We start from the raw sequence: 1,062,847 nt of genomic DNA, 5'->3' as shown, positions 1-1,062,847 counted from the left end.
GAGAGATCGGGGCGTGTCTTGTCCTTCTTCTTTCTTCTTCTTGTCCTCCATCTCCTGTGATGATGTTGGCACTTGGGGATTGGTTTCTAGTGAAAGTGCACTTGCCAACATGGGTGAAAAGCATTGGGAAATAAAGGTAAATATTGTATACGTAGGTTTTAGTATAAAAAGACATGACCGCCCCGTGGGTGGTCAGAGAGTGCCTGTGACTGCCTGCAGATCAGACCTCTGTTGGGCAGACAGAAAAATTTTTGTAGATAAGAAATAATAAACAACCTGAAGACCGAAAGCTGAAGAGTCCAGACTCGTCCTTTGCATCGCGCCCACCAAAGAACCACCCTACCCGTGTCGGGGCAGAGACAGACAGCCGGACCCGACATTTGGCGTCCCTGGGTGGGCACCCCGTGGGCACCCCGTGGGCACCCCGTGGGCACCGGTGGGCACCCGGCGGCGACCCGGGGAGCAGCTCGGCAGCGACCGGCGATCCAGCAGCATCCGGCAGCCTTCGCTGAACCACAGTGAGCTCTGCTGTGCACCTCTTGCACAGGGGCAGCCTTGAAGCACCGAGTGGGCAGCTCCCGAGTTGGACTCATTCCCAGGAGAGCCTGATAACTCCTTGGGAAAACAGCCAGAAAGCAGCCAGGAGAATCTGAAAACGCAGCAGCCGCAGAAAACATCGCACTCCACCTCAGCCGAAGAAAGTTCGTAGCAGAACAGCCCGGATCGGAATCGGAAAGGCGCCTCCGGATCCATCTCCTGTGACCTGCAGGCCAGAGACCAGGAGCCTCCGGACTGCTCTGACGACAGGAATTCGGTGAGAAGGTCAAGAATTAAGAACATGGGGGGTACACTTTCCCAGGAACAAATAGAAATTCTGTCCGACCTACAAGGTGTGGCAGACACACACACTAAGGGGATCCCAAAGAAAAAGCTTAGAGAATTATTGCTGTGGGTGCGGTGTAATTACCCGTACTCCGAAACAAGGCTGTTATTTGAAGTAGGCTTTTGGCAAGAAGTTAACAGACACCTATATTTTCTAGCCATCAATGAGGATAAAACAGCCTTAAAGTTGCTGTCCTCAGCAAGAATTATGTTAGAGGCGACCTCGACTCAATTTAGGGGGTCAGCCAGGCAACAAGTTGTTGCAGGTCCCAGAGGGGCGGAGGGAGCAGAGCAAGGTTCCAAGCAGAAATTGGCTCTGATCTCAATTAGCCCGGGGGAAAAGGTGCCCGAGAAAAGGGTACAAGGGAAAATGTCATTGCCCTCAGTCCCACCATCCCGAAAACCCAAGGGAACCCTAAAGCACCCTGAAACTACAGAGAATACAGGGATTTCAGACTCCGACTCAGACACTGATGATACCATTCCTCTTCCTGATGAAATAAAGTTTTCTCCCAGCGACATCGAAGAGACAGGCCACCCTTCCGGAGTGTACTGTCCCGATTCGCAGGAATCAGGGGGGGAGGAGGTGGAAAACGTGGCGGAGTCGGGGAGGGGGGTTCAAAGGGAACAAGCGGGGAGGGGGGATGCGCTCTCTCGCGGCAGGCGCGGCGGCGCGGAAGCGGCGGCGGCCGGCGGGGGGGGCGGGGAGGCAATGGGAGACACGGGTTTCCATGCGACTCTTGCGAGCGCAACGCCGAAAGCGACAGTCGCCTTTGGAGCGGTGCCAAAGACGCGCGGGTCGAGCAAGGCTCAGGAGACAGCCGGGGAGAGCTCTCAAACCAGCGCGGGAGCGTCAGACACGGGCAGCAAGGACGGAGCAGCTGCAGAGCTCCGGAGAGCTGCTGTGAAGGGACGCAGGAGACGCGCGGTGGTGACGTCAGACCCGGAAGTCTGGACCCGGAGATCGGCTCGAATCGCAGCGAGAAAGGGGGCACCCGCGGGGAGGGGGCTGCGCATTTCAGCGGGGGGTGTGGATACAGCGTCAGAGGAGGAGGAGAGAGGGGCAGGAACAGACGATAGGGAGGAGACTTCGGAGGTGGAGCGGGACGGAGACAGTGACGTCAGTACAGGGGAGGCAGAGGGCGTCCCCGAAGGCATGCATGCGCGGGAAGTGCCGGCGGAGCGAGGTCGGGGGCGGGTCCGATCCTCTGTGACATCTGGGGCGAAAAGGAGGAGCCACGCTCGGGGTTCGACATCCCGGGGCTCCATCCCCTCTCCGAGACCGATGCCTCTAGCCTCAAACCCTATGGTTCAAACCTCTTCCACTCAAAAGAAACGCTCAAGTACTCAACCCTCAATGCCAGCTCAGTCAGTCAGCCAAAACAAAATGTTTGGGAAACGTTAGCCCAGGCAGCAAATTTAGAAAGTATCTGCCTGACACATTCGAAACCAGGGAAACCATTCACGGCATGCATGGTTGGGTTGCCAGTGGGTGAATGGCCAATTCCAGGGCATCCTCCAATGGAGATTTCACAGGTCATCAAAGATCCTGTGAATGAATGGTGTGCGTGGACACATCTTTTACCTGTAGTTTCTACTGAACCACAGGAATTGGAGATTTTTGGGTCCACAACAATGGAGCTATGCATGAAATTTGAAAATTCGAATGTGTCAAGGACAAACAATAGCATTGATGTCACACCAAATCATGAATATTATAGAAATGCATCAGCTTGGTGCAATCACACTGTGACGACTGCCAAAGGATCAATCCAGGTCCCAGTGCAATTGCCACGTGGGTTGTTTTTAATTTGTGGGGACAGAATTTGGCACGGCATTCCTGCAAATGCCAAGGGAGGTCCATGCAGCATTGGGAGGATTTCAATGTTGTCACCAGACTTAAAAGTGTTGAGAGAGCAAAAACACAAAGAGAAAAGGTCCTTGCAACATTACAGTGCAGACTGTGATGATGAGGTGTACACCTGGGACAAGGCAAGGAGAATTGCAGCAGCAATTTTCTCACCTCAGACAGCGTCGGGGGTGGCCTTGACTCAACTGGACCACATGGGTTGTTGGTTGAGCAAGCATGCTCAATCAGTTTCTCTCGCTTTGAGTGACATGTTAAAAGATGTAAGCAGTGTGAGAGAGGCAACTCTTCAAAATAGGGCAGCAATCGATTATCTATTGCTCGCTCATGGACATGGATGTGAAGAGTTTGAGGGGATGTGCTGCATGAATCTCTCAGATCATTCGAGATCAATTCATGAAAGCATTCAAAATATAAAAGACAGTATAAAGAAACTAGGCATCACTGGGTCATGGATTGATGATGTGGCGGGATTTTTTGATCTTTCTCCCTTATGGAGAGGGTTTTTAAAAATGGGATTTTACATTTTAATAATACTCTTAGTCCTCATGCTCATCGTCCCATGCATCTTTATGTGTGTGAGACGTGTCATGAGTCAAGTTGCCAAAGAAGTCTTCTTGGTGCAAACAGAAGGGGGAGATGTGGGATCTCAGCACATCGTTCCCGATGTCCAGAGATGCCAGGAGAACCCTTGGGGGTCTCGAAAACCCTGGAATGTTGCCAAGAGTGCTTGGTGGCTTGATTTTGATCCATCCACAGAAGTAACAAGAGTCTGAGGACAAGAGAATCACTTTAGAGTACAAGGTGTAAAAGAGACACATTTAGAGGGTGAGATATAGACTTTAAGGTTTTTGGTACAGGGGGGTTATGGAGACAAGATGGAGAGATCGGGGCGTGTCTTGTCCTTCTTCTTTCTTCTTCTTGTCCTCCATCTCCTGTGATGATGTTGGCACTTGGGGATTGGTTTCTAGTGAAAGTGCACTTGCCAACATGGGTGAAAAGCATTGGGAAATAAAGGTAAATATTGTATACGTAGGTTTTAGTATAAAAAGACATGACCGCCCCGTGGGTGGTCAGAGAGTGCCTGTGACTGCCTGCAGATCAGACCTCTGTTGGGCAGACAGAAAAATTTTTGTAGATAAGAAATAATAAACAACCTGAAGACCGAAAGCTGAAGAGTCCAGACTCGTCCTTTGCATCGCGCCCACCAAAGAACCACCCTACCCGTGTCGGGGCAGAGACAGACAGCCGGACCCGACAACTCTCATACATCTGAGAACTGAATGTGAGGTCTCAATTCCAGCACATCCATCTGAGCCATTTCCTTCTGCTGGTGCCACAATCTGGGTTCCACCAACAGGCCTTCCTTGCCCTGACCAGCCTCACTGGAGTCTCTTCCCAGGTGTCTTCTGCCAGGTCCAGGAGCTCTGTTTTGGCTTAGGCTTGTCAGGCTGGGACACCCCATCACACCTTGTGCTGAGTTGTGGTTGTCCCTGTGTTCAGTCTTAAATTCTGCTCTTTCTGAGCAAACCGTCTGGGTGGACCCCAGGCCTGACTCATCCCCTCACCTTGCCTGGGATTGCCATCCAGTGGATTGCCAGCCGCAGTCCAGCCCTGCTTGGGTCCTGCTGGGCTACACCCTGTTAGGGACAGCCTGGCTTGTGCTGTCAGCATCTGCTGCTCCTGCTCCAGCAGCCCTGGTGGAGCAACCTCAGTGCTGATGTTTGGTACATGGTTTGTTTAGTCATTTCACAGGGCAAACATACCTGCCTGTCCAAACCAGGTGTCTATTATAGAACACACCACAGGGTTTTGGTTCTCTAAGCCTTCCATAGCTACAACCAAATTCTCCTCCAGCCTCTGATGGAGGTCAGTGAAGGGGAGGGATAGGCACATGGAGAATTCTAGCCTTTATATGGTAGAATAGGATAAAAATAAATAAGAATAAAAGGAAACTTCAGCCTTGTCATAATAAAAATTACTTTCTTTTGGATAAAAGAAACATCTCTTACATAATAGTATTCTCATTTTCAGTTTATTTAAGTCATATTAGTGTTTCTACTGATGCATTTATTGCTAGCACTACAAAAAAAATCTCAGACTGATAGATTATTAAAAATTCAGAAATTTAACTTCATAATTTTTCATTTTCTGCCCTGAGGTGTGTTTCATGCTCTTTCTTCTTTTGAGCAAAGCTGTAGGAAGAAAATAGAAAAACACAAATCTAATTTTGCCCAACTTTTTCTGTAGTGTCAACTCACTATCTTCTGAAAAAATGCATAAATGGAAGTATAGAAAATTATTCTTGTAAATGGGATCATTGCATTCACTTTTTCCAAGAGTTTTGATAGTTCTGCCACTTATAAAATGTTTATTTTCCACTTCATTCAGCCCATGCTATATAAACAATGCCAGAAGAACCTGGGAGATGACTTCCTAGTTTCAAGAAAGTAGTGAAAAGTGCATGAGGGTGACAAGCACTAAATCTTCTTCTTGATGCTTGCAGCTCAGTTTAGTAAACAAAGCACTTCCAAGATTTTGCACTGTGATTATACCAATTTTCTTTCATCTATAGGACAGAAATTATTTTATTGAATGGTTTTGTCTCCTGAAGCAAAGTAATTTTCTGCATGACCAGCAGTAATGTAATGTGGGAGATTTTAATAAGGGACAATTATTTTTAAAATTAAACTTTAAACAGAATGCAGATTGTAATAATATAGCAGGGAAGTGCTCAAGATTATCACACTGCTTTTAAAATTGTTAACATTGTAATGCACCCTTTGATGATTCAGAGCAGCACAGAGCTTCCAGAATTAAAAAGATTTTTCCACTTTTTTATCCTTATTTCTTGCATCATCAAAACCTTCCTAAACCTTAAATATAAAAAGAACAAATTACAACATTCAAAGAGAGAAATCTAAACATAGTTGGATTTTTTTGTTTGTTTCTTTTTGTTGTTGTTGTCTTTGCTTTGAGAGGTTTTGGTAAAAAAAAAAAAAAAACAGTATTAACCATAAACATCAGAGAACAAAATGTTCAAGTTAGGAGTTGTCATGTTCCACTCAGCTTTTTATTTAAGCACATTGATGACTATCTCCAAATATATGATCAAAGCCTCATTTTACACCCAGTAATGAGACAATGTTGACAACATATTCAGGCATTCTGCTGAGATCTTGGTCTTGCCATACACAGCTTCCCAAATGTTGGAAAATTTGTGAGGTTTTTAAAATGTGAGAAGGGCACAAATACATTACACCTAACATTAGGATTGTAATGATGATCTCTATACATAGGTCTTCAACCAGTGCTATTAAAGTCTCTGTTATTTTGTATAGTCAGTAATGCCAAAAATGTGCCCCGTGACTTTTTATCAGAAATGAGAAAACCAGAAAAATGTCATGTTTTCTGACTTAGTGAGCTTGTTCCAAAGAATGAGTCTGCTGCAGTGCAACCTTCTCTCTTTCAGTTATTTTAGACTGGGTAACTTTTGACTTATAAAGGAAATTCTGTAAAGAGGACACATACAGCTAAAGAGAACAAGCAATTACACATTGGCTACTCATAGAGCAGATCATCAGAACTAATGAGTTCTTCAGCTTTCTGGTTAATATGCCCATTAATATGCTCATGATGAGCCTTTGCTGGCCTGTCAATCTTAGATCAGGAAGAATTGGCCTGTGTTGCTCCCTGGAATGGACCAGTGTTCAATGTCAATCAATGCTCAGCACCGTAGTTTCACTGTTTCAGTTTTTGTTTTACTTACCATTGTCTGCTCTTTCATACCTGTAGTTTTTCTCCTGAATCCCTAAACTGTTACTAATCTCTGTTTTACTTTTCTTACATTCCATGACTCCAGGTTATGCAGTTTCTTGTATGTTATTTTTCAAAGCCTAAGAGTTTAAGTGGTAAACCTGACCCAAGGTCGTGCAACTTGATATGTCAAACATAGACACCGGATTGCAAATAGCTGAACTGCTGAGCTAATGGATAGAGATGCAGGGAGGAAAAACCCCCAAAAAATAACATGTGCAACAATTTTTTTTTGTTGTTCTTTTCTCAAAAAGTGGCTAAAATGAAATGGTTACAAAAATTCAGCATATGGCAAAAAACTTGATGCAGAATGTCAAGCATTAATTTCTAGAAACATAGCGTGTAATTAACACCCCTGTCAGGCAGTCCTAATCGATGGTGCTAGAAATAATTAAGGTCTACTTTGGGATTCACCTCATGATGCATGTTTTCATTTGATTCAGATCTGTGTGACAGCTGCCAGATTGGTCAGTACATTAACAATTTGGCTGGGAGCACTGCCATGTGCAAGGTCCTACTGCGTTAGCGGAAGGTCCTGAGTTCTGGGGCCAGTAACAAGTTTTTTTTTGGTACAGATTTCATACTGGGAAGAAAGCTACAAAATCCACTTCTCTAAGCACTGATTAACTTAAGGACGGTATTTTTTACTGATTCAATGCTACCTTGAGCTTGTAAATGTGGAACTTGGCCACCTTTTATAAGGGTGCTGATTATCCATTCTAATATTCAGAGTAACTGAAAATAAAATAATAAAACTTAACTTTGGATCTGTGAACAGTTATATTGGACAGAAAAATCTTTTACAGAAGAGAGAGAGTCAGATCCTGAAAAATTCTCTTAGAGCTCAAGGACACTGCCATGAGGAAGCTCAATTAAAATTTTGGAGATGTGCTTTTAAGATACAAGTTGATTGGCCAGATTTTAAAATGGGAAAATAATATTTTGTTAAGGCTCTATTAGTTTCTTAGAGATAACTAGTTCTGTCTTAATAATTTTACATTATTTTCTTTTGCTTTCAGTGGGTGAAAAAGGAATTTTAGGGAAAAATAAAATATCTGAGCCAAATTTCACATTTCAAAGCATACTTGACAAATAAGAACGTACTCAACAGGAATTTGTTGTACAAAATGTAGAAAAAAACTTCCACATGATTTTGGCAAGACTGATGTTAATTTGAGGTCAAGAAATTAGTCAGTGAATATGTTTTTACAGAAGACTCTGCAAAAGCGAATAGAGTGAGTTACCCAGCCAGGATATGAGAATATCCAGGTCTTCAGACAGATGCAGATTGATTTTAAAAAAAAATCTTGTATGTGTTAGGTTGGCAGTGTTTTGCAGAAAACTAATTTGTATGAAATGAACACATTTCTAAAACCCAAGTAAGCTTTTTTTTGTGTGTGTGTGTGTGTGTTTTAAATGATTAGGTCATTAAATATCATGCAAGCTCTTTCAAAAAAAAAAATTTTTTAGAGATTTCTCATTAAATCAGCTATTGACAAGGACAGATATATCACCTTGCATAATTGTTTCTAAATCAGGCCTTACACCATGGAGAATACTGTCAATTAATTATCTCATGTTGTGTTGCAAACAGTTAAGAAAAAAAACCAAATACTTCCCCTGCCCCCAATGAACGCATTTTTTAATGAAGTTGTCAGCTTCAATTAGCTTTGAGAGAGAGTCAAAGATAGAAATGCTGAAAAATTTGTAGAGTATATGTACTTATCTCTCAATTATTAAAAAAAAAATAAAAAATTGAGAGATAAAATCTCTCAGTTTCTTTTACATCTGACAATAGATCATATGAAGCATGAAACCTGAACTGGATTTTATGCTTAGAATGAAAGTGCATTTGAAATATTAATCAGGATTTTAAACTAAACTTTTATTTCCTGTTCTAGATTGAATGACGGCAATATGGATTAAAACTAGCATCTTTTTCTGACAAAAATCTATGCTAGCATGTAAAAGGAAGATTTAAAAAAATATTTCTCCTATGGTTGCCAGATCATGTTAAGTAAAGTGAAAGAATTTCAGTTTAGCAATCTTTTCTGCCATAGAACATCTGGAATTTTCTGATGAGGACTTCCAAAACACTTCAGAAACGACCAAGAAAAATTGGAAGGGTGGAGAAGGGTTTGTTAGGAAAGAATTTAAATTAAATTCAAAAGTGGAGGTTAGATTTGCTAAGATTAGAGTTTTATGTTATTCAAAGAGTGCAGAGAAAAAGGATCCAAAGAATAACAGCTGTGGTACTGTGAGGTGGGTAAGAAATTAAAGTAAGTATATCAGGTAAGAAATTAGAGAGATTAAAATTTAGACTAATTAAGTTCAGGGAAAAAAAGGTAGCTAATTTGCCAATAAAAAAATATGTGAGTGTCAAATATTTCTGGAAAAAAGTAGTGAAATGAGCCGTAAGGAGACTTTAAACTGTAGTAAGTTAGATACACATAAATGTCTTCTAGGAAAGCAGAGAGTGGCACTAGCAGAGGCAATAGCACATGATTTTGTTTTCTCTTTTTGGTGAGTCTAAAATACAAGAATGATAGAGTTTGTTATATTGCTGAGGAAATCCATCAATATTCAAAGTATTACAGCTTCACACCATTACTATTTTACAAAAAATTGTTAGCTATATTGGTAAAGAGAAAGTTGTTGAAAATCTTACACTTTATTGGAAAGAGCAGGTCATTCTTCCGTGGGGTGCAGTCCTTCAAGCACCAGCAGCTGTGGCATGGGCTCCTTTCTCCATGGGCCTCCCAGAGGGTCACAGTCTTCTCTCAGGCATCCATCTGCTCTGGAATAGGTATCCTCCAAGGGCTGCAGGTGGATCTCTGCATCCCTCAGGAACCTCCATGGGCTGCAGGGGCTCAGCTGTTTCACCGTGGTCTGCACCATGGGCTGCAGGGGAATCTCAGCTCTGGCACCTGGAGCACCTCCTGCCCCTCCTTCTGCACTGACCTTGGTGTCTGCAGAGCTGTCCTTCTCACATATTCTCACTGATTTCTCTGGCTGTAATTGCAACTGTGAAACAATTCCTTGGGGTTTTTTTCTTTCTTCTTAAATATATTATCACAGAGGTGTTACCAGATTTTCTAATCGGCCCAGCCTTGGCCAGTGGCATGTCCGTCTTTGGAGCTGCCAGTGTTTGGCTTTGCCATACATGGAGGAAGTTTCCAGCAGCTTCTCACAGAAGCCACCCCTGTAGTTCCCCCTCTGCTTCCAAACCTTGCCCATGCAAACCCGATAGACAGACACATGACATGCTATTTTTACACTTACTTGTTAGAGATTAAATGATAAATACATGCTGTACAAAGTCTAATAACCTTTTGAGTGGCTTTGTCACTGAGCTTTCTTATAAATTTTGTTATTATTCAGATAATTTTTTGTAAGTACATATAATTTTTACTCTTTTTAGCAATCTCATGATCACAGTTTTAGGGAAGAAGTATGTTGGATAAAATTCCTCTTCAAGAATTTAAAACACCAGCATAAAACAGGGGACAGCACTTTCATGCATCCACTCTGAACAAAGAAACAGATAATTTATTTCATGCCCACAAGTTCTATACAGAGCAAAAGCCCATTTGAAATTGTAATGGAAGTCTTAGTAACTAAATGATAACTTGCAGAAGAAATACATAGAAAGAAAATGGGGAAGTCACTTAGTAAGTGTCAAAACTATAATTTGCTCCTTCCTCTTGATACACTGCCCATAGTTTATCTACTCCACTGCTCTTATGCAGTAAAAAGAACAGAAGTTCAGGGCGTAACAGATTAATGAGGTGTTTGTAGCAATATGAACGAGAAGGTTAGGAAATTTACATTACTGTGAGCTACAAGATGGATTAATGTACTTTCTGTTTACAGCCTCACATTTAATTCATCAGTTTTTCCAGGAGAAAATTCATTACTGGTATCATGCTTCGAGAGAGTTTTGGAGTATGGTTATATTAGTAGTGTATAACTGGAGATATTTGTTATAAATAAAGAGCTTAATTCCATAAAATGTTGAACAGTTTCCTAATGGAATATAACTTTTCTTTGATAACAGGGTGAAACAGTGTCAGTTTTTTGTCTAGGTCCTGGAATATAAATGAAACAAAAGTACGGAAGTAAAGGTGATAAAAATTGTAGAGCTCCAAAACTGCCTTTTATTTACTTCATCATCTTATTATCTCTATCTTTATTGATTTTCTGAAACTTTATTTGAATTTTCTCTTTTTTAATCTTCTCAAAATATAAAATTAAATCAAAAATAGAAATTGAAAATATTTTTTCTTGCAGGGTAAAAACAGGATAGTCATGATGCACTGCTGATAGTTAGCTATATTATAAAACCCAATTTAGAAGAGGATTTAAGAAGAAATTTAAATACTATGTTGAATAGGAATGGATTTCACGTATGTGTGTCACTGTTATTTTTCTCTTTTCATCTTTTAGTGTATTAGACCTGATACCATTTCTTCAAGGATTTTTACAATCAGTATGATTATTCTCTTTTTTTGGTGAAAAATACCTGGAATAAGGGAAAAGCTGCAGTTCTGTACTGTAAAAACTATTTTTTCTTAATATTCAAATCCAGTTTAAAATGTAGAAGTGCCCTCCTTTGGGAGAATTTGCATTTCTGTAAAAATAGGAAACAAAGTAACCTACCTATGATGAGAACTAGTTCTATTCTTGGCCACTCACTTTCCATTTGTCTCTGTCTCCCAAATCACAGCCCTGTGGCAGGCCCTGCTGTAGTAGCTGGCTCTTTAAACCAGCTCTGCCAGTTTAAGACATTTTTATATAAATATGTCATCTGCAGTCAGGAGGATTTGATAATTTTTATGCTAGGAAATTGAATGGTTAAACAATATAAAATATAAAATACAAGACAGACAAGGCAAAAAGTTCAAAGATGGTATTTCACCAGAAATGAATAAATTGGTTACTGGAGCTTTTCTCCTTTGTTCCCAGGGGAATTTAAGACAACAGCACAAGCAGGAATTTGTGATGGGTTAGGGAAAATGAAGACTCTAGGCAAAATTTAATTCATTTTGTTCATTTTGTTATTTCTCCAGGCAGTGAGCAGGGAAAAAAAAAAAAACAAAAAACTTACACTGTATTGCCAAGATCTTGAGGTATTACAGCAATTTGTATTTCTTGTTTGTTAGTAAATTAATAGTAACTCATCGTTTACTTACAGTTTGCTTATATATGGGTATAGGAAACCTGAGGTCTGAATGTCACTGAGTGTAGCTCTCGTGTACCCTTTCAAAGATGTGTATTTTGTGTCCCTTCCTCTCATTAAAATGATGGGTTCACATAGTTACTTTTGGTATGCAGAAGCATCTGGAAAAAGGAACATGAATATTGTTATTAACAAAAAGCCTAAATGGACTCTAATGTTGTAGTGTATTTTTTACTAGTAAAAATACTAAAGAATTTTCTTGTAAGATTGTCTTAAATAAAAACTGTACAAAAATATTTTGGATGATTATGTCTCATATGTTCACAACGCTTTTTCTTTTGTTTCTTTCCATGTGTTGCTAAAATGAGCAAACTAACAAAACCACAAAACCACTGTAAGTATCCAGGTCTTTTAAAAATCTGATCTTTTATATAAACTGAGAGGTTTAATTCTCTAAAATATTGGTTTTGTTCACTTTTTATTGCATATTTCCAACAAAAATGGGAGTTGTACACTCTAATATATAAGACTGTTAAGTCTTGGCAGAGAGACTGCTTATAAGAATTTTTTTTTAAATGACTGCCTTGTATCATTGTAGAGGTTTTAGCTGTTTTCTTCTTGCCTATTTGCTTTCAAAAGGAAGAGAGTAGGGTTCAGCAATTCCCTGGCAAAGGGTGTGGTACTTCTGCAACACCTCTTCCTCTGAGAGTGTTACTAACAGTCAGAGAGGCAGCTAGGCACAAGAGGTCAGAGAGGTGGGGGCTGGGGGATTAGGTGAAGGGACAGATGTTTTGCACCATTTTTAAGTTATACGTGGATGACTATGCATTCTGGGATTGTGATTTCAGTACGGCAAAAGTAACACTGCATTCCTCCAAAGGGAGCTGATATCGGTCACTGCCCATGTTGGACAACATTGTGGTGCTGTCTTTGAGGTGAAGTAAGAAGGTAAGGAGAGATGATGTATCCCTATCCTTTGCTTTTTTAATCAGCTCATTTTGAAGAGACAGGAAGCACTGGGAAAGATCAGGGGATGCCTCTGGCCAGCTGTTGTACTCATTCTAAATTTCCTTCTGTGGCTATATTTCACTGTAGAGAACCTAAGGCTAATCATTAAACAAATGTCAACCTACCAGAATAAGTTTAGTATAGACAACTTTGAAATCTTTCATGTGATTGTAGTCATCTACATCCTGAGGATAGAAATTCTAAGACAACTTCCAGTTACTTCTCCTCATTCCTAATGTCAGCATGATCCTTCCACTCTCATTTGGGACATTCTAATAATAAAAATATCTAGGACTTGTAATACTTCCAGACAAGGATATACATTTTCCCTAGTTTCCTTTACAGAGGTAATTTCCATCCTTTTTGCATACCCTCTCGATATTTTTTATTATTTTATCTCAGTGTTTTAATTTTAAGCTTCAAAGATAAGGGACTGGCAGCCACACAATAAAACAATTGTACTCCAGTTTAAAACTGTGCATAGCCATTTAAGTCCCGCAATTTCTGCTATTGATCTGCTGTTGGATTTCAGATGTTTATTCACCCTGCCAGTCCCAATTTTCAAGTTAATTTGTGGCCACCTGGTATTAGTAAGATCTGTTTAGAACACCAACATCACATGGCAGCATGCAAAACAAATATTTTCCCAACAGTTTTTGACCTTTAAATAACAGCTTATGTCAATGTGGCTATTTGCAGTTATCCAACAAACTATTATCTGATTTATAGAACAGAATAAGAGAGTGCTTAGTTGGGATTTCAGATTCTTGTATGAACCCTAATTAAACGTCTGGGTTTAGTCATTCCATAAAATTATGCTGATGTAAGAAAGATTGTACTGGGTTAATTCAATATGTTTTCTCATGTTGTCACATAAGGGGGTCATAGTGGAGAGCCAGCAACTGCAAGAATTTAGCCTTCCATTGTTTGTTGGGGTTTTTTTTCTAACTTCCCAATCAGTGGTAGTTTTTATATCGCTGTACTTATTGCTAGAGGTCTAGAAATTTTTGTAAAATCATCTGGCATTTGGCCACATCAAGATAGAATTTTGAGCAAATTACTTCAGTGAGTGTGGTGTTTTTCTTGACTTAGAGTAGGCCATGAAACACACAACAAGAAACTGATCAACACAAAGTTGTATGACCAGGCTATGGACGATTTTTGGGTAGGTGGTCAGATACCCCATCAGTCATGTCTTTTCTTTATTCACAAGTATCCTATAATCAAAAAAAAAAATTTTTTTCTTATCTTCTTTTGAGGCTGAGAATCATAACTGCAATATTCAAAACACAGGATACCACAGATATGAATTTATGCACATTACAGTTTTGAATTTATACCTTTTCTAGTAACTTATATGATTCTAATTACCTTTTTTGACTGCAGCTGAGCTTCATTTGATAATCTTAATTCCTAACATATGGTAATATGGAAATGTTCTCTCTTCAGTAGTTTCCTTCCTTGGATGTGGGAAAGGTAAGGAATGTGAGTCCATTCAGTCTCCTTCCCCTTCTCCTCAGCCTTTTCTATCATCCTCTTGAGTGCTGATGACTAGCACTCTGATAATATTTTGAAGCTATTTGCAGTGATTTATATCTCTACCCCTTTAACAATGACAATTAACAAAACTTAAAATACAGATAACCTTTTCCCTTGGTAGGTAGGTAGGTAGGTAGGTAGGTAGGAAGGAAGGAAGGAAGGAAGGAAGGAAGGAAGGAAGGAAGGAAGGAAGGAAGGAAGGAAGGAAGGAAGGAAGGAAGGAAGGAAGGAAGGAAGGAAGGAAGGTGAGCTTCATTTTAATTATAAGCTGCATAACAATCTGTAGATGGGGCATGACTTCTATGGCTTGTTTAAAAACCCATAGTGGTGCTAGACTTCAAACATCAGCTGCAGAAATTTTGTAAAAAGAGATGCCCTTTGGATGGATTGCTGTGTTGCTTATCTCTGTGTGTGCTGACTTTTCCAAAGAATTGGTATATAGCTCAGACAGCTTTTCCCTTTATAAAGGCTCCTCTCATTATTCTCCCTCATATTTCCATTATACTTTATCTTTTATAACTTCTTAGAAATGAAAGTCATACTGCAGAGAAACTCAATCCTCTTTTTCATTTGCTAACCATTTGCATAACTGAATCCACTTATTTTTCTTCATAGAGAGCTAATGTTATAGGCTTGTCTACATTAGGAAAATAGGTCATATTTTGAAAAAGCTAAATTATTAATGCTTCAAATAGCATGAAAATCAGAAGGAAAAATGGTAATGAAATCTTGATATGTTTCAATACCAGGAGAAACTAAAGCAAACTCAGCTTAAAGGCATAATATCACTGGACTGAAAATCATTATAAAACATGAGTAGAAATTAAAAAAAAATAAGATTTGAGAAGTCAGGAGATAAAGATAAAAATATTTCAATTGAAAGAAAATTCTGAAAAATAATAATATAGGAAAATGTTAGTAATTTGAGAATTTGTATTTGCATGATTTGTGCATATTTCTCTCTTTAAGTACATACTAGCAGAGCAGCAAAAGTCCCCAGATTTGTGACTTCTCCTGGAGAAGGTGTTATGGGAAGTGATTATAGCATTATAGGCAAAGCACAGCAAAATCAGTGTGTTTATCAGTCTCTAAGCAAGCTCTATTGCTGCCTAGATTAATGCATGCCATGCTGCTGGATCCAGCTGCTCAGGCATGAACAGTCATGTTCATGGGGAAATAGCAATAGGAGAAACAGTCTTTCATGGAGCTTTCTTCTTATGAGGGTCACTTTGTGAGAGCAGCATAATCTGTTTAAAATGAAACATTTTTGCATAAGTAAAAAACCAAAAGTTACAAGGCAGTTTTGAAAAGGGGAAATTAAAAAAAAAAAAAAGAAAAAGAAAAAAGTAGGCAATTTAAAGAATTGAATCTTTGCAACTGGACTGGAGTCTGGAATACTGTATGCAGTAGAGAAAGACAAAAACCCAAAGCAGGCACTTGGCACTGCTAATAGCTGGTGTTGGGGCCGTGACTGCACAAGGATGCTGTAATAGGTAGCAGTGGTAGATAGTTCTTATGTATGGAATGGACTGTAGATGATGATAAAATAAAAATGCAGTTTAGAGGGATATGGCTGTGGGCTGATAGAAAGAACATGTGGGCACATGGTGAAACCATAGGTAAAGAGCTATGAGCAAATAAAAGATCAGTTGTCAATTGCTGGCCACTAAACACATGCAGTGCTGTTTCTGGTTTCAGAACTAACAAAGGAAACACAGAATAGCTATTTAGCATATGTAAAACATGTCATATACATTAAGTTCAGGTATAACACAGAACTGCAGACCAGTAAAACAAAAACAAGGTATAGTGCATGTTCTGAACTACATAAAATTAGTCCATAAGATGAGGAAGGAATAATATTTGCTATCAATATAACAAATTTGCCAATTATTACAGGGGGAAAACAGCTTGGTTCACCTAGATTAATCTTAAACTAGAATCAAAGCAATTAATAAATTTATTATGGACTTGTGTTAACCATCTATCCTTGATTTATCCATTTGGGATTAATATCATATACAACAGACAAAGCAGAATCCTAAGCATTTTTAAATTGTTAATAATCATCTCTCTGCAACTGAATGCCCAAAATTCTAACCATGCTTGGGCACAGTCTGAATACTAGCTGCTCATGGCTTCCCATGGGGAGGTCATCCTCTTTAGCAACGGCAGAGGTTATAGTGCCAGCAAGGATGGGTGCTGCTGTTCCTACTCTAAGGTATCTTCCTCTCTTCTGTTGCAAAATCTTGTTTCTTCTGTATTTCTCAGGTGAACTTTTCATTTATTTCCAAAATATGGCAGAATTTTCCTTACCATTTACTCTGGCTGATGTTTTTCTTGCCCTTTAACACCCCTAGAGGCAATTGGTTCCCAGCCATGATATTTAATGTGATCAGTTTTGGGCAGATATGCTGCTGAACTTTATGCATTTGATCGGTATGCGCGTACTGTGCACACTTGTTCTAATCCTACCCAGGTTGCTATTCAGTCTATTTGCCAACAGTGGGCTGTATGAGCATGCCCACACCAGTGAAGAATTCAGAATATTGACAACTCACCACAGTAATACCCACATCTGTTCTTGAGGAGTGTAAGGTTGGGGATCATAACAACAGGGAAGGTTGGATACAGTGAAATCTGTATATAGGAGATTTCTAGTCTTGTTGTTGAGAAAAATAGTCTGAAAATTTGATGAATTTCTTGTAAAGTTAACAAGTAACTTTTTTAATCTATTAATCATTTATTTGTTTAATATTTTAATTAAAGTATCAAAACATTTAAAGTGTGTTTACTTATCCCACAAATATTGCATGGAGGGTCTGATATGGTACTGCCACCTGTAGATTTAATTTGCATGAATCACAAGGCTGACAGTTCTTTAAGACACATTGACCAATATATTTACAAAAAATACACACCAAAAAATAAATTAGAAACAAAATTATTGAACTGCTGCCTATAATATATATAACATCTCCTTTGAAACAAATTCACTTCCAGAAGACTGGACAATAGAAAAAATGATGGTGATTTTCATAGAGGATTTCAGGGGTCTTAAGTTGTGCAGATAAATTAATTGAGGAAATTAATTGAAAAATATATTGATACTGACATCATGAGAGTTGGAAACAGTTAACAATTTTCCCAGGGAGTTACAGAGAATGACAAAGTGGTTGTGAAAGAGTGTTGTGCCTATCTAATGTGAGGGATAGGTGCCATTTCATGGCCTCTGGAGTCTGGCAGTGAGAGATTGCAACCACTGACTCATGGACCACTGACTCAGGAAACCCACCAACTCAAAAAGGAGAGAAAGATTGATCATCTGGCCTAATTAGTATGAGAAGCAAGAAAATTATTTAACAAATAAAGGGTGACATACTAATTTTAAGAGAACTAAGTAACTTGTAGCCAACAAACTGTTTTTTCTTTGGTTTTTTTTTGTGTTCTAAAATGTATCAATAGTGTAAACTTTTGAGAATCTGTGTGTTTAATTTCTGGAAAAGCTTCCACCTTGCACCCTGTTCAGAATCAACAATTAGCCTATCTAAATTAGGCCCCCTGCCCATGTTTAGAGTCCCTAAATTGGCAACAGTGCCACACTAAACTCAAAGGTATTAAGCAGACATAAGACATCTGTGAGTTTTGGGTGATGATGTGTAATTTCACTAAAAATGTTGGTTTGACAACAGTCTGGTTATATAAATAATGGATTAGAATTTGTTTTTCATATTTTGGGGTTTTTTTCTCAGTACAGGTACATGTTAACCTCTTAAGTGCTATTCTCTGATGAGTGTGTGTGTAAGGGGGAGGAGAAATCACTAAACATTTCATCCTATACTGTGGCTAAAATATATTACTGACAATCATATCTAACTCAAATTTCAAAAACAATAACTTGAGTTGTGTACTTTAGCAAGTTAGTTCTATTCTAAGCATATTTCTTAACCCTAAATCCATTGTCAGGGCAGAGGATCAAATGATCTTGAAAAGCTATTCAGAGGAGGAAAGAAAAACATCCTAATGATAATTTTATTTGGGCTCTCTAATCGCTATTTTGCAGCCTTTAATTGATTCTGCTTGTTCTCTATGGACAACAGACAGGGACTTGGAGAGATTTCAGGGTGTCATAAAGCAGCCTGTGCCTTATCCAAACAATACCTATTGTGTGAGGATTTTAGAGATACTCAACACCTCTCGTTCTTTACATTTATCATCTCTGTCCTTCTTTGAGAGTTGTTGCATTGGCACATTTACATCTATTTATTGGTACAGTATCCCTTTTCTAGTAGACACAATGAATCAAAGACCTTGCATTTGCAACAACACTTTAGTAGGTCTTCCTTAGCGGAAGAATGAACTCCAGAGGCTTGGATTTTCCTTTCTCCCAGAAGGTTTTGTTTATTTGCAGTGCAGCCCTGTCCGGCTTAGGAATTATATTGTTGCCATTGCTGGTAAGAGGCTTGGTGCCAGTTACACTGATTGTGTGAGCCTTCAGACCTGCCAGGCATTACCTGGGATTGGCCTGTTCATGGACCTGTTTCAGCTTGTTTAGCTGTAACATCAGCTGCCTGATGGCCTGGTAACTACTGCCTCTCTTGGTCTGATATTTTGTTTAGCCTTGTACTGCTGTGTGGAATAACAGTAATTGCTGTTACATGTTTGTAACTGGTGGCCACAAAAGCAAGTAATTTTTCTGCATAAAATAATGAAAAATACATAGCCTAAGAACAAAATGCAGAGCATAGGGATACAGCTATGGGACGACAGCAGAAGCCTACAATGTACAGGTGAGAGTGATAGCCACAGGGCTACAAAAAACTGGTAAACGCCCAGCAGTTGTTCAGCAGCAGAATGTTGCCTTGGAAGCTGGGCAAAACCAGTTTTAGGGATAAAAAAGTGAAGAAAGGGCAAGTAACCAACCTAAGAAACACAGACTTTAGTAAATCTGAGTGCAATGGGGAGTTGCAAACCAATGGGAGAAAAACCAGCAAGGTGGATCACATTAACAAGTGTATTTAAAATGATACAAAACATAACGAAGAAGAAACCCTCAGCGTTTTGTTTGTGTTGCAGAAGGACTTGCTCTTGAAAATGCTTTGAGTGTAACAAACTGATGTGAATTCAGGCAAATCAGAAAGTAATTCAGATGCAACAAGTTAGTAACCATATTTGAGCTTTGCACATAAAGTAGGATGCTGTTTGGTACTGCAGACACTGATTTAAAAAGCCCCAGTTTTATGCTACAGCATTAGTTGTCTCTTTTTTTATTATTTTTCTCTTTTTACAGGTTCTGGCAGCAGAAAGTATTCTATCGAAAGTTGGTAACAGATTTAAAGGAGACTGGATAGTAAAAAATCACATGATAAATGGAAAAAATACTGTTGCTTTTTCAAGTTTTGTGTCTATCCTAACTTTTGCTTCCTTGAAATACTAGGAATAAATACCAGTTGAAGTCGACTATGCAGATTTTCACAGTGCTATTCTGATTTCCATCATGTTCCATGGCTAAGTGGGGAAAAATCCAGACATTTCACCCACTGATAGTACAAAAAGTAGTTCAATAAAACAAAATTCGTTTGAATAGCAATAGAATACTTTATTTTTACATATGTAAATGTTTGGATTTGTAATGTTTGGAGTCTAAAGTACTTACTTCAGCAAAATTTTCTGTGCAGATTTTATTAATTTCACAGAATTAACCCTGAACTTTACAAAATTCATGGAGGCAGTTATTTCAAATTCCCCAGATGATTCAAATGATTTCCTAACAATTTCATTAAAGCTGTATGCGCTTACTCCTCTATGTGCTGTGAACAGCATGCATGTGTTAATTCAAGTTTACACATGGCTCACAGGAGTATTAGAAAAAACATTTTACAGGGATGTGTTTGGTAATTTCTATTTTCTGTGAACAGAGAATGCTATTCCTTAGGGCAGAGTACATGGCATATGAATTTTCTGTATGAGAAATAGAAATACTTCACATGTCTAAGGCTTCTGGTAGAGTTCAGATGGCCTCATAGGCCAGTGCTTATGGGACCATGGGGTTTGAATTAATGTATTGAGATGAGCAAGATTGTTTACTATCACAAAGTCTTTACCATTATCTATTCAAAGTCTTTTTGTATGATTTTAGTGAAAGTTTTGAGAATTGCTTGTCTATGCTACAAAATTGTTTTCCTTAGTTTTGTGTTTCAAAGCTGCAATTTGTTCTTTAGTAAACAGCTGAACTAGCACTCTGTCCTTATGTAGTTCCAGTTTGAATGCTCAGCCTTCACTAAATTTTGCTTATATACTAAAGGATACAGCTTTTAGGTACAGCACTGTTAATTGAGAATTTGAATGAAGATACTTAATGCTAAATTATGTATTAAAACGGCTAAAATTGGAATGATTTCATAAGTTTTTGTCCAATGCTTCTTTAGATACAGACTCTTACTTCAGTGCACCAGATTCTCCTCTGCACCTAAGTGGAGCTGGAGTTTTTTTAAGAAGAATAAAATTAAAAAACCAAGAATAAAATTAGTGATTCAGGTCAGCAGAACAAATCCCAAATGACCACTGTCATGTCCTAATAGACATATATGCTTATTGTGTTTCTGTAAAACCAGACAGGGAATATGGTCAGGGGAATATATGAATAGCCAACTGCATCCTGTTTGCTATGTGTGGGTGAGATTGGCAGTCACCAACCTTGGTGCTTCACACCAGCAGGGGATTTTTTTCCTTTTTTTTTTTTTTCATTTTGCCTCGGCTCCTAAATTGTAATCCTTATGAAAATGAAAACAAAAAAATGGGGTTTTTTTCTTTTTTTTTTTCACGTTTCCTTTTTTTTATGCTGTGGTCTTTTTTATAACTTTATTCTATTAAAAAGAAGAACTGAATGTCCCTTAAGGGAATCAAAGCCATGATTTTGGCATTATCAGTACCATGCTCTGACCAATTGAGCTAATTTCAGGGTCACACTATGAACTATGTTTAAAAATTCAAACCAAATTCTTTGCATTTTAGCAGGTGTATTCATGAATAAATTCTAGTCTTTTAAGATGAAATATTACAAAACTATTTTACACAATGCTATGGCATATTGTTAATATATCATTAAGGTGTTATGTTTTGTAAACTTAAAGAATAAATAATCTTAAGATTAAATATTTGTACAGGGATCTAGATCTCAGCATTTTCACAGGAGAAAATCACAATTTTTCATATAATGGAATGAAATCTAGACCAATTTTATGAGTAACTCTTCACACACATTTTTTCCTTATATGTTTTGGGGGATTGGAGTGGTTGGGACCACAATGTTTCTTGTGAAGTATTTTTAGCATATTTATGTGTTTTGAAGTTCTGTGATAGCATTTATAAGTATTAACTGTGGAATAATCTTATATTTATTAAGAGATATTTGTTCCTGTAACATGTTCATGGCATTTCAGAATGGTGACCTACATATTCAAATATATTCCTATGATAATATTGATAATATATTCAAATAATTTCTATTTCATTTTTCATATATCCCTTGAAACTTTTACTAACTACAGTGGTATATTCTTACACTGCTGGTTATGGCAAGTTATGATTTTAAAAGGCTTCAGCACAATGGTCCTCTTAGATGAATCTGGATGTAACCTTCTTGAAATAAAAATGCTTTTAAAATTAAATATTCACTGGCCTCAGTGTCTGGGGAACATTTTTCAGGTACTGGATGGGATCTGAGCAAGTGCTTTAATTGCAATTTAGGAGAGTTCCATGGAGCCTGAAGATGAGTTAAAAATTCAAGAGGAAACACTTAAAATAAATCTGAATGTAGATTATATGGTTAATAGAGTCTTTCTGTGTTTGTGACTTTGTTTTTTATCTCAATTTTATGTGACAACTGATTGGCCAATTGTAGTTGACCAGCAGAATGTGACATTACACTGAAGTCGTCACCTCTTAGAGCCCTTCTCAACGACAGTGGAGTAAGAGGTTGCTCTGCCTGGGACTCAGTAGCCAGTTTCTACCACTATTAGAAATGAGTGCCTGAAATGAGACTGATTTCACTCCATTCCTTTGATGCACACATATTTTTGGTTATTAGACTGCTAGTCCCTAAACAGAAATATTTGCTCATATATATGGGCTAAGGCATTTAGAGGAAAAAGAAGCTGATACCTGTTGAATCTGCGCATGGAAAACTCAACCATTTTTAAAGGAAAATAGGGGGTACTAATGCTATAGTATGCATGGTCCACATTAAATAGGGTTGGATTTATTGTTTTTTATTCCTGGCTGAGTAGGAAATATCTCTGCCTTTCCTGTGTTCCAGCACAGTGTGCTATGATCTTCTGCAGACTGCAAAGCTTACTACTTCAATGAAAAGTTATTGTAAATTTTATTCTGTAAATTACCCTGAAAAAGTATAAAATTAACACAAGTGACACCTACAAGAGACAAAACTAAGAAGTTTTAAAGCTTTAGCAGGCAAGGATAAAATATAACTTTTTTTAAACAACTGAGAAAAGTTTTTGAGAGGTTTTTTGTATGAGCAAAAATGTGAACTATCTGGGAGAACCACATAGATTGTGCCTGGAGAAAATGGGTAAAGAAGGATATGTAATATTAATACTTATCCAAGAGCACTTTGTGATGACTACTTTTGGATAATTCATCGCAAGAACTGTGTCAGTAGTGCTGTGTGCTCATCCATGAAGTACTAAAAGCTTTGTAGTTGTGGCAAGGATAAATTCCCATATGTAAAAATGATCAGTGAAGGAAGAATTATTTTGCATTACTGAAAGAATGTTAAGATTCTGAACATAACAGTTCAAAAGCATCTGTCTCAGCTTCAATTTACAAGTTCTATCTCTGGTAGTCAAGGGTATGACAAGCACCAACTTGCTTTATTAACTTACTCTTAGATACCTGTCCTGTATTTCTTTCTTCAGTCTGTAGTATCTGATAAGAAAAAAAAAAATCACTTTTTCTCAAAGAAGTATTTTTAATTTGGGGAATAATGGAATTGCTGGCCTAGCAATCTCTCAAAATTTTGGGTGAGTTTTCAACTTTCCCTAATTTGGAATACTGAGGAACTAGGGATCCAAGCACCTCAAGGCCAAGTCTTACAAGGCATTACCTATTAAGTTATAGAACTAAATGATGCAGTTTAGTCTCCAGTGAAAACTATTCTTAGAGCAGCTTTGATCTGTCAGCCTGTGGAAGCTCTTACCTAGTGGAAAATCCTGACACTTGAATATGTCACTGACTGTAGGCTGAATGCTTTGCAAGTGTGTGGCATTTAAAAGGAAAATCAAGAAGGTAGACTTCCAGTAGAAGATGTGTTAACATAGTTATTATTGCTACAGAAAACACTCTGGTTTTGAGACTGCATTTCCTGCTGAAACCCTAAATATGATAATCCTGAATTGGTTCATCAGGAAAAATTCATGTAACCATATGAAACCTCAATATGTAAAATATTTGATTTTGGCTGAAAAAGCACTGAAACAACCAAACTCTCTATCATGACTGTATTACTGTACGTTTTAAAAATAATTCTTATTATCAGAGAATCTGGTTTTCACTGCGTAGCCTGAGGTCCTGATGCCCCACTCACCCTTACAGCATAAAGCACCTTAAATTACTCTTTTCCTTCATCCTCTAAATTTTATGTTGAACAGTGTTAATAGTTCTCTGAAGGAAGCATGTCAGACTTATAAACCTCATTCCCAGAGATGACTGAGATCACTGAAAATATGTTTCCTTAGGTAGGCTAAGTTGGCCTAACAGTTACTTTGTAGAGCCTTTGAAGTGTATGTGGGATCTTTGTGGAGTAATAATTTTGTGCTGAAGTGTTCCCTAAATATTCTAATTTTTTCCTATTGACTACTATGATATCTGTAAAATGTGAAATTGCAATCATCAGGGAATTACATCCTCTGTAACAACTGGAAGCAGCAAAATTTTTTCACTTCAGAAACCTTTCAGATCAGCAGAAAATCTAGATTACACAAAAGGTGTTAGAAGGTAATGGTGACGTTTTTGTATTGCACAAAAAGCAAATAGAATATTTCAATGAACACTCAAATAAATGTCTTTCAGTGTTTCAGCTACAGTAAGCCAATAATGCAATACAGCAGAAAATGAACTTACATATGTTGCTGTGAATATATGCTTTTATTATTCCCCTCATGTTATGCCCTTGGGGTTATCTAAGTTCAGGAGTTTTCAATGCAGACATTACTTAAAATTCATCTCCTAATTTATAATGTCACTTACCCTCTGTCCAATAAATCTGACTTAATCATGGGATAAACCCTGCATCTCTTGCCTGGGATTACTAATAACAGCTCTTCCTTAAAGTAATGCTGGAGTGGTTAAAGAATCTATTTTAACTATTCTGCACACATGCTGTAAGAATAAAAGCTGCTGTTTTTCAATCATTTGTGTTCCATAACAGATAATGAGATGGCTTCTTGAAGCTAGGGATTATAAGGCATAGAAGTGCCAGCAGTCATTAACTGGAAGAGAGTTCATTATCTCCAACTGAAGAAAATCAAAATGGGTAATATACATCTTATGCATTATTAAATTGGCCTTTGGGGGTGTGTGGTGGATGGAGTGACACACTTCATTCTTAAGAGATAAGTAGCAATATGTTCATTGATAGAAACCAGCAATTTAACAAATTTTGGTAGTGAATAGTACAGTGGTTGAACAAGATTTGATAACAAGGTACTCTTGACTATTTACTGCATAGAGAACCGGGTCAGACAAAACTGTCAGGGAAACCCTCCTACAGAGTTCTGAGTTTCAGAAAGGACATCCTTATGTTCTTAACTCTTCCTAAGAGTGGAGTTTGGGTGCAGCTGGATCCAGATTTAGTCCCAAAATTGGTCAGTGCTTTATGTGTAAAGTATTATATACGCACAATAAATCATATATGTCAGCAAAGATTTCAGTATGAATTATGCACCAAGGATCTGCTGTGTTAAGGAATATTTCAGTCTAAAGAAGTAACCTTGAGAAGCATCTCTACCCAAGGGGAGATCCTGGCACATAGCCCACTGCCATGCAGGAGAGCTCAGCAGGCCCTGGGCTGTCCAGTATTTATAGGGTAAAACAATTCACTTACAGTCATATTTACAAACAGATATAGATGTTAATTTCTTCCAAACTTGGCTTGAGTCAAACCATTGACCAGTGCTACTGTTAGGTACTGAGAGCTACAGCCAAAAGGACCAGACACATCCATGGTAGCCACTGGAAGTGCTGGTTAACACTTTGGTAGACTTATGGGAAATAAAGTTCAGGTTGAGATCATGACGTGGAGTGGAGAGCAAAGCACCACAGGATGTATTGCACCAGTGGATGTTTCTGAAGTGCTTTTGTTATAAGAGAAACTTGTTCTAGCATGAGTATTACAGATCTCTTTCTTTGCCTCTTATGACTTCCATTTTCTATGCATTTTACGATTTATTAGAGAGGAGACAACAAAAGCAAGTTTGGTGAAGAAGAGCTCCTAACAAAATTAAGTAATAATCTTTACAAGTGATTCACTAACAAGAAAACAAAGAATTGTACAAATGTTTTAATGTGTCAGCATTTTAATCTTGTGCTGCTTTAGTAGCTAGAACTCATCCTGGTCTGCCTGGTTTAAGGAAAAGTTGAAGACAATTTCACTTTTATAGTCTAGCTCACTTAGGTTTCCTCCAAAAACATCATGAGTAAGAATGCTGAAAGAGGACCCAAAACTGAAAATAAAGAGGATAATGTTTCCTTTAATAGCTCATATTCTTGAGAGAAAGTATTTATTACTTCACTGTGAAATATGTGTGAAGAGGAACAATATGCTGGTGTTCTCACCTAAGCTGGCCTTGTTAGGATTTTCATGAGCAAGTTCTGCTAGTGTTCAGTCCATAAGATTAATTTAAAAAATTAATCATAATGCTTTTAATTAAAAAAAAATCATAATGCTAAAGAAACTTCAATTTATTAAGTGGTTCATAATTTGTATTTTTGATGCTTACTAATAAATGGATGCATTATGCCAATTTTCTCTCTAACACTGAGATTTACTGAGCTATTGTAACATCTGGTTTCTGGTAAATGAAGGAAATTTTCATTTGTTCTGATTATCTCATTATGCCAGAGAGTTCCCACATAAAATTGTTATGGGTTGTTTTTTAGGATTTTTTATTGCATTCCTTTGTTAATATCCATATATAACTTTTTCCCATAGTCCTGCAATATACCCTTAAATGTCTTATCCTTGCCAAACATATGTCCCTGTCACTATCTGTGTGCTCATTAACGGAAGCAAAGTTTCATGCAAACCGATGTTGTGTTCTGTGCTGCCAATGGAACTTCAGTCTAGATAGAATCACAGAGTCATGGAGGTTGGAAAAGACCCTAAAAATTGCCTAGTCCAACCATTAACCCAATACTGTCAAGTTCACCACTAAATCATGTCCTCCCTGAAATCTACATTTACCCATCTCATAAATACCTTCAGAGATGGTGACTCCTCCAGTTCCCTGGGCAAGACATTCTAATGTTTGGCAGCCCTTCCAGTAAAGCAGTTTTTCCCAATATCCAGTCTAAACCTTCCCTGGTAAAATGGGAGGCCTTTTCCTCTTGTCCTATCCCTTTTCACTTGGGAGATAAGACTGACCCACACCCTGGTGATCAATACTTTTCCTGCTGCAGCAAGGGATACAGTGGGGAACGTTTTCTTTCTTTGAGAGAGCACTGCTGACTTATGTTCAGCTTAGAATCCACCAGGACCCCCAAGTCCTATTCTGCGCTTCAGCTTTCCAGACAGTCAGCCTGAAGCTTATTCTGGAACAAGGGGTTACTCCTTACCAGGTACAGGTCTTAGGTCTTTCCCTAGCTGAACTTCATGAGGTTCCTGTCACCCATTTTCTCCAGGTTCAAGATACCTCCTGGATAGCAGTGCAACACTCTGGCGTGTCAGCCACTCATCTGCAAACTTGCTGAGTGTTTGCTCTGTCCCATCAGGATCATGAATAAAGGTGTTCAACAGAATTGGACCCCCTACTCTGGGGTACATCTCTAGTTTCTTGTGATTTATAAAACTGTGGTTCTAACTGTCTGCTGTATGACAGCACTGTTATTCCAGGGTTTTACCCTTTTTAAGTCGTAAGTCTTTAAAGTACTAAAGAGACATTTTTACTAATTTACTGAAGTAGACTGATTTGCTGTCTGTAGGAGCAAGTTGCTTAGTATGAAATAGGTCCTCCTCTTCCTGGTCTCTGAAATTTTTGAAAAATTGTGGCACATGAAAAAAGGGTGGGCTTTTAAGATTACTTTTGATAGCAGTTGTTACCAACAGCTAATTGATCATTATGCATGTTTTTCAGTTGATTTTTTGGCATCCCTTTAGAGAAATTATCAGAGAAGACAATTGTCTGCATTTAGTATACTCCACCTGAAATGCAGGTCTTTAATATTCAAAACTGATGTAGGGATTTCTATTTCTGTGAATGATGAAATATGATAAATGTAAAAAATTTCTGTGTGTAGGTAGAATATGTATGCTTCACACATAACTAGAGAAAAAATACTATCACTTAGAAGACTGTCTTTGATATGTTACCACTTAGATACTTTGCACACCGTGCAAATTTGTGAAAACCTCTTCTGTCAGAGAGGTACTCTGACAAAAAGTCATGTTTCTTCTGAAATGAATACACTTTGAAAACATGTCAAGTTTTATTATATATGGTTATCAACCCATGTACTTAAAATCTAAAACACAAATTAAAAATGGAATGTTGATTTGAATTTTGATATGAGAATAAAAACCTTCAAAAGTTGAGAAAGATTTTATTTAATCATAGTGAACATTCAAAATATGAGAAATTATATTTTTAAACTGTTAAAATAGGGATGAGCTCATAGAAATTCTTAAACTGTAAGATTTTGCTCTTATCTACCACTACTAAACAAGTTTCTTTTTTTACTGTTGGATCTCTATATACATGAAAACATGTCTTATGATTAGGCTTATTGCCTTAGGGAAAAAAATAATGAGTATTGGGTTCAGCAGCTGTAATCAAATGCTTTCTTCAAATACTTTCAAATTTATTGTGTGTGTACGCATGTGTGTATGGGCGTGTGTGTGTGTGTGTGTGTGCGTGTGAGAGAGAGATAATGTTGCTTAGTATTTGGGCCTAGAGAATATTATTTGAGGTTTTGTGAATTGTAACATTTCTTTCCTTTCAATTCCAACTCACTTGAAATGTGTTGAAAAATGCGGCCGCAAGACTTTCAAGTGAAAAAAAAAATCTGATTTTTTTTCCAAAAAGTAGAAGTATGCTTATCCAGTTTTGGGTTACCAATTATGCAAATGATAAGGTACTAGATATTAAGTTAAGTGAGTATGTTTTTCTCCAGAGCTTTGTAATAAACATCTATTGCTCTTACAAATAAGTCTGAAACCAACGCCTTTCACAAAATACTGTGCCTTGTTTTAATCTCTGAATACAATAAATAATGACATTCATAATGCAGAAGTACCTGGTACTCTGAAGAAAGATTTAATCAAATTATATATGCCCTTGAGTAATATCACAATAATCACTTCAATAAAGACAACCTCTGTTTTTGTATCAGAGTATAAGCTTCCATGGGGCCGTGTAATTCATTCACTAAACTGCATTTTGTATTGAGAGCAACCTGAGGGATCAAATGGATTAGGCAGTTGTCTGAGATTTTCTTTTTATTCTAGATGAATGCTAAGCCAAACTGCTTCCAAAATGTGAAGTACCTCCACACTGAGGGTATTTGGAGAGGTGCCTTTTGCTGTTGGGCTGTTTGAGCCTACATTAATGATCCTGGGCTGGTGGAAGTGTATGAGGTGTGTAAGATAGTACAGAAATAATATACAATTTTCTTATGTAAGCAGCCCATTTGCCTGCTCTTATTTCTGCATTAGCTGATTTGGTATTGCAATTTCTTTAATAAGTCTAAGTGATAAATCTTCTTTTTGCCTGTAGGAAGACAATAGGTAGCCTTAACCATGGAAGTTCTGGTTGAAAGATTAAGAAACTTCTGTTTCTGTTTTTCTGGCTCTTACTACAGTAGAATCTCCGAACTATTCACAAAAAACAAACAAAAAAACCCACCCCAGTACTTATGAATACTTTTTCTTCCCATGGGAAGAAGGGGCAACTTAATTTATATGCCTAACACCTTGCCAATGCAAGGAAAGGTGAACCAAAGTGCAGTTTTAATACACATCTGTTCTCTCAGTATTTTCATGTTGAGTACACCATTGTCACACTCTGAGTTTTGTTTTCTATTTATCCCTTTAGAGGATGGGAGATTAGTTAATTCAGGAAGCTTAAGTTCAGCCACACACTGTTCACATTTTTATGATGTTGTTGTTGTTAAGTACTTGACTTCTCTGTAAAAGCAGTAATGTGTTCTGCTTAAATTCTATTACAAGTCCTAGACCAAGCCCTTTTCTGTAAGTTCAGAAGCTTTTTCTTCTTTTTGTAAATGGAGGTCTCTTCAGGGTATGCATTTTATAGGCATGAAAGGAGACCTGTAGAGCACTGACTGTCAGCTTTATGAATATTTTTTTCAGAACAGTGGTTTCATTAAACTATTACCAAAGTAGGGAAGAATTTTTTTTTTTTGTTTCCCCCTGCAGCTCTGAAATTAATTTTATAAATCCTAGATGAAATACATAGAACGCTCCTAATCTTCGTTGTGACGTTCTTCAGAGGTACAGTAACAGCTTACCCTCTGGAGCATTTGCATAAGGCATGAAAGCCCAAAATCATGCCCTTGGTTTGCTTTGTCTGCATCAAAGTTTAGCTTAGTCTTTTTACATGCCTGCTGGTTAGACAAACCTTCTGTGCATTGGTTCTTCTATACTGTATTGTGCTGGGAGGCCTTGAAAGGTACTTTTGGAGCTTATACTAGTGCATTTGTAGGTGTCTGGCTACATCATAGTCCCTCCTCCCTGTTTATGTTCGTTACACTCATTGGATGGTGAATGAATTTTTAATATTTTTTTCCATTGTCTTTGGAGAAACTTATTGGATGTGTCTCAATCTGTTAGTATCTAATTTAGATATGTGGCCTTCTAAACGGTCAATATTATCTTCTCAGCATAGTGAAAAACTTCCATGCTATATGATATAAACTGATAGATCTTCAGCCCCACATGTTCTCCTCTAGTATGAATAATTTCTTTTCTGAACATTTGAATGTGTTAGACATCATATAGAACATTTGGAAAAAAATAAAAAAGTGAAGTGTCATTAATCTTTTTTCCAAATGGCTCACTGTGCTTTCTGTCTTCTTGGAACAGTATGTTAAGAAACTGATTTATGATTGTAGTTTATTGAAAATTTTAATTTCAATGAGTCACTTCAAATGTCCTTGCAAAAGTCAGGAAGCCCAAGATATCAATCATTATAGCTTTATAAATCATTAAATTTCATTTTATTCAGGGAAATCACAGATTTTCCAGTACTTCAGATCTTTGCCCCATATTATGTTTAATAATATTTCTCTGCATATTTTCCTTCTCCTACAGATTTTGTCATTTCAACAACTGCAAATCCTTAAGAGAAAAGATTTTATTTATTGGATATGAGTCACTGGAAGAAAAAATTTAAAGATTTATTTTTAGCGCTTCTTCTTCGCTAACTGTCATTTTCCAATCACTGTGAGTACTTTCAGTAGAAATCAAAGGGCTTGGATTCTATAACACATGAGAACATGGATTTTTAACATTAGTATTAATCGTGTGTCTAAAAGTTAAAGACAGAACAGATGATGTAAAAAAATAAGGCAAGGGATTCTGGGATTTACAAAGTGCTGACATGACTTAAAAGAATGTCAGAGCAAACCAGGTTTCCTTTCTGTCAACGGTGTTAAAGTTAATCCTAACTGTTCATTTCAAGATGCCTGTTCATCCTATGACAGCCATTTTAACAGAAGATCAGCCGTAGTGGTGATCTGGGAGTCTGAAATTATTCATGTGTTAGTGACCGTGGAAGTTAATACCAAGGTGTGAATAAAAAATACTTAATCGTTAGATCACAGTTCTTTTTCAGGATTACTTTGCCCAGCTTTGTAGTAATATATGATCTATTAATAAACATGAATATATTCTAGGGTAATGATAATAACAAAGATGTATGTGCTGATTAAATCAGTTTCTCTTCCTTAGGTAATAGTGATATACTCTTTGTTTCCAACTGTAAATTTTAATTAAGGTGGAAGGAAGGCTGGGTGAAGGAGATAAAGTATTGAAGTTGAGAGCCAGAATTGAAGGAGAACTGGAATATGGTGATAAACAAAATGATGTGCACATGAGGCAGGAATATTTTAATAGATATTATGAAGTACACAGCACACAGATTGAGGTGATACAGTCAAATGATTTAGCATACCTGACACATATATCTGGAAGAAAACGGCTCTAACAGGGAAGAGGTATGAAAAAAGAAGTAAAAATTGAGACATTTAGAAACATAGATTCTGTCTTTGCTCTTTTGATTGAAGAGAGAGTCATTTGAGTTTCACTCTGCAGAGACCTGATTTAGCTGTTTTGTAGGCATGAAGTTATGAGTAGTTGCACCAACCAAGGATGTAAAAAAAGTACATTGGACTTCCTGAATTGACTAATTTTAAGTATTATTCTTGAAACTATTGAAAGTGAACTCAGATTTCATTGTTTAAAGTTTTAAAAATTAATAAAATAAGGAATCTGAAATTATAGGATGTTGCAGAAGTGCTGACTACAGCAGGATAAAAATATTACTGTTCAAAGACCAAAATAAATAAAAGTGAATAGAAAGCTGATAAAGATAGGATTTTTTCTAGATGTCTCCCTGAAATAATTTCTTACCCGGAAGAAATAATTAAAACACTCAATTGAACACAAGAGGAACATAAGAGGATATCTGCCAAAAGTTTCTAAGGTCAGGCACCTTAGTTTCTAAGGTCAGGAATGTGGCTGCATATGTCCAATTTCACTTGCTAGTCAAGATGCAAATAAATGACCATAGTTAAGTGCAACTTCTGTGGGTTTGACTAACTTGTGTGATGGTGCATGGCAACTTTAAGTGAAAATTACAAATTATCAATGAATGTTGTGTTTTCAGATTTTTCATCTCTATTCTTTAGTATTTCAATATCATATTCTAATGCTAATTAGATAAGGAAAAAAATGCATGGTACCAGTGTTGTGGTGTGTTTTATGCTTGTTCAGTTTTCCCCCCATTGTTCTCTCAGATGGTCCTGCCCTGTTACCAGTTTGTGTCAATCCCCAAACCCCTCCCCAGTTGTCTTGGTTACCAAATGTATCTTTCTTGTTCCCCACCCCTGGCAGCCTGCCTGTCACTCGACACCCCTGCCTCTTTTTCTAGAGAGTTCGGGCCAGGGTGTCGGGTGATTGGGTTAGGGGCCAGGGTCCCTCCCGCAACTGTGTTTGATGGGTTCTCCGATCATGCCAATCCTTAATGTATCCCTCTCTGATTTGCTATCTTTCACCCCTCCCACCCTCTGTAAAACCGAGGCTTTCCTTGCCTCGGGGCCCTCAGCTCCTTCTACCTGAACCTGCACGTTTCCCTACCAATAAAACCGCCCCCTGAAGAAACTGAGGGTCGCCTCTTCATTTCATCCTGCGACTTCGGAGCTCTTTACTGCGGCCACACGTCCGCAAGGCTTGACATCGCCTTAGGCACAAGGCCCTGACTCCGGGTTGGGGAAGTGCCTCACTGGCTGGAGGTTGGCTGGACACTTATCTAGCCTGGGCGTTTCACTTTCCACTGGCCACCGCTCCAGTACCAGAACGTACGTTATTATTCACCAATGATGGAAGAGATCAATTGAAAATAATTAATAAATACATAAATACCTTGTTTGCAAAGAACATAAATGTATGTTTAGAGGATTTCCGTAGAAACTGCCTGGAAAGGCAGTTACTATACTAAGAATCAGAAAGAACTTTTTTAGAAACAAGCAATCTGTTGCAGTTTTTCAGACTTGTGGTCATGTTCCTTTGTATATCAGCTGAAGTATAACCAGATTTACATGTTTCAGTCTGTTGTTAAATGCTTTATGACCATTGAAACACCTTTGCGATGCGCCAAATGCATCCAACTGTAAGATAAGTGTCATAATAAAGGGACTTGAACTCTTGCCTCTTTCCCAAAAGACCAAACTGCCTGTGAAAAAAGTAAGCAGGGTTGGCTTTATGTGTGTGTGGTGTGTGGATCTGTTTTGTTGGGTTTTTTTCTTGTTTATTTATTGACTGGGTATGGTCTTGACCCTGGGAATACAATCAAAAATCGTTTAATCTTTCTAAAAATTTATTCTACAATGCATTTCAGCTCAGTTACACTTTCCTGAATGATAAATTAAAAACACTGTGGAGTTCTAAACAAGCTGAAAGCTCCCCCTGCTGTTTCAGAGCACTAGGAGATGACTCATCCCTTTGGATTTTTTATTTAAAAGAAAAGACAAGATCAAATGCTTAAAATGAGCTAATGGTCAAAAAATGTTTATTTCAGTGATGACATTTTCAGCTGATGAAAGGCAGAAGATAATGTGTATGCATTAATATTAAATTATTAAGAAGAATCATTACAGATAGAAAAAAACTATTTTAGTTAAACTAAATGAGGAAAAATGTTAACTCAAAAATCCTTTTTTTTTAATTGCACCACTACTTAATATAGGAAGAAATATTCAAGTATTTGAAAAATTTATTGTTAAGGTTATGCATATATTTTGGTTAAGGTCAATTAGCAATCTCTGAAGATTACACTTTTGGGAATATTGGGTAGTTCATTGTAACAATACTGTATTCTATAAATGGTGCTTGAACACAATCTCAATTATACCTGTCTTCACTAGTGTGTTGAAGAAAAACATCTACATATCTGGAATAGATGCCTTTCTACAATTCTGCATATGAACAGTGTGCTCCTATTATCCATAAAATCCAAAAATCAGTGGGTGGAGGGCTAGGTAAAACTGAAGGGCATGTTTTTGAGCATATTTTGATTTAAGGAGAGTACCAACAATATTTTGCAATACATTATGCAAAAAGCATGCTGTGCTTGGATGAGGTTGCAAATTACACTTCTGCAGTACAACATAAACCAGAGAAATTGCATTGATGAGAATAAGAGGAAACCATCTGAATTGCATGCAGACAGAAGAAACAAAGTGGATCTTTAATGCTTTTTCTAGTTGCTGTATCGAGCTTCTGATGTCTTTCACAGGGGGAGCAGCATCACAATTCTCACTTTTCCTGCTTTTTATTCTCCTTGAAATGCTGATCACACACCACTGCCTTGATACATGTTAGCCAAACATGTAACAGGATATTCAGGTCTATTTTGTTCTCAAATTGTGTCATCTACAGCAATCTATGCTTGTCTTTCTGGTTGACTATGCCTGGTTACCAGACACCCACACAGCCATGCTCTCATTCCCCATCCTCACTAGGACAGGGGGAGTAAATAGGATGGAAAAGCTTCTGGGTCAAGACAAAGACAGGCCGATCCATTACTGTCACAAACAGCGACAGCAAAATAGACTCCACTTGCACAAGATCAATTTAATTTATTGCCCATTGAAAATAAGAATAGGATGGTGAGAAACAGAGACAAACCTCCCCACATAAATACTTTCCCTTTATCTGTCAACTTTACTCCCAAAGATCACCTTCACCTTGAACCCTCACTCCCAATTTCTCTACTTCCTTTCCTCCAAGGCATTCCTGGGAATGGGGGTCTGTGGTCACAGCTTTTTGTTGCTCCTTTCTCCTCCCACTTTACCCAGTTCCAGTGGGAGACCTTTCCAGAGGCTGCAGTAGTTCAGGATAAACTTGCTCCAGTGTGAGTTTTCCAGAGTCTGCAGTCTTTCAGGAAATGCTCCCCATCTCTGGTGTTGAGCCTTCCCATGAACCGCAGGGCCAGCCCATTCCGGCCGGGCTCTCTCCCAGGCCGCAGGGCCGTCCCTGCCGGGTCTCTCCTGCCCCCGGCCCTGCTCCCGCTGTCCCCTCGGGGCTCGCAGGGCTGTTTCTCGCTCGCTTCCCCTGGCTCAGCCCTGGCTGCCGGGCAGCGTTTTGCCCTCCCTTGCCCAGGCTTTCCCCGGGGCTGAGGGGCTCAGCCATGCCCTGCGCTGGGGCTGGCCCGGGCAGAAGATAAGTTGCAGTGTGCAGACCATGCCTCTGGTCAGCTGTCAGCCACCCCAGTGATGTCCCCTTCCAACTTCCCGTGTATCCCCAGCTACTCACTGCGAGCAGGTGAGGAAGAGCAAGCACAGCTCAGCAATAGCTGGAACACTGATATGTTACCAGCAGCGTATTGACCACAAATGCAGAGTGGAGAGATTGCTGCAATGAAAGTCAACCCCAGAACTCCATCCCTTCAGCCCAGTCATAGAATCATAGAATGATTTGCTTTGGAAGGCACCTTAAGGATCGTCCAGTTCCACCCCGTCCTGCAATCAGCAGGGACATCTTCAATTAGATCAGGTTGCTCAGAGCTCCGTCCAACCCAGCCTTGTACATATCCAGGGATTGGGCATCGACCGTCCCTCTGGAAAATCTGTTCCAGCGTTTCAGCATCCTCATCATAAAAAACTTTCATTCTTATACCTAATCTACATCTATCTTCCCTCAGTTTCAAGCCATTACCTTCTGTCCTATTGCAACAAACCCTGCTCAAAAGTTTGTCCCCACCTTTTTTGTAGGGGCCCTTCAAGAACTGAAAGGCCACAATGAGGTCTCCCTGAAGCCTTTTCTTTCTCCAGGCTAAACAACCCCATGTCTCCCAGCCTGCCCTTAAAGAAGAGGCGCTTCAGCCCTCTGATCATTTTTGTGGCCCTCATGTGAACCCCCTCCAAAAGGTCCATGTCTTCCTTGTGTTAAGGGCCTCATAACTGTACACACTGCTCCGGGTGGGATGTCACCAGAGTGGAGTAGAGGGGGAGAATCACTTCCTTCCACCTTCTGGCCGCTCTTCTGAGATGTGTATGGTTGGCTTCCTGGGAGCAAGAACACCTCAGGCTCATGGTCTGCCTTTCATCCACCAGCACCCCTAAGCCCTTCTCATCTAGTCCCTATTTTATTCATGGTGAAACTTTAAGTTCCAAGTATTCTGTTGCTTATAATTCCCTCTTGATTTAGGATTATGAAATCTTACCTATTGTGATACTATCAGATTTCTCAAGGAAAGTGTGAAAATTTACAGTTTCTAATATCAGTCCCTGGTTATACACATTTCACATCTTTAGAATTTTTTAAAGAGTCCTGATCTGCTGTTTCTTCAAGTTTCTATTTAAATCACAGCAGAAATCTAGTTTAATTCTGTCAGGATTATTTTTAATAGCTCTTTGATTTTCAGTTCCCTCTTTTTAACTTTCTTCTCTTACAAGGTTAAGGGGTTGTGAAGTTCTTACCTCCCTTTGTTTGAATTCTGAGTGTTCACCTTGTCAGAGATACTGCACAGAATCTTTCATAACATTGAATAAAAATAAAGTCTTTAAAAATCTTACTGCTTTTACTCAAAATATTCTCTATTGTTTTAAGAAAGAATCTCAAATCTCTTCATAATCTTGCATACAAGAAAATTTCATTTGGCTTAATTGACTTAACTAATAAAACTGCTTCATATTTAAGCTTGTCTAATATTTGATGCAGGATTCACTGATGAATAATGTAGTCCAACCCTCTCTGAGGCACAGTTCTTTCTCAAGAATATTTTGGCACTGTGCTTTTCTAGTGTTTCTCTCATCTAAAGGGGTCAGTTAAAATATAAACTGATACAGAATTCCAAATTACTCTTTTTCCTCTGCTATTTGAGATTTCTACTTGAGTTTCTTAACTGCAGTCTGTGAGTTTTTTAATACATCAGGTCTATAATGAGGGGTTTTATTTCTGCTGGTATGTATAACAGTGGTGGATGAAAGGTCTGTTTTACATAAGAGTTTATAAAAATATGAATGGCTTATGTTGGCAAGTGTTCATTATCCAAAATAGAGGCTGTACAATACATCCCCTTTATTTATGTTTTAACATTACCCTGATCATCACTGCATCTGACTACTTCATGCTTATTACATTATTTTATTTACCAAAACATACAAAGAGGAAAGCTATTACCATAAAATTAGAATCAGAAGATTCTTTAGTTTGGAAAATATCTTTAAGATCACCCTTAAGTCCAACCATTGACTCAGCACTGTCAGTCCAAAACTAAACTACGTCTTTAAGTGCTACATCTACATGTATTTTAAGTACCTGCAGGAATGGTGACTCAACCACTTCCCTTGACAACGCTTTCAATGAAGGGGTGAAACTATTATAGAGAGGAATGAAGTCAAGTATCAGGGAGAAGTTTAGAGGGAATAATTGAAAATATAGTCAGATGTAGACTGAGTAGAGCTAAGCAGCTCATTATTGTTTCAAAAGGTCAGGGTTGGATTTCCCTGTTTCCATACGAAGACTGACTCATAGGCTGCTCTTGCTCCCGTCTGCCTAAGAGCTCCTTCTATTTTCTTCAACGAAAAATCATACAAAAATGCTTAAAAAAAGAAATCTAAGCTAAAACTCAAGGTTGTAAGTTTAGATAGGTAGTGTTCTTAAAAGCTGACAGAGTAGAGTGCTAGCTAGTTAAGAGAGAGCCCTCAGACTGTGGCTCGTGTGATTTAATAGGAAAACTGACTGAACCAAGGCTGAGATCTATCAGCCAGCTCAGGACAAGGAAAACTAAGACCATGTTAGTATAGCTAAAAATCAAACTATTCAGATAGCACACTGTTAGTAAATTTTGCCTGCAAGTGATTGATGTCATAAGCCTTGTAAATTCTCATTAAAGAAATATAACATTTTATTTCCAGTAGGAAAATCTCCTGCAAGAGCCTAGCAGAACATGTAATTATTTTCTGTATAAACTAGAAGATGGATGGAAGGAGAAATTATTTCTAGATCTTATTTATTTTTCACAACATTTGAGGTTAATTTCATTTTGGCAGCTTTACCATTTACTTGGTATGGTCATTGGTTTCTGCCTCTTTTATTCTTGCAGGTTTTGCATTTATATATAAATATATATATTTATACATATTTATATATGTGTTTATATATGAACAGAGATGAACAAAGGACAAATTAGAGTTAATATTTTGATGGATCTGCAAGGGAAGAAGCATGAAACACTCTACCTTTCATCATAAAAAAATAAAGCTCCAGAAACATAGTGACATGACAAATACTTTTTTAAAGCTAATAAAATATACCAGTTGAAGTTCTTGCCTCTGGCATGTTGATCAAAAGGGTGAGAGAGAAAAAACTGATCAATCATATCACCATTAGTTCTTTTACAAAAATAATCAGTGCAAGGTAAACACAGCAAATACTGCCTGATGGGCTGCTAATAAAAATAATTTAATGTCCATGAAGTTCCCAAAATCCATGAGGGACTGACAAGAAAATGATGCAAATATCTAAGATTTCAGTGGATGAAAACCAGCATTTAACCTAACTGACTATATGTAGATATTTCAAGTTTCAGTGTTTTGGGATGAATACCTTAAATAATTATTCATTGTTTGCTAAGGACTACTGAGTGTAATTTCAGACACAATAAATCAAATATTTTTCTTTTTTTTTTCCCAAATATCTTATTCAGGGTTTGTATAGTTTGTTTTGATTTATGCATTACATTAAGGCATTAAGTTTTGGAGGAAGGCCTGGCTCTTTTTGTAGTTGTGAATAAAAATGTGCAACTACATTGTTAGAGATGCAGCTTGGTCTGCATCTCTAAGGGAGATAAAATATTACATTATTTGAGATTCTGCCACTGAACTGCTTTGAATGATTTTTTTTTGCTATGAGTGTGGACAATGTCACTGTGTCATTATCATAATTGATATTACACCAGAAAAATACTTGTTTCTTTTCATTTTCAGAATACTAAACTGCTGTGCACCATTTCAACACATAATGAGGATCAGTATGTTCCTATTGATAACGTATTATGTTGGAATTCAGGAGGCCTAGGTCCTATTGCTGACTGATGGTGCTTTTATAAAATATAATTCATTTTTTTGTTTGTTTTTTGAGGAGTAGTAAACTTTATAAATAATAAAGTACGACTATAATTCTGTTTCCATGGATTATAACTGAATTTCTTTGTCAGTCATTGCTTTTCTTATTCCATTTTTTGCATGCTTAAAATGTGTCTGAACAAACTTTTATACTAATTCTCAAAAGTATAGTGATCCTAAAAATTCCCCATACTGTAATATGGCCATAGAAATAAAAAAGGTTTTTCTTTTTAGGGCTCCTGAACTCCCAGCAATAGCAAACTTTGCAATGGCTCCAGTGACTCTCATATTGCAACATGTTTTCACCAACCTTATTTGTGTATACTGGAGGATGGAGAAAAACAAGACAAGCACCCCTATCTAGCACATTTATTTTCAGTTTATATATTTGGACAGATGGTTGTGGCTATGACAGAGTGATTATTAAGACAGTGCTTTTGTTCATAAAAGCAATATTTTCTCAGAGGAAGAGTATGTTTAATGACTTTATTTTCAAAATTCTTATTACTAAAGAAGGGTTACTGATCTGATACTGCTAGAGGAATTTTTGCTGTCATCCACTGACATGAAACTGAGATATTTTCCAAGGTGGGGTCTCCACCAACTCAATGCATGTAAAAATGCTTCTTTATAGTGGCAGTTGAAAGGTATCTTTCTCCTCTTCTGATGCCTGTGATATCAACTCATAATCTAGCTCACATTTATCATCTAAGGCCTGTATCTTCCACCCAATCAATTGCCCTTTAGATGTGTTGAAATAGTGTGGGGCGGAGTATCTATGCTTCTTGAAGTTTTCAATACCCATTACTTAGATGTTGACCTTTGCTGGACAAGTGGTGCTAACCAAGCTCTGCTATTACTTCCCCTCATCAACTGGACAGGAAAAGAACCATACTAAAAAAAACCTGCTTTGCTGGAAGACCTCTTTGATTATATGAAAAATCTATATGAAACAAAACTTTTCAGGAGATTAGAGTTGGTCAATTTTTCTTGCCAAGATTTAAATCAAAATATTATTTTGAGTAAAATAAAGTTTTTTAGAAATTTTAATTCTTTTTGAAAACATGGGGTTTTTTTCCTTCTACTTTCTATTTCTATTTTTCAGTACTTCAAACATTTTTATTCCAGTGCAAAATTTTGGCATTGATCAAATTGCTGTTTACACAGTCAGCATTTGGGAAACTTTCTCTTAATATTGAAGCATTTTCAAATGAGATTTCCATCTGTTAAAACTCGGTGGAAAAATACATAAGTGGGTAGACCTAGAGTTTAATATGTTTGGTGTGGAACTTGATCCTTTTCCATGCAAGTTTGAGTCTATGCCATCCTAGGACTGGCAGCAGACTCTGATAGTTATTTAGCTGAATGTTTTCATTAGATCTGACAGTCTCTTCAGATGTAACATGGTATGTTCAGTTAACTGCATATTTTGATAGGGATGAATGGTACTGCTAACCTGAATAGCTCTGCTGATTTTTCATGGTTTTGTTTTAGAGAGAAGTAATGAATAACAGTCTTCTAACCAAGGAAAGCAATTGCTTTTGGACATTTATAAAAAATCACTTGGAGAGATGAGAGTTAGATTCCAGGGATGAGAGTACCAAAAATTACTTCACTTATAGCTTATCAACATCTCACTATTGACTTGCTGCTTTTTCAAAAAAACGGTGAAGTAAATCAATCATTCAAAGCTCCTCATAGTTTCTAGATATTTGTGTGAGGATGGAAAATTGTTTGAAGCATGTGCATATGCATTGGAGGACTTGACTGTTCTCAAGTGGATTCAATAAATTTTAAAGGTTTGGTAGGAAGTGAGCAGAAAAAAAAAGGGTTATTGAGGCCCTAGAATTAAATACAGAAGGTTATATTTTAGCAGGAGTCAAAGATAGCTATGTTAATCACAAAAAATATTTAGAACATGAAACATCTTTTTCCATCTTTCTTTCACCTTCCTAGCAAGTGATAATTGTTCATGATCTCCAGGTTATCCAAGCAGTTAAGCTTATGTCAACCAAAAGCATACTTAGCTCTTAGCAAGCACTTGTGAGGAGTTATGTAAAAAATCTGTCGTAGCTTTGAAAAAATCCCTCATTGCAACTGCAGCTGTGAAGCTGATAATGTACTTCCATAATACAGTACTTAATCTGTTTTACACATGGACCTTTCAGGACAGTATTTATAAAACTTTGAATTAGTCACCTGAAACTTCATCAGCTCTTTATGTCCTAAAGACAAATACTATGCTGGTGGGCTCTTTTCTAAATGTTCTATTCTTGCACCACTCACTGTAGATGCAAAGCTGGGATATGTACCTTCATTTATATTTAAATAACCTGTTATTGATTTCTTGTTCTTACCTTCTTTCTGGCTTCACAAGACAAGCAAAAAATGAGATGACTTTGCTCTTTCAATGATCACATAGCTACTCTGATGCAACATTTCTATTATGCTGAACTGGTGTCCGCGTTCTCACTTCTTGTGTTCTAGCAGGGACATCACACTGTGTAGTGCAATGAAAACACCACACTTACACAATTTTAGTATTAAGATTTGTGGTTTTTAAAATGCAACAGAGGGTTTTTTATTAGTCTAAATTTTGGATTTATTTTTTTGTTCTAAGGATAAATGAATATTGCCTAATGAAGGCAAGAACTGTTTTTTGCATGACATGAATATGATTCTGCATGATATAACCAAGCTTATTTCTGCAACACAGTTTGTTAAAGGGAAACGTGTAACTAAAAATTCTGTAAACTAGGGCACAGTAATGAAAAATCTTCACAGTTCCAAAATACTAGATTTGAATAAGCACAAAAAATTCAAATATGTACAGCTTTACTCAGTGTCATGTTTTCTTAAAATCTATCCTTTGATTGTAAGGTTACACGTTTACATCTGATGTAATGTCTAGTGTACTGATTTTTGGTCAATCTTCAATCCTAATGCACAGTGTTATAAAACCCTGAACACTCAGTGATAAATGAAAATAATTTGGCATTGATAGCATTATCATAATTCAGAAATTGTTCAACAGAGTGATATTAATGTTCTGTATGTATAGGGGAAACAGTTACCTTGGTTTTGTTCCACAGAGTGAATGTATATACAGTGGCATTAAAACTGTTGCTTTTGAATAGGTTTTAATCATTGCAAATGAGTGTCCTAGGGTGACGTTATGATGCTTTTATTCCCATTTGTGTGTTCTGTTTATGCTGGATATTATGTTCTGTGCCTTCAAGACTGGCTCTGAAGAGTGAATGTTTTGTTTTGGTTTTGCTGTCAGCTGCTCCCCCACAGGTGGCGGGACACAGAGATGGGGCACTACATAGTGCTGCTTTTGATTTTTGCTTGACTTTTCGCTTTGCTCTTGCTCTTGCTTTTGCTTTGCTCCTGCTTTGCTCTTGCTTTTTGCTTCTGCTCATTAGTTAGTTTAGCTAAGCAGTCCAAATTTTTCCTGGACTGTTTCTCCTTTCCCTTTTTTGGACCTACTCGAGCCTGCTCCGGACTGGGACCTGGGAACGCCGAGAGTTTGCACCCTGCGGCTGCAGTGGCTGCCCCAGCGCCGAAGGGACTGATAACAGAGTGACCACCCCAAAGAGAGAGACTTTCTGAATTTGTCATCTTTTTCAGAGTGGTGAAAGAGTGGTGTCATCCGGTATTGTTCATTTTGTGTGCTGGGGGGTGCTGTGCCTGTTAAATAAACAGGTTTTTCCACTTCTCTCCGAGGAATTCTTCCCGAATTGGTTGGGGGGAGGGGCCGTGTGGGTTTACTTTCTGGAGGGGCCCCCTTTTGGAGGTTTTCTCCAAAATTTACCCTAAACCAGGACAATGAGTTATACAGCAATTGCTAATTCAAAATTGCTAGCTGCTAGTTGACAAGAACAAAAAACCCAACAAAAACATTAACAGCAGAACCTCCCCTCAAAAAAAAAAAAAAGCTAACTAAAAGTTGTGTAATATAAATAAAATTTAACATCAGTTTTTAATTTCCTACACCATCTTTTATTTAAATTTATTTTCTATCTCTGTGGCTTGTTTTGTATTCTGTAAAGTTTTAGTTTGTATCCCCTGGTCACCATTTTATCTTTTGTTTGTTGTCTGATTTTCCAGCGGATCTCATGCCAGGGTCATGCTTTGTAGTGTGCATCTCATCTCTGTTACACCGACACTTGTGTTATGCAGTTCATTTTAAAGTCCAGGTGTTGCAGTCATCCAGGTTGACTCTTTAGTTAAATCGCACATAAAATCTCTTTTAACATTTTCAAAAAGAGATTTGTGTTTTTGCAGACCAACAAAAAGGTTTAATTTTTCTGGTTGTCACTAAATCACACTATCCTGTTCTGTCTTTTGGGATACAGTCTTCTAGAGAATCAAAACAGAAAGCAGGAATATTTGTAACTGTACTGTGAGCTCATAACATTACTCTTTATTAGTTAGCTGATTCTGTATTGTGCATAAATAAGTTCTGTGGAAGACAAAATCACCTTTTAACATTTTAGATTAAGGTTCAAGGACCATAAAAATGGATCAAGGCAAGTCTACACAGGAAATGATATTGTCATTTTGATGAGCTGTTGATGGACTATCTGAAAACAAATACAATAAATCGTTAGTTATATTATTATAATAATCAAGATAACAAAAAAAATTAAAATTCCCTTTAAAGTTGGGACACACAGACTGAGTAATTTTGCATATTTAAACATTTATTCATTCTTTTTGAATTATCCTACATATTAGACTTTATTGTTGAACAGATTTATTTCCTTTGGGATACAGAATACCCATGTATTTTCTATTAACAGAATGAATTTCATAATAAATTATATATCAAGCATAAATTTATGTAAGGTCTGAGTTATTTTTTTAATATTTTTATCTCAGTTTAAAAGTATCTAATGATTAAAATAGCACCTTTATTAATTACTGCTCATATTCTATTGACTTAAAAGGAATTATAAGTCCACAAGCATTCTGTTTACACTAGTAGTATTGTCTAGCATTTTTGAGTAATTTTCCTCAAAATGAAAACTAAAAATTCTTTTATAATTTTTCTAGTTATGAAGACCATCTACTTGACATAGTATTCATGTCAACACTTACTATTTTTTCCTAATATTTTCTTAAATACTATATTTACTTCTCTTAGCCTTCTTCTGTAGTCATCCTTATGACCCTGTGTGATTTTCAAACATACAATAAAACAGATTCTGTTCTTAACCTCAGTAATCTTGTGTTCTAGAAAAGGAGGATGTAATACATGATTTGAACCACGTTCATTTTATAGAAGCAACAGAAACTTGAAGGCTGCATTAATTTATACTGAAAAGAAAATGAAAGCTGTAGGCAAATAATTAACATTTATTTAGTTAGTAAAAATGTAGACAGTTATGCATTAAGGTCTATAACACTGACATATATTGAAAATAATTTTGCAAAGAAATCCTATATCACATTCCCAGAATGGCAACTAGTACCTATGGAGGACATTCTACATACTTCTGAAAGTGTGAAATTTAACTATTTTGAGTTTGATCCACCAAAAAAAGCATCTTTTTAACTTTAAGTATGCAAGTACTATTCTGAGACATCCCTAGATCTGAAGCAAAGCCATTATTTTAAATGTTATTTTTGGTTCAAGATTAGAGAGATCACCTTGCAGATGCTTTATTAAAAAAATAATAAAAACAGACAAAAAATCCAAAACACGCACACACTTGCCTCCCAAACATTTCAAGACCTAGAATCTTTTTTTCAATAGTTCAAACTCCATTCTCAAGTAAGCTAGATAGCAGTTTCAATTAGTTGGGCTCAGAAAGGCTTTTCAGAAGGTTAATCTGCTTTGAACAGAATTTAACCTGAGAGACATTCCTGAGATTTGATGCAGAATCATAGAAAAAGATAAAATCAAAATCACAGATAACTGAAAAACCCTTTTGCAGGACAGTCAAGTGATAGTTAAGTACTGAAGTCTATGCTTCAGGTGTTTAGTATTTAAGTCCTTGCTCTGGTGTCATGTCATTACCTTACTGTCAGGCCCTTCAGCCATCCCTGTCATCTCTTCTGGATTCTGTGAGTAATTTTAGCACAAAGTAGACATATATGAGGGAGAGACTACAGCAGTAATCTAGAAATCCCATTAGGTCATGGGAGTAGCATGAGAACTTGCCTTTTAAAGCTTGGCTTTCTGTGTGACAGCATTTATGCAAGCTGATGAGTCTTTCATAACTTAGATCAGTATTCTAACTACAGGACTACACATTTTGGAGTAAAAGAAAATGGTCTGGGCATTTTTCTCCACAAAGTTGACAAAGTTTTGTCCAAGTGTATGTTGATATCTCAGTTAGTTTGAGGAGGGTAAGCTCTTTCTAATCTAGCCTTAAAATAAAAATAGGGAAGTGGGGAGTGGAAGTAAAACACTGAAACAGCAAAAGGCCTAAAACACTGTTGAAAGACTAGTTTTCTGAAAAGCTTCAGTTCTGCATCATTCTGATGGATGCTGCTCCACTATTTGTGTTGCTACCTTCTTTCAGGGTTTTAAATTCTTCATCATTTCTGTTGATATTTGCTGCTTGCTTTCACAACTTGACCAGTTCTTCTTCCTTTGGGATTATCCAGTTCAGAAGAGGATCTCCTGATTTTGGTTTATAGGTCACATATGTCAAAACATATGTTCAGAACATATTGTGAGGACACTCTGTATATCTCCTGGATATATGTGCTCAACACTAATGCGCTTCCAGCAAATATTAGGATGATAGAATTCCTGGTTGAACATCTGGGCTTGGTGTGACTCATGAATAACATGATTTGTTCCAAAAAACTTTCATAGGAATAATTGAAGGTTTTCCACAATTATTACTTTCCAGGTATTACATATCTATTAGGCTATCAAAGCATATTTTTCAATTCTTTCTGTTTAATACATACATAGTCTAGTAGCTGTGCCCTAAGTGACTTTTGACCACAATTAATATCCTGCATAAAGGAAGTAATGAGAGCTGCTTAAATATTCATTCTATTCAGTTCATTATGAATCATTCTAAAATCTTAGCAAGACCTGCAAGATTTCAGCTGAAAGGATATTAACTGACTGTACTTGTTAGACTAGTGAGCTTAAACAATGAACATTATAAGAGATAAAGATAAATAGTAATTATTTCATACTTTAGCTATTCTGAGTGATCTGCACTATTTTCAGTCTAGATTTCCTTCTGCAAAGTTTTTTAAAAATAATTGTGGATCATATGACAAAGAAAAATTATCTTATTTTTGGTTTATGTCAGATATTTGATTGTTTGGGTGGAATTTACTATGGCATTCTGTTGTAAAATTTCAAGATCAGAAGAAGCTATACTTATGTCCATTTTAATAACCCGTAGGAAATGGTCTCAAATAAAAAATAATTTTGCATCTGCTCCAAAAAGCATCATTTCAGTTTCGTAAAAATTTAAAGTGATGCATACACTACCAAAATATTTTGGTGATGAGCCCTTGCTTCAATTTGGCTAATTATCTAATTATAAATAAGCTAATTTAAAGTTTTCCCTCCAACTCAGAATATCCCATGGTTCTGTGATATTTCTTCCTTTGCTCATACAAAGGATTTGATTTCAAGTTAATTCTTTTTCAGATATATATCTCTTTGCCTGCATTCTGCTGCTTTCTACTTTGAGTGATGTGTAAGCATGAGCAAATTAAGTGACTCCATAAGTCACACATGTAAGTAGGAAAAAGTAAACTTCCTGTTTATACATGTGCATGCACTTATTCATGAATATGTGTGTTTGATACATGAATAACTTCATGTGTTTTTTAGCCACTAAATTTGATAATTTTTTGACTGAAATGATAATTAATAAAGTGTTGCTTAGCTTATCAAAAGTGAGATGTATCTGGGAATTTTCTCCTTATGTACTTTTGAAATTTATCTCTTAGCCATACCAATTCTTAAATAAACATACTCGAGTTGACTCCAAATTGCTCCATTTTCACCTGCAGTGCAACAAAGTTGCTGGGTTATACCATATTATTGATTTATGCTAAAGAGTCTCTCAAAAATTACAAGTTCTGTTTCAGATTGGTGCCATTGCAGGAAAAATAAAAAAGAGATTTTGATTTCTATTGTACTTATTATGTTATGAAAAGATTACATAAGTTACATGAGAATTCTGTGAAATAATAATTTCTATATGACTTACAGTATTGAATTATTTTAGATTACATATATGAGTCAAAATATTCCTAGTATTTTTCAGGGTCATAATGATTTTAATTTACTCATAGTGTTAACTAAATGGAGGTCTCTACTTTCTATTCTTCCAGTCAATCTCTATATCACTTTCACATTCATAATTACAGCCACTGTACAAGAGTAGTGTAAGGATTGATGAACCATCCGATAATCTGAAGGATGGAGGAAAAAAATTCAATTATCTGCTTCACCATTTCTGACCAGAGAAAAATTAATTACAAGTTATATTTTTGTCCATTCTTCACTAGATGAAAGGAAGTAGCAGTCACACACAGGAATATGAAAGTGTGAGATATTGTAAATCATATTGCCATTTACAAATAACCTTTTTTTGTGAAAAAATGCAATAACTGTAAATTTAGATACTTCAGTATTGAAATATTTCTCTTTTATCACAGAAAAAACTGCAGAATCATAGAAAAAGATAAAATATTTTCCTTTTGATCTTTCTAAATCTGCCATTAAAAATATTTTCTAATAGATATATATTTTGAATGATCATACTTAAACCTATTATCTGTTTCAAAATTCTTGAAATCCATAAATTATTTAACATCAATAACATTCTGTTCTTTTCATGCAGTAGAAAGAGAAGTACATGAGCAACAGCTCATGATCTTCCATGTAATGCACCCTATCAAGGAGGCAGAGAAATCACACAAATTACCAAGAATAGTATGAGCAAACCCACAACAGAGCTGGAAACATATCTTACATCTCTGCAGGCTCAACTTGCATGATTCTACAAACATATGGAGGACGTGCTGTTCATTTGTATAACTCCTCAGTCAGGAACATCACCTCTAACATCCCAGCCAAGTGTTGTAATAAAATGTGTTACCCTTTCCTGCAGTAAGTATGGTGAGGATCCTGTTCTATACTCAGTACTTCTTTCATGTGGTGCATATATTTTATTTATACAACAAATATCTTTAAGAACTGTGGAGTAAGCAATATGCGGGAATTTTTATACACTGACCTAGAGTATAATTATTCTTAACAAGATATGAAGGTTCTACACACGCATCAGTGTAGAGATGCATGGCTGTATCATGCTGTCCTTCACTAATATATGTTCTGATTTTTTCCTAGCTTGTCAGCTGAAAGGATACTCCAGGGTGTTCCACAATCCTTATTCTATAGTATCACTACCAGGGGATTGAATCTGGCCTTATACCTTAGATGAGAAGGATGCTAATTTAGTACTTTGTTCACATAAAGCAGCCTTCCTATAAACATATTATTCTCAATAAAATGTAGAATCTGACTGATTCAGTCTCTCATAAACAACTGAAAATATCTAAAGCAATTAGACACCTCCAAATGCAGTAAAAAATTATTTTTTGCACAAATTCCTTTATTTCTCCAGCATATAAATCTTAGCCTCTGGCACTCTGTCGTGATGCAATGGAACCAAGTCTGAGTGGATTATCTGCTATGGTAAAATACACACTTGCTATTGCTTTTATAGCAGAGCTACAACTCTTACAGATCAGTATTACAGTATTAACAATTTATTGAAATGCATTAGTAACTTAGGGCAATTTGGACAGTAGATTTACTCTGCAATTGCAGTCATGTAAATACAAAACTAACTCCCAAACTAATCACATGCTGAATGACACAAGGACTATCAATCCTTAGACAAAGTATATCCAAAGCGCTGGTGTAACAAGGTTTTGTCTTAGTGACTACTTTATCACTCCTGGAATATTTTTTTTTCCTAAATAAAAAAAAGATTGATGCATCTACTTTAGTAGTATTTGGGACTAAAACTGTTGACAGTGCTGTACTACAGTGCAAGGACATTACCACTATTTATGCTATATTTGGAGGGGAAGAAGTCTCTCTGGGTTCATACTTTTGCTTTTAGGATAGTAGGAGGAAGATTAACTGAGGCCAGACAGGTCTAGAGTCTTCTGGAGTGTAATATATGGCTCACATAGGGCATAAATTAGAATAAAATATCTTTATCTTCTCCATTTTAAGCAGATATGACTGAGATGTGAGGCTCTTTATCTAAAATTCAACAGAAAGAAGACAATACTGTGAATTCAATAAAGGAGATTAACTACTGATAGTGATCGTAATGTAAAGCTCTATTTCTATTTTTGGGAGAAATAAAACTATTTCCTCTACATTTTTTTAATTACTTTACAGAGATTTTTGTCTGGATGCTGGTTATTATCTATAAAAATGTGGATAGACTGGGGTTTTGTCATCTTCTAAATTGAAAGACTTCCATGGAAATTTAGATGTGATACCTTTTCCAGAAAACAGAAGCATGTGAGTTGAGTGATCTGTTCAAGGTATACAAGTGTATCCATGTGTTTGATCCTGGAAAAGATGTTTCAGCAGTGTGCTGTATAGCAGAGTCTCTCCATCTGTGTGCCATGAAATTCAGTCTGCTGCTTTTGCAGAAAGAAGTTATATACCATTTCACAAATTTATCAGTCTGCATTTTACAAATTCACTCCTAATCCTCATCCTATATTCCCAGAAGAGAATCTTTTGGAATCTCTCACTTTGGGTTGTTCAGCTAGGTGTACATAGTCAGATTCTGTCCGCTTTGTGCCTGTGCCACTGCTATTTTGCTTGGTCCTGCCATTTATGTACTCACAAAAGATGGACAAGGCTTCCAGAGAGAAGGAATGGCTTTTACTAGAGGCAACTAAATGAGATGTTGGAATAAAAATTAGGAAAATTCTGTGTATGCATTCATTCTTCAGCTTTTCAGAGGGTTATATCTACTCTGTAAACAGGTACCTGGAAATTCTTTACACTTAGTCATCCATTTTCAGGACACAGCTGAAATATGTTGTGGCATCTTTCTGGACTTATTTTTTCTCCTCCTAAACATCTCATTTCTGAGACATACCACTCTGCCAATGTTTTTCAGTGTTCCAGTCCTTTTTTCGTTATTGATGCTTCACAATTTTTGGGGTCCTATTCAAGTGTCAGGATATTTGGGCTATTTTATTAAGGCATTCTCTCATGTCAAATCATATGTGACCTGTGATTAGCAGGTCATACTGGTGCTCATGTAAGAACAGTTGGTTCACTTTGGTCTTTCATGTTTCACAGTTACTTTCTCTCTGATAAAAAGAGAAAATCTATTGTTCACACAGCATTCCAAAGAATCTGCAAGTACATGGTGCTGAGCCTGAGCTAATTTATCTTGAGACAGACTTACTAACTGTCCCTGCCCTGGCTAATGGAAATGTTCTGTATTCTGGGTTCAAAGCAGTGCTGTGAACTTTGTGCTCATCCCTGAGACATAGCTCAAAGTATCTGTGATATTCTTTGGTGGCCCATATAGACATGGGTCCATAGTCAATCTTCAGGAGACCTGATTTGGAAATAAATACAGAAATTATTCTAATTATCAAACAGTCTTAAAACATGTATCAGTATCATAAGACAAATTAAGCCACTTCCTGGCACCAGCATTCTTTGTATTTCTAGAAACAGTACATCTGCAAACAGCCTGAGATTAAACTTAAGAGGGGCAAAGGCAACAGAGTGGTAAAAACAATACCTTTGACAGGCTGTCAGGTCATTTTCCTCTGTAAGAGTATGAAGTTTACATCAGTTTATGCCAGAAGGTGCTACCTTTTTGTCAGTGTTCTGCAGCATGAGTTTCATTTCATTGATACCAAGTTAATTCTTTTAGAAACAACTACATAGATGTCAGTAGGATAATGGCTGTCAGAGATTTTTTGGTTTTGTTTTTTTTTTGTTGTTGTTTTTCCCCAGATTAATGTTGTATGTTTTTAACCCTACTCTCCTTGCTATTCAAGCCTGTGTTTATGCCCAGTAGAAAATTAGGCCCTCTTAGTCATTCAGAATAATATGCTGAATATTATAATATACATAAGCTTAATATGCAGCACAAAGAAAGGACGCTATCTTGGAATAACTTTGAAATGTCAGAGAATAAAATGTAATTAAAATTAAAACTTAGAAATGAAATGGAATATTGATCCATTTCATATTAGATCAATACAGTCAATGTTCATCAAAAAATGCTTTTTCTTCACTTAAACACGGTGTTCTAAAAGTCCTGCAGATGTTCCTGGCCTGAATAATTGCTAAAATATTCACTATATATTGTCTTTCGATTATTTTATAAAACTGAATTATCAGAAAAACATTTGGAAACCCTTTTAATGTTTTCCCCAAAGCAGAGAGGAAATGAGTTTTAAAATTAGAGTTTTTTACTTTTTCTGAATGAGGGTAGTACTGTTGCACCTTTTATCAGGATTCGTCTTCCATCTTTTCTTCCTTTTAGCATTGGACAAGTTTGGAAACAGAGTACAAAAAAAAAATCAGCACAGAAAAAGAATAGATTTTTTACTCTTTCTGGAAAACATGGGGAGGTTAATAAGAAAAGAACAGCAAAAAGACAAAAAAAAAAAAAAAATCAAAACACCAAGAGTTGATTTTGAGGCATTCAGAAATGGAGAGGAAAAAAGATGACAAAGATGACACATGAATTCCATAACAAGCCTCTTTCTTTTAATTTTCCACCAGATTTCTGTCTAACCAATTTCTCATCATAAGCACTATTTATGTGTCAATGTCATAAGTATAGCAGAAGCAAAATCTGAGGGAAAAACTAACAAAACCTTATCTGGCTTGGATTTGTTTATGTCTGTTATTATCTCTTTTGTTATGAGCAGAAAGGATAAGATTAAAACCTTTTCAAATTTTTTAGCAAGAAATTAGGGACAGAAATATTAGAATGTAATATCTTTTCTTATCTCTATTATGGCAGAGAGTTTGAATGATTATTGCTCAGCTTTTGCAGTACTTTATCCTTCCCACATTACAATAAGGACCAATTACTACCTGAGATGTGGTATAAAGGGGTAAGATACAATGAAACACAAAAGTGAAAAGTGAAATCCCAGAGATCTGAAAAGCAGGAAAGCGACATGTCTGAAACTGAGATCTTGGTCTAAAAACTGAGCATAACTCATTCACTATAGAAATCAGATGACCTCCTCATGATCAATCAATTTTAAGGTCATGCAGGGAATTTTTTCCAGTACCAGGCACTGAGACCTGATCTGTCCCTATCCAATATATGCAAGAAAAGGTTTGTCCTATTTTGCTCTTTTCCTTCTCTCATTTTTCTACCAGCTCCAGCTGTCCAGTTCTCTTTTGCTTTGCAAAGCAGTAGTGAGCATTTCTCTCTTGTTCTTCTTTCCATTATCTCCACATTTTCCTAAAGTTTTAACTGTAAATTAAGCTTATGTAGTTGTATCAGAAACTTCTTATAAGAGCTCTGATATACTGCATAAGATTGAAATGGACATAATTATATTCAAAACATTAGTTATTTGCTGCTGGCAAATAACTCTTTCCTGCACAAAATAGGGGTGCCTCTTTTATAAGATTTGCATCTCCAGCTGCATCAGGTTATACCCAGGAACACTTGTACATAGTGCTACACTTTTACTTTTCAGGTCTGCTGAATTTATTGCTGGCAAACTGAAAAAAATTATAATCCTTTTCTCCAGTAAATTGCACTATTTGTGAATTTGTAATTGTGAATGAAACCAGACTTATAGTGTAACCCACTATATGCACCTGGGGTCCTATTGAACACAACCAAAGTTGTAATTCTGAATTGGTTCCAATTGGAAATTAAGCCCAACCACACTCAGCACATCTAATCTCTGAGGACCAGATGGAATGCAAAAGGGGTTTATTTTCTGCCAAATTTCTAGAATCTTAATGCAACAATTTTCCACTTAACTGAATAATTTTTTTGAAAACCCACTAAAACAGCAACAACAACAAAAAAAAATGTTAAGAGAATTTTTTAAAATTTAAATTTAAATATTTCTTCATTGATGAAAGGAAACCAGAAGGCAAGGATAGATGGAAAATTGTATTTATCTTAAAAAGAAGCATTGAGTTTAATATCCTATTAAGACTCCATTGTGTTTTGCTCTTTGTAAAACTTAGAAGGGAAAGAAAAAGTGGGAAAGGTCTAATGCCCCTTTTGATGAGGGTAGTTAACCACTGAAGTGGTTTTAAAAGGTCATATTTTGCTCCTAAAATGTCACTAAAACATAGTATTTACGTTAAAGGCTCTTATTATGGAGATCCTCAGAGAGATAATTTTGGACACAAAAATAAAGATATTTAAGTTTCTCTAACACCTCGAATCCTTTAATTTTATTCACAACAATTAAACTTGCAGTCTCTTTAAGTCTCACAGTTGAAGGATCATATTATTGATTTCTCTTTACTTTCTGTTCAGTGGGAAAGTCTTTGTAACTTGATTTATTGGTAGGATTTTCATGATTCCCAGGCTTGAAAGTAAGTAGCAATTAATTGTCTCCCCTTAGTGTCTCTCTAGAGGTGACACTAGAGTGGCAGTTTAGTCATTGACTTTCTCAAGATTTGGAGGTTAGGATTTTAAAATTTAGATTAACCTTGCTCAAAAGACAGGAATTTTCAAAGGTATAATCAGTGTGGTCCTGAGATGTACTGCAGTTTTTCTTCAAGTATATTTTAATTCTGATTTCAGTTGCAAAGATAGCTACTGATTGCTCTAGTATGATACTTAAATTATTGTTAACTCTCCAGTAATGCAGGCACAGGAACACTACAAACTACAGGCAAAATAAAGCCTTAAATTCATCCTGACATTATAAGAAAAACTTTGTGGAGTAGTGAAGAGAATAACTGAAAGCACTATGATAAAAAAAAAAAAAAATCCTCTGTCTTCATTGTCTGAACAACTTCGTTAGCTAGTAGCTTTTGTTTTGCATTTTGTTATGTATATCTTTAATTGGTGGTTACAGATTAGCATGGCAATGGTATCTTCCAGACTTATAGATTTTTTGTATAAATTGCATCATTCTTTTCGATATTGCTGCATACAGAGCAACAGTTCCCTGTAAAAAAGTAGCAGTAGTGTCTGATAGACTAGCATAGTCAGGAGAATGATATTTAAATGCTACCCAGTATCCTTGGCTAATATCCATTGGTTGTTGAAACAAACCTCTACCAAAATACCAAGCTATCGTATCATAGTATATCAAGGAACTGGCAACCAGTTTGACTAGCTGATATTCACAAGCAGGGTCTCTTGGAAACTGAGGAATTGTCTTGCTCTGAGTGTGAAGAATTTGATGAGGTTAGTTTGGGGTTTAATACATTCTGGTATTGTACCCTGCATAAGTTTAATTACTATTTCTTTGAATTTTACAATGAAAGACAAATTTTTATAATGATAAATTATATTAAGGAAGGAAATGACTTGGAAAATTAAGGTATTTTCTCATAAAACTTTTTGTCCTTACATTTTTGAGAGAACGCTACCCTCATCATTTGGAGAAAGTTCATTAATGCTGACATTTTCCTGTCAAGACTTTTTAAATCAGTTTGTAAATATTAATATCCTTTTAAATTAAATTGGAGGAAGAAATTTTAAATGTATAAAAGACTTATGAGAAGCTCCAAAAATAGGGCAGAAAGGTGTGTTCCTATGGGAGCAATGGAGAGCCTCAGCTGCCACTTGAGATGCCCACACAAATCATGACTTGACCTCTACAAATCAGATGCATGCCTTCCTTTTTATAACCATAATTGTCATTTTGTAGTTAACTTCACGCTTAACCTCTGGTATATCCTGTCACTTATTTTGCTGGGAAGGTGGAATGTAAATTTTGAAATGTGAATCAGCATAATGGAAAGTTGCTCAAAGTATTGCATTTATACTGTGCAATTGCATTCTAAGACTTTTACTGACCTTGGGGAATGCAAGTAAAAATCATTTCCACAAAAATTGAACATGTATTTTCTAGGAACATGTAGATAAACCTTATGAGCCTTTGAGAACTTATTAGATGGGCACAGCTTTCTCATTTTTGAGCTTTATCATCTAGCTAAAGCACTTTGAAGTAGTTTTACAGATTTGTGTAGCGGAGAAAAGTCAATTACAGCCTTGAATTTATTACCATTTAGAAACTGATACATTGCCAGACAAATTAGAAGACCACCAAATTAGTAACTTTTTTGCAAAGCCAGAAATGCTCAGCAAATACATGTGTCTAAATTTATTACATTGGTTTCCAGTGCTTTTTTACATGTTTTTTACAAGTTATGAAGATTAAAAAATAGATATTAACTAAATGCTGCTGAAATGTATATTGTTGTGGGGAAACTACTCAGTTTTTTCCATAAGTAGCAGAATATACTTTTAATACTTTGGTAAGTATATGTTGCAGAAGTGATAAACTGATAAACAGAGTAGTCTTATGAGGTATTTTCCTGGTACACTGATGCTAAAGTTATCTTCAGACAAAGTCATCTTTGTTATATCTGCACAAAACAGAGCATTGCAGTTCTGCACAGGTCTAATACTTTGGGGTCCAGAGCCAAGGCCTAGTATTGCCCTGTTACTTCAATGGCCCTATGTACTGGGTTTGTGTGGTCAGGTTTGAGTAGCAGAGGGGCTACAGGGGTGGCTCTGTGAGAAGGTGCTGGAAACTTCCCCTTGTCTGACAGGGCCAATGCCAGCCTGCTCCAGGATGGACCTACCACTGGCCAAGGCCAAGCCCATTGGAAATAGTGGTGGCAATGCTGGGATAGTATATTTTTAGAATACGACAAAAACTGTGCAACTGATGCCAGAGGAGTAAAAATATGTGGGATAAACAACTCTGCAGACATCAGTGGCAGTGGAAGAGGATGGGTAAGAGGTGCTTCAGGCAGCAGAGCTGAGATTCTCCTGCAGCCTTTGGAGGAAACCATGGTGAGGCAGCTGTGCCCCTGCTAATGGAAGTCCACGGGAGCAGAGATCCACCTGCAGCCTGCGGAAGATGCCAAGCCAGAAGAGGTGGAAGCTCGAAGAAAACTGTGACCATGTATGAATACCCATTAAGCCAGGCTCCCGGCAGGATCTATGGACTCATGGAGAGAGGAGCCCATGATGAAGCAGGTTTTAAAGCAGGACTTGTGACCCCGTGGGGGGTCCATACAAGACTATACTGTGCCTGAAGGATTGTGTCCTTGGAAGGGACAAACACTGCTGTAGTTTGTGGCAAACTTTAGTTCACAGGAAGGACTCACATGGGAGAAGTTCATGGAACACTCTCCCACGGTGGGTACCCCAAGCTGGCACAGGGGAAGAGTTCTCTCCCTCTAAGCAGGAAAGACTGGCAGAGACAATGTATGATGACCTGACCAAAACCCCAATCCCACAACCTGCTGTGCCTCTGTGGGAGAGAAGGTAGAAAATCAGAGAATATAGTTAAATTTGGGAAGAAAGGAGGTATGAAGAGAAGGCATTTTAAAATTTTGATTTTATTTTGCATTATCCTACTCTGATTTGATTGGTTATAAATTTCATTTATTTCCCCTAATCAAGTCTGTTTTACCTATGATGGTAATTGGTGAGTGATCTTTCCCTGTGCTTATCCCAGCCCATAGGTCTTTTGTTATACTTTTTCTCCTCTGTCTAGCTGATGAAGAGAGTGATAAAACACTTTTGGTGGACATCTGGTGTCCAGCCAGGATCAACAACCTTCACAAAACTGAAAATTGTATGGCATTACTGCTTTTATTCCCAAAAGAGTATCAATTAAACTTTGAATTGTACATATATGGAAATAATCCTCCCAAAAACCTCCATCTGTATCAACAAAACTGGACTTCTCTCATCAAGAGAATCCTCAGTTTAAGGGTAGAAACAAGTTTGGTTTGATAATCGGCTTGTTCTCACTTGCTTTTGAAGTCTCAGGTTCCTAATTAGCAGCTCACAGCATGCTTCCCATGTGTAATGACTGAGAAAAACCACGGCCTCCTCATCTACTAATGAGAATCTGTATTTTTTATTTCTTCTCTGTTACAGGTATTTACACTTTATTTCATGTTATTGAGCATGAAAGATTAATTTCTTTAAAGATTTTTCTAAATGGTATTTTCCATTCTGATTCATTATCTTGCCTAGGAAATCAAAACCAAAAACAATTTCTACTCAGTAATTTCTCAGAGTGAGAAAATGGTGGCTTCTTTGAAGTCAGGGAAATATTCTATTTAAGTTTGATAACTCAAGGGTGGTTCTAGTTCAAATGCAGGATGAATAATATGAAGTGGTTGTTTATAAGTGGAAAAGTACCATGAAGTTTAAAACAAACAGAACCCGGACTTACGGTATATTACAGAGCCAGATGCTGCTGTGGAATGAGAAGGCATAACAGCAGAGTTACCTCCAGCTATTTAAACAGATAAATTCCAGATTTACTGGCAGCACTGTCAGCTGGATGTGACTCTGGGTTCCTTCTTTAATATGTGTCCTTGACAACAAGACCTTCTAAAGTACTCTCATAAGGGATCTTTGACTCAACATGTATTTGCATGCTTGGGGAGCCTATAATAACATTGCAAAACCCATCATCTTCACTTTTAAATTCTATGGTGTTTATATCTTTGGTGACATTCACTTCGCAGTTTTCTGGCAAAAATGAAAAGTAAGATATCACAGTTGAGGTATAACTGAAAAGAGCTTGATTGTGTATTGAAATAACATTTATAATATTAATAAATGTAGTTTATTTTTTGAATAATAAAAATTTTTAATCCTTGTGCTTAAATAGTGGAATGAGCATTAACTACTTGAAATCTTTTCCACTCGTGTCTCCTGACATGTCCTAGGAAGCCCTTAGAGAGTCATAAGTCTTGCTTGTGATCCGCAGTTCATCCATCATAATTTAAAAAAATGGTGCTCTTTATAAAAGTATGTATTTTATGAAATTATCAGTGTTAAAACCGTAAAATTTATAAAACTCATCTTCCTTTCACACTTTAATCTGCAGAACAACATTTGTACAAACATACCAGCTAGAATCAGAGATCTCAGAGCAAAATAACCAAAAAGTATTCAGATACGCTTCTTACCAGTAGTCTATCTAGACCAAAGGAGGGGCGAGAGAGATCATAAGCCCTGAAACAAATGAAGGTACATGGATGAGAGAAATGCGAGTTTAGGGCTGTAATGAAAAGCATTCAAAGATTCTTGCTGTATTAGCCATGAGAAAACAGTGTGAAAAGTGGCTTAGTGGAACACCTGGAAATCTCAGTTGTTAATAAAAGGGTCTGCAATATTAGCACTCTCTTTCAAAATATCAAATCCTGTAGACCTTACATCAGCTGGTACCAAGCCTTGGTACCCTTTTAATGCACAAGATAAGCCCATTCTCTTACCTTGAAAAGATTACCTAATTGCATCGAAGTACTTATCTTTTACAATAAATGATTGAAAAAATTGCTTGCATGATTTCTTCTTTCTGTGCCTTACAAAAAATGGCTGAGTTTTTAATGACTTTTCTGAATGCCAGAAGAATTTCTTCTTGATCTTGTTTTTGTGTTCATCAGAGAACAAAAGAGATTGATGAGACTTAGGTTGCCTGTCAGCATATTATCCTCTTCCTGCCTCTTTTCTATTTTATTTCTTTTTTATGGAAGGTTGCCAAAGATGTTCAGTATTGTTTCCACTTATTCTTGTGTTTTCAGCAGATTTAAACAAAAGAAAACATAGAGTAAGTGGGAAATTACATATAATACCTAGATAAGAAAACTACAAGTGCCTTTATGCCATTTCATAAAAATTACCAGAGAGAACAAACATCAGCTCTAGTGTTCAGAAAGACTAGCTCAGACACTTAAAATTGTCACACTTGTTTGAAGATAATAATTATACAGCTGTTTACAGAATATAACTTGTGTACCAGCCTCTTATGATTTTATTTTTCTATTCTTTCATAGAATCTCCACCAATGGTAAACGATAGTACAATAAAATAGAGTTCTGTTTAATGTAAGAAACAAAGGGTTGGAAGAGCAAAAAAAATATTTTTCGTAGAGCCTTAGAAAGTAGGAGATAAATTTATTTTTAGGTTTCCCAAGGTGGATTTGTATGCACAGAATTTCAGTGATGGCTACATCTTATTCTAATATACAGGAAAATACAACATTTCCATGAGTGAAATTAGAGTTCCAAGGTTTCCCACGCAATTTTCTGTGCATTTTTACATATAGTGCAAAGAAATACTGTAAAATATCTTTATACAGTTCCATCACAATTTGCTCATAGTGAAGCTAGGTTCTTTCAAACTGAGAATTTTTTTGCAGCATACATATATAACAACGTAGATTAAAACACTGTAAGTGATACTCATTGATATAAACATTATATAGAGAGTAGAATAAAGTTATGTGAAGTTAATTAGTTATATTGGGTCTGGGAAGGCAACAAGAAAACAAGACATACAAAGCTGTCAAGCTGTCAAGGGAATGGAGTCAGGCTCTTCTTGGTGGTGCCGAGCAATAGGACACAAGGCAACGGGCAGAAACTGATGCACAGGAATTTCCTCTTGGCTATGAAGAAGAACTTCTTTACTGTGTGTGTGAACAAGCACTGGATCAGATTGTCCAGAGAGTTTGTGGAGTCTCCTTCACTGGAGTTAATTAAGAACCATCTGGACAAAATCCCTTGCCATGTGCTCTAGGATCACCCTGGTGGAGCAGGTAGATTGGACCAGATGACCCACTGTGGTCTCATTCAAACTGGCCCATTCTTTGATTCTGATTTTGTGACAGCTGGGAATCAGAAATAGATCAAAGTCTCAGGTAGCACTAGATCACGTTTCCCAGAATTTTTATTGCATCTCTGTCTCTGGAGATACTGAAAACCTGCTTGGACAAAAAATTTGGACAACCTGCTGTAGCTGGCCCTGCTTGAGCAGCAGGATTTGACTAGGTTACCTCAAGAAGTCCCTTTCACCCTAAATTGTACTGCAATTTTGTGTAAATAAATACCAACATATATTAATTATTTTTATAAATTTGTTATATTGAGTACAACATTGATTTGTACTGTCAGAACTGTGAACAATCCTTAAAAAAAAAAAAAAAAGTCCTGCCAGGTACAATTCAGACAAAGTTGTGAAATCATATGACACAACTATGTGTCATACATTCTAAAAAATGTTTTTCCCTTTCTAATAATGTGCTACTAGATTTTTGTTATTAGGAATTTGTAACCATTCATTTTGTTTCATTACAACATTTGTAGTCTTTCATTATAATTTGTGTTGTCTACTTCAGTGTGTTCTGTGGAACAAAAGCTTTCTGTGGTGTAATCAAGCAATTTGTGTCCACAGTTACAAATGATGGATCAGACCGATGTTTCCAAATATCATTTCTGATTACATATTTTTCCTGCAGAATCTTACTGGTCTTTTCTCTCTTGACATTTGCATACTCTGTCTTTGGAAAGGCACACTTTTTTTTTTCCTCTTCTCCATACAGATGTTCCTACTAGGACAAATAAAGGGCTATGGATACTAGGAGAGATTAGGTTATTTATATTGCTCACTGCCTTCTGAGTCGTCTACCACAGAAAACAAGCTGAATCACTAATACAGTGTGTACTGCAGAATGAGATTACACTTTTGGCTTTTTGTACTGTACTTTGAGTATGGTAAGGGTTTATTCATTTTTATTAAGATAAATCTCACAAAGGTGGTCTCTATTTGCATAAACTGAATAGTCCTAAGAGAAACTTCTTCTACACAATTTGCACTTGCTTCCGAGAAAATACAAACAGTGCATTTTTGGCAAAAAGTGAATTCCAGGTGCAATTCCATAAAGAAAAAATGATTCTGAGCAGAGAATTTGTTCAGGTGATGAAGTCAATATCAAAGTATGTTCTAAGATCCTAAGTAGCCATGCATTTCACCCCCATGTTTGGAAGGGTTAAGATAAGAATGACTATCCATTTAAATCAGAGGTTCAAATCCTGACACAATGGGAGAGGCAGAAACTAGATTTCTCAACTATCAATATAAAAGAGAATACACAATATCTCAATATTAAGAGAAAAATACAAATACATTTTAAACTTTTTCATAGGGAATTAGTAAATTCTTTGGTGAAAGGGAAAAATGTGGGGTTTTTTGTGGTTTGTTTTCAAAGGTGCATTGTATTAAAAACAAAAGCATTCACCTAAAAAACTCATTGCAACTATTCTGAAGATCAGATTGTATTATTATTTTTCAAAACAGAATGTCTAGAAATGTATGGATGCTTGCCAAGTGGGCACTCACTTGGATTGCTTTCATACACTGGAAGAATAAAAGTAAATGTGTAAATCCCCTAGTTCTTCTGAAAAAAATGCTGTCTTCTCTTTTCACCAGATGTAGCAACCCATGCACTGTGTTACAGGACAATGCTAAAATCTCTTTACTCAGGAATGGAAACATAAATAGCACTTGATGATAGTGTGCAGTATTGGATAACTTGGTAACAATTTTAAACATAGAAAAAGTGGTGAAGTATATTTGACAAAATTTGCTCGGATGGACTTTTTTGCTTTTTTCACTCACAGTATTCTTTCACTACTCTCTGGCTGAGTTTCTAATGATTTAATAAGTAGACTGATTTTAATCTTTTGCCTCCTGAAGTAGGCTGGTCCTCATCAGGTGTGCTTCTTGAAAAGTCAATGGAATTAGAAAATCTCATAGCAAAGCAAAACAAGCTCTTTTGTTTCTTCTTTCATTTAGAAATGAAATTTGCAAGGAACTTATAAATGTTCTAATGTGGGAGAAGGGGACAGGGAAGATGTCCCTCCCAGGGCGCCCTGGGAGAATTCTACAATATAAACATCAATCACCTGTAGGCCACTCCTTCCCTTTTGGAATATTCCCTGTTCCTCATTCCCCCATTGGACCTTGCCACAAGATCACGCTCTCCCCACATTCCTATAGGTGTACCCCCGATCACCCCACCTTGTCCCCTCCTCTGAGCCCTCTCCCCACTGGTTGATTTGTACCCTGACCCCACCTACCCTCTCCCCTTTATAAACCCCGGTCCCAGCCCGGTTGAGGGCTTGAGCTCACCCCGACACCAGCTCCCTTCAACTGTGGCTGCCCCCCTGCTTTCCTCCCCTCCTTGAGCCCTCAAACCATCCTCTAATAAACCCAGTTGGATCTGCACCGGTGCCTCGAGTCCTCCTTCTCCCTGGTCATGCATTCGATATACATCCGGGACTGTGCTTAGGGTGGACGAAGTGGAGCCGCTCCTGCTGGACCCACGAAGGAGTGACCTGCCCACACCCACACAGACGTTCCCTCACAAGGGGAACAACCTGGCATTCTAACAAGAAACTCTTGTGGTATTTTCTGAGACCCCTGTCTGAGGGAGGAATGACTGAATCTGATTCCATGTTCTTAGAACGCTAATTTATTATTTTATGATCTATATTATATAAAAGAGTGCTATACTAAACTATACTAAAGAATAGAGAAAGGATACAGACAGAAGGCTAAAAAATAATAAAAACTCGTGACTCTCCAGAGCCCCAACACAGCTGGATGGTGATTGGTCATTAAGTAAAAACAATTCACATGAAACCAATGAAACATGCACCTGTTGGTAAATAATGTCCAAACCACATTCCAAAGCATCAAAACACAGGAGAAGCAGATGAGATAATATTGTTTTCCTTTTTCTCTGAGGCTTCTCAGCTTCTCAGGAGAATAATCCTAGGCAAGGGTATTTTTCAGAAAATATGACAGTGACAAACTCTCTTCTTAGGTGAGAAATATTTATGAAAAATATTCATCAGGCGATGAGCTCTCACTGCAATATGCACCAATGAGGATGAGGAAACATAACTGAAGATCTATTTGGTTAAGCTCAATAGACAAAAAAATAGACAAATCATTGTATGCCCAGAAGGCTTGAGATGGAGAGTACTCAGAGGGAAAAAAAACAAACAAAAACCCACAACTTAGAGTGATTCAAAGCAGCGCTAGTTCTAAAGCTACAGCTGAATGCATTGTTTGGCATGACCTAGATTTACCTATTTATTGCTTCTTGTGCAGGCAGATGTGTCAGTTATCTTCACATTTGTATGCTTTTAGTTTGAAAGGACCACTGGTTTGTGGGGAACCACTGGTGCTGCTTTTCCTTGCTTTTCCTTGCTTCCTGGAAGGGCCAAGTGGAAGGGAAGAACTAAGCACAAGAAGGGGGTCTACTCTCTCTAACTTGTTGGATAAGACTTATGTAACACTTCAGAAGACAACCCTGCAAATAGAACCCCTGCAAATACTGATGAATGTTGTACAAGACAAAATGCTAGAACATTTCTTGCTGGGATGTGATTTCTACACTAACTTTTATCCTATGCTTTAAACACAGACACCACAAAATTACCTCACTGTTACAGCCGATTATGTGAACAGGGTTCAGGATTCACCACAGGCCAGAGTACAAATCTGTAGCTAGAGTACAAATGCATTAGAGACTTTATAAAATACAATTTTTGATTACTTTATAGAAAAGATTGTATATAATGATCCTTCAGTCCTTCAGTTCTCAGAAAGCAGTATAATTCAGTTATGAGAATTTAAATGTTTCAAAGCCATTTTTTTCTTTTGATTTATACACTTTTTAGCAAACCTTTAATGGTGCAACATTTGCTAATGTTGCACATCTAGTGTGCAACAAATATTAATGTCTATAAAAATTCTTGTACTTAGAGCACTTAAAATGCTACACACTCAAATGTGGCTTGGGGGAAAGAAGGGTTGAAAGCTGATAGGAAAAAACAGAAATTCATAAACTTGCTGAATTTGAGACAAAATATATATATCTTCACAAATTAATGCTCATTGATTTTTTTTTTCAACTTTTTTTATGGGTAGTTTATCCCTTTTCTATTTATCTTTTTCTTCCACAATCTTTTGTCTTTTGGACTTTGCATTCTTATATAGATACTATATACAGACCTGCTTCTTCATTCTATTTCAGGCTGCAGATTTGGTGCACTGATACAACAGCTGTTCAGAAAGCGGCCCTTAACAGGATGGTGGAGGAAGGGTGAGATGCTCTGACTGCATACCTGCACATGCAGTTATGTATTTGTGGCAAATTTAATGGGAATAATTATGGAGTACCATACTAGTACTCAACCTACAAAACAAAAATAAAAGAAAAAACCTGAAGGTTATGGAATTGAATTTTTTTACTTGCCTTTACATCCCAAGGTTTGGATCTGGGATAAAGTTCACTCCTTGAGTTATGGCCTGGCTCACTGAGCAATCTGTGATGAGGACAGGGAGAAGAATGACGGGAAGAAGTAAAAGATCAGAATGAGTTTCTGTATGTGTGTGAAACCCCAAAATGCTTCAATTTGATGTTTAAACTTCCTGTTTCAAGTCTCAAAATCTAGTTACATTAAAAATAAAAAAACAAAACCCAATAACTGAAATAAACAATCCCCCCTCCCCAAAAGGGCCAACAAGAAGAAAACAAAACAAAACTTTGTATTTTTAGCTCCAATGGATAGTGTTTACTTTGACTGAGAATTATGATTTGAGGGGATAAGATGAATATAAGTAAGAAATCCTTTCTTTGTTATGGACCTTAAATACTAACATTTTTTCATTGTTTTGGTGCACCAGACATATCAACACAATCAGTTATTTGCGCAGCTTTACCTTCCAAAATAATTTTATAATCTTAATGCTAGAAGCTCTTTCTTCCTTAATAGCAGTGTAGTTAAGTAAATTGTATAATTTACTGTAGATATAAATCAATGTAGCTACATTGCTTAGTTTTGAAGGAATTAAAAGTATAATCTGATGAAACTGTCTTGAGTACTGTGGCCTTTAGATGAGATTCAGGGCATGTGAGGGGCAAAGGTTCTGGGTTTTGGTCAGAAGCAGTGTTTTATTACATTATTCTTAATAAGATCATAAAACATAAAACTGGTTTGGGTAGCAATGATAGAATAAAAAGGTGACATCTGGAATTTAACTTGCAAGTTCTTTATGTAATAAAGACACAGACTGGCTTGTTTATGAAGTACTGCACAAAGCTAGCCAGATAGTTGTATATATCATTGTCTGGCAACAAAGTGATATTTCAGAATGAGAGTGTGCCATAAACTCTTTTCTGCTAAATAATCTATAAAAAATATTAAAGGTGATTTTGTTTGTAATGTCAGAACAGTAATTTTCATAGAAAGTTGTGTCATATAAATGAAATATTCAGCTTGAAGTCAGGCATGAGGGAAAGCCTAGTTTGGCTTCAGGCTGTCATTGCTGTAATTGTTGAAACGATAAATTGTTATGAAACTGTATAAATTTGTATGTTCACAAAATCTCGGAATTTCAGTTGGCAGTTTTATCCACCTGAGAAATGGTATTGCAAATTGTTGCCTTAAGACAATTTCTACATAGAGTCATCTCAACGTGCTAACTCTCACTACTTTAATATTTTTGGATGGGAATAAAAAAAAATAATCATTTTTCACAGAGGCAATCTAGAAAACAGCTTATAGAGAACCAATGTGTCTCCATTGTCCACTTACTGCATCATTGCCTGGAGTGCAGTCTGGTGCTGAATTACCAGCAGTAAAGAGTAAGTGGCTCTGTTTTCCCCAATTCATTTGTCTCCAGATGTATCCACGTATCCAGAGGTGGCCTGCCTACTGTCTCATCCCCATACATAATCTCTCAAGCGATTAGAATAATGCTCCAAAGTGACTGAGGCACTGATCTGGCCTTTCCCTTTCTCCTGTACTTGCTGTTGTGTCCCAGGAGAATAGGAAAAATCAGGTTTCTTGCTTGCTTGTACTTTTCTAGTTTTAAATACACCTTTCCAGACATCATCTGTCTTCAGAACAAAATGATGACAGAAGCCTTAAGTTGACAAATGCCTCACTGAAGTATTGTCAAAATTGAGGGGTTTTTTTGGTGGTTTTTAAAGGCAATAAAAGAGAAACTGATTCATTGTCATAAGGTGATTCATGAGTGCTGTATTTAAGGAGAACTTTTCCCTTAAATGGATGCAGAGGTTTGCCAAGATAGAGTTTATTTTCTTCATAACATCTTGTATGGGATTGTTTTGGATTTGTGCTGGAAACAGTGTGTTTCATGCTTGGAACAGGCATGTTTTCATTATTGCTGAGCAGGGATTACACAGCACCAAGGCCTTTTCTGCCCATCACACCACCCCACCAGCGAGGAGGCTGGGGGTCCACCAGGAGCTGAGAGGGCACACAGTGGAGACAGATGATCTCATCTGACAAAAGGAGATTTCAGGTCATATGGCATCCTTCTCAGCATATAAACCTAGGGGAACAAAGAAGGAAAGGGAGGCCTTTGAAGTGATGGTGTTTGACTTCCCAAGTCACTGTTACACATGATGGGGCCCTGCCCTCCTGAGGATGGCTGAACACCTGCCTTCCCATGGGAAGCAGTGGATTAATTTCTTTTTTTTCTCTGTTTGTGTTTGCAGTTTTTGCTTTTCCTGTTAAAAGGCATTTATCTCAGCCCATTCTCTTTTACTTTTTCAATTCTGTCTCCCATCCCACCAGGTTAGAGTGAGTAAACAGCAATGTGAGGATTAGTTTCCAGCTGGGAGTGCACAAGGAGAGTAGGAAATAGAATGACCTTTTCCATCCATTAATCAAACGTGTTTCTTTCATTTCCCTGCTTTGTGAAAGGAAATGCATGCAGGGTTTCATTTTCCACTGTAGCTGGTGCAAACCCCACTGCTCACCATGGGATGTCTGCAGGGACACTTGTTCTTCGCCACAATTCCCACAGTGTCTTGAAGAATTCATTTGCTACTCAGCTAAGTTTCTATTCCACAGTACTTTACACAACTTCAGCACGTGTATTGTTTACTAACTCCTAGTTAGATCTGTTTGAGATATTGTGGGGAAGGTGTCTTTGCCCTCCCATGCCAGATTTCTTTGTTGAAAAATTTGGTTTCAGCATATATATTCTAGGATAACCAAAACCACTTGTTTTGGTTATACTAGAATATATATGCTGAAACCAAATTTTTGACAATTCTCAATTCAGTTTTCAGTTGGAAACTATTGTTTTCAAATGGTTGAAAAAGTTGACTTTGTCATTAATTTCATGTTTTACCTTTTCCTTAAATAAGAATTTTTTGTTTAGAAAATGTAATTTATCTGTAATATATTGTTGAAATTTCAGTAACCTAAATGAAGCACAAAAACGTTTTCAGGTTTCTTTCCTGAATTAATTATTATTGATGTCAAGCAACTCTTATAAAATTTTAAACTATTCCCACCAATTTAAGATGAGAATAATTTTCAGTGCTGTCAGAGAACAGGGCAATTTTCTTTCCTCTTTTTTTACACACGGTTAAAAATCTGTGCCAAGTTCTATCTTAAGAATTGTGAAAACTAAATCAGGCAGTAAGTCCCAAGATAACTATGTTTGAGCAGAATCATTACCTTTTTCAATTAATTGTTTGTTAGATGAACATTCTGTAAATGTGAAAGTCGTGTTGTGTTTACATTTTTCTCCCTTGAGGTTTGCTGAATATCTTGGTGTGATGTTCTTCATTATTCATCACCTTTCCACGTGAAATTTACCATATTATTGCTGGGATAAGGCTGATAAATCCATAAAGGAATTACACAGTGCATCCCCCCTGTCAAATCAATAACTGCAGACAGAAGGTTAGCTGGTAAATGAGGTTAGGTCTTCTGTTATGGGGCTGTGTATCTACACACCTCTAAGATGTTATTTTTCTCAGCATCTTTCCCTCAGAAAGTCTATTCATTCTGGCAGAGGTGAATGACTCCTGCTTCTTCTATCAAAAATGATTGAGAATAACTGAGTGCTGCATTCTTCAGCTTAAGTACATTGTCTTGGGTTATTAGTTGAACAAATATCCAATTACGTTTCTTCGATGTTTTAATAGTAAAATTACATTGGTTTAAATGTTGACTAGAACCAAATGAAAACTTTCTTTGTGGATAGAACTTTACATCTACACAAGACAAATATCAGCATTTTTATCTTTTATTTTGTCAGAGATCTTCAGTTCTTGCTTAAAGGTCAGTTCTCTGAAGTAATGGGATGGTTTACTTGGGACTACCTCCTAAAGCACTACCACAGTGCTTTATTAGAAGCAGTATAAGATATTCACTAAGGACTTTACATCCTTGTAAAATGTTCTCAGTGATATGTTTGAAAATTGCTAATAGGAATCTGGGGACGAGGGAGAAAAAAGTGCCTGTCATTCTTCAGGCTTGCCATCAAGTGGCACAGTCCCTGTCATAAGGTCAAATATTCCCAAAAGCTGGCTTTATCAGCTGTCAGGTATCTCCATAGGCTCTTCAAGCAGATTGAAAAAACGTGGGAAAGGCTTACGTTCTTACTCTTTATTTATAGTCCCCAAACACTTACCATGGGGAAAGGTAGGACATTGCTTTGTAAAACTCTCCAAAAATGTAATTAAGAATGGGAGATCTTGAAAAGATTGTCCTGAATCTAAGCTGGGAGCTGACTCATGAGGAAAGTTGGCATGAAGAGTAGAGAGTAGAAAGTACCACAGCTAAAGATGCTTTGGTTTAATTTTTTGCTTGTAGTTCTCAGATAAATGAATAATAAATACAAATTAGTCATGGTAGGAACACTCCAAAATCATATTTTTTCCTTCAATAACCTAAAAAAAAATTATCAATAGAGACACTTTAAGATCATTTTCAAGGTGCTGTGGGACAAAGTAAGCAAATGCCTGGATGCCTCTTCTTAAATCAAAGGTTCCAGCTTGCTGATTTTTTTTCTTTTTTTTTTTTCCTTTTTCCTTTTTTTAATTATAATGGTTACTTAGTTACATCATCAAAGACCTAATATTGCTAGTACTGCCTACATGCCTCTCAGGCACCTCTACAAGCACCTAAATGAAACTATACCACAGAATGTACATTGTTCAGTCTCCATCACTTCACTACAAACCAAGAAATGGGTTTATATCTAAAATATACAGGTAATTTCCATCTGCAGATTAAACCAACAAATGAGCCTTAAACTCAGCTAAAGGAACTTCTTATCTTCTACATACATCTTACATTTCTTCTCAAATGCATTGTGACTGTGATGAACTGCTGCTAAATTGTTTCTGAAAGCTGAAATACTTTCACCTTTTCCTGTACTGATATTCACATTTTAAATTCCTAACACTTATTAAAAGCATGTTAAAGGAATTGAAAATAATGCAGACACAAGATTTTTTTATCTATTTCTCACTGCTAACATTTTTCTGGTAAAGATGTACATATTTAAGTGAGTCATTGTATAGACACGTGATTGAATTTTAACTTAATGAAGAGAAAAAAGGTTTCTCTAATTAATGAGCTTAGAGAAATGAAATACAAACTACAGGCAAAACTATATCCTTTTTCTCATTCTCGTATAAATATTGAAAGCTGAAGCTCTCTTTCTCAGAGAAACTGCAATGTAACTACATTTTTTAATTGTAGCCTTGTGTCTTTCTTCAGAAGGATATTTAAAATCAGTAGCTTTGTAATCTACTTTTAAAAATGTTTAAGTTTTTTGGCAGTAGATAGAAATCTGAGATTATGAAAGCTTTTCTAGACTAGTATATTTTGTTATAACTATGCAGTAAATTATGCCAGCCTAGATATAGCCCATCAGACATATGTGATATTCTTTCCTGGATTCATCAAAACAAGCATTTTATGTTTTTTCAATGTGTAAGTACTTTTTGCTTTCATGTATAGCTAAATAGCCTGTTTATGTTGTAGGAACCCTGCTTTTAAAAATATAAGTATTTCAGTTGCTTGAAAATGTAATTTTTTGCTTGCTTGCTTAAAAAGTTCATCTGAAAATTCCAGGTTAAAAAAAGACTTTATATGATTCTTGACAGCCTGCAGGAAGGGCAGAGAGTAAGTAATTTTTGATTAAGCCATTTCAAACAAATAATTTGAATAAAGATGATATTTTTCTTAAATTTCAGTTCATATTTTTTCTTTGTTTAAGGAATTGATTTTATAATTTTTTATTAAAAAATAGGGATTGATGATCAGGAAAAGCTGAGGAGAAATAGATTTGAAACATATACTTCCACTGATGAGTAGCAGTTTCTCTTTGTTTCATTTCAAAGGGTAAGTGCTTTCTAAAAATTAATGCATTTTTCCTCCATCCTCTGAAGCAGGATGGTGTTATTTTTCTCAGTTTGAAAGGAGAAAAACTCTCTGAGAGATTTTCATTATAGAATAGATTGTCTGAATTTTATGGTTACTGCTGTAGAACTGGGGCAGTCTGATGGGCTCTCATGGTGGTGGGCACTGTGCATATTCATACCAGTAAATTAAAAAATGAAAGTACTCTGAGTGCTAGTGGGAATATTTCTATCACACATATGAGGAAATTGCAGCAGACAGAGAAATTTAAGAGAGATTAAGGCAATTGACATTTCTTTTAGGTGTTGCTATTTCAGTACTAATGAATCTTTGAAAATATTCCCAGAAATTTAGAATTATTCCACTTAATTTAAAATACTGAACTGTGACACCTAAGGTACCCACCTATTCACTCCAGATTCCCACCATAATCGATGAAAATAGCTGGACTAAAATGAGGCTGCATCCGTAACTGGAGGATCCTGACACTTCAGAGTAGGAAAGAGACCAAATCATCCTGAGAAACCAGAACATAGAGGAAAACATTGTGTGTAACCAAATACCCCCCTTTTCTCATCCTGTCCATCTTCTTTTCTATGCTCTTAAATCTGCAGGTCATTATTCTTTATTCCTGACTAGGACATATTGATGATCTCGTTTTCTACTGAGAAACACTTTTATTGCAGATTGACTAATTTCTGAGATAGGGAATGAAACTGTTCTTTAACAAGAAGGAGAAAAAGATAGAACTACTTAAATGAATGCAGTTTTATAACATATCTACAATAGTTCTTTTACAATTTTTAAGTACTTACTATGGTGCAGCAAATAGAATATTCTCTTTTTTTTTTCACACATAGTAGTTTCTGATGCAGAAGACATGGACTCATTGATAATTGCTTGCAGAATGGTGAAAATTCCAGCTGGTTTGTACAACTGGATTCTTTCTGCCTAGGGTGTTTAAAAAAAAATCTCTGTATTTCAATTCAGGCTAGTAATCCTTATAGTTCCCTGTCCTTCATGTTAAAACAGGCAGCAGGAGAGATTTTCTAACATAGTAAAATCTGTCAAAAGCTCGTCTTCCCACAGGGAGCTGCTGATTGCTGGTCTATTGTGCATAGTCTCACAGTAGTCAGTGGGACTTCTAAAATGGAGCCAAAAACAATTAAAATTTGTGAGAGTTGAGAAAGGTCATTTTGATCTGTGTTTGCCATCCATTCATGGCCTCAGTCCAGTACAAATTCCTACCTTTAACAACAGGACATTGTCTTGGAGGGTTGAAGGGATTACTGATATGCCTAAGAAGTTTGTGTAAAAGCCCTTTACAAAATCAACCCAAAATGAAAGTTCTCAACAGCTTTTCTTCTTTGCCCTTTCAAATCATTATTGTTTCAGTGGGAGCAGCCAAAAGCAGCCATCTCTATCTTTTCAGTGCCAACTATTGACACATATTATTAGAAGGTACATAAAATGGCCCAGTTGGAAGTCAGAGGTGGAGAAGATTAAATCTGCCTAGCAACTTGAGTTCTTGTTAGAAAGTGCAAAAAAAACTGTGCACTGATACATGCATTGACTTTTGATTGCTTCCCAGATAATTTCTTACACTGTGTTCTTAAGCCCAAATCCATAACGAGTCAAAACAAATAACGTTCTCATGGATTTTGGCCAGAGCAGAGGGCACTCAAACGAAGTTCATGAACATCTACAAAACCCCATATGGACAGCAGACACCATGTTGCTGCAAAGTTTTACATTTACAAAAATCGTTTGATTATGATTTTAGGGATTTTTTTTAAATGCATCAAAACTGCATAGACTAAATGCTTTTTTTATTCACAATAGAAAAATTACAGAGCAAGTACCATTGGATGGCTTTTCCTTGCTGCTTCTCAAGAAACAGTGAAAAAATATTTGGCAGTGTCTCACTGCTAGTTTACGTTCTTTTGTATATACAAAGTTTTAAGGTGCAAGGTACATAACATAAGGTTGCTCATTAGAAATTATCATAATTGCTAATGTAAATATTCTCATTCTTTCTCTTGTAATTTCTTCATATTCATATTTCTTTAGTAGGAGTTTTGATGCAATTCAATTTTCCTGTGCTAACACATTACAGAATGAACAGAATTTTAACTGTTTCTATGTCCATTTTATGAAACTCAATAAATGCTATTGTTTCAGCATTACATATTAATGATATAAGGACATTTTGAATGTGTTCACATATTGATTCATTAAGCTTATGCAAAATTTTTTAAAACATCCCAAACCATCCATTTAAATAACAAAAGAGTGAAAAAAGGGGCTAGCTGAGAGAGACAGACTGTGTTTGAAATCACTTTATAGAGGGTATTTCTGTAAAATAATTTCTTCTTATATTTTTTACCTTCTTATGAAATCAAACATTTTGATGTTTTCCAAATTAACAAAACTTTCCCTTAGGATTTAAAAAACATAATACTGGAAAGTTCCTTCTATTCAGAACAAAGAATTAAGAGAGCTGTCCATCAATTGCATTGTCATTTATAAGTAAAAATCTGTAGTCTCTATGTCTGAATAGAAAACCAGTTCTAACTCAAAGAACTGTGGTGTTTGCAACTCTAAACTGAATTATGTGCCTTAAGTAATTGTGGTGATTTTATCCTGGATGGACACCAAGAACCCATCAAAGCCATTCTATCACTCCCTTCCCCAGCTGGAAAGGGGAGAGATAAGAACTGGGAGAGATTATTTGCCAATTGTAGTAAGGGGCAAAAGAGACTTGATTTGAAGAGAGACTTGATTGGAAAATTATTGAGTTTATTATCAATCAAACCAGTGCAGGAATGAGAAATAAACCTAAAACTTAAAAAAAAAAAAAAAAAATTCCTCTTTCCCTTCTTCCCAGGGTTAACTTCATTCCTGAATTCTGAACTTTGCCTCCCACAGAGGGGCAGGGGGACAGGGAATGATGACTGTGGTCAGTTCCATCACACGTTCTCTCTGCTGCTCCTTCCTTCTCAGGGGTAGGACTCCTCACTCTTCACCTGCTCCAGCCTGGGGTCCTTCCCAAGGGCTTCAGATCTTCATAAACTGCCCTAGCAGGGGTCCCTTTCCATGGGGTGCAGTTCCTCATGAACAGCCTGCTCCAGTGCAGGTCCCCCACGGGGTCACAACTCCTGTCAGCAAATCTGCTGCACTACAGGCTCTCCTCTCCCCTGGGTCACAGATCCTGCTGTGGAGCCTGCTCCAGCACAGGCTTCCTGCCACATCACAGCCTCCCTCAGAAATCCATCTGCTCTGGCATGGGGTCCTCCATGGGCTGCAGATGGGTCTCTGTTCCCCCATGGACCTCCATGGGCTGCAGATGGGTCTCTGTTCCCCCATGGACCTCCATGGGCTGCAGAGGAATCTCTGCTTTAGTGCCTGGAGCATGTTCTCCACCTCTCTCTTCACTGACCTTGGTGTGGGCAAGGCTGTTCCTCTCAGGTGCTCCCACTCCTCCCTGGCTGCTGTTGCAGCTGTGCAATAACAAGTCATTTTCTTGGATACACTTTCCCAGAGGTGCTCTCACCACTGCTCACAGGCTCAGCCTTGGCCAGCAGTGAGTCTCTCTCAGACCCAGTGGCCATTGCCTCAGCCAGGAATGGGGAAGCTTCTAGTGGCTTCTCATGGAAACTACACCTGGACTCCCCCTGCTACCAAAACCTGTCCCTGAAAACCCAGTAAGTGTTCAGTTAAATCTGGCTCATATGTACGCTGTCACAAGTCTTGCTGACTTGGAACATTCAGCACTTTTTCTTAGCTCAACCCAGTTTATTGCTCTTAATAAATTTGCGAGCACTTAGCAAGAGAAGCATTAGGCTAAATACAGGAACTGTGGAGACCCATTGTTGGGTACTTGCTACTAATTTATGCTTTTAAAGTGCACAAAGCCCTCTACCGTGTCAATATTCATCAGACTGTGTTGTTCTGGTGGATTCAAGCTTTTCCTCACAATCAGTGGTACTCCTGAAAAGAGATCAGAGCCTGTTGATTTTGGTTAGCTACTATTTGATTGTCAAATCTTTTTATTCTTGTTTCTGTGAAGTTTTTGGCAAGCTGAAGTGACTTTATTATAGAAGGACCTGTTATCTCTGATGTTAGTAATAATCTCTATATATTTATATATAGATATAGATATAAATATATAGATCTATATAGATTATATATATAGTGACTGCCATTTTTATATCTCATTTCTTAATGTACATAAGAAAATTTTGTTACTGGTAGTAGCAATCATCTTTGCTACTTCAGAATTAATTGACAACATCTGTTGTTATTTTTATGATGAAAACACTTTAAAAAATTAAACATTCATGCTATACCATGTAAATAGGTCTTAAGAAATATAAATAAGGAGTCAAATAGGAATACTACCACCAATACTACCTGGTATAATTTGTTTCTTTATGCACACGTACTGTTTCTAAGTGCAGTCCCGTCCCATCGGATGCTGTAAAGTTTGGAGGTACTGTAACAAAGGTGCACTTACCCGATGTGAACGTGGCGAGGCCTCTTTCCTGCCGTGGGAGGGCTCCTAAAGCTCTGAGCCACATGAGGGCAGCAAAGACCCAGACTCCAAGGGAGGGTTGAGTGAGCCATCGACAGAAGTGAAAATGCCACAGTGGCTTCTTGACTCTCCTACTTCCCTTTTGCTTTTCCCAGATAAATTTTAAGAAGATCATAACAGAGATGGTAGAAAGTCCATTGCTGCAGTCTTTTAAAAATCACTGGACAGAGTTGATGGCACTCTCTTGCCATGAGGAAAGTTCAGCAACTTTCAGTGGGAACTCCCAGCATTACTTTGGAATCCCAAAGCAGATTTATATAGCCTGTTTTATTCACACTATGGATGAGAGGAACCATATCATAGTTTTGAAACTGAACTGTTCTCCATTTTTCCTAGGGTATGGAACATGAAAAGTTTTCCTACCATGCACTGCTTTAGTAATATTTTTTGAGTACTCTTTCTTCTTTTGACCCACTTTGCTCTCCATTTTCACAGTTGCTTTTTCTGTCACATTGATTACAAAACATCTGAATATACCTTAGTTTTTATAATTGTTTCAATGCTTTCTAAATTTACACATTCATGGAAACTTTAGGTAATCTGATCCAAGAGAACCCCTCACTATCTATTGCCTTGTCAATACAATCTTAGCCTAAATTGCAGGAGTATACATTTCATATTTCTGTATTTTTACTTTCTATTTTTCTACTTAGAACAATTAACAAAGAATGAACTTAATCAGCAATAGAAATTCATAACAATCAGATTAATAAGCATGCATGGCCTATAGTCCTCTTAGTTTGTACTAAACAGAGTATTTCATAACTACACACAATTAAATGAGTCACAATTTCTGTCAAAATTGAGACAAGTTTCTCTGAAATTTAAAGCATTTGTTACAAATTAAGATAGTAAAACCTACCAGCTCTATGGTTTGATATGGCACTCAGCAGCTGTCAACCAAGATAGTTCCATTTTCTGAAATCTTAGTGCTGATCCTATTTCACATAGGCAAAGAAACAGATGGTTACCCTCTTATTTCATTGTTATCCTGATAGATTAGTATTCCATTTTTATGCTGATAGAGAAGTTGATCATTACTTTTTTATTTTTCTAAATGTTAGTATAAACTTTTTACCAAATGACTGTGACACTGATGCTCAAACAGTGCAAGTAGAGCTGAATGGCAGACATCTTTTCTGCAGTATCCTTCCCCAAACCATTAAGTCCCAGCTCCCACTGATCAGAACCAGAATCCAGTCTTTCAGATGGATAGCAGTTTGTGGTTTTGCTTACACTACTGTTGCCTTGCATGTGCTGAGGTACTTTAGAAAGTTCTTCTCGGATGTTCTGTTGAGTGAAGGAATCAAGTCCTTGCAGCAAAGTACTCCTTTTGTGCTTACTGTAAGTATGTGTCATAAAACATCTCTAACTGCATCCCACCATTTTTCTGGGGAAAGGACTGCATATCTGCCACACTGCATTTCAGGCACAGGCATATATCTGACCTGTTCCAAGACAGAAAGTCTGCTGGATTATCAGCAGCTAGTGTTTTTCAGATGTGTATTTCTGTTCTGCTCTAGGGAAGTCCTCTTCAGCAGTTTTTCAGTACCACTGAAACACCTGTAAACATTCTTCCTCTAAGACAGAGCATATCAAGCAAGGGGAGGGGGGCAAAGACTAGAGTGTAGCTGGAGCAATTACAGCAGAAGGGGATCTCAATGCATGTGAGTAGCTGTAGCATGGGTAGAGTACACCACAAAATGATGGCAAGAAGAATATTGATTGTACATCAAGATTCATAAGGGTTGCAGGACTATTGTGAGTGCTTCAGCAAATTGTTGCCAAAAATGTGAGTTAGTGGACAGGCAAGAAATAAATGATATGTTTTGGGCTGTGGAAGATATATCTGAGAGAGCATGATTTTGTAATCCCCTCTAAGTGATCAAGAGTACCAGCTGAGAGGTAATCCTACTAACACTTCAGAACAGATCAATATGATAGTAATTCAGGAGAGATGTGGCCACCTCTTATAAAACTGATGACATATCACTGCCCATAGATCACAAGAACTTTGGTATCCAAATGATCCATTGTCCAATTTTCTGTAAAAGTAGAAATAATTCTGGAGAGGAGACTTAGTAAAACAAGTTAGTGAAATAAGCTAAACTTGAGGTCTGGAACATGAAACTAACTCTAGCTGTATATTAATGCTGTACCTGTGTTTATTTTCCAACCTGTTTGCATGCCACTACCATAATTTCTTAGTAGTATAACATTTTTCAGTCAGTCATGCTGACTCAGCCAGTCAGGCATTGTAGGCTGGAAAATGTTGTGCCTGACTCCTGTGAAAATATTCAGTGATAGATTTCTCTGTGGTGCTAACAGAGGCTTTAAACCAACAAAGGCTTTGAAGTCTTTGCAAATTCCTTCTCATTCTTTTTAACCTCATTTTCTGAGGCTGTTTCCAATACAGAACTGTTGATTGTGCAGCTAACTAAGTAATCTCAATCTGTGCCTCTATACTGGAATCATTCATCCTATTAGAATTGCCAGATTGATGATGATCTCATTTTCTTAAGTTCCTTCATATGCTTAGAAATCAATGTATTGAATGTATTAATAATTTTAAAATTTGCTTTCACTATTTTCAATGCTTATTGAAAATGGTGAACATTTGGTTTTAGACTTAGTAGTTTAGAATTAATTTGATAAAATATTATTTAAAACAACTTCTTGATGACCATGTGGAAGTAAAAACATCAACAAAAAATTTAAATACAACTTAATAAATAAAATTAGACACAGCCACATCCAAATATATAAATTATTTCTTGTATAGTAAAAGTATCAGCCTAGTGAACTGTAAAGTGAAAAAAAAAGTTTCAATGTAAGAAATCTGGGGTTAGAAAATGGATATTATTGTTTGGATACACAATACTCTTTAAAATTTTCATCACATTTTTCTCTTTTTAATGGGATTTATTTTGAAAGAAGTAGACTGTTAAAAAAAGTTACTGTCAGTTTTTTTCCTAATATGCTGTACCTCTTTTATTTCACTGTCTTCTCTACTATTTTTTCTGTGAATCAGAACTTTCTGAAATGCTTTAAAGCCATAGTTGAGGAAGCTTCATGTATTAGTTTTAAACACATTTCCTGTTAAAAATATATTTCCTGTTCCAGTGCCTAGAGTTGCCAAACTAATCTACTACAATTTTATAAAATTTTTAAATGACATTTAATGAATAAAAAAATAATAACTAATACATTAAAATATACATATTTTCAGTGAAAACTTGTTCCATACACCAGAACACACTTTTCAACTCATAATAGCCATTATTTTATTTTACAAGTCTTGTGTCACTGCATTTCAGGATTATTTCCATTAGAGTTCAAGGTGTTACAGTACTGTAAAAAATACAAAACATCCAATCTCAAACATTCAAAACACATTACCTGGCAAAAATATATATTAAAAAAATATTAAGTTTTATTGTTTAAAAACGTTTGATTCTTTAAGTAGTTATGTAGAATATCCATATGTCCCATCACATAGAGTGAAAATAGTGTTCTAATATCTCATTAAAAATTGCTTACTATTTTTATGTGGATTTTTCATTGATATACCTTTTGTTCTAAATTTTACTTCTCAACCTCTTGGTATCTGAGCATTGCAGGAGAAAGGCAGGAAAGTTTTCTCTGCATGTTTTTAATAATTATTATGTGCAATAGTCTCTTTTACAAGTTTTTTCTCGTTTCACAAGTAGAACAAAGTTCTTCAGTTACATTAAATATTGCAGATTCAGCAAGTGCAGAACAGACAAAAAGAATAGCTGTTGCGCACTCAGAAAAACTTTACTTTCTTTTAATGGATAGTTCCAGAAAGCAACTCTAAGCCAGAGAAAATTCAACTTGATACTTCAAGATTAGCTGTGTCTAGGTGAGTCAGATCAGCCAATGCATGAGACTAACACTGAGGGTGAATCAGCATGTCTCTGGCTAGATCTTTCTGTGATACAAAATCAGCCAGAAACAACTTTCTAACACAATTTTGTATATCAGAAATTGAGCATTCCTTACTGCAGTTCATTTGCCAATCTGGGGATCCTTCTGAACTGAACGCCCCAGCATCAGCTGAATGGAGTTTTTATCATGCACACTGATTACATATTCATTACTCATCCCCTCTTACTTGCTGTATATGAATTTATTTATTTTACATAGTCACACCCCTTGTCAGAAGTCCTTGTGTGGTCTTTTGGGGTCTTCTTTGGTGATCTTTAGTGTCTGGCATTGTGATATTTGAGGTGGTCATTCATTGACCCCAGTCCTTGAGTAAGATCAATGCTGTTGTTTTGTATGACTCCTGCTTTGTCAGCCTTGCAGAGCTGAGCTGGCATCCTGTTTGCTTACGTTTCATCCTTTATCTATTTTTCCAAGCCTCTGCTGTTCTGTTTTACTGTCCTTATCAACTGGAGCATTTTCAGGCCCAGTCCTAAGAAACATCCAAAGGCCACCCTATACTTATTTGTGGTTAATTGAGTCCAATCTTCTTATAGAAAAGACATTTCAGTCTTCATGATAAAGGAACAAAAACTCCTGGAAGAAATAAAATGAATGAAATGTCATTATTTCTCCACACAGGGAAGAAGAGTTTGCCAGGGATTTGAGATTGTAAAGGGCAAGTATTAGCTGTGGGAGAAGAATCCAGAGGGCACAGTGCCTTGCTTGTGAGCCTAACTTTTCCTATGGAGCATGTGGGTTATGGTTTATGGGCTTGACCTGCTAAATTATCTACTCCTTTGCACACAAATTTTATATAGTTTCAGCAGATAGTGATCTGAATACACTATGAGAGAAGCAAGATACTTTACTTGCTGCAGTCTTTGGAGTGCTTTAAAATTGGGCTCTTCAATTTTGTGTGCATGCTTTAACTGTTGAGCTACTGCATGGGAGAGAGGGGAATTTTTTGTCATTGGCAAGTTTAGTTTTTTCTTCTGTTTTGATTGATTTCTGCAAGTCACTTTTGCAGCCTGTGTGATACACTAAGGCTGTGGCAAATAGGATTGCAACTGATGATTTAGAAAACGGAGGATTTCATCCTTCATTTCAGCAGAATGTAGATATGTTAGCACTGTCAGTGGTTTTCTACCTTACCTGAAAATTCTTCACAGAAAACTTACCCTGGTTAGTAAAGAAAGCCTATGGACAACTTCTCGTGTGAGAACCTGGCGCAATCTTAGGAGTAAAAAATACTCTGCAGGGCATGTTTTCAATTGTGTGTAAATGAAGTCATGTATGGAACGTAGATGTCTGTAAGAAGTTTCAGGTTAGTTGTTCTTCACCACCCCTTTGGAGGCTGTGCTGGGTCTAGCTGGGATGGAGTTAGCTTTCCTCATAGCAACCCTTTGCACCTGAGAGGAAAGCAGCACTGATAAACACAAATCTTCTGGCTACTGCTGAGCAGTCAAGGTTTTACTTTCCCCACTCTGCCACTCCAGTGAGGAGGGCTGGGGATGCACAAGATTTTGGGAGGAGACACAGACAGACCAGATTACCTGAGCTGGCCAAAGGGATATTACATACCATATGGTGTCATGCTTAGCAATAAAGCTGGAGGGAAGATTTTTCTTGGAGGCAGTCTTTGTTTTTTGACTGGCTGAGCATTGGTCCCCATGTAGGGGGTGGAGATGAGTTCATCACTTGGTCTTGGTATGTGTTTTTTTTCATGCTTTTCTATTTTCTTCACTTTTTAAACTGTCTTTAACTTGTTCCATGAGTTATCTGACTTTCCTCTGCCTATTCTGTCCCCCAGCCCATTGGGGAGGAGAGTGAGTGAGTGGCTATATGGTGCTTAGGTACTGACTGGGGCTAATCCTTCACAGGGCCTCTCTCACATGCAGAAAAAAGGGCAGATTTTTGTATAGAGAGAAAATAAAATGCATGATGCAGCCTGGTCAGCTCAGAGACTTCGAACAAAAGGGAGAGAACAATTTTGGTTTGCAACATTATTTCTGATGCATGTTACCCTGTTTTATTTAATCTTACAATGCTTTGTGTAAATGCATGCCTGGTCTCTGAATTACAGAAGAGCAGTGGAGACCATTTATAAGGAAAATATGGTACCTTACAGTCCCTTGCAGTTCATTTCAATGTGAAGAATGGTCCCACTTAGATCTTCCCATGTACTTAAATCTCCTCTGCTGCTGAGTATTTGAAGTGGGGATCTCACTCTGCTCATGGCAACAGTTTTCTAGAGCAATTACCCAAAGGAGTTGTCAAGTCAAGATACTGTTTCATTAAATCTGAGCCATGAGAGAGCATTCTCCTCTCCATAACCATCAAGAGAGAACTCAAGCACTGCTTTCAGCTTGGGTAATAAAGCACTATCTCCAGATAGGCAACAATTCAGACATCAGTATCTGTCTTTGAACATCTCTGGTCAGCAAATTGCTTCTATTAAGTCGTTTTTCTGATGTTACTTACCGTGGTCTCTTGATAACACATGATATTAAGCTATTTCAATCATATCATTTGGATCAAGCAAAAAAACCCCTAATGTATGTGATATAAAATTTTAAGTTAAATAAACAGAATTGCAATCATAAAAATTAGTCCTAGAAAGAAAAATGTAGCACTTACCAACTGTAGGACAGCATTACTAGAAGCAATAATCATTCATTGGTGAGTTAAATTCATAAAACCTGAAAAAGATGAACTGAATTTTTGTTCTCAAATTTCACCTTTTATGAAATGAAAATTAATATCTTGCTTTACTGTATTTGAAGCATTTCTATTTAAATGCTTCAAATACAGTAAAGTATAAAAATAAAAAATACAAATTCCCCTTTCATTTCATAAAAAATATTTTTCTTAATTTAAGACTAAAAACACAATTGAGCTAAGAAATGTTAGCTTGTTATTTATAGATACAAAAGGATGATAAATACAAATAGCCATAAAAAAAGAGGACAAAACAACTCCAGAGTCCTTCATCTCCTACTCTTTGTGTCTCCTTCCCTTCACAGAGAGGATCTGTTTTTACATACTGTGGTAGAACAGGAGAAAATACTCTACAGGTTTTGTTATTGCAGTTAGTGTTTTTTCTTTTTCACACTCATTGTCTGATTGTTGCCTATGTAAGTTGGCAGAACATTAATTTGATGTTTGTTCATTCTGAAACATCTTATGCAAACCCAAACTACAATTCTGCACCTGTCCTCCTGTGTCCTATACTTTTTAGTCTGATGTTTCTGGTGTGAAACTTTGGCTCTAGTCATTTATACAGCAAGACCCACAACTGGGAACATAATGAATACACAGGGGGATAAAGATCCAATTTCAAAGCAACCCAAACAACCTAAAGCAGCAGGGGCTGAAGGCAATGGAAGCATTTGAATAATATTAAATGTATCCTCTGACCTCACTTACTGCTCTGACAAAATGAACTCCAACGACAAAATTAAATATATAAAATTAAAAATAGAACTATTTACTGCAGTAATATGACCAAATAATATAAGACAAGCTTTCAAGGCATATTTATTTGTGACCCCTCTTAATATGATTTCATTTCCTCACCATACACCTTTTTGTGTATGCTTCTTGAATTGTCCTTTTTTATGGAGGCATACAGTAGAAAAACATGCATTTGAGTGTAAATGCAGAGTGTTCAATATTTGAAATCAATAAATCACTTCTACCATTACAACAAATAGCTGTAGAGCAGTAGTCTGCATTCTAGAACAGTGGACTAATACTGGCCCCATTTCTAGTCAGTCACTTCATTTTCCTCTCTCTTTTTCAGGTGTTCTTGGAACACAGGGATGTACTCAAGACAGGTAACAAAGTGAAACACATGCAAAAGAGGACATGTATTGTAGAGGTTATCTTCTTTATGCAGCAATGATTTTTTTTTAAATACAGACTAAGCCTCAGCCTTAGCAGCAATCAGTGTTATTGTCCCTGTTAAAGACAGAAAAGTGTAAGGTCTATATAAGGTGTGCAGTATTGAAGGAAATACAGAAATTCCAATGGTTAAAATATGAGGGAAATACCAAAATATGCATGCATATAAGCATATGATATGTAATAAATAAGAAAAAAGCCTTTTATCTATGTGATCTGGAAAATTAGAACTGAAGGAATGCTGATATGAAGATCAAGTAAATTTACAATAAAATCATAATAGGAAAATAAGTTAGTAAAACTTGGGTAGTAAACTTTTACTCAGCACTGGCAGAAGCTGAGATCCCAGAAAAACACCAAGAAACCAACCATGTTATGAGACTTCTCAGATGCTAATCAAGCACTATTCAAAAACACATTCAGCCAGATATGATCCCTATGTATTAAGCAACCCAAAAACTATCAGTTGTTCAGGACTTTCTCAAACGTCTTTTTCAACCTGTATAAACTCTGAGCCTCCATGACTCCCTCAGCTAGTCATCATGTGAAGAACCACATCTGGTTTTTTTTTTTAATTTCACCCTTACATCTACTTGTTTCATGTGATGCCCCTTACTTCTTGTACTGGAAATTGCAGTAAGTAATTTATCCCTCTCCATCCTGTCCTCATTGCTAGTCACTGTATAGATTACTACTCTATTCCTTCACTCCTACCTCAGCTGTCTCACTGAAACAAATCATAGTTACTATGGATGGAGCTTTGAGAAACCTGATCTAGTGGGAGGTGTTCCTGACCATGCCAGGGAGTTGGAAATAAGGTGTTTAAGGTCCCTTTCCAACGCAAATCATTGTGTCATTCTATGATTCTACTCTGCTTATGCAGTTAGGCCCCTACTGCTATTGAGCTTCCTCAAGCTAAGGAGTCCAAGTGTGATTTTATCACAAGTCACAGAATGGATGGGGCTGGAAAATACCTCTGGAGATTATCTAGTCCAGCCTCCCTGTTTATAGCAGGGTCAATTACAGCAGGTTTCTCAGGAAAAAATCCAGTTGGCTTTTGAAGATCTCCAAGGCTGGATACATGACAACTTATCTGAGCAATATGATCAACTGTTTAACAGCCTGGCAATAAAGCACCTTTTTTCTTGCATTTTAATGGAATTTCATGCATTTCAATTTAAGTTCATTAACACTTGTCCTGTCACTGGGCACCACTGAGAAACACCTTGCTCCACCTTGTTTACTTCCATCCATCAGGTATTAATACACATTGACAAGATTTCCCTGAGTCCTGGGAAGCAATTCCATTGGAAAAACAGGCATGAAAGTAAGATTAAGAAAAAAAAAAAAAACAAACCTGGAAATTTTAGTTGAAAACTAAAGTTGAATAAAAGAAGCCGATGAATTAAATAAATAGGTTAAAAAAAAATCCAACACTCCAAAGTCCCACCAAAAATCTCCAGGTACTTTTCTTAGTTTTGCTCAAAATAGCAGCAGCTGGTGGTGCTCTGACTACTTATCTGATTCTTGATTTAAATAAGAACAAAAAAGGATTCCGTTTATTATAGATTTTCCATTACAAAAAGGTTGTGAATGAGTGTAATATAAAATTTGAGTTTCATTCACACTTAAGTGTCACCTCAGTAGGGTTATTATTGGGGGTCATTTCATTAGTTGCTTTCATTAAGTTTTTCAAAGCTCAAATATGTTTTTATACACACAGGATTTGAATGTTTATGCTAATAACATTTATAATAATAAAAGTAATAATATAACTGCAAAACCAGTACAACCTCGAATCTCAACAAGTAAAATACAGTCATTAATGCAATATTAAATGCCTTTAACCCAGCGAATTATTACCTTTTATTCCTGTATTCATTCAGTAGAGATCTGGTATTCCATAGCAACACAGCCTTAACTCTCACATCAATAATGGAGGTAAACCTAGTATGAATATAGCATCTGCAGAACCAAATATTTAGCAGTGTAAAATGAGGATATGGAAATCTTATTGTCAAGGCAAGAATTATTTGAAGGCAATCTCTAGAACAATATTATTAGTAAACTATTGAGTCATTTATTGGTCTTTGCTTTACAATGAACTCTGCTTCCAAAACCTAGAGTAAATCTGCAGTAACTGTGATTGTATTTCAAACAGTGAAATTTAGCCAATATATAAAATAAGTAAAAATCATGAAATTATAAAATATTCAACACCATCTTTGTGTAGGAGACATAATTTACTGTCTTTGCTTTCCAAATCCTTGCTCTTTGACTCACTATCATTTTTGCAGATTTGTGTTACAAGAATAGCAGTAATTTCAGATTTGTGTGGTAGAAGTCTTAAACCCAAATATTAATAATCTTTTATATTCTGACTTCACAGAGAAATTGTATGAAATTCCCTAAGTATTGACATTTTCAGTTTTCTTGAGAGGGCAAGGATGATTTTTTTTCCTTCTTCTCTGAAGGAAATCATTTGGCAATTCTGTACATTTGTGATGTAAGTTTAATAGTTGACTTTCCTTAGATACTTCCACTCTTAGCTGAATGCTTTATTTCAGCACCAATAGTGTATATCATAAATATTTAACTTAAAAAGTGGAAATTTTTGTGCCAGTGAAGTATTTCAACCACTTCATATGCAGAAAGTATTTTACAGAATGTTGTGATTTGCATTGTTGGGACATTTGAGATTATGTTAAATGAGTATGCACTAGTGTCCTATTTTTGGAAATTAAAACAAAAACATTCTCTCAAATCTGTGCCCTTTTATACATTTTCTTAGCTTCTTGACACTCTGATAGCATTTGAGGTTTTGGCAGAAAGGGAGACATCCACTTCAACATCTTGACTCGGCAAGGGTGTTTTTTAAGCCATAGTGTGTAAAACCAGAAGACATTAACTGATACATGTCTGATACTGATCATACATAATTTACATGTGCACTGGGCTCCCTAATTCTACTGACTTCATGTCATCTCAGATGCCTTGACATATTTTAATTCTTGTAAATTTCATACTTCTTTAATTATCATTTAAAAAATAAGATGTTAAAAACCTGACAAATATCTTTTAGAAAGGGAATGAAAGAACATGGAATCAAACCCAAATTTCCTGAATCCCAGGTTATGAATAAATGAAAAGCAATTCCTTTTCTTAGTTCTACAGAACTGTTTACAAAAAATACCCCTATAATGTTAAAAGTGTTTGATCACTCTTCAAAAATGGTCTTCAAATATTTTATTTTAATTATTTATTTTAAGGGCACTCTTGTAACCAATTACATTTTTTTTTCTAAAATCTTCCTGGATGTGTATCAATTATGTGATAGCAGCATCTCAGCTACAAATATCTTAAATGTCAAAAATATACACTTGCTATTCAATTTTGGTATTGATTTAACATACAGCCACTCACTGCAACATACAGATTTTGTGTAGCAGCATGTTAAAGATCATGTTTTCTGTCTACCCATTTTGGAAGTCAGGCTCACATATAGACTGTCCAGGCTAGAAACCAATGCCTACCTATTCAAGACAACTTATGTTCAGCCAGTATGAGCTACAAATACAGAGAATTTCCTCAGGAGTGAGCATGCCTCATGGTGTCAAAAAAGTCAAACACTGCCCTCACTTATGGTGATTTTACTAGTGAAAGTCATGTAAAGGACTAACACAGTTGCTAAGAGCAGGGTTTGGCTACAGGACTGCACATCTGAAAATGATCAGAGTCAGAGGTTTGTTTTAGTTGTGGCAATAGTGTAGGAAGCATTGCCATGAACATGCTACATAAGGAACCTTTACTAATTGGTTGTGACTCTTGTATGAATCAAGTCTCAGTTGTGACTGGTAGAAAATATAAATATTTCTTCTTTTACCCAGTGCTCTGTTTAGGCCCACTGTGCAGTATCAAGTTGCTTTTGATGTACTGTCAAGATGTGTGAAAATTTAAAACAATCTTCCACATGAAAACTTCTGTGCTGTCAAATGAGCTCCATCACTTCCTCTGCTTTCCTGTCCTGTGAGGAGAGAGCTTTTATTGATTTAGTCTGTCTTTAGGGAACACAGGAGACCTTTCCTGAAAACAATAAAAACCACAACATTTCCTTGTTGCCATTTGCTGTGTCTCTTCCTCAGCATGCTGCTGGTGGAAGCTATGCCAATTGTGCTTTTGATGCAGCCCTGTCCAATTTTACTGAATGATCCAAAACTCATTTATAATGCGTTTCAAAGTCTTATTGAGAGATTAAGTTATACAATGTTGAAATATCTTTACATTTCCCCCAGAGAGTAAAGGAAAACTTATGCACATTAATATCAGACTTGTGAGCTAAGTATATCTGATAGTTGTTAATTCTTTAGCTATACAAAAGGTAAGCTATAGACCTGAGGTGAACACAATACTTGTGGTTCAAGAGAGACTCAGGCTGACCTTGGCAGTGCCATTAATCATGAGTAGAGCTCAAACAGATTGTATAGCACTGCAGATACTTTGGAAGGAGAATAAAAGGATATATGCATTTTGGGAGCCATAAACCATTGTCTTACAAAATGCCTATGCCTTAGATCATCAGAAAAAAGTCACATAAAATAGTTTTGCAAGACATTTTCCAAGACATAATGCCTTGTGCGTATCTGAACTTCTGCCATCTGCACAGCTATATTCAGGCATGCGTATGTACATAAAGAGTGGACAAAAGTGCTGGTTTATATATTTATTCTGCTTCTGTTTAAATTTTGTCAAGAACAAAATTAAGAAAATGTCCAACCTCAAAAGGTTTTCTCAAGTTTCCTGTGGGTGTGGCAGTGAAATATGGTGAACTGTAGCAGATCATCAATGGAAAAATAACTATATTTATATGTTTATGGTGACTACAGAGTAACAATCTAACTGCAAAAAAAAGTGGTGTGGAGTTATTTACATGTACTTCTTTAGTGATAATTATAATGGAAGAGGTGTCTTGGTACTGAAAATACAATAATAGTCTTTAAAGACCCTCTCCATTTTTACGTTCTAATAATAGTCTAATTTCAAAAGAAGAGGGAGAGACAAGGGAAATTTCCTTCACATCAAGGAATAGCTGCTTTCATCTTTTTATTATTTTGGAAAAATGTAGTATTTGTATGAACATTTTAAATATTCACCAATATATGCTAAGATCTTTTCCTTTTTAATTTGGGCTTTACATCTTCAAAGTGAGCAACAGCATTTTAAATTTAATTTTTCAGTGAAACTTTGGAAGAGGAAATATGATGTCTCGACATACTGTTTTCTTTAAAAAAAAGACAACAAACATAACCCCAAACACAATGTACACACCCCACTCCTTCCCCACAGTTCTAGTCATTAGATACTCCAGGAAGTGATCTCCAATTTTTTTCTAAAAGAAGTCAGCATGTTGCTATTGCTTCTTGTCTTAAAGTTCATGTTTGATTTACCATTCAGTTTTGTAACACCATCACAGCAGACAGCTTACCACTTAAATGATAAAAGTTTCAATAGGCACTTTAGTGGAATTACGAAAAAGCTACCACTCTTCCACCATGATGCCAGAAAGCTACCTTCTTTCTAAGTCAGGTCAGTAAACTGCACCTTGTAGGCCTGAGCTTGTCTCACTGTAATTCCAGAGTAACAAAATAACAACAACAAAAACCTGTGTATGTTACAGGATCTATCATTCTTTCTCAAATCAAACCAAAGCTGACAGTATGATAAATGTAGTAACTTGCTGGAAACAATTGCTGTCTTTTATAATCAAAGTAATTGTGTCTTGTATAAAGCTTAGGTTTATCTTTTAAATTTGTTGTTGGTTTGCTTTTCTTTTTATTTCACTGTTGTAGTTGTACTTAAGTGACTTTGTCAGGGTTATAACTTTCTTCTCCGAACATATCTGCCAAGATCTTAAAGCGAGGTCCCCAGTCACTCAGATAGTCATAATCCTGATCTGCCTCTGTAGTGAGTGAGTCTATAGAGCTGAGAGACTCTGCAACAGATCCGTTTCCTTCATAAGCATAGGTTGCCAAGGAGTCATAAGGGGGTGCAGATGGATCTACATCATTTTCTTGCAGCCTTTGATTAATGAAATCTCTTATGTCTGTGTTATCTTCTGCTGGTGGTCTGTGGCGCGTAAAACGCAAGGTGTCTGGTTTTATGTCCCTGCGTATTTTATTATCTTCAATCACTTTGGGATTCCTCAGGGCACCGATGTCAAAAGCCTGGGTGTCCTCTTCTCCACCTCCTTCGTCATCATAATGGATGACATTATCTCTGATGTCTTCTTTAGAGGTCATCAGGGTGTCTTTCTTCTTCTGCCTCCGTAGTGCTACATACAGTACTACAATAACTGTAATGAGAGACAACTGAAGTTAAGACATGCAGAGAAATAATTTGGTACTCTGACGACACATCATTATATCTTTCTTTGAAAGCCACAAGCAATCAAAGGGACTTTTGTCCTTAGAAAAGAGCAGTGCTTAGCAGTGCTGCAGCCAATGAAAAATTATATGCTCTTTGACATATGAATCCAACTTTCCTAAGTGATTGCTGTACTGCTGGAGGAAGTATCAAATAATTTTCCTGCTGGCCTGCTCTGCAAACTAATAGAATTGAAAAGGACTTCAGGTTTTTAGTTCAGAGAGACATTTAAAAATATTTTTAAAAAATATTTTGCATAGAAAAATAGAGAAAAGAACCCTAAATTTACACTTGGAAGACAAGAATAAAAAACTAAACCAAAACCCCAACACAAAGAGTATTACAGAAAAAAAAAAAAATTGGAATTTTGAATAATAAATAATTTGAATAATTTCAAATTTTGAATTTTTGGAATACAGAAAAAAAATCCTACTCTATCTTTTTTAAAAAATCCTACTGTACACTTCAACCTCTTCAGGGATCTGCTTCAAGAAATTACTTGTTATAAGGTTCTGGAGAGAAGAGGGGTCTAGGAGAGCTGGTTGATTTTCAAGTATCATGTCCTCCAAACTCAACAGTGGTCCAACCTGAGGAGCAGGAAATCAAGAAAAGGCAGCAGGAAGCCTGCATTGATGAATAAGAAGCTCTTATCTAAACTCAGTGATAAAAAAGAGGCATCTAAGAGTTGAAAATAGCGACAGGTGAGCCAGGAGGAATATGCAGTGACAGTCTGAACACGCAGGAATGCGGTAAGGAAAGACAAAGCCCACATGGTGCTGTCTCAGGAGGGACACAAAGGGCAGCAAGAAGGGCTAGTACAAGTAAGATAGAAAGAAAGGGTAGAAAGGTAAAGGTGGGCCCACTGCTGAATGGGGCAGGGGAGCTGTTGCCAAATGACATGGAAAAGACCAACCTAGTCAGCAACTTCTTTGACTGTCTTCTTTTGTAAAGTTGTCCTTCAGTAATTCCATGTTTCTGAGACCAGAAGGAAGAAAGAAGACGTAATCTTTGGTAGAAGAGGATCAGGTTAGAGAATACTTGAACAAACTGGACATACAAGAGCATGGGATATGGTGAGATACAGATATGAATGATGAGGAAGGTGGCTGCTATTGTTGTGAGGCTATTTGTGATAATTTCTGAAAGGTCATGGTGACTGGGAAAGGTTTCTGAGAACTGGAGCAAGTGTCACTCCTATCTTCAAGTGGGGCAAGAAGAATGAGCTAGGGAACTAGAGCGGTCAGTCAGTCTCACCTTGATTTTTAGGAAAGTGATGGAGAAAATAATTCTGGAAACTAAGAAGGGGTGTAGGAGTAACAGGCATGTATTTATAAAGATGAAATTGTGCTTAACTCACTTGATACCCTTCTACAATAAGGTGACTGATTGATGAAGGGAGAAAAGTGCAATAATTTTATCCTAACTCTAGCAAAGGTTTTGTTATTGTTATGAAAGCATAACAATCTTCTCAGACAACCTGAGAAAGTGTGGACTATACAAGCAGATGGTGAGGTGGATTGCAAAGCTGCCAAACTGCCAGACCATAAAGGTTGTGAGAGATATTTCAAAGACCAGATCTCCATCTCTAATGGCCAATCTCTAATAAAGTACCACAGGATTTGGTACTGGGACTACTTTTGTTTAATATTTCCATAAATAGCCTGGATGGTGGGATTGAGTGTACCCTCAGCAAATTTTCAGGCAATAAAAAAGAGTGGTTGTGCCACTGTTCAAAGGGATCTCATGAGGCTAAGGGAGTGGACCAAAAGGAACACCATGATGTTCAACAAATAGAAATTCCAAGTCGCACACACAGAGGGGAGTAATTGCCTACTGAAGATGCTGTTGGCCAACTGACCAGAAAGCAGCTTGATGGATGAGGCCTTGAGATCCTGGTGGACAACAAGCTCACCATGAGCCATCAACGTGCCCTTGTATCAAAGAAGATCAACAGCATTTGGGACTGCATTAGGAGAAACACTGCTAGCAGGCCTAGTGAGATGGTCATTGCTCTCTGCTCAGCTCTTCTTATGCACACTCGGAGTTCTGGGCCCAGTTCTGGGCTCCTCACTGAAAGATGGACATGGACTCCCTGAAGTGAGTCCAATGTAGGCCCACAAAGATGATTAAGGGATGGGACCATCTGCCACACTAGCAGAGGCTAAGAGAGACAGGTCTGCTCATTTTGGAGAAGGCACAGGGGGATCTAACCAGTGTGCATAAATACCTGATGGATGGAAGTAAACAGAGCCAGGCTTTTCTGAGGGGTGTCCTGTCACAGGACAAGAGGCAATGGGCATAAATGAAATGTGGAAAAGTCCATTAAAAAGTTAGAAATAAAAGGGTTCTTTATCACCAGGTTGTCAAGCAGTAGAATATGTTCTGCAGAGAAGTTGTGGTGTATCCATCCTGCTCTAACTGGAATTGTGTCAAAGGAGACAGCATTCTTCTGCTTCAAAATACTGACATAAGTTATTTGGTTTACTTGGTTTTTGGTTTTGTTTTAAATTCTTCAGAATGAGTATATTTGTGAATTTAATTGCTATTCCATGGGAAGAGTGACCATTTGCCATTCTTGTTCTGATTTGAAATAATATTTTTTCTCAAAACATAACTTTTTGACACAGAGCAGAAATCCTGACTTTTACCCAATCTTACTCAGAAGCTATTTATGCAACCCTGAGTCTTTAGTAATTTACTTAAGTGGCACCTACATTATCCAAATGTAATGAGGTATTCACATGTTATATATTCTGTGTCAGGATCTATTTTTGGGTACACAGTAGACTATCATGGGACCTTGGAAGCCATTAGTATCAAAACAAGGCATAGGCCAACATCTGTAAGACTCAGTCTGATTTCTGAAGCCCACATGGTACCTGTGTAAGCATTAAAGTTGATTTTATTTCATTAGCAGTTGCTTCAGGCTATATCCCAAGTAAGATGCACTTTGGATAGGCTGTTAATAAGACAGTACATAAATATAAGGTAGAACAAATAATAATGCCACCTTATGAAATCAATGCCTGCCTAAAATAAAAAAGCTTCCTGTGAAGCTTTAAATAGATGTGGCCAGTAACAGTCTGTTACAATTACTTTCTCCTCTTCCATTTCTTCATTCTCCTTTTGCTTAAGTGGGCATGAAGAATTAAATAAAAGCTCTTACTATGTTCTTACTGCTGTTACTGTCAGTAGGACTTGTCTACCTCAGTAATAATCTAAAAAATGAATCTTTCAACAAAGTAATTTAAAATAATTTCAGAGAAAAAATTATGATTTGGGTTCCACTGAAAACTAATGTAATAAGTGATATTGCATGGATTAGCAGATTCATGGTCATGAGCAGTGCTTTGGGATATTCTTCTAGAAATGAAATGCCACACATTTTCCATGACTTTTGTTAAAAACTAGGGGAAGCTAGTGAATAATCAGAGGAAAGCACTTTGCAGGGTTTCATGAGAACTAACCTAGAAGTATAACAATACACAACAAGATTGCAATCAAAGCCCCTGTGCTGAGGCCAACTGGTAGGAAGATTGCTTCCACATTGCAGGACTGGATGGTGCCATCAGAATCACATCTGCAAACACGGATGGTCAAAGTGTTTGTGCTGCTCTGGATAGGGTAACTGCTGTCTTCAATTACTATTGGAAGAAAGTACAGCTCTTGCTGCCTTCTGCTGTAGCCATTTCTCCTGGTTTCAATCCCAGCTGTGTTGTCTGTAAAACATGACAGTCATTAGCAGATTTTTATTGTGTACTTCACTCCATATTTTAGCTTGTATCACCTTCAGTAATAGGTTGGTATTTCATATTTGACACTTGGTGAATGACATATTACATAATTGCCTTGTTTTCCCATTACAGAAGGCATTGTATTCTGACTGGTACAGTTATTTTTTCAGAGCCTTAAACAATACTTCTTTTCTTGTAAACCTCTTAACGGCTGAAATTTCAAAGACAAAAATAACTAAAAAATCTCCAAACAAAACATTACAAGTGTGATTCTGAAGACTTTTCAGGTTTTTTTCACCTGATCTCCTTACATTCTAAGCCTATGGTCCAAAGGATTTTGAATGCATATGAATTTAGAATAATGTCTGCATCAAATAATTAATTTCCTTAAAAATACAAAGTAATACACATGGACAATATGCAATAATTTTAGTTTTCCTGCCCCATTAAAAATAACTAGGGAAATTAAATGAGTACTAAAAAATTAGTAAATTAGTAGAATTTCCATCAATTAATCCACTTCTAGACTGTCATTTCTTCCCAGTCAGTTATTGATGTTTTCTGAATCAAAGTAGCAAGGAATTGATGCAAAGATTAAAATAATTACATTTAAAACAAAACTAAAATTAATTTGGCAGGGAATTAATGAGATGGCAGAACTAAATGAAAATAACCTGCTGCAATTACCATTTCTCCATGTCATGTATATTCTTTATTATATATTTTACAAGATATCACATGATGGTTTTCATGCCCCAGAGGTTGGTTACAAGGTAGAAGGATTAAGGGTGCTGAATTTCACACTCAAATACTGGTATGGAGTTCTGATTAAGGACAATAAGAAGGAACCCTAAATATCCAAAATTATGTATGTTATGATTAAACATCACTGAGAAGGTACAGAGCTAAAAAAATGCTTCAGACACCTTTTCATCAAACTCAAACATGGACAGGTCAAGTTCAGTTACACTTAGTTTTGAAAAGGAAAAAATATCTCAGAATAGTTGGAATCAAACCAGCTTCCATCTTCAGCTTTTTATTTTTCTCTATGATTAATCATCTGCACTGTATAAAAAATTTAAGAACTAATTTGAAGACATTCAGTTTAATCTTTTTTCTATTATTTTTTCCATATTTCTACTATTAGAATTATTTATATTCTTCTTTTTCCTCTAATTGAAACATTGAAGATCACTTTAATAGCTTACAATACAACTAAATGACTTTCCATCCTCCTTTGAGAAGAATCAATCATATAAGTCTCTTAACTCCTTGGTTTTGAACACTTTTTGTTGCTCTCTTATGACCCCTTTCAATTTTTCAAAGTTCTTTTGAAAATATGTACAGAGGTAGGTGTTTGAACTCTACACAGAAGAGTCTAGAGAAACTGAGATAGCTTCTGGTTCTTCAATCTGTTGGCAATAAATTAATTTATAGGCTATGTGTGAGAAAAGGAAATTCTGTCTCTTACATGAGCAATGGAGTGTACTCCACATGGAAGCTGCCCTCCAGAGAGCAGAGTGAGGCCAGCAAAGCAGGAAGAGGGAGACCTGCGCTCCCTTTGGAAGAACTCCAGCTCTGGCAGGGCATCACTTCTATTAACACTGTGGATTGATCTCAGTACTGCTGAAAGGCAACCTTGAGCTTCTGTCTCACTCCAGAACTCACTAAGTTATATTCTGAAGTTTGGGGCCTGGCTTCTCTTGGGTGCAGCACAAGAATACCTGCTGAAGTTACATCTGCTGAAGTATCAGACCACCCATGATTTTCAGTTGCATAGAATAGCATGGGATTAAGGCTTCTTGATATATTTAAAATTTTTAAATGCCATCTTTACTTGAAAAATCATTAATTGTACTACAGAGAACAACACTGTGTCCTCAAAAAATAGAAAAAAAATTGCTTTCACGAATTACCTGCTTCTTACGAACATAATTGCTAACTTAAAAGAAAAATGGTACTTGCTTTTAAAAGGTTTCTCCAGTGAAATTAATGTTGTGTTACTACACCTCTAAACTGTGCACAGAACAGAACTTCCTCCACTTTTTTTGGCAAGTAAAAGGCAGATGATATTGCAAGAGAGGGTTTTTGTTTGGACAGATTTTCTCCTAATATCTTTGCAAATCATCAATAATGAAAAAAGGTTTTATGGGGGTTTTTTTGGTCCTTGCATTGTGACAAATTGCATACTTCTTCTTTATTTTTTTTTGTTTCTAAATATTAGGAAATACTTTCAAAATTTTATGTCTTGGTGGTTTCCACTTTTTATCAGAATGTTGCACTTGTTTTTATACAGTAATGAAGGTTCATTAACAGACTACTGAGATCCAAAGTCATCTCAGTGTCAACATTACTGGTTAAAACAGGGAAATTTAATTATCTAATAATACTTGAACAATTTCCTCACCAAACTTGCATGCTAATCACACTTTACAAAAGCTGTAATTACTGTATAGACTTACTAAGTTTAAAAATTATTTTGATGAATTGAATCTGCTAAAATTACCTAAGAAGACTTCTTTTTAAAGCAGAACTTTGTAATTATTATTAAAAAAAAGCAAAAAATAAACCAACTTTGGTGAAGTTAAAGAAATTAAAGATTTAATGATTTAAAGAAATCTTAAAAAAAATATTAAAGGTATTTAGAAATACATAGTATTGATGTTCTAAGACTATATAATCATGAAGATTCTACCCATAGGGGCCTTAAAATATGTTCCAGAGCAAAGTAATGCCCTAATCTTCCAAGAACAGAAGTAAGGGAACCTGGATCTGTTGTAAAGTTATCCTTCGTATTCATTGAGCTCTCTGTCTCAAGAGAATTGTTTGAATGCCATTTGATAAAGTGTGTTAGATCTACATAATTTTGGTTTTATAAGATACTATTATTCATGTCTACAATATTATGAATGGTTTCACTATATTCTCTATTTATGAATCCTTAAGTGAAGTTCTTGGCTCATCAGTTCAATCTTTTTAACAATCTATGACACACAAAGATAAAAGCCACTATTTAGTTTCAGAATAAACCATTTTCATTGTATCAGCCTCACAGGAGAGTTATACATAAAGAGAAAAGAAGCACAGTTTGTTTTTTCAAATTTATTTCTCCCTGGCCTTTCTTCAGGATTAATAGTGGTCATTGGCTTTAGTTTTCTATTATGTTGTTGGCTTTAGTTTTCTATTACGTAACAATGTCAATAGTGCATGGCTTCAAAAGTTATGTTGGCCATATACATAATTTAAATACATTTTTTTAAAAGGCTATAAAAAGGCTTTTGCAATTTTATTTCAATTGGTGTATTAATTTCTAGCACTTTTAAGGGCTTGGGTCACAAGAAAACCCAAGAAAGGGCTTAATTCACAAGAAAGGAACCTTTACCTCACAAATGATATAAACTCAAATTTAAATTGAAAACAGCAATGAAAAAATTAAGAATTATAGACTTTTTTACATAATGATACTTATAACCTGCACAGTCGATGTTTTTGAACTTTGTTGGATGGCTTTAGATGTTCTTTCTTTGAAGTGTAATTTAAATTTAAAGATCATCTAATAGCTCAAATACTTCTTTTTCTCTTATTTGACTAAAGTAGCTAGTGATGAAAATTTACTACAGTTTTGGTTTAGCTGTGTCTGTTCACAAGACTACATCCTTGAAGATGCTTACAGTAGAAAAAAATAGATAAATTTTTTTGTTTTGGTTTTTTTCTTTGCCATCTAACAAAAGAGTTCAAGTTACAAAGGAGAAAAAAGTATATTCAGTTATGACAAAAATTGGAAGAAAAATCAGGGATGCCAGTTGTATAAATTTCCAAGTTATTAAGGGTGTTGTACTTCAGCAGCTCTGTCGATATTTAGAACTCACTCTTCTGCAGGACTACGTATCCTCAAGAAAGCACAATATCTGGGTACTTTGAAAATGGTTAGCAAAGTCATAGTATTTAAACAAGACAGCAATAGTGCCTTGTTTAAAGGTATACCTGCATTGGCATATGGATTCTTCCTGAGATACTGAATGATAAAAAGGAAGAAAATAAAACAGGTAGCAGTGTTTTTGAAGGCCTGTAGGGAAATCTCAGCCTTTGGTGTTCTGACAATTCCTGCCCCTAAAAATAAGAAAAGGTGCAAGACCTGAATTTATATTAATATAAGTCCCAGAGAGTTTAGCAATTAGAAATGTCAAAGAAAAATATTAGGTTTGCTAAAACAACTGTAATTGAAAGTAAACATATTTGTCATTGTAACTACAGTCTGCTGCCCTGAAAGAGAGTTATGGGTAACCAACTTACTTCTGTAGTCATGGACTGTGAAGTTTGGTTTGTTGGAAGCCTCAGATGACAGTTTGAAGGAAAACCTTTGCCCAGCTGGTGACAAATCTTTATCTGCTGCAGTGATGGTCTGTATCACCTGAAACCAGATTAATTCTGAATCAGTTCACTCTTCCAAAAGAAGCAGTTTTGTAGAAGTGCAAAGTGAACATCAAACAAAACCGTTGAAAGTGAGATCTTGCCGGGTTACTGTCATTCCTTCAAAACACTGCACAGTGGAGGCAAGAAGTCTCAATTCTATAATCACCAGAGAACTCAAAAGGTCTTGCTTTGATAAAAATCAGAAAGATTCACTGTATATTCATGGTATTTAAAATTTATTTTTTATATTAAAATGCTAGTGATGGCTTTTGGTTGAATGGTATTAAATGCACAATAAAGGGTGGCTCAGGCCCATATAATTGGAGAAATTAAAAAAAAATAGACTGCAAATTGACCATAAAAGTCAACAAACAGAATTCCAATCTGTATTTCCAACACAGACATCTTGTTTGTAGAAGAATTGATGTAATTTTTAAACCCAGAAATTTCTACTGCTATAAATAATAAGGAAAGAAAAATCAAAAGAGCAAACATAACAAATTTGAAATACCTGTCCTGGCTTGGCATTTTCACATACAGATGTCTCATATGGAACTGAAATTTCAGGAGGAAACTCGTTGACATCCAAAACATTTATTATAACATTGACTTTGCTGGTTAATAGTGGGTTACCTATAAATAATTTTAGAAGAAAAAGATTACATTTGTTGTCATCACCAGTCTCATAAACTGTCATAAACTTGTGATCTCAGTACTGTGGCTCCCAAAAACCCTTGACTTCCATTTATTTTTTATTTGAACTAAGAAGAAAACGGAAACAAACTTATCATTTTTTACCAGACTTTGATCCATTAGTCTTCATGGGTTTAGGAATCATTCAGGGGAATTATGTTTATCAAAGCATAAATGGAAAAGAAGTGAAGTTGCACCTGTTATTAAAGATGCAAACTTTTTTCAGATCACTTTTCATTAAGCCTGTGGAAAACACTTCCAATGATTAAAACTGAATTCTGTTTTCCACAACTAAATGCAGAAAATCAATATTTATTGCCTGGCCATTGTTTAAATCTTCAAGATATTAAGGAGGCAAGTAGAGCATACCGATTTAGAACACAGAGAAAGAGAGAAAGATATGGAAAAACAAAATCTTGCTGCCAGCCAGACGGAGTCAGTGTTAAATTTAGCAGTGGAACACTCACAGCTAGCATTCAAATATTTGGCCATGTCATGAAAGGTATTTCTTTAGCTGCAAAAGTGTTTGCAGGCAGCAAATACTTTTGTGCAAAAGAAATGTTAAACAACAGTATACACCATGTTTCTTTCCACTGTCCTTCCTCTATAGATAATCTTCATCAGTCACTAGATGCATTTTATAAACAAGTTTACTTGCAAGTACAATGTCTGACAAAACAGACCCCAGTACAATACAAAGCAGATAATGTACTCTTTTACTTCATGCTGAGACCTCCTGCAAAATAGAAAATATGTGAACAATAGTACAGCTGGTGAGTCAAAAGTATAATTATTTTATCCTTTTTCACTTAAGATGAGTGGCAGAAACAGTTAACTACAGAAAAAAATCTATAGCATAAATCAGGGTGTTGTAGGAATGACAACATGAGATCATGTTTTAGTACAAGAGGAGCTGTCTTGAATCTTCAGGAATAAATCATAGAATCATAGAATCATAGAATCATAGAATCATAGAATGGCTTTGGTGGGAAGGAACTTTAAAGATATCTAGTTCCAAGCCCCCTGCCACATGCAGAGACACCTTCCACTAGACCAGATTGCTCAAAGTCCCTTCCAACTTGGTCTTGAACATTTCCAGGGATGGGGCACCCACAACTCCTCTGGGCAACCTGTACCAGAGGCTCAGCACCCTCACTGTAACAAGTTTCTATCTTGTATCCAATCCAAAGCTACTCTCTTTCAGTTTGAAGTCATTCCCCTGTCCTGTCATTACATGCTGCTGTCAAAACTTCTTGTAAGCTCCCTTCAGGTACTGGAAGGCCACAATTAAGTCATTCCAGAGTGTCCTCTTCTCCAGGCTGTAAAAGCTCAGTTGTCTCAGCCTGTCTTCATAGAAGACATGCTCCAACCCTCTGATCATCTTCATGGCCCTCAATGGACCTTTCAAATTATTTGCATTGGGCACTTGCTTTGCAGCTTGTATAATCCTTGGCATTTCTTTTTTTTTTATCACTAACATAGCAAAGGGCAAAGTCTCTTCACGTTGTCACTGTAAAACATTTGCATACTTTCTTCCTTATTCTTAGGAGCTACTAAATGCAGTAGTAGTTTCCGGAGACCTCTGTCAAAACCAAAGGTATTCCCCAATTATTTCCTAGTTACACAGGACTAGCTGAAGATGAACTTTGTTTTACCTATTTACGAGTAGTAGATAAACTGACCAAGCTATAAACACATCTGGGAACCTAGAAGACAACAAAAATGCACTACCCAGATCACACATTTTTAGTCCCTGCCTATTAATTTAATAGAGAAATATTTAATATTTAATATAGAAATATATATAATGACATCTCTTTGAATTATCATTTATTTCCAATTCAGCATTATTCCTACTTGCAGAATGTCTCTGTGGAGGAGGGCATTGTGCAGTACAATCAAAGGGACAGTTTAGTCTAGCAACTAGGAATTGGGCACTCATTCCTTAGGTGCTTGAAGAGCTGGAAGAAATCTAGATCAGTTGTTCACAGTTGAATTGGTTCCTTTATATAATAGGAAATTAAAAAAAAAAAAATTAAGAAGTTATTTTATTCAGTAGAGGGCAAGACCTCTATAGAGAGATCAGAAAATCCCTGAACAGGTCAAATTCATACAGCTACTGGGAGAAACAATCTGACCTGAAACTTCCCTCCTAGCAGTACTCACTGAAAAGGACACAGCAACTCACATGGAGTAACTCAGGTTTTGCTTTAGATGTTTTTGTGTGTCTGTGTTCATTTTAAGGTACAATACTGAGGAACAGGGGTTCAGGACATATTCTTCAAACAGATTAGAGATTAATGCATTGCCACCAAAATACAGGCGGAGATGTCCATTTCCTTTTAAAAATATGTTCACAGTGCCTTTCCAATAAAACTTTTGAATGTATTTAAAATTTATCCGTCATGTACATGAAAATATCAGATGATTTTGGTAATTTCTGTTAGATATGTCAGTTTCTTCAGGAAGTTTTTTATGTCATATTTTTGTAAAGTAGCTAGTATAAATTACTTTTTTCTGCTTTTTGCAACCTTTTAGGTAATATGTGACCTATATTTTTAAAATTAACAAAAGGATTTGACATTTTTCACCCTCAAAATCAAAACAGGATAGCATGCTCTGGAAGTATACGTGAATATGAGTACACTTTTTTACATTTATTTCTCACTGATGGTATCTGATTTATTCTCTGGGGTTCTTTGAAAGATATATTAGAGGCCAAAATCTTCTATTCATAAGTATTTCAGCAAACTAGAATTTTACCTTGCACAAATGGTCTGGAAAAGACAGATATGAGAGTAAACAGAATTACTAGAGCCTAAGATGAATTTATTTCAGGTTTTCATTCTGTTTATATGATTTTCTCTCTGGTTTGCACAGACATCATTTTAACTACTTGTATATATAAATGAAGACTGCAAGAAGATTGTGTACAGCTTTGAATTCATATGAAATACCAAAGACCTGTAATACTTGATGTGAGCAAGCATGAAGGATTGCATTTAAAATACTACTTTGCAAACTTGACCTCCATTTTCTCTGGTTTTTGGTTGATGTTTCACTCAAATTCAAGTCTTCATGAACCCTGTGAACACAATTGTGACGTCCATACTGGTATCATTGAGTGAGTCACTAAAAACATCTGCTTATGCCTTTTAAACCCAGATTACACAGACGAGAAGACAAACTGGTAAATCATGAACCTAGAAATTAAAAAACTGATTTCATGTTTTAATTCTGCCTGTAAGATATAGGAAAATTATTTAGCTTCATTAATTTCTTTTATCAACTTAATTAGTTGACTTAATTTTCCCTTTTTTTTCCTGTCTGTACAACAGTGACCATCCTGCTTCCTTTTTTTGCTTGATTACCATCATTTGTCAGCATCTTAATGGTTCAAAGCCATTACAGCAGTAGAAAACATGTAACATTCTTTGAATAATGAACTTGTGAAAATCCAAGGTATCTGAGAAAATAGATACTGACTATTGAGGAGAACTGCTGATTCCTTAATCCCAGTTATGGTATGCAGTAGAAGATCAATTCCATCTTGTGATTTAAGGTGAGGTTTCTTTTAACATTCTAAAAATTTGGACCTAGACATAGCTGAGTTAGGAAGATGGTTTGGACAGGAAGGATTATTACTTCCTGTTTTTTATTATTTATTTTTTTTATTAAACTTTATTATAAGTTTATTATTACTTACCTTAAATTATGCCTTGAGGACAGGAAAGCAGAAGTAAGTTCTTATGCATTTTATTTATGGCCTCTTTTGTAAAATGGAAAAAACCCACTTCCATACTAGGTAATTAGGCAGCATATGGAGGAATTTTGACCACTGGACTGGTTTTTTTTTTATGCCACTCTTGTGGCAGCTCTTGGTACAGTTTTGGCCCGTGGCAACCAGTGGTCTTGTGGACAATTCACATGCATGTACTGGGAATTAGTAAGGGCAGGGACTACTCTTAAAGGATCAATTTACATGTGGGGACTCTGGAAGGTAAGAAGGCATAGAAATGAGATAAATGAGCTGCTTCATGCCATCTGGCCTTTGTGATTGAAATGAATGACAGCCACGTTTAATTTATTAGTTTGGATAGGTTCTGTGGCATCAAAAAATATTCAGAAACAGCAACCATGCAGACTACTAGGGTATTGATTTATTTGAATTATTAAGAAACAAAACAACAAGCTAAAATGAAATATAGTCATGTAATAAAAAAAAGTACAGAGGAATTGGGAAGTGAAATGGGGGAAAAAAAATGTGAGTCTGAAACATCTTCCACCTGTTCAAGCACTTTGTCCTATACAAAACCCGAACTTTATATCTCTGAATGGGTTAGGGATGTTCTGCATTCAGCTGCCTTCTCAGTATGTCTGCAGAACAGTCATCCATTTCCTGCCTAAAAATATCTCCATTCAAGGACAATTCAAGAAAAGTTAGTTTACAGAATGACCATTAGGATGTGCCTAAAAAGTGTGGGAGGTGTTGTTGTTGCTATTCTCTCACAATGACAAAACAAAATTTTAGCAATGACATTTTTAAATAACATGATATCTTACTAGTTATAAGTCTACTTATTTATTCTTATTTTATAAAGACATATATATATATGTCCTTATAGACAGATAAAGTCACCAGGAAAATACTTCAATAACAATACTGTCTGTTCTTTTCTGAAGAAAGTTTATGCAGCTAATTTCAATACTGGTCCACATTTTTAAATAGTCATGTATATGTGAAGGCACTTTTCAGTGTGTTTTCCCTGTGATAAGGGACGACAGTTTCAGTTTCTATGTCAGCACTGGACGACAATTTTTTTATATCAATATTTCTTCAAATATAGCAATTTTCCCTCAATCTTTTTCATTTTTTTTCTCTCTAACCCTTATATTTTACTTTTGTGCAGTGTGTCATCCCTCAATCCTCCACCCTTATTTCTAAGCTCTTAGTCAGACAATTGCACATACTGTTTTGACAGTTACTATAGCCCAAATCCTTCCAAATTTTGCCAGTTACTAGTATAGTAGAGATCTGGCAATTGTTACCATTATAGATAATGGTCAATAGATAAATATTTTGGGATATGCTGCAATAAAGCACAGATATGTTTTACCTGCAGATTCTTAGTATAGCAATTGATAAAATTCGGGATATCAAAATATATAGTATTTGCCACAGCTCTGCTTAAATATCATACTATTATATATATGTGTCCATGGACAAATAAATTTCAGGGTTTTAGACATCTTTAATTACTATTGGGAGTAATAAACAGATTTAAATCAAGTTTACTAAAACTGTTTCCCTTGCCACAGGAAAAAAAATTTACAAATCTCAAATGTCCTTTGCCCACTACTAAGCCTAAATAGTTAAGCTTTACTGAAACATAGACCATGATGAGACCTTCTTTCTGCATCTGCCTGCCTTTCAGTTTCTCTGGAAACAAATTACAGTTCTGCTGGTTTTTCTGTGAGTATACACCTGCACAGATATCTCCGTGGACTCAACCACTTCTGACAGCTTAGGCTTCTCTGTTTGTGTATGTCTTTTCCAATCTAGGGATAAAATTCAATCATTCATTTGACTGGTGTTCTCTTTATATTTTCAGATTCCCAGGAGTGAGCCCATCGTTCTTTTTGAGATAACTACAACTGAGAATTAGGGGTTTTTTTTATCTGAAATAATATATACCATCTCTGCTTCCCAAATCTCCCTCTTCCTGTTAGTATCATGTATTCACTTTTGAAGACTCAGTCAAACAATACATTGAGGAAAACATGCTATTTGCTACAGAAACTTGCCTTTTCTGACACATAAACAACATAGAATGAATAAGAAATACAGCATGATCCTCTTCTACAGCATAATGATGTCAACAGAAAGAATTCTGTGGCCTTTGCACAACTGCTAAGTGACCAAAAGATTTGTATTCAAAGCATGAGATATACCCATGAGAATTACAGTTTGACAAGAAAATGAATGAGAAATGCTACACATATGGATAGCAATGAAGAAAGTTGCAGGCACATAATATAGTGGAAGAAAGGACGTATAAAAAATAAGGCTATGCAGAAGACACAAAGATAAGAAAGGAAATTATCCCACCACAAATCACATAGGAAAAGAACGGTTTAGGCATAAAATTTTGGGCAGAGAGAAGAGATAAGAGCAGAGATGCAGCACACAGATTGTTTTAGGGCATTAAATCTTGACTTAATTTTAGTGTACTTTTTATCTGAGTATAAAATGACTCTTTAAATTTTTCTGCCTTCAAAAAACACATCGATACACCTGTTTTTTGACTAACCTAATTTCATATGAAGTGACTTAGAAAATCAAAAATCATAACTGGAAGGCACCCATACAGCTCCATTATGAAAAAAACATTTTTCAGCTTCTAAGGGAACTGTGGTTACATGAGATCTGCTAGCAAAACCTTACTAAACAGGGCTGATTGAACTTCACAATTATCCTCATGAGTCTGGGAAAATGATATTCATTGAACCTTCTTAAATAAACACTTGGCAATTCAAGTAGTCTTCACATTATATTTATACCTGAGCATTATATTCTGAGAAAAATACCATATTAGCATATTAATTCAGTTTGTGTCATACTTACTGACTTTACTTGCAATTATAGAGAAATTGTATTGTGCTGTGCTTTCTCTGTCCAGTAATTCATTAGTAGCAATGGTTCCTTCAGTGGCATCTATTGTAAAGTAGCTGTCCACATCATTCTTCCAATCCATGAAGTATCTGTAAGTGAAAAATATTAAAGAAAGTAGATGCAAATGTGCAAAAATTACTCATTTATCATAGCAGCAGTGCACCTGCCTCAAGTTTTGTTATTTTTCTCTTTGCAGCTATTACCATCCTTGCAGAAAGAAGACAATAAAGAATGATTTGTTTATTTCTTTTTTTGCCGAGTTGCAATGCTCAAGGGGAAATGGGATATAATAAAAGGCTTAGTACTCCTGGTGTTCAGATTATTTGAAAACCTTGGAGTCCCAAGAAGTTGATGCACATCTTCTGTGGCCCTGATTATTTATATCAGCCACTTTGGAAGTACTATACAGGCTTATAGGGAAAAAGAAAACAATATGTGAAATAGGGCTTGAGGTGATGAATGGTGATGGAGAGTGTGCCAGATCTGGTCTCTTTACATCCATTTGTGGCTGCAGTGGGCTGGACATAGCCCCACAAAGAGGTGTCCCAAAGGATTTTGGCAGAGTAACAACAAGGGAGAGAAGAGTATGCTTATTCCCATGCATATATGGGATCAATAAATAGCACTTTGTAAAGAATAGGCACCTTTCAATGTACCTGTGTGGAACAGGGAAATACCATTGTTTTGCATTGTTTTGCTTTATTTTGCTTTGTTTTCCTGAGCCCTTATTTGTCAAGAAGTAGGAACATAGAACAGATTTAAAACTAGAAATGTTTACTTATTTCTTATTTTCTTATTTTCTTATTTTCTTTTTTTCTTTTTTCTTATTTCTTATTTTCTCTAGCGAGGAATAGAAAGCAGAGATGTACCTGGTAACACAGCTGCTTAAAAGCAATGTGATAACTATCCCAAACCCATTTCCCTTAAATGCTAATTAATTTGAAAGTCTATTTTCACATTTGATGCTACTGTTTGTAGTCATAACAGAATAATATTTTTTTTTTTCTGATGCAATTGCCTCCAGCTACTAATTTCCTTTTCATTGTAAGTCTCTTCATACCTTTTTAGTGTTTCTCAAAAACTAGGCAGGATTAAATTGAGAAAGCCATTTGTGAGTGGTAGGCAATAAGATCAAAATGGCACTCAACAAGTACATTCAGAAGATTATAAAGCCTAGAGAACCACTCCTATGGCACCTAATTTAATGTAAACCAGTGAGAATAGGAATAAATCTGCTTTTTCCATCTCTAACTAGAGTTATTTATGTATTTAATATAGAGGGAATGGAATAAGCACTATGTTTATTTCTGTAGAAGGATGTAATGGTAGAAAGGCATATATGTCATATTCACCAAGAAAATATTTCTACTTGGTACTGAGAATGCCAATAGCTCTGGAAGACTTGAAGAGTAAAAAAGCCACAAAGAAGGTGATATGCTCATTTGGAGACATTTTGTTCAAACTCACAAAAAGATTCCTCTCTGTAGATGAAATAGGTTATTTCATCAATTGACAGGCATCATTACCAGTTTACAGCTTTAATTAAAAAGCCTCAGAAATGGTTTGCTAAAGGCAGCATGTATCCTTTTACATAGTTGAGCAGTCACGTTTTCTTGAATATGATATTATTATCTACACATATTGGTAATTTCAATCTCTTTGTTCAAAATTTGCTTGACATTAAAATTATGAAAAATATATAAACCATTTATTAGAAATATCGTTACCCTAAGATACTCTCTCAGGAACAGCAAAATTACTCTGTCAGGCTTTGAATGTTTAATAAACTATAATTTCTTCAAAAATTAAATACACAGCAACACACAAATAAATGAGTTCAAAGCATGAGAAAGTAACTTGGCTTTTATTTCCCCTTAGGAAGATTAACTTTGTCTGAGTACCCTGCACATTGCAGTATGAGCCAGGGAAGAAATACAGGCCTTACTTCAAAGCACCATGTGGGGGATGGCCTCCTTCACTGGGGGCTTTGAGAGTACAGAAAACATATTAAGTATGAACATTGTTGTGTTTGAAGGGAAGTTCAGGCATGGATATTTGCAGTATCAGAATCTGATAGTTTGTCTGGAAGCATTCACACAGGTGATAACTTCATGCACAGGCCCAGTATGTCTATTCCTAAATGTAAGCATCAACAGGATCAAAGTCCACAGTAAGCACTGCAGGACTAGCATTACTCCTGCTGGTACTTCCTGCAGAATTCTTCATGGCTTCCATGGAAATGGGAATTGAATTACATCAGGCTGTTGTTTCAGCTCCTCTCATTTTAATAATCTACGTATCCAATTTTATTACCAAAGGGAGAGGTATAGGTAGAATTATTGGAGATATATTGTCTAAAAAAGAGAAATTTAGAAGGAAAACCTGCAAACAAGCATCCATTATTTCTCCTTTCATTGATTCTCCATGTATAGTACCAAGAAAACATACCTAGCAGAAAATCCTCTCACAGGCAGAGCTTCTGGACATAGGTACATCAGTAAGTCTACAAAGCTTAAGAAAAGAGGGAATGGGACCCCACCTATCTGGTCTGAAATGTAAATTTTTTGGGACACCCCAAAGGGGGGGTCTCTTTTGGCAAAGACCCTAAGAAAATGTAGTTTCCTTTTATAGGCAGAAATTGCTCTTTCACACACTGATGCTCATTGGGTGATTTTTTGCAAATAGGACAGCAACAGCTAATCTCTTTCTAAGGCCAACTGCATAGCCTCAGCTCTGTCCTTAGCATGGAAGAGATGCTTTGAAGAAGAGAAGAAATGGGAAAAATGCCTCCAACCAGAAAAGCCAGTAACTTTCCAGAGATGAACCCAGATATCTAGGACATAAAGCCTGACATTTCTTGGGAGACTGGGATATGCAGAGGAACACTGTTGAAATACTGGTATTAGGACAGCTGTCTAGATCTTCCAGTCATGGTCTAGCAGTTTGAAGCAACTGTGGTTGGTTCATTTGACTTCTCAGAGTGCCTGGAAGACAGACCATGGATAAATGCACTAATCCTAAGAGGCATTTCCTTCCTTGAAAAGTTAGGGAGAACTTGTTGATATAGGACAAAGCAGAATTATTTTTCAGAAGTCCCTGTAGAGGCCTGTCTGGCAGCTCTCAGTACCAGACACGTATTCACTGTCAGTGAAGAAATTTTGACATATATGTCTTCCTGAATACTCTTTCCAGCAGAGAAGTATATTCCAGATTATATTGTGGAAGGCAGTGAGTATGTGGATGGATATATCTTTGCTAACACTGCCTGAGTTTTCTCAAGAATAGCTGCATTTGGACATCATGTAGGATAGAAGAGATAGAATGGAAATATTCAGTTTATAAACTTATAAGATTCAAGCCTATAAGACTCACCCAGAGTCCACAATGACCTCTTAGGAGCTCCAAGAACTATAGAGGCAGTGAGGCTGCATGTCCCTCAGAAGCTCTCACAGAACACTCCCAAAGAAGAGGGCTCACCTCCATTCAAAGAGAGAAGGACAACAAGGAAGGCTGAGTTGATTCTTGCTGCAGCACAGAAGGTGATAGGTCTTGGTGGAGTGTTATTGAATACATGAGTGACAGCAGGTCATCCTTGTGAGGATAACAGTGACTCTCAGCCATCGAGTAGACAACTGTAGTGCCTTCAGACTGCTAAGCCATGAATAAAAGAACTGGACAGCTGTCCTGTGCTGCTGGAGAAACCCGTGTGACAACTTGCTCTGAAGGGATGGGAGGTGGCAGGATGCTAAGGAGGCTGTGAAGCATAGGACTCCGGATGTATTTTTTGGTCTTAAAAACATGGAGGGGAAGATTTCTCCTGCCTATCATGGAAAATGTTCATGATATTATGGTCATGTAATTTAAGCAGGAAATGAGCAAGGTAAGACATCTAAAAGTGTGTGTGCTTTAGAGGAAGAGAAAACTGCTTTAAAGATACGCCGGGAGGATTAAAGCCAAATGCCAGAGTTAAAACTCAAGGATTGACCTTAAAGAGTGCTTGAAGCACAGGCAATAGATAAAGTGAAAGATAAAAATATAAGATCAGCTCAACCAAAATTAGGCATTTGAGGGTTAATGGCTTCTGATCATTGTGCCTTTGTGCTCAATAAACATTTCCTTAAAAATGCCTATTGATTTGTTTTTAGTTTGAGAGAAAGAAATAACCAGGCAATAGAGGAGCTTTACAAAAATAACTTTAATTTGTATCAACTCACACTTTGCTGATGTAGAGCACATTGTTTACTCTAGTACCTAGTGACTTAGAACACAGGCTATTTTTAAGAAAAATATTGCAAAGAAAGGTAAGGGGTGAAATAAAAATTTTCTGTAATGTGATAGATTACTATTTGTGTATATGACCTTAAATTGTTTAAACTGCATTCACTTTAAGTTTTATTTAAATATTAAACTGCAACTAAAAGAAAATCAGGGTCTATGACAACTTGGTGTATATAAATGCCACCCATCATATCAGAAATAATAAGCAGTAGCCTAAAAACATTAGGAACATAAATGAAAGCTAAGAGAATTCAGTTGGGTATTGTGATTAATTAAGATTTTTTTGTATTTCCAATACATATATAATTAAATAGATGAAAGAAGCAAGAAAGCAGGAATGGCAAAAGGGATGAGGGACTGGAAGAATATAAATGAGATTCTAGGTGTGATGAGACTACCTGAAAGCCCAAAGGAATTTTCATTAGTAGAATGATCATGTGCTGTGGCTTGAAATTATTAGATCTCTGCATATAACTGGGTGTTGAGAATATGACACTTCCACAGTACAATTTTGTCCTGGTCATTAAGTCAATAGATAAATATAAAAAAAATAAAGGAAGCTTACAGAAAAGCAAGAAAAACTGTCTTGGGTCTAGGAATTTCCAAGTTATAAGGAAAGATTAAAAGAACTAATATATGCTTAGTGTGGATAAGAGATGAAAAAAAGGAGACAGAATAACAGCCTAAAGATAACTGAAGAGCTTCAACAGCAAAAAAGAAAGGGTAGGATTTCTTTCAACACGGAGAAGTGAAGGGCCAAAACTCAGCGGGGAAAAATTATGTGTTGTAGCAAAATCTTTCTGTCAGTGATGTACATTATGCTGCACACCAAAGGAATGACAGAAATTCTGTCACTTGGTATTAAAAAGGCAAGCTGGGCAATGTAATAGAGACTTTGGAGTAAAAGGAATTTCTAGAAAGGTGGAATGATACTCCTTATAGTCTCTGTAATTGTAAGCTCTGCTAAATAGGAAACAGTATCATCACACCAGTCGTACTCATCATAAGGTGCAGTGACAAATATTTTAAAGTATAACAATGGTTTTCAGGTCTTTTTAAGATTGTTTCTAATAAAATGCAGGAAAACAGGTAAATCAACAATGAGAAACAAGAAATTTAGACTTCATGTCAAGCCTGAAAGAATTAAAAAAGCTAGAGAATGAAATGTGTTGAAGGATACAAGCTACCTCTAAAATCCCATCTTGCACTAAAATTTCCTTCCTGCAACTCTAAATTCATTCACTGAGTTATCATTGTGTAAAACTCAAACCAATCTTATTACCATATTTACATGCATAAATATGAGAAACTCTAAGTCAGAACTTTATTGCTCTTCTCAAATATAAGTGCTGAACACTTCTGCAGATTACTGGAAGTATCTTCCAGTCCAGTTAACACAGAGGAATGATTTCAAGGATTTTGCTAAAGGTGCAATCAAGAATTTTCAAAATGAGTCCCCAGTGTAAAAATGTTGAATCAAATACTCCAGCATAAGCTTTTCCAATTGCTGAGCAGCTTTTTTTTTATTGCAAAAAGATGGTACAAAAGTCCATCAGTCCCTGCTCTCAGAGCCCCAGCCACCCATTGAACAAAGGTTGCTGGAGGAGTCAGATGTTCTGTGTGAGCTGCTGCATCACAAGGGCACAGGTGCTCATCAGCTGCAAGAATTCATCAGCACAGTCTGCCAGGCATTTGTCCTCTCTGGAAAATTTCTCAACAATGACAGATTTCTGCTTGTCACTGTAACCCACGCATGCCTAAAGAAGTCATTGCGTTCAAACGGGTCTAAATAAGTTTAAAAAAACATTTTATTTTCTTGTGCTAAATGATACAGTCATCTGAGTATTTACAACTAAATAGGATTGTTTAATTACCAGTCTTTCTCAGAGCTACAGCACTTGAATCAGAATTATATTAATTTAGTTTCTTTTCCATATCTCCTTTTGACTTAAAAATTACCCTAGACTCAGTTTCTTGTGGTTTTCTATTAACTTGAAAATGTTGTTTCACACAGTTTTACAGGAGCAGAAATGCTAAAGAATCTTTTTTTCTCCTCTGTAATATGGTAATATGAAGTAAAATGTAATGTACTACTTGCTCAACAGTAGCAAGCAGGTTTGCATATCATTCATGTGGTCCTGCACTAATACAATTGCAATACAATTGCAATAATTTACACTGCCCTTTACACTGTACAACCCAGCAGCTGTTGTTGTATGCATGCATACTATTATATTTGTAAAATATTAGATATTTTAAAAAATTAAAGTGCTTGTTATAAAAAAGTACTTGTTATTTAAAGTACTTACAAAGACTCTGTTAATATAAAATATTTTAGGAAATAAATTTCTTAGTATTATGAAAATAGATAGGACTTCTCTTGTGCAGAAGTCCCAGTTTTAATACCCTGGGTTTAATATTGTGATATTCTGCTTGAAGGAAGTCAATGCAATCAAATTTATCTATTTTCACATAACACCATCATCTGATATATTCATACCTGACTTGAGTTGGTTCTTACATAGTAGATGCTGTTCCACTAGGTTGTGGGGTATTATTTTTGTTTATATGTTTTAAATAATTTATTAAGTCATCTCCCTTAATGGCAGCAGAAATTTTCTGTCCCTTTGCAGAATATCTTCAGAACACTCCTGAGGCATTAGAGATCAAAGGAAAGAAAACTTGGACTGGTCTGCTGTCAGATCATTTCCCTTCATCATATCCCTTCAGTAATCTCATGGATACCAAGTAGATCACAGAAGAATCCTACCCATGCCAATACATAATAGTCTTAAATATGTTGGTTTTGTTTTTCTTTTTTTTAGAAGGAATACTAGAAATTGAGGATAAATAACAACAAACAAGCAAACAAACAAACAACATCAGTGGAGAAAACCCAGTTCTATCTGAAGTGTGGAAAGGAATCAGCACAGTCACAGAAGGCTTCTGCTGCTGCTCCAGGTTAAGTAGCTATGTCTTATCGTGACCTCCCTTCCTGCTTTGAATCAGCATTATCCTGTAATTCTCTCAAATGCAATTTCCTTTTCAAACGAAAAGGGAGAGTTTGTAAAAATGTATTTTGGTTTCAGCTGCTTTGTGACCTAACTAGTGTCACAAATGGGTCATTGCTCAGTTGTGCTTGCAAAACTGATGTCAAAAACCACCTGAAGTGTGATGCTAAGTTTGCATAAAAAAATGCAACCAAAAATGAGTAGCCAGTGTAGTTGGTTGACTTTACTGTTATATAATAACATAAAAACAACAAGGGGAGCATACACTGAACATTTTCAGAGGCATTGCTTTGTTCCAGGTTATCAAAAACTAGAGATGCTCCTGTGGTTGATGCTGTAGAAGTGGCAGAATTGTCTTTATAGCACATCACATTTGATACACCTAAAAAAATACACCCTCAAGTTTACTGACATACTGAAATATTTCTGTCAATTTTACTATGATTTTTCATTCATCATTTCACATGAAAAGCCATAATCCTACATGATTTTGCAGAGATTTTCAAATGCACAATGTACTTTTGTGATAGTCTAGGCTGAGTGCTTTTGAAGATCCCAGTGACGTAATGCATCTAGTCTTTTAGGAAGGACAGTTTTGCATTAGTTAAAATATTTTGACTTAAAAACCAGAGAATTCTGGAATTAGTTTGACAGAAGCCCAAATAAGTTGCTGTCTCTGTATCCTCTTCCAAAGGAGTTCAGCAGTGTAATTTCTCAGAGTGCTATCCTGTGATCTGTATTTCAGCCTTCCCACAATGAGTGTTGTCTACAGCCCATCAGGTGGTGATGCTTAAGAGAAGGACAAAGGGATTGTTACACCTTGGGAGAAGGTATGAATGCTTCCTGTCATTGTTCCATGCTTATCATTTCCATGTCTTTCATGTTAAACTTGATCTCCGACAAGAAAAAAAGCAACAGTTTGAGTCTCTGGCATACTTCTTGTCTGGGTTCACAGTCCTTGTACATGGCTCCCTACTTCTGTGATTTTAATCAGGAGGTAGAAGGTTTAGTGATGTTAGCAGTCAGTATCCTACTTGGTCTGGAATGAGTAGTATCACTGCAAATAAATTACATTTTTCTCCTTTGAAGAAGATCAACCATTATGCCAAATTAATTGACAGGAAAGCAGTGGCTGCAGACAGCCAAACTAATGATGGGTCAGAGTCAAGCAAAGGAAGCTGTTAAACTTTTCATAAGCCTTATAAATCTTACATAGGAATTTTAGTAAAACATGGTAGGTAATATAGGAATTAAAAAGTGCGGCAGTTCAGTTATCAGCCCTTTCAAACTGGCAATTCTGCCTGTCTACAACTTCCTGTGATTTCTCTTCTCTCTGCCTTTAAAAGGTTTTGTTCATTTGCTTATCTGACCCTCCAGTAAGCTCCACTGTCTGCTCTGCCTTTCTCATTACTAGCTGAGTATCTTATCAAAAGCTGTTGTCATTTGGAAAATGCATTGTTTTCATTCAGTCTCAACATCATTTTTCCTGCTTCATTGAGCAGGCAGAACTGCAAGACAGCCAGGCAGAGGGAAAGCTTTGTCCTGCAATTTAATTAAGTCTCAGTTTTTGGACTGTGAGCAGCAGTAGAAGGCATGTTGGCTTAACACCCTCACTCCTGGTTTAGCAGTCAATCCTGCTACTGTGGGAAAGCAGTAGAGCACTTTTTATACCAGCACCACACATTATAGACCCTGAACACCATTTCACCCTGATTTTGAAAGGTGTGCATTTGCCCTTTTCCCTGCTGCCCACAGTCTGTTCTTTCCCCTTTCATCCAGCCCATAGCAGGAGAACCCACTCCCTGCATCCACCAAGGTACCAAGGTACCAGAGGGCACATCTCATGCTTGGTGAAGAAGAAAAAGGCTCTTGCTTGGCTGGTTTTAGGTGGGGAAAGAGCATGCTGGGATGAGTGTCTGGATGTGTATGAGTATCTCTACTAATGGGCAGAGTGAGTATAGAAAGATGGGGCAAGTAAACCTGAATGAATATCTCCAACCCTTAAGAAAGCTGAAAAGGTAAAAGCAGATGCTGTGACTCCATCAGATAGTCAGCCTCAGTAGACACCTACACTTTATTTTGCACTTGGGTGCATCTGACATAAACCCCAAAGGATAAGAGAGAGGTGATTCCTGGGCTGCTGTTCCCATGCCTGGCCTGGAATGCTCTGTCTTCTGATAAAGTGCTAAGGCATTAAATATCATAAATACAATAAAGGAGAGCTGGCTCACTGGCATATATCCAATATAAATAATCTTTGATTGTTTTCTGTTGCATCGTGTAAATACATAAATATTAGCTCTGTTCTATATCTTTGGGAACCAAAAACTGAACAAATATCTTATATTTTTATCCATTTAAAAAGCTGAAGTAAAATGCTGATGCTGAGATAATAAAAGGAAAAGCAAATAAAATAACCATGCTGACTCTAGAGAAAACTGCAGCACACAGTAAAAGATTTATTGCTTGCTTAGATCATCACTTGGGACTCAGATTTTCAGCTGGATCTGCAAGGGGAAACAGTGAAATCAAGAACTGGAGGCTTCTTTGTGCTGCTTTGAAGCTGATTTGGTGAAGTGCTTATAAAATAAGAGATTATTCAGAACAGCTCTGATGCTGCAGAGCTGCTGCATTTTCCTCCTTCATTTCTCCTCCCTAAGCCTCTGATGTATCAAGGAATACAGAAACTACAGAGGTCAGTATAAGTATGAAGTCACCTTTTCAAAGGTTTTATAAATTTCATGAGGACACCAGGCAAAAGTTGCTGGATAAGCATCTCCTTGCTCCTGTTTGCATGCTGAAGGTCTGACCTGAGCAACATCAGGTCTCATCATTTATTTCTAAAATTGGTTCCTCTCTCCTCCTATCGGGGCTGAATTTCTGTGCTGTGTTTCCTTCACACTATTTTCATATTTATTTTCTAAAATAATCTGTTATTATAGCTCTGTATTCTTATTATTTCAATGAATGCTGACAGCAGTTTTTTAGCCATCACAGATGATTCTCTGCCTTTATTTTCCACAGATTCTATTCCAGCTTATTAAAGATGGATGTCACAGAATCAGAGAAGGGTGGAGGTTGGACATCTAGAGGTCATCTGGTCCAAGCCCTCTGTTCAAGCAGGGACACCAAGAGCCATTCACCCAGGACCAACTCCAGCTGTTTTTGGGGTTTTTTTTTAATATCTCCACAGACACTCCACCCCCTTCTTGGGCAATCTGTGTCAGTGCTTGGTCAACCTCACAGCAAGAAGTGTTTCCTGTTCCTGATATTCAGAGAAAACATGTACTTCACCTTGTGCCCACTGCCTCTTTTCCTGCCTCTGGACACCACTGAGAAGAAGTTGTCTCCATCCTCTTTGCACCCTCCTTTCAGGCGCTCCTATGTGCCCTAAGTGCTTTTATAACTGTTAAGACCCTCTTGAGCCTTCTCTTCCCTGGACTGAACATTCCCAGATCTCTCAGCCCTTCCTCACAGAAAGAATGCTCCAGTTCCTTCATCACCTTCTTTTGCTGAATTCCCTGCAGTATGTCCCTGTCTTTCTTGCACTGAGAAGCCCAGAATTAGGAGACAGTAAAAGCAGAAATATCTGAAATCTGTTTGTATCTACAGTCAGAATATGACTGAAACTTCAAAAGACAGAGATCTCAAAAAGTGTAAAACTCTCAAAAACCCCTGTTGTTTAAACTTTATTACTTAAACTGCAAACAATAAACAAACAAAGTGCAAAATATATAAGAAACTCTGTATGCAGTAACTATTTAAACATAATAATAAACCTTGAGTATTTTAGGAGAGGAAAGCATAGTCAATGCTTACAAACAGACCTAAAGGAAAAATTCAGAAGGAAAGGCTTGGAATCTGACCAGGCTGCAGTTATCCTTGTGGATGAAAGACCTTAAATGAAAAATATTGGGAAGCTTATTTCTTATTCTATACTAATGAGATAGCTTCATGGTCGACTTGGTGTACCAAAGTGCAGATTACCAACTAAAACCCTTCCCTGTAGCACATAGGTTTTTCTTAGACATAGTTTTAATTCCTTAGCCCTCATAATTCTCTGTCAAGCCCAGAGAGGTTTACCAATTGAGGTGATTTGATAATGGCTGTAGCCATTAAAGCTCTGTTTTAATCTCACAATTGCTTTCTAGAATGCTTGAGAAATCTATTCCTGAACAAATTTGAAATAACAGTTCTTGATGAAAAATCAGGAAGACTATTATTGGAGGTAAAATTACAGTTCGTGACTCTGGGATAAGAACTGGCTTTGCAAAATTACATCACCAGGTGGTACAAGTGCTTTGAAATAAACCAGAAACTGTTATGAACTATTATGATCATATTGTTCCTTTCCCCTCACTTTGGCTACTTAGCTGTTCTCAATTAATTGAAAAGCTTTCCTTGCCAAGTTGTTCTTTGCCTTGGATCCGAATGCATACTTCTTTATTTTCAGCATCCAATTCTTTCACGAAGAGGCCACTGAGAGCTGTAGTCCATAAACTTCTTGGGTCTACACATCTATTTCAGTTCAATCTCCTGAGTGACATTTTAAAGCGTAATATGACTGCATATGCCAACAGAAGATCACTTGTTGTTTTTCACAAGCTTCAGTAAGTTGATGAATGACTGCCTGTAAATAAAGGTTACTGGCCTCTCTCAGTTTTAGACTTTGTTTTCAGTTGCTTTTGACTTGCTGGACTTAGGAAATAATATTTCACACATCAAGTGCATCCAGGAGTTGATCTAGGAAAATTTATACAACTCAAATGAATCCCACCAGTCTTTTATTTGGGAAGGTCTGATTTTTCACTAGCACAGTCTTTCTGACTTGTGCCAGAAAGTACTTACCTTTGCTCCATATTTCTGCCAGTCTTGAGAAAACCCACACAGATCAAAATGTCAGTCTGCATGTGTCCCAAAATTGCAAAGAAGGATTTTTAACACACAACTCCATCTGCTTCCAGTGAATCTGCTGCAGCATCACAGAGGGCTAATGATGATTACATTTACCTGCCCCACTGATCCTGTGTGATCAGCCTTGAGTATATAGATTTAAGATTAAGGTTAAGACAAATTCACACCTGTTTGGTAGTTTCTCCTCGTAGTAGCTCCAAGCCAATCACTGAATCAAGGTACCACAGACCCTTAATTGACACAACTGAGCCACATAAACTGACACCAGCTGAGCTGTGATAATTGTCTGCATGCACCTAATCCATTGTAAATGTAAAATAAAATGTAGTAATTTAAACTATCATGAAGGAGACTGACACAATAATTTGTTATTCATGCTTTGTTTCAGGTGTAGAGACTGTGTGCTAGAAAACAGCTCCTTTTGAAGGACAATTTATACACAGAAGAGAAGGATTTTTTTCTGCCTTTTGTTTGAAGAGAAGTCACTTTTCTGTCCAGTTCCTTAAAACAATCCAATTGCTGCGGAGGAAGACAGGTCATTCAAACCTAGAGAATGACAGAGCAGTACATGGGACCATAGGGGAAAATCTTACAGGAAAAGGGCAGTGGAGTAAAGGATGTGATTGCTTGAGTTCATGAAGACAAAGTTTAGGAACTAGAAAACAGAGAACAGAGGAAGAGTCAGAAAGTGGGGAGCAGTGGAAGCCAGAAGTAGGAGTTAATTGTCCTATATCAGACCCAGCATTGCTGGAAGGCAGGTAGATGGAGATCTTGTTGATTATATGGTAGCTTGGTGTCCACTGAGCCAAATGAGAATGGAAAGGAGATGATAGTGAGGAAAGAGCAGATGTGTCTGCTAAATGTGGCACTGGAGTCCCTGGGTGAGCAAGGATAGGTTGGATTCTGTCAATCTGCACATGGACTGTCAGCCAATGTCATCCAGTTCTAAACGCAGATGTATCACTGGCCAGAGAGCTGGATGGGGCTAAGGCTTCAACCAATCACGTGTGTAAGTGGAGCTCCTATAAAAGGAGTTGGAGGAATAAACTCCAGGCTGTTTGTCACATGGAGCTTTGGGGTGTGTGTGAGTATTGTTTCTGTCTCCAACAACTGACCCCATGGAACACATGGAAAATAAACACAGTATGTGGTGGTGTGCAACCCGGGTGTGGGGGGAGGGGAGGAAGGGCTGGGCTCCCACCCTTTTGCCATGAAAACTGGGGTAAAACCCCTACAAGAGAATGGTGGGCAGAGGTGGGCGGGAGTGTGGTACTGTGGGGGTGGTAACAGTCGAGCCTTCCCAAAAGATGGTGCTGGCCACATGGCACAGCCAACTCACAGCAGCAAAAGGCAGGCCATTCTCTCAGTGGGTTCAGTGGGGCACCAGCAGCCCCAGCACCAGCATCCCAGTGACCCAAAAGCTCCAGAGCCCAACACAGCATTCTGAAGAAACCCCAACTGTGCTGAAAATTGCCACTCCAGAGGGGAAAGGCAGTACTCCCAGCAAACCTTCTCCTACACCAGTCAGGGTATGGGAAAAGCCCCTGCAGGAGGCCCAACAGGCCTGTGGCAAGCTGGAGCAGCTCACCCCTCTCATCACCATTGAAACGCCAGGACTGCCCCCTCCTGAGACCTAGTGAGCTGGCTCCAAAGAAACACCTCTGCTGAGCATAGCCATGTCTCCAGGAGGTGTGGCTCCATCCCAATTCAGCCTCTGATGGCCAAGCCTGCTTGCTGTTGCCCTACAGGGGAGAGCCCCAATGAAACACCACTAGCACAAAGGTGTTGGGTCCTGGCCCCTGCTACAGCCTCTCCCAACCTTTCTCTGCAGAGGGGTGGCAGCAAAAACAGTGAGGAAGAGACACAAAAATCTGTAAAAGATGCCTACTATTACTTCAACTCTACCAAAGTCTTTCATACTACATACATTCTACATATTCTAATAAGCTGATACTAAATAAAAAAGACAGGCTAGTTTAATAGCTCCTTCCTCAAAAGGGAAGAGTGCAACATCTACATATGTTAAGGTTAAACTGACTCATATAACATATGTCAAAGTGATTTCACTTTTGCTGTCTCTGTTTTGTAGTACTAAAGATTATCTGTGTTTGTAGTTTTAAATTGGTTTGTTTGTAACGAGAGGGCAAATGGTGACATTTGTGTGTGTACTTAGTTATAATTGTTTATAAGTTTTTAAGAGATTTGTTTATATGAGCACTTAATTATAGTTTTTTACAGGTTTTTTATAATATCATAATTTAGCTAGAGTTAGCAACAAAGCCAACTATTCTATGGGTTTTTACTGAGGGATTACTTTCAAAGATATGATGGGGAAGCCCATCCAGTCTAGGTCTCAGCTCTGGCCAGGCTATGGCCTTAACTGGTGTGAAAGGTGTTCCCTCAGACCCTTCCAGACTAAGTCATAGACCTGGCTAGGCTATGGCTTTGTCTGGCAGGGAAAGTTATCAAAACCAGGCGTGTTTCTGCTATTTCTGTGCTAGCTAAATTGGCTTTGCAAAAGCTTTCCTTTGAGATAAAAATGGAGGCTTCATCCGGAAGAAGCCCTCCAAGTCCTCACTGGGAGAAAGAGGCCCCTCAGCAATGGCAAACCCTGGGTGATGGTAAAGCATACAGGCAATTGTAAGTTTCACCTTACTGATTTTGCTCAAAGGTACACATTGTGTTCCTATTGTGGTTATTAAAACAAAGAAAAGGGGAAAAGGGGGTGGATGTACACTGCTCTCAAAGGTCTTGAGTGTTCTCATATTTTCATGTTTCTCTCATGTTTTTCAATAAAAATCACAGCATGACCTGGCAAGCCAGTGGCTCGTCAGAGGCAAGAGGTTGTCAACAGGGGGGCAATCAGTCCATCAACTTGCTCAAGCTCCAAGATGCAAATATTTAGAGAACATCGGTGGTAGAAAAATACGGTTTTAATTGAAATGGTTTTGAGTTGAATTGTTACTGCTTGTAGTGTTAAGTTGTAATGTTGTAACATCTAAGCATTAAGCCTTTGACATGCTAACCTAAAAAGATTGTCATGTTGGTAGTTTTAACTGACAGCTTCTGGATGTGAGCATCACAGCTCCAATGATACACAAGGTACATTGCTACCTGTTGAGTGAAAAAGCCTTTTTCAACTAGGCTCGTCAATTACATTTTATAATATACCTGAAAGAGGGAATTATGGCATTGGAGTCCCTGGGTGAGCAAGGATAGGTTGGATTCAGTCTACACAGGGACTCTCAGCCACTGTCATGCAGTTCTAAATGCAGATCTGTCACTGGCCAGAGAGCTGGATGGGCTGAGGCCTCAACCAATCACATGTGTAATTGGAGCTCCTATAAAAGGAGCTGGAGGAATAAACTGGAGGCTGTTTGTCACATGGAGCTTTGGTGTGTTGTCCATGTCTCCAACCACAGACCCCATGAAGCATGTTGATAATAAACATAATTGCTAAAGACATTCCTTCGGATTCAGAGAAAATGTTGGAGGGAAACGGTTTCCGTAGTTTTCAAAAGAAGATAAAGTAGCTCGAACAAAGTGAAATAGATACATCAAGACACTGAAATCAAAAAAGGTACCTGTCCTCAGCAGAAGAAAAGAAGAGGATAGAGCAGGACACCCATGAAGCTGATGGGAGATGGTTAGGCAGTAAAAATACAGAAACCAGCCATGGGAGAAAGAAAGACTGTGGAGTAGGAGACTACTCCTATGCTATTAGACAGAGCATAAGAGATATAAGAAAACACTGGGCTAGTAGGAAGAGAGAAAACCATACCATGGCATCTGCAGCAGAAACTGAGTAGTTCTGCAGGATTTGAATTAATGAGTTTGGATAAATTAGAACTTGGACTAGAGGTTTTAAAAGTGGGGTGTGTGACAGGGATTTGATAAAATGCAAAGGATGGAATATAGCTAAAATTGCAACAGAAACTGACAGGAGGCAACAGAGCAAGAAGTATGCAGAACCACCAGAGCAGCTGAAAAGGAACCAAAATTCACGAGTCTCAACATCTCATATCTGTACAAAACTGACTTGTTTCTCTCCAGCATGATACCATACACAGAAAAATGACTGTCACTTAATCTGTTATTAAATGAAGACACTTGAAGTGCTGGAACTAGATGTCCCAGATTTTCTATATATGCATGAAACTGTAAGATACATTTTAATATCACAGGGTGGGACTTTTCTTTTTGAAGAATAAGTAAATTAAAAAAATGCAAGCACAAAAAGGTTGGAAGAATTATGGAACTGAAAACTCAAAGTCTTACATACTTTAATTCATCTTGTTGGTGCTTGTACATTAAGGTATGGTGTTCTAGGATTCTGGAAGAAATCTTTATTTTCTTGATCTTAACATGACAAAGTATTTTTTCTGAGAAAACAGAAACTATTCATAAAAGTGTATGGACTATTGTGAACCAGTTCAGAAAAAAAAAAAAGGGTTTTCCTTTGAAAGCAGATGCAGGGAATACAGTCTTATCCCTGAGATACTGAGGACAGGACTGACCTATGGATAGTACACATGACTTTTTACTTTAAAATCATAGTTTCATGACTCTGGACTTGGTCAAGAAAATGCATAGTCCCCACAGCTTTCCTGCTTTGAGTGGTTCTTTTGATTCATAGGGCAAAACTCATGAGTCAAGCAGAGAAGACCTGAAGGACAGTGTTTTGGCACAGAATATGAAACCCATTATTAATTAGAGTTGTCTGGGATTCACATCAGGGACAACAATAATCCTCTTATACTTTATGCTGGAAGATCATCTTCGTGGAAATCTGACAACTTCAGATGTGTCAATGCAAAGTTGTTGAACTTCTCACACACTGTTAGACAGAGCTCACTAGGGGGTACTGCAGGTAATTCAGTCTTGCCCTCCATTTCTGCTTTCTTGTTATTTAGACAGCTTTGTCTATAACATTCATGCTGTATAGAGACATAAAACAGCGATTTTTAGGAAGTCCTAAAACCCCTTGTCCCAGAAGTATAAGGATCTTTACAAAAAACTTGCATAGTTACAAATTACAGACTTGCAACATACTACAGGAGAGCAGCTATTTTTTCCTCCCAGTCACCTTCAAACTGTCATAAACTAGAGGAGTCGGAGAAGAAAATGAGATCAGAGCTGTTTTTGCAAGTGTTTTGGGATTTTTAATGGCCAAAGTGTACATAGGACTTCACCTTAACATGTTTCTTGAAGCACTATGGATGAAATGGGAATAGACAAAACAGATCACTTGAGACACATAAGCTCCAGATTTAACACAGTTTGAAAATTAGGTGCACTGGGGTAATGTTCCAAAACAGCTGCAAAGCCAGTCACCCTTGCAGGTGTTGAATACCTGCAGCTCTTTTTCTCCTTGTGCTTAATTTCCTGTTCATTACTAAGTGTATGCTCTGTGCCCTTGCACTCCAACATCTCTAGCAAATACCTTCCTACAAAACAAAACTTTAAGGCTTCTGACTTGTCTAAAATTTTGATACCAGTAACAGAAGAAAAGAGAAAAATAATATAACCCTCACCATTTTCCATGTCCTCCAGCAAAATATTTTCTTTAACAGCTGAATCCGGTTTTCATCCTTAGTCGTTATCTCCCCCTTCCTGATGTGTCTAACATAGCAGATATAAAATTTTTGTCTGATAACATGGATTTAGTTGCTGGAACAAATATTGTTTCTTTTCATGTGAGCTGCTCTAACTTGCATTGCTCTCTGGAGTTTTGCCTTCTGTTGCATGCAGTGCAGATTTTATCCCAGTCTTTATGTTTGGCAGAATGTTGACTATTTCTTTTTTCTGTTACAGACTTCTTAATGGGCAAACCATTCCAGGAAAACATTTCACAGAAAATAAATGAATCTATAGAGAAACTACAACCAGTAGTTGTAGTACTACCAGTACTATCTGGTACTTTGTATGGCTGTGTCTTCAAAGAGCATGACTTGCTTTTCCCCATTTTTTAGAGTGCATATTTACTCAGAAGTTTCTTGGACTCTTTTGCAATATGATGAAATTTATGAAGTCATTCTTTAGCTCTATGATTTCATCTAGATTTTAAGCAGCTAACAGAGGTTAAGATACAATAAGATACAATAAGGTTATTGGTTAAAATACAATAAGAACTTGCCAACACATTTAGCACCTTCAAACTCACACTTTTTTAACTTAGCAGTCTTGTTTTGTTGGTTTTGTTTGTTTGTTTGTTTGTTTTTCATTTAGAGCATATAAAACTTATGGAATATTGAATACTTCTATATTGGTGTATTGAGTCTGGTTGAGATGGAATTCATTTTCCAATAGCAGACTTCACAGTGCTGTGCTTTGCATTGGTACCTAGAAAGATGTTGATAACACACCAGTGTTTTGTCTACTGTTGAACAGCTCTGGTACAGCATCGACTCAGTGTCTCCAACGTTTCCCAAAATCCTGGAAGGGGACACAACTAAGCCAATTAAATTAACAAAAGGGATAGACCATACCATATGACATCAGCCCACATATAAAAGCTAAGGAAAGGAGGAACAAGGGAGGGTATTTGTCATTTACAGTGTTTGCCTTCCAGAGAAACCATGTGTGTTGAAGTCCTGCATCCTGGGAAGTGGCTGAACACCCCTTGCTGATGGGAAGTGGAGAATAAACCTTTTATTTTCTCTTCACTTATGCATGCCCAAAGCTCCATTCTTTGCTTTAGTAAACTGCCTTATCAAGTTGTTTTCCGTCTTATTTTCTCTCCCTGTCCAGCTGGAAAGGGAGTGATAAAGTGGCTTGGTGGGCACGTGGCATGTCTCCAAGATCAACCCACCATGGTCCTTTATAGTGCCCATGGAGCAAGACAAAGGCAGTTCTATCTCTCTCTTTCTCTTTGACTGTCTATCTATCATCTATCTATCTATCTATCTATCTATCTATCTATCTATCTATCCATATTGCATGCTATAGTAATAGCAGTTATCTAGCAGCAAGCTCCTTTGTGGGACATGGGGGTTGTCAGCTGTGCTCCTTATCTCTCTGTTTTGCTGAGTTTGCTGGGAATGTGTTAACACAAGCAATAGCTCTGTGCTTTGCCCTGACATGGCAGCCTTGTTATGCAAGGGGAGCTACCTTCTGTGGATGATGAGGAAATATATCTTTCTCCCCTGCCCAAAATTGATGTGAATGGATTCATAATACAGGCTCCCATGGACATTGCTCATCCTTATTTAAGCTGCTTAATACTGTTAATAGTATTAAGGAATACTATTGCCACGCTATGGGATTTGTGGAAGCTGGTGTCGTCCTGGTGCTAGAGAAAACAAACTTTAAGTATGGAGATATTGAAATGTGCCCTGAGGCATCCAGTTCCTGGGTGGTAGGGTGTGTGGAAGAATTTGGGCAGGTTCCTAGGGTGGTTTTTACCTCCAGTTACCTGTGACTTTACACCTGAACATGTGACCAACCCTGGCAAACTGACCCATCAGTGATGGAAGGGTGCCTTGCCCACCCCAGTGAAAGCCAGCAGCTTCTTGCCCTGTGCTGGGGCTGGACTTGTGTGTGCCGAGCCACTGTTCAGTCCTCACAGAGGACTGTAGTTGAGGCAGGAACCCAAACTGCATTTGAGGACACTATGGCTGACACAGGGACTCAAACCACAGCAACTACAGTACTAGCAGCAGTAGTGAAAACAAAATAACAGATAAGGGAAGCTACAGGTCCATATAATTGATAAGAAAGGGAGGAAGAGGAAAAGAAGGAGGAGGAGAAGGAGGACAATCAGGAGAGGAGAGGTCACATGAAAAAGCTGGTCATTCAACAAATAAATTTGAAGGAGTGAGACAAATCAAATAGGAACCTGAAGTTCCCTGTTCCTTGACCTCATCAGAACTTTGAGACTTGTGGAAAGACTACAGTCGCCAGCCAGGTGATGTTGAGATAACAGGACTGACAGTCAACAATAGAAGGTCATGAGGCCACAACGGCTAAAATCCCTTGCTAGAGATGGGGAAATTGAAGGAGGAATTGGAAAAGAAGGAGCAATTTGCAGTCTTTAGAGATGGCCTCTCTAAAGCATGAGGGCATGAAATCCATTTGAGGAAGACCTTGTGAAATCCCCAAGAATGTGGAGCACTGCACATGAAGGTGTCTAGTACTTGAGAGAATTAGAAGTCCTGGAAGTGCTTTATAGTACAGTAAAAAGTGATAATGTCCCTGTCTAGATTTAGGGACAAATTTTAGGAGAAAATGCCCTGTAATGAGAATTTCCTCTAAAGAAAAGGGTTTTGATAATCCTACTTGCCAATGAGAGAAATAAATCCTAGTGGGTCAAAGTGAAAAAAAATCTGAAACAGTTTATTAACAAAGAAAAATACCAAAAAAGTGCCTGCAAGGCACAGAAAAGGACTGAATAAATGCTAGATACTGAAATTTCAAAAACTTGACCCCAACCCCCCACCAGACAGCATAGCCATGAAGCAAAGATGGTATCAGGGAAGGGGAGGAACAGGAGATAGCATAGCTACTCGGGCAGAATAGATTGGAATCTTTCTGATGTTATTCTCTTCCTTGCAGAAGGAGAAGCTGGTGGGTTTAAGTGTCCTTTCTTGTGTTGGTTTAGCTGCTTTGAGGTCTCAAGTTTGGGGCAGACTCCCCAGCAGCTCCCCACGTGGGCCAGAAAAAAAGGAAAAAAAAAAGAAATAAAAGAGCAGAAACAGTTCAAGGAGAAAGAAAAAAAAAGAAAATAACAGTTCAAGGAAAAAAAAAAAAAAAGCAGCTGTTTCTGGGCATAAGCAGACAATTATGAAATAAAGAATCATTATAAAATCACCGCAAGACAGTCCCTAAAGATCCAGAGGATGCCCTTTGCCCAATGACTATATGGAGGAAGGTGGCTCAAAGTGCCCAAGAAGCACCATCATATAACAAGTTGTCCCAAAACAAAAGAGACCATGGTCTATTTACTGCTGGATCTTTCTGCATGGTAGGAAACCATTGGAGGTGGAAAGCTGCTGTGTGGAGTCCTACGCAATGACTGCTGAGGGAGAAGAAGAGCCTATTTGCAGAAGTGAAGCCATCCAACTAGCCCTAGAGATTTCTGAATAAGAAACATGGCCTGTATTCTATCTCTACACTGACTCCTGGGTGGCGCCCAATGTCCTGAGGTGGTGGCTGCAGCAATGGAAGAAGACTAAGTGGCAACACAGGGGCAAACCCATCTGGGCTGCTGTATTGGGGCAGGACATCACTGCACAGGTAGAAGATATGACTCTGAACATAACTCATGTAGATGCACATGTGCCCAAAAGTCACACCACTGAACAACACCAGAACATTCTGGGACATGGTTCATGTTTTTCTGTGGATATGAACCAGCTGAATCAACTCATAAACATGACCCTGGGAAGACTTACGGAGCTTGTTGGTGTAAGGGGTCACCAGGAAGAGCATAAAATGTAGGGGTATTAACTTAATGTATTAATGTAGATGCACATTTGGACACTTAAGTAGTGAGTTCAGGGCTAAAAAACGTAGACATGGACATTATAAAATGGCCTAGGATTCAATATTCCAGTGAACACAGTACGTGGACAAACCATTGAGAGACAATTATTTTTCTTGTGTAGTTGCAAATACAGAATCAGTAAAAAGCACCTGAGTCTCCTAGGAGCATTTGTGAAACAAAAAACTCTCACTGAAGACTGGTTATACATCCAAATGATTCCACTGTCATATGAAAAACTGCTCAACAATGTGATTAAAGGCTTTCTATCTGGTTGCAAGAGAGTATGGTTTTAAACAGAATATTGACATCACTGGGGCTATTTTCATAGGCTACCACCAGGGAAAAAGGTTCAGACTTGAGTCTTTGTTAGTGAAAGTTTTGATCCTTTGTCAGAGATGGAATGCGTCACAGACTCATAGACAAATGTATTTCTATATTTAAAAAAATGAAGATTATATTAAAAAAAAAGTGAAACAAACAGCAATAGTAATAGTTTTAGGCAAAAATTAACAGTGACTTGACAAAGCAGGAGCTAAACAGTCACTGTTATATGTTAAATTTTTGCATATGATTACAACTAACATGCTTATTGTATGTTTTGAGAGTATAAGTACTGAGCCAAAATACACATAATTATTAAACATGGATTTAAAAAGTCTAAACTCAATTTGTAATCAAATATGCATGAAAATGCATGCACTCGGTAGACACTAGTGGCATTTTCCTGTTCTGTCAAAGTCCCATTTGATAAACATTAATATTTAAAGACTGATGACATGCACTAGGTCTTTAAAATTTCTTATGAAAATCTGGGGATAAAAATGTTTCCTGAAGTCAGGTAGGCCCAGCACAAATTGGTACTGGAAGTATGTGTTAACAACTTCCTACATCTTAGACTGTGTCTAAGCTTTAAGGAGCTTCCTTATGACTTGGTTCACTTTAATCTTTTTAATGTGGCTGTAAATAGGTTCTCAAAATCAATATATTACATTTGTATACCAGATCCCCTCTCCTTTTTATTTCATTAAAATAAGCTACAGCAATAAATGAGAGGCTTGCCTGGCAGGAGTTTCCTAGTGCTGAACACAGCCATGTTGGTCAGCAATCATGTCCCCAGAGCGTCAGCCAAGACACATGTGATGATTGTTTATGAGCGCATTTGTTCTTTGCAAGACGTAGAGAATAAGTGGTGAAAGGGGCAGTTCCATCACTCATAGGAGTCTGACTCATATAGACATAGCAAGTAAAACCTTCTTTCTCACTACTGTACTTTGGAGATATTTTTGTGGAAGACCCAGTGTAGAGGACCAGACCTAAGCACATTTTGTCTCAAACTTTCTGATCATTGCTACAGGAAAGGTGTGATCAGAGAGGATCCTGCAGAGGTGGGGCTGAGCTGTTCTCATCCAACTTCCTGCTCCACCTTGAGACTCATTCTCAGCTTCCACCTGCCAACTCATTTCCTGGAGAAATGCTGTCTGTGCATGTGCTAACAAAACTGTGTGAAAAATCTACTTTACATAAGAGGTGTGGACCAGGTTAACTATAAAAGTCAGGGAATGGGCCCCCTCAGTCTCTCTGGAGGTGTGTTGTGGCATGTGAGCCAGCACAGTTTGAGGAGCTTGTTGTGGGAGTTGAGAACCTATTGAAGTGTATCGTACAAAAATAAGGGTTACCACTCTTGTGGAAGAACATTTAAGAATTTAAGGGCTTGTTAGCCAACACCTTGTGAGTCACAGTAATATTGATGGTACAATAATATCATGAGAGTTCCCTGACATGTGTCTTTGTTCAGACTGAAGGACAATTTATAGCAAACTTCACATCCTCTACCAGTGGGTTGTGACACCCAGACACCATGCTATTCCTGAGTCTTAGCACGCCATCTCTGAAGTCATGTCAGTGTGTGCTACTTTACATGATCAGTATGATAAGGAGCTGTGAGCACTTTATGATAATTCACCCAAACGAGCATCTCCTTCCAATATTTTTTCAGAACATCAGTTACCTGTTACAGTGACAGACTAGGTATATTTTATATCTTCATACTAAGTTCTTTGCCAGTGCATCCAACTGTCAGTAGCACTCTGGGTTGTCAGAGAGTTACTAAAGGAGGAAAAGCTCTCTTACCTAACTGAGCTGCTGCCAGCATCAAGGTCTTGTGCTGTCACTGCACCTATAATGGTCCCCACAGGTGTATCCTCATAGACTTCCATCGTGTACATGGGCTTGCTGAACACTGGAGGTTCGTCCATATCCAACACATTTATCTTCACAGTGGCAGTATCTTTGAATGGACCCACTGAGTGAAATCGATGGTCGAGATGGAGATTGGAGGCCTCCACCTTAAAGGTGTATGCCTTCTTTGTTTCAAAGTCTAATGGCTGTAGAAAGAACAAAACCAAAACATTAGATTTGACTAAAAATTCGGCATTGCAAAATCATTTTGGTTGGATTAATCTGACAAAACTTAAGGTGCCTTTTGTGTAAAATTCATCTCCTGAGCTAATCAATCATTTAGGTTTGTTTTGCAGTTCATCTTATGCTAAGGTGAATTTTGAAATAGGCCAGATGAATCACAGGCAGGAAATTACTGCTTCTCTACATCAAAAAAATCAGGATGACTGGCATGGATGTAAACAGTTACAGTGTAGATGTCTGAAGTTAAATGAGTGAGATTCATCTCTTGCAAATGAGCTGAGTGAAGGTTAGTCAGAGATTTGCATTTGCAGCTCCCATGCACCAGCAATCAGCTGTCTCTAGCGGATCCAGCTCCTTAAATAGAAGATTTCCTGGGTTTTTTTAGCAGGAAAGGCTTTCAGAAGACCATGACAGTGATAAAGATGAGCTTAAATGTAAACTCTGATATATACTAATGAGTCAAACCAAACTTCAGGTACAACTTGGAATGTGAGTTCTAACTTGATCTGAAACAAGCCTTCCCTGTAAAACGTCGATCTTAGCGGTGAACTGCTATTCATGCCATATGTTTGATCTGCATGTACTTTGCAAAATGCAGACTTTGGCCCTGTCTTATGATTCTAGGTGTAATTCATAAGGTCTTGAAGATGACACAGCAGCTTTTGTGTAGTTATGTGCAGTTTTGACAGAATGTATCCTGCAAAATAAGGTTGTTTTGACACATCAAAACGCTGGTTTCTGTCAGCGCATATCAATTTAGTGCCTTTGCTTCTAGAAAAGTAATCATCTCAAAACACTCAATGCAGTCTTATTTAGTTGAAAAGATGCAGAAGCTTTATTTTCATTTAAATGGTTTATCTGCATTGGCTTTCATGTTGTTTTTAACGTTTCTAACAGAGCCTTTTCCTGATGTCTGGGTAACACTGGCACCTAGTGGTTTCTGCCTATAATTGTTAAGCTGGAAATTTGCTATCAGGAATGAACAAAAAAAGAACACGTACACATGTCTATGAACTGGAATATTTTAATGTCTCTTATTTTTCCCCAGTGTTTTCAGACAGTTGTCACAGCCAGGATAGATTTAAATTCTTCAGTTTTCTGTCCTTGTCACAACAGGACATAATTGGCCAGATGACTGGTGTAAATTGAAATAGCTCTATTAAAATCAATTGAGTTACCTTGACTTGCATTAGCTGAACCATAATGATTATAAATCCTAATAAAAGACTTTTTCATTTAAGTAGACTAGATGCTAAGTCTTTTTTTTTTTTTTTTTCTTTGAGCTGGGGACTTAAAATTAGCCATATAAATTTTAATGCCATAGAAATAATCACACTTGAAAGTAATTCACTACCAAACACAACCATCCTCCTACAGACAAAATTACCAGAAAAGCCAGTATGTGCTGTACCTTTGTGTCTGGACTGACAGAAAGAAGAAGAAACTGAGCCTGAGAAGAAACAGATGAAATTAAGTCTGGTGGATCTCATGTCCCAGTGGTGAAACCCTAAGATGTTGCCTTCACTAAAAATCGACACGTTCGTCCATTATCTAAAATGCTGCCACACTATATTTTCATTTTCTATACTACTCATGCACACTTGTTATGCATTGCCAAAATAATTTTACCCAAAAAAACCCCAAAAAAACAAAAAACCCAAGACAACTCTTCTCCAGATATTTATATCAATTGGTAACACATTTTCAAAAAACATAATAAGGGGAGAAATATGAAGTTTAAGGACTTAGTCTGGAGAAGAAAAAGTAGGGGTAAAACTAGAGATAAATGATTAAGACAAAGAAAGTAAGAAATCTAAACTCCCACATAGGTAGTAATTCTGGGTAATACCTTGTAGGTATCTTTCATTCCACCAAAATTGCATCAAAACTTTTCATATTGGCTCCTGTAATACATTAGTATATTTGCAAAGAGAATTATTAATGGAAAGAACCATAATTCATGCAGTCTTTGCAGGCTGTCTTTCACCAAATTACTCTTAAAACACTTATACCAGATCATGGTGCATGGCAGTCCCCAGTCACAACATTTCATGGTGCAAGGGGAGCAGAAAGCAGGAAGATTTCAAACAGTTCTTCTGTCCATTGGTATGTTCAGACTGGCATATTTCACTGCACAGGTACCCAGGGAGCAGGAAAATGGCTGCATTATTTTTCTACCCCTAGCATTATGGGGAAATACTAATGTGTATTTTTAAAAAGACAGCGTGATCCCAAGAAAGGATAATGTTTTTCCACGGTAACCTCAGAGGAACTCATCCTCTCTTTCTGTCCTTCTATGGGTCTGATGATAAATATAGTTAGAGGTTATGCAGCCAGTGCAAAGCACAGATGGCAGTCAAAATAGGAAGAGACAGGCTGAAAGTGATGAGCCATCATGAGAGAAGGAAATCAGTGACAGACTCCCACAAAACAGCAGAAATTAACCTTTAGCCTAAGTGAGGCTAAACCTCAGCTGAAATGTATGGAGAGTTGGGAAATGTTGCACGTGGTAAACCTAGGACTTAAATAGAAAAATACTTTATACAACATGTATCATGTAACAAGAGTATGGTTTTATTGTCTTGTGTGTATGGGGATTGTATGCTACGATCTCCTGATCAGTTCTGGTTTTCCCATACTTGAAGAGTTAAGTCATTTAGATAGCATTGACAGTTTAAGATTTAGGCATTGCTCTGAATTGTCCAAAGTCTGCCTGAAAAGAGGAGAATTGAATGTCTGCATAAGTCTCAGGCAAAACCCTTTGGATTTTTTGATTTTTGGTTTAAACATGTTTAAAAACCATTTTATTATATTTTTAATTTTTAGTAGATATCACTAACATCTGTCCAGTTAATGAGTGGTCCACACAATATTTTACCTGTTTTTGTTACTAAACCAAAAAAAAACCCCCAACAAACAAACAAACAAACAAACAAACAAAAGAACTCCATCACTGTGTTTTGCTGTTATATAATAGCTGTCTGAGGGTGCTCAGTCCCACTTTTATTTTGAATCTGGAATGCTGCTAAGGAGACAAACACAGTAGAATGCTTGAATCATACAAAAAACTCCAAACCAGTCCTATAAGGTTCTTGAAATGTTTTTTTCAATTCATCAGATTTTAATGAAATTAATTTATATCTATTTTTTAATAGGCAAGAGAAATATTTATTCCTTCTATAAAAGTAATTACATGCAGAAGGTAAATTTGAATAAGGCTTTTATTTTGCAATTTTTTTTTTTGCTGCAGTAAACAGTATTTTTGCCAATAGTAAGGTGATGCCTTATTAACTGTGAACTATTAAATAACTGGAGTATTTCTAATTTTGATATTATATGTACCACTGACAGAACAGATGTATTTGGCCCCCTCAACTTGTCCTCATCTGCTTTCTCCTATGTTGAGGTTACAAGCTGCTTTATACAGCTGCCTAGTAAAGTGCTATCAGCATATACACACCTGTGCACAGCAAAGCCATTCTACAAATCCTCAAATCAAATGCATACTGACAAATCACTTTACCTTGCAACTCTGTAAGCACCATGAATGGACTTATTTAGTATGACTAGGACAGCACAAAAACAGCTCTGTATAAGAAATAAACATATTTTGAAATATTGCTGTTTTCCACATTCAAGGCAGAAGTTAAGAAATGATGCTATAGTGGGAAAGAAAGAGAAATATTTAAAGAACTGAACAAAAAAAATGGTCTGAAAGATATAATGAATTCTAATGATAAGCACAACAAGGGTGAAAAAAGAATTACCCTGTCAGTTTGTTCTGCTTCACAAAGAGGCAGGACTGGAAATTCCAGAAATTTCTGCTTTTTATCCACAGATATCCACACATAAGAAATACTCTCTCACATAAGAGAGTATTGTTTCTGATAGAGGCTTTCACCTACAATGATGGAAAAGCTGTATTTTGGGATGAGATTTTAAGCCTCAGGACATATGGATAGTTATGGAAAGTAAGACTGGGTTGATAGGAAGTTGATAGGAAGTGCATAATAACTTAGGCTTGACTTCATACTAGCATTGTGCAACTACAGAATAGCTCTGGGTCATATGTGGTGGCCTCAAAAGCTGGAAACACTTTCCCCTTCAAGTGGGTTGAGCACCAATGCATTTTGTTAAATATTGGCATAAGACAATTTGTTGTGCATTTACACAATTTCTGTATGAGCAGTTAAATTTCAGTAACTGGACTTCTGCACTGGATTCTAAATAGCATAAGGAAATAAGTGGTGCTAATTACAAAGTGCTAATTACAAAGCAGGTTTAGTAAAGGCTCTAGATCAAGCTGGAGCATTCATTAGTTAGAGTTGAGAATGCACAGTAAAAAACAAGATCTGTAGTGAGTATTTCAAGATTTGATGGCAAGTGGGCAAAATATATGTCTGATCTGTATCTGCAGAAGGCAAGAAGATGACCAGTGTCAGGGGTTCAGTTGTTTGCTGCTCTCAAGTGTCTCACCCATTTCTGAAGATGTCTTTCCCTGTTCCAGGGAAAACCAAACCAAACAGCTCTATCCACAAAGCCTGAAGGTCTCCTCTTCCTTACTTTTCCTGTTGTTTGTGATTGTATCTACACACAGATCACTAATTTCAGCCTGTACTGAAGGACTTAATACCACCTGCTCTTCCTTCTCAAAATGCACAACCACTATTTGCACTCCCACAATCCCATGAGTTATGATTACAGGCAGACAGTGTCTGTGCTCACACTTGAGGAGGAAATTCCCTGCCTTTGGAGAAAGAATGGGTGGGGTGGTGTGGGATGAGAAGTCTGTACAGTTTTGGTAGTAAAGCAAGGAGTAGCTTTAACACAGTTTTCACTGAAGAACATTGGGAGTCTGCCTTATGCTCACTCTTGTGTGGTACAGGTGTTCTCAGACTGTTGTTAGATTACAGCAACATCCCAGAGCTATGTACATGGGCTGTCCCATGGGCAACACAACTGAACTTAGCCCACAGTCAAACCACTATTTACTGACTGCATTTAGGGCTTCTAAAAAGCCTCCTGAGGTTAAAAGGAAGCACACACTCCTAATACCTCCCTGCAGCTTCTGGTTCTGTTCATTGTCCCACAATTTCTTTTCTTTTATCATCACTACAGTTACTGTTTCTCACTGTGTAATGCTATGCCATGCTGGGATTTCATGGCCACAGCTTTGCTATCTGATCAGTAAGTTTTGGTCATGGTGCACAACTTAGAGAAAACTAAGATATGTTTTTCCTCTGAACTTCCACTGAACCACGTAGAGAAGTTCACCGAGTGCAGTGGAGCAGTGTAAGATCACAACAGGTGGAGCTTAGAAACAGTTGTTTTCCAAGGTGTTAATGAAACACTGCACAAATTAGTAAAGCAATGTCTTCAAGCATAACAAGTTCAGTACCTGAACCCTTCTCAGTTTCTGGATTAGCACATCCTGAGCTAATTAAAAGTCTTCTGCACAAAAATGGAGTTGTTGTATAACCTCATCCTTGGTTTAATAAATTTAGTGACAACTTTTCAGAGAAGGTTGGAACCTTCTATTTTCCTTTACTGTTGTGCCTGTTCATTAAAGATTTCAAAATCAGTCCCTTGCCTGGGACTGATGCATCTGAGGTCACTATACTCTGGCATAAAGGAGATGTCCCCTTCTGTCACCACCTTTCTTATAGCTTACACCCACCATAGTTTGCTGAAGATTCAGGTACAATAGAAGATGCTATCTAAATACCAAATGCCATAAACATTTTATTAAACAACACTAGACAAGGGAGGGAATTATAACTCTATTCCTAACATAGCAATATTTCTATCTCTCTACAGAGAACTTTCTACAGCACTACCCTAAAGCCAAATTTCCCTCCCCTTTCTTTAGAGATATGATTTTCCTTTATTTTTAATTTTGAGAGAAAAAAATAATTACAGTACTAACCACACAGTGGTGCTAGATGGCATTTGGATAGTTTATTTAGGAGAACATAAGAAAATTTTTAATACATGTAATTAGCACAAGAGTAGTAGTAATCAGACTTATATAGGATCACGGCACAGAGAAAAAACCCAAAAAAACCAAAAAACCCAAAAAAAACCCCACCAAAAAACCAAAAAAAAGAAAAAAAAAAAAAAAAAGTGAGCAACCAAAACAGAAAAAAAGATTATTTAAGATATTTAAGATCTGCAACTTGTCCAGCTGTAGCTGTTCTTACCAATTTCCAAAGCAGAGAATGGCACCCCTGAAGCAGAGAATGGCCTTCTGCATCTGTCAACACACTTAGTGTGCTAAAAGGAACAGTTTACTCTGTGCAATTTTTTTCTCATCAAATGTATTTTCCACCAAAAATAAAGGTAGTCCAGGAAGGCTTCATTTTTTATCAATTTTGATATAGAAATCTCTCAATGTTTTTCTGCATAATAACAGACCAAAAAAGCATCTGTGCAGTGATGGAGAGCTTCTGGCTGCAATAAATTTTTCAGGAAAAATAAAAGCAAATTTTATAAAAGGATTTGAAGTGGCTCAGCACTGAATTACTGCAGCACTTAAAGCACATGCTTACAGAATATGCTATAATAGAGAAATTGTGAGCCTGTTTTTAAAGCATATAGCACTTTCTATTAGTGGCTTTCACTGTTTATTATTTTTAATTCTTAATTGAATGTGTTGATCTTATTCATTTACCCAGTTTCATTTTTAAAAAGACTTCACTATATACTTAAATATTTGCATAACTTCACAAGGTCAAACCAGGTTGTGTCAATTTTATTTTTTAGTTCACCTCTCTAATTTTCTTTCTGCATGCCCTAATGACATCTTGAACATTTTCTGAGTTGCCTGCCCACTTTTCTAAAGATTATAGAGCCTCTTTTTTCTCCTTAGTTTCTTCAAAAGCTCCCTGTCCAGACAGGTCAGTTTGTTGTTTTTTTTTTTTTTTTTTCCTGCAGCTGTAGCTTGTCCTGTAGCTCATCTTTTGACTCATAGGGATAGAAATCTTGAAGGTGCAAAAGCAGGCTTTCCTGAGGTATGGTTTTCCTTCCTGGACCTCTTTTTTTCTAAGGGCTGTTTCCCAAGGTACTCTCTGATCAGCATCCTGAAGAGGAAAAAGTTTGCTTTCCAGAAGTTCAGTGTAAAGCTTTGTTGATACCCCCCCTTGTTTCATCAAACATTGAAAACTCTGTGATCACTGTACCCCAGACAGCCTCTGACCACCACATCTCCCACCAACCCTTCTCTATCTGTAAACAGAAGGGCTAGCAGAGCCCCACCCTAGCTGGTGATCTTCAAACATCCTCCAGCTGCTTACAGAATAATATATCCACCGCTTCATCCTGCTTGGGCAGTCTGTAACAGACTCGCACCAGGATGTGTGCCTCGGTGGTTTTCCCCCTGATTCTTACCCACAGGCACTCAAACCTCATCACCATTGGCCTCAAATTCTTGTCAAGAGACTCCTCAATGTACAGAGCCACCCCACCACCGGTCCTTCCTCTCCCATCCCTTTGAAAAGCCTGTGACCATCCATTGCAGCACCCCAGTCATGTGAGTCATCCCACCATGTTTCTGTGATGGTGACTATGGCATAGCTTTCCTTCTGTGCCATGGCTTCCAGCTCCTTGCCTGTGCAATATTAGTGTACATGCACTTCAGCTGGGCTGATTTTGCCCTCAATTCAGACTTACCACCCTTAGGCTTATATCTGAAGAGCCTGGTTTCATCTCCTTCCCCCTTCAAACCTAGTTTAAAGACCTCTCAATCAGCCAACTCATGGCTAAAATCCTTTTGCCCTTGTTAGATAGATGAAGCCCGTCTGACTCTAGCAGGCCTGGTGGTGTAAAAGTTACGCCATGATCAAAAAACTTAAAATTGTGCTGATGGCACAAGCCCTTAAACCACTTATTGGTAGCATGGGTTTTCCTGTTCCTTTCATCATTCATCTCTGCTACTGAAGGAACTGAGCAGAGCATTGCCTGCTCTCCTGCAGTGTTCATCAGGACTTCAGGCAGTGCTCTGCTCAGTTCCTTCAGTACGAAGGAACTGAGCAGATTTTCATCAACCAAATGACCCAGAGCCTTGAATTTCCTTTTTAATTACCCTGGCACCCTTCTTATCAACATCATCACTGCCAACCTGGATAACTAGCAGTGGGTAATGAATATATTTAACTACAAGTATGGAATATTCAATTGTTGTGTATGAAAAAAAAGAAGCACAGAGGAGGCTTAGGACAAAGAGAACTGAATCCTATCAAAAACCTGCTCTTGATGATGAAATATTAATTTTTTAATAGTTCCTACTTACTGCATTTCCCACTGGCAGTGCATATGGAGGGGAATGCAGCTGCTCAGCCTGACAGCTCCAGATGGACCCATTTTTGAGTCATCTGCATGGAGGGAAAAAGGTGACCAGAAGGGTTTTTAAAAATGAAACTAAGTCTACAAATTCCCATTAGGAGGAAACAGAATACTTAAAGCTTTAGTCAGGAAAGAAGGGGGGTGTTAAGAGGTCAAAGACTTTGTGTCTCATTGACAAATTACTTCCTGTGAGTATAGTGGCTTCCATTTTATGTCATTAAAACTAATAGAAGAGTCAGTGACTTGATATCATCTTGTTCTTTAATGCATCCATGGATAATTTACTATTTCCCAGGTCAGGAGGTTGAAGCCAGGACTTCCATTATTAGAATGGATATAATGTAAGTATAGATCAATGGTCAGAGCCAAGGGAAGTTAAACACCAGCATTCTAAATTTTCTTAGAATTAAAGCTTCACTTTTCCTAAAGCTTACCCTAATATACATGTCCAGAACTCTTTCCTTCCCAGACCCTTGTAAAGTGTTCAGCTAATAATTTGTTTTTTCTACAAAATTTACACCCACAAGCCTAAGCTGTCTATAAAACATAACTGTGCCTTCCAAAATGAGCTGTGGTTCAGATTTCTTTCTACTGAACAAGTTGATTGTTGGTGTATATGTAAATGCCTGGGCTCAGAAAATGATAACCGGTTAAAATGTGAAACTCCCTGTGTCGATTTCTCCTACTGAGTGCTTTAATCACTAAGTTCTAAATGAAAGGTGCCCTTCCCATCTTTGAAATTAATGAATTCAGTAATCGTGAACTTATTCTAGTGTACTAAAGCAACATCAGTGATTGAGATACAGTGTGTTTTCCTGCACGAGTATCTTACAACCAGCTACTTGGAACACTATCACAAGTTTGGAAGTAGGACATGGCTATTTGCCATTTGGGAATCTTCTACCTTGAATAAAAACTGTGTTCATCTTAGTACTTTACAATATTCATTATCAAAATAGCAAACACAAAGTCGAAATTTTTAAAAGAAAAATGCTTTTAAGTAAAAATTTATTACATTTTATCTAACATAAAATATAACTCTTTCATTCCATGATCTGAATTGGTTTTTTGCATGGTTTTAGGTAGAAAACTTCCCAAGCAAGAGAAATTGTACTTTCTGGACAGAGATTAGAATAACTTCTTCACCATGACATTATTTATGAAACATCACACCTAATTGTATGTGAAATGAAAGTCTAAACTTCAATGCCTTTGAAAATGAAGATGACAACCGTGGATTCAAATAGAGATATAAACTACTTACGTAGCACTACTACTGTGACCTATTTATGGCATAAAAGTGCAAAATGTTTCATTCCCTTACCTGGTTCAGCACTTGAGTCATAGGCACATCCACCCATTGGTGCCACATACCTTTTTCAGTTTAATGACTCCTTCCTGGGTGTACTCATCTGTCGTGATGTCAAACAAGTTTCCTCCATCTCCTGGAACTATGTTGTACTCAATTTCTGCATTTTTCCCAAAATCAGGGTCCACAGCTCTGATCCGTCCAATAGCAGAACCAACGTGAGAGGTCTCAGGTACTTTCAAATGGAAGATACCTGTGACAAAGTGGTAGACAGTCACTCTTGGGATTTCTTGGTAATTAAAATAGATATTTTTGATTAAAATCATAGAGCCTGGAAAAAAAATTGACCTAAGTAATCTAATTAAAATCAGGAGATGAAAACAACAAAGGTTTTGAAAAATATATTCCTGTTTTATCTATTGACTTCCCCTAGATTCCAGATTTTGTCCATTGTAACTGTAAAGACATTAGCATCTATATCTCTTGAGATATCTATCTATATTTCTATCTCTAACTTTTCACATGTGATTGACTCTCTTAAATTAAATTGTACTTGTAGACAGTAGTACAATTAGATAGTGCATGTTTTTAAACACTTTCCTCCTTCTGTTTGTTTTTTCTTGTTTTGAATTTAATTTGATTTTGCTTGTTTTTATTTTGTTTTACTTTTTCTTTTTAGAAAATATATTTATGACTTTCACATTGATTGAAAGGAAGAATTCAGTGGAAAAAGTTTTCACCCATTTCTTTAAAATTCAGTACTATAAATAAATGTACAACTCCTTTTGGAAGATATAGAGTATTGTTCATGCATAAACCACCAGAGGGTGCTCTTATGAAAATTTCAGAGCTAAACAATTTTTAGCTTAGAACACTTTTGTTTTCAGATTATTTACTACAAGCTATAATAAAAAAAATAAAAACAAACCACAACAAAAAAAAATACACACTTTTAAAATAAGTCTTGCTGCTGACATGTAAGGAGAAAATGGTTTCATTCAGGTGAACAACCATGTTGGAAAATGCAAGACATAATAGAGCTAAATGTAAAAGTCCAAAGTGCTTTGAGGCAACCTTGATTTTAGCAACAGCAGTAGAAGCAGGCCTGGGCTTGTAACATGGTGCCCTGACCTATTTCACTGCTCCTAAAGTGTCTGTATTCCCTGTTTAGCTCCACCTCTCGCTGGAGATTGTGAGAAACAAATGCTCACTTTGAAAATTTAAAAAGGTTTATTAAACCTTAACAAAAATTCAACAAAGAACTATATAAGGAAAAAGCTGCAGCGCTGGGAACTGCCCCTCGTGCATACCACATGGCCAGTTCATCTTCAAGATGGATGCTCAGTCTTTTATACCCCTGGGGGTTGCATCCAGGGTTGCAGCCCTGGCCCTTCCCGAAGTCTGTCAGTCAGCTCTTCTTTGCCATTTATCAGTGGAGACTGCTTTCTTGTGACTTGGTTGGAGGTCAGGTGTTGCCATGCTGCACTCCCTAAGCACCAAGCTTTGCCATTCCCAAATGCCCCATTCAAGGGACACGTGTGCAGCCTTCTTTTTACCTGTCCTAGACAACCCTGGCTGTCTGATGGTCACAATACAGGGGGGGAATAGAACTATGGGGAGAACAGAGGACATCTAAACTACAACAACATAACTATACATCCATAAAGCTTTTATTAATATTCACACAATAGTTATCTTTCAATTGTGGGAGCCAATCATCTCATCTATAACAAGTTGTTACTTTGCTCAGCTGCCAGTGAGCACCTCCATGATCAGTGTTTACAGTGGGCAGGCAGAGCTCACCTTTCTTCACATAGCAGTCTCTGCTGTCAAAACTCCTGGCTACATTTGGAGCTGGTTTTGAGCCCAGGATGTTTGTTTCACTTCATCCTGTCTCTCAACAAAACTAGCCCCATCATTTCATTTCCCTTGGTCCATCTTGTTTTCTTGGGTCAATGTTTCACAGCTCTCACAGAGCAGCCCCTTCAGAAAACATTGGCAGTGGCCCACTCGGTTCTGCTACATGTGGCACGTAGGAGGGAATTTGCACCTCTTTTTCAACAGCATAGCAGGACAGGCTCTTGTGACTCTTGGGAGGCACATTAGGGGGATGTCTCAGAGATTTCCACCCGGCAGTGGTTCAGCCACACATCACAAAATGAGGCTTTGAAAAGCTGTATGTTATGTACCAGCAGGATAAATGACTTTCACATTCAGCTGCTGAATTAAACAGCAGACAATGTTCCCTGTCGTTATCTCCTTACAATGCATGCTGTGTCAGCTTTTCAGCTTCACAATATTTTCAGGTGAGGAACAAAATGACATCAGCACTGCTGAGTTAGGAGCAGGCTTACTGTTTTGTGAGCTAGTAATTTGAGCTATGGTACCTCTATAATTGTCTGTTTGATTGCCTCTGAAAAAATCCCTTCTGTTTGTTTCCCCCCTCTGGCCAACAGTATGCAAAGTATAGCAGAAGGGAAAATTTGTCTTTTTTCTTAGAGAAAATCCCCATGAGTAAAGTCAGCTTGTGCCAGCATTTACTTCCGGACATCACAGTGTATAGGTTTGTACTACCCATTGACTGAGCTACTAAAGACTGAGCAATTATCATTTCACTATTTTTCTTTCCAAAGGAACATAGTAAAGGAAGCTGTACTTCTTAGTGTTCTTCTAACAGCAGGAAAGGATTATTATGACACAAAATGGTTTCATGACAAGATATTCTCAGCTATGTCTCAGATGTACTTCAGTGGTTCTGACTAAAGAATAAAATTTTGACATGCTATTCATGATACAGTCAGAAATCATTCTATTATTTAAAACCATTTACAAACACGTCTATTACTGGGTCTCTGCAATGCAAATTATGAAGAAAAGAGACCCAAAAGGCCTTTATCTCCACCTGAATCTAATATTAAGTTTCCACAACACAGTCCTAGCCCTGATGTCCCAGTCCTATACAGGCTCTTATATCGGATTACAGAAATCATTGCTGCAGCCATTGCTGTTTACAGCCACAATTTTCGTGAAAATGAAATGGAAGAGTATATGATCATAGATTTTTCCATCTTTGACAGCTTGATCTCTTTTTAGTGATCTGAAGATCACTCAGATTCATTAAAACAAACATTTCCCTATAAAATATTGCACCTGGCTGAAAAGCATATGGGACTTGGATGGAGTCAAAGAAAGACTAAATTACTAATTTCTCATTGTTTATGTTTTTATCAGTTATTTTCAATGACTTGGCATTTCATCATTTCCAGAAATTCAACAACAATAAAGATGGGGTCATCCAGACTAATTTGAAACTCTGAAGCAGTCTTCAACCTTGCAAGAGTCATATTTCTGAAGACATAGTATGTAATTACAGTGCCCTTGTCCTCCTGTGATATTATCTTCACAGCACATGGAAGCTGTTAACTGTTCTACTGTGACAACTTACTTTCAGAATAAAATAAATGAAAACAAATCATGTATATTGTTGCCAGCTTGCAGAAAAACTTTGAGAGAATATAATATATAGCATGAAAAACTCATTCCCTTCCTCCCCACCCTCAAATAATAGAATCCTAGAATTGCTAAATATGTTGAGCTGGAAGATACCCAACAGGAACACTGACTGCAATGCCTGACCCTGCACAGGACTCCCTGAGAGCCACACCATGTGCCTGAGAGTGTTGTCCAAACGCTTCTTGAACTCAGAAAAGCTCAGTCTTTGTAGGGAGGACATTTGAAATGATCAATATATGCTATACATCAAAGGAGATAGAAAGACAGCTTCGTAGATTTTTATTTTTCTGTTTCCAGCAGACATTACTTCTTCCTGTGGACTTGCTGTGACAGTTTAGCATTATTCATTTTTTATTGTCCATTTTGCCTGTATACACTACTGCCTCCATTTGCTATAGAGATATATTGAAAGAGGCCTGAGTAATAGCCTTTTACTCCCAAAGGTCCTGAAAACCTTGTTCTCTTCAGCTTCCAGGAATGATGGAACAAGCACTTCAGACGAACTTATGCAGCAGCTGGTTATGCTGCTCAAACAGTTCTGTCAAATTTTGTTGATGTGACTTCTCTGCCAACAAAAATCTTTCTTCTACTTGCATAAATCTCTTTTAAATGTGTTTTCTGAGTTTTTTCCTGTCTTTTGGGATGTACTAAAGGAGAAAGCCCTGATTTTCCTCATACTGCAGTACAAACTGGACTCTGAAACTAGCTCCCCACTTTGCTGATTTTAGTCACATATATTGCATGCAAGTCAGGATATTTTCATGTATAGGAAAGCTGGTAGCAATAAATATTGTTTTATTGCTTGGTTAGGAATTTTTCTTTCATGTTGAGTGGCATCAGTGAGGATGATAAAAATAAATGAGTGATGATGCTGTTGAAGCTTTTAAGCTGAAATAACTGACAGGGCTAATTGCTTAGTCCCAAAATCATTCAGGAAAATGAGGCAGAGGTTAGCTAACAATTCATACACACTGCCTCTGATTTTCTAAAACAAAGATGGTTCCAAAGCACACAGTGGGAAGAAATAAGAGCTGAGTAACTGACAGGTAATCAGTCATATTGACTGAAATGCAGCACACATTTACAGTTCCTCTGACGTGATTAGATTAGTTTTAGTTTTTAAGGCTCAAAAGCTGTTCTGGGGTTTGATTTTTACTTATGAAGATGTTAGGTGCTTTTTTGTTTGTTTTTTACTTAAAAAGAGGTTTTTTTGTTGTTGTTTCTCCCCACTTGAAGTTTACACCATCATTTACTAGAAAGCTTTTCAGGTCTGATAGGAATAGCACATAAAAACCATTATTACTTCTTATCAGCAAAACAACCATTAAGAAATAACCCATGCTGGCATCCAAGGACTTAAGCTAAATGCATAATGGCCTTCAATCAAACAGCTGTAAATGATATTAGAATGTTTTTTTCCTGATCTGTCACCATACTTGTACTGTACAAGATTATCCTCTCCTGATTTTTCTTTGTCTGTACTCCTTGCAGCTTTCTGGTAGTTGCCAAAGTATTGCATTGCAGTGGACCACAATAGCGTGATTCTTAAAGGCAAAAACACCGAAGTAAAATAATTTATCTCTCTTTCTTCTAAATATTTAATGCTTCTTCAGGAGAAAAACAAAACAAAACACCAAAACAAACAAAATAGAAATAAACAAAACAACAAAACAAAATAAAACCAAACAAACCAAAACAAACAAACATACAGACAGACAAACAAAAACCAAAAAAACCCCACAACAACACAAAAACCAAACAACAAAACCGAAACCCACCAGATAATGTATTGTAATATTCTTTTTAAATTAAATTACCAAGGCATTTTAAGTTTTATCCTGATCCAGGTTGCAAAGACACTGATTTATGTCTGTTTAGGAAGAATCATAAGGCAACAGTTCATATTTTCTCACTGGTGCTTTAACTACTGTATAATAGGCAAAGGAAAGTATAATGTAAATATATAAGCATACACTCAATATAATAAGCCTGCTACATCAGCTAATCAGCCTAATAAATAGCAGCATCTGCTCCTTAAACTAGGGAGATGTGATTTAGCACAGCAGTGAGATGCATTCATTCCTTTCCTGGATGTGGCTCTGTGCCCTGCAGCGGGGCTGAGACATTGTGTGGGGGGAAAAAAGCCAGGCTGTGTCACTGTGTGCCTGATGCAGGTCACACATGATCTGGGGTGGGCTTGTAAAACTTCAGTTATGGAAAGGATCTTTCCAGTCTTTAACCCACTTCTCTGGGTAAGGGTTTATGGCCTCATTAGATATAACATAACCATGCTTAAAAATTTCTGGTTCTCTTCTGTGGATTCCAAAGTCCACACCTAGAAAAATACATCTCCCCGTGCTACAGAGATTGTGGATGTTCAAGGGTCACCAGAACTTCAAGGCAAAATGAGCAGAAACAAAAACCATTTTGAGTTTGATCCTACCCTAGTTTAGGATTATCCACATCATGGAGCTTCCCCAGAGCTGGCAGCTCCTGAGCCAGCTCTATCTGGCTCCTGAGCCAACCCTTTATCATCCCCTGAGGTGAGTTATCAGACTGTGTTTTTGAAGCCATCCTCCTTCCACCTTCCTAAAGGAAAAATTTTGTTCATTATACTGGTATATTTCTTGTATACTGAAATATTCAGTATAATAATTTGCTTTTTTTTTGCCTACTGATAAAGTGTCATTGTCATATAGCTTTCTAAAAATAGTCCTACCCACTGCAGAGAACAATTCCACAGACATGAACTTCCCTCTTGTTGGAGCAAGGGTTCAGGAAATGGGAAATGACAGTTTATTTTTATTATCTCAAGATAGTCAAGCCCACAGCTTTTGCCTTCAAAGCGTGCTGGTTGTTGAATAAAGAATACTTGTTGCAACAGAGAGTGCTCTGTTTAACAAGCTAATGTAGAAATAATTATAGAAGCAGTTGTTTGGAGCCACGCAGACTCAGATGTGTGGCCTAACACTGAGGCAAGGATAACTTAATCTTCTTTGAAAATATTAAATAATCTTTGTATGGTAGCATAGTTTTACCAAGAGGGGAAGAAAATATTAGGTTCTATAAATTCCTCAAGTTTATAAAGAAGAGTTTCTTCTAGACAATATGGAGTTTCCATGTTCCAACAGGCTGAGGAGAAATAATCAACTTCCTGAGTAGCTGCTTTAATCCTGATGTTATTGTTGTATACGAAAGATGCCACCTTTATCACTTCCTGTTTTTGTGAAAAATTTGATTTGCCAATGCATTCACATGTTAGTGTAGCTTTCTGTAACTCTGAAGGCTTATGTGGAAAACCAGTTCCACATGATCAGTTTCATTATGTATCATAACCAAGGAAGAATTGTTCTGCTAATATCCAGTCTACTAATTAGAAATTACTACCAAACAAAGTAATCCAATGAGAGAAATAATTTTTGGAGTGTATAGTCCAGAAGCTTGAATCAATTATTTTGTATGTAAATTATATAGTGGTTATAAAGAATTATCAAGGTGTAGAATGTCTTATAGATAGAAAAAAGTTTTCAGGAGGAGATGTCTTTCTTTTTTCAGAATCCCAGGCAGCATGTAATTGGAATTTATCAGATAGGTTGGTTGGTAATATTCCAGTGATCACACCGTCACCATGAAGTAAATCAATACGCTTGTTCCCTCTATAAAACTTAAATTGAAGGATACATGTGAAACATTAACATGATAAAAAGTACATTTTCAAGGATGGGACATAGAGTTTGTAATGCTCTGCTTAACATCCCTGCTTCTTAAATATCTTGCCGGAGCCTTTTCATATTGTCTTTATCACTCTTGCACAAGATATAATAACACAACTTTTACTACAATTCATTCACTCTTAAGAACATGGTCAAACCATTTACTTTAGGATCTAAGCCAGGTGCTCTAAATCATCTGTATTGGAAGAATAATTTTTCTCTCCGTTGACTAAGGAAATTAGGTTCTATTCTTAAGTCCTCCAAGTCAAACCTCAGTTGTATACCTAAAATCACCTAAACAAAGCACGCTCAACATCTGTATTACTCATAAAACTCCTTGTGAAGACTTGATTTTTACACACTCATTAAGTACATTTCATGCAATTTTTTTCCCTGAACTCCATATTACTTTTCTTCCCCATGAGGGCACAGGATGAGGCCAAAAATTATTACCTCTAAAGATGAAATTGTGAAATCATCAAGTACATGTTTATAATAGTTTCCTATACTTTGTTTCAAGTTTTGGTTTACTCTCTGCAGTTTCCCTAATTGCTTGTGATTTAGTGTGTGATATAGATAGGAAAATAGTAATATAATGGGATAGAAATTGCGTATTTTGCATTTGTCTTCTCTTATACTTTTATAGCAAGTACACTCAGCTTATCACAAGTGATGCTTATGTTTTACAATTTAAGTCTTTTAAGTAAGGTCTCCTTATAAATATTGCTCATTTTGCAATAAAATGCAAAAGTCATGAATGCTTAATTACAAATCTTTCTCTTGTGAGCACTAGACAATCACATTTATAAAATCAACAAATTTTCCATAGAAGACACCAAGAATAAAATAATTGTCATGAATTCAAGACAAAACTTAAAAAATATACTCTAGAATATTTCTGTTGTTTTCTTTTTATTTTACAGCTTTCTCTCTACAAATATACTGAAGACATATTTTGGATTCACGGAAGACAGTTACAAACTGCTTGGTATCGTCAGCTCAGCTCCTACTGCTGTCATTAGGAACATGTGGATTGTTGCAAGCACTTGGGCATCCCATTGAATGCTTTTACAAGGAGTGGAGCACTGCTGAAATTCTGCCTACAACTGCAGTTCTTTGATATTTTTGAAAATCATGTGCCTAAACTTTTGTGATTATAATTAGATAATTATATATGGTCTGTTTCATTTTATGTTGCCCTTTAGTCTCTAAATTTTCAGAAAGTAAGCTCACCACAGTCAGAAGTAGAAAGGATATGTTGATTTCTTACTTAGATGGAAGACCTCAGGGAAAAAGGCAGATGCTGCCAGAAGTGATAGTGACACAGCAAGTGGCACTGTTGTCAGTGAGTCACTTTGGAACCAATTCTCAAAGCATTGCAAGGCAACCCCATGCTGTTAAATCTGTAGCCTTAGCTACTTTTCAATATCAGAGTAGGCGGAGATGCATGGGGCTTTCAAGACATACCAATGTTACTGAGAGTAATTTCATGCATCCAATCTAAATACTCTCTGTGTTTTGAATGATAATTTCTTCATCGCTCCCCGCAGAAAACACATTGTAGTGGAATGAATGACATGATTCCTGCCAAAGGTTGTTGAATTTCTATGAACTGTATTTATTTGTACCTTCTCTACATAAGGTAGCAGATGTAAAATACCATTATTAATGATAATAATCTACTATGATGATAATTATAGTGTTTAAAACAATTTACCTAATCTTTCCATTAATGATCAATTACTGCTTAGAGATGATGATAGGAGGGAAATGAATTAACAACAGAATGTTATAACAGATAATATTAAACTTCTAATCACTATTGTGCTCATTTGTATTTCTTGAACTATTGTTTACAGTGCAATCAGAGCATTGCACTTCAGCCAGTAAGAAATTACCTATATTTTTCATTGGCTATGCAGTAGTTTAAAGAAACAGCTATATTTGGGCTTATGCTCTGCTTTGGAGCTAAGGGTTCAGTCTCTCTCAGTTTATACCTTCAAACAGGTTTTTGTTTCATTCAATATGTACTCCAAACAGTCCTCAGATAACCTTTGCTACTTATGCATTCTTGAGAAAGTTAAAAAACAATATAAGTGCAGCAGACAAAGAATTTGCTAAACACATAGTGTTTTGAGAATCTGTGGTAATTGAATATCTCCCCCTCCAGTTTATTTCTCAGTTTTCTTCCAATTAGCATGCTTTGGTTGGGAATAGTTATTCAGTCTGAACAAAATTATTCACTCTTCAAGATGCTTTATGATTAAGAACATGCAACAGTGACAGCTACAAAAAAGAGAAGAAGTTTCCAGGGAGTTTTTACTAAGGTTACATGCACCTTGGGGGGAAAACTAGCTCTTACTAAAAGTGCATGAAGAATTCTGATATGGAAAGGAATAAGAAAAAAAAAAAAAGTTGGCATAAGTGTAAATAGAAATTTTTATAGAGGCTAAATTTTGACTCTTTTATGTTTGACACACACAAATAATCATAGAAGGCTACTTAACTGTGGGGTACTGTGACCCAAAGAGAGCTGCATGGCCTGGATTACAAAGCATAGACTCAAACCAGTTGCAAATATACAAAGAAATTTCATGTACCAGCTTCTGTGGCCCAGAAGCCAGCCAATATAAATGGCCTAATTCCATGTTATTAAATTCTTTTACACACGCCAAAATAGGTCAATTTCATGGAAAGTGACTGCAGAAAATAGTTCCTGACCTGTACTAATTTCTCCAAATGCCCTGAATTTCTCTGAGAAAGCTTGACTTGGTGTTGGTCAAAATTGTGCCCTGACTGTTCCAAGACTAACAGTACAGACAACGTAAAATTTCAGGAACTTTCCCAGATATTCTCATGTCCTTCTTTTGCTTTGAAAAGCAAAATGTAATAAGCCATTGTATATCTTCTTTTAATCAATGTAAAAATGCCCACAATTTCACTGATTAAATGGTGGTGAAGGGAAAAGAAAAATACAGGGGCTTTTTTATGACTACCTGTCAAATATGTAAGTCAAGTGAGTGAAACAGAAGTAGCAGGCAAGGGTCACTGAGCTGTGTGACAGAGTAGTGGCCAAAACAAATAAGATGAAGATGTAAAGAGTTTATCTGGGGTGGTGAAGACTCATGATTTCAGTATAGTAAAATATGGAGAGAGACAGAACTGAGAGTGACTCAGCAAAATATAAATTCTTTTTGCAGTGGTACCATTGGGAAATTAAAAAAAAAAAACACACCTACTTGTGGAGTTGAAGGAGGAGATGGTCACAATCTAGTTATACAATGAAAATGAGATCAAGGATAAGTATGTGTCTCTCACACAGGAGAGTGGAGAAAAGAGTGCATGTTGAAAATAAGGATATGCAGGATGAGGAGGAAAGAGGGGCCAAAAGGAGTATGAAAGAGGTGAGAGACAAATGCAAATAGTACAGAGGTGTGAGACTTGGAAGGAACCTGGAATAAAGAGGAGCTACCTTTGGTTCTCCTCTGATTCCTGTAAGAGCCCTGCAGATACTGGTCAGCTGGTATTTTTTATTGTACTGATTCGACTATAGCTTTACTGATGCTAAAGCAGTTGTGAGTCAAAGGTATTGCAATCCAAAATGGGCACTGTTTTCCTGATTAGCTTGCAATTGTATGAGCCCATTTCTGGAGCATTTGCATTCCTATCTTCCATCACTGTTTGAAATGGTTGGTTAAAGTACGTGCTTAACTCAAAAAATTATGCTTCAATTTACTCAAAACTCTCAGGTAAGTGAAAATCAGAGTTGCATAAGATTTTCTGACATTAAACAATGTAAGCCTGGTTAACAGGATCAAGCTGTTGATTTTTTCCTTTTAGGTCTTATGACATAGACATTAGAAAACTAAAGATAGAGAAAATCAGGATTTGACCTTCCCTCCTCTTCTGATTCAAAGCAGGTTCTGGCTCAGTCTCACAACTAATCTTTGCCTGCAGGCTAGTCTGCAATGAATCTGTCCACCTGTCCTGTGCAGGTATCTCCCAATTGGTATAACAGACGTAATTAGTTGCTGGAACTGAATTAGGGCATCTTGTCTGCCAGGCAAATTCTTTAATCAATGAAAGATGGACTCATTTTTATTCTGATGCAAGTGCTGTATATAAAGCACAACTTTTAACAGAAATACTGAGAGAAGCCATGTTTCCATATCTAAATTAAAGGGAGTAGAACAACTTCCCAGAAATTCATGCAGACTTGTTAGAATATTTAATTAGGCAGATCTGAACATTAATCCTAAGTAAATTTTCTCGTTAAAGGAAAGTAACTAAGTTTTCTAGTTCTAAATTATCCAAGAAGGATGGAATAAATCTCCCTCACTTATTTTTAAATCAAATCTATGCTTTCATTATTTATTTTTTTTTAGATTAGTGAACAGAATAATTTATTAATCACATGATCTTTTTCTATAGATTTCTAAAGCATTACTGTGTTGGATTTGTGTTGCATTCTTCTGAAATTTTTAACAGTAGATACATATGCCACTCATCCAAAGCAATGGAATAAAATATTTTCCTTTCTATCTCTTGTGGACCAGAAGACCTCTTTCTTACACTCTGCTTCTGAATCAGTTTTTCAATGTAATCTGAGCTAGACTTGTTCAAAGTCACTTGAATGGAATCAGCTATATTTATTTTACTGAGTTAAAAACTGACCAGCTTTAATGTAGTCAAACTTAGGACAATTAATGCATGTGCAATTTCTGTGACGTACTAAGCTTCCAATAACATATAAAAAAGTAACTATGATAAGAATTTTCAATCTAAAAAGTGTGTATGCATATGTACATATAGACAGGCTATTTCTGGTTCAGCACTTGGTTGTTCTTTTTAAATATTTCTACAGATTGTAGTATTTGACAGTAAGCCTATTAAAATAAACTACAAACCAATAAATAATAACAGAAAAAAAGATGCAATCTAAAGGACAATAATATGCAAAGCCTATTCCTAATATATAATACATACTATGTCTATATAATAGGTCATCCAGTTAATAGATCATTTAAATGCCATGCCAAGCTTAAATAACTAAGAGAATAAAAGGCTAGTTTATGTTTGAAAAGGTCCTTTTACTTACACTGAAATTCCTGGAATTGCATAAATGAAAGGTGTTTTTCTCTTTGTTTCTGAATTGTCTATTTTATGAACTTCGTTCTCTAAGATTATTGTTTCCTCTGCTGTCTCCAGCGGAGGATTTAATATATTCTATGGAATACTCTGTACTGGCCACTGGTGAAATACAAATCCAATTACCTGAAAACTCCTACAGTATGGACTGATGTGCAAGGTTGTAGGAATGATCCTTCAACCTTGCTTTATTTTAGGTGTCACCACCAGAAAGATGAATGGTTGTGTTTCTGTTTCCAAACATGTTAGCATTTCTGGATATTTGCCATGTTCTTTTATGCAAACTATCTTGATGGATTCACTGAGTTGCTTTTGGAAAGACAAATGACAGCAAAAAAAAATGGCCCTTGTGATGTCTAGGCCTTGCTCTACAGCTGTCTGAATATTTTAAATGTGGTTGCAAACCCACCCTGAGATAATGGTTTCTGGCCATCAGATATGCTTTTTTTTTTTTTTTTTAAACAAAGACATGCACAAGTACACAAAATTCAAATACTGGGTTCAAGCCTTAATTAATTTCTCTTCTATTAGAAAAAGCTTTTAAACACTCTCTCAAAAAATGTACTTCTGTTAGCTGCAAATGATGTGATAAAATATAACTTTATCTAAATAGTTCTTTTGAGTTCAGAAAAGCAAATGAGGGAGGTGAGAGATTAAAAAATACACACCCTAAAAAGAAACCAAACTTATTACTGACTTCATAAGATACTTGAAATATTTTATTTGCTAATATCAGAATAAATAGTGTATAAATTTTAAAATTCAACTGTACTTTTTTATGTCAGGGCCATATTCTCTAAAAGCATATTTATGTCATATTAAAATAAAAAGACATACTATTCCTTTGACTAAAATGATTCTCATGTACTTTTATTGCTCAGCATATAAGAGTTTATATCTCTAAATTGTTTTCACACTCACTCTGTCAGCAGTGAACAAAAGAAAGAGACTGGGAAACTGAAGCATTATAACTTACAAAGTATGAACCCACCACTTCATTTAATTAGTTTGATTCCATAAAGCATAATTTATAGCAACTTATTATGCAACCTTTTGTCATTTAAATGTTGAAATAAATATAACCCATCCATTTTTTTCTTGAAGCTTATTTTAAGAATTGGAAACAAGCCACTGCTGTCCTGGCAGCTTGCTCAGACTGGTCCTCTGCTTAATGAGTCAAGGGTTAGCCCATTAACTTTCAGGAATTATGTGCTTAAATATGTTTTTACTTAGCCAGCTATCATGTACATAAGTAGCTGAGGGAGAAAAGCCATCAGTTCCCTTGTGGATCAGGATGCCTGCCTACCCATACACAGCTTTTGTCCACTCCTCTATGCTCAAAGGCACTGTGGTGTTATACCAAATATTTTTCAATTACTCAAACATTCTGTTATGATAGGAAAAGCACTTGCCTTTTCAGCCATTGCCTTATTTTTTCCTCTTGTTTTGGTAAAAATAAAACTTTGATATCAAATATTAATTTTAATATTTACAAAAAGGTCTATTTTTAACAATGAAAAATGCACAGCAATGCAGAGAGCTGCTGTACTAATGAAGAGCCAGGGAAGAAAGAAAATACTTCTGGAAATAAATTTTTACTAATAAAATCATTTAGATTAATTTTTTTCTACTAGTTTTAAAGAAAATATCAGTTTATTGAAGTGTCAGTTTTCTGAAATGTGGGCCAACAGATACCTGCAGGTCAAACAACTCTGACAGAAATCTATGTTTAGAGGTTTCCTCTCTGTTACACTCCTCATTACTAGGAGACATGCAAGGTGGGAGTTCCCCACTGAATACGTTCAAAAGCACAGGTTCTAAATAAAAAATTCTGTGTTCAGCAGGATAGTCAGTGGTTTTTCATCACTGGATGCTGATAACCCATCCAAACCTGCCTGTCTCCTTAAAAGACCCTCAATGAGATGAAGGTGTTTCATGATACATTTTTTTTTGCAAGCTTGTAATGTATTATTTATCAAGGTAGCTCCTTCCAAATATTAATAATATATGTTCTCCTACTTCTGCTCTTCTGCTGTGAAATCTTTTTTTTTTTTCCTCCAGCTTTACTAAGTTCAGAAAATAAATTTAAACTTTATCCTGTGAAATGTTAGGTGATCTATAGCATGACTTATTTGGCATAAGTCTTTTGCAAAACTGTGGTCCTGATTATGTGACACAAAAACATTAACCCTGCAGCATTTTGTGTCCTTTTTTCCAGTCTGCACTTCCTGGCTTTGTTTACCAATGACGAGCAATGGGATACTGGAGGTCTCAATCCCATCAGCACGCAGGGGTCCTGACCTCTTGCCAGGCCTGAACTTGGCACCTACACTGGATTTTAAAGACTTATTTTTCACATAAACTAAAATTCTTCACAAGTATCTTTTTAGCTATGGTAGTCAAGCAAATGGCAAACTCCACGTCCTGGCAAGTAATTACTCCAAATCATTGTAATGCTTTCAAGGGAAAAAAAAAGAAAAATACAGTTGTTATGTTTGAAATATAATTAATACTCCACATTTTCTCACTTATTTATTTTGTTTAGCTGTAATTAGCCTGGTGTCTCTGTGAATTTCAGGCACACTACACATCATCTCATGCTGGATAAGCAAACAGGGCTGACTAAGTAAATCCCCATTGATCAAGACTGTTGTCTGTAACACATGCCAAAAAAAAAAAAAAGGCTTGACCAATACACTGTAGTTCCCACACTGACATTTTAGCTTGTAAGCCATTTTAAGTGTTTGCTATTTTCGATAGCAACACAAACTTCCAATCTTATTCTCATCTGTTTTGTTGAGCATCACTGCTGTAATTTGTCTTTTTTGACATTTGATATAATAGAAAGAAAAGATTTTCAACCTTACTAGCATGCAAAGTACAGGACAATCTTGGTCTCTTTTGAGTGATTTATTTTGCTTCTTCATAGCAACAATTGGGCAAAGATGTCATAACTGCAATTCATGCATTAAATGAGACCTGGAGGCTATCTTCTTCAAAGAGGATGATAAATTCCATGGTTTCCCTGTGTCATGAAAACCATCTGACATTATGCGAAAATTGTGCATTTTTGCACACCACAGTAGATGAAATCATACAACAAAATATAAAATACTAAGGTCCCTTACAACAAAGGAAGTAAAATATGCAACTAAAAATTAGAATGGGAGTGAGCACTGGGCACATGAAGCTTGCCAATGAACTGAGTTTTCAGTCCCTAGACAGTTTCATTATTTCCTGTTGTACTCATGGCACTCTTCAAACAACAGAGGTTCCAGCTGAAAGGAAGGATCAAACTGCAATTGTGGGCAGTTTAACAAGCACTAAGGATGAAGGCAGAAAGAATGATGCTACAAAGAGGCCCTCTGGGATGATTTTTTTTTTGATCAGGTTTGGAGCATCCCACAAGCGCTTTGACAGCATGTCATGAAACTAAAGGAGATATCATGTGAGGTCTGATAAAATAAAAAAAGTCTTAGGATTGAAGTTTAGGCTAGCAAACGAAACCTGAAGATAAGGACGTTCATAGTAACATAGTTTGAACTACTCTCACCGTGTACAATCAGGAGAACAAGATTGAAAGGTAGAGCTTTAAATAAATGCCTGGCTGAGAAAAAGGGGTGAGGAGAAGTGAGTCACAATATTAGAATGTTGGAGCACTTGTTAAAGAATAGGAGAAATTGTGAAATTCATTTTGGCCATGAGAAAAATAGCCTTATGAAAGTTTAAAAACTTTTCTATGACCATTGTGATACCTAGTGAAAGGTTCAGGAGAATTTTAAGGTGTTGGAAAGCACAACATTGGGAAAAAAAATGGACAAGTATGCAGTTCAGACAAAGGGTAAAGTAATGAGAATTCTGCATTTTTCACTGGAGAATGCTACAAAAGGAGATGACAGCCCAGTAAGAAATGCAGAAGTTGTAGTTCATGCAGAATCAAACTAGGGACCATTAAGGGAAGAAAGAAAACCATAATATAAAGCCAAGAGTTAAAATGGGACCTAGTTACCTAGTATAGGCAACTTTAATGCTTAATGCTAAAGAAGAATATCAACATTATACCTGTGTTCAATATCTGTGGGAAAGAAGAAAATCAGTCAGGCAGCATAGTATCAAGGAGCAAAGTACACAGGAAAGTCACAGCAGACTTTGTCCATGGATGAATAATGATGGTTGTGAAAGGAATCTTTGTCAACTAAGACTTAAAAAAGAGGACAGTATTAACATTAGCTATTCAGGAAAAGTTCCCTAGTTATTCTATGCTTTACAACTACTATAATTAGTTTAAATGCAAAACTTGTGCAGGAGCAATAAAAACTAGAATTACAAGATGGTTGTATTCAGTTAAATGAATAATAATAGGAAAGTGGAAATAAATAAAACTGAGGCATATTACTATAGAAATTCTGAATGAGATAGCTGAGATTGTTAAATCACTATGGGTGGTGTGGATGCTATCTAGGGATATCATTTAGAAGACCCACAGCAAATGCACATATCCATTAAAAGGAAAATCTGTAAGGGCAAACAACATAGCTAATAAAAGAAAGAACACATCTTTCAAATAGATGAAGTTGTGTCTCAGAGAGGACAATAGAAAGAACCATAAACCTGCTTTATCTATAAAACCACAATAAAGAAGACAAAAAATGAGTTTGAATAAATCTCTGCAAACAAGCTAATAATAATTGTCTTTTAAGATATCTGGAGGCAAAAACCTGAGAGGAACTGTGCAAAGCCAGCCCAAAACTGAGATACAGAAGTGCTCAGAGAATCTAAGATCACAAATGTAAAACTTACTACGTTTTTTTCTTTATTGTTAGTGTAGAAAAACTGGGGATTTTTTTTTTCTACCTTAGAACTTTATAGGGGACTCAGGAGAAGGTTAAATTAGCTATAGAAGTAGTTGTGGAACAAACAGACACAACAGGAACAAATCATTTGGATTAGCTGTTACATGCCCAAGAGCCTGAAGAATGAAATAAGGGAACTATTATGATGTGCAATATTTTGCTTCAAACCACTGTGGCAAAAGAAGACTTGGAGGTATAATATAACACTGATTTTTTTCACCCAAAAGTTCTCCAGGGAGTCCAGGGGAGACAAGGATGGATATGACTGACATGTACAGGCAAAACAGTAGGCAAATCAGTAGGAACAGATTTACTCAATTCAGAGAAAATTTCCCATTCTGAAAAAAGAGAAATCAACACAGCTTCTCTAAATAAAGCTGATATTTTGCAGTGCTTTCTGAATTCTTTGAAGAGGTTAACATTAGGCAGGCAATTATGTAAAGATAGATTAAAAGAAAATGAGGGGGAGCTCTTAGTTGTATGATACATATTGATCTGTGTACCTCTGACAGAACATGTGGACTCAAATTTAACATAAATTTCAAAGCAATGGGGCAAATTGCTGCAAGAAAAATACATTAGGCGTTGTTAAATACAAAGACACCATTAGAACTAAATACAATTAGATAATAAGGAAGTCTTATGAAGTATTGCTTGGCCTGTTTTATGGATACCATCTAGACATGAGTGTAAGAGACAGAAGGAGTGACCAAATGGATCCTTCTCATAACATGATTTTTCTTACATACCTGCAAAAGCACAATTTATTTTCAGACTGAGTAAAAGAAGTAGAATTTTTATGAGAGAAAACTTCACAGTTGCAGATGTGATTTTGTACCTATGGAGTATTCATGATACATATAGTGCGATTTCAATTCATAGGCAAGAAAGAGATGCAAAGTAAAAGCTGCCATGATCTTACTGCAGATTCATGCAATACATTCTAATATGAGTTAGCCTTACTAACGAATTTTAACAGCTAATTATTTTGGCATAGTTATCAAGATATATGCTTGTTTAGTTTCTGCATTTTGAAGGTACAGAATATACCAAACTTCAGTAAATTTATGGAGACAAGTATATGACAATCCTCCTAATCATACACAGACTATAAAACTCCTTAAATTAGCATACATCTGAAAAGCTTCATTTAAACTAACTGATGTGAAACATAATAAATTATCAGTAAATGATCACCGTTTGGAGGCTGTAAGTGTTTTCAGGGACAGATATAACCTTCTGTGCCAAGACATATAAAAATCTGTTCCTGAATATAACAGTAATGCTTAGCATGAGCTAGCTCTGCCTTTGGTACCTGGAAGTCTCAGGTTATAACCTTTTGTAATTTGAAGGAGTTCATTCAGTTTCCCTTGACAAAATAGTATTTCCCAAATAATTTTTATAGTGTAAATGAAATTAACTCAGGCTCAGGCTGGTTTTGGATGGAATGATGGTATATATCCTCTTAAGCATTCAACTCATACTTTCAAATTGAGCTTTATATTATTTTTTAAAAACAGGATGTCTGATTTTTCTTCATCATATACTATTCTTTTTCTGGGATCTCAGTTTCTTATCTACAGGGCTTTTCCAAATTAATACTTTTAGTCATGCTTATTTGAAAATCAGTGCTTTGGAATATTACATACTCTTAGGAAATCTGGGTGGGTTGTCGTTGACATCCGTGAGAGTAATGTTTACAGTGGTAGTACCAGCTAGTCCTCCCAGCTGTCCTCCCATGTCCTTGGCTTGGATTAGAACTTGATATTGTTCTTTCACTTCTCTGTCCATATTTGGCAAAGCTGTTCTTATTACACCTATGAGAAGAAATGAAAAAGAAAAGGAGCAAATAAACAATGGGCTGTGATTGTCTACTCTTACAAATTAATACTGGATCTCTTGAACCAGGTATAGAATTCTTCTGAATGGTTTGATGAGAGGAGGTCACATGAAAACACAAAAATCACTCAGGCTTTTTGAAAATGTGTTTGTCAGCTACTCGACCACTCAAAATGACTGTTTTGTCTTTTCAATCAGGATATGAATGGATGAAAGAGAATGATGCGTTTTCACCAGGGATGTGAATGCTGTGATCACAGGTTTGCAATATCAGGGATGAGGAATACTGCCTTGTACAGAGTAAGGCAATGTGGAAAGACGTGACATTGCATTGCACAGCCTGCATCTTCAATTGTTTCCAACCATTCACTTGACAATAAATGCAAGTTACTGTAGGCCGAGACAATGTTCCTCTGTACAAAAGGAGGTCTTTATTAGAAGACCCTAGAGAAAGTTTTCTTGATATAGCAAATATGCAGTGAAAATTTGAGGAATTTTCTATTAAAAAAGGAATTAAATATCACTGTAAGACATGAGTTTTAGTCTTTTGTTACTTTGGATAGTTGCTATCTAAGCAGATAAGCCACAATCTCCCTTCCGATATGCTAAGAATATATAGAATTAAAGGAAGACTTAGAGAGAGAAAGAGAGGAGAGAAAGGGAGAGATACTACTGAACACACAGATTAACCAATGAGGTTGTATAATGCTAAAAGGTTTGGGGTACTAAAGGCTTTTTCTTGAAATAAAATATGTAGGAGGAAATACATGTCTTCGTCAGAATTTTACAAATATAAATAGTATTGTAAAATGCTATTTATTCAACAACAGTTATCAGAAAATGTCTAGGTGCACATTGGTGACGATAACATGAAAAATTAAAAAATTACTGGAAGTATGGCCTTCCTGGTTATTATTGATTTAGAAAGTATTATTGTCTAGTATTAAACAATTTGATGATGTCAAAAGCAGGTTTTTACCTGGTGTTAAAATGGGTCTGGAATGGCATGAAGCAAACTTTAAGGACCATTCTTATCTTTATAGCAGCTCAGCACTGCTGTCTTAACAAGCCAGAATAGGAACCATTAGCTTATAATACTTTTTCAGAGTCTAGAAATAATACTGACCTAAATCTGCTATTTCTGGAACCTATTAAAAATTCCCATTGAATTGAACTCTATAATGATTTCCTTTCTTGCCACCTGCAACATGATGATAATGACAATATTAGAAATCACCATTTTCCTGCCTCAGGATGGCATGTACTATACTGCACACAGTTTGCTCCAAACTGAAATCTTTAATGATAAATCTGCAAAAAGTTTTTTAAAAAGTTTTTTCATATTCATGAGATTCAGAAAAAGATTATTTTTTGCAAATAGGATGAACTTTACAGGTTTCCTCTTGAATCTCTTAATCTTAATTATTGCTTAATTTGGCATTGTGGAGGCTATATGTTCCGCAGTATTTTACAACATCCTTGGTATGTTCATTTCAAGGAGAAAAGACCTATGGGAATGAAAGGTCTCCTGTGTCATACTAACAAAATGAAATATAAGAATTACAGAATCAGAATATGCTAAGTTGGAAGCCACCCATCAGGATCATTGAGTGCAACTCCTGTCTCTGTGCAGGACACACCAAGAGTCATAACATGTTCCTCAGAGTGTTTGTACAAATGTTTAATGAACTCTGTCATGCTGAAGCTGTGACCACTTCCCTGGTAAGCTGTTCCAGGGCCCAACCACCCTCTGGGTGAAAAACCTTTCTCTGATATCCAACTTAAACCTCCCCTGACTCAGCTTTATGACATTTCCTCGAGTCCTGTCACTGGTCATGAGAGAGAGATCTGTACCTGCCCCTCCTCTTCCACTCATGAGAGTGCTGGAGACCACAATGAGACTTCCAATCAGTCTCCTCCAGACTGAACAGACCAAGTGACCTCAGCTGCTCTTCATATGGCTTCCCCTCAAGGCCCTTATCTCTGAGAGCTCACATGGGTCTTTTTTATATTATGGCACCCAAAACTGCCCCCAGCACTTGAGGTGAGGCTGCCCCAGTGCAGAGCAGAGAGGGACAATCCCCTCCCTTGCCCAGATGGCGATGCTGTGCCTGATGCCTCCAGGAGATGGTTGGCCCTCCTGGCTGACAGGACACAATGATTCAGATTCAATTGGCCATTGTCCAGGACATCCAGGTTCCTTACCACAGTGCTGCTTTCCAGCCCCTCATTCCCCAATCTATACACAACCAGGGTATAGACTGCAGAATCTGGTACTTTGTTAAGCTTCATATGTTTGGTGACTGCCCAGCTCTCTATTTTGTCAAAAATCTGCAGGACCTCCCTGCCTCCAGGAAAGTTGACAGCTCCTCCCAATTTAGTGTCATCAACAAACTTACGTAGTGTTCCTTGCAGTCCTGTGTCCAAATCATTTATGAGGATGATGAAGAACACTGTGTTGAGGATGGATCCCTACAGAGCCCCACTAGTGCTAGGTCATCACTCTGATCACCCCATCACTCAGGTCACCCCATTCACTACAACCCTTTGTGCCTGACCTGTGAGCCAGCTGCTCACCCATGACATGATGTGGTGTTTACCCAGCTGTGTGCTGGACATTTTGTCCAGAAGGATCCTGTGAGAGATGGTATCAAAAGCTTTGCTGAAGTTCGAAAAGATGACAGAAAAACATGACAGAAACAACTGAGCATGGGCACACAGCAGGTTGTGAAGAGAGAAAAGCAGTTTATCTGGTTGATATAGGTGTTCTGGGTACAACTAAGTGACTGTCTCAGAAATGTTGCAGGGTTTTTTCAGAAAATGAAGAATGGGCAATCACTCCAGTAGTAAAGTTCCAAATCACCCACTATTTATTCCTATCTGGAAATGTAAGGTCATTCTATATATTTTTCTGGAAAAAAACCCTTATCTTTAGAAAAGAAAAAATCTATGAAAGTAATTTTTATGTCTTGAAATTCATGGGCAATTTCTTCTTTCTGTCTACGCTATTTCAAAGACTTAGACAAAATACTGAGAAATATTATTTCTTCCAAAATCAGTTCATATGGACAGGAAGAATGTGAATTAGACTTATCTTACCTGCAAAATAGAAGAATAAAGTAGAGCTAAGGATCCATGGAAAGGAAAGGGCTACAAATGCTGGAATTTCAACTTCAGCATTACGAAGAATATCTAAATTTAAATCAAGGGGTTATTAAAATGTAGAGGCCTTATGTGCATGTGATTGTGTTCTGAGTTTTTGTAAATTCTTTTACCTTCAGATTTTACAATATTGTTCAACTGCAGAACTGAATAGCTTTGATTTTCTTTTTTGTCTTTTCAGATGTCATCAATATCAAATGCGTAGAAAAATATGGTCTCCATGAGATTGCTGAAAACTCAAAATAGTATGTATGGGACTTGGGCCAGAAGATTTGCTTTCCAAAGTTATTGACCTCTAATTCAGCAGGAGATCATCCACTTTTGTGTAAGAGAAAACACAGGTTCCAAGAAAAACCTCCTGCATAAATATTAACATCAATTCTCCTGCTGATACCACTTTGGATTTCAATAATATTAATGAAGTCATAAGATGGACTAGAATGCAATGTCTAACAAAACTTGGTTACATCTAGCCATAAAGAAGAATATTGACATAAAAAACATATCAGAAAATTGGGTGGAAAGGGCATTTTCATGGTGAAAATGGACACTTTCATAAGAAAGAGAATATACAGAGGAAAGAGAAGAGAGGTTATCTGTTTTAAGAGAAGTTTTAAGAGGTTATCTGTTTTTAGAGAAGTTCTCACATTAAAATCAGAAGAGAAATTTTATAGTATTTAAAAGTACCCTTGACATACAAGATTTGAGGCCTTAGAGTGTGGCATTCAAACAGTTGCTCTCCACAAAGTACTGTACTGCATGTCACCTCCCTGAAAAAGCAATGAAAGCTAACTCTCCCTCTTCCACGTGGTTTGATTATCTCCAACAAAAAAAAAAAAAAAAAAAAAAGGAAAAAAGATTAGGAGCTCAATAAAGACAAAGAGTAAAAGGGGCAGCTGTGACATTCAGACTCATAGAGGTTAAATACTATTTAAGTGTACTAGTTTCATATCAGATTAAATGTGTAACACCTATTTAGGAGTGACTTGAGAAAAGAATATGTGCTAAATCATGTGCTTGACAAGCACAATCCTTATTTCACACATAAAGTTATGGTCAGTGGTTTCTCTGTTACTACTTTGCAATGGGATCTTGCAATGGGATCATTGCAATGGGATCTTACTTGAGCTACTAACAGAAATTTCCACAAAGATATCAACATCTGTGCAGTAGAAGCTAAAGACATAAACAGTGTTTGAACCTTTTTGGGAAGGAACAGGGAACGGAAGTACTATTAAACAGCTCTATACATCCATATCAGCTGCCTTCCTGAATACTGTGTGCACTTTCTCACCCTGAGGAGGAGAAGGATGATTAATGGTATGGAATGGCTTCTGTATAAAGAAGTCTTCAATCTAGAAAAGAGTAGTTTCAGAGAGAATATAAATAGAATTAACTATTCACTGTCTTATGCAATATATGAGGTATGAAACAATTTAAGAGATCCCCCTCTTTCAAAAAAAAAAGAGCAAGAGGAGGTGGTTCTTAGTCAGATAAACTTTTGCTGTGGAATTTCTAGACAAGTGGGTATGCAGCTATTGTACTCCTGGACAAGTCAAATCTACTGGGAAGTGGAAAAGTTGTGAAGGAGAAATACTTTCAGACTTTTAGTTACTTTGACTCTGCTAGTCACCCAGGAACTTTTCAAGGACAAGTTCTTTCAAAGCTAGAAGAGTATTCCAGGGGTACATCACTAAACACTTACTCTTCATCCCTCACTAGAACTAAGCAGGCCATCACTTCGGGAAACATGACACAGGGCAGAAACTTAGTATAGATGTTCTTGGGTTCTTTAAATAACTACAAGATTATGTCTCAAAATTGTTTCTGGAATGCAAGAGATAGCAAAACAAGCCAACAAACAATACAAAAAATGCATCTGCTGGCAGTTCTGAGTTTGTCATTGTATCGAAATGGCTTTCTTCCCCTTTCCTGCCAAAAGCACTCAGGACAGATTTCTGGCAGTAAAACTCTCCAATGAAAAACTACCGTATATACTCCTCAGTTATAAAATAAAGACTATGAAAGATCAGATCTGTAGTACTGCCCTTGACTTCTGGATTTTAGAACAAATCGTTAAGCATCATCCTGTGCAGTGTTAATCACATACTGCTTACCTCTAAAGTCACTGCTAGACCCATGAGTAATTCTCATAATGTGACCTTCCTAATGTAAGGCACGTTACAGCATATTATTGATGCTTGTAGAACCATGAATCTATATGGTTTTCTTCTGGTATAGGATTTTAAACTACGCTAGGCTACTGTTTCACCAATCTTCCTCTACTGCTGTGTCCGTTCTTTTTGCACATGAGTAATTCATTTAAGGTAATAGGCAGGTTTTTATGATGTTCCAGGGCTTGTAGGGTGCAGACCATCACCTATGGTTGTCTCACTACTGAGTAACAGATGAGAACATATGACACAGTCATTCAAAGTGCCATGGGAAAAATGGTTCTTCTTCCATGTACCACTAACTACTCTTTTTCTTGTGAAACTTGTACTAAAACTCCAATTTTGGCTCCAGTGAACCTTTTTCTTGCCACTGAATTTATACCCATTCTTTACAAAACTGAAATGAAAAATTAAGTATAAAGGCAACTACTTTTTTTTCCCCAGACACCCGAAGAAGTCCTATTTCGGTTTGAAAAGAAAAATTGCTTACTGCAAATTGCAGTATGATCTCCTGCTAAATGGAGCATGGAACAAAGGAATGTGTACAATGGAGATGGTACGCTCACAGTCTTACAAAACTCCACCATCAGGGCTAAAGGCCCTGAATCTGACATTCTACATTGGAAGGTGGAACTATTTGCTGAAAGGAGCATATGGATAGCTTTCCCTATAAGACACTCAGGATGCCACAATGTGTGTCATTCACCATGTACGTTATGGCTTCCTCAAGCGAATTACTAAATATAGAATCAAGAATGACATTTAGAAATATAGGACAAGATACCCAATTAACATGTATACCAACCCCCAAAAAACTTCAGTCTCTTTAAACACATTATCTTTTTCTGCTCACACATCCAGTAACCCCAAAGATTATATGTCCCAGGAAAAGAGGAGGGAAAGAGATGATTACCTGTTCCACAGTCTCAAATTAGTTCAATATAACAAAACAATAATTGCTGGAGAATTTCTGTCTGTATGTTCAGCAAGTAAAAATGCTAAGACCCAAGTTAAAATACTCAATCATCAGGAAAAAAAAAAAAGGATACATGTAGAAGACAAAGCTTAATCTTAGGGAAATGGTAAAGCATTGAAAAAATAATCATTCAATGTAGATATATTTTAGATATCCCAGTACTGGTTGGACTAGCATGTTTCTTTTCTTTCTACAACACATTGTAATTCATAAAAAGCTAGTCAATACTCAAAACTGAATCATGTGGGAAATTGCTTTTCTGGATTTTGGCCATATCAACCAGATCCATATTTATTCATTGATACTGCCTACATGAATCAAAGAATCCAAAGCTTAAATCTTCCACTGTTGCTGATAAACTATTTACCTGTCTTGGGATCAATGGAGAAATATGGTTGCCCCTGAAGAATGCTGTAAACCACTCTAGCACTGTTTCCATAAGTGGGATCATCAGCATCTGTCGCCTTTACTTGAAGCACATATGCTCCTGCAAAGAAACACAGGTAATCACATTTTTGTCATACAGCAATGATCAGGGATATTTCAGACACATTAGTCCAGTTGCTAGTGGATTCTGTTGCAATTCTTGTTCCACTGGAAAAAAGGTGAGAATAAAACTGTTAATTCTTCAGCTCCACGCTAGCAGCCATCTAGGTAATAGCTGAGGCATAAAGGGGAAGAAAGAAAAAGAAGATACTTATAAAGATACTTACGTCAGAAGATACTTATAAATAGTTTATGATTTTTTGCAAAAACCTTTTATATAACACATACAGAATGGAGGTTTGGGAAAACTCAATATTAAATTTTGAAAAAGGATTATACCCCACAACTTTGTGAAAAAGTAGACAACCATAAAAGTAAAACATGGGAGTTGCCTTTAAAACAAGTATTTGGTCAATCAACTCCTGAATCTTCAGTAAGATTAAGTGAACCAAGTTCTAAGTACATTAAAGAACTGCACTGCATTCTCCTAAAGTTGGAATTCATATTCTTAGAGTATGAAATTAGGTGTTTAGTTCAGGTAGTTGTCTTTAAAATCCAGACATGACTATCCTTGCCCTTTCAGTGCAGCTCAGTAAGAATTAGAAATAACGTGGAGGAAGCATTTTTGTCACTTTGTCTTCAGCCATAACTGTAGACGAGACCTAGTGCAGTTTTCTTTACATTACAAATTAAAATGGATCAATGGAACAAAAATGAAATGTACATGAAATCAGAAAATTCACTGTACATGGCAAAAGTTCACAGAAATTTCTTGTTTCTCCTGCTGTTTGCTAATCTATTTACTTCCGTTTCCTCACTGCTCCATAATTAAAATAGTTTTCAAACTATAAACTGCAGCAAAACAAAGAGCCACATTATTAGGCTTTTCCATCAGCTTTGAATAATTGTTTCCTATGATCTTCTGTGCAATTCAGTGTTGGAATTTGCAGTGCTGATTTGGAGTGAAGATTGCCTACACAAGGAACAGCACAGTGATGTGCATTATCTCCATCATTCCTGTTTTAAGCAGCATTGTGCATTTGGAGCTCATTTGACATTTTTTCAAAAATATCCATGGAATACTGCAAGAGCTTTAAGACTGCTACTTTTCTGCAGTGAAAATTGACAAGTTTTAAAAAATGTTCAGAGTTGGAAATGGACCTCATTGGATTTGTCAAAGCTTTGTTCACCTCACTGAGAGATGTTCCTTGTGAAAAGTCCTATGACTTTGGCAGGAAAGTAAAAGCGAAGGTTAATTGTTTGAAGGACAATTTTTCAGTGTCCAGCCCATGTAATCTCTTCATATGACAGTGATGACTGACAGTGGTGTTGAGAGGTTTAGTACTAGCATTGTAAAAACACTTGCTGCATGATGGCAGCATCAGACTTCTCCTGTTATGTTTTTTTGAGCAATAGAGAATGAAAAGCTATTCCAAGAGATATTCTATCTCCTGAGGAAAACACAAAAAATATAAGTGCTATTTGATTAAAAACCACTTTTTACAGTTAATTCGTGCATCATGTTCTTAAGCTGACAGAAAGTTTCATTAAAATCAACTTCTCAAACAAAGAAAATGGTAGCAAATAATAAGTGAATGAATGAAAATAAACACCTAAGCTGAATCCATATCTATATCTCCTCACTCAAAAATGTGATGACGGAATCTGAAGAAAGCAGACACTGGACATCAAAGTGCCTGAAAATTCTGTCACTGATTGAGGTGCTTGATGATTCCTGCACATACTGATTATTCGTGTAGATATCATTGGGTACATGATCCAGGTAGTCCAACTTTCTTACACAAAAGAAGGAAGAAAAGTTGATTTACAAACTAAGTATTATTAAGGGAAACATACAGAGTCTGATAAATACCTGGCGCTGAATATGAAAAACATTCCATTGCTCATTGGCAGCACTTTCACCTGTATTAACCCACCTGTCAGATCTTTTAAACTAACAGATAATATGTAAAGTTTATATTTTTATGAGAGATCTGGCATGTTGGTTTGTGTTTTTCTAATATCCCTCCAGTCATTTACTTATTTAAATGCATACTTAATGTTCTAAATGGATTTTCTGAAATTGGTTTCTCATCCTTTCAGTATTATCAAGCATTTCTCTTTGTATCTAACAAGTTTTCTATTTTATTGCAAAGCATGAAACCAACTTATTTTTAAAAGTAGACTCTAAAATCAAATTATATTTTTCCATACAATAATGCAGCGCACTACAGCTGTAAATCTTTAATGCACAAATGTAGTGAGGAAGGATCACATTAACTGTACTTCATGACATTTCAATTAAAATATATACTTACATTACTACTATTACATGGAGTAATGTAATGAGCAAAAAAGATACAATGCTGCTTTTCAGGAAAATATCTTCTATTTAAATATTATTAAATATTATATTTAAATATATTTTTAATTTTTCATGTGCAAGCAAACATATTTGATGTAAGGCATTATAAAATGCAGAAAAAATGAATTATGCTTTAGTTATTTATGTTTTAGAAAGAGGAAAAAAATAATGTTAAACCATTCACACAGCTCAAGAAATGGTATGGAATTTTAAAGATTGTGTTTTCTTTGAAAAAATACAAGAGGTATTGAAAACTAACATACTGTAAATCACAGCAAGCATGCTCACCTGAATTTTACTCTAGCTAAAACTAAAGGAGACTCATCAATAAGTGCTAATAGAATGGACCCTAAGATCTATAACTTGTCGGCAAAACTGACAGAAATAGCACTAATAAAAGCCTTGTTGTTTATATCAGAATAACTGTAGGACATCTGAGTTTATACCATAACAGAAATTTTTATGAAATATTGATTTGACTTCTAGAACAATTACCTTCTTTTTTTTTCCTGACAGTCTCTCATTGGTAAAAATGTTATTTTGCCAAAACAAAAATAATCTTTGAAAGAATTTCAATATTTATGGAATCTCTTTTCATCCAAGCAGTACTAGAAAGAAATTTCAAAGTATTCTAATACAAATTGCTTATGAATGTCAAAATTTGTTTAAAGAATTATTTTAAAGTTTAGACCCTCCCAAATTTTGAAACAGAGTATTTGATTCATTTATTATCTTTTCTGTTTTGTTTTTTTTTTTTCCCTTATAAAAGACTAAAATATTGATCCTTTTTATTATTTCAACATGGAAACAAATTCTACCTTTACCAAAGTGTAGTTGGGGTGGGATATCTTGCTCTCTGTGGAGCTATTTCTGTCATTCAAAGTAATCAAGCATGAAATCTGAGGGTTTTTTATGTTTAGTTTGTTGACCTGAAGAGCATGACAAAGAATACACAACACTCGACTGGGACTAGTTAAAATGGTTATTTCATTGTAAAGAAAAATGAGATGATTCAATGCTATGAGAATAACAGGGCAGACTTGTTTAGACATGATTCCGGAAAAAAAAAACGCTCCGTCAATAGAATTGCAAAGAAAAACTGGAAAGGAGATGGTGATATGTTATGCAGTTTCTTGTTAAGAACAGCTTACACTATGCCTGCAAATCCCATTAAGTTTGGTTACAAATGCCAAAATTCAGTTAGGTGGTAGCAGTGTGTTGTTTTACACAGGAAATGAGGGTGACCTGCTTCGAGGCTTTGAAGAGATAAGAGAAAGCTGGATGGGAGCAGTAAATTTTAAAGATTAATTGAGAAAGGAAGGGATGCTGAAAATATTATATCACAGGACTTCAAGTGTCCCATAGACTTTGTCTGGAGTCTCTCTCCACTCCACACTGATCAGAGGTTCAGTCAAAGCATGTGACTCAGGCCCTCATCCTGCCAGGTTTTGAATTTCATCAGTACAAAGATATCATTGCTTTGGAGATACTGTCAAGCAGATTCCTACCTCAACTCCTTCTCCTTTGAAATTTAGGGCTTTGATTTTGCCATTTTCCTTGTTCACCTTTTTCCTGTCTTTTGTTAGTAGGAAATGAGTATGTGACACTGTATGTGCATTTTCATGGAATTACTTTTTGTAATGGAGTACCAAAGGTAGTTTCATCTACTTCATGGTGAGTAAAGACATGATTTCCTTGTACAGTCAAAAGAACTGTCATCATCTTGCTGCACAACCTCTCCCACATGCATTATGTAGTACTTTTGAAAGAAATTAGATGATTGTGAAAATATTTTTTTTTATGGGAAGGGTGAAGGAAGAGCACAGCTGCTGGCATAGAAACTAACTACTTTGTGCAATATTATTTCTAAACAATTCCAAAAATAGCACCATGGCAACCCAAACAACATCCATCTTCTTATCAGAATTCAAATAAAACCCTAATCAACACATTTCATAGTTGTGAGACTTTTTTTTTTTTTAAGTTTAAGAAAATAAAGAAGTGAATTTATGGCTCACTGCAGCACTACATTGCAATTCAGATCAGGAGATTTCGTGTCTCAATAAATATTCCCCTGACCTGCCACCAGTAGTTTCAGCAAAACTCCAGTGCTCAGAAGACACGGGCATTTGTAAAGAGAGATGCTGACGTTGCCCTTTTGGGACTTATCTTCTATAGAAAAATTACCAGCAATAAGTTCTGAATATATACTCCGGACGCTGACTCCCACAAAAGTAATGTGAAGAAGACATATTTTACTTGGAAAAGTCAGTTTCCAGCTTATGTATTCATGGCTGTGCAGCCCTGATAATAACACAAGCTTGCTGGGTCCATCAATATCTTGAACACTAGACACAATCAGAGAAGCACACTTTATTCCTGTTTTGCATTCCAGACATCACCCTGAACATATACATTTCTCTCAGCTGTCAGAAGCAGCCATGGCCACAAAAGCAATACTGACATTCCCTTTTGTAGTTGATGAAGAATGGCAAGCCTTTTGCTAATAGTTTTGCTGTGCTGGTCGCTAAAAACAGCTGCTGCAAATCTCAGCATTTAGTGCATAATCAAGCATATTTCTAGTATGTCTGGAATAACATTTAACTTATATTGGCAACAATCCAGGGAGTATGGAAGCTGGCTTTTTTATTTTTTCCTGCTGGTCATCCCTGTCTCCCTCATGGATGATGAGGGAAAACAGGGGAAACCTGCTGTGGTAGTTGTAGCTAATTGTTTAGCTTAGAAGTCAGTGAAGCAATTATTTTCTTTCACCTTTTTTTTTTTTTTTTTTTTTTTTTTGGTACCATCATCTGTTGGGGTCAGCCAGAGTTAAGCAAAGCAGTGTGGCTGAGCTAACAATCCCTGTTATTCACTGAATATTTTTAAAATTTATTTATTTTTATTAATTTAGACTATTCATGTATTATAAAGACATTCGGTGGCTTAAACAGTCTCAAGGCTGTGATAATGTTTACAGAGGTTACACTTCTGAAGAAAATTCAGAGCTTGCAATAGCAACTAATAGTCTAGACCCAATATGCACATAAAGGAGTGGCCTGATAAAGTAACTGCTGGAAATTATGCATCAGGAGAATGGCAGAGGAACCAATTAGCAAATACTAAGCTTACTATCTATCTGTTTGAGAAATACACCTCTGGAGAGTGATTTTTTCCTTTCTGTTTTCAAGATTGTTTTCCTCTTACCAATATGACAGAAGTTCTTCTCATATATATATGAAATTTAGCAAATAGAAAAAATTAGCTTTGACTTCTGCTTTTATCATCTTGACAACTTGATTAGTTTTCAGGCTATGACTCAACAGGGACTTAAGTGTGCCAGTATACCTTTATGGCTAGGGTAGGTGAGATAAAAATAACCAGTACACTCTCTATCATGATAGCTGTGCTGGCAAATCTCCCACTGTAGATGTTTCTGTGCTGATAAAAGCATGGTTTTGCTGCCTTAGTTTATGTTTTTCAGAGAGGTAGTTTAAGTTGTATTAGAACCTTTATGATAACAAATGCTATGTCTCAACCAGACAACTTTTCCAAAAGCACCATTGGAAATCGGACGTGTTGTGGGAAATACCTTCTTCAATGGAATTGCAAAATAATGAATTTTAGCCTTTCTCAATGCACTGATATCTCAAAGGCTTTAAGAAAAAAGAGTTAACCCTAGAATAACAGCACAAAGAATTCCTATTAATTTATTAATCTGTAAAGTTGTTTCTATGTGGCCAAAATATTTTTTCAGACATACATGTTCAAATAAATACTAACTATTAAGTTCAATTTGAGCAAGGAAAGTAATACACTGATGGAAGTGATCCCAGATGATGCACCCTGCTGGTTGTTATGATACTTACCTGGACAGGAATTGTTAATACCAGCTGCATGCCCTTTCAACAACATAGATTCTTCTCATGCCAGATAAAAAAGTATTAGATAAAGAATTTTTAAGCATTCACTTGTCTCATGGAAGAGCTCCTGGAGATTCTTAATGTGTGGCAAAGAATTTAAAATCGTGACACTCCTCCTGACAGCCTTCAAGCCCTCTTGGCCCCAAAATAAAGTATGCAAAAAATGGTGGCCATCACATAAAGAACTCAGGAGAAAGCAAGTCACAGTGTTACTTCCACTATTTTATGATTTGAAGTTTTCATGAGCTGGATTTTCACACATCAGTTCTTCAAATGTCAAATGATTTATTCAGAATGTAGTAATAAGAAAACTTGAGCTTTACAGGGGATACAAGAAAAAAATTACTGTGAAATAAATGTCATTCACAGTGAATGTCAGCTAAAGAGACCTGGTTTTGAATCTCAGTAAATGTTCTAATGCTATATGGAGGCTGGGCTGTTTCAATATTTTTTACCAGATATTGGACCTGTTTAGAAATAATTTAATTCTATGTTCACCCAGGTATCTTTAGCTAGGCAAAGTTAATTTCTACACCAGTATTTGGTGAAAAAAATCTTTTAAATTTTGAATGAAATAAAGAAGTTTATCAAGGCCATTTCCCCAGTTATATTTAGAGTCATGTACTTAGACTCAATAATTGGTAACAGAATTACAAACTTACATGGTAACATTTCAAGAAAAAGACATTTGGAGATGTTCATGACTGAGCACTTCTAAAGTTTGCATTGCCTGTATCACATTTCTTCCTACCTACTTAAAATATTGTTGTTAAATCTCTCAGGAAGGATGCAGAGCCGTCCTCATGAACTTTTTTTTTTTTTTTTGTATTTACCACTTTTTCCTACTCAAAATCTACAAATATGCCGAGGGCAATCTTGGATTAGGCAGAGTCATGATAACAAGCAAAGAGAACTTCAGAATACATCAGTGACTTCTACACAACTGAGTATGCAATGAGATTCTCTGTGAAAGTTGCTGACTTTGATTATTTAATCAGAATATTGCTTTGAAGACTCTCCTGCTACTTGAAGATCAAAGTACTGAAGAATTCACAGAATTTTACCCTATACATTTGCATTAAAATTTAAAGTGTAATCTGATCCATTCGGTGACTTAATTCATAATGTCAATACTATTCTACACAGCTCTCTACATCAATATCCAACTACACTAACCTTCTGTGGTGAGAAGAGACAGTAACCCCACATACCCACCATGGGGGTGTGACTATAGGGGCTTCAGAACATCGAACAACATGGATATCCTCAGGCTTGACAAGAGGTTCCCCTCATGCAAACTCCTTTGCAAGAATAAGAGAAATGGCAAAAGAGGGATTGTTACTTTAGGTGGCATCAGGTACATCCTCCATCAAAAATGGTATTTAAGAAAAAAAAAAAAAAAGGAGGGAAGAAATTCAGCATCTGAAAACACTGAGGATAATAAGCCACTGTGTAAGCCCTAGTCTGATTCCTACCCATGACCAATTTACACCATGAAACATACAATTTCCAAGTACCTCTTACCTTTCATCACAAGAACTGGACAAATTATTCCTTAAACAAACTAATGATCTAATTTCCTTTCCTACAAGAACAGTACAAGGAATTGAAGGGAGTCAGAGGTTGGTGAAGGATGAATAGAGAGAGCTGACTGTAGTGACTCCTCATCTGAACTTTGTGTTCCCTCTCAGAAATCCCATCCCTGCTGTAGGAATGACCCAGTGACTTATAAAGGTACAAACTCAGGTCAGCTTCATATTTCCTTTATAACCCACAGCAGCTGGTGGACTTTAAACATGCAGCTGAATCATCCTTGCAGCAGAGACGCCTGAGAGAGAGTGGGAACAAACAACTGGCAACAGAAAACCATGCAAGCATTAAGGTTACAAGTGGACAGACTTTAAATAGAGCCCTCATGTTAATGGTAAGCACATAATTAATTCCCCTTTGTTCTTTCACTAGAGGGATTGTAGCATCACTGTCTTTGGAAGTTCTCGGGAGCAGATCAGACTTGCATTAGGAACGACATATGTGGTGATCCTCATGGAAATGCATTAAGTGAACCTGAGATTCCTTCTGCTCTAGCTTTTTGATGACTTGTACTGCATAAACAGACTTCCCTCCCCTCAGAGAACTGTTGTATCCTTGTTCTTATGGCTATGATAGAAGAGCTCTAATTCGGTTCAGGACTGCACTATTGAAGCAGATCTTTCCCTTGCCCTCAGTATGCTCTTTCAGCATGTGAACTGGATTATTTTGGGTTAAAACTAAGATTGAAGGTAGGGTGTACTTGATGCAATGCTACTGTTAATAGGTAGTTGATAAGAGCTTATTTGAAACCATGAGGTTTTCAAATACTCTGGATGCCAAATTCTCATCACAAACTGTTCCATCACACAGCTCTGTTTCTATTGCATCATGCTGCTGCCTAGTATTGCCTCACATTCTTTTCAGAGCCTTTAGATACTATAGCATTACATAAGTATGATTATTATTTCACATCAGGAACAGTTGCAACTTAATTAGCAAAAATCTAAAAAGTTTTACCTGAAGATATAAAAGGCTATCATAGTACAACTACACATATTTGGCCAATTTCATGGCACTGAAAAGAGAACATTTTCGTGATTAGGAGAGAGAAGGAATTCAAACCCCAAGGTCATATTACACATATGGAAGTTTTAAATATGCACACTTAAAGCTGAGCATGACTCTCCTGTCTCAAATATCTTATATTAGTGTGACAACTCCCTCCTTTTTATGTGCTTGCATTAGGTTTTGATATTTTTTCCATAAAATAATTTTAAAACCTTCTAGTGTACCAGTCTGAATTTTTGTTGACCTGAACATTAAATAGAATGTTGCATTTACTTCATAATTTGGATCAATATAATGCTTTGATAATACTGTCCTAGTAAACAAAACCTCAAGCATCCTTCTCAGCAGGCAATTTTCTGGACTATGTGCTGCCACAGTGGGGATTTACATCCAGTTTTGTTAGGAAAAGTCCACTGAGCCAAAGCATATGTCAGCGTTTCACGGGAGGAATGCACTTCCCAGGCAAAACTGGGAAGATGTTCCTTGCCAAAAGGTCACAGAAACATGCTTTTCCTTTTTTTCTGCTTTACTAAGCACAACTCAATTTCAGGATACTGCATGCAGAGTTTTTCTCAGCATGAGGAAAGACTGAAGCAGAAGATGGTAACAGAGATCTGGTCCTGTTCTTAACTCAATACCAGACTGTTACTCAACAAAATATCTTACTGTTTCTTAGTTTCTCCATGGTAAAATGAAAACAGGAACCTTCATACCCTCAGTGGTAGATACTGTTCTAAGACTGTTTAATGTGCAGTGAGTTCTGGTGCTCTGTAGTGGGATGGTAATAGAGATGTCTTCTGTTGCATCATTGATCATGACATAACAATATACATAATTTGGAAATGTAGCATTATGCAGAATACCACACCATCCCAAAGTAAGACATGAAGCAGCACATCCTATTTTTCAAATCCCTCAAATTCACATCTTTGAAAGAATTATGTACTACAGTTAAGAAGCAGTCAAATAACAATCTCAAGAACTCACAGAATTACAATATTGCTTATTTTGAATAATATCTTATGAGAAAAGCTATTTTATGATAGAAGAAAGCATCTTGCAACCTGTGGCTATGCAAATACCCAATACTCTTTTTGGTCAGTTTGTTAAAAACTGAAAGAACTTTTGGAACAAACAAAAAACCTGAAGCAAAAATGTGAGTTTAATTTAGCATAATGCTTGTCAGTACACAAAAAGCATTTCAGTTTTGAGCATGGTAAACAGGCAGGAGCAAGAAAGCTTTTGCTTCCAGGGTTGCATTAGGAGTGGAAGACACTCGGGTATGCTGTGGAAGTTCTCAGTTCCGATGATTTTTTTGCCTGAGGAAGTTCAAATTTGTACTGCCCATCTTTCTGGAAAATTTTGTACATGCAACTGCTTATATATTTTAATGTTTCATTTAATCATCCACAAGGGTATACACCCGTTTTCTAAAGCAGCTTCCTGACTCAGGCAATGTTACTCTTTCTTTCATTTTGTTCTATCTCAGTTTCTCCTGTGTGAGCACTCCTGATCAATGGAAATCTGTGTTTTCAGAAACATGAAACAGTATTATCAAGTGAGCTTGAAAGACATACCTTTATCTATGATAGGTAGAAAAAGACCACTGCTGGTAGAGAAACAAAAAGAAATTGAGTCTTCTACATAAATTGGACTACTGCATTAAAATTTTTCCCTGACATATTTTTATGTATGCATAATTGGCTAACTGGCAAATTGGCAATCTTGAATTTAGTTTTCAGTGAGTGAAGTCTTCACTGACACAAAATTGACTTCAGTAGCATTCCTGCCTTTTGTGACTCAGTTTTAAGCTCCTAAGAGAGATTCAAGGAAATGTTGCAGCAAGAAATATGAGGAGAATATGGAGAAGAAGAAGGCTTGAAGTATGGAGCAAAATCTCCACCTCCTCTGTTGAGAGAAGACAATAACTCTAAGATTTCTCTATTTTACAATTAATATTGTTTTCATCAGTGTGTCCTAGTTGTGGGCACTGAAGTTCAACTGCTGAACTTCAGGCACCTGAAACTCAATATCAACACTCTAAAAGTTAATGTACCTGCCCATCCCAAAATATGAGCAGTGTTCATTTACCAATTAAATTTTAATTCATCTGTTATCTAAAAATAAGCCTGAACCCTCATGGGATAGTCTATGTTATACTGACTGTGGGTTGTGGCTGCAAAGCTTCCAACTGGAATGATGCCAGATCAGATGAAGAGCCAGCCAGTGGTTCTGGGGTTATTCCAGTTGACATTAAAGGCTCTATTCATGGATGTGCCACTCTTCCCTGTGTGCCAGAGGTAAGTCCAGACCTCCCCCCACAACAGTTCTTGTTTAGCCATGGATGACAAAATAAACTGTTCTCAAAGCTAGTCAAAAATCTTCTGGCGTATCTTCTGGCAAAGTGTAATTATTACTCTTATCTTTTAGCCAATTAAGACTATTTCAGCTCATTTTATGCAGCACTTCTAATTTTAAAATTCTGTTTCAGAAGTCTGAGATCCTGTTCATCCTAAAATTAACAACAAACTTGTCATTACCTTAGATAGCAAAGGACCACGTGTTTAGATGCTCCTGGTGTTTTGAAATTCAAAATCTCTCTAGCTCTATCAGTCTATATCAAACCAGATGTTTCCCATCAGGTTGATAATTATCCAGAGAAAATGGATAGAAATTAAATTTTCATAATTGACTTTGTGAGCTATCAGTTGGTTTTGAGCAGCTTTTCTGTTGGAAATACTGACTCAAAGCATTGCCTGAATGATTCTTCAAGCATTTCTTTCTTCAAATCACTAACTGAAAATACATTCTCTATCCACAATATGTGATTGAACTCTGTAGGAACTCTTAAAATACAAAACCCAGTGTCACCTATCTCAGATAAATGCAAGAAATCCAAAATATTTTTCTCCCCCTTGCAAAGAGACATTAAGATCTTCCAAAAAAAGGGTGTTTAGATTCCAAATAATTTATAATCTTGTGTTTCTTATTACATTTCTCTAACTTACTAGATCAATTTGAAGATTTTAGCATTTACAAAAACAGCCAAGGCTCTTTTACCTAATTCATTTGAAACTTTTACCTAATTCACTTGAGATCTAATTCACAGAAAAATTTTAAAAGTTTTTAGAAATGTACTTCAACCTATGTGTTGCAGATGCTAGAGGAGACAAAACCCCCCAGCTTTTAATAAATTATCATTTATTTCCCAATTATAAACATTTTTGACATAATTTTCTTCCCCAAGAGCCACAATCACATTTGTCAACTGATCCCTGAAATGAGATCCAAATTATTCCACAGGGATAAAATTAGTAGCAAGCCTCAGGCATAAGACAGCAGTTGTCTTTAGCATTAATTTTTGGTTTATTAACTGCTAAAGATCTACAGCAAATAAAATAATGATACTGCAGTCCAGTAGAATAATCTCTTATTTGCACAGCAGAATAACTTTTTGTTTGTTGGTGGGTTTTTTTGTGATTTTCTTGTTTTTTTGTGGTTTTGTTTTGTTTTGTTTTGTTTAATTGTTTGGTTTAGTTTGGTTTTGTTGGCATTTTTTGTTTTGTTTAGTTTGGTTGGTTGGTCAGTTTTATTCTTTAATGTTTCTACAACTCTGGAACCCTTTAGATGAAGTAGAGCAGAGGTATCTGCAAAAGCACATTGAGGTGCTCCAACTTCCAGCATCTGAAAGCAGTAAGTTCTTAACTTTCCTCTCAAATTTATTAAGATTTCTAGTCATAGTTACCATCTAAAAGCAAGATCAATAAAAATGCCAAGTCATCCACTGAGCTGCTAGAACTAATATTTCTTTAGAGAACAGTGATGCTCTTCCTGGGCTGACTGCAGCTCTTCTCCTTGCTGCTGAGAAGACTCATACCTGTTGCAATTTCCAGCCATATTCCTATTCCCATTCCCATAGCCTCCATCTAGTGAGCTGCACAGAGGAAATTCATCCAGTCTAAATTGCAGTTTCCCATAATTACTTACTACATTTTCTTACCCTCCCCATTTTTCCTGACAGGTACCCCATTGTGCCTGTTATGCAACCATCTCCCTTGTGCCCCTGTTTCTTTCTCCTCTAGGTCTTTGACTCTTGAACCTTGCCCAGGTCTAGCTTGATAAAATGTTCCTGAGGCAGCTTCTGTTTTCCTTAGATTTGTCTATACAGAAAAAAAACAAAAAAAAGAAACAAAAAAAAAACCCCAAAAACCTATGCTTCTGGATGCAGCACATTCAGTCATTTTTCATTCCTCAACACTAACCAGCCAACTTCTCTTGTTTTCATATTCTTTTCCATTTTATTTTATAAAATAAAATTATATTCAAAATAACTATTTTTGACATATTTCAATCTTTTTAATCAACTATGGAATAAATAAATGTGACATTGTATTTTCTAGAAATGTATTGCAAAGGAAATATTTCACACTGCATCACAACAAGGTTTTTCCTGGCCCCATTGTATCTAGTGTCAAAAACAGGTTTCATGTCAAGATACTGAAAAAAAATATACTAACTAAACAATATGGACACCTTAATGAGAAATCTAAGCAGTATCAGACCATTTATGATTTTCTGGGTTTAAATTTATTCATTTTTCTTACTCTGAAGACTGTTGTGATTTTTCTTTTTTAATTATCGAAAGTTAAAAACAGAAAGAAAATTAATAGTAATTAATGTTAATGGAGACTAATTGAGGAGAAATGTATAGGAAGACAGTGGAGAAAACATTCATTCATTTGTTTTTTATTGCAGCTAAATGCAGAATACAGTCTTAATTTCTTAAAATTCAGTAGGCATGTGAAGACCATTTTGTAAAAATGTCTAATTAATTTTGCTTTGTCACTTTCAATATGTTTCTATTACATGCTTGGGACTACAAGGGTTCCCAATAGTAACTGAATTTTGCAGCTGAAAATTACTGTCCTTAAGTAATTCTAAGAATTTCCCACTGAAAACTCTTAACACACATCAGATGGTGGTTGTGGCCACACAAAGAAAGATTCTGCTTGGTTATACTTATTATTTTACATTGAATTGAGTATTATTTGTTTATTTAGGATAATTGCAATTTTTTTGAAAAGTCACCTGCAAAATTCTCCTCTTTACTATAAATAAAGATTATATGTTTCTGAAATATACTTCTCATGGACAGCCATGCATGAGCAGGGGATCCAACAGACTGCATAATCTTCGGTAGAAATGAAATCTGGGAGTGTATCCAGTTCATCCAGTTACCTGAAAAGTTACAAGTAGTGCAATGTAGCAGGGCAAGTAGGATGGGCCGAAGGTGCCAGCACATGCTATAGTCAAAGATTCCCATGGATAAAGGTCACCTGTGTTGCCTGTGTGGGAACAACTGACTGGATAACTGAGATTTCCAATGCTCTGGTAACCAACACAATGCATTTACCAGTGACTGTCATTGTATTTGAAAAGCAAGAACTACTACTACAGAAATCCTCAAATCAACTGAGTTGCAATGTAATGAAAGAGTAAATGAAGGCATTTGTGTCCCCCAAAAAACTCCCCAAATCTATATATTATTTGAATTTCCTGTACTCCATTACCATGTTCAGAAAACTATTTCACAGAATTATAAGTTTTTTACTAGATGCTCATAGCTATGAACAGAGAGTTCAAATAAACATTTAATAAATTGGTTTTGACTAATTTTCTTTGTTCTCTTTATTAATCACATGGCATTTATTGTGCAAAATATAATGGTAATTTTCCAAAATGAACAATGGTGAAAGTTCTGTTTTTAGTAATTGTTACATTTCTTCACATCTTATTTAACTTTTAGCACTTCTTCCAAAATATTCTGTTTTATGGTAGAGGAAAAGCCTCTAAGTTATGACTTCACTTTCCAGGAAATATTTTCCAAAGGATAGATCCACCAGATGGTGCCATTCAACTAGCCAGATGAGGAATTTGATCCATGAAAGCTTTAACTTTCTTATTCATAGATAATATTTAATAATCAATATATCATTGTTCACCATTTTATTGATGTCCTATGCATTTATGAATGTTATGCTGATTTTTGTTTTAAGACCTAAACTTGTCACAGCATCTGTTTCTCAAGGAAGGGTAGGTGGTCTGAGATGACCCATCATGTTATTCAGTAGCAGAGTGTTCAGTTTTGGTTTTGGGTTTGTTTTTCTTGAGAAGAATAAAACACAAAGCTGGGAGGAGTGGCCAATACTGCAGAGTGCTCTGCGACCCTTCCAAAGGACTGTGACAGGCTGGAGAGATGGGCAGATAAGAACCTTCGAAAAATCAACAAAGGCAGCTGGGAAGGATTAAGCCCGTGGACTAGAGCAGCTGAAGGCTGGAAAGCAGCACCGCAGAGAGGGACCTGGGGGTCCTGTTTGACAGCAGGCTGTCCATGAGCCAGCAGGCTGTTCTTGTGGCCAAAAGACCAAGGGGATCCTGGGGTACTCTAGGAAGAGCATTGCCTGGAGGTTGAGGGAGGTGATCCTGCCCCTCCTCTCAGCCCTGGTGAGGCACATCTGGAGTGCTATGTCCCCTTCTGGGCCCCTCAGTACAACGAAGACATGGAGCTCCTGAGCAGGTCCAGCAGAGGGTGACAAAAATGATTCAGGGATTGGGGAACCTCAGGAAAGGCTGAGAGAACTGAACTTGTTTAGTCTGGAGAAAGACAACTGAGAGGGGACCTGATTAATACGCATGAGTATCTGGAGGAAGGGTGTCTACAGGACGGAGCCAGGACAAGAGGAAACAGGCAGAAACAGATACACAGAAAGTTCCACCTGAACATGAGGTGACCAAGCACTGGAGCAGATTGACCAGAGGGGTTGTGGACTCTCCCTCACTGGAGATATTTCAGAACTGTCTGAATGCAATCCTGTGCAATGTGATCTAGGATGACCCTGCTTGAGCTGGGAGGCTGGACCAGGTGACCCACTGTGGTCTCCTCCAACCTTATCCACTCTTGTGATCCTGCAGCTGATGGAAAACTTGCATGTGGCCACAGAAAATGAAAAAGGTAAAAATGAAAGCAAAACCTTTGACCTCACTCCCCTACTTTTTCCCTCAGTAGGAAACAATCCATGTCTGTCTTCCAAAACTGCTCAGTATGTTTTACCATTGGCTAATATATTTAATTTATCTTCTATTAATTTTGATCTCTAGATTTGAAACAAGCTGGAGCTGAGTCTATCCATTAAATAAATGCACAGGTTTTTCTGATTTACTTTAAATGGCCATTTCAAATAAATAGTATTTCTTCTCAGAGAATAAATATCTTTACATCTATTGTTCTATTATCGATCCTAGGCCTTAAATAGCAAATGCAAGTCCAAATTTTCATTTTGGCAAGAATCTTACCTTCTTTCTATCTTCATACAATGTCTTAGGTAGTATTCAGTTTTGCCTAATCCTTCATTTGAGTACAACAGAAGACCATTGCACAGGTTTCTACATCCTTACCTGGTATACCCTTAATGAAAATATATTATTTTTTTCATCAAGCTTAATGGGACCTCAGAGAGGAAGTCTTCACCTGTCTCCATTCCCCAGAAGTGACTCCCTCTACCCATTCCACAGGCTGCCTGTCATTACTGTTCCCAGCACAGAAATGACAGTAGACCAAACATATCTGGAACAATCAGCAAGAAAGTTTGAGGTGCCTGAGAAATAAGGCACTTATCTAGATGTAAACACTGTACTTACTGATAAAGCACAGGCTAAAAAAAAGAGCAGACACAGACTAAATGGTTGGTGCTAATTCTGGACACTTTCCCACATGGCTGTGTGCCAACACAGGGCTAAGAGCCACACAGGCATAACAATGTTCATCCATTCACCTGAGATACAGGACATGTCAGTGTCTGCACAGACATGTGCTAATGAGCACAGGCAGCCCTGGGAGCAAAGCTGCTTCTCACAGTGCATGCCCAGGGATTTTGCACCAATGCATACAAACTCTAAGTGAATCCAACACAAATATTTCTCTATTTAACGCAATAAATTCATATATTGAGCCAAAAAGAAAAAGCATCTATGATGTCCAGTTTCATTTTCATCACAACTCTGGAAAGGCCTGAAAACAGACTCCTCTGAGGAATCAAAGTGTCTCCTTGCTCAAAATTACTTTCCCATTTAAACTTGGAGTCTCTCAAACTTTTCTCAGGACAATGCTAATAGATTTTGGCAGAACTCTTACCTTTATGAGGACATTCTCTGACTGATTTATTCACAGAACACCTTAGCTTCACTTTCTTTTGATTGGTTCTCTGTTTATTTATTTTTCTATGTATTTTTCATTGAACTAAATATAGTTAAAGTTATCTCCAGACTTTGACATCTTAATTTTGCATATATAAATGCTTACAAATTGGATCTGTGGCCTGAATATAGCAAATACATTTATTTGCTTGTTTGTGTGTGTGTGTGTCTGTGTGTGTATATGTATTTGTTACTGAGCTGAGAAAGTTAAAACTTTTCACATATATAATTAGCAGGATTTCACATTCTCTCAAGTCCTCCTTTCTTGGGTTTTGGTTTTGCTTTGTTTTCATAAACTGATGGTGGTAATAACAGGCTTGCATATAAAAACTACACAGTGCCAAGACTGTTAATGTTGAATCATACAATTGCTAGAAAAAGCATTCTGTAACAGTTTCTTAGCTTTTTAAAGATAATGATTCCCTAGTCAGAAAAAGGAAGATTGATTATCTCTTCAAATTTAATTTCTTAAAAAAAATATGCTTAATGAGAAAGGTAAGTCATGCTAGTTTCTAGGTATCTGGGGATCCAGCCAAATCTGCTGAACTTGACTAATTTTTTTAAGCTCAGTGCTAGTTTCCACAATGGATTGCATAAGTACTCTCATAGAACAACTCATCTCGTGAAATCAAACTAAAAAGACAGGAGCCACAATGGTGTTAAAAACTTGATACAGTTGTTATGGCACTAATCCAAAATTTGACACAATCTGACTTCTACCTCTAGCATGCTTGTTCTTATTTACTATCATTCTTTTACATGTCTCACAGTGTAAGAATGTATTCAAACAATATATATATATATATTTATATATATACTTTTTTTTTTTTTTAATTTACCTTCACTGAAATTAGTTGCTACCCCTAGACTCTGTTGCAAAGGCTGACTTAAAGTTTTCATTATTCCTTATTTTCACTGGGGGAATGCATCTAACTAAAGAACACTGGCAGTGCAAGAGAGGTTAAGCAGAAGCACCCTTGCAGTAAGTCCTTTGTCAACAAGGAAGAAATGAAAGATGTCAGATAGCTTGACTCAAGACATTAACTTCAGTGTGATATTCTGAGCCAGACTCTGTAACTGTGGGACACACTTTGTTTCAGGTACAGCAGTGCCCTTGTGTCAAGATAAGTTGGTCTTCATTCAGAGTTCTTTAAATACACAAAAATTCAGTGGTTTAAGCCAAAATATAGCAAAGTTCACTATTTCTGCCCTTTATTAGACTTTATGACTGTTACTGGCAGTGACTAATGAATTATGTTTGTAGAGACTGTTGCAGAAATCACCAAGGAATTTTTCTGACAGCAAACCCCATAGACTAAGGACTCCATACACCCTCTACTAATGGTGTGGGGCAGGACTCACTTTAACAGATAAGTCTTTCAAGATCATTGCAAGTATATATCTGAAATTATATGTTTATTTAAACTCTTCTCTGTCCAGGTTTTGTACACTTTATGTTCTTAACTGGATTTAACAATATGTGACCATTAGAAAGACACAATCCTAATGGCATCTCATTTTTCATCTCTTTCATTTCCTGATTATAATGCACTAAAAGATGCATTTGTATTCCAATCATTACAAGGAAATATTGAAACAAACATTATAATTTAGCCTTTTTTTCTGCCCTCATCCCCTGGTAATAAGAAATTTGTGCAATTCTCTATAAGAAACTATGTAATAGCCTTTTACTTTAAGCTATGTTACAGCAAGATAGATTTCCTTATAGAATGATAGAATGGTTTGAGTTGGAAGGGACCTTAAAGACCATCTAGTTCCAACAGCCCTGCTGTGGGCAGGGACACCTTTCACTAGCCCAGATTGCTCAAAGTCCCATCAAAGCCTGAAACTTCCAGGGATGAGGCATCCACAACTCCTCCAGGCAACCTGTTCCAGTGTCTCACCACCCTCACAGTAAAGAATTTCTTCTGTATTTTTTAATATCCAATCTAATTCTACCCTCTTTCAGTCTGAAGCTGTTACCCCTTGTCCTATGACTTCATGCCCTTGTGAAGAGTCCCTCTCCAGCTTTCTTGCAGGCTCCTTTTAGGTACTGGAAGGTTCTCTATGGTCTCCCCAGAATCTTATCTTCTCTGGACTGAATAACTCCAACTCTCTCCACCTCTCTTTATAGGAGAGGTGATCCAGCCCTCTGATCATCTTCACGACCCTCCCCTGAACATGCTCCAGTAGGTCCATGTCCTTCCTGTGCTGGGGACCCCAGAGCTGGATGCAACACAGCAGGTAGGGTCTCACCAGAGCAGAGCAGAGGGGCAGAATCCCCTCCCTTGCCCAGCTTTGGATGCAGCCCAGGACATGGTTGGCCTTCTGGGCTGGAAGTGTACATTTCTAGGTCATGTGGAAGTTCACAAAAGGAAATAACCGAAAAAGGCAGGTGTGTTACCGTAATTAGTATGTGACCCATACAGTGTGTGGAAAAATGCTTCTGACCAGAACTGAGCCTTAGCTAAAAAACATAAGCATGCAAATGTTGAGATTTCAAATCCTTTGTCCCTTACATGTGAAACACAAGAATTGAACATACTTTATTAATCCACATAGGACCTTTAACCTTGAGTTTTTCCTAACAAATACCACTGTTTAGAGGCAGCAGCACTAGAGATCAACTCTCGCTCCCACAAATTTTGTAAAGTATGCTCCCACATTTGTGAATGCAGTGTGCTTTGTCCATATATGCACCAAACTTATTTAAGTGAATGATAATACATTATCATTCACCTAAATTAGTTTTGTGCATATATGGACAAAGCACAACTATATGGACAACTTAAAGATTTTTTTCCTTTTGATAACATTTTGGTTTTTTCTACAGAAGCAATACCTCTTCTCCAAACATGAAGTCAGAAGTTCTACACGACATAATTTATTTTAGTTTCTCTGGACTCATGGTTTGATAAAGCCAAAGCTCATGCAGTTATCTCCACAACTGACTGCTGGCATGTTTGCTGTATTTTGCTTGGTGTAAAGCAGAGAAAGCTAGTGATTTCTCTTAGGCAAGGTATAGGTATGTCACCACATAGTGTACAAGAAAGACTTACCAAATCACACCTTCATGTAATTATATTTAACAACAAACTTCCATCCTTTTTTACCCTAAGAAAAAGAAAAGCCTCTGTAAGAGATATACAGACCACAGAAAGGCTGGGAAGACCTTTGTCCTACTTTTCAGTATGTATCTACCTAGATGCAATTCCCCATTACTCCCATTCACTTACCAGGGATAAAGCTCTGGGACTGCTGACAGATGGTTATCAGCACCTTATTACAGAGCCACTCTGGGACAGAAAAACAGACAGTTCATCAGGGCCACAAAGAATGAGGAGTGCTACAGCCATGGCTGCAACCTCGTGCACCCACTGCCCACTCCAGTTTCTGTCCTCTGCTCTTTCTCTGTGGGTGCCACCTGCAATGGCCTGCCAAGCAACACAGGAATTCAAATTGCAGGCAGCTGGCTACCTCTCAAACAGCTAACTAAATAAAGATGTCTTTTCAGAACCCAGGCAGGTCATTTCTCTTTTCCCAGGCCTCTGCAGTCACTTAAAATGATAAGAATCATGCTACTTAAATATTGCAATAAAAAGAAATATATAATGAATATGCCGTAAGGTTTAATTGAAAAAGAGAAAAGCAATTAGAGGACTCTGAGTTTAATTTTACATTAAATTTAAAGGTGTACTTCTGCACTTGAATTTATTTTTACTTTCTCTTTAATATACACATATCTGATTTTTATCAAATTAAAATTAAATATGGAAGGACAACTTACTGAACATGATTTGTGCTGTGTCCTTTCCTCCCCTTACTTCACATGCTTAAAAAAGATTTTTTTCTTTTTATTTTTTTTCTTCAGAAAACTTGCTGTCAATTACTTGGATTTTTAGGTCATCATAAAAACCATTCACCACTTCAGTTTCCTTTAATTATCACATATTTGATTTTAAAAGTTCTTTAGGCAAAATTCTATTCTCAGTAACACACATGTGGCCCCACTGAAGTCACTAATTACCGTTTAATCAGATATGTAACTTACTATCAGGGAAAGCAGATAAGAATGAAAGGAAAGGCAGGAAGATAAAGGACTCAGAGCACAAAATAATAGGCTGACTAGCAAAGATAATTTAATAACATAGACATAACTAAGGGTTACGGTGAATATTCTCTTCCTCTGATTTTGTGAGCTAACAGTCATTTAAGATCAATGACTATGTACATTTCATCAGTTTCATTTAAAAGACAAAGGGAAAATTATGTTTAGTTATAATTACATTTATAAGGACCATGCTTTTAAGTTTTCACTATTGCTATTTTTGGAAGGTACTAAATACTCAAAGAGCAGAGAGACGGGTCAGCTAAAACACAAAAAGGAGTATCACACCAACAATAGAAATAACAGTAGAAGCAGTGATGCAGAGAGATTACATGCACTGCACCACAACCTTCTCTACCCCTGAACTAAGCTTTTAAAATTATCTAGTTAGGTCTTCTTATTAAATGTCTTACTGCACTGAGACGAACAAGAAATTGATTAGTTTTAAAAAGTAAAAAAGTTACAATGACAAGATAAACTATCCCAGGAAGAGAACATACTGGGTTTTTTTGTTACTTTTGATGTCCATACTAGTTTCTTGAGATTGTCTTATACCATAGCCAAGCAATCACTGCACCATGTTGCTGCCACTTGCTGGCAAGATTAACAGCATGTACATGAATAGTATGGGCTGCAGAGCTTTCTGTCTTCTCTTGTGCCCTGTAATCAAGAGATGTAGCATCCTTAGGTGCTCACTGACATGTACTGCCATCTTCTCTAGGTCAGATTTTGTGCAGCCAAGATGCCAGGACATTGGCTGTGAGCTCTCTGCACCTGAACCCGGTGCAATGTTCTCCAGCCTGACTTGAGCAACCTGCGGTAAATGTCCAAGCCAAGACAGATGTTTTGCCCCTAAACCAGATAAGGACTTAATATGCCATTATTTCTGCTTGCTCAAATATGCGGATGATACTTTTGAGACACAGCAACATTTTCAATTAATGTAATTATTTTGGCAGCAATTACTCAATAATGGCCTTTAACACACATTTCAAAAAATGCTATCAGAAGCCCATTTGCATTGGCTGTCCAGAATATATTGAACCATTGCCAGTTATCCATGTTTATTTGTTGTATTGCACTAAATAGTTTATTTAGTAGTGGTTTTGCACGGGGTGATGGGAAATTTTTACTGAGTATGTTAGGTCACGTGGGTGTTTTATTCCCCTCCCCCATCACATGGTCTCTCCCTCACACACCCCCCGTTATACACACCTGGTGGTCTGTCCCATGGGTACCCCTCCCCTCGCCCCTCCCCAGTGTTATCCCATTGGCTGCGCTCCTCTTTCCCCGCCCCCATCCCCATGGCTATAAAACCCCACTGCAGGTGTGATACAGCCTCTTTTCTGTTTGGGTGCTTGCTGGTGCCCCTGGTGTCCTGTCCCAAGCCAATAAACAGGATACTCGTCCCCACGTGGAGAAGAGCCCTACTTGTATCTTACTTTCTGTCTATGCAAGTCCATGTGGGCTTGGGTTCGAGCTAGCCGGAAAGAACCCATACAAAGCCCAGAGACCCACGGATTACTGCATTTATTAATTTCATTAAACTGTATTTTCAGTGGTTAGCATCACTGACCGGGCTTCAGTGGATGTCAAGATCAAAAGCTTTGTGCTGTATATATTGTAACTGTGTATAATAATACATTTTCACTAGTCATGGGTGCATTTGAAGAATTTTGGATTTCTGATTTCAGTTGGGTAAAGGCTTGGGAGTCTGAAAGTTATTCCTATTGTTTTTTCTAGATGTGTTGAGTCTGTAAAATTGAATTTGAAAGCCTGAAAACTCTTTCAAGAAGGCTTCTAAAAGTCTGCATTGGGCCAGGAAAACCTGGAAAACACTTCTTATGATTTCTCAGAAATTCTGACAACCCCTTCAGTTAGAAAACGAGTTAAAGTGTTATTAAAAATTATTATATAGTGGAAAATAAAGATGTTCTGCAAATATGTAGAACATCTTTGATGGATTGCTTTTAGAAATGTTTTAGAAGAATGTTTACTTTTCACCGAATTGGTTTGTCTTTACCTAAATTTAAAATATAACTAAATGAAACATAGTTAGTGATAGTACTGTTTTTAAAATGGCTGTATGTATATTTTCAGATGGTCTCAACAACTCCATAATGGTCAGAAGGAAAAATGGAGTCACTTTTCCTTGTTTCTCTTGCAAAATCAAATTCTCAGAGATTATGTTATTGGTTTTGATTCCTTCCTTCCTTCCTTCCTTCCCTCTTTCTCTCTTTTTTGCTCTCTTTTTTCTTCAAAGGATGAGATATAAATAATATTTTCCTTCCATAGACCTCTCTTATTTCCTTACCTTTCAGGTTACAGTAGAATGACTAAGAAGTTGTTAATGGAGAACTTACATATTCATCAGTTAAAAAACAATGTAATTCCTTCTCATACAAGACATTCAAAAATAACAAGATATTTAAAAATAAGAGTTATAAATACTTCGTTCCAAGAAATACCAAATAAGAAAGTAGCGTGCAAGAACATGGATTGTGAAAATATAATATTAGGCAAATATCCCCAAAATAATGATGTAAACATATTTTAGTTGTGCCTCTTGACAGGGAAGTTTGTAAAGCTGTTTCCAAAGCCCCCTCAAGAAAAGCATTCTGATTCACAAAGGCAGCCTTCCATGCTTCAAATTTATCTTCAGCTCTGTGCTGATTTTGGCTGGGGTAGATTTAATTTTTGTCACAGTCGCTTGTATGAGGCTATGTTTCGGATTTGTCCTGTACACAGGGTTGATAATACAGAAAAGGTTTTTGGTATTGTCCAAAATGGACTGTTGTGGTTTAACCCCAGCCAGCCACCAAATCCTACACGGCCACTAGCTCACTCCCCTACCAGTAGACCTGGTGAGAGAATCAGAAGAACAAAAGGTAGAAAAGTCATGGGTTGAGATAAAGACAGTTTAATAGGGAAAGCAAAAGCCATGCACACAAGCAAATATAAACAAGAAATTAATTCACTGTTTCCCAAGGACAGGCAGGTGTTCAGCCATCTCCAGAAGAGCAGGGAGATGACATAAATGACTCCATGACACAGAATGGTGATTTTAGAAGGCAAACACTATCACTGCAAATGTTCGCCCACTTCTTCCTTCTTCCCTTAAATTTATATACTGAGCATGATTTCATGTGGTTTGGAATATCCCTTTGGTCAGTTTGGCTCACCTGTCATGGCTGTGTCTTCTCCCAGCCTCCCAAGCACCCCCAGCTCCATCAGCAGTGTGGCAGTGTGAAAAGCAGAAAAAGACTTAGCTCCGTGTAAGCCCTGCTCAGCGATAATAAAAACATCTTTTGCTATTGCTCATCAATAACAAAACCAAAAATACTCAGAAAGTATATCAACCCTATGTTCAGCACAAATCCAAAGCACAACCCCATACCAATCTCTGTGAATGAAATTAATTCTACCCCAGCCAAAACCAGCCCAAGTTCCTAACTTACATATTTTACAGATTTTTCTATCATATTGTCTGATGCACAGCCATTTTTTGATAATTGCTTCTTAATCCATTAAATAATTGTATTTAAAAAAAAGACGATACGATAGAGAGATGATATCTGAGGATTGATTTGTTAAATCTCTTGAAACATAAGTGATTACAGGACACTATTGAAAATCCACTTGAGTTTTTGTGGGTTTTTTTTTTTTCGTTGTTCTGTACGTGATCACATTTAGAAAGGTGAAGGAATAATTTGGGAACTTTTTAATTAAAATTGTCATTGCCCCAAATACTGTGAAAAACACATCAACATTTATGGCAAATGGAGCATGAAATACAGCACTGTGAACATGATGGTGAAATTGCTGGGTAAATATTCTGCCTCAAAACCTTTTCAATGTCAGATATGGCTAAACATTTAAAGTACAGTTCTACTGTGAAAAGAAGCTGTCAGAAAATAACTGTTTTGTACTTTGGAGATCTGCTTCTTATGTGACTCATGTGACTGAAAATATCAGACTCTATTCCAGCTAGCTGCATTCATTTCATCTGCAAGGCTGGCTACGCAGACATGATTGAGTGTGCTTATTTATGTCTCTGGCAGTATTAACATAATTGTTAATTAGTTTCCAAGAATAAAATCTTAATTGCTGATAAACATTGTGTATCAAAGCACAAGTGAGCAGTTTTGTTCGTGACAGCGTGTGGGTAACATGAGTTCAGTATGTCTAGGCTTCAGACTACACCAAACACTCTGAATGTTTAGTACCTTAGATTGCTGTGCCCACGTTTTCCTCATATGTTAGAAACGGTGAGCAAACATTTCAAATGCTCACTGTGAGGAAAAATTGAGGGGAAAAATACATTAGAAAGACAAACTACGGGGAGCCAAGAGAAAACTTTCTTCCATATCCACCCCAAGCTGGCAGGACATCTGCTCGGTGCCCACCATCTGGGTGTGTCTAATTAGAGACTACCTGGAATAGGCTCTCAGAGAGCTATTACAGAAACAGCTCCACAGCAGATGCAGCTTCAGTCCCTGAGGGCTGAAAGATAAGGCTGCAAGAAAAAGGGGACCACTGAGCAATGGGAATATTGTATCACTTTGAGCAGTAGTTTTGTAGAGTGAAATGCTTCCAAAAGAAATAAGTATTGCATGCACTTGGAATTTACATGGAATCCCACAGGGAGTGATGATTACACAGAGCAGCAAGTACAAAGACATTGGAACAGCACACTGAGATGTAGTAAATACATGCCATCCCATACTGATGCTTCTGATGCATCACAGTTTAGACTTATGTGATATGAATTTTTTGCTTCTCTCTTTTTTCTTTTTTTCCTTTTCCTTGAAGCAGCATTTTTCCACCGTAATTTTTAAACTATTCTTTTCAGGTTTTAATATCACCTCAATTTTAAATCATATTCAGCTGAAATTTAACACAGATCTTCTCTGTTTAGTTTCCCACACTCTAGCCAAAAAATCATCTTAAAGATAACTTTCAGGGGTTCAACAAATTGCAGTATCACATCAGGAGAAGCAAAGTTATTTTCCCCTTTATCTAGCTTTATTTTGCCCTGTAAAAGTATCACCCTTGCCTAGCATAGTGCTCTGTAGACTGAAACACAAACTCAGAATCTTTAGATACCTTAAGATAACTCTAGAGAGCTGAAGCAACTTCCCTTGTACCAGAGATGCATTTACATAAAACTGCTGTTTGTCAGAGAGCTTGATTATTTTTTACCTTTTGATATCGCTACTGATCCTAATGCTGCCTAGAGCCTCCAACGGGGAAGAAAGACCTGAGTTCTGGTGGAGCCTCACTTGATACAGCTGTGTACATGTCATGACTTGGCTCAGAGCACAGGGCCAGCTATGGAGTTCTCTGGACCCCTTCTGCGCTGCCCTCAGAAGAGCCACCATCAGCTCTGCTGTCTTGTTAAAATAAAGCCATGCTTTTAAAAACACAAACAATAACAAGTATATTATCATAAAGGTTATACCTTCTCCATGAGCCATTTCAGTTATGTTGCTTATGAAATACCTGTTCTTTCCTGGGTTTTTCAGGCTAACTTGTGTGTCTCAGAGTCTTCACTCCAGATCACCTCCTCTTTGCACAGCAGCAGGAGCAGCTTCAGGGAGCTACCTGACTGTGAGACCCTCCAAAGCCTAGCAGCTCTCAAACACTCCTGATCTTTGGCCTCCACTTGTCTTGTGCCTGAAGCCAGATGTGAATAGACACCTCTAGATACTCGCCTTTGGGGCTGACACCACATGTGGACAGATGAATAAGGTCTTCTGTAAATGGGCAGTTCCCATTTCCTTGGCCAGACAATCACTCACGTGATCTTACTTAAATCTTCTGCATTTTATGATTATATTTTTCCCAGAGCTGATCTGAATAGTGTATAAAAATCCATATGGGACTGCAAGCATTAATGATGTTTTCACCTACAGCAATGGCAATATAAATTATATTCTTAGGCACAAAAATATATTCCTCCTTCTATTCTAGTTTCTGTTAGAATTTAATGCAATTTCTCAGCGTTATCACCTGGCTTTTAAAGGCTCAGTGGGGTTTTCAAGCATAGAAAGATGATTTATCAAGTTCTTCCTGGTAGCTTAATAAAACTGCGCATTAGTGAAAGCCACTGTAGTAAATTTGAGGATGATTAGAGAGCAGTAGCCCCAGCTTTAACTGTGCAGGGCACCCATCCAATGTCATCAGGGTGCTCAGAGCTCAACAGTCTAATGACAAGCACAAGAATGGATTAAGCCAGCTGGGATCGGAGGTGGAAAGATGAAATAACAAGTGACCTGAACATGACCTAGTTCTGCTTATTCTTTTGAAATACTCAAGGTGTGTGTTGTAAGGGATGTAGTGTTAAACCTCTTCTAGAAGAAAATAAACCCTATGCTGATGTTTGTCACATGAGAGAAGATAAATATACTGGGAGATATCTACTCAAAACCCTCAAAAATCTGGAAACATTTAATATTATGAAAATTGTAACTATGTTGAAAGATCTGCAATTACATTCCTTTTGCATGCTGACATGGTGGGAACTCCACTGTTAAAATCATCTTGATATGCACAAGAGAATCATGCAGTCCCCAAGCTGAGCTCAGATCCATTTGTTAGTGCCCAAGTGAATCCACACAGAAGTTTGCAATAGCCGTGTTGCAAAAGATAATTGATCTTCAGTGAAAACTTTAGTTATAAACACTTCATATTTTAAGAAATCTTTTCAATGTTTTTCAGTGGTGTGTGTCCTGTCCCCCTCCCCCCCCCCCCGGAACATAATACTGAACACTGTTTTAATTTTGGATGTAGAAAAATAACTAAATAACTGAGGCTCATCTTAATCAAAGATATGTCTATATTTGTGCTGTACAACTTTACCACAATTATCTCTGAAATAATATCATGAAAGGTCAAATGATTTGGGTTTCGAAATTTTAATCTTAGATTGTAATTTTTAGGTGGTCCTAATTTTTCAGGTCCATGAACTAAGAAGAAGCACCTACCTACCTGTACAGACTACTTGTAGGTCAAAACTCCTTATTTACATGTCACTAAAAAAATATTAAAATAAATATTGAAATAAAGGTAAATAGTTTTTCCATACATCTCTGATTCCCCAATAAAATTAGATCCTGATGATTCTCCAGGGCAACAGCAACTGTACTTCAAAACATAAGGATGGATTTGTGAAGGAAGAAAATTCTATGTCAGTGTGGTTCCCCAGATGAAAAATGGAACAAGAAAGGAAAATGAAATTTCTGCTTACAAGTTAAAGATCTGCTTCATGAAAGGGACCAGTGGAAAAAGCAAATAGATTCCACATTACCAAGGTGTGACATGACGTTTCCTCTTTTACAAATGCAAAAGAAAGGCACAGTGAGCATCTTCTTAAAAAAAGAACCCAACAAGTGTATGAAAAAAAAAAAAAGCATCTTTAAAGGTCATTAGTTTTTCCTATGGCCTCTGGCAAAAAAAAAAAAAAAAAAAAAAAAAAAAAAAAAAAAAAAAGCAGCAGCACTGAATGTTGTATATCACCACTGTACTAAAGTACAGGTGAGAAAATGGAGAAAATGTGCCTTAAGATAAAACTCTCAAACTCTCATCCAATGCCTGACATTCTTATATTTTTTTCCTGGTATCTTAAATTCTTCTAGCAGAATTTTCCTCTGTATTCTTCATTTAGTGAGCATGTAATCAGTGTGGATCATCTGCTAGTCTACATACAGAATGGACACACTACACAAAAGTAGTTTAAAATTAAAAGCTGCATGCTTTATATCTAAAGTATTTCAATATGCTTGAAATTAGGTTTAAGATTAAATGATACACTGTTTTGCAGATTTGGGGCATACCATCTGTAGGAATACTTGGGAATTTACTCAAAAGTAGAACTAATTTACAAATACAGTGGAAAAATAGAACTGATGTGAACATCTGTAGGAATAAAAGATCATGGGAATTCATCAGCCTAGTGAAAAGTACAATTTCCATAACTTTTCCCGCTGTATTTTCAGAATATATTGCTTTATGGAGAACTCCTCTTGATTTTAAAAGTGCTAGTCTTAAAAAATTCTCTGTATTGGAAGATTCTTATTCCTTCTAAAGCAAAGGTGAGATTTTTCAGAAAAGGGGAATTTTTTTCCACTCATAGGTAAATAACAAAAACAGTGTATTTGCTATTATGTCTCATGTTGAACTGGAAAAACATGAAATAGCAAACAAAATAAATAAACAAGATTAATATGGGCCTGGGAGTTCTGGCTTGCCTCCATTTCTCATATTGCAGTACTACTTCATTGTCAGAAGGGAGTCCCTAAATAGAGATGGGAGATTAGGGAGGAAAAAACACTGAGGAGAAAAATGAGGTTCTGAGATGCTCAGATACTTAAATCTACCTAAGAACTTGAGTTATCTATTTTTGCATGTGGGAATGAAGTTGCAGATCTTCAACTCTGAGATTGTTTTACTTTAAAACCGAAATTCTGTCCATTTTTCTTTCAAATGAAAATACCTGAAAATTTTCATGGACAATATTAACTAATCCCACTACACTTTTAGTGTACAATATTTGGTGTTCTGCAAATTGGAATGCAGTGTTGACTGTGTGTAGTTCAGGTATCTATGGGAAAAAAAAAATCAAACAACCAGGGACCCCATTTTTTCTCCCACATTAGAGAAATAATTCAATATGGCACTTTATTTAGTTTTATGTTTATGTAGTATATGGCAGTTTATATTAGTTTGGATCAGAGAGAGTAGACTATGGGTGAACATTCAGTACAGATCAGATTTTTAAGGCGTTTATCTTCCTGACAATAAAAATGAAGTTATTTCTAACAGTGAAGACTGTATTTTTTTATTTTTTATCAGATAAACTCTATGGCAGGGATTAAGTATTTGTTATCACAATGTGTGAAGAGAAAAACAAGTGTGCATGAGCTGTGAAGCTGACCCCAGTCAGCAAGGATGGCTGCCATGGTCCTGTACGTACATCTGACTGTCACCACCTGAGGGAGCAGAAATGTGCTGGAGACAGATGTGTGCACAATATCAGAAATATAGGAACTCATTAACTCTGGGCTATGTCAAAGAAAACACCCAAACCTGTTAATTTCTGCCTCATTATTTGAGTATGTAAAAGGCGGCACTGAAAATCACCACTCAGAAAGGCTTCGAGAGAGTCTCACTCCACATCTGCACAATCCTCACCAGCGCCGTATCCCCACCCTAGCGCAGAAATAGGGCAAGCTCAAGACATCTCACTTTCCCAGATGTTTAATCAGAGGGCTTCTGGCAGCAGGAACTCAGCCCTGAAACTCACCTGCAGGAAGGCTTCAAGATGTCTTTTTCTGGGATTTCTCCTGGCTTCATCCTCACTGTGCTGAGTTCTCCCTGCCCCCAGGGTGGCTTATCCTTCTCCCCTTCCCTGTCATTTGAGTGATGTAAAAAGCTTACACTGATCAAACAGTAGCAGTAGAAGTTATTCTTTCTTCATTGAGGGTTATCCCTGGGTAAAATGACAAATACCAGGCCAAGTCAGGACTTCCACTCATGAATCCTATTGCATTGCTCCATGGCCCAAATATCTTTGGTAAGCACAGCCTTGGATTAATCTGAAATGTGAATGAAAGCCTGATTGCAAGCTTTAAAAATGCAACTACTCAGCACACCACTTTCATTTAAAGAAAACTTTAAAAGGTACTGAAGCCAGTGAGATTCAATAGTTATATTTTATAGTAAGTAATTGGGATTCATTATTGAAAGAATTGAAGGATATATGGTAATAAAATACACAGTTTCATTTCCTTTCTCCATGCTCATTCCTTCATCATGTTCTGTTCCTTATTGATAACTCAAAATTCAGGTGCATAACTGGTAACCAGAGAGCTCTGAGGAAAAAATCTAATCCCAAACATTCTTTATCTGCCTAATTTCCTAATTGCTGTAAAATGTTAGCAGAAAACATTTGTTTGCCTTCCTCTGCTGTCGCTGCATTATGGACTGACAAATCTTTTTACAAGTCTTACAACAATTCTTCTTTGCTAAGACTTTCTCTTATTTGGGAGTTCTGAGCCATCACCTCTACAACATATCCTTCTCCTGATGTGATTCAAATATATATATACTTTGCAAATATTTCACTGGTAGTCTGTTAGTTTTATAAATAAATGTGTTGAGAAATGATGATTTCTTAATTAAAATACCTGGACTTTGGAAAAAGGAGTAAAATCAAACAATTATGCTTAACTGTCTCTCTAGCAAGGGTGCAGCATTCTTTTATAATTTTAAGTTTTTAACTCTTATTTCCTATTTGACGGCTTCTTTAATGCCTCGATTTTATTTCAATGCATTATGTTCTTTAAATAAGACAGAAGACAAAAAAGACTAGAACAACACTCAAATATATTGTGACCATACCTAAATGCATAAATGCAAATATTCCAGTATTTGTATAACAGAGCTAGGATACACAAAATTCTAGTTAAGGGTGATACAAACAGGCCTGACTCTGTATTTCACACAGTTAAAATGATTAAGGTAGAAACTCTACAATTCTTACCAGATAGGAGTTTAAATCATTTACTCATCAGAGTTATTCTGAGCCTACTCTAGGATTTTTCCCCTTGATTTGCATTTCTCTCTCTATTTTGATGCTCAAAATCACTTGTCTCTGGAGATCAGATAAAAAGCAATGCTTAAGTTGGCACCACTGGCCAAAAAAAAAAAAAAAGGAAGAAAAAAAATCAAACAATTAAAGATAATTAAAATGGTAAGATAGTAAAGGCAGAGCACATCTGACTGTTGTGCTGTCTGGGCTGATGTGTAGTCTGATGCTTCTTAGGTGAGGATTCTATTCTAGAAATTTGCCTTTTTATTCAACTCCCCAATATTTTTATGTTTATTCATGAATTTTAAAACCTGTGAGGTAAGCAAGCCTTGATATTCATAAAATTATGAACTTATGAAATACCAGAGCTAAAATTAAATGCACCTAAATTTGGCCTAGATATCCATAAAAACAGAGTTCTACATTTCAGAGGAAAATATTTACTCAATGTTTGTTGTGTTAAAATTTTAGAGATGAATCTACATCTCTTAAAAATCAAACCTAGGTCAACATATTGACTATATAAAATTTTATTGTATTCAGTGTTCAAGGAACCTTGTGTTCTCCTTAAAATTTCTAAATAAAATACAATCCAAGTTACTGATTTTTTCCAAAGATCAAGAGTAGTAAAAATTTCAAAAGAAAATTCTATCCTAATCCCAAATAAATCAAAATGAATTAAGAACAAAAACAAGACCAAAACAAAAAAATTAGACAAAACCAAAACCCAGCAAAAACAAGCAACCAATAAAAAACAAACAAAAAAACCCAGATCCTAATTTTAAATAGTTCACGCATAGTCCTTGCTCCGTACATAAAAACAGACATCATGGTTATCAACTCATTAACTAATCCTGCTCACATTTTTTTAATAGGCATTAATATTTTGTCCTATTATTCACCTGATTTACTAACTTTTTCCTGCTTTTTTCTTTTGTATTCATCAACATTTTTTTTCCCTACACCTTTCCAAACTTATTTTAAAAGACATACGGTTTTTAATGTAATTTCCCCCAGTTCCCTTGCACAAACGTCCTGTTTTTTGTTAGTTCTGGTACAGAATAAGCCTTAAGAGTCAAGCTCTGGAATGAATATTTCTTCTCAGTTTTCACCAACTTCAAGACTACATCTATAAAGCAGAGATATGACATTACATGGTGCTTTTATGCACAACAATACTGAGGGCATGAATCATAAAAACGAGCCATTGCAAAATCTAATAAGCCCAGATGCAGTTTTTTCTCTTTGGTGTTATTTAGATGCCTAACAAAGAGATCCATACAAGCAAGCTTATTAGTGAAAAGGTGCTGTAAGAAATACCAATGAGAAAAGCTGTATCCTAGATATCTTCTTTCTCAGAAATTATTTACTGTAGATAAAAATTTTGAACCCTTTTCTGTGTTAACAGATTAAAGCAAGCTTATTGTGAAAAAATGAAGAAGCAGATGATGTTGCCCCCCTGACTGCTCAGTAGATACATAAGCTACAGATTTTTTTAAGTCATTCTCCTGTTATATGTTGGTTGAATGCTTATTTCCTACCTCCTAAGTGAATGCTCTCTCACTCAAAAAAAAAAAGGAAGAAGCTGATCTGTTTTATGTAGGATCATTAAGTATTTATCAGGCCCAAAAAAAGGGAGAAGGAAGAAAAACTAGAAAGACTCTGGTGGTTAAAACATAGGGAGGAGGTATTCAAAAAAAGGAAAGTATTAAATCTGCATCTGCAGCATCTTGTGTGAGTTTTCTACCTACCTCACTGAGAAATGAAAAACATGTAACCTCTCCTCCAGCCACGTTTTGCATGGGATATAACTCTGAACTCTGAAAATGTCACCGACTGGCTTCCGAGAGAGAATTAGGTATATCTACTTTATGATTTCTGACAGTGCTTAGGCATTAATTGGCTTCTAGCTGCTCAGCAGTGTAAAGTTCAGATGCTTCTATGAGCAAGCAGATTGGGGACAGTCTTAGATGACATTTTAGGTACCCACAGAAAAAAAATCATGGAATCTTACTTTTTTTTACAGATTCAGGCAGTTGCTGAGATATTTCATGTGGAATCAGACAAATAAATGCATGTGGGTGTCTAAGCCTCAATGGCATGCCCTCAGTAGTAGTGCTGAATTTGATTTGTGTCTGATCTGATTGGGCTCCAGAGACATTGCTCCAAGTACCTGTCCAAATTTTGAGGACTTGTTGACTCATATTTATAATGTAGGTCAGCAAAAGTTAGAAGTCTATAGATAAGGGATTCTCAGTATAGCTTGAGGAACTTAGCAGTACAGCTCAAGCTATTAAAAGATATTTGGGAGTCTAAAGACTGATTAGGGTTTTCAAAACCATTTATATGCCCTACACTTAGTCATATCAAGAAAAAAAATGCCCACAAGATGCATGTAAAACTCTCAGTGTCAAGTTACCTTTAAAAATCTGTCCTGAGAATGTGCTGATGAAAAGCTTCCATGAACAAGACCTTACAAAAGAGTCTAAAATCTCTCCTGTCGATAAGAACAGTACCAATGTGATACACACTGTGCCCACAAGAAGGTCAATACTCAAATCACAGAACATATTTGCAGTGTGAGAGGTTCAGCCTCACGTAGTCTTTAATATAGGCAGTCTGAGCAACAGCAGCACTGGAAATGAACCATCAGGACATTCCTGTAAGGTAGCTGGTGAGTTAGTGTCCCAAAGCCTCTTGTACTATGCTGCCATAAAACCTGTCCTGTCATCACTGTTACTGTCCCCTTGTGCTCACCAAAGTAAATTGATCAAGGTGGCTAAAGTATAAAGCATCCAGATTGCAGTAGAGGTATTACTGAGCTGCCACAACTCCATCTCTACAGTAAATCAGTAGGATGTGCTGGTGCAGTTCTTATCCTTTATCTTTCCTTTAAATCGGCCTTTCAAAGATCTCTTATTGCTGTGCAGTGGCCCAAAGAGAGGATTCCTTCTTTACAGCTTGCCAGTTCAATTACTAGCTTCATATGGATTTTGGAATTTAAGGAGCTGATGCCTTGCTACGATCTTTTGATTCAGGCAGACAGTCTGACATCTTGGCACCTCTCAGGTCATTTATGTAAGATTTTCTTCAGAAGGAAAAGCTAGAATTTGCTTTTTCTTATTTCTTACAAAGAAAAGCTGATGTTGGAACTGATTATCCAACACTTTATGTAGCAACAATTTCTAGTACAGCAGAGTCAGTATCTGGGTTGTGTGAAATAAAAACATCTGTTTAAATTTGTTCACTCACTGCCTCTTCCTCCACAAATGCTGAGCCCCTCCTCCATTATTCCCTCACCAGTACTGCAAACAAGACAATCAAAAACAGTGCTTTAATATATCATAGTAAATCTATTTTTACTGCTCAACCAAGTAAGATTTCTTTCCCCAACCCCGCTATATTAACAACTGGATGAATTTTGGAAGGCACACAGGATCATCCACTGTTTGAACAAGGTGCTATGCCTCACTGAATTATGCCCAGTGATTAATATTGATTTAGGACTTAAAACCTGTGAACGAAGGATTCATTCAGAATCACATGGAAAAATCATGAAAGAATCCCAGGACTATCAAGCATCTGTTGAAAACTGTCTGAAAGGGTTTGTTTTGTGTTCAGGCATAAGGTGATATGGAGTGAAAGCAGCAAGAAAAAGTGGATGAATTTGGAGCTACTGAAGCAGAGAAGTAGCAAGTAGGGCTGATAATTTGAGCATCTGTGTCTGTATCATCTCCTGCAAGACCATAAATTGTAGGCTTGAGCACTTGAACCTGCCCTTCAGGCATCTTTCTCATCTGAATTCTCTCAAGGCTGTTGAAAATATTGATTACTGCTGCCTTATCGCTAAAAGGACAGCAAAGTAACGGGGCTCAGAGGAAAGCAGTAAGTGATTGAGACATGAAAAGTTTTTCACATAGAACTTTAAAGATTTTATCTGTTTAATTTAGAAAGGAGACAAAAAGATGTGGCTTGATGGAGATGTATTCAGTAGGTAGGACTATATCTCCATCATCTGCTATTATACACCTTTTATCTTCCAGACTAAAAGTCAAAACTATTAAAAATAGGGAAAAAAATGTTCTGTAGAATGACATGAGCATTTAGGCAATGCACAGCCACTACACCTAACAAAATGGGGATTAGAAAAATATTTGACATGTATGTGAACCCAAACAACAATCCTTTTTAAGAGCTAGAGAAGTAGTAAATTGTGCTTGGGTAAAAGTAAAAGCCTATTAGTTCCAAATAGGCTGTGACATTATAATCTGCCTAAATGTGTATTTAACCTTCTCCCAGGCTCTAGTTCTGGAAATTTACAGATATGAGAGGATAGATAGGTTTCTAAGGTGATGTTTCTACAAAATGGGAATCTTAGCTGCATAATTATTTTATGTTTCAGATAAGCTGGGATACTCTTTTAGATCACAAAAAATGATAAAATTGATGCTTGCTGTACTAACAGCAATAAACACAGATGGAAAATGAAAGATATTATTAAAGAAATGATCTCCAGCTGTAGTTTCTTGACCAGATTTTTATTGGATTGTCTGTTAGGATTCCTATTATCCCTTACCATTTAGAATATCTATTCCCAAAGCATCATGCCCACCTCAGTGGGATGACAAGCAGTCAACAAACTGTTCCGAGAGAAAATCATCTGTTGTTAACAATATGTACCAAGATGTGAATGGTTCACTGCAATTACACCTCTGAGAGTTCCAGCAGCAACATTCTCCATCAATCCTGGTGCAGAATGGTGCATCAGGTAATCCCTTGGTTGGAGGTCCTCTTGCCTACTTGCTGTTTCCTTGTTCCCTCAAGAACTCCACAGGTGTTACTGTACAAGCTGCCTTGTACTGATAAATAAGAAGAACACAGATACCTTGAGTGCTTATGCATTAACACCCTTTAAGCTTTTTATGAAAATAAAAGAACTGTTCTGAGGTTTTGTTAACAGAAATAATAGCTGTCTTTTTAGCAGTGTCAACCTAAACCAAGTCAAAGGCAGTATTAAAGGTGTCTATTTCTCTCCAGAAGCTCTTGAAGTGAAAGCAGAACAGTCTATAAAGATTTTCCTCTTTCTCTGCTGTCATTTGTTACTTTCCCACCTGCCTGAAGTCAACTCCCCTTCTATTTCCAGTCTTTGCCTCTCTAATCCTCAATGATCTCACATTTACTGCTGGCTTCTGCACAAAAGGTGCTCAGACATAACTGGCAAGCAAGGATGTCTAGACAGTGAAATTTTACTTTACTGTGATATTTCAGATAGTTTTGGATTTTCACTTCATCCTGCATCATTCCAGAAAAAAAAAATTAAAATCACACTCCAGAAAACAATACTGTCACTGCCGAGTTTTTAGCAAAGAGAACAGTTTCTTTCATTTCCACTGGTCTTCCTCCTACTTAGTTATGACCTGTTTAACTTGCAAGCTGAATGTCTTGTCTGGAAAGCATGACAACCTGTCTTGTCATCTACTATACGGAAGAGAAATCAGGGAACAGGCAAATGTACCATGTTCCAAGCTTCAGAGAACGCTGCCTTGTCTAGGGGTTCCAAGCCAGCCATTGCTTGGCTTGTCAGGGTGATACAAGGAATGCCCCTTGACTAATACAGGAACCACCTGTTTAATTTTCTAGTCACCAGCTAACCTGTGAGATGGCTTACAAGGCAGCCATCTTTTTTTTCATAAAAAGTTTTAAAAGAATTACATATTTGAACCTTTCAGTTGTACAGAAACTTAGCAAAATATCTCTTGTGAAAAGGTTTCAATTAGCTCTATCAGGATCCTTGTTGAGAAAAGGCTGGAGGGATGGCAGATTCCTGTTCCCACGAGATCTGTAAAGGTTCCTTAGTTAGGAAAAACCTACAGTGTGCAGAACAGATATTGGACTGGATTGCCAATCTATGCTGTTCCTTACTACAAACAAGGAGAGCTGTTAAGTGCCTAGCACTCGTTAAATCCAAGGTAGGCAGACAGATACACCTACTAATTGGCTGGCATTCCATTTAAAGATACTCTTGTATATGCTGTTCCTCAATCTGCAGATATTTTTAAACTTCTGGTTTATGTAGATTTTCTTTTCCTAAGGTATTATTTTTATCTGCAGTGTCTTTGCTGTAGACTTTAGGCCTTATGGGATTCTCTAAACAGAGAATAATTTGTCCTTAACAATATGTTTTTGATCAGTGATTTTTCTCTTCGTTCTTGTTAAGCCAAATCCTCATGAACACTTTTCTTATCACTCAAGGCCTTCCTAGGATTACATCTAATTTGCCACACAGAATTTCTACACACAGAATTAAAGCCTTTAATCATATTTGGTTTAGTGACTCCCATTTGCTTAGTGATCTTGAGAATATTTTGCATTCTCTTTTGCCCTCCTCTAGGGCTGATGATGACTTGATTGATTCACACAATCCATCAGTGACTGATTTCTTAGACTTCTAAGATTTCTTAGTACAGAATATCAGTCATGGCTGCTTTTATTTTTTTGTTTTACTGCAGAGTAAAACACAAATATGGGTGACTGGAACACTAGATTGCACTCACTTTCCCTGCAAAATACCCATTAAAATCCTTTTAAAATCTGGCTTGTTATTATTACCAGCAGTGTTTTTATGAGAAGATGGGTAGGACATGATTACTTGTCATAAATGGAGAGCTGCCTTGTGCCAGTGAAACCTTGCAGTTGTTTTTCCTCTGAAAAGTTATAAATAGAACTGAGTGCATAACAAAAAAAAAATAGTTCAGTGGCTGAAAAGCAACTTTAAACAAAATTTATATTCATAGCCATGCAGGCAGTAGCTTGAAAAGCAGCTTTTATAAAACATATTTAATGTTTACAGTCGCTCAGAGGCTGAGAAGAGTAATACTTTTAAAATATGTTTAATGTTTAAAACCACTTGGTGGCCAAAAGAACATCTCTTACTGAAAAGCTATTTAATGTCCAGAGTAATTTTGTGGTAAGAGAAAAGCAACTTCTTGTTAATTTTTATCATTTACAGCTGATCTGTGGCTACTGAAACAACTATCAATACAACAGATTTTATGTTTACAGATATTAGGTGCCCACATAAAGACAATTTCTACATTTTTCAATACTACACTTAAATATGTCTTGCTCATCAACTGTGTAATTAACAACAAAAAACCATTAACACATAATCCCAACAATTCTGATTCAATATATCTTGAACCTAAAGGTGTTTATGCCAACAGCAAGACTGCACTAATAATTATAAAGCTTCTCCTAATATACAAAAAGAACTAATACTCAATAACTGAAAGTACCAACAAAATTTAGAATATAGATTTAGAAATAACCCAATAGCTTAATTTTAATAATTAAATCATTGCATGGACACCTAAAAAAGGTTAGGTTGTATCAAAAGGTTAGGTTGTGTATGATAAAATATATTATTTGATTTACACTTCTGAACTGCAGTAAAGTCAGTGTATGGAAACAGAGTGGTTTTAACTGCTGTGACCTGGGTTCTTAGCTTTGCCCACATACATTTAAACACAATCACAAAGAGAATCAAAGAATGGGTAAAGTTGGAGGAGTGAGCCATTTGGTTCACCCTCCCTGCTTGAGCAGGGTCATCCTAGAGCGCATTGCACAGGATTGTGTCCAGGTGGTTCTTGTGTAAGGGAGACTCCACAAACTCTCTGAGCAATCTGTTCCAGTGCTTGGTCACCTCATGTTCAGGTGGAACTTTCTGTGCATCCATTTCTGCCTGTTGCCTCTTGCCCTACTACCTGGCCCCAACAGGAAGAGGCTGGCTCCATCCTCATGACACACTGCTTACCAACATTGATCAGGTCCCTTCTCTGTTCTTTCTTCTCAAGGCTGAACAGGCTGAGCTCCCTCAGCCTTCCCTCATAAGAGAGGTGCTCCAGTCCCATAATCCTCTATTTTACCCTCCACTGGACCTGCTCCATGTCTCTGTTGAACTGAGGAGCCCAGGTCTGGAGACTGCTCTCCAGCTGTGCCTCCTCAGGAACAGAAACACCTCCCTCAGTCTGCAGGCTACGCTCTTCCTAATGCACCCCAGGATACCTCTGGCCTTCTTGGCCACAAGGACACACTTCTGCTCACACACCAGGGCTCCCAGGTCCTTTTCCACAGAGCTGCTTCCCAGCAGTTCATCCCCCAGCCTGTGCTGGTGCATGGGGTTATTTTTCCCCGGTTGCAGGACCCTGCACTTACCTTTGTTGAATCTCAGGAAGTTCTCTGCCCATCTCTCCACCCTGCCAGGGTCCCTCTGAGGGGCTGCACAGCCCTCTGGGGCATTGGTCACTCCTCACAGCTTTGTACCATCAGTGAACTTTCTGAGGAGGCCCCTGCCCCTTCATCCAATAATTGGTGAAGAAGTTAAACAATATTGGACCCAATATTGAGCCTTGGGGGACCCCACTAGTGACAGGCCTCCAGCTAGGACCTGTGGCACTAAATAAGCCCTCTGGGATCTGCCTTCCAGCCAGTTCTCAATCCACTTCACTGTCTTCTTATCTAATTCCTATCTCCTAAGTTTGCCTTTGAGGATATCATGAGAGACAGTGTTGAAAGCCTTGCTGAAGTCGTGGTAGAAAATATCCAGTGTAGGCTTTGATACATGTGGGGTAAGAATCAAATGCTTTTAAATGGTTTCAGCACTAATACTGACATTTTGGGACTTTAAAAACAGACAGCAGAAAACAGCTATCCAGTGTCTTTTTTTAATATCCAAAACTTCTCAGCTTTGCTGAGAATTTTGCTGTTCACATGTTTACATAGTCCTGTGTGTCACAGCTTTCATTTTACATAGAGTGTACCACCTCGCAGCATTTGCCAAATGTCTTAGTTTCACTAACAATATCGAACAGCCAGGGTGTATAAAAGGAAACTCACAGTATGGCAAAAACCATTATCCTTTAACTAATCCACTCTTGATTTTCTGCACTATTTTCTCCCTCTCTTTTGATGTAAATTTTTTTTGGCTCCTCCCTGCCCCATAACTGAAGCTGCCTGGTTGCCCAGTAGTCTATCATAAAGAAACACTTTTGTTTCAAAAGCTTTCACTGACTACTTGTAATATTCTCTCAATATCTGTTTTTTTCTTTTAATATGTTTTTTGTTTTGCCATTTATGCAATGTCCTGTATAAAGGGAAAAACACTCTTTGAGAAAAAGCTAAGCAGCCCTAACCTGCCTTGCCTTCTGCTCCTTCCTTAAAACTCACTTTCCTACACAGTGGCAAAAAAAGTTATTCTGATGATAAGCACAGTAGATGTATCTTTTCAAAATTAAAACAAAAAGAGAATCAGAAAGACAAGAGCTGTAATTAAAACCACTGAACCATCAATTGCGATGAGTCATCTGCCACCTGACATAGCCCCAGGAAAGAGTATGGACAAATAATGCTGGAACATGATTTTTTCTGAAACATAGTCCGAATGACCCAGGACACCAGGTCTGACCCAAGTGATGGACAAAATTTGTGCACTTTAATAAAGTATCAAATTAGAGGACGTGTATATGATCCTGTAAGCTCAAATTCAGTACAGTTTTGTGAAGGGAAGTTGCTCTTCACTAAAACTATTAAAACTGTTGGGTGCATCAGTGAGTATATAGCTCAAGATTACTGGCATATATTAAGAATATCTATATTTCAAAAAAGTTTTTAGCAAGGTTCCTAAGCAAAAACTCTTAAAAAAAAAGAAAAAAAAAGAAGTTTAAGATACAACAGCTTTTCCTTAAATAATCCAAATAAAAAGAGATCTAAAACAGTAGGAATAAATTGCCAGTCTTTATGTGAGAGAGGGGTTGCCACTGGCATCTCTCTTGGATCTGAACTCATAGGTTGCCAGTAAAAGAGAATATATGAACAGGTGACAGCTTGACAAAATTAAAGCTTTGCTGCAAAGTGCTACAGGGGAATCTTAACATAGCATGAAACTGAGAAAACGGAACTTCACATGGAGAAACACAAAGAAGCTTCAGAAAAAGTAACTTATCAGTACTTCTGCAGAGGTGGGTTGTAGCTCCATCACCTATTAACTCTTGATCTTGGAATCACTATGGAAAATCCTCCAAAGTTTTCTTCTCAAAGATAAACAGCAGACAAGAAAAAGAAAAATAATCAATAGGAATAATTCAGCAAGGAAAACTGGATAAAAATAAAACATATTCAAGATGTTTTAAAACTATCTTGAATATGACATCCAACTCCCATCATTTTCTCTAAGGACTTGATAACACAAGAAAAAAAACCTGGAGACCGGGCTGAAGCTGGAGGGGCTGCAGACAATGGCTGCAGACAGATTATGCTGTCAGTTATCTGTTCATGAGCATGCATAATGCCATTCAAAAGTACCTCTGGTCTCAATGGATTCCCAAAGTAATATCTTCTGGACAGCCTGGGTGAGCTTTTGGAAACCTTTAAAAATATATCGCCACCAGCTAGGAATCTGTATCAAAGGCAGGCTCATTCAGCCTTTGCTCCAATGCCTTATAGTCCTTCCTTCCCCAGCCCCTGCTCACTGTAAGCTTCAGGCTAAACTCAGGCACACAGTGCTAAGCTGGGCCCAACCAGAGTGCAGGTCACGACCCACTGCTTCACCAGGTTAGTTTTCTACATATTGTAATTCTTGCACATGTAACTACATAGATGGATATATTAAACATATGTTCCATTATGTAAGCCAATGTTTAAATAAAAGCCAATTAAGTATTCACTCCAGAAGTAAAACTGCTAGAAAATTTATAGAGACTATTTTCACACTGACAGTACCATGGGAAGCAAATCCATAAGACTCTTCAGGAAGCTGCTTTGCACCACTGAGGAACACAATAAAAATGACCTGATATCAACTTTCTAGTATCATTGACCATTTTAGTCTGCCATGGTCATCTGGAGTTTGCAGAGTCTAATCAATAAAGAGTTAATGTAGTGGAAAAGTATGAAATGAAATTGGATAGGAAAGAACATATGGTATCTGTATATTATGGAATTGGTGGTTTTAGTACAGCCTTAGCTGGTCTATGTATAAGCATAGAAGAATAATGCAAAGACCTTAGAAAACAATTAGAAGACTGTGACAATAGAGGTAATAAATTTGCTGTTAAAATCAGCATATTCAGTGAAAGAAATGCATGGGGAAGCAAATGCATTTCTGTACATGTTTTTATGTATAAATATATAACAAATATATATAATAATATCTTTCCTTGAATGTGTGCTTAATGCTGCTTTGCCCCCATTCTCAGTCATCTGGACTGATAGCTTTAATAAGGGGATAACCTTGGTTTAAACTCAGCTATATTTGCATGCTTACGTCAACTATATTGCAACAGAAGCTGGCACAGCTGCCAGAAGCAACAACACAGTTGATTAAACTATACTTAAGGAGAACATGTTTTGCTATTACAAACTTACAAATGGAGATATTAGGGCACCCTTTCCAGTTCTCATAGATAAATCCACATTTCTGTTTCATTCTACATTTTTGAACCTACATTAAACCAAGAAAATATTTTCAAATAGGGATATTGATAAAACCAATTCAATATCAGAAAATTAAAAAAAAAAACAAAATAAAACCCCACAACCAACATTAGGAGTTCAGCTCTTAAGCTTTTATAAGTCTCTTACTAAGCATAAGATAACAGCATAGCAATCTATGTTCTTAAAATATTAGTTCTGCATTGTAATTTGACTCCATCTGCTGAGTTTTTCTGCAGGGAATTTAAAATAGTTTGTAAAATATTTTTCAAAAATAATAAATAATAAAAAAAATAATTCTCAAATAATCCTTTAAAAAATAAAATCTTCACCATAAAGTATTATTTATCATGTGAGAAATGCAATGTCAACTTTGGAGGCACTGATATCCTTCCACTACATTGTGGAAGCTGTGCCCACTTTGAAACTATCAGAAGCACTGGAAATCACAGATGGGTACAGCAGCCTGCATGTTATAACAGTTGGTAACCCAAGGGGCTTTTCAAGAGAAGATCTTTCTTGTTTATGGCTGTGATTGACTTTCCTCTCCATCATACAAGAACAGATTACAGTGCATGTATGGAAAGAGCAAGGCTGGCTGTCCAGTCAAACTTTGGCATGAAAGAGGTTTGCATCCCAGCTTGTATTGGGTAAATATTCTTCTAACTTTTTTCCTTAAGAGCATATGAAGGAATTTGGCTCCTGGTAAGGAAGGCACCACTAAAATAGCAGTCCTAAAACTATGTCTTCAGAAAAAAATAAAAAGATATCCAGTACCACTATCTTTTTTAATGAGTGATATTGATTAAAAGGAAAAACAAACCAACACTAGAGTATAGAAACTGTAGAAGAAGATTCAATTCTGCCCTCAATGTAAATTTGAAGTGCAAAAGTAAACTTCCACCTTCAATATGCATGAAAAGTAACAAAAGTTCTAAAATCTACTGTGAAAAACAAGGCTATGAAAGATATATCTGAATAATACCTCTGTGTAGAAAACCAGAACTTGAGAATGCCACGAATTTTCTTTTTTTTTTGCACTTTTTCCAGTAAGATATTACTAAGGTACAGTTGATGTACGATTTTATTATAACACTGTAACTGCAACCCTGATTCCAGAAGTGAATCCTATGGCATTATTTCAGCCATCCCAGATTCAGCAATAGCAATTATAAGGAAGTCTAGAGTTGTTATAAAACCGGGAACCATGTAGCCATGACAATTTCTAGAAAGTACCATTACTTATAATATTACCAACAACCTTGGGATAAAGTACTAAACTGGGTAAACCTTTGCATGCAAATGTCATGAAACAATAAAAGACTGCAAGTCACTAGTCACAAAAGCTTGTCAAGCTCACATAAGAGACTAGTAAGGGTAAAAAATGTACTATTTCAGTGAATTTCCCACAATTTCCCATGAAATATGTGCATGAGTGCAGTTTATAATCAATACTGTTGTAAAACTATAGTAAGTGAAATTTGGAGCATTTGGTATTTAAAAAGTAGCAACTAGAAAATGAAAATGTTAAAAAAAAAAAAAAAAGAGAGGAAGAGTTTATCTGGGATCTGGGTTTTTTCCTAAGCCAAGACAACCATATGCTGCACCAGCTGAAAAATCAAAGTGATTTTCAGTGTCAGCCTCAGGCACTGGTAGGTCTAAGCATCTCTAAAGGTGCAACTAAGTGGTACTGATGATAGAAAGGAGTAGTTTTAGACCCACTGAGAAATCAGTGCTTGCATAAGGAAAGAAAAACAGATAAAGAGAACAAGAGAATAGCAAGACCTACATCAGAGAAGGCATAATCTCCTGACACACTAGAGAGGACAAGGCATTTCTGGATATTTTTGCTGCAAGACAACCTAACAGCAAAAATTCTTATCTGCTTTAGTAGCCACTAATTGAAGTTTAGACTTCCATTTAGGGAAGTCTTTCCTTGTCTTGCCTTTTCTGATCAATTTTCATCCATCTTTTATTTTTTTATAGAGGAATTGACATAGTGAATGTGACCAAATAAAGAGAAATCCAAGAAGATCTATTTTTCCCATGGCATCTACATCTGTTTTTCTAAAGGAGGATAAATTGAAAGGCATTTCTTTTAAAATGCTGCATGCATGCCACAGCATGCTCAGTTGTATCTCATTTAGTCATGCAACTCCTCATCCATGTAAAGCTGCCAATATATGGCACACCTTGAAGAGTATTTCATATGAAGTAAAAGCTCTGTTAGCATTTCATCTTCTGCTTCACATACATATTTACAAAAATAACAAAGAAAGATGGGGTAGAACAACAGAGTAAGGGAATGAATGTAGGCACTATGTTCTGCTGTACTAACACCATCACTGATTTTCATTTTTTCTTTCTGATAAGGTTTTAAACACAATTTCACTACCAACCATATGCTCACTGGTGAGAAATGTTATTCTGAATTTGCCACAGACACAGGTGTCAAAATGTAACAAATGGTTTTCATCTATACATGTTACAACTGTAAGTAATATTATTATGCATCTCATTAGGGGAAACAATAGTGCACTATATTGTGAATCTACAGAGTCCTGTAGGTGACTATAGTGAATGCTTCTCAACACTTGAATAAGATTAACATGATCATCTCTACATGTCTACTCACATCACATTTTATCACATTCTATAGCATTCTACTGCTCCTTACCACAAAATTTAAAATAATACCTCATTAATTCTACGTAGCACACAATGCTTGTGTAGACAGCTAGTCACCTCCCTGATTGACTTTAAAAGTATCAACATCTGAGGTGCATAGCTGAAGGGGAACAGTATCCCTCTGCCACTTCAAAGTCAGAAAACTTCCAAAAGTGTTAACAACTACCAGGAGTATTAAATGGCTGGTACAGGCTTGTGAAGTACTGGGAAAATGCAGTTTAGGAGAGGGAAGGGCAATAAGCTGGAACTAGCACTGGGAAGGTAAATGACTCCCCGCCCAGAACAAATTAATTTCTGGTGCCTGCAGGGAAACCCAAAATGCCATCTGGCAGCAGGACACAAGCACTGTGCTTATGTTACAAGCACACTGCTCAGGACCACTGCAGAATCAGCCATCAGGAAGAGACCAAAAGGGCCCATTTAGCCTATTCTCCTGCCCCAAAGCAGGATCGATGCTCTTTATGCCATTCCTGGCAAATATCTATCGTGTTGTGAAAATTCTTCAAGCAAAAACCTATTCCAGTACTTCAGTATCATTACTTCAGTCCACCTTTCTCTGAAAAGAAAATTACTCTGTCCTCTGTACACTAGGTTTTTGAAAACTTACCATGTTCCCAGGCAATCTTCTTTTTTTTTTTTTTAACTTAGGAGTCTGATGCACTAAAGATTTTTTTGGACGTTAGGCTTTTTACAACTTGAGCCACTCTTGCAGACTCTCATTCTTGCATTGTGACCAAGGCAAGGGCAATAGTTACTCTGAACATGCAGAGTATAACAGGACTTGAATAAAGAATTGCCCCCTAATGCATAATTAGGAGATCATGCTAGTGCTGTAGGAGTTTAAGAGCCACAAAGACAAAGCCATTTAAATGACAAGATGCTTTACAGCAAACAGGCAATCTAATTTTTTCCAGCAAACAGAAAATGAGAACTAGGAAGGGAGGGGAATGTATCACATCATTTGACATAACATGTTTGGGGTTAGAGACCCCCTGGACCTTAGCATACCTTCCTTGAATATCTTTTGTTTTTTAACTCATCCTACCCTCAGAAACTTACTATCACAGGTACTCATATTGCAGAAGATTAAGTTTCTAAATAAGCAAACAAAGCTAAAACAAAACTGTAATCTGTGTACATCTAGGCACAGAATATTAGAAACATTTCTAATAATAAGTTTTAGAAGTTGGGTTTTTTTTTTTCGTGTCATCCCTCTCTCAGCAAGAAAAGTACACTGAGGCAATTAAGTAATACACAATTAGCTATCAAGAATTTACAGCTTCTTACTCACCCACTGGAGACATTTCTGGGACACTGGCAACATAAGGCCCATCCAGAAACTTTGGCTCATTATCATTAATGTCCTGAACTTTGATGATGAACTCTGATTCAGGCTCTAGTGGTTTCTTGGTGTCAACATCCACAGCCTGAGCCCGGAGTGTGTAGAAAGGTTTTTCTTCTCGATCTAGGCTCCTTATGGCATGAATGTCTCCTGTGGTCTCATCAATGGTAAAAACTGTGCCAGCACCATCTCCTGAAAGGGTATATTTAACACTGCCGACTCCCTTGTCCAAGTCAGAATGAAGCTGGAAAAGAAAAAGAGCAAAAGAGAGGACAAAAACATTAATGGCTTTTCCTAGGCTACTCAGCAATTTTTATTTTTTTTTATTGTAATAAAAGACTTTGGAGGAACCAATTTCTTAAGTCCTTAACTGCCTCTAATTGCATGGAAAACCTGTGGGTAGTATGTTATGCAAGACTTTTACTCCTATCTAGTACAGAACAGACTTGCTGCAGTTCAGTAACTAAAGCTGCAATGAAGCAGGGCTTCACATTTGTTATAAACTGAAATTTAAGACCAAGTATGTAAAATCACCCGTAGCCACATCAAACAAATGTGAGATGACATGAGAGAGTGTCAAAAGCTTTCATAGGCATTTGGTTTTCAGAGACGAAAAGGGAAATATCTAATTATTTCAAGAGAAAGAGCTTGATGGCATCTGAAACGCAAAGTCAAACTCGGTTAAAAAAAAAGAAAATATACACCTCATGATTACAGTAAATGCTAAACAGAACTAAAAATACTGCCTTTTACACAAATACTTGATCCCTTACTTTTGTCTTTTCTGAGATAATCAGACTGCAGACTGTGAATATAGGAGTTTCTGGCTCATTTTGAAAGAGTACAGAACTCAATATTTTCTGCTTTACATACCAATATACACATTTTTTTCTGGCTATTACTCTGATGAATCTCAAGGTATAATTTAAAAATAAAATAAAAAACTTGAATTTAACTTCTTGGATGTTTTTGTCCCTTTAATCAGTGCCTATCCTACAATAAAGTGGCCTTAAAACATTATTTTAAATACAGGGTTCTTTTAAATCCAACTACAGTATGATGAACTTCTTTCTCAGATCCTTTACCTGCTCCATACCCATCCTTTAAATACATCTAAAAACTTTGAAAAGATACACAAGGTTATATCACTGATGCTGAAATAGCTTTTAAAATATTCGTCGACTTTTCCCATCTAATGAGGACTAAAAACATCTTCTATAATGGCCACTGGTTAGAATGGAGTTTTCAACAGTGAATTCTCTTAAGCTGAATTGTAAAGGGATTATGGATATAGACTTTATTTACATGATGTACTGCCCAAGGTGAAACACAATAGAGGAAACATGGGATATGAAAGGAGATTATGTAGAAAATGAATTACTGAGAAACTAAATGGTTTCTGGTAATGGGGCAAGAAGCTAAGCTACAGAAAGGAGTTAAAGGCAATTACTAACATTTATAGCTATTGACTTGAAATGGAAAATAGGTCCTTGTGACTGTGGAAGAGGTCATGGTTTGTGGCACAGAGCGAACACAAGCTTAGTCTCCTCTTTGTCTACTTTTTCATCTCATCATTCTTGCTCAGTGAATATATTAATTCTGATCTTTCATCTAGCTGCCCCCCACGTGTGATTTTAAATTATCTCTCCAGTCCAAACTAAAGTATTTTGCTTCCAAGGTGTTAAATATTTCCTTGCTTGCAAAATGAAAAGATAATGTAGTCTGAGATAATTAATGTCAATTTTCTTCCTCCCTCTTTTAATTTAAATGGCTCAAAACTTCCTGCTGTTTCATTACACTCTGCTTAGTAAAAACTTGGTATTTTCCTTACATTATCATTTAGAGGCTTACAGACACACATCAAGAGAAAAAAAGAATCAAAATGATGATGAGAAAGGTTGAAGAAAAAAATGTTAGAACTTTTTAGAGGGAACCAGAAAACTGTTTTAGTAGTATCCCTATATTAAATAAAATTTTTTGGGCTTCATTGTGAAGACTACCTTGATGCATACTCCTGGAAGTCATAATATCACAGAGCAAAATGATGCAATTATGAAACAGGAATTTGTAAACAGGGAAGCATGACAAGATTACTCCCATCTCCTGTCATTGGATTTGGCACTAAAGCTGAGATGGTTGAGTGTGTTTCTGATTGCCAGCTGTAGGTTTTGTGTTCAACTAGTAACAAATCAGGCTGTATTGCATGTCTTATCTGAGCCCTTGGATTATACTAGAGAGAATCAATTATAATTGCTTCTCCTAGCTGGAGAAAAAGCAGGAAAAGCAAGGGGTCCCAAAACAAAGGAAGACTGAAATACAAAGACTAGACTAAATACAGGCTTTTTGTTCCAAAATGTATTGGAGAAAAAAAGGTTTACAACTGGTAGGAATAGCAATTCTACGGTTGCAGTGTATTTACTGGGCTTCACAAGTATCACTCAGCTACTTATAACCTAGGAACCATTCCACCTATTTCAGCAGAGCTGCAATGCTCTGCAATAGCTGGGATGTGTCACGTTGTATTTATTCACCAAATTTGCTGATTTTGACATAAGTTTCCTAGATGACATTGCAGGGCAATGTGCAAATGCATGCTTATTTGTAACCCACACCAAGCTATGCAATTTGTGGGTCAATTCAACATTACACAGCGTCAAATTACTGCAGGGGAACAGCTGATTGATTAATTTAAAATTAACTACATTCTCCAACAATAATGGGAATGCAAAACTTATATTCAGATGCAAGGATGAAGAGCAAGAAGCTAGCATTAGCTGTACTTACACAACACTAGGAAATAATCCTGACTTTCAATGCCTTAAATTTTCCAGAAAGCAGTTTAGGCTAAAGAATAAGTGCTTGCTACTGTGTCTTGATTTATGTGCTACAAGCTGTATTACACTGGAAGAAAAGACATTTATTTTTTGTGATGAAAAACAGAAGATTTGTGAGAGACTAGTTTTTCTGACACTGTGTCCACAGCAATTTTGGGTTCCTATTCCATTTCACCTTCTTGCTCGCACTTATTTTCTAATACTTGGTCTTCCATTATTTCAGTAAAATTAAAGGGCAAGAGAACAAGTGCTCAGATATTACCTACTTCCCTCCCCACAAGGTGTTTACATTCCAGAATTATCTGAATTTAATGCAACAAGGTTGTACAAATGATTGTATTCACACGGGTTGTCTTAATTTTATGTTTTCTCTATAAATCTTGAATATTAAACATGCAGCAGAGGCCTGGAAATATGAGGGATTCATTTCTATCTTTGTTGAAATCTACACTTGTATTCTGCACACAGTTTAGTGTCAGATCTTTGGGCAAATCTACACCAAGTGTAAAACTAATAATTTCTTGCAGCAAAATTCTGTTAGTGCAGAAATTCATGAATATTTTTCCATGATGTCAGGAAAAAGACATATCATTCCATAATTCTTGCTAATGTGTGCAAACAATAACACATATGGCAAAGGAAATGACTGATTGAAAAAAAAATGTATGAATAATAAGATGGAGACTATTGTAAGATACATTGCATAAATCTATGAAGAAATTATGGCAGCGTTTTTGATACATATCCAGTACCAGATGCCAGACTGAGTCAGTCTACAAATCCATGTGATCTAGCAATCTGCTTCAGCCTGTAATAAGCTGAATGCTAGTTTGCTTCAAGAGGATGAAAAGTTGATAACAACTCTCTACTAGCACATCTGGGAGAAATTATTTATTCAATTCTTCTGACAGTTTCTAGCAAGAAGTATGATTGTTTGTATTTTAGCAATAAATTAAGATCTTACTGCTTCAATAACTCAGTGTTATCGGCTCTTCAAGAATTCATGCACCAGCACAAATAATTTCAAACCACATAAAAGATCAGTAAATGCTTTAGGTAATGTATATCAAGAATGGGTCTACACTCCTAAGTAAATTGAGCATTGCAGGAGTATGGATCAGATGTATTTCTTCCTCAGTGTCCTGTGGTGCTGATTTTCCCTTCAGTATCCTATTTCATCTGATGCTCAACTGTTCACCTTCTCTTTCCTTAAATACTTCTATGACTTCTATTAATACAATAATTTTGAAAGTCAATTATCACTAAATTCACATACATACATATGTAAAGAAATCGGAAGCAAAAGAAGCTTAAAAAATTGCAAAATAGTCTACTTTAGAATGAAGCAATCAAAAAAATCACTATATCCCCACAAATCATGCCAGAACAAGGGCTATGACATCTGCCAGTATTGCTGTGATCTTAATTTCACAGCAATGCAGACACTGAAAAGCGGTTTGTATGAGTTGACAACTTCCTTTTCCGCTTTTCCCAAATGTCCAGGAATGTTTAAAACCCCTGAACTGATATATTTACCCTATGATACACTCTGAGATTCTACATCTTATTCCAATTTCTGCAGACTGAAAAAAAAAAATCACTGTCCCATTTATTTGTTACTAGTTAACCACTTTAAATGCTATATTACGTGCTTATCTGGTCTAAAAAAATGGTAAATGTTCCAGGCTATTAACCATTCCTTGCCTGCACAGCAGTGTTAATTATACATCCCACATCTGCATCTTTACATCATTTTTCTTTATGCAATATATTTTAGGACTTTACTCCATTATATTCTCTTCCTGCATCTACTCCCTGGTATAACCATTCATTCTGTAGCCACCAGATCCTGTAGTGTCTTGGGTAAGATGTGCAAAGAAAACTATTTGAGAAACCAGAACATCCATTCAGCTCCAATAATACCTAAAACTGAAAATACAGAACGATGGCCTGAACCGAGGAAAGGAAAAATGACCATTTTTGTGCAGTTAACATAGACCCAAGCAGACCTATTTTGGCAGATCTCTACTGAAAAAGTGTCTGGCGGAACAAGGATACCCACTACAAGAGAGGAGGGTGTAAATGAGTCTAGAGACTTTCTATTTGGAAGGCTGCCCTTTTAAAATATAATTATTCTACACATATTTTCTCTTGGCAAGAGCTCTATGGTCTACACAGATTGCAAAGCTTCTTTTAAAAACTGATAATTAGAATCTAATGTACTGCTTTCACACAAATGTACTTATTCCTTCCATCTAAAAATACATAAACCTTGAAAATTTTCCTAAGATTCAAAGGGGTATGGGGGTGTCAGAGACTTTAATTCAGGACATGGAGAAATTAAAAAAGAAAAAAAACAAAACAAAACAAAAAAAAAAACCAAAACAAAACAGTGTAATTGTAGCTAATCAAATCCAATAAAATAGCTTTTATTTCTTTCCCTCTCCTCTCCATCACACACACATACACACACACACACCACTGCAGAGGACATTTAGGGATGAGGTCAAATCTGCTCACAACACAATCAGTGCAAATGTTTCCTGATCCTAAAAGTTTGGATTACCTAGGGCATCTTCTAAATAATAAGTTAACATGAATTAGTCATGCAGACTAAAGCTTGTGCTGATGGGAGTTAGGACACTCCTGCAAATGGGTCAGATGAATGACAATAGGTATATGGAAACAAGTAGCAACTAAAATACAGAATCAGAGAATCCTTGAGGATAAAAAAGACCTTTAAGATAGCTGAGTCTAACTTCAAAATTTTGAGGTAAAAGAAAAGTGAAAAAAGGAGAAAAGAATGGTTTTTTTAAAGGTCATTTGGAAAAGAACAATTTTCAAAGCTGAAAATTATTTGTACTAGGAAGAGGTGTGTTTTTTACTAGCTTTGTAGAAGCCTTTTATAAGAGACTTCTATCTGTGAGCTGGCTTTCTGAGCACTATGAGAATTTCAAACAATAACTAATAATAATATAATTGAATAATTAAAAATGTCAATTAAAGGACGTGTATGTGTGCGTGTACACATATATGCAAAAAAATTAAAAATACTATTTGAATTAGTAAGCTGTGCATCTTATCATCATGATTAATTTTCTTCGTGTTGTATTTCTTTGTCTTCTTTTCTTATGTTTAGCAAAATATCTGCTTTTAAGAATTGACGCTTCTATAGTCACAGTGAAAAAACTCACAATATTCCTTTGATGGAATGCCATATATGTGAAAATATTGGTCAATGAAAAATCTTATGCACTAGTAAAACACAAAAAGAATAAAAATTTCTCAACAATGTCTTAATATAATTTAATTATACAAGTAATTATACACGTAAGTTACAAGTTGCATAGATTTCTGATGATTATTTCTGCATCACCATTTCAGCTGTAGCTGATGCATATAGAAACACAGTGTTTTGCTCTGCCCTCTTCAACTTTGTTGCAAGAATCAACATAAAAAGTAAGCTTTAAAATTAAATTATTCTTACTGATCTCATATAACTCCATGTTACAATGTGCTCTGTGCACACATGTTGATAGGTTTCAGTTCAGTTAGGCTGAATGTCATTTTAGAGAAATGTTCTGCAGAATGGTGACAGCTGATATGAACTTCAGTCTGTTGAGGTCTCTGGGTATAGTCATTGTCAAGTAACAGCATAACCACAGGTTCCAACAACAAATTCCAGTATTGGCTGTTAGACAGCAACAGGAGACAAAATTTGAGGAAATATATCAACTTCCAATTTCTTCTTTACCCATCTCAATTTTATATATCCTTCTAAAGGATTATGAGCTACAATCTAGTGTGCAGCTGCTGATGTCAGCTAAGTGTAAAGATTCTATCACATTATTAAATTTTTATAATTTCAGAATTTTTCAAAGTATTTTACAGGAACTGAGGAGGGGATTGAAAGTGCAACCCTCACAATCCAAAACCCTTAATGCATCACATGGAAAAAGTGAGGTTATGCCATGTATCCTCATACATAGATGCAGAATTTCTTTCCACTACCGAGCACCCCAAATTGGTGGTAAATAATCTTCTGGGTTGAAGGAGCCTGTGGAAGACATCTCCTGTTACTAATGGATGCACTTGAGTTGGCACCAGTAGGCCTGGTTTGATGTACACCTGTGAAAGCACTGCTACTCCCTCTGTACCCATGCCTGGCTGGAGTACCTGTGGCTAAGTCAGAGGATAATGTTTCCATCCAAAACTCAGAAATGAGGGAAGGGAATTTTCCACAAACAGGGCTCTGGGGAAAAAATCATCCCAGCTTTAGGCAGGAGATATTTGTATTCCTCTTGAAGCCAACACTTATTCACTGATTTCAAAAACTAAATTAAGAAAAAGCAGCATGACAATCAAATTCTAGCTCTTGCTATTTAATTGTGAAAGATCAGCAAAATGTTCAATGGCATTGCTGTAATCAATTAAAATTGTAAGTATGAAGGGGTGGTGATCTTTTGAGGTAGTGATTGCAGTATTTGTTTTTTGAAAGAGGAATCACTATCAGAATACCAAAAAAGAGCTTCATCTCTCTACATAATACATACTGACAGTAATACATGATTTTGCACTGTGTTGCCTGCTGTGTCTCTTTTACAACACATATAAAAGATCAGTGCATGAAAATATTAATTATGTTGTATGAATAAATACAATAAAAATAAACACTAGAGACTTAAGAAGTTTTTATGTGAATTTTTTTAAAATCTAAACTAAAATTTCTAAGACACCTGTTAAAGGAGAGTTTATAATTTCTAATGACTGTCTACTGTGTTTATGAAGATAGTCTCTCTGCAGATCGCCAGATAACCACTGCTCAGAAAGTTGAGAGCAAGCAGAAACTTTATACTGCAGTGTTACTGAAATGAAGCTGTTGGCAAGGTTACAAATTTTCAGTTTAGAATGAGGTGTTTATGCTCCTGAAATGACAAAGTCTGTTTTCTTTGTAGGGTGTGTGAATGTGATCCACTTTCTGTAGAATTATAGATCTCAAGAGATCAATAGATCTCTTAAGCTGCAAGTATAAAAACCTGGGTAGTTACTTGGACTTTTCTACACATAAGAAATACCATTATCATCAGAGGACACATGCTTTATTCCTCATCTCACCTAATAGTTATGACATTATGGACTTGTTTTTTATTTGAGATTTAATTTATGATGGAAGCTCTAGCTACAGCCAGTCAGTTGCATGAGATTTTTTCTCTCACAGGAGTTGCCCTACCAATGCTAGTAGGAATATCTTGTGTGATAGGGAAGAAAGTGTGGGCTGTGCCATTGAGTTTCTGAAGTGACAGCCAAAAAGACAGCTGCCTGTTGACAACTGCCATGCTGCTGGAAGAGATCTTGACTCTGAGCAGCTTCCCACTACTTTTCTTGGTGGTATTCACTTCTCCATCCTAAACATCTGGAGCTAATTGAATTCCCCTAAAATTCTTTATATCAGACTGTCCCATCTAGTTAGAGGAATTGAATAGCTGACTTTTGTAAGCCTGGTTCTTTCAAATTAATTATGGAAAACTCAAATTTCCTGCTGGAGTTGCTCTCCTGAGGAGGGAGCAACCTGTATGAGGGATGGTAGCTGTGAGGCAGCATACATTTCCATACCACAGCTGCAGCTAGGAGAAGAAATACATCTCCAGCTATGCAGTCATAAATATCATAGGCAAAGTAGTCACAAAGTAGTTATCTCCTACTGTTCATCAATCCCTAACACAGGAAACCCTAGTTAGCAGTTAGCTGACCTCCACAGTCACATAAATGGTGTGTGTGACACACACAGAGTGAATCCCAAGCCTGACTGCCTTCCTGAATCAGCTGTGCAAAATATCCAGAGATAGTTTCTCTGTAAAGCCAAGAGCTCAGTATCATTCCTAAAACTGTACCCTAATTAGGCTTCCTAAACAAGGCTTACTCTACTTCAGGAAGTCACAATTTTATCACATGCAGAGGCATGAAAGGACACTCTCATTGCCTTACACACTAGTCTAAATAAGCTGAATTTTTTCTGTGCCCAAGATAATATTAGAAATAATAATAACAACAATATTGATAAATACACAACTTTTAAGTACTTCAAAAAGGCACTCTGTCATAAACAAAAAGTGATAGGTTCTTGAAGTTAGAACATAAAAAGAAAGACTAAAACGGTTGCAAACACATGCCTAGAAATGTTTGTTGAATGAGAATCAGTTTAATCCATTGCATTTGTAAAGTTAAAAGATTATAAACTGATTATAAAAGCTTATGCTTAATTTTATACTGATTGGAACTTTATTTAGCTTATACACCTTCTGCTATTTTCTGATTTATATCAGTGTGCCCTTTAGCTGGAACTTGGAAGGGTTTAGAGTAAATGTCTACTAAATTCTGCTGGTGCTGATGAAGCTTTCTTCATTTTTATCCTTATTTCATTTTTCTTTGGTTTTTTTTTCAAATATTTTTCTTTATTGACCACCTAGCAAATGAATGTTAAAAACTCCCTTCCTCATGTATTTAAATTTCATGTTAAGTTAAATACAAAAAACTTGTTCCATAAATCACACATGCTGTAAAGCTCTGTCAGTTAAGGTGTCTCTTTTTGTTTGATAATGATATACTAGAAGAGGTAGGGAATGACAGAGTAGAAAGATTTTACCTCAGCCTGTCTATCACTGTGACAAGGCATACTATCATAAACTGTTTGACCAGTTCTCTTTCATAAACAGGAAAAAAAGAGTTCCATTATAGAGGTGAAAAAAAAAAATTAACACATACATTAGAGAGATAATTTTAAGGCATTTACAGGGACAGAATTTTATGAGTGAAATATGACATATTTTGAATTTTTAATCCCTTTGTCTTAAGCTGGCCCAAAAAAAATCAGGTAAACATTCACCTTACAAGACACACAAAAAAATTGCACAAAAAAATAATCCAGCAAGCATGAACAAATAATGCATGGAATAGGAAGTACAGCAAAGAAACTGAAAGGGCTCTTCTGTGCCCTATGCATAAATTCTAAGAAAGCACACCCCCTGAATAATGTTCTGTCAGCAAGATTTCCTCAGAACAATACTTTTAAAGGCTGTATTATCACACAGGAGTGTTGATTTTCCTCAGGTTCCAGAAGTAGCATAGAGAAGGGTTGTGCTGTATGTATTTCTTTCATTTTGCTGAAGCAGTACAGATAAGTGACATGCTGCATAGTTTGCCTTTTTTGCTATCTTGTGACATAAGTTTTTTGGGCTTTTTTTTTAAGGTTTGAGGTTTTGCAAAAATAGGTAAACATTCTATTTTAGTGGGGTCTTTTGACTAATCAACATTTGCATGGGAGAAAAGTAGGTTCTTAAAACACAAGTAAAGCATAAGATAGAGTTTGTTCTTCTGCCTTGAATTACTAAAAACAAGCAGCATTTATGTGGAACTATACAGAACTGAATCAAATCCCAGAAATCCTGTATATATTCTAAGTTATGGATACATTAATATTTCACATATCGTTATGCTACACTGTGTAAGAATATTGGTATGCCTTCTTTTTAATAAAAATGTCACACCTATGTACTAAGAAGCAAAAGAAAAATATCTGTCACAGCTTAAGGTTACATCATTTCTGCTCAAATGGAGCAGCTTAATTATAAATATGAATATGATTGTCTCTACTGGATTTTCCCAAATCAATTTTAAGAAAAACATGTTGAGTTTACATACAGTTATACGCTAGCTATAGTAGCTATAGCAATCACTTTCAAGATTTACACATGTATTTAATGAATAAAGACAAATATTCCTAAGAATCCATTGAGAGTACAATACAATAGATTTAAAAAAAATTGAAAGCTTTATAATTTGGAACAAAACTTATGTATGGCTGCTGTAAGAGATCTGTTTTCTATATCTGTGGCTGTACTTATGTTTTATACTGATGATATGGAAGAACAGACATTTCTGCTACTGCTGTTGGGAATGGAGAAGGAAGGAGAGAGCATAGAGTCATTTTACTCCAGAGACAAGAGGGTGGGAAGGTTATTCCTACAGAAAACTTGGAAGAAGCAGGAAGTGAAGTAGAAAAACTGTTTCTGGATGAGTTTATATTCCATTTTTCTGACAGAACTGCTCATTGAAAGAACAGGGATGTTAATTTGTTCCTATCTTGTATATAATTCTTCTAGAAGTCCTGGGAAAATCAGTTAACAAGGACAAAATCTCTCCCGGGTCCAGGGAAGTGTAACTGTGTCCATAAAGCCTAAATCTTGGACTTTAGAAAGCCAATGGCAAAACTCCCATTGTCTCCAATTTTATCCACTAATAATTTGGGCCTTGCAAGCACTAGCAGAGTACTCCCATGCAGAGTATTGGCAGGGTTCTCTCCTGCAGACTGAGAGTAAACATTTTCTATTGTTTAAGTTCATGCACTTAGGGAAATTTTCTTTTCGCCTTTAAGTTTCACCATACTAAAGATCTCAAAATGGAAACAACAGAAGTTTTTTTCTTATGTGGAAATCATATATCATCTCTCCCCCCTTATCCCTCTCACTCCTCCTTTTTCATTTTCCAGAATTTCAAACTCCTCAAATAATAATATTTGATTGTTTCAAGATTCAGGGGTAGGATATACTTTATTAAAAAAAAATGCTTTTGCAATTTAACATCAACCTTTGTTAGACAGAAATTACTGTGAAATCCTTTCAGTGGTGTGGGAGTTAGTTGTGATGTGGCAGGGCTTTTATCCATTCATAAATGTTTGCAGAAGTCAGACTTCTTTCACTGACAAATATTGCAGCTATTGGTAGCTAAATTCACCTGCATTTGAAGCAGCTGTTAATTTTGATCAAGGAAGTGATATTCACAAAGGGAACCAATTTTAGCAATTTTCCTAAAAATATTGCTGTGATAAATGACACACGCCCTTTTTGAACATAAAAAGAGATTTATCTATTAAATAATAATATATTCACTGGCTGTAGACCTTCTGAGCATCAAACATCATCTTTCCTTTGTTGTCTGCCTTTAAGTTTTTACAGATTTCATCATCATATGACACTTCCCAAATGTAGAAACCAGGACTGTGGAAAGTGTTTGTGCCTCTTCAAAGAGACTGTAAATATTTTACTTACTGAATAATAGAAAATCTCTATGGTGAATAAGGCACTTTAAGAAAATATACAACCTAGTGATGCTAATTTTGATTATGCCTAAAAGACATATATATAGAATGAACAGGTAATTGCAGTTATTTACAAATGAATTTGTCAAAATTGAGTAAACCAGGAATCAGTAGTTATTACTGTTGCTTCCACTTTTTCAGGGAAAAATAGTCTAGATATAAAAGTTACCAAATCTGTTGAAAGCTAGCATTTTTAATTCTATAAAAAATTGAGTAATAAAATATTTATTTTCAGTGCAAAGTTGTTTTTCAGAAAATCTCATTTCTTTCAAGGATATCTGATGATGATTTGTCTTCTACAGTATTGATTTAATGAGTCAGAATAGATTCAATGTGAAAACTACCTTATAAGCATATTCTCTTGTAAGTAGTGCTTACAGTAATTGAACTGTAATTCACTCTAGTATTGAGGCAAGTTGTATTTCCCAATCTCATTCAGGAGCAAGCTCTAACCACCAAACTATGATCATAGTGTGTGACTTACTGTAGGAACATAGCAGGTACAACCCCTAAAAAGAGAGTCTGCAAGCCATCTTTGGAAAGCCATGCTAGAACTGCACTTTATTTATCTAGTGGGAATAACATGTAACTGCCCAAGCTCATACCCACAGCAGGGCACAGGTCTATTTACAACAGCCACGTGCCCCACAGAGCTGATTGTATTAAAGGAATAAGGTTTTTAATTAATTGAGTCTTATTTGACTCAATAAGAAGAAAAAAGGGCTTTATGCACAGAGCTTCCAACCTTCCCACCCTGACCTTCCACATCTGCACAGGGAAATAGCCATCCTTGAGCTGCTATGAGATCCAACTTAGAGCCACATCCTTTAAGTTTTTTGAGAGGCTGGCTTAGCAGAATGAGAAGAATACAGCATTCACCTGTAGTGAGCCTTTTTAAGCTTTCAGAATAGATTCATCTCTTGTTGGCATCCAGCTGGCCTTGTTTTGAGTGCTGCAAAATTTTCTTTGAAAAAGTCATATAGCACAGACAGAAAAAAAAATTAAAAAAGACCAAGCTTTTGATTTACTATATGTGTGCCTTAAATGTACATATTTTTCATCTTAATGATACATTTTCTGGAAACATGAATTGGTGTTGTGGGATACCAAACATCTGTCACAAAGAAATTTCATGCTATAAAATCATGAATAAACTATGTCCCAGCACACTTACAGACATATCAGGATAATGTTGTTCTCTAAGAATTCAACTGAATACCAAATTTACTATAAATATTCTTTTAAAATTCATAAACTTAGTAAGAAACACCAATGAATACTTTATAATTCATAAATACCTCAAGATTTCTTTGCTTATCATTAACTTAATAACCTAGCTAGACTGGGCTTAGCTTGATTAACAAGCCATTTTAATACCAATATCACATAAAATAAAAGTAATCTTAAAATTAGTTTAATTTAAATAATACTACTAAGTAGTGGTGTTTCCATTAATGGAACAGCTGGTACCTGGAGCAATAGTTAGATACTTTCTTCATATTTTGATATACCATCTGCACTGTACCACTAGTAGTAGTGTAGCATTTCTGACTTCCTGAAGCATCTATTTTGTGGTCTGGGTTAGTACTGTGGACCCTTAGAAACAATTTTGGATATGTATGACTCCTTTGTTATCAGCACCACATGGCTGACTGTGGAATATGGGATTCTTTGGAATTTTTTGGTTTTTTTAAGAACTCAAATTTTGTCCCTGTGAGATAAACATATACAAGTTCTTTCTTAAGTATGAGATGAATGTGAAATTGAAGCTGTATTTTAGAAGATAAAAGAAAGGGACAGGCTGAAGATGTCTCTTCAGTACATAAATAAAAACTGATTTGATGCTGATTAGCTTGCTCGCAAAAAAATTCCTCAGTATTTAAGCAACTTGGCCCTCAATGGGCACTGTTTTCAATTTTAAGAAGGGGCAACAAGAAATATTTTTGGAAGACAGAAAAAAAATAATATATACAGAGTAGTTCTCCAACTTGCCTGTGATCTGTGGATGTCATGACTTTGACAGGCAGATGACTAAGTGCTTCGGCCAGGCTGGGCTCTACAAAGCACAGCTAAGAACAGGTACATGCTTGTCCATAAAGAGGTTATAAAAGAGAGGTTACAGGCCTCAGGTGAAGGATATGTCTCCCCATGAGTGCAGTGCAACTTTCTAACATCCCTCCTCAGCACAGCAACATAAATGCACCAGAATCATTAATGGAAGGTTGTAAGGTGCTTCCAAATGACTTCCCAAAAGGGCAAGACTTCCCAAAGGAAAAGTAAACCACGGTTTTCCCAGCATTACTGACTACATTTTGCAGGCTGATCCTGCTGTTACACCTACCTCTGTCCCACAGGAAAGGTATGTGTGCCAATGTCATTCCAGGGCAGCAGATATCAGCTCTTTCTCTACTTAGCCCACAAGAACTCCTACATTGCCTGGCTGATCAGTACTGCCAGCTGTGAAAAGAATGCAAAAGCACTTTTCCCTGTGAACTGGCAAAATAATAAACTAGTCATGGCAACAGCAAATTAGCAGCACATATCAGCACTGCAGGGTGTATATAGGATTTGTGTAGCGACACACTGAGTCCCAGCGGTATTACAGACTTTGACAAAGGAAAGTTAATGATGGTCAGGTTCTACAGAGCCATGTTCATGTAAGAGCTACAGATGATAACTTTACATCAATTTTCAGAGAGCATTATCAACCCTACTTAGAGGAAGGGAAACAGACAAAGAAATAGAATGGTACAAAGAAGCCCAATGGTACAATTTGTAAACAGAATTCAGGGAAAGTGTATTGGCTTTAATGGCAGTACTCAATCGTTCAGCTGCCTTCCAGCACAATAGTTGTAGATGAGTGTGAAGTTTGCTTTTCATTCAAGCCATAAAACCTCAGAAGTCAGAGAAATGAAGAAGAATAGTCTAATTTTATAGAACTTCAGCTAGGAGCACCTAAGAAATTTTTGATCTTAGTAACTCCAGCTGAGTTAGTGAGAGAGAGAGAGAGAAAGAGAATAGAGAAACATCAGCTCTACAGGGAACACCAACTAAAGAAACTTGTTCTCCTTCCATATAAACCTGGGTCAGTTTGATGAAGGTTTAAGATTAAAACCACTAAAGGTCAAGACTGCAAAACCAGAGGACGCATGAGAAGAAAATTTAGATCATTTACCAGCTCAAAAGTAAATAATTAAATGAAGTTTCCCCAAGTGCAGGTTTTACACACACAAACAGACACCCACAGATTGTCCATATGCTTGTTTCAGAGCAGTTCTTTCCCTGGTTAACATGGAAGAGAAAAATAAAAAAAAAAAAAAGAGAAAAGAGGGAAAAAAAAGAAAACTGTGATCAAAGGTGTAAACTGCATGCATTACTAATGGATGTTGCAAAACAGTTAACAAATGTTTCCAAAAGAAAGGGCAAATGAATTTTACATAGCCAAGTATTTTAAAAATACACATTTTATGAGAACCTTAAAGGAAAAAAACAGATGGCATTTTAGACTGCGTTCTACATACAAGATTTCTCTATCACAGATTGTGAATTATGTATATATCCTTCTCATGTCTTTTATATATAAAAAATGTTTTTAAATATTAATTTTCCTACTTTAGAAAATATTACCATGAATATTTTCAGGAGCACATATTCATAAGTACTAGCCTTCAGAAAAATAAAAATAATTATAAGAGTATAAACAAGTATTTAGAAAATTACTTTTCTTCATAACACTTTGTATCATTTTTACACGAAAATCTTCATCTTGAAAAATACAGTTTTCAGTTGGACTATTCTACTTATCTTTCCATTTAATAAAAATAATTGAACTAGACTTCAATTTATCTTTCATTATTGCAGTGAAAAATCTGTTTAAATAGACCATCTATTATAAACTATATACAACAATAATTTTTCATTTTTCTGGCACAATTCTTATAACTTTGCATTGCCTGCTTCGTGCTTTGTTTTAACAATCATTTAGGTCAAGTAAAAATTTATTCAAATTGAAATGTCTTGGTGACTTCAACATAAATTTGATCTATCTCATCATTTTTATTGTTCTTGATATGTTTTTTTGCAACATGAAAAGTAATGGGTGAACGTGTTCTAACACAGATAAGAACTAATCATAAAAAGATGACTTGGATAAATGTACCTTTTACTTACAGATGACACACAGACACATGGACACACAGACATGCAGCAGCAAACTTGGAAGTTAATTTCTTCTAAATCAATGGCATTTTACACAAACAATGTAAAATGTTATTTTTAGTGCCCAGATTTTTCAAGGATTGTAAGTCATGAAAGATATACACTACAAACTTGAATTTTTTACATATTCTGGCATGTAAGGACCATAAATATAAATATCACTAAAAGTTACTCCAAAATTGAGATGATACGCTCATGCGTTATACTACTATTTTGCTTACTTTCTTCCCCACCTTAGTACATTAGCAGTATAAATCCCTTCTGCTCAGTAGGTTATCTTAATAACACTGGAAAATTTAACCAAAATGTAGGGAAAGATGGCTGACTAAATATGCCAGGACTCACCTAGCCTTGGGTAGTGTCTCTGTATCTATTTTTTATTAGACACAAGCTGTACCTGTGTTAGCAGGTAATGTGAACCAGTGAGAATGTTCTGTAGAATGAAGCAGCTGATGGAGAGGAATGATGCAGGCAATAAATGCACCTCAGGGTTTTCTACTGTGAACAAAATCTCATCTGGTTCAGTGGACTAAGTGCCAATTCATGTAGTGCATCCTCTCAGCTTTTTTTTATCAAGAAGTGATCTTGTTTGTACTCTCCAAGACCTCTCTTGATGTGAGCAAAACTACAGTAAGTCTGAATGATCAAAAGATTTGCCTCAAAAGTGCCCTTTAATTCAGAATGAAAACATTCATGGAGATCTGCCAGCAATCTGGAAATGATTCTGAAACACAGCTATGACCTCATAATTTAGGAAGTATAGTACTTTAATTTTGAATTAATCAAAAAGAAATTTTAGAGAAAAGCCCCATTTATTTTTTGGACATTGCCCAGAATGGAAGTGAACTTTACGTCTGCATTGTATCTTTAAGTAAAGATATAGAGCTCTTGTTAGCTGATTATAAAATTTGTGGTGGTATAAAGTGGACTGGAATTTAACAGGATAAAATGAAAATTTACTTAAAAATCCCTGAATCTGAAACACAATTTCTGAAAATGTTTTTTCTTAATAAATTCAGTCAAAATGTGTGGGGTATTGACAACATTTAGAAAAATGTCTTCATTTACTTTGTAGGCATTGTTTTAGGCTCATCTTGTCCTTTAGTGTATAACATTAATGAACATTAAGACTAAGAATGACTTTCAGGGTGGTTTTAGACATTGTCATGAAAGAATATCAATGGCTTTGAAAAGTCCTTGAATAAATTTACTCATATTTATCTTTATATTTTATTTTTTTCCTACAGTTTGAGTTACATTACTGGAAAGTAACACTGGAGATAAATTACTGGAGCAAATAATTTCTGTCTACTTGTTTAACTCAGCATATGGACTTGTACACCACTAATAGACATGAGAGTAGACTCCCCACAAACACACAGAATAAAAGAACCTTTGGTTCCTGTCCTAGATATAAGGATGAAGGATTTCCCATGCCTTTTTTTCTCCCAAAAAGTAGGTTTTTTTTTTCCCCAGTTTTACATTTTTATCAATAATACACAATTATCTGTACAATGTATAAAATGTGATCAAATTCAGGACATATTATCTTGTATAGCCTATAGGAAAAGTAATGTCAATAGGCTAATTACTTATGCCATTACTTTTTACAAGTTTTTAACCACTAATACTTGGAGATAATTAAAGAAAATGAGCAGCCTGTCAGAATTATTTAATACACTGAGGAAGCCATTACTTCAGAATCAGTCTCTGGGGCTGGCTGGGCTCCCCAAAGAAACTTGTTAACAATCTGTTGCAAGGAACACAAGTGAATACCCATAAAGCACAAGGCAGACAGACTGTTACGAACACAAGACTCTCGGCTGCCTGTTTTGCCAGTTATTTTCATAATTTTGTCATCTATTTTGATGATCCATGAATACTGTGGGCTCGGGAGGACTTGGCAGCACTGACCTTTAATCCCCTTCCCTCTTCCCCTTGAGCTTACTTTACCTTACTTTCTACCTTGCAGTTACAAATTTGACATTATTAATGTCAAGACTAGGAATGGACTTGGAAGCTAACTATTTAATCTAAAGAGCACTGCAGTGCTGGATGTAGGAAAATTTAATCAGTAATCCTTTATTTAATTTCCAGGTAGGCAGATCTGCCCAGCTCCTGTTACTGTGTCCTTCAACAGAGACACCACTGCCTACTTATAAATCCAGACAATATCAAACTATAAACCATTATTTATATAAAAAGCCCCACATTTAACAAAAATTAGAAAAACCAGAAGGATCAACTTTCTAGTTTTTAAGGTATCAATTTCATTTGTACATTATTCAAGCAAATAATACAGTCTTCCTGTGCTTCGACTCCCTACTTAGGGAAGAGAGCTGCTACCTTCTTGCCTCACAGAGCCACTGCAAGGATAGTGACTGAAATGTTCAGGTGCCTGTGTGATGAGGCCCATAAAAGCATGTCTTTCAATCACTCAACTTTATAGACAGGTTAATCAGCAAAGAGGACAGAGCAATTTTTATTTTTTTTTTTGTACGATCAATTAAAATTTCTTTTTAAAAAGTGTTGCGCCAAAACAAAATAATAGGTTAGACATTAATTTATTTTTTAGTTTTTAGTATACCTGATTTTACTACCCTGGGTAATAAAGTTATGCTATATTTGCTACCAGACTCACCTGGCAGGAGACTCAGCTTGCTGAAGAAGGAATGATCAAGTGCACTTCAGAACCAGGCCTTACAATAGCTTTCAGATATGACAGTGCAATAAACATGTCAAAATGGTGAATAGAGTAAATAAAATAGTACATAAAAAAGAACCAAACCCAATCTTGTTTGCATCAAAATGAAAGATTGACTTATTTTTGGCTCTGTATTTTGCTATACAAAAAAAAAACCCAACGGCTCAAGTTCTTGTTTCTAATATGAATCATACACTTGTTACTGCCTTTTAACTTCTTGATAATATCAAATTAGTCTATTAGCATATAAATTACTCAAAATAAGTAAATATTTTACTTTTAAAAATACCACAACAACTGAACAGAAATTTTCAGTTGTACTGGTCAGATTCTGAAGTTTAATATAATGATTCTTAATCTGCACAAATGCTGTCTGCCAGAATTCATTTGGCTTGCACAGGAATCTCCTGATTCTGCAAACACTCATTGATTATTTTCTTGGACTCTAATACTGGCATCAATTAAACTAGAAGCAGTTACCTGCTGTTGGCTGATACAGCTGGATTTGACAAGCAAGAGCTATTAACTGGCTTATATGACACTGCTGAAAAGTACTATTGGTTTCTAGAAAATATATACTGCACTAATAATGTCAAGAAGGCTTTTTTCCTTAGCTTTTTCCTCCACAGTTTATGCTTCAATTCTCATAGTAAGAAAAAAACAACATTGTCACACCAATTAAATTGTCCTATCTCACTCTTTCATTATAATCCTTAATTCACATCAGCAATAATACACACATATTTATAGGGTGATGGGTTTTGACACAATACCTCTTGTTGACTATCCAAATCTACAACCTGACACACTCAAGAAAATATCTTTGGATCCTGCATTATGAAACACTAAAAACCTGTACTCTCTTCAAAGTAGTAATTTTACACTGACACCAAGGTACAAGAAAACATAAAAAATTCAGAATAAGCTGTGATCAACATCTTACTCAGACATCACTCCAGAAAAACAGTGCTATGAGAAAAAAATTAAATAGAACAACCTCTGCTGAATGATATAGAATAATCATCAGGGAATATGGTTTACCTACTGCCACAGTGACATAGAAAAGGATTTACTAATTAAAACTCATTTATTGACATTATCCTCTAGGATATTGGAACAGAAAATTCTCTCATCTTGTCTCACCTTAAGCTTCTGTAAAGGAAAACTTGAACTGAACACCAAAAAAGGGTTTTGAAGACCCAAAAATTAAATAAAAACCAAAAGGCTGGTGTACACATTCCTGACAGACTTAAATTCTTATTCAATCAGCACATAAAACACTTACTCTCCCTCAGTGTATATGGGATTTTGTATATGAAAACTTTATGCAAACACATACAGAACTCTGAAGGTTTTTAAGCTTGCAAGATGAACAAGGAATTCTTCCACAGAAGTAAAGCAGAAAGTGTAATAAAAAAAATCCTTTTATTTACTTCTTGATTTTCAGCTTATCAGGCAGTCAGAATAACAAGACATGATCACGACTCTCATCCCTTTAAAGAGGTCATTTTATTTTCATGAAGCAGATTGTAAAGTATAATTTAAATCACCTACTGCCTTTTATAAGAATGCCATAAGATTTGCATAAGAGGGTAAAAATATCCCAGCAAGGAGACATACAGGAATATTTGTGCTTTGTATCTGCCTGTCTTTTGCAAGCATGTTTGAGTTTGAGTGTGGGTAGCACTGTGGTTCAAGGGTTGTCACATTCATGCTGCATGTGGATGATGAGCTTGCCTGGGACGTTTCACTGCACCTGATCGAGTCCCCTCACATTCCCAAGCTGGCCTGAGCATAGGCTGAGCTAGTTCCCTCTCACTTAGAGAGGAAACCAAATCACCAACTGAGTGTGTGGGCTGCATCCTCAGCATAGCAAAAGTGTTTTGTGCTTAGCTCAACTTCAGATAGAAGAGATCCTCAGGGAGACTTGTAGGGGGCCTGAAGAGGCTCAGCTCTTTTTAAGGATGTTTTAAGGACAATCCTCTGTCAGTGACATGGACTAGAAAACTAAAGAAGCAGTTTGTGTGGAATGGCTGGCAGTACAAGGTACTGAAAGACATGAAGATTTGCAGCAACATCCTAAGCCTCTTGTTAACAAGATATTTTTCTTGGCATTACGTTTGTAATAGTGACCTGGACTACTGTCTTATGTTTTTTGAATCTAATATTATTATTAATGCATCCAAATCAACAAAAAAATCAGTAAATTGCTACATGAAGTACCACAGATGTTTGCATTTTACATATAAAGACAAATGTTTATATTTTTCACTAGGAGAAATGCTATTTAATAAAATATATTTTTTCTGTTTAGAACTGATTTCTTACTTGATGAAATTCCTTGCCCATTAAACTATCCAAACCACATGCAACAAAGTTAAATGAGTCACTTCTGGAAACATGACTAATATAAACACTTATTGTTATTTTATTCTAGGTGGAGGAGCATGTCTGTTACTATCCTTGGACCCCAAAGCATGCCTGACCCCCGTATGCTGCACTGGGTGCTCATGGCCTCCAACCCAGAACTCTGCCTCTGGCAAAGGTGAGGGTCACAGATCACCACATAATTGCCAAGTATCCAGTAGTTTGTGGGTATTGGTGGTGACTACAATTATTAGCCTTTGGCAAATTGATTTTTTTATTAATTTCTTCATTCTCTTATCATCGACATGAAAAATTCTGTTATCTCCACAGCAGCCTACAGCATGGAACTACCTATTTTGGATTGATCCATTTTGTGAGGAATCACTTTCTTTTCTTTGCTTTGAATGAGCAACCTGTTGGCTTCATTTGTGCCTCACACATATTGCATTGGTGAAGGCAGGAATCTCCCCCTTTAGTCTCACCCCTATGTTCTAGACATTTTTGAGACCTACCATATCTCCTTCGATTTGTTTCTTTTTCAGGCTAAGGAAACTTATCTTTCTCAGTTATTCCTCACTGATGAGACAGTCCAAAGATCCTGATTAACATTTTTTCCTTGTCTGTATTTTCCCAAGTTCTTTGGGACACATGCTCTCTGAGACTAGAGAGAAATCATTCCCAGTGTGGAAGATACAGGCTCACCAGAAATTTAGATACAAATCTATATTACCGACATCTATTTCCTTCAGCTGCTGCTAAGAATTTCTAACATCCCATTTGCTTTTTTTGGCAGTCAGCACACACTACACAAATGTGCATACAGCTATTATGAAACAAGATCCCATTTGAGAGAGATTATCATTTCCACAGAGAACAACAATTAATGAAATTGGAATTACTCCCCTCCTCCCACAGTATGTACTGCTTTACATCAGATTTCATGTCTGATTTTAGTCCTGTTTCATAATGTTTTTCCCATTTTTTTCCATTTAGCCTTTGAGTTTAGTAACTCTAGTAGCTTAATTTGAAAAGCAAACACTTCCCTGGATACTCTCACACTTTCCAAGATAATTTATGATGACATTAAACAACATAGGCCCCAGTCTAAGTCCTTTACTGATGCTGAATCATAGTGTCCAGAGTGAAACACAGTAATGTTTTTTCAGTGGTCAATTAAGCATTTTAACAACAATAGGAGTGAATAATCCATCTGTTACTGGAAATCTAATTTTTTAGCAAGGAGTAGCAAGGTTTTAATGGCATAACAGTATCAATCATTGATAACAGAATCAATAACAACTCTAACTTACATGTTCAGGGCCTGGCAGCTAAAATAAATACAATGCACACAAGGCAATAATTTTTATAATTACAACTGATGCTAGAAGACAGGAATTTTTTTGCAAGTTTGCTTTGTTCTTAACACAACTTTTTCCCTTATTGCAAATACAAGAATAACTACTGCACACAGCTATTTAGACAAAACCCATTGTATTTATGTATTTATGTATTTATAAAAGAAAATCTTCTCCAGGGGAAAATTAAATTTATCTAGTTATTGAAAATTAAAACTAATGTAGTTTTAATTTTAGTATGTGTCAATGTTAGTGGACATTGTGTTCTCTCATTAGTATATCTTTCAGCTTTTCTCCTCCCTTTTTCACCTGTTATGAGATTAGCCCCTGGGCTGGGAGGGTGAGGGACATGTCACTCAGCAGTGTGGATATGATCACCTTTCTCCTTAGTCAGCCTCTCCTGTGTATAGGGCACATGCATCACTGCCATGCAGCAGTCACAGAACACATGCATCTGGTACTGCACAGTGAACTACATCAAGGAAATTATCTTAGAGTTATTTTGGAGTTTTTAAAAAAATACTGGAAGGAAAAGGCTAATTTTACACCAGAATGTTTTTATGCTTTATATCATCTTCCTCCCTTAGAAACAGCATCATCTGTTTCTAAGAGTCTACAAATGCCTCTACAGGGCATTTGTATTATTTGGAATTTTATAATCTCCATTTAGATTGACTAAATGATAAGCAGGTGATAACAGGGAGAAAAATATACCATAGTGTTCCTGTTAAAAAATTATTTTCCACTACTGGGGCATCTAAATAATATTTGGTTATTTTTATGAATTATTATTAAGTCCTCAGTTTTAATCTTGTCCCATTCCACTTTCCTTTGTTAAGACCTTTTTTGACTTTTCATGTTGAGTTTTCTGCATTTTTTCCTGGCTAGAAAAATATGTAATCTACTATGGTTTATGAAATAATTTTTATGTAATAAAGTTAGGCTCATTTATGAAAGAAAATTCATTTTGCCAACTCATGTAGAAAACAAGATTTGTGTACCCAAACAAGATTTTGGGTACATAAAGTCTATTTGAAACTGGAAGAGAAGCTGTGGAGTTCAAAGCTGCTGTTAACTGGGTTAATTCCTCAGAATTTAATAGGATACATAACAGATCCTATGCAAAAAGTAAGGTAATTGTAACTTCTGCATCACAGTGGATATCAAATACAGGGAGACAGAAAGAATGATTAAGGAGTGTTTGTCTCTAGAGGGAGAAGAGAGACAGGTCATGTAGAGCCTGTGGGACATGAAGCATTGCTGAGAGAGAGGGAAATGGTCATTGCCATAAAAACAATATTTGCTCCAAGTCCACTGCTTTCTATGCTCTATAACAGAAATTGTGGTTTGATATCTCACCTTCAGAAGAGCAGGGTTTTTTTCACTCTAGGACAACTGATGTTAAAATATTTTCAGGCCCCTAAATCCCAAACTTTTATGTAATGGCAGCACTTGACAAGACTGCCAATCCCAATCATTTCTGTTTATGACTTGCATACAAGGATGTTAACTGCAGTGACTGAAGATGAGATAACCTTCTAACTTGTTAGCTTCTCCTGTATGTTGGTGCTGGACAGCTGATAGGAAATGATTCTTTCTTTTTCCTATGAAGCATGTTTTATTAATGATTGATTGATTCTAGCGGTGGGGATTTGAGTTTGTTTTATGGAGGGTTTTTTTGGTTTTTTGTTTGCTTTCTTGTTTATGGGTTTCTTTGAGTTTTGTTTGTTACTTTTTGGGGGGTTTTGCTGTTTCAGGATATTTATAATTTTGTTTGAAAAAATGAATTTAAGTTTTAATTTTGTTGCATTCTGTTTCACGCTCATACTTCGGTTTTGAATTTCGATTTTTCATGGTGGTTTTTCATGTTATGTTTTCAAACATGCATTTTAATGAAAAAAATTAATCACAGAATCACAGCATATTCTGAGTTGGAATGGACCCACAAGGAACTTGGAGTCCTTGTCTGCAGAGAACAGCTTCAAGGGTCATACCATGTACCTGAGAGCACTGTCCAAATGCTCCTTGAACTCTGTCAGGCTGATGCTCTGACCACTTCCATGTTTTCCTGTTTCAGTGCCCAAACACCCTCTGGATGAAGAACTGTTTCCTAATATACAGCCTAAAGCTCTCCTGACACAACCTCAGGCCATTCCCTTGGGTCCTGTCACTGGCCACCAGCGAGAAGAGATCAGTGCCTGCCCATCCTCTTCCCCTCACGAGGGAGTTGTAACTGCAACAGGATCTCCCCTCAGTCTCCTCTTATCCAGGCTGAACAGACCCAGTGTCCTCAGCTGCTCCTCATACTTCTACTCAAGGTCTTCACCATCCTCGTGGCCTTTCTTTGGATAGTCCCTAATAGTTTAATGTCTTTCTTATATTGTGGCACCCAAAACTGCCCCCAGCACTCGAGGTGAGGCTTTCCCAGCTCAGAGCAGAGCAAGACAATCCCCTCCCTTGCCCGGCTGGTGATGCTGTGCCTGATGCCCCTCAGGACAGGGTTGGCCCTCCTGGCTGCCAGGGCACTGCTGACTTGTGTTCAACTTGCCACTGACCAGGACCCTCAGGTCCGTCTCCACAGTTCTGCTTTTCGTTGAAAACTGTATAAATATACAAGTTATATAAATATGCATATTTTTACAATCTTTTAAGTAAAATTATAAATTATTTATATTTCTAAAATTTGCAGTTTTTTTCCAATTACTGTTTGAATGCCAAATCTGCATCCTACTACAATGAGCAAAGGAAATAAAAAAGTCCCTATTGTGAAAAAAGTTATCCATCTTATAGATATGAAATCCTGAGCTTTAATCTAGTCTCCTGTCACTTAGCAGTTCCTTAATATTTCTATGATTTCTTGTTTTCCTGATGAAAATTTATACTTTTGTAGCACATTTGAGGTATTATAGTATCTCATTTTTTTAAACATGTCGTATGTCACAGTAATAATAAATTTTATTCAATTTCTAAACCTTCTTGTTATTTTGGTTTACACATAATTATCCAGATACAGGAATCGCTCCAGGTATTTAATACTTTCCCACATTTTGCTGTCTGGCAAATGCTATTTAATTTATTACTTGGCATTCTGATGATTTTCTAAAAAGAAGGTCTCATGATCCCAGCTGAGTTTTAATTGATGGTCTAATGTTTCACTAATTATAAATTCAGCTTGCATTGCTGACATACACAGTACATGCCCATGTCTGATCTGACTATCAACAACAATATGTCTACCAGGTGAATCAGAAATTCTCAACCAAACTCCATATTTAGATTTAAAAAAAAAAAATCTTCAAATTTTCTTGGATTAAAGGAGGAGACAATGTTTGATTTGTCTGTTCTCCTCAAGTCCTTTGAAGAATTTCTAAATATTTTTAAAGTATCTTTTCCCATATTTCCCTGTTTAAATAAACTTCCTGCCCAGATGAAGCCATTTATACAGAAGCATTCCAAATAAAACTACAATATGTGTAAGATTCTTCTTTAGCAGTTTATTTTCTCCAAGCTCATTTGTATTTCTCCATCTGTGTTGGCAACACAAATTTCAGACATGCAAGCACCATTAGCACCCTACACTCAGCTGTGTTTGGATGTCTTGTGAGACCCTGTCATTCATTCTAACAGGAACATTTCCACAGGGAATCTCTGGATCTTCTACAGTGATCACTGAATCCTTGCATAATACAGCCTGCTAAATTTTAGAGTTTGAAGTATTTCAGTCTGTGACCTCCTTAGCTGTTAGAACAATAACCTCAACCTCTTACATCCTCTAAAATGTGGGTGACAGCTCAAGAAGTTGGTCCTTCCTTTTTATTTTGGTCTCGCCTTGTCCTGATCTCACTCTTTTTCCTCTCTCATGCAATCAGTAAAAACATGGTCCTTCTTTTTTTTTTGCCCTACCTCCAAATACCTCAAAAAATTTCATTAATGTAAGGACTTCAGGCAAGAGACTACTACTATGCTCCTAATTTACCTGCTATGAGCTACCTAAGCAAATCAATAAACAAAGTGAAGCCACTAGATCAATAATAAACATTCTGTTGCAAGTTGTTCATCTCTGCTGCATGTCTTTGTACACCTTGTAAAAAGGTTAGCTTCCAGGAGTAAACATTAAATGCAAGTCTGACTTGCTCATGGGGGTTTCGTGTTTCCATGGTTCCATTTCCTTCTCACACTTTCATGTGCAACTGTCAAAATTACTTTGTGTCTCACATACTCTATGCAATATACAGGATGTAAAGCTTTTAAACTCATCACTTTTTTCACCAGACAGACATAAGTGGGAGAGACAAAGGTCTCAGCTCAACAGAGCAAGAAAAGAAATACAGAATTCTGATACCAGTTCTGATTCCTCTTACACCTTTTTTACCATTTAAGTTCTCCTTATGAGTTTCCTTGTCTGTAATAGATTGTGACAGTGCTTTTTCTTGAGTATGTGCACGGCATAAACTCCATAAGCCAATTTAGTAAGCCAGGTTAATGTGATCATGCCTGATTGCTCTTTAAATTACTATCTAAGGACCATTAGGGCCCAACAAGATTTCACTTTGATGTCAGCAGACAGAGGTGAGTATATGTTCGATGTACTGAACAAGCTCATTCTTATACACAGCATATCTTTCATATTAAAACCATACAGAATGAGTAACTCTGATGTCCTGCGTCATGGGAGTCAATTAATACATTACTAGCAGCACTCCCTGAAACAATTTTCATCTCCTTGATGATGGCACTGTGCAAATGTCTAATGGAAATAATACACAGCTATCTCTAATATTGTTACTTCAGTTATGGGAATGGAATCTGATAAATTACAAAAAACCATTTTGAAAACTTTAAATGAAATATTATTGTGATCATAATACTAGAAATCTTGTGGAAATACAATTTTAAAAAGATGAGTTTAATCAGGGTACATTTATGAATAGATTTAAGTGGGTTTTTTTCCTTCAAAGGGCAGTAGCTTTCAAATTCACTGAATGTATTTCTTTTCCTTAAATTTTAGTTTTTCATTCAAGTTAACTCAGTGCTTATGAATAATGCCAGAATGATAGCCACTGCTCTGTAAAATTGTCTGAACAGATTCAAAAAAAGCAGTGCATAATTTCCTTTCCAGACTGCCTTGTCATACATACACTCACCCAAGAGGGAAAATAACTGTAAAAAAAGAGCATGTATTCAGAAGTACATGTTGATTTAAGCCTAATGGAAGGTGGTCAACATTAATTCCATCCTATTAAAAATTATCCACTATAAAGTGCATAAATTCTATGCTCATATTTCAGATGCAGAAGATAAATTATAAGGTTTTGAAAAAGCATGCTGTTCTAGTCATAGATATAGAGCTCTGCTTCCTCCAAATCAGCACTCTTTCTGCCTTCATATATGGGCAAACCTTTGAAGATGATGAGGATTTCTCAGGACAGAGTCAGATGAAAAATACCATATTGTTACATTACCCTGTACTGCCATAGAACAGTCGTGAGTATTAAATTTTTCAGCATCCTTTTCTTCACAAAAAATATCTGTAGTAGTTTGTGTGTGAGCATGCATTAATTTGACAGAGGTTTAAACAACAAACTTGTAAAACATAGGTTATTAATTGGCAGAAAAATATCTGGTAAGCTGAGGTTCTGGGATTTTTGTTGGGGTTTTTTTTGTTGTTTGGTTTGTTGGGGGCTTTTGGGGTTTTTTGGTTTTATTTTTGTTTCTTTGGTTTTTGCTTGTTTTTTTTTTTTTTTTTTTAATTTTTGCTACACTGGAAAATAGAAGAGAAATGTCCACTACACTGAAGAGGACTTTGCAATCTTTTCCTATGCACCCAGTCTGCATCCAGTACAAGCTACCATATGCCTGTCTCTGCAAACTTGAAGACAGACAGTAAAGAAATTCTCACTGAAAGCAATTGTGCAGGTGTGCAACACAAGAAAGATATTATACATTTACACACTAGGAATGCAAAGACATATAAAGGGAAAATGCCTCATGCAACACAACCAAAACCTTTGCTAGTATTATCTTGACCATGTTGTTCTCTTGAACTTTCAGTTTATTTTGATGCCTCTGCTTGTCACTGTTGAAACACAGCAGTAAAGAGAGATTATGAACATATTTGTAGTGTTCTGGTGGGGCTGCACCACCTTCAGCTATCCTTGCATAAGGTCAATTAAAACTGCTGTCTTGTTTGTGGGTGTAAACTGTGCTGGAACTTGTTTATGCTCAAGGACTTGATCCTCTGGTGATTTCTGTCACCTGTGCTTTTGCACAAAAAAATAAGCACGAACTTTTTGTCTTCATCCGCATGTGCTGTTTTTGCCTGGCTTTCTGGAGTTTCACAGTACCAGGAAAAGAAGTAAAGCACTGCAGAGTAAATGAGCGAGCCCTATTTTATTCCCAGCACCCTGTCCGTTTTCATGGGTCATATGGTAATATCATACATTAATTTTACTTTTTAGACTGGATCTGCTTAATGAACATTGAGCAAAGAGGGTTATCTTCTGTTATCAATCTGATGGATTTTTATTCTTCTTCCAGATTACACAAGCAGATCCCCAAACTTTAATAAACAGGTTAAATGCTTTTAATGTGTAAGCTTCAAGCACTATTTTGAAATCACCCCCTGTAAGCTAGACTAATCCCCATCAGTTTGTAAACTATATTTTGATTTGCAACCTGATTCCTTGAGATTGTCGTTTAAAAACAGACATGAAAGGAATTACATGCCCTGGCTGACAACAGAAGACAAAATTTCTGTAAATCTGCATTCTCTTACAAAGGCTTGCAATATTAGCTAGTCACCCTCAACTGTTTAGTGAAACTGTCAGCTGATTTAATAGATACTTTACAATCCTATTTATAAATTACTGTGACATTATTAGTGCAGTAGTTCTATAATAAGTAATAGAAATGTTTATGCACAGGTGTCCTGACAACATGGCTAGAAGAAGATAAAACCCTTGTGATTTCAGGTCACATGAAATATCCTACACTTTATAATATACTTATTACTACTTTAAAATATATACCAATAAAATTATAAAAACAATTAAGTTGAAAATAAATGCTATTGGAATAAACATGTAATTTTGCCGAATCATTTGATTCTGCAGATTTAGTTCTGCAATCAATCCAGAACTCAACTGCATTTAACATCTTAAAAATTTTATGTGATTTTAAAAATTGCATACGGTCTAAAGATACTGATTAGTGACTGTTGGATATATTTTAGTATGCTGACAGTGGTTTGAATTCATATGAAGCTTGGCTTTTGCTATCTGGATCTAAAAGCACAATTTCTCTAAGGAACTTCTCTCTTTCAGTGTTATACCTGCATTGAGAGCTTTGTGGAAAATAAGGGGAAAACACTAACATCTCCATCTTGGTGTTGTTTATTTGTTTGTGTTCTGGTTTTTTGTAAGAGATGTGGCAAAGATGACATAAAAAGATTGGTAGGCTTTGTTGGGTTTTTTCAGATATAGTAAAGCAAATAGTTAATATAGATAATACAAGCTGACAAGTTGTGATAAACATCAAAAGAAGCAGTGTTGAAGAAAGTTATTACCTAGAATTAATTGCTCTATTCTAGAAGGAGGTGTTTTGATGTAAAAAAAGGGGGTTGACTTTTTGACTTTCCTCATACTTGAAAAGTGTTGCACAATTTGTAACAGTTCAAAAAAGTCTTAAGAGGTAAAAATATTCCAGGTGAATCTTTAGTAAGTGTTAGTCTTAAAGAAAATATTCCATTAGTTCTAAAGTTGTTCATAAACTTAATGCCATTAGAGCAAAAAAGGACAAAGGAAGAAGCTGATTCATCAGTATATTGATAATAGTCAATTTTGTGCAAAATTTACATTTTTTTCACAGTTTAGAACTGACCCTAAATGACTACCAAGAAAAATTACACAAAGGAATAAAGACTAATGAAAATATAGTGATGCATCAGTAAAATCTGTCTTTTGACTTTAAAGGCACAGCAATCGCATTGATTGTGCTACAGTACTAAATGTGATGAGAGTCCTTGTTGGCATCTTCAGCGAGGTGCCAGAACAAAGGTATGTCTTAGAGAAAGTGTAACTTGTGCTAATTGGATATCACAAATATGATTTTTTCCATTATATGGTCCCCCTTTCTTCAGACTTACTCACTGTATTAACTTTGTGATACAAACACACTGCTTTGCAAATTGCTTTGACCAATACATATTAGGGCTTAACACAAATGTCTTCACGTGCAATATCCAAGTACATTTTTGGCTGCTGTGCTAAATGATAATTGTGTTTTATTTATACATCCTCAGAATAGTTTTCTGGAAGAGTAGGAGGAAAAATTAATTTTCTGTTGATTTATTTATATTTAGGGGAAAAAAAAGATTTTCCACTTGTACACTAAAAAAAAAAAAGTTCATAATGGTATTAAAGTAAAAACTGAAACATGATGACTAATTTTTACAGTAGGTGAATTTGAAACCTTGCTGTCTAGGGAAGTGGTATTTAGGGAACCAGGAAAGAAATTCCTGACTTTTTATTTTCACTGAGTAAAGTACTTTATTTAAACTGAAAATTATACACAGCATCCAATTATACACTCTGCTAAGATTTTCTTCAGGTGTCCTTTTCAGCTTTCCTATCTGAAAATTCTATTGTTTAAATTCACCACCCCCATACCCCTCAAACTGTTTTCTGTCAATTACTTATGCCCTCTTACAGAAACAGTGGACATATAATGAGAGAGGGTATTGCAAAAATTCTCTGCAGGTATGATTGTGCATGTCTACACACAGTATAAAAGCTGTAGTGCAGGACTTTGAATTATGAAGCAATAAAACATATTAGAAATACTTGAAAACAATCTGAACACTCTGAAATAAAAGTAAACGGTTCTGAGATATAAGAAAACAAACCAAAAAGGATGCATCTTCATTAGCTGAAAATGGACTTGGAATAGCCATATCAATCACAGGAATAATTGCTCATTATGGCCTTGAGATTTAAAGTTTATATCTTATATCTTGATATCATAACAATGTTTTAAAAATCAAATGTGCTATCACAGTAGTTTCAATTAAAATTAGTTGTGAAACACAGACTTATATCAGAACTCTCTTATTTTTTTTTGCTTTTATTATTGTTGTTTCTGTTGTATTTGTTTAATATAAAAAACAAGAATAGGGAAATAAACGTACAAAGACAGAAAGTATATAGTGACTGCAGGAAAGGCTGGATGGTAAAAGCAATGAGCAGAGGGACCTACTGCCACTAGATTTGTCCCACCAGAAACAGGTACACATTTATAATACATCATATTACCTCTCTGTATAATTTGAACTTTCAAAGAAATAGTAAAAAATTACCTTTCCCACATACTGAGGTTCAGAGCCCATGTACTCCTCCAGCACAAAAAATTGATTCCACACCCAGCCTCGTTTGACTCGCTGGGCAGATGATCTCCTCCCTGGCACTGGGACAACATTTTCTCTTGGCTGTGCTTCTAAAATCTCTTGTGCTTGTGGGTGCAGTGGTGTTAGGAGACCTCCATCGAACAGGACCCAGAGAAGCAGGGATAAGCAGTTCCTTGTGAGCATTGGCAATGGCTTCCCTACCGCAAGTAATAAAAACTCCAGCACTTAATGCCGAGCACAGGAATCCAGGTTTGAGGTGTCTGTGGCCTTCACCACTTAGCTTCTGATTTTATTGCAGAAATGCTAATGCAGGCATTAATCCTTCTGATGACAAGGTATTTGCCGCAATAAATTCCATCTATAGGGACCTATAAAAGAGATTTACATGCAACATCAAATTACATAGGATTACACTGAAGCATTCATCAAAATTCTCACACCTTGTTAGTTTCTAGAGACAGAGAAAAATATTAAGAATCACAGTTTAAAAGAGATTGCTATTTTTATTGTAGCACTGAGCTGCTCTAGAACATTGTTTAGTTATTACCTCATTCTTCCTCTGCTTAGCATTTACCTTTGTGTCTGTCTGAGACAGGGCTGTAGCATTTGTTTTAGGATCTGTTATGAAACAGTTTCCCATCAGTGATATCAAAAATGTTTACTCATTTCTTTTTAGCTTTACTCAAATTTTACTCAAAAATCTTTTATTCAAAAAAGATTTACAAACAAAATACTGAAGAACAGGGGATCCACTCTTTCACCCTGCTGTCCAGAGCAAGAACTTTTGCTCACTTTCTCTGCCACAAAAGCCTCTTCAAGTCTTCTCTACAGTGTGCTGGTTGCCAGGTATAAAAAAAAATAACTGCCTGTAGGACTTAAGATAGATGCATTGTACATTTTAAAAACAAAATACAATTTATAGCACTATGGAATTCAACACTTTGTTAGGGTCATATTGTGTCATTGATTTTTAAGCATAGGTTTCTAGGAAATCAATACAGTTCTGCTTAAAAAGCAATGACATGATATAGACCTCATAAAGAAGAATAATAAATTACTTAACCATATGTATTTTTCCTTTTCACATACAGCCAAAGGTGATATTTCCCTTAATAATGATAATATTATTACTATCCATAACAATAAATAGCATAGAAATTCTTATTTGTTGGGTACATGCTGAAGTATTTAAATAGAAAGGATTTATAATCAGGAACCTGGAAATCTTAAAAAATTTAAAAAACACCCTAGAAGAATAACTGCACTTCCTATGCTAAATTTAGGGTGAGATTTTCTGTTCTGATTTGAAAGGCTATGTTTTAGGTCTTAGTAAAAAAGAAAGTAAAAAAACTTGGTGAAAGGTATCTACTGAGTGTTTTAATTCTACCTTCAGAAAGGATAAAAGATGAAGAAAGAACTCCCATCTGCTCAGAATCCTTTAAATAAAAGTTTTTCTAAGTTATGTTCAAAACATTTCAATGTTTTTCATCTACAGCAAAATAATCTTTTGTGCAATGAGTAAAAACTTCTTACTTGCACAATCATTTGCAGTCTATGGATTTTATTCCAGCAAAGGAACCTTAAGACATGACTCAACCACAACATAGATCTGCATTCAATATATTTGGTATGAATTTATTTTTTACTGAACAGTTCAGATGTGGTTTTCTGCTTCTGTTTTTAATGTATTCAGTGGTATATAACATCACATTCAGACTGTGTTCATCCATAATTCTGTTCCAAGATTTCCAAACTTTTTGCCTCTCCTGATCCATGGTTGCAGAGTCCATGCCTCGTTTTTATGGCAAAATCATAATAATCATGAAACATAGCAAAAAATAAAACCAATCAACTCAGCATATCCTTTTGAATTGCCCAGACATAGATGGGAGGTGGAAAAAATATTAAAAAAAATGGGGTGGGATAGTCTGCACTGCTTCAGAAATGCCAAAACCATGTTGTAGTCAATTTAATTGCCATACCACTTCTCTTTGCTCAGAAGACTCTGTACATTGCAGTTCTCCCAGCAGAGCTCTGCCTCCGGCCATGTCTGTCAGTCAGGGAGCTTTTAAAATGTTATACAGCACCAAAAGTAATGCAAAGAGATTGAAAGACTTCAATGAAAGGAGAGCAATTCCCCTTCGGCTGGAAGGTTAGTAACCAAGTGCAAGACTCAGAGCACTTTAACCTCTTCTCCATTGGTATCCCAGGCAGACTCCCAGAATGCCTACTGCAGAGTCAGGAAAGAGCAATGCCAGTGCTTGCTTCATTTCCTACAGCTTCAAAAAGATGATGAATGGGAGGGTCAGGGAAAAAATGGGAGGCTAATGGATGTTGCAGTACAGGACTGTAGCACAGATGCCCTCATCAGTTGTGAAAGAGTTCAACATGAAGAATTTCTTTCAATTTTTCTTTTTTTTTCTTTTTTTTCCTTTTATTTTTAATTTAAACCTCAGCAAGGCAAATAATTGAAATTCTCATACTTTGGCACTTGAAAGAATCACTCCAGCTTGCTGTTCTGTGACATTTGTGCCATAGGAAACTGAGGCCGAAGGTTCTCCCCCAGTAGCTTCTTCTTCCCCATAACTTCATTGCTGGCTTTGCAGGAGGCTTTGTCTGATAGAATATATTTTATAGCACCATTGGAACTTGTACAGGGATTCAAAGGCTAATATATATATCTTTTTATTTTAGTCTGTGCTTATTGTTTTGCATTTTCTTTTTAAGCTATGTCAAAACCTGTCTTAGTGCTTTTTTATTGTCAAATACTTACGTACCTTATGTACCTCTGATCAGAAAACTACTAAAACAACTAGGAGACAAGGATTTAGAAATCTGCTCAGAACAATTAACCATAAGGAAGGCACTATATTTCCTAAATTTTTAGGGTATTATTTCCAGTGATGCTCATAAAGAAATACTTATTCAGTGAGATAGTTGTGAACAGACATGTACCCTCGTTGCATCTCTTTCCTATATATTACAGAAGTACAGATGGTCAGATTTTTCTTAGATCTTGGGTTTTTTTCAATATTAGCTGTTGCTACTCATTTCTTCAAACTATCTTGTAAGGATTTAAGTACCATTATGCATGATCTAATTAACCCATAGAGATACAAAGGGATACCCTGTATTAATTTAGCCCCACATATGCTTTTATAACCCGTGGTTACGTTTATTCATTTCCCCAGTTTGATAAAGGGAAGTAAATGACCCAAAAGCAAGCATGGACAGTCTGTTAATACACAATTATTAAGAAATCTTGATCATATTTACTGTGTCCCCCAAACTGCAGGCTTAGAAACTCATGAAATGCAAATGATAAATAAAATATCACTACTAAAATTATTTATTGGGAGTAACAAAATACAGTATAAATGGTGCTCCTCCAAGAATTTTGATTCTGACCTGGACTATACTGCCATTAATCTAAAGAGCCTGAGCAAAGAAATGCTTTTGGAATACAAAACTGATGCATGCCATTGCTGCTGCAACAACCCTTTATCACTGGTACTGCAGACACAAATCACCTCACCCTGCTTGGCAAAGGTTATCCCTTGTAGAGAGAATAGTCATAGATCCTTTGCAATCACTCATATGCACATAAGGCCTCATGTAGAGAAGTATCTGAAAAGAAACTTTAAATGATCTTTGATCTTGTCATGGTTTAATCCCATCCAGCAACTCAGCCCCACCCAGCTGCTCACTCACTCATGCCCAGTGAAGAAGAGAATCAAAAAGATAAAAGTGAGGATACTCATGGGTTGAACTAAAGACAGTTTGATAGATAAAGCAAAAGCTGCAAATGCAAGGAAAGGAAATAAGTTCATTAGCTCCCTTCCCATTGGCAGGCAGATTTTCTGTCATCCTCAGGAAAGCAGAGCTCCGTAATACATAGTGGTGTCTTGGGAAGGCAAATGCCATCACTTCAAACATTCCAACTTTTCTTCTTCTTCTCCCCTGCCACCCAGCTCTATATTCTGTCCGTGATGCCATATGGTCTGTAATATTCCTTTAGTCAGCTTGGATCAGCTGTCCTGGCTGTCTCCCCTCCCAACTTCTTGTGCACACATAGCCTCTTCACTGGTGAACTGGGATGAGCTGCAGAAAAGGCTGTGACCACGTAAGCAGTGTTCAACAATAGCTAAAACATCCCCACACTATCTACACTGTTTTCAGGGAAATTCAGAACACAGCCTCATGCTTGGCTATTATGAAGAAAATTAATTCTATCCCAGCCAAAACCAGTGCAGACCTGTATATGATGTATCTACTTGGATCAGACCACTGCTGTCACACGCAGAGAAGCAGGAAACACTAAAGCTTCATGGTGCACTCAAAACTGTCATCAGTCCAGCAAGGCTGGTAATTGAACCCCATGAATGGAGGCAAATTGCTTACTGACAAAGTATCCATTATGCACTGATGGTGGGAACATTTCTGCAGCCACCTTTACCATAAATCTATCAGCATAGAGAATGCTTTAGCTCATGTGAAATAAGAGCTAATGTAGAGCAACCATCTTCCTATGCATAAAGAGGTTTGAAAAAGCTTGGCAATGCTGTAAAATGGTTGATCATGCCAGCAGGAAAGCCAGATAACATCTAGAACTATGGATATGCTGTAATAGCTGACCATGTAATCTTGTTTCTCTGCAGTATCTTGCAATAAGAAAATAAAACAGCGGGGAAAACAAGCCCATGGTTTAGGTATCTATTACAATTAACTGCTAAAGTATTTGAGATTATATATCTTCTGGTTAAAGAATAGGTAAAAGGATATGGTAAATCTTTCTCTGAGTTTGGACAAATCAGTTAGGTGGATATCCTCAAAGTTATTTAATTAAACAAATCCCATTAGATTAGACTCTAAATTACAATATTTCTTTGTGAGTTTGACTTTCCTGAGCTTCACAACCTATCTAGATACTTTGTAAGTGAAAGTAATTCTTCCTTTTTCCACCTGGTCTTTTTAGTTAGTGTGGGAACTACTTGGTAATATCAAAAAAAGGGGTAAGGAGGGAGATTACAAGTAAACAGATTACAAACCTCAAACTAGAAAAGACTTTAATTCTCAATCTGCACATCCTAAAAGTCAGAAAATTTTTAACAGATTAAGCAGGTCCCACCTCTGCAGCTACTATAACAACTTGGCAAGAATAACATCTGGAATCCATGCCAGGTAACTGTCATGGGGAAAAAATAATATCAGTGTTTCTACCTGCTGGAGTCTTAACATCATCCAAACCATTTATTCCTTTACCTCCCTTTGTGTGAAATTCAATAAACTGTATAAACTGTCCTAGTTTAACATCTGTCAGTAACCAAGCACCACACAGCTGCTCACTCACTCCCTCAGCCAGGAGGATGGGGGCAAGAGACTGGAAGAATAAAAGTGGGAAAACTTTTGGGTTCAGATAAGAACAGCTTAATAACTGAAATATAATAAAATATTAATACTATTAACAATAATATTAATCATATTGCTATGAAAAGTAAAATAACTGAGTGAGAGAAATAAACCCAAATAAATATAAATTAAAATAATTGGGCACCACCAGTGAATCGATGCCCAACCAGTTCCCAAGCAGCAGCTCCCAAATGTCCCCCTAATTTATTGCTGTGCATGACTCCATATGTTATGGAACATTTCTTTGGTCCTTTGGGATCAGCTGTCCTGTCCTTTGGGATCAGCTGTGTCCCCTCCCAGATTCTTGTGCATCCCCACATGTGTGCTGGTGGGTTGGTGTGAGAAACAGAAAAGGCCTTTACTCTGTGTGAGCACAGATCAGTGATCAATAAAATATCCCTCTGTTATCAATGCTGTTTCCAGAACAAATCCAAAACCACTGCCCCATACCAGCAACTGGGAAGAGAATTAACTCTGTCCCAGCTAAAAACAGGACAGAAGCCTAGGCTGGCTCTCTGGCTGTTTAGACTGAATCCTCACAAGGCTGAAAATCTGAATCTCAGTCCCATTACTTCAGAGGTTATTTATTTGAAGTTGCTGATTGAGAGAGGGAACAGAAACCAAAATCACCTAAGCTATTCCCAAATATTCTGTAGATAAGTGATAAGAGCATTCTGATTTAATGTGAGAAATATATGCAGAAAATACACATATGGAATCTAAATCTTGGTATTTCTGGAAGATGTATGTCATCATATGGACAAGAACTATACTCTGTAGACTACTACACAACAAACAGATGGAAGCATTTCCCCTCCAATAAAGTGATTTTAGCTTGCTTTTGTTAAATTCTATTACAAAAGCCCCAACATCCTACTATTTAATGTCTAATATTTTGCTTATTATAAACTTACAAATAATTCAACTTGGCAAGAATAATATCAGTTTGGTTAAGGCTATGATTTTTGGATTTGACTGCCAAAGCCACTTCCTCTCCCTATTCGATTGTCCTGTGCAGAGATGTATTTTGTATACTAGTTAAGAGATCAATTCTGATGATAGTTGTGCCTACAGAGTAACATCATCTATGAATCTGGACTACTCTATTGAGTTTTAACTGGCAGAAAACCAAAGTGAGATGAGAATGATGTCCTCCACCTTTGAGTGTGATTGTCCTTGTAAGCACATTCACGGGAAGGTTGCCACAAAGTTATATTACAACAAAAAAAATGTGTGATATATTCTATCAATACCCAGTAAACACATTTATAAAATGTCTAACATTGGAGAGGAGTCTAATTATGTCTGGCATTTCTAAGCCTTACAATAATAAAATTATTATAGCTTCACAGATATGCTTTAATAATTGGCTTTCTAGTATATTAAAAAGTGATGACTTTAGGGAGTTTGGTAACATAACAAAATCAAATGCTACATACTTCCAAAACCAGTGTAGCTTTACAATGCTGGGTCTTATAGAAAACCTAATGAAGAAACACAATGTAAAAACATTCTGAGCGCAAGATTATTAACAGGTTCCGCATGACACTATTTATACATATTGTGTCAGTTTTGTCATCATTAGTAATACTTACAGGACATCATTTATGACTGAGCCATCATCCTCTACCAGGGAAATTATCACTTCTAATTCACAAACATGCATAAGAATATGAGGGAAATAATTGTTAAAATAAAAAAAAAAAAAGCACTGGAACTTTCATTATAAAATCTAAATACATCAGTAAATGCACAAGTCTCCATAGCTCATTGAACTCTTGAAAGTTAACTCAGGTAAAATGAAATTTCACTTTCACTCCAGGTTAATAATGTATATTTTGCTGAGATTCAAATTCAGGCCAGTACTACTCTGTAAACGTATAATGCAACTCTACAATTTAGTCGTCAGCTAAAAGAAAGAAACAAACTGTTTCCAAAAAGAACAAAGTTTCCTTTACAAATATCGTCAGATGATGAAACAATGTCATCAATTTTATTTTTATTCTGTCTTGTGACATGTTTGACTCAGAAAAGTCCTGTAGTCAATCTATACCTACTTTGTCAATGATCTAGAATCTTTATTTTTGATAAACTACAAACATTTTCATTTCTGCTAGGAATCTGTCAATGTCAATGCTAAAGCATGGACAATCAGGAAACAATCCTTCATTCTGCTGTCATTCTACACTTTTTGAATAAATACATGAGATGGGGGAAAGGAGGGAAAGGGAAATAAAACATTTCAACACATTAACAATATATATAAAGCAATAATTGACAAATCTGAGGCTGCAGCTCAAATATATTTATAATTTTGTATGTAACATGAGCTATTGAAATGCATGAGAGCATATTTTAATGTAGTCTTTAACATTATTTTCTTAATCTTTTGGATATTTCTGTTTTTCTGAATCTGTCAAAAATTCTATCAGATTGCAAACATACTTTAGTTAAGATCTCATTTTAAAAGATTTTCTGCTATTGGTCAGAACCTGATTATAAGAAGTTTGAAACTATTTATTATAGTTTCTGGTGTCAGAAAGACTAATAAAATATACTAAATTACAAAACTAACTCAAAGATAGAAACTTTCAAGTGAGATCATGCAGGCATTGCTCATGTATTGTGTATATGGTGGTGCAATTCTTGCTTAATATCAACTTGGTGTATAACCTTAGACATTTAAAATTGAAAATATGGGTCTCCTCTTCCCCATTATTGCAACTTCTATAGAGTATATTTAAATGTTCTTGTCTCCATCAACATAAAATTAAAAGGTGTTTAATTCCCAATATGCCTTCCTGTTGTAGATTATGGAAATCCATAGTCCAACTTTCAGACTTTCAGTCTTCTGAAAGGTTAATAGAATTGTTCTAACAGCACTGAATTATAAAATTTCAGAGGACAATACCATCCTCAGGAAAACATGACAGACAGCAGTTGTGCCCAACAGGTTTCTAGCCATTAATCTTGTGAATTTTAACAGGTAGTCCCAGAGACAACAGGAGTGAGAGATAACCCATCAATTTTCTGAACTGTGAGAATATCACAGGAGTCACCCACCTTATTCTGGGCTTTCTCCAATGCTCAATAAAAAATAAATCCTATGCTTGGTAATTTTATCTCTTTTCACAACTCATTTTGGCTCGTTTTCACCCTAGCTATATTTACTGGTAAGACTATGTCTCTTTTCTAATCATCACTTTACTAAAAAAAAAAAAAAAACCAAAACCAAAACCTTCATGGATTTTAAAATATCAGAAATAGTAATTCTAGGGCTTCTATTTTGATTCTTTAAAAGTTTTCTTTGTTTTGCCCAGCATTACTGCATAGGAATATAAAGTCATTAGAGCAACTAAGGCAGGCTCTAGTTAGATGGGCAACAGCTACTCTAACTAGAGAGTACAGCCATCTACAAATAACTTCAGCCAAAGTAATCCTCATTTGTATCTTATTTTTCAAAACTGGATCTGCTTCATGAAGACTCACCAAGTATCAAAGCTGTGTGTGAATAGCTGTGTCTCTCATCAAGAAACCTTTCACTCAAGTAAAACCCTCTACTTGCCCATCAATGTGGAAGTGCTCCCAAACTAAGTCAGTGATTAAACTCAGAGATGCTAACTAAAAGCAGCCAGGAGACATTTTGTGTACAATTTCTAAAAGAAGATTAGATAATATTTGTACTTCACTTTCATCTGTATAAATCCTCGTGTCTCTTGTGTACAATTGCTCACTTCCCAAATTCAAGAGTAATGAAATGAGTAATTTTGTAACAGGTGCCTGCTGTGAATTTCAGCAATTATGGCCAAGCACAGAAAATAGTTGAGGTGGTGCACAAGGAAATAAAGTGAAGCTCACTACTGCACCTCTCTCTGTCTTGTCTAGAGAAATAAATGTAAATCCTATTAATGAAAATAATTTTCCTTTTAGATTCTTTCCCACCTTTCTAAATTTCAAATTAAAAGGACAAGAAAATAATGTATTAGAAAAGAAACATGTCTTGTCAGCTGTGTAGCACTCTCACTCAACAACATAAATTATTGGTACTTTTTTTTCCCATTTGCTACGCATGTGGATCTTTATTAACTGGTGTGAATATATTTTCATAGTGTCATTCACAAATGTATCTGCTATAATTTAATAAATTAAAGGCAAATATTATTTTCTGTCTGTTTCATTGTTCATACATACATACATGCCCAATCCCACAGATTCACAGAAAATACAGGAAATAGACAAATTTAAATACGAAATGCAAAATCTCATCAATTCTTGTAAGCTTACAATTTCAAAAGCACTTTTTTTTAAAAAATAAAATGTCCATGAAGAGTCATAAGCAATTTTCAGTTAGCACTGATTTAACTTAGAATAGAAACCATTTCATCTTACAATGTTTCATCCTTAACATCCTGCTTTGAATTACTTCAGTAATTAAATGAGTATTAATTAAAACAAAGCACATATTTTCATAAACTATTACAGCCAACATCCTCATTCTTTAGAAAAGGCAGTGGTTACTTTTTCTTTTTTTTTGCAACTTAAGCAAGGTCTTTTCCTTTCTTTTGGTCTGAGCTCTTTCCATGCTACAGTAAAAATGCAACTGTATAGTGGCTAGGTGGTTTATGATTTATGTAACTTACTTCAAGACATGTAATGAGCAGCTTATTTATTGCATATATTGCATATTTTATTTTTTTATAATAAACATAAATTTGTCTAGTTATTTCAGTCTGCAAAACTGTGGTTTAGATAGGAAATCGATAATGTCTTTTTAAGGTTAAGCTCAGTGAAATGAAGTGCTGAAATAGTCCTGATGAAATTGCACCTCAGCTGAACCCAGAAAGAACAGCTTTATGGCAAGAGGATAATGTCATACTTGCAGTATTATAGATTGCAGCCAATCAATCAGACATATTGTAATCGCTAAGGTCACTGTCCTGTTGTACTAAAAAAATGCCTTCAGGTCTCAAGGTAGAAAGATTGACACATTTAGTCTGGAGTAACCTAAATCAAATATTTCCCTAAGACTAGTGAATTAACCTTACTAGAGGACACAGCCCAGAGATGCATGTTTTGTCCTGGTATAAATGGAGTACTGGGCCAAAGACTAAGCTGCAAAGAAGGCTTAGGAAGGCTTTTCCACCAAGGAATTTGGTGGGGAAAAAAAGGTGTTTCCCTCCATGCAACCTCTGATCTGTGGTCAAGTGTGACCCACTGTGTAGCTTCTCTAACTGCAGAATCACAGAAACACAGAAAGGTTGAGATTGAATGAGACTTCTGGAGTTCATCTGGTCCAAATCCCCAGCTCAGTCAGGGTCAACTACAAGAAGCAGCTGTAGCTACATAGGCAAAACAAGTTTTTCTACAGATGGAGACTACACAACCCCACTGGGTGACCTGTTTCAGTGGCCTGGCCATTCTTTAAGTTTTTGATCTACCTCACTGTCCACTTAACTCCACCAGTTTCTCTGTGAGATTGTTTTGCAGCCAATGTGAAAAGCTGTTTTAAAGACTACATTCACTACACTCCCCTCACCCCCCAAGCCAATTGCCTCATTTTAGAAAGCTAGCAGGTTGGTTAAGCGTGATTTCTCCTTTGTAAATCCATACTGGCTTCTCTCTGCTGCCTTCTTGTCCTTCATGTATTTGGAAATGGTTTCTAGGCATTAAAGGGCTTTATTATTTTCCTGAGGACCTAGGTGAAGTTAATGCCTTAGGATTTGTGTGTGTCCTGATTGCTTAAGTGCTCCAAACCTGGTCCTCCATCACTGAGAGTAAATCTTCTTTGGTCTATACCTTAACAGCAGGTACTTCCTGTTTTCTTGGAATTTCAAAGCCTCAACCACAAGCACGATGAACAGGTCTCTTCATGAAGATAGCTTTTGTTGTTTACACTAAGACAGTAAGTGAGCCAAAATAAGCCCTATTATTTTTCAAAACTTCTTCACTTCCCTCTAGGAAAGGAGCCTTTGAAAGTCCCAAGGACTTTTAGAGAAGATTGTTGCTAATTTTTCAATTAAATTCCCAATTTCTTCCTTATAAATGAATGAGTCTCTTATTATTTTTATTAGTTAGTACATTTGTTAACATGGAAACCCAAAATACAGGTCTATATTATGTGTTCCTAAAGAAAGTATTCTGATTTTTCAGAAACAGCGTGGAATTCAAATGCCTGTTGAAACCCTTAAAATGCTTTCAAGAAACAAGTTACACTCTGTACTCTAAAGAATTGCAAGCAAATAGCAATACACATGCAAATACTCAACTCATATTAAATACACTAAATAAAAGTTATTTGAAGGACAACATTTTAATGTAATGGACAAAAAGAGGAGCTCACCTATGACATCTAAAATATTTATACTGATTTTTTTTCGCGTGAAGATCTAAATTTTATTGGTAAGGGGTCACACTTTAACAGAAACATAATTAACAAAAATTTTGGCTTTTTAATAAAAAAAATATTGTTCAGTGACAGAACTTTTACCTGGAAAATTTTCATATTAAGTAGAGACAACTCAGTTTGCACAGAGAGCTTTAAAAAATACATCTGTAAATTAATTTCTTTCTATCTCTAACACTTTACAAATTTACTCTGCTTCCTATATTTCTTTAACAGAAATAGTAAAAAAAATTCTCATCATATTATGACAGATCATTCAGATATATGAAGAGAATAATTAATTCACCATAAGATCAAGTATTTGCTTTGCAGAGTTTTATAAGATATTAAAAGCAATTGATGATATAAAAGACAGTAAAATCTTATTGGCTATGCAAATTACAACTGAAATGCTTTTATAAATTTACCTCACTTTAGGTAAAACTCTCTCTGATGTTAGAGCTTTTGAAATTCCTGGGAGAGTTTTATTCCCAGGAAGAGTCTTATTTTCCATTTCAAAAAGAACAAAACCAATTCTTTGGTTTTACCCCTTTCGATACACATACATATTTTTATATGGTTTGTGGCAATAAAGAGCATTTAAATCCAAACACTGCAACTTGGAAATGGAATAAAGTTATACTTTGTAGATTACATCAACCACTATTGGCTTTATTACTTGTTTTTTTTCAGACAAAGCATAATGCAACAAACTCCTGTGACTGAGAATTTTCCATTGATTCACCACTTGCAACTCTTCTGTTTCTCATGGTCTGCTAAACCACCAGATGTATTTCCACCTATTTACCTGCCAGTTCAGACCCAGAGACAGAATTTCAGGTGAGGAACACAGGAAGAGAGAAACCAGACAGGAGCCCATCAGACACACCTCTCGTCTGATGTGTGTGAAATAGGATCTCTTTTGAGCAGTTCAAAACCTGGACTGGCACTAAGATCACAAACTTGAGATCCCTAACTATGTTTTGATATTGCTGAAGAAGGGGGCTATCCTTCTACTTCTGTTTGAGTAAATATCATGAGGTTTCTACAGAATTTATTTGCATGATAATGGAAGGTGCAGAAACAAATCTAATGTCCCCAAAGGAAACAAGAAGGAATAACAAGGTTCCAAGATTCAGGTTTGTCATTAGCACAGAATGAGCTACTAATTCTCTAGGATACATAACCCCCAAAACCATAAAGTACTATGCCTTCTGAGGGCTCTTCCTAGCTCACAAAAAAAGGCTGTAATTCTCTGTTACCTGTGTTAGCCATCATTATGGTATTCAAGCATCACTAATTATAATTAAATATTTAACTAGTTAGCATCTGCAGCAATAGTCGGCATCCTGGCTGGGCAGCAGCACACAATCAGAGCAGAAAGAATTGTGATTATTTCTTAATAAGGTAGCTGAAATGGCTCTCAGCTAATCAATGAAAAAGACTGACTTACTCAGCCCTTTTTCAGAAACAAGCTGAATAGTAGTTATGCAAATTACAGTTTTCAGACAGGTTACAGGGACTTTAATATTTTACTATTAGTGAGAAATATTTACACTACAGTTATGTAAGAAAACCTGCAGATGAGGTGCAGGGAATTTCTAATTGCTCCCTACATTGACAGATGAGTGTCAGCAACTGTGCAACATCCCAGTTGTCATACTGGCTCAAGTTACAAAAATTAAGAACAAAATATTGCAGCAGCATTCCAGCATGTCAACACATCAATCAAGTCCCCTCTTTATTGCTCACTAATTAATCACCCACCCTATCTCACTCTCTTTGCTGTTGTTTTTTCTCTTCACCAATTTTTGAAACAGTATTTAGAAGAGAGCAAAGGGAAGAGAGAGGAGATGAGACTTTGTCATTAAAATGCAACAGCATGTTAAAACAAGACATTGAGTTTGTAGTTAGAAACATGAGTTAAAGAGGTCTGCTTCAGAGGTCATGTTTGCTGAGTACTTTGAAAATTAGGGCAAGCTTTGGATACATATTGGCATAGGGCACCATATATCCTTTCATGATCAGCTTGTATAGGAAGTTGGATTACATGCCATGTTAAAACACAGAATTTGTTTCCTTGTGTGAGTAATGGAAAAAATTACAGCATCCTCGATGCTTTAGTTCACGTTTCCTGTTTGATGTGATCTCTGAAAGAGAGAGACCAAACTGTTACCAATCTGATTTTGAAGAGCACTAGTTTTTTCAAGAATTTGCAGAAAATCTAAGACTTTAATTGTCTTTCAGAGTTGATGTGCCTTTCCGCTTGTGAAAGGCAACAAAGTTTCATCTCCCACACATCCATTTTGTTTTACAAAGATTGAGCATTTAACCACTTAAAAAAAAATAAATAAAAGAAGAAGTAAATTTTCATCAGAGCAAAGAAAAACCAACTATTGGAATGTCTCTTATTGATTTTTTTTTCCTCTTCTCCTAGGAAATAAAGGTAAAACTCTCAGGTCTCTAACTTTCTTCAACTAATTTAAAAAATAATATAATTTTCAGCCATTCTAATGATACCAAAACAAAGCTTTCATGACAACTACACTTGCTTTGGTCTGCAGGCCAAAAAATCAGGACAGCAAATAACCCTTTTTTTTTAATTCTATGCATTTATTCTATGTGTATACATGCATAAATAGTAAGACACACAGAGACATGCTTATACATACCTAGGAAAAATGAAAGTTTATTCATTACAGGCATGCCTAAGAGTGGTAAATTCTCAGAAAAACACCAAATATATTTTCTACTGTATAACATGAATTAATCTTTCAATACAACACAAAAAAAATCCTTTCCATGCCTAGTTTTTCTAAATAAAAAGCATTCCTGAAGGACACTGCCACTAATATGACTTCCTCAAATGTTTTTAAGGGGCAGTTTCCCTTCCCATACTGTATGGGCTCCAAGAAAGTTGCTGTTTGCCAGTAAAAAAAGAAACAAAGTAGACACTTGAAATATCTTGCATTTTCTACAAAGGGCAGTGGTCCAGTGCTTAGAAGTGAAAAAAAGAAAATTAAATATATTCTTCTGAAAAAAAAATCCCAAATATAATGCATTATCCCAAAGAGTATAATCTCCCTGCAGAAAATTCAAATGCATTTTCTAATTTTGACTGTGTACCAGTGACAGTTATTTTTCAAATTGAAAGCACTTACTGCAGCACTTTTACATTCCATACTTTATTTTTAAATTTTTTCTTGTCAAAACTGGAACTATAGATTTAAATTTGACAAAAGAAATAAAATGAATCCTATTTGTGTCCTAAAACCTTCTTGAGGTTACAGAGGGCAATGGAGGAGAAATAACATGATGAAAATGTAAGACTAAATGGATAAATTGCAAACCCAAGAGATGCTAGAGTACATTTTGCTTTCTTTCAAAGTAAGGAGTTAATAAGAGAAATAGTCCTTGTTTACCAAATTCTTACTGCAGCACCCAAAAAGTACAGCACAACTAAGAAGGCCAGAAAACTTTCAAGCTGTGAAAAATAGAATTGGACACTTACTGAGACTTTAAGAAGATGAGAAATTGCAAAAGAAAACATGACAGAAGCTGAAAAGACAAGTAACCATTTTAAATGTCTAATCTTTTCATACACCCTTCTGTGACATTTTTTCTGCTTTAGTTTTCCTTTTTAGATTATAGGAAACAGACAAAAAAAAGAGGTATGCACAGACTCAAAATATAATGGAATTAGATTTAGATTATGATTATATGAAGTAGGAAACTTTGCAAGATGGGAAGCTCTTTCTTTTTTAAACTTTTAAGATCTGAATTATCTTTCCATTGTTTAATAAATGGTGAATATGACTGATAACTTATGTGAAAAACTTGTATCAGAAATGCTATAGTTGGCTAGACTAAGTCAAATCAGGTGAAACTAAAGAAAAATTATTTTAGAAATGAGGAAGTATATTTGAAAACTCCTTTTTATTTCAGACTTTTTCAAAGTATTTTCAGACATAAAATATCACTTAGAATTGGAAAAAAATGAAATTAAAATATTCAATAATGAACAAAGTCTATTGACCTCAAAATTAAAAAATATTAAAAATAAAATTTCATTTAATTTCATATGGTATTTTGAAATGTCATCTATTTGTAAATTGCACTTTATTTGTAATTAAAGAAAAAAAATTGAAACACAGATTCCTTCCCTTTGGAATGATTAGGTTTTTAGATCAATCCTAATTTAAAATCAAGAACAATTGTAAAACAAAGTTTGTTCAAAAAAGGTTTCCTAAACAGAAAAGGAAAAAAAAAAGAAAGCCTGCTTTCCATTCAATAAAGCATTCTAAGGTAAGGCTTCTCATAAAAACAGCATGTTGTAGTGTTGTATAGCAATTGTTTTCCATTGCCCTTTAATAAAAGAAGCTCTGCAAATCTTTTTGAACAAAAAACAGCAACTAAAAAAAAAAAAAAGGAAATAAACCTAAGTACAGCAATAGCCCTGCATCCTGAAACCACTGCTGTCATAAATTAAATGGAATACATTCCAATTGGAGATATCAGTTATTAGAGGTACAAACAGAAGAGAAAAAGAGAAGATTAAAAGATGCCATCCTGTAAAGCAGACACAGGAAACTATAAAAGTAATTTTCACCATAAAGCACAAGCCAGAAGTCTGCCCAGATGGTTTAACATTTCATATTAGCAGAGAGGTAAAATCTATGTCCCACAATGGACAATGACCTTCTAAATTGGAGACTACAGAAATCCAGCAGTTATAAGCAGAGGAAATTGAGCCACAGAAAGAGTTATGCAAAGGAGGCCACAGTTTTCCTGGAAGCCAGCAGGAAGAGCAAGGACTCAGAGGTAAAGATTTTAAAGTCGCTTTACTTATGTGCACATATTCAAATTTTATAATCCAGCAGTTCTAAAAAATTCTCTCCATAAAATGAAAGTTTAATTCTATAAAATCAGCATAATAAACAAGAAAGACTTATTTGCATGAATTTCCATCCTTCTGTCAACACAAAGTTTCCTGGCAGGCCCGTGCTCCTGCACCTGCACAAGCTGTCAAGGCTTGCAAACCAAGCTCCATGGGATCTGTAAGATTGGCTTCCCTTTCTTCAGCCACTTTTGCCACTTGCGTTCTCCTCCCACCTTTCCCATTGTATACAGGAACAGAAAGTCCTTCCTTTGAGTCAAAGGCCACAAAATCAATGGAGATTTCTCTCTTACCAAACCACTGCCCCCCCATATTCTGGTGCTTTTGACTCAGGAAAGGGAAGTAACAAAGATAATTAGGTTAAACAAATTACATTTCATTCTTTAAAAAAACAAACAAAAACAAAACAAAACAAAACAAAAAACAAAAAAAAAAAGGAAAAAAAACCCAAAAAAACAACAAAAAAAAACCCACTCTGTCTTAAGACCAATATTCTTTTATATCTTCATCAATGACATAGAGAGTGAGATCAGATACACCCTCAGCAAGCTGGCAGACTAAACCAAGCTGAGTGATGCAGTTGACACAGCTGAAGGATGGGATGCCATCCAGAGGGACTTGACCAAATTAGACAACTGCGATGATGAGAAACTCACAAGTTTCAACAAGGCCAAGTGCAAGGTGCCACACCTGGGTCAGGGCACTCCCAGAAATGACTGAAAAATAACTAATTGAAGGCAGGCTTTCAGAGAAGGCCTTAGAGGTTCTTGTGGACAAAAAGGTGGACATGAGCCAACAGTGTGGGCTTGCAGCCCAGAAAGACAATCTTATCCTGCATTGTGGCCAGCAAGGAAAGGGAGGTCATTCTGCCTCTCTGCTCTGCTCTGCTCTGCTGAGACCACACCTGGAGCGCTGCATCCAGATCTAGGGTCCCCAGCACAAGGAGGGCATAGATAGACCTGTTGGAGTGAGTCCAGAGGAAGCCATGAAGATGATCAGAAGACTGGAGCATCTCTCCTATGAAGACAGGCTGAGAGAGCTGGAGTTGTTCAGACTGGAGAAGAGAAGGCTCCAGAGACACCTTATTAGTAGCCCTCCATTATTTAAAGGGACCTTATAGGAAAGATCTAGAGCAACCTTTTACATTGGCAGAGAGGATAAAGGTAAAAGATTTTAAAGTAAAAGAGGTAAGAATTACATTGGATGTTAGGAAGTATTTCGTTATTCAGAGGGTGGTGAGGCACCTCTGGTGAGCAGAGGTTTCCCAGAGACATTGTGGATGCTCCATTCCTGGAATTGTTCAAGGCCAGGTTGGACAGGTCAGTCTGGTGGCACATGGCAAGCAGTGTGAATTAGATGATTTTTAGTCTCCCTTCCAACCCAAAATTTTCTGACTCTATGATGCTATGAGTCTATGGATAGTTTTGAAATAAGAAGGGGAAGAAAGAGATTTTGTATTTATTTATATAAGAAAAGAGATTTTATGTTTAAATGTTCAAATCAAATGTCTGAAAATATTTTAAAATTCATTACAACTATTCATATATATATATATATATATATTTTAATGTTTTTTTAGAATAAGGTGATGCGGTCAAATTTTAACAGAGTTAGCAGATTGCTTTCCATTTCCATCAAGAGACAATCCACAATTTCACAGATCCCTTGACATCCCTGTATTTTCCTGTTTATTCATTTAAGCATTATCTTCTTGCAGATATGATGTCTGTTAAGATAAGGATTTGGTTTCCTATTTCAACCGGAAAGATTTTACATTGGGATAAATATAGGAGACTCTTACAGAGCAGAGTACATCCTAGGATATTTTTCATTCCTGACAGACTTATATGACCAAATAATTTTGGTGGAAGGTTGGGGTGTTTGGTTGGTTTTGGTTGGTTTTGTGGTTTTTTTTTTGTTTTGTTGTGTTTTAATCACAGAAGTAGTAACACCCCTCTAAGAATTTCAAGTTTAGCATTTCAGGGCTGCATAAATTACAGGTTCCTTGTCAAGGTCTGCTCTTGGCCTCATTTAGTTTTCACAAACTGAAGCTTGGCAGGATACTTGCACATCATCTTTATTCAATAGACAAAGGCTTCTTGAGCACGGTCTAGGATGAAAAGCATGATCACTTAGCCTGACGTGCTTACACTTGCTCATTCTGATTGCAACAATAGAGCAGATTTTCCCTCTTGAATAGAAACAGTTTAAACAAGTTCTTCACCCTTTTTCAGCTTCACTCATCCTATAGAGTCTAAGGTTAAAGCTGTGATTTGACATTATTATATTGACACCAAGGGGTTTTTTCCTGCCTACAAAAACATGCATGAAAATTATAGTAACTTCACACCTTCAAGTACTCATACCTAAACCTTTTGACAAATTAATGCAAAACAATTATTGCTCTATAACACTGTTGGCACACTGAATCGTTTAAGTCAGTCAAAAAAGAATTAAAAAGTAATTTCTTCACAGTATGTCATCCGTGGTTTATTTAATTCTGAGGGCATCCTTTGGCATCTGTATGCCTGCTGAGATTCTGAAATCTTCTGTAAGATCATTGCACTACAAAAAAGTACTCACTTGGATACAAACAGCCTGCCACCAAGTTGACAGCAGACTTAGTCACAATTCTCTCTACATCTACCTCCAACTTTTTCAGAAGGGAAAAATCAACTCTTTAATGAGTTGTGAGAACAATGACTATTTTGAGACCCTGTATGAGGTAGTCAGCTCTTTTCCTTAGGAGGATGGGTACTTGTGATTACCATATGTCACCCCAGAGAGCTGGTCTGAAAGGGCTGACCTTGTGTGGCTTTACCATTCCAGGAGCAGAAGCCTGACAGGATGCTCACCCATCACCATTAATAATCTGAGAAAGCTGGGCTCCTGGATGGAGAACAAGATTAAAGATGGTTACAGAGTTCCACATGAGTTATTAGCTGTTAGCCTGATGTAAACATGACTAACGGATAATGGGATTAGCTTGGCTGAGCAGAAATCACCCGGAGGATCTAAACACTTTCTCTTCCACCCTAAAATATTTCAGAGAGGATGAAAAAGGGTGAGGAAAGTCTTGTGTGTCACTTCAACAGCCTGAGTGGGTTATGACATTGCTTGAAACAGAATCCTCTCAAGGAAGCAGATGTGATTTTTGCACAGACAATCTGGAACTTGAAAGAAAATAAAATTAATGTGGGGAATGAGACAAACAGATAGAAAATGTTTATTTTGCTGTTTTTTCCTGGTGTATGTTGCTTTTCTTTGGTAACACCATTTAACTTTATAAACAGCAACAGACTCGACACCTTGTTGTTAGGCAAGCACAAAACAAAAAATTTGGGATGCAGCAAACCTTCTTGCAGGGGTTAACAAGCCATTTTCTCCCAATCAGTGATCAGATCTTAACATTAAAAGAAAAGAATGAAAGATTCTGTATTTCAAATACACAGATAGACACCTAGACAAGCACCAAAGACAATCAAGGCATTTTTGCAGATTTTTATCGATGTAACTGACACAAGAATCTGCTTATTAAAGCAGATCCAGACTTATTAAAGAGCCTAGAAACACACAGCTGAAAAGTGCAGCATTCACACAGCCTGCAGAAGCACCCCTGCCCCCACCAAAAAAAAACCAACCAAACAAAAAAAACTAGAAAAACAACAACAACAACAACAAAAACAAACCAAAACCAAACCAAGAGAAAAAAAAGAAAAAGGAAAGTAAAACATAAAAAAAAAAAAAAAATAGAGAGGTCTGGGTGCTAGTGAAAAGTCTATATTTTTTTGCATCTGCATAAGGCATGAAATCAACAACATGTCAATGTCTAAGCAATTCCTCTGAGTCTTCTGGCTCCCTTTTATTTTGCTAAAGCTGATCAGGTAAAAAAAATAGAAGAGAGGCTAAAGATTTGTGAAAATAATGTTTGAAAAAGTTCAAAAAATAATTTCCCACTTTTATTTCCACTTTTCTGGAATTGTTTTAGAGCAATGATATGGATGGCAAAACAAACCTTTGTGCTCATAGGACCTGCAGGCATTTTAAAATGGCATTTCAGAAGAAGAAAATGTGGCTTGAAGGGAAGCTTAAAAAAAAAAAGAATCAGTATACATCAGTTCCACCTGAAATGAACTCAAATCCCTAATGTTCTGAAAAACTGATACTTGACTTTCCTCATTCTTATACTACAAAGATTCAAAAAGCATTCTACACACTCAATGGGGCAAATTTCAATAATTGAATCAAGAAATTGGGGAAAATTTACTCCTAAGATATACTGTAGTTGCAATTCTGGGAGGACTTCTTACAAAGCCTAAATTTCCTGTGACTCCTTTGCTGCATATGGTCACTGTAGATAACATATTTTAGGACAGTCAGTGTTTCTTCTATTCAGAGCAGCTGCAAAGCACAGTGGGATGTGAGCACACATTGCCCTGGGTAAACAGCATGACATTCAATGGTCATTATGGACCATTTTTCCTGGTGGTGCTTTTGGTTCTGTTCATTTGTCTGTTCAAAAGCATGTGCTCACTCACTCCACAAAATTATTTTTCAGTTCAGAAGCTGAAACACTGGCAACCATCTTTTCTGAGCTTTAGAGTCAACCAGGGAAAAGACAAGAAAAAAATAAAGAAGGGAAGAAGAAAGCCAGAAAAGGTAAAAATGTTCTTCTTCTAAAAACCCTTGTAAGTAACAAGGCAACTACAACTTCATTCTTTGACCTTAGTACTATGGCCTTCTGCATCCACTACAAGTATAATAAAGGAGAATTTTTCTGCTCTCTGTTTACAGTTGAGGAAACAAAACTTGATAACACTCCAGTTTTGCACTGGAAGCAGATGTATGTAACACTTTTAAATGTTTCACATGTTGAGTTTGCTAACATTTCTTTTCTGTGTGGTCCTTAATGTCCTTTCATGTATCTCCTCAAAATGCCATTCTTTAAAAACAGGTCAACAACATTTGTCTTTTTTTTTTTTTTTGGCAGAGCTTCCATTGTAAAGGAAACACTTTCCTTTACAATCTTAATTTCCTTTATAGGTCCCTGTCATCTTACACGCAGCATACACCTTCAGCAAATACTGGCACAAGTGAAATTCTACTTTAAGACTTACAGCTACAATGTTTATATATATTTTCCTACCATTTCCCTTAACTTTAATCCTGAATGTTAAAAAAAAACCCAAAAAATAAACCCAAAAACTGACAGAGTTCTTGCAACCTTTGTTGCAAGAAAACCAAGAGAAATATACATTACAATGCAATAAAAATTGTTTTTCAATTTTTTTCCATCCTGTTTGGGAAAAAAAAAAACCACAAAAAAACTCCTACTTTTGTGGAACTAAGAAAGAATAAAGAGTTTATAATGTAGCAGTATGTTTATTTATAGCACAATTTGATGGTGGTGAACAAAAAGCACATAAAACCTTTTCAACATTAAAGTGTATTTACTAGATAAAACATTGATTTCATAATCTTCTAAAGAGAAAAAAAAAACTAAATAGCGATCCAACTAATAATGAGTAATGTATATACTAGGACAGATCATTTATACATCCATATTTATCATATAAATAAACTCTTCAGAGTGTAACATATGACTTTCTAGGCACGAGTGAATAAAACATCTTGATAGATCCTCACAGAATATGAATACCAGCAACTGTATTTCACAAAGAGGGATTGAATATAGAGCAAAGGGATCTGAAAAAATCCACTGAAGCAAACAGAGCTAGGGTTTGAACTAAATCCAACCATTGCCTCAGTCTTTCTTGGCTATAAGCGATAGACTGAAATGGCAAATGGTTCTTACCCAAAAGGTTATACCACTTTTAAAAACTGCATTCTGAGAATACAAAATTCATTTAATAGATTTCTGTGTTACTGGCACAGCAAGTGCTCTCCTCAGCTTCCAAGATTACTCTTTTAAGACTGACTTGTCAATGTCTTCATGTTGCAGCAAGTCACATGCACAGAGCATGCAACGTGCATTTGCCTTCATGATCTATCACACATGTAAACTTGAAATGCCCACAGTTAATCAAAAAGAGAGCATCCAAAACACAGTCAATTTCACTGTGCTCCATGAGAGCACAAACCAATGAGGTTTTAATGAAGGAAAGCCATCCAGGGGAAAGAAAAAAAAAAGAAAAAAAGAAAAAAAGAAAAGGAAATTAAAAGCAATAAAAAAAGAAAACTTTACTCCATTACAATTTTTCAGGTTGATTTCAATCTTTGGAAAACACACACCAATTTATTTGCTGACTTATAATTTGTGGCTGATCTAAATTGTGTAGTGCTCAAAGGAAAGTTATTCTGTGTAAAAAGAATAAGAAATTTGATTACTCAAGTGCACTGTCTCATGAATACTATTGATCTCTTTCCTACAGAGTGGTGAATATTCTCTGTAAAACCTTTGTTTATAACAATTACATCTTAATAGCACTGCATGCAATTTTCTGCTTTTGCTTAATATATACTGCTCTTTTGCTCTCCAGTACCTTGCTAAAATGTACAATTATTTTCAAGATGAATTGATCATATTTTTAGTGTTACTTTGGCTTCTACACATTGATCAAAATTTGATTTTCTTATTCAATTTACAAACTGTCTACACTTAAGCTGACCTTTTACTCTGCATATTCTAACTACCAATAACATGATAATCATTAGGATGTATACACAGCTGAAAGAAAAATCAAAATGATTTGTAGGCACCATAGGAGGCTTCTTGGTTTTCACACCTGTTTTTCTGCTCTTTATGGTGCCTAATCTATGGAGATGAAATGAAAACTCACTTTTTTGGTTGCTCCAAACCCTGCTGGAGATATAATGTTTAGGTTCCTCTTATTCTTATGTTCATATTATCTAAGTGGTAATCAAGTTATCAACAGATTTAAAAATAACCTTAATTGAATCCAAGTTAAAGTAAAATGCATATTTCCCCCTCTATCAATTTTTTTTTCTCTCTTAAACTCCTATACTTTTAATGTGCTCACAAGAGGAACTTGAGCTATTTAGCTAAGGCTAAAGAAGAATGTTATTTTTCCTCCGCTCAAAACCAGATATAGCTGGTACGCTCTTGCAGGTAAGATGGCAGAAGCATTTATAATCTTTTCCTTACTTTGTACCCCAGACAGTACTGTCATGGAGAACCTCTGCTTTACTGCCTCCACCAAAAATCTTTACATTTTTGCAAAATGGTACATTCCTGTAGCCATATTCTCCCATCAAATCTCCCAATGCACCCAGGCAGCATCATCATTTCTCTTAGAAAAATTAATATATCGAGTACATACAGAGAAAATCTGCTGACTCTGCTTTTTGTGTAAAATAAGTACTTTTCTACTTCCTTAGATATGTATGTTTGTTATATCCTGTGCTTGACTAGCCAATTAACATTATTTTACTCACAGAGAACAGCCATCTCCTGTCTTCCCTTGGTGAACCACTGATACATTTTATTGTGATATACAATCAATGAACACTACTAATTTTGTACTTTTTCCTCTATGTTAAAAACACATAATTAAAAAACATTTTGATGTTGTACAAATATGTAGGTCATTGCTATTGCTACTATTAAGATAAAACACAGTGGTAATTAGTCATTCTCTGGTGACTGATCTTCAGTGTCTTTTTCTGAGCCATTGTCAACATCTTCTCACGACTAAAACTTTACAAAACCTGTACAATGATAAGCAGACCAGGATCTTTTGCCTCTATTTGTGCATGCTGCAGATCACCATCACTTTATTTTTTGCATGAACTCATTCCCACAGAAGCCTGCTGACAATTTTTAATCTTTTATACAAGACCTTCAATACTTCACTGCATCAAATCTTAAACTGAAGTGTCCAAATAGTCTTTTCATCCCTAAATTACTAAAAGGAAAATATCATAGTAAGTTTTGATTGGGCTGAAGTAATTTTTCTCCATAATAGCTAGTATGGGACTATGGCTTGGATTTGTGCTGGAAAGAGTGTTGATAACTCAGAGATGTCTCGGTGGCTGCTGATCAGTGCTCAGACCAAGGCCTTTTCTGCTTCTCACGCCACCCCAACAGCAAATAGGTAGGGGTGCACAAGAATTTGAGAGTGGAAACAGCCAGGACAGCTGATTCCAACTGACCAAAAGAATATTCCAGACAACATGGCATCATGATCAGAAATATATAAAGGGGAAGGTGTGCCATAAGGCTGCTGCTCAGGGACTGGGTGAGCATCAGTCCGTTGGTGGTGAGCAACTGTTTTCATTTTCATCACTTGTCTTTCTTGGGTTTTATTTGCCTCTTCTTATTACTTTTTAAATTGAAACTAATTTTTTTTTTGTTATCATTATTGTTGCAATTATTAAGTTGTTCTAATCCAAACCCAGGAGTTTCTTGCATTTACCCTTCCAATTCCACTCCTGCCCTCCTGCTGTGGGGAGTGCGAGTCAGCAGCTGTGTGGTGCTTGGTTGCTGCCTGGAGTTCAACCAACACAGAGAGTGAGAGAAATCAGATGAAGAAGGTGGTGATTAATTTTGAGCATTCATTTCCTGTCTTCTTTTCATCAGCCTTTCAAAGCACTCAGATTTTTATAACACATTGTTATCTAAGTGGGCATGCCCAGAACAGATGTTAAATTAAGGTCATATTATATTAAATATTATGATAAAATATAACCAGTTAATGTTGGGTTTTTTTCTTTTTTAAATTAGGAGTCAGCCAGCAACACACTTTCCATTACCAGCAGAAGACAGAGTCCAACAAATGCAGTACATCCTTCCTCATATTGCTCATGCTGTCCTAGAATGTGATTATTTCAGTTTTATTGGCAATCTGTTATTTTGCTAATTCAGTATATGACAGGACAGCGGCTGAAAACTCTGCAAGGCTCTCCTTTGCAGGTTGCCAGATTTCTTTTTACACTTCTTTGATTCTCTGCTTGTAAGATAAAGTCTGTACCTGGTCTTTTATGAGTTACATTACAGAGTGATTCTTCTGTACCATGAATGGAAGTGAAAAGGTTTCCAGCAAGCTGGCAAGGAATATTTTTTTACAAATTTAAGACAGTCACTATTCTTTTGGAAGGAAGGATTGTTACTTACTGAGTGAGAAGCATTATTTGATTTACCACTACTACCACTACTACTCATTTGACTACCACTTTAGGCTCTGTAATCTATAGCTTGCACTGTTGGCCTATGCAATGGGCTTTCACAGCTTGTTATATTTCCTTGTGCTGCTGAGGTTCATATAAATAGGTCAAACTTTTTTTTCCCAAAGTCAAGTAACCTTCATGCAACCTTAGAAAGTATGTTTTTATGACAGAGTCACAAGTCTGCTGCCTTTGTTTAAAATCTCAGTTTGCTGTAACAGTGACATGTAGGGTAACTTGAAAGGAAATGTATATAAATTACCAGGCTCTAATGACCTAACTGCACCCTGCAGTGTCTCATGCCCAGTGGATGCTGGATTGCACTATACTGAATAACAGCTCTATAATGAATCTCCTGTCTTTCCTCCATGAACATCTAAAGTGTTGGAAAGAGTGGTCTCTATGATTTGTGCAAAATCTCACACTCTGAAAGATCTTTTCACCAAGCTACTAGTGGAAAGATCAACAACAGTCAATTTCAGCAATGCTTAATATCCTTTTATAAAATAATATTTCTATACATTCTCATGATCATTGCTGAAACACCTTTCTTTTTTACCTTTCTTGCTTTGAAAATGTTTCTTTTCAGTTTTTGCTCACATTTTAATTACCAAAGCAGAGGTTTTCTTCAATGCTGTAACTCCAAAGTAGCAGGCAAAATATGTATACCAATATCCTAGTTGGAAGAATCAGGAGACAAATCTAGAGGTTTGCTGCCTATAAAGTATTTCAGGGCCTCACTGCCCTAATAGAAACTCCTTCATCTTGTCTAAATACTGGGAGTTACATTTTTCTATCTTCCATACTTAAAAAAAAAAAAAAAAAAAAAAAAAAAAAAAAAAAAAAAAAAAAAAAAAAAAGGAGGGAGGGCGGTAAGGGAGGAATTTTCCTTCTATATGCCAAACTGGGGACACGTTGTACCCCTACACTACTAAAAAACATATTCCCAAGATGGACAAGATGGACTTATATATCTTTACATACATTTTTACATTTGTTTTATTTACTATTTTCATGATTATTTTCTTCTCCATTCTCCCTAGTCATTATTTTCCTCTTTATTATTTTCCCTTTTTGTGTTTCTCATGGTCTAAATTTTTAGCTCTTCCCAGTGCTGCTCAGAATTTCTACTCATTCTCCTTCATTAGTCTCTTTCCCTCAGAGTAAATGTCCAATATGTTCTTTATTATATCACACATCCATGGAAGTGTTCAAGGTCAGGTTGATGAGGCTCTGTACAACCTGGTCTAGTAGAACACGTCCCTGTGCATGACAAGGGGTTTGGAGCACGATGATCTTTCAGATCCCTTCCAATCCAAGCCATTCTATGATTCTATGATGTCAAAATAGTCTTTCCCAGAAAATATACCAGATGCCAAAGACAACCCAAGGCATAATCAGAGATTATTTTTTGCTTTAATAAAAGCATTGTAAAAGTGTTTCTCCTAGAATTTCATTCTTAGCAAAAAAAGAAACCTCCTTATTCTCATGAATTGCTTTTCTCTCTATATATGGAAAGAATTTGATCATAATTTTGTTTTGGAGGTACAGTTAATTTAGTGGTTGATTTTATTTGTTGCAGTTTATACTTAACTCATGTCATCTGGTCATATTAAAATAAATAAAGTATGGAATATCAATTTTCCTGAGGAAAAGAGGAACCTTTTAGTTACATAAGTTTCAGGTAAGGTTGGAGTCTTTCTCTGACTCTGAACTTTGGAGTACCTGATATCTCCTAAAATGTAATAAGGACAGTCTTTCGACAGCCCCAGGTCTTTTACCAAGACAATATTACAAGCCATCACTCTTTCTCCACTTTATTAACCTGAACATGTAGTTCAAATACTTAAATAATATGGGTAAAATTGCCACTACATATGATTAATTGTACCTTATTGTTCCCTTGTCACCTGCTTGGTAACTATTTCATTGTTTCTGATGTAGAAGTACCCAGTCTAAAATTAATAAGTGCTTTCCCTATGTAGATAATCTGTTCCTTTTAAGCTGCAATATTCATCATGAGTTGCAGCTCAACACAACTTGAGTCTTGTCAAAGTATTTCCCTTTTTCCAGACCCTAAATACCATTAACCTTTAAAAAGCAGCAAAGTATTACAGTGCTTACTTTGTTTTCCAGACAGGATGCATTTACTCATATCTGTAGACCAAATGCTAGAGATTTATTATTTCCAGTTTTGAACTGTGTTCATACTTATGCCTCATGCATCTTGTCTTGGTTTGTTGGCAGTGCCCTGAATTCTGTTTGCTGGTTTCTGTCCCAGAATTTTCACCTTTTTTAAAAAAATAACAAATCTTACGGCGAGAGGCATATAGCCAGACCATATGCAAAACAGCTGTAGGAACGATCAAGGAACAAGTGGTAGGAATATTTTCAAATCCAAGCAGAGCATTCTGGCACATGTATTTAGTAAGTTTAGATAGCATCTCAAAGACCTTGGCTTATTTTTTTTGTGCCCATTCCATCTAGTTACGGATTCATTTAAATTGTCATTAATCCATCCCAGCCCCTTTGGGCCTTGAAGTCATATATTTTGGAACAGAACCAAATACCTAATTTTTCAAGTTCTGCAGTAGATCTGCTCATATCAGACTGACTCAAGGACATTCAAAAGCAACTTCATATAAGAGTCATCTTCTACCTCAGAAAAGGTCAGGCTATTAGTGTTTTTACAATAATACCTTTAGCGTATTGAGATGCAACAGTAACAGACATTCAAATAATTTATCATAAATAGTTTCTACTTTTCATTATTTTTCACATTTCTAGTTTAAGTTACCTGTCCAAAGTCAGATGCAAATGGAGCGAAACACAGATTTCCACATTGTCATGTTTTATCTGATTTTTCTGTGGTTGGAATCTCTGGGTTTTAAGTAGTCAATATCACAGCATGACATCTCTCTCAAACATTATTCCTTCATAATATTATACATCTTGAAAAGTGACCTAGTTTTGTATCAGTCCATACATTACAGATCATAAATCAGATGATTTATGACTAGCTAGACTATGCCTGAAAATGTTTGTGAGTACATGTTGATAGGAAGGTGTTTTTTAGTTTTTTTTTTAACAAAAAAGCTGCAACTCTGGATTTAATTACCCATGAATTTAATAAGAAGTTTCAAATTTCAAACTGAGATATGTGATTTCTTTGGTATATACTACAAATTATACAATCATGGGTTGAATTATTCTTTCAGCTTTTTTTTTTTCTTGTATTTTAAACATTTTCTAATGTGCTCTTCTTCATCCATATTAGATTCAGCTCCAAAATTTCTCATATACAAACCCTTATATGGTCCGGGAAGCCACATAGCCTCTTGTGTTGATATTCACAGAAATAATTCCCAATATTTTACTTGATGATAAAAAAAACTTTATAAGACAAAAAATCAAGTTGCCATGTCATTCACATGATGGATATACAGATGATGTACCTGCTTATGTGACTGAATGCCCAAAAATTGAACAAAATGACACAGTGTAATTAAATCTATGCAATGCCACTTAGCAACCAAAACTGAACCTGCCACATGACAGATGTGATGCTGCCATAGGAGAGGCAAGAAACAAAGGAAGATATAGAAGAAAAGGCCATAAGCAATAAAAGACCATGATAAAGCAGTCAACGCCCCTAATGGCTAAGGGGCTACTGAGTGAAGAGGGCCATAGACAACAACTTTTGGACATGTCTGTCCATACAGGGGATATTATTGCTTTGCTTTATAGCCTTAACAAATATAGGGGATTTTCCATTATATACAATAATGTAGAGAAATACTATTGAGGAGATGAAGTGAGCATAAAGCACAAACACCTCAGAATCCATTGGCTGAAAAAAATAAATGTTATGTTATGACTTACATTTTGTAGAGCATGTTAATGGTAAGGACATTAAAATATACATGTGTATGTGAATGCTAATGTAAGAAGTTATTAGGAAGGTGACTTTATGTTTTTATATTTATGAGATATTTAATTAAATTTTGAAGGTAAAATAATGTTTAAGCAAAACAATCGGGGCTGTAGGCTATAAATTCTAAGTTGTGCCCATACCAAGAGAAAGCTTTGCAAACAACCAGGATACAACATCAGTTTTCACTATTACCTCTCGTGCTCTCAGAACAAACCTCTTAAGTTTTGTTCTAACAGCTGATCTCTTTTGACAGCAATGTTAAACCAAAGTATGTATGCATATGCAGCACAGTTGTCCTATTAAGACACTAAAGGTAAAACTCTATCTGATATCAACTCAGTAGGTAGCTAATTTCTAGTTAATTAGATATGCAGCAACTAGCTAATGCAGTGTGTAAAACTCTTACCCTCTTTGAACTCCCTAAGACCCAAATTTTCTTCCAAAGTGAATGCAACAAAAAATAGACATTGAAAAGGGATGAGAAGGACAGCTCATTAAATTTAATCTAAAAATGAGCAGCACTTCATTTAGTCCCCATTACATTTCCAGTGCTCTTAATCAGCCTTCAAAGTGCTATGCATCTCCAGACTTCTATACTTTGGACTCTGGCTGTGTGATGGAAACTGAGCTCAGATTTAAAAATAAAAAAAATAAATTAAAAAAAAAAGTTTGTGAATCTACCTTTATATTGCAAGATTTCATAAAAACAGCAGTTTAATGAAAATCATAACATTCCAGAATGCTTTGCTTACTCAGCTGTAATTGCCAGAATCATGTTTTATTTCACTTTTGTCAGAAAGGAATATGAGTGGCTTTTGATGTTCTCTCACACTCTTAGCTGATAAATGAAATAGACTATAGGATAAAAAAACAAATTATGAGATGGAAACTTTCAGTTATTAAATGGGACTCAAAATTTACACACAAGTTGTTTCACCTCTTCTACAAGAAGAAAAAATTTACAAAAATTTACTTTCAGCTCTTGAAATACAGTATGTTTCCATCAACCTCACTGCATTTTGGAGGGACAGAAGATAAGGGGCACATTAAGAGGACTTCAAAAATCCTGGTTCTCCTGCACTCTAGGTGTTCTGCTTCACATATATACGAAGCCTTATTTTGTAACACTTTCTAATTCACCAAAACCACAATCTAAAAATAATTTTGAAGACTGTGCATATATTTAATAGTGTATTCATACATGACACATGTATGTCTATATTATAGGAATAGTTTGAGAATAATGAGAATCAAATGCACCTAATATATAGCCTAATGGTTAGCTTCACTCAGGTGAGACCTCTAACTTGAAAAGAAATAGAGAAAATGTCCTGGTAGAGTTGAGTTGTTGACAGCAGTGGCTTTAATTAGGCTTCACTTTGTCATCACTACTGCTCTTTCTGGCTGTACACAGCTCTCTCAGAAGAGCTATAGAGAACTGTCTAGCCAGTCCTAACACTGAAAGTCAACTGTCATTCATTCTTCCCAGAGCTGTGGATCTCTGCCTTGCATCTGACACATATTCCTGTATTGAGGTTGTCATTATTGGTGTGAATAGTGCTGATAACTATTTCTTTCATAAGAAAATGCTGCTCTGGTGGAACACCCACTCTTCAACATATAAATGAAACTTCTGAGAAAGAGCAAAAAACCTTTATCAGTGACAGAAAACACACAGACTAGTTCATGCAGCACTAACCAATGGAGCAAAATGGAAATTAGTATTAAGAATTCAAATTAATCCTCTTAACATCACTAAAAATTATTTAAACTCATCAGACTGACTATTCCCCTTCAAATCATACATATTACAACCGTCTCTTCCTGAAAAAGTGAAGCACAAAAGCATTTCAAAAATTTCTGGGTTTTTTTCTGCCTCATGGTGTTGATTTTTAACAGCTGATTTTCTTTGTACATTTTTGTATCAAACAAATTTCAGACCCTCTTGTAATAATGTTTCATAACTATTGCTAACTTGGTATTTTCATTGTATTTTAACTTTTGAGTTAATTTTTATTGTGTACATTGAAGTGGCTCAACACCATTATCTAAGACTTATTAGTTACCAAGGCTCAGGAAACTGGGATTTTTCATTTTTCTTTTCTGTTAGATAATGTACCATTTAGATTCCCTACCTTCCCTTGTTACTAAGCTATGTTGATGAAACAGACTTTGCCTTCAACCAAAAGATTGTGTTGCTTTTTTCAGTTGCTTCATTACAAAGCAAACTAAAAGCCTTCTGTCTTAAAATTCTGACATCTAAATGAATTAAAAAATAAAATTACATAACAACAAAAATCTTTTCTAGAGATTAAATTTGTGCTCTTGTATTTTGCAATCATTTGACTGCATAAATGCTGGAACAGATTAATTTGAAGTCCTGCTTGAGTATTTGGAGTTGAAAACAGAGCAATAAGTCATTGAAAATTTAATTTCCCTTAGATTTACAGTGAAAGCTCAGCTTTGATCTATGGCATCTATGTCCCAAGAAACTGGCCATTCTTAATGTTATCACTCTTCAGACACATACTTCCATCACTGAAATATAGGGTATAACAGATATTTGGAAGAGGACTATAGTAATGAATTAACAAACTGAAAGTGACAGAGGAAGTTTTGTAGAATGTAGTTATGATGAACAGACATCCATCAGCATGCTAAGCCTCTGATTCAGCAATGTGCTTCTATGTCAGCCCCTACTTCAAGCCAGGAGCTTGACTTGAGCCAGCCCCAGCCCTAGCCAGCCCCAGACCTAGCACAGAGAGGTGCACTCAAGGAGCAGAATCATGCTCCAAAAGCACAAACCTGCCATAGCTCTGCTCCCATCAGGAACAAGTCAGACTTCCTGTGATGGCAGGAACAGCAGCTGATGACAAAGGCACAGCAGGCCTGGAGAGTGGGGGCTTTCAGACACTTTCAAACCAACAGAGAAACATACTGTGGAGCTGTATGGCCACCCTCCTACCCAAATCTCTCTGGGTTTGGTTTATTGGTTTGATAGATATTGTTGCTGTTGCTGCTTGTGGCCCTGCTTGTGGTCCCTGTTTTTTTCCTAAACAGCAGTCCTAAGTGAGACCCTCTGAGCTCTCCTGGACCACAGCAGGCTGTGACCAGCAGTCCCCCTCTTAGTGGGACACCTCTCAGCAGCAGCAAAGTCTCAAGGTTGCCATACCTGGAGGATCACTCAATGATGATGACAGAGCCTGGGCCACTCCTCAAGACTCAACCCTTTGACCACTGAGAATATGTAAAGGCATCCAACCCAAGTACTTTAGGGAATTCAACGGGAGTTTTTCACAGGTATATGCCTTGTACATACTCCTTTAGCTCTGTGTGTCTATGAGTGTGAATATGACGTAGCAAATGTACTGTGAATGTTTCTCTCTTTCATTCTTAAATATATTAGATTCATAAGTAAGGCCTAGAAGTGAGTTATTATGCTATAGTAAAGTTGATAGAATCATTGGTGAAATCGTTTAAATTAGGCTATCAACTAAGTGCTGTAAAGTTTACGTGTTCTTAAAACCTCCAGGCCTGAACCATTTGTCAATCTGGGGTTAAATTTGACAAGAGGATCCATTCTCACCATAGTGACTTAACAGGAGAATTTCCCTTATTTGTTTTTATCCTTATAATTTTGTATTCCTACCCTTTTTCCATCCCAAGACTCCACACAGATTATTTTTGCCTGATTTTAGATTTTACTCAGATTTTTCTCTGTGTGCTTTAACAATCCAGGAAGTAGTAGAGTGAACCTTGCCAACAAACTTTGCCATACTTTCCCTATAGTGCTAAACCCGCTTTTGCTACTATCCTTGAGTGAATCCTTGAGTGATCTGAAATACTCACTTGTGGAACATCACTTCAAATAAGCCATTAAATCTATAAAAACAATAACAAGAAATTTGTAAAAATTGTAAGTTTTTTGATTTTCTAAGGAACCAACACAATTCAAGACAATAGCTGATGAAAACTGAAAAATGTATCTCCTTTTCTCTCTTTCTGAAACCAGGGAAAAGAAAATTCCCATGTAAGTAGAAACTTTCAGGCACTGGTTGCTAATTTTTTCTGATCATCCATCCATGTAAGTTAAAGCTAGAATTTAGCTATTTGAACCAATGAGTCAATTATGAATCTATGAAATCTTCCATAATGTTATTGTGAAGATTTTGCATTATTTCTTTCAAAAATTTATGTTCATTATAACTTAATATAGCTTTGAAATTCCAGTGAAGATTTCACATTTCCTTTAAAACTTCATAAAACATTCCAGTACATAAAAGTTGTCTTGTCCACCATTTTCAAATGGAACATTAAAGAACAAAATTATTGACTACCTCATTTATAAATACTTAAGCAACAAAATGTACGCAGTCCAAATTGTATTACTTAAAAAGAACTGGGTATGACAAGTGACATCCTTACAACAAAGGACCTTGTAGACTAAGGAGAAGAAATATATATTGGCTTCTAGACTGTGTGCCAATCACAAGCTGAATTATTCTGCTCAATAGTATTTTTGTGGGATTTTTTGTTTTAATATAAGGAACTACAGGAATAATACTAATTGAAAAATAACCTTACAATTTAAAAAGCTCATCCTATTACCATCAGTGAAGCAGCAGGAAATTCAGCTGCTAATGAAAACCTCTAACCTTAACCACATCTATGAAAAAACTTGCTTTGCCTAAGCATAACTGAGGGGAAAAAGCAGGCTTACAGTGTACAAAAAATGACATCTTCAGAAGTATTATAACAAAATGATGTAATTCCACAAAGGATGTTTGTATGAATGTATTTTCTGTACTTCCTGTAAGGAGACAGATGCTTATCTTCTTCTATGTGACCAGAAGGAATTTATGGATTGCATTACAAAATGGTAATTATAGCATTAGTGTAAGATTAGGACATGATAAAATTTCCATTTAACCCAAACCATTACATGCAATATAATCCAGAGAAAAAAAAGTTAAAAAAACCCTAAACTTAAAACCCTCTCTCCTGACTTTCTAAGGTCTTTCTGTCATTTAAAAGTATAAGCAAATTATTAAGTCTGTCACAAGTTTTCATATTGATCTATATATCCATCTTCATTTTAACAAACCAACTACATATGTTGTATTCTTGAATTCTTCATATTCTTCAATGGCATCTCACATTACTATGGATGCACAAGAATGACTACAAAGCACTCTGTAACTCATCTTGTTAGCAGCAGGTTCTTGAACCAGCACAAATACTCAAATAAACAACCACTGAACAGAAATAGAATCCTTATGTTCTATCTCAAAAGAAAATCAATGTACAATCTCCCACATGAGCTACTCTCATTCTGTTTTTGTTTGTCCTTGTTTTCTCCTTATTAAAGAAAAATTGCAAAACCTACATTTCTGCCATTAATTCATTTTGGTCCATTAATGAGGCATGCATATTTGTTGTAAGAGATAAGATTAAGTGAAGTAGTTTTACCAAATTATATGAATGGTTGGATTGGAATTCATTTCTCTAGAATCTACAGCACATTCACAGTTTTGCCTGATATAAATTCCTGGAAGACAGGTTTCCACAATATACAGACAAATGTTTGAGAAGAGACTTAGAATATGAGGAAAAGACTGTAGAATAAGAAGGAAAAATAAAGCATTACATTCATTTTGGTTATATTTGTTTAGGGTTATTGCTTGGTTTGGGTTTTTTTTTGGCATTAGAAAGGGACTTAATGTGTATTTACACCCTAACTCAGCTTTAATTCTCTTCTGTCCTGGATTTCCCAGACCAAACCAGCTCTACCATACTCTTTCTGTAATCACAAGTGGAAATCTGCAGAGGCTGGCTAGAAGCAACCTTCAGGAATATGACAGCAAAGAGTTGGATTGACCTAAAACCAGCCCAGATATAGGAAGTGAGGGAATATATTGACCGCCCATCAGGCAAGTTAAATCAGAGGAAACGCTCCTGAAATGTCCCTGAGACAGAAGATGGTGTGTCCCACATATGGGAGTTCAGCACCAGAGAACACATCCACAAAGCAAATGGAAGTACTTAGTGTCTCTGCTTCATCTTAAGTAATTAATCTTGGTTTTAATTTTTATGCCTTAATTACTTTGGTAACCTCCTTCCTCTGCCTCAAAAGCCAGGGACTGGCTGACCTTGTAAAGCAAGCTCTGTCACTTTCTCTGTGTCATTCTAGTTCTTAATAAACCTGAATTGCTTCAGAGATCTCTGGTGTAAACTGCAACTAGCTCTGACACATTTGCAGGATACATTCATTACAAAACCTGCAATTTTAATCTTTTTTTTTTTCCTAACTAAAATATTCTCCAACATAGTATTCATAATCCATCAAAGTAATGGATTTTTCTTTGTCTTTCCTCTGGCAGAACACATTCTAAACCTCCATAGAAAAGTAACTGCTTTATTTCTGGATCATGTACTATGGAAGGAATTATTTACTATATTTCAAATCTGTGTTTTTCGCCTCTTACTGCACAAGGATTTTAATTTCAGTTTTTAAAATTATTAAGATCAAGAGTGACCTCCACCAGTGACCATGAAGCACTCTACAGAACAAAACTCTGCTTCAAAGCCTCCACTTCTTCTCAAACACATTATTACTTCTGTTAATTCATGGGAGTTGATGCCTTTGTAGATTAATGTAAGACAAAAAACCCAAACTCTGTTCTTCACGTTAATTAAGAACTGAAAATCCCAAGTCTTTCAAAATTGTCTGTATGATTCTGGTGTGTAACAAATTATATCGTTTCAAGTTACAAGCTGGACTAAGTTAAAAGAAGCAGGCAAGTGAAGAATTCTTCATTGTGCATCTTTATGATCAGAAACAGATGAAAAGCCTCCCTCCCTCATCAGCAAGTCCAGACCAAGTTCACAAAGAATGGTAATTTTCAAGGGGTAAAACCTTTTGCTAAAGAGTAAAACCTATCTGAAAGCACCTGCCCTGGTTGAAGAGAGGGGGGAAGAAAAGGTGAGCACATCCTGGAAATTCTGCCATTTTGCTTCCCTCTCTCCAGTGGGAAGGTTGTCAGCATCAGCCCTGCAGACCCCATCCCCTGCTGCCTCCATCTATCCCCTCCTGTTCCTCCAAGACACAGCTGTGGGATGTGGTGCTGGAAAGCCCCCAGCGCGGCTGAGCCCAGCAGAGCCAGCATGGTGTGGAGGCACAGCCCCAGAGGAGCCCGAGCCCCAGTGCAGCAGAGCAGTGGCAAGTCAGGACACAGATGGTACAGCTTGCAGGGGTTTGGCCACCGTTGTTTTCCATTGCCTTGGGCTTTGGGACAGGGCCAGCAGGTAGCACGAGAACAGCCACCATCTTGTATTTGTCCCGGCAGGCAGACAGAACTGATTTTATGTGGTTTTTTTGTGGAAGAAGCACCTTCTCTTTTTGTACACTTTTGTTAATGCTACTGCTGCTGTTACTGTGTGTTTCTTATTCCACTGCTTTTTGTTTTCAGTAAATTGTTATCTCAACTCCCAGTCTCTGCCTTTGTCCCTCTCGTACTGGGAAGGCAAGTGACTTATTTGTAATTTAATTTCCACCTGATGTAAAGCCACCACAACACCATTGGAATGACTAAGACCTTGACTGAATTTGCCTAGTGCCCAGCTTGAACTGTTACATGACTCTGGTATGTGCTATAAAATCAAACCAAAGACAAACAGCTTCTATGGAGAGGCATCTCTCAAAGCTATGGGCTACATCTGGCCTGCTCTGATGATTAGGTATGCAGAGAAAAGAAATAAAGATGAACTCATAAAAAATTTGTGCCCAGGTAAGACATTTCGGAGCAGGAAGCCAGGAGGTGATAGTAACCTCGGTATCAATGTCCAGATGGCTACAGCTATGGAGAAAGTAAAAGGAAATGGTGATGTCACCAATGAAAACATTGGTTACCTACACCAGTCAGCTGTGCTAGAAAGCAACAAGCAGCAACAAAAATAGCCTTTCATGGAGGACATCCTTGCACAGTGGTCCCATTCTACTTACAAATACCTTTTATATTATATGTCATTAAGCAGTGTGGTTCTGTTCCTGTGTCTACCTCACCCATGACAATTATCTAAAATAGTTCTGCAATCCTCCATCATATCTAGTGACTTATTTTTCCACTAGAATCCTAGGCTTAGATAGTCAGTAGTACACACAAAGTCCCTTCGAATTGTGAAGAAAAGAGATGCATTTGGCAATTTTTTGCAATATTGCATCAAGGAACTTATAGCCCAGAATAGATCCTGAGCTTTATGAAAGCAGCTAAATGTATAAGCATTGCCGAAATTCTGACTGGTGTATTTTAGTAATCATGAATCAATTAATTTTTACTTGGCAATCCTTAAAATTAAAGCTCCAAACCAGCCCCCTCACAGTGGGGCTGTTTTAAAGCCCTTTTATGCAGAGAACAAACTCCCTTGAGGCACCAGACCTTGTAATGTGCACTTCTTCTATCCCAGTGTAGCTCAGACTGTAAAGAATGCTAATTAATCTCCTACTGTCTGATAGCATATGCACAACACCATTTTTACAGTATTATTCAAATATTTAAAATGCCTTGGCAAAATATATTCTGAGAACACTTAATGGAATATGAAAGGACTAAATCATGGGAATTCTTCATTACAGCTGATATGCTGCATGTAGCACAAGAACATGACCAAACACAGTAAATGGTATTTACAGTAAATAAATTGTAATTGTAAAATTTTGAAGATAATATTAATAGATTTAATACTGTGAGAGACTTTAATTACTGTTAATGGCTTAAACACTGTTATGAAGGACCTGTTTGCCCATTATGGTAAAACTGTGTAAAGAAAGCGTGACCACCAAAGCCCAACCCTCCCTGAATATGACTCTTGCCTGGAACTTTAGACTGTGAGTTAAACTGCCCAATGGAACTTGAGATAAGATAAAAGTGACACTATTGTCCATTTAGCTCAGATTTAGGGAGGAATACATAAGGCTGAGGGAGAAGAATGTATCAAGAAAGATATCAGCTCTGGCTGGCTTCAGGGGCAAGGAGTATGGGGAGAGAGTTTTTGGATATGTAGAATAACCTCAGGTGAGAGGCAGTGAACACCCACCCTCCCTTACACAAATTGTCTCAGCTGTAAACCCCATCCCCCCCACCCCAATCCATGGAAGATTCACATGAGAGGCAGCTGAGGAGGTGTCACAGTCCAACAAAGACCCCCTGAACTTCTCCCCATTGCTGAGGCCTTGAACCGGAGCGTTGCACGTGATGCAAAGCAATGCTGCAGATCCACAATCTGTTGCCAGAGACAGTGTCAAACTTGGCCCCCACCCCCCTGCCAGGGAAGGTACCTGGACATTCTCACCTGGCCTGAACCTATTTTATTCCACTGAGCTGTATGTTTTGCAGGACCCTCGCCACCCAGAAGCCTGGGAGAAGAGAATCAATGGGAGTGGTGATATTTTCTATTTAATCTGTCTCTGTCACTCTCCTTCTCACCCCCACCCCACCACCTTTTTTTTCTATTTTTTTGTATCTCACCCTCTCTCTCCCTCATATATACTGTTAAATAACATCCATACTATTGACTTATGCATATGGTCTCGTTTGCACCTTAATTAGGGCAGAAGCATCTCTAAAAAGTTTAATAACCACATTGTAACAAATATCCATCAATGTTTCAGTGTTTCAGAAGGATGAAACTTTTTTGCACAACTTATTTTGTTTTTTTCTTTATTTCTGCCTAAAAACACAAGCATGTAAATCTGAATTTGCTAGTAGGCACTATAAAAAGCCAATAGCAGGTAAAAATAACTACTTGTCCCCCAGCTTACAGAGATAAGGTGTATTGTTTTATTTATTTACCACAGTAATGTACAAGAAAAGGTACAGTATTGAGCTTTCTCCCCTTTGATCTTTCTCTAAATTATTGAAATACTTAACACTGAAAGTTTTATGGCTGTTGCAGAAATAAACCAAACTGAAACTGTACAGTTAGCCTCAGAGGTGTGTTCTCCCATCCATGTACACTCATAGTCTCTATTAGCATTAATGAGAACTAGCCATGCATATGGATGAGAGAGCAGACCCCTTAATTTGTTGAGATGAGACCAATTTTAATCAGTGTAAGCTAATGCATAATTTTGCAGCATGCTTGTGTGGTTGGTGAGTCAACATGCTTTGAGGGTTTCACTTCATATTCCAGGAGTGCCTGTGTATGTTGAGAATATTTGAAACATAAGAATGTCAGAAGATTAGTCAGGAATATTATTCTCAGGGTACTTTGTCCCAGTGAGAAGGGGAGCCACAGTGATATTGAGTGACCTCACAAGCGCAAACCAGGAGACAGAGTGACTGTTGAATGCCAGAAGCACAATTTTGCATTGAATCCCTTCCATTAAAAAACCCTTAACAGCCATCATTAAGGTCTGTTATAATAAATCATTGCTCTTGATCATTAAACACAGGTCAGTAAACTTATGTTCCTAGTAAATATTCAAAATCTGTGTTACCTCCTAACCTCACAGCAAACTCATAATAAGCTCAGTAAACATGTTTATTCAAACACAACAAGCATCAAGAAAAAACATTAAAATGCATGACAAAAAACCCCCTAAAACACAAAATACAAGGTGACACCAAAGACCTCCTCAGAGAAAAACTTATGATACTCTGCCCCTCATTTGAGAATGACTTTCAGTCTCAAAACCAAAAAACATCTTTTATGTTAAATACACTATCTTTCTACTGCTTCATCTTTTACCAATAATCATTTTCTTAGCTCTCATCAATCCCACTTTGTGAAGATTAGATTGGTTTTTGAGACATAGAATTGTGAAGGCATTGTTTGTTTCATGAAAAAATGGAAAGACAGATAAATATGGTAGCTTTTTTTTTCTCCCAAAAGAAAATACAAGATATGTCCCCAAACTGAAGACATAGACATGTGGGTAAAGGACAAGAAACTTCACCTGTATAAATGTACCTATAAAAGAGACCACTAGTGCAAAACTATTTGGAAGATGATGATCCATAATTGTCTTTAGGTCATTTTGTTAATCTTTCCTTTAAGGTTTCAAATTATTGGTGCTCAAACCTCCTATTTGACAAATATATCTTTCAGTTTCTAAGAGGTTTCAGCTATTGTACTTTATGAGGTTCTGTGTGAAGCCATGAGTAACCTGTACAGATCATTCTAAATAAAGGTCTAGTGTAACCTTGTACTACACCCTGTAAATAATAAGCCTTAAACATAGAGAATCAACTGAAAATATATAAAAAGTTCTAGAAATATCCCCATGTTCTGTTTTTCCTGCCTTATTTCCATAAAGAAGACACAGCTTTTCCTACTAAATTCAGCACGAGGCCAGAAGAACCAGTAGCTGATACAAATACACAATGCTTCCATTTCAAGAGATGCTATTTTTAGTACAACTGATGAAAAAGTAAGGTGACCACCCAGAAAACTGGACTATTTAATTCTAATATTTTGCATCACTCAATATGTCAGTGGGGAAGAGGAGAGAGATAAATGTGGTAAACGCACATGTAAGCATTCACTCTATGCTGTGTATAGGTAAACTGCCAAACCCTTGGAGATCTACAATTTAAGATACAGACTTAGGAGAATTTAAGAAAGGAATCATGAGCATGTGACAAAAAATGCTTTATAAAGACAATAAGCTCAAAAGAGAGTGCATGTTCCTCTTGTATATAAACTTTACTTATTTATTTATTCCAAATATGCATTTCACCATAATAAGTGAGATGAGAAAGAGAAATACACTACTGGAGTACCTTTTTCATCTTGGTAAAGAAAAAATGTTTTTAAGGCAGGCAACACATTGGACTACTGATTTCTTCAAGTGAAAAGAGTTTTTGGAAGTCAGTATTGATAATGACATTGAAACTTAAATGCAAGTAATAAGAGAAATGCCTCTGAGATATCTGTTTGGATTAACTAATTTCAAAAGATATTGCAGAGTATGGATAGAGAAGAGAAAACTGGGGAGTGAAGTATTTTTATCAGAGATGATGCTTGGTAAATTATTACCACATTATTTTTATTACAGATGTACAAAAGTATGAAAATAAAAGATTGTTGTAGGCATTTTCTAAGTGAATAATATTTTGTTGCTACCTAAATTCATGCAATATTTATAAGATAATGACTTATTTCCATGAATCTTAGTGTCTGAGGGAAAGCAAGCTGCAGTGTGTAGTTACTAAAAAGTAACTACATAGTTAGTTACTTAACAATTTATAACAATAAATTATCATAGTAATGGTTTATCTTAACTGGGAATAAACTCAGACTTCAAATCTTAAACTGATCCCAGCTGGATATCATGTTACATATTTGAAAGGTTTATAAACTCTATCTCTGATAATACCCAAATAAAATATATGCACAAATAAATTAACCTCATGGTCTCAAAGTAATTTCTAACATTATTTTGTTCTCTTCCCCAGGCCAATTTGTGTTCCACATCAAATTCAGCACATCTGCATGACATTCAAGCAACCTTCCCAACTCAGAAGTGTAGTATCCAAGATACACACTATGGTATTTGAGCTGAATCTTCAAATTTTATTTTTTTACATGGTATCTCTATAGTCAGTGAAAGGAATCTCATCATGTTTAGTTCTCTGGACAGTTAAAACAGACCTCCAATAAAACTCATTAAAATGAAGCTTCATTGGAGTGAAAACTTCACTGCCAACAACAGCTCCTAGATTAAATAACCTAACCTCTCTACTACCTCAGTAATTCACAGGGTGAATTACCTTACCATCATAATTTAGTTGAGTTATTGGAGAATTTAGCATTACTGAAAGGTAAAAATGAAGTTCCTATTCTGTTCAGCAGATGTAAATGTAGACAGAAAAATCCAAGGGAACTTTCAATGCTGCTGAGCAGGTGTGTAATCCCAGGCCTATTTAGCAGAAAATTCTACACAGAGAAATGAGTATTTTCTTTCTAGCTTGCTCCTTCATTATGTAGAACTGCTAAGAGAGACAGATATCAGAAAAATTCTCTCCCCCAGTATTGTATATTTCCTACAGAATAAATCTAAAAGATGCTACTCTACTGTAGAGGGGACAGTTTGAATAAAATCCAATAGCCACTGCTTTAAAAAAATTGTCCCTTTCCAAAGAACTTGATTTGGATTGTGCTCTCTCACTTCATATAAAAACTTCAAATATACTTTTTCTTTTTATACTTTTTGAAAGCTCTTGTCAAGAAGGTCTTCATCTCGTCAGTAAATTATTTATTCTAAACCTTTATTAGCAACCCTCAAAAGGTTGTTCCCTGCCATTGTAACAAAGACTTAAAAAAAGGTTTTACAAAATACAAGTGTGAAATAATCCATGAAATTTTACCTGTAGTTTCCTTTTCATCTGTTTTATTTACACTACTCTAAATAACTTATGGTTGTGACCATCCCTCTGTAAATAAATTTAGCCATAATTGCATCAAAATATTTAGACAACAAAGATAGTGCAGATGCTTGATGAGAACAAAAATAAATATAAAAACAAATTTAAAAAGGAAAAAATAATTTGTTCAAATTCAACTGGATATCTTAAAATTAGCAAGCAATTCAATTGCAAAAACTTAGTGAGAAAAAAATACTCATTGAGTGAAAAACATGGCACCGAAAAAGTTCAGAGACATATGAAGCCTGTCCAAAGATAATTCACATCAGGATAAAACTAACTGTTATCTTTTCATAAATTCTATGAAGAAACTATTTTTCCTTTTCCATCAATTTATATAGATGCCTTAATCACCATAGCTTAGGTAGATCAATTAGACATACATGAAAGAATCGACTGAGCACTTTTTGTACCTGATGCAAAAGACCTTTCTGTTCCTTTCCTTCTTTATGTGTGCTTATAAACTAAGTTGAAATTTAGGACTTTGTCTTTAGGTAGCTGGAAGAACCTCTGCAAAAATCCATGTCTACTGAAATTTAAAGTAGGGCATGAGGGCCTGGGACAGACTTGAGGGTCACAGATATATTTTCACAGGGCACCAAGCCAAAAGAACATTTCCTAATGCTAATGTGAAAAAAAAAAGAGTTTAAACCCTTCTGTGTCCTGGATCCTTTTCAACCATTTCCAGAAACTTATTACTGAGTAACTAATATGCCCCTCAAAAATCACAGACGTAGGAATTTGTCTCCAACGTACAAAAAAACCCACAACTTCTCACTCAATCTAGCAATGCTTTTGGGTACAGAGATTTAATATGGTCTTGAGTAAATTAAGTTAAATTGAGTCAGACTGGTAAAAAAAAAAAAGTCTGAATTCTTACTCAAAATTTTGCATGAAACTCTGCAAATTCATTGTCCTTTTTCCAACTGTGGCTTTCTATAGAAAATAATTTAAAATATCGGAAATCATGCCAGTCCTTGATTTACAACTTTGGCCAATTTTGTCTTGAATTTTGCAGCTATTTTATGCAGGCTAACTTTACAATGACTTTTGAGATGAAGAAGACAAAACCAGTAAATAAAAAGTATTGATACAAAGAGGTATGTAGTGCTTAGAGTTATGAAACAGACTTTAGAGAAAGGCACAGTTACTCACCACCTGTTGGAGTCATGCTGTGATGGCCCAAGGCAGAAAAGGAAATATTTTTATGCCTTTTCTTTCTCTGTTAACAGGGAACACACTTTTTTCAGAGCAGTTTCATATTGAAATTGTGAACTGGAAGACTATACAGCTCCATATGCTCACATACTTTTTACTAGCAAATCACTTATGTGTGGCTTTAAATTAAGCATGTCAGTAGACTTACTGCGCTCATCAGTACTAGCCACATGCTAAAATAGGCTTGGAAGTCTTTTTGGTTAAAGAACCTTAATATCTTACAAAAACAAGCAGAAGTAGTAGTTTAGGAACAACTCTGAAAATAACCCCAGGAATTTCAGATATAAAAAAAACCTGCATTCATTTCATTTAAAGGTAATATGGACGAAATAAAGAAATAATAACTCCTGATGAAAAAGAAAATCAAAATTTACATTAGAACAGTTTCAAATCTGTGATCTATGATTTCTCAATTCTAACGCATTACTACCTTCCAATCTGTACACCAGTAGGTGTTCTTAATTGCATTTGCTATTCAAGCAGTTACACATGTACAGTCATACCAACACAAAGATTTGTTGATACTAAATGAAAAATCAGACTCTTCCATCGCAACATAATAAAGCTTGACAGTGAATTGTAGCTTAATTGCTACCAACACCTATCATACCTCTGCTAGAAACTGCTGATCCAAGCAACTGCTGATCCAGGCAACTGCTTACCATCTCTCTTGATTAACCACACGTGAATGTGTAAAATTCTAGGTTTATGACCTCTGGAAAAAGGGGCAGGCAATTCTGGAGGACTAAAAGAATATTTTCTCCCTGGTTTTTCAGGGAGAAAACTAGAAAAGTCAAAACCCACCTAGAACTTAAATCTGGCCACTGTTAATAAAGACAGTTAAAAATGTTTCTATCAATACAGCAACAAAAGGAGGGCTAAGGAGAATCTCCATTGTTTATTGGGCAGAAGAGGAAATATAATGACAAAAGATGAGTAAATGTCTGAGGTACTTAATGGTACTTCTTTGCCTCAGCTGTTATGGTAAGACCTGTTGTTCTCTGGGTACCAAGTCCCCTGAGTTGGAAAACAGGCATGGGGAGCAGAATGAAGCCCCCGTAACACATGGGAAATGGTCAGTGACCTGCTATAGCACTTAGTCACACATAAGCTAAGGGGCTGGGTGGAATCCACCCAAGAGTACTTAAGAAGCTGGAAGAAGTGCTCACTAAACCACTTTCCATCATCGTCTTGGTTAATTGGGGAGGTCCTAGTGGACCAGTGTGATGGTCATCTATAAAAAGGGTTGGAAAGAGGATCTGGGGAACTACAAACCTGTCAGTGTGACTTCAGTGTCACTAAAAGGAATGGAACAGAACATTATCACATGACATGTACAGAACATCCAGATGTTCAGGCCTAGTCAGCATGGGTGTAGAAAATGCAGGCCCTACTTGACCAAGTAGATTTCCGTTCCATGGCAATTCAACACCCTTAAGTGGGTGAGGGAAAGGATGTTTTCTACCTGGACTTTAGTAAATCCTTTGACACTGTCTCTCACAGCATTCCTCTGGAGAAACCAGCTACTCATGACATGGACAGGTCCACAGTTTGCTGGATAGAAAATTGGTTGGATAGTTGAGCCTGAAAAATGTTTACATCCAGCTAGCGGTCAGATCACTAGTAGGGTTCCTGAGGGCTCAGTTTTGGGGTTAGTCCTGTTTAATGTCTGCATCAAGAACATAGACAAGGGGATTGAGTGTATCCTCAGTCATTTGCAGGTGACACAAATTTGGGAAGCAGTGTTGATCAGCTGGAAGGCTCTGCAGAGGGATTTGGACAGGTTGGATCAATGGGACAAGGCCACTTGTATGAGCTTCAACAAGGCCAACTGCAGAGTCCTGCATTTGGGTCACAGCAACTTCCTGCAGCGCTACAGGCTGGGTGCAGAGTGGCTGGAAAGCAGCCCAGCAGGAAAGTACCTGGAAATGCTCGTTGACCACCAGGTGAACATGAGCCAGCAGTGCCCAGGTGGCCAAGAAGGCCAATGGCATCCTGGCCTGCATCAGCAATTATGTGGCCAGCAGGACCAGGGCAGTGATTGTCCCCCTGCACTCACAAGGTGAGGCCACTCCTCAAATCCTGTGTTCTGTTCTGGGACCCTCACAGCATGTCCCGAGAAGGGCAATGGAGCTGGGGAAGGGCCTGTAACATAAACCTATGAGGAGTGGCTGAGGCAGCTGGGGTTGTTTACCCTGAGGAAAAGGAGGCTCTGAGGAGAACTTACCACTCCTTTCAACTATCTGAAGGTGGTTGTTGTGAGATGAGGGTTGATCTCTTCTTCCAAGTAACAAGTGGTAGAGAAAGAGGAAATGGCTTCAAGTTGCGTCAGAAGAAAGTTTGTTTAGATATCAGGAAAAAATTTCTTGATGGAAAGTGCTGTTGAGCACTGGAACATGCTATCCAGGAAAATGATGGAGTCACCATCACTGGAGGTGATTAAAAGACATGTAGGTATAGCACTTTGGTCCATGATTTAGTGGCAGTATAAGGTTTGTGGTTGGGCTTGATGATCTTAATAGTCTTTTCCAACCTAAATGATTCCATCATTGTTACTTGCATCATCTACTTGATGCCTACCAGATGATGGATATTATACTGCTTATTTTCACATTTTTGGAAAAAAGTCTTTTTAGTAGTCTCAAATATACAGCTCTCACCATGACAGTTTAATGTTTTTTAAAGCCCAAAATGCAAATTAAATACAAAAAGAAACTCAGACAATATATTTCAGGCCAACTGAAATTAATTGTTAGTCTTTTAAAGAACACTTTCATTTAATATTTTGTCTACTTGAATATGTTTTATCCCTTGACATACGTCTGTGTTTGGATATAATACCTTTGACAATCATAATTTTAAAATTGTGTTACAGATTTGATGAATTACCAGCAACCCATAGATATTCAAATGTTCACGAAACCAAATGTAACATGCTCTTTTTGTTGGTTAAATGTGTCAACTTATCTCAAAAAGCCCTGTATCTTGTGAATTTCCTTACACACATCAAATAAAAAAAAATGAACTCTCATTTGAGGTACATATGCAAATGTTCCTTTTCTTACAAGCTCATGTATTTTGTCTTGCTTTGGAAAGGCAGGGATATGTTCTTGGCTAGCTCTTCTATGCAGCTACACGTCTATCCCAAAAAAAATCTTCCAAATTCAGGAATTGGAAAAGTCAAACAGAAGATTGTGGAACACTTGGCCAACCTAAAATTTGGGTTGTAATTGAAGTTTGTCTCAGAGACCCGCCTTAGACTCCAAATGCTCAACTCTATCTTTAGGCCAGGTGAGGAGTGTCGTCCATACTTTTCAGAGCTGCACATCATCTCTGCAAATCTCTGTTCTCCTGCCACTCCCATTTTGAGATACCTTTGACAGAAACTCCCCATTAAGCTCTGGAAAGCTTTAAGTTCCTGAATATCCAATTACAAAAGGCAGTTGGAAGAAATTATATAGCATTTTTCACAGAGGAATAAACTTTTTCTTTCTAGTCTCTTCCAGAGAGAAGTATTCCAAAACTATACAGGCAACTGGTACTACATGTTTCAGAAAGACTGAGACCTAATTTTGTCTCTTAACATTTTGCTTATGAGAACCTAGAACTCCCCAGTCAAAATTTGGGATATAGATCTGATCTTCTGTCTGCTCCCTTGAGATTTTGCAGAAAAACAATTAATGTATTTGCCTTAGCATAGCACATAACTGGTGAATAAAAAAACTAAAATTATTTTTTATTTCCTTTGTATGTTTCTTGAAGAAGACATGGGACTGCAACAGATGCCATGAGTAAAGTTAGAGGTACTAGGGGACCAGCTTATATAACTCTGTTGTTTGCCTTTCCAAATGTGAAGTAGATCATCACCCCTCTCAAAGGATAGGCTTCAGATTTCTGTGTTCTCACTTTTGGCAATGACCTTGTAAGTTAAAGTGTGACATAAGGAGTGAATTCTGTTATCAGACTACACTTCAAATATACCTCCTTAAAGTACACAAAGATCATTGAAACTTCACTGCTATTGACTGACAGGCAGATAGTGCCTGTCACTTCAAAGAGTTCATTATTTTATATTCCTTAAGGAATGGGGAACCATGGTGTCAACTTTAAATTTGAATTTTTCAAGTTAAATGCACTAAGGAAATTCACATTTGCTTACTACTAAAACTAACACCTAAAAGATTACCAAACTCTTCTCATTTTCTCTCTTTTTTTTTTTTTCCTTTTCAACTCTGCTCTTGTGGTTAAGTGGGAATCATTTCCTGGCTACCTGCAAGACGAAGTTTAAGCTGTGAGCATGGAAGTGTCATACAGAGCAATTTCATGAAAAATCTTGCTCATCTATTTCCCTCTCATTCTCATCAAGAAGAAAGAACTTCATTACTGACAAGAATTATCAGAATGACAGCAAGTTGCTGTCACATAAAATAAGGGAAGATTATGGGAATTCAAGTTTAGAGGGTCTAAAATTAAGAAAATTACTTAAAGTAGTATGAAGGGATATGGGTTTGTACTTTGATTACTTCATTGTCTCTATTATGGTGACCACTAATTTTCTTTCTAGAATTTAATATAAAAATAGGGGATGAATAATGCTAGTTTATTTGCCAATTTTAATAATTTAAGAATTTGTTTCTTTTTCATTATGAAAGGGGGAACCATGAGCTGCAATTACTATCACTTCTCTCTTGAGTGATACATTTGCAATTACTCCAACTCTGGTGTTGAGTTGAGAATGGTTAATACTCACTGAGTTGGTTGAATATGGTTAATAACTGAGATATGCTTTAGTTCTTCCTAGTTACTTCACTAGGCATTAAAGAACCAGAGTTAGAAGCACTGCCTCCACCTTATTGGGAAGTCAATAAGAAAACTCAGGTTCACATCACTGGGACTTGAAGTAGTCCTAAATACACAGGAAAAAAAATCCAGCTGATGAAACAGTTCTTATGTTCAGTTTACAATTCAAACAGAATCCTTGCGAGCATGGGGAAGTTAGAACTAGCAGTAGGAATTCTCTGGAATTTATTCTGAAGTTACTCTAAGCAAGTAGGTGGAGAAACTAGAAAGTGAAGAGATACTATAAATGATAAGGACTTGGATTAACAACAACACAGAAAAGATTATGGCCAATGATCACCACAAGCATTATATAAATAATTTGATTTGCAGTATCAATAAACTATTTTTTCACATTAAATTGCAAACAATTAATGTTTATAGGAATTGTGGAATAAACAGATTGATGTCCAGTATGTTATTGTTATACAAGTCCTTAAAAGGTTCAGAAAGGTCTTGTGCTGTAACAGCTTCACATATAATGACTTAAAATCAAGTTATTAAACTTAGAGCAGCTGTAGTTGTACAGAGAGGATGGAGAGTCTTGACTTAATGTATTAAAAGTTATCAGTGTCCTTCATACCATATTCAGATCTTGATTTTTGTACAGGAAAGAATAGTGCCTGCGTCCACATGTCTTCTGGAATATAATGAGTCTCAAAGAGAATAAGCACTGTAATTTTCTTCCTCTGTAAAACTGGATTAATGCTATCTCATGTCTGACTTATTCCTGTCCTGAAGGAGTCTGAAGAAAAAAAAACCTCAGCTCAGTAAAGCAATAGTACAAAGAGAATCTTTGCAGGGGCATGGCATACAGGACAACATATGTTGTTTTCATCCTTGTCTAATAGGTAAATCATCACCTCACTTTGACTCTGTTTTCTGACCATTTTCTCTATTTTAATATAGATTACATGAGAATTAAACAGATACTGAACTATTGTGCAGGACATTATAAAATCAGTTTCTTCTTAGTGATTGCACACTGTAGAAGTTGAAGTTAATTGACATAAAATAGTCAACACCATTTAAAATAGAAGCACATGTCTCTGCTATGGTCAGAATATTCTTTTTCACCCCAGGAAACTTTTCTTTTACACTAAAAGCTTCTATCTGTCTTTATCACCATACACTTTCTGTACTAGTATGCTCACATCTCAAGATTTTCAGTGGAAAAACAGCTGCAAAACAATACAAGACAATTGTCATAAACAAAGAAAGTACACAGCCTCCTAATGCCTTTAAGATCTTCATCCAGTATCACTGAAATCAATATTACAAAAGTTTCACCGGATCAAAATCCGATATTTTTTTCTGGTATAATTTAAAATTAAACAGCTACTCTAAAGTTAGTACAATTGATGAAACTTATTTAAGGAATCATCCCAGCACATGTCATTGACCTCAGTGAACAGCTTTCAATGATGTTTTTAAACAGCATGTCTAGACACCCAAGCATATGACATTTTATAATTTCTTTCACTTACCTTACCATAGCAATTCAATTTGAAGCAGCAGAAAATGCTGATGTGATTCTACCAGACAGATATTGACATTAGCTGTTCTTATGGAAACTTATAACATTATGGAATAACCTCACTGAAGTTACTTGATTTAGTTGGTATGTTTGACACATGATATATTGATAGGAGTTTGTATGCTGCATGAAGTTTCAAGGTGCATTTTCAAACTTCAACTGCTAATGTAACCCAAATGGTCTTCAGAAAGAAAGCCTTACAAAAAATGACAATTTGAATATAATAGAATAAAATAATGAGAGAGGGATCCTTTGGCTTTGACAGAAATTATTTAAAGAAATACCATCTTACTGAAATGATCCTGTCAGACTAAATTCTCTGTCTACTCTATTGTACCACATTAGTTTTAGGTAAAATTCAGTATTTTATCACAAAGGAAAATCTAAGAGTTGACATCCATTGAATATAGGAGTTTGATTTTGAGACAAGCTCTAACTTGTCACAATTTTTACCCACAAATGTGGTATTTATGTAAATGTATATGTCACAAACAGTTCTACTGTGTCGAGGGTTAGATAAAGTTATTCTAGTCTCATTTACATGATACTGATGCTTTACCATTGTTTCATTATGTAGAATGGAAGAGGCAAAGGAAGCGTTATCTCCCTCTGTGATTAAAGGAGCATAGATTTGCTTCTTTCAGGACCAAAAAGAGCTTCAAAAAAGATGAACCAGTCTTACACACACTCTACAGTCAGTCATCTGCAAGATCATAGATTAGACATTTTAATATTATGTTCTTATCATAGGCAAAAGTAATTTTCAAAAGAATCATTGCTGCTCACTTTTACAATGTTTCCTGCAATGGTAAATGATACGATAGGAAATGAACAAAAAGAAAATGGTATTATTTCTAATTTTTATTTCCTAAATTTGCTATTTTAAAGATGCCGGTGGACTCAATAAACAAGAATTGGTTTTCAGAAAAAAGAGAATGTTCTATGATCACAGCACCTCCACTCTCTTTAAATTCCTTGCAGTTGAGTTAAACAAAAGAGAGAGCACTTCCTTTACTTATAGACTAAAATATTTACTTTCAAAATCCTTCATAATATGCCCCTAGTAAAAATACTTAGTCTGACCATCTGATGTACAGTCACTGTTTGTCTTCATGGGGTGTCTGTGAACACTACTTCTCAGGTGCTGTTTCCTTGCATTCAGGAATCCACTTTGACCCTGAAAGCAGTAACCCAGCCAGGCTGCATTTCTCTTGGTACTGTCATGTAAGATGTGCTCCACAAAAAATAAGGAACATTGACCTTGAAAGGAAAGGGGCTGGCAGGGGCGGGGGGGGGGGGGGGAAATAATAAATCCCACAACCAAATCCATTCAACAGCTCAGACCAAGATCTAAGCTCTGTCAAAATGATTTCTTATTCCATTTCACTGGAGCAGTGCCATGCTTTATCACTTCTGAGTCCATGCCTTACAGCTGAGGCAGCCCACTTGAATTGGTAAGTTGTTTAGTTAAAGTATACACATGCTATTCACATTGTCAATATGATGTAAAAGGAAAGAACATTTTGCAGGTGAAATATAGCCACAAATGCAACAGGAAGCTGAAATCCAAAGCACCTGAGCACATGCAATTAATGGTTGTGTCTCACTATGCTCCTTCTTCCCATTGACAGCAATACTATAATTAGACACGTGGCACTTGTGACTCCTTGGTGGAGGTGGCAGCATTAGAGCTTCCAGGAGTTTCTGATGAAGTCCCATAATCAAAAGCAAAATTTGTCAGCTAACCTGAGCTAAATGTAATGTAGTACTACTTTCTGTTTCATTACATCACTGCGAACAAAATTATACACAAATTTCAGTATAATGCGAAGAACTGCTGAATTTATTTTGTGACTATGCAGATGTCAAAACACCTAAATAAATTGTGACTTTAAAAAATGCTTTCCAACTCATCTAAGTGCTCAGTTTACAACCAATAAAGTTTACACTTCATTACATCTCTTCAGAAGTAGTTGTGTTCATTTATAGATATTTTTATACAAGCAGGTTGAGTTGCTTGGCTTTTGTGGTCCAGCCAGATTGCTGCTTTAATAGAATAGATCAAGCATTGCCATATTGGCATAGGCTTTTTTTTTTTCTTTTTTAAAAGCAAAAGTCTCTGTATTAAAGCACAAAACATCCCTTAAAAGATATTGGCTCAAACACTAAGGAAATAAAAACCTTTCTCTCCTCTCAATTTGCAAATGAAGAAACCTGGACCCAGAATCGTTGAAATGCTCTATAACTCAGTTTAATTTTATTTTAATGTAATTGAAAATTCTTGTGAAGGCAATCTTGAATGTTGAGATTATTTTCTATTGCACTACAGTAGAATAACAACCTCTATGCATTTCATGTAAATTAACAACATTATCAGACTACAATGAATCTAAACACTCCTCCATCTGTATTTTGTGATATGTGAATAAATAAAAACTTGAAAGTAATGCAAATGAAGTCACTGACAAAGGATCTATAACATTCAGAACTAGGTCATAAGTGAATGCATTAGTGTTCAATATAATTCCATCTTAGGTTTTAATGCTCACTTTCTTCTCTTGTTCTTGCTGCCAATTGATTATCTTTCAGTAAAGTTTACACGTTACCATTAAATGTTAATAATGCATAAACATTAAACATACCATTGTAAAGTTAGCATCACTATTAATATCCCTAGTCTCTGTAGGCAATACTAGAAATTACTAAGATCAGTATCAATAGTCAGAATCATAAAAATCCTGTCTTTCTGGAATTGATAGCAATAAACAAAGTACAAGGTACGATGGATATTTAACATCTTCCTACAAAGCTGGTACCAGGAAAGAAAAGACAACACTTTTTGAACAAGATATTCCTCTTCATGTTTCACTTTTTTCTATTCTTTTATCTGTATCTAATACTTGTAAAATGCTGGAAAATCTTTAGGCAATGCATATTCTGAACAGCTTAACAATATTTTGTTCTTTAGATTGTTCAAGGAAAAAAAAGAAAAAACAAAACAATAAAACACCACTGCAGCACTGTCAGGCAAAAATGTCACTGTCAGATTGCAGATCCCTGTCAGGCAGGGCATTGTTTAAAAAGCAGATAAAGACTTAAATATGCATAGTTGCTCTAGATTTCAGTCCCACTAGGTGACAACAACTAGCTAAAGTATACATGTGTGATAAGATTTAGATGCTCCCAAGGGTGCTAAATCATTGTGTTGGCTCAAATTTACTTTTTAAGAGCTTTGTTGACTTCACAGCTGGTGAGTTGATGCTTTCTATCGCTCCACCACTTGGCAACAGATGCCTCTTACTTATGCACAGATGCTGAGTATCCACCCAACCCTAACATTAGCCTTGTGTTTTGAACTAATTGGGCCAACACAGTTGTAATTAAGATTTGAATAATTAGAAAACTAACATGATTACTTTCACAATTAATCCTTCTATTGTACCACTACATTCTCTTTTGGACTATTCTACAAACCTTTTATTTCTTTGGGTCCTGTAAATCCATCAGCCTTCTTAACAGTGGAATAAAATCCCACTTTGCCAATAATACTAAAGACATTTTAAAGGGCTAGTTTCACCCTGAGTTAAAAGAATTATAGTATGCAATTAGACTGTTCTTTTTTCTTTCCTTGCATTTACCCATTATATGGGTAAATATACATATTATAAAGATATATATGTACATATATATATTATTACCCTCTATAACAGCTACACAGGAAGAGAAACCATACACAAGAATGAACAAATTTTTTTAAGAACACTATGTGAACCCACTTGGATAGAGTGTAATATAGAAGATCTTTAAGATGAGCTGATCTGACATATCCTCTTTTATTCCTTTGACTTGGTGTCTGTTCTAAAGTGGGTGCTGAGGGGTAACTGTCAAGCACAGGAATAGGAAAGAGGAGTCTTTTAAGCAGGAAGCCTGCCTGTCCTGAGAAAATGGCAACAGTAGTACTTGGAAAGAATAGTGGATCATCTGATTTTAGAGAGAAGAAATAATAGGAAATGAACATTTAAAAATTGAAAATGATTATGTAATGTCTAATCAGAACCTGAGGGGCACACAAAGTGTGTAAAGACTGGATGAATATGCCAACATCCCATTGCATTAACTTTAAACAATGGTCTGACAGTAATATACAAAACCAAGATGCTCAGGCATGTGCATGCTCACAGAAATACCACTTCCTTTTCTCAGGCATTATATTTATTGACATATACAGAATAGGAACTCTCTTGTTCTAGATAGTAAAAACCAACACTGGTTAAATTTTCATTCTTTGGTATTAGGAAGACTGAGAACAATAGAGATGAAACTTTATAGCTGCATGGGAATATTAATAAAAATCATAATTTATAATTACATATTAACTGCTGTTTAATCAAGTGCATCCAGTTAGGGGAGGAGGGAAAATTTGTTGGAGACAGTCTCTCTTGAACTAATCATTTATGTTTGCTGGTCTCCTTCAGGTGTTTAGAAGATATTATTTGCACAGATATCTGAACTTGCTTTAAAGGGCGTTTCAGGAACATATTCATCAGGAAAATCAAAGAAACAAGAAAAAGGAAGGAGAAGTAGTTCACAAATTGTTTCAAAGGACCCTAAGTGTTAAATGGTAGCAGCCAGTAGCAGCTCAGCCTCCCCTAAGCCATCAGCAGTTCAGTTCCCCTGAGGCAGGAGAATGAGCAAAGGCTGTAATTACTGTCTACCACTGTTATTGAAAATAAATATAGTGCATCCATATTCAAGAAGATACATAGCCTCAATCCCTCTTCTCCCACCAACTCCTTAATCCAAACTAAGAATGCTCCTATTTATGCCTATGATAATCCCTAGAATTAGTATCTGACATTATGGCAATTTGTGATCACAAGCCAATCTCTTGTAAAAATATGAGTTAGGTCCTGAGACAGTGACTCATTAGTTCCTTAGGAACAGGAAAGGGAAAATGATGTTAAGGACCTGTGGAGGGAAACATGACTCCCAGAAAACAGTGGTTAGTATATTAACCCACTAACTATGGTTTGCTGGGTTGGGATAAATGAAAAAAGGAAAGAGTCTCTTGACTTTTATGTTGGGCAGATGGACAACTCTCCAAAAGCCGGAAACAGATCTCTTTGTGGGCAACATGTGTGGGGAAAATGGGACAAACCAAGTTTGTCTTTTTTATTTTATTCTTTTTTTAATTTTTTTTTTTGTTTTATTTAAAGGCAAAGGAGTTTTGGCAGAGAACAACAACAATTTCAGTACTGTATTGAGTCGAGGTGAGCCAGAGTTCATTTTCCCACAGCAGCCATCACAGTGTTGTGCTCTGCATTGGTAGCTGGAAAGGTGTTGATAATACACCAGATCTTTGGGTACTGCTGTCTCTCGTCATTCCCCACATCAAGGGGTTGGGGCAGGGGACAAGATCCTGGGATGGCACACAACCAGGCCAGCTGACACAAAATAACCAAAGGGATATTCCATATCATATGACATCTACTCAGATATAAAAGCTAAAGAAAGGAGGAGGAAGGGAGGGGGCATTTATAATTTACAATATTTGCTTTCCAGAGCAACCACTACATTGAAAGTGGCCTGAACATCACTTGCTGACGATAAGTAGAGAATAAAATTTTTCTTTTGTTGTGCACATGCAAACTTTCACTTTTGCTTTAGCAAACTGCCTTATCTCAACCCACAAGTTGTTTTTTATCTTATTTTCTCTTCACTGTCCAGCTGGGGAGTAATAGTGCGATTTGGAGGGCACTTGGAATCCAGCCAAGGTCAACCCGCCAAAAGTACTTAAAAACTTCAATTTGTCCAAGACAAAAAGCTCAGCAGCTCTTGATAGCATCACATAAATAATCACACTCTCACCTAATCTCAGTCAGAGATGCAGCACTGTCACACACTTGGCACTTTGGTTTAATGACTGAAGCAGGATCTTGTCTATTACTCAACATCCTAGCCACTGAATGACACTTCAATCCCAGACATCAGGGTACAGTAGAAATCATGACTTAATTGTTCTAAGACTCTGTTTAGACATTCCATGAAACTTCAAAGCTCTCATGAGTGCTTATCAAGCCTACCCGCTCAGTTAGATTTTCTAATTCTATCAATCATATCCAGTGTGCTTCACAGCCATAGCCTGAGCCACCTCCTGATGAAATAATAAAAGGTTAAATTCATTTTCAATCCATGTTGACTCTTCTGAATTTTGCCTGCTCTGTAAAACACAGCTTACCAGATGCTGCTGTAGGTTTTTATCTATGTGGCAATGTACTGAGCAGACTCTAAAATTTCTTTCACTTGTGGGGCTGGTAAACATGATAGATAACCCTTTTAATGAAATTAAAACTAGGTTATAGTACCTGAGCAGTGCTCCTTTCACAATACCTTCCATAAAACATAGTTTAATGCCTCAAAGAGGGATGAATAAGATTATCCAATTACAAAACCCTTGCAAATGATTATCAAATAACAGCTGGTTTCACAGAGAGCTTCAGGATTTTTACAATTTTAGAATATCAAATTCCAACATACATAGGATTATACTCTCATAAAGAATTATAAAGTGGTATTTCAAATGATTACTTAGAATTAGTTTTCATTTCTGGGGCTGTGTTTTGCTTCAGTAATAGAGCAATAGAATTTTGCATAGTAAAGAAAATACACATTATGTATTTCATTTGTATTCCTAATTATTTTCAGAATAAAAAAAAAAGATTTAAAAATATTTTGAAAGTCATTAAAGAGAAAAAAACTATTTAATACTAAAAAAACCCTCAATGTCTTATTGGGGATTTGCAAATAAACTAAAAATAGAACAATAATTTTGATTACTAATACTTTCCTTTTTTGACAGGAAGTGTCTCTCTATTCACTTGTATTACATTTTGCCTTCCATCCTACTCACAACATTCATCTTGATGTTATGGTGCTCTTTGCCTTTTCAAATGTTTGCCTTCAGGGGTATCGATGCTACTGAGGAGCATCTATTTCATAGATCTGCATTAAAAATCACTTCTTTTCCTGACAAGCTATTTAAAACATCACATTTATGCCTTATGAAGTGGGCTTTAAAAAAAATATATCCACGTATCCCATGAAAACTAAACCCATTTGACCCAAGTGTTGTTTCTTTGCGAGAAAGACAATTTTCTAGGAGATTAGCACTAAAGGGGTATGAAGTCAACATTTCCCAAAACAAATACTGTTGTTTATTTTTACTGGGAAGGGAGAGATATCCTATCACAGACTTCAGAAGAAAGACTCCTAAAATGGCTAGTTTAACTATGGTAATCAGTAATATCAGATCATTTTTCTTCAAAATTAAAATCTGAAAACAAGATGAGCAGGTAAGCTGCACAACATAGATATAACCTCCAGCACCTGCATCTTTAAAAATTTTAAATGGCACAAGACCTCTACTTCCTTAATCATTTTTGCACACGACATACAGACACAAAGAGGCAGAGAGTCAAAAATTATCCCAAACATCCCAAAGTATACTTTGAAATGATAAGAAATTATTTCTCTGCCATGGTATTTGTCCAAAGAGAACCTAAAGAACAGCTGGTAGAAAAAGAAATGTCTGATACACCTAAACACTGCAGTCAAATCATTTTAGATAGATCCACTTGTGTTTTGGCTGGTAGAACCTGCATTATTAGAAACAACTGAGGTAGGGTGCATGGTAACCAGCTCCAGCTGCTCTCTATCAAATAACTGAGATAATATCAAGTTAGATTTATTAAATCTCAGCTGTTAGTTAAAATCACCATCTGTCACTAGGTACGTGAACATGAACTGCATTCATGCCTTGACTGGACAGAAGACACATTTAGAAATAGTTTTGAGACCTTCCACTCAAGACAAAATTTAAACATAGCACCTTGCTATTTTTACCTGAATTAGCATCCCTAGGCGTGTACTATAATAAGGATTGTATAGCCACTAGGTAATGAGAAGGGAATGATAATTCTGGTAGTTCAGCAACCCCCTTCAAATACTTCTATTTGAAGTATTCATACTCTTTGATCACAAATAGGGCAAAAAATGTCATACAATTATTACAGAAAAAGTGAGTTGATTAAAAAAGAGTGACCTTTAGAAAACATTTGCAAAAAATGACCACTATTTGTTGAAAGACAGTGCTCCAGGCAGTTCCAGGAAAAATTAAAAAAAAAAGTCAAACCAAATAAACAAACAAACCCACCCACTTTACATAACAGGATTGGAGAAAAATACTTCTACCAGACCAAAAATACCCCAAACCAAATTAAATAAACAAAAAAATTTGGCTACTTTGTAATATTTCCTGTGGGATTTTTTGGGATGGTATTTCTGTTGTGGGTTTTTCATTTATTTGTTTTGTTGCATTGGGGTTTTTTCTGTTAGTTCTTTTGGGGGGTATTTTTGGTGTTTTTTTTCTTTGAGTTCTTGTTTGTTTGTTGTTGTTGTTCTCTTGTTTTGGTTTTTTTTTTTTTGCTCTTTAACTGCTAAAATCATTCAATTTCTTGCCCTGTTGACTCTGCTCCATCCTGCCATACATAGTATCTTGTCTACCTAGCCTAGGACTCACATCCTTGGCTGCTGGAACATAAATATGTCCTTGACAGATAAATTTTGGCTCTCAGGGTGAGAAAGAATGACAGGCAGTTGCTATGTGCTGCATCTGATGGGTAATGCAGAGTGGGATTGAAGTCCATTGATGCACCTGAAATAGTTGCTTAGCATTCTGTGCATTAACAAAGGACATTTGCAAATAATAATAAAAAGAGGATGATAGGGATGAGATAAGGAGACACGAGGACAAACATGAAGAAAGTGATAGTGTCTGAAAATTTTTTTAGATTTATACGCAGTGAGGACCAAAAAAATGGGACAGCAATTTTTACACTGAATCACAAAAACATCAGAGTCAAGTGATGCTCTTTAATAAGCATTTTAATTAGCAAACTAGCACTCAAATTAATTTGAGTGTTTTCCTTATCAGCTCTTACCTTTTCAACACCACCTCTCACACTCTGTATTTATTCTGACATGTACTCATTCAAATAGAAGCCATGTATATCACGTTTTCTCACTTTATTTTTTTGACACATTCTCTTTCAAGTAGCAGTTCAGAGAAGGAAGGGCCAAATTACAAAAAGCTCTGGTTTATAGAGTATCTGAGTGTCAGAAGATCTAGGAGGTCAGATTTTAAAAACAACAAACCAAAAACCAGCAGGCTATTTCATTATGAAAATATGAAACACAGCTTTACTGAGAGGTCTGCTCGTCAGTCAGAGCCTTTATTGAAAGGCATAGAGCTACTTTTTTCCTTCTTTTAACAGTGGAAATCAGGATTTCTGTAACATCTGTTTGGAGTATAGTAATAATTTTGGCCATAGGTTGACATATCCAGTGTAGATCTATCTCACTGGATATGTCAACTTATGGCCAAAATTATTACTATTTATAGAAATAGTAAAGGAATAAAGGAATAAAAAGTGCTCCTTGTGGCAGTAAATGAAACTTTTTAAGAGATATAGTTAAATATTTAAAATTATGGCAAACAAGTACCATGAATACTATTAATATTTTAGAGAGTATTGAAAAGACACTTAACAAGCAGACATACAAGGCTCCTAAATGGAAAGACAATGGCTTTTCATTTTGTTATGTAATTATTACTCCAGTTTAATGAATGAAATATTACTTGAACTAGAAGAGATTTTATAGAAAGCTTGTTGCAATAAATTTGAATGAACTCAGATTTGGTAGAATGGCTTCATCTTCGAATACTTTCTAGCAGAAGTATTGTGCAAAATTCTGCTCAGACTGTTCAAGACAATGAAAATCTAGTAAAGAAATACTAGTTTCTAACTTTTCTTCATGCTACAATTAGTCTTAGAAATCTGTAATTAAATTTTCCATTTAACAATATTGTTTTTATTTTCAGCATTTTCTTAAATAGGAAAAATGAACAATGGAATGTAGTCTTTTTTTTTTTTTTTTTTAGATTATGCATTAAACTTAGTATAAAGCAGATACATGAAAGTGTGCAACACACACACAGAGCCAGTATGCCTGAGGATAAAATGCCAAGGAGGTTCTTAATAAATGTACTTTGTGATTTTCATACTTGGCTTTTAAGAGAGCTGCTTAAACTATCACCTCAGCTCCACATACAGAAATGCTGCAAAATTATTAACTAACTAACTAGATAAGTGGTCCAAGGGGACTACAGAACAAACAAGGAAGAGGGAAAGGAAGTCAGAATCTAGATCTCCAGTTCAAGCCAAGTCCTGTGGGTAGTATTTGAACTCCATAAACAAACCAAAATTTTTGTGAAATTAATAAATGGCCACAGACAAGTGTTTGGCAAATGTGTGGCTGCATTTACAATTACACTTAGCACCTGCTGGCAGCCTTCAGAGTACAGCAGCCAGGAGCCTACCTAATTCTTATAGACTCTAGGTCAAATGACTCAGTTGAAAAAACTGGATGATGGGATCAATGCAAGAGTACATTGCTGATCAAGAAATGCCAAAAGTCATGTATGTTTTCTGAAAAAGGAATGGGTTTGCTTACCTATTTACCTTTAGTGGAAAAAAAATTGCTTCAAGCATTTTACTAATCAAGTCAGTCACTATGGTATTTTGTAAGTGTATTTGGTGTGCTGGACAAATTATTAATGCAGTCAGTGAGTAAATGCATCCATGAAAAGAATAATAAATCTGGCCTAAATGTGGAAACAAAAACTATTTATCCAAGTCATTTAACTGAGTATTTACCATCAGTTTTGGAGACTGTTCCAAATATACTGTACTCTGAAAGTTGACAGAGCACATAATTCTGGTACCTAAATACACAACTTTTAAACTTACATGGTAGACAGAATTTTGCTTCAACAATTTCTAATTTTTAATCTCAGGCATCTACTTTCTTGTGCATATCTCGATAAAGGTTTGCATCTGAGCTGTGGTTCCAGGTCTGGGCCATTCAGTACAAGAGTACAGAGATGGACTTCAGCACCCACAGACCCCAAATCCCACTCTGCTGCAACACAGGACAGTAAACAAAGCTTACATCATACATATCCTAACCAATGCAGTCATTCCCTTAAAAAATATTGACAGCTGAGACATCTGCAGCAGAAAGATGGTACTCCAGCCCAGGACTGTCTGGTGTACGTCTGCAAATCTGATCTTTACAGGAAGACTCTTCACCCTCAAATCTGAAGTGATACAGTTGACAGAAACTGAACCACAGCTGCTCCTAAAATAATCTGACCAAGTCTCATGATGTGAACTCTCTTAGTTTCCATCTGGTGGTTAGAAGAGAATCTTTAAACAATCCATTGCAATATTAGCATTGTAAAACCTGACCTCTGCTAAGTACAAATTCCAGTAATCAATATGGTGAAGTAGGTTTGTATTTCATTTCAATGTAGAATTTTTCTACCTGGAAATATTTTTCCCCACTCAAATCACCAGGCTTGAAGGTTCAACAAGAAAGGAGACTGAAGTTTTGTTCCTCCCAAAAGAGGGACAATCCTCAAAACCCTTCTACAAAGTAATTACCTGAACAAATATTCCGTGACACATGCCAGTAAGTTACACCTCAACAAAACAACTGGGCCTTTGTGAAAGGTTCTGTTAATACAAAAGAAGATAGTGCTTGAAAGTCATTCTTTAACATGCTACATTATCTTAACTATTACAAACCACAATAAAAAGAGAAGCCAAGAAAAAGTAGTAGCAAAGACTAGATTAGCCTCTATATCCACTTAGGAGATGCAGCTTTCGCAGTGGCTTGAAAATAGCAACCACTAAAAATATGCTCAAAGTTACTCATTTAAAAACATAATATATACATTTTAATCTCTGCTTATTTTTAACTGCAATGTATGCTTTTGCAAAAACAACGTCATACTGAGGCAGATGACTTAAACTTTGAATCATTTTTATGACCAGTGAAGAGCAGGAGATTTCTGCAGTCTAGACACACACATAGCTCCAAAGCTGGAAGCAGAACCACATCTTACTGTTCTAGCTACTTACTGTACAGTGAGATACAGCCCCTGACCCAAAGATTGTACCATCAAAAACAATTAAAAACTAGAGAAAAGGGGGATGAAGAGCTGGTAGAGTTGTTGGAACACACACATCCCATTCTTGTGAGCACTGAAGCATCTTCAGTGGGGTTTTCATTTCAATTAAAAATGCAAAATTTACATGAATGGCCCCAGTGTAAAAAGTGATGTCCCTGCAGCATCAAAGAAAGGAGAAGAATCATGGTAAGTGAAGAGGAGGAAAGAATGAGGGAATGCTAAGAGGAAAAGAATAAAGGTAAACATATATCATTAGGAAGAAAGTGAGACTTTACAAAGAGGAAGATGTTACCCTGAGGTGCAAGAACAAGTGTCCAGGAAATAGATTATGAAAACAATAATGAAAGAGAGATAAGAGTCTGGTGGGACACAATGGTCTTGCTAGGAAAGCTGATGTTAGTTTCATAACCCATGTAAATATCACAGAGTTAAAAAGTCTCCTTTTCAGGTAAAGCACTTTCCCCATTTATCTTCAAGAAGTGAAACTCTGGAAACTCATTAACCCCTGAAGTTTGTTCTAACTCACTGTCACCCCATACTCTTGAAATTATATATAATTTAGGATAATATATCTCTTTTACATTATCTGGATTATGAACTATAGTCATTAAACCTGTTTCTTCTTTCACATGTCACTATCCCTGTTTTAGCAGGACAGTTCCTCACTGGTTTGTGGTTGGTTTCATGTCAGTTTTCATAGAACTCCCTTTCCTTTACCCATTTCCAAGCCTCATTTTAATGAATCTCCCTAAAAAGCTCATAAAACATTAAAGCATTAGTATCAAACACTAATTTTCAATGGAGTTGGGCTAGATAGTAATCGTACTCTGCTGTCAGTAATAAGGAGATGCAGCTTGAGGCAAAAAAATTAACACCGACCTCATTCAAAGAACTTGAAATGTTTGAAATAAAGTTGAACTCTGCATATAGATATATATTTAACAGTATTTGATACAGCCTTAGAGTAAAAAAACCAACTTCAAGAGAGGGAACTAGGCTATACTGCAATCTGTCTGCCTGTGTTTAACAAGTCTGAAAAGCTTCAGTAAGTCAGATGCCCCAATTTATTTGCTTAATGAGAGTAATATTATTTCCCCATATTGCTGAGGTCACTTTTAGGATCATTACTATGTATGAAGAGGCTCACAAGCCACCAATAGAAAAGATCAGGAAGTAATTATAGAATTACTGTTGGTTTTTATGAAAACATGAGAAAAGCAAGATTTCCCTGTGTTAGGTAAACTGTCATGTCATAAAACCTCTGAGGCTGGCACACTGGAAAGTAAGCACTTCACTTACAAGCAGATAGCACATGTGATCTTGTAAAATAATAATAGAGATGTATTTGTAAGACTTGTTTAGAAAGGCACAGACATATTGCCATGAAAGCGTGATTTATTTCTTTGTTACTTACAGCAACAGCTTTGTGAAACAAAAGGAGAACAAAGCCATCACATCAAACCATGTTTGTAGTCAGACCTTGTGAAAGACCGGAAGGGAACTTCCTGCTATTTGTATGTAACTTAGATGTTTCCAACTGCAACTGGTTTATGCTTGATTTCTTTTTCCTCACAGTGTATTAAGTTATTGTATTTTTATTTTTTTAATAATGAATACTCTGATGTATATGAATGAATACTATGCTGAAAAAACACTGATTAGTTGTGAAAGAAAAAAAGTGAAGACATATACAGTGCATTCTTATATTTGCATTGAAATACTTCTACCCTGGTCAAGACTTGAATCTCTGGGTGGAAGAAGCACTTAGGCATTTAGTAAATGTCATATAAACATAACATGAAATATGAAGTGAGCCATATGCTACACCAAAATGAGGATCAGTGCCTGTACTTCCAAAATCAGCTTCCTTTCCATGACAACTGTATTATAAAAAATACTACTTTGCAGAATAATTTTCAAGGAGAATATAGAGATAGCCAGTTAAAACTGTCAGTATTCTTCGAACATCCCCACAAAGCCTCAGGTCATTTCCCCCTATGCTAATGTTTTTTGCAAGAAAGACAACTTGGTATTTTTCACTGAAAAGGTTAATGGAGTAAGTAACCTGCAGGTAACCAACATTTGCTGGAATTGTTCCTTTTTTCCTTTTCTTTTTTTTTCTTTCTTTTTTGTTTTTTTTTTGGTTTTTTTTGTTTTCCTTTTGTTTTGGGAGCAAGGGGGGGCAGAGGGGCAGGTGGTGATGTGGAGAGGAGGAGTGGGGCAGGGCAGAGGCTTGAGAAGTATATGTCCATATTGATTAGCTGAGTTTTTAATGCAGGATATAGTGCTATGAATTGTATTTCCAACAATAAACAATAATCAACAATAGAGATCTTTAACAACAATAAACAGCATTGGCTGAAAACAACCAGTGCAATAAATTCACACTTTTGTAAACTGCCTAGAAGTTATACATCTGTCAAAGCTATGAAGATTTGAAATCACTTAACTTTCCCTTAATGCTTTCTTTCTATTATGATTGAGTTTTAAACAAAACATGTTAACTTTTAAGGGCAACAGAGAGAACTGACATTTTCAATACAACAGATCTTAATTTCATCCCTTACAGTATTAAAAAGTTTGGCCTCTTTACACACTCCTTAATTACATCCCCTGATAGCACAGCTATCAAGCATGGACATGACTGAGACTATCCAAGTCAGTTCACTTTAGAAATTTCAGAATAGATAGACCATAGGTACAAAGCTAGCTAACTAACTCCAGGTTGTGTAAAAATCTCTGACATTTTCCTATTACTCATTTAATCTTTCAAGACAGCCTCACTCATCTACTGTCTTATTTCCTTACAGATAAAGATCTTCAAGCATCAGTCTGTTTCTTTTGATATGTCTCACTTTCTATCAGCCCATGAAAAAATGCATCCTCTTTCTCCTCAGTCAAACACTGCTCTCACCCCAGAGCAACCAATTTCATTTTCTGGCCACTTGCATTGACACAACATCCCTACTCACTCTTTCCCCCCCAAACAGAGGAGAAATGCTAACCCTACAAAAGCAACTATCCAAATCCTACCAGCCTCCAAGCACAACATTCCTTCCACACGCCAGTCACAGTCTTCAGTCTGACGGCAGCCTGGAAAGCTGCATGCATATTCTTGACTCACATTTCATGAATCCCTTACTGCCTCATTTAAATGCCATGGGACTTTAAAGCCCCGCATCTACGAGTTCCTGCTGGTGAGGGAATGATGCTCCTTATTCAGGATTATGTGTTACCATAATGCACTTTTGCTTTCCAGCTGCTGTGCTTCCTCAAATACATACACAGGGAGGGAAAGTGCACTTGCCTTTTCTCCTCCTCCTGCCTTTTCTCACTCCTGCATGCTTCTAACAATTTTTTTTCTTCTTTGTTTGTTGTTTTTTTTTTTTTTGGGTTTTTTTTTTTTTTTTTTGCAAGCTTCAGAGAATCAGAGGATGGGAGAAAAGTGCAGCCATTGATTAGATGCTGCTCAAAACTCGCCTCCGTGCCGAGGGGTGCTGCGGGCTGGGACACTGGGTCCTGCCCCCAGCCCGCTCCCGCGGCGCGGGCTCCCTTGCTGCAGTGCAGGCTGGCACTTCACTCAGCTCCAACTTTCCATGCAGAAATTCGGCACGATGCAGGCAGCCAGATAAAGCAGCACTTACCTTAATTGAAATCTTTTCTCTGCTAATGCTGGAGCATCAGTCCAATCAACAGCGATCGGGGAGAATCTAAGTTTCAATCAACACCCTCCGGGTAGCCGCATGCTGCTCTGCCTTTTTTTCAGTGAACTCCTCACTGTCTGGAGGAGAGAGAGAGAGAGATGAGCTGAAATCCTCAGAGGCTCGTAGGGAGTGAGAGAAGAGGCACCAAAGCAATGTTTCTTAACAGGAGATTCTCAGCCGGCGTGCTCAGGTCTGGAAGATCCTGTAAGTGCTGTGATAGGCTCCTGTCATGTCCCCTGAGCCGTGAGATGATCATTGACCTGATTAGCTCTGAACACTCCCTACATGCAGAGAAAGCGCTGAGAGGATTGGTGGGTCGCAGGGGAATTGGGAAAGGCACCAGGGCCGCTTGGGAATCTTCATTCTTCCAGACTAATGGATGTGCTGCAGCTGAGGCTGTAATTTGTGAGGAGGTTATGCACAATGTTAACCATCTGAGGACTTAAACAATTGTGCTTTTGCATGCTGTTTCTCAAGGTACACCAGCATTCAACGCGGGGTAGAGCTGAGTGATTGGAGGCTGATGTAGCCATTTCGTAATACAAGGCTCACTGTATGAGATGGTCTTTAAGCTCAGAGATAAAGTGGATCCATACATTTGTCTCCGACCCCAGAGACAATAGCAGTTAATGGGTAGAATAAGTGAAATTAGCATGGTGGGCTCATGTTAGCCCCCAGATGGCAATCAGTCAGCATGGAAAGAAAAAGAAAAGAGCAACAAAACCCAAGCAAACTAGAATTATTTAACAAGTGCATGCGGCAATTTAAATAAAATGTGGAGAAAGAATTTCAAATTAGTACAGAAAGGACTTTTCAACGTGGAGATAAATCAGTAGAAAAGCACAACAATAGAGCAATGCAAGTTCTTCCCTCTCACAGCAGAGGGGAAAACCCAACAAGGAATGCATTTAAAGGATCTAATTTGCCTTTCACTTGCACTGATACAAATAAATCTATTAAAGATGACAGTTTAAATTTAGATCAGGATAAAAAAAAAAGCGTAGTGAAAGAAGAATGAGGTGTATTCATTACTTGTTTTTGGTTCAAGGATATTATGGAAACTAGACTTCAGTGTACCAAGTATTCAGGCTTGCATGGTCAAACGAGTCAAGTCAAAATATGTCAACTTTTATGGCTGCTCTCATCTGCTCATCTGTTTTCCTGTTCTTGGACGATAATTATGGCACTAAGCAGTTGACTCCATTTTACATTCAGATTTATCTATGGAAATACCAGCTTGTGACTAAGAATAATTTTGTTCACAGAATAATATATTTAGTATTGATGATCTGGAGCACCAATATAAAAAGGAAAATGGATATTTTTATAGCAACTAATGAAGAAGATTTAGAACCTATTATAGCAATGCTAGTTCATATGTAGTTACCATAAGTTACTCTATGAATGCTGAAATAAAGTTAGTCATAAACATATATTGAAATTCTTAATGAAATTTATTTACTTTGGGTCTACTCATACATTTTTCTGGTAAATTTGTGTAATTGTGTTTTAGTAGGAAAAGCAGTAATGAAAGCAATTTTAAAGTTGTTAAGTGGCAAAGAAAATGGATTAAATGTTTACTTTCTGAAGGCATTCACATCAGAAAGCTCATTATTACAGAGAAAAGAGTGTCATGTGATTTAGATCACACAGAAGTAACCCTGGAAGTTTGAATCACCAATTTATTTAGCAAGATGGAAAACAAAGATTTTTCACCCTGGCTTTAATGCCTGAGAAACAGGAAATAAATCTAAGTGCCCCATATTTCCACTAGACAATCAGTAGGAACATATCAATTTTTCTACCCTAGCAGTGTTAGCAATATAATTTTCAGGTTCCTCCTCTGGAAGTGCCACTCTCCGCTGAAAAGTGCCTCAATGTGCAAAATCTGGATTATAAGATTGGCAATATTTTATATTCAGACAGCAAAGTTTTTAGAATGTAGGTTACTTTTTTTTTAAAATTTCTTGAATGCCTATCACCCAGGGATTCATGCCTGCCCTGGGACTAATGGTAAAAAAAGTAATAATTAATCTACTAATTAATCAAATAAGAAGGCTTTTATACATGCTAATATGAAACATAAACACATTATTGAGTAAAGGGTTTTATGTGTCAGGACTAAGATGATTTCCTGTTACAACCCCCACTGAAAAAGAGGCTCTTCTCTTTACCTATACATTTGTACCAGTGAAAGGGTGGAAGTCATCCCAAAGCTTACAATCTTATCTGTTCTGACATGGCATCCCTCATGAAACATGTAATCCACAGACACATGCTGTATTATTAATGATTTTAAATACAATTAAAGAAATTAAATATGAAAAATACCTTATTAAGAGAATTTATTTGCCACTCCTGTAAGCTTCCAATTTCAGGTTTCATGCTGCTTTGTTTAATTGAATCTTAGCTCTCACCAGCCCTAGAAATTTCAACACTTCCCTTAAACTGCTGTTCCAGCCTATGAGATCTCCATAACAGGAATTCTTTTCCATTTATTACTTTTCAAACATCTTTCAACAGTTTTATACAAAAAAAAAAAGTTCTAATAAATAAATGGTAATCATTTAAATGGTAATCATTCACATTCAATGGTCTGACTGTCTTTTTAAGGTTTAAAGGTCAACATTCATCAGAAGTTCATTGTACAAAACTGAATTATTTTAATTGTTTCTCACCAAAAGTGAAGGTCTGGGGAAAAAATAACAGCAGATCCAGAGAAGGGACTGAAGCATGAAGGAAAAAACCTGAAGTGACAACATGATTTCAGTTTGTGCAGAAACAACTGGGACTTACTGTAGTCTTGGACTATTAGGTAAGACACTAGCATTTTAAATTTCGTGTTAACAAAAGAAAACAATAATTTGACTCACTCATGAATCTTGCTATAGTCTAAGTAACAGAAGCAAAGTCTGGCGCCTTGGGTCCTATTCCCAATCCTAAATATAACTTAAAATTTCGAATTCAGTTCCTATGAGTCATCTCAATAAAGGGACAGAGGTTTTTCTGCACAAGAAAAGTAATATGTCTTCAATAGGAAATTATACAGTAACATATAGAGATTAAAAAATTTAGGCACCCTTCTCAGCACATCATTCTTACAGAAAGGGGGCAGTATACTAAAGCAGTAAAAAAATAAAATAAAATTCTATGTAATCTCTAATCTTTTGAATTCCCTGCCCCAAGCCATGATTATAGGAAAGAATTAATATGAATGTGTGAGAGTATTTTGAAATCATAACAGAATCTAAAATGATTACACAATAATACTTTCTCTGTTCAGTATTGTTCCTCAATGAAAAGCAAAAACATTTTTTCATGGGCAAGACAGATTACTAGTCATGGGGAAAAGAATCACTGTCCAACTAACGATTTAGCAGCAAAATTTAAAAGACTTTTATAATATCATTGAATAAACCATAGTATTTTTACTGTCAAAGGCCATTAGATATTTGTGCTTCACTAAAAGATTTTTTTTTAAAGATGAGTAGCATATTTAAAAAAGCTGTATTTCCAAACTTGATCATTTGATTAGATTGAATGCCAAAATAAATACAGAAAGCTGTACTAGTGTAAGTTTCTTAATACTCTTGTAAAGACCTTTGGTTCACAGACACAAACTACTTCAGCTCAATACCTTATCATGCATCAATGTAAAGTCAATATCAAATAAAAGGCCATAGAGGAACACTAAGAAAAGTGCTATTACAGTCACAACTTTACTGCTGGCCCAAATCCCACACAGAGTCCATTGTGTCAGCTCTGTTGATTCTCGGGAACAGAAAGGAGTAGAAGCAAATAGTGTTTATGTCCATGTCAACACACAGAATTATTCTTCTCCTACATTTAAAAAGATCCTTTGGTATGAATAAAGAAAAATGCTATACAGGATGCACTTAGAGTGTTGATTTTCTGAGTATAATCATCTTTTCTAATAAGTAAATGGTGAAAAAGAAATATTGTCTGCTTCATTTTGGCTGGAAACACAGAAACTGGAAATAAGGTGTGTGAGTACTCTAGGAAAGCAACAAACCCAGCATTATATTAAGTATATTTCTACACTTAATATAGAAAATATTAAGTAAAAATATATTTATCCTTCATTTCTTCAGAGAAAAATATAAATAATAAACCACTTTAAGACATTAAAAATGCTCCACAGAAAAGTATTTGAGCCATTCAAACTTTCACAACCATATTTTCCATATTTTGGCAACCAGTTTTCCCCATGGCCTCCACTGACAGTGAGACTAGTTAACTCACAGTAATACTTTACTGCCATGCTCTGTAGCTCTGAAATTTTACTCTCATCCTCATTAATTTCAAAACTACTAGCAGAGCAAAGGAAACTCCAAACTCTCATCTGGCCTATATCAGCACAGCTACATTGATTTAAGTGGAATTCTACAGCAGATTTATAAATCAGTGAGGTCTCATATAACAGCAATACAATTGGTCATCAATGAATACTACAGCAGGTTTCAAAGATCAGTCTTCCTGTAGCATCATCCAATATTTTATTTTTTGATATGGATCATTTCTTTCCAAACTTCTCAGCCATAGTGAGTACAGACAACACGGGGAATTTCTTTGCACCAAAGAGTTTAATCTTGAGCATGCAGTGCTTTAATTCAGCATCTTATTCAACAGGTTTTTGATGTTTTTGATGTTAAGGTAAAGATGTGATCTGGATGGAATGAGACAGCTGAATCCTTGTCATACTCAGTGGAAAACTGCTGATTTCATCAGGCTTCCCCTTGTGGTACCTCAGAGGGCTCAGACAAATCCAGTATATAATGCTGCTTTATGTCATCTGATGAATAAACAGCTTTATGTCATCTGATCACTGTTCTCACTCCCAGTTTAGCAATAATTATCAGTATCACTCTTTTTACTTAGGCCACACTTCCAAATATAAGGAAAGTAGCACAGCATGTTGCTTTAAGACACTTCTGATACAGTATCAGAATTTCAGTTTGAATTTCATTGTTTGCTTTTATTAAGCCAGCCTTGTAGGCTGAGACAATTCAATGTTGGTGATCTCTGTTTCCTTTAAGACATTCTCACAATGTTTGAGACATTTAGGAGGCATGGGTAACCCTAGATTTAAATAAAGGCCCACAAAATGACTAAACAAATGAAAGTTTTGGTGTATCCTAATACCATTGTGGAATGGTCCCAGAATCATGACAGCGGAAAAGCAGGTGGTGGTTAATACTCTACAATTCAGTTCTGGGAAAAATTTATTAACATTATGCTTTGTAAGAGTAGGGAACTTATGGGTAGAGAGGATATACAGCCCTGTGAGTAGAAGAAGGAAATATAGAGGGATAATATTTTTAGTGATATATTCAGGTCTAGTAGAGAAAATTAAGGTAGAAAGAAGATGTAAAATGGAAACAGGCCACCACTCTTTTGGAGTTTAACTACCATCTGAGAGAAATTAACTTTATATTACAGAGGAACACCATCCATGTTCAAGCACCAAATAAATTATTGTTGTCCATTATTATAAAGAAGGAAACAGAATGAGCAGTTATTCAAAAGTCATATGTGCTTGCAATACTATTTCATTTAGAGATGCATACTATAAAGGCACTTTTGTGAAATAATGGAATCAAAATTCTATTCAGTCTGTTTGGTGTGTCTTTCTGTATGAATTGAGAACCTTGGGACTACTAGAATGTACCCTACAGGACCAAGGAAGATTTGAATATAGAGTTAGTTTATCTCTGCTGAAAATTTCTGTCAGCAATACACCTACACAGCTCAGCTGGAAAAGAAATTAAACAGCTGTAACTAAGAGCATGGTTTTGCAGCAAAGTTTGCAGTTTCTGGTCTGGGTCTTTTTGCTGGGGGCTATAAAGCTACTTTAGACAAAACAGCAAAAATAGAAGCACCCTGCAATTTGCACCACAGGAGCAGTGTGGGAAACAGAATGACTCAGGGACATCCTTTCTAAAGTACAATTCCTCCCCCACATCCTTCTTGTTCAGGTGAAGGGAACAGTGTGATTTGTGGTATGATCTGTCTCAGCAGCAATTTACAACTTCCCAGTAAAATCTCTCTGCTCACTCCCTTCTGCCATCAACTTGCTTTAGCATGCAGGGACAGGGGGGATAGGATAGTGCAGAAAGTCATGTGCAGGGATGCAATGTACTGCTTGTAACCACATAAATATCTTACACTCATCCATTAGCCTCCCTGTTCCTGTCTCTCTGAATAAGGAGGGTTTGCTTGTCCCTTTGAAGGGGACAAAACTGAACTGCAATTTAGTCTTGGGATTCTCCCTGGCATTTTTATGGCTGAAGCCTGTCTGCTACTTACTCAGACTAATACTATAAATCTAGTACATTTTAAGGGCCACATTTTCAGTGTCATAAAGCATCATATCTGTCCATTTTTCAGGGTAACCACAGGGCTTTTATAATAATAGAGAAAATCTGATCTTAGGATGTGACAACATCACTGCCTGAGATTTTTCAGATGCTACCGGTTTCTGGAAAAGCTCAGAAAAATATAGTAACAAGGATAAACACTAATTAACTTTCCAGCAATCTTCACTTGCATCTGTCTGACTAGATTTTAGTCTTCTACTACTGGGAACTTGGATTTGTTTCTTTTTTTTGATTGTTCTGGTTTATTTTTATTTCACCCTTGACTGTTTTCTTATATGATATTGCTCTTCTCTTTTGCAGTTTTTCCATTCCAGAGTCAACTTTAATCTGTTTGTTTTTTTATTCTTAAATTTCCAATCTCTTTTAATATTCCTCCCTTCTTGTTTTCTTGCTCTCTATTTTGCCAGTCTTCTAAGGAGAAGTATACTGCCTTTTCTTGGCAGTGTTAGAATGGATAGGTATAGAGGGAAATAACAGGGAGAATAATAGCTGCATTTTTCCATATACAAATAAAAAAATAACTTATGTAGGAAAAGGAAATCAAATACTACCAAAATTGCTTTTATTTTTCATTCCCTCAACTACTATTCAGGAGGAGCTGGAAATTCTGTAAAGGAGCATGACTGGAAACATTTTAATTCCTCATACAGTCTCATTCTTCATAGTCTGAAACAAGTTTTCCCTCAGATGACAAACACCAGCCCATTAACTGTGAAGGACAACTTCCTTGTAACAGGGAAGAAGGTTGAAAATAAAATAAATAAAATAAAGAGTACCTGCAGCAGTATTGTGCAAGCCCTGAAGGAGTAGGCTGATGGGAATAGCAGCCAGTAAGACAAGCCCTTATTTGGGGTCAGTGCTCTCCCTTCATATGGGACCATGCTGGCTTGCACTTGCTTAGATTTGCTGTGGGAATACTTAAGATAGCACATAAAGGTGACAGTGAACAGGAGGGTAAGGCAGTCCCTCATCCCAGCTTCTTCAGAGGTTATCAGGAATAGAAGTTATTTAGTGCCTTCCATGTGCCTAATGGCAAGATTATTACTCCCAGAAGCATTGCACTGCATCCAATTGTGTAATAAGTTAAGTGCCTTCCATGACATAAAGAAGCTAAAGTTTGTACTGTATATAAATCTTATTTTTAGATACCAAGGAACATGAAGATTTCAATGTAGCACAAAGACACTGACACTGATTAGCAGGGTCTGATCCTGTCGAGTTTCCTTCTTGTTTTTACTACTCACATCACTACTCCTCTAACACCTTCTATTACAGGCATATGATACATATTATGTGCTACATATTACTCTGCCATGAGTTTGCTTGCCTATAGCAAAAATTCAGAAAAAAATATTGCTTCCTTTTTCAGACCAGCATGTTATTTCTCATTTGCCTGTTTTTGACTATATCCTGCATTTCAAAAGTCTCATAGGCCTTTGTGATTATCAGGTTTCTGAAGGTTTACCTTAAATCATCAGCTGAAAAGAGAATGAAAAGGCAAGAATATATGAAGATGTGTTCTTAATTTTTCCATTCTGTAGTCATTATTTCCAGTTGGATCTATTAATGCCTTCATTTTAAAAGCTCAGAAGGCAGAGATTCAGATCACAATATGAAATGTGACACTCAGTTCTAGCCAGCAGGAAACTGAAGGTGGCAGGAGGAGATCGGCGCTAAAAACCCGGACTCCTTAGCTCAGGCAGCCCAATCAAAAGCCATGTCTCTGCTGCTGCCTCTTCACTCAGGGAAGCAGAAATCATGGTCTATCATAAACTTGGGCATTGTATCCCACAGAGAGAGAATTCAGCAGTGGCATCTTAAACTGTACATCACTGCAGTTTGCTGCCAAAAACCAGCACAGAGCATGCTGGAACAGTTTCTTTAACACAATCTTTCTCCAGAAACCTTTTGGAAGAGAACATGCTTCCACAAAAAACAGACACCTGTTACCTCTTTTGAAGATGTCATGGTTTGAGACAGTGGCTAAGCAATAAAATTTGGCCTCCACCAATTAAACAAAATAGAATAGAATTCTCTAGCCACACATGACAGATTAATCATACAACACATTTGAAAAAAAAAATTTTAGGTTAATAATCACATCTTTTCTGGATAGAAGGTATCATTATGTGATCATACTCATTTGAGTCATTAGCCTCTCTTTTCCCTTTTTTTGAATATGGAGGAATGAAAGATGGCTTAATTATAGCACTAGGAAATTGCTTGCCTTTTGGTGGGGGGTAGAGAAGATGGTCTCATAGTCACAATACAAAGTTGAGACTGTACAATATTACCTTAAAATATTTATTTTCAGTTACTCTCAGTTCCATTTGCATCTGTAATAAGTAGCATGTTTAAAAGACACTTGCATATATGGAATGGAAGTAGAAGAATGTGGAAGCTGAAAGATGCAGGGCCTCACTGCCTAAATACACAGTCACATTTTCTCTCATGCTTTCAAGCTGTAATTTGTGATTAATGTGAAAATGTGTAATATTAACAGTCTGTTAAAAACAATGGGTAAAAACCACAAACACTACATATTCATTCATGTTAATTTGTCTCTTTACTAGCAAAGCCAACCAGCTTGTGTTCATCTATCTCCAGAACCACCTATACTGATATTAATCAGTTTGCAGAAACACTGCATCTTTTTTTCCCCCTCTTCATGAAGGCACTTCTGAGAATAATAATTACACTACTTAGCCTTTGTCTAGTGCTTCTCATCTTTCAAGAGCTTTAAAAATATTAATTCACTAATTAATCTTCCCAACAACTCACATTACTCCCATTTTACAGATGGAGAAGCATTAGCAGAGAGGGTGAGTGACCTGCCTGAGGCCATGGAGAGCAGAAAAAAGGGAGAGGACTAAGAGAAAAAATGCTCATAACTAGAATGAAATGGAGGCAGATGGGACAATTATGGTGATTGTTCAGCAAATAATCATGAGATTCCAGTGAAGAATTCAACATACAGGGGTATGGCAGTGCTAGTTCTACTGGATATTATACAGCTACTCAGTTTGCCAAAGGATCCACAATTTTTTTTTTTAAATTAAGAAAAAAGAACTGAAAATAAAACTTATTGCTCTTTTAATTTTTTTTTAAAAACAAGAACAGTTTGTTCTTAGATACTGGCAAAAATCTTAAAAGTGTTCATGAGCAAAAAAACTAGGGTCAAGAAACTATAAAATTCTAATTTACTTGGTATTTCATTCGATGTGAGGTTATCTGTACTCAAAATTGGATCAACTAAATGCAAAGACTGCCCAATGCTAGTGACATTAGGATTTCTATTCCTGGTTCATTTTGCACCTAGGGAGTCTAATAGAAAATATGCTCTCTATAAGACCAGATGTAGCTCACGTATTGAATTCTAACTGTAAGTGAAAAAACTAAACAAATAAACTTCCCTCTTGAATCTTGGCTTTCTGCTTTCCAAATAACCTCTGTTTACCTACATTTTTTTCATTTTGTTTTAGTTTGGCTTTGCTTTGTTTACAATTCCAAATGAGTCCAGGAAAACAGACATTTCTACATTAGGACTACAGGAGAACATGGGATAATACTATTGTATGATACTGCTGTCAGGGAGACATTTTCCTTAAGGCTGCAAGAGATACACCATTCTCTGAAATTTAGGACAATGACTGCCAATGTGAGGTATCCAAGCCAAATCCAGGAAGTGAATTATCTAAGAGCAAAAACTTTTTTCTGTGCCACAACTCATAAAAAACCTGGGGACTGTTTTTTAATTGCGTTAGAATCTAGCAAGTACAATACACATAACTATCGAAATCAAAATGATTACACAAATATTCAATGAACCTTATGCTCCATACAGACTGGGAACAAAGTAAAAAAAATGTACAATCAGGTCAAACAGAGATGACTTTTGCCTGTCTCTGAGAAGTTTTGCTTTCTGTTCCATTGATATGTTAAATGTTTGTTTCAGTTGCAATTTATGTTGATATTAACATTTTGTATAATACTGTAGCTCACTGAATAGTGGATAAACAACCCAAGAGTACCAAAAGCCCCAATGAGAATGAAGAGGAGCAAGAGGGGATGTAAAAAGGCCCCTGACAATTTCAAACACAGCATATGTGCTGTAATATTCTGCACTAAGAAGGGAACTCTTACTCCTGTAACCTGTGCATTTCTCTCACTAGCTATCCTCTTGTTTGGAGATACCATTAAAATGAAATTTAATTACCTACAGAATAGCTACAGCTACACTTTTTCAGGTTCTTAGAGCTTGGGAAGCAAATAATTTCCAAGACACAGAACAGATACACCTGTTCTGTGTGTTGGAAAATTATCTGCTTCCCAAGCTCTAAGAACTTGAGCCAAAACTGTTATTTCAAAAAAGAATAATAAAAACTATATTTTGCTTCTCTGAGAATTTGAAAGTAAAGTTAATTGCTTTCTCTCTCTCTGAGTTCTATATCCTCTTAAAATTAATTCTCCTTTTAAACTTTATTTAAGATGCATATTCAGGAAAACATTTCCTGGAAATGACAAGGTGGAAAAAAGCCTCTGTTTTCACTATTTTGATATTAATAACACAATTTTATGGTTTCATCATTTACAAGCTTTGCAGACAATACACATGATTACCAATAAAATCACTGACAACAGCAAGCAACTTACCACTAGTGACCTCAAAATTCTGTAGCAGTAAGAAGCAAATTGACTGGGAAGAACTCCTACAGTACATTGTAATCAGGATGAAGCTATTAAATTTGTGATTTTATCCAGTGATTAAATTTTTGGTTAGCTCCCATAATGGAATGGGGTTTATGCTATCGCAAAAGAATAATGATCACAAAACTTTCATAAAAGATTTTTTACATAGGTACAGGACCCTTGAGAAGGATGCTGAGTGATTACATGAGCATATCATGACAAACAAATGCAGCATTTTGTCTGTGAGGTTTAGTTTGGTTTGCTTTGCTTAGGTCAGCCTGTTGGACTAAGGCCACAGATCACTCTCACCAAAATTCAGAGTGCTGTGCAGATAGGACTTTTATCAAATAGGAAAAGGGGAAAAGAAAACAAAGTGCCTGGGTCAGCTGTGATGTCACCCAACAGAGAGAAGACAAGTTTTGTTTATGTAATGGACATAAAAATGTCACAGATTCAGACCAGATGTCCTGAGTTTCTTCCCAGATGCTTCTGGGTTACACTGAGGCTACTGTAGCTTCATTTTGTACCCTTTCTTTGGTATATTTCAGCATTAAAAAGAAGAGGTGGATTCTATTTACATGTCTCCATAATTATATTTGGATGCTGTTGAGCAAAGATGGAGCTCAAAAGTGCTGTTGATAGAAACCTAATTACTGTTTTAGGAACCAAGTTCCTTTAAAAAATGTTTTTATTTATTTACTTAGCCTAAATTTTTGTCAGAAACTAGGCAGTGCTGTGTAGTTCAAAGCTGTAAGTTAAATGGGTGGTTATCAATGTAAGGTAAATGGTTCTTAGATGTTGGGAACTACAAGTGGACTAGCTTTACATATCAGCTCATCTATAATTAAAATTTGTTAATACATTCTGAATGTTGCTGATTCTAATATTTTAAAGTACCTGAGGTTATTCTAGGCTAAGCAAGAGAGTGTCAGTTTTCTTTCTTTAGCAGTCTTTTTGTTTGCATAGGCTTTAGTTTTATATTCTTCAAGCAGGAAACTGTATGTAATTATTTTGGCTGTCTTCTTTTATTGCTTAATTAAAACTATAGAAAATGGCATAAAATAAACTCTCTCTATCTCATTGACATTTGCACAGCAGCACATTTACAATCAACCAAAAGCATATTTGTCCTATGTCATTAATGATAAAAAGGCACAAATTACTTATTTATGATGATATTAAGAATAAAATATTAATTTGTTGAAGAAAACACTGTATTAATAATAAATAATCCTGATCTCCATGAAAATGATACCAGAATGAAAATTCTTTAATTTGGTTTAGAAAATAATTAAATACAGGCATACACTCATAAAAAAGAACTCTACTGTCTTGTAAACTGTGGTAAAATACATGTCTTGGAACAACCTCTAAGTAAGAACTTGCACAAGAAGTGCGTTATAATGATGGAGGAATTTACTGTACTGTATCGTTGACCATTAATTCTGAAAACACTACTTTTTCTGAAAGAAAGTTCTGCATAAATAAAATATATGAAAAGTCTAGAATTCACAACCAATCCCTGAAAATAAAGTGTCTGTACTTTGGATCATTTAGTATCTAATTGAGGAAAATATACATGAGAGATTAATGATAAATCCACTCATACCACTTGTAAAAAACCCTGAATCATTTTTCCAAATCATGGAACAAAAGAATAATAAAATAATGAATAGGATGGGCCAGGAAAACATCCTGTGTATAACTATCGATTTACCACAAGAGAAATTCATAGGCAATGCTGACTGCAACTGAGAATTTCTAAAAGTAAGTTTACATAGTTATTCCAACTTTTTTTTTCCAATATTTTGATCACTTTCTCAATAATTAAAATACTTGTGAAAGTGGCCCAAGTAGCTGTCTGTTTTTTAAGTGATTGGGGCTTTCCCATTATTTATGTCTACCTTCACCTCAATTCTTCGGCCTTTACACTTGCTCACACAGAAAATCATCTCCTTTTTTGTATGCACCTTTTTTCCAAACCGTTTTTTGAAGCACACAGGAAAGCTATAGCAAGGGTGATGACGTCTGCACCCTTTAATTTGTAGCACAATGCTGTCTCTTTCTATGCCTCATTCTCAATACTAATAGGCATATTTCCAGTCACTTCACTTCCACTTGGTATTATATACATTAACAATCTTTTTATGCAGGTCTCAAAGCACAAAGCTCAGGAGTATCACATTTTGTAAAACATCAGACACAAATATTCATGTTCCAGAAAATATGAATGATTTTATTCTCAACAGCAAGCAGACTGGGAATGGTTGAAACTTACACAGGCATATCTGAGTTAGTCCTAATTAGCTGAAATACCAGTAGCAGCATAGCAGGACCCAGTGAAAAACTGCAGGCGAGCTGCCCAGATATGTTCTTTGCAATACCATGCCCAGCCAACAGTAAGTTTGAAAACCTAAAGGAATAACAGAGGGTGTATCCCTTACATTTCATTAAAGAAATCTGCCCCATTCTTCAACTTTTTTTCACTGCCTTCTCACAGAAAGTGGTTCCAGTGAACTAAGTGAGATGATTTACATAAAATTTGTGACCCAGTTGATTGCGGGCCAGACCTTGCATACATTTCAGCAAAAGACTGTTCTTATTTGTGCAAGTAAGAGACAAGCTAAAAAGGCATTGCTAATATATACACATACATCAATAATTTGAGAAACATCTTAATAATGCATTGCTAAAATATGTGATATACACATTGTTCTGGTTTCAGCTTGATTGGACGTCATTTTTTTCACTGTGTCTGGTGTGGGGCTGTGTTTTAGATTTGTGCTGAACACAAGGTTGATAATACAGAGATGTTTTTTTTATTGCTGGGCAGGGCTCACACAGAGCCAAAGCCTTTTCTGCTTTTCATACTGCCATGCTGGTGAGAAAGCTGGGGGTGCTTGGGAGGCTAGGAGGAGACAAAGCCAAAGGACAGGGGACCCAAACTGACTGAAAGGATATTCCAGACCATATGACAACATGCTCTCTGTGTAAAGTGAGAGGAAGAAGGAGGAAGGAGTGGACATTTGGAGTGATGGCATTTGTCTTCCCAAGTAACTCTTTTGCTTGATGGTACCCTGCTCTCCTGGAGATGGCTGAACAACTTCCTGCCCATGGGAAACAGTGAATTAATTCCTTGTTTTGCTTTGCTTGTGTGCATGGCTTTTGCTTTCCCTGTTAAACTGTTTTTATCTCAACCCATGAGTTCTCTACCTTTTATCCTTCTGATTTCCTCCCCAGTCCATGTGGTACGGAAGTGAGCTGGCTGGGGTTAAACCATGACACACATGTGTACACCTAGATGGAATTATTCAGAAGAAGAAAGGGTGGTATACAACACCCCAACCAAAACTAAAGTTTTCAGAATTTCAACATTTTCACAAGCAGAAGTCACATTTTAAAGAATAATGCAACATACCTGTATGCCTTGCAATATCATTGCAACTCTAGGCTCTTGTGTATGGTTTATTTGAGTTTGCACTCTAATTTAGGTTACCTGATAGTCATTATTAGAATAGAATGTCAGTAAGTTTTCTTCAATCTGAACACAGACATCTTTTTCAAAATGAGATTTATCATTCTTGTTTGGCATCTAAGTCTTACTCTTTCAACAATGAAAACATCATAGACAATTTGTTAAAATTAGATGCCAAAATTTTAGCCAATTAATATTATCTGAGTAGAATCCCACCATTCCTTGCCACTAGCTTACTTTAGAAGACATGGAAAGAGAAATAAACCTTATTTTTCTGAAAAGATATGTTTCGGTAAGTGCTTTGTCTTTCCCTGTCAAGCTTTTACAACTTTTCTTTGTCTTTTATCAAAGTAGTCTTATCCAGATGTTTATAATTTTGTAAATATTTTGTAAACATTTTTCATCTGTGATTCAGGCTGGGACAAAGAATAGAAGATGAGGAATACAACTGCATAAATTTCCTCCCACTGAAATACGTAACCTTACTGTCATGGTTTAGGAATTGCACTCCCTGTTTAGTGCTGCCCTCCCCACGCTGCCCACTCGCTTCCCCTACTCCCATCATCCACCCTAGGGTGGCCTCATAGGAGGATGGCAAACTCAAAAGGGAAACATCACAGGCTGCAAATGAACACTGTAAACACCTTTTCCTCAACTCAGTATACCGTGCAACTTCTATAAATTATCATTTTATACATTTAACCTTTAGACTGTCAGATAGCCATTGAATAGCCACCTAAATGAAAATTATTTGTTACACAGAGTTTTTGAGTGTCTACAAGCTGGTTTAAAACATAGAATGGTAATTTGAACTGCAGACACTTTTAGGTATATTATGGACCTTAATTTCATGTAGTTAGAAGAAAGAAATCTGGTCTATAATTTCATTTTTTACTGTTGCCAAGAGATGATATATAAATTGGGAAAGAAATATCACAGTTTGGATAGGCTTTTTTAGTTTTTATTTGAAAGCAAGTAACTCTTGCTGAATATTTTAAAAAAACATTCAGCAAAGAAATAATTCAGAGCCTCTGTATAGAAAATCTGAGGAACATGGCATATTTTTTCGTTACTCAAGAGTGGAGAAAGATGGACAAGGCCAGCTAGCAAAGACAGGGAAAGAGCTGTTTTAAAAATATCTTGTCAATATCTTATTTTCTGAGCAAATTATCCATGCCAGCTATGTGAAAAAGCAGCCTCAGAATATAAATGCCTGGTTTGTCATTATGTCAGCTTTTACCTTTTCTAAAACCAACTTAATGGGTTTTTTATGTTATTTTATAAATTAAATGTTTCATCCTAGAGATTTTTAGTTTATAAATAAAAAGTGTACTTGAGTCTTAAATAGTCCAAACTTAATATTATTCATTAGTTATATATATGGGTGCTTTGCTCCTTTCTGTATTTTATTTTTAATTATAAACAATATAAGAAACTGAATTAAAATAAACTAAAGGGTTCTTTTAGAATTTATTTTAAAAATAATTGCAAAGTTTGTCTGATTTATTAATTCCTAAGTAAGGATAATGTCAAAATGGTTTTCAACTTGATTTCATTTAGGATTTTCCCCTTTATATCAGCACTGCCCTGAAATAACAGAAACAATTTCAACTACAAAGACAGCCATGGCTAAATTCCCTTTCACTTAAATAAGGTCAGACTTTCACCTCATACCTATGCTATTTTTTCTTTCTATGCCCTTCACGGTAAGCATGAGGCACCGGACAAATGAAGCCAGTGGAATTAAAGAGAGATGGAATTGGCATTAATACACATTATTATCGTTCACCACAACAATTCAGTATGGTTATGTGGGAATAAAAAGGTTATAATGAGAGCAGAGTACGGAACAACATGAATTCATTCTCACAACAGTGATTGTATTGTTAATGGCACATTGTGCTAACACAACCCACCCCAATTCAATTTAAGGAATTCAATCATATGTCCATTTGCAGTTGCAATTTACTTTTCTTCTTACTGTAATAAATAAATTAATTCACATACTAGGTGTAAATTAAAAATAGAGAAAACACCTCCCACTAAAAACTACCTCTAATCTCTCCATCTGTCACTATGCAATGTGTGAAGCAACAGGTATGTAATATCACCTCTGCATTTAAACCCTTGAATACTGATAACTTGGTTTCCCATTTCCCGTGTTCCATTCCCAAGCATATGAAGGACAAGCAGGTCATCAGGTGCATCCAGCAAGGATTTAAAAAGGGGAATTAATGCTTGATCAACTTGATAGACATCTATGGTGAAATGATTGGCTTGAGAGATAGGAGGAGAACAATGGATATTGTCTACCTTGACTTCAGAAAAGACCCCACAAGATCATCATAGAGAAGCTGTTGAACTGAGGGCTAGATGAGCAGATGGTGAGGAGGATCAGAAACTTGATACAAATAGCCAGCCCAAAGGGTGTGAACAGTGGCACAAAGCCCAGCTGGAGGCCAGTAACTAGCTGTGTACCCAGGGATCAGTTTGGGATCCAATCCTCATCAATGCCATCGTTCATGTTCTGTACTGAACCCTTACTGTCAGCAAGTTTACAAATGACACAAAATTGGAAGGGGTGGTTGATACATCAGAGGGTCATGCTGCCATCGAGAGGGACCTGGTAGAGCTGGAGAAATGGGCAGGCAGGAATACTGCAAAGTTCACTCAAGGGAAGTGCAAGTTCTGTGCCTGGGGAGGAACAACCCCAAGTGTGCTTGTAGCAACCAGCTTTGCCAGAAAGAGCCTGGGGATCCTGGTGGACCCCAAAGGAAACATGAACTAGCAATATGCTCTTTGCAGCCAGGATGAATAATAAGATCCTGGGATGTTTCACATTAAGTATTGCTAGCAGGTAGAAGAACTTGATCCTTCCCCTTTGCTTGGCACTTGGAAGGCCATATTTATTTTTGATTTTGACAGAATGAAGGATCTCAGATTTTAGTTCTATAAAGAATGCTCTTTGACAAGAGCATTTTATACCAACAGAGCAAGTTTCAACAAAGGGATACAGCAATTACTGAAAATATTACTGCAAGGTCGATTGCAAAAAGGCACACAGAAATCTACATTTAAAAATACTGTTATCCTTAATACTATATAAGCAAAGAGTTTGTCGCTTGGATATCCACAGAGCAGAGACATCTTAAAGCAGGCATTTCTTGGCGGGCTAAAATACAGCAGGGTTAGAACACAAGGAGCTAGATGAAGAAGAGTAAATATGAAGATTCTCCCAATTGTGGCCCAGTGACAATACCTGAATTACATCATGCAGATTTGTGACTTTCTGCAGCAGCAAGAGATAACAGCATAACATTTTTTTAATAGCACTGTGGCAAGCATAAAGCATTCAAACACAGGAATAGTTTAGGTCATGAAGCAGCAGTATAACTAAAAACAAGGACAAGATGCTTGGACACATATTTAGTTATTCAGCATATTCCAAAAGCATTATTTCTTACAGAAAATAGGATGTTTGTGCAATTTTACTGTGCTGTTTTGTTATTTTATCTCTCAAAGAATTCTGCAGCTATCAAAACCCCAAAAATGTGTGTATGCTATAAAGTCTATACATATATAATACAAAAATATTTGACTCTATATAGTCTGTATTTGCTACAACACAACAATCTATCAAATCGCATCAAGGTTTTCTTTGGCTTTTACATTGTTAAGAGGAATCCACAGGGCAGCCAAAGAGGAAAGCTCACTAAACTGAGCTCTGTAGTTCTGCAGTTACATCACTTACAGCATCTCACACAATGGGTTCAGAGCTAGCTTTCATTCAATTGTCCAGAGATGCATTTGCATCTCTGAGCTGGAAAGTTACCATGGCTCAGCTTTCCGTATGAAGACATGCATAGTTTTTTATACCCCATCTAAGTGGCCTCAGGAGCAAGAATTTACTTTATTAGGCATAGATTTAATTGTGTTAGGCATTATCTTTGGTGGAACCAACTGCCTTGATACTCCTCCTAGTATTAACATTGATCTCAGTTTCAATCTGGCATCTTTATTTCTAGATGAGGAGACAGAGGAGCTCTCTGTCATGTTACACCTGTAGCTGGAGTCCACTGAAGATCCAGACAGGGAAGTGTCCTGACACTGTTTTCCAGCCTGCACGTTAAATGGAATCCTATAATTTAAAAAAATATAGTAAACACCTGAAATTAACTTTTCACTACCACAAAAGAAATGCCTATGCTATTAAATTACCCAGAGCATGTGACTTTTCCTGGGCACTGGGCTCAGTCACTCATACCACAAATTAGAACAGTGTCCCATAGACTTGCAGCCTCAGTGTTTTCTTACAAGTTATTCCCATGGGAATGTGTTATGAGGTAGAAAAGAACAGGGAATTTATGTAAAACCATCTTATTTTGGAAGTTAAGTGAGTTTACTTACTTTGCTAATCTCTGCTTTTTGGCCTCGGTGCCAGAGAATCACAGAATGATGGAATGGTTTGAGTGGTTTGAGTTGAAAGGGACCTTTAAAGGTCATCTAGTCCAACTCCCCTGCAATGGTCAGGGGCATCTTCCACTCAGTCAGGATGTTCACAGCCCTCTGCTACTGACCTCGAGTGTTTCCAGGGATGGAGCATCTAGCACTTCCCTGGAAATCCTGTGCCAGTGTTTCACCACCAATGTCATAATGACCTGGTGGGTTTCACTTCTTGATGCAGACACAGCCAAAGTGACCAAGATCTGGAAGGAAGACTTCTCCTATTGATATCCTATCAAGATTTCAAGTTAAGAAAAATGAAGATTTTATGGAGAATGTATGTTACATAAACTTAGAACAAAATGTAAAAAACCCTCTGCCTTTCAGGGCTGTCAGCCAGGCACATATCTAAAGCCTTAGTGTTACTCATGAAGACAGAGAGAAAAATTCAAAAGATTTTAATTCTGAACATATAAGCAATCTTGAAGATATAAGCCACCAGCACTAGACAAAGATGCAAGTCTTCATAATTGAAAATCTAATCCTTGTAGTAAGTAGCAATTTGTAGAGTGTTTAATATAAGAAATCACCCAGACAATAGAAGATGGACATTTAAATTACAAAGGAAAAACAAGTGGTTTGTATCATTCACATCATATGTCATGCATGTATTCTTGAGCTGCTGAAGAGCTCTTTACACTTTTCAGGCACTTCTTACATTAATTATCTCCAATTATGACTGGTCTTTCTGGAAGTAGACATCCTCAAAATACAATGGCTCAGGGCTGCCAAGTCCTGCATTTGTCTTCCATACAGACAAGTGTAGAGATATCATTGAGACTTCAGTTCCCAGAATAGTTCATTTCCACAGTGGAATGAGAAGGGGGTTCTTGGTTTTTGTTTGTTCTTTTTTCCCCTCCTGATGCACCAAAAATCTATTTTATAGATAGCAAGTCATGTATCTGTTAGTAATTTAAGGGGGAATTATTAAAAAGATCAATTTCCTTTGTGGTTTTTTTTTGTTGTTGTTTCTTTTGACATCTTCAAAGAATGTTACTTATAAACTGGTATTTATTATTAGTGTTTTCCATCCCATTAGTCAAGAGAGATGCCAAATCTCACAATGAAACAGAGAAAGCAGCAAATACTGAAAGCGTTTAGTGTTTCAGTGTGACAGACAGTGTTATGGATAATAATAAAACTATTTTACATCATTAAGAGCCAGATCCAACTCTCCTTAACATAGGTCAGAAAACCGTCATTGATAGCAATTGATTTTGGATGTGATCCAAAGCAAGTTAAGAATACAATGAAGTGTCAGCAGCCAAGATGTATTCACTATTTGCTAACTACTCCAAGATAGGAAATAACCAGATGCATCATTGAAATAATAGCTGTCACAGAACTTTTGATCAACTTCTAGGTTTGCACCAACAAATGTTCCAACCCTATTTGCTCATCTTACTTATTTGGGAACATTAGTTCCTGTAAGAAAGCATTGCTTAGAGTTTGTTTATTGCAGCCCTGCCCTTGACATCAGTAAGTACTTAAGTACTACATTAAAGCTGGAAAATTGCTGATAAAACTAATATTTTGCATAATCTATGTTGAAAACATTTCAGTGCAAAACAATTCAAGGGAATCATATTTCATGAAGAACACATTTTTTAGTACATACTTTCACCTCGCTCTAGAAACTCCTTGGAACTTCCTGGGGGTATATTGATTCCTTTCACAAAAGTCTTTTACTTTCTAAAATAACAGACATACCAGAATTAGAGTTATGCAAACCTCATCATTTCTGTGGCAGAGTAAATACTACATTTCAACATTTATCTTTTCTACCAACAAAGAGAAAGAAAGTTCTATTTTCTGGAACATGAAACAAAATTTTACTATGTAACAAACTACAGTTTCCTGAAGTTTCTTAATATGAAAAACTTCACTTTTATTTAAGTGTACCCTGGTACTATTTTTTTTTTCTACCTTAAATTTAACAAAATTTTAAATGTCCTTCCTTTTTCTAAATATAACTAAGATCAAGAAATCAGAAGCATACATACATCACACATAAAGAGAGTGAATTAAATGAGCTCTTTTAAATTAACAGCTCAGAATACAACATTTAGTTTAGATTTTTCTAAATGTAAAGCAATATGCATGTTCAAGGTCTTCAGTGACAAATTCATTCCAATAGAATTGTTTTTTTTCTGAAGAAAGTTATTCTTTTAAAAAATTCCTCACTGTGACATTGAATTATTTATTTTTTAGGACTAGATTTCTAGAATGAGATGCTAAAAAGTCAGATCTTGTTCCTGGACCTCCTGTTGGCTTCCTTGATAACTTGGGTGAGCTATTTTTCTCTATCTGGCTCGCATTTTTTTTTACCTTAATGAATATTTCACAAAAGAATTACATGTCATTTTAAAAGTAAAATAAAATTTAAAAATTTATATGGTTGAGTGTATGTGATATATAGAAATAGTTTTGTATTATGGTCTCCATTGATTCTGTTATCTTATTAACAGAGAATATTAAAAAATACAGCTTCTCTGTAGAATATTAAACTGCTTTTCATAAGAATATTAAAAAATTCAGATATTTCAAGAAGCTTTATTTAACTTTTGACAGGAATCTTCCAACCTACAGAAAAGATTCCTGAAAAAGAAAAAAAATAATAAAGAAATACTAGTAGGATTCCATATTCAAAGCATTTTCCTCCCTGGTACTCTAAAAGTAACACCTCAAACTGCAGCTTTGGAGTCAGTCTGCACTTGGAACAGCTGATACCCTCTCCAGGTTCACTGACTACCAAAATTGCCAATCTTCTATGGGAAACACCATCAACAGCCTGTTGATTGTTTTCAGGCAATTCATGAAAGCATCACTCTAAGAGTTTATAGAAAAAACCCTCCTCTCTGTATGCCTCTAGGGATATATGTATAGAGTAGTAGTTTCACAGCAACAGCTCTATTTCCAAACCACAACATCCACAGAATGTCAGGCAAATTAGTTCACTAAGCTTTCTGAGATCTTTTTCTTTGATGATATTCCCCTCCCTACTGATAACTTAGTTTAAAATATTTATCAAGACCCAGAGGGAAAAAAAAAAAAAAAAAAGAAAAAAGAAAAAACAAAAATCAACCATACAGAAACATTTTTAGTGTAAAAGAAATAATATTTTACCAGATGTGAACTTTAAGAATATGCCAATGTCACAAATTTTCCTGAAAGACCATTTGTAACTGCATAACTCCACAGAATCAACTGTTATGCACAACACAAAATAATACAACAAATATATATATACATATGCAACAGATATATATATATATACACACATACATATATATAAACACATATGCAACTGAGATATATTTATTTATTTATTTAATTACAGTATCTTAAATGGAGCAGATATGGAAAAAGGTTGAATGAAAGATTAATCTTTCCAATCTGCAGAGATACATGCCCTATTCAGAGAAAGATTCCTAACCAAAGTCTGTCCCTGATACATTTAAAATTAATTCATACTGTGCCTGCCTAAAAGCCAGACATGGAGAGTCTAGGGCTGATGTAAAGTCTGGTAAAGCTGATGCTTCCTGCTACAGGAATTTGCTCAGACCCTTTCTGCTCTGAAAGGAAAGGTAAAAATCAAATTTAGAAACTGAGCAAGGAACATACAACATAGATTTCTTGTCATGGATATATCTTATCCTTCTGCTCTTGGCAAAACTCTCTATTGAAACAAATGTGAGGACTGAATTTTACTCATAATTTACATATGCAGTACTATAGATAGAAGAAAGACTATTCTATCTCAGAGACTTAGAAGGCAACTGAATTACACGCTTACATCTTTTTTTGTTCTAGATGCAATGAGCCAAAAGCATTTGCAAATGATATATTTTTCAATCAAAATAAAATATTTGTCTCCAAAAATCTTAATAAATCTCCAGATATTTTAATGCTTTGAAAGTAATCTCTCAAATAAAAGTAGACCTAAAAGCATCATAAACCAGTAGTAAGTAATGATTTTTAGGCCACTAACCAGAGTGCTTATGGTGATCAAAACTTCCCTCAAAGGGCAGAATTGTATTCTGGAATTTAGTGCTCCTAAAATCATCCAAAATGAGAAAATGTAAAACAAACCCCTAAACCATAAACAGCAAAGCCTTAAATTTTTTCAGGCATATAAAACTTCCCCTTTGGGATGCAACTAAAAGTCTGAATGTCACACTGAAAACAAAACTTATCCAATAAAAAGAAGTGTATTATTTCATTTCACCTGCAATGTTAGTCAGCCTTATTATTTATATTATGAGAATTATGGGATCATGTTAACCTCCTCAATGAAATACAGTCTTATTTCTACTCTGATTGCAAACTGATAAAAGTTTCAAAGTAACTATTTAAAATCTTACCCATCATGCCTCTGAAACAAAACTACAACAGTATAAGGAAAGCATTACAAGGATGTTCATACGGAGAGATGAAAGTATTAGCACTATGATCAATTGGATTTGACAAAATACAAGATGTAGGATTACCTTTGATATTTCAGAGCTTCTTAAAAGGATTCAATAAGAAGACATATTAGGGGAACAGAGCTATGGAAAAGCAAAGGATAAAAGCCAACCCCTAAATAAATGCAGTAGTTCCTTTTGCTCTTATAGGCTTTTATTCTAAAAGCATTTGCAAAGTCTAGAGGATGAAGTACACGGTCACTCTATTCAAGTACTGATCAGAATTTGAAGAAAATGTGCAAGTCTGAAGAATGAGCAGTGAGGATTACTCAACAAGCCCTTGAGTAATCTCACCTTTAAATACTAAGTTAAAGGTATGGAGCCCTGGATATTTGCTGTGAACAAAAATCAAATGAAGGCTTCTTCAAAACCACCTCCCCCAAAAAATGTTATCTTTACAAACAGACCAAGTTTGAATAACAGAATGCAGAATGGGACAAATCATGACATGCAAATAGTGTAATCTGGATTTTTTTTTTTTTTTTTTTTTTTTTTTTTTTTTTTTTGAGATTCACCTCTGATAACAGAAGTCTATATAACCTGTGCAAGTATCTGTTTCACTTCCTGGTCTTTCAACATGGTCACAGGCATAATTACCTCTTTTTATCTTTTTTACAAAAAACTTCCACCTGCCCATGGGAGAGCTTACTTATGGAAGGGGATCAAAAGTATAGATATGGAACATGAACTTTGGCTATCTAAAAAAAGTGAATAAAATTTACAGAAGTGTGCACAAAGTTTATAGAACACAGTATGTTATATTGTGAATCTGTATAGAAGGAGAATACAACTTCACTCAGTTCAGGAGATTGAAGAGATAGATCCATCCATAAGAATACAGCAAAGTCCATAGATCTTTAGGCATTCAAATAGATTTAAATTTCACATAAGTTGCACTCTTTGCCTTCCCCCAACTCATGGAATATATCAGAGCAACATTTAATAGAGCCTCAGGTAAGAGAAGATTCTGAAGCCAAAGCTCACACTGATCATACAAACAAGATATATGCAAACCCTGGCAGTAAAAACAGAGCATATAAAACTACTTTAGCTCTCCAGAAAATCCATTCATGAGAACCAGGCAGCTCACAAAGTAACCCACCATGTTTCTGCATATAGCTAACTTCGACATAGATCTGATTTTCAGCTGAATCCAGGCAGAGCTTTCCTTTCAGACTGATTTGGGATGTCCAGCATTAGCACTCTTATTATAATCTAGATAAAATTGTCTCACAGGAAGAGCAGATAGAACTCTACACTCTTATCTCAGGGTTGATACATTCAAACTAGTCATATTGCAAAAAAAAATTCCTACAGATAAGGATCCTAACAAACACGTATTTGACTAATTATATTAACACTTCTAATACAAATTTATACAGGAAAAAAAAACCCAAACCACTTTAAACTATGCCTACATTCTCTTTTTATCCAGGTGCCTATTTTCTTATGTTTTTAACTTCAGCCATGGCAACTGACTACAAAAGAAAACTAACCTAACTTTTGTTTTTTCCCATATAGGGATATGGTAATAAAAACGCAGATCAAATCAAAATTCAAAGAGATAATAGCTGTGCATTACACAGCTAACAATACCCATAGGACTGAAATTGGTTATTCATCTTTCTTTTTCTACCTATAGGGATAAGAAACCATATAAACAAACAAACCCCACAAAAATCTTACAACCAAGACTGCTACAAATAGCTATCTTTGTCAATCCCAATCAAAGCATTGCCTTCCAGAGGACTTTCTGGTGATATTCCAGCTAATTAGCACCACTGCTGCTTTGACAATATATTTTGCAGTATCTTTTATGAATGATTTTATTACTAGGTAAGAGCAGTTTACTTTGTGTGCTTAAGGAACTGTTCAGTGATCAAACAGCCTTACTTCTTACCCCTGGGCTTCATCTATTTTTTAGAGCAAACACATAAAACTAGATTTTTTAACTTAAAAAAACCAAGCACTTGTATTTAAACTTTTACTTTTCTCTTTTCCTTCTTCCTTTTCAAAATAAATGTCTTTTTGAATGCATCAATTGCAATCATCCCTTACAGGTTTATATTCTGGTTTATGCAGTTAGCTCTGCCTCACTTCACTGACAGCTACTTAAGTATAGAGAGCACTTAGACACTGATTCTGTGGTTTAAAGTACATTTTTCCCCTCTCTTTTTTACTATGGTATTATTTTTTAACTGTGGTCTTTTACTTCTCTCTCCTCTTTGGATGCCAGTTTTCCCAACGAAGCTCTGGAGAGTTTCTCTGCAGGAATCCCCATGCTGGAAGCCCAGCCCCAGGGCTTTGGTACCTTTTTACTCAGCTGAGCTCAGCCTTGAGAACTCATGCAGCAGCAGAGCAGGGATTGAGTGTAGGGTCAAGAGAGGAGGGAAATTGGCTCTTTTCCTCCTCCTTGCCGTCCCTATAGGTGTGTCTGGCCTTCTACCCATTCCATCAGTTCATAGAAAAAAAGCTGCCAAGAAGACCAAACACCTGGATTCAACCAGTTCACAAAAAATAACAGAAAACAGACACCTCTGATCTTCCTCAGACTCTGCCCAGAGACAGAAGCCACATTGCAGCAATCCTGAGATTTTGACCTGGATCCCACATCTTCAGGGGCTGCCTCTTTTCTTTCTCCTTCTCAGGTTTTGGGCTAACAACATGAGACACCAGTTCCTCTGCTACTTCCTCTCCAAACCAATGATTTTCCAGCTGAAGTTTGTAGCCTGACAACAAAACCAAGACAAAAAAAACTTGTCTTCCCTTCTCCTTGTGTTTTTGGGGAGCCTTCACCTCCTGAACCATTTATGAAATTAAATTTAATTAAATTAATTAAATTATATACAAAACAAAATAAAGAAAAATTTCACAAGAGCTAACACTCTTAGATAACTCAGGTTTGATTAATGAACTATGACTATTTTAACATGCTATAAAAGAAGTCCAAATTCTCTCAGTTAATGCAATGAGAACTCCTTCAGACTTATCACAGAACTATCATTTCACACAAAACCCCTTTTAGAGATTAATGAAAGAAACTGAGCTGAAAATCTACCTTTGAATAGAAAGCTTGTTTTTCAAAAGGAATTTAATGGTCATCAAAGCAGTTTGAAAAAGTGCTCCTTTTTTTTTTTTGAGCAAATAAGCCAGTTTAAATGACAAAGGCTATCATTTGTATAGCAAATTATTTTATGGTTTTGCATGTTTTCTATTTCAAAATAATTTTTTAACTGAGCTTTTTTGTTTCTAGACTCAGACAAGAGGGTATGTTCAAATGCTGCAAGTTAGCATACAGACTTCTTAAAATATATCAATCTCATTTCAAAATATAAATAACAATATCTGTTATAGGAGTAAATAAACACTAGGACATGCAATGCCATTACTTCAGCTCATTTTTAATAGAAAATATTACTGTGAAGTACTGCAGGTAGAATAAAGCATAGTGTGATCACAAACAAACCTATAAGAAAATAATCCCTAAAAAAATTAGTTTAAAAGTTAAATGAAATAAAAAAAACTTTGATTACTGGATTCTGCTATAGTGCTTTATGTGATCTGAGTCCTTGGCACACAGCCTGACCAGGATGACTACCTCAGACACTGCTGATCCTGGGTGAGTGGTTGCTATCCCATGGCCTGGTACTACTATTTCAGTTCTGATGGCTTCATTATTTGCCTGATCTCTCTGAAGCTTCATTAAATGATCTAAGATAACAATAAAAAACAAAGGAAGATGCATAACATCCTTTGTGCTGAGTACTATATGAATACGTGCAAACAATATGAGTCTGCTTCAGCTAACAAGGTAATTAGACTCTATTCCAAGCTATCATAAAAACAACTCTTTTACAGTCAATCAATTTTCTGACCATAACTGCTCCTTAGGGTTCAAAGAGAGTTTTAAGGGGTTTTTTCTTTTCCTTTTTTGCTTTTCATTAATCAATAACAATATAATGCTAAGAAGAAAATGCATCTTTGGGAGATTTTCACATGGCTTCTGGCTTTAATGGAAAAATACTATTTTAATGCTATCAATTCAAAGTTCAATTAATGTTTATAAATGAATATACTTAATATACTTCTTACAGAGTGCTTAATCTGTTTGTTGAGATAAATCAAATTCACTATTTTTAATTTTCATGCATGCTGCCGACTATCATATTTTCTTCTCTGTACCTTTTAAAATAAGAGTATAGCCTAAGGAACTAATCGTCCTCTAAGTCTTTCCAATAAGGCTGTTTGTGTGGATGACTTGCTTTGAAGGCAAATTTTTTTCTGCACATTGATGTGTGCTGGTTAGTCTTAGATGGTGAAAGCGTGGAAAAGAGCTGAGTTGCAGAGCACAGCAGTGTGATATGTATGTGGAATTTATTTCAACAGGGAAATGGGGAGTTGCAATTATTCACATGCCAGTCTTGCAAGACAAAGTACACTATTTGTACACTTCAAACAAGATTTATCTCTTTACTACTACATATAAAAAGCCTAGTTTAATTGTTCACATTTTAATTCTTCATGTTGCATTCCAGCTTTATATACCAACCAGATGAATATAAAATATAACTCATTCAGTTATATTTTATATAACTGAATGAGTCAGTCAGACTTCTTCAACTAGAAATATAAAATTTGAAGTACTTATGAACCATGAATTCTTTTATAATAATATGTAAGCATCCTATCATCTACTCTGGCAACTGAAAGAAAATGCTTCACTTAAATTGAAACATAAAAATTATGCTAAAATGAGCTTTCTTAGAAATTGGGTAACAAAGAGGCTTTGCATGATATTCATAAATCAGCTTAATTTTATTTTTGATACTTTAACTTTTTTTCAAAACACAATATTATATTTGATTCACAGATTTGTTTCAACCAGACGCAATTTTAATTCTTTTCTATTCCATTAACAACTGAAAATCTATATTGATGCTAATTTCATACTTCTTGCATGTAGGTGTGACTTTTTCTCCATTATCTGAGAATTGTATCCTAGCAAGTTCTGTATTTCAAGCAGAGCCAAACAGTAAGGAATATTCCATGCATTCGCACACATAAATATCTTCTTAGCAGAACCTCAAATCCTCCTGGTTTCCACAGAAGCCTGATATCTCTTCCACATAATTTTCACTGGTGATTATTCCCAAGATATTTAACACAGGCATCCACACCACAGCAATTCAAACAAAACCCATTTACCAGTTAAATAGTTAATAGGTCTGCATATACAAATCACCAGACTGTCAGAGTCTTTCTTAAGCTGCTCCTAAAAATTTCAAGAATCAGCAAAAAGGCTGAACTGCATCCTATCTTTTTCTACAGATCAAACCACCATGATAAAACTTGACTATGACAAGTCCTTCACATCTCCACCTCTCTTGGCAACTGAGTAGCTCCCCACTTCTAGGAAACCTGACCAGATACTGTAAGCAGATGCTGTAGAAAACATCATTTTTATGTCTCTTTTTCATTGCTTGCGCACAGACCCATCTCCTTGTTTTTCTTAAGCTTAAACAAAATCATTAAATCATGGCGTGCAGCTCAATACAATGGAACTTGGCAAGGAAAAGCATCAACAATGAGATCTGAAAGCACTCAGAATAAATCTCACCATCTACAGTCTTCTCTAAGATCACAAAGGCTGAGATTAGGAAGTAGATTTGTACCCTTCACATGCTTTTAGTTTTTTCCAGCATATCTCTGAACATAATTTATCTGTGAGCAAACCAAGCTGGTGATTAGTTGGTCATTAGATGATGACCTAGCCAACCCATGTCACATAGCATAGAAACAAAAGGGAGATGATCCTTGTCTCTTATATAAGTATGACCTGGATTGCCATGGATTGCCACCCACTAACTGAATAACTAAAACACGGCTTGGACAATTGTTCAATTTCCTTTCTCATGACAAAATAAATTTTAACCTTATTCCTTATTTGACTTAGAGGCAGCTTCTCCTGCAAGATGAAGTTTTACCAGAATTCAGTCAGTGTATTTACATATACCTTTGGAGATTGAACAGATGAGAAATGAAAGATTAATCTAATTTCCAACCACATTCTGTAAAATGCATTTAATATCGTCTAACATTAATGTTTTAAATTACATTTAAAAAAGGTATTTCATTTCAAAGTGCCTGAAATCTTTTTTTGTAACACAACTCTTCCTGAAGTATCGAGGATATGAAATATTTGCTGAAATGAAAAAAAAAAAAAACTTTCTGAAAAAAGAAAAAGATATAAAAGAATGAAACAGTGAATCAGAGGGGTTTTCATTTTAGGCAAGATGAGGATACTTCTATGTGGCAAACATCAGCTTCAGATCCCTCAATCTGTTGTTCTTTCACATGCTGAATGAGAGCCCCCTTATAGCTACTTTGGAATATTTTGGTGCCAGAATCTCCCACTTGCCCCTACTGACTCTGTTTAAATCATTCTATTCATATAGCAAACCATTTCTGAGTCACTTAAAATTTGATGAATCATTATAAAAATGTCTCTTTTTAAAAGCATATCATTATATTTAATAACAATTGATAAGAGAATTTGATATTGAATCGTTATGTCTAATTACAATTGAAAAGAGAACCTGATTTAGCACTTCCCACAGAGTAGGAGGGTGAAGCTTTTCTCTTTCTGATCAAAACACTACCACCTGTATTTACAAAAAAATCTAAGAATAGATATGCTGGCATGAAAAGAATTTTGCTTTGATAAAAAACATGTTTTCCAAGAAGAAAAAGTTTGCAAAAATCACAAATGTGTATTTATTAACAGCACAACACAAAACAAAACAAAACAAAAAAAATTGAAAGAGAGACAGGGAGAGACCAGATGCTTAACTCATCCAATAACTCATTCATGTTAGATGTTTTGGTACAGAAAAAGCAGGAACTCATGCTTCAGAAAGAGAGTGACACTGTTTGGTACTCTCTTAAAAATTGACGACACATCAAGATTATACAATTGAATGTGATGTGTAAACATAGGGGTAGTACTTCAATGTAACTTATCTAAAAAGTATTCATTCTGAACTAATGTGTGTCTATTTATTTCCTTCCTCATAATTTCCAGACTAGGCACCTCTAAAATAATTTACCACAGAAAAAAAGAAAAACAAATACTACAAATGTCATAAAATAAAGTTCACTCAAGCAAGCACTAAAGTAGATAAAAAGCACAGATTTGCCATCTACAGAGAAAAAGCTTTCCCTTTCTACAAGCTGCTGATACAATTTAACATATGATAATGGTGAACTTTTTGGGATGATTTCTGAAATATCAGAGTGGTAAAGAACTTTAGTTAAAGTCTTCAGAGAAATAGCACCCTATTTATAATTAGGAGTATAATTTTGCAATGAAAGAACTTATTGCAATCAATTTCACTTTACCAGTGGGCAGTTTGTAGGAGATAAGAATTGACTTTCAGAGGAAATTGGTTCTGTTTCACCTAAACAGTTGAACCTCCCTGCATTCAGGTATAAGACTTGGATACACAAGGGGGTGTTTTTCTTACTCTTACATGACAGATCATGTGTGACTTGAATTACTTTGGGGACATGCTTCTGCACTAACACATCTAGTGCAGAACATCTACAAAAGCCCTGACAAATGAACTTGCAAGTTAAAAGTGAATTCCAGCTTTGTAAATTAAAGTTGTATAATCCACACTGGAAGAGAGGGAAAGAGGAAAAGCACATTGTGTTTTGGGATGCAGTGTTTGCTGTCCACTTTGGACATGGACCTAAAAATTAAGAGTCTGGCATTACATTCCTAGTAAGAGTTCCTACCGAAGTTAAAGAAAATATCTTGTTGCATTCTGTATTGGAAGAATAGGCTTCCCAGTTCACTAAAAGGGAAGGAAAAACTAATTTAATAATTTTTCACAATTAAGCATTCCCTCAAATCAATTTTCATTAAGATCTGTTTCTTGATGTTATACTTCTGTGAAAATAATAAGAAATAAAACACCCAAGATTTCTAACTGATTATCCACACAGAACTTATGGACCTGCAGAGAAGAATGACAGTCTTCTAAAGATAATTTATTATTGCACTTTTGGATTACAGGGTCAAAATTTTGACAGAATTTCACTAGGCACTAGAAAGACATACAAAGTGCCTTCACACTTAGCAAGGCCTGTTTTTGTCCTGTAATATTGGTTCCCTGAAACAGGTACTTCTTATTGAATCAGCTAAAACACTACAACTAACCTAAACTGGAGCACTTTCCTCAGCATTCCAGGGAGCTGCTTGGTGTCAAACTAGGCTGAACAGGGCCCTGAGTACCCTCAAGTTTGCTGCCATTAATCCCTGTTAGATTTGCACCAAAAACCAAGTCACACAATTTGCTGCTGAGCTACAGAACACATCAAACCGCCTCAAGCAGAGAATTCAGTGGAGCTGATGATGCTGTAGGATTGTACCTAAATGTTGCAGGATGCCTCACTTCCCAGACCAATGGAACCTTAGCTCTGTGATTTAAAAGATCTGTTAGTTTTCTATGTTATCAACACAGGATGTAAGAGTTCTCTTTTCAACATTTAATGGTCACTAAGGGCAGGAAAAGCTCAAGAATTCTCTTTGTATTCTGCTGTACAAGGTCAATAGCAAGGCCAGATGACCATGGAAACGGAAAATAAAGGAAATTATTCAAGAGAAAGAAGTCAATTGGATGAGAACGTGTCAGGAAGGCTAAAAAATCTAGTTTTGCTGAGTTTCTATGAGACACCACAAAAAGAAGGGTGAGATGTTAGACTAGAATTTTATATGGTCCAAAGGCTAAATAGGTCAGAATTTGCTGAAATATGTACAGAAATATAAATCCAGAGAGATTCCCACTATGGCAGACCATCCAATTTCCCTCCAGACTGGAATCAAGAAAGTGCAGATCTGGGGAAATAGCAGAAAAAAATGCAATTGAGAGGGTGTTTTGCAAATGTTAGCCAGTTGTGGCTATTCACAGAACAGTTAATCCAGTATGCTTCCTGATTTCGTACTCCCTCAGAAGTCCATATACTTCAAATAAACCAAGATGTCAGATTTTTATATTTAGATTTTAAAATTAACCTACTTTGGATAAAGAGATTTTAGAAAAAACAAAAGAAAACAAAAGTGGGCCCAGCTTGAAACACAAACCAGTTTTTATCAAATTTTCATCTTAACTACTCTATTTCTTGAAAATATATGGAGCTTACACTCAGGACAAGCCTGTGATTTCATACTAACTAAGGGTGTGGCTAACAGAGAAAGCTGTCACCACAGTCACATCAGTGGCTTGTTCCTTATTCTTCATAATCTCCTAGCACTTCTGAAGACATGAAAAAACACAAAATCTTTTAATTTATTTGGTCTTAGATTTCCAGTGAAAGAAAGCTTGCCTCTAATTTGTCCTCTTTCCCTTTTCAGAGAGCAAATATGACTCAATGAAATCATGGCCTTGGAATGCTTACAGATTTGACATTACCAAAGGGAACAGCCTCAATGCAGATGCTAATCTCATGTTTTCATATTTCATTTAAAATGTAGGGCCATTGAAATAAGGTATAATTTAACTGCATTTTTTATGGCAACACCAGCTCTTAATGACATCAGCTGGTACAAAAATTTGTGGAGAATTTATCTGATCATCACAAAGGTACTTCATTAAGTAATTATGTGCCCTTGCTAGTAAATTTAGCCTAAGTTTAAATGAACAACAGTTATTGAATGAAGATGTGAATGAAAAACAAATCCCAACTAGTCCAAGTGTGTTTAAATCTGAGCTAAATGACATCCAATAAAATCACTGAATCTTAAAAGAGCACACCACAGATGAAAACAAGTATTTGGCCTAAGCAAATAATTCAGGATCAGACACCTTTGTATCTGTACGCTACAAAAGATAAATAGCAATGCCCATGTTTCCTACAAAAAAGTTTAACAGGCTTTTTTTCAAGCACAAATACAATGCAGTATGTAATAATATTACACTCAGATGTTATTTTAAGTCATGTGGCAGTTAGCCACAATAATCGCTTTTATTGCCTTTGACAATTTTATATATCTTGTGCTTGTATTCTCTTAACAAAACTGAGTCTTGAAATACACAGTAAATAACACCCCATGAGGACCCATGTCTGATTATCTCCACATATACTTTTAGCATTTTCATCTGCTAAATGTCAATTTTCATCCTTGGTCATTCCTATAGTAGTTTTTTTTCCTTTTATTAATTCTTCACATCAATGATTTATTGGTTTTTGTCACTGCATTTTTAATTTGTCTTCCCTGTTCAACATCTACTACTATTTGAAAAATATTAGTTAACTACTGGTAAAAAACATACCTACTCTTTAAGGAAATATAGCCACACCATTATAGTTAAAGCTCTGTCAATATTTCTGCAATAAAAAAATTTCATTTCCAAGATTTATAATTCAGACATAAAGAGAAGAATCCTTCTGGGATGGTGTTCAACATACAAGGTCATAGCCCACAACAGATTTGTTTTACCAATTTTCAAGCAAATTGATTCTGCCATTTTGAGTGCTGCAAGTATAAATCAAAACAGAGATTTACCTGTTTAAAGCTAAACTCTTTTGGCCATGTACTCATCTGTGCCAGAAACAGGATTTTTATGGCTTTTCATTTGGAACAAACTTAACCTTCAATCTAAACTGGACATTGCCAACTTTACATAGAAATATATACATATATACATGCAATACATATGTATACATACATATACATAAATACATCTATCTACATGCATAATAGAGGACCTTGTGATCCCTACAGCTGACATTTTCATTTAAAGGCTAATTCCATTATAGAACACTGGCTCGTATGAATTAAAGACTTGCCCCATATTTTATGTCTGTCCTGCTGTGAAGGTGCAATTTCCTAAGGAGGCTTTAGCACAAAATGCTCCAATGCTTTTGTTCCAATCACACAGCTGTGGCCAGGCTGCCCTTGACTGCCAGCATGCTACCTGGCTGGAAAGCTCTGGGCTTGCTGGGTTTAGTCCACTCAGAAAAGTATAAATGGGTTCATCCTTCAGGTTGTACTTGTAGGCTTTGTGTGGACAATAGGCCCATTAGGATCTCCATGAGAACTCCTGCTTATCTTGAACACATTTAGAAAACTATAAGAAGATATTTTTAATCAATCTTTGTTAGCACACAGCACGGTTGTGCTAATGTAGATGTCAAATAAATCCTTGCTCCACATGTAATTTTCTCATTTTCTAAACTGATGCATACCAATATTCCAGAAGTGCTAGGAAGATGAGCCCTTGTACTACTGCAATGGTTTTAATAATATCCTTGACCTAATTTAGCAATTGTCACTGACAGATAGCAAGGCTTTTTATCTTTTTTTCAGGAAAGAGATAATATCTCTTTTCAAAACAGAGTTGGCTTTATTATTAATTTTTAGTATTGACAGAAAATTGGTGAAGAGTCCTTCAAAGGGTCAACTTTCCTTCTAGGAAAAATTTGCATAAGATGGTTTGCCTGTAACTGCATGCCTTTGGACAAATTTCATGCATCATAATGAGAATTAAATGACATCTTAAGCCTTTTAAAAAAGTGCAACCTTCTTGTACAATACCATTTAAGAAGTAAAAATCACCACTGTGTTACCTCACAGATGTAATTATGGTATAAAGTCATCAGACATAAAATTCACCAGTCTAGCTGAAAATGTAACATGTACAAAGTAGTGTGGTCTGGAAACACATTTTTTAAGTCATGCTCTGTCTTGAAATCAAAATGAGTATTATAGAGGCTAATTCTGCAGTGACTGAACTGCTTTGTTATACTATAGTATTTCTCTCAGACCTGTTTCCATTTAATACTTGCATATAGTTTTTTTTATTTCCAAGCTACCTTCAGTTTATCCATACAGAATTAAGTTCCTCCTTCATCTTAACTTCTGCTGTATTTTGAAAACTTTATTTCATTTCCTCTTTTAAAACTGGATTGAAAACTAATCTCACTGAGTTTAAGAAAGATCAGTGGACCTAATCTAGCAGAAATAAATAATTTTGCCTCATTGCAACTCAAAAAACTAAATGATACTGGCTGATTAGGTGGCTGAATTATCACCTATCTTGGCCTCTGTCAATTTAGAAAGTTGTATGTATGATGGTCTTGAATGATGAGATGTGTGAATGTATTTGTAGGCATGAATATTCACTGATTTTCAGCTTTTGAATCTTTATATTAATCTCAGTCATCTACTCATCTTCTCTGTTTACATTTGTCCAAGTGTGTTTAGATCACCATTCTTCACTTGAAGAAATGGATTTGCTTCACTTTCTGCATATTTTTACATGGCATTTATTAGGATTGCGCCTAGTAATAATAAAAATATTTAACTTAGATATTGCTCAGACAGACAAAGGAAGATTTAAATAAAGTTGAGAACACTTTCTAACATCTTGGTCCTTCTCTAATGTAGAGATACTAATTTTATTCCTACAGTATGTAACTGGCTAATCAAATAACCTGCCTGAGTAGCTTCTTTTTTGCCTCAATTTATTTACGTGAAAAATGTGTTGACTATGTTAATTTAGTACACTGGATGTAGTAATGCTGAGAGCAGCATTATTACTTTCATGGTTAAACAAGTAGACAGACTATATATATCTAATTACCATTGGGAAACTACAGTTTAGATACCTTTTTAAGAACATCAAACCTGGTAAGTCAACAGGAATTCAATTTTGCCTAGCCTTCCAAGGTGATACTTCCTTTAAAATAAATATAAGAATCCCAAATGCTGCAGAAATTGTTCAACAGGCTGTTTTATCCCAAAACATTAAGCTATAATACAGTTCTCGATCAAAGGCAAGTCAAAGGGAAAAAAAATCTCCAATAATGGGGATATACCCCTGGGAGTTTGTTATTGTGTATTCCCAAATGACAACTCCCTTAGGACCTCTGTTTCTATTGTGTTCTAGGTGGAAGGTGCAGACTGAGTGTAGAATATTTACTTACTATTGAGAAGTCTGAGAAATTAATGAATTTTAAAATGAATTGTTAATTAAATCTAGAAGGGCATAATCATTAGAAATTTTAAAGATAATTAGGAAGCTGAAGTCTTGCAGAATGTCCCTCCATTGAAAGTGGAGGGAAAAAAATTAGAGTGCATTGTTATCAAAACTGTTTAAACAGTCATTAGACAGTAAAATAACTTCTACTGAAAAAATAAGTTTTAAAACTAGCGAAAAACTAACAAAGTTTGCTTAACAAAATGACATACAGGGGCTACATAAATAAAATATTTGAGAGAACAGAAGAGTACATCAATAGAAAAAAATAAAATAAAAAGTTAAGGACTACCACAGCAGCAAAATAATTTGAGTTATGCTCTTCACCTATAATAAGATCTGACAGACTCAATCTTATCTTCAGTGCACTTAAAACCAAATGGAATGACTTCAAATTCAGAGGTATGGCACTTGGTTTCAGTTGGCTCTCAGAAATATATGAGTGTTGAATGAAACTCAATTTTGTTCTAATAACTGTGCTTAGAGGAAAATTTTCCAGATTAATGTAAATATTTCAGGATTCCATAAATATTACACATTTCAGGAAATTATTATGTAATCTGATATGGATAAAAGAGTTGCCATTTATTAAACCTCTGAGTTGATGGTTGTTTGACATACTACTGATGATTTTATGAAGTTTTTAGAAAGGATATAAAGGAGCAGGTCTATTTGCGTCTAACACAGATGATGTTCAGCATCCCTCTGGTTTTTATTCTTTTTATATGTATTTTTTCCCCCCACAAAATGAAATTAATTATGTAAAGAGCAGGGAACACCCAGAAAAGTCACAAAGCCACACATCCATTTAATTAATAAACAGAGAGAGCACAAAATTATCTACTTGTGAAGCAAGAGTAGTCTAAGCAATAAACACTGGTTCTATTTCTACAAACTGGAATAACCTCAGTAAAATCAACAATACAAGCAGACTTTAGGGAAAACAAAAGACATTAACAAACAAAAGTGCAGGGAAAGTCTTGTAGCACCACTACACTTTAGAATTCTGACTCTTTCCTTAGTGATCCTAGTGTAATGCCTTAAAACATGAAATTTGCTACCACCAGGTCATAGCAAGCAAGAGAAAAATTCAGCACATTAGAGCAGGGAGGAGTGTTAAAATATAAATATATGATTAAATGCTTATTCATATTTCTACAAAGCGTCTGCACTGGATATAGCCTCAGTCAGGAAGCAAAACAACTGTCAGATTCTAATAATTGCATTCAGGAGCTAATGCAAAAAGGGAACAGATTGAAAACCTTTGCCCCCTCCCCAGGGACAGAAAAGACTGTTGTCTCCAGGAAGTGGGGAAGAGAGAGTGCAGGTGGCTGACATCATCCCACCCAGCATTAAGCAGAAGTGATTACCTAATTGAGTAACCTTCTGCTGGCAGAGACATTGCTCAGAAATGGGTGATCCTGCCCTCCTGCCCCTGCAGCAGGTGGCATTCAGCCAGATGGAAAAGTACAAACGTCAATGTAAAGAGCAGGACAGACACCAGCTGTAACTTCCATCCATCCAGACACTCGGGGAGAGAATTTTGACAATGATATTTGAGATTGATGAAGATGAGATGGTTTTCATTAGGCTAAAGACTGAGGTTGGATTTTAACATTTAGCAGCCATAATCAGTCATTCCAGACTTTACAGTTGCAGGAAATCTAACAAAGTTAGTCAAAGACAAATTCTACTGTTTGCAAAAGGGACTTGTGTCTATCAATTAATTAAGGAAAAAGGAATATACTGTTTTTAGCAATGTTATAGCAGTGAGGGAAAATGAACAACAATCTTCATGGCTGAAGATTGTGAAAGTAAGGCATCATTTCTATTGCTCTATATGATTCCTTGGTCATTTGTACAGATTTCTAATATTCTTTAATTGGCATTCCACAAAAATATATAACAGATTATACTATTTTTCCTCCTGCTTTTTATTTTTCCTGTCTATTAGAGATGCCAGAGTGGGGGAAAATCTCTTTTCTTTTTTCTAGGAGTAATTAGCCCAATCAAACCATGATTGATTAATTTTCTCAAAGTATTCTATGATTATTACTATCACTATAAATAACCAAAGATCCCTACCAGAAGCCAAGCCTGTGTTTAAAAATTAAAATATTAATTTGGAAAAGCAGTGAAAAAAAAAATCCTCAACCTTAATGCATTCTTAAATGAATGAAATTCAAGCATGTGCTTAAAGGTTTGGCTGAATGATCGGGCAGCTCAACTGCTTCTCCAAATTGCAGCAAAAAGTCTGACAGAATGCTCAAACACCTGAACACATAATGACACATTTCACTAAAAACATTTAAAAAACTCATAGGTCTTAAAACAGAGAAAGAAAAAATTAAAAAGTTAAAAAAACCCCAAACTTAAATCAGAAATGCCAAACATAGATGTGTAATTGGTATTATAATACAGTGCAGGCAGAGGCTCATTTCAGATGAATGATAGGAACAATAAGCAAAAGTCCTCAAAGTGTTAAGTACCATGCTTTCTTCCTCCACTCCAAGGCCAAAACACTCAATCACCAGGTCCCAAATGTTCCTTCATGAACTGACAGTTTTGCAAAAGTTTGCGACTATAGCAAGTGGGTCTGACATGGAATGATTTGGGGTGAACTACAAGCACTCTGCTGAAAGTAAAGTCCATAGTGAAGGTACAGACTGAATTTTAAAAGTCACGAAGAGGGTATTCCCAGAGATATGGTTCAGATGCCAAAGGACATAATTCATAGAAACAATCCATAGTAATCTACTCCTGCAGGCCAAATGCCAGCTTTACTGCTGGGAATTATGCCTAAGGAGTAGATTTGTTTACTGGCAGTATATTCCCTAGGACTAGTCAGTCTGCACAGGCTAGGATTAATGACATGAAGAGGCCACTACTTTTTAAATTACTACCTTTATGCAAACATTAAAAGTACCATGTGGCCCTGAATCAAAGATTTTGCAGCTTCCAGGGTAGTAACTAATGTTTCATCACATCCCTCTGGAATTACAGAAAGTTAATTGATACAAAAATAAAAAGGTAAATTGATGATCTAACTATCCCATTTCCTAGCTTCTTCTCTTTTCTAAGGCTTTTTAAGTCCCTTAGCAAGGAAAATAGCAGGAAAAGAACAACATAAAAACAACATCTACCCTAAGGGAACTCAAGGCAAATTTCTAGATTTAGAGATCCTGACCCAATAAAAAGACTCTAAAAGTACACAAAGAACAGAAAAGAACATCAGAGGAAAGGTTTCTGGAGAGGAACTTCCTCTTCCCATGAACTGGCAGAGCCCAAGGATTGTACAAAGAAACCAATCAATCCTATAAAAGTAGTCATAAATGCAGGAGTTCATAACACAATTCCTCTTTGGGAAGAAACGTCTTGATTGTTTTAACACAGTTCAAATCATGTCAATGCCCCTGATGATTTGCTCTTATCTTGAAGCCAAATTTAGTTACCATGAAAAACAAAATACTTGTAAAAGTCAGCAGGCTGATGTGATGGGGACACTTCTCTTCCCAACACATAATTAAAAATGCTTCAACCTATTAAAACCAAAATATGCTGAAGAAATCCATATTTCCTCACAGTTGTCTCTTATGTGGGTAAGGTAGAGGCTCAAGTGCTCTTTGCACTGGATTTATAAATAAATGTTTTAACAAAAACAAACAAACAAACAAAACAAACCATGTATTTTTTACAATTTATCATTAATCTTTGAATAAACTCCAACTCAGAAATTCTTTCAGTATGTTTTAATGCAACTAATTGAATATCAACCCTTCTCTCTACCCCCACCCAATATATAAATTCCTACAGCAACACTTATCTTCCAAATAATATGATAATTTTTAGTACGGATTCTCAAATCAGACTTACAAGATGTTCCAGAACAGTTCTCTTCAATCTGTTTCTATTGGTCAAAAAAAAAGGAATAATTTTATAACTTAAGTTGCACTGCCACTAAAGCATAAGAGATTTTAATTACTAGTGTATAGGAACAGCCTATACACTATTAGGCCTATAGCCTGCCTGTCCTAACTGGTGATAAGTTATATTTGGGGAAAACATGGTGTTTGTTACAGAGTTGACTACTAAATTTTATGGCATTAACAGGACAGACAATCTGGTCATTCTGTTTTCTTTTAAAAAGCAATGCTGTGAAGTACCCAGAATAGTCTGTGGCTAGCAGAGCAAGGCAATTTTCTGCTGGTGATGCCTTTTCTTTCTTTAAGTGCCAAAAAAATCTTTAATGACTACAAGTGTGCAAAGCCTAATTCTGCATCTTAGATGAGATCTAAAAATCTCAGTAAGGCTGTGGGATATAGCTATGCAGATCACAGTATTATTGCTAAGGAGAAATCAAGTCTGGAGAATACAAGATAATCACTCTGCAGAATAAGCAGTATGTCAAAATAAAAAAATCTGATGTACTGGGGTATCTATACTGACACTTTTCCTTCTTTAGTAGTTCACCTTTAGGTTTCTAAACCTGAAAGAATTATCCATATTTATAATATCACATAAGCAAGAATACCTGGGTCACACACTGTAGGTGCTCTGTTTGTGACTGGGGAAACCTCAATAAAATAAATTCAGACCCCAAGAGATAAAACTATTTCAGCATTTTTCTTGGGCTTCTCTGTAGGAGAAATTGTGCATAGACTCACAGGAACTCTGTTTACTTGATCTCTGACATCGTGAGTCTTTCCTTATATTCTGTAATTCTGCTCTAGATTCCTGCAACACACTGCAATATGACAGTAAGTGTCACTAAAGAAACTTATCTTTTCACACTCCATAGACTGTTGCTCAGTAGTACTACCCATTAAATTAGTATTATTTGAATATGTGTGGAATGTAATAAAAATATTACATTCCATTTTATATTATATATATATTACATAAAAACTACATATCGTATTCTGCTTGATCTTATAATATTTTTAGAATAGGTGGTAATGACTTTAGAAGACTCAAGTTCCTTTGAAATGTCAGATTTCACACTACAGGATGTAAAGGTAAGAATAAAAGAAAGGCAATCTAAAATATCATGCTTTGAAACTTGGAGCCTATTAATCAAAGGAAAAAAAAAACCATTGACAAGGTGAAAGCATCCTGCATGACAACAGCGAGCTTGATGTGGTGTTCAACTTTATTAAAAATCAGAATTTATGATGCAGCAATTGAACCTGTTCAGTTGTGGTGACATGAATTGTCCTGAGTGAATAACATACTACATTAATATTTTAGTTGAAATTCCTGGACTGTATGGTTGAATAATAAGCTGCACTTCAGGTTGAGAATATATGGCTGTTCAATATAACTGGGTTATGAATAATCCTTATTACAGAAAGACCAGCCTCCTCTGAGGTTCAGACAGACATGTCAGTGGAGCAGAGGGAGTTGTATTATTAATCCTCCCATGTTCAAATGTATGTCAGCAACCAACAGAGGTCAATACATATCCCACAGCATTATGCAAATGCATGCATTATTAAAGTTTTTTTTATACTCAGGAGGACTACAAGAATGTCATGAGGTTTTGCAGGGGAGAAATCAGAAGGGCCAAAGTCCAATTAGAACTTAATCTGATTATTGCTGTAAAGAATAGTAAAAAATGTTTTCACAAATATATCAGCAACAAAAGGAGGGTTAAGGAGAATTTCCATCATTTACTGAATACAGGGGGAAACAGTAACAAAGATTAAGCAAAAGGCTGAGGTACTAATGCCTTCTTTGCCTCAGCCTTTAACAACAAGAACAGTTGTTCTCAGCCCCCTGAGCTGGAAGACAGAGATGAGAAGGAAAAGGAAATCCCCATAACCTAAGGGAGGATTGTCAGCAACCTGCTTAAACACACATAAGTCTATGGGGACAGATGGGATCCATTTAAAAGTCCTGATGGAGCTAGCAGAAGAGGTTGCCAAACCACTTTCCATCATTTACTAGCAATCCAGGCTAACTGGGAGGTCCCAGTTGACTTGAAGTTACTGTATGTGAAACCCATCCACAAGAGCCAGAATGTGCAGGAAAACCAGCCATGCTCAGTCCAGTCAGCATGGGTTTAGAAAAGACTGGTCCTGCTGCTTGACCTGATCTACTTTCATGAAAAGGTGACACACTCTGTGGATGAGAAAAAGGCTTAGATGTTTTTTACCTGGACTTTAGAAAATCCTTTGACACTGTCTCCCACAGCATTCTCCTGGAGAAACTGGCTTCTCAGGACCAGTCCACAATTTGCTGAGTAGAAAATTGGCTTGATGGCTGAGCCTGAGGAGTGCTGGTGAATGGGGTTACATCCAGCTGGTGGCCATCCACAAGTGGCCTTGTTGAGGGCTCAGTATTGGGGTCATTCCTGTTAAATATTGTAATTGATGACCTAGATGAGGGTACCAAGTACTTACTTACTTACATCCTCAGTAAGTTTGCAGGTGACACTAAGTTGGGCAGCAGAGTTTATCTGCTGGAGGGTAGAAATGCTCTTCAGAGATCTGGACAGGCTGGATCAAAGGCCAAAGCCAACTCTAAGAGGTTCAATGAGGCCAAGTGCTGGGTCCTGCTCTTGGGTCACAGCAACTCCCTGCAGTGTTGCAGGCTGGGGTCTGAGTGACTGCAAAGCAGCCCACAGAGAAGGACCTGGGGGTGCTCATCAACAGCCCTGTGGATCTGATCCATGTGCTCAGATGGCCACGAAGGCCAACGGCATCTTGGCCTGTATCAGCAATGGTGTGGCCAGCAGGACCAGGGCAGAGATTGTCCCCCTGTATTCAGCACTCATGGGGGGTAGATCTCGAGTTCTGTGTTCTGAGTACTTGACTTCTCACTACAAGACAGACATGGAAGAACTGGAACATGTCCAGAGAAGGACAACAGAGCTGCTGAAGGGTCTGAGAAATATCATGATGTAGCTGAGGGAGATGGGAGTGCTTAGCCTGGAAAAAAAGGAGGCTCAGGGGAGACTTTACCACTTTCTACAGCTGCCTGAAAGAGGGTGTAACAAGGTGTGGATCAACCTTTTCTCCCTGGCAATGAGTGACAAGACCAGAGGAAATGGCTTCAAGTTACACCAGAGGAGATCTAGACTGGATATTAGAAAAAAATTCTTCATCAAAAGGGTTGTCAGATATTGGGACAGACTGTCCAGAGAAGTGTGCAGTAAAAAGAAGTTGCAAAGATAAAAATCTCTTGTCACTTTATATCTAGACTAAAGATTGACATCAGGAAGGAACAGAAGTGGCTCTTGGAAATAAAAACTGATGCATTAATGAGATTATAACATGGGAAGCAATGTTTGATTAGACAAAGAGAAATGGTTACTTTTGGAGTTATACATGAAATTTGAGATAAAAAAAATGTTAAGTCTCTGATCAGATTTCATTCCTTGCTTGTTTGAGTGACTACCCAAGGTTTTAAACTGCTGTTATGCACTGTTACAGTGAATCATATGATTGCTTCATGTCCAGGTTTGACTTAGTCATGCTACACTTAGAAGTGCTCTTGAACACTGGAACTTCCTGGGAATAACTGGTATTTAAAGTCTTTGAAAATGAGAACCACTTCCCTTTGATGATTTGTAAAAGATTACAGTTTTTGAAAAACTCTGTCTATCACTGACAAGCAACTGATTCAAAACAAAACAAACAAACAAAAAACCCCAGTGAAACTGAAAATTATGGTTTTGATCCCCATTCTTGTCATACGTTTCATGGTGGGAGGTCTGTAAGCTTTAGTTAAATCAGTGAAGACCTAGAAAATCCAGCATAGTAGAATGGTTCATAAACCCTCATTCAAATTCCTGTAAAATGAAGTTAGTAATTTGGGGAAATGGAAGCCTTTTCATGTCTTTGTCCTTAATCCTGAGTGAAAACTCTCCTCAGCTGTGGCTACATGGCTAACACTTTTCATAGATATTTTTAATGCAAGAAAATTGCACACTCATCTAGTAATGTGGCCAGAAATATTTCTTGAGGCAGAACTGCAGGGGGCTAAAATTTTGCAAGGAAAAAATACTATTATATTTTTCAGACAGCTTTGTGGTTATGAACAGAGGATACAAATCCAAGAAGCAGATCTAACACTGCCCAGAAGGAGAAACAAAAAATATTGTCTCTCTAAACTTATTTTGGTTGCAACAAAATTTAATAAAACCTAGTTGAAACAATAGCACGCTAATCACCTAAAAAAGATAGTGAAGTGACACCTACTATGCCTACACTAAGCGTACACACACTCTCTCCTTCATGCCTGAAGCATTTGATAGCAAATAAGTTCTGGACTTATAAATCCTGCACTAATACAATATTCCATATTACCTAATAGGGATTACTATTTCCAGGCCAGTTCTGCCCTGTGACCCAGCATCTCAGAAATTTTCTCAGGATTGTCAAAACCTATCTCAAGAGAGGTAGCAGAGGTATACTGATATAGAAGCATTTTGTTGAGCTGTTGGAAAAATATTGCATTTAAATAGCATGTTTAGTGCATTCTCCTATATAATCACCCTGACTGCAAAGTCTCAAACAGTGAGACTTTGTACAAAGTCCAGTGAAGCAGCCACTGATCTCCATGCAGCTCCTTGACAAGTCCAAATACTGACAGTATTCAGGACATGTTCTGTAGCCATCTGGACATCATAAAACAGGGAAAGGAAATTCAATTGGAGATAACTTGCCAGCTAATTTGATCAGTTCAAAGTTAAGAGTAGCACTGCAGTATTTCCAAGAGGTGACGCAGATCTGCATTACAAATTGTTTGGGATATTTTTTTATAATTTAAAAAAACCCTAAAACATCTGTTTTAAAAATAACAGATCAAAGATCTAAAAATATTTGGCTGTGACTTAAAAAAAAAAAAAAGAAACCACACAAACATTTTGTTTGACATATAGGACATTGACATTTCAGGTAATGAAAAATTTTGACTACTTCATACTACTCAGATTTCTTCAAATTTTTCCAGTGTTGCGAAAACAATAGGAACCAAAAGATCAGTTATTTGTCCAGCTTTCACTGGTCATATCTAAGTAAGTTTCCCAGACAGAGTATTTTGGCTCATGTCTTTTATCAATGTGTACCTCTGACATACCAACTCCATTCAACCAAAATACCAACCTTGGCAGGCTTTGCTAGATTTTGCATCTTTAATTTGCTTATATGTTCAAATAATAAAATGAACAAAAATGAACCACCAAAATAAATCATAATTCAGAAAGTACCTAATTATATTAGCTCTGTGTTGTCTCATCTACATACCTCCTAACTTGAGATATGCAAAGTTGAAATTTGGATTCTGGATGCAAGGTTCATTCATGCTTAGAAATAGATTTACCTGCATAATCATAGCTATTGCTTATGATTAGTGATCTGTAAATTAATGTGTAGCCCTTTCATCTTTCATTTCTTTTAAGAACTGTAAAATGTATAAAGACTTGTGGGGTCTTCTTTCTTGCTAGGCTGGGGATAACCTATAGTAATGTAAATATTAAATTAAAAAAAAAAAAACACCCAATCTTTCTCCCATCCTACCATGATTATGAACTTCTTTACAGAATAAAGAGGAAAATTCTAAAAATCATACATTTGAAGTGATGATGTTTCTCATCCTAAGTCACCATTACATGTCATGGGGCCCTACTTTTCTGGAGATGTCTGAACACATGCCTACCTTTGGGAAGCACTGAATTAAATCCTTGTATGGCCTTGCTTGCATGCACAGGTTTTGCTTTTCCTATTAAAATGTCAACTGACAATTTTTCACCTCTTACTTTTCCAATGCTTTCCCAATCCCACTGGTGGAGGAGAGGGTGAGCGATTGCACGGGGCTTTTTTCTGGCTGGGATCAATCCAGGACAGGTGTGAAGGTAAATTTTCCACAATCCTGATGCTGTAAAGATCTCTCACATTTGTGAGATATTTTTTTTCTGTAAATATTTACCTGCAGTGTTTGGGGTTCAGTAACAGCTGAAGGTGCATAAAGAGAGAACTAGCAGAGCCAGCACATCAGAACAAAACCTCATTAATCAATCCAGTGTCCCTGAGATGCTAACCCTGTTGATATGTCATGGTAAATGCACTTTGTGTTGGGAAAATTTAAAATAAGAAGGATAATTGGCAACAGGACAATTACTCTTTCTAGACTATCATTTTCTCAGGGCCCCAAATCTCACTCTCAAACTACTCCATATACAAAAATTTCAGAGCACACTGAGTACTAGACTTCTCTTTCCATCTCAGTCACCTAATATTTTTATTAGGAATGCAGAGGGAAAGATAACTACTCTCATGTTTCATGAATTTTGCTGCTGGTACAGAATTGAGAAAAGATGGCAAAGACCATGTCAGCAACCCTTATCATCACACAAACTTGTATTTTCTCTGCCAATACAATTCAGTTGCCATGGTGCTGTTTGTGGTTCTAACATTTTGATTACATGCAGTCATTTTCAAAGGAAAGGATTGTTACAGTAACCACAGTAGCACTTAGTATTTTTCATCTTCAAAGAATATGACAGGCATCAGCTAATATTTCTCATAGCCCTTTAATTCTCTTTAGAAGGTTATGGAGTGACAAATTCAATCCTGACTGTAAATAAGCCCAACCATCTCAGCTTTACCATTAGAGCTGAAGAAGGCTACTTAACACATTATTAGCCAATGCCAGAAAGATTATTTTTGTTGGCATCAACCGCAAGTTGATTTTATATGGCCCATCTGAAAAATAAGGAATAATTAAGTCCTTGCATTATAAGGTTTATAAGGTTCATTTACAAGGTTATCCCATTGCAAAGTAATGAACCCTGGTTTTTCAATCCAGTAAATCTCATAAGGAGTCTAAACTTTCAAGCCTGTGAGTGATCCTGCTGACTTCAGTTTAGAAGCTTAAGCACAACTACAGATATTTTGCAGGTTTGGGAATGCAAAAACAAGCATGTTCAGGATGAGGATGACTGTCAGCTGAGGATGGAGGCAGAAATTGTTCTGGCACCTAATTCTAAACCTATGATTTTAGACAGTGCCCTCTCTGTTAGCCACCCAAAAGAAAGCTTGCCAGGTCATTACCTTCCTTTTCTCCTCTCTCTTTTACTGTGCATGAAGATAGCAGGCATATATTTGAGACGTGCACAGGACCATAACCATATACTTCATCTTATACACTACATGCACCAGCAGCTATTAAAACCTGATTGTGCTGAAAGACTGTGAACATTACACATCTAGTAATGCACTCATTACTGCACTGCTGTCTGAGTGTCTGGCTGCTGTAAACTCACTGGTTTAAAAAGAAACATGCTTCAAATCTGCTGGGCTTATAGTGAACTGAAACAAAGCACCATCCCAATGAATCAACACACAATTGAATATTTTCTTTGAATGTTTCTTAGAAATCTTCATTGAAAAGGATGGGAATTTTTTTAAATTAGTATACATTGACCCTCAGATATGGATAAGCAAACATTTTATCTGCAAGTAGCTGCAAGTTTCCCATAAATGTCACAGATCTTAGGAAAGAAGAGACTGCATAGCAATCCTTGTATGCAAAAAACTCTCCCTTCATTGACAAGCCTCATATCATCCTCTTCCTCTTTCATTTCTTTTCTCTCATTTCTCTCCCTTCAATAACAACAGCTTCCTTTGGATCTTTAGAATCCTCTGGTTTGAGCTATGCACCAGGTGGTATGAGAAGGCTGGGTGAAGGAAAAAGGAGAGAGCTTTTCTTCTGCTATCAGCACTTTCCTTTATGCACATATAAAATAGAACATTCCACAGAGGACTTACCTTCACTATAAGACTGAAACTTGCTTTATCTTAACTGCCATACAAGTGCACTATGTATCTTGTCTCACATTGCAGCTCTTATTCCCCATAGCCTGCTTTTCATTGCTCCCTGCATTTCTTTCTTGATTTCAGCCCTTTTATTCCAAAATTCTTCCTTGAAATTAATGTCTTTTCTGACTTAAAAATTAATGGCTTTTTTTCCAAAACAAGGTATGATAGCTAAGAGTTTTGGCTTGACTCAAGCTTATCATTCTGCCCGATTCCCATGCCTGTCTCTTCCTGCTTCATCTCAGCTGTAGGAGTACACATAAGCCAGACTGACATCTGTGTGTAAGGAATGACAGATCTGCTTACCTCTATTAAACCCAAGCTGGGTATACTTGCCTTGGCATTTCTGGGAGGACAGTGTAGTGATGAAGGACTATTTAATAAAAATATTATTATCTTTGGGGTTTGTTTCCCTAGAAGTTTACCACAGCCTTTAGTGAGAACCCCCAGCTGAACCCCACCTTACTTGATAGGCTGCAGAGTTCAGCAGCCCTTCTGCCCACAGATTGGAGCTAAGACCTACAGGACACAAGTGCTGACCCTTCCAGGCAGCCCATTAGGCCAAGTACACCTCGGATCTCCACCCAGAGGATAATTTAATTCACTGTTTACCCTGTTAATAAATGTGTAAAATGTGAATCATGTGAAAGCTGAAACCAGTAAATCAAAAGTTCTGCAGATTCATACTTTATGTACACTCTTCATAGTTTTAGAAATTAGAATGATTCATAAAGGATTACAGCGCAAGGAAGCTTTATGGAAAAGTGAGAGTACTCATTAAATGAAAATAAAGAATATGATTACTTGAACTCTAATTTAGACATCCCCACATGAAGAAACACTGGAGGTGGCAAATCTGCTAGGGAGAATTCCTTGGATAATTTTTTTTTTTTTATTCTTTGGGTCTGGTACATCTCTGAAACAGACTCAATTTTTTTAAGTTTCAATGCAGTTTTCAGTCTCTAACACATTGCAGATCTACTAAAGAAATCTTCTATGCCTAAAATAACACCATTTATTTTAAAATAATCAATACATCAGACAGATAGAGCAACCACAGCACATTGAGCCTTGAAGAAATAGGTTAGCCTAATGTTCTACAGCCCAAGGGAAGGACAGATGATATTTATATTACCCCTGAATATGAATTAGAACACTAAAGTTTATAAGGTCCATTAACTGGATCCATCACTGGACAGCATGAAAATTGTATTATGTTTCCGGACAAGGTCTTGGGAGAATTGTAACAGGTCCATTGATGTTATTTTTGATTTTGCCTAAATTAAATGAAAGCTTTACATTTAAAAGATTTTCATTTGGCTATAGATCAATATTCCATAGCAAGTTTCAATTTATCCTGTCCTGTGTACTGTAAAATTTTTCTTGCTGTTATTTATAGGAATATTTAATTAGCAAATACTATGTAAGTGATTCTTTGTCCTAAAAATGTTTGTCTTATATAAAACAGTTGCAAGTTATGTACAACTACTTAATAAAACTATCAATTGAGAATTTTAATTTCAAGTTGCATTACTTGGGAAGTAATTCTCTGAAAACTACAGAGATGTTGATAGTCTGTGTCCTCTGGCCTCCATTCAAAACTAACACAAGGTATGAATCTGACAGTATATGACACTTAGACAAGAATTAGGACGACAGTAGTGATATAGATGTGTTATGATCTGGTTTAAGTGTTATTCTATTGGTCCTGGAGATTCATCACTCCAGGCACAGAAAGCTTGATTGCTCAACTGTACACTTTAATTAGCAAGAATAAGAAGATACAGTCTGCCCATGAAAATGGTCCAGTCATGTTTTCTGGAGACCAAAGTGAAGGTACAAGTCTCCTTCCTCTCCAACTGTTTGCTCACGTGTTGAGCATGTACTGGATGTGTTCTGAAGCTAACACTCCTCCCACACAATCTCCTGTGCAAGTCTACAATTGCACACAGGCAAGGGAGGTCTGAAACCACACTTCTCAGAAGGAGAGGAACACAAGTCCGCGGAGGACAATTTGGGCAGGAGGCAGTGTTCTACTTCTAGATGATGAGAGAGGTAAACTCTCATTGCAGCTCATTAGTAACAGTCAAAAGCTTCACTCCTGTTTCTCACCTTTCTGTTCCAAATCCATCCTCTGGAAGGACCGACACTCCAAACTGCACACATCAGTGGAAAAGCACATTTCTTTAGGGGACTGATGGCCAGGGTCAACAACATGGCCACCTCTTCTAAGGCAGTTCTATTTACCCAGTCAACTCACCTGGAAAATTGTGTAGGGGAAAAAAAAGTAAAGAAGAAAAGGCATATTCTAGTCCATAAAACTGGGATTGAATAAAAAAACCAAAACCCCTAACACCTGATAATCAGGCATAATGTATTTTACCATATGGATTGAACAGTTACAGGAAATCTGTTATTTTTTAAAAGAATTTAAAAGATTTTCAAATCTAAAAATAACCAGACACTTAGAAGGCAACTGCCATACAGACTCACACCTATTATCCATGGAGAAACAGAATTTTAGTCAGAGTATGGCATGTAACAACTCTGTGCTCTGTGGGTCAGGCAAGGTCATTCTGAAATTACCACAAAGAGCCAGCATAGAGGAGGAAAGATATGAAACACTCATTCTTAGTAGCCTTGTCTTCCCTGTGAGGAGAAAAGATGAGTTTCTTGCTTTGCAACTAAACTAGTTAAAATCCTAATGAAGAAAAAGCAGCTTTTTAGTTGTTGTGTGAATTAATTTTATTTTGTTTAATGAATTAAACTGGGCCTTAATATGTAGTGGTTTAACTCCAGTTGGCAAGGAAGCCCCACACAGCTCCCTGGTCTCTGGTGAGATGGGTAGGAGAATTAGAAAGTCAGAGAACTCATTGGTTGGGATAAAGATACATTCATAGGAAAGAACCACACACACAAGCAAAGAAAAACAAGGAATTAATTCACCACTTGCCCTGGCCAGGCCATTTCCAGGAAAATGTATAGCAGATACTTGTGAAGACATATGCCATCACCCTCAACACCCCACACTTCCCTTCTTCCCCTAGCTCTACATACAGAGCATGAGGCCATAAAGTCTAGAATCTCCATTTGGTCAGCTGGGATCAGTTCCCTGGCTGTGTCCCCTTCAGAAATTCTTACTCACTGGCAGGGCAGTAAGAAAAGCAGAAAAGGCCTTGACTTTAACAAGGACTACTCAGCAAAAAAAAAAAAAAAAAAAAAAAAAAAATGATGCTCTACCATCAATCTTGCTTTCAGCACAAATCCAAAATACAGACCCTTGCCAGCAATAGTGAAGAAAATGAACTCTACCCTAGCCAAAATCAGCACATAATGGTATATAATCTGAACATCACGGCCACTGCAGTCTGTTTCATATGGGGCTCTAGCAGCCCTAACCAGCAGAAAAGGTTCAGGAAGAAATATGTAGCATATGTAAGAAATTTATGGATGACTTAAGATACCTACTGAGAATTTCCTCACTCAGGAAAGTGACCTTAACATCGAGCAATCATCTCTGGCTCCTCTGACCCCTTCTGTACCTGCAGCCAAAAGCACTTGGCAGAATAGCAAAAATGAAAGGCTATTGTTGTCTTGGATAATACTAAATTCAGTCAATTACCATTTGGCTTCTGAATCAAATCAATTCAGAAGATGAAAAAAAGTCCAAATTAGGATTTCTTTGCTTTCTACTAGGCAGAACAAACACTGTTTCATCATACCTGGCCATGCAGTGTCATATTTTAAACTGTTAAACAGTTCATCAGCCTCACTGTCCATAATAAATACTGACTCTCTTTCAAGTTTTTCATTGGAAACTACTCCCCATTCTCCCTGTACACCTTCACCACCTTTCAAAAGATCAGAGTTCCAGTCTTATCAAATTTAAAAAAATATATAAAATCTGTAAATATCATGATCTTTTGCCACTGAATATCAAATTCACAGTGTGTTAGCATACAAGCTATACTCAATAAAAAGGCTATTTTTTAAACTTTTCCTATGTCCAACAAATCAGTTCAATGAATCAGAAGTAAACATATTTTTCAAGATAAAACACACTTAAAAACAATAAAAGAGAAAAAAACGTAAACAGGGAAATCCTACAAAGATAAAAAAGTTGACGGGTAGATGTCAAAATAAGCAAGGGTTTTAGATGCAGTCAGCAAAGTCCTGTCCATTTCAGCATAAATTTTATCATATTAAATGTGGTTGCTGGGGAAATTAATAAGTTCTAAAGTTGCAATATAAGGATGAACATAGAGTGTAGAGCATAGAGCTGAAAGCTGTATTTGGTCATCCTTCTTCACCTTCAGCAACACCTGAAACCAATACAGCTTTTAATATTGTCAACTGTTTCTCTGAACTAAGGCAAGACATACAAGTCTGGAAAATAACATCAAGTTACAGACAAGATAAACACTGTACATCACTCAAGAGGGTGTTTCTCTCTGTAGGATTTTTTTATACTGGATGGCAGGAAAATTTCAGAGTTTTCTTATGTGTAGTTATATTTTAACAGATAGACATAGGAATTTAGAAGGCCTAAATATGATTTATTTCACATGTAACAATAACAAAAACTGTACCATGGTGTCATATTTCCATTATTTTATTTTATGGACAGGTCACTTGACAGTAGTATTATATCTGAGATTGTCATCTCACAATAGACATAACACTATCTTAAAATATGTTTGATAGTAGATGAGTAGTAACCTAATCTTCTGTTTCCAAAACAGAATGCAAAAGATGACTGAAACATGTAGGGTTCTACTCTCCTAGAATGCATTTGTGCAACAGTAAGAACGAAGAATAAAGAACAATAAAATAGCTTACTAAAATTATATATGGAAACACATGGTAGGGCATGTGATGTGTTATAAACATTTAAGACACTTCATGGGTTTTTTAACATAACAGCAATTAAGAACTTGGGCACATTTGCTTCCTTGTGAATCAGGAGTACACTATTTTTGCGCAATTGTTACATCTTAAGTAGAGGCTTGAAGCATTCTGAGAAACCAGAAAGTGTGGAAAACAATTTTGTCACAGCCAGGCTTTGTAACACAGCAACCCAAATAGGAGGCTAAGGGACTATTAATTTAACTGCATTTCAAACATCTGAATTAGCTGGCTAATTTACCAAGCTAATCTCCTAATGAAGTTAGAGAGGTGTAAAACCTTCAGTATTTATTGCAGAGATTAATTCAGAGTACTTCCCTTTTTTTAGCCATCAGTTTCAGGAATCTACTAAACTAGACCCAACTGGATTCTTACCCAGATGTTTAAAATTAGATACTTTACATAAATATTAAACCTTTGATCTGTATTAGATTCTCAACTCCTTTAACAGCTAAAATATTGAAGTAGTGTTAGAGATTAATTATAATGGATCATCTGGAATGCTAAGCTAAAAGAACAATGAAATCATCTTCATTTCAAGACATTCCAAGCCAGTGAGCTAACTATTATACTAAGGGTTAATAAATCAATCCCTTCTTTCAGATTATTGCCTCCCTAGATAGGCTCTTTTTGCAAACATTTCACCTTCTCTTAGGAAATGAGAAGAAGTAATGGTAAAACTATTTTGAGTAATAATACAAATACTGAAAATAGAATAATAGAAAAAGAGTTATTACTGGTTTATTTCTCATTGGCTTTCTAATTTGTTTTCCAGTATAAAACCTATCATTTTAGACTGAAGGTTTAAAGTCATTCCAGCATTTCCATAACCTGCACAGTACTTCACATTTTAATCTCAGTTGGCTTCATAAATTCCATGTCCCTACCTTAAATAATAAATGTAGTCAAAGAGCAGTTATTATAACAAATGGGACATTTGACACTGGTTTCTATACAGGTTTTTTTGTGATGCCTCAAGCAGTTCTGCATGTTGTACATCACAATACGTATGTGATCATTTAAATGTTCAGTGTGATTGATGGTTAATTAAAGCTTCTCATAGCAACCAGTCACAGTAACTTTGCAGTGCTGATAAATCCCCAACAGTCTGGTTGTCCTTTCTTTTCTAATTATATTGTCCCTGTTCTTTTATGAAAGTTATAAGGTGCCACTAAATGAGTACCTGTATTTTTATGACATGCAAATAGAGCTAATATTGTGCTGATAGACCAAGCGAGCTTTACTTTGTTGTGGATGTTTACAAATGGTTTCATAAAACCTTTTTAAGAAGGGATTTTTTAGTGCCTGTGTAAACTCATTGTGCGCTGCTTAATTAAGAAGTGTAACAATACAAATAACATCATGGTGTTATTAATCTCTGGCTAGAAAGTGAATTGCTTTTAAAGATTTTAGGGATTTCAACAGACTATATTTTTAAAGATGTACTTAATTGAAGCATGTTGAATATGCTGTTTATGAATTTGCTGAATATGCATCATACATTGAATGTACTGTTTTAGTAATCTCTGCTACTAACTTAGCAGAGTTCATAAATTAGCAGCCTAGCATTTAACTTGTGAAGACAGGCCCTTTGTTTATTACTATTATAAAAATTCTTGCTTTATATTCTTTTTATTTTATTCTTTTTTGCAAGCAACTAAGAAAAACCTTTAAGCCTGTGCTGAGTCCTTGAGATAAGCTGAAGTATACTACTGAATTTAGAATCCAAACTTAAAATCAAGCAATTTTTTCATTGTTAATAAGTAAACAGAGCATTTCCATGAACTTCATTATACTTCTCAGTTATGGACTTTGTCTTTTAAAAAAATACAGTCATGAAAGTCATGTTAAAAATTACATGGAAATCACTTTGGCTTCTTCCGATTAACTGTTCTTTTTACTGCTCCTCACCTAGATACTTTTACTCATTTGAAAGATAACTTGTTGACCTGAGTTGTCTTTTGTGTATAAGATATTCTCTGAACAACAATATTCATGCAAAGTATGGTATAATTTAAAAACTAAAACAAGATATGACATCAGAAAGAACAGGAACACGACCAATGCTACAGTGGACCTGTGAACATATTCATGCACGTTTGTCAGTTAACATCAAAGGTAATAAACAGAAATAAAGAAGGTGCCTTAAATATACTAAGTAGCTTCCACTGACTTTTAAGAAGTGTTTTGTTTTGAAAGTGAAATAAAAAAGCAAAGAAAACACAAAAATACATATAGCACTGGATGTACAAGAGTGGAATGGAAAATGTCTATTCAAAAGCTTGAAGAATGATTGCCACTCTAACAGACCTTTTCTCAGATCTTCTGAAACCAGAGGATTTTGTTCAGCTTTTGTTTTACCTCCCTGTCAACTTAGGAGCAAGATTGTCTTCTGGTGTTTAGAGCACTGAGCCCTTTACTTGCTGCATTGGAAAGGCCTCCTTAAAAAGAACGATTTATTATAGTCTTCTTCAGCCATAACATTGTCAACTGTTCAAGTAGCTCACTTTCAGACAAAGCAATTCCTAGTTAATTGAATTTATTCCAACAATTTTTAATTGCTCTACTTTTGGTTGTAATTACACATGCAACTAATAAATACACTGTAGGCTCAAACTCTTTGTGTTCTTTGCAGTCAGAAGATGTATTTGCAGAAGCATTAATAAATACTATTTTAATGCTAATTTTACTGCTACAAATTCAACTTAGCTTGTCTTTATTGACTCAGGTCTTCAAACAAACCAAAACACCGTAGATCCCAGTAAAATTATTCAAGTTATGGTAATAGCCAAACAAAATGAAAAATTTGCTTTGTGTATTACCTGTAATATTTTTGCTATCAAATAATTTCTCTATCATGGGCCAGATGGCCTTTTTATTTTTGGAAAATGAAATCTTCAAAATGAGGGAACAATAATTGGACTCACAGATGTTTTATACATAACTGATGTTATATTATTTCATTTATATGTAGATGTATTTTAAGTCTAAAGAAGGCATAAAGACAAACACATTTAAAATCACTTGTTTGCTTTTGGTCTTATTCTTTGGGAACCAGGGTTAGATTCTTTGGACCTCCCCAGAAAACAGGATATTTAGCATAACCTTCTAGTTTTCAATTCACATGGATGAAGCAGGATCCTGCTCTGAATGTATCTCTAGAGGAGATATTGGGCCTGCATCAATTCACAAACCTATAGTGACATCTCTGAAATATATACGTAGCCCTGATAATATGCCTGGCTTTGATATAAACCATGCCAATGTACAAATCCATGGTAGATCTGCTTCTTCAATATCATGTGCAGTTCTAGCCCTTCCTTCCTTCTACATCTCAGGAACTTAGAGATTAACAAAGGGATGGAATGTCTTACCTACACTGAATGCCTGAGTGAATTTGACCTCTGCATCCTGGGGAAAAAAAAAAAAATAAAAAGCTGGGAGATGTGGTAAAATTTTATAAAATTAAGTAAAAAGTAAAAAGAGGTGGACAGGGTTAAACTGTGTATTTCAAAACAAGAGAGAGGATAGTAAGATAAGCCAGGAGGAGTCAGGCTCAAAACCAATGGCTAAATTGTGAAACTTCTTGCCAAACCATATTTGATTGCTTATTTCAAAAGAGACTCAGAGGAAACTTGAAAAAGTCATAGAAGACTGATCCACAGCAGGTTGCTAAATACCCAGATAAGATGTTCATTCGTATCAAGAGTCCATGACATGAAAAGGAAGGCTGGAAGGACATATTGTAAAAATACAATAGAATCATAGAGGTGAAAAAAAACCTTTAAGAACATCAAGCCTAACTGTAAAGCTAACAATGCCAAGTCCACCACTGAGCCATGTCTCTAAATGTCATATTTACATGCCTTTTGAACACCACTAAGGTGACTCAAGCATTTCCCTGGCAAATGTGGTCCAATGCTTGAGAACCCTTATGGTGAGGATATTTTTCCTAATATCCAATCTAAACCTCCCTGGTAATTTAAGGCAATTTCCTCTTGTCCTATTGCTTGTTACTGGGAAGAAGATACTGACCCTCACCTGCCTACAGCCTCCTTTCAGGCAGTTGTAGTATAATGAGGCTCCCCCTGAGCCTCCTTTTCTCCAGGCTAAACACTCCCAGCTCCCTCAGCTGGTACTCATAGAAGTTGTGCTCCAAACCCTTCACCAGTTCTGTTACCCTTCTCTGGATGTGATCCAGCTCCTCAATGTCCTTCTTGTAGTGAGGGGCTCAGAAATGGACAAAGTATTTGTGCTGTGCCAAAGTAGGGGGACACAATCACTCTCTACACTCTTTTCTAGGCCTTCATATTTGATCACTATCTGAGACAGAACATTAGATTATGGGGATATGTGACTCAGTATAGCCATTCTTATACTTTATTGCAAGTGGTCATGAACCTAAACTAGCAATTCACTAATTTTCATCTATTTCAAACATTGCATGGGAAAATGAAACATGAAAAAGGGCTAAATTTAACTCGATCATTAGCTCTTCTTATTTTTACATTATGGAATAATTTCAATCTACCCTGAAAGCATTGTATTAGCTGCCTCCTTTTCAACTTCAAATTGAAAAAAATATATTAAATCTATAGTGTACCTTGTCCTCATGCAAATTTTACTTGGCACAGCTCTGATTTTTGTTTTGAATTCATATATAATCAACTAAGGAGAAGACTCAGAGAGGCTTTTCTTTCTTCCCCTCCCCCCACACCATGTCTTTCCAAATAATTCTACATCCACACAGTTGTGATAAATGTCAATAGAGCACATCTGCAATTGTTCCATCCTTTATTGGTTAGTTGTAGGATGCAATGATGGTCAGATGTAGATCAATGCTACATCTGTTTCCATTTGTTCTGTCCTATTCTGGAGTGAGTTAAAAAGAATTCCCACCAGTCTTCTTTTTCATTTATTCATTTAATCTTCTTAACACTCTTCAAGCCTGTTGCTAAGAGATAATCAAGAGAAGAAAAAAGCTACATATAGAAACTACATAGAATTCTTTACTTTAGGAAAAAAAAATCTTCCAGAGTGCCTAGCAATCTTTCCAGCTGGCATGAGATGTAAAGTATAGTGTACAGCAAGCCAGCTCTGTCCTTTACACCAGAGAGAGATTAGCTGCTCCACGCAGACTATAAACTACAACTGGCAACCTCATACAATAAGAACAGGCAGCCACAATCCACTGAAACTGATTCTGTGCCAAATGTCTCCAACCAGCCTTCCAGCCAAGGGACCAAACCATAATTCTTCAGGTAAATACATTCAACTAAATGAATCCTTTCATTTCAGGCAAAGACAGGGAGCAAATAAGAGCACGAGAGACAGAAACTGGAACATACTACCAGCACAGCAGTGGCAGCCCACATCCAATATAATTAGCACTCATTCTGGAACATGTCAGGAATGTCTGACCAAGCATTTTGTATTTGGAATTAATGCCCAAGGCTACATCATGACAGGGGCCCAGAAGATCAGAACAAGGAGTCAGAAGAATGGAAAAGCACAGGCTATGTGAATGCTGCTTTCTATGCATGCAATTGGTTAGACTCTAGAAAGTCTTCCCTAGAAAACTTAGGTCAGACTTGCCTCCCAGAGGCCAGTGAAAACAATTTGAACAGCAGCAGAAATGTTACCTAACTTCTACAAGCCCTACTCTTGATGGTACTGCTCTCTACTTAAGACGTTCGTGTAGTCACAGCATACATCTGCAGCATACAAAGCATCAGCCAAGTGTAATTTTCTGGCCAAACATCCTGAAATGTCATTTAGAAAGCATAAAGGCAGACAGCTTTTCCATTCAGAAAGACAGAGGTAGCAACGTAAATTATGTCCCTTCACTAAATGACCAAATTATAATTGAATACCAGCTTTCCCTCCTATCCATTCATGCTATAATACAAACCTACTGAGGTAACCCATTTCTCACAAACCTGTTTCTGAGCACCCCTAACTTTTGATTTCAAAAGCTGCCAAGAATGGACTCTGCTTTACTTAGTCACTGTGAACCAGCATGCCCCACTTCTTTAAAAGCCCAGATTCAGGCAGGAGGCAGATGGATGTTGTTTGTCGTCTTGGATCCGAAGGACTGTTTGGAGGAAGGGGAGACTATTCCTTCATGCAAGCAGAAAGAGTGTCTAGGTGCCAGAAATATTTTCTGGTATGCAGGCAAGCAAGGGGCTCATGGGACAGTAAAAGTGTTGCCTTGGGAGACCATACAGTGGGGAAGAAAGGAGCATTCTCAAAAACATACACACCTCCAAAATGGGAGCTAGCCACTTTCAAGAGATCAACAATATTCATTTGTACTAATCCATCCTCAAAACCTGGCCTAATACCAAACCTGAAGACAAGAGAACTCTGAAAAGACAAAAAAAAAAAAAAGCAGGAGAAATTTCTTTCTACATTCTTAGTTTTATGCCATTATCTGAACTCTGTACTTTTAAAAGTTCATGCTTCTAGTCTCTGCTCTAATAAAACCAGCATTAGAGATTCCAAATGTATTTAGTGTTTAGGGAATCATAAATTCAATAATTACTCCAGTCCCATGAAACAGTCACTGAATGATACTTCAAAGAATGGCCCAGAGTCTCTTGCTTTCAAACTGGCACTAAAAATGGCACTCTGGAATCCTGTGCACAGCCCTGCCCCGTGAGACTCAGTCAGGGCTGAGATAGGCACTGCAATGAGAACCTCATAAAGAGGAGGATTTTTCAAAATATATGTCTGAGACACAGTGGGAGTTGCTTTGTTGAAAGAACAATCCAATTACTACTGGCTTGTGGCCTTTTCTTTTTCCTTTTTTTTTTTCTTTAGAAATCTATAGGTAATTCCTAATAGAAAAAAAAAATTAAAACTAGGTGGTTTTGTTTTTAAGAAGGAACAATTTGTTACAGAGGCCCCAAAACCAAATGCATGCACACACAAGCCTCCTACCAGGTGGAATTTTTCCACCTGCTAGAAAACATTCTCTCTCCTGCTTTCTCTATTGTACCGTAAAATAACAAAAATACCCAAACAATATTGAAAATATACACTAGAAGGAATCTTCTGGAAAGAAAAAGATTTATCGCTGTCTGGAAGCAGCTTTAAAAAATTAGTTTGCCAAAATATTTCATGCTACACATTTTCTATTGCACGCTCTCCCAAAATGTCTGTCAGAGTTCAGCATTGAGCATGACTAAGAAAATAAAAAAATAGGATATAAAAAACAAGGAGAGATAGGAACAGTTAATAACCAGAAATGGGCTTGTATGTTTGTTTACTTTTAAAAGCAGAGCTGTATATTTTCTCCTTAAAGTTCTATTTGAAAATTATTAGGATAGGAATTTTAGTTTTCCAACATTTTCCCTAAAACTTTGCATCTACTAGGAGTCCCAAAATAAAAATACTAAAGGTATTTAACATTTTAGAAATTGAAACTTGATTCTCTGAACATTTACTCCAACAGGATTTTTATCAACTTCACAGGGTCATGAAGATAACATCTATTTTTACAAATACCAGAATAAACATAAGGGAGGAAAATAGTAGAAGATGAGAGTATGAGAAAAGATAGCTGAAGAATTTTTTACAGTTTCTGCTACATCTTTATCATCACTGGTACATTAAATTTTATGGGTTGTACATTTTGTCCAATAATAGTGTCAAAGGAAGTATTTAGGATTATTAGGATTCTATGGCGCTAATTTAATTTGATATAAAATTAATTTTATTGTCACTGTTGCAAGACCCACTATTAATCTCCTGTTCTTGGAGAACCAGCATCCCTATAAGCAAATTAAGAATCATAATTTTCCTCCAGCCCAAATGCATGTATATATCTTATCTGACTATACAGCTTCCTATGAATAATATGTATGTGGAAATTTTTCTAGTATTACTGGAAGTGGTGACTGAAAGTCTGAGCCTGTAATCATTACCTTGAATGATTGCAAACAAATGGAAGCAGAAAACAAAAATAGAGCTGTTATCTCTTCAGTAGTCAAACAAGAAATAACTAAGAGTTCATCAATGAAATTAGGAGATATTCATTAATATTCACATAAAATGCATAAATTAGTTTTTAAAAGTCACAGGTATATAGAACCAAAGTAATTATTCTCAAAGTTACTTAATACACTGTGGAAAACATGCACTGAAGTAATCTCTTTAAAAATCCAAATATCAAATCTCCACTGGCATCCCTATACTGTTAGGCTTCAATAAGAGAAACCTGCAAAAAAAGGTAAATTATCCCTAGTAGATAAAAGATCAGAAGAAAGTTTTTATTCAAACAAAACATATCTGATTCTGCAGAGTTCTCTTTTGATTTAAAATTGAAGTATAAATTTTCTTCTGCTGCCTGTCCTGCTACAGAGGTAGCACCATTTAACTACCAAGATGATAAACTGTTATTCTATCTTGAACTCTGAATTTATTAGTTGTGCTAAAGTACAGAATGCCAAATGTTTATTTACGGTCAACAAAGTTTTGCCCTACATTTTTACAGTTAGATGTCTTTTAAAACATGAGATCCTTAATTCACAGTCAAAGAATAAACACAAAGGAAAGTCATGGTGCTATTTTTCTACTCAGTTTCCTTTAATCATAATTTCTAATTAAGCACTGAAACCTCCAGACAGCATATTCAACTTATGAAAATCATATGTATTTTGCAATATTTTGTAACACATAGGAGTTGTTTCAAGAGAACTTCATTTTTCATTTATCATATACTATTCAACACATTGTATTTATTGAAATGGCTTGCCTACAGCTACTTTGACCAACAGGGTACAAATGTCATTAAAAATTTAAATATACCACAGGCTAAACTACTGAAGACATGAACTCTTGCAGACTCATGAGCTTTCTGGGAATTTTTGAAATTTAAGAAAATAATAGAAAGTTTAATATAAGCACAATATATGGCAGAGTCTTGAAAATTTCTATTCTTCCACAGAAAGCCAGAGATAAATGCTGTCTACCAGCCATGAAAACACATGCACGTTGTTATACCCAGGGAGGACTGGCTACAGAAATCAAACTGCATGCATGCAAAGTGTTTTGAACCTGAAAAGTGTATCAGGGAAAACATGATCTATTATCTATATTTAGTAGGGAAATTAAAATAATATTGAGGTGTCCTTGATTTGTTGTTCTTAATTGTCTTTGCTCACACCCTTCCATATGTATGGTTAAGTATGAGTCACAGTGCCCTAGAGAAGAGACAGAATCACAATACTTCTAGAAAAATGTTATCTTTCTGTGCTATCAAGGTTGGGGCACAGATGGAAAAAAATTGACTATCAAGACCTCAAACAGTAATTTCTTCATGTCACCACTCCAGCACAAGAAATACCATAAAAAAGGTAGTTTCCTGCATTCCTTTTTATGGGACTAAGTTCCCAATCATAAAACTAGTAATTATGAAAATATCTACTCCGCATTCTCAGGCAACCAAATCTACCAGCACTGGAAACTCAATTATATAATATATTAATATTACATACATTAAATTTCATAAGATGTACTTGGCTGAACAGAGTAACTAAATTAAAATTTGATTTATAATTAAAAACTTATCAATCATTTCAAGAACATTAACATGATCAATGTTATATATATGCTACTCTAGTGCCTCCAGAAATTGTAGAGCAAGTTGTCAGACAGTGTTAGTCATCAGTTCTGTGCAGCAGGCAAGGTTTGTGGCAATGCAGAGAGCATTTAGAATGGATCAGCCATAGCACAATGAATTATTGGATTAATGGTATGTGTACTACACTACAGATATATGTAGAAAAGTGTAAATATATGGAGAAGAACTAAATTTCAAAATTACAGAAATCTCAAGTTTCTGACAGGTCTCTATCCTTTGTAAGCTGCACATGATCATCAAGGAGATATGCAGGGAAGAAATGTCAAGAGAAACAAAGATGCTAGGAGAAAGAGATCAGACACATTTTATAACAGCATGTGCATGATTACTTATCCCCTAGGTCAGAATAGGGCTACATGTACTTTCCACAGAGTTAAAAAGTATGGTGATTCTGAAATATGAATCATTATTTCTCTTATGATGACTAAAAAATGCTGCTATAATAGGTTGATGTATTTAGAAATTACTCATTTGGTATGGTTAGGGTGGTAAAGTTCAGATAATCATGCAGAGTTTATGAACAGATTATCTGCACTACAAAGAATTTATTTCTTTCACTGTCAATTCTAATTTAATAATTTATAAGCAGAGGTATGTGTGCCTGATTGAGCAAAACATTTTGTAAATTTGGAGATAATCTGAAAAGTTACTCACTTATCAAAGAAGTGACTTATTGGATAAAAGCCAGGGTTCACAACACCTTGTCCATATAATTTCATGCAAATAAATATATTCAACTTTATCAAGACCTGTTAGATTGGAATTAAACCATGTGATCAAGTACTTCTTTACCACAAGATTCCCAAATAGAAACCATTTCTGTAAGATCAAGTTCCTTACACTCTGCTTCTCATGGAAGGACCAGTGATATTAAATATTAACAACTACCTTTATTAAAACTCTGCCATTTTCATGACATAAAACTTGAGGAATTTTGATTTGCACTTAAATTCAGATATTTTTCAAAATATGTTTATACACTTACAAAACTAACCAACTGATTATAGACTAGAAATACTCTAAAGACTAAAATCCTAGGGGTTGTTTTTCTGGTTTCTGTTTTGAAAGAAATAAAATGTATTCTCCATTGAAAAATATTTACTTCAGCAACCCCTTCACCTGGAATTTGGCTTAGGCTTCTGAAAATTTGAGATACACCTGTTGAACAGTTTCACTCAGCAGTTCCTTTCCAGCTCCACACACAGGATGTCTCAGCACTAGGCTGTTTCTCACACATAATTGCATGTTCTTTGTGACATAATTGGAGAGCTGTGGGGTGAGGCAGCAGGAGGGGACTCCAAGCCTTCCAGTGTATGACATCAAGGTACAAGTCCCATATGCTCATTTATATTAAGGCACTGAAGTCTCCTGAAGAAGATAATTTTCTGGTATTTCTAGGGGCAGAAATAAAGCAATCAGTGCAGAAACTTGAGTTGCTATCCATGGGATTTAAGTGCAGCTGGACAGTAGAAACATGAGAGCATTTTCTGGTAGATCTGTCTGCTTCCTTTCCATTCCTTCCACAATGTTGTTGCAATATTCTCCTCTTCACATCAACGTTTACTGCATTTCATGTGCCTTTCTTTTTAATTAGGATGATTATATTATTTCCCCATTATATTACTATAAAGCATGAGGCCAAAGTTCAAGACATCCTTCTTGGATAAAAATGTGTATGTTTTTATTTGACATACCCCAGTGAGTATGGGGCATTTCACTACCTAAGAGCTTTTGAGAATGAGAGACATTATCTAGGTCTATCAATAGATATTTATCTGTCCATTCCTCATTTTCTGATAGCATTTACATGCCCTGTAATCTGGAGGGAATTAATGTTTTATCAGTATCTCAGTATTCTTATGAAGTGAAAAATAAAATTCCCCTTTCCAACACAGAATATAAAATAAACTTATTTTTTCTCATGGATTGGAGAGTTGAACTCATTTTTTTTTAATCCCAGACTAAGTCTTGTCTCCGGTTAAGCAATTATAAAAACAGCTGGGAAATATAAAAGTGTTTTCTTCTGAACTAAAAAGAGTAACCCACTATTTTTTTTTATGAACACATATAAGGTGGGTCATTTTCTTGAAAAAAAATCTAGAATAAAACCCAGGCTTCTAATTGTAACACCAATAAAGAGGAAACTGGTGTACCCTGGGTTTAGTGCTGGGATTATTTGATACAAGATTGGTATAGGATGACAAAGGAAAAAATGAAAGTAAATAAAGGAAGAGAAACCCAAAATTCATCTGTTTGGAAGCAGGAGTAAGAAACAAGAGGATGGTTCAGTCTAAAAAAATTTTAATGTGAACATTGATAGTAAAAATGGCTATGTGTAATGCTTTCATTTGTATTTGTCTTGGCCTAATGAGGGGAAAATTCAGACTCTTAAGTGTAAAGACTGTTAAAGGACGTTAACCAGAAAAAAACCACAAATTAAGAAATCCTTAAATAAAATTATACTACTCAGCAAATAGACATTTATTTGTATGGTTTTATAGGAAGTGAAAACTTTGGAAAATATTTCGAAAAGGACATGGGAAACAAAGTGTATATTTAAAATAATACTATTCTGTAAGCCAATCAAAATGAAAGTCAATTTAGTGAATAGAAACACACATTTCTAAAATCCAAATGCGTGAAAATATTGCATTCAAAAACGTAAATAGGCAGCAAGTTTATTTTAAATAATAAGATTATTTAAATAATAAAATTAAATAAAATATTTAATTTAAAAATATATTTTAGACTTTTTGTTCCAGTGGAACTATAAAAAACTTGGTTTGGATATTGTCTTTACATTTCAAACACTTTTTCTTTTTATACTGCAAAATAGTGATTTTTCCAAATATGGAAGATTAGTCTAAACTCCAAAATCCAGCTGAATTTCTTCCATCCATGTATTCATTAGTATAAGATTCTACAAGTCATGTCAGTCCGTCAAGTCTAAAGCACTGTTAACAGCTATCCCATCCATAGAAACAGTTTAAAATAAAAGTAGTGTTATTTTTTTCCCCAATCAAAAGTACAATTGATTAATATTATCTAAATATTCCAAAGGAATGCATTGAATTATATCCCCTATGTTGAACTTCTTCAAAACCACCAGTTGAGAAAATTTTTCAGCTTCTCTTAACACTATATTCTAGGTAGTTATAATATGTTACAGAATATTACATTTAAAGATTTAACTTGAATGTTTCTTGTTTTAGACTTTCCTTTCATTAATAGCTGATAATCAAAAAGTGACATTGGAGAAATTTCTTGAGGGGGAATTTTCCCTGCTAATTCCCAAACTTCTCTAAGCAGAAATAAATTAAAATGGAATTAGAAAATCATTCTACTGATATTGCAACATTTGAGTACTTTTTTTTTTTTTTATTGTGGCATTTATCGTGGATACCCAGACCAAAAAAAAAGTAGCAAAAAGCAGCTTCAGAAACAAATTATCACCAATGAAACACTTTGGATACAAACAAAGAAACAGACTTTGGACAATGCTGGATTTCATTATAATCTATCCTTTCAGAATGTGTCTGGAGAAGCAATACTACAAGATACTGCTAGGGGGGTCTTTATTGTTTTTTAGCTCTATTACCTGTTTTTTTTACATACTAATCTATGGTTGCAGCAAGAAAAAGTAAAAATACATTGTTCAGTAAAATTAAAATAATGCTTAGAAATGCTTAGGGATATTTCTTAAACCAAAAGATTGAAAAAAGGTATTTTAAATAAGCTGATACATCAAAATTGCTGTATTTTACAGCGCTTACATTCTAAATAATAATGAATTAACTTTGAGGAAATCTTGGCAAAAGAATTACTTGACAAAGAAGTTATTAATTACAAAAATGGCTTGTAAATGGTTTGTGTTTTATGAATTCATGTTTTGTGACTAGACATGCACTGGAAATTATAGTGGTAAGATTGGTTCCATATCAACATGATACGGAAACAAAACATTGAAACAAAACTCGTGTTAATTTGTATATGACAGGGAGGATTTTTTGTGGTTTTTTAATTAAAAGACAATCTTTTTTGTCCAAATCACAGCTAGCAGTGTATTGAATGGAATGAGATCTATATATTCCTCATCTTGCCTATGCAGTGCAGAAGAAGAATTAATACTCACATTCAGCTATATTTGAGCAGAGAGAACTAACAAGAATACATTTTCCTTTCCTGGGCATACAGTTGTCATCATGTAAGAGTCAAAGTCCTTATGAAGGGAAGGGGAAGTATACTAACTCCCTCCAAAAGTTTTGCCCATGATGCTTCTCAGGATATTTGCTGCTAAAAACTTCAAGCCAAGACATACAGCAGGTGAGATGTTTCCTTTGAGTGACTAATAAATTTGCCTTATCCTCATGTTTTCTCCATAGCACATGATAAAAGGTTTCCCATGTTGGACTGTTGTAAGTAAGTTGGACCTTGTAAGAAGGTAAGTTACTTTGATGATTTCAGCTGAGGTAGAATCAATTATCTTCATAGTAGCCAGTATGGGATTATGTCTCGGATTTGTGCTGAAAATGGCACTGATAACATGGGGATGTTTATTTCTTGCTGAGCTGTGCTTGCTCAGCATAAAGGTCTGTTCTGCTTCTGACTGCCTCAACAGTGAGGAGGCTGGGGGTGAACAAGGAACTGGCAGGAGAGAGAGTCAGGAGAGATGACCCCAGCTGACCAATGGGACATTCCGCCCATGGCATCACACTCAGGATTTTATGTCTGGGGAAGAAGAAGGAAGCAGAGGATTTTCAGAGTGATGCCATTTGTCTTTCAAGTCCCTGTTACATGTGATGGAGGTCTGCTCTCCTGGAGATGGATGAACACCTGCCTGCACATGGTAAGTGGAGAACGAATTGGGAAGTGGTAAATGAGTTCCTAGCTTTGGTACGCTTGTGTGCACAACTTTTGCTTTTCCTTTTAAACTGTCTTTACCCCAGTCCAAGAGTTTTCTCACTTCTACCCATCTCATTCCCATCCTCAGCCTGACTGGGGAGAGTGAGCCAGTGCATGTGCAGGGCTTGGCTGCTGGCTGGATTTAAACCACAGCCCTTACACATGAGGGTGCAGATAATCTCTGGTTACTAGCAAGCACATCTCAGTGCTCACTAGATTCCAGTGGTTGCCTGAGAAACCCTGAGTTTCTTTTACACCTGGGGCACTTAAAAAGAGATCTCATTATATCCCATTATTGTATTGGGCAACAAAATGCCAAGAACACTTCAAATACAGTACCAGTAATGAATAAAACACAATGTAGAGAGTAGTTTGAATTCCAACTGTTTTACATAATTCTTGTAGGACTAACCATAAATAATCTGACTGCTTTTAAAAAATTGCTTTACTTATTGTCTTTTCTATTTCAATCCTAATTATTTCCTGAGTTATTTAGAAAGTTTGTTTGTTTTAAATATAGTATTTGAGAAAAAAAAAATTCAGTCTACATCCTGAAGAAAATAAAATGGCCAGCACTGTTATACATCCTCAGATGAAACAAAGTGGAAAGAAACTACATTCAGTACTGAATCCTGGTCACTCTTGAATGACTTCAAACCATTTCAAACATTAACATTAAAAAGAAAAAACTTATAAAAAGAACACACTCCTTCCTAAACAATAACTTGGTTTAAATCCATGCAAGAAGTTTGAAACAGGTTAATCATGTTTAAATGTTTGGTTTGCCTTCACTGCAGGAGCCAAGGAAAAGAAGTGAAGTAGCACAGTCAGAGGATGCATTCCCTGATGATATTGGACAGAGATTTCCATTACAGAGACACACAGGAGAAATAAGAATCTTTTTGAATCATGGAAATTTTGAAGGGGAAAAATAGAAGGAAAAATTAAATTCAATGTTCAAATATATTCAGTGGTTTGACTATTCCTATTAAATAAATAGCACTATAGATAACATCCAATGAATAAATTGTGGTAAAAATATGTAGTGATTTCCTATGCACTACTAATCAAGACTAAGAACACCTTAAGCATGCAAATACGCCCTCTTCTCTTAAAATTTCCAAGCAGTCTTTTAAAACCCACAGAGTTGTGAATAGTAGAACAGAGTTGTTAGAACTGCCAGAAAGTGTCTCCTATCTGAGAAATCAGAGGACTAGCTGCTTTCTGAAGAGAAATCTGAATGTGTTTCAATGTTTTTCTTCCTAATCTCATATAGTAAGTAATGTTTTAAAAAACATTACTTACTATATGAGATTAGGAAGAAAAACATTTTCAAATGAGAAGTAAACATTGCCAAAAATTTAAAAAGGGGTCAATGGTCACGTCAATCGTCAGAGTGGTACGTCCTTTTATGTTGCAAACATTGGCTTGACTGCAGTGAAAGCATTATAGCTGTTATACTCAATATACAGACCTGAACCCTATCAGTCAGAATGAGGTCTTTAATGTAGGTATAATTTTGTTTATTTTGCAAATCTGTCTTGGACTGCACACTATTGATTGCAGCCAGCTGATCTGCAAGCTTGGATAATGAGGTCTGTGCAACTAAACCAATCCTCCTTAAGAAATACAGGAGTGGAAAACCCAACCCCTATATATCTGCATTACAGGAATCTGATTTATAACCTGGCAAATCAAGTCTATTTTTGTTGAATGCAAGCAACTAGGAGTAGGGAAGTTCTGTCATATAACATTCCTGATATTTACTAGTTGGTGAATGCAAACGCAAATTTTTGCTTGGTGAGATGAATTAGTCACTTGAAAGTACTCACTTTCCAAATTGCCTTTCTGTCCTCAGTCTTATTATTTTAAAATGACTGCCTTTCATATACCAGTTTAAGACAATTTTTCATAGCTTAATGTGGCTTCTATCTAGACAGCAGTACATTATATAATGCAAACTTTACTATATATTCGAGAAAGAAAAGTGAGATACCCATTTATTTTTTTAAGACATCACTTCAAATTTTAAGTACTTGTCAGATTCAGTTTGCTAAGCTCAATATTTGCAAGTTTACTTTAGCAGAGAAACATAAAAGAATATTTGACATCCCAGTGCAAAGTAATCTTTGGTTTACACCTCATTTTCATCTGGTATTGATCAAGATAACTGAAACAATCTCATTTGATGCCAGAAGATAAACTGGCTAGGAGCTGGCTTCATCCTAGTATAACAGTAAAGAGGGAAGTACTGGATTCTGGACAGTTGTTCTTCCTCCTTTCATCCTCCACTCAATCTTTATTTTATTTGCAGATATGTGGTAGATAGAAACACTCTTGATAATTTTTTTGCAAGTTACACTCCAAGAGAAGATCTCTATTTCTCATACCTTTATTTTCTGAAATACTCCTATTTTCTTAATGCAATTTACTTTATTATCCTGATCTTACCCTCTATTTTGTTTTCCTTTAGTAGGATCATAATTTTCATACTGCCAGCACTGTTACTATTGCAGTTCAATGTAGTTCATGAAGAGCCACTGACATTTATCTCTTAATTGTTCTTCAGTTATAGCCTCTTTCATAGGTGTACTGTTAGGTGTTTTTCACACCTCCTCTTTCAAAAGTTTGAAATTTCTAGTAGGTTTGGTTTTTTTCTTATTTTGGGGTATGAATCATGTCAGTACAGATGTTGCTGTATATCACAATGCTGCATTTATATATAGTAAATTTTAGAAATACAAATGTGCCTGTCTTTTCTAATATGCTTTCATTCCTGGTTCTTATTCTCCACAATTTATTTTACTCCTCACAAGTCACATTAATCTAGAATTTATCCATTCTCATTGTCATTTACCCATTCTAATTGTCTTCTAAATATCCAAACCCCATTTTCTCAGCTTTTTGTCTTTTTCAGTTGCTACATTATTATGCATACAAGGTGTTAGTGCAGTTACCTGATTTGGGGATCTTAACTTCCCCTACCCCCTACAGCTAGGGTGTTCAGTTGGTTCAAAACTGATGAATTTCCATCATTCCATGGAGAATGATGAACATAGAGAAAAGAGCCTCCTAATGGATACCGAGAACAGTTACATTTACTGAAGAAAACACAAATTCTGGCACAGAAGTAAGGGATATTACAGTCCCCTATTCTATTTTTAATGCAAAAATTCCTTTTCTGAATTATAAGAATTTTCTCCCCAAATGCTGCTAGATTCTTGCCATGAGTGACTCCGTATGATGTGCTATTGTATTTTGAGCCACAAACTCCAGCATTTTGTCTTCAGCTTTGGCATGATAGCAAATGCTTCAAAAAGAATGAGACATGGAGCAAATATACAGCGTATTATTCCTTCTCACCTTACAAGAGCCAGAGGCACATGGCTAACAGATTTGAAGTTGCATCCAAAGCATTGTATTTAATCGACATCATGGGAACCATCTGCTATAAAATTTCCTTTCCCCTGCTTAATGATTGGATTTTTTTATTTTTATCATTTGCCTGATAACTTCACTAGGGGCCTCCTGCCTTTTTTTTTTTCTTTTTTCAAAGAGAATTACCAAATAATCAATTTACTTTTTTTCTTTTGTCTTGAATAACACATAAAGCATAAAAACAAGCTTGTAACTTCAGCCAGACAGAAACACGTCAAAAAAAGGTTAGGAGACAAACAAACGGTGCTCACATAAAGCACAGTCATATTATTATTCAATATACATATTTATATTCTTCACTATTTGACCAACATCACTTGCACTTGCTGTACAATAAGTTATTATCAGGGGCCATATTATTGCATACATGAATAAAAGAGTAAACTAAGATCCTGATACATTTACTACTACTTGTGAGAAAAAAACTCTTGCAAACAGAGTTTTACAAGTTACTTATGTTAGGTTCTGCAGTTTCTCTTTTTTTTTTCTCCTATTATTTACTTGAAAGAAGTTACCTGCATGATATCACATCACTATTTTAAATATAGATTCACAAAATGCAAAGAAAAGAATTAACAACTATTTCTGTTTATTATGAGAACTATCAATAAATAAAAAAAAAAGATAATTGCATAAAGGCAAAAAAATCCCAAAAACCTCATCAAGAAAACAAACCTGCTAAGTATAAATGACCAAAGTAGTGGTGAGGAGAATGGAGAAGAGATATCAGAATAATTTCAAAGTAAATTCTACCTTACTAGATTAACAGCATAGCACAGAGGAGGAAACAGACCCCATTTAAAAGAATTTTATTGCTTACATGCAAAATAATTTCTCTTCCGTCCATACAAAATTATCACAATCCCAAAACAAAAGCACCTTGAAGTTTGGCTCAGAAAGTCAAAAAAGAAGCTGTCCTCTCATCACTCTTTATTGAACTCTCGAGCCCAAATCTTGCATGCTATCAGGTTTCTAGTCACTCAGCAACCAATCTGTCATCTTTACTCCAGTTATAAAAAGTTTTATCACCTTCCCACCTTAAACTAAGGCTTTCTATCCTTTCACTATGCTTCTGTGCTGGGAAATAAACCAGGAGCTGCAGAAAACCCCTACATAACCCTCCAGTTTAAAACACTTACAACTTGTATAGCAAGTACTTTATGCCCAGTACAGCTGCTGGCAGAGAATTTGGCTCCGATCTTACCTCCCACGTCTCCTGTAGCTCAACGGCTTCCGCTGGGTAGTTGTTTATTTCTCTTTGCCTTTCATATCCCTGACCTTTTTTTCTAATGTGTTGAGCTGAGTTTGGAGTCACGGTGATGAATGAGATGTGATCATGAGAATCACAGTGAGGGTGCGATGTGCGGGGCTGCTTCGCGGGCAGCATAGTAGCAGGCGGAGGAGGGGGGAAGTGGAAATCTGACAGGTTTAGCTTGCTGACAGCCCATGTTTATAGACTCTGTAAAGAATACAGATGAGACAGAGGAAAGGCAGGGACGACAATGACATAATAAATCTTAGCCCCAGTGTTTTCAGTCCAAAAAAAGTAAAGAAATAAAATCAAGTTTGGGATGCTGTTAATGGTTAGGCTGCCACAGAACTGAAGCTCTTCACTTCATCTGCTTCTTTAGATGAGATTAATAGATACACTCCACTCCATTCCACTGTACAGTACTTCTGCCATCTGCACAGAAAATTGCAGCCCTCTTCCCCATTTGACCAAAAAATACTTTAGGTAATAAATGAGCGAGGCATTCTAGTTCCAATAAACAGTGTAACAGAGCTGCATAGATTTAAATAAATAAATAATTATATAAAGTGGCAGAATAAAAACCAGCCTCCATTCTGAAAGCAGCAGTCAGTTCCTCAGCTGCTTCAAACACTGTGTTGCTTGGCTTCAGTGAAGCCATGCCAGCTTCTATCAGGTGAGGTTCTTCTGGTTTTCACTTGTGAAAAATTCCAAGTAAATTCCAAACTGCTAAATAAAGTTTGCAAGATTTTATCAAATATGAAATTCTAAAATGTTTAGGACCTTTCCCCTCTCCAATGTCCCAGATATAGTAGAAGTTTCTTTCACTGTTTTGAATGCATTCATCAAGAATGACTTTTGTGATGCAACTGGATCTTTAATAGGTTACATCTTGCAGATAGACTTTTTCAGAGCTGTTCTTATTTCTCAAGTTGCACTTATTCTTATCCTACAAGAGCTACAAATTTTCACAATTTCCAGTTGTGAAGAAAAAAAAAAGCAAGAATGTAGGCTATCACTACAAAATATTTTCTTTCTTTTTTAACGGGTTATCACCAAGCAAAAAAAGACAGTCAAAGTAAGACTAGCCTTCTGTCCATAGTCTGGAAAAGACAATACTAATTTCCTTCTCAGAAGCTGTAAAGTCTGTATCCATCTTCATTCATCTGAGTACAGTGTTTGGAATGGAATATTTAATATTCATCTTGCAGCCTTTGGTAGATTACCATGTTGTTGAATGTACTAAAGAGAAGGCCTTTACACCTGAGTGAATTAACAGAAGAGATCAAAGAGCACATGAAGCACTTGAATTTAGGCAGAAGAACCACACTGGAAAACACTTGTGTTTTCCCCTCTGTCTTCCAATTGCAACATCTCCTTTCAGGCCAAGTATCATACTTTTAATAGCTTATTTGTTAACTGAAAGCTGTTTGTTACCTTTTTCAGCCTCCGAAATTATGTCTAATCCATATCCAGTCAGTTCAGCTACCCATCAGCATGTGCAAGTGCAATCAGCACAACCTTAGTCATGTACTGTGTGAAATATACACTATGAGTAGCACTGTTCCCAATAACCAGCCTTTAGAGCCAAGGCACTTTTGGTGGAACACAAGCTAAATTTATAAAAAATAAGATTAAGAAAAGGATCAGGTTTTCATGAAAATCACATTTCTTTGAGGCATGCAAAAAGCCAAGAATAATCACTAAAATATCACTAGTTTTTGAGAGAGAATGATTCTCTTCCTAAACTTGTGGGGAGACAAGGGTAAAGGGAAGAGGGAAGACTCCCATCTTAAGATCTCAAATTATTACATGCATCTCTCAATAGTCAGCAAAGAAGCAAAGTATTATTTTAATACATAACAGTTTTTTAACTTACAGAATTAAGCAAGTTTAAGCATTTTATCCAGTATCTCCAATAAAGACAAATGTAGAAATGCTGACTTCCAATTTCCCGATCTAATTCTGAAATGACGCTACATTATTCAAGCATTCTTTGTAACTGCTTGTCCCAAACCCCCAGCTGATGTATTAAGTGCTATATACTTATCAGCTCCATTTTATTTAGGCAGAATAATTTTATTTCTTCTAGTATCTCTAGATAAACTATGACAAAACAACAAAAAAGAAATCAACTACAAGAAATTATATTTTTTGTTATTGCTTCATTTGGCACACTTTTAAAATGCTCTCAGCTCTTCTCCTATGGAAATAAGGAGGATGTGAAAGACAAAATAGTTTATAAAAATTATAGAAATAATAATGTAAATATAATAAGTAAAAAAAACCCAAGCCAACAAACACCCACAATTAATCAATTTACCTCTCTGGTACTCACCAGAAAACCAACCTAGCATATAGTCTCTCTTCATACTACTGTCAATTATTACAGATATTTCATGGGAGTTGTAGTTCAATTTTTCATGTACATCTACAGTTGAAAATTGTCAAATTGATAAGCTAAAGCTCCCTGCTTTACTGGCTTCAGCTTTTTCACTGTTTCTCATAAGCAGATTAAAAAAAAATAAGACAGATTCTGTGATTAGTTTGGGGAAATGGGTAAGAAGGAAACCAAGGTTTTACAATTATCCCTGTGTAGTCATAATTCTTATCATCTGCTAACCTTTGACAATAATGGCCTTTAATACCCATGCCAGACCTTGCCCTGCTCTCCATTAGTCTCATCATTCTACACCTCAAAACAAAAAAGGTAGCTCACACAAAGAGATGAAAAGATGATTTTTTCTCCTGACAGGTAATAATTTTTAAAAGCATATGCATCTTCCTAACATTTTGAGAGTATAAAAAACCCCCTAACCTCTACAGTCAAGAATCCTTATGTTTTCTTCTTTGCTTTTCAAAAATTTCTCTCTGAGGGTGTAGCTGAACATCAAGAAAAAAAATCTGATAGAAAAATACATTGTCTTACCCACCCAAAGTCAAGCTGTCATCTCAGCTCAGGCTGTTGACATTCAGTGTGACATTCAGATGAAGACAAAATGAGTGAGACTGCTGCCTAATAGGGCTACCATCTATGGAACTGTTTCAACCCAAACCTGGAGACTAGTTCTATTTTTATGGCAAAAACCATAAAATTTTGATTCTTTCCAGACCACTGCCTAAACAAATCTCTCCTAGTCTATGTATGATGTTAAATTCTGACACTGTAAGTATTATTTATAAAGTCAGGGACTAGGAAGGATTTGAGGTTTATATGATGTGGTCATTCCACTTAAAAGTGGAGAAGAACAAAGAAGCCTACTTGAGTGATGATAGCCAACTAATATGTTCTTTTCTTAACAAAGAATTCTGTTCCTGTGTTATAAAACATCTGGAGTTTCCAAACAGCATATCTGTTACCAGATCATGCATGGATCTGTAGAATTATCTAATCTCTAAACAGGAGCTAAAAAGAGTATCCCAGCAAGCTGAACAGCACCTAAACAATTCAGTGAGATCTCAAATCGCACCCTTTTTTTCACAATGTCCTAATCTTTGGCAACACTGCAGAGCTAACACCAACAGTTTTTCTGTGAAAAATCTTCTAGCAGTGAAGAGCCCTTCCAGCAGAAAGGAACAGCCTGACCCCCAGAAGATACTCTGAGGGAGGAATAGAAGAGAAAAAGGGATCAGGTTGTGCATACCAGATTGCAAATGAATAAAGACATCCTCAAAAGGGGCTCAGAATTAAGTGGTTAACCAAAATGTGCACTAAGTCCCCTCATTCTAGTGTGAAGGCACATCAGGGGAAGAGCAAGAAGTGCATATCAGAATGTGCATCAACTTCCTAAGGCACTGTCACACACCAGTGAGAGAAGAGACCTCATTGCTCTTCTTTTTCAATCCCACATGAGGCAATGAGATTTGGTTATGGAGGAAGAGTTATCACACATAAAGCTTCAGAAAATGTTACTTGCATGAAACTGTGCTTACTCTCAATTTTAGTGGGTTTTTTTTTTTTCTTTTTCCTTAAGAGTATGGGAAAAATATTTTTGGACTAGTTGTAGTTTGGAAAAAAAGAAATCCTAGCCTTCCAACCTCATTTTCAGAGAGCAGACTAAATTCTCCCTTTTTTTTTACCTACTTAATTATACTTATAGAATATAGGTATATAAAAAAGGTATAGGAAATCTACCAGCTTCTGAAAGGTCAGACAAAAAGGAGCTTGTTGGGATGTTTACATACAGGCTGCTAAGATATGGCATTCCTCTTGGCGCAGTATTTGATATTGTTATGACCAAAAAGAAAAGCTGGGGTATGTAATTTATTTACAACTTTATTCGTTATGTTACCACAAATTACCAACTTTCATAGATGAAACAGAATCTGAACTCAGTGTGAAAAATAGTGCTGGAGCTGATTAAATCAGTTCAAAAAATATAGCAGGATAGCATCCCTGTCAGAAAAGTTGAATTCAGCGTTATCATCTTTCTCAGAATAAAGTGTTAATGATGCCTTTTATGAACTTCTAGCATATGAAACAAACTTAGGCAATCTGTTTTCTCAAAAACAGAATAAAATTATTTCACACATATTAAAAAGTATAAAACTAAGACAGCAACATTGACATTTTTTCCATTCTATCATTTGGTTAGTGACTTTTAGACCTTTGGCCAGTGACTTAAAGGCCTTCTCAAGAGTCTTTAAAAAGTGCAATAATATTTGTCTAAATACATAGGGAAATCTTCAGCGTAAAGTAACTTCACTGCCAAAATTTCCTGATTAAGGAACTGATGATTTGTCCCAGTACATCTCCAGGCTCAAAATGAGAACTGTTTTATATCAATAAGAATATATAGTGTATAAATTAAAATTATAAACAGTACTGTCAGTATATTACAAGCACATGTACACATATATAGTACATATATATGCACATATATATATATACAAGTTGAAAGCAGAATAGAATACCTACAAGTTAAGATATTATCAAAATAAGCAATATAAAATCACAGCTAAGTTACAAAAACACATGTTCAAGCCCATTAACAACAGAGTGGTGTTATTTTGGCAACTGTCTCACAAAAGCTTAAAACAATATGCAATAGCACAAACCATGCATGTAAAATTACTTTGTAGTACAGCTAGCCTGCATTTCATTTTACAGTCTAGAACAAGAAGTGAGTATAAAGGTAAAGAAGAATTTATCAGAAACTTTTCCCCATTGGAGTTTAGATTCCATATAGTGTATGGAAATTAAATTGGTTACTATAGGGTAAGAAAATATTTTAAAAAAGAGTGATTAAAAATACTCCTGTTTACATCCCTGGATCTCACTCTATTTTTGAATATATTTTATTTACCTAGATAAAAGAAATGGTCTTTAGGATTGGGCCAGATCAGGTAGCTTTAAAAGAGAGAATTGGAAACAGATCTTTAAACATGTATTTAGTTATATACTCAGTTTTTTGCATTATTTGTCCAGCCTACTAACAGTTTGGAAAATCAGCAAAATCCTTTAGCTGCAATAAAATATGCATTTTTTCCCCATTACCTATTTTTCTCTTTTGTATCTTTTGTGTATAAAAACCAAAAACCACTGTGTGCAGTACCTTAATGAGAATGAACATCATTCTTATTTACTTTCCAGTTGAACCATTACAGAGGTTCAACTCATCTCACCTCACACAGAGATTCAACTCATTCCTGAGCCCCTTGCTAAATGACAAGAAATGAAACTGCCTGCCTTGGACTCTTCACCAGTGGTAGGTAAATATCAAATAGACTTTAATTATGACTTATTGTATCATGAAGTCCACTATTTAACTACTCCAGTCCTGTGTGAATTTTAGTACACAATCTTTAAGTCAGCACACAGAGCACTCAGTTGCTGTCAAGAGAAAAAAGCCAAAATCCACTAAAATTCAAGCCAAAGTATATTAATACACAGGAAAAGAAGAATATGAAACTATTTTTCTCATATCTGGAATGCATATAACAGCTCGCCTATTCCTTTATATGTATGCATCTATATTTATGTACATTCTGGAGTGATTGGCTTTGTTAATGATAAATATCATGAGTATACACATTAACTCATTAAACAGCATGAGTATCTGACAAAGCAGACAAATAACTACAGCAGTTTTGTTGAGTAAAGTTTTTATGCAGCTAGGAAAAGTTTCATACACTGCAGGAATAATTAAATGTCTAAATTATGGCTTTGTTTTATTTTAGGTACTCACTATTATAACAATTTCTTACTTGTCAGTGTAAGCATTTTCTGTGTAACTGGCTGGTCTTTATGAATATTGTCACCCTTTAAATATTTCATCCTTTGAAGACCTGGAGAAGAAGACAAGACTGCACTGTTCTCCAGAAAGTAGCTATGAAAAGCCATATATAATGAGTATTTCTTATCTATTCCTGTTTGAATCTGTTTCTTCTAACAATTTCTAAAACTATTATATCATATCTTCAATAAGAATACAAAGCAAAATTTATGTTATTTGCCATATTTCTTTTACCTGACTTCTTAAATGAGGGGCCTAAATATTGTCATTTCATTCATCTATTGCCTTTGAACTGTCTCACTTCAAAGAGAAGTGATGGAGAACAAGGTCAAGAACCCTCCAGCAAAAACCTTATAGATCACTGTAATTTAAACAGAAAATGTTATATAAAATGCCTTTTCCAAACACAAATGATGGCATACAAGGAAATAACTTACAACAAGAAAATATAAATACATTAATTTCTTTTTATGATTTTTTCATCCTTCACTGATGTCTTTGAAGAAAGCACACAATTGAGTGATAACTCTGAAACAGAAAACAAAATGTCTTTTTTTGCTCCTATTTTTTGATCAAGAGGAAGTATTTGTCACTACAATGCTTCCTATATGGTCACAGAGCACAGAAGAGCTTTTATTCTCATTTCTCCTTGAAGTTAAGAGGAGGACTGTCTACATGTCTTGAAGTCAAAATGAGAAAAAAAAAAAAGCTGAAAACTCCCAGAATACCTGGAGAATTTGTGTGCATGTAAAGCAGCAAGCTTAAAAAAAAAAAAAGAACCACAAATGAAACTTCTTAGCTCAGGACCTAAAGGACATAGCTGCAAGTTTCCATGATCCTTTCAGAAACTCTTGAATTATGACTCTGAAGCATGAGAGGAAAATGAAAACATTGATCAGGCTGCCAGTCACACTTCAGCAATAATTATGCAGAATTAGCTCAAACCCCTGCCAGATTCTATAATCTCATCCTTACTCTGAAATTGCCAAACTGTAAAACCTATACTTCTAAGTCATGCAAACAAGACTTAAGAAACATTATGTCTCACTGTTGAAGCCCTTCCCTTCCCAAGCAATGTTTACATTTCCTGTACTTCACACATGGCTAAAACCAGCATTTTTGGATGTATGGATTGCGAGTCCCTTGTGCAGAGAAGGCTTTACATATTTGAGCAGGAAATACATTTCTGGGATACCTATAGGACATTAGAGTATCAAACGCTTTACTGTAGATTCATCTGCATAGACAACTAAAAGAAGATAAAACCCCAGTATGTTCTGGCACTTACTTAGAGGTCAGTGAATCAGTGAACCTCAAATCAATTAAAATTTGGTGAGCAGTAATGTTCAAACCATCAGCACTTAAACATTCAGGAAAGTGTCTACATTACAGGAAAGTTATTATTCAGCCACCACTTGTCAAGTCTGATAAATTGCCATCCCTTTTGGCTTACTAAAATGCATTATCACAGGCTAGAGCTAATATTACCAGACTCATACTGGTAAAGGCTCTGCCCTACAAGGGAGAAAAAAAGGAACGTGCATTTCTTTGCATAAAGTAACAAAGTGAGAAGTAATAATCATTCACATACTTTACACATTCCATATGGAGACAAATACACCATTTTTTCCTTAATTACCATTAAGCAAATTAATAACTTTTTAGAACTCTATATGTTATATACTGTTACAACACTTCATTATGACTTCACTGTCTCACATATTTAGTTTTATGAGATGTGAAAAATGATGTAGCTGCATCTTATTAAGTTAAATCAGACACCACATGCAGTTTAAGCAATTGCTGTAATTACTCTGTAATTTCTAAAATACGTATAATAGGAATACACAAATGTTATAAAGCTCATTTTTATATAAACAGAGTAATTAATACAGAAATCTCAAACTCTCCTGACAGTCAAAAACAATATGCTTGCAAACTTCAGGAAGGGCTGGCACAGCGCCTTCAAAGACTTTAGAAGAAATTGGGTAATCAGCTTTCAGCATAATAAACATATGCATACAGCATACCAATGAAATTCAATATGCATTATATAACACTCTAGGATATGAAGCTATGATTCACCATTTGTTTTTTCTCTGGATAATAAAGAATAATTGCAACTGTGCTCATTTGAATTGGAAAAAAGCCAAAATCTCACTACTAGAATGCACAATGCTGGAGATGGCTTCTACCACATCTGTGTTTTATTTTGATGGTCAAACTTCTACCATGCACAGTTCAAGCTGGACAAAATTTCAGAGAAAAAAGGTAAGATTCGGTGTATGAGTTACTACTGAGCTTTTCCATTCTCAGAGACAACATCACCATTACTTTCACCAGTGTTACACAACTTAAAATTGTCCAGTGCAATAGAAAGTCAAAGCATCAGAGTATATTAGAAGGCAAATGACAGCCATTTAAAAGGTAATCTGTGTACAAAAGACCAAAGAAACTGTGAAGGCAATGGATACAAAAGGAACAAATTAAAAATCTCTTCTGTATTTTATATTATGGGGTGCACTTCACATATTGTACAGGTTCATTTGAATAAACAGCGTTAGGTATTGCAAGTGAAGCCCCACTTGTCATTACTTAGTCAACCATACTGAGTGTTAGTGTGGAAACATAGAGATTATCTTGCATCTATATTTTTTCTTTATTGTTAGCTTTAAACATGTCTCTCCCAGGAATCCAGACTATCAGAGTTGTGGATTTTTTCTAGCCATTGGAGCATTTTGAGGCAAAGGACAGCAGTTTGGACTCCTTTTGCAATGATTTTCTTCATCCTGGCCTAGAGAATATTCATAGAGCTCATTTATGCTGATCTCCTATGACAACATTAGGATAAGCAGTCCTAGATACTGCCAGGCAATTGCTTTTTAACTTCTTTAGTAGAGTCTAAGGGACATTCACAACAGGAAATGTTTTATGTTTGCTCTAAAAGATATGCTTGATTTTCTACTTAAATATTTCAAGAATTCATGGTTATAGAGAAGTTCTTCTTAATCAAAATGCAGAGAAACCTTGAACCAGCTACAGAACAACTTGACTAATATTCTAAATTTCTATACCTCAATTAGTGACAGATAAACTGTATAGAAAAAATATGTGAAACTTTCCACAAACATCTTTCTAAAAAGGAAAAGCTTTATGAAATCTGGAAAATATATTCTGTAGGTTTTTTTCTGGTATGCTTTTCAGGGAGAAGTACTTTATAATCCCTCCTGCCTGATGATCTGGTAGAAACCAAGTTCCTGAAATCTCATTATTATATTCACTTGCCCTATTTCAATTCAGAAGAGCATCCTTCACAAGCAAACATCTTATTTACCAGCATTTTCTGTTGCAGTACAAGGGTTGAACACAAACAGAAAACTAATAATCTATATCATGATTTTATGAATGTAAACCATGTAACATATGCAAAGTTTAACCAAACAACTTGTCAAAACTCATACTAGATGTGTGTAGCAGGGCCAAACCTAAGACAATCAAGTTACAAATCAGTGCCTTAAACAGAATTTGAAAGAGAATTTTCAGAACTCTCATTGTTAGAGATCCAGCTGTAATGTACAGGATCTCCGCTGATGTTGATCCTGGTTTCCTTTTTATCTGGTTTACCAATTCAACTGATAGTTAAATCAAATCATCTTCTACTTATTTCTGCAATCATATATACCAACTGTATTAAATTCTAGGCAAAATTCTGTGATAGTTTCCATAAAATTATCCATGCATTGTAATGAGTTACATACACCATTAAATAGTTTTAAAGGAGTTTTAAGGCTAAAATCTAAAACTAAAACTAAACAACTAGATAGCACTTTCTCTTTACCAATCTCTAAAAAGGAAGTTAAGTGGAATTATATTTGTAATTCATGATAAGGAAGTGGCTTGCCCAAAACTCAGGAAAAAGTCAATGGAACAGTGTCCCACTCCAATGTCCTACTCAAGAAACATAAAAATAGGGCAAGTTTTGTTCTGATGGACAAGTGATAATTATCTGAATGGAAGCAATCTAGTTTTACCTGAAACCTCTTGTACTTTTGTTCTTTATTGATATAGATTTACTGTCAATTGGAATTGCTTCTGCTTTGCTTCTGGCAGAGGACAAAAGCACAGAAAGTCATCAGGGGAAAGCAAATTAAAAAAAGGAAGCTAATACATTTTGATCTTAGAGCATCAGCTTTGAAAAGACTTTTGCTTCTGGATGGTCCTTGTTAATTCAGTACTATGTGATTACTAAACAATGGTTTAAGCTTTAGGAAGAAACTTGTCAACATTTGCAGGGTACTTGAGGGTTATACTAGAGTACTTATCTGAGCACTCAAGACAAATCCCTCAGTTTGCTTTCTAAACGTTTTTTTTTCCTGTTTTCCAAAAGAGAAGGTGATAGACTGTTTGAGACTCCTTGTATTCAGTGGAAAAGCAAAACAGAACACCTTAATTCACTAATGTTCAGGCAAAGGTTTTGCATAGTTACCTATTAATCTCCCTCTAAATAACCCACAGGGTAACTGTTTAATGTACGTTGGTCTGTATTGAGCAGCATAGAAGCATGGTTGACTTGCTATGAAAATCTATAGCCAGTGGGCTTAAATTCAGATTACATCCCATAGCGAGACAAAGTATGCACACAGAACACAGTCCCATAGCCAGATTTTAAACAAGTAGCAATCCATTAGAGTGTTGTTTTTTTTTTTTTTTCCCCTCAAAACACTACAAACTTCTTATAGATTTCAGATAGCCTCAGGACAAGCAAAGTTTCTTGTTAATTTATAGCCAGGTTTATACCTGTAAGGTCCCATGGGGCTCTAAGACTGAAATGAATGTCTATCTCCTTTATGCTGCACTTGGACTTTTGAGACCCATGTCCTCCAGGTGCATTAATGCTGTCTGAGGCTCATTAATATGGCAAGACAGGAATTTTAAGTGATGGGCTGTGAAATGTTGTACTTATTTTAGGATTCTAACAGGTAGTTTCACTAAAGGTCTCTATACCATTAATTCTGCAGTACTCTTAGTAGAAATATATAACAAAAATATAGTAGAGACAAATTAATGTCAAGCAGTAAAGGCAATTCCAAGTACAGTAGTAAAAAGAATAAGAATCCAACTAAGGCAAGAACAAGTTCAGTATTAACACTTAGAGGCAACTTCCTAGCAATGCACTTTCATCCAGTACTATTTTTCTCTCTTGCCTGTTTCTACTGATACACTTCAAATGCTTCTTTATTTTTAAAACAGAATATGGTTCACATTCTCTTCCTCCTCCAAACCTTTGTCAGTATATTTCTTACTCTGTTTCATTAGGCATCTCACTGCTGTAAAATCATCTGGAGACAACAGGATTCATTTGTGAAAGAGAGACAATTAGTCAACTGAACATTTACTGTTACAAGAAACTGAACCCCTTCTGCAGGATTCCAGGTTTTATTTTCCTTTCACTAACCATTTCAGGGGAGCAGAAGCAGCAGGAACCATGAGACTCAGTAAAGAATTGACAAAAAAGATAGACAAGGTATTAAAATCCCAGCAAAATATTTACTGACTTCAGAGTCCAAATTAGCTGAATAATCTACCAACTCCAATGGATTTCAAATGCTGCCCTTAAATATACTCTTACTTTATGCAAATTTAGGAATCTTATCAAGACTTTACATATTTACTCAACTTGTGTCTTCAGAAGTCTTGTAGATTTTGGTTTTGGAAGAGAAACTTTACTTGAGAATCTTAGAAGAAGGATAAAACATATATGTTGAAAGACATAGGTAGATGTAGCAAAAGGAAGTTTACTTCTTGACATAAACCACCATAAATGCATAAATATGATCTCGATACATATCAAGTCTTATCCACATAAAAATATAAGATGGGCAAAAAACCACCGTCAAAACTCTTACTACAGTACACCTAATTTCAAAGAGAAACAAAATTGTTCAGTATGTTCTACCAATTTTCTTGATAAACAGTCCTGTAGTATAACAGGCATTATAGTATGTCCTTTTCCTCTCACACAAAATTCTTTAATACTGCATTGCCTGGTCTTGGTACTTTCTTTGTAGGAGCTGCCAAAAGCTTTTTTTGTAAAAACAAATCTGAAGACCACAGTAACAATAAATTTAATGATTATGTAGATGAGGAAGAATCACAGATAAAAGAAAATGATGTTTAAACTATGAAAACTTAAAAAGGAGAAAATAAGCAAAACCCCAAAAAAAACCCCCAAAACTAAACCAAAGCAAAAAAACACCAAAATCCCCTAAAACACAAAACAAACCAAAAAAACCCCAAACAACAACCCCTCCCCCAAACCAAACAAAATTTCCCATCCCCCAAAAATCCCCTTCTTCCTTCCTGTCTAATGGCTATTTTGCAATAAATAAATAAATATATGTGGATATTTCTGTAATGCTTTTATCTTACTAAAAGGACATCTTTCACTGCCTCAGAGAAGCCAGAACACAAATAATACGCATCACATGTTGAGTTTCATTCCCTGTTTTATCTTCTCACAACCACTTTTTCCTACAACTCCACAGGCAGTATGAGAGCTATTGGTGCACTGAGTCATTATCTACCTATAATTTTCCCCTTGGCAACAACTCAGCTACTGAGATTGTGACCAAGGTCTCTGTATAATACAGAGGATTCAGAAGGGGTGTTACGGATCAGAAATCTCTTTCCACATAATTGAATCATTTTCAAAATGGAGAGTTTATTTTCATAGTAAAAGAGGGTAAAATTTGTAAATTTCAAATTTGGCAGTAGAGTTTACAGGCCAAAGACTCAGGGTCTCATGGTGTTTGTTCTCCATCCTTCACCTGGAAATTGTACTTCCTTCAGCCCAGATCTCTGCTTGTGCACAAGGCACATGCAGGAAAAGTGCTATGCATTATCTGCTGAAAAAAAATCTTATAGAATTATAGAACATTTTGGGTTGGAAGAGACTTTTAAAGGTCATCTAGTCCAAATTTCCTTGCAATGAACAGGAACATGTTCAATTGGATCACATTGCTTAGAGCAGCATTAACCATGGTCTTGAACACTTCCAGAGATGGGGCATCCACAATTTCTCTGGGCAGCTTATTCCAGTGTTTCACCACCTTCATCGTAAAAACATTCTTCCTTATATCTAGTCTAGACCTCCTTCAGATAAAACCTTTACCCCTTGTCCTATCATAACAGCCCCTGCTAAAAAATTTGTTCCCATCTTTTTTATAAGCCCCCTTCAGATACTGAAAGGCCTCAGTGGAGCTCTCTTCTCCAAGCTAAACAGCTCCAACTCTTTCAGCCTTTCCTCCCAGGAGGATCATTTTCATGGCCCTACTCTGAACCCATTGCAACAGGTTCATGTCTTTCCTGTCCTGGGTGTTCATGAACAGATACTTCTCCCCTTGCTGAGGAAAACTAATCTCATTTCTGCTCAACTGACTATCATGCACCACATGTTTAAAGAGACTGCTCAAGAACACAGAAATATGGCCACAGGATAACACCACTGTATTAAAAAAAATTAACTTTTTATGTTCTTGTTTAAAATATGCTTGTGATTCACAGCTGTAGCAACCATAACATTCACAACCAGCAAAATGAATCTCATGTATCAAGGTAATGACCAAACCCTTAGTTTGATATATAATACCCTCCAGTGTCTTGAGAAATGAGTAACACATCATTGTGCAAAATATATACATGTAGCAGGCCGAAGCTTGCATGCATAAAATACAAGTAACTTAGCTTTAAAGCTGTATATGAGGGAAATTTTCTCCAGAAAAGAAAACACTGACAAAGTTAGGTTAATACACTAACAAATGTCTGTTAATAACTAGTTACTACTTCCTTTAAAATTTAAAAATAAAATACCAAACCATAGACTTTTCTTCTATTTCTTCTATGAATTGATATTCTAATTTGATGAGATTTGTTAATGAAGCATTCCTATACCAAAGTCATCATACTGGTAAAGAAATTATTTTTTTTTCTAAATAAAGATGTGACACTAATATCATCTACATAAAAATGTTCTTTGTCCAGAGTTTCTAGGTATCATCATAAACATTTTCTCTTCAGTTTGTGCTGCTCTGTTCTCCCATACATTCAGCTGCAGGACCAACCAGCCATTTGCTGGGATAACTGTTTTCTCCATTCTGAGTGCACTCACATGAAAGCAGGACAGGCAGAGTGATCCAGAACTGCACTGAATATGAGGGATGACCAGGGATAACTGGCAACGACAGAAAGAGAAAGGAGTGTGAAATATAAGCCATGTGGGAAAGTAGGAAACCCTGGAAGCCAGTCCCCATGACTAGAGATGTCATGTAGAAGGGAGTAGCCAAGTTCAGGGCTTCAAGGTTAGTGTCCAATATTTTCAAATGTAATTTTCTTTCTTTTTTTTCCTCCTTCAAAACCTGTACTACATTATAGATGCATATAAATAAAAAAGAAGCATTCTATAAATTCTATATAGTTTTGCATCTATCTTAGAAAATGTACTTGGATATCATACACATTCCTTGGAGAGTTTGCTGGTCTTTATAATGCTGCTCCCTCATGAGGAACATTGAAAAGCTTGTTTTACAGGCGATGTGAAAGCAAAGGAACCTCTGAGGCTGTTAGTATAAATTCATGTCTGACACCAAATATTTAAGGAAGCAAGTACAGAAAAGAAGAGATGATGTTGAATTCAGACACTTTTAGGGAAAAATTGTGCTACTTTGTCCATTGGAAAGCCTTTATATGGCTCAGTAAGCAATCAGGGAGAAACTTCATTGTGCCTGGAGAAACTTTATTGTGCTTGAATCAATAGACAGTAATGCAGTGCATTTCTGCCTCCTACACAATCATCTTGGCTGGAGTAGCTTCCATTCAGAACTCCTTTGTCCTTTCCTTTTCATTTCTGGCTTCAACTAATTTCTTCTCTCTTTCCTTGTTTGAATGTTTACATTCAATTAAGGATTTTCTACTTTATTTATCAGCAGCGTTTGATCTAAATTACAAGAATAACCAACATATAGTCAAGGGTTATTCAGAAAGTCTCATTAGCTTGTTGATTATTACAGAGAAAGCTTCATTACCTCGTAAATAGAAATAGGTTCTTTACTTAGACAGTCTAGTGTTCTGTGCATTATGTCATCTGACAATTAAACTCCTCAAAAGATACACAGCACATGACATTTATATTATACAGACCAATTATTGCCACAACAGATAAGAGTATAATTTTTTTTTTAATTTTTAAACTGTCACTGACTTTAGTATAATAAATCTTAAAAGCTCAAATTTAGACCACACAACAAAAAGATGGTAACAAAATACTCATTTAGAATCACTTCTTTGCATGGGTTTCTTTACACAAGACATTCACTACTGATGTTTCTAGAAGATTGCACCACAATTCATTTTGGCCCTTGAAGAATAAAGGTCAAGCCTAAGCTAGAAAAACAGAGAAATGAATTGTCAATCCACTGAGAATATACCAGAGCAGAGGAAATATCAGCTGACAAGTTGACACTGTCAAGTCCTAGACTGGTATGATATTTACACATCCTACTTTATGCAGACTTTAATTGGGCTTTTCATTTATGTGCTCTGAAATGCCATGTTAACTCCTGTGTAATCCTTCAGCATTTAGGGACTAAGCCATTTAATTTTTGTGATTAGATTTTAGCTCTTCATCATCCCTTTCTACTTTGAAAGCATAGAAAATTCTGACTGACTAGTAAGACAGAAGAGAAAAGGGGAACCTTTCCCACTCTGCCATAAGCAGTGAAAGCTCTGCCCTAGCCTCACCCCCAGTCTAATTTCAGCGACTCAATCATTTTCTGACTGGAGCAGCTATCTGTGCACAATCTGTGGTCTTAAGAAAATGTTTTGACTTTGTCATTCTGGGACCTTAGCTCTATTTCCATTGCCTGTTTTTATCAGCCTTCCTATCCCTCCTGCACTGTGTGCTCACTGCTTGGCTTGGCATTTACCCAGAGGCTCTGCATAGCTGCTGCCTGCAGCCCAACATCACCTGAACCTCCCTATCTCTGAGCATGCCCCCTAGGCTAGCTCCATCTATCCAACCTTTCCATTCTCTTTCATATGAATACCATACAGAAATGCACAGTACCATATAATAGAATATAAAAAAAGGAAAATAGAATATGTAAAATGGGAGGAAGAAAAAGCTGCAACCTTTTTTAGAGTGGAATAAGCAATAGATATTAACAGCTTGGATGTGAACAAAGTAAAAAAAAGTATCAAGTTTTTTACTGGTAGGTATGCGTGACTACATGACTATTTCCAGTTGACATAGAGCTGTAGATTTTTAGCCACTGGATTACTTTAAACAATCAATGTTGATATCCCATATTGAATAAGATGAACAGCAAGCCAAGCAGTTTAGTCAGTCATTCAGTTCTGCACTTATTTGATTAAAAGAAGGCTGCAGAGTGATCTCCCAGACACACAACATTAACCTTCAATCAATAACCACTTTAATGGTAGATGGACTCCTTTCTTTAGGCCTCTTCCAGTTACATTACTGTGGAATTGCTATTTGGATTATGATTAATATGCTCAATACATCAAAGGTTTATTCCTGTTTACACTAGAAGATGCAGCATTACATATTTCCATACTACAGTCTCTGTCCTCTAGTCATAGACCTTGAGAATGACAGGGTTTTGATTGCTTTCAGACTAATCTCCATGATAAACAAGAATTTTATGCTTGCAGTAATCAGTAAAGTAGAAAATGTTTAGAATGATGCAATTTGAAGGACCCTACTTGTTTTCTGAGTTCACAGAAACAGCATTAGGGGCTGAGTACATGGATAAAAGAAATGCAGATGTTAAGCCTTCCCCCCCAAATTATTTTAGTCTGCTCCAAATGAAGCAAGAAGGCAATTTATAAAAGGCTAGGTTTGGGTAGAAGAAGAACTTTGTTCTTAGCTCATCCTTGTTGAAATACAGTGGACACCCACAGTCAGATAGTAAACAGATATCCAGTTCTTAGAAATACACCAGATTTAGGAAAAAGTCATTAAGAAACACACACATTTGAATGACATTATAATATAAATAACATATGATTAGCTTATATTACCAAATTTAAGATTTCACCAAGACAAGTGGAACTCCTTCCCACTAAGGCTTTCTAGAGTTATGATCTCCTTGACATTCTCTCTAAAACCTCATTCCCTCAAACTATTAGGGACAAAAAAACAAAACAAAAACAAAACCATACCAATGTTCAAAACAGATTTTATGTTTAACTAAAATGTTTGTATGATAGTTAGAAGACCATAACATTTTCTATCAATGTACCAACACTGGAAAACTTTTGATATGTCAACATATGAAAAAACTCCTAAACTAATGTGAAAATTGCTTCCTCTTTTTTTAAGAAAATCCTTGCTAAAACGCATATCTCAAATACTTTATTTAGGCTCATGCACTAATTTTTGGTCTAGCTAAGGTATCAGTGGCTGTATTTTTAACTACCAAATTGAGCCAATGGGATGCCAAGTCCTTGTGTGACTGACCTTACTCCTTTCAGCACATCCTTGCCTCACAGACAAAAACAGATGGTTTGGTTCTGAATAGCAACACGCTGACATCATTTTGAACTGAAGAAAAAGAAATAAGTTCCACAGCCAAGAACCACTTTTGTCATCTTATTGTAAAAGCTCCATACCTTCTTGGCGATTTCCTCATGGGCAGCTCCTCATAGCACTGACTCCCACTCCTTCTTCTTCACAACACAGCCAACAAACCCCACCTCTCTCCTTACTCAGCTAACCCACTCTTTTATAGCACTCATCCTTGTTAGACACAGCTGTGGCCTGTTAAGGGCAGGCCTGTTCCTAATCTTTGGGAATTAGTACAGCTGCAACTCCTCAGGGGTGAGATTACCTTCTGCACTATCTTTATATTCTTTATACACTCTATCCCCCCACAAAACACCCCCTTCAAAGAGTCCTGCTTTCCTCCCTCACTAAAACCAGAGCTTACAGCTCGTGTGAGAGCATCTTGATCCAGGTTCTTCTCCACTCATCAAGACAGAATGGAGAGGCCAGCTGCATGTAGGGAATATGGGAATGTGCCTACACTGAGTGCATGCAGAGCATGCAAGGCCACATTCACAGTCATATATATGTGATTTCTACTCTGTGCTTGAGCTCACCCAGACAGGGTATCTTTAAGATACATGTGGCATAGTCATGGCCATTCCAGGGACGGGACTCTCGGACACAAGCAGGCAGCAATCTCTTCCTAACCAGAGAGGATGAAGGCAACTGTGGCACAAGTCATTAAAACTCTTTAGTGGCCATTCTGACTGACTTCCACTAAGAGTTTAGCTAGAAACCAGGCTTGATGCTGACACACCGTGTTTATGTCAGTGCTTTTCTCAGCCACTAGGAATTTCACTCATGATGCAAAATTTCCAGGGGATGGAAAATATTGACAGCAGTACTACCTCCCAAAGCTCAGAATCCACATATTCAGCTCCAGCAAAGTTTTACATAGCATGCCATAAATATTACTGTTTATTATAGCTTAAAAGGAGTTCATCATTGCAGAAGTTAAAACTAATTGGCTCTTGACATCATTGGTGCCAAGATTTATCCTTGAACAATTTACATATTGCACAGCCTTTTGAAGTCCATTGTTAAATAAGTTGTTTCTGCCTTCTAGTCTAAAATAGAAACACAAACTGAAATTAAAACTAACTTTTCTTTTCCACTAGCTGGATGTCAAATACACACTACCAAATTAGGATCTTGGATTAATTTTCCTATCATGAACCTTTTCATGTGAGCTTTGTATTTAAAAAAGAAATTGCAAGAGAAACACGGAGGTGGAGAAAATAAAGAATTTCTCTTCTCACTAGCTTTTAAACACTGTTGGACAACTACAGAAAACCATGGTTGTCGGTATTATGTAAGGAAATTCAGGAAATAGGCTGATGTGGGCAGAAAACTGCTGACAATGACAAGATCACTCTTAGAAATTCAGTATTTAGGATCAGAGAACAGCATTTATTCATGGCTTTTAAAAAATAGTTTCTTTTGACAAAGAAAATGGGCTATATTCTAGGTCTGATTTTTAAAGGGATGTCACACAAAGAAAACAGATCAAATTGTTGTTACTCTCACATGAAAGAAGATATGAACATAACTGAATAATTAACTGATCTGGCTCAAGTTTAATGACAAAATATTATACTTTCCCAAAGTAATCCCCACCAAGCCTATCTAGTTCTTCCTTCTCTTTGACCCAGATGTGATAATGGCTTCACATGTCATTGTTACTGTGCTTCCCGTAACAGTTTTTAAGTATCAGTGTTTCAGTGCTGAAGGTAATATTCACTTATGACTTTGAAACAATTAAGTGGTTACATCAAAAACCAGAATATTCATTAAGAATATTATTTATATTCATGCTCATTATTAACTCTGAACTTGATTTAAATTTGCACTCTTTCATGTTAGTTGACTCAGAAAGAGTTTTGCTTGCTTAAAGCTCAACTGAAATTTCATAGAAAGGCAATAAAATGATTGCTTTTTGCTAACATTTGTCAGAAAATAAATAACCAGGCTCAGTTTTTTCACCTTTCTATATCACAGACAGGACTCCAGGAGATCAAATCCTGTCAGCCTCAACAAACACTAGAATGGTTTATATGACCATTTTTATGGTTTTATTCCTCATTATCTTTGTCATGCATTAAGTGAAAGAGAATTAAAGGAGACAAGTGAGCTAGAGCAGAATCAAAGGTAAGCAACAGTTTGGTTAAGAGGTGATAACAGGAGAGGGGAAAATGGGTGCATTGGCAGCAAATCAGTTGCGTATTTAATTATGATGAATAAGGATATATGAAGATTGGGCTTTACAGCATTATACAATTCAGGAATAGGAAAAAGCTATGTATATTTCTGCCTCTTTAAATTTGCATTGGCAATCTTTCCTATCTTTGAAGATGTAATGTTTCAACATATTTATTAACATGCAACATACTTACCAGAAGTTCTATATATATGCCTAACCTCTAATATATCTATTATATATGTAATATCTATATATGCCTAACCTTTAATGAAATAAAGTCTTATTTGCATAATTACAGTAAGAGTGAATTCTTTAAGTAAAGAAGCATAGCAAAATGGTTATTCTACTCTGAATAAAAAACATGCAGTCTGAAAGTATTTGATGAACTGTAATATATAAGTATCCCCAGTCTTTAATTTGCTAAACTATACATTAAAGATATTTTGTTAGAAAGCAACTATTATATTTTCCATTCAACCTTTTGCCTTAATGGCACAGTTGTGTGCCTCACAAGGCTTGTACAGGAATGTAAAGCAACATTCATTAATAGATATGTGGCAAAAGGCCAAAATTTGTCAAACTATGTCTGACAATTGAGCATTAATAGAAAATTTACCAGGTGTTATCACTTGTGAAGAAATATCTGACTTACTGACAACCATCTGTTTCTAAATATCTGTCTATTTCAAGTACATGAGACCCCTGAGTTTACATAGATTTTCAAGCAATAGCTGTTGCAAATAGAAGATGGCAAATTGCAATTTCTTCCTTTACTTGCATTCATCACTGGAACTTGTAATACTCACAGTGCATTTGGTGCTTTCTGTGATCCATACCTCCAAGATGGAAGGTTCAATGCCAAAATCGGGGCATGACAGGCCAGTGAGAGCTCACTACCAAAGAGATAGTGGTGTTGGTTCTAAAGGAATTAAGGAATCAAACTGCAGTGCAGTGTTCTTACCCTGTCCTTAGCTTGCAGGCAGTACCTTAATGAAATGAAGAAAAGTGACAAAGACAGATGAGAACTCAATGTGACAACTGCTTTTAAAGGCAGGCTGAGCCAAAACAATTTGATGCAAGCAATATTGTGATCAATAACACCTCCTAGGCTTGCTCATTCCATTATATACAAGATTGTGTGGCTCTACCTTTTTTTTTGCTTCCTTCTTATTATATTTTGCAATTAAAAATATTTCAGACTAGTTACAGTGAAAAATTTCCACTGCATTCATTTTTGGAACAAACTGTCACTGCCACCGTGGTGCAGCTTTGTTCACGCTCTGTAAAGTTTAATGATAAAGCAAGACATTTAAAGTGTCCTCATTTGCAACAAGCATTGGCTAGTCCAGCTCACTAAAGGCTATTAGTAAAGTGAAAAAGGTAGTGGAATTTCCTGAATGCTTCAGAGAAAGAATAGGTACAGCAAAAGTACTTATTTAAAAAAAAAAAAATTGTGTAGTGCTCTCAAACTAAGCAAAGTCACTGGATCAAACCTAGCTTTGAAAACTGAACAAATTATATCAGTATCTAACAAAGTAACAGAAACTATCATGCAATGTCACATTGTAAAATGCAAACTGGAACCTATTTGGCTACCATCCCTAAAGAATACATCTTTTCAACATCCCCCTTTTAGCACAGCTCCTTTTTTTCAAATGTCAGCTTATTATATTTTCGGTACATCAGTAGTTTTAGTTTAGTCAACGCAATTCAGGAAAACAATATCATTCTGGCAAATCTAGGGGGACACATCCTATTTTTTATGAAGTCAACTGTTTACTATAATTCAGAATGTAATTTTAAATTTTGTATTCAATGAAATATAGAAAAAAGTACATTGAAAATGAGAATTGTCTTAATTAGGGAAAGCTTCTTCTATGCCCATTGAAAAAACCTCTTGTTGAGGGTGAGTTGCACTTAACAAACATTTCAATTGTTGTACCATCTACACAGTTGACTAAAACCACCTGATGTTATAGAAAGAGTTTTACATAAAGACTTTGCATTTAATTTCTCCTTTATCTTTCTTTAAATGAGTTGGGAATTCTTACTTTATGTTATCAAACATGGTTGATTAGACACACTGGTAAATAATACAGTTTTCTTATCTGCTGTAAATGCATTCAGTTTCACACTTGTTTTCCTCCATGTGAGACAATAATAGAATTGCTATATTGTTTCTCACTATGTGGCACAGCTATTGGATCTTGTAGTCAAAAAACCCTACTGAGATTACTCAATTTGATAAGCTATTTTAGGCTTAGATAGGTAATGGAATGTTGTCATGGAGATCAATAATTAACATGTTTACGTTTGACCTGTGCTTACCAAATGATATGAGGTACAGCAAAGTAAAGCAACCTTACAGTTCTAGTTCTGGAGGGGAAGCAGCAAAAATGCATACAGCTAAAAATGGCATAAACTGATTAGAGCTTTTTTTTTTTCTTTTTTTACAAAGGCTTTATAAGTCTTTGTAAGGAGAAAAGAAATCATTACTTTTTTATCTTAGAACTGCATTTTAAATGACAATGAGGAATCAATGAATTTGCTGAGTCCATGCCCAGCTAGAAGCCTGCATTCTAATGCAGTGTATAAGATCTTTAAACCAGAGACATTGTCCTAGCTCTAGTCTGAAAATAACATCCACATCAGCTGACCTATGGATCTGGATCAATAATAATCTATCCAAGTATCTCTGCTGATCTTCATCAACAAATATTTTATCTTAAAATAAAGAAACCTGATGGATCTTCTCAAATCCCTATGGAAAGAAGCAGGAGTACTTTTTTTATTTTAATTATTAAAGAATAATTCAAATCAAAAACAGTGCAATTCTGATAAAAGTAACAGCACCCTGTTTATGACATCTTTGTCTCTTAGATTTCCTGCTTGGAGGATATGTAGATTGCTGATGTCTTCATTCTTTAATGGACAGAAAAATGTAAACCAATTTTTCCTCTTTTTAGCTTCCCCGAAGTATCTAGAGCCATTTGGGCTAAATACCAAAATAAAAATAATATCACTGGCAGTGCTTACTGTCTCTGTTTCAGCCTATGACAAGACTGATATGTTCTCATTGATAGACCCCAAAATGTATTTGCAGAGGAAGAATAATTCACTTGAAATATTTTAATATGATACTTCAGGGGAAACGAAAATCAATATTCTGCACATATTTATGCATATTTACGTGAGCTATCTGGAAAAAAATAATTTTTTATAACTCAGATGACACAAAGTCATTGACATAATAATTCTAAGTGGAGGCCATTTTACAAAGAAATTAAAACTCTTAGGAAAACTAGGTGCACTTGAGACACATATATGCTTATATCATTTGCTATATCCTATATGGATAAATCAAGAACACATGTAAAATTAGTGAAGAAAAAGAGTGAGTGTTCAAAACTTTATGGGAAGGATTTAAGAGAGGATAAGTAGATGATTCCTGCATATAGTATAATGAACTAATTAAAACCCTACTTGCCTCAGGTGAGCCTGAATAAAGGGAAGATCTGCTAAAATTCCAGAGGAAATATGACCTGTATAAAGCTATTAGAAAGATAATTTATACAAGTTTGTTAAGTTCTGCAGCTGCACCTGCCCATGGGGATGATCCAAGGAACAGGAAATTTGTTACATAGTGAAATGCAAAGAAAAATCCTAATTCCTCTAATGAGAAAATCAGAGAAATTTTGATGTATAGGTACATGGTTTGGCACCAATATTACTAAGGAAAAAAGGTCCATTAGACAAGCTAATAAAATCATAAGGACAAATAAGTACAAGCTTAAAATGGGAAAACTAGAGCTAAAAATGATGCCATCCTTATTTTGACATGGATAATTTCATCCTGTTTTGACACCAGCATCAGTGGGCTTTGATCTCTCTTTGATTTATTTCTTCCAAAACTTTTGAAAAGTGTTAACAGGTTTATCCTTGTTTCTTTCCTTTTAAATACATGTTAGTTAGTTGCAAAAATTATGTTTTCTTACACAGTTTTACATCCGATACTAAACTAGATTGTTTCTGTCACAGAATGTAATTCTTATTTTAATAGTTAATATTTTTCTCATCCAGAATACTTTGGGTTGCATGATTACATTGTAATTTCTGTGATTACACATCTCTGTTATTTTTTCTTTAATTGACTGATGTCACATTTATCAGCTAGGCTCTAAAGAGCAGCTTGTCCTACAGGAAATGCCAGGCCCTTCAAGAAATAGCCACAAATGTCACACTTCAAATTTGGCTCTCAGTATGAACTTTTCTGCAGCTCAGAATTGTTTGGAAGATGATGTGCTTTAATTCATCATTAGTAAAAATATCACTCTGAAGCTACCAAATTATCAATAAAGGTGACAGAAGATGTCTCTGGTATGGGACATAAAGTAGTCTGGAAGAGGCAAGATGCTATTTACATACAAAACGACAAATTTTAGAAAGGGTTTGATGCCAAAACAATGATAAACATGGTTTAGTACAATTCCCCCCTTTCTCCCCAAAACCAGTCAGCCCACTGTCAAAGCTGAGAGATTCAGAAAGAGTGGATGGGGTCCTCCTGCAGTGGACAGGTTGGAATTGCAGCTGCCAACATCCTGTCAGAGTCATCTCAGGTTCTCATTGACTACAAACAACTATCTGGAGAATTTACAGCTCTTAATTCCCAACAGGATAGAAAGCTGAGTGAGTAAATGGCAAAGATATAAACACATACTTCTCCCAGGAGTCACCATGGAGTCTGACCCTAATGGATCATTTATGAAATGGTTGATATTAAACACTCTCCACTGGTGTCTGTGAAACATGTAACATATGTCTAAAGGAAACACTGATTTCTAATCAGAAGAATCTCAAATTTTAAATGTCTTATCATTTTGTGACATTCCTCATGTTGACATCAATCACAGGTTGCTCCCATCGAAACACACAACTATAGAGAACATGACACAGTGCCCTCAAATGGAACTACTTTTTGTTCAAAAAAGTCATGGACTTCTTTCATGATCAGGATTGGCTTCTGATGCAGTCTTGAAGGAGTTGATATCTTTGCCACACAGTAGAATGGGCTTTACTATTAGGTTCACAGTATGAACAACAGTAATATGAACACCAGTTTGCTGTTCACTAGTTCAACAGTAACTTTTGAAAGACCACTCTATTTTCCTAGAAAGATTTGTAAGACTTGGAATGACTCTTTTCTATGGCTAATATAAACCATGAAGAAAGAATAGAATATTTTGAGTTAACAATTAATACTCCGTATTGTTATGTCCTCCTAAGTAATTTCCCTTGAAATACTAAGAAAAACCCACCTCATACAAATTTTTAAAACAGAAAAACAGAAAACAAGAAGAACCAAAAAAAACCAAAAATCAAACAAAAAACTCCCACAACTTGCTGGGGAAATGGAAAAAGTAAATGTGTCCTTTGTTTTCAAGGAGGAACAGTTGTGTACAGGACATAGAACATGCAGTGCTAATTTGTAGCTCAGTTGCATAAATAGAAATTTTCTTCCTATTATCTTCAAATAAGATTGTCTATCTACTTAATATAACTGTTTCAAAAATTTGGATATAAAAATAATGGAACAATGGGCAAAAAAATTTTTTACCTATCTCCACCTGGATCACTGTGACATTTACCTATGCTACTCCATCATTTTCTGTCTTTAGAATTGACAGTCAATTACAGAAATGGGTATAGTGCTTGAAGGCAAAGAGAAATGGGAGAACAATGCTGGGTTTACTTATCTTGACACTCTTCTTGCTGTTGCCTCTGGGAAAAACTAAATAACCTTTTGGTTTGCCTTACAGTATAGCCAAGATCTATTTCTCAGGCCATTTCCAATGTTAGTACTGTCACCTCCACACTTCTAGAACTTGGGAATACAAATTTTGCAGATGATGAGCTGTGTCCTGAAATCATGATGGTAAAATTATTTTTTTCTGTGTTCTTTTTTTTTTCACTGAATATAATGCTAAAGAATAACTGTTATGACTGAATCATTGCTATTTCCTAGTTTAGCTAATAAGAGATTATGCATTTCTGAGGGTTTTTTCCTATTCTTTTGTTCACATGTGTGAAAAAACAACAAAAAATGGTTCTTCTAAATAGTCTTGCTGATGTTATTTTATTTGTTATTTAATTTTTATTTCAAATGTCCGTCTTCTGTCCTGGTCAGAAGAAAAAATGGGTATGTCCTTTTTGAAAATCTGTATCAGGTTTCTTAATGTAGAATATTTTAAAGCTTGAAAATTGTGCAGAAGTGTACCCTAACTAGATATTTCACACTAATTATCTCTTTTCATTAGTCTTTTTTCTTTTTGTGTTGCTATAACCTCTTCCCATTTTACAGTGCATGATGCCAGTGCATAGCTCACAACTGCTTTCCTGATCAAGTCAAATTCTGAAAGTCTTTTTTCTCATGGTGAACAGGTCTAATTAATAACATAATAGCACTTAGATCCTACCTCTGGGACAATTTAGCTCTGATTCACATACTAGTGAAGATTTTTTTAGGAACTATTTAAAAACTTGTTTGCATGTGATAATATATTGGTACTTTAGGTTTGTAGATTCTGGGTTTAATTTTAGTTAGTAACTGGTAACATCTATGAAAAAATTACTGATTTTTTTCTTTTTATGCTAAGTTTTTCTTTCATTCATGTCAGAGAATTAAAAGTGTCTATTGTGGAGATTTCTGGGGATACATGAAGACAGGCAGAGCTGTGTGCAAAGCCACTACAACTGGAGGTACAACTGGAAATGAGACAAGTTTACCTTTAAGTAAGTTGGAAATAAAACTGGTATGGCACAAAAAAAGATCAGTGTGAACTTTGACATTAGATAAGTCTCACACTGTGATTTGATGTGGCAAATGATGAAAGGGATTAAGGATTTCCTAATTTCAGCCATATCTCACAAAAAACCCCGAAACAAACAAACAAAAAAAACCCCAAACAACAAAAAAACACCCCACACCACAAACAAACAAACAAACCAACCACGAACCCCAAATAAACCTGCTACACCTGTGTAAATAAATATTCTTTTTCCATGACAGAGACTGTAGAAGCTGCCACAGAACCACTATGGAACTGCTAAGGGAAAAACAGTCCTATGGAAAAAAAACTCATGTTATACTGCATGCAAAATAGCTGAAAACCTGGTAGATGAGTTATAAAGAATATGGTGCCTGAAGAATTTATCTTGAAAAAAAAGACAGCCTGAATACATAAACCTGTGATTGAGTACCAAAATTTTCGTTAGGCCTCAGTCTTCTCTGAATTTTAAACAGAAAATAAACCAACAACTCACTAACTGAGAACACAGCTCGAAATGAATTATGTGCTGATATCACAGATCAGGAAAAATAACCACTTGCTGTACTCTGGAAAACTAAAGAAAAAAACATTGATAGCAGAAATTAATAAAATAGATAAAGGAAACGTGATATATTGGTGAGAACAATAAAAAGTTAAATCACATTAATTATTATAAAGAAACAAACATTAATTTTTCTTTTGAGTTTAAGTGGCTATAGCAGTTTTTGCCAATTTTTGCCACTCTTATAACAGCTAAACAAGATTGTCAACTGTTTGAAGATGAATCATCTTTTTCTAGGAACAAAGTGATTGGGTTGTTTGAAACTTCTGACATACTCGTTACACACTGATTTGGCAGAGACTCCAGTTAATCAGTAATTGCATTGTGAAAGCACTAAATCCAAACAGTAGCTAAACAGAACTTCCAAATAACTCTCTGGTCAGAGGTTTTAATTTCTGTTCTAGGGTAGTCTTTCAGAGCTAAATCTCTTGATGTGGATAAAGTGTTGCTTTGATCACTGTTTTCCCAAGTTTGTCTTTTAATTAATTCACTGTTGCCATCTGCACCTCCTCCCTTCACCCCTGCCAGGTTTGGTCCCACATGGCGTCTCCCCTCTTGCCCCTGGGTTTGAGGAGTGAAACTACCTTTTCCTGGTGGTTTGAGAATAGCCCTTGTTGTCAATTCACATCTTTATATGCGATATATCATCATCATTGGTGTGCCATGTTGGAAAGAATTACCCAACTGGACCCCAAGCCAGCGGTCTGTGTTAACCAATAGTCTCACCATGAGCCACGTGTCCTGTTCATAAACAAACCAACTCACCTAGAAAGCACTGAATTGCATTTTCATTTTGTTCTTATGTGTTTGCTGGGCACACAATAGTTCTTTATAATTGAGCTGGCCAACTAGATACACTACATAATCAGGCAGTGTTTGTTGTGTTATTTTCTTCAAAGACTTCAAATTTGCTGATTTGTTTACACAGCTTGGGCTACACAAGTAGTCAGATTCTGCACACAGCATTATTTCTGATCCTTCATTTTCCTTTAATCCTAAAATCCAATTTGTCTTCTGAGTGTCCTGGTAGATGGCAGAGGAGAAAAGAAAACATTTCAAAAGGAAAAAGAGGTACCTGGACAATTTAAAAAGACATTTTACTTTCTGTCCTCTTATATGTGTAAAAAAAATATAGCTTTAAAGGCAATCTAGTATTTAGGAACATAAAAGTTATTTCAGAAACGAGCCATGACAAAGAGAGAGACAGTTAATCAGCTGTTTAACATAATTTGTATTGATCTTTGAGCTTATTTCTATATACAAGAAGATGTTTCAGATAAAAGTATGGGTAGTCAGCAATTTTTTTCTCTCTTTAAATGCTGTAAAGTTCAAGACAATTTTCTCCTTCATCTTTTCTCTATGTATAAAACTCTAGGCTAGATTTTTAGTAGTTATAGGTAGGCACAAATGCCCTAAGTTTTGATATAGAGCACAGGATTTCTGAATCTGAACCAGTATTTTTTGTGTCAGTCCTGCCCATGAACTGTTCCTAAAAACTTGATTTTTCATAGGATTTTAGTAAGTCCAAAGCACTATACTGATTCTTGATTATTTACTCAATTTCTTTAAAAAATACTTATGCATATTTAAGACTTTTACTTGAGAAAGTTCTGATTTTTTGTCACTGAACATGAACAAACACAAAAAGATAAACTATTATGGTAGAAATGTTCTCCTTTTAATAGTAACAAATAGATTTGAGAGAGAAGTAATTTTATTGTGTAAATCTTTCCAACAGGATGAACAAGTATATTTTAAGTACAGTTTACAAACAACTACATGCACGCAAGAAGCACATACATTTCTCAGTTGATCAAGAAGGATAGCTATTGCACTAATGTTATTTCTAGATAATGATATTCCATCAAATTTCATTTTGCTTGGCACTGTACAAAACTGGCAAAAAGGACATCTCCCAACACAAAACATTAATAGTTAAAAATTCAGTATTATAGGTTAAATTTTATAAAATATTCAATATAATTCCTGGCTTTTAAAAGATGTCATCAAGCTTCAGATTGCCATAGAAATTAATTTTTAACTTTATGTATTTTCTTACTAGAAACATTAGTTAGTCTTGTAAGTAATCATATGTTCATGCAATAGAGGTTAATAGACTCACTCTGCTGCTTCTCTTTGGACACGATAATCAGTACAACTTTAGAAACATACATGTGGTCAATACAGTAGGAGAACAATTATGTACTGTCAAAATAGTTTTTTGCACCTTCCAAACTTTTTCCTCCACTTTGGGATTTCTGCAAGTATTCAATTTTAAATAAATAAATAAATATATATATAACTATGTATATATATGATGTGTACGTGTATATGTATATGTATGTATAAATATGCATGTGCATATATGCATATGAATATACAGGGTAAAAGTCACAGTGTTTCATGCTGAAAAAAATCTCACATGAAAAAAAGTAAGTATTCCTTCAAGGGTTTTACAGCTCTAATTTTTACTTTATATTAGTTACAGCCATTATGCTGCTCCTTTCAGAGCTGCCCCCTGCAGCAGGTTTATATCAATTGTTTTATAATTAATGTGTCAAACTTGGCCTTCAGGATTACTGAGAGATTTACCTATTCACTCTCTACTTGCCTTGCAAAATTGAGTACTATGAACCTGAAATGAGCTACCAGATTTAAGCATTCTGTGCTTAATGAGTGAAAAATCTACTTATGAAATGAATTCTAAAAAACTGATTCCTAAAGTCATGGAATAAATGAAATAAAAAAATGCAATTCAGAACAATTATATGTGGTGATAAATCATCCAACACCCTATGAAATTTTGTTATTTCTAGACAGGTCATCTTCTCTCATATGAGAAAACTCACTAGTGACAGTAAGTCAGAAGTTTATTGTTGGCTAGTCAGTGTTGTAAACTTTATTTCTCCTCCCATCCCCACAATGATTTCAATTAATAAAACCAATATTTTTTGTATTCTTGTATTTTGGAAATTGATGTTTTAGTAAACTATTAAATAAATTCGAAATTTTTTCTCCTTTTTTTTTGTTATTGTGACTCAGAAATCACCTGCAGTTCTTTTTCATGCTTTTTTGCACAGAGTACAAGTAAAATATTGAATTCATCTTTATGAGACTTTGAAGACAATCTACTTACAACAGATAGAGCAATTTCATTTCTCTTTTACATTTAAATGCAGAATGGGTTGGATCCAATACCACCATTTCACTTAATTCTCTGCTTCTCATCTCTTTAACTACAAAAAAATCTATATAGTGTGGGTGTGTGTCTACAGAAACATGTTCACTGCCTAAATTACACCTGAAGGCAGAAAATTACACCAGAATACAATAAATGATTCCATCGAGAAAAGGTACAGTGCATAGAAAGCAAACTTATCCCACACATCAACAGGAGCTCTCTTAGCTATAGCTAGACTCTCAAACTGGTTTTCTATTATGTCAATTTTTATGCAATTAAAAATAACTGACAGTAGCTAGTACACATATTAGAGAGCTACAATTATAATATGAGTGAGCAGAACTTAGCATTTTTTTTTCCCCTCTCTGGGTTTGGGGGACTGTGCGTGTATGGGGAGAGGCTACTTTATCCTAACATCATTCTCTGCTTCTTTGACTGGATGTAACTGAGCCCTGAAATCCTATAAAATGCTGTGTAAGCTAGAAAGGATCACTGTCCTTGGTCTGTAGGTAAATGGATGCAAAGTATATATGCTGGCCTTCAGAGAGAATGTAATACAAATAACACATACTAGTCACACAACAGCCATCACAGGAATCTGATGACACTCACTTAAAAGCTTAACAGGAACTCAAGGAAAGAAAAAACATGAATTCTAATGATCATATAAAACCTCCCAGGGAAAATTAGTAGATAGCTCTGGACTGAAGGGAAGCAAATGTGAATGCTAGTTCTTACGAAAGGTTTTAAAAGGATTTAAGCAACTTCAGACTTATTAATACGTATTTATAAAGAAAAAATAATAAGGAAAAAAATTGTGAACATCTGGGTGAATACTGTAGTTTGGAAGGGACAGCAGTCCCTTCTTTTACAGAAACTAATGTCGCAAAATTTGTAGAGTCACCTGACTTTTCAGCACATTTGGATGAGAGTGACGAAGTTCTTGTGTCTTCCTAAGATTTCCAAAAGACTTTAAGATAAATTTCTTTACCTCAGGATTTTAATAAAAATAAGTAGCCACTGCATTTGGAGATATGAATTCAGACCACAGATGTAAAGAGCTATTTTGCATAACGGAGGGGTAGTGGTAGGGCTTGTCATCAATGGAATCCCTCCAGAGCCTCTGTTCTAACTGGTTCTGGCCCTGTGTTGTCTGATATCCTCATCAATAACCTGGGTAAGAGGCAAGCAGCAAGGCGAGCTGGTTTGCTGATGAAGATATTTAAGAGAACTAGGAAAATTGCAAAGAATTGTTTCAGGCTCTTAGGGGCCCAAACAACAGAATGACAAAATGAGATGTGAAAAATGTTATAGATTAATAAAGGTGTATGACAAAAAAAAAAATTATTTCCACAAATAAAACAATGAACTCTAGCTTAACATAAGGAGGATCAGGTTGGTGTTTGGAGAGTTTCATCAGAAGATGTACAAAACATGCAAATGCTGATAGGAGTGGGGAGCAAAAGGGCAGAGGAAAAATCCAGGAGATCATCTTGCAATGCAATAAATCTATTTTCTTCCACATCCTATTGAAAAAAAAAAAACTATATAAAATGCTATTGTTTACCCCCAGTAAAGGTAGTAGCAGCCAGACTCAAACTAAATAAGTCATTGTTCAGTAGCACACCTTGCTAAAGGCAACTGTGAATAGAAAATTGTATATTATACATATTCAGAGGTTACTAGGCAGACAAATCACTCAACAATGTCTCCTAGCATCCAAAAAATTTAGAGAATGGAAAAGTACCCCCTTTTCTTCTTCTTCTTGATACCTTTTTATCTGAAAGTTGTAGTATTGTTAGACTCTTAACTGAGGCACTGCAGCTCACATAAATGGCACCATCTGGGCATTGCTTCTATATTTACCTTCTATCTTGTTCCCAAGTGTTGGGACTTGTGGTGTCTGGGACACCATGCAGGAGAGTAAAAGTCACAGTAACCTTCAAAATGTTCAAAAGAAGTTCTTTGCTACTAGGATAGATTTGATTTGTAATTTTAAAAAAAATGCAAACTTTTTGATTGACAACAATCAAAAAGTCCCGTAGCACAAAATGTTTGTTGTATACCAGCCCAGTTTGTTTGTTTATTTATTTATTTTACTAAAGTATGGTGTATACAAAACCAGCATGACACCTAATTTATCATATATCTTCTTTCAATCTTGAAATAAATTGCAAGGAAGATATAAAAAAAATTAATAGCCTTATTTTGAAATGGTTTGTGACTCCAAAAATAAACTGTTAGAATAATATATGGCCCTATGATTTGTCTCATAAGAGTATCTTTCATACATTTCTATGTTTCCTTAGATTTTAACAGTCAGCAAACTCTGCATAAAACCTATGAAGGCAATAACTATGAATGCTTTTGCAGTGGAACTAGTTCTGAGTTCACATTTTGCATTCCAGACAAAAAAATACACCTAAAATTCAAAGAAATACGTTTTCGATTCTGAATGTGAAGCACAAGTAAGTTGTATTACAAGTCTCTGGATGAAGAACACTTTAAAAATAGACTCCAGAATGAGAGAATAAAAGAAATCAAGTCTTTCAAATTATTGAGTCATTACTGATTGGGTTCTGCACTTCTCTGAATTAATTTTCAATGGATTTTCCTGAAAAATATGTGCAGGATAATTTGATTTGTTTCTTGCTTTAGAATCTGCCACAGAGCTGGTCTGCAAATATATTCTGGTAACTTCTGATTTATATACAGGTCTATTTCTAACCCATTCTATCTCTCTTTACATTTGTCTTACTAGTTCACCATCTTCATGCAGACTAAGCTGGAGAAATATTTTTGAAGATTTCATCCTATTGTTTTTCCAATTTTTATTTAGAATTTTTCTGTGCTTAGGGAAGAAGATACATTTGTTTTTGTGAAATTATTTTTAAAAATGCTTTGCTTGTTCCAAAAATCAAACCAAGCCAAAATAAAAACCCAAACCACACCTTGTCTGGAGTTGTGGAAGGAAAACTGGGTACAAATACTCTAAGGTAGAATAAAGACAATGGGGCTGGAGGACAAGAAGAGGGAGAAAAATGAGGTTTACTGTGAGGAATAAATAGCATGATGTTGCCAGCAGAGAAGGACATTTCCAATATAATGTTAGAGAAGAGAAAACAACAGTTCTCTGTGTGCATTTCACTAAGGACAGTATTGCACATGGCCTCTTGTTGATTACTTAGCACATGTAAAAGATAGGTGATGGCTCTAGGTGATCTTGTTGCATGGTAAAACTGTTATTCATGTCCTCTTACTTGCTAACCAGATAATAAAGAAAGAAAATAGGGCACATCTTATATATAACCAGATACTGAACTAAAAACTGAGAGAATAATCAGCAAGAATAATAACCTTTGGGTGAAAAACACAATTCCACACAATGGTTCACAGATAAGAAACTAGTGGAATAAGTCTTGTTGAGATTATTAGTTCAATCAATCTTGGACATGTGCAAGTGTGGAAAGAAGATTGAGGGGGAGGAGGAAAGGTCAGTGAATGATTATATCATCTGTAAATAACAGGAGCTACAGAAAAAAAGAAAATATTTGTGAAAGCACTAGACTTAAACCCTGCGTAAATTCAGAGCTCATCTTATCTATCCTCTCTATCAAGTAATGCCAGACACACAGACACATTCTCTGCTGTTCTTGTGGCTGTTTAGAGCTGGACTACCTCTGACCTGGGGAACCAGCTGTTCAGGTGTAACTCACGTGGCACAGAACCATCTCTCAAAGCCACCAGGTGGTGCATAAGCTTTAACATAATGCTCAGACAATAATTTCTCCTGTCCAGAGTCCTTATTGTAATGTCAGGGCTTCTCAAACTAAAGAAAGGTACATTTGACATTCACTGAAACAGGATTAATTAGTTCTAGGGATTTTTAACAATGGGAAGGAAAGAAAACCCACCCAACACTTGGCATATTCATAGTATGATTGAAGAAAAAGAAACCCTTTTCTTCCTGTATTCTATTTTTCTATTCTATTCTTTTTTCTATATTTTCAAATTTGGCTTCAAAGTATATTTCAAAGCATGAATGTCTTTGCATCACTATTTTACAAATCCTGTAACTGTATCACCTGCTATAAAAATAAACTGGCAGAACTGCCAGAATTATGGAAATTCTATGAAAAAAGAACAACAATCTTTTACCTTTAAAATATTTTAATCATGAATGTCAAAATTAATAACTACATATTAATAAGGTGTTAAATTTTTTGAAGAATTTGATTTAGCAACCTTGCAAAATAACCATCTAGCTTGCATCTAACAATGAGATGAAGTTCCTGCTAAATGATTGCTAAATATTTTTGTACCCAAAGATCTTTGACTATTAGTATTTCTGAGGTATTACTTGATTTCTGTTGTTTTTCTGAAAACAAAACATTCTCTGATATACCTCCACAAACACCAGTGGCTTTCATGGAGTCAACAGGCTAATTAAACAGTACCTTGTGAGCTAAAATGAAAATATTTCAACCCAATGAACCTACAGGCTCAATTCCCTGGATTGAATTCCTTATATATATATATGAAATATATATATGAATATATATATATATATATATATATACACATATACACTTCATGCATATGATACACATACTGTGCTAGAGTCTGCAAGTGAAAAATGTGTGGTGCCTACAAAGATTCATGTTTTTTTTTTAAAGAAAATGTAGAATTTACCTTCCCTGCAGACAGGTTTTCTGCTAAGTTTTGCACTCATTAAATTACTGTTTCTGAGGTTCCTGCATTTTCTATGCTAGCCATTGTCACCACTATTACTATACTTCTTCAGTGTCCTATAAGTTAGGATCAGCACCAATGTGTAGCTTATAGAGCCATGGAATGGTTTGGATTGCAAGGGACTCTAGGGATCATCCAAATCCACACTCTGACATGGGTAGGGATGTCATTTACTACATTCAGGCTGCTCAGGGCTCCATCCAACCTGGCCTTGAATGTTTTTGTGGGTCGGCCACCACTCTCTGGAACCTGTTCCAGCACTTCACCACTCAAAAAAGAATTTTTCCTAAAGGAGAGTAAAGAATTTCTTCCTAACTTTTAATCTAAATCTGCCCTCTCTAAATTTAAAACCATTGTCCTTTGTTCTGTCATGATCTGCCCATATAAAAAGTTATCCGCCCTCCTTTTTACAAGCCCCCTGAAGTTCTGAAAAGTTGCTATGATCTCTTCCAAAAAGCCAGCTCTTCTGCATGCTGGACAACCTCAACTGCCTCAGTCTGTCCTCACAGAAGAGGTGCTCCCACCCTTCATCTTCATAGCTCCTTCTAGACTTGCTCCAACAGGTCCATGTACTTCTTATGTTGGGGGCCCCAGAGCAGGATGAAGCAGCTGTGGGATTTCACCAGAGCAGAGTAAAGGCAGAATCATCTCCCCTGACCTTCTGACCATGCTGCTTTTGATTCAGCCTAGGGCAAGTGTGGCTTCCTGGGCTGCAAGCGCACATTGCCGGGTTGTGTCCAGCCTCTCATCCAGCTCAACCTTAAGTCCTTCTCCACAAGGCTGCTCTCAATGGCTTCCTCTCCCAGTCTGTACTCATGTCTGGGACTGCCCCAAATCAAGGGCAGCACCTGGCACTTGGCCTTGTTGAACCTCATGAAGTTCCCATAGGCCCACTTCTCAAGTTTGTCCAGGTCTCTCTGGATGGTGTCCCCATCTGCCAGGTGTGTCAACTTGCACCACTCACCACCCGTATAACCAATGAAAATATGGAAAACACTGGACCCAAGGCAGGTGCCCTGAAGGACACATCAATCAGTGGCCTCCACCTGGACACAGACCCACTGAACACAGCTCTCTGGCTGCGTCCATACAGCCAATTCCTTATGCACCAAGTGGCCCACTGCTCAAATCCATGTCTCTCCCATTTGGAGATAATGATGTCATGTGGGACGATCTCAAAGGCCCTACAGAAGTCTACATAGACGACTTTGGTCAATCTTCCCTCGTCAAATATTTATGTCACTCTGACAGCAGTGCTGGCTATCTCAGATCATCTCCTTGTCCTTACCACATCTTCTAGGTGTATCTGCCCCAGACAGAGAGGTGAGGCTCACCAGTCTTCCTCGGATCTTTCTTTCTCCCCTTTTTAAAAATGGGAGTATGTTTCCTTTTTTCTATTCTTTTTCTAGCAGTAAGATTTTATCCAATAACAATAGCGGACAGGAGTGGGCCTTGGATATCTATTGCCAAGTTTACTCATGAATTAAAAATAAAAAAAGGAAACATTTGTCTTGCTTGTAACATGCAGGTTCATAGATTAGTCTCTTAAATCATAAAAAGGAAAACAATTTCTTAGCGTAGCTCTGATTTTACTGCCAGGGACTTTTTTTTGGTTAAAATGTATGTGCAAAAGTAGTGCTGTCACACTATACAGCACTACTTTTGATTAAAATATCATATAATTAATGAATGCATTATATTCTTAATCATTATAAAACCACCAAATATTTTATTGAATGACTTAACAGCTTATCCTTCAAGTATTTGGGAAGGTTTATTTCTTTCCAAATAGTCACAGACTGTAATAAATATGCAATATTTAAATATTTAAGAGCTCATCAGTAACAACTTTGAAGATTGTTTGCAGAGGTTTCAGTTATATACTATAAGAAAAAAATTACCCAGTACGAACAAGTGCTTTTATTGTTTCCCTGTTCTCTCCATAATTTTAGTGATGAAAAAGCAGTAGTTTCTACTCCCTATCACCCACAGCCTTGTTGGGACTGTATATACAACTTACTGCTTATTCCTCAATGTATACAGCAGCAGAGTTGATGGAAGACAACACAAGTATTTAATTTGAAGGTACTTCAACAACAACAACAATAACAACAATCACAATAACAACAACGCAGCTTTTCTGAACGGGACTGCCTGCAACTGTCAAATAATTCCAGTATCACTGGAAAAGCACTATCCAAAGACATGAGTCATTATGACACAATCATTCCAGGTGGGTCCTCATTCTGCTGTGACAGCTCTAGTTTTCCACAACATGACAAGTTCTGCTGCAGCTCATTGTACACAGGGATAACCAGAAGACAGGAAGATACTTGCCAGCAAATAGATTGCCTAGGATCTTCACCTAAAACATGTATCTACAATGTGCTGTTGAAATTAGTCTTTTAAAACAAGCCTTTAAAACATTTCTCAGGTTGATATTTTATTCTCATTTCTAGTTTTCATCACAAAGATGTGATGGGTTGATTTTGGCAAGTTACCAGACACCCATCCAGCCAATCTCTCTCTCCCTTCAATTGGACAGTGGGGCAAAATGAGACAGAAGAGCTCACAGGTTGAGATAAAGACAGGCAGATTGCTGGTCAGTTGCCACCATATACAAAACCGTCCTGAACTGGAGAAAATTAATTTAATGTATTGTCCATACTACACAATTCGACTGTGAGGAACAAAAGCAAAATCAAAAATATCTTCCTCTCCTCCAGCTTCTCCCCAGGCTGACCTTCATTCCTTCACTTCCAATTCCTCTACCTCCTCCTTGTCCTCCCTGAGCAGCTTAGAGGGATGGGGAATTGGGGGCTGCAGTCAATTGTAAGAGCTTCTCTCTGTTGCTGCCCCCGCCTCATGCTCTTCTCTGCTTTAGCCTGGGCCTTGTCTTGGAGCTGGCTGCGTACAGCACGGGGCAGCACCAGATTCTCATCAAAGCCCCACAGACCCTCACTGCTCCTGCTGGCACCTGCACCTGGCACAACAGGAATATTGTATCCTACATATACATAAATAATGTGTATCTATCCTGTAGGCACAATTATATGTATGTGTACATAAAAATACGTACAAGCAAATAACAGGGTTTATTAAATCTTTGTCAGAAAAAACCTGTTGAATGCTTTTTCATCTACCCCTCAAAGACATTTCCAATAAACACATCTCCTGAAATTAATATGCCTAAGCCATAATAATCCTTCAGAAAATTTAAATAAATAAATAAATCTAACTCAAAAAATCTCATCTTTAGGATTTTATAGAAAAAGCAACAAATTCCCTGGAATCCCACACACCTAACAGCACCTCAGGTTAATGCATGTTGACTCAGTTATCCCAGACAATCATAGACAATCATCATTAGGAACAAAAGCATTAGACTTTAATATATGAACTGACACCACCTGGAATTGAACTGAGACCACCTAAAATGTTTGCTATGTATCTGACATTTCTGGTAATTGGCTAAATTCTTGTCTTACTACAATGAAGAATGTAATTAAAAAATTCTTAAGGAAAAAAGAAAGTATAAACTTTTAATAAAAATCTAGGCCTAGCTCTGCTAGAAATATTTTTTCTTCAATTCTCTTCAATTCTTAAGACTGAATGTCTTCCTTTCTGCCTTTTTTTTTTTATTCTGTTATTTTAAGGTGAAGGCACTGATTTCTCGACCTCTGACTTTGGAGGGAATAGGTACATGGCTCAAACAACAGTTTGAGAATAAAACTTTAATATTATAGGGGATTTTGTTCCACTTCTGCCCACTTGTTTACCCTTGACCAGCTCACTTCAACTTTCTGTTGCTTCTCCTCATGCCTGGTGCCTCTGTTCAGGCACTTGAAGGAATGGTTTAACAGACAGAATGTCTGTTTATTTATTTATTACTGAAATAATTTATTTCAGTAGGATTTAATAATTTATTAATTTAATATTTTAAAATTTAATAATTTATTTCAGTAGGATTTAAACCTGTATAAAGTTGCTTTACTGAACTGAAAGCCTATAGCATATTAACATATAGCCATTTGGACAGAATTTTTTTACCATACATAATGTGTGAAGATAAAATTGACAATTTTTTATTTTTATTTTCTCTCTCGTAAAATGCAGAATATATTTCCCTACTTGCTACAATGCATAAGTATAAGCTTAAGAAAGCTTATTAAGGCATCTGATTACTTTTATCAATCAAATTTTTTTACTTTTTTTGTAAGAGTTTCTGAAGAATCAATTGGGAAAAAAAAAAATTTTAGAAATTTAAATTTCCTTCCCAAAACTGTACCAAACTCTAAAACGTATTTTAGAGAATATGTACCATTTTGTAATGTGTACCTATACATATAAACTATATACATTATATACATCATATAAAGTATGTGTATGTACATAATTACATCTAATATATAATGTGTACCATATGTACATACACACACATATATATATGTATTACGATGTCTATTTAATTCTTCTACTTTCTGTCTTCTGGGTTTTAATTTAATCTTGTGCTTTTCTAAGCTAGATTCACCGTTCTGAAAGCTTGAGTTTGGTAGTAACATACTGAAATAGGTAGGATTCTGGTGTTGTTTAGCCATATGGAAATTGCATTATTTCAAATTACCTTTTTTCCCTCAAAGAATCACATCCAAAAGTTTTGGTGCATGTCAGGACAGGCATTTCTCATGATTTCAACATATTTTTTTAATATTAGGACAACTAAATAATGTAGTATTACATAAATTTATCTATATCAGCATTGATCCTTGAACATTGCTTGGGAACTTCTGAGAGTTCCTGATGATAAGATTCAGATAAAACAATAAAAACAAACAAACAAACAAACAAACCAAAAAGAGAGTCATTAATATTGCCAAAATTACCCTTTGGGACAAAACACAGCCTTTAAGAGATGGTATGCTCTAAAACGAAAACCAAATTAAGACACTATTTTTGAAAAAACTGGCATGACTAATCTCAATTCTATTTTTTTTTTTAATAGGACTGAGACAGGTATTTGTGAAGATACTTAGCCTGAAATTACAGATACAAATGGAAAACCATTATTGTCCATGAGACTTCACTTTTATAATCCTAATACAATTCTTGCACTAAAACTCTGAGGTTATACTGTGTTTCTCCTTCTGTCTACCCAAGGCAAGCTTAAGGAAATTCTATTACTAAGTATCTGATGTATCCAGGTTATAGCAGCATTTTACAGTATCTAGGACTGCACAAAATGAGATCATTAACTTCACTACTGTAATTATTACCTGTATTATTAACTGCAACCTTAGGAGTAGAATTAAATACTTATCTGTTCCAGGTACTAACTCTGAGAAAGAGGAAGGTCCCCAATGGAAAATAGTTCTGTCACTAAAGGCTGAAATGTTCCCTGTAATTTAGTTCCTTTTGCTGACTTTTCTCAGTAGTGTAAAATCACTTTTAACAAGGAGACTATACCACTTAGAAAAGGCACTGAGAAAATCCATACAGGTTATCTTTCCCAATCTGTGCCAGGTAGGCTTTTACCGGGCCACTCCAGGAGAATGCCACTCAAAGGGCAGAAGTGATTTAGTAAAATTTAAAATGGGAGCCTGAAACAATGAATACCATGGGGCCTTTGGTATATGTGTCTTGCTGTATTGAGATTTACTTCAGGATTTGCTTTACATTAGGGTTGTTCATTATTTGTTGTCCATATAATTATGAGAACAGAACAGACTTTGTTTTTCCAAACCCCCTCTAGATATTCTGATGATTTTCATGCAACTGGGTTTTTTTAAAAAAAAAAGAAGAAGAAACCCAAGGTTCTGCTCAGAGGTATGCTGGTCACACATGCCACTCTCAAATAACTTCAGCTTAATCTGCACTACTTGATTTTTTCCAAGAAATACTATGTGGACACACAACTCAAACCACAGACAATATATGAGTGAAATCTTTAAAGATGTCCTAATTAACAATAGCTAATGGACCACTGTTCCAAAAAGATCTCCTCTTGCTTTTCAAATTTTTAGAAGACATGAAGATAAAGGTTATATATAGCTTGAATAGGTGAACCTATGTAAACAATGAGGTGCAGAAATTATGTACACAATTCAGTAAAAAAGCTAGCAAGGATAGATATACATAGATATAGATAATATAGGTATGCAGGACATACTTTAGATCACTGTGGGAAAATTAAACTCTGCCCCAGAAATAAATGTACACCACAGAATTGTATTTCTGTGACTTTAGCTTTTGTTTACTAAGCACAGGGAAAGTAATAAAGTATAATAGTCATTATTAATTGTAATTTTTCATTACATGCATGCACCACTTTGACTGGCACAAGAAGGTGCATTGTAGTTCCAAGATGTTTTGCAGGGAAACCCAGTTTGCATTACCTGCTTTGATCTTTTTCAGTGATAAGATGACAGATTCATTTGTACTGTCAAACCTATTAACTAAAAAAAGTGCAATCCCATAGCCCCCCCCCCCCCCAAACAAACAAGTTGATGCCATTTCTGAAGTTATCGTGTCTGGAATAAAAAACAACTCCAATCTGTATTTTTTATATTATTTTGATATGAGGTATGGAATCTTCTAGAATGTTTCAGTCTTAAAAAAAGCCTACACTCTAACAGGATGCTTCAAAGACATAGTTATTTTCCTCCCCAAAATAATTTGTATCATTTAAGCCACCTACCTTGTGTCTTTTGATGTGCTGTCAAAATATTACATTTCTTCATCTTTCCTAAAAACACTTTGACTTTGGTGATAATTTGTTTGCAGAGATACTAAATTGATTGCAGTACGAGAGGCTTTTTTAGACTACTTCTGAGACAAACATGACATGAGCATTCTGGACATTATTATTCATCATAAATATTTACATAGGTTAAATTGTCCATAATTAAAACCAGAAACCCAAGCTTCTTTCTCTTCATGTGACCTCAAATCAATCTACTTAAAGAAGACAAGAATAATTTAATGAAGTTATTTAATAATTTCAAGAATAATTTAATGATACTTGACCTGCCGGAGATCTGTACAACTCAGCATCAGAGAAGTTGTGCCATTTTGTATTCATTCAGTTCCAACCTCCAGCCTCCTCTCCAGAAAAAAGCCCCAAAGAACCAAACACAAAGAAAACCACTAAAACCCACAACAAAGGAAACATCAAACTTGCGCGTGTGTAAATTCACTGCCATTACATGGCTTCAGTTGCAGAGCAATTTTGATACAGAGTACCACTTAGCCTTCTCTCTAGCATTCAAAATATCCACCTAAGTATTCAGGGAAATATCAACCTATTGAAACAACTGCACTACAAACTTAAAGGTAAATATTTTGAATTTAAGCCCAAGCTGTGACATTAAAACACTCTACAACATTCTAGAGAGAAGCTTGAAATAGAATCAAGTGCCACGCAACAGAATCTTTTCTCACATGTGGTACTCCATGCAAAGGTAACATCCAGTGTTGACGACAATATAATTTGAAGTGGCATAGATTGCTTTCACAACTACAACTTGCCAGCTTTATATTGATATAAGAAGAGAAAACTGAGAAAGACCATAATCTCTGCTATGACTCCCTTTATGCAGGTTGCATATAAATAGGAAGGAACTCAGCAACTCCTTGCTCAGCTCCAAGTTGTATTATGCATTCCTCTTATTTATGATTCCTTTGATTATAGCCCAGGAAAGAAACTGATGTGTTTGCTTGCATTAGCATAATTTTTTTCAGAATTGCAAAGCGCCTAATCCACACAGAATAATCCACACCATTACAAAATGGCTGACTCATTGCAAACCCATGGTTGCTATCACTATAAAGTTATATTATTACACAGCAATTTATTGCATATAGGTCATATTAATGATTGAAAAGACCAAACTACTTCCTATAAAAGAAGAAAAAAACTTATTTCTAGTATCATCTCTCAAACAACAAAGCTAGAAAAAGTTTGTTCATGGAATTTAATTATTTTTCTTTTGGCTCAACCACAAATCTGTGTTGATTTCATCTGAAAGACACAGGAACAGTTAGCAAGGGTAAAGAGCTATGAAACCCTATTAGCCAAGAGTAACAAATGTCAGTGAAATGAAACCTGCAGATTTTGGATATTTCAAGCTATTGAGCTACAAAAGAATGAACTCTTTTAATTGGGGCTCAGTGCTTTTCTTCCTCACCATTCTTATGTCAATTTATTCCTCCTCTGGTATAATCAGATGCATCCAAAGTTTAACTTTTGAGTAAGGTCAACGAATTGTCCTACCTAGGTGTCATAAAGATCTTATTGTGAATTTTCAGATATAGATTTGTCACTCACCCCTGCAACAGAGCCCATGCATTTTGAATCTGAATTCTGAATCATTCCTCAAAAGTGACTCATAGCCTAGCTCAGCTTGCTAATGTCAGATAAGAAGAGCTAGAGACCAGAGCAGAAAAACTGTCAAGGATCACATTTCAATCACTAGAATTATACACCACTTTTACTAATAATGCCTACCTTAGTGCCTCTAGTAAAAGTTGCTTGGTAGCAGGACTTTTTCAAGGGCATTACAGATCTCAGCAGCTTCCATTTGCCAATTACATAAGACTTGGAACAAAACTTTTAGCTCTTACAATTGTAATTCTATTAGTCTTCAAACACAGGACAAGTCATATAGCTACATCTGATCTGTGCCCACATTCATTATTAATTAAAATCCAAACTATGCTTCCCAAAACACTACAATCCTTGCTTACTGCAATACTAAAATTTCTGAGTGATTTTATTTTTTGATCATTTTTATTTGATCTCTCATGAACTTTCCTCTAGAGCCTTGACATGAAAAAAAGAGAACTTTTGTATAGGGATGGAAGAGTTCCATCATCTTGTCTGTTCTGCCAAACTTCATCTCCTGAAAGCACCAAAAAATAATTTGCCACCCTCTCCTTCGATCCTTCATTACAGCATCAGACAGTCTTTATAACATCAGCAGACCTTCCTCCTGCAGGTCTTCCATGTGCCTGCCCTTCTCATGCTTTATTTTTTTTCTTTTCTGTTATCTAAAAGAACAGCTAGGATCTGATATCCAAAGCAAAAGAAATGTTATGTTGGAAGAGAGAAACAATTCAGAATATTCTGAAGGGATGTCCCCCTTTCTGTAAAAACCTGAACTCTGTCTTTTAGAACATTAATCCTTCCACGTTGAATCTGCTGTTTCCCAGCCTCTGTGATACAGCCTCATAAGATATAATAACCTAAAATAACCAGGGAACTATGTGCTAGTGGAAAACTCGGCTACTGCTCAACAACTTTAAAATTTCTTGTTCATATCTGTTTACAGTATACTCCCTTAGAAACACAAAACAACATTTTCTTTCCAAAAGGCTTTATCTACACATTATTCATTATTTATTTTTCTTCTCCTTTTTCTTATAACAACAATCAACAAAACTTTGCTTCACTTACATTCTTCTCACCACTTCAAAATCATTAGACTTCCATTTTGCTTTATTTTCAATTTATTTGTTATACTTACAGATCAAAATGATCTTGTGGTCTTTAAATCATGCCTTCTTTATTTTTATACAATGAAGATACATAGGTGCAGGTACAGACAGAAATAAATACTACACATTTATGCATATTAAAATACATTAAAAAGAACAAAAAATTAGCCATAGAAAGAAACAGGCATCTTAGTGACACAACTTATGATGCATTTCTTCTTTAATTACTTTTTCAATTCAGCTATAAACACGTTTTTAAAACATGTTTAAAATGTTAAAAACTAAATCTAACAGAGTAGAAAAATATTTTATATTTCAGAATATTTGCCAGCTAATTGGCATTTTTTTTATTGCTTTAAAGCAGTATGCAATATGAAATGTGCATGCTTACCAGGGCCATGAAAAGTAGAAGTTAAGGCATCCTGGGCATTTATGCTGATGACTTTTAACAGTAAGTTTCACCAAATTAATCTGAACTTAGCCAAGAATCCTGCTAATGATCCATCCTACTTTTTTGAAATTGTGTGTTGATACTTCAGTACTAAGAGACAAGCCACAAAAATTACTGGACGTTCAGTCAGCAAAATAATCAAACTGGTTCTCCATTTACATAAATCCATTGAGTAAAGCAAAGCCATTTTACATTGGTGCTTTTCAGAATACTATTGCACAACAAACACAGCCTCCAGGGAGCTGCTTCTATTTCAGTGAGCAATTTAATTTTCAGCATAATTTGCCATATAATTGTGTCTTTAAATTTAGTCAATTCATTCAGTTGTTCACATAATTAATTCTGATTTATTCTTAAGCTCTCATCTTGAAATTCTTTCATTTTTTCATTCTTTGCTTATAATTCGCTGAAGATTACATTAGGTTCTCAGATCCTTTGGAAGTTTTCTAAATCCTATGCACAGAATAGTAGAAGTGAAAATACTTTTTGGTCTTATTTTTACTTCAATGAAGCCTCAAGTTAAAATTGTCTTTGAAAGCTGTGGCAAAAGCAATGTAAAGGAATTCTGGATTGTTATCTGCTATAAAAAAAGAGCCTAATTTCTTCATGATTATGGCCTGTATGAACACTCTATGAAAAAAGTCAAGGAAAAGTATATATCCCATATTATGTAACCACCACTGAGGTTTTTAGATTTGTATGGAGTAAAAATGAACAAGGCAGAACAGCCTCACAACTAATTTAATGATATCCATGTCCGACACCAACATGCTACTTATCATTCAGCTTGATGCACACAAACTACCCTTGCTATCCGTCATTTTAGACTGCTCCTGACAACAGGATCTCTACTCTAACAAGACTAGAAAGTGATAAACCTTTGGTTTGATTTGCTATGTAAAGGACTGATAGAAGCATTTACCAGGTTTCTGTGGCAAGAAAACTATGAAGCATAAATAGAGTTATTCATATCTCAGCTTTTCCTCTTTTGTCTATGTGTAGATGGCTTCATCTTTTATATTGTCATAAACCGTCCATAATAATGAGTGATGAAACAGAGATTGTGGTTCTTCATGCCAATGACTTTTAGTCTTACACTGTATCAGAGCTCAGTAAATTCTAATTCACTGTGAATAGAAGACTGCTGTTTTGAATTAAATTAAATCAATAATGGTATGATTGTACTAACATAGGAAGGATTTTCTATTTCTTTCCTTTGTCTGTAAGGCCATTTTTACAGAATCATGGAATTTGTGTTCCGATGTGTACTCGTATTTTCATCCATTGCTTCTTGTCCTGTCACTGGGTACCACTGACGTGAGCTCTCCTTCACTCCCTCTCAATCAGGTACTTTTCCAAATTGATAAGATCCCCTTGAGCCTTCTTTGCTTCATGCTGAACAGTCCCAGCTGTCTCAGCCTCTCCTTCTAGTGCAGATGCTCTGGCTGCTTTTACATCTTTGTGGCCCTTCAATGGATTTATTCTAGTAAAGTCCATATCTTTTTGGACTGGGGGAACAAGAATTGGACCCAGCACTCCCAGAGTTTGTCTGGTCAGTGCCAAGAAGAAGAAAAAGAACCACCTTCCTTTACTGGCAACATTTTTCTACATGCAGCCTGAGAAGCTGTCAGTGACCTTTGCCATAGAGGCACTCTAGGTGGCTCATGGTGAGCTTGGTGTCCCTCATGATTCCAAGGTTCTTTTCTACAGAGCTGCTTTAAAGCTGGCCAACCCCACTCAGTACCAGTGCCTAGAGTTACTCCTCCCCAAATGCAGAACTTGGAATTTCCCACTGTTGAATTTCATGAGATTCTTCCCTGCCCATCACTGAACTTGGGTTGAGCATGGTGAATCACACACAAACCATGGATCAGCTACTTCTCACAGGTTTTTTATCGTCTGGAAACTATCTGAGCACACATTGTGCCTAATCATCTATTTCATTAATGAAGATATTAAACAGTACTGTCTCCATCCTTGACCCCTCAGTTGCTTCACTAGTGACCTGCCTATAACTGGACTTTTTGTCATTGATCATCATCCTCTAGGATAAGCCACTCAGTCGATTTTCAATCAACCTCATTGTCTAGTTATCTAATCCATGTTTAGTTTTATCTAAGGATGCTATGGGAAACATTGTCAAAGAGTTTACTAAAGTCCAGGTAAAAAAAAATCTACTGCTCTCTCTTTGTCTAGTAAGCCAGCCACCTCATTGTAGAAGACGATCAGGGTGGCTAAGCATGGTTTCTCATTCATAAATCAACACTGACTACTCCTGAGCACCTGCTTCTCATTCACATTTAGAAATGTTTTCCAGCATTAGTTGCTCCGTTGGCCTCCCAGGCACTAAGGTGAGACTAACCAGTAGCAGTTCCCAGATCTTTAGTCTTTGCTTTCTTGAATGTGAGTGATATTTGTCCTCTTGTAGTGTTCAGGGATCTCTCCTGAATGCCATGACCTTTCAAAGATAACCATGGCTCCACAGTGACATCAACCAGCTCCCTCAGCACTTGTGAGTGCCACCTATCAAGCTTCATGGACTTACATGTGCCTAGTTTCTTACAGTTCCTGAATGCTGACTTACCAGTAAAGACTGAGCAGGAAAAGGCATTAAACGTCTTTGCCTTTAACACATTCTTTGTCTACAGTTTATCAGATGCATTCAGCAGCAGGCCCGCTTTTGATGTTCTTAGTTTGGAAGATTTTTTGTTTAGGTTTTTGGTTTGTAGTACTACCCAAAAACATTCTTTATGGAACTGCACCTAATTCTGTTTCTTGCCAATATAAATATTCAAGAACAAGGTGGACAAATACCTTTTCCTTACTGTTCCTTTTGCTGTTTATGTACTTGTAAAATTGGCTATTTCCTCCTACATCCCCTGAAACACTCAATTCAACTCCAGGTGGGCTTTGGCTTTCCCATATTATTAACTACATATGGCCTCTAGTAAAGGCAGTGATATGAAATCCAATTTGAAATAATTTTGATTCCTTGTTCCTTTTTATCCAAAGGTTACAAACAGTGCTCACTTTATACTTAGTATTTCTTGGATCGACAGAGAAAATAAAAATGCCCTAGGGGAGAAAATCCTGCTTTTTCATTACAAGCCTGTAACAAGAAGTTACCCAAATACGGGTGCACCTATGTGTTGGTTTCTAGAGGAGGTACAGGTGACATTATTTGCCTTCAAAATGTTTTCTCAAGGGATAAACACAATTTGAAAAACCTTCTCTGGATGTATCAGAATTTTGCAGTAAGGAATGGAAATTAACTTGCACAATTCAAGTTACTTCAGACTGAAGAACTGCCAGTTTCTAGAAAAGACCTTCAACCGTGTGATAAGCCTCTGAACTCTATTAATCCAACTCTTGTTTATGGTACAAGTTACAAAACATGCAACCTTTTGTATTCCATGTTTAATCATTATCAAACTTTATTTGGGCATAATATTTATTTTAGGTTTTTTAGGACGAGAATGTGACTTAGAGTGTTTTTTGCCTCTTACCCCCAGGAGACTGTAGGTTTGAAACTCTCTGCAACAGTACAATGCTCCCTTGAACAAAGCTCAAAGAACTCAATGCTAAATATATTTTGTGGTGTGCTATGGAAATTCAAATAAAGTAAATATATGAAAAGTCACAAGAAAGAAGAATTCAGGTCTGAACAGATTATTTTGAATATGAAAAATATTTGATTACAGACATCACAATAATAATTTCTCTGATAAAGACAGCAAATGGATTTTTCCTGCTATTACAATAGCTTTGAAATTCTGCACTCCTGCTTAGTATCTGTTCTTATACTAACATAATGCCTGAGGAATGGAAATCATGCTTTTGCACCAAGGTTGGGTTTTTTTTTTTTGGTTGATGTTTTTTGTTTAAGAGTTTTTTAGTTTAGGTGTTTATTTTGTAGTGCTACCCAAGAAGACTCTTTATAAAACCTCACTGAATTCTGTTTCCCATGAATAAGAATATTCAATAACAAGGTGGAAAGCTCATGATTTCTATGAAATTCCAGAAACAAAGAAGAACAAAAGCATGCACTTATTTGGCTAAAATGCATCCTTTCAAAAAACATAAAAAAAACCTTCTCTTCCTTTCTAAACAATTATTTGGTGATAGATGTAAACCAGAGATAGTAATAATAAAATAAGGAGTAAATGTTTGTAACAAAACGAACCCAAGAGATTACTTACCATGGCAAGAGATAAGGAAACTGTAACATATACTAGAAATACAGGATGACTGTGTGTTTCCACATGGTGAAATTGTTAGAAATATAAGCAAAAAATTGTTTCTTTAATGCTCATTTATGGACCAGAAGAAAGTGGAATCAAATCTTATTCATAGTCTATTCTATTGTACATGTTCATGAATTTTTATTTTAATACATTTGTTTCCTGATCTGATGTCTCAATATAGGTCCTGTGTCTTCACAACCGGTTTTGCAGAAACTCATAATAATACTATAAGCTTTATGTTTTCTAAAAGAAGGCAGTGGCTTGAGAAGAAAACAGCTTCAAAAGAAGCAGAATAATATCTAAACAGATACATTGAAATTATCTGCTTTTCAGTGTGTTTTCTCTAATGTTACAATTAAAAATTGAAAATGTCAACGTCATCATGTAAGGACCAGCTAATCTACCATTTTAACTCTCACTCTCTGGTCTTCTTGGAAAAACCTAAACAAGCAAAAAGAAAACCACCCCACAAAAACAAACCAACAAAAACGAGGAAACAAAACCTCACATATTTGCTACACCAAAAGAGAGCTCTAATGTAGCAAACTTAAAGAAACTTCCTTGCTGAAGTCAAATAATGAACACTCATACCTATTCCTATTCCTATCCACAGAATCAAGGCCATGTTATTCAAGCACCTACAAATAAACAAGAAATGGAAAATGTCTTTTTACTTCATCTGTACTAGTTTGGGGCTTCTACCTGGGATAACAACTTTAAGATATCAATTCACAGGAAAAAAATTCTTAGCTAATAATTAAGAGTCCATCTTTGCGTCACATTTTGCAACAGTGTGATTATTACACCCATTTTCAGCATTTACTAAGGTGCGATTTCATGCTGGAGGTTGTTTGAGTAGAATGTTTCCAAACATAAAAGTCAAAATGCTTTGGCAAGCATTGAATGTGTCTTCCTTTCTCTGAACTCAACTTGTGTGCATGTGTCCCAAAAATATCTCATGCTTTCACTGCTTATTCCATCTTTTTCTTCAGTTCCTCTTTTGCTCCTGAAACTCCTTTACCTCTGTTCTCCTTTGTTTTGTTTCCTTCTTGATCAATACATCTTATGTGTACTTCTTCCTTTGAGGCAATAATAAAAACCAGCTACAACAAAGGAAACAAAAAGTTGTCATGCAAATATGTGTCCCTATAGCAAGATAGAAAGTGGGCTTCAGGAGCAGCTTAAAATTTTGTTTGACTGAGCACAGTGTACTAGCCAACAAATAAGCAACTGAGAATCATTGCAATAAGCCAAATGATCTTGGAATCGAATAGGAAAAAAACAAAATACAGGATGTGTCAGTGGCAGATGCTAAACTAAACTCCATGTGAAGTGACTGCCAAAGTCAATAAAGGTGCTTCGGAGAGCCACATAGGAAAGTTTTGATTTCCCGTTAAAAACACCAGTACAATGCACAGACACATTGCAGCAATGTGAATAATGCTACCATCTCCCTTTTGGAAACACAGAACTAGCACAAAGTAGGAAAAAAAAAAGGTAAGAAACAAAAACAGCATTTGGAAAGATCTCTCGAGTTAAGCAGTCTCATCCTCAAATTCAAGCATAAGCCCATAAATAGCCCCAATCACAAAGTATGTTTCCTGAATGCCTCTGTACTCATATGGAATAGCCTCAAAGTCTCCAGATGACTTAGTGCCAATCTCCACCTGAAGACTCCTTAAGATGATGAATTGTACCCGCATTTAGAAAATGAAATTCACACAAGCATAGCAATGATACCAGCTTTCATTTGGACTCACAAAAAAGAACAATAATGCTGTCGCCTCTACATATAATGTTAAGGAAAAAGAGTTTGCAAAAAAACCACATGTGAAAATGGATTTAACTTTTTTTTTTTTTGGTCCAGACAGTTTCAACCCAGCAGAATGTGTTATACCCAGGCTACAGAAAATACTATTGTTATATAAATATAAATTCTACATTTATATATATATACAATATATATATATAAGAGCAGCTTCCGAGTGTTGTTGAATTTTATAATCTACAAATTAAATTAATTTTCTTTAAACATGTCATGGCTTAGGAATGGTAGTCCTCAATTTATTGCTTCCCCACCTCCAAGACTCCAAAACCACATGCTACTCACACTCTTCCTCTCTCCTGCCCTCTTTCTCCATGGGTGGAAAGAGGAGAGTTGAAGGCACAATAGGTAACAATCATGGGTTGAGATAAGCATAGTTCACTTGAAATAGCAATGAGATAAGAAAGTAAACACTAACAGCATCAAAATTAATAACAAAATTATACAAAAAGATAATGCAGAAGCCCAGTCTGGCTACAGCCATTCCACCCAAGCTGCTCTCTCTGGTCAGGACCAGCATTACCCCACTGCTGAAGCAGTCACACTTGTTCCACTGGAAAAGCATGCCCCTCTTTCCTGGAAGCTGCTCCCTGTCCCTGTCAATGACCTAACCTGTAATTGAATAACACAATGTCTTGGTCTTGCCCTCCTCTGCTGATCTGAGCTGGAGCCAGAACAAGCCATTAATAGAGCAATGTAGAAATACCTAGCAAAGCCCTTACAGCAATGGAGATCTGTCTTCTAAACCTTAGTCTAAGAAATATGTGGTAAGCAATATAAAATTTTTGGTAAAATAACTGAACTTGAGCATAGAGTGAATTTTTTCTAAGATTTCAAAAGAACTACCAAAAAAATCTAAGAAAGTAAAAAAAACTTCAGTTTGTCTGTGTAACTGTAGATACGCAGTAATTCTGGCTGCCTACTTTTAAAATATCTTTTCTGAAAATACTAATACACAAAATTGGAACGAAATTAGAATTCAATTTTTTTTCTGTTATTATCATTACCAATTATTTGCATATAATTTTACTCCTAGAGTTTCACAACTCTGTGAAATCTCCTTATGCCTAAGCTGGACCAGTGAACTGCAGAAGTATTTTACTTGAGACCAAATTTTGACCACCAAAGATCTCTTATCCTAAGAGGTGTCAATAAACACACAGCAGTCCTCCCCATTTTAACAGCCACTCCACATCTTCCACATTTTGCTAAATGTCACTAAGATTTTGTCAATTTATAATTATTATTGTTCAATACAGCATACAGATTTTGGAAGAGACAAACTGTTATATTTCCCCTTTTATTCCGCTAGCTTTTCTCCTTCCCAGCATATGTTCACTTATAATTTGATGTTTTTAATCATTTAACATTTAATCATTTAAGTGGCACTTCTTTCATCTCAATCCAGAACACATAACCAGGTCATGATCCACACTGAACTGCAGAATAAAATTAAGTGATAGTGAAAAACATTTCTTCCTGTATCAACATAGAGGATGGGGCTTACATAGTCTCTTTCCATCCTCAAAACCTCTCTCCGCACTTCCCCAATTTATGACCAAATTAAAATGAATTCCCTCCTCCCTAAAAGGCTTTCACTGCATTGATTTCAGAATGCACTGATTATCAAATAATGGCTTGAGAATTACAGTTTTTCCATTTATTTACCTCTTTCTTCTGCTTATACAATAGAGCTCCACACACTGCTGTGGGGAGATCCCCAAACTCTTAAAGAAAGTCTCATAAATTTTTGTCACATAAAAACAGAAAAAAATAAATTACTACTCAGCAATATGTATAATTGCTATTTAAACTTTTATATAGTGTAGAATATCTGAATAAATGTAGTGATTGAAAAAAAAAACCACAAAAAACCACACACACAAAACAACATAAGCAAAGAGATTAATCCAAGCCTGTACTACAATAAACACTAAATATGAGATTATATTTAAAATTTCTGTAGGTGTAATCCATACATGCACAGTGTTGTTAGAAAACCCAATTACACTGACAGAAAATGCTGTTTCTACAAAGGCACTAGTATATTTTACTGAAAACTCTCACTATTATGTGCAGATCATGGTTTTGTAACACAAACTCAATTCCTTTTGGTAGAGTCTAGAAGCTCATGCATGGAAGTATTACCAAACCATTCCTGAAATTTCCATTCAGGCTCGGTGAGCACTAGGTAAGGCAAGATTTTAACTCTTGCTTTTTCTGTGCTGTGCTGTTTGGTGCTTTTCAACTAAGGGAAATGTGGAATGTAATTTCAGAGTGATGCAATGGAAGAGAAAAAAAAGAAAGTTTTCCCATTAAACTTATTAGAAGATGAGGTTTCTAGAGAAAAAAAAAAAGACTATCCAGAAAATTAAAGGGATGGTCCATTTGAATAAAACAGTAAATAGTACTTGTAATCTAAAAAATGTGGTCACAACAGGAATAATAAAACCAAAAAACTAGAAATCACTGACAGAATATAAATCAGTTTTCACATGTCAAACAAAAGTAAATTTTTTTCAGCTGTAAATTAAAACCACATGATGCCACATTTATTTACATACTCCAATTTTTACTAAAATACAAAGGGAATCCTGACTTCCAACATTCCTTATAGGAGATCTAATCTAAACCTACTCTTTCTCAGTAAGAGCATTTTCTATAGTCAGACTCATGGCATTTAAATCTACTTACAAGTCAATGAATTTACAGTATAATTTTAGCAGGCACTAAATACTGACTTCATATTCTGAACCGATTGCCATCCCATACTGAGAAAGATTGTAATGATCATGACCTAGGAATTATTTACGCAATTTCTGTACATTAGCTTTTCTCCTTACATAGGTCAGAAAAATAGCTATGATGGTAAAAAGCCATCTAAAAGAAAAAATAATTCTACGCTTTATAGGTTGACTAGAGATTATTTTACATTATTTAGCAGTAATTGTAACAAAGCTATCATACTTGGTGTAGTAGTGGCTTTTCAACTCATCAGGGACAAGTATAAAAAGTGATGTAAATGTAACAGTGCCAACAAAAACTTCTACTACACATATAAGAAAAACTTCAAAACTCTTATTAATAAAATGTGCAACTATAGAAAACTGGATTGCTGTCAACAAAAATCTGTGAAAGCGCAACATAAAAATATAATAATATCTAGGATTATTGACACAGATCATGACTTAACTTTCTGTCACCAGATAACACTTCTAGGATAACAAAAAATTTCCATGCATGGCCCATATATGAGATCTTGAAACTTACACAAGAAGACTTTTCAACTATTTTTATAACCAACTGCTAAAAGGTATCTTCAAATTAGAGGAAATGTTTCAATTTTTCAGTCTTGAATACAGATTTGTATATTTTTAAAATATTGTCCCTACCCTGACACCCACCCAACCACTTTTCTAAAATACATCATAGCAAAAATAGATGAGATGGGAAAGAGATTTCACACAGTAATTCTATAAGCTTTTGTTCAGGGAACAAAATTATCTTAATTTACTTACTAATTTCCTTAAAATAAGTGTTAAAAAAAACCAGAGACTCTCTTTAAAGCTGGGAAATTCAGAAAAAGGTTTTATGCAGATCATTTGTTAAGGGATTATGAGAGATTCAGAGAAATGCTTCAGATGTCTAGTATTATGAAAGAATCTGATACTTATTCTCAAATCTCAATTTCTTAAGATTTTTGCATATTTCTTATCTCCATTGCCACATGTCTCCATGAGGAAAAAAATATTTTTTAAATAGAATTGAATAAATAGAATTGATTGTCATACAAAACTTTTATTAAATGCAGTGAACTTATGGAAAAATGCATTTAAATACAACAACATTTATGAAAAACTCATCTGTAAGTGATACACTGAAGCAGCATATAGCTGGTCTGTACATGGCAGCTTTGGGGGGTAATGACAGCAGAAATGCACATTAGTAAGAAAAACACATAATATTGTAAAAGGAGTCCTCCCTTGCTAAAGTTTAGAATAAAGCATTCTTTTTACAGGTATCTTCTTGCCTCACTTTCATATATTTCAGTGTTATATTCCTTTTTCATCCACAGAGGTCTGCTACATTTATTAATACCAACAGCTGATCATGTAAGTATGTGCAATTTTTTTTCAAGCTTCCACATTTATTCACAAAAAAAATTTAATTTTCTTACCAATCCAGCTGGTGGGCTCCAGAAGGAGGAAAAGCTGGCATTTACTCTATTTCTTAACTAATATTTTGCATAGAACTGCCTCAAAGTATTAGTACTTTCATATAGTTAAATATTTGTCTTTTCTAGCCCATTTCTTTCTTCAGTCACAGAACAAATCTTTTGTTCCTAATAAAATACGACTGGGGCAAAAAGATACTTTATATCTTGTTACTTATTCTGTGTGCCTCCCTAATCCATTCCTTGTTTCCAGGTAAGGAAGTGTTGGGATCAGCTGAACATCACTGTAGGCTCTTCTATATTCTACTTAGGGATTTCATTATCTTTCCTTTATTTCATAATCAGTCATTGCGTTACTTGGTGAGTGCCCCTGACTCCAGAAAGATGAATCTTCTACTGTGACAATTTTTATTCACTCAAGATTTCCCAGTCTGATCTGTTACTCTGAAATTTTATATAACTTCTGAATTTTAATGTTTCACTCTTCTCCCAGACTCAAGACATGAACTCTAACTTGACGTTTTGTTCAAGATATTTCTACCTAGGGTATTACACAGTTCCAATATTCCTTTTCGTTCTTTTAATTTTTTAAAGTAACAAAAGAACTCCCCACTTTTCTATGCACATCTTTGACCCTTCCATTTGAAATGAGAGGTAGAACCAGGGAGAAGTATCTGAGAATACTTCTAATTAGCAACACCCCAAAACCATACTGAGGGATTATTCTCCATTTCTATCATAAACATGTAGCAACGGAGAGGACACACTTTGTTCAGCATGAGGCAAGTATGCCAATTTTCAGGAAGAAACCATACACCCACACTACTGGAAAAGTAAAGATAGGAGGAAACATTTACTACAAAATTAAATGCCTATAGGTTCAGCATAGAAGACCTTAAACAAATCACCAGGTGTCAGGGGATGCTAGGTGAGCCTCAGATGATATTTCATTGTACTCCACTTGTCTAGCTCGTAAAGTCAACACACCCATCTGATCTTGATACCATCAGTTATAGGACACAAAATGAACTGCAGATGTCAAAGGTCTTGGTAGGTGAGAGAACAACCACAATGAATCCAAACTAACATTCTCACTGGGTTGTTAATCTTTTCAGTTTTCTGTAACATACTTACTACCACACCAGCCTTGGTTGCAAAGTTCATAAATTGTATAATTGTATCCTATACTATTATAGTGTTTCATATAATAATATATAAAGCAGTAAAATTTCAGGAGCCACTATTATCTTTATCAATATAAATAAATCAGTGTAAAATTCAACTTAAATCAAATGAGCAATAAAAATACACAAACTGTGATTATAGCATAAACTCAACATCCAGCATGTCAGATGAGAATACCATGATTTCAGTAAAAAAATGGAAAATCTTTTGTTTTGTCTAATAAGGATGCCCTTCCTGGCAATTAGATCAGGCAATTAGTGGAGCTGTCCCTACTGATTATATTCATGTAATACTGCCCATGGTGAGGGAAAAACCTCAGATTCATGAGATCTCATGAGAGTCAGCACTTTAAACACAACTACTGACACTCTGAAGAATAAACAATTCAATCAGAACACATTTCTCTTCTAGTGTCATCAGACATTAAGTGTGTGGAGTAACTCCACAGGCATGGGGTTATTCCACTCCACAGGCATGATTTACGTAGGTAAGAAACACATTAACATGGAAATATTTGCCAGTTTACTCAGTAAGAACCTGCATTTTCACCGAGAAACCATCCGAGATATCTCAGATGTGTTTCAGGCTCACATATATTATACTCCACAAGGTCATCCAAAGGAATATTAAAACAAAGAGAACTAAAAGTGTATGTTACTTTTTTTTCCCCTGTTCTCTCTCTGTCACCTGACCAGGTTGGTGTGAAATGCCACTGTAACTCACATAGTCTACAACTAAAGAGAGGGTTTTTTTGCTTCTAATTAGCTCCTAATGGAGTCTGTGAGGTATGGCTGAAAGAAAAAAATTGCAACATGACTGTGGAGCAAAACAGCACTTTAAAAACACAGCATAGAGGGCATATTTTAATAAAATTTATTTTTATTCCTTTGTTTATCCAGTTCTAAAATTACTTGGTCCATGAGTCAGTCCTTGCATAAGATGATATGTCTGCTTCAGAGACCCCTTAGACTAAAACTGAGGTTTGACCTTTAGAGTAGTTATCAACCTTGACAATATAGGAAAGAGATTATTCCCTTTGCAATTCATTTCACTTAAAGCCTTTAATCTTCCAAGAATTAGAGTCTTCACCCTCATCTCCATACAGGCAGACTAGCAGTCTACCCTAATTCTCATCTCTAGCTTGACTGCATTCCAGCAAAAAACAGTCTTAAAGGGACCTGAAAAAGAAGCATCAGAAAACCATACTTCAGACAAGGCTATCTTGCCCTGCCTGAGTGGTGGAAAATGAACAGTTGTGATTCCAAAACACCTGAAATAAATAGGATCACTAGTTCCTGGGTCAGCTGTTATTTCTATTTCAGATAACTAAACTTTGCAAGATGATAACAGCTTAATGGCCTGCTTTTCACTCTTTTAATGAGGTGCAGAAAAAAGAAAAGCGTCATATAAGTATTTTATTAGAAGCTTTTAAGGATACATGCTGTGAATGCTTGACTTGCAGCAGTCCAAACTCTAAGAAGATTGCGTGTTTTTTACATAGACGTGTGTAAAAATGTACTGTTATATTTTAACATGATTTGACATAAATCTTACAGAGAAAAGTAGTGAAACCGACAGCTAAGTCAGTCTTTCAAGAAATCCTGACACACTCAGTGTCTGAAGGTTTTTTAAAATATTACCTCCGAGTTATACTGCAAACAATAGAGGCTTGAGGTCAGGAAAGCTTAAAATCATTTCAGTGTAGCCTTCAATGCACAATACAAAATATATTCAAACATTCCATTTTCTGCTCTCGAAATCACTGTTTCTGACAGATGCTTATGTTCCTAAATACCTTTAATAATGAAGAATTCATGATTCTCCTACATAGTCTATTTCAATGGTATTTTCCATAATAAGATTTCTAATTCTATGTAATCCAAGTCTCTCTTGCTATAAAGTTAAAAGCGCTTAATTCTTGCCCGATTTGTCCTGGGAAAAAACAAGTTATTCTTCCCTCTTTCAGGAACTTATCATGGCAGATTAAGATATCTAATTTTTTCCATCTTCCCTTTACTTTGAAGGTATACTTGTTCAAAGGTTGTCTCATGCAATGAATATGTTTTTTTTAACCAATCAGATATCTCAAAGTATAATGTCAAAAACCCTATAAAAGTATTCCAAGAGCTGAATAGAGATGAAAAATCATCTACTAAACTATATATAGAATCACAGAATTATTTAGGCTGAAGAGACATCAGGACATCTTTTGTCCAGTTTTCAACTCAGAGCAGTAGTAAGCTGTGAGGTCAGAGCACTATGCTCAGGGCTTTATTCAGTCTGGTCTTGAATATGTCCAAGAACAGAGAGATTAAATGGTGTCTCTGAAAAACCTGTTCCACACTTCGACTGTCCTATGACTTTTAAGATCTTTCCATACATCCAGTCTGAACTCCACTTGTTTCACTTTATACCTGTAGCCTTTCATTCTCTCTGATGCATGGCCATGAAAAGCCCAGATCCATCTTTTTGCTAACTGTCTTGCTGGCATGGGCAAGCTGCTGACAAGTTCTTCCAAAGCTGTCTCTTCTCAGGCTGAACAAGCCCTGATCCTCCATCCTCTCGTCAAAGAAAAAATTCTCCAGCTCCTGACTAGCTTGGGGATCATCTGCTAACCCCAATTCAGCTAACTGACATCTTTCTTGTACTGAGGAGCCCAAAACTGTAAGGAGTAGCTAGATGAGGTCTCACAAGCTCTGAACAGCAGAGGGATAATCTTACTCCCTCAATCTCCTTTCTGTTTCCCTATGACTACAGGCTAGACGCCAGCTCTGCTGGCCCACGTTAGATCCCTCACATATTAAATTTATCACAGGCCTTCAAGCAGCACATGATTTATGCTTTTTTCTCAGCCATCCAACCTGCTTTTTATCCATCTAGTTTTCTACCATCCAGAATATAATGTTTAACAATGTAAAACTTATACAAGTCAAGGCAAATATTACCCATTTCTTTCCCCATGCTCACAAAACAGAAAGTGATCATGTTGGCCAGACATTAATGGGAGTCTGACTGTTCCCAACCCCTGCGTTCTTCAGGAGCCCAGATGTCAGCTTTAGAACTCCATGATTTCCTCAGAAACTAACATGAGATGTCTATACAGTAATTTCCTGTACTGTCTTTTGGGTCTTGTTTGGAAGATGTGTGCAAAATTTGCTTTTCCCCAGTCACCAGATCAGTCCCAAATCTTTCGTGCTTCATTCCGAAATAATTTTAGAGCATTATCTTCAGTTTGCAATCCCTCCTCTCTTCCTTCCTTCCCCTGAATCGTTATTACTGAATCAATTTTTCCTCAGTCTGTATTTTGTCTCTGGTGATTTTTATGCAAGGATATACAATTTGTCTAAGTTTCACCACACCTTTTAGTGGTTACTTCTCTGCTCCTCAGGATTATTTTGAATTCAGAGTCTAGCCTCTACACACTCTTAATTCTCATCAGCTTTGTAGATGGTAAATTTATCTTTGCAAAATTTACAAATTTATCTTTACAAAATTTATAAGAAATACAGGTTTCTATTTAATCACCTATCAGGTTAATGACAATATTGAATAAAGCCCATAACAAGACCCTTACGACCACGCACTTTCACACTGAATGCAAGATATCTTTTCATTATAAAGAAAGTTCTGCCACCAACTTTTTTGCTTTCTCTTTGTTGATACATCTAGATTAAACACAGATTAAAACACTGAGCAAAACAGTACCAAAATTCTTAGTCAGGTTTTAAGGCACCTGTTTTCTCCTCTCTCCATAAGGCTGCAAGATTAGAGAGCTTTGACATAATTTATTCAAATATGTGAATTTCTACCATTTAATTTATTTTTTAGCTCTCATTTCTGAAGAAAAATGTTATAAGTGAGGTCACTTATCAGCAAACTAGAAGCATTATGTATTAATATTAGAACTATGTAACAGTGACATTGATTCCGTCTATAACTTCTACAGCAGAGGTCAACAAATTAAGATTTTTGGCTTGGTCAGGTGAATGGTCAATAGAAGAAAATAACGAAGGATTTTTTTTTTGTTTGTTTGTTTTGTTTTACATCACTGGGGAATATAGATTTCCTATGTTTTGACCTCATCATTGTCATAGAAATTCAACAGGCCTATGTTGTAAAAGTAGCTAACCAAACAATCTTTTTGAGATATGGGTGACAGCATGATGTCACAAGAAAATGGATAGGCAAAAATAGAGACACAATAATTACTTACAAGAAATTTTTTTATTATGTAATTTTATTTTTTTATACCTAAGGAAACTTATAATCCCCCAAATATTCCACTTTCCCTGTAAAATTTTAAAATTTTACAAGGCATTGAAAAATTTTTGTGGCATTGCAACAACAGCTTGCCATTATAATTATTTGTTTCAGGTGAATAAGAATATTGCATATTTCCAGTTTAATTTAGCTCTTTCATTTCAACCATGAGAAAAAAAAATTCATAATTTCTAAAGAACTTGATTACCTTGGATTAGATTAATACTTCTGTTTTTGAATTCACCATGTCATCAGGTTTATTCTTGGAAACCTGTTTTCAATGAACTTGTTTCTGATCCATGCTCAGAAAATTAACGGTTTTTAAAATTATCTCAAATTGGCACTAAAATCTAAGGAATTCAAAATTAATAACTGGTACTGAAAGGTGCATATGTTTGAACATGAGATTATAAAAACATGTCTCACCTATGCATTTGTAACATAGTCATCCTACTTTCCTAAAACAGCATGTTCTGTCATGCATTGTACAAATTACAGAAGGCTTTATTAAAAAGAAAAAAAGACATGCACATTGGGCCAAATTAAACTTCCTAAACAAAGAGAAGTTTCTGCCAGTTCACTAAATAGACAGCTGTTTCCTTCATGGTTTTACTCTAATGGTTCTTGTGAATCATGGACTCTCAATCTGTGACCCATTCCAATGCAGAATGACGTGTTTTATCAGGATACGAAACTGTACATGTAGCACATATTTATAGTATGAAAAAGAAGTTTTATCATAAAGAATTAATTTTCAAGTTTACATGAAATCAGAGAAAGAAAACAGTTTATCTACAAATAGTATTCAAGGCCAGTGTTTAGTTTCATAGCAACAGCATCATTCCTGACTAGCATGGGAGATGGATAAGCAAACTCTCTCTTCCTGCATCATCTGTTTTATTGGCTGGATTTCTAGAGTAATCAAACATCCCAATGGAATACTAGAAAATAAATGAACTTTGACTTCATCAAGGTAGTAAAAAAGCTAAAAAAGGAAAATAATTGCATTAAAAGAAAAGTCACCACAGAAAATCTGCCCAGGAAGACATTTGTAGTACTATCTCTATAAGCTAATTAGAGGAAACAGCTATCCTGAAGAGATGAAAAAAGTCTTGCTGGGGGCCTGTAAAACTTTACAGCACTGTTTAGGCAGCTACCAAGTAGTCTGGCCTGAAGCAGTTGACAAACCAATATTCTCCTGATTGTGATCTTCTGACAGTACTCAGGAAGTGCTCTCTAGAAAACACTCTCTGTACATAATGACTGAATAGACACATCCATGCCATGTTTGCCTGTCTGTTGGCAATCCAAAGGTTTGAATTATCAAGAAAACTCAAAATACCAAAATACACACAAGTATCTCAACTATCTTCCTTCTTTTTTTTTTTTTTGTTTGTTTGTTGTGGGTTTTTTGGTTTTGTTTTTTTTTTAGTATTCAAGACATAACATTGTGGTCCAACTTTATCTTTCACCTTTAGATTACAAAATCATAGAATGGCCTGAGTTGGAGGGGACCTTAGAGACCATCTCTTTCTAATCCCTCTGCCATGAGTATGGACACCTTTCACTAGACCAGGTTACTCAGGGCCCATCCAACCTTACTTTTAACTCTTCCAGGGATAAGGCATCCACCACTTCTATTAGCAACTTGTTCCAGTGCCCCATCACCCTTACAGTAAAGATATTTTTTTATAATACCTAACCTAAACCTCTTTCAGTTTGATGCCATTCCCACTTGTCCTGTACATGTCCATGTAAAAGGTCTCTCTCAATCTTTCTTGATTTCTCAGTTTACTGTGCTAATTATGCAATGGCTTAGAGCTTTAGAAGTTGCAAACTTTTTTTCTTCATAATCCATGAAACTGATCACCAGCACTGTCAGTCATGCAGTACAGAACTCTGCTGAACATTACGTTCCTGTATTTCTTTCCCTGACAGAAATGCACAGAATTTTGAGTCACATATCAGAATAAAAACAAACAAACAAACAACAAAACTAAAAGCAAACAAAAACCCAAAAGCTCTTGCTTCCCTGATTTTCTTAGTTTGCAGGGCTATGAAAGAGGCTCCTTATGACATTACATACATTCAGTTCTCTTACAAATGCTTTCATCCCTCTACACTGGCATTCTGAGTATGGAAGTAAAATATTTTCAATACATTGGTGGATAAAATTTATTTCCAGGTATACTGGCAACATTTACAAACTTAACAGATAAATTCAGGCTTTACATTGCTTATTTAGCAGATTACACTCATGCTATGTGTTTTCATTGTGAGGTTGTTCTTCAATCACCATGAATATTTGAATTGAATACTCATACTTGAAAAAGTAGCTGAATTCAAGCAAAGGTAAAGGGAAATTCAATTCAAAGGCAAAGGGTTGCTCAGGAGTCCACCAATTTAAAATGGGAAAGGTTACATTTTTTTTTGTCTTGTATCTATTAAGCAAGGTTTTCAAACATATTTATAAATTTTAACTTTTTAAAGCAGATCAGGGCTTAGAAACAATGGGCTCAGCAAGAATCAATTTTTTTTTCCTTCTTTTGAAGGAAATATTAAGTATTCCTTTAATAGCAGAAATTCTTTTAAGATCCACTTTACAATTTTTTTCCCTTTCAAAATATGTTACTGTTAATTGAGAGAAGCATTTAAAAAATTTCCCACCCTCTATCCCTGAACAAAGATTACATGCACAGTAAGTTATAATCCTTGGCTTTACAATACCACCCTATGAGGTTAAGAAGATGAATGTTCATTGCTTTTAATCCTTACCATGATTTACGAGGCTCTGGGTATCCTTTCCCCAGAGCATCCACAACTGTGCGGTTGTTCTGCCTGCTGCTTAAATTACAGAGACATCTGCAAAGTAAATTATGGACTGTTGTCCCACAATCAAGCTGCCTCCTGATCTCTCCTGTAGTATTTCTTTGATAACAGCAAAAGGGTTTTTTCCCCCTTGTTTATCACTCTTGTTTTTCCAGACTGGGTGATGCCATGATGACCTTGATTACTGCCTGCTCTGCTCACTTTCAACCAAGATGTTCAACTGTAAAAACCCACAGTAAAAAAGAAGGGAAGAAGGGGAGGGAATGAGCTGTGAAGGACAGAGCAGGCAGCTACGTAATGTGTGTTTTTCCCATGAAGCTCTTCAAAGTTCACAATTCACAAATCTGGAGATTATTTTCCTCCTCCAGAATCACATGTGGCTAAACCTAACATATGAACACTTAGATCCATTCTGAATGAGGTAAATACACAGCTTTTTGTTATTCTACTACTTCTCTATTACATATTTATTATTGTGCTGATTTCCACATCTCTACTTATGTGCATGTACCAATATAAACTTATCAAACACTTAGAGGGTTATCTAAGCCATAGGAAAAGCTGAGCCAGACTTTTAATTATGTGCCTAACTTTATAATCAAGCAGTTTAAAATTTTATTTCATAATAAATGCAGTGAGAATATAAACTCATTATCAACAATAAATCTTATGCCAAGGATTCCATGATTTGGCTTTGTCCACACAGAGGCATTCTTAGAAGATAGTCTATTCAGTGCTGATGTCATTAAATTTCAAATAAAATTTAATAAAATAATTCCACATTACTTGCTCACTATGATCCTTCTCATTACATTCCCACACTGTCTACCTGAGTATCCTGAAACAAAATGCAATTTAAATTACAATCCAGGTGTCAAAGAAATAATGTTTTAAAGGCAAAGTGCATGGAAATATGCCATCAAACCATTTTACTAAGCAGAAATGATAGTCACATCCTAAGCTCTTCTGGCAGATTTCCAGCAAGCCTAGTCAAGATAGCAAGTGCTGATCACATTGACATCAGAGAAGTTATTTTCATTTATTTGTCAGAGTTACTGAGATATAATCTCAATTTCCTAATTTCTTTTGACTAGTCAGAAGCCCAGAGTTTTGTAAGCGAAGATGCATAACTGAACATTGCCTTGTGCTCTTTGTCCCAAAGACAACAAAGGCAGACTTGAGCAAACAAAAAAACCCCAAAACCTAGGATCCAGACACTTTTAACCAAAATTCATAGACCAAATTACTAAAAAAATATATAACCCCAAAAAAGTCACCAATCTTTGCCATCTTTTGGAGATTGTACTTTAAAGTCATTTAGGCTTTTACTTCAAAATACTTTATAGCTAAAGCTATAAAATTCATACTTTCATATCTAATTGATTTTTTTTTTTTGGGAAGGTCATTCCCAGCATTAAATTGCTGTCCAGAATATAGTAAAATAAGTTTACAGTACACTCCATATGCAACAACTGAAGCAAACAATAGTGTATTAATGAACATGAAGAAGTCTATGACACCGGTTTTTACTTGTGTGAAAGGGTTTTGCCAAGGCATGCCTTTGAAAGCAGACAAATACCATCTGACAAAAATAATACCATTCAAATACAAGGAAAAAAGCATCATAAAAATAAAGCTCAAAGAGAAAACTAGTTTCTTTCTTTTAAGAGGGATAGAATAGACTGCAAAGATGCTTTTATTTTCTCATATCTACATCTAAATTGAAATAGTCTGAAGAATGTAGCATACAGTACAGCTCTCTGTAAATAGTGAATTGGTCTGTAGCAGTGAAATATCTCTAGACTGCCTCAAGTATTTTTGTTGAGATATGCCATTAAGGATAATTATAATCCTCAATTTCTTGAGCTCAGTTAAGTGGGCGTAAAACTAAGTTCTGTTTAATATATAAATAACAGCAAACAAAAAAATAATTAAAAAATCCACCAACTAAAAATTGAGAAGTGAATATGCGAGGTTTAACACAGTAAGTTCATCACAATTATTACAGATTTCTTTGAGATGACAGAGACATCTTTTTAAAATGATGCCTGTGAATATGATGCCACATCTTCCAAGACCTTATACAAATGAACTTCAGCCCTTAGCTGGCCTTATTCACCACAGTCCTCAACAGATTGGGTCACTAAAATCTGTAACAAACATAGAAAAATTAAATTGCCATTGTCAATGATGGTTCCTCATGAAAATGGAAAGAATAACAGCCAAAGCACAATGATGTGTTATCAGAAAATCAATCTAGCATAAAAAAATATTAACAGATCACCATACAGCACATTTCTGTGCCTCTTGACTGAATATGGCAGGGTGAGCAGCAGGACACAGATGCCCCTTGAAGCTGATGGACCCCACTGAGCAAACCCTCAGATTTAAACTACTCACATTCTTTATAGCTGTCTAAAACTTGGGGGATTTTACTGCCAGTAGGCATTACTGCAGAACATCATATTACAGCTCTGATTTGTATGCATTGCAGTGTCTGGGGTTCCTTTGTGTCAGCTATCATTCATCACAGCATGAAAATAAACATACAAAGACCTTTTTGAAAAGGATGGAGCAGCAACAATACGAGCTAGGGACATCTCATATAATGATTTGTTCTTTTCACAATGGATTTACAGCAAATTTTGTTGCTACTATAATTGTATAAATCAGTATCATATATGGCAAGATTGCAATTTTTCTCTAAATGCAATTCTGCAACTCAGAGAAGCAACTTCTATAACTAGCCCATTGTGATCTGGTTCCTATTACAGCTCTGAGACCCATTGTTATTTGAACCTCAAGCTGATATTTAGATGATGGGGGTGGGGGGAAGCAAACAAAAAATACTGGAAAATATTTTCAATTACTTCAATGGGATGAAAAGTTGGAAGGTTCTTTGCTGTTTTTATTTATGGTCTAGTTGCTTGCATAATGGATTTTTTTAATGAAGATGGACAGAAAGCTAAATAAATAGATAGGAAGAGAAAAAAAGAAATTAAAATATGTATGATTCTAAACCTAAGACTAGAGGGATATTAAGAGAGAGATGGAATCCAGATACAAAACTATAAACAAGTGAAAACTCAAGGGAAGACAAACAGCTGAGTTGGTGACTCTCTCTGTCTTCTTTCATACCCCAGGCAGGGTCCTTATCCAGGATAAGGGGTTACTAAAGAGAGGCATAACACCCACTCTGAGCCAAACCTTTAGATTGTATTAAATTGAAGCTTTTAAGAATGTACTCCCAAGTTGCAGGTGAATTATGTCTGCAGAGGAGAATAAGGCATTCATAAGATACCAACAACCCAAGTCTCCATACTTCAAGAAAACATTAAAAGAAAACCTAATAATAACTACAACATAAACTGCATATATAAAAGTTATAAATATATAAATAAGTTATAAATATATAACTTCATTCAACTACAATTTTTTTATGCCCAAGACATTCTATTCACTGACAATGAACTTACTGTAGGAGTGATTGACTCCAATGCAATAATCGTAGTATTCAAACACTCAGTCCACGTGGCTGTGGTGATTCTATTTCACCCTTTAAATTGACCATATTTGTGAGGAAAGCAGCACCAGAAGCAAACCTACCCACTTAACAGGAGAATTCTTTTTTAGTTTCTTGCTAATGCAAACAGGATTTAAATCACACGATTTATTTCAAACCTACCAAACCAACCACATTCCCTTTTCCTTTGAAGAATTTGCTTGTGATCCTTACACTAAAAATTTAATATACCTTCCCAAAACCAAACTTACAAACAAAAAGAAGCAGTCCAAAAGGAGAAGAATCCCAACACTGTACAAGCTCCTTGTATTGCAGAAACCCCTAACAGAAAACAGAAGTCATAAACAAAACAACTTGCTCTTTCTCAGTGTTAGTTCTTCATGTTATTGGATTAACTTAAAGGATCAATAACACTTGATATCAGTTCAAAAGAGCAGCTGAAACATGCATCCAGAACTACATACTACATACATTGCAGGGCTCTAGAGTCTGCTAATGTAAAAATTAATAAAGAACCTCATTAAAGCCAAGAAAAAAAAAATCCAGCTTTTTGGTGTTAGCATAGCAAGTTCCTGATTCCTTAAAAATATTCTTTAAATGCAGCATACAGCCCTAGTTATTTATTGCTTGGCACCTCTTACCAAGAACATTGGCAATGAAAAAGAGATCCCAATGACTCTTACTGCAAATTAAGACTGGAGTGGTTCTGTAAACCTTATTGATTTTTTTCTCAGTTGCATTGATTAAATTTGAAAAATCTTTTCTGCAAATAATCTACTTTACTTAGCTGAAGGAAAAGTACAGCGTGAAAACTGTAATATACAGTTTGCAATAATCATCTAACCTGAGGAGATTGACTGGGAACTATGGTGCCATTGAGTACCTTGGAACATATCCACATTCAGAGAACATTTTGAACACATTTACAAAACAAAGTTAAAGCTGTCAGGATTATCATCTGTGAAACTACAAAAAGTATCAAGTGAAAAAGAATGCACTTGTTTGTTGAAATATCACTTTTATTTATAGATATTTTTCACAGTAAAACATTTAATAAGAAGTTACCTAAATTTTGTTGCATGAAATTATGGTTCCTTTCTCTCTTTTGTTTTGCAGGTGGACTGAATTTCATAGTGTTTTTCTGTCTGTGCTCCCTTGCCCCCACTGGGGAGAGGTAGATCACAACTGCTAATGATAGTGATGATTTATCCTTTGTGAACCTGGCATCTGGGCCTATGTTTTAGGCGTTTTTTCACATTCCCTTTATATCAACATTTATTTTCCAGAAACAAATATCTGGGCAAAAAAACTCCCCACACACAAGGTCATTCAGAAAGAACTTAATTATAGACTGAAAGGCCTCACTTCTCCCTGCATTTTCAGTATTCTTAGATTTTTGTTTTACTGCACTAGTTTGTTTACAGATATTTGTCAGTCAAACACATTCTTCAAAACCATAATAGTCAATTTTGTAAAGAACAAAATTTCCTTTGGGTTTATTTGATAGATATGTTTCCAACACAATTATGCAACAATGTACAGCTAATAATGCTTTCATGTTTACTTATTGACAAATCAATAATAAAACAAGCAGCATTAACTCTTTTGCTGAATTCTGGGCTTCCTGTGGCAGAATTCAATAATAAAGCTTTCATGAATTGCATCACTTCAGGGTAAGTCTTTGCACCCACCCCTGCATTTTCCCTGTTTCTTCTGCCTGCAGTACATGGAGGTTGTTTCCTGACATTGCAGGCAGTCTAAGTGAGACCCACTCATTACACTAGAACAACCTACAGCATTTGCTATAAAATTATCATTTTTCTTCACCCTTTTAGCACTTTGTATTTTACAAAGACATATCTGAAAAGATTGCAAAAGACCCTACAAAAGCCCAGTGGGTTTCTAAACCAGTTTTTTCTCCACGGAAAGAAGAATGCAGCAACCTCTGAATCAGCATCTTTTAATGTAATTTTTGCAAAAACAACAAGAGCTTTGAGTTTTAAATGGTCCAATGTTATTTTTATTCTCTCCTCTGCGTTTTTTTTTTTACTCTGGAACAAAATGCTGCACAAAAATCCCTACTAGTCAAGTCTACTAGTTGGACTAGCTACAGAAAAATGAGACAGGGATTAATTATGGTTTAAAATCTGGGGATTTGGGAGGGGTTCCAGGTGACAGAGGGTGGCTGTATTTGAAAGAAAAGGAAGCTAATACCTTACAGTGACAATACTCATTAAACAGTCAAACTATAAATTTAAAGACATTTAAAAGAAAAGGCGATAGAGAAATAGGCAAGAATAGACACATAATTAAATGAAATATAAATTCTATAAAAGACATGGGAATATAAGCATGCTGAAGCAATAGAATTCCTCCTGGTTTGCTGAGGATTCAGAAAACAGACTGAAGAAACTGGCAAACCTAAAAGAAGTCAGAAGAGTGCCTGAGTGAGCAATATTGCCATATTCCCCAGAGTTAAAAAGAATGAAAAATAATGCATAGTAAAGGAGATGATAACTATAACTTTCACTTAGAAGAGTAACAGGAGGACGAATCATACAATTGTTTAGGTTAGAAAAGACCTTTAATATCATCAAGTCCAGCCATTAAACCCAAACTACCGCGTTTGTAATGCTCCAACATTTTAATATGACTCTGTGGTTTTTGAGATTGCCAGCAACTGAAATGATTTCTTACAGAATTGAATTGTGCTGGTTTCAGGTGGCATTAATTATTAACATCAGGTCATCCAATTATGGAGGAAGAACACAACCCAACACAGACAAGCAGTTACAAATCTTTAGCAACTCAATTCAGGTATGAGTCATCCATTCACTTAAAACAGGTCAAGCACAGCTCCAAGGTCAAACAGATTCATATAAATTACTTGAATGACAGTTTTTCCATGAATTACAAGTGACAAAAACAAACAAACAAACAAACAAAAAAAAACCAAAAACCACATTCTTTCTTACTAAAAATGGTGAAAACAATCCACATCAATGAGAAATATCTTTATAAAGGTGCACAGAGTTGCATCACATGCAAAGTTTTCTCTTTTATTGAGGTCAGTGAGAAGTGTCATGTGGACAAAACAGGCGGCTTTAATTCCTTAATAAGAGCCTTGACAGGGTGTTGATGTTTTCCATGTGCCAATGGACTGCAGCTTCTCCTATCCCGCACAGCCCAAAACACTTCCTGAGATAAGCAGGTAAAGAACTTTCTCATCCTTTTCTTCTTTAAGCCCCTGACAATGGCACTAGCTATTTTTGCAACATGAGCACCAGTTCGCTAGAAACTGGAATGAAACCAATCACCCATTTCACACAGCAATTGCACTGCTATCAGAGAGTAATGATTTTCAGTCACTACTGGCTTAGCTTGAATCTGAACTACCGGCTCAAAGGTCAAAAGCTTTATAACCAATTATCAATCTCCTGGTCCATCCAGACCCCTCTATTATCTTGTTTTCCTTTTGAAGATTAATGCTGTTGCCATAGTTTAATCAAATAAGCCTTTGGCTCTGACATTTGCTTCCATCCCACAGCTCCTTCTTCACAGAAATGAGTCAAGAAAACCATAATAAAATTTCTTCTATAAATATTACTAAAAAATTAAATATTGACTGTTTGAGATTTGTCTAGGAGTTAAGAAAAAGAACTCTGTCACTACACTAAATTTATTTCATGGTTTCTTAAACATCTGTATTTTTTCTGAATTTTTAGACAGGATTTCATGTGGTTTCAAAGACCAAAAGTGCAATATGGCATCTAAAAGTATTTGGACTTATCATTAGGCAGTCAAAATTTTCACACAATTCTTGAGATACATAGAAGAATCTATACCTGGCCTTCTGAAATCCACCTTGTGGACTCTGGTCTATCTGCCTTAATCTCCTTCCCCCATAAAGATATAATTTAGCAGAAGGATAAGCATGACAGGATTATCTACGATCATGCTAGACTGTTTGTGATACTAGACAGTTTATTGCTATCTCCAGATCAAAAGTACAGTGATTTCTAGGTAGTTTTTTGGTCTTTCTCATGTCCTTTTATATCATACATATTCCTAAAGAGAAATGAGTTGTTCTTTTTAAAGTTCTAGTAAAAAAAAAAAAAAGGAGAATTTTAAGATTACTTCTAAATATATATGGCTTAGTTCTTAGAATAAATCATCATGGACTCTCAAATATTTTTACATCTTTTTCTTTTGGAATAGCTCACACAACACTTGTGCTGTATGCCTGTTTCAGGAACAACAGGGAATTGACGAATAATTTGCTATACATAAATTCTTCTGTGAAATCATACCATATGTCTACTCGGTTAATGGCTGTAAAAAAATAATTTATCTAAGTGGAAAAACAAATGGGTATTCTCTTAGTTCCTCTCCATTCCCTCTGTAAGAACCTACTTACACAGACTCATAAACATACAAATACAATTTCTTTCCACTACATAATAGATTTTATTACGTTTTTTTTAAATTTAGCATGTTTTTCATAGTTACTTTTTCTTTTTTCCAGTAACTCTAATTGATTTATTTGATAAAAATATTAGAAGTCTAAATTAAGGGAAAAAAGGAACATTGCCTCTACTATCAATCTAACACTACTTCCATTAAGCACATGGGCTATGTAAAAATGGAATAACATTAAAAGAAATATAATGTAATGAAACCATATGTTCTTATTTGATATAGTACATTACCATGCTTTTTCTGGCCTTATTAGTCTAACACAACAGATCCAAGTTGAATTCATAAGGTGGCCATTATCCAACACATTTAAATACTATCCACCCCAAAATTTATTTTTAAATTAACAGTAGGAAATACTGAAAATATCCCATTTTGAAAATTGGATGACCATGCAATTTTGTACCCTCCTTGGATCTATTCTGCAGAGGTTTGAATGAACAAGCAGCCTGCCTCAGTTTCAGCCAGGCATCTGGAGCCACGATACAGCATCTACTCATGTACAGAGACAAGCTCTCTGAAGAGAAGTTAAGCCCACCTGTACAAGGGCAACTTTTTATCTTGTGTTTTGCAAACCTCTCAGGATTTGAGATCATTTTTACTATTACTTTATAGCTTGAGGAAACCAAAATAGCTTGCTTTCTTCCACAAACCCCTGCCAAACATAGTAGTTTTGTGCAGTGCTCTGCCTTTTATTTTTATTTTTCGGAAGCCACTGTCTTTCTTTCATATTATCAGAACCCAGGGTTTTCGCCAGCAGTGCACTTGAACCTTTCTAAATGTTCAAAAATGTATGTTTTCTGCCCATTTACAGGTCTTGGGTTAGACTCCAATGCTGAAAATTATCTTTTTTGTGCAGTGCTCTGCCTTTTATTTTTATTTTTCGGAAGCCACTGTCTTTCTTTCATATTATCAGAACCCAGGGTTTTCGCCAGCAGTGCACTTGAACCTTTCTAAATGTTCAAAAATGTATGTTTTCTGCCCATTTACAGGTCTTGGGTTAGACTCCAATGCTGAAAATTATCTTTTTTGCACAACAGCTTTGAATTACACTTTACAATTATGCTTTTCAATTTTAAAATTGAAAAAGAAAAAATGAAATCATTGTTCAAAGTATCTGGTTATCAGTTATGTCTTATAACTAGGTTATTTCTTTTTCTTTTATCTCTGTGGTAAGAACTGATCTAAGCACTTCTATTAAACATAATGACAGTGTTAATAGTGTTTTATTCCCCCATTACATGCACAGCTTCATCGGTCATGACTGTTCCTGGGGGTTCTAGGCTCCATTTCTTTTTTGTAAGGCTTTCCACAATAGACATTCCAGCTTTAAATTTTATGTGGTTGCTTTTGGCAAGTAGAATTTCAAAGAGAGTAAAATATTTTAGTAAATTTATTTCTGAAGTTATTTCTCGAGAAAAGGGCAAACAGTTGCAGATCTAAAGATATAAGAGCTGTAATTTTCAAGTTTTAAAGACAAAATATTCTTCTAAAAATAAGAAACTATAAATAAAAGAAAGGGTAAAAATCACAAAAGATTTTCCATTTTAACAGCTCAGCTGGCTCTTCTATAGTCTCGAAATTACACTGTTTAAAAGAAAAAATGCATCACTAATTATCATGGCTCAAAATCCCACATTCCCAAGGAAAATTCACTTCATTGAGTATCAGTGATTCACAATGCATTCTATGAGGTTCAGGTTTTATGTGATTTAGGCATTAGTCCCTTTACAGGTAAGTATTGTAGAAACTTAAGGCAGAACAAAAAATGCTGTGGTCTACAGATAAGTGCTAAGCCAAGATACCAATGCAAGGCACATTTTTTACATACAACAGCATGTGCAGGTACGGCGAGATCTTATTTTGAGGAGGCTGTGTAACAAAAGTCTGCGGTTAAGCCTAGATTCATCCAAAAGCTGGGGCTGTAAGGTAGGGATCAAAACTCTGCAGACTCAACACCTAAATCTGGTCTCAAAAATGCAAACTCTCTTAACCTCAAGGGCAGGAATAGCAACTATAGGCAGGACAATAGTTTATCAACAAAGAATGTGAGATTACAGATGAATATGTCCACTTTTAAGAAAAAATTAGAGAAAACAGATTCTTTTCTTCTCCCATCAGAAAATAGTATATCACTAGAAGGTGTTTGTGTTTAAGTCACCAAGATGTCTATGCTATAAATGAAAAGATCTTTTATTATTAATTTCCTTAACATATTTTTTAATAGGAATTTTACAAATGTGAAGTGGAAACAATAAATATGTAATTTTAATATTTTAAAATCAGGTTCACTAATACTAATATTTCACATAACCTGAAGTACTACTTCTCAGTATAAAGAGAAACCCCAACAATCCCTCCAAAAACATCCAATTACTAAGCAGACTAATAGAAATCAACTAACAGAGAACACTTCAAAATCCACTTAGTTCTTTCAAATTACTTTCTTCTGTTCTGGAGTTTATAAAACAGAATGTTGCTGAAAAAATACCTGAGAAGAAAAAGTCCTGTGAAATTATTCCAGCAATGTAATGGCATTTGGAAGTCATCGAGTAGCCCAAATGTCCTCTGCAGGATCTGAAAAAGTGGCAGCAGAAGTCCATTTTGCTGTATTGCCAACAGCCACAACTACACAGATGTACCAGGGAGAGAACAGGTAGTCCTAATATAACCCCAGACTCCTTTTGTCCGTGTTCCTTCTCCAACTACATGAAAAATGCAGTGGCAATAAAGGGCCTTCTGCTAGTGATCTGTGTAAGAATTTCACCCTTATTGACTCTTTTGAGAAATATTAAACAAAGATAATGGAATTCTGAGCTGGGGTGACCAGGGGGAGGGGGGAGTCAGGGTGTGAAACTAAGAAACCCCCAGATGTATGTGAATTTTCCATAAGACAGAAAAGTTTTATTTTCCATTCATTCCTTTCTTGTAAACAGAGTGAAATTCAAGTTTTCTAATTACAGGTCATTATGATTTACACTGACGCAAACGATTAAGCAGCCAGAAATTATGCTCAACAGTATAAAATCTTTGCTTTCATTTTTATAGAATATTTTTATTATTCTGAAATACAAAAGATCTTATTACTTTATTTAAATTTAACATTTTAATCCATAAAGTTTATGAAGCTTTATATATCTTTTTTTGCATCTATGCATTTATATGTTTTCACGTGAAATTGCTAATATGTAAAAAATGTGAATTTTGCAAAAAAGTTAGGAACAGGAACCTATATTAACTCTTTCTTATGAAACTATTTTCCCAGACAGTGACATAAAACACAGTGAAGTTATAACAGTAGCATATCACCTTGTTATTGTCAATTCAAGGACACACCTGGAGATTCAGATGGCTGGGAAAAAGTCCACAGCTGTGATAAGTGCTGTGTCCTATTACAATTTCATGACAAGCATAGTAGTAATTTTACATATGAATATACCCACTGCAGGGCATGAAAAGTTTATGATTCACTTAACTACCAAACATCGGAGGAACACATTATGCGTAAGGGAAAAAAAAAAAAGAAAAAAGAAAAAAACAAACAAGAGATTTTGGAGCAGAGGCAATGTTCTTGTTTCTCAACAGAGTAAGAACCACAACCCTTTATGTCTGCAGCAAGTCGCTGAGATGAGAATAATTTAGCTTAATCCAGCTGGAACAGTAGAACAAACAAATACAAACTGCACTCTTCTCTCTGTTTCCCTAGTTCACTGGAGCAAGCATCAGTGTCAGTAACAGCATTGTCTGAAGCTAGGAAGCCAAACCAAAGTGCTTAATGAAACACTAGGCACGTCTTTGCAGTTCTATTAAAATACAGCTCCTGACCCAGGTTTCTTCTCAGCTCTGAGTGATGCACCCATTACCAATGCTCCCAGCATCTATGATTGGAGAGGATGAGACGGTCCTCTAATGTTTTTATCTTCAAGAGTATGGCTATGAGACAAGACAAAGAACTGGAAAATAACCCTCTTTTTGATTCCTTTCTCTTCTCTGTACCATCATGTACTCTGCTCTGTCAAATCACTGAGACTGGCAACTCCATAATTCACTAATGATGGAGAACACAGGAGCCATGAATGATTGCATTTTGGCCAACAGAGAGTAAACAATTACTGATTATCTGGGAACCCCATTTAAATTTCTGACTCCCACACCCAGTTAGGGGCTAGGTGTAACCCTAATTTTCACATCAAAGTGATGTGTAATTGAACATGTGTGTACCCTACACAACTTAGCTACAAAATACATGACCTACAGGGATCCATACTTGGTGACTGAGAATCCTCCTGCACTTGACCTGCCATGTGCTTCTTCCTGCCTTCAGGTTATTTTAAAGCTGTTAGCAAACACAAGTTCTATTATCTTCAGTTAAGCTACCGGTCTTTTAATCTTTTTTTTTGGTGTATGATTATGCAATCTTTGTACTAATCTAACTACAGAACATACACACACATCCCCTTCTCCTTCACCTGGTAATAGTAAAAGCAACCCTTGCTCATTTTATTCATATGCATTTCACTATAAACCTTCCCAGGATTCAGGGTCTATCCTGTCTATTAATCTGCCAGGATGTTTGCTCCCAAGTAGCCAAATTTACATACATCATCCACTTTGCAGTCAGAAAGAGCAAAATTAGTGGGCTGTATTTCAACCTAACCATGGTAATTTTGTCTCAGTGTATTATTAGTATATCTTAATTTCCTGTTATGAGTGATGGGAAGGGATGGAAAATCACTGTATCGCTATGATACATGCCATATGAAATCAACTTTGATCAAACAAACCTATGATTATTTTGTCATCACTTGATGGAACAAAAACCTCCTCTAAAACCCACTAAACCTCTAGAAGTTTCCTGAAATATTATATATATATACACTAATTTTTTAAATTCCTTTCACTCATTTTTAGTCAAAGAATTTTTTAGAAGTGCCATTGACAGACTATATGAGTTTTTCTTGGCATATTTACTAAGATCACATTCAATAGGAAATTGATAGCCAGTCCTTCATCTGTGAAATCTATTTCACATTAGCAAAAGTTTTATTTGGCTACAATAAGTCTATTTCATCTAACTCTGATTATTTTAATAAATTTCTTCTCCTATTTTTACTTCACAATGAGGACAGTAGGAAAAAACCTGACAATGGTTGAAGCTTTTCCCATACTGTTGAATGAAATTGATGTAACATAGTGGCCAGTGAGAGTCACAATTGGTGGAAGAGGATGGTGCTTCCACCACATTCTTCTCATCAGCATTCAGGCACCACAAGAAGGGTTCTCAGTTATTAGACTGTTCCTGAGGCAATTCCTAGTGTTGGTCACCAGAAAAAGGAAAGGGTAAAGATCTGCACTCAACAATTCTGGACTAATATTGACCTGAGTTAGTTTATCTGTAAAGTGACAAAGCCACCTTATTCAGCATACTGATAAGACAATTATTGGCAGAACTCATTAATTTTATTCATTATTTCTTTGAAAACCTAGTTGAAAAAATTAGGTTAAAACCAAAACTTCTTATTTAAACATATATTGTATTTGATAGGCATTTCCTCAGATATTTGGAACTTATAAATCAGATTGTCCTATGGACTACTAAATATTTCAATTTCAAAAATATCTGTTTACATGCAACATCCAGTTAAGGTACACATCAGATAAAGGTCAAATGAAACTATCTGTAAAACCTGGATGGCATTTCTTTATGTTTACATTTACATTCAGATTGTGTTTTACCCCTCTCTGTAAGATGACATGAAAAAGATCCCCTTTAAGTCCCCAGTTCCCTAGGACTACATTGATTCTTTTTGACAGTGACTATCCAGTAAAGAAATGAGTTCTAGAAATACATACAAAAATAAGAGCTGAAATGAAGATTTGAACTGTTTCTAATCCTAGTATTAAAAAACCAAAAAAAAACCCCAAAAAAACCAAAAACAAAACAAAATATCCCAAAACAAAATAACAAAGGTTGGGGGCTGGAAATAAGATGTTTTAGAAAATTGCCAAAGCTTTGCGAGTTGCAGTGTCAGGTGGGACATTATGCTGTATGATGGCAAAATAGTCCATTTAATACTTAGTACTATTGTTTTCTCGTAAGATGTAATTTAGCATTAATTAATCCTCATGTTAGGAAAAGATTTATCTGAAACATTTGTTAGCAACTGGTAAAAACACTGTCCTGGAGCCTGTAAAAATCCAAACAACTAGCTTTTTCTAGGAGGACTGATCAGGATGGATAACAATTCATATCACACGTTTTTCCTTCACATTCTCTTGGAAAACAAGTGGATTTTGTGATTCATTGCAAGACAGGCATGAAAAATAACTTTGAAATGAATTTAAATAACCTAGCAATTTACACAAATTTTTTACAAAATTATCAATTTAACAAGGTTAGTTTACTGAAATTTTCTCTAGTTAGGGTGTTAATCTTTGAGTGTAGAAAATACTTCAAGTAAAACTTCATAATTTTAGAGGTATTTTTCAATTATATTTCATAACAGTAAGAACTCTTACCATATTCATAAGTCTTTGCATATACAAAATACATTAAATTACACAGAATTAGTATCCTAACCATTGATTTATGTTATTTCACTTCTCAGATTCTATGTTGTTTTTTTTTCTATTTCAAATATGCAGTATTTCAAACCAACCATGAAACAAACTCCAAACAAAAGCAAGCCCCACCATGATACCGTTCTGGATAGAGAGGTACTTTATTTTTGGCTTTTTTTGGGTAGACAAGTTATGAACTAATTCCATAATTCCAGCAGGCATCATGGAAGAAATTAAAGTTAGTAGATGTTATCATATGGTTTCACTTTTGTAAAGCTGAGGTTTATAACTGCTAATGCAAGCATTACCTCACTATTTTCTTACTTTAATGAAGATTTTTTTTTAGGAATTTAAGGCAAATACAAATTATGGAGAGAACCTATTGCAGTCAACTGTGTCACTGTTTTCTTATTTAACAACAAAATTAACAAGAAATCAAAGCTGAGGTTTAGAATCCTTCAATATGATTCTTGGATCACCTGGAGATAGTTTCTTCTTACTACAAGAGCTACATCACTTGCAGAAGCAAACAAATCCTCTCCTCCAAAAGAAGAGCCAAACAACAAAGCCAAAAAATACACCAGTATAATAATATGTAAAATTTATCATATTTTGACACTATTAAAGGAGGAGCTCTTATCTAATAATGTAAGTTAAAATACAGATACATTGTGAGGTGTGGTTTCCAAGGAACCCATCATTTGACATTCAGATGCCAGTAAAGAAAAGAAAATAAAAGAATGGGAAAATGCAGCAGCTGCAGCCACTGTCACCACAGTGGTCTTGTGAATTGGTATTCTGAAAGTAAGCACAACTGACACAATGTTACACAGACTATCATAGTTACAGGCCAAAGGAGTAAATTAAAAACAGTATGATAGCTGTCTTCACATTTTTACAAGCCAAGCAACATGATACTTGAGATTGGGTTCTGTTTTAGCAAGACATTTTTACAAGCCTGCTGCTGTGAGTAAACTGAGTAGTCCTTGTGCCTTTGCTGCTCAGGGGGGCAGCGCAAGCTCCATGCACAGCCTCCCCTCTGAAGTTTTCCAGTTACAACAGGAGTCCATGGAGTTTACCCATTGATAAAGTCTTCTCACAGAAGGATTTAAAGGATAGCTTTTCAGCAATCTTCTTAGATCTATTTTCTCTCATCATGTCTGGGCTTCTTTAGAACTAGATTGGCTCTCTTTCCTCATGTAAAATGATGAGCTACAGCTACCATATCTAAATGCCTCTGTGCATGAAGAATGGGATCTAATGATATATTCTGAGACAAAGCCTCTTAAGTAAGTAGATCTGGACAGCATTAAATATGCAGTATAAATATGGTGCACTTACATTGTAGAGACATGCTGGTCTTAAAGTGCACTGTTCTTCACAACACTTTATAAATTGCATAACAGTAAAATAATAGCTGTCTTTTCTTATTTTGGTAATCTGAGAAGAAACAGATTATTACACAAATAACTGATAAATATTAATTCAGTAGATAGACAACATGCCTGGACTGTATCTTTGCAATAAGGTGCTACAGCTTTTTCTCTGTTCCTCATAATTAACGTGTTCCATCTGTGATCAGTTACTTGGAAAATAAAATTATAACCCAAATTCCTTCCTCTGTGCTTCCTTGTATGTTTTCATAAAAAACTAACCCCTTTAGTTTTGTCGGGGAAACTGGTAAGGAAGAAAATGGAAAAAAAATATGTCTTCAACATCTATACATTTTGATACAAAAGATGAAATGACAGTGAAAGTGGAAGTGAAAACATCCTCATCATTCCTCAAGTCTCAAATCAGTCTCATGTGTGACTTTATTCATTGATGAAGCTTTTAGAGCTTTTGCTATGATTAAGGACATCAGTTTATATGTGTTCCAAAATACTAACTTCCTGCTATCATACAAAATACAAACTGTTACCTGAAAATTGTAGTAACAAGTTGCATAGCACTGTAAAGAAAGCGAAAAGTGAAATTATTGCATTTTAATTAGAATCCTTGAAATCAATCAATCAAACATAAAAGGACTCCGACAAGAAAAGAATTGTACAAATTCTTTGTGTACTTGTGCCACCTACTGGGTGTTGAATGACGACAAAAATTGGGCAATATCACTTTCAGCTGGCTGGCAGAATTCTGGCAGAAACCTGTCTCTATTTACTCCATTGCAAATTAAACTGATACCTAATTAAACAGTGTACAAGTTCACAGGAATTGCTACATTTACAAGTGCTGCTTTGCTTCTTCTTCAAAATTTCAATGAAAATAAAGAAAATACATCAATCTACCTTGAACAACTTCTCCATTCCACCTGGGTCATTCTTCCAAGGAGTTTTGCTAAAATTAGTAAACTGAAGAATCCAGCTTGTATTTGGTATATGCAAAGAATCCCCCATATCTTCAGAGCACATACTAAAATTTAAGATGCTGAGTGTGTCTTTTTTCTGAACAAATTGCATGAATGAAAGTTTATTTTTTGGCTCCCTCTCTGGAGAAATGCCCTTTAATTAAAGGTGTGCTTGCATGTTTCCTCAGAACTAATACAAAATGTTTAACATACTCAAAAGATAGTAGAAAAAAATCTTTAATTTGAAAACAAACCCCATATATTTTAAAAATTTAGTTTTACAGATAGTAAATTAAAGTTGAAGCTTATGAGGGGGGTTTAGAAGACTGTAATCAAAAGAGTAAAACATATGTGGTCTGGGTCACATGACTATGCATGTTTCCATTAATTTATTCAGCCTTGAAAACTACTTCTAAAGAATTCTAAACTACTACTAAAGAATTTTTAACTGCTTACAAAGAAAAAAGCCCTCTGTCTTTGTAGAATTGCTTTTCGGCAAGAATACGGCAACAATTCACAAGTAGCAACAAGGAATACTCTGAACAGAGAAAAGTACTACAAGTTTTGTCTGCCTGCACATTCAAAGGAGCATAGCAAAATCACATCCAAGCTAACAGTTTTACCCCTTTTTGGAAGTCTTGAATTAATGCTGAAAGCACCTTGTTAGCACTAGAGGCCACATGGCCAGGCCCTGCCCAAACAAAGTCCCTATACACTTGGTCACCCTAGTCCACATGTGGCACTGACTGGGCTGTGAATCAACTGGGTTGCTCCTTTGGCAAACACATTCATGAGGTTGCAGAGGACCTTGGTGTACTTGGTGAGGAAATCAAGTGTGCATCTCAAAGAGATTTCATTTTAGGAAAAAACAACCTTTGATTTGAGTTGTATTTTAGAGGAACTACTACAGCAGGGATGACCTGGGCCAATGGAGGAGGGGTCCCACAGGAAAAACTGGGCACATATAGCTGTGATCCATCCTGAGTCATCTTTGGTACCCAACAATTCAACACCGTATCTGCCTTCTCCTGTCTTGAGCACCATAGTCAAGCAAGACTGGAAACAGAAAGGTCGAAATTTATTTACAGAAAAACATGGAAGTTAAAAAAAAAATCCCATGAAAGAATGCTGAGCATTCTATAACTATGTTGTGTGTAACAATAACATAGCTCATTATTCCAAAATAATTCCAAACTCTGATTTTCATGTCAAACCAATCGGCAGAAGTGTCACACTACACATACATGTAGAACTTTATGTTCTTCTGCCATTTCTGCCATAGTCCAATCTTAAGGCTCTTTTGTAATGTCAGAGAAATAGAAGTATCTGAAAGATTTTTATAATTAAGTACATCAATATAAATTTATACTACCATTCTCTTGTCAATGTCTTGACCAAATATAGACTGCCTCCATAAGATTGAATCTATCATTCTCTCTCTAATTTAAAAACCAAAACCCAATCAAAAGAACAAACAAAACAAAAAACCTCACCCCAAATAAACAAAATTTAAAAAAAGAAAAACAAACAAAACACTATAAAACAATCAAATCTTTTGACTTTTTTTAAAGCCTGAAAACAGCAAGGTACTGTACAACTTACAGAAAACAAAGTGTTTTTGAGAAACTTTTTATAGATTTAAGTGACATTTTTATAAAATTATGTCCTTATTAAAAACTGAAGCACACAGTGTAAACTTGCCTGTTGCCAAAATATGGGGCTAAATACTAGCTGTACAGTGCTTAAGTAAAGCCTTGATCCTACAATATTTTAGCATTCATCTAAATTAAACATTACATTATTGATATGGAGAAAATTAAAAGCTGTGATGATAAAGAATGAATTGTTTAAAATTTAAAAATTACTAACTTTGTTAGTAATTAATGAAATGATGAATCCTGGCTGGAATTCCCCAAGGCTGGACAGCTGTAATATGTATCTACCACATGTCAACAGTCATGTTCACAGATCACAGATCTCAGAGTGTGGCTTGAATTTCATGCTTCTGTACAATTTCCTGTTAGAGCAGTGTGAAATATTAGAGTTTACAGGTCTTCACTTTCCTGGAGTGGATTTTACACTGTAAATAGAGATTGAAAAATTGGACAGAGTAGAAGACATTAACTCATCTCAGAATTCAGGAACACAAAGTTCCAAAGTTAATTTTCTGTTCTGCAACATCTTGCTGTTCACAATGTTACAGAGCTGACATGAATCCAATTGCTGAAACTTCTTTAGAGCCGTATTACTGTGCTAGTTCAGTTTCCCTCCTGATAATATTTATGAGCAATTCTTTATGTAACTTGATTAGGATCATCCTGTAGGGTGGAATTTCCATGGTAATAAGAGGTAATTTTCCAGTTACTGTTCATACGTGCATGGATAAAAAATAATTACTTGCAAGATAAGTACTTGACCTAGGGAGGGAATAGAGTTTCAAGTCTTTGAAACTTAGGAAAATCCACATTCTGACATGATCTAAGGTCTTAATCAGCTTTATACAGCATAACATTCAGGCCCTCACTTATGTGTGCACCTATGTACTCCACTTATTACACTCAGCTAGCCATTCAGAAAGTAGAAACACACACAAAAAAATAATGCCTAATAAAAATGGGTACAAATGAAATCTTCAATTACACACATTTTTCTCATGCAATCACATGCTTGAATGGATTTCCAAGTTCTTATCTTCTCTGCATGCATTTTTGCAAAGGTCTCTAAACCTTACAAACTATCTGCAGCAGCAGAACTTTATAGCTGATTTAATAAAATCACATTTCACAAGAGTTTTTGGTGAATCTTCAGGATTTGCATCTGAGCTAAGCATAAAGAAACTGCATCTGAAGGTTCTGTATTTAACCTCTCATGAAGATAAAGCAAACAAAACAACCCATCTCTATAAATGAAAATTAATTGCATCTCAGTTTAGGACTTTGCTTTCTTATGGTAACTTATATTAACATCTAAAAGAAAGGTACACCTAATCCTATCTTGGATATCTGACCTTACAAAGCTTATTAATTTTAAGAATTAAAATTAATTATTAAAATTAAAAAATTAAAATTAAAAAATTAACTTAGGATGTGAGCATGGGGCTAGGATACTTCCTAGCCAGAAAGCTTGGCTTCAGTGCTCATCACCAGTTTAAGTGTGATATCCTGTGTCTTCGTCTAAGATGGCTGGGTCAGTCTGTTTTGACATCTCATTTTTGCTTTGCTTGTATTGCAAAGTCAGCTGCAAAGTCAGAGTGCCCATGTGGACAGCAGCACCTCTGGTACATGACCACTGGTAAGGAAGCTTCTCACTGTGACCATTCAGAAGGCACTCTGGCAGTCACATTGCCACCACCAGAAACTTTCACTACTGGACCCAAATCCCTTCAGAGAGGTCCAGTCAGTGGTGCACGCCCATTCAACTCCCTACACACCCCCCCTCTCACACAGAGACCAGCTTTCCTGACCAATTTGACCTTAGGTTTCCCTTAGCACAATCTGACCTATCTCTTCCAATAAAGACACTTATTTATGATGCAGCAACACAGAAACAGCCCAAGCTGCTGCCTCTGAGAAGGAACCCCTGACAGAGGAACCCTTGGGCTTTTATAACCTCATAGTCTGAGTGTGCCATAGTCTGGGCTTTTCCAGATGAGTCTTAATTCCAATTGTCCTGGGCTTCTCTTATGTCTCTGAGTGCCCGCTCTCCTGGCTGGTGGGACCGGTCTACATGCCCCTTGTTAACCAAAGGGCTGGCACTTCACAGCATCTAGCCTCAGACTTCCACCCAGAGCTCAGTCTGCATCTCCTCAACCATCACACTCACGAGCTTTGCTTGGAGCAGTGCCCCAGACAACAAGGAGGTTGATCCCATATAGCCCAGGTGTACTGATGCTCAACAGCAGTGTTGTAACTGGCAAAGAAAGCACTAGGGCAGCTGGAGATGCCCTGCACAACTCTATGCTCACTGCCTTTTAAACACTGCTTCCCACCCTAGCTAATTAGCAAATGGAGCAGCAGGAGCTGTCTTGTGGACCACATGTGGTCCACAAGACAGATATATACACATCCTCTACAGGCATCTCAGGCTGAGATCTTAACAACCAGTAACAAACCTTTTCAACAGGCAGGTGGAATATATGGAAAATCAGGAACAAATAAGAAGCTTCAAGGCCAAAAGACTAGAAAATCTTTCCAGTTACCATATTCTCTTCTGAAGGAAAGGACTGAACTCTCAAAATCATAAAAATCATAACGTTATTTTCACTGGACATATAGGTTTTTAAAATGAAAATATTGTTTAAAAACTGTATTGTTCCTCCTTGAGTATTTGTATTCCATGTAGCATGGCTTCAGCGAGTTATGACACAGATACACTGCAGTGAGAAGATAATGACAGGCCATAAAACATTACAAGTCTGTACATGTGTTTTCAGACAACTGTCAGACAGTTGCCAATGCCTGCCAGCAGGCATAACCTGTTTCCAAGTTTCTCTTAAAATACTTACATCAGTAAAGCTAGGTTTGCTGAACAAGGTTTGTACAGTGCCCTATGAAGCCAAAGCATTTACCATCTTAATTTCAGAAGAAAAAAAACCAAAATTAAATGAGGTATGTCTTAAAAACATTTCTAAAAATGTTACCCTGGACAATTTTTCTTGTAATAGTATTGTCTGATGGTTGTCTTAATTTCATCCAAAAGGATATTAGCATGTCATGCAACTCCACACTTCCTACACAGATTAGCTAGAGAGGGAAAGCCATGCCAAATCACATTACAGTTTAACAGTGTTACCTTTAACCTCTGGGAATTATGATGAACAAGTCTTTGGATTTGATTGTCCATTTCACATGTTCTTAAAAACATTTTTTTGGGTTTTGTTTTTGTTTTGCTTTTTTTTTTGCTTGTTCGTCTTCTAATGTACACTCCATTTCTTTGAAGCACAAGAGCTGTTGTGCTTGTGTGCTGTGTTAAGAGGACATGCTGGATGGATGGAAAGATGGCTTTGAGAGCAAATGAGGATGCTCAATCAGAGAAAGCTTCCTGGAGTGCAAGATATGATGGGCAGAAACAGCATCAGAGCACAGAAAAAACTTGCAGACAGGGTACATGCTGAGAAATTCCTAAGGAGATAAAGGGAGCATATACTCCCTTGGCAAGGAGTACTGCCAAGTTTTCAGAGGAGGCAGACAAAGTTAGAATTACTTTGGATCTAGACGTATATGTGCGAAGAACAGGAAATCACTTGAGAGCCATGCCATGGACAAAAAAAACCCCAAACTGCTCTAGAAGAGCAAAATAAGCAGGGAGACAGTGATTCCATCTCCTGCAATTTCCAGATGTCAAAAGCTGAATTTTAATCTCTTTCCAAAAAATACACCTTGTTCTGGTTGGTGTTTCAGTAAACCTCAGTTGGAAGAATTTCAGTATTTTCAGTGCATTTATTTTAAAGAAAAAGTGCCAGCAGATATACTTCAAAATTATCTTAGATTCAGACCTTGTCAAAAATACGTAGAGCAGCAATTAACATTTGATAAAAAGTCATGCCCACAGAAATGTGAAATTGTATCCTAGAACACCATGGCCCAATCCAACACCATGGATAATGATACCAGTGCAGGAGATGCAAGGTAAATTAAACTCATCTTCCTCAGTATGAAAACAGACATTTAATGTTGGCATAGAATTACTTATAACAAATAAACATATATAACAGTAGAAATCAATGTTAAAAAAAAGGAAAATACTTAGGGATATTTTAAACGGCATGTTTGTTGCCAATATTTTAATATAGTTGCAGTCCTAAAATTAAAAAAAACAAAACAAAAAAAAAAACACAAAAAACCAAACCAAAACAAAAAACAAAAAGCAAAAAATATCTAACATAGAAAGCTAATATTTTTCAAGTATTAAGCTATTTCACCCACTAATTCTATAAAAAGGAAAGTGGTAGTTTAAGTTTCCAGAGATACCACAATTAGGAAATTCCAAACTAGTAATGGCATACAGCCTGATTACTAAGAGACCATGTTTTTAAGAAAGAAGAAGAGTAAAGGCTTTCTTCTCAGATTATCTTTATAATTCTGCAACACAGAACATATTTTTAAACTTTTCTCCTAAACTACAGACATCAGAAGAATGCTCTTTTTTTAAGGAAACCCAAGATTCATTTGTTCCTTTTTATCAGAAGCCTGGGTTTTAGAAAAACAGCTACAACTACAGCAAACCTTACAATTAAAATCATCAGGTGTGATGACCTTTGCACTACTGACGACCCAAAGAAGCTTCTTTTAAGAACAAAAGTATGAAACAGCCCTCCATGTCCTACTTTCCAATTTTCAGAAGACTACCACCCATAGGTGTATCTTTCTCTGAATCTCCTTTTCAAATTTTTTATAACTCCAGTCTGTAGTCTCACTAAAACTGCATAAGAAACTCAGAAAGAGCTGGTTCAATGAAAAGTCCGTAACAGAAATTCAGTAATTAAAAAAAGCTCTCTTCAAATTCCTAATTGAGATACTATGCAATGATTTAAGAATTTCTTTGGCTTTTCTACTTCTAATAAAATATATGAAGTTAGCAAGTCATAAATAAGAGCTAACCTTTACTCTAAATAAGAAAGCTTGGTTGTGTAAGGCCAACTCCAAATAACTAGCTTCAAAAAAACATACTCTCTATCAGCAAATAGGACAGAAACAAGTGCTTAATAAAAGCATGAGCTTTTAAGACTAAGAAATACACACACAACTCATGAGTGCCACTGGGATTATCATCTCACAGTACCTTCAAATTCCTTTCAATTCTCCTCCATTCTCATGGATTCTTCAACACAGAAATTTTTGAAAAGGATTATTCACAAACCTTTCAGGAGATTCAAATGTAATCCCTCCATTATAAAATAACACCGCACAGACCCTCAAACTAAGGAACACATGGCTCTCACCACCAGCATCAAACATTTCCCAGCTGATGACAATGTCCTGTAGCACCTCAGCACTGTTCTGCTACAGGAAGCCCAAAGAGACATGGGAGCACTGGACACTGATGAACATAAGTAGGTGTCAGCAAGTTAATGTGTAATAACTTTATAAAGCAGTATTCATAAGGCTGTCCTGCATTATTTTGGACTACAATCATTATTATTGCAAATAGACTAATAATAACTTAGTTTCATGTGTAGATTTTATTTCAACTTCAATTAAGCCAGTACAGGTCTGGTGCATTCTCTTCTGCACACAGTATTTTGAGTGCAAGGGTGGGGAACCCACCCAACACTTTCACTATTCTGCACAAAAGGGAAAGGGCACTATTGCACTTTCAAGGATCAAAAGAGAAGAACTGTGAAAGGATCTTTCAGCTCTTAGATTTTGGTGTTTACTCTTTTTACACTTGTAACTACTCAGGCCCATAGTAACCAGCTTTCTTCAAGTTTTGTTAATACAATCCACAGCTGTTAAAATCAGGTGGAGAATAAATAAATGAGAATAATATTCACATTGGCAGAATTTACCATTTAATTTTCCTTTCCACTATTGTGAATTATCAATATCACTAAAATGTCCTTTTTTTTCCCTTTTTAAGTGATAAACACCATGAATGGGGAATACTGAAATTGTCTTTCCTCTTAGAAGGGATCCTGGGTAGTCTATCATTTCTGAGGACAGCTAATATTGAGCTAGAGAAATTATTATCTTCAGGTCTAATGAGAATCCCACTGTTAAATGCTGCATTACTGTTTCTGGGTTCATAGCTCCAATATTTAACTTTATAATAAGCTTTGCATTGTTAAAGGAGAAGCCACTGCCTGAACAATCTCACACTGTGCAAGGAGTCAGACATCATGGTTTACTGGTTGCCTTGTGAACTCAGTAACTTATTGATTTTCTACCAGCTACAGAGTGGTAAACATGGTGCTAAACTAGTAGTATATGGTTCTGCCATTCATATTCCTTAACTACAGCATAATTCCTTTTCATTTACTGTTAAATTACATCACAGATTGATTAAAACATAAAAACAAGAAAAAATAGTAAAATATAAAACAGTACCAGGAACACTGGGGAAAGATCATATTTCCTAAAAAGCATCACATCAAATGGAGCCTACACAAGTGGCACGAGAGAATCATTACTTGAAAGGATTAGCAGTAGATTATGCAAAATAATTATATACTTTTATGTAAATTTTCAATATTTTCTACCTGTATGACAGTGCCCATCTTCATATTCCAGAAAGGCAAGGTACTTGTGAAGAATGGCCTGGGTTATGGCATATAGAAGGCTATTATACTTGGATTACATTGGTGACATTATTGTGTGACAAAGTTAAGGAGCTTGAGTCTCTCTTAATAGTGTCACATTATCTGCCAGTTACTGACGGATGTAAAATCTGCAGAGGCCACTCTCAAGTATTTCTTCAGAAATTCTCAATTCCATCTGATCTTGAATAAAGAAAGAGCAGGAATGATTTTTCCTCTCTTTACTGAAAATGTACTATAAGCTTCCTGAAGGCCTGACCCATTTTATAATAACTTCATTTGAATTTATGAAAATCAAGGAGGCAAGTGAATTCAGACTGTTTTTCTTTTCCCCACACAAACTAAAATTACAGAAAAACCTGGAACATTTATCAGTTTTGCTGATAAACTAATCAATCCATTTTCAAACCTGAAATTATTTTCAAACCTGAAGTAAGGTTAAGCTTACTGAGGAGGATGAGAGAAACTCTTGAAGATTGTGTGAGAATCTCCTGGACACAACACAGCCATTGTCAATAAATTAGTAAGATTTTCGCCTGGTGCTGTGAGGAAGGGCTGAAATTCATTTCATTGAATGGTTCAAGGGGGTGGGAGTGGGAGAAACAGATACACAAATAACTCAATGGGGACCACTGAAACATTTTAGGGAGTCTTTTAAACCAACAGAGCTTTGGCAAACATCCTAATGCTACAATGAGTCTGGGATTACCTTTGGTAACACCAGAAATACCAAAATGGAGAATGTCTGTAGTAAAAAATGGCCCTAAAGGTTAAAAGTAAATTGGGGCAGGTTGTTTAATCTGTGAAGAGATAGGATGGAAACCAGAGGGATTAAGGTGACTCAGAAGTAGCAGGCACATCAGGGAGGACAGAAGCAGGAATGAAAGCAGCTGGTTGAATGCAGGCACGAGCAAATCTTGAGCCTGAGCATGGCAGTCCCTCCTGTCTTCTTTTTAATCTCTCCTCCAAACTCACAACCTTCAGTAGCGTGTTGTCTATTCCATGTGTGCTCGAGCAAGCAAGATGCTCGCAAATTTCAGACTTAACTAGGCAGCAAGGAAGTGAAGATAGGAGAGACTGTAAATCTGCAACTGGATATGAGTGAGAATGTAGGTCAAAGAGGAGCTACCAGAGGGAATTTTGTGTGCAAGTTTAAACATATTTAGCCACTGGGTAAGAACAAGATTGACACGTACAGTTCTGGCTTATGTGAGGGCTGTTTGTGGGTCTGGGACACCTGAACAACAGGAGGGGATGTTCTTACGGCCAGCCCCCATCACAGTGTGTGTGTCAGGGCTATGGACACTGGTGTATTAGGGATAACAGGAAGAGAAAAAGTGGCAGCCTGGCATTTAGCAGGGATGGCAAGCCCTCCTCTCTGGTTTTGAGAACTGCCATCAATCCCAAAGTCCACTTGTCTTTTAACATGCATAAAGAGTGAAACACAATTCTGAGCTGTATGTGGTATTTATCCTTTCCTGCCAATTCATATTCATGTTGCAATCTACACTGTTTAGCTTCACTTAAATACTTTTTGCATGCAGGTGTTTTATAGATGCATAACTTGCTCTGTTAAATATTTATTGTTTGTCAAACAATAATTCCACAGTGAGCAGTTATTGAGGCTCTTCATAAAACAAGTACTTGAGTTTTTCTTGCAACCGATTATCCAGTTCTTGCAATGATTGCAATAAGTTTTCCTTTTATAGATTATTGGCCTGGTTTACTTCCATTTCATTGATAACCCATTATCATATATCACAGTGAAACCACTGCTGATAAGGCACATTTCGTGCAGAAACCTGCCACCTGTGGCCTGCAGGTAAAGAAATGGATGCAGGGAGCCTTATGAATGCTTTTCACCTGTGAGTAACAGCTGCTCAGAAGTGTAGTAAATTGAAAGACTGTGTTACTGATCTGGCCAACACCAACACTCCTGGGAACACCTTTGCAAGACCTCCAGCTTTGCACCTGCAAGAAATGAGTTTTATCTTGCCACAGCTCCAATTGGTGATACACATGGCAAAGATAACTCATATTAACTTTCATAGGCTTGATGCAGGCATTTCAGCCATTAAACTAATAACTCCCACTAGAATCTACTATAATTTTGGCAGCTTTAAAACAAAAATATCTATTTATTTCAAATAGCACTTCCCAATTATGGGTTGTGTCCATGATTTCTATTAGAATAAAGCTGATGTTGCAACAGGCTGGTAATGAATTGCTTTGTTCAGAGTGACACTGAGCTTTCAGAGCTCTTTTGTTTTCTGAGAAATTGAATTTTAAGTTCATTTAGAATAGTTTCCCCATAAGGTTTTTGATCATCACAATCATGCCTTCAAAATCTATACATAGGCTTTTATATTCCTGCTCATTTTCTTAAGTAATATGGCATCAAAAACATCAATAGGGAAATTAACTTCTTCCTCTTCCACTGAGAACAGAAAAAGATGCAACATGCAATTTTTAATTTGGACTGCTTTTTAAAAACTGTTATTTTTACACTGAACCAATAACAGCAACTAAAAAATTTGTCCTGCATTTCAAGTGCAGAAAACGCATTTATTACAGAAAAATGGCAATAGGCAATAAAGAATTGCGATATTGAACAATATTTATATATGAACAATTTTTATCTGTATATACATATGGTTTTGTAGTGGCAACATAGAAATTCACTGGTTATATATTGGGTGAACAAAAATCAGGTTTAAATCTACCTCGCTGAACACAAGCTGTAAATGAAAAGATCTGTGGTAAAAGAATAGAAGAATTAGCAAAGAGATAGCTGATATTTTTCAACATTGGCAAAGCATATAAAGTTCCAGCACTATTCATCAATATGCTTCATCTCACATATCCATATTCATCCAACTTGTATCAGAAAAGAACAAACAAAACCAGAGACACATCTGTGAATGCTTGAATCAGCCTCATCCTTATACTACAAGTCTCATTGCCAACAATCATATAAATAATAACAATTAGAGTAATATTCTCTAACCTCAACCTTCCCTTTCCTCTTTAGAGAAGAGCACTATACTATATAGAAAAAATGTGACAGGTTACTCAATTAAACAGATTAAGTAGCAAATTGAAAGGTCTTTATATAATATAATTAAGAGTATTTCTCCATTTTCTAGATAGAATTTCCACTAAATTTTTACTATTATTTCTGCAGATTTGCATGAAGGAACCCTATTAATCTTACTTGTCTCATGCATCTAAAAGCCCAAATAAGCCAATATATCAAATGAAAATCAAACACACAGGTATTACAATTTTTACATATACATCCAATCCAAATAATGGATCCAGAAGAGTTCAACATGTGAGTCTTGTATTTCATTAAAGTGCATACATTCATTCAGCACTGCTGACACTTGTATACTTATCTGATGAAAGCTGAAAAATTACCTCTCACAAACCTCCCACTAAAATACCAAAACAAAACAAAAAACCCCAACACAACAGAAAAAAAAAAAAAAGGCAAAAAAAACCCAGCGCCATCAAAAAAACACAGAGCACTGCAGCTTTAGTTACCAACATGCTTCTTTTCCTCAGCAACAGGACATCATAAAATAGCCTAAGTGTAGTCTTTGGTCCTGCCTGGATGCTCAGCCACCACCAAAGGTGCTCTATCACTCACCTCTGCAACTGGGCAGAGGAAAACAATTATAATTAAAGATGAATGAGAAGATGAATGAGGACACAGAGAGATCACTCATCAATCACTGTCACAGTCAAAGTAGACTTGATGATATTAATTGAATTTATTATCAATCAAAATCCGAGCAGGATAATGAGAATTAAAATGAATTTTAAAAAAATCTTCATCCCACTCCTTCCTTCAGGGGCTCTACCATCTTGCCCCAGTGGTGGAAGGAGACAGGGAGTGGGAGATATGGTCAGCTCATCACAGGATTTTCTGCCACTGCTCAGGGAGAGGTGTCCTTCCCCTGCTTTAACTTAAATTGCCTCCCATGGGAGACAATTACTGCATAAACTCCTCCAGCCTGAGTCCTTCCCACAGGCAACAGTTCTCCACAAACTGTGACAGTGTGGGTGTCTCACCACTGGGTGCAGTCCTTAGACACACCGTGCTCGGGTGTCCTAAGTGTCAAGGGTTGTAAGCCCAACCAGGAAAACTGTTCCAGCATGGGCTCCTCTCTCTACAGGTCTGCAGGTCCTGCCAGGACCCAGGTCCAGCACAGGCCTCCCACATGTTCACAGCATTCACCTGCTCCAGTGTGGGTCTGCTCCATGGGCTGCAGGTGGATCCCTGCATCCCCATGGATCTCTATGGGATGCAGGGGCAGAGCTGCTCCACCATGGGCTGCAGGGGAATCTCAGCTCTGGCACCTGGAGCAGGTCCCACCCCTCCTTCTCCACTGACTTTGTTGTCTACAAAGTTGTTCCTTTTACATATTCTCACTCGTCTCTGAGCTCAATTGCATCTGCAATATACCTTTTTTTTCACTTCTTAAATATTTTATCACAGAGGAGCTACTACCTGTTCTGATTGGCCCAGCCTTGGCCTGTGGCACATCCATCTTGCACCTGGTCGGCATTGGCTCCGTTGGACATGGGGGAAGCTTCTACCAGCTTCTCACAGAAGCTCTCTGTGTGCCTCCCTTCCCTCACCCCCAAAACCTGGCCACACAAACCAAATATACCTAATTGTAAAAGTCTTATGCTTAGCAGTAATGAAATGTTTTGTCTGTCTCTCAAAAGTCATTAGTAATGTGGATTTCAGGTACAATGGAACATCTACCTGATAGGTTTTGTAAATCCTTGTTACTTTTTCCACTTGAGCTTCTAGCAATCAGGAGAGTCTCAAACAGTGAGCCAGGTTAAACTCTGTAGTAAGAGGACAATTTAAACAATGTGTAACTTTGCAAATGTAGTAGGAAAAGATGAAGCCCTATGAATTCACTGGATTCCTTCTTCAAATAAGTTTGTGAGTTACACACTGGAGTTAACTCATGAAGGGAGTTCATTCATCTAAGTGAACCTGACTTATGTGTCTGAATTCAGCATGAACTGACCCCAGAATTTTCTACCCTTTCCCACTAGATGTCTTCCAGCAGGATGTCACCTTTCTCTTGAGGACACTGGACGTGGAGTATCAAGCTGGCAGAGGGAGCAGCAGGCAGAGACTACCTGGATGATGAGCTGTGTTAATATTCTCACCTCGTTTTCACAAAATGTCACCAAGTACTGTGACAGCAATAAACTTCAAAACTCAAACTTAATTAAAGCACATTTAACACAGATGTTGCTACTGGCAGCAAAGTAGCACTGTCACTGTAACCTCTTCTGTCAAGGTGACTGCTGCCAGTCTTTCAAAGCATAGTATCTAATGTATAAGTAATTGAATTTATAAATAATATTCAGATTTTGTAGGTACTATGCAATCAGACAGCAGAAAGCAACCTTTTTGCAAACAGATTTACTTTTCATTGCAATTCTTTTTCTCTGGACATTAATTTTATTGGGAGCAAACAGGTCCAAAAATTCTTTAAGGAATTCTGTTATTTAATAATACTGATTTTTAGTGAGATTCTGACTAATATATATTGTTATACTGCTTTTCATTCTCCCAAGCAGTCCAAGTGCTTTAAGATATATAAATACATATGGACACTTTTTCAGACTGCCCCCAGCACCTGTTCACATTTCACAAATACTTCCTAGGTCTGTTGAAAGGACAGACAGAGACAGATATTTTTTACCCTGTAGAATATTCAAATGAACAGTTGAAAATGTCAGAAGCAGGGCAGATGTAAATTCTTTACCTATTTATCTCCTAGAGCTAGAATAGGTAACACAGAACTTGTGGTTTGGGTTAATTGTCAGCAGTTACCCATCTTCTACAAACTTCTTTCCAATAAACAACCAATTTTTACATATGTATTCTCAGAAAAAACTTATTTTTCGGTCTCAGTTTGCATTAGATTGGGCAGATACCTGATGTACACAGGTCAAGATTTGACATACAGTCTCTGTACACAACTAGTGATAGAGCTTGCTGATCTTTCTCTATGGAGCAGGAAATCAAAAATAAATGTGTCTTTAAGTCTTCTTAAAAATTTGTGGACATTTCAGTAAGCAAGGTTCTCTGTCCATATAGCTGTAGCTTCTTTCACTACAAGCATGTAACTCACTTCCCCTCACCCTCTTTCTCACAGTGTTATTTTCCTCCATATCATCTAAAACCTTTCATTTTCCTTCCTCCCACTCCTTGTTTCCATTTTTGGGTAGACAGCTAAAATAGAAGTCAAATCCATGTCAAAGCCCCAGCATGTACCACGTGTCTGCCTTGGGCACAGCACCAGGGGCCAGGCCACCCGGCTGCCCTTCTTCCAGTACTGCACTCTGCATGGACAGAGGGACAGACTCCTCTCCCACCTCAGAATTTCACAGCACTTACCAGAACTCCTTCACTCACTGCAGGCTTCCACTGCCTGACAAATTTAAGATGAACTGGCCAATATATTCAAAAGCTATCACAGAAAACTGACAAACACAGACACTGTGACTCCATTGGAAAGCCAGTAAATCATTAAAATTATGCTGAATTTCCTGATATATACAGACACAACAGAATTCTCTTAAACTGGATTCCCATTAGTTAAAGAAAAGAAGATTATGATTATTTAGTTGAATTTTTTTTGTTGCCATCTTGTACTTTTAAATATCCACAGCCCATAAAGATCATTCACTTCTGACAGGATTTTTCTTCCAGAGTGCATGCTTCACTGATCATAGTCTGGCTCATGTACAATCAGAGTTCCATTACTTCACACTGTAATTAAGGTTATGTGAATCAATTACTAAATTAATTCCAGGGTTATAAAGCTATCATTAAAGTCAGAGAATGATTCAGGGAATTAACAGGTACCAGGGAGGTAATGCTTCAGACATAACTGCCTTGAATGTTTTTTTCCCAACAGCAAGAGTGCCTCCTGAAGTTTCTTAAAACTAGTTGAACAAATTTAGTGGTTTCAGAAATCATGGTCCTACTCTGGCGTCAGGGTTTGGCCAAGCAACCACAAAAAAAATATTAATTGTTTTTATATTGCTTTAGTCTATATACTGCATTCCAGCTGCAGTTTCCTTGTGTTTGAACACAACAGAATTATAGGTAGTTTCCTTGGCTGACAATGCATCTTCAGAATAGCTAAATCAGCATATTTAAATGTGTACCAAAAATACAGAAGCACTGGTTCATTACAAAAAGTTTGTTTTGAAATTTCTCATTCTCTTTTTTAAACTGTAACCTCTTACAGAGCGCACAGATTTACTAGTAGAAAACAACTTCAATATGCAGTCACCAAAAGCAGTACACAAACCAAAAATAAATCTAGTTTGCATATTTTTTTAATCTCAAAAAATAATTTAAAGGCAATATGGAAATGCAGACAAAGGAAAAAGGAATATAAACCTTTGAAATAATAGAATAAACTACACACGGAATATTCTCCACTTGAGGATAAACTATGTTAACATTTTTAGTTTTTCCTCCTTAGAAGTCTGTCAAATACTTCTCTAACTTCTTCTTATAGTACTATGATTGACATAGGGATGACTCAACCACGTTAAGACAACTTCAGATTTTAACACTGATTTCCCCAACTGTTTTATTTATAAGGATAAATTACTATATTGTAAGAGTTGCTTACCACACAATCAGAAAAACATCTCCAAACTGCATGTTCCAAAACACAATTTTAAGCCTCTTCTTGAAACACCAACACTTTTCCTACACAGTCTTTAGTCTGCCTTTAAAGCCAATTACAGTAATCTAATGATAAATAATTTTTATCTAATTTCTTTTGTTTTATTTTTTATCTTGGAGGTGTAATTACTGAACCACATATTACTGGAAGAGCTTTCTAAAGGATACCACCTAACAATTCTTGGTTCAAAGTCATATGTATTGAATGCAATAAACAACATACAACATTTTAGTTTTGGGCATGGGGTTTACGTGAGTGGGGTCTCTATATGTAGATTCAGCTTTTTAGTTAGTATTTAGTTTGTTTAGTTATTGTACAGCCAATTTGTGATTACTTGGACTACTGTTGATTTCTTAGACTGAAAGGTTGCATTTGTAGGAGATTTCAACAGCAATACATAACATCTTCAGAAATTTAATGCCATTTAGTAATTTTAATTAGCTGTTTCTTTTTCCAGAGCCTAAAATAATTTCCAAAAATCTTACCACTCATTATGAACTGGCTTATAGCAAAGCAGAGTCAATAATTAATTGGAAGAGGAGGAGGAGGTGGCAAAAGAAAAATAATGGATAGTCACCACTTTGGCTTGGGCTGAACAGACAGTACTAGCTACAAGAAACACAGAAGTCAAGAAATATCATGACACCTAATCATCAATTCTTTGCTAGGTTTTTGTCTAACACCACAAGACAGAGACAAATAATATCCTTTGAAGAAATGTCTGGTACTAACAAAAGCTGTTCACATACTACATAAAAGGCAGCATCACTTGAGAACATTTTTCCTTTTCAGTTTTCTCCCCTTAGACCCTGGTCTTGCTATCTGCTCCGAAACAACAGATCAAAGCACCTAAGGGGAACTGATGAAACGTGCAACAACCCAAACATGCCAAAGAAGAAGCTTCTAGGTTTAGGTTTGACAGCAGCTGGTAAACGTGGCAAAATTGTGTAAATACAATTTCAAAAGAAGTAGAAAAAAGTTAAGAAACTACAACTTTGAAAGAATTACTGCAACTTCTATGTCCTTGCAGTGTCTGGTAGCAGAAATTTCTCCCGCTGTATTGGCATAAGGTACTAGAAGGAAAGGCAGTAAGAAGCTAGCTGCTTGCTCCTTCTGGTTTAGCAAGAACACCATGATAGTTTAATTCACAATGAGAGGTTCACTCAGTTGGCATCTGAGGCAAGAAATCCAGCCAGCTGACATAGCTGCATCTGGGCCTTTGCTCCATGAGAAGTTAAGGTCAGTAGGGCTGACTTGAGCTGGCTTGTAACTGCTCAGCTTTCCATCTTAGCTGACCCCAGAGGTCTTTAGTCTGGAGAAAGAGAAGCAAAGCCAAAAGGACAAGTCTTCCTGCTGAAAGGCTGGTGGGATAGTCCTCACTGACTTAAGTCCATACACATGACTTAAGAGGGGGCTCAGATATATAAGTTATATTAGACATAAACATTTAGGCCACCACCATCAGGTGAGAGGGGAATCACACATAAACAGCAAATGCAAGACGGGAAATTTTCCCATAGGAAGCCTAGTGCTTTGTTATCCACATCTTCCCATGGATCAGCAGACAAGCAACCATGTTGGAGCGAGGTGAGAAGAAAAAAGCCCAGTTCAAACCAATATAGCTTATACAGACATAGGCTCTCACTGTTATACCCAGGAACTTCAGCACAGACTGGTAATTCAGCTGCAGAAATAAGTACAATTTTCTAAACTTCAGAAAACCAAAGCCACACTCTATTAACATACAGATTTCATGCCCTACAAGACCACAGATGCACAAATTAGTAAGCAGATGGAGAGACTGACCAAATTATGTTTTTTTTAACTGTAAGTACAGATCATATTCCAAACTACTGAAGACAAATTTGAATAGCCTTCTATTTTTAATAATGACTAGTATCAAGTAATGACCAAGAAATATATAGAGAGGTCAGTTCCACCATTTGAAACATTGCCCATCAAAAGGTTTGAAACCTTGGCTACAAAAATGCCTTTTTGTTTTACCCAAGCAAAAGGGACACAGGACTGGTCATCATGGTATGAGAGCAACACACAGAGGAAAAGTTGACATGCACATATTTATACAGATATATATATATAGATATACATATATATATATATATAAAGAGTATGGACATATATATATATATATAGAGTATGGACAGCACCTTGTTTGAAAGAACATTGGCCTTATGACAAGACCATGATCTGGCATAGCCAAATTATATTTTTTGCTGTGCATTTGTGTGGATGCATACAACAGGCAGCCATTGCATTGTACTGTATACAAATTCTACTACACTCTGAGCAGAGGGAATCCAGTCATATTAAAGTACTTGAGAAAAAGATTAGGGTGCTTATAAGCAAAGCTAGATTTAGCAGTCCTTTATTAGGTACTCAATCCTTATACTTCTCTATATATTTTCCTGCAGAGAATATTTTCCTTTTTGCTCTGAACTTCCTTAGGCTTAAACAAATTATCTATCACAACTGGCAAAATATTTAATTCTATGGGTACCAGCACAGATGTACTGTCTAGAGTTATCAAAGTGCCTGTTCCCTCAGCTTGTAAATTCAGGAAAAAAAGTATATATCTAGTAAAATTCAAGTGTCTGCAATGGCAGCTAGCACAATGATACACATCTAGCATTTTAAATGCAAGAAAAGAAATGTGGATTTAATAAATACATAATGCATATATATTCTCACATTTAAAAATTGACATATCAATAAATATGTGTGCACACTTAAGAATACACTTAGGAAAGCTGATGTGCAACAAATCCTTTTTTTGCATTAGTAATTCAGGCTACAATTATTCAGTAATATTCCATAAACATAAAAATGCCAGTACCACTACAGCAACCAACAAAGGTGCTCAAGTGTTGTGGCAGCCAGAGTTCTGCATTGCTGTCAGTGCAAACACATCTTTCACGTCCTTTTACCACCAAGTAGGACAAGAAGAACAGAGCTGGTTACAGCCAACCAAGCTCTGTGACACCCTGTTCAAGTGGTATAGCTCTGCAGTACAGCCACAATATAACCAAATATTCTGAACTGCTAGATATATATTATGCACATGTATAAAGCATTTATGTGCTAAACATGTCAAGATAGACACCAGGATTTTGCTTCATTAACAAAAGAACTGATGGGCTAGGTTCTATAAACAACTCAGATTTTTGATGAAAGGTTATCTTTTGGATCATTTCTAGTGAAGCTAGCATGAAAAATATGGAAAAGCACTTATTAGGAAAAAAAGTGTAAAAATGTTGAAAATTGGCATCCACAGTAACATGCTCACAGATGTGACAGACGTTGACTTTAATATATTCTAGCTATATTAACACACCATAGGTATGTTAGGTATCTTGCCTAATGTATGCCAAGACAGGCTTTGGATAGGCTTTAAAATATTGGATCTGTGAGCAGAAGTGATGTAATTTACAGGGCTTTTTGTGCACTATAAGTCTGACTGTGAATAATAGACCAGGTTGAGGGTACAAATACTAGCATCAAGGAACTTTTTTACCCACTTAGGATATGCATATAGTTACTCTGTCACAATATCTTCCAACATTCTGTTATCACCCTTTCTTGAGAACCATCAAAAAAAAAAAAAAAACCAACCAAAAACCAAAAAAAAACCCAAAAAACCAACTTACTTTCTGGTTTCCATACCGCACAAAATTGCTTACTAAAGCTACTTCCTATGATAAGGAAATAAAGGAAACTAAGGTGATTCTTTTAAGCTGGTGTTCACTGGCTGTCATGAATAAACATTCACCAATATTCCTTGGAAGAGATCCACAAGAAAAGGCTGGTATATTCAGTAAAACAAAACAAAAACAACAGTCTGCTCTGCATAAGAATAAAAAAAAAAAAGTCTATTGGATGAATACTGATCTCAGGATTTGGAATACTGGCTGTTACCTCTTGCCTGATTTCTGTCAAGCCTAAAAGCACATTTATACAACTTGCTGATACATCAGAAAAATTCCACTCACTCTAAAACAATCTTTTTAAATGGCGAGGCATCACAGAATTTGTTTTCTTCATGTTTATAACCATGCAATAAAATTTTGGTTTTGAGTTGTATATTTCACAACAATTTTGCAGGGTTGTCATGAGGCATGTAGGCATACACTGGAACTGTCACAGAATGTGATTTTTCCTTTCAAAATGAAACATGGCTTTTCATTTTACCTAGTGCATATCTTGAATTAGGCATACAAATTCTTTGGTATGTGTGCACATTATAATAACAGTGTAAAGACATTATTTTTAGTAAGGTTCTTGTGAATATTATCAGCACCTGTAGCTGGATAAACCAGGCATGGTGATGATCATGCAAACTAGCAGAATTTCTTTTCTACATCTAGATTAACCTTAATTCCTATTATTATGCAGGAGCAGGAATGTTTTAATTCTGTCTACAAAAGGCATAATTATTTTCTATTTGTTTGTGTTCATTCCAGCAGTTATCAGTTTGTCCCATGTTTACTGCTACTCAATTACTTCATAAACAGGAAATTCAATACATTTTTATCTATTATTATTGTGATGATGAAATGTTACTTATTCATACTGTTACACTTCACGAGGCAATGTTTTTGTCTCTGCATAATTATTAGCAGGTTGACAATAATTACATAATTTAAACTGACTTCTTCATTGTTCCCTAAACTCCTTTGTTTCCCATGACTTTTTCACAGATGATAGAATTCCATGTCATGATCTACAGCCTTCTTAGTTCCGTATGTAATATTGCCTACATAAACAAGTAAATATGCTGAAAAACTCCTCTTTAATTTTATCCATCATATAAAGTTTCCCATATAAGCCTTCAACTGTATTAATTAGTATATAAATTAAGAGAGCAAGTGATTTACAAAGCCAAAAGTATGCTAGTCTCTTTTGCCAAAAGATTTCACATGATTTTCAAAAATTTTCCTTACCTGAAAAGCTAAAGCAAGTGAAAATACTGTAGTGTTCTGAAGTCCAAAACACATAAATAATCTAATACTACAGTTTCTTGAGTCATACAATCCAGATATTTTTGGATTTCAGTTTATGTTCATGAAACTTACTTTAAACTCTGCATTGTGTTAATAGCAATTTAATAGAAAAGAAAGAAAATATCTTGCCAAGTCCCTAGTTATCACACCTGTGAGCAAGCAGCACTCCAGCAAAGACAGAGGTAGTGCTGGTCAGAGTGCTGTAGCACGGCTCACAGACTCCCACGGGGACAGGCATCTACAACACTGCATGTTGGCTCCTCCATCACTTCAGTCAGCTGTCAGGGACAGCAGAGCAGAAGTGGGCCTTGGCAATAGCAACCAGCACCAGGCTGAGCACAAAACAGGCTCTGACAAGGGAACATGTCAGAAAAAACATATGCAGCAGAGGATTATCACCAGGAAACATATAAGGCTGCAGATAAAGGAGGAGACTAGTTAAACAAAAATTAAATTAGTCAAGGGATGGAAATAACATGAGCATGAGCAACTGGTATAATACTTATGCGTTTTTTCTAATTGCAATCATTAGACACCATTCCTGGCCTTGGGAAATTTTGCAAATTAGAATTTAGCTGTATTGGAACTACTGTAAGCAGTGTTTTAGAGTCACATAAAACCACTTTATGTGCTTGACAAATATACATCCAGAAGCAGTCATCAGGTGTTGAATTTTTTCCCCTTTTAATTTAATTAGAGACCATAAGGACTATGAATGGCACCCAACTGCTTAGGTTAAAAACTCACATTAAGTTGCAAGGAAACATAATCCAGCACAACTACCACTAGCAAGAATCTCTCATAAACAAAAGCATAAGCTTACCAACAAAAAAAAATTTCCAATTTTTTTTGGAAGGAAAAAACCCAACAAAACAAACACCAACCAACAACCCTCAACACTAAAAACCCTCTTAAAATGCAAACCCTTGAAGAGTTTCTAAAGCATTAAAGCCTCAATACTAGCTGAACTTGGTTCCAAAAGTAATACTCCTAAACCAGTTCCATAATTTTGACTTTAGCTTCCCCTTCCGTCTACTTGAGCTTAAAGTTTACCACTATGGTCTATGTACTTAGGTGTTCTCTTGCATTACAGATCAGAGCTGCTAATTACTAGCTGCATCTTTATAGAAGTTGCAGAGTATTTCAGGATTGTTTTATGTGAGCAGCTACCAAAGGTGCAAGGAAGAAAATCCTGTACAATGAACAGTTCCTTTATACAAGACCATGATTACACAGAGAAATTTGTGTGTCTATTTTATGTTTTATCACAAGTTCCTCTTGAAGTTTCCCTTATATGTGTTTCTTTACAACAGATGAAGGTAGACAGATATGCTGGAGAAGTCAAGCCTGAAGTATAAAAGCCTTGACAGAGTGAGACGAAAAACTCAAGCAGATCACTAAATTATATAAAAGGCTGTACATAGACAGTAAAATACAGATAAAAACAATATTGCCTTTTTTTTTTTTCTTTCTCCTGAAACCAAGTTTCAGGTCATCTACACTGAAAGTTTCAGACAAACTAGAGTAAAATTAGAGAGGATTTCAAAGTTAGGCATCTATGAAAGAAAAAGTATTAGAATAGATAATATAAAGTTAAATGTCTTATTAACTTCTCTCTCTAATTCTAACAAAATCATCTCATTTAGGTGAAATGGAAAAAAGGAAGAAGTAGAAGTTAAAGATGCAAAGTAAATTACCAGCATCTGTTGTGAATGAATTTTGGCTAGTTCAGAAGTCCAAGGCAGAAAAGATTTATCCCTTAAGCATAGTTATGCACAAACCAGTTAGCTTCCAGATAAAGGATAACAATTCTGCAAGCAATTTTTCCACCACTTAATGATTTATAATTACTGGTGGGCAAAAGACAAGAACCATAAGAAGGTCAAAATTAAATATAATTACTAAGAATCAGAAAAGCTAACATAAGTGCAACTGTCAAAAGAAGTTGATATCAATGTAGGGATTAATGAAAAGAAATTGAATGCAAAATGAAAAATTTCACAAGTAGATTTAGTGTCTTTTCTTTCAGTTATCACTGAACTTCATGAACAGAATATTTGGCTCAACATCTACTAGCAAACTACAATTCAGATTAAAATGTTGATACGCATATAACATTTTATTCTTTAGCTAATTGTTAGAATAATTAAATTATCTTTTAATTTCAAAGATAGCCTCTTATAAATTTCTCGTAATAACTGCGCTTCTTGTTTTGGGCTCAAGAAATTTCAGAGATAAATTCAATTGACATGATATATATGTTGGCTGAGCTGATAAGACAAATGCCACAAAACAATATACAAAATTCTTCCTGTTATTTCTGCCTTTGGCTGACTTTCTTTTATGATAGCAGATGAAATGTATTACTAGTACTAACATGAAAGGGGACAAGCAGACAGAAAAGTACCATAAAGAGCTTTCCTGTTAATTTTATCTATTATAAAAAAGGTCTTTAAATAGAACTTTTTTTTAGCTTATTCTACAAAAAGTTTCTGAAGAGAATTGTTTTATACTTTATAGCACAGCAATTAAAAATTTGTCAGGAATAAACTGCTTTTCTGTCAGATTCCCAAAGCAAATAACTCAAATTTGATTAAATCTTAGAGGACCTTTCCACCAGCTTGAAGCAATTTGAAATAAATAACTATTTCCAAATATGAATACTACTTCAAAAGCAGATGCATCATATGCCTTAAAGGTATAATTCAACATAAATAATTAGATAGTTGCCTGAGTGACTTTTTTTTCCTTTAAATAAAAAAAAAAAACCTAAACAAAACAAAAAATAAAAACCCCAAACCAAACCCTCGGGATATATTTTGACTGTGTTTAATACCTGTGGAAGAAAGAAGTATGAAGTGCATTTTTTGGTAGCGATGAAAAAAGTTAAAGGTTCAGTTTATGCAAGCCAGTATCATTTTGTCCTTTCTAAGGGAGCAGTGAAAGTCAATGCTAACACTCATATAGCCAAAAAGAGCTTTTTCATTTTTAGAACAATGTACAGATTAGTCAGAACACCCATGCGTCAGGCAGCGAATTGATCAGAGAATTTATTGTGCTCCAATTTAGAACCTTATGACTCTTCCTACTTTCATCTGAAATACTGCACACAGGTGAATTCCAAAGAAACAATTTCAGCCTTGAGTGGCAAACTTTATATTCCCAAGAGACAAGCAGGAATGTTTATATTTCAGCCTGAATTAGCAGCGCGTCCAGGCCGCAAGGAATGCCAGCAGCATCTTGGCGTGTGCTAATAACAGGAGCACAGCCAGGAGGCTGGAGGGAGGATTAGTCTCTCCTAGTCAGTGCTAGTGAGACAATATTTGGAATACTGTGTCCAGTTCTGGACCCTAGGTACAAAGCAGATGTTGAATAACTGAGTCAAGTTCAGCAGGGGAGGGCTAAGCCAAGCTCTTGCCCTTTGGGAAGGAGCTCTTTGCACTGAGCTGGAAGATGAGACACAATGAACATGAAGTAAAAAACACAGCTTGCAGTTTGATATGAGGGGGGAAGGACTTGTGGCAGGGAGCAGAGAAATCACTGTGGGGATAATTAGGCAGTAGAACAAGTCCTCCAAAGAGGTTGTGCAGTTTCCATCCTTGTAGATTTTTAAGATGTGGTCTTGACTCTGTGTTGATCCTGCTTTGAGCAAGAAGTCAGACTAGGGGACCTCCCAAGGCCCCTTTGAACCCAATTACTCTATGATTGCAATGCAGAATTATACACACAATTTTCAGCAGAAATAGAGCCTTTGATTTTGGTGGTTGTCTTGACTAATCTGAAGAGTTGTAGCAGGCAGCAGTCTCCTGTTACAAACTGCCTCTGTTCAAGAATTGCAGAAAATAAAAGAAAAACTTCAGGAGAAGCAGAACATGTGACTGGAATCTCAACTGGCTCCCAGTGCAGTGCTGCTAAAACACAAAGGGATTTTGTTGATTTTTCTTTTAGTTTAACCCTTTCCTTTAAACCTACGTGCAGACAGACATACCTATAGCATTTGAAATGCATCCACATGCACAGTTACACACAATCTAGCCAGGACCTATTTTGCAATAGATCCAAACACACCACTTCATACTATGTTTTTACTATGGGCTTAATTCTCCTTCATGGTTTTTCCCAGTTGCATGTACTCAAGTCTATTCCCACCAATAACAGGATAATATAGTAGTATACACACACTGTTTCTCCATTATTGAAGGGAATGAATTTGTTGAACTTTAACAGGCTGTTTACAGTACTGTCATTAAAATAAGTTGGTTAATTAAGTTCATATGAAGAGGGGTGATACTCAGGCGTGAAGTTCAGGCCTAAAATACCGAGTCAATTAGTTATAATCAGGAAACCGAGTCAATTAATTTTAAAAATTAAAACAAGTCCAATTTTCATTAACAATTCAATCTTTATTTTTGATGTCTATTCTATTTTCAAATTTCAGAGTATGCTGTGATGCTAAGACATACATACACACTTCAAATTAAAACTAGTTTGAGCATTCTAATAAAGCATCAATACTATTTTGGTGCTCATTTTCAGCTATGGAGTCATGAGCAGTTACAGGCAATTTTGCTGTTAGACAAAAGTAGACATTCATTTAGACTGGAGTTCAACAGAACAAATATTAGTACAACTACAATAGCAGATTAACTCATCTAACTCCCTTTAGATTTTTGGAAAAAGAAAAAAATTGCTTCATTCTGCATGGAATGAGTCCATGAGCAGATATAAGAATGGAACTGATTATGTTGAGTTATAATTTCAAACAGACATCCTTATCAATAACAAGGAAGGAATCTTTTCAGAAGGCAAACAAGGTTTAGAACCCTGGTTGTAAAGCATGAATTTATGTGCTACAAGAGCTCTCAGATGAAATAAACCAATCCCAGAAGGTAACTGGGGGAAAAAAGACGCTATACAGGAAAGGTCTCTAAGAAGGACACCGAATAAGTAAAGTTGTCTAACCACGCATGCTTCACTGATAAGAAAGATCATTACTATTAGACAAAAGATAAGCATCATATTGCTTCATTTTACAACACAAAGTTTTTCTGCAGTAGAAGGGACCAGACTTAGATAAGTCTACCAATATAAGAAACACCAAATTTGATTTTTCCATGTTCTATTATAGGGCTGAAATTGAGAAAAAATTTACCTTATTCTCATTTATAGTAAAAACAAAGACATTTAGGAGCAAGCACTATGTCAAGAAGGCAGATGACAGTTAGTCTCCCTAAAGCTTTAGCTATCAACTCATCCTAAGTAGACAGAGATGTCATAAAATAACTGCAGTGAAACACCAAAATAAATTTGTGAGAAGTAGCACTGATTTATCAGGAAGTCAAACTCATCTATCCAGTCTCAGTAGTGACTATAGAACATGCACCAAAAAAATTCCTATTTCAAAGGAAAAACTGAAAATTGGGGAAAAAAATGGTGGTCATAGGTGCATCAGGCAGTAAGAAAGTGCAAGGGAATTTCTACTTTCTTTAAAAAAGATATATTCTCTTTACTAGCCTAAGGTCCAGCTTTGTACCATCTTCAGTTTAGTTTTATGCTTTTTTTGTGTATGCATCCACTACTTATTGCACTCATAATTCTCACAAATTTCCGTGAAACACACACTTCTTCTCACCTTGCATAGTTTATCACATATGCTTGGAAGAGATTTCTCATTATGACAAATCTACTTCTTTCCCAGCAAAAGCTTTTTCTTAATTGTATGTAATATTTGTTATTCTAGGTATGCCTTTATCTTGGGAACTCAGGATTGTTTTTTTTAATGTACAGTTACAGTATGTTTATGGAAAACAGGAAAAAAGTTTGGACTCCTAACAGTTTGCGAATAGTTTTCCAGGTAGGGCTGTTTCAGTTCCTGTCATGCACTGGTTTCATTTTTTGCCTTTCATTATGCTTACAGACCACAGACTGCTGAATGGAAACAAAGCAATCAAGAGAAAAAAAATAAAAGTAAAAAAATATCACACTTTTCCAAGAAAACTTTTCCTTTCCAGCTTGGTAAACAGCTTAAAGAAAGCAGATATATCTCCAGCAAAACAGAATTATTTTTACGTTATCTTTTTCTAGTAAAAGCATTATAAGAACGTATGCATTATAAGCAATCTTATGAACACACCACTTGAAAAATCATGGTTTGTTGAAGCATGCCATATTAACTGTTTTTTTGAGATAATTCATTGACTCAGTAATGATTCCCAGGAGTTTGGTATCCATTTCCTGAAACATTCAGTTTTTTTTTAAAAACAGTATTGTTAAGTGCAATACAGGGAGAGACCAGACCATTATGACGTGCTAACACATTAAGGATGCAATTTGAAACTCACCATTATGAACAGATTCATTAGATGAATGTGACGATTAATTTATACTAGGGCTTCACTTGAAAAAAATTCTAGCTGCCCCTTATTAGAATTATTGACTCTTCATGGTACCTCCTGGATGCTGTTGGACAAATAGCAACTTAGGAACTGGACAGTCAACACTACCAATGTACTTCCCAAAATCTGGGTTTTACTGAGAATTTTATAAAGTGTTAAAGAAAAACTACATAAGAAAGAGGTGGCTGCTTAAGTCTCCAGTAAGGCTTAGACAACAAAAGTTAAAATCACTGTTAAAGAGTTCTAAGAAAAAACATTGCTTCCTAAACAGCAGCAGAAGTACTTATCAATTTTAGCCCAGGATCCTAACAAAAATTATATTTCTCTAGCTGGCATCATCCACAACCTTGAAATGGGATAAAGTTTCTGAATAAACTATATACAATAAATCCTCATTTTTCAGGAAATCCACAGCTTCTGTGTTGTTTTAATATGCTTGCCTGGTTTCTAGATTCAAATCTAGGCTGTAAGAACTTGCACATATGTGTACTTTGTGCCACTTTAACACCAATCTTCTCAGCAGATCCATTTCTGTCGCTTGCCAATTGATTTTGCAATCTGATAAGGTTATCTATTTTTCTGAATAATAATTTTAAAAATAAAATTATCATTAATTCAATTTAATTGAGAAAGATTTTATGCTGCTGAGAAAGCCACCAAAAGAAACAGGCAAAATGACTCTTGTTTTTCACAAGGTAGATGTGCTTAAATAATAAAGATATTTTTTGGGATCCACTTGTTTAGTCTCCGGATTACTTACATGAAGTATAGTTAGAGTCTTTGTTCAACATTCAATACAGTAATTTGAAAAGTCTTCAATACATAATGTAACTTTAAATCTATGACTGGTCAGAGAGGTGGAGCACCTCTCCTACGAGAACAGGCTGAGAGAGTTGGGGTCGCTCAGCCTGGAGAAGGTTCCAGGGAGATCTCATTGTGGCCTTTCAATGCATGAAGGCCTACATGACAGACTGGAAGAGGGTCTTTACCAAGGCCCATAGAAACAGGACATGGGGCAACAGTTTAAAACTGAAAGATGGTAGATTTTGGATAGATTTAGATAGGATATAAGGAAGGAATTTGTTTGTTGGGAATTTTGGGGTATTTTATTAGTTTCTGTTTACTCGTTTAATTTTACACAATGAGGGTCATGAGACACTAGGACAGATGGACCAGAGAACTTGTGGATGTCCCACCTCTGTATGTGTTTGAGGCTGGGTTAGGCAGAACTTTGAGCAACCTGCTCTAGTGGCAGGTGTCCTTGCCCATGTCAGGGCTTGAACTAGATGATCATTAGACACTGGAACTAGATGATCATTAATTCCCTTCCAACCCAAACCTCTTTGTGATTCTAGTTTATTTAGCTTTTTGTTTATTCAGCTTTCAACAATATTTCTGTAGAATACAGTGTACTCGTATTTCCTTTTTCAGTTACTGGTAATGGCATTTTTATTCTACAGCTAGAGAATGAGATGGGTACATCCATAACCACATAATACACCCAAGTCAAAAAAGCCTTGCAAGATAAGATTCTGGTTTCCCATAGACCAAAAAGAAAAAAGATATTAAAAAAAAAAAGGCAAGCATCAGGCATGTCCTAGATGGGCTAAGGCATTATGACATGTGACAGATAATGGTTAAGAGAAAAAAAACAAGCTTGTCCTAAATCTAAATATCACTTGCCACTCATCAACATATCTGATAGCATGACCAGCTGTATCTTATCACATCATGGAATTGTTCCTTTGGCAAAAAAGATGACATAAAACTACTCCAGCCAAGTCTAACTAGATATGCTAGGCCAAAAAATAAACAAAACAAACCAAAACAAACTCCAATTATTATTTATTCTTTTCTCAGGTAATAGAAATATCAAACAATTGCATAGGGAAGCAGAAAAACTAATTTTTGGAATATTGGAATTCCAAACCTATGTTTTCATAAATCATTTTTTTGAACAGAATACATCAATAATAATGATAGGGAAAATTTTACATGTAAAATTACAGCTATGGAAAACTGGACATCATAATAGATGGTCCTGTCCAATCCTGTACATTCCTTAGCACTGAAGACTTGGGTATTTTACACAGTTAAATTTTGTTAATATTAATGCAAGAGTTATTTCCATGGACTGTTAATATGGTGAATCTTACTAAATGGGGAGATCTGAACTTGTATGGCTGCGTCATATTGAAACACAACATCAATTTGCCAGTCATTTTGTTTACCTCAGGGAAGGCAAGAATATTTCTGTTTTCCCAACATTCATTGTAAGCAGCAAACAGTGGCACAACTGCAGCTGTCCCTCACAGTCAGAGCACAGCTTATTTCTGAAAGTGCTGGAATCCAGCTAGTGCTGGAAACACAAGCCACACTGAGTTACAAGCCACTTGGTGCATAAAATGCAGTGGGAATAAAAGGTAGCAGGCAGAACTGTTCCAACATTTAAGACTCAGAATGTTAAACCCCCATTTTTACAGGATAAGAGCTCATACTCAAGGGAAAGGAAACAGTGGAGAATTAGAAAGCTGCATAGTAAGTATGAGATGTGCTTTCTCAGCAGCAAGAGAAATAATCTCTGGAGACCATTTTATATGTTGTAACCTCCATATAAAAATCAAAGCAGAAAGCAACATAAAGCACATACATATTTTTGTAAACTATCATAACAGCTTGTAATTACATTTGTACCACACGCTTTCCTATGCTGCTGTCTTTGAAGTTTATTAACACTAATTATTGGGCTTTGCATCTTACAGTGCATAATTAATCCAAGATTTCAACAGAAAAAACATATGTATGCTGCAAGTGGCTGTTTAAATACCCAAACAAAACTCCTCTCCCAATTTCATTAAGTAGGGATAATGACAATATGACTTTTTGAGATCTCTTCAAGACACCTTCATCTACAGAGCACTTTTTTTCATTATAGGTGGGATATCATCAAGTGAGCCTCTGAAAACTTTTTCAAATATTTAATGAGATATGAGAAAAAAAAAAGAAGGTATTTTAAGGGGCTTTGATACTAAGTTGTGGAAACTTAGTTGTTTGGATTTTAACAATTTTCAAAAAATTCTAACAAGTCACACAAATATTATTATAATGTTCTGTGTAAAATTAACTGCTATAAAAATTTTGCAGCTTCCAATTTTTTTAAAACCACTAGTGGCTGGAACATGTTCGGAAGGCACCATCCAGCTCTTCTAACTGATGTTTTCAAAGACTAAATTTATTCTTACTACTTTAATATTTGTAAGATTACAGCACTACCATCTTATAAACAGAGATTCTGAAAACACTGGATTTGCACATTAAACTGGTAATAGCAGTTACCTCTGTAGCCATTGATACATCTATTACATCAAATACACAGCCAAACTGCCAGACCCCTTTTTAGATCATTTAAGGGTAGTCACAGATTGCCCATTATAAGCTAAAATGCTAAAAAGTCAACCTATGAAGATGCTGGAATAATGGCTAATTTTCAGTCAGTTAGCCTGAATGGGATATACTTACATAAAAATCCTTTGATCTGAACATTGAGCTCTTTGTTCACATTCTCATTCTGCAACACCCATCACTACCTCTCATTCCTGTTTGTTGATGGATTGCTCTAAGATAGTTAGAAAGAAGCCCATTAATAAGAAGCTAGCAGAATATAAGAATGTTAAAATTACACTGATTCCAACTTTTTGTTGACATGAGTTTATAAAAAAGATTGAAAAGTACTAAATCTTTATCATCTGTGCAGATTTAAATAGGGTAAGATGTAGCTGAGTTTCAACAACCCTTCCACCTCCCTCTAAAAACCCCTGAACACCTCATAGAAGGGGAGATCTGAGAAATACAGTTACTGAAAGGATTTACTTCAGTTACAGGCTGGTTTAATCAATATTTTCACCATGGCTTCTCATATCAATGATAAGACATAGGTAGAGTTTGAGAAAAGGCAGTTCCACACATACTCAAACCTATTTTCACTGGTGTCCACCAGTGAAAGCTTCACATCTCCACTTCCTCACAACCAGCTGAATATAATTAGTCAAGCTCAACTCATAAAGGCCTTCCCATAAGCACTTTTGGGTATTTCCTTTGTCTTACGTTACCTGCTTATAAAATTATGTTTCCTTGCAGATAACTAACAGGGAACCAAACACTCACCAACCAGGAGATAAATTCTTATGCCCATCTCAAACAGACAAGAAACTGAGAACTCAGCTCAATGACTACAGTTATAATCCTGTGATAGCACACCAGCTGACTGTTTTAGCTTCTCTGATTCTGGAAGCTTTTCCTTTTTTCTGTTTTTTAAAATATTACATTAGCCAAAAGGGCATTTACCGAATTATGATCTTTTCCATTGCCTATCACCCTGTCACTGATTTTTGAAATCAAACAAAACACAGAAAGAAGAGTTACATCTGCAGGGCATATATCCTCATGCTGTGTGTTCCCAGTTGGTTGGCACCTTACAGAAAGGTCTCAATTCCCCGATAAAGAGCACTTATCCTTCTCTCTCAGAGCCCATTCAGCTTCATCTTGCTGCGACAGTGACAGGCAGCTTTGTGCACTGGAGACTGATCCTTTTAAAGCTCTGAATCACAGAACTGTCTAAACTTGTTTTCCTGCTGACTTTATCCCAGGCAAAACTTCTACATGAAACAACACTGTCATGCCAGAATAACTCAACAACTAGTAGAACACAGCATAACCTTGTAAATAACCAACATGACAGATAGCTAGGGAAGAGAACAAAGTGAATTTAATTCCCCTTTTACAAATTCATTTGTGAAAGACAATCTACAGTTTGAGTATTCTGAAGAAAAATCATTAAAACCAGAAGTCAAAAGGATCAGTTATGAAGAGTATTTTAAGGACAAAGCAAACAACATAGTATTCTCAGCAAACAACATAGTATTCTCAGGAAAACAATCTAACCTACAATTATTTCAATTTGGGACATCTTCCTCTCTGGAGACTTGCATACATTGCAACTTGTATAACAGTAATCCTCCATTATAACTAACTAGCAAACACAGCCTGTTATTCATAAGGCATTATGCTGCATTCATTACTGCTAGGTTGTGTGATAAAGCTAATCCCCAGAACCACAAAGGAGCTCAGAGGCAATGGCAGGAGTGAGAGCACTCAGCTGCACTCAGATCCATCCCAGGAGGCATCTGCCCATCACAGGCCCACCTCCACAAACTCAGAGGAGATGCACAAATGCAGGTGGGCACCCAGCCTTCAAAAAAGTAGCACAAGATGTTACAGTGAGCAGACTGTGAGGTGCCTATACAGTGAGCTGCCTATCCATGACCCTCTTGGATACTCTGCTGTGCTCAAGGTACAAATTCCTGATGCTGCTGCTTCCAGTATCAGCAGGTATACTGGTTTGGGCTACAATTGAGTAAAATTTTCTGCACAGCAGCTGGTACGGGGCTGGTTTTTGTGGTGGAAAGTGCCAATAACGAGGATGTTTTCATTACTGCTGAGCATAGCTTACACAGCACCAAGGCTTTTCTGCTTCTCACACCAGCAGCAAGGAGGCTGGGAGCTGCATAAGAGGTTGGGAGGGCACACAGCCAGGACAGCTGATCCGAGATATTTCATGCTTAATACATAAAGCAGAGGAGAAGGGAAGAGTGATGGTATTTGTCTTTCCAAGTCACTGTTGTGAGTGATGGGGCCCTGCTCTGTGCATGATGGCTGAACACTTGCCTGCCCATAGGAAACAGGGAATGCATTCCTTGTTTTGCTAATGTGTGTGTCATGGTTTAGGAACAGTATTCTCCAGTTTAGTGTTCCCACTGAAACCATGCACCACTCACCCACTCCCCCTCCCTCCCCCTCCCCTCACCCTACTGTGGGCTGGAGATGAGAACTGGAGGCACAAAAGGTACAGCTCAAGGGTTGAAATAAGTACAACTTACTGGAAACAGCAACAAGTCAAGAAAATGAACGCTAACAGCAACAATATTAATAACAAAAGTGTAAAAGAGAGAGACAAGAAATCCACATGAAAATTCACACTATGGACCCTGATCCAATCACCACCATGCTACCCAACCCAGAAGAGAGCCCCTTCTCCCACCCCGAGAGAAGGATGTGAAGTGATATAGAATTGCTACCATGTCCTAACTCTTCTTTGACCCAAATTAACCCTGGCCTGGCCAGAGCCAGGAGAGCATGGCTTTTTCTCTCCCTATTAAACTGCCTCTGTCTCACCCCCGGAGCTCTCAGTTTGACCCTTGCAATTCTCTCTCCCCATCACACATCAGGGTGGGGGGGTGAGAGAGTGGTGTTCAGCTGCTGTCTGTGTTTAAACCACAACACCAGGGATGACAATTTCTTATTTTTGCAGTAGGCAATTAGAGTCCAGCCCAGTCATTCTGAAACATTTAACTAAATCTTGGCATTTGCTGTAGTTCAGTTGTAACCCCTGCTGCCAGCATATGCTACTAGAATGGGATTCATCCAATAAAACATTTATCTAAAATGTTCAGATGTGCCCATGGTTCTTTCTAAAAAAACCTGGCATTTTTTTATATTCTGTCCTCAGAGAAATCTTGAAGCATGGGGCCTTCTTTCCAATTCTTTGCCCACTAGCTCTCTCCCAATTAAATTGCTTTTTCTGCTGAATTTCTTTTTATATTTTGGTAGTGAAGCAGTTGCTCTTTGTAGATTTTTCTAATATCTTTATCTGTTTGTTGCCAGGAATGCATCTTGAGAAAAGTAGGAGAAAAAAAACATATTTAACCAGGAATTGGATTTTTATTTATACTCTTATAAATGAAGCAACAACAATTCCTTTTTTATGTTTAAAACCAAGTACACGTCCATAAGAAAATAACATCGTTGTAAGACTTTTTAGCAGGTCCTGCTCTGGGAAGACATGGGGTAAAGGTTTTAAACTAAAAGAGGACAAACTCACTGTAAGTATTAGGAAGAAATTTTTTTTATAATGAGTCTGGTAAAACACTGAAACAGGTTGTCCAAAGAAGTGGAAAGTGCCCCACTGGACAGGGTCAGACTGGGAAACCCTATCTAGTTGAAAATGTCCCTGCTTGTGCCAAGGAGGTTGGACTAGATGATCTTTAAAGGTCCCTTCCAACCCAAACTATTCTGTGATTCTATGGTTTGCAATACAGTGAATTTATAATCTCTCCATATTTCACCTCCATAATTTTATGAAATTTGTCTTCCCCTACAAAGTACATACTTATAAGCTAAAATTTCTTTCATGATGAGCAGATGGTGATACTGTAATCCTCTGAAAACAAGTAGAGTTGGTATTTTTCCCTAAAACCAAAGCCTACTCTGTTAATATTGCAAGGTTCTACAATTAATACAAAGCTAGTAGAACTCTCCAAACATTTCAAATATATGCTGGGACAAGGCTGTTTGCTTGAACTCATTTGTCATACTGGGGCACATAACTACTTCTTTACCCATCCACCTCTGGCATGTGGATCCATCGCACACTTCCTTCACATTTTGGAATCCATCATAAGCACAGTTACAGAGTGTATTCTCTCACAATGTGAAGAATATTTATTAAATAATAATCTATTACAGAGATTGAAGATTGAGCTATAGGAAAGCTAGATTACTTATTCAAGACAGTTTGAGAAATTTGTGGCAGAGTGAGAAATAGAATCTAGATGCTTAAACTGGGTTCCTAGCCAGAACATATGCAATAAATATAAATGATGTATGCAAGAATTCAAATGCTACAAGTTTATCTAGACAAACTATTTTGAAAATTTTGATGTTTGTGTGTTTTCAATAATAACACTAAACACCTCAAGAGAAGGAGGTCAGAAAATTTACATGACCACGTGAGCTGGTTACTTTGTCTTGTCTAAGGTTTTTCACAATGGACAAAAATTCTAGAAGCTTTGGTAGGTCTTTCACTGTGTTCACCCTATAAGATGCTGTGATAACTTCAAACATTGTAATTCTAGTTAAACTTTTAGATCAGAAAAAAAAGATCTATTTAAATAGATTTTTTTAGATGCATACTTTAATTCTTTTCTATTCATTTTTTCCACAACCCTAGCACATATTTCCAAGTTTATGTTGGAGTCAAAGTCTCGTATTTTCATTACATCAGAGAATACAGGTTTTCAGCACACCGTAAATTCCCAGAAAAGACCACCATGACTTATTACACAGAAATCATTATGGCAGTAAGACACAAAATATATTAAAAGTAAAAAAAAAAAAAATAAATCTATACTTTCAACAGCAAGAACCTTGTTGTTTTTGTGAGAAAAATAAAAAGAATTAAAAATATAAGAATTAAAATTTAATTTTTTTGCCTCTACAGAAATTATAAAATTCCAGACATGTTACAAACATATACAGACTGTATGCTCCTACAGTGCTTTAATATACATTTTTGTCTTTGTGCGAGATTAAAAACCAAAGCTCTATACAGGGATTTAAAAGTCTAGTTATCGACAGTGTGCAAGAAAAGATGGTAAAAAAAAAATTCTTCTGTATTAACAGCATACTCCCCAAAGCCCTGAAACACAACAAATCTTACCTATTGCAACCACTTTTGAACCAGAATTATGGCCACTGCAATCTCAGTATCTCTTATGACACAAAGTATCAGGGAAAAATAGCAACCATGAGAGAAAAACTCATTGCTCAAGAGTGAGAGGAGCCTTTGCAAGTTACAAACTAATCAGAATAATTCCCAGACAACATGCTGTGATATTTGCATTGTCAGCTGGTTATTATGATTTATTGGAAAAATGGGACACGGACACAGCAGTACAATGGAATTGCACTGTGATAGCTGCAGTATTCTCATTACACAGCTTTTGCTTTTTCAACCAAAACTCTGCACAGCCATTGTTTTCTTTAAAGCACACAAGGCAAAAGGAGAGGAAAAAAAAAATAAAAAACCAACCCACAATAAAACCCCAGGTGTTTGAATCCATAACTTTGTGAAATCTCTGCTTTGACTTTTCTTCTTTTCCTATTTTTTTAAACAGTGTTTTAGCAAATCCACCATCTATATACTATTCTAGAAACAGTTGTGATAATTAAATAAATAATAAAACCGCAATCAGAGCACTTCTTTTGACTTTACATATGTGATAACCACCACAGGTTTCCATTAATGACAAACATGATCAGTCTTTCAAAGGTTAACTTTATCTTGTCATCATACCATAAAAGTGTCCTTCAGGTTTTCAGATAGCCTAGTAACAGATATTCTTACACACAGAGATGGCTTAGAGTTTTTGTGTTGTTCTGGGTTTGTTTTGGATTTTTTTTAATAGGTTCTTGTCATGGTTTGACACTGGCACAATGCCAGTGCCCCCATGAAGATACCCTCTCCCTGGTTTCTGCTCTGAGATGTGACAAGGAATAAGCAAAGCAGGCTCCTACTTAGGGAAGAAAGAAAACAAAACTTTATTAACTACACTACAACTACAGATAAAAAGGAACACACACACAGGGAAAATTAAAACCTTACAAATACATTTCCTCCTCCCCCCACCAAATTTCCAACACAATACATCTATTCCTCAAATCACCAACTCTTAGTCCAAAACCACCCTTCAGGCAATCAATCCTCAGTTCATCAAGAGGAGAGGAGTCCCCTGGAAACACAGCTGAAGCCTCGTGTGTTTCCATGTCACTCATGGCACCGCCTGGAGTACATCTGCCGTCGTGACCTCTTCCTTTTCATGTCCAGTGCTCTCACCACTGAACATGGACCAGAGCTGCTTCTAGGGTTGTCTTTTTTAAGGATGCTCTGTCCCGATCCAAAAAAGGCACAGTCTCTCCTTTGGGACACCTGTCCCCACAATCTCTCCTTTGGGACACCTGTCTCCCCCATATTTTTTCACCCCCTGGGGCCGAGGGGCACCAACACTGAACCCTCTTGGTTCTGTGGCCATTGCCTCCCCCTAGAATGCAGTCCCTGTATCACAAGGAACATGGTTCTGTCCATGGCTATACAAAAAGAGTCCAGCAAAAGCTACTCCATCATCTCTTCCCACTAGGATTCTTCTCTACTCTTCTAGTATTTCTCACTTGCCTAGACCTCTCTCACACTTGCACATTCCTTCGTCATCTTCCATTCTATCTTCTAGGAGAGGTCAATGATCTGTAAAGTTCTCATTCTCTGAAAAGGGGCTAAAAGCTCCTACAAGCGGCCGGCTGAACCCCCCCACCTCTTCTCCGTCCCAGCCGTGCTGCCGGCACAGGCCCATGTTTATCCAGTCTCAAGGTTACAGTCCCAGGCACCGTCTCTCTCTCTCTCCCTCTCTCTCCCTCTCTCTCTCTCTCTCTCTGTCTCTCAGGGGGCGCTGCCTGATGGCTCCCCGTGTCTCCCTCTCTCTCTTCCACCCTTCCACCCCGGGGCTCAGGCCTACCTCTCCCGGCCTCATGGCTTTTCCCCTCCCCCTGCCCAGCCAGCAGCTGGGCCGGGGGACAGACCCGAACTCTTTCCCGCCAGAAACCCAAAAGGACCCTCCCAGGGGAGAGCTCTGCTTTTAACCCCGTGTTCTCAGAGGCGTGTCCATGTCCTAATGGCCAGGTTAAATGCCAATATTAAAGTCTGAATATCCATTGGCCAAAACCACAGCATCCCAAAAAACACATTTCCTGTCAAACCACCACAGTTCTACTAGAAGAATTCTACAATAGCAATTAGCAGCCATAAGATTATAGTACTATACACACAAAGTAACCACTTGCAGTAGAAGTCATAACATCTCAACATAGGACTTGGCACTAAAAAAACCTCAAAAATAACAAAGCAGCTTGAAAATACTTAGAAAACAATGTGAGAAATATATACATATATTTATATTTAACTCATTGGCATCATAACCAAGATGGAGTGTACCCTTAGCAATTTTGCACTCAATACCAAACTGAGTGGTGCAGTTGACACACCTGGCAGATGGGATGCCATCCAGAGGGACCTGGGCAAACTTGAGAAGTGGGCTCATGAAAACATCATGAAATTTAACACAGCCAAGTGCAAGGTGGCTCACCTGGGTTGGGGCAACCCACTACCTACACAGGGGGATGAACAGATCGAGAGCAGCCCTGATGAGAAGGCCTTGGGTTGTTAGTGAATGAGAGGTTGGACATGACCTGGCAATATGAACTCCCAGCCCAGAAAGTCACACTTGTCCTGGGCTGCATGCAAAGCAGCGAGGGCAGCAGGGCCAGGGAGGGGACTCTGCCCCTCTGCTCTGGTGAGACTCCACCTGGAGAGCTTCATCCAGCTCTGGGGTCCCAGCACTGGAAGGACAGGGGAACTGTTGGAGCAAGTCTAGTGGAGGGATGTCAAGATGGTTGTAGACCTCTCCTATGAAGATAGGCTGAGAAAGTTGAGGTTCAGCCTGGAGAAGAAGCTCAGGGTGACCTAACTGTGGCCTTTCAGTAACTCATGGGGCCTACAAAAAAGCTGGAGAAGGACTTTTTACAGGGGCATAGAAAAAGGGAGGGACTTCTTAAGCTGAGAGTAGGCTTATACTAGATAAGTATAAGATTAAGAAGATACTCTTGTGGAGCAAAGGTGAGAAGCCTCTTTTCCTTTCCTTTCCCTCTATAACAAACAAAGCCTCTTTTCCTTCCTTTCCCCCTATAACAATCTGTGTATGATCACACACAGATTGGGGCTTCACCTATCCTTAGTTTGTCACTTAGATACAGAAAGGAGAATCTATAGTCTTAACCCCTCATGTATTTCACTCTGTGAAGAAAGTGCCACAACGCTTCAGAGCCTTTAGTTTTAAAGGCATGTTCATTCACTGTGGCACCAGAAAAGAATTTGGTGGGGGCTGCTGCTTTTCATTTTGAGACAGCCAGTCAAAGCATTTGGCTCACTTCCTAGAAAAAAAACAGCTTTCAGAAATAAGTATAAAGATTCTCTGAAAAGCAAAGTGCTTACAAAATGTACCTTGCAATAATCCTATACCTAACTACATCCACAGCTCCTGTATGTTTCTGTGCATCAGCAGCAGAAAGCACCCACTCTCCATTCACTCAATTTGGGATGAACACTTAAAAATAAAAAAGACTCCTGAATACAGCAGACTCCAGATGTTTCAGATTGCTGTGTGGGCACAGAATGAGGCTATTCAGTTTCACAGCAAGAAAGTAAAATACAGTAAATTACCTTGCCAGGGCATCAAAGTGGCACAGATTACCACTCTCTCTCTATAATCATCAGATGATTAAAGAGCATTTTCCACATTAAAATCTCTTACAAGGGACGACCATTACCCAACTCTTCATTTACTCATTAAGCTACATCTAGGTTTTTACTTTTCTAATTGCAATTTGATACAAGCTCTTTAGTCCTAAAGTGTTGTTTTTTTTTTTTTAAGAAAGAAAAGAGGTTTTATCACCTACAGAGTAAAAACACCATTTTCATTGAAGAGACCTTGAATTTAAAGCAGCATAATTGCAATGTGAATTGTTTAAAAACAGACCAACAGTTCATAAAAAGCCCGAAACAACAACCTGACCAAAACCAACAAAGATTAAAAGAAACACCCAAAGGGCAGAAGTGAGGTCTAGAAACCCAAGTCCTCCTCTTTATCTGCATGCAGTTCTCAACACAGGTGGTGTCAGAAAGCAAGAGTTCAACTGCTTCTTCCCTCACTACAGTAAAAGTGCCCCAAAATCATATAAACCAATGTCTGAAGGCAGGAAATGTTATCTTCCCTATCAAAAAAACCCACATATTAAGACACATGACTCAGTTGACCCAGAGCAAATGAGACTGGGAACTGTACCTCCAAATCCCTAGGGGAGAGAAGGAAGAGGAGCTCCAGGCAGTGGAAGGTACCCAGGTGGAGCAGGGAGAAGTATGAGGAGAAAGGAAATGCAGAGGAACTGTTCTGGACTGACCAAAATCCAATCCCCACACTCTGCACCAGGGCTACCTGAGGATGCATCAAAGAACTTGGAGTGAAGCTCAGTCCAGGAAAGGGCAGGGGAAGAAAAGTGTTGTTCTAAACTCTGTCTTTGTTTCTTACAACTCAGATCTATTTAAAATGGTGATCAGCTTCTCCCACAGTCAAATCTCTTTTGCCTGATAGTAACTCATAAGGGATTCCACCCTCTATTTAAACCCACAGTCTTCCATGGCAGCATCTCTCCCAGTGAGGGAGGGAGAGAGCATCTGGGCAGGCATCTGGTGGCCAGACAGTTATCTACCTATCACAGCAGAATATTCAGAACTCCTCATGACAGCCCAAAATATTTATTTCCTTTCCTCCAGAATCAGAGGACAGAATAAAGATCATCATGTTTTGGACATAGTAAGGAATCCTAAAATTAAAGCCTTCTGGTCCATATACAGATAAAAAACAAGTAATTCCCCTCTTACTACTTTTGACTTTGCACCTAATCCCCTTTCTTACAAATATGGATATTAATGTGGATACTGCATATTATTAACACATACTGCATATTAACATGGTGTTAACATGTTTAGCTTTATACATGCAAATTAGACTGAATATGATTGATACAAAATCAAGTATCATAAGCAAACCCATTAAGTTAAAAGGCATTAATTTCCAGCAAAAGACTGTGCATGATACAGGTGTGTTAACTTTAACATAAGCAGAAATGAAAACATATTTGTGGTAAAGCAGTGAGAACAACTTCAGTTGAAACCAAGCTGAAACATTAACCCTATCAGAACACATCCCCCTCTTTTTCTTTTAATAAAAATATTGCTTCGAGATTAATTAGTAAAAATTATATTTCAAGTAAAATTTTAATAAGGAGCTAGTGTGAAAGTGCTTGCAAGTCAATTTAAAGCATTTTTTTCTACTATTCACACAAATGAGGCTATATATGACTAAAGTTAAGTAAATCAGATCATCTGCATTGCTCTGTGTAGGCACAAGTGTGACAATTTTGACCTTGCAGTTAATTACCTTCTATTTCATCTTTGACTGTATTCACATTGCATTTACTTTTCCAAATGGAAATGGAAACGCTAAATTCACAATTAGCTATAAAGCGCAAAGACCAGAAGAAGAGAGAAATTGCTCAAACCAGTTATTGTCAAGGGCTTTACTGAAGAGTGGGTTCACGAAATTTCCACAATAAAATGCTAAGCCTTCCACTGGAAATGTAGATGTTGGTCAATAAAGACTCCTTTCTGAAGTATCCTTTATGGTTGCAGATGTTAGTCTTCAAATCACTAGTTTAAAGCAGTGACTTGACATCAGACAAACAAGTTTTATCTACAGAAGATGAGGATTAAAGATTGGGTGGTACTTGAGAAAAGGTTGACAACAAATTGCAGCATCAAACAAAAATATTTTAAAAAGTGCTGAAACAGAAATCTGCATAACATCCTTACAGAAGCACTTAAATTGCTGATGAATAATGAAGAAAATAATAATGCAGTACCTAATTTTAAATAATGCTGCTAAAAAATAATTTAAAATTTACAGCCTGGTGAGATTTGTCACATTACTGAGTAAACTGATAGAGAATCTTATTAAAGATAGGATGGCAGAACAGTTGGATAAATATGACTTGATAGACTCAAGCCAGCATGACTCCAGTAAAGGGAAAAAGGGTAGAGGAGAAAGAAAATCCACTCCTTTAACCCAGCAGAGGTACTTTTTTGCAAGCACACACAAAATGGGGGGGCAGGGGGAAGGAAAGGGAGTAAATGAAAATGGGCTTAATTAACTTCAGTTTTCAAAAATAATATAATTAGATCTTTCCTAAAGGAATATTAATTTATTTGTAATTACACATAAGGATATAAATTATTTAGCTTCATGTCACCAGCTGTGTGCTAGGTAGTTTTCTAAGGGGCAAATATCTTGATTTAGAAACTAATTAAGCAATCGGAAATAAAGTTTAAAAGTTGTTCCTCAAAACAACCACAGCTATTTTTAAATAGAAAAATCTCATGGGTCTATGCAGTCAATGATTTGGAAAAGGAAATAGCTAGCAAATGGATGACATTTCCCCAGTGCCACTACACTGCTTCTGTTACAAAACAAGCAAGATGATAGTACATGAAATGTAACATGAGTATTACAACTTGTGTTCCCAGTGAACAGAGGATAAGAAACCTCCAGAACCATTCTTGAATTTCTCAGTGATTTTTTTTTCCCTTTTTGTTAACATGAATCTTGGACTTCACCACAGACAAGTTAATGAGTTTGGTTGTCAGATATTAGGAATGCAAATTGAATGCTTGAGTACATTGGGTACAGGCAATTATAACCAAAAAATGTCAAAACAATGGTCTGATACCATCAAAATCATAAATGAAATTTAAGATGACCCCTCTATAGAACATATAGAAACTAGGCATTCAGAGAAATCAAAGTTTAGCAGGTTCCATCTTGATATTTCTCCTTTCCACAGATACTGCTATGAAGCAGGAACAAAAGTATTTTTCCAGAACTTATAAAGAGATTGATGCAAGAAAACAAAGGAGAAAAAAGGCTCAAATAACTTTGATTTGCTACTGCCAATGGAACAATCTGGGCATCAGAGTAGTTTCTCCCCTCTACATCCATCAAGGAAAGCAGGAAAGCAGCAGAGTAATTACTTTCTGGGGATAGTGAAGAAGCAAGAAGGGTAACTCTTCAAAGTGCTAAAACACAAAACTAATAAAATTTGGAGAAATCATCAGCCAACAAGCAGAAACTTCAAGTAATGTTGGGGAGCACATTCTTACAGACAGAGGATCGGGGGAGGCACAAACACATTTAACAAGCAAGCATTATCTGTGTCTCCCACCAAGCACAGATGACACCTTGCCAACAGTTTGGCAGCGCAGAGGAGCCCTGAGGGTCAGGCTTGGTTCTGGTACCTGGTTCTGCTGCTTCTCAAGAACTGGGTGCAGGCAACCCTGCAGTGCCCTTGGACACGCACATTTTGCACAGAGCTCACTGGCATGCTGCTGCTCTCCTTTTGGAGCTCAGCAGGATCCACTTCATGATTCATATATTGTCACTCACAAAGACCTCAGCAAGTTACAGGAGCTCTTCCTCAAACCCCTTCTCAGCTCTGGCCAAGACAGTCACAAGGAACTTAAGTGAGGTGAAATCTCTTCCTGCTCTTAGGTCTCTGAGGCTTCATCTGTCTGGATACCTTTGGGATCAAAGAGTACTGTTGGGGAAGGTCTGCTTATTCCTCTTTCAGTTGCTTCAAGTTTCTAGGTTTTCAAGACTCACAGCTATCCTCCTTTTCCCCTTGACTTTTTAATTTATTAAGGTGAAAGGCCTCTGAATGAAGCCAATAGATGCTTGAGCAACCTGGAAAGCCAGAAGAGCATGAGCCCCTAACAGAGACATAGGGATGAGCAAGTAAGAAAACCTAAGAGAAAGGAGCTGGCATATCTAGCTCCAAAGAAGGCCTTGATATACAAGGCACATCAGAATTGAAGACAAATGTATCCAGAATAAACAATTTGCCAGGAAAGCTAAACTGCCCTATGCTGGAAGTGAAGCAATACTGTATGTTCAAACAAACTTAGAACTGAATTAAGATTAAACAAGCTATCTTTATCAACAATTAGCACCAGGAACACACATAAAAAATCAATACCAAAACAGAATAATTAGAGAGTTGGCTCTTCATTAGCAATTGCCTGAAGCTTGTCAGGGATATCCACTAATCTACTTTTCCCTCTATATATTTTCTTTCCCTCTATATATTCCCCCAGTATATTTCTGCCTCTAGGCAAAGCATATTGGCCTCCTGGATGCCTTCAGCAAGTACTGGAGGTTTTTAGGTCTGGGGTTTTTTTGTTGTATTTTTTTTTTTTTTTTTTTTGAGTTGCCCTACCTCCAGCTTACCTCATTCAGAATTCATGTGGTTGGTTTTTGTTTTGTTTCTTCAAAACACTCTTGCTTTCCCCTTATCCCCATTCCCCCCCCAGTTTATCTTCTGCAGTAAGTTTCTTCATTTTCTGTATTCTCAGAAGGCATTTTGATTTTCTTGACCAAGTGGGATGCATCCAATTTGACTAAGGAACCAGCAGCTGTACCAAAGAATGCTGTGTGCTTCAGAAGACAAACTTGGGAACACACTGTTCTGAGATATGTTAATCTACATTTCCTAGACTTAAAGTAGTTAGAGTCTTCACCTTGGTGTTTAATACCTCTTGAAGAACTTATGAGTTTATCTAATCCTTCTGGGCAGTTACACTTTACCATGCTGACTTCTGGCAAGAAGATTCCAAAAGTTCAATTGCACTTTGTAAGACAAATACATATTTCTGTTTGTTCTCTACCTCCTGCTTTATTATTCTTTTTGTCATTCATTCTTGCATCACGAGACATGAAAAATGAGTATAAAATTATTAATTCAGCATCATTCATCATTTTATAAGCCATTAGTCAATTTTTTTCTTCCTCAAGTTAAAGAGTGAGTTACTTCTTATATTGAAGTCATACAAAAAAATCTGGTCATCCTGGCTGTTGCTATCAGTAGCTAGGGGATCAAATGATGAGCCTTAATGGCAAACATTTCTTATCTCTTTTGTTCACTGGAGGGAGAGAAGCAGATTTAAACTCCAGTTAGACAAAATCTGACATTTTCAACCACTTACCGCAAATTAGCCAATGTGAGTTCATAGCAAATTATTTTGCCATACAGATACTATCCTGAAAACATAATATTCTGTTGCTTCAAAAAGCATTAAAAGAGAGAGCCCTTTATAGGGTTACAGGAGTATCTTTTTTTAACAGATGAGAATATTGTATTTCCCAAAACCTAATTTTTAAACACAACACTGTGTGAACCCATTTGAACTGTGCCAATCATTCTTCATACATGAACAGCACAACTTGAAACAATCTACAATTTACCATAGCTTATCAAGTAACTTCCAAATGAAAGCTCCAATTAGAAACAAGACATATGAAAAGACTAATGAAAGATGAACTGAATTGACATATATTACAAGCAGTCTCAGCTGAGCTGAAACTATCTACTACACCAGTAGTCAGCTCTCATATTTCCCACTCTTTTCTCAATTTCATATTAAAAAAAAGTTCACTTCAGTATATGCAACTAGATTTTTCTTTTTCTTAAAAAACAACCACACTGGTTTGTCTGGGAAATATTATGTATAATTTAGTAGCATTTGTACATTTTTTTATAAACCAGTGAACTGATTTCACTTTAATGATTCAATTCTTCTGCAGTATCAGACCACAATACACTCCTTACCATCATCAAACTGTTGTTTTCTTAATATTGAAATTTGAATATTTTAAACAGAGTAGTTAATCCTGCATTTCCAAAGGCCTGTTACTCTACTCTGTTTCTGTACAACACTAAGTGACCGGGGTTAAGTGCCTTCATGTCCTCTGAGAGCATAAAAACCCAAGAAAAATTTACTACACAAGTAAAAGGGAGGAGATGCGTAAAGAGAGAAGATATCAGAAATTTACAAAGCTCTGCATGAGGTAACCAGGCAGAGCAGCTAAAAAGAACAGGCCTGAAAGCCTCCAGTAGTAGCTGAAGGCACCCAAGAACAATCCCTTAAGATCCCCAACAACCTGAAGAGTGGTATTCAACTCTCTTTCCTGTCTACCTTCAAAATATGAAGTTGCTTCACTTTTTAAACTTTTAATAATTTGGGGGAGACAGAAAAAAACTAAGTCTTCATAAGGAGAGTGAAGTCTAATCCCCCCACACAAAACAAACCCATAATATCACAGCACTAATTGGACAGAAGCAAGATGGATAGATCAGAGCCTTCTCGAAGTATGCACATCCCAGTTTGACAGAAGTGTGGAGAACACCTGTTGTTAATATGACACAGTTATTGTTCAGTGAGCCTCAAAGGTTTCTACAAGTTCGGCAGCTTCACCCAAAATGCTGATTAAATAAAACCAGAGAGAACTGTTTCTTACATCTCACATTCCTGTACTTAGCCTCCTCTCATCCTGATCAGGGTAAATAAGCGTTTAAAAAAAAAAATCAATATTACTTTGGCACTTTCAATGCATTCTAGACACTCTTCAAAATTGTTCATATTCATGTTAAGGGATCAGAAGCTCTATACAATTTGTTTGATGCAGTGCTTATATATGCAACTTACTGCACTTATATATGCAACCAGTTAAAACCCACATTGAATGGAAGGAAAATTCAAGTGTTTTTGACAGGGCTTTAGAATCTGTAAAAAGGATGTCTGCTGTACTCCCTGGAGTGGAATACAGAAAACTGAATACAGTCATTCACCAGCAACAATAATGAAAGGCCTGTAGCTGTAGCAGCATCATATTCTGATTATGCAACGTCACACAGTACAAGAGTAATTAAGGATGCAGCTGATCTAACTAGATGCTAGGACAGTGAAAATGTATAAGCATCAGCATGATCTCAAAATCCCTTATTTTAGAAGTATTACAAATCTATCACAGCATGTTATGCATCAAAACCATCCCAAAGAATTTGCTTACAGGTGACACATAGAAAAGAAAGTAGTTGCTCCCCCACCTCTTGCATCTCTCTGGAATATATTAACTAAAAGAAAAAAATAAAAATAAAATCATTTTAAAGCCTTAAGCACAGCTATAAAAACTGATGCTACCTTCTAAGGCTGTGCAGTTAAAAAAAAAAAAAGCTGAGACAGAGAATAAAAACTTTAAACTCCTGAATTCTTTAGAAATTGGCCAAGCACTGTGTATTTTTACTCTGACAAGAAATTATGTATTCTTAAAACATAAACATTACAGAAAGCTCTAAGTGCAGCAGATTAAAGTTGGAGCATGTATTGGAATTGCACTACAAGACGCTCAGGAGAAGCTCTTAATGGCTCTCCCTCTGTGAAAGTCAGGTCTTGAACATGAAAGTCAATCAGCAGGAAATGCCACAAAACCCATGGAAAATGAAGATGGATAGATGTTTCCTAAAAATGTAGGTTAGCCAGCTAGGTGACCAGATAAATTAATTATTAACTACTCACTACATCTGCATTCACAAAAAAATTTTTAAGTATGACGGGCTCCTGTTGAAAGCAATATTTCTAGGTTCAAAAAAACACAATAAAACCTGTACTTATTCTTTGGACTTTTTTCTTTTACATAAAAATAGCAGGGGTGTTTGTTAATAAGGTGAAAATTTAGGGTATCTAATGAAATTATGTCTCTTATCCTTCCTAATTATTCCATTATGATTATTCTTTTACAGGTATTAATCAACAAGGATGACATCCAGCAGAGCTTTAACAAAACACTTATCTGTTTATGAACAATTCTAAAGCATGGTTCTTATCACATGCTAATTTAGCTGTCTGTATCAAAGCTCAGCTGACTGTATAATTGGATCAGGCATTCCAAGGATAGCAAACATTCAGTAACAAAACTAAGATGTAGCATAAGAACATAAAAAAATTATATGACACAAGCAAAGAAATTCTTATACTGCTATACTGCTAATTACCCAGCATTACCCAGAAAATGTTACTTCTGAAAGACAAAGAAAAAAAGAGAAGGTGTAGGATGAAGAAAAAAAGACACAACAATGGGGACAAAAAAAAAAAAAGTCACATTTGATAATACCTGCCTAAACAACTGTTTGGAAGCAAAGAAAGCAATTATTTTAGATCTTTTTAGAAGTTAAACCACCACTTTTTTCTCAGGAGCTACTCTGTTGACAAGCAGCAGATCAAGGAGGGCATCTTTCTGAGTCAACTCCCTTAGGTCCTCCTCCTCAACATAAAGTTGTCATCCAGGTCTTTTAAGAATTTTCTGTCTTGGGCTGCACCAGTTCTGTGATGCTCCCAGTTGATTTCTGGCAAGTTGAAGTTCCCCATAAAGGTAAAGGCAATCACCTTGGAAGTATTCCTTAGTTCCTCATAGGATAATTCATCAGTGTCATTGTTCTGGCCAGGAATTCTATAGTAGACTCCCACATTATTTGTTTGTCCCTTGATTCTTACCTACAGGCTCTCAACTGTGCCATTGCCAGCTGTGCAAATCTTGGACTGGCCAAAGCCTCAAGCTTCCTCTTGCTGTGTGCATTAGTATACAAACATTTCAGGTGTGGTACCTTGTTTGTAGCCAACTACTCCTCAAACACACTGAGTACTGAATCAGTACTCATCTCTTCAACTTTTGGCCCACCATCCCATTGCTTATTACTGGCAACCCAGGTTTGTCCTTTCCCCCCATTCTAAGCTACTTTAAAGATCTGTCAATGAGCTCTGCTACTCCTGTGCTAGAACTCTTTTCACCTTATGAAAAGGGCATATCTGGTCATGTGTCAGTGAACCAGATATTGAATAGAAAATCCTGTGGTCAGGAAACAAAACATTTTTGCTGACACCAACCTCGTAGCCACACATTGATCCAGCGGACCTGCATATTCCTATTATCTGCTGGTACTGAAAAAAATCGAGGAAATCACAATCCATGCCTCTTATACCTCCACCAATTCTCCCAGGGCCCCGAAGTCTCTCTTGATTGCCCTTGAAATTTCTTATTTCAATGCTGCCAGCTTGAACAACAAATAACAGATAATAATCAGAGGACCTTACTGGAGAGTTTTCCAGTGATGCTCTTTATCCTAGCCCCTGGGAGACAGCAGACTTCCCTGGGAGTTGTCTCCAGTCTGTACATTGGGCCCTCCATCCCTCTTAGAAGGGAGTCTCCTATTAAAACTACCCTTCTTCCTCATACAGCAAGAGCTCCTTACACTTCAGGATGACTAGGCTGTCATTAATTAATTGTATTTAACACACTTGTGAGAGGGCATGTTCTCTTCTAGTAACATTCCAGATTGATATTGGTTGGTAAAATGACTAGGAGTAGAAACTGGACTGTGTTCTGTCCATAACTTACAACCTGAATTAACAATTAAAGTAACAAATTAGTTAACAAGAGTTGCACACAATATGTGTATTTATGAACTCAGCAATTTGAGCAATAAGAGAGGCAACAAAAAAGGAGAAAATAGTAATATGGCCACATTTTTGCTCATCAGTTGGAATTAAATACTAACATTTATAATACAGCACATCTATATTTCCTTTATATTACAATTTTTAATAATAGTTAACAAAAAGAAGAGCAAAAAAATCTCAAAATATTACTGGGTTTGGCATTTTGTTGCAGGTACTGAAGGCACAAAGAAACATGAGAAAAAACAAACATGAAATAACTTAAAACAATCCCTAACACATTTCTCACTCAGCATGCCAAAGTTTTAGAACACCAGTTTCTCTTTGTGAGCCACAGAGAAGTCTGAAACCAAGCAAACAACAGAAGCCTGAGTTTTCAGAAGGGACTAAAATTTTTTTCCAAAGTATCAACTAGGCTAACATAAAAACATTTCCCAGAACTAAGCCAAAAAAGCCCAAGAAATTAAGTGAATACCTCATGAATGCAAGAAGCTATTCACAGTTATACCTATGGATACATACATGCTTGCTTTTCAAAATATCATCCAATTAATACTGCCAGTGTTGGACAGTTTTGTTTTTGGTTTTTTTTTTAATAAAGCTTTAGCAATCAAGCTACTTCAGCATATGTTTACATTTGAGATCAATAAAATTTAATCAAACACTTAAAATATCTGGTTGAATTCTCATTCATGAACAGAAATTCATCCAGGCTCTTTAGAAGTACAGATATCTGAGTCCTACCCTTACATCCCATGGTTTTGATGATTATTTTATTGAAATAAAAGTTTGGAGGCTGTTTGCTTTTTGGTTTGGGGTTTGTTTTGTTTTTGTTGCTTTTTAACACAGTGTTTCCTAAAACATCAAACAATTAATGCCCTTAACAGTAACATCCTTTAGGACTGATGCTCTGTGTGGTGTTCAGGCTATATGAAAAAAAATAAGGTTGAACAGACATAAAGTCCATACAGCTACAGTCAATAACACTAGTATTAAAAAAAAGGAAACAGCCTTTGAAATATCATATCCATGGAAATTGTAGTAATTACACAAAGCCCACACCTATAGCCTTCTCTCCATTTTTAAATCTCTAAGAATTACATAAAAGAAGAGAAGAGAACTTGTGAGTAGTAGAAAAACATCTAAATAGAATTCATGCCACAAACACAACAACCAGGTCCTACAAACAAACCGCTTTGTAAATATTCTTTGCTCAGAGGGTTCAATCAAAAGCTTGAAGAACAAAATTCTCAAGGAAGTCATCTTATACTCCCTACAAGCATACCAAACAAAATCAACTCCAATCATGCTGCTCAATAATACCATTTTGGTTGTTCCAAGTTACTGCTCCAGTAAGAAACTCTTCAATAAAATCTCAACACACAGAAACCAAGTAATCCCAAATTCCCCTACCAACCCAATTGCCCTGCAACACAAGATTTTAGAAACAATTACACAGAACTTGCTTCAACCACAACTTACCATAAAAGAGCTCAGCAACACAAGGACTATCCCAGGAGCACCCATAAATACTTCCATCACATTTAAACCCACCCAAACCACCTGCCTGCCACTTCCTCATATAGTAGAACCTCTCACATTGATCCCAGGTGTCCCCACCATCCAGGTTAATGAAGAGACAAGGGCTAATTGATTTCCTCTTATCTATCACATAAGCTTTCCTGCTTTAATTATCTACACTTAGTAGTGAAATTTTCAGCTATGCTTACCCCACCTAGTTTTCAGTAAAAAGAAAGTATTCAAGAAGGAGTTTCCCTTTAAATTGTCCCTGGGAGCATAACAGTATTCCCTTATTCTCTGTAATGTTGTCTATTTATAAGATGTTAGTTTAGATTAAAAAAACAGTGACAAAGTTTTTGGCAAGTAAAAATAAACTTTTTTTTTGGAGGGAGAAGATGAAGGAACATTAAGAACAAAAAATTATTTAAAAGGAAAAACTCAATTGTTCTGATTAGACTGGAGACTATACTAAGGAAAACTGACTTTTGATGAACTCCAAATCAGAACTTATGAAGAAAAGAAATTATTTATAAAGAAAATAAATTTTTGCAGTATAGAGGGTGTGAAAATATAGATAGAAAAATTTAGATAAGAAGGTCTGAAAATATAAAGTAGATATGTCAACATCTGTTAAAAATAACTCATTTTCAATTGCCCAAAGGGGGAAAAAAAAATATTTAGCTTAAATAAACATTGTGGAATATCACTTTGTTGTGGGTATGAATGCACTTACATTATGTAATAAAAGACATTATTCCATGCTTACTAGAGGTTATAGCTATATCACATGTATAATGAATACATCGAGCAAAATGGGATAACAGAAGCATGAAATACAGTCTCACTCATGGTCACCGTGTATCTAGCCACAGATATTGTGTCTGACTTGAGGATATAGTACCTTCCGCTGTTAAAACAGACTTTGATTCTTTGATTCTTCTGACAAGGCCAGTTACCTTAATAAAACCTTAGTATACATATATATGTGTTTGTGTGTGTGTGTGTAGAAAGATGTATATTTTAAACAGAGTAATATATTACAGTGAAGATCTATCAAGTCTGCTTCATTTAAATTTACTCCGCTATAATATCTCTAACTTTGTTTGTGGCTATTAAAGGGGATGAACCAAGAGTATAAATCAAGAAACAAAGAGTTTGCTTGTGTGCTCGTTGTTTTTGGTTTTTTTTGTGGGATAGAACTAATTTTCTTCTCAGTACCTAGAACCAGGCTATGTAATAGTGTTGACAAGACAGGGATGATTTTGTCATTGCTGAGCAGGGCCTGCACAGAGTCAAGCTCTTTTCTGCTCTTCACAGCACCCCACCAGCAAGAAGGCCAGGAGTGCATGAAAAGTTCTGAGGGGACACAGCTGGGACAGCAAACCAAAAGGATATTCCATACCTTATGTCATGTGCAGTAAATATAGTAGGGGGAAAAAGGAGGAAGAGGGGGGACATTTGGAGTGATGGTGTTTGTCTTCCCAAACCCCTGTCACACATGATGGGGCTCTGCTCTCCTGACAATGGCCGAACACCTGCCTATGAGAAGCAGTGAATTAGTTCCTGGTTTTGCTTTGCTTTTGTGTGTGCTTCTTTTGCTTTCTGTTTTGAACTGTCTTCTTCTCAACCCAGGAGTTCTTCTACTTTTACTCCCCCAATTCTCTCCCACATCCCACAAAGAGGAGTGAGTGAATGTCTGTGTGCAACTTAGTTGACAGCTGGCATTAAACCATGACAATTTGGAACTTATGGCTGAGTTCTTGACAGTTTGGGTTTCCATGCTCACATCAACAAAAAATATAGTTATTTTCTAAAGAACAATATACTTATTAGGTACAATCCTAATCAATGCAAATTAACATATTTTTAACATCTGACTAGTCCATGCACATTTTATGGCCCTGTGAACTCCCATGAGGCTCACAGTTCTTGCTGATTAAGTGTTTCTACTTGCTCTAGAACCACCCTAGAAAGGGTATTAAGTAGTTCCATATCGTAGGACATCTGATGTTTAAGTAAATTGGCACCATAAGCAGCCCAACATTGATGTTCCAATACATGACAACTCTCTCAAGGTGATACCTTTCCAGAAACAGAAGAAGATACATCAGCTGTTCTTCAAATAGCTGAAAATACCCTCTGTCTATACTCCATCTTCATGAGGGCTTTTACAGTATGGGTGTGACTTTTGCAAGTTATGCTCATGCAAATATTCACTTCTAATTATCATCTCTCTTCTCTGCACTGATCCAAAGGAACACCAAATAATTTTGTCTCCCAAGAAATAAATCTGATCAAATAGATTGATTAGGTAATTGAAAGTCTGTAGAGCACCTTGCTCCTGGGTCTCAAAATTTACAGCCCACAGCTAATTGTCCCTCAATAGGAGGTACACAGCATTTTACTCTGACAATCAGAAGCGAGTAGAAAGTCTGTTTGGGGCTCTTGTCCACTTTGTGCACATTAGACTCTGAGGTCATCATTAAGACCCTGAGCACCTTTGCATTTTATGAGCAGTAAGTTCCACCAAATATGATGAGGAGCTATATCTGATCTCTTTGCAGCTAACAGGCTCACCAGTAATTTATCAAGGAAAATGTTTTGTTCTACTTGATTAAAAAAAAAGGATATTAAATTTAGACTTATTGTACCTTAAAAATGGGTGTCATCGTCTTCTCTGGTTTGTTATATAAATGAAAAAATGTCACAACTAATATAGTAAGAAAATGCAACAAAGGAATTTTAGTAAAGTGTTATAATTTGCAAATAGGTGACCATATCAAAGCCAGTAAGACAAAAAATAAATTGCTCCAAGCATAGTCATAATTTTCCTACAGTTGACATTGATTAATTGTTCACCTGGTGCTGTGGTGGCTGAACCTCTTATTAAGATGCTTAGTACTAATTAAAATTTTAAAAGATCTCTCTGCTTCACATGCTTGTGTCTCTCTTGGGGTCCATAAATAGCTTTTTTCCCTTTTCAGTGGAGAAAATGATGAAATGAATGACAAATCCCAATATCTGTAACAGTTCAGGCAGCAAGTCTATTCTCACATCAACATCTTGAAGAGAAATCAGTGTCTTTGGTGTACTTCTAAAAGTTTGAAAGGATGAAAAATGCTGGAAGGTTTCAGAAGATGGTTTTCATCTGAGGACAGAGATGAATTCAAACCAAAGGGCTAGTAAACATAAGAAGTTCAAAAAGTTTGAGTCTAAAAGTTAGACAAACCAATGCTTGTATGAGAAGTTCAAAAAGTTTGGGTCTAAAAGTTAGATAAACCAATGCCTCTATGAACTGTTATTTTTATAAGAGCGAACATCTTGAAACATGTTTTTAAAATGTATAATATTAGTTTTGATTTCTAACTATTTTGATTCTTTGGAAGTGTTTTCTCAAAGTATTTTGAAACACTGTGCTTGTGATAGTAGAGTAGGACTTTTCTATACCTTGAAATTGTCGCTCCTGATCCTGGAACTTGAGGTAGTCAGTTGAAAGTAGATCAATACTTTATGTTCTATTATCATGCTTACACCTGTTTCATAAGCAGATTTCATTGGAATCATCTGATGGTCTTAAGGTTTATGTAGTGTCAAAATGAAAAAGAAACTTCAAACAGCAAATTTGAAAATCATCCTTTTTTCAAGTAATAGTAATAAAACAAAGTAATTCTTTAGTTTTCAGTAGATGAAAAGTGAGTTTCAAAAGATGTTCTTTATTTTCTATTTTGGTAAGCTTTGTAATCTTTTAAGCTTTACCTTACCTTATATTTTTACCAGTGATCTTTAATCTGGAATAAATAACAAGGAGAATGTAAAAGTATGGAAGTTGTTTTTGCAGTTTCACCTGCAATTTACAAAACGTATTCTCTAGCAAAATGAAAATTGAATTGGATTTCTACGAACAACTGGCTCAGAAATCTACAGAAACAAATTTTTATGGGCCTGCAGATCAAATGCTGAAAAATGTGGCGGCATTCTGTTCAGACTGGAAGCTAATTAGTATCACCCATAGGAGACAGAAAAAAGGATGGAGGATGTTTGAAGGAAAGAGTGCTTTGGTTTTCCATCCACTTGTAATTAATTATCTTTTAGATTATGCTATTAAACTGAGGAGGCCAGAATCCTCTGTCTTTACTTTGAGGACAGCATAAAAAGTGAGCACAAGAGTTTTCATACTCAGTTTTGCCCATTTGTCTTAAATCAGTACGAGTGTGCAGTAAGCTATAAAACTCAGCTTGTAGTCTCCGAAATAGTGGCTGAAGTAGTAAGTCTGATGAGTGTACTGCGAGATAAGATCAATAGCTTTGGAATCAAGACTCAGAGTCCTAGGAGCTGCAATTGATTTTTTAAACTTTTTACCACTCCCCTGAACAGAACTGTATAGATTCTTGAAAACAAATTCTATTTGTGATGGGGATTTGAGATTCAATGTTAAGATATATTAAATTTCAGGGATAGCAAAAATCACCTTTTTTCATACAGGCTTTCTGTAGCTAAAATAAAATGGAAGCTTACAAAACAATCCTTTGATACCAAGAAGGGTTTTTTTCCTCTAATCTTTGAAGGTGAGGAGTGTAGTGGGAAAGAGGGTTTATTTTTTTCCCTTTTTTTCTTTCTCTTTTTTCTCTTCCTTTGTCAATTAAGTTATGGACAGGAGAAAAGAGGAAGGTCATTAAAAGATACCATTTTCAAAATAATACTCAGAATATTGTAAGAGCATATCTTGCCAGCTGTTTCCAATACTTTCTTTTACATGAAATTCTTCTTGGCCTGTGGTCTATCATCCCATCCTAGCTGCAAGACACTCAGTAAAGAAGTTACCATGACCCACCTGCACTCGAGGAATTCTGCCTGGTTTTCATGCATTGATTCAACATAACACACTCATGCAAACAGTACCTAAGTTCGGTCAATAAAATTCAGGTAGAAAAAGACCTACTAATAAAAGAAATAAAATATCATTTTCCTGAAGTTACAGAGTAAAATACTTTCAATCTATTAGCTTATATGAATTCCAAGTTTCACAGTTTGCAATAACGATGATTTTGCTAAAAAATCTGTATATGCTATATACTATGGATTTTTTAGTATGGTTATCTGCTGCTCTCACATTTATAATAATATGCATGTCTGTGATTTTATGGATTTATCATTTTGCATTGATATAGAGTGAGACTTAAAAGGAGTTAAATAGAAGTCTCTGTACAAGTATTTGGAGTGCATAATATGTTATTAAGAATTTGGTTGCTATCCACTATTGCAGGAGAGGAAGTAAAGCTTATTATAATTTTGTTCCCTCTCTTTGTAATCAAATGAATAAGATACAAATCTATATTTATTTTGATCGAATGAGTCAAACTCATAGCTACATAGAAAATCAGAAGTGATGGATTCATTCTGGAAGACAGGTGCAGAAATATATCAGACTGCTACATAGGTACTAGATTTTAAGAAATATTTTCTTGGGTTGTCCATCTCTATTTTCAATTCACAGAATTTTCTGTTTATTCTACTGTGTAAGTATCCTTGTTCCTACATGGGGCTGTCTAATAAAATGAGTGCAGTTTCGATGCTTTAAGCCTAAGTCTCAATATTGGAGACTCACATAAACATTTTAAAGCTGAGGGATTTCTCATAATGTAACAGGGCTATTAAAGGATACAAGAATTAATTTGAGCGTAAGCAATTCAAAGAAAAATTCTGATTTGATCACATATACCAAGAAAACATTCAAAGCATGTCTTGAAACACTGTGATAGCCTCTTCCAGTTCATTGCCTAGTTTGAAAGTGTGACAGTACACAAAGGAAATTAGAATGCTCAACTATTTTTAAATCTCAGAAATCACTGTATCAGTGGAACTGAGAAGTTAATTTCTTTTCTGAATGAAATTAATTCAATTCTGTAATGTAAACTCTACAACTTAAGTGATCTGGACCCAAAATCATCTCAATATTGTATTTTTAATTCTGCTATAAAAGCTTAAATCCAGACAGCCCATCTTGTATTTATTTTATATTTGCCAATATGGCTTTAAAGTGGAAAAAAAAGAGAACAGGAAAAACCTTCAAGTGTACACATTCTTGAGGGATAAAAATCAAATCAGAAATCTACAAAATTAAAAGATATTAATCTCTTTACAATTATAATGGAGCCACAAAGAAACCATAAATCAAGGTTTAAGTGAAAATGGAGAACAATTCTCAGAATATGTGATCAGATTTAGATAACATTAAAAAAAAATTAAATGTCAATACAATAGACAGAAAGGGAAGAAGCTCCTGAACTCACTAATCCTGAAGGCCTCCGATTTACCTTCAAAATCAGCTTGTCTACAGGAAAAATCAACCCTGAGCTAAATAGGGTTTGAACAAGTGTCCGTACAGATATTTTTGCTACATAACAACCTGATTTTTTTAATTTTTTTTTTCATTTCAAAATAGAGTGAGATAAGTCAGAATGATCATTCTTGTTGCAGAATGAGAGGAGGGGAGCACATCTAGTGTGGCTTTTTCTATGCTGTTCTGCCTTGATCCCCTGTCTAGAAATGTATTTTGGGCCACAATTTTGCCAGTCTGCTCATCTTCAGGAAAGCAGAAATATTCCTCTGCCAAGACAGCAAATCTGACTCATGTTAATAAAAACTGTCTCCATTATCATTTCTGATCCCATCTGAGGCAAAGGTGGCACTCATAGAACAGCTAGGTGAGGTTATTTATCTGGATTCTGTAGTATTTACTCTTATCAGCTTTACTCCACCCCAGGACCCAAAAATTTAATTTTATTTTTCTGTGCAAAGGAACTGATTCAAATGGCAAAGCAGGATACAATACTGGCAACTAAAGGTACAGTACATCATATCTTGTAGCTAAATCCCTTAACTCTCACTTTATGAAAGTCACGTTGCCCCTCTTCCCTTGCAATCCAGCATCTTTATTTTTCCCATTCCTCCTTTCTCCCCCAAACTTCACAATCAAACAAGCACAGAGTATAGAAAGTTAATACACTGCAACAGGTCATTCCAGGGACACCTCTGTATTTATCAGATATTGAGGGTTTTTTACATTTCTAGTCACTGATTTTAGACAATAGCATTGATCAGAGCTGCACTGAATACTTCAAAGCCACCATGTGGAGGAATTAGTTCATTTTATTTCCTTAGAATGCCAACCTATGGACTTAAAATGTCGTTAAGCACAGACTTTCTGACTTGAAGTTTTTAAGTGTTGAATATCTGCAGAGAGGTACAAGAAATTAACAAAAAATAACCATACAAAAATTTTTGCTGTTACTGATTCTCAAGAAAAACTCCGTGGTGTGCAGTGGCTCTGTGCAAATTAATCAAATCCTTTCATACCCAGGTTTAAGGATATAGACAGAAGTCCAGACCCTGAGCTATGGTAAACTCCATCAAAGTCAATGTGCTATGCTCAATTAAGCTAAATACTTCAGGCACACCACACCTTTATTTCTTCTTGCTTTATATACACCCTAAACCAAATGTCAGCCTGTTCCAGAAATGACTATTGAAAAGAAGGCTGGAGTTTGCATAATCAGGCCTTATTTAGAGGTAAAATGTGTATTCTTGCTTACTCACTGCGGGAAAGTTTTCGCAAATACCCTAATAGGATTTTTTCCACAAGCTCTAGCTAGGAAAGTTCTGTGGACTTTTTTTTTTTTTTCAATTTGGAGACAGTAATGAATTTTTTATTGTCCTTTTTTTTTTTCTTTTTAAATTCCATGTAGATTTTTCCTGCTGATAACATGATCTATTGTTCTCTGAAGTATGGTGAGATTGCCATCCCTTAAATAGACAGCACTTATTGGAAATTAAACCTCTACTAATGTATTATAATTATTACTTCTGAGTAATTTGCTGCTCCAGCAGGGAGTCAGAACTAATCTGATGGTAACATTTCTTCTGTGGAGCTGTTAATATTTTCTCTATACTGAATATCCACATAATGGATCTAGCCTGAGGCTGATGAATGATCTTGGTGCTGGAACAGTGATTTGTAGCTAAACCAGCCCTCACTGAAAGAGATTCAGTGTTACCTCAGTCAATACTGTTAAATAAGTGTAAACAGTGACTTTGGTTAGTGCAAATGTAATCTAGTATTGCCTCTGAGAGAGAGAGGCAATAAACTGAAATAAACAAGGGAACTTCTACCATTCATGCATTTCATTTGAACATGGAAAAAAATCGCAAAAACAAGCAACTTCTCAACATCCCAATGCTCACTGCACAAAAAAATCAAAACCTGCAGTGCTACTTCACTGACTTGCCATTTCCTGAACAATGTAAACAGGAAATTGAGCAGTATGGATAATAAAACCTAATATTTTGTCTTCCTTTATCAACATGAAGCTGAAAATTAAGGAATTAAAATCTCCTTCCTTTTTCCTTGTAAATTTTCTATGTCTCAGATTAGGAATATTTATTATATTATACTATTATTTGAATTATCTACAGGTAAATGGCATGTATATAAATACAAATACAAATATAAATATAAATGAAAAAAAATTTGTCACCTTACACTACAATTTTTAGAAGAGAATGTTTTCATTTATAATTCTATATGCCAGATTGGAAAAGGGCTTCTTGAAAATTTTTTTGAGAAAAAATAAATATAACAATAATTTCCAAGCTTGAAATATCTTGATAATGTTGGTTTAGTTATTGCCTGTAATAACTTTAGAGTTAATATTTTGTGTTCTGAATTAAAACAAAAACTTGCATTTTACTTGAACTAATATTACTTTCTTAGGAAACATAAATATTTCAGATTGTGATTTTGGATTACAAGTTTGTTTCCCAGGTCTATTCATTTTCAGCCTATTTGCTGCTCTTGAGAAAGCAGACAATAAGAATGAGAAAGAAAGGTGAAGTGGGGCTTCCTTCCAGTTTCCTACATTCCCTGTGTTTGAAAGCAATAATTGTATTTAGAAAATATAAATTTCACACTATGCTAAAGAAAACTGAAAATATTCAGAACAAAAATTTTCTCAGATTCTTTTGAATATATACATTTATATTTTTTCCCCCATTCTTCCCTTTATTCTGCAGGACATTTTTCTGAACATCATTTAAGGATGTTTCCTTATAGACTGGTATTACCATAATGAGATGGGTAACAGGAGGTAAGATCTGAGTCCATCTGAGTATGGACTGAGGGCAGACACCACAGCAACAGATAAAATCTCAATCTAAATTTGATGAAAACTCCAACTTACCTCTCAGAGGAAAAGCTCCTGCTATTTTTCCCTTTTTCTGCTCATTCTTAGTTGCCAGGGACCCCCTGCCAAATCCCAGGGCAGTGGGAACCCCTGACCTGCTGAGCCAAGAAGCCACTCGCCCCTCTGTCTCCAATTTTCAGTTTTGACTCCTTCTCCCTTCACACCCAGTCCATCACCTTGGCTTCCAGTCTGGTCTGCAGCTACTGTACAGTGTTTCTGAATTTTTCTCAACTTTACCATGTGAGCCTATTTTAAAATATTATATGAAATTGCCTTTTCCTACTGTCCCAAATCCTCCTCTCCAGCAACAGCAGCAGCTCTTGGGGGCAACTGTGTAGTTCATCAATATGAAAAATTAATATGGATCATTTTTGGATATGTGAGAAATTGCAGAAAACTCTGGGTTCTGTTAAGGCCAAGTATTGTTATAAATTAAAATCTTCAATTAGACAACTGTACCAAAGCACAGACACACTGCTGCAATAGTAAGGCTTTGTGGGAACTCTCATTTGTTGCACAAACTATAAAATTATCAGCCTCAGACCCTGTAGCATTTGATTACCACACAGTCAGTAAATTTTTATTTATAAGTACTTTGCTAGGAAGAACAGTTTACGGGATCTTAGGAACAGATACTGTCTGCCATAGCAAACAGCTATATTTTCTCTGCTGAGACAACCTGGCTGACCTTAAAGTGTAGGTTTTGTACTTTAGATTCACTGAAAGCTACAGTTTTATTCTTAAAGACCTAAAGATAGGTACAGTCCTTAGTTCTGTAAAGACTAATTCAGTTCTTGGCTCAAATTCTGGATTTATTTTTAAGCTACTTTGTAAGGTTTTTTTGTTTTCTGTTTTTTTTTTTTTTTTCTGGAGGTTTTTTAACTTAATCATATTTCTTAGAAACCTAAGGTATTGGACTTTTGAAATTCAAACATACTCTACCAAATCATTTGGCTTGTAAGACAGCAAAACACTGTTATGTTAACATGTAAATCTTCTAGTCCTTATCATAATAAACCATCTCTGCTAGTCAAATGAAGTGTCTTATACTTCCATATACAGAGACTTGACAGACATATGTCTCAATTGGTGAATTTTTAGCTATTATTGTGTGAATACATGAATATATGTGAATATGTATAAATTTGGTAGTTTTTAACCAGATGAGCGAAGAAAAAACATAAACACATTACCTGACAGAAATAGATTTATGGTGCCTTGGCAGAGGCAAATGGCTGGAAGATTTAGGAGTTCTCTCAGAAGAATGACTTTCTGCTCTGTATACAGAGATATCTGTGTGTGTACTCATATACATGTGGGGAGTGTATCCGTATGTACAAACTCTGCACCATTTCCAGTTTATTGCTATCACGCCTCAGTTACCATCTGTGGTATCTTAGAAGCATTCCTAGCAGTCGGGTTCATTATAAATCTGGGATCCCACAACAGGAACAAACTCTTCTCCCAGCATTCTATTTGCACATAGAGCTGAACCCAGCCATGGAACTCATCTCTGTTCACCAGCAAAAATATGTTTCAGGTTTTATATTTTGTAGTTGGATAAAAATAGAAAAAAGTCAATGTTTTCAATATCCAACATTTATTTTAATTCTTCCATCTAAAAAGCGTGCTGATTTCATTAATATGTCAGTTGTTATATACAAATATTTAGCATTAAATATATTGTTCAAACTATTTTCTCTATTGATTATGTACTTCATCTGCTACAAGCATGCAATTAAATCCACCTTCTATGAAACACATTGCCCTGTACCTCAGCAAGAAAAATTCCCATCACTGATAAGAATGTTTTAATGCTGTATTAATGGTTTGCAAGAGCTCAGAAGCACAACCTGTTTGTCTTGGTTTGTCTGGGCTTCCTTACACTTCCCAAGTTCTGTCTTTCTACTTGTTTTGCTCTATTAGCAATTATCGAACAATCAGGTTATTATTGCCTAATTTACTTCAGTTTTGCTTAGCTTTGAAAAACTGCATGTTATGCCTGTTGTAATGACTTTCTGGAAGGCAGTAAGTTATGATAGTGTGAAATTAGTCTGTGCAGGAAGAAGTGGCACACCAGCATAGCCATGTGATTTGAGTAGAGGCATGGGATGGCAGCATAAGCCTTGGGAGCACCAGGACAGGATAAAATGAAGAGCTATGAATGATTCGACAATATGCATTACATGCCATTATCAGGATGTAACCCTGAGAGATAGATAAAATATTCTTCTAGGGGCAAAAAAACAGAGAAGAAATATCTAACAAATACAGAAAATACATATAAAGTAATTTCACACGTAATGTGGCCAGCAAAGGAGGCATCCAAGTAACCCAAATTAACCAAAAGAGAGCATGATAAGAACAAGGGACTACAGATAGGCACATCATCTCCCTGAGTACACAGGTCACCTCCAAAGCCCTCTGGATCCCTAAAGTCCCTATGGATGGCATCCATTCCCTCTAGGGTATGAAACATGCCACTTAGCTTTGGCTACATGTAATCCCTAATGCCCATGTCCCTAATAAAGATATTAATCAATGCCTATGCCAATGCCTATATCTCTGAGGAATAACACTTGTCACTGGACATAATTGTGGATATTGAAATTATGAGAGACCAGCTATATCTTCTGAATTTTCACAAGTTCATGGGGATTCATCCCAGTTTACTGAAGGATGCAATGGCAGGACCACTCTTGATCCTCTACAGAAGGTTTTGGGAGTCTGGAGAGGTCCCTACTGAATGGGAGCTGACCAGTGCTATTCCAATTTACAAGACAAGCATTATAAAAGATCCAGGGAACTACCCCCCTAAGTCTAACCTTAACTCCTGGAAAAATTACAGAGATCATACTGAGTGCTAATGGAAGTTATTTAAGGAATAATGCAGTCACCAGGTACAGTCAACATGAGTTCACAGAGGGAAAGTCCTGTTTCAGTAATTTGATATCCTTCTAGGATAAGATCACCCCCCAGAGGATAAAAGGAAAGTGGTAGGTGTAGTTTTCCCAGATTTTAATAAGGTTTTTGATACTGACCCTCACAGCAGCCTTCTGAACAAGTTGTCCAGCTGTGGGATGTGTGGATTCACAGCGTGTCGGGAGAAGAACTGGCTGAAGAGAGGTGACAGGTGGTGCTCCTCAGGTGCAGGAACACCTGTTCAATCTGTTTATCAGTGATCTGGATGCAGGAGTTGAATGCACCATTAACAAGTTTGCTGATGATCCCAAATTGGGAGGTGCCATTGACTCTTGAGGGATAAGAGGCCCTGCAAAGGATCAAGAGAGATTGGTGCTTTGGGCTATGATTAATGTGATGAAATTTGACTTGTTCAAATGCTGGAATCTGAATCTAGGACACAAAAATGCTGGGGAAGAGTATAAATGAGGAGAACAGTGGCTGGAGAGCAGCTCTTCAGGTTGGGAACTGTGGCTGCTGGTCAGCAGCAGCTCAGTGTGTGCCAGCAGGGTGTGGCCTGGTAGTCCAGAGGGCAAACCACATCCTGGGGTGCATCAAACACGGCATCACCAGCCAGACAAGAGAGGTGATTCTCCCACTGTATTCAGCCTTGGTGTGGCCCCACCCTAAGTATAGTGTGTAGTTCTGGGCTCCCCACTTTTAAAAGGGTATGAAGGTCTCTGAAAGTGCCCGCAAAAGGCTAACAAAGCTGGTGAAAGGGTGGAAAGAATACCCTGTGAGAAGCTGCTGAGGACTTTATGCTTGTCTAGTTTGGAGAGAAGGAGGCAAAGAGTGACCTCATTGCTCTTTACAGCTTCCTGAAGAGGGAAGGGGGAGAGGGAAATACTGAGATCTTCTATCTAGTAACAGGATGTGTGGAAAGCTGCACTAGGGGAGAAGGACGTTATGAAACACCTCTTTACCAAGATGATGGTCCAACATTGGAACAGGCTTCCTGTAGAGGTGGTGGATGCCCCATAACTGTTGGTGATTATATTTGGACAATGCCATAAATAACCCTTCTGTTGAAGTGCTCAGGCAGTTGGATGAGATGACTGTTGCAGGAGTCATGGCATCAGTCTTCTAGATATTCCTATTACAGCGATCTCTGATTTTCTTTTAGATAAATATACAAATGTAGTCATGTATAACATGAATAAATAAAATTAATGGTTGTTCCACTAGGAACAAACTGTGAACCTTCCATGCAATACTAACCTGACTGATCATGATAGTGGTTTGTCTTCAGTGTGAATTAAAAGGTTTCAATGTACATTATAATACTTCCATAAAGTTTCAATTTTTTTAACAATAATTTCTAGCTAAGTAGAAATGAGCTTAAACATAGATGAGAAAGTATAGGTATTATTGGTATAATAAAAAGGGATACTATAATTTCAAAGAAAATAGAAACCCTATGAAAGAATACAAATATTCTCCTGATAATATGGAATATTCCATTCTTATGAAAAAGTATTTCATTATAAAAGAGCTTTAATTAATCAGAATGAGATCATGAAGAAGAATAAAAGTAGGAAGGTGTCAGCAGAAGATGTTTTTTACCGGTTTGTAACATTTTTCAGAAACAAAGAAGGCATCTCAGTAATTGGATCTCAATTGCATGGGAAAGCACTAGAATTACCTCAGTGATCTTATTTCTGACAACTGAAGAGAAGTCCTGAAGGACAAATAAATGCATCACAAAGTCCCCTGTCATTCATTTTGTTTTTACTGCACACTTTCCTACAGTGTTAAACATGTTGAAATATGTTTTGTAAATTTATTTATTAAGAAAAGTCTACTACAAAACCAGTTGCAGAAAATATTTTAAACATGGTTTACTTCTTTCCCTTCCACTATCTTTGGGACAAATTACTTTCAGCTTCATGCTGCCAACTATTGAATAGCTTTTATTGGCATAGGACTAGAAAAGTGTTATGGGAAGTGAAGAATGTCAGTTTATCAGCTGACATCATCTCTTGACTCCTTTGAAAAACCTCAGAGGAACATGCACTTTAAAGACTGTGCCCTCCCAGGAGACTGACATATCATGTTATGGGTTTTCTCTTTTTCTTTGTTTTTCGTTCATCCCGCCTTTCCACATGAATGTTTATACATCATGCATCAGCCCTTATTTCAGCAAAGGAAGGAACAAGGCTAGGAATTCCACCTCTATTCATTGTCCTTGGGAGTGGTTGCTCCCAAAGAAATACTGAGAAGGGATCATTTTACAGCCTAAGCACCCTAATGAGTTGCAAACTGTCTGACTTCTATGACTTATTCTCAAAATTGGTGTAGGGTCAGGGCCCTGACTTATATCTCCATAAACTCAAATTAACAAGATTAGTCCTAATACCTTATGTTATCCCTGAATTGCTTCCTAGATAATTGGTGAATTCAGTAATGGAAAGAGGTTAAACTAGCATTGCACTTTGGAGGGAGTATTATTGCTGGGTAAACAGCCTAGAGAAACCCATCACTGAGTGATATGTATTTGTATGGCACTCCTTTAAACAAGAAACAGAAAAGCAGATTGCATTAAATTGTCAAGGAGAAAAGATTCAAGGTGACATAATGTAAATAGACTAAGTGCATACTTTTACTCGTTGGTTTGAAGCTAGACATAGATTTTGTAAATGTAGAGAAAGCAAGTGTCTGATAGAAAATAAGTTTTGACTGCTACATAAGGTGGCAACACTTCTTTGAAAAATTAAAATATGACTGTGATTATCTGGTAGCACAGTCTCAATACACATTTACTAAGATGAATATCTAGGCCAAGAGACACTGGGTTTGATTTCTGCTTCCTTATATAAGACAAAATGTCTGATTATTCTGCTGCAGAATTTCAAAGCCCTCATTTCTAGTAATGAAACCAAGTTGACCAAAATATGAAGCAACAGGGAACAGCTCAATTATACTAATTATTTAAAATGTTTTGTGTTAGATATGAGAGAATGGAGGGATAGCAGATTATATATATGCAGATTCTAGGTATCCATTCTGTAAACTTCCTGTTCTAGAAGAAAACTTTCTGCAAATTATGTACCCTCAAGGATACTGTTTCAAGCATGCCTTTCACCACTGTTGGACAGATGGTTTTTAGTTCATAACCGAGGGGAAAAAACATCACAAGAATGTCTAATATAGAAATGTTTTCCTCAGTAAAGAAAAAATCTCTGGTTTTATAGCCAGATGTGCTCTCTCCACCCAGAAGGAGACAAGACAGAAAAAAAACAAGATGATAGCAAAGCAACACTAATAATGACCTGTGGTGTGTGACTAGAGATGCCTTCTGTTGTCTGTGCGTTTCTTTAGTTTGGTATGCTGTTCTCCTTAAGAGAGAGTTGTGTATTCTGCTGGAGAAATATATGAGATGTGCATTGAAGTGAAAGACAATAGAATGAATTCACTTGCAAAATAGTGATATGGATATCAATGAAGTATGAGTCCCTCAATCTCCACTCATGTGAAAGAAGCTAAAATAGACAGCAAAGGAAAAAGGAGTTTTGAATGTGGTTATTAGGAAACTTTCTTTCAATGCTATGACAATGGAGCAAGTCTCCCTTGTCCAATCCAAATACCAGTTTCCTAAAATTATATTAGGTTTTCCTGTGTTTAGATCATATAATGGATTTCCAATCAAACTGCATTACTTAGTAAAGCCTCAAATAATTTTTGTAACAATAAAAAATAATCCTAAACTACTTAAAAAATATTAAGACTGCAAAAAAACGCCCAAAAACAAAAAACGACCAGAACAGGTTGATTATTATCCACTTTGCACACGCTATGACATTGTGATATAAATTTGTTTTCCACAAAGTCCCTGTCTCATCCAATGAATCCAATGAAGACTTGCTCCATATATGTCTTTTTATTTCTTCAAAGTTTCATGGGAAAGTGAAACACTGATATCAACCTTTCCCTAATGTCATCTGGATTTAGGTTTTCATTTTACGACTGAGAAAATTAAGATAAGACTGTCAGAAGTATCTGGTAAGTATCATCAAATGTATGCTTTTACAGAACACTTCTCAAAGGTTTAACACAGGTCTGGTTAACTTTAGGGTTTATGTGTCAGGGCTTCTGCAAATTAGTCAGTTCAAGTATTCAGAAATGAATGATACCCAGTTGCTAAAAAACCCATGCAACTGAGCTTTTCAGAATCGTATGAAGAATCAGTTACTGAGATGGAGAGAAAATACAATTGTTTATGATGGCTTTAACAATTTATCTTTCACTATCTCAGGAAATGGGCTGAAATTCTGCAATGAACTCCTTGACATGTCCAACGATCTGACTAATCTCTAAAGAAGACTGTAAAAGTAATTGCATCATCATCCAAAAACCCCCCAAAACCAGTAATAAGGACTATTTAAACTTAACCACAAGTAAATGCAAAAAACAAGCACAGTTGACACTGAGCCACTGCATTTCCATAGTATTTTCAAATAAGTTTAAAAAGTATAGAGACTAAATTTTCTGTAGTTTCTATTCACATAGTGATTCAGGATGAAAGGGATGTCAGAACAGGGTCAGACATAGGGTCAGGTCAGGCTGCTCAGGTATTTGTCTGGTTTATCTTTAAAAACTCCAAGGATGGAGACTGAACAACATTTCTAGGAAAGGTGCTGTACTTCTGGACTGTCCTCAGGGTGATTTCCACCCCTCTTATAGCGTGATCCTCTCTTATTTCACTTTATCTACTGTGAAGAGCCTAGTTCCATTTTCTCACAGGTGTTGGGGCAGGTGGTGGGTACTGCTCCAGGGCACCCTGGAGCCACCCCTCCAGGCTGAACAAGCCCTGGTTCCTCAGCATCTCCTCATGGGATAATGGCTCCTGATCCAAGCCGGATGAATTTACTCAAGTCCATCACTATTTTCAGTGTTGGGACCCTAAAAGTGGACTCCGTATCCACATGTGCTCTCATGAGCACTAAGTAACATCCACAAACCTGTGAGGCATTAACCTTGGTAAACTCAGGTTTAATATAGATTTTTCTAAACTTTGAGTGGCTTAAATCACTGCACCTGCTTTTTTGCCTACCTAAAGGGTCAGATTGATCTACTTAATTCCATGCACCTCATTAATGTCCCAAGGAAAAAAAAAAAAAAAACATTTCAAATTTATAGATTTTGTGGGTTGTAAGCAGATGTATTAATGCTGCATTAAAGTATAATTTTTTAAGTGAACTTAGTACACAGTTGGTATTGCCCTGGACAAGGGACAAGGACAATATAAATAGCATGGATGCCTACCAACATTAGGCAGCTGTTTTACAGAGATTAATATTTAATAGTTCACTGCACAGAATTTAGAATTATTGACAAATACCCACTTCTCATTACAGTGGCTGACTTAGCATTAATTGAAGTAATAAAGTTGTTAACTGAAGTTTAAAAAAGGGTTTTTTAAACTCTATTCAAGATTCTGATCTCATTAAACAAAGATAAATCTACCAGTGGCATGGGAGGTACACAAGTATAGCTAATATATCCATTTGTTAACCCAAGTAATTTCAGGGTGCTTGGCTTCCAGAATTGTACAGCTAGAATTTCCTTTCAAGACAACATCATCTCATGAAGAGTAATCATAAAATGAATTGTGAAAAAAGCAAAGACATTCAAGCTTTATTAACAATTATTTACAAATTCAGGATTTAGATATACATAATAAAACTCATAAAGTTATCAAATGTAGAAATGCCATATATAGGGAATTTAGGAGGCCATTTCTTTGTTGCCCAAAATGTATAAACATTAGATGAGAAAGAGACCAATTACAGACAAAGCAGTGTATGAAGAGAGAGGGCACTTTGGATGGCTTATAGTAAGAGCAGCCTTCACAGCCTTGTACATTTACATGGATGTTGCACATAAGGAATGAATAACTTGTTGTTAATATCTACCGGGAATAGAACATGGAGTAAGAGGCTTAAATTGAAGCCTTAAGTTTGATTATACATTAGTAAAACTTTTAACTGTAAAGACAGCTAAGCACTAAATTAAATTGAGACTGTGAGATTTCCATCATTGGAGGTATTTACCAGGGTTTGAAATAACCGTCAGGAACAGTTGAGGCAAGAGGATGAAAAAGATGGTCCCTTTTGGGTATATTCTTTCATATTTGCCATATAATGTAAGACTTTTTTTTTCTTTGATGCGTCTTAGAAAAGTAATTATATATTGCATGCTGTGAAATCTCTTCTACTAGAAGAAAAATCCCAGCCAACATCCTGAGACTCATTTCTCTAAATGCTGTAGAAAAAAATATGTCCTGAGGATTGCCACAAATAAAAAAGGAAAATATGGAGGATATATAATAGCATTTGAGTACAACATTAAATGGAAAAAGCTAAAACAAAAAAATGTTAGCGTTAAAAGCACAAGATTATGTCTTATCTAACTTTGATGGCTTCAAAGGTTTTTATTAATAAGTGGGAAAGGTATTTATGAATTCATGTACAAGCTGTCTGTCTCACTATTATTAGCAAGTTAATTTGCAGTCCTATAAGTAATTTCATAAGAGAAGCCAAAGTCTAAATAGGCTTGGGGAATTGCCCCTCAAGGATGTTCATATCTAGGAGGTGGGAATAGCTCTGAGACAAAAACATCTTTACTGCTGCTTGTATCATATTTCCTTTAATTTAAAGAAAGGATTTACAGGGTTGTCATTGTGCAACCTTTCCAGAAGAAGGTTAGATTACTGATGATTCTGGACCATATCAGTACCAGGCTGCTTTTTATAGCTAACTCTAATGAGAAAAATACAAGGAAATGTTATGGACAATTAGGAAGTAATGAAAGCCATATCATTGCAGCTGATGACAAAAGACATTGAAGGACATTGCTATATGTTGAGTCTGGATATTAATCTGCTAGACTACTGCATTTCTCAGAGGTTGGATTTATTTTATGAAACAACTCCATTAATAATCCAGGAGAATGCATAAACACAACATTTGTTACAGAAGATGTTTCTATCACTGGGTTAAACAGACATAATGAGGAAGAATCTAGAGAGGAGAGAAATCAAGACTGGAACTACAATGAGATTCACTGAGAAAATATATAGTCCTAGAAATGTGTGTGTGGGGAAAACATTCGCTTCCCTCCACAGCGAGGGAATCACACTTTTTGAACATATGGGGCAACTACTTCAGTGTTACGTCAACAGTCACTGAAGTTAGTCTTAGGATGAACCCAAAAGCACCCTGAAGGGAATCATTTCCTCCACTGATCTGCCAAACAAGAGGCACTTCACGTGCAAAACACAGTGGTCCTAAAATGCATCTCTGCAACTATTCCAAGTCCCCTATCTGTTTTCAGACTAAAGCAAATGTAGGGGTTAGTGAGTGGCATGAGGCAGGTGCATAACCCATCTATAAAGCAATATGGCTGACAACTGCATTGGCTTTCTAAAATCTTTAAAGTTATGATTTTTTACCTGAATTAAGGCTTTTTTTTTCTTTTTTTTTTTTTGTTTTTGGCAAAGAAGTATCCAAAGATTTGAACAAAATCCTCTCAAATTTCTCTGTTTTTCTCCAGGCATACTGGTAATGTCACCCATCCACACTTCATTACTGGATTACCGGAATGAGGGCCTGCAGCTTGTGGCTGCCCTAAAACAACAAACTCAGAACAGAGACGTAAGACAGAGATACAACCTCTCATTATATCTGACACTCATCAGTGCACTTAACTGTAATCACGCTCCTAAAGAGTCACAATCTTCTGAAAAAGAAAATGGTTCTAACATCAGAATCAAGACTGCCACGCAATGCCAAGATGTATAGCCATGAATTATGCATTGAGTATCTCATTTGCCTCAGAAAGACATTGTGTAAATCAAAGCTTTTCTGCTCATCCAGTACATAGATATGAAGCACTAACCAAGTATTATGCTACCAGATGGTTTAGGTTTGTTCTTTAAAAAAATTGCTCCAAATGTAAGTACACCACAGAAATATGAAAAGAATAATTCTATAGAAACACTCAAATTTGTTCTCAATCTCTCTCCCCTCTTATCTTTTGATGGCATTTATCTCAAGTTTTGAAACTCTTGCTTTAAATGATCTAGAACTCTAGAAGTGTTTACACACAACTTTTATGTTTTGCAGAGCTGAATTTAAGAGCCCAGAAAGCATTCTTATCAGTAGGAAGAGAACACAAAATATTTCATTGAAGAACTCTCAAAATTTTATATTCAATTTCAATTTGAAGGAAAGACATTAATACAAACCTGTTTAACAACAACCAAATAGGAATGAATCCTTGAACACTAACTACAGTGGAGCAATAGCTCCTGCATCTCAAAGAGCTACTCAACTGAGCATGATGAGTGGAAACAAATGATGACTGGCAGAAACATTTCTTTTTCTATTTGGTGAATGCATGGGTTTCTTCTGCTTACCTCTTAATAACATCTACAACTGATTGCCCACAGAGGGAGGATGTTAAAAGTCTGTTGTGTCAAGTTTTAAAACAAATTTTAGAGACCCTTGAGTATTCAAGAGTAGGTCACAACAAAGGAGTTTTCTTAGGAAAAAGATGTGCCTTATGAAGATCAGCCTAGCCACAGACCTGGAGTTACATGCTATAGCAGGAAGACAGATACTATAATTCTTTCCATATAGGAATTAAGTTCCAAGACAAAACAAGCTTAGTCTTGGGGCTCACTACTGCCATTTGGAAGGTGGTTCCAAAATCTTAATGACCCTAACAGGTAGAAATCTTTTCATTCCAAACTGAACTGACTCAAGGTCAATGTATGCATATTTATTTGCTCTTGAGCCAGTAATTCTCTTAACATTTCCTCTTTCTGTTCAGGCTCATACATAATCTGACACAGTGATTGTGCTCTCTCAGACCTCATTTTAATTTGGGGCAATATTTTCACATTGATTCATTCAGGCTGGAAGGGACCTCTAGGATGTCCCTAGTCCCACCCTCTGCTCAGAGCAGGGTCAGCTCTGAAGTCAGACTAGGTTGATCTTCTCCTCTGGCTGTGTAGTTCTATAAAGAGCCCATCTCTGTCTCCTCAGTAAATCCACACAAGTACAAGGAGGCTGCTTTTAGGTTCTCCTGAAGCCCTTTATTCTCCAGGCAGGATAAACCTTTTCCAGAGTTAATTTTTTTATGATTCATCTGCCTTGAAATTGCCTGTTTTGGGCTATGTTTTATGTTTTCATTTTGCCTTTGTTCTCTCTGCCTTATGGGCCATTTTAGTTTGGTTCCATGAGCTCCATTATTATCTTTACTGAAAATCAAGACAAATAAGGATTTTCTTTAATTTCTGCCCCACTACATAGCAGTCCCACTATTTCTTTCCTTTTTTATCTTATTTTATGCATACATTTGGAGAAATAGTGGTTCTCATTTTAATTCCTCTGCAAACCTGACTTTTGGCACTTCTTACTTTATTCATTATTGATCTCTAAAACACAGACCTAATTTCCTTTTTCCCTTTCTAATCAGTTCCTCTTCCCATTGTCTGCTTAATCTTAGTATCTTTCAAGTCAGTTATTAATCTGATATTGCCTTTATGCTTCCTCCTCTTTTAATGAAAGCTAGCCCCTGATCAAAGCAAACCAAACCATATAAAACCAAAATGAAATTCAGGTAAGCATAACAACAATACCTGGACTTCAGAAAAGCCTTGGATAATGTCTTCCACAGCAATATCCTGGAAAAACTGGCAGCCTATGGCTTGGACAGGTTCTCTCTTCACTGTGTTAGAAGAGAGTGGTGGTGAATGGTGCTGCATTCACCTGGAGTCAGGTTACTTTTGGGGTTCCGCAGGGCTCAGTATTGGGCTCAGTCCTATTTAATACCTTTACTGATCATCCCTCACCAAGTTTGCAGACAATACTAAGTTGGGTGGGAGGACTGATCTGCTGGAGGGTGGGAAGCCTCTGCAAACAGATCTGCACAGGCTGGACTGATAGGATGAGGCTAAAGAGATAACGTTCAATAAGGCGAGGTTGCAGATCCTTTACTTGGGTCACATCAACCCTAGGCAGTGCTACAGGCAGTGGGAAGAGTGACTGGAAACCTGCCCAGTGGAAAAGGACCTGGTGGTGCTGGCTGACAGCAGCTGAACATGGTCCAGCTGTGCCCAAGGTGGCCAAGAAGGCCAATGGCATCCTGTTCTGTACCAGCAATAGTGTGGCGAGCAGGACCAGAGCAGTGATTGCCCTCATGTACTCAGCACTGCTGAAGCCACACTTCACAGTCCACACTGTCCTGTGTCCAGTTTTGGGCCCCTCACAGAAAGACAGACTTTGAGGTGCTGGACCATGTCCAGAGAATGACAATGGAGCTAGTGAAGAGTCTAGAGAGTGACTCCTATGAGGGACAGCTGAGTTCAGGGAGCTTGAGTTGCTTAACCTGGAGAGGAAGAGGCTCAGGGGTGGCCTTATCCCTCCCTACAGGTACCTGACAGGAGGTTGCAGCAAGGTGAGGGTCAGTCTCTTCTCCCAGGCTACTAGTGATAGGGTGAGTGGATATAATTTCAAGCTGTGCCAAAGGCATCAGGAAGAATTTCTTCATGGAAAGGGTTGTGCAGCATTAGAAAAAGCTCCCCTAAGAGGTAGTGGAGTCACCAATCCTGTAAGTGTTCAAGAAATTACTGGATGTGGCGCTTAGTAATACGGTGTAGTTGGTGTGTTCGGTCAAAGGTTGGTCTTGATGATCTTGGAGGTCTTTTCCAACTTCAATGATTCTGTGAACATTGAACTAAATTAGACCAAATAAGGCTCACATAAGATATGCAGACATTCAATATGGCGAAATACATATTCAATATTCAACCCTAGGTGAAATACACAGGTGTACTTCCAGCTAGAAAAACTGCACAGAAGCTGCTGCTATACCATCAGGATAACCATCTGCTTGTTAACATGCCTAGGAAAGAACAATTGAGCAAAGATGACTCATTTATCTTTCCATGTGTATGTTTTTAAAGGGCTTTGTTACTTATTATTAAATAGTTCAAACAGACTATCAATTACTAGGAAGTGTAACACACATGACTATTCTTCCAAATTGAATTTCAAATCTCTAGTAGGTTTCTACTTGTTAACAAATTAGCCAAACAATGAAATCAGCCAATCAAAAGATAGTCTGGCTTGGAAGGATCCTTAAGGTTCATTTGTTCCAGCCCCCCTTGCTGTGGATAGATAACCTTTCACTGGGTCAGGTTGCTCAAAGCTCCATCCAACCTGGCCTTGAGCACTTACAGGGATGGGACATCCACAACTTCCCAAGGCAACCTCTGTCAGTGCCTCACTACCTCTGTGAGTGAAGAACTTCTACATAATATCTAATCTAAACTGGGTCTCTTTCATTTTAAAGCCACTCCATGCCCTTGTAAAAAAACCTTTCTCAGCTTTCTTGTAAGCCCCTTTAGGTTCAGGAAGGATGCTAGAAGGTCTCCCTGAAGCCTTACCTTCTCCATGCTACCCAACCCGAACTCTCTCATCTCTCAGCCTGTCTTCACAGGAGGAGTGCTCCATCCATCTGACCATCTTTGCGGCTTTTTCCCGGGACTCTCTCCAACAGGTCTGTGACCTTTTCATGTTAGTGACCCCAGAGCTGCATGCAGCGCTCCAGGTGGAGTCTATTGAGGGCAGATTCAATAGTGGAGATTCAATAGTATCCCCCGCTACACCCTGCTGGTCACACTGCTTTTGATGCAGCCCAAGATGCAGTTGGCCCTCTGGGCTGAAAACACACACTGAGGCTCATGTCAAACTTCTCATCTGCTGATAAACCCCTCATCCTGTCTATGGTGCCACTCTCAATCCACTCGCTGCCCAGCCTGTATCCATATTTGGGATTGCCCTGATCCAGCTGCAGGACTTTGCATTTGGCCTTGTTGAAGTTCACAAGGTTCTCACAGGCCCACCTCTCAAGCTTTTTAAGATCCCTCTGCCTCTCAAGCATCTCTGCCCTCCAGCATGTTGACCACACCACACAGCTTGATGCCATCCACAAACTCACTGAGAGTGCACTCAATCCTGCTCTCCATGTCCCCAAAAAAGATATTAAAAAGTACTGGAGCCATTATGCAATCCTGAGGATGCCATTTATACCTGGTCTCCCCTTGGACATGGAGTCACTGAATACATTTTGAGTGTGACACCATCCAGCCAGTTCTTTATCCAGCGACTTGTCTGCCCATCCATTCTCTGTCTTTCCATTTTAGAGACAAGGATGTCATCATCCTTGTAATCACAAGGGACGTTATAGATGGCCACTATATTTTTCAGGCATGGTTTGCCCTTAGTGAAGCCATTCCGGCTGTCAGCAATCACTGCACTTTTTTCATACACTTTCGCACAGTTTCAAGGAGGATCTGATCGATGGTCACACCAGGCACAGAGGTGAGATTGACCATCCTGTAGCTCCCCAGGTCTTTTTCCCCTTCTTAAAAATATTATAAGTTGTTTTGATTGTTTCTTATTAAAAGACTTCTAGAAGTTTAGAAGGCAGCATTAGCTGGGGAAGAACAAAGAATTTTAGTTGGTGTAAATCCTCTGGATACTGGAATCTATTTTGAATCAGTTGCGTTTTCAGAAAAGGAAATGCTTTACAGACTGAAGTGGGATGTACATCAATCTGTGCATCCCACTTCAGTCTGTAAAACATTTCCTTTCCTCAAAGAGATTAGTGCCATAATGTTACCCTTGGAATTACATGAAAATATTTTTGTTGGAATAGATGTCAGCAGGAACACAAAATACTTTAAGTGTGAATTGAGGTAATAAATACAAGCATGAAGAAAGGTAGTTTTATTTTAAAAATATGTCACCAGAAAAGCAGTAAAGAAATTGAGACTACAGGTAAGCAGTTTCAAGCCTATATGGTATGGTGGTTTATTCCCTTTGGTTGTTCCTTGTATAGGATCAGAATCACTTCTGAGTTTTGGTTTTAGAAATTAAAGGCTATGTCTACTGGTAATGAACCAGGAAAGAGTATGTTTTAGCAGGAAGCAAGACATTTAAAAAGATTAATAAAATTAAGATCTTAAAATGGGAAGACTGCACAATCTTACAAGTCTTCTAGTTGCAAAATTGTGAGGTTCAAAGCCAAAGGAGTGAGAACCTTACTTAAATATCCTAGATTTGGAATGTTGTCTTTCATTATCTTCAAAGATCAAATGTCTGAAAATCTGAATAAGTCACATCATATACAACAAACTTTCTGGGGCAAATCTATTTCATTATACAACCAGGCAGTATTTAACAATACAGAGTTCCTAAGTGCAAATACCAAAATACCCTATACTAAAAGACAGTTTTACAATATTTCAGCAGTAGTACCTCCTGTCTGTCTGTGAAGCTATACAGAAAAACTTTCCAGGTACTGTTTACATTGAAGTCCATCTGATAAATATGTATGGACAATAAGCAGATGCTAGCCTGTTTCACTGTGTGTTTTTCCTCAGAACTGTCCATGTGGTAATGCAGGCACTAGGAGGCCAAATGTGGATAAAATACCCTATTAGGAAATGGAAGTGCAACAGTAGAGGAAAGGTGAAGAAACAGCAGTTAGAGGCTAGGGTAGCAAAGATTAGATAAGAGTCAGGGGAAAGGGCAAGAAACAGCATCTGTAATTAACTGTACATATGTTCTTGCAGAAATCCATAAAGTCTGTCAGTCTGCTACCCTATACTGCAAAACCTGTTAGCTAAATTCCCTCTTGGCTACCTGGTGATGGGTAACCTGTTCAGAGGTCAGTTTACGCAACGGCCTAGACTGATAAATGCAGGAAGGAAAGCTTTGTTTTCTGTATATGAACTAATGTACAACAACATACTGGGACATCAAAAGTTTTTAAATTTGGTTTAAATAAGACAGGGAATGCCAGACTTCAGATGTTCTCTGCAGACTTAGTTTAGCCATCTTGAGCATAAGCAAAGTAAAACTGTCTTAAAAGGAAAGCCAAATTTGCATTGGAAATCTCCAGCAATTCTTAGGCTCGAAGGAGAAAGCATACAGCAGTCACTTAAAATAGTAGCCTAACCTTTTACTGTTGGGATCTTCTGAGTGCATTCTTCGGTTGCTTGAACACATTTTTCATGCACAGTTCTTTATAAAGGGGTCTAAGAGAAGGATATTCCCTAGCAGCTACACGCTGGTATCTTTTCCTCCTATTGATATTCCTCCAGTCATCAAATGGCTAGTCTTCATAAATAATGAAGAGCTACAATAAGTGACTAATAAAATCCTAGATTCCTTCTCTTTTATTATGCTGAGTAGGGATAAAAGCAGCATGTGCCCTTCCCTAAAAATAAGTGCCATGGCCAGTATTACTAATCAGAGATACCATCACTGCCTCTGGAGAGACTTTATTTCTTTTCCAAAGCTTATTTCTGTTTTGTTCTTTTTACACTTTCTAGCTGCAATTTAACGTCCACAAACTCAGGATAAATCCTGCTGTCTTTTCTTCTAAATGAATCTCTAAATTTTCAGTAGCAAAGAAGGGCAGGATAGAGGATCTAGACCACCCAGTCACATTGTTTTGCTTATTATTTGAAAACAAAGTATCACCCCTCCTAAATAAGTCCTTGTGTTATTATTAAAAATGGAAAAAAAGTCTTTCAAGTCATCCAAATGGGCTTTATGATATACTGAAGGAATGAAAACAATACAACAACTCAAGTACAGAAATATGAAAATGAAAGTCTAAAGATTGCTTCTGTAGCTTTCTCCCTTTGTCAATGGATTATTCCTTCTAGTCTGGTGTCACCTGGTAGCTCAGGAAGAGAACCAAGGATGGAGCTCACAGAACAACTTTTTGTTCAGTATCACTCCTTCACATATTTCCATGGTTCAAGATATTGTCCTCCTGTCACTCACCTCCTTCAACCTGATGGACTTTTTAGGTAGCCTATATAGAACTCTATCATTTTAATTAATACTGTATGGTAGCATGGGAAGTTTTTTCAGCCAGACAATAAATTAAACTTGATGGATGTTTTAGTCTCATATAAATAATTGCTTACACTACAGGCAGAGAACTTCTGATCCTGAGAATTTCCTTTAAAAGCATTACATAGTTATTGGGCAGACACATTCATAGTCTTATTAAAAAAGGGCCCAAATTTTGTTGCTGAATTAATTAGACTTCAGTCTGGCTAATTAGAAACTGGGGGAGAGGGAAGGGAGAGGGAAGAAGGAGGCAGTGAGGGGATGTGCATTAGAGATCTCTTCAAGAAATTATTTCTACAAGTCTGACATCTGAAAAATTGAGATGAAAATCAATTGATATAATATCAGAGCTACGGTACATGGGACACAACTGGTACCTGCAATCCATTCAGCAAACTATTTTAGAAAAAAAATTATTATAATGGAATTGATAAAAATAAGGATATCAAAAGTCTTACTTTTCAGATATAGATAGGACAAAAAGATGATGGTCTTGATAGACCTTTATATTGGAAAAAATTGCAGTTTGGCCTCATTCAAAAATCAGTTGCCAACACCAAGAAGCAATGGAATTTTTTGGGTAAGTATTACTTACTCTGCTTTTTTTCTTAACATATTAGTAAAGCTTTTGCCTTAAAACTTGTTTCACAAACAGTAAGACTGAAGCAGACAGCAATCATGGCCTATATTATCCTCAGAGATAAATTCTGGCAATACTAATCACAGACAGAAACAAAGACTTATGACAGAAAAACTAATGCAGAATAAAATATTGATACACCTGTTATTATCATGATTTATGAACCAACCATTGCTGAGACAGAAAACATACAAACAAAGCTGTATTCATGTTTTGACATCCCAGTAAAGAATATAATAGATAAAAAATACATCATGGGAAGCAGATGAGCACAGATATGTCAGCCTTGCAGAAGAGAAACAAATAGTCCAGGAGCAGTGACCCACTCTCCTTCCAGCAGGGAATGATACAATGATGGTGCCACTCTACTTTTGCAACAAGAAATGCCCGCACATTATTAGATGCAATTTAGGACTTCTGATAGAATTCAAATTTGTTATAGAGCTTTGGGTTTAGTGACAGGCTTGTCCACTGATTTATATTTTGTTCAAAAATCTGTTTGAGAGTCAAAAATTCACTTTTTGACTATTTTAGAAATTAAAAATGACATTTGAAATGTCAACAGAAGGTGGCTGACCTTTCCAATGAATTACTGAATTTTTTTAGGCTAGAGCTGTGTTTTCACATCACATTAAGCCTGCATGCTTTTACTCTCTTCTGTTAGACGTCTATCTTGGCAATAGGAAGATTTTTTCTTGTAACTTTTGAAGGGAAGGTCACAGTCTTACAGATCGTGGTCTGGTAAGGTGCTGACCACTCCCTCAGAGGTATAGATTGTCCTTTATATTCTCTGAAACCTCCAAGCAGCTTGCAAGATTGAGCCCATAAATGGCATTTGAAAGTGGGTTTTATTGTTCATCTACATTCATTATTTCTTTATGTCCTGCCATTTGTGTGCAGCGCTCATCTCAAGCATACATTTTCAATGCAGAAGATTCTATCAGCAGCAGCAGATGTGAAAGTAATGACAGGCTGAGAAATGATCTGCTGGCTGATTTTGGAAAGTACTTTATTTGGCTCAGAACAAATTTGGTTGTTTAGAAAACCTGCATCATAATCATATTCAATTTCAACTTCTGGGAAAGGAAAGGAAAACCCCATAGAACAAAAGGGTTTTTTATAAAATGCATTAAAAAAGGATATTCAGAAGAATTCTATTAGAAAACAAAAAAGCCTGCAGGTTCACTTGAAGTAAATCAAAGTAAGTGTGGAAAAAATAAGGGGAGACAAGGAACAGAAAATAAATCATAATTATCAAAACAAAAGGGATACCGTGCTAATTCATAAAGGGAGATAGTGGCTGAGAGTATGTGGGACAGCTGCTGTCCCGTGCATTTTGTTCACTTCCCTCATAGGCCTTAGCAAGAATCTTGATTTTCAGAGAGAAAGGAATACTGTCCATGACCCTCTTTCATGAGATATCAGCAGTGAAAACGTTTACCAGAAGTCTCTGACAATTATAAAAGTTTTGCATCTTTTCCCACTGCAGACGGTCATTTTCTCTTGCCCTCACCCTATAGCTCTTCATCTTGTCTCCTGTCTTAACCCTTTCTTTTATCTCCACATCCAGCTAAAATTCACCTAACTGAATCTTGTTTGGAGTTTCTGAAGCCTGAACACGCTATGCATTTTTGAAAAATTTCATCAGTGGGGAATTTGTTGCTTGCTGAAGCTTTGAAATATTAGAAAAAACTGACAAAATAGTGAAAGAAGTGTTAGAGAAATGTTAGGTTTAGGAAGCAAAAAAGAGAAAGCCTGAAATTTAGTAGGAAACAAAAAATCCTATCCCCCAGGCACTCAAATCACTCAAATGCTTGCTGTTCCCTCAGAAGTGACCCTCACAAAACCCCAAAAAACAAAAAAACCCAAAACTAACAACATCGAATACAACTTGTCGTACTCTAGTGTTTAATTACTGCTTGTTAAAAAAGCAAAACATGGCACTTCCTGGCCTCCAGAACTTCTTCAAGGTTCACAAATAGAAACACAGAAAACAATCTTTTCTTCTCTCAAAAGGCTGCAGATTAATTTCTCCATGAGTATATAATTCCTATTATACAAGAGCTAAGATAACTTAGAAGGTAATTTAGAGGACAAAACCAACCTGTTAAATCAGAAAAAAAATAACCTTCTACTGCACATGAAATTTGTTTGGTATTTGTCTCAGGTTTTGCTAATCGTACAAAGCCCCAGAGCCTTTTCTTATATTTGATGTTTTCTGAGAGTTGCGATTGCAGCTTCTGTCAGGCTCACCTCTCTGACTGGATTGCTATTCTGCCAGTGGCTGTCCCTTGTCCCTGCCCCTGTCCCACTGCACAGCTGCTGATCAGCAAACAACCTGAAATGACTTTGCCTGTGCTGTCCCAAGGCAGTGCCTGTGATACCAAAGGACTGCTGGGCCTAATCAAACCTGAAAATACTGCAGTGTTTTAGTAACTCCTCAGATTCAGTTCCACTAAGCTGGCATCCTTGGATACCCTTGTTACAATTCCCACAGGACACACTGCTACACAGACTTTTCACAGCTTAACCCCAAAATATAGGAGATGAGACAAAGCTCGACCAAAAAGCACTTTCAGAACATTTAACACCACGATGAAAAGAGGCAAGAATGCAAATGCCCTCTCCACATGCTAGGAGAAAAGGCTAAGAGGAAGGAAAGAAAGAAAGAAATGGGACTCATTGAGAAGGAAGATGCTGAATCTAACCACGGCAAAGGAAGTTACAGATGTTCAGGCTCTAATGGATAACATAAGTGGTGGAAAAAAGCTAAATGACATCAGGCAGAAAGCAAAACTGGAATAATGTGAACATTAAAATGCCTGTAATTGCCCATATGAAAGGTCTGTGCTGCCTGAAATCCTGAAAAGGATGAGCAGCAGACACTGCAGGAAGGACCAGAAGAAGAAGCACAGAAAATTTTAATTCCTTGAAAGACATAATTAAGCATTTAAGTATGTGACTGAAAATAAGACTGTGTCTGGATGACATTTGTTATTGGTCACAGCTTTATGGCTATTCTAAACATACTTTTAGCCTTGATAACATTCCAGGGCAATCAGAGCGACTTTTAATCTCAAAAATGTAACCTGATTTATTTGCTTTAAGCCTGCCATTGCATTTTCCCTTATTGTTGCACTGTGGTAAATATTGGAAAGCCATTTCCTTCTCCACGTTTTAGTATTGTTGTAGGAAAGACATTGCAAATAGAGAAAAAACCTAAGTCTTTCAAAAGGATGTTTTGATAAGGTTAATAAGTCAGAAAGACATTTAGCAGATAAGTCAGAAAGACATTTTAGCAGATAAGGGGTTTTTCTAATAATGGATGTAAGGTATTTACTTTGGACTCATTGCACTCTGTCATTCATGGTTAATTTGTTTCTGGGCTTACACAAAGTTTGGAGATGATGTTATTATTATCATCATCATCACTCAATTGTGCATTCTCTTCTTGTATTTTTTTTTTAATTTTCAGCAAGTAAATATGTTCCCTTTTCAGAAACAGCTCAATTAGTCTCCTGTAATTACATGCCACACATACTTCATTTCTCTTTCTACCAGCTAAAATGATTGGGACATGATGCTAGAAATAAAAGAAATACTTTGTTTTAATCATAACTTCCTAGAGAAAGCCAATTTTGGAAGGAATTCTGAATTGTTTCAGAATATATGGTCTCTGCCAAAATGGGGAGTTTTCATCAATTATCTCTAAGTTTTTACTTAGACTTTCCAAGAAATATTGAAAGCTAGAAACATTCTCTTACAGAAGAAATGTAAAAGGGAAAGTTTTGATATTTGGAGTTCCAATCTAACTAAAATGTTAAATCTTGAAATGCATAAAGTGCATTCAACAACTGGATCCTATAGGAGATAAGAAAAATGAAAAGCCTTTCTGATTTTCAGCTTTTTTGTTTAAAAGTTATTATATCATTGAAAAAGCTGTAACTGAAACAATAAAACCACGTGACACAATGTTTGTCTATTAAATTTTCTCTTTAAGAAAATTGTTGTAACAGCTGGGGATGTGGTAAGTATGCAAGATATTTAAATATCAAAAAATTCTTTCATTCTTGTTTTATCATAGCTGTTGTTAGACACTGCAAATATCTTTGGGCCAATCTTTCCTTAAAAACTATAAATAATGACATATAAAAAAAATGGCATGGGAGAAAGGTGTCATTCCTGCTGCCAAATACAAGCCCTTACTAATAAAATATCTTCTGGCAATCAAACTATATATTAAAGTACATCTAGTATATTAGAGAAAACTCTGAACTATTCCTTACTTGGAAGAATGCAAAGCACTGTTAGTTTAGGAATCTGTTGTGCTTCCTGTATTCCTGTTACATCTGTCATAGCATTTCTACTTTCCATGGAATCCACAGAACCTGAATACAAATATAGATTTATTTGTCTAGGTAATTCTGCTTTTGTAGAAGCAAATCAAACATCTTATTCAACCTTTAGCTCAGAAGTCCTAGATATTCATAAATCACTTTTTTTCTAAGTAATTTCTGACCAGGAATTTTGTGATTGACTATGCAGGATGAAAAAATATGCCACATATGTTTAAAGAGACAAGATCAGGAATATGAATAATGATATACTGACAAATATTCAAAAGGACTATTAAGAAGTCCTTATGATTTCTTAAACTTTTAAGAAGGTAAGTTTAAGAAATCCAGCTTTTATTTTGATTAATTCTTTAGACTAAAATTAATTATCTGCTTTTAAAAATAAAATTTAGGATTTAAAATGTATGAGCTATATTCACAACTAATTCCCCCAAGAGGAAATTTCAATTAGATTCATCCTATCCTAGTTTAAATTAATCCATGCAGCTTATTTAAAACTCTAGATGAAAAAATAAATAAACACATATTAAATTTTAGATGGTAAAAATGTTTTGCCATAATCCAGAAAAAACAAAGCAAAACAAAAGAAACCAAAACAAACAAAGAAAAAATCATAAAGATTTTTAGTTAACTCATAAAATTCTGCAGAAAAACATTTCAGTTAGTCTCTGTTACAATAAAAGTAGGAGTTATCTGGAGCTGAAGTTTGTTTGAAGAGCAGAAATGCGATCTCCATGCAAACCAGGAGCTGGTTATGATGCACCCATGGGGATGATATCCCTTATGTTCATGGGAGGCATTATAATAACTCCTTCTAATTTAACTGTCCAAAGAACAAGGATTGAATATTGTTGGATGTATGTGGATGCAATTCCATATGCAATCACTGCTGCTGGGCTCTGTAAACCCATGCTTCTGCTTCTGGCATTGATTAAATAATTCCATTTGTTTAATGCCACATATACCACTAAACAAAATGTTTTATCTAGTTCTACATATTAATTTTACCCAAACCGAGTAATGAACAGGTAATGATACAATCATTCTAGATAACTAAGCATTCAGAAAAACAAAACCACTTTTTAGTTTTCTCAGTTACAATCACGATAAAAAGAGCCAGGCTAAGGTATATTTATAAATAAACTTACATGAGATAAACAGAATCAATCTAATGTAATTGCAAACATTGCATTCACTTCAGCAAGCTGGGTTTTCTTTTACATAGACTAAGAACTGCCTTAATCTCTACCTCATTTTGGTATGATAAGAAAATGAAAGTTAAGCAAAAAATTAATAGAAATCCAGGAAAATATATTGTTTTGTTACTGCTCATTAGATTTAAAGCAGAAATACCAGTTTGTTTCTCTAGAGATAGCACCACAAATTAAGATTGGAGATTCTCAGCTGCAGAAAATTATTTCAAATATATAACAATTTGCTGGCAAAATTACCTGTTTTGTCCTTCTAAATATCTAAACTTTTAAGTTCTAAGAAAACAACCAACCAACCAACCAACCACAAAAACACACAAGCAACCTTCTTCTGCAAACAAACAAGAACAACAAAAAGAAAAAGGAAAAAGAGCACAAGGATGTACTCTTTTCCCATTAGAATGAATGCTTAAGGTTTTCCACATGGTAGTTTCAAAGTAATTTTATAATCTGGGGCTAGTTTTTATAAATAATTGAATTTTTTTCTTTAGAAAATCCCTGTTGTTTTTTAAAACTCTCTGTTTGGCAGAAGGCACAGATAACAACATTCTAAAATGCTCAGACAACTGTTCACCTTTACCGTACATATAACTGCTGAGAACTTTCCCAGAATCACAGAGTGAGTCAGGCTGGAAAGGGACACAGTGGTCATCTGGTCCAGCCTCCCTGCTCAAGCAGGTTCATCCTAGAGCACATGGCATAGGATTGTGTCCAAGTGGCTCTTAAATATCTCCAGTGAGGGAGACTCCACAACCTCTCTGGGCAATCTGTTCCAGCACACAGCAATCTCATTGTAAATAAGATCTTCCTGTTAAGAACTTTCTGTTCAGTTGTGATACTTGACATACTATACTTGACTACTCACACCTTTTGTTATTCTAGAATCTGAAGATCACGACCATGTCCTACTATAAAATGCAAACATATGACAAATGACTATTAAGACTGATTTTTTTTCCTCTTCCTGAGGCTAGAGAACTCTGAGGCTGGAGAGCTAATTTTGATTTAGATATTGATTAACTTAAGATATTGGACATATTTTCTGTTGGAGTCACTTTCAACATGTTATATAAATGAATATTTTTTTAAAAAATACTAACATATCTTATAGGTTCTATCAAATAGTCTGGAATTTGGCTTTCATTCAAAGTCTGCAGAGATGGAGGTCCCCAGCTATGTTTCCTATCTGTGTTAACTCAGGTCTTGAACTTGCCCTCATCCACCACAATCATTTCAGTGCTGCAAGCTGCTCTGGACTCTGGCTCTAGTCTGACTTTTGCTGATAAATCATCTGAATCCTACTGCTGGGAAGCTCTGGCACAGGAGGAGGCTGACAAAGATGCATTTCACTAGACAGATTATGAGATATGTCTTTTCATAGATGCCCATCTGCCCTTTCCTCAGAAACTCACACCATTTCTTTATAATGAAGATGTCCTCTGGTTTGAGAATTTCTTGAGACAATGCTTTCTTGATATCCCAAATGCCTAAAGAGAAATACAAACTGAAATGTGAAGAACACAAATACTTAATGAAGCTGAAGGCTCAAAGAGGCTTCTTTTTTTTTTCTTTTTTTTTTCTTTTTTTTTTTCTTTTTTTTTTTTTTAGCAGTGCCGTCCTGAGTTAAAAGGATTATCAGTGCTACAGGAACTGTGTGATTTGGAGATTTGGAGTAGGATAATTACCGGTACACTATGATGAGTAGGGGGGTAATAATGCAACATCTCATCCTTCTCTTTCAGAAAATTTCAGGAGGTCTGAAAAAAAGGAGGGAGCATGATAAACACATGACAAAATTGTATTCTTTTATTTAAGCTTGAAGATTCTTTCTCCTACAGTTTAAACAGATAATTATGTGTTATTCTGCCCCTAAATACTTGCATGCATGACGAATAGTTGTGCAAAGTAGCATACAGATTTTAGGTTTTCTATTAAGTTATTACTGACTTTAGCAACCTGTATTGCCACAGCTGGAAGACCATATGTTTCTCTCTCCTGCTTTGACTATGTGTAGTACTGCTGATCATTACAATCCACCCCAGGAAAAATTCTCTGCATTTTCTTGTATTTAAAATTATAATTCTGCACATCTAAATTGCACCTTAAATTTTTAAATATCTTTACATAAATCCATGATAGAATTTAGACGTGGCAGTGATGACATTTTGCACAGGATCAGATCAAAGAATTCACTGTTGAAAAGCCATGTCAATTCATTAAACAAGTCTGTGGAAGAAGATATCCCTAACATACCAATATAAGGCATAGTCATTCTCTAATCTACTAAAAATGCCTCTAGCATTATCCTTCTCATATTCATGGAGGCTACTTCAGGGTCACAGATAGTAGTCCCCATGCCACATACTATAGCTAAATCTAATTTTTTTTTATATTTCCGAGGAATTATTTTTTCTAAGAACCATTTATTAATGACTAATCACTCTCAATTGAAACAAACTAATAAAAATTATTTTGAATTATCTCAAAAGCAGAAAAGCACTCTGAAAGTATCCAAATAAGAACAACTTTCCTCTACACTCATTGTCTACTGCTACAGGTAATCAGTCTAAAGTGTGACATGTAGGGCAATATTTGTCACTGTATTATGCTTTCTTTACAGGTAGAATGCTCTTTTTTCATGGAAAAGTGTAAAAGTTAACCAAAAAACAGTGTTACAGCAGGACTACTGGTAGCAATGATAATTAAACTTGCTTACATTTTGCTATTCTAAGAGTGTGCCTTTATTCTTATACTGCTAGAATATTTGTCTGTCCTCTCTGACTTCTATTCTTCGAACAATTCCATGACCAAGTGTAGTCACACACATATATAGAAGTGCCAATATTTCTCTTTTGTTTAAACTGGTTAGGAGCAGAGATTGAAGTCCAGAGCTGCCTTTGAGATATGCAAGTTATGAAGAGGTGATTTAAAACTCAGCTTTCATGACACATATCTTTGGCCTGAATATGAGTTGGAGGTGGCACATAAAAAATTGCTTGAAGTAATGCTAAGGATTCAATATTCATCCTCAAAAGGACATTGTAATGGTACAATTTAGACAAATGCCTTTAAAAAAAATGTTGATACAAAGCGAAGAATGCATGCTGCCTGAAATGGAAAAGTTTTTTAGCATTTCAGGTTTTATTAATTCTTTTTAGTGTGCAACATCAGTCACAGAATAACCATATAAGTCCTACTTGCAGTCATATGTCACTGTGCCAATGGACATGCTGCTTGGCCAGCCAGGTGATTCCTATAGTGGATGTGGAGGCATAGTAATACAGGAAAATGACTTCTTTAGGATGCTGGAAACCTAGCTCTTCCATAGACATGGATGTACAGAATGAAGACATACTTCAAATATGTATGACAAAGTAACTATGTCCTCTTTTTAGAAATATCCAAATGTGAAATGGAAAACATCCACTAAATAGTCCTTCTTCTCAGGATGAGAAAGACTGATCTGCCCAGATATTTTAAGGGCTTTAATGTTTAAAGGGATGCATAGTTTACTACTTCTAGGGGAAAAATAATAGATTCTCATTTAAGCAGAAGAACAATTATGTTTACAATGAAAAGCCTGCCTTCTATTTTTATTTATTTCTTTCCCTATTATTTCATTGAACTATCCTAGAATAGCCGCATAAATAACACTAATCAATCCAAGTAATGTGGCAGGATGTGGTCACACTTGGACCACATTTATAAGGGTCTGTTACTGTCATTACTAATGTTCTGTTATTCAAAAAGCCTAACATCGCATTAGCCTTTCCTTTGATTTTTCCTGATGTGCTCATGGAAATGTAGCTGTCTCCTGTGATGACAGTAAGCCTTGTTCTTTCAGGTGTTACTGCCTTCCAGCTGACAGTGAGCATGCTGTTTGTTTTCCTTGGTTACACTAACTGTTTCCCTCCCCAGGATGGCTTTCATCTTGTTTTTGTTCATGTTTGAATACCCTTTAGTTTCCTATTCCTCTTTTTTTTTGATTAATGCCAACAATTCCACCCTAGTGTGATGTGCAATTTCATTGATAAACAGTTAATTCTCCCTTCCAGATAATCTCTAAACGCATGAGGTATTCTGCAAAGGTATTTCTGCAATGCATTGCTGGTATTTTTATGTCTATTGTATTACTATGTTTCTTGTGTATCTTACCTTGTTTAGGTATTTCAGCAGAAAGTGGTCTATTTCCACATGATCATGAATTTAGTAATTTTTATTTTTCAGGTAAGATAAAAAGTAGTCTAATTTTGTTTGTGATATGAGGATTGGATATTTGCCTAAATCATCAAACTGCTTAAAAGGTTCAACCTTAACCGGCTGTCAATTGGTCACTTTTAAGACTCAATCTTCCCTCTGTTTTTTCTGCTCAATTTACTACTGAAGGGAAAAAAAGGTTGTCCCACATAATTTAGGATCATCTAGAAATAACTTTTTCTGGTTGGTCTCAGCCACTTCATGAGAAAAAAAATTGTTCTCAGAGTGGAAACTCAGCACAATTGTGGGTATTTATCTCAAAATTCTCATTTTTAAAGCAAACTACGTTCTTAAATAATTGCTCCACTGTATCTATATGGAACCAGGCAACAACATTTGGGTTTATTAAGACTTTGTATTTTAGCTTATTACCATTTACAACATGCTGCGGGAGTTGGTTAAAAGATGTAACTGAATAAATTGTGGTCATGAGGCCTGTCTATAATGATAAAGTTCAAACTTCTAGCTAAATTGATAGAAACACATGCCAGTGAAAAATATTATGTCCACATGCCATCAGTTCTAATAAAAATCTGATTTGATTCTAAAATTTTCCATTGAAGATATTGTCTTGTCAAGGGAAGTGGGATAAAATTTAAAGGCTTTTACTTGCTGCTTTGACTTTTACTGATAATTGAGTTTCCATAGTCAATAAATGTAAGAAATAGTTTTCAAAAATCAATGCTCTATTTGCTTGTTTTACTGTCTTGTTTGTTTGCTTTTTTTCTTGGAACATATTTTACAATGGCCTAAACAGCATTTTAAATAAATATATTTTCTCTCTGTAATTATTAGTAACTAATACATTATTAAAATTTCTTCTTGTCAAGAAAGTTTGCTTATTTTAAGTAAAATAAACAAGAGCAACATTCACGCAGCCCAATTCTGAAAGTCAATACCACTTTTAAATCATGCAAAACTTTACGTAACTCCACAGAAACACATGCTGAACAGAAATTAATAAGAAAAAGTATTATGCCTCAAAGCACTGTGCTCTTTGAGTCAAAATGCTGGGGCTTTTTACCAGAATAAAGGTAATCCTGTACAAGTAATTCTTTTACCTCAGTGTGCATTGCTCCCCTTACCTGCACATTTCATGGCTATATTAAAGAAAAATACATTTAATAGGTATGCATGGAGGGGTTTCTTTTAATGCCATCAGTTGCTTGACATAAATACACATTTATGGTCATTCATATTCTGAAAGGTAAATGAAGCTAAATACCAAAATAAAAACATCAGAAAATCCTGCATTTTTTATCCTTTTTTTTCCCCCCATTCATTATATTGTAATGGGTCTAATGAGAAAACAAAAAGGAAAGCATTTAATAAGGAAAAATATTTCCTTAGGATGAACTGGAAGGTTCAATTGTTATTTTGGTTTTGAATACCCAGGGTAGCACCAAAGTCACTAGAATTGAGAAAAGCTGTGGTAATTATTTTGCTGAATACAGACGGCTGAAAAAATCTTTACACTTAAAAATATAATGAAAAGACCTTTTTTTCTGAAAACAGCAGTTTTAATTAGTGAATTCATGATTCCAGTTCTACTACAGTGAATACTACACATAGCTCCAATGGAGCTGAACTGCTCTAAAATATGACTAGAAACTCAGAGTTCACACAAGGAGTGCTTGGTAAGGACTAAATGAAAACTCAGCAGAAAATAGCAAGAACATCTTAATTTGGCCAATATTTGCTTATCTCGTGCTTTCAAGTGGGCAAAGTTCTCTATAGATGAAGTTGCAGCAAGCTTTATAAATAATGAACATAAAATCTACTCAGTTCTCATCCTGATGATTAAAGTAATAAGAGATACTGAGAATGAAAAGAGCAGACCAACAACAGATTATACACCTATTTGCAAGGCCCTGTTGTAGACAGCAGAAGCAGTTATCTAATTATCCTGTTGTTACCTGATCTTCTAATTAACAATTCAAACAAAACAAACAAAACACTTAGTTACTGTGGAATTGCAGTAATACAACAGTGCTTCCATGCTCTTTGCAGTACAAAGATCTATTAAGAAATAGAAAACCTAACAATATTCAAGTTATGCATTGAGATTTGAAAGTCTGAAATACATACTACACTTCTAGCAATACCTTGCAGCTTTCTTTTTTTCTTCTACAGATATTCTCTACAATATTGCCACTTCTCCCTCATACATTGCATGGTGTTTTGGTTGCTTAAATGTCTTCCTGTCCTTCATATTAGGATTAATATGATTCAACTGTAGCAGGCATACCTTTGGGAATCAGTTATTTATTCAAAAAGAAAAGAGTCTTTTTTTAAAAAAAAAGTGCTGTTAGAATCTATGAGAATAAATAATTCAAGATAGTTCTCTTCTTTTTGCTTCAATATTCAGGTGTACAAATCTCACCCATAAGAAATTCCGCATGGTTCTTCAATCATCTTCAGATTCACATTGCGATATTTAACCCTTTCATGTTTATCCTGTGAGGTTAACCAGGGAGATTCTGGGAGTCAAACAGAAGAAACATTTCTAAGACTGCTAACCTACTTGAGAAAGAAGAAAGGAGGCATTCTCACTGAGGAGACAAACTTGAAAGTCTAAGAATAAAAAAGAAGCAAACATGAACCAAAAGGTTTATGCTGATGTTACTAGAAAGTAATTTTTTAATATTTATTTAATGCATTTTATGCAAATATCAAAGGCATAATTTTCTGTAGCGTGGTTTGAAAAGCTGAAAAACATGGGGTTTTTTTCCTATTAAATTATGCAGAAAGAGAAGGAAAGCTTTTTGATATTTTTAACCTAAAAAGACAGTCATTTCCAACTGCAGGAATTCTCTAACAAGAACAAATCAATACACAAGAATATAATCTTTAGTCTTGAGGTTATGTTGGATGCACTGAGGAATAGATAATAATAAGTATTAAGGAAAGCCCTTTGGAACATTTCAATTGTAATATATCTGTGCATTGCAACACCTCCCTGAGTAGCACAGTGTCACATATAATTATACAGTGCCCAGAGATAACACAAAAGACCATCTGTAAGCTTTGAACAGATGTTTGAATACTTGAGCTTATCATGGTGTTAACATTTTCAAACCTCTAAACAAGTGCAGCTTCAAAAACAATACCGGAGTAGGAACAAATTCAAAATTGGGATATTCAAATTATTGTGAAGTTGATATTTTGTTCACTGCTATTTAAAAGCATGGATCTGTTCAATACTTTGTGTTTAAAAGTAAAAGGGTTTTGTATACATAATTAAATACTTGCCAGTTTTATTTTTCAGATTAATCTCCCTACAAGCACACAGAATAAGAACAGAACCGACTATATCAGTTGGAATAAACATAGAGCAATCATCTAGCCCAACTGCTGAACCATGTCAGGGCTGACCAAGTTGTCAAATCCAAATACTTCTCAAACACTGACAGTCATGAGGCATCAACCACCTCTCCAGAAGCCTGCTCCAATGTTTAACTAACCTCTTGGTAAAGGAATGCTTTCTAGCGTCTACTCTAAACCTCTTCTGGTCCATTTATGAAACCTTCCCATTCCGTCCTACCACTGAACAGCAGGGAGAAGAGATCAGGACTTTCCTTTCCATTTCCCTTCCTCAAGAGGTGTGGAGAGCAATGAAATCTCCCTCTCAGCCTTTTTCTCTCCAAACTAGACAAGCATAAAGTCCTCAGCTGCTTTTCACAGGACATTCCTTCCACTTCTTCTGCCAACTTTGTTGTCCTCTGGACACACTGAAGCACGTACACATTCTTCTTTAATAGTGAGGCCCAGAACTGCGCACAATACTTTAGGTGAGGCCACACCAACACTGAATACAGTGGAATAATCACTTCTTCTGGCTAGTGATTCTGTGTTTGATGCATCCCAGGATGTGGTTTGCCCTCTGGACTGACAGGGCACACAATGCTGGCTCACACTGACCATCAGCCCCAGTTCCCTACCTGTAGGACTGCTCTCCAGCCTCTCTCCACTTATACTGTTCCCCATCATAACTCCATCCTAGGTGCAGAATATGGCTGTCTTGGAGCAATTTATGATGCTAGTCCATTGCATGATTCTTTGCTTTGGCATGCACCAAATGGCAGCACCACCTTTAAGGCCTGGGACTGGGTGTGTTTGGGGCCAGGGAAGCTCTGGGTTTTTGGAGGGCATTTTACAAAACCTCATGGCCCAAGCATTCTGTGGTGCTGGGTGGTTCGGTTTTGCTTGGTTTTCTTGGCCCAGGCAAAGCATTTCCCTCCCCTGGCTGGGATAAGCTGCAGCAGCAATCTTTCAGCTGAGTAAAGGTGAATGGAATGGCTGCTAGTCCAAGACTAGAGAAGTGGGAGTGGGGCCGCCCCATTCCAGCCCTAAGCCTTGGGTAGCCAAGCCAGGGAGAAAGTAAATCAAGAGGCTCCAGCTCAGCTCTTTTGCTTACCATGAGTAACACAGTGAGGTCAATGCCAGAGAGCCACCAGGCTTCTGCCTACTGCTAAAACTCTTCCAAGGAAGCTCCACTTCCCTCAGCATGAAAGCTGGCACCATCTCACACCATATGTCAGGGGTATTTCTTTAACTTTTGCTACATTCTCTGGGCATATCTGGGGCATTTCTCCTGTGACAGTGTGGGGCAGAGGGTGAGTTCTGTGAGCATTCTGTTGTTAATAAACCATTGGGTTTGGGTTTTTTTTCACTCTCCTTAACATTCATTTTTCTGTTGGTGGAGGGGGATTACTGTAACCTTTAGAGGAGACTACTCATTGCAGAGTGTCTTCTTTTAAATTTGTCTCAAAGCTGAACAATGGTATTTGAACTTTTGAAATTTCACCCCAATAATCATAGCCCAAAGCACTAATCCATCTAGATCCCTCTGCAAGGCCTCCTGTCATTCAAGAGAGTCAACACCACCTACCAGTCTTCCAATTTGGGATCATCAACAAGCTTATCATAGGTTCATCTCCTGCATCCAGATCATTTATAAACAGATTGAACAGGACTGGCTCTGGAACTGGCTCTGGTGACTGATCACCAGCCAGAGGTAACCTCATTCACCACAGCCCTCTGAGCTCTGCCCTTCAGCCAGTTCTTCACCCAGAGCACTGTGAACACACACATCCCACAGCTGGACAACTTGTTCAAAAGGCTACTGTGAGGGTCAGTACCAAAAGCTTTACTAAAATCCAGGTAACGACATCCACAACTTTCCATTAATCCACTAGAGGAGTGACCTTATCCTAGAAGGATGCCAAATTATTGAAACAGGACTTTCCCTCTCTGAACCCATGTTGATTGGGCCTGATGACTGCATTATTCTTTTAATAACTTCCACTAGTATCCAGCATGATCATCTCCATAATTTATCAAGGAGCTACAGTTAGACCAACAGATCTACTCTTCCCTGGGCCTTCCCTCACAGCATTTTTGTAGATTGGAATAACATTGGTTAGCAGATTAATTTTATTTCAATCAGGAAGCAGGAAATGGTGAGAGGTCCAGTATGGGATGTGGTTTGTTTTACGGATCAAAGAGAAGGGAAAGGAAAAGGGGATGTGCCAAAGAAGGCTGTAAGAAATGAGGAAGGAAGACTGAAAGAGGACGGCATAAAGAAGATAAAATCCTACCAAACCATACGAACCATGCACTATAGAGGTAGATCTTCACACACCTTGAACTAGCTTTGAGAATGGTTATAAACTCTTGGTCCCAAAGGTATCATACACCTAAGTGGAGATGGAATTTCACTAAATAGGACTATCAAAAGCATAGACTTAATGATCCTGTACTTACACCCAGCTAAGCAACTGATAGCATTCTAGAGTGCTGCCAGCTTGGAGTGCTCTGTGAGCAATAAAATTATAACCAAGCTATTAATAAAAACTGATTTTCAATTCTTCCATTCAATAATCACTTGCTATGAACAGCAAATACCTAGGTGGAAAGTAAAATGCAAATTTCTCACATGGTTTCTCACATGCCCATAAATCTCCCAAATCAAAAGTCTATGAAAGATAAAAGGCAAGGTTAGAAGTTACTTTGTAAAATTGAGATAACAGACTTATATGTGAACAAAGTTATCGCTGCAGACTAATGGAAGCTGTAGAAAAAACACTATTTTAAAGACAAAACTTTTAAGTTTCTACTCATTTACAGGTTCCTTGTCTTAAGGTACTGAAGAGAAAAAAAAGAAAGGAAATTCAACAGCAATACATTTGCATAGTCATAAGAGGAAAGTAAACTTTTCCAAATTAGAGAAAAGTTTGTTTACATGGGATGAGATATTAAAAATACTATGTGAACTTGTAAAGATGTGTACTGAAATCAAAATCACTTTTTATAGGGCAGGAATAATTATAGGTTTTACAGTGTACCTGAAGTTTCTGAAGACAACAAATCAACCTCTTCCACATCCAAATAAATCTCATTTTCATAACTGCAGGCATAATTCGAAGGTTTTGTTTGCTTGGCAAACCTTCCATTTATCTCTAGATAGCCAAAGATTCACTCATAGTTTATCTGTTCCTAGATATAAAAAAAAAACGGTCCTTTTATCTGTTGCTCCTCTTTCCCTTGTGAATGGTGAATTAGTTTAGAAAAGGCCTGCTTGAGAACTGAGGGGCTTATATATACACCCAACAAAGTACAGATAAAACAACTAAGTCTCTTTAGTCAATCTTTTAGAGGTTTGGTGGTGGCTTTATTTATTTATTTATTAATTTGTTTGTTTTTAGATCACCTACAAATAATAACTAGTGTCTATGTTTAGCAGAGACAATGGGGAAATATCAACTCCTTGACACTCTTAAAAAAAATAGTCTGACACTCTTAAAAAAAAATTTAAATCTATATTCAGAGTTCACCTTGGCCATCTTAGAAAGATAGTGAATAAAATTTTCAGCCCTGTTCTTTTAAATTTTAGTTTTCTCAGACAAAATCTTACCAGATTCTTGTCTGCACAATGAAAAGTTGTGCACACACAGTAAAAATATTGGAAGAGTAGTATATCCCCAGGAAGTATCATAATGAATCTTACTTCTAAATACCATTACAGATGGAAAGTAGATACACTTTTGGACAGAAAAATGTAACCATTAAAAACTTTGCATGCAAAAACTTTAATTGGCCAATAAAGTATAACCAATGAAAATCTGTGAATTTCACAGAGCACATGTGAGTTTGGTCAGCTGACTAGTTCCAAAAGTTTATGGCTGCTTTAAACAGGAGCTTGACTAAGTTGTCTAATTTTCTGCTGATGTTAGAAACAACTATATATGACATCCCCAAGAGGTTGATTTGGATAAAAAAAGTTTAACACTTCAGTCTTTAAAGATTTTCAATAAATCTGTGGAGAAATAAAATATTAATTTCTAAGAATATGTGTGTGCATTGGGGGGCAAGGGGGATATACATATGTGGATTTTTACAATTTAATTAATCTTTTATAGAACAAAAAAGTTGATTTTTTTTTTCTGAGTGTTACTTCCTTGTTAGCACTAACACAATTGCATTGTTCAAGTTATCTGTAGCCAAATAATACCAAAAACTTTTTATATGTTAATACTGGAAATTCATTACAGATCATCTTAATACTTAGATTTTAGGGAAACCACAAACAAATAAATTGGTTTAAATGAAAGTACTTTGCCGTAGAACACAAATATAAGTTTAAACAAACTAGCAATATTTCTATAGTCTATAAATAAAGACAATGTATAACTGTGAGTGTTCTTTGTTTTCTTTCAAGTCATTTCATTGTTCAGATGATGTATATTTGATAGAAAGAGTGAAAAAATGCAATGTATAGACATATTGAAATATTGCATTTTGTGCATATACAGTCAGTCCAACCCTTATTCTATTAGAAAATTAGAGTAGTATTAATGCTTAAAAACACTCTTAGTATGTGATAGGCACACAATAATTTGTGTCTTTCATCATTTTTCCTGTGGTTTTAGATGTGTGTTTGTTTCACAAATACCAAGCACTTATAATTTCTTTCTAGCCATACTGGAAAACTGAGTCAGGATAAAATATGCCTGAGAGAAATGTATTATTCTCCTTTTTAACCACTATTATTATTATTTTAACTTTAGATGGATGATACTTTGGGGGAAGAAACAAGTGAATGAGGGAAACTCTGGTACATTTCTTAATATTGGAATGATTTATGATAATGCTAAATTGATGCATTTTCTTAGATTCCATCTTCCTGTATAAGCTAAACAAAATTTGCAGATACTTCTAAACTGTAGTTGGAAATTTGAAAGAATGTTTACATGGCAACATCTGTCATGTTGATTTGATTTTTGAGTTTCTATTGTTTGGAAAATTGTATTTTCAGGATACAACTCTAGGGCATGAAGAGTTAGGATTCCATTGCATGTGTGTTCATCACTGAGTCCTTAATAACATTTACTAATTATTTCTGTTCCCTAATCTCTAGCTACCTTGGCAGCCCAGCTATAATAAAACAACAGGATCGCACCAGAAATAGCCACCTTCCCTACAGTCAGAATAAGCACATTGCAGTCCTGAATGATTAAAAATTGGGCTGCTAAGTCTTGCCAACAGAATATGTTTTACATTAAAAAAAAAAAAAAAGGAGTTCCTCAAAAGATGTCACATAAACATGTTCTTAAACTTCCATTCCACTAATAAAACTGTGCCCTACTAATTCAGACAGAAAAGTAAAAGGTCAGAAAGATTTAAAAGCCATAAAAATGTATTAATTGCCAGAGCATTAGGCCATCTGTCGTGAAGCAACAGTCTTTGTCCTCTGTGGTGGACTCAGCTATATCAATGGTGTAACTGCTGTTCAATAGCTGTGTGTTAGTTTAGCTCCTCCTGGAGCAGACATTTAATTGAAACTCAGACTGGCAGAGTACATGGCTCCCTGTTGTTAATTGGTCTTTAGAGACTGTTAAGAAGTATGGCAATTATCTGTAGCCCCAGTCCCAAAACAACAAAAAGATTTTTAAAAGAAGAAAATAATAAGGTCACCTTGTCTTTTCATTAACAAGCACCAATAAAAAATTTGTCAGTTCTTTAAATAAATGTAAGCCTATGTGGCATTTTCTTTAGACACAGACTTGAATAGAAGTATGGCACAGCAGTTGATCATGTACCACTAAGGCAGGTGGCCCAGAGATTGTCTGATCAAAACCAAAAGTCCTTTTTTTCTCTCTGCAGTGAAAAATACTCTTTCTAGGATCAGGTTAAGAGCTTCAATTCAAGATGTGTAAAAAATAATGCACAATAAAATGTCAAGATGCCTGAAGAAGATGGATGGGAGAAATAAAGTAACAACTGATCTGTGAGAGAATCTTAACACCCTTCAGAGAAGAGGACTTTAAGAGCTAATTGGAAACATTTTTCAGTACAAGCAGCCAGCTGTATTTTCTGCCACAAATTATTTAAACTTGGAAAGGGAAAATGAAAATGTTCAGCAATCGCTCCAAAACAAAAGACAAAACAATAGAAAAACTCTGTAATATGCAGCAACTTACCTTTTAAAACATCACTTACAAACTAAAAACCTCCTCATTAAGCTCTAAATCTTTCCTTATAACATAGAAAAAGACTTTAAATAATACAGTTTCTATGACATGATTTTAGATTCTTTAAAAGTAGCAAAAATTGTCCTCTCTATATACACAACAATATTTATATAATAGTATAAACACTTATTTCAAGAAAAAGGTAAAGGCAAAAGGCAAAAACTTCCATGTATATAGTCAACAGGAATTCTTACAAAATTAAATGTGATCACTTACAAGATTTTATTTTCTATCTCTCAAGAACAAAAGTGACATTGAGAATGTGGTTTCATACATGGATCCTCTTGTATTTACAATCAGAATACTTAATATTCATATCTAGAAATTTAAGAAAACAATCATCTTCGCCCTAAAATTCAAGCTGGTTTTAGAAATTTTCCATGCTACTATTGGAAAAAGAATAGTCATTTTTGCTGAATCAAAATAGAATACTTTGGGAAATATTCAGGGACATCTCTCTTAGAGTATATTCGGGGAATACTCTATTCTAACCAACCTTCTCTTTAGTAATTGAAGCAAGACTCAGGTGAATAGTAAGAGTGCAATCCTGGAAAATGTTAGGCATTTAAACACTGCAGAGTGCTGCTAGAGATACCAAAGACACCTTACATTCAGCTGGTCAGGGAAATCACTTTATGTGTTTAATGAAGTGGATGAGGACGACAGAAAGACAGACTACCAATGCAAATAATGCTGCTCAGGGTAGTTTTCTTTCTCCTCTAAATAATTACATAGCAAAATATTTGTGTGTGTTATACAATCTGCAGAAAATCTGAAGGGTTAAACACAGAGCCATAAACAAAATAACCATGGTGACTACTGTGAGAGTTGCAGCCAACATGTTTTGCGTAGCCCCACACGAGTGCCATGGTGGCACTTTTGCAACTTCATGTGCTGCCTTTGAAAAGCACTACACTCATAAGCTACTCAAGGGCCCGAGTAGTTCCATGTTTAAGCTTCAGTGTGAATGACCAATGGTCTAAATTAGTATTTTAGATGGCCTTCAATCAGAACACTCTCAAAAGCTCATGGCAAATCACCTTCAATAATGATTAACAAGGACTAAAAAATACACAGTTATTTCTGTGGACTTGTTTCCCAAAGGAAAATTCGATTGTGAGACTTTGAATCTGCTTCGGGGTGTGAACTAGTAGACCTGGTCATGTAGCTCAGAAAAGAGCTTGTTAAAAGAGGTCCTGAGTTTATATCATTATACATTTAGATATTCAGGAATTAATTGAAAATGCCTGAATCCATAGTACAAGTACTTACCCTACTGCTAAATATTATTAAAACACAAGAAATCTGAAAAACAGGCTTTATAAGCACATATATCAAAGTCTGCAGAAGGGCAATTTGATCTAACTATGTGCAGAAAATTTTAATAAAGAGGGAGAGGAAAAAGATATTACATATTGTAAAATCATCTTTGCTTTTACTCAATTGTAGGAGACACTTCTCTCAGATGTAATTCTGGAAAAACATAGCTCATGTCTTTGGTTGCTCACTACATTAAAAATAAAGAGTTCAGGCTAATTAAATAAGACTGCTTTAAGGCAAATCTCAAGTCTCCTACAGTGCATACAGGCATTAAAATCTTCCAGGTATATACCCCTTGCTGGTATCACTGTGAGGTCCATTCCACAGAGTTAGAAGTCCAGCTTTTAAAATTCTATAATCTTTTAATGCTTCATGTATTTTTATTTGGTGTTATAAAAAGTGCATCTAAAAGTTAGATAGCTTTTGTGGGTTCTCTTTTTCTCTTTTTGAGAAACTGTAATGATTTTGAGAACGGTAATGGTGAACTGTACCTCAGACCATTGCCCTTTACAATTCTGGTTACTGTCTGTCTTAAAGAAAAAAAGCCATAGGAGTAAATTCTCAAAGACCACAAAGACCTAAACAGGAAAAGAAAATTATTCCATTTTCAAATCTCTGAATTTTTTTTTCTTTTCAGATTTCTTGCAGGTTTTATTCCAAGTAACCCAGATTGGTTACTGTTAATGATCCTTTTGTCAAAAATGATTCTCTCAATATTTGCACTGCTTGAAAGCTTTGTTAACACACCTACATCAATATTAATAAGTGATAAAGCAAAATTTGACAGAGTTACTGATGGCTCAAGAGTCTTTAACTCCCTACTTTAGCTTGGTTTATGTGTGAGGAAGCAGAGCACAAACTGCCATGACTAGGGAAGGATGCAAATAAAAGCATTGCAGAAGACTAATCTTGAATTTTTCCTGTAACAAATCTCAAAGTCATTGTATTTACCACTTAACAACTTCTGTTCAGGTGCCAGGTTGTTATGATAGCATATTAATGAAGAGGTATTTAAGAATTCAAACTTTGCTAAAATTAATAATAAGTTTCATTCTGGAATGCAGAGAGCTTAATAAAATTTATTTTTTTGTTGTTGTTGATATTGTGTTAAAGATAGCTCTTTAAAGTGAATTGAAGGATTTCTGAACTAGTTTTCACAGGATGGAGTTATGGTAAATTAACTGCATTGTAAGGTTCCATATAGGACTAAATAGGATTCCCTAGTCCCCTTAATACTTAAATGGAACTCTCCTAGTTATTTTAAATTTTATTGGATATTTCAAAGAATCACACAACCCCAGAATGATGTAGCTTAGAAGGAACCTCTGGAAGTCATCTTGTCCAGAAGACAATTTATAAATACATGAGTAGCACCTTAATTTAATTGATGATATATGGGATATGTCCTAGATGTAATTCTAACCCTAATTAAAAAATATTCATAAGAAACTGTGATAAAGAGATCTCAGTATGGAACAATTATTCACTGCTTCTTTGTGCCTTGTTTTTTATTTCTTTCCTCATTAAAAAAAAAAATATTATTTAAATAAATGTCTGTTACTTGTTTTCCTCTTTGGTACCATTAGTCCAGAGTTAGAAAATCTGTTAAATCTGAAGGGAGCAATATGTCTGGAATGTCATTGGATTGAATGTCATGGAACCACTAGGATTATATTTTCTTATCTTGTTTGTCTCTAATACATGTATATGTTACAAAAAATGTGTGATTTGTTTAAAAGAAACTTCCTTGCCAGAAATAAGGCAGGTTCAAAAAAGATGAATATGGACAAATAAGAGAGGCAAGGGCAGAAAGGAAAACTGAAGCATAGATGGCAGAATTGATATCTCCCAAGTCACTCACTAGGTTTGCATTCAGCTTCCAGATCTGCTAGGAAATCAGAAAATTCCAGTATAGTTTCCCTTACCTGAAACTCTCAGGACATCATTCCTTTCCTGTTTGTTTCCTAGCTTTTTCCTGTCAGCAAAGATATACAGTGCAGGTTTCTCAAAACTAATCTTATCAAGGTTTGTTGAAACACTGCTGCTGACCTGGGATCTATATAAGTATCATACATTTAACAAGGGCATCTCAGTGGTATTTTCCTAAAAATAAAGAAATTCCAGTTTCCAGATGATGTAGGTCAGTGTAACTTTACTGATTTTAAATGGGGAATACTAGTTCATATAATCTAAAAATTTGATTGATTTTTTTGTACTACTCTATTACTTGGTAGATAGTGCAGCTTCTTTCATTTTCTGATTTAATCCCTTCTATTTGAGTATGTTGCAGCTTTTTTTAGGATAATTTAAAATATTTTTTTCCACTGTTTTAACCTCACATGTGCTTGCTGTAACTCAAAAGAGAAATAATTAAAGGGCTCCTCAGAAGCCTGGAAATTACCTTCACCTGAAAGCACTGTATTTTAGATACAAATAACATGCAGTAACACTTAGTCATTAGCAAACTTGCTGTGAAACCTCTGTTCCTAATCCCTATTTAAACAATCAGATTGGCCCTGTTTAAAAAATACTTTAAATCATCATGATAAAAATATTTTAAGCAAATAAAGAAGTTCAAGACAATCAATTTTCATAGATCTGTGGTTTAAAGTTTTTTGCCATCAAATTATTTCATCTGCTGAGTTCTAACTGAATATCAATTTAGTTATTTGGGTAGAAGGTTTGTTATAATTCCATCTGTCACTGGAAAATGGTTGGTGAAAATAAAAATTCTCTTGTCTTATAAGAGTTGAATCTGAATCAAAGGAGAACCTTGGATTTGCATTATCCCAATACTGTCATTGTTTAAGTCTTTAGTAATTGGCCATTCTGTACTACAGATTGGCCAATCTACTACAAATGTAATGGTCCTGTGACTTCTTTTCAACTTTTCTATATGGTAAGAAGTATTTTTATCTTCTTATCAAGTTTAATTCATTATTCCATTCAGTTCACTTTCAAGATTTCTAATTGGTTTCATCAGGCTATAGCAGGAATTTAACTTTTGTTTCAGATAACTTCAACCACTTATCTACATGATTGAAAGACTTTCAAAGCAGATTTTTTGGTCTCAAAAAAGACTTCTAAAACCTAATTTTTCAATAAAATTTATTAGCTTTAAAGAGATAGTGAATATACTTGAACTCATCAGAGATTGGTTGAGGCCAGTTAAAAAGTTGCACTGCAAAAGATGATAAATTCTAAGCACCCCTATTATTAATATTAAATATTACAAGTAATATTTTCATGTCTGACCCATAAATTTCACTAGTTTTTTGATTTAAAGTTATCACTCATGATATGTTTTATATAGCACCATTTACTTAAAAGGAGTAATAGAAAACTACTATGTCAAGATACAAATTCAGGAGAAAGGAATGGTTTATCTGCACTTCAGTAATGATTTTAACAGTTTTTCCCGTATCATCCTTATAAACAAACTGTTTTGTTGGACTTAGTTGGATGAAGTACAGACAAAATAAACAGAGAGTGAAATGGACTAAAAGCTGGCTGAACTGCCAGGCTCAAAAGATGGTCATGAAAGAAATACATCAGGCAAAATACTCACCTTGACATGTACTGGCTATATTTGCATATTTGCTTTCTAGCTTCTTTCCACTTTATTTGTTACTGTGTCTACCTCTTATTCTTACTACAGATTTCCCCTTCTGCCCCTTCCCCCAGGTGAATCTCTATCAATGTGATGCAACATAAAGCAAATCCTGCTCATGAATAGCCAGTTTCAATTGAAACAGCATGCTTGTTTGACTTATCAAAGAATTTTTCAAAGAAGCAAGTTCTTGAAAATACATTTTGGAGTGACTTGATGTAAATACTTAAAGAACATGAATTCTTCCCACATATGCCCATTATTTGCCAGTAGGACAGGCAAATTTCTACAAAAGAAACAGGTGGCATTTTCTTCAAGGTTATTTATAAATGCTCAACTTTTTGATATTTTAAATATCAGAAGAATTCTACGTAAGAATTGAACTGGATAAAGGACCTCAGGAATTCTTGAGCAATATTTCTTGATAATGAGCCTCATACTCAGGAAATTAATTCACTGTTCACATGGGCTTTACCTGTATATTGCTGGAGTATTTTCATTCTTGCACACCTTCCACTGCTATTTTCTATCATATCTGCAACAAAGGTTTACAGCCCTGTATCTTTGGGCATACTAAACCAAATTATGACCTCAACTGGAAAAATTCTGACCTTGGAATTTTTCATTTTACTCCCCTTATTTAGTAAACCCAGAAAGTTGGGAAAAAAAGGTATTTTCTCTGGGTGGTACTCAAATTAAGTAAATTTTGATGTCTTCTAATACTGTATTGTCCTGTACCTATCACAGCAGACAAAACCATTCATTCACCATAATTAGTAATCCAAGGTGAGGCAACTACCTGTTACATGTACTACTACAGTAGGAATTACTGAGAAAAGGGGAAAGAAAACTCTCCCAGCAGAGCTTAACATGACAGACTGCAAAAATCAATTTTAATTAATTCTGCCTCTTTAAATCTGCCTGCTCGTTTGGAAAGATTGCTATCTGTGTCAGAAACTATGGCAATATAATTAACAAAAGCACTGCAGGGCACTGATAGCACTTGCAGCCAATTTACTTGGCAACATCTTGGTTTCATGAGAGTGCCAGGTGAGAAAGTCCATTGTATTAAGAGTGGGATCTGTGTTCTATCTTCATGTAAAAGGTACTCATCTTTTACCAAGAAACACCTCGTGAGGTTTTAATTATATGCCTTCAAGCAAGAATTAATGAGAGAGCTTCTGAAAAACAACTTCAGGGTTACGAGACTGAGACTGTTTCAATGTAAGATTACTGACAATGAAAACCCAGGGTATCAGCTATAAAATTCATACTGGGAAGCACAGGGTCATGAAGAGTTGTTTTGTTCTGGTTTGTTTATCCATTCTACTTGGCACACGCATTTCAAGACACCTATTGTAGAGGACTAACTTTTCTGAAGCAATATCTCTGTTATGTTACACTGCTTCATTTCCTAAAGCACTTGACAGAGTGGTAAAATATACTACACTGGTAATAAAATTGACATTACTTACAGTAAACTCACCTACCTTTGAGTATTTTTTAGTGGAAACATCTCAAAACAGTGCCCGTCTTTCAGAAATGGTGAAGCAATCAAATGCACTCTAATGAAGAAGAACTTCAAAATATTGTTGAAATGTGTCATTAAAAATCAGATTACCAGTCTGGTGAATGTATATATGTATATAAAAAGTTTATATTTTGCAGCAGCATTCCATGATAATTGAGGAATAAATTGGTAAATAGCTTCCAGAAGAATTAGGTTAGTAGTTCAGAATGATTTAGGTTTAGGTTAACATAAAAAATGTGGATTATATCATGCAAAGCATCTAGTTGGTAAAGGTTCAATCTGTTATTTAAATAATTTGGGAAAAAACCCCTCATATTGTCAAACTAGGTACCATCTGTTTTCTACAGCTGACATGAAAGGCTAAAATAAATAAAAATTGAAAGTAACACTCCTTCTCCACCCATATCTTCCACTGCTGTTTGGGGAGGGCTTGGGAGTGGAGAAGTGAAGCTAGGCATAGCAAACAGGTAAGGAAAGGTGCTGTTTTCTCTTTGTCTTTTGCTGTTCACCACTTAAATCTATTTAAATTGAAAAAAAATTAATTTCCACCATATAGAGCCTTTTTTGCCTGTAGTACACTAACTGTAAACAACATCCCTCTCTTTGCCTTAATCTGTAAGATCTCTTATTTTATTCTGTCCTCTCATAGGGGGAGTGAGAAAGCAGCTGTGTGGGGATCTGACTGTTAGCCGAGACTTACCTTCTACAATCTTACAAGAACTGGACAAATCTCATCTATATCTCCCAAGATTTACCTTTACAGCTTTGTCTAACAGAAAAGCAATGTCCACTGTTCTCTTCTTCTTATATACTGGTGGGACAATACCATTTTTGTTTGATGAATTGCAGTTTTTGTTTTGTTTTGTTTTTTAACAAACTACTGTGTTGCTAGATCAATCAGCTCTTTATTTTAAATTATTCACTCCAGTAGCTGAAAATATGAATTCAGAATCTTTTCAGTTCACTCAGAAATTCTACAGTTCTGTTTACAGGGATGATGTACAAGAAAACCTGGAGACTGCCACAAGAAACTACTCCTGTTTTAGCAATCACCTCACTCAGTGAACCAAGTATATCTCTGTGAGAGAAGTACAGAAGTACAGTCAGCCAGAACTCTCTGTCATGAAACAATGCCTACAAAATCTAACACTGAATGAAAACAAAGCAAACTATTTGACTCATGCTATAGCAAAATGATCAGGCTTACAGCACATTTTGTTTACTTCTGTTGTCTAGGATCCTTTTTCTACAATACTGGCATATTTAGAATTAATAAAACAGAACAAAAAACTTGCACAGAAGAATGATAAAATACAATTTTTAAAAAGTTCTTATCAGAAAATCTAACTGGACTCTTTTGCTATGAAAGATTTCAAGCTTAATTCTGAGACCAAATAATGCAACTTCTGTCTCTCCTATACATAACAATAAAATTCAAAAGTAGGCTAAGATAAAAATGTTTGTGTAAATTATGATTAATTAATTACAATTAAGTAAAACCAAACAACATGAAATACACAGGTAAGAAAGTGTGATCAAGAATAACAGAGATTAATAGGACTGTTAATTGATATTGGAGACTGCAAAAAATTTAACACAGCTATAAGCCTCTCCTTGTCACTATAGAACACAGTTTAGTTATATTCTATTTCAATATTTGAAATATGCTGCTACTGTTTTGGCGTTACACCATATTAATCTTGAAAGAAGCAGTGCGACTTGGGGCTGCACCATCCTACCCCTTCATTTGGAACTGCATGTGTCAGTGTTTTACCTTTCCCTCCAGACCTACTGAAGTCAGTGAGTTTCCTACTGATGTTCCGAACTGCTGCAGCATGTAGTAAAAATTTAAGTTACTCCTAACATTCTTCCTTGAAGTTAGTTGAAAATGGTCAATTGTGAAACACTTTATGTAATTTTACAGCTCATCTATTCTATACAAAACTGTTAAATATTTCAAGGATGTAAGTCCATTTCTTGTAAGTCTAGATTATAAGTGCTTAATCATAAGAGAAAAAAGTTCTAAAGATAATTCATGAGGTCTTGAAGACTCTAGTGCTCTTTCCATCATTACAGCTGGTGCTCATTCTTCCAAATTTCAGGATATTATTAATGTGCAAGAAACACTCCCATGCAAAGGAAAAGTGTAGAGCTTATGAGCAGCATTACTTAAGCTTTGTCTAAATGGAAATGTTCCAGATAGCTGTATTAATGACAAACTACTCCTTCTCTGGCTGCCGTGGCATATTACTGGGGCTGCTTGGTATGAATCAGACCAGCTGCAGTTATGATAGTTTTACTGCTCCATGGAAACCAGCTGAAAAGAAAGTGGGTATTGAAGTTGACACAAAACTGAATGTAATCCAGCAGTGCTCTCTTGTCACAAATAAACCAACCGGCATGTTTAATTACATGATGAGGACTGTGACCACCAGACCATTTATACCACTCTACTCAGTGGCAATGGACCCAAACCTGGACTACTGTGACCAGTTTTAGGCCCCACAGTTGAAAAAGGTCATGACCTTCAGGGGAGGTTGAGGGAGATGTGCTTATTTCATCTGGAGAAACCAAGGTGAATGGGCAGAAAACCAGAGCACTTGAAGGAAAGTTCTAACTTTTTCTAAAGGTGGCAGACCGCAAAGTCAAAGGGGAAATGGCTAAAATTACCTGCCTGAGAGCTTCAAATTAGATATTTGGAGGTTATTGCAGCTGTAGAACAGGTAACCTAGGGAAGCAGCATAGATTCCATCATTGGCAACTTCTAAGACTTCATTAGACCAAACCACAGCTGGTGTGATCTACTGGTGATAATCTTGCCGAGAGCAGGAGTTTGCTCTCACATTTCCATATGTGTTTCTAACCACTATTTCCATAACCTCCTAAATATTATCCAGTAAAGCACAAAAGTTAAATCAGATGGTTGGATTTGGTGGTTTCTTTGGCAAAGGGTTGCTCTCTACTGTAAATAAAATTTAATGCTAGCAAGAAAAAATACCATTTTGATATTTTATCTCTTTCTTATCCATTCTTAAAAATCCTGTAAATTAGAGAGTTATAAGTCTCTAGTAGCTCTTCCCAACCACTATTCAGCTTAGTCTATCACAGAGAAAATAATCTGAAATTTCAATTTAATATGTTTGCAGAAATACTGTTTAAAAGGATGCTTTTCTCCCTACACACATAGGGCAGCTGTGTCTCATATACAACTGAATACAACATCCAAAAAAGAAGAGAAAAAATATTTCCCTTTGAAGTTCAGCTCCTCGAGAAAGAAGTGCTAGTGGTCAAACTTCAAAGAGAAAGTGCCCTTCCTACCTGGCTGTAGCACTTCAGAGAGAGCTAATTTACCTCTGTGGTGAAAGGCAGGCCTTTCAGCAGTTGAGCTGACTGAGAGAAGATGTAACTGGTGGACTCCAGAATTAGATGACAATTTTCTTTGAAGCTTGGCTGCTCTTCTCATTAGCATTTCAGACATGTTGAAATGATTTACTTTCCATTTTGATTTCACGTAGAAGGATAAGTGGAAGCTCCCAACCTAGCTCAGAAAATTGTACCTGGACTTTAAAAGGCTTTTATATTCTTAAATGGCAGTCATGAAGTTTTCTGACATACATGTAGAGACACCAAAATTTTTCATTTTGCACCTCGACTGACATCCACAAGGGACAGCACAGCATCTATCTAAAAGAAGTCAACAGAAACTATTTGTAAAAAGTGGATGGTCTTACTTTACGTGACAATGATTCTATAGAAATGATAAAAAACATCCAATGCTTCTTTGAAATATGCTATGATTAAAATTTGCCCCATATAACTACTTTGTTTAAAGTAGCTGGCAGCTTGCACTTCATTATATTTGTATGGTGACATCTACACAACTAAGGAAAAGGTCAGACATACTAGAATTCTGCTGCATAACAATTTCCTGAGTGGAATATTTTTCCGGATACATTATACATTTTTACCATTGACTTTCACAGAATTTAAAGGGCACAGCTCATATGGTCTGCGAGGGCTTAAAATAGCCAACACATCTCTTCAACCCATGAGGGACCTGACAGACCACAAGTAGAACAGTTGTCTACATAAGATTCAGCACAAATTTCCATCTTTCTATAACTACCATTTTTATTTAGGCCATTTTGATTAAGCCTAACAAAAAAAACCCTAGAGGTTCTGAAAAGCTTAGGATAGCTCTTGAGACATTCAGTAGCTTAAAAATATAAGGAAAATTGCAGTTGCTGGAAAAAACAAAAGATAACAAAGACAATTGTGCAGCTGAGAACATTTGCTGTAATGTAAAAAAAAAAATACAAAGAATTGGAAAAGCAATGAAAGGAGAAAGCAGAGCTACACTTGAAGGATAGGAAAAAGACAGTAAGGTTCAAATGTAATACAGGAAAGGGAATACAAATAAAAATATTTAATAAAATAATATGTGGTGAATGAAAAAATACTATTGACATTAAAAAGTGGGTTTCCTATTTTATTCTTTCACTGCTAGAGGGATTTTAATTTTATGTAGAAAGAAGTAATCTTAAGAGAAAAAATGTTTTAAAAATATAGTTTAAATAAATTAACTGATGCTTAAAGAGACAGACAGTAAGAGTATTAAAACACTCCAGGGCATTTTTTATTAGCCTATTAATACAAACATCAGGTGGTAAAAGCACTTGGCCATATAACACACCTGAATTGTACATTAACTGACAAATAAAACACACTTGGTTGAATTTCAGCACCTTGCTATTGTTGCAAGTACATGTACCTAAATGTCCAAGCACAATTTTGTTTACTAAAGCAAAGATTTTGACAACAGAAAAATTATTATCTAAAAACTTTGTTTCCTTTTCTATAAATAAGTATATTTTGATTTTTTTGTCTATCTCAGCTTTTCAGGAGTCAAGTCATAAAAGATAATAAATCACTTCATACCCTATTTGGTCTCAAAAGCATGGGCAAGTCTAGCTTTTCAATGCTGAACTCAGATCAGCCTCACATTCTAGGTCACAGAATATCATGATCCAACCATCTGATTTACTATCATTCGAAAAAAGATGAAAGTTGAGATATCGTGAATGAACAGAGATTTGTGTTATTGTTGCATACAGTTTATCACTGCCATGGGAAGGGCATTCCAAATCACCGCTGTCAAATCGTGAAATTAAGAACATGTGTGTGAAATTAATGGTTTTCTATCAATATTTTTTTAAAGGCTTTTAAGCTAGACTGTTCATGTCACTTTCCTCTATCTCTACCTATAAAAAGTCCCAACAGGAGAGTGTTCTCTCATTTCAAAGCCCTGAAGTCAAATTCAAAGTATTTCAGTAAAAATGCAAACTTCAATAACATTGCATGAGGTTCACAGAGTGACAAGTATGTATTTTTTTTTCTTTAAACAGGAATAAACAAAGGAGCCAGACGTGTATAAAAAAAGGATAGTGTTGCTGTGTTTCTGAAAAATGTTCACTGATTAAACAAAAAGCTGATGGAAATGTAGAACAGCAATGATGCAAAAAGTTTTTTTTCAAATTAAAAAAAAAAAATTATAGAAAAATGCTGACCAGTCTATAATCATATTTAGAGTTGTAATTTCTTACTATCACTCTGGTTTTGATATCCTTGGCAAAATTTTAAAAAGAATTCCCACAAGCCATTACAGTCATCCATATTTATCATCGATAATTGTGTGCTTCTTACACATTGCAAAGTGTTCGAGTACTATACTACTGTAATAGATTTTTCCCTCACATGTCAATCAACTTTTAAAAATCTGATAAACTTAATTCCACTTAGACCATTTAGCTGAAATTTGAGCTTCAAAATTTTCAGTCAACAAACTGATTTCAATTTCTATTGATTTGTCAGTCTCTTGGAAAAAGCATCAGCTAAACACAAACTGAGTTATTTTATAATTAGTGAGTTATTATAAATTTTTTTCTGATTTTCATAGGCAATTTTCTTAATAACTGGAATATTTAAAATGCAAATTTTACATAACTTGGCTTCAATCATTTTAAAAAGCCTATAATTAAACAGGACTCATAAACTAATACCGTAGTTGCTATTTGTGACAGTACTTGTCAAAAGATATCTCACAATGTCTAAGCTCTCCCATTTTCAATTTATAAGCAGAAATTGTAATAAATTTACCAACTGTGACTATGTGAGGTCTGCCACTATATAAATTTTAAAAGTTCAATAAGTAAGTGTCTCTTAGAAAAAATAATGTGACCGTTGGGAATTGAAAGCACCCTACTGACCCTCCTGTGGCTTTCTGTTGACAGGTCTGAAATCCTGAGCAGTACTGACATCCAGGCAAGTTACCTCTGCTAGCAAGTGCCTCACTTAAGTGAGGTGAGGAAAAGTTCATGACAGACAATTTCATACATACTTTTGAAAATACTAAATTTATAGTCAGGAAGTCAGTGAGTTGAACCTTGAGGATGGAGCTAGGATGTGCCCCAAGGGCTGATACAACAACAAACAATTGTCTATGACCTCTTTCTTCATCAGTGACCTGGGCAATAGATTCAAGTTTGGAGAAGATACAAAACTGGGAGGAATTTTTGATACACCAGAGCATCATGCTTCCATTCAGAGGGACCTCAGCAGGCTGAAGGCATGGGCTGACAGGAAGGTCATGAAGTTCAGTAATGGAAATTGCATGTAGGGGGAATACAACATAGTTGCATTCCCCCTACATGCATTTTCCATTACTGACAACATTTAATTCAACACATAATACAAGTTGACCATGAACTAGCAACTGTGTGCTTAAAGTAAAGATGAACAGCATGTGGGCAGTATATGGAAGACCTTTGATCATAACTCAAAGGTCTTCCGTATCATCCTTTTCATCTGCCCAGCCCTGATGAGACATGTCTAGAATATTGTATCCAGTTTTGGGCTACCCAGTACAACACAGATATGGATTTTCTAGGGCATGTCCAGCAAAGATCATGAAATTATTGAGGAACTGGGGCATCTGACATAGAAGGAGAAGCCAAAAGAGAGCTGGGACTGTTCAGCCCAGAGAAAAGAAGGCTTGGGAGGATCTTATCATTGTGTATAGCTGATTGGAGGACTTAAGAATAAAGAGCTAGACTTTTCTCAGTAGTTTCTGTTGACAGGGCAACAGACAACAGGCATAAAATGATGTGAAAACCCCCAAAAAGAAACAATCACAAAAATAAAAACCCACTTCACAAAATAAAAGCATGTGCTTTATGTGCTTTTATACTAGGAGGATGATCAAACACTGAGACAGATGACACAGAGAGGTTCTGAAGTCTCCATTCCTGGAGATATTCAAAGCTCAATGAGACACAATCCCAAGCAACTTGCATCACGTGGCCCTGCTCTGAGGAGAGTGATCTTGGTATTTCTCCAGAAGTGTCTTCCAACCTCAATCATCCTGTTTGATTCTACGTGTGGGCCTCATTTGACACTATTTTAGGCTACAACTTTTGGTCACTTTTTGCTAGAGACAACACTTCATGTTGGAGCAATGTTTAATCTTCCCAGATACAACTGCTCTGAAGAGAAACTAGGTCAGAGATAATTTTTCCCTTTAATCTATGTAACATTAGGTGAGATGTGAATACCCAGTGGCTGTTGACTGCATGCAGCTCAAGCAGCCTAGTTGTGTCCAAGATGACCCCATCAATCAAGGAAGATGGTGTATGGGCAAAAGGAAACTGAGACATACATCTGTGAGGGACATGAGCCAGCAATGACTACTGATATCCAAACTGCTCCTTGCCCTGGCTGTAGGCTAAATACTTGCGCTTAGTGCCTGGAAAAATCCAATCACATTTCCTGCCTCACCTGAGTATGGCAAGCTCTGGGAAACCATAGTTAACTCTTTTCTCAGGAGTGCCCAGATATTTCTCTTCTAGCTAGTGACACAGTATGAGCTCTGTCTTGTGGCTCTTGGCAATACAAAACTTTGATATGCTGCTCACAGGGTCATGAGAAATAACTAATTAGGGACTGACAAAGTTGAAGCAACATAACTCCCAAAGGCTTCCCTCTTATCTCCCAGCAGATAATAGAAGATCACAAAGATGGAAGGACTTTTTACTAGAGAAGTAAAAGAGATAACTGGCCAATTTGACACTCAACCTTAGGTCAAGTAAATTTATAAAATGAAAAGTTACAACTCTTGGCTATAAATCTTACCTAAGGCAGGAAACTGGTACATCACTGAGGAGAAAAGAACAAGCCTTTTTGAAAGTTAGAAATATTACAATAATTTAGTACCAGGAAGATACTTTAATATCTACATGTTAATACTTTGTAGAGAAATAGCCTTTTTTGCTCAATTCACTCATCTACAGTTATTGCACTTGAAGATATATGTAATATATGTATAAATGTATCTATAACCAAATTTACTTACTGCACACAAATATGCATACTACATATACGGGTAAATTATGCCTATATATACGTGTGTGCATGTTTAGGTAGCATGTAGCCTGATTAATATTAGTTCTATCAAGCTTTTTGATTTCCTTCATGCAGTCAGATAATAGTCTTGTGAAATATCTTCATTTTGGAAACAAACAGAATAAATGAACTACATCCAGTTCCTGGAATAGAACATAATAAACAAATGATAAGCATCAGCACTAAAGCAAAACCATTTGTATATTCAATTTATCCGAACTTTGGCAAAATTTTTATAACTGCTATTCACAGAAGCTGAATATACTGAGTATTGCCACTTAGTGTGCTAATAAAGTATATATTGAAGTTACATCTGTATCTCAAGTGTTTGCAATTTCACTGAACATGTTATACCTAAAGTACTGAGCCTAAATCCAGTGCTTCCTGGATCTGTGTGTTTCTTTTGTCTTGGTTTGAAGTCACATCCTTTTATCCTAGTAGAAAGATGAGGAACTCATCTTTCTTGAATGAGGGAAATGCTTGAATGAGGGAAGAATCTCTGGAACATCTAGCAAATTGTGTTGGTAATTCAGCTGAAAGAACATCTTGTAAACTGTACTGCACTTCCCACAGCTGAGTGTGGGGGAAGCACCATCCTTAAGCAAATAACATCCTTCAAAAAAACTTTTATCAAGACTTTTATTCTATCCAGAAAAGCTCGCAGGGTACTTTTTCTGGTTAAAAAATTACAATACCTCAGACAAAATTCCACTTGCAATAAATATCGAGTCTCTTAATTTAAACCTCAAATCTCTTTTGACAGACTATCTTAAATGCTAAAAAATCATATCATTTCCACATATTAGTTGATCGAATGCACTCACAGTACAATCTATGAGGGTCTTTGAGTGGTAAAAAGAAAATTGAACATAGGACTACACTGTTATTGGTTTTGTTAAACAAGTTTTGGGTTGCATTTTTTGTATGCACAGAGATTTTAATCTCCTTTAGAAACTAGATGTGAAGTATTTTCCCCATGCCCATCCTTGCAAATCTTGGAATACATTCTGACACAAGTCTGAAATGCCAAAAATGTACAACTCCTAAACACAATAATGAAAAAATAAACTAGAAGCAATTTTTTATTATTATTTCTTTATAATATTCTTCCATATCCTCTCAGTACATCTGTTTCATTCACATAGCTCATGTAAAATATTTGACATCTTTTTAAAGAAAGAAAACAGCTATTCTGTTTTCTTTCTTTAAAAAGAAAAAAAATATGTGAATTTCTGTGAATCAAGATGTAAGGTTTATCAGCACACTTTTGAGTTCTCCTATGTGTCAGTAATAATGTATAACTGACTTGTTTAATGCAGCTCCTTTTATCTATATGAAACTTCAATTATTTAAAGAAGTGGAAGTCTGTTTCACTCCACTAAGTAAAGCTCTCCTATCCTTAAAAGAGAAGACTCAAAACTTCTAGGTTAAATCTTGATTGAGATTTAAATAAGTTTTTAGTTGGGAGGCAGAAACTCTTAATTGTCCTTTGAAAAATTCCACTTTGAGGAGCAGCAAGCCTTCAGCATTTTTTGCAAGGAGGATTCTACAGTTCCTTCTTGCCTACACTTTCACTCTGCTTTAGGCAAAAGAGAAAAGCGGAGATATCAGAAAAATATAAACCATACTACTGGCCATCTTCTCAAATGCAGTGGAAGATTCTGAAAAATAAGAACATTTTGCTCTAGGCTAACCTATGAATCCTTTTTTCTGTCAATATACATTTCTTCTCAGTTAAAAGGGGTAGGAGACTGAGATGAAACTGAAATATACAGTCCTTGGCTAGAAAATTTTAAAACTTCAATACTTTGCTTCCCATTCTTTTGTTAAAATTTATTGTCCTTCAATCTGTCCATTTTTTTCAATGGGACACATTTCACTTTTAAAATGATCAATCTCATCTCAACTGAAATCACATCATGCATGAATATACATAACACCATTTTAAATTACTCAAATTATATGAGTTCAAACTTTATTCAAGTATTTACTGTATTTCTGCAATCGTTGATGTGATGAAACACAGAGCCTCCCTTGGGGCAGAGAGACCTCAACAAAATTAGAGATGGACAATCACCAGCTGTAGGAAGTTTAACAGGAGCAAGTTCCATATTCTGCACCTGGCTGTGAGTATGGACCGGGCAATCAGAGGCTGGAAAGCAGCTGCTGAGAGGGACCTGGGGGTCCTGGTCAATGCCAAGTTGAACATGAGCCTGCAGTGCCCTGGCAGCCAGGAGGGCCAACCCTGTCCTGGGGCATCAGGCACAGCATCACCAGCCGGGCAAGGGAGGGGATTGTCCTGCTCTGCTCTGAGCTGGGGCAGCCTCACCTCAAGTGCTGAGGCAGTTTTGGGTGCCACAATATAAGAAAGACATTAAACTATTAGAGAGCATCCAAATGAGGGCAATGAAGTGGTGAAAGGTCTGGAGAAGAAGCTGTTTGAGGAATGTCTGAGGGCACTTGGTCTGTTCAGCCTGGAGAGGAGACTGAGGGGAGACCTGATTGCAGCCTACAACTTCCTTGTGAGGGGAAAAGGAGGGGCATACACTGATCTCTTCATTCATGATAAGACTCAAAAAAATGGCATGAAGCTGAGTCAGGGGAGGTTTAGGTTGGGTAACAGGAAAAGGTTTATTCACCCAGAGAGTGTTTGGGCACTGGAATAGGCTCCCCAGGGAAGTGGTTACAGTACAAAGCATGGTTGTTCAAGAAGCAATTTTGGGCAATACTCCAAGGTGCATGGTGTAACTCTTGGGCATGGTCCTATGAAGGGCCAAAAGCTGGACTCTGATGATCCTTGTGGGCCCCTTTCAACTCAGCATACTCTATGATTCTATAAGTTACATTTAGTTTAGGTGGAGGTGTATAAAACACATAACCTAAAACTGGAAACTGAAAGTAGACATCAAGCTGCCAGCTGCAGCCTGAGCTCATCACAAATGCTTTCACAATCCTGCACCACACAGAGACTGAGTTTAGATTCTCCTGGAGAACCCTTACAGCTTCTCAATACAAGGCTAAACAAGTACAAGTCTCAGTTGTGACTATCCTGGCTAATTTTAATCAGTCCAGTAATCAGCACTATGAGATAATGAAATTATACTCTTGTGTCCTCAAGAAAGGACAAAACATTAAGTGGGTGAAATCTCAATAGCTAGGACTCTCTTGATCACTGCACTCTAACAGAGTAATGTTACAATCCTGAACTGCTTTTGTCATTTTCTGACCAGCTCCCATTTTAAAGGCTATTCTATTTACAGTCTGCTGATGTTTCAGATTCCTTGTTTTCAAAATCAGTAAGAAACATGTATGATTTGGATGATTTTTTAAAAATTAATTTACCTTTAGTAGCAGTACTAATAGTATTCATTCAAGGGTTAAAACTTTCAGTTTTATGGTTTGTTTCCTTGGTATTTTAACTCCACTTCTGAATTCAACATATTAGATACCTATTTTCTCTTCATAGTATCATATTTATAATTTCAATTTTCCAATATAAATTTTAAAAAAAACCCTTGTACTTTTTATATTTTGTATTTTTATAGCTGTTCCCCACTCACTTAAAAGCATCTTCTTCTTTTTGGTGCCTTTTCCTTCCTTAGCCATTACTCTACTTCTTTTTCATACTCAGACTCTCTTGCATTGAAAAGGAACTTTCTTTTCCCTTGCTGGGTTTTCTGTCCGCTGTGACAAGTATTTTGATATAAATGTGGGTTCTCTCCTCACCTTGACTTGCCTAAATAATTTATTTTGCCCTTGCCACAACATCTGCAAACACTGTGAACCAAGACCTTATGCAAATCTCATTTCTCAAAATTACACCTGGTATTGTTTTCTCTTCTGTGCTCTTGCATACATATAAGTGATACTTTTTTTTTTTCCTGTTCAGAAACCCACAATTCTGCCAAATCTACAAAGACAATAATGGTCCTAAAGACATTAGCATCTTATTGGCATTATTACCCTCCACAGAAATGTTTCATCAAGCATTTCCTTTTCCTAGTAAAGCTTGATTTTCTAAAACTAAGTGAAAGACCACAGGTAAGAGCTGTCTTACCTTTCTGAAGTCTAAATTCAGAAAAACTCTTAAGTGATTGTTTTAAATAAGCAGCAGATACTTAGATGTCCAAACTGTTTTGCTGACATCAACTATTTAAGCAGTTTTCTAGGTGTGGGGACACTGTTTTTTCTCACTCCTCTCTCTTTTTTTTTCTCAGCTAGACATTTTCTCTGAAAAGATTCATTGCTTTTACCAGTTGCTATAATGACTGTGGAGATAAATACACACACATGAACAGGAGAGATAATGCCTTATTTCAGGTAAGATACATCCATCTGCTTTATCTACTGGTTTCTCCTGACCTCTAGCAGAGTCTGGGTTCTCATCCAGAAGCTTGAAAAAGGGCAAGCCATTGAAAATGCAAGAAGAGATATTTTACCTGTGCACGAAACATAACATTACAAGGTTTTATTTGTATTAACTCTACCAAATGCATAGCATTGAAACTGATTAAAACTCAGAACAATCTGATTTTTTTCCTTTTTCCTAAACATATAAAATAGGGCTTTAATATTTCCTTCAATAACTTTGATAATTGAATAACTAGGCCCCTATGTAGCAACAAAAAACATTATTCATATAAAATAAAATTTAATTCACATAAAAGATAGATTAGCCTCTACAGGAAAACAGATCTGTCTGGCTAAACTAATGGTATTCTCTATAAATTATGTATGAATTTGATAACTCTCAGCATTATTTGATGATTAAAGACGACTGTTGGCTTAACTGCAAAGATTGGGCTAGAACATTCTAAATCCAATTTTGAGAGCTCTCTCACAAGTAGAGTAAGAGTCATGAAAAGAAACTGAATACATCTGAACCCTTGTTATTACTGAAAATAAGAATGTGATCCTCAGGCTTAGAGGGAAGTGGGCTCTAAGCCTGACACCAGCCATAGCAACTTTCATGCTTTCCCCACAGCACACACAGGCTTCTAATATCTCCCCATTTAGCCATGTAACTCTCTAGCAATCATTTAACTCTGGACTCTGCCTCCTGCAAACAGATATTCAGGTTTCCTTCAGCCACTCAGCTAAAAAAAAATTTTACTCTCTCTTATTCTTGCTTTAAATTAATTAATTATAGTGAGAATGAAAGTCAGATCTTGTGTATCAAAATAAAAGTGAGTACTTAGTACTGTGTAAGGATGAACTGAGCATATAAAATAATGCAAATCCCTATTTGAAAAAATTTCCCCCCTGAAAGTTCTTCAGTGTTAAGATTAATAAATGAATTTATGTAAATTAAAAATTAACCAGATATAATTCAATGAAATTAAGTAACTAATACTAATCCTGATCATATATTTTGCTTTGTTTGCTTCAAAACAAGAAACATCAAAAACTTCAGATTTGCCATTCATTCTAAAACAACTTCAAATTTTCTTTCCTTTTTTCTGCATTAAAGAGGATATATAAGGTGTGCTAAAGAACCAGATTCTCACAGCAGAAGTATTTTTACAAAACCTGCATATATTTTCACATTTCCACACTATTTTTTATTCCATTGCAATTCACCCTAATTCACTCTTAATAGGTAGTGATAGGAAAATTGGAGTGTGAAATTGAGGTGAAAATATAGATTTACATTTCAGAACCTCATCAGAGACTCAAAACATCTGTGTTTGGTAAAAGAGGTCATTTATTTTCAGTGCACCATCTTGGAAGAATCCTTTTCTTGCAATGAAAAACAAATGAATATACTGGTAGTTTTTATTCCATGTACAGCATTTCAGGCATGGATCCATAAAACAGGAAAAAAAAAAATCTTGGTGGCAAATTTGAAATATGATAGAACACTCCTATTTGGTCTTGGGAAAGATAAACATATAAAATGTTTAAAGTGTTTCAATGTTCAACTCTGCAAAATTTAGGAGATTTAGTAAAACATCTCTTGAAGAGTGTAAAACATCTCCTTAAGTCACCTGTGCAATAATGAGCAGAATTTCACTCAGATTCTAATGCTTTTTATTGCAAGAAAAATCTGAAAAAGAGCAACAACAAAAAAGAGGAAATAGGGAAAAGAAAATCTGGCTATGATCCAGTCATTACTATGGTCACCATTAAAGAGCCAGTTCCAGTCCATCAAGAAGATGAAGGTCAAAATACAGGAGAGGTGTCCATTAGGAAATACACAGCCTAGAAAGCTATGATTTAAAGTCAGGGCAGATCTTGCCAAATAGGAAGTTCTGTCTGCTGATGACTCACATTTTGTCCCAGCTAGGCAGCCTGATGAGGACAGAGCTGAAGTCATCCAGACTACAAGCTTTTACCACACCAGATGGGGCCTTCAGCCATATCAATTTCTCTGTCACACAAGGTCCCAGCCAGTCATTAGGGATCAGTTGGAATTAGCAGGGTTATGTTTGAATCTTGACTTCAGAGATCTAAGTGTTGAATGTCATATAAAGCAAAAGAAAAAACAATTCATTGTTTTTCAAAAGGAATCACAGGGTTTTTTTGTGGTGCTTCAACACCCACTTATAAAAAGGGAACAGCAGTACATCCTCTGTATCTCAAAGGAATTTTGCATGAATTCATTAGGGAGTGTAAACAGATTGAACTATAATAACCAGGGCTGCATGAATACCAAAGCCTGAGAGAGAGAGACCAAAGTGAGTATCTTCTGTCCCTGGCTTATGCATGAGGCCACTTGGATATGGCAGATGCTCTAAGCTGCAAAGCAAAGCAAACAAAGCACAGTCACTGAGGATTTTATGAATTAAGATTACAGAAAGCTTAGACAGAGAACAACACCAGAGAGAGCTTACATGTGGCTTCATATGCAGAAAAATGACTCTGTAACTAACTGGGGAGATTGGGGAGGGAAGAGTAAGGGAATAATGTAGCAGCATGAATTACTCATGACCTATTTGGGAAATAACTATTGTGCAGTTAAATTCAACTTCAGAAAAAGGAAGAATTTTATATCTGGTAAAAAAAAATGATGATTTTTTTTAAAAATTAAAATTATTCCAAGAATTTAATTTTATGCTTTACACAGCATTTCATAGGTTTGATTTTATAATATCCCTGATCTATGTCAGACTATATGTCACATCCAATAAGAAAACAAAATATTGCTAGCATTTTACAATCTCTAAGATTATTTTCATGTAAGATATAACTTCACAGCTTGATGGTTTCTAATATATATCTGTTGTTTATATTCTTAAGCACCAGCTAATATTAAGACACTCTATCCTATGTTTCTGGAGAAGGGGAAAAGGAAGCAATGCTTCGAGTCCAAAGAGTCTCTCTTGGTTTAGCTACTTTAAAAATGTCATCTTTACATGTTCTATTTTGACCATTCTAGTCTATGGCAGTCAAGGACAAGATGCAACAAAAATTATATTCCCCAAATCCAAAACAAAATCTGTTAATCTATTTTGGTTTTCAAATTTCATTCTGATTTTCAGTAGTTTCAGACAGTCATTAACCCTCCCCTACCCTTCTCAATAAAATATCTTAGAAATTTAGCTAATACTGCCATATTTATAGCTGCAGTGTTAAAATGTGCTTAGAATTAAGGACATTCAGAGGAAATGATCTTAAACGAACGTTACCACACATAGTATCTGATAATCTACTGTACCTGATTTTCTTATTTTACTGCTTTATTTTACTACTGACTTGGGTCTCTGATGCCCTTGCAACTTTTTCTTCCTCCCTTTAAACTATGAAAGGATATTGTACTGCATTCTATCAGGTAAAAATTATCAAAAGATGATAACAACAAAAAAACAACCCATGTCTGTAAGCTAATCTTAGCTGAATGTATCCTGCAAATAAAGCACATGCTGGTTTCCATAACGGCAGTAAATAGCCACTGGATCCACTGGCCAAGTACTACCAAGAACTATCCAAACCAGGAATTTGTAAATCAAAAATGATGCCAGATTGGAAATAAAAATTAATCTGAGGAAGTCCCTCATTTCAGTTTGTGTATGAATTCAGATCAGATCAGCCAATTGGTGTCTCCCAATGGCATCAATAGCCATGGGGAGACACCCTCTTATTTTTGGGGCCAGCTTTTAAAGGAGCTGTTGCAGCACTGGGGAGCAGGTTTCCATGTGCTACTTCTTGAGAATTCCTGATATATTAGCAAGTACTATGAGAGAAGAGATGATTTGTCAGCAAATCATCTCAAGGTTTTGCCCAGTCTGAGGCTGATTTTGATTTGTGATGGAATTTTTCTCTCATTTCATACTTTCTCTTCAGGCTTTCTACTGAAGGCTCTCTGAAAATCTGAGCTGAGGCAGAAACTCTTCCTTCCTATCTTAAAGAGCTTCTGTGCTGCACCATTTCCTGTGGAACACTCCTTCCTGGTGGAAGACCAGTTGAACGTAGCATTAATTTTACTAAAAAGCTCTTGTATGGACCATATGAATGTACTTCTTCCTGGCAAGCAGGCAGGTGAGCATAAGCAAATGAAAATACATCAATGTTAGTTTCATGAATACTGGTGAAAGATACCAGTGAAACCAGCTGTACTACTCATGACTGGTATTTGATAAGAGTAAGGAAGTGATGAGAAGAAAATTAACTTAGTATTTGGTAAATACTTCAGAATAATTATTGAAAAGAGAGAAATACTGTGGTGCCATTTCTGGACAACACGGAAATTTTTTAAACCATTTAAATTACTGGAAGAAACCAAAAAAATATGACTAAAAAAAACAAATCATGATCACCTCATTCCAGAAAAAAAAAAAGCTTGAGATTTTAATAATCACTAAAAGGCAGATATTTTGCTAATTAACACAATCAGTGGAGTGGTAAGGATTTCTAAAATCTGCCACCTATTCTACCAGCATCTCAGACTCAATGCTTCTATCGCAATGAATATGCTGCAAGTTCTTCAAAAAAGTCTCTCTCCATCTAGTTTTTGCAAGGTAGGGCAGAGAATGAGATGGACTCTATAACTTTTTGTCATTTAAGAGAACCATATTCTATAGGTTTGGCTAATTAAGATGTATGAGAACATGCCTTCCTCAGAGATTTATGATGGACTCAGAAAGTTTTTGTAACAGAAATGATTCATATATTTGCCCACTTCCCACAAAAAAACTATTTTAATTAGCTAGCATAAATTATTCTATTTGACATACCTGTAGTTTACCTCCTATCAAGAAACATCAAATACTCTACATGTGAAGACAAGCAGGAACTGTACATTAAAATGGAGACTGTTACTGGAGAAGACAATTACTAAAATAATAAAAAAAAGATAACACAATAACCAGGATTATAAAATAATATCTTTGTGGCCTTCCAATATTTTCATTTAGAGAATATATTCCAGGCAGAAAAATAACCAAGAACATATAAAACCAGCAAATGTTAATGGGCAGGGAAGAAGAAATCACTGAAAAATACAGAATTCTAATCAAGCAGCCCTTAGAAATCAAAAGAATTTTTAAAAAGTCAGTGAACTTCTGAAAAGAAATTCTAAAATTATCTCTATGTCTATACTGTTTCTCAGGAGATTTTGTTTAAAAAGTTCTACATCCAAATTCAAACTGGAAAATATAGATCTAAGTTAGAAAATTCATGTCCACATATTAGTTTTTCACAGTTAGCTGGATAAGAATTGGGAAGATGGTAAAATAATCCTTCCATATAAATTTATGGAATTTATAAACCCCAAAGCAAAATATAAAAAAACAAAAACATACTACTGTTATTCTCCTGATACTTATATAGCCATAATTTTTTGACCATATCTTATCTTTAATGAACATTGATATCTTTAATGAAACTAATAAGTTGCCTTCCAAAAACACTAAACAAGTCCTACTCTCAAGGATCTCATGATGATTGAATTGATTGATTGATTGATTCCCCAGAATCCTTGGAGGGGAAAAAAGTGATCACATTTATACTTATTGGAAAGGACATGAATTCAATTTCTGTAGCATGTAAATGTGCTGAACTGCAATATGAGTATAACAATATTAGTCCAGATAGTTTTGTTGGCTGAAGAGACCATAAAATCTTTTTGACTGCAGCATATGAAATGGCTTGTGGACCAGACACAGTGTCAGAGAGCTAACTCTCTATTTGTTTCCTTAAATCTAAATTTAAATCTTATATAACTTATTTTAAAGTGCTAGGGGGTTAATAAATGGTTCAGATACAAGAATGGAACAGCCTAATGACAGCCTGTTCTCTTGATTTTTAAGAGGGAGCATCTCTGTCCAGAGATGATTTTCAGCACTTTAACCAATGTTTCATTAAGGTATCATTGACCTTTCATGTCATATGCCCTAGTTCAACCAGAAATAATAAAAGAACAAGCACAATTAACACATTATCCACAGCTTCCATTGTTAAGCTTGAACTTTTAAGGAAGATACAACACAGGAGTGGGAGTTTAGATGACAACAGAGAAAAATAACTAACATAGTATATTGGAAATGTAAGTGATCCAGAAAAGACAAAAAATAGAACCAAAAAAAAAGAAAATCAGATATCACAGTGATATGTTCTAAAACTAGACAGAGTATGATTCAAGCAGAACTTTGTCTTGGAGGAAGCCATGGCATTTATGACCTTTGAAAACAAGTGGGGCCTATTGCCTCCCATTAATCAGGAGTAAATCTACATTCCTTCTTTAAAGGATAATACTTCATTATGTCAGACACCTTGATATTTCTTCATATAGACAACTGGAATCAGTTTTAAAATAATCAGTGATTAATTCAGTATATACTTCATTTTTTGATCCTTTAACGTAAGTTCACATTGTGTATAATTTCTTTAGAAAGCATTATACATGCTCAGTGCATAATCAAATATTAAGGGGACATAATTAGATTTAGTTTTCATTTTAGCGTAAAAAAAAGAGAAAAAAAAAAGTTACTGTTCCTTACAGGTTTTCACTGTCCAGATGTCTACAAATATCTTTGTCAAACTTATGTTCAAAATAGTTGCAGAAAAAACTTCTTTAGTGAACTCTGATACTACATTTCCACTATAATCTGCATTTGTTGCACTTCATGTGAAGTCTATACAAATTAAAGTTTAATTTCACAGAAGCATAGAATAATAGAATGTTAAGGGGTTGGAAAGGACCTTAAAGACCATCCAGTCCCAATTCCCCCTGCCATGGACAGGGATATCTCCCACTAGAACAGGTTTAATCCAGTCTTGAACATAAAATGTAGTGGTTTCATAAGGTACAGTTCCTCAAGTGAATCTCAAAGTCCAAAAAAAATAGGACAAGGTTAAGAAAATATTAAGACCAGAGAAGAAATTCTTCTTTAACGCAACTTTCATGTCTTCCAACAGCAGGACATATATACTTCATGTGTGCCTAGAACAGCGAATGTATATATATTTTACTAATAGTTTAGTGTTTTTTCCTAGCTCAAAATTGTCTTATAACCCTATTACTTCATTGCACCTCAACCATATGATACCATATAAATACCTATGATCCAGATGTTTCTAGAAGGAAGGGAGGAAAGGCACATACATTTGTAAGCAAGGAACCAAACAAAATTCAAGTAATAAATATTTGAAAGTTTAACTTATTTTTCATTGTATTGCCAATGAAATGTATTGAGACAACCATGCACAATTTAATCCTAACTTTAAAAATGCCCTTCTTGGGTTTTATAAGTAAAGATGGCCTTACTCTAAAAAGGGATTTTTATAGTACTTATATTCTTCTACATTTTTATTACCTTTAGTGTGTTTTGTTAATAGACTTATTTTCATTTTGCTAGAGCACATTTGCAGCATTTGAAAATATGTAAATTATGCTGCACAACACATATCTAAGGATGAATTAAGAGCACTGCCAACTTAATCCATGGACATTATCAGTGGCATGTATCTTGAGAAGTCGGACAAAAATTGATACCTAATCTCTTATTACAAAAACCAGACTCTGAACATCATTAGCACTGAAACATTTCAGTGCATTTCATCTCCAGTTCTGGTTAGCAAGGAGGTCCTCAGTGGCAACAACAACAATTTTTTCTTATTATGTATTATTTAAAAAATAAAAAAACCCAAACTTACAAGAACTTAACAAACCTACTTTAAATAAATGATTTATAATGGTGCACAGAGAAGAAATAGTCCATATAAAGATGAAGACAGACAAACAGCCAACCCAACAAGTTAAAATACTTCCAAATGCTTCTTGTAGTAATTCAAATAAACCTCCAACAGTCTGTTTTCTCTAGGATAACCTTTGTGAATTTCAAATATCACACATGACTGGAATGTTGATTTGGACTGGCTGAACACAAGGCTCCAAAGTACTACCTTTTCACAATATTTGTTGGAGGACAAATTACTTTCAGAAGGCTTGAGGAACAAGCTGCTAAGAAGTTTGCTGTTCTCTGTTTTCATTCAAGTCAAAATGCTGCCAGTGACAGTGATCAAACTACTGTAAGGGAAAATTAATATCAACTCAAAATTTCTTCTGCACCCAGAAAAAAAGGAGTTCTAATAATAATTTTTTCCATTAAATATTTCTATTTTTTTGTTTGAATTTGGTTTTGTATGAAGATAAATTTTATTTTTTAGATCAGTTTTAACTTTATCCATACTTTATCCCAAAAGATTAATCTGATTTCCAGGTTCTTGTAATCTTATAGCCTATTTCATTCATGAGGAATTTCTAAATCAATCTCATGCAAATATCCAAGCATGGGAAGTTTTGGAGAAGGCCACTGACATGCTAAGGTGTGTACAGAGGACAGGTTGTTGGAATAATACAGGTCAGCATTTGTCTTATAGAGGACTAGGAAATGGTGGAAACCATCACTTTGGATAACACAATTAGGTCAAAATAAAACATCCGTCTATGTCAGTGTAGTGTCTCTTCCAGCAATCAACAAAATGTGCCTGGGGGAAGAGTGTAAGAACATGGAAAACATCTAGTGTTTTTTTCCAATAATATCATTCCACCCTTTAACAATTTTTGCACCAGGGGTTCCCTGAGACAGATGCGAGGTTTTCTAGTTGTAAATTTTGAGATTTTTTTTTCTTCCATAAAGGAAAATCAGATGGAAAATTCCTGCATAAAAAACTTGCCATATACGACAGGACGTGATTTGTTTTCGTTTCTCTGTAATCTTATTTACAATAATTCTACATGAAATGCATGAGCACTGACAGTAGTTCCCATCAAAGATGTGAATAATGTGTTCATACACAAGCAAAATAAAGAATTTACTGATTTTTTTTACAGTCTTTCCCCCTAAATAACATCAGTTCCCTAATTAGGAAGCTGAAATAGTGTCACCTGATTTATGTACCCATCAAAGACTATTAGCAGTAAATAGCAGAAGTGAAAAAACTGCCTCAGTCTTCCAGATTCAAACAGATCAACCAAATGGCAAACATTGTTTTTTGTCCAAGTACTCAACAGGTTATTTTATTCTTAAAAGTCTGCTAGGCAGCTAATACAGATGTAGAATTATTGACTGCCCAAAATGCACAAAATTAAAAAAATTAAAGACAAGTGTACCTTTATTAGTAATGCAGTAATTAAAAACGTCCATTGGATGAGTAAGATTGTACATAGAGTAATTACTGGAAAGTTCTTTTTGGGCTATATTTTCTTATCAATTATAAAAGTGTGGGTGTTTTTCATTTTTAAATTTGGATATTTCAAATGTGTTATTATACTTACTTAAATATCTGCGTAAGTTTTCTTCTCTTTTAAAAATTTGTGTCCTAATATGCCATAATGGCACCTTTAAGCAGGTCACCTCACCAAATTCAATGGTATTTGGCACAGATCTGCAACCCACTGAATACTAAGATCAGACAAAAAACAATTTTCACTGTTTTTTTTTTCCAGGCTTTTCTTGTTGTTGTTGTTTGGTTTTTGTTTGGTTGGGTTTTTTGTTGTTGCTGTTTGTCATTTGTGGTTTTTTTTCTTCTTAATACAGGAAAGCTATTTGAACCTAGAACAAGTGTTTCACATCAGTACATGGAGGAGATAAATGAAACTCTTGAGTATAACTGACCAAATGCAAGATGTTCCATACGAATTCTAAGATGTTAAAATAATATTGGAATTAAATAGAAAATGGTTTTAGGATCATTAGTGAGGAATGATTAAAAAAATCATTGAATCCAAGGAACTTTCATTCAAAATATTTTGCTTTAGAACCACAGAAGACCTAGAGCTATGCCTAAGCATGTACAGCTGCCATTTGTTCCCTCCCATTGCTCAACACAAGCAACAAGCAGAATGTTCTACAGTCATGCAGCTTTCTCCCAAAAATTCAATACATTGTTTCCTGTCAAAAAGGTTTTGCCTTATGCTTGTATGGCTAAGGGCACAGTGGTTAGACCAGTCACCTGGGCCACAGAAGACACAGGTGAATGTCTGCTTTCTTTATCTAGAGGATTTAATTTGTTTATTTTATACGCTGTAAGGTCTGTGACCACAGAGCTTGGAAGGAAATGCCTTGTTTAATATTTTATGTTCCTCCACTTTTTAAAAAAACTTAAATACCACCTCTTGTAAAGAAATGCTCTCTTGTGTCTATGATGTTTGCATTTCTCCCTCACAAGTCTTCTATTTCAAGACTCCAATGCAAATTGAAATCCTTGTTCTGCCAACTGGAACCGAGACTTCAGCCTGCGATTTGTGTATCAGAGGTGAACATTTTGGTTGCTGCATATCACTCTATTCTCACAGACATCCACACACAGCCTGAACTGTAATACTTGCAGGCTGTGCTACAGCTGACAATGGCTCCTGAGAAAATCCCTGTTGAAATATACCCTGGCTTTTTTGGGAAAAAAAGAAAAAATTAAAAACTCAAACCATACCAGCATTTTCTGACCAGCTATACAGTCTTATTGCAAGCATTTTATGGCAAAAGAAAGATTTTTTTATGAATATAAGAAAAAAATAACTTTGTAAGCAAAGAAGGAAAGGATTTTGGCTATGCCACTGTGTTTTTCTAATGAAAAGATCTCCTCAGTTCTCCCACTCTGCCAAAATTGCTGATACTATTCACAAATACTGATACTATTCACCAATCAGCTCATTTTAATTATTTTCTATTCTGATAATTTCATTTGTGACTGCAACAATTAAGAGGATATTAATGTTTCCTCAGGACTGCTTTGCATTGACATTTATAGGATTCTTCTTAAATGTCATTGATTTTTCCTAATAAGATGACTCCTTTTAAACCTATATATGTGTATATATATATATAAAAATATATATATATATATATATATGCAATTAGAGAGTTAGTACATAAAGCTCTTCTAAAGAGCTTTGTTTGCAATATTACATCAACTTTAACTCTGCAATTTGCTGTGGAATAATATAAAGATTTTTGGTTCAGTTCACTGTAGAGATGTACACACGACTCCTTAATAACTTAATTATAAAGTAACCTAAGTGCAAGAACTTAGGACAGCTAACAAGGCTTTTGCTAGACCAAATCAGCAAAGGAGGCAATTTATTTTGAGCAATCTGGTCACCTGTGTAAATGCCTCGTTCAAAGGCTACTGAAAAGTCCATTTCAAAATCTGATATCACTATCCCTTATAACAAAAGTCTTACACACACAAAATCCCAGCTGTTAAAGCTGCCATATATTAATTGTTTACTTACAGTTGTGCAAAAGGCTGGATTTTTGAAAAACCACAAAAGCAATGTCAACTTGACCCCTTTCTTGAAACCATTTCAAAATATGCGTGGTTTTGGAAAAATTTTTAGAATTTACATTTATTATAGTTTTAAAATTTACATTTATCTTTACTATAAAAGTATTTGATTGAAATTCTAGTATCTAACATTAATTCTTCAAACCTGTGCAACATGACCGATTTTTTGTGAGCTGCAAGTTCTCTGTTTCCCAAAATGTCCCAAGTTTATTCATGCTCTTGTGGCCTCAGTGTTAGTATATTTATTAAAACTGAAAACATCCATTTTGATGGGTTCTAGTCTTGAATGTTGTAGTTAGAGAGACAACAATTATCATTTTTTATTATGAGTCAATAACAGTCACTGATGTTATTGCTGTTTATCTTAGAATTAATTTAGTACTGAATTTTATTCTGGTCCCTATCGTCCCAGAAAATAATACAGTTTGATCTGAGCAGGAAATTGAACCATTTAGCTGCCCTTCAGCTAAAACCCAAATACATTTTCTGACACTGAAAAACTGGTTTGAAATTTAGACTGCTCATGGTCAGATATTTCAGATATAACTAGTGAGCTGTCAGTCTATTACATTTCAAATCTGTTTACTTCCATCAAATTTATTGCAACTTTCGTTGAAGTAAGAATGAATGCTTTGCTACACAGTAAAGTGCCTTTCAAATATCATACCTTCTAGCAGTCTGAAACTGTCTGAAATATTGGAGATTTAAAGTGGTGAGATAAATTGTCTGCTGGTCTTCAAAACATATACAAATAATACGTTCAGTTTCAAATCAGACTGGCTAAAATTAGATACCTAAACATCTATTTCAGAACTCTAGATTTTGAAGCACTTAGGAATGATCTGAACTCAGTATTTCTGTTTGCTGACACCAGAGCATAATTTCACACCAGCTATAAATTCAGACACTTCATTCTGCTTGAAACTAGGACAGCTACTGCCAAGAATCTATGACAGTGAAAACTTAGTGCAGTTGCCCCCAAACCATCTCTAATAATTTCTTCAGTTGAAGAAACAATTTGTTCTGCTTTCCTTGCTCATTTTCTTACTCATTACTGGATAAACCCTCCTCAGTTTCTCTTTCTCTGAGGTCTCACAGGTCACCTGGTCCCTGCCCTATACATAAACATAAATAAATACGAGTACATCTTGAATAATACATATCATATCAAAAATTAAGAAGTGTAGCTATAGTAGTGTTCAGAAACTGATAAGTTTCAGAAACTGATAAGAGGTCTTTGGGAAAGCAGGAAAAAGATTGCTTAATTTGAAGAAAAAGCTGAGTTAAATTTCTACATAATAGGTCAACAGGGGAAATACAAGAAACTGAAAATACTGCTGAAGAATCAGCATTTATATCAAGTGAGTTTTCAGAGTTTGCATATCAAAATGTGTACACAGAAAAAAAAGTGCTTCAGAGATGTTGTTGTAAAACCAGTAGCAGTTTTCAGTAGCAGCTGATTCCAAATTTACACATTTAATAAACCGAAGCCCAGCAGACTAGGATTGATAAATGAACATATGACATACTACCTGCCATTTGAAATTACTTTGCACTTTAGCAATGGGTATAAGTGTCTAGAGATGTGTTCCTGTATGAAAAATTGTATGCCAACTGTTTTAGACAGTTTTGTAGGGTTATTATTTCTCTTCTTGAGCACCTTTCTAAGCAGAACCAAGGGAAGCGAGAGGTGTAACTGAGACATGGGCATTCGGGTATTTTAAGATCTTAATGAAAGTGTACATAGACATTGTATTTCACCTTTGTTATTTCTGTAGAGAAGACAGGTTTAAACTGAGCTAAAAAACCTCTTTATATGTCCTCTTTTTTACGTTGTGGATTATGGGCTTTACTGTAGTACTATAGTGGATGATGTATCCTAAGAGAGATAACTTATGCTGGGAATTGCCAGCACAGTAAAACACAGCCCTTCTTGCCTGATGAAGATTTTTATTTTTCATTTTTTAACCAGTTAGATGCAAAGACCTCAAACTGGTTTTGCTTTCATTTGCTCTGCCAAAACTCAAAAAACTTACTTGCTTAAAGCCATCAGGTGACACCACTGAAAAGCTGATGGAAACAAGTACAGAATCAAAAGTTGTATTTTCAGCCATGCAAAAGCCTTCAAAACCTCTAATAAATCTTTCATGACCTCTAATAAAGCTAAGCTTCAGTGGTCATTTAGGAGCACTTATTTCAAGGTAACTGAAATTCAGGTAAGGTGATGTAATGAAGTTAGAAATAACATGTAATGCTAGAAAAGAATTTTAGAGATAAATATTTTTTCTGATTCTGTAATACCACAGAGCAGTGGTTATATTTACCTGCCAGTGCAGTGACAGATATACTTTACTTCTTCTCTTCCCAAGTAACAATATAGTCCATCACAGTTCTATGGCAAATTGAGTACCAGTTCTATTACTTCAATCTGGCAATTCACAAATCCTAAATTCTGAAATGCTCAATAACAGACTAAGCCCATATCAACAAACACAGAGCTTGAAAAACAACTGAATATTTAAACTGCAAATTAACTGCATTTAGAGCACTCTGAAATGCATGAGGAAGACATACAAGGACACATAAATCCATGCAAAAAAATTAATCTGCTTGTAGAGATGTGTAATAGTTAATTACACTGTAAGAAAATTATTTTGTCTAGTATATTGATAGTCTGTAGGCTAACAGCAGCTACCACTATCTTTTATGCATCTTTACTTTCTGACTGATAATTTTTAGAAAGCATTGCTCCAGAAACAGAAGGAATTCATAGTAATTGTGTGGTAAATTGCCTTAAAATGTTTTTATTTTAACTGGTTTACTGTTTTTTCTTGATAAAACTGGTCTTTTTATGAGAAACAATATTGCACAAATGCACTGAGTGAACATAGAGGTTCCTCTTCTTTGCAGAGGTTATATTCAAAGGAGTAAAATGCATCTCAGTCCTCCATATAACAAGCTCCCTAATAACTGAGAATTAAAATTCAACTGGTCAACATTGCAGCTATAAAAACCCCAGCAAGGCAATTTAACCATTAGGACAGCTTGAATACAAATTTAAGATCCCAAAGGACAATAAAATAATGAAAATTTTCTCCTCTTTCAATTTTTTCAGCACAGAGAGGCTTGCACACCCACATGAGCTGAGGGAACAGGAACTTCTGTAGAAGTAGCACTTTCACTGTTGGTTCTTTATTGTGACTGTCTTTATTCTGCTGCTGCCCTTTTAAGTATAAAGCTCCAAGGGACACAGAGGCAAACACTGCTTTGAGGATAGCTGTGGTACAGTATTTGCTAACTGAAATTATTATGCTTGCAGAAGTAACCCTCCTGGTTACTCCCTAGATGCCACACTATCAGCTCTGTTTCACTGCTACCTCTCTTTTTCACAGCACTTGGCCCCTTATAGACAGAAGAACATTACACCAAATATGATACCAGGTACCAAAGATAGAATTTCAGTTTGTCTACTGATAATAAAAAGCCTCCTAAAGAAAGCTGTTTTCATGGAATCACAGACTTAATGACCTATGAAAGCCCTACTCTGTTCCAAAGAGGATAACTCTACCACATATAACATGAGCAAGTCAAGTAGGAGGGAGTAAGGAAGGTCATCTTAAATGAACTCCTTACAGAAGTAAGGGATAAAGGGATAATGCTTTTTTAGGAGCTAAGATGATTTGATTAAATACAATATGTAATGAACAAATTGAATGGAAAATAGAAACCTGTTAACAGGGGCAGAATTAAGTGCACGGGTAAGCAAGGAAAGGTGGAAGTAAATATTGTACTTATATGTATGTAAAAGTATCAGAAAATACATTCTCAAAACTTGGAAGAAGTCACTGAGTCAGGTCTCATTAAAGCTGGTGGAAGACATTTACTTCTGAAAGAATACTTGTAACAATATACTGCTTCATCCTCAGAGGATAAAAGCAATGCTCTTTCAATTCATCAAGAGAAGAAAAATCCAGGGAAAGAGTCAGAAATAAGACATCTTGAAACAGAAAATCTGCTGTATTTTCAGAAGCACAGATTATGTAATAATACATGATAAAATAGACACATCTGTTTGAAAAAATGCCACATATCTGCTCTATTTAGGGCAGTGTATTTCTCTGTTAATGAATATGACAAAGTCCTCCAAGATATCTCTCATTCTCACAACTCTTAGGCGCCACATAGACTCTCACCTGCACATTGTTACAAACCCTGATTTGTAAACCCATGTTTACAAACCAGCATCTTTAGGATGCTGCCAGCTATGCCACTTTTCAGGAAGAATATGATCTACAAAATACAGATATATGATATATTGTGTAATCCATAGGATGGAGACCATTTAATTGTGTTATCAATGTTGTGCTTTTCTATGCTTTTAGCTTTCCAATACACACAGTGTATGTAGAATCTATATCCATCCATGCTCATGACACCATGCCTGCATAGTTTTATCCTGTACTTACCCCCTGCAGTGTTTAAATAAGATTTTTAACAAAAATCAAGCCACATAAAGAACACAGGGGACCTATTTTCTTTGTCACTACATCTATATGGGTTGATTACTCTGTCCTGCAGCTTTATCATCCCTAACTGTGTGCATGTCTCAGGATTATGCCTCAGGCTAAGGAGAAAAAGCCATTTTCAGAAAAAGCCAGTGTAAAGGAAGAAATAGTAAGTGGCAGCTGACCAATTAGTTATTTTTTTGTTTGGTGTCATGGGGACTCCATTATGGAAGAACTCTGACAAAAGAAAGTTAATCAGCTGTAGCCTTTTGATTAAACTCAAAGTGGACAAAATCTGATTTTCATCATATGGATACACAGCAAAATTAATTATGCCAAAACTAATTAAGCCAGGTGGAACTATTAGATGAAGTTTTACATAGTTTTTTAATATATAATATAGAGTCAAATATATTTTGGAAAATACTTTCCAGCTTTTATCATCAGTAAAATTATACTACTTTGTCTCACTAAAACCTTATATTTGAAGTTACTGCACATAGGTGTTAGTCATATAAGCAAAAAAAAATATCATACAGGTCACAGTATTAACGTATTCCGTAGGATGAACAAGACACATTCAGAAAAAGGATTTGTAGAAAAATTAAGTAAGGATAGTTTCCCTTGGGGAAAAATTTTAATTAAAGTATCTGCTGGAACACTCAATTAGCAATTTTAAACTCATCAGCTAACTTCTGTGCAGTCTCTATTCACACAGCCAAGTGCTCAAAACTATATGCTCTTCCATCTTTCCTATTTAGCACTTTCTTGTCCCATCCTGTTTGGCAATATGGGAAACAGCATTCATTTGTTCACCTGTGCAAATCCTCCCTAAACTAAGAAACAATGAAACCCTTAAACTGAAATAATTTGTTAGCTATTCACTATTTGGTACAAGATTCTCTTGTCTGAGAAGGCCACGGAGCTCCTTAGAGTCCACCTGCTGTGGCAGTCATGGTCTCAAGTGACACAGCAGAGTAGCTCCTGTGTGGCTCTGCAGCCCCAGCTACAGGCAAGGTTTCTGCAGTATTAAGGGTTCTGCTGCAGCTTCTATGGTCAGCACTGAAAGAGTTAATCCTTTTCCAAGGCTACTTGTTGTCAGTTAACATATTTCAAAGGATGCAGGCAGATGGCATCACTTGCAAAGCTATTGTTTTAGTTTTTCAAGAGACACAGCAGCACCTGGAAAGCATTCAAAAGTTCCCAACAAGCAAAATAAAATCAGAGCTTGTATATTTGACAGAAATAAGCTAAATTCTTTGAAAAATAAAACAGTGGGCATCTTGAAAGATTGCTGAGATGTATGAATCTGTGTGGAAATTTCAAATCCATCCATTTTCCTTGAAATCATACTGTAAAAGTGCTCATTGCAAGTCTTGCCAAGGCCAAGCAGAAGGTGCCTGAAGTAAATGAACATAATAAAAATAATTTTACATCTTTCCAAAAGCATAAGAGTCTAGGCTTAGCCTAGATAGGCTGCCCCATTTCTTCTTTGCTGGTTGTCTAATCATTAAAATGCCACAATAATGAAAAAATTCATTAGGAAAATATTTGTTGTGTAGTGAAGAAGACATTCTAATACACAATGCCTTAATAATCAGAATTAAGATTCAGCTTTGCACAAGAAAATGCTATCAGAACTTTTGCAGAAATACAATTGTATTGATAACCTATATCTAGGAGTTGCCAGGCTGATCCTTTAAATAATTTCCCCACAGATCAGTCCATAATATAGATATAGATGTCCATCATAATTTCCATTAATTATTTATGTATTTTCTTGTCTTTACTGACAAATATTTATAGAGATTGGATGTGTCTTCACATCCTCAATTCCTTGGTGTAATTGTGCATAGCTACAAAGTACAGAACTAAAAATAGATATGCAATCAAATGGGAGATGTCTACTAAGGTACAGGCATGATGCAAATGAAGTTCACTACAGAAATATTCCAGCTCTTTTTGTGCTACATGAAGCCTCAGGCTTCTTTCCCTCTATCTGATGCATTTGAGAACTATTGTTTGCTGCAGATGTGACCCAGCTTTCTTGGCATGAAGCAGAAGGTTCCCTAAATCTAATACAGTAGCATTACTGAACTTCATTACCTCTTTCCAGTGAGAGAAAGGAAAATACAGAAAGACCAGAGAGGTAGAAATTAATGGAAGAAAAGAAATATGCAAGAGAAAGAAAAAGAAAAAACAAACAAACAAAACAAAAACAAAACAAAAAAACCAAAAAAAACCAAAAACAACAAATATCAAAAGCTTAGAAGAAAGAAAAAGAAGAAAAAGGGATAGGAAGAACATCAGCAGCAGGACTAGCAGGATGCTGAGATCTCGCTTGTGCACATATACACAGAAAAGATGCCCTGCGCATCATGGACAAGCTCTGCCTGAAAAAGCAGGCAAGAAAGAATCTTACTGAAGAAACAGAGACAAGTACACAGTTTTCTGCCATTTTCAGCGATTCTTGTCAATGACAGCCAACTGAATTGATCATTTTTATATGCTATTTAAAGCAGTAAGAACCAATGGTTGACCGTACATGACTTGACCCCGTGGCTTGCTGCTGAGCCCACAGTGAGTCACAACAGCTGTTTTTGTGTGCAGCTGGATTACAAGGACATAAGCATTTCCAATGACTTGGTTTTATTGCAGCCAGGACCTTGAGAGCTTTTGCACTGTGAAATTCAGGATTACAAATCTTCAGATTACAGTTTCTCACAGTCTGCCTTTATTTTTGAAACATTTTGGATCGATGCTAATTGAAGAGAAAATAAATTCAGCCAAAACACAATTCCTAGACTAGAAGACCCAAAAATGTTAAAAGAAGTAAAGTAGTTAATACGTGTCTTTTGTACTTATATACTTGTTCAGATTTCAAGTGGGAACACTCCTCACAGGAAGTATTGAATCATCTATAAAAAGCATCAAGCTAAATTTTAGACCAAAGAATATTGCAGAAGGCAACTTATCTGAGAGTTAGGGAGACCAAGGTTTGAAGCCTCTGCTTGGATTGATTCACAACAGAAGTCCAACCTGCCTCTGAAAGAGTGGATAAGTATTCTGTGCACTGTGCTACTGAGTAATTTACAATTCCTGTCCCTACCAATGATCTTTTTGCTTTTATAAAAATTCAAATAACTTCCTTGGAGAGACTCAGGCTGTAAAATTTGGAGGCAAAATGACTTAAAATGAGACCTGAGTTAAAGTTGAAGCGAACAGGGATTTAAACTTTTATTTTCTTACAGCCCAAAGGTATTCCTTAACTGCTAACCATTGTGCTAATTTCTGCTTTGACATCTTTCTTCCTGTCTCTCTTTTCCTCTACTGGGCACACAAAACAATGGCAGTACTTCAGAAAAAGAACTAACTTGGACTAATCAGAATTTTCCATACCTTGTACCACAGGCACCTGATGTGTTTGCTTGCATAGTCAGCAGATTCTCATATGAAACAAATATATTGCTTTCATATGCACATGACCATATCATGGAGAGACAAGTTACTTTGATGCCACCATGCAAGAAAATGAGTATGAATGAGATTGTAATAAGGAAAACTTTCTCTTTTTGTCCTACTTTCTTCCCCTAATATACACACGTTAAAACAGAGACCAGGAATGCAGGTAGTGGAAGCACATAGCAGACACCACAGCAAACCCAGACTGGTAGAATAAAGCTGACTTAGGGAAAAAAAAACACATCTAAATGAAAGTTTCCGTTCTACATTTCAGCTCCACCATGAACCTGTAACAATGTCAGAGCTGTTTTATTATCATGACTAATTTGGTCCATTTGATCTATTTTGATGTTAATTATGCAAAATGCTGTTACACAAGCCAAAACCAAAATAAATGCATTGGTCTCACATACTACTCTGGTACGCAGAATATATATAAATATTGCATATTTTAAAAAAATATACTCTAACATTTCACAAGAGAAGCATTTCATTTGCTGAAATAAATTACTAATCCAAGAGATTGCAGACAGAGTTATGTTTACAATATTTCAAGGTTCATCCAATTTCCTTGTTCTTTTGTGCTGTCTTGGCAGCAAGATATAATTCATGATTTCTTTTTATCTGAATTAAATCTGGGGTTATTTTAGCCAATCATAAATTCTGATTAGTTGTAGTCTAATTAAGGAATAATGAATGGGGAAGTGACAAATTTCCTCTTCCTCTTTTTTCTTTTTTTATAATTAGAATGCATACTGCACATCAATCAAATAATCTACCTTATTAAAAATCACAAACTTTTTTTTGGAACCCACGTGTTGTTTTGTTGGCAGGAGCATTTATCAGGTTTTATGGCCAGCTGTCAAGAAATCATAAGGTACCAACATTAAGCTATCCATCTGATAAATATCCTCAAGGAAAGATTAAAAATAATCTGCCTTAGCTGTTACAAGAATGACAAAACAGCATGCAGTCTTTTCAATAAGTGTAGAAGAGGGTCAAGCCTTGATGTTAAAATAATTATTCAGGTTGTCAGACAATAGCTAGGGCCTAATAACTCTTCCAAGCTCTTAAATTTCTACAATTTAGTCTGTGGTGTCACTTGTACTCCTCCAGGTCTTGATCTGGAGTGAAGAAGCAATAGAATAAAGTGAGTGCTGAATGAACTAGAGGTGAAAACCTCTAAAAAGGAGATGGATAAACACAACTTTCCACATTATTAAGCTCACAAGCAACAGATAAAATATACTTTAGGGGCTTAAATCTTATACAAAAAGTGTGAACTAAGGTACTATTAAATAAGAGAGTTAAAGAATCTTCAAAATAAAGGTATTTTCTTTTTAGACAAAAGAGGGGCCAAAATAATAAATATAATTTTTGTTGATCTCATATGAGAGAGATAGTTCAGATTTACAGCCCTACTCTTTTTTATTTAATAGGACTGCTCCTATTCCCTGTATTCTCCATGCTGTTCCACAGACCAACACTCTCCTTAGGGAACAAGACTGACAAGGCCTTGAAGCATTACATGGAGGGACATAGAAACAGCGTTTCTGCTTTTCAGTCAGGAGCACGAGGCAACAGCTACAGTGTCATGCAAAGTTCCTGAATTAAATGATTTCAGGTTTTATGTCTTTGTCTGCAGAATATTTTGTTTCAACTATTTGTTTATTTCCTTTATTTTTTTCTCCAGGAAAGAAAATTCTGTTTGCAAAATGATTTCTTCAGCTACAAATCAAATTCTCAAAAGAAAAATATTTCTTTCAGGAAGTTTTTGACCAGGGCTTCTACAGCTCATCCCAAGGCTGAAAGTACTGACTCATTGTTGAGAATTCACAAGGTAATTCTCTTTTCATTTCCCCACATATGAAAGCTGAACCACCACATCTGTACATTTACTTAGTATTAGATAGCATTCAAACCACCATGATTTTCTGATTCCACTGGTTTAATTTCCCTTTTATTTTTTTATAAGAATCTCATTATGCCAACATCTATTGTTGCAACTGTGTGACTTTAACAGGGGAAGAAAAGTTTCAAAATAAGAAATTGTCACATAAAATATGGAAGTACAGGGAACCAGGATTAAATGCCTAGCATCAAAATAAGCTGAATAACAAAAATTAGTTTACATTACCTGCAGCATTAGTGCTGACTAGCCTCACATATTACATAAATAAATGAGTAAATAGAATTGAAATGATACAATGATACTGGTCATCAGGAAAGCGCTATTGTTACCAAAATAAGGTCATTTTTTTATCTTATTCATTCCTTTTACCAATATACCAGGACACCAAGTTTTTCTCGGAACTGCTAAATTATATCCAAGGCAGAAATAACATTTCCCATGTAATTTTAAATTAATTGGACAAGAAAGTGAATTGTTATAATTCTAAACTAAGCCCACAAAAGTTTGAAAAGTCTATTCTTCATAGAGGAAAAATCTCATGACATAAAGAGAATTCCAGGAGAAGCTGTGAGAGGAAGATTCTTTTCCTGTCAGGTGTTCTGCCTAAGAGTAGGATTTAATGAGCTTCCCCTGACAGGGGTAAGTCTTCATGTCTGTGGGTATTTAGGTAAGACACAGGAAAGATATATTTGACAGATTCCAAAGCAAAGCTTTCCACTTTGCACTTGACATAAAAGCATCATTTCTTGCTTTGCATTTCTTCTTATTGGAGTTCAGTCTCTATATAATATTTTAACTTAAACCCTCAAAAAAATCTGAGTACTTATCTCCTACCTGAGAGCTAGAATGTAACAAAAGGGTATTATGGCCCAAAATTCTCTAAGGATCATCACTTCCCATTTAAAATATCAAGACATGAGAACAAGAACCCTAATTCTATCATCTCAATGACAATAAAAAGAACAATGGTTTAAACATGTACCTATTTTCACACAGAAAACAAACAATTTCACAAATTCCTGTGTAGATATTTCATAGTGGTGACATGTACAATTCCTTCTTTCCAGGGATAGATTCCACTCGTCTATATGAAAAATATTAGAACCAGGAGTTTGTTTCAGGACATGTTTTCATCGTTCTGTTTTCAATGCAAAGAAAATAAGGATACAGTGATACAGATATGCCACGTTAAATTTAGGTATTGAAGATAAAGATAGAAATAAAAATCCTTTGCTTTTTGCATTACACCTGGCAGCCAGCTTAATCTTCAATTAACAGCATTAACACAAACTTTGAAGTCTTGAAGTGTCTTTATGTTTCATAGCAAAAAAATCACTCTGTTGTAAAATTATTAAACAAAAATTGTTAATAATGACACCTATGGTTATAGTTTAAGTGAAAATCTTTGCCTTGCCTGCAAAAAGCACACATGTTCCTGTTATTAGTCCATTAAGATTGAAGGATTGGTCATTGTATTCAGATTATAAACTAAGTCTATATATTTCTTAGATATGACAAAAATACCAGGATTTTTTGATAAATTTATCACTGGAAATGGAATCTGTGAAGGAGAGAGAATGACCTTGGATTTTGGTCTTTGGAAATGATGAGTTTGAATAGCCTTTCAAATTTCAATAAGCCCCACATGCTTAAGTAGGAAAACATTGGACAGACATAAAATTGCATGAGTTTAAGCTTCCAAATGCAGGAATACAATATTGATCCTCAAAAATCATTATACTGTGGATGCAAGGGGAGGGAAAAGGAAGAAAATCTCTTTCTATAAATGCTTCAGGCAGCAATCACAAGAGACTTTCAAGTCTGAAATTTGCTGCAACACTCAGAAAATTAAAATACATAAAACTTCTCAGAGTTTTAATGTAGTACACATTTCAAAAGCCATTTTTCACTATTTGAATGTGAGTATATACCACTAAGCAGCTGGGAAACCTAATTTAGGTTTGAAATCTGCTTACAGTTTTGAGATCCTTGGCACTGTTTCTGGGAAGGTCCTTGCATAATACTTCTAAAACAAAATAAAAATGTTACATAATGAGAGCCAAATATATGAAATATTTTAAGTGCCTATCCTTTTACCATATTCCATGCCAAACAGGTCAACACAGCAATATTATTTCAATGACAATTCTATTTCTAATGCCTGATTTGAACATACTCCCTCTATAGTATCCAAATTCTTTAGGAAATATTTTTATGGGTGGATGAAAAAAAGTTGAATAGGTTAAAAAAGTGCATATTTTTAAGCATTTCATCACTACTTGATGCTGTTAAATGTGCCTGTTTGCCAAAGCGTAGAAGCAGAGAAAGGAAAGAAACAATGTTAACAGGTTAACTTTCAAGTTAGATTTTTTTTCACTGCCAGTGGCTTTCCTTAGAAAAATGTTAACTGAGTGAAACTATTATATTTCATTAGTGACAGAAGCTGTTGAAGAATCTTTAAATTCAGCTATATGAAAATTAATTTATTTGAAGAACAGCACTATTTCTTATGGCAATTTCTTCTGTATCTAGGTTGCATGTGCAGTTGGTAGAAAACGAAGTTCATCTTTTTAATTTCCATAAGCTTTATATCTTTGTATAAAAAAATATAAGGCAACTATTCCTCTACCCATTCATGTTTTAGCTGTACTATATATTAACTAGGAGTGGTTTATGTCTAGGAGAGTTTAGAGCTAGTGAGGTTTACAGCAGTTTTATTGGAAGCATTTATCAAGATTTAGTGTTTGTCAGCAGCTGAACCAGTGAGCAGCCTGATGGTCATTCAGTACAAACACAGTGGTAGGGTGAGAAAACCCAGATCAACCCCAAAAATGAGAAGTAAAAATAAACCTTAAGAGCACTGTACAAACATTTACAATCACATCCAAAATGTCTTCTCATCCTATCCCTTAGACTGTTTTGAATTGCTATGCCTAAGTGACAACAGTTCTTCAGTGTAAATGACAATGTGGCAACACTGGGAGAAGAAATTATGTTGATATTCACAGTGTATATACACAACTAGAAAACATATCCTTTTATTCCCCTCTCAGTGTGGCTACCAGCCTGAGTCTCTCCTGTGGGTAACTACAGCAGGACATAGTATTGATGTTTTCTTCCTGTTGGAAATTGCTCCATTTTCATGTTAGAAACTCAGGCTGTGAGGGGGGTTGAGGGGGGGAAAGTCATAAGGCACTTGACTTGTAAATAATCTGTCACAGCAGGTCAGGGCCAGCTAACTTTCCTCACCTAAATGAAGGAAAAAGAAAGAAGCACAAGACAGGGAGAGACAGATCTGATTTCTGCAAATGTCCAGCCCGTCTGCTTAGCCAGATGGCCAATTGAATCACAAGAGGAAGGTGTCACAGAGAAGCCTGAGACTTCCCTGCTTTATCATTCTCTAGCCAAAAATAATAATTCAACAGCATCCAACAGAACCCTAAAGGCTTTATGTACTAGCACACTGAGATTTCCTGTAATCACTGTGATATCTTCAGGAACAAGGGGTGGCATGAATCATTATTTGGATGTGATAACATGACCCATACAAACATTAGGGGATAATAGGCAAGTCTGCACTCTGCAAATCGAATCACACCATGATCCATCATTAACCTAAGTGAGCTATTGCTTTACTGAAGTAGCCCTGTAAATGAACAGGTCACAGTCTATTTAAAAGCTGAGAGATTTGTTAATGCTCCAAGGTCCTATATTTTATTAGAGCATACAGCCCAAGTACAACTAAGATTTTAAGTGTGTTTTAAAGGATACGTAGCAGTGAAGGGAAAACCTAAGATTTAGACTTAAATAATTTTAAAATTCTCCATTAAAACACTTATTTGCACATATATAGAAAGGCATTCTTATGTGTCTCAATTTTAGTTTTGTCTTAAAGAGGAAAGAAAATAATTACTAATTTGATTTCTTTTTTTTTTCTTCACAAACTTCCATAATGCACGGAGTAAAGACTTTGGGAGGATAGAAAATTAATGCACTTCCAGTTGTTCTGGATCAGCACTACATGACAAATTAACATTGTCCTTCAGAAAAGGGATGCAGAATTCAGAATTAAGCCAATTAATTGCTAGTTTAAGAACTCTGGATTTTGCATAGATGCAAGTCCAGGTGTTAATACCAGTTCTTCAGTGTTCAGTTTTGATAACAGGACTGAGCTTCAAAACCAGTTAAGACAAATCTTTCAAGGACTCCCATGACCCTCCTTTTCATATGGCATCCTGAAATCTTTATTCAGTTATGGACACAACATGGAACTATGGCCATCCTCTGAGACTGCTGTACTGTAAAAGAAGAAGGAATTATTTTTCTCCCTAAATACTCCTGAAATCAAGTTTAAATCACAAATTCTATATCTCTTTACCAAAAAAAAAAAATTGTTCTATTTTTATAGATATATTCTTATAGCAATTCTTTGCAATAAGGGAAGGAAATTAAAGAATCTTTTAATCAAATCACTATACACTATCAAACCAGTTTTGCCTGAAAAAGATAGGCATGGGCTTCACAGTTGGGAAGAAAAGATCTTCTCCAAGTACTGCATGGATAACTTGGGAGGAGCAGATGCCAAAGAACTTGATAAATAGTGATAAATTAGGAATTATTTGAAAACACTTCTATTTCCTTCTAGGAAGGATGGATAATTAGCTCCCATATTCTTCACTTTTACCCTGAAAAACTGAAAAATATCTGTGACCACTTACTATATGACTCTGTTAAACAGCTGTTCCGAGAATATGTAAGGTGTTTTAAGAGACTGGGTTGTAGCACTTTTGGTGAATTCTAGGGCATCCACATAGAATTTTTTTGGTCACATTTCTAAAGGTTTACCAGAATAAATTACTATACATTACTGCTGTTTAGCTAAATTCTTTGTTGGGACATACTTTTCTTTTGATAGTCTTCAATTATAAACTCATTACCTGCAGACTTCCTCAAGACGCTCCGACACTTTCCCCTGATGGGCTGAAATTCACTGGGGCATGCTGATTTTACTGACAAGAGCCAAGTATAACAGTATGTAATTTTTTTCTCCAGTCGCAGCTTCAAGACAGAGATTCATATTCATGTTTAAACAACTCAGTTCACTCTACACTCCCACTCTACAGCTGTGGGAAAAAAATTCCAGTGAAACACCTTTCCTGTGCATAATAACAAAATCCCCATGAACCACACACAGCCTTTGCAGAATGTTAGATGCTGGAGAAAGCTGCTGTATCAGACCCTCCTCTAGCTTTGAAGTCTGACTTACACTTGTATTTCTGGAACCTCCCTGGTGATATCTATGACTATCTCTAAAATATAAATAGCATATCAACTTTTGTAGGTAGAAGACTTTTACTCTTAAATTGCTAGGATTGTATGCAGGCCACTGATGAGTTCTTCTTGATTTCTATTTGATCTAGTAATTAAATAAAAATGAAAATGTATTCTCTCAGTGTAAAAGGGCAACTAATAAGTTAGGGAAGAATGTATAGAAATCAACACAACTGCTTACGACAAGCATTATGAATATAGGACAAAAAAATTCTGCAACCTACTCTTTGATCATCTCTCTCTCTGTCACAGCCAAACAAATGATGCTGACACCTAATTAATTTTCTTTTGACTTGCACACTGTAGAAATAACAGGTGCATTGTCCTGAAAAGTTCATTCATGTCTCCTGACTGATATGGATGAGCTTTTGGAATCCAATGTTAGCAACATTTTGAGGGTGATTTTTTTTTGTTTTGTTTTTTCTTTTATACTGATACTTGTTTATAAATAGAATTAGTCTTTGCTCCTAACACCAAGATACTATGCTATCAGAAGAAAAAGAGAATGAATACCAATGTTTGATAGAAATGTGGAGTAGTTAAGATTGGAAGGGACTTGAAAGAGTATCTAGATCCAAAACCCTTGCAATGGGCAGGGATGTCACCCACTAGATCAGATTGCTCAAAGCCCCATCCAACCCAGTCTCAAGCACTCTGAAGGATATGGCACACACAGCTTCTCTGGAAAACCTGAGACAGTGTCTCACTGTTCTCAAAGGTAGAGAACTTCTTCCTAATTGAAAGACTAAATCTCTCTTCTTTTAGTTTAAAAACATTCCCCCTTTCCCTATCAATATCTGCCCAGTCACAGTCCCTCTTTTTATAAGCCCCCTTTAAGTACTGAAAAGCTGCTAAAGGTCTACATGGAGCCTTCTCTTCTCCAGGCTGAGCAACCCCAACTCTCAACCTGCCTGCGTAGGAGAGATGTTCCAGCCCTCTGATCATCCTGGTGGCCCTCCTCTGGCCCCACTCCAACAGGTCTACACATTTTCTGTGCTGAGGACTCCAGAGCAGAACACAGCACTTCAAAATGAGGTCTCACAAGAGCAGAGTAGAGAGGGACAATCACCTCCCTCAATCTGCTGGCCTCGCTTCTTTTTGATGCGGCTCACAATGCATTTGGCTTTTTGGGCTGCAAGTACACATGGCTATTGAGCTTTTCACTTACCCATAGCCCAAGTCCTTCTCACAGGGCTGCTTTCAATGAGCTCAGCTCCCAGTCTGTACTTATGTTTGGGATTGCCTCAACCCAGGTGCAGCACCTTGCACTTGGACTTGTTGAACCACATGAGGTTCTCATGGGCCCACTTCTTGAGCTTGCCTGGATGGCATCCTGTCCTTCAGGGTCACTCAGCCTGGGGCCATCTGCCAACTTGCTAATGGCACACTTCATTTCACTGTTTAGGTCATTGATAAAGCCATTAAAGAGCACTAGTTTCAGGGCTTCCCTAAACTGTATTAACAGCAGCTCCCAAAAGAAGCCCTACCAGCAGGTACGTAATAAGCAGGGCAGGAACACGGAGGACAAAGTCTCTGCCTGGCCAAAGGGCTGCTGTTTGCCAGCCACAGAACAGTACAAGCTTTTTGACTGAGGGAGTCACCAGCCAAGGTTAAGCCAGATTTATTTCTGCTCTGTGCTCCTAAAGAGGCTAGAGAATCAACCTGGCCAAAAATCTAGCTTCAAAGCAAATTTCTATAGGAATAAATAATTACTACTGGAATGCAACAGGAAAGATTTTGATGAATCAAGACTGTCATGCTTGTTCATTGAGCTGTCTTTTCAGTGAATCATGCAGCTTTATTTCTCTGACAAGGACCAGAACTAGTGCTATTTCCATCAATGACAGGAAAGTTGAAGCAAAGAGCTTTCATTTAACTTTAGATAGGTTTTATATCTCTTCTTCTACCTTGGTGTTATTTCCCTATCTACCATCAGTAGTTTTTATTATGCAGTTCAGTCCATCAGATCATTAACACATTATCCATGAAGCCCATTTTGTTATTTTGAAGTGTTTTCCCGTGGCTGAAGTAGTTTTCAAGGTTAATCTCTAATTCCACAAAAATCCCATTGTTTATCATTCTGTTGCCAAAGTTTTCAGTGGTTTATAAGAAAGATGTAATGTACAGAACAGAACTGAAAGAAGAGACTGCTTCTGTGAGTGAAGGCATTGCACAGTCTACCACCTCCGACTGCTACTAGAGGACAGATGTTTGGGGGAAAAAAATCTGTCATTTCCTAACTGACAGTGGGAATTAAAACAGGAAGTGTAACAGGAGTGTCTACACTGAAGCAATGGTCAGGACATCTCAAAATTCAGTTTATAACTAAATTTTATAGTAGATATAGTAGATATTTTATAGTAGATCCTCTTTGTCTCAATGCATGCACTGAGACAAAGAGGAGAATAAACACAAAGAAAAAAAAAGAAGCAAAATATTTGTTACAAGATTGCAAAAAGGAGGTAGATATAACAAGCTATGACAGGTTCACTTGATCTGTCAAGGAAATGCAATCCCTTTCTGGAGTTTAGCAAAGTAGCAATTTCAGAGCACCTCACAATTGGTTTAACTGAGTAGAAGAAAACAAATCAGCCAAGATAAACCAATAAAGAACAATGAAATTAGGAAAGAAGTTCTTTTAAAACAAGGAGGCCAAAATAGTATGTCTTAGCCCTGTCTTATTCAATAGCAATGTAAGTTTTTCAGTGATGAGAGATGATTTATATCTTGTACTATGTCTCAGGGAAAAAGAGTACTTTAGCAGACAGTTTCTTAGAACCATACTGACATATAAAGGAATTATCTCTTAACATTAGGCAGATTCTTAAGTGGCATCCTAAAAAGAGACAGACTTAACTATCTTCCTGAAATTTACGTCTCTGAGCAGCAAATTGTATTAATGAGGGATGACAGAATCTCTACCCTTGTACCCTCATTTTTCTCTTGAGAAGGAGGCACACCGTCACATCTACTCTGTGAAATCTGATAGTATCACAAAACAAAAATAACACATATGTGAAAACATACCCAACTTTATTTCCACAACTATGATACAACCACTTATAAGTATCATACAGCTCCTAAATGCAGGCCAGTAGGAGCGAATACACTGAGAGAAACCAGTGTACCACAGCACACCACAGACCTCCCTCCACATCAAAGACTTCTCTAAAAGTGAAATCTAGAGATGAAAAGAGGTGCCATCTCATTATAATAGATATTATATTCCAGTTCCTTTAGTGAACAGTCAAGTACCTAAGAAAAAGGAAAGATCACATGATATTTTTCACATGCAGTTATAAAACATAACACTTCACGTAACATACCTTAGTAACATTTTTCTATTTTTTGCCACCCTGAACCATAATTCATTCCTTCCAATGCCTTCAACTCAGTGTTCTATACAAACTCAAATCACGTTCACATTTTAAAATGTCTTATAAAAATTGCTTCATTTAAAGGGTATGTATAAACACACCCAAACTGATGTGTACATAAAATGCTTTAAGTGGAGGCATTTTTATGAGTCACTTAAAAGCAGAATAGCACCTGGCTTCATAACAATTTCCACATTCCAGATACCTCAAAGAGCTTTGCAAATGAATAGCTTGGAAACCAACAAAGATACTGATGCTGTAGGCAAACATATATGATTTGAAGGGGAGCAGCAAATGCAAAGGTATTAGAGTTTCTTAACACATGAATAGAAAACCGTGGATAAATTAAGAAAAATCGAAGACATTATGGCATCATCTTTAATTCTTTTTTGTTCTGTGTTTCTCTCCTTTGTTTTTTTTTTTTTTTTTAATTAGGAGTCTTTAATATAGAGGTTCAAATACATAAGCTCTCAGAAGTTAATGACAATGTGGAAATAAGATTAAAATATGGCTGTTCCACTCAGCAACACACTGGGAAAAAAAATCAGTATATTTTTTTGCTTAAAATAATTCACACTAAAATTGAACTATGTTTCTTCTCTAGCCTTTCAAAAAATGTTGAATAACTCCAGCAGAACTGTCATCAATTTGCTTGTATTTGACTTTGAATTTATAGTTTATAATGAAATTGTTAAAGTTGAAAGAGAGGTCTAAAATCATTGAGTCCAACCACTAACATAGTTCTGCCATGCTTACTACCAAGCCATGTTGGAATGTGACACATCCACATGCCCTTTGAACTCATCCAGGGATGACCATCCCACCACTTCCTTAGGCTGCCTATCTCAATGTCTGACCATGCTCTCAATGAAAAAAACTTTGCCTAATATCCAATCTAAATCTCCCCTGGAGCAGCTAGAGGCTGTTTTCTCTCTCCTGTACCACTTCTTGACTGGGAGAAGAGACCAGCCCCACCTGGCTGCGCCCTCCTTTCAGGCAGTTGTAGAGAGTGATAAGGTCCCTCCTGGGATTCCTTTTCTTTGGGCTAAACAACCTCTGCTCCTCAGCTGCTCCTCATAAAACTTGTGCTGCAGACACTTCAGCAGCATTGTTGCCCTTTTCTGGACATGCACATACACACAGACACACATCACTGTTGGTCAATGTTAAGAAAAATAATCTGAAAACAGTTTGGTATTTCTAAAAGAAGGAGAGATGCTCAACAGCAATACATGTATCCAATCATTTTCCAAAGCCTTATGACTGTGAATAGGACAACTGCTGTAATTTAATCAAAATGCCAATTGTCATCACAAAAATTATTTCACACAGTACTCAGTATAATACTTAAACTATTAAATAATAATGTAAGTATCAATATTAGTAAATAATGTCTGGCAATGAAGTATGAGCAATAGAATCAAAGGTTTTAGTAAATTTTGAATGTTTTTATATTAAAACTGATATATGTTGTTGGGATCAGAAGTAGAATATATGACAAAAATAAAGCTTTTAAAATAATTATATCCAAATTTGAAATATATTATTTTTCTTTGTTGTTTCAGACAACTTTATTATAGCTAGAAAATAAGGAAAAGACATGTCATGAGCACATGCACTCTCTCATAATCTTTAAAAGCATAAGGATAAGTAAAAGCAATACATTCCAGAGCAAAAGGTAGGATTCCTTTGGGCAGGCACTTTGTGAAGAAACATTCATGCAGAAATTCCCTTTAGATGGCTCTCTCAAGAAAGCTGGCATTTATGATGTTATGCCTAATGAGAAAGTTTATTTGGAGCACAGTTTTCTTGTTATAATTTAAGACTCAGTCTAAAATTGCACGGGAAATGATGAGTGTTTTACCAGTTTTACAGCAGGGCACATGGCAGGGAGAGCCCTGCTCCCCTCCAATGAGAAGGTGTTTTCAGGTACTCCAGGGGCTGGCTCCTACAGCCAGCACAGGGCTGTGTGCCCACCCTGAGCCTCTGTGCCTCATTACACGAAGACAGCACAATGCTCCAGCCTGACTTTATCTGCTCTGTTTTCCTGTAAGACTTCACACTGCATGTCCATCTCAGAATAGTTTAGGAAAGGTAATAGGAGACTAGCAGATCCTCTGAACATATTAAAGGCAATTTACCTGAGCTGTGGGTGATTTTAAGAATATTAGAAAAATTTGATCATGATGCTTTGCACAGTTACATGTAAGTTACTCCCTTCTCTAATTCTGTTATAACTGTTTAAATACTTAAGCACAATTTTGCAGCTTTTAATGAAACATTTACAACCGAACCTTTATAATACTGTCATAGTAGCATCTAGGCAAAGACAAAAACATCATGACATTTTCTTATTACACAGGTGTCAATGATTTCTAAGACATTCTCTTATACAAAAGTATTTAAAATAATTTGAATACCAAATAGCTGTTACTCTAAAACTCACTTAAGGAAAAGTAATTTAGGAATTTGCTAACCTATACATTTTTTTAATCATCTCAAGCACTACTATTGAAGTAATAGGGTTATTTAAGGTTGAAAGAAAGCAAAATAAACATTTGCTTTCCTTCTGAATACTGATAACAAATAATGTTTTTCTTCAGAAGAACAAAGTTCCAACTGATGGGTGCAAAATGAGAAACTGCATATAGTGAGACAACTGTAGCCTTTATATTTGTTATTCTGTTATCTACTTTCTATTGCATGTCATTGCAACTGAAATATTATTTCTTCTTATATACTTGGAAGAAAAAAATTACAAAGTATTGAACACTTTGAGGGAATTCTGTCTATGTATTATGAATAGAAATTGTGGGAGATCTCTCCAGCACAGTGGATAAACAAATGCCACAGACCTGACATTCAGAACAGGTGGGAGGGAGGGGGGCAGGACGGGCACAAATTAATCAAAATAAAGCAAACTCGAGGATGAATGTCATCTATGGGATAGATGCAAGAAAGAAAAAATAAATTTTCTTATAAAACAGTCATTTCAAAACAAAGTATTTTGTTTATTGCTTTCCCAAAGGAGAATCTGTTACCTCTGCAGTCTCCTACAGGGGCCTCAATCTCTGAAAAGAGCAACATCAGGTAACTAGTTTGATCAGTTTTGTTGGAAGGCTTTGGTCTGCATGCTGGTATGTTCTTGAGCACTCAAATCAGTTTAGCAATTAACTGCTTATGACTTCTGCAGTGTAGCCATCAGCTTTCAGATCTGGGAACATATTTTATAAGAAGCCTTGAGACCTCTTGAAAACACACTATCATCAATAAAAGGTTTAACATGTTCAGAGGACAGAAATAAAGATGTCCTGACAAATTTGCTAATTTCACAAAAGCATGGTTTCATGGAAATATCTTAATACTGATTTACTTTGAATCTGAAATGCAATCACATACACAGCAAAAGGTGCATTATAATAAGACCTACTTAGCATTCTTGAATTGTTCAGTTTTTGCTATTTATATTTGAATTTGAAAATAGAGAAATACCAGTAACCTCAACCACTCATTGATGCTATCCAGCATCCTATTTAGCTCTGTACAGATATTTGCAGATACAGAAAAAAACCCAGTTAGCCATCACTCAATAAACACAGAAATTTGCACAAAGTCCATCATCACCACCACACCATAGCATGCTTTGAAATGAGTATTTAAAAGGCAAGAGACTATGTTTCCTCCTTACTCTAGATTGACTATTAAGAATTGAAATACCAAAGCCACACAGCCACTAATATCAAAAATCACATGAAATACTCAAGGTAAGTACCTTCACACATCGCTGTCATAGACGCACTTGCAGCATGATTTGTAATTCAGAGCAAACCCCACTATTAAAACGTTTGTACAAAGATTATGCATGTCATACTGTTCATCACATGACTAATTCATAGAAGATCAGTTTGAAACATTACAATGATAACTCATGGCTCACATTTGAAAACCTTGTGTCAGGGCTAAATTTTATTTCTCCCCACTAAATTTTTTCTGCAGTGTCTTTTTTTTGTTGTTTGTTTGCTTTAAGGGGGGAGGATGCTCAGGTGTTTTCAAAGTTGTTTCAAGTCGAATTCACATTCCTTACCTTCTTTCCTGTAATTAAACCTTATTACTTCAAACGTCAATGCTGCAGAAATCCCCCTGCCTCCCTGTCTTCACACACACACACAGAGCACTGAGCGCTCAAAAAATAGAAAATTAAAAAAAGGGACAGAAAAAACGGCCCATGCATTTCCAGTCCCACGAGTTTCACACCATCTCTTAGCTATTCTCCCTTTTAACTGAGTGCCCGGGTTGGCAGGCTGCGTTTTCGCTTCTGTGAGCCCTGCTCCCAGCAGAGCCGCGGTGCCTGCACCCACCCACCCGCCCGCCCTCACCTCTGTGGCCCCCAGGTGCTGCCCGCGTCTCCCGGAGCGCTGCACACCTGCACGGGGCCCGGGCACGCTGCAGCGCCTTCCCCCCCCTGCACGGCTCCCTCTCCCTTTAGCACTGCGGACTACGCACACTTTGTTTGCAACTTATGGAAGTTTTGCGCCTCCAGACCGGGATGAGCCGGGAATGGAGGCTGCTCCATCCGCACGGCCGGGCTCCGCGCCAGTGGCCCTGCCGCTCCTCCGGCGGAGGCAGGGTCCGTCCCTGGGTGCCCGGCTCCGGTGGCCCCCACACAGCCCCAGGCACCGCGGGGCCGTGCCGGGCTCTCCCCCTTCCCAGGCAAAGCCGCCTTACCTGCTAGATGGAGCTGCAGCGGCGGCAGGCAGAGCGGCGGCAGCAGCGACCGCAGCGGCAGCACCTCGCTCGCTCAATCGCGGCAGCAGCGCACTGCCCTTTCTCGCCTTCCCCTTCATTCACCAAGGATGTCGCGGGCGGCAAAGGCAGCTAGAAACCACTTTCTTACTGGAAGAGGTCGGTTCCCTTCTCAGAACCCCTCTGAATGGCTCTCTGAGGCTCCCGACACATTCACCCTTCAGATCAATACTGCACTTCAGCAGCAGCCTGAGCTCAGCTGCGGCTGATAGAGAGCAGCCAATTGGTATTGAGGATTCCCTTTCGGCAGCCCCCTCCCACAAAAATACACCGTCTGCATTTGAAATTTTCTGAGTTGTGAAAAGTAGTTTTAACCCCTTGCTCGAAAACCACCCAGTGCCTTTGGAGCTCCGGATAATCTCATTTTTTATTTTTGCATTAAAATAAAACCTCTGACTGTTCAAACTATCCCCACCTGGACGCTTTTAACCTGGGTAGCAGTCAGTGAGGAAACTAAAACACCCGACCAGGCAATCAACTGATTAACTGATTGACTGGCTGGAGAGGATGATGTTTTTGCAAAACAAACCCAAAACCAAACAAAAAAATCAAACCACCAAAAAAAAACCAAAAAAAAAAACAAAAAAAAAAACCCCAAAACACCAACAACCAAAACAAAAGAAAAAAAAAAAAAAAAAACAAAAACCCACCCCCCCACATAACAAACCAAAACACACAAGAAAAAAAAAAAAAAACAAAAAGCTACCTCCCCCCCTAAAAATGAAAAAAAGCCTCAAGTCTATCATCCAGACATTGTCATTATTTTTTTACCCACAAACTTCCTGTATTTCTGACCAAAAATATGCCTCTGCTTCAAGCAAGCAAGTAAAAAGAATTCAAGTAGTGGCATATACAGTCACAGTAACATACTTAAAGAAAAGAAATATTTATTTTGGCCAGTCCTGAATTTTATTTAGTGGATATGACTTCACCATTTCATCAAGGACACTGAATGCTTTACATTTGAAGAAATAACTTTACTTGTAGAGCCCTACAACTTTATTTCTAGACCCTCATAGTAAATACACCACCTTCTTGTTTGTTTCTTGGTGTATATATGAAGGCAAGAGCTGTTTTAAAATAGGTTAAGCCTGAGACCCTTTTTTCTGACTTAAAGGTATGCTACATTAACTACAGCAAAAATAGAACATTTTAAAAAGACTTAAATTTTCAACAAAACAAACCTGGCTAAAATACACAGAGGTAAGATAATCATGTAAAATTAGCACTTTCTCTTCCATGTGGATAATACAATCTTCATAGCATTTCAATATTCTTAAGTTTGTACTTGCAAGTTAAATAGCCTGCCTAGTGAAAACACACTTGGGTTTCCTTCAATTTAGTTGAAACAAAGTGCAGTGCTATATATAACATAATATTCATTTGACAGAAGCAGGCAAATAAATTACAGATACATGCATGGATTTTAATGTGGCAGGCAGCAATTTCATTAGTTATAGTCAATAGGGAAACAGGCCTAGCTACTCTGGGAAACACAAAGCAGCTATCACCTATGAGGTAAGGCCTTCCTCTCAGTCAAAATATGGAACACTTTCTGCGTTACACAGACATAGTTCAGGACATTTGGCTTCTGCCTCATGGGCGACTTGCAGCCTATTAGGATAATTTGTATGAGCTCTAGGCTCAGTTTCAGCTGCTCTCTTCTCCAAGAATAACTTGTGGAAAAGAGTAGAGTGTGCTGAGCTGTTCTGGTAGTGGCTGCAGGACAGCTTTGAGCTCCCTTTCAGGGAATTGCTTCCCCAATGTAATTCCAGTAATGAACGTGGTATCTGCAAAAGAAAAGTACACCTGATCCATAGTTTATCATTGGAGGAGCCTTAAAAAGTCTTTACCAGTCTCTATCTGCTCATGTGCGCTTCTAAGATAAAGTCCAAGAACATTTTGTAGAGAGTAAAAGGTAGGCAGAATATGTGCTGAAGAAATAGAAAGTATGTGGTATATCTGAGGGACACTATTATAAAGTTCAGAAGCACAAGAGACATTGCCAAATTGATCATATTGTGCATCCCTATATGCACAAACATTTATGCACAACTGTCTATATTGTGGAGAAGACCTCATACTGCCATCCAGTTGCAGGAGATTGGTGAGCTTTCCAGCAAAACAAAGTCATAAAACCACAGATGTTAGACTAAGCTATGACAAATTAAGATTCTCTATCTTTGCCCATCCACACTCTATATTACAATTGAAATTAAATCAAACTGCATGTAGCTGTGATACTTGCTAAAACCAAATTCCCAGTGATAGGGAAGATGTGTGCTAATGTCTTTACAAACAATTCCAAGGGTGAAGGGATGGGTGTTAATGTCTTGGAAATGTGCCTTAGTGTCTCTATAACTTCAAGCAGCAGGTTTGTTACAGAGCCCAGGCACCTTGGCTTCTGAAACAAACAAGGGGTCTGCACAAGCCTGAAATTCTGGACTTTGGGGTAAAATAGTAGGTTCAATATGTGGTAGGTGGTTTGGGAAGGCTGTACCTTCCTAGCACCTCAGCCGATGGGGAAAGGAAGAGGACAATATGCGGCCAGGAGTTTAGATGAAAGGAAGCTGCACCCTCTGGAACCTCAAAGAGAAAACCCTGCGGGTATGTGCCCCAATGGACTCTCTCCCTTTATTCAAATAAAGCTGCAGGACCCCTCTGTCTCCTTTTTGGACATTGGCTTTCATTGCATGGTTTTCTGTACACTAGATAACACAAAAAAAAAGGGCATTTCTCTTCCCAGAGTTTATAGATTTGAGCTATAGTGTAGAAAAAGGAGCATGACTAAATTAAAACCTTTTCCTCCCAGTGAGCACCAAGCCCATCAAGATGAAAGATTCTAATATTGATAGTAGGGAAATGGTGTCCTACACAGCTGGTCAGCCCTCCCAGTCCTGCAGCAGCTTGTCCTGCAGCTCTCTCTCATCCCTTACAGGTATGATGTATGCTCTGAACTAATACATGAGCTATTTCTCAAAGTCCAGCTTCCTCAAAACAGTCAGTTACTGTATTGTATGTGAAAATGCTGGTAGTTAACCAGAAATAACCTCCTGCCCTAAGAGCTGTTTGTATAGATTATCAAAGCCAGTAAGTTCTCTTACATGGAGTCCTATCTTTGCAGTGTGAAAAGCTGTGGGCGTCATGACATTGAAATACCTTCTAGGGACTTAAAAATGAAATAATTTCTTTTTTGTCCATCATGTGAACAAGCCATGAAAGTGTCCTCCAAGCATTGCAATTTAGATGTGTAGTGACTGGAAAAAAGTTGATGTTCCATAATTTAAATCTAGGAGATCATCAGCAAGTATAATTTTCATGTTTGTCAATTCTATTAACTGATGACAAGGAAAATGTTGTTATTTCACTTCCTGAAAGGATAATATAGAGGTGGCTATAAAAAGTTCATTCAGTCTAGTTATTCCCTTATATTGGAGTATACCAATAATAAATCTCATACTAGCTGCAAAACTACAGAAACACTTAAAGGCCTACTTTAACATATCTTTATTTCAGCTTTACAGTTTGATTTAAAATTTGACAACTGAAAGTTCAAAATAAACCCTAGAAAACAGACCAATATCATTTACAAAGGAGTATGTGAGTCCTTGCAAAGCCACAAAGTTAAATTGCTAATTTTAGCCTCCAATTTTTCTATCTGTCATAAAGAAGTATGTGTGTGGTTTAAAATTCCATTTGTTTTAAAAAATATTTTTTTAGAAAACATTGAAGCATGAATAGCTCATTTCTTAGTGTCACTCTAAAGGAGAGATAGAGCTACTTATTTATGAGAGAATACTTATTAAAGTTGAAAAGTATGTAGCATGGAAGACAATGCATCCAGAGGAACTGGAATTTCTCCTTTTTTGAAAAAAATACTTGCATGCCAGCAAACATGATTGCATATTGCCCCTGTATCCCTACAAATTCTTTTAATATTGGTCCAGATAACTCAAGTTTCTTCTTTTTCTTGCTACTCCTAGTTTTCAAAGATTTCTGTTAAGAAAATGCAGGCTGGACAAATGCCCTTTACAGAGTTTAAAAGATTTCCCATGCCATCCAAAACGAAGTCTGAGATTTTTAGCCTTGCAGCATCACGGAAACACATTTATAAGGATAACTAACTCATACTTATTTGCCTGACTTTTGCATGGTAGAATTCAAGGTTTAGCCATTTCAGAGGAGAATTCATTCATTTACACATGTAAAACTAGGATTAAAACCCCACATGCTGCACAACATAGGTAAAAGGGATCTGAGATTTCACTTGTGAACTTTTTTAATTGATAAATATTTATATATATGTAAGATCAGCCAAGCAGTCTTTGCCTGAGAGTTTCTTTTTGTTGGGCAACCTTATTCTAGACAAGATTAAAAGAGAAAGCTTAATTTTATAGGTATACTTACTAGGAATCTATGGTATCTTCCATAATTTCTGAAACTCCTGCAGTTAGATCTCCCTGAACTTAAACAAGTATATTACATTAATAAAGTGGTAACCTGCCTCTTAAGTGATTTCCCACCTTGTTATCCATGTAGCCATCAGGCTTCTGGTTTTACTGTAGTTATAAAAACAGATTGTTATAATTGACACCTAGAGAAACCAACCAGAGATCCAAATTATCCTAACAGAGCTGGATAGTATTTGAAATCCCTCCCTAAGGTCACAAGCAGAGTCAGAAACGACAGGTGTCATTTCCAGATGATGTCTAATCTGTCCTAGAAATCTCTGAGGACAGAGAATTCACAGTCTCTCAACTAGCTTCTTCCACATTTTAGCTACATTTACAAGTGAAAGATTTTTCAGGTGCTTAACATGAAACTGCCTGGTTGAAATTTAAGTCCTCTGGGTTTTGCTCTACATATACTCTGGTTTAGCATAATGCGTATTATTCTCTTCCTTTTTACTATGATATTTCACATCATGCAGATATGAAATACAGATATATCATCTCTAACAATCCCCATTCCCTCCATCTCTCTTCACAGGACTTTTTGCTTCCTAGATTCTGAGCATTCTTTTTACTCTGCTCTCTTCTCTATTCAACAGATTTCCTGTTTCCTAAAATTAAATGTTTAATACTGGATACAATAGGGCTGCTGTGCTCTGTGTTGGTAAGGCACATCCTGAGGATTATTAGAAAGGTAATGCCTTCAAATTTGAGTACTGTCTTTATTCAGGGTCAATGCTATTCTTCTCTTTGTCATGCTGCTATCCTAATAATCAGTCCTCCTCTAAAGAACTTGCACTTTAAACAAAACATAAGAGAGAACTCTCAGATGCAATCAGTGCAGCAGCACACTATGAACAGAAAAGTGCAGGCATGACTGTTTAATTGTCATCGTCAACACAGGAAATGAGAGACAAAACAACAGGGTGCAATAGTGTTTGCATGGGGCATTTTAGCTTCTCATATTCCTTACTACATCCTTCCACAAAGCTTTCAGTTTGTCAGTGTCTATGCCACTATCTTTGTCTCATCCAACTGCCTACTTCCCACAATGTCTATATGTGCTTTTTATCTGTCTACCCATTGGAAGATGTACCTTTAGACACAAAACATAACCTGAATCACATTTAATCTGTAAATCTTTTAATATAAAATGTTTAGTAACCTGGGTTTTTTTCAACTTTACAATTGATACTACTTCTTAGAATGTGTTCTGTGGATTTGTTGATTTTTTTTTTTTTTACTCTTGTATTTTAGACATAATGACTGCTAAAAAAGGGAGAGCAGATTTCACCAGCTGAATAGTTTTCCTTGCTGGTGATTCCAGCACTGAGTCACACTTTGCCTGTCCTACTGCTGAAAACATGAAACAAAGCATCAGGACAATCTTCTTGCATCCTTCTTTCGTGGCTTATTCCCATTTAAGGCCTGCCTACTATTTCAGTTAGCTTTGCTCTCCACCAACATTGTCAATAAATGATTACTCATCTCACTTTTCAGTAAGAGTCAGGTTTTGATGCATTCACAAAAGCACATTTACAAAAGTAAGTCAAATAGAACCATATAGCTAACTCATAGAGTTATGAAATATGTCAGATTGATGCAAACTAAACCTGGCTGTGTGTGAACCTAATTAACATCATGAGAGGGACGGCAAAGGCTATGGCAGTTATTAAGAAATACAAAGTTGTCAGTAGCACAGATGAGAACTATGTGTGGTTATCACAGAATGGAAATCAGCCCTAATGTACGCAGATAGTAGTTCATAAAATAGTTAATTCTTGTTTTTTTAAAATTTGGTATAAACTTTGCTTTTAAATAATGTATTCTATTGACCCACATTCCCTAAACTGCAAGTTTTCTACATTACATATTTCGATAGTACTGTTGAAACTGTTGTGTTCTAGCAAGTTATCACAGTTTTCCTCTGGAGATAAGTATATCTCCATAAATTGTTATCACTAACCTTAGGTTTTTGCAAGCTTTTTCACAGGAGTGCAATTATAAATACATACATATTAACATAATCCATTTTTAGACATTTCTTATTTTACTGCATCTCTAACACGACAGTGAATTTATTTCACTGAGAGGTAAATTTATTTTACTGCAACTCAGAAACTCTTAAATCCCAACACAATACCTCCTCTAAGCAATAGACATTATCTTTAAAACAACGTTGTATTTTGTTGCAGTTATTTTAATTTCCAAGGCAACTAATAAAAGTATGTTGTCATTTTACATACTTATCAAAATGACACATCCAGGGAAAGATTCTCTCAAGAAACACAATGAACTTACCTACATTTCCAAATAAGTAGCCATTCTTTATATTTCTTAAAATTACATTTGCTAGGATTGCCTTGCTAAGATTTCAAGTGTGTTCTATGTGCTATATACTCATCTCCATCAAGTGTTTACCCCATGTATGTTACACTTGAATAACAATTTTATACATGTAGATCTAAAATTAGTTTTCATAGCAGTAGCAGCACTATTTTCCCAAGGAAATAATAAAGAAAGAAAAAAAGAGGGAAGACTTTCTATAAACAAAGGAGAGGTTAGTGTTAAATCACTGAACTGGAACAGCATGGCAGACCTTAAAAAAGTCATATCATGTACTTGTTTGCAAACCCTCAAAAAAAGAGCAGCATGAATTTTACATGTACCTATCTAAAGTGTTTTAATATCTACTGATGAAAGTGGATACAATTATTGTTCTGACCTCAAAAATCAACACACTGTTTTTACAAGTTTCTTGCAACTTTTAACAAGTTCTCTCATTTATGTTTTTTCACACTAATGTGTGAAATGTGAATACAGATGCTTTCATTAAGATAGAAAGTATTCTGGGAGGAGACTGGATATTTTTCATGGTGAAGCACTAGGTACTGGGGCACTGAAAAGTGCCACATAATTACCAAACAGTTCAGAAGTTTTTTCCTGGAATTCTGGTTAGGAAAAACCCATTGAGCCTGAGCATACATACACAGGGATGAAGTGTTGCCTTAGAGCTAACAGAGAGTAAAAATACTTGGAGGGTATTTAGGCTTTCTCTTTGAGGGGCAGCAATTCAATAAGTTCCTGCTTCCTCTAGTCTACACACATCCAGCTTGTGCTCTAACATCAGTCAGTTGGAACCAGAGAGTGCCCTTCCTTTTGTTTCTGCTGTGTACCTTTACATCACCCTGAAATTCACTACCCTCTTCTCCTAAGGCTTTGGGAGGTGGCAAGATTTATCAGCCTCTGGATAAGTGAATAAAGTATATAGCACAGTAGTATTTCATCCAGTATTCTCCACAAAGATGCCTGAGAAACATCAAGGGATCTCCAACCCCTATGTTCACAGAACATATGTTTGCAGTCCACAAAACATCTATTAGTTGGGAGTTATTTCTTTGATTCTGCACCTTGGTTACTGTTGATGTACATAGGCCAGCACATTCATCCATTTTGCTGAAAACAGGCCACTACTACTAGATAAAAAGAAGTAGTAGGTTGGAAATAAAAGCACAAATGATTCTTGACAAACCATGCAAAAAATAAATAATGAACATTTATCAGGCTTAGTACAGAAGCAAATTAATATTACAGAAAATATGAATGGAAACAATTGTCTTTTTTTTTTTTTTCAACTTTAATTGCATCTTATAGCATGTGGAAATTGCTATCTCTAAATTTACGTATTAAAATTTTTGAATGCTTTGCAGAATTTGTTTCAACAAACTTTCAGTACTGTTCACATAAATTTTGTGTATATACTCAGACTGCTTACTCCAGCTTCCAAGTGCATTAATAGAAATAGGACTAAAAATACAATGGAACAAAAATTGGGCCAGTGACTTATACAGATGGGGTCTAAGTTCATGTTGCAACATAAAAATACATCTGCCTATACAAGATTATTGCAAGGTCCACTAATAGCTACAGATAAGAAACTAGTACATATTCTCTTAATTTTACATATAGCTTAGAAATCAAAGAAACACCTGAGAATTTGTTTTTAGTTATTGAAATGCTGCATTCTGTCCTCCTCCTGGCTCTTTTCCACTCACACTATAGAAACAAAAGAAGCAAACTGATTGATATCTGTCTCAAACACTAGAAAATGGTTCATTTTCTCATTCCATTTTCAATTAAAAGTATTCTCAAACAATTTGCCTTTCCAGGAGAATACTGAAATAGTGGTCTAAGATTTAGGCTTAAAATCTTGAAATATTTGTCATTTTTTCCAACACTGCAGTTCCAAAAGAACTTTGAGCAGACAACACATAGTACCACTGCTACCCAAAGAAGTTGTCTCTGTTGGGGACAGAGTGGGTCCTAACCACTTCTTCCTTTTATGGAACAAGCACAATGAGGACCAAAGGAAACATCCTTATGCCATTTTTAAGTAGACGAGTCAGGAAAATCAGAACAGATTTGTGAATAGAACAGTTATTTTTTTCATTGACACCCCACACACACACACTATTTGTTAGGTTTTTTCCCCTGAGGTCTAATTCTATGTATAGACACACTTCCAAGGAGAGGTGAAATTGTTGTATTATGTAAAAACATTAAAGAGAATTTTAACCTATTAAGAAATGCAGGCTTGTTGTTCTGCTTCAGAACATTACCCATATATAATGAAATTATTGCAGACTTCTTTTATCATGACAAAAACAAAAAGAATTTACAGACAAGGTAGTAAAGGGTGTGAAGACATTGTTTCATAATCCTATGATACCTGTTGTAATTAAAATACACTGCTTAAAGTCTGGTACCTGCTCCCAGAAATGAGTAAGAAAGGATGCTATAAAGATGAAGAAAATTACAGTATGTGTAATTCATTTTCTAATCCCCCTCACATATGAACACATATGAACATTGTTCCAATATTGAGAGAAAGGTAAGACTTGATACTCTTAGATTTGTCTGAATGGCATCTTGGTGGGTGTCAATCCATCTTTTTAGCAAGGATCTGCTATCTTATGTATTTATTTCTGGGAAGGTTGTTACTTTACAGAGAAAATCACAGAATACTTGATTTTTGAACATGGGAAAAATTTGTTTTCCTTCTTTTGCCAACTGAACGGGCACACTGTCTCAAAATCATCTGTTTCTTTCTACTCACTTTTGGTTTATTCTAGTTTTCTTCAAGACATAGCCTTTAATGAAGCTCAAAGCTGAGATAAATCTTGAAAAACTGGCTCCCGGTAATTCTTAGCTACATCCTTCTAGTAAAAAATATGTTTAATCAGTGAAATCATACTGATTTGGGGAGATCACAAAGCATTTTACTGAACTGGGAGAGGAACACAGTAAAGAAAAAAAGTCTACTATGATTTTTATGACTAACACCATCTCTACAAAGGCAAATATATTTGTATCTAGAAATACGCTGATGATAATGGAGGATGTCCTTCTTGCTAGCAGCAGCTAAAGAAGACTTATGTCTCTCTGCAGAAGGAGGTTAGATTGTGCTAAAATTCTAGTCCAAGATGCATGTAAAAACTCACTAGGGGCTATATATCCATCAGCTATCCTTTATTTCAAAGACAGAGGAAATGCAGTAGCTCTTGAGCAGATTTTGGTTCTGTTTTATTACTCTCAGTAGAAATATGTCTCTAACTTTTAAAGAAGCTATCATGGATACAAATAAGCCACCCATACCACTGCAATGTGTAGTAAGTCACCATAAATGGATGTACAAACAGAAGATTTAAACATAAATCTAACAAAGGAGAATTTCAGAAACTTTTCATTTGGGTAAGCATCAGTGCTTTTTCAAACTACTAAAACTCTCCATTGCCAGAAAAATACTCAGCTTCTAGCCCAGCTTCTAAACCTCTTTCTCTGTATTCACAGCCACTTTCTTAGGAAGGTGAAAAGACACCAGCTTCTCAGAATGAAAAAATAAAAGGGAGTATTCTGGGACTAGACCTTTCTATCCTAGAAATGACAGAAATACTTTAGAAATGTCGTGCTCCATGCTGGCTAGAGATGTAAGGCAGACACATTCTGATAAAATTGGACTGACTATAAAGAAAACCTATGGAGAGAAAGCAATGGTAGATTTAGCAGGCCTGATCATCAATGAATAAAACAGCAGTAATTTGAACTCAATCAAGTGTATGTCTGTAGGTATTCCACTGAAATTACTGCGGAAGAGTACTCTTACATGGGACTGTTAACTTCCAGAGGAATTTGTTTCAGAGTTGAATCCTTACTAAAACAATGCATTTGATTTCTTCCATTGTGAAAATAACATTTCTGGTATTAACTCTGTCTCCAGAGTTAATTTTCACTGACCAACTTGAATTAGTAGGAATGCTATAACAAAACTCTATGGAAATTCAGAGCTTTTCTCCTTTAGTGCTCTGCTGTGATATTTATGGGTCTCAAAATGATAATGTTATATGCTAGCCAAAATCAAAATCTGACATCAAAGTTACATTTTACTTGCAATTTCTACATTACTACCATAAGATCTTAATAAGATCTTTAATGACATGTAAGGCACAAAGCTTTGTCGTTTCTTTAGTGCATTGGTCCTGTATAAACTTCTGTGAAAAAAACTCCAGGGCTTATATTGCCAACAGAGAGCTACTGTTGGCAGGATTATGGTATCTCACCTACTCAGTAGTATATCTACAATCACACTTCAACTAAGGTGGATATTTTTCCTCTTTTTTCTCTCCCTTGCAGGTTGCTGAGCCAACAGTATACACAGCATATGTCAAAACAAAAACATAATTTTTTCAAATTCTCTGCAAAGTTATTTGCTCTCTCTGCACTTGAACACAAACATTTGAATTTGAATTTTTTATTGTTACCTCAGTAGTATGGTAATGAGTTTGCATCTTAAACTTGTAAAAAGCATTTGAATATTTCAGTGGTTCTTCAGAAACCTTTCACAGTATATTGATTTTGACTGCTCTTGAAGAAAATTTCTATTAAGAATCTGAAAATTGTATTTAAGCCAGATTTTTGTTTGTTGCTTTTCTTTGTGATTACACATGCAATTAAAATAATAAACTTCCTGAAGGAACTTTTCAAGTAGTCTGGGAGCCTGGTTGTGAAGTTTCTGATCTACATACTCAATGATACAGTTTGGTTTTAACTCAGTTTGGTTCTGAATGGAGACTACAAGTCTAAGAGTTCTTTGGTAGGTGGAGTGCAAGGTATTGTCAGAAATTAGATCAGAAATTATAACTTTCTGAAATGAAATTAACCTTTTTAATAAAAAATGAAAATATTTGACAAGCAATGTCTATTCAAAAGGAATTTTTAGTCTTAAAAAAACACCCTTGAGTAAAAGTAGCATGAAGTAACATCTGCAGTCATACCAGGAGTTTAATTTCTCTTAACACAGGAAAATAACTTTCTGATGAAGGTATATTTCAAGCACTGATTAATTCTATCTCCTTGTTTTAGCCAAAGCCCATTCCTGACTACACAAGACATAAAATAGTTATAAGCTCTGTAAAAACGCGAAAAATATGTAAACGGTGGGATTCTGTAAGAAAGAACATTAAGAACATGGAATAATTACAAGGGACATTATGGAGGTAGAAAAGTAGTATGAAATTTTAGTAATGAAGAAAATTCAGTCACAAAGGAATTGGATGAATATTTGATAATTTCACTCAATAAGCAATGGTGCCTGAGGAAGCTAGATCTCTGAAGCTAGAAATCCATATTCCAAATATGTCTAAATGTGTATTTAAAATTAAGCACAATAACATAGTAGTTTTTACTTTGGAGACAAAGCAAAAATTATCAACTTTTTCCTTGCAGTTTTCTCACAGCTGCTCTTTTTTTGATTCTTTCACTAAAACAGTTTAGCATAATGAAATTAAAAGGAATTCAAGTAATTGTCTAAATTTTGGAGCCAGTGTCATCACTTGTAGCCTTCAAGGGTTGGCAGATGCAGTAGCACAGTTTCTCTTTCATTTGTGGCATGTTGCCTACAATTATAAGAAGAAATGCTGCATGTTAGTTGTTTGCATCAGAAAGTGACAGTCTTCACAGCACAGGGATAAAATCATCCTTTTCAGTGCTCAGCTTGATCAGCCTGGGGGCAACAGCTGCTGTCATTTCAGGCTGTTTGTTTTAAATGTGTACTTTTTGGTACCTCAAGATGGCATTTCTTCTTCAAGCAGAGCCCAAAGCTCACAAAGTCATCCTCCAGTGTAAAAACTATAAATTCCTACCCAGTACTAAACTAAATAACCACCAGCATGCTTTATCTGGAGGTAGGTGCTGGGGAGCTGAATCCTAACCACAGTCAGTCACTTTCTGGTTGAGGGTGTTGCAGCACTATTTTGCACTGTCTGTTTCTAACTAAAAGGGTGTGGGAAGAAATAAACACACAAAGGTCCTTTCTACCAGGGGAAGAAAAATCTCTTTTATGTGTCATATTTAAATACACAAAACACTACCTTATTTCATGTCCAACCAAATGCTATCCCATTCCTGAAGACTCTAGAAAAGGATACATTTGTCACCATGCAGCTCTCATCACTGCTAATAATCAGTTCATTTGAACAGAATCTCCCTTGAGGAACATCTAGAATTAATTAGAATTGATCAAACAGCATAAACCATAATTTGTTGATGCTTTAGCACATATAATCAGTTAGGCCCATAATAGTGGTAGGGCATGTTATTTGTTTGTAAACACTTGGGCAGCTACCATTCTATTCATAAAAAATGCTGATAATTGCTGAAGGGCTTGTGAGTTTCTGCATAAATGTTGATTAATTTCCATATTAATGATGTATCATATATTATTTCTCATTCATTATTCCTCAACAGTTATTTTCTTCTAGGAATTTAGGCCATCTAATTGACTGAGCAAATACAATGCATTGTGATTTAAGGGACAAATCACATATCAGGAATATTGAAGTGCAAACTTCAGTATTCCAAAAAAAAAAAAAAATCTAAATTTCCCACAAAAACTTCTTGATAGTATTTACACATTGCACAGTCAAGAGAAATTAATATTGCAGGTAACACACTTTCAAGAACAATTGAAAATGTTCAGGAAACACAAAGTATGTTTCATTCCTGTTATGTGATATACTATTTATCGCTGTGTCATGTAACTCATTGTACATATATATACAGTTATGAAGAGACTGGCTTTTTAGGGGAATACATTTGGGGCCACTAGTGTAAACACACATAATGCTGTGCAGGAGTGCACAGTCTAACCTGCAATAGTTAAATAAAAGCTAATAATAGTGATAATGGCAAGGAGTAGTAAAGGCATATAGAGAAGGTGGTGTTGTTTCCACTGTAAAAATAAGCTCTTCTGTAAAATTCAGAAGCTATTCATATGCAATGCTTGGCAGCCTTTAGAATAGCAGAGATATTCACAAATATTAAATATTTATATTAAGATGTGTTGTTAGAGTTGCTCTCTGTCTTTTCTACAAGGCATTGAGGATGACAGAAACCAGATCTTGAAGATTATTTTCTTGCATTTAAGATGCATAGCTATTCAAAACACAAGGGCTTGCTAATGGCTTACAAACAGACTGGCCCCCACTGGTTGCTACAGCAGGAAGATCTGCAACATTATTCATTTAAACAGACTTTTGTTTTCCCTGGTCACAGCTCAGCCAACGCAGCGTGAGGGAGTGCAGGAACAATGATCTCCTCCCTCCTTCCCTGCCTCGACTCACTCACTCCTTTTCTCCCACAGACCACCACACTCAGCAGGTTCTGAAAGCAACCATGCTGATTGTGCTTGCTAAATATTGAAATAATAAATTTTGGGACTCATATAAATTACGGCATCTGCGGGCTGGAATCAATGGACCAGAAAAGGAGGGTGGTAACAACATCCTGACAGACCATAGATTAATGTCATTGTACTGTTTAAACTTCATCTGTTGTATGTGCTTCAGAGGTTAAAAAAAATTGCAAGCTAAGACAGTAATATCATCTTACTGTGTTAAAGACACCTATTAGTCATGTCCCAGTCAAATAGGGATTTATGACTCAGACATAATTCTTCCAAATAAGCCTGCTGTTCATAAAAGGCAGAGATATATGACTCAAAAATAACACTGAGACAGGAATAATTTTACACTTCACTTTGCAACATTGACTTTCCTCCAGAACTTACAGTGAAATCTCCACATTTTATGAATAGGCTTCTGCCAATACTATAGATTTATAGCTACAGCTTCCAAATCAGGTGAATTTCTCAGCCAAACAGAAGAGGAATAATATCAGATAGAGAAGAAAGATACATTTAGATCTTTGCCTGCTAAACAACTGTACACAAATTACATAGAATCACAGAATAATTTAGGTTTAAAAAACCTTTGGGATCATTGAGTTCAAGTGTTAACCCAGTACTACCAAGTTCACCACTGAAACACATGTACACATCTCTTAAATACCTCCAGGGATTTGATTCCAGCACTTCCCTGGGCGGCTGTTCTACTATTTGAGCACCATTTCAGTGAAGAAATTTTTCCTGAATATCCAGTCTAAACCTCTCTAGTGCCACTTGAGGCTGTTTCTTCTTGTCCTGTTGCTTTTTGTAGGGAGAAGAGACTGATTCCCAGCTGGCTACAACTTCCTCTCAGGCAGTTGTAGAGAGTGATAAGATCTCCTCTGAGTCTCCTTTTCTCCAGGCTAAACAACCCCAGCTCCCTCAGCTCCTCTTGATAAGATTTGTGATCCAGACCCTTCACCAGTTCCATTGCACTTCTCTGTACAGGCTCCAGCACCTCAATGTCTGTCTTGTAGTGAGGGACCCAAAATTGAATGTTGTATTTGAAGTGTGCCCTCACAAGTGTGGACTACAGGGTGATAATCACTGCCCAGATCCTGCTGGCCATACAACTGCTAATATAAGCTCATTTAACCTGTGGTATGGCCTTACTTACTCTCTCCATTTTGCTGTAACAATTTGATATTATAATTTAACTACATTCCTATGATCTCTCCCCAATGATTCTTCCAAATTCTAGTTTTTTTCTATCAGAGTTATGTGCACTTCAAGAGTGAAATGAAAAAAAAAAAAAAGGATGTAAGGGAGATACGCAGCTGCTGTTTATGTCTGAGCTGTAACAAAATATGGATAAAGGTTCTTTTGCCAAAACTGTTGCAATCAGGACCCAGTAGCTGCAATGTGAATGGTAGCCCCTGGCCATTGGAGAGTGCAAGAGGACTGGCCCCTGGCCAGACTGCTGAGAGTGCAAGAGCACATCCTTCACCTGCTGGATCAGCTCTGGTCTGCTTCTCATGTCCTTGGGCAAACATGTACATGGCGACAAAAAATCCTCTTCGGAAGTTTGCTTCCATTTAACTCAGGTCACACCTTTAGGAGGGGCTTTGCTCCTTTGAGAAAACACAAGTTTGCAAAAGGTTCACCTTTTATTATAGACAACTGTCTTTTGGTTTCAGATGTCAAATATTATGTTCACATATCTATTCTTTCCTCAAGAACGCTTCAATCCCTCGTTTTGCTGAGTACCATTCACCCATCTGGGGTAGTCCCTGAAACACCACCATACAATTCTGCCCAGCTGACCTCTTGGTTGTACTGTACACTTGATGGGGTTGCTTATTCTGAGAATTAAAAATATTAATATCTAATAAAATTTGGTGAAAGTTTAACATTATATCCCATAAGTCAACACTCTTTTATTCTTTATTTCTCCCTCTTCAACAGTTCACTTGTCCAGTTGAGAAATACCATGAAAGTGATTAACCACAGACCTAAGGAGAAAACAAAAAGTAATACCCAGAAAGATCTCATGATGTGGCTGAGGGCTGAATTTTGATTTCTTGAATTTCCATATTTCCTAGTCAAGGAGGCCTTTGACTGATGCACATTGGCACAGCTCTCAAAGCTTAGTGATAAATGAATATCTGCACTTGCAAAAAGTCTGTCCAGTGTATTGTTTTCTGTAAGGTGTTCTGGAGAAACTAGCTATTTCAGTGATCTAATACCAAAACCACAAGTTGTATCTCATCTTCTCCTTAGCCCAAGTTATAACCACCACATTTTTCACAGCAAAGAAACAGAGCATTGAATCCTCTGTGAGCATGTTGTAGTGCCGGTACCTCTGCAATTTACTGGCTTGTGCCCAACCAGAACAGTCCTCAGCAAGGCCAAATGTTTAGCAAGTAGAGCCAGGCCTGTATCACCCCTCATAATTTTGTAGGTATAAATAAAGGTACTATCCTGTCTGTCATATGAGCCTCCTGTCTATGACTAGCATGAAATCCAACATATTTCTGTAAAAAGTTGAGAACTAAATTTTAAATTCCCTCATCCACAATCAGTTGAAATAATGTGACACACTGCTTGAATTTTTCTCTTTTCTAATGTAGTCACATATTTGTTATCACAGCACTAGCATCCCCAAAAATTCAGTATCAGCTTTCCTTCCAAAAGTCTCAAGACTGTCTTAAGAGTAATAAAAAAAAAAACAACCATGGCTTTGGAGTTATGATTTCCTTCTTAAACTAAAATGAACTCCAACAAATCTAAATGAAAACTCAGAATATATTTTAGTCATATTTTCAATTGATTACAGAACACTTCAGAGCCTAAACATAAATTAAAAACCAGCAACATGTTTTCTAAGAAAATAACCTACATAAGAACCCCCAAAAAAATCCCAGAAAAGTGATTCCAGGAGGAGGGAGTGTGGTTTAAATAAAATACACGAGTAACAGTAATATCCTGGAAATAAATCAATGCTAATTTTTTTCTGGTTTTTTGCAATCTAGAATCACATTTTAAAGTCAATAATGGAAGTTACAGAAATATCCTGGTTATCACTCATATGAAGAAGCATGGAGGACATAAAATTTTTGCCTACTTCTGCTGAAGAAGCTCAGAGTCCTTACACTGTTCTTCAAGGAATATGAACATAAAATGTTGCCTCGCTGTGACAAACTAAGTATATGCAACTGCACTACATGTTCCAAGTTTATGATTAACTGTAAAAATTTATTTAAAACCTCTTCAGGGTCTTGCTTTGGAAGAAACCACAGTAGCACACTGTGGTCTGTAAATTCCAGAAGCTCTGTAACTAGCAATTACAGAAGATAGAACGCAGTGTCTTCCTCCATACTATTGAGGCACACAGCTGCTGAATGATTTTTTCTTTCCTACAGCCTATTTGCTGGTCTCCAAAGCTGCTCTTTGCATTTCCTATATTGCTGCAGTATACATACTGAAGTTTAACTGAATCCATTAATTGACATATTTTAGCAAACAATAAGGTTAGATCAGGGATTCCATCAGACACACAATGTGGCTGTTCTTCTTCTAAACATTCTTTATTTTTACTAATCAGCACCTCTTTTTTTTCTGTAAGTCCACTGGACCTCTGAAATCCTGTGCTGCACTTCCTTCCACCAAGTCCACCTCGACAGGAATCTTCCAGCTGCTGTGTAATACTGTAAAGTGATATGAGCTATTAACCAGTCAATTAACCATGCAAAGCTACTCAGCCTTCAGTCTTCTCTCCAACACTATCTGCCTCCATCTGTTTCTCCTTCCATGCTTTTTGTAGGTATTTTTGATGGTGCAAATTGGCATAAAGATAATGTTTTTAAAATCAGTGAGATGAGAAGAGAGAGGATGATTTCTAGAAAAATCCCATACTGGGTGTACAAATGGAAAAAAAATGTAGTTTGACTGTTGCCTGTCTGAAGGGCTTTTATCCAACTAATTTTCTCACTGCAGGGGGAAAGTAAAATTGGCATGCACTTCTCTGGCAAGTTGTTGGAGCCTAAGTGCCCTGACTGTCAACCCCTCCTCCTCCTCCAGGCTGACTGCCAGCTTGTCTCTGCCTGTTCTGGGAAAGCTGGGAATACAGAAATCTTGAGGAGAAGGTTGTGACTGAGAGCTCCTATTCACCTTTTTCCTGCCAATAGAAAAATAAAATAAAATTAAGAGCTTTATTAACATTGGCAAGAGAAGCAAGGTGCCTGGTAGAAGAAAATCCAATTGCTTTTAAGGTCTGAGGCTCATTAAAGACTACAGAGAAAAATGGTATGTAGATTTACTTCCTTAGTAAAAAGGAAATCTTATTCGTTAAGACAGATAAAAAGACATGTATTTTTTTTCATATGGATTCAAATTAACATGATAAATTAACCAAGTATACTATCCTGAATTTACTGCCAGGTTCCTTATATTGTATACCATGAGAAATAATAACCATGAACATTTTCTGATTTGGAAAGGAAACAAAACTATGATTTTTCTTTAACTGTTCCATAAAGTTTTATATTAATGCTCCTCATTTTGTGCCTATCCTGTCAAGGCTGCAACCATTAATTTCTCTGAAATTCTATTTATTTTATTAATAAAGACAATAATGACCCTTACTTTCCCTTTTGCCAATATGACTCCCTAAAGTGACTTTTGGGTGACTGCTCTGAATGACTTAATGAATTTAAGAAACATCCAGAACCTAAATGGAAATCTGAGGAAATTGTTGCTTGCTGACCAAGTTTTGCTTACTCTTCCATCTTCCAATCAGTGAGATGTGGAAAAATTCCTCAAAACAGAGCAGACTGAGTATAAAAAAGTACAATATCTGACATGGTGAACATGGAAAAGTCAGTATTATTTTTTCAATTGAGAATAGATCAAAGAAAATTTTGACAGTCAGTGGCTTATGCCACTGCTGGGACGCTTGGAGAAACACATCATTTAACCCTCTGATACAATCTGGAAAATATCAGCTACACCAAGCACATCCCAGTGTGCTGCCCCCCTTTTAATTTTTCATGTGACAAGCAGATTTCCACGTATTTTACCTCTGTATTAACTGTGCAAATGGAAAATGATGTAAGCTTGGCCATCAGTAAAACACGAAGTATTCTGTGCTTGAAAGTGCCCCTTTTTTGCCTCTGTTTTTGGATTGAAAGGCTTACTTAACAGGACTGAATACATGTGTGCTTTGTATTAAGCTTCCTGCAGTTAAAGCATGTCACTATTCAGTCTTTGATCCTCCCAAGTCAGAGCTGAGTGGCAGAGATGGCTCAGTGAGATCGCTGCTGCTCTGAGCTCCTTACCATCATTCTTAATTGCTTATCCTCACAGCTCATCATGCAGTACTTTTTGGAATGGCACCAGGTTCTCTGTGTGTGCTGACCTAGGGAAACCTTTCCAGGTTCTGCACTAGCGGCACAAGATCCATCCTCTCTGTCCAGGTTTTACTTCCCATTGACATTATGTTGGCACACTGTGAAAACAGCTGCTCAAGCTGCTATCTTTCCTTACCTCCCCCTGAGGTTTTTATCAAGTCCATGCCAACACTTAGAGATGGTGTTGATTACATCTTCCTTGCCTGATTCCTGAGGTTTGACCCCATACTCTGATACATCCAATATCTGCTGCACCATCTTTGTCATTTGTAATAATAAATCTTGAGCAGAATTTCTCTTTTGAAGCTGTTTTTAAAGAGAGTTCAGCTAAAACTCACAAATGTCAATATGTTGACAGTCATATATCGAGTACATTATGCCAGGAATCTGTGAAAACCTCTTGAGAGTTTAACCTATGCAACTTTATACGATTTGTGGCCTCGCTTCCCAGGGAATTGATAATGAATCAAGTTACTGTGGCTTACCAAGCATCTGCTGAGCTACCTTTCACATTCACTGCATGTTTCTTAGCTTGCAACAATAGGGAAGTAACGTGATTTATCTGAACTCTTTCACTATGGGTTAAGCTATACTATATATGAATTAAATGTGCAGATATATGCACTTAGCTCTATTCATGACATATTTTGACTGCAAGTACAAATATCTACCAGAGTAAATATTTGCCTCCACACTAGTGAAGGAGGAAGAGAGGGAAAATTTGAACAAGACCTCCCTTGCCCTCAGGAAGTGAAAGCCATCAGCCAACTGCTCTGTTTCTTGGTGACTGCAGGACAGAACCAAGTGTTGGGATTTTCCATGTCTCTTTGCTCATGTTTCATAGCCTACTTAGGATGTCAGAAATTCCCTGGAGGAAGAGGGTGGCTTCTCTGTCAAAGAACTGACCCTTCTGGTCTACACTTCCTTGGGGAAGCAAGTACAAGGATTTCACTGGGAACGCTCACAGTTCTTGTCAGCCTGCAGGACCACTACAAATGTTGCTGAGTGTACCAAAGATTGGATTAATGGCTCTGTCCTGCAGCTTATTTTTTCTGCCAAGCATGGCACACAGTGAGAGATGAAAGAATACTATCATTAGTCCTTCTGTGGAGTTATTTCTTTCTATGTATAAATTTTCAACATTGGGCTTCCATGAGCCCTGCATTATACTACTGCAGAGTAACTAACACATACCATATACATTCATTTATAACATGTAATCAAGTCATGATTGCATAAAATATAACCTAGAGTGAGGATTTTGAGTTCTCCTGTCTGGTCACTGCAGTCTTGGCTGATATAAGTACTTGTGATTTTGTGTAGAGTTTGCTCAAGGCCAATGCAGGAAGAATTTCTTCTCCATTCATCTGCTGTCTAGACAGGCATACTTTTAAAGCTGTACAAGCTGTTTCTGGGTTTCCCTGCTAATGACAGTATCAACTTTGTTCCAAAAGAACTGCAGTGAACTTCAGTGACATTTACTGCAAGCATGACATTATTCCAAATAATTTCTGAAATTTTAATGAAATAATATTTTCACCTGTAAGATGATTAATAAAACACCAGCCCTGAAGAAGGAGATAGGTAAATGTTTAACTTTAAACAAGATCCAGCATATGATGAAAATAACATTATTAAAAGGAGGCAAAATGAAGCTTGCATATTGCATGTTTGTTTGTTGGGTTTTGTTTTAATAAGTCTTATGCAAAATTTATGAATTTAGTACCAGCAAACCCAGGACGTTTCCTTATAGAATATATATTTTTATAGTAATACTAACTTTGAACAAAGATGATGCATATTCAGATGTAATAAAAAAGGAAAATATATTTTATCCAAAAATTAAATAAGAATTGAAGTGCATGCAAATAACGTATGCTTAAGAGAAACTTTTAAAAGCAATGAAACCCTTTATGAGATTCTAACCCATACTGTTTGGTTAGCACAGGATGAGAAACACTAGGGTCTTAATTGACTCATATAAAAATGTCAAATTAAATCTTAGCTATATGCAGTAAGGCAAAAAAAAAAAAAAAAGTTGTATTTATTTTGGTTTGTCCTAATTTTTAACACTACCTGAGAAAAAACTCAACATGAGCAGCATTCCTGAAAACAGTTATTTCTTAGCATTTCTTTAGCTTTCTTATATATGCTAATTAAAAATATGTTTTGATTATATCTTTTATTTTCTCCACTTATGTTGAGTAATTAGATTAATCTCTTATTAATAAGTATTTATTTTGTTTGAACTGCAAAACAATAATCATAGAGTACGCAGTTTAACCCTAATATAAACCACTGCTTTTATTGAAAGAATTCATCACTTTGCTTCTCTATCAATAGAACTGAAAGGTCCCTAAGTTTCAAGAATAAGTGTATCACACATAAGACATCGCACATCTAAGTCATAATTAGGTTGTCAGTGATGTTCTTCCTTGCATCCATTTGAGTGTGAATTGAATACAATAAATACTGTGATTTTCATTTAGATTTAGCAGGCAAGTATTTAACAGGGTATTCAGTAGGTTACTTTAGTAATTGTTTTAGGTACCACCAGCATGTAAAGGATGCAATACTAACCTCTTTTTTCTCTTTTTTTTTTTTTTTTCTCTCATTAAATACAAAAGGAATCTCTGTAGATGTAGTCAATGCAGTGGTAGTGATACTCTTATAATGCTCAGCTGGATTTTAATTAGCAAGTCCATTTTGTGGCTCATCATTCATAATACTCCACAATAAGGAAATTAATAGATTTAGTCACTATATTTTAACAGTAGATGCAGAATTTGCATATTAGATCTCATAAAGAGCCGTTAACTTTTTCATAGACTGCCTGTAGACCCTTTTTCCCATATACGATATTCTATTTCAACCTCTTTTTTTGCGAGTGGAGTTATATGAATACAAAAAGGAAACATTGTATTTAAAAAGTATTATAGAGGGAGAAATCTCAAGAGATTTATAACATCCTGTGCATCTGATTAACTCTTCCTTGGGACAGGTTAAATGAATTGGTTTATATTTCATATAAAAAACTATTCACTGGGATATCTTCACAAGATCCTCTAGGAATGTGGTAATTTGTTGTAATTTACTGCTTGCTTGGATTATTTCTGTCAGAGACATTTAAATTCAGCTTCATTTCTACATAGAGAACTGAAACACCTCACCACCATCTACAGATCTATGCCTTAATTAAGGCATACAGCTGCAGCAGGAGTTCAACTTGTTTGAGGAGGGCAGCCCAAAACCTCCCCAGGAAAATTAAATAATATGGCTGTGTCTGGCTTGCCCTTCAGTATATCGGGCATTAAAAAAAAAAACAAGCAACCAAAAGAAACAACACCACAAACAAACAAAACCAACCACAAAAAAACCAAACAAAAAACCAAACAAAAAACAAAAACAACAACAACAAAAAAGCATTCAAGGCACTTAAAAACAGTAATCATGACCAAAGTAAAACCTGTCACAGATATGAGCTTTTCCACTGTAGGCAGCTCCATATGCCTTTTCCACCTCAGGCTTTAAAGCATTACACAAATAACCAGGAGGTTTCTCCTCTGTAGGGAGAGTGTCATACCTGAGAAGATTAATTCTAACTGGAACATTAACCACCTGACTGCTAGCTCTGTAAAGTCTCACAAAGAGGACAACTCCCACAAGAACTTCTAAACTAAAAAAAAAAAAAAACAACAAAACAACCAGAAATAGCATCTACCATCTATATAAACACATATTTATGCGAATCTATACCGGTTAAAACAAAACAAAACACAACAAAAAATACACTTCGGGTTTCAGGTGCCCTCCTACCAAGGAAGGCAGGTGAAGCTTGGCCCAAACTTTCCTACACGGGCAGATGTGATGGGGGAGCTGCGGTTCGCCTTAATTTAAAGGTAGAGCACCACCTGCTGCCAGCGCACACCACTGCTGGAGGGTGGGCACCGCTCTCATGGATTACCCTTCGCTTCACCTGACCGCTCTTGGCAGCGCGGACAGTCTGCCGGTACTCCGGCAGCATCACTAGAGTTAGGGTGACATGTCCAAACCGAGTTAGAATAGCTTTTGCAAAATAAAATTCATTATTTCTGTTTGCATAGCACAGAAATGAAGGTAGTGATCAAACAATCTCTTCGTGGTGTGTCTACGGGATTAAAATTGATCTTTAGAACTAACAATACAGTAATTTAACTAATGAGTGAAAATCTAGTGCCAAGTTTATGTAAGATCTCCCCAAAAAGAGAATTTTAACATGCTTTTGAATGGAAAATATCTGGTTGTTTCCATAATTTTTTTATGTCCTCTAAAAAATAGTAATTGCAAAAATTTACCTCTCAAATTTAAAAAATTGACATCTTGCTATAACACAAAATCCATCACTTCAAAATTATAACGCTTTATTAAAATTATAATTTAAAATATATTAATTTCTAAGGCAAGTTGTTTTCATACTCATATCCAATTTTTAAGGCTTAAATTTCTCTTTTGTTATGAGAATAAATTTTCACATATATACCTTATATTAGCATTGTTGAAACATCAGGCTATTTTTTAGATTGTGCAATCTCTATGATAGGGATTAGCATTTTATTATATGTGGGCTTAGTGACTTCTATAATGGGACCCTGCTCCGGCCTCATTTTCACAGCGAGAAAGAAAAGTAAAACCAATCATAATGAGAAAGTGCTCAGCCTTATGAATCAAATTTTCCTAAAACTTCTGAATCCAGTCTCCAGAGCAGCTTCATGAACTCTTACAAGGAAGCCTGAAGAAAACACAACCTTCCTGGCCCCATTAAGTGTACTGGAACATCACTTGACTTTTCAAACCTACTAAAAAGATGACTATTCGATACACTAAAAAACAGGTAGCTAACCAAATGACATCTATGAATTAACATCAGATTTTATTATTTCAATTTTTCAAAATCCGGCCCAAAATTTCAGGAAGGTAAAATCAGTTAATTTTGCCAGATTCTCACAGAATGAAGAGAAAATTCCTTGGTGGAGCACAGAGGGAGTACGTGATAATCCCAACTCTTCCAAGGGCTTTTTGATGGAGTCCAGAAAATTTCCATTTCCTTTGTTGTTCTATTTCACTGACATCTTTTTTAGTGGTCTCCTGTTTCTCTAGGCACTTAAGATTTCCCCCATCTTCACCATAAGCAAGTGTAATAAACCCCGCTGGAGTCGCAAGTCCTGTATTAGAGTGTGTGCTCAGTGGGAGAGAGAACTGGCAGGATACAAGCTGACCTGTGCCAAAACCATTATTAATTCTCCAGGCACTGTTAGCAGCTTCAGGCTACAGAGAAATAATTTACTTAGAAAAGCAGTAGGGACTTTTATAACACCTTACAAGGTGAACAGATATTTTTTACCTCTAAATACAGACAGACAGTAGTTTTCAGGGAACAAAGCACATAAATCTCAAAGTTGTGCTTTGTATATTTTGTGGAATTATACTTTTTACTATGAGTATTTAAAAATCTGCTTGTTAGGGAACTGCTAATTTTATTGCCTGTTGTTCTAAGCATCCAGATGTCCCAAATAACTCTGGATTTCTATACTTATACCAAATCAAATTATATTATTCATATAGATGTTGTTGCAATCAGAATTCTCTAGATACAGGTATTCAAAATGTCTTTTTCTCTAGTCTCATGGGCTTCTATGATCATGATACTGAGTATCATTAACTCAGCATCTACACATTAATTTATGACTTTCTGAAAGATACAGGCTGACCAAGAAATTAGACTCTGCAGGAATATAGACAAGAAAAAAATTGCATCTTCAGTGAGACACTATAAAATCTAAGATATTGGGGATTCACATTGAAAACCAATGTTTTGCTTCTGGTCAACAAGTCAGACCAAAACATGATTTAAACAGACCTGCTGCTGGTTAATCAAGATTTTTAACTATATCTAGTTTTAAACTATTAATTGCAACAGCAACAACTTTTCTGAGGAGATAACCACAGTGATAGGGCTGGAGTCATCATGCTACGAGAAAAATCCATGAAAATACTTCTTTATCAGGGAGCATGTTTTGATGAAAAAATACAAGTCCTCACCTTTTCCACCTCCAGACTCTTTCCCATCTAAATAGCTGCTCCATTGAACCACAAAAGTGATCATAAACCACATAAAAAAACTGGATCATTGACACATTCAAAAGGTGCATGTGACCACTATTTCTTGGATATGAAGGTTCTGAACCTGCTAGTTTTGTGTGGCTGGGGTTTAATACAGCTTCTTTTTCCTACATACCAGGTTATAGCAATGTAAGGGTAGCAGCTAAAAACAAAGAGATCAAACCCCATCATTTGGATTTAAACACAAGCCTGAAGAACTCAGAACCATTGACTTCACAGATGGAAAACTGCAGAAATCTCAGATTCTCAAGAACTTCTAGTTCTTGTCCTAGAAGTGTCAGATACTCAACCCTTGCTTGTCTTTGGGAACAACTGAGAGAATTCTAGTGTATGGTAGCAGTAGGTCTAAGTACAAACTCAATCCTTATGACCAAAGAATTTAATGATTACTGAAGAACATTTAATTTAATGTCATATCTGAAGACAATCAATGCAGAGATTTGAGGATGAAAGTATTGTAGAAACTTAAGGAAGTACTTGTGCTACAAATTAGCTTTGCCTGTATTTAAAATCATGTGCATTTCAGAATTGATGAAAGGCTGTAAATTAAGAACTTTAATAAGCTTTACTGATCAAAATAGTAAATACAAAGCAACCAATGATCTTCTTTTCATTGCTCAAGTAGTATACTATAGTTCAATAAAGAGAAAACGTTTAAACAATAAGCATCATCTAGTAATAGAAAAGGGAAAGAAACATTTGTGGAACATTTGAAGGTAACTTTGAATGTGTTAAAAAATAAGGAAGACTTATTTATGATTTTATATTGGATGACTTCTCATGTTTTCTGCTTGTCCTGTGTCTATACCTAGAGAAAGATCAGCTCACTACTCTGTCACAAATATGAAACAGCCATAACAACATACAGAAAAGTTGTGTGGGGGGAGCAACCTTTATTAAGGTTTTTAACTTTAGCATGCTGAAATTCATTTGGAAAACCTCCTAAAATTTGCATAGCAATCCAAAATAAAATTAATTTCCAGTCTTTCTGGGAATTATTTTCAGTGGTTTGGCTGCTTTTTTTGCAAACAAACAAGGAAAGCAAAAATCTCTTTCTGTCTCTAAACAAGAATCTTTTTTAAAGGTTGAGGTAGCTGAGGATTCAGCCTCCCTAGTTAAATCTCTGTGCCTGTATAATTTGTTCTTCTCCCAGTACTGAGTTGTTAATTAAGTCTCAGTAGTAACCAACACTTCAGCATAGATTTTTAGTATAGATGGTTTCATTTACCAAATTCTTTCTGCTTGTTTGCCTGCTTCAACCTTCAACACTGAAGGTCTCCTTATTTTGATCTTGTTCTCTTTTTTTTTTTTTTTACTGTCTGGTAGAAGAGAAAAAACACTTGGATATTCTATCCTTTGTACAACAAATTGATTCTTGAAGTAGTTCTTTCTCAAATAAAAATACTGTCTTTTTAATGGTCCCAGTTGCTTTTGTCACACAAGATTAATTCCATAAGCATTTTCATGTTTATCACAATTTCAGTGTCTGCATTTCTAACCAAAAAAAAAAAAAAAAAAAAAACCACCAAAAAAAACCCTACCAGACCAAACAAAAAAACCTCCAAACATAAAAAGGTTTCTGTAATATGGCAACAGTAGTTCCACTGGACTATAAAATCATCCTCAATTTTTTTCTGCCGCAATTTTTTTCTTCTGTTTAGATTCATTTTGCATTTACAGAAAGACAACTATAACTAATATATCAGCTTCTTTACAATTAAGGAAACTCTTCAATGAAATTGTCTACAGCTCTGGTTTGCAAAGTCCGTTAAAAAATTATGCCAGGATATTAAAATAGAAACATCTATATCTATGAAATCTATTTGCACATTTTAATACATAATAAGCATTCCACTTAAAAGAGACAGGACTTTCTTTGAAATAAATTTTAAAAGTATTATTGCATCAACTATGAATAAGAACATGGACAAAATTACTACAAAAGAAGGAATAAACCAGGTTATTTCAGGTGAATAATTAAAATTCTTGCATCTTTTTCTCAGTAGCTCGATTATCTCTCAACAAGTCTTTGTTGTTGGTCTGGAAAGTGTGATTCTGGATGTTTTTCAAAAAACACATTTTTCCCCTCAGCACTTTGTAGATATATACACCAGACCGGAACAAATATGAATTGCACTAGAAATAATGCTTTAAAAGCAGGACTTTCAAAACAGCAAGAGAAATAAGTGACAGTGACTTGTTGGCAAATATATTTCAAAGCATAGCACTGGACTGTAAAAGTTCATGTTAACTTGTCAAAAATAAATAATTTTTTTTACTTTCTTAAACTCAGCAATTTTACCAGTCTTCAGACATTAAAAACTGCTCACAGAGCAACTCCATTTTATTAATCACATTTTTTGCTGGTTAAGCAAAACCCTAAGATCTATCATTCTTGGAAGATGCCTACTGGTTTGATTCACCTCAACTTCTGAGCCAGGATTGAATAGGATCATTTCCTTGAGAGTGAACTTTGACTATGTTTTACCTTTTGTTTATTTGGTCATTTGTTTGTTTGTTTTGGGGGTTTTGTTTCATTGTTTCAGTTTTTATTAACTGGTAAGAGACCAGTGATACAGCTAAAATACAAAAGTAAGGGATTTTTTTCTTCCCTATGGGCAAAACAGTCTGTGCTGAACACATAGTGCCCACCTGAGGCATATTCCCAAGCTTTATCTTCTGCCCCTTTCACATGAAATGGCTTCCCTCATGGGTTCATGATGGATATTTGAATCTCCTGTTCTGTTGGGGTGTGGGTTTTTTTTTACTATCTGTAATGAATCTGATTTTTAAAGATGTAGCTCAAACAGTATTTTACCGATTTTTATAATCTTAAAACGGAACAGAATTTATGCTAGAAAAATAAAATATTAAGGCTAACAAGATTATTTTATATGTCTAATCTCATGAGGTCTAGGTCCATTCATACATTCTTTGGAAACTAACAATCTTTGCATAGCACTGACAGTAGTGCAATGTTGGAAATATATCTTACTATCAAACCATCCTTCTAAGGCCTGTGGAAAAAAAAAAATGGTTATTTCAGTGTGATTCCTACCACGCTTCTTTATTTATCACAGCAGTATAAATAAAATTCATGCAGAAGGAAATCTTGCTTTCTGCTTATTCCAGAAAAGAGATCAGGTCACATGATAACCTCTAATAAATGAAGCCAGCAGATTACAGCTGGTGTTTTATTTTGCCACAGTAGTAAGAAAGACTGCATTTTGATAGTAGTTATTGAACAAATCCTCCAGAGAAAAACAGGTTTTCTCTTATGGCATAGCCACAGATAACTTGTCTACCTTTTGACAATTCTTACTTATACCTGTATTTCCTATTTAAATAAAGTTGGATATTTAATTTCTTCCATTCTTTGAATTTCATTAGAATGTATAAACACCATCTCATTCTGGGAATAATTCAGCAAAAAGAATGTAAACTAGTGTAGATTAATATAATACTACTGCAATTTTGCAATAATATCCAATTTTTGTAGACTTCCTTTGCACAAATTCCTTCCCCAAAATTGCATGTCATTTTTTTTAATAATAAATTGCAGATCATAGAATTATAAAATATTTTGGGGTGGGACCTTTAAAGATCATGTAGTTCTGTGCCCATGCAATGAGCATGGGCAAGATCAGATTTCTTGGAGCCCCTGTCCAAAGTGAATAGAATTATTTTCTCTCATGGGATTATACTGAACTCATGTAGTCACGCTTGATGTAATTTATTTGTAACTGCTAATTGGCATTTAAGATATCTGAAACAGGATCTAGGGTTTTTTTGGTCTTTTTTTTTTTTTTTTTTGGTTGGTAGGGGTTTTTCCCTATATGTCTTTACATAGCAAATATCTGGAAATGAATAATTTAAAACCTGAGCTTGTGCAACTGTCTAAATTTTCAAGAAACATGATGTGAAATATTTTTCTAATGCAAATAAAATGCATTTTACAGAGTTCTGTTTAAAATTCCTTTTTAATATGAACCTTTAGAGAATGTTTAAAAATGCATTTTCTGAGCTTTTTCTGTCCTATGTTGACTCTTAAAGTAAATATTTAATCAAGATACCAGGGGAGGAAGCCACCTGGGCACCATAGGCTATTATATTTCATAAAATGTTAGATGGTAATATTTAAGTGGGAAGAAAAGAGTTTTATTTCTACCATGGGATAATAACATTTTCCATCTTTTTCACATTTGGTCATGTATCCAAACTACACCGGCTCTTCAAAACTTGAATGTCATAGTAGAAAATTAAGAAGCTCTGTGACATTAAGTCAATTTGAATATCTGTAAATTCTCAAATGCAATAAAGATATATTACTCTTTATCAGTTCAGCCTCGACTATCACCTATCAGCCACTTATAAAGAAAATAACAGTAATATGGATTAGACGTCAGTTGGCAAAATTATAAAGTCACCAAGCAGTTTTCAGTGTGTGAAATAACCTGATCTTTCAAATGAATGATATTTAAGTTCATTTCAGAGGTGAGGTGTTTTTGAAGGTAGATGCTGGCTGAAGAAGATTGGACTTTAAGGAAATTGTTTCATTGAATATACTTTTCAAACAAAGAAATTAGGATTAAAAACTATGTTTGGCATTCCAGACAACCATTAAATATCCTCCACAAGCTATAAAACATTTGGGATGATGTAAAACAAACAGCTTTCCACATCATTGTTAAAAAGGAATTCATGTACACAGTCTGAACGTCTGCATAACTTAAAGTAAAACTGCTATAGCTTGACACTGGCCAAACACCAGGCAGCCACGAAAGTCACTCACTCACCCTCCCCTGTCACAGTTGGGCAGAGGGGAGAAAAAAAATTAACAAAGGCCTCATGAGTTGAGATAAGGACCAGCAGAAAACACTCTAAGGGCAAAACAGGCTCAACTTAAAGGTACAATGTGAATTTATTGCTAAAAAAAATCAGAGGAGGATAATGAGAAGTAAAATAAGCCCCTAAAACACTTTTTTACTCCCAACCCCTCCCTCCTTCCCACCGACAGCACAGAAGACAGGGTGTGGGGGTTTTGGTCAGTTCATTACCCGAGGTTTTCCTCTGCTGCCCAGGGAGAGGAGTCCTTCCCCTGTGAGACAGGAGGGTCCCTCCCACAGAGACAGTTCTTCTCCCACATGGTTCCAATCTCATGAGCAGCAGCCCTACTGCACCTGCTGCAAATGTGAGTGCCTCCCATGGGCACGCTCCTCCCAAAACTGCTGCAACATGGGTCTCTCCTTCAACAGGGTACAGTCCTATACCACCAGGCTGCTCCAGCCTGGAAGCAGGCCCCCTCTCTCCACTGGGTCTCCCACTGGATCACAGCCTCCTCCAGACATCCTCCTGCTCTGGCATGGGCACCTCCCCCACGGGCTGTGGGTGGATCTCTGCATCCCCCATGGATCCCCACGGGCTGTGGGTGGATCTCTGCATCCCCCATGGATCCCCAGGGGCTGTGGGTGGATCTCTGCATCCCCCATGGATCCCCACGGGCTGTGGGTGGATCTCTGCATCCCCCATGGATCCCCCCGGGCTGTGGGTGGATCTCTGCATCCCCCGTGGATCCCCATGGCCTGTGGGTGGATCTCTGCATCCCCCGTGGATCCCCACGGGCTGTGGGTGGATCTCTGCATCCCCCATGGATCCCCAGGGGCTGTGGGTGGATCTCTGCATCCCCCATGGATCCCCAAGGGCTGTGGGTGGATCTCTGCATCCCCCGTGGATCCCCACGGGCTGTGGGTGGATCTCTGCATCCCCCGTGGATCCCCAGGGGCTGTGGGTGGATCTCTGCATCCCCCGTGGATCCCCAGGGGCTGTGGGTGGATCTCTGCATCCCCCGTGGATCCCCACGGGCTGTGGGTGGATCTCTGCATCCCCCATGGATCCCCAGGGGCTGCAGGGGCACAGCTGCTTCACCATGGTCTCACCACAGCCTGCAGAGGAATCTCAGCTCTGGTGCCTGGGGCACCTCCTGTCCCTCCTTCTGCACTGACCTTGGTGTCTCCATGTGGTTTCCCTCACATGTTCTCACTTCCTCCTCTTCCCTTTCTAGAATTAAAACTGCACCAAACTTTGTTTTGATTTTCTCCTTAAATTTGTTATCACAGAGGTGTTACCACCATCTCTAATTAGCCCAGCCCTGATGAGCAGCATGTCCATACTCAGACCCATCAGGGATTGGCTCTGCTGGACATGGTGGAAGCTTCAGCAGCTTCTCACAGGAGCCACTTCTGTGACCTCATGCTACTAAAACCAACATAAGCAGAAGATGCAGATACTAAGAAAATCTATCCAATCCTGATCTTTCCAGTCTCCAAAATAATGAATGGTTTTGACTTGCTGTGTCATTGGTAATTTTATTCCTGTCTCCTTCAAGACAAGCTAAAATTCTGAAAAATGTTGCAGGCACATTCCTTGTTCTTCCTGTGATCACATTTCTATTTCTTTCCAGAATATGGAATCACTGTAGTCATATACTCCAACTTTTTTTTTTCACTATGAAATTTTCCAAGAACAGTAGGTGCTTTGAAAATGACTGAATAAATAAAAAAAAAAATTAATTTATGAACTTAGTCTAAAATTGTGTTGCTGGTTACACCTAAGGTGCATAGGTTCTCCTCTACATCTTTGCCTAAAATTTAACAATATTGTAATATTTAAAATGACACATTAAGATCAACAAAGAACAGTTGACAATTTTATTTGTTAAAGATAGTATTTTCACCCACTCTTTGAGTAATCGTCTAGGTGAAGCCTAAAGTATTAAATATTGTATTTCTAAGCTAAGAGAAGCAAAAATACTCATTAAATAGTTAAGTTCTGCTCTGAAATGAACCCAAACATAGGCTCATTTTCAAACAATTTTAGTTAAAATTACCATTCTAATTTGTGCCTTATCTAATAAAACCAATATCAATGAGTTTTTCAATCAATGTACAGTGTTTTCACCAACACACAAGGTGTCTAGCGTACAGGTCTTGGGAGGAGCAGCTGAGGGAGCTGGAGTTCTCCAGTCTGGAGAAAAATAAAGCACAGGAGCGACCTTTTGCTTGCCACAACTATCTGAAATGAGGCTGTAGCAAGGGGAGAGGTCAATCTTTTCTCACAAGTAACAAGTGATAGGACAAGAGTAAATGGCCTTAGGTTGCAGCAAGGGAGGTTTTGATTGGATATTAGAAAAATTTCTTCATGGAAAAGGTTATCAGGCATTGGAACAGGCTGCCCAGGGAAGTGGTTAAGTCACCATCCCTGGAGGTGTCCAAAAGGGGTGTGGATGTAGTACTTGGGAGCATGGTTCAGTGATGAACACAGCAGAGCCGGGTTAACATTTGGACTCAATAATTGTAAAGGGGTTTTTTTGTGATTCTATAATTGTATATATATAATTTACAACTTGTTTAATAATATTAACACAAATGTATAATATAAACATCAAGAGACAAAGAAACATTGTAAATTCATTGCTTTTGAACTAAGAGAAAATTAAATCTTTTCATGTAAACAATGAAGTTAACCTGTTAACATTGCCTCTATTAGAAGGACTGCAATGATGGAATTTGAGGAAAATAGAAACTAATGGATGTTAAGGAAAAAGTAGACCACCACAGGTGCACCTACTTGAAACTAGCAAAGACCGATGAGATATAGAAAGAGGGAAATTCTCAAAAAGTAAGGGAAAGCTGCTGAAGGAAATAGAGACTCAAAAAGAGTGGAACATTCCTGAAACAGATTACAGGATGTTTTATGCTTATAAATCATCACTCTTTGAAAAATAAGTAAATAACTAGAATTTGGGGGGGGGGGGGAATTAAAATGTTCATTCAAATGAGATTTAAAAAAATGATGCAAGTACTTCAGGCAACTTTCCCGACAGAATTTACCACCCTTATACATGAAATAGTATTTGATACCATGACACTATTGTCATTGTAACAATTTTTGCAAAGGGCTAGAATGACTCTTGCAAATGTCAAACTAAAGTCAGGGCTGACATAACCTAATCGTACCCTTGCAAGGGGAAATAAACACAGGGAAAGCTGACGTCTGTTCCCCAAAAATCATTATTCTTTCTCTAAGAACTTAGACCCTTCATCTTCCTGTCAACTCACTTCTGATTATTTCACTGGCATGTTTTTAATTTGGCAGATTTTAAGAAATCAGGCTAATTATTCTAACCTATTAGTGAAAGATAGGTTTTCAACTCATTAAAATGCTGATAGTCTTCTGAAAGCCCTCAGTTGCCTTTTCAATTACTTCAACAACAAACATGATCATTTCTATGCATAAAGGTATTTCTTCAAAAATTACTTGTTTTCAAAAAACCAAACAGCTGTCTGCTGGAGGTGAGTAGGGTATAAGACAAAATCTATATATGTATTTTCATTTAAATTACTAGATTTTATGCATCTGCCACATACTGGAACACTGCTATGTGCCTGTCTTCAACATTGAATAAAATATAACTCCTCAGCTTTATTCTTAGTCCAAGTTCTGTCAGCAGCTAGGATTTAATTTCAAGAATTTTTTTATAAGAAATGTTTTCCCTAATTTCTTTTGTCACACAGTTTTTTAATTAGAGCTCAAGTTAGTAAACATACTTAATCTCTCACTCAGCATTCCTCAGGCTGATGATGGCTATGTTATACCGAGATTAAAATGTCTCAGTGTAAGTTTGTTGTTCGCTTATTAGTTGTTTTGGCTTGTTAGTTTGTTTTTTAAACTGTCTTCAGGCTGCAAACCCTTTGGCAATGCCTCTAGAAACATGGACTGCTTCCTGATTTTATTTTCTTTTTTCTTTTGTTTATTTTTCCTTCCGTTTATAAAATATGCAAACTGACTAAATTCCCTCAGTATATGAGCAGTGGAAAGAATACAGCTGTTAATAGCAGGTTTTAAATCTTGACAGAAAAGCCAATTTACAAGATTTTACTAACAAAAATAAACTTTCCAAACAACCATCACCTTCTACTTCTCTTCCTTACTTGCTCATACACCACACTGTGAAATAATATATTGTGTATAAGCAACCCAGTGTGGCAGTAGAACCAAGCTCTACCAAAACAAGCAGGAACAAATTATACACTGAATGATTATTTAAAATGTTTTTCTTACCTCTGATTTCAGTTGAATACAAAATCACTACATACTTATAACTATCTTTATTATTTTATTAATTTCTATTACAAATCTGTAAATGTTCGTCATTATAGCAAAAGCTGCCTTTCATTTCATTTATAAATCCATTAATTTAAAACTGTCTTAAGCTCCTAATAATTAGTCGCAGCTAGTTAAACAGGAAAAAAATCCCAACTCATCACCACGCTTTGGTTGTGAATCATGTGGGTTTTCATTTATCAGTACAATATCAGGATAACATATGGTCCTGTTCAGAGACCCTAACTCCATTGAGCTTCATGCTGCACAAACACTGAGAATTGTCTTAAAGGAAATTTAGACAATGAAATTACAGGAAGAATTGTAGTAGAGAAGAGCACAGAACACTTAGGCTATTAGCAACTTTGTATATGCAACACAAGACAAGAAAAACTTAAGGAGACATTTGAAAAGATAAACATTTAAATCTGCTCTCTTTTTTTGGGCACAATGATGGGAAGCAGTAAAAAAACCTGGTTGTGCTTAAATGAGGAGCATGAGGGAAGTTGCCAGCAAAGACTGGTGGTCCGCACCAACATTTGTGATAATAAATTAGAGATGACAGGAAGGGTGGATGATGAACTAATCGACCTCAGAGTGACAGCAATAAGCTTGTACTATTTTACAGTATTAAGAAAGGGAAACAGAAAATGGATGAACAAAGAAGAAGAATAACATGATGAAATAAAACTGGTTATAAAATTATATGGTATCAGCACTGAGTGGATAGACATGAGGCAAGATTGTATTTGCCTACACGAGTGATGAACTTGTAAAAGCATTTGATACATAAGCTGACATCCTGGTGTATTAGACACTCTCCTTTTCTCTACAAACAATGAATAACCACCAAATATCCTGTATTGAGCGTGTCTGGAATAAACTAATGATCACCACAGCAGTCTTCATAGAGCTGTCTGCATTGGCAGGTAGGGGTACAAAGCAGTGCTTTTCCTGGGATATTCCATACCATATGATGTAATGTTCATTAATAGAGGCTGAGAGAAAAGAGGAAGGCCTGGAGGGGGCATTTGTTATAAAGATATTTGTCTTCCAAAGTAACTGAAATACATACTCTATCCCCAGTTTTTAGGAAGTGGCTGGACTCTGCCTTTTGGTGGAAAATAAGAGAAAAAATCATTTTGGTCTGCTTTGTTTATTGCTTCCTTTACTTCCGTTCATTATACTGCCTTTTTTCCTGATCCATGTGTTTTTTAAATCTTTTGTGTCCCCATCCTGTTGAGGAGGAGGAGTGAGATAGCAGCTGAGTGGGCACATGGCAGCCAGCTGAGGTGAATCTGCCTTATTTTCATTGCTGCTTCTCTCCTTAGTCATTATTTCTGTAGAAAAAGTTGTCTTATGATAATAATCATTACTTTTAGAATCAGTCTTGTAAATTCCTCTCATTTCTGACATTATTTTTAGGAATGGCTCAGTTTTCGCCACTAGCATTTTTACAAACAACATTATCTTCCCTTTTAAATTCAGGTTCATTCCAGAATGATGATTCTTTGAAGGGTAAACCGTCAGAGAAGAGGAATTGTACTGTAGTTGTGCTACTGCAAAAGATTAGAAAGTCCTGTAGTGGAAGACCAGAACAACATGGATGTCTCACCTCAAAAGATGCCCAAGGAATTTTTTGGTCTGCCTGGATAGACATTTTAAATTAGAGAATGGAATATCTGCTGAGTCAATGGGCCCAGGCTTTACCCAAACTTGACCAGGAATGAGCCAGGTCTCTCAGGCTCTTCCAGGTAAGGGGACACAAGACTGTAGGAAACAGAGTTTACTAAATTCAAGTTTATATGCTGAAATTCCAGCTGGAAAACTCAGGACATAAATTAGAAGAGAAAACCTTCAATGAATAAAAAAATAGACATAATTTTGTCCTTCACTGTATTTTAATCTCTTACAAGTTTCAAAGAGAACATTAAATGAAATGTGGAGGAAAGCTTTCCTGCCTTTAAGCTGCATTTTTGCTATAGAAAGGTAATCAAACATTTATGTTATAGAAAAATAAAGTAATGTAGAAAAAAAATATAGAGTAGATTTTCCAACCTTTTTCATATAAAAAATTATTCATTTCTAGAACCTATCTTGTATAGGTCATGTCAAATTAAGAATACAGTAGACACTGCAAATGTATCAGGGCAACTCAATGACTTTTCTTTTAATGCCCCAAATACTTGAAGCACACTTAAATCAAAGTACACAATTTTATTATGGAAAACACAACTGCTAAGTATTGGATCTCCATAAAAGGATTCAATTTTGTTGTCATCCTATTGCAAAAGTTCCATACCTTCTTGGGGCTTTCTCATAGGCATCTCCTATTAACGGAGGCCTGTTCCTAATCTTTGGTAATTACTACAGCTGCAACACTTCAGGGGGGAGATTACCTTCTGCACTATCTTTATTTTCTTATATTCTGTCCCCCCACACAATTTCTCATCTATTGGTTATAAAGTTATACATAAAAGCTTAACAGAGAGTAAGAACTGTAAGTTTATAAAAATTTCTAACATAAATTATCATTCTTTAAACCCATCTTAGATCTTAGACCTTCTCTACTTAGGCAATCACCTGGCTAAGTAGAGAAGGTCTATGGAACTAGTTTGAGTTATTATTTCAGAAAAAAATCTTTGCATTTAAAATCCTATACAGAATGATACCGAACTTTTATTATGCCCATGCTTGATTTGTGAATAGAAGAGCAATTTAAACATTCATACATGTAACTTTACATTGCATGCATTATGAAGTCATCCAAAGAAGACAGCTGACAATTTCTTCTCGCTGATACTCTTTGCCATTGTAATTTGAGATTGTCTGTGTTAATCCAAGCATTTAGGTCTCTTTTGGCCTATTATATTTAAAGACAGAAATTTACACATATGAAACTGGGTATGCAAACCACCAACTGATTGCCCATTATGTATATTACAGAGACAGTCATTCTTATATTACCAGAAGGACTATCTTTTGAACGTAAGAGCTAGTTTCTATAAAAGCACTATAAATCTATCAGCACAACATTTAAAAAGCCATTAAAGTTTCTGTCTATAAAGTCCTTAAAAATAATGTGCGTTCTCAAAATTATTAGAAGTGGTATATATGCAGTCTTTACAGAAAAAAATTAAAACCCTGTAGCAACTATAACTATGAACTTTAAAACTGCAGTAGATGGAGGATATCAAGAAGTAAGCAAAAAACCAACATTTTTTGCAATTCTATTTGAAAATCTGCATGTGATGAAAAATTTATCAACATATGGGAGATGATATAATCATGGACATTATAAGAAGAAAAATACTTAAAGTATTTCTTAAAAGGATATTTTTTGTCTTCAGTGAAACTGTTTCCAGTTCCATTATTTTTCCAGGCTTTATTTTCATTCAAATTATTGTGAACTTGATGTGCTAGTTTTAGGATTTAACATATACTTTTATCTTCCACTATTATAGTAGCCATCGTGATGGAAAAGAAACTTGCACAGTAATTAAAATTATGCTGTTAAAATAAAGAGTTTTGGAAGTGCACTTTTAACATGCTTTATGTAGGACATCTAATGTCCTTATATAATAAAACCCAAGGAAATAACTGTTTATAACAAAATAAAAATAGTATCTTTGAAGCCTTCTTTTTCTTTTAGGAGGTAATATATGTGCATTAAGAGAAGTCAGGATTTACAACTGATATGTATTTTTTTCTGAAAATTTTTTTTGCACTACAGAAATTATGTCAATGTGAATTACCTGCCTTTTTTCACCCTTTTTTATGTTGCACAGCTTTATGTCATGTCATAACATATTATAAGTTGTGGCTGACAAATAAGATAAAATATGATGCCAGCAGAGCAGCCACAGAGCACCTTAAGCCAAGAGCATCAATTTCAATGTAAATGTACTGCAATGACAAGCACAATTACAATAAACACATTTAAGATGCCCTAAATATGTGATATTATTTCCTTAGCTACTTTGATAAAAATCAAGCATTTTGGTAAACATGTATGGTATTATACTTTTATATATTTTAATGGTTTTATATTTTCCCTCGCGATGCACATATTGGCATCTGTTACACAGATTAGACAATTTGGATATAAAATTCTGTAGTGTTCTCTTTATCACTTTCCTTTCATATTGTAAAGCATTCCTTTAGGCTGTTGTTTGGGGTTTTTTATGGAGTCATTGATATCTAAGGCTTACATTTTAAAAAGTACTTGAGAAGGTCATCCAGACCAGCCTTCTGCTCTAAGTAGCTCGACTTAGATCAGCTTGTTTAGGACTTTATATTGTTTTGTTTTGAATATGTCCATGATAAAGATTTAACAGCCTGTATGGGCAACCTGTGTCAGTGTTGGACCACACTCAGGGTCAATTCCTTTTTCCTTAATATCTAACCAACCTTTCCTAACTCCAAGTTGGTTTTGTTGCCTCATGTGCTACTGCTGTGCACCTCCTAGAGGAGGCTGATTCTGGTTTTTCTGTACCCTCTCACCTCTATACAGAAATTATCTTTCCCTGCTGCTTTCCACTGCCATCCTGTACTGTGGAGCTCAAAAGTAGGTGTGGTACTCCAGGCACAGTCTTATAAATGCCAGAGGGGAAGAATTACTTCTCTTGACTCTCTGAATACTTGCTAATACAGCCCAAGAGAAAGCTCAGTCAAAGAGGGGCCCTCATTTCAAAATCTGTTTAAGAAATAATGATTAGAGTAATCTTTAATCACTGTGGGAGTTCCTTCCTCTCCCGGAGCAATGCATAGTCTGACTGCAAGGAGTGTTGGTATGGCTCTTCTATGCTGGTAATACTCTTACTTGATCTCATTTTAGACCATTCATGCAGCAAGGTAACCCCTGCTATAAAAGTATCTCTATGAGATCAATAATAATTGATGCACAACTTTGAAAACTACTGTTTACAACAAAACAGCAAAAAGATTTTTTTTCCTTTAAGATTCTGCCTTGTTACTCATCACTGAAATGCACTTCTCCCAGGACGTATTGTATCCACTTAGTAAAATGGATTGTGCAAAATGGGTGCCAATGACTTTTATAGCATAGCTTTGGGCCAAAGGTCCATGGTGGCAGCATGATAACTGCATAAATAAAGACACTGCTGAGATGTCACAATAAAAGCAAGTGACTGAGGGAGCCATGAATAACACAGATATTCTTGAGCTGGCTTTGTGTCACTTACTTTGTGTTGCTGTAGGAAACCAGCTGATAAATTATTGATTGTACAATGATGAATATTGACAAAAGTAGGAATGAGAAAGTATAACCTATGAGCTTCTCTCAAGGTATCACAAAATACTCTACAGATAAGGAATCAGCAAATTCTTAAATTTACTGCTATACTGAGAGTTCCTAAGGGAAGGACCACATTGTTAACTATCCCTGTTTGAATATCCAAAGGTCATTGAGGGAAACATAAGACCTCCAGAGGCATAAGATAAAACTTCCACTGAAACAGGAAACACATGTTTTTATAAAATATAGGAAGAACTTACTAAAATAAATAGATCTAAAATCCCACAATTCTGTGTCTGTTTACAGACTCCCCTTCTTCAAATTTTTAATGCTGCTGCTTCACTGTCCTATTCTTGTGTTGTGCTCCCTACCTTAACATCTTCATCTTCAAATAAAAGTAAATAACAACCATGGTGAGAGAATAATTGCAGTATCTACTGTGACGCTGCTATCTCACTTTTCATCTGACCTACCCACTTCAATTGTAAAGGGTAAGAAACAAATTGCTTGTTTGTTTTTTAAGTAACCTTAATCTAGCAAAAGAATAATGACCATCCATTATATACTTTTAAAATTTCTGGTTTAGTTTACTTTGGAAAGCGGACAAGCTTATACAAACATTATTATATTTTTAGGGCACTGGCTGGAAGTATTACATTTGCAATATAATACTTGGGCTATGTGATACATGGTTTGTGGAATGAATTCGAATAATTGCTATAATTTATGTTGTTTTTACTTCAAGTACAAAACATCATTTTGCTTGATTAGCGGTCTTCATCTTAGTGATTCTGTGAGTTCTAAAGTATGCATTTCTAAAGCAGTATTAAGGACAAACCTGTTGTTATGTATAAAAATAAACCACTATTTTTGTGAATATTTATGCCCATCCCATAAGTGACAGCTCAACATCCTCTGACCTATGCTTCCTTGCTCTGAAATATGTTTTCTAGTCCGAGTCACTAACTGCAAGGATTACAGAACATCTATTTAAGTATTCTCCTTTGATTCCTCTCAAAATAATTTTCTAGGATTTTTGCAGTGTTCACTGGTCATGTAAGACTGCTGAAAGTCAAAATTTGGAGAATAGCAGTATTTAGGAGTGTTTTCTATATGCACCTGAATGATTATTTAGAAATGCTATTATAGAAAGTGTTATTTAAAAAAAAAATATGAAGCTTAAATTGGAAAAGATATAATAAAGGAATACACTACATTGAAACTTCTAAAGCCATAAGAGAAATGCCTAATGGTATCCACAACTATTCACAGTATATTTGAACAACTCAATTTAAATTTTAAATAATCAAAAGTGACACTGTGAGTTGCATCTCTATTATGCCTGTCAGATGCTCTTATATGTGATCAAGAGGGCAATTCAAATTTACAGAAGACAGAGTTTCTGAAGAATCTGGTGAAAAGTATCTTATTTGAACTTTCTGACAGTACAAAGGAGAACAAGCCTGAACAAAAGGAAGCCTTACTAACTTGGGCACAGTCTGACTGTCAGCCAGTGGCCAGCATACTAATAATTTCCATAGGTAATAGGTTATTTCTGTAAGATAGTGATTTTTACAGAGCTCTCACAGAAGGATAATACTGATGTGATCAATAAGGTGGCCAATGCTCTAATCAGATAAAGATCTAATGCATTGCTTCTAGGCAATAAAAGTCAGTGTAATATCACTACAATTTTGTTAGTTGGAAGAAATATCTTAATTCAATTTCATGGAAAATTGACAGCTGAAAAACAAGGAAATATCTTGCAGTCACATAAGTCAAGCATTATGTTACCTATCCCTCCTTGATAAATTTTAAGAGAAAATTCATTGCAATCGTTCTCTGTAGCATGTCAGTCTAATTTGGGGAAGAAAAATGTTACAGTGATTTCAATTATCATCAAATTATACCAAAATTCAGAAGACAAATGCTATGATTAACAGATGAAATAAGACAACTCTGCTGTAGGAGGATTGACATTACTCTGTGTGGGAGAAACAAGAAGCAATGAATACTGTTCTATTGCACAAGTCATGCATGTGATGCTGCAGTGCTAGAGAACAATGTTTTTGAATATGTGATGACTGACCATTTAATGCAAAAATTATGAGATTATTTCTGGCACATATGGACAAGCAATATTAATTTATGCAAGTATTATATGGTCTGTGGGCCAAAGATTATGTGTTTTTATCAATTCACAAAAAATTCTTACCAATTCAAAGAGTTAGCCTTGTGAAATGATAATTCTATTTGAGCACTGATAGGCACAAAATTTCAAAACCTCTGTTGATTGCAAAAGTATTAAAAAAATCCAACTTGCCATGCAATGAATGGTAGTAAATAGGATGGACATCTTGGTTAAACATAAACTCAGAATTTTTAAGAGAGGCATACTGAAAACCACTGAGTAGTTCTGTGTACTAAGGGGTTTTGCTGGTTGCTGTGTCTGCAGTATGCCTACTTTCTTTTTAATAGTCTTTTCATGCTGCTCCATGCAAGTTTTACATATGCTAACAGTGATGGCCAAAGATGTTCTTATGTAGAGCTATAAATATGCCAGGCTTGATCTTTCTTCAGCTCTAGACACATGTAAAAGAAAGTAAAATTTCATTTTAAAGAAATTCTCTTGACAGTCATAACCTCACACTATGAACAGAACAAAACCTTTAGGTGAGAAATTGACAAACTGCCATGAATGAGCCAAACTTCAAGGCTTCAGGGTCTTGTCTGCAATCTCTCCCTCACTGCTTGCAGTTCGGAACACAACAGCATGAGATACTCTGTATTAATGAAGTTTCATGCTAGTGAGATGAGATAATTGCAGATGTGGGAATACAGTATACACAATTGGGTTTCAGTGACATGCTGTGACACTGTTAAAAAATTTTGCAATGCTTAAATTATCATAGGACTTCTGAAACATGTTTATATAGACACAACTCAGAAGAGAATTCTGCATATTATTTCCTTAAATGCCTTCAAGTTCGTCTAGACTTCCATTAAAAGTAGATAACAATAAAACCCTTTGTCCATAATAAACAAGTTTTGCATTAGAAAATAGAAGCCAAGGGAGTTTGAATGTTTCTGATAAGTACTAAGTCAGTCATTCAAAGTTTCCCAGGAAGAAATTTGGACAAATAATCAATATTAGTCTTTAAAACATTTTTCTGATGAATTATGAATATGATTACAACAAAGCAGTTCCAGATGCATATAAAACTGGAGAACCAGTCTATATGCCATGCCCCAGAGACAGCAATAGACTCCTAATGTCATTTAGAATAATATTACATCTGGAAGTGTTAGAAATTTATGAAAAGCAAGACTGAACAATGCTGAATTTCTCTGTGTACTCTTTGCAAGGCCTTATGTGTTACTGGCTTATTACAAAAGAGTCATGAGCTTTGTGTGACAGACTCACTTGTAAGGTCAAAACAGTGTCTTATATACTGTAAGGAGATAAAGAACACAGGTGCCTGTCTCAAACACTCTTCAAGCCACAGAAGGACTTTGCCATGAGATAAGAACAGAATGGAGAAACAGAATGGCATGAACCCCAGGCCTGACAGAGGTGAGGTCTGGTTAGCTCATCCTGGTTAACACATCTGGGCAGAAATTCCCACTATGGCAAACTGTGTAAAGTAACTGCTTGTATACATATCACTGCTCAAAGAGCACCCCAAGTTACGGGACAGATGGCATTTGTGACCAATGAACACCAAAGCACCCCCAAATATTCCTGCATGGATACCCAGAACTTTGACTGTAAGTTAAGCCATCACAGAGAGAACTTGGGATAAGATAAAGGTGGTACTGTTGTCCAGGTGTTTTCTCAGACCTAGTGGGAGGTTAGCAAAATTGAGGGAGAAGAGCACATCACTGATATTGGACACAAAGAATTTATGTACCACAAGGAAAGCCAACTTAGCAACTGTGCTGAATCAGCTCTGATTGTATACAAGGTAATTCTGGCAGGGGAAGATCACAACCCACCAACTCAAACACCCACCAAAGAAGAGAAAGACTGAGCATGTGGACTAGTTAGCACCAGAAGCAAAGGCATAATTTAACCAATAGAATAGGAGAACTGTGTAGCCAATGAACATTAATTCCTTTGTCTGCTAAAATGCATAAATAGTGAAAAGTTTTGAACAACCTCAGGATTCCCACTACTGAGAAGTCCAGAGTGGAGACCATCAAGACACTACTGGATCCACAGGTGTTGACTATCTTGTACTTGGTCTTCTTCTCTCTTTTTTTTTTGTTCTTTATATCTCTCTACCTCACATCCATTGTAAAAAAAAAAAAAAAAAAAAATCTGTATTACTGATTTTGTCATATGGTCTTGTTTGCTCTTTAATTTGGACAGAGGCATTTCTCAGTAACTGAATCTCAACATATGCCTTGATTTAAAATAGATCTTCCTACAAAATATACAAGTGCATTTAGTGATAGCACAGGGAAAAAACTGAAAGAGAATAAGTTAAAATAGATTTAAACTAGATATTAGGAAGAAATTCTTTGCTGTGAGGGTGATGAGGCACTGGGGCAAGTTGCCAAAAGAAGATTCAGATGCTCCATCCCTGGAAGTGTTCCATGTATTTGAGCAACCTGCTCTTCTGGAAGGTATCTCTACTTATGGCAGGGGGGTTCAAACATGATTTTTAAGGTCTCTTCCAACCCAAATAATTTTATGATTATTCTTCCTTTTCTTGAAAAGGAATAGATATATGATCCTCTGTAATTTTTAAACTTCAACTTCAGCTGCAGAATCTATCTCTAGATCATTGCTCAACTTATAAATATTAGATTGCTTGTACTTAAACCAGCATGTCATTTCCCAATACTTGGATCCATTTTCAGATTCTTATAGTTTTGTTAAACTTCATACATGAAGGCTGAAACTTTCCATGGTAGCTATTTACCTCATCATATAATACTTTACTATTAATTTTTAAAGTAGCAAAAAATGGAAACTATTTTCATAATTACAGTAAAGAAACGCTATTTACCCTTTTATTGTTGTGTTGCTTGTTCACAGCTGATTTGCTGGTGCTGTACTGGTTTGAATTTTAACACAGTTGTCAGTCTGTCAGGGACATACCCTTTCTCATTCCTCTGGAGAGCAGTACCTGCCTGCTTGCTGGTGCAGCTGAGGCTGCCAGAGGAGCACGTGGTCCTGCTCTCCCAGGCTCTCTGTGCTCTCCTGCCTTCTTGCAAAAATAAGTGTTAGAAGTGGTGGAAAGAGACTACAGTTAATAGTACTCCTAAACACAAAAAGATCTGACCCCAAACTAAAAAATGTGATCTGTGAGCATCAGTATTGCCCACCAGTCAGGAAACTTATCTGTCAATCTCAGAAATATTTCACAGTTCTAATAGGGGTCTAAGTTTTGAAATGCATAATTTTCCTGACTATTTTTAGAACATGTATGAAAAAGGTCACAAACTCAAGGATCGCAAAATTTTAGAAGATTAGAATTAAAACTGCCTGTCCAATTCTAATGCGCATTATTCTTCAGCTTCAACAGTCAATTCTCTGCAGATTTTTCTTGCTCTGTACATAGAACTGGGCACTTCAAGGAACAAGCCAATGACTGAACACTGAGGTATTTATTTCCAGTGGGAAAGATACAGAAAAAAAGCCTCTTGCAAAACAGAGACAATGCATTAATTACAGTGGTGAGCAGCTGCACTTCACCCCATGGAAGTATGTGCTGTCTTCCCTTTTAAAATTTCTGTGCAATGGTTAAATGGTTAAAAACCTTTTTTCCCAGTACTGCCTTTTACAAATGATCATCATTTTCATGTTATATCTCATTAAATGACCGAAATACAGAATTGATTGACAAAGCTTGGTGAGTACCCATGAATATCACAAAAGTGGCTCAAAAATTACTGAATATTATTCAAATGGTAAATTACTTGAAAAAAACAAGCTTTTGGCATTTTAAATTAAGACTCGAAATCACTGGATGTTTTGAACAATTTTTACCTTGTCTTGTGCTATTTCTCCACCTGTCAAATGGAGATAATTTTTCATCTCTCTCCTTTCCTCCCGGAAGGGAATTTTCAAGATGAAAAAAGGCTTGCAAAGAAAAGTCCACCTGTTATTTCATAGGCAGTTCACTATAGAGAAGATATGAAGTAAAATATGACATAGCTATAGAAAATGAATGATGGCATAAAATTAAATTAAGCTTCAAATAACTCTTAGAACATTGTTCTTTCCACGGAGTCACAATTTCTGTAGGAAAAAATGGAACTATAAATCGCAAGCACACGCACTCCTATGCTAAAAGATAGATTACATTGAACAATTTCTCAACTGCTAAAACATCTGAATATTTAAATTACATCTGATAATTGTATTGTTATATCAATAATTAGGTAATTAATATATGTATGAGCTTGTTAAAATTAAGTCAAACACTTCTCCATGTTGCATGTTTCTTGTTTTTCTCCTTTCTTGTTTTTCTTTCTTCTTCCCAATAACTTTCATTGCTCTTTTCAGAACCTTAATCTTATGAATAACATTCTGGTGAGATACTTTAAAACAATTATGGCAACAATGCATTTGCAGCAGAAGTTTTGAGGCTTAAAAAAAATTCGTTGCGTCTCCAATTCATGGCATTGGTGAGAGCAGCTAAAAATCACAGTTGCCTTCTCCTGATATAGATGATATTAAAATCCCCTATCAACACACTATGTAATTTCAACTTCATGCCTTTCAGTATTATTTCTTCCTGTATTTTTTCCCATTTTTTGGATTTATTATTTTTTACCAAGCTGCACAATATTTCTACACCTCAAATCAATGCTATACTTGTAACTCCTAACTTTATTTTCATGCTTGTAATCTGAAATAGAATTGGCTTGTGATTTTACAAATGGGATGCATTATCAACTATACATTCTAAAATGTTCCAAAACCACAGTAGCTTATCAATAGTTTAAAATTCTGATAGTATTTCCAACAGTATTAATGAGTTTGAAAAAAAAAGTCTTTCCCATCTGCCTGAACAAAAACCTTGTTGTGAGTACTGAAAAAGCAGCAGAAATTCAGTATCTTTGCTGCTTCAAAAATACCTGGTATTTGATAGTCCTATCTACCTGGAGCTAGAAAAAGGGGCAGATATTTTAATTCTTTTTATGTTCTATTTTTCTTCATACAAGAAGGAAAGTCAGCAGCCCAGTATTCAGTAAGAGAGCAATTAAAAGGATGTTAGTTTGTTGTCTCAAAACCAGAAGTCATTGAAAAGTCACTAAATCTGTGTTCTATGTGTGCATTCACACACACACATATATGTATACGTGGGCCTTAGGAAACAAATGAAACATCAATTTTTAGCTCTTATCTGGAGAGGATTCAACACATTCATAATTTTTATAGTGTGCATACTGTAACTGCATTCAATCTAAGAGCTCAACATGCCTCCAAAAGCATCTGCAGGAACAGATGCCTACATAATTTTATAGAGTTCCTGCATGCAAAACACTACATAAATTGTGTGATTCTCTTCACGGAATCTGCTGAGAACATTAGGCTAGGTAATATAGCTATAGGATTTGCAAATGTTAAAAAAAACCCCTTAGAAATGAATCTTACCTTTCATTTTCTGCATTTGTATAGACTATATATATTTATAATGTGTCTGTGTTTGTATATACACAGAAGCATGCTTACAAAGAAATGAAGAATATCGATGTTATTCTGTATTCATATATTGGTTATAAGCAGTTCTCTCAGACAAGGATAGGGAAGAAACACTGTGTTTAGAAAGCAGAGTGATATCAGTAAGGGTTATCACTTTCACTGATATCAGATAAAAAGAAATTTTCTGCTTTGTGTTGGGTTTCTGGAGAAGAAAATGATAAATATGCATGTGTAAGCAAAGCAGTTCATGCTACCAGCAAATGCAGCAGACCTTCAAATGGGTTTCATTTTTAAGTTCCTTCTTTTGATCTACTTTTATTTTCTCCAAATATTCACTTCTGCAGTAAAACACAGTATAGGTCATTTCTGTAACAACATTTTAAAGTTTAGAGCCAAATACTTTAATAAGGTCATCCATTTCCCTTATCTATGAAGCAGTTCTAAACTACCTCCTTCCTGGAACACTGATAATATTCAAAAACTACTTATTTTAAAATTTGAATGTAGTATGGAAATTGCTCCTGCTATAATATTGCAACATTCAATTGTCTAATAAAGTGGAAGAATAAGCAAGCCACATACAGGGACTGACCTGCTAATCCCATGAAAATGAGGGAACCTCTGAAGGCAAAATATGACATAGTCTAATTTTTTCTCTCACTTCAGCTGGATTAGACGAAATTGAGGCCGAAAAACAGCATTGAATTTGTAGAATTAGAGCTTGATGTATCTCTTTCTTTGTGGAATTACATGTGTTTGTCCTAAAAAATCTTAAAACATTCACAGTATCAGAGCAGCAACATATAAGACTGATTTGAGTGTCAATACCTCAAAACAAAAGAAGACAGCAAATCTGTTCTAAGATAGAGGATAATTAGGAAATTATTAATTTCCATGGGTATTTCCAGCTGTTGCTTGTCTTCCACTGCCCTGCAAAAGCCTGGATGAGAGATTTCCCAAGGAGCTCTCCTTGTGGCACAGGGTGGCCAGCTTGGAGCTGGGGCCATGCACCAGAGCACACGCTGCTGTCCCATAGTCACAGAGGGGCTGGCAGCAGAATCCTGCCTGGTCAGCATCCCTTGGCTCCAAACAGGAGAAAAGTAAAAACTTCCCCAACAAAAAAAAAAAAAAAAAAAAAAAAAAAAAAAAAAAAAACAAGTCTGTGGAAAAAGTTTTCACCTCTGAAAAACATATTGAAACAAACTTTAAATAAAGACAGTGTGTGGCTTTTGAGGCAGTAATGTCATAGGAATGACCATCTGGCTGACTCCACCTTCATGAATCTAAAAAGTTTTAAATTCTCTGTTTTCTGACTGTGATTTGTTCAATCTTTAAACCAAGTGCACCTGCTTATTTAAAATCCACAGCTAAAAGTTTAACACTAAAGATGCAGATTTTGAGGAATGTGAAGGGAAAGAGGACATTTAAAATAAAAAGTTAATTGGAGGGTTAAGAGGTCAATAAAGTTTACTGAAGATTTGAAACTAAAATTCAAGCCATAGAGGAAACTGAGGCTGGAGGAGGAAAGGACATGCTTGTCTGAAACAATAAATAAAATTAACAATTATCACTACAAATCTATTTAAATTTAAAATTATTTTCCCATAATTTAGCTGAATTTATTGACGATAAAAATCTTAGTCTTGATCTCGGACATTGTATTACCTGTTTCTGAAAATACTAAACATCTCTTCTGAAGAAGATGAAACTCCTAAATTTTCGGAGAACAGTAAACACCATCTAAGTAGTAGAAAGCAATCTTTTAGTAGCTAATTCACCTAAAAGGCTAGGATTAAGGAGTCAGGCTAAGCACTATTATGACAGCCTCTGATAATTATGTCTTGTGAATATTTGCTGTCTACCTTTTATTTATTTAAACTTTTCTTATTTCAGGTGTCTTCAACCCATGTGTTGACTCACACCTCAATGAGTTTTTGTGAGTTTCTGAGCCTAACCAAATGCACCTGCCCTATCAGGTGCTGAGGGTTACAAGGCTGTGCTCCTCTGGTGTGCAACAATTACACCACTGTTCCGTGACCTGTAGATGAATCCTCATCCTGGGGCAGCAGCACGTCTCCTTACAAGAATACAAAGCACTACACTCATCACTTTATACACAAGATTATGAGAAAAGAGAAAAATTCACTTTTGGTTTTTTTTCTATTACCGTTTTAAAATATATTCTGTCATTTCAGGGCAGATCACCAGGCACAGAGATTGCTTTGTCAGTCTCCTAGTTTGCGCTACAGCTAGTGTGGGAGCTGGAAGTGGATCCCATCTGTGAGATGAAAGGTGGGATTCAGACAGTTCTATTTTCTATTTTATTATTTTAGAAAGAGCACAATTATTAAAAGGCTGCTGATGGCAGCCTCTTTATTAAAGCATTAACTCTAAGAAAGTGAGCTTCTGCTCTGTAGCAAGAACAAGGCACCTTTAGGGAGACATCCACACATGTGCACTTTATATTTCCTAAATGATAACTGTCATGTCAGGTGCAGACTACTGCCCCATCCCACCAGTGGGTGTTGTCTCCCTGATCAGCAGCTTCTAAACAACAGAAATATGCCTGTAGGAGATGACCCAGATGGTTCACTACTAATATACAAGTGATGGGGTCATCACATATTTAAAACTTGTTTCTTCTACTGAGGTATGCCTGGTGGTACCACTTCTTGCAGGTTATACCCACTCAACAGCAGCTTGTCTACCATCATCCTGAAAAGTTAGGTTTCTCAGCTTGAAACAGTGGGGATGCTTCTGACATCAGGAATGTGATTAATGAAAGCAGCTAAGGCAGAGGTTTCAGCAGAAGGAACAGAAAACTGCTCTGTTGTCACAACTATCATGAGTGATAACAAATTACTGGTGGTACTCAGGGCTCAGCTCTATTTTAATCCATGATTTGTGCACAAACTAGAGAAGTGTATATGTTACACATGCCAAAAACAAAACACACAAAGGTGTCTGAAACATATTTGTCATTCATAGTTGTCCCACTAGTGGTATTCAGTGTGCATTCAGCATTTCTGCTTTAGAAACAGCCAGCTCCTGATGTCATCTGCTCAGGGCCAATTGGGCAGGGAGACATAAAGCATTCATTAGACAGGATCACCACAGCAATGACATAGTCTCATTGTCTTTTATAAAATTTGAAAAAGAGAAAGTCCTTCCAAAGAGCGTTCTGGGAAGGAAACCATATCATTTGACTGTTAGAGCTAGCAAACTAGAAACACCTTCCTTTGGCCCAAAGAACTAATTTAATACTTTAAGTCATATGTCCAAAATGAGGTTCAATTACACAAGAATCCTCTCACATTTTAAGGCTATTTTCATTTTCAATTCCTTTTACATGTTTTGGGCACCTATGGGAAACTTTACCTGCCATACCCTACTACCAGCAATGCAAAAGACTGTGTTGCTCCCTGCTCCCTTGGTTAAAGAATGGAAATATCATTCTTATCATGTAAGCAGCTTTGATAGAGCTGCCCTGGGAGCTGGCCTCTACCCCACCAAGTCTGTTTTTATTTGGTACAGCACTCACTCTGGGCAGAAGTAGACAAATGGCCCATTAATACTGATCATCATGGATCTACTGGCATGAGAACCATGCTTCCTATCCCCTGAACATAGTCAAGTTAAAGATACCTGTCCCAAGAATATTAAGGGCAAAATATGCATCAAGTCAGTAAACTTACAGATTACAGATCACCAAATTTTTCACTTCTATATGCAGAAGACTTTTTTTTTCCTAATTAAAAACAGGAAATGTAAGGAGCTTCAGGTAAAAAAAAAAAAGGAAGGAAATACTCAGCCACAGTACAAAAGAATGCATATACAGGAAAATATCCTTTCCTGATCATTAAATAGGAAGCTATAAAGAAGTGGATATATAATGCCAGATGACATAAACCAACATGACATCATTAATGTATCAACAAATATCACTAACTATATCTTTAATGAGAGCTTTCAATATTTTCTGTCAAAAAGATATTATATACTTTTTTATCCTTGCAGTCATGTTCCAGTACACTACAGTCTTCTGAGTTATCATAAGTCACTTGTCACTCCATGGGGCAAATAAAAGTGAAATTAAAATACTCAGATGAATTAAAAAAAAAAAATCCATTCTGCAGATGGAAGCCTGTTTGGTCTTAAAAAAGAGTCTTCATAATTTTTCAGTACTGAATAGCAAAAAGGAAAACCTCTGAGAACAATCTTCCATGAAGAACACAAAACCAATCACCAATTGCTTCTTGGGAAGATTCATGTGAGAATAATACCACATCTTGGTCACCCTGAGCACAAAGCCTCTCTTAAACAACCACTACACACACACACACGTGCAACTGTAGAAATCCAATGCCTGAGAATCCAGTTTCATACCAAAGTAGGTGCTGAGGTAAACCAAACCCACAAGTGAAACAGTGGTGGTGCTACAGTGAACACCAATGAATACATCCCATATAGTAAATATGTAGATGTATTGTTCAGGTAATAAGACAAAGCACTGCTGACTCAGTCCCTCTTTTGAGGTCTGGGGAGATTTGCTCTTACACCTATTTTCACTGAAAAGTATATCCATTTACAGATAAATCCTTTAAATACAACACAGAGTGCTTTGTGCAGTTCCCTTGACTCTTCCCCCTAAAGAATAAAGTGCATAAACTCTTAAAAAACTGTACACTGAAAATTTCAAGACTTTCAGAACATTTCTTTAAAATTTAAATTAACTTTTTAAAAGTTATTTTTTAAATTAATAGCTTCTTTTCTCTTGTGTTTTGAAGGTTCAACACTAGAGACTTGTGAGTGTTTTCCAAAACAGAAATTCCATAAAGGACTATCCAGCTGCAAAATGGCTTCTACCTCACACTCTTATCAATGTGACTGTGACTTCTAGCAGTGTAAGATGCTCAAACATCTCCTAGCTTTTATTCCTCAGGGAAAAAGCAAGAGACAGGATTTTTTGGAAGGTGACGGTTTGTTTCACTGCTGTTAAGAGCAATGAGATGCAGCAGTTACTTCAGAAGGAAACTTGGACATTTCTTGGAACAGAAATTTCATGTAATTCCTCTAAAGATAGATAAATTAAGTTACAAATATCTAGCAGCCCAGTATGACTGTATAAGTAAAACTATTTATTTTCAATAATTCTTGATTGCATTCAACTTGACTGAGCACTTTGTTTTTTCCTCCCAAGTAGTCTAAGACTTAGAAACACTACCAAGTATGCTTACATGTAACCTGTGCATGTGACAATGTATATATAAAATGAAATAAGGTTTGGCTGCTTCACTCCCACATTATATCATAGTGTCACCTGGCTCATGGAGTGCCTTGAACGCCTTCAAGTTCCAGAGCAATAATTTCATTTGCCCACCTCCCTAACATATCCAGGCCAGCACTGAGCACCTCCCAGCACACCAGGGCATATCTACAGCCATTAAAGACCTTTAGCTCTTCCCAGTCCTTAGGAAATGTGTTTTCTCCTTTCTTTCCCAAGACTGCTGTAAGTGTGTCAAATAAGAACAGATGAGCTAGAGGAAAAGGATAGATATAGCAATGTGTATGTTAATGGCATTGAAAAGGAACACAGTGTGTCTTCACGAGGAATATTGTGGCTGTGGAAGAAAAATGAGGGACTGACACTAAAGAGGTAGAGAGAATACACTTCAGCTACTTTAATGCTGTTTTGGTAAAACAGAATAGCTGTGGATACAGTTTAGCTGATGACTATAATCTACTCAACCTGCATTGCTTGCTGTTATAAAAGAGAACACTGTTGATGTTAGATCTGCCATAAGGTTGACAAACTAGTTGATAATTTAGAATTAGACTTCAGTGAATTAGATTTCTGCTGCTGTCAAATAAGCTGCAGTGTGACCCCACTAAGTCTTGTGATTTAAGGACAGAATGCCAAGAACTGATGAGTACTTAAGCACCCATTAAACTCGGTTATTTCTATTAGCAAGTAAAGTCCATGATATACTCACTTTTATTTTACAGGCATCTCCATAATTACTCTTCTTGGAAGAGACCTAAATTTATCTCAAAATGCTTTTTCTCAAGAATGATGGAATAAATTTCAAGAAAAAAAAAGAATCTGTATTCCAATAGCATCTAAAAGCCCCCATCAAGACTCGAGTATTAGTGTAAGAATTGTGCCACTGTAAAACAAAAGGCAACCAGTAGAATATATTTTTCTAAAATTTAAACAAACAAGACAAACTGAAGAAAGATGATAAACCCATTCTTCAAAGCAAATTTTACCTAGATTACACAGTAGTTTGTGACATTAGGGAACCAAGGTGTGGAACAGAGATCAATATCTAATTCCCAGTGTACGTCATTACCCAAAACCAAAGATTGCTCCCTTTTAAAAACAAAGAAATCATACCCAACCAAAGAAATTAGTATATAAATTAAATAAATAAATAATTTTTAAAATTTTAAATACTTTTTTTATTGTGTATGTCCTTTAACAGCCTACTTCCACAATGATCAGCTTTCATTAATTTTGACACTAGTAAATATAATGATATGAAATGCACAGCATTGGAAGAAAATATAGAGAAACAAATATTATATTACCAATTGTTTATTTGAAGATGTTCTTGGAATCAGAACAGCAGTTTTAATTAAGAATTACTATGAAATTATTTAAACAGTAATTTTCATACATGTTTCTAGTCATAGAAAATGAGATATATTTATCCATCTATATATCTGCATAGATATGTGGTTATCCTTTTCTACAGAAAGGCCTTAGAAGGAAAAAAAAACATTTCTTGCAGGTAGTTTTTTTTCTTTTACTCAGTGACAGATACCCTACAGTAACTCCTCTTTCAGTAACTCTGTGATTGTTTGCTTTGTCACATGCTCAATTCCACAGCCAGTAAATATTCAGTTATCTTTTTCTTAAAAAAACAAACACCACTAATGCTGCCCATTTGTGTTTGCATATGTTAAGAGGAATATCTTCTTAATTCAGTCATGCTTTTCCTTTTATTGGGAAGAAGATTTGTCAAAAAACTTTTACAGAGGACTCTAAATGGAGTTTTAAATGTTATGTTGTTTGATTTAGTTCAAAAAGTTGATACTGACAATGGGCATGTCAGATATTTTGGCAACTCCTGTTGCAAAGGGGTTTTGCTTTAACAGTAATATTTTTCAGTAGGCTTGAATTAATTTCTTTGTGGAGGGGGTGGCATTCCTGTCATACCTAATGGTGTTTATGATTGCTTTGTACAAGACTTTTTTAGAGAATTAATGTATGACCTTTATATGTAAATTTAAATGCTACAATAAAACAAAAAAATTACATGAAAAGTAACTAAAATTTTCCTCAGTGATATAAAACCAACAAAAATTTCATTTATTGATGGAAGAAAAAATCAATGGAAAATTGAAACTTCAAATGTTACACACAGATACAACCCAAAGTGCCTGCTGATATATGGACTTCACTTGCTCTTTTCCTTTGGTAGTGACAAGATCTGCTGGTTGTGTAGGAGGTTTGGTCACAAAACTATGCAGAGAAAGGCTAAAAACATTCAACATCTATAGAGGGACTTATTAATTCCTACAGTACAGAAAGTGATGCAACTTCCAAGAAAAACAGTGCATTATTGGGAAAAGCAGGGCTACACAAGAGATCTCTAAAATTCCTACGTCTGCCAACAATTACAGCTTATTTTACTGTTACAATAACTATAAGCTCTGTTAATGGAAAATAGTCCATTTAAGCACTCTTAAGACTGGCACTAGAGAAATGATATTTTGTTGGACAAGTTTTCCATTCAGATAGCTTTGAAAATCATTTCTTCACAATACAATTTCCTCAACCTATGAACTACTGCCTGTTTATTATTCTGTTTGCCAGGATTTGAAAAGTTCTTTGCCTATGTTCTCTCTTCTCATCCTCTATTAAACCACTATGTTAATCCCATCGGTTTCAGCTGCTTAAAGATTCATAAACATGGGATTTTCCGATCACCTCTGCTACTAAGAATTTCATTCTCTTTATGAAAAACTCTCCTTTGCATGATTATTGCACATTTCTTGTCTGTTTAGAATAAGATACTTGTATTTTTCTACGCTGATTGTGTGAAAATGCAAATTTACTTTCTGGGGGATGGAGAAAGAGGGCATACAATACTTTAAAAATATCATATTGATTTACTCATGTAGGAAAAATGGTCTGTGAGACATTCTTGATCTTGTTTTATGAAAAACTTAACTGTGCTAATGTACCATCCCAGCTACCTATAACTTTTGATGGAATATGTCATTCCCACAGTTTAATTGCCATGGCTAATGGTGGTTGCTCCATCAGTTTCATAGCACCTCAGCTGCTGCTTTTCTCCCCCCACTACTGCAATGGAAGTACCTATGAGAGGTGACATCTGGAAGACATTGCAGTAATTAGGAGTGATTCACCCTTTCCTTCCTTTTTCACCTCTACAATTCCTTTCTGTGGCTCTCAATTCACTGCAGCAAGATGCTGTCCGCTTCCTATATCTGGATTTCATCACACAGCTTCTTGGAGATGGTAATTTGGACACACAATGTTTTTCATTCTACTTCACAGATTCTTAGTATAATGTGGGACTGAACACTGGAAATTGGATGGGTGCTTAGTCCTCCACTATTTTTACTTTGTTTCAAGACAATTTTTTTTATGTTCAACTAGAGAGAGAAGCATAGAAAAATTGCAAGACATTTCCCATGATTTTTGAGTTCTGCAGAAAGTCTGGACAAGTCCCACCATTTAGAATTTTACTTTCCCCATTACAGTCTATTAGAATCAGATTAATTGGTTTTCTATCTGGTCCAAAAGTATGTGGATTGAAGATTGGCTTTACACCTGCTCCCTAATTATTATCTAGGTTCCGGAGAGTGTTAAAAAAAAAAAAACCAACAAAAACACTAATAAGGTCCGGCATGGTTTCTCATCACAGATACCGGAGTATTTCTTGGGATACAAATATATCATACTGAGCCATTAAATTTCTAACTCTGGCTTTTAAATGTCAAGCTGGAGATGTAAAGTTTTTGCCTTAATGACCTAATAGTAACTTCTCATATTAGTTTTTACATGTGTATAAATAGATCAATGAATATCAAGAATAATTGGAAATAAGTTAATGCAAATCCCGTAATTACTGGCATGTAGTTCGACTGCATGAAACTCAGCCTCAAATAATGTGAAGTATTTCTGAATTTTGGTAGAATCAGTAAGTTTACTCAACATCATGAATTGGGTTCTTAAATTGCAGCATAGCAACTATTTCTTTCTGCTCAATCAAGAGAGAGGACTCACGAGATGCAAGCTGTATTTTCACTCTACTATGGTAGACACTCCACTGTGGCATGGTGAGTACCCAGAACATCCAATTATTATTTTTTGTACCTTAGTTTTCCCAACACACAAAACAAAAACATATACTGACCTCTTGGTATAATACTGTGAGATCTCCTGGCTAGAAAGAACTGACAAGACTGGGTAAAAATTATATGAGATCATACAGTTTAAAAATTCTCATCCACATTGCTGTTACCAGATCAGCTACTCACCTGCAGACTTGCACATTTTTCCTCAATAATAATACTATAAGAATTTACCGTATTTCAGTCCTCATTTATTTCTGGCAGTGCAAAACTAATTTACTATTTACACTTTTCTGTAGCTTCCCATTATTTATTGATTTCTATCACTGAATGTTGCAATTTGTGAAAACCTGTAACTAGCATAATTGAATAAACTAGTATTTTCCATCTCTTGTAATATGAAGCAGCTAACTGGAGTATCTCTGTATTCCTAGTTTTCACAGTATCAAAAGTACATCTAGAAATGCTGATATATTTTCCTAGCAAAATGTAATCATTTAATAACATTTATTGATAACTTATTCACTTACAGAACTTTTACCTATTAAGTATTTCACATCCACCTAATTTGACAAAAAAGTGATCTACTCTTACACATACTGGGAATTATCACATTTTTTGGGCAGTGACACTTTGGAAAGGAAATATTTTCATTTTCAGAGGTTGTTTTTGAGAAGAGTTTGGAAGAAATTATTAAACAGGAATAGATAGCAAAAGAGTTATTTCTCAAAATCAGTGAAGGGGAAGTTACCTGTGGTTACCATCTGCAAAAAAAGTCACATACATAGGACTTTATTTAAAGAAGAATCCTTGAAGAAGGCAGATGTTAGTCTAAACAGAGTGAAATTAATTTAAAAATACCTTGGTTCAACTACCTTAGTTATTTGAGTTAGTGGCCTATGTAGTAAATCAAGAAAAAAGTGGTTTATGTGTCCATTTTTACATTTTATGAAAATTAGAAACAACAAATACATCACTAAACTCAAAAATATAGTCTTAGAAAATAGATTAGAATAAAATAAAACTATTTTAAAGGTCACCATTATACTTAGATTAATATTTCAGAGGACTGAATCACTTGATCACTAAAGATGAAGGGCTTTTTTCTATGCTACTATATTCTTTCTTATATCTCACTGACAGCTAACATCTATTGTTTTTTTACCACTTCCTCATACACAGTAGCTAAATCATTACAATGGTTTAATGATGAAACACGTGGCTGTTTAGTAAGATGATAATAAGTAATTTCCTAATGCCTTCATTGCTTACCTACAGTATTTACCTTCTGGGCTGGAAGTCATTTCCCTTGAGAAAAGTAAGTGTTGTTAGGAGAAAATTACTGCTGCCTCTAAGTTCACTTTCTGTTTGAACAAGGAACCTTCTTTCCCAAAAGAAGATTGAAAATTCCCAATATTTTCTCTTTTGGGAGGATGCTTTGGGATTCATTAAATATCAGTGAGATAGAGAACATCCCAGGCAAAGTGAGAAGAGAACAGGACAATAGCAGCTTCTTTCCTCAGAAAAATTGGTCTGGTTGATACAAAAAAAAATGGTGAATCACCCCTTAGGATATACAGTCTTGTGCAGAAAGAGAGGTGATTCAAATCAGATTCGATTTCTGCCCTTTACAGTTAGAGTGTTCTCACTCTTATTTAGAACATACAGACACAGACTAAAGTAAACTTGAATAGTGTATGTGTTTCAGACAGAATCTTTGTGTCCCAGTCTCCTTTGTAACTCATCTAGAAACCTCTGAATCTCATAAGCCATTGTCATAGGTTAACCCCAGCATGCAGCTAAGCCCCACACAGCCTCTCACTCATTCTCCCTCTGAGGAATGGGGGAGGAAATAGGAAAAGTCTCGCGGACTGAGATAAAGACAATTTAATAGGCAAGGTAAAACCTTCACACAGAAGCAAAGCAAAATAAGGAACATCACTTCCTGTGGTATTCAGGCAGGTATTCAGCCATCTTTGGGAAAGCAGGGCTCCATCCCCTGTTATGATGACTTGGGAAGACAAATATCATCACTCTAAATGTGTCCTGTCCCTTCCTTCTTCCCCTGATACTTATGCTAAGCATGACACCATATGGTATGGGATATCCCTTTGCTCAGTTGGGTCAGCTGTCCCAGCCTTCTCTGTCCTCATGTGCACCCCCAGCCTCCCCGCTGGTGGGGGGGTGGGATGAGGGGCAGAAAAGCTCTTGGCTCTGGGCAAACCCTGCTCAGCTATAGTGGAAGCATGCCTGTGTTATCAACCCTGTTTTCAACACAAATCCAAGATACAGCCCCTACCAGCTACCGTGATGAGATTGAATTCTACTCCAGACAAAACCAGCACACCTATGTACAACAAGCAGTTGAAAAACATGAAACAGATTTCTAAAAGTTATGGGCTTTACTGGGAAGGAGGTAGGACTTGAATCAGTTATTCAAAGCTCAAAACACAGATAAACCAATTACATTGGACTTCTCAAGACTAATTGTACTAAATACTGGAGCAGTGGCATGAAACTGGTCTTTTTTGGTTTTAGGATTGCTATCAGCATGATATGCATGCTCAGATTCACTATACTAATTTGAAAACTTAACAGCTGTTCAATTTTTCTCTCTATGAAGGCAGTATTAGAGCAGCATAAAGGTATCAAGACAGACATCTGTTCAACTGAACATATATCTATCTTGAAGATTTGTTAATTTCTGTGTTTCTTAATAAATCTTCATTTAAGGATGCCAAACAATTTTAAAAATGCAAATTGCTCATAATAAAAGTTTTTAAAGCACACAAGAACTACACGTATTTTACATAGAGAAAAATAAATGCAAGAATAAGTGGTTTGCCCAGCCTCAAATCATGTATTTAAAGAAATTGTAGCAACTTCTTTGGCCTCCTGGACAGGTCTCAGACAGGCTACCCTTAATCCAATGAAAGCATGGTTGATTTCCATGTATAATAATTTGAATATAAAAGTATGAAGAGATTTCAAAGTTGCACAGTGCTATTATATCTTAGAGCATTTAAATTGTTTAGGAAAAGTACTGCAGTTTTTCTGACCAGTCCCCATTGGTAACCAGTGAATGTTTTTCCTCAAGCTCCTATTAACCAGGTATAATTGTGATTTATAAGTTAACCATAAACATTTAGCTATGCTACTAATTCAAGGTTCATTTAATACTTGGGAGAAATCTGCACAAGTTTATTCTACTCCTTCCCTGCTCTTAAAGCTGTACATACATCATGAAGAGCAGACAGGAAACATACTCTGTTATAAAGACATTTTACATCTTTTATTTAGTATGGCTAAAACTACAGTGGAAATCTTGAGCAACTGTATCAGCTGATCAAACTAAAGCAGAAATGCTTTGGAAGGGAACATCCAAGAGTGAGGAAACCAGCTGAATTATGACCCAAGGTCTGGTTGTCTCAAGTAGCCTCTTTTGCCTCTCAGCATCAAGGGGCAAAAATGCAACTGTACTCTGCTCATTTGCTCTACAATCACACAGCCTCTTCTGCAAATGAGACACAGACCACAGATGGAAAACATGAAGCATGCTGTTACAAAGTCTACAGCAGCATAGACATAAAACAGCCATTAGCTGCATTTTACTGGCTGCTTTTCATACAAGGGAAAAAAAAGAGTAAACTAGAGAGTCACATGGTTTATGAGGCAATTTCTAGAACAGAGGCGATAAAAAAAAAAAAAAGAAAATATGCTTATGGGTTTGATAGGAAAAAAATCGCTTAAACTGATCTAGGAGTGGAAGTAATACATTTAAAGAAATGCAGCAGATGGAGAGCAGAATAACATCTTGAGTTAATTTATTTTTGAAGCACACAATGAGTTTTAGGATATAATTGAATTAAAGCGTCAGAGAATGAAATAACCTTTCTCTTGTTCTGAATATTGTTCTCACAAAAAACAAGCGCAGCAAGTTGCCTGCAATTTTTAGAAAAAAACATCCCCAAATATTTTTTTACACTTAATGGATCCAATATAAACTTGCTGGTTGATGAATGTGTCTAAGTCTAGCAACAAAATGGCCAGTCACCGGGTGCCTAGATTTCTTCCTTATTTTGGCATCACTAGAATACAGTGCTTGCCATGCATGTGTACTGGTTTTGTGGATCTTCCAGCAACAGTTGTGAGTGAAGTGTTTCCTTTGATTTATAAAATACCTGCTTTAAGTGCTTTTCTCTTCAAAACATACATTGAGAAATGCCTGTAATGCAGTGGCTTATAAGAGTTACAGTCCTCTGTACCTAGACTGGTTTTAGCATTAATTCCATGTCATTAAAATTAATATCCGTGTATAAGCAAAACAAGATATTTTTCACCTCTGGCCATTCATACAAAATAAAAAAAACAAATACAAAACCAAAACCAAGCAGTTTTATTAAGCCAGTGGCTAACTTCTAGTGCTTCATGGAAAATGTCAAGACTACCATATAAATAAATTAATTCATTTACCTTGTCACAGACATTTTCTTTCTTGTAATGTGGGTACCTACCAGATCATGGTGCATACATTCTCTCCACTGCCCTCAAACACTCACAACTAAAGAAAAACTTCCAAAAAATGCCTGAAAGTTAAAGAACAGCAAATTTTAAAAGATAACACAATGCATTTCCTTCCCTCAGCATTAACTTTGCTGCTTTTCAAATTGATCTTTCAGAAAAAGGGATAATCTTAGTAGGGTATTTTTGGATAAGTATTCTGACCAATTGTATTCATATCATTATTATTGAATTATGCAGTGATAACTAAGAGGTACTCTGTGTAGTCTTTAGAGATGGTCTCTAGAGATCTGCTTGCATATTTGCAGCATTCAAGGCATTGTAACCACAGAACTCTTTTTCCCTCTTTCTGAGCCTTTTTATTTTACAAAATGTCCTACTTTAGGTAGGGCAATAATGAAAAAGGAGGAAGGAAACAGTTATGAATTCCAGTATTAAATAGGGTAAAACCCACATAATATTAATTTCTACTGCCCTAAGCACTCTGAAAACCCTGAATCATACTTAGCATCCATGGAGAAAAAAAAACAATTTTAAAGGTGCAGAAAAGCTTATGGAAATAATTTTAGTGTACAGGATACATCATGGATGTGAGAATAAACAATCTTGCATTGGATTGTGATTTGGTTTCGATAGTAGTACACTAAGAGAGAAAAGAAGAAAACCATCAGGCAAATGTGGACTGATGGTGAGGTGAGAGAATGTACAAAAAGGTTTTGCAAAAACAGCACTATGCTTTTTCTCCTAGTTGGTCAACTTCATACTCAGTTGAACTATGAAAGAATGCACAGAGTAGAATAAAGAAAAGTCAAAATGGATTGTCATTAAATACCCCAAGCATACTTTGGGAAAGGGAAAGTGAGAATATCACTTCAACACTCCATGAATTATGGAAATACTGGTAGCAGAGATCATTCTGCCTCTATCAAACCGATCTCCAAAGACAATATAAATTTTTTTCACATTTGCTTTTATTCCAAGTTGGAATTTTAAAGAGTAAGACACATCCTCCAGGAATTTTGAACTAGCTTATTTAACAGAATACTTTACTGAGGGCTAAAATATTGCAAGTCCCAAGACTGATGCCATGTTTGATGAGGTTTGTAACAGCATGGTCTAGAACATAATTCTTTCAAAACATCTACATAGTTAGAATTTGGACAGTGCACAACTGACATTTGATGCAGTGTCTGTGTAACAGCTGCATTGGCCCTGTGAGAGGTAGAAGATCAGACAATACTGAGACAATATTTTACTGAGGCAACTCACTTTTATTATACTTCAGTTCTCCCTTTTATTTTTGATGAAATTTTACTGTGGGAAAAATTTAGAACTACAATATGCAAAGGTATGTCTGGGAGGACAATTAAATTTTATTGACCTTAAACTGGAATTTTAAAATCCATTAACAGATGAATTGATCCATTTCTACAGTGGGGATAAAATAAAAAATCTATCCCAAAAGGTCTTAATAAAACTGTTAATACCATCTATCTTCCTCCGTTTCCCACCTCCCCCCGGATTTTTCTCACTCAACTCTAATCTACCTTACTGAAAGAAAAATCTCCCAACCCCCACCCTATTCCCACCATCCAGTTGCCTTTTTTTTCCTTCTGACAGAGTCTATTTCTGTTTCCTTGATCTGATCTACAATTCCCTCTCTGCATCACTTCTCTTCCCTCAGTTCCATGACAGAGTACACAGCAAAATTTATAGTACTAGGGCCAAGTCAAGGGATTTGCATAGAGATCATGTCCTGGTAACACTTCACACACTTCTGGCTGCTAGGTAAGATTAAATTTTACTGTTTCTTAAGAACAACAGGTGCAGGATAGCTACATATCCTTCTCAGTGACAGAAATGATAATGACCTGTAAACCTACGTACATAACAGATAATAGTTGTCACATGTTCATGTGAAACTTTTTTTGGTGCAAAATATAACTTTAATCAACTTAAAGATGAAATACAGTCCAGAAAAGTGGACTATAGCAAAGGGATCTCATTAAGTATTCCTTCTCAGAAGAGAAAAAATAATACTACTTCTGTCAGTTCTTTAATGCATTTGCATATTCAGCTATCAATTATAACAAGTGAATAATACACTCCAGGCCAGACTGTCCAAGAGAATAAAAATCTGCATACAGCATTGGCATCTTAGAACTGAAGCAAAACTGAATATGGAATAGGAACATAACTAACCTCTCTGGAGTTATTGTTTGATAACCGCTCTGGAAAGGTCTGGCTAAGAAGCCACAGAGGAGTTTATTGTTTTGTGAGCTGTTACAGCACATTAAGCTGTGACTTGGCACCTTCAGGGGCAGAAGTTTACTGGAGCTGGGTTAGTTCTTTCACACACACACACTCCCCACCTTTCCTCTTTTGCGAGAGACATTTTGTGAGATCAAGTGTGCTGTAGAATCTATTATAACCTATGCAGCCAGCACATCTTCTAATGACAGGTAACTTGTCACTACATGCTTCACTTTCCTTTCCTTGCTACAGACTGGCAGCTTCTGCACACTTTTCATTGTGCAGGTGCTTTCTTTTGGCAGACTTGTTCAGATAATAGAGCAATCCAATCAAAACATCACTGGGAACTCTTGACAGAACATTTGCTGCTTTAGAAACATTTGCACTCGCCATATGGCAAGGGCAGTTTAAGCTATGAAACTCTGATAATTTTGGGTTTTACTCAGGGAGGGCATCTGAGATTTATGACGGCCAGAATTCATTAAGTCTTGACAAAGCCATCCAAATATTTAAAGCAATTCTGTAGGCTAGTTCCAGAGCTGAATAAAGGAGAAGCATTTGGGTTTCACTGCCATTTATATAAGGACCTATCCATTTCAACAACCATTCTGTACCTTACAACCACCAAGCCATATTAAAGTGGCACAGCAGCTTTCTATGGCAATAGAGCAAAATATAACAGCTTGCAGTACTAGTAATCTTGTTTGCATTTTTTTATTGAGCATTTTCAGTAACATACTTACCAAAACATGAAAAATAATGATAACATGACTAGCATGATAATGAGATTGGTTTCTTCACATTTTAAAGTCACTGCATTTCTTAAATATACCAAACTCTAATTTGCTTTAAAAATAGAAAGGGATAATTTGTGTTTACTGGAGTTTTTATAATAGAATTCCATTCTGACTTGGAAAGTATAGATAATAATTACCTTACATCTTTTAATATCATTAAAAGATGACATCTCTCCATAAATAGTTGTAAAATATGCACTAGCATAAATTATCAAAAAAAAAAAATTAAATACCCTTGCAGATTATTGCTTGTTAGTTTAGTAATATAGCGGATTTCATAGCAATAGCATTTTTTACATGATCAGGTTTCAATAGTAAGAGCAACTTTTATTCCCATTTGCCCTTGAGTCAAGGGAGCTTTTGAAAAATACCTTTAGCCCTTTCCTATGGATACCAGGTTACTTACCAGCCAGCGTTCAACATTTTTTTACATCAGTGGAAGAGATGCCACTAACAGAAAGAAAACCATAACATACAGGCATATTGTTGGAGAAAAAAAAAAAAATAAATAAAGGAAAAAATGAAGCAGGTGTTCAATGGTGATGGAAGTAATGTAATGGTATGTTTTCAAGACAGTGTTTAGTCCCTTTCATGCTTTTCATTGTATGACTGTTTTTTGTTTTTTTAATACAAAGTTAATTGATTATATATTAATAATTCGCTTTTACTTTGTGGTTTTTGTGTTTTAAAATTGACATTATTCAGTACACTGGTTTGTAAATTAAATATTTCCTGTTGATGACTGTTTCACTTTCCTCAGCATTGGTTCCAATAATTAATGTGATGTCAGAGGATTAATTATCATGATGAAGTAGACCAGAGTTTCTCGTTAAAAAAAGAAAAAAATAATAATTTTGAAGTTTAATTTCTTTTAATTAGCACAAGAGCAAACCCATGATACACGTGCTTATGTTTACCAAGCAATCCAAAGACTGAAACTCATCTACTTGAGAGACTACTCCAAGAGATCATGGGTCCCAAAGACCATCTTTCTTTAGGAAGAAATTTTTTACAGAAAGGCTGGTTAGATCTCTTGCCTACCCAGGGAGGTAGAGGAGTCACTATCCCTGAAGGTGTTCAAGGAATGGCTGGATGTGGCATTTAGTGTCATGGTCTGGTGGAAAAGGTGGTGTTTGGTTATAGGTTGGATTTGATGAAGTCAAGGTCCTTTCCAGCCTAATTGATCCTGCAATTCTGCAATTCTCTATGGTTTGAATAATAACTGAATGACTTGTTTCTGCCTAATCTACCCTGTGAACGTGAAACACTTACAGAATTAGAGATACACAGAGAGACCTGTTCCAAAAGCTTCTATAAACTGAAAGGAAAAATTGATTGAACATATGAGGTCTTGAAACATGAAGTGGGAGTAATGCCTCTTTTATTTGATCTCTGAGTGAACACTAGGGCAATTTCTGGCAGACTTTAAAAAACTCCCCAAAAAAAACCCCAGCAGTCTGATGCACAGCATATCTACAGCCCAGAATATGAGCTAATTTAACAGGCCTTTAAAAGTCAGGAAGGATCTTTTCCCCATTGCCAAAGAAAAAGTCAAAATTACAGGGGACTAAATAAATCCACTTCATACAATTTGTTCTGGGCTCTCTATCCATAAGGATACTTCACCATTTTAGTATCCTTAAGTGCTAAAGTTGTGCTATGATATTCCAAGTAGGAATACCAATAATAACCAGTACCTGGTTACATCACTGAGAGATTTTGGACAATTGTAATTGTGAAGAACATGATCCTGAGACTCACAGTCCCCAAGTCCCCTGCTGGTATGTTGTTTAGTGGTTGGTATTCAGATATCAAGTCTAAACTAGGAATTAGAGAAGGGAAATACTATATTGATACAGACTAAAAATTGTATTTTCATGATCAGAGCTCCACAAAGCTGAGACAAAGGTTTACAAAATTGTATTAATCATCTTAGGCTATTTAGCTTTCTGTGAGCTAATCCTCTTAGCTCAGATGCCAGGTAGGGTAAGATAGTAAAAGGTGGGTTGTTCCTACTCAAACTAATCTTTGGGCCTGAATCTTTATATAGCCCAACTATTCTCCTTCCTCATAAATTAAAAAAAAAAGGCTTAGTCTTACAATCATTTTATGAATTACACAGAGTTTTTACTGCTAAACAATTACATCTGAGGGAGGAAAAGACCCCTACAAACTTAAACTAAACCATAACACTAAAATCCCCACATTCCAATCATGTATCTACTGGAGAATATTCCATAGATTTTATCTACAAAAACTATCATAAAACAGTACTCACGAGTTCTAAATTGTTATAAGTAACAAATATCTTTGTTTAGATATTCTGCAATGCAAACAGGATTCATAAGAGCTTTTTATATTTGCATGTGAAAAAATATTACGGTAATGTATAGAAGTGGAGTTTGAGGTATTGATTTCTTATATAATATCATTCAGTGTTTACTTTCAAATACACATTTTTCCAAATGTTTGGAGACCAATATTTCTTAAAATACTTCTAGGTTACCTATACACATCTAAATACTTCAGCACTTGGAGGTCAAGTTATTTATTCAAGATATATTTAGACATTAGAGTGTGAGAATAAAACCAGCAATTTTCAAAACACCTATTTTTTTTCAACCTGCTACTTGAAATAACAAAGGATACACTGCCTAGTTGAATAACATTTCTCTTTCCATGTTTTACAGAGAAGCTATCTTTCTTTGTACTTTAAATATTATTATCCCATTTTATTGCATATTGTGAAGAAATTGTTTGTCCAAAATGAGGTATTAACGGACTTTGACTTTGCAAAGTCAAATTTACAAATGCAGAAAATCCCAAACACACCCATTTCCACACAAAATCCTGTTCATACATTAATATAACTTTTCCATACTATTTATATAAGTATATATACTATTAATATAAGTATACGCATACTATTTTCCCAGAGGAGCTGAATTTTTCACAGCAACCTTCATATGAACCTTTAAGTATTACAATTATCATTCAATCAATATATGAGATCTGGGAAATATTTAGATAGCAAGAATAAAAATTAAAATTATTCACTTTCTCATGACTTTTAATTCTCTTATAAACATATCTGAATTTTCATGCTTTATAGATAATTAATCCTCAGCTGACTTAGAATCTACAACAAATCATCTTCCAATGATCAAATAACACAGAAACAAACAAGTTCTAAAATTAAAAAGTAACTTCCAAGTAACCAAGGTACCTATTACTCTCAGTTTAAGGAGGTAGATGATCTTATTTGTTCTTTTGGACTACCCTAGCTGCAAGTGAAGTAGAGGAATTAAATGCTTTGCGTAAGAGTACCCTTAATTCCTGGCAGTGCTTTGAATGATGTACACTAACAGAGTGCACTTTGAAGAAAGTGTGGCCATGCATAACACAGCAAAGATGAATGTCTACAGAAGAGATGAAGGTCTCGTGTTTTCCTCAGGGGAGGAATCATTTCGTTACAGTCACAGCTCCAGTTATATGACCAACATACATAATATGAGATCAGAATCTAATACATATTGGAAAGAAAGGATACACACAGCCAGCTTTAACCACTTGAAATAAGAGCACAAAAAAAAAAAAAAAAAGCTCCTTTATAACATTACACTGGTATCTTGCCTGTGTGAGATTTCTTCTCCAGATCATTCAGCCATTTCAAAGGCTATTCCATAGCTATTCATTTTAGAAAGGGTATAGGTATCCTGCTTTAAGATCCTGAATTTAGATTGCTAAACTCTGATGAGTGAACACATCCACAGCCTCTGATATCAAAATCAATTTTTCAAGCTTAAGGATGTTAATCTTTATTAACTTTGTTCACCTTCATTAGCTACGCTCAAATGGAAGAAAACATTCCCATGGCTTACCTTCCTCTCTCTCTTTCATCTTTCTCTTATGAAAGAGGGCATTCTTTTATTCAATCCTGCAAACAGCAGAATTTTATCTAAACAGGTAATTCTGTGCATTAGAGGAATTCACAGTCACCTTCATCATCCATTTTGAAATGCAGCTGGTTTTACAGAGCTCCAGTTGTTATGGCACTCTGGAGTCTAAGCACTAGTGAAATTAAATGGAAGTTAGGTTATTAAATTATTTGCAATCTCCATTCCTGAGTATTTACAAGGCAAATATATGGTACTCTAGGTTTAACCTCCATAATTCTGTCTAAACTTTAGGAAGCATTCCAGCACATCGATCAAGCCTTGTTTATGCTGCTCTTTACAGTTAAGCATTTGCTCTGCTAAGCAACATTTAAAGAAATTGAGGTACCTCTGATTCTATGTAAATACACAGGTCAGGTTTACTCTGACGCATCCAAACCCTGTTGGACATAGCATCATACCTGGATTGGAGTAGTCATTTATAGCAGAAACAATAAACATTCAGAGACTTCTTTTAAAAACAAGCCTTTATCTCATTCCTGAAAAGAGACATCACAGTGAAGTTGCAATACAAGAAGGAAGTATATCAAAGTCTCATTTAGATCCCCTACAACCACTTTGAAGTGTTTATGATTGAAAGTCACAGCAACCACAAGATATCCAAAACCTTCACTTCAGCCAAAAATCAAAGTCAGAGAAAGAAAAAAATATGAAGATAGGATAATAGCTGCAAAAATGGGATGACAGACTGAAAGAGAAACAAGTCATGGTTTTCTTATAAAAGCAATCTCTTCATTATATTTTTATCAGGTTTGTTATTTTTCACATTTTAGTATTAGACTAGAAACTCAGATATTTCCAGTTTATGACTGCAAGAACAAAAATTTTTAATACAAAAATTTTATTAAAATGCATATGCAGACCTAAAACTAGAATGGATTACCTGTGTGGAGTTTTTCAAAATACCATTGTGATCTTTATAACTGTGCAAGAAGAATCATACAGAAGAAAACTTCAAACCAGATATTTTCTTAGAGAAAGAAACATCAATATTTGAGATGTATATGATTGGGTTTGTTTACTTTGAATTAGAAGTGAAAGTCTGGAATTCAGCTGTTTATGGGAAACCTGTACACCTAAAGGAGGGAGTTTATTACAGTGCCAGAGCTGTGTTGTCTCAGCTGCTTTTCTATTGATTAGCCATGCTGTCACAGGATGTCAGTCGTCTCTTGAATTGTGATTGTGCTTTACATGTACTAATAGGTGAGCCATTAGAGGTTAATTAAAACAAAAAGCTGTTAATATACTTACTATGTCAGTAAGTACTTAAAAATCTGTAGGTGGCTGATAAGGCAAACAAAGTGTTATGAAATACTGTCAGCTTATATTTCCCTGATCAAATGGAATGTCAAGTTATATATTGTTTTAATAACTGTCACCATAACAATAAAATGAATGGGAACACTCCAAAGCAAAACTAGATGCAAGTCAATATCTAGCTCCTGTTCTAAGACCTTGGTCATACCTCCCATGCGTGAGTTAAAAACTATTTGTTTCCCCTCCCACTGTTGTCTGTTTGAACAATAAGATAATTGTAGTAGGACATACACATGCTCCACACTTAACACTTATGCTATCCTACATAACTTCTGGGAACTACCAAATAAAGACAACTGCAAAAACTTTCATGGAGTTGTAAGTATTTACGATATACTGGAAATCAGCTTTAGAAGAACTTTGTATTTAGCTTTATTCTGTATTGTACCTTTTTATCAAAGAAGCACTGAATAGGTTGCCTGAAATCCTTAAATTATGCATGAATAGAAGTTTGAAAAATCTTTGCTATCAAGAAAGTAAAATCACCCAGAAAACCCTTCTATATAGCTTATTGCAGTTTGAAATCACAGCATAAGAAAAACACTTTTTTCCTGTTAAAAAAAAATTAAATTAACAAACAGCTGAGGAGAGGAAGAACTAAAAGTTGGTTACTTTCTGCCTTCACAATAGCAAAGGGATGTTTCTTAGCCTTTTCTTCACCACCCAGGAGCAAATTCCTTGCCACAGTTTCCCTTTACTTACATCAATTCACAGCTATTAAAAAGTCCTGATTCTTGTCTTAGCCATCTTTTAATCATTGAAGCATAGAATTGTTAGATTTGGAAGAGAGCTTGAGTATCACCTAGTAATAACCCTGTACCAGGGACACCTTCCACTAGACCAGGTTGCATGAAATCCCATCCAACATGGTTTTGAACACCTCCAGGGATGAGGCATCCACAACTTCCCTGGGCAAGACAGTGCCTGCCCACCTTCATTGTTGAAGAGATAATCCCTATTTTTGAAGGGGTAACTACCAGGCACTGGAAACTCCATCAAACTGCTGTGGCTTCTCAAATATGGACAGCAGTTTAGCTACTTTCTCCACTAGTTTCCTCAGGACACACAGATTTGTCTTATCAGGTTCCATGGGTTTGTGCACTCTCTTGTTTCTTAGATGGTCTCAGACCTGATCTTCTCCTATAGCAGGTGGTTCTTCACTCTGTCAGTTCCTGCCTTTACCTTCTGTGTGTGTGGCTCAGACAGCACAGCTGAAGCACTTACAAGGAAAGACTGAGACAAAAAAGTTGTTGAGCACCTGTACCTTCTTCAAATCCCAGAAAATTAGATTTCCCTTTTCCCCTTATGAAGTGGGGCCATATTTTCCCTAGTCTTCATTTTTTTACAGACATAACCCATAGGAGCTTTACTTCATGCCATTGACACCTGTGGTCAGGTTTAATTCTGTCAGGGCATTAGGCTTCCTAACCTGATCCCTGGCTGTCCAGACAATCTCTTTATATTCCTCCCAGACTCCCTGTCCCTGCTTCCATGCTCTCCAGGCTTGCTTTGTGTTTCTTTTAGTCCAGGACACCTTTTTTCCCTCCATTGACCTCCTGGTCATTTTGTCTGTCTTCCTCTTTGTTGGGATGTATAACTCCTGAACTTGGTGGAGGTGATCCTTGAATATCAACCAACTTGCTTGGGCTCCTCTTCTCTCCAGGGCTTTATTCCATGCTACTCTACCAAGCAGACTCCTAGAGAGCCCAAAGTTTGTTCTTCTAAAGTCCAGGTTACACAGAGTTTAGTGAGCACCCTCCTCACAGCCTTCAGTACCTTGAAATCAGCAATTTGATGGTTACAGCAGCTGTAACCAGATGCACATACCCCACAGTACCTCTTGGTAAGAACAGGGTTCAGCAAAGCACTTCTCCTTGTTGGCTCCTCTATCACATGGAGAAGGATGCTATTGTTAATGAATTCCATGAACCTCCAACAGACACAGAATCACAGAATGATGAGGTTGGAAGAGACCTCTAAGATCATCGAGTCCAACCTATGCCGTAACACCTCAATTAGACTATAGCACCAAGTGCCATGTCCAGTCTTTTTTTAAACACATCCAGAGATGGCAATTCCACCACCTCCCTGGGAAGAGCTTTCCAGTACTTTATTATTCTTTCTGTGAAAATTTTTTTCCTAATATCTAACCTATACCTTCCCTGATGTAGCTTGAGACTTCATCCTCTGGTTCTGTCCGTTGCTGCCTGGTGGAAGAGACTGATCCCCACCTGTCTACAACCTCCCTTCAGGAAGTTGTAGAGAGCAATAAGGTCACCTCTAAGCCTCCTCTTCTCCAGGCTAAACAACCCCAGTTCCTTCAAACGTTCTTCATAGGGCTCGTGTTCCAAGCCCCTCACCAGCCTCGTTGCCCTCCTCTGGATACGCTCAAGTGTCTCAATGTCCTCCCCAAACTGAGGGGCCCAGAACTGGACACAGCACTCAAGATGTGGTCTCACCAGCACCGAGTGCAGGGGCAGAATGACCTCCCTGCTCCTGCTGACCCCACTATTCCTAATGCAGGCCAGGATGCCACTGGCCTTCTTGGCCACCAGGGCACACTGCTGGCTCACATTCAACTGGCAGTCCACCAGCTCCCCCAGGTCCCTTTCCGCCTGAACACTATCCAACCATGCTCTGGCTGACATGCCTGGTCCTGTTTGCCCACTCTGCTCCTCGTGCTCCTCAGGGCTGCTCTCTGTGGGCATTGGGGGTGACACCATTCTTCCTGGCCACACACACACACCTCATCAGCTGCTCACAAGAGCTGCCACTTCCTTGCAGGTCTCAGCACTGCCTGGGTTTTCTGTAGGTCAGGACCACTCCTTTCCTCCATACACTATGATACCCTGCTCCGCTACAGAATGTGCCTGCTGTTCAATCTGCAATTAATGTTTTATTAATAACAATGTGGTCTACCACCATAAAGCCCAGCATGATGAATATTAATAGTTGGAAAGATGATAAAAATTTCAGAGCTAAGCACATGTGATTCATTAATATGAGGGGATCATCATAAAGGTCTACTAGACTAAAATGTAGAGTTAAAAGGCCTTTTTTTTAAAAAAAAAATGTCTTTGTAGTGATCAAAACATCACTTGGTGTACTGATATTCATACTAATTGACAGCAGCACAACCAGTGTTCCATTAGACCTACTGCTTTCTCCCTCCTCACTCCAGCTTGACTCTTTGCTGGGTAGATCTCCCACATCTAGGCTCTCAGCTTTATATTGATATTTAGTTGAACATACAAAATACTTCCCCTCACTGTGTTCCCCAACCCTTATTCCCCTCTTCCCAACAGACTACACTGGTTTTTCTGCCTATAAATTAGATAGAAGCATTAGATATAAGCAGGCTTCTAAAATTGTGTTGGCTTCAGCTAGATTCAGAACACAGTATGAATCATCTAAATCTAACCTTAACTCCTTTGGGTGAAGTAACTATGCAAGAAAACAGAACTTTTAAGGCGTCTTTCCCTTCAGAAAAAAACCAATCTGAGTATCTGCATCACATTCTACCTGCCCCATTAGAGTAGATGGTGGCTTTGTTTTTCACACAGAAGATAAGTAAGCATGTTAAGTTTAATTGCATTAGAAAGCATGAAGCATGAAATACTCCTAAAAAAACAGTTTTAAAAGCTAGTTGTGAGAAGTTCTGAATTGGACTGCAATTAGAAATAATGTATGTAGTCGGAAAAAACATGCCTTTGTAGAATTACCTCTTAGAATTACCTTTCTTTGTACTAAACCTGAGGATTTTTAGGACAATACCTTGGATTTTAGACATTTCAACTCTTGTAACATGTGCTGCTTCTGTAATTTTCCCCTAAAAATTGATTAGTGTTGTTAAGTATTTACTGTTTTCATTGAAAAGAAGCATTAAGCCTTTATAAGTAACAAGTTGAAGAAGAGTAAATCTCAGCAATTTAAGACATAATAAAGTAGGAAATAGAAGGAATATTATGAGCAAATCAAACATGACTGCAGGCTACTTTTATGCTCCATTGTCTTACGTATACTTCTCTTTGTGTCTGAGATAAAGCATGTTCCATTAGTTTGGTATGGTCAAGGAAGAGATCCAACAGAACTTGTACATTTATGAAATTGCAGAGTGGGACACAATTACCATTATGTATTCTGATACAGACATGCTAGAGCTCTTAGCATCCCTGTGTGAAGTCTTTTCTTCTTATTCTAGCATAGAGAAACAGAGAAAGATAGCTATTTTTAATGCATGCATTTACTATTTTCCCCTAATTTTGAAATAGTGCTTATGCTACATTTTTTTTCAGTAAATTTGATGCTAAAATTTACCCTGCCGCATTCAAATGTCCAAGTGCATATTCATATTAGTCAAAAATGCAAAGCTACCCAGGCTCCATGATCTCCATAATGTACATGCTTGCCTTTTCTGTTTGCAAGTCTAAAGAGGTCTGCAAGCAACTAGCTTTTATTAATAAATATCTATAACACTATCTCAGTGCATGAACATCAAACAAAAGAAACCTGACTTAAAAAGAATTTTTCCCCCAATAAGTAATGTGCTCTTCTAGTAAACAAAAGAAGTATAAAGAATCATGGAATCCTTAGGGTTGGAAAAGGCCTCTAAGATCCTCAAGTTAAACCATCAAGCTAGCACTTCCATTTTCACCACTAAATCATGTCCCCAGGTGTCATATCCACATGTTATTTGAATGCTTCCAGGGACAGTGATTCCACCACGTCTCTGAGCAGTTAGCATTAAGGTTTGACAACAATCTCAGGGAAAAAAAATTCCTAATACTTAATATAAATCTCTCCTGGCATAACTTAAAGCCATTTCCTCTGGTCCTGTCACTTGCTTCACTGGAGAAAAGACTGACCCCTATGTCTCTACAACCTCCTTTCAGGTAATTCAAGAGAGCAAAAAGGTCTCCCCAAGCCTCCTCTTGTCCAGGCTACACAGTCCCAGCTCACTCAGCCACCCCTCATAGGACTTGTGCTCCAGACCCTTCAGCTTTGTTGCTCTTCTCTGGACAGACTCCAGCACCTCAATGTCTTCCTTGAAACGAGGTACCCAAAACGGAATTCAAGGTGCAGCTTCAGCAGTGCTGAGTGCAGAGGGGCAATCACTGCCCTCATTCTGCTAGCCACAATATTGCTGATACAGGCCAGGATGTCTTTGGCCTTCTTGGCACAGCTGGATCACATTCAGCACCCCTATGTCCTCTTTCAGTGGGCAGTTTTCCAACCACTCTGCCCCCATCCCGCAGAGCTGCCTGGGGTTGTTGTGAGCCAAGGGCAGGACCCACTCCTTCCAAATATTTCATGTTCAAGGGTTGGTAGAATAAGACTTATCTACTCTCCAAAGTAAGTAATGGAATATTTTACATAGAAAAAAAATACTGCCCCCTTTGAGGTCAAGACAGATTATAGAATTAAGTTTCAAAATTATAACATTATTTTGATTTTTGTTGAAATTTTTTGTTCAGCAATCCTCCCAAAATCTCCATCATATATTTCCTATAGAAAGACAATTTATTTGGATACAGAAGTATGAAGATTTCACCTTCTTTAATATTTCATCAATATCAGAGAAATGAAAAAACTATGCAACTAGGTTAATTTCTTTAACTGAAGTAGTAGTCATATTACAATATGCTTAAATGAATGGCTTTTTAAACTGCATAAATATTACAGCTCATAAAAATATCCAGATTAGAAATGTCTATAAATATTACATTTATTGTTGCATCCTATCATTTTTTTCCTTTTATATCTGATAGCAATACCAGAAACTTGGAGTTTGAAAAGTTGGCAGCTGTATTGTGATATTGAATTAGCCAGGTGAGATCAAATTATGTTACCAGTTTAAAGTGCTGAAGCATTCCCTAAAGCAGCTTTCATTTAAGATATTAAATGTCATCAGTTTCATACTTCATTGACTCTATAATTCAACAGAGAATAACTTCTTTCATTGCACCAGGTTTCCAGTATCATTTGTGTCTTGATGAGGTCTTGTTTACCTCAAAAATTAAAGTTAAGTAATGATCCTATTTAATGAAGTACTAAACATAGTAATAAAAATAAAAATATTTGCTTCTTATGTCTCAAAAGCAGTAAATTTCAATACTTAAACTTTGTTCACTAAGAACTCTTTAATTAGCCAATTAAGAAAGCCATTTATTCAGCCCAGTCATTTTTGATTACTCAAAAATGGAAATTATTAATATTACAGTAGTTAAAACGCAAAGATAAGGCTGACACTGGGGAACTTTTTCCTTAAAATGAGATTAAATTATGTTCTATCATCATAGCTTACTTAAGTGTTTACAGGTAGCTGAGAGTTTGATTATTTAAATCAGAATTTCTAATGTAGATAAACACTCAATATTGACTACAAAATCCTAGTGCAGTCAAAATCTTTGAATCTCAGACTTACAAACATTCCTCCAGTATCCAAGCACTCAAAAACTATACCAATTAAATCTGGGTGTATAACTCTTTAGAACCCCCTATCATAACTTCCAACCACAACTGACTATGCTGAGGACTACAATAATTATTGAAGTGACATATTATAAGGACATATTTTCTATTTCCATGAATTTTAAGAACGGGGTAGAGATAGTATCCATTTATGTGTCTTCCATCAGCTTTTCACAGGATAATTATAACTGAAAAATATAATTTAAAAATCCTGAACCTGTCACAGGTATATGCTTCTCCAAGAGACTCCTGGAATATGAGTTTGCATGGCTGACAAATGTATGGCTTGCATTAAATAATCTACAAAAAATTTTAGGAGTTCCAGGAAAGAAAAATGGCTAACTGAAGAAGTACTAACTTGTTTTTATATGCAGAACTGTAACTTCCTGCAAGTCCTGCTCGAAACTGAACTCTCAGTATGCTAGGTGTCCTGAGTTCCCTCCTCATGACATCTGTGTGAGAAATGAAAGCATTAGTTAAGCTGGGCCAAAACTAGAAGTTCTCATATGCAGAACATCCATGGATCTCCTAAAAAAGAGGTTATCTCTCCCATGTCCCTTTCAAAGGAGTTACAAACACTGGGGACATTTATGCAACCCATTCTTAAGTAAAGGCATAGCCAAACAAGAAATTTATTTTTCTGACTAGTCTCCCATGCTATCCTCATGGAAAGAGGAGGACAATTGAAAACAAAAGAAACAGAGATACATGAACTATATTAAATTTGGCTCTAAATTACAACGTTTAAGTGCTCTGCTTTTACCACTTTATGACTTATTATTTTTCAAATCCTGCTGCTTTAACTGAAAAAATAAGAACCTTTCCCTCCGATTCTTCTTTCTAGAGGGAAGAACAAAGAGTCTTTCAGGTAGAGAAGCTTCTCTTCTTAGTGACAGAGCTCTGGTGAGTAGGTGGAGGAATCCAAGAAAGATCTGTCTGTCTGGATCTCTCTTCCCTGGGACAGGCCTCACGGGAGATTAGGATGTATGATATGGAAGATTACCTATCCTCACTCCTCTGGTTGAACACTGACTTCGCCTCAGGGAGAAGGGACTAGAGGGATGTCAGTAGGTCATGTAAGGATGTCATGAGGTTGTGCAAGGGGAAAATTAAGAGAGTCAAATGGTTGCACCAGTAGTGTATCAATGGTAAAAGAACAAGAACTTCTGGTAGAAGTTCAAGTTCTGGTAGAACAAGAATTTCTGTATCCTCTGAGCATAAGGGCTGGTAAATATAGAATAATTGACTGCATTCTTCTATTTCCTCCTGCACTATGTATGACCATCTTGTATGACCACCTTTTTGCACATTGTCACAGGATGGCAGAATAAAGCCATGATTGCCACAGAACTTCAAAAAAGTGAGTAAATACTGAAAAAGGACAAAGTACTCTTAATAATTCAAAACAGATTAGAAGAGCTGCTATATCTGATGATTCAGGCTTCATTCACCATGTCCTATCTAATTGCAATTACAAGCCTTTTTGTCCTTAGTTGAGCATTACTGAAGGCAGTAATCAGCAAATGAACCCCAAGTTCAATTCAGAGATGCAGCTCTACTGTTTTTATGCATTTTGAATACGATTATATCAGACTTCACCAGGACAAAAGAAAGATGATTGTCAGGAAAAAGAAATATGGTCCACTTAGGAAAAAAAAATAACATAGGATTTGTACTTGAAGATATAGTCTACTCTTCAAATCTCATATTCATATACTTCATGAAAAAGTAAATAAATTTAGATGAATGACTGGTAAATTAGCTTTTTTCTTTTTAATTTTATAATCAATTATCTTTTATGAGCATAATATTCCTCTTGTGACTTGGAGGTTCAAGTACATAGCCCAGTATTTCACTGCATACCAAAAAGCCTTCAGTGTTACTAGAAGTCAATTAAGTTTGCCCCTCAAGTCCTTTTAAGCCAGACCACACTTTGAAAAGTGTTTGAAGATATAAATTCAGGACCCTTATATTATCAATGTCTTGTTTTTTTCAAAAAAACTTTAAAAACATTCAGGTTCATCTAAAGTAAGAGGAATGCAAATAAAAGCTTTTTCTAAACATGAAACCAGAACCAATTTAAACATTATAGACAAATAAGAGCCTAAGTATAGCATGCTCACACTAACATGCTATAAAAATCCTCCCTACCTTCCCTATACTCTCTGTATAATCAGAATTAGTATTATGTGCTTTAAACTTCCATTATGCTACAGATGATACTTATTTAGGAAACTAGAGAAGGCAATGAACCAATCATTAGGCCATTTTTAGACACCTTCAAGGTATTCTCAGAGGGTTTTTGCAAAGGAGCTCTTTTCTCAGATCTCCTGGATGGTGGTGGCATTAACAGTGGTGTTATTTCTAGAGCTGAGCTTTCTCTTTAATTCCTCTACCAAGGGCTCCTAAGTCCTTCATGCTAAACCAATTTTTCATTCCTCCTGCAACAGTCTGGTTGCCTCTTAATTAAAGACAGAGTGCTTTAGGTACAAAAAAAGGTTTTCTAGTACTGGCAATTTCCCTCCTTGATTAAAATAGCAAATCCTTACTTTAAAGAAGGGTAAAACCCTGTTCCTTTTGATAGTTGCTTGTACTGATTAGGAGAGAGTGCATGTAGAACTGGAAAGTATACTCTCCTTCAACTGAAGCATTAAAAACTGTACAAGCAACTTTAGAAATTATTACTAGATCATTACCAGTAAAAACTAGGCAGTGTGCAATTGAATTTGGGATTACTGATCCTCAGCTTCTGTTTTACATGAAGAATATCACTACACCATTTTCTTCTAGTAAACAACATGGACCATTAATTTTGCCATGGGGAGTAAATTTCAAGTAGACAGTTGAACTAAAACCCAGTAAATTTATTTGTTACGGTAGTGTTATGTATAATAGTGTTTATACATTGGCTTTATTTCAAGATAACAGTGGCATGCATCAAAAGCTTTATTACTACCACTTACATGCTTCCATTCTTAAAATTCCTTGTTCAGCCTGAGCAAGTTTTTGAAACATATTTGAAAATATTATCTGCTGAGAAGTAATTTCTTAAAGTTTTGATGTTCGATCAAAAGGATAATAAAAATAATGCATGATTGAAAACCAGCTCACAATCTTTTTCAAAAAACACCTAGGATTTTTAGCAGAAAATGTTACCTGCTGATGCAAAACCCTACTTAGTCCTAAAATAGAGCTTTTGAAATTGCTAATAAATAGTAGGTGCTAATTCCTGCTTCAAACCAACAGAACAAGAGGCTGTCTCATGGAAGTATCATAAAAAAATCAACTTATATCAGTGATCTTATCTTTGATAGTGCTTAATATGAAGAATTTTATTTCATAACACTCAATTATTTTAACTAGCTTTTATCATACAAAAAGACCTTTACAAGATAGCACAAAATATACAGCTACAACACTGCATATTCAAGGAATTAATTAATGTTTTAGGAAAAATTAATCAGTGAGATGAAAATTTCATACTCGACATTACATCTCATTCTATGGTATCTAGTACTTTATCACAAAATGAGCTTCAGTTGAAAAGTCATTTGTTGAAAAAGGATGTTATAAAGCCTCTTGATCTCAAATATGTCACTAATAGATTATAAAAAGGCTAAAAACAAACTTATACTTTCCTACTTTTCAGGCCATGTTGCAAGTCAGATACACAATAAATAACTTTGTAAGTATAGAGCAAGGGAGCAGCTTTTGTCTAAGAAGGGTTACTGTCACCACTGGTTTTATTTGTAGAGACCAGAGCTTCTTACTAAGTGCTTAGTAAAGGATCTCAGACACATAGCTCAGGTTTCTGCATAGGTATCCTTGGCATTTCTTACCTAGCCAGTGCTAACAAGCCATAATTTCTCACCTGCAATTGTTACTTCTTTGCATTTTTAACATTTTCAAGGAAACACCTGCTTAACAAAGTGTGCTATTATTATAGTTTTTCTTTTCCAAAATTGCTTTTAATGCCTGGATAGTTAGAAAACAAACTCTTCACCATCCATCAAATCACTCATGAGTAATAAGGAATTTGTATTTGTCAGTTTAGAAAAAATGATATAATTTGCATTTGAATTTTTGTGTGCAGTTTAATTATTTGTAATAGTAAAAGGAGAGAGACTTCCAATTCTCTGAAGATCTTGGTTTAAATGCCTACCCTGCCAGTCACTGATTGCTTTGTATGAATATGTATACTTTACTCTTGCATTTCAATCATCCAGTTCACAATGAACATGATTCTTCTTTCCTCCTAAACTTTTCCTCCTTAATTACAAGTCTTTTCACAGTGTGACTATTCTGATCACACACTTCTGAAATTTCACAAACTGATTTTTACCCATATAGGCATATTTAGAGTACAACTTAAAGCCTAGGAGAGGCAGAAGATGGGAAGGGAAGGGAGGAGAGCAAAGGGGAGGAGAACACAAAATAAACCCTACCGAAACAAAACAAAGAAAACCTTTCCCCACATGTAAATTATTCTGATAACCTTAACCACAGTCAAAGAATGAGATGAAAAAGTTGCCAATTAGATTGCAGGGACATGATTTGAGTGTTATATACAGAATAAGAAGGCAGGTATACATATCCTGGATATAAGAAAAAAGCAATAGCAAATAAAAAACTGGAAAGTTTGAAGTGGACAAATGATTACGCTTCATACACGCCCCTATATAAAATATCCAGTTGTCAGACATGATTGCATTCAAGCACTTGCATAATTCAAGAAAGGGATTTAGGGAGGGAGAGGGAAGACTGAGACACTTTCAGAGAAATAGGAATATAAATAAGATTATTTTGTTCCTTTGCTGGTCCAGGTAAATAAATTGTGCAATATTAATTCCCTCTTTTTTGGCTGAGCAATTAGTCCCAAGAGAGTAGGAATTTCAGTAAAACAACCAAAAATTATCTGCAATATTGTACTATTTCATTTCACAAATCTCATATATAAAGTGAAGCTTTTGACATTTTTTGAGAGGGAACCTTCTCTCTCTGTCTCTCCAACTACCTGAAAGGAGGTTGTGGCTTGGTAGGTGTTGGCCTCTTCTCCCAAGTTGCAAGAAACAGGACAAGAGTAAACCGCCTCAATTTATGCCAGGGAAGGTTTAGATTAGATATTACAAAAAAATGTCTTCATAGAAAGTGTTGTTCACAATGGGAACAGGCTGTCCCCAGAAGTGGTTGAGTCACCATTCCTGGAGGCATTTTAAAGGCACATAGACGTGGCACTTAGGGACACAGTTCAATAGTGGACTTAGTTTTGGGTTAACAGTTGAAGTTGATGCTCTTAGAGATGTTGACCAAAAAAAAAAAAAAAAAACCCAACAAAACAGTTCCATAAACAGAATAACTTTCTGAAAACTATGATTTCTCAATGCTTTGCAACAGTATGCAAGACTGGCAACTGAAAGATCCACACTAGTAGTTCTCTACAGCATCCTTCAGAACTGCAGATGTTAGTGCTTACAAAGACCACAAGATTGAGAAATATTTTTCTTGTCACAGTTCATTGTCTACAGTACAAGTTACTAGTAAGGCCATTCAGGAAAGAGCCTACCAATGCTTCCTTACTAAATGGAAAGTCACTTTTAACTGCCTTAGTGTTCCAGTTTGCAGACCAGGAATAAAGGGAAAATCTAAGAATATTTTAAAAATTCTTTCAGGGAGAGATATGGATCCCTTTCACTAACACTATTAAGCCTGTATTTCAGTCCATATACTCTTCCTATGCTCACATTCTAGAAAGGACTATTTCTTACGGTACAAAATTACTAATGGATTTTACTTTTTGGCCACCTGCAAAATCATAATGGAATGACAGGAAATACTGTCTCTAAAGCAAAGCCAGTACACCTGTCTTTGAAGCAAGGTGTGTGCAAGTATGTTGTAATTTCCACACAGAAAAGCATCTTTTAGAGGCCATCTAAAAAGCATTGAGATCTCTGTTATTAATCACAAACCTAACTATTAAAGCTCACAATTATATCTCAATATTTATGATACATGTTTTGCTTAAATGTAAATAAGTTGCACATCTCTTGGGAGGAAAGTTGCTGAAGTTAGAAGCAATAAAATGCTTATAGGCTGTCTTTTTCATAGAATTATGCATTTACCAAGGTGTTTAATCATATTTTATTTTAAAAAATTAATGAGATTGATTTTTACTGGAATATCTTTGTATTCTGAAAGAAAACCAAGTGCTCTTCCTTCATAGCAATGAAGGAGTGATGAGGAGTCAATGAAAGGAGTGAAATTAATTCTGTTACAATGAGATGATAATTAGGTTTTGTTTACTTAATATGATACTTAAGCTGGAGAATAAGTTAATTAGACTGGTTTACAAATAGCGGCACATCCCACACACTGCCTGGAATATAAATGGTACTCTTGCAAATAAGGATGTATGAGTGGCAATATAAAATCAAGAATTGGTGGTAGTGTTCTCCAAGAAATAAAAAAGCAGGGAATGTAAGTCTAATGCCTTCCCAGCTAATCAAAACCCCAACAACTCCACTTTCTAACTAAATAAAAAAAAATACTGGGATAAAATCATTAGGATAAAAATTAAAATTTATGATCCATTTTTTGGACTTAGCTGCAAGTAAGTTAGATTTAGAGGGAAAATATTTTTGAGAACTAAGAGAGTGTCTGGAATCCAGTGTCCTAGCATTCACATACTTTAATATATGAGCATAGATCCTCCGTAATCATGATGATCACTCATGAATATCTTCATTTCAGGACTAAAAATACTGGTATGTACCCCAAGTCTCCTAGAAAGTAAACATCCTTTTGAAAGCCTCATTTCACAGTAAGTAGGTATTAAAGACAGTATTTTGTTCATTATTCATGCAGTAGTTAATGGGTTGAAGTGGCCAAACTGAATCAAGTTTTGTAAAAGTAGGGGAAGACAAGAGGACATAAGAGAATCTCAGCTTCTGTGAATTTTACAAACAAAAGGAATTATGAGAAAGTCAGCAGAAATATTTGCACATAAGACATGACTCGGTATATTTCAGTGACAGAATTGGACTCTTTGTTACATAAAGACAACAGATTATGTAACTTGTTAAATATGAGCTCTTAGATCCCTAGAAAGTGTAACATTTGCTTCTTATTGCAAGTGTATCGAATGTTCAATGGTCTACAGATCTTATGAAGATTTGTGTGTTTCTGGTATACAGCTCCATGGTACAGTCCAAACCACTACTGGATTAAAAGAGCAAATGCAGCAATATCTATGTCAATTGAAAAGCAGCTTTAACCTCAGTCTGGTCAACACAATCAGATTTCTTGAAAAGCAGGAGGTAAATTAGATCACCTGAACTATATAGCCTTTGACAAATATGGTCTTCTGCTTTAGAAACTCACTTGTCTTCTGCACATTCCAGCTGAATTCATCAAATCAATAGGATGGACAATATTACTGGCAGAGAACTGTTTCAGGACAAGAAAGATGTTGGCCTGGTGTTAAAAACCACAGAAATCCTTAAAACATGTCACAGAAACATTTAATAGTGTGTGAACAAAAGAGTTGGGTGAACCAAAAGAATGACTCCCATATATGAATGTTCATCCTAACTTCATGATCAAGGAGAAAATAAAATGATAATTGGGAAAAAGCAAACACAAAGCTAAATAAAAAAACAACAACCTTACCTTCTTCAGTGGGGATCATCCAAGGGTAATTTCTCTGCTCTGATAGCAAGGGATAGCCTTTCTAATGCCTGAATCCCAAGATGAAAAGCATGAGCAAGACTGAAGTATTCTGACTGCTACCTTCTTACAGGTAGGGAATACAGGAGATGGAGAGGAACAGCCAGAGAAGGTTACAAGCAGCTACAGAGGGAGAGACAAAAAGGTACAGGATTCTATACCCTTGACACAAATGTGAGAGGAAGATAATTGAAAGCTTTTCTATTATTTAAGGCTAAAGGACTGACATACCTATTCCTCATTTACCAAAAAATTACAGGGTTTAAAGACACGCTGCATTATCATTCAAGTCTATTTCCTTAGATTAATTTTTTTATCTACATAATTTCTGTGACCTGCTTATCTACTTCTCCTCCACAGCTGGAAGCTACATCCAGGCAATTTATTTCAGCGCTTACCTACTTACGCATATTGAAAAAAAAAATTAAAATATCTAACCCTAATCTTTCTTATAATTTCATAAATTAATTATCTCTTATCTTTTCATGGACATGGAAAAGAATTATTCCAGTTTTCTTTGCAACAGTGTTTTACATGTTTAAGAGTATCATCTTAACAGAATAACATTATTGAATCATATTTTTGTTGTAAGCCATGTTTAGTTGACCTATGTTCACCCTTATTATCCCCTCTGAGCTTTCTCCAATTGTGCAAAGCTCAGAACTGGACAGAAGCCAAGGTCCTCCCAGTATTCTGTACAGCAGGATTATTTCAAAAGGCCTTACTGAATGTAGATTCACTTTTACCAGAATACAGTACTAACTTTTTTTCCCCAGAACAGCAGGATATCCCTGGGTTATGGCTCAGCTAGAGGTCCATTATTGAGACCATTTTAGAATAGCTGTCACCTGAACATTTACTTGACTTCCTATACTCATGCAATTTTTAAATTCCTGCTTTAATGTATTTCCTTGTAAGTTTTGCATCTTATTTTTTTCCCACTAACTTCAATTTCAACATTTTTAATTATCAAGTGTGTAGTCTTTCTCAGTTCAGTGACATCACATTTTATTCTGCATCCAGTCACCCCAACCACTAGCAAAGCTCTAAAGAAATAAAAGCATCAGAGAATTGTAATTTGCATCAGTTCTCAAACCTCATTTCTGGGTAAGATCAATGACACCTATAAGTTATCAAAATATCTCTTTTTTTTATCCTTTGGTAATATTAAGATCTTATGAATTATTAATTTCATCTTTCAGCTGCTAACATCTGGTATTTGAGTTTTTGTGGGGTTTTTTGGAGTTTTAGTTGGTTGGTTTGGGGACTTTTGTGGGTTTTTTTTGCTAAGAGAGTGTTCATGATTTAATTACAACATACTCTTCAATGGATCCAGTCTCAGAAGCAGTGCAAGCATTCAGTTTTCATTTTGCCATTTCACTTTTTGACAAATTAACACAATTCTCTAAAGAAAAAATATTATATGGATTACCTGTCCAAGGACAAACATGTATCCTTGGGGAATAATTAGGTATCCAGAGATTAAATAACTTCTATGAAATGTTTGAGGTTTTTTTAACAATAGTGCTTTAGAGTTCCATAATTGAGGAACACCAGCACTAAAATTAGAGCTTTCCCCTCAGATTCAAATCTCAAGGTACTGTCTTTACTGCATTTGATCATTATAGAGCCATGACTCGTTAAGGTAAGAGGGATATGTATCTGCTTACTTACTTGTGATATAAATAAAGATCATCCTATTCCAAATTTAGGGGCAAAGATATTGAACCTGAAACCATGCAGAAATTCTGTATCTTCAACATATTCAGTGCTTAATAAGGATATAACATGTAGTTGTATCAAAGTAATGCTTCTAAGTAATGTGTTACCTTAGTGGGACCAAGAATTGTCCAAAATAAAGCTGAACTAATCAAAAGACAAAAGGTTAGAAAAGTAGATTCTAAAGTAAAACTTAAACTGTTTCTAAATTTGGAAAAAAAAGATTATTTTCCCCTGATCTGATTAGCATGAGTAATATTTCTAGATTTATCCATTTTGCCCTATCTAGCTGTAAAATACATTATTATTTACTCCTTTTATTTATTTATTTATTACTCTAATTATCAAAGTATTTGGAGATTTTGATATTTTATATAAATAAGTACCTATCTCAGAAAGGATTTTTCTTGTTTCCTCTTTTTGGCAATATGAGTTCAAATACAATGAATTATCTCTCTCATGTTAAATAGATGCATTTCAGTTGAAAGAAATTTGAGTTAGTAGCTTTTTTTCAGAACCTAAACTAAGCTAGCTTGGGTAATTTTGCAACCTATATGTTACCATATAGGCATGCACATGGGTAGCTTTAACTGAGCTTTTTGTTACCTCAGAATGGTTTCCTTGTATGCCTGAGCTCATCTGAAGCGTTACGTACAAGGAGGAATAGTAGTGAAACATACAAATAAACATTTCTCACCTAAAATTACTGGGGGGTATTAATAATCTAGGTTTATCTTAGACAATATATTAAGATAATAGTATTGTTATAATACTAATTATATTATTATTACTGATAATAATGCTATTAATACAGAGATAGACTATTAATTTTAATAATACTATAATAATTCAGATTATAGTTTCAAGTAATCTATCAAGTGTAATTTACCTGAAAGCCAGCATGAAGATCTTGACACTGCTAAGTCTTGTTGAATAGTTAAGACCTGAACTAGAAAATACCTTGACATTGCTTAACTGTGTGTTGAATGAGCATCAAGTGAATGCCACAGGTATAAAAAACTAGTTAGTGTCACTTGTGCTATCAGCATTCAGGCACCCCATGTAAGTCACCATACTGGACATTCATCTGACTAAATTTCCACATATCTTTTATCTTTCATATGACATGTGAGAGATATTCAGTTGTTTACTGCCAATACACAGACTGGAAAAAAGTGAGTGTTGGATACTAGTGTTTTGACCATATTACAAGTTCAAGATGCTGTCATAAGATAGAATTACAGTCAATACAAGAACATTTGTAATAATGCAGTTCCCAGGACATAGTAGGTGGCACACAAAGCTGACCATCCTCACTTAATCTTGTTGCCCTGCATAAGACAGTCTGTGTTTTGGAAGGACTGTAGTTGAGGTTTTTGTTTGTAACCACAGTCTGTTGTTAATCTATTTTGGTAACCACTTATCGCTTTTCCCCATTAATGAAATAGTATTTACCTTTTCTCCCTTTCAAAGTCAGTTAATGCTCGCCTTTACAGTGTAGCTTTTGTTTTTTCTTCTTTTAACTATTTCATTCACTTTGTCTAAAAGTACTTAAAACAAGTTTAATAAACAGTCACATGTAATGACTATGCATCAAAATTAATTGATGAGCCCTGTGTAGGAATGTTTTCCTCTTCTATCTTCCCTTCTATAATACAATGCTTTTTCTTTCTTATTTGTCAACAGAATTCTGTTTGAATTTGCTCTCTCTGTACTAAACAGAGCATGACAGCTCTAAAAATAGTTGAACTTACCAGCTGGAAAGGTAAATTACTCAATTCAAAAGTTAAGATTTTCCTCCCACAAAATAAGAACAGAAATATTTCCTTCAGTGTTTAATAAACATTGTTTTCCTCTCCTTCTTGTTCCCTCTCTGAGACTATAACAAGCTTTTCTTAGACTAAAAATTCCAAAGCAATGACTTGGTTCTTCTGTTCTTGAGAAACATTTCTGGTTTGTGTACTTGAGTAGCTTTTCTCAGTATAATGCTAAGTATTTCATAAATTTACCTTCATCTCAAGACAAAGCAGATTTATTGAACTATTAATATAAAGTAGACAAAAATCTAAGTTCTTATATTTAATGAAGTAAGTAGTAACTTGCAGGAGTAATCAAGATGCTTAAAGCTACTTAAATGTAGAGAATAAGGGAAGTTTTGGTCACTCTAACCAATATAATGGGCTAGAATTCATTTTTGTAAGCTTCTATTGCAATTGAAATACTTTAAAGTCACATTGTTCCTGTCACAAGACATTTTATCATGCTTGTATTAGAAAGAACAGTCAGTTATCAAATATTTTAATTTCCCCATTCGAGCTGGTAATGAGGACACTGTTCAAGCATTATATAACCAAGTGACAGAAATCTGCTGTATCAATTTGTTTGCAATAGTAAGTAAATGCATTATGTAGTAAATATTTCCTCAAAAGTCTTCTGTGGATAAACATATAACTCCACTGCAAGAACAGGATGCATTCAACAGCTGCACTGCACAGTCAGTTTTCAATTGAATGGCTCAAGGATTGTTTTATTAATAGATAACAATAAAAATTTCATTTCAGAGACTAAATCTTATGATTGGATATCAATAAAAATTTTATATCAGAAACTAAATGTCAAGCTTTAGTATCTCAAAGCTACAGTAACAAAACAAGGCAAGTGCACTATATAGAGCATGTTTCTCTCAGTGGTTGGAATAAGAGGCATAACAAGAGGTATAAAAGGCATCATCTTATGAGAAGAGTATCTGAACATTTTCAGAATGCATTCCAAATGCAATGAACATCCTGCAAAATTTTTTTCAGCTGCTGCTTGTGTTCATAATGGCTGGAGGTGGGACCGTCACTGTTTTACAACAGATGTCTGGTTACCTGATAAAGAAACATCTGAAGTGGATTTGAAAAGGCAGTCCCTGCAAGATAACAGGAAAGATTTTTCTGGAGTTCAAGGTTGCAAAAAACTAAAAATTTTTGTAAGACTCATGAATTTCCACAAGAGTAAAGTACAATGAAATCCCAGGCTGGACCAGCTACATAAAGTCAAAGAACCCATGACAAACAGAAACTCAAGGAAATAAGATTAGGAAAATGCTGACCACTGTCATACTGATCCTCTCTGGATTATTCTCAAGTTATTGGCCACCTTCATTAAACTATTCCTCCTCTTTGTAGAGCTTCCCTACAGATGCATGGTAAGGCCAAAAGTATGAGAGAAACACAGCTTCCCTATAATTTATTACTTATTTTTTAAGTCTTTATTTTTTAAAGAAAGTCCTTGCTATAAAGAATCATGACCCAAACTGGAACAAAAAACTTTTATATGCTAAATATAGAGAGATCACCCACTAAGAAACACAAAGTTTAAGTGTAGCAGCCTAAGTTTCCCTGTTCCTATTCTTATAAGTAATACCTTTTTCTTTATTTTTTTCTTTCTTTTCCCCTTTGTAACACAAGAAACATTCTCAGATTTTTTTTTTTGTTTGATGCACCATAACTAGTGAATAATAGTTTTTCTATCAGATGTGCAGATTTCTTCTTCAAGGTTTCAGGTTTTCCTCAGTTCTTAAGTCAAAATAACATTCTCCTCTCACTGGCCCCTATTACCATAAAGACAAAAAGCCAGCAAAGGAAGATTGGTGAGCATCAGGCAAATTCAATTAGAAACAGTATCTTCCTTCAAAGGTAACATTTAAACTAGATGAAACACACAAATATCAAATCCAGATTCAAATTCAACCATGATATGGATGGGAGTAGGGGAGGAATTTCTATAATGGACAAGCAACTCAGTTGTCCTTGGTTGCCCAGGACAGACACATCATAGGAGAAGGAGGCATCATTGAGGTATTTTAGTAAATTACAGAATTTCATATTTTAATGCCTTCAGTTTTGTCTCTTCCCCTTTTGTTGTTGTAAATTCACATTCACATTCAGTTTAAAGAGATAAAACCCACTCCACAAAGTAAAGCACCAGTGCAGTTTCTCAAAATCTATAAAGTTTATAAATGTATAATATGAATTTTACTCAGCTAACACTACTTTCTCCAGTTAGTTAACTATTTCAGAACTTTAAAAACTTGATTCTAAGAGACAGCCAAGTGCATCTTTGTTGATGATCTTAAAGTCAGTGTATGATTGCCTTTGATTCTCAAAGCCTTCAGTACTGGTCTCAAGTGCGAGCTAGCATATTTTATTTTCCTCTTAATTTTTTATTGTCCTGTTAATTTGTTCAAATCTAATTGCACCACCTTATCAGACTGATACCACAACATTATTTGGCATTGAATTTTGGACTTTGACATATATCAACTTAACTGGATAAGAATGGGAAAGATAAACAAAACTAATCAGAAACAAAGTTAGTTTACTGCCAAGCATAATTCAGTGAAAGTGATGGGAAAAGGTCTGAGTCATTACTTAAACTGCAGAATTTCAGGAAGACAGATTGCACACTTACTGGATCCATGAGCCAGCAGTGGCCAAGAAGGCCAAGAGCATCCAGGCCTGTATCAGAAATAGTGTGACCAACAGGATGAAGGCAGTGATCATCCCCCTGTACTAGTGAGGCTGCCTGTTGAATTCTGTGTCCAGTTTTGGGTCCCTTAATTTAGGAAGAACATTGTGGTGCTGGGGAAGTCCAGAGAAGGGCAGCAAAGCTGGTGAAGGGCATGGGGCAGCTGAGGGAGCTGGAGTTGTTTTGCTCTGCAAATGCCTGAAAGGAAGGTGTAGCCAGGTGGGGGTTGGTCTCTTCTCCCAAGTAACCAGTGACAGGACAAGAGGACACAGTCTTAATCTGCACCAGGGATGATTCAGGTTGGACATTAGGAAGAAATTCTTCACAGAAGTGGTGATTGGGCATTGGAATGGGCTGCCCAGGGGGTGGTGGAGTGACCATCCCTGGAAGCGTTTAAGGAAAGACTGGACGTGGCACTTCATGCATTGATTCAGTTGACAAGGTGGTGTTTGGTCATAGGCTGGACTTGATCCCAGAGGTATTTTCCAGCCTAATTGATTCTGTAGTAGAACAGAACATATTCCTGTATGTGCATACTTAATTGAAATTCTGTCCTAAGGAAGAGTGTCACTCACTTTAAGGACCAAAATAACTCCCTGGTAGACATTAAAAGAGAGATTAATCTGGCTAAGAACAATTCTGTGCTAGGCAATGATGTCAGTACTGTTGAGAATTCAATTCCTACTGGCCTTGCAATTTAACATGTAAACCCACTTGTACACAGGAGTTTTTTGTTTCACAATAGTGGTTTGAATAGAAAATGGACTAGCATATGTGAAAAATCTTGCAATTTGCAGATTACAGTATATTTAGATTTTTTCTTTTTTTTAATTAAAAAAAAAAAGGAAGGCTGTTAAGCCTGTAGACCATCTCCTTTACCTACATCTAAGGGGAGAGCAACCAGCCATTCTAGAAAGGTCTGCTGCTTCACAAAGCCTATTCCTGTCTTTACAGCCCCCTCCTCCTGCTGCTGAGTTCACAATCAAGCATATGAGCTGGTAACTGTAGTAAGAATTAGTAAAGCCAGAAACAGGCTTCCTGCATTCTCTCCGGCCTCTCGTAGCAAGCAGTTCACTTTTTCTCCACATGCCCCCTCCACCTACTACCTTACAAGCATGCAGTAATACCAGTAGGAATTTTAATCCCACTAGGTTATATAGAATATAGGAAAGCAAAATGCTTTTTTCCAAAGTAAGTTCTAATACTGCAAAAAAGATGTGACAGGTAAAGCATAGAACACAGCAACTCTGTTGCAAAGAAGAAATAATGTACATAGAATAATTTATCATGGGAGAAGTCTTCAAAGAATAAAACAGAAAGAAAGAATGACTGAATCAATTTTGTGAATTTTTTACATGCTATGAATAACTTTCATTGTTTAAGAACACACAACTCTAGAGGTCCTTCAACTGCAGAGCAAGTTTTTACTGTAACATTTTGGATGGCATCACTTGTCATGCTTGTAGCACTTGCAGTTACAATGCAATACTGTAATATGAGGGGAGGCCAAGATGTTTCAACTTAAGAGATATTCTTCTGTCACGCTTTCTTTTCACTTCACTTCTTTACCCCTTAGACATACTTGTTTCGGTCTCCACTGCAAGGATGATTTTCTCCAAACTCATTTCCTTCTGCAGGGAGAAAAACTGACAAGACTAGCATGCAAAAACATCTTACTGTTATAAGCTCCAAAGATGAGATACATTTCTCCTCTTGTAAGAGCTGTTGTAACCAGCAAGATACATTCACCATTTCCCTGCTGCTCCCAGAGAAACAGCACAGGATCTGTGCTCTTAATAGAACCAGAAACTGTTTCAGGTGTAGCAGCACAGCACATGATAAATCTGAAGGCTTAAACTGGGATCAGGTATTATATTAAATGTCAGTCAAGCACTATCCTACATGAAAGTGCCTCCAACTCCCCATCCGTTCCCCACCCTCTCCATATACTATGAAGAACAAATTTCTGAGAGTCAATGCATTTTAAGAGGTGTGATGTGGTCAAATACTATTCTGTGTTCTCTTTTATTCCTTAACAAAGCCCAAAATTGTAATGAAAGAAATAGGCACTTCTAAGTTTTATCTTATTGAAGCAATACCCTAAATATGCTTCAAAAAATGAAGAATGAATGGCTTCTCAGTTATTTCAAATTGATGATAAAATAGTCAATATCATGTATATGACCTGTTCCACGTGGGGTTGTCAGATAATGCATTTCTAGGCAAAAACACCATCACACACACTAGAGAATAAGTCTGAGTGAACCTAAAGCTATCAATTTGTCCTTGTTTTGGCTGGGGTAGCATTAATTGTCTTCACCATAGCTAGTACAGGGCTGTGTCTGGGGTCAGTGCTGGAAACAGTGTTGATAAGAAAGGAATGTTTTTTATTGCTGAGCAGGGCTTCCACAATGTCAAGGCCTTTACTTCTTTTAGTACTGCCCTGCTGGCAAGGGGTCTGGGTGTGCAGAAGGAGTTGGAAGGGGACTCAACTGGGACAGACGACACCAAAGAGATATTCCATACAGTAGTACATCATGCCCAGTTTATAAAGCTGGGAGGAGAAGAGGGAAATGGGGAGGGAGATGTTTGATGTAAGGACCTTTGTCTTCACAACTCACCACTGCTACATGTGATGGAGCCCTGCTCTCCTGGAGAGAGAGAGTTAGCCATCTCCTTGAGGTGTGTGAACACTTGCCTGCTCTTGGAAGTGATGAATTAATTCCTTGGTTTGCTTTTATTGTGGACATGTGGCTATTACTTTCCCTATTAAACTGACTTTATTTCAAACCATGGGTTTTCATTTGCTCTTCCTATTCTCTAGCCCATCCCACTGAGTGAGAACCTGCATGGTACTTGGTTGCTGGCTGGGGTTAGCCATGACACCACTAAAAATCAAAGACAGCTTGGCCTATCCAATATATATATCAGTTACCTCACACTCTCCAACAGAAAGAATTCACATTATAAATCAAGACATTACCCTTCATTCTTCTGACACATGATTATTTCATTTGAAGATAATTTATTCTGTTGGGGTTTCAGCCTATTTATCCTCATCTACTGACTGCTGGAAGAAGAAATAGAGTTACCTGAAAAAAACCATTATACCATTAAGTCACAAATGAACAGAATTTTAAAGGCAGTTCTCATTGAGCCAACCTCCACTGTTACAAGTATGATTTTAAACTTTATACCTAATACACCCAGAAAGGAAAAAAAATGAAAATGGGGTATTTTAATGAATTACTTTGCACAAAATGTCAGCTTATAAAGATGGATATGCAAGATAAGGTATTAATAAAGTTAACACATTTCCTACCATGACATAAAGAGAATTATTAAAGTGATCTCACAATCAGTGATATTTAATGCCATAACTTCTTAAATCATTATGTTCTACTCTGGTAAAATGAAGGCTTCACATAAGTGTGGAATATCTTATTGCCAAGTCTGACTAGGAAACTGCCAACATATTTTAAACAGGATATACAGTAAAAAACTGCAGAACTACTTGCCAATATGTAATAGTTTACTTTTTCAGTACTGCATGCATTATAAAGTTTTAAAACAACAGTGCTGAAGGATACCATTTCCTTTGACACCTCTTTCCTGCTTGTTGAATTTTGAGCATCCTAATGACAGCCCAATTCTGCTAAAGAAAAACAACCCCCTGTAAAATAATTGGACATTTTCCCCCTGTAGTTGCATATAAGCTATTTAAAATGCAAAAATCCTGAAGTAATTTCTCTGGACTATTTCTATACTTCTCCACAGGATGTTGATACAACGCTACAACCCATTTAAGGGGATAGGTTAGAAGTTATTGTTCCAGACCCTTGCTGTGAATATCTTCTTGAATACTCCTTCCAGGTAGTCATTGATATAGTTTTCATGTAGTATTATGTTGTGAATCCTAGGTGTCGAGTAGTTCTTCTTGTTTTCTAAGAATGCTTTCCCTTCCCTCACCTTTCTATCTGTCTCTGGAAAGGAGGTCAGCTGTGGTTAGGCAATGTCTATGCATTTGGAAAACAGAAGACAAGCATCCTGAGGTCAAGCCATCCAATTTTAATCTTAAAAACATCTTGACAGCAACCAGGGATGTGCTGATCCATAACAAGGGCATATATAAGTCTGTAATAGAAAGATCTTGCTCCAGATTAGAGAAAAAAAAAAAAAAAAAAGAAAAAAAAAAAAAGAAAAAAAGCTCTGCAACAACCTGTTTCAGGCAGATTCTACATTTTTCAAAGCAACGCCAAAGTGCAGTTTGACATACCAATCATCATTGCTGCTGTATACAGAGGCTCCCAGCTTTCCTGAAGCTCACTGATGATCTGATGATCTAATTTTTTTCAGATCTTGCTTGTGCAAAGGAAGTTCCAAGTACTACCAAGGGGTAGTACAATACAATTGCTTTTGGTCAACAGAAACAGCTCCAGCTTTGTTTATTTTACACAGCTAACTTGCAGTCAGACCAAGGAGTGCTGGTGCTAACACTGGAAATGGGATTTACTGCATCTTGTAACAGTATATCTAAATCTTTCATAAAACTGTACTTAAATCTTTCCTTTCTCTTTTGCCTTTCTTTTTTTTCCCCAAGTGGTTTTTCATCACTTCAGAAATACTTTGTTAGAAAACTATACTGATGGCTCATGTTTTCAGTGCTCTATAAATCTACCCTCCCTCAAAATATTCTGTCTCTCATAGTTGATGATCCACTGAAGAGGTAATTGAAAGCCATCCATTAGTGAGCCCATATTGCATTTAGACCATTCTTGTTTATCAGCTCTTCACAGACATTTTAGGACTCTGAGAGATATCAAATATACAGAAAAACTCAAAACAATAATCTCATGTTTGCCCCTTAAAAACAGAAAACTGAAGGTCTGTATAATATGGAGAGCAGGGATGAGAAGCTTCTGTGGCACAAATGAGTGAAGTCCCTCAGCAAGGTTAAAAAGTTTTCTACTTTTTAACAAATTCCATATGATAGCAGAGTATCAGTTACAGCAGTTGACTCTTTGCTATAAAATTCTTCCTATAATTGCACCAATTAGGTGCTCCAGAAACAATGATGGACATTTAAGGGCCGAACATGAACACATGCTATATAAACACTTGAAATTTGTACAGCAGTGGGGAAATATACTGGATCACTATTTTACAGAAGATGTATGTTGTCATATGTTGGTAGCTGAAAGCCAGAAGTTCTGATTTCAGTTTCTGCTCCCACTGAAGATGCTCAAAAGACCTACAGCCTTAACTAAAGGGGGAGAAGACTAATAAGTAGGGAGATTATATGTGCAATATATTCACCATTGGTTAACCCTGAGTCTAAAGGTACTTTTCGAAATAGTCTAATATAATGAAACAGAACATTAACAGAAAACAAATAAAAGACAAATAAAAGCAAAGAAAACATGCCATTTTACAAAATCATGACTTGATTAGCTACATGAGTGAACTGAACTGTTCAAGGCTGTGTCAATTATTTTGTCTACAGCTTAATTTCATTACATGCTTCCTTATTAAGGCAGTTTGTGTATGCCTCCATAAGTGCCAATTCTGAAGTTAACTGACACATTGAAATGTACAAAACCAAACCACTTTTTAGCTTATTATGTTGGCTAGATATGTACTATTTCATTAGAAGTACTAGGAAGTGTTCCACAGCATTGGAATTCAATTATCTGTCCTTTTAATTGTTACAGCAGTCCTGTCTGGCATGGTTTTTGGCCACGATTAAACAGTGGTCTCCCAAACTATTCTTGGGCAGAATTCAGGAATTGGCAATATTCAGAAACTACTCCCAAATGCCAATATAGAAACAGCAATTATGTTTTTAAAGAGTAGGATTCTAGTGTTCTGGCATTAAGGCTAGTGGACACAGTACAGTTGTACTCATGACATACCCACAGACTTATTTAATTTACCAATATAAGCATAAGCAAAAAATCCCAAAAAAATACTTCTCAAAGCAAAAATACCAAAAAAAAATTCAGATGTCAACAAAATTTTGGCATTGCCCAGATGGCTAAATGAAATCCTTTAAATAGCCTAAGATTCAGGTATTTTCTAAAGGTATTCATAAAAGTTTAAGCAAGGAAAGAGAGAGGCCAGAAATGCAAACCCTCTGTACCACATGAAGAGAATCTCAATTTTAGATTTATTCTTATTTTTCATCTTCAGTGCAGGGGAAGAAAACCCTGACCTACAAGCGCTGGCAAGAGTCATATTTCATTCTAGCAAAATTTCACCTAGCAAAAAGGTACCTCTTTACAGCTCTATAGGATACCTATTGATTAATACTAAAGAATGACAGCACAATCATTTTAGGATAGATGATAGAGCAGACTGAGAGAAATCCATTTTCCTGAACAATAAGTTTTAAATGCTTAAGGACACCCTAATACAAAGAGGCTGTTTACAGAAGTGAAGCTGTTTAGATGGATACCTAAACAGTGACCCTAAAGCCTCTTCAAATATTGAGTATTTCCTTAATACTGAGATTTCCAGAAGAACAGAGGGGTTAAATAATGTATGCCACCAGCCTATATACATACTATATAGTGTTCTATACTAATCAGTCTCTTCCCTTTTTGGAGTAATTAGAAGCTGTATTATGCCCCTTATGGGAGGCACCTGAAAGTAGAAATAGGAAACAGCTCCTTATTGGATTCTGTGATTTTTTTTTAATGCACCATTTAAAAAATATTTATACCTTTATATATATGATCTTCCAATTGAAGCAGTGTGGTGTATTAACATAGGTGCTAGAAGCAGTCTTTTAAAGTAGCATTCCTTTCTCCGTGCAGACTGAGAAGTAAAACCATTTCTTGATGACAAAACAGTCATGACAAGAATTAATTTTTATCTTTCTAGGCATCTACCTCCAGCCTCTAAATCTGACTTGTAACAATAGCTTAATGCATGCTGTCTTCCTTCAGCAGAAATGTTTTGCTCAACAGTTTCAGGTGAATACTTTCTAAAAAGAGCTTGGAGTAAAAATCACTGTAAGGGGAGGGAAAAAATCTAGTAGAATGAGATGCATTGGAAAACACAGTGCATTTAATATATTTCAATAAGGGCCAGTTACAGGTATGTGCTCTACTATTTTTTGTTAATTGTGAAAAAAAAATCTCATTCTCCCTATCTGTAAATAAAGTGCTAATGAAGATACCAATGGACTATCAATCAAATTAGAATGCAGTATTATAAACCAGTACTATAGGGCAACTTCCAGAGGTCTGTTGCAAGATGCCTCATAGAAGCCTGTACATATTTGCCACAGCTTCCAAGAAATTCTAAAAGGTTAATGAGGATTTTTTTTTTTTCCCAAAATGTGTAGTATTTTAGAAAATTATCTCCTCTGCTTTACATACTTAGTGGCTAGTTATGCAATACCCTACAGATCATGGCAGCTGTTTTGGTCATATCCCTTTCAAACTTCCCATATTTCTTCTCAGGGGCATCCTTGAAGTCACAACTCTATTTCATCAGTAGATCTTCCAGCTCTTGTTTCAACTGGAGAGCATTAACCTAGAATTAAATTTTCTGTGTTTCATTTTCCTGTGAATATTTTCTTCTGACACTCTCTCTATAAGTCATTATTGCCCTGAAGACATACATGGCAAACTTGGATAACCCCTACATCTAAATACTTTTAACTCCTTTGTTTTCATTTGCCCAACTAAACTTAATGACTAGAAATGTTGATCATTCTTTTATACTCTAAAAAACCACTATAACTAGTTTATTGCCTTTTAAAAAGCTGCAAACTAGCAAAAAAAAAAACCCCAAGAGCATGTCTGTGTTAAAGGAACAGGCAATCGATGAAAACAAAACCAGACATTTAAAATAAACCTGAGAAAAGTTGCATAAATACAAGGCTGAAAAGCCCATGAAGGGAGGCCAATTGACATGTAAGAGGGACCTTCTCACCTTGCAGAATTTCCCTCTTAAATGTCTTCAAGCCTGGCCTGTAGCTTCACCCTCTGTCTTAGGCAGACTGGCCATTACACATCCAAAAACTCACCTCCTGCTGGCCTCAGCAAAACACCTTGATACCACCACAAATGGGCAAATACATCATTAATCTTTAATAGCCCAGTCTCATATGCACTAAATAGTACAAACTCAAATCTACAAAATACCAAAAAAAAAAAAAAAAAACTAGAGAGGGGGAAAGATGAATTTTATGTGAGTGGCTGTCACTTGCCTCATGAACCTGCCACAACAACATTATCAGGTACAGAGCACAAGACCAGCAATCTGAGATTAACAACATGACAGAAAAGAAAGAAAAACAGGGCTACAGAGGCCCTGGAAAACTCTACCTCAACAGCTTTATTGTGCCTTAGTAAAGAACTTCAACCTACTAATTCCAAGGGACCTGTAGTGCCAGACATCATATTTATTTGTACATAAGGGATTTCCCCCCAAATAAACAGTGTGCCATCATAGCTAGCACTGTGTAAGAATAGTCAGGCTTTTGCATTAATCATAACTGCAAAGCTCTGTCAATATTGAGAAAATTTTAGCTTCCATAGGATGGCACATATACATCAAATGCCTCTTGATAGCATATGGGTTGTATAGAGAAAAAATATTAGAGTGTTTCCCTTTGCTGCTGTTTTTGATGTGTTGCTATGACTGCCTTGAAAGAGATGTGTTTTCACCCCTGCTTCAAGACCCACATTAAACAGATAAAAAACTTCCAAGAAGAATCCTAATGCAGTATATTAATGTGAAAAAAAGGTGCTGACCCAAATCAAATTAAAGCACTGATGAAAAGGAAGTTACTGAAGCTACATTTTCTGAAAGGTTCAGTATTAGTACTAGGATATGTTTTCAAAATAGTCCAGCAATGAGGAAAAAACATCTTAAATTTGCAGCTTGCTATGCAGGCTGCAAAGTAGCATAGCCAGTAATTTCATAACACTTTTCACAAACCAGTATTTACTGAAATAAGTAAACAGGCACTGAAGTCTTAAAGGAACAACTACATATGAAAACAATCTTTTCAAAAAGGTGGATTAAATTTCTTTTGCAAAAATAAACTCTCTGCATTTCTAGCAATTACACAAAAAATAAAAGGCTTCTAGGAGCTTTTGCAAAATCTCTAGAGGGTAGTCACAAAACTGTATTTAAGCTCAACTCTCAAGTTTTAAAGAAACTACTTGAGGAACTCAGACATTAAGCTCATTCATTTCCACCTTCAATGTATTAGTTAGGCCCAAGTCTAGAGGATCTCCAATGATCTTCAACAAGCAGTTATGATGAAGACAGGAATTCAAATTTATTTATAGGATAATTAATCCTAATACTGTTGCTCCAGTTTCATTAGCAAAAAAAAAAAATTCAAGCTCTCACTTCAGTTTGTAGATCTCTACTGCATAATCCAACCTTCCCAAGAGCTGCTTGTACAGGTCCAGCACACTGGGAAAAAAAGTAAAACACAATAAACCCACATATTTCATTAAAAAAAATACATTATGCAGCTACATTAACAATTTCAGAAAATAAGCCATCTATTTACCTAGCAAGAGAGATTGCAACCTGGATAGCCCAGACCATGTTCCAGACTTAACAGTAAAATTTTTGGCATTGCTAAAAACACCATAAAACTGCATTACAAAAAATTCTGAAAGGCATTCAGTCTAGCTGTGTTTACGACAGAGTATCCATGCTTGCTTGCAGCTGAATTTTCAATCAAACTTTTTAAGTGTCTGGCCTTCATGCTTATTGTTTTTTCTATCTATAAAGCAATAATATTACAATTCAACCAGCAAAATCCTCTCTGAAGATATCAGCCACTTCAGAGTCAAAAGACATCAAGACATTAAAATGTCTTTGACATTTTTACATCAAGACATGAAAATTATTCCTTTCATATCCCAGAAAACAATACAACAAGCAAAAAGACTTGTTAAGCACCTGTAAGTGCTAAATTTATATGTTAAAGCTGATTAACAAACAGAAAGAAAACTTTAGACGGCTTATTCTAATGAACATGCTAAGCAGTTCATATAGAGAACATACAAAAGACTGCATACAAAATATTTTCCATCATGGTCCTGTAAAACAGTAATTTTTTTTTTTTTTTTTTTTTTTTTTAGTGATTTTGTTGAAATCACAGACTGTATTAGGTAATAATTGTGTCCTGTCATTCTATACCAGTTTCTAGGCAGGGTTCTATAGCAAAGGAAAACTCTTCCTTTTTAAAGGCCACATAAGGGAAATGCTGAGGCAGGAAGAATCCTTGCACTGTTTCAATTATTTCCCACCTTGCCCTCTAAACAACTACAAATACATCTTCATGCCTTTTCTGCTTCAAGGGAAAAAGTGCAAAGCATAAATATCTTGAGTGTCAGAAGAAAGCATACAGTACCACTTCTTTAAAAAAAATATAATGGAAAATAACTACTATCACAGGCAACACAAATCAAAGATAGAAATAAGATGTTTCAACAAGGGTATTGGAAGTGGATGGATATTAAGTGTACAGTTATAACAATTTACTCACACAGTGAGGAGGAATCCATTGAAAGTACAAATACAACAGACATTACATACTTTAAGCACTACCCTTTTTCAGTTTTCTTGTGCAAGCACAGGACAGACATGATTACACCAATGTCAGATGGAATTTAGGTTTTCTGCTATGTTACCTGAGTATAAAGGGGTTTCTAGGCAACAGTTATATTTAGGGCAGTTACTACTGCACAGCTGAAGGGGTCCACAGCAACATGGGATGGCAACATATCTCATGCATCTCCAGAAAACGATTGAGCAAATAAAAAAAGGGAAAAGGATGTACCTCACATTACACTACATAACTGAGGTGTAGCTTCAAACAAGTTTACCAAAGGAAATGGCTACAACTGTATATAAGCAATCTTCACAGCTCCTTAGACCCCTACTTTATCTCCTTTTACCAAGGAGATTAATCTCCTCGGCACACAAAGGAGACTTAAAGCAGATTTTTTCAGTTATACATCCAAACAAGGCCTAGGGAGATACTGAAAAGAATCTAAAAGTTTAATTCCTTATAGATATCTAGATATATTAAAAAAACCCAAGAAAGAACAACAACAACAAAAAAACCCAAAAAAACAATGAAAACAAACCCCCTAGCCCTTAGGGAAAAAAAATCTGTATATCAGTCAGTGATAATATGTGATGACTATCTACCCTTCCCTTAGAAATTCCAGCATATACTTCATAGAATTTAATACAGAGAGCATCAAATATCTAAAAATACTGCACAGAGTAAGAGTGAAAGAAAATAATTTCTCCCATCTACTTTTTCATCTTTAAAATTTTAAGGAATTGATCAGCAGACATTTCTTGTACATTTAGTACTTCAGGCTCATGATTTATAATAATACTAAACAGTGCCAGAAACAACATCAAACAAGTTTTCATAACTGTCATACAGATAAATTTCAATCAAAAGGGCTTCAACTTTTCAACATGACAAATAAACATATTAGAAAGAATCTCCTATTTTGCACAATCATTTTTGTAAAAAATTCGGCTTTGCAGCAAGGTGAAGTTGGTAGTTCTTAAAAGGAAATTCAGACATCCATTGCCATCCATAGGATACAAGTTCAACCTTGTGCAAAAGCATGGTTTCCTTCTCTACCTCCCTAGATTTTATAGTTAAGATCTTTGATACCTTTGAATATAAAATAACCTTCTCTTCCAGCAAAAGGCTTAACTTACACATCTCCCTAAAGCAAGTTGTGGTTTTGTTTTTTGGGGTTTTTTTAATCAAGAAACATCCTTTTTCACCAGGAGAACTATTTGGACCACATAATTACATTCAGTTATTAACCTACCAGACTAAAAACAGATTTTAAGACCTTTAAAGACAAGTAATATTATTAGCCTCCTTTGCTGACCAATGAAAAAAACCCCAACAAAACAGAATACCACAAATATGCATTGTCCTTCACTATTTTCTGCAACTGCACCAAATTTTAAACTGAAAACAGAAATATAGGTTGCCTCATTGAGACAGGCAATAAATATCAACTGCTCAAACAACAAAGACCCTAACAATGTCACCACACAAACACTTGCAAAAACAAACAAAAAAAACCAGCTCACCAGAGGAAAGACTCTTCATTTCATAAACAAAAACTATTTTACTCTCCTATTCCTTTCCTGAGAGAGCATCTTATTGAGTGGCCTGATTTCCCTAAGTATATCTGATCAGGCACAGCTGTGCATCAATACCTTCCCCTGCACTGCTGTGAAAGATGAGGCAACACTTGGTGCCTTGACTGCTGATATTTGTCAGTTTCTGCAAGCTGAAATAGAAATGGGATTTGGGAGGTTAGAGGAAGAGTTTCCTACTAAAATGCAGTTAATAGTCTGGTGTTTAAAGTATTGCTTTATTCTAAAATATGTTATTCTTTTGGTTATGTGCAGGGATAGATTAATTAATAAACACAACAGAATGGAGTTGGCCTAGCTGTTTCTCTGCTACATACCTCCCAGATAGCCAAACCCCCTCCTTTGGCCATTTTTTACTTACCTTCCATCTCACTGCCAAATTGAATGTATATGATCTGCTATGTTTTACAGAGGATGCAGCAACTGAAGCCTCATTCTTCTAACATAACTTTTCTTTCCATTAAAATAAAGTATGCACACCATTAGAGTCACAACCATAGTGCAAATTCCCACAGCAGCCTAATGAGAAAGCTCATCAGCCTCTCCTCTGAGCACATACTGAAGGTTGTCTTTCATGGGTTCACAGCCAGTAGGGTATTCCATTATTAGACTGGAGTGCCTAAGGCTAGTGGATGTGAGTCTGTGTATTCTGCTTCCCACTTTTACTGCCTACAAAAACAGGTGTGCCTTAAAAACTGTAGCAAATGAAAAACGAGGTTTGAACATATCTGCAGCTTCAATTTCTGACACATGCAAGCATCAATTCACTCCATAATCAGGATTTAGCCCTGAAAGAAGTTAATAGAGGATCAAAGAAATGTAGAAGAAAAGGCAGAGACAAGTGGTGATGCATGAGAAACTTATGGAATGAAACAGAGCAAAGAACACAGGTGGCACTTCTGAAGAAAAGTCACAAAAAAAAGACAAAAGGCACTTAAACCACTTGTGCAGACACTCACTGTGAAAGAACAGGGCAAGAGTTCCAGATTTAAACAAAAAAAGGTAAAGAAAAAATGCATACAAAGCATTTTAATAATGCTTTAATGTTTTAATAATGGGTGCATTATGAAAATCAGGATTAATATTTGATTTTAGAAGTTAATGTTACAGCTCAGTGCTTAACGAAAAATTAGTCACCACATCCATTAGTTTGTTATTTATTTGAGTGAACACAAGTATTGTAAAAACTGTTCTGAGTAATTATAACACCATTAATGACTCTATAAAGGGACTATTGCTTGTGGCTTTGGAGACTATTGCTAACACTTTTATTAGGCCCCTCAACATGTTCTGCTTTCCCCGAGGCAATGTCATGTTTTGACCTAGCCGTCTGTTCTTTCTTGATGAAAATTTATGCATATATATAATTGATTTTGTTATAGATATTGCATACCCAAATATGTATATTCTGTGTTTCTTTGACTTGGATCTTCAATTTTAAATTCATAGTGACTTCTAAGGAAGTTTGTAATTCTTTAAACAGGACTCCTCATTCAAATGTAAGATGACCATATTAGATTTATTTCCCTGAAATTAAAATAAAAATAAAAGTGGTGTTTCCCTCAAAATCAGCAAAACTTACTGGTTTCAGAATCATTCAGGTTCCTGTATATATTGGGCAGATGATTTTCTTTTGTCTTAAGTGCTTTTCTTTGCACATCACTGACATCTTCCTCTTTAACGATATCTTGTGTATGTGCTTTTTCTTTCCAAATATCCCTCTCTCTTCTGGAAGGAGAAACTCACTATTTCCTTCTAATTCTGGCAGTCTTGTAATGGCTTTAGAAGAACAACAGCAATGAAATTTTCGGTGATTAGAATGTTTGTGGTGTGGGTGCAGAAAAATAGGATGGATCCCCCACAACACAGACTGGCTGTGATGTAACATGATCCACCTTTCATCCAGACCAGGATTAAATGCTTTCAGGTATTTGGGAATCAGTTAGGTCACAAGTACTTGGACAAATCTAATGTTGTGTATTTTCTGTTAGCCTCTACCATTCTGAACAAGGATGCACAGACCCTTGCTTTTTGTTTGTTGCTGTGTATTTGATATCAGGGTGACTAAATTTAATGGATTAAGGACAGCTTTGATTTTCTTAACTGCTTCTCACAGTACCAGCCACGATTCATAATTATTTCAGCTTTTACTATTTCATAATCTGCTAGAGTTTACTAATGCCTTGGTTCTGGTTTTGTCTATCCAACAGCTTTCCCTGCATGATGAGTCAAATTCCACCCTTTCATGTCACTCCAGGAGTGAAAGCAGGAGTACAGAAGGCCACATAAGCATTAGAGTCTCCCATGATGCTGAAGCTTGAGATGTGCAACAGAGGAGCCACACAGGCACCTAATGCCCAATGTCATGTGCCACTTCTCACTCAGCTTGGGTGGGTGTGTGTGAGGTGGCACAGCATGGGCAACTTGAGAAGAGTTCTTATGGAATCAGCACTCCTACATTTCCAACACCTGTAAAAACAACACAGGAATCCTATTTACCATAGCAGGTGTAGAAGTGAAATAAAGTTTGTTCTCAAAAAATATGTTTTTCATGTTATTAAAGCAGTGTAGCATTCATGGTAGCTTTCTTAGCTTTATTGTTTACATTCTGATACCCTATTTAAGTAAAACTGATTTGCATTGCTCCTTTGACAAGTTCCACATTTCAGAGATGACACTTCAGTATTTTGCCCAAAATCAACATAATTATTTTTATGTGCATTCTTTTTATTACTTACTACTGAGTCTGAGAAGAAGTCTGAGTCCCACAGCAACTTGAAAAGTCATTAACTTTTCTTATTATACTGAAGTGTTGCAGTGTGTTTTGATTGATGTGAGTCAATGCCAAGTGTGTACAGTTTAACCTAAATCTTCTGGGGAATAAAGTTAAATCACTGGCCAAACATAGGCTTCACTCTCAGATAAGACAAACTATGATCCAATTTGATACTAGAGTTTATATAAATGAATTTATCTAAGTAATATCCAGTAAACTTATCCAGAAACTTGAATGATGTCTTTGACGGTGACAAACTGGCTTTTATCACATACTTAAATTTCAGTTTCTGCCATTTCAGAAACCACTGACAGTGTGCTTATGCTTGTACATTTGCTCTACTAGAGTAGAGATTTTTAGGCTATATTCTGTTAAATTTGCTTTCATTACACTTACAAATTTGTGTTAGAGCTTCAGAATCATATATGCACTGCTGACATGGCAGTCAAGGAGAAGGACATTTAGACTCCAGGCAATTTCTTAAAATAAGATAGTAGGCCAAGAAACTTGCCATTCCCTATTCATATAAGAACTGACACATTAATCTAAAAATCCATCTTTTCAAAAATTTTTCATTAAATTAATGAAAAGTTGTTTGACACTGAATTTGTGAAGCTATAGTTATTAAAAATAAAAGGATGGATAAGTGATGATTAGTCATACATTAAGCAATGTGAATTGTTACCATTTCCTTTTTGTTCAAATTCTTCGATGTGTCAAACATATTCTGCTACTTCTCAACAGAACATAATTTTGTTATACATTAATATTTGTGACTTTTTGTCATGTAGAAACACAAGAAAACTAACAGCATGACTGTATCTCTTTCAATGCCCTATTAATTTTTTTTCAGGTACAGTATTCACTTGGAGCATAGTTTCATAGCTTAAAATACATTTTAATGTGTAAAAATTTATCATATTTTGTATATATTCATTTGGCACTTTCAAAGCATCTCATGTATGCATATAGCAAAACTGTTGCTCTTCTGCTTATGCATCTCATCTCTTGACTTTTTTCACATGCATAGATCATCTCCTGAGATTGCAGGCAGAGAGCCTGTATGGATGGTTTGATTTAAATTTTATGTCATTTGAGGAGAGAAGACACTAAGGTAAAAAGTTTGACCATGGAGAAAGCAGGTTTTTAGTGACTGATGTTGATAACATTTACAATAATGAATAATGAATTTTACATCCTCACACAGAATAAGATCACTGCTGTATCCAGAGAATTGCTTTTCATGGCATAGATTTGCTTCCATTTTTTGCCTGATGCAATGGTGTCAGGCAAAAAAATTGCTGATAGATTGTTTATAGCATTATAGTGATACAAAAGGCAAGGTTGTCTGGGAGATAAGAATCTTTTACATAGACACACTGATATAGTTGGGGGGAAAAAAGCATAAGATTTCAAGCACAAAAGCCTTTCCACAGTCCATCATCAGAGAAACAACAAATAAGAAACAAGACTGTGGGGACAGTAGCATTTTAAAGAACTTCATCAACTAAGGAAATTAACTGCACAGACTTATTTCATTGCCTGGTATCATTGATCTTTCATTCAAAGTGGACAGCCTTAAATCTATGTCATCTCTTCTTTTAGCAGGCCTGCAATTCCACACATTATTGCCACAAATAACGCACACATTTCTTTTTTATCATATGTTCCCTCATCTTCAGATGACAGTTTGATGTAGTTTATGAGCTTGCATAAGTCTATTCTGTATTTTTTTTGACAGACAGTTGATTTTTGGTGTTGTACATAGATTCAGCATTTCTGGGTTTAGAAGCCTAGCCTTACAAGGACCCTCAAGGGAAGCAAGCAGGGTTTTTTCAAATTTATGGGTAGGAAAGTGTGCCAGAAACATCGCTTTATTGCTTAAGGAACCCCTTACACATTATAACCTTTTTGCTGTTGACAACATTTGGCAGAAGATAGTTTAAAGTAATGCCAAGGCACAGATTTTTGCAAAATTGCTGGCTATACATCCTTAACTTGTGCTGAAATGAAAGCACAGTTCTCTTTGAAGTTACTGGCTCAGAAAGTTGTACCCCTGTTGGCATTCTTGTCAGTGGTCTCAGCAGACAGAAGCACCTTCTCTGTTGAATAGCTCTTGGTTTAAATCCAACAGATAAGTACAACTGTCCCCACAGTTGAACTAATTCAGTGGACAGATAAAGGGATTTAATTCTCCAGCTTTCCCAAAGCTGCTCCTTTTGAAACAGTAAATTCAATGAGCAGAAAACAAAATGTATAAGCCTTCCTAAGATAACCCAGGCAATCATCAAATTAAATCTAAGTATTATGTAAATGCATTCTTGGTATTGAACTTGATGTATTTCAGGATATTGCCTTTAAGCTTTCTAGTTCTCTACATATTATAGTCTTTTGCCTCTGGTATAAAATACTGCAAAGCCATACTTCCTCCTGCATCTCCAAAGCTTGAGGAATCTGACTAGGTTAGGCTTTTAAAACTAACAGGCTTTTTGGCTGAAGGTTAATTAAAGCACTAATGCAGACAGTTAATAAATTTGCTTACTTTGACTAACAAGCTTAAATAATACTACAGTTTACATATTCCTATGTGATTACAATAAGCATATAACAAACCACTAGCATGGGAAGCTCTCTACAGGTCTGTGGTGCTCCAACAGGTGTTCAGCACTCCAGGGGTCATGCACAGACCCACGACATGAAGTAACATCAAGGCCACTTTATGTTCAATATCCACCACAGGGGTCATGTCTGCAGTGCTCCTGCATGTTACAGTTTGGGGGGAATTAGGTATTGAGGTGCATTTACAATTCTGTAGGTCTTTTGCAAACAGCTCCTAAATATGTATTACTGTGTACTGTATCTGTTGTATTGCTGGCACTAATCCTGAAGATGTAGTTCTCTCATTACTGATTAACTACTTGTTGGTCGTAAATGCTTCAACCCAGATTTAGCTCAAATCAAGTGAACAGAGAAGTTTTTCCCTGTATGAGTGGTAATACTGAGTTTTATGCCATACATCACACAACTTCTTGGAGATCAGCAGAGATCCTGGGTCACCTTTATTTCCAGGGACTGAAAAATATTTAGAAAACCTCTGTAAGTCACTGATGGAATAATGAAGGCACTTAGAATGGAAGAGTATACAGGAGTGACACCTAGGATACCTGGAAGTTCTGGAACAAGAGCAAGGGAGAGAAAATTCCTTGGAAGACAGCAATCAATTTGGACCTAAGGGAGATGCTTATATCTATAGAAAAAGAAGCAAGGATAAATTCTGAACTGGGAATGCAATCAGCAAGCTGTACTTTTCTGTGAGCAGTGCACAGAGGAATAACAAAACCCACAGACAAGAAGACCATTATCACTCTGACAATGAGTTCTCTCTTAGAAGTCCTAATTTTTTTCTTGACTTCAGATTCTGAAAACAGACTATAAGGAAGCTACAAAACACAGACACTGGATAGTGTCCTTTCTGTTAAGTTAATCCTATTTTTTACTGTTTGTGTGTAATATGAATAATAAAGTATAACAGGCTAACCTGTGTTTTTTGCCAAATGAAATATCCATAATGTGCTGATACACACTGGTATTTTTAAGGTTATTCTCCTCCTGCCTGGACAGGATAAACTGCATTTACGTCAGTCTGAGGAACTGATTTATATTGTCACAAGAACAATGTGTTTTATAGTGTTGTCTGACTTTGCCTATTTATTTATAGTTCCTAGTCCAGCTCGCTCCTAGACAAGCAGCCTGTCATGCCTTTTCTTTTCTTAATGTGCTCAAAACGGTGACTTTGAGCTGTCCTTCCTCTTTCTCTTCCAGCTGGGAGATCCGAATTATACTAGTTTCTAAGTAAATATATTTGAGTACTGCAAAACTAGATTCCATCCAAATTAATTTGTTTCACAGTTTGGTCAGTGCCCTAGCTGTCCATTTCCTAGGACTTTATGAGGTAAATTTTGTAGCATTATATAATCACTGTATGAGGTAAATTCCACAGCTTTTTATCGAGGTGTTTTATAAGACATACTTGATAGCATTTTATGTAGCCACTTTATCAGATAGCATAAATATCATTTTAACCGCAAACATTTAGGGCATATGTCCTGGCATACAGTTGCCTACAAATATATAAACACAGAAACAGCGATAGAAGATGTGAAGAACAATGTTAACGCTCATTATTCTGAAGAAAATAATTGCAAAACTGAACTTTTGGTACAGTATATCTTTTTCTACATGACAATGTACTATACAATGATTCAAGCAGAGAGTTTTTTTGTTTTGCTTCTTACATGATAGAGCTGCTCTCTCCTAGGTGTATTACCAGTCCAATAGTACTTGTAACATAATATTTCTGTATATCCTGCTAACATATACTCACTTTTTTCTGATCTATTTTCTGCTTTTTCTCCTCACAAATCAGTTCCAAGTCCTCTGACATAAGATGCTCCTGCAGAACTGCAGTCCCTGTCCTTACTCATCCAAGATCCCTGCAGTGAGTGCACTTCTGCATCACTCAAAGATGCTCTGCAGCCAAGCTCCCCAGGCAAGGTCCACAAAATTAGCTCAGGCATTAGACAAAGTAGGGTACCAAAATACAGAAGTAAGAGGGGTAAAATTCATATGGTTTCCCTGGTAGTGGGAAGAAGTCAGAAGAAAGGAAGCACAAAACTGATGATTTATTTCTGTATTTGTTTCCATGGAAACTGAACAAAAAAACCCCAATAACTTCTGGGGTTTTTCTCTGTACTTCTTATAGGCCTGCCATATTTGCCAGGGTAACATGAAGTACAGAATCATTAGTAGACTTCCAACACTTGTCAAATATAGAAAAGAAATAAGGAAGGCAAAGAGGTTATATTTGGAGAATTTAAAGTGAGGCTAAGAAGGGTTGGAAGGGGTTTCTTTGGTCTGAAAAAGAGCAGGGCAGAATATCTAAATGATCTGAAGCTTATGACCAAGCAGTCTTGGTGTGACTTGGTAGGAAAAACTCTCAAAAACCCAACTTGGAAAGATTTTAGAGCACAAAAAAAAAAAAAAATCCATTGATTGTGCAGCTTGTTTAAATCACCATTACATAAACAAACACTGAAAGTGGCATAAAGTGATAGTGCTAAATGATCACCATTATTGTCCCCCATTTTTCAATACATTGATCTGTAAGAGCAAGGAGTTCTAGAGGTCCATCATCCACCTCCTAGAGTCATTATAAAACAGCATCTCAATCTACTCATTAGAAGAGTAACCACGCAGAAAGTCACTTACATATTTACACAATCAATAAAAAAGACAGAACTTTAGAAGCAAGACAGGTTTCAAAACTTGTTTTCTTTATGCTGTAATCATTTTTTTCAGTTTCTGTTTTAAAAATATACTATCTTAATGATTCACATTTTCCTGCAAGATGCACTTAGTTTTTTATTGAATTTATTAAAACTGAAGAATTGGGATAAGAAGATTTTATTTAAAGGCATAAAAAGTCAAATCCCCTACATGTGAAATACCAGGCCTTGCAAGTTCATTAATATGTAAGAAAAAAATAAGAACAGTGCACCCGGTCTTGAAGGTAAGAATACTGGCACCCATAAATTGAGCATGTAGGATCTTGAGGGTGACATCCAGCTGTCTATCCTGAAGTTCTGTGCATAGAAAAACTTCAGAGAGATCTCAGATTTCTCATCCTCTTCCATCTTGAGGGTAAGGAGGAAAATATAATATTCAAATTTCTTTCAGGATACAGACTATGCAGAACAATCTGGTGTGGTTCATGGAAATGCCACCATGTCTTCTTCTCAATACATTCTTTTGACTTTGGTTTTTTTTTACAGCCAATTAAGTAATTATTTGGAGCAATGCTTAATGCTCAGGGTAAGATTTCATCAGCCAAAATTGCAGAGTACCAACACCATTAATACTTACAGGACGAAACAAAAATCAAATATATGTAAAGACACGAGTTCCACAGTGTATACATGATCAGAGAAAACTGCTTATAAACATTGCCAAAGGAGAAGATGAAAAACAGGAACCTGGTTTCCTCCTTTGTGTATAGTTGGGAAACCTATGTGAGTAAAGTACTGCACAACTCAAACATGGCAAATTATGTAATCTGTCCCTCAGCATTTTTTTTAAAGTAATAATTTTCTCATCATTTCAGGCACATTAATCTGTGTAGTAAGGTCAAATCATGCAGGCTAATAAACAGTGGAATAGAAATTTCAATACTGGTTTGCTGTTGATGCATGAGAAAAAATCTCAGGTAAGCTCTGTGTCATCTTGATTCTCCAGAGCAGTTACTGGATAACCAAAGTCTGCACCAGTAGCCCTTAATATAAAGAAATTTGACTCATAAAGAGCAAGTCCTTCACATCCTGCTACTATTGATACTGCCAGGTCAGCTAGAACGTCTACTGAAGCTGCTGTAAACACCATATGATAGTACAATGGTAATTTCTAGTGTGAAGGCAACCAAAGACATCACAATTGTGTTCTCATGAACTGCTTCATACCATGACAATTTAATGGCACTGAATGTTTTTCCTTTAGGTCTGATAGTCATAATTTGCAAGTAGCACCTTCTGCCTGCTGAGCTGTTGATGAAGTGACTGAAAAGTCACATATCTGTCTGGCTCACATTATGCTTCCCATGGTGCATCACAAGAAAGAAAATGAAAAAATCTCAAATTTTGACAGACAAAATATCTCATATAATTCTGAAATCAAATCAGCTTTGTTGCTTCAGGATCAGCTGAAGGGGCAATGCAGCAGGGCACAATCCACACCTGATGCAAGCACTGGTGACGACATTCTGATATAGATGATTGAAAAGTTGATATTCCACTGACAAACAAGAAAGAGCTGGCTGAGGATGTGAGGGTCAGGGTCAGTTTTAACAGCAGTGAGATGCTGGAGTTTGAGATCCCAAGAGAAGGGAGCAAGACAAAAAGTCAGGATCACAATCCTAGATTTCAAGAGAGCAGACTTTGGACTGTCCAGGGACCTACTTGGAGGAACTTCATGGGATATAATTATGAGAGACAAGTGAGAGCCAAGAGAGCTGGCTGACTTTCAATTTAACATATGAGCACATATAAAAGCTCCTCCTTTATACATACTGGTATTCAATAGTTTTTCACTGGGAAAACATACATAGGATTTCCCTGGGAGAACTTACACTGCTTTATTTTAGTTTTCATTCCCATTCAAACAGACCCTTTAAAGTTACCAACTTTGCAACATTCCAAAACTTAATTATGGTCTCATTCCATCCAAAATTTCTCATTTAGAAATATCAGATTTAAAGGATGAAAAAAATAAAGAACTTGTCATAAGACAGATGATAAATAACACAAACAATAAAAATGGTTATCATAAAATATCTTTCTGACATCCAAATTGAAATATAATAATAAGTAAAGTAGTAAAAGCCAATTACATTCTGATCCATTTCCTATGAATACATTTTTAAATATTATACAATATCCTATTAGCACCATTTAAAAAAAAAAGGTTCTTTCCTGTCCTTCTTTTTTTATTCATAACCAGAGGAAAACATTAAACTCTCCATTTCCATTTGAAATTGAAGTACTATCTGGCTTATTTGATCTTATTGTGTTGACTGAACATGGAGGAAAAAAAATCAACAAATATGGAGAAAAAGCAATTTAAGCTCAAAACGTGAGTAGATGTATGCAGATGCAAGGCCTGATTCTGTAACTTCCCCTTATACAACTAATTTTAATAATGTCAGAAAGAATCTATCGGCTCAGGGATAAGAAAAGGGAGAAAACAACTTCGGAAACTGTCTAAAGGGAAGATAAGAGCTGTAATTTTAGTTCTGTAGGGGTCACTGAAAGGGTTACTGTAGAGGTGTCTGTTTATACAGAATCTTAGCTGCAATCACAAACCAACTACAGAGACACAGTAAGACCCCTATTCTCACAGGTTCAAAATGAGGAAATAATGAGTAAGTAAAAGAAAATACACAAACATGAGGGCTGAAAGACAGACAATTCCAGCTATGCTAATTACCATAACTTTTCAGTCATGATATAAAAGTTTCATTAAATACATGAATAAAACAAAACTCCGGCTGATGAACTTGTAAAAGAATTTCCTTACATGATATGGGTAGCAGCAAGCAGAGAGAAAATAATAGCAGCACTCTAAGACCTCCAGAAAGGTCAAAGGCTGTTAAAACTCAACAACATAAGAAGAAAAAATTGTGCAGTTTTCTGTTTTCACTCTTGTATGTTACAGAAGATGGATTGCAGCATTGAAAACTTGTTTTAGTATGTGCTGAATACTTTTTTTCTTGATTTAGCCTGGAAGAGGGAAGAGTAATTTGAATATCATTCTAGTAACTAATTAAAATCCAGGTTATTTTGGCACTTCTGGAAGCTGGAATCACATCTGACTAAACTGCAGTTACAAATAGTCCTTGTATAAAATCAGTTCTTGTCTAGGCAGGACATTACTTAAAGTGGTCCTCATTACATTTGATTATTAAAAAAAAATCTTGCTAAATACAGTGGACCAACAGAGAGAATGTAAAAGAATAAATTCTGCAGTACTTTGCTAGGTTTTGACAATCAGGAAAGAAATTAAGATATGCTGCTTTGCTGCTTTATTGAATCAGGGTGAAATTATTTCAGCAAGTACATATGTAAATGTACACACATACATAACTAATTCTGTTAGCATTTTTAAAAAGTGAATACTGACTTCACTGCTCTCACAACTATGGTATGTGTGCAGGCTTACACTGGTGCTAGGCAAAAACAAGGGCTGGATATCGTGGAGAGACAATCCAGACCAAGACATTTATTATTTGCTGCACTGTCTTTCAGTAACAAGAAGAGTTTGATTCCATCTTTCAATAGTGAAAATTCTCTCGATCTCCTCTTGAAGCATGAGTTTAACACCATGGCCTATTTGCAACAGTTCCACATATTTATAGGTTTTTCTCCATGGCCACATTCCATACACATAATCAGGATATTGTATTTTTAGATGGAGAGTAGTACGTCAAAATTATTCTTTTTCTGTTTATGACCTTTACAATTTGTATATACATATGCATGCATGAATGAGACAAGATGTTGCAATCCAAAACTTTAAAATTCACAAACTCTAGCTATATGCATATTTTTACAAATAATAAAATACACAGTTACATAAATGTTGTCAATGCTACATTCAGCTACTAATGATCAGCACACAAGACAGCTGGCAGGATTTCACAAGAAATATATCAATATGTCTTTCTTAGTAACCTATTTTTAATCAGCCTTATATTTTAAGCAAGAGGCAGTATGGGAAATAATAAAGGAAATTGAGTGAAAACTTGAAGGTAAGTTAGAAACAAGCTAGGGCTATTCTGTTTTGTGCTTTTATGTATTTTTACAATCTTTTAGATTTCTTTTTACTGCTTTTATGTGAAACTTTTTCTTTTACATTTTCCTTTCTCCACTTCATGGCATGATAAAGCTAATGAATACTGATACTTTTTATTTGCAAAAAAGGACTCTTTCTGATTGAAATAGAAATATCCTCCTTCCTTCTGACACAAATTTACAGTAATAGAGTAAAAAATTATAATGATTCCTCAATGTTGTAAAGAAACAATAGCTTTGACAGTTAAAGATGACATGTCATGTGGCATCTATAATGACATCTTCTGACATTTCCCTAATTATTTCAGTCATCACTATATATTATCAGCAGCCACATTTACTATCTTTTTACTTCTCATTTATTTCTCATATATATTTTCTTACATAGCAAGTGGCAAATACATATTGGCGCACAAAATTTTGAAAAAAACTTGTATTCTTCTACAAAGCAATTAATTCCTACACATTTTTATCTCATATTGCTATATGTCAGAGTTCTTTCAGACTATACTTAAAATTTAAAATACAGACTTGAGTCTCCTTTGTAATAAAATATTGCACATTTGGCTAGGACATGACTGTGCTACAACAGGAAATTTGTTACTAATCTAGTAGCAGTTATTAGGCTGATATTCTACTGCAGAGGGAAATCATATAGACAGTAAAAAAGTAGTATTTGGACCCGTAATTCAAGCCTAATGAAGCAACATTAGCACTTTTATGTTGTACTTTCTAATTAGAAAGTCTGTTAATGAAATTGGGGCATTTACTTAATTGCTGTGAACAATTATTTTCAAATTAAGCCTAGCAATTAAATAGCATGATTAAACTCATGCTACAGGCTTTTTAGTAGAGATATGGTAAGTATCTTGCCTGTTGTATTATGCACGGTAGTCAAAACTGTGGAATAGAAATATTCCTCTGATTAGCCAATGTAAATTAAGTGCAATGCCATTTCACCAAGAACATGAATGAATATGCAAAAAGGGGGAAAAAACTACCTCTGTTATGGACTCCAAATAACAGCCAGAAAAACTCTTGTAAAAACTAGTTTTATTGGTGATATTTTCTCATGATTTCTTATGTACAAGGGAAGGTCAAGAAGATGAATGCAAATTTATCACATTAGCTTGCATTCCATGTAGCAAGGATGAAATAAAATGCATTTTCCTGTTGAGGCCACAGTTAATGCTGACAACCCTTCAAACCATTTGATCTCTCCTAGCACTTCACATAGGAATTTTTCTGGTGAACAAACTGAGATAATTGAGTAACCTGAATTAGTTATACCAGAAATAGTAAGATTGAAGGTGATATGTATGACTTCATAGGACATCCATGTTTCTTTTTATAAAACACAGGACTCCATTCATCAATTCAGGACACTAGATGTAGAGCTGTGTCTCACACAAATCCTGTTGCATGCTACTGCTTTGATTCTAATGATAAAAATGCATTGAAACTAGGAAATGGGTATTTTCAATGTTCAGCAAACTAGCTAAGAACCTATTAAGAATATATAATATTTGCAGTATTAGAATGCCCGGGAGAAAGAAATATTAACAGCAAGACAAAAACTGAGGTAGTGTTCCCTTTCATCAAGTAATATTTAGGTGCAATTAATTTTTTACTAATAGCACACTAAATTAAAAAACAAAAACTATATTAATTAAATAACAAATGTTCTATCCTTTTCATGAAAACTTTTGAAAGTGATTAAAAATAACTGACCTCACACATTAGTTTTCAAGCATAAATAGATCCTAAACGAATCTTAAATTTCACTTTATTGCAATAATTCAGCATGTGTTAGGTACTATTTTAAAGTACTTAAGAAAAAATATAAGAAAATGAACATGATTTAAATGTCAAGCATATTCTGAAATAGTTTGATCAAGGACATAAAAAGTGAAGACTGCAAGTTACCTAATGTAGTGGGATGGTTATAAAACATTTCAAAAAATTAAATGGAAAAGTTTGAATAAATTTGGCCTATGACTTGAGTTAATTTTCCCGAATCACAATCTCTTTTAACATGGCATGTTGTCTTGGATTCAAATGTCACTCAATATGAAATAAAATTTGAAAAGCCAGAAATAAAAATAAGATAAAGAAAATAAAAGAGAAAAAAAGAGAAGAATTAGCACACAATCACTTTCATATTGAAAAGAAAGCTAAATAGTGGTTATATTTTGCCTATGATTTGAAAGTGTTCAATTGAAGACATAAGATGTTCTTTTTTTGCACTCCTTTGTCCAATTACAGCAATCACCTTAACCACCTATCAATCAAAAATTCCGGTTATTGAAAAAAGTTGCTTCTATTTTTTTTAGAAAAAATACGACTAACCCTGGGATGTGGAGTACTATACTGCTGTATCATTCATATATTATAAGCATTCATGCAACTTACTCGTTACAAAAGTAAACAAAGTAAACACATTTTTCAAGTTTGAAATGAACATGGGAAAGGGGGAACCTATGATTATGTGCTATGAAAAAGCTGAAGAAGTTAATTATTGTTGGAAGATAAAAGTTTACACAGCTTAATGCTCCAAATTGCTTGCCATGAAGGTAAACATCTTACATCAAAATCAGGATCTCTACAAACATTTTTGTCTTGTGAATTTATTTTATACATTTCTGTCACTTTAGACGGATCATTGCTTTTCCTCTCTTAGCTAACAGCCAGAGCCCCAGGGCTACCACAGGACTCTCCAAGCTCAGCCTGGGCTGGGCATTGACTTGCTGCAGGAAGGCATGCTCAGACTTTGAAGACAAAGGCCAGGATCTTTCAGGGGATGCTTTTCCCTACCACAGCACCCTGCATCTGCTGAGCAGTGTTTTGGTCACACAACCACCCTGGTTACTGTCACTACACATGTAATAATACCCCAGACACATAAATGCACAGGGCAAACTGAGGTTCCTCTGCTCTGGATAGGCATAAGGGAGAGACTCCAAGCAGATATTCTCAAGAGGTGAAAACTAAACAAAAGTTTTTTTCTGGGAAAATAAAAAAATCAAGGGACTTTGGCAAAAGACTTAGTACAACATAAAATATTTATCACTGCATGGACTTAGCCCATTCAACTTAGCAAACTAACTTTTGTTGGCACCCATTTGATGTTACATTCCATGAAGAGAGTGTTAGAGGAAGAAGAAGAGAGAAAGTCAAAAAGACAAGAAAGATATAGAACGACAAACATATAGCTACCAGCTTCTGGGTTCCAGCAATGTAACAGATAGAAAAATCCAAGATTAAGGAAATGTTAAAGAACAACACGCTTATCTCCTGGTGACCCCTCTTAAACCCTTGGCCTCTTATGAGCCTTTCCCCCAGATGGAACTTCCAGTCTCTCAGATACTCAGGGCTTGGTTAGAAACACTGAGGGTGATGCTGAATTGATTTTTGCCTTTTTGCTTTTATGCATTCTCTATATTCCTTACACATATATTTGTAGCTCTGTACCCTATTATTGTAGTAATAGCTATCATCTTACTTATTCTATTAATAGACAGAAAGACAAAAGCAGCTCCAAGCCCTGGGGGTCCAAGGTAAGGCTCTCTGGGAGCCAAGGTTGAATATGTCTCTGAGACATATTTTCATAAAAAAAGTTTAGTTCCTATCTAAGGAGGAAGTGCAGGGGGAATTCAGAAGAGGGACAATTTACCTCATCACTTATGTCTCTAAATGGGGATTCTTGTCAGTTATGTTAATTTTCTAAACATACAGAAGTTGTCTCCATTTTATGTTACATATACATCTTCAGTGCTTTCCATCCAGCAAGCTGTGCACCATATGGATCCTTATAAAGGTAACCACTTTTTATCACCTAAGTGTGTCTGGCTCATGATTTTAGGACCAGTAGAAAGGCATCAAGGGACTGCCTCCAGTGTGCCATGGCTGACAGACACTGTGGGGCTGGGGGGCGTGGGGGACAGGGCACTGTCTCACCACCCCCTACCACACACACTCACAGGCATTCCAAAGTGTCTCGAAACATCAATCTTTCCATTCTCTGACACCTGTTATGTGGGACTGTACTATCTCACCAAGGCCACTGCCCCATGCTCTCTTGTCAGCCTTAACCCATTGCATGCCTCCTCTTGCACAGCAAAACCATCTTTCTCCTCTGAGACTCCATTACACCAGTATTCACTTATAGAAACAGTCATTCTTGTCAGAAGACAGTCAAAGAAGAAGAAATATTCCAAATGGGTATGGTTGGAATGTGGTAAAGCATTAGATAAATGTAGCATAAATTTCCTACTTTAATATATTTCCATAGAACATACTACAATAACATACTATGAAAACACACTAGCACAAATACTGATGTCACAAATAAAAGCAAGCAACGAAACAAAAGAGATATTACTATCTCTTCAGTATGGAATTTATAAGACTGCAGATTCAAAATAAAAGCAAGTCATTAATATTTTCAAAGAGAAATAAGACATATATATATATATAATATATATATATATATAAAAGCCTAATTATAGAACCATTGCATCAATACATAAAAGGAATGAAAATATACTTTATATTGTGCTCTACTACATGATAATACACTACAGTATTTCCAATTACCTACCAAAACAGACTTTTTACATTATCTTCCGCCTGAGTTTTGTTACCCTGTACCCCTGTAATATAGAGTATTGTCATTGATATTAACAGGCCACAAGATTTTTACTGACTTTGGAAGTCTCAGGACTTGTCAGGCTATCTCTGTCTGAAATCTTCATCTCCCTGAAGCTTTGTTTTGCTTGGTTTAGCTGCAATAATCCTCTTTCTAATTGACATGAGGTAGCTATGGATAATTTGTTTTGTTGATGTTTTCATGGTGTGATCATAGTTCTAGAGATGACAGTAGCAGGCAACTATGCTTCAATAAGATATTTATGACTCAAATATAATGTTGCAGTATAGAGAAAAATAAGCCTGGTGTGAGAGCAGAAAGCTCATACCAGGAGGTGTCCTCATATCAGGAGATCCAGGATGCAGCACTGAGGAATTCAGGCATGCAATGAGAAGACACAGGGACACAGGCTAGGGGGGAGATTTCTTCACCACAAGCAACTTTCCACATGCCAGTTAAAGACATGTAGACTGGAGCTAGACAAAATTGGCTTGGTTTTAGAGAGAACAAAGGGAATTCATACCTAACAGCATCTAACATCCAGAAAGGGATCTATTGAGATGTAGCATGGAGCTGCAGACTAACAAAAGGAAAGTTTACAATGCATGTTAGAAAACAAATAGGAGCAGACCCAGATGAATCTAAGGCATGTAAGAAAGAAGGAGTAAAGAAGAGGTAGAAAAAAAGTATCTGCATTTTATTGTAGGAGAAGTACTCTTCCCTCTCATCCTCTTCTTTGCCCTCCTCTGGACTCACTCTGAAAGGTCCATGTCTTTCTTTTGCTGAGGACCCTAAAGCTGCATGCAGTACTCCATGTGGGGTCTCATATGAGCTGAGTAGAGAGGCAGAATCACCTCCTTTGACCTCTTGACATATCAGCCTCCTGACATAAATATGATCTCAGACTTCCACTAACACCACCACAATCTTTCTGCATCTTCCAGAGACTGGTAACCTGTTCTTAAGCAAAGTCAGTTTAGCTTTTGGTTTGTTTGAGGGTTTGAGGTTTGCGGTTTTTCTTGGTTTTTTTGTTTTGGTTTTGTTTGTGTTCCTTTTTTTTTTTAACTAGATTATTTCAAATTGTTTATGATTCTGAAGAAACCTGGTGGAGAAATGCCTCTGCAAATGGGAAGTAAGATATGAATAAAGCTGGTAGAACCTGCCCTATTTATTTCACTGGTTATTTCACTCTGAACTCATATACTCTCATATACACATATTTCTGTATTTCCCTAAGAAATACAGAAATATGTATTAACTAAGGGAGAGAGAAAGAGGAATTTATTCACATTAATACTTTTCCTATTGAAGTCAGAAGTATGTATCTACCACAAAGACATTCCCAGTGCAGGCAGAACTACATCTGAGGACCTGCAAGCACACTCTGTTGTTGCAATAAGGAATTAATCTAAAGAAAATAAATGCATTTCAGGAAATGTTGCAAATATTGTATTTTGAACATTAAAAGAACTTAGCATGGCAGACACTTTTTAGGTACTTATACTGTGACCTAGGTCTGAATCTAATCTGAAATTATATTTACTGCATTTGCTGCTACTTTTCTTTTCCTATTGCTTGAAATGAAGAGCTAAGCTGAGGAGAAAATGAGTCACTTTTAATAGTGAATTGTCCCTACACAAAGCCCAGGAGTTTCTAGATTTGGCAGGCATGTTTTTATCATAGCACTCCACCTACTATGAAGAAGTCCCTGTAAGCCATTTTTTATAGATATCTGTACTTAATAAAACTTCCCTACATTTATGTATGTGGGGGAAAAAAAAAGAGTTTGAAATGATAAAAATATTCAAAGGTTTGTCACACATCAAACACAGTGAGAAGAGGGACCTGAGAATTAGAAAAAAATCATGCTAATTACACTCAGGGGCAAAAGACTTTGAAAGCATGACATCCAAGAGAAATAAATGAAACAAAAACTGAATTATGCTTTCCAAAAGTCTTTTATGCATATGCCAGCCAAGTAAGGTATCATGACCTTATTACAAGAAAAATATGAAATTAATAGAAACTGTTCTGACAAAAGAAGAACAATTTTACTGACAAGTACTAAATCAACTGCCTTAGCTGACTTCTCACTTCTTCAAATTAGCACAGCCTTTTAGTTCTTCAATGAGCTAATAATTTCAATTTAACAACATAAAAATCAATTTACCCCTGTCTGGTATTTCAGCTTTCCTTTTGTGTGTGTGTGCATATATGTGAGTTAGAGATTTTTAATTCTTCATATAATGATCCTTATGTTTTGGAATTAAAAAGTACACAAAATAAATGACTGAATTTCTACTAGAATATTTTTTTCTTCAATATATAATCCATAATATAGTTCTTCCAAACTTGGTATTATGATTTTTTAAAATATAATAATGTTGGCTTTGGAGTTAAATTCAACTCAGGTTATTTTTTTGCTGTAATGATTTCAGTAAGAGTGAAAGAAGAAATTCCAAGAGAAAAAGAATGTTTGACAACATGTTTTATCCTGGTTAAAAATATTTGACCAGAGCAGCACACACCACACTTCAGGAACCTTCCTTTCCTTAACATGATCAGAATTTTTAGTATTTTAAAAGTTGCATATAGAAGCCAAACAGTTCAGAAGAATCCTTACACTGAAGCTGTTACAATTAAAGCTTAATTTAAAACACTGTATCTTTGGAGATAGGGACACTACTTGGAAATCCTTTACTGGAAAATTTGGACATAATTAATAGATGCATCATTTCTGACCTCTGATACAGCTGATGACACAAATCTTTCAAGTATTTTTGATGGCATGCTAAGCTTTTTAATATGAAAAAGAGTGGTGGACTAAATAAAATGAATACTGGATTATATATATTTGCACACATTAAAAAGAGTATTTTTTAATAATGCACATTTTAATGCTATACTAATACATTCTTTCCTCAATTTTGTTTGCATGATTAGTGAAAAAAAAAATTAGACGAACAAATTTATTTTTTGTATTATTTGGGGTTATCAATTTTTTGTCTAAATCATTGCCTTGAAGATTTTGTAGCATTTTATGTTTATGTAAAGTACCAGCTACCTTGACAAATCAGAACATTGTTCTCACTGGTGTCATTATTTATGTCAAGAGCTACATGACATAGTAGATATGACTATGCTTATATTTACACCAGTGTCAATAAAATTGATATTAAAATCTGTGATGTCATCACAGATGAGAAGAAGTTACATTACAGACAACAGACAGCAATGAAAAATTTGAAGCAATGAATACCTCTGGAAAAAAGTCTCATTAGGTGTTAATTTTAACGGATTAATTATGAAAGAGTTATGACTTACAATAATTAATATTTTCATTAGACAGAGATGTTTTGTAGACACTGACAATATAACAAGGAAATCTTTAATTGTCCTCTTTGAGGAGTCCCTAGGGACAGTTACTAATTCAACAGAAATGTTGCTTGTGTTTCTACAGTATCTAGAGCCCCTCAGAACTATTTATCAAGCTAGAAGAATTAACAAAAATTCAATTTAAGAAACCTTTCACAAAGGAAAATAATAAGAATGAAAAATGTATGAATATGTGAAACAAATTCCAAATTAGTGACAGTTATGGAATAATCTAGAATTAAATGATTCAAAATATGCAGTGAGCAAGCAAAAGTTAGAGTAATGAAAGAAGGGAATTTTACTCTTCCTGTATGCACACTTACAATATACTTGATAGAAACAACACATTAGGTACATCTGGTAAAGTACTGGCCATTGCTTAACCCTTATAATAAAATGAATGGCTCGAGAAAAGCTGAGGTAAATGAGCTTTCTTGAAAAGCTTCTTATTAAGGGAATGAGGGGTAATGCTCTATAAGCAATGATTAGGAGGTTTATTCCAAACAGAAGAAATTTAAGTGCTTTTTAAGTGCATCTACGGTGGCCTTAGATTATTTTGCAAGACCCTTAACTCTTATTTTTCTTTATTGGACTTGTTTTTAAAAAAAAATGGGAGAAAAGCTCACATGAAAATGTTTGAATTAAAATACAAGAAAAGTTGTTAAATGGTGAAGTATTTGGTTTTTTCTTTCCATAGACACCAATGTATTCTATAGGGTGAATTTTGCTGTAAGGTTCAGAGATCTATCAGTCACTGGTACGTATGGCATTTTACAAACTGGAAGTGTTTTCCTGTGGTGTAACTAAGAGTCCTTCTGGGCTAAGAAGTAATCTGTCTCACAAAAGCTGTAGGCAAAAACAGCAATTCTAAAAAGGAGAAGTTAGAGCATGAGAGTTCAAACTCTGGGAGAGATGTGTATTTTGAAGGAGAGAGAAATTACTTCAATTGAAATACATGATGCTAAGCTCTTTAACATACAAAGGAAACAGTGGAGTAAAATAAAACTAAGAAATAATTACTTCAGTAGAAATACCTTAAACCAAGCTAAAGAAGTAAAATAGGCACATAGAAAATGTAATATGGAGTGAATTCCAGCAAGATAAAAGTTGTATGGTTTAAGGTTACAGTGTTAGAATATGGAGTTGAAGTACACAACCCATCCTGCTCTGGATCATTATTTGGGTAAGAAAAGCTATCTCATCAACATGAGATCCTTTGTTATTCTTTTAACAATTATTCTGCAAAATTTTAGTCAGTACCTACCTGAGACTACTACTTTAGCCACAACTTCTGCTTGGTTTCTAGAAAATCATTAAATCAGGCATTGACACAATTTCATGTATCGTTATCCCAATTCATCCCAGAGGATTATCTATGACTATCATTCTGTTGAGCACCATCAAGCAAGGCTATGGAAAGACGGAAAGGAAGTTCACTGTGGAGCTTGGCGCATATCGTATGCAGCCATTTGTTTCTGTACTCAGACGCTGTATCACAAAGGATTGCTGCTGCTAAATGAGGTCCCTGAAGGCAGAGCACCTCACCAGCACCTCAGACTCTGTCAAGAGCTGGTACTGCCTGCTCAATTTTTCTGTGCCATTTAAGGACTTATGCATTCTGAAGACCACTGTTATTTCTTCCACTTATTCAGCTCCCCTCTCTCTTTTTTCCCAAACATATATAAATGTACTTTGAAATGCATTCTTCCTTACTTTATATTATCAATAAATATTTGGTAAATCCTAAATTAAAAAAAAATAAAATTGCCAAGATAAGAGGACACAGGAATTTTCATCATACCAGGCATTCTTTATTGCAGTCTTTCTGACTGCTGGCCACTCTATTTTTCACTGCTGAATGGTATTTACCAGAAATTTTGCACAAACTGTAGATCTTATCATAGGTCTGTAAATAATCCCTGTTTAAATTCATGGTCAATAGTTTGGATTTTCATCCCTCCCTTAGACACCAACCTACTCTGCTCCCTAGATATTCTTTAGAGCAAAACATTCTTGGATCCCTTCCCAACTCTGAGTATTTACCTTGAGTATCCTTGACATTGTCCCTATCATATAAGTTATTTCTCTTCTAAGATCTTCCCTCCCAATTCTCAGACCTAATTATGCAATCAGTAAAATGAACTGCTTGGTCCCACAAAACTCTCAGTCCATAGCTATTTCTGTCCCATCTTTTTTCCAATTTATCCACAGTCCTTAGCTGTACAAGACCTCATTTAGGGAAGGAAGGCTTCCTATACTTCAAACAGGATTCAAGATAAGGGGGGGAGAGAGAGGTAACACCATCTAGAGCATTCCACTTGAATTGGTCAGCAAGAGGGAGGAGAGAGCTGCTAAAAACAGAACATGAGTAACTAATAGAAAGGTAATAAGGTGGTGGCTGTCCAAGTCTCCACTAGTGTGACTGCAGGTCACTGTACATAACAAGATGCCTCTTAGACTGTTTCAGGCAGTAGATTTTGACATCTTTCATGTCCTCATATGCATGTACCACAGTTTAGATGGTAATTCACAGGAAGGCTGTCAAAAACTCAGTTCAATAAAAGAATATAGCAGTAGCCAAAAATATTATGTTCAAAATACTTCACAGAAACTTCACAGAAAAATAAATATTTTCAGATGCAATTCACAGTTTATACTGTGGTGCAAGGTGCATTGCATCTTACAGGTTTTTGGAATGCTGTGCTAATCAAAAATAGTACAGCTTCCCTGTGAGAGGGTTTGTACAGTTCCCTTGGATTCACAGTGGGGCAGAGCACTTGTTTAATTCCACTGTGAAATCTCTGCAGTTCCCAGAGTTCCTAACAGCAGCTGCTCCTAGGCTGAATCACAGCAATAGTACTAAACATGAAAAAAAACCACCCATCAGAGTCACTGTGCTGAGATGTTTAATGGAAAAATTTACATCTTGCCATTGTGCTTCCTTGTCTCACACAGTCTCATGCTGATGGATAGTCTATACTTGCTCATTTTACATGTAAGGAACTGATGGGTGGCAATGACAGTTAACCTTGAAATCGTGTCACACTTTGGAAATGCCTATGAGCCTTGAGGCGGGGGAAAAAAAAGGAAAACATTTCAGTTTTTTTTGTTTACCTGATGAAACACTCTGGTAAAATTTGAACTTATTCATACTGTTCTTGACACCCAAAATCATATGAAGAAAATGTCCCTCTGACCAGCAGGTATGCATAATACATATCGTGCTGCACTAAGGCACAAAAGTAATGGATAATTATAACTGATGAGGTTTTCAAGTACTTACTGCTTGTGATTTTCAACATTAACTTCAATACAAATGTTTCATCCTCCTTTTATAACTCACATTTTTACCATTTGCTTAAAAGAAATCACAATAAAAGAACTAAGATATATTTTACCAAGTTGTTATCTATAAAAATTACAAGCCAAACTCCAGCTCTGGAAGTAATTCTGACAGATCCTCACACTTGTAAATGTCTCTGTAACATCAGTAGGACTCTCTGGGGGCCACTTCCATGAAGTGGATTCAAGTATATCTCTATCTTTTCCGTGTCTGGGAAAACATTTGGTAGATTGCCTAAGCTACAAAAAGCTGAAGAAAGTTCTGTGTCCTTTTCATCCACATGTTTATTTGGAGAAATTTAAAGAATTAGATAATACTTAAAAAATAAGTAAATATTGCTCAAATTTTTTCAGATTCCCTTTAGCTTTGGAAGTTGCACATTATTATAGAGGTCTTTCTCCATTTTGTCTACATAAGCATTTAGCAGAGTATCAGATCAAATATGTTATTTTAAACTAATATTTTAACCTTAAATTTTGACCATCTATATTTGATTTACCACAGTAGTCACCTCTGTTCCCTCTGTTCCTTCTGTAAACAGCATGATCATAGCATAGATGAAGAATATTAATTTTAGATTTTCCTAAAAATGCTTATATATATATATATATATATATATATATATATATATATATGCAAGGAAAATGCTGGAAAAAATCACTCAGAACCCAACAAATCAAGCCAGAGCATAATAGGACACATGGAATATTTTTAAAGGAATGTAGCTCCTTGGTAGGTGCAGCCCAGGAATTAGACCTGCCGTAGTTGCTGCTGACTCACGTTCAGCTTGTTGCCCACCAGGACTCCAGGTCCCTTTCAAGGCTCCTCCCCAGCCACGCACATGCTGACCTGTAGTGGGCTTTTTGGTAATTTCATCCCAGGTGCAGAAATTAGCACTAGTCTTTTATAAATTCCATACTGTTCTCGCTAGCTCACCTTCCATCCTGCCAGGTCTCTCTGTGGGATGGCTCACCCTTCTGACATGTTTGCCTCAGCACCACGTTTGGCACCACCAGGAAACTTGGTGAGGGTGCTTTCAATCCCATCACCTGTGTAATTTATGAACATTTGGGACAGAACGGGCCCAGCATCAATCCCTCAGGGACCTCACTTGTGACAGGTTGCCAACCTGAGCAGAAGCCATTGGTTACCATCTTCTGGGTGTGAACTGTTTGCAATTTCCTGCACTTCTTACATACAACCCATTCAATCTGTATCTTTCCAGTGTGTTGAGGAAAGGCCATGGGAAACAGTGCTGAACACTGTATTGATGTCCCAGTAAAGAGGTTAAGTAAGGAGGCATTTTAAGTCCCTGATGTCAGTAAAGGTAATTCTAGCTATGATTTTATTGCTTATGTTCCTGACTAAAATGTCAGAAAACTAAGGCAACAAATAAACTGAAAACAAAAAGCTTAAAAGCTTTTGCAGGTTGGCAAGAAATGTTTTGTAAAGGGAAATGCAGTGTAGTAAAACTCAGTACAAGTGGCTTATTACAAAATGAAAATAGATAGAAATTGAGAAGTAATTAGTTTGCAGTGCAAAACAGCCTTCACAAAGACATGCTGGACACTCATGCTGGACACTGAAAGTCTCTGGAGTCTAGTAGCCAAAATCAAATGAAAAGAAACAATCAAAAGAAATTAAAATCAGAAATAAGGATGAATGGATACTTTTCTAATTGTAGGTCAAGTTTGAAATTCAATTTTTCAGGAATTGCATATTCTTTTCCTATTGACATTTCTAAATGGACTTAATGGTTTTCTAATTTAGCTCTTTGGTAAATTCAGCTCTAGATAAATTAAAGTATTTTCTACATTTAACTAACACTTGTTTAATACATCAGTAAAGAAAAACACCCTCTCAACCAACTCAGAGGTATTATTCCAATTTAGCTTCAGAATTTAGAGAGAGAAGATCAGAGCTGCACTGAACAATTTTGTTCTCTCATGATTTAGGATGTAATAGCAATGCTGTGTTTGCGTTCAAAGGAGCTGTACTGCCACAGGAGGTCCTATTCATACTGAGCCTCAAATAGACACTCAAACAATAATTACCTGATCCTAAAAAGGCATTTGTTAAGTATCTGGAGAGCTAAGGTTGTCAAAACCTTGTGGATACTGTATTTGCAGAAAGGTTTTAGAATGCATGAGAGGTAAAAAGTAGTGTCAGCTTTGAAACCTATGACTAACAATAAAACCTACCTGTTCTCATATCCATGAATTGCATCCTGCTCAGTCATTGCAACAGCTCTTTTTTCCATTCCTTTTCTGTGGTACCATGATGGCCTCTCCATCCTTTCATATTGCTTCTCCTCTTCTAGTATTAAGGTCTGAACCTTTTTCCTATACTTAAAGGTATTCTACCTCCTCTTATTCCAGCACCCTATCTAACCTATGTTACACCAGATGCTGAGCAGTTTTTAGAGTAAAACTCTCTGAAAACCTGGGCATTTGATATTCTTAGAAACTTCAAGCAAAAGAAACAAAACCCAAGACCTTGTCACTGCAGATGACATGCTGGTTTGATATATTATTGTATTAATTTTTTCTTATTGGAAAGACCAGAGGGAAGTGAAGATCAACATGCTGAATATCATTTCACAGCATGAACAGGTGTTACGAGGAGTTGATGATATATAATTGAGGGAACAAGAATATTACTTAGTCCAAGCCTGTGGTGTGTTTGTACTTTTGCGAACACTCTTTTCTGAAACATGTGCAAAATAAACATTCTGAATGAAAACCAATCAAACAAAATAATAAAAAGAAAAAAACAAACCCAAGCCCCAGGAAATCATATTTTTGCAAAAAAAAAGGGGACTAATGAAAGATACATAGTGCTGCTGAGACAATATTTTTTCCTTACTCTGAGCTGCAGTGAAAGACCAAAACTACCAATTTAAGACCCAAAGGGGAAGTAGGTCCTTTTGTGCAACATGGTGCAGTGCATTCTGGCAATGAATTATTTACATTGGAACACTACTGTTTTTAAAAGACCTTTTCATAGAATCCTAGAGGCCTTTACATTGAAAAAGACCTTTAAGATCATCGAGTCCAGCCATAAACCTAACACTACCAAGCCCACAACTACACCACTGCCCTAAGAACCTATGGGTCTTTTAAATACCTCCAAGGACAGTGACTGGGCAGCCTTTTCCAATGTCTAACAATCCTATCCATGAAGAAATTGTTCCTAATAACCACTCTAAACCTCCTTCAACATTGTGAGACCATTTCCTCTCATTCTGTCATTTGTTACCTGGGAAAAGAGATCAACATCCACCTGGCTACTACCTCCTTTCAGGTAGTTCCAGAGAGCAATAAGGTCTCCCCTGAGACTCCTTTTCTACAGGCTAAACAATACCAGCTCCCTGAAACACCCCACACATGACTTGTGCTCCAGACCCTTCACCAGCTCTGTTGCCCTTTTCTGGACATGCCCCAGCACCTCAATGTCTTTCTTGTTGGGATGTCTTCTTGATGTGAAACTGGACAGAGGATTTGAGGTGCTGAGTACAGGAGGAAAATCAGTTCCTCTGTCCTGCTGGCCACACTATTGCTGATACAGACCATGATGCCACTGGTCTTCTTGGCCTCCTGGGCACACCCTGGCTCATGTTCAGCCACTGTTGACCAGTATTCCCAGGTCCTTTTCCACTGGACAGCTTTCTACACACCCTGCCCCCTGCCTGTACCCTCGCATGGGGTTGTTGTGAACCGTGTGCAAGAACTGGCACTTGGCCTTATTGAACCTTACACCATTGGCTTTGCACCATTGATTCAGCCTGTCCAGATCCCTCTGCAGTGCCTTCCTACCCTCCAGCAGGTCAACACTCACACTGAACTAGGTGTCACCTGCAAAGTCACTGAGGGTGCAGTTAATCCCCTCATCCAGATCATTGACAAAGATATTAAACAGGACTAAACACAATACTGAGCCTTGTGGACCCCTGCTTGAAACTGGCTGCCAAGTGGATGCAACTTCATTCACCAGCACTTCTGGGATCAACCATCCAGTCAGCTTTTTACCTGGAAAACAGTATATCTGTCCAAGCCATGAGCAGACATTCACCAGGAGAATTATGAGGGAAATGGTGTCAAAAGCTTTGCTATAGTCCAGGTAAAAAACATCCACAGTCTTTCCCTCATGCATTTAGTGGGACACTTTATCATTGGAGGGGATCAGGTCAGTCAAGCAACACTTGCCTCTCATAAACCTATGCTAGCTGGGCCTGGTACCATGGTTGTCATGCACATGCCATGTGATGGCACTCAAGATGACCTTCCCTGGCACTGAAGTTAGACTGACAGACCTGTAGTTCCCCAGATCCTCTTTCCGACCTTTCTTGTAGATGGAAGTGACATTTGATAACCTTCAGGCAACCGGGAGGTTCTTCCCCAGTTAGCCAGACTTCTGGGAAATGACAGAAAGCTGCTCAGTAAGCACTTCTGCTAGCTTCCTCATGTTATGATCCCACTTCTCCTGCAGCATGGGCTCCTCTCTCCATGGGTCTGCAGGTCCCTGACAGGAGCCTGGTCCAGCACAGGCCTCCCATGGGTCTCCTCCACGGGCTGCAGACAGATCTCTGCATCCCAGAGGTTCTCCATGGGCTGTAAGGGTACAGCTGCTTCACCATGGTCTGCACCACAGGCTGCAGGGGAATATCCAGTGCCTGGAGCACCTCCTGCCCTGCCTTCTGAGCTGATGTTGGTGCGTGCAGAGTTGCTCCTCTCACATGTTCCTCTCACATGTTCTCACCCTACTCTTCTCTGGCCACAGTTATATCTGCCTGATAACTTTTGTTTTTCTTCGTCTTAAATTTGTTATCACAGAGGTGTTACAACCATTTCTATTTGGCCTGGCCTTGACCAGCACCATGTCTGTCTGGAGCTGCAGGCATTGGCTCTGCCAGACGTGAAGGAAGCTTCTGAAAGCTTCTTATAGAAGCCATCTCTGCAGGCCCCTCCCCTACCAAAAACTGTCATGCAAACACAAAACACATGGGAACATTAATTTCAACAAAGCTTGAAGAGATTATTTTCTAAAGAATTCAGAATAGGGAAAAATGGTTTTCTGTCTTACAGTATGCTGTAAAACATGAATTACCAACACACTGGCATTTTTTAGATTTAGATTTTTACTCTACATTTAACACTGTCAACTTTATTTCAATCAAAAATCTTGGTAAGTCTGACATTCCTAGCAGCATTCCATCATTGTAATAGTTTGCTATGTATACAATATATAAAATAGAACTCTCCAATCCCTTTCATGTAAGAGTAAATAAAGTGCTGAGGAAGCTTTCCTTATAAGGGATAATGACCAGAACTTTCTGTGCACAAAGCCCTTTGTACACAGGACACATAGTAAGATGGTGTGGAAACAATCAATGCTGGCATAGCAGAGTGTAACAAAAGACAGATGTCAAACAATATGACAGTGCAGAATAATGGGAACAGGGGAAACTGGAAAGCCAGAGCATGAAGTCTTTGATGAGCTATAGAATAGAAATTCTCTTCCCTTTCAGTACATAAACAGAAGGGTAGTAATTTGGGGGAGTGAAAGGCATGTTTACAGTCAAGAGTGCACTGAAACTCCAGGTCTGGATATGAATCTATCAAATTTGTCCAAGCCTGTTTTATGGTATTTCAGCATTTCCAACTCAAGGTGGAAAACAGGAAGGAAATAAATACTGTCAAAGCCTAAAAAGAGCTTAATGTACAGTTGTATTCTAAACAATTTTAAAGGTCTTTCCTTCCATTCTTTGTGAAATGATTAATCAAAAAGTCTTATGAAATGAAAGTAAATAGGTCCCTATAAATGTTGCTTAAAGACTGTGTTTATAAACAAAAGGAAAGACAATAAAAATGCATATTTTGGTTCTTTTGTCCCCTTTGTTGTCTGTTGTCCTAAACACTGCAGGTGGCACCAGAAAAACCTGGTGAAAAGAAGCATGCACTTCAATACCTTGCACAACAGGGCCACTACAGATGGTGATAATACTTTTCTCCCTAAGTTAATGCCATGCAGATACCTTTGAGACCAAAAAGAATCAGTTCTATATAAATTCAATTTCATGAGAATTCAGTACAAAAAATCAATATGAATGTTAGCTATATTGCATTGAATTCCTGTTAAGAGAGAGAAAAATCTCACCTATTTATTTACTTCTTTTAACACTGGTTAAAACCAAGTCTTTGGATGGATTTACAGAATCTATTTCTGCACTGATCCTGAAAGAATAAAAAGCAATTACCAGAAAATGATAAAAAGAATGAGAGACAAATGCACTTCAAACACTTTTCATTCAGGAAATGGCAGGACCAGACATGCTGGCTGTGTTCCAGTTTCAATATGTGTTTTCAGTCTAAATTATTTTTGTTCTCTCTCCCTGTAATTAAATATAGTGCAAGTGGGGTGCTAGATACACCTTATCTCTGCAATAGAGTAATTCCCCTATTAATGGAAAGATAAGAGGGAATAAAGTGGAATGAAGCTGACATTTAGCTCTGAATTAAGGCCTAAACAAGTACAGCAGTGACACATTAATTTTATTTGTATTTCTCATCCTTTCCCCCTAAGTTTTCCACTTAACGTTTCTGTTTCTGATTTTATCTTAGGAAAAACAGTATATACTTAGAAACAGTAGTTGCTTCTATTAGCATGAAATAGAGACATTGTGAACTAGAAAAATATCACAAAAATACTATGTTTCTGACCTTAGCTTTAATCTTCAAACTAAGCATCATAAGTAAATAGATTCTTAGGGTTTTCCAGATCTGGGCTTTTCACAGTACAGCTAGTCTGTAGCTGAACAAGGTAGATCTGGCCATAACAAATCCAATTCAGCTGACCTGGCTCATTCTGGAGAAGAGGTAACAGAGACCTCAGCCAGCCCTGCTCAAGCTTAGATGCAGACACACCACTAGCCAGGGAACTGGGTGGAGAGAGATCCCATCCTATCAACTATCTAACCTGGGAAATTTAAAGCCCTAATAAAAAAAGGCAACCATAGTAAACTTGTGGCTGTTTCCTGATGACTGTTGGTGTGTTGTGTTGTGTGTCTGTCTCCAACCCACAACTCCAAAATACAGGGCTGTTCTATGAAGTTCTATTTTATGTAACCACCTATTTCACTGGTCTTTTTAATGCAAAACCTATTTCCTATTCTCATTTTGTGACACTTTGGTATTAGGAGTCCAAATAGTATATAATCCAAATAGTATAGTCCAAATAGTATAAAATCCATAGATCCTCACTCTATAGAGTAATTTTCTCTCTTTATTGTCAGCATTTGCTAATGACATGGAACTTGCACGTAAGAGCAGAGGTTGCAAGAGTGTGAAACTGAGTGAATATACTGTTCTGCTTGTAATAGTCACATTTCAGTGAGAAAAGCTCTAAAATAAAATAAAATAAAACCTCTAGTTTGATGTAGTTATTAACCAGCACACAATAATGAAACATAGTATTAAGAGCCATGAACATTGTGGCCTACTAAAAGGAAAAAACAACAGTCAAACTACACAGCATTTAAAATCTCAAACTAGAGAATAGAAAAACTTTAACTAGATGGTAAACCAGATTTCCAGATGAAGAAAGAAAGGAAAAGAGAACACTGTAAATGATACCAAAAAATGAGTCTGCATGGAAGATGTGGATTTTTTTCTATTTCACTGAAGAAGCAATGAGAAATTAATAAAAAGAATGCTAGAAATGAAAACATGTTTACACCTGGTAAAGTTGTATAATGAGTAATATAACTCTAAAGATAATGAGATGCAATTTTTCATTTGAAACCAAGAATCAAAACAAAAGTAGACTAGATTAAAGCTGACCTTCATATAAATATTCTGGAACGGTACGGCTTTCTTAATTAGAGACAGACTCATCATCTAACGTGAGCAATCTCTGTGAAAAAGTAATCAAACAGAACAGCAATAAGGAAACTTCTTCCAAAAAAACCCAATGGAAACTGAATCACCATCATCATAAAAAACCCCCAGTCCAAAACCAGTAAAGTTATTTTAATTGACAGACATATCAGTAAAGATATTGCAACATAAAGTTTGATACATTTTTGGAAAATTCCCTGAAAAGCTGGGTATCTTCTCAGGCCTGTATGACCTCTATCCTATTCAGCTTCAGTGGTCCCAAGTTTAATGATAGTTCAACAATATCTGCACTGCACTACTGCGTAAGTTTTTGTAGCTACTTTTGGAAAGTACAGCAAGCAGGATGGAACACTCACTCAAGAACATAGAAAGAAAATCATAAAGGAAGAATGTCCAACAATTGAACAGGACAGCAAAGTAAAAGAAAAAAAGAGTTACACATACCTGCAACAGAGAAAAGCATCTACATTGGGACTCAGACACAGACATTTCCAATATGCACATTGTGCAATAAAGAAGCTGCCAACCATCCAGCTGCCATATTTACAATCACTATTGGATCAATGACCCATTTCAGCTGCATTGTAAAGCCAGCAGCAATGTGATTCCAATAATATGAAGCTCTAACAGCCTGGACAATTGCAACTAAAGCTTAGGACATGTACAATGAAACCTTTCTCTAGAGGGTGGATACATTCAGGCTGTCAATAAAAAACTCAGAGAAAAGACATCTTTCTGCATTGAATTGCACTGAGTTTATAACAGCTGGCACACCAAGGTGCTGGAAGAGGGAGGACATCACTGTAGTTTCTGTTCAGCTTTCTAATAGAATGTGGGGGAGAATACATCCTCTCAGTAAATTCACAGGCAGAGCAAGCTGCACTGTGTACATCCACAAAAGTGTGCAGACAAACCAGAGAAGTTAGTAAAACCGTGAGGCAGAAACACATTTCATCTCTTGAGACTAACGCAACACTTGTCAGTGGACTTGTAAGAGCAAGACAAAGTTAAGTAAACACAGAATCTGCATTAAGACATACTTCCTGATTTATCCATGGCAATGTCATTCACATTGCTTGTGACATTAAATGGGCTCTGGGATTTTACACATGCTGTGTCAATTTTCCTCATGCCTTCTCCATAGGTATCACAAAACATGAACCCACTGTCAAATTTCTCTAAGAAAACACAAAACCTGAGACAGTCAAGGTTATAGATGATGATCTTATCCTACAACAATAAGAAAAATAAAGAAAAGGCAACCCAGGACTATGGACAACCACAGGATTTCCACATCTCAGCCAGTTTTCACTCTTAAGTGACTGCCAGGATTTAAATACCATCTTAGAAGAAGACGGGCTGAAGCTGATTTAAGAACATAAAAGCATAATCAAATCTAATGGATATATAGACTTCTTTCTTTTTTCCCTCTCCTCTTGCCTAAATCTGTGAATATAATGTTTGGAAAAGCTGCATGATGCTGAAGAAGGAAGCAGCAATCCAGGGAAAGAGGAAGTTTCATTTCAGAACTTTCGGCATTTGCAGTTCATTACAATTGGGTAGGCTGGAGCTCTGCCTAAAATTCAGGCTGGATGTCTTGAGAAGCAAGTAATGAAATATGTATATGCTTAGTAATTGTTATTACTTAGTTTTTATTACTATGCTGCCACAATTTGTATGGAGGAGAGGCATTCCTACAAAAGGGGTATCTGTATCTGATAGCCTTTAATGGATGACAGTGGGATTTTCAATCACCCTTTCGACTAAAGTGAATTTTTATTACTTTTTCAGCCTTAATATACATCATGTGGAGAGCCCAAAATGGACACCTGTTGACTTCAGAGATCTTTTAACCAGAGAAACTGAGAACCACTAAATAAAGGCTGAGTAGAAAAGATTTTAAGAGAGTCCATTAACTGAGGGGAACAGCCAATTGTTTTTCCAGATTGTGTGAGTATACAGGAGAATCCCTTGAAGCCTTCAGATAGCTAATGTACAAAGTGCAAGTGTAAGAATACTTAAACACAATAAAAGAACCCAAAAAACCCAAAGTTTAAAGAGGTACTTTTACTGGTACTCTGTGCTAATAAAACAGTGAGAGTACTTCTAAATTATCAAAATATGGTCAACTTTGCATTTGTGAAGCTTCCCCTAACTGCCTTGAATATTTTCACAAGGCTCTTCTAAGTACTTTCTCAGTCATGCAGAGAATCTGTGTATTAGCAGAGAACTAAATTAGGGTTTCTTAGACACTAGTTAGCTTTATAATCACCAGCTCTTACTCTAAAAGAATACAATTATGACTGAGCCATTATCACAAAATTTTCAGAGAAACTAATATTCATAACACAAGATTTGTTCAATAAAAATTGTTCATAACATAAGATTTGTTCAATCTTAACACAGTCTTTTCCATAAAGAATATTTTTAAATCTCCTCTGTAGCAGAGATATTATGGAGGCACTTTCCAAGGCAGGATTTTCTAGGGATGGACTGAAGGGAATACCAAGGCATTTTTGATAACATCTTTACCTTTGAACTGAACAGCAGCAAAATTTTTGCCATTCCCATAATATTTTGACTGAGATAAAACATCTTCAGGGTTTACAGTGACAAAACATATTTGATGATTTGCAGTTGCAAGTAGTTTGGTAAGTCCCAGCCAACTGAAAATTACAGAATTACTAATTCTTTATTAACTACATAAGTACATGTCCAGAAACTTCACTGAGTCTAAAAATGATGGATGCACATAGCATTCACCAAATGAGACATGTGACTCTGACTGAATAATGATCAATATAAGTAAAATAGTTGTTGAACTGGATCACAGAATGAGGCAGTTTGGAATAAAGATCATGTCATTGCATCACACTTTGGGAGCAGAAGAAGAAAAGTCAGAACTAAAGTTATTTAATTCACAGTGTCTATTTAATCAATACATTGTTTCAAATAAACATAGTTGTTACAGCTACATCAGATTAAGAACGCTTCTTCTTTTCTGTTTCTAACTGTTTCTATGAAGATCAAGTACTAGAAAAGATGAAGTTAACAATAACAGTATTCTCAGTAACAACAGGGTACCTTTTGCTCTACTGTTTTTTCACTTGCTGCTCTGCAATTTGCAAGGCTAAGAATAAAAATTAAAAATACCTGCCTGACTACATAAAGAGACAGCCCTTAACAACTGATTCTATTCTGTCACAGTAGTTACACTAAATAGTAGAGAGATTTATCATTTTGAGTGACAAAATCAAAAAAGACATTGGAACATTGCCTCTGCTGGTTTTTGAGGTACTGAAATCCAAAAATCCTAGTGCTTGCTACTCCTGAGCACGTTGACAGCAGAGCACTAGACAGCACTTCTGAAAAAGCTCCTCTAACATGAATAAATACATAATATAAGCAAAACCTCACACTCTAGACATCAATGACTTAGCTGTGCCACCTACTTTACACTCATTCGCTATTAGACCAGACTAGGTATTTGAGGATGATTTGAGCCAAATTGCAGGGTTTATTGTTTGTTTTTCAAAGAAAGAAAAGGAATGGAAAGCACGTTAAGGGCCTAATCCTATCCTCCCTCATATCTAAACACATTGTATATGATGAATATTAAAAAGTGTTCAGAAGTGCTCTTCACAGACTGACGCAGATGAGTGGAGGCAGCTGGGGAAAAAATTCTACACTTGTAAAAAGGGTATTCAGGTTATGGATTGTCATATTCACAGGTTTTATGGGAACAGAACATATGACAACAGTCTAAGGGAAAATGGAAACTTGTACTGTTTGGGAAAGTGGCCTAGTAAAACAGTTCAGTGATCCGCTGATGCTATCTACTAGACACAGTCAAATAAATAAGAAAAAAATAAAACTGACATTGTTGTGTGCAATATCAAAATAATACAGGTTTGAATTTACTGCCCTATTCTGAAACTAAACTGAATATTAATGGATCATCAGTTGGCAAAATGGATTGAGATTGTAATCCTTTACTGGCACTAGGTAATACTAAAGAAACTATCTTAAATAACAGTGAATGAGTGACATAAGATCATAGTTTTCAACACCTAAAAAGGCATAAGGATAATTTGCAATATTTTTTTCTCAGTGAAATAAAATTATTATTTTGGGGATATCTCCCTGTGTTTAAATTCCTTACTTCATAGGTCATTCTTCAAAGGAAAAATACAAGTGCTTATACAAGATATGAATTTTTCCATGTATGCATTGAAAGGATGCTTATGACTACTTTTGTACACATGATTTAAAACTGCATACTGGTTAATTGTTTAAATTTTATCATTTTTCCCCAGAGATAGCTTTGGGGTTTTTTTTTTCCAACAGGTATAGTTTATATTTGCTGAGATTTTTATAAAACTTTTTGGCTCCTCTAATTGCTTTTTTTTTGTTTTTCTGGGTTTTTTTTTAGTTTCTTTGAAAATTTATTCTTTTTAGTATGCAAAGTCATATAATATGTGAATGTATACTCAAGAAACACTATTACCTAAAAAGTGTCAAAATGTGTATTTTTGCAGCTACAAAGATAAAGCTAAAAATAGGTAGCCGGACTTAATTTATAAAGTGAGGTATAATATGTTCATAAGAATAATTAATATTTACTATACTTTTTGTCCATATAAATAACTGTTCATATTTTTGGGTTTTATTAGGCAATTTTCCTGTCCCTTAGACATTTAACATTTCTGGAACCATGGTTGTGGCAGGTTTTAATGCTTACTTTTTTCTTTTCCCTAGAAGTCAGCTCCTCTGTTACAATTCGGTGGTTAATGATTTTTTCCCAGTTTGAAAAACCTTTGCTGTAAGACACTGCTGGTCATCCAAGAGGCAGATCAAAAGGGCTACCCACTGAATGAGTAGTTGGCAACAAAAAGGGAATTCCTCATAGGAAACCAATTTAGTTTTAAATGGCAGCTCCTGAGAAAATACTTAGATGGCCTGAAATATCACAGCATTCTGCCCTGGAGGATTGCTGTTTAAATTGTATTTTTTTCAATTAATAAATCTGTGTCATCCTAGTTGCAGAGAGAGGGTGAAACTCAGGAGCAGTGTGGACATGGCTAGGTTCTGTACCACATACATCATCACTGGGGGAGGGTGGCTTTGGGCAGAAGAAAAAGGAAAGTACCCCTGGAAGTGCATCATTTTGTCTCCCTCTCTCCATTGGGGGGTGATTGCCAGGATCAGCCCTGTGAACCACATCCTCTGAGGTTCCCCATCCCCTCCTGTTCCACTGAGATGCTGCTTCAACACACAGTGCTGAAAAGCAGTGCCAGATCCTTAGCCCAAACCCTGATCCCAACTCTAAACCCTAGGGAATGGACCCTAACCTCTAGGGAATGGAGCAGCAGAGGCGAGCCCGATTCCAGCTGAGCTGAGCCAAAAGGAGCTGAGTCATGCCACGTGGAGTAGGGTGGAGCAGTCTGAAGTGTCAGTCCCACATGGATTTAAATCAGCAGAGTGCAGTGGTCCGGAAAAAATGGGCAGTACTGCGCAGACAATCCAGACTTTTTGGGATTTGTCCGTCATTGTTTGTCATTGTTTCAGGCTCAGGTATGAGAGAGCCTGCTGCAATGAGCACCCTCCATCTTCTCTTCTGGGAAACAATGTGGTGATGCTCACAGGAACAGCTGCCACCTTGCTTTTGTCCCAGCAGCCACATGGAACTAAGTTAAGCTGGTGAACACCTTTTTGTTTGTAAATCACCTTACCTTTTTGTGCACTTTTTTCATTAATATTGTTGCTATTACTGTGCTTTTCCTATTCAATTGCTTTTTGCTTTCAGTAAATTGTTTTCTTAACCTATAACCTCTGCTTTTGTCTCTCTCTTGCTGTTGGGACTGGGGGAAGGGGGGTGGCTTATTTGGAGTTTAATTTTGGTCCAGAGTTAAAATACCACAGACGTTATCGTCAAAAAAATTTTCAGTGTAAACCTTTGCAACATTTTTTTTGAGTTCATAACTGGCCAAAATTGACTTTATTTGGCACCTTATTTGGGTTTGCATTGGTGACTCAGAGCTGAAAAAGACAGTCTCCTGCTATCTCTAGTCACCCAATACCACCTGGACATTTTATGCTTTCTGGTGAGCATAACCTAACCTAGCCTAGCATGATGCTCTAACACATGCTGTCAGAAAGACTTGCTTTGATATAGACTTCTAGAGCTGAAGGCTTAAATGGGACTTCTGGGCAATAACTATATAAATAATCAAAGGAAAAAAAGAAAAGTAAAAACAAACAGAAAATCCATACAGGAAAGACAAAATCCTGTCACTTACAGTAACATCTTTTTCTGCTATGATATTTATACCTCATCTGAGCCCTCCTCTGTGCTAGTACAGCTGGTATTGAGAACATACTATGAAAAAAAAAAAAAACCAAAACCCAAACCAAAAACAAACAAAACAAAACAAAACAAAACAAAAAAAATAAGGGGGAATTTTTAGCAATTAAAATAACCCACTTTGAGGTTCTATTTGAAATGGACCTTTTCAGTAATATGGTGTGTAACACAGAGTAACATTAACACAACTGTTGTGGCAATGACAAAGAGCCAGAGGAGAAGCAGGAGTTTCTTAAAAGTTTCTTAAGGTGCCTCTTGACTTTTCCATCAAAGTCAAGTTTGCATAAATACCAACATTTCTGGTACAGCCTTGAAGTCTGACAGCAGAAGATACAAGTAGGAAGAGGATGAGGGCCCATTTTTTTCAAAAAATTTGTTGACTGGGCAGGCAGGGAGATACAAAAATAGAAGTCATATACACCTCAAGGATTGTAGCTATTTTACTTACTACGGAGCCCAGAGCCTGTATTTTGGCACTGAATGAAAGCAGGAATGAAAAATGATGGTTCCACATTTGATTGCATTTAGACTATAGGAATATTTGAAAGGCAAATCTAGAATGCAAATGTTTTGGCTAAATAGTTTCTTTGTTTTGCCATAAGCAATGATGAAAACTATCTTGGGTTATATTTACTTAAAATGTGTAAAATGTTAGTGTAAAACAAGTCTCAAGTAGAGAGGACATTAGCAAGCAATGCAAGCAAAAATGCAATCAAGCTTAAATAGATGTTAGTTTTGTCTCTAATGATTTTTTGTTATTTGTTGTATTCAATTCAATAGAGTGTCCAAATATATTTAATAAGGTTTTAATTAGATACAATGGCTTTTACTCGCCTCTATATGAGTTTCATTACAGTAATTACTTTAAGAATCTGAGCAAACATTGTAAGTCATCAGTTAATGAAAAATGGGTTTGTACGTTTCGCTGAAAAATTTCACTGGATTATCCCTATCTCAAAAAATATGAGCAAGTTCAAAATTAAAGAGACAATAAAATACTACTCATCAATAAACCTCTGCATGTGCTAAATCAGAATCATTTATTCCTCCTATTATTTAAAGTCATAAGAGATGCAATGCCTATATAATAGGATGACTATCAACCTCTATTTAGAGAACAGTAAATGTAGACAGAAAGCATCCAAAAAAGTTCTTTTGTATTTTGCTTCTTATTTCTGGCCATAGACATTGCGTTACTAAACATTCAGCTGAAGCAAACAACTTTCCTTTTGCTCAGAACCAAAGACATGTTTTTCAGTCCTCTGAAACTGCCTTAGTTAGATTTTTTCCAATTAAAATATTTATAGAGTGATGAAAAGATAAGCAAATACATATAAACTTATTTTTAGGAAGGGACAGGTGATTTCATTCAATGCACTTTCTCTGGGAAGCTTACTTGATGAAACATGTATTTATCTTATTGATGCTTAGTTTTGCCTCTAGTTCACAAATACTCCATGCAGGTTTATCCAAGAGAGTTATAGGGATGGGGTCTATGCTTTAGGTATTTGTGGACTCTGTAAACAGTTCTGTTTCCAAATTTTTAAAGCTCTCCACACTTCTTCCCCTCTTTTCACTATGTCTTTATTCTGTGGAAAGGAGAAGCCATAAAAATTTAGATTATTGAATGATTTGGGTTAGAAGGAACTTCTAAAGACCATGCTTGCCAGGAATAGGGACATCTACTAATACCTATCAGGTTGCTCATAATCCTAAGCAACCTGACCTTGAATACTTCCAGTGATGGGGTATCCACAGCCCCACACAACCTGTTCCAGTCTCTCACTACCACCATCATAAAAAACCCTTCGTCCTTATGTCCAATCTAAATCTACCTTCTTTCAGTTTAAAATTGTTGCCATTTGGTTACAGACTTTGAAAAAGAATAAAATTATGTCAGTGGGCTGTCTGTATTGAACCCTCTAATGCTGGGTGGGCAACCTGGTCTTGTGAAAGGTGTCTACCCTCTGCAGGGGGTTTGGAACTAGATGATCTTTATGACCCCCCTCAACCCAAACCATTCTATGATTCTATGAAAAACAGTAAACAGTGTTAGAATTGTGCAGCAACACAGGAAAATATAACAGCCACAGGCTTTTATTACCATAAACTATATTAAAGGTTTATACAGGAAATCTACTGGTAAATCTCAGCAGCAGCAGCAGCATCTGTTTCACCTCTATCAGACTATGTATGAATGCAAACCTTTTTCCTTCCCTCATTAGCCAATTCTCCAAATGTGTACACATAAATATGCTCAAAGATGAGCATACTTTAGTCAGAGCAATCTTTCCTCTCTTCCTTCTCCATCAACTCCAACATCAGCTACTCCAATGACAGATTATTGCACAGAGGCAAGAAGTATATTTCTTACTTTCATTGTTTCTTGAATTTGAATTCTCTGGCAGAAACAGCAGCTTTGGGCTCTCTGACAGGCATGCAAAGGCAGGTGCTACTCCAGCAGTCATTGCCAACTTATTCCCAGAGAAAGTATTTCCTGTTGATTGCTATGTTCTCTGTGCCTTTGACCACACATAAGCTAAGCTCACTGAGGATCCACCACAGCCCACAAAAGATAGTAAAAACACAGATTTTTGTTTCTTCAAAAGAAAAAAGCAAAATAGGCTCTAAATTTTGGCAGAATTCAAACCTGAGGAATTTTACCTTGAGATGCAAGCTTCAGAGATTGTAAGAAAACACTCTGAAAACCCTACCCATAGAATTTCACAGAATTTTTCTGCTAAAGAAGACAAATGGAAGATAAATTTTACCTCAAATAGAAATTCTTGGCAACGAATAGGAAGTCATCCTATTAATTAGATCAATAGGATGGGATTTTTATATTTATTCTTAATATTAAAGAAATGTGTGGTAGGAAAGACAGAAGCCTACAGGAAACATATATACAAGCATACATTAACACTGCAAACATGTGATATCTGCCCTAAGCTACAGAAATGCTTGCATTCTTAAAAAAAACCCAAAACCCACCAAAAACATGAGATGAAAAAAGTCAGTTAAAAGAGGTATTTTGAAAACACAAGACTGTGTTCTTGCAGTTTTTAAATTATCACACTAAAAATATTATTTGCGTATTCTCTATTCTTCTTGCCACTGGTGTATGAGAAAATATTTTGCTTGAGGGAAAAAGGAGGACAACATGAAGGAGTCTTTCCCTTTCTGCTTGTGTATTGCCAGCACTTGCTCCCCTCCTCTATCATACAGCCTGTTTTGGGACTCTGGCAAGCTGTTTTTCTATCTCTGAAAAAAATCTTTGCTCTTTCTGCACCATTAACATTGCAGGTAGAAATTGTATTTACTCAAAGTGGATTTAAGGTACAGAATCTGCCTCCTTCTGCCTTTCCTGTTTATATGGCTATGCAGGTGGCCTTTAGGTTTGCTGCTATTATTTCAAGGGCAACAGCATATGCAAGGAAGTACCTGGATCCCCTGCTGAAATTTTAAATGCATTAAATTACTGGTTTTTCAGTTTCAGCAAAAGAGTTTGGGATCAGCTTGAAAGTTGCTTTGTTGGATGAGTCACCAGGTTTTGTTACTACAGAATGACAAACATCTGACAAATGACAACCTGCCTAGAGATAAGGATACCAATAAAATAAACATCTAGTCACTGCAGAGAAGCATCATTCCTGCAACAGAGATTTTCTTAACTTTATTCACAACTGAACGATGGAAAAGGGTAAGCAGACATTAATCTGGTGTATTTTATAGAGAGAAAAAAAGTGACGTGGAACTCTGAAGTTCTAATGGCAATTTGTGCACCTTATCTGATTACTCTTTCAATATAATAAACTATTATGAGACATTACTGCATTGTTATGATATAAAAATTATTCCCAGGCAATTCTAATAAACAAGAATCACAAAGTATATTTATTACATTTTATTGCTTTGGCTTCTTTTTATGTTAAAAGTAAAAATGAGAGATACTCAGAGAGATGACTTATGCAAGAGGCACCATGACTCACAGGCCTCACAAAACAGATGGGACTTGTTAGTAGGGCTGGGCAAATCGAATAACAAGAATGCTCCACACTTACCAGATATTTCAATGACAGGAATAGGGCTTTATTCTCTCTATGTCTTTAGTAATTTCTCAGCAGTGTAAATTCATTCCCTTCAGTCAGACAACTCCACAGGTGTTACAAGTGATTTATGTCACAGCAACACAGAAAGGGCTGTATGTCAAAAAGTTCTCCTGATCCCATTATTTGTTGTATTTTTCACAAACATCCATAAATAACTTTAACCATTTCAGCACTATTCTCCATCTTTTTATATGAGATTTTCTTTTATTGTGGAACAAAAGCATACAAATATTTAAACACAGACATCCTAATTAGTAGTATAATTTTAATTAACTGGATTATACACATGATCAAGTGAACAAATACTTAAATATACTCCAAATCATAATCACAGTGAGTCAGTTGCTCTTACTTCTGTTGTGTGATTCATCCCATGATGAACACAAAATTCTGTGAATACTTTACCATGCTAGTAGAGCTCTGTATAGTAACTTTGCAAATTTGAATATCATTGGTTTTGTATAAATTGAATACTGCTAAAGATATAACACTATCAAAAATCATTAAGAAATTTACATATTTTTTCCCATTCTCAGAAATTAGGTCAAGCACTGAAACAGTTTTATTTGGAACTACCAATTTTCATTGAAACTTAATATGTGTCACAATTCTCTTTGATCTAGCATGGAATTAATCTGTATGAAAGGCTGACATGAAAATCCACCCAATACCTGCATCAGTTTTAAAAAAGTAATACTCTATCTTTCCTATCATGACCTATAAGCATTTTCTCCACTTATTCTCCTCCTAGTACAATTTTGGAAATAGTGGATAAGGCTGCTGTGTCCTCTATAAAAATATTGCTTAGAAATTGAACAAAATAGAAATAGAATATAGAATATTAAATTTCCAAATGTAGGATGAACAGAAAAGACCTGTAATGATACTGTAGACAGCAGAGATCCTTGAGAAGAAGAAACCTGAGCTAAGGTTTCTATGCACCTAAGCTTATTACATTTACATACAAATTGGTGTAGTCTATCTGGACTCAAGCAAAGCCTTAACACTGGCATGTGTTATTTCTCATGGCATTCTCCTGGAAAAGCTGGCAGCCCGTGGCTTGGACAGCTGCACTGTGGCTTGGTTAAGAACTGACTGGATGGCCAGGCCCAGAGAAATGTGATGAATGGTGCTGCATCCAGTTGGTGACCAGTCAATAGTAGTGCACCCCAGGGCTCAGTGTTGGGCTCAGTCCTGTTTGATACATCTTTTGATGATCTGCACACAGGGGTTGAGTCTAGCATTATTAGCAAATTTGCAGATGACACAAAGCTGAGTCACAGTGTCAATCTTCTGGAGTAAAGAAGGCCCTGCAAGAGGGACTGGACAGGCTGGATTGATGTGCCAATACCAACAGCATAAGGTTCAACAAAACTAAGTGCCAGGTCCTACAATTTGGCCACAACAACCCCATGCAGGGCTACAGGCTAGGGGTAAAGTGGCTGGGAAGCTGTCCAGTGGAAAAAGACTGGTCCAAAGCAGCTGAACATGAGCCAGCTGTGCCCAGGTGGCCAAGAAGACCAAAGGCGTCCTGGCCAGGATCTGCAATAGTGTGGCCAGCAGAACTGGGCAGTGATTTTCCCCCTGTACTTGGCACTGGTGAGACCACATCTCAGGTGCTGTATTTACTTCTGGGCCTCTCAGTTCAGGAAGGACATTGAAATTCCAGAAAGCATCCAGAAAAAATCAACAGAGCTGGTGAAGTGTCTGGAGCACAAGTGTTACAAGGAGCAGCTGAGGGACCTGGGATTGTTTAGCTTGGAGAGAGGAGGTTCAGGAGTGACCTTACCACTCTCTGGAGCTACCTGAAAGGTGGTCGTAGCCAGGTGGAAGTTGCTCTCTTCTCCCTGGCAACCAGTGACAGGACAAGAGGACACAGGCTTAAGCTGTACCATGGGAGGATTAAGTAGGACATTAGGAAAAAATTCTTCACAGAAAATGTGACTGGATTTTTAAATGTCCAGGGTGGTGATGGAGTCTCCATCCCTGGAAATATTTAAGGAAAGATTTGCCATGGCACATAGTGCCATGGTCTACTGACCTGGCAGTGTTAGGTCATAGGTTGGATTTGATGATCTCAGAGGTGTTTTCCAACCTAATTGTTTCTGTGAAATCTCTGGGGAAAACTCACTAGTTTCAGCTTATGCAAATGGATATTTGATTATAAAACAGCTTGTAATATATTCTTCTATTCTCAGAAATAGATTGATAGAAATAACAATGCCTAGGGCTTAGAAGCAGAGGAAGGTTTCCAATGTCATTCCCTTTACTGTCTGCATTACACAGTGAAGTTTCAGAGACCTGTGCTAGGAAGACAGTAAATATCATATTTTCCTCTTTTAGAATGTACAACATAGATATGAAGAAACCTCCAGTGACTTTGAGGCTGAGTGCCCCAAGTGATGCACATCTCTCTGCTACTTAACGAACAATTGAGCAAAGCTGAATGCACTAACAGCTGTTGTACTGGTTATAGGCAGTTTTGCCCTCTCCAGCACAGGGAATAACAAAGTCAAAAGCAAGCTTCCTAGAGTATCTTGCTTGCCTCATGACTCTGAGAGTGTTTGCTCAGAGGAACATCACATCATCTCCATGCCTTTTGCTCACTCTGAGAATAACTATCTGCTGCTGCTGCCACTAGTTTTGCTCCAATTGGAGAATGAGGTTTAAAAAATTTGAGTTCCAAATCTGCACAGAGACTTGAAACATATGCAGGTAGGATTTCAGGGTTTGGAGTGTGGATTTTTAGAGTTTTGTATGTTTGTTTTTTAATAATTCCTTGAAAAGAAAAAAAACTAGCAGTGATTATACAAGACTCATCATATTAATTTTCTATCATAGTTGCTTGGAATTTACTGGAGTTGTGATAGGGTCTGAGCCAATGTCACAGAAGATTCCACATCTAATCCTGTCACCAAGAAGATGAACAGTCTCACACTTACAGAACATCTCCTATGTTTCCTTTAATAAAGACATCATACATGAGAAAATGATTCTATTGTTTCTGTAGAAAATTAAGAATTCATGTAATGGAAAGTTTGATGATGATAACTGAACTATAGATGAAATTCTTGCATTTTGGAACTTAATGAATCTGGTTTACTACTTCTGGCCTTATAACACATTCCTTCTAAAAACCTAAACCAGTCTTTTATCTCATGTCACAAATTCCATTTTCTCCCAACCAGAATAATATTTCCATCCTGTTGACTTTTTTATCTCTTTCAATTTTCATCTCTCTAGAGAAATGACAGTGTAAGTAGACATTGAGCACAAGGAAAGGAGTATGGCACTCCTTAAAAACTGGGCCAGAAAAATCAATTTTAACTCATTCTCTGCAAAGAGGACAGTCAAAATTAGTTTTTTTATATTAAGCCTTGTCCAGGTCATCTCTTCAGAAATTTTAACCACTGCAGATCTCATGCTTTATAGTTCAATGTACGATGATAGCTCAAATAATAATGCTTTGATTCAAAGAGCATTAATACATACATTACATTGAAAGATGATGTTACAACAGCATTAAGAAGATGAAGTAATGCACATCAAAATTAAAGGAAATTTATTTTCATCACTTTGTGACTATATCATCATATAGTTACAGGTTTCATTCTATTTCCAAGTGGTATCTGCTACTTCATTAAACCAGTTTCCATTTAAAAAAAAAACCATATTAATTCTGTTTCCAGTTAGATCTCTACTTCACAGGTTGTAAATAGTGTAGAGCTTATGACGAATGAGACAGAACATTTCAGGAAAAAAGCACAGTCAAGAAGTTGAGTATGAAAATGAATAAGCAGATTTTCCTTCTCTCCCCATCACAAAGCCCAGAGTAATACAAATTTAATATTTATACCAGATTCTCAAAATTAAAAACCTGAATTCTAGTCTAATTCTCACCGATTTCTCATTGATAAGGTTTAAACTTTTAAACAGCGAAAAGTCATAAACTGGACATTTTCAGGAAATCAGTAATTACATGTTCCTCATCAATTTGCCCATCCTAGATAATACTATATACTTTTAACAACAGCTGTGGCCTATATAAAGACTCCTCAAGTTGATATAACATCTAATTGTTTTAAAAGCATAAAGAGTTTTGGGAAACTAGATACCAATGTACTGAAATTTTTATCTCAATCTCAACAAGTATTTCTGACAATTTTTTATCATAATATTTGTTTCTTGGTTCTCCAAGAGTTTTCTAGGTTAGTAGTAATAACAATGTAACAATTGATCTTTCAGTTATCCATGAAAATTCACAAATTACGAGGTGCAAAGGAGAGAAATCCCTGTACGTAGTCCAAGTAGTATGTTCACTGCAATAATAAATTTGCTATTGCTGTGAATACAGATAAGAGCAACTAAATTAGGCCTATAGATAATGATAATAATAAAATGTATAAAAAAAAAGTAATTCTCTATAGGAATAAAACCATATGCATTGCTGCAATTAATTCACATTGAGATAAATGTTAATGAGTACATTTTATTTCTATTATTTCTCAAGTTTTGAAGCAATGCAGATAAAGAAAAAAGTGAAATTGTTTAGAAGTGTGTCATTGCAAATACTATTGTTTTCTTTCAAAAAAAAAAAAAAAAGGCAAAAGAAGGAATACATATGCTCATAGATGACCAGATTGAGGAACATTTCCTGTTTAAGTATTGCATCACTGTCATGGCCCAGTAACTTGATGCTCTACACACTTAACCATCTGTCCTACCCTACATCTAACATATTAGCTATTTAACTTCAGAAATGAAATTTCTAACCAGTAGTGTTTCTTGTTAATGTAGAATGTGTAACTAATATTTCTGCATAAAAAGATAAATATAATCATCCATTTCTGGTGCATTAATTAGCTCTGATGCTATAAAAACTATAATTCTTATGATGAGGCAAAATAATTAGAGGAATTGATGACAAGAAAGAACAGTAACTACACTTTCTCCCCATTTACAGTCACACCTGCTTAGAGATTAAATTGTATTTTTATGCTACATTAAAACAGCATTTTCTACAGGAATGCATTATGTTTCCAAAAAGCAATTGCAAATGCCTTTGTGAACTCAGCAGTATTTTGTGTTCTGCAGCCAGCACTTGTGTTAGTGTCAATTAACCTGTAATTCCACTTCCAAGAGAGGAAAAAATAGAAGAAATGTCACTAAGAGAAATATGCATTTACTTCTATTCAATGTGTACTTTACTGTAAATTTGTTGTGCGGTTTTTGTCAGCTTTTTCCAACTCCTGAATCGGGCAGATAAAACAATAATGCAGTGCTTGATCTGAATGCAACCTTCTAAAATTGCCTCTCTCAGATAATCGGCAGTCTGGGAATACATATTTTTGTCTAAGCACTCCAATGTTCCAGCTACTGTAACACCTATGATGGTTTTTATAATCAGATTTGATTACCTAATTTATATATAAATATATTTTTTTATTTTAATCTTTTCATATTTTTGAAGTGGCAAAAAAAATTTCCTCAGGAAGCATTGATCATTATTTCTGTCAAATCTCCTCTACCATGTTGCTGAATTTCTTTTCCTTTCAAGAAGTTAGAAACATAGCTGGACATTTCCAGGCTGTTTTTTCTCCTGGCATCTCAGTCAAGTGAAAAGAATTGTAGTGAGTATGTCGCTAGTATTTTGCTATGAGATCTCACAGATAAAACCAAACATTGTTAAATGTCTCCTAGTATCAAAAGAAACAGAAGGAGAACATGTGTTCTAAAACTCTACACCTTGGGAAAAGGGTTTATAAAGCTATTCTATCTGGCTGGAGTGGTTTCACTAATTATGAATGGACAGGGGTTAATAGAGTATTTTTCATTTTGTTGTGTAGGGTTTTGAACAATTTGGTCAACTATAGCCGACAATTCAGAAAAAAACAAAATAAGCCTAGTTGCTCTTAACTGCTTAGAGTGTGCTAGATACATGACAATGCCAAACCCAAAATACCACCAGCAATGTTGTAATATGCAAAAGTGGATTAATTTGATGTTTTAACAACTGGTTAAAAAAAAGCTGGTAGAAGTCATGATAAAATATTTTGAAAGATCCCTATTGGCATCAGAGTTGTTCTAAAAAAGATCTGACAGACTCTCTCTTACATTCACAATCATAACAACAATACTTCAGTCCTTACAATAGCTACTTTTGTGCAGGCTGTACAGAGTTCATGTAGTCTTTTAAATCTGGCTAATTACTGTCATTGAATTTAAGTATTATTTATTTAAAATATATTAAAAATACTGCAAATGCAAAAAACACCATATATGATGCTCTAACCCCATCAGCAATAAAATCTGACCTTAATAAGTGACTAACATTCAGAAATACAGTACCAAAAAGATTAAAACAATTTGCAGAACCACTATAAGATCTTGAATCAATGGAGTCTCAGAATATATCTCTTACTTACTTACTGCTCAGTGTTCGCATTTGCAATTTGGTAATTTGTAGTTACCAAAATTATTCTATTCTTTATCTGATGGCAGATAAAGATTTCAGTAATTACTTAAAAATTATCAGAGCTTTAAAATAAGTACAAGCAGCTTTCCAACTACAAGAATACTAAGAAGCCCAGAGGTGACCCACCAAATTAATAAATACAGTAGTCATAATAAATTTGAATTATTTGGCAACTTGCTTATTTATACATAGAGAGAAAAAACATTACATATAGAAAGACCCTGACCAATCAGATAATATTTTGTTCTAGGCAGAAGATGGCAATACATGACTTCCAGAAGATCTTTGCAATCTGAACATTCTGACTTCCCATGTAAACTCACATGAATAATTAGTATCATAGTCTATATTTACCCATGCAGATTTTAAAAAGAGAGAAAACTGTGGCAGATCATTGCAATTTGACAATCTAGTTAAAAGATCATGATGCACCTCCCCTTCCCCAAAATCCTATTAATTACTTAATTGATGAAGGAAATCAGAACTGTTTAGGGGAGGTCTTTTTAACATTGATTACTGTACTGAAGAAACATCACTGGGCATGCATTCCTCCTCCTGAGACTCAGTCTTTTTCGTCTCCAGTTTTTTGTCCTCAGAGGTTCAGACCTGGCCTCAGAAAAGCACCACCCTGCTTTTGCAAGCTGCTGGGTATCAGGGCTTTCTAACCTTTCTAACTTTTTCTTCTCTCACAATTTTTGATTAGGAAGTACAACTGAAGTACTTAATTTACCATGATGTGCGCATGTGAAACCAGCTGTGATGTTTGAAACACTAGTGAAGTGCATAGTGAAGAACTGTTAGATCCTTACCAGCTCCCTGACTCCCTTTATGTTCAGTGAGGTTTTTAGTTCTTTATTCTTTCACTCAGAAGAGCCTCTGTTATCTCTATCATCTCCCTGAATTGTTCAGAGGTCATTCAGCACCAAGGAATCTGGTGGAAAGTGGCTTCTTTCAGTTCTGCGTTCTTACTGATGCCCTGAGCAAGAAAAACCTCTGAACCTGAAGATCTTGCACAGAGCTATCACTGGCAAGTATTTATTTCCATGTACAGGTGTATCCTTTTAACCAGCTGTATTTGAAGATGGTACGTTTCCTTTGTCTGCTATCTACATAAGCTCTCCTTTTCTAGGGTGTTTGAAAAAGCATCCTAAGATGACTTTAGATATGCGCATCAAATTCTTCCTACATATTGTTCAAGATTTCTGTCAGGAACTTCTTGTGAACTGCAAGGGCATTCAGTCTGAGGCATCTGGAACACTTTGGAAGTCTTCATAAATGTACTTCATTTGTAATGGATGTGTGTGGGAGTTCCATATGTCCTTCAGCCTAATCACAGAAACAGTTTGCTGCCAAACTTTCTGACACCCATGTACTTCAGGAACACATCTAAAGTCTCATTTCTTTTTTGATTCCTCTCAGGACAGAATTGTAGGACAGAGAAATGTTGTTTGTGGAAAATAGGATATTTTGTAACCCTGATTATATAAAGGATCAGTTAACACTTTAATGCTTCGGACTTGGTAAGATAGATTTATGGTGTAAATTACTCTAGTATTTAAATACAGAAGGAAATAGCCATATTTCTTGGATTCATTTGGCCCTAGTAAAATTGTAATTTTAAAATTGTAAATCATATGTGTAAAATGTAGTTCATGATGCTATCTAAGTTATATGCAGATAGCACTCCTCCAAAATTGTCAATTTTTTTCATTATTTAAAGTATTTTTCTCCGTACCATTACATTACATTGAAATCTTGTGGAAGCTTTGGGTTGTTATTTGTCTTTCCACAATAGATTCTGTGGTGCTTCAGTACCATAAAATTAATCACCAGTGGATTACCACCACAATAGACTAACCAGCATTGTTGGATCCAAGGCCAGTGATATCTTTCTTTTTCTGTGTCCCTATCACTATCCCTTTCAGCTATCTTTCTTTCTCTTTTCCTCTTCCCTTCTGTGAGAGCAAATGGATGTTGTTTGATACTTGTTGATTGCAAGTTTTGCTCGACCGCAAATTCAAATCTGTTCAGCTGTTGCCAATATTGTTATATTTGCAAAGACCCCTGGATAAACATTATCATCCCTCCTGTTACTGCACGGAAAGAATTAAAGCAGCCTACCTTTTTTCCCACTGGGTGGGATATGACAAAAATTAACAAAATTTTTGCATTCTTGGAAATCCTCAGTGCACAGAGATTCTGTGTAAAATCTCCCAAGAGTCATAATAGTAACTAAAAAAAAAAACCCCAAACAATCAAGTGTTTCCAAAATCTATAACACAGGATTTTTTAAAAAATACTAACAGCTAGATTCTACAGCATAAAATTAAACATAACAAGATATGATAAAACTGAAAGATAAAACCATTATATTTTGCAGGTTAATAAGAGCAGGACAAGGGTCAGAGTGGACTCACAGAGCACAATGAAGCTTCTTTCTGTATGTAGAGCCTATGTGGAACCTTATGAAGCAACAGTATCTTTTATATTATCTTTCATTGATTCCTAAAAATTACTATCCTTTCCCTGCAAAAAGGAAGGATTTTGTTTATTTGCATTCTATTTGTTTTAACAAAGTGCTATCAGTCCACTATGAAAGCACCACACTGTCTCGGTCCCTCTGGGAGCCTCTCAGGAACCCTGGGCCAGTCCCGAGTGGGCAGACACCGGGGAGCAGCCCCGACACGGCCGACAGCGGGGAGACACTGTCTGTGTGTGCCCTGAGGGTACTGAGGGCACCTGGGCTGGCAGGGAGACACTGTCTGTGTGTGCCCCGAGGGTGCTGAGGGCACCTGGGCTGGCAGGGAGACACTGTCTGTGTGTGCCCTGAGGGTACTGAGGGCACCTGGGCTGGCAGGGAGACACTGTCTGTGTGTGCCCCGAGGGTGCTGAGGGCACCTGGGCTGGCAGGGAGACACTGTCTGTGTGTGCCCCGAGGGTACTGAGGGCACCTGGGCTGGCAGGGAGACACTCTCTGTGCCCCGAGGGTACTGAGGGCACCTGGGCTGGCAGGGAGACACTGTCTGTGTGTGCCCCGAGGGTGCTGAGGGCACCTGGGCTGGCAGGGAGACACTGTCTGTGTGTGCCCCGAGGGTGCTGAGGGCACCTGGGCTGACAGCAGGGAGACACTCTCTGTGTGTGCCCCGAGGGTGCTGAGGGCACCTGGGCTGGGGGGAGACACTGTCTGTGTGTGCCCCGAGGGTGCTGAGGGCACCTGGGCTGGGGGGAGACACTGTCTGTGTGTGCCCCGAGGGTACTGAGGGCACCTGGGCTGGCAGGGAGACACTGTCTGTGTGTGCCCCGAGGGTGCTGAGGGCACCTGGGCTGGGGGGAGACACTCTCTGTGTGTGCCCCGAGGGTACTGAGGGCACCTGGGCTAGCAGGGAGACACTGTCTGTGTGTGCCCCGAGGGTGCTGAGGGCACCTGGGCTGGCAGGGAGACACTGTCTGTGTGTGCCCCGAGGGTGCTGAGGGCACCTGGGCTGACAGCAGGGAGACACTCTCTGTGTGTGCCCCGAGGGTACTGAGGGCACCTGGGCTGGCGCCTTTGCAGCACAAGAGACACCAGAGACATCGGTAGAAGAGAAAGGGCCGACTCTTAGCAGGGGTTAATCCAAGGTTTTATTAGGATCCCAAAGGAGCTCCTGCACCTCAGGGGCCTCCTGCCGAGAGCCCCGGGAGATGTGCCAAGGTCACATTTAAAGGGAGGTGGAAACCCAAAGTAGATAACATTTTACCAACCAATGAGTGACCCTAAGGGATGGATGCTGGGGGACAGACATATAGGACAGCGTATGGGGCAAGGCTTGGGGGGCTGACCCCTGGCCTCTGGCTGATCACTCGACGACCTGGACCGAAGCTTCTGGATGGAGGGGATGGGATGCTGAGTGATTGACAGAGAGCCAGGGTGGGGGTTTGGGGATGATCTCATCCCGGGAGAGGGATAACACAGGTAAAGGGAGGGGGGTACAGTTTGGGATAAACCATTTGGAAAAAATATGGGAATACAAAACAAAACTACTTCAAAGTATTACAAAGTATAAAAACACACTACAACACCACACATTGTGGTACTTTACAAAATGTGGCTTCTATTGCTGTTTCATTTATGAATTACTCTAGAATAAAAAGAGGTGATCTTGAGCTTTTGCCATCTGATTCTTTAACTTGACATCAGCTTGAATTATCTTCTATCAATTGTCCTTTACAGTCTCTTCCCTACTTAATCTGTTTTTTCTAGTATTTGAACTTTGATTATCTAATTTTCTGAATAACTGAAATCCTTGAGTCTCAATTCGAAATGCTCTTTCCTGCCCTTTTCTTTATTGCCTCATTTCCTTTATACTTCTATCATAATGAGCTCCTAAGAACTGCACACTGTATTTCAAACGTTGTCGTGATCACTGCTGTCTTTTTCAGTGCCAAAATTATATTTTCTTTTATTTAGTTCTCAGGTAACACTCTTATTTTATTTTAGAGTTAAAGATATCACTTCAGCTTTTTAATTTCTCTTTTTCAGCGAGGTGTAGAGTCTGATATTTTTAGTCATGCTGAATGTAAACTTCATTTCCAAATGTTACCTCTCATTTAAGATGAGAGACTAACAGAGAAAGAATTTGTAGTAGTTTATGTTTTTGAGAGTTAGAAGATGTGTAGTGTAATCATACGTCCTTGTTTTGGCTGGGAAAGAATTAATTTTCTTTCTAGTAGCTGTTACAGAGCTACTAGATTTTTCGATTTTATCAACATTATTCACATACTTTAGATTCAGTATGTGAATAATGTTGATAATGCTGAATTTTTGGTGGTTGTTATGGAGTGCTTACTCTGAATCAAGAACTTCACAGTATCATATCTGCCAGTGAGGAGCTGCACAAGAAGCTGGGAGAGGACATGGCCAGGACAGTGTCCAAAGGGAAAGTCCATACCATAGAACGTAGAAAATGAGTGGTGCTTTGTTTCCAGCTTCTGTTAAATTGCAGCATTGTTGGGGCCTCTCACTGGTCAGAGTGACCCTGAGAAAAGTTCAAAAGTCCCTTTTCCCAGCCCGGTGCTTGAAGAAGGAATCAGGGCTCTTCATTTCTCGGTCTCAAGGTTGTTTATTGTATTTTATCTATAAAATTATTTTTCTTGTCCTGCTGAGGTCCGCTCAGCAAGACAGTCAGAGGCACTCTGCCTGCCCCCAGGGCGGTGTTATGTCTTTATACTAAAAACTACATATACAATGTTTACAATTACTTTCCAATACCTATCACCTATGTTAGACAGTGAGCTTCTACTCTAAACCAATCTGTAAGTGCCAACATCACAGCAGAAAATGGAGGCCAAGAAGAAGAAGGAGAAAGGCAGGACACACCCAGATCCCTCCATCTTGCCCCCTGAACCTCCATTCTAAAAAAACCCAAAAATCTACTTTTTCACCTCGTGATAAATTAACTATCATTCTACTTAATCTGTCTTGGCTTGCAGATCTTCATCTAAGGTTGGTAACTTGCTCCACGGGTCATAATCAAAACCACAGGCATTTTGGGCTCTGTGCCAGGGTCTCTGAGCCCCCTGGCAGGGGTCTGGCTGCTCAGGACAGCCAGAGGAATGTCCTGGGTCCTGACACAGCATGATATTAAATTTCAAATTTTTTAAATTTATAGCTCTCCAGATTTCTGCCAGCATAGTAAGTGGTTTGTGCAAGTGTGAATGTATTCACATGTAGGATTAGTGTAATCCCTAAAGCTGATCCACTTGATTTTAACTTCCACTGCCTGAGGGTCATACTGTACTTTTGACGATGCAGTGCAAGATCCCAACAACAGAAAATCTGCTGGAAAGCTGTTGTAAAGAAGTGAAATAGAAATGCAAAAATTGGTATATATGGAAAATGAATGGGAATGTCTGCATGTGGAAAAAACAAAAAGAACAAACTAGAGAGTATAATCCCTGAATATGACTTGTATTGGTGGCACCTAGATAACAAATGAAAAACAAATGTCCCAGAACATCCCACAACAAGGTCAGGAAATGTAGGACAAATTAAAGGAAAAGCCAACCAGGGAAAGCCAACACTCAGATTAAACAAAAGATTAAATTGTAAGAGATGCCAAAATGAAGTTACTGAACAGCATAGGGGACAAAAAACACCCAAAAAGGGAGAAAAAGCACAGTGAGTTCTGATGAATCAGACATGCAGAGAAAAGAATGAAGACATTGCCAGTTTGTTGGTGGCACTAAAAGGCTGACCAAAAACCAGCACACACTGCCTTGGCCTCCTAGCTTCCCATCCTACCTGTGAATATATCTTGGCTTTTCTCTTCTTCCCACAACTCATTCCAGCTTCAATTTCTGTTTTGTTGAAGCAAAGGGAACAGCTGCAGCAACAACCTAATAGGCTTGGGTATATTTTCCCCAACTTAGTACCCTTGCATATTACACTTCTGTTCAACTACCTTGCATGCAAGTCGTCAATCTAAACTCACTCAGATTCTTTTTTCTAAAATATTTCCTTCCATCAATATACAACAAAGATATCTCCAAACTCAAAGTAACTGTCAGTTAAAAGCATCAGTGTTTCATGATATTTACAACACAATTCTACAGGAACTAAACAAAAAATAAATACTTAAAAGATGCCTGTAACAGTTATGAGGATAACACAGAGATGAACCAGCCAAAGCATCTAGAACAAAATCCTCTCCTTTTAGGGGTCTCCTTTTGGATTCTTTTTGTGTGCTCCTTGCCTCTCCCTTCCAAGTCTTCTCCGTCTCCCCAGATTTAATAGGAATTTTGCAATTCTTGAAAAAAAGGAATCATCACCACATCCTGGGAACACTTAAACGGGCTTTCTTCCCATGTTTTCTGATTTGCTTATTGTCTGAGAAATTCAGCATATTGTTTGCATTCTGCTTTGATGACCCTTTAAATCTTTCCTTGAATATAGAATTTGCACACGTCTAGCAGCTCCTTCACAGTCTGACAATGTGCAATAGATTTTTGAATAATTAGCTATGCAGGCTAAAACCTCCTCAAAGAAACAATAGCCCAAATAAGCAGCATTTGAGTCAATGCACATCCAAAACTGATTATGGATTAGGGTGATCAGTAAGCACAACATATCCATCAGATCAGGTATTAGACTTTTTAAACCCATGCCTGCTTCTGATTGTAATAAAATAGTTAATTTTACTCAGTGCATGTCTCTTCAAACAGCACTGTAAGACAAGGGTATACAACTATGCCCTTTCCTAGCAAACTAATTGTTTTGGTCTATCTTGTATCCATCTTGAAAAATTTTAAAACCACCATCTTTAATATCTCTACTCAGTTCTATACAGAGGGCATGTAAGAGACATGTCCTGAGAAAAAAGGAGGAGCATAAAAAGCAATATTCAAGAACTGGTTTGTATATAGAAGAAGATTATTTCACCTCTCCTTTTTTTTTTCCTCAGAGAAACAAGCCTGACCTAGGAACAAAAAAACTCAGAAAATTCAGCACAACTATATAGACTTTCATTTTTACTGAAGACTATTTCCACATCAGTTCCTAACTGTCATTGTTCACTAGATTTCCCATCAGACTGGAAAGTCAGACAGAATAACGATGAATTTTACATTAGCCCAGTACCTTCTTGGACTACATTTTATCAGAGCCACATCTGATAAGAAAGTTGCATTCTTTACTAACAATGAGTCCCAGTCTTGTTTTGTACCTTTTCACTGTGGACTCACATATAGATTAGACAGTCTGAACTGTGTGGATGTATGAGAAAAGGTTCTAGGCATGTTACTGCTATTTCTGTTCCCAATCACTATACATGAAAGCAGCACTTACTAGATTTCCCTCTTTCTCTGGGGTGAATTTCAGCTGCTCAACAATGCACTTACACTACTGATAAACAATATCAAGGGGGTGGTGGTGGGATAAAATCACATATTACATGACCTTTCAATACCCATTCCATTTTCCTGGTAAGGTACCCCTCCAGATATTTACAGATTAAACAGTAACAGCTCACACTGTGACTGACAGATAACACTTGGAACAATTAGGTGGCACTAAGTTGCATAAATAAAATGATACCTATAATCTATGTCAGCAAGACATATTCCTAAACAAAATGTTAAAAGGGCATTTCCCATTCTTCACCTCTTCTCGTACTACATTCACTTGTGCCTCTTCTCAGGCCTTCAGGGAGAGCACCCTATGATTAACTGGGCTGTAAAAAGCTGAGTTACTCCTCAATTCCCTTCTATTGGATTTTTGGAGGATAGGTTTGAAGATCTCTTTAGAAGTGTACTAAAGGACTGTTATCTGCACCACAGTGGTTTAAACTCCAATTTCCCTGGAAAGCATGGTGTTATCAGCCAAGAGCAAAAGTTGAACTCATATGTTTGCCCTTAGTCCAAGATAAGCCAGCATGAAGGCAATAATACATTTAGATGAGATTTTTCATAAGTGAGTAGGACTCATTTAAAAGCCCAGTTAAACTCTGCAGTGAAAAAATGTGTGACAGCTGAAGGTATTTATGTGATTCAGGATAGAACATAAGGGCATGAGTATCACACTAAATTATCAGCAGAGATTTCAGTAAGAAACATACTTTAGGATGTGCTACATCTTGAACACTTTGCTGCCTACTTTTCACAATGCGTTTTGGATACATTAAGTAATTTAAGGGAGAGAGTGCTCAATTTTAATAGCCTTTTAAAACAAAAGGAACTTTCAATTTGTATCAATGAACTTGAACCAAACCTTTAAGAAAGAAAGAAAGAAGGAAAGCACCAAAAACACCACCAACAAAAATCCAAAGCAGATTTACAAGAAACTTCACATAAGTTCTATATATATCTTCGATACATGGGAAAAAAATCACTGTTGATTGGAATGCAAAATACATAATATGTATTTTGTTATTATATCAGTTATATCAGTTATTGCTATTGTAGTTAGGTTGTACTAATTTTCAACAATTTATAAATGAAGCTGAGGTATGTTTGTTGGAGGTTTTTTGCCTGTACGTAATTTTTTTTATTAAAGTTGGTTTTCCTATAACTTTCATAGTCAATAAGAAAAGTAGAACTAGGAAAGCACAAGAATTTGAATACTTTTGAAAAGTGAAATTTTTTACTGTTTTGTTTTCATCCTTAATTGGAATAAAATGTCAAAATGTGGAAAAGTGGTAATTTAAAATAAATAAATTTTAAAAGACAGAAGCATCCTCCTTTCTTTTAAAAACATTTGTGCCTTCTACATTATTTCATTCTTGCTGTTAGATTTTTTTTTCATTTTGAATTGCATTAACATTAAGTCTTGATAGTGGTTTGCACAAGACTTAGTTCATGTATATTCACATGCATAAGACAAAAGAACATTATTTTATTGAATATATAATTCTGTATTTTTTACATACCCCAAAAGACTGCCATGACTACACAGCATCGCTAATTTACCAACCCATTTTTAATTTATTTGCAAAAGATTATGTGAGACTGAGAGCTCTTTGTGGTGACCAATGAAGATAATACTGTCCCATTGACAGCAATGGTCTTTGGATGACATTCTGTTGTTCTCACCAGTGATTTGGAGAGAGCATGAATTCTCAAATGTCTTTCTGAAATCTCCCCCATATAGAAAAAAACTACTTCAGATCATCTCATGAATTATAGCAGTTCCAATAATAAGTGCTGGCCCTGCTTCAAAAGGCAAAATTTTGGAAAACAATCTGTCTCTCGCTAAGTGCTTAAATTCAGTTTTCAGTAGCCTGTGCCAAACAATCTATTTTGCATAAATTGAACTGAAGTTCTCCAAGGAGATTTTCTGTTCATTTTCCCTAGAGACTTCATAGTTGCCAGCTCAGTCCATGTCAAATTTACAGATAAGGGTATGACAGTCAAGTATGAACCCAGCTGGTCTCAGAAACATATAAGGAGAAAAAATCCAGTTTTTCATTCAAGTTTCTTGTGATTGTTCAGTCTCAGAATTATGAAAATTCAGCATGGGGATGTGAAAGAACAATACAGTCCTAAACCTTTGTGAATTCTGTTTTACCATTGAAAGTTCTCTGGTCTTCTTATTCCTTAGTAAATTGCTTTTCTCCGTCCTTTCATTTCTCTGCATCTTTAGTAGAAATAAAACCTTTCCTCTACTGCACCTTATTCTGCTTTATTCCCTTTCAGTCTTTCACTATATATTGCATAGTTTCACACAGGAGTAAAATTTTAATCTCTGTATACATCCTTCAGACTCTTTGCTGACAGGACAAATTGGTTAATTTCTTATGAATAAATAGCTAATGTTTGGATTACACTTAAGGTATAGGTAACTGTGAGCTTCTGGTGCCAAGTGTTTCCCTTGTGCAATTATTTATTGTGCAGAGTGACACTGAATTTCCTCAGAAAAGGCATGTGGCATTTCTTTGTGCAGCCCATTTAGATAACATTTCCAAATGTTCAAAGACATTTTTGTGCTTTGTTCCTGTTGGAACCAGTCCGTACCTGGAACACAGTGATATAAGTTATAGCAGTTACAGTCTCTCCCAGCCTATGTATCTATCCAAAAGCTTTAAAGAATGCAAGACTGATCCTTCTTCAATCCTCTGGAAAGCACATTCTCCTAAAATAAAATATAAATCACTAAACCTGTACCTTAGATGCACTTTGCACTGGGCCTGTAAACCGATCAGTCACAGTTACTTTTTGTGTCAACTCCCCTATGTTTGATATATGTAATGTCTCTTGAAAAAATCTGTAAATTGCTCTTATAGCTCCATGCCAGCAACATATAACTACTCATAACTGGACAGGTGCTCTATGAAACTACTTAAACAATACTATTGTCAATTCTTGACACCGACAAACTATATTCTTTAAATTGATTTTTAAAGTGCTATCCAAATGCAAGCTCTAGTACAGCAAATTATTCTGTGCAGAAAAACCCTGATTTCTACAAAAAAGTCAGAGCCTTTGAGCTTAGGGAAGATGGGAAAATCAGGCACATTACATATCTCTGATTACATTTTCCTACACCATCTTTTTACTTCTATGCACGCAGGGCACATTATCATAAACAAGTTCTTTCACTGATGAAAGTTCTGCTAACTTTTGGTTAAATGTATAGAGCATCCCTCTAAGAGGAAAGGCTTAAAGGACTGAGTTTGTTCAGGGAAAAGAGAAAGCTTAGGGGTGACCTACTTCTGGCCTTTCAGTACTGGAAGGGAACCTGCAATATGTAGAGACACTGTTTACAAGGGCATGTAGTCTCAGCACAAGGGGGAATGGCCTCAAATAGAAAAAGTAGGTTTAGATTAGATGGATAATTTTTTTTTTTTTTTACTGTGAGGGTGGTGGGGCACTGGAACAGCTTTCCCATGGAGGTTATGAACACCCTATCCACCCCTGGAAGTGTTCAAGGGTAGATTGCACGGAGCTCTGAGCAACCTAGTCTGGTGGAAGGTGTCCCTGTCCATGGGAGGGGGGTTGGAAACGGGTGACCTTTAAGGTGCCTTCCAATCCAGACTTCACTATGTTTCTATGAACTCTAATAATTATTAGTCACTGCTGCAGTCAGGATGATGCATAGCAAAACAAACATACGCATGACCAGGCTTCCATGCTGTTAGCACTCGAGATTGACCAAGGGAGAATGAACTTCACTGGAGAAGCCAGGTATCTGCCCTTTCCTTGGGTCATCAGCTCAGCCATGCCATACCATAAGAATCCTGCAGCCCAGTAAACACAACATGATAATTGTTAATAATGGCCAAGGGCTCTGTGCTAGGCTAACTCCTGCCTTTTGGCACTGAGCCCTGACGGGACACAGTGGTACTCTGCTTGCCCTTTCCCTGTTAAACATCACTTAAATGTTGACAGCAGCAGCTCTTCTAAAGCACTGGCAGAGGATATATAGAATCATCCTGCGGGTGGGCTGCCATTGGTGTGTCAGTCTTGCCTTGCAGACACACACAGTGCAGTTAATGTTACGTATGCACCTCAGGTCCCTGTGTCTCAGATACATTTAAACCAGGCACGAGGCTGTTGTCAGTGCAGCTGCAGTGACAGCACAGCCTGCAACAATTCACCAGCAACACCACCAGGAGCTTTGTGCTGCCATGCCCGAGCTGTCAGCAGCTGGAGAGGGGTTCAAATACAGCTTCCCTTCAGCCTATGCATTATCTCCCACAGATGTAGCCAGTTCAAAGACAAGAAGAAATATGTACTCAGAATCTATTTATGGTGTGTAAAGGTTTTGCCTAAGGATAGGGATCTCCAGTGAACCTGCAATAAAACACACATTGATTTAGCAATTTACTGCAGGTCAGTTGTAGGTCACTGGTGGGGTGAGGGAGAAGTTCCTAACCTGCTGATCTGACAACACTAAGACCATCTGTAGCTGGAGAATTGAGGTTGTGACAGTTCAGCTATCTTATTTGCATATTTAGAGAAATAAAAGGCTTGTTATTAAATGTTAAATATATTACAATTTACTTAGCTACTGCATATGCACGTCTAAAAGCATTATTCTTTTATGCATATAATGGGTTTAATTAGAATAACCTAATTTCATCTACACAATTATAAAGGATCTGATGAGACCATTGGAAGAATTTAAGTAGGTTCAGTTTCTTAATTCAAGTAGTTTGAGCTACTTAAATTGGTTTTGTTCATATCTTTGACAAAGTTATCATAGATATTTACTTTTATGAAAAAAAATTAATCTAAGTCAGCATCTGGTTACCAAATTAATAAGGTTTCTTTTCTTCCCTATAAACATGAAATACAGAAATATTTCAGAGTTCAGGTAGTTTTCAAGAGAAGTGATCTAAGTCCCACCACATCCAAAACAGTTCTGGAACATGAAACCTAGGATATGGAGTCTCATCCTTTTGCCCTAGTACAGTACTTCAGTGAGGTTAATGCAAATTCAGAGTAATTTAAATAAATTAAACATGAGATCAAAATCAAGTTATCAGATATAGCAGAGATTTTTTTCTTTATTTTCAGTTAGTAATATACTTACTGATTAAGAATCATAGTAATCAGTACTCAAGTAATCAAGCAGTATTAGTCACCAATATTATTTTTAACAGTGTAACTTAAATACAAGTTGTTTTCACAGAGTATTCAGAACTGGAACAATAATGGTGAACTACAGAATATGTTATTTAGTTCTGTTATTCAATGAAGGCGTAACTGTTTCTTGGGCAAGGTTTCTGGCATGCAACTAAAAAGACTTCTAACTACTACAAATATGACTTTGAGGGGTATTTTCAATTAGATATCACATAGGTAGATTTCACTGCTGATGGAAAAGAGTAGGAGAAAAAAAATAAATTAGGTGTCCCAATGATTTAAAGTACTTTTATTAAAGAAAAAAAAAAATCCCCACAGCAAAACAAACCAAAAACAAAACAAAATAAACCCCCAAAAATCCCCCCCTAAAAATCCCTCCCAACAAAAACTTGGAAGCATCTACATGGAAAATCAATGGCTATCTACTAGGGAGACAAAAGATTAATTTTTGAATGACAAAAGGGAGATCACCTCAGCTAACATCCCATGTCTACAAGTAGGCATGTTCAACTTTCCTAGTCATCCTAAACTCCTTTTGAAGTCAATGGAAAATAACAGGCTTGTATACGTAATTTTCTTTTTTCCACTTGTACTCTTAATCTTCTTCAATGAAATTTCTCTGAAGGGATATTTTACTTTCCTGTTAATTCCAGCATAGCAGTCTCTAATTAAATTAGCAGCTCTTGGGCAACAAGGACTTAAATTGTCAGCATTAAGTTTAAAGTTGTCACGCATCCTGTATGAAATGTTACACTTCACGCAGAGTTTCACATTAAGCAAAAAATGTGAAAAGAAAGGAAGATATCTGGGTCCACAAAAGCGACAGAACTGAGGTGAATAGATGTATGTCTTGTTCGTAGCCAAATGCAATTATTCAAAGACTTTTCCAACTCATTATGCAAACAGCATAGTGCTGAATTATGAGCAGCCCTTCCAAACAGCCTCCCTATCAAATGAGTGAGGGAGACATATATTCTATTCTGAATTTTATTACAGCTGAACAAATATTTATATCCTGAAGGAATTTACTGCATTTCAGAATTCCTTGTTCTCTAATAGGGGTGAAAAGTCAAAGCAGCCTCACAGGTCTATGGTTATGTTTACATTCTGAACTATACTTTGAATTAAGAGTTTCCTAGGAATGGCGAAAATTGCTTTTGACCTTTTTAGTTAAAAAGTATGACATATTTAATGTGGGTTTTTTTCATACACAAGACTTATTTTTCATAAATTTCTGCAGAAAAAAATTTGAGGCACTTTTGTCATTTTTGCTCAAAGCAACTTTTTTTTTTAATACAGATATTGTATTAAATTTTATTGCAGAAAACAAATGTTAAAAATTAAAAAGGCAGAAATTATTTGCTATCTACTTTTAATGATTTACAATAACTATTGAGCATTATTTCCATTATCTCAAAGGATCTGAATTGCTAACCCTCTTTCATTCAAAAGTGTCATTTTTGTGTTTTTCTAGTTTAACAATACTCTGGAAAAATGGGCATTAGACCTAGATAATATTCCTGAGAGTCTAAATCAAGTAGAAGTTCTCCACTTTTGGAAATAGTGACTGATCTGTGGACAGCTGTACTCCTCCTGATAATGGCTTGGCTAATCTCTGTCCTGAGCGTCCAGTTAACCCTGCTGCAGGGATACAATTGGCAACTGATTTATTTGGAACACTTAAAACCTCCAATTTTACAGCTTCCTACTAATCAGCCCTTTATATTTTGCAGTGTTCCAGTAGTCAGCATGTTTTACTGTTTCCTGCCACATCAGGCACATGGAGTTGTTTTTTGATTTTTCCATTAGCTGCTAATAGATCTGAAAGCATTCCTCATTATTTTCTTTACCACCCAATTTAGACAGTTATTTAGCTTCACTGAATTTGCAATTCTGTTTAATGTCACTTTGGCAGAGGTTGTACTAAGCTTATCTGGTCAAAAAGCTTCCTATATTCTTTGCCTTGACACACATGTTCACAAATTAAAATTCAGGAATTGGTTAAAAGTTTGTAATGTACTTAAAAAATTATAAAGATAAAACCAGTAATATTTTATACCTCAATGCATTTGGGGAAAAAAATAAATAAGAAACTAAGCAGCACTTGGGTTGCACTTTTTTTCCATTTTATGGGAAACTTGATATGATCCTCAAATTTGGGTTAAGGCAGGTAAGGACAGTGACTATTTAGTGTGTGAATTAACCTGTGCATAAGTCACCTAAATGTAATTTCAAAGTGAAAATTATCCATTTACTTTCCCAATAATCTGCCCAATTAATCAACTACAGAAGGTCACTCAGCATTAGACAGATAGTGCTAGACTTCATTAAAATCTTCGGTAGCACTCATTCATTTTATGTCAGCAGACCCACTGTAGGAACCCAGAATGCATTAACTCAGTGGTAGAGAAAAGAGTTTTATGGACCAGACCAATAGAGTTTATTTCAAGTACTATAAATAGGAGGGGTAAGACTTTTGCAGTTAATACCATATTATCCTAAAAGACATGGTTTTCACCATTTCCTTACTTTCTGTTTTTCATTACATTGTTAAAAAAGTCGCAAGACTATCACCTTAATAATGGAAATTTAAAAATGGATTCGACTTCCAAAAAGATAACCAAGCAATCTACAATAGAATCATAAAATTCCCAATCAAAAATCATATATTTTTCTTAATTTTCAACTCTTTTTCTGACCCAGTCAGATTGCAGAGTATCCTATTTAGGGTATTTTTTGAGTATTGAGAGTATGTTCGTGATCAAAACATAATTGGGCTTTTTTATAGGAAAAACCTTCCAATGCCAAGCTTCAGTTTAGCCCATCTGGGTGTGCATTGTAAGGCATTCAGACCTCTAAGTCAGACTCTGCTCAGTTTATTGCTCTCTGTAGAATCTACTTATGTGAGCCTAAGTTTCCTTGATAGAAGACTCCTGCTTCAGCAAGGATGATCTGATTACAGCCCATATACCTACCTAGGTGTTCCTGCTCCAGAAGTAACATATTTTTTCCTCCATATTAACCTTATTAATATCATTAATTTGTTTATAAATCTAATATTTTAAAACTGATATATGGGACCTCCATATATACACAATAATCTAAATACAAAAGAATTGTTATGGCTATAAAAATCTGAAATTACTTAGTATTTTAGCTCAGTAGCACAAAACTTTTAGGGTATCTGTTGAGAATTTTCTTCAAAATCACTTTCAGATATTTAGAAACAGAATACCAGTCAAATGTAAAATTACCCTATAAAAATAATTCTCAGGATACAACACCATAAATTTTATGTAATTTAATTTACTGATGAATCATTGCCCGTTCAACAGTATTGTCTAGAGGTATATCCCATATACTGGAGAAAAGTTATTACTTGCAGAGATAATTTATGGAATCACCAGAGTTAACCTTTCTCCAGTAATAAAGACACACTTTAAAAGCTAAACTGTTGTGTGGGTTGGTAAAAGCTTTGCACATGATGGTTTTGTGACAAAGCTGAAGCCTTGAAACAGCTTTGAAGTAGAAGTTTGGCAGTGCTTCAAAGCTTAGAGATGGCACAGCATAAAGGACTGTTCCCACTTTTCCCTACATTCGAAATAAAGAGACTAAGGCAGAAAGATGCATTAAAAGGAGGAAAGATTAAAACTGGTTTTGCCAATTGGGTAAAACATAAAAAGAATAAAAGACATGAGTTTTCTTGGTTTAAACACAGAAAAAAGAGGGAGAACATGTCTGAAAGGACTTTTGAAAGAAGAGTATAATTGAGTGAATGGTCCAAGTTTAAAGCCAAGAATTGTAAAAATAATTTTGAAATAAACTGCTGTTCTTTTGAAGAGAGATTTCCTCATATTTATATACCATTTATTCTTTTTCAGAAATTTTTAACTGTGATTTTTCTCAATGGATCTCTTTTAAAGAAATGAAACAATTAACACTTCTTCCAATAGTGTGCTCTTCATTAGAGGACATGCAAATTTGTGGTAATGTTAGAAAAAGAAACAATTAAGTGAAAAAGGAAGAAAGCCCTTCCAGATGTACTGTCAGAAATGAAAACAATTCCAAAGAGACCTACACATAATGTAAATAAATTATAAGGAAGTTTTTAAATAGGTAAAATAAACACCTGTCAAATAGTTTATGTACAGCTGTTCAAATTTTTGTGCAGAGAAATGTATTAGATTACTTATTTAGATAAGCAATCTAATACAGTTTGGTTCTTTTGGGGACAGATTTTTTATGTATAGATTGTTTTCATGCTCAGATTGTTTTCAATGCTAAAAGGATACATGCATGAAGAATTACTGCAGAAATCTAATCCATGTTTCAAACTTCTGAGGCACAGATTTTTTTTTTTCTATTGAAGGCCAATAAACAGCTAACAGAAAACAGACAAAATCATCTGTGCATAGAACAATTGTAATAGCCAATTGTATGGGAAGCTGGAGGGCTGTGACTTGCATACTACACAATCTAGGGAGAAATAAATTTCATTCATCAAGGCAGGAGACGATAAGGATGCAATCATGGACTTCAGGGTAGGGAAGTAAAAGTCTCATCCTAAGCAGTGGTCATTCAGTGCCAAATTTACAGCCTCTGTGGAACAAGACACTATTCTGAAGCAATGGAAAATGATAGTCAATTAAAGGGTAATCATACCCAAAGCAGAGTGGGAATGTGACAAAATTACGGGTTCCCTTTCCATGCCTTACTAGGTGTGTAGCTCTATTACAACTTGCCTAATAGTACTGCAATAAAACATTGCTCACATTAACAACACAAGAAGCTCAAAGCTCTGCTCGTAATAATCCAAAGCCCTCAGGTCAAAGCATCTTCCAAATATCTTTACCCAAAGTAAAATACATTTTTTTCAGTTCTTATGTTTTCAAGAGCAGCCTATCTTTTAGACCTTGTCATCATCACAGAAAACCTGATTGTCTGCTGGCATCTTTACAAAAAAAATTATTAATTTCAAAAAAATCCCAAAATCAAACAAATTGATGACAAGATTTTACTAAGCAAATGACAAGCAGAAAAATAAATAACATTAATGGCAATAAAAAAAGCAGGGCGAAATGCCACAACACTGTTAGGGAATATAAAATCATCTTTCTGCAATAGCTGAGAGAAGGGGAATCACCCCAAACCAACAGAAATTCCAAACTATTTCATTTTTTACCAAGTACTGTCTAAACAAGTATAAATTTAATCATAAAAATTCAATGATCTTCTGTTATTGATGCCTGAGAGGCTGTCTGAAACAGAGGCTAGACAGAGTTAAAGGAATAATGTAGGTACTTATTAAAAGGCCTTCAAAGGTATCTTGGGCAGTACAAGAGCCTGGCTGTGGCTCCACCCAAGATGGACAACAGGTTTTCACACGAGTTTTTACACTTCTATATCTTTTGGTCCATTTACATATTGGGGTTAATTGTCCAATTACAGCTTCAGGTTATGAAGTCCCATCCTCCCAGAATGCTCTCCTCAATTCACTGTTGTTTGTACTTTTTGGGCTCGAAGCCGCAACGGTGCCCCTCTGTCCCTCAGCCTGGAAAAGGATTGTTTTGTCTAACTAAGCTGTGAAGAGAACTTGGTAAAACTTTATATGAAGTTCAGAGTTACACAATAGGGCAGTACAGAATCTGAAAAATATGAAAGCTAAAACTTAAGGCATCATTATTACCTAACAAAATACACACCCTTCTGTCCAAAGCAAGCTGCACTATTACAGCTTCTTAATAATTACCCAGGAGTTCACACCATGCCATTGTTTCTTCACAGCCTTGGCTTCAGGAACCAACATATTAACTACAGCCCACACAAAGAAGACCCAGAAATCAATTTAAATGCCACCTTTTCACCTCTCTTGATTTCAAGGAATAGCTGATTTTCTCTACTTCTTCTCCTCAGTTATCATAAAACCCAATAGGTTTCTGCCAATAGTGTTTACAAAATCCATCAAAACAGAGCAGATGCAACTTTTACTTTTTTTTTTACTTACTGACAATCATAAAAATACTAAGCAAAGGTCTCACAAGCTCAGCTGTTTGTTGTGTCTGCTAATTGTCAGATTATCAGGTTTTTTAACTCACTAATTATTCACTAAATTAAATTTAGTAAAATTAAGTTACTGATTGTTTACTAAGTCACTAATTATACCATGAATTTCATATTATGAAGATAGCTAGAACAATGGCTCAATATAAAAGATCAACAAAGATATTAATCAGTATCTGTCCTGCTACAGAAAGTTTTTTATTATAATCTTGCTTAAAGGAACTAGTTATATTTAAAACAAACATACTTAATTCTAGAGGCCATATTACTGCAAAGTATTTGCATGTCTTACATAAATAATGCAAACAGTGAGTGAATACTTGTCTGACATCAGTGTATTTCCTGAATAGGTCTGAGGGAGAATGCAATTGTATCTCTGCAAGCGGAAGATTATTGGAATCTTGAAAGAAAACTAGTAATTTCTTTTGCAGATTTTGTGAGGAAAAGAAGAAAAGAAGCAATATTTCATAGAAACCGATGCATTAATATTCTGCACCATTTATTCCTTGTGTAGAGATTTTTTACGTTATTTCTGTGCTTTCTCCTCCCTCCCTCCTCCCCATCAGTAAAGCATCCTTAAAATACAGAATATCCAAAAGTATACCAGCTTTTTCTGACAGGTTTGGAACGAGCTCTCTCTGTACTAATTAGGAGGATCCTTGGGTGTTCTCTTACAGCATGTACTAAAACTTTGCCTCAGAATTAACACTATAATCCACCCACTATTAGAAGTATCACACTTCTTTTTTTTTTCACATTATGATCTCCTCTACAGTCAAGGACTAATGTGTTTAGCTTGTCAAAAGGTTAAAAATTAACTGTTATAAGATGTTATATAACTTGTAAAAAATATTTTGGTGTTATGAAAAATGGTAATGGTACCAAAAAAATATGTGAGCTCATTAGTACCTGAAGAATATTATCAGGTACATCCCCAGTCTCACTGAAAAAATGTATTTGCTTTTCTTTAGAAGTGACAGCAGCTGTCCATAAGTAGGTCCTACTTTATATATAGGCTTACATGCATGAAAGGACTTTCAGCAATTTCTTAGTGGAGGTTATTTTCTACTTCACTCCTGCCAGCCCATGCAAACATAAAACTCACTGCTTCTTTGTGTCCTACCGTCCTCAGACAGAGCAGGTGTCATTTCATTGATTCTTTTCATGCAAACGTGGAAGCTTCCAATTTTAAATAGATAGTTTTTTGCAGGCACAATAGGAAGCCTTGTTGTGCTTCTTACTCTGGGTATAACAATTTGACAGCAATTGGTCAAAAGGCATCACCTTTATGGGCCAGACAACACTGAAGGAAGAGGAGCTGTTTTCTCCTTAAGTATGGCTCATTTGCCTACAGAAAGACAAACACAATGTACCACTTTGATGTAAGAATTTGGAGTTGAGAGCTATACTTTAGAATTTTCAGGCATCAAACAGTATCTTGCAAGGATGAAACAACAGCATGCTGGGCTGTATCAGCAAAAGAGTTGCCACCACTTCCCCTTTTTTTGGCACCACTGGACCACATCTGGAATATTATGTCGTTTTGGGCTCCAAGGTGTCCTAGGGTGACGTTATGATGCTTGTATCCCCATTCATGTGTTCTGTTAATGTTGGCTATTATGTTCTGTACCTTTAAGACCGGCTCTGAAGCGGGAAAGTTTTGTTTTGGTTTTCTTATCAGCCTGGCGGGACACAGAGACAGCAGTTTTGGCTTTTGCTGCTTTTGCTTTCTGCTTTGGCTCTTTCGCTCTTGCTCGCTTTGCTTCTGCTTGCTTTTGCTCTTTAGCTAATTCAGCTAAACTGTCCAATTTCTTCCTGGACGGTTTCTCCTTTCCTTTTTCTGATCACTTTGAACCTGCTCCGGACTGGGACCTGGGAAACACCAAGATCCTGCACCTTCTGGCCTGCAGCAGCAGCCCCAGCGCCGGAGGGACTGAGAACAGAGTGACCACCCCCAGAGAGACTTTCTGAATTTGTCATCTTTTTCAGAGCGGTGTCATCCGGTATTGTTCATTTTGTGTGCTGGGGGGTGCTGTGCTTGTTAAATAAACAGGTTCTTTCCACTCCTCTCCGAGGAATCCTTCCCGAACCGGTTGGGGGGAGGGGCTGTGTGGGTTTGCTAACTGGAGGAGCCCTAATTTGGAAATTCTCCTCCAAATTTGCCCTAAACCTCGACACAAGGTATTTGAAAAATTGGAAAAAGGGAATGACTACAACAGAGGGCAGAGTGACTACAACAACAGCAAAGTGGTAGAGGGGGACTTGAGGACATGAGGCAAGGTAGCAAGAGCTGGCCTTCTTCAGCCAAGATAATAAGGGAGGATCTTATCACTGTCTTCAGAGAGGTTGTTCAGTGTGCTGGTATCTCAAACCTTAAACACTCAACTTTGATGGCAACACACTAAGATTTCACTTTGAGTAGAGGTTAATACAAGATGGCCGTGAGAGATCAGATCATCTATAAAGAATTTGGGTGGGTATGGAAAGTAACAGTGGCTCTGTACTTCTGTTGATCCACTTACACACAGAGGCTATTTCCAAATTAATTTTGTTCAGAACAGAACTGGTATATCTCTTACAGATACTTAAGAGATTCTATGTCAAATTTGCATGTTAACTACAACTGTAATCTTTAAATTACATTTTTCAGTCAAAAGTAATGAATGTACTTATCTCTTATGAGAGAAGAGATGGTATTTTTTGTCTAAAAAAAACAAATCAAAGGATTGCTACAGTTCTCAAGGAGATATTTTCTCCATCACCAGCCAGCAAGGGAAAAAAAATCGGCAAAACTTGTCATGCATACTTGTCTTCCAATTAACTTATATTTTCACAATATAAATATTCTACTTAAATTCATTTACCTTCTCATCTAAACTAGTTTCAATGTTATTTCATTGTACAGAACTACCATAGTGCATATTTGGTTATTTTATTACTTTGTTATGGGAGGATGAGGTAAAGAATGAGCTCCTTCACAGGGAACCTTATGACTGCTCCTTGTTCTGGTTTGACAGATTCAAATGGATATGCTAATACGTAGCAAAGATTAGTTTCACTTTCAAAGTCTCATGATCATTTTATCTCACAGTTAATATCATCTTCACACCTTCCAGCAGCGCATGATGCCACTGATCATTTCTTTTGTGAAAATAATTCTTTTTAGTGTTTTATTTGGAGTGACAGTGACCTAGCCACTACTATTCTACCATATAAGTAGATAAAAAAGGGTGTTACAGGGGATATATCTCCTTATATCACCCAAAGATACCACTCAGCACCACACTAATCTCATCTACAAAGAGCCACTTTACTAATAGAAGAAAGGAGGTATCAATATGCTCCTTCACAAGCTATCGTATTTTTTCCATTTTCCACTACAAATGATACTTCTACACAGGTGACTGGATAGAAAAAATTATTGGTTTATAGAGCTAAATAGTTGATTCAGTTTTGGAACTGAACAAACTATTCCTCTACTCCCCCTGCTCCCAAAAAACATATGTATTAATGTACATATGCATTATTTTCCTCCTCATAAAAGTGAAGTGTAGCTTAAATAGATACTAAATCTGATTCCATGCTCCTTGGCAGCAAAATGAGATTTCTTTAAGTTATTATAAACACAACTTTAACAAAGTGTACTGCATACAAATAGAATTTAAAAGGGTAAGCACTCAGGCACTGATTTGTATTTTCCAGAACTCTTCATTAATTTTTAACTCCTCATTAACTTTACTTTCAGCATGCATCCAAATTTTTCCCTTTCTATCTCTTACGGTACTACTAACAAAACAAGTAAGAACACATAAAATATGGTATTAACATCTTCTTCTATTTGATTGAAAATATACAGACCAAATGAAATATAAAGCCAAGGGGATATTAAAAACTCTGTGGATCGACATAAAAAGATGTCTTCATATGCTGACACATTTCACTATATGAACAAGTATATTTTATTTTTCTTTCAAGTTAATGGCATTGATTGCTTTTTAATTAAAGGCATATAGCAGAAGAAATGCAAAAGAAACAAACAAAAAAAAATGTGGTTCAAATATTTCTGCATAAAACTCCAGATCATCAATGGATATAAATCAGTTCAGAAGCTTAGAAATAAATAAGATATGCAAATTTGCATATGCAAATGCTCCAAAGCCCAAATCAGAAAAAAATACGTGAGTTATAGACTACAGATGTTCACATATTAAGTGAATCAGGTGCATTACTTTTTTAGATGAAACTGCAAGAATAAAATTTGTTATAAACATAGATACACAACATTTGAATCAAAGTGCTCAAAGATCTTTTGCTTGGGATTTTATGGCTTTGAATTATAGAAATTGAAATTATCTTAGTTAAAGTAATTCTGCTTCATTTTTCCCCACATCAGTAGTCTGCTGTAACTGGTGAAACTTGGCCAACTCAATAGAAATAACAAGAAAATAAGAAGGGTACTCTCTGTGTGCCACTTTAGGAAATGATAGTTTAAAGAGAAGAGTTTTTGCTCTGCTTTGTTTTTCTCTCAACGTACTTCATATTTACAACAGCTAAACAATGTAAATATATTTCATTCCCAAAGTCATCCCCCTTCTAGTATCTGCAAATGACACAAAAACTAATAAAAGCACTTGAAAAAATATTGATTTCTGAAATCTCCTGAAAACCCCAGAAGAACCTGGTGCCATCTTTCATGACATAAACACAAAGCAACTGGTTCTGATACCTGACATATTTTGAAAGGCTTTCAAAATACTATTTTGAAAATAATATTTTACTGATTTATACAGATATTAAATCTGATTGATCTGAATAAAAATACCCTTCTTGTTTTCTTCTCTGTACAAATTATTATATTTATTACACAATCTGCTGTGAAGTTCTTTCTAACTTTGCTAATGATCTCTGGGTTTGCAAGAAAATTCTGTTTACTAGTGTTCAGTGTCCTCAGAAATCACAAGTTCTCAGCAAAATCTATGGTGAAGGCTCAGCCCTTTTAGATAGGTTCTTGATCAATAATGAAATGTTCTTAATCAAAAAATTTAAACTTCTGTTCATGGAATATTGAAAGAAACTCATAAGTGTAAGGATTGCTTTGTAGGACATAATTTTGACTTTGCCCCTGTGCTGTAAGAACTAATACCCATGCAGTCAATAAATAGCACTCACCAAGACAAAGCATCAAGGTTGTGTTTAGGAGTTCCATCCTGCTAGCAGAAGCAAAAATCCATATGAGGACGCCTGGGACATGAGAAGAGCACAAAATTGCTTTGAGCCACTGCGCTCATTGATAAATGGCACACTAAGAAAAAGACATTTCTTTCCTCCCTCACAGTGGTAGCACTAACGGAAATCTATAATAAGTTATTTTCAAGATCATGCTTCATATTATTTAAATTCTCCCCCAAACATATAAACCAAAATCTTAAGAAACAGACAGAAACCCAAGCTGTACTCTGGGACATAGAGAGCTTTCATTGCCTACAACTGACAAGACAAAGTGTGAGGATGATATAACAGTTACTACAGCCTAGGACACAAGAGAATTAGGTTTGGTTTTCTCACCCTCTCCACACTAAAACTTTCTCTAAAAGGCGGTCAGCTCACATGGTGTTTGGCTAAGCTAAACCAGAGGCACAGAGGTGCAGCTCTGTTCCCTTTCTGAGTAGAGAACTCAGATGGTTTCTGCAGTATATTTCAATGAAATCCATCTCTCCTCTTGAGATTTCAAAGTAGAAAATCCATGTGTGAGGTAGGAGAGGAAATAGCAGTCCCAGAGTTCACACAGGCACCAGGTCTGCAGAACATATGCAGCACACATCTCTATGAATGTTCACCAGCTTTTAAAAAGAGAATATTATTGCAACAGCTACATCTCATGAATTATGAACACTGCAGACTTTGAATCCCTACAAAGAGAATTCAAAAAGCTTGTTGAGCCCACCTCTCACTGAAGGGAGCTGTGTTTGGAATACTGATCCTAGACATTACATATTAAAAGCACCAAAACTATGTAAGCAACCAAAAAAAAAAAAATTCCTTTGAATGAGTTAGTTCAAACACCTTGTTTTGTTTAGTTTCTATGTGGCCAGAAGGAGGTATTTTGGTACAGCTATGAGTAAAATATGCTTACAAGATGGTGGCTTTGCCAAATGAGAGACAAGAAGAATAGTATATCAAGAATCTTGCCAAGCTTTAGCTTGACATTTGGAACAGCCCATTCTTGGATAAACCTAATTAATTTTATTTTATGACCTTTTAACATTGTGCTGGCTGAATGCCTATATATTGCAAACCCTGCCAAAGAGGAGTTAAGAGTGACCTCCACATCACAGTGATGGCCATCATTTGGACACAGCACATCCTTCATCAAGAAGAGCAAATACCAAGCATATGCTGAGCTTCAAGATTTAAAGACTGCTTGACTGAAATGTTTCAGGATAAGTAACTTAGAACTATTTACCTTATGCACATTACTGAAGTTTCTGATCTTTATGAAAATAAAACACATGGGCACACACAATTTCTGGGTAGCTACTGCTGGTTATCCTGAAGGATGACTCATGGCTGCCCATAAAGTCAAGTAGAAATGGTTACTAAGACAGCAAACTCAGTAAATTAAAAACTCTTATAATTTGTCAATCATGTTGTCAGGAGATGGCAAGTTCCCTTAAAAGAGACCTTACTGTTACTACATTGGTACAGATAGAAAAATGTGAAAAAAATCTAAAAATTAATTCTTTCATATTTAGGTAGAGGAAATTAGTGTGAATTTGGATAGATTTCAAAAGTCTAAAAGTGTGAGAGAAACTAATACAGGCAGTCTTATCCAAACTTATTTTTGTTCATTTGCTTTTATTCAATTTCTCCTTTAACACATTTTTTGCATAAAATCAGAACAGTAGAATTCCACTAATCCAACCATACAGGGTAGAAAAATAGACAAAAAGCACTTACAAGTGACAGGAAATAAATTTATCCATATATTTCTGTCTTATAAAATTAAGACAATAATGTCCAAAACCTTGAAGAACCATGGGTTTCTTAACCATTTTTGGGGAAATAAGTTAATAATGAAAATTAAATTTTTATCTCTTTCATAGACACAAGAGCTTCTATCAATTTTTAGAGCTTCATTTCATCCCAAATGAGGATAACCATGTAAGGTTTAAAATATTTTCAGAGCATCAAATCTGAAGAAAATAAATTTTGTTTGAGGCAATGGAGTTGATCAGACAATAAATTGGAGCCATTAGATCTTAAAATATGACACTGAAACATTAATCAGAAATTTCTAAAATTAAGTCAATTTTCATAATATAAGTTATTAAAAAACCCAAACAAACAACAAATAAACAGTAGAAAATGTGCATCCAGTAAGGGCACTATGGCAGACTTCCTAGGAATCTTCAAAGAAAGTGGATAAAACGGGGATATTCAAAATGGAAAAAAAACAAACCATACCTTGAGAAATTTCATAAATGCTTAAAACCGCCCCCCCAAAATGCCACCTTGAAAAAGACCTACATTTTTGTTACAAAGAAACCATGCCCACAAAACCACATCACTTATAAATGAAAATTATAATTTGCCTAAGCATTTTTAAATCATCTCCTGCTCACGTATGTCCTTACCTGTTAAATGATATTCACTTGTAATAATTATGAGGTAACACATATGAAGTCAGTAATCCACATAGGCTTATGAGCTTTCCTAAAAAGCAATTCCTCAGTGAAAAGAAAGAAAGGGTGAAAGATGGAAGGATATTTATTATTAGAAATAGCTGGTGTTTCAGGCTAATTGGGATTATGAAGGGGTGTTAATAAATTTGGGGAGATTCATTTAGCAGGCAAAGCTAGCTGGCCACTTTCCTTAAGAAGTGGAATAATGTATTTATTTTAAATCCACAAAAACACAGCTGAAGCAGTACATGGCTAACTGCAATAGTTAGACAAGACACACAGAAAAGTAAAATACTTTCAAAGAACATATGCAACAGATTTTAATAGAATAAGGAGTTACATGGCCCATTGTGAAGTGCATCAAACTATAATTTTTCACAATTTATGTATGTTAGAATTGTGAGGATATTGTCATGTGTATCAAAGCAGTTAATGTTCAACTACCCAGGCTAGCTCATTGTAGGGAGAACAGAGGAAAAGTTTTTTTTGACAGGTTGAAGTTTAAAAGAAGTAGGGTGTTTCAAGCTGCTGAGGAAGTCTGGATTGTGAAAATAAACCCCTGAGAGATGGATTATTGGGCAAGTAATGGCAAAAGGCATCTGATAAATTGCAGAGTTATGTGGTAAACTTATATATTACATGCCTATGCAATTTGTCACAGGGCTGTCTCATTTATCACTTCCCCATGCGAGATGCATATATTAATATTGCACACTGCTATCATTGCCCGACAGCTTATGATCCTGTTTGTGAAATTCATACATCATTTTTCCCTGCTCTCTCCTATCACAAGATGTTCCATCCAGCTATATTTCCAGATAAATGCTAAGAAATGATTCCTGACCCACCTGGTGTCGTGCCGCATGCTACTAATAATGTAGACTATAAGTTATGTATTTTCATATACAGACTGTAGGGTCAGTCATTGCTGTCCTGTTGCTCACAGATTTATTCTATCATGATAGGTTGTTGATCAATCTGCAAAAGCTGGTATTCTCACTCAGCTGAAATGGATCTTGTCAACACCACTCTGCTAAAACGCTCTTTTAACAAAATGGCTGATTCATGAGAACACTTCTTGCAGTTACTGTATTTTTTGCGGGACTGTGTTAGCTCTCAGCGAGAGCTTAATATTACCTTTCACTGAAACACCCACATCAAGAGGCTGCAATTGTATGTTCTTAAATTTCATTTTGTCTACACTGAATCATAATAGCACTTTCCTTCAAGCCAGCCAAGGCTGCCATAGGTATACTGTATGCCACAGGGTAAAAGGCAAGTCATGGAAAACTTTTGATATGGTAATTTTGATTACTAAGCTGGTAATTGGTTATTTTGTTATTAAGCTATGAGATATACATTGCTATTGCTCCTTTTCTGCTTCTGCTGTTTCTTTAAGCTTCCTGGGTTTGAGAGATGAAGGTTTATCATCCTTATGAGCTCAAATACAAACTCTCTATTAAAAATCATCTAGGAACATACTTGTACCTGCAAGACACCAGAAGCTCATGTAGGAAAAGAGTACTGCTTTGTGAAGCAAAAAGGTGAAAAATATAGGTAATAAAATCAAAGAGGAACACTCAGTTACAACTGGAGCTTTCAAGGAAGCCAACAGAGAGCAAGGAGTAATTTAAACACATATGAAATCTGTTCATGTAGATATCTGGATCCCTTAAAAAGCAAACAGAGCAAGAAACCGTCACCAGGGGAAAATGTTGGTTTTCTGGCATAAATTCAAATCTACAATTAAATGTCTCAAGCAAAACCCACTTTCCTTTTTTTTTTTTTAATTTCAACTTTTTGAACTTTTTTCTCCCCTGATTTTCTAAGAAAACTCTGTGAGTCTGCCTTGTTTAGAAACACAGTGCCTTATTCTCTCCTCCCTCTTCCTGAATAAAGCAGTGAAAGTCAAGTTAAAATTTTTGACACAATTTTCAGGCTGTCCTATGGAGATGTAAAGAACAACATGAGCTTGATATATAACTTTTTGCATGTAATTTTGAAAGGGGGAAAAACTTGACATTTATTTATATCAGCATTTGGATCAGCTAATCACAGATGTATATAGATGGCTTCTGAAATCCTAATTTATATTCCGGTCCTAGCTGGGATCATCAGACTGAGAAAACAACAGCAAAAAGATTTTATATAAAGAAATTAAAATTTTACAAGCTGCAGAGTAATGTTGTACCATATTATGTGTGGTAGACACTTATAAGGAAGACAAAAAAAATCAATTGTAGTCAGAGAAAAATAACAAAGATATATAGTAATACAGAGAGGCAAAAAATTTCATTAGTATTTCTATAGAGTCTTCATGATGCTGACAAACCATGTTTTCAAGGACAAAAATACTTTTAATATAGAATTTAACAGATTTGAGCAGTATTTTGCCATGGAAATAGGGCCATGCTTTGCAAAGGTTAAAACAGTTTTGGAAAAGCGCATGGAAAAGCACTGAAAGACTTAAAAATGAAACTTGCCGTACAGACTCCACACAGTGTACAATCAGAAAAATGTTCACAAGAAATCTTCAAGAGAGAGGTACATTCTTAAAATATTCAACAGAACTAAGCTCTAGGTAAATGTAAACCATTCACTGCAGGTCAATATGATAGCTGAAGTTCCACAGCAGTATTTTCCCTAAAATACACAGGAAATGTTTGGCTCACCTGATGGGTACCCTTTGTACTGCAGGGTATGTGAGGCATGCAAAGGCAAAGTTAAAACCTAAAATGTTGACATATGTAGCTTTTGCAGGAGATGGACTGGTTACAGTGCGTCAAAAACATGTCAAATACTAAATCTAATTCTGGGACAACTCATGTAGAAAGGCAGTGAAATGCTAAAGATTGATTCCAGGATGTCTTTACCAACACAAGGAAGCTGACAACAGAATATAAAATTCAGTTGACAGAATTCAATTGTACTGTCACAGAGGCATCGAAAAAATGCTGGCAATAAAAATTTTAATGACAAATTTGATTGATTAAAAAGGATAGAAAAAGCAAAAGGGAAGAAATACAGGACTGATCAACATCCCTTTTAATGTCAAAAGTGGAATTACTCATAGACTTCCCAATGCACTAAAAAATTATGGAAGAAAACTCTTTTAAAACTCTTTTACATACATACCACTTTAGTCAAGGTGGGTTCCTTGACCCTTTCTAAAACTTTGAAACAAGGGCTGTTGAAGCAGATGCATTAAGAGAACTTACTATACCAAGAACTACATTCTATTCACTGTAGCTGATAGTTTATAGAAGAGAGATCAGGGAAGATCAGATGAGAAACTTCTGATATAAACAGCCTGCAGTGGTAGTCACAGTTTCATATTCTTGGATCAAATAGCTATTGGAAAATATTAATTCTTAATAGTTACAGCTACTGTCCAAAAAGGGCACTGCTGGAGCACAGGAGCTGTAGTGCTGAGAAACAGTGGTTTGTAACTAGTAAGAAGCAAAATGTTTTGCAAAATTTATGATTTTAAACACATTGCTGCCAATCCTGTATTTGACTAAATAACCACATGATTTAAAAAAGGGCTAGTTTAAGTCCCTTCTATAAAAAAAAGCACTCAACCCACCAAATAAACACAAACAAAACGCCCAAAGAACCCTATGACAATTGAAAGATGAAAAGCATTTATAACCATAAGACAGTGTCCACACAGATAATCAGGGAACAGGCAGCCATGATAGATTTTTCTTGCAAGGTTCATTTTACAAGTGATAATTAAGGAACAAGACTCCAGCCTTCCACTTATTCTATAGGAAAATAAATAATAAAAATATAGAAAATAAATAATAAAAACAGAGTTTAAATTCCAGAAACTCAAAAAGGCAGAGCTGATAAATAGAAAGAAAAAAAATTATAAATAAATATAAAAAATAGAAAAAATAGAAAAAAAATAGAAAAAAACATGCAAAAAATATTGAACTTAATCTACAAATTTTCCAAGATTTACCAGGTCAAGGAAGCCAGTTTAGCGATTGCCTGTACATTTGCACACTTCTAGAAGACCAAAGAATGAATCCAAGCATGGGGCTCCTGACTGTTCCTTAATTAATAGCTTGCCCCCTAGATCTGTTCTGAATCTCACCAACAAGAGATTGTACATAACAGGGCATGATTCAATAAGCAGAAATAAAGAGACTGCATAAATTTCTATTCTTTTTACCACAGCTCTGCCATGCTTGTGCCCTCAAACCTTCTGCATGTCTCCATGCCAAATTTGAGGTTTACAGTACATCACCAATGAGTTTTGCAGAGAGAGCAATGTGGTGGGCAATAACACAAGTCTCACATTTATACAGACACAGCTCACAGAAATGTACCAAAACACCAGTTTTAGGGCCAGAGGAGAACTTCCTGACACTCTTGTGATGTGCAATGTGGACATGGCCAGTTTTTTCTAGGGACAGCAAGACCCAAGCTGTGATCCAGTCTGGGCTACTCAATTCTAGAATCAGGGACAAATTACGTGTCCTTTCTTGTTTATCAAGGTACAGACAGACTGGCACTGTAAACTGGTGTATATGGTTAACTTAATATTTTTCCACTTGGAAGTGAAATAAGCAAGAATAATTATTTTCATGTCTTGAAATGAAACATAGTATCTGTAGAATGTTTTGTTTACTAGAAAGAGTCAAGTAATGTCAGTGAATCAGGGATGAGTGAGTGATGGGAGTTAAGGAAATGGTATATTCAAAGAAATTACTGAGAAATATGCAACTTTTCTCTCTTTACTCTTCCACCTTTTTAATCTAATGTTTTAAGATTAGTTTTTATTCTATTAAAGATTCAATCACAAAATTTGGCAAACGCATCTCACTACACATCATTTAAAAATAATGCATGTGTGACAATCAATATGCAATGCAACATTAACCATGGCAATAAAAATATGGAAATCCTACATGTTGTAAATATGAGCATTCTGTGTGGTAGCCTTCCTAAGTTAACTATCCACAATGATTTAGAATTTTGTTAAAAATACAATGGTTTTCCATATATTCTAACTGTTTTCTGAGAATTCTTCTGCAGAGATTTACTGTATAGTTGAGATAGCCCAGTGTAAAATTTACCTATGAAATCTTAAGCTTTTAATTCATGTACTGCATGCTCATATTGTGCTGCAAAATGCCGCAAACCTGTCCTCTGTAGGCAAAGCCAATGGATTTATAAGTTTGTCTCAATTTAAAAATCACCTAACCCCCACAACAACAAAAAGCGGTAAGTATACTTATTAAAAATAAAAGGAGACATTTCTAGGACAAGCCAAAGAGTTTCAGCCACAAATGACAAGCCATTTTAACAGCTTTTTAGCAAATATCATCACATACTTGCAAAAGTATGGTATGTAGAAATAAGACTGTGGATCTAGTTAACTTGATCAGTCTTAATTGTGCCAAAAGTGTGTTCCAGGATGGCTTCTTTTTTATAGAACAGCAGAATTATATCACAGATATTTATGCATGTAGCTCTGTCTGTACTTATTATTTAAGTGTTACATACACCTATCCAAAAAACATTCATCACAAAATCATATTCCCTTAATCGTTATTCAATCTTCAGTCTCCTTATAAAAGCTTCCTCTAAGTATGTGCTTTTACCAGTGCAGAATTTCCACTCCTTAATTTTCATACTTGACAAAATTTTCTTTGGAAAATTAATTAGCCAAAGCATCAAGGATAATTTAACCTTGGGTTTACCAGCACTCTCTGTGACTCCCAGGAGCCTTGGCAGTAGGTAGCTGTGTGATAACACCTTCTGGGAGCAATACCTTGAGTCTCCATGAGTCTCCATTGAGTCTCAGACTCAATGCTTCCATGACCTGATATTTCTGTCTTTGCTTCCTGCCTTAGGTTCTTTTTTTTTTTTTTTTTATTTTGTCTTCAGGCAATTTGAATATTTTATCAGTATAAACAACAACAACTTCAAGCTGTAGGATTCTATATCCTCAGTTGTCAACTCCTTAACAGAGAGACCCAGGAGATTAAAAGTGTACAATCAAGGTAAGACAGAGACACCTTGACCAAAAACTACTACTAGTCTATAAACATTACCAGTTGACAACAAAACTCACTGAACATTAAGTTTATTTTTATTCTACTGTGAATTAGACTCATCCAGAGCAACCTGTTAAATGTATCAACAAATCCTTGCTTTATGAAAAGAAAAAATTCTCTGAAACACACCTCATTTTGCTTTCCAATCCCTTCCTGTGTGCCGTACAATGGGGAAGAAATACAGCACAGAGCTGAGGAATAAAGCAATAGCTGATGGAATCTTCATGATTTCATGCCTCTCAACTGGGCTTTCCCTGCCCTGGTGGCGGCGGCACCGCCGGGGCTGTGCCGGGGCTGCCCGGGCCGGCCCCACGCGGTGCCAGCGGCTGCAGAGGCCCCAGCGCAGGGCACGGCTGAGCCCCTCAGCCCCGGGGAAAGCCTGGGCAAGGGAGGGCAAAACGCTGCCCGGCAGCCAGGGCTGAGCCAGGGGAAGCGAGCGAGAAACAGCCCTGCGAGCCCCGAGGGGTCAGCGGGAGCAGGGCCGCGGGCAGGAGAGACCCGGCAGGGACGGCCCTGCGGCCTGGGAGAGAGCCCGGCCGGAATGGGCTGGCCCTGCGGCCCCTGGGAATGGTCCGGGCTGGAGCAGGGAAAAGCGTGTGGAGAAAGGATCGGCTAAAAGGAGTTGCTGACCGCCCTCTCATTCCCATTCCTGTGCATCCTTCAGTGAAGAAAAAGATTGTTAGGAAAGAAGGACTGACGATGAGCCTGGAAACAAGGGGGAACGGAGGGAAGATGGCTTACTTTTTTCTTTTTTTTTTTCTCACCATCTAGCTTTTTTTAACTGGCAAGAAATGAAACTAATTTTCCCTAAGTTGGGTCCATTTTGTCCGTGTAATTACTGTCAGCAATCTCCTTGTCCTTATCTCAATCCTTGAGAATTTCCATCTTATTTCCCCATATGTCCTGTTGACAAGAAGAATTGAGAGAGTGGCTAGCAGACAATCAATGTCAATCCACTACATCCTCATACTACTCAAGAAAACATTTCATCATACTTTTGCAGTCCAGTAAACTCAGAGGACAACCTAAAAAGAGATTTGATCCTTTGTAAATCTGTGAAATGGTAATAGGGGTCCATAACATGACAAGCAGAGAAATAACGTGAGCATTTGGTACATAACTGGGATGAAAAACTAAGATAAAATCCAGGCTGTGACCTGGAGCTGTTCCACCCACAGATGTCACATTGATGCTACCCAATGGCAGCTGTAAGCCACTGTTCTGAGAAATAAATGTCTCTAAAGCAAAATGGCTTGACCTTTTTATAGAGCTGAAGAATAAACAGGAAGAAATATCTGTGAGATGATTTGTATACAATAGATAAGAACTTTTAACTATTTCTTTTGTCTTTTTCTGGAGATGAGGACAAGTGGATGGAGACACAAATAAGATCCTGAAGTGGCTAAGTATCTTCTGTTTGCCCTGACAATTACAAAAGTAGAATAAGTATTTTACTGAAAAACCCCAATAACTGTTTGAATACATTCATTCTATGTGGCACCTGGATTTTAGTGAAGATACTCAGAGAATATTTAGAATCATAGAATAGTTTGGGTTGGAAGGGATGTTAAAGGTCATCTAGTTCTAATTCCTCTGCCATGGACAGAGACAATTTTCACTGGACCAAATTGTTCAGAGCCCCATCCAGCCTGGCCTTGAACACTTCCAGGGATGGGGCATCCATGACTGCTTTGAGCAAACAGGTCCAGTGCCCTACTCCCTTAGACATTTTTTTTCCTAATGTCTGATCTAAATCTGCTCTCTCATGGTTCTCATCTTGGTGGCTTCCTCTTAAGTATCGATCAAGATCTGTAAAAACTGATACAAGAAACAGACAAAAAGTTTTAGAGGGACCTTCCATCTGTTTAGCCAGAATATAATAGCAAAAGTGAGTCAGAAACACATTTTTATAGTTAACTAAGGAAAAAAATTGCAATGAAATATTGTGACTTTGCCATTACTTTATGTTTTTAAGTTTAACCTAGATAAATGTACAAACTTGCATGACCACAAATGACGGAATCTGATAAAAGAATTTCCAATCATATGATTTAGACTAGATGGACATTTGTTCTAGCCCTAGCATTCATACAAGATTGCAATAAAGCATGGTAAATTTGGTAAAGTTAATGACTAAAATATTCTCATTTAATTCACTAACTTTCAAGTTATTTTCATGTATAGTTAATATTTTCTTAATTTTTTTGTCTATATATATATTGTAAGAAATCAACAGGAAATATTTGAATGGCATAGCTAAGAGGTTTATTGGAATTAATTCTTCCTCGACAGTGAGCTCTTAGCTGTTATCTATTTCAATTGACATTTCATGATATTTTTTTTTCTCTACTGTATGCTTTGTATTGCAACTTTTGAACTATGACTATTAATTTTCACGTATTTATTTTTAAAGTTTGGAGCTATTTGTATTGTCTTAATGGGTAACATTTTCCACTGAATTAATTAGTTTTGTGAGAGATTTGGCCCCAGTTTGGTGGGGAAATTAATGGACTTTTCTTAGTCTATATTTTACCTTCTGGGTACATCAGATTCTGCTTAGAGACCTAACATTTGTTTCTACTATTTGTGCCTGGACATCATAAAATATTTCAAGCTTCTCTTGTATATAGACAGTCTCTATTGCCTACACTTGGCATTTTTTTAAAGCAAAGTGGTATTTTGTGACATATAAAATTTTGAAGTAGTGCCCTTGTAAAGAATCCCATCATAGGCAGCAGCTCCACCTATGCAGTCACAATTTAATTTTATTCTTGGAAGAATTTCTGCTGCCTCTGTTTGCCATCCATGAAGAATCACTCTCAGTCTGTTCTAAGCCTGGATCATTTTATCTGTTTGTTTGAGCCTGACATATTTTGCTGAAGAGGTGGACAATACCAGCATTATTTACTCTAGGTATTTCTTCATGCAACTCCTGTCTGAATTAATAGGCTATTTTGAAAATATAAACTTAATTTAATAAATATTCTTCAATTTACTGCTAATTGTTTGAAGCTGATATGATGGTTCAAGACTTCCTTTCACAAGAAACATCTGTCAGAATTTATCTCAAATGATTTCAAGTCCTCAATCACTAATGGAAATTAGAATATACGTTCTTGCTTTTTTTTCCTCAATATAAATATATTGTGACTCAACTGGAAATACTCATCAGGATGTAGCTATTGTAGACTGATAAGAACTAATTGGAGAAAAGACAATTTTCATTGGTCTATTCAATAAAAATACTTGCATTTATAAAATCTTCGTCAGATAGTAGCCAATGAAAGAACAGTATGTTAAAAGGTAAATATAATAAAATTATATGCCTAAGAAACAGCACTCTAGTACCTGCTGCACAAGAAGTGGCAGCACTATCAGGCAGAGAGCTTGAGGCTCAGAGTTGAGAGCATTGTGAATTTAATGTTTACTATGCAAATTTCACTGCCTGAAGCCCTTCTTTTCCTGGTGAGGATCTACTGAACTTACTCCCAGCTTCCTGTGCACTGGTAACTGCAGTACTTCTTTTGGGTCAAAGTCGGGGAATGCCAGTAGGACACAGAATGGGAATTTTTTTGTTGCATCTCTTCTGTTTGCTTCCCAAGCTGCCAGCTTTTCATAGTATCTCTGCTAGTCAAGAAGGTCTACAATCCAAAAAGTCACCCTGGATTGGTCTACCAAGAGAACACTGAAGCGTGGCTCACATAGATTGGTTCATCAACAGTTCAATCAGTAAAAAGTAATATTGGATATTCTGTGGTATTAAATTACCATCTCAGCTGTTTCATGGCATACCATGTAAGTATGTCAGTGCACTTGTGACTATAGTGCAAAATCATGTTAAAAGATAAATAAAATATTTTACTGAAGCCAAGTCTCCCCCACTGTGCTAACAATTTTTCTAGCCAAATTTACCAATGTGGAAAGAAAGGAAGAGGTGGAAGTTCTGTCTGTGAACTAGTGGGTAACAGTTCAGCAGCTGCCCAAATTATTCTCAAATACTTTGGAACATCTCTAGATAAAAATTTATGTGGTTCAGAGGATTTGATGCAGACAGGAACATTTGTCAAATGATAACCAAACTTTTTCAACTCGCATTAGTGAAGTTAGGAAGCTGAACTATGGCAGCCTTTTTCACTAATCCATTAGTTAAAGAAAAAAGCCACAAGACATAGCATGCCTTCAAATCTGTCTATATCTGTAAGCAAATGTGTATATTCAGGAATGCATTGTAAGCATCATTAATACTGATACAGAAAGATACTGCAGTCATCTTTCATAACCATAGGTTTCACACATGCAGTCTGTCTGAACATCATTCCTCAGTTCAGAGTGTTCATCTGTCTTGTAGAAATGGTTCAGCATTTTCATTCATCATTTGAATGAGATGATGTAAAGCCTCTACTTTTTTTGTTTTGTTTTGTTTTGTTTTTTAGGCTTGAACCAGTGTATTTTCATGGACTGTGCTTCCTGAGCCCATTAATAGTAATGATTTTATATGGTTCACTGTAGTCCTTTCCATGGGCTGCTGCTCATATCAGAGCAAGTAATAAAGAGGCAAAGCCCTCCTGGATGGAAATGCATAGCCTCACTGGAGGGGGGTGAGTGGAGAGCAGTTAAAAGCATCAAATAATAGAATCCAAAACTATTTTGCCTCAAAAAATAAACAAGTAAACAAGCACAAAAAGAAAAGGGACCCTTCAGAAATAGAAATTAATTCTATTTTTTTTCTTGTCCATTTTTAATGGAATTTCATGCTTAGACACATTCACAGGAGTAAACAGTGAGTTTTTCTGTATGGTTTATACAGGATATTATTTTGAGCTGCCTGTTCATTGCACTCTTCTAGATATGTGAATAAAAGTGAAAGCCCACAACCCTCCCTATTCCCCAGGAAACTATCAGCTGTGCCAAATTACCACCATACCCTGAACTGTGCTGCATCCTTCGTCTCCCCAGTCTGAAATGATTTTATGGCATCCAGAATCATGATAATCATTATTACCTGAAGGGGACTTCAAAGGTTGTATTTGTGTGAAAAGAAGGAATTAATACATTTATTTGGAATTTTCTCATCTTCCTTCCTCTATTCCAAGAGCTGGGCTGCTGGCATCCATATGTAGTTTCTCCCTCTTTTTTTTCTTTTCAAAGATCATTTGTCCAAATAAGCTGTACATCTTGAGACTGGTAAATATCTATCTTCCAGAGGTCTCCAAATGTGCTTTATGACACTGTGTGGGAATGAGGCTGATAGCCATGATATATACCATGAGATACATGGTAAAGGGATTTTCATGAGATATGTGGGGATGGGATTTCTGTGGCTTTGACGGAATTTCTGTGGACATGATGGCCTGCTGATTTGGTGACAGGTTGTCAGGCAGATGCCAGACAGCCCTTTTTTCTGCAGTTGCCCAGGTGGGCAATGAGTCTCAGTTTCATTATGTCCTTGTGCAAGACCCACAGTCTGTGCAATCCTTCTTTGTAAAGCTTGATATCCTTCATTTACACATAAATTGTCTCTCCCCTCCTTTTATGATGGCAGTAAAAGAATATTTGACAACACTCTCACCTCCACTTATTCTAGAAGTATAAATTGGCATTTGAAATCGTCAGTGATAGAGGATGAGAATATGATGACCTTGCATGCAAGTGGACAAGACTTGCTCCTCTTTCCTCCCCAAACTGAGGACAACTCTGTGATAAGATTTACACATCCAACTGCACTGGAGTATACCCAGGAACTCTTGTTCACCGTGCTATACACTTACATTTTGCATATAGAGTAAATTTATCACCAGCAGTCTGAAAGAATCTATAACCTGTTGCTCCAATAAGCTGCACTATTGGTGAACTTGTGTTCCTGAAATTTCCTTTTTAATTCATCCAGACTTTTAGTATTTAATTGATTAAAACTCACTATTTGTGACTGACTCACTGTGAATCAGATCAGATTAGTGTGTAGCCCACATTATTTATGCATCTGGGGTCTTACTGAACACAACCAGACCTATATTTCCAAACTGGTTCTAAGCAGAAATTAAGCCCAGCTGCACCCAGTCCCTCTGATTCCTTAGAACTCACTGGAGCAAGGAGGTTTATTTGCTCCCAAATCTCTATACTCTTAACACACTAGTCTAAGCTGAGAGTCACAGCACAGAAATCATTATTCAAAGGAGATAAAACTGATACTCTAATTCAGGACTGCTGTGACCAAGAATAAGTGAGAACACCTAAGATTGTCAACAACAGCAATCTGCATTGCTACCCCAGCACACTCCACTGCATTAGCTTCTTGAGTGCCTACACAATCCAAACAAAATATCACAATGTCACAGCAGAGAAGCTGTCTTTCTCCACAGTGGACTTAACTATATTATAGCAGGATAAGTGAGAGCAAAAAAGACCCCAAAAAGTCAGGTAAAAGTAACCATCACACTACTTTGCCAATCCACAAAAGATGTGAAAGCAGTAAATTCAAATAATCTTGTCATGCAGTCAAAGCAGGCTAAAATCAAAAGAAAACCAAACCAAACCCAAAACCAAATTCAATGAAAAAACTGCAACAAAACAAAACAAACAATGAAAAAACTCAAACAAAACAAAACTCCAACAAAACAAACCAAACCCAAAACCAAAATCAATGAAAAAACTCCAACAAAACCAACTAACCAACCAACCAAAGAAACAACTTTTTCCCCTGAAAAAAAACCCCAGTGCTGGCCCCACAAAACCATCACCAAATCCTCTAGAGGCATTCTCTACAAAGTTCCACAAAACAATGAAAATAAAAAAACCCACAGTATTCATTTCTGGATGCACACAAGGAAGGAAACAGTGGAAATATTCTGAGTACACACTCCAGATCTTGACACTGGATCTCCTTCAGAAGAAGCTAAGCAAGGGAACAGAGGTGCCCTCAAAACCCTGAGGAAAACTCCTAAGTAATCTAACATAATTCAGTGTTGTACAAAAGAACAGCAACCGATAGTCAGGAGTGTAAAGGACCCATTTTCACGTTATCAACAGAAGTATGAAGATGACAGAAAAATCACTATTTCCTTTTGAAAAAACAGTTTTTAATTATTCTCACTTTCATCCATTCACTTACTTTCACAACATAGGCATACCTTCCCTTTGCTTAAGGAACACAGACATTTTTCAGATAGATCAGACACAAAAGACCATAGATCAGCAATGATGCCTGCAAATACCTAGATGATATTAATTAGAACCTTTGTTTGGCATAAGAAAGCTATGGCTGTTGTCTTGGAGACCAAAGGAATTAATTCTGTTTTTTTGAGAAGGATGGCATTATGAATACCCTCCACATACATCTCTTTTAAATGCAAAATGGTCCTTAAGCTTGAATATAAAATTTATCTGAAGCTGAAAGAAAAAGTGACAGCATTTCTGTTTTAAGAATGTAATCTTAATTTCATATCTACAGAATCATAAGAACAAAATTGTTCAATATTCACAAATCTTAATTGGTGGGGCTTTCAGAGCAGACACCATAGACACTACACAACTTGCAAATGTGCACTTTGTAAAGGAAGTTGAACGGGAGCTGTGAAAGCATACTTTTCTTAAAAAGTATGTTAATTTAACAGATGGTTTAAAATACTAAAGTGTATGTGCCCAGTGGATGATGAAGAAAGCATCAGTGAAAACATTAAGCAACAAATAAAGCTGCAATATTGCTGCATAGCAGGATCTGTTTAACTTCTTTTGCAAGTCTGAGGAGACACTGAGAAAAATTTTATGGTGAAGAAACTGTGGAATGACATCCAGGCTCTGATCCGATCATACTGGAAACCTGCTCTGGCAGGTCTATTTACTCTGAATCCCAAGCTCCATTGTCTGACAGAGCAGCACTACCAGAGAGTTGATCAGAAAGATGCATAATATAGAGAGGTCAGAATTAATAAGGATTTGCTTCTGACATCTTAAAGCTAAAACATCACACTTCATGCTGCAGTTCTTTCAACTAAAAATACCTTCCTGATTGCAGGCCACCTCTTATTTTACCAGCAGTCACTGAGATTGAGAGAGCACTCACTGCCAAATGTATTACTTATTTATTAGCATACCAAGTAGGGGACAACAGTAAAGCAATTTCTTTCCTGCGGATTTCAGCAAAATGCAAACAAAGCTATGGAAAAAATGCCTGTTTTGTTAAAATTAGGGTTGAAAAGTCCTTACTGTTTAAGGATCTTATTCCTAAAACTCCACCTGCTTAGTAAGACCTGTTGTACCGGATCAGAACAAGACCCATTTAGCCCAGCATTCGATCTATAACAGTGGACAAAAATAAACATTCGGGAAAAAGTATTTGGAAAATAATCAGTAGGAATACCTTCCAGTTATAGCCTCCACAGTTCTAAACATCTGATTTAGGAAATTCCTGAACTGTAGTGGAACCCTCTACATGGACTCTACATTGATAGAATTATGGCTTCAATTAGCAGCAGCTAGGATACTTGCTTTAACACCTTTCCCTTTCAAAAATTTTTAACACTTCTTTCCTCATTTCATCAGTTTAAGTAATGAGCAATTATGGAGGGTGCTTGGAAGAATTACTAAGGTTCTTCAGTCAAGAAACTTGGAGGGACGGTCTGCTCTAGAGCTCTTCAGTCTTTAAGGATCTCATGAATTTTCCAAAACTGTCTGCCTTCCCTTGGATACTGTTACCCAGAGGAAATAATATCCTAGTTCTGTAGCACATATAGTGAGGTTCAAATCTTTTATGGGCCTTATACTTTCAGAACTATCTAAAAAGGCAGGAAAGCTGTTTTATTAAGTATCCTTGGGTGTGTCAACCTTAATAATTTCTTCACCAGTTAACAGTCATTAATGGTCATTTCATCCTTATTGTTTCTAATCAGTTCTTCCTCTAAAATCACAAATTAACTCAACAGCTCTGTATCCACATCAGTCATGAAGCAGGCAGCAAGTAATTAAGCATTCTTAATGAAAGCTCACAAAATATTTTGGTTTATTCCTTTTATGGGTTTGGGTGGTTTTTAGCAAGTATTCCTTGGATTCTCAAGTGTTATATAGTCTTTTTTTCTGTAGAAGCAGTAGTCTCAATTTTTTAGGAAGCATTTCAGCACTGGGGAAAGAGGTATCTGAGTAAACTGTTCAAGATTATAAAATATTTTTTATGGCTATCTTTACATTAAATGCAAAGAAAACATGACTTTTCAACCCTTGTATTATTTTTTCCAGATCCCACTTTTATAAGCTTTTAGAAGAAATATAAACTGTAAGACTGAGAAGGTGTTTGTGATAATTTAGAATAATCTACTGCATGGAAGGAGTTCCTGTATGAAAATGCATCACTTAATTTTTTTATTTATTGCCTTTTGTTAAAATAAAATCCCAAATGAAAAATATTTTGTGATACTGCTAAAGATCTTCAGTATTTTTTTGCATCTGAGAGTTAAAAAGTATAACTAGTTTATAAATAAATCTGACTTCCTCATGCTGTCATACAGTGTGAAGGTATTTTATATTTATAACAATTGAAACTATAACATTGTGAGTAAATTTCAATATGGTTTTGTTTCTACTGACAGAACAGAGGTGAAAGGGACGACAGAGTTTGCTCTGCTGTGTGGTTCTTGCTACATCAAACAGTGCTGTATAATATAGCTTCATGAACTTTGCAGAAGAATGCAAAGCTTTATGAAAGCAAAAAATAGGAGAAAAACTGAAGAAAATAGCACCACAAGGGCAAGATGTTAAAGGTAGAGAGAATGGGGAAAATGGAATGCCACTGTGTTGGTCTTTTCTGCTTGATGACCACTATTGTCAGTAATTATCGCTATATGACCTTAGTGATAATTACCTCTAGACATTGTATATTCCAACACCCTCTGCTCCATGCCTGATGTTACCAGAGACCTCAAAATTAAAAACTGTCCTTTCAAAAATCTATATAATTTATGGCACATAAATTTATTGTTAAGCCTCTAAGGAGGTTTTTTTATTTTGCCAGATACCTTGTGCCCTCACATAGAATCAACTTCACCAAAATGCAAACTTTTGAAACTTATGTATAATTGAGGTACACATTGATACAACTTGTAACTTGTCCCTTCCAGAGGCAGAAACGGGACTCTCAAATTAGCTGCATACAGTCTACTAGTTTTCATCAGGTTTTATATCTATAGTCCCATTTTTCTTTTGATAAAGGTAAAGAAAAATGTATATTGGTGTCAGGGAAAGGTGAAGTTCTTACTGCAGAGAAAACAGAGATAAAAAGGGCAGAGGGAGCAAGAAGAATTATTATGTAAATTCCTGAAAATTTACATAATAAATTGTGGTGTTCACAATCAATTTTGACCATTCCTATTAACAGCTAAGAACTTATCATGCATTTGATCAGCAGGGGTGCAATTCAGGTGCCTACACCATTAGCATTTACAGCCATTCAGGCGGCCCCAGAATATAGCTCTGTCTCCACTTGCTCTTCCATAGAGTGTCCCTAAAATCCTAAGTCTCACTTGCTTGATCCAAGCAGAAGTTCTAGAACATCCTATGCAGCAAGAGATGCAAATAGCACGACATGGGAAAGTATCTGACCTGGAACAGAAATGGAAAAAAAATATGCTATCTGTAAGAATAACCTGCTATCATTCCAGAAGTAATTTTAAGATTTTTAATATTATTCTCTATGTGTCTCTAGTAAAAAGTTAGGGATTGTATTCTGTTGTCTTACATAGACACAGCCGACAATCTGAAGTAAATCTATGAATGCTTTATGTTTTAGCAATGATGAGACACATGCATACTTCACATTTCATTTACAGATTTCCATTTTTGGCTGTGCACCAAAATCAAGCCTCTTCTAGAAACTGATAGTCCTGGCCTCCCTTTGCAGTGCAGAGAGGTACCTACCTTATCAATGTTGGGATTATTTTTCTTTTTATTGTGGGACCTTCATACAAAAGGCAGAACAAACTACAAAGTTGTGTAATGAAATCAAAGTATGTTTTCAAGCAGTAAGTCAGAAAATCAACTCTTGGGAATAGATATTTTTCTGTAGCTTTTGCTGAGTGACTAAGAATCTGACAAAGGAAAACTATTCTTTGTTCAAGGAGTTAACATGACAGTAAATTGTAAATTTGTCTTCTTCTACGGTTTAAAATAACTTTGTGTATGAAGAAAAACAGGAGGTGAAGTAGAAACTATCCTTTTAGAGTGATGGAGAAAACACAGGTTTTGAGGTGTTCATTAAGCACCAGATAAAAATAACATGCCCCAAAAAAATCCTAGATGTGGCTAGAAGGATTGGAAACTAAAATATTTGTTCACTGGAGAAGTTCTGATGGACTGATTTTCACAGACATGATTTGAAACAAGTCAGGTTTGTTGGTCTTTTTGTCTGTCATCATGTTTATAAATATTCAATCCATCCTTTTCTGCTAGCAGAAGTCCCATGATGAACGAAGGTTCTACTCATATTTTCTACAATTTTTTCTCCCCTTTCTCATAAGTCTTCATTTTTTTTCTTTCCTTGACATTTTGTAGATTTTTGTGGGTTTTGTGTGTGTGTGTGTTTCTGTTTTCCCCTCACTTTACAATATGGGCTGGTTTCTGGCAAAAAAACCAAATTAAAACCAAAACCAGTTTTTGTAAAACAAAAAAAGAGCAAAGCACATTGTGTTTAAGGATTAAGGAAGTGATTATAAAACATAATTATAAATTTTTTTTTTGAGAAAAACGTTTTTGTAAGCTAATAATAAATCCATATTTACCATGCACAGACGCTCAGTGATGATAAATATTTTAAACAACATATTTTTTAAAAAGTTTGATCTCACATTCAGTTTAATAAAAAAGAAAATAAGCAGATGGCAGCACAGTATGTGCCTTTTGGATATTATGATAAGATCTCCATTGCTGAAATGTGAAAATTACCTTGTGGCTACTTCATCAGTATAGTAAACTATGCTGTTTGAAATGCAGAAACAAACATTTAGAATTATGAGTTCACCCAGCGTGCAAGAAAGTTTTCAAAGCAAATTACAGTTCAAGTTCTGAACAGACTTTTTTACTTCAATAATTTTTGTAATACTATAGTGAAAAATCCCCTTAAAGCAGCTATTAGTTAGGCTTCCTGCCTTCTTTTAATATGCCAATAATAAATTTTATAGCAACAATAAACTACACAATACCTGAAAATTGCTGTTGTGAGATCTTCTGCCACTAAGAAGTTAATTAAGAAATGTTATACCATTAAATGCAGTATGACATAGTGTGTTCCACAGCACTTAAATAGTTTAAATTATATCTCTGGAATGCACAGAAGCTTAAATATATTTTGCAGTTATAATATTAATTTTTCAAGTGATATATACCAAGGGTACATTTTTTCTCCTGAATCCAAATGACTGGAGAAAAACAGTTACAACACTGAACTAGAAAGACAATGAGAGATAAGTGCTCTTGAAGGAACAGCTGGGGTTATTTATCAACATTATATTTATCAAAGCATACTCCCTACTTGGCTCCAGACATTTTAAGAGTCACTTCTTTAGAGAGATAAGCCTCTAAGCATGAGGCTTCTACTACATATTTGCAGTCTTATTTTAAAGAGGGTTTAGGGAAAGGAAGGCTGACTGCTGTGTGAAGAAACTTGGGTTGCAACTACCTGGCGTTTACAGGCAGTCATGTCTGGATTTGTCTGCACTCCAGGCTGGCTGAATGAAAGCCAGCAGAAGACCAGAAGATGCTGAGGTGCAATTAACATGGCACTGAGTTTGAGCTAATAAGCCTTGCTGGGAGACAGGGATTTCAGGCTCGTGTGACACTCCGGCTCAGCACCGTGCTAACACAGCTACACGCCTTCCAGTTTAAACCTGGCTTGCATCCAGCTGGTTCAGAGTGGTGCGGGCAAGGACAGCTGGTATTATCTCTGAGCATGGACAAGATTTACTTGTGACTGCTACAGCCTGCAGAAAATTCGCACAGCAGAAACTGTGCTGAGAGCAGCACCTTCCACTTCTGATAGCTGGAAATCCAAGAGATAATGACGGAACTCATAAGGCAAGTTGAAGATATAAGCAAAGAGATATTTTTATCCAAGACACATTTTTGTAAATGTATTTCTTCTGTCAGTCTTCGATGACTAAATAAATTACATTGCCCTTCTATGACACTGCAAATGTAGCTGCCCCATGATCATAGAAGAAAACAGCACAAATATTCTTCAGCCTGACACAGACAGTGCAGAGAAAGAAGGTCACATCGCTCTATGACTACATTCAGACATAACCAAAAATCCCCAAATTTGCTTGTATCATCATGCTCTAAGTACACAAAACATTCAAATTAAATCTCAAAGCCTAGTCTGTGGGTTGCAGAAAGCCTGGAATTTCAAACAGGGAAGTGCATGAACCCTGTCTACCAACTTAAGCACTCCATTTGAGAGAAAGGAAAGTCTAATGCAGAGTCACTTTATAACCTTAGTACACAAATAAGGAGCTTAACTCAGAAACAGTATGTAGGTAATCACAGATAATCACAAAGTATTCTGAGCTGGAAAGGACCCACAAGGGTTATCAATTATGAATAGCCTATAACAAACCCACAACCTTGGTGCTGTTAGCACAATGCACTAACGACTTGAGCTAAATGGTTTGTGTCCCTCTTGCTCCAGCAGGTTAGGAGGTAGTTAGAATAAAGTCTTTTACTGAAAGGATATCTGAAAATCAGAAGTAAACTTCCCAGGGAAGCAATGGTGGTGCAAGGCCTTTGAGAAGCATTTGGACAACACTCTTAGACACATGGTTATGATTTACTTTTTAGGTTGCCCTGTGTGAAGTTAGTAGTTGGACTCAATGATCATCATAGGTCCCTTCCAACTCAGGGCAGTCAATTTCGTAGTCATTTGAATGCAAAATAAAGTTATTAAGGGTGGGAGGTGAAAATAATTTTTAAAAGAAGCTTCTTCAAAATAAAAATGCTATTACATGTAAGGATGTAAAATGTAAATAAATCAGCCCTTTATGTAGATCAAGTATCAAAAGCAGGCTATAATGAATGCAGTGTGCTTAAGCCAAAGTACAGAAAAAACAACTACTTGTTCAGGCAATACATCTTTTTACCAAGTTCAATCCTTGTAACCCTCAAAGATGAGTTGCTGCAGCTTAAGAGCAGCTCTAACCAAAGGAGACTGTGCAATAGAGGAAGGTAAGAGCATATGGGGGAAGGTGTGGAACAGAGCTAGTTCTGAACTAGTTGCTACTGGTGTAAGGTAGGTAAGAGTAAGGATTTCTTCCTGACAGGATGAAAACAGATGAGGTGAGGAGTTGGTGCTTCTCTGAACCTGACTTCTGCGAGATAATTCTTGAGAATTCTTCCCCAGCCAAGGAAATGAGCCATGCAGCAAGATCATTGTACTGGAGAACCCACACAGTCTTTTTTTCTGCCACACATCCTCAAACACCAGGTATAGGTAGAACTTTGAAACTGAGAATTTTCTCCCTTGGAATAACAGGTCTCAGTTCTTCACTAGAGGCTGAGGTTGGTTGTGCATCTGGATCTCCAAGCAAGGTCAGCCTTGTCCCAGCTGCTAATAATTACATATATTTATTCTTGAATCCCATGAAATGATGAAACCTTACACCCCCAGGACAAGTTAAGGAAGGAAACCAGGTTCCTGTACCACTCAGACTTAAATGTTAAATCTAGTATTTTTAAATTCTGAATAAAAGTCATATGAAAGAAAAAATTAAAAAGAAAATGAAAAAGAAAGAGAAAAAAAAGAAAGATAAGGGATAGAGTTATATACTAGCAGTGAAGATGTGGTTCTGAATGAAGCGATTTATTTGAAAAAGTGTCTTTTCAGTTCTTAAAATATGTAATTACTTGACTCAAATCTGAACTCAAGTTCCTTTAAAAGTTGAGATGATTTTGAAAGCTGAAGGGTCATGATTTTGGGGGCTAAGGTTTTAGAAATGTTTCTCAACCTGCCAGGGATCATGAAGCAAGATGTGAAAGCTCAAGCTAGCAGAAATGTCAAAACATAAGATCCAGCAGCCACAACTACACTAAGAGAAGTCTTACCTTTAACAAACTTGTATGAATTTTAAAAATAAATCAAATTAAAACAAAAATCTCTAAATTCTAAAATGAAACCCAAAACTGAATCAAGTCCATTTGAAAACCATATTTTTAAAATTTGTAGGGGGAGCGTAGTAAATCAAACTATTACAGTGCTTTAATTTAAAGCATAACCACTAACAGTTTCCAGCTTCTTATTTAAGAGGTTGTACAAAGCATAGACTTTGAACAAGTTTAAACTCCATGTAAAATTTTCTCTGCTGGTTTTGACTTCTTTCTTCATTTGTACTTAGCTTTTCTTTAAAATTTAGAACAGCTTTTCCTTTGAAATATTCTTCCATCCTCCCCCCCACTATCCAAAAAGAAAGCTGTAATGTTGTAGAGGAATACATCTGGTCCAGGTGTGGTGGTGTTTGCAGGGGTCCCAGGATGAGGGAAGAGATGACAATCTTGACTCAATGTTTCAAAAGGCTGATTTATTATATTAAAAGAAAATTATATACTAAAGCTATACTAAAAGAATAAAAGAAAGAATTTCATCAGAAGGCTTGAAAGGAATGATGATAAAATCTTATGACTGCTCACAGCCTGGACACAGGTGGCTGTCATTGGTCATCAAGTAAAAATAATTTCACATGCCGGGTAAAATATTCTCAAAATCACATTCCAAAGCAGCAAAACATAGGGAAGCTGAAGCTTCCCAGCTTCTCAGGAAAAAAGATCCTAATGAATGGATTTTTCATAAAATATGTCTGTGACATCCAGGTAGATTGGCTGCAAGCTGCTCATTGAGATGCAGATTGAAATGCAGGTTGAGCTCTGGATGCAGCCCCAGACAAGGGGCTGTGAACTGCTAACCTTTGGGATAGCAAAGGGCATGAAGATGGGTGACATTTGCCAGGTGAATGGACACTGAGACATAGCAGGAGCTGGGAATTGCAGGTTTTTTGGATAACAAAGGAGATTAGGACCTGCGACCGGACACAGAGGGGGCAGAACCCAAAGACTCTGGAGGAAAGTCAAGACTTAAAGTCCAGGACTTCCTTTGTTGGGTGTGCTCCTCAGAGGCACTGGCTTTGGCTCTTCCTATGTTACTACACCATGGATAAATGGCTTTATGGAACCAGACATCTACCACAGGAAACCTGGGGTTGAACCAGCTGGGAAAACTGGTCTGACTGTGTGGGAGTGGGGTGTGCAGGGAGTCAAGCAGGGCACCCACTGCATCACTGGAGCTGCCCCCTGTAAAGGGGCTTCTGTCCCAGCACTGGAAGTCTCTGGCTTTGGGAGTCTGACTGCCAGTCTCATGAATGGTCAGACTGAGAAGATTCCTTAATAACTGAAGCAGCATTTGCTTTCTCTACAGCATATGTCATGTATATTAAATAATTCTGGCTCTAATTTGCAGGCTTTGGAAACCCACCCATTTTGTAATAGCCATGAAACAAAAAATTATTATTATATTATATTTAATAGCTTTATAAAATACAAGTATCTCAGTATTGCTTGGATTAAAGAAAGGATTATATTGACCATTATTATTTCAGTATGTGTAGGTAAAATTAAATAACCTTCATCTGTCCTGTGAGCACTCTAGATCTGACAGCAAAGTCTTTGAAGCTGACATTCTCTTTGACATTACTCTGACTCCAGCAGAATAAAAATACTACTTAGCACTTACCTAGCACTTTTTATCTTCAAAGCACTTTGCAAACATTATAATTAATGCTGACAACAACCTGGTGAGGCTTGTAAGAGTTATCCTCCCCAGGTGGTAACATGGGAGAAACACAGAGAAGTTGCTCATCTAAAAAGAGAGGTGAGGAATAAAAGTTTGGAGTTTCCACTACCTTGTTCTGTACTTTGATCACATCTCTATACAGCATTTTGAATGGTGTTTATTGCTACTATTGCCCCATTACAATACATTTTAATCTTAATTCATGAAAGGTAAAAGAAACAAAAAAAATTCACATGCTGAATATTATAGAACTCCCCACATTAGTACTGTGGGTGTATTTTGAAATGTGAATTCATTACTTATGGTATATATACAGAAATGCAAACAAGACCAAGAGATCTGAGATCACTGTGAACTAGTCAAATTTCAAAGCCTCAAAAATTACTATAATTTCCATTTCTTTTGTAGGCAAGATTTTCTACTCTTTGAAACACTCCTATCATTTCCCTATTGTGCAAATCTGACATTTTGTTTCCTGACTACACAAGTAACCTTTGCAAAATCCAACAGCACAAAACACACAGGGAAGGCAGCTGAAAATCCCTTTCACATTAGTTTAATCCCTGAGTGACACAGAGGTGACATGTCTATTGCAATCACTACTCTTGAAGGCAAACAGTTGGGAATCTTCTGCAGTAGGAGCTCATTTTAGGTGTTAAACAGGAGCAGCCCTTGTTCTTCCCGTCCCTGCATTTCAGGACCAAGGCCAGGGAAGGAGCTGTGATTTCCCCCTTCCTCAGAGGGCGTTGCCACAACCCTTACGGAGCACACCCGCATCCGCACAGGACAGAACTGATTGCAGGATGAGACCCTACAATCCAAATATTGAATTATCTTGAAAATGGCCCATAGCTGGGAAAGCATTAGACTAATATTGTGCCTTTTCTGTGGGAATAGAGATTTCTCATTATTTTCTTCCTTTTGATGCCCATATAACAATACGTATCAAAAAGATTACATACAACGTCAGCAATGCAGTGGAAATGCATGAAGAGTAGTTGTTGCTGAGAATAAGTTTGAATGTAAATGACAGCACAGTCATCTTTTAGGTGTTTGTAGGAATTACAATATTGTTGAAAACTTTTGTTGATTGTGGATTAGGATCCTGCAATCAAAATCATAGAATTATAGAATGGTTTGAGTGGGAAGGAACATTTGAAGCTGATTTGAAGATTAGCTTCTCAAAGCCCCTTCCATTGGTAGAGACATAACTCTCTAGGTCAAGTTGCTCATAGCCCATCTAACCTGGCTTTGAATGCTTCCTGTAATGGGATATCCACCGTTTTTGTGGACAGTGTCTCTCAGCCACTATAGTCACCAGAAAAAAAACGTATCTCTTACTTCCAATCTAAATCTGCCTTTTCTTTCAGTTAGAAATTGTTGCCCCTTTTCCTGACAGAAAAGGTGGTGGTAGTAAAGAGTGTCTGTCTTTCTTATAACTCCCTCTAAGTATTGAAAGATTGCCACGGAGCCTTTTCTTCTTCAGACTGTACAAGCCTAACTCTCTCAGATTGTCTTCATAGGAGAGGGTTCCAGACATCTGATGGCTTTTATGGACCTTCTCTGGAACCATTCTAACAGGTCCATGTCTTTCTCCTACTCTGTACCTCATTATTCTTAGCATCCCTTGCCAAATTCAACTCCAACCATGCCTTAGATTTCCAAATCCCATCCCCATTCAGGCACTGTCTCAGTATTCCTCACAGGATAAATATCCTTCTTTCCACTGCCTGTACAGAAAGAACAATGATAAAAGGCAGAGGAAAACGTAAAATTTAAATATTTCCATGGTTTCAGTACATTAAGGGTTTTAGTCCTTGGCTTTTAATATATTCATTCAAAAGTTATTGGTATTACCCACATCTATGAGCCACAGTATATTTACATGAATAAGTTAATTTCATATCTCATTCTGTAATCTGAGTCTGTGACCCCCAGTTGATAGGATTTCAGACACAATGTAAGTAACAGCTTCTTTCCTAGTTCCTTATATAAAATTCAGAGGAGGAATGCAAGTTTTGGAAGCTGATGGGTAGAGAGAGAACTACCCAAGGTAACACAAAGCATCCGTGACAGGGCTTTTAAACCTTCTGCCTTTCAGGAGCAATTAGATCCTTTACACTGGTTGCCCTTCACTTGGGAGTCACAGCTCTGAGTAATCACCCAGAGTTCAGTACCTTTTAAAAAACATTAAAGAATTATTCTTTCCTATCAAAGGACAGCCAAAGGAGGAGGAACAGATGCTGGCACAATTTCATCTAACGGACCATGGGTAGTCATCCTGAATTCAATTAATTTCTTTCCTTTGCACGAGAATATTTGAAACACTCTTTTGCCTACCCTACAGTAACACCTTGGCCACCAATGGGAGAGGGTTTATTACCTCATTGCTGCTTGTTTGTTTTTTTTTTTTTTTTAAGATAATTAACCATCATTTGGGACAAATAGAAGAATGGTGACAATGTCTTTTGGTAGCTAGACCACTTTCCTGGGAGAGGGAGTCCTACACTAGACTATGATACTACAAGTTCTTAATAGAAAAATTCAAAGTATTGGTTATATATTTAATAGATTACTCTGTAATTACTGTGTTTATTTTGCTAAATGCTGCAACCAGACTAGGGTGCAAATGGGGTGGTGGGACACTAACAGCCTCCTCTCAAATCTAATTGTCTTAAATAAAGGACTACTGCAATACAGGTACATATTTGTACATATTTGGTTATACTGGTAGGTAACTATTAGGTTACCTATTATATTATTAGGGAACTATATCAAACAATTATGTTTGATTAATGACAGAAAATAATAAAAAGGGTAGCAAAAAATCTGATCAAGAAAAAACTCTGTAGCCCTGGGTTTTTTTTTACCTTATTGACAGATTGTGGATTATTAGGTGTTCAATATTAGGATACAAGAGACTTTTCCACTTTACCAGTATTAGAGGTCAATAGGTTAATATGCCCTGTCCCTTTTTTTTTTTTTTTTTTTTTTTAATTAAAAGGGCTTGCAAGTCCACTGCCTGGAACTGAAAAAAAAACCACAAAAAAACCACAAGGAATCAAAACCTGAAGTTTTTGACAAGCCTAGGTGAGGATACATTTCCTTTCCTAAAGACCTCTGAAACAAATCAAATTCAAAATATAGCATGTTTCCCTAAATTAGGTACCCTTATACCCAGTCACAGACACTCACCTGAAAATAAAGTATTAGAGTAAAACAATGTTAAGGTGTTTGTTTGACTCCCACAGCTCAGACTACCTTCTGTAAACCCTAACTGATGACGAAAGAGAGAGAGATTTTTTGTTCTGTATTTTTTTTATATTATATATTTATCTTCAGTCCTTTGCTTAACCTTGTCCAGTGTTGTAAATAAAACTTTACATATAAATCAAAGAAGTGCTTTTACTTCACTGGAGGAAATGAATCAAAACCAATAGTGGCAGACTGAAATTCAAAAAGATGGAGACTCTGGAGGCATTTTTTGGGTTTGTAGCATAGTGTCATACATGTAACATTACCTAATTCTATAATGTAGATAATACTATTATATAGTTATTAATATAATGGACAGCATTGTAATGAGGTGTTATCAATACATTATATAATATTTACAACAGAATATTTACATCGAGTGTTTTGCATATTAGGACTTTGTTGCTGCTAAGACTAATTCTTTTTGGAAGTTAGCTTTTTGGAATTTTTTTACTATCCTCAAAATATTTCTTCAAGGTACTGCATATTTGGTTACTTTTCTGTATGAAGCACATATCTGGTGATCCTCTTTGCTTTATAATCTGTACATAAGTGATGGATTTTTCAGATAGTGTGTGGAATTCACACCAAAAGAGTATATCACATATTGCTTGCTTCTGCTTTTGCAAGTCCTTACAAACTCATAAAACCCCCTCCATGCTTAGACACAAGCTCACAAAAAGGCATGTACACGCTCACACCATCATCACAGGCACACAGTGAAATAGAGGCAAATACAAGAGAAGCAGAATCTTTTACATAGAAAGATGAAGGCCATTGCGTAGTGGAAAACTAATAGCAGAGATCTAGTTGTGAGTAGCTGCATTTCAGTGCTCTCATTTCAACTATTTGCATGCAAAAGTAGTGCAGCATTAGCATAACGACTCTGCAATATGGTATAATTTCTGGAGCAATACAAAACTCATATATTCTGAAAACATATGTGTACACAATTTCTGCAATAATGTCAAAGGAAAAAAAAAGAGCAAAACCAACAACGAAAGATTTAAAACATTTTTTTGAAGGAGGAGGGTTAATAATCTGGTATCAGCAAAGTTTTAATCTCTATTTACCTCTCTTATTTTCATCAACATACTCTATGCGCAGAAGAAACTGTTGAAGAGCTGAATACTGTGAGAACAACTTGAAAGTAGGAGTGTCTATCATAGTAACTGTTGTTATTTATCTACCTCAGAAACTATTTCAGTAAATGCTGAGATTTTCCTGTGATGAAAAAATATAAAGATAGTAACTTTTTCAAACTACCTAGCTATTTCTCCAGTATCAGGGGATACTAGCACATATAAAGCCTTTGGGTCTATATTGTATTCCTTTTAGAACAGACAGCTGGGAGTAAAGAAAGGAGCCATGCTGCCATAATTCTTCTAAAATCTCTAGCTCTAGGCCTTTAAGGGGAAGTCAGATATAATTTAGAAGTCTTCAGGTTACTTTCAAGAATATTGAAAGCAAGCTAGCTGGCCTGTGTCAAGCAAAGTAAAAAATTCATTTTTACTTTACTGATGTTCTTCAACATCAGAAAACTGGAAAGATTCAGTTATATTTTTCTATAACTGATAGACCAGAGCAAAACTGAAGTTTATTGTCTTTTTTTTTTGTATTCAGACATCTGTCATGTCTCAGATGTTTTACCAACTCTTCTACCAGTCTGCTTCTGGAAAGTTGTTTATTTCTGAAAATAAAATATCAGCGAAGGTTTTAATGCAATACTGAGGGATCCATTACATTTATATTAGTGGAGATGTAGAGTAAATGTTGCCAAGACCTCTCTTAGATTCTTGTGGGTGAGTCTGTTTCTTAATAAATCTGCCAGTATTCCTTCAGCTTTCTGGGTATGAATGCTATTTCATATTGGAAGATATCAGCTTATGAAACTGCACAATACTTACAAGGATGAAGGAGCTGTGCAGCATAGCTAGAGTTGTTAATTTGCCATTACACTGAGCCTGTATCATACAGGCACCCACTTAAGCTGATTGCACAGGTCAAGCATCAACATGAAGCGAATTTAGTCAGGTCCATCACTTTCTCCATCTGGATTCTCTGAATGTCAAAGGAGAAATCTGCCTTCCTGCACCAAAACAGTCATACTAATAATAAGCTAAAAGAAAAATATTCCACAATAAAAAAAAGACTATTAAAATAAATAACTTGTTCTTTTAGGAGTGGGGAATCTAAGGCTACTTCAAACTGATGCAAGACTGCAGTTAGTAAAAGCTGAACTTCAGATAAAGACCATAATAATACAATGAATCAACAAGATAGTGCTCCTACAGCATTATCCAATCCGAGTACATATAATCAGCAGTTCAGACAGTACATAGTTAAGGTGATGCAAATCACACTGGCATAAAAATTGAGATACTGGTATAGCACTTGTTTAAATGGTAAATTCCATTTGGAAATTGAATGTGTGCTGCCTGTGCTTCCTGCTGACAAGCAGCAAGAGAGCTATTCTAGCACAATGCTGCGATAGAACCAACCAGCTTAGCTGAAACATTCTGCAGCTAAATTATGAGTTTTCTTCAGGCATATGGGAAGGTCTAATGCTTCAAGGAATGACACCCACACTGACATGGTTTTACTACTAGTTGGTTTTATTTATATCATAGGTTCCAGGGACAGTTGACTCACTAATCATGGGATCATTTTACTGCACAGAAGCCCTTTCTTATTTGAAGGCACATGAAGCATTTTTGAAATGCGCTGCATTTCATTTCTCCAGCAGTACTGCAATGGCAGCACTGCCTTCTACAGGCACAGCCTTGCTGCATGGTTCTCATTGCCAGAGAACAGCAATTAATTTACTTCCACAAACCCAAAGAAAATGCAGCTGGCCATGCTTTAAAAAACATAGGAGTCCAGGCCTTAGGTGCTTCTCAGTTCTCCAGCCATTTTTTATGTGCACATACCAGGCTGTATTTCAGCTTATACAAACAAGCAGAACCCCTTGCAAGTGCAGGTCACATCCCACAGTAGTGGCTGTATTTGTGTCTTGTTTCCCCCTCACACCCTTCACCTCAGGCACTGCAGGTTTGCAGCCTGCAGCCACAGCCCAGGGTACCCAGATGTTCATTTCAACTGGTTACTACACATCAGCACAGCTCAGAGTAGACTGGGTCACAGGTGCTGTACAGGAGAATTTGTCTACTTTGCAGTATGGTTGGAGCCAAAATGCTTGGCTGAATCCCATTTAGTGATTTTATAAACATTGCTTAAATAATGGCTCCCATTGCCTCCTTTAGAATGGCTTCAAGGGTCTACAGGAGACTAGATGTCCAAGAGCTGGGCACACATACTAGCCCCAAAACAGCCTGTTTTTTCTCCCTTTTGACTGGAAGTTTGAATCTGTACTTAGTGAGAGACCAGCGATGAAAGGTTAGGCACATCTTTTTCTTCAGGTAGCTACTATTCTTTTTCTAGCAATGAACTGAACTGACATCATCCATCTGAACCATTAGATTGTTGTGCATTATAGCAAGATAAACTCACTGTAAAGTCTATCTGCTGACAGCCATAATTACTACAAAGTTTTACACCCATACAAGGTACAGACTCTTCAACACATAAAAACTTCTGAGAACTTATAAACCACAAAACTGCACTACCTCTCTATATGAGCATGTGGGCAGGCCATGCCACTTATCCTGTCCATAAGAAATTCCTCAGGGTCCCCTTTGGAGCAACCTCCAAGACCAGCTTAAATCTGGCCTTTATGCTTCAAGGTACTCCAAGCAAATATCCTTAACCACTGCTTTTGGATATACCAGAATCAACTTTCAATGAATGACTTATCCATATAGTAGCACAGGGCTCCCATGAAATCCTTGTTAAGTTATTCATATGTGGGGAATGAATTCATGTATGAGGAATAGCAAAAAGTCACAAGTAATATGCCTTTTAAGAAGTACAAAAAAATACATGCTATAAACCATTTTCTGTAGTATGATTTTAAGCATCTTTGAGTATGTGCAAATATAAGAGATACAAGGAAGACAGTATCAAATCCATCAATTTAATTGTAGTAATATAAGCCCTACATAAAGACCCAAAAAAAACCCCTGGATTTTTGACATTTCAGGTCTTACCATCTGAAAATGCACAAAAAGAAGATATAATGATTCTAAAATAACATTTGCCATATTTGAAACATCTGTTCCAGTCTGCACTTATAATTCTCCTGTGTTTTCATAATTTCCTTCTATCTTATCACATATTACTCAAAACAATGTAAAAACAGAAGTTGTCTGAGTTTTCAGGGCAATGGGAAGGAGTAAGAGATATGCACGTATCTCCATGCCCATGCATAGAAATAAAAACATGCTCCAGACAGCAATGTTTATCACTTCAGCAATTTTTTGTATCGTCTCTGCTCTCAACTCAAATCATTTCAGTCCTTCCATTCCATCTAAAAACATTTCTTATGATACTGCTGAGAATTCACATGTAAGTTAGACTTAAATCACAACACCAGGAACAAAAAATTAATCAAAAAGCACACCTTCAGATGTAACCACTGTGTTTCAAAGTACTTTTCTGTGACAAAAGGTATTAAATTTCTATAATAACATATTGGAATCTGGCTATGATTAAGGGAGGGAAGAAGATATTTTTAAAAGGTATTTGAAAGACATTTGTGGGCTTATTATTATTATTTCTTTATAGGAAATTAATAGATATCCTGCAATAGTTTTGTCCGTAAGGTAAATGATTGGATTTTTCTGTGAAGATACTGGGTCTTCTTTATACAAGAACATTGTATAATCCAAAGCAGAAAATATGACAGAAGAAGAAAAAAAAAAATATAATTACAACTAGAAATGGTACAGTTAGAGTGCTATAAGCAAAACAGCTAATTCAGAAAATACTTCGATTGGAACTCAACTGTGCTATTTTATACAACTGTTGTTAAAGTTGTGGATCAGGAAGCAGCTCCCCTACTGCAGGCATGACAAGTGACAGGTGCAGTAGTCATGATGCTGGGTGCATTATAATGTTCCTTTATATAAGTGATTTGGTGATATCTTTTAAGGTGAATACCCCCAATATCACTACACTTGTTCAGAATATATGTTCTCAAAGGTACTAATTCTCTAATTAATGAGGGTTGAGCATACAAATTGGCAACCCCTGTCACTGTACCAGACAATTCCATTGCAGATAGTAGTTTCATGCTTATCTTTTAATCTAAGAGCCTGATTTCAAAGTAAGAAGCAGGGTAAAAATCACTGGCAGCACAACAGACTTACCAGGTAACAAATAAATTAAACTGAAATTTTACTTAAAGCTTCACCAAAAATCTCCCAATTAGTGCTACAGTATTTTTTTTTACAATATTCTTTTACATTAAGGATGAAATAAAATTTTTCATGTCCATTTTTGTATGCATGTGTGTTTGCATATGTGACACATTTTAGCCAACCTGGATAGCTGAGATCATTGTCTAGATACTGCAACCTGTATTCTAGTAAACCCAGCCATGACACCAGCTACCTGTGTATTTAGTGGCTTAGTAGTTTGGAAGCTTTTATGTAAAAAGATACCTCAGTCACTCACTTAGTACAGGTGAAAAGCATTAATTATTTTGTGCAGAGAATTTTCAACAGCATTGTAAAATATTTATGGTAGTATTTTTTCTGTATTCTAGAATAAAGGTAATCCCAGTGCGACCTGTTTGACCAATCAAAACTAGGGAACAGTCAGAATCAGATGAAAGGTAGCTTAAAGTATTAATCACAAAAGAGAAATGCTTCCTTGGACAATGAACCACTCAAAAAACAAACAGAAGTCAATTTACTTTGAGATATTCCTAAGAGGCAAAATAGAGGCATTTGTATGATAAATTATTCATCATAGCTTATTCACACAATTTTAATTATTATATTCTTTCCATAATAACCTAAACATAGAGAAACTCGAGACTCAAAGGCTCAAGACCATTGATTGTAAGATACAGAGCTATCACCTTATATTGACTGTCTGTGGGGACTGGATTCAATGAGTAAAAGCTGATATGACCTGTAATCTTTGTGGTTCATGGAAAAAGAGCAGGTGATGATGAAAAGGAAATAGCAAGCCAGGGATATGCCCTCAAGAGCTGCTGGGTGAATTCAGAGGCAATTAAAAGTATTCAGTCCTTTAGGAGGTCCTTTAGCCCAAGGGCTGTTACGGAGCAGTGACAAATGGCTGCTTCAGAGAGCAGGACTGAGGAGACGAGGACGTGCCCAGGCTCCTGCACGCTGCAGTGTGCCCTGCTGGTTAGAGAGTGAAACATGGATGCAGTGGCTTTTCTGCCATTCTCATGCTGTCCTTGTGAGGTGAAGAAGCTGAGTTTTCAAGAGCTGAAGGGGCTGTACTCTTCACATACCTTCAGGGAATGTGTGAAGATCCTTTCCTTCTTAAGGGAAGAAAAACCTCAGCACCAGTCTCACATAATTTGTAATCCACCTTGCAAATTTTGGCACAAGGCACCAGTCTTAACTGAGTTAAAAATAATAATAAAAACACCACAGGAAAAGTGAAAACTGTTGAAACCATCATACCCAGATGACTGCCTCCCTTTTATACTTTTTGTAATGAGATTTTCTGCCTTGCTTTAAAGCGTGATCCAAAACTTGAGCATCAGAACAGCTGACAGGAAGCGAGAGAAAAGTTCAACTCCAAAAGAGCACAAAAGAGTCAAACTCATTTTTATTCTTTTATGCATTAGAATGCAGATTAGAAAAATTATGGTGTGAGACCATATTCTGAGAACAACCACAACAACAAAACAATCACTAACATCCCCTATTTTCAAGTGCTCGCTTTTCTTGCAGAAACTTTTCTTTCACTTTTAGTTAGCTGGCTCTTCTGGGAGCAAGATTACTTGACCAAAAAAATCCCTCTTCTCCCCAGAAACCCCCAAACCAACAACAACCACTAATAAAACTCACACTATTCCAGAAATAAAGAAGCAAACAAAACCAATCTAGATTACAAAAGCAGCGGTACTTTCTGTGTGATTTTGGTGTGTGAACATGATTTGTTTCATTATGTCTTACAAGAGTGTATGAGAGTGAAAAATGTTATCTATAAGCATGGAAAAATCTAAGGGCTGGCTATTCCAAATGTTACAGATACAAATTTGTTGTCTTTATATATATATATACACACATATATATATATATGCACATATATATATATATGTATGTATATATATGTATGTATATGTGTGTGTATACTTATGTATATATATACATGCTCTGACCCTACCTGCAACATACAGCCACCCTCAGAGAAAAAAAACACTTTTCCACCTTCCAGAAGAGGCTGAGGTAATAAGAAAGCCTCATCCTGAAATTTTAAGATAATTTTATTTTTCTTGTTCTGGACTTCAAAGGAGCTCCTCTTTCCCAGAGCACCATCATGAAGTACTTATGTGGAACAAAGGTTAGACAGATTCAAATGTGGTGCAAATTAGAATAGGATAAACAAGAAGGTATTGAAGAGGCATCTGAGTCCTGCAAGTTTTGGAAGATAAAGGATACAATCCAAATTCAAAGAGGGAAGGAGATTGATTTATTCAACCAATTATCATTTTCTTCTTAAAGGAAAGTCTCACAAATAAGTTTTCCATTTTCAGTAGGTTTAGTCAAGACAGCAATGCTTACTCAGAATCAAATAAAATATGACCCTCAGAAAATACTGAAGGAAACAGACAGAATGAAGTCTCCTCTGTCCTAAAGCTCTTCTGTTGAATAATCTCCACATATATTCAGTTTGATTAAGGCTGCTGGCACTGTGTGGCAGGAGAGGTCACAGAGTGCCACGGCCATACCCTGTCCTGCCCCAAGTTTTCTATAGCCCAGTGATGTCTCTGTGTCAAAAGAGACGTGAAATGGCTGTGGTGGCACCATGGTACCTCAGCCTTGGAAATGCTTCTATTGGCAGCACTGCACCTTGCCACCATGTGCTGGCAATGCCTTCCAGAGTCTATGTTACACAGCTGCAGTCAGGTTGCCAAAACAGCCTTTGAAATCCCCCCAAAACTTCAAGCATTTCAGTCAGATTTTGTTGTCATATAATTCCTCCTGCTCTTTCTCAAAAACCCTACCCTCCACCTTAGAATTTCCAAGCCATTATTTGTTTTTGAGTTCCTCTTTACCCACTATTAAATGCAAAGCTCTTGTGAAATGGGAAGGAGAGCTTCTAAAGAAGATGTAAAGTGTAGTCCCTCAGGATGAGATAGGGTCAACCAGTACAAGCCTCTTCCAATTGTACATCCAGCATATTCTTTGCAGAATGTTTTGTTCCAGATCTTCTAGAAATAGCCCTTCAGATGGAAAAGTCTTTTCAAAATAGGAATCTTGTCTCAGCTTTTACCATACTAATTTGCTGCCTTTTCAGCTCACCTCCAGACAATTATGCTGCTACTGTCCCAAGCACAACAGCCATTATTGGGTGGCTAAGATCTTATATAACCTGGACTAGAGGCATGTTAAAAACCTTCATCAGCTATCCTCTTTCTGCTCTAGTGAAACAGTTAAATTATGATTTGCATTCGGAGGTGCCCTGCCTGGGTTACAGAATGCTGCAATTATACAGACAATATGTTAATCCTGCTCTTGGCTCTTCTCTTGCCTCTTCAGCAAAGGCACAATTTGATTCCTGAAAGGCCAGCTGCAGTAGTACTATCCTGTTGATGATGGCTCTCAAGTGAGACGAGGATGCTCCTGAAGGTGAAATATCTACCTCCTGCAGAGGTAGGTGCCTCTCCTACCTCAAGGAAGCAGAGGCACCATTTTTTGAGATATTAGTTAGCTGCCTACTTCTTGCAAGGGCACTTTATTCCCTGAGTAGTGTACAATTAAGACAGCCACAGGGACAATTATTTTCATTCTCCTGTACACCTTGGAGTAACTGTCTCCTGCTGTGTAAACTTCTACCCAAGTGCTGATGAACAGGCCAGTGCATGTAGGAGCTGAAGACAAGTAATGTGCTTAGAAAACAGAAAGGGAAAATATCTTAAGCTGTCCTTCACAGCACTGCAGGGTGGCACAAAGACAAAGACTCCACTACAATTTTACAAAAACCCAAGCTATTTTTATGCAACTCAAAAGCAGGCATAGAGGAGCTAAAAACAAAAAAGAAAAAAAGAAAAAGTCTATCACTGCCATACAGAAAAGCTAAGCTCTCTAATATTCTGATTTGCTACCTTACTTTAATACTTCTTGGGAGGGACATCGTAGTGCAAAGGAAGATGAATGTGTAGCACATTAAGATCTTAAAATCACTGCAACACTGAATTGTTCTTATCTAATTTGCTTATTTCTCTTCTCTTTTTTCCAGACCTCTGACTTTGCCACACTTAAAAGTAGTTTTGGTATAAATAAAAAACTAATCAGAAGACATGTTATACTTTTATTGCCTTCTGATCTCTGCTGATTAAGGCATTGCTACTGAACTTAGAAGTAATTGAATGAGTACTAACACCTCAATTGCTAGACATCTTTACTGAACTGCATGGCAGACATGAAGTATTTAATAAATTTTACAAACATAATTTATATCTTTAACTTTCTGTAGTTGTATTATCATTGATATAATACAATTCATGTTTCAATGCTGTGTCAAATATAGTGCTCTTCCATGGGTGATTGCAAAATGACTGCATACCCACATAGAAACAAATAATCTGTTTTCAGCCTTCCTGAGGAGAAACAAGTACTTCTGCAGAGTGAATTATATGAATGAAGTGATTGTACAGACATCTGCTAAACTTGTTTACAAGAACTCCAGTCCCAAGTGACAAGTCAGGCTTGAGACCAAACCCATCACTGCTTTTGAAAGCTGCTATTAAAGTCTGTGCAGTTCAGTGCAGTCACATTAAAGCCTTTAAAGTATTACTAAAGTCATTGAACTGACAGGAGACTAAGTCAAACTCATCTGCTCCCAGGTTTACCAATGAGATGCGGGTAATTCCTGAAGCAAAACCATATCATTCACCAGGAAAATAAAGCAAAGCATTTACTTAAATTTCTTAGAGGTTTCATATTGATTGCATGTTTTGAATAAATACAAACTACCCTTTTCCATTTACACTCAAATTCTCCACATGGATAAGGCTAAAACCCTCAATACATTAGATTTTTTAGTTTGGTGGACAGGCTTTTTTCTTTTCCTTTCCAGTATAATATAGAAGATAATAATAGACTCAAGATTTTATATGCATGTGCATGTAGACAGATATTTCAACACTGCACTGACAATTATTTCATGGTGCAAGACAGGGAGAGGTATGTTTTAGAGATATTGGGAAAGTTGGCCTATGGAATAGCAATGAAATAGCATCACATGTTGGCATTATTAAGCTGCAAAGTTTGTCTACCACGAATGTTTATGGATCAGTGGATTCAAATGAGAAAAAATGTTTTCAGGCTGAGATTTTTTTTTCCCAGAAGTAATCTTTTCTTACAGAAAAAACAAATTCTTTGTGAACAAATATTCATTGAAATTTTTTATTCTGTCAAAAATGTTCTTTTTAAATTGTGACAGGTGATCACATGCAAAAAGGCCCATAAATTTTAAAAATCTCATAATATAATGCAAAATATATCTCTATACATAATAGCACTAAATGATCCAGATACATAATGATTTTAGACAGCAGAAATATCTGAGGATGAAAGACTATTGTTGTGTAATGGTCTAAGATGACTGACTGCTTGGCCAGTCCTTAGAAGGTAAGCTTTACTGAACTTGACCTTGAGGTCTTAATTAGATCATGGATTTTTCATGAAACTATGTATATCTTTATAATCATAACAAGAAAAAAAATACTGCTTCTACTGTAATTTTTTCATTCAGCTGCTAACAGTCTGTCTTTTTTCTTCATCCACAAAACATAGTATTTCAGAAGTATTATTGTTTTTAGGGGTCATTATTTACAGTAGATTTTCTTTTTTAAAAAAGTAATTTTTTCCAATTAAGCCCAACAGTCATACATTTCCCTCCCAACTTTCTGACAATACTTCATGACTATGTAATCAGCCTTTCAGAGTAACAGTAAATTCCATATTGCTTTAGAGGGAAAAAAAAGTGTAGGGTATGCAAAGCAGCTGAAAAACAAATTTGCCTTTTATCAGAGAAAAATTTCACAGAAAGCATGGCAGAAGATATACTCCACTTGTCTGGATATACTGATTTCCCTTGCCTTCATTTTTTTTAAATATTAACATACTGGTGCAACTTTTCACTCAGTCTGATGTCAACAGAGTTTCAGACAAAATTTGTTTCTGGCTTCAGATATAAATTTCAGTAACACTGAAAACGCCACCGTGTTATAAAGGCATGATCAGAGCTGGTGTTCAGCATAGGCAAAGAATAGAGTTGTTCAGTGGATTTCCCCCTCCCATAGGCCCTCAGAGATCAGTCATAAATTGGTTGGGGTTGAAAATGACACTTAAAGGTCACCTAGTCCAACCCCCTAAAAAGAGCAGTGATATCTTCAAGCAAACAGGTTACTCCAAAGCCCCACCCAACCTGAGCTCAAATATTTTCAAGGACATCCACCACCTTTCTGGGCAGCATTTCACCACCCTTATTGTAAAAAAAGTCTTACTTCTCTGTAGTCTGAATGCACACTCTTAATTTAAAACAATTATCCCTTGCCCTATCAGAACAGGGCCTGCTGAAAAGTCTCTCCCCAACTTTCTTGTATGTTCCGTTTAGGTACTGGAAAGTTTCCCTGCAGCCTCTTCCTCTCCAGGCTGAACAATCCCAGTTCTCTCAGCCTGTCTTCATAGAAGAAATGTTCCATCCTCCTCTGGACTACCATTCTATGACCTTCCTCTAATGGGGACCTCAGAGCTGGATGCAGCACTCCAGGGGGCTCTCACCAGACTGATGTAAAGGGGCACAATCTTCTCCCTCACTCTGCTGGCCACACTGCTTTGGATGCGGCCCAGGATGCAGCTGGATTTCTGGACTGTGAGTGCACACTCCCAGATCAGGTCCACCAGCACCCCCAAGTCCTTCTTAGCAGAGCTGCTCTCAATCTCTTCATCCCCCAGCCTGTGTTGATACTGGAGGTTCCCTGGACCCAGGTGCAGCCCCTTATACTTGGCCTTGTTGAACCTCATAGGTTCACATGTGCTCACTTCTTGAGCCTTTCTGGGTCCCTTTGGATGGCCTCCCATAATTCGGGTTTGTCAACTGCACCACTCAGCTTGGGGCCATCTGAAAACTTGCTGAAGGTGCGCTCAACCGTACTGTCTATGCCATTAATGTTTATATTAATCAGTCCTGGTCCTAGTATGCACCCCTGCAGAGAACCTCTTGTCGCTGATCATCAGGTCATTAAGGCATTGATTATTGACCTCTGGTTGCACCATTCACTAATTCTTATGATGTCATGTCTCAGCTTCTTCTCCTCTCCTTCCTTAAACCAACATTCTCCTCATCCTCCCTTTCTAGCTCATCTTTGTGGTGTGGTTCATCAGTGTGTGCAACCAAAATCTGAATTTCTGCATCCTACTACTGACCTGCTTTGTATTGCTTTTCAGATCCTGCAAAGGACAGGGAATTCTCTCCTCTTGCCTATGCTGAACCCCTCAGTGAACATGTTCCAGAACCCAACATGTTTTATTTCCTTGGAGTCTGTGAGGAACTGTAGAGAGAAAGTAACTTAAACACCCACCAAGAGCCATCCCAAGCATCACTGATCTTTGCAAATTGATTGCCACTGAGATCTTTCAAACTATTACACTGGTAAGATACTAAGCAGCTGTCACAAACCTGAGTTTTGCAGAAACAGGATATGTTACCTCTCAAAATTCAAATCAGTCAACAACTGCCATCTATGGTTTAAGCGAGCTCTGTGATCTGTGCTTAGAAAATTTATTTACCTTTTTTTTTAGAGGGCTTATAGAGGTATGATCTTAATGATTCAAAGCATTTGAACTTCCTCAAGTTTTGAGTTACATTTAATTCCACATCAAAGTAATTAAAAACATTAATTACTTGAATATCATATCAAATCACAGTTTAGGTTAAGCTCCTGTAGAATTCCAGGAGAGTAAGTCTCACTTAGGAGGAGCTTTTGTGCTTTGTAATGCTAGATTTCAATTTTTGAAAGCACAAATACAAGTCAGATGTGGATCTTTTGTTGAATTTCAACGTGATATTAATACTTAATTTTCATTCCATTTTCTCAGGGTAGAGATTGAACAAAAATATTTAACTTTAGCAGTAAGGCCAGTAGAAACCACAGGGTAACATTCATCTCTCCTTGAAGAAGGTTCTGCATATCTGAAGACCCTGAGTCAGGTGGGTACTTGGAAAATCCTATAATGTTTGGTTCATTACTGGTTATTTTGCTGCATCAAGGCACTAACATGAAAGTGGCTTTCCTTTTAGGGATTATAAATAGAAAATGAAAAAACTACTCATTTTGTATACAAAGAGAAAAAAGGCGCTTATACATATCCCTGACACGAGTACAATTTTTTGCTGTACAGAAAGCAGCAATACAAATTCTACAGTAATAGTTTTGTCATGGGAAAAGCAATTTGGAAAACAGGAACTTATCATTACCCTAAGCAGTAAAGTTTCCTTTATAGCCATGTATACTCTAAGAAATAGTAATATTGATGTTTAAAATGAGAAAAATATTAAGAGGAAATCTACAAATAATTGTGTAGAAACAGTGATTTTGTAATATATACTCAAGCTGAAAACATAAACATAGAAATTATAAAAGCAATTTAGCAAGATGTGTTAACATAATGGATCAGAAACAAGAAACATTATTTTAGTTAGATTCATAAGCTTAAATATGCTCAAAATTGTGTTTGGAAGGAAATTTTTGGGTTTTTTCAGTTGTCAAATAACTACCTGCATTATTTGAGATCACATTTAAAGCACATATTGTCATTTGAAGCTCGTTGGGGCCCTTTAACATGATAGTTTCCCAAGCATATGTGATTTTTTTTTTTTGTGAAGAAATCTTTATGAATACGCAAAAAATGCAGCTGAGCGCTGCAATGGTATCAATTCAGACTTTTAGCAGTCTCTATAGGATCTATCCAAATTCTAGATCTATAACCATATTTTTAATCCAGCATTAAGTAACAGGAGATCTTTAACAACTCCAAGTGTGAAGGGTGTCAGCTTTGTTTAAAAGCAATACTGTCTTTTATATGAGATTATACTATCCCTCCTGTAAACAAACAAAAAAACCCCCATCAAACACAATTTTACACATATATAAGCTTATGAATCTAACTAAAATCACATGTCTTATTGCTGATACATTATGTTAAGGCATCTTGTTAAATTGCTTTTACCATTTTTATGTTTGTGTTTTGAGTTACAGAATGCTTTGAAAACTGTTGACTTGATAATGACTGGGATGCGTGGGCAGTGTGACAGACAGCTATTATGAATTCAGTAATAGCTCACATGCAGCTCTGGATATTAGAAATGGATTTTCTCATATCACAGTCCTTCCTCCATTGATCATCTGATCAATGATACAGAGAATGCAAAAATGAACAGAAGGAAGCTTGAATAGTTTTCTTAGCTCCGCAATGGGGACTGGCCTCATCACTTCATCCTCCCAGATACCAGGCAATTTACTGAATCTAGAGAGAAGCTACAGGGCTTCTGTAATGTAGTCTGTGCTGTGGGACAGGTTTTCTGTAGCTTATTCCTCAGGGGCTGGATGAGTTCTGTATGTTTTTGCCACCACCAAATCTCCAAGTCTCCTTTATTTTCCCCAAAAAGATATAGAGTTCCCCAGCTCCATCTCAGATACCTCTGAGATTGGCCTATTTATCATTTACTTGAAGTAAACAGAACACTGAAACCAATATTGCTTTGTTGGAAAGTATTAAAATAAGCTCCAACAGGAAACAAAGAACACCTTTCAGATCTTGAAAATGAGAGCTCACGAGATTCACAGAGCTTTAGAAAGGTGGTTAATCATATCAAGGGAGACAGGAGAGCACTGAAACCATTGGGTGACATCTACAGTTCCTTGAAAAGTTTTGAAAAAGAGAGAACCCATCTGCCTTCATTTTGTTTCACATCATCAAGGAAACACATCTAGTCTCCACTATAGCACACCCTGAGTTGCCTGACCAGCTGAGGCCTGATGGGATGATATGGAGCTTATTTCCAGAAGCTCTTATCTCTTAAAATATCCCCTGCTATCTATTTCCCAAATGTGAATGGAGATACAAACTACTGTGAACCCTGCTGCCAGAGATTTCAAGGGAGTGAGAGCAACACTTGAGGAAGGTTTGCTCAATTTGAGCATGTCATGAGGCCAAATGGACTGTGGAAAACACAACAGAGCAATCACATCACAGCACCAACTTTTTAACAATAGTTGCAGGACTTCAGGTCAAATGTCATGTACTCACTTGTGCTTTCATGTAGCCTTCTGCAGTATTTTACAGTTTATCATATACAAAAAAAGAGCTCTTCCCATCTTGAGGGACAGAAAATGTTAAGATGAAAATTTTAAAATACCTAAGATCAGTTTAATGCTGTTATCTAGGGCCTGACAAAAATTAAATGGTTGTTCTGTTTACTGTGTTATTTAATAGGAAATGCTACCTTCTTTGGCCATGTAAGAGAGATAACCTGGTGAATTTAGTCTGTCTTGTTTTCTGAAGACTGAAAATATATAGAAAAAAAAAAGAAGACAAAATCAATGAATTCTTCAACAAAATGTGAGAATGTAAACTGAAACAGTTAACATGTCAGTTATCTGTTTTCTCAACAGTATCCTACCAGACAAGGAAGAACAGCTCAATGACTACACCAGATTTCTCAGAAGTTTCCACTGTTGCCCTATGTGAAAAAGTTCCAGGACCTGCCATGATGCTCTGGCATCTTATTGCACATCTTGTTATGCTTTGGCCTGGAAATTCTTTGCCAATGTAAGAAATTTAGTTATGACCATCTTATTTTTTCATCAATTAACATATTTGTAGGAAGTTTAATATACAGAATTCTGAGTGCCATTGTTTGTTTCTGAGACATATCGCAGTTCATTTAGGATCCTTGCACACTTACATGATCTTAGCTTAGGACTTTCTACATGCTTAGTACTCTAATTTTTTCGGAGTGCTAAAAATTCTGATTTAAGTCTCAAGAGCTCCTTAACAATTAGTAGTATATTTAGTCACCTGAAACTATTATGATGTGATTTCTGGTTTTGTATGAGTATGCTGTAGGTTCACATTTCAAACATACCTAGTTGATTAGATGACACTTAAGTTTTGTTTCTTGGCTTGGCATTATTATGGTTATTGTGCTACATAATTTAATTTAATTAAACCAGCTATTATGCTCTGGGCAAGTCCATTAAAAAAAAATAAGACTCTACTATGTTTAATCCAAAGAATTTTGCCATTTTTCCATTTTACAGTAGTCTTTTATTCTAGAAATGATGCAATGCATCACATATTTTTAATTAGAATACTACAATAGCCCTTACCCATGCTTTCATTATAATACTTATTGTTGACTGTAATTTCCTCTCAGATCACCTGCCAAATTCAGCTTGATAAAAATGACAGCAGCAAATTCCGCTGCCAGAATTATTTTTTTAACACAGTCTGTATAGTATTTATATGTTGCTACATTCATATATTTTTTTCATATACGTTCAGTGGCTGCAAATCCTTATTAAACATTAAGGTAAATATAAGATTATTTTTGTCTGCATTCATGCTATTTATCAGAAATCTGTTTATTGAAAAAGTGGCAATTGGGTATCCCCTTGTTTGTGTCACTCATAGTAGTCACAAAGCACGGATACGCAGAACCCTGGTGACTCCTGCCAGATGTCAGTTTTACAGTGAAACGATCATTTAAGAGGGAAACCACCTGTGACAGAAACATGGACTTTGTCACATAGTTTCTTATCCTTCAGTTATATTCATGTATCTGTATAGTAGGAGAAGAACTCAACATTATGCAATATGGAAGCTAATCTACATTTAAACAGTATTTTTCCTTTTTAACCCGCACTTGTTCTCCCCTTCAGATCATATTACAGCACCACAAACAGTTCCACCTTGGGAATGGAGGGCACAGTACAGGGACAGGAATGATCACCTGGGAAGGGAGGTTAACTGAACTCTGTCTCATGGAGAAACTGGTTTGCTCACGTTCAGTAACAGATGAAAAAATTTACAATGCACAGCTAATCCCACTTCTTCCTTCCAAGAGGGAGATGAGAGAAAGGGAAAACAGATCTGTTGGAAATGGCAGTTATTACACTTAGGATACCATCTGACAAGTTCAAACACTGAGACAACATCAGAACGAAAACCTAAAGGAAATAGTGTTGCAAGCATTCAAGCCCTGTGCTGCTCATTAAGCAACCTGTTTCCCTATGTACTCAGAACTTCAAACATGTCTTTGTTCTTAACATTTGCTTTCAAGATTTATAGGCAAACTCACTGTGCCTGACATAAATGCTTTTGCACGCATTATGCTTGCAAAACCTCATAATGGGCATGCAAATTGATATTTACTCACTCAAAGACAGTAACTACAAATAACCTCTCCTGCTGCAGTATCCATTGGGAGTAGCTGTGATACATTGGTGTATCCATCAAAATCTTCTTTCAAGCAAGCAGTTTTGATCAGGTAAGAGGTATAGGGACTTTTTTCCCCAAGCAGTGGTCAGCAGGGTACAGGTATAGGGGCTTTTAATCTGCTTTTTGGGAGGGTCTGGTGTTTTGTTTGCTTGGGGGTTTTTAAGCATTGGTAGGAACAGCCACCAAAGAGCTCGAGATGCTGCAGAGCAATAATTGCTGGAGCTGGCTGACCTCCGTTGGGAGGTGCTACGTGAAACAGAGAATGGGCAGCAACAACCCTTCCAGTACCTTCAGGTGAACTGCTTGTTTGCACTCTCATTAAAATGCAATTATGCATGGTTTTACTTTCACAGAATCCCATTCCAGAGACAATAAGATTCTTGCCCTAGCAACCATGGAAGCTGGATCAAGTGCTCTTCCTCCTTCTCTCTACACCCACAAACCTCCACAGGAATTATCATCAGGCTTATGGAGATTAATTTAAGATTGCAAAGCTCTGATAATGAATTCTATAGCAAACAAACACAAAATGTTTTTAACCACAAAGCCTTTAGCCAAGAACAGTAACAAAAGCCATTATTTCCTCCCACTACCTTAAAAGAAAAAAACCCCACCATTTTCTGATGCTGTTACAGCTCTCATTCTAAATCAATTCAACACTACCTTTCCCTCATAAGGATAGTATATGAATATTTGAACTTTATAAACAAGAACCAACACCAATTACCTGCACTGTTATTAGTAAGATGAAGAAAATAATTGTGAAATTAATTATATTAAGCTCAAAGAGAAAAATCACAACTAGAGTTAACATGCAGAGGTTTTCTCTGTGGAGGACAGAAGACACATTACCTTCTCATTTAGCTTCACAACTCACATAAGGTTAAATCACTGCTAGCATTTTTCTACTGAAGAACTGTTGGAATTAAGTCTGTGATGCAATACAAAGAAAATTGATCAAATATTTTGTTAAGTCCCCAGGATGTGTTAAGAAATGACTACTCAGTGTGTTAGCTTTGCAAAAGGAAACTTCAGCAGCATTTTGCTTTTCATACTTCAGCAGACCAGTCAGTTTAGATTGATCAAATATTTACTTGTAATGAACATGATCAATTAATGCATTTGATTTCAATGTAGTGTCTGTTCAGAGGCAAAACGAAACAGACCCTATAGTATTCCCATCTGGGATGTCACATGCTCCAATGACTAGCACTTGCTGTTTCAAGGACAGTGCACTTCTTTCTCCTATCATTCAGAGCAAAAATTCTCTTACTTTTCAAAGTGCACATTCATTTCAAATTGTACTGCATTGATAGAACAAAGACCAAAATTTATATTTGGGGCAGGGAGTGGGAGACACTCTTTCTATAAAAAATAGCCAGCTGGTTTATATTTTGAAGACATAAGGCATATTTGCTAGTCTCTTGTTTATTAGGAATAACCAAAATTAATTTAAATTCAAGGTAAAAAGTACTTTTATTATTTTGTGATACAGTTTAGGAAGAGGACACCAAAAAAAGCTTCAAAGAGTGGTGGAAACCTGAAAAGGAGGTGTTGAATATAAAATGTTTTTATACTGTGCAATTATTTTATATTAAGTTAAGCCTAAGTCATAAACATCATTACTTCTATGATTTTAAAGTTTGGATGACTTTGTTATGGTATAAAATACACATTCATCCTTATTCCAAAATTATTTGAGAATAATTGTGTCCCTGTTATTGTTCCAAAAATATTCTCTTCTTATAATTTAATACTTTCTTTAAACTTAATGGCTAAAGCAGATGAAACAGTGATGAGTGGTGACTGGTTTTCCTCAGTTCTTATTCTGCTGATGTTCTGCTATTGCTATTACTCTGAACTTCCTTATTTAGGCTTCCATTACTATCTTGGAGAAGCTCAAGATGCATGAAAATAGACCCTATTCTCAGTTAACCTGTGTTCAATACAACTTACTTTATTGTGAAAGAGGACACTGCTGCCATATTAGACTGATTCCACATATAAAAAAGATCCAGGACTGAGGCTTCTAGCTTCTGAATTTGCCTCATGATATTCTGCACTATGCCTGAGGCAAGCTTTTAACTTCCAGACTTTATGCTTGTTTTCAAAGTGAAAGTGCTATGGCCCTAAGACAATTTTATTAGCTTTCTTTCCTTTTTTTCTTCTCCTTACATTTTTTATACATAGATCATAAACATGGATTTCATCTTGCTTTGTTTACATAGAACAGATTTAGTTCCCTTATAAATCTGCAAAATGGAAATAAACACTTGTGAATGTTGTCATGTTTAAGCCATTAGTCACAAGCCTCAGAAGACAAATTACCCTAAGCATGGTTCAGGAACAGCACAAGACTGCTCATTCTAACTCATCTTCATTACAAAGAAAGAAAACAACAAAACTGAATGTTGCCACTGATGCACTATCTTTTTATCTGACCATTTAGGTAAGGTTTCATGGAAAAGGCAAAACTTTTTATTTTTTTGTACCATGAAGAGCAAGACAAACATTTCTGTCCTTAGTTGTCCTATACAATACTGCATGTTCCCTCTATACCTCAAATGAATCAAGTCAATTCTCCAAAATAACTCCATCAGGCAAAAAGAGGGGAACACTGTGTGTAACCCAAAGATATATACACACACTGATGAGCCTCTCCAGGTATATCAGGAACTAATTTCTGTTTGTTTTTCCTCTCAGCAGAGGTCACTGGTTTTCATCTCTGCTGTACTCAGCCATTCTTCTCAGAAAATATGTAGGAATCTTTGATAATAGAACTTTGAAAACTACCAGCTTTAAAACATGTCCAAAATTAACCAGTGTGTTCTAAAAGTATTATAGGGAAATATGACTGATAGAGGCAGTTAGTAAAACTGCATGGGTCTCATTGCACTCAAGTAGAAGAAGGCTACAACTCCATTGTTGTAGGCTTTGAAAAACAGAGGCTTCTGGGAAGGAATTTTATTTAGAAGAAGGAATTTTCAATCTCTTGCTGTTCAAAACTGAGGAACTCTGAAAAGCAGTAGAAGGATATAGATAAAAAATTAATTTAGAAAGGATTTAGACACAGACCATGATTAATTTGCAACATAGGGGATTAATCCAAAGACCCCTGGTGCCTTTCTTCTCCTGCCTTGTTACATCACTCTATTAGATATTCAGTTTCTTCTATAAATGTATCAGTATTCTGATGTCAGAGTAATATAAAAAAGATTATTAATCCTAGTTATTAGCAAACACATCAGTAAAATTCTAGTTCTAGCAATGCTAAATAACTACAAGATGAACCCCAAGCTATCTCCAGTCATCATGGTTTCTCAGGCTTTTTGACTGCATTACTACCATTGTCATATTTGCGAGAAAAAGCACCACAATATCTTAAGTTACTCTAACACATCTTCAGACATCTGACAGAGCTCACTGGAGATAATGGCTGCAGAACTTCTTATCCAAATTTCACATCAAGCATCACATCTTTGAAATTACTCATTACACCATTAAGTCTACCAACACATGCCAAATCACATGCATTTGATTCAATGAACTTTTCGGACAACGGGGATTGACAGGATGGGGGTTTCATTTTTTGTTAAAGGAATTTTTTTGGTTGAAATCATTGTTTTTATCATTTTACTTATGTTTCCCTGTTAAGTGTCCGCAAAAGTCCATTGGGGAAGTCTTCCTAGTAAGAAAAAATGGGAGTTGTGGAATCCTTTGAACCCTCCAGGGAAATCCCCAGGGCCTTGCCTTAGAAGAATATACCATAGAGTCTGCACCTAGGCTGAAAGAGATAACTTCCCCATAGAGCTTTGTACAACACTAGAACCACCCCAGTTTCTTTCCCCATATGTCCCTAATTCTTCGTGTCTCTCCTTTCCCTGTTTCCTCATTGGTTGTGGTATCCCTGGTGGCCGGCCCCATCTTCCCTGTAGGGCAATGCCCTTTGCCCTGCCCTTTGTGCTGCCCCTATGGCCTCAGACCCCATATTTAACCTTGTGCACACCACATGGTTTCATCTTTTGTCCCCGATTTCCCTTTGGCATGCTGGAATAAACCTTCATTGGAATTTATCATACAAGAGGCCCTTCTGCCTCTATTTGCTGAGCTAGCCATGGTGAGTGTGGTGTGTGTAAACTTCTCTGCTTTGCCTGAGTGCTTACCCAAGTGGCTTTTCCCCAAGGAATGCTTATTGGGAAATAGGTAGCAGCATCCCCATCTACACCCCATGCCACTACATTTGATTTTTACTTTTAATTCAAAAATTGAGTAATATTTTTAACTACTTACACTGTTTAAATAGCACAGGGAAACATTACATGATCCAATCAGTAAATTTCTGAGGAAAGTCATGATTCTTTTCTCCATCTAGGTAAGAAGCAATAGTGTGGGTTGACCTCAAACATTTTCTAGTGCTGTCTTGTTAGCATGCAGAACAGAGGAACACATTGTGTCATGAAAAGTTAGCATCAGTATGGTTATTCTGTCCTTGAATAATAATGGCTCCCAAGTTTCATGTGTCCCATATATCAGCCATATTTCCTGAGAGGTTATACTTCCTAATGCAAGGTAAAAGAAATCTGGTAAAATATAGAAAAAAAAATAGAAAAAGCAGATCTGCTGTTTCCTTAGCAAAGCATAAGACTGCTGCCCATATCAAAGCTACAGAAATGAATGTATTTATTGCAGACATATTTCAGCTACTTTGATGACTGTTCTCTACAGAAGAGGGAAAACATAAGAAAATGGCCTTTCAGACCTTGCATAAAAAGCTATTGATTTCACTGGCTGCAATTTATCTGGTATCTCATTCTCTTTAGAAAAAAATTTACTCAGCTGGGTCACATAATTATTGCCAGCAGCATAAGACACTTTACAGTGTAAGATCACACTAACACATTAATTGTTTCTTTGACAGCTCTGTGAGAAACAGGGAAGAGTCCTGCCTATTTGCCAGGAGATTCATAAGCAGTAACACACTACACCTCATCCTGCAGATTCCCTCTACAAAGAATTTATCATCATAATCACTGAGCAAAGTATGTGCTACATTTAAGAACAGGTTGCCAGAGCCTAATAGAAATTCAAACATATTGTGGAACTGGAACTAAGAGACCAAGTAAGATAAATTGTTATGCCTCACAGTTAAGTTTGAATTTGGAAAACAGTACAAAAATGCAACACAGAATCACAGAATAGGTGAGGTTGAAATGGAACCCAGTGTACTGTTTTCCAAATTCAAACGTAGTCACTAAATCTCCCAATTTTCTGTTCGGTTCTTTTTTTTTTTCTCTTCAATCGCATTTCCTTTGATCCTATCTCCATTCCAGAGCTTTTGTAAGCCCTTCTTTTCAGTTCTGAAAGATTTCATTTCCGTTTCTTACATTGAAATTTCTAGCAATCTTGATTGGCTGTGCAGTGGTTTTTTATTCCTTGGTTATTTTTTGAAGGGCCTCAGGATCAAATTGTGCCTGAAGATTTCATAATGTTACCAGATTTACTTTCTATTTCATAAAGCAGGATTTCTCTATATTCTGAACCATAAACCTGTGTTTTCTCCCCTAACATTTTTTTTAATCTCTCATCCTTGAGTATTCATAAATAAATAATTATTGCACATCCTGATGGAAATGCCCTAGAAAAAGCTGTTGATGTCAATAAAATGATCCATGTCAAAATGTAATGATTCCCTACCAAAAATAAGCTTTGTTTGAGAAACTTTCAAAAATAGTTAATTAGTCAAATATGGAATCATAATTACTGCAGAAAAGTAAGCAAGATGAAAGTGAATGATATATTCTGCACATGCACTAGCAAAGTATTTAAGCATAATCTTAATCACAAGAATGTGAGTAATCCCAGTGGCCTGTATAACTGCTATAAGGAAATCATATTACCAGGATATAGAAGCATTTTTTGTCTCTCAGGGAATTGTTGGATTTTTTGGATTCTAGGAGACCTTTGAAAGGTCACTCTGAGATGATTAATTTCGTAAGAAAAGAGACTGAATGACTGCATTGCAACTTATTTTGAGATGCATAATGGTGGTAGTGTTCACAGGGGTTCTTGGATGAGGCAAGAGATGAAAATGTTGACTCCATGTTCAGAAGGCTTGATTTATTATTTTATGATATATATTACATTATAACTATACTAAAAAGAAATAGAAGGAAAGGTTTCATCTCTCAGAAGGCTATCTAAGAATAGAATAGAAAAGAATGATAACAAAGGCAGCTCTCTCAGACTCTGTCTGAGATCGCTCGGTCCTTGATTGGCCATTAAATACAAACATCCAAGATGGGCCAATCACAGATGCACCTGTTGCATTCCACAGCAGCAGATAACCATTGTTTACATTTCATTTCTGAGGCCTCAGCTTCTCAGAAGGGAAAAAATCCTAAAGAAAAGGATTTTCACAAAACATGTCATTTAAACTGAGTAAATGATGGACTAAAAAATAAAGACATTTAAAGTCAGCTCTACAGATCAAACAACAAACAAATGAAAAGCAATAAAGAAAATATCACTGATAACTTTAGTCAAAACACTTTCAGAAAAATAATTTTCCATTACTGAAGACATTTGATTATTTCCTGCTTTACGCATAGAAGAAAGCCATATGTTCTGTAAACCAGTCTTAGATACAAGGCAGATCTTCAAGCTCTTGCAGGACTGTTCTACATGTTCCAAAACATCTGATAGGGCCAACAGATACCTGCAGGCTGGTGGGGATGTGTCCTCCCTTTCTGGTGAAAAAATGGGGATAGGGCTGGAGATAGGTACTGAGCTGGGCTGAGAGATTAAGAGAGTGGTCCAGGATGTTGTGGTGCCTCCTGAGCATAGGGTAGAGTCCTGCCAGGGCCTCTCCCAGCTCCCCCCGCTCACCAATCCCTGGCATCCACAGCCTGAATTCCACCATGGTGCCCATCTGGGATAAGCAGAGAGCACACACCCCAGGCAGGCACTAGATGCAGGAACTGCTGGTACTGGCTGCAACTCCCATGGTGGCCCTAGGTTTGTAAGCACATCTCTAAACTGTCCACGTGGACAGGATAACTCACTAAATCGGGTCTGCACTTCTTTCTCCATCCAACATAAAACCAAAAAGGCTGGGAGGAGCAACTCAAGGAAGGAGCAAGATAAGCACAGGAAGGAGCACCCTAGAGCTGATATAAATGAAAAACCACACATGCAGATTGGGGCTCTTGCACCATCCCACCTCACAGGTTTGGCCTCCTATGTTCTGTGGTAAATAATGCCCATTTCAGTCATCTGCTGTAAACCAATAAGATTAATATTGCTTCATGCCTATTTCTCAAAGAAGCTAGGATTAAAATGAAATTATTTAGGAGTAGAGCTTGCTTACTTGTTTGCTTTGAAATTCCTTGGAAATCATCTAAACCACAGGTATTTCAGTGCAATAAAGCCAATTCAAAATACTCTATTCTAGCTCTTCAAGAATACCCTTAAACATCAATGAATTATCTGCTTTTATTATGCAAGAAGATATACTCCCAAGTGATGCAAAATTAACTTACTTCATGCCAGGGGAAAGTCATACTGAGCTTTGTTAAATGTACCTTTATGTTTAAAGCATATTTTCAATGTTAACACTTCAAATTGCCTAATAAAGGATAAAACATTATAGCTAGAAATACAGACTAAGTACATGCTTTTAAAAAAGCAAATGGTATACTCTAAAGAGCAAGACTAGATGGTGGTGCTCTCTTCCCTCCTACTGGTGTAAAGGAAGAGCAGCTGCTTTGATGTTTTCAGTGTTACACCACATAAAAGTTAATGCAACTGCAATAAAATATCAGTTTTGAAATTTCTATGAGGCCCAATGTGGAAGTTGATCAACATTTGGATTTACATTCAATAAAATGACTCAGAACCATATTATCATTGGACAGATTTGCTGGTTAGAAACTCAGCACAATTCAAGAGAACAATGTAATTCAGAGAGGTGATCACAGAAATACTGATTTTGGACGACTGCATCACAGCTGGATTTCAGCTTTAGGAACTATTACCACTACTTCTGGTTATAGAAAATTACAGGATACCACCAGAGTTTCAGTGATTAATGAGTAAATTTGACAATAAGAATATTGCACTCCAAATAAACCAAAGCATCTTAAAAGATTATTGCTATTGGGCAGGATCATTGTTGCTGTCTACTAGGAGGAACTCCAGAAAGTCAGTTCAATGGTCTCTGATCTTAGTGTCAGGGATTAATAATTGTAGGTACTTTAATAAATCTAAGTATCACCAAAGTAAAGAAGACAAAAATGTTTTGGATTGAATATACGGATGTTGTATTATTAGTGCTGACCCATGCAAGGGATCAGCAATACAAACCTTAAGAAGGTCATTACATTATGTTAATGGCATTTTTCATTTCTGCAGTGAAAAATGTAATCTACAGAAGATTACTGCCCCATTCTTGAAGTACTACATCTTCAGTACCATGAATAGGGATGGATTTCATAAGTTGTTTCCTTATACTAATCAGAAAATCCCTGAAGCGACAAGTATCATAGGAAAAAAGGAGATTACTTAACATGCCAGGATCTGCTTTCACCAGCAGTAATTTGATTAGTTTGTTATAATGTTAGTCTGCTGTTCATGCTCTATTTTACATATGAATACAGCAAAACTTAGTGGAGGAGAAGTATTAATAGCCTCTCATCCAGCTGCCCTAAAACAACCACTTATTTCACTGTCAGTCCAAGGCTAGGCTTTTTGATATTTTTCCTTCCTCTTGTAACTCATCTACTAGTTTTCAGTTCATTATCACCTGATGTATATAAGCTTATGATGCCTTACATTTTTAAAAATAAAAAGGAAATTTTTATAGTAGAGCATCATATTATTTTTCTCATTTGCATTGACAATTTACTGTTGCTGGAAGTGCTTTTGCACTGTACACAAATGCTCAAATGCTGGCAGAAGCAGCATGAAGCTTTTATTTTTTCCCTTGGAAACTGAAGGCAGTAAGTTCCACTCTAGTTCAGTAGGTTTCTTATTTTCTGCATTCACACTGTTGTATTTAATCCATTGTCTCATGGCAGATAAGACCAAATGAATTTGTTGCCTCCCCATTTTTCCAATGTGGTACCATTTCGCTTGATTAAAGGGAAATTTTTTCTCTTACAAAGCTGTAAATTTGGGGGGAATTTATTGCAACTTAATTTGCCTTATCTTCTAGGAAAATATACTGCTGAGTGTCCCATTTCCTCTGTCCATTGCTTATTTAGAACTGTATATTATCTGTTTCCTGTTCAAAACTGTATTGGCTTTTGTCAGCACATTCCATTATTAGTTTTTCTTTCTATAAGTGAATACCTGTATTTCATTTGACTAATTAAGTTTTCTTTCTTTGTGTTGTTAGTTTTGCAGTCTTTATCAATATTGAAGGATCTCCACATACTAGACAACCTACAGACCTATTTTCTTGTTGTATTCTGGCATTTTATTGCATTTTATTCTACTTGGTTTCTTCGTAGGCTGCATTAGGCAAAAATTATTTTCTCCAAAAATCAATATGAATGTACACAATCCCATTCTATTTGATCACACATTATTGAAGTACATAGATCATAACTGATATAATCAATGTAAAAAAGCTAAGAATAGCAATAAGTGTTAGAAGCAAAACAAATGGATTCTATTTTCTAGATTCTTTCAAAATGCCTGCCAATAAGGAACTAAAAACAACTGATGCAACCCCAGCTACAGAGTGCTTAAATCAGCCTTTACTCTTCATCCTCAGTTATTTTTAACTATATTTTAATAACAGACTGCAGCTTTTTTTCTTTCCTCTATTATATCAGAACTCAGGTGATGACAAACCTAAGTGCAGTTGCTTTTTAAAAGCATGCAACCATGTTTTAGTGCTTGAGACTTGTGTCCAGGTGGTACTCAGCATTGGTAGTCAAGGTCAAGATGTTCCAGACCATTATGTGTCACCATGTCCCAGTAATAAAAAGCCAGGGCCAGCGCTTTGATGGAAATATTTCTGTGAGGATGTCTTTCTGTCTCTCCGACCACCATAAAGCACAGGTACTGTGTGTACTGATTCTGAACAGTCAGGAGGAATGAGTATATTTTTTACCTGTCTGTCCTTGATATACAAGGGGGGAGGGCACATTTGGATTATCCTAAAGCAGGAGGGTAGAGCATAGAAAAGCTGGCTGTGGAGACCTATTTAAGAGCAGTTCATAGCTTTTAAGTAACCATCACCTCTTGGTTAGGCAAATATTCAGGTGGTAACACTGATGACTGTTCAGACAGGGCCTTCCTCTTCTCACCTTTATTCCCCCTATTCCCTGACAAACATATTTGAATTGCATTCATTATGTAAAAGCTCTGGTTGAGGACACCACTGAAAACGTGTCAGCACCCTACAGAGCAGCCAGCTTCCACACTGCATCTGAAAATACTAAAATTGCCACCATGAAACAGAGGTACTCCCAAGAAATCCTGGCCACTGATCCACCAATGCATGTCTCTGTACTTGGTTCAGAGCATTTAGACCTCGAGGCACCATTATGGTAATTCCTGTTCACCTTCTGCATAAAATGAGACTTTGCAGGTTTTATTTCACTGCAGCAGATACTAGGGAGATAGAAGCTAAAGATTATTATGTCTAACTGACCTTATTGTATCAAAATGAAAACCCCATAAAAATTGATTTTTAGGAGCAAGGCATTATGCTGTTCTTCTAAGGGCAAACAGTTTGATTTTTCTTTTTCATTTCCCATTTATATCTATGAATTTAATTTATTTATAGTGCTAAATATACATTCAAACTCAGTCAGCTCAGTAAAAAACATGGAGCTGATAAGATTTTATACCAAACTCGCCCCTCATAAATGTATTGATTGAATTCACACAGGCTGAAATTTAACATCCAGATCCACCCCAGTAAGTAAAAAGGGAGAGGTTTTAAAAACTCATAGCTTATGTAGAAGTAACAAAAGGTAGAATTGGTTTATGGCTTCCCAATACAAGCTGAGGATGGACAGGACTTGGGATCATGAGGTAGAAGAAGGGAATTCCAGGCTTACAACCAGGATTAAGATCTGTGGGCATGGGCAACCTGAGAAGTATGGCATGTGGTCTATTGATTTAATTTTTCTGCCCGTCCTGTGAGTTTATGTGAGGCTTTAGGTTTCTGTAGAATTCCTGATGGCTTCACAAGTAAAGGTCATGGAGAGGTTTATATATAATTGATGTAGAAGACTGTTAGGGCAAAGAGCTCCATGCCTAGAGGAAGGCACACAGTTCCTAAGAATAGCACCTGGAGTGCTGTAGAATAAGGCCTCACAAAACTGCTGATACAATAGATTTTTAAGCAGTCCCTACTTGAGGGACCTTCCTTCCCCTTGACAAAGTCACTAGCCATCTCTAAATACTGACACATAAATTTTCAGCTATGAAATCAAAGTTAATTTGAGTTTGTTTTGCAAACACGTATTTCAAATGGAACCTATTCAAGTGTACATAAATTTATTTGCTGTATTTGTGGAATATTTTCCCACCTCTTAAAAATACATTTTGCAGCAATGAAATCAAAGCAGAGTCAACCAGGGACAAGTTTTGAGATGTTCCAAAAACGCTTCATATAACAAGCTTGATAAGAAGCAAAAAGGATAATGATGTAAATATTTTAAACACAAAGTAAATAAACCAGCTCTACCTCTAACCACCCCATGAAAAAAAAAAGAAAAATTGGCCTATCCCCTCCCAAAAATCCCCTAGGCTACCAATAAATAGTTTTCAAGAACACAGCTGAAGAAGAAACTTTATTGAAACAGACATTTCAATGATAAATGTTTAACAAAACAATGATAAGAATGTTTAGCAAAGCAAAAAATCTAACTAATCAAAACCACAAGGAGATAGCTTTATAAAGTCTCCTTTTCATTAGCTAAGAAATAAGACTTTCATAAAGGTCTAGCATTACTTGAAAACACTGTGTATGGAAGATAGATCTTTGCTTGAGCCATATTCTAGATAACAGACAGACACTCAAAATCAAATGCAAACTGAGCATTACCAAGATTTTTTGAAAGACTGTAAAAGTGTTTAAGTCTGTTAAATTTCTTAATAATTCTCAGCAGAAGAGATAGAAACCACATTATTTGAATTGGTTAAAGCTGGAATGTACAAAACTTCTATTCCCATTGGGAACATTCCTACACCTACAAGGTATTGGACAAGATGACCTCAGAGGTGTTCCCATCCCTTATTTCTTTGACTCATTGAATAACACAAACCTAATCAGAATAGCTGTACTGTTTATTTAAGCAATAACATTTAGTTAACTGGAGCACACAAGGGAATTGTCTACTCTTATGCTGCTGATTAAACAAGATCAAAAAGTTTTAAAATAGGCTTTGGAATTTTGATTTGCAGACCTTGGTAGGCATCTGTATTTTAGTAACCGGTATATAACCTTGGACCTATGAAACAAATCTTAAATAAGAGGTTTTTTATAGGAAAACAGTTTGTAAAACACTAAGACTACAGACTTCAACTCTAAAACTACAAGTAAAATAATATGCTATAATTCTTCAGACACACAAGCTTGAAGAAACTTATCTCACAGAGGAAGAAAGAAAATGCAAAGAGCATCTTATATCAGGAGTGGCTTAGAATACAGGGTGCTGCAGGATTTTTTTTCAGGTAACAAATTTGGCTATGAACTTAAATTCAAGTATCGTTTGCATCACTTTCATTTTGACCTTTTCTTACTTGAATGTGATTGTTTATTTCATGTCCCTCACAGTCCTTTTTCCCTTGTCCAAGAACTCAAATGTTAAAAAGTAAATCAAGCAATTTCAACAAGGTTATGATATTACCATTGTTAGTTACTATATTTAAAGTTTTGAAAAGCATATCCTTTCCTGTTGTCATCTTATTGCAAAAGTCCCATACCTTCTCGGTGATTTCACACAGGCATCTCCTCACAGCAGTGACTCCTTCACGTCTCAACCAACAAACTCCAACTCTGCCCTCAACCAGCTAACCCACTCTTTTGTAGCACTCGGCTTCTATTGGACACAGCTGTGGCTTATTAAGGGAAAGCCTGTTCCTGATCTTTGGTGATTAGCACAGCTGCAATTCTTCAGGGGTGAGACTACCTTCTGCACTATCTTTATTTTCTTACATTCTATCCCTCCACCCTTTCCCATAAAAACTGTGCTGATAGAAGGTAGGATGTTTTGATATCAAAGCAAGCAGATGGTGATAGGTCTGGTCAGTGTGACTGTACTCCATGCAAATGAAGGTTTACAGGTATTATTAGGTGTGTACCAAGTTGGATTTTAAAACCCTAGAGATAAGCTCCTTTTCATTTGTGTTCTTTGTTATTTTCTTCTCATTGTACATTAAAAAAAGCCTTATCACTGGAGCTAGAAGTATAAAGTGAAGTCTCCTTGAGTAGGAAAGAAGAAAATTGCTGATTGCTGATGGTGGACAAATGGGAAAGAAAACAACTTGGTCTCTTGGACAGTCAGCAAAGTGTGTGTTGTAGAGTCTTTACCATAAAATTCTACCATGCATTCCTAGCCTATTATTCAGATGTCTTTCAGGTCATGCAGGCATTTGTTATCCCAATATACTGTCACAGCTTAAAATTGTTAAATGTATCAGAGCCCTTTTGATAAAATTCACGCTATGCTACTTGAGACAGCTCAAATGACATCATCCCGGTGGGAGAATACTTTTTAAAACATTATAATCTGGCCTTTGGGATTGAAAGACTTTTGACATGTTAATTTTTATATGAAACAACAGCTATTCTATTGTAGAAGGCTCTTGGTTTTGGATTAACAGATTCTCAACCACCAGATGACTTTGAGTATTCTTTAATAAAATATTTTTCCTTTGGAAAAATAAATTTTTAGGCATGATCTTGATTTTTTTTCTTATTAGTTAACTGTGAACCCACCAACTTTATTAAATTTTCCATATTCTTATCATTTTTCCATATCTTGTCTTAGCTCTATTTTTCCCCTTTCACCAGTCATATAGATCTCCATTTTTTATCACCTAATTTTGTTTCACCCTTTATTTCACTTTTTCCCAAAGAAAAAATGTAACCTCCACTATATTTGAGTAAAATTAGTATAAAATTAATGTATTTAATTAAAAATCTTATCAAAGAGGATTACGAAGACAACAAAGTTATAGTTGAAGATTGAAAGAGGAAGAAAATGAATATTTAACTGCAACCCAATATCACATTTTGAAAAAAATCTTACATCAAGAGACCGGAAAGGAAGGGAACTCCTAAAAAGACAAAGATTTTTAAAAACTTAACTTTAAAATATGTGAGTCAAAGCCAAGTAAGATGGTGCATAGGTTGCATCTCCCCTACATTTTCTGGTATAAGACAACACGTACAAATAAGAAATATGTGAAAGTTTAATAAAAAAGAAGGTGTTATGCAAGAAAAAAAAGTGAAAATTACTTCAGTAAAGATCTTTCAGACAGATTGGCTAATGAAGACAAAAATCCCCACAACAACACTTTATCAACTGTTGTTTCAAATTGTCAACACACTGACAATTTGTGGTGCTAAACAAGATGTTCCACCTGGATATGTCCTATGCTTACCTGGATTTCCCTGGGACAAAATCCAAATATAATCTTCTCAACATTTTGCAAATTATTTTCTTAATAAGTTACAATTATACAGGAGGTGAGGTCACATATTCTGTATAGAAAAAGTTCTTTTAAAATTTGTAATTATCCAGTTATATTTTCTTTAAAGTGTTCTATTTTATAGATATAGACTTGAGCTGTAATGTTAGGACTACAATATAAGTGTAGACTAATCTCAGTAAGGGAACCAGGGGACCTTAAGATAAGGTCACAGCTCTTAAGTTTCACCATAAAGCTCTTGGAATGCTGTTACTGAAAACATCTGATTCCAAAACAAAACAGGAAACTGTTGTGTACTTCAACTCATGTTGCTTCTGGAATGTATTTTGCTATATTACTAGATGTTTTTGCAAATAAAAATCCTGCCACCTAATCCTTAAAAGGCAGAGTGATTTCAATATCTGAGAATTGCTCATAAAATGTTTTTCTGGTACAGGCAACGGACTACAAGATAACAAGTTATTCTATCTATTGTGAAAACACATGTGAATATGCAATAAAAAACCTCATAAATAGTGGAAATTTAATTTTTGGGACTAGCTCACTGCAGAAGCAGAAACTTCTGACTTTAAACTTGATTGCTCTTAGCGGTAAAATGTCTATTTTTAGTATTAAGCAACTGTAGAGTTACTTGTATACTTGAATAAAAATTTAAAAGACAAACCATAAAGCAAAAAGAATCAAAGAATCACAGATTTTTCTGGGGTGGAAGAGACCCACAAAAATCATCCAAGTCCAACTCCTGGCCTGGCACAGGACACATCAAAAGTCACACCATGGCCCCAAGAGCATTGTCCAATTGCTTCTTTAACTCTGTTGGGCTGGTGCTGTGACAACTTCCCTGGGGAGTCTTTCCAGTGATCAACCACCCCCAGGTGAAAAATCTTTTTGTAGGATCAACCTAAGCCTCCCCTGACACAACTTCAGGCCATTCCCTCAGGTCCTGTCACTGGACACCACAAAAGTCACTGTCTGTCCCTCCCCTTCCTCTCACTGAGAGGAACTGTAGATTGCACAAAAGTCTCCTCTCAGTCTCCTCTTTTCCAGGCTGAACAGACCAAGTGACCTCAGCTGCTCCTCACACGACTTCCTCTCAAGGCACTTCACTTTTTCTGCCCCCTTTGGACGCTCCCTAAGAGCTTAATGCCTTTCTTATATTGTGGCACCCAAAACTGCCCCCAGCACTCAAGGTGAGGCTTTCCTAACTCAGAGCAGAGCAGGACAATCCCCTCCCTTGCCCGGCTGGTGATGCTGTGCCTGATGCCTCCAGGACACGCTTGGCACTCCTGGCTGTCAGGGCACTGTTGGCTCATGTTCAAGTTGCCATCAACCAGGACCCCATGTCCCTTTCCACGGCACTGCTTTCCAGCCTCTCATTCCCCAGTCTGTCTGTACATCCAGGGTTGTCCCATCACAGGTGCAGAATCCTGAACTTGTCTTTGTTAAAGCACATATGGTTGGTGATTGTCCAGCCCTTCAGTTAGTCCAGGTCCCTCTGCAAGGCCTCCCTGCCTTGGAGGGAGTCAACAGCTCCTCTCAATTTTGTATCATCTGCAAAGTTATTTATTATCTTGAAACTATTATTCTTTATGTTTTATGCTGTGTATTTTCATAGAACAAACAATTTGAAACAAAACAATGGGTTACCCATTTATATGCAATTTTTTACAGTAATGGATATGTACAGTATTTCCTTACCTTCATTTTAGCCACTGTACACATTATAATTTTGTGGTGGTAAGAAAAGTTGCATCACATGCTTTAAATGTAGAAATATTTATTAGGAGAAAAATAAAGAATATAGGGAATAAGCAGTAAAAGGAAGAATTTTGGAGGTGAATGAGCCGGCCATTATTACTGTGGAACATTCCATTAATTTATCATACTTTTTCCAGGGCTCAGTTAGCTATATAGATAAATCACCTATGCATTGTGAACTCAATTCAACTTCTGATGTACTTAGTGAATTAAGCAAACAGTGAAAGGCTACACTGTTTCTTTGAGGCTTTTCAGACAATTAGAATTTACCCATTCAACTGATTAGACAATGCTATAACAAGTTATGATTCTTTGTAGAAATCAGCTGTTGATGGGAAGGGGTGGGTGGAGGCACAATTACATCTCATTAGCTTGATGTCACACTACTGATGATTAGTGTTCATATAAAGCTCCTAGCACTGACTGTGGAAGTTGACTTTTCCTAGTAGTATGAAGCAGACCATAGGATGTTGCTGTACCACACAGTCATATTTCAAAGGCATGACTCAGACAAATGTTGAATGAGAGGACATTAAAACCCTGTGTTTTCCAATGTTAGCAGTATTTTGTCACTGAATTTGCCTGAGCATGGCAATCTATTTTTACTGCTGTCATGTTGTCTGCCAGTTTGTGGTAGCTGTCTCTCACGGTCTCCCCTCAGAGCGTGTGGCACTAAAAGCTTTTGCTGCTAGTCAGACTAGTGGCAAAACAGAATGTATGAAACCAAAGCTTTTAAAGTTGCATTGTGAATCAATCCAAAATCTGAACAAATGTGATAAAATTATAGCAGTCACATATACTTAAATCTTCCTCTGGTGGACAACCTTAATATCAGCTGCAGAACTGAGTGATGATTCAAAGCAAAAAAAAAAAAAAAATCCTCCCATCTGACCATGATGTAGACAAGTATTCTTAAGTTAATCTTCTTTTATAGACATCAGAGATCAATATAGCCTATTATATCTGAGTCATAATTTCATCATAAATCAGGTGCATAGAGCAGGACAGGAATTTTTAATGCTGCTTTGTGCTTATCAGCTAAAAATGAAGATCAGAAAAATTAGCAGCTATAGGTGATTCCATTTGAAGTAAATACAATAACAGTAATTTTTATCTTGAGAAACACAGACTCACTTGCCTGCTTGTTTTTGCAACAAATTTAATCCCAATCCCTTCACTAAAAAGATTCATTGTAATAAACCCACTGTAAACTACTTTTTCTAATTTGTAGGCTCCTTTTTCGCCTTTCCTATTTGTCCAAGGAGGACAGAAGCATAGCATCAATGGTGTTTTTTTTCCTGTTTAATACATTCCTCCTTTGTGTTCCATGCATCAGTTCTGCTTGCTCTCTTCATCATATTTGCAGAGATTTGCAAGTATTTCTCTGATAATTTTTGTATTTATTCTCAGAAATTTCCTCCCAGATAGGAAGGCCTAAGTTTTCACTTTTATCCTGTAATTAATTAGATATAAAAAGTGATAAAATTAGTGTATTTGTGGACAGGGGGAGAACAGTGTCTGTAGTTACAGATCACAGAAATCACAGAATATTCTGAGTTGGAAGGGTCCCACAAGGATCAGCAAGTCCAACTCCTAAGTAAATGGCTTATAGAGGGATTTAATTCAAAACCTTGGTATTATTAGCACCATGTTCTGAGCAACTGAGCTACTCTCACATGAGCAGTCCCTCGCAATATTCTTGGAAACAAATTAAGTTATAGTTAAAAATGTGTCAATTACTGATTTCAGAGGGTAGTCTTATAGTGCCCTCTATCAAAGCTATTAAATTAAATCCAGAAAAAAACCCTAAGTGTTGAGCAGAGATGACTGTAACTCACCATGGGCACATCTCTTTCGCTAAGCCTGAGGGAGTATCCTTGAAGAGCCATTCCCACTTCAAGAGACAAAACTTCATAGACATACTGCAAGAAGGAATATGTTAGAGGAACCTACTTAATGGAAGTGGACTGGACTTTTATAGGATTGACTGCCAGTCATAGGTCTCCACATTACCCTAGTAGCTTATCTGCCAAATTTTTGCTTCTCTATCAAAATATTAATTGGGGCTGATAAACTAGACTGGTTTTAGCATAATTCAACACCAAAAGTAGCACATGAACCCCCTCTCAATCCAGTACTGATAACTTATAAAATAGGGCATTTTGTGAATTGCTTGACCACATTCCAAGGCAAAACATCCTATTACATGCTGATCCTGCTTTAAGCAGCAGGGTATATTAGAGACCTCCTGAGGTCCCTTCCTGCCTGAGTCATCTTATATGACCCTGTTCTATGATCTTGTCACTCTATTGCCATATTCAATTTCTAAAAGTGCTTCCATTTTCCCATATGAAGCATTGCCAAAAAAACATAACCTTGAAAACACCAGTCACACCACCAAAACTCAAGTCACCTTCCAGAGGTATCAGACTCTGAAGAATGATTTCTGCTCTGTTACTATTTCAATACCGTTCTCTTGAGATGTAAATGTTTTCCTAAAATAGCTTCTCATCAATTCCCAAAACAGACAGAGTATATCACCAGCAACCTCCTCCAGGTTTATATTCCATTTCTTCAGAGGTCAGCAAAGTATTTTAGATATCACCTGGTGTTATTCTTACACAGGTATCTATTTCCTACTGCTGACTCATATTCAGATTCTTGCATAGTACTGAATATTTCACAGTTTTGTGCTGTACTCACTCATCCATAAAATAAAGAAACTTTGTGTTCTTTCCTTTTTTTTTTAATTTTTCAGTTAGCAAAAAATATAATGAAGTTTAACTATTGTAGTCATGCATTGCTAAGCATGAAATAATTCTAGGTTTTTAATTTCAGAACTGACTCTCACAGTATTTATAACAACTAACTTCCTATGGGAATTGTACCATCTCATTCCTTGGGAAAAACAGGTATTTCAAAGGGAAATGAGACTTGAGGAAGCTGAACATTAATTTAAACAGTTGTGGGTGTATGAGACATCTGAAGAATTTGTAATGTTAAATTTCTGACAGGAATGGATTAATAGAGGAGCAAGTGGTGAAAGGAGTATGATTAATAGTTTCACATGACTGATTCATTATATTGTGTATGATGCTGTTACATATTGCCTTGCAGGTTCTTTTGGAATATAGGCACATTTTTAATTCTGAAGAAAATGCTGTGCCATGCAGTTTTCTGCTGCAATTGCTGTGCATACCAGCTGAGACAAGTCCTGTCTTGAACTTGAGAACTTTTACTTTACCTCAGCCTGCTAAGCTGATGGTACTGGAGACACAATTACTTCTCAGGAATATTCTATTGAAACTTCTGAACAAGATTACATCCACAAACAATATGCTGGCCCAACACATGTGCAGTGGAGGAGCAGAGACTCCAACAAAATACCAGGTCAACATCTTCCATTTTATTCCAAATTCAACCCCATAAATCTTCTCAGGATCTTTTTCCCCACAGTTACAGTAAAGAGTACAGGACCAGCGTCATAGCATATGTGTCTGTCTTGGGTATACTTAACCATTTGCAACTGGGAGCCAGAATTTTGTATATATTCTTCCTCAAATATTTAGAAACCAAATGGATTTTCTTCTCTGAATGATCTGCAATTTTATCTATAGTTTGGAGTTTTTGCATGCTCTTAAACCCAGAAGGCTTTAATTGTGGAGAATTTATGAGAAGTAGCTGCCATCATTACAGTTTCTATTTAAGGAGGAGAAATAATGGAAAATAAATTAGCCCTGTCGTAGCTAGGTCCTTTCACTTTTTTAAAAGCTATGCATTTATGTTTTGCAAATGCCACATTCTTTATTTTCAAATTGAAAGGCATTCAAACTATTTCATAAAAGCAATTTGATAAAATATTAATAAAACTGAATAATAATGGGAAGTGATTTAGTGTTACTTGGCTAGATTCTCTAGAAATCAGAATCCTATGACTGAATAAAGTTTCAGGAATTTAAGAAAATCAGTATGTTTATTATGGGGAAAAAAGCTTTCATAAAATCCATTAAACATATGCAATGGCTGAGTGCAGTGGATATGAATGAAGTTAAAAATCAGGTGGTGGAGGGTTGAAATCAGTAAAGGAAGCAAAGGAAACTACATAAATAAATTACTAATGAATATGATGGGGGGGCCATACAGTCTTATGTTTTTAAGGAGTCAAAAATAAAATTAATCTACATACTTAAAGTGACTAGATAGAAATGATAGATGCACTTCAAGCAAATGGTAGATTTATTTCCAGTGAGCTTTTGTGTCTGTTTTTTTTTTTGCAAGTTGGAAAGAGAGGTGATGTTATATCAGAGGGTGGATATACAACTGCAACTCAGATGTTGGGAACTTGCTTCCAGATTCCTTGCTCCCATACAGCCTGCTTCCAGAGGGAGCTTGGAGCCGAAATACCAAGGTTCAACAGAACTTGGCACAGTAACCAAGTTTCAAATAGAAGACAGATAAAGTTTTGCATACATATTAAAAGGTAAATGAGAGGATCTGTGTAGTAACAGCTTGTGAACCTGATATTGAACCTGGGTGAAATATTAAATGGCTGCCACAAGACTATTAATAAAAAGTTAATTTTAGTACTAAAGAATTAAAGGATTAAAACATGATCAATGAGAGGAAAAATTCTTAATAATACTTTTGATAAAGATATACCTGACAAATTCAACAATATCTCTTTCCTGTTATTTATTTAAAACCTTGCTCGCCAATTCATTGTAGCATAATAATTTAATTTGAAAAAAGTGTGGGAAAGAAATAAGCAAACTGAAAAATAAGTAGGTTAAAAAGCTGGTAAATACTTTCTTAAGCTTCTTGTAGCAGGGACTAATAATCAAAGAGGGTGTCTTGCCAGCAGGATTGCATAGAATTTTGTAACTGCCCATAACTACAAGATTGTGGATTCTGCCTTGATAAAAGATTTCTGTTGGTGTAAAAAAAATCTCTTCTTCTCAAATACCAAGAATAACAAAATCACAGTGTCTGTTCAATGTCACTCTGGATAATCTAGCCAATTAAATCAGTTTGAAATATGAAACCAAGAAACCAAGCAATACAAACAATTTAAAATACAAATCCAAAACACCTTACCAATACTCATGTTAGGAGTTCCATCTTTGTATTATTGCTTTTCTACAAGTCCAAACTGGCTGTGGCAATTTCTCATACCAACAGTCTCAAATGCTGATTTTACACTCTATCTCTCACACACACACAGTGTAAAGACAGCTGGAAACAAGACTGGCTGGAGCTGGAATGAATCAAAACATTATAATCAGAATATCCCCATTCCCAGGACAAACAAGTAACCTTTTGGGAAATTTGCTTAGAATTCACCAAATAAAATTTGAAAGATAGAGGTATGTGCCTATATTGAATGAAACTTTGCAGATAATTCACAATACACTAATTCAAATGCACTTCAGGAACTACAATTTGCACTGTTCAAATCATGGTGAATATTATCTGTATACATATCTTTACAGACCTATTTGTGTAAAAACAGCAGCTGTGTAGCTGTCATTGCTGGTCAGATTCCTCATACAGCATACCTTGCACAGTAGCCTATTTCTAACAGTCAGTATCAAACTATTTGCCAGTTTCTGCAAACCATTTCCATAGCAATGTTTGTCTAAATCCTCAGCTTTATTGATGACAGGCCATTATTTGTTATTAATATGCAGTCAGTTTACTTTGAAGTACAGAGTCTAAATCACAGACAAATAGGTTCCTTAAGGCCTATAGAAAAGTGATAAATTCTTGCTACTATCTCAGAAGTCAGACTTCGTTGGGATATTAAAATCAGATTAATGTAGTGGCAAAATGTCATACATTTGCTGTGTATACCATCTGTACATCTGTAACTTCTTTTTCCTTCTTGAGAGTATTTGTTTTTTGCATGGGCTACAGCACAGACACAACAATCCAGGATACCAACCAGCAGCAGAAATCTGCTCTGACTAAATTAGAAAGTCCAGGTCAACACACCACCCTTTCCCACCATCAGATTTCACCATTCATAACAAGTCTGGTGAAATGTGACAATTGTTCAACCATTTCCCTCCTACCATATCGATGACAGAATGAATAGGAAGCAATGAGAACACACACACAATGATTCCCCAGGATATTCTACAGATTCCAGTAGTTTGGGCTCAGACTTCAAGGAACGAAGAGATATCTACAAGCACCTGTTCTTTGTTTTCCTTATAATTTTTTGAGCCCCTGAGGCAGGAAGTTTCTTACTATAAAATCATATTAACTCTAGGATATTCCATTAATCTACGTTTACTAATTTACTTTTTGGAAGAGTTTCCAATAATTAGCTCTGTACAGACAGCAGAATCACTAATGTGGAGTCACCTAGATCACCTTTAAAATCTTAAAAAAACTCCACCAGTGCCACTTCTGCGACTTGTTGGCCTGTAATAGCACAGAAGTTTTATGTTGGAGATAGCTGATCTATGAATTGTGTTAAAAAGTTTCGACTCAAATTAGAACTCTGTGGCGAATATCATCTGAATATCACAATCTCTATTTGTTCATTTTCTCATTTGTTCATGTTCCATACTTTTTCTACCAAACAATTTAACAGATTCCCTAACAGACTAAACCCAGGATTTCTATGCAGGAAGTCTCCAGTCTTTTCAGTGATGAGCAGTAATGCAAAAAACCAAAGCAAGCAACCAAAAAACCCTCCTCACATAATTTCTCTGCTGTGGTTTCAACCTTTACGTCCTCTTTTTATGCCTTCATCATCAATTAGATTTACACACTCTTTGCTAATTCTTTTAATTCTGATGTTTTTGAAAAAGATTTACAACTGCATTTTATGTTTAAAAGGAATTATTCCTTAGACAATTTGGGATTTGCCTCAATATATATTTTGCACACAACTTCCTAGGGCTTCTGATCCTTTTTATTTTCTCTTTGCTTTGATTTACATGCACAAATTTAAAGACAAATTACACATTCAGACTTCGCACTTCAAACAAGTATTTCAAGATCCTTAGTATTTCCTACTGCATGTTGACACTTTCTTAAAACTATTCCCAAAGACTTAATTTACACTTCACTTGAAAAAAAAAAACAAACAAAGCATTCAAAAAGCCCAGAATTATATTTGCTTTCCTTTATTCAGTGAATAAAGTTAGCAGTTGTGGGCATTTTGTTATAAGAACATACTTAAGACAAATGAATAGATCATTAACTGTGATCAAAACAGACAAAGAAATTATGACTGCTTTGATGTGGGATGTTGTGATTTTAAACAAGATTGCTTAGATTTTTTCATGGATTTTTCTTGGCTTAAAGAACAAATACTCTAGATATCACAGCTTCATAACAATCTCATGATATATGCGCCTTCCCTAAGCAATGTGAATTGTGCAATTTATAAGGATTCTTCAAAGGGTTTCCAAATTAGCTCAAATTTCAGTATAAATCTGTCTATAGATTCATCTATGTAGCATTTTTACGGGGCTAAAACCCAGATGAAAATATCCTAGGCATGGAACAATGTGGAGTTTTTTTGTTTTTTTTTTTAATAGCTCTTCATATGCTTTGTTTTTTTAAATCCCTTTCAATATCTCAGTTTTTCTTTATTACACAGCATAAAGCCACAGGGATGTATTGGTTTAGTTGCAGTTACCTGAAGTATCTCTACAGGCAGCACAGACACTCTTGCACATGCTGCCAGTGGCTCTCTGGTCTGTACTGCGCTGTGACAGCATCACAGGACAATTGTATGCTCACACACCATGGCCCCAGTGTAAAACAAAGGAGATTTCCAGCTGGAAATGCCATCAATTCATTCTGAGGATAGAAAATCGCTCTTGCCACAGGTGTCACAGCACAAGCTGACAGATCAGACTGCTCTCAGAGAGGTTGCTGTGCTTGCCAGTGCTCTTACATTTCAGCCCTACAGTCAGTGCTGGGTAAGGAGGAAGCAATGCAGCTGCTTAACAGAAGCACTTCAAGTAACACATGAGCTGCTTATCACTTCAGGCAATGCCAGCAGGAGGGTTCTTTCCTCCTATCCACCTTCTTCCCAATTAAGCCATCCTTATTGCTTGGCAAGCACCAATGTGCCAAGAGAAGCAAAACAAAGAAGCCGCAGTAGGAGGGAAGAATCTTTAGGGTAACAGAACTTCCTGAAAGCCAAGTATTGGTGAGAGGACTAAGATTTGGGCAAGATATAGAACAATGAACAATGAATATTTTAGCTCAAGATTGCACTGTATACATTATTTTACATAAAGAATATATGAGATCGTACAGTATGGATTTATCTTTGAAAACTTATCTGTAATGTCTTAAGGTACAAACCTGCCTTTGTCAGAGGATGAGTTAAAGAGGTGTTATACTAACACCTTTATATCAAAAAAAAATTTACAGACTGAATAGCAAAAAAATCCAACAACAAAATAACCCCACCAAAACCCCACAAAATTTCAAACTTGTTTCATACCTCTTTAAAAAATTGTGAGCAGAGTATTTTAATCCTTCTAAAAGAACCATAATAAACTTTTTTATAGCAAAAGCAGGGGGAATAATTCTTTTTTTTTTAAGAAAATTGAGCTGTCAGAGACAATCCACAATAAAGCCGTCAACCTCTGGACATGCAATTCTGTAAAAACACTCCAGTTCTGAAAGAGAAAGGGTTATATTCTCATTTCTGCTCACCTCAAGTATTTCACTTGGGGCTTATCATCCAGCACAGTTATCCATGGTTCTGGGTCACTCAGTAGTTGGGGAGATGGCAGAGCAGGAACTTTAAGGTTTTTCTGCTTTGTACATTTATTTCATTATTTATGAGCCAGCAATAGAATTCTTTCAGCTTATTGGTTGGGCCACTCTCCATAGATAATCCAGTGATGTCTCATTGGTTGAAAGAAAAGGTAGGGAACTTCCCTGGAGAGAGAAGTAAATTCAATTTCATGTCTTGAGCATTAAAAAATGGATTTTGAACTACTATTGCTATTTTTTCCACCCATTTCACTCTACTGTTTGAAGAGAAGTACTGATAGCAACACTTTCCTTCCCTTGGTAGTTCAGTTTTTTACAAATATATAGATAGCTGAAGCATACCATAAAAATAAATGAATGAGCCTTTTAAGAAAGTTATGTTCTTTTTTTATATGTGCATATGTTTGCTCCATCCCACAATAATTCTGACTTTACACTTTTGGCAAGATGTTTATCATTATATATTGCTCCTGGAACTAGAGAAAACTAAATGCACAGTAGAAAGCACTAGAGAATTCTGACCTACACGTCCTATATTCATCTCAGAAACAGGTAAAAAGAGCAAACAAAAAATAGGAACCTCAATTCAAACCACAAAAAGGGATCAATGATAAATCAATAGCAGAATAACAGTGGTGAACCATCCATTTAACTAGTGTTCCTGACAATTCTGTTCTCCCAAAAATTACTATGTATGCTTTTGATGGATGGAGGTGTAACTAAGCATTGTTGTTCCCCCTCGTTTCATCACTAACTTTAGTAATGAGCAAAATTTTGGGGTTTTGTAGTGGGTGGTCTGACTGCAGTCCAGGGACCCAGATAATTAATTTCAGGCATATTACTAGCACTTAATGAGGACTATTTGTAGAGTTCCAAGAAAAAGTTAGAGATTGATGCTTTGCAAGACAGCTTTATCAAATCATTAGGCCCTGTGGTTCTAACCAGGATCTCACTAATTAGCTCGTAGCCTTAAATCAGTCTATCACCTCAGACTGCCTTTTATCAGCATTAACATGCTCTTTGAAAAATCTGTACAGTTAAGCTGCTTGATTTTAGACTTCCCTGGTATTCAATTGGTAAAATGTCAAACTAATTCTTCATCATTGAAGTGTTTTCAAAGTTACATTCATTACTTATGTAATTGTGTACACCTAACAGATATAAGTCTGTTTTAAATGAACAGTATGTACTGAATAGTATTTGTAGCAGAATTGTTACATTGGTGGATGTACAGTAATTATCATTACAGATAGAAGTGATTACAAGACATCATACCTGAAAAACCACTCTGGGAACAAAAATGTAAGAGGAAATCTGAGCTCATCAGAATTTGCCAACAAATTATACAAAATGAATAGATAAACTTTTCTTTGACAGTTTTTTTCAGGCAGTAAACAACAGTCCATAGCTGTGACACCCAAATTCACAGACACTGATATTATGGTCACATATTTAGTATCTGGATTATTTATCATTCAAGAAACTACATTTCTATTGTACTTTTAGTTGACACCTGTAAAGGATCTATATTCCCACACAGCTTCTGCACCGATCATCACAGTATGTGTTACATTAACATTTAAATTGGCCTTCAGTATTTTCTGTTTTAGTACTTTAGAGGAAGAAAATCCTAATGATCACATATTAAATTCTCAGTCAGTTTTTGAGGGAAAGCACGAACACAGCTCAGGCTTATTTTTGTGTGTTCCTGAAAGAAATTATCAACACCTTGAGTCTTTACCAAGGCATTTATAAAGGCACATTATTCTTTAGCCAGCTAAGTACAATGGCAAGTCTATTGTTTGATTCTAAACCAGAGCAGGATCTTCTGCCTAGGTTCTGGCAGAGAAAAGCTGCTAAGCCTCTCAAGTCATTCAAAACACGGTGTTGTTCTGTGCAACAGATGACCTAGTTCCCCAGACTTGTAAACTGGAGGAGGAAGTTATTTATAACCAATAAAACGATATTTTTATAAGAAGAAAAAATGCTCCTTTTCTGAAAAAGATGGGATCCCACCTATTAAATCTTCAGCAAAACACACACAGTGAGACAGGCAACCTATATTCTGATACATGTAGGAAAGAAACAGATACCAAAAAAATAAGTGCTTGTATTTCTATAGTGTCTTTTCTTTTCTTGCCTTACAAGTCAGTCTGGATTTAGGTTTTCACCTCAAATTATTCTTGGATATTACTGTTTCTGGTTATTTTCTTGTGTTATCAAACAGCCAGCTATATTAATTGGGTACTATTAAAATGTTGCAATGCTTCTGCATCACTTACTTCAATCCATCACCTAACCATCTCTGGTCACATGCACCGTAACACTCTTGTGAACAATGCTTTCCTTTCTATGCTTTTTGCTACAGTGTTCCTCATCCACTCCTCTGCAAAATACACAGTCACAGTAGCAACTCTTCAGGGCATGCTGTTCTATGAACATAATTAAAACACTATTCATTTTTTCAACAATTCTGCGGGGAGCTGAAGCCTTAAATCAGTAAATATTATTTATAAAGAGCAATACATTAATCATTTTAATACTTTAAAGGGGAGATGATTTACAATTGCTTCTACATGTAGATATTTCACTCCTGCTTCTGTCATGGTATGCTATGACTTAGACTGCTGTATTTAAGAAAAAAAAGATATGTCTACTGAAAATAGAATAATACAAAACAATGTAAAGATGGTTGGTGAACATAATATTAAGGTTCAGAAGAGAAACTTCTCTAGTGAAATTTGCTCTGTAACTACTTATTGTGGGATTGGTTCCTGCCATTGTACTGCATGGTCATTCCTGATACTTGGAGATAAGGCTTCAAGGTTTTCTGGCATGAATTTTACTAGTTGTTCTTGCTTCGAACAGAAGCACAAACTTTGTTTCGTGTTGTTTTGTGCTGTAAGAAAGTTGCCACAATCTCTCAAAATTTTAGCTTCTGGCAATCTTCCAGTACTAATTGTCTTACTATTCCTACCATATAGACATATAGGTACTTGTACTATCTGTGTGAAGAGTAGATTCTCTGGCTGTAATATTTGTCAGCTATCTAATACAGTTTTATTCTCATGCTTGACCTCACTTTCACTACTTCTGGCACTTAGGACATACACAAGATTAGGATTACTATATCAGCGCTTCAGTGCTCCCTTAACTCCTTTTAAAAATATTGAGGGGAAATTTTAATTTAAAAAAGCCTGCCTGGACAGAATGCTGAAAAGCACGTAGTATAACTAGGTAAAAACAGAAAAAAAAGAAAACTTGAAAATTTGAGCCCAAAGGCTGAGATTGTAGTGGACAGAGAGCAAGACCATCTCTAGGGATTGCCAATGAACTTGCAGTTAAAATAGAACTCACAGCAACCATTTAGGGGTAGGAGGTTTGGCATGTCTATGTTGTATCTTGATGTTTTTGAGAGACCTGGATGTGTTCTTGGAAGAGCAGGGCAAATAATAAACATCATAGCATCCCTTGATCTGTGTGCTCCAAGAGAAGCAAGATATTAAGAAAAAGAAAACTATGGGCTTGCATAGCAGAAGAACCGTAATAGGGTAATGCAAGTGGCAAGGGAAGCCAGATGAGGTAATCTCTTTGGATTTCAGTAAAGCTTTCAATACCATCTCTCACAGGATCCTTCTGGACCCAATGTCCAGCGCACAGCCAGATAAACACATCAGGTGATGGGTGAGCAACTGGCCCATGGTTGGACACAAAGGGCTGTAGTGAATGAGGTGACATCAGACTGGTGACTTGTCACTAGTGGAGTTCCCCTAGTGGGGTTCCATCCTTGGCCCTGTGCTCTTTTAACATCTTCATAAATGATTTGAATGCAGGACTTGAAGGGATACTGAGCAGGTTCGCAGATGATACAAAATTGGGAGGAGCTGTTGACTCCCTCCAAGGCAGGGAGGCCTTGCAGAGGGACCTGGACAACTGAAGGGCTGGGCAATCACCAACCATATGTGCTTTAACAAAGACTTCTGCACCTGAGATGGGGCAACCTTGGATGTAGACAGACTGAGGAATGAGAGGCTGGAAAGCAGTGCCATGGAAAGGGACATGGGGGTCCCGTTGCCAACCCTGCCCTGGGGGGCATCAGGCACAGCATCACCAGCCAGGCAAGGGAGGGGATTGTTCTGCTCTGCACTGGGACAGCCTCACCTCGAGTGCTGGGGGCAGTTTTGGGTGCCACAATATAGGAAAGGCATTAGTCTATTAGAGATTGTCCCAAGAAGTGCGACAAGGTTGGTGAACACCTTTGTGGGGAAGCCGCATGAGGAGTGGCTGAGGTTACTTGGTCTGCTCAGCCTGAAGAAGAGGGGACTGAGGGGAGACCTCATGGCAGTTTCCAACTTCCTTGTGAGATGTAGAGGAGGGACAGACACTGATCTCTTCTCTGTGTCATCGAGTGACAGGACTTGAGGGAATGGCCTGAATTTGTGTCAGGGGAGTTTTAGGTTGGATATTAGCAAAAGGATTTTAACTCAGTGGGTGATTGAACACTGGACCAGGCTCCCCCAAGGAAGTGGTCATGGTACCAAGTCCGAGGGAGTTCAAGAAGTGTTGTGATTCTTGGGGCTGTCCCGTGCAGAGCCCAGGAACTGGCACTGATGATCCTTGTGGATTCCTTCCAGCCCAAGATATTCCATCATTCTATGTAATTGTATTAGTCTTTTACATTGCGTGGTGTATTTATCCACAGCAGGTCTGCCATAATTGCTCACATCCCTCAGTAATAGTGTTATATTGCTATACAGATGCATGAAGATGACTTTTTGGGGAACTTGCAAAGCAAGTTGAAATGACCTAAGGGTCACTTCAGATTTATTTTTTCACCTGTGCTTCTGAAGTATGATAGGAAACAGAATGTTAAAAAGCAATATGTAAAATTGTTCCTCTTGCAAAGTGAAATGCTCAAATTATTTATAGCTCTCTTCAGAGCCAATATCTCCATGTAACTGGATCACTAAAGAATTGGAAAGTGTATGATGAGAGACCAGCCACTTTCCCTTTTAGTTTTACAAATGGAAGATATTTCAAAATGTTAAACTCTACTATCAACTGTGCAAAACAGTTTCATGCTTATCATGGTTTAACCCCAGCTAGCAGCTAAGGAGCAGCACAGCTCACTCTCCTCAGTGGGATGGGGTAGAGAATTAAAAAGTGAAAGTAAGAAAACTCATGGGTTGAGATAAAGGCAGTTTAATGTGTGAAGCAAAAGCTGCATGTACAAACAAAGAAAAACAAGGAATGAATTTACTGCTTCCCATCATCAGGCAGATGATCAGCCCTCTCCAGGAAAGCAAGGCTCCATCACATGCAAAAGTGACTTGGAATGGAAAATGCCATCACGCAAAGCTTCTTCCACTTCCTTGTTCTGTGCCCTATCTTATATCTTGAGCATTATGCCATGTGATTTGGAATATCCCTTTGGTCAGCTGGGGTCAGGGGTCCCAATGGTGTCCTTTCCCAATTTCTTGTCCTCCCCCAGCCCCCTCACTCTCAGGGTAGTAGGAGAAATGGAAAAGGCCTTGATATATGTAAGCACTGCTCAGCAGTAACACAGTAATCTCTGTATTCTCAACACTGATTTCTGCTTGAATCCAAAACACAACCCCATGTTGGCTATTGTGAACAAAACTAACTCTCCCCCAGACTAAACCAGCACAATGATCAATTGAAAATTTGGGATGGAAAATTAACATTTTACATTGAAATTCACTTTGCAGAAACTAGTGAATACTCTGCTTTAAAAAGTAGACTGTTATCAGCATCTTTACTTCACATAAGTTCTGATTTTAGAAAAATGTTTTATTAGTGATGGTCACTTATTTTACATCATCCCCTAATTAATACATTTCCTCTCACTTATTATTACTTGGTAAAGTTTAACACTGTCAAATTTTATATACCATTAACTGAAGATACATTTATGGATACATATGGATGCAAAACCAGAAGTGTTTAAATAATTCAGTACTGTTAGTTTTCATACCTCTTACTATAGGTGAATACCTAAGCTGAGGCTAAAGGCAGGACTGAAAACAGATCACTTTAATTCACCTTAAGAAAAAGACAGGCATCCAAGTCTAATTTATTTAAATGTCATTGCACTACAGGGAAAGGATATGGTGAGGATCCATTCCAGATGAGGCTAGTCAGGGTAATTAAGAAAAAAATAAGAAACCCAGAACACTCACACATTTTGGCTTAATTGGGGTTTAAGGAGGCTACTGTATAAAAAAAGTAGACTGGTAACAAAACCTGAGGAAAAAAAAATAGTCCTAATTGGCTCAGAGGAACAAGGAAGGTAACCATCTCTCCTTCTTCCCTTGCTCGCATTAAATGTTACATTATGAACAATTTGAGACTGGCGATGGTAGTGTCTTATCATAACCTCTTGCCATTTCTGAGAAAGACTAGTAAATTGGACCTCAGGAACTAAAAGGATATTGGGAGAGGGAGCATAGTGCTAAAGAAAAGGCATAGATACAAGGAAGTATATGCATAGAAATCTGAACTGTAATACTAATAAACATCTTATCTGTTAACTGGACAAGTAGTAACTTTATTACATTTTGATTAGTCTAACAATAAAATCTTGTTTTCATGCATAAGGTGTAGTGCTTTTTTGCTTTTAACAGGATTTCATGTTTAAAAAGTAGCAACAGAACATTCTTTCTCAAAAATAAGACTATTTAAATACTTTGTTTTAGGGACTAATTTACATTAACCTAACTGAAACAGAGGCTTCCTTTCCTGTAAATTATTTTCTATTCATTTATATTTAAAAATTTTAGTTTATTCTTGTAACTAGTATTATATCTTAACACCAGCAGCTTTATTTTTACATCTTTTTCCCAATGCCATTTAAGGAGGTTAAATGTAATTTACATAACCTCAAACTAAGATTTTCACTATGGTAATTAGACTATAAATGTGCTAGAGTGCATACAATGAGGGAGGGTACCCAGTAATTTTGGTAGAGTTCAAGTGTACATTTCAAATGTATATTCACTTAGAAGGATGAGTAAGTTCTTCACAAAAAATTCTCAGTCTGCTTTTTACATCAAGACATGATGGTAAGGCTTGTAAAGGTGTATTTTTGGGAATCCTGACAGAATTGTCAAAAGAGGAAATACATTATTAGGTAATTTAGAGTAGCCTCATAGGTAATATTAGGAACAAGTTAGGTTGCAAGGCCAGATTGTCACAATTTATTACTATATTATATGATACCAACAACTGATGATCTAGCTTTAATCCTTCTGACAATCAAGGCCAGCATCAACCTGAAATAAATACAGGCAATATTACCTGCTGTAAAAACTCCTCTGAATGTGCTTGCTACTGATACAAAGACATTCAGAAATAAAATCCTCCAACAAGCAAAACATTGTGTATTTTTCATCATGGTAGCCTTAAGAGATTTTTCTCAGCACATAAAGAAAGTAAAAAGCCCATTCGTAGAAGCTGAGCAAAGCAGCTTCACAGTGAAATAACAGCTCAGGTGTCAAAAGAGGAGGTTTATCAAGGAAAAGTTTTAATCCAAATTTCTTCATATTTTTTTAAAGACACGGCTTACTTTATATATACCACAGAAGTCCTTATATATATACCTAGAAGTCCTACTAGATCTGAGACAGCTGCAGTTCAGGAACCTGAAGCTAATGCAAGACCCTGACATACATTTTATTTCTGTACAGCAAGCCATGTTTTCTGGAGCTGACGTGTGCCATTTTCAAATGATTATCCAACTACTTTAACTCAACCAATGATGCAGAGCATCCTAACACACAGTGGCTCACAAAAGGTTTTTGGAAAGTTGTCATTAGGTGACAGAGTAACTGCTGCTGACACCTGCTGCTGTTTTGGCAAGAACAGTATTACAAAACTGTGTTCACAGGGGTTCTTGGATGAGGGAAGAGACAAGAATGTTGACTCCATGTTTCAGAAGGCTTGATTTATTATTTTATGATATATATTACATTAAAACTATACTAAAAGAATAGAAGAAAAGGTTTCATCAGAAGGCTAGCTAAGCTAAGAATAGAAAGGAATGATAGCAAAGGTTTGTGTCTTGGACAGAGAGTCTGAGCCAGCTGGGTTGTGATTGGCCATTAATTACAAACAACTCTATGAGACCAATCACAGATCCATCCACCTGTTGCATTCCACAGCAGCAGATAATCGTTGTTTACATTTTGTTCCTGAGGCCTCTCAGCTTCTCAAGAGGAAAAATCCTAAGGAAAGGATTTTTCATAAAAAGATGTCTGTGACATAGAACAATAAAGTGGTTTCAGTTGGAAGGGACCTTAAAGATCATCTAGTTTGAAGCCTCCTCCAGCCACCATGGGCAGCAATACCATCCACTAGGTCAGGCTTCCCATGACTCCATCCAGCCTGGCCTTGAATATTCCCATAAACAGGGCATCAACAGCTTTTCTGGGTAACTTGTTCCAATGTCTCAACACCCTCTAGGTAGAGATTTTCCTCCTAATATCTAATCTAAGTCTCCCCTATATAAGTTTAAAAATTTTCTTCATGTCCTATCATTATCTGCCCATGTGAAAATTCCCCCTCCATATTTTGTATAAACTCCAATCATTTAAGTACCAAAAAGGTCACAATGTACAGTAGTCAGAGTTGACTTCCCATTCCATTTGGACGTTTTTTTCCTCTGATCACATCTATTCATCATTATGTTTTGTAAGCTAAAAAACAGTGAGTGAGGGGAGACTGATACTGCTGCAGGCCTGGGAAGTGACCTTGGAATTTCAGATTAATATTTTCTCTCCTGGATGTCTGACAGAATTTACCCCAGAACTACTTCATACTATTTCAGCATAGATAGGTGACAATTGCACTCTTTATTCAGAAACACGTGGCCATCTCCATATGGATGCTTATCACCTCCAGATCTCATTAACTAGATCAGTGTAGGTTGTTCAGGTACCATACAGGGTGGGTGTGTCACCATTAAAAAGACTTCTTCACATAGTATGAGACTTCTCAATCCTCATGACATTTGAGTGGACATGGAAGTGTCCATCTGTGTCAGAATAGCTGATGTAATCTGCAATTCTCTGTATGCCTTTAAACATGCCTGACACTTGATCACCAAATGCAGTCGCTTCCAGCACTTGTGTATGATGAAATTCTGCAGTATGATAACATAAATGCAGAACTGCCTCTAGATAGAAATCCTCAGCTTAGGAGTAGGAAAAATGTGCCTTATACTTCCAGTAGAAAAGATGAAAATTGCCATGAAGTAAGTATTAGAAAGTTAAAAGGGAGTACGAGAAGGCAAGAATAGAGTTTTATATTCATATGAGATAGAAATATGTGGAAAAAAAGAGATAATTTTTAATTTTTTCAGTGGATTTCTCTATAGGTCTGGTCCTGCAGGGATGCTACCATTGCATCTTTTCTACTTGCATGCCTATGGATCAATCATTTCAAATCATTATCAGGTTTTCTTATGTCAAGATCCTGGTTTTGGATTAAGATTTCTTCTATGACACACTTATCAACTGCTAATTTTATTGCAATCCCCATGCTGTACAACCTTTAAGCTCCAGTTCCTGCAGTCATGTAATTGGAAGAATATCTGTGCTTCATTTTAGAAGTTCCTAGCTCTCACAGCTTTGGAGAAAAGAAGGACAAATGTAACTGAAATGTGCTCTAAAGCTCCTGAGGCCAAAAGTCAAATAAAAAACTAATACAACTTGTTTGAAATCATTATAGATGTCACTTATTATCTTTGCCTGTGCCACGTCCAATTTACAGGGTTTGCATATTTGAGGTACTGACTAGCACATAAAAGACCAGGACAATATTCAGTGGCACAGGAAATCTTAATTTGTGTCCTGGAGAGCTTTGAAATAGCTACTGACTATAAAAAATTCTTTGTACCTCAAAAACTGTCTGCAAACAATGTGCAGTCCTCTTTTACCTTCTGCTCTTTCTTTTAAAAAAGAAATTTCCTGATTATTTTTGATTATAGTCCAGAGCAAAACCAACACAAATCCATCCTCCTCCAGTCAGTTACTTTGCATTTTCCTATTTTCACTCATTTAGAACACTAAAAACAATATTTAATTTATATTTACTAGTTATGATATGGAACCATATTGCTACTGTAAAAATGTATGGAGTCTGAAGATACGTGCACATATATATGTACATATATATGGATACATAGAAGCCATTTCTTTGTCTCCAAATAAGGAAAGTTTTAGCTTATAACCTCCTATTTCTGTGCCAGCTGAAACCATAGATTATATTTTACATCAGAATTAAAAATAGACATGACTTTGTTTTCTCACCTTGAATGTGCTATTTGAGTTAAGGGAACAGAACATTTAATAGAGACACAGCCTAATATGATTGCTCTTTTCATCCACTGTCTCATGAATGAGAAACTGATATAACATGTCTAGATTTAATGATAATGCTCACATAAATGAAGGATCACGGAAGAATCTTCATAAGAAGTTGCCACCTACATTTTTGCTATTTTCTTTCCTAAAGTCTATTTCTTTCATGACACTTGCAAACCTCCTCTATTAGGCTGAATAATATACAGTAGGGTAGCTTTACTGGGCTTTTTATCAGCTATTATTGATGTTTTCAATTCTTTTTGGTGGTGGTGGTTTTTTGTTTGTGGGTTTTTTTTTTAAATTTATTTATCCTATCCAAGCCAGGTGAACTTGGATATCTCTCTCACATTGTGCCTAGCATGGAAATTACAAACCTTGTCATGTGGATTTCTCTTTCTCCTCTCCTTTTTTAGTAAAATTGATGTTGATTAGCAGATTTTTGCTTGTAGCTTCATACCATGGGTGTGTTACCTTTTTTTACATTATGACCAATTCACTGACAAACAGAATAACTGGAGAAGTTCACAATCCACATGGCCCCCTTATGAGGTCTTTTACAATAAAAGATTGCATACAATAAAAGATACTTTACTTAACTTTGGTGGGTAAAATTTGGGGTCTGCTGCAGTGAATTGGATTATGGATATTTGTAACAGATCCTACTCTTGGGCATCCTTGACATCTGCTTTATTTTTAAGGTTTCAGTTTATCTTCCCTGACCTTGGTGCTGTGAGAGCTTACACTGCATACTGTAAACACTTAGTTTGAACTTACTCCAGTCTTTTTAGAGTCCAGCTGTTGGTAATTCTCTGTTAATAATCACTGTGAATGCTGACATTGGGCATGTGCCCAATAAAGAACAGTTGTTCTTGTAGCTCAAAACCACACAAATATTGATTGGATTCCAAACGAAAACTGAGATTTTAAAATAAAAAATGGTAGGGAATAAGTCCAGACCATTTGCAGTAATTCCTCTCATTTTACTACTGCTTTCAGAAGTTAGAGTTCCCCAAATAATTGTCATAAACAGATTATTGCTTGTCTGGATCCCACATATGTGTCTTCTGTACTCCCTGACAAAGTATTTGACCACAATACAAAGAGCAGTATGGCAGCTTAATAGCTGACCTTGTCAGACCAAAAGCTAAACCCCAGCCTTTCTCCCATCTTTGAAATGAAGGCTCACATCATTGAGCAGCATGATATTTAGAACTTATTTCAGAATTGTCAGAATTGTGAAACCAGGCAGTAGACATTTTAAGTAAAAATGAAGAGAAACTGGAAGTAATTGTTACTTACCACAGGATTTTTATGGAAGAAAAGGGAAAAATTAATAGTGTACAATCACTAATGTAACATTTTGATTGTTTTTAACTCTCACATTTTCCAAATGATGTAAAGTATGCTTGACAAAAATAGAAGAAACTGTTATTGCAACCATGAGCAGAAAGGTTTGCCATTCATTTTTCTTCTCTTTTAGTAAAATGAGATGTTCTAAAAATTCCTCTTTATGCTCTTTATTCATTTCCACTATTACTATATCAGTATTTTTTTCTAAGTCTTTTATTTACATACACATTTTTCCATGGGAATCTAGAGTAATATTACTTGAAATTTTGTATCTAAAAATACAGTGCGAAATGTTTTGTTTGGTAAAGCAGCCTCTGTCTAATCAGTCCATAAGAAAGTATGTTGGCAGAAATTCTCTTAGAATAGAGAACAATGTGTTACTTTAGTTTAGGTTTGACAAAACAATGTCTTATGCTTATTTCAATGATAAATTACATCAAACACATAGATCCTGAATCATTAATGTTTCATAGTTCCTGGGCAGATTTATCCATAATAGCATGTTTCCCTTGTTTAATGTGTTTTGAGGTAAACTCCTTGAGTAACACATCCAGTTATGAAATTAGAGTTTCACTGCCCCAAGGTGCAAGATTCACACTGTTCAGTTCTGGCATTTAGGGAACGTATTAAATTACTATAGTCATCATTATCTCATCAAGTACATCATCAGTTGCAAAACCATGACCAAAGAAATCAAGAAAAATTCTCATTATATACTAATTTTACTAAAAATATACTTTATTTCTAAGAACTAGTATCCTCTTCCCCAGTTAATCTCAAGACTTTTATTGAGATACAGAATCATACTCAGATTAGAACTCCTATACTGGTTCTAGCCATGTTTAGCAGAAAATATATTCATGTTTTCCTTCTATGTGAAATAGCCATATTTTCCCATTATTCAACGGAATGCAAAGTTTTATTCCTAAAGCAAGTCTTTATTGTATTAGAAATAAAATTATCAAGGAAGAGTATATTAAATCTTCTCTATAGATGAAAGTCATAGTTCAAATATAATTTTGAGAAAAAGTTGAAGTTAAGGATTAGGAGTAACTTTTTAGTTCAATATCCTCTATGCCTTGAAGTATGTTTTATTTATAAGCAGAAAAAAAAAGAAAATAAAAACTCCAAAGTAATAAATAAAATACTTGTCCCCTAAGATTATATCCTAAGTAAGTAGGTATAAAGAAATATGGATATCTGTAGAAGTTATTTGCACCTTTACATGGTGCTAGAGGCATAGTTTGTACTATAAAACACTCAAGGCCAATATCAATATCTGTGCTTACAACTTCAGACCCCATACAGACTTCTAGCGTCACTGAATTTCACCAAAGTAATCACAGATCTGGGCTTGAATCACAGCCTGTGTTACAATCTAGCTTTGCTGTAAGCATCTTTACCTTGTCACAATGGTAGCTTCATATTAAATTCAGTATTTACTTTACTGGAAAATAAAGATAAAAAATGCAGTATTTGCTCATGAACTGATAAAATATTATTTACCTGAACTGCAAAGGCCAATATAATTTTAGCTTATGAAAAGAATTTTTCTGTTAGTGCCTCTGCTTTGCAAAAATTAAAGTTTAAAATTTTCAGTGCCATTCCTGAAGCATACTTTAGGTGATTTTAGCATGCTTTTATGAGTTACAGAGGTTTCCAGACACACAGTTCCGTAAATATTGGTGTATTAAGAGTACAGAAATTTGGCAGAAAATAAATTCTTTTGCCTTCCAACTGATCCTCAGAGGGCTGGGTGAGGCTGAGCTTAGTTTGTGATTATAGCCAATTCAGCACTATGTAAATCCAGTTGCCGTGAACAAAAACTTTCACAATCACAGATTCGCAAATAGTCCAGTTTATTAAGTAACAAAAATTCAGATTTTTAATTACTGTTAATAAATGTAGTTAATGCACTTGATATCCTAAAGCTAGCCAACAATTATCTAAAGTAAGATAGCAAGTCAAACTAAATTAAAAAAATCAGCTTTTCACTAAGCTTAACTTCATTCTTAATTGGGCTTGGTTTTACCTGGGTATTCTCTGATGCAGAGAGATATAATTGGTTACTTGTTGCTGCTAGTTCACCCACTAGTTTTAGCTGAACAGTACAGCTGGCATATTAAAACCATTTTCTTCTGCTGCAAAAATTTTGTGTCTTAGGTAAGTCAGGACTACTTGTTTGACCTGTGTAACATACAGATACTGCCTGTCTTTTCCTCTGAGTTTATGAAAGTTTTAATTTCACTGATAAGAAAGGTTAATTAGTCTGTTTATTCCACCAAATAGAGAAAATTCAAAACTTAATTAAATAAAAAATTCAAATGGTTTCTACAATGGGAAAGTCTCTAACTGCTCTGTCCTCAAAATCTATCACAGCCTTGGAATAGATCTTCCCATGTCCCCACTCTCCAAGCCACCTTGTCTGATAATAATTCATTCCAGCTGTTGCACCTATATTTTCTTTCAGCCTGCATTTTTTCTGTCATGCATCCCAGCTCCTTCACATTGAAAAATCAAAACCACAAACCCAAAATATCAAACCATAGCAAGTAAGGGAAAGAAACCACTGCACTATGTCCACTATTCTCCTACAAAGAGAATACTGAAATTCTGAGAAGGCTCTTGGATGCTCTAACAAGCTAACTCACACAGTTATCACACTTAGTGATTTTAGTTTAGCTGCAGTTTTAGAACACAAAGTAATCATTAGACATCCACTTGGCAGGTAATGATTTTCAGGTCCTATAACATGCCTTGAATTGTTTTTATCAGCTGAACTTCTAAAAAATTTACTTTTTTATCTCAGTTGCTCAGAGCTTATGATTGATTTTGTGTTTGTATAGTCTTTCATACTCTTAGAATCACATGAATATAGAATATAAAACACTTGACATATACTGGTGTAACTCCATTTATTTTCTCACATTTTGTCATGTGAGAAAATATATTAGGCCATTTTGAGGAACTATTCTGAGTTTTTAAAAGCAATTTAGTACCACATGGGGGTTTTGCCTCAAAATCATCTAAAGGCAAAAAAAAGAACCAATATTATTTTCTTGGATCACAAACATACCTTAAAATATATAAACACATGAATCTGTGGACGCTTATGTAATTTCATTAGGGTCCCACAGAAGTGGACATCTTCCCACAGATTCCTGTAGAAAAGCTTTTGTTGCAAGCTTCAATATAACTTATTCAATTGGGGATAAATGTTAGGTTAGACTTTGCCTGAAATTTTAGATCTAGCAGAAATTGAAGAGTATTTTTATGTAACTTTCAAAAAGCTCCAATATCTCTCTCTTAGTCTTACATGTTTCATTCAAATAAGATGTTTTAAACATGATTTATAATTGGTAATGAAGCTTACCTTTCCCCAAAGAGATACTTTCAGCCTTGAGTTAAAATGCATGAAGATAATATCCTATGGAGCTGCAATTAATTATTTCTTTCACAGAACAGGTATTTTGTTCTTCTTCCTGAAATAAAATCATAAAGGTTCCTGGTAAAAGCAATTATTATTGCTCTTATTTATTTAAATTTTTATTGAATTCTAGGGTAAGATGGCTTATAAAACAAATTTGATGGCTTTTAGCTTCTAAAAATAAGGTTTTCTCCCAAACAAAGGTCATCTTATTGACAGCAATACTGAAAAGAATGCTTACATGGTCTCATTTATCCAGTCTAAATTAGCAAAAAATATAATTTTAGAAACACTGTGAACACTGTGTGTATGTTATTTCTAAGAATAGTGCTAAAGAAACGCTATTTAACATTGCAGCTCTCCAGAAGTGTCAGCCTCAGTATAATGCCTGACACTGAAGGAATCAATATTCTCCTAGTTCTAAAGATAGTTAAGAAAAAATTGGTAAGTCTGATGTCATCTTCAAAAGGTGAAGTTCAAAGGCTATTCACAGCAGTGAACAAGAAAAAAAACAAACAACAAAACAAACCCACACCACCAACCCTTTCTGTGTTATTCAAGATCAAATTATTTAAATTTAATTTGAAAACAGATTGAATAATCACAATCTTCCAGGTGAGCCATAGAATATTTCTCCACAGAAATTACACTAGAAACTTAAACTGGAAGAAGGAGCAGGGAACTCTGGAGGGCTGCATGGATGCCGTGGGGTTGTGCAGGAAAAAAATTAGAAGATCCAAAACTCAGCTGGAACTTAATATGGTTACTGCTGTAAAAGGTGATATAAAAGGTTGCTATAAACACAACTGCAACACAAGGAGGGCTAAGGAGCATCTCTGTCCTTTAGTGGATGTAAGCAGAAACATAATAACAAAGGACGAGGTTAAGGCTATGGCACCTAATATTTCCTTTGTCTCAGTCTTTAAAAGTAAAACCAAGTGTTATCAGGATACCTGGGCCCTGAGCTGAAAGATGGAAGCCCAGAAGGATGAGAAAGAGAATGAAGTCCCAGTAATCCATGGGAAAATGGTCAGCAAACTGCTACACCTCTTAGACACTCACAAGGGCCACATAGCATCCACCCAAGGGCACTGAGGTAGCTGGTGCAAGAGCTCGCCGAGCCATTTTCCACCAATTATCAAGAACTGGGAGGTCCCAGCTGAGTGGAGGTAAGCAAATGTGACACTCATCTACAAGGAGGGACAGAAGAAGGATCCAGGGACTACAGGCCTGTCAGTCTGACCTCAGTGCTCAGGATGGTCATGGAACAGATCACCTTGAGCACCATCATGCAGCACAGTACACAAGATCATGCCCAGCATGAAAGGTAGGTCCTGCTTGAATGACCGGATCTCCTATTATGACAAGGTGTCATCCTTAGTGGATGAGGGAAAGGCTGTGGATGTTGCCTATCTAGACTGCAATATAGCATTTGACACCATTTTCCACTGAATTGTCCTGGTGACACTGCTCATGGCCTGGATGAGAGTACTCCTGGCTGGATAGACAACTGTCTGTCTGTATGGCTGAACACAAAGAGTGGTGGTGAAGGGTGCTACATCCAGCTGGCAGCTGGTTACTGCTGGTGTTCCCTAAGGCTCAGCATTTTGGACAGCCCTGTTTAATATCTTCATCAATGACCTGGACCAGGGGATCAAGCACACCCTCAGTCAGTTTGCAGACACCACCATGTAGGGTGGAAGTATTGATCTTTTGGAGGATAAGAAGGTTCTGCAGAGGGATCTGAATAGGCTGGATCCATGGACTGAGGCCAATTGTATGATGTTCAATGAGGTGAATTGCCAGATTTTGCACTAGGGTCACAACAGGCTTGGGGAAGAGTGACTGGAAAGCTGCTTGGCAGGAGAAGACCTGTGAGTGCTGGCCAATAGCCAGGTAAACATGAGCCAGCATGTGCCAGTTCTGGCTGGACTAGGGCAGTTTTTGTCCCTCTGCATTGGTGAGGCCACATCTTAAATCCTGTGTTCAGTTCTGGGTCCCTCACTACAAGAAGGACATTGATTGAGGTGCTAGAGTGTGTTCAAAGAAGGGCAACAGAGCTGGTGAAGAGGCTGCAGCACAAGCCTTATGAGGAGCAACTGAAGGAGATTGGGTTTAGTTTCAAGATTCTATGATTCTATCAACATGGGTACAGATTTGCCATATAAACAACTTATTAAACCACTTAATATTTACCAACAAAAAACCAGAACTGAACTACCATCATGCTTTCAACCACCTGTAAGAAAAAAAAAAAAAATGCAGCAAGGGAATACTTGCCATTTATATATACTTGCCAATATATAATTTTTAATATATATTGAAGAGAGACATGTTACCTTTAAAACAATACAAAATATCCAAGACCTGAGTAGAATAACCTTACAGTCTTTTAACTAAAATAGAAATATGTTAATATGTTTGTGTACCACAGTGCAACAATTAAGGTCATCTCTGTTAAGATCATCTCTGTAAGGAAAAAGACACCCAAGATCATTATATAGAGTCCTCAACTTCCCTAACTTGTTTTAATGAATTAAATGTGTAAGGAAAATAAATTGGCTAGAATTTAAATAGACCAGACTCTCCTAATTGACTGCTCAAAATTGTGCCCTTTCACTAATGGCTCTGTATCTGTTTTGCCTGAGTATATTTAGTCTTGTGTCTATCTAAAAACCAAAGCAGCAGATCCATTATAAAGAAGAGAATCTTAAAAACACAAATGCATAAAAATGAGCAAATGTTAATGAAATCTTCTTCAGGGTGAACCTAAAGTACACATATAACACACAAAGCCAAGCTCTACCTTTCTAATTAAATTTTTAAATTGACTACTTTTAATGTATTGGGCAATCCCCTAAGATTTTAAAGTCACCTTCTAAATCTAATTGTGAAGGATCATTTACTCTGCTTCTTTGCCTCTGTTTAGAGGATGATAAATTATTCACCTCATAGTCACCACTAAAACTCAGTAAATGTGATTAAAATGCAGAAAACTAAAGACTCTAAAATGAAGCTGCTGTGGAAAGGATTACTACTTTGGGGATAAAATGTAAGTAAACAGCTGCAATTGTCATTAAAACATAGAGTAGTACCCCATTAAAGGTTAGCATAAAATTAAGAGATTTTTTTCATAAAAATTGTAAATTTTGGAGCTGAAATGCTAATTAAGGTCTTAAGAGCCCAGTGTCACAGTAGTACGATATTTCTATATGTCATGCACATTCTCCATAATCAGCACATCTGATCATAGTCTGTGTAGGTTGTGATAGGAAGTTGAGGGAATCAAGAAAAATGCTGTACATATCAAAAAAATATAGAAATATAGCATAAAAAAATATTAGTGATGTAGACTTATCTGGAGGTCAACATGAGCAAAACAAAGCTGCAATCAGATATCTGTCACATTTAATTAATGGTCTTAAAACATCACTGAAAGTACAGAGCTGGCTTAGCATTTTTTAAAAGCATAGATGAAACTGAATTTTGCCAGGCCTACCACATAGTCTTTGTCCTTGTAGTGGTGTCAGATGAGGTATGAATTAATTGCCTGACATATTAAAAAAAAAAGATATACAAATAAATACATTCAGATTGATATGGAGAAGTCAGTTGTCATTGTGATCTTTTAACCTAACCTCACAAAATCCTTCTCTGTTTGACACAATTAGTGCAACACAGAAAAACATGCAACTGACTGTGTGAATGGCTGCATAGACTGCTTCATACCCTGGTTCTCTCTGTAACCTGCACCTAATACATAAGGGCACCTATGTTTGATAATCACTAGGTGACAAGTAAACCAGTTTGACCTGCAGTAAAAGCTGACCTTCTGAACTACAATATAAAGGAGAACCAAAGCATGCAAATGTCTTGAGACAAAAAAAAAAAAAAAGGATAGAGACAGAAACAGAGAGTGTGATGGATTAGCTGAATCCATAATGAGTGCATATATTGCATTTTAAAGTAGATTGACTTGACTTTTGTTTTTCAGGACAAATGTCATTTGAGCACATGAAATTAAACATGCAACTATGTAGTTTGATTCCTGTTAAGTTTCATCTACATGAATAGTTTGTTGTTAAGTCTCAGCAAACATAACAGCCATTCTGCTACTTATAATTTTATTGAGGACAGAACAGGGAGAAAAGGCAAAAAGATAGTAGTTACATTAAATTAAAAAAAATTGACACAACAGTTATATGTTCTTAAAATTACATCTCAGAGGATTTGCTTGTTTTTTAAACCATTAATTTTTAAAGATCCAAACAGAAAAAGAATATACAAAGATGCAAGAACAGGTAACTATTTTGCAAAATAAGAATGATTAGGAAAGCTCTTAAAGAAATAATCTGACAAAGACTGTTAAATTCAAACACTGCCTCTGGTTCAACTTGACTTTGAGTTTTATATTGCTGGAGGCTAGGACAGAATACCATAGATGTACTTTTCACAATCTGCTGATAACTATCAGTTGAAGCAGTTTAAGTTTAGGTAAATTTTACATATGATAGAACTATGCTTGTGTTAAGGAACATGTTGATGCATTATTAGAGTGGATGAGCATAGGATTAGTCACATTATATCTGAAAATTATCTGTTTAATTTTTGCTAAGGACCATTTTTAGTACAAATATTTTTTAACAATAACATTTTTGCTTAACAATCTTCCTTCAAATGACCTGTATTTCTGCTCTATTGTTAGAGCAAACAACTCACTGTAGTAGGCTAAACTGAGAATTATGGGATGGCTCCCATGAGTAAAGTGAATGAAGAGACAGACTTTATTACTCTAAAGTTTTTTATTTGTTTTGGAAGGACAGAATAATTTTGGCTTTTACTGGGAAAAAATGTGTCCTCAGAAAAGCAAAACTTAAAAAATTTGTCATTCACTAGTTTTAATGAAAATCTGTGAGCAGTCCCTTCCCTTGTGCCAAACTTCTGCATGACTCATATAATCTTAGAAGAAAGAAAAGTGTGTTCATAACTTAAACTTGCCCTAAAAAGTCTCACTGACCACTGAAAAAGTCATGTGTGTTTAATGTGAAGATTCCTGTGTACTATCAAATGAGTGGAAATGGTTCTTATTTCTACACCTTTTTTAGTGTGTGTATAGGAAGGTAAAAGTGGGGAAGCAGAGGACTCTAAGATCCTGAATACACCCATAAAAATGTACAAAATGATTGACACTTCCAAACACAAACATCAAGTGCTTGAGGATGTGAAAGTCCAGATATGCCACCAGTGTGGTAAAATGGACTCATCCAGGGACCACCTTGAGGCAAAAGAAGATACCTGCAGGGGAAATTAAAAAACAAACTAGAAAAGATGCACAGTAGCATAGCTAAATAGGAATGCGAGATGCCAATGCATAACAAAAAGGTTTGCATTACTTAGAGCAAGATAATAGACAACAGCTTTGAAGAGAGACTTTGTAGATCCTCACTTGTGATTGTCCTGTCCCACTGTGGCACTGATGGGACCTCACCTTGAGTCCTGTCTGCAGTTTTGGGCACCACAGTGCAGGAAAGATATAAAGCTATTAGAGATACTCCAAAGGTAGGTTACAAAGATGGTGAAGGGCTTTGAGGGGAAGCCATATGAGGAGTGGCTTCATGAGAGAGACTGAGGGGAGACCTCATGGTAGTCTACAATTTCCTCATTGTAAGAGGAAAGGGGAGTGTAAGAGGAGTGGCAGACAATCTCTTCTCTTGTTGACTGGTGACAAGACCCAAAGGAATGGCCTGAAGCTGTTCCAGGGGAGATTTAGGTTGGATATTAGGAAAAGACTTTTCAACCAGAGGGTGTTTGGGCACTGGAACAGGCTCCCCAGGGAAGTGGTCACAGCACCAACCCTGACAGAGTTCAAGAAGCATTTGGACTACACTGTCAGGCACACCCTGTGAGTCTTGGGCTGTTCTGTGCAGGGCCAGGACTTGAGCTTCCATGATCCTTGTGTGTTCCTTCCAACTCAGAATATTCTATGATTCTATGATGCTCCCAGAGATTCATGTATACAGGCATCTATAAACAGCAAGCCTGCTGAATATCTGCAGTGAATGCAATCTCTGCTGAATGATTGACGATATCTCTGCACACCATATTGTTTAGATTCCGGACACCCCTGAAGATCTAATTAGTAGTAAGCTGGCTGAAATCCAGATTTTGAGAGCTTTGACATGGCTAAAGCTCTCTACAAAACAAAAATCAAGTAATGGGCAGTGATTCAAATATGGATTGAAAGTAAGTTTTGCCCAACAGACACTAAGGTCCTAAAAATATCATGTCTTCCACATTTGCAGAAAATTCCATATTCCTTATGAGTCTCTCAGTTTCCTAGTGAACACATGCATTTTATCACCACAAGTCATAGCCATAGGAAAAAAGGGGTGTCTGACTCACCTCTCAAAAAACAATCTACCAGATATTAAAAAAAGCTGATTGACCAGATACAATCTCTCGTCTTAGACTATAGACCAAATTAAAAACAAAAAACCAAATAAATAGGAAATGTAAATGCACTTTAGCAGAAACCTCAGGTCTGTCCTGTGAAATCACAAGAACAAATGTAATTTCCTATCCACACAGCTAATAACATCTAATCTTTGAACAACAGGATTAATTATAATGGCAATTAGTACACAGAAGCAGATATGACTCCATAATCCATTTGTTAAAACTTCACAGAATTAAACATGGTTGAGAAAAAAAAACTCTCCAAGTCATCTGGTTCAACCTCCTGCTTTGTGCAGTCCCATGTCCCTTCCAGAGTGCTGTCACTGAAACATGAATTGAGACAGATGAGTTCTAACTAAGAGCAACTTTTCAGGCCTAACAGTGTAACTAGCCACACAAGTTTATGCATTCTAATCCTGGTTTGCCAAAAACGAATGGTATAATTAAAATGTTTTTATGTTGAAGAAAAAGTCAGATCCTAAGTCACCTCAAGACATAGTTTGGCTTTGCTTCAAGACCACTGATAAAGGTAGATGCATCTCCCAAACTGAATGAAAAGCATTTGGAATTATCTCTAGAATGCACACCTCTTTTCAGCATTTGCAAGGATGATGCTTTAGATTTTGCACAAATCTTTGCCTTTTATTTTCATTTAGTGGCCACATTGACCTATCATCTTTATCTGTTCACAGAATGGTTGAGATCTACAATCACTGACAGGAGCTAACAAGTTGAAATAAACTGTGCTACACACAGACATGGTTAGAGTGCTAACCAAGTAGATTGTTTTATGAGTTCTTGGCAGTCTTCTATGGGTTTTAATGAGGAAGAAGTCTAAATTTCATTCATTTTATTTTGACTCATTAGATAGAATATGCCAAAATTCATCCTGAAAATAAGATATAGGGCCATGTGTCACTTAGAGCATGTCACCACTACAAATTTACCTTCAGTTTTAACCTGGCTCTTAGCCGAGGTTTACATATTATTTGAAAGAGAAATATTAAGACTTATATTTCCATGCTTTGAAACAACATGTTCACACTAACATAATTCAGGCACTTTGTTCTTTTTTGAAAGTTTTTGTTCTTTAAATGCAGATTACTTTGTAGTGAGGATATTTCAAGCTTATTTTCATCGATCAAAAATTTTGATAATCCTCTTGCTTCATCAAGTTTTCCTGAATACTTGTTTCGCAGCTACCTTCCACATAGTGTAAGTTTTTGTTTAATGTGCAATTCTCTTCCATTTAACACTTTCTTCAACAACCCAGGATGTCTCAAGGGCACACAACTGAAATACACCCTGAGCCCAGGCATCCCAATACCAGTAGGAGAGGGATAGCAGGGGGACAACTCACCTTGGATTCTGACAGAAGCAAAAGGCAGATTAATTTTTTTTGGCTTCTACTGAGGAAAATCCTCACCTACAGAAATTTCGCAGAGAAAATCTGCAGTGATAGCATGAGTGGCATTCATCTTCAATGACATCTAAGAAGTTGTGTAGGTAGCTTTGATCTTACTGTACCAAAAGCTGTCAGTGAAATACTTGCAGCTAAATTTTGTTCTGTGAAGTGCTTTAATTTCACATTTTGTTTCCATAAATCAGAGCTCTGAAGAGTAGATTGTAAAATAACAGAAAGAATATAAACATATCTCATTTCGTTGTTAAACTTCAGATCACTTCAGTTGCATGGTGCCACTCATAGGGCAAAGATGCACTGGTCTTGCACCAACATTTGCCTTGAAGACAAATCAGGAAAATACTGCAAGGTGACTGTCTTCTTGGATTAAGCTTATGCGCTCATGAGTGAAAAATAGAGTCACTGCATAATTTTCAATCATTTTCTGTCTTCATACACAACAGCAGTATGTAATTTGAATAAACAACAACAAAACTTGCCTCAAAATTGATTTCTGAATCTCTTTTCACTGACTGGCAAATATTTAATTTTTTAGACAGGTGCCTACAGGACTGTGAAGCTGGAGCCTCCCACATCTGAATTGCAACTCATTTCTGAATTGTCAGAGTCCCTTCCCCCATGAGAGTTTTTGATGCTTCATGTCCACTGCTGTAAAGATCTTCCTCAGGTCCATAGTGTAGTACCAGTGCTGAGCATGTCATATTGCTTCAATCACATGGAACAGCCCTGTGCTAAATGTTCCTCTCATGAAACCTGAAGCTGCAGAAGAAAGTGCCAACATCAGTGCCTTGCACATAAAAGCTGCTCTCCAGGGATTCCTCCCACCTTCTCACCACATAACCTGAGACACTGTCAGCACTTCTAGACTGCTGAGATTACAAACATAAGTAGCAAAAATTAATTCACTTTTGCTGAGATATCATGTGTTATTGCTCTATCTGGAAAACCCCCAGTAAAATGTAAAACTGGGAAGCAATAGTGTTGCTATTAATATATACTCAATATACTCTTCAAATTAAACAAATCTCCAGATATTTCTGAAAGTCTCCTGTGTCCTGTTCTGAAAGTCTCCTCATTCTGCTTAATGCAAGTGCCTTTACATGTTTTTACTATATTGTCAAAATTTCTGTGAAAAGACTTATAACTTAATTCATACTTCTGCGTAAACTTAGACCAAATTCTGTGGCCCTTCTAATTTACCTTAGTAAAATGTTGAATGTGCCCTGATATATGAGAACATTTTGTCTTTTTTACACAGTTCTTATTATCTTTCCTCTTTATTTCCTTATTTTTATTTCCCTGTTGTTCCTTCATAACACTACCAATTCCTTACCACACAACAAAACAAGTAAGTTTCAATCACTGAGGCAAAGGCACTGATACATGTCTCAAGTTTTAGATTTTTGAAGAAATGATAGGGAGTTTCTTTGAACTGTACAGACAATCAAGGCATAGTCAATTTAACACTTTTTGTACAATTTAACACAAAAATCATAGTTCTACAAAACCTTCACACAACTATTTATGGAGAATATCATAGGATTAAACTTGATTGAAGTATGATATCATATTAGATTATTTTGCTTTATAAGTCCCTAGCTATGAGCAAACCTTGCCAGATAAAATCTAATATGTTCAATCTACACTGCTAAATCAGTTTATCTTCAAATTACATTAAGTCTTTCCAGATCTCAGGGGACTTTTGTTATTTTTAATAAGATTTAAAGTTTTGTCTTTTCAAAATATATACTCTCTAGTGTGAAATTTTTTTTAGTTTTCTGCCTTGATCATGACCACTATGGAGAAAAGAGAAAAAAGAGAGAGAGATCAATCCCATCAGAAGCACATAACAGAAGAAATTAAAGCTATTCTTGTTTTACTCAAAGATTAAGGTAACATTTTCACACAGTCCAAAACTGGATTGGGGTCATAAACCTGCATTTTACATAGATCCAAATATTTTGTAAATGTTTTGATGGGAAAACTACGTATACAGAAAAAAATGTGGACAGAAAAACCCCCACTTATCCTGATTATCTCCTCAGTTTTTTGATGTGCACACAGAAAGTTTCTGCATCCTTATGAGTTTTGGAACAGGGAGTCACTATTGCATTAAAATCTCTGGGGCACCTGATGTAAAGAAATACAATGTAGGCTGGAGGAAACAAAAACTGGGGAATCCCTGAGAAGAGATCAAGAGAAAAAGTGTCCTAAATGAGATAACAGCATTTAAACATCAGCTCTGCAAAAGTATTCTCAAGTTACTTGGATGGGGCAAGATGGCTTTTGAAGGCCACTTTGGAGGATGAAGCTGTTGTTAAAGCATAAGATATTGAAACTTGCCCTGGATTTTCCTTTGTTTCAAAATGAGAAAAGACTGTATGATGAGAAAAAGGCCAGAGGAGACTGAGGGAAAAGAACCAGAGGGCAGGAAAAGGACATAACTGAAGTCAAAAGTGGAAGGGATAAAAGTAATAATGAGGAAGGTCAAGAAACCAGAAGACATAAGATTTCAGGAAAGGGGAAAGGTAGGGAAGGTCAAGTGCAAAACACATCAATACTGAGGAAATTAAAAAATAAAACTGGAAAGAAGGAAGGAAGGTCAAAGAAAGTCAAGGAAAGGTGTTGGTGCCATCATTTTTTCCCTTTCAGAAAGGTCTGCCTGTCCCCATTTCCCTGTCTTAGAGTGGTTGCTATTATGACTCTTCAGAAGTCCACTTCAAAATCTCTTTTGTTTAATGTCTTCTTTGGTACTGCATTGCACATATGGCTGTGCTGTACTAAACCTGCAATATCACAGAGATACTTTAAGTTTACATTTCTAATTGTTTTCTCTTTTCCCCTCTGCTGTAAAGCATGGATTATGATGAGATCTACAGATTTATTGTATATCCTTCCCTCATGTTGTCACTGTCCCTAACTGCTCACAGCCTCTGAATCTGGTCTTCAAACACCACCTCGTGCCTTGGAATTACAAATATATGTTAAGAGTGACAAACAGCAGTTAAAAAAAAACCAACAAAAAACCAACAAAACCCAACATTTTAGAATTCCTGAATTCAATCTTTGCTCATCCACCAGTACACATCTTGGATGGGTAATGCATTTGCTGTCATTTATTACTAGGCTCTGTTGAAATGATAAGCAGCATTTGGAATATATGATTTTGTAATTCAGTCTAAGGCTTCAGTCTAAGGCACTAAATCCAGACACAGTGGTGTGAGAATTGAATGCCATAGCAACAGCTTTATGTACCTGCAATTTTTCATCATCTGCTCTCCTGGTGCTTTCATGAAATCAACAACATCATTTTGGTGGTCACTTTGCCTGCTTCATCTCTGCAAACTGGAAGATAAATCCCAATGCCTGCTCTTTATTACTGGGTCTTTTTAGCTAACTGTTGATTTAGTCCCAATTACTTAGAAGTACTATCAGATAAATTAAGGATTTCCAGGTTTATTTCATTAGGCCTTTTTAATCAATTTTATTAGGGCAGTAACTTACCAAATCAACATGCTTAATTGGCCAAATAAACTACACAGAGAGTTAAGAATAATGCCACTGTAAACTGAAGGCCTGGGTAAAATAGACATATACTGGTGATGAACCACACACTGTGAAAGTTACCTATGCCTAACGCTTCACATTTAGATATAGATTTTAACTTTCTTATTTTCCTATCACCACTTTCTTATGAGTGGAAATGACTCAGCAAACCACCACTAGAATATGAGTAGCTTTCTCCTTTTCTCCTTTACCTTAACAAACAACTAGTCCTAGTCTGAGACTAATCCTTTTCTCTAAGGCTATATTCCTTCATGCTACAGGCGTGTGTGGCACCAGCCTGTAAAAGAGAGCTGTGAGTTTCAGAGCCACTGTCAAAGGAATGGAAGTGCAATAGATCACTTGTACATTTTTCATTTAGTTGAATAGGTTGCTTGAGTTTGGTATCAGCCTTTCTAATTTGACTTCTGCATGTACAATGGAAAAATATGGGCAGAGTGCTAACTGCCCTTTCTTGTCCTGGTTTGGCTGTATTTACACTATGGTCTGGATTTAAGGGGCTTTTGTTAGCACGAATCAAAACAATCTTGTGCAGTTTTTGAATAAAGTCACAAGCACTGCTCAAAGCATGGAGCAAGGAAGTCTCTGTGTAAAACCAGCTTAATTGGCTCTGCCTTCCACTACATGTTTTCTTTTTTGTGGATAGTGCAGGAGCTTACAGACAAACTTTTCACGGAATAATTTTGTCTTTGTCTGAACTTTTTCACTTAAAATGGATGCTGCTTGAGTTTGACTGTTTTTCTCTTCATACAAACTACCTCTGAGCCAGTACTGGAAGTCTACAAACACTCTGATAGCAAACTCCCATAAATCCTGTAAGTTTTTCAAATTCCTGGAACTCTCAAATAGCATATTGTCCAGCACAAGAAGCCAGTAAATAAACATAGTCCCTACAAGCAAAAATAATGTCACTTTGTCATGTACTCTTTTTAACACCTCCATCAAAGAGCAAAAACCAGCAGAAGTCTAGCAGGCCGCTTCATCATTTAGCAAGAATGCAGAATGCATGTAAAGATCATCTCCCCGGTGTAATTTGCCTTTCTCCATATAGATACTCACAACTCTAACAGGCTCTAGAACAATACTCTGTCCTCCTTGTATCTGCTTTTGCTCTCTGTCTCAAGAATAGAGAATCATATATTAAAAAAGGTGGAGAAGAGTAAACTCCAGATTGTTGTGCAGATCCATATTCAAGTGCCATAGTCTTTACTTAAAACCTGGAATAGAAGCAGATGTGCAGTAAATACTTGCAAAATTGAATATTTTTGTGCTAAGAAAAATTCTGTTTATTTCAACAATACAGCTAAGCAACAGCTAGAATTTATTTTGGGATCTTCTTTTAGGTCTGTCAGAATAAACAAAGTTTTATATAAGTCCTAGTTCACCAGATCTCATAAAAAACCCAAAAAATGCCCAGTGGCAGTAATTCAGGAAAAAACAAAACCTGTGATCACCTAACTTCTGTAAGGATAGCTAAAATAAATACAAAGTTAATCTTTCCAAGGGACAAGAGCTAAATATCCTGCAGAATGCAGCAGTTTTATGGTAGAAAATAAATTATTAACTATATTAAGAAACAATAGTTGAAATACACAAGGAAAGAAGAGAAACTTTCTTGCCTCTGGCAGTGCAGAGTACCGTCCCTGGGCTCTGTAAGCCATCCATGCCAACTGTGATTTTTCTTCTTGGTTTATGAAGCTACTTCTGAAAAGCTGAATATTTGCTTTTGGAAAACAATAAGCTGACCCAAATAGCAAGGTTTATCAAAGTATTATGAAAATAGTGCTGAGTGATATCCAATGCTTAGAAAATTATTTTTTGTTTATTTAAGCCCTTTTTCACTGTGGAGCTTTTAGTGTCATGTACTTGTAGCATAGTAGCACTTTATTCATGGAAGTAGAGTGGTAATATTACCATTTTTGTCTATTACTAGTTGATGTAGAGAAGAAGAGAGTGTTTTACAGTAAACAAGCCTGAATTCATTTCTCTATTTTTTAACTTATTTCTGTGGTCTGTTTTAAATGGATTCCCTCTTGGGCTTCTCACTTCTGCAAGCAGTAAATCAGGCAGTGCAGAGAAAGAAGGCTTGGAAGGATCAATGTACCACCTGTTGGGCTTGAACAGCTCCATCGTATCAGGGCAAAAAGGACAAATACACTGCAATGAATCCACTGCTTAGGAAGCATCTCGTGCTTTTCCACACAAAGGTTGTTTTAATATACCTGATGTTACTGTCCTACTGGGACTGAGTAATCAGACCAATGCAATTCCTTCTGAAAAGCAGTACACAACATCTTGCTTTCAATCCAGAAGTCAAACACCTATGGGTGTATACAACTACAGGATATTTGCCTTCATATTCATATGATGGTATGCAAGTTCTCCCACCAAAAAGAAACCCAGAAAAACCCTTTCAGTTTTCACCTAGCTATATGGTGAGCAATGCAAGGTATTGAAATTGGAAAATTCTACATTAGCCCTTGGAACCAAATGTAAACTGCATTAAAATGTATTTAAGTAGTTAGAATGCAGAGACCTTTTCCTGTGCTTCTTAATAGCAAATAAAAAGCACCTTGAGAGAAAGAAACTGCAAGAGATGAAAGATGCAAGCATGTTAAAATTTATGTGATCAAGAAAAATTCAATTCTATATGTTTGGATGTGTAAATATTGTTCTATTTTTCAGTGAACTTTGTCTTTTATTTCTGTATATTTTTATGGCAGTAAAGAAGAGAAGGTACATCTAGTTTCTATCCAACCTATGCAGTTCCTGTAGGGTCTAACTTCTCTTGTAATCTTGATAAAAGCTAAATCTAGAGGATGGAAATAAAAACTCTTAGGAAAAGGTGTTCAAAATTCCCTAAGGACTTCTAATTAATCTGCTGGATCAGGAAGCACAAATAATGTAGAAAATCATCTGGCATCCCTATTCACATGTTATCAGTAACACACTACTTCCAGTCTAATTAAGGGAACAGAGAAAGCAGCCTATGTTGTACATTTTTCTCTTTAAAACAGATTGTTCATATTATTACCAGGGCCAGAGTTCACTCCTTTTAAAATAATAGGATGTAAATTGTAGATAATGATACAAATTGGGTTAAACACATAATGAACACAGAGGGAGAAAAAATAGTTTGAAACTGCAAAAGCAAATAGATTAAAATACTACCTCTGGTTGCAATTTAACATTTACTACTATAATAGTAGAACTATGCACCTGTCACATGTAAATGGGGCACAAAGGTAGGCCCATTTACAGAAAAAATAGTACTAAAACAATGGCCATACTGGGACATGTTAAAAACATCTCCACATCTACTTTTGTAATTGTATTTTAGGCTAACATTATCTATATTCATTTGAAAGCCATAATTATATTATAATTAGATATTGATCATTACATATAATGTTTTCATGCACAGGTGCCTAAATTTTTTTTTCTTTTGTTAATGTTTCACTCTGGGAAACCTTTAGAGTCAAATTTATCTCTATCTTTTTTATTACTACTGTCCCTTAATGACCTGAAATCTCAATGCAGGAGATTAGAAAGAACACAAGATGGGAAAAGAATCACAAATATGAGTCTACAACACCAAAATATCAGTTCACAATTTCAGCCTCCAAAATACTTTGGCACTTTTTGAAAAAGCTTGTCAAAGACACAGTACCAGACTGGATATACATTTAAGCAACTATTTGCTTGGGACTTCATGACATTGCTTTCATAAACCTTGTTAAGAACTAAAACAATTCAATGGCAGGAAGTAGGTAAAAAGAAGGATAAGAAAAGGACCATGAAAAATGAAGTCATGAAGCTATAGTGAACAGATTGAGCATAGAGAAAGGAGATCTGTAAGTCAGTCAGTTCAGGGTAGAGAAAATTGTGGCAAAGCTGTGAAAAAACTAATCAAATGCATAAAGCAGCAAAAGAAAGTTTCTGATGATCTAGTTGTTGCCTGTCACTCATGCTGTTTGCTCTCAGTAAATTGAAAGCTCAATTATTGTAATATATTCATTTTAGCATCTCAGTATGACTCCTGCTATTTAATCTAAAAAACTGTCTTTGAATGAATGACAGTCTCATTAACATGTTATAATCAACTGGAAAAAGGTGATGTTGAGAAATATGCTTATAATTTAACAAAAGATTGTATAAAATAAATATTTAATAGCATGAGGGCTAGCATCTCTTTTAATTCAGATGAAAAAATCCCATGTGATTTATGTATCAATGACATAGAAAACAACCTACAATGTTACAATGATGTAAAAAACCACAGGTGATAGAGGTAGGTAGACACCTACCACTGCTTGGATAGGAAACAAGTCAGTACTATTTCAGTAAATAATCACAGAAAAATAGAGATTATCTAGACCATGACAGCTTACTTCAGATATCCCTACTTCATTTTCTTCTGTAATGAGAATTCTGGCTTGGGGCTCTTTTCCTAAAAGCTGTTTAGAGATGAATATGATAGTTCTTACCTCCTATTAGCTGATCATACACTGCTGCAGAGCAAGTATTTGTTAGCTGCTATACACATGGCACCCTACCAGCAATTCTTAAACTCCCCTGGAGCCATATTTGGAAAAAGCAGTGTGCCAGAAATTCGAATTTGGGCTGTGGTATAATAAAACTATTTTGCACATCTGATCTATCAGTAATGCTTCATTTTGGGCTCTCTTACTCAGCCCTTGGGGTATCTGAATATGGCTTCTGAACAACTGATTTACGTACTTACTCTTGGCACTATGTTACTTGAAAAACTGTTTCAAAAATTGATTTAGTATCTCTTTTAAGCAGTTAAACTGAAGTTCTCTGAAGAGTTACAAAGCTTGAGCTTTGTAATTTATTAATAGAACTAAAAAAAAAAGAGTCACTGCCATACAAGAGAGATTTCTTAGGTGTCTCGATGTCTTCTGTTTCAGTTCTCTCCTGAGAATCAGACATTGTTAAAATCAGGCATTGACATTTCTCATTTTATGCTTCACTTCAGATTGAAATAGTTAATGTTAGACTTTATGACCACAAACTTCAGTAGTTTTTATTGCTGCTCTGTGTCTTCTTGGCTTCAGAATTCTCCTGAGCTTTAATTGGGGTTGCTATATCCCTTAGGTTTTCAACCTCTTCTAAAAAGCAGCAGGTTTTCCAGCCAAACCTGGAAATGACTCAGGATTTGTCTGACTATTTAAGAGCTACTCTCTTAATAAACTCTTCAATACAAAACATGCAATAAGAAGCACAATCTGCATGAAGGAGACGCAGCTACTCATCTTTCCACAGAATCAATGAGACTGTTATTACCAGAGTATTCTCTGGGGTGGGTAATTAAAAGGAAAAAAAAAAAGAAGAAAAAAAGAGAGAACTGAAGAAGGACAAAAACTGTATACTGAAAATAACTTTCTTTTTCAGTCAGAGGACTAGCAAATGGTTGAGTTATGTAAGGACAGATGAAGCATTGTTCTTTAGATTTTTTTGATGAAAACAAAGAAAATATAAAAGTTACACAGGGTAATATTAATGACAACAATTTCCTAACACATGAAATAATTTGTTATAAGATGTTTGAAAGCAGTGGTAAAAGGGAGACTGATCTTATGCCATGGGAACTTAAACACTAAATAAAACAGACTTGTAGCAGAATTTTTGGCTGCAGGTGGAAGGAACAGTTGTACAAGGAAAAAAAGAAAACCTTGCATGGAAGAACTGGACAGCTGAAAACATCACTGCAGAGTAAGCCTTTTAAAAATATGTAAGAAAACTGTTCAGGTTCTCACAGGTGCATCTGTACCTGTGAGTAGCAAGTGTGGGCCAAAAAGGGAGACTTTCAGATGATAGCTTTATTTCCAACAGCACCCCTGAAAATCTCCAGAACAAAAAAAAAGTAAGAACTTGACAAATGTAAAGCTGAAGAATCAACCCAGAATCTTAAAAAAATAAAAGATCTGAAAGGCAATGAGATCAGAATTTCCAACTTTTTGTACCACTGCTTATAGAGCAGACAGTATGGTGACACAGCTGGTGTAATAAAAAATTTCAGATACTACAAACTGAAGGCAGAGAAGCATGCCAACCAAGCCAGAGCCTAACTAATGAGAACATGTATCACCATCACAAACTTTAATAAAAACTAATTTTATTTTTTCCCAAATTATTCTCAGCTTTGGCCAGAAAGAGAAAATGATAAGTAAAAAAAGCATTATTTGTTCTAAGTGTAGTAACATGTACAGATACAATGAAAAAAGCAACATGAGTGTTAATAGCTTTCTGTGGAAACCCTAAGACCTACCAATTTTTATAACTTGTTAAGGACTTGTCCTTAAAAAATCTGCCTTGTATATGAAAGCCTAGTGATGGTATCTTCTGAAAAATGTGCCCATTCAATTTTGAAGTGGGGGATGAAATTTTAAAAGTAATTAAATTTACTACTAAATTTTACTATTTAGGATGAATGTATTTAATAATTATTTATCCTTACACCTATTGAGGTGCTTGATTTTGTCTTAGTCACCATAATATTGATTTAATATAGGCTTTAATATAGGATTTAATATAATAGGCTGTGAGTAGGTCTTCCATAAGTTATATGTAACAACAAAAAAAGATAACATATCTAGTAAAAGATGAATACAGCAATTTACAATGCATACTTATTTTTGGAAAAAACTCCAGACTTTGAAAACAATCAGATCCAAGGTAAATAGATTAAATAAAGGTGGGGTATTTTTTCATGTGTCATGTAATCTCCAACATTTCTCCTGTTCAGTTTCTATTCTTGCAAATTTTTCACTAAGTTTACAATGCATTTCTTGCAGCGGCTAGCAGTGCTTTGTGGTTTTGATTTTTTATCTTATAATTTAGAAGTATTGTATTTTGAATCATGCTAAATTAAGACACATCAAAAAAGAACTTTGATCATTAAATGCATGGGGGTTAGTAGAGCAATTATCATTCAGGATATACAAGAGAGGCCACCATGCTGAGTGCTACAACTGGCACTATTTTGATTATATAAAAAAAGCAAACAGGGGAATTTGAGAAAAAAAATCCAAAAATCTGTGAGTCATGGGTCACAAAAAAATCATACTAAATTAAGAGATATGGAATTTTTTGTTTTATACTACCCAAGACAAAATACCTTATCCAATATAATTACATATAAAACCAGCTTCTTTAGGCATCCACACTGTACATTTTGAACTAGCTTTGAAAAGGTGCATTTTTGTGTTTATGCAAAAGCTGCAGCACTGAAATTTATATGCAAATGGTCTATTCTCTGTGGCTTGAGGGGTAGTAAGGACAATTTCTTTTACACTGTATTAAATTTAGCAGAATTCCACTGAAAGGCTTCTTCTCATTCCACTATTTAATGGTGCTTTGTACTTGACCTAGAGGTGCTATTTATTTAATCATGTGGAAATCACAAGTATTAAACGCCTGGATGTACCTTCACAGCCCATAGTACCACCTAGCAGTGGAGAGGTGTCTGTCATACCATAAAACTGCAGCAATGGATCAGCAGAGGAATCACACATTTACAGATTTCTTTCAATAAAGCCTGAGAATATGGATGTCCCCAGGGGACAGATAACTCATCTTAATATTTTGCAACAGCATTAGAGTTGCAGCAAAGGAATACAAGAGGAGTTATTTGTTCTTGTATTTAGCTAACTATTATCCCCCTTATTTATATAAATAAATTAATTTCTTCTGCAGTTGCTGAGAATGGCAGATTCAGGGAAAGTAGAACTGGCTGGTACTAAAGTTAAATTAATCTGTGAAGTTTTTGAGCAGGTGTAGCTAATAATGTCTGAGCAGTGTCTTTCTCAGAAAGCATTTTACTATATTCCCTGTGTAGGTAACCCCCATGAGCGCTACCAGAAGGCTCATGTGGGTACAGAGGCCAGGGTAGAACAAAATGTCAGGATTCCCCATTGAGGGAGGTTTGGTTGTTTTTTCTTTGTTGTTGTCAGTTTTTTTCCTTCTTCTTTTCTTTTTTTGGGGTTATTTTTCCCCTCTAGGTCAGAAACAAAAAACTGTGCACTGGCCTAGAACTTTGTAGGCAACTGCCAGTGGAAAACATTCCTTGAAGTACAAAAGGAAAGGGTTAGTCACTTAATTACATCTTCAAATAAAATACTGTAAAAATCTGACTTCCTGTCTTGCTCTTTTGGGGAAAGAGCACAACCTGGTCTTTGGACAGGGTGTACACCTCTGTAATTATCTAGCTCAAAAATCTTCCACAAATGTTTTTTTCTCATTAAAGCAAGATTTTTAACTTGGTATGCATGAACCTCTAAGCATGGTAAAGAGCATTTGCACAAACACTATTAAATGATTATATTATGAATCTGCACATTCTAGGTACCTTTAAAATGCATTATTATTATTATGTCAAAAATGAAACTATTTTATTATATAAGCCCTTGACATATACATTTTCTGTACCAGGAATTGCATTACACTCTAGCATTAATGTCCCATAAAGTCATTACTGCCATAGGAATATCAACAACATTTCTACACATTTAATGAAACATGCAGAATCAGATCATTAAAATGAAGTGTCAGAGGAACTATAATAACAAATACATGCTTATGTTTTCTTCTGCTTAAAATAATCAAAGTTGTGATTCAAGGAAATTTCAGCGGCAAAAAACACAGTAGGTGATTTACCTGATTTGAAGCTCACATCCTGTGACACTTGGCTCACTGGCAAAGTGTGTCCATGGACATGATAAGTCTCATGATACAAGGAAGAGTAGCTGCCACTTCCTTATGAAGCAAAAAAATATTCTGACCTGTAAAAACACTGCCTGCTTCAGAAAAAGACTGAAGAGTATCTCCAAGCACGTGGATTGGTTTCAACTTTACTTAGGAACTGTGCTAAGTGCAGCTCCCAACTTTTGGAGGAAAAATTGTGCACAGGCAGGAAGTAAGCTATTGTGTGGCTGTGAGACTGAGATGATAATGGTTAATAACTCAATCAGCCATTTGCAAAAACAGCAGGTGCTTTGCTGACACTGTGCAAGAGACCAGACCAGGTGCAGAGGGGCTGATCACCAGAGGATGACCATGACAAATCAACCTTTGTTTAGGAACAAGCTGGGGTTTGAGCCAGACAAAGGAGGAGAATGATAAGAAGCAGACACTGTGGAGGTGAGATAGTACTTTCCATCATGCCAGTGTCCTCCCTTACCCCACTGGCTCTGTTGTGAAACTCCCCTATCCCAGGGGATATATTTGGAACATTCACACACAGGCCTGAAAGTGTTCATCCCTTCTGATGGGGCATAATTGGCTCAACTCCACTGGGCTGACATGAGAGAGAGTGCCATGTCTTTGAAGGGGTCATAAGCCCCCCAGACTCCTTTCTGAGTCCTTCCACCTCAGAGGACTGCATATGATCCACAGTGTTGCAACATCCCCTGGATGTTCCCATGTTAACCTAAATGCATATTAACAGACTCAGCTTTATGTTTTGTGGGCTTCCCCCTCCCACAATAGATCAAGACTGCAACCATCACTTCCACCAATGAGTATCTAAATTGCAGCAATTGAGTCTTGTGCATGGATCCACAGGTGGTGCTTTCTACTCTTATCCTTTCTTTCTCTTTCTATCTCTCTTTCTTCTCTTAACTTCTTGAAGTATATTGTAAGCCAGACTAAAAACTTCCAGTCAATGCCTCAGTAAATGCTTTGTTATGTCTGGATAAATTAAAGTTGGCTAAGTTTAAGCTTGATTAGTTAAAGTCTGTAAAGTCCCTTACTTTGTCTGGATGTTGTTTAAAAATTTGCCAAGTAATTTGTTCTACCATAATATTCTAAAGCTTAAAAGTAAATCTTGGTTATTGAGAATTTCCGAGAATTTTGTCATTTCTCCCATGCACCACCCAAAGTGAATCAAATGATCTTCCCATGAAAGGGGACTGTAGCATAACAACTGGTCACTGCATATCACACATTTGCAGTTCCAGGACACAGACTGGGGCATACCTGACCTCTGGTATAGCCAATGGAAGTCTCCTACCAGCCTCATTTCTTAGTTTTTGTTTGTTTATTTGGAGTTTTCTTTCTTATAGGTTAAATTACATTCTGCATTTCTGTAAAAGCATGATAAGCAGCAAAATGAGTCACAAATTTCTTGTAAGTGACTAATATTGTTTCCTTTACACTCATCCTTTCATTGAGCTTATAATTATGTAAAGGATTTATGGCAAGACTTGAATCAGTCTCTTTCAGTTCAAATCACTCTTAACATTAGCTCTGTAAATGTGTTGACAGATCATTCTCTGTAATCAGAAATGGTGATGGTTGCAATAATGTTCCAGTTTTAGTTTAAATCTAAATTAGTAGAAAATTACCTCTCCTGCATCCAAACTCTCCAATATCACTGTTTGTATCAGAGCACGTACATAGGGAGGAGGAAAATACAGTGTGATCTATAATTTCTGTACTTTCATGGAGTTGTAAAACAGAAACAAATGTTGTCAGTTTCTCATTTAATGAATTAGGGGTGATAAAAAAGTGCCAACCAACAAAAGTGCAAAAGTCTAAGATGTCAACTTTGCAAAATTATACAGTAGCTTGATGTTTTAAGAGGATTTTTACCATTTTCCTTATAATCCTTAGGCCTGTCAGGAATTACAAGTATATGATCAGAGATTGCAAAGATGGAAAGAAAATATTTTGTTCTTTTTTATTATTATTTTTGCTAAAAGTCTTTTTTTTTGGTGTTGACTTATAAATTACAGTTCTTCAGATCCTCTTTAGATCAGTTGGTAAGTGGGCTTTAATGATGTAGTTATTTTCACATTTCACAAGCCTTTTTTTACCACCTACATTTTCTGTAAATGAAGAGCAGAAGCAGAAGCTTAATTGTAGTTGCTTGATGAATATTTACCTCTCAGCTCAATAAATCATGATGGTTCACCTCTTCCAAAGTCAATAACTATTTAATATTCTATTAAGCTGATGGGCATAAAAGAATAGTAAACCAGGTTTCTGCTATAGCAATGCAATTAACAAAAACAGGGCACAACTCCCGTTTCATTTGAAATGGCAATAAAACATCCGTTATTCAAGGAGTATGATCATTACAAAACTGGGTGGAAATAAGTGAACCCTGTAAACCTGTATTTAATGCAGTTTTCTGAGTGGAAATTAAAAAAAAAAAAAACCTGTAAAATTATAACTTGGTGTGTTTAGCACCATAGTATTTCCAAAAAAATGTTGTCCTCATCTGATGATAGCTCACCTAACTGGATAAAGTCCATGAGAGGATAATTTAGAGATTTCATTCATATATTAATAGTGATCAAGCTATCCTTGAAGGCATCCAAATTCTAGATACTCTGTGCTTTGGAATCCCTTAATTTATAACACTTGGATATTCCCACGGTGGAGTGAAGCAGATTAGCTGCATCCTACTTCTATTTAAAGAGACTTGAAAACAGAGAAGTAATCAGTTCTTTAAAGAAGAATGATTTCAAACAAAATAATATGCTAATTACTAAGAAAAAAATTAAAAACTTACCATTTTTGAAAAATCTGAATTTAGCTGATACCACATGCAAGATTTGGCATGCTGCATAGTTCTCAATAATGGTGAGGTTTTTGTTTGCTTGTATTTGCTTGTTTGTTGGTTTGTTTTGTTGGTTTGGGGGTTTTTTTTTGTTTTGGTTTTGGTCCTTTGGGTTGTCTTTGTTTTGTTGCTTGTTTGTTTGTTTTTTTTTTTGGGGGGGGGTGGGGTTTTTTTGTTTTTTTTTAATAATTAATTTTCTTAAGTTAAAGTCATGGGTGGACCCAGACTGGCTGCCACACACACATTCAGCTGCTCTTACTCAACAGGACATGGAAAAAAAATAACATGGAAATCCTCATGGGATGAGACCAAAGAATCACAGAATCATGGAGTATGCTTAGCTGGGAGGGACCCACAAGGATCACTGAGTCCAACTCCTGGCCCTGCACAGCACCATCCCCAACAGAGAGCACTGTTCAAATGCTTCTTGAACTCTGTCAGGGTTGATGCTGTGACCACTTCCCTGGACAGCCTGTTCTAGTGCCCAAACACCCTCTGGGAGAAGAGCCTTTTCCTAAAATCCAGGTTAAGCCTTCCCTGACACAAACTCAGGCCATTGCCTCACATCCTGTCACTAGTCAACACAGAGAAGAGAACAATGTTTGCCCCTCGTCTTCCACTCACGAGGAAGTCACAGACTCCTGTTCTCCCGGCTCAACAGACGAAGTGACCTCAGCCACTCCTCATACAGTTTCCCTTCAAGGCCTTTTAATATCCTCATTGCCCTCCTTGCGATTCTCTCTCTCTCTAAGAGCTTAATGCCTTTCTTATATTGTGGTACCCAAAACTGCCTCCAGCACTCGAGGTGAGGCTTTCCTAACTCAGAGCAGAGCAGGACAATCCCCTCCCTTGCCCGGCTGGTGATGCTGTGCCTGATGCCCCAGGACAGGGTTGGCCCTCCTGGCTGCCAGGGCACTGCAGGCTCATGTTCAAGTTGCCATCAACCAGCACCCCCAGGTCCCTTTCCACGGCACTGCTTTCCAGCCTCTCATTCCCCAGTCTGTCTGTACATCCAGGGCTGTCCCATCGCAGGTGCAGAATCCTGCTCTTGTCTTTGTTAAACTTCATATGGCAGGTGATAGCCCAGCCCTCTGATTTGTCAGAGGTGTCTCTGCAGGGAGTCAACAGCTCCTCCCAATTTTGTATCATCTGTGAACTTGCTCAGAATCCCTTGAGTTCTGCATTCAAATAATTTATGAATATTTTGGAGAGCACAGGGGCGAGGATAGAGGCCCACTAGCGGAATCCCACTATTGTCAGGTCGCCAGCTCATGTCAACCCATTCCTTATAACTTATAACCCTCTGTGCCTGACCCATAAGCCAGATGTTCACCCATCACATGACAATTTATCCAGCTGTGTGCTGGACATCGTGTCCAGAAGGATCCCGTCAGAGATGGTGTCGAAAGCTGCTTGGCCGGGCTCTCTCCCAGGCCGCAGGGCCGTCCCTGCCGGGTCTCTCCTGGCCCCGGCCCTGCTCCCGCTGTCCCCTCAGGGCTCGCAGGGCTGTTTCTCGCTCGCTTCCCCTGGCTCAGCCCTGGCTGCCGGGCCGCGTTTTGCCCTCCCTTGCCCAGGCTTTCCCCGGGGCTGAGGGGCTCAGCCGTGCCCTGCGCTGGGGCCGCTGCAGCCGCTGGCACCGCCTGGGGCCGGCCCGGGCAGCCCCGGCACAGCCCCGGCACAGCCCCGGCACAGCCCCGGCACAGCCCCGGCACAGCCCCGGCCCTGCCGCCACCGCCGGGACACCTCGACCCAATGCACACAGCTTTCATCTATTTCTGAAGTAGGAGAATATAAAGGTGTTACACGACCATATTTGCTGTTCAACTATGTACTCCATAATTTAGTTTTGTTCACTTTACCTCGAGCAGCAACAACATCACAGGTACATACAGATGACCGGAGTGTGAAACGTAATTAGCACTTCGGGAAAGAACCTGGCTGCATAAGGCTTTAGTTGTACAGTACAATTGGAAGACAGACCTCCGGTTTTGTTATGCAAGTGCAAGAATTTTTTGTGGATTCAAAGGCAAAATTTAAATTACTGCACATTGTACAATAAAATATAGATATACTTCTAGGCCATCTTTTAGAATATATTTCACACACACACACACATACACCCACACACACCCCAATGATGGGCTGTGGAACACATGAAGAGGGTAAAGCTGAAGTTGCTTCATGGTAGGAAAACAGACATCAAACTTCTCCAGTGTAGTTACCTCTTGTTTTCATTGTGATAAAAGCATTTCCAGTCCCATTGATTTTTTTTATTAGAGAAGTATCCTGTATGGCCAGTCTCAGTTCACTTCTGTCATAACAGTTCTAGAATCTCTAAAGAAAAGTAAAAGTAAGTGTTGTAGCCTCTGCATTAATAACAGAACACTCTTGCCAATGCAGGTGTTATTGAAGAAATCAATAATTAAATTACAATAAAACCACTGATTCCTAAACCAGAAAAACATAAAAGCTATAAAATTGTTAGAAGCTGTGTGGGTGGGTGGGTGTGAAGTGACCTAATGAAACCATTTTAATAGAATTAACATGAATTAATTATTTTTTTTTTAAAAACCCAAAAATACAGTTTTCCCAAAGACTTACTCTCCCAAAGGACAGTGGAAGAGTAGCACCTGCTCATACCAAGCAATAAGGGCAAGGAGACAGAGCTGGAGCCTGGTAACACATCAGTATGGACACATCTATGCCAAACGGCCAGGAGGAGACACTTGTGGCTCTGACTGAGCTTCCCAGCAGGCAGTCTGTGGTTGCTCTGATGCAGGGGTAGTCAAAGTGGAAACTGCAGGCAGGGATTGCTAAAATAATTTGAATCCTATTTAAGAGGAAACAGAGACCACATAAATTGCAGTTGTTTCCCACTATCTCTGAGCTTAAATCTATTCCCTGTGTGATTCAGCAGACCCAATTAAGCAGATTTAAGGGCTTCTCAATCAAATACAAAAGACTTTCCAAGTACCTTAAGTATATTTTTTAGTGTACAATTTCATGGCAATCCCACTGGCAATAAAACTAGTAGGGTTGTAATTAATTTTAATCTCTATAAATTAACATTTTCTTATTAAAATAAGTGTTCTAATTAATTCCTTTTTAGTAATTCCACAGGTGACTATAAGATTACTGTTATTCTTCCCTTACTTTATTTAGCTATGTATAAGTTTTTCCTGCCTGAGTTTCAATTTCTCATATAGGTCCTGATCTCAGCTAAGAATCTATTTAAAGAAATGTAGATTTGTCCTGTCATTCTTGAACTCTTGGCATTTGTTACCTTCCTAAGAGATTTTTATTTTTCTGTCTTCCAGCTGCAACCTGTTTGAAATTAAACACTATAAAAGCTTGTCTGACTCTCAGCAATACCTTTATTCCCAAGGCGAAGCCTGATCTTTTGAAGCCTCAGAAATGAAAAAAACCCCCATTGTTCTCAGTTTAATTTTCACTGGACAGCCACACAGAATGGCTGGACTGGGTAAGCTTTAAAATGGGAAGGTTATGGTGGTATCACGTGGCTTCCTACACATCTGCTCTACCTGTGAGTGATGCTCTCAGTGTGAGAGGGGTCCCTCCTGCCCTGTGAACACGGTAAAGATCCTGTCTGCAATGGTGTGCTGTCCCCTGAGCTCCCTCTGTGTATTGCAAACAGGCTTCCCTTTCATGCTGGTAAGAAAGCTTGCTGGTTTAGAGCAGCACTGCCAGTACTGCATGGAGTCAGAGTTCCCTACCATTTCTGCCCTGAGGTGAATATAGAGCTCAGAGGCAGCTGGATGCTGGATGCTCTCTTTTATTTATCAGCTCTTCAAGACTACTCATTGAAGTACCACTCTTGATCCACACAGAGGTAGTAGGTGCAGTCACCAAGGCCTGCTAATTCTGTCAACACATGCTGGTTTCTTCCTGGCTGTGCCTCTTTGTTTATCAAATAATCATTTTCAGTAATAAGGGAGTAGAGTGTAAACATGCTCTTCACTAATTTGCTATATTTGAGCATCTGATTCTTTAGTGTTGTGAACAGGAAGCACTGATGAGCTTTGTGACTGCACAGTTTGGTTCCAATTAAATTTTTAATGAAACAAAAGTCAAGACCAACTGTGAGTTTTGACAGAATTTTGATTTCAGCAGTGCCCTCTTATGTCTCTAATTGAGCCAGGTTTACCCCACTGAATATAAATATTGATAGTTTACAGTCAGAAGAGACAAAGCAGGGCATGGAGTGTGCCAAGCATTTTCATTTTCTGAGTTGTCACTTTATGTTATTTTATTTTTTTATTATTTTTAGGGCCTGTTGACATATTGGCAATGAAGCCTATCTTGAATTTTCAAGCTCATTCAAATCTGCTTTCAGAGTGGATGTCCCAGGGTGATTGTAAGGCAAAGGAAGCAAAGTGTGTGCTTGCACCATTGAGCACACCGTGTTAAGCTGATAGAAAATGTTTGAAGCTATTTAACTTCTCTGTCGGAGCCCACAAAACTCTGCTGCTTCCTGCCACTAATAAATGCCGTGGAGGCCGGTTGCTCTCAAAACTCCCAATAAGAACCACTGGTGCTGTTTTTAAAGGAACACTGCAGAAGGGAGAAAAGCTAATTTAAGAAACATTTGCCACAGTGAAACAGTGCTCAAAGCCATGGTATTAATGACACTAGTCAGTAGCAGCAGCTGGCTGCCTGAATTTAAATGGCAATCTGCTTGTCAGTAGCAGTTTAAAAACAATGCAGATATTGGACTGCACTGTCTCTTGTAAACCTACCCAACAGGTTACATGATCTGATCTGACCCTTGGATACTGAACTCTGTAACCAAGCAGGTTAGACAAAAGAAAAATAAGTTGCTTTAATCTCTGAGTCTTGCTTTCTTTAGCATTCATTCAGTGACAATTTTGCTACTTCCCCCCCACCAAAAAAAAAAAAGAAAGAAGGAAAGAAAAGAAACTTCCCAAGTTTTATGCTAATGCAGAGCTGCCAAGAAATAATTTTAGTAGTAGGGGACATAGTCCCCAGTTGGAATAAACTGATTCAGCTCTTGTAACTACAGCAACTTTGCACCACAGGTGTCAGGTGTGGATGGGGCTGCACATTCCTGACATCAGGCTACTAAATAAGTAACAGCAAGAATATCACAAGTACAGCATCTGCCTTTAGATCAAAGCATCCAATTTTTTTCCTTAAGTTTTGGTGAGAAAAAAAGGGTACCTTACTCTTGAAATTTTGATACATATTTGATATATTTTGATACATAAAGGAGAATAACTTTAAACACAACATTTGGGAAAAATATGTTGCCTGGAATCCACAATTCAATATCTGGATAAGTTCCATGGAGTTCAAAAGATGATGGACCTCAAAACTACCCTTAAAGTTGGGAGGTTAATTTAGTGATTTTAGTGAGGCCTTTAAGTTCATCTTCCTACATTCTAGGAATGGAAGCCAGCAACTGAAGGACCAGATTGCAGAGGAGGAGACATATAAAATCTCTGTCTATAAAAGCTTCATTTAGTTTTTCACAGCACATTTTCCTCACCATCCACCAAAAAGAGACAACAGTCTGACCCTCATGGATTTATTTAGGTGGCAGATTTACATGATGGAATACTATAGTTGCCAAAAAGGATTTACTGGTTTTCTTTTTCTGTTGCTCCTGACTTGTGCCGGTGTATCTGTATGCCTGTATGTGCTGGTATGATGTGTTACAATTGGAAGATATTTTAGATTATTAATTGGTGCAAAAGTAGGTGTGGTTCCCAAAAGTATGGTTTCTTTAGTGTTTTTAAGATATTTTATTTGAAACCCACAATCCATGCCTTTGGAGACTACTCCAAAAATTCTGCTGCTATGATAATTTTTCTCACAGCAATCACTACCTGATTTCACTTTACCATGCCTACCTCTTTCTTCAATTTTTGCCCTAAGTACTGTTTGTTAATTCTTGGAGTTAACACTTTTGTTAAGACAATATGTCATGTTTTCTCTCAGCCATTATGTAGACATGCAATCTTCTTGCAAAATGTTCCCTCACAAGTTAGTCACCCATCTCTCTTACAGCATTTTCAGTATTTTCTTATTTTTTGTTTTTCCTGGCTTACATCTTCCAACAGATTTAGGCAAACATGGTGCCTGTTGGTTTATTACTCATTTAGCTGTTCCAACTTGTACAAAACCTAGGTGCTCTTTCATACACGGTTGCTTTCAGGAGGATCAAATAGAGACAAAGAAAATGAACTGCATATATAAGCATGATAGAATCAAGACAATGGATATTTAAAAACTTCTATAGAATATATGATAGCTATGAATAATAGATTACCTTTTTCTTTTTCTGTGCTATACCAAAAATTAATATTTTGATTTTTACACGTACTCCTCCAACTGGGACTTTTTGGGCTCTTACTGGAACTATTATTTTCCAAGGGCTATCTGTATTAAATATATTAGGGGCTTCCTGCATAAAAGGGATGCTTTGAAGATGTACTTGAAAGAAACAAAATGAAAGACAAATGTCTTTATCTCTCCGTGTAATACCATGGTTAGCCAAAGTTCATCTCAGGTTGTTTATAAGAACATCTTTCTATTCTTCAGCTTGTGGTTCCAAGCCCTGTCATTCCAGCCATTGTGATTCCATGAATTTCTAATTTCTCTTTTCTGTCTTTGTATTATTTTTTTCACCACAGCCATTTTGTGAAACTCACCTGTTGTGTCATTCATCAAAACACTTAAGAAATATGTTAAGTAAAACTGAACTTAACCCTGATAGTGCAAAACCACAATATTTTGCTTGCTTAGAAATATCTTTTAGTTTTCCTCCCATGATAGCTGTCTTAGCTAGAAATGCCTGAACTTCTCAAGTAATAGCTTTACCTTCAGCTGGCAGTTTTAGCTGAAATCTGGAGTCATCAGCCCCAAAAGAAGAATGTTTTGTTTTGTTTTGTTTTGCTTATGCCATCCTACTCTCAGGCATTGGTATGGTAGACACTGCTTCTGTGGTTGTCTCCCTCTTATAGAGGAAAATAGCTTTTAAAATTATTCCCAATTGGTTTCTAGGGAATTTTGAGTTTCATGAACCCAAATACAATTGCTGTTTACTCTACTGTCCAATTTTATTTGTCTCTTTCACTGCATTTTAAAACACACTCCTAGAATCTATTACCTGGGTACCATTGTAAACATGTACTTTATTAGACTTAGTTTTCTGAAACAAAAATCTTTGCAGTTATCTCTTCAAGGTATGCATATTATCCTTAAATCTTCAGTAAATTTCTGTAACTCTAAATGGTTGTAAGATCAATTTTTCCTTGCAGGTTTTTTTCAGTGGGTCACTATTGTGTATTGAATTATTTAAGAACTCATTTGTTTTGCCATGTTTTACATTTTTTTGCTGCCATTAATAAAGTACCCTGAAAATAAGAACTTTCATATCTGAATCCAAATCCTTAATATGTGATTGGCTGGTGCTGTGAAAAGGCTAGAAACACAAACAACAAAAGTGACATCAGCTGTAGCTTTCCAGTCCTCCAAAGAAAGAAAGAGGAGAGACAGACTCTTCTTTCTGCAGCCAGAAAACCTGTGCTACAATATGTTTTCCTTTATCAGTAGGAGAAAACTAGAAATTTCTATTCAGCAGACAACTGGGAAGAGATAAAACACATATCATGTCATGGTATACTTTATTACATAAATATACTGTGCCTTTAAGTTAAGCCACAATAGAAACCCCTGCTTAGGCAGACACATAAAACTTAAGTCACTGAGAAGAGGTCCAGTCACTCACTCAATCATGCAACTCTGTAGTCTCATAAATTAGTTGAGGAAGGTTGCATAGCATTTGCAGAAGCCAGCATCTTCCTTTTGTAATAATATTAGTGTCTCCCAGGACTAGAGAGTCAGATTATTTCATGATTATTCTTTGATCCCAAGAATTCTCTGTTCTTTTATTTGTGTTATGACAATCTTCAGAAGGAAGGATGAGAGGATCAAACAAAAAAAATTAGTCTGGAATAGAATCTGGAAGTCCTGTAGAACAGCATCCTTATTTAAAGCATGACTGCTGGATTTAAAGATACACTCTAAGGATGTTAGCACAGCCTGTCCTGTTGGAGCCAGTGCAGCCAGCAAACTGCCCCTGTACAGATACAGGGTAGAAGAACAGAACAACCTGTGTACACCAACTTCCACAGGCAAGTGCAAGTGGCACTTGGAGGGTATATTGTCCAGGATGAATTTGAAAAATATCTGAATAAAAGATGAGTCAGGAGGCATCTTTTTGCAGGATCCACCTAAACCACACAAACAATCTTCCAAATATAGGTGCTTACCTAAGATATTTGACTGTCTCACAGATAGATTGCTAAACCTCTGTGATCTGCAGCCTGACACATCAAGGCAAAACAAGTGATTTTTCTCTCTCTTAATATATCTGGATGAAAACAGTGCTGCTGCAGGAACTGATGCAGTAGGAGCAATGCCTGCCTTAATAGCAAGGACATGCATCACAGAAGCAGAATGGATGGTACCAATTGTAAGGCTGCAGCCACCTGGTGGATTTTTATCTACTGCTTCAACTCTGCTACAGTTATTACTGCTATCCCGAGTCTCTTTCTGGAAAAGAAAGGGAAAGGGAAAGGGAAAGGGAAAGGGAAAGGGAAAGGGAAAGGGAAAGGGAGAGGGGAGGAGCCAGTGAAAAGGTGTTCTTTTTCTCTTTACATTCAAAATGCTCTTCTTTTACACTAAGTTGAAGAATTTCTGCCTGTCTGGCTGCCATACTCAGAAAGTGGTTGATGTAATAATCTAAGATTGTGGCCTCTCTTGGTAACTTCAGGAACAGCTGTTGAAAACTGAAACTACATCAGCTTGAGTGTCTAGAACACAAGAATGAAAAATAATTTGCGTGCTTGGCTCAAATCAAGGTAGATTGCAGTCTTGGTGACCTTGGTCAAGTTACTCAAGCTCCGTGTTTGCCCTCCTGCTCAGCTATGAAATTAAGTCAAAGCAGAACTTCACTGTAAAACAGATGCTTCTTCATACCTGATTTTTTTTCCTGGTAAATAAATTATAGACGAAAATATAATAATAAGTAGCAGTCAACACATAGTAATTATGTGGCAATATCCATTATAACTGTACATAAACAAAATCAATTTTCATTAGGGGATATTAATGCTATCAAGTATTGCTAGAAAGACCTCAGCAGTTAACAAAAAAGCTTTTCTTTAATGAAGCACAGCCATTCTTTCATTACCTAGTATTGTGTACCATTTTAAACCAACCAAATCTTGATATAAAATGGATGTATATTTTAAGTTAAGCCCAAATTGAAAACGCATTTCAGTACTGTTTCACAGATTTATGCACAGGATAGTTTTATCTTCATAAAAGTGAAAGTTTTATGAGCAGCGAACATAGTGAGATGCAGTTGCAGTTTAAACTGGTGCAAATACAACTATTCTATCAAGACTGGTGAAGCTGGCTGTAGCACCAGGATCACTTCAGAGACTTTTAGGACATTAATTATTGCAGAGGGTTTGGGGGCTTTTTTTGGTTTGTTTTTTTGTTTTTTTGGTTTGTTTTTTTTTTTTTTTTTTTTTTTTTTTGGGTGTTTTGTTGGTTTTTTTTTCTATTTTGAACTGGAGAAGAATGTGAGGTAAAGTTTGGTGGTTTTGGGATGTTTCATGATTTTCAAACAAGCATGACTGATGAAAATGCATAAATTGCATTTTCCCATGTTCATAAATACAACAATAGATCAAACAAGAAAACTTTTCCTCATTCTGAAGGGCCTCTGCTTTTTTATTGAGGCACTGGAAAGAGGGCTAGAAAATTGCAAAGAGCCTTGGTATCCTTATTATTTTTTAATGGGATCTATATTGTTGTGTATTAAAATTGCATTGTCAGGTATTTTGAAATCTGGCAATCTGAGACAAAAAGCTGCAGGAAGATTTTCAAATGCGCTGTAGTTGTTATTTTAGAAATACAAGGAGCAAGGAAGGGAATAATCAATGTACAATTCACTTTGGAAAAATATAATTATGTTCTATTAAATCACACTTCTTGTTCTCACATAGAGGGGTCCAAAATTGCAGTTAATCATGCAAGTCAAGATATTTCAGAAAGAGCCACGACCTCGGATATTCTGGTCTTTGCAGATAGAACTTAAAGGAATCCGTTTTCACTGTGTGTTTCAAGACAATCACATAGAGATTCTCTTTTCTATTTACACTGCAGAATGCAACCAATATAATGATTAAGACCTATTAAATTGTATTGTTTCATTATGCAAACCATACTCTTCCATTTCGTCACTGTGTTTTGTTTCCCTAATAGATTTTTTTCCTAAACCCATGGACTGATTGTCTCTCTCTGTGATTCAATTGCTGGAGCTAAAAAATAGGATGGAAAATGTATGATTACTAAGCTGCTAAATTTGGCATTGCAGAGCTCAAATTGTATGATTAGCTCTTGTTAATACTGCTTATTTATTTCATTGTAATTCTACAGCAGGATTGGACAAAAGAATGCAACAAGTCATCTACTTAATCCTAAATCTAGGAACAGAAGAGACTATGCATTTGAAATGTGCACCAATTGGCCTGCTATTCAATCAATTTGATATTAAATTGGGTACCATAGATTTAGAGGATTGAACTTGTCTATAATTTTTCAGTCATCTTACACCTTGCAATCTTTCTGCCTTCCATAGAATCTGGGTGGAAGACAAGCATCAAAACTTCAGCTGTGTTTAAAAACTAACTAAATAAATAAATATAGACATATGTGGTGCTAAAATACAGTGTTGCATCTATTTAATATATTTCACACTGCAACAGATGAGAAGTAAGTATAAAAATGATTTTGATAACCATATTATTTATATAATATGAGCCATATTTATGTGATACTGACAGTTGAACAACCCTTAGTGCTAGGAACTTTATTATAATTTTGCATCAGAAGAGAGATTTGGAGGACTGTATCTGGAACCTTCTAGATTCTTCAGTGGCTATATTTTTGTGTTAAAATCTCAGGCCTTTTAGAAGTGAACAATTAATAGAATTAATTTCCTTCCCTTTTTTCAAATCCTCTGGTTTTCCCTTTGCTTTGAGTTGGTCAGTCAGTTCTGATGTCAGATACTTTGGGATGAGTCATTGCTGAACATATTAATAGGATCTGCTTTTCACAAAGAAACTTCACTGTTTTTCAGGTAATGATGTTCTTCAAAATGTTGATGGAAATAATTCTTATTTCTGCAAAAATATCACTAGAAACCTTTCTGTGTTCAGAACTGAGAACTGTTTAGAGGCACATCAATTCAGTTTGGAAAGAAATTATGAAAATCTAAGTACTAAGTCAGAATAACAAAACTGGGATTTTGTGAGCTCATAAAAATATCCCAAAACTCCAATTGTCTTTGAGCAATAGCTCTGTGGAAAATCTGCCCCCCCTAAAAACAATGAGCCAAACCCACAAAAGCTACACATAAAATGTACAAATCTTCAGTAAAGTCAGACTTTTGCTATCAGTAACTGAATGGTAAGCAAGTATATTTTGCTAGAATGATGAGCAGCCACACCGGGTGGCTGTTCAGGATCTTTTCTGTAGCTGATGGTGAGCCAAAGTGTTTTTCAGACTGAATGTGAGCAATGCTGGCACATAGAGATGCCTCTGAAAGTAGTGCATTATAAAGGGGAATATGAATAGGATAATGGATATGGGCCAGAAGTCTTGACTTTGAGAGAGTGAATTAATGACAGTGCAGGTAAACAGCTAATTGAAGCAGTCAAATATCCAGGTTAAATAACACAGGATTGATTTCCTGGGTATAAATATCAAGATTAATATCTACTTTACTGTATCATTTGAGATACTCTACAAATTCCTTTTATTAGAATAAGACTTTTAGACAGGACATAGGTTTCTTTTAAAAAATTACCCATATTATTCAGTCATAGGAAAAGTATTTTTACAAGCACTTTGCATGTAGAAATTTCCAGGATTCAATGCTTGTTTAGTATTCAGTTCATTGCACCAGTTCCTCTAAATTTGGTACACAGGATAATACTCATTTCTTAAATGAGTCAGGCTCTAGTGAAATTGAAAAGAGCTACATGCATGCATTTGCATCCAGAATGTAACAGATAATTTGCAGATGCAAGAATAGCTTTGCTGTGTTCAATATCATACAAAATTGGAAAGTTATTTCCTTTTTCTTATACTTTATGACCAGCTACCATATTTTTCTGCAAAAAAATCGGGAAGGAGTCTTTACTATCACATCCATTTATATATATAAGCAGCAATATAGGTCATGGTCAAATTAGAGGAACCACTAAAAAACATAGCCTTGATCTGCCACATCATGGTGAATTTAATCTGGACTTTAGTGCATATATATAGAACTAATTCTCCCTGCACAGAGAAACAATTTTTAATAAAGAAAGTTAGCATAAGCAAGGCTTGGAATTAGGAGGCTAGAATTCAATTCCTACATTTTTGGATGTCTACTGCTACTTCTACTACTTCAACTGGACAAAGCTGCTGATGCACCTGACTTTCCTGCCATTTCACAGGCTCTTCTGCAAACATGTAAATTTTTTATTTCTTTTCTCTTCCACTAGCTGGTCCCACAACACTCCGACAGTAATTCAACTCTATACCAACAAACAAATAAACAAAATTAGACAGAGGCAGCAACCAAATGCAGTTTCCAAATATCCTAGATCCTGTTTGCAAGATACTTCATATCAACTGAATTGTTTTGTTGTTTTACTCTTTCTGCTGCATCCCGTGTGTGAGCTGAGGCGTAACAACTTCAGGAGCATGGGTAAGACATATTTATAAGGCAACATCAAATCAGCACCATTAACTGAAGAAACTAGATTCAAAAGACAGGAATTGTGCCTTCAGGTCATCTGAGACATACTAGCTTCAAAAGGTGCTTCCCTAGAGATGTTGCTTCAGATAATCCTTTAGAACATGGACAAAAATGTAAATCTAGTCATGAAAAGAAAATGGATGAAATCTTGGCTTTCAAGGGGAGCAGAATCTGGATTCACATTTGGTTTGGATGTAGCTATCAGAGTATTTTCTAATATTTTGAATTTTCATAAGAGAAATAAAAGCACAAGATTAAGAATGCAAGTTTACAACACATAAATAGTATGATATTTGAATTTTTTTAAAAAGTAGAATAGTATGCACATTTGAACAGTGGGAAATACTGTTTTACTTAAAACCAGGGTAATTCAAGAATAAAATACTTCAATTAATTATTTTCCTTAGAAACAATGTCCTTCATGCCCTTTAAAATGACTGCAGTTTCATTGAGCTGCATAGAAATACCTGTAAGGAACCCCTCTACTAATGGGGTGGACGTAGTTACTTGCTCCTAGCAAAGTAAGTACACTTTTTTAAAATATTTTTTTTACTCCACTACCACTTATGTTTAGAAAATAACAAAGTTATGTTCGATGTTAATTTCTATTGTTCTTTCTTTTATTTCTGAAAGTTAAAGAAGTGTTGAAATCATTGAGATTAAATAATCTTTTCTTTAACTCGTTGTCAGGCTCCAATATTTACTAAATGAAGATATCTTTAAAGGACTTTTTATCACTCTTTTCCTGAGAATTTTTCCTTTTGTCTAAGATTTCTTTTTCATTCTCTTCTCTTCTCTTTTCCTTAAATGATAAATGTCAAAGTGTTTTAAGTTAGAACAGGTGCATAACGTAAAATGGGAGTTTACAATTGTAGAGATAATACAAAACCAAAAAACAATATATGAAGGAAACCTATTATTTTGTAACTCATAATAGATTGTGTTTTATTGCTTATATCACTACTAATGTTATAAATAAATATGTAATATTTTAAAAATGTGTATTTCCATTTTAAAGATGATTGCAATTGCAAAAGTACTAATATCACCAATAAAACTTAGATGTTTTGTCTAGGCTGTTCATCTAAGCTCCTCCTCCTATAAACAAAACTAGTCATTTACAGAGTATGTATTTTCCTATTTCCACTGATTACTAAGATACCTAAGAAGAGTAGAATAATTGTAGCTTGAAAGTCTAAAACTCACTGAAAATTGACTTTTTTTTTTAAATTAAGTTCTTGACATATTTTTAAAATATGCTAAATTTACAAATACCTTATAGCTCTAGGGAAGCTCAAATAAGCAAAGGATATCAGAAATGCTTATGACTTTAAATGCACACAAGTGTACACACACACACAAAAGACAGATAAATAAATATATACATACAAGACTGGCACATTACACTTTGCATACTGAAGATGTGTTTAGAAAAGTTCACCAAGGTTTATTTTTAATATACTGTATAATTGTATATATACTAAAATGGGGGAGGAGGGACTGTTATGTTTAATAATCCTTGGAAGAATCCTTAGGTTTAAGTTTGACTGGGTAAAAGAAGATGTGATTAAGTTTTTGACCTTGAGCTAGTTTGGGGCTAAAAAAAAAAAAAAATAGAGAGAGAAAAAAGATGAGAGATTAAAGAGCTTAGTAAAAACTGTACTTCTGAAAATTCCTCCAGTTCTTAACTTTAGCGTCAATAAAATGCTACCTACATGTTTGAAATTTGTTAGAAGAAAAAAACAACCCTTCACACAAGAAAATTGGACACTTTATTTCTCTCTCTTCTTTCAAAGATGAAGAGTCTGGGAAATAATTCATAAATCCTCCTCTTAACTCCAGTTCTTCAGTTGTATTGATCTTCCCTGCCCTTAGGTCTTTCTTGGTGAGCAAACAACAGACACTTGACTTCCTGTCTCTACTCTTTCCTATATGAGCTTGTTCTGAATCCCTGATGGACTCAGACCTCCTATTGACTTCAGATAGGAAATCTTCTTATAAATGACAGCACAGCTGCCCCCTAAAAGAGCTTCTGCTGGGTGACTCTCTGCCACACCACTAACCTGCCTGATTATATGCCTTAGCCTCTCCTTTTGCTGTCTGACAAGTGCCCTGTCTAGGAAAGTCAAGATAAAATTGTCTATAATCATTCTTTCAAATGGAGTATTGCCTTCTATTGTTGATTTCCTTTCAAAAACCATTTTTATAATAAAATCCTAAGAGTTTGCAGCCTGCAAATTATTTTGTATATGTACTGATATCCCATTAGCACGCTTGATCCCTATATTGCCTAATGCAGAAGACAAACCTGAGTCTATTTGTTGCTGTTATTTAGAAATTTTCTTTAAGAAAAAATGTGAGTTAACAGTTTTTTGTATATATATATTTATACAAATACATAAATGAGTCAGCCTAGAGTAAACTGTCTCTGACACTGGATAATGGTAGCTGATTATCAAGAAATTATGAAAAAATCAGGGCATGCATAGATGCAACATAGTATCTTGCATTTGCTAATTCTGAACATGAAATTTTCTGCTAAAGACTATCTTATTGATGCTAATGAATACCAATCAATGAGTTTTGATTCCAGGCTTGTCAATGCATCAAGTTTCCCGCTCCCTGATTTGGACTTCTCCAAGGGGTAACTCTTTTTGACTTTACTAATTGATAAGCAAATCATGAAGAGCCTTTTGATGAGAAAACTCTTTCCTGTGTCTTCCTTCCATGCTAGTTTTTGATTTATTGGCCCAGCCTCTCATAAAACATAAAACATGTGCTATAGCAACAAGGTAATCATAGAATGGTTTGGGTTGGAAGGGACCTGAAGGATCATATAGTTCCAGCCCTCCTGCCATGGGCAGGGGCACCGTCCGCTAGATCAGGGTTCCCAGGGCCCCAGCCTGGCCTTGCATGTTTTCAGGGGCCTAGGACTGATTCCTAGAAATAATAATGAAAAAAGCATCTTACAACATCATGTAATCAAGCAGCAGATTAGCAGGTAGCAAAACCAAACCAGATGATATCAGGTGTGCTTAAAACACTCTCTTTCCACCTATTTTATCTAGGAGACTTTTGAGGTAACAAGAAGAATTAAACATGATGTAAGATTGAAGAAACAGTGACTGACAGTTGAACAAGCACATAAAAAGCTGAGTACAGGAAAAATTAATTTCCAAATTTCATTTTTTCTTCTTTTCAGGATAAGTTTTGAACCCATTCCTAAGTAGTAGATATGACAGCTGGAGCACGTAAACTAATACAGGGAATGGGATGGAGAAAGGCATTTAACTGCTTCTGTCACACTCCCTTTTAGGTCAAAACTTTCTTGAAAGTCATGTATTTAAAGCAGATAAATAGATTACTTTCCCAGTATAGAATATAGATTATTGAATGAGGCTTTCCTTAGAAGTCCCTGATCATACTTAAATTCATTCATCTCATGAGATCACAGATGGCTGCAGGCCATTTTGGCACTATCATATTTCTTTTCTTTCTTCAAATTTACGATCATCTTTAAAAACTTCATCAGGCAGGAGGGAAATTAATCAAGTCACAGAAAAGTGTTTCTGGGAACTTCTCATAGACTGTAGAAAGTCTTAGACATTTGGTCCAGCAGCTCTGGGGGATTTTTTTAGTAAGTGTTGAGATCGATTATCTAGTAGGAAATTGCAACTTCTTTCAAGGTGGATTGAAGTTTTCACTGTGAGGTTTGGCAGAGTGGACTTGAATGATGAAAGTAATTTAAGGAAATTAGGTTAGCAAAACACAAATAAAAAAGATGAACACTGCACGTAAAGAGAAAAATAGAAAAACCTCCACAATATTAGCGTTTCCCTGATATTCATAGTTAGAGATTTTCAATATAAAGATATGATCTAAAAAAAGTATTTATCCAGTTTTTCCTTATCTATTCAGACATGAAAATTATATTCAGGTATTTTTCAACATTTCTTGTATTTACTAGTTCACTGAAAATAAATTAAACTATTTAGGGAAAAAAATCTTCATAAACACACACCTTGTAAAAAATCAAAATGCATTTCAGGAAATGTATAAATCTCTGGACGTAGTTTTGCCAGTTCTCCATCCAAAAAAAAAAAAAAAGAGAAATATTTACAATGGTTACATTACTTAGGAAACTCTATCAGCTCAGCAAACATATTCTAAAACGAGAACAAATAAATGTTCTTAATATTATTATGTTTTAGATGAAGACCAGACATGAATCAAGGCTTGACAAGGCAGTCCCTTGCCTTAGGGAAAATAAGCACATGAGTATATAATGCTGTGATTTCGTCAGGCAAAACAAACCTGCCATGTGCTTGCTCACTCCTGACTCTGCCTGTGCCAAAGTCCTGATTAAACAAGATTTGACTTGCTGCCAGAAGCAGCTTTTACTATTTGAACTCCTTTTACACCCCTTTTCTGACTTCCTTTTTTAACTCAATCTCATGCTCTTGCTTTAAAGTCTGGAAAAATTAAAATATCTGTTTGGGATCTCAGTCACAAGGGTAAACCTAATAGCTGTGGTTCAAATTTTAGTCTAATGACTGGAAGTTAAAGAAAAATATGGGAGCTTATTAGTGTTTAAATTTTGTTTACATCATTTTGGGCATAGACTACTTCTCCACATGCATCTGTGCCATTAAAGCAATTGCCACAGAGAAATTGGCAAGAAAGATTCCATTTACCTTTTATTTCATAGATGTTGTAAAATATATTAACTAACATGCAATGATGCAACTGATTTGCTCCTGACACTATGTCTGCATGGCTCTAGTTTAGGCTAGGATTAACATGGTGGTGTTTCAAGCTTTTTTTTTCAACACAAGATAAACAGAGACAGAAATGGTGCTGTAGTACAAGGGAACAAACAGATGCCAGGAGTTAACTTAATATCTTACTCTAGTAAAGTTTTTCACTCTTTCCATTGTATTGAAATCTCTGTGACCTTGTCTGATTGTTCTCTACAGGTGGCTTAGTAATATGACGTGCATCTAGAGACTGTTATCTGGGATTAATCTGTTGGTCTACAACACAAATAACTGTCATGTGATGCACTTCACTGGTTTATGATGTTACTCCCTGCAGGTAACTCTGAAAAGATACAGATTACCTTGATCTTTCAGAAAGGCATCTCAGTGCAGGACACTGCTTTCTAAGGGTCTCTGCCATAGTCCTTATTGGTCATGCTGTGAAAAATCGATGTCAGTTTATACACTGCCCTTTTGCTCTCACCCTAGTCTGAAAGAAGAAAAATCCCACTACCTACACAATACTAGCATAATTTAAAAACCAAAAAGCAAATAAGAGAGCAAAAGAAAAGTGCTATCATTCTGAATTACACTTAAAGCTAAGAAAAGAGAACAGAAAAAAAAGAAAATAAGAGAAACACAATTTTGTAACCAGTATTTAGTTACACATATAAAGAGTTTTGCACTGAGTTCAAAGACACTTCACATGGATTTGCAGGGACATGTCAGAGACAAAAACAGATAGAACTATATAATTTTAGCATACAATTTAAACTACATTTAAACACAAAATTCTTTTATTTTTCTTAATTTAAACTATATGTGGAAAAATACATACTTATGCATTGCCCCAACCTTGGTCATGTTCAAAGCCAGATTGGATAAGGCATTAAGCAGCCTGGTCTAGTGGGAGGTGCCCCTGGCACATGGCAGGGGGATGTGACAAATGATCTTTAAGATCCATTTCAGTGCTTAGGACTCTCTTTTTCCATGATTCTATGATAAACTAATAAATTCAATCTTTTCTTCTGTGATAATACCTAGACATTTTGTTCAGAATATAATTTAAAGAACTTTTCTACATACACTTAGCTTATATTCTAAACATTGATGTGATTGCCTTTGTATATCAGTTTTGCATCTTTGGAAGGAAGGGAAGCAAAAGAAAAGAATATGGGAATGAAAAGCACAAAACTTTTTAAATCAACATTCTTCCTATAAATTCTGCAAATACGTAAATACCACTTTTGTCAAGAATGAAGATACTCAATGTAGGGTGTTTTTTCCACACATATCGACAGGCCTATATGTCTTTTGATGCTTCTATGAGGCCTAATAGGGATATATAAATGTAATTAAATAGTGGTATAAACATGGTTAAATATTAGTATATAAATGGCTATATTATTTATTTTTCTAGTGGTATCTGATGTAGATTAATGTGATTATCTCTACTTTAAAAACAAACTGAAGGAGAAGCATTTAAATGCTATGCTCAAGGAGAGAGTGAGTCTTCCAAAAGTGGAAAATGCAAAGACTCACATCTTAATTACTGAATTCTTTTCATCTTTATTTACCTCCAGATACAACTGGAGATACAACATATCAGTCACTTCTTCTTGGTTTTGTTTCCTCCTTCTTCTATTTAGATAACTTTAGTTCATCAGCTGTCTCTGCCACTAAGGAATGGAATAAAATATCTTCAGCTGACAAAGACACAACAATTTCACTGCAGCAAAACAAAACTAAAAATCTTCTCAGGGAAACTTCTGTGGAGATGGAAAATATTTTTTTCTTTCATATAAAGGAATTACCTCAAAAAAATCTGAAGATAACAGATTTTCAGTAAGATCCACAGTCATTCCCTCTCCCCCACTTTAATCAACTCAAATAAGTTTGGAATAACCAATAAAAAAAAAATCCCTCTTAAGTCTAGAATCAAATTCTCTTTAAAGAAAATATGATGGGAAAGGTTGGCTTTAGCAGCAAGCAAAGCTATGCAGTTATATAATCTATAACATTATAAAGAAAGCTGCTCTTGTGTATGCAATTCTAATTCAAAATTACTTGTATTTTGTTTTTTTAGGCTGAGTCAGCTTTGAATACTTTGGTTTATGTACCTGGCTGGCACTAGGGTTGACAACAATAGGGTCAGGTTTGACAGCAAATTATCAAATTGTTGCTTTTAACCCAAAGATTTATTGTTTGCCAAATGCAAATTTTGAGGCTGAACACCACGAGAATGTATTGCTTCTGGATTTCATTATGTGTTTCTAGTTTCAGTGTTGATTTACTTACAATTTAGGAAACAAATAGGGCATAATTCTTAGAAAACTTGTAAATTATTTTGATTTAAAAAAACGGGTTTTTTTCAGCAAGATTTTTATTTTTTCATATTTCAATCACAATATGTATCCAAAAATTAAGCAGTATGGATTAGTTGTGACCTCAGCAGACTAGAGTCATAGCCATCAGCTTCTATGCTTTAATGGCAAAGTGCAGTTAATGACATTGACCTCTTTTGCAAAGTGCTTTAATGAGGAGTACTGTTTACATGGGAACTAGTTGTAGTTAATTGAACAAAAAGCATGAATTAGGTGTGTGTTGATGAGCAGAGACTGAATACGGATCTTTCACTAAAATTCTCACTAAATTTTCACTAAAATTACAACAACCCCTAGTTTTCAGCAACTTAAGGAAATTAATAGCAGAGACGAAATTTTTATTCACACTCTTATACATACATACGCTTATGCCTGCATTTCTGTGCAACTTCTTAGTTGTGAGACTTTACTTACTGTCACTGGCTTTTGCAACAACCATCAGCATCCTAATATCTTGGTCAAGCAGAATCTGTTGTTCATGGTAGAAGTTTCTTCCTTTTTAATACTGGGGTATGCTTGTATTTGTTTTCCATATGTTCCCTCAGTACATGCCACTGCCCTCCCCAGGTAGCCAGGGCAGTGTGGCCAGCACAAATTGGCTGACCCCCACCCCAGGGACACCCAGAGCTGGTGTTTGTCACTCCTTGGCTGCTCCTGCCTTTGGGGCAGATGGTCTCACACAGCCCCAGGTAAGTGAGAGTCACTCACACTCAGACAGTCAGGGTGATAAGTGCCAGCAGGGCCAAGATGGCTCCTCAGGCATCGGACCCTCTGATCCTGTTTGGTCGGGAGATTTATCAGTGAAAACCTGACTCATTTTCCTTTAATTTCTCCTTCAAGTTTGAAAGGATAAAGGGGTGTTACATATACATACACATTTTGGTGTATGGCAGTTCCACAGATAAAGACAATTCATTCTTTAACCTTCCTATTTGTTGTACCTCTGCTTTCTCAGAACTGGGTATCAGATACACCATGCCTTCTTCACTGAACAGGTCTTGTAGTCAAGTCTTCCAAAGATTGCAGCAATCTGAGTCCCTGGTACATCACCATAACTGTAAACAAATGTTCTAAACACTGTCAGGCTCATAAATGATACAGTCAGGGCACTCCTGTGCACTGGCAGTGTTTTAGTTACCTGTGGCAACAGGACCATTATCATTCTGAACTCGTGACAGATCAGCTTTGCCAGAAATGCCTGGGACTCTGTTAACCTAGGTTGTTAATGGGGGACACAGAAAGTGTGCCTATTTCTCTGGTTACTGTTAATAATGCCTGCAGTAGTTCAATGCTATAATTTCAGCATTATCTCTTTACACATTTGGCTCTAGGTAATTTATGGATAGTACCAAGTGATATATCGCATAGCTATGAGCTTGGGAACTACTCATAGAAAGTTTTTTAGCAACATATATGAAGTGATTCCATAGTATACTGTGATTTAAGATGGAAGCTTCGTTAAAGTCTGCTGCTTTACAACCAGAATCTTTTTTTTTGTGCAATCAATACAGTAAAAGCAGTCTCACACAAGTTATTTATAACTTGCTAGCTTTTTTTCTGTTCCTTCTCAATAAAGTGTAATGGTTACAATGGAAAAGAGTCTGATGCTCTTGCATACTCCTTTTTTGCTCGGCATCACCCTTAGGATTGCCTGAGCCTGTCCCAGTTTACCTGGTCTCCTGGGAATGGCTTCCTAGGCAAAGGCCTCTGGTAAAGGTCTCTCAACTATTTTTCCCCCTCTTCCCCTGAGCACTATGTCAGATTAAACCCCAGGAGACTTCCTGTACTGGAGGGAGCAGGAGACTGTCATCAAGATTCAGCATAAGGAAGCTTTGGATACGGAGCAAAGGTCATCTTAGGGCCCGTTTTTGCTAAATAAAAAAAAGTTCTCATGGGCTCTATTGGTATTTTTGTATTCAGTTGAAACATAGGGCTGGCATTACCTTACCTTCTGACCTTTATAACTCTCTCAAGTGCTATTTGCATCTGCACACGAGCTATTACCTTCTCTTTATGGTCTGTGGTGGAAATAGCTTGTACAGTTAAAGTTTTATCATTACCAGAGACAGTTAATTTAACCTAAAGATGTTTGCACAAAGTACCCATTTACTTCAAGGCTTTCCTCCATTTCCCAGCTGCTCCAAACACAACTTCTAGATGCAGAGGGCGGTTCATGTCAGCCTCAAGGAGAAACTGCCATGACCTGAGCACCTATCTGAACTGCTCATTTCAGTCTGGCTGCAGCAGACTGCTTGAAGTGCTCAGGCAGCCGTAGCTCCCATTGAGCTGCTGTCTTTCCCAAGGATTTCACAGACTGAGCCATACTGCAGACTGCCCACGGACCTTGCTGTGTAAATCCAGAAATGCCAGAAAGCAATTGGGTCACTGCACGTGTGGCACCAAGTGATTAGTTGTAGTCCTGGTGCAAGTTGTGCCATGTTGTAGAAAAGCTAAGATCTGCAAAGATAAGAACAACCAGTGCCAGTCAAGCAAGGTCTTTTCCAATCTAATTTAAATGCTTATTTGTCATGTAAATGCTCTTCAACATCAAAGAAGTTAAAAATTAAAAAACAGATAACCTTTGGGGTGAAATTAAAAATTCATGAGGCATATAGGTAGCTAAGAGAACATTTTAAGAGTTACACTGGAGCACTGCAAAAATCAGGTCTTTCTGGACAGAGTTCTTAAACCTCCCTTCTTGTAGAGGCAAATGAATTTATCAATTGCTGCGAAGAAATAAAATATTAGAAGAGATTCTAGGAAAAATAAAAAGATCAAACAAAAAAGCCTCCAAATTATTTTAACCCCAAATTAAGTAATTTCTCTGTAAGTTTGGGGGTTTTCTTTCTTTGTTTTAGTTTGTTTGGTTTGGGGTTTGTTTGTTTGTTTGTTTTGTGTTTGTTTGTTTGTCTGGTTGGTTTGTGTTTTGTTGGGCTGTTTTTGTTTGGGAAGGAGGGCATTAAATGAATCAAATAATGATTACTAAGAAACACTAGTCTTGATAGGGCCTATTTTGCCATATGGATAAACAGGTGTTTGCCAAGGGCAGAAAGCAATATGGGGCAAAAAAATCTTTAATGGCTTTTACATGCATGACTGAGTATGGGCCAGGTGGATCAGCAAAACATTTAAACATACTAATGGCAGCAAAAGACCCTTGGCTAACAAAATACAGTATTTCTAAACTGAAATTTATTGCTGCATGATGCCCATATTGAGCAATTCAGTGCTTGCTGTCATGATGAGCTGGAGTGTCAAAATGCCAGTTTCAAATGGTGTCTTGAATGTTCCAGTTACACCAATCCCAAACATGACAATGGCAACGTATCAAAAGAATCCTAAAGAATATAAATTCCATGCAAATTACAGGCAGGAAGCTATCAAGCATTATGTTTTATAATATAGCGAGTAATCTTTGTCTATAGCAAAGATGATATTCCTTTTCAGGGAAGATTGTTAACACATTTCCATAACTGGCTAAACAAACAATGATGCTCTTTTGACTCTGCAAGAACATTTCCAAATATTCTTTTTTTCTTTTTTTCCCTGCTTTTGCTATGACATGTATGTAAAAAATGTTAGGAAATCGCAATACAGGATCCCTTGCTTAATCTATGTGCTCTTTTTACAAAAAGGATTGTGTTCAATTTTCCATACCCAACTAATATACAATCAACTTGGGAGCAAGAAGCAGATTTTGTACAAGCTAACTTTTGAGAAGTAAGATTCCTTTAGAAGACCACAAAGTTATTTCCATTATAAAAGAAAGGCCGTTCATCATATAAAAATAGCTGTAGAAAAGCAGCCTCTCTTAATTAAACACATCTAAAATAATTTAATACAGATAGAATGAAATGAATAATGACACACAAGTCATTTCTTTTCATATAGAGAGAAGTCTCATCTACCCAGTCAACAATCTCTATAGCAGCTATTTCCTAACCCAGAAAGTAATAAGCTATTTATTTCCTGTCGAAATGCGGCTCAGTATGTCTGGAAAGAAGAAAAATAGAATTCCATGTAGGTGCTAACAATTGCCATTAACAGCTCCTGTGCAGGGAAATAAATTGATTTTTTTTTTTTTTTTGGTCAAAAAGACTGCGTGTCCTTTACTTCTCTTGTACACTTACAAAGGCTGCATGGCTTTTATTTCAAAACAGATGGGAATGGACAGAAAAAAGCTCCCTCATTCTTATTTCTCTTCTATCACAGGAATCTATCTACCCACTGAAATCTCATTCGTGCCTTGATTTAGATATCCTTTGCAAACTTTTTGCAGAATTTCTCACTATTCTTATGTAAGCAGCAAACTGGGATAATAGTAAAAGGCAAAGCTGAATTTAAAACATTTCATAAAGGACACGGGAGGCAGGAAAGGGCAGTAATATAAATGCTGAGTCACCCAGAAGTAACACCATTTATGATTCAAGAAATTAATATAAAATAAACCAAATATAAAACAATATATATTGGAAACAATATAAAATGAAACATTTAGATCTGCTACCAAGATCTGGATGGGACTCACTAACTGTGGAGATTGGTGACAGTGAAGCTTGGTAGACAAAATTGACCTGCTAAAGTGCTTTCAAAGGCAAACAGCTGTCTGAGGTTAAAAACAACTACAACAAAAAAACAAACTCTCAAGCATAAAACCAAACAGAAGCTTTCCCTCCCCACATGTACTGAATCCAACTCAATAAAAATTAGACAAACTTCCCTGTGGAATAACCTCCTGCCTTTGTCCTTTACCTGCTATTGGCTGGATTAAGGACATGTGTAGTGACCAATGGGATTCTAACACTCTGATTTCCATCTAGAAAATACAGATGAGAGCATTTCCAGAAAAGAAAGATTCCCTAGTTACAGACTGAATATACCTGAACCAGACAAATTTGTTCCCATTTAATAATTTATAACCCACCACTAAGTCAATAATCAGGATTGTTAAATTAAACCAAAGAGAAGTGTTATTGCATGAAATCTGAATTTATTTTACAATTTAAATCTTGGAGTGCAGGATTAACAGCATGCAGACTGCATAGGCAAGGGTAGTCAGGCTCCTTATACTAGCAATGAATCCTCCCTTTCTCTGCTCAGTAGAAAGTTTTTAGAGTCTGTTTACACATTTTTTTTAAGTGAAAATGACTACAACTTGTGATCTGGCTGGCTATGGAGCACAATCCAACCCCAAGCAGTTGAGCTGTGATATGAGCATTGCCAGGTGTTGAGATGTTAAATTCAAATAGTTCTTCAATCTCTCAATAGGAAATAAGAATTTATGTCCAGATTTTAAGAAATAACAATCGCTCAGTGTACAATCCTCTCAATAATTATGTGTGTATATTTTGTGCAATCAGGATGACCGGTTACTTTCCAAAATCACAAGAACATTCCTGCTGGATATCCTACCAGGTCATGTTGAAATTAATGTGCAACTGATTTGTACTATGTCAGTATATAGCTGCAGTGTTCTGCCCTTCAAATATAAATAGACACCTCCAGCTACACCAGAAATAAAATATCAGAATAGCTTATAGTGGTCCAGAAACAGTGTAACAAAACCAAGAAAAATATCCTTAACAAACCAACAAACCAAATCAATCAAACAAAAAGAATTTTAAAAAAAGCATCCTTTGCTTTATTTCTTCTTCTTATAAGAGAATGACTGCATCATACACCTTGAGCTGTGGCAAACTTTGTTTTGTGACCTATTAATAGGTACAAGCTCCACTCAAAGACTAACATCCTGCTGTGTTGACCAGCAGAATTCATTCTGAAGTACCTAGGTCAGAGAAAATAGGTCAGAGTTTTCTTTTCCCTAGCCTCCACCTTGTACCACTATGAAAAGTCCCTTTTCTCCTAAAAGAAAGTTCTTTTAGTGCAGATTCAGCCAAGAGAGAAGGTTGAAAGAAAGCGGGAATATGAACAATCCGTTTAAAGGAAACTAATACAAAAAGAGGCCATGGGAGGCAGGACCACTGGATGAAGGGGGCTGTACTAGGGCAAAGGAGAAAGGAGCAATGCTCACTTTGCAGAATCTCTGGTAGTGGAATGTCCCACCTTTTGGTGCAGGCTCCAGTAGGGGAGTACCACAGTAAAAATTGCTAGGAATAATTAATTAGAATAGTGGTTTCTGCCAGTCATGAGCTCACCCTTTTCTATAGTTTACATTCTCATTGAAGTTACCTCTGCATTCTGTTGAGCAGTTAAGTATCATCCTCAAATTTTTAAAGAACATCCACTGCTTCACCTATCATCAAAATACAACTCATGTATTATTCCACTTAAGAATGCTTCTATAAACTTTAACTGGCTAGTAAATAGCCATGGTGTACCTAAATATTTTCTGGCATGATTATACTGAAGTTTATGATAAACCTGAAGGATTTGCTAGGTTTCTTAGAAAGACTAGCTTTGTTGTTTGTGGAGTTCCTATCTTCATCCCATCTCAGCATCTGCATTTGATAAATACAGTTGTGATAACCTCTGTCTAATGCTATCCTTTCTATACTTGACTGTTAACTCAAGAACAATTGATTGATTATCCCATTCATCCTCCTTCATAGTAAGTAATATTTAGAAAGGTACATATAAATCAATGTGATTTAAATGACTCAAATTATTATCATTGTCTAACATGCCCAATTTTAGTTAATTCATAATGAATATTTCCATCTGACTGGAAGATTGCATGAACTTGAGGGAGTTGCTGTTTAACCAGAAATTCTCTCCATTCTGTAAAATAGGTACAAGAAAATTTCATGAGGTACAGTAATACACCCAGTTCTTACTACACAATATCATGCAGGCCAGACAGTAAATATTCTTCATCCTTTACAAGATCACATTTTCAGATTTTTCCTTGCAAGTATTGTATGTTTAAAAATTAATCACTGTGGAAAAAAAAATACAGTGAGGTTATCCAAAAATCAAGGTAAGAAATGTTTTCTCCCATATTTCTGTTCTTCCTTGAGTATTGATACTCAATACCAAGACTACCAAGTAAAAAGCAATTCAAATGCACATGGAGTGTTTTGGTCTAGCAGGAAATGGTAAGACAGAAAACATATGTTCTAGAATATTAACAGAAATCATTGTCAATATGAGTGTCATGATATTTAATCTTTCTGTTAAAGAAACATGCTCAGATGATTTTTGTACTCTTGCTGAGATACTAGAGCACTGTTCAATTAAGGTAATCAATATGTGGCAGGAAATGGTAACACTTCAAAAAACATTAATCAAAGCTTAGATAAACAAAATGAGCTTTACTGGAACCAGCACTCATCTTATATTATGAAAAGACTCGTAGATGTGGCACTTAGGGACGTGGTTTAGTGGTGGACTTGGCAGTGTGGGTTAATGGTTGGACTCAATGATTTTAAAAGTTCTTTTCCAACCTGAACAATTCCATGATTCCAATCCATCTAAATGACTAATCCTATAATATTGTTCCATGACTCACTTCAGTACAACTACAGGAATCAATTAGCATAATGCCATCACAGCTCGTCCTTCTCTTCTTCAGCTGACATTTCAGATTTTTAATTGACTCCTGTGCAGTAGATGGCACATGCAATCCTCAGTAGGCTGGAAGCACTGGTTTCTCAATGAGAAGCTGCACCCAAAGCTGCCTAATGGCCCTTGTCATTCTAGCAGGTAATTAAAAGTCTTCCCACTTTGGAACTTAGCCAGCAGAAAAGCAGACAAAATACTCCACTTGTAAAATGAGGAATAAAGCTCATACTTTGAAGGAGGAATAATAATATTTTGTAATTACATAACGTCTTTTCTTCAGGGATTTTAAGTAAATTAATAGGCATCAATTAATAGAACCTTGTAAATTCCCTAGAAAATACTTGTGCTGCTCATTATAAAAGAGGACAAAAAGGAATTCAATACCTTATTTCCACCAGGATCATTCTTTTTGGATGTCTCAGTACTGGTGAATTTAGTTGGATTACTGTGTTGGAGAAACTGTTGAGCATTTCTCGTCCTACAGAAACAATATTTTTTTCATGCTTAGCATCTCTGAAAGTCAGACTTTGGGTAAGAGACAGAAAATTGAAAATTACTCTGGTACCAGGCAAAACTTTGCTGCTAATGAAGATAGAGTAACATATAAAGCTATTATACTGTAATAATGTTAAACATAACTGTAAACACATCTTTCATTCATTTTGGGACACTTTATGTTTGTACTCAAAACGTTTGAAGGAAACCATATATTAATGTTTTGACTGGTCATCTGATCAAGATATATGTTACAGTTATTCAAGAATTTTGTGAGAATTTTATTTTCTGCAACATTTGGATGAGTCTCAGCTATTAACAGAAACAACAGTCATGACTATAAAACAGCAAATGTGTTATAAGCACTCTACAGTGAAGTTTTAATATCTACTATCATTGTTTATTTTTTTTAATGTGCTTCAGTTGTTTGGGTAAAACATCTAACAATTTTTTATTTAAATTACCTATCCACTACATGAATGTACAAAACCCAAAAGATTTTAAAGATGGAAGTTATTTTGTCAACACAGTAGCAATCAGTATGAACACCTCCTTTATAAACATGGGGATTTTGCAGAAGAATAAAATAAATGAAACTCAATGCAGTTTATCACAGATGTAATATTTATCTCTACAATTCAGTAATTTTAAGGCAAATAGGGTTTTAAAAGAATGCTTTCAAAGAGACTATAAGCATCCTGAATGGGTAATTTTTGTTCAGGACATATGCATCATATGAGTCATAAGCTATTATGCCTAAAAGGACCCCCTTCCTTTTTTCTTTCCCCCTTGCAAGGCAAGATGTGAAAGGGTCCAGTTTTTTCTAATATGAAAGATTTGTTTGTTTTTCTACAAACACAAAAAACTTTCAATTTTCAATCAAATCCTTGGCAATTGGAGAAATTTTGGAACATGTCCTATCACATACAGGTCTAAAAGTGTCCGTGCTTTTTGGTCAAAAAAGATGACAAACACCTTCTAAAGTGTGGGTTTATTATTTCTAACAATAATTACCTAGGTTAATAAGGTTTTACAAATTGAAATAGTTTCTATTTAATGTAGTATGATGTATGTATATGATGAATAGTAATAGGACACATTTCACCATGGAAAATTGCCACTACTAATTAAGAAATCATTTAGGCATCAGTGCTTAATGACTTTCCACAACTAGCTCATAGATAATAAAAGTCAAGTGAAAAATTTTTTCAAAAGAAAGCATTTTATTTCTTTCATTTAACTTCTTAGAAATCAAGTTAGGTAAAATAAAAAAACAATCCCTACAGTTTTTTTACATGATTTACCAAGAAAATCTTTCTGAAATTTGAGTGGAGTTCAAACTCCTGTTAAGAAAAAGAAATCTCTCAGAAAGAAATTTTTCACTAAATGTAAAAGCAAAATATTAGGAAAATTTAAGAAATCGGTACTGAAAATAGCAGCTAGTAGGTATATACTGCATAATCATTAACAGGACCACATATTGATATCTGAAGTTTTGAAAAGGAATGGAGGTTCTTTCTTATGAGTGGAAACAAATTAACAGCTTGTTACTGAAAGACAGAAGTCATTTGTCGTCTTATTCTATTCTTTTGCCGGTTTTATCCTGACTTGAAGTTTACCTTATTAAGTCAGTAAAATTGCAAAAAACTAACCCAGGAAAAAGGGCTTTTCTCTTTTAAGGAGCACATGCTAGTTACTTTGCCAATTTAGAAAATTTAATTAACTACTTTATGTTCAAATAAGCTTCAGATTTGGTTTATGACATAGACAAGGAAAAAAAATCTGCAGTCTGGAATTTGGGGATAAGATCTTTTGATGGAAGTAAGCTGTCCATTCAGTTGTAATAGGAAATACCACACCGAGAATGCATACTCTTTTTTCCCAGTAGCTTATGGAAGAACAAATTACAAAACTTTCCTAAACAGTTTAGGCCACTCACTCTTTCCCTCACATTCTTTTTTGTTCCTATTTTAAACTTAACTCATACAGGCAAAAGACCAGTGATAAGCACTGTCAGATGGAACAGAGTTGGTAAGCATCAGGGGAAGTAATCTTTTAGGACGAATTTCACTGTCACCAGGTATTTATTGTGAACAGGTAACAACCTGTTCTATTAGTAGTTCTATTAATTAGCTATTAGTAGTATGGTGAAGCTATATTTATTTGTTACTGTTATTTTAGTGTGTAATGAATTGCCTTTTGCATTGAAGAGGTTAGCAGTTTCAAACCAGGAAATTGTTTCAATAGTGCATAACAATTCATGAGTTAGCCTATGGTGTAGAAAGTGAATAGAAGGCTTCAATTCACACATAGAAGAAATTTTATCATTCAGTGGGCCGGTCTCAGAACAATTCTTTTAAAGCTTATCTAGTTTTAATGTTTGTATATTTGGGGTATTTTTGAGTTGTCGATTTTAGGTTGTTGTTTCCTTTTCCTTTTATCTCTTCCTATGGTTTTAATGAGAACAAATGAGAATTAACTGTATTTATTCAGATGACAGAAATTAGAACTTGTTTCATAGATCAGTGTAGGATTCACTATAGATTTGCCATACTAAGTTTGGGGTCACTTCCAAGCCAGATGAAAAAGAACTAGCACAATTTCTGTTAGAGCATACCACAAAGAGGAGTGCAAAAAGAGCAGGAATGTTGATGGTGATGCTAACTCTCCCAGTATTTTTTTCCTTTCGTGCCTTGGGCTTTGCATGCTTTTGCCAGCCTTGATCAAGAGGTTCTCTGTGCATGGAATTGGCCTCTTCTTCCAGGACTTCATCCACACTCTCCCCAGCCATACCTGCTTAAGGCCTGGGCCTTCCCACAGCCTTCTTAGAACAGCTGTCTCTTGTAAATGGACTACAGATCCTTCCTCACTAATTAAGCATTCAAATTTTGGTATGTAGAGCAGGGAATAGGTCTTTGGTTTAATTTTTGAAACTTAGTCTTTGCCATTTTTTCATAACCTCTTTGATGTTGGGCTTTGAAGATTTGAACCTCTGTAGTTTCAAAGGCATGTCTGAATACATTTCTATTTGCCAAGGCACTCACTCAAGGCTGCACAGAGCTTTTTTGCACCCAAAGTAATAAAGCCAGCTGTTGCATATTTGAAGAAGGCACATGGGAAATGAGGGCATCAAGCATCCTCTTACTCCTCACCTTGAAAGGCCCACCTTTCACTGCCAAGCTGACACATTCACACCATCCAGTCACTGCAAGAGTGCATCTCTGGTGTTGATGTTTTCTAGCTGACATTGACCTAAGTGACCATTTATTATGCATTGTTTATATTTTCAGATGCTCATATATAATATGAAAGTTAAATACAATTTCTACTGATTTTTAAATTCAGATGCTAATGCAAAATTGAAGTACTTTTTTTGTAATTACTGATTTTGAGATAAGGTCTGAGACAGTTGTATTGACTCACGAGTTGTTGAAAAATGTAGGTTGTCTTCTGCATGGGGTTTTTATTGGATTTTATAAGACAGAAAATCTGACATTGCCATGTGGTGCAATTTAGGTAGTGTGAAAGCTATCTGTAGGTCGGTTTTTCAAAGTGGTAGTTTCATTTTACCTCCTGTGTGGACTTAAGTGACTTACAGCTCATTCATCTTTTGGTCTTACACAGAATGGAAAGGACATTGACAAGTGAGAAGGCTGTGAGAGCTTTAGCAATTTCTTATGTTTCATTAAAGCTTGGTCAAATCCAATTGTTGCAAGACAAATAAGCCACCATTAAAACCTTGCATTTGCAAGGTGTATCTTTCTCAGTGGTATTATAGTACTCTAACAGGAATTTGTGAATTTAGGCAGTGAAGATTTGTGATCTCTACTCAATAACATTTCAGACATTATACATATCAAACTCATATACATTCATGCTACTACTCACTTCTCAAACCACACAAGAAATTCTGTTTGCCCAAATGAGAAAAAAGTCAATAAAACTGTAAAAAAAAAGATGAAAGTCTTTATGCTTTCTGCTTATGTTATGTTAATATAGCTGTTATATAATAACATACTTCAAATATTTTTAATCCTGCTTTCTGAAGATAATTTTCTGTGATCTTGAAATACACACATTCCTCTTCTTTGCTACTTCAGATCTACTGAAGCCATCAGTTAGCTGTTACCTTTTCCTCTTCACTGATTTTTTTTTGCTCCATAAAAGATATCAATTCAGAAGCTCATGTTGGGTGTGAGGCATGATTTTTATAGCAAGGATGGCTTTAATCTTGTACGTATTCTAAGTCATGTAACATTGCAATGAAGGACTGTTTGAAAAGAGATTGCAAGTGTTGCTGAACAGAAGAATCTCATATTTTCAAATATATACATATTGCCAGAATTCAGATATTCTTCAAATGCTCATGCATTTTAAGGATGATGTCTCGTAAATCATTCTAATTTTACACAATAAAGTTTTTTGATGCACAACTAATTAAGATGGAGGGCTTTTCCTTTTTTTTTTTTTTAAATTTGCCTATTTGATAATTTGTTTCATCTATATCAGAAATTTGATGGATTTTAGCTTTTATATAGCAGATCTGTACCACAGGCCAGGTATTGCCCAGAAGTTTTGCAATCTGTGTGGACTGCTAGCATTTGGGTCATCTGCATGTGCACTCATGTACCTGGAATAGTTTATTTTCATCATAGTAGCCAGCATAGGAGTATGTTTTAGATTTGTGCTGAAAACACTGTTGATAACACAGGGATTGTTTTTGTTACTGCTGAGAAGTACTTGCACAGCATCAAAGCCTTTTCTGCTTTTCACACTCTCCCAGTAGCAAACAGGCTGCTGGGAGGGGATGCTTCCAGGTAAGTTGATCCCAGCTGACCAAACTTCCATACTTTGTGGCATCGTGCTCAGCATATGAGGAGGAGGAAGGAAGCAGGGGGCATTTGGAGCTGGGATAGCTGGGATGTTTACCTTCCCAGGCCACCATTATGAGTGAGTGGGCCCCACTTTCCCCAGGAGTTGCTGGCTCCCCAGGAGTTGCTGGCTGCCATGTGCAGTCTTCTCTGCAGGAAATGCTGTCTCAGTACACTATGATGGTACTAAGTGAAAGGAGAAGCGAGCTACTCCTCTAGAATCTGGGCACCAAGTGGATAACTAAGTGTTTGTGTCCAGGGGAGACAGAGAGAAAGAGAGCTGGATATCAATCACAGGAATTTTCCCCAGCCAGGGACACATTGTTCTCCCAAGGAAACCTCATTGTATAAACTCAAAGCCTCTGTTAACAATTATATAATCACATACACCATGCTTTTGCTCCCTCTACAGCAACTTCTTAGGTCACTGTATAGGGTTGGATGACCATGGATTATGGTAATGATCATGCCACTCTCACCTGTTCTGCTGATCCAGAACCACAGTTGCTGCAGTCCAAAGGCTGCTTTCAGATGACAAACTTTGGAGTCCGACTGGAAAAAGGAGTAGTCCTGTGTCGAGTCAGGCAGCTGTGTACACAGACATGATTTTGCCTGCATGACCCTTGTTTCTCTATACAGTATATGCTACAAACCTCCATTGAAAGGCCCCCCCTGTTTTCAGTTATACTCTTTCCTACAAGGTAAGAAAGGAAAATTCACAGTGACAAGGAAGAGGACTTGAGATTAGTGGTACTTGTTTGTAATTTGATTCCATATTGTACATGGGTCTCAAGCTCTCAATAATGTAATTAGCACACAGTAGGATGGACCCAGTATAATAAACAGTCTGGAAATAATCTCTGGCATTCTTATAGCTTTGTCAGAAAAAGTATTCAAGTTGCCATCTGTACATTTCCCTCTCCCCTGTCACCTTTTTTTCCTTTTTTCTGCAAGTCACAGACCCAATAATTTCAAATACATAATAAACAAAGATAAATCATCAAAAAGAAAAAAAATTATTCTCCAAGCTTCAGGGTTTATTTTTTTACTTTTGGTACAATACCACAGTGAGCCTGTTGCCATCCTCTAAAATACTGCTAATGTTAAATGACAGTATGTAAAGTGGCATGGGATAAAACTGACAGAATGAGCATAGACTTACTTAAGAGAAATTCAGCACAGAAAAAGGCTTCATAGTGGGTGGCATGACACTGCCTTCCCTGGACCTTGAACTAACACAGTGAATAAACTGAGAAAGGATTTTTTACAGTTTAAATTATGTAGGCGTATCCACCCATCAGGAAGCTCATTGCTTCCCTGCACAGCACTGAGCTGACACAAATGTGTTTCCAGTAGCCTGTTCCAAAGAGTCTTAGACACCTGCTGGCATTGTTCACATTTGGGTCGGGATTTATGGCAGTTTTACTAAAATCCATGCAGAGCTTCTTTTTTGCTTTTAACCAAAAGTCGAAGTAAATAAATTATCAGAGGTACTGTCAGTAGGATCCAGGTCATGGAAGGGCAACAAGAAGTAAAAGGGATTCAGGCATTTTTTTCCCCAGGCTTAGTGGCAGAAAAACATTTGCTGTTGCTCAAACCCCCTCCTTTTCCAAAGCAGCCTGTCCTCCTGTCACCATAGGCAATCTGGTGCCTGATCCCCATTAATAGTCTGGCCCTTGCCTCTCCATGGATATATTTTCTGCCCACAAGGTCTCACCCTATCCTTTTTGCCACTTAGAGTGACCTGCCTGGAAATAACACCTGCTGGGAAGTAGGGAGCTCTTTTAAAGTAGGACGCAGTAATGTGGAGCTGGGTCTGATGCAACTGGTGCAGTCACCAGCAGCATTATCTTCCAGGGGAAACTCGTTAAGTGGGGCTCCAACAGGGGTGGCTTTGAAATGAGTCAAGGAAGCCACCCTTATTGACTGTCTTGGAGCTCTTTAAGGAAAATGGCTGCCTTATAATCAGGATTTAGGAGCCAGCTGTGGGATCACCAGCCTGTTGGCACTCCGTGCCCTGTGCCTTGTAATCAAAGACCAAATGAGAAGAGCACCTTTGCCTGACCTTCTCTGGTTCTTGAGTAGCACTGTTGCCAAAAACTCATGGAATGTTAAGCATTGTATATTTGAAGAAATCAATAGGGAAACCTATGGAAAAATACAGTTGAGAAGAGAGACTGGGATTTTCAAGAAAAAAAAACCAGAAGGAAATACTGTCAGTATGGATGGCAAGAAAAGATGGAATGATAAATATGCAAGATATAAAAGAGAAAGAACAAGATTTCATATTTCTTTGTCTACTCTCTGGGCAAGGAATTTAACTGAGATATAAAATGTTAAATAAACTTAATATATTTTAAAAAAAGAGAATGAGCAACAGCCAAACCAACATATTTTTATCTTCCTTGTGTGAGAATATCTTCTGAAGGTCCCTGGATTGTGTCTGGATAAAAAGGTTTTTAAAAGTCATGTGTGTGTTGGGATGGGCTGACCATTTGGTTTGACATTTAGCATACTCCATTACTGTTGTGACAGATTGCTGTATCCTGCAGGTTGTCTGGGACAAGCTGTGATGTTAGGGCTTCTTCCTTCCTATATGAAACATCCTCTTATTAAATCACTTCCCAGATGTTTTGCCAATTAATTCCATGCTTTCCCACGTGGCAGGGACTACATTCAATTCTCCTTTTTATGTCTCTTATGTTGCAGTGTATGTGCAGAGCATCACTGTGCTGATTCCAGATATGAGCTATATGGTTTGTTCCTATTTACAAATACTTTTGCATAAATTTTTAATACAAACAAAATGAGGACACATAAGCAAATTCTGGTCAACATAATGAAAAAGAAATCCTTCAGGGCAGCGAAAAAGAAATACTTGCATAATGAAATGCAGAAGGCAAAATGAGTGAAGAAGTAAACCACAATACCTAAGGGTTGTAATAGCCTGCTAAATCTGATTTCTTAAAATGAAATAAGGGTGGTGAGGATGAGAACCTAGAAGTACAGAGATAATGAAAGTTTGAACTTCTCAAATAGGAACAGTGTGCATTTAGCTCTTAGAAAAAAGAGTTTATATAGCTGCTTTAGTAGCAAATAAGATCCAACATTTGTAAAAGTTTTCATCAGAAGGTTAGGTCAACTATAGCTTCTTTAGTGGTAATTGGCAGAAAAGTTTTCTTCCGACACACACATAAAGATCCAAGAATGCTATACACACTGTAAAAACTGATACTAAAAAAAAAAAAAGGCTAGACTTGGTCTCCTGATATTTTAATGCCTAGCAATGGTCACTTACATGAAAAAAAAAAATTAATGTTGGCATATGTGAATGGAAATGGATACAATAACTGGGTCATCTCCAAAACTTTAGCATTAAGGTGGAAGTCTTGCTGTGCAAGCTTATTACCACAAATGTGTAAGCATTCACCCACATGAATATTTATACACCAATTTGCTATGGTCAATATCTATGAATTTAATAGTACTATTACTATTCAGTATGGAAAGAACTGGAGTATTTTTCCATGTGATGCCAATGCACACAGCAGATAGGCTTGGTGACTTCCCAGTGCAGACCTGTGTTCAGATTGTATCGAGCACAAAGGGAAGAGTGAATGGGGCAACATCAGACTGGTGACCTGTCACATGTGGGGTTCTGCAAGGCTTCACCCTCAGCCCCATGCTCTTCAACATCCTCATGAATGACTTGGAAACAAGTCTAGAAGGGATACTAAGGAAGTTTGCAAATGATATAAAACTGGGAAGTGCTGTTGACTCGCACCAAAACAGGGAGGCCTTGCAGAGACTTCAACAAATCAGAGTGCTGGGCAATCACCAACCATGTGAAATTCAACTGGAGAAAGTGCTGGATTCTGCACCTGGATGTACAGACAGACTGGGAAGAGAAATGCTAAAAACAGCACTGCAAAAAGGGACCTGGGGTTCCTGGTCAATGGCAAGTTGAGTCAGCAATGCCCTGGCAGCCAGGAGGGCCAAGTGTGTCTTGGGGAGCATCAGGCACAGCATCACCAGCCAGAAAAGGAAGGGGATTGTCTTGCTCTGCTCTGCTCTGCACTGGGGCAGCCTCACCTCAAGTCCTGTGTGCAGTTTTGGGTGCCACAGTATAAAAAAGACATTAATTAAGCATCACAGTTAGTTTGAATACTACATAGATGCATTTGCTAAAATTATTTGCTTATCTTTTGCTTTTAAGCATCACAGTCAGAATTTCAAAGAAACATCCATAAATCTAGAAATTTGAGAGTCTGAAGTCTTCTGAAAAATGTTTGGGGATTTTTATAATGAATCATAAGATTGTATTAGGAGTTTACATTATCTTTTTATCATCAGACCTAGTCATAATGTTATATAAAATTACATATTTTCTGCTTTGAGGGACTCACTAATCTGTGTTTCACGGAAGTACTTTAGTTGCAGTTTAATTACTCTTTTCTAAGACTGTTTGCTTTTCTTTAACCAGGGAGATTTTTGCTTCCCATATGGCTCACAGGATTTAATCTAACTTGAAATTTCACAGCCCTTTAATTTCCCTCTATTGGATAAATAGAAAAAAATTACTTCAGAAAACAATAGTAAATTAAGTGCTTATAAGAATTTTCTTGTGATTTTATGAAAAGATGTCTTTGCTCATTTCTTCATTTTTTCCTTAAACTAGACAAAGTACATATAAAAGTCAAATTAAGAAGGCATTCAAACATCACTTTTGAACTTCAGCTGTCTTTTGGAACTGTCTGCTGAGCCAAAATAAGCTCTTACCATCTACTACAGATTAATCAGTTATGATATATAAACCAAGTGATTTCACTGGAGTCTTCATGTCCTGTTTAGTTCAATGTGCTAAACTAATGCAAATGACATCCACTCAGTATTAGCTCAATATGGCATGTTATAAATAGACTTAGAACAAATGATTGAATAGGTTTAGCAGATAAAATCACTACTAAAACCCTAGGATAAATTGCACAGGCCTTCCTTCTGCTAGGCTTGCTCATTTGTTAAAACTAGAGAGAGGAAAAGGATGGGAATGAAACAAGACTTCTTTTGTCAAAAGTTTCAAGGACATAATCAATGTCAACCTTTTTCCTGCAGACTCTAACTAAGAAAAACTTTGAATGAGATCATTTTCATAAAGCAACAAAAAATATTTTGCATTTCCATTAGCTATGCCTTATTGCTTACTAAAGGCCAGTGATTTTACTTTTTTGTCACATCCTCAAATAATGAGGAGTACTCAACACCAAGGCTACATCTACCTCAGCAACTACCATGTGCAAATAAGCACAAATTTATAAAGAAAAATAGTTGACTTTGAGGACGAATACCCACACTGTATGGAGGGAAGAGGGTGTTAAAACTGACCCTCTTGAGTCCCCATGGCCTGAATGTTCATTTGTGGATGCAGTGTACCAGGTGTGCCCTGATGTATATCTGTAGTTTAACATCATTCAAGATAATTCAAGATAAATAAATCTCATGAGTTCCAAGATCACTCAATTTTAAAATCAAAATAATTTGAGTGAATCAGGAGAGCCACAGCAAAAGATGTCTTCTGATCCAAACTAGAACAGTAATGCAGATGCACTCAGAGTAGATGGAATAAAAGCAGTATGTCTTTCAGAAAAGAGCAAGGTGAGTAGGAGTGTTTTCCAGCTTTTTTTTTTTTTTTTTTTTTTTTGCTTTGGAATGTCTCTAGTTACTGGAAGGATCACCTTTAAAGGAAAACATTTATGCTCATCTTCTCACTGTCATAAAGCCAGAATCAAAGATGTCTGTAAGTGAAATGCTCCATATATCACTCCTCTCCAAAGTGGTGAGTCTTAATGAATTAAATGTAGCACCTATTCTTGATATAGGGATATATCTGTTTCTCTGGCCACTCAAAGCATCCCTATGCTTATCCTGTCCTAATGCATCAAAAGTGCCACAGATGCATTGCAACAACGCCTTCCATTATATACAATCACTGTTCAAATTTCACAAAGTAATACATTTTTTTGTAATTATGTCCTCTACTTATCCTAGCACTGTAGACCTTTTCTTCATCTCAGTTTTGATGACATTGTATTTCATTTAACACTTGAATAAAACTTATGCCAATATATACTTTCTCTCGGCCTCACAACATTTTGAGACTCCCATATACCATTAAGCCCTATACTAAATGTGATATATCAGCTTTATTTAGATCTCTCTCTCCTGCAATTTCTTTAATAGCTGTATTACACTTTTGTTCCACCAAGGAACAAGAATTTTTATTGCCTTTCAAGCAAATGGACTAAAAATATTTTTATTAGCTTCTCTCATAGCTGCATTCACCTCATTAGTATTAAAAAAGTCAGTGTCACCATTTGTGTGTATCTTTTTCAGTAGCCTGTGAACCTTCAGATTCAGTCCTAGGTGAAAATGTATGAAATTTTCTGTAGTGAACAAGTTGACTTTTTCTTCTCAAACTATCATTTGACTAACTTTTCTAATGGCAAGAAGGGAAATCCCGCAGAAATGCCTGCAAATATTTGATTAATGGTTCTGCCCATCAGTCTGGCTTTCATGTATTGTGTCCTTGCATTTAAAAGAAGAATGAACTATGACATTAGGCAATGAAATAGCCTGCTGTTAAATTGTTGTTTATATTCAGATTATTTTTATACCACTGCTCCAAGTGTAAGATGTACAGCCCAAAGAATATGCTCTGCTACTCAAAATTGCCTGCCAGAAAATCGCTGCAACATTCTGGACCCTGGCCACATCCTTTCATGCACAAAGTCAGCCCTGAAAAAACATGTGCAGATGGGTGGAAATAAGGGTACTATAAACCCTTTGTCTACACAACCCAGATCATCAATAGACACAATCTGATGAAAGGATGTTATCTCTTTATATTACTGTCAATGCAGTCTGTGATAGCCCATTATTTGACAAAATCTCATTAGAAAATCTGCAGTGATAGTAACAAAAGAAGGAAATTAATAGAAAGAGTCTGGAAGGTTTTTCTTGATGCATCTGGATTGAATAAAGAAGAATATCCTATGTTGGCTTCACAGCAGTTACCTGAGTATTAATTAAGACCAAATAGTTTGGAGGAAAGAGCTGATATTGTGAGCAGAAAAATTCCTTTCCAAAATCCAAATTTTGCTTGAAAAAAAATTAGCCTTCCCACATTTCAAAACAGTTTGATGATTAACAAAACAGAACTTCATATTTTTATTGTCTGTGAAAGGGTTTTTCTCTTCACATTCTAACTTGCATTAATGAATAAAAAAATGCAAGAGAGACAAACTTTGAAAAATAGATGACATTGAAGATTGCTTTTCATTATTTATACCCCTGAATTATTACATAATTCATAAGTAAAATTATAACTAAAGAAATAATTAATTTAAAATATTTCCTCTAAATAATTACACCCTAAATAATGTCCAACAAACCATTAAACAACAATAGGCCTTGTTTTCTTTCTTTACAGTTGAGACATCTCACTTTAGTGCTATCAAGAATCATAGCTATGAGTTTAATTGTAGTTCTCAAATTGAGGAAGTATCCATGAAAGCATGTGGCAAACACTCAGGAAGAAAAAGTCATTAAAGTTTCGAACAAACAGAGTAAAATTAGGAAGTTTGATTTAAAAAGTTTTTCAGGTAAGTGATGTAATTTTTGATTCTCTTTACCAAAGTTTTAAAGCAGGTTTTATCAGAAAAGTTCATGCAAATATCCTTGTCCCAGATGAGAGTCAGGCTGTGCTCCAGTGAAAATATTGCATCAGTGATCCCATTAATATGGGCACAATGGCATACAGTGTGTAAATACACACTGACATCATCCTATGTGTGCAGAGAAGTTACCAACAAAATTAATTAAAATCAGAAACATAAAGTCACACAGAGGGATATGTATTCATACAAGCTCAGGGTATGTATCTGTGGAAGAGATTGTTCCTGACTATAAGACCAGAGTATGTTTTATATCGTTTCTGTTGTTCAGCACCTGAACATTAGCACAATATTCCCTAGGGCTTTTTTGAACTTGAGAAATAGTTATCACACATGTGTGTCTTCTTCATGATCTTCAGAAGGAAGAATTTAACATGATTAACTTGCAAATAATAAAAAAAAAATATTACAGCTATGTTCACAGTAAAGCTAATTTCACACTAAGTGAATTTGTACTCTCTCCTAAGACTTTTTGTGTCTGTTACAATAAAAGTTTACTTTATAAAAGGGATAGAAAATGTTGAGGTAAATGCAAAAATCATGCTATTGATATTGTTCTTTTCTTTGCTACTCTATGAAATATTCCCTATATAAAATGAAAAACTGTTTGTGTCAATAAGAGCTGTAAAGAAACAATTGTTTTTTAAAGCCATCATTTTAAATTATCATTAAGCCATTTTTTCAATGTCTTATAAATAATACAGAAATATGTTTGTTAATAATTTACACAGAGACTTGACAGTTTCCCCCAAGCAAATCAGTCATTATTGCTACCAAAACAATGTAACCCAGAACAAGCAGCATTGTTTTTGCTGTGTTTAGGGAGAAAGGAGTGGGTGATGTTCATCCCAATTATACTGACAAGAACAGAGGAAAACCAAAGGCTGTTTTTCAGTGTTTGTCTACACACGTGAAAGAAGGAATAATGGCACTATAAAAAGTTGGTCTGTGACCAAAACCCATTTGTTTTACTGTATTTTCATTATCAACCTGTATTAATGTGACACCATCACCACTCAAAAAACCAGTTATACGTTTCACAAATTTATAGTTATTTCTAGTTTCTATTGCACATATTTATTTAAAAACAGAACAAAATACACAAAGCAATTTTAAAATAACTGTGTACTCTTACCTAAACAGATAACATCATCCATCAGTGGTGATAGATTGAGCATTGGGAGGCCTCTTCTACTTTTTCAACTTTGTCCTCACATCTCACTCACTGGCCCAATTCAGGAATGTATGTCAGCTTAATACTTAAATTCAGATAACGTTCACATCATTTATAAAGAACAGAGACTGAGTACTGAAATGACAGTTTAAACAATCTGTTCCTTGGCCAAATCAAATGCATCATGAGAAATGCATCAAAACCAAAAATATCACCACTGTCCTTTAAGAAACTCTTTATCCTTCCTTCCTTTCTGTTTCTCCTACAAATGGTGTTAGGTACCATATCCCAAAGGTTTTTCTGTATTTATTTCAGCTTTATGTGTAATACAGGTGCACAAAGAAACTGTTCATAAAAAGTAGCTGATAAAGGAAAATGCTTCTTTTTGATACATAGGCAGAGTCTGCTAGGAGGTCACTCTGAATCATCAACAAAATTCTGTGTTTTTGAGAACTGGTACAGCAATAACTCAGAATTGAAACTGTATTAAATAAGAATGAAGAAATCCCAGAGGTACAATATATTAGAGAAATCCCCTCTACTCCACCCTAGCAAGGCCACATTTGGAATCCTGTGTCCTGTCCTGAGCTCCTCAGTATGAGAGAGACATGGAGCCCCTGGAGCAGGTCCAGTGGAGAGCAACAAGGATGATGAGGGGACTCAAGCATTTCTCTTATAAGGAAAACCTGAGGGAGCTGTGCCTGTTCATCCTCAAGAAGAGGACTGAGAAGGCACCTCATCAATGTGTACTAATACCTAAAGCTGGGGTGCCAGGAGGATGGACCCAGGCTCTCTTGGGGGTGCCAGCCTCTAGGACATGAGGTAATGGACAGGAACTGATGTACAGGAAGTTCCACCTGAATATGAGGAAGAACTTCTTTACTGTGCGGAGACTAAGCACTAGAAAAGGTTGTCTGAGAGGTTGTGGAGCCTCCCTCACTGGAGATATTCAAGAACCATCTGGACACAATCCTGTGCAATGTGTTCTAGGATGACCCTGCTTGAGCAGGGAGGTTGAACAGAAGATTCAATGTGGTCCCTTCTAACGTGATTGTTTCTGAGATGTCTGTAATTTATGATCCCTTATTACAAAGGATGAAAGTTTGACAAGCATGCTATCAACAGGTAAAGATAAGAAAGAAATTAATATATTAGCTTCCATCCTGTGTGTGCAATTTAAATAAAAATAATAGCATAAATATATATGCATGAGAGTATAGCTCAAAACTCCTGCATATTCCTACATTCAGAAGCTGTAATTAACTTTAGATATTAATTTGTCCTTAACTGTCTCTTCATTTGCATTTTACTACTCAGAAGTGGATCTTGCTAGTGTTGAGGTCTGCTGGTACAGCACTGTAATGAGGGGTCCAAGTTTTGATCCTGGGATCTGTTTATTCATTTGTAGCTGTGTATGGATCAAAGGATGAAGAAACAAGCATAAACAGAATATACTTGCACCTAGGTAAACACCAATATCTTTAAAATGATCTAATTTTAACTCTGTATGATCCCCATTTTGATTACTTTCTAGAATAGTTCTAGTGAAGGAAGTTCACCGAGAGGAATATCATTAAATGTTTTTGTAAGACAAATTTCAAAGTCCAAACAGACATCCCTGCCAGGAAGATAATCCCTGGATTTACGTTTAGCCAGTAATAAAAGAAATGCATATTATGATCAGATTTCAAATCTAAGTCACTCCAATATATGATCATTAAAGATAAAATTTGCAAGCAATCCAGAAAACTGCATTGAAGTTTATCAAATAACATAAACATTTCTGTGTTTTTCTTCTCTCTTATTTTTTGTCCTATCCGTGATGGCTATTAAATCAGGACAAACACAGTCTCTTTTAATTTAAAGCTTCATTTCACAATTAAGAAAACTAAGAAGACTGTTTTAGTGTGCTTACATAATGGATTTAACATCTTTTCATATGAATCAATAAGATATTTTGATAATAAATCTATTTATGCCTCTCTTCAAGCAAAAAAAATAATCTTCTATAACCAATTTGGCTTCACCTTCAAATTTTTGGTCCCCAAATACACCATGAACAGATTTTTTTTATCAGTGTAAGAGAAATATTTGAATGCACAGATGATGAAGATCAGATAATAGATCAGCAGACAAATTTTCTAATGACATTTGGTGGGGTACAACTACTACCAAAAGTTATAATAAAGGATCTGAGCATTTCTGAAGAAACACTAGCTGCTTAGAAGGAGTTTAAACCTGGGAGTCTGAGCAGACTTGTGAAAAACAGTGAGGGTAAGTAAAGCCAGTTGACTACAGAAGAATTTTGTGAGGAGAAAAAAGGGAATTAGCTAAGTATATTTGACAAATATTGCACTCCTGTTTCTATCTTTTTTTAAGCACTTTGTCTAAAGATGAAGTTGTGTTCATATATAGAATACAGAAGAGATAAACATGAACAAGAAAAAGGAAGACCAACTTCTAAATGTTGAAAAAATAATAAGAAATTTTTTTACAGTACAAGAGGAACAGAAAGGGAAATATTCATGCCAGAACATGGGTGGCCCTTAGGAAGTTCTCTCTTGAATTAAAAACTTGCTGATAAAGGATACTCAGTAACAGCTAGTGAGAACTGTAATAAATCACAAGGATGAGAACATGATTGGCAGAAACTCCCAAAGGATGAAACACCTGAAATATTGTCTTCGTATGAAATTCCTCTCCAAACTGCCACATGCTGTCCTACCCTAAGACAGATGATGGGCTGTCAATTATTAGAAAATATTCTAGGCCACTTTATGAGATGCCAAGACATCAAGTCAAATGTCTGTACTAAGCACATCGGTAAGAATAGTCTGGATACATTGTAATTATTGAGATAATAACATTTGCAGGCTACTGAATTCAAGGTTAAAAAGATGTTACCCAAACATGACCAATTTGCAAAAGGGTCTCATAATATGGAAAATTCTGTAATAAAGTGGTAAATCATCTCAACATAGAGGAATGTGAAATGCCATACCTTCAAAATAAGAACGCTAGTTTTACGTAACAGAAAAGTTTAGCTGGCTCTGAACTGGAGAATACCACTCCTAAAGGAAAATTTGGGCAGGTGGTGAACAAATGTCAGAAATCAACCTCGAAGGAGTAGAGGACAAAAGAGAAAAATATGCTATCCTTTATAGAATCATAGAATAGTTTTGATTGGAAGAGACCTTGAAGATCATCTAGTTCCAACCCTCTGTGTGGGCAGCAACACCTTTCACTTGACCAGGTTCTCAGATCCCCACCCAACCTGGGCTTGGACACAGTTGTGTATCAACATTTGCTTTGAACAGCTCTTGTGGTTTTGGTGCTTCCCTCTCAGAATGAGTGTACTAAAACTAGCACATTCTCAAAGAAAGTTATAGCAATAACCACAGGATGAAACATCTGATGTTTGTGTAGTGGATAGGCTAGAGTGCTGCCATGTAGAGAAACAAAGGATAACTCAGGACAGCAATCTAGAAAATTGTGAGAATTGTAGTTAACTATATGCTCCACACCTAATAACAATCCCAGAGGTTATGACATTAATCCAAGTAACATTCTAAACACACTGAAAGATGTGTTTCTTCACAGACAATCTAATAAGCCATGAAACTCCCTGCCATGTGTTATTCTGAACTCTGAAAACTGCAAAAGCAATTAGATGAAACCCTATCATAAATTTAAAAGCAAACAAAAAAAAAAAAGTCAAGGACTATTTACATACAGATAGCAGTTCTGGTTCAAGACATTACTAAGATAAAAAATACCTGGTGTCTAGAGGAGTGTTATTGTATAATTTATTTGTCCTAGTGCTAAGTATCTTTCCTCTTTCCTAAGTATCTATTTCACTCTTGAAAATAGAAATTGAAGAATTGAAGGCTTCTGCACATCTGATCTGAACTGATATGATTGGTCTTAAGTGCTTATGACCCAGTAAAGGTATAATATAAAACCATCCCTTAATTCCTTTTGCACTCAATTATTACAAAAAGTACTATACACAATATTATAGTCTGTAATAAATCCTATTCTTTCTTTTTAACCTCTAGTGCATTCATTATTTTACTGGATGGATGTCTGAAACCTTAAAATGAAAAAGAATATCATCATGTAGCTTATCCCACAATTTGCCCTAATTCTGCATCTTTTGTGTAGGCTTGGCAGTATTCTCTTCAGAGTGAAAGATTAGTTTGTAGCAAAAAAGGCCTCTTATTTGGAAGGGTACTTCTGTCAGGCAGCTGGGGTCTGGTAGATGTCAAACTACCTTACTGTGGTGCCCAATGTGAAACCATAAGCACCTATCCTCAGTTCATCAGTTCGCTAGTTGTGCCAGATAACTAATTATAAGAGTTGATGCTGTTCAGAGATGGTTGACAGCACATGAGAGAGAGTAGCACTACTTGCACCCACCTGTTTAGGTGTACAAACTTGGTATATTACAATGCTGTAAAATAATGCTGTGGTTTAACCCCATCTGACAACTAAGCCCCACAGCCACTCACTCACTTGTCCCCAGAGGGATGAGAAGAGTATTGGAGGAGTAAAAGTGAGAAAACTCTTGGGTTAACCCATGGGTTGAAATAGAGACAGCTTAACAGTGAAATCAAAAGCCACGTGCACAAGCAAAATAAACAAGGAATTTATTCATTGCTTCCCATGGGCAGGCAGGTGCTCAGTGATCCCAGGAAAGCAGGGCCCCATCACATATAACAGTGTCTTGGAAAGACAAATGCCATCTCTCCAAACATGTTCTCCCCTTCCTTATTCTTCCCCCAGTTTTGTATCCTAGGCATGATGTCATATGGCACATTCTGCCCTTTGGGCAGTTGAGGTCAGCCGTCCCAGCTCTGTCCCCTCGCAACTTTTACCCAAGCAGAGAAGGCCTTGACTCTGTGTAAGCACTGCTCAGCAGTGACAAAACCATCTCTCTATTACCAACACTGTTTCCAGCACAAATCCAAAACACAGCACCATGCCAGCCAGCTACTATGACAAATATTACTTCTACCCCAGCCAAAACCAGCACAGGTAAAAACAAGTTATAGTAAGAAAATGTTCAAGACTGCATCATTTTAAACACTGGATTTAAACTTGCAGCCTATTAACTTAGCAGCAAAAATGTTAATAGGCTTTAATAGGACTAGAAGAAATACAAGTGTCAGAATTTTCTTCCCACTGGGATAAAGGAAAAAAACCCTAGCATTTAAAAGGTTTCTAAATTAATGGAAATAGCATTTATCAACTTTAGTCAATTGACTTCACTGGGATGTGCCAATGAAAAACAGGAGAAACACTAGTGGTAAACCAGGTCTTAAACTTATATATCAATAGCATTACCTCATTCAGAGGGTTTTTATGCTGTCATTTTTTCCCATTAATCATCTCAAAGATTCAGAGGGTTCTGTTCCACATATGTTCTAGTAGCTCACATGTAAACTTGCTTTCTATTTATATTTGTATGGCCATCAGTTAGAGGATGTGGTTTTGAAAATATCTAAAGGCTGCTGATTTTTTTGAAAACAAAGAAACTAAGAAAAATTCCTGTAAATTCTGAGAATAATAAAGAATGTCATGTCTATAGGCAAATTTCTTTTTATGGAGGACAGCATATGCTAGAGGAAGGTAAACAATGAGGAAGGTAATAAAATAGCTCCCCAGCAGCTAAGACTTCTTACCTCACCTGTATCATGTTGAATTTGTATGTATTAAGATGCTGAGTGAAACCATTTTCCTCAGAATAAACTGATGGTAAAATACAAGTACTTTGACAGACTGGCAGAGGTAAATACATCACATTGGATTAAAATTCCATAATGATCTATTTTTTCATTCCCTCCTCTACTTTTGTTAGAAAAATGAAGGTTTATACCTTATTAATAATTTTAATGATGATATTTTTGTAGTATTTTAGAAGCAAGTTATTTTTCATGGTATTCCAAAGTGCTATCTACTCAGTTTGGAAAAAGCACTGACACAGATGTGATGGATTCTGACACTTGTCAATTATAATAATACAATTTCAGGCAAAAAGAACTCTTTTTCTACATGAAGTATTCTAATACTACTGAATTAATTTGCACATTGAAAAGATGTGCAAAAAGAGAAAGAGGTAGGAATCCACTGGACAATTGGCAATTGAGGATAAGGAAAATACTTGAGAACAAGTAAATCACAGAAATATATCCAAACCCATGCAAGTCATAGAATCAAAGAGAGGTTTGCATTGGAAGGGACCTTAAAGATCTTCTAGATACCACTAGACCAGGTTGCCCAAAGTCCAATCCAACCTGACCTTGAACGCTTCCAGGGATGGGACACATACATAGAAGTTATTTTAATAATTCCTGTGGAGTTCTGCAGCTTTCACCAAGGAAAAAAGAAAAAAAAAAAGAAAAAAAAGGAGGGAAAGTTCTAAAAACCTCAGTCAGGTTTTTTAATTTAAAACTTGAGTATGCCATGGGGTTAAGCTCCTTAACAGAATACTAAAGTGATATTTTCAGAATATTAGGTTCCACAACTGAATGAGAGGCACAGTAACAAATGGAATCCTTTTGCTTAAGAATTTCTCCTTATAATGACCAGATGTTGAAAATTACAAAATGTAAAGCTTTTATTTGATCATAATAGCAGTACATTTGAAGAGTATGAATACTGCCTTCTATAAGGTTTTTCTATGATGGACAATTCCTACGTGGATTTAAATTTATATTTTACTTAGTATTATCTGCTACAGTCACTTACTGACAGCTCAGATTTATTCACCCCATTTGACTCATACAACCTCCTGCATTGTTTCTATAATGAGCTAATAACTTCTCTCTCATTAAAAGTCAGTTTTACTCCTTTCTCTTCTATGTCACACTTCTGCTCCCACTTATTCTCAGTCCTTATTTTCAGTAACATGATCAGTTTCATCTGGGTATCAATCTCAAAGGGTATTCAGTTTACAATCTAAATAATTATTAAGTGAGGCATCTTTCCTTGCAAGTTAGAATACATGAATGCTAATGTTTTCTTGATTTAATACTCCTCCTCATATAAGTCTGACATATGACTAAGTTGGCCATTCAAGGAAGGAAAACCTGTGAAAGTGTTTTAGCTTTCTTTCACTAGCTATATCACCAATGAAACATCTTTGTGATCTTGAGTTATATTCGTGCTGTAAGGAACTAGTAAAGAAGAGAAGAAAAGGCATCCCATACATATTTCCTTTTCTTCAATTAAATTATATAAAGGGTTGATTTTGTAATGACGGGTCTGAATGATTTTGTACAAGGAACGTTAAGCATAAGGGGTGGAATTTTGATTCTGTTAGGAAATGAGGGGGCTTTGCCTTAATTCTGATCAAGTTACCTTACAAGATTCTCAAATGATAAAAATAACAACATATTGATTGATTCAAAAATAAGATTTATTTTCTTCTTTCCGTGCCTTATTTTTATTTATGTCATTAATTCTCCTTATATAGGCTTATATGCATCTGTACACCTACATATATTTACATATCCATCCATGCAGATATATGTTAATATAAGTGTATATGTACTTTATATGTGTATAAACTATGTGCAAAAGACATATCCACCTGTTGTCAGATTTTTTCATTTGTTCTATACTGTATGTGGTGGGCTTTTATCCAAATATTAACATACACATAGCTTGAATTCATGAATGCAATCGTATTTTCTATATGGAATGGATGTATAAATCCTAATGAAACCATGATCTTCAGGTTTTTTCTGCATGCAAACTCTAGTTAGTAATAGAGGCAAAGTTTGTGTTTTTGTGTGTTCTTTGCAATAACAGCATGATTATTTTTTTGCCAGTAAATTTCAGAGAGCAACATGGATCTATGATCATTTTAAGCATGAATAAATCTATTTCACAACAATTTACATGTGAATAAATTTACAAAATAAAGTTGAAATTTACAACAGATCCAACAGGCCAAAAGAAATATCACTAAAGTCTTTTAACTTTATTTAATCTGTTTCAATCAGTCCTTAAATCTTCTTATAACTAAGATAATTACGACAGCTTGATTCTGAAAACAGCCCAGGACTTTTCGCATCTTCCAAATAAATAACCCAGAAATTCTGGATGCAGGAATTGATACAGTGGGACATAAGCTCTTACTTGGGATTCTTACATTTATAGGTGTAAATTTTTAAATTTATTTTTAAAGTCAGTTTTCTACTCATTCACAACAATTCATCATGCAAGCATCTACCCAGGTTTGTTCAATTCTCTTACTCTCCTTATTTCTTTACTTCCAAGAGGTCAAGACCAAAGCACTCTGAGTACAAACTAGGTTGTTACATTTATTTTTTCCTCAAAGTATCTCAAAAATGTTGTGCTCATCAACTGCTCATTTTTATTTGCATTTTAATTATGTCTCAGCTGTCCATTTGAGTTGGTCTCTGGTACATTGCTCTTATGAAAGAGGGCCTATTATCAAAGACATCACGAGAAATTCAGTTTAATTTCTGCAATGTAGTACAAAAGATTTTGACCAGATACTTGATTGTAAAATGTGTATCACTCTTAGGATGTGGCTAAGGAAACTCTCGTACTGTATAAATTCTCCCAAGATTCTCCTAAGCTTGGGAGAATTTATACAGTAATAGCTTTTCCTGTATTTGTTTTGATACTTGGCTTCTGATCTCAGTACAGAATGGCATGTTATATCTGGTCATATGAAATATGATAAGCCATTTAAATAAATAAATATTTCAACTAGCTGCATTGATCCAAAACATTGATCAGTTTTTGCTTTGTAATTCAGTAAACATCACCAAAGTTTAAACAATTTACAGAAGACAGCAGAATAAAAATATGTAGTAGTCTCCATTTAAAATGATAAAAATGGGTTGCATTCTTTAAATGATGCATAATTCATGTTAGTGTCTAGTGTTTTAATGGTTTTATGAAAATCATAAAATCAAAATCATGTTTAACATTCCGTTTTTGAACTAAACATTTAAAACAAAATAACATGAATATATATTCAGAAAAAAGATCCTCAGCTATCCTTATCCTACAAGTATTATAGAAAAGACCATTCATTAGAAGTGATTAAACTTGGTCCACAGCTATCCAAAGTTGGTTTTTTTTTTGCAACTCTATCTTTTCCTAATTCATAATGTTGTAAAAATTTTTTAGTCATTCCTTTACAAGATTTAGTTAAGCACATACTCTGATCCCCACTGTTACATGTATAGTTAATTTTCCACAAAACTTCAAATTTACTCAAGTTCACTCTCTTTCCTGACCCTAACTCTACCTGAAAAAAAACAAAACCAAAACCAAAACAAAAAAAAACCACAAAACCAAAAACACAAACCAAACCCAAAACCAAACAAAAACCACAAAAGCAGAAGAAAAAAGAAAAAAAAACAACCCAAAACAACAACAGGAACACAATCAGTTCAGTTGACTGAAATGATGAAATGGCTAACCCTAGCACACGTTAACATTACAGTTTTTTCTTGCAAGAGCCCTACGCAAAGGAGTACAAAAAATAAGCTAAACAAATTCATCTGTTTTTTAATGAACAAACCTACTAATACAACTTGCGCAAGCACATTGGACACATCCTTCCATTACAATCTTTTCTCATGTGGAAAACTTCCTAATATTCTAAAGCTGTTAAAATATTTGAGGTTTGATATTCTCTATGACATCTTTCCTTTCACAGGTGAATAAGTGAAGCAACAACTGGGCCCAGCATTGAACGTTGGGGGACTCCACTTGTGACAGGCCTCCAACCAGACTCTGTGCCACTGATGGCAGCCCTCTGAGATCTGCCATGCAGCTGGTTCTCAATCCACTTCACTGCCCACTCTGAGCTTGTCTATGAGTATATCATGGGAGACAGAGCCTTACTGGAATCAAGGCAGACAATATCCTCTGCTCTTCCCTCCTCTATCCAGCCATTGTCCCATCACAGAAGGCAATCAGGTTAGTTAAGCACAATTTCCCTCATGTATTCATCACTTTTCAGCTGCTTCAACACACAAATCAAAGAAGGTGTACAAAGAGCAGAAATTTTCTATATATATTTCTAAAGGTTTTTTAAAAATAGAGCATGACATGTTTAAGTGAAAAAGTTAATGCTCGAGTTATAGTAGATGAAAAGTGTTCTAGCATCAGTTTAACATGGTCCCAGATAAAGTTGTGCTAAAAGAAAGTGATAAAAAAATTCCCTGGTTGAACATTATATTAAAAGTGCTTCAAGAAATTACTTGAGGGAATTTGGTTGTATTGCTTTTCCTTTTGATAAAATTTGATAAGGTCATTTGGTGCCAAATTACCTATTACTCCTAAGCAAGATTAAAGTTTTTTTACACAGAGTGTCAGGTGAGGGATGAAAAGCTCTTTGAAGGGGTTCCCAAAACTCTATACATGAATATTTGGAAAATTATTTTATAACTCAGGTTTTCTTTGCTGCTCTAGGGAGGTTATTTGCTCTACCTAAAGTAGCCTTCACTGCAGCAGTGCTAACACAGCAGTGTGTACTTGTACTGAAATAGGCCCTGTCTAAATTGAGGATTTACAGGATTAAACTGATCCACTGGAAAACTTAGTGCTAGCAAAATACTTCTCCATTAAGATCAGAGTTTAGCATTTTTTTAACTTAAAAGAAAAAAAAGAAAAATGCACATCCTGGAATTGATGATTTTGAAAAGAGATATAAGGTGTTGTTTAAAATTCTATCTGGGCAAAAACTGGCAGATTATTATTAAAACATTATTTCCTTTTTCTTCAAGAGCCAAGAGAATAGAGTTCTATTGCAGGACATTCTTTCTTCTCTTCCATACATTTTAAAACCTCCAGCCTATCAAGACACGTTTGCATTTCTGAGTGAAACTGAAGTTATTATTTAATGGGAATCAAAAATTTTGGCACTATATTCCTACAAAAAAAAAAAGTGTATTTATTTATCTATTGGTCTTGAACCCTGATAAATAAAAATTTATTTTACTAGGTAGGACAGGATTTTCAACATTTATCAATGAATACAGTACTGTTCTGTAGTGATCAGTGACTTGCCTGTAGTGACAGGGGGATCCAAACAACTGACTGTATTGGAGGCTGAGATTAGCCTGATGGGACACAAGGAGTAGAATGTGCTGGTTTTGGCTGGGGTAGAGTTAATATCTTCAGAGTGGCTGGTATGGGCCTGTGTTTTGGATTTGTGCTGAACACAGGGTTGATAATACAGAGATGTTTTTGTTATTGCTCAGCAGGGCTCACACAGAGCCAAAGACTTTTTTGCTTTCCCTACTGCCCTGCTGGTGAGGAATTTGGGAGTTCATGGGGGTGGGAGGAGACACAGCCAGGAGAGGTGACCCAAACTGATCAAAGGGATATTCCACACTGTACAGCATCATGCTCAGCATATGAATTGGGGGGAAGTGGGAGGAATGGGGGGACATTTGGAATGATGGTGTTGGTCTTCCCAAGTCCCTGTTACATGTGATGGGGCCCTGCTCACCTGGAGATGGCTGAAAACCTGCCTGTCCATGGGAAGCTGCGAATAATTCCTTATTCTGCTTTATTTGCATACATGACTTTAGCTTTCTCTCTTAAACTGCCTTTATCTCAAGCCATGAGTTTTCTACCTTTTACCCTCGCTATTCTCTCTCCAATCCTGCTGGTGGGTGGGTGAGTGAGCATCTGCATGGGGCTTGGCTGCTGGCTGAGGTTAAGCCATGACAAAGAAATAGAACAGGAGAATGGCAAAGGGAGGGATGTACTCCACAGGAGTCAATGTCCCTGCATGAACTTGTGTAGCTTCAAGAAGCTGTCTAGTCCTACTTTTAATCCTAAGATTTTTAACTGTTTTTCTTGTGTGCCATTTACTCTTTATCCTGTTCCACCTTCCTGTCACATATGAAATCTTTGATTAGAGCTTTAAAAAAGAAAAGAAAAATTATTCAAAAATCTATGACTTTATAATTTATCACCAAAATAGCTGTACTTCATTTAGCATTCTGAAGTACCACTCAGAGAAGGGCATGAGAAAGTTTAAGCAGTTTCAGCACTCACAAAAGTAGGAATTATAGCAGAATCAAAATCAAATTTCCTTTGATGAGAAATCTTCATAGGCACTTCATAGGTCCTTTGTATTGCAATTTAGTGATCTGGACTCCTCTTACTTCTGTTGATTCAAAGTATCTACCCCAGAAAAGAAAAATATGTCACTATATTCCTCATGGAATTGTAGTGACCAGTCTCTATTGTCCAGTCCTAGTTTTCTACTCTCCAAGCCATAACCTACCTGTAAGGGTTTTTGCATGATGTATGGGGAAAAATAAGTGAGCTAAGTACTTCTTGTGTCTGAATTTTTAATTTTCAATCCATCTCCACTGTTTTTCACAAAAACTTGCACATGGAAGAATACATTTCACTTATATAATAAAAATATACTCGGCCTAAATGCAGATTTAGATGCTTTGCAGAGACAGAAATATTTATATCATGTTTCATGTGCCGAAAACAAAAGAAAAGTCATTAGCTGGGGATATATATATTCACTTCTAACTCTTCTTCCCATCGTTCCATATAAAAATGAATCACTTATACTGCTTCTCTGCTACACTCATTACCAAGTAGTCTATAAAGTGTTTTCTATTAGATGCAAGTGAAACAACCTTTCAGGACAGGAAAAAATGGTGTTGGATCTTTGAAAGCTGAATCCAGTTCTGATTCCATCACTGCTGGGCTTGCCTGATTTAATCAGGTCCATTCTTCGTTAATGTGATGATTAAAAGAGAGTCACTCCAGATTCTCAAATCTGGAGTGGCAGAGACAGGCACTGTGAGATGTTCCACATAGTGATGGGCACACATCCAGCATAGAGGTGATGATACTCAAGTGTTTTATAGCAAGTTACAATGTACAACCTAATTCATTGGCTATTCTCATCCAAAATCAAATCCTTCAAGACACACACTGAACCTCCCCAACCTCCTGCATTGCCCACGAAGTGCACTCACATCCTTGAGAGAAAGCAATCCCAAGCAGAGTTTTTCCTTTGTCTGAGGCAGAATTAACTCAATCTGTTTTTCTCAGCATATTTTTAATATACACTACAGAAACTTTATCCCTTTCTACACACAGTACATAGAAATTTTGACTGTGCAGGGCCCACTGGATCCTCTGTTGCTGACTAACCATGTGGTTTTTGCTAAATGTGTATCCTGATGCTTGAAGGTCCCACTACCCTTTACTCTCAGAGTAGTCTTTAATAGTGCATGGTATTGCTCAATCATTCCAGAGGCTGGTGCATCATAGTGGATTAGACAGATTCACTCAGTGCCATGCTTTTTGGCTCAAATATTTATGAGGTTGTTTCAAAATGGGCCCTGTTGTTGGACTCAATTCTTTCTGGGTACGTGTCATTATAAGGCTTGCTTTTTAAAGTCCAGGATTGTTCCAGGCAGTGACATGTGGCACAGGATATCCTTCCAGCCATCTGGTTGTGGCTTCCACCATTGTAAGCACTTGAGGTCACAGATTTGGGGGAGTGTGATAAAGTCAATCTGCCAGGCCTCTCCATATTCATATTTCAGCCATTTTCCTTTATACTAGGAGGCTTTATAGCATAAAATTTCACATTCATAACCTGAACCATAACGTCCATGGTTAAGTCTAATTAGCTCAGTTGGTTAAAGCATGGTGCTAACAACACCGAGGTCATGGGTTTGGCCCCTGTACGGGCCATTTGCTTAACAGCTGGACTTGATGATCCTTGTGGATCCCTTCCAACTCAGAATATTCTGTGATCCTGTGAAAATATGCCCCTTGATCACAACCCTGTGTATATGTTGCCTCTCTTTCTTGATGGCCTGGTGTGTCATGGGCCCCGTGAGCTAGAAATAAGTCACTCATGTTTCCAGTCCAGAACCACCTAAGCTACTTCAGTCTTACCAACCTAACCCACCTGTTGGTTGTCCTGATGCTCTTCAGTGGCCCAGCTATTGAGTGCATGAGGACCATCACAAACAGGTTCTTCACCTAAGCAGCAATACCTTGCCACAGCTCAGAGGAGCTTAGTTCTTGCTGCTAGCTGCTCTATTTCCACTTCTGTAACCACTCTCACGGGGCATTTTCTGACACCCATGAGCCAGAAGAAAAATAGAATATTAACTATTTTTCTTAGTCAGCAATGTCTAAAGCTAGATGGATGGCTTTCACCTCTGCAAACTGACTTGATTCACCTTCTCCTTCTCTGACATATGATGGGAGACCCCATACAACTGCCTTCAACCTCCGATGCTTTCCTGCAGTACAGCAGGACCCATCAAGGCACACTGCTTCTCACTTCCTGGTAATTTATTACACAGGGGGTTTCTACAGCACAGGTCACTGTCCTCTGGTGGAATTCACAAGTCTTTGCCTCCCGGCCAGACAGACCACTTCTAGGATTTCTGGATGACTGAGGATTGTTATTTGAGCTTATTGTTTGATCAGTGCAAGTCAATTCATGCAGCATCAGCTGCATGATCTGTACAGGAGTCCCTCCCTTTGAACAACCAGCACAGCACAGGCAGCTGAGGTGTCAGGAAGAGCTGTGCTTCAGTACCAATTACTTCTGAAGCAGCTTAAACCCTTTTTTAAGCTGCCAGTATCTCCACGGTTGGAGTAAAGTGGCTTCAGATCTTCTGTATCCCTGATTCCAAAAGCCTAGGGGTAAACCTCAGGTGTTCCCTGGTGTCTTCTGCCAGAGGCCACAGATAGGGCCATTCTTTCCAGGTGCAGTGTAGGGAACATTTTTTGCATCTTGCTCTGTCCTGACAAGCCCAAGGGCTACTGAATGAACTAATTAATGCCTGATTTGTTCAAGGGCTTGTCATTGCTGCATTCCATTATTTGAAATAATTTTTCTTCTAGGTCATTTGATAGCGGCAGCTTACAATCAGATTGCAGTTTGAAATGTGCATTGCCAAAAAGCTCACAATGGATAAAACAAGCTTATGTTTCTTTTGCATTTGTTGGTGGAGACATTGCTGTTACCTTGTTCTTCGCATCCACTGGCATCTTACAGCATACATCTTGCCAGTTTATTTCTAAAAACTGTGTCTCTTGTCCCTTGACCTTACTTTGGTTTATGGCAAAATCAGATTTCAGAAAGATTTGGGCTATTCTTCCTTTTCTCAAAAACTTGTTGCTGTATCACCCAGCCCATACTAGGCACTCAGAAGGATAGCTGTGGCTTAACCCCAAACAGCAAGCACCACACATATGCTCGCTCACCACCCTCCCCACCCTGACCCCACAGAATGAGGAGAATAGAGAAAGGGTAAAACTACTGGGTTGAGATAAGAACAGTTTAATAATTGAAATAAAATAAAATATTCTACTACTTCAGCTACTACTACAACTACTACTTTTAATTGCATTGCAAGGAGTTAGAGAGAATGAGAGGCCAGGAAAAACAAGTGATGCACAATACAATTGTTCACCACCCACCAACCAATGCCCAGCCCATCCCCACACAGCAACCTTTCTCTCATGGATGATCTTTGGTACTGGACATGATGTTCTATGGTATGGATTAACCCCTTGACCTGTTTGGATCAGCTGTCCCAGCACTCTCCCTCCCAGCTTCTTGTGCAACTCTCCTCTGTTTGTCAGTTATCCATTTTCATGGATAACTGAAAATCCTTTGAATCAGAGTAAGCCCTACCTAACAACCACTAAAATACCAGTGTGTTACCAACATTATTCTCATGTGAATTCCAACTGGCAGCATTGTACCAGCTACTAAGAAGAAAATTAACTCTATTTCAGCCAAAACTAGGGCGTAGAAATACAAAAATGGGCATGAACTACTGTCTCACATACTGGAAACAAAAGAAAAATCATTAGCTAAAGATGTATTAGCTTCTGACTCTTCTAATAATATCTCTCCATATAAAAATGAATCACCTACACTGTTTGTCTGCCACACACTTACTTAGCAAGTGGTCTACAGAGTACTTTCTATTAGGTACAAGACACTTCAGCTTAAGAGAAGAGTGACTTTTATAGCAACTGTAATGAAACTTCCTGAACCTTTGTGGATAATGTTTTACTGAAAATGGATAACATGTATAAAAGGTTTGCAGGATATTTAGGACGCATTAATAGTTTCCATTATGGAATACAAAATAGAGTTTTCCAACATATGCAAATTGTAAATTTCAACATTTTTCTGCCTGGCTGATATCATCTGCAGGAAATAAAAAGCTGAAGTAAACATCCAGAGTAAAGGGATGTGGTGAAACACAGCTAGACCCAGCAGAGGAGAACAACATTTTGAAGGCAAAAATCTGAGTTGGGAATGAATGCAGTTTGTGACCCCATTTTCTGTTTGAAAATGACGCATTTAATCTTTTGATAACTCAAGGAAAGAAGGGAAAAGGAATAAAAAAGAGACCTTCTGTTATTTTATTCTAGCCTAAAGTATAGCTTAGAATACCAGAGGAGCTCACAAAAATTCATTGCTAATACAGACTACTTCCCTAAGACCCTTGGAATTGGTTTCCACTGGGAATTCTCTGGTGAAAGCCACACCTCATTTCACAACTAATTTTTGAATAGGAACTGAATGAACTGTCACTAGAAAGTTTTGGTACGCAAGGATATAACTTTATTAACTATTACACAGATTGCATGACTTTTCAGTGAACTAGCATTGCAGAAAACTCAAAATAATTTCTTATATCTAAGTGTTTTGTCATTGTGAGCTCCAGTAACAGAAATGCAGTTTGCAAAAATTGAACATCTGGGCTTTGTCTCTCGATGAGGACGATCCAAAGCTTCCAAAAGATGTACTCTGAAAAGGATTCAGACCGCTGGGAATAATAAGGAAGCTATTGCTTGACACCCAAGACAGAAATGAATATTCTGAGTATATTCTGTATAAAGAGTGGTTTTTTGTGGGGTATGTAAAGCAAACATATGACAGTGTATGTACAGAGACTTTAAAATTATTTCAATTTATTTTAACTTTTAGGAATGCACTTCAGTTAAGACTCACTGCTTCTGGTGCTACCTTAAGGTCAAATTTCCAAATGAAGTTCAGAAGCTTCCTAAAATGAAATCCTTTAGATTTCCTAACAATATTGGATGACTAAGACATGGCTGAGGAGTGACTGTTGCTCAAACAGTGATATTAATGTTACAATTACCTTTTTCTTTTTTGATGGCAGGTGATAACTGTACACCTGGAGGATCAATGGGCTTGCTTCCTATGATCAAAATAATAATAATGATATGGTAGACTTAATGTTAAATTCATTTTATATTTGATGAAAGGCAGGTAGAATGACTGACTTTACCATGTTCTGCTGCTGCATACTGGGTAAGGCACAACTATAAGAAGGTGGAATGAGGCTGGATCTTTCTTGGAGACCAGATGACCACACCAAACCCCAAACAGGCAGAGAGACCATTGCCCAGGAGAGACAGGAATTTTCTAAGGTGGCAGAAGGGCAGCTGTGAGCCAAACCTTGGTGTGATAAGAAAAAAAACAACGGACTCTCCTAAAGAGTCAGTGATGACTGTGGGAAGCCTTTACCAGACTAAGATGCCCTTGACACTTGGTAAATGAGAGCAAGTTTGAGGTGATAACTTTCCCAACTACAATGTCTAAGACTGAGATGAAGGGAAGAAATTACTTTCAGAACCTTTATCTGCTGGCAAAACTGACTTTTTTTAAAATTCAAAAAATGAATTTCAATATAAAATATGCTGCAATATAACATCATTAAATATGAAAACCTTTCTGATATCTCTCAGTGTCCTTACTCTAAGGAAAATATAAGGTTCTACCTTAATGCTTTTGTTGCTGTGGGGTCTCAGAATGCAATAAATATTCACACAGCAAATTTCTATAAAACCAAGTATACTGAAGTGTATACAGATTTAAATTACTAGATTTAAAATCACAAATGTGTTTATACTATATAGAATTAAATCACTCTATTTAAAATAGCAAATATATTTGTAATATGGGGGTTTTATCAGTTGTTCTCTTTTCCACCATGTCAGCACACAGCACTGTACTAAAATGCCAGGCTAGCTAGGGCATTCTATGCAGTCTGTCAGCCTGCAGCAGCAGATAACTTTCATGTTCCTCTTCCACAGTGCACATCATTTGACAGAAGAGTCTATCAAATCTCAGTTTTTCCTGCAAACACTGTACTCAGAGTGAAGCAGAGAAGTTCGATTGAATGAACTTGGATATTGTATTTTAAATAATTTCTTAAGTGAAACTTTTAAAAACAATCTTTTTTACCATTACATTCCTGGTAAGCCCACAGGGACATGGAGATGTGCCTGCAAAATACTGGTGATTCTCAGTTCTCTGCTGTTCAATATCGCCCCAAAGATGTAACACAGCTAATTAAAGTGACTGGGACATTTGCACATTTGCAAATCCACTCTGCCGATGCAGTTGACTAAAATACAATAGGAACCACTTATCCTACTGCTAATGAGACAGCGCTGGGGGACAGGAGAATAGAAACCTGGCAAAACAGTAAGCTGAAGGCCATTATCAGCACTGAAAAAAATGGGTATTTCAAATATCAGAGACACAAGCAGTTTTCTGACACTCTTAGCATTATGCAACCTAATAGGTATCAAAAATCTTCTGGTCTCCTTCACAATTTACACTTTAAATTATTTGGAAAATAATGAACAGGTATGATGTAAAGATAGTTGTTAAACAATTACATCCTCCTTACCATGATATTTCCTTAAAGTGATACTCAGATATATCTGGATGATGCATTTTAGGGTGCTTGAGATGGAAGTATTCTTTGCAATACCTACATGCTTTTATGTGTACTCCAGTCTCTGAGGTTACCAAAGGGAATGGGGAATTAGCATACCATGACTGAAAGAGTAGGAGAGTGGCAGAAATACAAGTTTGGTTTTTTGTTTCTTTGCTTTTGTATGTTTGTTGGTTTTGTTTTGTTGTTTCCATTTTTTGTTGGTTTTTGTTTGTTTGCTTTTTGCTTTGTTTTTTTTTCTTCTGTTTATAATTATTTTGCAAACATTCCTGGAAGCAGTGACAATAGGCATTCCAACAATTTATATTTAAAAAAAAATCATCTTCCTCCCTAAATTCATACTTTACAGACTCAGCAATGACAACAAAACATACAAAATGAGTGCTTTGAATATAGATAGCCTGCACAGATCACAGCATGTGGAAAAAAATCAATTAGTATTTCTCTCTGTGGCATAAAATATCAGAGTAAATAAGCACATTTTTCATATATGGGAGACATTGCATATCTTCTAAAATTCTACCAGTTTCTTATATTCACTTCAGGCAGACAATCATACAGAGAAATCTTTTCAGAAATTATGAAGCTGATTGAGCATGACAGATACATAAGGCTTAATTTAATATTAGACAAATAAAACCAAGCACTATATGAAGGAAATATAAAGGCCAGTTGTAATGAGAACAACATGTATAGCTTGGAAGACAGAGAATATGACAGTAAGGTGATTGATGACAGAAAAACTGTACTAACAAGAAATCCTTGAAACCTTAAGAGTGTGCCATGTAAGAAAATACAGGTACTAATCACTACTCATCCTAGTGCTGTCAGTCTATATGCTTCTTTAAGATGATATTTATACTCATTTTACCTGAATGTCATGTGCAAACGTAGTGACCTGTTTGGTTTTTTCTTTGTGAACTGAAAAAAAAAAAAAAAAGAAGAGTTGATATTTCTAAGGTGGGTTTCAGAACAAGATCTATTTGTTAGAGTAAATTATACTGTCAACTTGTATGATCTGTTTCATCTAAAATAAGGTCTTGTCTTCCCTCATTAGCTGCCCAGAGCAGGAAATGGAATTACGAAAATGGATTCCTTCTCAGGGGATGTCAGACCTCTCATGTGTAACTCACTGGAGAATTACTTCCTTCTCTGTCATACAAGGAGACACAGCTAGAAGTCCCATAATGTGTAAAAGGGAATGGAGACAAAAGTTAATAGCAGTCCTGTCAAAGTATCTGATACTGCAGAAAAAAACCTAAATGAAACTTTTTAAGAGGACTTAAGAGTGAAGCTAAAAAAGCTGTAACCAGATCAACTTCATTTTTATAATAATTTTCCCTGTGAAAAAAATCAAATGTTTCAGCAGAAATAACCCTATGCTTGTCTTGGTTTAAGACAATTCAGGAAGTTGGCGCTCTAAATTGAATTATCTCCCCTTAGTTTTAACCAATCCTTTTCCACCAATAAGGAATGCATACAACTGGATATAAGTTAAACAATAACAGTTTACAAACAAGCAAAAGAGCAACAGGAGAAAAAATAACAGTAAATAACCACCAAATGCAAAATCATTAAATCTCATTAAGGGTTCATGATTTAAGCATTCAGGCCAAAGTCTAATCGACCAAGTTTGACCTTACAGGTTTTTGCAAACCTCACAGAGCAAACTAAATTAGTTGGAGTGTATGCAGAAGTTGTTTGTTTTTATAACACCCTTTAGTTATAAAATGAATTAAATTTTCTATTTTGAACACTTCTTGAAGAAATTACTTTCTTTCTAGGAACAAAACATTGTTGACTTTCAACAATGATTGAGTCATTCAGTGCGTTTTTGTTGTGTGTTATCCCTGCAGGTTACTTACATGTCAGGACATCTAAATATTACACTACTTGTATTAAGAATTTATCAATAGTCTGATCATCCTTACTGTACTGAAAAGGTAAGAACATGATACCTCAGAATACCAAGCAAAAAAATGACATCATGTTTTTTGATAATCACTCGGTACTAAAAAATGTCATTAAGAGCCATTTAAATTGAAAAATATTATTCAAACAGCTTGCAGTATCTATGCAAAATATAGGCTTTGGCTAATTTGAAACTAAATTTAAATACTTGTTAAAATCCAATGAAAACAAAGAGATATCTCAGAGACTATACTGGATGAAAGAAAGAATTAAATGCCCTTTAAAGGTGTCATGACAGGTTCCCATGATAAAGATAGTGTGATAATAAAATTTAAGAACAAATACAACTCATATATAGCAGCAAATTCCAAGTTCATGACATTAAGTAGAAGGAACAGCTATCCAGAGAATTGTTGAGTCAATGAAAAGTAATAGCTGGTGATATGTGCATCCAATTAAGTCACTGAAAAGAATAATTTTTTTCAGCTTCAATGTGACTATAAAAAGAATATCATGTATTGTGGTTGATTTCCTGTTGTTAATCCATTGACTGTCTGTTCAGCCATCATATATTCAATCCAACACCAGTGTTTTCAAGGCAAAAAAACCCCAAAAAAACGGCAGAATGCCACATCAAAAACAGCACAACAATCTTCAACAGGAATGATTTTTCTTGGCAGCACTTCTTTCTTGGCAGAAATATAGTAACATCAGAAGCGTCAAAGTACTTTTTGTATTTGTGGAGGATTCTAACCTGCACAAGCAGTTAAAGACTAAATTAAAATTACTTTTTTTTTTTGTCTAATAATTGCTACAGCACTGAAAGATTGCTTTAGCATAACAGAGCAAAAGCAACTTTCACATATTTCTAAAAGTTTGGTTGTGATACCAGACTTGATGTTGAATAGATTGGACATTCACCTGTACCATTTTATAACTAGTTATAGAAGAGTTATGATATTGATTTTATTTCTTATTAAACTACCTCCAGTTTTGAATTTTTGTTGTTGCTGTTTTATTGTTGATTTTTTTCAGTTTGAAATAATTTCTTCAGGTTCTCATGATAAATAATTCTACTAAGAAAATAATGTATTTCTAATCAGAATGTTTGTCAAAGAATTTAGTAAACCAGTGTCATGGTTCAATGCTGGCCCAACTCCAGGCACCCATGGGAATCACTCACTCACCCTCCCCTGCCACAGCTGGGTAGAGGAGAGGAAAAAAAAAAAAAAAATTAATGAAGGGTTCATGAGTTAGATAAGGACAAGGAGAAAATATTTTAAGGGCAAAATAGGCTTGACTTCAGTTGCAAAGTAAATTTATTGCTAACAGGATCCCAGCAGGATAATGAGTAGTAGAAGAAGCCTTGAAAACACCTTCTTGCCCCAGACCCTCCCTCCTTCCCACCAACAGCACAGGGAGACAGGGAATGGGAGTTTTGGTCAGTTCATCACTGAGATTTTCTTCAGCTGCTCTGGGAGAGGAGTCCTTCCCCTGTGAGGCCATGGGGTCCCTCCCATGGGAGAGAGTTCTCCATGAACTTCCCTGGCATGGATCTACTCTCAGGAGCAGCTGCCCTACCGCACCTGCTGCAACGTGAGTCCCTCCCAAGGGCTGACAGTCTTCCCAAAACTGCTGTGGCAGGGTCACTCCTCCATGGGGTGCAGTCCTCCAAGGCCAGGCTCCTCCAGCTTGGAAGCAGGGCCCCTCTCTCCACTGGGTCTCCCACTGAATCACAGCCTCCTCCAGGCATCCTCCTGCTCTGGCATCAGCACTCCCCCCCGGGCTGTGGGTGGATCTCTGCATCCCCCATGGATCCCCCCAGGCTGTGGGTGGATCTCTGCATCCCCCGTGGATCCCCAGGGGCTGTGGGTGGATCTCTGCATCCCCCGTGGATCCCCACGGGCTGTGGGTGGATCTCTGCATCCCCCGTGGATCCCCACGGGCTGTGGGTGGATCTCTGCATCCCCCGTGGATCCCCACGGGCTGTGGGTGGATCTCTGCATCCCCCGTGGATCCCCACGGGCTGTGGGTGGATCTCTGCATCCCCCGTGGATCCCCAGGGGCTGTGGGTGGATCTCTGCATCCCCCATGGATCCCCAGGGGCTGCAGGGGCACAGCTGCTTCACCATGGTCTCACCACAGCCTGCAGAGGAATCTCAGCTCTGCTGCCTGGGGCACCTCCTGCCCTGACCTTGGTGTCTCCATGTGGTTTCCCTCACATGTTCTCACCTCCTCCTCTTCTCTGTCTGGAATTAAAACTGCGTGCCACACTTTGTTTTGATTTTCTCCTTAAATTTGTTATCACAGAGGTGTTACCACCATCTCTAGTTGGCCCAGCTTTGTCCAGCAGCATCTCCATACTCAGAGCCATCAGGGACTGGCTCTGCCAGACATGGTGGAAGCTTCAGCAGCTTCTCACAGGAGCCACCTCTGTGGACCCCAATACTAAAAACCAGTTTGTGCCAAACCAATACAAGCAGTTTCACTTTTAAGCATAAAATTCAGTGCTAGATTTGATAGGAGAGTAGGAGAGTAGGGAGAATATCTTATTACCATATTTTAATGCAACTACAAAATCATAACTTGACAAGAGCTTGAACTAGGGGAAAAAAAATTCCAAACCCATGGGCCAGCTTTGTTTAAATGAACACAGATAAGCAAAACAAAAAGTAAAAATGAATAACTTAAACTTCTGTAAGAAAAATATAGAAGTAATTTTTCCTGTATATATACTGGCTAAAAAAAATTTAAAAAGCAAGCTTCAAAACAACAGCCTATGTCAAATCCACAGAATAGGTGAACAAGAAGTGGTGCTTTATCAGCCGAGAAACCTACTGGAAAAAAGTAAAACATTTAGGCACTGAATTTCTTGGTTAAACAAAGGAATTTTAAAAATCATGTACAATAATCATAGGTGTTTTTGGTGGACTTGGGATCAAAAATGGAATAAATCTTTTATTGCTTTTATATTAGTTTACAATGGTATCAAATACTTCTGTAAAAATACTCTCTTGGCCTACTTCTAAAATACCTTTAGACCGCTGAAATTTTGAGGTTTTTTCTCCTTTGAAGGATTTTCTTAATTTCCTTTTTAATCTGCATATGCCATTCACTTGACGACTTACTGGATTCTTTTTATTTTAAGATTTAAATTCCATTTTCTTTGTCCGTAATTTTTTCTTCATTTGACACTGGCCTGCTTGAATATTCCAGATTATATTAATATTCCACATCTGTAACTAAAATCTTATTATGGAAAGAGTAGTGACAAAAACCTGGCCATTTATAACTCTTCAACAAATCCTGCAAAGACTTTGATAAAGTTTCAATTGCTTTCATTTAGTATCATGAGGAGTATCATTTAGTATCAGGAATTGTCAAATGCCATCAATAAAATAAAATATCTGACACAAAAAAAAGCAGGTACCGAAATATCTGTTTTCCTTGAAAATTGCTGGACCAGGCTACCATTTTTCATTTTCAATACAAGATATGACAAATACCTTTAAAACATCCAGGATTTTTCAGTAGATGGCAGGAAGAGAAGGACAAATTGCTAAAAATAATGAACAAAGAAGATTCCATTATGGCATTTTCTGATCCCAGCATTTAATTCTCGTCCATCTTTCTTTATTTGTAAAGTCTTCTCAGAGAACACCTTTGAACGTTTACCTTCACTTTAAAAAGCCAACAAAACAAACTAACAAAACCTATAAATAACCTCAAACTTACTCGAATGTTGCTACAGCTCCCAAAGTAGTTTGCAAGTAAAAAAAAAAATGCTCAGATTCTAAAGACAACCTAGGGAACATTAGTAAAATTCATACTAAGGCCACAGTTCAATTTTCTATTGGCCACTAAAAGAGAGATACATATTTTTACTGCCAGATTTCTATGGATTTAGAGAATTTTATTTTAATTCACATTGTACACTATTTGGACACAATGACAACTAGATGATTTTAATTTAAGCAGAGAATAATTTTAGATTCCTTCTGAACAGCTATTTTTGCTTTAAAATTGGTTATGAAAATTAATACATTTTCTGCCTTTTTCATTTCTTTGAACACTGGCAGTATATTTATCTGTTCATTTCTGGGTAACTCCAGAAATAAATTTCCTGTGGAAGACTGAATTCCAGCAGTGTACTTTGCTTTTAGAGTGGATGCAGAAATGCTTCATCCTCGTTTATTGATAGCTGAGGTGGACTAAAGTGATATGCCTTGCCAGGAAACTGTCTGAGGAAAACCAACACTATTAGACAAACACAACCATAAAGCAACAACAAAGGAAGACTTGACTTTAAGAACAGTGCAGTGCTGGAATAGGTTTGAACATGACAGGGTCTGGTGAATGTTCTTCTATAAGATCATAGGTTTTGAAGCTATCAATAATCATTTAACAAAAGATATATTATTCTAAAATGAGGTTTAGACAGAATAAAGGCACCACACCAAAAATGCAGAAAGTATGTGATTGCAGTTCAATACTCTGCTAGCTAGAACATCTAACAGTCATCGATTGCTGGTTCATCTGGGGATTTAATGATCTTATTTTCATTCTCAGTCTTTTGAGAAGTAAAACTAGGTTTATTACTTCAGTCAGTTCATAGTATTGAACTTTACAACAAAGACAGTGTTTCCCTTGGCAAGGGAGCATGGGTGCTGGGTTGGGGTCCCCTCATGGGGGAACCGTTCTGTGTAGGTGTGGGCAGATCACTCCTTCACGGGTCCCATTGGAGCAGCTCCACCTCTTCCACGCACACACAGTCCTGGATGTTTATCAGACGGCACAACCAGGGAGAAGGAGGACTCAAGGCACCAGTGCAGGTCCAACTGGGTTTATCAGAGAATGGTCCGAGGGTGCAAGGGGGGAAGGAAAGCAGGGGTGCAGCCACAGTTGAAGGGAGCTGGTGTCGGGGTAAGGGATTTGCTCCCACCTTGCGTTCCCATTCCAGTTCAGAATGACCAGAGCAACCACCCAATCAAGGTCCTTTGCCAACTCTAGATCCCTGTCCCTGACCACTTCCTCCCGGATTCGCACCCAGCTGCTGCCCGGCCTGATGTTGTGGCCAGGAGTGCAGCAAGTCCCATCCTCCTTGAAGGATGAGACCAGGCAGGCTAAGATGCAGGGTGTCTGGCTGACTGGTGGGACCCAGTGACTGGGCTCCTGGCAGGCCAAGATGGCCGCCTTCTGGTATAAGCCACACCCACCTCTGTCCCGGTACTGTGGGAACCAGAAGGGACAGGAGATGGGGGCGTGGTCTGATGGGCCGACATCACACCCCTGGGCAGGGCCATCTGGGGAAGTAGGATCACCCACCGAAGACCCACCCTGGGGTGGAGCAAAGGGAGCCAGGAGGCGGGGCCCAACACGCATGATGTTGACGCTCAGGAGAGGGCGGGACCCGACGTGGGGGAAGTTGCCAGTGGAGAGGCGGGAGGGTGCCATCCTGGGGTGCCACGTGGCTGGCGCCATTTTGTGGACTCAAACTGGGGAGTAAACCAGGACCTGAACTGGGAGCAAGGGTTTTAGGATCGAGAGGATCCAGACTGGAGTGGCCGGTCCCAGACTGGGAGAAGGACTGAGTGGGTCAGGAGGCAACAGGGAGACGGTAGCAACCCTGTGCCCTTGGGCAGGATCTGTGTCCTGCCCCACTCACAGGGGAAGAGGGTTTAGGAACGGGTGGGGAGGAACACAGGGAAGGAGAACTGGGGACCCCAACTTTTTCCCTTTCCTTTATCAACTTAAAAATCGTATCGAATAAAGCATTGAATCTTCCCACCCTAAAATTCCCCTTAGCCTGTCCCGAATAAATACATTTCCCCACTCTCCCCCCAAAATGAAACAGATAAGGCATCTTCCTGACAAATCTTGGGAAAATGTTCAAACACAAAACGAACAAAAGCCTTAATATCCCTTTTTAAAAATAAAACATTTCCCAAAACAAGGAGGCTCTGAACTTGGAAATAAAACTCCTTCTGGGCACGAGAGAGATTGCTTCCCTTTGCCACTGGATCTACTCATGAGGCAAACGGGATAAAATAAAAAAAATGCAGCCAGGTGGGGGGTGCCACTCGGCACTGTTTCACTCACCAATTTTCCAAAGATGTCCTGGGCAAAAGGAAAATACCTCGGAGCAGCTGGTCAGCTCCCGCTGGTCCTTTGGCTTTGCAGTTGCTCCCCCGGAGCTGCAGGCAGGTCAGGAGCAAAGCACGGAAGGGTTGTCGGCAGGTCAGGAAAAAGCGGTCCTCACACAATCGAGGCGCGGCTTTTCCTGGTGCTGGAGCCGAACGGCGTGTCTGTCCTGCCGCTGCCGCTCACGGACCCGTGGTGGGAAGGAGATGCTCTTAGGGACATGGGTGAGAAAAACTGCCCAAGCCCCTCGTTCGGCTGCCAGGCACTGGGTTGGGGTCCCCTCACGGGGGAACCGTTCTGTGTGGGTGTGGGCAGATCACTCCTTCACGGGTCCCGTTGGAGCAACTCCACGTCTTCCATGTGTGCACAGTCCCAGATGTTTATCAGACGGCATGACCACTGAGAAGGAGGACTCAAGGCACCAGTGCAGGTCCAACTGGGTTTATTAGCAGACGGTCTGTCGGGTCCGGCTGTCTGTCTCTGCCCCGACACGGGTAGAGTGGTTCTTTGGTGGGCGCGATGCAAAGGACAAGTCTGGACTCTTCAACTTTCAGTCTTCAGGTTGTTTATTATTTCTTATCTACAAAATTTTTCTGTCTGCCCAACAGAGGTCTGATCTGCAGGCAGTCACAGGCACTCTCTGACCACCCACGGGGCGGTCATGTCTTTTTATACTAAAACCTACGTATACAATATTTACCTTTATTTCCCAATGCTTTTCGCCCATGTTGGCAAGTGCACCTTCACCATAAACCAATCTCTAAGTGCCAACATCATCACAGGAGATGGAGGACAAGAAGAAGAAAGAAGAAGGACAAGACACGCCCCGATCCCTCCATCTTGTCTCCATAACCCCCCTGTACCAAAAACCTTAAAGTCTATATCTCACCCTCTAAATGTGTCTCTTTTACACCTTTTACTCTAAAGTGATTCTCTTGTCCTCAGACTCTTGTTACTTCTGTGGATGGATCAAAATCAAGCCACCAAACACTCTTGGCAACATTCCAGGGTTTTCGAGACCCCCAAGGGTTCTCCTGGCATCTCTGGACATCGGGAACGATGTGCTGAGATCCCACATCGGTCCAAGGGTTCAAGTTGGGGAGGAAAGCAGGGGTGCAGCCACAGTTGAAGGGAGCTGGTGCTGGGGTGAGCTCGAGCCCTGAACCAGGGTGGGACCGGGGTTTATAAAGGGGAGAGGGTAGGTGGGGTTGGGGTACAATTCAACCAGTGGGGAAAGGGCGCAGAGGAGGAGACAAGGTGGCGTGATCGGGGATACACCTATAGGAATGTGGGGAGAGGGTGGTCTTGGGGCAAGGTCCAATGAGGGAGTGGGGAACGGGGAATTTTCCAGAAGGGAAGGAGTGGGCTACAGGTGATTGATGTTAGAGTCGTCCCAGGGCGCTCCCACCCCATCTTCCCTGTCCTCTCCTCCCACACATGGGCACAGGTGGATGGAAAGAACCTGGAGGCCTTGGAAAACACCAGCTGAGCATGAGCCAGCAGTGTGCCCAGATGCAGAGATGGCCAAAAGCACACGGGGAGTTATTCACAGGGACATAGCCAGGACACTGAGGGGAAGGACCATCCCCCTCTGCTCAGCACTCCTAAGCTCCCATCTGTGTACTCCAAGCTATGGGATCCCTGAGGAGGGAGGGCCCTCAAGTTGGCTGAGGTCTGTGACACTTTTCCTGTGAGGAGAGTTTGAGGGACCAGGCTTCTACAGCCTAGAGGAGAAATGGCTTCAGGTGGAAATAAATGCAGCCTGCATAGTTCAGTTTACCTCTGTATAGTTTATCAACAAGATAAAGTCAACTTTGTTGTGCACATTGGGGAAATGAGAGACAGCAAGCACAGAGAAAAGCAGTATTTTGGTAAGGAAACTCTTTTTCACCCTGAAGACAGCCAAGCAGTTGCAGAAGCAGTCCAGAGAGGCTGTGCTATCTCCATCCTTGAAGATTTTCAAGGTTCAAGATTTTCAGGATAAAGCCCTGAATAACTTTGAGCAATTCTCCCAGCATCCTATTATTCTGTGGTTTCAGAGTGAATGAAAACCAACCGAAATGAACATCTAGATTTTCAAACTAATGGTGTGGAATCTGAATGCTCTATTTACTAGAAGCAAACTCAGTACCTCTTTCTGAACTTCTGGTAATGAGGAGGGACTAATCATTAAAACATTGTAGGACTTAAGTTATAGGTGCTTAATTTCTTCATTAGATCTAGTCTTAGTCACCATGTCATGAAGGCTTTATGGCATTTATGTAAAGGTTCTATCCAAAGGAAAAAAAACCCAAAATTCTCTTTTTGCTGTCACTGGCAATTTAAAAAGCAAATTTGCAAAACAACTTGTGCATTAATGCGAGGCCTTAGGGATATTTATATGAACCCTTTAAATTAAACCCTTCAAATGCACTTTTTAATCCTATAGAACTGACAACCATGCATTTAGCTAAGTTTATTATTCATGTCATAATGATTTATGGGCATTTTAACAAGTTACAGCCCATGTGTTATGTTGTCATGTCTTTTTGAAGATCAGTAACTTGGATTAGCTATGCAAGTGTATGGCTAATTCTTGTAAGATGCTTAACAAAAGACATCTTTTAACTCAGGATTTCCTCCAGCTATTTGATCAGAAACCATGTTTCTGTCAACAGCTGATCTTTAAACTGCAGCTTTTTCTTCATGAAAATGATGTTCATTGCACAGCTTACATTTATTTTTTGTTATTATTCTTATTCCTATAGACCTGTAAACTAACATTACTTCAGCATTATAAATTCAAATGCAAACTATGTAATTTTAAACAAGATTTTCTCTAAGAAGATTTGTAATAAGTAGCTTGTTAAACTATCTGTGAAGTTTAGCTGACAAACCTAAGAGCTCTTGTTAGCAGTTAATTCTTTTGGGAGTAAAAGAAGGTACGGATCTGGGAGACAGACAAACAGAGGAAGACAGACACAAAAAGAAAATGCTTAACAATGGTATGTTTAGAGACCAATCTAACTTTAAACTTTACAAATGATGTCAATGAAATTTGTCTTGTGAACATATGAACATATAAATGATGAATATTTTATCTGTTGTTAGAATGTCTAGGCAGACTAAAAATTACAAGGTCCCCAAAGGTCCCTGTTTCATTCCCGGTTTTCAGCACCAAAAATACTATGGTATGTTGACCCTAGGTGGATGCCAGGTACCCATGAAAGCCACCCTATCAGTTCCTTCTGCAACTGGATAGGGGAAAGAAAACACAGTTAAAGGGTCATGAATGGAAATAAGGACAGGGAGAGATCACTCATCCAGTACAGTCACAGAACAGGCTGAACTTGGGGGTTTTAATCAAATTCATTACCAACAAAATCAGATCAGGATAAAGAGAAGAAAGTACATCTTAAAATCTTCTCCCTGACTCCCCCCTCCTTCCCAGATCTACCTCCTCCCCACCAGAAGTGCAGGGAGGCAGGGAATGGGAGTTATGGTCAGTTCATCACATGTTGTTTCTGCCACTGCTCAGGGAGAGGAGTCCTGCCCCTGATCCAGTGTGGGTTCCCTTACACAGGAGATAGTTCTCCATGAACTTCTCCAAATGACTCCATCCCACAGGCAACAATTCTTCACAGACTGCTGCAACACAGGTCATTCTTCTACAAGATGCAATCCTTCAGGCACAGCCAGCTCCTGTGTGGGTACCCCACAAAATCACAAATCCTACCAGGAAAACATCTCCAGTATTGGATCCTCTCTCCATCAGTCTGCAGATCTCCCACAGGGTCACAGCCTCCCCTCAGGAATCCACCTGCTCCAGTGTGGGTCTTCTCCACAGGCTGCAGGTGGATCTCTCCATCCCCGTGGATCTCCAAGGGCCATGGGGGACAGCTGCCTCACCATGGGCTCCACCACAGGCTGCAGGGAAATCTGTGCTCCAGTGCCTGTAGCACCTCCTCCAGTCCTTCTGCACTGGCCTTGATGTGTGGAGACTTGTGCTCCCACATATTCTTACCCCACTCTTCTCTGGCCACAGTTGAAATTGCTCAATAACTTTTCTTTTTTACTTCTTAGATATGTAACCCCAGAGGTGCTGTCACCACCTCTGATTGGCTTGGCCTTGGCCAGAAGCAGTTCTGTCCTGGAGCTGGCATTGGCTCTGTCAGACATGGCAGAAACTTTCTGGCTGTGTCTCACTGATGTCATCCCTGTAGTCCCCCCACTACCAAAATCCAACCATACAAACCTCATATAGTACCCAATCACAACCCAAGATCCACCCTAAAGGTTTACAACAATTATAGTTTCAGTTTTCACCTAGGTATGTTGTCTTTCACTTTTTGATTTTTAACATAATTTAAATTTGCAGTAGCCATTGTGCATTTAAAATCTCTGATATTTTATTTCACACTGTAGTTAGTTCACACTCTATATAACAGACAAGTGGAACACATTGCTGTGATAAAGTACGTCTTCTGATTCTTCCATGGTTTGAGTGTCCAGCCCAGCTGGCAATCTGCCTCACCCACCACTGATATGATTCTGGAATGGAGCCCTTGCTCTGTGCTGGGAAAGGGAAGTGCCACTGTTCTTTAATGAATGTTACTAGTTTGTACCTAGATTTAAAGGCACATAAAGAACTGAAATTCTCAAATGAAATGCTACATATATGGTATTTGCTTACTTTCTGTGGCACTGTGCTAGAGCAACAGTCCTTGAAAACTATTCCAGAGAGCACAGAGTACTTACTGAAGATACTATCTTTCAAATATCTTCCCTGCCTTTCCAAATACTGTGGTCTCCATGGTGAAATAAAATTATTTTAACAGCAGGACCTGAAAAAGAAAATTTTTCTGAAAATTCATGTCCTATCTGCCTTTTAATGCAGCAAGCATCAACCCAGAACTGTCATAGGGAAAGAGAAAGAACCAGTGAGCCTTCTAGTCTTCTGCTGGTCCCCACCTATTCCAGGCCTGCCTGGGATGGAAGTAACTTTCCTCTCAGCTGCCAGTATGGTGCTGTGCTTTGACTTGTGACTAAACAGTGATGATAACACAGCAGTGGTTTGGCTGTGGTTCAATAGTACTTGCACAGAGTCAAGGCTTCATCTGCCTCCCACTCTGCTGCCCCAGTGAGTATGCTGGAGGTGGGCAAGAGGCTGGGAGGACACAACTACAAGTGATCAAGCAGTACTCTGTACCATATGATGGTGTGTCCAACAATAAAATCTTATGGAAAGAAAAAAAACACAAAAAACAAAAACAGCCACAGGGAAGTTGATAGTTAAAGCATTTTCTTTCCAAGTAATTGTTATGCATTCTGAAGTCGTGGTTTCCATGAAATTGGTAAACCTCTGTCTCCTCCTGGAAAGAAGGAAATAATTCCTTTTTTTCTCTCCTTTCACCTGAACCTTTTGTTCCCCCTATTAGACTGTTTTGTTTTTTTTTTCTCAATCCATGAATCACCTGCCTTTTTTTCTCTCTGACATGTAGCAGAAAGGAGTCAGTTCCATTAGATGAGGTCAACCCACCACACCAAATGCGGTGTGGCCCATCTCTGTTACTTAAATATGAATAGAAGCAGACTCTCAAAGGAAATGTTATTCACATAGAAACAGCCAAAACTGAAGACTAAACGTTCAGAATGAGTGTAGATATTTGCATGCTTTCCCACAAGTAAAATCTAATGTCTTTTAAAATATTATAGCTGCTCTAAAATGTTGTAAGCTTACAAACAACCCTTACAGAATGATAGCTACTATTTTAAAGAGCATACTTGTTGAGATCTTTGTTCTTTCATTGTGAACAGACAAAATATTTTCACATAATTTACATGATTAGTGATAATATACTTACAGATAATTAGTGCTACAAATTGGATATAATCTGCCACAACTAAAAAAAAATAACCAGCTATAGCTGAAGCCAAAGATAAACAAAAATACACCACACTCCAAAATCAAGAGTATCTGACCTTTTGCACTAAGACACTGAAGTTGTTGCCAGACTATTCAGCCTGAAAATTCTGTACTTTTCCTTCAAGATCAACTTATCAACCCAGAGGAAAGGTGATTAATGGCCTCTAGGTTGATAAGTCATACCATGAATGTGATGCCTTGAGTGGCTACCTAGAACAGAGGCTAGAAAGAGTAAAGAAATAAAGTAGGTATTTATTAAAAAGACCTTCAAAGGCACCTTGGGCAGTACAAGAGCTCAGCTGAGGCTACACCCAAGATGGACACCAGGTTACGAGTTTTCACACTTTTATGAATTTACTCCATCTGCATACTGGGGTTAATTGTCCAATTACAGCTTCAGGTTATGAAGTCACATTCTCCCAGTTCTATCCCCCCAAATTTGCTTTTCTTTATACTTTTTGAAGCCTGATGCTGCAACAGTGTCCTTGGTTCTGGGGCTGGAAAAGGATTGTTTTGTCCTACCAAACTGTGAAGAGAACCTGCCAACACTCCATATGAAGTTCAGAGTTACACGCCAATGCAGTACAGAATCTAAAAAAATATGAAAGCTAAAACTTAAGGCATCAGAGGAGAGAAGAAACTGAAAGATGTGAAAGTCAACTAGTACTACCCTAGCAATCTGATTAATCCTTTCCACTAGTGCAAATTGACTATGTTGTTACAGGTAAGGTGACTTCATTTGTCTGAGGCTGTGACACAGAATGTCTACGTAGTGTTTGAGGGGGAGGATGACAGACACTCAAAAGAGCAAGAAAGAGAAGGAGAAGTGATGGAAGTGAGGATCCTGGTTTTGTGACTAGTGCAAAAATGTGAAAGCGGCATTTGATGTAGAAGAGGTGACAAATGACATAAGCTTCCTGTATGTATCTGGTCCACATCTCTCATTCAAGTGTGTTATCTCCAAGTCCACCCTGGTCCTATTCAGTGATGGCAGAGTACTTCAAAGCCTTTTCCTGGTGGGGATGGGAACTCTACTCTTTCACACTACAATTCTTCTAAAGCCATTTTCACTGAAGAAGCAAATATGAAAGGGTGGCATAAAAAGTGAAACCACTGAGAGAATGTCTTCCAAATAACATTATGGATTTCTCCTGGACAAGAAAACACAAGAAGATTTTTATTTGATACAGCACTTAACATCTAAGCAGAAACTAAACCAGAAGTAAATCTCTTCAGTTTCTGCCTTTTATTAAACATAAAGTTGGAGACAAAAACTAAAATTTAAAAATAATGATGCGTAAATTTATTTTGTTAATGTATATCTAATAACTGAAATTCACAGCTATCACTACTATCAACTGAAGTTGTTTACACATTAAAGGAGACAAAATTTTTTCTACACAGTCATGAACATTTTAGATTCAGCTTTTAAATTCCACATACTGCATTTCTCAAGAAGAAAAATGCCAGTTATTTTGCTGTTCAAGCTCATCTAATTTTTAGTCCTATTCAGCAGAGACAAGTGAAAAGAGAATAACATCACATAAATTAATAATTAATTCGGCTTACTTCTATTATTTACCATTGTAGCAGAAAGTATTCATCACCATAGTATCTGAGCATCTTAGAAATTTCAGTGAATTATGCATAAGTCCACCAACTTGTAGAGCATTTCTGTTATTCCTGTTTTACATTTTTGGAAGACAATGGACACTGAGGTTGATAGACTGATTTTTCAGAGATGCTTGGAATCTGCTTGTAATACCCATTCATTTTTTGGTATTGCAAACCACAGATTTTTTTTTTTTTTTTTTTTTGTTTATAACTTAAGGACTTTGAAAATGCCATTTTGAAGAAACTTCCTGACTTGAGGTAAATGTTTTTGCACATTTTTAAAGATTATTTTGCCAAAATATGGGGTTGGAAAGCATTGAAAGTAGCAGAGAACTTATCAGTTGACATCCAGCTTGTAACTGATAGCTGCTGACACAGTCAGAAACAGGAAGTAAAACATAAAAGCATAATTAAGCCTTTCTCTTTCTTTCTTTTTTTTTTTATTTTTACTTATTTGGAAACACACATTTTCTTGTCTGCTCAGGAAGAAATGTTATGCTATTGAAATGATCCTTATTTTCAAAATATACTGCATTTCTTTTAAACACCTTTATCACACAATCTTATTATATAACTGATACTTCCAGATACTCCACTAGTGCTTAGTCATCATAACAAAGTTAATAAATTAGGAAGAGATACACTTCTCCATTGTTTCTCATGAACTGAGATGTTAATGCAATCTAATGCAAAAGAAGAACAAAGGGAGGAGCTGGAGGAGATGAAAGCCAAGAATTTATTTTCCATTCCTAACGCAAAACATTCAGTTCTAAATTCAACACCCATGTAGCAAATCTATCAAAAATATTCTGATACTTTTTTTCGAGAGACAAGTAATGTTGACTGCATGCAAAGATAGTTTTCCGGGTTTCTATTTTTTTCCTAAAGTGCAATTTCAGTAAAACTAAAAATTCTACTGGCACAGTAGGATGCACTGGCAATTCAAGATTTCGATTCTGAAACAAAATTACACTGCTGTTAAAGCATAAATCTGGAAATCTAATTTCTTCTGGTTTTGTCAGAATTAGCCACAGAAATAGCTTTATTTGAGTAACATATTGCTGTATCGTATTGCTTCATAAAGCATCCTGTCACATTGCAAGCAGCTATGCAATTTCTCCTTTTGTTTTATTGTCTACATGGATACAAATACATCAATTTCAAAGGAACTACAGCTATGTTAATGCACAGATTGAAGTATTATTTTTTGTGAACTGAGGGCTTAGAAAAAGATCATACTGTCGTTCTATACACAGGTTTGGACCACATTTGAGTGTAACATTTAAGTTTGTACAAAAAACTACACACCATGGACACATCATGTTGTGCACTGACTTTTGATAACTTGAAAAAAGAAAAACTGAAATAATCTGAAAACCACCCAGAGCTAATATGTCTTCCAGAAAGCTAAATGTTTTCTGTTTTAAGATAGCCTGTATGTGATTTTATATCCAGGACTTATTAGTGAACTATATATATTTCACCAAAAAGCCTCATATATTTTTAAGATTATATTTCCCCAAGAAAAACCACATAGATAAACAATACTTTGATTACAGTTACAGCAATAAAAATATCTAGGAGGTAGAAGTGATTTCTGCTTAAAGGCTTAATCTTAGCAATTTGTATTAACCACCAAATATTTTATGCGATATACAAACATACAGAAAAATCAGAAGTCTCTTCAAAGTTTTCTGCTGACTTCATAATAGAACTATTTACCTAAGTGAGAGTCAATTTGGCATTTATAATGAAGATAAACAGTGTAAGTAAGTTTATAATGTTTTATTCTTTCTGGTTTTGCATATGGAAAGACTACAGGTAAGAGGTAGAACTGAGCAAAACCATGATCCTGCTTGCATAATTGAAAATTTAGCAGTAATTCCTCATCATAGTGAATTACCATTCACACCTATTTAGCCTGACCTCAAAACAGATGCTGAGCATGGAAGTTGCACAAGCTATAAGTTGTTGCAAAAACTGCTGTTGTGACATGAAACATGCATATGAGCCTCAGTCATCAAGTATTCGACTACTTCGAAGACTGAAGTCCTCAATACTGCAAAGCCAGAGATTCCTACTTTTCATTAGCAACAGTCAACACTTTGAAAAGAATTGGTAAAATTTGAGCAAAAAGCTTTCAATTAAATTACTATTGGGATTGAACATGTATTTTCATTGCATACCTATAGAAGGAGAAAAGGGTGTATTGTGAAAATGTAAGCCAAAAATTTACTACCAGGCAGTAAAATACTTAGCATTTACATAAATATGAATGTAAGACTGCAGTACAGCTGTCACACTGGAAAAATCAAGGAAGAGATTCCTGGTTATTCTCTGAATGCCTCACAGTGTTAAAACCATGATGTGACATCCTGTCATCTATATCCCATGTACTGTTACAAATCTCTAAGAAAGATCAGATAAAGAGCTGAATTATAAAAAGTTGAGAAATCCAGTTTACTTGCATATTATTGAGTATTTAGTCTAGTATTTCTGTATGGAGGGGAAAAAAAGCCCAGCACATAAATATTGCAAAATGTTTCCTATTCTCGAACAAGTATGACTGTTACAAATGTGGTCCCATGTGATTTCATCTTTGGACTTTGTACTAAAGGCATCCAGATGGTGTAGTAAGAGACTGTTCCAAAAATGTAACTGGCATCCTTGCTGGCAGTGACAGCTTCCAGCGACTTAAAGTTGTAATTTCCTTATTCAACAAACAGAGTTTTGTGACAACACTGGAGAAAATGAGAGTCTTTAAGAATTTATGACATGGTAATCTTCACCTTTTCCATCCAGCTCAGAATGTTCCCTTTAGAGCTAGAGAGTAGTTGTTATCACACAGTGCCCTTTTCTTTACCTTCCTCTTTCATAGGAACTGTTTCTAAATCTGTCTGCTCAGAAAGATATTCCTTCAGTCAGGATAAGGAAAAAAATGGCCATGATTACACTCCTGGGCATATATCCTTCCTGTTATTACATTTCTTCATTTTAACTTCACTAGGGTCATTATTATTGCCTCATAAAATATGGCAATGGTACCATTATTGCTCCTACTCCAGATATGCTGTAGATGTTGATAGCACAGAGAATAATGAGGACATTGATTTCAACACACTAAAATCAATTGAAAATGCTTTCAGGTTAGCTGAGAAGCAAGCATGTAAATTGTTACACCAGTTATGGACCAGTTTGCAGGCTGACTGCAAACACTAGAAGGCAACTCACTCGTACCCCTGGGCTTTTAACTTGTCCTTGCTAGCTGAATAGTGTTTTCAGCAGTATGACCAAACGAGAAGTTTGAAGTCTCATTTCGATTTTTGGAGACTTCAGACCTTTTATGTAGAGTTTTTGTAAAGCTTATTCACTGTCAGTCTTGTTGCCATGATCAATATGATTGCCAGGTTCTGCTTAAAAATATTCTACAACCAATGTTACAGAAATGTTGAGTTTGTCTGCAAAAGTATCAGGTAGAGACTGTCCTGTACTTGTGCCTATGTGTGACTCATGTCAGTGACATGAGAACAGATCTTACTCTTCTTTACATGCTGTTTGACATTAAAAAATGCTGCCTTGCCACTCAAACTTGTTAATTGGTTTGCCTACAAAATGTTCCAAGACAGAGATTAATTTGGATTTTTAATATTCGATGTGAATATAAGCAACTTTTGTTTAAAGAAAAATAACAAACTTTCTGATCTTATTTCTATTTCATAATGAAGAAAGAGGGCACAGACCCAATTTTCTTCTCTGAGGCACCTTTAAGTAATTGTATTCGATCAACATATCTTGTTTTCTGACCCGACTAAATTAAAACTGTCTTCCTTCTTATTTCATTAATTGATACTACAATGATTATTTTCCTAATGCTGAATGCCATAATGAGCCTATGGGTTAAAGCCTCTCTGATTTGCTAAGGACATACTTTAGAGAAGCAGCAGAAGAAACGGGATGCCTGTGGAATGAGATTCCACAAGGGCTCAAATAAAGTTTAGTCAGAGCGAGTACCAGGGTCCTGATCAGAGGAGATCCTGTTACGTACATCTGCTAATTCATGACTGTCTCAACATTTTAAAGATGAGTTTTTCAGAAAGTATGGAAATTATATTGCAATTTCACTCAGAGCAAGTCATGTTATTAAGAAAAATAAGGCTCTATTTGGTAGCGTTTCAGATTTTACCATATAAATTAGTATAAAAATACCATATTACATATTTTCTGAATATATTCTATCATAATCATCAAATAACTGGTATTTTATCTGTTCTGCACACTCCACCCACTACTGCTTATTGATACCAAGAAGCAGAGTTAGGAGGGACATGTCCTATTCTAGCAGCAGACTTGTATGTTACAAACTCCTTTTCTTCAGTAACAGATGGTAATTTGTTTTGTTGTTCAGTAAGGCACAACAATGACACAGATCACTGTTGGCAAATCACCATCAGATTTATTACAGGAGGTTCACATTCTTACTCAGATTATATTAGTGCTTTATTCCATGAGTAATTCCATTGAAACTGATGAAACCACACCTTGGATAAAGTGCTAATATGGCTATAATTTCTTCTATCTGCTCTTTCAGCACTTTAGATTATGAAGTGTACATAATAAAAATTCAGAAAAATTGTCAAAATCAAGAGTCAGAACAAGTAATAATTAAGGGCTTTTGAGGTAGGTGACAGATTATGTATAATTTGAAAGAAATAAAAGTCACTAACTGCTCAGTTGACACATACCAAAATATTTTCTCTAATCAAATGTACCTGTTTTGCCTCTAGCCAAACTAGTCTGTCAGATTGAATAGTTTGAGAAAATTGAATATATTGGCAATGAAATAATATTCCAGTCATGTAATATATGTCAACCCTTTTTATTTAACCAGTGCTATCTGCAACATTCTGTAACTGCTCCTGCACGTTCTGGTGTACACCTGAGTGAATGCCTTACTCTCACTTCACATTAGCTTATACAGGTATTCAGTACAAGTATTACATTCATACAGATTCAGTGAATAAGGAAATTAAATCATAACTATATGCTCTATTTGTCTGACTGAAACAAATAGAATACGGAAGATTGAATAAAATAGTCAGATGTTTCAAGGCAACTGTTTTTGCAAAGTAAATGAGAGGAGTTACATATTCACATAAAAAAAATAAATGAAGCAGGATAGGGTTTGTTCCAGTTACTGCATGAAGTAATTATTTCATTCTTACAGAGATATATTCTTTTAAAATCAACATATTTGCATCCATCTCAGGCTATGATAATCATCTTGAATGATGAATCTACCCCAAAAATATTTATCTTCTGATTTTTACCTATCTTTAAAGTCCAGTAGTATGACGATAAAAGATTTATTGGTACAGTTAGAAAAAAGTAAATCAGGAGAGACTATTAAGTGTTCAATTTTGATGGATTAGCTAAGATTAATACTTAGTCATGGAAGACAATAAATGTTGACACATCTATAGGTACATTCATGTTAAAAGATATGTTCATTGAACCTATCAACCATAAAGTCTCTCTGAACTGGATCACTGACAGAACAGGACGTGAAGAAATAACAAAGAATATTACAGATAAAGACAACTTTTCTGAATACTACTGGGAACACCCTTATTCCACTAGAAGTTAAAGAATGCATCTGCTGAATTGTAGGCCTTTTTTTTCTTCACTTGAATATATGAAATAACTAGTAGTTTTGGAATTCAAATAGTGAAAAAATTTACCAAAAGTCAGCAGAACTGGCCTGAGCAGACTTTTTGAATGGATCCCGGTAAGGTGTGATTATCTGAAATACAAATTTCTGGAATCTAAAAACGCCTCACATTTACCAAGTGTATGTTCAACAGTGCTTTTTATACACATTAAGTACTATGTAAGTCATCTGGAAATTATTAGCATAAATGGATTTATTTCCTAAAGTGAAATAGCATTTAAAATGTCTGTGTCTGATTTTATAGAAACTAGGTAGCTCAAGACATATGTCTCCATAGAATGTGGTTTCAGGTTTGATTTAGTGACTCTCTAATCAAATAACTCACTTTTATGTAGAAGCTGTGTCTCAAAGCCTGATACACTCAGTTCCACTTGAAAGCATTCTATCATTCTTCATCACACAGTGTAGAGGCTGGCACGTGTGCCCTAATAAAGTCAATCCCAAACAATCTGGAAGGGCCTTTTTAAAGTAAACCCTTTAGTTAAAAACAAGCCAACAAAAACATAACACCAATCTTGCCAAGAGTACCAACACCATGACAAAATGCTACAGTAACTGTATTATAGGTATGCAAATAATTTGTTTCCCTAATAAAGAAATCTTCCTTCTATTTAATTTCTGAGTTCTCTTCTGCTTTCCCTTTTATACCTACATCCACCATAAATATGATTTTTCTTCAGGGTCTAAATAACTTCTAAATCTTAACACTGAGATTTGCCTCTGACAGATTTTTATTTTCTAGGTATTTGCTTCCTTAGCAAACATCTCACTTCCCAGATGAAACAGCTTTCTTGAATGTATAAACTGAATGATCTCTCAGCCCTCAAATAGCTTTTCTCATATCTTACCTTTTATTTTTTTTCCACTGCTGACACATCTCCAGCCAAATTCTTTAAAACAAGATAAAATTCAGCTATCAAACCAGAAAAAAGGACAGAATTTGTTCAACGTTGTGTATTAGTTCAGGCATCACAGGTGATCAGATTCCTTCTAAGGAACTTAGGGCAGACTGTAATATTTAACATAATCATTTTTAATATAATAGCAAAAATCAATTAGTGAAAATCAAGCAAATGGACAGTGAAGATATGTATCAGAATTAAAGATGTAAAACATCTACAGTGAAACTTTTAAGAGCAAGAGACAGGTAAGTATTTCTAGATCCAAATACAAATGAACTTCAGAGGCATTTGATTATCCTAAGCCACGGCTGGATCAAAAGTTTCCAGGTGCATAGTTTTTGTTACAACTGTAAAAATACTCTTTATAGTGACAGTGATTTTATTTCAACATACCAAAATCCCTATTTCCAATTTTTTGCAGCTCAGAGTCCATAATAGTATTTCAGTAGACTTTCCAGTTGCACTCCACAAATACTCACATTGCAGCCTAACCTTAGGCACACAGCCTGTGTGACAAAGACACAAAGTATTCCAAGTACACTCTAATGAGGTTTCTAATTCAGACTCATATAGAGATGTGTTAAATTGGACAGTCAGGATTTCATCCATGCTGACAATGGGACTATTTTTCAAGCAGATATTATACAGAACAATGGCAGAATCTGATTTAAAACATACAGTAATTGTAGCAGGACATTCTGTACTAAAATATAATATGTGTGTTGAGCCTAACAATTGGTTTTTTTCTTCAGAATACTGTATGTTCTGAAAGTTGCATTAAATATTGATCCGCTTCTGAGTATGAGCATCCAATCCTTCCATATTTTTGGGTTTGCTGCTGTGCATTCTTTCAGGAGTTCAGTAGTTTATTAAGAGAGCTATTACTTTTACCAGACCAGGCTTAGGAATACACAGTCCTTCTCAGAAATCAATTTTTTAAAAAATTTTCACAGCTTATTACAGATAAAATAACAAACATGCAGGTTATTCTATTATTGCAAGCCTTAAGAATGAAAAATGTCCTTACAATGAGAGAACATCCTTTGACCTATTCCAATAGAAAGTTTGATTACTTGCATTCTTCAAGCAGCAGGATGCTTTGAAAGATACTCCAAATACTTTAAATGTTCTGCAAAAAACAACATACAGCAGAATAACCAAGGATAACTCAAACTCAATTACTTACTAACATTTCATTTTTATTCAAAATTTTATTGATGGATTGTGTTGTTATGTACTGGGCATTCAGAGAATTTGGGTAAAATGCTTTTTTCTGAGAACATTTATGCAAGTAAAACACTTGGTGCTCATATAAAGCAAACACAGAAGATAAATACACAAAATGAAAATGAATTCTTTTTCAAGGTATTGGAGCAGTCTTAATACTTATTTACAAAGTGACTGGAATACCCTGTATTTTAAATTGACATTACCCCAGCTATAAATCCACTTAATTTTGTTATGAAATTTGCAGGCCCATTCATATAATAAGGTAAGGGTTGTTGCTCCCAGGTCCACATATTTGAGGAAAATCAATGAAAATCTTGGACAATTCAATTTCCAGGCTTTGCACATTCCATTTAATGCTGGAGTTTTATTGGCAGAAATCTACCTGCTATAACTGGTGCTACCAACTCTCTGTAGCAGAATTGCCCTTCAGCCCAAATCTGACTGTCTTGCATATGCTCTCCATTTACCTTTCTAGCATGGGCAAAGTGAGCATTGTGTTACCCGCATGGCAGAAGTCCTACCAACCATTTCAGGTGGGCAATGGTTTAAATGTGTGAAGACAGTTCTGTTTCTGGTATCATGAAGGCCAGCCTTTGCCTGAGAGATATTTTCTTTTCAGAGGTATTAAGTTTTTATATTGTGTATGTGGATTTACTTTCAATATCATGCAACTAATTTGTATCAATAGGTCAAATTTCACACAATTTGGGTGACAGAAAACACAAAGACTTCACTGAAATGTCTAACATTCAACATAGAATAAAAAAAATCTTAAATTAAATATTTGATCACAGATATAACAGTGAAAACGAAACTGGAGAATTTTAAAATAGTATTTACAGAAGGATACTTGTTACATTTAACTCTTCTTAATTATTGCCTGCTTTCTCTTTTTTAATTGTTGTCATTATCATGGAGTTGATAAGACACTTGATATTTGTACTGATCCACAAATTTCAGTGTAACTGAAAAATGAATTGCAGAAACAAAAGGCCCAGCTCTTGCAAGGCTTAGAGGGCAGCAGTGAACCTGTTTGAATTCATCAAGCTACAAGAGGAAATGAAAAGCTAGCGGATCATCTATACTGAAGTATATCATGCTCTAGTTAGATGACCATGGAATATTTGTTATTCATGCTGATAACTCACGTATCTAACACAGTTAATGAAAGCACCTGAAATTGCTCTAGCTTCAAAAAACTCAGAATGATGGTCAAAGCCACTCCAAATTAAAATTTCCAAAACTCTAATCAGGCTCAGCTTCTCTCTAAATTTTGCTAATAATCTTCTCACCAAGGAATTGTAGCTATTATTTTAATGAGGTAGCTGTTAAATTAATTATGTGAGAGACATATAATTAAAAGAAAATTGTATGTAATCACTTATTTTGTTTCAAATACAACCATTAATAAAATCTGGTCCTCTTTATATAGGCAAATATATTTTTACATTTTCCTGAGGCAGACAAGAATCTTTTCAAAATTCCAATGGTTATACATATGTGTGTGTGTGTGTGTTTTATGTGTTTTAAAATCTAAGAAAATTGTCCTAAAGTAGATTTTTCATGGTGTTGGTTTGTTTTGGGGCTTTTTTTTTCAGTATACAGGAAGTTTTTACTCACTTACATATGTCTCATGAAAACCCCAGCAAAATCCCCCAACTCTTTATTAATTTTCACTTCTTATGGTAAAGTATTTTACTTACAACAGCACAGTGATGTTTACATTTTAATTATGAATAAGCCTGACACTGTCCAGGCAATAAACTTAGCAGCTCAACAAATCTGAGCAATACCTTGAATTAACAGAAGTTAATATGAAAGAGCAAAATATCCTCAGTTGGGTTAGCTCTTTTGCCTGTTTGGGACTAGACCAGCAATCAAAGTACATATGGTGCTCAATCATGTTTTTTCTTGTGGCAAACTAAAACTGACTTAACAGAGTTGATACAAGCACTACTGACATAAAACCCCAAAAAATATGATTGCAAAGAACCTGATCACAGCTGCAGTGTATTTTTGAGATTTAATCTCAAAAGACTTCTGAATCCAAGATGAAATCATCCCTGAAAATGCATCTGGTAATTAGAAAGCCAGTTTCATATATTTTTTAAATCACCTGTCATGGTTTTGCTAAAGATGTCAACTAAGCACTGCAAAGCCCCTCACTCACTGTCCCCTTCACCCCTAAGTGTGTTGGGGGAGAGAATTAGAAGGCTGAAAGTGAGAAAATTGACATAAAAACAGCTTAATAACTAAAAATCAATATTATCAAAAAAAAAAAGGAGAAAAGGAAAAAATATCAAAGAGAAGAAAATAAAACCCAAAAAAAGATGGAAATGAAATGTCTTACCACCAATTGACCAATGCCCAGCTAATTCCTGAGCACTAACCACACCCCCAACTCTTTCCCATCTGGTACAAATTAAATATTTGTCTTCCATCCCACACATATCTCCCAATTTTCTGAAATACCAGCAGATCCTGGCACTCTCTTCTACATTTAACATTTAGCAGGCATTAAGCAGTCAGTAGGTACACAGAGCCAAATGGACCAGAAGACATGGAATGGATCCACAAAAGACTCATCTGGTATTGCAGGAGAACTCATCCAGCTGCCTACTCTTCCTGTTAGCCCTTAACTACAAAGAAGCTAAAAAGTCTTTATGAAGGAAAACTTACAAGGGTCTTGATGGACTTCTAATGGTGTAAACTGCAGCTCTTCATACAGATTATTCCTTTGGACAAAAATCTGCTGTAGACAAACACAGCTGTCTACATGAAGTTTTTTTTAGAGTTAACATAGGCTTTCACTGCTCCACACAGCTTTAATCCAGAGGGGTTGTGGCAGTCACAAAGACCTCAAGGTGGAGACCATGCCTTTTGTTATAGAGTCATTCCTAAGAGAATCCCAGAAAAAAAAGAGCAAATATTCACTACCTGTGTATTATAAAGTTAATTTTTTTTTTTAACTGTATGTAACCATAGCATTCAACCTCAACCACAATGTAAGGTCAAGGTTTTATATTAGACTCACTGACCTTTAAAATATATGAGACAAGACCAAAAAACTGTTACAATAATAGACTACATTAAACTTTTATGGCTTTTTGTTTTAACTGAAAAACTGAGGCACTGATCATAATGAAAAACAGACTCTTATCTTAACCTTCAACATCTCTTTGCTTATTAAAACTTCACTAGCACACTTGTTTCTATTAAAGTTAAAATTTTTTTTCAAAAGTCTGCCAAACATAGGCTTTTTGCAAAAAAAGCATGAAGTTTTATGCTGCTTAAACAAGGATTTATTGAAACTAATGCTTATTCTACACAGCCAGCACACATTTGGTATTCTGCACAGAAAATTCCTTTTTATTTTTTAATTGAATTTGTCAATAATTCTCAGTTTTGTCTCAGTTTCTCTAAGACAAGAGTGTAGTTTGAGAGGACTCAGAAACAGCTTCTGGAAAATATTTACGCTTTATTGAGCCCACCAATTCTACTGTCCCTGTATGTTAATAACTCTATCTAGTTTCTAAATAACTACATCAAAATTCATAATATGTTTTGAGGTACGCAGAAAGAAATCAATGAAAGCTCGTGATCTGAATTCTTTCTGCTAAGTATTATCAAGAAACTATGGCTCATCTCATGGCAGTTTTCTAATAGTTTCCATGGCACCATGCAAAACCCAGTAGACTGAACCTACAGGATGGATCATGAGCTCTAGGGAGAATTTCCCACAGATGGAGGTCAGACGCTGTGCTTTAATCTTCATCATTTGTTTCGTCTATACTGCATCACCACATATGAATACTGCAGAACGTTAGCTCTGTGCTCTGAGCTTTTGGGGCGGCACAGTGATACCGAGTACAGCCGGTCCTCAGCTCATTCCTTTCAGACAAATATTCTGCAGTGAAAGGTACACATACACAACACAATGAGGCAAAATATTTATACACTTTTAAATATTTATTTTTAAGAAGACAAACAAAGGCAATTTGTCCCGGCGGTGGCAGCAGTGCCGGGGCTGTGCCGGGGCTGCCCGGGCCGGCCCCAGGCGGTGCCAGCAGCTGCAGCGGCCCCAGCGCAGGGCACGGCTGAGCCCCTCAGCCCCGGGGAAAGCCTGGGCAAGGGAGGGCAAAACGCTGCCCGGCAGCCAGGGCTGAGCCAGGGGAAGCGAGCGAGAAACAGCCCTGCGAGCCCTGAGGGGACAGCGGGAGCAGGGCCGGGGGCAGGAGAGACCCGGCAGGGACGGCCCTGCGGCCTGGGAGAGAGCCCGGCCTGGCTGCGCTGGCCCTGCGGTTCATGGGAGTGGTCCGGGCTGGAGCAGGGAAATGTGGGAGGAGGAAGGATCGGTAGTCCCGCAGTCCCCCCGTTCCCCATCCTCTTGCACAAACCGGGCTGTGAATGGAATAGTGAAGATAAACTAGGAAGAAGGGGGAATGGAGGGATTTGTCGCTCTTTTCTCACTGTCCTACTCTGTCTTTAACTAGAAACAAATGAAATCAATTTTCTCAAAGCTGAGTGTGCTTTGTCCATGATGGTAGTTGTCTTTACCTCACCCCACAAACTACCATCTTATTCCTCCCCATACTGTGTAAGAATGAATGTGAGAGAGCAGCTGGAAGGGGATCTGGCACCTGGCCACAGCATACCCTGCACAATTTTATAGAACTTTGTTTAGTATGAATTCTTCATTAAAACATTTGCTTGCAAGATGATCTGGGTTGCAATATGAGCATCCAAGGTCAGCCCCCCATCCTTACTTACAATCCTGAGCACATACTGATTTTTCCCAAGACTAAGATGGAAAGATGAGTCAGATCCAGATAGTGGATGCTCAGCAGATTGTCCTCAGAGAATTATACAAGGGCCTGATGCCCCCTGAACAAGTCTTATTCATTGAAAGATCTTTAAGTAAGAGCTTTCTTACTTATAACAGGACTCAGGAGAGCTTGCTTGTTATATTTGTAATACTGCTGGGAACAATAATCAAATATATATGAAAAGAGTTTGCAAATTAAACACAGTAAAACCACTGGATATGAAGACTGTATCATTACATTGGCAAATCTATACTTGTGTGCTTCTGCCCTGCCTGCACACAAACACACTATTTGCAAGCTTTCAGGTGCAGAGTAGTTGGATGTTTCCGAGTTCTTAGTGAAAAAAACATTTTCTGTGCTAGTGCATCTTGTTTATCGCTAATTCTGACTGACTGCCACAAAACTTGTAGCATAAAACAAACATCTGTGTAGTGAAGTAATGCTGAACTGTGCAAGGCTAAAAAGAGCCTACATAGGCTATAAAGATGATGATGAAATTGTCCTTCCCTATAATGGGAACTAAAAATGCTGAATTTTTCTGTCACTTTTCAGTGGATCATAACAATTTCCTTTAGATGTGATTTTGTTGTCTTGCCTAGGTCAACTGTATGATTTCCATTTTTGAAAGATATTACTATTCAAGTTGATCAGAAAATCTGTTGGAAATCTAAGTACAAGACTGTGTCAGTCCAGTTCTTACTCAGTCACTCTCCAAAACAGACTGAAATAATAAATAAAAAGCTTTTTTCCTGGGAAGCACCAACTTGCTACATAAAGAAGGTAACTATAATGATTTAATACAGTGACATAATTATCAGCTATCTTCTCCATCCCCCTAAATCTCTCAGCTAAAGCTGATTATATACTACCTCTGACTTCTATGCAGTAGTCTTCCTGTTTCAGGAAATAATACATTCATGAACCAAGAATCATAGAATTATAAAGTGGTTGGGTTTGGAAGGGACATTACCAATCATCCACTTCCATCCCTGCTGCCACAGACAGGGAACATTTCAATAGACCAGATTGCTCACTCAACATGTCCTTGCGCACTTCTAGGGATAAGACATCCACAACTTCTCTGGGTAACCCCTTCCAGTGTCCCACCACCCTCAAGGTAAAGAACTTCTTCCTCAATAGTATGGTCCATGTTCCTAAGGGGACACCAATTGTCTCTGGTCTCCACCCGGGAAATGAGCAGCTAATTGCAACTTTTTAGGTGTAATCATCCATCCAATTCCTTATCCACTGAGTGTTCCAGCCATCAAATCCTTGCCTCTCCTGTTTAGAGACAAGGAAGTCTCAGCTGATGTATTCTTTCTGGATTTCATTAAAGTTTTCCATGTTGTACCTCAGAGGGTCCTTCTGAACCAAATGCCCAGCACACAGCTGGATAAACACGTCATGCTATGGGTGAGCAACGAGCTCATGGGTTGAGCACAAATAGTTGTAGTGAACGAGGTGACATGAAATCTATCACTAATGGGGTTCTGCAGGGCTCCATTCTCAGCCCTTTGCTCTTCAACATCTTCATAAATGACTTGGACACAGGAGCTGTTGACTCCCTCGAGGGCGGGAGGTCCTGCAGGAACATGTGGATGAGGCAGAGGGCTGGGCAATCACCAGCCATGTGAAGTGGCGATACCAGCTGGCCTGTAGCTGTCTTAGAATTGACATCTCACCTTTCATCTCTTTGAGAGATAAAAAGAAAACTAATATTAGGCCATTTCTCAAGGATCCCTATGCATGTCTTACTGGATACAGCACAGTTATAAACCTCCAATCACACACTTGAATATTAATTCAAAGTTCAAGTTCAAAATACGGGCTAAATTAATACAAGCTTTATAATAATAATATAATCTGAAGCAACGTGTATGATGACATTTTTCTTAAACACAAGTTTCATAGTGCTTTAAATCTATTTCCATGTGTTTATGCACCTTGTCTCAATGCCAAAGGCAGCTGAAAGCTAAAGAATCACTGATTTCTGAAAGCAGCTTCCTCACTTTTTTTTCCTGGCAATGGAGTTTTCAGTCTTAGGTATTTCAGAAGCATTTTACTGTAAATTTAAGGCTGGGTAAACTGCAAAGAGTTGCAATTCCTGAAAATACTTTGTAGAGTTCTGTGGTACACTACATATATATAGTGTCTTCTTACATCCATTAGAAACTAACAAAACCAACCCAAACCCAGAAAACCATCTTGTTCATGGTTTAATATCAAAGAGATTTTCCCACTGTTCATAGAAATGGAGGAATAATTTAAAAGCAATCTAAAAATGGTTGGTTTGACTTTATGCCATATGGAAGGAAGAAGCATGCAATTGTTAAGATGTAGTTAGTTCTTTAAAGTTTTTTTCTAAACTGGAAAAAAACCCTAACAAAATTATTTCAGATAATGAGACAACAAGATAATTCTCTTCACTAGATTTTATTGGAAGACTGTACACATTAGTTTCTGGGTTGAAGAAATAAGTTGGTTTTTTCACCCCTCACTTCCTCTCTGCTATTTCAAGAAGGGAAAATTTTATGCTGTTATCTCTTCAACTATATCTTGAATAAATTCAAAATTATTTTATAAATCTACACCACCAAGCTTGTTGCTCTGAAAGATTCAAAAATAATTTGTTTGCCTCTTACAAATAGTTGCTTTTGATTTTTAAAGACTAATTCTAATCAAAAAAATGTCTTAGTTCAGTAGTTCTGAAAGGAAATGGAAGGCTTTTTTACTGTCATTTATGCACTTTCATGCTCAAGGATCACTTATAGCCAAAAGATATTGGCCAGACTGTTCACAGGAAAGCTTTCTCTACAAACTGGTTAATGCTCTGCATCATCTTGTAGAATAATACCATTTAACCTCATTTTGACACCCAGATGAAGAAAATTAAGTCTCTTCTTAATAGGATATGAATAAGTTAATACCCCTAGGACACCATAATCCCTGCATCAAGAAAAATAAAGAGATCAAATCTTTGTTAAAATTCAGAAGATATTAGTGAATGTGCATTACATGAAAATATCTGTTTCAGCAAAAAATAATAATGGCAGCAAGTTTTCTGAGTGTGCAATAGTAGGTAATCTTCAGCAGCTTTTTCTAGTATCGAAGAGAAGTTTCAGAGACGTGATGTATGACACATGAAACTTTGATGTGTCAGCTGTTCAAAAGACAAGACGGATAACAATCTAATTGCTTTTTTGACTAGTCCCTGTATTTCTCTTATGTGTTTTCACTGAAATTTAAATGTAAAAAGAGGGGAAATTAAGTTGATAGTTAGGAAGCAATGGCAAAGATGTTGGCATAGTACTATTTTATATTATCCCTAAAATGAAATTCTCAGTTCCAGTAAGATGACTCACATGTAGCTCTTTAAATAAGGACAAACTTAACTTTTTGACTACAAAAGTTTGATTCATCTGAAGCTTTTTTTGATTTTTTATAACTTTGAAGTCATAATGAGATGTAAAATGGATTGTATGTCAAAACTCGACTCAGATCATATGTTATCTTTCATGTCATAAAGAGAACAGAATTGAAGTTTCTATGCAGAATAAAAACAAATGCATACAAATGTCAGAACCCAGTGAAAAGAGAGCAAGCTAAGACAAAAATGGTAGGTATATATGGGTTTTTTGTTGTACTCCTTGAAAGCCACACTGGAGATTCAGCTGTAAAAAAGCCACCCAGCTGAGAATAACAACTGCCTCATAACGCCAAATGGTAAAATATTGTTTTGAAAAGTGAAATTATTTACCTGTCTGAAAGTATCTTACAACAACACAAGCAAACAAACTGATTATCCTATCATGAACGAAAATATTTTTCTTATTTCTACTACTTTTAAACTCTTTTTTTATGGTGGGAAATATACAGCTCACAGAATAGCTTTGCTTTAACTGAGGCTGGTTTCTTTCTACATTTCAAGCACGTCTAGATCTTATGTTCTAAAGCAAAATTTCAATTTGTTACTAATACATGAACAACAGACGCTGTTACAAGTGTTTCTAGGCATTAAAGATTTATTCTTTTTATCGCAGCTTGATTTATTGAGCTACAAGATAGAAATAGAATGCTAAAATTCTTGCATGCGTGATCACTTCCTTTATTCCATTATTCATAAAATCTTTTTTTTTCATGTGATGTTTCAACAGTTCTTAATTTGGCTTTGCATTTTAGAAAGCATATAAACCAATGGTGCATAGCAAGAAGAAAATAATGGCCCAATGTTCATGGCTGGCAAACAGTATCAATGATCTGTGATAAATTAAATTTTAAAACATCTTTATAAGGAGGAAGAGTATTCTGTTGAATTTGTTTATGATTAGAGAGGAGTTAAGGGAAATATAACTTTTAAATTCAGCCATGGATTTTGATTACTCTTATTTACTTACAGCACAAAATTTTAGTTCTAAAATGAAAAAGCAGGTTTTTCTGGAAAGCAGATGTAGAGCTTGTGGAATTAATGGAACATAAATGTACTGTTTTCTCCAGACTACTAAACAACTGATTTTCACAAATTAAACTCAAATGTCATTCTAGGGAATGTTGAATTTTATTCCAGAGAAGATTTTTTTTCAGTCAGCCAATCTATAGAATGACATGGTACACAAAATACAGGCAAGTGAACAGGTTATTTAAGACAAAGTACTCCATTCATGCAGATTTAAAGTGGTTTCCTTGTTTACTGGACAGATATCTTCAAACAACTCTTGTTTGGAGAACGTGTATCTCTCAGTCAGTCTGCTCAGTTTTTGTGCTGAATTCTGCCACAGCCTGCTTGCCTGGAATGTGATTGTTTGCTCAAATGCATATCATGAAGTAAAATATCTGAAAATGCTGCCGGGTTAAGAGCTTAGACCTGCATGACATCTATAAATTGAGAGTCCTGGTGGCCAAACCTGTATGTATGCCAATAGAAGTACTGACACCCTGATCCAACCACAATCTACTTGTGCCTTTTATTTCCAGCAGTTTGAGTTTTAATTCATGCCTGCATAGTTCACACCTTAAACACCTCCATAACTCTCTTAAATTCTGTCCCTATGCCCCTTTACAGCTCAATTAAGTTTACATTGTAACACCTTCAAAATTTAAAATCTCTATGAATGTACAACTACCCCAAATTTAAAGATGTAATTTTAGATAAATAAAGGAAGTAGCCTGCAAACTGAATGGTAGATTGCTCTTCTATCCTCCATCCAATTTAACCTGTCTAAGCTGTTTCTGATTTTACATTCTTATCATGTTGCTTCTTATACATCTCCTTCCCTGGAATAAAAAATATAAACACTACCTCACCCACTGCTCAACATATTCATAGTGAGTCTTTCAGAGCAATTTGAGAGACCTCTGAGATGAGATGCCCTATATTGCTTCTCATATAAATAACACAGTTACAGACCTAATGTCCTTACTTAACATTTTGTTTTTACTTTTGAATTGAAATTGCTCACTGATCATCCTACAGCGAGTTTTCCACTTTAGTAACCTGATAGCTTTCCAGAGTGGGTGCATTTAATTTTGAAATCTGTAGCAGTTGTGCAGTTACAGGGTGTCATCCCCTCCTACAACTGCTTTGCCTTCATAAATGCTTAATTTCTTTCAGTATCATGGTACACATTGGTTTAATTTACTTCCTTAGCTGCCTTATATTTTCTTTCTGGCTTAATAACCATCCTCACTATCACCTGCAAACTTTCATCTCTCACTGTTTATCCCATGTCCCTGATTAATGAACTAAATATAAGTCAAAACTTTGTTAAGCTGCTATAATGGTATAAGCTACTATTAAATCATAGTTAATGTTTTTGCACATGACATAATCTTTTTCCCAATTTCCAGGGGTATTTTTCAAATTTTTTCAGTTTTTTTCAAAAGTATATTGCATTTTGAATGTTGTTTGAATACTTTGTGGGAGAAGAGTCATATAATATTAATGCTTTAATCTTATACAAAAAAAAATCTATTTCACATAGATGCAAAGGTGACCAGATATTACCAGAACCAGTTAAAAGATAACTGACTTTATCAAACCTGATATGTGAAAATATAGATAAGTACTAATCAGTAAATGCATCTTAGTAAGACTTAACCAAACAACAGCTTAAAACAAACCTCAAGACACTGAACATTACTTCATTTTTCCAGATTCTGCAAGTTTTATAGGAATCCAGAGTAATTTACCTAACAGTAGTGAAAAGCCTTTGTATAGTTTAATGAAAGAATTTTTACTATGCTAAAACAGATTGACCAATCTCTCAAACACTGTGCAAGTACATCAAGCATTGTCATTGTATCCAGGTCTCTCCAATGCTCTGATAAATCAACTCAGCAAATAGGAACTATAATAGGAAGCAAAAAAAAAACCCCAAACCAAACAGAAAACCCAGAAAAAACCCCAACCCAAACCCAAAATATTCACTGTGAAATTCAGGGTAAATCAGACCTACTTAGAGAAATGTACTATAGACATGCTGAATCTGTCAGGGTTTTTCCAGTAAGCCAAAACAAAATTCTCCAAACTGATGGATGAGAGGTACTTGAATATCACATAATGATGCTAATTTTCATGTTGATATATAAGGAAGAAAACTGATTGCAGATATTATTCTCCAAAAACAGTCCATTATCATGGTTAAAATAAAAATAAATTTTCGCCTTACAACATTTCTGACTTTTGGCTATCCTTTCATTTTATGTTTGCTATCTATAGGAGCAACAAAAACAACAGATTCTCTGAAAGGACGTTCATTTCAGAGAAGCTCATATCTTCAATCAATATATTCCTAATTGTTTCTACACTCCTTTGGAATTGCCAGAAGTAATTGCCACAAAAGTTGCAGTCATATGATACTGAAATACCATGCACCTATGCATCTATTCAAGATAATGGGATTTGTGTATGTTATACTTTGCAAAGTAAATGAAGCAATAAAGAGATACAAGTAAAAAAGTCCCAAAACATTAATTCTGAATGAAGACAGCAATTGTTACATATCTTAAAGTGTACGAATTTTAGATCAGCCTGTGTCAAACTTTTCTCAGATTTAAAAGCCATTGCAATGTTAATTTTGCATATATTTGTATAAATTTAAAAATAAAATTACATTGTAGCATGTTTTCAGCTTTCTTTAATCCTCTTGGGTTTTGCTTATCAACAACCATCATCTTTGATCATTCAACTATGTGATGTTTGCTGTTGCGTGTACTGTTTGTTTCCAAAGGAAGAACATGAAGGCTCACAAAATGAGCAGAAGCTTAATGTCATCAACTACATGTGACATACAAAAAGCCAAAAGGTGAGAATAATACTGTGGGGAATTTTCAGTGTAGCCAAACCTGAAGGCCTGGCTGGGGCATTCTGAGCTCAGTATTGGATTTGACTGATAAATTCTGATCTTGTTAGAAGATGATGTTGGTATGCACAGACATGTCTTCTCTGATTTTTGTTTAATACTTTTAAAAATAATGACATGAAACTAATAAAATACTAATAAAACTTCAGATTAAGCAATAATTCTAGTTTTCAGCAGAAGAAAAAACCCCCTACCACCTGACCTTTAAATACTGTTTGTGAGATGGATTAGTTACCAGCCTGCAAAAAGCTAAGTGTTTGGATTTTCTTAAAGGGCCAAAGTACAGTATCATAAATTCAAGTTAATAATTTTTGTTCTAAAATATTCACCTCTTACCATTTTCAGCACAGTTTGGGTTAGTTTGCTGAAAACTTGGTAATATCCATGCCAGATATGATGGCCCATATGCTGAAGATTTTGTTCCACACCAAGTACTCATAAATAATTCAAAGAAAGAAAAAGAACTTCCCTGTGCTTGGTAAACAAGAAGATAAAATTAGGTTGTGACTAAAGTTATACTAAAAGTTCCCTAATATGACATTAATCAAAATTTAGGTGTCAGCAAAGGTAGGAAGCAGTCTTTATCATCATGTTAGCTAAGTCTTTATCATCATGTTAGCAAACCTGCCTGGAAATGTAATCCAACCACACAGGAAATCTCTTCCTTATGCTTGGAAACATCAAGATTTTATCTCCTCTTCCTGAGGGGATTTATCTTATCTAAGGGTGTACCCTCAGTAGTATAAAGAATTAATCCTTTAATGCTACAGACTTTGTGTTAGTCATAGCTTGTAGCAATGAGTGCCAGAAAATAATTAGTACTGTGTAATGAAATTAAATATTTAGCTTTTTTTTTATTAATTGCTCTCTGTTTTATTAGTACCCTTGTAAATATATTGTGCAACAGTTAGCAAGAATCTCATTGGGTAAGCTACTCTTTATATAACAGCTCTCATTTTCAAAAAGCCCTATTACATACTGGTATTCACAAGACTTTCAAAAAAATGCAATTAGAGAGTCCATATAAATACTCAAACATTTCATTAACTCGTTGACTCTGGGCTGTTTTACTATAGGAAATTTTACCTATATACCTATATACCTATACTATTTTATCACATAATGAGGGGCAAGTTCTTTGTTTTCTCCTATCTGAGAAGTATATTTAATGTCCAAATTCAGAACAGCTGGAGGGTAACTGTGGCTCAACATTTTGAAATAGTTCATTCACAAGATCTGCAGTTGAAGTACTGTGCTCAAAACGGAATGTAAGAAAACTGATTGTCTGGTATTGGGAATTCATCTCCTTCTCAGTATTTCAGTATCTACTCTGTATGAATCTGTATCTGAGCTGCTTCAGCTTTTGAGTCAATAAAATGAAATTCATAGTTTTAGGCCATGAATCTTGTAACCTCTTTCAAACATTTTCTTTAGATTAAGATCAATTGTGCACTTTGAGCATCTCTTTCTTTTCATAGATTATAAAGTTTAGCTGCATAGTTCAAAAGTGAACATTTGATCCAGTGTGCTTTTCAGTTTAAAGCTACCTCACAAGTTAAAGCTGCATGTGTGTGCATAGCTGAAACCAGGACAGGTATGAAAGCTATTTTTATTGCAATCTCATCTGTACAAACATCTCAAAAATTACATCCAAGAGCTGTAGGCTCATTTCCAGTGAAGGATGTATCCATGTTCACAATACTGGCAAATTACACAATATGTTAAATAAATTTCTGAACAGCCTGTTGCAGTGAGTTGACACTGGCCCAATACCAGGCAGACACCAAAGCCTCTCACCCACTCCTCTTTTGCAGGTGGACAGAGCAGAGAAAATTTAATGGAGGGTTCATGGGTTGAGATGAGGACCAGGAAAAATTGTTCATCAAATACCCTCACAGGCAAAATGGGCTCAACTTTGAGATATGCATTGAATTCATTACACTAACAAAATCAGAGCAGGATAATAAGTAAAATAAGCCCTCAACAACACCACCTCCCCACCCCCCCTCCTTCCCAGTCCTATCTCCTACTGCAGCAGCTCAAGGAGATATGGAATAGCAGTTTTGGTCAGTTTATCACCTGAGGTTTTCTCCTGCTGCTCAGGGAGAGGAGTTCTTCCCCTGCTGCACCCTGGGGTCCCTCCCACAGGAGAAAATTCCCAGAAACTTATCTGACATGGCTCCATCTCATCAGCAGCAGCTCCCTGCAAACTGCTACAATGTGAGTCCCTCCCAAGGGCAGACAGTCCTCCTAAAACTACCATGGCATGGGTCACTCTTCCACAGGGGGCAGTCCTTCAAGGACAGGCTGCTCCAGCCTAGGAGCAGGGCCCCTCTCTCCATGGGTTTCTTATGGCCTCACAGCCTCTTCTCAGGCATCCACCTGCTCAGGTGTGGAGCTCCTCCACGGGCTGTGGGTGGATCTCTGCATCCCCATGGAGCTCCATGGGCTGCAGGGGCACAGCTGCTTCACCATGGTCTGCACAACAGGCTGCAGGGGAATCCCAGATCTGGTACCTGGAGCGCCTCCTGCTCCTCCTTCTTCACTGACCTTGGTGTCTCCATGTTGTTCTCCTTATGTGTTCTCACTCAGCTGTTCTCTGGCCACAATTAAAACCACAAAACAACTTTTTATTTTGATTTCTTCTTAAGTATGTTACCACAGAGATGTTGCTACCATTCCTAATTGGCCCACCATTGGCCAGGTGCACACCCATCTTTGGAGCAATCAGGGATTGGATCTGCAGGACATGGAAGAAGCTCATATCAGCTTCTCACAGAAGCCACCCCTGTAGCTCCCCCTGCCACTACCAAAACCAGGCCAGACAAAAGCAGTACACCTGTATTCATCCTTGTTTTTTTTTTAAACAGTAGGAGAAGACAGTTATACAATTCTGACACTTAAAATTTATAAAATTGGTGCAGCTCTGACAGAATTTGATGATTCTTACATGATTCATCTTGTTACAGCACACTTTCTCAGTCCAGAGTTCATAACAGAAGCATATTGTATATGGCACTTTGAATCCTCATTCAGCCAGGCTTAATTGATATTTGAGAGACAGCAGGGCACCTTAAAATCGCTATATTAGCTGATGCCTCTGATGCCAATGTCTGATATCTACAACTCCCATAACACAGTGACTTTGACACAGTGACACACAGACCTGACTTTAAAGGACTGCTTTAGGCTTTGATAACTCACAGAACAAAAGGATTGGTAGTCTGAAGGAGAGCTAATTCAAATGTTTTCTTAATATCCTCATAGCAGAAATAATGATATATTGAAGAAGTTATGAGTTGATGCAATCAACACCATGCAGTAGGAAAACAAGGAAATAAAGCTAGGCTCCATATTATAATGCCCATGATGAATATTCTGACAAAATCGATCACTAATTGTATTCTCTAAGCTGAGGAGGAATAAACTAATAAGCTTATTATATTAGAAAAAGAAAGTTGTGAAGGCTGAACATCTGTATTCAATAATGAACGTTCTTTAACTGGAAGCAAAGACAAAGGAAATACCAACTGTTGCACTGAAAATTGCTGAGATTCACTCTTGATTTACTAACAGCTGGAATCTCTAATTATCTTAATATAATGAGGCACTTTAATCTTCACTAAAGTATGTTTCAAAAATCTATCTAAAGATTTTTCTTCATCAGAAAAATGCTGTTAAATATAATCTGTCAACAGTGTGTACAGTCTGATTAAATTCTATTCCTGGCTCCAGCCACTTACTTTCACTTGTTGAGGTGACCTAAATATTCCTGCACTGCAAATTTAATTTAGAGAGCAGCTAAAAAAATGCCATTTATTTTGCAAATTTTATTTAAAGATGTGGGGTTTTTGTAAAAAACCCAAACCAAACAAACCTCTCTTCCCCCTACCCCCTCCCCCCCCCAAAAATACCAACAACTATAGAGCAAGCACAAAATTTAACATTTGTATTTTTCCATTGAGTTATTGTAATTACACACTTAACAGACAGGAAATGCTTCTGAAAAGCCATTTTCAACACAAACAGTAGGCATCTTAAGGGTACCCACGCTCCTCATTTTGACTATGCATTCTGTAATGATATCCTCTATTAAGACTGGAATAATTGTCTGTATACTTACAGTTCACATACTGAAGGGTTTTGCTTGACACAAGAATTTCCTTTTCAGAAGGATTTTCCTTGTCAGAATGAAGAAGATGTAAGTGTTTTTGTATAACAATAGGTCCAAACAGAACTTGGTACTTCAATTTAAGAAATAAGCAGAAACAAAAATTACATTGGGGGGAAAAAATAACAGAACAAAAGCCAAGATGGAATCCAGAGGAGAAATCGGTTTAAGTTCTAATATTCTTCATGTCTGAAAATTTGGAGGTCATACCCCTAAATCTTTGAAATGCATTATTAAAAGATGAAAGCACTGAATATTCCTATTAGTTTATTTTCTCTAGATTTAAATATCCTTGTTACCTTTGTTGAGCTCATTTTGAAGTTATCCTTACTTTAGTTGTGACTACTAGGATTTCCTTTAAAAACAATGGTTTTATAAAGCAGAAGTGGCTAAACTATCTTTGGAAGACATTTTATAAAACTGTTTGAAAAGTCATTTGGGGGTTATATGATTCAATCCTATCTTCATTTTTGCTAATTCCTTCAGAAAACTTTTAAGAGGAGGAGGCTCCAACGCCTTCTTAAAAAAAAAAATCAATCTCAAACAGACCACACAGATCCAGATGCTGACTAATTATTTTAGTTTGTTATTTAACTGGTTTAATAATGATGTCAGGCTAATAAAGACTATATCTCTTTTATCTCTTTTTAGAACTATTTTTTTTTTAAGTCAGTGCTATATTTTCTACCCCAGCTTGGTAGCAAGGAAACTGATAAACCGCTGTTTAAAAATACTATGAGTCATTTATCTGCTCTACCCCTAAGTTCTGTTAGAAAGTAAATACCATTCCAGTCCTGCTGACTTGTGAGTGTTCATGCTATCAACTTGTTCCATATCCTCCTCAATTTCAGACTTATCCTCTGCTGAGCCATCTGCTATGATGAGTTCTAGCATGTGAATTGCTGTCATTCTTTCATAGTGTAACCTCTTGAACAATTTTAGCTTTTCTGTACAGGTCTTGCCTTCTGTAATCATTCTTTAACAACCTGACAACCTGATCTGCAACTAAATGAGCAGACTTGGTAATTTTTTTTTTTAATTTCCCTGTCTGAAGAAGATATTGCTGTTTATTGCTGTTGATTCCTATGTCAATTGCCTTTCAAAATCTTTTGGATTAATTTTATTTTTGCCAAGCTTCCTCATATTTTCTACTTTCCTTCTGAAAAAGTTCTCTTCAGCTTTTTATAGATATGAAACATTTTCTTATGTTTAAAGATTTTTCTTATCTTTTGGCTAAAACACTTTTTTTTTAATCATTAGTGCTGCACTTTTTGGAAGGTATACTTCAATAATGGCCACAAAACAGATAAGGATTTAATCCCCTTAGCTTTTCTCATCAGTTTCTTCCTTCAAAGTATCTTTATTTTTACATGGGCTACTTTTCAGTGAACATACTGGCTTTTTTAAGTCCTGTGAGGATGCTAAATATGATGATGATTATTGTTAAACAGCTACTCCTCATCAATAAAATCTTTACTCAGGCCCTGGACACTGCTTAGCACCAAATCACAGATCACACCTCCTCTTGCAGCTCCCTATACAGCTGTTCTATGAAACAAATAATCAGCAAATTTAAAACTTTTTCCACTGTATCGCATCCTGGTGTTATGTTTGCCACATGTATATAGCAGAGGAAGAGGGAAAGGCAGAAACTGGAGTTTCCCACCATGCTTTAATTTTTCTTTCTGTCTCTTTATGTGTCCTGGCATATGGTGTTAAATGACTGTCTGAAGACTCACTGCAGAATCTGCATTACTTGCTAGGATGGTTATTTTATTTGATTTGATTCTAGCTCTCTTTAACTTACACCACTAAATTGTGACCAAAATGTCTTACTGTGATTTTTTTTTTGTAGTTAAGTGTGAAAATGACAGACTATGGTCCTTCCAGAGGTCTGCTGTTAAAAAGTGTCAGAGACATCACGTATGGCTAGACATTCCATCTTGCTTCTTTGTCACATTTCTCTCTCAAAATTAGATGACACAAAAAGTAAATGTCAAACAGAGAATAAAAGAGATATTTTCATATATTGAACACGGCAAGGGTTCTGCCTAAGACATGTTACATAATATTAACGATGAAGTTGTGGTTTTTAATGTCAAGAAGGAAAATTGAAGTTAGCTTTTAAAGTGCAATATTTGGGAAAAAAACAAACCATGAAACCCAGCAGTAGAGACTTTATTATTAATGTCTTTTTCTCTTTTTTGCTTACTTTAATTATTACTTTAGGGCTATTTTGTGGATGACAGTCATCAGCTGTTACTTCTACAAATCACAGTCTGTCATGGTCTTTTTCTTTGCATTTCTTACATGCCTCCAATTTTCCAGGCAACTGAGCAGAAAAAAGTGGCATAGCTCTCTGCTGTTGTTCTTTAAGGCTTCAAGGTAGGCTTTGGCTAAAATTCTTTGGAAATAAACTTAATTTTGAGTTCTATTCTTCAAGCTTTTAACCAGAAGTTACAGTTATATTAAAAACCTAGGTGTTTTAAACTTTTAGAGAACAGTGTAGTATACTTTCCCCTTGAACAGCAAAAGCCATTTCTTCCCTGTAAAGTGAAAGGATATTTGTTTCAAGAAATGCATAAACTTTTTCAGAATTATCAGTACTTTTAGGAAAAGATGCAGGATATGATACAACTGGGCAAGAAGGTGATAATTTAGTTCAGCTAATAAATTCTTATTATGTGCACATAAGAGTGACAAAAAGGTAATATTAGTTTCTATTTTTACCTGTAATGATATATTTCAAAAGTCTATACTCTGTTTTGAATTTCTGTTCTAGTTAGAGTGAAATTTACTTTTCAGAAAATAGGAATTTTGTCAATTAAAGCACTGAAGGGGAAAAATTATTAATTTTAAGATTGAAATTACAGGTATTCAAAATTTTCTCCTTTGAATACATATTTTTGAGAGAGGTACCATCCTGTGACATATATCAATACTAAATGTGGAGTGACACTTTACAGCAGTATTAACACAAGCTAATTACCATGCCAGCCATTTGCTTGGTCTTATTGAATGATGTTGATTCCATTTGGTGATGCTTCATGGTGAAATATTACCCAGAGGAGCAGGAGAAGAATTCTGTTTTCTTCCTCCATCTATTCAAAGACCTGAATTAGCTACACATCAAAGACAGTGTTTTCATCATTCCCACTTAGATCTGAACTAACCACACTGTAGTTTCTCAAAATTTCAGATTATAGCATGTTTATTCCAAATATATGGTGATTTTAATTTTCACAAAATTATATACCTGAACAGGTCTTCTCATGTTGTATGATTGCTCAAGTTATCAGAAGTTTGGCCAAGTTACTAGAAGTTTACTGCATAAAGAAACTTCCCAATTGGAACTTGACTATTTGGAATGTGGACAAAATGAAATAATTATATTCTAATTAAAATGTCATTTTTAGCAAACAAAACCACTTCTATATTTATTTCTACAATTATTTTCTAAGAACCTTCATTGGCAGATGGACACCGAATCCAAAAACATTCTTCTGCATTTTGTTTCTGCTATTTCCAGAAAACTGCTCTGGAATCCATCTTAACATAATTTTCCCCTTATATATGTAAATCTACAGTTGCTTAAATATAGCCTTAATTTTTATCAGTGTAGAAAGCTTTTTTCATATTTAAGTTTTGGAGATTATACTGCAGTTGTGAAAATTTGAATTGTTTCATATACAGCTCACTCCCCAAGCAGACTACACAAAAAGGAACAATACATGTATACATTTACAATGAATAAATGAATCATGTATGTTTTGCTTCAGGATACCATGTACTGAACACACCAGTTTCCCTATTTTCCTTCTCTTCCACCTGAAATCATTAAACACCTGTAATACCCTCAGTGTGTGGACAAATGTCATCACACAGAACCCAGTTATTCTATTAGCTTTTCTCCTCAATTTCAAATTGTTCATCTGGAAAACTTTTTTCATAAAGGAAATTTTTTTTTTTTACCATTGATTTGATAGAAATTTTACTTCTAGTACTATTTATTTGAGATTCAAACCCCAGACATTAGAATGAAGACGTGATGATTAATTAAGATCTTGAACACTCAGCTTAGTCTGTGTCTTCAGGATTACAGCAGACTCAAATTTATAGCTGGCAGGCTCACAAGCTTAAGATACAATAATTTCTTGATGCTGATTTCCACTGAAGTGGTAATTCTTTCCCATTCTAATTAGGAAGTAATACCCTATGGATTGATTAATCTTCCCATGTATTTCCTTCTTTTCTTCTTTCTTGTCTCATTGTGCAGGAATATTTACTAAGTACCTATTCAGTACTACCTATTCTGCCACATTCTGCAAAAGTATCAACAGAAACAAGGAGCCACATGTCAGAGGGCAAAGAGCAACAGCAGAAGATGAAGAACCAGTGATTTTTAGAGGTAGCACATGCATACACATGCATGTGCTGGTTTTGGGTGGGGTAGAGCTAATCATCTTCAAAGTGGTTGGCATGGGGCTGTGTTTTGTGCTGAGCTCAGGGTTGATAATACAGAGGTGTTTTTGTTATTGCTGGGCAGGCCTTACACAGAGCCAAGGCCTTTCCTGCTTTTTGCACTGCCCTGCTGGTGAGGAGCTTTTGGGTGTTTAGGAGGTGGGCAGAGACACAGACAGAACAGGTGACCCAAACTGACCAAGGGGATGTTCCAGACCATATGAACTCATGCTCAGTATATAAAGTGGGGGGAAGTAGGAGGAATGGGGGGATGTTTGAAGTGATGGTGTTTGTCTTTCCAAGTCCGTGTTACACATGATGGAGCTCTGCTCTCCTGGAGGTGGTTGAACACCTGCCTGCCCTTGGGAATCAGAGAATTAATTCCTTATTTTGCCTTGCTTGTGTGCATGGCTTTTGCTCTCCCTCTCAAACTGTCTTTATATCAACCCTTGAGTTCTCCAGCTTTACCCTTCTGATCTCTTTTCAATCCTGCTGGTAGGGGAGTGAGTGGGTCTTGGCTGCTGGCTGTGGTTAAACCGCAACAATGCATTACACCCCAAACATCCCAAGAAAACAGCAGATTTCAGTTTAATCCTTTCTGTGCTTACCTACAGTAAAGTATAATTCTGCATGGTTTAAACCACTGTACTGTTAGATACCACTGTGTTTGCAACTTCTTGCTTGATATCTGGTTGTCCTACTTCAAAATGATACATCCTTATGTCAGAATATCAGGGAGAATTCTTTCAGCTCCAAAGAGAAATAGGGAAGAGTCTAATGGTAAACAAAATCAATGACTTAGAATAAGTAGTTCTAAAATACTCAGCACACGTAACATCTTGTCCTTTGTCATCTGAAGAAAAAGATACCTTGCAGGAAAATGTATCCTGAGAACTGGAACTGAATTTTAAGCAAACTGCTATGTGTTAAAAATGTAACACCTATCACCAAGGTGAGCAGGAAAGAAGCCACTTTATATGTAAATTTCTGTGCTACTCATGAAATCAAAAGTCTGGTATACACTCAGCAATATAATTGTGCAGTGCACAGGAAGACACACAGACAGATATGACTACATCTTAATGGCATATATACATTGGTAGAAACTCATAAAAGAAAGTTAGAAAGATACCTGGAGCTGCTAGGTGATGTTTTTTTTCTTGACAGGCTAATATGCAATGCTCTTAGTAGAAACTGAGTACCATTACTGAAAACAAACAAAAAAAAATCTTCAGTTTCCTTTACACACAGTAAATCTGAAGGAAAACAGTGCATTTTGGCAGCACCCAAAACTTACATATCCTTTCAGGAAATGAAAGTACAGACACATGCTTTTTGCTTGGTTTTGTTTTGTTGAAATCAATTATGTGATTAAAAAAAAATTACTGTATGATCACACTGCCGTAGTTAAGATTATGTCAGCACTTCATCTGTGAAAATATTTTCAAGGGACTTCAACTTGCCTAAAAAATTACTCAGAACTTCAATGTGTCATATTAAAAACTCATTCTGTATAAGATCACCCTTTTATGATTAAGACTTCTCTTGCATTTAAAATAAGGTTTTAAAAAACTTTTTTTTAAGTCTAAAGGACAACTATAAATATTACGCATTGGCAAGTTTCTGTTTTATATATTTTCTTGCCAAACTTCAGCTACATTGTTTATCTTCAAAAAAAGCCCAAATTTTTCCAAAAGAATGCAGTTTTCAATATAGACTAGTCAGACTTCCTCTTAAGTGAGTCAGTAACAGTAACTTCAAAGTGAATATGTGGAATGAAAACATATGATTTGCTTGATTTCTGGTAAAAATATCACATAAGTGAACCAGAAGGAAAAATAATGCTCATAGATTTTTTTTTTCTCCTTTTTTATTCTGATTGACTCCATCTTAAAAAATATCCTATGGTACAACACTGAAGGCAGAATCAAGCCCAAGTCATTACTAAAAACGCTACCCTGTCCCATTAAAAGAAAAGAACGACCAAAACCCCACAGCTGCATAATGAAATACCAACACTACAGCTGTTTGTTTGACAAGTGACTGTCCTCAAAGGAACTCTTCATCCTTAGAATTGTTACTTTTAACCATTGCATCCTCTTCATTATCCCATTCTATTTCATGAGGAAATCTAATATCTATTTTCCAACACTTAACAGCAAGGAACAATTGCTGTCAATTGCAATTTGTCATATGCATAGCCCTGTGTCAATAAAGCTGGACACAACACTCAGCTCACTGACAAAGATTTCTATTTAAATTTAATAAAATGATACCAAACTCTGAGTAGTCTTTCAGAAGCCATGCTTAAAGAATGCACTTCACAATCCAGGGTGTTCAATTTATAAGCTCCCAACCGTGTGTACTCTCTAAGACCCCAAAATATTGTTCAGTTATCCTGAGATGTCAAATGATTCTGGAGGACAGCAGTAAGGTGCATGGCTCAAATAATGACAGGAAAACTGCTCTGACAGCAGGATAGGGCTGATTTAATAGGGAAGTGAAATGTGGGCACTATAAAATTAGGGGAAAAATGACAAAAATTTTCATAGTAATTATGAAATCAAGACTTAAAAAAATCTTTAAGATGAATTTCTTTATGAAATAAAGCCATACACTACAGATATCTGAAAAATTGAACTTTATTAGAAGAGCAGTGTTTCTGGAAACCAGTTTAAAAGTGGATTACTAGCTGAAAATAACTACCATAGAAATATGTCAAAGAAAAGCAGGAATCACATTGAAGTAATCCAGCCAGGACACTGCTATAGAGAAATCAGTTATTTAGTGTTCTGGCAATTTGAAGAAATATGTGTCTCATCAAATTTGCAGTAGCAAAAACTCAGTTGAAGAAATCATATTTCAGAGTGCACATATTGTCTTTCTCAGAAGTAAAAATGTTAGAACAGTTAGGATGCAAAAATATACTTTTTAGATATTATGGAACTTCAGTGAGGTGCAGCTATCACAGACCAGGATTCAGTTATATAAACCTTGGATGAAGCTGGAAATGTGCCTGGTCTACTGATTTTCAGGATGCAGTCATTTACTAACATAGGCTTCACAAAAAATGGGCTAGGATTTTGGCTGGGGTCTCTTTTGCAGGTGTGAAGTTTTGAGATACTAAATCTAAATCCAAACTTACTTCCAAATGCAAGGACACCCGTTATTGTTTCACTTCCCTACAGCTCAGGTCATGATCACCATTTTCAGGCTGGTTTGTTTGTTTGTTTGTTTCCTTGTTTACATTCAACAGTTACAAACAAAGGTTGTGATGACAGATTTCTCCTGTGATTTTAAAAATATTATATACCTAAACCAGATAATTTAATTTAAAATTAATTTGGAAACAATTCATAAGTTAGGAAAGTTTAATTCTGTAGCACATATGCCTTTTAAAAAACATTGATTTTCAGAAAAAAAATGGTTTTTATCAAAAATAGCAGGCAGCAAATTTGCCACTTAAATGCACTTCTCAAACAGGCAGATGAAATATTGACTATGGACTTCCATATACACAAAAAATACATTAATCAATATGAAATAGGTGTTTGAAATTGGTGATACAAATGTTTGTCCAAGATTCTGTACTGCTAGTTTATCTGGCTGGTGGCATTGATGAGTGGTCCATGGAGCATTTAGAGGTTTACAGGCATTAACTGAGGGGGTCAATTTACTTTTCTTCCAGTAAGACACAGGAAGACAAAGGTCAACATTCTTCTTATGAGACATGATAGCTAGGTATTCATTTGGATAGATTCCTATACTTATATTATTGAAATAGACATATGTTGTGACATTCCTACATTGTTAGATTTCTAAAAATAATCAAGTTAACATTCCTTATAAACTGTATTTGTGGAACTGCTTTCCTTTGAAACTAACGTTTAACAATGAGATAAAATCCAGAGCAAAAATAAACCCCGCCTTCTCTGAAAACTTCTATTTGGAGTAGTATTGCAATACTGCTTCAAACAATTCTATTACTACATCTGACTGAATATTACAGTTAAATAACTGTTTAGGTAATCTTTAAGATTAGTGTGATCCAGCCAAGCTGAAACAAGTAATTGCCATGCAATTTTCTTAGTCTTTGGGCAGTTGTATTTAAAGCTTTGCGTTTAAAGTGAGGGTTTTTTTGTGGTTTTGTTTATCTGTTTTCCCTTTCTCTTCACAGAATCTCTTCTTGCATTTTTCTTCTGGAATGCCCATGCTTTGGCCCTGTGGCTTTTGCAGCATCTAGATAGTGTTGTAGAAAAGGCTTTACCTTTTAGGCCAACCAGTCATCACTTCCCAGTTCCATCTTCTGTGAATAAAAACCCCAGAGCTAATGTACAGAAGGGCTCCACTTCCTTTTATTATGACTGTCACAGAATTCACATGTTCCATGGTTCTGGAAGAGCGGAACAACTGGAGAAGATCACTGGATTGTGGAAAAATGCTGAATGTCACAAATGAGGTTTATATGCTCCTTTTAATTTTTCAGCAAGTCATACTCCTTAAACTTTAGCTATGCTTCTATAGCTGACTACTGGCTAAAAAACAGGCAAATACTTAAACAGGATATTCTTTCCCTTACACAGTTATCCACAGAAAAACAAAAATATATGGGGTTAGTCATGTTGTGCAGGATGATTTCAAAAAGAGGATGTAATGGATCTTCAAAAATTCAGGTTTGCAAGCAGGCTATCTGCAAATTAAGCCAGCATCATCAGATGTCATACTTGAGGTCTCCTATTTCCCTGAGAAAATCATGTGGAGTATAGTTGAGAAAGCCATTAACTTAGTAAATGAGAGATTTGTGCATTTTAAAGTATACTGCTTAGTGCAAAAAGGTAAAATAAGTAATTTGGCTTACAAAATAAGGATTAAAAACACTATCAACCTAAATAGCCTTTTCTCTATAACTTATTGTTGATGAGCACCGAAAGATTACTGGGGAGGAAAATCACTCAATAAAGCTTAAACATTATCTGATTATCATTTGATTGTTTAAGAAAAGTCAAATATGGTGCAGAAGATTTTGTAATTGGATTTTTTTTTTTCTAAAAGCATCTGATGTTTTGAATGTGAAATGGTTGCAACTCTAAAAAATCAATTACAGAAATTATCCCTAGATTATAAATTAACACATTATTAGTGCACAATTAAAATACAGAAGGGAAACAAGTTTATCCATGAAGTACCTCTGAATCTTTCAACTGATGAAAATTACTACAGATACTTGAAACATTTCTTAGGTTGATTAATTGTGTTTGCAATCCATCAGGAAAGATACAATCCCAAAGTATATAATAACCATCTACTTAGTGAAACTTTTTAAAACCTGGCTGAGGCCTCCATAAAGTTTTAATTGTTCATTTTCAGAAAAAAAAGTTACAGACTATGTTTCTAAGGAATGTAGCTGCAATCTTCACTAAACTCTGACACAAAAAAATGAGAGGCCTGATCATACAGACTAATTTTATGTATCCTAGTGTTTATATTTCCACTTGCAAACATCTCTCCGAAAACATAAATCATGTGATAAATCATAATATTGTGGTTCAATTTGTTGATTATATACAAGAATCATTGGCCAGGTTTACTTTAATATTATGACAATTACGCAGCACATGTTTAAGGAGACATGAGGGTTTATGTGTCTAAGGAACTACCCATTATGATTATGTCATTATGATTTCATTTTACGCATTGCAAAAACCATTTTCCATCAAACTGTGGAAAATATTAAAGAAATAATCCAGTTTATTTTTTTCCTATGTGGAATCCAAACATAAATACTTAGACTTCAAAGTTTATTTTACCTAGGGCTGTAGAGAACAGTAGGACTGTTCACACGTATAATGAGCTTTGTATGTGGCATGTGGTGATCTTACCTACCAATATACAAAGGGGAAAGGGATGTACAGATAAACAGTGGAAAGGAAAATTATTAACGTGCAAAAATATTTCACGTTACATAACTTTTATTACAAATAAGGACACTTAATTAAAATTAAGGACACTTAGAGTGCAAGAGCTGTCCATCCCCATGCACAGGAAATCAAACAAGGCAGGCAGGAAACTGAAATGTCTGAGCAAGAATCTGCTGCTCAAACTGAGCAGTAGGAAAGAAAGATTTGTCAGTGGAAGCAGGGACAGGTTACCTGTGGGAAGTACAAGAATACAGTTTGGATGCATAGGAATGGGGTCAGGGAAGCCAAGACACAGACAGAATGGAACTTGGCAATGGACATGAAGAATACCAAGAAGGGATTCTATAAGCTCATGGGTAAGAAAAGAAAGGCCAACCAAATTGTACCGAATCCCCTGATGGAATCAACCCAGGCTGGGCGATGAAGAGACCGAGAGCAGCCCTGCTGAGAACTCAGGGGTGCTGGTGGATGAAAAGTTGGACATGACCCAGCAATGTGCACTCACAGCTGAGAAAGGCAAACACATCCTGTACTGCACCAAAATCAGCATGGGCAGCAGGGAAGGGAGGGGATTCTGCCCCTCTGCTCTGCTCTGGTGAGACCCCACCTGCAGTGCTGCATCCAGCTCTGGGGACCCCAGCACAGGAATGACATCAGCCTGTCAGAGCAGGTCCATATGAGGGCCCACCAAAATGATTAAATGGATGGAGTTCATGTCCTGTCAAGAAAGGCTGAGAAAAATGATTTTTCAACCTGGAAAAGAGAAGGTTTTGGAGTGACCTAATATCCAATATCCAGTATGACACCTCATGCAGATGAATGAAATTACTCTTGTAGTTCTATGCTTCACATCCTAGCCTCTCTCCTTTTTCAGCAAAGGATAGTTTTGAATTTTGTTGTGAAACATCTAACTCTGTTTTGATGGGCAATATATTGAATTACTTTTCCCCAGGTTGAGTCTGCTTTGTCCCATCAAAACAACTGGCCAGTGATGTCCCTGTTCTCATCTCAAGCAATAATCTTTTCCATTTCCCTGGTCCCCCCTAGAGGACGGCATCTGAGAGAGCAGCTGAGTGTGGTCTTGCAGATGGCCAAGGTCACCCCCCCCCCGCCCCCCATTAACAAAGTCGGCTCTCAGTGGTAGAGGGAAACAGTATTTTTTCATGCTAAACAGAGTATGACAGTTCATTTTCATAATCTGGGCTATCAAAAAAAAAATCACAAGATAAATGTGGTAATACTGTGTAATTTGAAAAACCTATTTTCTCTCCAATACTAAGCAAAGTTTTAGAATGTACAATAATTCAAAGCTGATGCATAACACAGTTCATTCACACCTGTGTGAGGTAAGGTTGTTAATAAGGCAATATTGCTAATGGCTCTGAAATCCTGAAATCTTTTAAGTGTTCTCAGCATTACCAAGCAATTTCCAGATTTCTAGGGAATTTAACTACCCTAAGAGAAACCACTTTCGTTTTTATAAACCATTTCTTCAGTAAAAAATTTTCAGGTAATATTTACTCAGTCAACTAATATGCTATAAAATTACAGTAAAAGAATTACAGAATAGATGAGTGATGTATTTGAAGGGCCATATTCTGACATTCTCGGTCTATGAACTAGATAATTTAATCTTAATTATACACTCTAATTCCACTTCAGTAATTAACAAACCTCATTTTGGGGTCTGCTATTTTCAGGATTACCTTTATTGCTAGTCTCTGTTGACAGTGCACTTTCATAGGGGCAATTTAAAAACTTCTAAAACTGAAACAGATAATTGAAGACAATTGCATAATGTTAAAGATGTACACTAATTAGAACTATCAAAATATCTGAAGGAGTAAACGCATCTGCAAATCTGAGGGCTTTGCAAGGAAATTGCAGGGAATAGGTTATGGAAAACGATCCCATAAACACAGCACAGAGAAGCACTGGCCTTAGACTGAACTCAAATCAACAATTCTGGCAAAGCAGGAGATTTCTCTGATAACAGGCAATTTGAAAGCCAATTAACATATGAATTGCAAGCAGGACATGCAATAAAATCTCAGTGTGCTATTGAAAAATAATAAAAATAGAAAACATTGCAATAAAATCTAAAATGGGAAGGAGGTGATGTTCCTCTAGTCTAGTGATGATCCTGGTACAGAGGGTGAGACAAAGTTTTCCCAATTGTTAAGGCTGCAAAGGCTGATCTGACATCAAGGACAAGGTAGGAATCTATTAACTAATAGATGTGGGAAGAGCCAAGAATAGGAACATGTCTAAACTCTGCCACCTCCATCTGGAGTGGCCTTAATATAACTCCTGCTTAGGGGCCCCTAGAGTAAGAAAGAAAATGTGATTAGGCCTGGTGAGAAAGTGAGAGTATCCAAAGGGAGTCATGTTACTTGCAGTCACCTTAATGTTGCTCTGTGAATGTGAGATGGCTGAAGAGTAACTCCACACATGTGTGAAGGCAAATATTCACATCTGAGTGCCCAGGCTTAACACTTAAAAGATGGGGCATGTATTTTGAGATCAAACATGATCATTCAAGTGGCTGTAATTGCAGGCCTCAATCAACTGATGGTGTAGACACTGAGATTCCTCACCACGTAGGCAATCAAGAGCTTTTAGTTCAATTATATGTAATGTGATTTCCACTCTGGTATCAGGCAGATGCTTTAGTAAAATTTTTTCAGAGTAGAAGAGCCTGTAACTGAGGGATTAGTTCAGGCTGCTGTGCTATACTTCCCAAGGGTTGATTTAGTAGTGTACTTTGTTTATGTCAGTGAATATTATATCAATACTTATCATATATCATTACTTATAAGTCACAATCTAGCCTGCAAAAAAAAATGCCTTTTTAATATCCAACACATTTTTGATTCAAAACAGATCTTGCTTGTTATACCAGTAACATAAAAGAACATCAAGTTCCTTCTGCCATCTTTATTGTTGGGCTTTCTACCATGCTGTGGTAAGATAGCAGCACATTATGCTGTTTTTCATGAGAAGAGATAGCACTCTTGATTAAAGCCCTGTGGTCATACTACACTGCTAGTTTTAGGCACAAGTCAGATATACAATAATTGCTATTTATGTTTGTGTTTATGTGAATGAATAAAACAGATATACAGACTAAATCTCATGGCTTTGTTTAGGAACAATGGTTTCATACAGAAGTAATAAGGATTGCATTTCAATACATGATACTTGAATGACAGACTATAGTTGGTAACAAAACACTATTCCTTTGAAATTTTCTATTCAATGTGCATACCTGTGGCACTGTGAATTTTTGCATTATACAATGACAGAAGATCAACGTTTTGCTATAGGACTACGAATGTTATCCGTTCTTCAAGCAAATATAAAACATATTGCCATCATTTTAAAGTGCATAATATTTGCTTTATGCATTAATAGAGAAGTAGTTATCAGTAAAATCTATGTAATTTAGTTATTTTTGCTTCTCTTTTCAGATAGATAGTTTATTGATTAATCAATTTGCTCATAGGCAAGAATTTCCAAGATAATGTCTCAGAATAAGGGTAAGCAGATCTAGAAAATGAACCATTTCGTTCATGATGTTATAAGACTGGGACCACATCTCTATGTTACGATTTTGATACTACAGGTTGTGAGGTAAATTTCAAGATGAATATCTAAATAAGCTGGTTTGGGTATTGACAGTAACATAACTCTCAAGCAGAAAAGATCTGCTTCAGATTTCTTTATATGTAACTTTGATACCAGATTTTCTAAGGGTAAAATACACCATGTGTCTGTTTACAGGTAGATTTTTGTAAGAGCCATAATGAGGGTTGTGGGACTCCAGGCAGCTCTCCAAAATGCAGTTTATTTCATCCAAGAGGTTACAGCAGTCCAGGGTCACGGGCAACAGAGCCTGTGCCTACAGCTGTCAGCTCCAGCTGCAGGCAGGCCTGGAGACCCTTTGGTTTTGGTTACATTGCATTATATACTTTTCTTTGCTGAGCATCTTAATACAGTAGAACCAATCTATACCTTAACTTTTATCTATAGCCTATCATAACTACTATAATTACCATATTCATGTTACTACTCTCCAATCACTAAAAGTTAGTACATTACAGTTTAAGCTAGAAGTTGTTTTTCAGTTTTCTTGCAGGGGAAAATTTTGAGACCTTTTTTCTACTTGCAACATTGGCAGACTTGTTTACCTGTGCTATCCTTCTGCTTGGTAATAACATTTTCTTGTTTGAGGTAAGTTTATCTTTTGCTCTAAGTCATAAAAACCCCTTCTAACTAACCTACCCTTTGCCTCCTTAGTTAGCCAGTAAGACTGGCTAAGCAATTATTTTCTTCTATATCAAAACTTGCTTCCATCTCTATTCCATCATCAGACTCTACATTTAAAAATCTTTCTGCTAAGCATACATATCTGTGAGACTTTCTTGTCAAACTTTCATCCTTCCCAACAGATTTTGCTACATAAACTCATCTGGGGATCAATTTTTCAAAGTATTTTCATTAAGTGATCGACTCCTCATTTACTCTGAGCTGGAAGGTACCAGTACAAACCTTCTATGCAGGTACTAAACTGCTTTTGAAACTAGTCAGCACGAGACACCGACACACCTTGACCATCTTGTGCTTAAATACTCATTTTTAGATTAAATTTCTCAATTAATGATATTCACAATTATTTTTAAAAAGCTGTATACTTTCTTGGTGAAAGAACAGCCCTTACATATCTTCTGATGAAGGTCAGCATAGAAAAGCATTTTTGATGTAGGACTTATTGGTGCAAAACTCACTGAATGGGGTCAGAAAGTCTGCAGGTAACGCCATCGGCTAGATAACTTTGTCATTGATTTTTTGAGCCATTTTTCGGTACTTAATTTACCCACTTTTACTGGAAACCTTAAAAGTAATCCCAGCTCAAGGCTAGCTGCGAAATAGATTGAAAACTGAGCTTATATTATGGCACCCTTTCTGTAGACTGATTGCTCTTCTGCTGTGCATCCACCTCTATATTAAATAGTCCAGAATAGGTGCTAAATTTCTATGTGTCTATTCTACACGCTGCTCTCCTAGATATCCTTTGTGTAAGCCCAATCTTTTTTTTTTTTTATTAAAGACATCTTATAATAACATTCTTCATCATGGAAAACCACTGAATCACTCCCTATGACAAATTCTTCATGAAACAAGATGCAAGTTTCTAGATGATTCATTTGGAGTCTACTTGTTCTCAATACTTCCAAAGCTGTATACAGAGACTTATTTCACCAAATAACATTTCTTTGGCAGTCCCTAATAAATACAGTGTGGGTTTACCTCCTCCTGCACCACTATAACAACAAATATTTTCATTTAACCCCCTAGAGTGAAGCACGAGTGACAAGACATGACTGCAGTTTCTCCTCTTTGTTGGATTTTTAATAATTTCAAGTCTGTCACTACTCAGCAAGGCTGAATTTTCACAGATGTCAATTAGTTATCCTGAAATGCTAATATTTCACCTCTAGAGTTTCATCTTCTAGCTAAAAGTCCAAACAAGATGGTACAAAATCCTACTGGTCAAATTCTTAACACTTCCTAATGTAACAAAAGGGGAGGTAGTTATAGGAATGTAGCTTTTTTTGCCTATACATCCAGAGAAAATATTTAGATCCTAAAGCTGGAAAGTTAAAATATAAGAGGAAAGTGTTATTATACAGAGAAGGGGCTCGACCTGGGGGGGAATTGCATCACCACTTGTCCTCCTAATTGGTATTTTTTATCATTTATGCTAATTATGCTACTTTCCTAAAACCTATAAAAATGTACTCACCCCTGGGGGAGTGCACTTTTGTGGATATCTTCCCAAAACTGCTCATGAAGGCCTTCAAATAAAGATCCCCATTTATATTGCCTCCTTACTAAAATTATCTTGAGTCTCATTTCCAGGTTGGGCAAAAAGCTCAACAAAAGAAATGGCTTCCAGAATGATGTAATGAAGCAGCAGACTTGGTGCACAGTCAGTGTGCACTTAATTCAGCTCCTGGACCTGGAACTGAATAGCAAAGTAAGGGAAACCTAGAATAATTTAGATTGGAAAAATTTTTAATATAATTGGTTTCAACCATGTCTAAATAGACTAAAGCATGGGAGAATGAAATGTAACACAATCTATGCCTTTGTGTCCTGATAGAGTTTAGTGTACTTCAGCTGAGAAATAAACTGCTTGTGAACTTCAGCAGAGGTAGAGAACTCCTGGAATTCCAACTTCAATAGTTTCATTCATATATATATATAAAAATATACATATGTACACACATGTACACACACACACGTATATATACATATATATATATGTATCTTGGGATGGACTTCAGCAAAAACACTAAAATGTCAATGGTGTGATTCAAATTGAAACTACATAAGCTACTGACCACTTAGGATGGGTGTACACCACAAACCACAAAGCTTTTTTTTCATAAACCAAATTACTTTTACTGTTACAGCAGGTTCTCGGCAGACAAGTAAATTTGATCCTATCCTAAAAGATACCACATAATCAAATTCAAGAATGACAGCAATACATTGCATATTAGACTCAATAGTAGGGCTGAAGAAATCTCCAAACTGCTACATCTCAAGGAAGAAAATATCTGTAAACTTGTCCTTTCTCACAAGTGGTTGCTATCAGGCTGTCATATGCATGAATCCTAGTTAGACCTTTATTCTGACTTAATATATGCCTTTTGAGCTGGACATATTTCATGTAAATGTTCTACGTTAAATTCTGCTCTTTTTCTCTAAGCTTCTACTCTTCTCATATTGCTGAGTTAAATGCAGTTATTCCATCTGTAGATTTCTAAATTTCCTTTCTGCTGCATCAGAACAATGTATTTAATGATTTGTAACACAAACATTTGCCTACCTCTTCCCCAGCCCTGCCGTAGCCAAGCATTGCTGGCCTGTGCTGCTTTCTGCACCCAGTTCCTGTAGGAACTCTCTCCACCTGCACCACTAAGCATCCCTTGATGAAGTGGTGGCACTTTTGAAACTGGTCAGGAAACTGAAAGGTCCCTTCCCCAAGACCTTTTTTCACCTCTCCCTTTATTATGCCCCTGAGTTTTCAATGTTCTCAGCAACTCCATTACTGGCTTTGGGTAACAGAGAGTAGGCCATCACCTGCTGTCTCCCAGTGCAAGCCTTACTTTGCCTTGGACATCCTCTGATTTACCACACCTAGACTGGGTCTTGCTACACCAGTCTCACAGCAGGGCCTAGGGAAGACAAGAGGAAATACACTTGGCAAAATGTCACCAGACTGGATAATTTATCGTATTAGCAAAATTACCATTAAAATGGGAAACCAAAGGCAAAAATAGGTTGAATGGCTACTGGGTCTCTTTGCCATAAAAAACAACCCAACAGCCAATAAAAACTACAAGGATGTGATCCTGTCTCAGCTCCATTTGGCTGATTGCCACAGTGTTTGGTCCAGTAGCTGAGCTGGACTGACAGTCAATTAGAAGAAGGATGAAGCTGTTTCAGTGGTTTAATGAGCCAGGAAGACTCAACAACTGCCAGAAGCATCTTTAATTTTCAGATCAGCAGCTATGTTTACATGGTGTGGAGGAGCCACAGTGAAATAAAGCTCAACCCTCCTACTGCCACTGGACCAGGTGGTTCATTGCCAGTGTACATGTAGCCATGCCTGCTGTAGTTCTGCCAGTTTTAGTATTTGGAGTCCTGTGTCTCTTCTGCCTGACATGCAATAAATCTTCTCAGGAAAAAGACATGGGAGGGAGGATTCACAGCACCAAGTACTCAGGTGCATGAATTCTTACTCTTTCCATGCTGTACGTCTTGCAAACATTGTCCTTGTGCCCACTCCTACATGCGCTCCCAACTTCCCTCATGTGCCAGTTGTGCTTTGGTTATCCATACAAAAGTCTGACAGCAGGTTGAGGAATACTGCTGGGACATGGAAAGTTCCTATCTTCAACTATCTCAGCTATGACTAGGATTCTGCTGTTGCTGGTTGGATCTGTTGCCTTCACAAGCATAGCATGGGAACAATCTGGTTTGTGCTCACGGGGCATTCGTAGGGCTGGGTAGAGAAAGGTACACAGTATCATGGGAATGACATGCCCATGTCTGGCTGTGATTAGATGCCTACTGAAGCCTTTCTAGATGAGAGATGACTCTTCCTAATACAAAATCATGTTCTGGGCTCTGGATGGGTACAGATGTCAGCTATGAAATCTATGTATGAAATCATCAGGGGAGCAAGCAGTGCTCTGCTGCTGCAGCCACAGCAGGCTGTAGGTGATGATGAATCACAGGTGATGACTCAGGTAGCACAGCCCATTTTCAGTTCTGCCTAAGCAGAATTATTTTAAGTAATATTTATCTCCAAGAGGTGCTCCAAACACTGCTGGGAAGGGCAGAAAACTTGCCACTCACTCAACTCACACTTGGACCTTGTTCCTGTGGCAGTTGTGCTGCACCTCTGACTGGAAGAGGCCTGTAAGGTAGCTTCCTACTCCAGCACCCATGGCAGAAACTCAAGACAAGAGTAGCTGAAGTGTAGAATTCATGGCTGTCATTCTTTCGGCAGGAGTACAGGCCAAGAGTCAGGTTTGTCTGAGGCAATGAAGTGCATGTTGGGATGCCATCAAGCGCAGGGACATGGACCAAAGCTTGCCAAAACTGATCCAAATTGAAATCCTGGAAACAGAAAAGAAGAACTTACAAATGCTCTGGAACGGAGATACCATCAAAGGAAATGCAACTGAAGAAAAAAAAAGAAAATTGGGACATTTAACGATTACAAGAAAATGGACCAGGATTCGATCAGGTGCAATGCAAAGGACCAAAAGAGGCCAAAACTAACTTCACAGATGTTGCAAAATCAGGGGAAAAAATCAAGGAGGAAGACACAACTTGGAGGGGAAGATATGAGAGACATGGCATGGATACTTAAAAAAAAAAAAAAAGAAAGAAAAAAAAATCTTCCCCAAAGTCAAAGCCATCAAAAGGCACAGCATGCCATCAAGTGCAGGGACATGCACCAAAGCTTGCCCAATTGATCCCCATTGCAATCACAAGATTTCCTTTCCCTTCCCGAAAAGAAATGAAATTTCCTTCGGGAAGGGAAACAGAATCTCTCAAAAAAGAAAAGAAAGCCTTACAAACACTCTGGAAAGGAAATAGGATCAAATGAAATGCAAATAAAAATGCCCAAGAAAACCAGAAAATTGGAACATGTAGTGACTACAGGAAAATGGACGTGGATTACCTGTGGTGCAGTGCAAAGGGCCAAAACATGCCAAAACTAAGGTCACAGATGTTGCAAAAGCAGCAAGGATGTTGCAAAATTCAAGGAGGAAGACAAAACTTTGAGGGGATAATATGAGAGACATGTCATGGATACTGAAAGAAAAAAAATCTTGGCCGAAGTGAAAGTCATCAAAAGGAAGACTACATATTTTGTATGTATGTGCAATTCATGCATGGGAAGCTGCAGATAATCTGTCTCCTCTGTATCAGTGATCTGATGTCTTTTGCTGATACTAGGTCAGATCACATTTTTATAAAATTCTAGTTCAGGATAGGAACGGGCCAACTTTGTTTACAGTTAGCAACTCTAGTAGAATCTCAGACCTAGGGGGAGCTGCATAAGATGAAAAATATCAGGATATGTCTCTCTTCAAAAACATCTTCTCAGGACAGCTAAGCTGATCTATCACATTTCTATCACATCCAGTCAAGAACACAGGCAATATAGGACTTGCCTACTGCCTCCTGCCAGTACAGAAAACACACAATTTCATTTTATTTACTTTCTTAAGCCATCTCCTCTGTCCCTACATAGCTCTGATCTGTAAAAAAATGCCAAAACGTGCTTGGATATTGAGAATCTTTCATCTTGTGTTTCTACTTAGTTTTACTGTTTCTTAAGGGATCAATAGGCATTAACTTCATTATTCCTAAGAGTAGAACAGTTGAAGGTCTTTGAGATAGAATAACTATGAAAACACATTTTTGGGAAGATATCACGAAAACACCAAATGTCTTAGGAATATGTTTGGAAGGGCAGCAAGTAAACAATTCATTCAGCAAGTAAACATTGGCAATATGAGCATTAACTCCTGAACATGGCCTTTCTGCACCTTCCTAGCTGCTGCTGGAGGGAAAATCAGATGAATAGTACAGGATGTGAACTCATGGTGGTGAGAACATGAACATTGAGTGCATTAACATTGTAATCTCGAGGAAAAAAATTATATCCCTTTTTGACCTTGTAAATGTCGAGAGCAGAGACATAAGTTCAGTTCATCTCTCATTAAAGGAGAGAGTAGAATGCAAATACAATGGGCTTCTCTTAGTCAAACAATTTGCCACATCTATCTTAGACTTAATTTTTTTTTTTTTTTTTAGTGCCAAATTTATCCTGACAGCATATTTCAAAAGCATGCATTCTTTGCAGTTTTTTCCAAATGAAACATGTATTTTAATAGGGTCTGGAATAAAGTTTCATCATGTTTTTAAAACATATAAGGAATCTTCTTAAATTCAAGAGGCTTCAGAACTTTTCTGAAATACATGTTTATGTCTGCTACACCCCCTACAGGAAATGTAATTTATCCTGTTATGACTTGTGCTATACTTTGCTGTACTAGTGACAATCCTGATAATGCCGGTGCTAACCATTACATATTCTGTTTAAAATGACATGACTATTATGTTTCAACCAAAATGAAGATTAATCACCAGAAAGAGTAACCAGTTAATTCAACTTTATTTTAAATAATATTCGATTATGTCATAATGAATTTTGTTCTGATACATGTAGAAAAGCACATTATTTTACCCCTAATTTTATATTCCCCAATTGTCTGTTTATATTAAAATGAATGATGGATTTAGAGTCTAATTATAATAAGTTCCATAAAACAGCATACATATGCTGTTCATACAGAGAGAGCACTGAGAGGTGAGTCTCTCCTGCTCATACCATTAATTGTAAGAGAAATGCTTTTTTGTTAGATTGTGTAAGTGAGTGAAATATTTTTTTCCTAATAACAGAGATGGAAAATGAAACAGAAAAGGAAGAGGAAGTTCAGGGAAGGGAAGTTCAGGGAAGGGAAGGAAAAAGCTAAGCTGCAGTAACTAGAGGTGCCATATGCTGCAGGTTTACCTAATCTCGTTTGGATTTGCGATCACAGTAAGAGTAAAGTACATGAAAAGTTATATTCACTTGTACACGGATGAAGTATTTTCTATGGAATTAATATGAATTTTTTTTCCTACCTTGTAAAAACACATCCCAGAGATAGACTAAACTGTTTTGGGTTAGGGTTTTTGTGTGGGATGGTTCCTCCCGCAAGGGAGCTCCTGTGTGAGTGCGAGCAGGTCCCTCCTTCATGGGTCCAGTAGGAGCGGCTCCTCCCTGTCCACCCTAAGCACAGTCCCGGATGGATACCAATCACACGACCAGGGAGAAGGAGGACTCGAGGCACCGGTGCAGATCCAATGGGGTTTATTAGAGGATGGTCCAAGGAGGGAGGGAAAGCAGGGGTGCAACCACAGTCAAACATAGCCGGTGTCTGGGTGAGCTCAAGCCTCAAACTGGGGTGGGACCGGGGTTTCGAGGCTCGAGCTCATTCAGGTTTATAAAGGGGAGAGGGTAGGTGGGGTTGGGGTACAATTCAACCAGTGGGGAAAGGGCTCAGAGGAGGGGACAAGGTGGGGTGATCGGGGGTACACCTATAGGAATGTGGGGAGAGAGTGGTCTTGTGGCAAGGTCCAATGGAGGAGTGAGGAACAGGGAATATTCCAGAAGGGAGGGAGTGGACTACAGATGATTGATGTTCATACAGTCGAATCCTCCCAGGGTGCCTCTGCCCCATCTTGCCTGTCCCCTCCTCCCACATTTTTGGACTTCATTTTTTTTAAAATGAATATAGAAAACAAAGAACAAAGGTTTGTAAGGATGAAAGACTCTTTTAAACCTGACTCTTTTAAACTGTACCACAGGCAGGAAATAAGATGTTTTTGGCAACAGAAAAAGTGAGAGCCAGTGATAAAGGGAAACATTAATTATCTAATACCCATTAGAAAGGAACACAGACACAATGTCTTACAGAAGTTAGAGAATACAATGGGGAGAATGTGAAGTGGGAGGTAGTTTAGGAAACAACTCTCTCCAGCCTCAATTGCAACTGACAGTGGGTGTCTGAGGATTAGTAAGCTGCTAGTGATGGGCACAGGAGGTTTAGCTTCAAAATTACTAAGAAAAAGAAAGGAAGAAAGGCCCTGAAATAAGTTAATTTTGGGGACTTTTAAAGTTTTTTTTTTTTTTTTGTTTTGTTTGTTTTGATGGTTTTTTCATGTTTTAATTTATTTGGTTTTGGTTTTGTTTTTTTTTTCAGAAGTTTCCATCCATTTTGGGATCAGATGAATGACATAGCAAGATTTGACTTACCATCAAAAAATACCCTACCAAATAAGTCACAGTTCTTGAGAATAAATGAAAATTCCTAGAAATTGAGAAACAGCATAAAATATTATGGTTGAAGGTATTTAAATATATTTGGTACAATTAGAAGGGCCTTGACCACTTTATAAAATAACCAAAATAGTATCTGAATCAAAGTCATTATCTTTGAGACCTTGTAGAAGGGAGAAGCCTTATGGGACTGAGGAAGGGCAAGCCATTACATTCCACCAGGAAAGGGAAGACTTGAGAAACCACTGACCAGTCACAGTACTTTCAGTATGTGCAAAGATACTAGGAGAAGTTATTAAACAGCCAATTTATAACCACTCTACAGGAAAATAAAAAGGTGATGAAAAACAGCCAACACAGCTCTCTCAAGAGAAAATCATGTCAAAACAATTTAATTTCCTCCTTTGACACAGTAACTTTCATTATAATGGACAAGAAGGAAGTAGAAGATGAGATTGCTTTACTTTAACAAAGCTTTTTACACAGTGCCACATGAGACCTCGTAGGGAAGCCAGAAAAATACAGCCCTATAGGCCCAGCCTGAACAAAAGATTTAAATAATATTGAGGATGTGCAATACATGTTAACATAAGGGGTGAAAGGTTTACATAATACAGTATAAAAGCAAAAATTTGGCCTTGGCCTTCCTGATCTCAACCACTAAACCAATTTCTGTTTATGTCCTCTGATTTCAGTGAAGGTATTTGCTTATTGCAAGTTTTGAACTTAGGCTGAACTGAATTTGTGGTTAGAAAATGCATTTTACTTGTAATTGCAAGGAGGCTGAGATTAATTTTTTGAAGTATCATAAAAAATAATACCTAAATTTTTTGTATTAATTATTTAGCAAAATGACTCACTCATAACTTCAGCCAAAATTGGCAACAGAATCCTTCCAGAATAAGGTAAAATCCAGTCTGAACTTGCTATGTCACTAATGGCATCATAAAGTCACAATTTGAAGAGCCAAATATGATGTGGTAACAGGTTACTGTGATCACCCCAGTGGCCAAACATCAATGTAACTTCAGAATGATAATCTGAAAGGGAAGATTTCTCCACTGGCACATGTAATAAGTGGATCCTTATGAATATCAAAAGCTCTAGAACACTGCCTTCCACTGGAAAATTTAATGCCATATGACTTTAAAGGTTTTAAAATTATTTTATGGCAGGACAATAATTGATGTAAGTAGTGATCTAACATGTATGCTGCAACAGCCTTCTGGGTTATAGTGTAAATTATTATTACAGAAACTGATAATAACAATTTTGATCAACAGTCATAGGGAGCAGAACTTAACAGGCCATAGCCTATTCCAAAAAACAGGCAAACAAATGTACCTGATAAGTTGATAGTTACAGGAACATAAGTCAAATATAATTAATTTAACAAGAAGAAAGCAAAGACACTAGTGTTCTCCTGAACAGGCTAAGAAGCAGAGTTTAGTGTCATAAATAGAAGACAGTCGGCCAGGAGAAAGAGAATCAGAACATGTGAAGAGCAACAAATATCAGACATTGTTGAATGTGATATTCTGTCCTTATCAATGAAATTCTGAAACTTAAAACTTCACACAAGTAAGACACTGGTTTTACTGACATCTAACAAAATTGCAGTTCTGCCCAACACCCTGGCTTTTCATAATTTGTGATTATATCTTTTGTTATGTATTGATTTTCTAATTTGAAATAAAGTTTGCTGTTAATACAAAGCCTAAGTGTTTGAAAGGGAAATACTTTCATTAAAATTTGGTTAGGAAAAGAGAACCCTTAACCATACAAACAATATGTATATCTATATTTATACATGTGTACATATGATCTACCTAAACAACCTGGATGCAGGACTTGAAAGCATATTAAGTAAATTTGTATATGATACAAAATTGGGAGGAGCTGTTGACTCCCTTCAAGGCAGGGGGGCTCTGCAGAGACGCCTCAATAAATTAGAGACAAGGGCAATCACCAACCATATGAGGTTTAACAAGGGAAAGTGAAGGATTCTGAAAGTGCAGGATTCTATCCCCCAAGGATGGGACAACCCTGGATGTACAGACAGACTGGGGAATAAGAGGCTGGAGAGCAATGCTGTGGAAAGAGACCTGGGGGTCCTGGTCGGTGGCAAGTTGAACATGAGCCTGCAGTGCCCTGGCAGCCAGGAGGGCCAAGTGTGTCCTGGAGTGTGTCAAGCACAGCATCACCAGCCAGCCAAGGGAGGGGATTGTTCTGCTCTGCTCTGAGCTGGGGCAGCCTCAGCTCAAGTCCTGGGGGCAGTTTTGGGTGCCACAATATAAAAAAGATATTAATTAAGCTCTTAGAGAGCGTCCAAAGGAGGTCAGTGAAGATGGTGAAGGGGCTGGAGGGGAAGTTGTTTGGGGTTGCTTGGTCTGTTCTGCCTGGAGAAGAGGAAACTGAGGGGAGACCTCATTGCAGTCTACAATTTTCTTATTGGAAGGCAAAGAGGAGGGGCAAGTGGTGATCTTTTCTCTTTGTGGTGACCAATGACAAGACTCAAGGGAATGGCCTGAAATATTGTCAGGGGAGGTTTAGGTTGGATTTAGAAAAAAGGTTCTTCACCCAGAGGGTGGTTGGGCACTGGAACAGGGCCCCCAGGGAAGTGGTCACAGATTAAGCCTGGTAGATTTCAAGACTCAAGCATTTAAAGAATGGTTTCAGGCACATGGTGTGATCCTTGAGGTGCCTTGTTTAGGGCCGGGAGTTGAACTTTGATAATCTTAGTGAGTCCCTTCCAACTCAGAATATTCTGTCATACTGTGATTCTGTGATATGTGTACATATAAATGTTAAATAAATATATGCATATGTACACAGACTTCTGCATATACATTCATATATAGACCTCACAATCCTAAGTTTTAGACTAACTTGAATAACTTGGGTTACCAAAGAAAGGACAGCACAGAAATCAAGTCTTGAAAAATAACACTACTGTGGTTCAAACACTGTTAGTAGCAAGCTTTGAAGTAAAATTCTGTAGATAATCTTTTGTTAGAAGATGCACTTGACTGGTTGTTATAGCTTATAAAACTTCACAAAGTATAAGGAAAAGTACTGGAGCAGATGTGGAAGGGAAATGTCAGAGGGTATCAGTTAATCACATGCATACAATAAACCAGTAAAAGACATGCAAAAAGATATAGGATAAGGTCTATGCCTTTACAAGCACTGAAGAAAAAAATAGAGTAGAACCACTCATGATGGCCAGTCCTTGAAGAAAGCACAGCCACTCAACATCTATCTGTTTTCTAAAATCATGCTGTTCTCCAGTATTTTTCAGTGTAATAAAAGAAGTTTAACAGCCTAGATAAAAACCACTATAAGATGAGTGCACAGCAGGTCTTATTAGCTAACACATACTTAAAATGCACTCAGGCTGTGGGAACATATGATGTGAGATCCTTGCAAAGGCTTGAGAGGAACCCAGTTCACATCACTGTTTTCATGAATGATTCAGACAACAGAGTGTGAAATGCTCTTTGACATTTTGCAGATATCACCAAAACAGGAAGAATAAACACTTTCAAAGACAGATCTGAATCAGCTGGTCAAAATCACTCTTGACTCCAATTTACTAAGATCAAGTTAACAAAAAAGAAATAATATAAATGAGAAGGTAAATTAAGATTGAGAGACACAAAACTAGAAAATATTTGTCTATAGATTTAAAGGACTGTAAATCACATCAGTGATACAATTTTATAGTAAAGGGAAGAAAAATAAAAAGGCAAATATAAAGCTGAGTTATAGGATGTACTTCAGCTTACAAGTAATGAAACTATTCCCTTCTTGTCAGTTTTGCTAACACCACATTCTCTTTAGTATGTAGCAGTACTTTTTATGAAAAACACATAAAAGAATAGCTGAGGAGAGGAAAAAGCATAGGAGAATGACAAAATAGAAAATGCTGTGAGATACAAATGTTACTGGTTTTGTTTGCATTTCTAAAAAATATAAAAAATAGAAGAATTAAGATATACATATCTTCCAAAATGCTTAGATGATTGTAGCAAAACTGCTCTGAGTCAATTAGAGCTTTGAAGTATAGCTGTCTAGATTTTTTTCCTTAGTCCAATTTCTCAAATGAGCCAACAGTGAAGAAAATGTGCTCCATTGACTATTAGAAAGAAATAGCTGTGACTGGTCTTCACCATAGCACAAGAATATAAAAAAGAATTTTGCAGAATCTGCAACAGGAAAGAAGTATTAGAAAGCTGATTCTGAAGAGACAGGCATCAGAACAGACTTGAATGGTAAAATTTAGACGCATGGAAGTAGTGTATTGTTTCAGACTTCTTCAGTTCTACATGTCTATGGTTTTTAAAGGCTAGAACTGAGTAGCTGACCTGCTTTTTATTGTAATTTAATTATATTCAGAAGAATACAATTGACAGATTTCTAGCACATGAAATAAGATTTTTTGAGGGAACAATTAAGATGCTGTAAGAGCCTCATAACAAGAGAAAGGCTTCAAAAAGTCCTTCGTCATTATGTCTGCCTGTCATAATCACTCTTGAACTACTGAAATCTACGTGCAGGATGGACTGTGAGTAGCCCACCTTGAGGCCCATAAAGAGGAAAGATAAACTGGTGCAAAACGTGGAGGGGAAAGTGAGGGGCAGAATCCCTGAGCTTCAACTTCTCCCTCTCACCACCACCTGCTTTGAGACACCCTGAGGTCCCCTGGAGCCAACGCTGCCTGCCTGGAGAGACCCCCCTGATCCTGAAGCCCTGGACCAGGGTCACAGTGAGCTGTGGAACCCCCACCCTGCTCCTGGATCCCGCAGTGAGAGCGCCGTGAACAGACCGAGGTTTGGCCACAGCCATTGGGTGCTGCCCCTCCATCCCAGGGGATGGGCTGCTGCATCCCAGCCAAACTGCTCCCGAGATCAGAGGAGGCAGGTGAGACGCTTCAAACTGAAAAAAAAAAGAAAAGGGCAAAAACTGCTTCTCTCCCTCCCTCCCCTGTCTCAGCAGCAGCAAAGGTAGCACAATGTGGTGGCGGCCTATCCTGTGCTTTTTAAAGTAACCTTAGCTTTTTCTAACTTTTCTCTACTTCTTTCTCTACTTCTGTCTTTCTTTCTCTTTGCCTCTTTGAGTACTAAATAAAAATATATATTACTTTTAGCATCAACATTTAATCTCATTTGGTTTCTATCTCATTTTTGGGGGGAATATTTAGAACCTTCAAAGTTCTTTCTGTTTTATTTACAGATAGTTAGTTCTCTTTACTCCTCTGTGATTAAACCAGTTTGTAACAGATGCCATGTACTTTAACTGTGCTCAAAATAATTCCTGTGCAGAACAAACTTATGTCAATAGGTTTAAGTTAAAAAGTCCATAATTCTCTTCATGTATTGTCAATTTTCATACACCTGTGCTTGTGTGAAAGACTGTGCATGGGACAAACGTGTTCTGCAGAGACCTGTAAATTCTGCTATGAAGGAAGTTTGAATGGGAATGCATAGGCTTTTAAGTACCTGGAGAAACAACAGAAGAAAAAATTGGCATGTGTTTAGGTTCAGGACATGCCTGACCACAGTAGGCTGGTGAGCACAGAAGCAGGTATGTTTGCAACAAGACTACAGTACAGATGACTTTTCAGTAGATCTACACTATTACAGAAGATGGATGGAAATCTTGCAAGTGTGATTCCTCTTCTTGTCATTTCAACTGAAAAATACTTTAGCCACATGGAATGGAAAAGAAGGCAATGGGCACCAACCTTGCTTTAAGATTTATAGGGAGTGAAGTGGGGGATATAAGACCTTGGGGATGAAATATCAGGCTATACAAAGTGTTGACTCATAAGAATGAGACAATATTTTAGCCAAAAATCAGTTCATTGTTACCAATGAGTCAAGACCAGTCAAGATGAAATTAAGAGATGACTCAATAGCTGGCAAATTTATCTTCTGCATCACCACAAGTAATAGTAATCTAACTGATTGAATATACACTTCTTGGTACTAGTATAAAAGAATGAATAAATAGAACACATGAGGAAATGGGTGTGAATGACTGAAAACATTTTTCTTTGAAACAAAATATCTGTTCCAAAAGTTCTTGCTCTGAATTTTCTTACATTTAATTCTTACGCGACTTCTGGAACTCTAATTCAGGATAAGGTCAGAATGAATCATAGAGTCATAGAATAATAACCTGTGTTGGAAGGGACCATCTAGTTCTGAACCTCCTGAGCTGCATGCAGCACTTGAGGTGGGGTCTCACCAGAGCAGAGGGGCAGAATCCCCTCCCTTGCCCTGCTGGCCACGCTGCTTTGGATGCAGCCCTGGACATGCTTGGTTTCTGAGCTGCAAGTCCACATGGCTGGCTCATGTCCAGCCTCTCATTCCCCAGAAGCCCCAAGTCCTTCTCCAAGGGCTGTTTTCCAACTGTTCATCCCCCAGCCCATGTTAATACTGGGGGTTGTCTTGACTCAGGTACAGTGCCTTGCACTTAAACTTGTTAGATTTTATGAAGTTTCCATGAGCACACTTTTCAAGTTCACCCAGGTCCCTCTGGATAGCAGGAATGTCAACAGCACCACTCAGCTTGGTGTCATCTGCGAATTTGCTGAGTGTTCACTTGATCCCATTTCTATGTTGTTGATGAAGACATTAATCAATACTGGTCCTAACACAGATCCCTGAGGAGCACCACTTGTCACAGGTCTCCATCTGGACATAGAGCCATTGATGACTACCTTCTGGATGTAACCATCCAACCAAGTCCTCATCCATCAAACAGTCCACCCAATCCATCTCTCTCCAATTTACAAAGAAGGATGTTGTGGGGACCATGGCAAAGTCCTTACAGAAATCTAGACAGATGAAATGTCTGTCATAGGAGGCCACTAAGTTGGTCAGTCAAGGTTAGCCCTTGGTGAAGCCATTCTGGCTGTCTTGAATCACCTCCCTGTTCTGTGCATGCCTTAGGATAGCATCTATTCCATTATCTTCCCAGGCATAGAAGTGAAACTGACAGGTTGGTAGTTCCCTCCCTTCTACCATTTTTTAAAGATGAGTGCAATGTTTCACTTTTTCCAGTCACCTGGGACTTTTCCTGACTGCCACAACTTTTCAAAAACCACGGACAATGGCTTGACATGTACATCAGCCAGTTCCTTCAGGACTCTGGTATGCACCTGATTTAGGTCCCATGGAGGTATGTGCAGTTGTATTGTCCAGGTCATGAACCTGATATTCAGTTATACTGGGAAGCATTCTGCTCCCCTATAGTAGAGGAAATGTATTGTACTTGAATATCTGTGTATAGGCTTTGCCCTGGGAGGTCCTGGTTGTCCTTGAAGGGCTGCAGCTGCTAATTGGGCTGCAGCTGTGACCAGTGAAGATAACTGGGATAAAGGGGGGCAGGTTAGCCAGTCAGGGAGAGCCTTGATGGAGCCTGAACTGAGGAAGAACAACATGCAAGAGAAGGAGGTTGTGCTGTGAAGATCTGCAGCCATAAGAATGCACTGAGGAGGTGTGGGACTTTAGAAATCTTATAACAACAGAATGGGACTCTAGAAATAGAACAACAACACTCCCCTGTCCTTGTCTCATGTCCACTCACTCAATGAGTATGGAAAAAGAGATGTCCACTGAAGACTGAAGCAAAAAAAATTGTTGAATATCTCAGTCTTTTCATCTGTAGTTACCAGTTTGGCAGACTTGTTTATTGTGGGGTCACCTTCTTTGACTTTCCTTTTCTACCTGACATACCTGTAGAAGCCTTCCTTGTTCATTATTTTTTCCCTTGCTGGGTTCAGCTCAAGCTTTTTTCCCATCCTTGCCTCATGCCTACAAACCCAGACTGCATCCTATACTCTCCCCAGCGTACCTGTCCTTTCTTTCACTACCCGTGCATTTGCTTCTTGTCCTTTTCTTTGACCAGCGGGTGCCAACTCAGACATGCTGGTCTCTTGCCTTCCCTGCCTGCTTTCTTACACCTGGGCATCATAGCTCTTGCACTCTATGGACAGCTTCCTTAAAAATCTGCCTGCTCTGTTCTGTTCCTTTGCCCCTGATGGCAGCTTCCCAGGGTGTCCTACTGACTGTCTCCTTGAAAAGCTGCAAGTTTGCTTTTCTATAGTTGAGTGGCCTGACTTTACTCTTCCTCAGCCCCATATCCCTCATGACTGTGAACTCCACCAGCCGATGACATTGCAGCCCAGGCTGCCTGCAGTCCCAGGGTCCCCAGCTGGCTCACTTGTCTTGGTGACCATGATGTCCAGCACTGTGATAGGTCTGTCTATTTATATAACCTGGCTTAGGAAGTTATCTGACATGCATTCCAGGAGTCTCATCATGCTACTTTCCCAGCAGATGTCCAAGTTGGAATAGTAGGTGTGAAGGAAGCACAAAATAAACATAAAACTGTAGTTTTCTGTTTATGCTTGGGTAAACAGATTTTAAATCACAAATCAATTTAAATTAATTTTGGTGGGTTTTTTTGCTTATATTAAGCTTAAGTTTTGGGTTTTTTTTTTAGAGAAACTTCATTTTTGGGTAATAATCCAGAAACAGAGTAAAAGTTTCATAAACAAAATTTGTTGCCCCTTCAACTAGAAAACATAATTTTTGGAAAATTGACATTTTTTCCCCACATACATATTATTTAAGTTATCCAACATGTAAAATTCAATTATTTTACTAAAATGAACATTGGAATATTATCTCCTTCAGCAGAAGAAGTTTAATTTTCTTTAAATGAGCCAGTAATTTTAAATGATCTCTTTTTATTTGTTTCCCCATAACTGCTGCTCTTACAATGTATAACATACCATAGGGGTTATGCATAAATTCCATGTCAGAAATCATGTCATCTCTAAGTGTCACAATTGCCTACAATTGTTTGAAAGAAAAAGAGTTTGAAAAGAAAAACTTCCTTTTGCAAACAATGCTTAGGTAATTTTATACCATGTATAGCTGGCCCTTCCTATCCAGTGAGTTCCCTAACTTTAGCTTCCTAGTCAGTAAGTATGTCTTGGTAAATATACTTTCCCTCTTCAAAACTCTGACGTAGGGGAGCCAATAATAACTCTGCCCTGTATCTAAAAACTCATTGCAAATTAATATGGAGTGCTGAAGTTTTCTCTTGAATCTGGTCTTAGCATTCTGCATAGTGTGATGAATACTGATCTTCAATGTGCAGTCTAGACAGAAATTTTTTCTGAGTATGATAATATTTCTCTTGGACAATGAGGTGAGATGATTAAAATGAGTCCTAGTGGCTAAAAGCAGCATGAAATGCAAGACTATTAAGTCAGTACTGCCATTGTGTTTGCAGGCCATACCCCTAAGTCAATTGGAATACGTGTGAAATAAAGCCATTAAACACAATTTATATTCAGTGGAGTAAAGCTGTGGAAATATAATGTGTGGCTCCAAGCTTTGCCTTTATCATCTCCTAAAATAGGCTTTGCTAAGTAACATTGAAAATTACTCCACTTTTCGTTTGGTTCCAGTTTGAATTGGATAAAAGTTTTTCACATTCCTTCTGACAGCATGCAATCTACTGCCTGCCTGAAACTCTTATCTGCATTGATTCAGTGTTTGCATTTTATTTCAAAAGCCCCATGACTTTGTTTTGGTCCTCCATGAGGACAATACCATGCATCTCTCTCTCTGCAACACTTTAACAGGCAACAGTCTCCTAGTTGTGTATGCACTTCATTTTGCTCGGGATCTATGGCAAATTTCAGCCTTCGTCTTAATTCCCATGGGAGGAGATACATAGTGTATTTAAAACAGGAAAAAAATTGCCATAAGATCCGGCTGCAAAATTCTTTACAAGATGTAGTAAAATTCTTAGTAAATTTGCTCTTATTAAGAGCATTGGGATTTTTATTAAATGGAAAGAAATTGCAAAGTATGAAAGAACATGCAATTTTAAAATTCTGTAAAGCTGAAAGCAATTTTTAACTGCACAAATTCTTTAAGGAGATATAAAAATATTATTGCCACTTGTCTTCCTCTAATGCAAAGAATTTTATATGCATAAAAATGAAGAATCCTGGGAATTTTAAAAATTATGTTAGGGGGGTATTTTTAAAGCTGTCACTGAACTAAGACAAATATGGTTGTCTTTATATACATAATTAGTGTTACATAGAAGTTAGAGTTCTTTAAATCTGACAGAAACCCCAAATTCTCTTAATTCACAAAATATATTCTTTTCTATGGAAGCAGTTACCCCATTTCAATATTTATATTCTGTGAATTTACAACAGAGATCAGGATTGTTTAGAGAGATGAGCTGTGGTAGTATATGACTGTATTTTTATTTTTGCCACTATAGTTGTGTGCCAGCTAAATTTGGAAAAGAGGGAGAGGTCCAAAAGAACAACCCAGTTATGCAAGAAAGTAGTGATGGTGAGACCAGATACTTGAAATCTATCAGCACATGACTTATCAGCAATTCAGTCCATTTTTTCATAGATATGTTGATCTCTGCTCCTGGTGAACCACAGCTGAAGCATTTTTTCCTGTATTTCTCTCTTAAGCCCTTTTCCCCATTGCATTATAGTGAAGATGAAGCTGCATCCCTTTGAGAAGTTCAGGATAATTTCTAAATATATTCTTGTCTACTCGATTAAAAGTTGTATAATCTCCATCTATTATGGACTGTGCTTGGTAGTGTGTTTCTCTGTTCTTTCTGTCTTGCAAAATGCAAATCTAGCTACTTGATAGATTTAAATAGGTACAACAGATGGGAAAATGCTTTTTTTTTTCTGGTTTTGAGATACTTGTAATTTTAAAAAACATATCATTGAATATAGCAGTCTTTGCATAAAAATAGCATATGCAGAGGGAACACTTTATTTAACTTGCATTTCATCAAGTTATGCTTGCTCTCTACATATACAGGAGAACAAAATTACACTGAAGATCTCCTCCTTATGCTCACATACACAGTTACCTATGCAATACAGCAATGACAGACCAGTCCCACAAAACAAATTGAAGGCACTACTAACAGTTCACATACTCTGTCTTTGCTGCCTGTGAAAGTCTGCCTACTCTCTTTTTGCAAGGTCTGAAATCTTTTGCATTTCTGAAGATAATCAGTCAAGAACATTTAAATTTATTTTAAAGAAACAAAATAAAATAAAGGTGCATTAGGAAAAACTTCTCAGCTGTTACTCTCAAACTTGCAGTACCATTAGAATATTGCAGCTTTAACTGTTCAGAAACAATTACTTGCTTATCCATAAACTAACGTAAAAGTTGTAATTTTATGACATTACTACATTTTTCACTTTTTTTTTCATAGAATCATTAACTAAAAAATAACTTAAGTTGGAAAAAACCTCTGGAAGTCATCTTGTCCAAACTCTTGCTCAAAATGAGCCAATTTACACCATGTAAAGCTTTATCCTGTTGAGTTTTGAATATATTCACAGGCAGACATTCTGCAAGCTCTCTGGGAAGCCAATTTAACCACCCTTATAATGAAAATAGATTTCCTTTTGTATATTTAGTCTTTCCCATGTTGTAAACTGTGTCCACTGCATCTCATTCTAGGAGAGCCTGGTTCTCTGCATGTTTCCACTAGCTTGTTAAAGGTATTTATGAGGGCTCCCTCTTAGTCTCTCCTGCTAAGACCAAATTCATAGGTCAGCCCCTCCTCATATGTCCTATGTCAAATGTCAAGTGCTCATATTTCCTTGGTAAACCTTTGTTCTTTGGCTCCAGCACATTGTCTTTCTCATGGTGAGGAGAACCAAGACTGGATATAATACTCCAGATGTAGTGTCACAATTGTCAAAGGGAGACAGACAATCAATCACTTCTCTAGACCTGTTGGCAGGATTCCTCCTAACACAGCCCGAGGTGCTGCTGCCCCTCTTTGCTGCCAGGGTGCACTGGTGGCTCATATTGATTTGCTGCCTGCCAGGACCCCTCTCTTCTGCCCACCAAAACTGCTTTCTGCCCACTTGATGTCCAGCCAGTACTGGGGTTTTTGGTTATTATGGTCATGACACAGAACTCAGTGTTTACCATTTTAACACCTTATTAAGTTTCTGTCCTATTGTGCCTTCTGTTTGAGCCCCTTTACACAGCAGTCCAACCCTCCAGACCTTTTTTTCCAATTTGGCATAATCCACAATCCTGTAGAGGGGGTGTTCAGCAAGTATATTTTTCCCCAATTCATTGCCAAATGCACTCTTAAAGTCATGACCATTTCTTTGGTGCAAGCCCCAATGCACCAGTCCTGTCAGGCAGCTTTCTCAAGAGAGCTGCCATGGCATTGAGTCGCCATCAGGAGCTCAGCTCCATTTCCTCACACGGGCAGCAAGTGCCACTTCAGCTCTTCCAATGTGTCCTGTCTGGTTCTGCCTGCTTTACAGGATGATGTGAACCTCCCTTATGGCCTGCATCTGTGTCATGCCTATCCTGGGAAAGATGTCTAAGATAAACTATGAAATCTCAGCAGACAGTAATATTTAAAAAGAAAAATTGGACCCAGGAACATCACGAACAGATGACTTTAGAGACCTGGTGTGCACATGAGCAATCAAACCTGTCAAAACTTAAATTTACTTGTATTAACCTCAAACTGAATGACATATGGTCTTCAGCATTATTTTTAGAACTGTAATTGAGCTATAGATTTTTAAACTTTTCTTTCAACTGCTTTGACTAAGGTTGCACAAGTTACAACAAAATGGCATTGAAACAGCAATTAAATTAATACATTAAAGAATTCATTACCCATAAATATAAACCATTTTATGTCATGAAAAATTAAGAAAAAAGAAGGATTTAATTATTAAGCTCTTAAATTTACCTAATAATTTACTCCTTGTCTTCCAGGAAATGCATTAACAAAGTTAAAACCGATTTTAACCTTCTGCTTGAATAGCAGAAAAGTCCTGCTCCTTTTGACTGGAATTAGGTTGGCATTATTGCAATAGACAAATACTTATTCCAGGTAGACTGCTGAGGGTAAAAAACACCCTCATTAACAGGCACTCCTGTCATTCCTGCTGCCACTGCAAACAGCCTTGCACCAATTTTTTGACAGAAGTTTGGATTTCCCCAGAATAGCAACATGCTACTAGTACATTGAGCATAGCAGCATCTCCTTGGAATTGATGTGAATACAATGGGTTTTGAATCTCAGTCCTGCAGACTATTGTTGGTATAACCCTAATGAATACCTCTTCCAGGGAAAATGAAAGCTTTGTCCCTTAGGCAGGCAGAAAGGAGAAAGATTTATCAATTGTCATTCTGCTCCCAAAATTCATATTTCTTTCATATGCCTTTCTTCTTCTGATTGCAAAATTCTGTTTTGTCTCGTCTTTTGAGATCAGAGGATCAATTCTGACTACAGTGACCAGAAATTAAAGATCTAAATCCTATAAAGCACATTGATTTAATCACAGTAATAAAGCCAAATGGTTCCCAACCCTTGAGAGAAGTCCTAGGGTAAGTAAAGTAGGATTCCAGGCATGACATATATTCACAGTCCTGCTGCAAACAGTAGATAACACTTTTGCTGCTGCTGACACTTTCAAGTAATAGATTAGCTCCAAGTAGTTCAGACTTCCCTTTCTTAGCTTTCTTTCTGCCTTCATTAATTATTTCCCCAGAAACTTTTCAGACTGCTTACTAAAAGCTGACTGCCACAGCTTTCATGAAGCTTTTCCTGATATGTGATGGAATGCTCCATAGCTTCTAAAAGCCATGAAAAAGGTGCTCATTTGGGACTGAGGAAGTGGAGGAAAGAGAGAGAAATGCTGGAAAAGTGGGCTGAATATGCTGCTCATTCTGTCATTTCCCTATGGGCTACATTTGGAGCGTAATTTTGACTCTGTAGTCCCATTCTAGAAACTTTTCCTGCTTGAACTAGATGAGAATGTTTTTTACATGTTAGGATGCTTTTTTTTTGAAAGGATGCATTAGATTGCCTTATACAGTGTAAAGTTTATGAAAAGAGCCCATTAAGGGGCCTGTGGAGGTGTAAGTGAGGATTTTGAAGCATGAAATGAGAATGTGACTCATCTGTATGAGAGGAATAAAAGAGAATGGACTATGGGACTGATACAAGCTTTATTTCTCTTCTGGTGAAAATGATGCTTTCTTTGAAGATAGTTCAGTATTTCTATTCTTTAAAAAAAAAGGTATTTTTCTTTTGTTCAGTTTCCTTGACAGTAAGCAAAAGAAAATGTTGTCTCTTGCCACAGAGTTGTATGAAGAAGTCTATATTTCTACTTTTTTTTCTTTTGACTGGAGAAATTTAAAAAAACCATTTTGTTAGTGTATGTACATTTCTGATGGACACCTGTGACAATATTTTAAGGAAAATTGTAGGGGAAGTCTTCAAAATCTTTCAGTCATTCATCTTTTCTTCCTCTCTAAAGTAGTTATTTTCACAAGGATTCTGACATTATAGGAAAAATCACTGCTAACACAAAGGGCAGAAACAATCCCATTTCTTAACAAGAATGCCATGTTGTCGTCTTTTCTTAGGAAGCCAGTTAACAGCAGCAAGAACAGTTGAAACTTCCAATAATGAAAATCTCCTCCACTAGGAAGAGCTTGAGATGGACCACAAGATGGTCTCCCCTCAGTCTCCTCCAGTCTGAACAGATCAAGCGACCTCAGCTCCTCCTCGTACAGCTTCCCCTCCAGGCCCTTCACCATCTTTGTTGCCGTCCTTTGGATGCTCTCTAGGATCTCAAATGTCTTTTTTTTATATTGAGTGGCCTCAGCACTCAAGGTGAGGCTGCTCCAGTGCAGAGCAGAGCAGAACAATTCCCTCCCTTGCCCAGCTGGCCATGCTGTGCCTGATGCCCCCCAGGACAGGGTTGGCCCTCCTGGCTGCCAGGGCACTGCTGGCTCATGTTCAACTTTCCATGGACCAGGACCCCCAGGTCCCTTTCTGCAGCACTGATTTCCAGCCTCTCATTGCCCAGTCTATCCACATATCCAGGGTTTCCATGTCCTGGGACAGAATCCAGAATTTATCTTAGTTAAATTTCAAACAATTGGTGATTGCCCATCTCTCTAATTTGTCCTAATGATGAAGGTGCTAAAAGTTCATCTTTATTTTGTATTAATGAAAGTTTTCTAGTTTTAGAGAGGAAACATGCCTAAAAAACACATACCTAGTGTTTTTGTGTTTTAAATATTGCAGAGCTCACATCTGGCTGTGGCAAGATCTCCAGATTTTAATTTAGAAATATTATATAAATATGAAATTCATGTTTTTTCTGCAATTGTGGTATAGGTAGATAGCATGGCTATGCCCATGTCCACTCAGTCAGCAATTCCCTGGCTGATCAAAGAAGCCTCTGGCCAGTTTCTGCTGAGATGATCCCATTGACTAATTTGAGGCAAGGGGATTTACTCAGCTGCACTACAGAGCATTTCACTAATTACTGCATAAGCTAGGAAATATCTGCAAGAGATCAAAAATTCAAGGAATACAGGTGATTATCTCTGTTGTGCACTTGGCCAGTTCACAGTGACTATCCATATGCTTCCATATATTGATTAACATCTGAGATGACAAATCTAATTGCTCCAGAAACTCTCTGAGGTAGTTCTTATTGCAGAATAGATTTAAGTTCAGCTAGATAAAGTAATTCTAAATAAACTTTAGATATTACTCCTGCAGATGCAGAAGTAGTCACCTAAGATGGTCTTTTGAACATAATTAAGGCATGAGGTATTTAGTACACTGTTTATCAATAGCAATAGAACATACATGGTCCCATTGCACTGTAGAACACAAAATTGAATGTAAAAATTCAGCAAAGATGTGTTTTGGGAAGGTCTTTCTTATCCATCTGAAGACCTCACTGCAAAGCTCTTTACACCAGACAGGAGCTGATCACATATCAAGATTTGGAAGACCTGATTCTCCATATAAGCATGGTCTTGTTTAAAAGATCCTGGTAAGTAAGGAGTTTCAAACATCCTCTCATTGACAGTCTGTAGAGCATGGTCCTGTAAAGTGACAGGAAGAGCAGTTGCTCCTTGGGAAAAAGGGAGAAAGGAGCTGGGGGTGACAGCAACATGGAGAGAAGCAGGTGCCTCATCAGGAAACAGCCCCATCCCACAGCCCATGGATGAGACAAAAAGGGCACATTGATGCTGGTAGTCAGGTTCAGGAATCCCAGAATGCCAGGCAAATCCTTATCAGCAACTTGTTCATTGATCCAGACATTCTCAATTTAAACAAGACAATAGTCTCTGATGCTTTGGAGAGATTTGGAGTTTTTTTAAGATAGATAGATTTTCAGAGACCTTCTTAAACTTTAAGGGACTAGAAAACTCATTTGCAAAAAAACCCCCAAACCTAGCATCTCTACACTAGGCATGATCATTCCACTTCAGTTTGCATTATGTTGTAATGGGGATTTTTTAAAAAAAATTGAATGTATTGTATTTAAATATTGTTTATATTTGTATTATACTATACTTTCATATTTCAAAATAACTGGTAGAAAAGGTAAAACACTAACAGTGCTCTAAAAACACAGTACAGAAAAGGTATAGTAGTAAGAGAGAAACAAAAGTTGATATTGTGCAATAATGCCTCTCTAAGTGTTTTGGCACTCTGCCATTGGCTAATTAAAACTGGAAAAACAACTGATTTTACATTTTTACTAATCAAATCCAAGGCTGCTTCTCCTCTAAATACTGAGTGTAAAAAATTATTTTTGGAATTCCTTCCTTCCTTCCTTATCAGGGACCACCATTTTCCCTGTATATGGAACTAATATTTAACAGGTTTGTGTATCTAATATGATGGTTTATAACTAATTTTCTTGGCATATTTTTTTATCTCTACCACTGGAAAATTAATTAGGTTGATAAAGGAGATTAAATTAAACCAATATAGAAATGAAATCACATAAATCTCTCTGATTAAAAAAATCTCTGTGGATGCCATGTTTTTCTACTATTTTATTTTAGCCATTATAATCTGTAACTACTCATAAGTCATTTCCACGCATCTTTTGCTGCAAATGAACCTCAGCAATTGCTACTGCAAAGAGCAGCCTTGTGTCCTTGGTAAACTTCAGAGTGAGCAATTATAACCACTGATTGCCCAGTTTAGTGCCATGGAATAAAAACCAAAACTCCTGAACTACTGATAGGACTTTTATTAATAAAAGTTAAATATTGTCTTTTTGTTCATAGCACTTGATATATTTCTCCCAAAGAAATAAAGAATATCAACAGAGTAAATTTTGCAACATTTCTTCTTCTAGATGCTCTAGGTTTCTCTCAATATTTTCCCAAGGAAAGTTGTAACAAGCTTAACATGAAGGTGACCTCAGACACTTATTACTGTTAAGAGTCTGAGAATGCCCTTTAGATGCTGAGGGGTATTTGAGGTCTAACTGAAAGTACTGCTTATTCCACTGGGACAATTTACTTCAGGTTTAAATTACTTTTCAATTTGGGTCTCTCATGTCATTTTTGCTGCTAGTAACTTTATCTGGCATCTCATTTTAACACAAAACTGGAAGAAAGCAGCTTACAAAATTAAAAATCACATTGCCCTTTATGCCCTTTCCCTGGGCAATTTCTTCCTAATTTCCTCTGCAGTTTTTCAGAAACCACAACATTGTTGTTAAACAGGCCTGTTTTAGAGCTCACAGTGCAGGGGTTCATACTTTTAGTGCTTTTTGAGGATGAGCAAAGGTAACACCACTGCATCAGCATAGGTTATGTGATATTGGATGCAATGCAAATGGCACGTGTTGGAAAGGAAATAGAACAACCACAAAAGAGTTTGTTCTCAGTACAAAAATATGCTTTAGGTTCCTGCCAGATTGATTGGTGTTTACTGAGGAACAAATTATTATTTTGAGAATATTTGAAGTAGATTTAACACACCCTGAGAATTTTCTGTAAGATTTATTTGGGTGAAGTTTGTTTGTTAGTGTCAGATCCAAGTGTAAAGATAGGGCACATTTTTCTATATAACTCTTGCTAGGTAGGCTTCAAATAAGGGGGAAAAAGAAGTGTTTATTTGTTTTATTTAAATTATATTTGAAACATACCTTCAAATTTGACACTTTTGTGAGAAAATTAAACCACAGTTTTAATCTTTTCTTCTAGTATGAATATTCTGTTGTAAATACTGGTGTTTTTATCAGGCATTGGCAAAAAAGGTATGTTGGTTTAAATTCTGTGACAGCAAAAAAACATTATTAAAGGGGTAAAATTAATAAATTACAATTCTTAGACATAATTTATCTGGAAGTTAGTACTATTTTTTCAATTAAAAAAAATTAGAGATAACATCAAGTAGCTTTTCAGAAAGATATCCAGTCCACTGACATTTAATCACTTTAAAACTGGATTAGTTTTGGTTTTTTAAAATTTGTTTTGATTCTATTTTGATGTAACCTGTGACAAAAGCAGTTGTTGCATTTTGTCTTTGCCAGCATATGCAAAATCACATTTTAGGAATGCACTTAGAATTCCATAGCAATTTTAGTCTGTTCTGTCAGGTACCATCTTCCTGATTTGGGGCCTTTTACAGATTTCCAGCTTAGTAAGGCCCAGAAATTTTGAACCTTGTACAAAATGATGAGAAGGTATCACCACATTCTCAGCTAATGCTAATCCCTTAGGGTTCTTCACATTTTCTCAATTTACTGTGCCATAAATGTTTGAATTTTACTCAACCTCTCACTTCACAAATTTTTATTGACATTTGGGGCAAACAGTGATGATAGAAAAAAGTGATACTACATACAGTCTTAAACTTTTTAAATAATCCTTCTTCTGTGCCCCTGTTCTTTTACTAGGGATTGTGTCTTGGTGCTGCAGCATGAAAACTGCACAGCCTATATGACATAGAAGGCTGCAGGTTGCACAAAGGTTGTGCTCTGAATACAGTACTCCAGAAGCTTGAGAGAGATCAGGAGAGCAAAAAAGGTTGTCTCAATAGTGATATAGATGGTGCTGGGTTACTTGATGTTGGCAACATTGTACAACACCACTGCCTCCTGTGAAAATTAAGAAAACAAGTGAAGAATAAAAAATGTAAAATAATTGCAATAATAATTATTCCTAAAGAATTAAGTTTGCTATTTAATCTGTAAATGATGAAATATTTATTGAAAAAAGATAATTTTCAAGTGACTACAGTTTGGAAAATAAACCTATGTTATCCATGTGTTAGCATGAGCATTTGAATGTTTGCAGCTCTTAAGCAAGGCAGAATGATAGCATGAAGTCTCACTTCTGCCAGCTATTCCCACTGTATACACAACACTGTATGTAAAGCAAAGTTCAGCTGATATATATCTAGTGCTTTTAAAAAATTCAAAGTATTTCTCTGTTTTCTTTTTAAAATTTATGACCTAAGGAAATACTTGGCTGTGATCTTGTCATCTACTCTATAACAAACTATCACTTCATAATTGGTCTATTTGGAATGCTTCCTAATTTATTTGGATGATATAAGGTAAAGAAGGAAATAATTTAAATTATCTGAAAGCAATATGAATATTACAATCAACTGTAGAATTGATAGTAACCATCATGGTCTATATGTGAAGCAGAATTTCCATGTACCATTGACATTTTGGAATTATAAATTTAAGCATGTTTTTATTCTACAGAATATCTCATGGTGAATAAATTGCACAAATTCATTCATAAGTGGTAATAAAATCAGAAAATACTGCTTGCTAATCATGACAAATCCAGGAACCATAAGTACTGACCATATGAACTAATAAATGCATAGGTCTACTAACCAAAAGGGAAGCTGGTTGCACACATGTAATCTGCAATAAACATATTGCTCTTGAACACCAGCAAGACAGAGATATTTAGGCTTTGATTTGCATACCAAACAAACAGAGTATGTAACTGATTTTTAATGCAGTTTCTGAAGAATCCCTTAGCATCATCTAGTTTTAAAATCTAGTAGCAAAACAGACTAACACTCCAGAATACCAAGGAATGCAAGGCAAAATAAACCAAACAACCAAACAAAATAAACTAAAATAAACCAAACAACTGTGTTTATCCATTTTAAAAACTCTTCAGGTTCTTTTGCAACAAGTTAGATGTTACAGTAGAAATTTTTTTTACATTATTTTATTTTTTATAATATTCAATCAAGTGGTTCTGACAGCAATGATGACACCATAATTCTGCTTTAGGGCAGGTTAAAGTTTTACCAATACTGCAAAAGAATCAGAGGTCTGAATTATATTCTTGATATTTCATTGAAAGGAATGAGAAGTAGTATTTCCTTTTTACATAAACTAGCAACACTCATCTTAAAATCCAAGCTAAAAAGCAAGAACATCTTTAAAAAAAAAGTAGGAAATGAATAAAAAGAAGTTGGAAGGCAATCACACTAAATTAAAGCAGAGCACTCTATGCAAAGAGTAGGCTAATAATCACCTTTGTGTTTTAGTGGAACAAATCAGCAAATCTAAAACAAAGACATTAATATGTCCTAATTAAAAGTTGTCTTGACTAGAAAAGATTTTTTTCACCTGTATATAAGTTCAAAGTAGCCACATAGACAAGATGGGTGATTGATTTTGCACAGTTTTTTGCACATGCATGGATTATCCAATTCAAAACCAGTGTATGTGGAACATGGGGATTAAAAGGTAGTAATTAAAATAAAATTTAAGTTCTGTTATCAGCAATCCCTTCTTTATTTCATTATTTAAGGTATGTATGATCGGCATACTTTGCACTGCTTTAATTTCAAGTGCAAGTAACTATTTTATTTTCTTATATGAAATAATTTGTCATGACAGAAATGCTTGAACTGGTTCTCAAAATCTCTGAAACCTGGGATCATGATAAGTTTTCCATTTCATAACAAAACCAAAGAAGAAAGTTACAGCTTTGCTCTGATTATCTGATTAATTATATGCTAAGCAGATATAGCCAATGCTATGTTAATCTTTCCTTCTTGCATCAAAAAGCACCCCTAACTATTGCTGATCTCACACTGGAAGTCTTCCTTGCTGCATTATGCATTTCTTAGTCATGTGATCCACCAGTTTCAGGGTTTGACAGGACACAGTCTTGTCATTAAATATAATTTAATATGAAATGGGTTTTTTGCTTTTTGCATTAAAGCATGATTATTCAGTGCAAAACTGTAGTAAGTCTATACTAACAAGCTGAAGTCTACAAAGAATTACATTTAAATTGCAATCTCTTTAATACAGAACTGGATATATTTGTTAATCTTTTAAGCTCTTTGTTAGAGTCAGCATCAGTGTTTATTTCTAAAAGAAACCTCCTGAGAAGTGCTTTGTATTCAATAACCTGCTTATAAAAAATGCAGTTACTGCCAAGTTCTGAGACTTGTATTAAACTTCTCTTCAACTGCCTTCCTCCATGTGTCTGCCACTTAGAGTCACTTTTGGAGTGACTCTTCTGTCACTCCAAAATATTTCAGTATAATTTACTTAATTTTTCCAAGTTTGATAAGGATGATTACCTGAAAAAGTTAGATTTGTACTAGATTCATGAAAAACAGAAGCTGAGTGGAGGTAGGATAGCCATACAAGTTTCCTAACTGTAGGGAAGGTTGGGAATTTATTTTCTAGTTGTATAAAAAAGACAATAATTTCCTTTATATTAATAACTTTGACACTAAGACCTGTCTTATTAAAAAAATAGTTTTCTGAATTAGAGATGGTGGTCAGAAAAGAAAATAATTTGGAAGCATTCAAAATACAAATGTGTAATGGATATGCTGACCATTTGCTAATTCATTACAGAATTTGCAGAAAAAACTTCCAACAAAAAATATCCACAGTGCTGCACTTCTGTTCATATACAACCGTAAATAAAAAATAAAAAAACCCCTTGAACTCCAAAATCTTTACTCAGATAAGAAATACGTGTCCTTTAACACTGTGAACTGCATTCTTATTTTCTCTCATATCTAGGTTTCAGATGTCAGTGGGCAAAATTGTCAAGTCATTTATGTGTTGATGTAACCCTGATCATCCTTAATCTGTTTTGCAGTTCTAGCAATCTGGCCATACTCTTCCACTGTCATTTTGCTGCTGAGGAACGATGGAGTCAAAGCCCTGTTAGCTGATCCTGGAGGGACTGTGTCTGGAAGGAAGGAAGATGAATGGGATACCTTCCCATATGTGTTGTGGGAATATAAGCTAAGCAAGACCTGAAGCATGTCATCCCCAACGCTAGCCATGGACAGCTGGCCAGGGCAGTTGGGCCACCTGTATCTGACCCATTTATCTTTTGTGTGATTAGTGAAATTGATGGTGATATAACATCTTTCAAAACACTTGGGAGCCTAGGCAGCAAGAACTTGACCTAGATATGCAGGGGAGCAAATAATCTATGCCTGTTCTTTCTTCTTTCCTTTTTTCTTCTCTACCTAAGAGATCAGAAACTGCTCAGTTTCTTCCAAATACAAAATGCATAAAGTTTAGCATAGTAATGACATCTTCCTTCTCCCATGCTCTCTGTATGACTCTCTCTCTGTAACTCTAAGCATTTCTTCAGAGGTAAAAATAATTTTTATATATGTCAAAGATTTTTATATATTTTTTCCAGTTGATAGTTCTTGTTCTGATGGATTTCTATTAAAACATGGATTGTAATTTCCCTTAGTCCTAATGGTAAGCTCTATTAATTTAATTTACTTCCAGAGGAGGGTAATAGTATTTTATTTGACCTGCAAAAACAACACAATTTATTGCCTTAAACAACTGAACAAAAATTTAAAAAAAAAAATGGTTTTGCTTCTCTTCCCTCCAAATAATTTCAATGACACATCATATCTTCCTCACAGAGATGACTCTCACTTGTACAGATTTTCTTGTAATTCAGAATAGACATAATTGTGCTCTGACATGCTGAGTGCAAACTTTAGATGTCTAAGAACATTTATGTAGCAAGATACCCTTTGTATTGTGGATTTTTTATTAGCTCTATGTACATTGCTCAGCAAGATACAATAGCAATGAGAAATCTCTGCACTTAAAGGAAAAAAAAATCTGAAGCCAATTACAGAATATGACTCTGACTCTGTTTTCTGATAAGGGGTAGAAAGGAGGATTCTGAGAAAAACAAACTTGTCAGCCTCAATGAGAGCATGGAGCAGATCCTCTTGGAAGCTGTGCCAAGGCACAGAGATTACAGGGAGGTGATTAGAGACAGCCAGTATGGCTTCACTAAGGTCAAATCATGCTTCACTAAGGTCATGGCGTTTACTAGTGCTAAGGATGTACTGACTCTGCATTGGCGGCTAACATAACAACAAATGTCTCCTATTGGCGTCTATAAGGGCTTTGTCATGGGCTCCAACAACAGCCTTGTAAGTTGGCAAGATATAGGTTTGATGGATGGACTGTTAGATGCATAAGGAACTGGCTGGATGGCCATATCCAAAGAGTTGCAGTCCATGGCTCAGTGGAGCTCATTAAGAAGTAGTGTTCCTCAGGGTCCATATTAGGCACAGTACTATCCAATATCTTTATCAATGTCAAGTGAGATAGACAGTGAGATAGAGTGCAACCTCAACAAGTTTGGAGGTGACACCAAGCTGAGTGGCATGTATGATTTGCTTGAAGGAAGGGGTGCTATCCAGAGGGATTTTGATAGACTTGAGGATTGAACTCATATGAACCTCATAAAATCCTGAAATAAAGTCCTAGAGCAAAGTCCAGCAGCCAGGACAGGAAAATATCCATTTTCAATTGAGGCTGAGGGATGAAGGGATTGGGAGCAAGCCTGTAAAGAAGGACTTCAGGCAGGTGGATGAAAAATTTGATGTGGACCAGCAACAGGTATTTACTGCCCAGAAAGGCAAATATGTCCTGGGCTGCATCAAAAGCAGTGTGGCAGCAGGGTGAGGATGGGGACTTTTCCCCTCTGCTCCTCTGCTTCTGGTGAGACCTGACCTGGGGTGCTGCATTCTGCTCTGGGGTCCCCAAGACAAGAAAGATGTGATCCTATTGCAGCAAGTCCAGAGGAGGGCCACAGCAATGACTGGAGGGATAGAACCCTCCCCTATGAAAACAGGCTGAGGGAATTGGAGCTGGTCAGCTTGAAGAAAAGAAGGCTCATGGGAGACCTTATAGATGCCTTCCAATACCTAAGGAGGGGGGGGGCACAGGAAAGATAGGGAGGGTCTTTTTACAAGGAATTGTAGCAATAAGACAAGGAACAATAATAATAATAATTTTATACTGAAAAAGATTTATAGATTTATAGGTGTCTTTAATTGATTTAGATTAGATAGAGGAAGGAAATTTTTACAATGAGAGTGGTGACACAATGGAAAAGGATGCCCAGAGAAGTTATGGATGTCCACTCCTTGATAGTGTAAGGACCATTTGGATGGGGCTTTGAGCAACTTTGTCTCATGGAAAGTGTCCCTGCCAACGGGAGCAGGTTTGGAACTAGATAAACTTTGAAGGTTGGCTCTTTCCAAGCCAAAGCATCCTGTGATTCTATGATTTAGATCACTTAAGTGTGTAGAGGCTATGGGTAATGAAAAATTGAAAGGACAGTTTCCATGAAACAGGACAAATAGCACCTGACCCAGTTAAAGATGAATTCAATCCCAAGATATGGCAGCAGAGCTGTATCACTTGATATACTTAAAGGCTATCTCCAGTTATGGTGTTATAAAAGGTTTTTCTTTGAGTCTCCACTCAGTGGAGACACTGGGCTCTCTACTAGATCCACTGAAGTATATCTTTTATTAATACTCTCTATCAGCTAAAAGTGATCATGTGTATGAATTGCATGTACTGTAAAAACAAGCAAAACAATGAACTTGCTGCTGAGTCAATAATGTCAGAGTAAACAGTAGCTATTGACTCAACAGGGTTATTACACTGCCAAAAATTGATAGCTTAACTACAGTGCAGAAATATGAAGCAGATGCTACTGAATAAAAAACTGTAAAATTTAATTACTCAAATGCAGACACAGAAGAAAAGTGCAGTCTGTTATGATATGGAGATTAGTTTTAAATATTTTGACATTTAGAACTACATTTTAGTAGAAACCACTAATACTTAGATATATTTTGTCATAATTTTTATCAGGCTATGGAGCATGCAGCAGGTTGTTAGATAATAATAGGGCTGTGTCTTTTTTTTATACTTTTCACCGTATTCTGCTTTCATAATAGCCATTTAATGTTTTTCAGGAAATTAGGAAAAAAAATTGATTTCTAAATCATTATCCTGGATCAGTTGACTCGGTATGAAAGTAAATAATTCCTATAGCATTGTCTTCATTGACTGTCACAGGAAAGAGCATAATTTAAAAAATGTAACATAAATGCACATTTCCTGTAAATGACTGTACAGGGAATTAAATGTCTGTGAGATCCATTGTGGTTAGACAGTATTCAATATTTTAAATACCTAATTTCCAAGGACCACATTTTTTTCTTTTTCTTTTCTTTATGGGTAAAAGGGTTGGAGGAGTTTAAACCATGAGTAAAATTATGTATAAGATTTCTGAAGGCATAAAGCAGTTATTTTTAAATAAGTTTGCCTCAATTTGATATGTGCTAAATGTTGATATCATTTTCAAATTTTTTATTTCAAGAAACAGAAAATGGTTTAAATCAAATTTATATCTATGAACAACACAAAAAAGTATTTTGTTCAGATTTCCAACTAATATAATGTACTGTGATCTGACTGAGACTGGGATATTTTCAAAATAATATTTTCCAAACACAGAGTAATGGTTTTCAATTTAAATCTGGATTTTTTTCCTATAGAAAGCAGAATAGTGAGGTTGTTTTTAAAAAGACATAAGATAATTTCTTTCCTTATCTGAAGGAGCTTTGGTGATGTCCATTTCATTACAACCAAAATACACTGAATTTGCAGTACAGTAGAAAGTACATATACACAGACACAAAGACAGATGGGCTAATTTAAAAATTTCTTATAAAAACTTCCATGGTTTTCTTCCCTTGATTTAAAAGCAAACTGAAGTACTTTCCAATATATAATGGTGTGGTATATGATGCCTGATTTCTTAGACACTATCACAGAAGTGACCTTCTTTGGGTATTCTTTAACTACATGATTAGAAATCAAAATTTATATAGCATCTCATGAAAAAAAACACATTATGCAAACCTAGGATATCAGATGAAACTTAATACCTCAGAGTTTAGTTTTGAATACTCTTGTACACAATTTGGAATAGGAAAGAAATAAATGTATAACCTAATTTGTGAGATAAGGGCTTTAGCACTAGCAGTGAGGAAAACTTTAACTCCTTCAGAAAACGCTTCACCTCATAAGTAAAAGTCACTCAAAGAAGAAAACACTGAGTTGCAAATGACTTAATAGTTTTAGTCTATGGTAAAAAATAATATCTACAGAAATCTATTCTTCAGGTGGCAGAAGAACTATCTCTTTATACCAGCTGCTTAAGTGATAAATATTTATTGTTTTCAAAACATGTATTCTTTTAATATTTTATGTTAACATCAATATTATAGGGAAACTAACAATGATATTTTTTTCTTATTTGATACATATAGCTAACTCTTTCCTACTTAAACAGTCAGAAAATTGAGGAAAACTCTCTCTCTTTGTTGCAGAGTTGTGAAGGAATCACAGAGCTGAATTGGCATTAAAGAATAATAAATAACACAGTTGAGGCAGCACTATAGACTGTGGCCTTGCTGTAATAGAAAGTGGAAGGTTGAACAAAATTTCTTCAGAAGAATCTGTCTCCCAGTGCAATGCTGCTTAAAATTACATCAAAGAGGAGAGGGAATAAGGAAGATATCCTGTTTTGTTTTTTTACAAGTTTATTCCCAGAAAAGGATTGCGAATGAGCAATGAACAATTTTAATGAGAGAAAATTTGATTGGCATTGATGTTGCCCATGCTGTAAAAGCAATCTTTTAGATTGCTTTTTACAAGCGAAGCTTCCAAAAGTCTTTTTACTAATACTTCTAAAAGTCTGTTTAAAAGTCTATTTAGGTGGGGTTGGGTATCACTGATTATGTGCTCTCCTGGAAACATAGAGGGGATCAAATCACAGAATGCTTTTCATTACTCCAAAGTGCAACAAATTATATAAATATAAATATTATATATAAATATTTAGTATTATAAATATCCTGGATATACACAAAGCTAAGGACCATGTCAGTGTTTATGCACATTCTCTGCTGGAATTGTAGGTTAGAAATGGCAAATCTCAACATGCGATCGAAATACTATTGATAATAAACTATTGATATTTTGCTGACTCTAAGTATGTTAAAAATGTTAGTAAGTTAAATTAAGAAAGGAAAAGAAGTCTTACCAGGCATTAAAAAAGCCTGGATAACAGGTACCTAGGATGACAAAAAAAGCTGCATCTTACTCTGTATTTCACTTCACAGGGAAGAGTGATGTCCTTGAAGTTATCCTCTAGAAAAGATCTAATCACTTCAGCTGTAATTCGCAGAAGAGAAGGATTGCACATAATCACTGGGCCAGACAGCTGCCTACCAGCTTTCATAGTGGTCCCTTCTTTTCTCAAATTTCTTACTAGACCTAGTGCACCTCTTTATTTCTAGCAGCTTTGTTTTTATCGTCTCTTCATGGATGTGATTTCAGCATCTAGTAATAATAATAAAATTCTCCAAAGTTATATAAATAAGTCTTAAATAATATCTAAGCAAATCTTAGAATATTTAGGTGTGGAGCATAACAATCAGTGTATACAACATACCCCATCATTTTCCTACTGCACCTGAAAGAAAGGGCACAATTTTCACACTAAATGTGAAGGGACAGCAAGTTTCACTTTCAGCAATAATGAGTATGGTTAATATTTCTAGACCTAGAAAAAAGAAAAGACTCCTAACCTCCAGACAGCTGGATTAAGACCTGACCTATTCCTGGTCATTCAATGTGTCATTTTACATGTATGGGGAAAGCATAGCATGAGAGCAGTAACAATTTATACTCATTCTGCATAGATGCAAATTGTAAAGGCAGTAGAGAACGGCAGGAAAAAAACATTACTTTAACCTGTAGTTCCTGAACTTTTCTCTGAATCCCAATTCCATTTGCCCTTTTATAAGTGCAAAAGACAAAGTTTTGGAATAACTGCTTTGATCATTAAAAACTAAAAGTGCCTGAAGAATTTATGCTGTTATTGGATCTCTCATAGCAAAGGTAGTAAAGAAAAGATTCATCTCAAGATAGAAAAGGTTAGACAGGCATCTTTTTATTGCTTTTTTTTGGTAGAGGACAGAATGGACACATATTGCAAGGTTTAATAATACCCAGCCTCTTCCTGACTGCAGGGAAAAAAAGCACTAGGGAAGAAAAGAAAAACTAGAAGGCACTGGTACTGTTCATTTAGCAGAAATCACATTCATTATTTTCCTTCTCATTGTCCATGCCAGATAATTGTTACCAGTTGAAGAACAAGACTACTCCTTCCTGTGGTATTGCTATGTATGGAAATTATTCTGGAAAGCTAATTCTGACCTCTTCTCACTGTCAAGCTCATGCATGGGCAGGCTCAGACATGCCAAGGTGTATATTCTATGACTTTGTAGAGGATACATTCCATTAGGTAATATCACAGTATGTTTGTAGGCATCTCACACATCTCTGAGGGATGTGTGCTGAGAGAGCGCTGTTTCTTCTCCACGAGTCCTGCATCTGAAAATTGGTGGTCAAATATTTTCAGTTTCTCAATATGACAAATGTAGAAAAGAAGCAAAATTATTTTCTCGATGAACAAACCACTTCTTGTCGCAAAAACAAATAACAAAACAAAACAAACAAAAAAAAAATGGTGAAAAATATTGCAAAGTAGGACTAAAGTAGTAGCAGTGGTAATAGTTGATTTGCATGAATCAATTATTCAGTTCATGATAATACTCAGTACGGTCTTTCATACACACGATGTAAAGTGGCATACAATTCTTAGTGAACATCAATGAAATTAAAAGTAAAAGCAAGCTTATGTGCTTGACATTCATCTCTGATTTCAACATATTTGAAACATTATTCATTCCTTATGCTTAGGTTAAACTGCATTGGCTTGTGATAATTTGGATAAAACCACAGTCTTGCTGTAAGGACATAATGGATGAAAATAAAAATTATATTTGTATGTATATTCTACTATTTCATATACAGGATAATTTCATAAATCTGTGCCATCTAAGCCATGTAGCTCTACTCCTGCTTTACTGCACCTTTTCCCACATAAGCAAGATGCACTTTTTAGCTAGAAATGAGCAGATACCAATTACTATCCTCAGCATAGGAAACGTTGGTGACAATGCAACTGACTTAAAAAAAGTTCAATTTTTCTGATCTCTCAGGTTCTTTTAAGCATTTATGTAGTTTCATTTTTCTGGTGGGGCTTTTGTGGAGGATATGCAAAAAGAGAAAGTTGACTGCTCTTACTGATGAATTACACTGTGTATGCCCACAGTAAAAAATAAATAATGACAGACTGCTCTCTCATTGTTCTAATAATGTTTTGCTACATGAAACAGTAAATCATGTTTGGACGTTTAATTTTTTATTTGGATTTGTTTTCACAGTTGGCAGCTTTTCTTAACATTTTTATTTAATTTTAGTGACATAGAAAATAATGCAACTGCTTAGAGCCAACTATGTGATAAAGCTTACAATGTGGGAAACAGATCTTGCACAGTACATGTCTCATCTTGTCAAGCCAAATAGGCAGTTTCCTTATTAATGGGATTCATTTGTACATGAAACCACAGGCTTTTTGTTATCAAGAATTGCCACTTATAAGAAGTATGGCTTAAATAATGGAATATGCAAGTTAAAATTTTTGCAAACATGAAAGACATACTGCTACTCTGTGAAGACATTTGACATTTGGATCTTAGCTGTACTCTAAGCAGCTAAAGGCTGGATTAGCCTTTGATCCCTCATGAATTTAACAACCTGGAATGCAATCATTTTCAAATCTTGTTTTCATGTATCCTCCAAATGCTCTGTGGGCTATCTCAATCAGAAGCAATATAGGACCAAGTACAAGTCAAGTTGCATTATTCCATGATTATCCTGTGCATTCTGTGGTACTAGCAAGATAGAACTTGTCAAAATCTTTTCATTTGATGATATAAAGACTTGCTGTGCACAGCTGGGATTCAGATGTTAAATACAGGAATCAGTTAAATATATGCCCAGTCTTAAAATAGCAAAGAGCATTATGACATATTGTTTCTGCTGTAACACATCTATAGTCATGAAGCTTTGCCAGTGCTTAGTGCTCGTGACTTGATTTCATACTACTGTAGTAGCAGCTGTCTTCTGTGTAGTTGTGTTACCTGAAGCACAGTTTGCTTAAACACATGGTCCTACCACTCCTCTTTATGTTAGACCTGCTCTGAGCAGGTGGGATTTTCTCCCACAGGTTATGTTTTTTCCTGAGTGACAATGTGGCCTGAATTATTCTGATAATAATGGTCACTGTTCAAGGAAAAGCAAGTAATTTTCTTATGTTTATTTCTCCACCAACGTTCTGAAATCATGATTTATTCAGATCACTTTGGAATATCCTATACACTCCGTTTCCTTGTTTCTATATAAGACGAAATTTTCATCTTTCGTGATGTGTTTCTTTCATTATATACTTCTGTAAATTGAATCCTATATAAATTAAGATAAAGCAAGAAGAGAGTATGTTTAAAAGAAAGAATTTGCTCCTATTTACAGAGACAATTACTCATGATTGATCTTCCTAACTCTATTCTCCTAGGGAAAAAAAATTAGAAAATAGAGGGTTCACAATTCTGTCATATATTACATGAAATTATGTGGCAAACATCACAGACCTCAGTGAGTGAAATTCTAGCAATAATAGCAATAATATTCTAGAACTTCTAAACTTCCCATATCCTTCTCTTCCTTGTGGATAGCAAGCATTGCCTTTTAGCTGGGGATTATAAGAACATCTCAGCTACCTTAAAGTATTTACATCTGTAATAAAAACCAGATACAAATTCTACTGTCTTCTGTTCTTTTGTGGTTGCATTTTTCTCTCAGACCAAAACATGAAATAACTTCCAGCCGTGTTCTATGCTCACCTTCTTTATTTTTGGGTCAAGTCTCTGTGTCCCTCAAGAACTCTAACATACACATACACACAAGCATATTCTTTTAAGTTAAGGAAGCATTAGTGTTTTTCTCTTTGACTGGATTTTTTTTCCATCTAGCTTTTCTATTTCTCTGTCTGCTGTGTCTGGACCAACAGCACTACTGGGCAGTAGGAAGGGGAATCTTCACCTGTAACTAAAATGTAGCCTCTGATATTTGTCCACGTTTTTATTTCCTTCCTGGCTTATCACACAAGTCTGCCATCTACAGTCAGTCTCTCTTGTGCTCCTGCAGCTTGGACTCTAAAAACATTTCCACTGAGCAGTCTTGGTGACTCTATGGCAGTGCTTAGCAAAACTGCATTTATCCTTTATTAGACACAGCTCCACCATTTAGTTCCATGCTAGTGCTACTGCCACCTACTTTATAATCTTGTTCTTATAATCCAGTACAACTTCGCCACCTAAATGCAGGCCTTGAAAGGCAACATTACTCAGAACTGTTAGGGGATCTGCTGAGGGTAAGCACAAAGTCGCCACCAAAAAACTCTTACATAAGCTTAAGGGAACTGAACCAGCTCTTTGTACAGAGGTGTATTTTTACAGGACAATGAGTCTATATACATTCACAGTCAGCTAGAGAGGTTCTGCTTTGCACAGCCATTGTCTCAATTTTTAGAGAAAGACTCCCACTTTTAAGGGAGTATAATTTCCTCCTGCTAGCTTATAGCTGTCCCCTGTTGAATATGACATTGTGGGAGGCTGAATATGATCTGCCTCCCTCAGAAGGAATTAATTTTTGCTTAGTAAAAAAGACCTTTGAGCTATTAATCAGCACAAATGGGTTGAAGTTAGGAAGAAGAACAGGCCTAGTGGGCAGGGAAATATCTGTACAAAATTGCTTTTCATTTGTTTGCTTATAGATTTCCTGGAAGTTTTCTGAAACTGTGAAAAAGCAGCCTTGAGTTTACCTCCCTAAAACTGAACTGGGGGGGTTCCAAGGACATAAGTCACCAGTGCTCAGAAGTGAGACTGAAGTTTCTTGTGGGGTGGGAATTTTATAGTACATTATATTGTCATTAACTTGGGAAACAACCTTTGATCCACACAAACCTGTGACTCAGGCTGGCACAAACTACTTGTCTCAGACAGTTCCATCTGTGACCACCTGTACAAAAAAGCTATATGGAAAAGTGCAAAGAATTCCTGGGGGAAATAGTTTCATAACCTATTTATTACCCACTAATCTCAAGGCATATTGACTCAACATCTCAAAAAGTATTGACTTAACAGGGGCATTAGCACATCTGTGGAGTTCATATTTTTGAGCTATTTTTAGCCTACATGGCATTTTCTAACTACATTTTAAAGTAAAGACAATCTTTCTCTCCTCCTGCTTTTACATGTCTGCCACCTTCAGAAGTGAAAAGGAAGTAAAATTAAAATCTTGAGCAATAATCAGGTTATTCTGCATTTTTATGCAAGAATCTATCTTCTAGTCTGAGTGTTCTGAGTATGAAGAAATTGCATGAAAATCAGTATATCTGACTTGGATTGGTGCCACAATGACAGAAATCAGCCACTGACTTTCATATCTGCAAGGACTTGACACTATCTATATAAAAATGCAGCGTGACAGTCACAGCCATCTGAGCATTTGTGACTCAACTGCAGGCACTATGTGCATTGGGGAATGTCTCTCCTGTAGCTCGTCTCCACACTGCTCTTCCCACTTGTTTTCAACTATACTGGTGTATACTTGTTCTTTCTACCTACTGTCCCTGAATCTCTAGTATAACTGAAATAACTCATAAATAGAAAAAGCATTTTAAATTTCTATACGAAACACAGTTCATTATCCCAACACCTGATCTCTAAAAATCACTTCATTATATGGATATTTTTTCCACACATACAAACACATCAATGATCTCCCAACACAGATTCTCAGTTTGCCATGAAGAAGTGAATAGTTTCATAGAAATAAACAAGGAAGACTCTATAATTACCAATCAGCATTGAATTTTTGTAGGGAGATAAACTTCTTAGAGAAGGAAATTATGCTTTTTTAAGTTACAGAATTTAGAGGATGTAACTTTGATGCAAGTATAATCAACATGAAGAGGTAGTTTTCAGGATCACAGCATTGCTAAGAATTTTACAAGCATGATGATAAAGTTGATGGTAAAGCATCAATTTCCACTGAAAGGAATGATGCTCCAATTAGTCCATGCCATTTTCCATCATAATAAGATGTTAAGTGCAGCAAACCTTTGTGTCAGGGCTAAAACTTATCAGTGGATTGAGTGCCCTTTAGAGTTCATGGTGCTTCTGCTCCCTCCAGCAGCAGTGCTCAATTATGCTGCCTTAAAGCATTCATAGATCCTTATGGATGTGAAGACTGGGGAAAAAAACCTCGATCAGTTTTTCCACAATATTATGCACCATCTTTTTTGACAGATGAGACTACAGATACTTTTTAAAGCCTTTTTAGATTTTAATAGATTCACCGTTTATTTTAAATGGAACTTGGATGCTTTCTTTTGCATTTTATTAACTTGCGAAGAAGCGATTTGCTGTTAAGAGATGATATAATCTGTAGGAAATAATAATCATTTAGTTTTGTTCCTTGAACAAAACTAACAGCATGTTTTCTCTTAAGAAAAATAACCATGCAGGAGCTTGAGAATAATGTGTGATTTGTGATACAAGGCAGATAGTGCTTTTGCATCAAACTAAGCTGGATACTTGTAGGAAAGCCTAAAAACAGGGAAGTCTCAAGGAAGAAAAGTATAAGCTTCCTGTAACATATAATATTCTCAAGTTGTTTATTGAGATCATAGACTTAAGGAGCAAAGGGACTAGTTTTTCCTCCCTCTGTGAAAGGGATAGAATTCTAAACCCAAAATACTAAGGTCTCTTGAGAGCTATCTTCACAGTCTAGTAAAACTACAGAGATGTCCACTGGGAGCCCCATGCTCCCTTACCAGCACAAAGGCCTTCCACCCCTCCTGTCTCAGCTAACAAACAGGAGCTCTGTCTGATGTCACTGATCTGGAAGAAGCTTACCTCTAACTTAGTGCCAGCTGGAGTTCCTCTAATTAGGCCATTTCGCTTTGTAAAGGAGATGTCTCCAATACCAGCACCGCTTAGAAGTATGTGAATATTTTCTGGCTTATCTTTTTTATTCTTGAAGGGAATGTCTGTCAGCCAAGTGCACATCTTTCACTAAATATCTTGGAATCCATGTATTTTCCTCTGTGTATTTCCACAAGAAGGGATATACTGAAAGAAGGTCTGACCAAGTTCTCTTCCCTTCTTTACTGTTTAAAACTCCACAGTAAGATCCTTCACCATTTAAACAATAAAGCTGCTTTTTGTGGTGCTCTATGACCATCAGTGTACTGAATATTCTTGCAAAATTACAGAAAATACTTGAAAAATCAAAACATAATAAAGATAAGAAATACTTTTCCAGGTAAGAGAGAAAGGGAATTTCTCTCTGGGGCACTGATGCCACAGTAGTGAATGGAAAAGGAATGGAAGAATCCTGTGACCTTGTAACATGGAGTTTACGTGCTGTAGAATCAGATTGGCAGGGATCTGCTCCAAGGAAGCCTGAAGCAGCTGTTGCTCTGAACAACAGTTTCATAGATCATGGGCTGCAGAGCAAAGGGGAGGCAGGGCAACACATTAGCCATGAAGAATATTGGTGAAATTCAGAGCAGATTAGAAATTAAAAATCATGACATGTCTTTTACAGGCTATTAAACGTAGTTCTGAGGAACAACTACAGGTGCTTGAAGTTTCCATGACTACAGTGTTAATTAAACACACAGTGAAAAGACAATTTCTGAGGATCAAGACTGCAGCCCTGAAAAATTCAGACCATATTTTCCAAGACCAGCTGTGTTTTCCTGTTTAAGGCATTTATTTACTTTATTATGGTGATTGCTGTTGTTTTCTTTTTTATAAGGCAACTGAATCAGTACATTCAAATATGGAATATCTTGCAGAAACAGTTTAATTTGTGGAGTCTCACAAAAACAGAGTTTTCTTAATTGCATAGCAAAAAGATTGTAATGCCCCCCACTCTCTAAATTTCTATCAGGTGCACCTTTATATGTTGAATTTTGATTTTTCTTTACTTCTGCTCTTTTGAATATACATCCAGAGAGTAATAGAAAATGGCCACTTTGAATAGTAGAAAAACTGATCTAATTTTTGTGATTAAGGTATCAAGTATGAATGTACCTAATTTCACAATAATGTGACAAAACAATTAATTTGCCTCTCATTCCCGTTGCAGCAAAAAATGAGTAGAAACCAACTCTCAATACAAATAATCTTAAATTAGATTTTCACAATAGTTACAATTTTTCCTCTTAATACCCTTTCCTTCCAACACAGTTTAAGTTGAACATGTCATGAGAATATTTAATTGAAAATTACTGTGACAGATTTATTACATTAATTAAAAATCAAACAATTCTAAAAATATATTAAAAGGCTTGCTCTAAAGGTGCATTTAACTACAACTATAATTTCACATGCTACAGCTACTCCATAGTACCAATTAATGTGTTACTATATTGGGGGTTTTAAACTGATTATCTTTGTAGTTACTTTTGTATGCAATGTTTAAACCAAACCAAACTACATCAGTGTTTCAGAAATCCCTTCTATTGGAGTGCATAAGAAACAGAAATATGCAATGCTATATTACTTACAGGGATTCCTACAATTTAATTTTTTATGTCTGAAAAATATAATAATCTAGTTGAATATATATGTTTTCTTTTCATCATGCTTTCAGTGGTCTCTGCATCTATAGTGTTATCTCCTACCTCAGGCCTTTAATTCTTCATAACTTATAACAAAAAAATACAGTTTTGATGCTCAGGACTCAGGCAGCTATTTTTTCTTTCTTGTAGTCTGTCAGCTTGGGAAATGAAGGTATAATTTTTAAGTTGTGCTAATTATTTATCCTGATAATTTACCTCCCCAGATTGCATTGGTGTGGTTATTATGAGTCTGCAAGTCTATTTTTTCAGAGTTATCTTTTATCTTCAGAACTAACTGAATAGTTCCTTACAACAAAAATCTAATCATGGTTTTGGGGGACGGTCTGCTCTAGGTATTGCTCCCTATTGATAACATGAATAGAGCCACACCATGTTTAGCTCTGTGCTGTTACACCTCTCCAATACTCTCAGCAGGCTTTATAGCCCCTCAAAACCTTCTCACACCAAGTTCCAAGTGACAGAATACGTATCACACAACTCCTAAATGCTATTTAACATAATGATGCCAGGATAATACTCTAGAAGAATCTCAAGCCCTTGCAATAGAAATAGCAAAAAAAAAGAAATATTTTTTCCCAAGGCTGCATGTCTACCCCATGAGATTCAGAGGAGGTGTGGAAAATGCTGAGTGACAATGACCCCTACAAAACTAGGAGGCAATGAGAAGCAGGGATTTGTAGACTATCATTTGTAGACTCCAGGGATTTCTTCTTGGACTTCATCCTGCACAGACTCAGCCTGAGAGAATTATTTACAATAATATAGAAAGTAAAAAATTCTTATGATAATCAGATACGTTTTTAAAATGTTTAGAAGGACTGAGACAATATCTGTTCTATTAGATACATTCAGCTTTTTGTGTGTTTAGGCTGACCTGAGACAACACACTCCAGCACAATGCAGAATTTTAGTTACCAAATCATCCAGATGCGAGGAGTGTGTTGTGCCTCTCTTGTGGCACAGGCAACAAGATTTTCTTCCTATGGAATTGAACATATGGTGAGCAAGAAAGGACTAATACACATAAAACATCTGTTCCTATGAAGGATTAGGATGCAGGTAGGGTATGCACATCTGTAGATGATTTGTATTATTTCTTGCTGTACTGTTAAGACTACATTTACAAGGATGTATTCTTCACTGTGACTAAATCAATTAAAACCCAAACTGGAGTGTGGTTATTGGCAACTCTGATTTTTTTCTCTCATGTGTCTCAGCCCTAGAAGGACATCAGGCATTAGGACTTCATGGGGTTTATGGGTAAAAAATGACAATCTGGCTAGAGTCAGAAGTTCTGTTGAATGAAAGAATCTTAAAATAGGGTAAAGGAAATACTCACATGTATATCATTAATGCATGCCTTTGTGTACATAAAGTACATACACTTATGTATTTGGACATTTGTGTACATATATCTGGAGAGATGGCTAAAAAATTGTATCAGTCCAATCAATCCTTCAGCAACCTAAAAGTCCAAGTTACCTAATGAATGAGAAAAGTCTCATTAAATACAGAATAGAGATTGTATTTGTCTACCCTTCAATTGCTTCCCCTGTCCCCTGGCAGGATACTCACCCTCACAGGGATCCATTCACCAGGGGCAGGTGGGTGTAGCTGCCCCAAGGCATCAGCACACCAAAATTTTCTGGTGTCAGAAGGTTCCTCCTCTTCAGCCCTGGAATGGCTCACATTTACTTCTGCACATCCCTTCAGCAGGGCAGGTGCTACTGAGGCCACCACACAGCCCTGGCTCACCCCAGGGAGATGACAGTCCCTCCTGCCATGCGCTGCCAGTGCCATCAGGCCCTCGCCCTGCAGATGCTTGAACCCATGAGCATGGAGGTGGCATGGGTGGGCTGGTACTCTGGTAGCCCAGGCCTGGCTCAGGGATGCTGAAAATAGCCATATTTACTCACCAGAGCTGAGGATGAGGAGTGTACAGTTTGAGGAAGAATTGATATGTGACTACAGGTTTAAGCCTGGTTATGTCTACAGCCAAGTACATTAGGCTTGAGAATTCATTGCTGTGACTCCTCCAGTAGAAGTTAAAATTTAAATAGTCTATTAGTCACAAAACACTAATGTATTCTTCAGAGAAATAATTTACAGTCTGTCTTTGAGTGGGAACTCTGTGCAAACAGCAATGTTCAGAATTGATTCACTGTTACATTCAGTAAATCTATTTTTAATGGTGCTTGCTTTTCTCCACAAAGATGAGGAGGGAGATATTGGTGGAGGTATAAATGCATAACTCCAAGTGATAAAACTTTAGGAAACTAACACTTCTTTGGTTTCCATAGTAACTACTCTCAAAAATGCCACCTGACTTGCATTTAAACAGCACTCTGCCAAAACCCACAGTTCCTGGCTGACTGTCCCATTACTGCTCCCTGCCCGCTTCCCACTTCTTTTCATAGTGCCAAGGCAGACTCTTTATTGGCTGTGTCAGGGAGCTGAGGCAACAGAGTAACACAGAGAACAGAGCACAGTTGGGGTTTTTTTCAGCTGAATAGGCCCCTAATCAGCTTCCACAGCTCTTGTGAACAGAAGCAAGGCAGCAGAGCGAGAGTGTGGCGAAGCCAGGAAAACACAGAGGGGCAGGAAGGCTTAAATGCAAGACAGGTGATGGCTAAACCTATTAGCCCTCCTATGCTAATGATCCTAGGTGCCATACTGGTTCTAGAACAGCAAGAGTCTTTCCAGAAGCCTATGAGGCAGAATATAGAAAGTATTTTGAGTATTTTGAGAGTGAGAGAGAATTATTAAAAGAAAATGTAGAAATGCAAGATGAAGACAAATACCCATCTTCCTAAACGTGCTATTGGACACACTTATGTTTTGAT

At 36.4% G+C, this 1,062,847-nt stretch overlaps 1 protein-coding gene and 1 pseudogene across 5 annotated transcripts; both read right to left on the bottom strand.

Moving 5' to 3' along the window:
- Window positions 1–88,172: 88,172 nt before the first annotated feature.
- On the bottom strand, window positions 88,173–726,499 carry CDH12 (cadherin 12). 5 transcript variants are annotated; one of them, XM_071453742.1, is made up of 13 exons: window positions 725,707–726,499; window positions 310,550–310,686; window positions 243,980–244,395; window positions 211,945–212,239; window positions 164,525–164,644; window positions 157,656–157,823; window positions 138,845–139,032; window positions 128,840–129,093; window positions 104,975–105,111; window positions 98,168–98,289; window positions 97,537–97,654; window positions 92,977–93,228; window positions 88,173–89,438 (listed from the first exon to the last, which is right to left on the bottom strand). In XM_071453742.1, exons 3-13 carry the CDS (start codon window positions 244,208–244,210, stop codon window positions 88,942–88,944), a joined length of 2,382 nt encoding a protein of 793 aa, XP_071309843.1. In that variant the 5' UTR covers window positions 244,211–244,395; window positions 310,550–310,686; window positions 725,707–726,499; the 3' UTR covers window positions 88,173–88,941. The 5 variants fall into 5 exon arrangements, with proteins under 5 accessions (XP_071309843.1, XP_071309834.1, XP_071309847.1 ...); XM_071453733.1 differs by lacking the exon at window positions 725,707–726,499 and adding an exon at window positions 615,813–616,956; XM_071453746.1 differs by lacking the exon at window positions 725,707–726,499 and adding an exon at window positions 383,098–383,327.
- LOC139601239 (uncharacterized) lies at window positions 687,955–688,662 on the bottom strand (annotated as a pseudogene).
- Window positions 726,500–1,062,847: the final 336,348 nt, after the last annotated feature.

The sequence above is a fragment of the Agelaius tricolor genome, unplaced genomic scaffold, assembly GCF_023055355.1.
Source record: "Agelaius tricolor isolate 1412-34295 unplaced genomic scaffold, bAgeTri1.0.p SCAF_2, whole genome shotgun sequence".
NCBI classification, from domain to species: domain Eukaryota; kingdom Metazoa; phylum Chordata; class Aves; order Passeriformes; family Icteridae; genus Agelaius; species Agelaius tricolor.
This window is presented reverse-complemented; position numbering and strand designations above follow the sequence as displayed.

Bases quoted from the DNA above. Each gene is read 5' to 3' on its own strand.
- CDH12 (XM_071453742.1), bottom strand. From the start codon at position 244,210: ATGCTCACAAGGAACTGCTTATCCCTGCTTCTCTGGGTCCTGTTCGAT. The intron at 157,824-164,524 runs GTAAATAGTTTA...TTCTTCTCATAG, and splicing joins CTCCATTGATCCCAAGACAG to GTGTAATAAGAACAGCTTTG. The intron at 98,290-104,974 runs GTAAGTATGACA...AATTATTTATAG, and splicing joins TATAATTGCAAGTAAAGTCA to GTAACCCACTATTAACCAGC.